This window comes from Doryrhamphus excisus, chromosome 10 (genome assembly GCF_030265055.1).
Source record: "Doryrhamphus excisus isolate RoL2022-K1 chromosome 10, RoL_Dexc_1.0, whole genome shotgun sequence".
NCBI classification, from domain to species: domain Eukaryota; kingdom Metazoa; phylum Chordata; class Actinopteri; order Syngnathiformes; family Syngnathidae; genus Doryrhamphus; species Doryrhamphus excisus.
Genome location: NC_080475.1, coordinates 15,875,062 through 16,879,919, shown reverse-complemented (window position 1 = coordinate 16,879,919; position 1,004,858 = coordinate 15,875,062). Strand labels below are relative to the sequence as shown.

The following is a 1,004,858-nucleotide window of genomic DNA, read 5'->3' as shown; positions in this document are numbered from 1 at the left end:
CATCTCTGTGTGGAGTTTGCATGTTCTCTTCGTGCATGCGTGGTTTTTCTCCGGGTACTCCGGTTTCCTCCCCCATTCCAAAAACATGCTAGGTTAATTGGCGACTCCAAATTGTCCATAGGTATGAATGTGAGTGTGAATGGTTGTTTGTCTATATCTGCCCTGTGATTGGCTGGCAACCAGTCGAGGATGTACCCCGCCTCTCGCCCGTAGACAGCTGGGATAACTCCAGCACCCCCACGACTCTCGTGAGGATAAGCTGCAGAAAATGAATGAATGAATTAAAAAATATTCCAAATCTAAAAAAAATCAGGTGTCCCAGATGGATTGTGTTCTCTAACCTCTGCCTTTCTACTATTTCTCAACGCTTTACGTTGACATTAACAAGTCACTGATAGTGTTTCACTTGGTGGACATCAGTGTAACAAGTGTGGGTTCAGTCCCCACTGAGTGAGAATGTGTGAATGTGAGTGTGAATGGTGGTCTGTCTCTACTTGTCTACTGTGATTGACTGGCGACCAGTCCAGGGTGCAGTCTACCTAGGATAGGCTCCACCTTACCCATGACCCTGAAGAGGACAATCCGTATTAAAAATGCATGTATAGTTGCACTGTATGGTCATTATTGCACTGCCTAGATAACACATCTCATTACGACCAAATACTTTAGTATAGTGTTCAGTGTCTCACTTATCATGCAAAATAATTGGAAGAACCCGCGCTCTACCGACTTCATGTCCCACGGGTCCTCCTCTCCTGTTTTTATCATTTTTCTGATACCCAAACAAACCATGAGACTTACCTGCTAAAATTTAATTTGTCTCACTAGAATGCAAATGGAATAGGACGACTCTGCATACATAGAATGCTTTTAGAGGGCTAATATTTCCCTGTGAGACTGCTTTGAATGCAAGCCTGGATATTTTAAAACACCAGCCAGCCATTCAGACCGTGTGTGTGTGTGTGTGTGTGTGTGTGTGTGTGTGTGTGTGAGCAGAACAGGTGGAGGTGGGAACACTCAGCCATGTCAGAAACTAATGAGACATGCATTGGTAATATAATTACAAAGTCAGCCTGGCAATGTCAGAGAACAGCTTCAGTGCAGACATGGCGCAGGACAAAGTGGATGTCAGGATGTTCGCTTGGGCGACGACAGCTTATGGTCACACGAGCCACCACCGATAAGTAACTTAGAGCGACATAAAAACATCATGAAAGGTGGCATCTTCCGTGGAAATAGTGTGGGCTCTTTTAGGCCAATGTTTCCTATGTGTGATATGATGAGATTACTGTTGCAGTATTAGATAAGAAACATCTAAGTGATGTCTGAGGTGATTCGTCACCTTTATTCCTTGGCCCACAGTCGCCAAAGCAACAACTTGGTACAGATAAAAAAAATCCATACAAAAATGTTCATCTTCTCAATGTCTGGGTGAAAAATGGCATCCTAAACTTGATGACAAATGACTTCTATTTCTTTGTGTTTACTGGCCAGTGATTGCTTTATTTAATGTTATTTTTTGTGTATCAAATGTTTCCTTATAACAATTCAGCAAACGCCAAAGCACAATGCATTAACAGTTATCCAAATCCTGGACTGGTCACCAGCCAATTACAGGGCACATACGGACAAGTGGCCAATTAACCAAACATGTTTTTGGAATGTGGGAGGAAACCGGAATACCCGGAGAAAACCTACACCCACATGAGGAGAGCATGCAAATTCAGAGATGCCAAGCGGAGAATCCCAGTACACAGTGTATCTTCAGGGAGTATTAATTTTACCCCCCGCCCTCCTAACACCACTACCACCGTCTCCCTCCACCATTATTCTGCTCCACTGAGTAGAAAGCAACTCGCACCCCTTTTGTTCTCTACTCAAGCAGAATGTCTGCGAGTGACAAACCTCATTATAACGTTCTTCAATGTACGCTCCACCTTTAGCTGCATGTTGTAGCCTGCGGGGGCGGGAGGGCTCTTCTCCAGAGTGACCCATGTTTGCAGGCTTTTCAGTTTTACCGTCTACTCCAATGGATCACACATTCAAGGCAGGCTTTGCCCTCCATTCATTGAAATTGTTACACATAAACCGGAAGCCTTCGGGGGAAGACATCATGATGCTGTTTCATGAGTGAATATATGCAGACTTCTAGTTCTTTATGTAGCACTCGTACGGACATTTCCCCTTGTGTGAATAATAAAGACATATCTTATCTGTTGTTTATGGATGAGGTTTCCTCAATATGTTCCTCAGAGTTGAACCTGACAGCTGAAATCGCTGAGCTAACTTCAACCGTGACATTGAACAATCTTTGCTTTCAGGTCATTTGACGGTTGTTTTGAGACTACCATGGTGCTACTCTTCAGAGAAGATGCAGCTTCCAATTAGCTACCTTAAATACCCTTTCTCATGATTGCCTTCACCTGTGTATGCAGGTCAAGGGTCAATGAGCTTACCAAACTAATGTTGTGTTCCAATAATTAGTGCTAAAGGTATTCTAATCAATAAAACAACAAGGGTGCCACAACAGTTAGGCAAATCCTACTTTAGTTAACATAATGATTGCAGTGTCACGTTTCGGCATGTTGAAGACCCAAATGCAGGTAAAAATGGCTTTTATGAAAATGCTATGCAGCAGAACAACTCACTTACACACCTGAACTAAATAGACGGCTGCAAATTAGAAGCAGGTGTGGAAGATACAAAAGCAGGAAAACGGAAACAATGCAAAACAGGAAGTGGATACCAAAATAAGAGCATAAGCCAGGAACTAAGGCACAAAAGGAGTGAACTGTCAACTCCCGCATTGTGACATACACACTTTCTGTAAATCCTATAAAGTTCATTTGACTTCTCATCTATCACTGTGTTGGTCTGCTGTATGATATATTTACCTGGAATGGATGATCCCAACAACCAGACATTTAAAAAGGAACATCTTGTTAAACTAATTTGTAATAATTCATGTACAATGTAGGTTATCCGTGACCAAAGTCGATGCTCACCTGTCATCCCTCTGTCAAACTGTGTTTGTTATAGCCAGGACACACTGCAAATAAAAGAGGTCCATAATCAACCTGACTGTGTGCAATGTATTAATGCGACAGCATACACACACACACACAGTACACACACACACGAAGAATCCTCCCGCCTCCGTCAGGCAGCCTGTCTCTCCTGTCTGAATCCCAAACAAGCACACACACCCAACACAGAGCCACGCAACATTGTCGCCGCTGGGCTCTGTCGGCTAGGACTTGTGCTCCCGGTGGTTCCCGGAGCCCGGAGGGTTGAGTGAGGAAAGCGGGGAGACGATTGGCCATTCGTAGGGGTGTCGAGGATAAAGATAAGCAACATCATCCTTGCGAGAGAAGAGTTGTTTCTTCCCATCTCGCATCCACTCGGAGGCTGAGAGGCGATGAGCTGCATAACATGGATTTCCGAAGAGGGATAAGTGTCGGCAAACACCACGGTGGACGTACGAGGGTAAAACACTTTTACTACGTTGCTTAGCCGTCTGGATTAAACAGAATTTGTTTGTGACTCTTGACCACATTTAAAGGCAAAGATGAACATTGTGCTGCATTCCAAAGTTTAGTTATTGCCATGCTGGCATATAAGGCAACACTTGCAATGTTTTACAGCACATTCAAAGAACATCTTCAGTTTGTTTATTGTCTCTGCACGCATGGACCATCAGAAACAATAACTACAATCACCGTTTTTAATATGATTTTAGTGGTTTATTGCACTAGTTTGTTGTATCTCCCAACTGCTATCTTATTCAATGCATCTTTTGTGTGAGTTGTCACAAATTTCCCCAAACCTGGAAAAACTCATTTGTTGTCATCAGATGTATACATATTCCATGTGTTGTATACAGTGTAATGGTATACATATAATCCATCATATATAGTGATATGATATACAGCCTAGGTTCCTAAAGTGGGGTGCGTGGGGGTCGTGATGGTACGTGAATAAAAAAGAAAAACAATTATCGAGAGCACATGACGAAGGCAAAGGGGCAAGGAGGAGATAGATAATAATACTAACCTTTATGATGTGTGGACCACGGTTGTAGGACCCTCCAACCCTAACCCCAACCCTTACCCTAACCCTACTCTTACTCTCTAACCCCAATCCCTGCATTAAATCTTAAAACACAACCTTGTCACCAGTTCATTGTGAAAAGGCCAAACGTATTTTCGCTCACTTCCATAAATGTGGATGGACATCAGGGAAATATATTATAGGAACCGGGAAGTAATTGGCCATTTTTCTTTTATATTGTGAGAAAACGATATCTAATTTGATGCTATGTGCGGCATGAACTCAGTGAAAGGATCTGCTTTTCTTGCTGAGACATTGAAGTTGCAGGCTGTCTCCTGCAGCTTTTCATCTCACAGCTTTCTGTGGTTGCTCCCTCTAGTTCCATTTCCCCCCTGCAACATTTCAAACTGAACTTTGAACTGTCAAATGTCAGCAGATATTGCGTGAGAATGCTGAAAAGCTGAAGCGAAACTGAAACGCTGGAAAAAGGTACAAAAATCCATATTTAGAATGAACACAGGAAGGACGCTGAAGCTTGACTGAAATGCTGTGGAAATACGCTAACACATAAGAGTACATTAGTAGTTTGACCTCAGTTCAGCTGCTCTATACAACTTATTTCATCTGGACAGAATTGGGGTATGTTGTAAATGAGATTTTACAACATACCCGATAGATAGCAGCCTAGCTAGTGCCTCATAACCAAGCCAGTCACGAATCAACACTGCATTAGCCGCCAGCACTAGGTTGGGCACCATAGAGAATATTAGTAGAAGAAATATGGACTGACTTACTGCCCACCTTGGCATGCTTTTCCATGGTAGAATGTCTTGTGAGTTTTTGACTTTCTATTTCTATCTACAGGGAAGTATAGAAACATCTGTCCCACAAAGTTTGCAGACACATCTGACGAGGTGAATGGTGTCTTTTATAAATATGAACAAACTTACTCAGTCTCCTGGAGTTCATTAATAGTGTATTTACAAAGACATTGTTACAAGCTTATAAGTGGCTTAATATTTTTCATGATAAATAGAGGGCATCCTAATCGAATGACTTCGCTCTTTACATGAATTTCCTGGACATGCAGACACAAACAGGGAGAACCTTTCAACACATGCTATTGTGCTCATCATGGGGGAGATTGGGACACTCGTGCAGAGAGTTCTGTCTGGAGGAATGAGGAAGATGGCATGTGATGTGTCACAGCCGCAGCTTGTGTGCTTACATCAAAACACTATTAGTCTCTTTGTTTTTCTCTGCTCTTTGAGGCTGAGTCTTGACAACCGGCTAAGTTGGCACTTCCTCAATTGAGTCCCACGGTGAGCCGTTTGTGAACAGCAGCAATGTAAAAGCTTTGGTTCAAACAAGTTTTGAGCATATTTGCTCAACGGCGTCGTCATTAGGTATTGCAGCCGAATGTAATGATATCCAGTATTATCACATACTACAGTTCCAGTTAATTGGCCCTGTACCCTAGAAACCACCCATGAATGATACGGGAAAATGATACTGTGTCAAAGCCCAGGGCAGTGATACTGATAAAATATAGAGTTTAACCATGTCCAGTATCAGCCCCCGTAGCTGTCCACTCAGAGCGCGCTGCTCTGGTATCGTGCCCGTGAAACAACCAATCAGAGAACAGCACACGAGTGCTTAGTGCCTAGTGCTTCTCCGGTCAACAAAAAACTCAAACTTGATTAATGGAACTTTAATTGTCAGACATTGATAAGATAAGACTGTTGATAAAATATTATTGTTGAAATATTTTTGCAATTATTGTGTTTACACTGTTTAGATATAATACATGTAATAAACTGAAAATTTTCTGGAAACAAAATGGTCTTTTGATTAAATAGTACGTGATAATAAGCTCATGATTAAATAGTATGTGATAATAAGATCATCACATGGTTTGTCTGGTATCAGGCCAGGTATCATGCCCCCAAGTGTCAGTATCAGCCCGAGACCGAACTGACAAGAGTTATAAGAAAACCTGTGCCTTTGCAACAATCTCAGAACATCTCAGTGGAGATGCATATCAACTGGGACATCATTCTGAGGTATGAAAACCAAATCATCTCAGTCATCTCACTAAGTCAATGCATGGAAACATACTGATTATTGTGTCAGACTGGCTTCTTGGATCACGTCTCCAAAAGCATTTAATGACGTGTTCGTATAAATGGTGACACCTGAAGGAGTGTTTGTTTCTTCACCGAGCACCTGCAGATTGGAGTTCACCATTTCGTGTTAGTGAAGCTAATGTTGCGGCCAGTACACATCCTTTCCTAAAGAGCATTATTGTTAATGGCTGTCTTGATATGATATGAAGTCATAGTAAATACAGAAAGACAAATGGACCTCTAGTACGTTTTTTTGGTGGACAGATTCACTATTTAGTGTAAGAGAACCTGACAACTCTAAGATATAATAATCTGACATGATGCCGTTATCTCGACCAGTTTGTCACGGGCGACTGCTGTAGCTCTGATTCATGTGTGGAAGGGGAAATTTCACGTTTACTACCAGCTGGTAGCAGGAGCAGAAAATGAATTTTAAATAACCTTCAGGCACTCAAAGCTGTGAGATGGAGGAAAACACTGATCAAGCAGGGGTCCGTAGATCAAGTGGCTCAGGTGATAAAAGATGCAGCATCTTATGCCATTTTTACTAGTCTGGTCTCATTCCTGCACCGAGTGGGTGTCTGGTCTCATTCATGATTCAGTGCTTAAGGGGGTGTGCTAGACAGCGTGCGTCTGTTGCTGCCGTATTTCAGCGTGGATTTTATCTTCATCTGGACCAGGAGAGCCTTTTCCATTAATACACTTTTGAAAAATTGATGGCAGCAGAGTGATTGGTTGTAGTGGAGAGGGTCGAAGCAGCTGCCATCACTGTCTGACTGAACTACAGATTGCCAGTTTGTTAGCTTCAGCAGCTGCTGGCAAATGACAGAAGGAAAAGAGATGGCTTTTGGCTTTGTATACTTTGTATACTATATAGTTTTTACATCCACATGGAATAACCGCTTACGGAGTCAAATCATAGGGTTTTCCATCCCAGTCTCCCGTCAGTTAGCGGTGGGACAAAATATCAATATTGCAATATCTCGTCATTAGCTCTCATGATATATGCCATTTACGAAGTAAATGACTAATGTGAACATTAGTGATGTGCCATTGAAACAATATGGTATAGAAACAATATACATTTGGCCTACAAGAGATATGTTCATTCTCTTGCTGTATTGTGATAACGCACGTTGATGATGCAATCTGCAAAATTGAGAGCAACAAGGTCCAATGCATGGTCAGTGTGGCAAGTCAATATGGCTGAAAGCGAACAGAAGGATCTGGGGGGAAAATCTGTTACAACACCCATCATTTGGTCTTGATTTGTATTTAAGCCGTCCTACCATGAGTGAAAAACTATACCCTGCAAAGTGTGTGGGGCAGCAATTCCAGCAAACAACAATGACCAATCTGACCAATCGGTGAAATAAATGCCCAGGAAAGAAGTTCCCATAATGCTGACAACGACCAAAATACTGTCTATATAATCAAAGTATTACATGTTATCATGAATTTGCCTGTGATACTACATTATCATGGCATGTATATTTCAAGGGTTATAGGCGGAATAGGTGAAGATTTAGAATTTTGCAAAATCACAAATAAATTATACATGTACAAAGTATGAAGGTGCAGTGCAAGGTTTTGTTGAATTCCATGACTCTCTCTTATTACAATATGTGGAATAATTCAGCAATCCTTGTGCAATTATTCCTCCTCAAAGGAGAAGCTCTCCAGAAATACCCAGAAGCATAAAAAGTGATTTGAAACGTCTGTGTTTTATTATTAAAAGCTAACATTTGATCCTGACATTGGCACCATAATAACCGCAGGATACTAAGATGACACTCTAAAGCCCATCTCCATAATGAGATTTAGGTGGTAAAAGTGTTGCTTTTAATGGTTTGGTAGACTCAGAAGGGAGTGTACTGTATGCAAATGTAGTAAATGTGTTCACATTTCCTCCCTTCTGCTTATCTAAGATAACTTTCAAAGTTTAATATTTCACTTGTCTGTGTTTTTTACCGCTTGCTTCATGATGATTTCCAGAAAAACATGATTATTTCTGTGCACTGATTGTGTGCAGTCAAAGAAAACTGTGCCAAGATCAATGTTGTGGAAAGAGTCAGTTTAGCTAATTTCCTCAATTTATTTAATCTTTTCTCACTTTGCCACCGGCCTGTCACATGCAAATATTTCATCTGTTGCTTTATGAGAGATGATCATAACTGTCAACATGTTTGGTCAACGTTTCCTAATAGTCGATCAAGGAAATAAAGTCAAACTCCATACTAAGTCTAAATGAACTTCTTCTTCTACTTCAACAGAGGACAAGTATAAGTGTTGGAAAGGACAACTACTGCAGAATTCCCCACATTTAGGACCGGATGTGATCCCACATTGACCCGAGACCATTCAAATGGAGATGCTGTGGAAAGTCACATTGCTGCTATCGTTGCTGGACTGTCTGACAGGTACTGCTAGTCATTTTCTTCCCTTCATATTATTAGCATATGGACTATGAACTGTTATTTATAGATTGTGGTGACGGCTTCTTTGGACCGTAGAAGAGATGGCAATTGAAAGAAAAAAAATCGGTGTTGTGGCACCCAGAGGCATTCAAGCAATCCTTCCGATTTAAGACCCATGACATTGTCTTTTCAGTGGCATCTTCAGGCAGCCTATCAACATTCTTTCAGTCATTAACTGGAAAGAATAACAAGATTCCCATCTCTGAAAGTACACCGTCTCTCTTGCAGTTGAGCTTTCTGTCGTTCAATTTAAAGGGCATTTTCATTGTTACCCAAATTGAGATTGCATGGGCCGTGGTACAGAAATCCTTCCATTGATCCTGATTTTAACGAGACACCTAATTTGCCTCCCTCTTGCAAAATGTTCAGGGTCAAATGTGAGCGAGCTAAATTAGGACTTTGTAGTTGTGAGCATGGCGTATTACAGAGCGACTAATCTTTCATGTTGTATTGCTCCAGATTACCATTACCTCCCTAGCAGCTGGGATGTCAAATAATTAGCATCTGTGTGTCGTTCATATCACAGCATGCATTTGTGCTGCATGTCCACACCGACACACCAATTTAGCAATTAGAAACACTTATCTTGAAATCCGATACACATCAGATGATGTGTCCATGTCATAAAAAGGGATATTGATAGTGGACATATAATATATAATATAATCTCTTACATTACACTTGCTGTTGTGTCTTCTACAGTGTTTCATAGACAAACGTAATTTGCTTCTATCTACATGTTTGAACAACAGTGGCTTTTCTCGGCCCACTTGGGCATTTCTGCTGACATGTACTGTATATTTTGTTCCTCTACGTAGGAAACAAAGTTTTGCTGAGGCCTGTGTTCACCAAACAACCCGGCAGTGTTGTGTTTCCCCTTCAGCATGGGAAGCACCGAAGAGAGGTTGTGTTTAGCTGTGAGGCCCAGGGACATCCACTCCCCTCCTACAGGTAAAGCCTCCAGGCATCACTTACAGTAGCAGATCATTTTGAAAGGGTTTTGGCCTGAAGGGTATGTAACATATTTAAGACCTGCTGCAGTCAAAAAGGAACAGAGAAACGTCTTATAATAAGATATTGAATACTGTTGCCAACCAAAACAGCAGCACCTACAGAGGCATGGAACAGTCTCTCAGATCATTCCAAGTGTGAGGATACTGGCTGTAGTTACTGACATATTATATATTATGAGTTAGATATTGCCTTCCACTCTAGGAACTATGACAGAACTATGTGTGTTTGGACTGAGGGAATTATTTGTGTCATTTCAATATATAGTATCCTTTGTTATGGCTCACTGAATCTTTGTCCTGTATGCTTTACATTCCCAGGTGGAGGCTAAATGACTCTTTCATCGCAATGACTCCGGGGTCACGTTATTCCCTCATTGGAGGGAACTTACACATTGCCCATCTGAGTAAAGCAGACAACGGTGGCATCTTTCAGTGTCTGGCATCAAACTCATTTGGCACCATCGTCAGCAGAGAGGCCAGTCTTCACATTGCCTGTACGTTCAGAAGGACTCTATTCTTCTTCAACTACTCGCAACTGCCTAAACAAGCTCATATCTGACAGAACGGCTGTGGTTTTTCTTTTGTGGAATCTCATTAATTGCAGAGAGTCACATTGGAGCCCAAAGAAGCTAATTCACACACATCCAATTTCATGGATCCGAAAGCACTCAAAATAGCCCGAGCAGTGCAATGGTGAAGCACATGGAGGTGCGGAGCTGTGATAGGCTTGATAAGAAGATCCAAGGGTGCAGAACAGCTTGGCTTGTCAGGCATTGTTGGCTTTTAGTGTGTCTCATTTACACCCCGGCATACGCCACATGAATATCGATCAGAAGAGTTGTGCTCTTTTAGAGTTGGGCACATCGAATATTTTCTAATGTGACAGCCTGTTCTTTGAAAACAGTTCGTCACCGATCGTCAACAGTCACAAACTGATCCCTAATTTATCCTGATTTAGGATACATTTTCCCTTCTGGAAATAATGAAAATAACATTCATCTGTTCCAAGGTCCAACTGTCACCATTGTGAAATGAAATCGGTGCATTCACTTGGCTTAACAGCACTAGCTATGTCAGTTTCTATGTGTCGGCTACAGATGGGTATTCGCCCGCCCGACCTGCAGTATCTCCTTGAGCTAGAGGCAAGAACATGCAAATTGTTCCAAGATTGCGGTGTCATTGTGCTTTCAGTCAGTAGGTTGTCAACATGTAATTGGCCTCCATACAAGTGATGTTTCAGTCATTGTTTAATCGCAACTGGCCTGTGTGCAGTCAGTGGATGAAACACAGAAAGTGATAACAATGTGCAATTGCAATTAAACTTACTCATGTGTGACTTATACCAGAGGAATTGCTTTCTGCAGCAGTCAGTAATATTTAAGGACTTTAGAGTGCCATGTCTGTTGTTATGGAAACATGCTACATCAAATCACAGCCTTAAACTGTAGGCAATAGAATCAGATATACATTTATGGAGAAACTAGTTCCTTGCCAACTATTTCCTGAGTGACTACTCCACTCATTAGTTCCTCAGTAACTGCTGTATTTTTGTGTACCTTATTGTAAAGTGATACCTAATTTCAATCAAGGCAGGTCTTGTTTGCCTTGTGTGTTTATAGCATTTATGAGAAATGAAATGATTATTTCCCTTTGTTGGTTGTTCTTCCTACAAATAGACCTAGAGAATTTCAAGGCTCAAAGAAGAAATCCAGTGAGGGTTCGTGAAGGTCAAGGAGTGGTCTTACTCTGTGGTACACCCCTTCACTCTGGAGGTAAGATAGACATTCGTGGTTCAAATAAAACTATGTTTGCTATAAAACTACTTTGATACACCCAGATTTCCTCCACATCTGATAAAACCGTGGGAGACTCGTAATTTCCTTGTGAGTGTGTCGCTCACAGGTGTACCTAGCCACAGCCGCTCGTGCCCCCGCGTGTGTAGGGTGCGATTGTTTGTGCATTGGCGATGGGTTTCACCAAATGCACCAAACAGACCTTTGTCCTGATTGAGTCCCTTGGCATTATTTGAACATAATGCACTTCCGTATGCTTTATTTACTCTGCATCTATCCTCCCGAAAGGAGTTAATTATAGGGGACTTTGCTTGATTGTGAAACTGAAGTTAATTAATAATCTGAACATCACATATCAGTCATCTTACAGTACCACAGCTGCCGACACTTGGTGTTTGCGATCCAGGCTGGGGGACAGATGACTGCGGATGTTATTTTGGCAGATTGTTGATCGACCACCTCGTCGTCATTCTGTCAATGTCTGGGCAAAAGCTGCAGTTTTTTATAGCCAAACAAAAACATCACAATTCGGGAGATTTGTAGCATCATTTGAGATGTCTGTAAGCAAGGGCAGGTCTGGAACAGTTCGATCTGAAGTATCCTTCTGTGGCAGTATGTCTGAGTATCAATCAGGAAAGTGTCACAATAGTGTAAAAGTGTCCTGTAACAAATTACTCATGCCATTTGTTACGAGTACAAACTAATTTTTGTTTAGCCTCTAACCGCTCTTATTTTACCTTGACACTGACTTGTGTCCCAGATGTTTGTTTTCTAAATCACACTCTGTTCCACTGTACCTGGCCCATATCTGCCACATTGGACATTTCATCAAGATTGACCTGCTCTTCGCTTTTAATTACATTGTCATGTTAGTGCCGTTTATGTTCAGCACAAGGGTCATGACAATTAGGCAAATTGTTAAAGGGGACCTATTATGCTTTTTCCACTTATCTGACCTATAAATAAAGGAAAAATGTTGTATTCTCATGTTAAACGATGCCAAGGTTTCAGGTAATGAGGTTTGCGATGAAGCTCTACCTCGGGCAGGCCAGGTTGCCACACGTTACCACTCTGTCCAGCCAGCTCCTAAACACTTTTCAATTAGCTCTCCAAACACATTATTTATTATTATTCATTTATATACCCACATGTGAGAAAGTAGGGTTTGTTTGTAGTTAGGAAGGACGTTGGGCGTGTGACCAATCACAGCGGAGTGAGTCTGCCTGGAGGCGGGCTGTGGGTGGAGTAAATTTAAACAGACCATTTTGGCGGGAAGCACAAATCCAAGGAAATACAAAGAATAGGTGCAGATTCTGGAAGGTCTAGAAAGTTTTATAATAACCCTTTTAGAAAGGGTTATTGTGTGTAGCTGCACTATAGGAGTCCATGATTCAATACAATGGGTCCAAAAATCAACATAATAGGTCCCCTTTAAAGAGGTCAAGAATATATATATATATATATATATATATATATATATATATATATATATATATATATATATATATATATATATATATATATATATATATATATATATATCTCATTGACGCTTGACATACACAAGTGAAACCAATTATGAGAAAGGGTATTTAAGTTGCATCTTCTCTGAAGAGTAGCACCATGGTAGCCTCAAAACAACTGTCAAATGACTTGAAAGCAAAGATTGTTCAACATCATGGTCTAGGGGAAGGATACAAAAGCTAGCTCAAAGAGTTCAGCTGTCAGGTTCCACTCTGAGGAACACAGTGAGGAAATGGAAGACCACAGGCACAGTTCTAGTTAAGGCCCGGAGTGGCAGGCCAAGAAAAATCTCAGATAAGCAGAGGCCAAGGATTGTGAGAACTGCCTTTAAGTCACATGGTTGAAAACCAGCAATTAAAAAGCCTTGACACTGTTAACTCCTAAGATAATCTAACATAGCATAACCCAGGGTGTATATTTGAAACACTGAAAATACTGACTACACACTCAAAGATCCATAAAAGTGGGAAACAAGTTGGGGTAAATCCTGAAAGGACAAAATTCATGATCAACAAAACATGGCCTTACAAAGAGAGCTGCCTCATCTCCCTCCTGAGAGGATTTAAGTATCCCTTATGTGATTCAGGGAGCCATTATTTCACTTTAACAATGCCTCAAAGCCTTACTGACAGTTACAGAAGGTAGTAAATCTGTGAGGCATGAGTATTGCATTTAAAAAGGTGTCCAAACTTGTACGTATAAAATGTTGAAATAGTCGTCTCAAATGTTGTCCTGTATTTAGGTTACATGTGTTTTATGTTATCCACTGCTTTGTGAAGGTCTGAATAAGTGTGGTCAGATAGACATGGCCTCTTTTTGCTAATGGAAACAGGCCTTTTTATATATCTACTCAAGACTGCAATGACTCATTCTCTTTTTTGGTCTAACAAAAAAGATTGTTGTTGTTTGGCTGCCAACAAACAACACAAATGGCTTGCAGGGATATTTCCCATGCATGTGCGTGACCTAAGCCGTTTCATGGAGTGAACTTGCGCGTTATGAATAGACATTGGTAGCCACGGTTAATGGTTGTTCCTGTCAAGGGAGCAAACTTGCCAGCACACACTTTGAACCAAGCTGTCCTTGTACTTTTGCATGATATAATACACACTTGATTTGTTATGTCCTTGGCCTGTCATGTTCTATTTTTCTTATTTTCCTCGAATGCTATGACAGGGGAATTGATGCCGTCTGCTCATTATGCACAGGCTAAAGAGAACTTGAATGAAATCTGCCAGTCACTATCATCCAGTTTTTATATTATTCCATTACAGTCCTTTCACAGGATGATCTTATGTCAAATCATCAAATAAAACCTCAGAGTCTTTAACTTTCTGTTTCCTGTTTATCATCATAAATCTTTAACTCATCCAGAAGTTCTCAGTTATCTTCTATGATGTTCTCCAGGGCACAGACATGTTATACTAAACAGCAGGCACGATTGTGCATCAGTCACTGACAGTGTTTTGTTTTGTTATTTTTCTTCTGCTTGCTCCGTGGTTTGGCTGTGATATAAAGTCAGTTGGAAAACTGCTGTATTATTAGAGTTTCTTTTTTTTTTAGAAGGCTTCATGGTCCCAATGATGTGCATTGTTAGCTAGCTCATAGTAACTTGTTTTCTCATAATATAATGTACAGAAAAGGGTCATATATATGTGTTCATGCTTCACATAAGGATTTTGAATGATTCCAAAGAATTGCAGTTCCCCTTTAAGAGGAGTTTCCAAGAGTTAGTTATTGCCTTACAAAACAAACATGAGAAGTTTAAAATCCACTCTGCGCAGAACTGGAGCCTGTCTACGAGTATCGGTCAAAAGTTGTGCAGCAGTATTTTGTAGCATTTGTGAGAACTAATGAACACGTGCATCGCCATTTCAAGATCTGGCTGACTAACAAAGGGCTTCACTTTAGCCAGAAGGGGGACCTGGAAAAAAATAGCTGGAACAACAAATTGTTTGGGTGGCTGTCACCCAGATTACTAATGATGGATTAGGGGGGCAAGAGAGTCCAGGTTGGGAACAGCACCAGTGACCAAATTTTCCTTCAGCACATTAGGAGGTATCACGTCCAAACAACAGTAAGAATGAATCTTGCTAACGATGTCTGTAAATTGTGCCAGAGAGATTTGACAGCAGCTACGTTATCAACGAGGAACTTGGGAAAATCGTAACCGGTATAACTTGAGACCTGCGACAGTCACTGTTATCACGATCATAGTGAATCCAACATAGTGATTAAGTCTGCAAGAGTAATTGCAGAGCCATAGTTATTCATTTCAGTTTTTAATCAGCGAAGGCTGGCACACTCTGTTCGATCCGCTAATTGCTTTATCTCCAAAGGCATGTCTTTAAACCGAAATGGCTGCAGATTAATCACATTCTGCCTGTTAAGCAGGTCTCAAGTACATTTACAAAGAGAGCACATATTTGAATGATGCACCTCACGGCTGCTGTGTTTACAGAGCTTACCTTCACGTGGATCTTCAACGAGTACCCATCATTAGTTGTCCAGGACGCACGCCGATTTGTGTCCCAGAAGACAGGCAACCTCTACATTGCTAAAGTGGAATCCTCCGACGTGGGCAACTACACTTGTGTTGTCACCAACACAGTCACCAAAAGCAGTGTTCAAGGGCCTCCCACACCCCTTGTGCTTCGAGCAGATGGTAAGAATAACACCACGGGCAGAATATTCACATTTGGTACAAGTGTCTATCTATGATAGTGTCTATCTTCTATTGACACTATCTTTTATACTCTTGACATCACAAAAGAACAGTTTTGCAACGCCCTCTTAAACCGAGCATTTTGAGCCATCCAGAACTTCTTTCGGGGCTCACTTCCAAATCTGCAAATCTCCTTATCTGAAATTCTGGCATGGTTTAACACCAGAATCCAACATTCTAACTACATTTATAGGTCAGGAAAGTGGAAAAAGCATAATTGGGCCCCTTTAATATGAGTCAGTTTACAGAAACAGTATGTGGTATGAAGGATGCACTATGAAAAACTACTACTGATAAACAATTCCTATTCCCTATGTTAAACTAGTTACTAAGTAGAAGTTCTTATTAAATACTCTATTTTAACGTGATCTAAATAAACTGCTTGATTGATGTGATTATTTCAGGTCATCCTTCTGCCGTTCAGAAAGAAAGGCTCCATAGCGCCTTTCAGACTTGTGTGACACCAGCTCTCAATTTGTCTTTGCAACCCCAGGTGTGATGGGTGAATATGAGCCAAAGATTGAGGTGCAGTTCCCCGAAGTCGTCCCCGTGGCCAAGAGCTCAACTGTAAAGCTGGAATGTTTTGCACTTGGAAAGTACGTCTACCTGCGTCTTATTATTTTACCCTCATGACTCACAGCTACTTGCACCAGTATACTGTAAACGCTCTCGTAAAGTGTACAGTGTGGGTCGATTGCATGCGTCACCTACATCACAAACGTCACGTTGTCAGTCAGCTGACATTAAGCTCCCCTGCTGATTCACTGTTGCAAAGTAAGTGGTGAACAGACCGTGTGTCTCAAGCGACATACGGACATATTGCATCACAGCGCATGAGGTTCATCTTGCTATAAAAAAAAGAAATAAAAGGAAAATGGTTCCATTGGAATTATAATGGTTGGACTATCATATTGTGCCTTTTCCACTCCTCTAGCCCAGTGCCAACCATCAGCTGGAGAAGAGTTGATGGAGCCGCTTCTGGAAGAAAGGTGTATATCAATAAAGCCAACGGAGTATTAGAGATCCCTTACTTTCAACAGGAGGATGCAGGGATGTATGAATGTTTGGCTGAAAACAACAGAGGAAAAAACTCTGTCAAAGGAAAGCTGTCGTTCTATGGTGAGTAGGACTTCTAACTCGTCCTAAATTATTATAGGCGTTGTATAAAATAATATATCCACTGATTTTAGAGGTTGTTAGAAAAATGAAAAATTCACTGCAACTGTTTGAAAATGGTACAGTGTTTGGACAAGTCCAGACAAAGTAGAATTTGTCCTCATGAATCGTGTAGCTTTTAGTAGATCCAATAAAAGTTGATGTGTGGCAGTAAATTAACTTATTCCCAATAGCTAATTTCTGACAAGCTCTTCATTGTACCAGCAGCTAGCATTGGGGGCAGAGCTTACAGATTTATATCCCCGTTCAGGGAGAGGTGATTTGGTCCTCACCAACACTGTCACGTTCAGGCTTGTCGGCATTACATTGCCACCCCTGCATCCACAGAGTGGGACCCAAATGCAGGTAAAAATATATCATTTTAATAATAATCTCACTCAGCCGCAAGCAGCAGTAGGAAAATGGCAACAGTAAAACAAACAACAATGATCCAACAAAGGAAGGGGCACACACCTGAACTAAATAGACCCAACTGAAACTAGAAACATGTGTGCGTGATGAGGTAAAATAAAGCAGGCGGACACAACCCAGGCCAAACAGGAATCACAGGAAGCACTACCAAAATAAAAGCATAAAACAGGAACTAATGCATGAAAATGGAAACAAACTTAACTGTCACACAGATTAACTCAACACTGCAGTTATGGCTCATAGTCTGTGGGGAAACTTGGTGGGGATGTGCTTAAATTGCTTAACCATATCTACGTAGATTTCTATCTCATGTGAGGGAGGATATGTTTCATAAGGAAGGAAGAAGGAAGCTTAGTTCAGCTGGTGGCATCCTTCTGTGTTGGAGCGTTGTGAGTTGTATGTTTGGGTGGAATGCTGCCGCACTTTGCTAGCAATCTTGAAAAATCTTTTAAAATATACTTTTCACCTGCATTTAGTCTGGCTCTTTACATATCGGTGTCGCCGCCACAACTCCGCAATGCACAGACGAGACAAAGACATCTCTAATTTTACCTGTTGATATATACATTTTTTTTCTATATTTTTGTGAAGTTAATTTCAACGATGGATTAATTCCAGAGCCGCTCAGTGGTCAAGTGGTTAGCATGTAGGCCACACAGTCAGGATTGTGATTGGGAAGACCTGGGTTTGATTCTCCATTTGGGCACCTCTGTGTGCCGTTTGCATGTTCTCCATGTGCATTTCTTATCTTCATCAGGGCCCGGGGGGTCCAGGTCTTCCCAATCTACTGACTATGTGACCAACATGCTATAAGTGTTCATTTACTGTTTTGTGTCAGCTGCACCTCATTTGACTGAGAAGCCTCCGGATGCTCAGAAGACTATTGATGATACTCTGGTGTGGGAGTGCAAAGCCAGCGCTAAACCCAAATCCTCCTACCGTTGGCTGAAGAATGGTGAGCCTCTGGACCCAATGGAGGTAAGGGGCCTTTTGGGGAGAGAAACACTGTACTGTAATTATGTGGCAAAAATATTGACAATAATTCTAAGCAGGCTGCATGGCGGTCGAGTGGTTAGCGCACAGATCTCACAGCTAGGAGATCAGGTTAAATTCCACCCTCGGCCATCTCTGTGTGGAGTTTGCATGTTCTCCCCGTGCATGCGTGGGTTTTCTCCGGGTACTCCGGTTTCCTCCCACATTCCAAAAACATGCTAGGTTAATTGGCCACTCCAAATTGTCCATAGGTATGAATGTGAGTGTGGATGGTTGTTTGTCTGTATGTGCCCTGTGATTGGCTGGACACCCGTTCAGGGTGTACCCCGCCTCTCGGCCGAAGACAGCTGAGATAGGCTCCAGCACCCCCGCGACCCTCGTGAGGATAAGCGGTAGAAAATGAATGAATGAATAATTCTAAGCAAGATAGCTTCGTATAACTTTTGTTGTGTGCCAATTGCTTACAAAATTCAGTCCCCATGGTTTTCAGAGCTACATTGCTGGGTACTTAGAACACAATTAAGAAAAAGTGCCACACGGATGCCAAAATATTTGTATCTCTGCATGAAGGCGGAATAACAACTTCAAACTCCTTCAGTGTGTAAGGACCAGTCTGTATTAAATGTGATTGTATTGTACTACACGTGGTTGGTATTGTTGAAGGAGACAAATAACTCCATGTTGATATGAAATAATTATTCTGAGTTGTTTGTACTTGGCAAGAAAACATCTACTTTGATATGGACGACTTTCTCTGGACTAAATTTGGCATCAGGTGAGAGGGCAAGTGTCTGCAATTATGATTTATTTTGGTCATCTACCAAAGACACTGTGAAGAATTAAGTGCTCTATTACTCATATTACTATGTGTATTAAGCCATGAACTTGCACAACACTGTTCAAAGGGCCTTCTTCACGACATTCCTAACCAAGCTCTCGTGATTGATTTGTAAATAGCACAGTACGAATTCCGCACGGCCGCCTGGCCAGGTAACACTTTCCCTGTACATGGGACTGTATTAATGAGCTGGGGAGTTACCATTTTCCAAAGGCCACCATCGACAGGAAAAGCAGTAAATCAATTTCCAAAACCAAAGGTCAGCGATGTAGCAGGACAAGAGAAGTTGGGGCCGCGGTGAGAACTTGTTATTCCTCATTAGAATGGATCTGTCCTCATCTTGCTCTTTTTTCTTTTATCTCACCCTCTCTTGGGTTTTCTTTGAGCCCCTTTCAAGACTCAGCCCTATTTTCCTCCATCTTTCTACACCTTCCTGTCACATTCTGGGAGAATAAAATGGCTCCAAGGAGGGCTGTCTCTCAAAATGTCACCTGGGTGAAACAAGACCCAACCCGCTCTCAACTCTCATGTCAGTGCAAGTGTCGACTTTCAGTCATCAAGAGTCTCAGCACACATGCGGTCTTCTCACTACAATTTGGGTACAACGGTGTCTCCCTGAAATAGTGCCGCTATCAGAGTAGAGTCAGAGTAGAATCTTAACTAATGCTGCATAGGAAGCGGACAAATCCCAGTTTTGTCTCCAGATATTGGGATATAACCACCACTGAGTCTCAAGGATTTGTCACAGCACTGGGTATAGAACACCATAGCTCCAGTTAAATGTATCATATAGCAGACCAACGCAGTGATGGATGAGAAGTCAAATGCATTATCAGGGGTGCCCAAACTTTTTCATACCAATGTGTCTCTTCAGTCTCTGTCAACTCATTGAGCTTTTGGAATATGTCACCAAAAAATGACCACATATCTGTTGGACAGTCTCCAAAATAGTACCAGGATGAAGGTTATTTGTATATAGCGTTGACTTTTTCTGCATACTTTCATGTGTTGGTAATTTCTATATTGTGTTTCTATATGTGTATGTTTAAAACAGGACAGAATTCATGTGAATAATGGAGCATTGACCATCAATAGCTTAAATCTGGCTGACATCGGGATGTACCAGTGTGTGGCAGAGAACAAGCATGGCAGAGTCTTCACCAACACTGAGCTTCGAGTCATAGGTAAGAAGATGTTGTCAATTGCATAAATTACGCAGTTAGCATGTTTTGAGACTGAAAATGGTGGCCATTGGGCAGGTCTAGCGCACAACAGTTCCACAGCAACAACACTTGCGATATAAGAACTCATTGGGATGGCTGTGTCTTTCAGCATAAGACGTGTGTTCCAGTCCCCAGTTAAAAAAGGCTGGCAGCAAACGAGCATCTGGAATTTGAGATTGAATGATGCTGAGACGAGCGGTTTGTCCGCCAGATAAAAACAGCCTTTCATGTTAGCGCTACAATAATAATATATACAATAATACAAGTATGTTAATTAAATTGAACACTGTTGCCGTTTTTTACTGTTTTTTTTTTAGATAAAAATTTGTATTTTCCATTACGTCCATTGTTAGCTAGCTTATGTTAACTTGTTTTCTCACACAATGCACACAAACAGGAAAGAAATACACGTTCATGTTTCACATAAGAATTGTGAACGATGGGCAAAATTCTCCAAAAAGTAGAGTTCCCCTTTAAACCTAGATTGTGATTCAACGCATTTAGCTGATCTAATTAAAAAATATAATTTAATTTTACAGCTTTCTGAAGAGCATGAGCGCATACAAAGCAGCACCTCAGTAATTGAGGCCTTGAGGAGCAGCAACACAACCGCCCTCTCATTTTGCATTCTTTCATTTTTGCTTCACAGCCCTCATTTTTCATGCATAATGTCCTTTTTAGAGGAAATGCATGGCATTGGAAACCCACTTTCTTTCAAATTAAATATCCTCTTAAAATGATTGTGACTGTGTGAGCATGTATAGATGTGTGTCTTGTGTGCAAGGAAGTATGTATGTATGTATGTTTGTATGTATGTATGTATGTATGTATGCCGTTGGTGTGTTTACAGTGCTTGGTGTATCCGGCCTTCTTGGGTCCATCAGAGGAGTACTGGAGAGCACTCTCAATGGTTTTATGTCAAACATCAAAACCCATGTTGGCAGTGACAGTGTGCCTTGGAGGGCTGCAATTAGGAGGAGGGGCCTTCCCAATCTAAATCAGTATAGTGTTATTTCTTATGTTCTGTTAGCCTTTATTAACCACAGTTTCTCCTTGACAAACACTATGTTCGAACATGAGGGTGCTTATAAGAGCACCAGGATACCCGAGGCCGGAGGTGTGAGGTGCAAGAAAATGGATGGGTGGATGGCAAAGAAAGAATGGGAGCCAGCTTCCATGATGAATGATGATGAATGACATGTATGTTTTTGGATACGCTTTCACTCAAATGTACTTCATAGCTCTCGCCCTGTCATGTTTGCTGACAGTAGTTCAAACCACGTCTCTCATTCTTCTTCGTTTGTGTATTGCACAATACTTTAACGTCTCCATTTTTTTTTCTTTTCTTAGCTATTGCTCCAGATTTCTCCCAGAATTTGTTGAAGACCCAGACTCTTGCCCGACTGAGTGGTGATGTTCTGATCGAATGCAAGCCCAGAATGTCTCCCTGGGGTGTGATTTCGTGGAGGAAAGGAAAGGAAGCCTTAAGAGAGAGCTACAGGTACTCGCTAGCGTTCACTCCTATAACTTGCAACAGCGCATTTCATCAACACATAATTTGACTTTTGCCTGCTTGGTATTCATGGTGACAAAGCACTGACCTCCAGCAGACGCAGTACACTTTGATTTGCATAACCTTTTCTGCATGCCACCATTTTCCCGATTGCATTCCCTTTAACTCAATTGTTCTAAGGCCTGCTGGTTGTGCTAGGAGCAGGTTCCTCCACTGTTTACATGAGGTAATTGGCCGTTCCTAGACTGCTGATCCATCAGCTCATTAGCAGCATGTTAGGTCTGCAGGGTTATTTGAACGCAAGGTGGCTGATGGTGCAGGCAAACACTGAGACACAGGCGAAATAGGAGCAATCCCCAAAAGGCCCGATCAATGGCAAGCTGCTGAATAACATACCTTCCTCTGCGGTAGTGGATGTGGCATCCAGGGAACCAGGTGGATGCCTTGTTTTATTAGAAATCAGGTTGTGCAGATCAATGCAATACCTCGGTGAGCAGGGAAAGACAAGAAAGATAAAGTGTTAATCAGACATTGCTCCCAAGGAGGGGATCATTATTGGATGTCCATTCAGTGAATGAACAGGATTTGTTTCCAGGAGGGTAGTGGGAATGCTAATCCAGGTGGTGATGATAGCTTTACAGATGCCATCCACCACTTTTTTGTAAACAACATGAATTAATCATGGTTAATCACCATGAGCTACTATGTCTGAAATAAGCACTTATACTCTATTTGATTCTTAATAAAAAAATATTAATATTAATATAATTAATAATTATTTGTACATATTTGCGGGGGTATGCTAGACTATGTAAATCGAGCTAAAAGATACCATTAAAAATCTATTTGTATAAAACAGTTTCCTTAATAGTAGCAGAACATTTGAATCCCACTTTAAACCATCTTATTATGAGAAATGAGGCGTTGTGTTCAAAGACTTCACATAATTTAAGGTAAATTACATTTTGTCAGTGTATTTTCCAGCATACTTAATGTAGCAAATTGTACATCCGCATTAAGAGTTAACAATATTCACTTCATGTTTGTTTTTATTTGCCTGTTTATTTTTTACACACACACACACACATTATAAAGCCGAAATATGGTACCTTGACCTGTAAAATTTGAAATTGCCATTACTCTTTTGGGACATTGTCATAGGCAGGTGTGTTCTGGAAAAACCTCTCATTTATCAAACTGCGTATATAAAATATTGTGGCATATGCGGGAAAATGCCAGCAGGAGGCAAAGAACACCTGCTTCAACCTGTGCCGATTCCCATTTCTCATTTCATATGGGATTAATTGCTAGGATGGCTCAGCAGCTTTTATGTACTCAGATATCCACACCACAGGGTGAGCGCGATTTTCCTCATATCCCCCCCCCCCCCGCTAGAATGTGTGAAAAGGTGCTCTAATACCAATGGCAACCCAGGACACAGTCGTTAAAGCTGTAAGATGTTTTATTTGAGGCAGACCAATAGCATCAGCATCTTGTGCTGTGAAATGATGGACACGGCATGCAGATCCATCCATCCTTAGGGTCGCCGGTATGCTTGAGCCTATCCCAGTTGTCTGGACTGGTATCTCCTGACTATGTGGCCTACATGAATATTATCCAGTAGAACTGCTCTCAAGTGTTGCATACCAAATGTAGACTTTGCACTATAGCAGCATGTCTTCCAAACCTATCCACTGCGTCCTCGCTTGTTAGAATTTAGTTTCTTCTGCACAGAAATGGAGCTGCTACCAATGCTGTTACAACAGTGGCATAGCAGTAATCCATCCCACTGGCTGAACTAAAATACCTATAATTCCTTCTAATCTTCCAGGGATAATGTTTTCAAGGATGTGGAGCAGAGAGGTACAAACCAGCTAAGAATACTGCAGTATCTGTTGAGTAAGAAATGGCAAACAACGGGTGTTTCCTTTGCTGTACAGTAACAAGATAGCCCCTGCATTTATCTAGAGAGCTCTGAGGTTAATGTTAAAATGTTCTTGTCTTTCTGTGTTTATTTCAACCTGCAGTCTCAAACATTCATAAAAGCAATGCAGTGATTCATTTTGAGCATGTTGGCCACATGATGGGAAGACCTGGGTTCGAATCTTCTCTTGGCCATCTCTGTGTGGAGTTTGCATGTTCTCCCTGTGCATCCGTGGGTTTTAATGGGTCTTAATTTGTCCTCATTCTTAAGAGTAGAGTGGGCCTTTGAAGCCATGCACAATGGAACTGCTTTAATTTATGATTATGACGTAGTAAATTGGGTGAGCGAGCACATTTTTTTTATTTGGGCAAATATATGAAACATTACAGTGTATTTCTTACATCAATCAAAATATAACTTTCCATTATTTACATTTGTATTCAGCTATCTGATCAGAAGCCTAAAAGGAGTAGGCTGAAGCAAAAGCTGAAAATGCCTACCTCTTTTTGCAAGATATAATCATATTCATGCCACTGTCTTGTTTTCCCCTGTTATTATTATCATTGTAATATTATTGTTATTATCATTATTAGCATTATTGTTATAATCTTTATCATTATTACCATCGTTATAATCATCATTAATATTACCATTTTCATCATTATAGTTGTAACAATTTGGCCTCAGTTTGTGTATTGACTGACCGCTGAAGCAATCATTTACATATTAACCATTAAAATACAATGACATAGTATGAGTAGATTCCCTTGTAAAGTGCCAGTACATTATTCTTATCAAGTCACTGCAGAGTAATCAAAGTGTAACACTTAATGCTGAGGTCCTCCTTATGTCACATAGCAGCACAGGGAGCCAATTAACATTCGCTGAGATAAACCGCAGGCTGAACTTGAAATGCTTTAGGACAGTGGACTTGCTCATTCCAAGCAATTTGAATGCATGTGAATTGACAGCCATGCTGCCATGCTAGATTTCACTGTAATGTTCTTAAAGCAACACTGGTGAAGCAGCACTGCCAATGGGCCTAATGCTGTATAAACTCTATATACTCCTTATCACCCACAGAGTTACTGTGTTGGATAATGGAAGCCTTCGTATTTCCAATGTTTCAAAAACGGATGCTGGTCTCTACACGTGTGTTGCCAGAAACCAGTTTGGTGTAGCGAGCAGCACCGGCAGCCTTTTGGTGAAAGGTAAGATTTCTCTTACATTCATCTCTTTTCACTTTGTGCGTAAGAGATGCATGACACTCAGCCGATCCTCAGTTCTAAATCCCTTTAGAGATTGGACTGATATACAGTCCAATTAGTTGATGCTCAAAGGCTGCAAGAAACCAAACATAAGGCTCATTGCATTCTTATACCTTGGTGTTGATTTAGCTTGTTTACTAAATTCTAGCCAATTGCATGATCCCTTGCTTCCAGAGTGTACGTAAATCATTCTTGTGATTCCATCAGGAGTTTATGTCAACACTGCATTGATCTCAAATGAGAAAGAGAAATTAAACCGAAAACATAGTATTTAGGCACTACTTGATGAAAATGAGCACACTGAGGTGTAACCACACAATTTACAGCAATTTCTATGCAGATTCTGATGGCATTATTAAAATCCAGATTGTACAAAATGTCTGTTGTGTGTTGCGAAAACAGAACTGCGCCGAATGAGGATTATGGTGTGCAGAGCAATACTGTATGTTGCGAATGAGGGAGCCAATTTGTGATTTCCCCCGCAGTCATAACAAGGAAATGAGTGTGGCAGCTCTGCTATCAGGGGCAGAAAGTTGCTCTCATTTTGCATCGAGGTCTGAAACTTTCCCTGGACTCACCTAGAATGCACCACCGCAACCAGCCAGCTCTCCTTAGCTGCTGTGAGATAAATAACCTGCCTTGTTTTGACAGAGCTGAATATAGATCTTTACTCCCCCGACATGCTGCACTGACTCCATTGTCTATTTGATGCTTGCAACATGGTAATGGTTTTATTTCATTTGAACATGCATCAGATTACAATTGAGTGCATCCCATAATCAGTTCACAGTTCCACATGTCCAAAAGGAGTAGGAGGAAGCAAAGCAATCAGTAACTGTTACATTAGTTCACTTCCTGCCTTTCTAATATAATTTAAGAATTTTTTTAATTAATTTTAATTTTTTTTTCATTTTTGTGTTTTTTGTATTTTTTTATTTTTTGTCAACATGCATGGAGAATTCATCACAGACTGGACTCTGGATTTATCTCCTTTGTGGTGTTAAAATGGGCAACCACATGAGACAGACTAAAGACTATGTTGGAGCAGAAAATGCAGATAGACTGGACCCAGGTGTTTTTTTCCCATCACCACTGCAGCTGTACAGTGATGTATAGGAACCTGCTTTAATTTTTCAACTCACCGAAGAGATGCGATATTTGCTCACTGGCAGGCCAAATGTAATTTATTCTGAGTTGGCTGAATATCTGGGACAAGATTGAAGAAAATATATTTGCAGTTCTGGTCATAAAGGTTTCTGGTTATAAAAATGGAGCATTATGTAAAAAAGTAAGTGAGTTGAGAGAAGAAGATTTATATTTGTCCACAAAGTACAGCCATGCAAAAAACATATCAATCATGACTAAAGGAAAATGGCTTATTTAGCATTTTTCTGACCCACGACTTCCTGCTTCCAGAGTCGACTGCGATCACCAGCCCGGCTGGTCATCTGGACGTGACTGTGGGGGAAAGTATTGTGCTGCCATGCCAAGTGTATCATGACCCCACGCTGGACCTCAAGTTCACCTGGTTCTTCAACGAGCAGCTCATCCACTTTGGGAGCACCGGGGATTATTTTGAAAGAGTTGGGGGGGTAAGTGTTTGTTTTTGTCTGTAAAAGTCGCACACAAAAAGCACTTCACATTCATGTTTATGATTGATGTCTTCTGCATCATCTTCTTTGACAGCGCTCTGCCGGCGACATAATGATCAGAAATATTCAGCTGAGGCATACTGGAAAATATACATGTGCTGTTCAGACCAAGGTGGACAGCGTGTCCATTGCCACCGATGTGATGGTTCGAGGTAAGATGAAGTTGACATAAATATATCATCGGCGCAACCATTTTTTAATTAATTTGATCTATAGATAAGATTTATTGTTCTTTTTTCAGGATGGAATGATTATACAGCAAACATCTTCAATGATTCATAAAATCTTTGGACTTACTTTGAATTTTCTTTTATCCACACAGTGTAAAAATGATGTAGACATAATCAAATAAATACATATTCACCATAATGAGTGGAGCTGAAGGTTCTAGAATATCTTTTAACGCTATTAAGTTCCTGTCTGTGATTATGATTTGCTGCTGCTTTCTCTTTGTCAGCTGAGAGGGATTTGTTTGACAGCACTGGGAAGTCTAAGAAGGACAATTTTCACGTTTTACCCACTGGCAAGGTCTTCTGGAGCCATTTCTAAACAACTGCAGAACCCAAGATAATCAAAACAATCGTATGTAATTAAGTTAAATTCAAATTATTTGGCCGTGCCACCACGCTGTCATGGTCTGGAGAAAGGCTCCAACTGTCACCCTGAAATAGTCATAATAAATACTTGTACTCATGATGAGTATACGTCATCGTTTAACCACATCTGTACATTTGAACCAAAAATAGTGTTTACATACTTTCATCTATATATTGCACTGTGTGGGTACTAGCTTGCAAACTCTCGGGTTGTGCTTGAAGCCCATTCTAAAAACCGTGAATATAGATATGATTACACAATACTACATCTATAAACAACAGGCTAATTATCCCTTAGGTTCTCCGGGCCCCCCTCAGGAATGTCAGGTGACAGAGATGACAGAGACCACTGCATTTTTGACATGGGGACCCGGGATGGAAAACCACAGCCCCATTCTCAGCTATACCATCCAGGCCAGGTCGCCCTTCTCTCTCGGGTGGCAGGCAGTTACCACCGGTAGGTCGGGTTCCTCTGGCGCGGGTCTCCTTTTGAAAAGTCACATATGGAATACCTAAAAACCTCACTGACTCAGAGGCGGATCATTCAGGGTTGTGATGGGTTTTAATTGTAATGTGGTGTCATGTCTCTTAGTTCCCGAGCTGCTCGGAGGGAAGCAACTGTCAGCCACTGTTACAGACTTAAGTCCCTGGGTGGAGTACGAGTTCAGGGTACTGGCAGCCAACAGCATCGGAACAGGAGAGCCCAGCGAAGCCTCAAGAAAGTCCCGCACCAAGGACATGCGTATGTACCGGAACACAGCCATAACATCCTCTCACCGCCAACATCTGCTGCTTTGATAGTTTAGCACATTAGATATGTAAAAGTCATCAAGCACAGCATTGGACCCACATGGCATAATTCAGTGCATTTACTGCTATACTGATTTGGGGGAGCATTACTTGTCTAGAGCAGTGGTCCCCAAACGTTTTTGTAGCACCCCCCGCTTTTGGAGATACAACTATTTTTCAAAACGTAATAATGAAACGTGCTCATGGTAGCCCAGTGTCCCCCCCATGTCATAGCGCCAGCCCCCCTCTTTCCATGACAGTTCCAAGGGTGACGCCAGCTAGAGTGAGCGGTGGTGGTGGAGGACGCTCAGAACTGGTCATCACTTGGGAGGTAAACACATTCAGTCATATTGTTATTGTGAGTGAGTGAACTGCACTGTTTCTTTACGTTGCAATCGTGTGTTTTTAGGTGTTAATAAGTCACCTCATCTCTCCTTAGCCTGTTCCTGAGGAGCTGCAGAGTGGCCCCGGTTTTGGCTATGTGGTGGCCTTCCGCCCACTCGGCACACAGGGCTGGATGCAGGCTGCTGTCACATCCCCCGATGCCTCCAGATATGTCTTTAAGAATGAGAGCATCCCCCCTTATTCCCCTTACCAGATCAAAGTTGGGGTGTACAACAACAATGGCGAGGGCCATTTTAGTCCTGTGGCTACCATCTTCTCAGCTGAGGAAGGTATGTGCAAGAAGTTCAGCAACACACATACACAATATAGCCTCAGAGTAGTGCAGCAGACTTTCATGTGTGGGACAATAGTGATACATCAGTCAGGCTTCCACAGCTGACTTGTGGGGTCGCGCTCCAGCCGCGAGCCTCTTGTGACCGTTTGTTGATGAGTAAATGCATGAAACATTGAAACATAAACACACTGAAGAGCTTTCCATGGAAACGAGGCTGCAGAACGCACCCATTGCATCGTATGCCGGCAGGATGAAGCTCAAACAAGCCCATGTCATTTACAGTGACGTATTAACCACTAAAAATGTTCTTTTTATCTCTGTCTGGACTGTCCTCTGTGTATGTTTCAGAGCCCAACAGAGCACCAGCGAGGCTGAGAGCAAAAAGTGTATCAGCGTCTGAGGTGGAGGTCACCTGGAAGCCACTGGCCTGGAGCAACAACCGCAGGCGCATTCTGGGCTATGAGGTCAAACCAACACATGCCCACTTACAATCGTACAAACAGTAGGACTCGGAAAACTATTGGAAAACTATCGGAGGATCATCTCTTTATTCAGAAATTGGCATCTCATGTGAAGTTTTTTAAATCACAAAATTTCCTTATTTGTGATTTATTTTGCGTCTATTGTAAATGTGCAAATAACTCACGTGGGTTGGAGATGTGGTGCCTACAGTATACAGGTGGTCATCTGGTTAAGTCTTGACATAAGTCAAATGGGGCGGCACGGTGGTTGAGTGGTTATTGTACAGACCTCACAGCTAGGACCAGGGTTCAATTCCACCCTCTGCCAGCTCTGTGTGGAGTTTGCATGTTGCATGTTTTCTCCGGGTACTCCGGTTTCCTCCCACATTCCAAAAACATGCTAGGTTAATTGGCCACTCCAAATTGTCCATAGGTATGAATGTGAGTGGGAATGGTTGTTAGTCTATATGTGCCCTGTGATTGGCTGCCCACCAGTCCAGGGTGTACCCCGCCTCTCGCCCCAAGACAGCTGGGATATGCTCCAGCACCCCCCGCAACCCTCGTGAGAAAAAAGCAGTAGAAAATGAATGAATGAATGCTATAACTGATCTGAACCGACACATGTCTGATCTGTACACATGAATGCAGTAATAAAAACATCAAATACAAGAATGAAATCAAGCCGTCATAAAAAGAGTCATAAAAACAACTGCTGACTTTGTCCCAGGTGGTTGTCTTGTAGCAATTCATTCATTTATGAGGGTGCGTACGTAACTCTGTGGACCACCTGTAGTGACATTTGTGGGGTTTTTAAATAGTTGCAGCACTGGAGCGTGAAGGAGAAACAGGAAGCAGCCAGCGTGATTCGGACGGTGGGGAATAAGACATCGGTACTCATCAAGGATCTAGACAGCAGCAGCACCTATTGGATGTCACTGCGGGCCTATAACAGTGCCGGAGTGGGACCGCCGAGCAGCATCGTCAATGTCACCACCAAAAAACCTCGTAAGAACTTATATTACGCAGCATCTAAAGCGCTCATTGATGTGTGTTTTGTACCATTCGCTCCTTTTTTTAAGGTTAAACGTTGCTATTGATGACATGGCCATCTATTCTCTGCATTTTATATTATTTTACTATCGGAGTAAAAATCATGTAGCATGTGCTACTTGCTATTCCACTTTGTTAGTTTTTGGTTTCTAATTTAACGGTCTGTCTACTCCATCATGCAAATGCTGCTCAAAGAAGATCTTGCTGTCAGTGTTGGTCCGTACTAATCATCATCCTTTTTTCCAATTTTCATGAAGTGACTACATTACTACTCAGCATTTTATTTTAGGTCTTGTGCTAAAACAGCCGTTTTTTTTGCAGTTTATATTTTAGAAAATATTTGCTTAGGCAGATATACTGCCATGAGGACATATCCAACAGTGAGTAATGTTTAGGAACAGCGGGACACGGTAGCACTGATGTTTACAATTCCTCATCACAGTGGTGTTGCTATGTGATAGACCACTCCTCCTCTCCTCTCTCAAACAAAGACACTCTTCCTGTTAATGAGAAATATCCTTCATGCTGACTTGCTTCTTGACTTTAATGTTTATTGATTGGCTGGCCTGTTGTTTTTATACTCTCATTAACGCCTCTGCCTCCCGCCTCTCACCCCTACTCTCACACAACAGCACCCAGTCTGGCCCCTGCTAAAATTACGTGGAACACTTCCAACTCCAAAGTCATCCTGCAGTGGGACCAGGTTCACGCTCTGGAGAATGAGTCTGAAGTTACAGGTTATAAGGTAACTGAATCTCAGTGCAAGTGACAGACAGCTGAACTTTATCTTCTGGCTCGCAATCCAGCCTGAAAGACACATGATGTGACGCCGTAGTCTCCAGAAGCTTATTCTGTTTCCTGAACTGACCTCGCCCTCTTTTCCACCGTGTTCTTCTGCAGGTGATGTACAGCCAGGACAAACACAGCCATCCCAGTGTTGTGGAGACCAACAGCACCTCCTTAGAGTTGTCTCTGCCTGTCCACCAGGATTACATCATCCAGATCAAACCTTTCAGTGAAGGTGGGGAGGGCATCGGCAGCCAACAGATTACAATCCCCAGGATAGCAGGTTGGTTCCTACCTGAGACCGGAACCACTTCCTGCTTTACATGGAATCCTTTCATCTGAGAAATCTGATTACACGCGTGTGCTTTTCAGGCTCCATCACCATGGGGGCAGCCCCGGTGTCTTCCTCTCTGCCCCTGGCCAACCTTGTTGCTCTCATGCTGACGGCCAGGACGGCGCTATGACAAACGTATGCAAGAACCCTACGCTGCAGACTCGCATCAAGAGAAGAATCAGCCAGTCAAAGACAAGAGGCAGGAAGTCTCATCTTCCCTTTTACCAGCTTCCTTTCCCTGACTGTCTTCTGTCCTTTTTATAGCTGCAAAGAGGATTTATTTATTTTTTTGGGTTATGTTATTTGCCGGCTCTAATATATTGGAGTTGGTACTTGTGGACTTTCCCTGGATGGAAACAAGAGGCACTTTTATTGGAAATACTGAGGCAACTGAACTTCTATTTAAGTGAGCATATTTCTCCAACTGAGACCGTTTTGGAATATTTTATGAAACCAACATCGCTTTTTGACTAAAATTTGGGACCTCTGTGACTTTACCTGGATCTTCCTTATGCTTTTATCTTCCCAGGCCATGAAACAGACCGGAATCAAAGTTTGAGGTCCATTAACACAAAAAGGCCAAAAGTGCTGATAGTGAGTCCATGAAAGTGAATAACACTGATGATTCATTGGGATCTATATTCCTGGCGCACCCTGCGCTGAGGTCATTTCGTCTAGTAATCTGGTAGACTGGGCTGCACCGAGATAGGCGTGGTGGTGCGCCAGGGGGAGGTCTATCCCGGCGCACCCGGGATCGAGGCGTGGGTGCGCAGCACTGCGCCGAACTGCATCCGGTCTATGAAAACAGAACCCATTGTCTTACCTTCCTCCACCCCCCCCTCCTCACCAAGTGCATAATGACGGCACGCTGAGAGGTGTGACCCACATTGTTGTTTCTAAGAAATCCTCAGGTCCCAAATGAGCCTTAAGTCTTTCAATTTGGTTCCAAGTTTTCATTTTTCCGTCTGTGTTGTATGTTCCAGACAGCATATTCTGGGATAATATGGGCTCGAACAACACTCCTTTCCCTCGTTTTTCATAATGACCTTTGTAATGGAGTGCAAATTAAAAGTGACCAAGCATGGGTTTAATCACTGCAATGGAAATGGCCAGCAGGACACTCTGGTGGTCAACAAGCTTTTAATAAACATCATGCCATTTGTCCTCCTCAGTTTCATTTATTCAACTTTTCTTGACTAAACCCCCGTCTTGAACAATTTCTCAATATTAGTGTATTTTGGAAGTTCTTGGCCACATTTGTAGCATTAACAGCAAAAAAGTTGGCATCTAGATTGTTTTTTGCTATTGCAGTTTGTTTTTATGTTAACTTGTCCCAGGCAATTTTTGACTATTTTCTCCAGGCAGTAAACACTTCTTCTTGCCCGAGTGACTACTCACACCAGCTGTAGCAAGACAAACACATGTCACCTGCTGTTTTTATTTCTATTGGATTCATTTCAAAGGAATGCAAGGACAATGTACAGCAATGACACAGCACAAAGCGACAGAAAGAAGCAATCCAGGAAAGAGACTTAGGACCTTGTTTAAGGATCAAGTTGTAAGGTTCAACTGGACCCAAAGTCAGGTCTAATAGTTCCCAGCTCCTGGTGGCGTGTCAGCCTTGGCCAGGAATGGCAAACAGGAAGATCGAACGATGATCTCACTTGAATCTGTCCCATGTTAAAAGTAAAACGAGTGACTGCTGTGTGGTGATGCAAATCTCTCTTCCTGTTCGGCTACTCACGCCCCCTAGTGTCCATCAATCAATTTGAGTCAATAAATCAAAAGTTTTCACAGGGAGCACCGAATAGGTGCACGTTCTGGAACTTCTAGAAAGCGCTCTGCACTGGTTATTGTGTGTAGCTGCTCTAGAAGAGTCCACAAATTAATACAAAGGGCAGAAAATGAGCATAATGGGTCCCTTTTAACTCGCTTACAGCTTACACCAGGGGTGGGCAAACTACGGCAGGGGGGCCACATCCGGACGGCCAAGTGTTTGGATACGGCCCGCCCGTTCTTTCCAAAGTATTTCATTTAAACTTAACATCCAACCTGGCATCATGGCTTGAGCCAACCTTTTGATGGTGTAAGTGGCTGTTTTATCAATTAGGTTATTTGATGTGGTGCTTGCAAAGTGCTCCTGAAAAAAAGGGACACAACACACACACTTTTACAGATACAATACTTCCAGGTGGATGGATATTTTACATGTAAAATATATGGTCTGGCAACACATAAATTTTGTTACAACAATGCGGCCGGCGAGTCAAAACATTTGCCCACCCCTGGCTCGCACCAAACCTACAGTATCGACAAGGTGTGCATGGCTTTGTCCCGCCTTCTATGCTCCACATAAAAAGCTACACTACACATGTAAATATTTAATACCTCCCATTTCTCCATCAACTTGGCATTTTTCGACAGTTCATCATGACACATTTTCAAGTTTTGGACACTCGGGCACTTCAGTACTTAACATCTCTAGTTGATACAAACTAAAATCAGTCAACTGCAGTGTTAACATTAAAAGAATAGCACACGTGACTGGTGGTACATTGTACATCACGGTTAAGCCGCTATGACAATGAAATAAAAAGTAAATGTGTGTTTTTTTAGGCAGACATCTTGTAAAGACATATAGGCCGGGTTCAGTCATAGTGCTGGGAAGTGCATGTTACCTCTACAATCAACAGATTTGGGGATTAACTACATTACATACACTGGCTAAGTCATATTTCCTACTTTTATCTTGGTGAGGCCTCTTCATTTGCTGTGAGGAAGCTTAATCTGCTCTCATAGACTTTGGATCTGGATTGCAATTATGATTGACGTGCGCTTTGTTGTTTCTTGCTTTGCTTTTTAATTATTCCAATCCATGAATTGTCATTCCCATTGCGTTGAATTCCATCTTTACACATTAATGCAAGGGACTGTCATGCAAACATGATTGACATTACAAATCGTACTGTTACAGTAGCCCAGTGAGCCTATTCTACTTACTACACAAATATGCGGTTGGATTCTTTACGCTGGCAAAGGAGGAAAGGGCCCATTTCAAACACATTTATGTACATGCTGCACTATTTTGTGACCATTTGGCACAGGAAGTGTATTAGCAGCTCAGAAAAAGGCAGAAAGGGTTCAAATGTACAATCCATCACCTTGCGAATTCACACACATACATTTACTGCAAACCCAAAACACGACACACTAAGATGGGACTTATCCTGACAGACTAATCTACTACAGCTCGGACTTGTGTGCCCTGAACACACCGCCAGAGGGCGGTGTTGTTCTTTTCTGTTGACGTCTATTCTCAGATGCGGTGCAACGTGAGAGGGACAGGTTCATCCACTTCAGTAGTAATAAAGGTTATTTTATGAATAACTTATTAGGAAGCATCCACAGGAGGAGGCCATGACCATCTCCTCTTTTTTTTTTGTTTTTGCAACATGACACTACCACTGGCACTTTTGGATTAAAAACCGCACCTCTTCCTTTTTCAATATGACACTAAAGGGAAGTGTTTGGGGGAAAGTTGTCCATTATTCTTTGTTCGCAGCATCCCCTTCTTAAGCGTTCGCATCATACGAATGGTTTCAATCAGGGAAAGAAACAAAATATGAGACATTAGGTTTAAGAGAGAGCTCTGTTTCCATTGTGGTGAGTACCAGTTGGGATGAAGAATCACGTCTTGGCCGCTCCCGTCTCAGGAAATCACGACTACAGGTGACAAAGAAGGAACAATAAAGCAACAATATGTAACAATTTGACATGAACAATTCTTTAAAAATCCACTTAGAGCTGCTTTTCATTCAGGTTTTCAGTGATGATGTGAAAGACTACAAATAAATGCATTGTGAAATACAAAACGTGAGCATTTTGGTTCTAATAAAACTAGCTTATTGGCTTTGTTAGGCTTGAAATTAGCTATGAAAATCAATGTTACCAAAATGAGTAGCACTTAACCATTTTGGTAAAAGTAGCTCTCACAATCATGGATTATCGGCAGAATAAAACCCTGATTATATTAAATTCATCTCCACAGCTGCAAAAAGACAAATTCTCCTTACTGCTACTTTAACCTTCCTCTTGTGTTAGGGTCGGCACCGACCCGTTTTACATTTTAATGCATAAAAAGAATCACATAACATTTGTTTATTGCATCAAGGCTTTTTGACTTTGTCAGGAAACTCTATTTCAACCAAATAAAACCCAAAAAATAATTTTTACTACATTTTGAAATGGTCTGGTTAAAATTATGACCACGTTATTGTTAGGGTTGGTTTCGACCCGGTTATAATAATATGACTATAAAGCTATATTTTGAGCCACAACTGAAATCGTAAGTGTACAATAACAATGAAATGAAAACAATCACTTTTTGTACCTTTTCTTGACATTAATATATATAGGTCAAAATTCACCCGAACACCATAGATGTTTCTTTAGTGATTAACACTAAAATGAGAAAATAAATAAAACTAATTGATTTAAGAGATATGTTCTATAGCCCTCAGTAATAGCCAGGTAACAAAAGAACCTTCAATTTATTAATATGATTCTTTTGAGGTTCATTTTACCATTTTCGGAAATTGAAATCGAGGGGTATAGTGACAAAAAAAGGCCTACATGCCCACACCAAAAGTATTAAAACCAATATTTTGATGGATGTGGAAGCCTAAGAAGGTAACCAAGACATGAGAAGCAAATTTGATGGTAACTTATTGTGTATTTTATAGCTGATTTAATACATGGGTCAAAACCGACCCATTAACATAAGAGATGATACCAGAAAGCTAACACAAGAGGAAGGTTAAATCATCTTGTCATTGTTACATTGAGGTCAGGCAGTACCCCCGATGTGTGTCGCTCCTCAGCGGTTGATTCTGTTTCCCTGACAACGACTGCCTTGGTCACCTGCATGTCTGGATGCTGCTGCCTGGCTTCTTGGATTGCGATGGCCAGAGCCTGCCAGCACACGGTCACAAGAGCTTTAGCAGTCATGTTGTTTACATGGAAGTGTGCAGTTCACCTGTTCCTGATCCACGTCATCATCTCCTGTGATGATGATCCTCTTCTCGATTCTGGTCTCTGAGTAGCCACCTTTCACCGTCTGCAGCACACAACGGTCTTAACCAGTCAACAATAGAATACAACACGCTGGAACAAAGCAGCTTTTGTCCCGTTAACTCATCTTAGTTTGGTACTTTCTATTCTCTACCTTGGTGACCTGCGTGGTTGCAGAGGTAACATTTTCAGTGACAAAGATGGGCGACCCCGACTCCTCTCTTCCAAGACTGCCCATATGCACCTTTCAGGGAATAATAATGATACATTTTATTTGTATAGCGCTTTTCAGAGTACTCAAAGACGCTTTACAGTAGAGAAAAATAAATAAAAACAGAGTTGCGTAAAAACTAAGTAAACGATGCATTAACATACAATATCCATACATTCATTCAGAGCTAAAACAAGGCTAAAATTGGGGCGGGGCACAGCAGTCAGGTATAAAAAGTTAGACATTAAAAACGTATTTAAACAGGTGGCTTTTGAGTTGTTTTTTGAAGGTAGGATAGTCAGGGCAAGCACGGAGTGAATGGGGCAAAGAGTTCCAGAGGGTGGGGGCAGCGATGGAGAAGGCTCTGTCTCCCCAGGTTCGGAGCTTGGTCTTACAGGGGTGTGCCAGGAGGTTGGAGTCTGAGGAGCAAAGGGGATGCGGGGGATTGTGTAGATCAGGGGTCAGCAACCCACGGCTCCAGAGCCGCATGTGGCTCTTCAGCCTCTTTGTTGTGGCTCCCTTTGCATTCATTCATTCATTTTCTACCGCTTTTCCTCACAAGGGTCGCGGGGGTGCTGGAGCCTATCCCAGCTGTCTTTGGGCGAGAGGCGGGGTACACCCTGGACTGGTGGCCAGCCAATCACAGGGCACATATAGACAAACAACCATTCACACTCACATTCATACCTATGGACAATTTGGAGTGGCCAATTAACCTAGCATGTTTTTGGAATGTGGGAGGAAACCGGAGTACCCGGAGAAAACCCACGCATGCACAGGGAGAACATGCAAACTCCACACAGAGATGGCCGAGGGTGGGATTGAACTCGGGTCTCCTCGCTGTGAGGTCTGCGCACTAAACACTCGCCCGCCGTGCAGCCGCTTTGCAATGCTTGAAGATTTTTAAACACCCGAGTGGGGAAAATGCATGTCTTTGTAATCCAACTTTGTGTGAGACCATGAATGCATCCTGGCCGAGTTCTGACTGGTGATTGGATGAACAGACAGGATGCTATTCAGTTCTCTCTCACACAGGTAAACATGAAGGAAAATAAGTAATACTTTCCCAGAGCTATTTGACAATTCTAAAAAATAAATTTGAGATAATTTAAAAAAACTGCTGCATGGGAACCTGTTTGCGGCAGAGTAAACAAATCAAGTAAGTTCACACGTACATTTATGTAAGTTTATCTCCAATACTAGCAAGAGTACTCCAACTCGTCTTTTCTTATCTGAACTACTTTGATTCCCCCAAATTCCCTCCAATGTTGTTTTAAACATACTATGTTTTGCGGCTCCAGGCTATTTTTCTTTAGTGGGCAAGGGGGTAAAATGGCTCTTTTCATAGTAAAGGTTGCCGACCCCTGGTGTAGATGAAGGAGGTCTGTGAGGTATGGAGGGGTCAGATTGTGGAGAACTTTGTAGGTGATGAGAAAGACTTTGAAATTGATATGTTGGGGGACAGGAAGCCAGTGGAGGTTTTTAACCGGGGTAATGTGTTGACGGGAGCGGGTGGAGGTGAGGAGGCGAGCAGCTGAGTTCTGAATATATTGTAGTTTGTTGAGGGTTTTGGATGTTGTACGGTAAAGAATACTGTTGCAGTAGTCGATTCTGGATGTGATGAATGCGTGGATCAGGGATTCAATGGCAAGGAATGAAAGTGATGGACAGAGTCGGGCTATGTTCTTAAGATGAAAAAAATAATAATCAAAAAATAATAATAATAATATATATATATATATATATATATATATATATATTGTGCATCATATAAGGCTTATATGGGCGGCACGGTGGTCTAGTGGTTAGTGCGCAGACCTCACAGCTAGGAGACCAGGGTTTAATTCCACCCTCGGCCATCTCTGTGTGGAGTTTGCATGTTCTCCCCGTGCATGCGTGGGTTTTCTCCGGGTACTCCGGTTTCCTCCCACATTCCAAAAACATGCTAGGTTAATTGGCCACTCCAAATTGTCCATAGGTATGAATGTGAGTGTGAATGGTTGTTTGTCTATATGTGCCCTGTGATTGGCTGGACACCCGTTCAGGGTGTACCCTGCCTCTCGCCCGAAGACAGCTGGGATAGGCTCCAGCACCCCCGCGACCCTCGTGAGGAAAAAGCGGTAGAAAATGAATGAATGAATGAATGAATAAGGCTTATATGATTTTGTTTTTGTATGAATTATCAGACAATCATCACAATTGTAATATAGCAATGCCTCTCTGTACATCACTATCTTTGTCCAGGCAGAATATATGGCTATACACTTATGAATGAATGAATTTGGATGAAGTATGAAAGTTTAAACCCGAGAGAGCGAGGTTACAATTGGAGAGGTCATGCAGTTCATACTCACAGGGGAGACACTCTGTCTCGTAGAGTAAGACATGTCGCTCAGGCTTGTGATACACTGATCCTTCAATAAAAAAAAAAAAAACATAATTGTGAATCTGCTTGATAAATAAAAACTATGTTTTACTGCATTTTAAATTCACTCATAATTCCAACAGTCATTTTTATTGAAAACATTTATCTCAAATCAGAGGAGGAATTCAAGGTCAATCTAGCGGGGGGGCGCAAGCCGTGTGTCAAAAACTGACATTTTAATGGTCTCCTCAATTACTCCCAGATTTCCTCCGTTTACTGGATGTCCTGGAACTTAATGGTAATGGTTTTATTTCATTTGAACATGCATCAGATTCCAATTGAGTGCATCCCATAATCAGTTCACAGTTCCACATGTCCAAAAGGAGTAGGAAGAAGCAAAGCTAAAGGAGGCCTATTGTGCTTTTCCAGTTTTCTCACCTAGAAATGTTGTTAAAATATTGCGTTCTCATGTTAAACAATGTCAAACTTTCACATAATGAGATCTGTGAGCCTTGAAAGAATGCACCGTTTCAGGGAGTTTTTTCTAATACTGTCTCTTTGTGACATCATAGTGTGCCGACAATGAGGCCCCGCCTACAGCTTGTGTCAGCCTCGGTTTTTGCCAGAATTTTTTGGTTTCTGTCATTGGACTGGACTGACCTGATCAATGAACTCCACTATAGTCGTCGTGACCTCTGACCCATTGGGCTGTGTCTCCATCAGGACGTCAGTCTTCTTGACTGGAGCTGAAGCCATGACATCAGTGGCTTTCCGGTTCACAGGTGTGGCACTATTGGCTCGACTGTGCGTTGTGTCCCTGTCCACCGAAGATGACACCGGCACCGACCTCTTTGGCTTTTTAGGCACTATGGGCTTGAACAGGAAAGGACGAGGAGTTTTTAGAATAGAGACAAACTGACATGGAGTAGTGTGAAAAATGGTAATGGTAATGGTTTTATTTCATTTGAACATGCATCAGATTCCAATTGAGTGCATCCCATAATCAGTTCACAGTTCCACATGTCCAAAAGGAGTAGGAAGAAGCAAAGCTTATTAAATCCTACTCCATCTGGTACTTTTACAATCAGTAACTGTTACATTTGTTCACTTCCTGCTTTCCATAATACAGTTTAACTGTTTTTTTTTTTAATAATGTGCTTTGTACCGAAGTAGGAGGTGATATGACCATCCAATACATAATGGGTACCATAGTAAGTGTCAATATAGTGATATATATAGCACATCATGACTGGTTCAAGACTCTTCATCCTTGTATTTAGCAAACATCAACTGCTTGTATTGTTTCTTGAATTGGCTCATCGTTGTGCATTGTTTGAGGTCCTTACTCAATCCATTCCATAGTTTGATTCCACATACTGAAATGCTATGGCTCTTTAACGTAGTCCTAGCATAGAAGTGTTTCAAATTTCGAAAAGTGCTTGACATTTTCCTGATTTATTTTCAAAAAGTTGTTTGCTTGTTAGCATGCACTTAAATAGTCCAGATCATGGAACAAACCATCTCTTTTTCATAAATGGGAATCTGGAACATTCCACGTAATCAATACTTTAAAGACAATGTTCCTGATATTTTTAGGCAGTCCAAAAATGGCATCTAAGTTGCTTCATGCTCAACACTTGTACCTGCACGTCAGGCCTTTTAGCCTCCGTCCGCACGTCTTCAGCCTGGATGTGCTTGGCTGGAGGACTGCTGCTCGCTCCTTTGGACGAAGGAGCCACCAAAGGAGGTGGTGGCAGTTCCGAGGGTCCTTGCTGCAGAAGGAAGTCAATTCCAAAGCGAAGACCCCCATCAGGCGACAGGTCTCGCTCGCCAAGCTCCGACATCCCCCGGGAGAACTCCTCCATGCCCGTGTACAGGTCTGTGAGCACGGTGAAGTCAACCTCGGCCTCCAGGCTGGACGTGGAGCTGACTGTGATGCTGGAACTTTTGCGCTCAATGCCCAGGTGGCTTTCCTTTAGATACGGGATGTCGTGATCCTGATCGTCCTCCGAAGCCGAACCTGGCCGTCTCTCCCAAGGCTCCCGCTAAATAGATAGGGAGCATGCTAAAATGTAATGTACCGTCACGTTAGGGGTATCATGACGCTGTCTCGCAGGAAGAGGGCAACCAGCAGTCTATTAGACTGTGACCTGTGGCGTCGCTACTGTGAGTGATATAATATATAATACAAGGAATATGGAAGTGGCAATGTGCCAGCCAGGATTTCACCTGCACATGAAGTACTTTCCGCACACTATCATCCTATTTGCACTTGGTGTTCCAAATATCACTGGCTTCCGATGTGTGACGGTTTCTGTCATGTGAGTTCAATAGCTGCTGCTGTGTTGGTGCCCAAGAGGCTATTTCGGACCTACTTCCTGCTTCTGTCCTAAGCAAGAACTGTACTAACATTTTTAGAGTAATAAACGCATACATGTGTCAAGCCGCACCTCTGTAATGACGGGAGTCAGAAGCATATTACTTTGTTTTTGTATTATTTTTTGTATGCATTAATATATTCTAATCCATAATGGATTCATTACAAACTAAATCAATTCTCAATACAAAAACATGTTGTACTAAATTTTTCCCCCCTAAAATATATGTTTAGTCTCACAACATTACATATTATTTGTTGTTGTTTGTTTTGTTTTCTGGACTGCATGGCGGTCGAGTGGTTAGCGCGCTGACCTCACAGCTAGGAGACTAGGGTTCAATTCCACACTTCCACCCATCTCTGTGTGGAGTTTGCATGTTCTCCCCGTGCATGCGTGGGTTTTCTCCGGGTACTCCGGTTTCCTCCCACATTCCAAAAACATGCTAGGTTAATTGGCCACTCCAAATTGTCCATAGGTATGAATGTGAGTGTGAATGGTTGTTTTTTGTGCCTTGTGATTGGCTGGCCACCAGTCCAGGGTGTACCCCACCTCTTGCCCAAAGACAGCTGGGATAGGCTCCAGCACCCCCGCGAGGATAAGCGGTAGAAAATGAATGAATGAATGTTTTGTTTTCTATAACGGTGTGGCCCAAGAGGGATTGCTTTCATAATATGTTTGTTATTGTTGTAGTTTCTAGTGGTATATGCTTTATTTACAAGAGCACAGGGACATAATATTAGAAAAAAGCATGGCGTGTAGTTACTCACCGAGGAATCACTGAGCGGTTCCTCGTGAATGGCCGGTGTCAGAGGGGTCTCCTACAAAACAATAAACAAACAAACAAGTCGATATTCAGTACAGACATTCAACTATACTGAATGGCATTCTAACATTCAGTCGCAAGGCACAGTACCTAATTAGACTTAAATAATGGGATTTCATCAGAGACGTTGGAAATGTTCTCTGCTCAGTGTTTGTTTAATGCATGATCATTCATCCACTGAAGTTTCAGGCTGGAAAACAAACACACGGAGAATTCCTGGCTAAGGCTACAGTCAGAAGCATGCTACATTTCACTGAGAAATGAACTGTAATGTCATGCACTGAACTGCTCCACTTTTAAAATAGCGCCTTTCAGGGGAAAGGTATTCATTTGGAAAATGGGATGTATGAATGCCTGAACCCAGAAAGGTTTGGCAACTCTGCAGCCTGTGACCTCGTCTAATTGATGATTTGATGTTTTCTAGTGTCACTACAGAGGTGCCAAGGTTGGACATTCAGCTTCACGGCCTATTTACTGGTGTATTTGCATGAAGGGATGTTGGGGAAAAGGCCTTGTGCTCCTTGAAACAGCAGCCACCTTCTCACGTGAGGATGTAGGAGCGATAAGACGGGCCTGAGTGAAAAGGCTCGTGGTGCTCTGAAACGGCCAAGCAGATGTCAAGCTTTGCAGAGCGCAGCAAACGGAAAGCAAAAAGCTTGCTGGACTGCGGGGAAGAATTAGGTCGACCAATGGCTTTTGCTTTCTCAGCCACATGAGTTCTGAAGTATGAGAGTGTGATTTCTGGTTGACTTTAAGATGGCAAAAATAAGATTTGCATGACATTGCGGTCAAGCTCATGCAATGTTTTACTTTCCCATGATGGACGGGGGCGGAGGAATTTTACCGCTTGCTTCCTCTTGGTGGTGTCTTGGTTGGTTCTGAAGTGGATGTGGCTGCAGTCCGTGTTGCTATGCCGGTCTCTGGACCACTGCTTTTTCAGAGGAAGCGTCCGGGGGGGAACTGTAGGGAATGTGGACCCAGAGGGGAGACCCTCTTTAAAGTCGAAATTATTTTCTTGCTTGCCACCTCCTGCCGTTGGACTTGTCACATTCCTGAGTTGAATAAAGTCTTGCTGATGTGGGGGTCCAGCACCACTCTGGTATTTTTTAGACGTCGACTCTTCAGGGACTTCACCTGTGGAAGACTGCAGTCTATCGTTCTCTTCTACTCTCCCTGTTGTCTCACTGCATTCGTCTTTTGATCGTATCATTGCTGCATCCCCAAAGATGCTCCACTCGGACTGGTTTTGAGGGTTCACACCACCTTTGTTGTCTTTATTTGTGTATTTTTTGGATCTCTGTGGCTTTAGTGGAATAACTTTGGCAACTTCAGAGTTTACAGTTTTGCTGCATTCTTTCGTCAAATCCTCAGGCCTCTGGTCTTCAGTTTTCTCTACTTCACATTTTCCCTTTGAGACTGGATCCAGAGCCAAGTTCTTTGCTCGCACTTGATGCATGCTTTTCTCATATTGACACAGCGTCACATCGCTGCTCTTTGTCCCATTCCTTTGTTTTTTCTTCGGGGAGCTATAGCCATTTTCATGAATGGAGCTCCTTGCTAATGCGTGAGTAACCAGAGGAGCATCCACCGGGCTGGTATCAGTCAGTCCCATTGCTCTTAAATCATCTTTAGGAGATATTCCAACTGGGGGTGTCATCGTGTCCCATGTTGTCCCATTTTCCTCAGTCCAATGGGTAACCGCCAAAGTGTCGCTAGCCACATTCGAGTCATAATCCAGTGCTCGTCCATTAGCATGCTGCTTGTCAATCAATTTGGCATCACCGGTCGCCTAAGTTGACATAGAGTAAACAGTTGTGTTAGCCTAGCGTGACATCCTATCATTATCTTACGAAACACTGAAGATATTTTTTCAGGACAATTAAGGGGGAAATCATGAAATGCCTCTGTCATATGTCAAGATGTGTTTTTGTCACTTTGGTTTGCTCTGTCCCACTAAGTAACATTTGGAATGGCTGGTAAGACATTACAGGACACCTGGCCAACCCAAACTGGTCAGAAAAAGAAATGGAAAATTACATAACAGACAAAAATCATTACTGACAACATAAATCTTATTCTTACTGGTTTCCGCTCTGGGGTTCCTCCAGGAGGAGTTGATGAGCAGACCCGTTTCTCCCTCTGAGTGACCTTGCTGTTGGGTTGTCTCAAAGCCCTCTTCAGCTCGTTAATGCTGGCTTGGTGCTTCTGCAGAACATCTTCAGGTTTGTCCAAAAACTGCTGCTTGGACAGGTCAGGAGAGAATTCAAAATGGTCAACAAGTACAAATCAGCTTTCCAGACATGGCATCCATAATAAACATAGGGAACTGTGTCCTCATGAGCAAAGACGCTGGATAGAGAAAAAGTCTTCCACTTCTGTAGTATGCCATGCGTGGGTTTTGTGGATTCCAGAAAAGATGCATGGAAGATTATACTATAGACCAGGGGTCTCAAACATGCGGCCCGCGCTAGTTTAGGCCCCCGCCTTGATATGAAAGTTTAATGTTAGTGCGGCCCGCGCAAGTTTGATATGGATACTGTATGGTATCATGTACCCAGAAAAAATTATTAAGTTTGATTAATGTTCATGTTAAAGGTTAAATAACTGTTAATAGTTATCCTCCCTATCCGTGTGGAAGTGGTAAGTTTTTGGCTTTTTGAGTTTACAGGAAATAACTTGGAGGCTACCGTTGAGGTCGCTAGCTCTCTAGTTTGCGAGTTAGCATGTGTCTCAAGACCCTGCAGTTGCGCAATATGTTGTAAATAAAAAAATTAAAAAAAAAAAAAAAAAGAGTATGAAGAGTCTGAAAAAAATAATTTGTCTACCCACCAACTATATGTGGTTTCTTAAGTTTTTATTATTTGCCGTTTTATTATTATTATTATATTTATTTATTTATTACTGATTGATTGATTTTCTTTATTCTTGATTTGTTTATTTTTCATCTTATTTTGTGTAGAAAAATAAAAACTAAGATATTTGAGAACAGTGGAATGTTTTATCAGAGCTTTTCTTATAGAAAATCGGAACCAAAGCAAAGTTTATTCATTTTTCTGTTTTTAATAAATGCATTTCTTTTTTGGGGGGGGGGGGGGGGGGGGCTGATGCGGCCCAGTCTCACTCAGACCCTAGCTCCAGTGGCCCCCCAAGTAAATTGAGTTTGAGACCCCTGCTATAGACACTATAACGATTGATTGCACTAATAGACAGTCCAAAAGACCAATGTGTCATTTTTCACAAAAGCAAAGTGTATGTGTGAAAAATACATTGGCGCTTTATAACACTGATAGTAAATAAACAGGATTTTGGCCAAGACTTAAAGTGTAGTCACACATAATGTATGGATTCTTAAACATTTAGTAGGGAATAGTAAGGGAATTGCCACCAAGTACGATTGACAGGTCACTCCATTATTTTTAAGTCCAAATTCTTTTTTTTTAATAAAAAGAACATTAAAAAGCATGAAAAGGACATACTTCCACACTCCGACAGTCATGCTTTTGAATTGACAGAAAGCACAAGACAGCTTTGACAGGTGATATTGTTCTGGAATGAGCTGCTGCCAATCCAGGTCAATGTCAGTGATGTGTGAAGGTGCCACACCAAGTATCAATGAACACTTTCCACGTTCTTGCAGCAATACAAGGGACGTGACGTCAGAGTAGATGAAACAGGCAAGTACCTCCTGTTTGGGTCGAGCTGTGGCCAGATCCTTGTCCGACTGGGGAGCATGCCAAGTGAGATGAGGTGATAGGCAAAGCAGATGAAGGTCAAATTTTAGTTCATTAGTTTGGAGCGTTTGCATGCAGAGATGTAAAAGTTAAAAAAAAGACAGACAGGCAGGCAGACGCCATCTCAAATAGTCCTTTCAATATTGGCCAATTGAATATTATTAATTACATTACTCATTTCTAGCAGAGTGGTCTGTTTTTCGTAAAGACGAGATGATTACCGTATTTTCTGGACTATAAGTTGTGCCGGAAATTATGCCAAAAATAGGTATCAGGTAGAATCAGGTAGAAAAAAAACATACATAAGTCGCACTGGAGTATAAGTCGCATTTTTTGCGGGTAATTTACTTTACAAAGTACTTGACCAAAAAAGACATTATGCCATCTTGGAAGGCAAGTTCTAACAATAATAAAAGAATAGAGAACAGGGTGAATATGTGTAAGATATGCTAACACAATGCTTATTCAGCTACACAAAAAATAAACATGAACAGAAAAGGTGTCCAGTGTTTATTGATGTAACATAAACAGTTTTTTCATTTATAAGTCACTCTGGAGTATAAGTTGCAGGAACAGCCAACCTATGAAAAAAAGTGTGACTTATCGTCCGGAAAATACGGTAACTATCACAAATGTATGTCAGAAATGTTTAATGTCTGTAGACTTGTCATTAAAATGTCTGTTGATGCTCAAATATTAGGCTCCTTATCAGGGTTGTAAACAATAAACCGATACAACCAGATATCCGCTTTGATGAGAAAGAAATATGGCAGCCTGTTCGATGTATGTAAGGCCCTGTCCACATGAATACTGATATTTTCAGCGTATTGGTGTGGATGGCAACAACGGAGGTTTGGGCTTGTTGCTGACTGATGACGTAACAATTATGTGCCACTATTTCCACTTTACATATAAAAATTAAATGTGTGCAAGGGCAAACATAACAGTGCTTCTTTCAAGCAAAAATAATAAATTAAATAAATTGTTATATACGAATTTGAATAAATAATAAATAAATAATTACTATATAATAATTATTATATTATTATTCTACTTCCACGCAAAAATGGAGCAATTCCCCACCCAGTGTATATTTTAAGAGGAGTCATTATTATGGAGCGTTACGAGTTCAAAAAGATTGTCATTTCGTCTCATTGGTGGTACAAGAGCGACAACAACCACAACCACACACACGCACAAAAGGTGAGCAAAATACCTCTGCTTTTGAGTCTACAGGTGAGGCTGCCTCCTCAGCCTGCCAGCCAAGCCACAGGGGGAAAAAAAAGGTCAGAGAAGATCAAAGAGGGTGGTTAGCAAGAAAAGGGTGACGACATCAGAGCAGTTAGAGGAAGAAAAACACTTAAAGGAATAAAAGGGGATTAAAGATCAAGTCTGAAGCGGAGCAGATTAATAATAAGGAAGATGAGTACCAGTCACATGCAAAGGAAGGTGAATGTTAGTCAAACTTCATACGTTCATGTAGTATTGCTAGTTGCCCTGTGTGATTTTTGTAATACAAATTTTTAGTGATATTACAGCACTATTCAAGGTTGCACACAACTGTCAGAACACTAAATACAGTAATGCTTAGTCATGTCAGATAAGGTTAAGAGAAGAAATAACAGCTAAGTAAATAGTAAATAGTAAAACCTTTGTTTTTTTCACAGACAGAATTTCAGAAAACACATTAGTAATATAAGATTTATTTACCAATCATGTTTAGATTTCATGTGATAAGCAAAGAATTGTACATGCAGTGCAGCGGTAAAGATATTGGGCAAAAAATTATGAGCTAAGGAAACTTCATTTTATATCCCGGCTGTGGATTTGAATCCAGAAAATTGTTTTCCAGGCCATGTTGCTCTTATTTTATGTACACGTTCCTGGTGTGAGATACAGTATGGCCACTTGCCCCCAGTGACTGTGTTTGTGTATCCTGCTTTCTGTGCCACTAAATAAATGAGGTACTGTGGTTGCACACGTACCGCTTGTGTTTGTTTATCCGAGTGGTTTAGTTTTTTTCTTTGAGGTGTAAAAAGTTGCAAATGGGATCTGTTTATTCGTAAGGATCTCCAGCGGTACACAAATTAGTCGATTAGTCGACTGTGGACGAAATCTAAGCAGTCAGATTTGATTATGAAAGTCCTTAATCAAAGACGGCCCTACTGAGCCCATGATCCATTCCCTCCAGAGTCCCACTTTTACGCTGACATCTACTTCTGTTGATACAGCTGCCCTTCGTCAGAAACGCGGCTGCCAATCCATCCCAACGACCACCACTTAACACTCATTATCCCCACTTGTACACCAGTGTGGACGGCACTGGAGGCAAGCTGGGTGAAGGAAGTGCCCAAGGGCACATCAGCAGTGACACAGATGGAGAAAGCTGGATGTGAATACCTTGAACTCCAAAGTCTTGGCAGATGTTGAGATGCCGTCACCACAAATGTGCCGAGGGCCTTGGTGCAGGTCCAAGTCCTGGTCAGTGTCATGATCCTGGTCTTGGTCCTGGTCTGGATAGTCATAATGGTCTAGGTCCAAGCTTCCTTCTTGATCAAGATCTTCTCTGGACATGAACTGTGTGCGCTCACTCAAGCTTCGCTGAGACAACTGATCCATACTGGTACCTAAAGCTGAAGCTGGGAAAAATGTGGTTTCATGCTAACATGTTCAGGAACATACGTATATCAAACATTGATTTGGGTTGGTAGATATTTGGTGTGAAGGAATACAAAAACATGCCAAACATCATATCTTTGCAGATCAGTCGCAACTCTAAATTAATACTTATTTAATTTTAATAGTCTTGTTTTTGGAGACAGTAAAGGAAACCTCCGTTAACGGGTTATAAACCTGTTCATTTTGACAGCCTTAACTTTTGATTAAACACGACTGCAACATTTGGATGCTTTTAGTTCATAACATCATCTCAGGAAAAATAACAGTAAGTTGATCTTACCCCCATCAATACTTCGGGACAGCAGGTATCTCTTGCTAACCGAGCGATCAAACTGAGGTGCAGGCCTGTCAATCAGAGCACTGGCCTGTCTGGTTTGGGCTTGAGTTCTTCCACTGTAGCGGAACTTGGAGCCAATCACCAGGAAGCCCTTTGGAGGTGGCTCTGGAGAAACCAACCTATCAGAGTGTTTTGTCATAGATTTGTTTGGAAACGCATAGATTCATTAGTTGATGTCATCAAATCACCAAAACATGGCAGCTGATTTCTATTAACTTTCCGAGGTAGCTGAGTTTGAGAAGGGAAGGACAGGTAGGCTGTGTAAGGTGTAACTACAGGAAAAGGTGTTCTACTAAGTCCTACCTGAAGAAGGTGTGGTGCTCGATGCAAACCTTCCACAGACGCTTCGAGGCCCGATGGTTGGGCAACTTGAAGCCAATGGTGCTCTCAAACTGTTCATACTAAGCAGTGAGGGGAAGGAGTGATGGAGGAAAGAGGTGAAGAAAGAAAGATGAAGGGAGCCAGTGCAGGGAAAGACGAAGGGGATAGTGTGGCGGGGAGCTGTGATTACTCAAGAGAAACGGAAGTGTCAATTTGTGTCACATACGAACGAGGCCTGAATCGCATTTGAAAAAAATGTACTGGTGACACCGACATGATTCAATCAGATGTAGGTCACGTTTGAGCAACAAAATCTGAATTGACCTGCAGTGTGAATGTAGTCGAAATCACGCATCATGCAAAAGTACTTGCTTATGTTGCTTATGTACCTCTCCAGGGCGGATCTTGATGTAGAAGTTGCTCCGCTTATAAGAGATCTTGAGGATCTTCGGCCAGGCGAAACGGTTGATTCTTAGGCGGTCTCGATAAATCAGCAGACCATTGGCGCTCACGCCAAGCATTATGTCAATCCCCTCGGAATCCTATTCAGCAAAGACAGAGCGAATAAGAGCATGCAGACGCTATGGAGAACTGTGACATCTCTGTATGCACCTTTGCATGATGTAGGTCCACCCCATACATTGACAGCTTCTTGGCATTTTCCAGAAAGTTCACTTCTGCTTCTGCTGGACTCATTCCCCTACAGGAACATGTGAATCATTCTTCAATCTGCTACATGTGGCTTTCAGTTGAATTAATTCAGCCACTTTGTGCTGACCTATAATTACGATGCAGCTCCATCACCCTCTCCTCCAGCTCTCGGGTCTGGTTAGGGGCAAAGCGGAAGTCGGCGATGTAATCTGGCCCATGATCCTCTGGCTCATAGTCTCCCAGTTCAGCCTGAACGGTGTAGGAGCCCAAAAGGGCATGGGTAACAAAAGAACAGGGCAGTCGGCCGGATAGGATGTCATCCCTCAACTGCAGGCACAGGTAGTACCTAAGAATAGCACATATGGCAGTCTCAGTCTTTTGGTTTCAGCCTCTTTATGTCAAGACTAATATTTCTATGAGGGGTTAGTATTCTGGCCACGCAGTCAGGAAAGTGTGAAGACCTTGTTTCGATTCTCCGTTTGGGCATCTCTGTCTGGCGTTTGCATGAAAAAGCACCCCAGATCATGGAGTCTTACTTTGCAGAAATTTCCGCGGTCGTGTCAGGAACCAATTAACCCCGATAAACGAGGGATCAAGTCACACAAGCATATTCAGTGCCCGCTTACTAGTTCAAGAATGTTCACTGCCCCCTGCCTCCTTAAATCCTCTTCCTAAAGTGACAGAAAAACATTACACAACCTTTTCTATCATCATGTGGGGAAAAATTCCACAAAAATATTGTATGACAGACATATTGGATAGCTGATATTGATAAATTATTTGGACGTACATTTTTGTAATCCATAGTCATTGGCCATAACTAATTTGATTCACCACAATGTATGTGGCTAAGATACAGCTGCCTGTGATTACACGTTAGCTCGTACGTGGCTTCGTGTGCACATGAAGCTTCGATGGATAAACCCTTCGTCTAACCAATGAGCCAATGAGTCTGATTCCTCATGAGGTTTCATCTTACCATCACTAGGAAAAAGCTCATAGGAATGCAAGAAAACATAGTCCAGCAGACAAAGTGTTGTCAACGGCATGAAAATGCAAAAATAAAATGGCGAGAGGAACAGCTCCATGGGGTACATCTGGCAACAGTGACTGGAGTGGACTGAAATGCCTTGCCACCAGAGGAAGGAACCTCAGCCACAAATCAGACTTCAGACGTTCCACTCCATCACATAGCCAAGTCCAAGCTGCCATTCCGACTCACAAAAACATACAGTGTCGAACAAAACATAGAGGCAAGCTAATAAACATGACAATAGTGACAATAATAACCAAGCCATGTGGAAAACTGAACAGGCACAAAATAATGGCACAATCACATGGACTGCTAAGAGCTTCAGAAAGAACAAAATGAGAAGCCAAGTGTTGTCCAAAGTCACACGGCTCAACATGACTCAGCATAACTTGCAGCACAATGACCAAAGCCCAGGCAGGTACGCTGCAGCGGTCAGGGGCGAGGGTGAGTAGCTGCCTAACGGCTGGAATATTAGAAACTCTTCTTTTTACAGACCAGAGTTAGCTAGATTTTCATACCCGACATTTTGGACTGCCCACTCGCAGTCTTCCTCAGAGTGGTTGAATATTGTTTGAAGAACCGCAATGAACCAAGAGATGGTCAAACCAACCTGGTGATGTCTTCAATTAGCACAGATGGATCAGGAGGGTAGAACTTAACAGAGAATCCCAAAATCCAGGACCCAACTGTGGACAGATAAGAAAAAATGTTATTTTTTATACATATTTTCTACCATATTTCCACCAAGCAGCACTATTTATTTTGATTCAGCATAAAGTATTTTGTTGACTGTGTTGGACTGTTGATTGCTTCCATGTTCCTTGTATCAACTAAGGTAAAACCACAACCAGACCTTGTTGATCTAGGCCCTGTCCACAATACGTGGGTATGATATGCATTTTGTATTAAATAGACAGCGCTTATGCAGTTATAAATATAAATAATAAATATAGGTAATATGCTCTTGACCATAGGTGAGGGTAGAACAAAGATCCACCGGTAAATTGAGAGCTTTGCCTTCCGGCTCAGCTTTCTTTTCACCACGACGGTCTGGTACAGCGACCGCATTACTGCCGAGGCTGCGCCGTTCCGTCTGTCGACCTCACGCCCCCACCTTCCCTCACTCGTGAACAAGACCCCGAGATACTTAAACTCCTCCACCTGGGGCAGGACCTCATTCCCAACCCAGAGGGAGCACTCCACCCTTTTTCGACTGAGAACCATAGCCTCTGATTTGGAGGTACTGAGTCTCATCCCAGAAGCTTCACACTCAGATGCAAACCGTCCCAGTAAACGCTGAAGGTCACAGCCCGAAGAGGCCATAAGCACCACATCATCTGCAAATAGCAGAGATAAGATTCTAAGGCCCCTGAACCGGACTCCCTCAACACCTTGGCTGCGCCTAGAAATTCTGTCCATGAAAATTGTGAACAGAATCGGTGACAAAGGGCAGCCTTGGCGGAGGCCAACGTTTACCGGAAACAGGCTCGAACCAGGCTCCTGCCCCGTTTGTACAAGGACCGGATAGCACATCGTAGTGCGCCACCAATCCCGTACTCCCGTAGCACCCCCCAAAGAAAGGCATGTTTAGCCCTCTGTTTGCCGCCACTCAAACAAATTGACCAGTTCACCTCTCATACTTGAAAGTATACTGTTAGACAGGAAGTCCATATTGATAATTAATTGTTAATAAGTGTCGGTCTCGTGAGATTTTAGCTAAATCCTTGAATTGACCTATCCGGCCTTCAAGTATGCTTTTAGGTTCATTAATGAATCAGATACACAATACACACATGTGGCAATACATGTGGATACCTTATTGTTGTTCAACACTTACCCCGAATTTGCTTCTTAATCTCCTTGGAAGGATCCAGCCAATTCTGATAAAAAGAAAAGGAGACAATTTGACCATAGCAAAAACATATATATATATATATAAATATACAGTATAAGTATGTGAATGTGCCAACAAGACCTTGGTGCTGTCGGGGTCCTGGAAAGTCAGGCCAAAATAGTCCCTCTCCAGCAGGTTCAGATGGCCACACACCATATCCAGCAGAGTTTGGCCCTTGGCAAATTTCTACCACAAGCACACACACATATGCAGGAGATATAAATACATGTAAGGAAGCAAGTGCATAGCTTTGAAGTAAAATTGGAAAAAAATAATGGAAAAAGACATAATGCAATGTAAAAAAGCAAAAAATGTTGATCATAATAAATAAGCACAAAAAGATTTTTTTAGCCTTTCAGAAAAATGGATAAATATCAAACCACGGCTTTGCAACAAACCAAACCTTTTACTTAATGCAGGGCTATGGGGTGAAAACATGACCCCTCTTGGTTACACACACAAACACACACATCTCCTTGGAAAACCTGGCTCCTATGGCGACAAAACAACCAAGCAGCTGTAACTATGGAAACAGAAGTAATACATCCCTTGTGGGTGTGCCCTCGCCCACTCCATCCTTCTCTCTTTATACGTAGTACAGAAATAATAAGTCCAAAATAAAAAGCCCTAAGCAGCCATGTTAGAAGTACTTACTACTTCCTGAGCAAATTTGTCAAAATGTAGCGGGTGGAATGGGGGGGGGGGGGGGTGGTTGACTGTTTCCAAAATAAGAAGAAGCTGAGAAGCACATTGACTTTGTCATCAGCCAGCATTGCACACCAGACAGTAACCACATTACGTTCCTGCAAGCTAGTTCTGGGCGATGACTTTGTTCTTGTTTGTGTAATCCACGAAAAAGCATCCATGCGGGCACAACAAGACAATGGGAGTGGGAGTTGGTTAATGACAGGCATAGCATACAGCATTTTATTTGTCGTTTGAACTCAAATTAGATGGCAGGGAACACAAAGGGAAAGAAGCTGAAAGGATGTGTTAGCATGGAGGAAACAGCCTGATATAATTAACACTGCTTCAGTTGAACAAACATGAGCATCTTATCTTTTTATCAAAGCTGTGAAGAAGAATGATTGGGATGTATTGCTCCAGGGCTCCGCTCTTGATGGCAAAATAAACATGCATCTAATATCCATGCAGAACTTAGCGAGATTGTGAATAATGCGTTCCAAAAGGTCAGAAGAAAACAAAGCAGGACAACCCAACCTTTTCTCATGAGAAAGCAAATCCAATTAATCCTTTCCAGACATCCAACAATATTCAAAAATACTCCATAATAATTACTTTTACATGCAGAAAAATTGACAAAATACAAAATATAAATGAAATGGACACATTGCAAATATTACAATACAAATATCTAACTGTTTTTCCTTTTTACAATGTCTCAAACTATTTTTATTGATGATCTCAGCATGACAGTGTGAATCAAATGTCAACATAAAAGCCCAAACCCTCCACTCCTGTTTCTTTTCAACACATAATTACAGCCTACTGATGAACATCCATCCTTGGCCACCAGAACTGAATAAGCATACCTCCACTGCGGCCTCGTAGTCAGAGCCATCAAGCAGAGTGACTTTGACAGGGATGGTCTTCGGCCTCTTGTTGCTCTTCTGGGGGGATTTGGAAGCCTTGCTGGGGGTTTTCTCTGAGCTTTCGTCCGCATCCCTGTGGTCCTCTGGAACCTGGAGAGAGAAAAGTCTCAAATGTCTTTCTTTGACCGACCACTCTCACAGATGCATTTGCTGGTCTTCTGTGATTGATTTGTTGTCCAATAGGCTGATCTGCTGACATAAGATGGAAAAAATGCTCCATTGTGGGGCATTGGGTGATTTAGTCAGTACCCCAATGATTGAGAGGCCGGGGTCAAATTAAGGGCTGTGGATTAACCAGTGCACCCACCTGATTGGTTCTCCTGGAGTCACTCTCCATTGCACTATTGAATGCCCTTGCCTGAGCAGGCTCTGTCATAGAAATGGATCGCAGCCCTGGAAGCACACAAACACAGTCAGTCAGCATCAAATCCAAACCTGCTGGGAAATTAGCCAGTGTGGAAGAAATATTTACTCGTCCTGAACGTCCATGATGGCTCTGAAGTCCCGCTTGATTTGAGAATAAAACCATCACCCATCTGTAGCAATTCTCACTTTAACAGATTCTTGGTGATATACTATTTTAGTCTGTTGCTGCGTGCACGTAACCAATGTTGAAACAGAGAAAGACTCAAAGGAGCACTCTGCATGAACAATTCCGGCACCAAGATCCTCTAGTTGCAATCATACAAAGCAGATGGCAAAAAGTATAGCAGACACCCCCAGACAGGGCAAAGGAGACAGGAAGAGGCTAGTTATCTGAAGATGAGGAGGGAGGATAGAAATAAATGACTGGATAAAAGCAAAAGGGCTTATGAGGAGAGTGACAGCAAGGTGAGGAGATAAAAGCAATAATAAAAATTCTGCTGATGGATGAGGCTTGTCATTTGAAGGTGACCACTCCGCTACGGTCAAACTCATCCAGCATTCTTCTCCAAGTAAAGCACCAGAAATTCAGATTAAGGAAGTAGCAGCAAAGAGAAATTAATTATCTGAGATAAAACCCAGAGTCAGTCAGGGGCTTTGCTCTAAAGACAGCACTGGGTCAGAGTTTGAACTTATTTTTGTCAAATGTCAGCTGAATGTGCTGGAGATAACAGCGGGAATATTTTTATGAGCTACAGGGTGTGAAATCTTGACATTTGTAGGAAAGTTAGATTCTTGTAGAACCGAAGCATTGTGATTATACGCATAAACTGTTGATGACAAACATGCCACTGATTGGCCAAAACTGGAGGGGAATAATATTACTCAGTTGTTATTATTATTATTATTATCTCATTTTTGTGGACCTTAAGGTGCATGAAAACTCACCAAAGTTGAAATGCTGGGTGGGTAAAACCCCGCTATGGCACATATTTACTACTACTACTTCTACTACTACTACATACTGGCTCCCACAGTGTCAGGCAAAACAATTCTGTCCGGCCCACTTAAGTCCCAGGTACCAAATGCATCACCTACCAATGGTGGGAAGCAAATTGACTGCATTCGCATGGCGCCACAATAACCAGACTGAAATACTCTCCAATGTTGCCTCGGTTGCACACTGATAAATAAACATCTCTGTGATAATGTTCTCTTCCGTCTGTGGTTTAAATGTGAAGGCAGTTGTTTGGATGTAGGCCTTGAACTGTCTGGAAGACCACATATTACACTGACAGACCAAATATTTTGTGTCACAAAAATTTCTGGAGAGTTTTGCTAATGGTTCTGAGCCAGGAGAAGTAGGGGGTTTAGCCAGGAAGGGCATCCGGCATGTAAACGGAACCACACCAATTGTGCCAATTGAAAATAAGTGACTGTGGTGACGCCTGATGGGAGATTCTGAAGAACAAGAAGACTTGGAAAGTTGTCAGATGAACTTTCTGTTCTGATTTGTTCTTCTGTTGGCCTTCAACTAGTTGAGACAATCAGCAGCCCATCCGCTGGTTGCATAGACTGTACTTCGGTTTGCCTGTTTTTTTGCTATTGCAATTAAATTACAATTCCACACAGTCCTAAATGATTTGACTAACCGGTTATTATGCCCTTCTCCTGCACACTGCAAGTAGTTAAAGCCATTTTAAGTTTAAAACACCACACACACACTTTTACATGTTCCAGTCTTCTAGGAATACTTTCTACAAGATTCTGCAATGTCATTCATTTGTAGAGATGTCATGCCTTTGTCTGATGTTAGGAGTTCAGACAAAGGATCCCCGGTTATTGTTGTCACTGATTATTCTATCAGGCCTCAGTGTCGGCCTGTCTGTGCAGCTGACCTTTGCCTTACTCTCCATCTCAGTCATATCTCCCGCAGGGGCCAAAAGCTGCTGTGAGTCCAACTGCCAGACTTTAAAGGAGGCCCATTATGCTTTTTTCACTTTTATGACCTATAAATGTAGTTAGAATGTAGTATTCTGGTGTTAAACCATGCCAAAGTTTCACATAATGAGGTGTGTGCATTTGGAAGTGAGCCCTGAAAGAAGTTTGGGATGGCTGAAAACGCTCAGTTTGAAAAGGCGTGGTAAAACGGTTCCTTTGTGATGTCACAGCCCACCGGTGTTAACTTGCTAGCAATGCCTTGAAAGGGAACGCCACATTTGTTTAAAAATTCCGAAAGACGGCATCATCAGACACAAGTGGTTGGGAGTTCCTGATTCCCTTAGCGGCACAAACCGGAAGTATTTCTATGCACTCAGTGTGACCAACCACAGCAGAGTGGACGTGCCTGGAGGCGGGCCATGAATAGACGGTTTTCACAGGAACCACAAAATCCAGCTGAATAGGTGCAGATTCTGAAAGCACTTTTTCTGTGCTGATTATTGTGTGTAGCTGCTCTATCGGAGTCCACAACTCAAAGGGCCAAGAAATGAGCATAATAGGTCCCCTTTAAACCACACGCTAAAGTGAAAACACATGTCAAAGTCTGACTTGACCAAAAAAAAAGAACTGACCATTTTTCTACCACCACAAGGCAGCATTTTTGCTCAGCTTAGTACATCCTGCTTGTGCCTTCATTTGTCCTCATTGAGTCCGTTGAGAGGACACGACGTGATGGTTCCACTTTGCATCAACAAGTGGGCAGGAAAAATGTCTAGAAAAAAGATGTCAGCTGTGGGCAGAGGACACCCAGCTTGCAAATTCCTCTCACCGCTTGAGTGCAGGCTACGGTACGTGTGCTCACAGCGAAACGTGTTTGTCTTCCTTCAGGGATGAAAACAGGAATCTCTGTTTCATAAGCGGACATTTTACACAAAAATAATCACCCAGAATTGCCTGTCTGTATCGACCTATATTCTGGCATTGTTCTCATTATTATCTACGTATTGTCAAAAGAATAAGCTATAAAGTGATTGTTCTATTTTAAATTTCAGACCACAGTGCAGTCTCCTAATCAAGTAAAGAGGTAGGCATGACCCGTGAGCTTTTGGCAGATCCTGTCAAGGCTGTAAGAACAGCATCATCCTCTCACACAGCCCCCATACGGCGTGACTTCCACCTCGTCGGCTCATTTGCAAACACAATATGCTTCTGTGGAGAAACAACTGGCTTCTAGCACTCTGATTTGTTATGAGAATATGCGTGCAATACAAATACTGTATAAGTAGGGTTCTATGACTTTTGCATTAAAGGAATTGTGGACCGAATTGTCCAACAAATACAGAATTAACCAATGACAAATGTACACATCAATAAATGCAATACAAAAGAAGAAGAAGAAGAAAACTCCAACAACGGCAGTAAGGAGGACGATAGCAGCAAGGTAGTACATTCATAAGTGTAGACTCACTTTGGCTGCTAAAGTCGGAGTACAGCAAGAGGCAAAGCTGGATAAGGATTTTGCAGTATGTACAAAGTGTCTCACAAAAACGCGGCACATGGCCAGCACAACAAACATGAACGCGAGTCTTGAGAAAACAACACTAGCACTCCAAATAACAGCTGAGGAGAAACGTTGCTTTTAAAACGCTACAAACCACGACAGCAGTATGTGCAGTTCACAATCTCTGAAGTTAAACGCTATCCTGACATTGTCGTCGATCAGTGGGTGTGTGCGCCTTGTTATAATGTCGACACAAGTACCGTATTTTCCGGACTTTAAGTCGCACTTTTTTTTCATAGGTTGGCTGTTCCTGTGACTTATAAATGAAAAATACATATACAATTTCACAGACAGCCACAATAGGGCACTCTAGACTTTCGCACAGTTATCTCCTACTCCTTAACAATTCAATAATTAAACAGTAACTTTAGCTTACAAAGACAAATGAGAACGAGAGAACATAAATGTCCCCCAAAAGAAAATCATATTCTACAGACTACAAACTGCAAGTAGTGAAATTTGCAGCTGAAAACTGGAATCATGTAGCAGAGAGAAAATTTGGAGTAAGTGAGAAACGTCGTAAAGTGGAGGCTATTCTTACTGCCATGAAAAAAACAAAACAGTTAGTATCCTTAAAACTGTTTGTTACATAAACACTGGACACATTTTCTGCTCATGTTTATTTTTGGTGTAGTTGAATAACCATTGTGTTAGCATATCTTACACATATTCAGCCTGTTCTCTATTATTATTGTTAGAACTTGACTTCCTGGCGTAATGTCTGTTTTGGTCAAATACTTTGGAAAACAAATTACCCACAAAAAAGGTGACTTATGTATGTTTTTTTCTACCTAATTATGCACTTTTGACCTTATGCGACTTATAGTCCAGAGCGACTTATAGTCAGGAAATTATGGTAATAACCAACGACAACATTATTAGTATTAGCAAGTTGTTTTATGAAAAGCTATATGTTGTACTATCAAAAGAAAAATAACTTATTTGCCACCTTTTTCAGAACAGGAGATAACTATATCTTTTTCTTCTTCTTAATTTATTTCAGACATGCATACTATGTTTCATTAATATTTCTCACATATACACTTACAACACAATACATTTACAATATCTATTTATACACTTCCATATATATACACACATACACACACACACATATATATATATGCAGCATACATACACATATTCATACATATACATAGTACACAACACCTCATTACTACACATCTGAAAAGGAGCAGGAAGAAGCAACACTTATTAAATCCTACCCCTTCTCCACGCCAATTCAATAAGTGATTTTTTCCACACATATAATCACAGAATCTTACATAAGACAAAACAACAAAAGAAGAGTGGGAACATCTGACATAGGAAGGAAGGGCTGTATCTCTAAATATTCTAACTTATGACATACTGAAAGAACCATCGATAAATGAAATGCTTGGAAGGTAGAACAACAGGAAGATATTGGAGAGGAAGACTTGAAGGAAGCCTGTCTAAAAGCAGACAGACTATTAACACGAGGTTTGGACTACTACAATATCAATGGCTGATGAGGACATACGTATATAGTATTACTGCAGCTCTGCTTAAATGTATGTCAGCAAACATTCCAGACACATGTTCTAAATGTTTCAATGAGAAAGAGAAAGGCACCTTTTTCACTGCATGTGGAAATGTAAGAAAATGGGAGTGTTTTGGAAGGATGTCCTGAAATGTTTACCAGGAGTGAGCAACGTATATGTACTTCTGTACAACAGAACAACCAGGCAACACAACAGGCACAAAACTTTAGTTCAGGTGACAGCACATGTGAGGACAAGAGTCAATCACAAGTCAAACCGAGGCTACGCTGGCTTTTGAACCCATTAACTGTCATTGCCACCAGCCGTGCCCAATTACACCGGGGTAAAGCTGCTGCAACGTCCCCTCAGCAGGAAGTGCAGCACACCAAAATAAGAGCATGACAGTAGCACATCCTACACTGGGGCTGTGGAAGGAATTATGTAACGGTATAGGACTTGAACGATTAACATATTGCATATTGCTTCTTCCTACTCCTTTTGGACATGTGGAACTGTGAACTGATTATGTGATGCACTCAATTGGAATCTGATGCATGTTCAAATGAAATAAAACCATGACCATTACCATTACCATATATCCTCAAAAAAACAGAGAGAGAGTTTTGTACACCCTGGGAACCACATATGACTTGCTTGGAAGACGGGGGCACATGGCCAATCCAATGTGATTGTGTTCTCTTCATGTATTTATTTATTTGTTATTCTTTCATTTATTTGTATTATATTCATATTATATTCATTCATTCATTTTCTACCGCTTTTTCCTCACAAAAAGGAGCCTATCCCAGCTGTTTTTGGGCAAGAGGCGGGGTACACCCGGCTGGTCACCAGTCAATCACAGGGCAAAGCAAACAACCATTCACACTCACATTCATACCCATGGGCAATTTGGAGTCGCCAATTAACCTAGCATGTTTTTGAAACCGGAGTACCCGGAGAAAACCCACGCTTGCACAGGAAGAACATGCAAACTCCACACAGAGATGGCCGAGGGTGGAATTGAACCCAGGTCTCCTAGCTGTGAGGTCTAACCACTAGACCGCCATGCCGCCTGTATTATATTGTAATTAATTTAATTTAATGTCATTCTCATTTGGTGCGGGGGTTTGTGTTATAACAAAAATGTAAAACTTGAATACAAATATTTGGAATGTTATGTAATGTCATGTTATCATGCACTTCCTCCCATCTCTCAGCAGTCAGAGCTTGCCTTCCAATGGCTTACACAGCCAGGCCATCAATCCTAACTGGGCAGAGGGTGGCTCTGGAAAAACAGCACAAGACATTGTGGGAGGTTGGGCCAAAAGGGCGTGGCGAGATGTCCTTGTTCAAGGAAGAAATCTCTCACACACACGCACACACACTCAAGCATGCTCCAGATCCTTGGCACTGTGCTTGGTTGAAGGCAGATTGCACAGCACAGCTTCAGTCTGCTGCAAGTCAAGTCCCTGAGCAACGGAGCTAAATGATTCAACGACTGAAGCAGTGGGGCTGCAACATCATCCTCTCCCTGGGAGATTGTAACCAGGAGGAAGCTACGCTATGTGGCTCAAGTAGTGGCACTAATTACGTAGAAGTATAGTACAAGACAATTTACAATGTACACAAAAGCTGTTGAGAAGCTGAAGCTAGCTAGAACGCGCTCGTCAGCTCCTGGTAAACATCGTCTCAAAATCCTCAACAAACTGGACTGCCCATGCTTGTGGTTAAGGAAGACGTCGTCACAATGCAATTCCCATCGCTTTCTTCGCAAGCGTTCCATTTTCACACTTTCACACGGCCAGTCAGGAAAAGGTTTTATGCGAATTTGGGAATGTATAGCATGTCCATTCATTTAAGTCCTAGGCTTTTTATGTTCTCATTTTCTTGTATGTTTTTGCTCCAAATAGAAAGATGATGTCAGTATTTGAAGTAATATTGAATATGAGTTAATCAATGGTTATCGTTGATTTATCGTTGATTATCGCATCAGCCATGATGTCTTAAGGTGCACCAGAACATGAACATGAATGCCATGTACAGTTTGGCTCTTAATACTTCTGGGATGGGGCTGCACAGCTGTAGAGTGACCTCACAGCTAGGAGACCAGGGTTCAATTCCACCCTCGGCCCTCGGTACTCCGGTTTCCTCTCACATTCCAAAAACATGCTAGGTTAATTGGCGACTCCAAATTGTCCACATGAGTGTGATTAGTTGTTTGTCTATATGTGCCCTGTGATTGGCTGGCCACCAGTCCAGGGTGTACCCAGCCTCTCGTCCAAAGACAGCTGGGATAGGCTCCAGCACCCCCCACAACCCTCGTGAGGAAAAGTGGTAGAAAATGAATGAACTTCTGGGAAGATATCGCAGACAATGTGGTAGTTACATGTGCCCCATTTTTGAAAAGTGTGTCTTGTGGTGAACATCATTTTGGCTGTGGCCACTACACTTGGCTCTGCATCAATACACTGTTATAAATCAATCAATGACTCTGAATCTGGAATGAGACTCAGGGGTTGAGTGTAAGAAGGGGTTTATGAGGATGCTGAAGGTCTGCTTGGTAGCCCCTTCAGACTGACGGGAGGGTTTATTGATGGAGTCAATGATTGCAACGACACTTCACAAACACAAGATTAGCTTTAACTTTGATAGGCCAAAGGCACAGATCCCTTAAAAAGAAATGTGTTACAAGTGCTAGCAGCTGCTAGCAAGCCAAGCTAACAGGCTAACTGCTCATTTTAAAAGTGGTTGCCCAGCAACAATGCCAAACACAAAGAAACAGGATGTTGGATGATGATACCCCCTATGAAAAAGCAGGAAAAATATTCTGGAGTGCAAAAATGTCGTATTATTACAAGCATTGAAGAAGGAGATGAAAGAGAAACAAGAGAAAATTGCAGTCCAATCAAAGCAAGAATTTAAGTGGCTGCTATCATACACTGAATTTGCACATTCGCAGAACAAGACCTTCTGCAGAATTGTCAAGGGGACCCATGATGAAGTCGTGATCCTTAAGAAGAAAATAGAGCACTGAGCAAGGATATCATGCTATTTAAAGAAGATATCAAAGATTACAAGACGATACTGCCTTGTGCGCCGCTCTTACAAAGGGCCTGTTATGCTCATTTCCGGCGCCTTGTATTGAGTTGTGGACTCCTTTGAGCTGCTATATACAGAAGGCCTCTGAGATCTTCCAGAATCTGCACCTATTCTTTGGATTTCCAAAACGGTCGGTTTTAATTGATTCCATCCATGGCCCGCCTCATGGCACATCCACTACCATGTGATTGGTCACAATCCCAAGGACTTCCGGACTCTCCATCCATCTATTTACTATCTCACTAGGGTCGCGGGTATGCTGGAGCCTATCCCAGTTGAGTTCGGGCCAGAGGTGGGGTACACCCTGGACTGGGAATGGCCTACTCCTAAACACTGGCAGGACACTATGAAAGGTGATTCCACTGAGGTAGTTAAGGCCTACAAATACTTGGGTGTGTACCTTGACAGCAAACTGCAGTGGTCTGTAAACACGGATTCACTCTATAAGAAGGGACAGAGTAAGCTTTTCTTTTGAGAAAACGAGGTTCTTCTCATGTGTGCACAGAAATGCTGTTTATCTTCAACCGTGACATGTTCTATAGTGTCTTGACGTTAGCATCTGTCTGCTGGGGTGGCAACAGAACAGCTCTTAACTGAACGTCCACTAAAAAGCGCACCAGTCAGCATGATCCAGGAACAAATGATGACAAAATGAGACTGGAGGAGGCATAAGTGGACAGATGCACAGCTGAATTGTCAATGTTATTTACTCAATTCCTGGCTTGGAGAGTGGAACATACTGCCTTTAGCATGGCTGCAGTCCCCCAAGACATCGACAATGTGCAGACGGACGTGTTGCTCAATGATGCCATTCTCCAATGTTGTCAAATAGGAGGCACACACTTTGACGGCTTAACTTAGACACTCAGATGTTTGCACTTTATTTTTAGTAAGCTCTCTTCATCTTCATATGCATATCTTTTTTGATGTTGTATGTGTTTCCACACCCAGCAGGACTCCAGAGAACAAAGAGTAATTCATATAATCCCTTTTCGATGCCACAGACTTCTCCCTTCACTATTATTTTGTTATTTTTTATGATGTCAGTTACGTCAGTGCAAGGCTCTTCTACTTCCGGCTTGTCCCGGCCACAGCAGATCTTGTGTTTCCATCTTGCCCTGTCCTTTGCATTTTCTGTGTCAGTCCTACACCTACATGTCCTCGCTAACATCTAGAAACCTCCTCTTTGTTCTTATCCTCCCTGGCAGCTCCATACCGATATGATCACTGATGTAATCGTAATTACAGTCCATCACATGGCCAAACCATCTCAGTCTGGTATCTCTGACCTCCTGTCTGTTGGTCAGACCATACATCATGTCCTGGAAGTCATTGTCTTCTTCTGACTTTTACTGATGTTCTTTGGTCACAAAGACAGTCTTCACCCATTTCACCCTGCCTATGCGTGCTTATTCAGCTCTTTTAAACCGTCTCTGTTGCTCTCATCATACTTAAAGTTCATTAGTTCGCTGGATATCTTTGCTGCTTTAGCAAGCGCCTAATAAAAATTCAGAATCCTTTAGATAGATCCTATTAGATAGATCCTTTATAAAATTAAACAGCTGTAACAGTCTGACTATCAAATACTTTCCAAACCATACTTTCCAGACCTGGAAATGTATAAATTGTAATTCCATACTTGGTAATGGTAATGGTTTTATTTCATTTGAACATGCATCAGATCCCAATTGAGTGCATCCCATAATCAGTTCACAGTTCCACATGTCCAAAAGGAGTAGGAAAAAGCAAATATTATTAAATCCTACCCTTCCATCTGGTACTTTTACAATCAGTAACTGATGCATTTGTTCACTTCCTGCTTTCCTAATATAGTTTTGAGTTTTTTTTTATTTTTATTTTTTATAATTTTATTTTTGTCACGTACTGACATGCGAGGTGATATATTTGTGTGGGAACTCTGCCGTGTGTAATAAAAAATTTAAAAAAAGTTTCTTGGGATCATTTGAGTTGATGCGCTATGAATGAAATTGGGTTTAACTAAATTCAAGTTCATAGACTAGCAACTTTTGAGCAACCCTTAGCACACATCCACTTTATCTTTAACATCTTCTCCACTATTGAAATCCTATTTAAACATGCATGAACGGATTATGACGGAAGCCACCTTGTTAGGCAGTAATTCAGCCCCCAAGCAGCCATTGCAATAAACGTGTTGCACAAACACGCCACTCCTATCAGGCTTCCTTCCACACAATGCAAAGCATGGAGGACCTCCCGGTGGCTGGGAGGCGACCACGCCTGCCCCCTCTGCCCCACCCGTGACAATTCACACGGTCTTGAATTAGATGACTACATTGTCATCTTCAGCATCGATGCCTGCAGTACTATTGAGGGATAAATAGGATAATGATGATGATAATGACGGTGGTGGTGCTGATGGAGGCTGCGATACGAAAGGCGCACCTGCTGGCCGCTTCCTCACACTGGGCCTAATAAGCATGAAAGGAAGGACGCCGAGATTCTATCCCCTCCGATACGATGCTCAGCATAGTGGTGACATTAAATGCGCCGACGCCCTATGTCCTTCGCAAAGGAAGATAAAGCACAGCCTCACCCCGCCGGGGATGAGGATGCTGCTCGCCCTAAATGTCATTTCCAGCAGCCGGCCAACGCAGCGTGCACCTGTTCAGCTAACGCAAAAACAAATGCAATCAACATGCAAGCCATTACCTGTGGCGGAGCCAGGTTCGGATGTTAGGAATCTCAGTTCCGGATCCGGATCATGGAGGTAGCGGCGAACCTGCAGAACCGCCAACCGGCCAGCGCCTTCCTCTGCCTCCAGAGATGGAGCCCTTCAGGCGGCGATAGCAAGCAGCCACAAGCCGGCGAACGAGGGAGGTTTGGGGAGAAGGAGGGGGGAGGAGGAGGAGGAGGAAGAGGAAGAAGAAGAGAGGGGAACTCCTGACGTCGGCCATGATGTGGGTGCGATCCACTCAGCATTTGACACGCAGTACTACGTTTTACCTACACCTTTTACATCAATATACCATCTAGAAACTATGGAATACATTATTTTAAAAAAATACATTAAAACTGATAAAAAATGTTTTTAAATTACATTTATTTTTGGCTAAATATATATAAGTATATTGTGTTATTCAAACAAGTTATTTCACTAAAGCAGCCACTCCACACACATAGTATTCTGCAATAGATTGTATTCCGTAATCATTTCCCTATACATATATCATTTCCCTGCTGGCCGCCAGGCAAGGCAGGCAACTACTCAGGGCCACAGCCCATGGGGTAGCAGATTTGGAACTTCCACTGCAGTGGAGCAATGTACAATGCTGATGAATGTCAGTTGGAGGGGCCTCAACTGACTAACAGCTCAAACAGGATTGATAAATCTATAAGATCTAATGCATATGGCACGGTATCAAGTGGTTAGCATGTTGGCCACAGTCAGGAGATGGGAGGACCTGGGTTCAATTCTCCACTTGGCATCTCTGTGTGGAGTTTGCATGTTCTCCCCGTGCATGGGTTCCTCCCGCATTGTTTTTTTGCTTTTTGTTTTTGAAGAAAGTGATGACAATGTTGTGGTTTTGCTATAGTTTTTCTTTGGAGCATAAAATGGAGCAGCATACGGTACGGTGATGTGATCCCCAGGTTGCTGCAGTGGGGTTGACTTTTTGAATTTAAGTTAATCCTCTGACACTTGCTGAGTTGACGTCTCATAAAATTGGAGATGTCATGCACAACAGCGGTTCAAATTCCCACGTTCTTGTGGCTTCAGACTGGACATTTTTCTCCAAAATATTGTTTACATTCCAAAACTTAACCATTTGACCTCATGTTCTTGCGTTGTTCTGTTTTTGCAATCATTTTGATGCCAGTTTTTCACTATTTTTGAATGTTTGCCTTTTTGGTTATAGAATGAAGCTGCTGAATGAAGAAACAGAGAGTCATGCTACGAGAGTATTGTGTGGGGTTCTGAGGTGTGATTTAGGTGATGGGCTGTAGGGAGCAGTGATGTTTTGCATGTTGAGTGTGGAGACACTGAAGTGGAGACAGCTTGGGAATGATGACGAGCGGCAGTAGCGTTGCCAGGTCCGGTTATAGGAGACGTGCAGGTGTGAAGCCCTCAGTAAAATATGTCACGTTGACAATGTTGACTTGCCGGAGGACAACAAGAGAAATAAATTGCATTCTTTGGGGAATGATCACTACATGCACTGATAGACAGAACATCCCCGCTGGCATGTCATAAAAAGCGAAGACAAGCCTACTCAGATAGATGCAAATGTATCATCCCACAGCTGCAACACAAACAAACACCGCATTACTTTGGTTGTTTTTCTCTACTATTGCACAACTCTTGTTTTGTTTTACAGAGCATTTTGAGGTTTTAAGATGGATAACATAATTTTCATAATTATTACATAGTAATGTCTTGCATAACACATTGAGTATATAGGATACAGGATAGGTCAGGGGTCAGGAACCAATGGTTCGTGACCTTATATGGCTTTTTTATGTTTGCGTGTGGTTCTCACATGTTTAAAACTAAATATTTTTTTGATAGTTTAGCTATGACAGTTTTTTCAATGCCATCTTTTCTACTTTAGCTTTAATCAACTTTAGCCTTATTTAAGGGATGTTTATCTCTTTTATCCTTCAGCTAAATATCATACCAAAACAAGTGTCAATAAAAAAAGCCTGGACATAAATTCTTGATGACGAGTAAAGTGCTGCCCTCTGGTGTATAACATTTGTACAGACTGTTTTAAACAGAATTTCAGTCATTTTGTCCACTAAAATGTCAAATAGCAGAACTACATCACAACAAAGTTGTAAGTGCATATCTTAGATGTCAGTTTCATTTTGGTCATGCCAATAAATGGGCTTCTAACTGTTGCATTACGACATCCTAAAACATACTTCTACGTAATTGGGAATATTTCCTTGCAATGTGTTTTTTTTTGTGGAGACGTGATGAGACACATGCTGGGATCCTGCCACGAAACAAAACAGCCTATATTAAGTACATAAATCTGCCAGTCTGGGCGTACTTTTTGACAACTTTGGCTTGGGTTTGATAACGTCTGCCAAATAGCAGGAGGATGTTTATCTGACTGTTTCCACTTATTTATCGTTAAACCTGGAATTTTTTAATGATGGGGAAATTTTGGTGGAGCTATACATGGATGACATCGTAGAAAAGATGAAATTGTAACATTTCCATTGTAGATTGATGATGATGTTATTATAGAAATAAAAGAAATCTAGAGGGAGGGACGAGCGGTGAATTTTTGATGTCAAAACAGGACAACAACATATAGAGACAAAGATCCAACAAAAGAGAAGAAAATGTTTTGGGTTTTTTTTCCGTGTTGCATTTACTCTTGTACTCTATGTATTTCTTACATATTTGGTGTTTAGATTCCCTGGTTTCAAGTGTAGGATAGTACCAAGACGCACACCTGTAGCACTAATCACCTGGGCTTCTAAGTACAGCTGCTACGTTTGTTCCTGTCTGCAACACGACTCAACTCGCCTCAAGCTTACAGGTTTTCATGCTTAGACTTCCCTGTCACCTTTTTCTATGGCATTGTACTTTTCTTTAGCCCGTCCTACTTGATGCCGTTCGACTCTTGCTTTTATTTTCCTCTCCTATTTTTGGTCCTCGGATTTCCTCTTGTTAAAAGCTCCTTGTGTTTAGCTACATTTGTTTCGTGAGTTTTTAGTAAAGAGGCTCTAAGTCGGGGGTGGGCGACTATTTGACTCACAAGAGACATTGGCTCAAAAAAAAGCTTGTGAACCTTCAAGACATGGTGATTTTGATTACGACTAAATTATTTGGTTTAGGAATTGTCTGTCCAAAGAAAGGAATTCCAGAAGGCTTCTAATTTTGCCCAAGTGCCCTCTGGCAAAGTTGAAATAGGCAGAAGCTTCCATCTCCAACCCTCCCATGAAGGTCATGGCTCCTCAATGTTCATCAGCTTGTAGACGCATGCACATTTGATGCTACCAGAGAGGTCTGATGTGTGGGTTGGCTTTACACGATTTATTTTTTCCATGCTTCTGGGGGATCGTTTTGATCGGCATCCACTTCCATGCAGAGTCGGCGTCATGTTAAAGGGATTGTCTAACTTGAGGTTCATATGAACGAGGAGGGTATAGGTACAGGGGTGTCAAACTATGCTATGGAGGGCCGAGACACTGCCGGTCACCAAAAGCAGGTGATTTTAATGATCAACACCACCTTCAATTTGAGGGAAGGAGCTGCCAATTAAATCACCTGCTGGAGAAACTGGGTGGAGAAAAAACCTGAAGTGCTTCAGCGCTCCATTGGCATGTGTGGTCTAGGAGGGTGCCAAGGTTGCGCATGACGGGATGGAAGCAGGGTGGTGTTTGCTGGAGGATGCCAAGGTTGTGTATGACAGGGGATGGAAGCAGGGTGGCCTTGCTGGATTTTGTGATGTTTTTGGGACCAGTGTTTAATATATCAGTTTTTTCACTATTGGCTTTGAGGAGGCCATGACGATGGATGATGTTACCAAGTGTTGCCAAATGTAGAGGTTGAAAAGGAGATTGGAGTCTGGAGACTGGACTTATGACTGGAGTCAGGACAGAGCAGAGTCAGTGATGAGGCTGGTCTTGAGGCGGGACAGGAGGATAGAATGACTGACAGTGTCAAACTCAGACTCAGAAACCTCACGCCCTCTTATTGATATGTGGGGATCATGCCTCTCTGTCATCCATTCTTCCAAATTTCATCCAGTACGTCCAACGGACACCAGGGGACGGCAAAACAGCGGACTTATTTTATGCCAACACTAAGGAGGCATACATTCCTTCACCCCTCTCCCCACTGGGAAGAGCTGATCACAACCTAATACTTATCCTGCCTGTATACAAGCCCCTTGTGAACAGGCAACACACCGTGAAGAAGTGGTCTGAGGAGGCTCAAGAAGCTCTGAGGGACTGCTTCAACACAACTGTGTGTGAAACCTTCATCAACTCTTACGAGGAGGACATCAACACTCAGGGGACCTATTATGCTCATTTTTCAGCCCTTTGTATTGAGTTGTGGACTCCTATAGAGTACAATAACACAATAACCAGCACACAATGGTTTCTAGTCCTTCCAGAATCTGCACCTATTCATTTCTTTGGAATTCGTGGTCCCCGCGAAAATGGTCTGTTTTAATGTATTACAGCCATGGCCTGCCTCCAGGCACGCCCACTCTGCTGTGGTTGGTCACACTAGCGAGTACTTAAAAGAAGTTTCGGTTTGTGCCGCTAGGTAACGGTATATAAGTTTATAATAAACGGTGATTTATCTTTTTAAAATGTTGGCTTTTAACATCCACCCATATGTGTTGGATCCCGAATCCGATCCGGAAGTAGAGACTGGACAGTTTGAAGTTTCTCAAGAAAAGAGGTTACTTCAAGACGTCTCTCAATGGTAAGTAGCTTTAGCATTTTAGCGTTGGGTTTTCTACAGCATCGGTAACCGAATGTATTGCCAGATTGTAAACAATCTGTTCCCGTTCCTGAGGCATTGCTAGCAAGTAAACAGCGTAGCAAATTGCAAATTGCCCAGCTTTTCAATTCAGATATTTCATTAATTTTTATGATGGAGAGAGGACGCAATGTTCAAACCGCAATTTATTAAGGGAAGACTATGTGGAAGAAAAGGTCAAGTGAAGCCGACTATGAAGAGCAAACTCTTAAGCCGTATTTGGGGCTGTGAACTGGGCTGGTTGGGATGTCTGCAAAAATATATCCCAGGATTTACTGTGGGAATGTGAGTGAATGATATTATAGGTACTAATATGTGCTCGCTACTCAGGCCTTAGACTGGCGCTCCGGGGAAGAGCTTTGTTAGACTTACATGACATTCCAGGGAAGATGGAATGGATGATTATAGTTCAGCTTCAAAGAATGTAAGAATGCGAGCAGCCTCACACCCACTCGAAGGAGGAAAACGTGCATGGATGGCTGGACTTGAACATTTCGACAGGACATAACACTGAATTTCACCATGAAAGAATCCGATATGACGTTGATGATCAGCTGTGCCAGCACTTTTTTTTCTGTAGCCTTCATACACAACAACAGAATTATGTTGATATCATGTCAAGAAGGGAAAACCACAGCTGGTGACGTCGGTGGTCACTGATACATTCGCACAAGATTTTGCTCTCCTTGAAGCTCCTGAAATGAGATTCAGAACCTCGAAATCCGAGGCCATGATTCTCAGTCAGATGAGGGTAGATAGCAACCTCTGGGTTGGGAAGGAGGGCCTGCCCCAGGCGGAGGAGTTCAAGTATCTCAGGGCTCATGATGCTTGGCAGGTTTTCTTTTGACAATGAAGACTTCCTGCGCTAACACTGTCAAGGAGCCCTTGAGCAAGGCACACCTCGGGGGCGCCGTCCCCTCATATCATCCATCCTTGTATGTTTGCATGTTTGTGGTGGAGTTCTGTGTGGTGTGTAACACAACAAATGTACAGCAGTGTACATTTCATTTTCCCTTTATTATTGTAAAAGCATTACTTTTTAAAATGTTATTCCAGTATACATGTTTTGGGGCCACTTTCAAAGCCATGTTGAGGGATGCACACACATCCAACAGCTACTTTCTTTTTTTTTTATAACTTTCTGTGCATACTGAATACTTTTCCAAATGTTATGGACCCTTGGCAAGAAATCTGGCAAAATTATCATAAATATACATCAAGACTGTAACCCCAGAATAAGGTTGCCAACCCACTACAACAGTTGTGCTAGTGCTCCTTTTCACTCTCTGTCTTTCTCGCTCGCCTTCTCCGAATTATATGGAGCACAAAAAAGGTAAAAAAAAAAACAAAAAAAAGACAACATCCAGTTACTATTGTCAGCACTGTAGTATTTGAAGATAAATAAATCAATAGTTTGCTCTGTCTTTGTCAATTATCTACTTTTAAAAGTGGACAAGGGAGCCATAGTAGTAAGGCACAGTGGAGGAAGGGTTGAAGTACTCGTCCGGAAAGGAATTCTAGACCTACAGACTAAAGGGAATATAGCCACCCCGCTTTCCCTGTATGTTAATTTTTTTCCTTGGTGGATAAGCTTGATACCTAGAATTCCAAGTTCTGGAACCACAGTCCGTTTAGCCCTTGGGCAACACATTTTCCTCCAGCCTCAAAGTGGGAGTCCATCTTGACAGAAACATGTAAGTAATGCCCTCCAGTAATTCAACAAGCATTGCACATACAAGCCCTTGCTGGTGTCTTTCCAGGAGTTTTAGAAACATTATCATAAACCAGTTTTGTTACACTGTGGCCACATCCTCATCTGCAATCCCCAAGGTCATCCAATTGTAATGGAAATGTGCATTTATAATTGTTATCAATTGGGAAAATCCAATAAATACTTACCATAATGTAGGCATTACACATTCTTTTCAGTATTTAACCTATGCATAACCATTGTTCTAGTCATCTCTCTCAAAGTTCTGGTTAGCTGTACACTGCCCCCTTTCTTGCTGGCCCAATTCAAATAAAGCTGAAATATATTATAACATAACATAAGTTTCCTCTTGCAAACAGAGCATTTTCAAATCCATATTATTTGTATATTTTACATTATTTCTGTGGAAAAGGTCATCAGAGAACACAGCGATATATAAGATTTCCTTATTATTTATTTCTCATCATTTTGCCTTGCTCCGGTACTTTCCTTCCTTGGCACATTTGTTTTCCGCCATCTTTGTAGAAATGTCATCCATCCTTAGTATATTGATACAGCACAGAGTCTCAGAGTAGTCCACAATATGGTAGCAGATATGAGCCGAGCATAAGGTCACAGGATATTTTCAAGGTGAAAGCAATGCTTAGGCGGCTCAGAGGAGGGAACAAAAGAAGGATAGCCTCCAGGGATCTGTATCGAATTTGCTGAGAGTTGTTACAATCACTCGGCCTGATGGAACTTGCTCCAAGAGTTATGATTCTCAGGAATGTCGTCAGTGTTAAACTCCAAAGTTCTTTCCTTGACTGAGTGTACCTGTGTAAGCAAGTGTGCCAAACAGAGAATGATGGGGCTGAAGACAAGGAAAGGATGTGCTCCCTGAAGAAAACAGCAGGAGAATCGGAAGTGTCCAACTGTCAGCCGGGCCCTGGGACTCTGTGAAGACTCCTGTTTGGTCCAAGGCGAGGGGAGCTTGGATGGGAAGACAGAAAATCAAATCAGCACCCAAAGTTCACTTCAATGCTCAATCACTGCAAAAATCACTTTTAACATTGAAAAATTCATTCACAAATGACGGTATTTTCAGCCACACTCAACCCTTAAAGTATACATTATATGCACCTTTTTATGTCCTGCTTCAAGAAGGAGTCGAACACGACTGGTAATGCTTCCACATCATATTTCTATAGCTTCTTTAAGTATCGTTCTTGACCACAGCTGGTATTTATGTTGCAATAAATCACGCGTGTCGATGCACGTGAGCACTAAAGCAACATTCCTCCTTGAGTACATCAAAGGTGAGCTCTGTTGGCAGACCTTTCATCCATATTTAGTTTAGACACACTTGAATATTTTGGACTTTCAATGGATGAGTGCAAAGTTTACATTCCATCTTGGGATTTGGGGGGAATTTTTTTCAGTTTGGACTGTGAGATTGTGGTTTCATTGTAACCTAAGTGTGAGTAAACCATACTTGATATTGCGTAAGGTTACTAAATACAACCCATGGTTGCATTCAATTGTCTTTTACAAATGACTCCATGACTAGCCAGTAGATGACTTAATAGCGAGCTGAGAAAGTGAAAAGAAAATGAGACTGACCTTGGCTGACAAAATTGATGGCACTCTGGGTCTGCATCAAGGGAAGCACAAACGCAACGCTGAGTGTTTGTCTGCTCATGCTCACTTGGCTGTCCAGTAACGGCACGTCGGAGTCGTTGAGCTCCTTGGTAGCTTGACATTCCATAGGGAACCGTGCGTCTGGAGGTTTGCACAAACAAAAAGTCACTTTGGTGAATGTGCCAAAACAAATACACAAATATTCTAAGACATGATAAATGAACCACATATGATAGCGACTGTATTAGCTGTGCATCAGGTATGCGTCAGTGCGTGTATGCTAAAATATGCCTGATGGAATTCAGATATAGGAAAACAAAAGCAGGACCCAAATCTATGTGTATATGAAAGCTGAATTAAATTCAACCCAAGGTTAACCATACTTAAGTTAACCATAACTTAATTTCCCCAACATGGAGGCAATTTATGCAAAATCTATTTAGTGTTTCTAACGTCCATTTAGATAAAACACATGTTCTGCTACATAAATGTTTCCCCCACCTGCAGTGAATTCACAACACATGACTCCATGTCAGACCACATCATGTGGGGCTCATGAATGTAAAATACAGGAAGCACACTGAGATGGAAGGCCCATTTTAGCATTTATTAGCATTCACCACATGATATATGGCCGTCCACCCCCATTTGTTTTTCCACTGAAATATATTCAATCCATCCTACCCTAGCTGACTTCAGGCGAGGACTGGTGGCCAGCCAATGGCAGGGCACATAACAACCAACTGTCCCCACTCACATTCATACCTATGGACCATTTGTCGCTAATCAACCTAACATGCATTTTTGGAATGGGGGAGGAAAGCGGAGTACCCGGAGAAAACCCATGAAAAGATGTTTGCCTCATTCCTGATTTCTTTTTGTTTTTTGACGTATTTGTCACATTTAAATGTTTCGGATCATCAAACAAATTTAAATATTAGTCAATGACAACACAACTGAACACAAAATAAATCATTTTAAGTGAAACTTTTTATTATTAAAGGAGAAAAATCCAAGCCAAATGGCCCTGTGTTAAAACGTGATTGCCCTAACCAGCATCCACCTTGGCGTGCTTCCGTCCAATAAAAGTGAATTGAGTTTTTAACACTCTCTCTCAATCACACACATGCTTTAACTATCAGAGTCGTTTGACTGTCGATATTGTCAGCAGCCTTTTTTCAAGTAATTCACAGACATGTTGGCAGGTACTACGAGGTAGCAGAGCTACACTTGGTTCTTTCCTGTCTGCCGTGCATCTGTGTGGAGGACAGCATCCGCTTCAGATTAGCTCTGCCACTCACGCGTGCAGTGACTCGCACAATGAAATGGTGAAATAACAGTGTAAGGAGAGACACAACCGCATCTGAAGTTGAACTTTTGGAAGATGTGTGCGCCCCATTACATCTGGCGTGAAAGTAACGCCGCATTTCAGAAAAAGAACATCATACCAACAGTAAAATATGGTGGTGGTAGTGTGGTGGTCTGGGGCTGTTTTCTGCTGTCTACCAAAGGATCCCGAAGGAGAATGTCTGGCTCTCTGTTTGTGACCTGAAGATGAAACAAACTTGGGCTGTGGACAATGATCCAAAACACACCAGCAAGTCCACCTCTGAATGGCTGAAGAGAAACAAACTGAAGTCTTTAGAGTGGCCTCGTCTACATTTTGACCTGAATCCTATTGCGATGCCATGGCATGACCTTCAAAAGTCGGTTCATGCTCCAAAACCCTCCAGAATTTCTCCACAGTGATGCAAGAGACTCACTGTAATAATAGATAATGAGCTTGATTGCAGTTGATGGCCCAATGAGTGATTAGGTTTCACACAGGGCCATGTAGGTTTGGATCCTCCCATAATTTCGTGTTCAGTTGTGTTGTAAATATTGACATTTGTTTGCTGAGCTGAAAGATTTAAGTGTGACAAACGTGCAAAAACACTTTTTCACATTCCACATAGAGAAAAACTGAAGGATGCCATTTTGGTTGGTTGCTTGACTATTAAGCACAATAAAACATTTACAGTGTGGGTCCGGATAATGCCAAACAGTTTTATTATTTAAAGGAAAAAACAGCCTACATCGCAATATTTTGATGAGGGACATTCTATTTCAATGTCATGGACCAACTAAAATCATCTGTGTGCCCCCAGTGCCCCCCAGGCCAGACTTTGGACAACCCTATATAAGATATACAGTCTTAGGTATTGGTTATTTCACTTTGCCCGCCGTATGTCACCCCCAGAATAAATCCAAATTGCATTTTGTAGCGTATTTTGACCCAAATACTACTTCATTCTCATGAGATCAGGCTGTCCAAATAGCACAAAGCCCATGAGCTTGTGGAAGAGGTGTTTCTCACGTTACAAGGTAAAGTGTTGAACATAGCGCCATTCCGCCCACCCCCGCCACCCATACCGCTTTCACCCCTCTGTCTCTCTCTTTTTCTTTCTCTCCCAGTGTTTACAAATCCTGTGTGGAATTTTAACTGGCTAGACAAAAACACACAATGGCAAAACAAAATAAAACCACTAATGCTAGATGGAAATGTTTCGGAGGAAAAAGGCCTCCACATCTGCACGGCTGTTTTTTGGAACCAAAGGTGGTTTATTGTTCTTCTCTGGCAGGTATACTACAATTCATCGGTTAGAGAGGAGTCAAGAGGTAAAGAATCCGGAACTGCTGCCTTGCCTGTAGGCACTACACAGCATACTGAGGGAGATAGTCATCCTTACCAGTCATAATTTATAATCAATACAATGTGAGGAAAGGTTGACAGTGGCTGTCAAAATTTCCACGGAGCTCTTAACCTCGACCACTTCAGGCTGAACAGGCTGAGCAGGTATTTGGTCAAAAGCCTATTACTCTCAGTCCAATCAGGTTGATGCTTTCTTGTAACAACAGGATCAGATTTACAAGACTGGCATACTGAGAGGACATCTGCACATCAGCAGTTGATATAAGACAGTGATCGAAACTAATTTGAATGGTCTCATCGTATTTTCAACGATTTTATAGTATCAGAGTTCCCACATCGGTGAATTCGACATGTGTCGCCTTGATGCTGGCATTTAGACAATATAATATGTATTATTAATAGGGATGTACAATATCTCCACCTCGCAAGCACGTCTCCTTAAAAAAACACTCATGCGAGGTCCATTCACAGACACTCCAGAAAGCATAACATCTTTGCTATGGCGGTCAAGATGGGGATAGTCTAGATGTTTTCTGGAAAAATCGAGATGAGCCTTCATGTTCTTTTGTTCAGGAGTGGTATCCTCCATGTCTCTTGTTGTCATGGTGATGTAATCTTTAAATATTCATCCAAATCCTCTGTATCTTTGGCAGCAAGCACTATGGCCTCTTCTGGTTCTCCATTTAGCTTGATTTGAATTTGCAGTTGGCGCTCCAAGTGCCTTGAGTCTTTCGCTGCTATCTCAAGTTTCATGTTTTCTTGGCGATGTCAGCATTGCGTTTTGTCAGATGCTCATTCATATGGACATTTGCACATTTCAGCTTCTTTCCCGGTTTCAGCAGTGCAAGTTTTGTACTTAATGATGATGACAGCTGTGGTGTTGATTTTACCATACAGTGGAATGCGTGCACCGATGGTGTCAATATCTAGCTCCACTTCCTGTCCACCGGCAATTGTGTACTTCAGCAGTTAGAAGGTTAGCTTGGCTTGCTAGTGGCTGTTGGCACTTGTAACTTCAATGAGTCCATTGAGACAATGAGACCTCTCGCCGGCCCGATTTCAAGTTGAGGGTGTCAACAGGCTATTGTGATCTCGTGATCCCAAATTGTGGTCAGGAAAGGGACAAAATAGTTAAAACCTCCAGCAGCGACAGAAGAGGGGCACTTTTTCCCAACACAGATCTCGGCCATAACAGATCTGTTTTCCACTCGCTTGAATACTATCTGGCGTGAGGGACAAACTTGTCTATAGAGGGAGAACAGGAAGTGACGTTGGCGGTTTTGAGTTTTTGCTTGGCATGGGTTACGGGTGGTAACAATAGCCCAAGTTACGAATTATTGTGCCTGTTTTGAGATAATCAATACCTGCAATAAAAGCCTGCTGTTCTGGTGATCTAGACTGGTGCTTGTCTCAGCAAACACTACAGTAACATACTGACCCCTGATGCCAGTGTGGAATTCTACATATCATCATGATGTTCCTTAATAGTATAACTTGTTAAGCATGTCTGAAGCAAATAAACCAAACAAATGTTATTAAAATAACTGCCACCTTTTAGAATTAATAATAAAACACAAATAAAACACCCAAAAATAACCCACAAAGTCAGGAATGTTGCAACAATGCAGCGTATGGTTTTGACGTGATGGTGCATGTAAAGCGGTAAAGCTTGGGTCAGTGCAGCACGGCGTGTTTAATGGCCTAAAATGCGGGCGGTTAACCGCATTATATTGAAAATCATGTGGTTCTTCGTCCTGTGGTAAAGTGTTGAGAGGGAAATATGTTTGAAACCTGCAGTACAATACATTTTAAAGCAATAAGGGGACTCTTGGGAAGTGACCCAAGGTAATAAAAATAAAGAAAAACAGAATCTGCGGCCAGCGGTTTGAAAGCTTTACTTAAAGAGGAATAAATAATTTCTGATCACAGGGCTGCATTTCCAAAGGCACACTCTGTCTTCACATGAATATGGAATTTTATGTCAATATCCAGCAAAAGCAGTTCAAATATGTCAATTTGTCCTGACTTGCTAGACGGTAAGAAGTTGTGCTGTTTAGCAGAATACCCTACAGCAGTCTTGGCAAATGAAAACAGAGCACAAAAAACCTTCTTAATTCTGTCTTGCTGAAAAAGGTTACAGAACGTGGATGAGAAGCAGGAACAAGCATGGTGATAAGGTGGTCTTACTGGTCAAGGGGTAAATAATAACAGTGGTTCCTTGGGTCCAGCATTAGCCGACAGGCAGATTGATGCTTGTAATCAGTTGGAATCAGCCTCTGCCAAAAGGGATGTTGTGTTTCAAATACACTTCCTTAGATTTTGGTGTATATCTATCTGTATAATCTTTGTCTCGTGGTTCTCAGTGTAACTCCATGTAACTTGTGGGGTATCCCTGCATGGGTCCCAGACATAGCCAAGAGTACCATGTATGTTCTATTTGGTATGTCCTTTTCCAAATTCCATAAACACCCTGTCCACTTGGCAGGATGTCCCCATATGATTTCATGGTAAGTCACTGCCCTCGTGTGACTAAATAGTGATGTATCATACTGACTCTATTTTTTCATAGAATAAAAGATTCAATAATCCATCCATACTGATTGACAGACTGCTTCCGCTATCCAACAATCCCGTTCAACCTAGTATGATAGCAGCCTGATTAAACAACAACAATTTAACCAATTTGCATCCCAGAAGTACCTTATAGCATGCTTGTCAGTCAAGGTGCAACTCCCTGACATCCTTTATCTGTGCTCGGAAGGGGGTTGGCGGGGGGGGGGGGGGGGGGGGTGCATGATGTTCAACTGTAGCGATGACTATACACATGATTTCCTTATTTCCGAAGGGGCCAACTGGCCAACATTTATCTGTCCATTTCTTTAACAACTTCTTTTACACTAGAAATGAATAATTGCTTGTCCTTAGACTGTATCCCTTTGAAGAACCCAAACAACATGGCGTGTTTTTACACCATCGGTTAGGTCAACTCTGCAATTTTAGGAATAAGAAAAAGTCGGTTCTTAAGTACACCTCCATGTCTCTGAAACAAGGGAAACTAAAGTTGTCAGAGTGATTGATCGAGCATTGTCAAAAGGAAAATGAAGAATTGGCTGACTACCCATCAGCCTCAGTTCGCTTTAAGCTTTGTGCTCTTTTACTCTCTTTGGGTTTTTTTTTCCTCCTGGCAAGCTCCACACCACCGACCCATAAAATTGTAATATCTGGAAAGCTTGGGAATTTGTCTGTTCGTACCTGCTGCTTATTGAGATGTTTGGAACAGTTCTACCAACATTGTAGATTGTCCCAAGTCTTATTAGCCATGTTGCATCTTATCCATGTGTTACACCCTGAAACCTCTCGAGAGGAGGGTTCATTCCTAGCAGCTATGAGAAAATAAGGACAATAAAGAAAGAAAGTGGTGTAAAGGTGAGTGCGTTTCCAGCAGTAACTGCCCCTGCCTCTGGTTTCTGGACTTTCTGGTCTGGCACCTGATGGTTGCAGCATCACTGACTGGCCTGTTTAGCTCAAATGTTTGCCTGGCAGGCACAGCAGCGAGTTGTGGGGCACAAAGTCAGTTGCGCAAATCAAATTTTTGGCGCGTTAAATTGCGCTTCCAAATCCCCACTGACAAAGCAGAGAGCATTTTTGGGCCAGTGTTGTAAAAGTGTATGAGTAAGTTCACAAATATCTCACATCTGATTGCAGGAAGCAGTTGGTGTTTTGCTCGAGGGCATGCGAGGAAGCTGAGTGACTCCAGCAACCCGTCTCAATACTCGTATTTCAGTCTACTGCTAATTTTGATCCTTCCAGCCCCTGCAAGTTGTAAGACACTGAGCTATACATCTGGTTTTATGGTTCAATTCCGCTTGTGTAGAACACACCGCCTGTGTTCTACCCTTGCTAATGCTCTTTTAAGCCTTTATTAAAAAGACGCCTCAAACACCACTGGTTCACCAAAGCATACAAGACAATATTATACTCCCTATACATATACAGTATATAACTGAAATATTTTTCAGTATCCTTAGGTCCTGTGAAAAGTGCCAAGTTCGAAGTATTCTTTTTTTGAGTCACTTGGACTCAAAGTCTGGCCAGGGTATGAGTCAATGCATCTACTTTGTACTTAGTCAGTATAAGAATAAGCATACGTCAGTATGTCTGTCAGTTGTTAAGGCTGTCAGCAGAAAGCAAGTGTACCAAGTATCAGTAGCAGCTACATATAGGCCAGGTATTACATAAAGTTGTTCACATGTCAGTACAAGCAAATACTTTTCAGGGCAGAGGGCTACCGTATTTCAAAAAGCATCAAGTAAGAGATATAAAGAAGGCATGTCTTACTCAGGCGTATTGATCCAGATGATGTCCAAATGGCAGTAATAAATGCACTCTTTGTCCTTGTAGGAATAGCAGGTGCAGCGTTTAGATCTAGACTTTGGTTCCGACGCTTCAGACTTCCTTAGAGCCGCTGTGGCCTCCGTGCTGTGGCCTGAGACAGCTCCGGGACTGACCCAAGCCTCACATCTCAACACACCTTTCATTGCACAGGAAACATTTTATTAGGGCTAGAAAATTGGGAGGAGAGAAAAATGAAATTGTTTGAAAAGTTTGTAGCGGTGCTCGTGTGACTAACCTTGTAAGAGAATCAATGCAAGGATTTTGTAAAACATGATTCTCGCCTGCATGGGAAATATCCTTGTTGTGTTAAATATTCCCAAATGGAGAGCCTGTGGAGAATGCGGTGATAGTAATCCAACACGTAAAGATAGTAAAAATCCACAGATGTCCATGTGCAGGCATAAAGAAAGAGTTATTCCACTACTCCATTCATATTTGTGCCCTCATGCCAAGGTCCCTCATGTAATGCTGGAGATAACACTAAAAGTCCCTCTGCGGGTGCTCCTCGTGCTGCAGGCTCTCAGCAAAGCACTATGTGGAGTAAAGAGCGACGCTCTAGCCCGCCCTCTAAAACCTCAAATTACAGATAGATGGGTTTTGGGGAGGCTTGGGTACACCCCCACGCCCCCCCCCCCCCTTCTCGTCCCACCCCCTCCGTCAAATATGTGTGAGACAGACTGCTCTATTTGAGCTGCCGCTGTTGATGTATTAATGGCATGGCAAAGATAGTTACTTTTTTTTTGGGGGGGGGGGGGTACTGTCTATAATGACAGCATACTGTGGCTTGAGCCCTGTAATATTCTATGATGCTACAAATTAGGTGTGTAATGAGGGGACTCGTGAGGTTCAATAGGTGCACCGGTTACAATATAGAAAACCGGCTGAAGCAATAGTATGTAACCTTTAAGTGTTGTGCTGTACTACGTTATATAAGAACAGGCGTCCTGGAAAAGATCCAGCCTGCCTGCAGGCAAAGGTGAAGTGTTGCCTGAGAGTGTTTTCAGTTCCTTGATGATGAGCAGGTACAGTTTATACATATGTGGTTTTTAATAGTATTTTGGCAACATTTATTTTGTATCATTTCATTGATGTTAGTACAGTACAATTAGACATTGAAGCAGTGATAAGTGTACTCGCCCAAATCTTTGATGACATCCAAAACTGATTTTGCGGTGTACATTCCGTTATTCTTATTATTGTTATTATTATTAGTAGTACTGAGCAGCATGAAAGAGATGCACAACCCAAACCACCCAAGCCTATTGCATAAGAACCCCAGCCTGGGGCTGTCTACATGCTCATTTGAGGTGTTTGTGCGTGTTGAGTTTGTGGATGCCCTCTGCTGTTCATGATTTGTATTGTTGGACATGTGTCAAAAGACGGGGGATGAAGTCTACAGGCAAGGATTGTACAGGTCGTTGGTCATATGGTTAGGAGAAAGTTCAGGAGTGGTGCAAGATGCTAGCACACGAAAAATGATGAAAAGACGAATTCAATACATTTATGGTCAGAAGGCACACACAGTCTTTGTATTTTCATTTTTTGTTTGAATGTTTAGTCTGAGGGCGGCACGGCGGTCTAGTGGTTAGCGCGCAGACCTCACAGCTAGGAGACCAGGGTTCAATTCCACCCTCGGCCATCTCTGTGTGGAGTTTGCATGTTCTCCCCGTGCATGCGTGGGTTTTCTCCGGGTACTCCGGTTTCCTCCCACATTCCAAAAACATGCTAGGTTAATTGGCGTCTCCAAATTGTCCATAGGTATGAATGTGAGTGTGAATGGTTGTTTGTCTATATGTGCCCTGTGATTGACTGGCGACCAGTCCAGGGCGTACCCCGCCTCTCGCCCGGAGACAGTTGGGATAGGCTCCAGCACCCCCGCGACCCTCGTGAGGAAAAAGCGATAGAAAATGAATGAATGAATGTTTAGACTGACTGCCATTTCGTTAGTATATTGTATTATATTGCTATATTGCTATTGCTTGAAGGGCTTATTCATGTGTAACTACTTCCTTACCAAGTGTTGGTCATCATATCGAGACAAAACTCCTAACTATTTATACTGTATAGAACAAGGCCTGTGCCATTTTACTAAAAATAATGGCGCACCCCGAAATAAAGTTATCCAAATAACCCAGTTCTTGGCAACCCCCGAAGACCACATGGCTCCTGCTACCAAGAATGCCATACCTTTCAGTGTCTCAAGTCCCTCGGGAGTTAATGGCAGCCTGGTGGTTTTCGTGGTGGGGCATTCCTTTCCCCAAACTCATTGTGCCTCAGATAGCAACAGCAAGTTCCTTCACAAACAAAGAATCTCTGCTGTGCTTCTGGATCCTGGAGAAGGCCTCCCTACGAACTCGGATGTCGCCTCCCAAGTGAACCCGATAAGGAACCAAACCAAAATAACCAAGATTTGATTGTAGTACTTTGTACGTATGCATACAAAGTCAGTCTTGTGTCGTGGTATATACTATATACTATATGTTTAGTTGTTTTGTGGCTATGCTATGTATTCATTCATTCTACTATTCATTCTACCGCTTATCCTCACGAGGGTTGCGGGGGTGCTGGAGCCTATCCCAGCTGTCTTCGGGCGAGAGGCGGGGTACACCCTGGACTGGTGGCCAGCCAATCACAGGGCACATATAGACAAACAACCATTCACACTCACATTCATACCTATGGACAATTTGGAGTCGCCAATTAACCTAGCATGTTTTTGGAATGGGGGAGGAAGCCAAAGTCAGAGAGTAGGATTGAACTCGGGTCTCCGAGCTGTGAGGTCTGCGCGCTAACCACTCGCCCGCCGTGGCTATGCTATGTATACATACTGTATATTGTATTGTACTGTATAAATATTTTACTTCCCCTCTTTTTGAAGAGGCTTGACACCCCTGGTCGAGGGAGCATAATTTTAACATACAGCTACGCCTTATGACATTATCACAATTTCACTTCAATCATTTTGGCAAACACAATTCTGGGTAGCGGTTTACAAAAAGGTACACAAAATGACAGTATTTATCCCTGTCTCCTCCTTGTTGGTCTTTTTGCTCCAGATCCCTTGTTCCTGGCTGGAGGCGGAGCTGCTGGGCGCACCTGAGGTTGATTACCTTTGCCAGGTACTTAAGCTGACTGCAGACAGCTGGGGAAACCACATTGTTTTCTTCGTTACGCTATGCCGCACATGTTGCTGCCTCTGGTCCTCGTTTCTCTGTGTTGTATGTGCATTCAGCAGTACTTGCCTCCAGCAGTCCGGCAAAAAGGGCACTTCCTCTTTAAGTAACCTCGACAAGTAGCAGCGTTCTACCATGGTAAAATGCCCAACATAATAATCACACAACAAACTGAAGAGTATAAAAACAATGCCTATCGCTGATGTGAGAGGCACCATATGACATTTCCTCTCCGGGGGGGCACATTGGGTCTGCGCTGGCTGTGAGAAACATGTCTGATGAGTTTCATAAAATATTTTATGGGAAAATATTTAGATTTTGCAAAGTCTGGGCATTTAGGCACTTATCCCTGAAAATCTTTGCAGGTAGGGAGCCCAGAAACAATAAACGGGTGGTATTAACATTGCAGGAGCTGCTGGTTTAAGCCTGTTGAAATGAATATGATCAAGGCAGAGTTACAGAGGTTACTCTGGATGCTAGTGTAGCCTCTCTCGGTGTCACGAAAGACAAGACGAATGAGATTAACATTTTTAAGGAAAGTCCAATAACAAAATATAACATTATTTTTAAGGAAAGTCCAATGACAAAATATATGACTGGACAAAATTATTAATTTAACTAAGTCACAAAATGATACAGGTTCATTTTGAATTGTTTATTGTCCCCCAAATGTTTAATAAACAATATTATTGTCAGTGCTTGTTTGGCGAATCATGAGGTTTTGAAAAGTGGACTGACTGTTTAACCCACGGCATTCACATGAAATTTGTGTTCCTGCCTTGGGGATGCGAATGGGAACTTCTGGTGGAAAACCAAAACCGATTTTGGACTATTTTGTGCTAGGTAAGTCACGTTACTTAGACCTCATCATATCCCTATATCAGCTTACAACAATCTGTTTTGCATTCAGATACTAATGGATACTGTTCATCTTGTGGGAACTGTCAGAAATACCAAAGTCCTTGGCATGTATACATTTTGTACGGTTGAGCAATACCTATTGCTGAGCGGTTCTGCCAATTTTCTTGACTACTGTGACCACTTTGGGAAAGTAGCCAAACCCTAAATGGAATTAGCTTTCAGAGCTAAACCTTGGCCTGTTGTGTTTATTTATGTCAGAGTGGAAAGTGAACTTGATTAATCAGGTCCTGGTGGGTGGCTGGGGCAAAAAAGCACCAGTTTTCATTTATTTAGCTTTTCACAGGAATCTGACCAAGTTGTAAACGCTCTTGACAAGGAGGTGTTTAAAACAATAAATGGAGCTGTTCTGTACATGGATATGGAGACATTATGCTGCCATATCATTGAGAAAGCGAAGCATCCCGACCCACAGAGGTTACATGAGTCAAACACAATGCTTGTAGCAACTAATTGCAGGAAGAATGAAAGGAATAGTCCGCTTTCTGTCACCAAGACATCAACAGGTTGGATGGAGTCCATAGATCAATCAATCAACTGTGTTATTGCAACTTTTATGCTCTTTATTTTGGTCAAATATTAAATTTTTTGCATTCGGCAACAGAACCTCCTGTCCTGTCAGGAAAATGCGCCTCCCGTTTGCCAGAAGCGGGATAAAGACCACTCTGTTTTCTTTCATAATGCTCCTGTCACACTAAATCACTGTGTGCAGTCTCTTCCCCGAGGCACGTCTTGTCATCTTAGAGCTCACTTGAAAAATAATTGTTTTTTAAACGGGGGTTGCCGTGACCTTAACCGATTTGGTGTACATTTTTTATCAGAGAATCAAGTAAGGCTGAAAGTTGCTACCCGTGTATTGTTGTACAGACAGAGATTTATCATTACATTTATTACATCCATTACATTCCAGATGTTTTCCCAAAATATGACATTTGTCCTTTAGGAATTGCAACATTTGTTTGGACTTTGGAGTTGACCGAATTCTGAGTGTCCTTCCTGGAGATGTTTTGCCTTTAATCGCTGCTTGTGTGTGATTCTGCCGCCTTCGAGCAGTGAAAAATGTAAAATATGCTTGACATCACGCCACTGAAAACGTGAGGTGTTCTGTATGTAAATGTCATGATACAGCATGTTCAAAGACTGCTACCCACACATTTTGACATGAATGTCTTCGTTTTTATCTTTAGTGTAATTATCCTGTAATTATTATCCTGTAATTATTGCTAGAAACTTCTGCAAGAAGAAAGTTCATCAAAGTATTCACATTCTATTCGGTGAGGCTTTGGTGCACCAAATGGTGATTTTATTGCAATTCAGCAGTGCTGTAAAAACATCAAGTTCGTCCTATGACGTGATTAATTTCTTTGTTTTATTGTATATCATTACTTTTTTACTGCCAAATAATACAGCTCAGTTTTTCGATTCAAATCTGAGCATTTTGAATCTAATGAAGTAAGAATATAGAAAAACATGAAATGAGAAAGAAAGTCAATGTCCAAAACTTACAACTACATTGGGCAAATAATGATTTATTCCCGCAGAATGTATAACACTGCTTTCATATTTCAACCACGTGATAAATGTAGAGCAAATCACAAGGACATTATATAACACTCTGTCTTGAAATCTTGCAAACAAGTATGTCATCCTTTGGCAGTTTCAGACATGAACCCTGCATGTTTGACAACCAACCACAATGTTATCTTCTTCTTCTTCAATACGGGGCCCCTCTTCAGCTCTGAGGCCACTGAGAGATATTCTACATGCTGTCATTTTTAGCTATTTTGTCTTTTTATGTAAAGACTAAACATACTGTACATGCCAGGCAAAATAGAGTCATTGTTCACAAGGCTCACTGTTACCATTTTCCACTGTGGAGAACTTTGGTGTTGGTACTGGATTCAGGACCAACCTGTTGATAAAGCTCTTGTCATTTATGTTGTCCTGGGGAGTCGTGTCGTTACGTCACATGGGCTACGACTCTCTGTAGACCTTTTACTCGCTGAGGCTCATTATTTGTTCAAAAACCTGCATGCTGCAGTCATCCCGCCTCTTGAGGCATTACAGCAGGGGTCCCCAAACTTTTTACAGTCACGTACCCCTTCAGACATTTGCCCTGAAGCCATGCACCCCCTACTCCTGCACACTTAACAAACATGGAGGAGTTACATGATGCACCTGAATGGTACCTTTTTATGAAAAGCTTGATCAGCACTGACAGCAGTTTGCTAGCTTTGATCCTGCTTGTTGACTGGAATAATTCCACGGTGTCCCAACATACAAAATGCAAAAATACATACAACCATCAATAAAGCCTCATTTTCGAATCTCCACTCGCAGTTCCAAGTGCAAGCATTAATTGGAACATGCTCTGCACTAAGGAATGAGGTGATGACCTACTGTGTGGCAGGATCACGACACGTATCCTCATGTGTAGGCAGATATATGGACTTTATTGCCGTAGCACATTCCATTGTACTGTATTTTGAGTTATACACTGACAGGCAAGAGGAAAAGGAAGAAAATATGGCCTCGGTGTGACCTTTGCAGCAATAACAGCTTCCACTCTTCTTCCCAGAAGAGTGGAAGCTGTTGGAATGTGTCTGTGGGGACTTTTGCGAGGCCAGAGGTCCCTGAGAGGGCACGGCTTGCTGTTGCTCTCTCTTGCGGCTAAACAGACAAAATATTACAATATTGGCAGTGATGTGAATTTGACTGTGCCTCAGTTGCTATACAGGTCCGTGCATCATAGCCGTGCATTATCATACTGCAACATGAGGTGACAGCCGTGGATGAATGACACAATGATGGCCATCAAGATCAGGAAACTGTGCAGTCAAAGGTGACCTATTACGCTCATTTTAGGCCCCTTGTACTGACTTGTAGACTCTGATAGAACACCCAAGTACCACAACAACCAGCACAGAAGGCTTTCCAAATCTTCCAGAATCTTGACATATTCCAGCTGTAATTATTTGGATTTCCTGCTTCCCGCAAACTCTTTCTGTTTTAATTTATTCCACCTGCAAGCACAACCACTCTTCGGTGGTTGGTCACACTTCCGAATAGCTGCCAAAATCTTTCAAAGCCTTGTCAAAACCCACCTTTTTAAAACTGCTTTTCAAGTTGGATTCTTTTAATGAAATGTCTAATAAAATTTTCTGAATGTCTTTCCCAAACTGGTGTGTAATTTGCATTTAAATGTATACAAAGTGTCTTGAGTTTCTAGAAAAGTGCTATACAAATAAAAATTATTATTATTATTATTATAATTATTATACATTATATATTACACTATTTGCTGAAGGAATAAGCACTCTGAGGCATCAACTGGAAGAAAACCCTTTTAATATAAAAGAAGACTGTCCAATAACCTCAACACTGCCACCCAGTGGTCACAATGCGATACAGCATTATCAGTAAAATGTGACATTGTGGAATGGATGAATGGTTGGATGATGGAACCAGCTGCTCGTGTCTCCACCCCACGCCACCCCACGCCAAACTCTCGAAAGGACGCGGGCAAAGAACACAGGAATAAAATAGAATACTTTTTACTGTCATTGCACAATGTACAAGGAGATTCAAAAGGCTGTGCCTGTTTGAGTGAAAATGCCATATAAATCATAATAAAACGAACATAGAACACACTCAAAACAAAGTATTACACAGAAGTAGTCTGTATTGACAGATTGCACAGATGATAAGAACAGACATGTTCTTATGTGTCCCATGACATATAAGATAAGCAGTCAGCAGAAAACGCCTTAATTTAAAGCATCCATCTGCCGCTTATCCTCGCTAGAGTGGCGGGTGTGCTGGAGCCTGGAGGCTTAACGTTACTACCAAGTATATGTATATACTTGTTTCCTTGCAATTCCCGAGTTAATAAAGAACAAAATAAATGTTGTCGTGAAAACCTATGTGTCCTGTTTCTCAAAACTTTATTGAAATCAAAACATGAAAGCGCTAAAATTGCGTAATACTTTCAAATGCGCGTGGCTACGAGTGGGCCGTCATACAAATATGATGCTTTCAAGTGCTGGTCGTGACCTGTATCGTTTTTAAGGTTTACACTGCACGGCGGCATTCAGACACGACATTATTCTGTTTCTTTGAAACGGCGTCTTTAAAGGGTCGTCTCCCGAAGAAACACCGACTTTTCCCACAATATGACGTAAGTTGTCACGTGACTTAGATGTTTGTGGGCATGTCTTTGATTGGCTAGCTAGGATGACTCACAGCTGGCAACTCCACAAATTGTCTTAGGTAATTCATGAAGACCATGTCAAATTATACATTTGAGCCTTTAAACTGTGTCAAGCTATCTAATAAGCCATGTTACTAGGTTGCGAGGTAAAATTAAGAAAAATAATTGTTGGTAAGTTCCTCCCACATTCTGAAAACATGCTAGGTTAATTGGCCACTCCAAATTGTCCATAGGTATGAATGTGAGTGTGAATGGTTGTTTGTCTATATGTGCCCTGTGATTGGCTGGCTACTAGTCCAGGGTGTACCCCGCCTCTCGCCTGAAGACAGCTGGGATAGGCTCCAGCACCCCCCACGACCCTCGTGAGGATAAGCGGTAGAAAATGAATGAATGAATGAATTGCTAGCAAGTTCTTAATTGTTGTTAAGTGTTAGAAGTGTCGACCAGCCCAAAGGCCTATGTTTGGAACATGCTGACAACAACTAATTTGTGTTTTTAAATTGGCTGCAAAAACAGATTCTGTGAAACGTTTTTTCCCCCCAGGGAGGGAAGATGTGTTGTGCGCTACAAATGCAGCCAACCCGGCCCCATACAGGATGTTTTGAGACAAAGACCAGGTTGGATTGAAGTCAAAGAGTGAGTGGCCTTTAAATGGTCGTTCTAACACCACAACACATCAGCTTCTGTGCCAAGGTTGTGGGATCATTGTGTCTTACAGTGATGGTGAATGGGACTTCCATTGGTGCGGTGTGGGCTGGCTCAGGGAGAATTTATTTATGGAGGAACACGTAAGAGTTAACCACTTTCGCAACCATTATGAGGTGAGGTGTCAAGCTTAATTTTATCCCTTCAATTTGCAGTTAAAATCATAGATTTATGGTTTTGTGTGTTTTTGTGATTCAGCTGACTCGTAAAGACTTCATGTTGAAAAACCTAAAACGATACAAAAAAAATCTAGAAAGGGAGGCCAGCTTTATGGAAGGTTCAAAATGTGATTTCTTCCCATGCACCTTCGCACTGCCGAATGAGTATCATCTCTTCGTGGAGGAGTTCAAAAGAAACCCTGGCAGCACCTGGATCATGAAGCCGGTTAGCGGATCACAGATTGAATTCACTCCGACCGCATCAGGAAAAACTGATCCCTCGTATGTTTTTACAGGCTGCAAAATCTCAAGGCGCAGGCATCTTCCTTTTTAAAAAACTGAAAGACATCATGGATTGGAGGAAGGTTATGTGTGTTCATTTTAAATAAGAACATATGCACAGGATACCATATGATTGAGAACTTTGTGCTTCAGCATGATGGCACCCGCTCAGAGGAGCAGAAAGATGCTGCCCAAGTGGAAAGCTATGTGGCGCAGCGCTATATTGAGAACCCGTACCTGCTTGGTGGTAATTCATTGACTCAGAAATACACGTTTAATAGAAAAAGTAAAGCAATATTGCATTGCTAATTGAGATTCTGTCTCCGTAGGCAGGAAGTTTGATCTAAGGGTCTATGTGATGGTAACATCGGTATGTAAATACATTTATGAAGTCAGTATTCTATTTAAAGGGGACCTATTATGCTTTTCCCACTTTTCTGAGCTATAATTGTTGTTATAATGTTGTATTCTTGTGTTAAACAGATAAGATAATGAGGTTTGCTCATTTGGAAGTGAGCCCTGAAAGAAGTTTGGTCTGGCTCTGAACGCTCAGTTTCAGAGTTTTTTTTCCAACACAGGCTCCCTGTGATGTCAGTGTGCTATACTTCCTTATATGGGCAGCCTGGGTACGCCTGTTCTGCTCCCAGGTCAGCTGCAGTAGCCGTGTGTTTATTTTGTGTAAGTAAGCAGTTCTCTGTGTAGCATTATAGAGTGTGCATACAGGGAACATCTTACCAGCATGCATACATGCATGCAAATTTCAAGCTCATTGATTTCTTTTTCACCTCAATTGGTGGGTCTACCTGAATGTTTTTAACCACACAGGTAGTCCCACGCTAAATGTGTAATGACCACATTTCCACTACAGATGTTGTGCCAAGATTGTCTGCACTTAAGTAAACGTGGCACCCTCACGTCCGGCTTCTGAGCTGCATGGCACCAGCTCTTACAATGTGTGTCCGACAATGAGTGCTGCTCCTTAGACAGGTGAGGTGGAGGCCACGCCCTCACGTCCGGCTTCTCCTGAGCTCCACCTCACCTGGTGCTACTATCCAAGTAGCTCTCTAAGGGGTTCATCCATTTATTATGAACTCCTACACTGACAAAATTAGAAAATGGGGTGCAGCAGTTGTCCTGATCTACTCCGGAGTGCTTGGGAGTGTGACCAATCATAGCAGAGTTGGGAAGATCTACAAAGCTTTCTGTGCGGGTTATCGTGTGGAGCTGTTCTATAGGAGTCCACATCTCAATACAAAGGGCTGAAAATTAGCATAATAGGTCCTGTATAAGTTGAACACTTTATAGCATCTAATATCTAATATTGTGGCTCAGTATTTTCCCTTGAAGGCATGGCTTTATCGTGAGGGCTTTGCACGCCTCTCGAACACACGTTTCTCCCTGAATTGTATTGATGACAAGTGTATCCTTTTTGAAACTTTGTATTGGGATCCATGTTTAAATTAATTGTGTGCTGCTCATGTTTTAATTTTAACATACTGCTCGTTCACAGAGCATTCATGAAGTTCCTAAATCATCCTTAATTGCCCCATTACAGTTGTGCATCTCACGAATGTTGCTGTTCAAAAAACAGCTCCTGACTATGATCCTGAAAAGGTGAGCATTTTGTGTTCATGTAGAAAAAAACGTGTTTTTTCCACCTAAAAGCTTGTGTCCGCATTTACATAGGGATGTAAATGGAAGATCCAGAAACTCCGTAGGTATCTGACTGCAAAGCACGGAAGGCAGGCAGTAGAAAATCTGTTCAGAGAGATGGATAACATCTTCATCAGCAGTCTACAGAGTGTGCAGAAGATCATTATAAATGACAAACACTGCTTTGAACTTTATGGCTATGACATTATGCTGGACGAGAACCTCAAACCGTGAGTTTGACGACAAAGCACGTCTGTGTTTGCGTGTCGGCACTGCATCGGCATCTGTACTCAGTGATGCTCACTGAGGCATGTATGTACACACGTACAAATATACATGCACAGACAGGTACATGCGTATGCACAGGAAGACATGCTCACACAGAGACAAGCAAACATGGCCTGTTTTTATTACACTGCTGCTTGTTCTAAAACAAAGTAGTAAAACTGATAGTGTCAGAAGTGAGCAAAGTATGATGAACAATGGATTTGGCAAACTGACATATTGTCAATGATCCTGCTGTAAACGGCCATGTCTCTTTTTTATATTCACATCTTATACATTTTCTACCTGTCAACCCGTACTGAACTGATGACTATTTTCCATAGATTATGATCTGATCTCTGTAGTGATGCCACCCAATATGTCCATATTTCCATGCAGGTGGTTGATTGAGGTCAATGCCTCACCATCACTTGCACCCAGTAGTCAAGAGGATTACAATATGAAGTACAGCTTGCTGGAAGATACTGTAAATATAGTGGATATGGAAGGAAGGTAAATGATGCTAGAGCTAGATTATAGGTAAGGTACAGATGATTATTCTTATATAAGAGATAACTGTAGATAATGATAAATATGTTGTACAAAGCTAATGACCAGTTTGAAAGTGATGACATTCCAACAGTCTTTTTCTCCAGACATTAACAGTGCTGTACCACCACAGGTTGACTGGGAAGGAGAAGAGGGTGGGCGGATATGATCTCATGTGGAATGATGGGCCTGTTTATAGAGAGGATGTTGACCCAGAAATATTCGGCTGTTCGTGTTTAAAAGCCAACACGTACTTGGGTAAGGGCGCTCATTTGCTTCAGAAGTGTTTCTACCATGTGGTAACCATGGCACAAAAATATGCCATCATTCCTTAACAGCGAAAGTATGTTTTTTTTTTGTTTTTGCAGGGTGTGCAAATGATAGGGGAAGCCAGCTCAGTTGGCTTCTGAAGCCATTTACATACCAGAAGAGGATGTAATATGATCATTGGATTAATAGCATAATCGTCTGTATGTTTGCTTTATGTGATGAATAAAATGAATCACATTAGGCTGATTGACCTTGCATCTTTTCTTGCTTCTTTGTGTTCTACGCTCAAGCAGTGTCGCGATGAGTACTGGTATTGGTGTAGGCATGAAGGATGTGGACATTTTGTTACATTTGAAAATACTACAATATGATTTTGTCGGATTGATTAACTACAATATGATTTTGTCAGATTGATTAAGGTTCACACTTTTTGGTGACATGAAACACAAGAAGATGACTACTGTGTATGCTGTATTTTTAAATGCATCCTATTTTTTTCTAAAATAGTTTCCGGATAAAGCGGAAGTTCCCAGGAACTACCGGAAGTAGCGTGTGACAACTGTGCCGTTGTTACCTTGACAACCGCATCTGCAATGTGAATTTTCCTTTACGCTTCATACGTTTTATAATTAAATCCCATCACATCAATGTCACTGTCGAAGAATAAGGTAAACTTTAATCTGATATTTGATGTCATGCAGAGCTATGATTATGAACGACGTCATGAGCGAACGTCGCTAGTTATCAAAGTTGGGAGTCACTGGAATGTAAACGTAGTTGTTTTATTGAACAGTTATTGAAATTAGCCACTGTTGTGTCTTAAAATGTATTGTTCCAATGTATTTTCAATAACTGACTGTCAACTATTGTCGTAAACATGACACAGCAGTTAGCTCATCATACTAGCTACATTTAATATGATATTTAGTTTAAGTCGCCAGGTTGCATTTTACATTTTTAATAACGTTACTATATTACCAGTCAACTATTATTACGTGCATTATTGATTTTCATAACTTCTTGCTGAAACCTTAAGTTGTAAAACAATAAGTATTGTTCTATTTAGTCAAAATTGTTCTGTTCTGGTGAGGGTGGCAGCGCAGTTAACAAAACAGGATAGATGACTTCAATTATGTTCATTTAATGTCACATCTACCCTGTGTTTTTATTAAGTTTCAAATTAAGTTTATATATTGTTATTATCTTTATCATTGGTTATGGTTTTTGCGAGTGATACATCTTTTCCTTCCACATTTGCAGACATCTGTGTGCAAAACTTTGAATGATCGTAGAAAGCCCACAGACAAATGGTGGGTAATGTTTGAATTTTTTCTTTATAGAGTTATTTTTAGGATGGACACATGGCATCTGACCATAGTGGTGTGTTTCCAGGGAGGGGAGATGTGTTGTGCATTACAAATGTGGCCTCCCTGGTACCATACAAGATGTCTTGAAACAAAGGCCAGGCTGGGTGGAAGTCAAAGAGTAAGCATGGCGTTTTGTGGAAGCATCAGTGTGGTTTGTTAATGTGTCTGTTGTTTTTCTCACAGTGATGGGGAATGGGACTTCCACTGGTGTGAAGTGGGCTGGCTCAGGGAGAATTTTGATAATTCATACATAGAGGAACATGTAAGGATCAACCACTTTCGCAATCATTACGAGGTGAGGGAACACATGTCTTACTTGTCTAATGCACAGCTTTAAAGTGCTCATGTCAACAGGTATCTTATTTGACTGGTAGTGACTGACTCTGACATATCCACAAGATATAAGACATTGAGCACCGATCGCTGTTTAGCTGTCAATGAAATTTGGCATTGTATTTTTTATGTTTCAGCTGACCCGCAAAGACTTTCTGTTGAAAAACCTGAAAAGATACAAAAGGACTTTGGAAAGGGATGCCAGCTGCACGGAGGGCTCCAAATGTAATTTTTTCCCCTGCAGCTTTGCACTGCCTAATGAGTATCATCTCTTTGTGGAGGAGTTCAAAAGAAACCCTGGCAGCACCTGGATCATGAAGCCGGTTAGTTGATCACAGATGGACTCCAATGTAATATTATAAAGATTCTTTATTCGAAGTTAAAGACTCAGAATAAAGCAAGGGTCTACTTGGATTTGAGCTTCTAATACTGTTGCACCCCTAGGATTCAGTACACTGGTGATACTGCAAAATGTGTTTTTGCTGACAAGCAAAACAAAGCCAGAATTTAGTGAGAAAAAACCTTGTTATCGCCACACACACAAAAAGCACAGAAACGGAACTGAAACAGTGATCAAAAAGACAATGTCCTGGTCGTACCATGAGTGACCTGTACTGTTGCACCCCTATTGTACACGGTGCCTTGGGGTGAAGAGGTGACTTTGCAGGATTCTAATTTAATTAATGTTTTACATTTTCATGCTCTAAGGAACACAGAATCCCAGAAGGGAGACCCAATATTGTTTTCAGCTGTACTCGGCATAAATGGCCAAACCACTTCACAAGGAACTGCATTTCTTGTAAATTTTTACAGGCTGCAAAATCTCAAGGTGCGGGCATTTTCCTTTTTAAAAAACTGAAAGACATCATGGATTGGAGGAAGGTGCTCATTTTAAAGTTCATTTTAAATTTAAATAAGAAGAGACAAACATGATGTCATCTCATTGAGAACTTTGTGCTTCAGCATGATGGCACCCGCTCAGAGGAGCAGAGAGATGCAGGTCAAGTGGAAAGCTATGTGGCACAGCGTTATATTGAGAACCCCTACCTGCTGGGTGGTAACTTACTGACTCAGAAATACATAAAGGTGTGTTTTTTTGAAGAAGTAAACCAGTACTTACTAATTCAGGTTTGTCTCCACAGGCAGAAAATTCGATTTGAGGGTCTATGTGATGGTAACATCAGTATGTAAAGACATTTGTCAAGTCAATATTCTATTTTAATTGTACATTGTATGGCATCTAATATGTAATATTGTGGCTCAGTATTTTCCCTTGAAGGCATGGCTTTATCGTGAGGGCTTTGCACGCCTCTCAAGTGCACGTTTCTCCCTGAATTGTATTGATGACAAATGTATCCTTTTTGTGGAGTTATTCAGCTTGAAATTAAATGTTGATACAGTATGTTTATGTTAATTATGTGGCTTTTAGGTTTTAATTGAATATACTGGTCATCTCCTGTTCATGTTGATCATGCATGAATCCAAAGTTCCTAGTGTCCTTCCTTAGTGTCTTCCTGCAGATGTACATCTCACTAATGTGGCTGTTCAGAAAACCGCTCCAGACTATGATCCTGAAAAGGTGAGTCATTTTACTGTAACCAAATATCAGCAAAATCTTCATACCAGCTTTTTACCCCCACTTTGTGTGCTTGACTCTACATAGGGATGTAAATGGAAGATCGAGAAGCTCCGTATGTACCTAACTGCAAAGCACGGGAGGCAGATGGTCGAAACTCTGTTCAAACAGATGGATAACATCTTCATCGGCAGTCTACAGAGTGTGCAGAATATCATTATAAATGACAAACGCTGCTTTGAACTTTATGGCTATGACATTATGCTGGATGAGAACCTCAAACCGTGAGTTTAAATACAAAGCAAACATTTACAAGGCTTGGTTTACGATGAACAGTAATGATCTGCACATTGACATTCATATATCTAACATCCTTTTACTCAGATGCCTTTTTCCATGCCGCTTGACTTTCCATTATAATTTACTGCTGCTTGATAATACTAATGATTTGTCCAGTGGCATCACCTGTCATCTTATTCCAGGTGGTTGATTGAAATCAATGCCTTTCCGTCACTTTCACCCAGTAGTCAAGAGGATTACGACATGAAGTACAGATTACTGGAAGATACTGTTAATATTGTGGATATAGAAAGAAGGTAAATGGCTTTTTATGAAGCAGTAGAAGCATTTCTAGCATTCATTACATTAATGTGATATGGTCTGCTTTGGCCATACCATGTAAAGACCAGGTCACAACCGGATGTATGATTTTTATTGACATGACATTGAATTTCTGGAGCCGGCCTAGGAGCCCGTATGACCAGTTGTGACTGAGGCTTTATACAGTTATGAATGGGAGATTGACAAGACTGCACACATCAACAGTGTTGCACCTCCTTAGGTTGACTGGGAAGGAGAAGAGGGTGGGTGGATATGACCTCATGTGGAACGATGGGCCTGTCTATAGAGAGGATGCTGACCCAGAAGTATTTGGTTGTTCACGTTTAAGAGCAAACACACATTTAGGTAAGGTATTCAGGCTTACTGTTTCACAATGTATCAATCCATCATACAGCCTGTTATACTTTTGTATGTTTTTTTTTTGCAGGATGTATGAATGACAGGGAAAAACACATTTTTAAACAATTTCCAGCCCAGGCGGATTGATGTGCTACAAAAGAACTCAAAATGGCAGATTGGGCATTAAAGTCCCTGTCGTGTGCAAGTAGGTTACATGCTGGGTCATATTTTGAATACTTTTGACTCTGTAAAGCTAGTCTCCAACAGTGGTTCTCAGCTGGTTTGGCTGTGGTACCGACCGTCAAAGCCTCAGTAACACATCTCCAGCAGATATCTTCAGTTACTGGATGTGTCGGACGGACAGCATGTAACCTTCCCCCGTGTCCTTGCCATCCCGGTCAACTTTAACAGTCACCCATAAACACGACATAGCATAGCAAGCGAATGGCACAGACAAAAGCAGTACATTTTTCTTCCCATGCAAATACCTGCGACCCATTTTTGTGTCACGACCCACAAGTTGAGAATTAATGGTCGACTCAAGATACTTTACTCTGGCAATTGAATAACTGAATATCTTAATATAATCTTAATATTTGTAATAAAATATCTTATAAGCACTGCACCAAGTTTGTTCATTTGTTCACATAAGCAGCCAATGGAACACTTTTTCTATGACGAACAACTATTAACTTTCACCTTTTAAAGAAAAATAACCACCATCTTTGTTTACATCACATGGCTTGGATAGTTAATAAGGTGCAATCTCTATGCATATCACCTTGAAGTTTGATTCAAGCAAATGTGGTAAAACACATGGATGCACTATTGTAAAACATGTTAAGTCTTAAAGTGTACAGTGCAATGTTCCAGCAGTGTGTACATATTACCATATCCCCTTTTGAATCACAACGATACAGCAAAGTAGACATTCTGTTGTCTTTTACTTAATATTTTGATGTGTATGACAATGTAAACATAATGACAATGATGAATACAGGTCCACCAAAATACATAAGTATATAACTACGATGTATCAAATTTGGAAAAATATGCATTTATATTGATAGCAAACATTACACTGTCTTTAATTACATCAAGAGCTCAGCTCTATGCAAAATACATTTCATTTTTCATAGACAACAATCCACACTGTCAATACACTAAAAGCCCTTTTGAACAAAATTGAAAACTATTGCACATCTGAAACAATCCCATTCCTGCAGCATGCTACCATTTAGTCATCAATCTGCTTCTCAGACAAAGATGCAGTGAACTCAAAAGAACACATCTTAAAAATGAGGAACTAAAGATCGAAGTGAGGCACCGTAAATAATACAAATAAAAAAGAGAACAATAAAACACTGAAAACAGACATTAAAAGACCTCTACTAGTGAGTGATGTCTATTATAGTACATAGTGGTGGAAACAGTTGCTGATAACCGTCACCAAGATGAGAGCTGGCCAATCGATGCCAGTTTTATTGAATTTTTCAACATTGGTAGCATACGAAATAACTAAGCTGTGCAGCTTTGATCATTTGCATAAAGCTGAGTACTGTATTCAGATTCGGGAGTACACAGTGTTACTCAGTTGCAACACTGATGTTAACTTACTGTTTCATGTACTGTGCTATGAAGTCCTGGTGGTTATATTGTTACATAGCTGCTCAAACTCTTGAAGGTGATTTGGACTGCAGCAAAACATTATAACATGTTAGTATTACACAGAAAGCAAGCTAAGGTTCAAGCTAGACTGCCAAGTGATCACAGAGGAAAGCATTATAGGCCTGGAAGCGTTACTTTGCAGTAGAGTGGGCATTTTTTGTTTTGCCACGAAGTGGAGCCTTGGAGAGAGACTGTGTATCTTTAGCAGCTCTTTTCATGGTGGTCTTAGATGTCTGACCTCCTGCTTCCGTCCTCTGCCAGTCCTTCTCTAATTTCTTTGTGGCGAGGGCCTCTTTCTTACTTGACCCTGGAACCGTTTTCTCTGCTCCGACCACTTTGATGGTACTGGGATCCTTCTTCACATCGGTCCCAGCGTTAGCTCTGACTTGGCTCTTCCTTGTCTGACCTCTACCATTTGACTTCATTCCAGATTCCTGGGGTTGCTTTCGGGCATTGCCTGCTGCCTCCATGTGCCTGAGATGGTTCCTTCCTGCTGAGGGACTGACTGGGATCTGGGCTCCACCTCCACCTCCACCTTGTGCTCCTTGGCTCCTACCTTCTTTGGCAGCTTCTTGCGTCTCGCTGCAACTCCTCTTGATGGGCGCTCCCCGTCGGGTTCTTCGCTCGAGCAGTGGGCTGAGACGTGAGTGGCTCTGGTAGGCATAGGCTGAACAACTCCCATTGCACAGTGGATAGCGAATGTGACAGTGTGGGCAAACTGGCAGGTGGGAGAGCTGGTGTTGGGTGGCAAAAGAAACAGGAGATGGCGGATTGATGAGACATGGGAAGGCTCGCTGGCTGTGTCGCGCCCCTTTTGGGGAATTAAGCCGTGATGATGGAGCTGTGTGAGGTCTGGGTAAGGGCCCTGTAGTGACCTGTGGTCTCACGTGTCTCCCAGCTGGACGGCTGCTTTCTGTTTGCACTGTTTGAATCTGGAGCCACTCGAGCTGCAGTAGTCTCTCCAGGAACCTCTCCAAAGGCCCGACTGGCTTGGGCCTGGGAGCACCACGACCCTCCGTATTGAGAAACACTGCAAGCTGTCTAAGGCTCCAGGTGTTGAAGGGTGGAGGCAGAAAGTCTGGATAAGAGTTGGTAGGCATCTCACTCTTCTTGTCTTCATCACTACCATTCTCATGCGGTCCTGGGATGTCTGGTGGAAAGTCGTTGGAGTTAATGACCTCAGCTCTGAGATTTAAATGAGGCGGCGTGCAGGGAGTACAAGGTGATGGCAGCACGGGCAGCCTCTCCGAGTCCGACAGGTCACTGGCACTATCACTGTCATCAACCTTGTAAGGGTCGTGAAGGGCCTCTTGGACGGGGGTGGGGGAATGAGTTAGCGGGTGCTCTGGCATGTGTCGTAGTCCTGATATAGGGGACAGGGGCAGAGAGAGGGCTTGCCGATTTTTACCCATCCCCCTGTGATGATTCTGCTGAAGTTGGGTGCTGCAGTGGGACGTCCTCCTCTCCTCGTGTCTGTGCACGTTCACATGTCTGACATCTCGCTCTTCTGCCAGGCTGTGAGAAACACACAAAAACGGGAAATGCTTATGAGGATTACTGTACACTACACAGAGCCTTCTCAACACATACCTGGAGAGTTTGCTTGTATTCCGAGAGCTGCAAGTTTTCAACTCAGAAGTCCTTGGCTGAGAACAAAAATAAAATACATCTTTTAGTACTTGCCTATTCATAATACAAGCAAATTGCACAAACACAACACAAAAGAGAATTGTAATGCATACAGTAATCCCTTCATCACAGTTAATTGGTTCCAGACCCGAATGTCAGTAGCGTAGCTGTGGGGTGGCTGGTGGTGGCCGTGGCCCCCCCGGTCACATTCCCTCCACCCCAACGGCCATCTAGAGATTTCAGGTATCAACTTATTGCCGGTTCTTTGTGAGTAATGGGTCTCACCTTGGCCACTCCAATGACAAATTTCTGTACAGTAGATATAATTAGAGAAAATAATCTAAGACAACTAAGACTCTTGCATGTTGAAATGTCTTCCAGACATGTGGACAAGAAGAATAAGTGATGGCAGGGGTTCATCACTATTGTTTTGACTATAGGCCATATTCAACCACAACACAGCGACGTATTGACATATTGTTGAAAAACCGTGATAGAACGAAGCCGCGAAATTTGCTCCGAGATGTTGAGGGACAACTGTACTGCATATTAGACACCCATTTACCCTCTGCACTGCTCCAGCGTGGTCTATATCCTGACCCGGTCCTGGCAGGCCGCTCTTCATTTGGCTGGCTTTCTTCATCTGCTTACCTTTCTTTGAACTGTGTAAACAAGACATGGCTCTCTCAATATGACATTAAGTTCAATCGAAAGGCACCGAAATCAGGCCTACCTGGTGTTTGCTCCGCTATTTTCAGTGTTTTTCAACCGGATCTTCTCTTTGGAAACGACGCGTTTCAGTGTCGTGGATGTTGCGCGCTCCTGGATGATGGGTCCCATGTTGCAGTTTGGTAACTGTCATTTGAGACTGCTAAATTAAATAGCACTCTAGCTGAAATTGGCGATCAGATGCTCTACTGTGACAATAAGGATGTAAACATGCATTTTGTGCTGCAGCGCATCCTGCGTCAGTGTCGACAGCTGCCTGCACACAACGCGTTGTTAGCGTCTTTCCCATTTAGTGCTTATCTGAAGCAAAGCATCGGCTTTGGTTCCATTGAAGCGGTCGCACAGCAGACGTATATGACTTTAGTACGTCTTCACCGTCGCCACGATCATTAAATGAAATAACACTATCATACGGGTAATTCGCTTTGTATGGCTCGCAGGTTTGTTTACCTGCCGCTGACTGGTTCGCCGCTAACATTGACGTACACTGCATAGGTGCATTGTGGGACTTGGAGTTTTAGCATTCAGACTATGCTTTCGAATCAAGCAATAAAGCCGTCTTAGGTATCTTACTTCGTCCATTGTAAACAATAGGTAGGTCTAACATGGATGCGGGGTGATACATCTCCGAAAAACAGACTTTATTTGGATTACACCTGCATAACATGAAAAACATAACGTGAATCACTCCATCTCCCAGCTGCCCTGTGTGTACAGCTTCCTACTAGCTACTGCATGATAGCTGATCGACCGTGCAGGGAAACTTCCCACTTTTTGAGCGTTATGGAAGTGCTCACCAAACTGTGTTGCAGACTAGCATACGGACATGGAGGAACAAGCCGAGACTGCGGCGTGAAATGTAGATTTATTACCACACTTGGCGTCTTCGTATGGTAAGAAAAAAAATGTCCATGTGAAGTTTGAAGTTTAGCAATACATGCAGCTTTGCACGTACTCAATACACGCCCACTTTATTTCCTGCATTTATCACCACAATGTTGTTGCCCACCATGTCATATAGGCAGTAGCCACAACAATAACTACAACACAAACGATAGCTACAGCAAAACGACTAAATAAAAACACTACGACACACACTAGACGGTTACAAAGGTAACATATTGTCAGTTGTAAAGATGTAGTAAAATAATGTAGGCACTAAGTGATTTCTACATTATTTGTAGGTGAGCAGGGCACCTGTACCTTGACAGCATGGACAGCGGCTGGTTTATTGGACGAGAGAAGATTTTGTTCACAAGCGCTGAACAAGAGACAACAATGTCAAGCTCACGCAGAGTATTTTCAAACCCCTGCCTGACCATCGACCTGACCAACATGCTACGGGGAGTTAAAAGTGATTCAGAGAAGACACCGATTCCCATCCGGCCTCCAGGTCCCCGGTTGTCTTCACCAAAACCCCCTGCGGTCCACGCGGCCTCTTGTGAGCCCATGCCAAAATCCATCATCCGACAACGGTCGCAGTCTCTTCCACCTGTCAAAGAGAAGAGGAGGCAATACCGACATATAGGGGTACGGTTTAGTGACTCCCTGGGCCTAGACTTGGAGAATATCAAACTTTTTGATTCAGGAGAGGAACCCTCTGTGCCACACCATGTCAGCTTTAGATTGCTTATGGCTGCAGAAATGGCAGATGGAAAGCACTTGGAGATATCCCTGCCTTTTTTAAAGCCACTTTTTGACCAACAGCCGGGCGATGATCCTGCGTTCTTGCATCGGCTCTTTAAGCGCAAAGTGTGCCTCGAGAGAGTCCTGTGTTTAGAACTCAGTGTGATTGGAATCGCCCAGGTGCTTAATCTGGATTTTGAGAAAGCTGTAACGGTCCGCTATTCATTTACAGAGTGGAAGAGCTGTGCAGAAACTAAGGCCTCGTGGGTGTCGACCAGCTCCAAGATCCGTGAAGGAGGAGGTCAACTCAGTTGTGATGTGTTTCATTTCCACCTGCCTGTTCCTCCATTCCTGCAGCCTGGAGCAGTGTTAGAGTTTGCCATCCAGTATAAGGTTTGTGGAGCTGAATACTGGGACAACAACGATGGAGATAACTATAAGTTAATATGTCATAACTACAAGCATTCGGTGCCCAAGGAATGCGAGGACAGTATGGTTCACTTTTTTTAGGATGCTGGCACAAAAAAAACATTAAGCACACTTATTGAAAATGTGTGACTTGTTTGTCATTTTTGTAAAATTGCAATGCAATCAAATTTCCTATTATAACCCTAGCAGAATAAACTCTTAAGAAGTTCACCCAAAGAGAAATGAATACACACTAACTTAATTTGTAACTACAGCTTTCGGTTTTAATTTTTAAATGTTTTCATCGTTCACTTAAAAAGGAAGCACCTTCATGTCTGAATGGAAATAAAGCTCAGTATAAAGTGTAAATGAAAGCACCTATGAGCAATATTATTTATGGTTTAACACTTGTTGTCATGTTTGAAGATAGCTGCGGTAGAAAATAAATGAATAAATGTAAATATTTTTTTCTGTATAGAAAAACATGTGCCACACAATTTTGTAAGCCAAATGCGGAAGAATGATTATAAATATCTATTTTTTTTAATTTGCTAATAACCACAAACAATGTGCATTTTTGTGTAATAAAAGGTGATTCTAATTCTATTTTTCGGCAATGGTGGAATAAGTATGGGTGACAGAGTTAAACTTAAGTGACGTCATGAGCAATTACCGTAATAACCATAAAACCCATAAATACACAATTTTAAAAGACGTGGTTTGAGCTTGAATTGAATGGGCTGTCATTTATAGTGCGTAAGTAGGCGCATAATTTTAGTTGTGTAGAAGAGAAAATACATCGCTTTTGAAACGTAAGTAAATGTCAGAAAGCGGATTCTTCCTCATTGAAGGTATTTTTTTGTCAACGTGTATGTTTTCGTGTATGTGCTGATTGAACCTCAGGAATTGGCGCCCCTTCCGGAGTAGTGTGAAAATTAGCAAAACTTTGCACATCTTTGTATATGACTTCTACTGTATTTCAGTTTTTAGCTCACCACCGCAGTCAAGTTTTTTTAAATCTCTAATTTGCCCTAATTTAAGTAACGTTTTAGAAAGGTTATTTACACGGGATTTTCTTGAAACATTTAACAATTAGCCACTGCTTGTGATGCGACACATGCTAGGAGACTACATAAACGTCGAGGCTAACGTACTCCTCATGAGCATAATATCATAAATCGGCTTAGTTTTATTTGGAATAACTGATGTCGAACTTCTGTGTCAGTTACATATGGTTGAAGGGTGTGTGTGTGTGTGTAGCAACAAAGTTTTTTATTCACTTAATTTTAAAACAGTAACAATTCACAAAGTTTCCCCCTCAGATGCTTCTAAGCCGCAAAGCTTGAAGAATAATGACTTCAGAGGTATACAACGTTCGTCATTAATAGAAGTCCAATGCATAGCATGAAGTGTATGGGGTATACTCACACTGAATGCTAAATGACAGCAATGATTATATTTATAGTTGGAAAAAGCCCTGGATGATGCATTCAATAGCAGAGACGTTTCAGCTCTGAACAGATTCCTGCGAAGGACTACCAATGAAGCTACGACCATAAAATGTCCCCAACAATTTCTTAACAAACTGGATACACTTATCACAGAGGTGAGATACGATGCTGTATGCTTCTGAAATTACACAGTTAATGTCTAACTGTGTGTGCATTTGATGAAACCACCACATGTAAGTAAGTAAGAGATGTATTAATGCAGAGCTTGGATCAAAAAGACTCCAACACAGCCTGTGGTGGTCTTGCAATCCTACACAAGTGTGGGGGGAACCTTAGATTACCCGATGGAGGTCAAGGACTGTCAGGAATAATAGCTCAAGGCCTGATGAAAAAGATAAGCATATTAACCACACACACTTTTTGTACACTCTTTATGAAATAAAACAATTAAATCATATTGTTTTGCACATGGTTCAGTGGTTTGAGAAATGCAAGAAACTGTGGATTCAATGCAAGCCACAGTGGGACGAGTCTTTGTCCAGACTTTCTGAAGACTTCTTTGATGCTGTAATGGTGAGCTAGTGTTTGGCTTTAATTTATTGTACCTTCCTACTGTATTATGCTTATTGTTATGTGTCTCTGGTTGGGTAACAGGTGGTCCATGAAGCGTCCCAACAAGGTACGTTTCTTCTTGCTTTTCTGAGAGTTTATGCCATCTCTAGTGTGAACATATTGTCTACTCTAGACTCCTGATCATGAATGTAAAATAAAATGTCATGACTCATTATGCATTTACAGCGGCTTATGGAATGACCGAGTCCTTCCTGTATCCTATTGGCCACCTGGTAGTCGATGCCAGAATTTACATCATCATCAAGAAGGAGGTTTGATGCACCACTTTTGATGAACATTACTCAATTATGCTTTTTGTCTGTATTCACAAATGTAACTATTCATATTTTTCTAGGCAATCCGTAAATTTAACATGTTTCTGGAAAAAATCCCGGTGGGATTGAAGAAAGAAAAGAAGATTCTGAGCTCACAGGAGGCCTCAGATATTATGTAATCACATTTGTTCTATTTACTTGTTTATCCATTTAATTGGGACCTATTATGATTTTCCACTTTTCTGACCTATATACAGTATGTTGTTTCAATATTGTGTTTGTGTGTTAAACGATGCCAAAACATCAGATAGTGAGGTTTGCGCATTTGGAAGTGAGTTCTGAAAGACGTTTTGGATAGCTCTGCACGCTCGTTTTTTTTCTAACACCGAGTTGTCCAGACGTCAATGCAAGCCGAACTTCCTTATATGGGCTGCAAACGGCCTGCACTCACCTACGTAGCCAGAAGTCCTCTGGAGCGCTTGGGAGTGGGACCAATCACAGCAGAGTGGACGTACTCTAAACATTTATGTGTGTTTTATTGTAGTAGCAGCTCTACAGGAGTCCACAACTAAATAATTCTAAGCGGCGAAAATTAGCATAATAGTAGTTGTGATTTTCAGGTACACTGTTACAAAAATAAGTTCTGTTAAATAACAGATATAGCCCAATTCCCCGGCCTTACCTTGTTCAGTAGATATTACCGCCATGGACTTCTTTTTATGGGGCTATGTTAAAAATCTCATGTATAGAACAATGATGGATACTTTTTTAATCTCTGAGAGAAATTCAATTTGGTTCTGTAGTATTTTGATGATATTTTCAACTTACTACTAGTGTTGATATTTATATAATAAATACTTTATTGACACACTCATTATTCACATTATTCACACATTATTCTTACTGCATTTACTCTGCTTCATCATATTCCTACAGGACCAAGTTGGCCGGTCAGATATCACATTGCGGGGGTAAATCCTTAATATAACACAATCTTCCTTTATTCATGAATGCACAAAGACAAAATGTAGAACATTAATATTTTATTCATACCTGCACAAAAATGTAGAACAAAGTCTGTTTTTGTCAGATTATGATTTTCAGATCGCTCTGATTGAGGCATTGTTCCGAATGACCACTCCCGACCAGAGAATGGAACTCACGGATCACTGGTTCAGCATGGCTCATGTGGCTGGTGCTTTTGTCCAGATCCAAGTTTCCGAGTTTGAGGCGGTAAAAAATGTCATCTCCATAATGTGCCTTTACAGTTTTTGCACTGCCCTGACCTACACTTTTCTGATTTCAGGATTGTCGCAGGTTTCTGAACTTTGTGAATGGAATACAAGGAGACAGGAGAAGGTACACTAAATAGATTTATTTTAATTAGAACCAGGCTTTCCAAGGTTAACTCTGAAAATCTTAGAAGAGTAAAGTTTGACGTTACAATAATGATGGAGTGTTTATTTCACTGACATATAAATGTCCTCTTGACTACAGAGTTCATTCCTTCCCGTGTTTGAAGGTTTATTTGGACAAGTTTGAGGTCAGTAGCTGTGGCTGTTAAGTACAGTATGTCTGAGTGTCTCAGTAGTCAAGCTGGAATGCAGTTCGAGAATTTACTACCGTTAGTGCTGAACATTTGTGCTCATGGTGTGATGCTCAGCTGTTGATGCCTGCGGATGATAAGATGAACGAATTCTGGATTGACTTCAACCTTGGCAGCCAATGCATCTCTTTTTACTTCTCCAATGCTGACGATAAGTCTCAGGTATGTCAAGACTGGCTGTACGTGTACTTTACACAGCCAAAACCAACTGTGCATCTGAGTGTTATACCTCATGACCTTTTCCACGTAGATAGGCCTGTGGGATACAATTTGCATCAGTGACAAGGAAGTCCAAAGTTACACTGTTACAGGTAGTTGCATACACTATGCATGTGGGTTTTCTCCGGGCACTCTGGTTTTCCTCCCACTTTCCGTAAACATGATGCATGTTAATTGACTTGGATGAGAGTGTGAACGGTTGTTATCTGTACCCCGCCGATTTTCTGCATAAATGTGTACATTTCCTCCAGAGAGGGGAAAGAGACAAGTTCTAAAGTTGCAGCTGACAGAAGTGGTTGTGGCCGGTGTGATCGAAGGATCAAGTCTTGTTGTCCACTTCAGCTCTGCCTTGGACATCATGCAAACTGTTGGTTACGTCTATGGAAGCAAAAAGAACAAAGTAAAGCACATGTTTTTTATTAACATTTATAAGCACAAGTGTATTTAGTTGTGTTTTAAACTTATTAGTAATAAACACATAAAATACAGAAGTAGTATGGAGAAGTTCCTGGCAACCATGTATGACTAACATTTGTAATTGAGCCTGTTTGGGTATTTGCATTAAAAAGTCTTATCTCCTACAGACCATGGCAGTAAAGACATCTGTTGCAGAGACCACAGTAAATGTTATCATGGAGGGCAACTCCCAGGTATGGCGTACAGTCGATATGAACAGTATGCTTAGAACGAATGTTAACCACTTAAATCGTGCCGTGAATGTGTTTTGTCTCTCTCGAGCAGGCCGTTGTTCCAGAGAGTCAGCTGTCCCCTGGTGACAGCGACAAAAACAACGCCTCCTGCCTTTTGCGTGTGCGGCCTCCATCAGCGCAGGCGAAAGACTTTTGTTGTACCTCATCTAGTACTCCATATAAATTGTCTACTTCCTGGTTTTCTGCCCCCACAAAGATGAGGATTTCAGAGTCAACCATCTTCATCAACAGCAGTTCCAAAGGGAGTGTACATGGTGGAAGTGTCCTTTCAGGTGGAATACCTTCAAGTACAGGTATGTGACACTAGACCGGTACTTGTTGGGCGGGCTCTCCAGAGACGTGTGGTGAACTGTCAGGTGGGCCGTGAAAGACAGGGAGTACTATCAATCTTAGTGCAGACCTGCCAACATGTACAAATTTATTGTACTCGACATGCAGTTTGACTCTTCAATACACCTGGTTCACAGCTCTCCATTTTGTTTCATTTTCCTGGTTTCAGTTTTGAATTCAGTTTGTGCAGGACACATAAAAAATAGATATTATCAGCTTCTCAATAGCATTTTAAATTTGGTGTTGTGAAAAACTTTCTGTCCACTCTGGTGGGGGGGGGGGCATGACAGAAGAAAACTGAGAACCACTGCACTAGACCATAACAATGAGTATCTTTATAATCAGTAGTCAAACACTGACTACATGTTTGCTTAAACAAATGACATTCTCAGTTATTGCCTCTTTGTGCATGGGGACAGGGAAACCATCTCTGGAGATGTTACCTGCTTCTGATAGAAAGAGAGAAAATAACCTAGCAGAAGAAAAGCCTTCTGATGAAACCTTCAGCCGCAGCAATTCACGTAACAGCACAGAATCAGGTGGCACAAGAAAACGGGTATGTCTATGGAATGTTCCCCCTCTTCCAAGAAAAGTGCAGTTCCCCTTTAAGATTGTGTGTGTGTGTGTGTATACACATAGTATATGCATAATGTACGTGTAGATTATTATTTTAAGTGCTATGTGCATAATTGTGCTATTCCCTGTGATGTTATGATGCCAGCTGATAATATTCATGCCAGCTTGTAAATTAAATCATGAATCGCCTTGCATTATTAACTTTTTCTGTCTGTCTTGCAGAACATACCAGTGATAGCAACAGGAATGATGCAAGCAGGACAGGGCACAGAACAGTCTCAGGGTAATTTACTGCCAGGCAGTTCAATCTGAAAGTAAACGTAGGGCTGGGGATCTTGGGGTACCTCACAATCCATTGCGATTTGCAATACGTGGCTCATGTTAATTTCAATATCCGGCGGATACAACAATTTCATAGGTTATATTTTGCATCAAATTTTAAGTACGAATAGCTGTCGTGCAAAAACAATAACATTGTTTTCTGCAACATAACTGAAGACCGGATCACACCCCTTTGTTGAAACAACACTGTCTTACTCACATCTCTTTTTTACAGAAGATTGTTTTGTGCCGGACACCCAGCCTCTAACTGAAAGAAATGAGTAAGGACCAACATATATTCAATTTGGAATATATATTTAGTGTATAGTGTTTATCAGATAATGATTCTTTGGTCAACTTGCAGGTCTCACTGGAGGAAAATGTCAGTTTCAGATATTCTCAAGATGCCTACACAAAAAATGTGTCATCTGCCAAATCCCGGTAAGCAATTTGTGCACAATTGGTGTAATTTTTAAAAGCAAGTAAGTGCACCTAAACAAAAACACCTTCTTCTTGATGATTAAAATATGTTCAAACATACACTTTCATCTGTGTAGAGCTATGTTCCGATTTGCCAAAGAACCAGAGGTGCCCCTCATCTGCTCCAAAGATTCCAGACCCAGCTAGTATAAAGCAGTTTCATACCCACGCCGCCCAGCAGCCAAAAGAGGTCATCAGTCGGAAAAACCCTGAAAACCCTGATTTTGGGCCAAAGGAAGCTACCATAGCCATGGCATTAAGGTCTGATGGAAAGGGCTCCACAGGAAAACACAATGGGGACTCATCTGCTTCCAAACTGCGCAAAGACGTTCTTGTTGAAGGAAAAGACCCGGACAATGAAAAGCGCAGAGGCAAGCTATTATTGGTAACAGATGTCCTGCCAGTCAAAGCTCCAATCAAGGCATCCATATACAACCAGGAGAGAACACCAAACAAGGTTATGCATTGTTGCTTTCTGTAATCCAAGCTCATATTTCTTCACTCCTACATTGTCAAATGTTACATGCAACGTCTGGTGGACACAACAATGTTGGATGATGAAATTATGTTATGACGTTACCCAGTTGTAAATTAGTGTAATCAAACCTCGACATGACTTATTGCAGGTTCAACCTCTAATCATCACCATGATGGAAATCCAAATTACATTATCCAAATTACTGTTACACCAATCGCAAATTGGTGTAACAGCATTCTGATATTATATCTCATGTTTGATTTCATTTAGAGAAATGCAAAGGTTGCAGAGAACATGGTGGAACTCATCTCAAGGCATTATACCAGGAACAACCAAACCAAAGAAAAAGTTGGAACTGTTCCTCACCGCTGGATTCCATTCAATGTTAACAGGTACACAGTGCACACACTTGTGTTGTCCTATGACAGTTGCTTTTAGTGGGTTGTCTTTGTTCAACTGTGTAAATAGGCAACTCTTTAATATGAGCTGCGTTCCATCTGGTAAAGTAAGTAACAGCTACTTTTATTGATTTATCATGGTGAGTCACTACCTTGAGGTTATTGATAATTGTACCTGCTGCAGAAAAATGTTGAAGGACGAGATGGAACCAAGTCCCACAGTAGAGATGAATCAAATTCTACTAATCAGAGGTGATTACGTTCATCTTGAGAAGTTGACATTTTATACCAAATGTTTTTCATACTTTTTTCTGTTGTACAGGAAAGATGTGTTTTCATTTAGTACCGATGAACCATTCGGTGCAGGGGTAAATAATACCTTTCTGTCTTATAATACCTGAATGCTTGATAAATTATTATCTTCTAACTGCTGTGTGTATTGTCATGTTATCCCTGTTTAGGGAAGAGACAAAATACTCATTGACAAATCTACAATATCAAACAAGTATGTCTGTTGGCCAAATCCAGGCCATCACTTTGTCTGAATTATGTGTAATTATTATGAGCATGTTGAAGTATGCGATCAGAAAATCTGCCTCATAGCCTGGTGGTTTTGGTTCGGATCGCAGCTAGTACGTCTCTGTGTGGAGTGGTTTTCTATATGTGCCCTGCAATTGACACATGTGCTTTCATAGACTCCAGCTCACATGTGACCCTAAATGGTATCCATGGTAGAAAATGAATGAATTAATGAATATATTGTAATTATTGTTTACTTTTTGCCAGAAGCCTTCATGACTCCTCAGTGCACCTTAAAACAACTGGGAAAAGACAATCCGCAGCAAAAGTATGTTTTATGATATTACATTTGTTTGTTTTTTTTCATTCTGTATATTTGATGTCCTCACAATTTACATTTTATTCGAACACCAAAGACAATGTAGTAATTGGTGTATAATGCAGTAAATACTTACTACCTATCTTGTCCTGTGCCATATATTGCAGCTGAAGAAGAAGCAGCTGTTCAGTGATGCAGACATAGACTATGGCACCACCGATGTCAGCTGGCTGAGAGAGTCGAGCAAGAAGCCAAAAATAATTACTTATGGCCGAAAGAAACCAATCACAACCAAAGCATTCCAGCCATGTAGGCTGTGTGTCGTCCTCCTAATCTTATGTCTCAGGTAGTGACATGTTGATGTGACATGTTTTTATCTTTCTGTCATGGTAGATGAATCCCCGATTTTACCCCCATCCTCCCCAAAACCTGCTAAAAGAAATCCAAGACTCAACAAGGTTGGTCACTATTTTTTTTCAAGGTGCATTACAACAGCCATCCACAAGGTGTCATTGTTTCCTAGAACGTACCTAATTTGAGGAAGATGGAACAACCAAACATTGTGAAGAAACCCGTGGCAGCACCTGGCAGACCATGCAGTGCTAGAAAGCGACCTCAGCGAGCTGCAGCCTCTGCTAAGAACTACAAGGAGCCAGACACGGATGAGAGCCAGTCAGAATTTGACAAACCTTTAACAACCGCGGTAATCTCTCCATTAGTCTGCCTACGGTACAGAAAATATGGAACACATGCAAGTGCATTTTTACAGTATACATATATATATTACAGTATATTTGTTGTCAGCCTATGATAGTGATTTGACAAAGTTTAACTACTGAGGTATATTTCTGATGGTGTTTTCTTAATCTATATGCTATTGTAATAACAGCATGACTGAAAATTGTTGATCGTTTCTATGGTACTGCTTTAGTGTGTGTATACACTACAGATATCCGGATTGAATGATTATCTAATATTCAGTCTGTCTTAAGCATCACATATTTGTGCACATATACGTACATAAACTTCCATTAAGATATGAATTTTCTTCACCAACAGATACACAAAGTTATTGTTCGTGACAACAAGTCCAATGCTGCAAAAATTCATGTCCAAGAACAGACGACCATGTCAAAGTGTCCTCCTGCCCACCGGACCGCTCCTCCCTCTATCGAGAAGATGCGGTGTAAGATGCTACATTATATTAATGACCTTGGTCAATTAGTCATTCATTCATATTCTACCGCTTATCCTCACGAGGGTCACGGGGGTGCTGGAGCCTATCCCAGCTGTTTTCGGGCGAGAGGCAGGGTACACCCTGGACTGGTCGCCAGCCAATCACAGGGCACATATAGACAAACAACCATTCACACTCACATTCATACCAGACAATTTGGAGTTGCCAATTAATGTAGCTTGTTTTTGGAATGTGGGAGGAAGCCGCAGTCCCCGGAGAAAACCCACGCATGCACGGGGAGAACACGCAAACGCCACACAGAGCTGGTGGTATTGAACTCGGGTCTCCCAGTTGTGTGGCCTGCGCGCTAACCACTCGCCGCCGTGCAGCCCACCTTGGTCAATTAGATAAAAGTAATTTCTTCATCACTTCTTAAAATACTTCATGGCAAATCAAGATGATTTCATAGTTGTATTAGTTAACTATGTTTAGCTAGCAAAAAAGCACAACTTTTGCTTTGATATACGCTAAATGTAAAATGTATGCAAACCGGAATTGTTTATCTTAATATAAAAACATGCTAATCAAGGTTCCACTGTACAAAATTGTGTCAAGTGAGTATGGTATGTACAGTATGTATTCATGTTGACGAAGTGTTGCTTTTCAAGCTCCATTTTTTTCCCTCTCTAAATGTAAAATAAGTCATTTATTGAGCATTCAAGCCAGCCGTTTGAACTGTGCTTATTTTTAACGCTTCCAGTACATGCAAGGTCCAACCAGTCCCTGGATTTGCCCTGCTCTCCTCTTCTCAGCCTGCGAGGGTCCCCACTCTGTTCCTCCCCACACCTTCCTTGCCAGAAAGCCTCACCAATCTCCAGGCTACCTAAACATCACTCCAGATTCAGTGACAAAATAGACTCTTTCTCCTTAAGTGGAACATCCCCCGAGGCAATAGAGGTAATACACTTTTTGCAATCGGTACACTCATTCTATTGCGTGCTATTACTATGATATGTGGAGCAGAGTAGCTAAGCCAAGTTCTCCAGGCCTGAGTTTGACACATGATCTAGATGGAACTGTTTCATTAGTCGATTATTTCTTAAGTTTCTATAGTTCCTGTACTCCTTTTTCACATCACATTGCTTTCTTTTGTCCGTTTGTTTGCAGACAAACATAAGCGGTACAGGAGATGGATGGATGCATGGATGTCCGATCCAACAGCGATTGTCCTCATCTCCTCAGTCCCCTCTGTCAATGTCTCCCTGTCTCCAGTTGACATCCACAAAGCTGCCAGCCATCTCCCGTACTCCCCATGTATCATTCCCTGAAGTCAACACCAGTCATCACCTCCACTGTAGCTTCAGTCAGACATCTAATGTATCTCAGTTTTCCCTGAGTCTGTCATCTTTATGCTCCAGTAGAATTAAGCAAAGCCCAATTACTCCACAGGCTGTTTGTCAGAAAACAGAGGTTGGTTGTACTGTACAGTATGTGTCTATTGTCTCATAGATTGGTGTTGTTGTTTAATTATTGTGACCATCAAACATGAAATAATGCATAATTTCCCTTCTAACAGAAAGCACCCCATTCAGACAAAGATTCGACACATTGCCACATCTCAGGTAAGAGTTGGTGTGCCTTTTAGCTTTGCATTTAAATGCTTTCACATTTAAGCAGTTGAAATTAAGACATGCAATATACAGACCTGGAATATTATCAAATATGTTTTACAAAGAACCCTTATTTTAAGAATTGTAACCAGTAGACTTTGTGATAGGACCCAATCGAAAGCGCACCCTCCCTTTGTCCAGTAGCTCTGAGGAGGAGGAAGAAGAGAGAGAGGAAAAAAAAGCAAGAAGGAAGCACCCTTCTAGATTAAAACCTCGCAAGTTGCTCAACTCTTGTAAGAAAAAAGATGATGCATGCACACATCGGTATTCTTTTCCCCTAAATTACATTAAAGTGAACACTTGGGGCTCTAACTTCGTGGACGAGGCGCAGGCGTGCCGCACCTGCCCTTCGACGCGCCAATATGGTGTGGCCAGCGTACAGCGCCAAGCTGAAAATGTGGACACCTTCCCTGGTGCGCCCCCATGCCATCTTTGTGCAGTCCAGTCTACTGTACTGGCTGTGTACAGTACAGCACTGGACCAAATTACCATCTTGCGCTGCACCACGAAATTAGCCCACAGTGTTTTTCGGATTTCATTTTGTAATGATACTTAAAAATACTTTAAAAATGCAGCTTGTGGCATGATGTTAAAGTTGAATTTCCTGAATCGCTCCTGTGGTTTGTGTGTCCTCTAAAGTCGCTGAGGTGTTGGCTGAAGGTGAGATGAGCCAGGCGTTGTCCACCTCCTTCACAGTGTCATCAAGTCATTGGGATGCTGATGGGGAAGATCAAGACATGGAGGTTTTGGAGCTACCTGATGTCTTACTCAACCCCAGTAAACTATGTCAGCAATTCAGCTCCGAACTAAGGAACAAGTTCAAGGTTGGACACATACAGTACATACAGTGGAACCTCAGTTACCGTACGTCCCGGTTAGCATGTTTTTTGTTTGAAAGTTTGCGCCATCGTTTTTCCTCAGTTTACGTACATTTTTCTGTGAGTGTACAATGTGGCATGAGTATTGTTGCAGTATTAATACACTGCGTGAGTCCAACTGTGTTTTTAATTCATTTTTATTACAAAATATCATTAGCTTGCTAACCAAATGGCAACTGGAACCGGAAGTTAGCTATTTCGGCCGTCTGTGATGTTTTAGTGATTAACTCTCAAACATGTTCACACAAAACACAATTTTGTAGTTTTTAAATTATACTTTTACATAAAATAATTATGAATACATGTACATGATGAATGAAAGGGTTAAATTAACATTTAAGGTTACTTTTACCTTCATTGAGGACGTGACTGTTCCCAAAGACCCGCCCCTTCAGCACCACCTTCTTTTTTTGGCATATGTCATGTTTCTCAACTTCTCTCAAAAATGCTGCCACATGCAACTTTCTTTGGCTCCATTTTGGGTTACTGAGGTGACAAGCATGATTTTAATTGAATAAATAACTTATGGCAAAACAGGAAGGTGGTGGTAAAGAGGAAGATATTGAGCTTGCTGCCACATCGTGTTTTTGGGAACAGTCATGTCAAGAATCACACTTTTCATGAAGAGAAAAGTACCCTTATATGTTAATTTATCCCTTTCATTAAAATGTATACTTGTTCTATTCATGTCAAACGATGAATGAATGAATGAGATGGCCCTTTATTAATCTGAAGGGGGTAGAAGGGGGACAACAAGAGGAGAGGGAAAACATAAAATAAAAATAATTGTTTAACTATAACAACGTGTTTTGTGTTAACACTTTTCACCTTGTGGAATGGATTTATAAATTTTACATTATTGCTATTACTGCTATATTCTATTACTTGCCCATAATAACAGTCCCTGATAACACTACGTATGTGTTTGTAAAAGCATTTGTTAATTGTTTATGAACTTGTCTATGAAATGCTTTTTCATTTAGAATCGCTTTAAAATTATGGATGGTTACAACAAGCAGGGGATTAAGGCTGTAGAGCAACATGTCTCCTCTTTCAGCATGCAACTTGGCAAACACAGGTCAGTAAGTATTTACTTAATGTTGCAAATGACACATTTTTGGATCATATGACTCCTCCTGTAATGCTCACACAATGAATTAAATATAGCTCAAACCCTGTACTTGTTTTCCTCCAAATTGTTTCTCTTTTAAATTTATATTGTGTGTTTTCTGTGCACTCTGCAGGACTCAGCAGCTTGAAGCAGTCAAGGCAGTCCTCCTGGATGAGCTCTACAAACTGGAGCAGGGGAACGCTGTGCTGAATAGCATGGAGAAAGACCTAAGTGTAGATCACACTGTTCCTTTGTTCCCCTTTCGCTCCCTCTCACACATGCAGTACACACTCAAACCAAATAGTCTTGTGTCAGATGAGATTCCCACTACGTATATGTTTTCTTGTGACTTCACCAATGTGTGACGAATGTTTTGCCACTTTTACAGATGTACTGGAAAAAGCAGTGCATATCTTTCCAATCTTATCGAGAGGAGGAAACCAAGAGGTAAAAAAACCAAACTTATATTCATATAACAGATTTAGCAGCAAAGTCGCTAAGTTGGAAACACTGATTACAACGTCTGCTTTGATTGTTCCATCCAGTCAGGAGGTCTTGAAGAGAACCCTCCAGAATGACGTGTGTCCAAGCTTGGAGTATGAGGAGCGATTGTTCACATCCCAGGTCTGAACTTATTTTACAGACACCCATCTACAGTCCTTCATTGGCTTTGTTTTAGATTCAGACTGATTGACCGACTCACTGTAGCCAATTGCCAACAAGCTTCCACTGAAGATTAGATCACTTATTGTTTTTAGAACCTCTCACTTTTGCGTGTTTTGTAATCACTGCATTATATGACCAGCATTTTGTTGTCATCTTATGAGTAACACTTAACAATAAGGTAGATACAATTTCAGTAGCTAATGAGGAACAAACCTACCTAACCCTAACTATGATTAATTAGTTCCTCAGCAACTCCTCCAGTCAGTAGTTCTTCATTAGTTCATCTGTAACTATTTTTGTGTACCTTATTGTAAAGTGAGACCAACTTATATCCTGTGTCATATCTTGTGTGTGTGTGTGTGCCCGCTCATGTGGTCTACATATACCCTTGACATTGGGCCACTCTGCTGCTGTTTCAAGATGGCTCTGATTAGGAAAGACTTAAAAACAATTCAAGAGAGACTTCTCAAAAAGATGGTAAGTGGGCCTGACACTCGTGATCCTGTTTAACATCGACTGGTGGAGCTTTCTATTTTTGCATTTGTCATACATGAGATCTTAACTGAAAAAAGTTCCCTACTTGGTGGAGTAAAACTTCATTCATTCAATTGCTGAAAAGAATGCATGAGAAAATTTTAGAAGTTGTCCTGTGGGACACGTTGTGGTCAACTGTACATTTGCTGTTCCAGAGAATCTGTGATTGTGGATGGAAGGTTTTCACTGTGGTTGTGTGCATTTTGCAGCAAGAGGAGGAGTTTCAGAGTGTGAAGAGAAGTCTGCGCAGGCTGCTCTTCCCTGATGGAGCACATGACTGACTGTTCTTCCAGAGATGTCGATGCATTAAGGTTCTGTAGGTCACCACATAGTGCGATGTTATGTTTATGATGTATGATGTTCTTTTCGGTATGTTTATATGGTATTAGTTAAATGTAAACTGTCCTCATTCTGACAGAAGTTGTAAAATTCTGCATTTTCAATTAACAATTTTAATTAAATAATGAGACGCATGTTTAAAAAGACGCATGAGCCTTTCTTTAAAAAAAAGACTTATTATTTTGAAGAGAAATAGTGCTTACAAAGGGAGTTCTCTTTTCAATGACAACATAGACATACTGTATGTATAATGAATATCAAATCAATCTCCGGTCCAAGTGACACATTATTTATGAAAAGGTGGTCACATGCACAGCGTCATGTCACTACACTTCTTGTCATGTCCATGAAACAGTACAAAAGAAAACAACACTGACCCATTGACAAGATTGTTTTTTTTTCTTTCCTCGTCGCCTCTCATCCTGAGAATCAGAGGCTGCATCAAAGTGCTCCTCCTCCTCCAGCCTGCTACTATCAGTAAAGGCCAGGAGGTACTGTAGGTCTCCAGGACAGGACGGCATGAGTATCATCTCCTGTCCAAGCTGGAAGAAAATTACAGTCTCGCTGAAGACGGGAAACACTCCTGGCTTGTCGACACAGCGGATTCAGAACATCTCTTCACAGAAGAAAGTCTAGGTTGTCATGGCCGGTGGAACCTGAAGAGACAAACATGAATTAAGTCATCACAGCTTGCTCAGATTTTAGCTATCAATACTCTATTTTTAGCCACATGAGTGCATGTGCGGCAGGATCGTGTGCACTGGGTCAGTGTTACAGCACGAGCCCCGAGTTCCAAACAAGCTTAGCCAAGCACGATTTACCATTTTATAATTCCCTCCCCCTGACCCCTACTGACTCCGAGGCACTTCCATCTATCTTTAGCTCTCCTGTTCTCCTTGGATGAGCAAGGAGAGCTAATTTTAGTCCATTGCCCCACCGAATAGAGCACTCAATGGGATTTCAATAGATGCTACCCTCACACGCCTCGGAAGACGAACCTCGTTAGGTGTTTGCTGGATGCATGCACTTCCATCTCAGTGCTTTTGAACTCGTTCAACTCTTTCCGGATTGCAGCCTGCCAGGAAGAGCAAAGATAGCGTTTTCAATGCGACAGGCTTCATGGATGAACGGTTGAATAAGGAAGTGTCATCAGGTTATAATAGTGCTACCTTGTCTGCTGCCGAGAGCCTAGTCCAGGGCTTGTCTGCTCTCCTGTCGTAGTCCTGAGCCTTGGCCACTTCCACATAATCACTGAAGCGGATCAGAATCTTTCTGTCCCGAAGTTCATCGACTGTGGGCCGCTGGTTGAGCTGCAAAGTTATACAAGTTAAGTCACCCAGACATCCTGATCTTCATAACAGCACCAACATTTTGAACAGTTTTATACCTTTCTGTTTAGCCTCTGTTTGATCTCCCTCCTCTCCTCCTGTTCTATCTGGTCATTTCTCTCTACAGGGGAAAATACATGAAGAACAATGTCATGTTTTCATTACCACAAAAACTACTTCACTGATTTCAAGTTTTCAAATTCAAATTTGTGACAAAGTGTGGCATTCCTTCATTTTAAGGTGAATGATGCCTGGTTTTTAACTCACTCACTCACTGCCGAAGATGTCCTTAGACGTCTTTTCAAAAAGTAACCTTGCCTGCCAATTTTGCTTGTTTTTGCGGGAGCTACAGATCAAAGTCTCATAGACTCCAGTACTGATCCAATCCGGCTAGATGGAGTTAGTGTGAGCCTACAACAGGGATTTCAATCTTGCGGAATGTTTCCAGCGGCTGCAAAAGAGCCGCAAGGATTGACCCCGGGCTCACAACTGTAAATGATGACTATTGATGATTATTATTGACCAAATGGTTATTTTGTGTTTTCACTGAAACCACCCTATATATATGTTCTATTGCCAATTTATAAAGACCCCAAAAGGATTGAATTTTTTTTCTGATGAAAAAAAGAGAGTCAAAAATTTCTTTACATAGTTTCAACGTTTATGTTTACTCAATATTCTTGGAGCTGAAATGGCTGCCAGTGAATGAGTTAATGGCAAGGCATGCTGCAGATTTATTTATTTAGTGATTAAGCTAGTTGTTTAATGTAGTCATTAAATGGTGTACTTTGGCTCCTGTATATCTCCATGTTCATGAATTGAACATTATGGGCAGCTAACGGAGCATGCTCACAGAGTGTTTACAGTGAAGAGTCATTGGTGCTGTGGCGCTGGCTATTGAATAATGTAACACTTTTATCATTAATGCATATCCTGTGTTGTTTTTGTAACCGTTCTTCCGTTTTAAATATTATTTGCAAATTGAAAATACAGCGCGACAGCAGTCTGGAAATGTAAATTTAAAGTGTGAAACTTACGTTTCAAAATGTTCCGACTCTCCAGCTCCTCCACATTGGGTCTCTGGCTCAGCCTCCTGCGAAGAAACACCAACACCACGTTTTGAACCATTGTCCACCCTCCTTGTGTCACAGCCCTGTACTCTTTGCACTTTTGGTACTTGTCCGGCACAATCGTCTATGTCTCCATCTCGCATCAGAACCGCGGCTGTGATACTTGGGCAGAGGCGCACCGAACATCTGGAAGACTAAGCAGATGCTGTTGGCTTCTTTTGTTGGATTATGTGTGGATATCAAGGTGGCCCATGTCATGCCGCTGCGTGCTGCAGTCCTCTACTAGCTGCTGCACTATGCATGCTCTTTTCTAGTGGGTCGTGATGGGTTGCTGGCGCGCCTCTGCCTTAGTCTCCGTGGTTACTGCATGCGTAATGAGCTGTGGGCGGGGCTTGCTACTAGCGGCATCCCCAGAGCAGCCTGCTGTGGTGTACTGGGCCAGCACCACTCAACCAACCATTGCATTTTCATGACCACTTTATCTCAGTTTGTCAGGTGCCCCCAACATCACAACCTTCAAAAAGGTCTCCAAAATGCATTGGTCCCCTGAACACCCTATGTGCGTGTGAACTATGAATACATGATATTAATAACAAATGCCATCCCAACCACAGAGCATGATCCGGGGGTACAAAGAACAAACAGCAGAATGCCACCCTCGCAGTGGGACCTCCTTCATCCCCCGTCTCCCAGTGAACACTTTGTACTTGTGATTTGGACGATAAAAAGGTGAGCACTCTCACACATTCCTTACATCCACTAAATGCACTGCATTATCTAGCTGTTTTTAAAATGCAAATACCTTCATCTGCTTGTGTTTGACTATTTAAAAAGGGTGTCACACTCGTTTTCATTAAGACTGCTCTCAGAGGGCCACTATTAACTGTCAATACATAGTATATGAATATAACCTCTTTTTTCTACGTCCTTCTACACAGCTATTGCAACACCTCTGTTAAGGCTCTGATACTACTTCCAGAAAAGTCCCAGTTTGATGCATGTTCACCGTTTTTGATACAAAACAGTGACACAAAAACGTGTGGCAATAATGGAGACCAATGCATCTTTTGTGGGATTTTTAGGTAAAAGAGTCTTTGAGACCAAAGAGTTGTACATCCAATAGTATTCATTGTGTGTTGTCCTTTACTCTGTGTGGTCACATTGTCAAATTGACATATAATTAGAGGTGTCCAATATTGGCTTTTTTGCCGAAAACCGATTTTGTCAAACTCACAATTCCAAGATTCGGATTATTTTCTGTCCTGCCCAGGAATGGAGAGCTAGCTTACAAGCGTATTCAGGAGTCAAATTGCATGCTGAGGACTAAAATGGTCAATATTTGACTATTAAAATGAATTGCTGTACTGTTGTAAATGGCAAACAATTATATGTTTAAAGCTCACGTAGTTACTGTTAGTGGCGTTTTGTCTGTTGTTATCTACATATTACATTGCTGTGTGATGTTTTAACACTTTTTTTGAGACACAGTGAGTAAAGATTGTAGGTGGAAGATTAACTCGCCCATGATTTCAATGTTTCAATGCGATTTCAATACAGACAAGCTGTTATGTTCTTCATGAGCTCTGACGTTGTTAAGTAGGGCTTCTGAGCAACACTGTGTTCTCAAAAAGGGAAAAACCACGATACCGATATCAACTTTTTTTGGCTGAAATCGGGCTGATAATTATTGGTGGCCGATAGTATTGGACATCTCTACATAAAAGGCATTGCAACTATATATGTGATTTTGCTTAGCCAATCAGCAAAGATACCTAGATGATGTAATGTCAGCAGACACAACGGGAGACAACACCAACTTTAAAGTGCCATTGCTCCCTCAGCTCCCACCTTTATTACATTTTAAATACATAAAGCATCAACAACAACAGACAACAGGACCATCCTCTGTGTTACAGTTGCCAGGCAACTATACTCCGTGTATCAGGGACAATAGTCATCTCACAGAGATGCTTATTTCTGCCTAGCGACACACTGGTGGGGTTTTCTGTGTGCTATGCTGCTGGCGTGGTGCTATTTTTAGAAACGGCATCCTTTTTGCCATTGTGTGTAGGCTTATTAAAATCAGGGGGCGCTGTTAATATTAAAGACAAAGCCTTACTTTCTTTCTGAGATGTCTGGTGAGTCTGATGCCCTTCGTTGTGTTAGTTTGTAATAAATGAGAACATGCCTCCTTCAAATACAAAAACATACACATATGAAGCATCTGGCCACATTTTGACTACATGATCAATCTGACGTCCAATACACGAGCAAAGATCCAAAGATCATGCCTTTACAAAGATAATTTGACTTTTAGTTTGTTAGTTGGTGTACCACTACACTGAATGCTAGTATGAGCAGCGGGCTCCTTTGTGTCTTCTCTATGCTCTCTATTCCTCTATTCCAAATACAGTAGCCTCTTATTATTTCTGTGAATATAACTCCCCGACACATTTGATGGGGGCAACACTATGACATGCATTATTGAAAAATGTAAGTGCGGCTGCAGCAAAATCACAATACGGGGAGTCTCTAAAAATAGAAAGGTCATCTGTCAGCCGGCGCAGTATATAGACAGAGCATCATCACTCGCCATAAGGCCTCATGGCATTTTCTGCTGGATGTGCAGTAAACGCAGCAGCGGGCCTTAATGTTAAGGCACAGATAAGAATAAGCAGGCGGAAAGATGGGGGTGTGCTGAAAGATCCACAGACTTATGTGAGGGATTGTTTCGTCATTTGCAGTGAATACTCAGGAGAAATGAGCATTTTAACGAGCGTTTGAGCGAATGACCTTTCCCTGTCCTTCAAAATGGCTTTGTGTGTGTCAACACCAGAGGATGAAAACACACCATGTACTGTATCGCTTGTTATGGGGCAAGGAACTACAGTATAATCCATTCCATTTTCCTCCGCTTATCTGGGTCCGGGTCGTGGGGGCAGCAGTCTCAGTAGGGAAGCTCAGACATTCCTGTCCCCGCCCACCTCCTCCAGCTCCACCAGGAGGACACCAAGGCATTCCTAGGCTAGCTGTGAGACATGATCACTCCAGCGTGGCCTGCCCCGGGGCCTTCCCGGGATCGGCGTTATGAAGCAAGTATCGGCCAATATCAATACCGTGCTTTTTCACTGATATCGGCCGATCCCCATCAGAGCACCCCTAAAATGTATGTATGACAGCGCCTCTGCTAGTTGCAACCAAGTAGTATAATATTCTTTCAGACATTATTAATCAACCATCATGAATGGACCCAGCCAGCAAAGTGCTGCTGTCTGGAAGAAGATCTTTATGTAACCAAAGCAGCATCTCTCGCTGCAGTGCTACAAGTCAGACATGCTTGCCTTTCAACCCTACTGTCTGCAAGCTGCAGCCTTGACATAAGCCTGTCAAAGAAATGTTCCTCTCACTAAAATAAAGCATCTTCTCTTCACAGATCTAAGAATAAACAGTAGTACTGTCAGTCGCCTCCGAGTCAAGACGGTGATGTTCTTTCCAGGAAGTGTGACAGATGGTGAGTTATTACACCTCTGGTTACGTAACACAACCAGCCTGACCCTGGTTTGATACACCAGTGCTAAAGAACCTGGGTCTTGTGACAAATTCACATATGAGACAACTGCTGTCGACAATTTGGACAGTGTGTTCCTCAGTGGTGTTAAAAAAAAAAAGTTGTTCTATTATTGTCAACATCTTGGCATGGAGGCACTTACTAACTTGAGTCAGCGCATTTGGTACCAAGAGGTTCCCTAGCGGCTCTCTCTGTCTGTACCTGACGCAGAACAGACCGATAACTTATTATTCAACCATTTTTTTATTTCCAACAAGAAACATATATTTATTTCCAAACCTGAATGCTGACCTGATTTGTACTCGGTAAAGAACAAAATGTTCCTCATTCAGAGTGAGCAGTAGCAACTGCACAGCTCACTTTTTTCTTTGTAATATGCATTTAATATTTCATACAGAGCACTGGTTCAAGTGTGAAGTTATTTGTAATTTATGATAAAACTTTTTATAAAGCTTTTTTTCATGTGTTTGATTTGATTTGACTGCTATACTACGTATATGCCATTTTTTAATTGGCTTAGCTGCAAACAGGGCCGGACAACTGTGTGACATGACCAGTAAAACCTATCTGAACGAGTCTGCTGATCTACGATGCTAGGGAGTGAATCTGCAATGCAAAACATATTGCACAATAAAGACACAGTACTGTAGTTTCCCCAGTATGTAACCTACCTCATTGGTTAGTATTGTTATATATATTATATTATATATATATATATATATATATATATATATATATATATATATATATATATATATATATATATATATATATACACACAGTATATATAAAAGGGTTGTCACGCGATTAAAATATTTGATTGTGATTAATCACATTTTGTCCATGGTTAACACAGAATTAATTACAGATCAAAATAAGTTTTTATCTGTAGTATGTAGGGGAAATCTCTTTGTGGTAAATGATTTGGTAATTCGACAACGATAATTACGTCAAATTTTACACAAATGAATATCAATTTTGGAACTATGGGCCATTGTTTAAAACAATACAGTCAGCAAGCATATGTTTTGTATTGCTATTTATCATGGGTGTGATGTTCAGGATGGGTGTGTCCTTGCTTTTCATGTGCAGTAAGTGTTGATATCACCCCTACACCCTTTTATTTCCCAACCCAATCATTTCAAGTAATGCACCACAGCAACAAGCAGGAAAGTTGTTTGTTGCTTACTTGGCGAGCTTCATCTCAATCTGCTGGCGGATTTCCTGGCGCTCCTGGTCGCTTCTTGCAGGGAAGATGTTACGGTCTTCCAATTCCTGCTTTGTGGGTCTGTTTCGAAGCTTGACGGCCAGTAACTCCTTCCTTAACCTGCGAGGAAGTGTACCTACAAAAAAAAAAAGCACTTTATTCTTTTTGACTACTTAGCATTATTATGAGTTTAAAACACAAGCTCTCTTGCTGCCACAGAAATTTAATAAAATTTCATACAAATTGTTGTGCTCTTTAGTAGTATTTTTAATATTTTTTCTGGCTTTTTAGAGCATCTCCATACCCAAGTCTAGTCCATAGTCATTCATTATTAATTAACATCATGAAGTGATTGACCTTTCCATAAAGTCCTCACTGTATGCATGCTGCATATCTTCATTTACAGTGACTTGGAAAGTTCAAATAAAATAATCACATGATAAGTTAGTTTATTTGATTTGTGTTTTTCATTTAGCATTTCAGATGGAAATAGGGGGATGACGCACCAGAGATCACAGACTCGTTCCATCCGTCCAAGTCGGTAGGGACACCCGATGTGTTGGAGAAGCACTGGTCCAGCCGTACGTTCTCCTTGTTCTCCTCCGCCTCCTTCTTGGGCCAGTCAGACCCGCCAACGCCTACGCAAAAGCCCGCCATAGAGGGCGTGTGTTGGTTGTCTGAGCTGCATGAACGTGACAGGCGGCCATCGGAGCACCACAGCCGCGGGGGTGAGCCCTGTTCGCACCCTTCGTGTACACTGCAGGAAAGACAAACAGGTAGAAAGGTCATGGCACTGCTACCGAACCAAGGGAGACAGCACCTTTACTTTTCATGGATTCCAGTTGAACGTTTACAACCTCCTGTAATGTTGCCACACTACCCATGCCATTGCCTGTGTTAAGTCTCTGATCCAGTTCGGATCAGAAATGTTCATGCCCACCTCTCCTGTCTGTTCTTGGTGGCGAACGCTCTCTGCAGTTCCTCCATAATGCAGCTCGGGGGCATAGGTGTGTGCATCATAATGCCGAGATGCGGCGACCCTGAAGAGTTGGCCAGGGGCCCTCGTAGGGGCAGCGTGATGGGTGCCAGGCTCTCTGGGCCCCTGGGTAGAGGCTCCTTGTGGTGGTAGTGGTTGGAATGGTGAACAGGGAGAGACACAGGGCCTGAATCTGAAAGAAAAACACAGGTCAGTTATTACCACATTGACCTAAACATACGTTGCCTCTCACCCAAATAGAGGTGGGCTGTGACCCTAAAGGGGACAAGCGGTACAGAAAATGGATGGATGGATATTTCAACTCACCATCTCCTGTTGACAGCAATGGCAAAGGTTTTGGAGGTACTTGTGGTGGGGATGTTCCTGGAGGAATCTCCTCTTCTGGTCTTTCTTCCATCTGCTCCCCAGTGATGTGAAGCCCCTCTGGTAACTCCTCAGAAGGGTGCCCCTCCTGGTCTCCATCCTCATCTTGTAGTGACACGTTTACAGTTTCCTCCAGCCGCTCACAGTCCTGAAGTGGGGCAACTACCAGATGTGGATAGACAAGATAACATTAGAATGGAATAATAAGAATAGATTTCATATGTATGCACGTGGTAAAAAGTGGTAAAATACATATATGACCTGTTTGGTAGATGAACCAACTTTTTGCTGTATGAATGTTTGCCATTCTAACATCTTGCCCACTTAGACTCATTTAAATGTAAAAAAAAAAAAAAAAAGTGAGATTTCTTGTTGACTCCAGTACAGTTGGAAATGAGACCCTCCCAATTCTTTTAATCCTAATTCTTCTTCACCTATTTATTGTAGGATATGTCATTAAGAAGTTATCTACCAACCTTCAGACTGTCTTTATGCATTCCTTCAGCTCAGTTCCTGCAATATAATACACTCTTGTATTGATCTGTTATCAAGCCTAGCTTACACCATTGCAAATCTACTTTCCCCCATATCTGACAGATGTCTTCTAACAGCTCTATAATACTACATGGATTAGCAGGTCTAAACAGGAATGTCACTGTACCTGGAGTGGGATGGTCCTCTTCTGGGCCAAGGTACTCCACACTGCTGACGGTGAGGTCTGAGTTCAGAGAGCCCCCAAAGCCGCCAAGCAGGACTGTTCCATCTGAACAGCAGCCCTGGCTGGGGGAGTGGTGGTCGTGGTACAGAAGGCCGCTGGATAATGCTACATCTGTTGATGGAAGAGAACTGCATGTATTCTGCAATTGTTAAAATAAAAATAGAACAATATTACTAATAATGATTTATTCTCTTCTGCTTCTCTTTTTTCAAGTTATCTCATGGAACTTTACACATGAAGGTCACAAATGAAGAACCAACTGAGAACCAACTGATGGTAACAGTTGGTAATTAACATACATCCCGTATTAGCGACTGTAATATATTCATTAATACCTGTGGAGCTCTGCTTGAGCTTTTCATTTTTCTTTTTCCTCCACTTCCACGGCTTAAAAAGGCGGCCCAGTGTAGCCAGCTTGCTGTTTCGCCTGATGGGGGGAGTGTGGACGCCAGTCACCATGCAGCCGGCCCGTAGCACTCTCTGCTGGTCCAGTACATCCACTACAGGGCAGATGGGAGTTCAGAGGTGAGGAAAGAGTGGCTAAGTGTGACAGAAATTTTTTTTTTTGTTCTATAACACTGAGGTTTTAAGAATGGGGGGGACTGAAACTAATAAGTAGTAACTGTAGCAATAGTAATAGTGTAACAGCTTAAGAGCAGTAGTTAATATTATTAATGCATAATATGATGACAATAAATACTGAAATAATTAATATTAATTTAAATTAATTATGTTATGAAAATGTTATGAAATAGATGTGGAGTAATAGCTGTCCTCCGGAGGCTAACATCTTTGTTCAAATATTCAACTAGAGGGAGGAGGATTTGCGATGGGGGTGGGGTGGTGAGTGAGGGTGTGAGTGGGGGGGTGTGGAGTACAGTGGTGAAGGATGGGCCGGCGTGGCGAGTACAGCGGCTTCCTTTATCAAGTAGGAAGATGTGGGGTGATTGTTGGTGATCCACAACAGGTTAAAGGGCGAACCCTTAGTGTCACTCGGCATGCAGTGTGGCGTCGCAAGCTGAATCCAGGTCAAGCTTGAAGGAAAATGCACCCCCCCCCCCCCCCCCAAAAAAAAAATGGAGGAGGAGCAGGAGGGTGGAGAGGCAATGTGTCTATGTGTGGACGGGGGAAAGGAGGTGTTGTTGCCATGGCAACCACATCCAGATGCTGCCGCAGCAGTACGAGCCGGCAGGATTGTGCGAGTCAGCTTAGCGGTAGGGGAGCCCCCACCTCACACACGTGCATGTAAAAGCACATGCGTATTTTCAAGCAGCAGCCATGCACCCTGTGCATTGTGGGAAAAGGGAGGTGGGTGGTGTGAGAAGCCACATGCGATATGCGATGTCCCTTTTTAATTTAGCAAGCAGGTGGGAAGGAGGAAGGGATGGATGGGGGGTTCTGCTAAGAAGTGGGGTTCCAGTGAGAAGAAGCAAAAAAGAGGAAGGGGAGAGGGAGGAGGCTGTTGCTATACGGAAGAGGTTGCCGGAGTATGTGGGCTCATCCAATCACGGCACAGCTCTCCATAATGCACATCAAGTCCACCTTTCATAGATGCAGGAGGGGGGTGCTTGTTCACATTAAATGACAGGAGAACATAAGAATTGGGTGAAAAGACATGCAAGCATGTGACATTTTTTTCATTTGCCCATAGCTAATAGAGTATATGGCACACATGACTGGGCTGCACGTGGCCATGATATACTGTAATTAATAGGCGTCACAACATTGTTTCTTATCAACACTGTGTATTGATAATCTGATTACAGTACTGATCATTTGCCAAAGATGAACTCTAAATAGGAGATATAGGTCATGAGGCTTTGGCAATAAAACAAAGAAAGAGGATGCTGAGTGTGCCACCAGCCACCACACCCACCTCGAATTTCCTTGTTTACGAATGGGGCTCTATAAATAAACTTGCCTTGCCTAATTCTGTTGCAGCAAATAAGTAGTCAGTAAAGCCAAGGCTCATGACCAAAAACCTCCCACTATACTTGAGTACTTCCCTGTAAACCTTTACTTTTGAAGTGACTTGAATCAGACAAGCATCTATTGACTCCTGACCATTATCTCTGTAGTCCGCTCTGTGCTCCTTCCACCTGCACATGTCCTTGAGTGGACCACCTCCTTCCTTGCCCATTCCAAAATTCCTTCGCTTTGCCCCCATGGCTTTACAACTGTGGCGCCATCTGCCCATGGCCTTGCTGCCTCAGGGGCCCAGTCACACAAAATGACTAGCAAGAAGACAGTGAAGAGCAGACGGGCCCCAGCAACGTGAAATGAAAACAGTCAGTTAGCACAAGGAAAGACTGTGATACGTCTTGGTTGCAGAGCAGCAGTGATTCATGAAAAGAAAAGCTGAGATAATAACGATCTTTGCAAAATGACACAACTGAAGCTCTGAACGGCAATAGAATGAGAATGTTTTATGCTGCTTTGAAGATTTACTTTTTTACCTCCATGATTGAACGTGGAAGCAAACGTGCAAAGTTACATGATGAAACTATTTTTGTAATCATTTATTTATTTATTTACACCAGAGGGTGATCATTGAAAAGGAATCCCATTGTATTGGAGTAATAATAACAAATAGAAAAATGATCATACACTTTATAATACAAATAGAAATAAGATGGGTGTCATGGATTTGGAGACAGAATTATAAAAAAGGGGGTGACATGGACTGTGACCCTTTTGCTAATTAAGCTAATTATTTATTACAGTTGTCCTTCATGTTCGAGGAAATCCTCCCACATTTTGTGCTTACAGATTCAGTCATGCAACATTTAACTCTGACAGTTAGCGACCTCATCTAATGAGTTTTGGCTTCCAACCCGAGCTTTGGACAGGCTGCTCCAGATCCTTCTCAGTGCATAGTGTAGTTCAAGTGTATAACTCCACTGCACTGTGTGGACGGCTGGCATCAAGATTGAGAAATGATGTCACTGAGGCCAGCAGCCAATAGGAAATGCCCGAGGCCCTTGTTAGTTACCATATGTTAGATATGAGAATGAGGACTCTAATGAATGAGAGCCACTCTGAAGCACCAAGAAGAGGAACAGTATCTCGTATATTCAATGCCTCTTCCTTTCTTCTGTTTTCAAAACTTGGAAGTTTTGAGTGCCCACATTAACCTCTCATTACCTTGAAAGGTAAAGCTTGTGTATTACATATACAATGTATATTGCCATTTGTTCTGGAGATGTTTTGTCAGTACCTAAAAGAAAAGTGGCTTAATTAACTACAGCGAATTGCATCTCCTCAGGTTCAAATGTAATATTTCTGTGAGGAGTTCTATGTTTTCATTATGCTTCTGGGTTTCCGATAGAGTCCACATTCAAAAACATACATGTTGGGTTCATTAGGCTCTACAGGCATGAGAGTGCGTCTGTGTCAGTCCTGACAGTGACTGACAGGTGACCGGTTTCAACCTGCCTCCCATCCTGGATAGACTCTTGCCTTTGACCCTGAATAATTTCATTCCCAACGACTTGTAAAACCGTCACAATTTGCAATAGTCTGTGCACAAGTATTCTCAATGAATGCCCGTGCACTATAAAAAAGAAGACACGTGGAGCTTTTCCACCCACAGAGAGACACATCCGTACTTCTCTCTCACACACACACGCACGCACACAGCAGCAAAATGAGGCTATCTTTGACCAAATGCGTGAAAGCGTCAGTATTCCGCCATCAGATGCTCCTATAGTGAGTTGAAAGTGTTCCTGCTAAAAGTATTTGTCCTCTCACCCACACAAGTCAATTCCTTCAGAATGATGGATTTAAAGCCTGTGAGGCAGACAGGCAGACTTCCAAGTCATAGTAAAGTTGTGGGCTTTAACTGTGAATAAATGAAGCCATGATTGAAGGTTTTGGTTACTCCTTCAAACCACCGGCTTCTCATTCAGTGTTAGTTAAAAGCACATTTGAAATTCCCCCTTGCATATATTGGGAGCTTTGCCTTTTGGCTCAGCTCCCTCTTCACCATGACGGACTGATGCAGAGTCCACATCACTGTAGCCTGTGCACCAATCTGCCTGTCAATCTTGGAATCCATCCATCCGTCCCTCACTTGTAAACAAGACCCCAAGCTGTTTATGACCCACACAGACCCCACATGGAGCAGAATCTCATCCCAATCCTGAGATGGCAGCCCACTCTGTTTCAGGCAACAACCGTGAACTTAGAGGTGTTCTCATCCTGGCTACTTCACACTGTGAACCGATCCAAATCCAAAATCACGGCCCAACAACGACACCAGGACCACATCATCCACAAAAAGCAAAAATCCTGCAGCCACCAAACTAGATCCCCTCTGACTTACTGGTAGCTCTGGCACCCGTAAACATGGAATGAACCTCAGCTAAACACCTTAAAGTTACAGTGGTGGAGCAGATTGAGCTGTGTGAGAAGTTTCAAGTCAGAAAAATAGTAGCACAGGCAGCACAGGTAGATGCTTTGACAAAAGGTCACCCTTTTGTGTGCATCAGTTCAGGAGTAGAAGAGCCAGCTTCCTCAAGCAAATTCATGTAGTCACCTGAAAAAAGGGAAACCACAAGGTGTGTTCTAATTTTTTCCCAGGTTGTACTTCACAACAGGTCAGAGCCAGGATTCATTTATGTTTAAATGAATGCCTGCAACATTGTCATAAATCAAATAAATAATTGAGTACATGTGGCGCCGGATCCCTTCAGCAAATGCATGTTGATTTTAAAACACATCGCGGGCAGGCCAAGCTGCAGTCAATCACTAAGATGCTTTTCACTTTTTAATCCTCTCAAGTGTACATGCAGAAAGACAAGCAGGGACATGCCGAACCTATTAAATACTTTGATGTAAACTCAACAGTTGGGAAAGGATGATGAAGCGGTGGTTTCTCATGGGCAACGCTTGCTGTCACATTTTTTACACATTTTGTCGATTCCACGTGTTGATGTAGTCTTTATCATCCATCTATTTTCTATGCCGTTTGTCCTCATTAGGGTTCCAAGCCTCTACCAGAACCATATATTCTGCGGGCAGTTGAGCTAAGTGTCTACAATCTAAACTGTCACGGACATAACACGCGAGACAGAACATGCATGGTGTGTATTCTTAATTAACTGATGTAATAAGCGTGATGGTGGAATAAGCATGATGTGATACATGAGGACATGCATCATATAAATATATTGCCTACTACAGACAATCATCAGCAATCATGTTAAATGAACCTGTAAGCACAGACAGGTACTGTCCTTGGTGCTGAAACACAACCAAAACTGCTAATTGTCCATTACATTATTTCCTACGCTTTTGGTTTTGGTAGAATTTGGTTTCACACTGACCCCCTGGAAAGGATTCATCCCTGTATAAAAGGGTGTGGTGGTTCCAAAACCTTTTTAGTGCCGCTGCAGACAACTACAATTCAACTTTATGACAAAGAAATAATTTGGGCATGTAAAGTCAAACTCTGTAACACTGCAAATATTCTATTTTTATTATTATTATTAGGCATAGAACAAGACCATGTTTATGTCTGGGTATTTGATTTGCCCAAGATGTGCATAGTATATTGTAGCAGGGCTTGCCACACACCAGTATCATTTCTCTCTCCAACAATACGATGAAACACTTTCGTATCCTTCTCATCAATGTATTCCTCCTGGTACTATCTGATTCAGCTTTGTATTTAATTTGGAATCTCCTGAGAGGCATTGCAGACACACTCAATAATACTGTGTGGTCTAAGTGCCCATCAAGACTTTCACTCATCTTTGTTGTCATTTTTCTCTATCTATCCTATCTAGTCTTGTAGTTTATTTAGTATAGTTCAACAGCATGGCAAACCACAACCACAAAGATAAACATGCAGTTCATCATATACTATATGTACATAATATAATATATATAGAGAGAGAGTGAAATTAATGTTCGTCCTATAGGCCTATAACAGCAGAGTGGGTGTGGCTATGGGGCAGTTATGATTGAACCCTATGAAATCTGCCTAGCAACACGTGGCCGAGCGTTTGAATTTGAATTTGTGTGCAGTTTTATACATAATTACATTTACTTTATAGCACTACATGTGGAAGATAAATGGGAGTTTTATGAGCACCCCAGTCAGTGTGACTGCAGTACTGTACTTTTTCTGTTTTATTCAGCTACTTCAGCAATTCAAGCCAAAACAATTCAATAAAAACCAAACACATATTATTAGTTGGATCATATGTGTTGTTTTGCATAGCTGTTTTCCAAATTAGAATCACAGATAATGCTATCTATAAGGCCATCCATCATGCTGACATGGCTTGTTTGCAATTGGACGACTTTGGCCGTCTTTCAAAGAGCGGCCACTACCTCGTCATGTCTTTCTCCCCTTGGACTGTTTCCCATCATTCTCTGTTTTTCCAATCAGTCCCATTGTCTTATTCTCTCCATCCTGCTGGCCTCTTCTTTCCCTCAGAAATAACATAACATTTTCTACACAATCCCTCTTAGGTGTTCACCACTCATGACATGCTACTTCCTGAACTCAATTGCACCTCAATTGCCAAACACTAGTTATGTAGAGCTTTAATGCTGTTTTATTTCTTTGTCTGGGTCTTCCTTTAGATGCTTGTGCCTACTTTTTTGCCTCGGACTGCATGAGTCACTATATTGTTCTGGATCATTGCATGCTCGTTCCCACACGCAATCAAGCATGCAGACAAATGTACAGGTGTGCAGACACAAACAACACATGGATGTGCCTCGAGTATCCACGGGGGAGGTGGGAGGGGGGCAGACATGATGCACATGAGGCTTTTGTTGTTGTAATCTTTCTGTTCTGTTTTCATGAGGAGTTGAAAGACCAAAATCTGAGCCCAAGAAGTGATCCAGATGCAGCATGGCCCCTGTTGGTACAGTGGAGGACTGTTTTTACAATAATATTTTTTATGTTTGAAAATAAATCTTTCGGTGTATCAGCTTTGAATTGTATTTGCTGTTTTTTGCTGGCATCTACAGTCTTACAGTGGTTTACTCAGCATGGCTTTCTGCAGGTGTAGCCATTGCATGCTAATACACTGCTAATGCTAATACTCTGTAGTAAGTTACTCAATCGTGTCATAAAAATGCAGCCAGAAAATACAAAAACAAAAGAAAGATTTACGATTGAGTTGAAAGCAAAAGCAGTACTCGCAGAGCAGAAACTGCAACAATTTCAATATACTTGTCATCGAGTATTACTATCAATACTATTATGAAATGCAGACGTCTGCCATGATACAGCTCAATTTCACCCAGCTGATGTTGTGACATCTTCTTTAGAAAGCCAAATAGTTGACACTGACACCCCAGCCACTTGATGAAAAGAATGACCTAATTAGTCAGTTGTAATACAAACTATTTAAGTGTCTTTTCAATGCGGCTACAGCAGCCGCTCAATGAATCTTGAAATGCATTCAGGTGGTTTGGTCCGAGTCCATGTCACTCTCACAAAGTGCCTCCTTCAAAGCATGCATTATTCTTTTTCCTTGAGACGTTCACAACTACAGTCATGAAATATTTAAAAAAAAGTTTCGGATCAACCACTTGAATTGACTAAGTGTTTCCTCTCGGTCTCTGTGGGGATGTCTGTGTGTATCACTGTGGGAGAAATGAATAGCTCTCCGGTGGCTACTACACCATGCCAACAGGTGGCTGTGACTGAATCACGCGCCCTCATAGCTGACCGTGACTAATGAGTGACTGTGGTGTGAAGAACTGCTCTGTGACAGGAAATAGGAAGTAAGAGCTTCATTAGGCTGAGCAAGGCTGAGATGCAGGTGCCTCTTCTGCACCACAGTATACAATATTCAGACTTTGTACTTGTTGTGATTCTAAGTAGTACTAATATTATTGGCAGTAAATCTGTGTCTAGTGTCAATGCTCTACATTTCTTATAGCATTGCACCCACCAATCACTACTTAGCAATGCCTGCTTCATGCACAAAGTTTTGGCATTGAAATGAACTACTGTACTTCAGAGATTTCTCTTCCCCCAAATCATTCTAGAGGACACAGGTATCACCGCAGGGGGGTTAGGCATAGATGGACACACCCGCCAGGAGATTTGTCCTCAAAGCTTCAAGGTGTACTCTCTACACCATTAGCTCGGTCAACACTCTGTCATGATAGAGTGGAACGCTGCGGGAAAGTGACATTTGATCATGGAGATCATTTAAAGGGTCACGTCAAGACGACAGGAGGTTTTATACTGCATCCCTACACCGGTGCATCCAAACCACAAATGCAGAATAGACTGGATTTGCACTGCTAATTATTTGCCACTTGCCAAGATATTAGTTCAGTTCAGAAATGTTAAAATAAGCCAATGACTCTCAAACTAATTTTTTTTTAGTTTTCCCAACAGACATACACTGTAGATACAGTAGATGCTGTACAATAACATCTCCATCTCTGATGAGGGCAGCTTCGTTCAAGGGAACCCTGTCCCTTATTCTCCGTGATGGTCAGCTGTAAGCAGCCCATTGACTGATGAATACAGCCTTTGCAGCTGCAAGGACCATAGCTGTGTTGGGTGAGGTTAAAGACAGCCAAAGTAATCCTTTGGCAAAGACCGGTGGCCCAGATGCAAGCATGGTGATGAGCCTCATGGAGAGGAGGGAGGGGCCAGGGTGCCCAGTGTGTGCCAGAACAGATGCTGTCATTGACACCAACTGTACTTACTGTGTATCATTTGTATAGCGTACTCACGTCTCCCAATGTAGACTTGCATTGCGTCAGTGTTGACATTAAACATGATCCCTGATGGCTTTGGCCCTTATTTTAATGGCTGATCTGCCCAGGCCTCTGTGTTGTTTACTCAGGTTGCGTCAAGCACTCGGTGTGACATGAACACATCCACCAACGTGCGAATTACACCTTCCAAAAGGATGCCGGGATGCGGGGAATATGCTTGAGCGCTGCAACGGAGTAGCGGACAGGTGTGAATTTCAGGGGTGTGCAAAGCAGGAATCTTATTAGGGAAGAGTTGAAAGGTGAATGTCATGCTTTCTCCCCCTGAGTCATTCAAGGGAGCATCATCCTTCATCATGTGCGTACAAATGCGCGTGGGAAGAAGCACTGACTCTTTAGAAGCCCACACAATGGAACCACAAATAGCCTCACTTATATAAAAACAAAACTTGCACTGAATCAGTAAAATGAGCAGAAAGAGAATAACCTGTCACTTGCCGCTCTCCAGCTTGCGTACGCCAACTACACAATTAAGGAAGGGCTCCATGTTGAAAGCACACCTACCCTGTCAGTGATATAGCTTTGGTGAATCAGGAGCATTCAAGTACCCGTGGGTGACATCGTGGCATCCATCCTAACAATGAGGGGCTCAGAGGTAAGGATGGTGTCACAGGCTTGTCAACGAAACAATATGTGCACATGTAAGAAAACCAACACTGAGGGAATATGGAGTCCATATGACACCTGGATAGACGGGGGAGGGGTGTTCACGGTGATGATGATGAATATGTGCAATGAAGGAGCAACATGCATGCAAACGTGTGCATTGTGACAGGCTGCCTGATGCTACAGGCGTCTTTGGCAACCATCCGCTTCATGGTTCAATCAGCAGGGAGCAAGGCCGACGATGTGTTATATTCATTTCTCTATTTTGGTTGAGCCAACATCCAATGCGGGGGGGTCGGGGGGTGCGCATCATCGGTGATAGGATGCATTTTACGATACCTCGGCAAAAATACTGATCGTTTAAAAAACGCAAATTTTGATCCAACCGTGTGGTTATCTTACCTGCACCGTGAGCCAAATCGATCCCCGGTTCGGTGAGTATATTCGGGTCACTTTGAGATCTGCCTCGCTGCAGACAGCCGTCTAGTCCATCCGATGCGGCCATGGGTGGAAAGCGCAGGAATCCTGGATCTAATATTAAGAAGCCAAAACCGGAGGCGGGCAAGGTCAGGAAGAGCAAAGCAGTGAGCGACTGCAGATTTAATTCGCTCTGGCAACAGCCGCTTAGAGCGTCTACAGTACTAGGGATCCATGGCTGGCCAAAAAATGTGTAAGTGTATGTGCATGTATTTGCGTGCGCGCGCATGTGCGGCTTCGGTGGAGGGGTGATGATGATGATGATGATGATGATGTGCCCCCGATGATGCCCGTCCCTGTCCATCGACACGCACAAGCAGATTCCCAACGTTACATTAAATTACATAAATGAGACAGCAAGGCCAGATATTAAAAAGCAGTGCACAGCATCAGGTTGCCCTGTGTAGAACCACCAATGTATTGTACGACATTGGCGGAAGAAAATGCATTATATTGAACCTATTGTTCCAAAGGGTTATAATTCAAAGTGCAAAAAAGTGTTCATTAAAAAATATATAAAAATATAAATGAATAAATATAAATGTCTGTTTAAAACAAAGCCGGTACATTGCTGTCACGTGACTAAGTATACGCGCAAACCCATTGGCTGTTTTGACTTGTGACGTAAACACGGAAGTCAATTTCCAGTGTTTCTCCAATGGAGAAAAAAATGGCTGCCAACCGTTGCGGCGGCGCTGTCTTCTCGTTTATTCTTATTATCTTGTCGACGTTTGTTGTCGGACATAGTCAAGACTTAACTTCGAACAACGGACAGTATGTCAGTGCGACCAAAACTCGACAAAAAGCTCAAGAAACTGCTGAGGAAAGGGCATGGGAAGCGACCGATGTTGGGGAATATCCACCTGACAAGCCGGAGCCCTCTGCCCCTGTCAGTGAGGTCCCTACAGCCGCCCCCCGACGGAAGGATGATTTTCAAGAGGAGCTGGTGATCAGACCTCTGCACTCGGGGGATATTTACGCCACCTTCCAGTTCCGTACACTGTGGGAAGCCGATTTCATGGAAGGAAACAAAGGCAACTGTTACCTACAAAGTTTAAGCTTTTTTTGTGCTCATTTACAACATAACTGAATGCACTGTTGATTGTAGATATATTACACTGAAACGCAATGATATCTCATAATCGTTATTTGTAGTCGTATATATGAAGCACTGGTCGATTACAGACAAGCATGGGTCAAAGCTATGGCTGTAGCTGTGTATCATTGCAAATACTAATAACTAACTAAATTATTTATAATGGAGTTCCCCATTGTTTGCTAAAATGTCTTGACACCCCTAATGTGTTTGTTCACAGTGTCCCACTACCGGCTATTCCCCAAGTCTCTGGGCCAGGTTATCTCCAAATTCTCAGTGCGTGAGCTCCACATCTCTTTTACCCAAGGTTACTGGAGGACCATGCAGTGGGGGCAGCCTTATCTGCCGTCTCCGCCTGGAGCTGAGCTCTGGGTCTGGTTCCAGGACTGGGTGACAGAGTGCGTGCCGTGACGTTGCCTTGTTGAGCACTCTACCTTTAAATTTACTCTACTCTTTTCTTAGCAAATGTTTTCTTTTCTGAATTGTTTTAGTGTGGATGGCACGTGGACTGAGCTGACAAATGTCTTGTCAGGGATCTTCTGTGCCTCGTTGAACTTCATTGATTCCACCAACAGCGTTCAGCCTAGTGCCTCCTTCAAACCACTCGGGATAGGCAATGGTACAGTGGTAGAAACACGCCACATCAGGGTTTACTTAACTTTACTTTACCCAAATGCACCATGGCATAGTATTTGTTGAGTTGACTGGTAATTTAACCTTCTGTGTTTCTGTTAAAGGGACTGATCACCGTTTCCTCCGCTATGCCACCCTTCCACGTGAGATTGTTTGCACTGAAAATTTGACACCCTGGAAGAAACTGCTGCCCTGTGGCTCCAATGTGAGCCTTCAGTAATATGTTTTATCCGACCACACATCCATCATCCTGGGTTGTAATTCCAGCAAAGTCATCTGTTTCCCAATGACACTTTTCCTTCACAGGCCGGCCTTGCTGTCCTGTTGAAGTCTGAGAAACTCTTCCACAGCAGTTTTCATTCTCAGGCAGTGCACATCCGACCCGTGTGTCAGGACACGCACTGTACAGCCACATCGTGGGAGTTGAGACAGACGCTGAATGTTGTCTTTGACATTCACACCTCTGGACAGGGCAAACGAGGCAGGCGTCTTCATTAGTTTGGAGTGTTTAAGGTTTTTGAAGCAGCTGAAGGAAACTTATATCCTCTCACCCACAGAGTGGTCTCTCTTTAAGATGTTCTCCCGCACCCTCACCGACGCTTGTCCGCTGGCTTCCTCCAGTAAAATCTACGTAGATGTGTCAGACAGTGCTGAGGTTTGGTTGCCGCATTGAATTACATCATGTACTAAAATCCCACTGGGGCATGTTTTTAAGTCATTTGTCCTTTTGCAGGGGGATAAGTTTGAGCTGAGCCCGCCTACTCCGCTGCTCAGCCAGAAGGTGGTATTGGGGGATAGACGCACTTTTGCAGTCTATGACCTGACCCAACAAAGCACCTTTGGCACAGCACGCTCCCTCAACCTGCTGATTCGCTGGTCCAATGAGGGTACGTTACAGTAGTAGCTGGATACATGAAGAAAGACGATGGTCCTGTTTATTCTATTTTGCTACTACTATTCAGCTAATTTGACTATTCCCCAACACCAGGTCAAATGCTCCGCCCCTTGCTTCATGCTGACCGCTATGTGGCAGGTTTTGGGCTACAGACGGGAGAGATCCACACGCTGATGTACAACAACCACCCCTACAGGTCATTCCCTGTGTTGCTGATGGAGTCAGTGCCCTGGTACCTTCGTCTTTACGTGCACACCCTCACCGTTACCAGCAAGGGCAAGGCTAATAGTCCCAGTGAGTAAAAAGCAAAATGAGTGCATGTTCTCACTCAGTGCTGAGAAGTATAATGCTTTGAGGTCTTAAATAGGTTAATAAGTGTGTGCAATATGCCAGGAAGTAACCAACTAGGATGTCGTAAATTAATCTTATCAGGCTTTAATATAGGAGGATAAAACTGCAACAAAAGAGGTTGGTTCTTAGACGAAGGTCAGTTCACAATTTATTTCAGGCTCGACTCATTTTTACAGTTGTGATTCTAGTCATTGGTTGCTTCAGTTAGCAATACATTGCTAGTAATGGAAGATTGAAGTGGTATAACTTTAGAAATGTTGCTTTACCTGACCCCTCTTCTTCCAGGTTATATCCATTACGAGCCGTCCAAGGATCGCATAAGGCCACACCTGCTGGAGATGCTGGTCCAACTCCCTCCTAACTCTGTCACTGAAGTCACAGTGCAGTTTGAGAGAGCTCTGCTCAAGTGGACTGAGTACACCCCGGATCCCAACCATGGCTTCTATGTCGGGTTTGTGTTGTTTTGTTTTTGCTTTGCAACGTCGTCCCAAGTAAAATTGCTCTCAAATCTTACAAATATTGTCTTTTTTAGGTCATCGGTTGTCAGTTCTCTTGTACCAAGCATTGCTACCATGGATCCAAATACCACTCAAGAGCACCCTCTTTTCAGTAGTTTGTAAGTAATTAGTAGTTTTTATAACCCTTTGCGGTAAAAGCGCTCTCCTCAGTTTCAAGTATTACGTGTTGCTGTCTCTCTTCAGCTTCCCCAGCAAAGAAGAGTCCAGCTTCTTTGTGCGCATCTACACAGAACCTCTGTTGGTCAACTTGCCTACTCCAGACTTCAGCATGCCTTACAACGTCATCTGCCTGACCTGCACAGTAGTGGCCGTGGGCTATGGATCTTTCTACAATCTTCTCACACGTACTTTCCAGATAGAAGAGCCCAGCCCAGGACTGGCGAAACGGATCGCCAATGTCATCCGTAAAATGAGGGGCGTGCCTCCACTCTGAGGTGTGACAGGACCATGAGCCCACTCTACTGTTCCTTTAGTCGAATCCACTGGATGCATTCAGGGAAGAACTGAGTCAAAGGTTTTTATTTGGATTAAGTTTCCAGGTTTCATGTGTTGGTGATAAAGGGCAGACATAAATGTAGCTTTAAAGGTGACCTATTATGCTTTTTCCACTTTTCTGACCTGTGAATGTAGTTAGAATGTTGTATTCTGGTGTTCATTCATGCCAAAGTTTTAAATAATGAGGTTTGGGGATTTGGAAGTGAGCCCTGAAAGAAGTTTGGGATGGTGCAAAACACTTGGTTTCAAGTGGTAAAACTGTTCCTTTGTGATGTCACAGAGGGGCTGACTTCCTGATATGGTTCATAGTCAGGAAGCACTTTGGGTGTGTGACCAATCACTGTGGAGTGGGCATGCCCCGGAGGGAGGTCCTGGGTGGAATAAAGTAAAACAGACCATTTTGGCAGGAAGCACAAATCCAAGCAAATACAGATGGAATATGTGCAGATTATACAAAATCTAAAAAGTTTTGTGTGCAGGTTATTGTGTGTAGCTCCTCTATAGGAGACCACAACTCCATACAAAGGGTCGAAAAATGAGCATAATAGGTCACCGTTAAATTTGGATGGAAGACTGGATCTCTGCAGGTGTTTGAAGCTTGAAGAAGCGTGTGAGGAAACTAATGCCCCCTTCAGAGTGTCTCTGAAATCTTACTGACCAAAGAGAGGACACTTGAGAGTTTAGTTTTGCTTTGTCACCTGAGAGCTACTTCACTCTTTCACGGGCAGTAAAATAGTTTTTGATGCAGTCAAGAACATTCTCCATGATCAAACGTTTTGTTTGCACTGTTGCTGAATGCATAATGCAAGCATTAATTATGACAGACGGAAGGGATCCTTTGTTTGACAGGACAGGGTTTCGAGGCAAGGTACTGGTTGACCGTTAGAGGGCGATAGACTGACGGCAGCATTTTCCTCATTTAAAAGCATGATAGACCATAAAGTCATCTTATGGTCGTAATATACAAGTACAAGTGACATACTTACCAGACACTTCATTAAGTACACCCACCACCTGATTTCTGAAATGAAGATCTACATGGAAATGTCAATCAAATCTAAGCATTATGTTTGCAGAAGCAGCAATGCTGATCCAACTGGCTGGTGAATGTGTGTTAAGGTCAATAAAAATAAAATGTGACTTACAAATGTGCTGTAATTTTTAATCCTAGTCAAAAATGTTGGGCATCTGTCATTTATCCTTTAGCAAAAAGTATACTTCAGTATAAGTATAGCGCGTATACTACAGACCATTGACTTTTATTGTACTAGAAAGTGTAACTTAATACTTTTTCAAACTAGCATTTTAAGTTTATGAAAGTATAATGTAAGTACTTTTTAAGCTTTAAAGTATAGAACAAGGGACTTCAACACACAACCTTTAGTCTGTGGGCTCTAATTTGGTGGCGCAGCCCAAGCAGTGGTAATTTGGGCCAGCGCACCCCTTGGTAGACTTTTGGTCGACTGGACTGCTCCGAGATGAGCGTTTTAGAGATGAGAGTTTTTTCACCAACATCAACACTGTGATGTCATAGTAAGCTGGGATTTCCTTATATGGGCGTGCCCAGGTACAAGGTGTTGGCCAGTCCCCCCCCCCCCTCCAACTAAGGGCTAACTAAGCAGAAGAGTTGCAGCAAGAGAGAACTTGGCAATGTTTCCGATGTTTGTCAGAAGAGCTAACTGTAACAACAATTTGTCTGTGTCCTAACTGTATTTTTTATTATTTATTTTTATTTCATTCTGATTAACTGATGAAAATTTGTCTAACTCTCAAATGCATCTGTGTTCCAACTGGATTACTTCCCATTCCGTGCCCTCACGTATGCACTGTACAAACAAACTACTGAGGCAGACTAACACTGAGGCCTCTGTAACCAAAGCCAAGCTCGTCTCACGTCTGCACGTTCAGTCACCGTGCGGAACAAACAAAAAAGAAAAACTGCATTCCACACCAGTGAGGATGGTGTAACCTCAGCTGCAAACTGTTTGTTGAAAGCCAGAAAATGAGCATATATCATAATGTCTAATTATATGCTGCTATAAATAACAGATGCACCAATGTGTTAAGCATTTCATCTGCTACAACAGGAAAAGTGACAAACATCTGTAGTTTGTAACCTCTTTATTTAAAAGTACTTCCACCTGAAATGACATACATTGCAAAGGAAATGATGTGACCTAAATGTGATTTAAATGAGTACTTGTAAACAGTTAGAGCACCTATAAAGGTCTTTTAAATAGCCTTATTTTGAATGTGGCCACTGGCCGCCCATTCAGCAGGGCTTGCTGCAGGCATGCCCACAAGTTGTCCTGCAGCACTTCTGCTCTCCTGGACACTGCCCGTCATGGTAGCAGTACTCTGCACACATCTGTGTTCCTTGGGGCAGAGCGCAGCGGCCTGGCTTCACTGTCACACCAGACACAGAAACACAGTCAGGGTTGCAAAGTGCATGAATACGGTCACAGATACACACAGAAGACCAACCTTTGTATGGTGCAGTGCACTCATGCCCGCACCCGTTATGGCAACACTTGTCCTTATTGGGACAGTCGCTGTCATCAGAGCAAAATTCAGCACACAACCCAGAACCCCAGTGTCTGCGAGGACACACTCCTGGCTTGGCTGAAAGTAGACATGACAGAGGCGTGTTTTAGAGTGAGACAAGGAAGTGATTAGTGTCCCATAGAGAAACACATGGGTTCTTCAGTTCCATGAGAAAAATACTGAGGCTCGTACTGAAAGCAGGGGGGACACAAACAGCTCCACAGTCAAAAACACAACATTTGTGGTCTGCAGGACAGTCTTCATCACATGTACACCCCTTGTGTGATGGAACCACTTGAAGGAGCCGGGGGCAGTGGCCTGGTTTTGGAAAAATCCCTAAGTAGAAAAATAGATTTCTTTTAATTGTGTCACTTTGCAGAACAGTTAGAGTTGTCATAACCGAGGATGCATGGTTAAAGACAAAGAAACACCTTACCTGTCAAATTGTGTTCAGCTTCCTGAGTCAAAACGGTGTTGACCTGCACAAGTGCAACAATAAATGCACACACTGTAGACTTCTCCATACTTGCACACAAGAATGTGCTCTTGTTGGGACAAACACAACCTGCAGGCTGAGGCAGCCCAGAACCACTGTGCTGGGTCCTTGTGCCTGTTGGTTCAATGTGTCACATGCAAGTGGCTGGCTGGCTATCAGAAACTATTGTCTGTTATTACTTGAATGGAATACCAACAGAAAACAACACGTTGGTGGAATACATTAAAATCCAAGGAATTACCACTGGAATAGTTGCCAAGTCTGGAAGATCTAGAAAGCTTTCTGTGTGGGTTATCATGTGTAGGGGTCCACAACTCAATACAAAGGGCCGAAGTAATGTTTGAATGAAGATATTAAGAACTTCCATCCATCTATACTGGTTGTCCAGCATAGACCAGCATACACCAGTATGGAACAACAGTCTACCAGCACCAAACCAGCATACACCATTATGGTACAACAGTCTACCAGCACCAAACCAGCATAGACCAGTATGGTACAACAGTCTACCAGCACCAAACCAGCATAGACCAGTATGGTACAACAGCCCACCAGCACCAAACCAGCATAAACCAGTATGGTACAACAGCCCACCAGCACCAAACCAGCATAGACCAGTATGGTACAACAGCCCACCAGCACCAAACCAGCATAGACCAGCACAGACCACCAAACACCAACATAATTCCCTTGTTGGTCTATGTTTTGTTTCATTTCCTTCACTTGCCGCTTCCTAATGTACCGTATTATTTTTTGAGGTGCAGTACCACTTATTACCACTAGATGTCCGTCTCCACTTCAATAGCAAACGTGACCTGGACAGTGTTGATACATTTGCCACTCCTTTCCATTTCCAATGACGTAGCTAAATACAGCAAATATGATCACATCCCAATATAACAGTTTAGTTTTATTTCATTGGATTTATTCATGATGCCAATATTTTTACATAATACCACATTTTCTTGCAGGGACTATGTAAATGTGTTCGGCCAGGCTTTTGTGACATATCTGGTTTTCACAAGGCTGTGTATTTTCAAATGTAAAGCCTTGAGCACGTAAAGAATAGCTAACTAATAAACGAAGGGTTTTGAGGTCTATAGATATCATTTTCTCGTGTGTGCACATCATACAGAATGCATCTTTTGGTGCTCCCCCTCCTCACCCTTTTCCATTTCCCCAATGCTTTCCTCTTGTCCTTGGGAATTCAATTATGGAAAAGTGTAGCTGGAAACCATTCCTCTATGTATTCATGTATGGGGCTTGGCCCCCGGCTGTTATTGTATGTCCTTGGAATGATGTTGATGCTATCCGTTTCAGTGCTGGCTGCCAATGTTGCACTTGGGAATGAGGTGGAGAAAGGAACTTTCAGTGGGATTATTCAGTGGGATTATGCAGTGGCTGAAAATATGACATTTTTAAATGAAGAAATCAAGTTCTGAAAGAAGGTGGAAGCTGGAGATAGAAAATGGATCATAGAAATATGATGAGTTCGGTTTCTGCAGTACAGAGTTACTTCTCATTTGTTCCCTTGAACACATTCAAACCTCCGAAGTTAACTTGGCCAAAAGTGGTGCAATTTCAAACCATCATCATATGTACCAAGAGTTTAGATGAGGATGGACGTACGTATAGACTTCAGATGACGTCCAATGACCTCAATATGATAAATGACCATAATTGTATGAGTCATGCTCCTGTTATTGGCAAGCTGACCCCAGACATCTCTGAAGTTCACCCTTTGACCTCGCAGCCCTCCCCCATGGGGCTCCAATAGTCAATCCTGTGATACATTGACCCCCCTGTATGATAAACCCACTTGCCAAATCATCTCCACTCATACTTCTTACTTCTGATTCTTTCCTCCACATTACCCTCAGGATGGAAAGTGTCTGTAATGACCTATCATGTCTGAAACGCCAATGTTAGCAGACAGGGAGATGTTACGCCATATAATCACGAGTAAAGACCGTGTTGTCATATTTGTATGTTTTCATTCTCATGTTCTTCATTTTTCCACTTGTCACAGGGAAGCATGTTTTCCATATTGATGAATGCGCCTGAGTGATGCCCATCCACGTGTCTGCTCATCTTGCTAATAATAATAATAATAACAAAATGATGCTAATCATGGGACCATGTTTGCAAATCAAGATAATACTAATGCTTCTCATGATAAAGTATACTCAGACCCCCACCCCCATCCAGTTGTCTCCTGGGGAGGCCGAGGCTAGCCTTGCCGCCCCGTGGGAGAGCCCTAATGTATTCAGCCAGCCAGGCCTTGGGAGGGGAATGAAAACAAATGCGGTGTAATAAAAAGGAGAAGATGAAGTGATTCTGTGATTATGCTCTCCATCAGAATTATAAATCACAAATAGAAGTGGAGCAAGGCATACTTTATATTCTCCCACCTTTATTGGATGTATAGTACACACATACAGTACTTCTGGATACATGCAGACATACTAGATATTAGCACTGGTTGCTCCAATACATTGCATATTATTATAATAATAATTATTATTATATTATACTATTTACCTTATTGGTTTGGATTCACATAGTTGTCTTTTATCTCGTTTGCGTTCTTGTTTTTCTAGTTAAACAATGTTTACAAGCCTTTTGACAGCCTCTTGCTAAAGGCAGGACGTGCCGCTTTAATTACTGATACAATACAATACAATACAATAGAAGCATACATTGTAATGCCGCTGTCCACCTGTAGGAGCCGCTGTGCCATCGAAGTAAAGCCTGTTTGAGCTCCCAAAGCTCCCAACTGTATGCTTGAAGGCAGTACAATGGTGACAACACTCATTATACAGGAAATAAAAGATATATTTACATGTATGTTGCTAGTTATCCTGGACCACAAATAATTGAAGTCCCTAAGACAGGAGAGTTGGGATTGATTTGGAAAAAGAGCGCTCAGGTTTCAGGGTCAATAAGAGCCGATGAGATGTTTTTCTGTATTAGAGGTGATTCTTTCAAACCTCCAAGACGGACTGCAGTCTTTCTCTGCTTATTACCAAGATGTAAAGAATAATAACCAAGCACGCAATAAATAATTGATGTCTAATAAGTTGAAGGAGATCATAGCAGAGCTCATTTTGGGGTATCTTCTGGCCACAGCGAGAGGAAGCCTACTGAGTTGTTTATTTCCTCCTTTTCTTTCTTTTCATGTCCTTCTCATTTTACGAGCCATGAGTCAACACAGCACACGTAAATGATATTTCGACACACAGAAGCATGAATAATGCATTTGAATTTACTTTTATGCCAGAGTTAGACCCCTCTCAGCAGCCGTTTCCTCCATCTACCTTCCCTCCTCACAGTCCCTTCCCCCTTTCATTTTTACCCCTCTTTCTCCTCCCCCTCTCTTCACTATTCATCCTCATCAGAGCTCAACCTCATTTCTCTTTTCCATGCCCCTCCCTCCCTTCCTCCCTCCTCTTCCTCTCTCTCCTCCTCCATCATGGCACAGAGGAAACAGCATACAGGATAAGACTCAAGCTTTCCAATATTTCTTATCAAGGTCCTGCTCAGGTGGCTGCTCACTGACACATTTCATAATCATGACTTCGGGAATTGGTGTGCATCACCGATGGACTTGGTTTACAATAGATGAGAGGAGCCAGATATACTATATGGGGAAAATAAAAGCAGAAATATGAGGAAAATACAGCCTCACCTTAACAATGTCTTAAGAGGTGGTGTTGCTGGTAGCTTTAGAAGTTAAATACGAATACTAATACTCTCTATGACAATAACAGTGGAGGCTGGCAAATGAGGCACTGATGGAGACGTTCGGCATCGGAATGAATCATCCATCCATACAAACAAAGTTCTCAGCATCCAGCAAGGAAATACGGAGAACCTCTGAGGACATTTGATGAGTACAAATTTGTCATTGAGAATCAAAATGACAAAAATGTAACAGTTGTTAACAATTATAGCCATTAACAGTCATGCAAGTGCAAAAAGAAGCACATTATGGACTGAGTAAGGCCACAACGAACGTGTCATTCTTTGTTTTTCTTAAATTGTGGACTTATTGAACTGAGCAGCCAGGACACAATAGGTCCCATTTCCAGTTTTGTGATTGTATTTTTGTGGTGTGCTGCTGCAAGACACGCAACACTCGAGCATGAACATTAGCCATCTTTGTTGTGATTCATGTAGCAAAGTCACGTTGCATATTCCCCAACTCAACCTGACTGCTCAATGAATATAATCATATCAGCTGATGTCAGCCTGAATGGGCCAAAAACGATATTTCACTGACTCTGAAAAGTCCTTCAGAGAAATAAACCAGAAATTGCAAAGACATTAGTGCATGACCACAAAACCAGCAAATATTTTATTCAGGATTATGAACCTTTTGGATCGACCTACACCAGAGCACTGCAGTTGTTCAATCAAAAAATGATCTTTAGTAATATAGTTAATAATTGTGTTGCTTTGTTAAGCACTTTTTTGTCTGACCAAGGTTTCCTACGTCAAAGATCTTGATGTCGTAATGACTACCAAGAGCCATGGTGGGAATGTTGTCTGTGTGGACTGTATATTTTTCTGACTGATTTAGTGGGGTGATGGGTGTTTGTATGGGGCCAAGGCAGAACCAATACATTTTGGAATAGCTCCAAAATGTGGGGCAGAATTTAGTTTCCATCAAAAACTGTGCAGGGGCAATTTAACGCTATGGCTCTCTTAGCATATAATTGTGTTATTTATCAAAATATGACTCAGATCTCACTAAATCACCATGTCAATCTTAAAAGACATTTAATAACAATTCATTAATGGTAATGGTAATGGTTTTATTTCATTTGAACATGCATCAGATTACAATCGAGTGCATCACATAATCAGTTCACAGTTCCACATGTCCAAAAGGAGTAGGAAGAAGCAAAGCTTATTAAATCCTACCCCTCCATCTGGTACTTTTACAATCAGTAACTGTTCACTTCCTGCTTTCCATAATACAGTTTAGGTTTTTTTTTTTAATTTTTAATTTTTGTCACGTACCGAAGTAGGAGGTGATATGACCATCCAATGACATAATGTGTACCATAGTAAGTGTCAATATAGTGATATATATAGCACATCATGACTGGTTCAAGACTCTTCATCCTTGTATTTAGCAAACATCAACTGCTTGTATTGTTTCTTGAATTGGCTCATCGTTGTGCATTGTTTGAGGTCCTTACTCAATACATTCCAGTTTGATTCCACATACTGAAAAGTTGTGGAGAATTAAGAAAAGACAAGAGAAATAACCGAGGAAATTATTCATCTTTTTTCCATGCCGCTTATCCTAATTAGGGTGCGGGTATGCTGGAGCCTATCACAGCTATCTTTGGGCGACAGGCGGGGTCCACCCGGGCCTGGTGGCCAGCCAATCACAGGACACATATAGACAAACAACCATTCATACTCACATTCATACCTATGGACATTTTGGGAACGTTTTGTGTACATTTCTACTTACAAAGTCTGCTCTCCTTGGGATGGCTGTGTCTTCCCGCACAAGACGTGTGCTCCAGTCCTCAAGTAAAAAATGCTGACGGCAAAAGAGCATCTTCTTGAGGCTTTGTAGCAAAACTGATAGCGATTTTTGTGAGGTACTTCCCATAACATCCATTGCTAGCTAGCTCACATTAACTCGTGCACAAAAAGGGAAAAAACATGTGTCAATTCTTCACATAAGGATTGTGAATGATGGGCAAAATTCCCATTCCCCTTTAACAACACATCCCAACACACATCTGAAATTTACGTGATAGTCACACTTCATATTTTTAGCAAGTTACAAATGTTAGGTGTAATTTTATTAAAAGTAGAAAGTGATTCAAGTGTTTTTGGGACTGCAGACTGTTACTTTATTGACTTATTATAAACCACTTTCCAACAGTGTGCTGTGAAATCCTGCTGAGAGATGACAATCAGGAAAGGAGGTCTGCATAATCATCATCCACAGAGTAGTTGTTCATTCATAATTCACCAAGCCACTCCCAACCCCTTTCCCATTACATCTAATGAAAGCCACTGACCTGAAAATACTGTGCCAATGAGCTTGTTTAGTGTGACGCAAACTTTTGCGCTGGATCCCCAACCGAAAGCTTCAAACGAGTCGATATTGATGCCACTGTTGTTCATCATCAAGTACGAGTTGTCAAGATTCAAACTGAAAGATGCCTTAAGCTTTTTGATGCCAATTTCAACGTGCTGCTTTTCTATTACCGTGCATGGTCAGAACACTACATTTCTGTCCATTCCAAATTTGAAAATGTGTTTTTCATCTTCATGACCCAGAAACACAATTTTCCCTTGTGGTATTTGAAAAGCGCACAATATGCTGTTACATGTATTTTAATATGTTGTGTGTGGGCGTGTGTGCATGTGTGTGCACATTAATAGCCTGTGTCCCTCTGGTCATATTTTCCTGAGCTCAAACCCTCAGACTTTTGCTCCACTGGGCTGCTCTACCAGCTACGTACTGTACATCCCACCCAGGGGCGTCACTAGGTTCTGAGGACAGATGCACAGGATATGAATGAATGTAGTAGACATTCAAAAAAATAAAAAAAATTCAAAAATCCAAAAAACGAATAATGAACAAGAACCGGGCTATAACTTTCCCAAATCAATACTCAATTGTTTTAGGCCATCATTAAATGTACACAAGTACACACAATCTACACTGCAAAACCGCTGCTCAAGCTCCAGTAGACAGTCATCAATTATAGAATAATCATTATTATATTATTATTACTATCATCATTATTCTTCTTCTGATTATTACTACTACTACTACTAGTAGTAGTAGTAGTAGTAGGCTTGTATTAGCCTGCTTATTGGCTTGCTTATTAGCCTGCTTTTGCCCTATTATATGAAATTTGTTAAAGATTTTTTGGGGGAAAAAATCAATAAAAAATATCAAATTATTTAGGGGGCCTAAGAACATTTTAGGGGGGCTGAAGTCCCACTGCCACTGATCCCACCGTAACACGGTGCATCATTTCCTACCCCACAATGCATTGCACCGAAAAGAAAACAGTTTAACAGTGTGAGTTATTTGATAAACTTTTGAAAAGATTGATTTCGGAAAGTAGTCGGCTTACATAATTTGACATAACCTGTTCGCCAGTCAAAGAAAGTTCAGCACTCTCCTTTTTTCTCTCTCTTGTAAAACATGACTGGCTTTCACATGAAATATATAGGCTGTTTAATCTCAGCTAAATGCATTAGTCACTGTGTTGGCCCGAGGCAGCCACTGTGTTCACAGCACATCATTGCCTCTGATATCTAAAGCTAGCATATCCCTTTAAGCTAGTTTCACTCTGAGTACGCCTTGTTGCAGTTAAGTGCATATTTAACAGACTGTCTAGTTGATCCTACATAGTTATTCATATTGGGCTTTTGCAGATAAGCTGAGTTTCACAGCATAGTTAAAGGATGTCACTGCCATCCTTTATTGATTCATTTTGGAAATCCAATCAAAAGAGGGAGCTCCAACTTTGCCAACACAGTAACATCTTATCACACCCAAATGAGTCATGAGGGATTATGAGTCCTCAATAGAGGAACACACCTACAGAAAACTTTGTACAGTGAACACTGCCTGTGTGTCAAATAAAAACTGGGACAGACGTGTTTTTTTTTTTCACCAGCGATCAACAGATATGAATCCGTCTTAGAGCGACATGAAAGGGTGACGGCATGTGCAGCTGGAAGAAAAAGCTTTTGACTCCCCGACAGTTATTCACCAGTCATCATACACTACAATGTTGGGCCAAAGTACCTTCTCTGAATTCATTAACTACAGCAGATTCTCAACTGGTGGGCTGAGACTTGGGATGTTCCATACGGCCAACTCTCAATTTCCAATACCGATATGTGTATGTGACATATCTCATGTGGTGGAATGAACACGTGTGAAGCTAATGGATAGAACAACAGCGATTAGATTGTTGTTTTCCTTACAGTCAACTTATTATTGTTTTTCAGTACCACCATACAGCGGTACCTCTACTTACAAACGCCTCTACATACGGAATTTTCAGGTCCCGACCAGTGTCAACAGGAAAATATTGCCTCTTGTTATGAAGGAAATTTCAGGATATGAAAGGCAAAGATACAGTACAATTACAGAGTTTATCGATGTATGTATGTATGCATTGGTTATCGCCTAGCATCTTCCTGGCATCCCATCGGCTAGGAGTGAGCATCCCAGCATCCTCTTTGTTTTGGTGTTCGGACAGTTTTGCGTGTGTGTATTAACCTTTATTCACTATCATAGGAGAAATATGATCTCAGGGAAGAACTAAATTTGAAACTCTTATATCCTAGGACTATATTAATCGTGGAATCAAACTATGGAATGGATTGAGTAAGGACCTCAAACAATGCACAACGATGAGCCAATTCAAGAAACAATACAAGCAGTTGATGTTTGCTAAATACAAGGATGAAGAGTCTTGAACCAGTCATGATGTGCTATACATATCACTATATTGACACTTACTATGGTACACATTATGTCATTGGATGCTCATATCACCTCCTACTTTGGTACATGACAAAAATAAAATACAAAAATAAATAAAAAAAACTTAAGCTATATTAGGAAAGCAGGAAGTGAACAAATGTAACAGTTACTGATTGTAAAAGTACCAGATGGAGGGGTAGGATTTAATAAGCTTTGCTTCTTCCTACTCCTTTTGGACATGTGGAACTGTGAACTGATTATGTGATGCACTCAATTGGAATCTGATGCATGTTCAAATGAACTAAACCAATCCCATTACCATACATTTATGAAAAATTAATGTCCAAATTTTGGGGCACTTGGAACAGATTTGGGCATTTACATGGAAAACGCGTCTCTACTTCCAGAACCAATTAATTCCGTAAGTAGAGGTACCACTGTATTGTACTGAGTAGCCAGTACAAAGATGCTGTACCACTAGTGTACCACTTTGCCAATTTGCTTAAAAGACCAAGTTGGCTTATTTTTCAACTTATTGCCAATTTAACTATATTGTACTGAGCAGCTAGGACAACCATCTTCTCGCTACGTTACTGACCAATAATTTAAGTTGTGTGGTAAGACACGGATTTATTCTGCAGCTAACGACACATAAAGGTGACTCGTGAGTGGAGAAGCACCAAGTCATCCTCCGTGTTGCATTCCGCTGCTATGAAAGCCGAGTGAAGCAAAGCTACACCTCACCTCCCAATAAAACTGATCTGCTCTGGCATGTATTGTTTTGGAAAAGAAATCTTTCCACTTCATGCACTCATGACATCATTTGTTTCCCCTCTTAACTCAATTATTGTCACTTAGTTCATCTGTAGGCCAACAATGACCTGCAGCCACAGTGAATGTACACATGCCCCCCCCCCGACAGAGTATAGTTACGCCTTCTGCCTGTAGCTTTGACAAAGTTAAACACAAGAGAGCTTATTATCCACCTTACTGAGTGTTTTTCTTTCACACATTTCCATTTCCCCACCTTGAATGGAAGCTTTAAGGTAATTCTGTCATTCTTTTTAAGGCACAGAAAAAAACGGTAATCCGTGAAATTGTCTTCTGGATTCTGGGTTGCTTGCTGCAACAGTCACAACAGTTCTTCATGATGAATACTTTCATACAAAATGCCCGACATATTTTGTCATTGCTTGTTTATTCAGGATCCTTTGATCACACAGCCGACACCATCCATTTACTACTAAAGTACTACAGTACAGTGGTAATTGGTACGGTATTACTACAGTATTGACTGGATTGACATTGGTTCCCGTGGCAAAAGTTGTTTCAGTTTGGGTTTTACATGGACCCTTTGAAGCAAACCAGGTTTCACTGTACCCTAAGAGTAGTAGATGATCCCTGGTTGCCGTGGTAACAACAGACTGAGAAGACTTTGTACTGTTGCAGTGACCGTAGATTTGAGTTTTTATGTTGAAGATCTTATGCTAACCTGCATGGTGATGTTGGTGACAGGCTGAAGTAGGTTAGAAAAGAAAAACATGGTGAATAATTTAGGATTAAACATGATAGGGCAAATGTTATTGAAAAGAGTCTCTTGTCGTGTCAATTAGCTGATGAAGTATCATCTGTTCCCACTGCTCCCCACCAGAAACCTGATCTGTTTTGAAACAGACTCAACACTCAACAAGGGCGCTAGAGAGCAAGAGAAAAGAGGGACATTTTCAATCGCGTGTTAGCAGATTTGACTGACAGTTGGCGGCCATTTTATCAGGCTCTTACTTTAATTGCTTGCATTCTATAAAGTTCAATCAATTATGCCCGAATTTAATCAGTGGGGATTCAGTGACTTTGGACAAGAAAAAGGCAGCCATTGCAATAGGTTTAATTAAAGCAGAAGTAGCTTCATAAAAAAGGCACTGTTTATTTGCTGCCATACTTATACTGTAGTAATACTGTAGTAAAAGGTCTTGAATAAAATAGACGTGTGTGAAGTGATTGGTTTTGATGAAAAGATGGCTTGAAGAAGCAGATCCAAGCGGGATGCGACTGGCCAATCACAGAGCGTGAAGCATGAATACATAATGAGTATTTTCTTGAAACACGGATATGGATAATGACCAAATGCACCCGTTCCATACTCGTCAATATCCGTAATGGATACTGGTTTATAACCAGTATACGCCTCATCCCTGTTGCCATCCTTATCAGTTGATGATGATGATGATGATGATGATGAAAAGCAAAGCACTTGAACTTGATTGCTTTCCTACAACACAGCAAAAAAATCCTTTGTTTTAAAGAGAATGGCTGGATTGAAAAAATAATAGCATAGAATGAAAAGTGATGATTGCATTGAATGAGTTGACACTCAAATATAAAACCATCATCTCGCAATAGTGTCTAGTGCTTGTTTGTAAATTGTAAATGTTATTTTCTCCACGTATCACGATGTACGTATGTGTGAGTCTGTCATTCATGCTTTCCGGAAGGGGGTCACTCTCTTTCTGCTGTAGTGTGCAACATTGGAGTGTTTTGTGGATTTTGAAAATAACTGGGGCATTGTTCCTGAAAAGACGTCTTCCTATTGAATTTTTAAAACGTGAAGTAGCAGCGCTCTAAATGCCACAAGCAAATTCCCTTCCCTGCCATTGTAAATATGAAAAGTTCAAACCAAAACGATCTGTTTGGGGGCTTTTTCTGCTCTCTGTGGTCATGTTAATTATAATTGAAAGTGACGTTTTTTTGGCTCAATAAGGTTTGAGGCCTTTCTCATCCTGTCTGGGCCAGAACATGAACCAGAACCAAGACTGCTGAAGACGAGACTTTATGAAACCCTCTTGTGTGGTCTGACATTGTTTCTGCAGTATGTGGTACCCATCGTCATCCTATATGCATGCTTAGCGTAGGCGTTCACCTAACAGATGGACATCCTGATCTAAATTATAATCAGGTTATTCAATGAGAAGAGAGAAGGCCATGCCATTGGCATATTCTGCTGTGAAACCCCCCCACCCCCACCTTCGCATCTTTTACTTCACTTTACTTCATCCTCAACAAACCGTGTTGCCTGTTCTTGTCATTTAGGAAGATGTAGTCACCCATGCAATTCCAACTGCATATGGAAGATATTTTTATTACACTTATTTACACAGTTAGACGGCAAATGCTTTTGTTGAGAAAGTTTGTAAAACAGTAAATACTTTCCCACACAAAGGTTCTACCTCATTTCATTCCTTTTATGTATCAAAGTCCACCGCAACTTGGCTTGTTAGTGTTTAGCTAACCTTCTGCATATGCCTAAATGTTGTCTTTAAGATTCATGCAAGACTATTTAACATTTGAATTGGAATGGCAATAAAAATAAAAATAACCGGGCTGCACGGCGATCGAGTTGAATTCCACCCTCGGCCATCTCTGTGTGGAGTTTGCATGTCCTCCCCGTGCATGCGTGGGTTTTCTCCGGGTACTCCGGTTTCCTCACACATTCCAAAAACATGCTAGGTTAATTGGCGACTCCAAATTGTCCATAGGTATGAATGTGAGTGTGAATGGTTGTTTGTCTATATGTGCCCTGTGATTGGCTGGCCACCAGTCCAGGGTGTACCCCGCCTCTCGCCCGAAGACAGCTGGGATAGGCTCCAGCACCTCTGCGACCCTCACGTGGATAAGCGGTAGAAAATAAATGAATGAATGAATAAAAATAACCTTTGAAATCAAATAAAGGAACCAAACAAACAACATAAAAAAGATTTTTAAAATCTTAATGAAAAAAAATGGACTCACAGTCTCTTTTAGCAAAAACTGCATGTAAATAAAAATCCCAATCATAAACAAAAAATATTCTAGGAAAATAACCAGTCTAAAGAACTGGTGATGTGGGTCATAATGGCAATGACAGAGACACTAGTATACGCATGATGAGCCATTTAAAGATCACATTCCTATATGCGTATTAATGTGAGTTATGGTGGTGTCCTCGCTACAAAACATAAAGGAGGAAGTCACACTTCATGTCGTCAAACGTAATCCGAATGTATTCCCTCTAACACAAAACCCTATTGTTTGGTAGATTTCTTTAAAAATGAATATAATGAAGAACTTAAAACATGCTGCTGCATTTATGACCCCCCCACTCTTTTGTATCTCAGTGGCAATATTTTCTCAATGCTCTCTTCCATCTGTGGGAATGTGATACCTTTCTATAGCTGAGGGGTGGGGTGGGGGTGGGGCGGGGGGAAGTGGTATTCTCTAATCCCAGAATCCCTCACATCGAATCATGCAAATATGGTGCACTTTGAAGCCAATCCAGCTCCTACCATATGCAGAGTGAAAACAACAATCTATTATGCATGCATTGCACCAAGCTTATGCTAATGCTATTTCACTGCTATTCCCTATAAAGTCAAATTTGCAGATGCACAACATATCTAAAGTTTCTTTTAAAGTCACACTTGTTCTGTGGTGTGTTTCTGAGAGAATAAGAGGCAACGTGTTTACAGGCAACTGCTGAGGTGTGTTTTAGGCTCACTGTACAAGTGATGCTTGAGAAGTGTGTGTGTGTGTGTGTGTGTTTGTGTGTATTTTTCTCGCTGAGGATGTTCTCAGTTTTGAAGTTGTGCTCTTTAGACACAGCACCACGATTGAAAATGTTCTGCAATGCACACTTTGAGATCCTGGACCTTTTAAGACTCATCATGGCAACAAAGTGGAGGCAATGCTTCTTCATTGGCCGCGTGGATTTTACAAGCCAACAAGCTGTCAACACTCTTTGTTTCTCCTTGTTAAAGGCGGATTAACAACACAATGTTGATGATATTTCCATTTGTTCAATGCATAATTAGGACCTTTGTCATGCCAGGAATGATTTTCCTTCTTGGCTCATCCTAATTTGGGGGAGGAATTGACAAAGTGTAATTGGCAGGGACACCCTGTGACTGGTGTCTCCCGACGGGATGCTTGCTTTCTTACAGCAAACACTTCTAATGAAGATAGCAGCAAGTCATTTCATTATGCCGCAATATAAATCCATATGCACAACTCCATCTGTCCGTCCGTCCATCTATCTGATGAAATTGTTTTTCATCTTTTTTTTTTCCTCATGTGAGCAGATTTAAAAGCAGTTCTCTGCTGAAAGCAGCATCAGCAGGTTTGAGGCAGTCTAGGTCAGTGTGGGTGGTGTGGAAGAAGCAATGGAATACCAGTAACACACACACACGCAGGCCTGTGTACCCAGCTTTGCGGTGTACCTAGCGTGTCAGAACGGTTAAGAAATGTGTCAACGGTTTATTGTCGATTCTGAAACTCCTATCGCACTTTGCAGTGTTCAGTCAGACGTTTATCAATTGATTAGGACAATCGAGCTTTAACTCCACATATTTTTCATTCAGTTTTCACGCTGTATGTTCAAAAATGCCATTTTCCCAGAAATGGAAGCAGATGTCAATAATAGCCTGATGCTGGGGTGTGAAAATGAGGTGGCTGTGTTTCCCATGTGAAACTGGTTACAAGATAACCAATAATAATAAGGACTTTATTGACGGGAGGGGGCGGTGGAAGGGGGCAATAGGCAATATTTTCACAATTAGGTCAGATTTTTTTCAGCTCTAATATACAACATAATGTATGTATGTTTTTGCAAAAAAAAATCTCTACACAGAAAATGTGTAATTCTCCAAGAATAAATTCATATTCATAATGCCGCATATAGAGAACATAAAAAGCATTTGTTTCTAAAATGCTGAAAGCACATACAGTCAGCCATTTTCTTCTATTTATTATTATTAAGCCTCCTGTTTTGGTTGCTAGCTACTCCTCCATTACTTCACCCATTAAAAGGAATCTAACATCAAAATTATCAAAATATTTATTTACTTCCTGTTAATGTTAATGTTGATGTTGATGTTATGTAAAAACACACAGGACATCGACCATGCAAAGACAAAATGCAACACGTCACACCAACCAAGCTTAATACAGAATGTGTGTAAATTTTAATGCATTTCTTACACTGAAAATCAATTTGCCTGCACAGCTTGTAATAGCCCCATCATTGCCATATTATTATAGATGAAATACAGTATTCCCTGCTGTCGGCCTACAGTGCAGACGCATATACAGTATACTACACACAGTATATGACAGAATACATGCATACAGAAGACAGAGTTGGACTCTTCCTCCTTCTAAGGTGTGCACTGATTCACATCAGTGAACACCTAAGGACTCACAGGGATTTGAGGAATAAAACTGTTAACCCACTGGGGGGGCGTGTCACATGACCTGGTGGCTTTATCACTCCAACTGGCCTGGTGGAGCCCGGCTCGCTGCCAGGCTGACTCCAAGTTATTCTATGCCAGTGGAGCATTGATTTTCCACACTGTTAGCTCACATTATACCCCCTTTCCTCAGAGGAAAATTGCCAGGATGGAAAAAAAGGACTCCCTGTGATCGATTGGTTGACTGCGCTACTGAATTCAGGTTACAAGCTGAGGGAGATGAGAAGGCGGGAGGAAGAATGGGATGAGGATAGTGCGCAGCGTGTGTGTGTGTGGAGGGGAGGGGCTGCGGGGTAAATATGGACTCCAGCAAGTAAGGCTGATAGGCACAATTGTAAAGCAATAGGTCGATACAGTGGTGTACGAACAATTGCTTTGCACGTTCTTATCACTGAATTGTAGCCAGGTTCTTCTAATGGGAACACAACTAAATAAAACTAAATAAAACATTTAGACATGCCTGAAGTCGCTGCTCCTTAAATACATACGGTATTGTACCTCCAACCATCACAACCAGGAGCCTTGTGTATCAACAAAGCAGACATACAATAATCTGTGAGCGCCATGTTTATGTTTGAAGTATGAACGCCAACTTTGGATGATGGTGGATTGAGTTTCAAATGACCGTGGTTGTTATACTGATGAGATAGCAGCCATGTAATTAACAGTAACACAAGGTTGCTTTTTCAGCTTATGACCCAAATTAGAAATGTGGTTGCCCCCTGGGATACACATTTAACTATACTCCGTATGACCACCAAATTAACATACATAACAGTAAATGAATCATAATGGTACGGTATTACAGTACTGTAAGTGGGCTGGTGCATTGTTGTTGTTGTTGTTTTTAACAGGGTGTCCCAGTCTTGACCGGGACATGCAGACATTTATGAAACAGGTATTATATCCGTATACTTTCAAATAAACCTTCAAATTTATGTATTGATTGTTTTTTGGAATGGAACCATAACACCAGAGATTGGAGTTTTGATACCTTTTGATTTTAGGCGAATCATTACATCATTACGTTGAGACATCATTATTCCAAAAGCCTGCATCGTCTTCAGTGGTAGCACTGGTACTCCCTTCAATCTTCAGCTTGTCCATCACGGGACTTGTTTAAAAAGAAACTGCCACAAGTGTTGAGTGTGATTCCCCTTCTGATCTGTTATTTGTACTTTTTACTTCACTGTTGTACTGTACTTCTGGTTTGTTGCCTATATAAGCGGCCTGCCCCCCACCCACTTTTAGACATGAAAACATTGCTGCTCTGTTGCTCATATCTCTGTTCCATGAATGTATAAGTACGTATACAACTATTGTATACAAGTTGACATCACCAAAAGAGCCATCAGTGTTTGCTTTGTTGTTTATTCATGCAGGCCAGTTCTTTCTCTGTACCGCCAGAGTTGGTGATGAGCATTGTCACTTTAATTACATCCAAGTAAATATTTCATATTGGCCAAATCAGATGTAGTGGCTGCAACATTCCTGTAAATGGAATTTTATCTGTAGCTCAGGACCATTAGTGGCAGTGAGTTGAGGCAGCCTAGAGGACGGTAATTAACTCCACTCAGGCGTGACTAAACATTTTGGACATTTCTCCCAGTCTGGAATGAACTGTCAGTGTGCAGAGAGAGTAACCATCTTGTCACGTAGTGTTTGTGTGAAGAAAAAAAGGGAAAAGTTTGATGCTCTGTATTGAGTCCTGAATTTGTTATCAGGTGACAGAAATGAAATGGTGAAAGCATCTTTGCAATATATATACACATATATGTATATTTTAAATCAGGGGTGTCAAACTCATGCCATGGAGGGCCGAGACACTCCAGGTTTTCTTTCTAGCCGGTCACTAAAGCAGGTGATTTGAATGATGAACCCTCCTTTGGTTTGAGGGAAGGAGCTCTCACCTGCTGGAGAAACTGCAGTGCTTCAGCCCTTTGTTGACACATGTGTTTTAAATCATCCTTGACAATGTCAATAATAGTCTTTAGTCTTTCAAACTGGCCACTCCAAATTGTCCATATGTGAGTGTGAATGGTTGTTTGTCTGTATGTGCACTAAATATTCCATGTATAAAACCAATATATGAAACCAAGTGTGATAAATGAGGGATGTGTGTGTTTGAACAGAGAAAGACCCCATAAGAGAGTCTCTTTCTGATTGATTTCATTTCATTTCACTATGACACTGAGATGTGTAAGTGTTAAATTGCCCCAAAATGATGGCCGCTATGTGAATACGGTGAAAACTAGGCCACATTTTACTCTGCTTTGAATCAGCGTTGTCGTTTGATTGAAATAGTCTCTTATGTCCCGCTTGTGTATATCTAAGCATGTTCTTTTCGGAGGGACCAAGGCCAGTTCAAGAGTATGTTACGTATATTACGATATTATTTTTATGATTTCCATGATGTGTTTCTCCTCTATTACCTACAGAAATAATGAGTTTGCTGAGATACAAGGTGACTTTGAACTATCCCCTGGGTGGATGGTCTGCTGGCATCTCCAAGAAGAACAAAACAAGCTTATGCCTTAATAGCCAATACAAGCATTCTATCAACTTTGCCTTGCTTGAGTAAATTGGATATCCCTGCTTTGTGTTTTGCTCTTGAAATTGCATCAAATTGACAGAAAGATGCAATTAAAATTGCATGGAGAGATATTGATTTGATAAAAGTGTGCAGGTACTTTCAAATGGAGTCACTCCGTCTTGCTTGAGTGTGGATGCAAAGTTTTTGCATTTGACAAAGTTGCTTTGATTTTGAACAAATTCTTTACCTCGAGTGTTGTTGCTGATTAACCCCTCTGACCTCTTTGGACTCCAAAGACAGGAGGGGGAGACAGGGTGGGGGGTGTGACTGTGATTTGTGCGTCATAGCGTACACAAGGAACAGTGCTTCATGCTTCCATGTTGACTCGCTGAATTTGGCTAAAAACAGGGCTAAAAATGCAAACTTTAAATGGGGCATGTGTACCATGCGACTCGACATGGAGTGAGCAAATGAGAGTGAGACACTGAACGAGAGAGAGGGAGACGGAGTGAAATACCCCCATAAAAAAGCCATCTCTGCTTTCAGTTCAAATAGGTCCCATCATCTCCATGACAACAGTGGAAATGGTAACATGGAAATATATTAATGTAAAACCATGGCAACGTTCTCCAATTGAATTAAGCAGCACCTGTGCGCATTACAGAAGAAGATAAAAGACAAAAGGAGGCAGCTTCTGCTTGCCAAGCAGCTGTGGCTTTCAGACCTTCAAAAAAGACATCTATTTCCTCAGCGTGTTTGTTTTGCCATGTTTATCTGCAGCAAATTACCATACAACAGTCAGTGATTTTAGGTTGTCCTTTTGGTTTATCTGCTCTTATTTGCGCAAATAGATGTGCAATTATGACGCTGTTTTTTTCAATAGACAATCCTAAACTCCGGTTTATGATTTTGTTCTATTATGACATCACGCCATGATGCAATGAGCTGACATTGGGATTGGTAAAGCCTACGGTGCATACAGACATGCTGAAAACAGGAAACATTATCTACATCATCACTCCATGAATTCTGATGCATTTGATTTCCTCCTCCCCCCACTGCTACCACTCCCCCCAGAGTCTATGTTCACCAGTAATGGCCATGTTGCGTTCACTTCACTTAAAATGAAAGTCTACCTCTGTGTCTTTGTTTGTGCATATAGTACCCGTAAATGAGGTAGAAAGACTGGTCACGTACGTCTTATTTACGTCAGTAAGTGGAATTAAAAGTATATTGTTGTTGCCAAAGAGTATTGGGTACTTTGATGTGTCCGACACAGAGACTTGGACATCTCATCCTGTTTACCCCCCACGTGTTTTTTACATGTTGGCAGTGGTGGGCGCTGCATTTTGTACTGGTACCTTAACTGGTACTTAAATGACTTAACCAACCAGGTTGCATTTACACAAACTATTGATGATATATACAAAATATGATATTACAAGCTGAGGGAGGTGTCTTGTATTGAGGTTAAATGCTATTATGACTAAAACATGAAACCAGTTAACCCTTTATTTTCCAATTACATTACATTGTAAAGCCAGCTATAGTAGCTTCAGGGTTGGCCAACCTCTCCTTATGAAGTCTAGCTTTTCTAGAAAAGTCCGCCTTGAAAATTAATTAACACCAAATGAATTTCTCCTCCTCCCCCTCCATCTGCCATTGTGGCCATTATTGTGGCTCTGGTTGTGTGCAAATTGCAACAGACTATTCAGCTTGGCAAACCCGGCTTTGTTTGGCTCTGATCAACCAATCAGAGGGCAGAAAAATGCTGATGTAATTGTGGGAATTAATAATTTGACTGATTAAAGAAGCCCCGTTATTAAGCTCATTTTTCGGCCCTTTGTTGTGGACTCCTATAGAGCAGATACACTCAATAACCCACACAGAAAGCTTTCTAAATCTACTATTCCAGTTGGATTTTCAAAATGGTTTGTTTTAATTTATTCCAAGCACGGCCTGCCTCCAGCCATGCCCACTCCGCTGTGATTGGTCACACTCCCAAACGTTCCCGAAGACTTGCGGACTACTGCCGAACCCCACTCATGGAACAGATACTACAAATGAAGTTGTGCTTCTGATTGTGGTTAGGCCTATAGAGAAGTTTGTTGGCCGTGATGACACGCCACTGCATGTTGGCATTATTGGCAATGTACAAGGAAGCCACAGCCATATCGTATAGACTGTAGGTTATAATGTCACCTGTTGCCTTCACATGCTCATGACAACCTGCATACTCATTTTGTGATTTCTTTGGAAACCCCCCAGAATAGTTTTAAATTCTAACTTATGTACAACCCACCCTGGGACTGATTACGGTGATGAAATATTCTCCTCGCATCTCATATGTTCAGCTATATCTCCTTGTTTGTTTTTTGTTTTGTGATGACTTCCTTCAATATGTATTGTATTATCTCTAATACATTTATATATATGGGCTATGGGTTTTTTTCAGGCTAAAGGAGCTGGATGGGAGCCAATGCAGGCATCGTCATTCAGCCCGGATTAAGATCAAGTATGCCTCATTTAATCAGCACAGAGAAGCAAGAGCATTGTTCCACCGAGATGCATGCAAGACATTACACAGGACTCTGGCTCCGAGTGAAAATGGAGGCTTTTCTTGAAAGAAAACTATATCACTATCATAAACACAGAACTGAATGATAGAAGAGTGAAATTATTCGAGTTTTTCTTCTTGTTTCTTCTGTTCGATAAGAGATCATTAAGAGAAATCCTTGCTATTCATGCAAAAGCTACAATCCATCGATTATCCATCCATCCATGCTGCTTATCCTCATGAGGGTGGTGGTTATGCTGGAGCCTATCCCAGCTTGCAAGGGGCGGCCTCCTTGGCCTCAGGAGGGGTTTATTTTCAGTATGAAAGTCCTGGGTGGCGCACATGCTGCAGCTTTAATGACATTTGGTGTGAAAAAATGACAGCTCTCTCTTTATTTGTGCTGGACTCGATGAATGTTGGCAGAAACACAATCTTAACTGTTTGTCCTCCAGGAAAACAGATTGTTGACACAGTCGCCGCACTCCACTGGTTCCCATGCCCTCCCGAAAACAAGCAGGGTCACAGTGACCTGCAACAGGGGTCGAAGGTCAGCAAGGGGAGCCGCAAGACATCCTCAGGTGTTTATAAGATGTTTTCTTTTGCCAACATCTTCAAGTATATACATTTGTTTTACTTACCAACTCACCAATGTCTACATTATATGTTATTGGAGCCACGAGGTCCGCTGACATTTAATAAAATTACTCTGAGTAAATGAAAAATCCTTGACATTTATCTTGCCCTGAGTTAAATTGAGTTTTAAATGGCCTGCAGGATCTCTCGGTTTTCACATTATTTTCACCAGGCACAGCAGAGAAGGTAGCATGACTTCTTCTTGTTGTGCTTTACATATACCACCGTTTTTGTGGGTGTAATCACTTTCTTCAACAACAAAGAATCAAACTTAAGTCAAACTTACTGTTAAAGTATAAGCTTCATGCTAATATCCAGTTGGTCATGTATGCAGTACAGAACAAAGGTTATGTTTTTAGATATGTTTCAGCTGTTATCCATTATGCATTCATGCATATTTATGCATACTATGAGCGAAATATAGTGCAACACTAAATATCTAGAATTTGTGATTAGAATATTCATACAATCGTTTTTCTTTTTTTTTATTTCTTTCGATCAAATGATCTCAGCCCTCAGCAGTCCTATTAGTCCAATTCAGCTGTCATTTCCGCATGGCCAACCCAAACCCAAATTATCTTATCTACTTTTCATCCTCCAAATGTTTTCATCTCCATCACATTTTAGTCAAGATTAAAGTAGGGCTGCGCCTTTGTGCTGTGCTAATTGCCACAGAGCTGGAGTAATTAAAGGACAATAAAGCCTTAGTAGTGATTTGTTTCTCTTGTTTGCTCGCTAGCCCATCAATTGTGCTTCAGTAATACTGATCATTAGCATGCGCCAGGGCAGTGAAGGATGCTGGGAAAGGAGCCCTGCACACACAGCACTCCACATTCCATTCCCATGAAGCCATGGCACTGAGCCATGTGTTTAACCCTCGGAGTGCTGGGATGTGGCAGAATGGGACGTGCCCGCTATCGAACACCAACTCTGCTAAATAAAAAGGCTGCTGCGTAACATTAGAGGCCTGCTGATATAATGGCAGGCTGGAGGGTGGGAATGCAAGCGCTACGGCAGTGGGCACACGCTGCTGGCAAAGTTTGTGTTAAAACAAACAAACAAAAACAAACTGTTTCACTGTAACACATTATTTTGTTAACACAAGATTGGCTTATTGTCCCACAAACAATATTATTGTCAATATTTTGTAGACCAAATGAACCACTGTGATGATCATAAACTATATTTTAAGTGTTGCTTTGTGCCGCCTGTCTAGTTACTGTATGCCTTTTTGCTCTATTCTTCCACTTTTGCTATTTTATTTCTGCAATGAGCCACGTTCCACAGATGGCCCCTGGACCACACTTTGGACACCCATGCGTGTTTTGCCAAGAAAGCGTGTGTAGTGTGTCCAAGCTCTGCCTCCTTGGCTCTGTCGCTGGTCAGGGATTGGGTTCCTTTATGAAGTGGGTCTGATGGTTTGTCTTTGTCTTAGTCTTTTAAACTGCAGTAGGCACCTTGTTGTGCACCAGGGGGCCACAACAATGACACGGGAAGGAAATGGATCCCGAAAGACAACGTAAGTGGATTTTGGCCATAAACGTGCTTCCGCTCTTCACTGTTAAGTTGCCCTAGTCTAAACACAGCTGATACATGGGAGCAGATCCTCCCAAGTCCAGCAGTGCCGTTGCTGGGGGCTGCTCGGACAACTCCATCATTCGGGACTGACACCCATGGCTTCAGTGGAAGGACGCTCATTCTTTGGGAATGATGCGCCTACAAATTAAAAACATGAAAAGAATGGTTGGTTAACTAGCATTAGGTTAGTTACCCACTTCCTGTTGCCAGATGTATGTCTTGTATGTTTAACAGTTCTAAACATATGAATAATTAAAATCTAGCTAAAACATACTACACACTATAATGTACTTCATCTGTTGCATGTATTTCTGGTGTAGCTTGACATGATGTGCATGCTTGAATTACTCTTGAAATTAGAACATAAATAATGGAAGAATGGGGCTGCACGGCGGACGAGTGGTTAGCGCGCAGACCTCACAGCTAGGAGACCCGAGTTCAATCCCACCCTTAGCCATCTCTGTGTGGAGTTTGCATGTTCTCCCCATGCATATGTGGGTTTTCTCTGAGTACTCCGGTTTCCTCCCCCATCATTCCAAAAACATGCTAGGTTAATTGGCGACTCCAAATTGTCCATAGGTATGAATGTGAGTGTGAATGGTTGTTTGTCTATATATGCCCTGTGATTGGCTGGCCACCAGTCCAGGGTGTACCCCGCCTCTTGCCCGAAGACAGCTGGGATAGGCTCCAGTACCCCTCGCACCCTTGTGAGGATAAGCGGTAGAAAATGAACGAATGATAGAAGAATATATAGACACACAATTACACAATATTTTATGGGCACGTAGTGTAGCAGGTTATTTCTGTTGAATGACAAATTGGTTCCTAATCTGATCAGTCAAAGTTGACCAGCATCCTGGAAGAAATACTTCTACCCTAGAAGTAACATTATTCCAAGCATGTGTCCTAAAAACAGGCCAAATTACAGCCAGAAAGGTCAATATAGAGCAGCATTGTCGTACAGGGATCGGTGTGAGGATTGTGATCTGCAAAGTGTATAGCGCAACAGCATCAGGAACACAAAATGTGCTTTGTTCTGTACTTTGCCTTGACATGATTGGAAGACAATGGTCCCGTGGATAGGCCATTTTAACATCAAATGTGCATGCACATCACAGGGCAACGGTGCGCTATCCATCACATTCAGGGAGCTGTCACAGGCAGCTCTCCCATCTCTGGCTGCTCTATGCACATATTTGCAACTGTATGGCGATACAAGATTAAAGCTACTTGAGTGGAATTCCACTGGCTGCTAAGATCTCTCATTATTTAAGAGTGTCACCTGGTACATTGTTGTTTTTCTGTACATTTACACATTTATGTATTTATATGTATATATGTATGTATATACAGCATATATGTATATGTATTTGTATATGTACATGTATATGTATATGTGTATGTATATGTATATACTAAGTCTATATGTATATATGTATTATATATAATTAGAACCAGACAGCAAAATTATTTACTGGGCCCCTGTCAGAATATTCCTAACTTTCCCCCCCTTTACAGCACCCTGACTATAGTATGCAGCAGCACACACTACACACTACACACACACACACACACACACACTATACACTATATTTGCAGCTAATCAGGAGTGCGCAGTTGCAGAGAGGAACACACGGTTGCCAAGGCAGCCAAGCAATTTCCCCTCCCCTTTTTTCTTTCTCTTTTCCTATTTCCCATGTACTATCGGCAGAGGTCGCATGGCAGAGAGGGAAGTCCGACCACTTCTGTGTACTGGAACCAGTGCGAGAATGTGTGCACGTCCATAACAAAGCCTGTGTGAGCGCACACACACATACACACAGAGAGAGAGAGAGAGAGAGAGAGAGAGAGAGAGAGAGAGAGAGAGAAAGGAGCCTGTGACATTTGATGGTGGAGAGCGCAAAGAAGTGTTATTAAGTTGGAACGTTTGACTTGATTTGTTGTGGAATACCGGGATACGGCTTTGGCAGCACATGTGCATCCATGACAATTGTGTTTGCAGCGAGGGACGATTCGAGGACCACTGAGAATCAGCACCGCACTTAAAAGTGCACCGAAAACAACTTCTTTTCCTCCCTTCTGTTTGTTTCTCTTTCTCCATCTGCTTTGTTGCTTTTGACGACACAACAATCCACGCTGGAAGTGATTTGATGCGTTCAGGCTCGCTCAACCTGAGATGGACGTGAGATTTTACCCTGCACCCCCGGCCAATGTGGGTTCATGCTCCCTACCTGCTGATCCAAGCTGCTTGAGCCCGCTGGACTATTACCACTCCAACAAGGTAAATGACACTTGGACAAACAACACGGACGCGCCGTCAATTCCTGACACATTTTTCAAAGGTTGCTTTACGCGCGGCCACTTGTGCTAAACGCGCTTGGAAAAACGGAAAAGTCTGCAAGGAAGGTCTGGAGTGCAAAAATGTTAACTTTTTTTTATTATTCCATTATGCATTTGAAAGTTGATGGTAACTTCCCCTTCTAAATGTTGCCTATAATATTATATTATGATCCGTCATTTAGTGTCCCACCCACCCTGGTGTGAAACAGCACAGGCTGTATGGAATCCATAAGGGATTGTGACAAGGAGTTGCCCAATCAAATGGATGTGTACTCGTCAAGTACGCTGAGTGACTTTGGAACAAAATAGTGTTGTGCCAGTCACCTCTCTTATTTTGACACCAAGGATTTTGCCAATTTTGCAAAAGTGTGCAGGTGACATTTAAAACTGCATCTTTAGAGAACATACTAACTCCTTATTTCTAAAATCACAAATACTTCAACTTGCTGATTATAGTTCATCTTCAAACAGCTAAAATAATGCATAAGGCTAAAAATAACCAATTACCTAAAAATGTCAATCAATACTTCTCTACAAGAGAGGAGAAATATGATCTCAGGGAAGAACTACATTTGAAACACTTCTATGCTAGGACTACGTTAAAAAGCCATAGCATTTCAGTATGTGGAATCAAACTATGGAATGGATTGAGTAAGGACCTCAAACAATGCACAACGATGAGCCAATTCAAGAAACAATACAAGCAGTTGATGTTTGCTAAATACAAGGATGAAGAGTCTTGAACCAGTCATGATGTGCTATATATATCACTATATTGACACTTACTATGGTACCCATTATGTCATTGGATGGTCATATCACCTCGTACTTCGGTACGTGACAAAAATAAAATACAAAAAAAAACTTAAACTATATTAGGAAAGCAGGAAGTGAACAAATGTAATAGTTACTGATTGTAAAAGTACCAGATGGAGGGGTAGGATTTAATAAGCTTTGCTTCTTCCTACTCCTTTTGGACATGTGGAACTGTGAACTGATTATGTGATGCACTCAATTGGAATCTGATGTATGTTCAAATGAAATAAAACCATTTCCATTTAAATACAAGAAATAACAAGCCATGGTGTCAAGTCAGAACATGGGTGGAGCAATTATAATACACAGAAAGTTCACAATAACAAGACGTACGTATGTGAACCTAACATTTGGCACACCTGCACCATCTAATGAGATCTGATACAAGATACTATTCAAATGTTGCATTTACAAACATAGCAATTCTCAGTCTCCTTAGTGGGAGTATTGGCCCCTATCGAGGGTATGATTATACTCTAGGTGCACCTATTTTGCCCGCTTATTTTGCTTAAGAAGGGAAGCAAAGTGTTAGAGACAGCTATGATTGACCGCTTTCAGCATCTTTCATATCGTGCAGGTTTACCTAAGTAAGCGTCCCAGCAAATACAAGTCAACCATTTCATATAAAAAGATAGCTGTCACTCACCCCAGATGCAATACCACACATCACTTGGGTGGTGCGTCTGATAACCGGTACACCCTCCGAAGACGTAGCGGACTTATAGAGGAGAATGATACATGACACCATAGGAACTGTATGACTTTCACTGTGTGGGCAATGGAAAGTGTAACTGAAGGGAATATTCCAGTAATCAAGAAAGCAGAGAGAAAGGTGGTGGTGAAGATCAGGCATATAATCAGTCACAGATGAGAGATGAGAGTGTTTGGAACGATCACAATGCTCACTCCAACTCACTCGACTGTCAGCTGCTTCTTTTTGTGGGTCAAATGAATTAGGATCATCCTGCATGTTGGATAATCCCAAGAATATGTTGAGTGCATCAATCCTGGAAACAAACCTTCTGGAACGGAGCGACACAACTGAGGCCTGCACCATATATCGAAAAAATATTGATATTTATAGATATTGGCATGTGTGATATCCATATGGAAAAGATGCGTGATAAATTCAAATTCATTAATGCATAAATAACACATTTCTTCAAATCTGGAGCTACCTTTTAAGGTAACGAGTGAGCCATTCTCTCGGTCTTAGCGGAGGACCTGAAGGTTGAACAAGCATGGCAGGTAACAAAGACACGGATGGAGACCAAAGCAGAGAGCATAAAACTTTCATATTTTGGCAGTGCCATGCTATAGCAGTGTAAGAACTTTTAAAAGTAAGAACTTTAGGTTATGATCAAGGAAACCATGGAAGTTGCTAGTTATCATCTCTTAAATAAAACTCTTACAAGCTATTTTTATCATCATCATATCTGTTCAAGCCAAAGCACCTTTTGTTGTAGCGGGTATTAAAATGGATCGATAACCCGAAGAAACAAGGCTATTCTAATATTTTTTTCCATGATTGTGTACAATTTTGTGAATAAGAAGTTTATATTATCGGTACAAACCAGTAGGGGAAAGATCTTGCTTCAAAATGCTTGCCAACTTTAGGCAAGACTTTAAAGGTCAACATAAATGTAAATATGTTGCAACCCTAAACCTTTATGTTATTTTTTTTTACAGATTATAGATTTTTGAAAATATGGTTCAAGTAGGTTATATTTTTATGAGAATAATAAAATATCATAATCGCTAAACTAGACACTCATATCGAACCTAATTTCGTGCCGCCCTAACACGACATTGTTGAAGCACCAGAATAAGGTCACCAATGTGGCTGTCATAGTAACACTTAATAATAATAATAATAATAAGACTATTCAACTAGTCTGTCCTTTGGCTTCTTTGTCCTAACAGTGCAGTTGACCCTTGCCCACTATGGATGGCTATCTTATAAGATCCTCTTAGAATATTCGTGTGACTTTACTGGGCTTTTACAGATGGTTTAATATTGATATTGAGTTCAGTTGTGTGAGCACACCAAGCTTCAGCCTCGCATCTCTCACAATAACGAACACGCCTAATTGGATTCCAGCTTTACAGTGTGTTTATTTGCAAAGCTGCTCTGTGCTATGGATGCGACCGCAGGCCCACTTTTGAGTAATTAGAAAGTTTAACATGTGTGCCACCACCGCCGTTGCCATGCTTTCAAATGCCGTCCCACTGCTCATTTTGGCGCAGCAGCTGCTTTCATTCATAATCATCAGCGTGCATGTTGTTACTGTAGCTTGCCGGTGCTTTTTACAATTTTTTCCCCCGTCCTCATTCAATGGAGACATTTAGAGAAATAAAGCGTGCTAATTAATTCTTCTGAATTCAAAATTTGGATCAGCATGTGCACTTTTAGAGAGGGCCACCTCCTTCATATGCTCAATTGTTGCCAGTAAGGATCATGCGTTACTCAGGGAAGTGACCCAAAACATCTAGAAATAGGTTTGCATACTGCTGATATAAATATATGGTTTCATTCGCCATACATGCCTTACTCCTCTACAAAACTTCATGTAAATCAATATGCAAATCATGAAAACACAACCCAGCATTGGTAGTAATAATGACAACATTGTGTTCTTGATGCATTACAATTGAGTGCAGGGCATAAAAGCATAAAATGAACAGTGGAGGCTACTTCAAGTGCAGAAAGAGATGATTCAGAAGGCTCCATAAATAACTCTGAAGATTTCTACTTCAATACTTTTCAGCGCTCACTTCATTTTCACTATGCATTCATGTCTTTTATCTCTGTGGCGCTCTCTTGCACCGCCAGGGAGAATTTATACAGAATAATACCGCCACAGCAGCTTTGAGCTCTGATAATATGAAACTGTGTCATTTGTTAATGCTGTCTGCTGCCTCGCTGCATTGCCTACATGTATTAGTCATGTGGTGCGCCCAAAAAAGGCCAGATGCATGTAACTGTGCAGGGGCTATTTGTTTGTCAGGCTACCTCTGGTTTGCTTGGGGAGAAGCAAACACCTTGTCTGCTCCTTTATTTCAATACCTTAATCAAACAGCGGTGACTGCTGCCGCCGCTCGAGCACGGCGCTGCATTCCGTACCAGAGAGAAGGCCCAGTGTTTATACACTCAAGCCCCACCCAGCTCATATATCCTCAACAACTGATATCTGCCTTGATAGGACATGACTGAAGAGCTGAAGCTTTGTTGCCTGGTGGTCCCTCTGCTTCTGATAAGCCGGGGAATGATGTGCTCCATTTGAATGCCTTATCTCACTCCTGTTATTTATTACACCACTGCCTTGTCTGTACAGTGCAATGGTTTGATTGCTTTCACTTTACATGTTCCATCTATGCTCACCATGCTCATGATGCTCAAGTTAATAGACACGGACGGTGCTAGTCACCATTAGACATGTTGTAAGCAATGCTGTAATGGTCCAATATCACTAGAAGTCCTAACTGGAGTTTTGTTTGTCAATCTGGAGGTTAGTTGGCAGACTACTTCCTGGTTCGTGGAGGTGGTACCATGGTGATATTGATGCACCTTTTCCCAGAGCCTCTTCCTCTGCAAATGCTTTTAAACGTATTTAATGTATAACCCTGCTAATCCTGCAAATGTAATTTTACCAAGTACTTTTTCAAAGTACTGTATTGCTCATTTTAGGCAACCACAGCTACGACTACAACGGCACTTAATGCTAATCACAAAGCCACCGCTCTCAAGGTCAAACAACATAATTTAGTTTCGCACTGAACTGTAAACATTTACAGACAACCATTTTCCGCATATGCCTCAATTATGTCGTTAAGATTAATGTATTATTAACCGAGAAACTCAAGGGTTCTCAATGGAGGCTAGACCTCCACCGAGGCCAAGCAGATGAAGATGTTGAATTTACATGACTTTTTTTTAGCCATCAGTCCCGTTCCTATTTTGATATGAGTGTTCCAAAGTTCTGAGTTACATAGAGACTGACACTCAAACTTTTAAGTTTCACGAAGAGGTGTCCTCGTCGCGTTCTGCAAATATACTTTACCTTATCCACCAATAACCAAGTGCGCTCACGATTATCACAACTCAGACTATCAATGTTACAACACAAAAGGTTAGTAGAATAACCACCATGTTTCCTTGACTCCATTAAAGAAACAATCTTTGCGTGTTACATGCTACTTTTGTCAAAATGTGCATTTGTTTGGATTAGTTCTTGTCTTGGAGGTAACCTTGGAATAGGTAACACACGAACCAGTTGCATCACAACATTGCAGCAGTCCGTTGCGTGTTCACTGTTGTCGCTTTTAGCTAATGACAAACTCTGTGTGGCATGTGACAGTCAGGCTCACAGAGAGAATCAAAGGATGAGCGAGAGTCAAATGGGTTGAAGTAACCAGTGGACGGGTGTCTCCGTGTGTGGATGTGTCATGCTAACTCAGGGCCATTCAAGCATTTTGCTGACTCCGGAATCAGAATCACAATTGCTTTCATAGTCCTGTGCAGAGGAAGGCCGTGCATACCACTGTGGAAAGGCACAGCGAGTGGGGAGAGGGGGGTAAGCACGAACGGACACTACATCATAGGGCTGGGCGATATGGACCAAAATCTCATATCCCGATATACGTATTTAGGTTGAATATTGATAGGATTTGAAAAAAAACAACAACAATTTTGACGTTTGAGTGCTTCCGTATGATTCACCAGCAGCTCACCGTTTCTTTAGTTTTTCTGCGCATGCACATAAACAGTCATGGAAAAATGATATTATGCACTCATACAATTTGCGATGGTGGGGCTTTTCACAGCTTACCATCTCCAGCGTTGATGGGCTGAGCAGGATGTGATGTGACTCAATCACGTAACGCCGAGCCAGGCGATGGATCACACTACAAACTCACTTTTTGCAAAAAAATTGTTTGCCAGTGTACTGATTGGAAAAATACATCAGTAGAAACCCGAATCGTTTATGTGTATCAAGGAGATTGCAACATGTTTCTGATTTTCATTCATTTTCATGATACTGTGAGCTGTTTATAATCTGTTGACTTTTTTCATGTAGCAAAATAAAGTTAGCAAAATAAATTTACCAAAATATTAGAAACAGCTTTGTGTGAGGCAGCGCAGGTATTTACTATTACAAACTACAACCGCAATTGAACCAGGTGATTAGTGAATACCAATACATCCCCCTTCACGTGTTGCCATAATGAACCCAGTCGCCTCTTTCTCTGTCTGTAGCATGTTTGTGCTAGGCAGCCAGCGCCGTCCCACGGGGCAGTGCTACGGCATTCTTATTCCCAACTAAAGAAGAAAATAGTGGCAGCACCTGCTAAAGAACGCTCCCCTGGGTGTTTAGTTAAATGTTGATTATGCTCGTTAATAGCAGCAAGCTCTGTCATAACAACATGTGACAGCGTGTTAAAGCTGATGTGTAAATAATAAAGTGTCTCTGTTGGAAAGATGTTTTTTTATTTTGGAAGATTTATTTTTAATGGAAATGAAATTACCACAGCACATAACTGTAGACTTTTCAAACACTTGTAATCACAAGTTATACATATTTAAATAATAATATGAATGTATGATACAGTATTGAATATAAGATGATTGTTTTGGATGTATAAATCTCTAGATCATGAATTTATGATGACACAACTTTTTCGATGGAAAAATGTAATCCCCCCCAGGCTAGGCACCGCCCCAGCTTCAAAAAATTCTCAGGGAAACCCAGAGTAGAAAGAATATATCCTAGGTAGGACGACTGTAAGTGTTGGACCGTGTTTGCATGTACATATGCATAGATGAAGCAGGAATCTGGACAAACATTCCCGCTTGTCTCAGCTTCCTGAGGTATGTCCTGTGCAAACATGGTCCAAACCCTGCTATAAGCTCCTTGCCAAGGTTGCAAGACCCTCCTGTGTCAGCACCATGTTTGCACTGCAGTTTGACGGAACTCACATGCAAGTCTCTTCAGCAGACATGTATGTGATGATTGTGGGAGGGTACGCTAAAATAATCCATCAAAATACTTTCAGGTGACTTTCTAAGTCCACTTATTGCTCCTCTGTCAAGAGCACTTCTTTATTATGTCTGACTGACATATTTAGCTGGCAGATACAGTATGATTGCTTGGACAAGGTTGGAATTGTTGTAGAAGCCGCGGGAGCCCACAAAACTACCGAGGGAATCCAGCTGTGGCTCCTTTCTGGAGAGATAATGATGAGCTCCATGATTGTTTACAAGGGTCTGCAAGAAGTATTTGAGAAAGTCTGCTACATGGAAGCTGTAATACCATGGTGTCAGCTCTCACACTGTTATTATATGTGCTTTAAAGCATGGAAGTTGGCTGCAACACAATTATGGTAAGAGAAAGGAACTTGACTGAGGTTGTTCAAAAGAACTTGCGAGGCCAGAGGGGAAAGTGAGAAAGGAGGCCAGTTTTTCTGCTGCTGTCTAACTATAAAGTCTGCACATGACCATGAGACATGCCTATGACCTATGACCTATGACATGAGTAATGACCACAAACAGACAATGAAAAGTAGCATTCTGGAAATGATGATCAGGTTCATACAGTTATGTTATGTCTGTCACCATAACACATTTTCAATAATTATTTTTTAAATAAATATAGAAAAAGTGCAACATAATCTTTAGCTATGCTCAAATCCTAAACTAACAAGATACAGCTCCAATCCAGTCTATATCCATATCAAGGATAGGGTCTGTTTTAATATGGTGCTTAAAATAAATATCATTATATCCTAGTGTGTTTGTGTTGCTGTAGTCTGTTGTACATGTCTCTGTGTTTGTGTGCATATGTATGTGTATGGAACCGCTTCCCAAAATAGCACCAATGTTGAATGTGCTGTAGTAGATGTGAAAAAAGGAGCAAAAGGCCTCCGTCTGGGTGCAAAGAATGAGCTTCCTGCTTACTTTCCCTCTCTCCTGCCAGCTCTCCTTGCCCTTTCTCAGCTGTGTGGGACAACTGAGCCTTACAGTATGCAACCAAGTTACCATGGAAACAGTGAACATGTATTTTAATTCGATTTGATTAATTCGATTCCCAATGAATTGCGCCTAGCAACAAGTGGCAATGCAAATGTATTGCATGAAAAAGTATAAAAGATCCATATTGCATTTTCGAGTTGGGAGTTTGTTGTCTGTGACTTAAAAGACGTAAAACGCCACTGATGACAGAAAATTGCTGTTCATTTTTGTTTTTGATTTGGTATCCATGCTGCAACACTTTTCATTGGATACAAGGAATAATTACTGGAGCTTTTACATAAGCCAAAGAACACACTGGCAGAAACAGCGCCATTTTTCTCAGTGTTGTACTAAGAATACCAGTGTTCTTTAACGAGTGTAACACATTTGTATGCAAAGGTGCAGTCAGTAACAAATGTTTGTGTCACAGCCGTGAAAAGCAAGTGAAACTGAGAGACGATCATGTTTTATTAAGCCTGATAATGCCGCCTAATCTGTGGCTTGGGTTACACAGTGCCTTTGTGGGTAATTAGAGATCATGTCATTTGCCCGGCCTGCTGAAAAGTGCACTCCACCCTAATCCCCCTCCTCTATTTGCCTTTCTCCCTGCACCTCCCTACTTTTTCCTCTACTTCATTCTGTCACTCATGCAAACTCCTCCTCATGCTTCCCTGTGAGCAGGCTTCCTGTCAGCCGAAACACACGCATACTGTAAACATCACAATTCAGGTAGCTCCCCATCGGATAGTATACCCTAAGATGTGCTTAAGTTGATTGCATCACTGTGGTTTGGAGATGAATGACTTGAGACCCCTTGGCAAGCGCCCCGGGTTTACTATGACATAAACACTGGTAGTTGATACAAGGCACCAGCCGTGGTCTTTATAGTCTTGAGTCCTCAGCGTACTCTTTTGATTCATTGATATTAGCCTTCCAAATAACCCCCCCCCCCCATTGCCCCAGCAGTGAACCTGACACCGGGAGTGGAGATTCATTTGAATATTGCAAATTGCGTTTAGAATACTGCAGGTGGTTTTTAGCATTTGGACTTCTAATGCAAAACGAAAGCAAGAAAATAACAGTGTAGTTGTTAAATGCATGAAATGAGGTGGCGGTTTACATGAAATGTACCTTTTCCTTGTCTCTTTTGATTGGTTCTTATGTAAGTAACTCTTATGTAAGTAACTGCAGGTGTAGGTCTAATCCACACATCTTTGTGGACCAGTCCATGAGGTGCTAGAGCTGTCTGAGAAAGTTAACAGAAAAATATAATCCCTAGTGGCCCAATTACAGCGGCAAATTTCCAACCCTGCAGGACCCCTCCCTATACGCACAAACACACTGACACACACTCACACGGACCATAGCTTCAAGGCATTGAATTTGCTCTCCTACAATGACAACATCACTATATAATAGGACATGGTGTCACGTGACACCAGCATCATGGAACATGAAATCGCTCTGTCCGTCCATCTCTTGTCTTGAAGGGCAAACTGGTGAGTGGTTACATAAAGTAGTCTTGGTTCAATTACTGGGGAAAAATACGCTGTGTGTGTTTTTTGATATGACGGGAGCATCGCTAGAATGGACACGTTGCTTTGCCTTCACTGCCAATCACGCCGGCTTACCTACCCGTGTGCTTTATACAGTATCATTCATAAAAATATCAGTGAATCTGTTCTTTGAATTCAAAGATCAACAGGAAATGATTCGAAAATGAAAGAAAGAAATGTCTCTCTCTGCAAAGACAGTCAAAGACAAGACCAATAGAATGACAACGGAAGTCATCAGCAGGCAAATGGATGGCAAACTGTGGGGCGCACAGTGGACGAGTATGTTGGCCACACAGTAGGAGATCTGGGTTCCAATCTCCGTTGTGTTTGCATGTTCTCCCGTTTTTTCCGGGTATTCCGGTTTCCTCCCCCATTCCAGAAACATGAACGTTAGCTTCATTGACGACTCCAACAAAATTCCTGTTCTTATTCTGTACATTATATGTGACCTTAAACTGGTTTGGCATCCTTTGGATTAGATTATCAGCACAGATTAGTTTGTCAAACACTAACAACGATTATAACATGATTATAACATGGCTGCCAAATACAGGTTGTTGTGATCTGGTTTTTGTTGTTAGCCCTTCACAGTATGAGCGTTTGGGGTTTTAACTCTGCAGAACCAGCTAGTTGACTTGGTCTGTTGTGTTTGCATGTTCATTTGTTTGCATAGTCTGTGTACTCCAGCTTCCCCTGACCATCAAAAACCTTGCATGGCTGTGTTCGGAGAGAAATGTTGATGTGAATTGGACAGGGGACAGGGATAAAAATGGAGATATGTAAAGTGCATATTAGGGAACTTAAAGGCGATGTCTGTCATAGTTAGGTATTACAATGGGGAGCAAGGGTTCCAACTCTATATCCTGCCCACTTCCTGCTCAGTCTTGACTGCTAATTGTCGATAGCGTCTCAGACACTATGTGTACAGTATGTGTGTTATAGGTCAAGGAGGGATAGCACAATAGCACCTTCAAAAAACATATTGCAAACATCATACACGTTGTCCCTAAGAATTTGACACATTACAGCAAATGAAATGAAGCCTCACTATTTACATATATATATATATATTTTTTTAATGTAGTAATTAGTTTTATTATTTGTGTTAGATTCTACAATATGTAGGTTAAGACAGTATTTCGAAGCATTATTCTTTGACCTTTGACCTGTGTTGAGGCCGCCCCCTTTCCTCTCTCCCCATATGCTCACGTGTGGCACACTCTTCCAGATGATGCTGTAATTAAGTCATTTCGGAGCCTTGAGAAGCCGTCTGCAACGCGCTGAGCTGAGACCAATCTGCCACTAATTGTCTCTAGTTTTAATTTCTAATGGAATTAGGGCCGGAGGGAACACGGCTTAATGAGATACACTTACTGTGAATGCGTGCGCTCTTTTATCTGTTTACTGTAACTGATTTGGCCCCAGTGGATAAGGAAACAAGAGTCAGTTGCAAGATGTTCCATATTGATGTGTTTCAGTTTATCCCGCAAAGCACTCAGAGGATGCCGGCACGTCTCCAAACTGTAAATGTACTGCTATGAATGATGAATGCGCCATCAAATGCCTCATCAGTGACTGGAGAGGGACAGTAGAGTCAAATGAAGAGTAAACAGAGGAACACCTTCTCCTCCACACTTCAAGACAACGGGCATCCGACCCAAAGGCTGTTGGCCTTGGCGTCCAAGCTAGTGCTCAGAAAATGTGCTTGGCTGGAACTGGAAAGCTAGTTTACATAGCCTTGATAGTGTTTGTCTTCATTTAGTGTCCATTTCACCATCCAAATAAATCACTTTAGACTTGTTAATAGACAAGTAAACCTCGAAAAAGAAGAGATGCACAAGCTGTGTTTTGAAACTGTGTGGAAGTGTTAAGTGTGAGAATTTGTTTAGATATTCAAGCCTAAACATGTCAAAGAACCTTGGTTAGTGTACGCCCTGGTTACTGAATGTTTTGGTTTACTATGTCGAAAGTTTAAGCAACCGTGTTGCCTTGGTTCAAACACATTTGTGGTTAGTGAACAATATGGCACATGTGTTGTTTTGTGGACCGATACTCATACCCGGATATATTTAGGTAGAATATCAATATACTGTAACCTTGTAGCTGTTCAGTTTCGCTATGCAGCCTCTCGTCTTCCGTATCTCCGCGGGGATCTCGGGTTGCTGAGTGTAGAGAAGGGGTGCTCAAAGCTAACAGCTGCTCCCGAGTGTAAACAACGGAACAAGAGGCAAGCTACAAGCGTAACAAGATTAACATCCATATATCGCTCAAACAATCCAGCAAGCATAAAAAGATTACTATATGCATGTGTTTTGCATTATGTCAGTTTTTTGCAACACTTATTTTTTGTAACACAAGAGCCAAATACTTTAGACTTGGCAAGGTAGTGTTTTGTTGTTAGTGTTTTGTAACAGCAACATGATGATTTAACTTATTTCATAAAATAAATGAGTTAGCACTATTTTTACATCATTTGATCCATAAGTTCACAAGTGTAAAAAAGAGACATTATTTTAAAAAAGCGTTACCTTGTTCAGGCACCGTAATAATGAGGGAAAGTGCTTTTGGAACAATCCCCCATTTTTACTCATTTGTCTGGTCGTGTTTTTTTGGCCCAAATTTTTATAAATTTTAGACTGGATTCCCTTCTATTCCTTCCACACACACACACACACACAGTCCGCTAGAGTGATTTATAAGCACAAAGAGCATAAAAAACAAAAATCAGCCCCTAAGACAAATGAGTGTATGAATCTTTGAAACACTTTGGTGACTTCACGGAAATGTTTCTACCTTATCACTTTGGAGTGCGGTTTGCTTTCGCGACTGGCTGAAGGCCCTTCCTCTTATTGTTTCAATATGTCAGAGCATTGTTTGAATGAGGTCACCCATTACCGATCTGGCCCGAGGCCAGCTTGACTTCAGCTGATTTAATTGAATCTCCAACATGAGTCAAACTCAAACAAGCAGAGACTGCCTTGCCATGACAGTCTCATTACTCCACATTAAGAACTCATTTCACAATGTATTGTGACTCCGGCCATGACAAATGGTGAAAGGAGATCAAATCAAATAAGTGAGTACTTTTTGGAAGACTTCTATTGGAATTCATACTCAAGTACCACTATACTGTATGTGCATTATGGAAAAGTCCATAGAAATGCCTTGTGGGGTAAAGTGTTCCCGTGTTTGCCATCAACAGTAATGGCGTTACTGGCGTCCCATTTTCTCTCGAACATAGAATTTTTGTCATAGTGTGAATTCAACCTGCCTTGTCACTCAAGCAGGAGAGGAAAAAAATGTGAATGGAAGCTTTGAGTGCACATTTTTGCTGTGAGCACACCAAATAATGACTCCTTTATCACGCCTACCACACAACAAACAAAGAGGCCTTTCTTGTGATATACCACGATGTAATATCAGGCCCTATAATGGCATACATTATGCATGTAGCATTCATAGCATCTCTGCCGTGCGCTAACAACATTTCGGTATTGCATCAGCTCCAAACTCAACTAAATTTCTCAATTTAGCATGCATTCTTTGAGAGACACTGGCAGCGTGGTCAGAGCCTACGGGAGAAACAAACAAAAAGGTATGGCAGGCTTGGTGTGCCAGCCCCCCCCTCCCCTCTACAATAGGGAAGGAAATGTTGAGGCTGCAAGGGCTGCGGAGTGGAGATATGGCAATGTTTGCTTTGGGCTAGGTATCGGGCACAAAAACAAACATGGCCGCCCCTTAATGAGCCTGTTTGCCTGCCAAAGGTAAAGACAGCTGTTGTCTGCCGTCACAATGGAACAGGCCTCAGTGCCACAGAGCACTATTGTGTCCCCATAGTAACACAACCCTTGTGTGTACTTACCACAGAACTTATGAAGTCCTCAATATGGAAAAATAGTGAGTCATATGTAAATTGTTTACTGGAGAGTCACAGATCTCTTTTAACTGTCTCATGTCTAAAACATTGCTTCAAATGTCACGTTTGGAACCGTCAGTCCGATTTCAGCAACAAAGGATTAAGTCTGGTTTGATTTTGCTTCACTTTGTGTTACAGGAACAAAAAAATACTCCAATTTAAAGCAGTAGAACTCTGGTATTGTTGTTGTGTTATTCTGGAATGATTGACATTTTGTTACTCTACTATCCATGTATTTATTTATTAGCCTATTAACTTAGTATTACTGTACAGTTACAGCGCCAATCATGGTGGTAATAGTTTGACCCTGGAACAGATCATTTCTATTCCCCTCATGTCACACCAGCATTGTTTTTTCTACTTACGTTTGTGCAATCACGTGTTTCTAGCCAGACTTCAGAGTTGTTATGACTCATTACCACCACATTTTTTATAATTATTTATAGATAGACTAATCACTCCTCTGTATTTCTGTATTAAAACATCGCCATCTGCAGGATCAGGTGTACATTGCAGCATCCTATTAGATTTGTTTACTGTCCAAAGCGTGTTAAGAAGTTGGCACTCTGTGCTTGACAAGACAAAACACTCATTATTGGACTCTTTGGAAAAACCTTACCTAATTAGCTTTTTACCATCTGCTTTATTAATAGAATCTTATAATTTTATCATCTGTCTCATGTAAGTGTCTCCTCATGGGACACTAATGCAAATGGATTTAGGCCAATTGGTGTCCACAATAAGGCAGTTAGTATATTTGTCACTGTATTCGTCTCAACCGGCACACACAGCGAGCTGCACTCCGCACTAATTCCAGACCAAAGTAGGACTGAGATTGAGATGCATTTTGTTGGAAGAGATTCCCCGGAAGAAAGAGCAAACATGAAATGTCCGTCTGCCAACAGCATCAGCGTGGTCTCTGTTGAAACAAGCTCCACCATCATAATATGAGGTTCCCAAACTTTGCAGCTCGTTGGTTCATCATTGTGATCCCAGAAATGTTTTTTTCCTTCAGCATAGAAAATGAATGGATATATGGATTTTTGTGCTGTTTACGTACATGTTGGATGAGATACGGAATTGCTTTGCACTTGTATTCTTCATTCTGAGAAGGTAAATTTCTTACACGTTTGAGGTGAACAGTGCACCAGTCGATGATTATTATTTAATAGCTTGCGCTGGTTGTTGATTCAGAATAAAAAGCCAATTATCATAATAGGATATGGGACATAATGACAGAATTAAATGAGTGTGACAGACACACAATAGGCCTGCTCTGTCATCGCCTTAGCCTCAGCTTGCTGATTAGAATTAATCTGGTTTGATTAAAAATGCAAATGCCTCACAGAGTCACTAACAGAGTTGACATGTTTTTAGAACGTTTAACTGATTTAATTACATAGAAAAGTGAATAACAGAGATGTGCGACTAAAGCTTTGTTTATTATTACTTTGTTTATTATTTATTTTCATCACCCTCCACAGAAGGTAATTAGATTAGCGCTTAGCCTCACTGTTTCTTTCGCTTTTTTTCAGAAATGGTGTTTTGTTCCACACAACCAAGACAAACTGGCACATTGTTACCGCGCCAAGTATTTTGTCAAGGTCTTGGTACTACCTGTGCTATTGTGTGGACTGAGAGCACTGCAAAAAGACATAATATAATAATAAACAACTTGATAATGGCTTTTATACGTTGCATTGCAATCCAGGAAGGGAAGGGGCTTTCACCCACACACACAAAACATGAATTCCACTTGGCACCATTGCTTGCATTCTATCCTACAATGTACTGTTTGAGTGAGAGCACCTAGTTTCTTCTGCCTATGCTTATACTTTTTGCAACACACTGCAGCTTTATCAGTGGACGTTAGAAGTGCAGAATGATAAATGTCTTGTCTCAAGATATATTTTTTGCTTTGTTTTCTGAATTGCCTTTGGTGGGTATCCTGTTGAGAGTGCAGACATGCTGTAGTTTGTGTTAGTTTGAACATGTGTTCTGGATGAGCGTATGCTTGCGTTGCAGTAATTGCCACCCACCTTGACTTACATCAGCAGCAGGCAAATGCAGCAGCATATGCTACATGCAGTATAGAAACGTCAAAGCCATGCTACCAATGAATTCTGAACATTGTCAAGTATTTTTCTTTAAATATCGTTTGTTTTGCAAAAAAGCAAACACCCTTTTGGTGTTGACGAGGCAGGATCAATCCTAACTCGGTGTCCGAACATCAGCTGAATGTGTTGAAATGGGAAGTATACGATCGATCTGTGTGCATTAGCGCTCTAGAGTAACATACTGTAAGCAATGAGTGGCAGAACAAAAGAGGCACTGTGCTGCATGACGGAGGCGAGCTGGAGTTTAAAGAGGACAGCCAAATCCAAGCAGTCTTGTGGCATGTCATTGTTTATCGCTTGAAATCGCAATGTATATTTGTCTTTTGGGGAAAGAATTTTATCCACTTTTAAACATCTGGAAATCATTTTAGCCAGTTAGGACTACAAAAGCCCAATGCAATGCTGTGCTTGCGGTAGAGGGCTCATATTGGTGGGCCCATATTTCATATATGAACACTACTAATTCTATTTACTGAAGGAATCTTGTTGCAAAAATGGTCTTGAGGGGATCATACTTTGGTGACATGGTTCTAAAGTGCTGGAAGCGCAACCGATTATTGATCAGCAAATGCTCTGATTTGCTTGAGGGTGATGTAGTGACACGGTAACGCTGCACTCAAATATTCAATATTTGTTATACTTACTTTAGTGGCTATCGTTAAAGATGTCAAATTCAGAGCGAAAAGTAGCAGTGTGTTTACATTTTAGTAATGTCTGTATCATAAAGGGGCCACACGGTGGACACATGGTTAGCATGTTGGCCACACAGTCAGGAGACCGGGAAAACCTGGGTTCATTGCTCTGCTTGGGCATCTGATCTGATCTGGCCCCGGGCGTCGTAGTGATGCTGGCGTTTCAGATGATTGATAAGGTATGTGTCGAAACGGAAAAGTCGTCTTCTGAAACATGTAGACGGCATGTTTGTTTACAAGTGAGCTTACCGGAAATGGACCGCTTGATTTGCTCACACTAAGTCATCGTCTAAATGTGTCAAATAATACAATTATTTGTTGGCCAAGCATGATTTATTTAGGTAGATCGTTTCCCATGACTGCTTTATGTTAATTTCAGAGACTTTATAGGTACGTATACTCATTTTATTTTATACATCTGTAGCTAAAGTCATAATCATAATAACAGTCTTCCTCAAACTAACAGATTGAAAGAAGAAAAAGCTCCACTGCTTTTAAAGATAATGTTTTAACCACATGTGAGAGCTAAAGTTAGACCTGTTTCATAACTGTTTCACTGTACCGCTGCTATAATGGCAGGAAATGCGGCGGTGACAAGGAAAACCCTGACGTGCCACACGGAGGGGCAGAATTAGGCCACTCTGCACGAGAGGCAGCCAGTGAGGGGAAGTCGACACGGACAGAAAGGAACATTGTGATGTAGGGACTTTTTGTCTGTAGGCCCCACTCATTTGAATTTCACTAGGTTTCTAACTGTAGATAAAACATTTTTTACCCTAAGGTTTCTGTTCACCTCCCACACTTTCACGGTTCAAAAAAGCACCCAACTTAACTCGAACCTCTGAACTGCTTGCAGTCTAGTTGCATTCAATGAATACAAAATGCAAATAATGCAGGTTTGCATATTTCAAAAGGACTGTATGAGTATTAAGGATACCACTAACAGTCTGTGAAGCATGGCACACAGATTCGGGACCTATCTGGCTTTCACTGCACATGACTCAGCAGTATCCAGCATGGCATCTTTGTTTTTCGGTCGGGCTGGGCTTCGTTTGAATTTGAGCAATTCCGGTTCCTTTTCAGTGTGTGGAATCAAACTATGGAATGGATTGAGTAAGGAACTCAAACAATGCACAACGATGAGCCAATTCAAGAAACAATACAAGCAGTTGATGTTTGCTAAATACAAGGATGAAGAGTCTTGAACCAGTCATGATGTGCTATATATATCACTATATTGACACTTACTATGGTACCCATTATGTCATTGGATGGTCATATCACCTCCTACTTCGGTACGAGGTACATTATTAAAAAAAAACAAAAACCTTAAACTGGAAAGCAGGAAGTGAACAAATGTAACAGTTACTGATTGTAAAGGTACCAGATGGAGGGGTAGGATTTAATAAGCTTTGCTTCTTCCTACTCCTTTTGGACATGTGGAACTGTGAACTGATTATGGGATGCACTCAATTGGAATCTGATGCATGTTCAAATGAAATAAAACCATTACCATTAACATTGTTTCTCGATTCCGATTCTTTTCAGTGGTCGGGTCATAAAAAGTTTGCATAGTTTAAATGATGGCCAAAGTTCTTGGATGAAATGTCTGAAAGCTGAAATGCGTATTTTATAGAAGAAAAACTGTCCGAATGTTCTGCTCTTAACAAGAACACTACTGCATATCTGAACGGTCAATCTTGAAAAACTCATCATACCCTCGAGGAACCAATTACGACGTGTCCTCAGGCCTGCCCCTGGTCTACATATCCACTCATTCATGGAGGCGGCTCATTATATGAGGGCTAATTACCTGTAATTAGCGTATCATGTCACTTAAATGAAGCCGCTGGAGTTGGAGGGGCCATCCTTAATTCAGACTGATGTTGGAGATTAGTGGTGGACGGAGATTCAACACAGTGGGTCAGATTATTAAAATAGCACCTTCTGCTAGTGCTGCAGGTTGTGTTTGTGTGCATTCAGGGCTTTTTCATTCCTGGCAAGCTTGACACCTTGCTCTTGAGGGCGAGTACATGTTACTGTATCAGAGCTGGCTAATAGGCGCAATGGTGACGAAGCTGTGTGAGTCTGTGTGTGTGTTGGGGGGGTGTGTGTGTTCCCTGGCGGCATGCTGAGTGTTTAATCTGGCCCGGTGGTGTGCCGTTGGCCCGGCTAATCACAGTGTGTCTGCAGGAGTGTGCCGAGCCAGGGGAGCACGCCGTCGCTAACAGCGCCTGACAGACTCATTAAAGAGGCCTGGCACTGAGCTTGCAACAAGCACACACACATACACACACTTTCGCGCACACACAGGAAAAGGTTGTGATATTTGGAGAAATCCCCACACTTGTTTTTGACACTGTTGCATTCCCACACTGTGTGGTGGCCTCTCGTTCACATACACACACTTGGTGTGTGAGAACAAGGCAGGCGGTGACCCCTCACAGTCACAGCCCAAACACAGACAAGAGCCGGGAGCATCTGGGAAAAGCCAAGTGGCGTGTTGGGGGTGTGGAGGCTGGGAAAAAATGGCAGCGCGGGGGAGAGAGCAATCCCACAGGTCTTTTGTTTTTAAATGATCTGATTTGACAAGCTCGACACCTTTTGTGGTCCAGTTCTGATGCAGACTCATAACTAAAGTTAACTAATTTGACAGGATTGTCCGGTGTGACATTTAGTAAAGTTTGACAAAGTACTTTGACTTAAGACTTTCCTCCAGCGAGGTTAATTGCCACTCAGCTGCAAGAGAGTCGAGTGGAAAGAAGATGTTGGGTTGAATAGCAGCTGAATACAAAGCAGGTCACAGTCAAGTGTGGACTCCAAGATGTTTTAGTACGCTGTGCTGCCATACACACTGTCACCTTCTCAAACACACACACACACATGCAACGGTACAGTGACAGAAATCATTTTCTTATTGCGTCAGCAATATTACATAAAACACTACAAGGAAAGGCTTTGGAAAACAGCACATAAACATTGAGTGGTAGAGCGGTTGTTTTCCAACCTGAATGTTAGAAGGTTAGATCCTCTGTCCTTTCATGATCATGATGTTGAAGTACCCTTGGGCAAGATATTTAACACCCAGTTGCTCCCAGTAGGTAAATGTACCATGGAAAAGCCATGAGTTGGCTTTAGGGCAACTTATTCTATTTATGGACAGTGGAAATAGCACTTATAGTAGCATTTATAGTTTAGCAATAAAACATTTGCACCACAATTTTCCTCGGTTTGCCTACATTCCACGATTAGCGCACCATGTGGCGCACGTCTTGTTGTGTTAATCAGAAAATGAACAAATGTGAAAGAAACACTCAAATTTGACCTTTGACCTTGATCTTTGATCAGTTCTGCAGTTAGTTATCCAAAGTACTCGATCAAGCCCAACTCTAACTTAGTCAAATCAGCATTATGAGCTGACAACAAACATGGTAGCAAACATTTTTAAAATCACAAATACTTAAACTTGCTCATATAGTTAATCTTCAAACAGCTAAAATAATGCATAAGGCTAAAAACAAGCAATTACCTCAAAATGTCATCCAATACTTCTCTACAAGAGAGGAGAAATATGATCTCAGGGAAGAACTAAATTTGAAACACTTCTATGCTAGGACTACGTTAAAAAGCCATAGCATTTCAGTATGTGCAGGGCTCGACAATAACGTTGTACCGATGGCCCGGGGCAAGTTAAAACAAAATTCGGGCAAGTAAATCCAATCATTAATATTCCCGTCGGGCAAGTGCACTTTAGCATGCCGTACTGCCAAGAGTTTTTTTTTAAAGCGGTTCTTGTTGGGTGTTGGTAAAACACGGACTGCGTAATTCCGGTGGTAATTTGCAAACCAATCCTTGCAAATCTTGAAATGGACCAATCAGAATCGTTTTTTTAGACCGCGGTCCGTAATCCACAATCCGCGTTTTACCCACACCCATTCTTGTTCGCGATCAACCAATCAGCGATCGTTTTACTAGGAAGACATCTATCATGGCGTCCCTGCCAACATGGTCTAATTCTTCAACAACTTCTGAAGGAAAACAGCAAAAAGTGATGAAACAGTGCCTCCTAAACAAGTATTTTATTAGCGGCAGCAAATCAAATGATGGCAAAGGTGAGTGAGTCACGTTGCTGTGACAATTTGAAGTGGTCACAATGAAACACCACCCATTAGATCCAATACCAAGTGCTGATTTTGCACAAGCTACAAAATCTAGCGCTTCCATTTCTCGGTGGATTTTTCTCACCTTTGCTTCACAAATTATTGTTTGACCATTGAGCATTTTTTTCTGGATTAAAAACACTTTACTAGTACACAAATGTGTCAAATGTTTCATTGTGGTGCACAACTTATAAATATCACTGCTTACTACGACTACCATGTGTAAGGTAGCATGGCTTGCCATGTTAACATACATCTCCACAAATTTTCAGACATTCCTCCAAATACAATGCATCAGTACTATTATCTGATGAATTATCAGCATATATTGATATATGATATCATTATGGCAGTCTTTTCATTTTACATGGGGCAAGTTCGGGCAAGTAGTTCTCACCTTAAGGATTCCCCATGGGCAAGTCATTTTTGTTTTTAACGTAGAGCCCTGATGTGGAATCAAACTATGGAATGGATTGAGTAAGGACCTCAAACAATGCACAACGATGAGCCAATTCAAGAAACAATACAAGCAGTTGATGTTTGCTAAATACAAGGATGAAGAGTCTTGAACCAGTCATGATGTGCTATATATATCACTATATTGACACTTACTATGGTACCCATTATGTCATTGGATGGTCATATCACCTCCTACTTCGGTACGAGGTACATTATAAAAAAAAAAAAAAAACCTTAAACTGGAAAGCAGGAAGTGAACAAATGTAACAGTTACTGATTGTAAAAGTACCAGATGGAGGGGTAGGATTTAATAAGCTTTGCTTCTTCCTACTCCTTTTGGACATGTGGAACTGTGAACTGATTATGGGATGCACTCAATTGGAATCTGATGCATGTTCAAAAGAAATAAAACCATTGCCATTACCATAACATACCTGATGTGAGTGTGTATGTTACGTCAGTGTCGCTTAGCTTTCGGGAGGTAAGGTCCTGCACGAAACCTCATTTTTTAACATGCACCAAAACTGAAGTTTTGCTTTAAAAAAAACATGTTTCACAAAAATGCGAAACATTTTAATTTTCATCTTCCTCTATCTCTCCCTTTACTTACAGTACCTTTGCTGCTCTCACCCTGTGAGTACAATAGCTGCTTTGCTCTTTGCTCTCACCCTTCCTCACCCCCAGCCTCACTCCTCTTCAACAAGGGGCTGTGACATTGAGGGAATGTGATGTGATGTATTGTAGTGAATAATGTATTCAGCCAGGATTGTACAGAGCGCATAGAGCAGATGGCAGCAGGTTGGTCTCAACGTGTGTGTGTGTGGTTAATGATGACAGTGTGTATATGTGTGATGTGCGTATGTGTGTGTGTGTGTGTGTGTGTGCACTGACCCAGACTGGGGAGGGGAAGGATGAGTAGAAGGGAGGTACAGGGGGTGGGGTGGGGAGGGCGCTCCATGTGTGTATGTGTGTGCGTGCATGAGTGTGTGCGTGGTTCGCCTTTGTGAGATAAAACATGCAAATGGTGGATTATTTTAATGCACTTTTTTCTAGAAGCACAGGCCTTAATCCCTAAAGCAGTTGAAATGAAAATAGTATGTTTTTTCTTCAATGTCTCCCTCATTCCATTTCTGCTTAAAAAAAAAGAAGATGCCCTGTTGTAATTTACAAGCTGTCTAGGAATGAAATGTTTGCACTGATTTCACTCTGGTGTATTTAAAGCCCAAAACTGAAATAGAAAATGCAAAGTTAGTCAGACTTTACAGCAATACTGAACCTGCACCATACAGTATATACTTACTATACAAGCACAATTCATGCATACGTTAGACATACTGTAGTTATTGTTCTATCCTTAACCCATGTCATACCTTTTACTTTTAGTTAATATTACAAGTATGTATATTATTAATTAACTATTAATATTAACTGTGTGCAGCGTTGGTACAATCAAATGTTACCTTAATATGTCATGTGCAACAATATTATGTAATATTGGGCTCGATTCCCCACCCTGTCGTGATCATGTCCGAGTATCCTTGAGCAAGAGCATCCAGAGAACCCCCAGTCGGTCCTGATGCTGCGTCATCAGTCTGTAAATATGCTAACAGTGTCAAAGCGCTTTGAGCGCCTTGGAGATGGAAAATACATTTTATATCCCATGTCCCAAGATTTGTATGCCTTTATTCTTTATTCTTATTGCTGCGCTGTGTGTCTTCATCTGTCTATCAACTAAAATTCCGACCTTCAAAATAAAGGATTGACATTTCACAAGTATTTGTTTCTTTCAAAAGCAATCACCATAGCTATAATCAGCCTTGAATGAAGCATAATTAGCACACTAAAGCACACACGTCGTCGCCTATGGAGGCAACAGATGGCAGGATGACTGCCATTCGCTGAGGTGATGGTTTGTATAGTGAAGGTTATGAAGCAATTCCCTGCACTTGGCAGCATTTGTTTGACATCCAAACGCAACGTTGTGGTGTGCTGTTTTGCTGTGACTTGTACAACATGGTGACATTCAAACACTTGGTGTTGAGCATCCTTTCAGTGCCGTCTTGCCACAAGACAGAAAAATGGAGACAGAAAAAAGTCAAGAATCTTCTTCCTGCCTTTTGAATGAAACGATTTCTCAATCAAGCACACGAGGTGTTGGCTTGTTTCCTTGAAATATCCTGGCTGAAGCGTGTAGACGCTTGTCTCCTTGGCGTTAGGGCCAGCGAGCATAATTGAGTAAATGTGTTTAAGTATTTGAGCTAGCAGATTGGGCCTCTCTGGGATGGTTGCTATTGCACTTAGGATGAAATTTGCCCGAGGCTATTCATTAGTGGTAAATAATTGAGAGGCTGGGATGGTGCGAAGGTGAAATGCCTGTTATTATTTCATGTAGTTTGTGTTCTTCTGGCTCTTCAGTTTAAGCATATTAAAAATGTACAAGGCTTCCCACAAATTACTCACTACAAAGATTCTCACTGGGCGCTAATGATTAACCATCCCTTTTGGTGCTTTGCAACACACGGTGACTTCATCAATTCTCAGGCTCATTCTTTTATCGTGTTACTTTGCTCTTTTGCTTTTTCCATGTAGTAAACTCAAACAGTAGTTTGTAGATGATTGTGCCCAGCCTCATTCACACAGTCCTTTGTGTAGGAGGATGTAATGCAGCTGTCGACCTGGCAAACAACAGACCAATATGGCTCTATATGAACAGCTAGGCTTTATGTTGTACATAGATTTTACCCAAGCAGTCCGTGGAGATCTCGCTAGCAAACAAATACATCTGCCATACCAGCACTGAGTGCACTTTTACACTTTAGACACAATCTATCATTCTATTAATGTCTCATTTTTTTAACTTGAAGATTTTAAGTATGGGATGACATGATAGAACAAATTAGTCAGTTTCTTACCTTTAGGCTTTAGGCCAGGGGTCTCAAACTCAATTTACCTGGGGGCCACCGGAGCTAGGTTCGGGGTGAAGCCGGGCCGCATCAGGTTTTCAAAAAAAAACCCAAAACGCATTTATTAAAACCTGGGAAAAAAATCAATAAAAAAACTATCTTCAATGCTTTTGCTTCTGCTATACCCTACACTTTTTCAGTACTTTGGTTCCGGTTTTCCACACCAAAATATCTGATAAAACATTCCACTGTTCTCAAATATCTTAATTTTTATTTTTCTATACACAAAATAAGATTAAAAAATAAACAAATTAATAAAGAATAATTAATGCACAAACCACATACAGTTGGTAGAGAAATTATTTTTTTCAGATTCAAATGTACAGTATTAACAGTTATTTAACCTTTAACATGAACATTAATGAAACTTAATAATTTTACCCAATTAGCAAGTTAGCATCATACTCAGATCCTCAGAACATGTTCGATGAGATGCTTTATCTTGACGTGTATTTTCCGTTTTATTCCAGATCATTTCCTGCATTTATTTGTACCCAGCATCATAAGCCTTTAGCTTCATTGCTAATCCAAGCAAAACAGGGCGGGGTAACAGGGTAGGGTAACAGTATGGGCGGGGAAAAATCATGTTAATTGTGTCTGGTGTGCACACAAATTTAAGCTGTCATTTCAACATTAAACTTTGGTATCAAGGTGGGGGCCTCAAACTAGCGTTTCCCGGGCTGCATTTGGCCCACGGGCCGCAGGTTTGAGACCCCTGCTTTAGGCACTACGTTATCTAAAACCAGCCTACACAAGATAACGGCTAGATTTAGATAACGTATGGCCACTTTTAGTTACTTTTAGTTGATTGTAAGATAGGCCTGTAATGTCTAATTATACACTTGGTTGTCCAACTATTAGCGCCTTTGTTTTACCTAGGGGTGTAAGGATTTGTTTAGATTTGTTTATGCTAAAACATACGGTTGAAGAGTCGAATGCAGGAGCAAACTTTATTTTCTTGTTCAACATGAACTTTGCACGGTGATCGAGTGGTTAGCACGCAGACCTCACAGCTGGGAGACCAAGGTTCAATTCCACCCTCGGCCATCTCTGTGGAGTTTGCATGTTCTCCCCTTGCATTCTCTCTCTCACCCGCATTCCAAAAACATGCTAGGTTAATTGGTGACTCCAAATTGTCCATAGGTATGAATGTGAGTGTGAATGGTTGTTTGTCTATATGTGCCCTGTGATTGGCTGGCGACCAGTCCAGGGTGTACCCCGCCTCTCGCCCGAAGACAGCTGGGATAGGCTCCAGCACCCCCCGCAACCTTTGTGAGGAAGAAGCGGTAGAAAATGAATGAATGAACATGAACTCACACTCGTACCTGCAGCGGAAGAACAGCCCCCAAAACTAACCTATGAGTTCCATCTTCAAAAAAACATTCAGTTGATGACTCAATCTGTTTGCTGACTTTCCTAATCGTTCATATGCAAGTGTGACTTTATGGAAAGCCACTCAATGCTGCATGATAGACTTTTTAGTCCCCACATTGGCTCAGTGCCACTGTCTTGTTGGGTTTGTGTGTCTGCTTGTCAGTGTGTGGAAGAGCATAGGGTGAAGGGAGGGGGGCGTGTATTTTGGACGGATGGGATGTCAGCTCATTAACCTCCATTCTTTCCCCCCAGTGTAGAATCACTGTGTAAGTCTCATGTCATTACTCCTCCCTCTGCACGTGTGCGCTTGGCATGAGGGGCGTAAAGGAGGTGGAGATTTGAGGAGGGGCTTTGGAGTGTCTTGACATGTTCCTTTACAAATGCCCGGGTTGTACCTTGCAAACTAAATCCCCACGTTTCCTTCCCCACCTCTGTCTCCTCTCTTTCCTCTCTCTGCTGTCTCTGTACCTTCTCTCTCGTCTCTCTCAAACCACAGGCTCGGTACAGTGTGGCTGAGCGAGGGGTAAGGCTCCACTCTGCCCCCCCTCCAGGCACCAGTCCAGCTAGGAAAAGACTGCCCACTGCTGTGGTGAGACACTGTAGCCAAGCCCTACTTCATCCTCTATTCTGTACACTTGTTTGGAAACCTTTGACCTCTCAACACTGACTCGCCGACACGTCGTAAAACACACATCCAACAACGCAAACACAATCAGTCTTTTTGGCATCATCCGTGGTTTACGCTGTAGTTCTGGAGCTAACTAACATAGTTACGCCACAAGTCTCCTGCTTTTCTTATACATCATGGCTGTAAAACAACCCACCATGGAGCCTAAGGAAGTTGCACATTCCAGCATGAGCAACACCATAGAATTCATGAAATACAGTGGTATGAAAAAGTAATCATTTTAGTTAGATAATCGTACTTTTCTAGTATGTAGACCTTGCTTGGCGCTTCACAATGCGGCACAGAATTGTTTTGCAGAAGAAGAAAGGAATAATATCTAACAAAACAATCTTTCTTCAGGAAGTTAAATAACATATTGCAATAGATATTATTCTCTGTGTTCAAATGCACAAATCTTCTTTGGTGCCATCTGCTATGCCTGATAGACAGAGCAAAGTTCCTTGTTATGTCAACTGCAAAACTGACAAGGGAGACACTTATGGAGGTAGATGAGTGTTGCCTGTGCTTGTAAGCATTTATTTTTGTCACCGCCACACCTGTCAAATTTAAACCTTTTTTTTTCATCTCCCATAGCCCTTTCTTGCTTCTTTCCTATTTTGTGCAGCGGCAGAGAGCAGTAGATTGCAATAAGATAACCAATTATATGATGGAGGAAAGCAGACTTTTTTTCTCCTCTGCTGCAGTTATCTGATGCTGTGGTTAGCTGAGGCAAAGGGCTTGGGGTAATGTGACATTCACTTTGCCCTTTATCTCCTCCTCATCGCTGTTTACCCCGGTTTAAAAGTGGCTTGTGCTCTGCATCCTCTCCTGAGAAACCTCACTGACATACTGTATTGCATGGGCTCACATGTACACACACACACACACACACACATTCTTACCTCAAACAGCATAACTGTCAGGTAGACTTGTGGGATAACTTCATTCCGAGTAGTGCAGGTTGTTAAATATAGCACAACAGTTGAAATTTGCGGGTTTTTGATCATAACATTGCTTTTCTGTGGGAAACCCCGCCCATTTGTTCTTCTTATGTCCATAAATACAAATACAATACAAGCGGTTGATGTTTGCTAAATACAAGGATGAAGAGTCTTGAACCAGTCATGATGTGCTATATATATCACTATATTGACACTTACTATGGTACCCATTATGTCATATCACCTTGTACTTCGGTATGTGACACAAAATAAATAAAAATACAAAAAAATACAAAATTAAAAAAAAGTTAAACAATAAAAAATAACATATTTTATGAATACAAAAAATACAAAAATGTAAAATAAATAAAAATAAAAATTAATAAAATTAATTTAAAAAATGTAAAATTTAAAAATTAAAATAAAATAAAAAAAAACTTATTGTAAAAACTGTATTATGGAAAGCAGGAAGTGAACAAATGTAACAGTTACTGATTGTAAAAGTACCAGATGGAGGAGTAGGATTTAATTAGCTTTGCTTCTTCCTACTCCTTTTGGACATGTGCAACTGGGAACTGATTATGGGATGCATTCAATTTTAAACTGATGCATATTCAAATTAAATAAAACCATTACCATCACCAAAAATATTTTTTTGCAGAAAAATAAATCTCATTGACCCTAAGTTGGTAATAATATAGAAATATTGATAATAACGCATCAAATGTCAACAGAGCACATGACAGCATCGTAATCAAACATACTGTATTGACCTTGAGTTGCACAGGAAGTGGTCAAAAGCAAACTTAACTGGCTTTTATTAAGTACTCTTTTATTTGCTAATAGTAGTTTTGCAAACACTCAGGATTAAAGAACAGAGAGTCGTCAAACCGAACCGCTATCTCACTCACAGTGTGATCAATACAAACACAAGGCATGTTGGGAAGCATCCTGGCTTTCTTGGACCGGAGTTGGTTAAATGTGGTTGCAATGAGTTAGCGTTTTGACCATGCAGGTTAAATAAATACATTTTAAAATATTTTGATAAACAATCACAGACTCAACAGGTAGGAAAACATGTCGTGTCGTTTGACGCTCTGAATTCCACTCAAATACGACAAGTTCACATCACTAGACTAGACTTAAGTTGTGATGTGTTCTCCATAGCTCAGTGAACTTAAGTTCAGAATGGAAAAAAACCCTTTCTTTTCAATCTTGCCTTCCATCTCTCACCATCTGTGCAGCTGAAGGTTTGATGTGTTTGTGGCTGCAACAGAAAACCAATGAATGAGAGCTGCGACCATCTTTATTTTTACATCAGGGGTGGCGGAAGTGGTTGAAACCTGCATGTCTTTTGTGGGTGTTTCCCCCCTCAAGCTTCTTATGGAAAGGGGTGCAGTTTTTGGTGCGTCACATCTCACCTTAGTCCTGCTTACCAAATATTTTTGGTAAGCAAGGGTTTAGTAAATAAAAAAAAAAGTTCCAGCGGATTCCCACAGATGTGTATTTTAATATCTAATTAGGTTAGGAATGCTGACTACTGAGAAAAGAAGCTGCTGAAATTCAGCCAATAGAAAAGATGTCAATTATGGTGTGTGACCAAGGTCGTGCTGGAGTGTGTTTTGGGTGTGTGTAGTGTGTTCTCACACCCAGGAAGAGGCCCTGTTTCGCTTGTCTAACAACAGAGCATGTGTCGCTATGACCACAGGCTGCTCTCTTTAAGGCCTTTGTGTGTGCGTGTGTTTGTGCCATGTTCATTGTTTGCTAGGGGTGTGGTAGCAGAATTGTTACCGTTGTCTTCCTTGTCTTGTTTTCTCCCACACATGCTACCGTCTTTCTGTCTTTATGCATCTTCCACTCTTTTATTTTGTACCTGTGTGTGTGTGTGTGTGTGTGTGTGTTGGCAATATCAAAATTCAGGGGCACATTGTCTCAGATGGAGGTTTGTTTGGTCTCTCCTGCAGCTTAATTGAACACAGAAGGAAGGAGCGAGTGAAAGATGTAGAAAGAGAAATCAAGAGAAGAGGGTAAAGATGAGGAAGGAGGGTGCTCAAACAAGCATGCATATTGCATGAAGACCCCCACCCACCCCCCTGCACACCAGCACCACCACACCCTTTTCTTCACAGAATGGCTGTGTACTGTTCTGGGCTTATTAATTCCGCTCGGTGAGAGAATTATTTTTAGAGATTTGGTGTGCTGGAAAAGGCTTTTAAAGTCACAAGTATTACACTTTCTGCTCGAGATTCTCTTGTATACATTGAAAAGTTCTAAAAGTTGAGTGTGTGTGTACGTGTGTGTATTTGCGAGAGAGACAATACTTTTTTATAGATACTGGAGTGATACATTTTGACGGAGAATGAGTACAGTATAACTGGAGCAGCAATAGTCTCAGCATTTGTACCTATGAATAGTAACACTGTAGTACACAGTACACGGTGTATAATAATAATAATAATAATAATACATTTAATTTGTATAGCGCTTTTCAAAATACTCAAAGACACTTTACAGAAGAATGGAGTTGAATAAAAGCAAGTAAACAGAGTCAAAGATACATTAAAATACAACATTCATTCGTTAATACATTTATGGCATGCTGGGGGAGTACAGTGGTGAACTGTTAATTGTAATTATTTACTTAAATCCTGCATTTCCCCTGCTGTTCCAAAAACCAAAAACGGGTATTAGTGACAAGCACCTTCCAGCTCATGCAGCACCTCACCCCTTCAGGATGAAACCAGTACTGCAAATGCCTCCCGTATGACATTTCTGGGTGATTGTTCCATTGGCAAGGATAACTCTGCCGTGTATTTGATTCGGAAATGTGAAAAAAACAGCATTTGGTTACGTGGAGTAGTTGCAGGGGCCATCCCTGATGACTGAAGGCTCGTAGGAGTGGTAACAATGTGATTGGTCAATTGCCGTGGAGCTCAGTAAGCGAATGTGAGAGCGGGGCGTTTACTCAGTGCAGACAATCTTGGCACAACATCGGTTGTAGAAATTGAGTCATTACATGTTTTGGGGAGAAGAAGGGCAGATGTATCTTAACTTGCCCATATAAGGAAGTCTGGGTCCCTGTGATGTCACAGGCAGCTCGGTTTCAGGCAACTCTCTGAAACCGAGCGTTCAGAACCATCCAAAACGTCTTTCAGGGCTCACTTCCAAATGTGCAAAACTCATGATCTGAAACTTTGGTTTGGTTTAACACCAGAATACTACATTCTAACTACAGTTATAGAATGGTTTAACACCAGAATACTACATTCCAACTACAGTTATAGAATGGTTTAACACCAGAATACTACATTCCAACTACAGTTATAGAATGGTTTGACACCAGAATACTACATTCTAACTACAGTTATAGAATGGTTTGACACCAGAGTACTGCATTTTAACTACAGTTATAGAATGGTTTAACACCAGAATATTACATTCTAACTACAGTTATAGAATGGTTTAACACCAGAATATTACATTCTAACTACAGTTATAGAATGGTTTAACACCAGAATACTACATTCTAACTACAGTTATAGAATGGTTTAACACCAGAATACTACATTCTAACTACAGTTATAGAATAGTTTAACACCAGAGTACTACATTCTAAGTACAGTTATAGAATGGTTTAATACCAGAATACTACATTCTAACTACAGTTGTAGATCAGAATGGTTTAATACCAGAATACTACATTCTAACTACAGTTATAGAACGGTTTGACACCAGAATACTACATTAAAACTACAGTTATAGAATGGTTTAACACCAGAATACTACATTCTAACTACAGTTATATAATGGTTTAACACCAGAATACTACATTCTTACTACAGTTATAGAACGGTTTGACACCAGAATACTACATTCTAACTACAGTTATAGAATGGTTTAACACCAGAATACTACATTCTAACTACAGTTATAGAATGGTTTAACACCAGAATGCTACATTCTAACTATATTTATAGAACGGTTTAACACCAGAATACTACATTCTAACTACAGTGATAGAACGGTTTGACACCAGAATACTACATACTAACTACAGTTATGGAATGGTTTAACACCAGAATACTACATTCTAACTACAGTTATAGAATGATTTAACACCAGAATACTACATTCTAACTACAGTTATAGAATGGTTTTACACCAGAATACTACATTCTAACTACAGTTATAGAATGGTTTAACACCAGAATACTACATTCTAACTACAGTTATAGAATGGTTTAACACCAGAATACTACATTCTAACTACAGTTATAGAATGGTTTAACACCAGAATACTACATTCTAACTACAGTTTAGGTCCGAATGGTTTAACACCAGAGTACTACATTGTACTACTGAAGATGTCCTAAAATATGTTTTTCTTGCTTCAGCATCCATATAATGTTGCATGAGACTCCCATGAAAGCCCCTTTGCAGCCATTATTTTTGTGCATAGTAAGTTGAGTGTTATCTATATTACAGGGTTAATGTTATATGATAAAAGGTGTTTTATTTACCGAGAGGCAGGACTTTAATGTGGCAGCTGGTGAGAGTGCATTTTAAACTACTTTGTTAAATAATTTAAAAATCTACTGCATACGTCAATTTTTTTGTACTGTGCACGTTTTGTTAAAAGTTTAATGAGCTTGCAAAATAATAGTAACATGACAGTGGACTTCATAGATGTCGGTGGAAATTAACTAGCAAAATAAAATGAAAGGCATGAAAGAAGATGCCTTTCTCTGTGCATGTTTGCCCAACCACCACCACCACCCCGCCAAACAGATGTTGCCTACAAGGTTTTATGGGGAGCTTATGAATTGTCCATCAATCACACACGGCCTTGTAAGGATGCTGTCATATAAATGCCCCGTGTCTGACCCGTGTGAGATGACACGCTCCCAGCACAGTGTAAACATTACGTTTTCCCTGGATATGCTAGTTAGCGTTACTTCCACCTTGTGGCTTCATTAGCTTTGAAACAGTCAGCTTTGTCGATGATGGTGAGCCATGACCTACTTGTGTATCTGTGCTACTTTCTTTCTATTTACTTACTTGCGCTCCTCGTTTTCCTCTCACACAGAATCCCTATTATTCATTGACTTTACCTTCATCCTTTAAGGCCGCCTACTTTGCTCTTCCCTGTTTGCCTTTCATGTATGCATTCTTTAGTTCTTCATTCATTGCTCCTCCGTAGCCATCTCTCTCTCTGTCTTTCTCCCGCTGCAATCTTCCCAGCACCACGTGTGTCACTGAGGGGAACATCGCAAGCAGTGGTCCCCGCTGAACAATTACCATGCAAAGCAATCCAAATAGAGATGTTTGCCGAAAACAACATGTGTGTAATTACTGCTTAATGAGGCCCTTGTCTCAGGCAGAATGCCCAATTAGACTGTCGGGGAACGAGCGATGCCAAGGCCCTCTGAAGAAAGAGAGGGGAGAGATATGGAGGGAGGCTGGAACTGCAGCAATAGGTGGAAAGGATGAGAATGAGAGAGAGAGGAGAGAGGGAAAGAAGTGAGAATGGAGAGACATGAGAGATTGGTGGATGAGAAGATGATTTCTGCTGTAACTGTGGAGTAATGGCAGAGCTGATAGCATTGAGTCGAGGAGAAATTGCCATTTTAAGTGGGAGAAAGAGGACCACGGCAAAGGAGAGCTGCATAGGGGAGAGAGGAAGGGAAAACAGCTTTACATTTCAATGTAAGGGCAGCCATGTTGAAGCACAAAATGGCTGACCTTTCTAGGTTGTCTTTGGCCTTTTTGATGGCATTTCTAATGTTTGCAATTGTCTACGTTTTCTTTTTGGAACTCGACATTTCACAGCATGACTGAAATGCTTCTGTTTTGCTGAGGCGCTTACACGATTTGCTGTTAAAATTCCGTTCTCAAGACAATCAACAAAGATATAAACATCCCTTGAGAAGCCAGATGGGCTGTTTCTGCAAAAGAAACAAAACCGCACTGGGATCAGGCAGAAGAAAGTGACTGGAAGGTGACTGGATCCTTTGTCATTTCCACTAGGCTACAATTACCTCAACAAGGAAAACCACATACTGTCGGCTTGACAAGCACCCAACGTCTCTTGCTGAACAATAAAAACACCTTTTCCATCAAAATAAACCACCAGTGATGTCCTTTGCTTCTTTTTAATGAAGACATGTTACCCACACTATTCTTTGTTTACCATTATTTACAACCTTGAAGTTTTCTTTTGGTTTCTTTTTTTTAATTTAAAGCTTTCAAAAATATCTGCCAACTCTCTGGGCCACTCTTTATTTTAAATAAATATATAAAAAATCAAATATAACCTTTTTATAACAAACGATACAACACATGATAACCCGCACAGAAAGCTATTTCGATTTTGCAGAATCTGCACCTATTGCAGCTGGATTTGTGCTTCCTGGCAAAAACAGTCTGTTTTTATTTATTCCCCCCACAGCCCGCCCCCAGGCATGCCTACTTGGCTGTGATTGGTCACACGCCCACAGTGCTTCCTAACTATGAACCATATAAGTAAGTCCACCTGTGACATCACAAAGGAGCAGCTTTACCACGCCTTCTGAAACCGAGCGTTTTCAGGGCTCACTTCCAAAAGCGCAAACCTCATTATCTGAAACTTTGGCATGGTTTAACACCACAATACCACATCGTAACTACATTTATAGCTCAGAAAAGTGGAAAAAGCATAATAGGTCCCCTTTAATAGCTCCCATAGTACACATCAATTAAATGAAATGACATTAAATATCAGGTTGGGTGTAATTGTTGTTTGTATGCAGGATCTCATTACATTGTGTACATGTGATCTAGTGACAATTGTTTCCATCTTGATGGAGATCTGCATCTGTTTTAAGCAGGTATATATTTCATTCTATTTCTTGTCCTCTCATATTCAGCTTTTGTTTATGCTGTGTTCAAGGCTGCTTTTTTTCCCTGCACAAAGTCGACCACCCTGAACAATAAAAAGGGCTCCCGGTAGCTTCACATCTGAGGAGTCTGGTGTGGAACACTGTCAAGTTTGATCATGTTGTCTCTGCTGTCTGGCTTCTGTGCAGTGATATTACAAAGGGTGACCTCAGTCGACAAACAAAACGGGGGGCTTCATTTGACACGTTGAGTTTCTTTGTGTGCGCACGAGTGTTATTATCCCGCCCAGTCAATGTTTTGTTCCATTTGCTGCAAACATGCTATGAAAAAGTGTGATGCCTTTGGAGACCAAGGACGTTTCACAATACATCTCGTCCTAACAGGGTAGCAGCTTCTCCGTCACCTTGACACTGCACCTGTTCACTTACTGAGGAATCTCATTCTCTTGAGCTAAAAACAGAATGTGAGTTGCTTTTTTTCCTTCTTTGTCACAGCTGATCTTTGCAGGAAATTCCTCTGGGATTAATCCTTCCAACAGACTTGACATCAGAGCTTGCGTGTTGCATATAGCGCTCAAGTGGTTGCCCAGGATTGTTTCCACACTCTCTTGCGGGAGAGTGGGGGTGGAGGGTGTTTGAGGGGGTCAGGGGTCACCGCTTGCACTCTAACCCTCCCGGTCAGACAGTGTTTTGGCACCTGCAGCAAGCCATCTTTCAGTGCCTCGTTCACTACCCGTGTGAAGACGCAGCGTGTCGCCGCTGTGTGCTGATTCATTCACACTTCTCACACACCTCGGAGCCCAGAGGGAACAGCCTATCTCGCCACTGAGCTCGTGTATCCTAATTACTGGCCCCGCTGACGAACAGTAATTACCGACACTGCCATGCCACCACGAGGTTTAACCAAAGTGACAAAGTCATTAGTCGTGTGCTTCAGGCCACCCACAAGAGATTCTGCAATGCACAGACCCCAATCCTTTGATTCATGTATTCGATTTCCCAACCGCCTTTTGGACGCCTTATTAATGTCTCGTCTTTGTTTCTTCCCCAGTTTGATGGTGACAACATGTACATGAATGACAATAACCAAGAGTTTCGGTCACCAAGCCAGGTAAGTGTATACATCATGACTATACATTCAAACACACTAGTTCTATTATGGTCATAAGGTAGCATTAGATGCTGGTGAAAGGATGAAGCATATGAAAAATATGAACTGCTGTCAAAATAGCATTCATGTAACTCACACAGACGCCATGCTCCGTCTCCGTCCTTCTTCCTGCACTGAGGCTCTGTGAGTGTTAGGCTCTAAGTGTTTTTCATTTTAATCAGGTACTCCCTATGACAATAGACGTACCCCTACGGGTACGCTTACCACACTTTGGGGATACTAGTTGTTTTAAAGGGAACCCATTATGCCTTCTGCACTGTTCTGACCTATAAATGTGTTAGAAGCTTCTATTCTCGTTTTAAAACCGTGCCAAAGCTTATTATAAAGACGTTTACGTATTCGGAAGTGAGCCCTGAAAGAAGTCAGGGATGGCTCTGAACGCTCGCTTTCAGAGAGTTTGCTTTTTATGATGTCACAGTGTGCCGACAGTGACCACAAGAGATCGATTGAAATAAACCGCTGGAATAGCAAATCACCTCAAATGAATGCCTGAACAGGAAGAAAGTGTTTCATGCCAGAAATATTTTCCCAGGCCTTTGTCACCTTCTGGCTTATTTGTAGGGAGGTGACCTTTTAACATGATCCCAGCTGTAACATAAACCCTAAATCTTTACTCCAGATAGACACTAGAAGAAGTCAAGAATCGGCCAAGACCTTTCCCTAAAATATGCCTAAATACTCTGGGTCTAAAACCTAAATTGGTTTTTGCAAAGATGGTTACTTTATATACTCTTTGGGTATATACTCTATGTATAGATATATACTCTAAAACCATACGCACAGTGAATGTATCTCCATAAGGTTGCCCTAACCTTTGGTGTTGGGATTGAGTGACTGTAATGTGAGGTCGAGTGGGAGCCTGAACAGCTTATTGTCTACTTAGAGCTCACGTTGGCGACTGGGGTCCATTATTGTTAGCCACATTTCCTGGCCTGCCCCAATTGTGTCACTCGGCATGCATACACGTGTTAGGCGCTAATTGGGATAAATGTCCGGCTTTGTACTCGCTCCGCTGCAGCAGCCATGTGTCAATCACAACTGCCTCTGCAGGTCTGCACTGTTGTGTCAACAAATACCTTCTTAGTGGATCAAGCAATTTGGGCTTTTCAAAACATCTCAGCTGCAGTTGGTGCTCTGTCAGTGATGTCAAAGAGAAGCTTACTCACCATTCCTGAGACTCGCCGCCTCAAACAGAGAGTTCAGTCTCTGGCTTGATCCATCCATTTTATGTGCTGCTTATCCTCACTCGTGTGGGGGGATGCTGGAGCCTATCCCAGCTGTCTCTGGGCGAGAGACGGGGTGCACCCTGGACCGGTTGCACATATAGACACACAACCATTCCCACCCACATTCATACCTATGGACAATTTGGACGGGCAATGAAGCTAACATGTTTTTGGAATGGGGAGGAGGGGTTTACCCCTCTCTTCTCGTCTGTGCCCCTCGTCTCCCTCTGGGGTCACCTGTCTCTTTCTCTCGTGACCTGTGCCTCCTTGGTCATCTTCTCTTTGGTCGCCTGGTTGATTAAAAATGAGTGAATTGTGACGTGACGTCAAAGCAAAAATGAAGGAAATTCATTCAGGTATTTCCCAAAGCGAAGTCGCTCTGCACGTCTCCTCTTCTCTGCTGCAGCAGGACTGGTACGTCATGTCACCTGACGAAGCGTCTGTCATCACCATGGTTACCGCTCCGACCACAGCAGAAACGTAGCTTGTGCGTAGGCTATGGTGATATTTGATAAGATATTTGATGTTACGATCTGTAACGCCATATGAATTGATAAATCCACGGTTTAACTAACTAAATCTGCTAAACACAGTACAACACAATAGTCATGATTTGTGGTGTACAAAGTTAAATATAGCATGAATGTCATACAAAAGGAATTATCATGTTTTAATGGATGCTTAATTTCATGCATTTGTTGTGTTTAATATGTCTGGCTTCTGAAGTGAAATGAGACAAATCAGTGTCTGAGATACGGAATAATTTTCTGCATCAATTTGAAATGGAGATTAAAGGAACATGAATGTAATGATTTTATGCGCAGGTATGTGCATGTCTTTTTCCTTTGGACGTTTTTATGTTTTACTGTTTTTTCCCTCAGATGCAACCTTCATAAGAATCATATACGAATATGTATTTGAAAGAAGTAGCCTTCAGCACAAATTACAATACTGGATCCATGCCCATATAAGGAATCATACCCTGATGCATGTCTGTGAAAAAGGTGCACGGATCCAGAATAGAGCCTCCTTTGTTTGCATGTCTGAGGTCTTCTATGGCACACCATTGAGGTAGCCGTTTGACTCCGACAGGAGATTGCATTACACATAACATCTCTGCACTTTTAAAAGGAGAAAACCGCTAATCAGAAACAGCTTTAAAGCAGCCGTTTACTGTCTGCTTGGACACAATCACTTCATTCAAACAAGATGTTTGCAAGGCTCTGATCATTTGACAGATTTTACGTGATATTGATTGTTTCGTAATAGTGTAGACGTCTGGACAGCTTAGTTTGTTTGTGTTCATATCTTCTCAAAACCATCAGAGGACTAAAATTGTTGAATAATTCATTCTTTTCTGTTATCAAGATTGGCTGTCAACATTTCTCACGCTCATTAAAATGTACACTTGGTCCGATATTTTAACGGATTGCTTGGTAAAACCAGGCAATGGTAATTTCTGCAGGATATTAACAAGGACATTGCGTTGCTTTTTTGTTGTGGAACACTGCACAGAAATAATGATTTAAAACTCTCAGAGCTGCCAGGATAATAAATAAAGGCAACCTATTATGCTTTGTCCACTTTTCTGTCCTATAAATGTAGTTAGAATGTTGTATTCTCTTGTTAAATGATGACAGAATTTCAGTCAACATTATGACACTTAAATACTCATGTATACTCACTTGCAGCTTATTTTCTACATATGTACATACGTATGTACATACATCAAAGCACTTGGGTACTACGTACATTGTTGTCAGATCATCACACTTTTATATACTGTCAGTTTGTTTTGTACTCCCTATATTGTGAGCATGCATATTCATGATTCATGCAAATCTGCTCATTATGCAAATGAAGGGCATGTCTTAAAGAGTCCACTTCTTGAGTACCGGTTGAGACATTAGACACTTCTACATTTATTCTGGCATTCATTCATTCATTTTCTACCGCTTTTTCCTCACGAGGTTTGCGGAAGGTGCTGGAGCCTACCCCAGCTGTCCTCGGGCGAGAGGCGGGGTACACCCTGGACTGGTCGCCAGCCAATCACAGGGCACATATAGACAAACAACCATTCACACTCACATTCATACCTATGGACAATTTGGAGTCGCCAATTAACCTAGCATGTTTTTGGAATGTGGGAGGAAACCGGGGAGAACATGCAAACTCCACACAGAGATGGCCGAGGGTGGAATCGAATCCTGGTCTCCTAGCTTTGAGGTCTGCGCGCTACCCACGCGCCCGCAGTGCCGCCCTTTATTCTGGCATGCTGATTTTAATTTCACTTTTATTTTAAAATTTCCCCACTGAGGGACGAATAAAGGCATATCTTATCTTATTTTCAGATATGGTAGACAATTTCGTCCACAGGGAAAGATGCTTTAGATGCTTTAGATGCTTTAGATGCTTTCTATGTTGAACACAAGCTGTAGTGAGAGGCAGTTGGAAAGTCAGATGTCACATCATTGCTACTGAAGAGACAAGTTCTTGTTTGTGGCTCCACGACGGCTAGCTGGTCAGCGCTATCAATGAGAAAAAAACAGCTGATACATACTAGAAAATGCATAAAACATTTGCACAAAAGCAAGATTGGCACGATATTTTGTCAACCAGCCATGAATGAAGTCCAGATATTGTTTGGCCTATGTAAACAGCTGATGTTGAACCCCCACCAATCCCCACCATCGGCACCCTTTCCTCATCTCTTTCACTCTCTGAGTCACCTCATCAACCCTGGAACCACACACCCCATGTAGGCGAAGTCATGGTTACTTAATAGTGAGTCACAATGCACCATTCTAGCCCCGCTGCCACTCTTCTCACCTCTTCCCTTATCAGTCAATGTGCTCGTCTTTTTATCCACTCGCCGTGGTTTCTCCCCTGCAACATTTAAGACAATGGATGCGAAACGCCAACGCACTTTTCTATCCCTATTTGAGGTCATATGGAGCTGTTGGCAAGGTCGGGAGAATAAAGGCTCACAGTGTATTCAGATTTTAAGACTCAAATGTTGTGAATTCAGGCTGTTTTTAGAAGCCATGACTGGAAAAGAGGGCTGGAGGAACTTCATCGATACACACCCTTGGTAGGGACTGTAGACTTGTAACCAGAGAGCTTATGTAGGTCAGGCCGTGCCAGCCAATAAGTCCAATTACTGTCAGCCTGAGAAATAGAACAGGCAGCAGCCACTGCTCTGCGTTGATGAGCATGAAATGTATGCAGGAATTGATAAAGAGATGGCACATCATGAAAATCACAAAGTGTCACGAACAGACGTATGGGTTTGTTGAGTGTGAATGGCAGGTACAAGATGTCGAAGATTCGATGGTATTCCAGGCACTGAAGAACATCAAAACCGACCCCAGCGTCCCGCTCTTTTCAGCATCCTCCTTAAAATGCTACTTCTGCAGAATAGCAGCTCCTGCAAAAAGCAGCAACTTATCAGTACCAAGAGAGCACTCAATGATTCATACACTCTTTTAAGAGAACTTGAATGCTTGGCTCTATTTTGGTCCCTGCATCTCGCTCTAAATGCAGCAGGATGGAGCGCAGGGATTTAGGAGGACTAAGTAGTTTGATATTTCTATCGGTTTTCTGTGTGTATTTGCCCTTACTCTCCTGGTGATCTTCCTCATCACATGGAGACCAAGGTCATGGCTGATTGAAATATAATAGAAGTGTAGACATCTGGCCTAATACTGTGGGAAGTTAAATCTATTTTAATGGCCCCTGCCGCAGTGGATTGTCTCTGATGCACTCTTGCGCTCCACTGACAGTAAATCACAATGTTCTCTTATTACCCTGACTGGAATGAGGGCATAGAGAAAGAACAATGAGGGATCCACATCATTTGTTTTCACCCCTCCCTTACTTTTTCCCCTCCCCTCCACGCCTCCCTTCTCCTGTCTCCATTCCGACTCATAAAGCAAGAGTGACATCATGAAAATAAAAATAAAGGGGGGATTATAGTCCGGCCATTGTGTCTTATGTGATTACTGAGAATCCCATGTCCCCTCGGGGGGGATGAATCACTGTGATAAAACACATTTCTTGATATTTTCCCTCAAATGAGAAGAATAGGAAATGTGTTTAAGACCCAAGCATCGCTCTACCTTGTTGAACAAAAAGACCACTAAAAGGTTTTTTAATTGCTTTCTGTTCCCGTGGCTTCGTTTTTAAACTTTACCTTGAATTTTAACAGTGGGTGAAAAAAAACATTGAAACGTTTGGAACACGGCCCTTTTCTAGACCTTTTTAAAGTACATCCTTCGTTCAGCTCAGGTCCACCCACATCTGCAATGGAAAGGCGGCTCCTTCTTAAATGAGATCCATTTTGATGTGACATTTGAGAGAATTACCCAAGCACGGTGAAGCAGCGAAGAGGTTAGCTCACCGCCTCACCGCTGGCTAGAACCATCCATAGCCTACCTGTCCTTTAGTGACAGACATGACCTGCGACCCCGCCAAACTCCCGTAACACCCTCCCCCGACTCACACACTTCACTTATCCCAGTTCTGTCCCGCTGTCAGTCAACCGGTGCTATTTTCTTCTTCTTTTGTATCACAGTGTACGCTCCTACGTCACTCAAATGGACTCCCTTGTCCTTTCAAAGACAGGTCAGACAGGCTTTTTGGACCATCTTCAGCCTTGTAGCCGATGATTAGCTTGATTTCTGTCATTTTCTTTGCTCTGCAAGGTTGAGTTTTGAAGGTGAATTGTGAAATTCCCCATAAGATGTTTTAAAGATTTACTGTTGCCATGTGTCTATCTGGCATGCACACACTGGACGTGACCATCTTTATGTATGCATGGCCAGCTGTTGTTTATCGCAAAAACCATGCTGCCCTGTCATTTTATTCACAGAGGACCATATGGTTGAATGACTTTCCATAGGACGTTGTACACTCATTCAAAGTTGTTTCGCTTTATGACGCAGATTTTGGTTCACTTATTTTAAGCACTGCAACAGCGAATAGCAAGCAGCAGCATAGCCAACCATTTTCTATGTATGCTAGAGCCTATCCCAGCCGTCCTTTACACCCCGGACTGGTCGCCAGCCAATCATAGGGCAGTGGACCGATGTCGTCCTGCATTATTACTTTCAAATAATGCACAACAATTGTCCCTATTGTGGTCTTTTCTTTTCTCGTTGGCTCGTAAAAGAGCCAAGATGCTCTACATGATACCATTGTTTGAGAAAATGACAGATTTGCTGAAATTTCACCTCCGGAGAAGAAGTGTGAAGGTTATGGCGAGAAGGCTGAATCAACATTTGGTGTTTCATTCTGACCCCTCTTTCATCCACTCTCCTCAGTGTCCTGAAAGACAGTATATTTATGAATTATTTATCTTCAATTTGAAAATATTATACATGAAATGTCCTTGTCTGTCGTCAAGTGCATCATAATAAGACGTAAGGACAAAAAAACATTCATGAAAGCGACGTCAGGCACGACTATGGGATAGCCTCTGACAGCATTTAAACAAGAGAAATTGTCTCTGTCAACTGTGAAATAAGGAATCTGACTTCGGGAATTCATTTATCACACCCGGGTCTGGAACCAATTTAGAGCGATAAACGAGGGATTTCTTTACCAGTAGTTTTGTACTCTAAATCCATTCAAAGTAACTTGAATTAGCAGTAAAACCAGTCAAACACAGAATAAACTCTTTTTTTCTTGCCATGCATCATGTACCCTTGGAAAGCCCAAACTGTGAGATTTGTCTCTACTTGTATAGCGGCTTTAAATCAGTGCCTGGTAACCATGATTGTAAATGAGAGCAGCCATTACAAAAACCTTTTACTGTGGCAAAAACAACTGTTTTTTGTGATCATTTTCAGCAATCATCAAGCAAAGGCACATTCGCCGCCGATAGTAAAATGCTTTATTGTTATTACCTTCGCTCTAATAATAGCATGCATTAGGAGAGCTCCAGCCTAACGCAAGGCACCAGCTCTATTAGGAAGATATCATAGCTACTTTGCCACATTTTTTGCTTTGCTTAAAATATTTGTTTGTCAGATGAATTGCTGCACTGGCGAGCAAGATGACAGGCTACACGAGGAAGATATTGAATTGATTTCTGAAATGTTGCAGAACGAAGTAGTTGATATGTACTATGAGATATAAATATTAAAAATTCTATTAAAAAGCTCTTGAATGGCTGACACTGGAATATTATTTGTGATGATTAATTTTCTTCAGTCATTATAAAGCGAGTTGGCATCAGATTGCCTCTGACAAAATTGCTTTTCAGTCCCTGGTGAATAACGTCAGCTTGCTTTTGGGAGCAGAAAAGCACATTTCTCGGCGTAGTATGAGTCCTGTAAAAAAAAAAAATGAAAAAAACACCACAGGTTGTGCATATATTTTTTTGTTTTGTCTGTGGTGGGGGCCATTTACATCCATTTTCCATAACGAGGAGAATGACATTCATTTGAATGTTTAGTCTATGACTACACACACTCATCAAGAATAATGAAGAAGATTCTTTAGAGCAGCTGTTGATACAGTCTGTATAATCCTAATGAAATAATTAACAATTACATGAAATTAGCGCTGAATTAAATTGTAGCAATTAGCATGTCTTTAAAAAAAAACACAAATTGCTGCAGGTGCATTGAAAGCCAATAATTCAGCATTTGAATAAAACTTTATTTGTTCCATTGAAAACTTTGATTGGCAAGCTTTTCAAATGAAACCGAATGTTGAAACATTTATTTTATTCTAGTTATCACTCTTTTTTTTACTCCTTTTCAAATGCAGGTGCAACGTTGTTTACGTTTTCATTTTATTCCTGCGGATTTCCTGTGTGGGCTCCAGTTTACACCCACACGCCGAAAGAAATGCAAATGCATGTTGGTAGGTCGGTAACATGAATTTGCCCATAGGTATGAGTACAGCTTTCTATGTGTGACAGCAACCGTTTTTTTTCCCCCACTTGGTAAATCTCAAGCTTGTCAAAAATGGCCAAATATGTCAAGTTGGATGTTAAATTATTTCTTTTTCTGCATTTGCAGAGCTATTCCAGTCAGGGCAGAGGCAGCAGTGGTGGCGGCGGTGGAGGAGGTGGAGCAGGGGATGAAGACTACGAGATTCCGCCTATTACACCCCCCAACCATGCCGACCCCTCTCTACTGCACCTCATGGAGCATGAGTCAGGGTACCCTTTCCACTCCTTGCCTCACAACGGCCTGCTCAACACCTACTCCTACCCTGAGCTTCCCGCCCTTATGATGTCCAACATGCTGGGTCAGGACACCCACCTCCTCTCGGGGCCTATGCACTCAGTGAGTACACCCTCTCTCCTCTTTCTCTGCTCCCCACCGCCCTTTGTAATCACTCGCCGTAGCGGTGCAATATTCCTCCCTTTGCTGTTCTAAATTCTCTGCAATCATTTTTTCATGATGGCAAAGCGTTCATCCATTAGACTGATAATTAGCACGGTTAGAGGCCATGGAAGCCGAGACAGTGAAGTCAAAGCAGAGACTCCAGCCTTGTATATACAACATTTATAAACAGAGCTGCAGCAGCACGCACATCTTTTCAGCACAGCTCCTTTAATATCTCCGCTGCTGCACAACTCAAAGATTTCATTACCTCAAAGTGGGCCATGAAAGAGAGCAGGAAATTCTGCGGTTCATATTTTCATTTGTCAGGATTGGCAAAGCAAGAAGAGAAAGCAGAAAAAATGGGAAAGCTTTTCAATGGAAATCTTGACAAGGAGGCTGACTGTCCCTTCAGCTACTTTTTCGTTTCTAAGAGACCCTCAGCCCCCTCTGTCAAAGCAAAGGGACCTTTTCTTGTGTCAAACATGTTTCAGACCCAACATGTAAACACCCCCGCTGAACAAAGTCAGATGCTTTAATCACCGAATTGAACCAAATGAATTATAGATGCCCTGTGTGGTGAATTATTCAGCGTCATATACTTTCATCTGACATAAATATTACTTTTTTTCCTCTCAACCCCCCACCATGAATATTTATGCTTTAATGTGAGCATCCATGGTATTTATCCTCTGTTAATAAGGTCTTATGTGGTTTTGTTACTCAAACGGCATCATTTGACATTTCCATTTTTATTGTGGGTGGTGGCTAAAGGCGTCCGTCAGTGGCATCGTTGCGATGAGGTCACTGGAATACATGAAATCCAAAGGAATACAGCTGAATAGGTGCAGATTCTGGAAGAACTAGAAAGCTTTGTGTGCTGGTTATTGTGTGTAGCTGCTCTACAGGAGTCCACAACTCAATACAAAGGGTTGACAATAATAATAGGTCCCCTTTAAGTGATGCTGTTGACTGCAACATTTGGTTTGAACTCTACCTGGTGTGTCCGCTTGGTTAAAGTAGAAAATTGTAGCAAAGCAACCCTGTGTTGTACAATACTATTCTGTAGGGGGTATCTGCTTTCTAAGCAGCTTTTGTTTCACCTTTGCAATTATTTACTTTCAAATAGCCCCTCAGGGTAATGTTCCATTTTCTTATTTCACACCCCCTTTTGTCATAAATGGAGCTTTATTGCAGTAAATCACTGCACAAACACAGACGTACACGCATGCTGAAAGGTCCAGAGATTTATGTAACACATTCATGTTCCCCACTTTTACATTTTAGTACTACTCTTGCAGAGCCAAGCTAATAATAGCCACTATTAATATTTCTTGTTGCCTAGCAACCACCACAAGTAATAGCTTACTGTGGAAAAATAGATGACCGATAAAGAAAGAGTAAAGGGGTGGTAGGTAGGTGTGTGTGTGTGTGTGTATGGGGGAAGGGGGGGTTCAATTCATTTATTATCTCCTGGGACAAGAGGAACTTATTTTTCAGGCTGTGGAATAGGAAGGTAGGGTGTATATTGAGAAAGATTTCAAGAAATTGAACATGACGTTGTTTTCATTTGTTTCCATTAGCTGTGTTTCATGTGATGTTTCCCCCACAAAGTCAATTAACCTTAATTTCATGCTGATAAGGATATAATAAGTGAGATTGAATTTCTGTCTGCCGAATGCTTCAAGAATAATGAGGGTGGATAGAAATAGGCTCTCAGTCTCGGTGTTACCGGTCAGATAGAGGAGACAACCCAAATACTAATACTAATCATTTGTAGGCTTGTTCACCATCAGTAAAAATCAAATAGAAAGTTGTACCTTAAGGACACTCTCTGCAATAAAAGCTATCCTTCAGTGCACAAATAAACCTCCTACAAGTACAAGCTCAGCTGGAGCAGCAGATACGCTTCTTCTCCAGGGATGTTGTTGCTGGTTTTTGTACTACATGTAGCCTTAGGCTAAAGCTCTGTAAACTTCTCCTTGCTTTGGGATTCTCTTTCTCAGCGCACATCGATCCTACAGCACACAGAGTTAAATCATTTCAGGATTGAGAGCAGTGGATTGACCACCATCATGCTGCTTAGGCACAAAATGTTCGCTTTAAACGCAGCCGCACCGGAGTCCAATTGGCCCTGACTGCCGGTCTCTGACTGATCCACCTGATTGTGACTCCACACGGGGCCCACGTATTAACTGGTAAATCACAAGATGTGTTGCAAATTGAGTCTCAGGCACAAGTCGTTTGAATCGGATGCACAGAGGAACATTTTTTATATACAGATGAAGACAACTGGCATTCCTGTTTCAGTCTTCTTCACATTTTGAATTGGCCTGAATTGGTAATCCTTCTCTTGATTGGATTTGTATTGAACAATCAATCAATCAATCAAACTTTATTTGTAGAGCACTTTTCATACATAGAATGTAGCACAAAGTAATTTACATGTTAGAAAAGAAAGACAACAACGAGACACATATACACACACACTCGCACATACACAGACACACACACATAAGAAGTTTGTTTGCCCGAGTACAGAGGCCCAACTAAGGGGCCCACCACACAACAGGTAGGCAGGGGACCCACAGCGCTGCAGTGGGGCACCGCCACAGAGCTCCCAGCCACCCCAGTCGGTAAGCCCCATGAGAGGAGACACCCCAGCCCCCAACCGAGAACAGCCCCCAGCGCAGAGAGCCCCCACTGAGGAAACACTGGATATATGGGATAAAAAATATAAAAACATAAAATAAGAATATAGAAAGTATATATAGAAATAATGACATAAAAAGCAAAATATATAAGAACATTAATAAAATCTAAAATAAGCATGTGTAAAAATATAAAGACATTTGGTTAGGATCCAAAACAAAAGGTATAGGGTATAAAATAACCATTAGATAAAAGTCAAGTTCAAAGGTTAAAAAAGAGTATACTAAGAGGGTTAGGGTTAAAAGCCAAATTAAATAGGTGGGTCTTGAGCCTATTTTTAAAAAATCTCAACGTTCTTTACGGCCCTCAGGTCCTCCGGCAGGCTGTTCCACAACAACTACAGCATGTCTCAGATAATTACAGTTTAACAAGCCGAAGCTTTGTCAAATCCCAACAAGGAGTGATTTATAAAGGAAAATCTTTAAAATGATCAGGGGTGCTCAAACTTTTTCAGGCTAACGTTATCTTTGATGTGTGAACATCTGCAATTATAGTTGAGATCTGTGGGCAGGAAAAGTTCCATTCCAATACACTGATGAGACAATGGTCACCACAGGAAGTATGCTGTCCATAAAAAAAACAACTAGGAACTTGAACGTGTCTATGTTGTCTTATTAATGTCTATATTTGTGTTTTCTTACTATATTTTATGTGCTGTGTGCACAGTGTGAGTGACTTAGGAGTCAATTTAGGTGTAAGAGCTGACTTGCACCAAAACTCAACTTGCATCACAGTCGAGAAACGGACCAGCAGTGTTAATGTGACAAAACTGGCCAGACTGGTGGTTATTATTATAACTTTGCTGAAACAACTCGGACTTCACCACAATATTGGCCACTTTTAGGAAGAAAAAAGATCAGTGTGGTAATAGAGCTATTTAGAACTGCTGTTACTTGATTTTAACTCTTCCTTTCCATTCCGTGTGAATGAAGGCCAAAAGAAACAAGTTAGTTGAGTGTAAACTGCCAAATGTAACAAGCTGCTGTGTGAATACTCAGCGCTGCCGGCCGGAGAATCCCTGTCTCATCTTTTGCTGTCAGGATGTCTGCCAGCTCCGGGAAGAGGTGGGACTCGGGGGTCTCGTGTTCAGCAAGCCCCCCGTTCACTCAGGTCTGTGTGAGGCTGCTGTGGGGGGGTGTAATACCAGCAAGCGCTACCTCTTTGATAAGATAAAGCAGGAGGTGTATTTGCCAGCGGACAGTAATGAGGGGTCGTGGAGGGGTGGCCCCAAAATAGCGCCTTAAGGGGAACAGGAGCGTTTAAATATTGAAACACCTCGCTGGCCCCTGCCTCATTACTGCTATAATGAGGCTGGTTAAGGGAGGCCAAAGCCCCCGCTGCCAAAAACAGCTGTCAGTTTAACAAGTTTATGCCACACACTCGAATCACAGGAGTGGAGCTCATTTTGATGTTGGATTCATCGTATTGTCAACATATGTGAGCTGTTAATCACTGTTATGTTTTATTATATATCTTATTGAAATCACTGTTTATGAGGAAAGGACTGATGAAATCTTGATATTGTCATATGTTGCTTTATCGCTCACAGTACAGTGACGCTACACCAACAACCGCCTCGGTTTAATGTCCAAACATATGCAGCCTTTTTTGTGTGGTGGACTTACAAAGTGTAGAATGGAAATTGCTGCTCAGTACAAGATGAGCTTTCCGAATATCAAAATATTTACCATACAGGTGCTATGGTAATCATAATATGTCCAGAAGGTTAGGAGAAGATCTTCTTACCGCCTCTCCATAGTGGATCTGTCTGTGGTCCTGAAAGAGTCAGCGGTTTTACTTTATTTTAGTTTTACTTCATTTACCGGTTTTTAATGATCTTTATGGACATTTCATTTCTTATTTTTAAATTCAAAATTTGGAAGTCAACCAACAGAATTCAAAGGTACCACTGTATGAGAATATCAACCCTAACTCTAACGTGCTAATCACATCCAAATGGACTAAAACATAATTGAAGTGTAGCATCGTGCGTGTGCTTGCGTGTGCTTGTGCTTGTATGTCAAATGTTGTCAGAGTCACTGATGGCAACAAAGTTATGTGAGCTTGATTCCATTTGACTTCATTTACTGTAATCTGACAGGAAATTTATTTTGCATCACTTGGCATTTAGGACAGGGCTGACAATAACGACAATAGGAAAAAAAATACCAATTTTAAAGCAGTGACATAAAATCAATACGGACTGCTCTGTTTATTTTTGCAGCACAGAGATTGTTAGATCGGGGCCCAATGGAGCAATTAAGAAGGTCAGAGTCAGAGGATCAACACTGGACAGAAATCATTGTTGTGAAACATCGTAGAGGACTCCACAATGTGACTGACATCCACAGTTAATGATGCACACCAAGCAGACAGCTGAGTAGAAAAAGTGTCCACACTACAACGTCTTACAAACTGTACAGCGGGATGAAATCCTCTCCTCTGCGATAAGCCAGAGGAGATATCGGAGATGCACACTAAATTAGTTTGGATGTCATCTAACAATAGTGGAAAAAACTGATTTGAGATCAAGTCCATCAAAAGAAATAGTAATAAAAATGTAGCAGAAAATTGCAGTTTGCACTTGACTTCACATATTCAGTGCTCTTGGATTACTTGTGTTTATTGAAACAGCTGTCTTTATTTCCAAAGCTTTGAGACATATCTCATATGACCTGCATGCTCTGCTGCCTTTCACTGGGGGAGATGTGACATCTTGGTGACATTCCCAGATAAATCACTTTTTGGAGCAGTAGAAATGTTTTCTGTTATGGCTTTCCATTTCATTAAAAAAGAGAACAGAGAAAAGACAGATGCCCTTCAGTGTGTTACACTCCAGCTCGGGGGCAAACAATGTGTCTCGCAGTTGTCAGGAGAAATGACAGCAAGATAATTGGCAGGGCACTCCCTGTTCATTTAAAGTGAAACAAATAGATTTCCAAAAGAGAATGCTGTTTTAAGAAGTAAAGCTTTGTTTTGTTGCGCTTTATTATGCTGGTTTTGGAGTAATGAAGTGGAGTATTAACGGATTGAGCATTAAAAAACAAATGCACATTCATTGGCAGCCATGAATATTCATGGGCTAACGCAAACAACCTTAGGCGACGGTTACGACTAATGAATATTTAAAACAGCTTGGTCACAGCAATTTCAACACTGCATTACAGCTGACTCTCTGGGAGCATAAAGTATATGGGGGAACAATTTGGCCAAATAAAACAAGACCTGAGTGGTTATCTAAACGCATCTGGAAAGAAATACGCCATGTTTGCTTTGCACTTTTGTTACAGGCCGCTGAAGGCGGACAGGAGACGATACCAGGCATACTATATGGGCACCTTTGGTCATTTTCCTTTATAAATCACTGCTTGTTGGGATCAGCCATTTTGGTTAAATATATCATATACCAGACCGACTGATAGATAAGAAGGGAAATTAAGTTGATAGGATTTACAGAAAGTGTGCAATCATTATTTAAACAAAAGTAGGCAGGTGCATACATTTGGGCACCCTTGTTGTTTTATTGATTAGAATACCTTTAACACTAATTATTGGAACTCAAAATCTGTTTGGTAAGCTCATTGACCTTTGACCTGCATAGACAAGTCAAGCCAATCATGAGAAAGGGTATTTAAGGTGGCCAACTGCAAGTTGCATCTTCTCTGAAGAGTAGCACCATGGACGGGGGAGCATGGGTGCGCCGCGCTTCGCAAGACTGCACTGTGCAGTGGCCACACCCCATTGGTGCGCCTGGTCTATAAAAATGGAGGCCAACGTGTTTAAATGAACCACTCTGCTTTCGAGAGTGAGTGGAAGTGGGAGAATTCCTCACTGCCCATTTTAAAACGGCGCCTCCGCAGCTTCCTTTGAGGGATCCGAGCGATGACTCGTCCTCCTCGTCAGCAACGCTACGCTAATTAGGCCCGCCACAAAGTCAGCCTGTGGGGATAATGTCCCATTATTAGAGTCATTTGTTTCAATTAACCGCTCTGTGATTCTACAATAGCACAGCGTAGCCCAGCGCAGAGGAGCCATTACTCTTGCCCAAGGAACCTCTGAGGTTTGGGATGGGAGACAACGACAGGTTCCTGCTTCCTGCTGGTGGAGCTGCTGCCAGGTTCCAAGAACACAATCAATGTTTGAGAACAAAATTACATCTTTACTTTAGAAATAATAAGGTATTTGGTTTTCTGGCTCTTTATTCCAGAAACGATGACTTGGAATGTGCCATTACACTTACGTCCAACCATTTGTACACTAAGGCTGGCTTTTCTTTCTACAATATAAATGTAGGGCACATTTCTGCTACTATATACTATATACTTAGCTCAGCCATTTAGTGTGCAACCAGTTCTCATGTGGTATGAGCTCTCTAAAATAATGGAGGAAGCTGTACAATTTGATAAAAAAAAAATAATTAGCCATGTTGCTCTATAGCAACCAGTAAGAGCCCCTAATAAGGCATGGCTGCCCGTGGAAAGAAACAACAATTTAAAAAGGAACATAAAAGCAAGCCGTGTCTGCCAGAGAGTGGTAAAATAATGATAGGGAAACAACAAGATCTCCAAAATATCAACAGACACACTGCAATAAGAAACGAAAGGTTTTTAGAGCTTACTTTTACAGGAACATATACATTTTGCTGCAATCAATCCAAGTCTTAATGGTAGGTCCGCAGGAGCTAATTTAAGCTTTACCAGCCCCTGACTTTATTCTGCTCTCAACAGGAAGATTTCAAACACTTTGTAGGTCAGGGAGCAGTCACGGAACAGAAATAAACAGCCCAAAAGTACAAGGGCATTTAAAGCAGCAATACCTTGCAGAAAAACTGCTGGAAAACAATTTTAACAGTACACTGGCTCGACCATCTTGCTTTTGTGGTCTGTAATACTAGTAGAGCAGCCCAGACATCTCTTATGTAGTCAGTACTAAAGAGGAGCTGTTGAATGGACACGTAAGGATGAGGATTTACTGACGGCTGAGTTCTTGTGGTTGTGAATGTCTGGCGGTCCAGCGAATTTATTCTAAAGTATTTTATGATGGAATATTTTTACATATTGCATTTGTGCACTCACTGTTGGATCACAGCTGGATGCGGGAAGAGGCTCTTTAATCGCAAACGCCATAAAGCGTGAGCGTGAGAGAGATTATCTGTGTATATCATTGCGCAATGTGTCGAGGAATAATATCAAAGATTTTTTTTTTATGCGGCTTTGATGCGGTACTGGCTTGCATGCAGGAGACAGGTCTTTCTTTCCTAATGGTTTACATATTGTTTATCAGCTCTTTAAGCATCTGCAATGATTGAAAACGTTACCTAATGCAACATGCAAACACTTTTTGATCTTTTCAGCACGAGATAATGGAAAGTTCGATCGCTACCAAGAGGTTGCTGCCCTGTGATGCCTCTGTTGCCAGGCTCTCTTATTGGCTTTCTCCCCCCCACTGAGCAGATGTTTACAAAGAGACATCACCAGCTCACATTAAAGGGTTCAAGTTGTCCCCTTGGGCTGTTGCTATGGAAATAACCCTGCTATGGCCGCTCATTCATGTTTGATTAATTGTTGTTGGGTTTTTTTCTGAGCTTTTACCTCTACAAAGACCACATCATGAGGACATTTTAGTTTGAAAACAAGAAAACAGGGTAAGGTTGTTCCAATTTATCTTTCTGATATTGACCCACAAACACAGCATCTACCAAATCCACACTGAGGATGCAAAGAGAAAATCCTAATTTTCATGCAATTGCTAATGAAGTCTTACCTCTGAGGAAGATTATTATTAAGTTATCTCCTGTCTCATACCTACCTTGATGGAGGATCACCTTTTTTTTCCTTTTCCCCTCTTCTAAATTGCACAGTGCGGTACTGAACTACAGCAACCCACTGGGGCCAATTAGGAAGCCAGCAGAGCCAGGAAGTGCACAGCAGATGCTTTTTGCCGCTATTTATTAAAATCCATTCTGCATGGGCCTCTCCAACATCTTGTTAAGCTACCATTAAGCTAATTAGCTTCTCACGTGCCACTGTTTTGACCACATTACCAAATACAAGCATCTCAACTTTGCAATTGAGGCTGATTAATTTGGCCCGGTGCTGAGAGGAACCCTCAGAGCCGTCAGTCTTTTTCCAACGTCTCTTAAATCATGCAGACTTGACTTCTGCTTTCATTCCGGCTTGAAACGTGAATTAAAGTATCTGCAAAGGTATTATTAGTTGATAGCTCCATATTGCAGCACATTCCACATCATATATTATATGGAGACTGGATACATAATGTGTACCAGATCAGGTCCATATGATTCCTACTGTTGTCCTTCAATGTCGTTGTTTTTTTAAAACCACAACCTTCCGGTTGATGATTGTTTGGGCTAGACTGTATTTTTATTTGATGACTGCTGCTCTCTGAATGATTGCCTGCCTGTGTCAGAGATCTGTGAGGTGGCTTTGACATGCGGTCCTACTCATTGCTTACAGATGGCCGCTCTGACAAAGAGCTGTAATAGCTTCCAGATGAAAAGTGCATGGTATATTTTCAAGACATATCTACAAAACACCAAAGGCCACCTATGCACATAGAGGGGTTATAGAATTTATAAGATGTGAAGCAATACAAGGAGACATTTAGGCTGACGGTCACATGATGTATGATGTTTGAACAGGCCAAATAGCACTTTGTATTCCATTTATGGTCAGAATCAAACAGCTTTGTTTACACTCTTTTTGATATTACTGCATATTGCTTGCAGATGTCCATAAAAACAAATATCTTATATATTAATATCTACATAACCACTAAACACATGCACTAGACAAGCTAAGTTCACATATGATTTTTACCCTGAAATGTTTTTTTTACTCAGTCCGAAATGCATAAACCATAAAAACATTATTTGACTGCATTTATATAATGCATTGCTTCACTGCTGCTGCTGCATCCCAAAAATTAGGTATGGCATTTTTTAACTGCATTATTTTCCCTGCAGCTGCTGATGCTGTAACCATAACTGTTTTGCCATTGAAACCCATTAAAGCTTAGAGTGTGTCGCTGCTCCATCCCATCTCCTACAGGAGGTGCTCTCTTTTGCTCGAAAACTGCATTTGCAAGATGTCCCCACAACTATTAGTTTTGGCTCATTGGCTCCATAACTATAGCCAAGCCACTGGCTTTTCAGTTGGTATCCATATCCAAATATGGATACAGATCATTTAGATGGGTGAACAGATACGAATATTAATATAAAATCAGTGCAACAGATCATCAGACTAATCCTGGCACTCTGAAAAACCTGCCCATGAGGTTTTGTGACATGTCTGCACTGTACGCCTGTCAGCCAATTGACCACTGCGCAGGGTGCGCTTCGCCTGCGCCAAGAATAGACCAAGTCAGAGCTAACGGTTTTTCAGCATACCTTTGGTGCACGGTTTTGTCACAAAATTGTCACTGTGACAAGTTGAAAATGTGGACACCTCCTATCTTGGCGCAGTCTGGACCAAATTACGCTCCACTACATTGCGTTGTGCCATGAAATTAGAGCCCATAGTGTTAGTGTTAGAACTCCCTGTAAACGGGATAGTATGAGATGTTCTGGTGATTGTGTAATTGAAATAGTATAACTTATGAATCATCATTCCTTGTCGTCGCTGACAGTCGTTATGATCCTGGTCTTTGCAGCCAAGCTTTGCAGGCAATTTAAATGTCATGAACGCCTCTTTTTTTCTTTCCACTATGGGGAATTTTTGTGGCTACTCTCTTGTGCTTGGATTTCAGTAACTGCGTCTTTGCACTGTACTTTGTAGTAAACATGGAATTCTTTATGGCAGCCATAATTTTGTTTGGAGTATGGGCTCTTTAGTTCAAAAATGTGTCAAAGTTGTTTTTGTAGGAGTAAAATAACATTTAGGCAGTTGAGTAATGAAGAAATCATGTCTAAGTGTGGAGGTGAAGTTTAGTTGAATTACACATTACAATATTGGCTTATTTTTGCTGGAATTAAAGCAGTGTATGCATCTTCATTTAATTTAGTAGAACCTGCGTAAAATCTTTGTTAACCACTTGTGTTTAGCGTCTGTGTCAGGCGCTGTGCTCGCCTTCAATGACCATCACATTAGGAGAGATGTGATGTGTTCCATTTTCCATCGCCACTCTGCTGCTCACTGTATGCAATGATGGTGATGATGATGATGATGATGGTGCATGCTGACCATTCACACTGTGATTGGTTACTGCTGCATTTACCTGCGTTTATTGTCTAGTTTTCCCTTCTTTTAAACTGTCAGCCTGCATGTCTGAGCTCGTCCTATTTCATCTCCTTCTCCCTTCTTCTTCCCTGCACATCTCCTTCTCTCTGCTGTTTTCATAGTGATGCAGTTATCAGGCTGTCAATTCTAATCTTGTCTTGCCAATGCTGTGCTCTCCATTCAGAATTACAGCGACCCCCATCCTCCTCCATATCATCCACCTCCCCCTTTTCTGTCTCTCGCTCTTTCCTTCAGACAACAACAGAAACGCTGATGGGATGAGCAAGCTTAGGCTGACACCATAGAGCAGTCTTTTGATGGTAGACTAGAAAGCTGAGTGCAAAATATATTTAGACTCCACTGGCATTTATGGAGCATGCTGTTTACTAAGTACAAATATGTTTATTTCAATCTGATCTGTCAACCTGCAGCTTGTCCTCTACAGAAAATCTGTCAGAATGTCTGGGGCCAATTTTGGAGATATAAAATGTAAATGATAGCCTGTTCTGGCGCTGAATGACATTTACTTAGATTGGATGTGTCTGAATTGTCTCTCAAGGTGTGGTTGAAATAGAAACGGCAATGAGCGAAAGCGGACCTGCACATGGTCCCTCATCAGCACTGACATTGTCATCAGAGTTACAGTTGTAAAATTAATTATTAGACAGTGTGGCTTCCACCCCCTTCACAGAAGATTTACATCCCTGCTACTAAATCTGTGACTGGAGACTCAACGTGACATCACTTCAATAGTGACTCCTACTGGCCACTTGTAGGAGAGGAGCGTGTCAATAAATTAGAATACATGATTCTACATATGATAGCTTCTGTTCTAAATATATTATATTATTATATTATAATATATATTATATTATTATATATAAATATAAATTAAATATTACTATGTGGTATGTAGGGTATTTGTTCAGTGTGAAAGTAATGCGTGTCAAAGCAAACCTGTCATCAATAGAGTGCTTTGTCCTTTATTTTAGCTGTGACTCCAGTGTGTTTGGGAAGAAGCGCCTGTACTTTGAGTGTATCATTTGTTCTTTGATTTTCAATGAAATTCCATCAGCAAGAAGATAGAGAAGAAGAAGAGAATTAAGAAAGGAAATGAAAGCATGTTGTCCATTGTTTTGTCACGTCGTTAATTGCATGATGTTGCATGCTGTTGTCGCCATGGTCTCCAGAGTACAAATACATACAAAGCAACAATACAGTTTTCCTGGAAATGGTGTAGCAGTAATTTTAGTCTTTTCACTTCAAAGGCTTGGACAGGACAGATGTCATATCTAATGCCTGTCTTCTGCCTCATTGCCTGAAAGAGAGGGCTGATTATGATTTAATGAAACGAGGAATACTTTCATACAGCAAATGAAAATGAAATAGACAAGTGATGCCTTCACAATGCGAATATCTAATCATGACATTTTCAGCACATTTTGAAGTTGTGTTTCTTTCTCTCGCTCACTCTGTCTCTCTCTTTTGCCGCCAAATGTGCTCCTGGACCTTGAATTTGGATTAGTTAATTTCATGCTGTGTAGAATGGAGCTTGTTTGGATGTGAATGCACTGCTGAAACAATGAGACCTTCAAAGCCACTCATTTCCTGTTTTCACTTTGACAGTTGAGAGAGAAAACATAGCTGCTGCTGCTGCTTATTCTGTACCTGCTGCCAGGTAGCATTAAGCTGGCCATGCACTGTGTGTGTGTGTATGTATGTATGTATGTATGTAAGTATGTATGTATGAAAGCATGTATGTATATAAGTATGTATGTTTGGAAGTATATGTATGAAAAGATATGTATGTATGAATGTATGTATGTAAGTATGAAAGTATGTTTGGAATTATATGTATGAAAGTATGTATGTTTGGAAGTGTATGTATGTATGTATGAAATCATCGGGGAGAAGGCTCTGCAGCATCCGCTGTAGGACGACCAGGTTCAGAGACATCAGACTGCTCAATGCCAAATAAGCCCCTCTACCTTACTTACATTATTATTATTTATTTAAATTATTTAAATTATTTGGGCAATTTACTGTTCACGCTGCACTTTACATTATGTTGTTCACATTTGGTGTCTATTCTATCTATTTATTCTCCACATTACTATTATTATTATTATTTATTATTACTTATCTTCTTTTGTGTCTGTTATTATATGGGAGCCAGGCAACGACATTTCGTTGGCAATTTCACTACTGTGTTTTTGTGCAATGACAATAAAGGGAGTCTATCTATCTATGTGTGTATGTATGAAAGAATGTATGTATGGATGCAATAATGTATGTAAGTATGAATGTATGAATGTATGTATGTATGTATATATGTACGTATGTTTGGAAGTGTATGTTTGAAAGTGTATGTTTGGAAGTATGTATGTATGAAACTATGTATGTATGAAAGTATGTATAAAACTATGTTTGAAACTATGAAAGTATGTATGTATGTATGTATGAATGTATGAAAGTATATATGTATGAAAGTATGTAAGTATGAAAGTATATATGTATGTATGAAATTATGTATGAAAGCATGTATGTATGTAGGAAAGTATGTATGTAAGTATGAAAGCATGTATGTACGTATGTATGAAAATAAGTATGGAAGTATGTGTGTGCATGTATGTATTTTCTTTCTACACCTTTGTTACGCCCCGTTTCTGCCCAAGACACCATTGGGACGTAACAGTCTGTATGTATGTATGAAAGTATGCAGGGCTGAAAGTATTCCGGCACCGTGCCAGATCTCCGGTGTTTCATTATGACCAATATGAAGAAAAAAAAAGAATCTGGCAGACTCAAACCGCTACTGTCCAATCCTACGATTATGCTGCGTTCAAGACAACTGTGCATGTGCATGTTTTGTGTGCTGTGCTCCAAGAAGCTAGTGTATGCTATCGGGGTGGAGCCGAACCCAAATACGGTATTTGGAACGGCACGAATAATGACTTTTTTGCAAATATAATTAATTCAAACAAATATTTAAAAAATGTTTGTATTCAGGTACAATTAAAACAGATGCCCGGATCAGCCAATGAGTGACTGGTGTTCAGCAGGCAGGGGTGGAGACAGAGCAGTATGCCTGCCCCTCACAAGTCACTGCGGCGGAGGAGGATGCTGAACTGAGTTGCATCCATTTGCTTTGTAAACATACTAACTGGGTTTCATGTGCTGTTTGCTTTTTCATTGCAGAACACAATTTATCTTTTACAATTGCTCATCAATTCATGGATCTGTGCAAAAGAGTTTCCATGCATAAAACATATTTTTTATTATATATATATATTTTTTTTTCATTTTATTTTTTTTTATTTAATTTTGCAGGGAGAAAAAAGTTCAGACTCAGGATATTTTTTTTACTTTAAGCCCTAAGATTGTATAAAAGTATGTATGTATGTATATATAAAGCCATGCACTGTGAGAATTAAACCTGATTCAAGCCTAATTAACCAGGGAGCTGGTTGTGTTGTGTGTTGTGTAAAAGGTGGTATGAGGAGTGACTGGAAGCTCCATACTGATAGGACACCAATCTGAGTCATTTCACCCAAACCAGAAGGGTTGAAATGAGAATGCTTCTTGTTGAGTGAGTAGCATCATTTGGCATCATGCTTATGTTGATTATCATAATAGGCAGTGTGCCATTTCAGTAAAGGAAATGAGATGCTTCTTTTTCCACCTTTCCAGCTATTAAGAAATCAAGTGAACTGATGTTCTACTGGTACTAATGGTAGTGTCATTTCTTCATAGCCATCCTCCCTTTCCCCCTCACTCTCCTGGGTTTGATGTGTTATGTCTGCAGCCGAGATGGCAATTTTCATACAGAATCACAACCAAGATCAGGTGACCTGGATTTGACCCTCGGCTCTCAGTATAAAGAAATAATAAAACTCATGCAAAATGAAAGTGCATGTATTGGATGTTGTACATCTTGGGATGTGAGCCGTTTCCGTTCTCTGAAAGTGGAGAGAGATTGCTATTTCTTATTGTTGGCAAAGCAGTTGGTTAGAGCCATTAAAAAAGATGTCATTTAAGATTTCATCTTGTTGTGTCTTCTCATTCAATAGATAAGGTATTTCTATCTGTGATTAAATGCAATTAATTCTGAGTTAACTGCAGCCACTATGTGATTAATCACGATAAAACGTTTTAATCGATCGTTAGCCCTAATATATGTATATGTATTCATGAAGTGGAGATGCTGCCGCTTGGAACTTCTTTCTATCTTTGGCCAGTTTTGCTCTCCAGCACCCCAGAGGCTAAGCAGTCTCACTGATGTCCTGTTAGTTGTAGCTCACCTCTGTTCGTAAATCGATCGTTTTTTCTACTCAGACAAACCATGGCTGCACTTCACACAATTTGTCTGCCTTCACACTCTGCTGTTTTTTGGAGGCTTCTGTTACAGCTTGATATCCCAGCTAGTCGATGCATCCTGTCTATTAATACATGACATATGTAGCCTCCTTTTCTTCCTCCATGGCTTAAACTCATGTCTGGTGTCTACTGTCCCCCCTGCAGATAAGCAATGACAAGCGGACCTCAGTAGAAATGATGAAGCCCAAACCAAAACCACAAAAGAAGAAGAAGAAGAAGGACCCCAACGAGCCGCAGAAACCTGTGTCAGCTTATGCTCTCTTCTTCCGAGACACCCAGGCAGCCATTAAGGGTCAGAACCCCAATGCCACCTTTGGAGACGTCTCCAAGATTGTGGCCTCAATGTGGGACAGCTTAGGAGAGGAACAGAAGCAAGTAAGTTGTTTGTTGAGAGCACTTGTGAAGTAGGACGGAGGGGCACATATAGACAAACAGTTCATGTGGAGCAGCTATACCATACAACCTTGTGGGTATTTTACAAAACATTCTCAGAAATCATCTAATCTTTTGTATCTTGCCCAACCCTACCATGCTATGATGTTTGCCATTATACAGGAACAATAGTTCAGTAAGCATTATCCCAAGATACACCAGAAGATGGTGCATATGAGTCTTTTGCTTGCATTGATTATCTATTGTGTAATTATCAGAACATTGTTGTGAGATAGCACTCACCTTAATGAGCAACTTTTCCCTCTTTCTAAAGATAATCCACCCATTTACCCCCCCCCCCCCCCCCCCCCGCTCCCCTGACTCTCGTTAAAATCATTTTCTATCTAAATTTAATTCTACCAACTGAAAGCAGAAGGAGAAGGGCAAGGGGAATTGCTTCAGAGCGACAAGCGCGGTAAAACAGTCAAAGTTAATGAAGCAAACGACTGTACAGGCTGGTTTTGTTTGGGGGGGGGTCACTCATGGTCTCAATTTTAAAACCAGTTGGAAAATTGCAATAGTTTACATTTTGCACTGTTGGAGGCTGTAAGTAGAAGTTCAAAACAAGAAAAGAAAAAAATGGGAGTGAGTAAGCAATTTATTCCAACAACCATTAAAATAAAATAAGCTGTTCATCGGCTTATCAAAAGTTTAAAGGGGACCTATTATTATGATTTTATGTTGTAGTCTGGTTTCAGATAATGAGCTGTGTACTTTTGGAAGTGAGCCCTGAAATAAGTTTGGGATGGCTCAAAACGCTCGGTTTCAAAAGGCGTGGTAAAACCGCCTCTTTGTGATGTCACAAAGGGGTGGATGTCCTTCTATGGGCCATAGTTAGGAAGCACTTTGGGAGTGGAGTGGCCATGCCAAAAAAGACTCTGTCTTGATACTACAATAGCAAATGACCTGTTGTCACGGCAATAGCAAGGAAGGCGGTTTTGAATGCAAAACCTAAGCAGAGAGGACCCCCCCCCCCCCCAACCCCCTCCTGCCCCCCACATACTGTACTGCACCAGCAAGCTCATCTGCTGCCACACGTCTAATGTCAGTGTTCTGATAGGAGCCAAAGAAAATAGTTCCAGTTCATTTCTCAGGGAGGATTGGAAATGATGTGTTCCTACAATAGAGGGAGTCACATTGAGATGAGGGAGTATTAGTAATGGTGCAATGAGGAAATAAAAGTGTTCTGTGCCACTGGCACTGATGGAAAGAGAGACATTAAGGGTGTGTGTGTGTATGTGTATGAGCCACCTCTCATTTTCACCTGTGGCCACATGTTTTGCTTTTTCTACCTTTCTAGGGTTACAAGAGGAAAACTGAGGCTGCAAAGAAGGAGTACCTGAAAGCCTTGGCGGCATACAGAGCCAGTCTGGTTTCCAAGGTAAAGCTCATGACACACAAACCCCGGCTAACGCTGATGATGGATTGGATGGAAAAGTCATGCTAATGAGATGGGAGGGGCCTCCGTGGTGGAGATGGGGGGGTTGGTGGGCATTCAATGTCGGAAAGAAGCAGCCATATTTGAAACAATACCTGATTTCCATAGGGTGTAGATATAACGGGGGGTGGTATAGATGCTGTGCAGAGGCAGTGGGGGAGGGGTCAACCAATCATTGTGCAAGCATACGGTCATAACAACGATGATGGATGGAGCATATAACACACATTACTCTCTTCTATGTGCCGACAAGAGAACGGCGACGGGTTCCTGGAAGGAAATCCAGAATGAAACCTTGAATGTGATCTTTTATTTGATGTTTTGCTTTGTCCTCATCCTTTCCTGTAAATTCACAGCAAATATTTGCGCCCCAACAATGACTTACAGAAAGCTGGCAGCAGTGGAATAAAGAAAGGAGGAGGAGGGCTGAGGATTGCATTGTTTAGTGCCGTCTTGTATTAACAACACACAACATAGTGGCTGGAAGATTCCTTTTGTCATTCCATTTGTTCTGCAAGCAAACAGCCTCATTTCTCTGGCCGGCTTCCTGTGTGTGTGTGTGTGTGTGTCCCTCTCCTATCTATCTATCTGTCAAGGTGTCTATTGATCATTACCGCAGCATCGTATCTATTCATACAAATGGGCTCCATTACCTTCTAATCAACACTGATGCTTGGAGATGAGTGGTGTGACAGCTCATCATAGAGGCACACATCGAAGGGCAATCCTGGCCGGAAGCGGGGCGCCCTGCTCATGTAGAAGTCGTGGGAGAAAGGTGAAGTTCACCTAAGTTTGGGTGTTCAAACTTCATCTGCTCGTTCGTTCATCAGGCCGTGGACTTTAGAGTAAAATAAATCAATTGAAAAAGTATGTTTCATTACATAGCGAGCATCATTCTGGAGCAGGTTTACCAAACGGATGCATTCGATGGTGTCAGCATCCACTGAGGTTAACCAGCGTGATGACTTCCATGACTTCCATGATATTCTTTCACTTCAATTGATGTGATTGCACTGAATAAATGTTGTGTTTTATCCCCAGACATATAATGATCTGGAGCCAAAAAGTGCCCAGCAGACAAGCCAGCCCTCTCACCTGCTGCCCCCAAAGCAGCCCCTGTACAGCCCCCAGCCCTCCTCCCCCTACCTGGGCCCGTCAGGCTCCTTCCCCCTGTCGGATCTCCAGAGCTACGGTGGACCTGCGCGCCACAGCCTGGCCTCCACCCTCAGCCAATCGCAGATGCTGCCACCTAGCATGAGTGCCTCACCCCCTGCCCCTTTCCAGATCAGCCCACCCCTTCACCCCCATGCCCAGCTCTCCCTGCACCAGAGCTCCCTGCTCAACCAGCCAATCCGCATGCAGCAGTCACAGCCAATCATCTCGCACCAAATGGGGCTCCCGGCACCTTTGCATTCCCCTCCTCTCGGACAACAGGTGGGTCTCAAACGTCTGCTTATGTCCCCTTCGTTAGTCAGTGACATCCATGATTTGGCTAATAACATTCGGACTTCCTCTTCTCCGTCAGGGGTTTTCCCACATTCAGGCGGATTACCAGAACAGTGTCGGGGGCTCACAGTCTCCAGGCGCCCCAAACCCAGTTCATGGTCAGAACCCTGACTGGGATAGTGAATACTGCAACAGAGATTGTGGACCCAACCATTGCAGGTATGCTCAATGCAACACGTTCCCGTTTCCTTGTTGGGAAATGTCAGCAGTTTTATTTCAAGAATGGCTCTCAGCCACGTCGCCGTCACGCGGCCACGCTATTAAAACTCCAATAATTATGCAGTGATTTCAACGCACCTCCTTGAAAGTGACACAGCAGCAGCACTGCTAGCCCTGACATCCAATTAACTTTTAGCACACACTGCCTTATCAAATCAAGCTATTCAAGCAGGGACAAGACAGGCTCTTGTTTTTCTTGCACACCTGAAATACAGTTTGCTGTAAAACTTACCAGTTTAGAGTCCGATCAACAAGTAGACGGCATAAAAAACTACTCGTCTGTGGTAATATTTGTTTTTAAAAGGTGCATTTCTGCTCTTTAACAATGGTGTATGTAGTATGCACATATGATGTATAGTAAAATGAACATGTGTTTGGTTCAGCAGTGGCATGGGAGCTCGGGACAAGCCTCTCTACCTCACTTGAAGTTGACAGACCTCCACACGCGTGCGACTCCAGGGAGATTTCCAACATAACATCGTCCATATATCTGCTTCAACACCATTTGGGTTTAGTTTCTTTTTTCTCCTTCTTCTTCTTCTGCCGGATTTTGAAAATCCCAAAGACTGCTCCAGCATCTTCACCTATTTGCCAAGCACTTAGATCGGCCACAAGCCTGAGGCACTTTTCTTTTCTCTCTCTCTTATCAGTCAACTTTTGCTTTTTTTGCGGGGGCAGTGAGCTATGAGCTCATGCCAGCCGACTGACTTCATTTTGTTTTGGAATTTCTAAAGATGCTTTCTTTCCACTTGCTCCTCATCGGGGAGGTGACGTGCTCTAAGCATCCTCCAAGAGAAAGGCTCTCAAATTGTTGGCACTTCAGCAGGGGTGCACGTATTTCAGGACTTTATTTGTAAAAGCATCGTTGCCCCTAATGAAGGACTCGCTCATTTCCTGTATTTCCTCACAGAGAGATTGTAAATATCACCAAAAACAGCAGCAGACGACAACAACAGCTCTTATGTGTGTATTTAGCTGCAGGCCCTCGCTTTCTTTGCTTTTAACGATGGTTTCATTTGATCATGAAGCCGAGGGAGGATTTATGAAGGGAATACGCACACTAAAACTTGTGTTCAAGCGGTCTGGTTTCCCTCCAAACTTGAGAGGAAAAATAACAATCCCATTTCCTTGACGATGGGGAGCCGTCGTCACATGACCTCAGGACGTTGCAGAACTGCAGAGGTCAAAGTTTTCCACCTTTTTGACCTTCCTCCACCACCTATAACCCCGCCCCCTTCCTTTGTCCCCCCCAACACCACTTGTACAGGTGAATTAAAAAAAAAACTAAATGTGAAATGTTAACTAAAGAAAAAAAACAGTGGGTTTTGAAGTTTTGACTAGTTTTATTAGGTGTTTTAGAATTGTGTTGAACTCATCTTTTATGAAGAATTTTAAAAAGTCTATTTTGGTTTTCACTGTAGCAGGAATTAAGATGGAAGGACATCTGGGTAAATAATTCACTTTGTGTATCAAGCCTGCCAAATCCACTTCTTGTCATCAACTACTTTTGTTTGACATAATGGACATTATTCTTTATTGGCTTGAACGGTTTCACATCATTGATAAAGAAGTGCTGGCTTTTTCCATCAGGGTGCATTATTATTATTATTATTAATTATTATTATTATTGCTGTTGGTACATTACCACTGGACCAGCATTAGCTTCATTCCGTGTCACAAATATTCCTTTGTTTTCTTTTTGTCTGTAATAAAATGTTGAAAGTACTTGGGCTATTGTGTTGTATCATCCCGCCCGAGTCAGGAATGGGATGTTTTTGTGTTGGCACTGAGAGAATGACCAAGAGGCCGTGCATCAAAGATGGCTTTATCGAAGTGAAGAGCCACAACATGTCTAGTTTGGCACACAACTTAAGTATGCATTTTGGCCCCCTGTGCGGTTGAGTTTGACACCCCTGATTTAAACCATTTGTTTTGATCAATGGCTCCTTAGGTAAGAGATGGTGTACTCTCCTCTTCCTCCTCCTCCTCCTCTGATGGTGATTATGTAGTGCCCCCTACAGTTTTGCTTCAGAAAATAACCCAATGGTTCAAAATCCAGAAGAAAAAAACATTGACAGTTTGATTCACATGGGAAAAATAAAATAGCAACAATATTCATAATTGGAAACATCAGTTGCATTTACTGGTAGATTGATTAAAATAAATGTAAATGTGTAGGATATAATTTTATACCTGCCATTGTGTAACCTGTGAACCGACTAAACAGACTGTCATGCACCTTTGTCGCCACTTGCTGGCGATGTAGCGCATAGCAACAAAAACCCACTGTCCTAATTTTCTTTCTTGCTATAGACTTTACTAGAGACTCTGCCGACATCTTCTGGCCAAATGGTGAATAGCAACAAAGCAAAGCTGAGTTTTTCCGTTTCCCTTATTATTTTATAAATAACGACAGTAATAATATGTCAAGAAACACCTGATTTAAGACAAATCTATGTCTGTCTAATATGTATGTATGCGTATGTACTCTATCATCGTTTTTCTACCTAGATGACAAGTAAAGATCCAAGTCCAAGTCCTTACAAGTCATAAACACTGCCGCTCCCCTGATGAGGATCATCAGTATAGACAATGGATGGGTACATAGATTTATTACAATCACCCTCAAAATGAAAGTGGCAAACATGGATTGTGTTTAAATTTTAGCAGTATATTTGAGCTGGGTATCCAATGGCAGTGAAGTCAACTATCAATTGAAACGTCAACAATGCTAATGCATGACTCACTGTCTCTCTGGCTGTCCAATGTCCTTTTGCTAATATTGTCTATCAGTCGCCATCAGACCTTTTCATTTCCTCCTCTGGCTGATATGACAGGAGACACATATGAGCTAAGATAAGAAAAACAAGAAAGGAAAGACGTCAGCTGTACCCACCGCGAGGAAATGCAGCCTTTTTTATGTTTATAAAACAACAACATCTTGAACAAAAATAGCTTTATTGTTACATGTACCTTCCATGGTCACTGATATACACCAGTTTAACACGAACTAACATATGATTCAATAGAGTTGGTCTTCACGGCATTGCATTGTACAATTACCATTAAAGGCATCATGGATTCACTGACACAAAACACAGGAGCTGGGCATTCTTAAGCAGAAATCAAAAATTTAATGATGTCTGTCATTCATGTGACGTTCATATTCACATTTATCAGTCTTCCTGTGTGTTGTGTTTCTTGTGCTCAAAAGTGTGACTTTAACGTCCAATTTGGTTTGGTATGCAATCAAAAATATACCTGTATTTTAATCATCAAACCTGAATGACTAATCTGATGTTTTGGGCCATAAAACAGATATATTTGGACAGGAAATACATTATTGTGCATTATGCTATATCCTGCCCCTCTGAAAAGATGTTAGCTTTGTGCTAATTGCAGAGCATTATTGTTCAAATGATATAACCTCAGCTGTGACACTCTTTCCGATCTGGAATATCAGCATAGATAATAGGTACATGCAATAGAAAATACAAATACTACAATGGTTGCTATGCTATTTACAGACACTAGACTAACATTGATGCGTGTCTTTGTGAAGCCTTTCATACAAACACTATGTGTCTCATTATGGGCATAATAATCAATGAATTGATTATCCCGTCTTGAAGCAATTGAGTCCAAATGGAGTGTACTTCTTGGCTGCAGCCAGCAGGAGCGCTGTTGATTCAGCTTCAACTATAAAAAGTTTCTCCTGTCCCGTAAATATACGTATTTTTAAAATACCAATTGATCAATGGTGAACCTTTTGGTCGACCGTGGTTTGACCTTTTCACATTTGTCAGTAAACAGCAGCATCATGTCAAAAAACAACATTTCATTTCACTGTACAGTTTGTGCTTCAACTGAACGCCACACACCACAATATGACAGCTGAAGGGACAAAAGAAGAACAAATAAGGAAAAGGTTATTGTTAATGAACACGTATGTTGTGTTAGTAGCATGGAAGGATCGACTAAACACACTCCTTCCTTTTATAATCAGCAGTTTTGTTATTCTAATGGCTCTAATATTAGTGTAAAATGTGTTTTTTGGTTGATGTAAAAAACAAAAGGACATCATATTCATTCATCATGTGTGTAAATCTGAACGAGGACTCAGGATTAACCTGAACGTAAACCAATTAAGTTATCTCCATGAAAAATGTCAAGTTTCTGACTATTTTCTGACTTCTTTTGTGTGCAGAATCCGATTACATTTTTGTTAGAGAAGCAACGACACAAAAACAATCTACATTTTGCATTGTATGGAGCTTTTTGCAACCATACAATGGTATGAAAAAGTTTGGGCACCCCTTTTCCTTTATAAATGACTGGTTGTTTGGATCAGCCATTTCAGTGAAATATATCATAGACCATCACAGTGATGGATGTGAGGTGAAGTTACTGAAACTAAAGTAGGCATGTGCATACATTTGGGTTACGCTTGTTGTTTTATTGATTTGAATACCTTGAACACTAATTACTGGAACACTAAATTTGTTTGGTGAGCTCATTGACCCTTGACCTTCATACATGAGTGAAGCCAATCATGAGAGGTTATTTAAGGAGTCAACATAGTAGTCTCAAAACGACCTGCGAGCAAAGATTGTTCAACATCATGGTCTAGGGGAAGGATACAAAAGCTAGCTCAGAGATTTCAGCTGTCAGGTTCCACTCCGAGGAACACAGTGAGGAAATGGAGCCCAAACCTTTTCATACCACTGTACAATAAATCCAACTAAGCACAGTATAGCATTAGAATCTAGAGCATGAAGCAACAAGCACTTTTTAGATAAAAACTGTCCAAAATGCGACAGTGCTTAAGTGTAAATGTTAGCTTACGCTCTACATAAGTGCATACAGCCATGTGTGCACTTGACTCCTTATCCCTCTCCTTTAAAAAAAACTGACAAACAACACAAAAATTGCAAATGTTTGTGTAAACAAAATGATCTGGCTGTCAATGACTTTAGTCCGGCTTTATTCAGACCCCTCGCGTTGTTGCTTCTCCTCTGGGACGGCCAGAAAGATCTTCTGGCAGAACATCGTGAAGATTTCTGAGGAGAGAGAGCTCATTACTGTTAGCCAGGGTCACCGCCAGGAATTCTGGGCCCCATGAAAAAAATCCCATCGGGGTCAGCTCTGGGATGCATTAAATGACTCTTCTAGTCCAGTACTACCAGTACAATATTTACTGCTAGTGATGTGTGCACGCAACAGTCTGCATATAGTATGCATGAGAATATAAACATAAATTCTTCTTTACGCTCATATTTCAGAGACTTTACCAATGAAATGCCATCTCATCATCTATCCTTCTGCTTGGTGATTTCAGCTTTCATGTCGACAACATTAACGCTAAACCCACTGTGGAATTCCTGGACCTTCTTAGTTGCTTCTCCATCATCCAGCAAGTCTATTTCACCACCCACACCAGAGGTCATATGCTGGATCTGGTCTGATCCACCGGCATCACAATACACAACCTCACCAGCCATGACCTACACATATCAGAGCACCTGGCCATCACATCTGACCTACTATATACTCCACTTATGTCCCCAAAACAACCCCCCCCCCCATATACACAGGGCCCCCTGTTATCAGCCCTGCCAGGTGTTATCAAACACAAGATCCGCTTAAAGAAAAACACACTTTGCAGCCATCACGGCACACATGTCATCTCCACATGGGCGATATCCAGCTGATGTTTTGAGCACAAATCTCATAACAAAGTGTCATCAATGCCTCGCAGCTCACGCCTGAACAAATACTAAGAAAATACCAGAAATGTCTTCACTCACCAAGCATCTTTTGGACCACATGTGGTTTCTTCCACTTGTAGCCCAGCAGGTAGGCAGGGATGCCCGTGAGAATGATACTACAGCCAATCAGGCACTCGAAGGGAGCCGCCCAAAAGGACACAATGATCATGAAGACGCACCCCAGAACAAAAACCACTGGGATGAACAAATACACCTGCAAAAGAGTAACACAATGCATGAAGACGCTGCAAACAATGTGAACTTCAGAATATTTCTGGGTTATTTGTCTGTTTTTTGGCAATATTCTGACAAGAGTGACGCTGATTCAATCATAAATATTGTGATTAATAATAATTCAATCATTTTTATTGAAGGGGTATTTTATGTCTTTTTGTTTTGTTTAATTTATTTTTATATGAAGTGATTGACATACCAATGACAGTGTTAAATATAATGTTGATTGCTTATGGCATGGCCTATTTGTATTATTATGCCATATATTGAAGATAATGTTGAGAATAACGTAGTTCACCAGCAATAATTTATTATACAATTATCCTCCAGCAACATTTGCCATCGTGACAGGCCTAGTGAGGCTCAATCATACCAGAGGCCAATAAGAAAATGGCAAACATGAGCACCTCTGATGAAACAAACAACCTGCAGTCATTTAACATGACCTCAATTTTAATGTGGACAAATAAACTCTGCATTACTCAGTTCTAGTGGTGTTTTCACTGGAATATGTAGAGAATATTTCATACAGAGTATGGTTACAATTATTGTGTATATATTTCAGGTCTGACTTCCTGTTCCTGACGACTCTCCCTGTCCTTTTTCTGTGTGTGGTACAGCAGCACCCTTTACTTTGTCTGCATTTGGTCTGTCACCAAATGCCCGTGTAAATAAGTGAAATAATTATGTGGCTCTACATTACTATTGAATCTGTTTCAACTGATAATTGACAATATTCAGAAAGTGCCTTCCCTGATCATACATTTTGCTGTGAACTTAAACACTTCACTCGCAAGGACCGAGGGAAAAATAAACAACTGACTCATTCATTTCATAAAGCAAACAGACTGAGAGGCAATTTGTCTCAAAGCAAATGATGAAAGATGGCAAATGATGACAAAAAAGCCACGGTGCCAACATCAATCCCTTCTGTACATAATTCCAACCAAAAGCACTCATAAAAATAGCACAATTCATATGAAATCAAAGGTGTTCAACGCAAAGAAAACGTCTAAAGTTAGAATGCGCAGACCACTCAGCGCTCTCATACGGAGCTCTCAGACACAATTAGTGTACCTTTATTGGCCTTTTGAGTTTGGGTTGTTTGAAACGAAGCCACAGCATCCCAGCAATGGCCATGCCAACACAAAGCCAAGTGAAGAAGCTGAACAGGTTGATGACGGAGAAGATGTCCTGAGAGATGGCGTAGAACATGGACAACACACACTGAGGGGGAGGAAACAGGAAAAAGATAAAGTAGACATTTTAGTAGGACATTTTGACTTGCCCTACGGTTAAAGATGTTCCTTAAATTTAATGGGAAATGTGCGTTATTTACATTATTTACATTGAATAATTATTACATAATTATTCAAGAGATATTTAAGGGAGGATCCTTGAAGATAATTTCTCTTTTCTTGAACCAATGCTAACAAATTTGGACGAAATATGAACTACATGTACTGTATCTTTAAAGAACAGATGTTCATCCTGACTTCATCCTTTCGGACCTGCAAGTCCCACATCATTGGGAATAGTGTTACTTGAATAAAAACAAAGACGCGGTGTTGCAATCCTAGCTGCTGGTAAATGTCTTCTTACTGTGAAAATGAGGGATGGCACTGGTGTGAAAAGGTCAGTGTGGACCAGTCCCAGAGCAGCAGGAAGCTGACCCTCGCGAGCTCCAGCGTAGAACAAACTGGAACAAGAGGTGCAGATGTATTTATTTGCTTTTTTGTCATGATCCATTTGGCCTATATCACGCTGGCCGACAATAACAAGCTGAAATTCTACATTCTTCATTACATGAAACTTCCTGTCACCTTTGCGGCTTCAAATTTCAAATTTCCCATAATAATAATAATAATAATAATAATAAAAATGACTTAGAAACCTAGTGTTAACAATAATGATAATTCCTTATACAACTAGTGCAACTTTTTCTTTACCGTGCTGAGGTGAAAAGGGACCCATTGACGGCTCCAAAGCAAGACAACCCCACAAATACCGGAATCAACCAGGACATCACACCAAGATGGTATTCCCCAAAACTCTGCAAAGAGTCACAGATGGCATTATTCCATAAGTATTAAAAGGCATCGGACATTATATGTAAAGCATACTCACTACAGCGACAGCCTCAGACTCGACCATGTCTTCAGGGGAGATGGTTGTAAAGTAGGCCAGGTTGGTCAAAACGTAAACAACCGTCACAATGGGCAAGGAGATGATGATTGACAGCGGCAGGTTCCTGGGACAATGTTCATTTTAACATAGTGTGATTAATGTGTGCTCAAATCTGATTAAAGAACACAATAAACTGGATTGGAAGTAAGTTTAGGAGTCAGTATTAGAGGGAGTGAATCCTGGTTTTGCAATGCATGCATCACAATATACAGTAGAACCTCATAAGTCGAACAAAATGAATTATGTGATGCCACATGGTTCTCATATCCAAACAACTGTTGGCTACATATACCTAACATGGTTGGTTGTGGATACACCATATGACACAATAAGTGAGTTTCGTATTCTCATCATGTTATCATCACATTTTCATTTTTTCCCCATCATTACTACACTTCTGTGGTGGCATCACAAAAAACACAAGATAGATACTTTAGATGGTCACAGATGTTCCATGACATTTGCCAATTCATGTCTCAGATGACCCAACGTTTGAACATTTTGGTTGTTTTGGGGTGTGACCTTGGAGGTTACACTATAGACTGCAAAAATAAAACACAGTTTCCCTTTCCCTTTAAATTGAGCATTACATTTCTTGTTGTTTCTGCTAGATTTGGCATGGTGTATGTGCATGCAATGGACAGATGACAAACATGCTTAGTCGTCCATGAGGAGCCATGCTTTTGGCAAATACTAACAGGAGAACCTCTCCTGAAAAAAAGTTCTCTCCATCACATTTAAGTCACCTCTCTGGATTGATCATCTCCTCTGTGACGTAATTCAGGTAATTCCTGAAAAAAAATCAAAAGAAGACAAAGATGTTCCATGAAGTTTTAAGTACTGGCAAAGACATCTAATCTAAAGCGACCGTTAATATGTTATTGGTGGCCTCTAGACTGATGCACTACTACTGGTGTATTTGGACCTGGTGTCTAAAACCCTAAATGACCTGCTTCTTGAACTACCTAAAGTGTCTCCTCGTAGTGTGAGTCCAGATACCCTACGGAGGAAACTCATTTCAGCCGCCCGTATCCGCGATCACGTTCTTTCGGTCACGACTCGAAGCTCATCACCCTGATGGACCCGTAAACTCTCTTCGCCACAATGCTTCAGTACAGCGACCGCATTACTGCAGACGCTGTCCCTCAGGGTGACCACTAGATGGCAATGTTGGGGTGTATTGTAGCGAGTTTTTTTGTCTGTGACAAGTATTTCATTCTTCTAGACCAGGGGTGTCAAACATACCGGCCCCCAAGGAGGTTCGATCAGGCCCGCAGGATAATTTGAAAGTGGAAAAAATGCATAAAAGACATGGAATTAATATTTTTAATTCGCTGCAATTCATGGATTATCCGCTAAGGGGCGCACTCTTTCCATCAGAGTATAAGACAAGCCGCATCACTGAGACAGACTGAAAACAGCAGACGGTATCAATGCGGCATCTGCTGCTTGTTACGACGTTGTTAATACCTTGGTCTCTACCTCTCCGCTACACCCTCATTAGCCAAAATGTCGTTATCCAAACGGAGAAAAGTAGATAAGGAGTGTAGAATTTTCAAAGAAAAATGGACCACGTCCTATTTATTTACAGAGATGCACGGAAAACCTTTGTGCTTGGTGTGTTTGCAACAAGTTTCGGTATTGAAGGAATATAATATTCGACGCCACTACGAGACTCATCACAGCGAAAAATATGACGGCTTGCAAGGACAACTGAGAAGAGATAAGATTAACGAATTCCTGGCGGGTCTGAGGAAACAGCAGTCAACTTTCATCAAGAGCCGAGAAGTCAGTGAAGCAGCGGTAAAAGCCAGCTACCTAATTGCTAGCGAAATAGCATTAGCATCGAAGCCTCTGTAGGTCTGGACAGATTTTATCAGTATCTACGACCAGGGTACCCCAAATTAACAGCCCTGGCTGCTAAAATTTTGGGCATGTTTGGGACAACCTACCTTTGTGAACAAATTTTCTCAGTGATGAATATCAATAAAACAAAAATGCGTTCAAGGCTCACAAACAAGCACTTAAATGACATTCTCAAAGTGACAGCTAGTCAGGACATGACACCTGGTGTTGATGCACTTGTACAGGCCAAAAGATGCCAAGTTTCAGGAACAAATACAAGTCCAGACTAGACTAACACCTTTAAAATGCTGCCTTAGATACTGTTTGCATTGAAAGAATACAGCTCTGTGAAGATGAATCCTTACTGTGGTGATTTAAAAAATGTGCACTTTAATGTTAGTCAGCAGCTTCAAAACAAAAGTTGTGTGATGGAATTCTACTGTTCATACAACTCCATAAATTTTCAGTATATATTGTATGTGTATGTATGTTTCATGTATGAAGTTTACAGATTTACAGGACAGGCGAACACTTTCTTCATTACACATTTAAAATCACTCTCCTTAGTTTGTAAGGTGTACGCAGGGATTACATTTAGATTTCATATGCGTATGTGTAAGTGGTTTAAAAATCCCTTTCTTTAAAAGTCTCATTAGTCAAAGTGCATTACTATATTTTTCAGTACCAATTAAAGTTTTGTGCCTTTGTACATCAGTGGGATCAGTTGCAATGCATATTTGTGAATGATAAAAGTAAATTGCACATTTGTCTAAGGAAATATGAGGTGTTTCATGAAATGTTTTGTAAAAGGATAGTTCATTAAATTTCAATATTTTCCTAATGTTCTTGTGCTTCTTTACACCAAAACAAAGGAAAGACATGATATTTTGGTTATTTATAGCAGAGTATGGTATAATTTTAATGGTCCGGCCCACTTGACATCTCCCTAGGCCGTATGTGGCCCACGATGCGAAATGAGTTTGACACCACTGTTCTAGACTAAAGAAGCGTTTTTGTGGTTGATGAATGCCTCAGATTGCTTATTCTACCAGTAAATATTGCAATATAAAAGCAAAGGTCTGAATAGTCACGCAAGGACTGTTTCAACATATACTGTAAGTCTACTAACATTGGTAGAATTAATATTTCACATTGTGTAGTGTATTCCCATAGTCTGAAAATCTATTTCTCTTACAGACTATTTCATCAAGGCATGCTAGCGTATCAGTGTGATCTTAAAAAAGTCACTCCTGTCATAGTGCTGGCAGAAATACTCTTGCCCTGAGGTACACCGGGTTGGTGGGTAGTGATAAGCTCTTCCAATGAGTTACAACTGTGCTTACATATGTAAACAATCGTTTCACACAACTACAAATAAACATTTTGCTAAATAAATACAAAGAAGTGTCAATTAGCAACAAGCGTTGTTATCCTTGCAAAGTTGCAATTTGGACACACTTGTTCGGGTTTACCTAACATCGTATCCATTCAGTGCAGATATGGAAAACATTTGAAAGAACTGTTTATATTTCTGATCAGTAATTAGGTCGCAAATGACTTACCAGCCTCCGAAAGCAAATAAACCACTGTACAGGGCCAAAACAATATTGTCAACACCCAGTTTGCTGCCTTCAAATGCATTTTCTGGTTTCAGGTAAGGTACATCACCTGCACACACACACACACACACACACACAATACATTATCATTGTGTGTTTGCTTCATATTTATTGGATTGTCAAACTTGGGTGTGGTCGTTTTGGATTTTATGATCCAAATTTATGATGATTTGTGATTTGCTCACCATTCTTGCGTGTGTGTCGCGCATGCATGTTAATAGTTCCCTCCTTTACCTGTCTCCTTCAGATGGTAATGAGGGAAACCACACCACACGTGCGTTATTCTTACACTCTGTCCTCTTCGCTTCAGCTCTCTGAAAAGGCCAGTGTGCGACAGCAGCCGGCATGCTTTGCTGCCTCGTTGCCATAGCAACACAGTGTGTGCACAATGCTTGTGGGTGTGGCCTTGCAAATGAGGGTGAGGAGTACATGTAGCGTGGCGCAGACGGCTGTCATGCTGTCTGTGTGTGCCTCATGTTGTGCAGTATAATACTGCATGGCTGGGGCTTCAGTGGACAGGTATTCATTTTTGAATAACAATTATGGCAAAAGTAATATGTGGGTAAGAGTGTGGAATATGGTAGGTTTCATTCGTAATATCAGGGCTCTACATTAAAAACCAAAATGACTTGCCCATAGGGAATCCTTAAGGTGAGAACTACTTGCCCGAACTTGCCCCATGTAAAATGAAAAGACTGCCATAATGATATCATGCAATTTTTTGTGGCATCACATGAGAATCTCAAATAAATAAAATAATGAAATAAATAATACTTTACACATGGTAGTCGTAGTAAGCAGTGATATTTATAAGTTGTGCACCACAATGAAACATTATTGAATAGACACATTTGTGTACTAGTAAAGTGTTTTTAATCCAGAAAAAAAGCTCAATGGTCAAACAATAATTTGTGAAGCAAAGGTGAGAAAAATCCACAGAGAAATGGAAGCGCTAGATTTTGTAGCTTGTGCAAAATCAGCACTTGGTATTGGATCTAATGGGTGGTGTTTCATTGTGACCACTTCAAATTGTCACAGCAATGTGATTCACTCACCTGTGCCATCATTTGATTTGCTGCCGCTAATAAAATACTTGTTTAGGAGGCACTGCTTCATCACTTTTTGCTGTTTCCTTCAGAATTAGACGATGTTGGCAGCGCCGCCATGACGGATGTTTTCGTAGTCAAACGATCGCTGATTGGTTGATCGCGAACAACGGGTGTGGGTAAAACGCGGACTGTGGATTACGGACCGCGGTCTAAATAGACGATTCTGATTGATTTGATTCTCTTGATTCAAGATTTGAAAGGATTGCTTTGCAAATTACCACCGGAATTACTCAGTCCGTGTTTTACCAACACCCAACAAGAACCGCTTTAAAAAAAACTCTTGGCAGTATGGCATTCCAAAGTGCACTTGCCCGACGGGAATATCACTGATTGGATTTACTTGCCCGAATTTTGTTTTAACTTGCCCCGGGCCATCGGTACATCGTTATTGTCGAGCCCTGAATATTTGTCTCTACAATGGATTATGGATTAATGGATTAATATAATGGATTATGTTCCAAGACTCAATCATTGTTTTATCAATGTTAAGAAAGCATTGTATTCCCCATTTTAAATTTAATAAGTACATATTTCAGATTTTGCAATGGTTCATAAGACAACATGGTGTTACTAAATCAGAACATCAGAGACCCTTTAGTAGGTTCTGCTTTAGAGGCTCCATGTACATTAACAGAAGACTAATGACTAGTTCTAGGACTGACCTGTAAAGATCTGCAGGAAGCCAAAGAGGATAATGATGACCAGAGCAAGCAACTTGGAGGCTGTAAACAAGTCTTGGACCTTGGTAGCAGCTTTTACACTGATACAGTTGACAAAGGTCAGGGAGGCTGGAAAGATCAAACACAATGAGCGACTTACAGGTGAATGGTAGCCATGGAGTTTCTACAAGGTACTTACTGAGACACAGACAGGCGATGAGCTTGGCAGCACTGTCGGGCACAGAGCAGTTCGGGTAGAGAGGTTTCAGTAGGTACGTGGCGAACACCAGTGACACAACATACTGCGATGACGGTCGGATGATAAGCATCTCCACCCACAGCTTGAGGAAGGCCGCCAGCTCGCCGTATATCTCCAGGATGTATGTGTAATCCCCCCCAGACTTAGTGATGGTGGTGCCTAGCTCGGCATAGCACAGCGCCCCCATGGTGGAGATCACCCCGCAGACAGACCACACGATCAAGGAGAGGCCAGCTGAGCCCGTCTCTTTCACCACACCTGTCGGAGTAACGAAGATGCCTGAGCCGATGATGGTGCCGATGATCATGCCCACGCCGTTGACAAGGGTGATGCTGCGTTTGAGTTTGATCGTCTGCCCCCCTTGGATCCCTGGGGGTTCTATCAGGCATGATGAGGCGGCGACCATGGGGGTGGTTGATGATGGGACGACCTGGCCATCTTGGTCCATGCCTCCTTCAGCTGATGTGATCCAAGAAGATTAGTTAGCAGCTGTAGCCACTTACCAAATGACTTCAGGTTTAATGTATTTTATATTTAATACAGGTTGAATTCAATTGCATTATGACTACGTATATTGGCATCTCTTATTTTTGTGCTTTGTGTTCTGTAAATAAGGGCCTCAGATTTGATTCCCCCAAATCTCCCTGTAAAGAAGCCCACTGCTCCAATGTGTCACAAGTGTTGAATACCTGCTGTGGTTCGTGTACATGACAATAAGGCAAAGACAACTGCAGCTGTTCCAATCTAACTGAATGGACAACAAATGAACTACAGTGGAACTTTTCAGTCCGTCTCTGAATCTAAGATTTTACAACAGCAATTATTTTCTTCATACAACTCAACAGCTTGAAGTACAATTACTTTATTAAAATGCTCGCATCAACTCTTCTAAGGCGCTCAAGCAGGTCAAAGCATATTTCAGAGGAATACAAATGAAGTGCATATTTACACTACGAGTGAAGCTCATGCACCTGTTACTTCAAAATACACTCATGCCACGCTGAGGCATCTCCTTTGCATAAGGAAACATTGCATCAGACCACATGGTGGAATACTGCCGCCCTGCGCCATGTGCTAGTACCAGTGTAGTGTGGTGTAGTGTACCTACCCCCCATCTTTTCCTTAGCAACGCTCTCCCGACTGCTCCGTAATTTCAGCTCCGGCTCAGCCATCTTTTTCTCTTAATCTGGTTATCCTTGTCTTTACTGCCCCCGTTCTTTCCTTCCTGCCTTTATGGCCCCTTCCTCCTCTTGTGACTGGATTCCCTCCGACACACACATGCACACACTGCTCTCCCTCTGTGATTCGCTCTCTCTCTCACTCATAAGCGCGCACACACACACACACACACACACTCTCTCTCTCTCTCGCTCTACTCGTCAGTCCAGCTAACTAGGCTCCATCTGACCCTGATCCTGTCTACCTCTCCCCTCCCTCGCCCCGGGCATTACAGCGTAGTCAAAAGGAGAAGCGCCACCTTTGTGATGCTGCGGGAGCCTACACCCACTCTTGCTGCTGAACGATGAGATGACACAGAGCAGAGAGGGAGGGCGGGACCAGGGTTTCTCGCAGACAGTGTTTATAAGATGCCACCATGTGACCCTCTAATCTTTTTGTGAGCGTCTGGCTAATCCAGTCACTCAGTCTGCACTTCAACGGGAGGATGCTGCTGGGCGAGAGTGCCCTCTTGTGGCGTCAAAATGGAGAGGGATGTTTTTCCACCCTCTTAGGCAGGAGGGAAAATGGATACCCACGAGGCCTGCTTTGAGTACAGTACTAGAACATCTTTGCTGTTTTACTGAAAGATACATATAGTATGTATAACTATGTTGCAAGGTAATATATAACAGTCATATGTCACAGTGCCAGAAATAGTTCCAACTTCATATAAGACTGACATTGTATATGTACAATATTGTAAATTATTGTAAAATATTAGCATCATTATTCAATATATACATGACGCTGAAAAGTTAACTCTGACTAGATCTTTATTAGATAGCTCTAAAAGTGTAATCATCATGCATGATGATCATCATGTACATCTGCATGCTATTTGTTGTCGCTGATATTGCAATGCATTACGGAATACATGTATAGTTACAAAATGGCTGCATGCATTGACCTTATTATCCCTGCATGGGGCAAACAAGCGTTGACATGGGTCAAGTTTCTTTTCAACAAATCTAAAATGATGTAGGGTGTGAAGGCTTTTTGCAGTTGCCCAAGAGTAGATAGGACAAATGTTCTGAGGGGCAAAATCAATAGTAGTTTTGTAGCATTTAAACTTATATTAAAGCAGTATTGTGCGGTATCGTTGACACCGGTATATCTGCAGGTAAGCAGATCATCAGCATAATGTAGTTCAGGTTCTTCATCAGTGGCCCATTTTACCTACAAGATTTTAAATATTAAATTCACATGATTTGATGAATACTCACTGAGTATGAATGCATATATTTTATTAATGTATCTGAACCCTTAAATTAAGGTATTTACATTTTCAAACAACTGAACTGCTTCTGCATCCTCAGGGGTTACCACTAAACTGTCTTATCTCCTGTTGTGTATATACTGTTTACAGACCTGATCAAGATCTTCAAGGATAGTTCTGATTTTTTTGACATGAAGATGTATGACCCCCATAAGCGGTGAAGATGCTGGGGACAGTTAAGTAGAGTTTGGCTTCTCAAAACAAAATGCGTTCAAAAGCATAATACATTTGCATCACAAAAATAGTACTACAGTAAACCTCGGATATATCGGATTCAATTGTTCCCACTGGTTTTGTCCAATATAAGCGAAATCCCTTATATGCGTATACCGGAAAATGTCCGTTTTACGCATATATCGGATTTATATCCGGTATATGCGTAAATCGGATTTTATCCATTATAAAAAGGCACTTCCTTGACTATGTTTCCAATGTACCTGGACTGGGCAATGAAAAGAGACGTAAGGTAATGAGAATTTAACTTTATTGGACTCTGAGCATAACAAATTGTTAATTAAGCTAGGCCCTGTTACGCCCGTCAGGCCTACGTTATTTCCAATAGTGAGGTTAAGATCTCATTCACTGCTGTGCTAGTATTATTGACGTCACTCACTTTTATATTTGTCCTAAATCTGGAGCCAGGAGAAAGATAATATCCAGTGACATCAACAAGATTAGCATAACGATGCGGCCATCCGATATATGCGAGGGAAATTTAATGGAAATGCATTGGAACGGGACTGGAGATTTTGTCCGAAATAGGCGAAATCCGTTATAAAAAAAATCCGATACATGCAATGAATTTTTATTGGAAATGCATTACAGAAAAATCGGTTCTTTTTTATCTGTCCGTTGTGAGCGAATTTCCGATATATCCGAGTCCGATATTTCCGAGGTTTACTGCATATTTTTTTCTCTATTTTCTCTGCCGTCGTATCACAAATACCGTATAATATATACATACGCCATACAAGCCGTGATGCATCACTTCAGTGTGAGCAGCAGTGTGCGTGACTTTCCCGGCATGCTTTGCAGCTCCGTTCCACAGCAGTGCTTTGTCTTAAAAATAAATAAAAATGAAGATGGTATGTGTATCGTATGCATAAAAGAGCGACATAGCCATCGTTGTCTCGTAGATTATATACCAATTATAAAGACGATGTTAGTTTTTGCACCGCAACTAAAACCCGTGGCTCAGTGGACTCGAAATATATGTGCATGGAACTCCCTCGTCTCCTCCGTGGAAGGAAGCTCATTGTGGAGGTCACAAACTGAGTGCTCGTCACTCCACCAATCACCTCGGGGAAGGTCTGAGACAAGAGCCAATCGTTGCCCTTGCAGGGTGTCACCTGATACTGGTGAGCGAGCCAACAGAAAGCATTGGTTTCAGTGTGGTCGTAGCAGGCGAAGCTAACTGACGCTAATACGCAGCGCTGCTAGCGGATGTGACGCACTCAAACTTGGAACGACTCGCGGCTGGCAATTGAGTTCGATGGATGAGCTGGTGTACGACTCCAGAACCCAATTCAGACTACTCTCCTTCCACATTTTTAAATCTGCATGGCAGTCGGAAATTCAAGTATATTCATGTATATATTTTGATTAGAAAAAATGCAGAATTGAGTACGTGATTACTTGAGGGTGACAAAAATGTTTGCTATGGTGAAAGCATGTAGTGTTAAAATTTAAATGATAGGAACATTTTCAGACTAAGTGTACAGTATACAGTATCTGGACACAATAAAAATATTCCACTCACCACAAATATGTTTTTCTGACGGAGGAAGAGATGAGAGACATTTACACACAATGTTGTATGTGATATGCACAAGCTAACATGCTTGTTCGCAAATTTTCTATGAGCTCAGTATCTGTTAAATATCACTTTTTAACGCATTTGTATCCCTATGAATACTGCCCACTTGTGGTGGCATTACAGAAAAGGCAGTCAACATAAACTTCAGGTGGTTGATATTATTTTTGCTACTTACATTATTTTTGCTTCTTCAGCTTCAGTTCATACGCTCATTTCTATATACTTTCCTACCTCTTACATTTTATAGTAATGTTCAAAATCTGCCTTTACTATCTCTGAAATTAAGACACAAGTACCATTTACACCATACTAGCCGTGACACATCACCTCAGTCTGAGCAGCAGCCTGCGCGATTTCCCAGCATGCTTTGCAACTCCATTCCACAGCACTGCTTTGTCTTGAAAATGTCCACAAATTGAATGTATGTGTGTATTGTATGTATAAAACAGCGACATTGCCATCAGTGTCCCGTAGATTACATTAAATTTATAAAGAGGATGTTGGTTTTGCACCGCAACCAAAAACAGTGGTTTGGTGAACTGGAAATATACGTGCATGGGACACTGCATTTCTTTCCGTGGAAGGAAGCTCATTGTGGAGGTCACAAACTGAGTGCTCGTCACTCAACCAATCACCTCGGGGAAGGTCTGAGACAAGAGCCAATCGTTGCCCTTGCAGGGTGTCACCTGATACTGGTGAGCGAGCCAACAGAAAGCATTGGTTTCAGTGTGGTCGTAGCAGGCGAAGCTAACTGACGCTAATACGCAGCGCTGCTAGCGGATGTGACGCACTCAAACTTGGAACGACTCGCGGCTGGCAATTGAGTTCGATGGATGAGCTGGTGTACGACTCCAGAACCCAATTCAGACTACTCTCCTTCCACTTTTTTAAATCTGCATGGCAGTCGGAAATTCAAGTATATTCATGTATATATTTTGATGAGAAAAAATGCAGAATTGAGTACTTGAGGGCGACAAAAATATTTGCTATGGTGAAAGCATGTAGTGTTAAAATTTAAATGATAGGAACATTTTCAGACTAAGTGTACAGTATACAGTATCTGGACACACAATAAAAATATTCCACTCACCACAAATATGTTTTTCTGACGGAGAAAGAGATGAGAGACATTTACACACAGTGTTGTATGTGATATGCACAAGCTAACATGCTTGTTCGCAAATTTTCTATGAGCTCAGTATCTGTTAAATATCACTTTTTAACGCATTTGTATCCCTATGAATACTGCCCACTTGTGGTGGCATTACAGAAAAGGCAGTCAACATAAACTTCAGGTGGTTGATATTATTTTTGCTACTTACATTATTTTTGCTTCTTCAGCTTCAGTTCATACGCTCATTTCTATATACTTTCCTACCTCTTACATTTTATAGTAATAATACGCAGCGCTGCTAGCGAATGTGACGCACTCAAACTTGGAACGACTCGCGGCTGGCAATTAAGTTCGATGGATGAGCTGGTGTACGACTCCAGAACCCAATTCAAACTACTCTCCTTCCACTTTTTTAAATCAGACAGCATGACAGTTGGAAATTCAAGTATATTCATGTATGTATTTTGATGAGAAAAATGCAGAATTGAATTACTTGAGGGCGACAAAAAATATTTGCTATGGTGAAAACATGTAGTGTTAATATTTAAATTATAGGAACATTTTCAGACTAAGTGTACAGTATACAGTATCTGGACACACAATAAAAAATATTCCACTCACCACAAATATGTTTTTTTCTGACAGAGGAAGAGATGCACAAGCTAACATGCTTGTTCGCAAATTTTCTATGTGCTCAGTATCTGTTAAATATCACTTTCCAACGCATTTGTATCCCTATGAATACTGCCCACTTGTGGTGGCATTACAGAAAAGGCAGTCAACATAAACTTCAGGTGGTTTATATTATTTTTGCTACTTACATTATTTTTGCTTCTTCAGCTTCAGTTCATACGCTCATACTTTCCTACCTCTTACATTTTTTAGTAATGTTCAAAATCTGCCTTTACTATCTCTGAAATTAAGACACAAATACCATTTACACCATACTAGCCGTGACACATCACCTCAGTCAGAGCAGCAGCCTGCGCGATTTCCCAGCATGCTTTGCAACTCCATTCCACAGCACTGCTTTGTCTTGAAAATGTCCACAAATTGAATGTATGTGTGTATTGTATGTATAAAACAGCGACATTGCCACCAGTGTCTCGTAGATTACATTAAATTTATAAAGAGGATGCTAGTTTTGCACCGCAACCAAAAACAGTGGTTTGGTGAACTGGAAATATATGTGCATGGTGTCTAGCGTTTCCTTCCGTGGAAGAAAGCTCATTGTGGAGGTCACAAACTGAGTGCTCGTCACTCCACCAATCACCTCGGGGAAGGTCTGAGACAAGAGCCAATCGTTGCCCTTGCAGGGTGTCACCTGATACTGGTGAGCGAGCCAACAGAAAGCATTGGTTTCAGTGTGGTCGTAGCAGGCGAAGCTAACTGACGCTAATACGCAGCGCTGCTAGCGGATGTGACGCACTCAAACTTGGAACGACTCGCGGCTGGCAATTGAGTTCGATGAATGAGCTGGTGTACGACTCCAGAACCCAATTCAGACTACTCTCCTTCCACTTTTTTTTAATCAGCATGACAGTTGGAAATTCAAATAGTTTTTGATGAGAAAAAAATGCAGTGATTACTTGAGGGTGACAAAAGAATATTTGCTATGGTGAAAACATGAATAATTATAGGAACATTTTCAATACAAGTCTACAGTATATGTGGACATATATATACAAATATTACACTCACCACAAGCAGGTTTTTTTGACTGAGGAAAAAATAAATTTCATAAACGTTGTGTTTTCCTTTCGTTTTTTTCACGCTATACAATGATGACGCATACCGTATTCAAATTTAATTTAGTAAAATTAACATTAAACATAACGCCATTACATTAACTTAATGGCCCGAGACAAAATACTCGGGCCACTATTTCTATGCTGACCTGCTAAATGACATTTACACAGTGCTGTATGCCATATGCACAAGCGAGCGTGCTTGTTCGCAAGTCTTCCATGTGCTTAGTGTCTGTTAAAATACACGCTTGCGTGTGTTTGTACATATTTGTTTAGTACTTTAAGGCGCCAAAAGGACAAGCATTCAGAGATTAAGCCCCGTTCTGTCTCTGCGTTTGTGCACACTTGCATTACTGTTAGTGGTGACGAAGCCACCCCGGTGATACCAAGCTCTGTTCATACGAACGTCTCCGCCATTAGTTAGTCAACCAAGGTAACGACCGTACTACACGGTGCAATTTCTGCGGTGTGTCCGGGGACTTTCCCCTGAGTAGAAATGGGGGAAACTAGGTTCCCTGTATGTAACTCAGAGTGCAAGCCTTCTGAATGCCCGGATGGAAACTTGGCAACTGCTTGTATTTATAGGAGGTGGCTCAATCAACCTTTTTCATCAGGGTGTCTCAATGTCAGTGTATTTGTGTTGATAATGACACCAATGAAAAGCGTAATATTAAATTCACACGAATTCATAAAAAAAAACATTTAGCTAATAAACGTTGAATAAACGTGGTAAAATACGTGGTTGAAAGCCGAAATGCATTGTGGGAAAGTTTCGCAAAGCTTTCGCTCGTCAGCAAGCGCCTCAACAAATCAAATACGTCACCAGTTCAAGTTAAAAAACGGAGGGAAAATGACAACCCATCAATGAAACACTAATAAAACAGCACCGTAGTAAAAGGGTGTAATCGTTTAGTAAACCTGGAACAAAACTATTGTGACGTGCGGAGACTAAATATCGACAAATCCGACACCACATCTTTAGGCGAGAAAAACTGAATATCAATTAAGTCATTTGCGGTAATGTATATCAATAACAGAAAAAAACAGAGGAGAGTAATGAAATAATTATTGGGACTTTGTCTACATGTTATGCAGTTTAAAGTAAATTAATACATTATGGTCTTACCTTCTTCATTTTATGAAGTGGTAATTTGAAATGCAATACCTGAGGTCTGAGAAACGAGCCAATCCTCGATCGTACAGTGTGTCACCTGATGGGGATCAGCAAGATGGGGGTCGGTCGCTAGATGGCGCTAATTCTCAGTGTCACCAGTAGGTATGACTCATTCTGATCGTTCCCACCATGCCTTGCGAACATGCCTCTTAAAGTGACAGCATACATTACATCTCCCCTCCTTTAAGTAGAACCTCCAATCTGCACAACTAGTATTTACGTTTCCACACACATTATTGTCCACCATGAAAACAATATAACCTATTTAAAAAAAACGCCGTTAAAAAGCAAAAGACGAAAGTCTCCACTGAATGAAGCAAGCAGTGGAACATTTTGTGCATATCATTACCTTTATTGCATTCCAGAAACAAAACATCCACAGAACTATTTCACATTCTTGACAAAATAAGAGAGAGGGAAAAAAGAGCGAACGGTCTGTGTGTTACTTTTTTTTATCTATGATTTATAGATCACATTGATCACATAGAACACATTGCACATTCAAGAAGTAGCAACCAACATGGAATTGTCTTAATCTACTTTCATCGATCACTGTACATAGTAGACTTGTATTCTCTAGTGTCATTACAAAAAAAACACTTTCTGCTTCCAAAATGTGAATGTCTACTTGAACGTCTCCTGGTTATAATACTGGGATTTGAGTTGTGTTATTTGGTTATTAAGTGGTTATTGTCGGCTCATGATACTACATTTAAATTGAAAATACATTTACAATTTACGTGAAATCTGCCTTTCGAATGATTCACGTCCATGTTTTTTCTAAAGTGCAAGAGTGACACAGAAGATCTTTTTTTTGTCTAAATCAGATGACATTTTCATCCACCAGCAGAAAGAGGCTAGCTAGCAACAGCACACAACATCACCAAGGGGACAAAAGGAAATTAAGGGGACTCATTATTATTATTTAGTTGTCTGTACTAAAAAAAGTGATTGAGTGGAATGTCAAGTTGAATGTTTTTTTTCTGAATTATGTACGATGAGAATCTTGCACATCTTAAATCATGCATCTTTTTTGTCAACGTTTTGTGCTTCCAATAAATCAAGAGTACAAAGGGTGCCCCATCAATATTATCATATACGCTGATCGCTCAATGAAGTATTGCATGACTTTCCATTCAATCTTGCTTTCATCGCTTTAAATTAATTGTCTTTGTTATTCCATGAAGCACAGTTTTGCAACAAACATTGTGGCCAACATGCCTTGAAGAAAACGAAAACTATATATATATAAAGTCATCCCCTTTTTTCTTATTTGTGCTGATCCAAAGTAGCTTTACTTTGTCAGTTGTTGTTCATAATCCACCAGGAAGCTGAAAGATAATTGAAAATATTTAAAAAGGTTATTGGGGTTGCGTGTTTCTATGGGAACACACCAAACTGCAGCAACCAGCAATCATCTGCCCTTTTGTCATTTTAAAGCTATAGCAATAAAGGTAACAACTGATGGAATATCTCTTTTTTTTGTTTTTCACCTGGGAGGAGCATCGTGGAGACAATCTCTGGCTCCTCCAGTGAGTCGATGATGCAGCGCTGGAACGTCTTATTGATGGTTGACTGCTGGAAGCTGTGTAAGAAAGACGACACATTAGTTAGAGACGGCTTTCTCTTCACTTCACATCAGAGGTGACATTTCAAAATGATCTTTAAAGTGATCTGACCTCATCCAGGAAAGACGATCCTGCCAAAATTCATACATGATGAAGCACCATCTGTCTGGTAGGTTCTGGACTGAAATGCTAAAGGGAAGAGAAGGGGACAGCGAGAGAAAGACAGGCCAGTGAAGGTTACCTTCAGCAAGACTGAAGTGATTTAAAGTCAGACATAGACTGACTGCAGGTTGTTGAGTTGCCCACTGGCGGCCTCCGTATAGATCTTCAGAGCTTGTTGGAAGTTCTCTGTGTCTCGCTCCTTCACTGACATTTGTCTTTGGACCAGAAGAATGTTCTAGACGGTCAGCAAGAAAAACAAACATGTTCAATATCTGAGCCAACGGTCACAGATATGAACATCTACTGAGGATCCCCCACTGCGTGGTGCGACAGGGACCCAAAATAAGAGGCTGAAAAATGGGCTGGATCAAATTTTGGAGGTACAAAATCAAACTGAAAAAAATGTATATAATGTGTATGAAGACTTGATGAGGTGTACCAATTACCACTACAGCGGGTTCCACTCTAATGTACACTTGCAGGTAATTAATCAGGTCTACGCAACACACAGAACACAGTATCAATAAAATGACAACATGCTATTTTACTCACCGATTTATACGTCCCTGCCAGCGTGTCTTCTTTAAGCGGCTCCAGATGCGGACTCTAAAAGTGAAGGCAGGCATATTTTAGTAAAGAACAACCTGAGGCATGACCCGTCAACGCATCCAAGCTTTGGCCTTACAAAGACAATATGGCCACATTCATATTAAAACGTAAGAGCTTCAGTTAGAACAAACTTCAGTCTACATGAAAAAGATAAGAAAATGTTCTTATGGGACCACGCAAGCTAATTTCCTTGCGGTACAGATACCGTCTCTATCCTGGGAGAAGGTCTCAACGATGAGTTCAAAGCTAGAATGTACTTCTCTAGTGATTTTGGCAACTGGTGATTAACAGCATTAAAAAAAGAACACTGCGGCACTGCCTTTCTCTTTTGATATCATGCTTTTGGTGGTATTACAGGTTCTAATTAGTGGTTCCATCAGCTTCGGCCCCGCGGGTGCCTCATGTGGTGTGGAGGGCGACCTGGTGCTCCACCTTGCACCACCTTGGTGATGCCTTGTTTAGTCTCAAATTAACCTAACATGCATGTTTTTGGAATGTGGGAGAAAACCTGGAGTACATTGGAGCACATTGGAGCACATTGGAGCACATTGGAGCACATTGGAGTACAGTGGAGTACATTGGAGCACATTGGAGCACATAGGAGTACATGGGAGTACATGGGAGAAAGCCCCCACACGCACAGGGACAGCATGCAGACTCCACACAGATACCTAAACAGAGATTTGAACCCTGGGTCTCCTGACTGTGACGTTAACATGCTAACTGCTGGTGCACTGTGCATACGGTGCATTAACATACCAAAAATATTCCATACCAACCTCACAGTCCAGTTTGTCTAAAAGTTGCTCCAATTGGTCAACCTGGGAGCCCCAATGGTAGTCTGATTCCACACTGACCCCTGAAACAACATCAGCAGGATGAAAGAGGGGTTAGTGTTCTCCTAGTGGTTAGAGATAAAGGGATACTGTAGTTGTAAGCATGTGAATTAAGACTAAAACAGTAGTATTTACTTTAAATTGAAAAAAAAAATCAATAATTATATTTTATGAGATGTTTAGGGGCCCCTGTAAATCTCGGGACCCCAGCCTGTGTTTGCACTCCACAAATTTGCCTTGTGGATGGAACACACCTGTGGTCAGCATGCCAGAGAAAGGGTCAGTCGGGGAGAGACACATGTTTTTCTGGATGCGTCGTCCCGGACGTTTGGTCACCCTCTGGATGGGCAGGTCCTCGGGCTTCTTTGCTGTTGTCCTGCCAGGGCAGCCTTGGTCATGCACGGCCTCCATTGCACAGTCGAGTGATGACTGCAGGGATTGCAGCTGGGTGGAGGTCTCCCTCAGTAAGAAGCGGGTCACAAACTGACCCAGTACTGAGGAGCCCTGATACTCCTGCATGGGTGGATGAAAAACCAAGAAATGACAGACAGTAAAACAGTAAAATCACTTATATTCTTAGATGAATAACTCTAACAGTGTAGTTCCATTTTTGTTGTCATCGTTATATTTGTCCAAACAACCGTGTCTAAACAACCGTGTATGTATACATATATACACTGTATATACGTATGTATGTACTGTCTATGTATGCTTCAATGGGCATATGCACATGATACAATGGTTCATGGTTAATGGCTAAACAAGACAATAAAGATGATGGACAGGTGTCCAGTCTGCTCTGCCAATATCAACATTTTAAAGCATACTATTGTCCAGAAAAGATGTCAAATTTATAATGGATTTAGTCAATATTTTTGTCCATGTACAACATTGTAACATGAGCAAAGCAATCACTCACTCACCTTTTTAGTTTTATCCATGGCCTTTAAAATAGCCACATTCAGCTTTTCCAGAGCAGACAAGACGCTGACATACTCCCCCACATGTGGGCTGAAGTACTCTGAAATTGAAGGATTTGGCACAAAAACAGAATTAAATGAGGTTATTGAATGACAGTAAAAAAATATTAAATCTGCTGACTTTCATAAAGGTACCTGAGAGTTTGTCGATGTCCATGTTGCTGGGAGGAATAAAACAACAAGATTCTTCAAGGTTCTTTCAAATGTTTCAAAGCGCACTGGCATCATAAATCAGTTTTAAACATGTTCTCTTTTTGTGTGTACACTTCTTGTGACTTTATTATGTACATTGGCAAAAGCTAGTGTGGAGCTATACAAAAGCTGCCATCAGAAACATCACACCTGTAGCAGGGGTGTCTTTAAATAATTGACAATTCGACTATTTGATTGGGAGGATCAACCTCACCGTCGAATTGTATGAAAAGCTCATTTGATCAAGATTGCACCATTCTGACGATTCACAATTCTGAAAACAACTGAAAGCAAGAGGATCTCACTCTGTGTGTTGCCTGTCGATTGAATAATAAAGCTCCTGCATCTGCTCATCTGCAAGGACGCCGTCGCTGAAGTATGACTGGAACTCCTCCAAAGAGAGCTTCCCATCATCTGGAAGACCACAAGGACATCTCAATCGTATCATTAACTGTGCAGCACATTCATGAAAACATTGTTGAAATAAATGGCTTAAAGTCAATGAACACAAAGAGAATATGAAAATATGTATGAGGAAGCTAAGCAGCATCCAAAGGGCAAGGGTGAAATCTTGGAAAGAAGAAACAAAGCACACTAAAATGATCTTGGTGTCATCTTGCCTGTTTTGCTCTTTGAGCACACCCCACTCAGGATGCTGAGGAGAACTCAGTATGATGTGTCTGAGCACAAAGTAATCCGTGACTTGGTAAGAGCAGTTTACATTAGCTGGCAGCAAGCAATCAGAACACGATGCCTTTTTGTTGCAAAATAAAATCCATTTGACTGTACCCCCTGACTTTCTAAGCTAAGGTATCTGCTAAGGTAACTGTTGTCCGAGCTTTGGCAAAAGCCGGCATCATTGCTTAACAGCCACCTTGTGGCTGACATCACACAGGGGCAGTTTGAAACAGAGCGTTTTGAGCCATCCCAAACTTTTTTCAGGTTTCACTTCCAAATGCGCAAACCTTGTTATCTGAAACTTTGGCGTGGTTTAACAGGAGAATACAACATTCTAATTACATTTACAGGTCAGAAAAGTGAAAAAAAAGCATAATAGGTCCCACTTGCCTTAAATTGTTGATCACTGAGCTGTATTGTATGCTACATCTTCAGTGCATAGAATAGGCCATATACTGCAACATTCTGAGTATCTTCTCGGTACTTCATGCCACAAGATGTAGGAGTAGTCTTGATCTGACTCATTCTCTTGCCTTTCTCCACGGTGAGACTCACACTAAATTCAACTGTACTGTGCAACTCAGATGGCACATTATGTAAGTACTTTTCAAAGGACAGAACGTGGTGGCAGACCACACAAGCTGGACTGTAATCTGTCCAGCATGTGCTTTGAAGGCACCACACAGCAAACAGCCAATCCATTAACTTGGTCAAACATGTCTAATTACGTTACCTTTATTGTTTCATAGCAAAAACCAGAGGCAATTCAGTCAACGTTGTCATCCTGTTGGGGGACCTAATACCAGTATTTGTGTATTTTCATGCAATTGATACACAGCACTGTGGCTATTTAAAGAAATGTTTTTCAGGCAGATAATACATCAGTGCCTCATGGCAGACACTTCTCTCTATCTCATGTTACATTTATACAGTACTGTGTGTAGTAGCAGTGCTGAGCTTGTATCTCACCAGGAACACATTTCCTGAGGCAAGTTTACAGCAGCAATAATTCACCAAGCTTTACGAAGCACGCACCATTCAGGAGAATATGCTGGTAATAGATAGCAGAGTAGCCACCTCCTCTAGCTCATCCCAGAAGCTTCACGCTCAGTTGCAAACCGCCCCAGTAAACACTGAAGGTCACAGCCAAAAGAGGCCATCAGGACCACATCGTCTGCAAATACCAGAGATGAGGTCCTAAGGCCCCCAAACTGGACTCCCTTGACGCCATTGATGTGGCTAGAAATCGGTGAAAAGGGCAGCCTGGACAAAGGCCAATATTCACCACGAACCAAGCTCTTGCTCAGGCTGTACAGGAACCAAATAGCACGTAGTAGCGCACCACCAATCTTGTACTCCAGGAGCTACACCACAATGCTCCCATTAATTACACGGTTTGATTTTACCGTGCAGGGACTTGCTTCACACTGGGACATTTTGCTGAATGAGAGGGAGAAGCACCTTTTCACAGACTGAGTGCTGCACAAGCTGTGATGTGAACACGGCTGGCATAACAAGCCACCGACTTATCTTGTTCCCGTTCCGGGAACAGAACAAAGAGGGAGGAGAGATGAAGACCAAACAAGCTTGAGGCTTGAATATATTGCTACATATGAAAGGCATGCAAACATCTCTGTCCTGGCTGCTGAACTTGACCTGACTACGGTATATTTTGTTGGAAATGCTGCTGCTGATGTGTTCAGATGACTCTGGGGGGATGCTATTGTGGCTCTGTCTGTTGTCATAGCAGAAAGATGTAGCACGTCATGATGCGCATGCGCTAATGAATCTTTACATAATTAATAGGGAGTCGTAGGATGCCCAATTCAAGAGACATGACAAGGCACGAGATGGGGTCCAGAAAATGCTACGTAAATGTCGTATTCTTAATTTAGCTTTGTGAAAGTAAAAAAAGTCAAAGACAGCTCATCCATGATGATTCACAAAGTGCCTCAATTCTCCTATCTGAACGTCTCCACACACCTAGAACCTGTACAGTTCCCAGCAAACAACGCTAATGGGCCTCTTATGTAACACATCCTCCTGAGGAACGTTCACAGACTCTGCACAAAACACTTGGCCATTTAGCATTTTGAATGTCATTACACAGAGATGCATGCATGAGTAGATGATTAAAATGGAAAACATTTCCCTTTTTGTCAGTGCTGTTGTTTCCCTTCCAATGCTGTTTCCCGAGAGGAGCTTTTTTCAAAGAGGAACTTTATCCTCAAGTTAAATGTAAATGCTAAATGTAAAACGTTAGACGTATTATATGCAAATGAAGGGCATGTTATTGCTAATTTGATAATTTGGGAGTTGAGATGCTTTTCTAAAAAAAACAAAAAAGTGTTGTGATGTCATTGTAAGTGCATACCATTACCTTAAGGCACAAAAAGGGCCAAATCGCTCATGCTGCATTCACATTTAATGAATTGTCAAATGCAATCACAGTAATAAGACGTTTTCTGTTGCTCACCATTTTTGTCCGCACGTCGGAATATCTGCAACAGGAAGAGAAGATCATGTTTAAGATTCAGGCGTATGCACACATTGGAAAACAGTGAAGCATTAGTCATAGCTGCATGATCATAGCGGTGCAATCAGCATAGCTTTGGAGGAAAAACTACACTGCCAGCCAACATTGTTCACCAAGGTAGTTGGACAGCTTAGTATAAAGCCTAACTAATACCACCAATTTCATTTTGGAATGAATAAAGTTTAACTTGATCTCCAAAAGGACTACAAATCTATTTAACATCAACAATAAACAGAAATGTAATTAACCTGCGACGGCAAGCATCAAGTATACCCAACATAATCAATAGCGTAGAAAGGAGTAAATATAAAGCTAACAGCTGTTGCCGAGTGTAAACAATGGAGCAAGCAGCAAGCTAAAACGTAACAAGATGAACATCCATAGCTGCACACTTGCTTAAGGGGGCGGTATGACACAAAACAATAAGGAAGTAATAAATAAAGCACTATTAAACAATAAAAACGCTGCAGGAGACACGGAGCTGCCCTCACTATGGCGCCATCTTGAAACATGAGACCTCCACATCAAATCCAGTCCATATGGATATGAATGAAATGCTCGTTTTTGTAAATATCAGGATTTAAAAAATATTGATATATCTCCCAGCCCTATATGATACATGACTAAGGTGGTGTGGTGCTTTTAAAAACGTTAATCGATGAAGGCATTTGAAGAGGCTGGTGATGGCGTGATACCTGGAAGCTGCGCCATCATTGTCACTGCTCCCTAAATGTCTAAAGTGCTGATGTAAGCACTGTATCAAAAGATGCCTTCGAGGGAGCCCAGAGCCAGAGTTGCACTAGAACATTACGGAGACAAAGAGAATAAACATCAACTCAATGACAGAGGTGTCGTCCTCCTCCAGAGCTGATTAGCTGCTTCTACTACCCTACATGCTGCTCAGAAGCAGGAACCCCAAGCTCTCCCCTGGAGACAGTGAATGCATCATTCTGAGTCAACCATGTACAACGATGGTGCTGCACTGGAGTGTGCAGTACACTTCTCTGAGATGTGTGTTAAGTGGCATGGTTACACACACAAACAGACACAAATGTAATGAGAACGTAGCTTGAGAAAACACAAATCAAAGGAAGACAGCAGATTAAGCGGTTATGAGTGGGTAAATATTTTTCTTTAAGGGGTTTAAAGGGGAACTGCACTCTTTTTGGAATTTTGCCCATCATTCACAATCCTTATGTGAAAGTGTCAGCGTCACAGACAGAAGCATGGATAGCTAGCTCGAAATTTCACTATGAAGACTCAACCAGATGCTTGTTTGCTGTAGACTGGAGAACACGCCTTGTGCTGGAAGACACAGCCATCCCAAGGAGAGCAGACATCACAAGTGTTGTCTATGTATCTATGTATGCTGCTGTTGTTGACGGAAGTAGTGGAAGGTAAATGCGGCATGTGAAATCAATGCGTGAGGAAAGAAGATTCTGTAACGTTCTAAATCATCAAAATACGGCAAGATACTGATTTTTAAGATTTTTTTTGTCGGGCTTCGTAGCCAAAATATGTGTCTCCCAATGATGTGCATTGAGAAAATGATTAATGATTCTGAATGACGGGCAAAATTGCCCCAAAAGTGCAGGTCCCCTTTAAGAACAATGTGCAGCACTGACCACTGTTATTGGGATCTGCACTAAATTGTACAGCTCCAGCATATGGCTGACATTTTTTATATTAGGAGTTCTATTAGGAAAATCAAACAAATCCGCCTTTTCTCCAGAACCTACCGCATGCTTAAAGTAAACACTGTATTAGTAATGTGCCACAATCTGCTAATTAAATATAGGATTAACCAAGATAATTGAGTTTGTTGACGATACCTTTTATTTATTTTAAGGTTTAAAAATGGGATGATGCCAGTATAGCCGGTCATGTTGTGTTTTTTCTCGGGCATCACCTCCATATATCAGCAGCACGGCAGCCATACAAGCTCCATTGATGATTTCAACTACAGTACAAGAATGCCGTAAAAAGGCATTTGCATGTGCATTTTTCATGTTAAATACGGGAGATTGAGCTTTTCTGTATGGATGCATTTACAACAGTGTGCAAGCAAGGATGAATATTTGAACAAATGATGCTTTATACTGGCTCCGAATATGAGTCGGGGTCAGCAATAAGCCACATGGTCAAATTACCTTGAAACGTTTTAATAATTGCATGATAACGTTCAAGTGAGATGTAATGTGTCAATTGCTCTTAGCACATTCCAAAACACTCAACCTTTCTTATATAACAGGCTAACTGCTGTGCATCATTGCATTTGAATGGCGACTGATTGGTTTTGCACCATTCATGAGGAGCAGCATTACTCCTATGACGACCCTTGACTACCTTGATCTACCAGGGATGTAGTAAGTATAAAGCCAAAAGCCAACACTGTGTACTTACATCGTGAAAAAGGGGCGCCGTGTGGTTATGGCTGTTGTCACACTCCTCCTGCTGCTGCTTGATGAGATGCTGCCGCTTGGCTGACTGCAGACACATGGTGATGATCTCCGTACAAGCCAGCATCCTGCCGCTGAAGCTCGCTCTGGTGCACCTTGCCTGGGATGGATGGATGGATGGATGGGTGGATGCTGAGCAGCTGCGTGTGGATGGGATGGATGGAGGTAGGCTGCAAATCGGAGCTCTGCACAGTGCTCATTAATGCTTCCTCCGGGGGTGGGGTGGGGGCGGGGTCAAACCAGACCTGCAGGAAAGCGCCCTCTGCTGGTCACTGACGGAATTGATCACTGATTGGCACACGCCATCTGTTAAATGGAGACTGATGATTGTTAAATGTGGATCGCATCATGAAATCTATCTTCGGAGGACATACTACATACTACATACTACATACTACATACTACATACTACATACTACAGATGATTGATGAGCAGTGTCAAAGTAATTATAAATATAAAGAAAATAAGCAAATGTGGGTTCTGGTAAGGTGCTGTGAAAAAGTGTTTGCCCCCTTCCTCCTTCCATGTATGTCACACTTGAATGTTTCAGATAATCAAATGTAAATATTAGTTGATGAAAATGACCAGGAGGTGCCAGGACTGTATGTAAGCAGTGATATATTCATTAATTCATTTTCTACCGCTTATCCTCAGGAGGGTCGCGGGGGTGCTGGAGCCTATCCCAGCTGTCTTCGGGCGAGAGGCGGGGTACACCCTGGACTGGTCGGCAGCCAATCACAGGGCGTGATACATAATTTTATTGACTATTTGTGTGTCATTGAGACACTCACAATGTCTTACAAAAACTGCAATATTTTAAATGTTTTCCTCACTGCTGTCAAATTGCAGTTAGTATATCATATACTACATTGTGAAGTACAGGATGTCAGCATCTACAGAAAACAGTCCTCCATGTGTGCCCGCCTCCATGTTGTGACATGTTGGAGGGGTGGGGGGAGCTGATTGCATAATACTCTCTTGTGGACTCCTTTAGTCTAATTGCTGTTTTGAAGTTCGTCCTCAGTGCAGGTCAACAGGTGAGTCTTTACATGCCATAATGTTTTCTGTGGAGCATGATGGGAGCTTTGGGTTGGCGATGGAATTTGTAAAGGGAAAAATATTCAATAATAACAGTAGGCGTACATTTTCATATTGCAAGCTTAAGTTAAAAGAACGACTGGATTTTTAGCGACTGATCCAGTTTGCTGAAAGTGATGACGTTACAATGAAATTTGACGCACTTTTGCTGGAAAGGTACTTATTTGACAGGCCAATGTACAGATAACTTCTGTCCACAAGAAAAGGCCACCGAGCCGAAGTATTGCCTTATCTTTTCACCACAGGCTAAAACACATGTAAGAAAATAAGGCAGCTGTTTGTAGACCAATCCTGGTGCTTCCAATTATTATTATTATTATTATTATTATTATTATTATTATTATTATTATTATTATTATTATTATTATTATTATTATTAATTGGCACAGTATAAATGGACTTCATGTATGTCATTTATTGTCAGACAGATCTTACTCTCACAATGTTTTATTATTGTATTTGAGTAATAATAATATATAATAGAGTATTTTTAAACTATGTTCTGACTTGCAAATGAGACTTATTGCAGTGTTAAATTAAGGTCTTATAGTGGATTAGTTACAAGTAGTATTTGCTGATGACGTCTGTCACTCAGCACTGCAAACGTCTGCAGGGAGAAGATAAACCCCACCCTGATGGTCACACCTTCTGCTCTTCAAGTGAAAGAAGAAGAACATACGTAGAATGTTGACAACTGCATGACTGCAACCTTGATCCCACTGATCTGGGAAGAAAATGTGCTCATGTAGAAAGATACGTAGATGCACAGTCAAACTACACCACCGAAATAAGAATACTGTTGTCATCCATTAACCCGGAGCAGGAACAAGATGGCTGCCTTCCTCCACCACTGCCCTTTCTTCAAGTCTGCCACTAAGCCAGCTTTGAGGAGATCAGGACCCTCCTTGCTGTCTCTGGCCAATCAATGTCCCATCATTGCACGTCAGATCAGCGTCAGCGGGTCAGCTTCCTTCGAGGCCAAGTTGAGCACCCTCTCCGCTGTTGCTGACTGCCGCCAGCCTCTCATGCTGCACCAAAGGAGGATGTTTGCTCAAACAGCTCCTCAAGTAGCCGAGTCGGCGCCAAAGGCTTGCCCATTCGTCACCTCTCACATCGGCTTGGTTCGAGCCAGGCCTGAAGTGCAGGAGGATGTCCAAGAGGGTAAGAAGCAGCATTTTAATTCTTGTGTACAACTGTGATATAACGACAAAAGTCCTTTTTACAGGCCTGGTGTTCAAAGATCTACAGGAGTCCCTTCTCTCCAAATCACCTCAAACCATCAGTCACCTCCTCAAAGACAACATGGGTGTGTTTTCCGACATAACAGCCACATGTGCATGAACACCTAAATAATGTTCATGGAATAATGAAACTTATCTTGCTTATGTAGCTGGCCCCAGCTATGACTATGACCACTTCTTCTCCCAGAAGATTGCCGAGAAGAAAGAGGACCACACATATAGAGTCTTTAAGACTGTAAACCGCAGTGCGACATCATTTCCCTTCGCAGAGGATTACTCTGTGTCAGACCGTGACGGATCCCAAGTGTCTGTTTGGTGCAGCAATGACTACTTGGGCATGAGTCGGCACCCCCGGGTCATTAGCGCCATCAGGTAACATGGTGACAATCACCCCGTGTAAGGGAAGCACATTTGGAGCTTTGTCAACATTTTTGGTCACCATCACTCCTGTTAAATGCTCCAGTCAGACATGTCATCTTTTTGATCCTCAGTGAGACCTTGAGCAGGCACGGTGCAGGAGCAGGTGGCACCAGGAATATCTCAGGTACGAGTAACTTCCACGTGTTTCTGGAAAAGGAGTTGGCCCAGCTCCATCAGAAGGATGGCGCTCTGGTCTTCTCTTCCTGTTTCGTGGCAAACGACTCTACTCTCTTCACATTGGCCAGGATGTTGCCAGGTACTACAGTATATCTGTTCTAGTTCATAGTCAAAGGTGTTGGAACAAGGACTGGCCTTTTCCAAACAGTTTCCACAAAGTCGGGCGCATGCAGGTCTCCTAAATGTAAATAAATAACCTAAATAAGAAGAAGAATTACAAGCTCAGGATTCACCGTGTGCTTACTGTCACACCCACAGGCTGTGAGATCTACTCCGATGCCGGGAACCACGCCTCAATGATTCAGGGCATCAGGAACAGCGGAGCAAAGCGTGTCATCTTTCGGCACAATGACAGCCAACACCTCAAGGAGCTACTGCAACGCTCTGACCCCAAGACGCCCAAAATAGTGGCATTCGAGACGGTGCATTCAATGGACGGTAAGGACAGTTACAATTGAAAATGTAGACAGGCTTTTATGCAAACTTTTGCACTTTTGCTTTTGCATCATCAACGAGAGACAATTGGGTCTTGTTTATGCCAGGCTTTTTTCACATAACAGACACACTGTACATGAATAAGTGGAGCTAGCTATGGGTTTGTGGCACTTGTCTGCGGTTGGACTTTTCCTGAACACTGTATTGTGTAAAAGTTACACAATATATAAGAACCGCATCAAACATTTCCCATTACAAATATAATACATATTTTTATTGATTGATTGGTCCTACAATGAACATTGTTTATATACGCTCTTTGTACCTTTAGATTTGCAGTTGTACCAAATTCTGTAGCTAATGATTGTATCCTGTTTGATTGGATAAATTAATGAAAACATGGTTTCTCTGTGTATTACTAATATAACTACTTTCTAGGAAGCATGGTGTCATTCAATGAAACACAATCTATTTTTTTTTTCTATTATTGTGACAGAATTTGTCGATTGTTGTTATTTTCCACAACGTACTTCCTCTACTTCAACATCTTATACAGTGAAATGTATCAACAATTGTGCTTTTAAAAGATAATAACACAACGTTTCATGTTCACTATTGTGGTTGTTGTAGTTTGGAGTTGATATTGCACAGTTCCATTGATTTTTATTCCCTCACCTTGTGTTTTCAGGTGCTATCTGTCCTTTAGAGGAGCTGTGTGATGTTGCTCACCAATACGGCGCTCTGACTTTTGTTGACGAGGTCCACGCCGTCGGCCTGTATGGAGCCCACGGAGCTGGAGTGGGGGAGAGGGACAATGTTATGCACAAGATTGACATTGTGTCTGGGACCCTCGGTGAGACATCCTGTGAAGCTCTCAACAATCCCCTGGTTTCTCTTCTTGGCTCAAGTTAGACTTGTAGTCACTTTAATGTCATGATGCCAACATCGCTATGACAACCGCGCATGAGTGCAGGCGGAGGCACGCTGATCACTGCCATCAGAGGTTTATCAGCAGGGCGCCGCCTCAACGTGCACGGTGGCCTGTGATGATAAATAACATATGAGGTCATTTCTACTTTTATGGCAACTTCAAGCTGTTAGCTAAACACACACATTTGAACAATCACCCGGTTTCCTCCCACATTCCAAAAACATAGCAACTCTAAATTGTGCACAGCTATGAATGTGAATGTGAATGTGAATGGTTGTTGACTGGCAACCAGTCCAGGGTCTCGCCCAAGGCTTGAGGCCGAGCTAAGGGAGGGTCAGTGTGCCACACATTGAAAAATGCTGCTGTATACAATTTAGAAATAAAGACAAAGTTAGCTTTGGCCAAGTGGTAATAAAAAAAACAAATTTCCTGACCTCACCAACACGTTTCTTCTGTGGCAGGCAAGGCCTACGGCTGTGTGGGAGGCTACATCGCCAGCAGCGCCGCCCTGGTAGACACGGTGCGCTCCTTCGCAGCCGGCTTCATCTTCACCACTGCCCTGCCCCCGATGGTCCTGGCTGGAGCTCTGGAGTCCGTGCGTGTCCTGAAGGGCACCGAGGGACAGTCACTGCGCAGAGCACACCAGAGGAATGTCAAACACATGCGGCAGCTGCTCATGGACAGGGGCCTGCCGGTGGTCCACTGTCCCAGCCACATCATCCCCATACGGGTATGGGAATATGACAGCCACCCCTCCAATACCAGTGCCAGATGTCTTTGTGAATGTAGCTTACCTTTCCGAGGTGCTGGTTGAATTCCATATTACTTCAACTGCTTCAAGAAAATCAATCAATCTTTATAATTACGCTGAGCACCTTTCACAGACAAAAAGTGTTTCACTAAACATCATTAAATGAATAACTCTGATTTTTGATCCGTTATAGATCATCACTGCTGCTTTTGTTGTATTCTCCAGGTGGGCAATGCTGAGCTGAACACCAAGGTGTGCGACACTCTGCTGGAGAGACACAACATTTACGTGCAGGCCATTAACTACCCTACAGTGCCCCGTGGCGAGGAGCTGCTGCGCCTGGCTCCATCCCCTCATCACCACCCTGCCATGATGGAGTATTTTGTGGGTGAGTGGCTGTTTCACATAAATGTCTTATCAAGATAAGTGGGGAGCCAGTGAGTGATTTGTCACGGCGGTGTGTGTGCGCACTAGCGCTTTCAGGAAGAATTAACATTGAGCATCAAATTCGCAGAGAAACTATTGGACGTGTGGCAGGAGGTGGGACTCAAGCTGAACAACCCTGCGGCTGCTTCCTGCACCTTCTGTGACCGCCCTCTGCACTTTGACCTCATGAGTGAATGGGAGAAGTCCTACTTTGGCAACATGGAGCCCCAATACATAACTGTGTCTGCATAGAGGACAACTACTCTTATCAATAACACAGATGAATATACATGTTCAGTCCAGGCCAACAGTTTCTCATTCAGTGCGTTTTCTTCATCTTCATGTCTTTTTTTTGATAGTGCTGCAAACTCTTGGTGTTCTCTCAATGAGCCTCAATGAGAGGTGTGCCTTGTCAAGGTTACTTAATGGGGGTGGGACCCTTGTGTTGCGTGGGTCCAAACTTTTGGCGTGTTCTGTATATTTAATTATCCCTAGTGTGTACTCAAGACAATTAACTCCTGCTTTCTATATACTAAGAATATACATTTAGATGTTTTCTCATATTAATATGAAGAACAGTATAATTCCTACATGTTTCCTGTATGAATGGTGTATTTGCCACTGTGGATATGACTATGGAAAATTGTGCCTTCTCTAGCTTTAAAACATAACTCCTGCACATTGGGCACTTTCTTATCTATTGTAGTTTGCATTCAAATAAGTTGCGTGACTTTATGTTTGGCTTGCACAATGAGAAAGAAATATGAAGACTTCTAATGTATACAAATGTCATTGGTTTATAAATGGGTCAGTAAAACAGAAAATACATTTAGAGCTGCAACAGAGAGACTCTAATTAACTATTTTAGATTTTAGTACTTTAGACTGTTGGATAAACATTGCACAAAACATGGAATGATATTTATGAAATAAAATACATCCTAACCCTAACCTGAAAAAGATTGTGTTTTGTCAAACGGTTCGCACAGGTACTGTGCTGTTCATGTTGATGCAATATAGTCTCATTCCAGCGTGACAGTGTGTGATTCCTAAAAAAAAGAACCCTTTTTGAAGTGCAAAGCAGTCAAAAGTTTTACAACACATCCTTATTTTCTCAAACAAAAATTCATGCCCAAACCTTTATGTACTGTTTATTTAAGATCATTGTTTGAATGCCTGAACTAAGGCTTTTGAGTTAAGCGTAATTGTACTAAAGATATTCTACTGTATAAGCTAGCTGATTGGATCACCATTTGGTTTGAGGACTCACTAGTTGACATTACATGGGCTAGCCACTTCTCGCTTGACCTTGGCTCTCATTCTGCGGAGTTCTGCATTGTCACCATCCACAACAAGGCCACACTCAATTAAAGTCCAAGCTTTGCTGAGCTGCTGCTCTCCATAGTGCTGCAGTGCCCCCCGCAAAAAGCACTCTGCCAGCCGTAGCCGACCCACACCTTCTTCCACACATTGAATGGTCCGCTCCCTGTGGAGCTCCATAGCCCGGCTAAAATCTTCCAGAGCTGGTTCTTCTCTGGAACAAAGCACCAGGCTGTGACCGCGTCGACAAAGACTTTCTGCCAAGACTTGGGGGTTTTCAGAGCAGCTGGTGTCGGACCCACCATATTTCTGAATGACTTGGTCGAGGTCGGCAATGGCACGCTCGTGGAAGCCCAGTTGAGCGAGGCAGGAAGCCCGCTCGCGAATGTACTGATGTCTCTGTTTGTCTGCAGCTTGTACTGCCACAGTCAAAAGAGGGAGGGCCTGATCCCAGCTTCCATCTGAAGACATGATGTTGGCATCCTGTGCCGCTGCCTGCCATTGAACAAGTGTTATATTTGGATAATGGGTGTTGTACTTGGATAATGAACACACAGTACTGTGCAAGGCTTAGGGCATCATTTTGGCGTTAGTAATGACCAAATACCAATAAATACAATGTATCATATCGCCCTATTTCAATACCTGTTTAAATACAAATATTTTTAAGACAAAATGTAAATGTAAATGTTTTCAATAACTGGTGTATATAAAATATGTATTTAATAGCTTTACTACAGTTTTTAACCTTGTTGATCACAATGATATTAAAGTTGGCATCCTATCTTCTCCTCTCCTGTGCTAATTTGTCCAACATTTGAGCCTCACTTCACAACAGGTGAATTTTATTTTTACATTTTCACAGAAAAGCACATAGTATGCAGTGACACTTCTAGTCTCTGTATCTCTGCTGCAACCTGCGTGACACTCTGTGACACGCTACGCTGAGTGGCCCTACCCTCTGAGATACACGACATGCAGCATCTTTAAACACAGACATTCCTGATTTTTAGCCGATTTTCCTTGGCTTGGAAAAGTGCTGATTAAAGAGGAATATAAATGGCTAACATGGGATTTACCTGTGCTAGGCGTTTCCTCTGATTAAGTGGGATGAGCGCCAACAAAAGGTCCAAACATGACATCCCTTTCTCAGCAAATATGCTGAGCCTGCGTGCTGCGCTGCAAGACTTGCGCTGCCAGGCCTCCACCACACCTACCCTGGCCTGGGCCGCTGCATCTCTCGGCTCCTGGCCAAACCACTGGCTCAGGTGGGCACCAGCCGCCTCCACTTCACCTGGCCAAGGACAGTAGCAATAAGCAAACAGGGCAAACTATGTCCTCAGCAGATTATTTCAAGTGAAGTCACGCTGTGTACCCGCGCAGCAAAGCTTGGCTAAGTCATACCTTTGGCTAAAAGAATGTCAACATGGAGGAGATGCCATCTGGGAGCTCTGCAGTCTGCCCTTATCAGAGCAGCACAGATTATGGAAACATCTCTGAGTCGTTCCCCATGGCAGGGGACAGCATTGGTGACAAGGACATCTGACAGGCTGCTTCTGCAGAACTGATGCAGCCAATCACAGACCAGTATACGTGCTCCGTCCTTGAGTGACAGGAGGACTTCAGTGACCTCATCAGTGTTTATCTGCAGAGCGGCCACGATGTCATGAGTGCATTCCTATAGTACCAGAGAAAAGGTTGAAGCTTATTATATTATTTTAAATGTTAGGCAAAGCAACTCTGTAAAATACATTTTGTGGACAGTATTGGGACACATACAGGAATTGACAGTTGAAGAAAATTAGAATTTCTTCAGGTAAAACCCAATTTATTCTGTGTATTTGTACGTCCATTCAACAAGGATAAAATGGGCCCCTGAAACACGTTGCAGCATGACATATATGGACTTTGGATATATGGATATGGATATATGGACTTGCTTTGTATGCACTGGATCAGAGCAGTGGTGTGTCCAGTTGTTCGTATAGTAGTGTATGTTGGAGTTGTACCTTTTGCTGGTTGAGCAGGAGGTAAGTGAACCCTCTTCCACATAGTGCTTGAACATGTTTGGGCTGTTCCTTGATAATGGCACTGAAATCAAAGATGGCTGTCTTTCTTTGGCCAAGAAGAGCATAACACCTTCCTCGTTCCAGCAGGGATTCTGCCGCCTCACCCCCTTCGAAGGTTACAATATTGTTTCAAGTCATATGGTTCCTCCACACCAATGACAACAAAACATTTGTACCAGATATTATGATAGCGATGGAGAGGTAGGCCACTGCCTCCCTGATGGTGCTCTCGTCTCTCGTACCCTCCAGGATGCGTTTGGCAGTGGAGTGGCAGTGTGCATGTAGCAGCACTCGGTCCTTCTTCTTCGCTACTGACAATAAGGGGCGTAAACAACTGGTGTCGCCGCACTGAACAAGCTTTTTTAATAGCTGCAAAACAAAAACAGAAGAGTTGTACTGTTTCCGAACAAATTATAGAAAAGATTAGACTGTATTATATATTATGACGTAGGTATATTATGTATAACTCAACTGAGTTTTACAGTAGCCTGGGTTTCTTTGCTGCAAAAGCAAATCAAAGTATGTTCATTATGCATCACTGTCATTATGAAACTGGCCTAAACTTCAGTGACCCATACTTGTAGATGCAGAATTTAATAGTTGAATTAATTGCTGTTACAATACAAAATTAAAGCTGGAAGCAACGGGCCCTCACACCCCCACGCAACTCGGAGTTGCCAATCCCAATAGTAAACTCAATACCTGATTGGTGTCATACAGAAAGCCTCTATGCAGCTGTAAGAGGGCAAGGCGGGCCAAGATGGGCGCACGGGGACTGATGGGTCCAATGCAAAGCAGTAGCAGGCGGTAGGCTTCCTCTACTCGGCCAAGCTGGTATAAAGCATCTGCGGCCAGGATTTGAGGACCACCATTGTCGGGCTGGAGGTCCATGAGCAGCATAGCCAGGGAGTGGACGCCTACAGGAGTCCTGCATGAAGAAACGTATCATTAAACTGATGATGCAGATTTTCAACTTTGATGTATATGAGAGCCATCATACCCTTCTCTGTGGCTGTCTTGCTTTGATGTAACCTGCAGCTGACCCCCCTGTTGCGGCTGCTGGGAGTTTCCACATGAAGGTGGATGATGCTCTCCAGCCCCCTCCAGCATGAATCGGCCTTGCTCCAGTAAAACAGTGAAAAGCAGCCCCCGGAGGTTCCATGGAACAAGACAGCGAACAGTTAGTGCCGTCTCCTGAGGGTGCAATCGGGTCGCTGTCACGTAGTCGAGTGCTGTGAGGTAGTGGAAGCCGGCCATCATCCGCAGCAGACCCCTGCCACAGAGCGCCCGCACACAGCTTGGTGGATGGGGGGCGCTGTGCTCAATCACAGCCTGAAAGTCCTCCAGAGCCCCCTTGTGGTCATCTGTGAGGAGTCGCGTATATCCACAAAGAACTTGTACTGTGTTCTGATAGCTGTGCTGGTCTTTAGTGGCGGCCAGCTGGCTACATATAGAGAGAGCTTCTTTGTGCTCCCCCTTTAGTAGGAGACAATCGGCCAGTCGCACCCGCAGCTCTCTTCCTCCTCCATGAGGCTCCAAATGACAAAGAGTTCGTAACTGAGCAAGCACAGGGTCGAGAAGTTCCACTCCCTGTGTTGACCTCAGGTCTGCTCGGGTAATGACCATCTCCCGAAAACCACATAGACCCTTTTCAGCCTCCTGACGAAGATAGCTGCGAGCAGACCCTCCAGTACCAAAATCAGTGAAGAGCTTTTGGAAGTACATGTGAGCACATGCAGGGTGTACACCAAAGGCTTCACCCAAATCCACACAGGCCTTGTCAATGTGGACGCCTCCTGACAGGAAGGCGGCTGCTCGGCTGGTTAAGAGCCTGGCTCGCCTCTTGGCTGAGTCTTGAACCATCTTCCCAGAGTCATTCTGTAAGATAGCAGAGTACACGTCCGCGCTGTTACCAAATTGGCCTGTGAAAAACAAATGTGCAGCCTGGAGCTCCTGCACTTCACTATCACCTGGTGACAGCTCCAATAGGAAGTCAATCAGCAGAGAAGCAGCCTCCACATTCAAATGTCCGCACTCCTTTGAGCACACTTCACTCTCGCTGTCCAATATCATGGAGGGATGCCAGTGATGCATTTGCTCTGTAGAGGCCTTGACTATTTTGGCTATATGAGACGCTTGTCTGCTCTTCACCAGTTTGACAGTTTCACATTTGTTGCTCTTGTAAGAGTTGAGGTAAAGCTTCAGACCCTGAGCATGGTATCCTTCTGACACCAAGCAGGCCAAGGCACGAGTTATTTCCAGTGCCACACAACAAACTCCCTCTGGATTCGGCTTTTGTTTCCCCTCGAGCAGGGCAGTGCAGCGGGCAAAAATCTCCCCACAGTCATGCCCACCGCTCTGAAGGAGAGACTCCATTTTATAAATGGTGGCTGACAGGTTATTGGGGCAGAGCGTGGACAGAAAGACAGCTACCAAACCTTTACTGAGACTCTCTGTAGGCTGACCTTCCTGGTTATTATCGAGCCAACCTTCTAGAGTGGATACGACCCCCTGGAGGCTGGATGTCTCCATTTGCCGCATGTGTGACAGTGTGGTTGCAGCGTGAGTACTGAAGGCAGACATGTAGATGGAGGTAGCTCGCATCAGATCGCCATTCTCTAGGAACCTGTCCCCGTCTTCACACAGAAGCGAAACCTTGGTGCCAGTTCGTACCAGAGCAGTCATCATCACTGGTTGCAGACCAGCAGAGATGTCACCTGACAGTGTAAAACAATAGGATGGCCTTATTCATAACATACAAGGAAAATATGTCACTGACAACAAATGGATACCGATGCTTCTGAATACTAGACTGTATGCAAAACATTTTGATGGCTAATGAATTTTTGCTAGATGTGGAAAAGCGTCTAACATGCTTGCAATATTCCGAACAGCATACAATACATAGGCCTGCTGGCATGCTGAAAAATACATGTTGGTGCCATTTTCAACTCTCAAAGGATCTCTAAAGGATCGGGTATGCAAGTCTAATTGACGTACCTTTGAGGTTGTGGGGATTCTCGCTCTCCCAACCTTCGCCTCTAGTTTTAGTGTCCAGAACTTTCCCAAAGACCAGAATGAAACCATGTATCCTCAAAGAATGTAAAGACGGTCAGTGTGTGCTAATTTGGTGCTGGCCTCCCATTTTTGGTAATTCAATAGTGCTCTGCTTGTCGTTGCCAGGGCAAACCTAAGTGACTGCTCAGCAACGAGGCGAGTTTTTAACCCTGTAAATGGAAAATAGTACAAATAAAAAATTACGAATAAGAATATATATGATATTTACCCCACCATACACACTTTTCTTGACTCGTGACTCCGTGGCACTAGTAGTCGTTGGTCGAGTTGCCATAGTAACCCTGGAAGACAACTCGGCCTTACTAACTGCGGTAAAGTTGGAAAGATATTCAGATTCGAACTTCCGAGCTCAATAGCTCCCAAACGAATAGTTGTTGTAAAGCAAATCATGCCTCTTTCCAACCGTGGCAACAAAGACAAACAGCTACAGTCCAGCTTTTATCAAAACGAGCCGTCTTGTGTCCAGTCTGACTAAAATTGATCGCTATGAGACAGTCCAGGGACCGTCTACAAATGTTTTCTTCTTCGGTACTATTGCATTAATTCTATGTTGTCAACTCCTCAGGAAAACAAGTACCTATTGGCTGTACAAGAAGTAGCTGGAGGACGTAATTTGTTATTTTGCTATTTTGGCTTTTTATTATTGTGCTTTATAATTATTTTTGGAGAATAATTAATATATTATAATAATCATGAATAAATCCAATGCTCAGTTTCAAAAGGCATGGCAAAACTGCCCCTTTGTGATGTCACAGAGGGGCGAACTTCCTTGGTTCATAGTTCGGAAGCACCTTGGGCGTATGACCAATCACAGCGGAGTGGGCATGCCCGGAAGGGGATGGAATAAATTAAAACAGACTGTTTTGCCAGGAAGCACAAATCAAAGGAAATACAGCTGGAATAGGTGCAGATTCTGCTGCGTCTAAACAGTTTTCTGTGCTGGTTATTGTGTGTAGCTGCTCTATAGGAGACATACAGAGTACACAGAGTGTATACGAAGTGTAATGCTCTTTTTTAACAGCAGTGTGCAGATCCAACACTAAGTACAACTTACAAACTGTCTGTCAGTCCTTTCCACACTCATATAACACTTCCTCATTCTTCACCAATCACACTCAGGCAAGGTCATGCAACATCGACACAAACACAATTAGGCCGTTACATTATGCATGGATGTCTAACAGCTGTTATCTGACCTGTCTTGCACAGCCAGCCTGGGCATACTGTAAAAATATCTGATACATATACTAAAAATTAGAACTACTTTAGAGGAGTCTATTATCGACACGTTTGCATTCAAAGGGACCTATTATGCTCTTTTTCGGCCCTTTGTATTGTGTTGTGGACTTCTATAGAGCAGCTACACACAATAACCCGCACACAAAGCTTTCTAGTTCTTCCAGAATCTGCACCTATTAGAGACTCAGAAAAGTGGAAAAAGCATACGTAATAGGTCCCCTTTAATTGTGAGTAAGCATGTTGATCTTTCCAAGGAAATGTCATTCATTCATTTTCTCCCGCTTATCCTCACGAGGGTCGCGGGGGCTGCTGGAGCCTATGCCAGCTGTCTTCAGGCGAGAGGCGGGCTACACCCTGGACTGGTGGCCAGCCAGTTTTTGGAATGTGGGAGGAAGCCGAAGTCCCCGGAGAAAACCCACGCATGCACGGGGAGAACATGCAAACTCCACACAGAGATGGCTGAGGGTGGAATTGAACTCCGGTCTCCTAGCTGTGAGGCCTGCTCGCTAACTCGTTCACCAAAATGTAATTTTCAAGGAATTAATACTTCAATTACTTATTCAATTTATTTAATTACTTATTTCTTTAAGTCAGTCAACAAGACAAGCATCCATTTTCTATGCCGCTTATCCTCACTGGGGTCGCGGGTATGCTGGAGCCTATCCCAGCTGTCTTTGGACGAGAGGCAGGGTACACCCTGGACAGGTCACAAGACAGCAATATTAAGAAAATAATAGAAATACATGATTTCACTCTGACTATGTGGAGTCCAAAGACTTAAATTAACAGTAGAGGCAGAATTTGCTCCAGTATTGTGCAGGTGTACCTAATATTCTGACCTACCAGCTTGAATGTCCACCAACTGGGCACTTTCTGAATGATGAATTTGTGACTTTAATGCAATAAACAACAATGGAAGACACCAGCTTGTTTTAACGCATTTACGCAGCATTTTCTGAATGGATTATGAAATAATGAATGTAAATGTAACAGTAACACACTGTATTCCAGTACCATCAAAGTAGGTCAGAGAGCAGCAAAATCCAACCTAAAACGATACCCTCTGTTTTTGTGTACGTTGCAGCTCCATCCAGGCAGCAGCAGCACTGGAAGCAGCGGCACCCAGAAGTGAACAAAGCGACCCGGAAGCGCTGCTCGGACTGGAAGCAAGCAGAAAGAACATCCAGTCTTTTTTATATGAAAGCTGTGCTGGCAAGACAATACCTGCAGTCAGGACCAAAGGTATTTATTTGTGCATGTGTTTTTTGCCCTCAAGTTCGACTTGACATCCGCATCGTGCAGGAAAACTAAATGCAAACCGCCGTCCTTTCGATTCGTCCAAAAGTTGCAGAATGTGAAAAAAAACCCCGCAGCCCTGAAAGTGGGATTTGGTTAAGATGGCACGTCGTCCTTTCATTGCATACTCGAAGCGGTTTTTAGTAAGCTTCTTCAAAGATCGGTGCTCGTCAAGCCTGCATCTTTCCCTCTTGTTTCCGCGCTGCTTTTTTTTCTCGACAGGGCATGCTTGGTGTAGGAAGTGTCAGTTTTTTTAAGGGGTGGGGAGGCCGGGCTATTCAAAGCTGCAAGTGTCCGTAAACAATCCATCATGCTAACATGGACGCGATAAACACATCATAGTGAGCGACACACATCCTCGCCAAGCCAGCCATCAACGCAGTTTTTGGAGGGGTGGAAGAAGAAGACTGCAGAATATGGCGTCCCGCCTTATAAAAATAAGGCTGCCATTTTTGTTTCGCTTTTGTCTGGGAATGTTTTAAGATGACCGTCTGGGAATGTAAGCGCCGCGCCGGGAGCTTGTGTCCGCCCAAAAGCTGCTCGAGTACGGCGGCCAGAGGTGCACGAACACGGGGCACATGGAGGCGAAGTTTGAGTTAAAAAAAAAAAGGGTCGACTTACTCTTTGTTGTTAGTAAACAGACACAGAGCAGAAATGACATATAATTTAGATGAAAAAGAAAGCGACATCTTGCAAACCCTATCGCTGTATTTTTGTGTATTGTATGACAGCTCTCAAATTGTTACTATGATGTTGTTACTATGATAGTCTTTTTAATACATTGGAATAATCTATGTGGATATACACCACAACATCCTTAGCACACAAGATCCAATCCAATAGACTAGAGCAACTGTCATTAATAATGCTGACTTTTTATTGACACCCACTGAGTTTTTATTATCGTACTGTGGTTGTAATCTGGAAAGGTGTTTTTTAAATATTGACCTACATTGGATTGGTTTGGTGGAATCCCTACATTACCCTCGGCCTGCACCCTAAAATTGCAGGATTGAATTAGCACATAGAACTGTAGTTCAGTAAGTCATCAGCGTATTTTCCAGCTCATTACGCTTACATTTGTTATTTCAGGATGGCGGAGCCTCGATTTAACAACCCTTATTTCTGGCCGCCACCTCCATCCATGCCTGGTCAGGTTAGTCCACTTTTGAACATGAAATAACTGCAACATTTCCATGTGTGAATGGCCGCGCACGCTCCTCAATGTGCATGGATGACATTCACACACAATGCCTGTTTTCTGTTGAGCATGACCCGTTAACCCTTTCAGCTGGATAACCTGGTGCTTATTAACAAGATCAAGGAGCAGCTGATGGCCGAGAAGATCCGACCACTGCATCTGCCGCCTACCTCCACCCCTTCCCAGCAACCCTTGCTGGTGTCCGCCTCTTCCCCAGACGGTGGCGCCCAGCAGGTGCCAGGCCACCACCCGCAGCAGCAGAGCTCCGCACAATCAGACATTGCTTTGCACGGCCGGCCGGCCTCCAGTTCAGGATCAGGTATCAAATATTTTGGTCATCTTCTGGCATGCAATCATTAGTAATTATTGTTTGGTTTTATTGCAGCAGCTTATGCAAATAAAACCTCCAAAAATACATTAATAAAAAACAGTTTGAGACCTGTAACGTTTGCACTGATGCAACTTCTAGATGGAAACATGGACGACAAGGCAGCTGTGAAGGCCAAAGGATTATGGGAAGACTGGCACATGAGACAACTGAGTGAGGAACACATCCGCATCAACCATCGCTCAGGTACTGCAGACTACTGCAGTTTCTTAGAAGCAACCGGGATGTGCACAGTAGCCGGACACGTCATTGGATTATGTGACAGAATTGTCCTGCTTCCCACCCCCACAGGTGTGGCTCTTTCGTCCCGACCTGACAGCCACAGCACGTCGGAGGCTCTAACTCCCACGACTCCAACCTCCAGCAGCCAGAACCGCTTGGGCGGTGCCCCTTCGGTCAACATCATTTCTGGGCTGGCTAATGGTCCTGGCATGGATCATATGAAGGTTGGAGGTCTAGCAGGACTGTTGGGTCCCCCGCCCAAGGCGCCCCGAGGACGTAAAAAAATTAAAGCCGAGTCAGGTCCTCTGCTGGTGGTCCCCTATCCAATTCTAGCAGACCAGGGCTGCGCCACTGTGGCACCCAAAGAGGGCAAAACATACAGGTGGGACGCAACTTCATATTTACCTATGAGGCAGGTTTAGCACAGGAATCTCTGTCAGTGCTGAGCTACAATAATTCACTACATTAATGCTGTCATCATATCTTAATCATATAATCAATATTTATAGTGGTGAATTGTTTTCATTGGAAAACACATTTTACTATTGAGGATTAGTATTCATCACAGCGTCTCATGCTCAAAGTGTTCATCAAACTCAGGTTGTCTTCTTTTTCCACCGTCAAGATGCAAAGTGTGCCCACTAACCTTCCTGACCAAGTCAGAGATGCAGATCCACTCCAAGTCCCACACGGAGGCCAAACCACACAAATGTCCCCACTGCTCCAAGACATTTGCCAATGCCTCCTACTTGTCGCAGCACCTGCGCATCCACCTGGGCATCAAGCCGTATCACTGCTCCTACTGCGAGAACTCCTTCCGCCAGCTCTCACATCTGCAGCAGCACACCAGGTCAGGCGGGGATCTTTTTAACGGGAAATATTACTTGAAAAGCATGGTAGTGGTCATTTTCTTACTTGCTCCGCCCCTGTGACAGAATCCACACCGGCGACAGACCTTATAAATGTGCTCATCCTGGATGCGAAAAGGCTTTTACGCAGCTGTCCAACCTCCAGGTCAGTACATAGTTTTATTTCTGCCACTCTAGCCTCCATATATCAATATACCACAGTAGGAGGAAACAGGTCAAAGGTCCAAATGACACTGGTTGTTAATATATTAAATGTGTGTTTCCAGTCTCACCAGAGGCAGCACAATAAAGACAAACCGTACAAATGTCCCAACTGCTACCGTGCCTACTCCGACTCAGCATCGTTGCAGATCCACTTGTCGGCCCATGCCATCAAAAACGCCAAGGCCTATTGCTGTAGCATGTGCGGCCGGGCGTACACCTCAGTGAGTAAAACAACACACAACCTGTGTAGCCGGGATTCTCTCATAGGTAGGCAGGGCCTGGAATACAACAATATTCAGTAATTCATCATAAAGGTAGCGGCTGAAAAATCCACCTAGGCTGGTAGTAAAGACAGCATCACTCTTATTGGCTACCATACATCACCTGCATTAGTGGCTTATTATAACAATAGACCAGCCGTAGTGTGTTAGTGAACGAAAATCCTAATGACCCGAATATAGAATGAAACCTACCTAGAGAAAAGATGAGTCGTCATTTTGAGACATGATGACATATTTTTAAGATCATGGCAATCATATATTTATTCATATATTCGTGTACAGTGCTATTTGTGCAAATGTTCATTCGTGGTTTCGCATAGTTGTTTTTAGTGGCTACTTTTTTTTCTCCCTACCATCCAATCAAATGCTAGTATATCTGTTGTGTTTTTTTTCTCTACACTGTGTGAGCTGTCCTTTTACAGTGGGGATCACATTGTGGGTTGTCTTTCTTTTATAGGAGACCTACCTTATGAAGCACATGTCCAAACACACAGTGGTGGAGCACCTAGTGAACCACCAGTCCCCCCAGAGGACCGAGTCCCCCAGTATCCCCATACGGATCTCTCTTATCTGAGCCAGCTGGCGCTCAGGAGCATTCCGATTCAAAGTCATTTTGAGGTGGGAGCCTGTCAGGCAGGCCCTGCACCTACCGCCATCTACATAAGGATTAAGTTAGCATTACGACAGCTGATGTGACAGCGCTAGGGTCAAGAGTGGGACACCTCGTTCCGTCTTGATGCAGACGTCCAGTTGAAAAGGAGCTCAGTGTTATTTTGTGAATGTAACAATACAGCTAGATGTTGTCCGGAGGATGGAGTGGGAAAGAATGTTTGCGTCAGATTTAATAAGCACTTTTGTAAGCATCGTGTAAAAAGCCAGATGCATTGGCCATCCAAAATGTTTTTTTCCCTTCCTCCTCCATGAAATGGGTTTTCAGACATGCCTGATGATAATAAAATAGACCAATTTGTAAAAAGGTATATTCTGGAGATATCCAAAGATAATCTCAAAGCACCTTTCAAAGGCCTTTTCATGTTGGCTCAAATTGTTGAAATTTTATCTGAGGGGAAAATGCCAAGAGCGCATTTATTTGTGGCAGCTAAGAGCACGGACTGTGTAGAAAACAAACAGTCTTTTCTGTTACCTTTTATTTTGTTTTACTCACATATTTGTGCAAGGACACATTTACAGGGTCATCGAAATTTTAAGAAAGGCAATCATAAGATGACTGAAGCATTTAATGATTGTATTGGTTTGTTGATGGGAGGCGGGAGGAAGTGTAATGTTAAGGGAAGAAAAGTTCTCATCCTCGCAAATCCAAATCTTTCACCTGCCCTCTGACGGTACCTGGAGATCATAGCGAGTGATCAAAGTAATACTGTGTTTTAAATGACCTTTCCTCTCCACATCCTACAAACTAGTGCCATATGTTAAAAGCCAACCTTGTAATATCTGTCCACTTCTGCTAATCGGTTTATTTTAGTGTTAGCTGCTGAGGTTTTATTCAATCTACCCTAAACCAGTACTCAGCCGTACTTAAAAAACACATTTTATTTCACTTGAGTAGCAAATATTAACTAACCATTGGACCAAAATGTGAAGAAACTGTACAGCACTCTCTCGGTAATGATTTTTTTCATAAGCTTTATTATTTGGAATTAACTGCAGTATAAACATCATCCATTATGCTTACGTATGACGCCTTCCTCTTTCATGTTTTTTCCATTTGTATTATTTTTACTGTACACAGTATTCTTTGTTGTGTTTTAACCTCTGGATGGTACTAATACTTCTTCAGGGCACTTGTGTAAAGGGTGCTATGGCGAGGTGTAGCGTCCGAAAAGGAAGAGCAAACAATATATAAAACAGTAAACCGCAAGAGTCAAAGCACAGGCTTGGACACTATGGACACTTAATGCCAACGACAAACAAGAAAGTTCTGATTAACTTTATGTCTGGACATCATGGGGGCATGTCCATGTTGCTGGACTGCAGAGATATTCAACTGATACCAGACCAGCCTGTGGATTCAGTTCAAAACGTGGGAGAGACGAACATTTTTGCAGCAGTTTCATAAAAACACCAGAGTTTCATAATACGGAGGATCTTTGACTTTTTCTTTGCTTTTTTTTGCAGGAGGTCTTTTAAAACCGCAGTGAACCTGTGTAAACATATTGCTTGTGTTTTAATTTATGACTACATCAGCCATTTGGTGAAGTAAACTTTTCATGTGTGGCAGATCCTAACATTGACATTATATACCAAGAACGATAACAGTGAAGGGAGAAGTCCAGCCCCCGGTCTTGAGCTTTCGGAAAATGTGGAACGATTTAGTTGAATAGCCCTGCTGTACTATTTAACAACTTACTCATTTGTAGTATATATTTGTAAAGGTTTAATAAATACACTATGTGGACAAAAGTATTTTGACAAACACTTTGTGCTGGCATTACTGTAAGTATACAAACCTTATTGACCTCAAGACGTGTGGGACAATGCCTATGCTCCCAACCTTGTGGGAACACTTTAGCACTAACATGATGGTGCCCTAGTGTACAAAGCAAAGTGGAGAGCCTTCCAAGAAGCATGACAAACGTTGGTGGCCAAGTACTTTTGTCCAAATGGTGGATATTTTTTTGGGAGAGGAAAAAAACATTTATGACCTTTTAGATATTAATCATGTTTTATATTGGTTATTTACATGTAAGCCTTAACTGTTCTATCATGACATTTCCATTTCTCTGTATTGCTTTCTGCAGTATTCACTTATTTTTTTTCCTCCATTTTCCCTCCCGCATGGAGCTGTAATCTGTATAACTACTTCACCTGAGTTCTCTATGGAAAAAAAATATTGTGTAGATTTATTAAACCTTTTCCTGTCTTGCATTGTGGGTTCATATACGGTTTCTAGACAACTAAATATGCACAACCGAGACTGAGAAGTTAACCCACGGGTTAGCAATGTTTGAAAGGAAAAAAAAATTAAAAAACCTTTGTATCGTTACCTTGTTTAATAAAGAGACTGTTATAAATTCAGCACAGTCTGCTTGCTTGCCTGAAAATGACAGACTCCGTTGGCATGCAGAAGCAAGGAAATTGTGTTCATGATGTGTTGTTTATTTAGGAAAATAGGTGTTTGAAAACATTTACACATGTACAAGTGGCAAGGTTTCTTTGGAATTTCATGTCAACTACAAAATCAAATTTTACCCAGCAGCAATAATGCACCCAAGCACACCCATCCATCCGTCTATCCATCCATTTTCTTCTGTACCTGAATCCAACAGCTGGGTAATTTTGCCATCAAGCATGCCGGGTCACATTTGAGTCACTTGGATTTTCAGAGTTGCGGTGAGATGGGATGTTGATTTGCCTAGTATATCTAGTATACCAATACGTATACGTATGTATTAATCAATCAAGCAGAGCGCTTACCAAAAGCACAATATTTTTACATATTTTGGAACTCACTAGGGTCATTATTAGGCACAATGTTGATTTGAGAAAATTGAAGGCTTTTTAGTGCACCTTATAGTACGGAAAATACGGTACACACACACATATATATATATATATATAAACATACATTACATACGTACATGTGATTGTATAAAACAAAAAGGTCTTTCTTAGTGTACAAGAACCTTTCCAGAGTGTCTCTTAACGAAATAGCCTTCATTTTCTCGTTGACTGTTTAAAAGTACAAACAATACATGGTGAATACCGGAGTGGCATTTATACTATGTCGTCGTTACTACACAGGTTCCACTTTATCGCTACATGACGACAAACCTCTAAAAATGTAATACAGTTGGCGATTTTTCATGCAACATGTTTAAAAACACAAACACAACATCCCCCTGCTCCACTGTCATACCTGCCAACCAACCCCCCAGGCCACCATTCCTCACCGGGAAACTACCGTACTTTACTGCCGCCCTCTTGTTTAAATGTTTTTTGTAGTTTCATGAGATTATAGACAATATCCCTGAATTTTAATACAAATGTTGACAGACTGCACATCATCCCAAATGTAAACATACTGAAATGACTTATAAAGTGCTCAGTTTTAAATATCGTCAGTTAGATTTCCTTAAAGGGGACCTATTATGCTGATTTTTCGTCTCCCAGCATTTGTACCTATTCCAGCTCTATTTCCTTGGATTTTCAAAACAGGCTGAATTTATTCCCCCCATGGCCGCTTCAGGGCACACCCTCTAGGCTGTAACTCAAATAGTGGTAATGTGAATCTTTACAATACATATAGATTTTTACCTTTTGTATCCACTTTCTTTCCTTGCTGGGTGGCCCTTATGCATCATCATTGCTATTTGGACTCCCCAGGGTGGAGTCAGTAGGAAACAGTGGGGAGACCAGGTTCAGGTAGCCTTGTTCTGATGGCTGCGGTGTGGAGACAGATGCTCCCGTGCTGTCCGACACGTGCTTAGTTCGGCAGATTGCATCCAAACATTCCCGTGGGTCAAAGGAAGCAGACGTTAGGCTAGTGAACACACAGATGTGAAAAACAGGATTGACAACAGCACAACAATTACAACTATGAGTCCCTTAATAAAAAAAAAAAAACAGAGAGCTTCTTAAACAGTCATACCTTAATGTAGATCTTTGCAGGATCCTCTCACAGTGCATTCTCTTTGAATCCTGCTAAGTTTAGATCAACAACGGATGTTAAAGTCACTTTTTAAAAGAGGAGAGGCAGTTGTCAACGCCATCTTATATTTGACCACTATTAGTCATTCAGGAGCATACATGAACAGTCTGTGTCTATACGAATGTGTTGGTAGGCGTTTTACCTCACTGCTAATGAAGGACTGGGCATTCCTCAGGGCACGCTCCAAGGAACTGACCTGATTAGACAGCTTTAGGGTTTCATCCTGTAGTCGCCTGTTTTCTACTTCTAAGACGCTGACCCTTAGAGACAAACACACATTTATCAACAACTAGAAGCCAATACAACACTTATTAAAATGTTAATTCTTGGAGAAGATAACTAATCTTACAGCTTTGTCTCATTACGTGCATGTTCTTTCAAAAGGTACCTGTGTTGAACAGTAGACGCGGCCCTCATGCCGTTATTGCCCATTTCCTCCGCCTCACTTATCTTCAGCAACAGCATCCTCCTCTCCTCCAGAAGCTTTTCATTTTCCTCCATCATATTGTGGATGCTCTCCTTTGCCTGCAGGATTAGGGCATTCAATTTGTGGTGCAAGCATCCATGTTGGCATTTGGCAAGCGCCATGTCTGACCTTGTGCGAGAGGCTGGCAGCCAGAGTCAATTCATTCTCTAGTTTCTGTATGGTGTTGTCCCTCTGTGCAGTGGCTGTGAGTAAGAGCTGCCTGGCCTGATGTAGTTTGCTCTTGTTTCTACGCTGTTTTTCATTGTGCTTCCTGGTTGGAGTTGCAGAGAAGCTATTAACATGTTGCACTAGTGTAAATACTCACTGATCTTTTTTGGCAGAGGAAATATGCTTAAAATGGTATAACACTGTAAGGTGTGGTTGGTGTGTCTCACATGATATTTGTGTTCAGTTGTAGGAAAACCTGCTTCAGCTCTCCCTGCATTCTGTCACACTCCAGCTGAGAGCCCACCAGATCGTCCTTCAGTCTACGGCAAGATGCTTGACTATCTTTTGCCTGGAGGACACATTTTGCATGAAGATGGCAATAAAAAGGATCTAGAAAAGAGGAACAAAGTCTCCCACCCCTCCAACACACACTCACTGCACTAAGGAGCTCCACTAGAGACGGGATGATGCATCCAAAGTGTGTGAAGGAGAGATATTGGAGGTCTTTGTCAGACTCTACAATAAAAACTGCTCCAAACATTCTGTACAATAACCATGCAAAACACCCGTGACCTGATCAACATGTAGATAACTGTTTATAATGTATATCATTTCTGATTTGATTTGAATTTGTTTACTTTTTGCTGCTATAAAACTGGAATTTCTGTTATCTTAAATGTATAATTAATCCATATCATTGGTATCGGCTGATTTCAATACTGGATGATCAGAATCGGCAGCATAAAACCCTGATGGGAGCATCCCCAGTAACGACATGATACATACCTCCTCTCGAGCCTTGTTAAGCTCTGATTCTAGCTGCTGTGCTCGGTGGCTGAATTCAGCATTGGTCCTGGTGAGTGTTGCCTCCTTCAACCTCAGGGAACGTACTTGGTGCTGGAGCTCCTCCTCGCGCTGCTCTAAGAGCTTCCTGGATGCGTGATAATGGTGAGAACTGTTGAACTTGTTGAAACTGGGCAGTGGGTGGTTAATTACAACACTTTGGGTTACCTGTTGATGTGGTCCTCCTGCTGTTTGGCTCTGAGGGATGACAAGGTGTCAGATAGATCCCTGCTGTCCCGCTCCAGGCGGCAGGTCTCGCTGGCCCGGGCTTCTTCCATGCGCAACTGGTGCTGGGTGGTCTTGAGTTGTTGCTGTAGTTCTACCACCTGTTCTCACAGTCACACCCAAACGAGAAACAACACAACGCTCATTCTACCAGATACAATGTTTTGCAATTTATTCAACATTAAATCCAATATAAGCATATTTTTGATGTCCTCCACTATGACCTTCTTGTCAGCCGCAATGACCCTTGCTCTCTCAACCTGCAGCTCTTCTTGCAAACCGGTGGTGACATCGCGGCTGGCGGAGTTGCGTGCCCGTTCCAACTCCAGTTCTCTGATTCTTTGCTGCTGGCGTTCTAACTCGGCGGTCTGAGTGTGAAGACTCTTTTCCATCTGGACTAGTTTGGTCTGGACCTGGTTCAGCTCTGCTGAAAGCTAAAAGGAGGCATGTGAGACCACAATGTAATAATTGTTTTACTCTAATGTTTAAAAACTGCCTTTGTACTAAATAAAAAAGAACCTTGAGTTTTTCATTGTCTAGCAGGGTGTTGTGTCTCTTCAGGTCCATGTTCTTCTCCTTCTCATACCGTAGCTCTCTCTCTGCTGAGGTGAACAGACTCTGTACCCTCTGCAGGTCCTGCTTCATCTGTTTAGCCTCCTCTGCCTTCTGATTTAGCACTATGTCCAGGGACTAAGAAGAGGATCAGGACACATGGGTGTTTCGGATGAAGTGCTGAAAATGAATGTGTTTTTATCTGTGTCATCAGCTATTGTCTTATGGTTCTATTGTGAAATATGAATCCTAAAACATCCGTTACTGGCAGATGCAGAATATCAGGTATGTACCTTGATGTGTGCCTGGGTTTCATTGACCTGTGCCTGCAAAGCCAGATGGTGCTGAGAGGTCAGTTGCTGCACCTCCACCTGTTTGGTCTGCATGTGATTCTCTTGCTTTAAACAAAACATAACACAGAGTAAGTTTACTGGGCGTCTCATGAGAACACCTGCACAATGTAGTAGATCCAAAACATCCAGATGACTTTAGTCTCCACATCAAATTATCAAGATGCTTGGGTATACGGCTTTACTTTAACTTTAGTTACCTGATCCAAGCACGTCTCTTTGGTCTTCTCTGTAGGACCAAAACTTGACTCAAAGTTTACACATTTCAGGTTTCTTCTAAGTGCCTCATTAGTCAAAGAGAGCTGTTCCCGCTGTTGGAGTTGCTCCTTAAGGTGTTGAAGCTCAACCTCCAGCTTCTCTTTTTCCCCTTCAACAGCCAGCTTCTTCTGAATGCTGTCACTCAGCTTGGCCTGCAGCTCAGCCGTCTGCTTCCGCTCAGACGCCGTCTCGTCCCTGGGGAAGCAAACACATTTAAGTCAAACAAAAAAAGTTGTTCCCACCATCCTGCGGGTGTTGAATTATTTCTTCCCCTTGTCATTTTTCAAGCGACACCTCAACATTTGCCTACCTGAGTTTGTTGTGCTCTGTTTGAAGGCTGCTGAGTTCTTTGGTTAGTAGGCCAGTCTTCTCTTGAAGCTGGTCCACCTGTACTCTGTATTCCTGCAGGTCGTAGATTTGCTTGCTGCTCTTATGGCACTCCATCTCACTCTGGAGTCGGCGGTGGGCGCGCTCCATCTGCGCTAACTGAAACACATTTTAAAAGAGGCTGTCTGTCTTGGTGAGGTGCTTCAATGGGGGCACTAGCGTTCCAACATGCTACTGTACACGCCACCATCTTCCTGCTCAGACGTGACTACTGATTGTTGATAGCTTCCCTTAGACTATCTGTATGTGTGCGCACACAACAGGCTATGTGCTAACTTGCAATTATGAAGAATATAGATATTTTTGAGCCAATCTGTTCTCTGAAACCTCTATTGGTATTCCCATTTATCCACCAGTGTGGGCTGCACTGGAAGCAAGGTGGGTAAAGTGTCATCTTGCCCAAGGACACAACCGCAATGACTGGGAGGGAGGAAACCTGCTCTGGGTCTCACCTGCTCTAAATCCAAGCCGCTGCCGCCCACTTTGTAGTTATGTGGACACTTTTAAACATTCTTTAACATTATACATTTATTATTACTTCTATTTTTAGCAATTTCCCAGTTTGAATAAGTTTATAAAATAGAACTCAACACTGTGCCTTCTGAAAAAGAAACAGTGGAAAGGTTAGGTGGCCACCATAAGAATGTTCTAGGAGGTCTCTAGCGTACGCAGACGTGAAGCTTGCAAACCTTCTCCTCCAGGACTGCCTTTTCTCCCTTGACTTGGTTGAGTCCCTTGATGAGTGTTTTCCCTTGTTGGCATTCAGTCTGGAGACTGTTGACCTCAAGTCTCAGCTTCTTCAGCTCTCGCTCACCAATCTGCAAAGCCTTGGGTGGAATGAGAGTGAATACAATTTCATTAAGCTCACAAACAGTTCACCGTTGCAGTTTTTTACATGCTTCCAATGCAATAGGAAATGTACTTTATAATACCTCCTTGTCTTTTTTCAGGGCAGCTTGTGCAGCACTCAGGTCCAACTCCAGTTGTTTTCTCCAGTCCTTCTCCTCAGTCAGACGAGCTTCTAGCAGAGCGAGTCTCTCTGGTGCGCTCTCTCGTAGGTGCTTGATACAGTGACAGAGGAACATGATGCATTTCATTTAATGATATACCTTTCTACTCTGAACTATATGATAATCCAGTGTAATATTTTTGCATCAGAATTGGGAACATTTTCATTTAAAATAGAATAGACACTACTGTTCTGGCACTACTTGCCACATACATTAACAGAATGATCCAAAAAAATTAACTAATTTGGTTGCAGACACTTTTCATGATATTACAAAATTCACATATTTTTTTACAATTTTCTTAATTTTTCATTGGGTAATGGAACATGGATAGAAAACAGCAAAAGGGGCAGCATACAATAAATAAAAATGTTGTATTTATTTGAAGCCAAACACTGGCATCAAGCCAGCCCAAACCAACACGTGCAAAATGTAAATTCTTCCTAAATTTTAGATCAGGAGCATATGAACCATCACTCAAACATTATATTACAGGGAGACAGATCATTACACGCCGATGTAGTTCCTCCAGCTCTCCCTCATGACGATGCTTTTCTTCCTTGCTGGCATTCTGGGCCTCCCCTAGCAGAGCTTCCAGCTCCTCGTTCCTCTCCTCTAGCTCCTCCTGCTCCTTGCGAACCCGCTGGAGTTGGCGCTCCAGCTCTCTCACATGAACAAGCCTGTCTTCAATCACCGCATGACAGCTGGCATACGATGATGACAGGATGAGTCAATATTACACAGTGGATGGAGAGGTCATTCTTGAAGACAGTCTACCGTTTGTGAGATGGATCAGTTTCTTCAGGTGAAAAGTCAGCCGGGTTGCTCTGTGGTTCACTGTGCTTTTGCCTTCTGTCATGATTTGGTGCCTGGTCATCCTCACTAGTTTCCAACTGGACAAACAATACCAAGCTGATGTATAGTTCAAGTATAAATAGACGTATAATGTACAACAACACCAACCGCCTCAAGCAGTTTTTTCTTCTCTGACTCCAAAGAACAGACTCTCTCCCTCAGACTTCTGTTGTCAGCATCCAATCTGTCACTTTGCTCTTTGGCTCTCTGCAGCTTCATCATATCTGGAAAAAAAGACAAAAAATAAAATTGCATTAAATGAGTAAATGACGTTCAGCTTAGTTGGCAGCTTGTGCTGCAGTATGAAAATATTTAGCACCACCACAAGGGAATAAAATGTGAAAGCAAAACATCTCGTGTGTTACTAAAGCTTACTTACCACTAAAATTATTCAAATACATTAAGTGAAATTATTAACATATTCTAATCAATGTGAACCAAAATGATGAAATATAACACTGTGTGAGTGTATTTAACTTAAGGTATTACACTTGTACTTGAGGCTCACACGACGCTGACTCTCTCACCGCATTGTTTCAGTTTGTCCACTTCTTTCCTCAGAATCTCTAGTTCTTGAAGTGTTTCCTGAAGCTCAGACCCTGACATTATAAAAACACATTGAATCAAATTGTTCAAGTAACAAACGGTCCATCATCCACTGGGGAACGCAAACTAAGTATTTGCAACATACTACAGGCATCTAGGCTGTTGATTTTGGCCACATCCAGCTCACTGTTGAGCCTGCGGATTTCCTGGTGAGCCATCTCCAACCTGCTCGACGCCTCTTCCAAGTCATGCTCCAGCCGCTGGCGCTCGTTACGCGCATGGGAAAGTTCCTCACTGTGAGCCTGTTGTTGAAGGATACCTGTGTTAATGGCTCGGGAATTGACTAGAGAAGTCAAAACGGGGGCATGCATATCAAAGAGGGAGTTTTATCATTTGCAGGTCTGCAAAGCGTTTAGGGTAATGGAATAACATCCAGTGTAAGTTGCACCAGAAACAACTGCAACAACGGTTCTCATGCTGTACCTGTGACATGCCCCCGCAGCCCATCAGCTCCCATCAGTTATGAAATACTTCACAATGACGAGTTAGTGAGAAAACGATCATTGTGGCCATGCAGGTATCAGGAAAAACAAGCAGTGCCACAGATGCCATTTTCAATCACATGTACAGTATGTTAGTCGTGTTAGCTTCGTCGCGGGAGTAAACCTACAGGGGTAATATTGGTTTTGCTCTGACCAGACCTGCGCAAGCCAAATAGCTTCTTCCACGGAGTCTGGGATGAACCCTGCTGAGAGCAAAGACCATGTGTGTGCAGAATCCCACCAAACACGTAATAAGTATTCATTTGCAAATCTCCAGATAGGTGGGTGGATAAGTGCTGGTTACATCTACCAGCAGAGAACAGGAAACACTCAGCGAAGTTCATGTTGTAAAATTTGGAATTCATGTTTTGTTGTAAAATGGTGCTGTTATTATGAACCATTGCCAAAGACACTCCGACTATCGTAGTAGCCACTAAAAAATGGCAACTAACTCTGGTGCCAGTCAGTTCTTCACCTGAGGCGGGACATCCCTCATGTTGCCAGATAAGCTTTGGGTCTCAAGACTCCTTTCCGCAGCTTCTAGTCTTTCAAGCAGTGTTGACCTCTCCACCAGTAAGTAAGCCACCTGCTCGCTGGGGCTGCTCAGGCCCATCTCCCCGAGGTCTTCCTGGGCTAACATCTCTGCCAGCTCTTTGCTCTGAATTTCTGGAGGAAATTTTCATTAGACTATCATAGAACATTATTATTAGTTTCACTGCTATTTATATGCGAGTGTTGTAGATCAATGTTGTACTGGGCTCACCTTGTTGCTGTCTGATTTGGTGCAGCTCTTGTCGCAGTTGTTCATTGTCTCTTTCATAGCCAGCCGTCACACTCTCACGCTGTTGCAGCAGCCCACGGATATGCGTAACATAGCTATCCACCTGACATAACAAAGACTTCAGGGCACATTGCAAAAACTAGCAAAAGCACATAGAGAAAGCAGGTCTCTTACCAAGGCCTAAATACTTCACAGCTGCAAAATCCTGTATGTGCATTCCAATTCAAATTTGTTTGTTGTGTTTTTGTACAAAAAAAATGATGTATGAAAAACTGAAGATGGGAAGCTAAACACACTGATATGGTAATTATGTTTTTTGAGTAAACATGTTAAAATTGGAAGTCGTAATAACTTTCTGTCATTCATGCAGAACTTTCAGTGTACCATTACAGCTACCTCCTTCATCTCATTGGCCTGCTGCGAACGTATAGTACGCAGCTCCTGAGTGGACTGCTGCAGTTCCGCCTCTGTGTCGAGGAGTCGCCGCCAAAGGTTCCGCTGGGGTTCATCTGAACTGACCACCGGTGGCAAACCATCCCCCTGGAGCTGCACAGAAATCTGGTCATGCTCTGACCGCACCTGAAGAAGAGGAGGAGGGTGAAGTGGATGCCTGGAACTGACTGACGCTGACTGTATCATCAGCATGCAAGCAGGATTACACACAAAATACGGCACGCAGAGGGTTGGATTAATGGATAGGCATATCTACCGCCATCATATACAGGCCCTGACCACCATATCAAGTTCAAACCCAGTTAGAAGAATTAATAAAAAAAGGTTCTCAAATATACATATGAATCTCTTCTGCAAATACGTAGCTCTTTTGGGGGAAACAAGTGCAACTAAACTTCAATAAACTACAAAAAGATGAGAGGCATTAATTTTTAATGATTGTCATTGTTATCTGCTGATTTGACATACGTTGTGTCACACTTGCAATAAAACAATACATTTGATTGGTCTAGTGGGAAAGCCGATGCCTTCAGGGAGCACATAGACAGTGGTTACAACCCTAGAATTGCATGCCAACACTAAACACCTGTTGCTGAACTCTACATTGTGTTTTACAGGCTGTGTAACTTGAGTGGGCCCCTCAAGCTCTGTATCTGGTCACTCAGGGGCTTTTTGTACATATATACTACACACGGTTCTTTGCAGGAAAGATCATATTTACAGCACTACAATATTGACAGCAGACAAAAGACTAATAACTAAATTGTTTAAGGACATAGAGAGTCTCTACAATGAAGAGTCATTCTACCAGTCATATTAATGATGATGTATGGACAATTAAGGAAGATGCTTACCCCTTCGTGGTCCATGGTCACACATTAACATGGATGTAGCTGCATCTGGCAGCCTGGAAGGAATGAAGCTTTACTTCTGCAGGGGAAGTCAGAATTACGCTTCAGGTCCATTGATGTTGTTGAGGATGTAAACATAATGTGGGTAGTCAGTTAAAGTCTCAGCATAGAAAGATTATGGTTAGATGGTGTGGCAAGCATTTTTACAACAGCAATGCCTTTTTGTCATCTTGACAGCACTTCTTGTAAGGTACAGTATTGGGAAAACACATCCTAATCTTACATATGCACCCAAAGTGAGGTTAAAAATCTTTCCAGCAGGTCTTCAAAATGTCTGACGAGGAGGAGCAATATGTTGTTTTTTTATAGAACAGACCGCATGCATTCCTTTCGCCCACGCAAGCTCAGACAATATGTGGTTAAGCTCAAAATGCATGTTAAAATAAACACATTTAAACGCTCGGTATATTCTAGTAACATCCAGCCTTTACCAGGGAGCTAGCAAAGCGGCAAAGTTAGCCCCAAAGTTGTAATACGAAGCTAAAGGCTAACACTAGTCCAGGTTAAACCTGAAGACGAAACCTGATGTCCGTTTAGTGACTCCGTGATAATCAATAGCAACGCAATACACTTAGCTCTGGTGTTGCTAAGTTGTTGTTCAAGTTTCACTCACCCTTCAGCGACAAATGCTACAAGTTGAGCTAACAGTTGACAACAGGCGTGGTGTGTAGACTGGCTTCCACCAGCACCTTGGCAACGGAGCGTACCAACAGTACGACCATGTGGTGGGGGGTGGGTGTGGAATCAGTCTGGTGTGGAAAGTTGCATATTTATGACGAATTATGGTTTATTAGTCTTTTCCTTTCAAGGCGTTTCCCGGTCAAGACGATTCCCAGTCAAGCATTCGCCCACAAATATGGCAAGACGTTTCCCTTGTCAGCATCAAGTTGCTTACCCGTCAAACTCCCTGCTGCCAACTTTTCAGTAAGAAAAGTAGCTATTGGCTGTTCAAGAAATCGCCGGAAGCCAATAGTATGCGTCATCGTTTAATTTGCATATCACAAACATAACCCCGCAGAAGAGAAAAAAAAGTGAGAAAAACACCTTCATAACCTTTAAAATTCTTCATTACTGGTTTCTTAATTAAAAATGGACCATAATTTCATCATAACAATCTCGACATCTCAAAGTTCTCCTATCACACGTCGGAAATTTAAAATTTAATGTGAACAGCGAATAACGGATGATGCTGTGTTGATTCTGTTGTGACTCAGTGTGGTTCGTGAGTAGCACCCTCTTCTGGTGAATATATGTAATAGCAACGGATAACATAGCAATTCGGTAGGCTTATCCATCGCTTACATTTACCCGTCTCAGTAGGAACAACAATAGTCCCCCTCACTGTACCCGGCTGCCCTCTCCTGCTGCGGTGAGCTCGCACGGAAGTGGCACTTTGGCAGAAAGATGGATGGGACCAGGCCCTGGGCGGGCCCAGCTTTTTGGGGCCTGCATGGGGGGGCTGGTGTTCTACAGTAATGGTGATGCCAGCAATAATATTACCAGCAGTCCCTCAAATGTAATGTACCCAGTCAGTATCACCCTTCACAGCAGATGTAGTTGCAGTTGCAGGTGGGTCTCTTGGGCACAGATCGCAAATCAGGAATCCATTTGGAAAACTACAAAATCATTATAGTTTCAATTAATGTATTAAAAATCCCTCATTCATCCATTTTCAATACAAACAACCATTCACATGCACTACGGACAATTTGAACTGAGGTCTTCCCACTGTGTGGCCTACATGTTAACCACTCGCTCACCTTGCGGCCCTATTTTGACCATGTATATGTTTATTTTTAAATGTGACTTTCTGAGTGCATTGGCTCCATTCCACTCAGTCTTTTGGAATTTAAGGAGAAATGTGGACTGCTGTGGATCAGTGACCAGTTAATCATAGGGTGAGTGTATCATGACACTGTCGGTGGCATTCCGTTTTAAGTTTTAAGTCATGCCGTTTTTCAGCATGTTGTGTAATGTTCCATTGGCTATACATCCAGTGACTTTACTACAAGCGACCTCCTTCCTATATGTTCTTAGTGTCATCAGTGTTCTCACGTGCCATGCAGCAACGTTAATTTTTCCACACAGTCTTTGAATTAGCACAGAGTTGGCATCGTTGGTATCAGCACATGTACTGTCTTAAGACTGCACGTTTGTCATTTTACTAGCATTGCTAATGGGTGCGCCCAATTGGAGTCTTTTTTTTCGGGCAGAGAAAAAGGGAGCTCTGTTTTGCTCAGAGGAAATGGGCGTTTTCTTTGGAAAGTTTGGATGGAGTGAGTGGTAAAAGAAAAGGGGTGTGGCAAGCCCAGTAAGGAGACGGGACCACATACAGGACACAAGATCACAGTAGTTAGTGTAGTGAGGCTGCTTCTTGGGTCTGATTTGAGAGCAAGAACAATAATCAAGGTAAGATTCTTTTTAGACTTTTTCTGTAGGATTTGTGCGTGTTTTGATTGTAGAACAAAAATAACACTTAGCATCGGATGCTATTGTATGATTTTTCTTTTCAAGTCATTGCTTTGTTTGTGTTCATTTTGACCAAATTGTTATCTCCCATGCCTGCTTGTTTGATGGATGAAATTAGTGTAATGACATAATTTCACCCACCACCCATGCAGATGGAGCTCTCCACAAGATAATGATCCACAATAATCAAAATAATTGCATTCAGTCTGACTTGATTATTTTGCTATTCTTATATGAAATTCAAATATAAGGAAACTTACAGATTGTTTACTCTAATAAAAGCTCATTCTATTGGCGGGATGGCGAAGCCAACTGGGTAAATATTTTGGCTTCTTGTAGATTCTTCAGTGTAACAGCTTGTCTTTTGAGGGCAACACACACTCGGGTCAGCAATGAGTGACTGCACTGTTTTTCAGCATCACCCTTCACAGCGACTTCACTATATTCACCTACTCAGACTTTCCAAAACAGGAAAATGCCCCCCCCCCCCCCCCCAACACTGATATTTATTGTACAACCAAAGGGTGTGCCAACTTGGTCACACGCTATTCTCGTGCTTAATGCATTTCTCGGGATGTCCTCATTTGAACTGTTATCTACTACAGCAGAAAAAATGGCATATCTCCTCATGTTTGTTACCCTGCTGCATCTGGTCACCCTGGCCATGCTGTTCATCTCGACCATGGAGAAGGTAGGCCACAATGTCGATCACCGCTGTTGATAAAACAAGTCAATCATGTTAACTTTCTTTCCAAGTCCTGGTGGGTGTGGGACGGGGTGGAGAACTCAGACCTATGGTACAACTGTCGGTATGACAACTTCTCAGGAACGTGGTTGTGCGCTTCCTCCAAAGAAAGTGGTAACAGCTTTGTATCTTCCCCTTCCTCATCAAAATGTGGTTTACTTACAATAAACACATAATGACCCACTTGTCTATTTCTCAGAGTGGCTTCATGCAGTTCAGGTGTTGATGGTCCTCTCTGTGGTCTTCTCCTCTGTGTCCTTCCTGGTCTTCCTGGGTCAACTGTTCACCATGTCCAAAGGCGGACTCTTCTACTTCACTGGGCTGTGTCAAGTTTTTGCAGGTACAGTATAAACAATCTTAAAGGGGACCTATTATGTATTGACTGTAGACTCCTATAGAGCAGCTGCACACAATAACCAGCACACAAAGCTTTCTAGTTTTTCCAGAATCTGCACCTATTCAGCTGTATTTCTTTGGATTTTGTGGTTCTGATGAAAACAGTCTGTTTTAATGTATTCCACCCACAGTGATTTATCTTTTTAAATGTCAGCTTTTAACATACGGCCATATGTGTTTAATGTGTTGGAGTCACTTTCTTCTGTCTCTTAGGTGTCAATCAGATCAATAAGTACAAGATTGATTGAGCTCCTGAATTGACATCTACCAGTCTGGAAAATGTTAAGATGTGTTTTAACATGCAGTGTGTGTCTTCATTCAGGCCTGACCGCCTTGTCCGCAGCCCTCATCTACACATTGCACAACAAGGAAATCCTCCAGGACACCAGAGAAGTGACTTCAGGACACTTCGGTTACTGCTTCATCCTCGCCTGGGTGTGTGTGCCTCTCCTGCTGTGCAGTGGAGTCATTTATGTCCACTTGCGCAAAAAAGAGTGACAATACACAGCTACACAACGGAAAATATCAATAGCAAGTAGAAAGACATCCACACAAGTTTTTCAGTCACAAAGTTGTATTGTGTATATTTCATGCTATGGCCAATATAAGTTTATTTTGCCAAAGTAAAAACCCAATGAAAGTGTTAGATGAATGTCTGTCTTGTTAACTGAGGGTTAGACCCTCACTGTGAATTGATCATATACCATGTTCTGCCTTTGCTAAAACTGTACCAATGTGAAATACTATACATTTTGTAGTGAGAACCCTTTAGAGAGATGCATGCATATATATATATATTTTTGTATCTGGAGAATTTGTATTGCAGTAGTAAATGTCACAAAGAAATACTGTGTTTGTGTCATGTGTTCAGAAAAGGCTTCTTCCGCATGACATTCCCATGTAGCAACCCCTTGTGCAAAGTGCACTGAATAGTTGCAGGATGCACCGTTTGCACCAAGATCATGTTGTAGGTCTTTGGAGCTGGTCTGTGGGTTGACTTTGACTTGGGTTTTTCTTGGCCTGCCACTCCGGGCCATAACTAGAACTGTGCCTGTGGTCTTCCATTTCCTCACTATGTTCCTCAGAGTGGAACCTGACAGCTGAAATCTCTGAGCTAGCTTTTGTATCCTTTCCCTATGCCATGATGTTGAACAATCTTGCTTTTCAGGTCATTTGACGGTTGTTTTGAGGCTACCATGGTGCTACTCTTCAGAGAAGATGCAGCTTGCAATTGGCCACCTTAAATACGCTTTCTCATGATTTACTTCACTTGTGTATGCAGGTCAAGGGTCAATGAGCTTGCCAAACAAATTTTGTGTTTCAATAATTAGTGTCATAGATATTAAAATCAATAAAACAACAAGGGTGCCCAAATTTGTGCGCCTGACTACTTTTGTTTAAATAATTATTGCACACTTTCTGTAAATCCTATCAACTTCATTTGACTTATCATACATCACTGTGTTGGTCTGCTATATGATATATTTACCTGGAATGGCTGATCCCAACAACCAGTCATTTTAAAAAAACTTTCACTTTCTAAAACAAACAAACACAGGATCAGTCCTGTGTAAAAAGGACATTGGTCACCCTGAAGTATCCAGTAGTAAGTGTACAAGAAGACAGAGATGCAGAAAAAGAAATGCTCCCATAAAAAGAGTACATTATACACACAATAAATACACTCCAGAAATCAGGTAGACAGCCACACAAAAGTGTAGTGTTGACCGTTACCATGACGACCTGAAACCACGTCACGTGCACACAAGTGATACAAAGACTGCTGACGTCACGTGCCGAAAGAAGACAAAAGTTATATTACAAATCAACTTCTTACCAAAAAGGGAATATCTTTTAACTTTCTCTATTACTATTACCGTTTTTTTCTACAGTTGAGCCATCCTGACAGGTCAGGTTCCCAGCTTCAGTTTTTTTTTCTCCAGTTCTAACTTGCTCAGCCGGCGAAAATCCAGACTAAAAATGGAGCCCAAACAGGAAGACCTCCCAGCCTCCGATATTATTCCCCTCGCCTTGCCCAAAGGAACAGAAAAGTTGTGTGAACTTTGTCAAAAACGAGCTTACTTGCAGTGCGCCAGGTGTCGAGTGACCTTTTACTGGTAAGATTGGGTTATTAAGTATTCCTCTTCTAAGGATAAATACTGCAGCGTAATTTATACTGGTCGCCTGCGGTGGCTGGACAGTCCAGGGTGTAACCCGCCTCTCACTTGAAGACACTGGAATAGGCTCCAGCATACACACGACCCGTTATATTGTGCTTTTCTATATAGAACATGGATGAGCATACAGTATGTACAGTATGTATTGTATAGCAATAGTCATACTAACGTTTGGACGCTAGGTGTCGGTATTGTCCACATGTAGACCATCGGGTTATGCACCTGAGGGAGAGCAGCTGGAAATGAAATTTCCTCACTGACGCTCTGGAAGTAAACATACTTTGAATCATTTTGGGACGCATTTGGAGTGAATAGATAATGCAGAAAAATGATCCAACTGGTATATGTGAGCATGGCCTGACTGTTAACATCATGCAAGTGGAGTGATTGAGATATCCATCTACCCATTTTCTCAGGTTGTATGCTGGAGCCTATCCCAGTTGATTTCGGGCGAGAGGCGGGGTACACCCAGCACTGGTCACCAGCCAATCATTGGACAATTGGACAATTTAGTCGCCAATGAAGCTAACATGCATGTTTTTGGAATGTGGGAGGAAAACCGGAGTACCCGGTGAAAACCCACATGCAAACCTCACACAGAAATGGCCAAGTGGGGAAGCAAACCCACCCAGGTCTTCCCGATCTCCTGACTGTGTGGCCTATACATGCTAACCATAATAGTAATTATTTGTCTTTATAGTGTCCGTCAACACAATAAAACATATTTTAAAGGCAGCTGTTTTTGATACAGCTCTCTAATACTAGAGAGTAGAAATAGCAGTCGACTTACTTTTTGGATTTGACGTGGTGAAAACATTTAGCCTACTAGCTTTGTCTGTCTCTGGCTCAGAGGCCGCAGCCCATGTGCTCCTCGGTGGAAAAAACAAGTGAGGATGCCAAGACACTTTCAGCAGTCTGCACTGCAGTTTGTAAAGTCCTGTGTATTTACAAACGTAGAACGATATGTAGAAACCTACAGCAGCACTTGTAAAGGCAACATTCTAAACTTCCTGGTGACTCTCATGTCAGGAAACAAACATTGCTTAAGCAATTTAAAGTCAGTTGATGAAAGCACGGAAAATGGATCTATCTAATCTTTGATGAATGAGTCTTCACAAGGCATTTTTTTTAAGATTTGAGTATCTTTTTACCACTAAAACCTGCATGTCTTCTCTCCTGTTTGTCTTGCACCTTTTAGTGACAAAGAGCACCAGCAATCTGACTGGAAAGGGATCCATGAGAGGATTTGCCAGTTGCTCATTCCAATTCGCTCCGCCTCACTCTTTAGTATGCAACGGGCCGGCCGCATAGAAAATCTACTTAAAACGGTGAGCACATGCAGTATACAGTGCGGGCACCCCTGCTGTAATATGTTGGGGTGTCTGATGCTGAGTTGTATCTCTTGTGCAGAAAGAGCTGATTGAAATCTGCAGGTTGGTAGCAGAGAGCAAGCTCTCTGAGGGGAAGTATCAGGAGGCAGTGCCTGCTGCCCAGGCGTGTCTCCGCTGTTCAGTAGACGTATATGGGCCCAACACGGTCCAGCTGGTTCCCGCCTATCTCCTACTGGCTGATGCTAACATGGGTGAGGAAGAAATTTCACATCCATGACTCTACCATGCATCCATTTACTTACAGTATATACAGTATAAATGTTTATGTCCAGGCATGGGTAACCTGGCACTGGTGGTGGAGCTTCTGTCCCAGGCGGAGTGGGCGGTACTGAAGAGTCCAGAATGTGGACATGCAGTCCACCATCGACTTCACAGGAGCATGGGCTGCCTCCACACTGCTACTGAAAATTTCAATACAGCTCTTTTTCACTTTGCAAATGACGTATGTATGCATGTGTTGTCATTTTTAAATTCGTATTGTCATTATTTTGTACACAGTACAAAAGACACAAGACTTTCACACACTTTCATCTCAAAAAAATACATTCTGAATAGCTAATATGTAAAGGTGTCAGAACTCGGTAGATGAAAACGTGACAAGAATTCCAGTTCGTGGACACCAGTCCTTGGACAAAAATAAATTCATCACCCAAATGTAAATGAACTTAATAGTTCTGACAGCTTTAGCATATTTCCATGTGCATGTGGGTCTCCCCACAGGCAGCAAGAGAGTTCACTCTGGGCATTGGTTTAATGAATGAAGTGAGCCCTTTTGTCATTCATTCATTCATTCATTTTCTACCGCTTGTCCTCACAAGGGTCGCGGGGGTTGCTGGATTCTATCCCAGCTGTCTTCGGGTGAGAGGCGTGGTACACCCTGGACTGGTCGCCAGCCAATCACAGGGCACATTTAGACAAACAACCATTCACACTCACATTCATACCTATGGACAATTTGGAGTCGCCAATTAACCTAGCATGTTTTTGGAATGTGGGAAGAAACCGGAGTACTCGGAGAAAACCCATGCATGCACGGGGAGAACATGCAAACTCCACACAGAGATGGCCGAGGGTGGAATTGAACTTGGGTTTCCTAGCTGTGAGGCCTGCATGCTAACCACTCCTACGCCGTGCAGCCTTTGTCAGTCATATAGTCTCTTAAAGATGACTAGGTGTCTGTTTTGTTCTCAGGTATATTTTGCCAGTGAGGAATATGGAATGGAGAGCACTGTGACATGTGGAGGTTACTTCCTCATGGCTGATGTATTTGCTAAGCAGGGGAAGCAATCTGTAGTTCATTCTCTATACAAAGAGGTAACCTATAAAATTACAACAATGTTTTCTCTTTTTTCATGTCCATTATGATTCATCTGTATATTTACAATCTCCTTAGGTGGCAGAGACTTGGCATACTCATCTAGGCAAACTCCTCGGGGAACACATCCAAAATCTACAAAAGAACCCTGGCATGTTGGAGCCAGCCTTTGGTATGTTTTGTTACATTATCACATGTTCATTTGTTGTAATATGTTGTATATGGTGGGGGGGTGGCCCCTGGGCCATAATTTATTCACCCCGGCTGTATGATGTTGTGAGTATTACATTTATTATGGCTAATTTTGTTGTGCAAAGCCCTCCAATTGTGACCCATACACACATCTATTTCCCCCAATCAGCATATGACATCACCATAACAATTGTCTTGGTGAAGAAAGAGCATACATCAACAGCTTAATTGACGTATCACTGAAAAACAAGGTCACCAGTGGCTAAATTTATCCGAGCTGCCTTACTGTGCAACCTGGAAGCTAAATCTCAGATTTACAACCACGTGCTTAGAGAGAGCACTGCTGACGCATCCTTGACTGTGCAACGTCCGCACTACTAGCCTCCATCACAGCTGCTGCCCTACATATGACGCAAAGCCTGTTAGCTTCCGTGCAATTTGCCCATGCATGCTTTACCCTTCAGCAAGGATTCCCAAAAGTGTTCAGCTCAAGTAATCAAAACATGTCATGTACCGCCAAATCATTGACACATTCACAAAAACTAAAATCACAAGAGATGATTGTGTCATGTGCTGTATAATATTTATAAAAGACAAAGGTCAGCAAGTGGAAGTGGACAAGATGCTGAGAACCATTTTGGAGTTTGAGCAGGACGACTCCCGAAAGGAACCCGCGCAGATAGCTCTGGTGGCTCACGCCTTGGCCATGCTCTCCTTCCTCGGAGGGGACTCTTCCAAGGTGAGTCACCTGCTAAGGTTACTGGGCATTAACAGACGATGACACAGTGACACAGTTCCCGATTTACCCCCTTTTGCATACTTCCTCTGGTTGGCGTCTCAGTGTGGGATTAGCCGTGATTGTTAAAGCTTTAAAGATGAAGCAAGGATTTAGCGGGACTTGCTAATGCAACTGTCTTAGCATTACGGCATCCACACTTGGTTCTCTTTGAAAATAAGGAGGCCTTTTCTACATATTTACAACTCATTGGAAGCTAGTTATGAGATATAACAATGTTTCCATTAGTTTGGTGTTGTTTGCAGTAGTTTTCAAATGCAATGCATTGCACTGAGTGCTATTAATAAATTAGTCATGAATAAAAACATGTATTTATTGTTTCAGAAGAAAGGGCAAAATGTAACTTTAATTTGAACAAAAACAAACTGCATCTAAAATATAGGTCATTCTCCCGAAACGGGTACCAACAGTGTAACATAGTAAGCGAAAGTTCAAAGGGGACCTGTTCTGCTTTTTCCACTTTTCTGAGCTATAAATGTAGTTAGAATGTTGTATTCTCATGTTAAAAGATGCCAAAGGTTCAGATAATGAGGTTTGCACGTTTGGAAGTGAGTCCTGAAAGAAGTTTGAGATAGCTCAAAGCGCTTGGTTTCAAAAGGCGTGGTAAAACTGCCCCTTTGCCGCCTAATGGGGGCTTCAGGCTTCGGGCAGCGTTTACTGGGGCGGTTTGCATCCGAGTGGGACGCTTCTGGCATGAGACCCAGCACCTCCAAATCTGAGGCCATGGTTCTCAGTCGGAAAGGGGTGGAGTGCTCCGTCCGGTTTGGCAATGAGGTCCTACTCCAGTATCTCGGGGTCTTGTTCACGAGTGAGGGAAGGGATTGCTGCCATGTTGTTGTAATGAAACAGCGACAACCTCTTGTGCAAGAGGTCGGTTTCAGGCTGCTGGGCAGCAACCTCCTACCAGTCCCGAGTGAGCAGGTGTGCAGTCGTTCCAGTTCAATGTGGAGGCAGGGCAGATCTAGGCTTTTGGACTCCTTCGCTTAGGTAGCAATCAACCTTTCTGTACAAAATCCTGAGCTGTATAAACACAAGGCCATAATCAATTAATTGTTAATCGCTGCAGGCAATAGACATACATACAAATACATACAGACATATTAATACGGAGTGCACACAAGATTCCTAATATAGTAATTGCATGATGCATCTAGAATATAACAATATATTTCAATCTATGACAATGTTGTACTATATTGTCCACCCAGTAATTCTACAATATGAATGCTATACAATCGTTACAATGGACTGAATTACACAAATTGTAACAATTTCACTGTCCAATGACATCAACCAATGTGGATGTTTATTTTGTAGGCACTAACCGGTCCATACAATTGAATGAGACCGGATGGCTAAGCTAAGTGAAGCTAGCATTAGCAATACTGACCAGTTATATTCGGTGTATGTACATGCATGTAATACTCCTATTTGGCGCCTACAATGCTTCGAATGCATTGGTTTATGGCAGTCATGTGACCAGGGGGTGAGACACAGATTGGGTACACGGACTCACATGACGAAATCACATGATGAAATCACATGACGAAATCACATGACGCTGTCTAACACGTATATCAGTTATTTTATGTAATCATTTTTATTTATATTAAGGGAATTATATATGCATTTATATTTATATGAAGGGATTATTTCTATTATAATTACATATAGGGAAATTATATTACTAATTTCCACCTGGATTACATTCTCTACTGAGACTGCTGCCCCCACTTCCGGACACGAATGAGAGGAAGAATATTGAATGCAATGGAATGGAAATCAAATAGTCACGTGCCTCACAATAAGGTAGTTGAACCATATGATTTTTCCCAAATGTGCAATCATTCTCCACGGATAAAATGTATTTCACAGAGTGACTCTTAACTCCAGGTGTCTACTGCAGGTATGATTGCTTGTCATTGCTTACCATGACACACAACAAATACTGTTGAGACTGATTTGTCACGCAGGGTATTATTGGTGATGTGGAGGTCTAGGCGCTAACATTTTGCTTTACTTCTGGGAGATGGAATATTTGAAAATAAACCCAAGTGTTTGTGTTGCTCGCTGGCTGACTTTCCAAAAGAAAGATCTGCCATCCACTGTCTTCCTTTCATGTATGAAGAAAAGCATATGGCGAGGTGAGCAAGAGCTAGAGCTATAATGAGCATGTTTCTCGTTTTATGTCATAATGTACGATGGTAATTTTGGTTTTGAGCAGGATATTCCGACGCCATTTGTCTATATTTTGACTTCATTTGTGGCTTGCGGTGCTATGGAGCAGTCATAAAAAAGCATATTCCTGCAAGTTTGAATGTGACTGTGTTTAGAAATGGTTTTTTATAGGACAGTGATCATCCCATGGCCATGATACAGTATATACACGGCACATTGTCAGTTTTTACAAAGCTGAAAGTCAGCCAAGTCTGCCTTCGTGGTTTGTTTCCTGTATCAACAAATGTCGGACAAAAACACATTTTTTATCTTTGTCCTATTCAGTAAGAAATAGGGTAATAGCAGAGCAGGTCAGCTTGTCCGAAGGGCAAGTTAAACAGGCCAGTTGATATTACATAAATCAGCTTTTCTCTCCACACAGCGTGACAGCTGCAACTGCTTGTCTTTGTTTCCGTTGTGTGTGTGTGTGTGCACCAGACACTGGGATTTGGACGCACAGCACTGCAAGCAAGCCAGCTGATACCAAACCATGACCTGACAGAGCCCATCCGGGCGCTGCTACAGCTGGTGAGCACAGATCCACAGCTCACTTCTGGAGAGGGAGAGGAACCACACCATCTTCCCACAAATTAAACGAACATTCACTTTGCGGGGGTCGCAGTCAGTTTGCGCGCTATACAGTATTTTGCCATGTTAAAATGTGACAAGATTTCTCATTCAGGAAAAATAATGTGAACTAGGTCAAGATGATAATAAATAATTTAATCACACAATAAATAGAAAATGAAGTTGATCATTTACATTACATTGCATTGCACAAGCGTCTAGTTTCCTTGTCTCAATGCACTCAACGTTCACTCTGTGCATTGGTTTCAGCACCTTGGTGCATTTGTTCCATAGAACAATGGCATGAACGGAGTGAGCCCTTTTTTCAGTCATACAGCTTTAATGTAGTTTTTGAGGTATATATATATATATAAATATATATAAAATATATATATATACACATATATACAAGGTATGTGTATATGTATATCTATATAATGTACCTTTATAATCCATTATGCTTTTATTTGAAAAGCACCACTCTTAAACAGAGGGAGGACACATTGTAGTGGGTTTTGAATAATCACTTGTCTTTATTTTCATCTAAAAAAAAAGAAAAAATATAAGTGGGAACTATTGGGAACATTTCTTAACACATTTTGGGAGTTTTTGTTTTTTTTTAACACTTTCAGAATCATGAACAGTATAGAACAGTGAGGGCATTTGCTTAACAACATTGTACCAGTGTAATACTTTTCCCAACCTCTTTGGATGATCATAACTTAGTACCGTATTTTCCGCACTATACGGCGCACCGTGTTATAAGGCGCACCTTCAATTAATGATATATTTTAAAACTTTTTCCATACATAAGGCGCACCGCATTATAAGGCGCTACAGTAGAGGCTGTAGTTACGTTATGCAACCATTAGATGGTGCCGCGCTAAAGGGAATGTCAACAAAATAGGTCAGTCAAACTTTATTAATAGATAACAAACAAGCTTTCCACAACTCCATTCACTCCCAAAATGAATAAACAGCTGTTTTATTATTTTCTCTGAGGTAAAGCCATCTCGCTTTATTGCCACGAAACTTTGTTTAGTCTTCTTTACTTGGCACAGCTCATTCTCACGCTTCCTCCACTTCCGCACCATCGATTCATTAATGTTAAACTCTCTTGCTGCTGCTCTATTTCCGTGTTCTATTGCGTGACTGATCGCCTTGAGTTTAAACCCAACTGAGTTTAAGCGTGTCTTTTAATAGGAGCCATTTCAGGGTCTTTATACAAACGCACAAATGAAAGTGAATCGTTGTTTAATATTTCCCAGTATGCACAGCGCACTTCTTCTTCTACGGGAAAAATGGAGTCGGTGGCTGCTTACCGTAAAGTGCGAGACCTGTCGCGGCTCAATATTGATCCATATATAAGGCGCACCGGATTATAAGGCGCATAGTCAGCTTTTTAAAAAAAAATCAGATTTTAGGTGCGCCTTATAGTGCGGAAAATACGGTATTTACTTCAAACATTACTTCATTGTTCCTCGGCCTAATCGAAGACTATTGATCCTTAAGACAAAACCATGTCATCACCACTGATACTCGCACTCAATGATACAGCATGTTTTTTGGCATTCAGATTGACTTTTTAGGAGGCAGCAAAACATGGAAATGCATTGATTTCCTCATATTCCCATATTCATTTGCATGTTTGCACCCAATACACATAAGGACGAAAGCTTCTAGTTTTCCTTTGTGTCGAAATACACAGTAAATCTCAAAATTGCTTTGCCACTTTTTGAGTTAAAGTCAATATGGTTAATAGGCAGGAAATAACACAGGAAAGGGCCTCATTTTGACAACAATCCATAAATGATTGGATAATTTTGTGAAAAAACAAATGTCTTGCACCATTGTAACATGGTGATCATTGTAACGGATCACGGAGAGCTGTGGTTTTCAAAGTGTGATGCAGGAAAAATGGAAGGAACAGACGACTTCAGGGGGAGTCACTTAAAAAATAAAATCACACCTGCCAAGTTAGCTTCAGTTATGTTAAAGGCAAAATGAGTGGCTGTACTGCACTTTGGGGGAATTTTGCCCATCTTTCATGATCCTTATGGCCGCACGGTGGATGAGTGGAAAACGCATGTTTTCTGCATGCATGCGTTATACTCCGGTTTCCTCCCCCATTCCAAAAACATGCTAGGTTAATTGGCGACTCCAAATTGTCCATATAGGTATGAATGTGAGTGTGACTGGTTGTTGTTGTCTATATGTGCCCTGTGATTGGCTGGCTACCAGTCCAGGGTGTACCCCGCCTCTTGACCGAAGTCTATATGGCAAGATACTGCAACTATTACATATTATCATTAGTGTACGTGTTAATGCATGATCACAGCTTGTATATTAAAAGATGCAACGTTGTTAGAGGTTTTTTATATAGTCAAAATAGGTGTGTCCCACTGATGTGCATTGTTAGCTAGCTCATATTGACTCATTTTCTTGTGTGAATGATATGAAATATGTGAATGATATGAAATATGTGAAGGATTGTGAATGATGGGCAAAATAAAAATGTGCAGTTCCCCTTTAAGGGAGTGAGTAAGAAAAGAGTTTGGGGTGAGCGGAAAATACGATAATGCGATACAATACGCTCCCAAAACCAACTTTTTTCAGGGCTTAGGGGAGGCCCTAACTGTAGTATATTCTCTACGGGGAGGCTCACAGTGCCACATTTTAAAAATGTAGAGCATTCTAAGTAAATCCATACCAGTTTTGCGTATTCAACATGACTGCATTGAGTCATATTATTAATGTTTCTGTTTCACACATCATGTGTAATTTCCAGTGAAAAGACCACTATTCATGAATTGGTTTCATTTTTAAAAACACATTATTAGTGAACACAAACCACTTTTTGTCTTCAAAATACCATAAATTAAGAAGAAAACACTGAACAATAATAAAACAAGCAAGGGAAAAAGTGCATGATAACCATGGTATAACACCACATTTGATACTGTAACCTCTTTCTCATTGCTGCTTGTGTTTTGTCTTGCTTGTTTGCGTGTCAATATGCTGTGTTTTTTGATATCGCCAGTCGATATGTTTGGTATTTGAAGGTTAGAGGGCGAGGCTTAGATCCAGGCTGCTTCCCTGAGTTGTTGACAAAAAAAACAACAAAAAAGAACAGAACAAATGTCACCACCAAGGGCGACTTAGCGGAATGATGTCGGAATTTGATCAACACTGGGAGGGAACGATCACAAGGATAGCAGCAGTAAATCCCTGAATCCTACGGTGAGAAACAACATTGTAGTTTAAAATGACTGAAAAAAATATATCTAATTCTCTCTGATGCATGTTTATTTAAGAAAAAAAAGGAATCATGACAGAGAAATCACGTCAGGCCCAAAAACCACAGTTTCTCGATGCCAGTTCTGTACAATTTATGGCAGAAGTTGTTTTTCCACCGCAAAGTACAACCAAAACTAATTCAAGACTGAAAATATTTACAAAACAGCTAAAAACAAATGAAACAATACATATGGGGGAAGGGGAGGAACACCAGCTGTGTGAGGTGGTGTAACATCCTGGCTGATAAGTGATATATCTTTCTACAGCAGCGACAAGTCACTTCTTTTGAGGTATACTTTGCAAGTCTAGACACAGTGGCTCGTGTCCTTAAAATATAATCTGAGCATGGACAAAAAAAAATGCATGTTTATCATAAAGTGCTGGAGATGGAGTGAAGCTTGAACTTGGCAGACTGCTGCTGCTGGTACGGCTCTTCAAGGACACAACAGTGGGGTTGATAATAATAACGAAAAAAAATACTAATGGCAATCCACTGTGTTGATTATGGTGTTCCGTTGTTACACACTGGCTTTTGTGAATGAATTTTGGCCCATAAAAACGAGTTACAGCACATGGGTGAATATGCGCGGCATGCTACAAGTATGCATCTCGTGTGCCGCGGATGATCACGTCTATATTTGTTCTAATTCATAGGTAAACTTTGTAAAAATGTAACGCAACCCAAATAAGGATTGGCATTCACGGTGTGTACACAAATACTATACGACACCAGTTTGGAGTCATTGTGTGGTAGAATTGGCTATACATTCATGTTAGCAGCTAAACTTTGCCAAATCGCTATTGTTAGCTAGCCTATGGATGTGTACAGTATGTGTTATGTGGGGTGTGGCTTGCAGCGGTGGAGAAAGAAGTGGGCGGAATAGACAGTATTCGAGGGTTAGTCTCCCCCATGCAGTACCTAACCAAGACCGCACCTTGTAACAGTTGGACTGTTATTGATTTATTTCATAATGTCAGTTGGACATTATTAAAGATAAAGATTGTATCCTTGAGCATGTTAAAATCTTGGCTCCCATAAAAGCGACAGTGACAGTGAGCTTTATTTATTTTGATACAGGAAAGGGCTAAAAACTGGTTTTATTTATTCTCCTGCCTTTTCTACTTCCTCTACCCACTAAACCACAGGGATAAAGGTAAGGGATTGTTCTGCTTTTTAAAATCACTTTCATTTTTGTAATTAAATTTCACATTGTTCTCATTTGTTACATCAAAACTTGACTACATCACAGTGTAGGAACGGAACTCGTTCGTAATCCCAGGACCCCCTTTCTGTTGCTCATGGTGTGTCTCAGCCTTTACATAAGAGTTTGATGAGGTTATGATAAATTATGAATTTCTACCTCAAGTTGTTGTGCTCTGTTATCTCCCATGCTGCATTGCAAGTACAATGGGACATCCAAAGTTGAATGCCTGAAAAGTGGTACAAAAAAGGAATTATGTGGTAAAATTATGTTTTAAGATTCAAATCTTGGGATTAAAACTTGGAAAACAAGCTTTTTAAAAAAAACGATTTCTGTGTGTAGCTACCACATTAAAGGCCGAAATGGTCATGACAACACAACTGAACACAAAATGCAGTTTTTAAATGAAACCTTTTATTATTAAAAGCATTTGGAAGTGAGCTCTAAAAGAAATTTGGGATGGCTCAAAATGCTCGGGTTCAAAAGGCGTGGTAAAACTGTCCCATTGTGATGTCACAGAGCGGACCTCCTTATATGGGCGTGTCTAAGTCAGATAAGCTTTCTGCCCTCCCCAAGCTCTGCTCCTCTGTTTACTTGCTAGCAAATCCACATTTGTTTACAATTCGTAAAGACGGCAAGTGGTTGGAGTTCCTGATTCCCTATCAGCAAAAGAAATGCATTTTAACGACAAACTTGCTGAAGTCTGATGCCTTTCTAATGTTACTTGGTCATGTGGAATGAGCAAGCAGTAAGTAACAATTAATTGCTGTCCTAACTGTGTTTATTTTGTGTAAGTCATAGAGCTGTGTGTGCTTGCATACGGGGAGCAGGCTTGCTAATAGCCGTTTCCCACATGCTGTAGAAAACCTCTAAAAATAGCTAAAATGCTAAAGCTGCTTCTTACCATTGAGATACGTCTTAAAGTAACCTCTTTTCTTGAGAAGCTTCGGACTGTCCAGTCTCTACTTGCGTATCGGATTCGGGACCCAACACATATGGCTGTATGGTTGGGCCACTCTTAGCAGCAACGACTGCAATCAAGCATTTGCGATAACTTGCAATGAGTCTCTTACAGCGCTGTGGAGGAATGAACTTGCCTGAAATGCCTTTAGGCAGGTTTAGACTTTTTTCTCCCATAACAATAAGTTTCATTTACAAACTGCATTTTTTTCCCCACACGCACAACACCTTCATGTTCCCTTTATATTACGTCAGGCATCTTAAAAGGGTTTGTAGTTTACTTTACTGCTGTGTTTTCAACAGGGAATAAAAAACAAGAACTTGGAAGTCAACTACTGTCACAGAATAACTTTGGAGGTTCCAGTGTCACTGAATGATAAGCTCTGACAGACTAACCTTTTTAAAGACCAAAAACCAACTAACTCCCCCAAGTGTTATTTTATGAGTATACTCCTAAATCCACCAAAGAACTGTGGACTTCAAGTGACAAAGTACGAAGGGGGGTTAGGAAGTCGAGTCAGGGGAGCAGCCTCAGATCTTTTCAAGGGAGTTAGTATCAGGAAGAATTGTGGTTTCATGTTTGCTGTGGCTGTGTCTCTGGTTTTGTTTTTGTATTTATCATTGTATGAATGGTCATATGTATGTAGCTATGCATACAGGCGTGTGTGTTTGCTGGTGCATGCAGGCGGCTTGCCCCTCACTCAGTCAATAGCTTGATCTCGTTGGCGAGAAGTGTGTTGAAGTTGTAGGCTGGGTCGGGGAGAACCGGAGCTGATGCTTGGCAGGGGGGTGACTGGGAAGGCTCCGCCAGCTCAGGGTCGCTCTCACTGGAGGTGGAGCCCACGCTCATGTTGCAGACAGCCTCGGGCAGGGAGCCGCTGCTCGGGGGCAGAGGGCACACCTCAGGCTCACTGCTGGTTTCGCTGGTGCTCGACACAACTGACAACAGGGACATCTTGCGGGTGAGGCGGTTGGGGAGCATAGACAGGGCGTAGTCGGCCACGATGCCCGCCACGTCCATACCACAGGCCTGGTCGAAGGCAATGAAGCCCACGTTGGCATTGGCCTCGCAGACTACAAAGGAACCTTCGTTAAGCTGCAGAAGGTCAATGCCGCACACGTCCATGCCCAGGATATTTGACACCTCTGTGGCCAGCTGCTTGCCTTGCTCGTTCAGTGGGCACATCATTCCCACACCACCTTGGATTGGATCACAGCACATACACATCCAGTCAGTATGAGCTGCGTTCAAAAGCAAAAGGTGATACCTGCACTCCTACTCTGGTACCTTCTATGATCTGTCCGACATAGAGTACATACACATGGTGGTGATGTTACTGAATCTCAGTTTGAGATCATCGCCCCTTTGTCTAATGATTAAAAAACTGTATGACATGGAGCATATCTGTATCTACAGCAGTTAGCTTGTTTCTAAACTTCTGTGATGGGCAATAACATTCAATGTTTCTGAAAACATTTCTATTGTTTCCTATCGAAAAAATGGACCAGCATCCCACACCAGACGTGAAAAAAAAATAAGTTTCCGCTTTTTTAAAATGGATTTAATGTCGCACCGGATTCTCCTAGAGTCAGCATGGTGTGTTATATAAATACTAATAATCTGATGACGAATGCCCCAAATATGTCAGAGTGCATTACAGCACCAACCGGACTCCAAACTCCTCATGCTCTGACAGCAGAAATCAGTCTCTTCAGCGAGGAGGGAGTAAATGAACATCTGAATGGCCAGCCTTGTTGATGTGGATCTGTTCTTTCAAATAAACATGTCATGGAGCAGATGGTTCATTATGCTCGATGCAAGAATTGGATGATAGTGTGACTGGAAAGGACTAGCCTGTGCCTTTTATACAGAACCAAGAAAGCAACCATTGCTTTCAAAACAATGGTTTTGGGCTCTGGCATTGCCGGCTGGACAAATCGTATTTGTTGAAGCACACATTGGATCATTGAAACCTTTGGAAGACTTGCCTACCTAGGGAGCAGTTGCTCTGCATACGTCCATCGGTGGAACAGCGTAGCATGGAGCCGATGACCCGGCCACCCACCAGGACCACCCGGACATCACGGCCATGTGACTCCTTGACATACTCCTGAAACAAGTAGGGGGTCTCGTGGCGGATCAAGTGGCACAGGTCTGTCAGGTGGTGTTTGTCCCGTGCCAAGAACACGGCTTTGCCTGGGGGGGGCGACAAGGTAACATAACATTTAGCAGACCTATTGGTAATTAGACATTTGAGAAAACTTAATTTTCACATCTTCCTCCGCTTGGCTGATGAGTAACTAAATCTGCTGACCAAGGCTTTTGTCAGGTCCCCTTCCTATTATGGTTAGGATGTTATTCTGGGGGGCCAAACAATTGCCTCTCACAGAGACAAGAAAATATCTGTTTTAATTAGCACCACTTGGCTCCGTCTCCGTCTTGTCAGGCCCTCTGACCCTCTGTCCTCCATCAGGGCCAAAGCATGTGAGTGGTGTGTGCACATGGTGTCCAAGGGATGGCCCAAATAAGATGACAAGAAAGTACAGTGGAATGTTGGCCAGCATACCACTGGATCACGTGCTTAAAATACAACATTTATGCCATAATGTTGTCTAGGTTTGTGTACGTTTTCCGGTTAGCGTACAAAATGGCAGGCGTTTTTGGAGGAAAGCGGAGTACCCGGAGTTTGCTGTCTGCTGGTCACTTCAAGTTGACCTGTATACTTATTTATAGGCATTTCAATTATCATGAATGTTAAGGCGACTCAGAAAGGGTCGGACTACCGCCTGTTTCCCCCAAAGCCGGGTCAAGCCAATGCCCATTGTTGTTCCCTCACACAATAGCAGAGCCAGTCAAGTGAATAAGAAAGGGCAAATGTGTCAGCAGACATTCTGACCGCTGTGGACCAAGGTAAAAACTACTTGGCAAGTCTTGAGCTTTCCCCACCCATAACCTTTGAGCAAATTAAAGACAAATGTGTTAACTATGACCAATAATGGTTAACAGCAGCAATAAAGAGGTGCTCTGTAATAATAATGCTCTGTCTTCACCTCCTCTTGAACACACTTGCTGGCTACTAAAGTGACTGAAGCGGGTAAATCTGGTCGTAATGTTACCTCTGTGGCCACGTGCATTCTTCACTACCACTGGGTAGCCAAGCGGCTCTGCCTCGTCAATCATTTTTCGGAAGTTGTCATGCCCTCCTGAGAAACACACAAACATAAGACAACACAGGAACGCAAATTGTTAAAAGGAGCATTTACACTTTGATAGCGCAGTTCGCAAATTGCTACTGACTGAGCGAGCAGAGTGGAGGGGGAGGAAATGAAACCTGACTGTCACTATGGCAACAGAAGTGACTCAAAACAGCATTGTGGTCCTCTGCTTGTTGGAAAGGAGCAGTTGCTGAAGCGCTTGTACACATTGATGTTTTCAGCAGAACCAGAATGATGAATATGTTGTTCAATACTGCCTGTTTTCACATCACTGATCCACTGTGTCACATGGCTTTTTCCAGACACATGGATTCACCAGAGAGGAGGAAAATGAACGGGCACCCAATGTTCAATCATGAGCTGCAGAAGACAGGGTTGGGACGGGGAAAGCATCTTTGATTTGGAAAAATCCTGAGGGATCACGGGGGTGGGGGAAGCAGTGAGGCACTTATGTAAGAGTTGTAACCACTGTGCATGGATTGCCTCGACTACTGGGAGGAGAGGTGAATGGAATGTAGGCCAAACAACCTGCCCTCCCCCCCTCCCCTCTCTGACTGACTCTGACTATGCTCTTCGATGCAGCCGGGATTACAAGAGAAATGTGGGCCATATGCTGTCAGCGCTTGTTTGCCTAATAATTTAATCACACAACATGATGGTGATATCAATATATAGGATGAATAAGCATTTCCAAAGACTTCATCTCGGAATTTCTTTGTTTCGCATTTCCTAAACTCTTACAAGGACACACACACACACACACACACACAGATCTTGTCAACTCTGATTAATCCACTTGCTGATTTCCTTTCCAAAAGCTGGTTCTTCTTTGCTGTATCGCGGTTCCAGCTAGACCTGTGCCAAAGTGTATTTAGCGCTGATTCGTCTGGTGATTTGCTACTTTGTGTGGTTAGCTTGGTTTCTGAGTCTTCCCCTGCTTTCTCTCGCTTAGCTATTCATCCTCTAGTCATCCACAGATAATGATGCTTGGAAGAAATGAAGTTTATTTGGCGACCATGGAGGCAAGAATTAGTATCTTAGAGCATATCTTAGACCATTGAGGTGAGGTCCATCACTAGCCACGTATACATGGACCCAAATATTCCAATTCCATTTGGGTTATTTGCTCAAACGGAAAGAATGTAACCTTTGTATACACCTCATTCCGAAAGAAAAGTGCCAATTCGAATTAATATATAATGGGATTCACAGGGGTGGAATATTCCTTTCCCCAATCCGATTGAGGTATCTTGTACCTCAATCTTGTTTATAAAAAATATATATATATATATCTATATAAAACATGTGCCGAGCTTAATTATAAAATATTAGCAAGATTGAACTTCTTTTCCTGTTCCCGGGTGCGTTCTTTCAGCAAATGCTCAGATATGACGTAACACGCAGCTCGAGACATTCTTCGATTTTAAAAATGGAGGCGAGCAATCGGCACTGGACTGCTGCGGAAATTTTGTTTTTGATTCAAACTAAATTTCAAGACTGGATGAAGGAAAAACTGGCAATACGGAGTTATTCCAACAAACAAAAGAAAAACTCGAGGAAGTCGGTATTACGTGATGTTGGTGTTTACGCTTTACTGCGTATGCCCCATTGACTATTCTGTTTGATTATAGCGGCACATGTAGACGAGAGATTGGAATATTCCTTTCCATGTATACCATTGTTTTCGGAAAGGTCATTTGGAAAGATTCCATTCAGAAAGAGACTCCTCATGTAAACGTGGCTATTGATGAGGCAAAAGAGTGCCGGCTCAGCATCCCCTGCGCGGGTTAGGCCACCATGATGGTGAGCAGAATCCAGTAACAATGCATTGAATTGAAAAATATATCCAGCCAGATTTTAACTACCAATGTTATATTAATCTTTGTTTTTAGTTGTTGTTAATTATTGCGTGTTGGCTCATTTGCATACTAACAGTGATTGGATGTTTGAGATTGGATGAGCTGAGGGAGGGGCGTGCATGCACACAGCCACAGAGATGAGCGATGTGTGGAGCTGTCTTGTGCTTTTTCTGGAGGAAAAATTTTGATTTGGGGGTGGGGGGGTGGGGGGGGGGGGGCAAGCCTTTTATTTAGGGGGCGTTGCGTGAAGGCTTACCATAGGAGAAGGTGTCAGGCAAAGGTACGCCATGGCCAGCAAGCTCCTGAAAGGTCCAGAACTTGTTGACACAGTTGAGTATAGCTTGAGGACGGTTGATGAGTCGACATCCCATCTTCTCCAGGTGGCGCAACACGGTAATGTCACTGTCTGACTGCACCCATGGCGTGGGCACCCGGACCACCACCACTTGTGGATATGATGTCACTGTTTCTTGGTCCACTTGCAGGCCTGGTGGGTGACACGGGGGTAAAAAGAATAAAATGGACATATTAGGTAAACTCAACTTATTTGTCGAGTCTATGGTAGAAAACCTACTCATTTAAATCTCCAAAGAAGCCCCTTTAAGAGTGGCTGAAGATGTATTGTGAATCAGCTGCTGCTAGAAAATGTGACCTTCTGGCAAAAGGCCTCTGTGAACATTCTCCAGTCATCCCTTTAGCTCAACTCTGGCTGGCAGTTGACAGAGTTGAGCACGAGGAAGAGGCACTTAGTTACAAGGCAAGCGGTGTTCAGCCGTTTTGAGACGGCCATGGCTGATGATATGATTATCTATATACTGCTCTTCACGACTGACTATCCTGCTGTGCTGCCTCACCTTCTGGTAATGAAATGTATCCTGACAGCTCGTTTGTTTTGATTGGTTTGCTTGTGTGTTACCTCCAGAAACAACACTTTGATGACATCCTACAAGATTGTGGGGCCTCAGTACAGTTGAGTGAATAAGTTCACAGATTAAAATCGATGCCTGGCCTAACAAGAGGGCTGGTTCACTGGCATAGCAACACACGGGTTGCAGACTCTATTGTGTTAAACATCACACGTCTGACTGTGAAAAAAACGTAGGCACGCATGGCGGCAACTGTTTAGGTCAGTGTCAACAAACAGAGCCCACATAAAGAGCCTTTTCAGTGACAGTTTAGTCGAATTGGGGACTCTATCCAGATCTATATGGGTGAAAAGTGCCTTAAGTAGTGTCTTTGGTCAACAAAATAGTTACCCTAAATTCCAGTGTAGGGCAGCAACAATTATTTGGATAATTTGATTACTCGATTACAAAAAACAAAAACAAAATTCTGTCCCCCCAAAGAAAATAAAATCTCTGTACACAGGCAAAACGCTTCATGGTTGCACCAATCCTATTCAACATATTCGCACACTACTCCTATTGTACTGGCACACAGAGCAATGCTAGTGTTGCTCCAGTGGGAAGTGTCCGAGAGTCCATATCTGGGTTTCTGACAGAGTCTTTGTGTTTTTGCTGTGCTTGTCTCCATTTACAAAGCAACCGGGTAGAGTCCCAGACACAAGTCATTTCGTTTGCATGGCACTATATGCCAAGGGGCCACTGGAAAATGCAGTCATGGTATGTGTTGGGCAATGTGTTTTGGGTGGCCTCAACCTGTTTTAGAGACAGGGGGAACATTTTTATTGTTATGTTGATAAGGTCCACAGGACTGCACGGGAACATTGTTCTGTTTGCAACATAACAAGCATTCTATACATTCCATGTCAACGTCACAAAGCAATGAAATCCCAACAAACATTCATTGGTGGGTCCTATTGCCCACACGGGGTACAAGTACAAGTACTCTCCTGATCAAAAACTACATTTATTGGTCAGAAAAGTAGAAAAAGGATAATATGTCCTCTTTAAGCACTGGCAGTGTTACCAAAGTACAGATTTGGCACCGCTATTGGTATGTAAATGATACTATTAATGGCTTCTCCTAAGTGTGTGGGATGTTTTATTGATGTTATGATATCATTATAGTCAGAATGCCAGCAGTGTTTGTTTGGTAAATAGCATCTGACCACTAAACGAATTAGCTATTATGGCTAACATGCACATGGTGATTTAAGACTGCAGTTTATTTGACACATTAAATGCAAGTATATTTCCTGCCATTGCTTGTATTAATTTTAAGTTTACATGGATAGAAGATGGAGACATTGATTTCATTTAACTACTGAAATGCACCATGTCTACACATCAAAGTCCAGAATTAAAGTTGATGCGTCAATCGGATGACTTTGTGTTCTCTGACTGGAAACCCCAGAGTGGTCAATAATTCCATACACCTGTTTCAGACATCAACACTACCTGTTAGCGCTCCTCACAAGCACATTATTATTATTATTATAAGACTCGCCTGGAGGGAGGGGGAATGTGGCATTGGCAATTATGCAAATTCCATGATGATCTTCTATCCCCCAGCACCTTGCCAGTTAGAATACAGCCCTGTGGGGACAACCAAAGGAGCTACCTTTGATGTAAAGGACAAAGAACATACTAGCTGCAAATTATGTGATTTCTAAAGTATGACTTTTTAAAACCTATCATGCAACGCACCACAACCAATCAAATTCAAAGAGGTTGATGTTCCATAACTACATGTGCACTCTTTTCACCAAAAAGGGGCACTAATGCTGGCAAAAGGGATCGTCTTGAAATCTTATACAACAGTTAAGTTGTGTGTTGGTGTTAATATTTCTTCCAGGTTGTCATAAGGGTGATGCATTAATCATCACTTCCTTGTGGGACCTCTCCTATAACGCTCCTCTAAAAAAAAAATCATGGGATGTGAAATGCCTCTCGCCTTGTTGAATGCTGGGTTTGCTATGTGCAAGATCATTAGTCGCTGAACAGCTGAGCTTGTGAACCCACACTAATTAATGTCCATGAACCTCTGCTCAAGTGGAGTACGACAAAAGGCAACCATCAGTGATCATGTCTGTGGATTAGCCATTGACATCTACTGTACCTGATAATCCCTATGACCTATCTGGATTACTGGAATTTTGCTGTAACTACATACAAGTCTACGTACACTATAGTTGTGAGGGTGATAAATAATATGAATACTGTATACAAAAGAATATCACAAAAGTTTGCGTGTAATGCAGACTGTGAACTTGAAGACCCCAGTGATGAAGTAAAAACACTTCCAGATTGAGTAATCCATCCACAGGCTGTTAATCTGTGCTGTCAGGCCTCAGGAGACATTTCCTGTACGCGGCTGGACGTCTTGGTCCAGTTGTGTGCACACATGTCTAGACGGTGCTCTACCTGGCTGGGGATGGCATTAGTCTAATCAAGCAACCCATTTAAGACAATTAGCTTTGCAAAATAGGTTATTCCATTGGCACGGATTTGTCTACACATGTGTTCTATTTCTACTAAGTGCTAAAAGTCATAAAATAACAACAAATACAATTTTTGCTGACTGAATGACCTGAATGCTTGTGTTAATTAGTTTGAGTTGTTCCATTACATATGTATATCTGTGTCAAATCACATCACAGCAGGCTATAGTTTGCTTATGTATGTTAGAAATGATGAAATTGCGCATACGCATTGAATTCAACTGGTGTGCAGTTAATTGAGTACTGTTGCTTTATTGGACACACCAAGACTGTGAGGGTTGTGCTGTCACGTCTTCTGCAAAGTGTCAAGTCGTGCTGATGCCAGCCGGCAACCATTAATGTGCTAATTGAGACACACACATCGCTCATCCGGTGACACTAGTCCACTTTACGCCGCCCTGATGAATTCTATGTGTGTCTGTTGGTGAGGCACCTACTGTCACCATCACATGATGGAGCACAAGTCAGCCTTCTGAAATGTGATGTTCAAACCATAACCATAATCTTACTAAATCCATTTAGATACATTGCCTCCTGATATGTGAACAGGTTGTTCTTCAGATAGATGCACTGATGGGAAACAATCTTATTTCCACCCATTTTCCTTGACTTCCCACAGAATATTCAATACAACCACATGGTGTATAACCACATTAGGTGTATACTTGAGCCTGATAATATATATTTCCCATAATTAACCATAATATCAGGAGAGAGGTATGCATGTCCTGGGTGAGGGGGTGCTTGGAAAGTAGGTTAGGCGGTCACACATTTGCCTCCTTGCTAACAGGCACACCGAGCTAGCCCCCGCAGCACCCCAGACAATAACTGGTAGCTTGTAGCATGAAGAATGAACCGCCCGGAGACACAGCTTTGAACCAACCAGCGTGCATCTATCCGTCCACATTCGGTACCGCTTGTCCTCACTCGGGTCGCGGGTATGTTGGAGTCTATCCCAGCTGTCTTAGCTCGAGAGGCGGGGTACACCCTTGACTGGTGGCCGGCCAACCGACCACCGTACATCCGCGTCGTTATATAGCATGAAGCCGTTACATATTAAGTGGATTGTAGTTACCCAATTGTCCCTCGCTGATGGTGAGCACGATTTGATCCATGAGAAGAGAGCGGAATTCTACATCCTCCTCGGCGCAGCGCTCCTTCAATGCCCGGAGGATCTGAACTTGGGGGTACTCCTGGCTGATACGCCGGTCGGTCACGAACCAAAGACGGGAGCACATTTTCGGAAGGCTTGTGGTTCCCAATGAACAAAAAAACAAGTCCGAAAGAGTTGTAGCTGATCCGCGCGTGAGGGGCTCCGGGGGTTGGCGGCAGTGGAAAATAGCACCGGGATGCTCACACAATGGAGACCTGGCGCGACTACTGAAGAGGACCGCCACTAAATCGCAGCACCAGCTCGGAGGAATATTCTTGTTTCAGCTTTGTTCGCCGTCATTTGTGGCCATTTAGTCCCAGTAAACCACAATACTGCCGCTTTCAACCGAAATACAGCCTCCCGGCACTTATTACGTTCGAAGGCAAGCAAACAAAACTGGTTGCGTGGCGTGGGGTCTTCACGCCGTTCAGCCGAACAATAAAGAATCCCTGAGAATGCAACGATGGAGTCGCACAACCGTGGGGGCTGCTTTCCACGCCGTGCTGGTGCTGAAAAGTGCACGCGGGTTTATGGTTCAGAGATGTATACAACTCCGCGTGCACAAACCGGGGACGGCCCCAAAATAAAAATGTTGATTCTAAGCTATCAGCCAATCACAGCGTGGAGACTGTGTCACTGCCCTAACGCTGCCCTGGAAGCGTCTTGGGGGCGATGAAGGCGGACCAATGGGAGAGCTAGACGTCACAAAAGGGCCGAGTCTAGCGGAGGGCGCGCGGCTTTACGGCGTGAATCAGTGCGTGAAGCCTCTGGCGCGCGCTCCTCCTCCAAAACCGGTTCAGACCAGACTGTGGGCAAGCGATGCTTTGGCGACTACTGCCGCTGGAGACAGGAAATCAAAACATGAGCATCAGCGTTATGCGCATTCTCAGTCTTTCACATGTACGCTAGACAAATGACATAGTATGTCACGATTAAGCTTTAGTTAGGTTTACTACTGTAACTACGGGAAGCCATAAAGGTCAAACGCGGCCAAAGACAGGTCATGGCGGTCAACAATCACTTTGGAGGAGGAAGCGTGGAGAGCCAAGCTAAACACATTTCTTCCTTCCACGAACAATTCCTGCTCCTGTTGCATCATCCAATCTGATGCAATCAATCATCATCAATAGTAAATATTAAGCTTGTTAATACTGCATGTAAATAGCAATAAACGTACAATCCCAAGACATTTTAGAAATAATTTTATTAAAGATTACATGATGTTAGATGGTGGTTAGTGAGCAGAACCCCTAAAAAGGCAAACGCTAGTCATTAATCATCCAACGTTGCATTTCAAAGACCATCCTTTGTGTTCAAACCGTTATAAAATTCCAGTTTGGACTACAGCGATCTCTAGCGGTCAATGTGCAAATAACTCGACTATAACGGACTATGTTAAATTATGGAGTCAGGATTCAAGCCGCCTGTTCAAATGCACCTTTTACATGCTTTTGAAATCTTAACACCTTTATTACAAGAACACAATCACATCTTATTAGCAACTAGCAAATTACATTTTGTAAATACACAATCACAGTAGCTGATACCTGTTTTGAGTCCAAACACATGTTGACTGAGAACATTGACAACCACTATCAAGATCATAAGTCTTCACATACAGTATTATTGTGACAAAGGTTTATTGTAACTTTACAGTGCTTTACAGTGCATAATAGACATAATTATCCATTGCATTTGTAGCTCCAGTCCAGAAGAGGGGGGTGTTGAATTGTGTTTGTCCATACAAGTCAAAGTCATAAGTCAAATAGATGATTGTCTGATGCCTGCAGGTCAAAATAAGATGTCTAAACTGGCCATTGATGTATGAATGATGGTCATTTGTGGGGTGTTTTTAAGAAATATGAATTTTTTTATCTGTCCTAAACATTGACATGCACTAGGCAGCAATGATCTTTATTTACTTATTTATTTATTTATTTATACCTTTATTTACCCAGGCAAGCAATTTAAGAACAAATTCTTATTTACAAATGCAGCGTGAACAAAGAGCGAAATATACGGTTCATGTCTCCGCTGTCGGTGCTCTCTGCAGGGAACACATTTCCACTAATCCTTAATCCATTTTGTTTCACGTCAAGGCCTCAAAGTATTTGATTTGAAATGATCTGGTTCCGGAGGACAAAAACAGCTGAGGTCAAAGGTCAAATATGCAGTCATTGCGGCCTCAATTTCAAGTCATTCATTCATTCATTCATTTTCTACTGCTGTGTGTGGGTGCTGGAACCTATCCCAGCTGTATTCGGGCGTGATACACCCTGGACTGGTGGCCAGCCAATCACAGGGCACATATAGACAAACCATTCACACTCACATTCATACCTATGGACAAGTTGGAGTCGCCAATTAACCTAGCATGTTTTTGGAATGTGGGAGGAAACCAGAGTACCCGGGGAGAAAACCCAAGCATGCACAGGGAGAACATGCAAACTCCACACAGAGATGGCTGAGAGTCGGATTGAACTCCGGTCTCCCAGCTGTGAGGTTTGTGCTAACCACTCCGCCATGCTGCCCATAACCTACTCATCTATGTTGTAAATGTCCACTTGATATGACTATTACAGATGTAAACACACACTTCATGTTTGCAATAAAAAAGGAAGTCCAGCTCATGGTGATGTCACAGTGATTCTCTGAAACATTTAAGTGTGTTTTTCACACCACTGTATGTACACAGTATACACACAATTATAGATCCAGATAATATTTTCCCTTCCATTTGAGTAGTCATGCACAGATGTGTTCTTGGGTGTATTCGATTTTCATTTTATATTATACGTATCTAGTTGTAAATATTGTTATTATGTTATCCTTAATTAAATGGTCACAAATGTGTGAATCATCTCAGGTATATTGAGGACTAGTTACTTTCATCATTTTGGTGCATGAATCCATGTAGTCCGTGCCTCGGCTGGCGTCGCAAGTAGTTCCGACGAATGAGCGGCGGAGCGAAGTCAGGAGAGTTGGTGGATCCTTCTGGTCTGAGTGCAGACGAGTCAGACGCGGACGGCGGGGCGAGTCCTCTGTCATGACATTCGGATGACCACAGCACACCGGCGGCCAGCAACACGTCTGCCGAACAGAAAGCATGCAGACCCGGTGACAGCCATCAGACGCCAACTGAAGCTTTTGTCGTCGAGTCACGCTGGGAAGTGCAAGGACAGGCACACGTCTAGAGCTCTTGAACCGGCGTGCAAAAATCCAAACCCTGCTGGTGTTCATGTGGCAAGGTGAGTTTTCCGCTCTGACATGCCAGGTGACGAGAAATGATTGTTTCCGAGTGAAGTGCAGTATGCTAATATCCTGGGATTTTAACCAGATGCTATGTCACAATATGCATGCGTGACAGTCGGTCAGTATGGCGTTCTTGTAACAAAATGCGTGCCTGATAAAGTAAACTTCTATGATATTACAATAGTCGTGGTGCATTCTTGGTGTGTGGCAGAAAAGAGCATTGGAAGAATTGGGCATGTGGAGAGTTGAAGCGAACACCAGACAGTTCCAAGTGTCCTGTGCATGCATGTGAACACAGACAAGGTATGGGGATGCAAGGAGTCATCTTGCAAGTTTGCTTGGCATCACATTTGCAACACCTCCACCAAAAAGGTGTCTGAACCCGTTTTGAGTAATTCTAAAATACCATGTTCAAGTGATGATATTCATATTGATTTCACCTTATGAATCAGTGTCGTCAAGAACACGCCCACTGGGCCGTCCACAAAGGTGATTTTGTGCACACCGGCTCTGTGGACACATGTAGTCACCGTGATGGGTGGGCTTTGGACAAACTGTAGACCAATAGTATTGCTACAATTGCTTGATTAGCTAGGATGGCTACTTACAATAGCACAAGTCATAAGTGGTACTTGAGAAAACGGCAGTGGTGTATATGTGTACACCTGTAGTAATTCCCAATTTTGGTAGCAATGTGCAGAGGATACTCATGCAACTGAGATACCACTCACAGTGTGCTTTGTGAATCCTACTCTAATGAAATTGAATGATGATTAATGAATAGGCCACTAACAGCCAGCGAGTACTATAGTGTAGGATTAATTACTGGGTACTCGTGCAATAAGGTGTCTTAACTCGAGGGTCTTCCACAATAACATGGCCAAATACTTTAGGTGCTACTTTGATTTGAGGACTATTAGACTGGGGTAATATTGGGTAATAATGCCTACCCGGTACTTGTGTCATAGTATGGTACTAAGGATTATCCTTTAGTGGTGCATTCAGGTCTCATTCATACTTGTTATTGTGATATACATGTTAATGGTGCAGTTATGTTTGGTCACTTCATATTGTTGACATAATTATCCTGCAAAAAGGGTGCTATAGACAATGACAAACACTGTAAAAGAGTCATTACCGTTAATCATGTTGCACAGTGTGCATCACAGTTTCATTTCTGGAAAAAAAACATGTACAAGGTGGTGTGTGTGTGTGTGTGTAGAAATGTTTTAAGAGAGCCCCACGCTCCTGATTTGGATGCGTCTCTAATTCTTATCAAGATGAGAGCTGTCTGAACAGATCTCTCTCATCATTATTTGCTCTGAGATTTACTTGCGCTCGTAAATGGTGTTGATTGAGGGTAATTTGGCTTTTTAATTGCTGAACAGCTGCCACGCTCGCTACTGATTGCCATTGTAGACTTTCTCAGTAGACCACTCTAAGACCCCTAAATGCCTCATTAAAACATTATGCAGAATCGCGTGAAACGTGAAGAGAAGGAACCCTCATAATGTTAGACTGATTTGTGTTTTATCATCGCAAAGGTCGTTGTAATTATCGTCAATGTCAGCAAAGGCAATACTCAGAGAGACCGAAATGACTCTTGGAAAGTTGAATTGGGAGCTATTTGTGGATACACTACATGTGTCTCGCTTTCTTTGATAGAAGATGAGCTCTGTCTGTCACGCCTGCCAAGATATGATCTTGTCACCTTAGTAGGGTTGGCCGATTTGGACCTTAGCCTGTATCACGATATTTTTGGGATGTATCACGATACGATGATACAAAACGATATAAGTCACATTTACTTATGGGTAAGGAAGTGGCTAACTGTTCTAGTGGGATGTCAGACTGTGCACACAATGCTACTAAGTCTTCAACAACCTGTAATGCCTGTGCTTGCAATGAGGGAAGATGTAGTCACCCATGCAATTCCAACTTCATGGAAGATATTTTTATGACACTCTTGTTGCTTTATGTAGACACAGGGCAAATGGCGTCCCATCCTTACATTAAAGCCGTAAAACACCAAAAAACCTGGTGAAAATATACCCGAGTCGCACACACACAAGCTAACCCGACGAGCTTCCATTCGCGCATTGGAAGTGGAGATTGAACCATTCCCCCTGCAACCCGTGTTAAAGATTCCTACCTTAGAATTATATATTGTAGTACAGATACCTTCATACTTTGCTACAAACTTCCTTTAATTCGATAGTGTTTCTCACCTTCTTTATCAAAGTTCTGCCACTTGCAACTTTCTTTGGTGTCATGATGGGTTATTTGCAGCTGCAATAAAAAAAAAGCACATAGAACTCTAAGAAGGATGAAGGGTGCTTGTGTTCTATGAACAAATAAACCACACACACACACACACACACACAATAAAGACTACTATTCTTCCGAGTGTGTGCATCACATATTAGAAATATGTCAACTGGATAGCATACTTAGTAAGAATATCCTTTTCGCATACACCTACACACTCACTTGAGCTGCCTGATACTGTTTTCTATGCTGTCCTTGTAAACAACATTTCCTTTTAACTAGCAAAAGTGCTTAGCATCATCTATCAAGTATGATGAGGCTCCAATTGCTCTCACTATTCTGCCAATAATGGTTCGTTCACGTGAATATTGCTGGGTTATCAGGTCATTTTAATCACAAAGCACAATGCGGCACAATAGCTAGAGAAGGATGGTGTGGGGTAGTGAGGATGGAATGCAAGCAGTGTACAGGTTGTCAATCAGAGCTCTGCTGTAAGCGACAAGGGGGGGGGGGGGTGGAGTCAACTGGAGGCTATGCTAACTTTGTGTTGTATCAATATACAGAACAGCTACTATGTGTAGTACCAGTCACATTCCAACATGTAAGACTGTGATAATGAACTCATGTACTTGTTGACTAGTCTCTTCACATAGGAGTATGTATTCAAAAATGATTTTTATTTTTAAAACCGTAATACATATCCTGTTCATGTGTTGGAGAGTGTCTTATGATGCAGAATAGACAAAGAGACTGACTCCCTATTAACCTGCATGCAGAATATCATATAGCATAGACCAGGGGTGGGCAAATATTTGGACTCGAGGGCCGCATTGAGTTAACAAAATTGTCTGGGGGGCCAGAACATATATTTAACACACACACACTATTTTATGCTTATCATTTTCCTTGAATTATTTGTCTAATTTTATCTGTAAAAGTGTTATCCTATATCAGTTGTATGTTCTCATGTCCCTTTTTTAGGAGCACTTTAAACATCACACCACATCAAACTATGTCATTTAATTTGACAGTTTTGTTGTTTATTTTTTACTAAATCAGACATCCGACTTGCAAGTCATGTTGCCAGTTTGTATGTTAAAAGTTGAAGTTACTTAGAAAGCAACTGGCGGGCCGGATTCAAACGCTTGGTGGGCCGCATGTGGCCCCCGGGCCGTAGTTTGCCCACCCCTGGCATTTTTCTTGCAGAATATCAGCCAAACCTTCGAGCCCCAACGTGCACTGTCCGTGGTTGAAATGGATGAACACAAACGCTTCCCGCCACTTCTTCTTTGCTTCTTCTTGTTTTTCCGATCAACGGGCTGGTCGATCACCAGAAATAAGTGTCGAAATTTTGCACCCAATTCTTGTCTTTAAAAAAAAAAAAATACAAGACGTACATTGTATAATCAGTCTTCCCTAGAATAAAGAACTGTTCAAATTTGGGAATAGAGTTGTCCAATGATAAGAAAACGACTTATACCGAAATAAATGATATAAACGGAAGCAAGCCGAGTTGCTCTCCGCGGCGGACTTTGCTACATAAGATGAATGAAATGGTGTCATCGTTAAAACTTGGCACAAACTCCAAACGGCTTTAAAAACCTGCTGAAAACGATGGACTGGCAATGTCTAGCGAAGTTGGCAGCTAACTTATCACAATTATTTAGCCACAAATATACAAGGAAGTTGGACAGCTGCTAAGCCTGATACAGTTGACACTTTGGTATTCCTGGCACAAAATTAGCACATGCTTATGTCTTCTAAAAATGTTTACCTAAAAATACTCCTCTTTAGTCCATATCGCCCAGTCCTAATGCCAACATAACTGTTGTAAGTGTTCATTTACCGTAATTTTCTTTAAAGTCTCGGAAAGCACACACCATTTTAATTCCAAAGCAGCTAAAGCTTCTGTCTTGTCAAAATCCTCTTTCAATCTCTTTGGAAAGCATTGCAATGTTTTTTTTTTTCCCAGAGAAGTGTGTCAAAGACGAGATCGACGATGATCGCCTTTAAAAGGCTGGTTCAGACTGAACTCGGCAGCCAAAACAAGGCAGCGCGGTGCAACGCTTTCATCACGAGCCTGATGTAAAGCCTCTCTAGTATCTTACACAAGTTGAATCGTTCCACCCCGCTGTTGCTTATGTTTTTAATAAATAGCGATTGTTAGACATTTTGCATGTAAAACAACGTAATTATAAACCACTACGAAAAAGCTGTTGCGAATGACAAAAATGTAAATGACTCTCCATTCTAAATCTCAACAAAAGCTACGCCTCCGAGCCAGGGGCCTCGAGGTTTTGGATGCTTGCTTCCATTATTAATGGTATTCGCAAGCCAAACTTTTTAGGTTGTTGCAGATGAGCGCTTTAATCTATTTTTGCTGTAAATTAATGAATTTTTAAAGAGGACTAGTCCTTGTTGAATAGGGCTGGGTGTGGGAATGTAGTCGGAGCTGTGGTGACGCAGTGCTATAGCCCCCTTCACTGTGCTGCACCATTTCACAAACAGCATCCCCATCTCACTCCTGGGACCTTCTGTTGGGGGAGTTTACAGAAATGCTGCATTCCTATGTTTTATTTATGGCAAAATATGCCTTTTTAACTTTTCAGTTTTTGTCAAAAACTCAAATTGTGCTAGATCCCTCCTCCAGTCTTCTGTAGTAATCTTCTGGATTGCTACCCCTTCTTCACCTCAGCAGATGTTTTCAGGTGCTCTACTCTTTGTGAGCTTTTAGTGAGTTAAATGATTTATTCCAGGGTTTATTCCAGGGCTTCAGAGGTTTAGTTTCTTCTCCTTCTTTCAATCTTGTTTTTGTTCAGATGTGGGAAAAATAGGTAAGATTGTTTGTTACTTCTTCCAAAAGTGAAAGCTTACGGTGAGATGTGTTCCTTTCACCAATGTTGCTGGTTGGTTAGTATGTTGGTTAGTTTGTGTAATTCATGAATAAATGGTACATTTGCATAGCAAGAAGCCACACATCTGAATAAAAAATTTGGATAGAAGAATTTATTTTCTCGCACTGCTGTTTGCTCTCAGGAGACCAGACCCAGAATGCAAATGGTACAGTCTCCTTAATTCAATCACTACCACACTATCCTGTACTCTACGTCAACTTTAACTTGGTGGGACTGCATGTAGCTAGAAAGAATTCATGGGAATTGCATTTTGATGAAGAGTTGTAGGAAGGTGAGGATACATAACGTTTTTTGCACTAATTTAATGGTAATGGTTTTATTTCATTTGAACATGCATCAGATTCCAATTGAGTGCATCCCATAATCAGTTCACAGTTCTACATGTCCAAAAGGAGTAGGAAGAAGCAAAGCTTAAAGCTATTAAATCCTATCCCTCCATCTGGTACTTTTACAGTTACTTATCAGTAACTTACATTTGTTCACTTCCTGCTTTCCATAATACAGTTTGAGGTTTTTTTTTTTGTTTGGTTTGTTTTAATAATGCACCTCGTACCAAAGTACAAGGTGAAATGACCATCCAATGACATAATGGGTACCATAGTAAGTGTCAATATAGTGATATATATAGCACATCATGACTGGTTCAAGACTCTTCATCCTTGTATTTAGCAAACATCAACTGCTTGTATTGTTTCTTGAATTGGCTCATCGTTGTGCATTGTTTGAGGTCCTTACTCAATCCATTCCATAGTTTGATTCCACATACTGAAATGCTATGGCTTTTTAACGTAGTCCTAGCATATAAGTGTTTAAAATTTAGTTCTTCCCTGAGATCATATTTCTCCTCTCTTGTAGAGAAGTATTGGATGACATTTTTAGGTAGTTTGTTGTTTTTAGCCTTGTGCATTATTTTAGCTGTTTGAAAATTAACTACGTATATCAGCATTTTGACTTCGATGTCTGTTGGCCCCCACCACAACGGTACATTCCATCATCTTGGCAGTGCCAGCGTAACTTTATCTAAGCCATCCGATTTTGTGAGGTCTGATTTTTTTTCTTGCAGGCATTTTTGTGATGCAAATGTGTAATGTTTTTGAACACACATTGTTTTGAGAAGCCAAACTCTTTACTTAGCTGCCTCCAGCAACGAGCTTCAAAATCGTAACCATCCCTTGAAGTACTATGACTGAAACATCCCATCAGTGGCCTTCTTTTAGAATTTGCTGACAGGAGCGGATGATAATTACTCAACCCTCAGCATCATTTAGCGATGAGTGAGCCGCCACCGTAAGGGCATGTGATTTGCCTTGATACAAGTTAAAGAACCTTTTCAGGCTTTTGTGTTTTGGCACTGAGGCAGAAAGTAATTAAGATGTTCAATACTGCTTTTTGGACCTTTTTCCTCTGCTTCTTTTGACACATTAGCTCAGACCCCCCTCTTCCTTCCCAGAAACTCTTTTTTGCTCCACACTCTCTTTGTGGCTATTTTGTCATTTCTTCATTTTCCTCTGAAAATATTTTGATGCCTCTTTCCTTTTGCTCACCCCCATCCACTCCTCTCACCCCGACCCCCTCTCTTCGCTCCATTCAAAGTTGTCTCTATTAAAATGCAGAAGTGTAAAGCCTCTCAGTCTAAAAGCCTGCTAGCAGCGGGGGACTGTTAGCTGTTAGTGATGCATGCGGCTGAGTGAGTGCATCACAACTACAAAGTCTAATGGGTGAATACATTCAATCACTCACAGACTTCTCCACTCTTTTTTTGAAAGAGACAATGTTTAGAGTGAGGAAAGCTTCTGCTTCAGCGTGGAGGCCAATTTATTTACGGTACAAAGTGTAAAAATATTTTTTGTTTTGCTTAGAAAAGCCCAAATCCTTCTGCACACCCCCTGATCGTTTATGCTTGTAATTATTCACAAGAATGACCAACTAATGACTCACACCTGACAAACGGCTAAAGCTAACTACAATACATAAGACTGATGTCAACCATTTGCCCCTTAACAGCTACCATACTTGAACCCGGCAACCTAGCTTTGAAGCTAACTTTAACAATGAGAATACCCCTTACTTTCTCTATTTCTGCTAAAATAAGTAATTGTTTAAGATAAGTAAGTAGGCAGCGCCAATGATGCCAGTCATATAGTGTAACGGGATGCCAAAGGACTTGATGTTTTGGTTTGTCTGCTTCCAAAGAAAATAACCCTTAGATCTTCACATACAGTAAAAAAAAATAAAAATACAATGAAAGAGTGTAGTTCTGCAGTCTAAGCAAAGGTACACTGTATGCTGATGTCTGTGCACTGATCACTTTACTCCCCAGAGCCCAGAAGGCCGATGTGAAATACTACAGGTATTGGAGAAAAGGGCACTGCCATTAAGTCAGTCTAGTCAGTGTGGGACCAGTTGACTAGGTAATTGGTTACGTTTCCTTCACCCAGCAGGGCTCCTCTCCCAAGAAGTCTAGTCATGCCCCTTTTCTCCCCCACCCCCCTTTATTACCCATCATCCCTGCCTTTCTGTGTGCAGCCGCGCTGTGCTGCCATGCAACCGGTCCATGCACCCAGCAAACTTCCCAATAACAACTGTGGCAGCACAGCGGGTTGTAGCTTGAATTGCAGCTTGAGCCTCCTTTTAATGAGGAGAAAATGAGTATACTTGTTGTTCTATGCGGCCACCACACCCCCACATCTCCACCCACACGCCATTACCGCTGCTAGCAATGCTACCTTTCCTTCAGCGATAAAAAGGTTCAGCAATTAGGATGACTTCCTGGGATGATACTATCTCAAGCTGGACCTTGAGGACAAGCTGGGGGGTGTTGTGCAGGTGGCCTCATTGGGTATTTCTGATGCTTCCGCTTTCCTTCCCATCATCCCACTGCCTGGCTGATTTTTGATCTCACTGATGAATTAGCTGCCAAATATATTTTTTTCTTTCTTTTTTAGCTCGTAATTAAAAAGATTTTTGCTGGAGCAAAGTATTTCTCGTATTCTTCCTCCTGGTATACTGGCTCTCCAGGGGGATTGATTGAAAGAGAGACAGAGGGATGGTGTATTTTCCCTCGGCGAGCTTATCAAGTTCTCCAACCTTGATCATATACAGTGAGTATGAATGGAAAACGTGTGGGCCAATGGGCTCTTTGTTGTGTGGAAGGACATGCCAAGGTTACTGCGTGGGATGCTGGTGAAGGTTGAGGCACACTTTTTGGTATCCTGAGGAGATATCTATTTAGTCACATTAATGGGAACATTGTATACGCTAACCCGCTTTCATTTGGTAGGCAAGTTGTGTTTTTACAAAATGGATTTAATGTCATACTTTACTTTTTGTTAGTGATAGTTTCTCTTTTCCTATACAAAAAGGCGCTAAATCCAATTTTCACTAAGTTGCATGTTTTTCATGAGTTTAATAGACCTCTGTCATGTGTATCCAAATCACATATTTTGGTCTTGAAATCATTTTAAAAAATATGAAAAAAAGTGATATGAAATGTATGCTTTCAACCAAAAGGCGCTATTTCCATTTCAGATTTCAACCAAAAGGAGCTAAATCCCTTTCTTTATTCTGATTGGCCCAAGTTTCCCATCTATTGATAATCTGACCAATCAGAGAGAAGAATACAATTGGCACTACACATACAGAAAGCCAGTATCAGTGCGCATCCTGTTTTGTTTGTGTACATTAAGTACACGTATGATAGTTACAGTATGTTATGCAATTCAGGATATGTATATGTATATATGTGTATATGTATATATGTGTATATGTATGTATGTATGTATGTATATATATACATACATATATGTATACATATATATGTATGTATGTATGTATATATGTATGTATATATATTTGTATATATATGTGTATATATGTATGTTTATGTATGTATGTATGTATGTATGTATATGTATGTATGTATGTATGTATATATGTATATATGTATGTATGTATATGTTTGTATATGTACTATATATGTATATATATGTATGTATATGTATATATGTATCAGTCAGTGCACCCCTAATATGTATGGATTTGATGATCTCTGAAATCTGTGCCTGCATGTATATGTATGTATGTATATGTATGTATATATATATATGTATATATGTATCAGTCAGTGCACCCCTAATATGTATGGATTTGATGATCTCTGAAATTTGTGCCTGCATTGTGCATGCTTCGTTTAAATGGGAGCAACGTCCACTTGGAGACCTGTTGTTGCTGTTGAAAATGATCATCTGGGATAGACTACAGCCTCCCTTTGATCATGAACAGGGCAAGCGGATGGGTCCTCCAAAAGTACCAATCCTCCAAACTGTTTTGCTGATTGAGAATGGGCCCTGGATGCAACAACATGTCAGTAATGAGTAACATTTATACTATTGTCAGGCAGGTGGTGAAAATTCTACAGATATGTCACTTTTTTTACATACGAGACTTTCTAAAAATAGCCTCATGATGTGTTCCTACCTCAGGGGGATCCCTTGGCTCGGTTTATTGGTGGATTATGGTAGTGATATTGGGTGTAGATTTAACACGAGAATTAGGCACATAAAGTGAATGTACAATATGGTGAAGTTCCAAAGGAGGTGAAGGACACAAGCTCTACCGCTCCTCCAGAGGGTTGGAATTCCTCCCGAGTGCTTTCTGTCCCCCTCCCTCTTCATTTGGCAGGCACTTGTGAAAACAATTCCCCAGCTTTTAGTCATTGTGCAGATCCAATTGCCATTTCCACTTTGGAGGGAACGAGAGTGAGAGGCAATCCAGATCGACAGAACACACACAGAGACAGAGACGAGAGTTTAAATCAGGTTGGACAGATGCCGAGGCCAGTTGAGCGCTGGCACAATATTAATATCGCATGAAGCCTGGCTGGCTGACTGGGGGAGCGAGCTCACCATCTTGTGTGGTTCGTCTGCTCGTTTGATGCGGCAGCAGCCTTTGCAAGAGGCTTGCTAAACTTCTGTGAACATGTACAAGGGAAGGAATCTACGTTTCACTTGGGTGACAAGTGAAAGTCTGAGTGAGACGCTCAACAACCCCCAGTATGTCTTAACTGCTGTTTTACCAGGATTAGAATGTAACCATCTCCATCACCCACCAAGGAGGTTGTGTTTTGTTTCTGAACTAGCAATTCATTGGTTTACATGACAATTTATCAAAGTATGGAGGACATTTTCCTCAGGAAAATAGGAATACTTTTGTTTGTTTACATTTGCATGCCATGAAGGTGTACAATTTTCTGATGAAAATTACAATAGTTTCTAAGTAAGATTCTCTTATAACGAAACATCTTTTATATTCGGTCATGCAGATGTGATCCAAGGTTCCTGCAGCCTTTCACTGAGCCCATAAGGAGAGCGTCCATAAAGCTTCGTCTCTTAAGCCCCTCACCTTTTCCTTCAACCTCTCAACTCCCCGAAACACCATGACCTCTGAGCTGGAAAGTAGTTTGACCTCAATGGACTGGCTTCCACAACTGGGCATGAGGGCGACCATCCAGAAGACTGACCGAGACATGGGAGGACTTCACCATGGCCACTATCATGGACAACACCACCACCATCACCACCACCACCATCACAGTCACCATCATCACGGATATCATGGGCCTGGAAAGAAAAGCACCCACCTGGACCCAGGAACGTTGGATCAGGAGGAAAGTAGTCAAAACAGAGACGGCAAGCCCCCGTACAGCTACGCAAGCCTCATCACCTTTGCCATCAATGGTTCTCCTCGCAAACGTATGACACTCAGTGAGATCTACCAGTGGATCTGTGACAACTTCCCCTACTACAGAGAAGCAGGCAGCGGCTGGAAGGTAAGCGCCGATGAAACATCATTTACCTTTGTTCGTTTTGTTATGATTGACCATAATTGTATGGGATTTCTCAAGTTCAGAAGTGGTTGTCAATTAGCTAACCATAGCAATGAGCTATAATATAGAAGGTGGTTAGCTAATTAGGTTGCTAATTAACATCAATTCTGCAAGGTTCTTGACACGGGAGAAAGAAACAAGCCTCACCATGAAAACTTTGGAGGTCATTAAGGCTGACAATAAGTTAAGAAGTCGGAATCTGTGCTGTCACAGAGTCGTAGACATGGTGGAGCAGGTCCTGCAGTTTTGGAGCAATTAGCTCTTGAGAAGGTGAACAAAAGGAAGAGGATGACACCAATTATTTCATGCTTAAATTTCCTATCACGCATGCTGGTGCATTTTATTTTTTTTAAAAGTTGAAGCTAATCAGGTCTTTGCTGTATACCCTGCAAAATGTCTAGACACTGTAGTTGGATTGAACTAGTATTGTAGAGCTGAACAATGGAATAAATTGGGAGTTTGACTGACAAACCCTTTTGACAGGTTGAAATATGATCAAACGCGACATTTTAGTGCACTAGGATTGACAGATCTACTGTGTTTTGTTCAGCCATTTGTAAATGTAGGCAAAGGATACAGGTGATGCTCTTGGATGTGCCTTGCAAATTCCTTATTATTGCTAGCCAAGTATCAACTAATGCAGTGATTCCCAAAGTGTGGGCCGCGGCCCCCTGGTGGTCTGTGGTGGTACTGCAGGTGGGCCATGAGAGGTCATTAAAAATATGATTCATTTTTGCAAATATTATTTTTATTGTAAAATATTTACTGCACGATTAAAAACAAATATTTATAGGCCCAAATAATAACCTATTGAGTGTTATTGACCTGTTACAATATTTTAGGAACCTTATATAGTTTATGATTGGAACGTAGCTCTCTGGTCATCATGCCAGTCTTGGATGCAGTTATGTATGAGAATAAGAAGTATGAGAATTAATTAGGTTAAAGGTTTGGCCTTCCTTTATCCCCCTGCTTTCATTTAAATCCTGAATCTTTCTAATAATAATAATAATCATAATAACAATAATAACTTAAGTGCTCCGAGAATGCAGCATTTCGTCTATGTACTGTTTATAGAACAAAGGTGGGCCGCGGGCATTTTTTAGATTTTCAAGTGGGCCCTGAGTTGGTTAAGTTTTGGAACCCCTGAACTAATGTATACATTTAATTCCTTTTCCTTCTCTGCCTGTTAGTACACTTATTTTTACACTTTGACTAATTGTTCCCAGTCTATAATGTTCAATATGCTCTTCCCTGAGTGTCGATACAAAAGTGGTGACAAAAAAGGGTGGAATGGGCAGCCCTTCTTACCTTCATAGCAGGACTCACTCAATTAGTGTTCTATTCAGCAGGAGAGGATCGGGTTTATTGAGACCTTCCAGGCTGTCTGTCAGCACAGCTTATGACTTCCCCTTTTTCCAATTGTATTTGGGTGCCAGAATGTTTTTTCGATCCCGTAATTACACCTCTACTGATTTGCGTGTGCAGCTGCATTCTAGTAGCATCATTAAAGCCGCACACTCGTGGCGGATTTATTTTCACACGCTTTGGCATTCGTCCGTGAGATTGGTGCTGGGGCTTTAAAGCAAGAAGAGGGGAGGGGGCTTTTCATCGAGGTCATTACCATATAAATAATGCACACTGTGTTTTTATGTCAGCAAGGCACTAATAGAATGTGCTGCTTAGAGTAGATTTAGAGATTTGTAGAGTCCACTGTATTAATATGGTCCTTTCTTTGGTTTCAATGGAATTATGCATATTGCACATGCACGATATACATCCACTTTGTTAGGGTTTCTATTCTGTTCATGGTATTCATTTCATAGTCGTCATTTGAGCAGAATTTGGGTTACAACATGTCAGAATTCTTCAATTGCTTTGTTACGCTAAAATAATGAGACAAATTTTCCGTTATGTAATTATTGTGGAAATGTTTATCTGCCGTAACTACCTTCGCCATGGTTGGACTGTCCCAAATTTTTGATGGTGGGTAGGGGCATCAGACAGGACATGACCACATGGCCACCTTGGCACCAGTGTTGCCCCCTCCTGGTTGAAAATTATTATTATTAACTTTTAATTATTAACTATTATTCTTATTCTTATTATTATTCATTCATTTTCTACTCCTGTTCCTCACAAGGGTCACAGGGGGTGCTGGGGCCTATCCCAGCTGTTCGGGCGAGAGGCTGGACTGCCAGTCATAGGGTATAGACACACAACCATTCACACTCACATTCATACCTATTTCAGACAATTTGGAGTCGCCAATTAACATTATTGTTGTTATTATTATTATTATTATTCCCTGAGACATGATCCGATCATCCTGAAATTTTTTATGGTGGGTTAGGTCACCCTCCAATCTGTGACTGGGTCTATACATTGACTCCATAGCGCCACAAACTGGTAAAAATGTATAACTGCTCTAACCAAATTCTACGTGGTCCAATCGTGCCAAAACTTTTATGGTGGGTTTGGTGACCCCCCCAGTCTGGGACTGTGTGTATACATTGACTCAGATGGTGCCCCCTGCTGGATAAGTATTATGCATGTTCAACAGTTGGACTTATTTCATACCAGCTATGACCATCACTGGGTAGGTTACGTAAGCATGGTTCATTCCAGTTCAGGTGATTGCTGTCAGCTGTACACGGTGAGACGCCAGCACAGACACGCGCACACATGAAATTGTCTGATTGGCATGTTGGCCAGACATCTGTAGCTCACACATGTACACATGTAGAAAGGCATGCACACTTTTTTTATTTGCTGTTATCCCCGCCAAAACACACACACACAAATTTCGTATGTCCAAGGGTACGTGATGTTCACCCTCTCTGTCATCGTCTTCCATGCACTTACATACATACTCATGATTGTGCGACTCCCACCCAGGTAAGCAGAGTATACGTGTGCAGTCTGCAGATTACACACGGAGAGCTCAGCAGGAGAGGAGACGATTGGGGGTGGGGGTGGGGGGGAGAGACAGTGAGCAGAGAAGACTTTTACTACCCAACACACGCGCTCCGTCTGCTCTGTATGATAATGTGAGAGTGCAGGAAAGGCAGGGTTGAAACCAGGATAACAGCCTCACCACATACATACACATTTAAAAAAAAAGGCTTGTCTGCACACATGTACTCTAAAATGCATTTAATAGTCATTGTTGTTTGATGTTGGGGGGCGGGAGGGGGGTATAGGTCCCCCTGTTGCGGTTAACAAATTAATAAGAAATGACTTTTACAGAAAAAACTTTTACACTTGTTCCGTTTGGTTTATTGTAATCAATCTCTAATTTGGTTGTTTTGGTCTAGTGCAGGGGTCAGCAACCCGCGGCTCCAGAGCCGCATGTGGCTCTCCAGCCTCTTTGTTGCGGCTCCCTTTGCAATGCTTGAATATTTTTTAGCACCCGTGTGGTGAAAATGCACGTCTTTGTTATGAGTTTACAAAAATCCAACTTTGTGTGAGACCATGAATGCATCCTGACTGAGTTCTGACTGGTGACTGAATGAGCAGACAGGATGCTATCCAGTTCTCTCTGACAGGTTAACATGAAGGGAAATGAGTAATACTTTGAGTTATTTGAGTTATTAATTATTATTAATGAGTTATTTGACGATTCTAAAAAATAAATTAGAGCTCATTTAAAAACAAAAGTTTATCTCCAGTACTAGCGAGAGTACTCCAACTCGTCTTTTTTTTCCCTCCAATGTTGTTTTAAACATACAACGTTTTGTGGCTCCAGGCTATTTTTCTTTAGTGGGCAAGTGGGTGAAATGGCTCTTTTCATAGTAAAGGTTGCCGACCCCTGGTCTAGTGGGAACATACGTATCTGTAGTTATTGAACTTTTTAACATTTTGCCCATCATTCCCAATCCTGATGTGAAACATGAACACAGTTCTTTCCCTTTTCTGTGCATTCCTGAGAGAAAGAACAATTTAGTGTTTGTTTGGACATTTCAAATAGTCATTGCTCTGTATTAACTAATATTAAGTATAATATTATAATACTATATATTGTATATACTATATATATAGTATAATATAATACTATAATATTAAGTATATTTGATAATAATATTATCAACTATTAAGGTTGAACTGCAAGTTATCCAGTGGCGTTGTTCCCCGTCAGTATCAACCAGAACCCATAATAAAACCCAGCACATACCAAAGTGCTATACACCTACATTCCAAGTCTATGTCATGCAGGTACTGTCTGCCGGCCAGATGTTGAGTGTGTGGATGTACCCTTCATGTAGGCTAGTGTTAATGGACCACCATTGTTTTGTTGATAAAGTGCATTTTAAGTAACCATGGCAACCTTGATTGCAAAACAGTTGCCATGAATTGTTTTTTTTGGCAATTTTCGACACTGTGCACCAATAATATATGACAATGTTCAGCCATAAATCAGTGCTTATGGGTTGGTGACTAGTTTGAAGTGGCTGTGCTCGGGATCAGAACACTCAGGAGCTGAACAGGACCTTGGAGAAAAAAAAGTGTTTGTCTGCATTTTACATTTTGTATTCATAAGTATGTGAATTTCCATTTCAAAGCATGAATCATGGGCATAGGTTTTCTATCTGGAGATATGCAGTAATATGTGTGGGCTCAGCCGAGTTTGAGTTAAAGGTGAAGCGTGAAAGAATCCTATCATCGGTTTCTTCTGCACGTGATGACATTTCTTAATGAAGCAATACGAAGCTCCTTTGCTCCCCCACTCCACTAAATATAAAACTGTGGATGCCCTTTGATGGGCAAACAGAGATTATCACCCAAGAGTCACAAACACACTCACACACGCAGACATAGACGTCTGCACATAGCGTGCACACATACGTGCAGCTCGTAATTATATTTGGATATGAAACACTGTTAGAGCTTATAATTACTCACTAATCATTATGAGCAGTCTCAGAATTAAATTCTTAATTAAAACAGAAGAATTTCCACTTGCTATCTCCTCAAGGATTTGGCACCCGTCCAGCTCGGCACCCCCCTCCTAAAGAGACCAGGCCTGTAACTCGCTCCATATGAGTGATAATAATCGGCCGTAGCCGGGTCTTTGCCAGCACTTTGGAATGCTACAATTATACTGCAGCGTATTAGCCGGTCGCCCCTGCCTGACCTTTGGCTGGTCCGTATTTTCAACAGTGGTGTTTTAACTTTTAGCGAGCACTCACCAAACGTTGTTAATGTTATAAGTGGTGACCTGCATTGGCAGCATGTTTGAGTCCTCTGAGGATATGCGCTGTATCAGATTGTTTCTCTCTGTGCTTGTCTATCACGCCACACAATCTTGATCCACACGTTTTTAATGCAAGTAATACTCCAATGTATTTTGCAAACTTTGGCGTTATCAGGTAATAACTTTCTGCTGCCAAATTTGAGGCCTGGAGGCATGATTGTGACTGGCATTGTCAGTTTATGAGCCCCTATTAGGTTTTTAGAGCTTTTTAGAGCTTTTAAAAAGTGTGCTGGATTTTGTCTATTTGTTGCCAAAACCTGTGGAATTTTGGAAAGTTTGGAAACTGTCATTTCTGTCTTTCTGTCTTCCACTGTCATTTCAAATTGTCATTTCAGGGAGTAGCTATTACTATCATTAAGTCTGTTGTAGTCTCTTTAAGTTCCTTAAAGGAGGTACATCTTTGACTATCACTGCACCATACGGTTGCACTGCCTTAGCATTTCTCTGTACTTGCAACAAGCAAGAGGCACTAAACTAATTCAGTGTAACTGAAATGGAAGAGGGGTAACATTAAATAAGCTCTGCTTCTTCCTACTCCTTCTTGGACGTGCAGATCTGTGACTTATATTTGTGAAGTATTTAAGTATAAATTGTGTGCATGTTCAAAATGAATTAAACCAAACCACAAACTCACCTCTGAATCCTCATACTTTTGACTCCATGTGAATGAAAGCCCAAGCTGTCAGGCATCTTTCTTTGACATCCAGGATGCAATCACAAGCCCTGTTCCAGCATCTGATTCTTCCTCCTCCTCTTTCCCTTTCTGTCACATCTTCCCTCGGAAAGCCTCTGACAGAAGTTGTCACTTCTCCAGAATGTTTGGCTTGACACCACGATCAGCAGAAAGTGTGCCACCGTGACCTCTTGCTGCCCTGCGACCTAGATTGATCTGGCTCTTATTCTGGAAAGGCTGCATTGAAATAAAGGCTGAAAGTGGGCTAAGCTGATGTGACACAAGCAGGAGGCTTGCTAGCCTGTGAACTCCTTTCCAATGTTTGGTAGTGCTAGACAGTGGCAGTAATAAATGAATTAATCACACAATAAATGGAAATTAACTTGATAATTTTGTCGGTATCCATATATATTGCCATTTGCATGCATGTCAGTTTTCCTCATGTCTTGCCTCCAAACAGGCAGGAAGAGTTCATGGCTTGTTCCATAGAACAATGGCATGAACAGAATGAACCCTTTCTTTTATCAGAAGGCTAGGCTAGTAGCACACACATAGAGAAGAGTGGAACGTAGTAGAAAGTAAATGACTAGATTGCAATATATTATCATATCATTTTCATAGTTCATTGTATTTTGCTTAGTAAAGTAGAGTAAAGTAAAGTTAAAATCTTGTCTGGTTTTCCGAGACCCAATCTCACTCTTGCCCAATGAAATGAGTGTCTCGTGACACCTCTACCAACAACCCATGAATCAGTCACCGTGCTCACACCCCCCGCTCACGGCAGCTTCTATATTTCCTCTAGCGTAGCACTCCTTCCTTCTATTCTTCCTGTCTTACCTTGAAACTTTATCAGTCAACCCTCTTCTCTGCAACCTGCTCCCCTTGCAGTATTGCCCTTCATTGAGAGCTTTCTTCACATCTCACCGACACCCTAATACAGTTATCCTGAAGGGCATGGCAGGTAGTCTTGGTGAATACAGCTTAGCGGGCTATCTGTGTGCCACACTCTACAGGACCCGGTGGCTTCCTGCAGACACACCCAGAAAAATTTGGTATTTCAACTCAGACATAAAGGAAGCCAATCTGAAATAATCCATTTCTTAGTCATCATAAAACCTCTTGTTGCGTGTTTGTTCAAACAGACAATCCCAGTATGTCAGTTTAGGGGAAACAGCATTTTGGATGACCCCCTTTTGTATTGACCTTATGTAACCTACATGCTTGCAGCATTGAAACACAGTGCCGACTTCCTTTGCCCTTGGCCAAAATATCCCTCTGATTTCTTTCACCAGCATTCCTCAAATGGACACACACATGCACACACTTGAACCTTATCGGCAGTACTTACCTTTAGTTGCTACACACTCATAATCTCAGATGCACACATTCTCACAAACACACAGCATCACACACGGCATCCACCCCAAAGCGTGTCCCCAAAACATTACTTTTTTGTCACATATCACATTATATCACATTGCATTTAGTCAAAAAGTCACCCATGCTTGTCAAAGCTGCCTTATGTAAGCAACCTCTTCGAGTCCAGGAGCTGCACCCCTCAGCAATCTGTATTAAGCAGCACAGGCACCCACTCATTTCGGAAGCACCAAGCAGTCATCATGAATAGTCAGAGGGAATGCTACAGTGGAACATCACGTTGTGAAGAAAATATAGACCTCTGATTTGATCACATTTTTAATCCTATTTTCAGTTAAAGAATACCTTGGTTAGCGCCTGCCCTGGTTAGTGTTTTTTGCTGACTGTAGAAAATTCACAATTCATCCATAGCTGGACGCAGCCCCACGCAGCGAAAGTTCCTCCTGCACTAAAAGTGCTACTTCGTGTCTGCGTGCTTTCGAATTCGTACCGAGGTGGTATACACACCATGTACAGACTCCCAAAATTTGGCCACATTTTTGCAAGTAAACAGCACACACTTGCAAGTACAGCGGGTTGGGGCCGTGGCTTAATGCTGCCGAGGTCTCCTTTTTGGTCTTCTTATTTTTGTATTTTGAACCTCTAATTAGAACCTACCTTAAAATCTAACCTTGCAAATTTTTACATTTTGCAGTTTTTCAACCGGTCTTAAATTTTTTATCAGGAGTATACATGGCCAGACAGATTTTTCGGATTTCTCTACTCTATTACGATGTTACCACTGTGGTTTCTACATTCCCCGAACCCCCAACACATATTTTTCTCCTCGATGTGCACCGTAGGACGCAAGTAGACCAGTCTGTACTTATACATGAGCTCAAAAAAAGCCCATGTGAAGCTCTGTGAATTGGGAAGATGGAGTGGAGAAATTCAGCCCATTCCTTCTCCCCTTCCTCCTCCTGCTCCTCCTCCTCCCCAGTGGTATTAATTAGCAACAGCAGATGAGTGGAGAAAAGGAGCCTGAAGGGAGAGCAGGTTCATGTCAGGTTGGCTTGCAGTGATATGAAAACATCTTTCTCTGTCTGTCTTACACACAAATCAGAAGGTGCATCGCAGAAGTGGATTTGTGCATTCACACACACAGTCACATATTGTATGGTCATATTGTGTCAACCTTGCCCCCCCCCCCCATCCGATTTATTCAGTCATGCGTAACTATGACCCACCGACCCTCCTTTCTTCAACAGGATTGCTCTACCTTCAGGTGTCCCAGTCTTGACTTGATGGCGGCACTGACACATCTGGTTTGGTGTTTATATGCCTATGCTATATGCACCCACTCGGGGCTGGACCTGGCCCTGGCCCTGAGCACAGGGGTGCCGCCTGCACTACAACTGCACTACAGTTGTGGAATGAGCTTATTGTATTAATTGGAAGCATTTCCTTCATATCGGGTTTTAAAAACATTCCTCTTCTCCCTTGCAGAATTCAATACGACACAACCTGTCCTTGAACAAGTGTTTTCTGAAAGTGCCTCGGTCCAAAGACGACCCAGGGAAGGTAAGTCCTTGGCCAACAATGCAACTTGCATGATGAACATGATTAGGATGACTTATCACATGTTTTTATTATTATTTTTTTAATCAATTAATGTTTAGATGCCCTCATGCCACATTTGTTCAATCGGGCGGGGGGTGGGGGCTGCTGTGCTGCCGGGATTTTCCATTGAAAAATGAATTAGAGCGAAGATGTTTCAATAATTCACAGTGAATCCTTGAGCTGGAGTAGTCGGCAAAGACATACAAAGCGAGCAGCTCATCCTGGTTTAGCCGGACTCGGACCTGACCGGCACCTTAATTCGCACCTTGGATCGAACAGGTCGATACGAGAATGTAACGTGGATTCTTTGAAGCCATGGAGGGGGGCGAGAAGCTAAATCATGCATGTGCTTACGTTAATTGGCTGTGTACTGTTCAGTGATGTGGGACTGAGAGACGAGGGGAGGAGATGAGGCAAAGATGAGGGAGCTAAGAAAGAGAGGGGGGAAGATGCTGGGGAGAAAGCTGTGTGTGTCTGCATGTGTGTGTACGCGTGGCCCGAATCCTCCTCCTGAATTTTTCTCTTCTGCTTTGGACCTCCTTGGAAATGGAAAGAAAGAAAATGAAAGGGAGAGAGACCAGGAGGAAATCAAGCAACTCAAAGCAATTGATTTGCTCCTCTCTCCTTGTTTATTTGGGAGCTGGTGTTTGTGAGTGGAGGAAGGAAGCAGCAGCAACCATGTAAAAGTGGAGGAACTCAATTGGATGCAGACGTGGAAAAACAGTAGATGAGAACATCTTCACTGTCTGCACGGAGAATTGGCCTCATAACATGGACAGGTCTTCCACTTTCATACTCAAGGAGTGGGGGCAAATACACTCCGGATCTATGTGTGAATGCGGTCTAACTGTCCCAGGTAATGTTACTGTAGTTATACGTGTAAACCACATGACAAAACTGTAGTTCATGCACACTGACAGTCAATAGAAACGTGTTGAGACCATGTTTTTCAACATTTTTATTTTGCTGGATTTTCCAAACGTTTCAAGAGTAATTTAAAAATAAAAACTTAACAAGAGAAAATGGCGCCTGATAAACACAAAGTCACAACAGTCAATACTGAATCTGCTGATTCGGGTGTTGTTCCTGCCGGGTGTTTCCTATGCTATACAGCTAGATGTAGCCACCCTGGTCGGGAGTTGTCCCTCTCTCTCTCCCTGAACGCGGTCGATCGTGGCGTTCATGCATGTTTGTGATTGTGGCTTGGGAACAATACATACGCCTGGCTATATCAAACTGGCCTCCACCATACCCTGTTACTCATGTGATCGACGTGGCATGAAGCCGTTCACTGGACTAACAATGCTGGCCTTGTCTGGGCCTTTATATAGCCTCCAAAACCAATCCTTAAATTATACAGACACCCACTGACTATTACACAATGTGTTTGGTCCACGTTTGGCATTTTCTTTAATAAGCAATTAGGGAATATTTGAAAAAATGTACATTTGTAAGCCCAAATCTAAGTAAAATGAACTACAGTAGTAAGTTAAGTACAAAACTACAGTTTAGTAAGTGTAGAAATAAGTCTTGAATGGGGACTTACACCTTTCTACTAACGTAGCAGCGCTAATATCAGGCGGTAGGGCATTCCACATTGTTGGAGCCCGAATAGAAAAGTCTCTAGATCCTGCATACTTCTAACTGGCTCTTGGGATTGTCGAAAGACAAGCGTAGGTTTCTGGATGAAGAATAGGGTACAGCAAGGTTATCCAAATAGGACGGTGCTAACCCCTGTAATATTTTGAACGCAAGTAACAGAACCTTAAAGTCACATCTCAAATGCGCTATGGTCGATGATGTCATCAGCATTCGACTGTAGTTCTTTGCTAACTAACACAGTTACACCACAAGTCTCTGCTTTTTTTTGGGTCAAATAACCCACCATGGAGCTGGTGTAAAAATGATGCCAAATAGCTGCTTCCGACAAATGTGTTCATTTTCAGGGTTCCTATTGGGCCATAGACACCAACCCTAAGGACGACACGGCACCCAGCAGGCCAAAGAAGAGGCCGCGGTCTGGGGAAAGAGTAAGTTGTGCTTCCACTGCTCTGTTTGTCTTTGTCTTTGCTCTGGGATAGATATGCGATAGGATACAAAGCACGCATCAAAAATGGCTAGAACCAAGAGGCTATGGTTTTTGAAAGATGGCTGGGATTGGATGAGTAATGTATGACCCCATCTCTCTGTGTGGCTTGAATAGATGAGCTTCTTGTAAGCCAGTTGATTTCTGGTTTTCCACACTGATGAGGGTGTTGGAGATACCTTATGTCTTATGCTACGCTCATCCAGGATGAGGACATCTTTAATGCACAAAATGTATCAAGGTTTCCCCCACAGCCTTCAGTTTTTTCTGTATGCTATGTTTAATTCTTATTTCCTTTATTTTAGAATTGCTTTGTTTGTTTTTAGTTATATTTATTGACAAATTGCCTTCTAGCAATTTTCTTTTTTCTATTACATTTAAAATTCATGTAATCTGTATACACAACAGCCGAGCAGATTTCTGTTTTGCATTTTGTTCCCTTCCTGTACAGAAAATGAACCAAACTATCACCACACCGAAATGACTATTTTACACATTCCCCAGCATCTTGCAGTCGCTACATGTTATTTTCTTTCAGATCAAGCGGAGCTGACCTAGATGTAAGTGTGTGCTAATTGCAGGCTGCTAGACTTGCCATGTTGAAGATGTCATACACAAAAAAACAGCAGGTACAAGCGTCTGAGCAGAGCAAGCGGGGAATGAAAAATGGGTTTTGGAGAAAGTGATTGACAGCAAGCGTGCCTATAAATATATGTAACCCCGCATCAACCCAGCAGACTGCGGCTGGTTGAGTCGTGAACCTTGTGAATTTCAACACAAAGAGAGCACACTGAGCTCTTCATTGCAGCTGTCACCTTTCTCAGAGTCTCTGTATCGAGAGTATGTACTCTGAATATTGTAGCTTTTAAAGCCGATTACCATACTGCTCAGCACCCTGGAAGAACGATTGATTGGTGAAAGGTAACTCACTTCTAACATTGAAATTCCTTCACTGATCCAGATTGATAACTGTTTCATTATTCACCTTCATACAAAGAGGTGCCTTAAGTGTGAAGAGATCCATTCATTCAACCCTTGACAATTATGAAAAATTTTCACTGTTGAATCTTAAAAAGGTTGGAAGTTGAGCTTGAAAATGAAAAAAAGAATAAATGGGAGTAAACTGAAATAGTGTGTTAATCAGCTGATCACAAGTTAAACACCATCGGCTCTAATTTCGTAGTGCCCCTGTCCTGTGCCACGCCTGCGCTGCGCCAACGGGGTGTGGCCAGCGCACTTTGCAGCACAGCCGCACCTCAGCCCCTTTCTTTCCTTTGTGCCGTACACAGAGCTAATGTGGGCATATTACAGGGATTTCAATCTTAGGTCAATCTTTTGGAGACCTCACTGGAGCTGCAACGGAGCTGGATCGGATTCAGTGTGAGCGCCATACTGTATGCTTCGACACAATATATTACAAGCAAATGTTTCCATTGTCAGACCCTTTAAATCTTACACAATATATATATATATATATAATTCTTATTCCATTCATGAATTTATTGGTAAAAATGCTGGAGTGATTGGGTATCATAAACAAATTTGACATTCCTGGTCTAATGATTTAAGGAACATTAAATAAAACGGTGATAGTCAGATGTTAACAGAAACGTAAGTCACAGGGGTCGGTTAAGGTAATGAAACCTCAGCCTGTTGTAGGATCAGGAAAGTATAAAGAGCTCATCTAGAACTGAGAACTGACACCAACTGGCCGACTGTTACATCACACGGCAGCCTAACTGGCACTGCTTTTCTGTGCAGTTTGTGCTATAAATGCCTGAGCTCACTTGTTTTTTCATGTACACTCCAACACACACACACACACACACACACACAAACTGTGTGTGTCATTTCATTAAAAAAAAAAAACCTTCAGACTCTTTAATCATAGCACGGCAAAACTGGTCTCCTCTCTTCTTCTGCTGCATCCTGATCATTATCTCTCAGCCTGTGTGTGTCTGTGTGTGTCTCTGCCGGCATACCTGCTTACCGCCAGGCTGGAGTCCTCGTGTCTCAAGGGGGAGGGGGGGGGGTTCAGGCTGCAGGCGATCTCGTAGTGACAAAGTGCACAATCACACCTTTTGGCGGTAAACGACAGAGGGGGCATGAGAAATGACTGGAAGAGGGCGGAAGGAGAGAATTTGTAGAGGGATGAGGCAACAAGACGAGATGGAGACTTCAAGGTGGGGAGTGGGAAAAAGTCACTCTGCAAGGGAAAATAGATAACAAGGAGATGAAGGAGCGCAGGGAGAGTATTCTAGGCTTGTGTTCCAGTTAATTACCACACAAGGCCTGAGGCGAGCGTTAGATATATTTTCTTCACTTTTTATAATTACAAACATTAATTAATTCCAAGGCTTGTCATCTCGTCTTACATGGATGGGCCCTTCGACCCCTTTTCTTACGCCTCACTTCCAGTGCTGGCAGACACACTGGGGGCTGTCATACGGGCTGAGGGGAGGCAGGAAGGTTTGAAATGCAAAGCGTTATCAGAATTTAAAAAAAGGTCGGCTAAATATGTTGGGCTGTTTCTTCGGGGTGTTGTCACCTCCTGGCTTGGCTTGAAGTCATCACCGGCAGGGCTAAGCAACAACTGCATGGATGTATTGTCTCAGTGTGTGTAGACAGGCAGTGTAACGGCACGTCTCGGCTTAATCACTCCCTTTATTTGCTCATAGGCTTCTCTCTCTCGGCCTGTCTGCCACCACTCAATTATCTCTCTTCCCTTCTTCCACTTCCCTCCGCATCCTGCCGCTGTCTGCTTTGTAACTGCCTCCACCGGGGAGACAGCATCCCATTTCTTTAGGAGTTTATCATAAATTAAAGATTGCATTGTTACCAACCAATCCTCTTACTGTAAGCAGTTTGGGAAGGCAGCAAAGAAAGCAGCCTTGAAACCTAAAAGGAAGAAAAAAATATAATCCACCTCCTTTTTTTCCCGGTGTCAAATTAGCTCCACATTGATCCCTGGCTAGTTCCTTGTAGCTTCATATTCCGTTAGCCCTTCTGCAGCTCTCTGAGGACACCAGGCAATGAACTCCTGCTGAATACATTGTCTAATGCTTGAATAATGCATGAGGATGCCTTGATGCATCTTAGCGAGTGTGATGTGTCCACTTTCTGGGCTGCTTAAGTGTCCGGCAATTTAAATGAAGTGTGCCTCCAATAGTTGACACAGTCGGGCCCGCCGGCGCTCTGGTGATTCAGGAGGCTCCGGACATAATCATGAAGTTGCAGCATTCGGACATTTCTCATAAGCAATGTCATGTTTCATTTCCTCCCTCGTTTTTATTCTCACGCTCCTCTGCTTATTGCTTCACACTCTTATTCTGCTTATTTCTAATTAGCAAATATCATGAATGAATTCAAAGGCAACAACACTTGAACCAGTGACCGAAGTCATTTAAAGAACAATGCTGCATACGAGGGATACCTGGATTAAATATAGCCGTTAAAGGCCGAACACAATCATAATGGTTTGGTTTATCATGAATATGCAAACAGGTCACTTAGCAGTAGCACCAAAAAGGAGTAGGATTTTTTATTGTATCTTTTTTATTGGCCATTATGGGAATACAAGAAGAGAAATTCATGGTTTGACCCCCTTTTCCCCCCTGACTTCAACCCAATTCAGAACCTATGATGTATCGTCTAGCAGCAGATCTAGTAGGGTGGGCGGCAGATCACAACCTAACAGCAGCTGTGGGATTCTGAGCTATTCTGACATCTTGCAAAGAAATTCAAGCAGAAATGTTCCAAAATCTCACAAGTTGAAGGTAAGAGCTGTGAAGGTTATATCAAAGGGCTCTTATGTTAACATGTAACTTGGCCTGACCGTGGCCTGGCGACTCAGGGAAATCAAACATTTTCAGTCATGTTGTTGTTATGATAGTCTATTCCAAGGGTCAGCGATGTTTTTTCTTGTGAGAGCTACTTTACACAATGAAAATGCCCAAGATTATTTTAATAACATTTCCATGGCTTATTTCAACCCAACCCAATATCCTTGTTTTACCAGAAAATTAACACAACGTATCCTCACATTTTGCCCCAGGCACCACATTGGTACCCGTGGGCTATACTACATTCAATGATAAATTGCTATCATTGGCTGACAACAAGCAGTCAGAAGTCGTTAAGTAACCATGTCAGTCAGTATAAGCAGGCTTTTTTTTTACACCAACATGGAAGTTTACCTTTTATTGTTTCAGCTTTCAGATCAATGCCAGAGTAGAGTGTGACGTTTCATTGTGTCCCGCCATGTTGTTTGCCTTGAATTCCTTGTTACTGTGTGAAAGTGCACATGAATAAATGCCAGCTGTAGTAACTCTGTAGGATCTGTGTGTGATTTCGGGGATTAAACTTGTTGGATGTTGTGAGTTATGAAGGACTTGGATGGATGGATGGATAATATTTTTTTCCTCTGTCTCGTTGCAGGCATCAACTCCTTACAGCCTGGAGTCCGAGTCTCTGCGAATGGAATGCATCATGTCAGGTGCAGCGTCTCCCACTCTGGCCATCAATGCCGTAACAAACAAGGTAGGACAGTGAGCGTACAAACTCCAAAAGCATCAACTGCGTCCCTAAAAATTACTTATCAGTCATGCTTCAAAACACCAAGCCTGTTTGATCAATGGAAAGATTGTCACCTAAGCTAAACCTGACTTGTATTTATTGAAACATCCAATTACCAATATCTTGGTTCTAATACTGCAGTGCTCAGATATGCACTGATAAAATAGTCTGACTATTTTTGCATACTTTTCTGGTAAAATGAAATCCTGGAGGCATTGCCCTTTTGATCAATGTAAACTTCATTAAACTTGCCAAAAGAGTGAGTTCTTTAATAAAATAGTTATCATCCTACATCTCCAACCTTTTTATTCTCCACATGTATGAAGGCCGTTTTCACTTTGCCAAACAGATCGGCCTTCAAATCAAATTGAGGCTGCATTTGTTAAATAGTAGATTGACTTAAGGTCACAGAAAAATCAAACCCTTAAAAGCATAAATCTCTTTCTAGGCTTAATAAATATGGACTGCAACGTAACCATTCCAAGCATTCCAAGCAACAAGCATTGTTTTATGGATTTTTATTGTTACACTCGACCTCATGCAATGAAATGTCAGAGAAGCCGACCTGGTTGTGACCATTTGTGTGAGGGTCAAGCTGAGCCCGCCGAGGTGCGCGCACACACACACACACACACACACACACACACACACACACACACACACACACACACACACACAGGCACGGTGTGTGGTAAATTACATCTGACCCTTATCAAAGATCAAATTTACACCAACGACAGCGGCATCAGCTCTCCAAACACATCCAGTGTTTGTGCCTGCTGTGAATGTCTTGACATATTTTCTTTCTTTGTTTTTTTGCTGTACCTTCCATAAGTGTCTGGAGAGGAGTCGATGATTTGTAGAGGTCATTAAAGGGGACCTGTTATGCTTTTTCCACCCTTTCTGGCCCATAAATGTAGTTAGAATGTTGTATTCTGGTGGTAAAAGATGCCAAAGTTTCAGATAATGAGGTTTGCATATTTGGAAGTGAGCCCTGAAAGACGTTTGGGATGGCTCAAAACGCTCGGTTTCAAAAGGCGTGGTAAAACTGCCCCTTTGTGATGTCACAGAGGAGCGGACTTCCTTATATGGCCGTGGCTGTAAGCCAGATAAGCTCTTCTCTGTTTACTTGCTCGCAATGGCTCGTTCGGAAAGCCACATTTGTTTCCAATTCCTAAAGACGCCACCATCAGGCACAAGTGGTTGGGGTTCCTGATTCCCTATCAGCAAAGGAAATGGATTTTAATCTGTCCACTGCATTTCACACTGGACTGTTTAGTGAACAGAGTCACATAGTGACACAACATCAAAACATTTTGACTTGCAGTGCTTACACAGTCCCAAATGGACAATGCATTTTGGAAAGAAATGTAGTTTTGACACGAGTGAAGTGTTTTGGGAGACATGAACTTTTGCAGGTCAACGGTGGTGTTGTGCTGATCCATCCAAATATATGTTGGCAGAAAAAAAATACAGAAAGTCTGAGCTCTTTCAGAAAATCAGACAAAGCAATTGAGAAGGGTCTTTGCTTTATGGTGGCACTGACTACTTATATTGGGAAGGAATTAGCTTTGAAGCATGAATGAACGCTTCTCTCTTTTCGATATTTGGATGAGTGGGATGCTGCAACAGACTCTTGATGTACTTGGGTGTCTCGGAGGATTCTTTCTCAGTGATTCACTACAATCCAGAGGCATTGCTCTTAAATGCATTCTGATACTTTCGACAGAGCTGACAGTCATTAGTTCATTTACCAGCAATGTGTAACATACTGTATGTGTGTGTAGGTAGCACTGTACAACCCAGAAGCAGAGGACTGTGAGAGTCCCGGGAGTCTGGGTGGAAGCCTGAGCAACAGTCTCTCCGAGCAGAGCATGGCGTCTGTCAACCTCAACAACATCAACTCCACCGTAAGCCACAATTTGCACTGTTTCCAATAAATGTAACGAATGATCTCATCACATCCTTGATTCATTTGGTCCAGCATGAAGCTGTTGACTCTTTGTCCAGTCCGAGCCTGGCCAAGGGCTCGTTATAAACGAGTATCGGTTGGCTCACATGGCCATACATAAAAAGTGTTTGTGGGTTTCTGAAGCAGAATAATTGGTTTACTGTAAATGACTTCCTATGACAAAGATGTCATTTGGTTTGAAATAGATTTTCCACATTTCGGTTTTCCACATTTTGGAAGGGATTAATGATGAAAACTAAAGCTCCACTTGTTATTGAATTGTTAACATGTTTTTAAATACAAAGAAATAACCTTCAAAATAATTTTTTTATTATCTTCAGATAAAAACTAAGGCAAAATATTTCTTTATTATTATTTTTTTGCTTGTTATCCAAAAACTAACAATGGTACTTCATCTTTCCGTTCTCCACAGGTTAATAGTCACCCCGAGCCGTCGTCCCAGTCCCTGAGTCTGCAGCCGCCACCCCAGCCCGCGCCTCCTCCCCCACAACCCCAGTACGGTCCACCCGTCCCAGAGTCACGGGACAAGCACCTCTGCTTCTCGGACTTTGAGGACCTGAGCGCGTCCTTCCGCATCCTGTATAAGTGCGTCTTTGAGCAGTCTTTCTCGCAGCAGGGTGGGTGTCGGTTCTTCTTTTGTTGGCAGATTACACTTATCTGTTCATGTTGGCCCGTCCAACGTCTACGTTTACACTCGTTCATCGAAGAAGAGCATGAAAAAATGTCCTGCATGTCAAGTTTCCAGCACATAATTAACTGTCAAGCTTAAGCTCCTGAAATTGATGTGCAACTTTAATATTGCTTTCACAGCACCGCATTAACCTCCCAGCTCACACGCTAGCCCTGCCTCTATTGTATTTTAATAAACAAACAATCTGCTGTTCCGCATATCTGCATTTTACGGGCCGCTCAGTCAAACGAGCAAAGGCAATTAAGAACGAAGAATTCATCGGAAGGCAAGAAAGAAGACAAACACATCTGCAGCTTTGATAGCAGCTAATTAGATTGCTTCTAAAGTTTGTAAAGCATCTCGCTAATTGCTTCCTGAAGCTTTCAGGTCACCCGGCCTCCTCCCACTTGGGCCTCCTAACCATCCCAGCATCCTCTGATAACATCCCCATTATCTCTCCCACCTCCTCCAGCGGCATGCATCCCCTTGTTCAGAGGAGATTGATGCGCTCTGCTGAGCTCCACAGCTGCTTCCTGGATTCTCCCTATGACAAGGTCTCCTTCAATTTGTGGTCAGGGTGGTGATGATGATGTTGGAATACCACTGTAGATGAAGCGGCGGCCCCAACCCGCCACACTTGCAAGTGCATGCTGTCTACTTGCAAAATTGGGGGATCCGTACGTGGTGGGGAAGACAGCCACAGTTCAGGTTTGGGAGACACAACCTAGACAGGACGTAGCACCTCTAATGTAGAAGGAACTGACCCCTCCATACCTCCCTCGCCCCCGTACTGTTTGGTTTGGTCACATGGTGGACATTTGATGAAGTCTGAGCAGCATAGGGGTGCCAGCATAGGGGTGCCAGCATGGGGGTGCGAGTATCCCACATGTAGAGGGCACCCATCTGCCACACATCCCGAATGAAGATGAGCGCGGAACACAAATTCTCCAAGTTGCCGTATCAGAATCCGGAATCTGGAGCCTATCCCAGCTGACTTCGGGCACCCTGGACCGGTGGCAGACAAACCACTATACATGAATCTATCCCATTGGGTATACAATAACAGCACCAATAAAATCAACTGTTAAAATCAAATAGTCTTTCAAAGATGGCGATAAATGGAATAGTTGCCAGAGAGCAGAGGCTATGAAAGACCGAATATAAAAAAGTGTTTATAGGCAGGTAGAGCGAAACGACTTCCTGTTGGCAGTTGTGAAGCCTCCCAGTCGACGACGCTCTCAGACTTATGGGGGTCCTTATGAACTTTACGGTGACAAAAACAGCTGCCCTCCTCTCGTTTCACTTCAGTGGTCTTTGACGAGGTCTTAACAGTGCAGTGGAGACGGCTCCCATCACCGATGAGAAGAAAGGAGCAGTCAAGAGGCCAAAAGACTCAAGTTTACAAAGACGTTTTGATTGATTTGTGCTAATAATTAGTGCTGCCAAGAGATTTAAAGAATGGAGAGATTAATTAATTATGAACTCTGTTTAATTGATATCATTAGTCTTTCTATTCTCATTTAAATATTGCTGAAAAAAGCCCTTAGTTTGAGGTATTTACATTACATTATTACATGACATTACGTTATATTCTTTACATTATTGTGGCTGATCCAAAATAGTGATATTGTTTTTGGGAATCCATCTGTCAAACAAACTACGCACCAATTCTTCTTATGTTTTCATATCTATTGTTCTCATTGTTTTCACCCTTGTTCAACATCCTCACCCTTCTTGTTCCTTTCAGCTTTGATGGGGATGCCAGGCGACTCCAACCAGCAGGCAAGGACCGCCTGTTCCTACCAGCACTCACCTGCTACGGGAAACGATGTCGGCCACCATCACCAACACAATCCCCACCATCCACACCACCCCCAGCAGCACCTCTCCAGCCATGGCCCACAGCACCCATCCCTCTCCCACCAGAGTCATGGTGGACAGAGTTGCCCGAACACAGGTAAGTCGGTCAAGAATTAGATTCTTGAAGGATGTCTGACATAGAATGTTCATTTTTGCTTCTCTGAAGGACACAGTTTTCAAGCAATGTTCTTGTACTTTTATACTGTGCAAAACGCTACACTTAAAGGGAACATATTATGCTCATTTTTCGTCCCTTTGTATTGAGATGTGGACTCCTATAGAACAGCTACATGTGATCACTGCACAGAAATTCTCAGTCTTTCAGAATCTGCACCTACTCCAGCTCCAGCTGTATTTCCTTGGATTTCCAAAACCGTCTTTTAATTTATTCCGCTCACAGCCCGCCTCCAGGCACGCCCACTCAGCTGTGATTGGTCACACTCCCAAGCGCTCCGGACTGCTTCCGGACTACTGCTGAACCCCACGTTCTAATTTTGTGGGAATAGGAGTTCATAATAAATGAATGAACCCTTTGCAGGGCTACTTGAGAATGGCTTAGGAGCTACTGGTAGCTCAAGAGCTCCTGGTTGGAGACATCTGACCCCTGTGGCAATCTTGCCACAACATCAGTAGTGTAAATTTGGTCATTAAGTGTTTTTTGCCGAGGAGAAGCTGGACGTGATGGTGCTGCCTCCACCTCGCTTGCACGAGGAGGAGCACTGCTTGTCGGACACACTTTGTCAGAAGCACAGCAGGTGTCGTGGAGCTCAGGAGAACCAGGTCTGGAGCACCTGCCTCCACCTTGCCTGCCTGAGGAGGAGCACTCTTTGTCGGACACACTTTGTGTTTTGAATGTTTTGTTTTTAAACGATCCATAGATATGCAACATTAGCTAGTTTCTTCGCCTCCTCTTCTTCATACAGCATCTTTTTACCAATTCTCGTAAAAGCAGCACAGCCTGCCAGTGCACACTCGAGATTATGTTTCATATTTAATGGATATTGATGCCCCACAATGCCAAGCAGTAATTCTACCTTCATTTGGATGCCTCGGTTTGGTCTGTCTGCACACACTCCCTTTGCTTTTCCTCTGCACTCGTCGATCTGTCAGAGAGCTTCATACAAGGAGGAGGCATTCACCAACACGTCTGTTCTATTCATATTCTCCCTGACTTTTCTTCTGTGTTGACATTAAATGACTCAGTTTATGATTCCCTCCTCCAAGCTGAGGATGAATATAAGCAATCTGCCTGTCTTTGATCCGATGTCTGAGAATCTATTGTTTTGTGGAAGCAGTGGGAAAGATCCTAACCTCTTTATTGTGCACAAAGGCAGCCTGTAGCTTTGCGAGGGTGTGCCACCTTGTGGTTTAGTCCTCCACTGTACGCAGGCTCATGTTTGTATACATAGAGTAGTCCAAACCTTTTGAATCCATTTGCATTGTGTGTGTTTCTTCCAGGCATGTCTTCAGATTGGTACCCAAATCTGGATTGGCTGAAGGAGAGCTGTCGCATTGCTACCAGCTACAATTGGGCTAATGTAGACCTCTCCCCCTTTCAAGGTAACATAGTCACACTAATATATATATATATTAGAGAGGATTTCATGTGGCAGAAATGGGACACTGACGCACACACAAAGTACACGCTCAAATTGTAAAGCAGATTTATTTATTGGCAACAAGGTGGCAAACTTTTCAAATGGGATGTCAGCATCCCAAAGACAAGTAATGTAGTATTATGATCACTAGGAGACAGTAATGTTACATTGATGAGACATTACATTACATTACATGACATTATCTTCACACTGTATGGAATCTGACATAACAGTGTAAAGATTTTCTCCTCCCATTCCATGTGGAAGTGGTAGCTTCTTCATTCTTTCTTTTTATCCACTCATTTTGAAACCCTTTCTCTCACTCCACTCAGCTGTACTCTTAATGACATGCCTCAGAGATCCTCACATACAACAGATGCTGAAAATGAATTAAAGGGGACCTATTATGCTCATTTTTCGGCCCTTTGTATTGAGTTGTGGACTCCTATAGAGCAGCTACACACGATAATCAGCATAGAACAGGTTCTAGTGCTTCCAGAAACTGCACCTATTCAGCTGTATTTCTTTGGATTTCGTGGTTCCTGCGAAAACGGTCTGTTTTAATGTATTCCACCCATGGCCCGCCTCCAGGCACGCCCACTCTGTGGTTGGTGACACTGCCGAGTACTTAGAAACACTTCCGGTTTGTGCCGCCAACTTTATAGGAGTTGAGTTGACAATAAACGGCAATTTATCTTTTTAAAATGTCCGCTTTTAACATACAGCCATATGTGTTGGATCCCGAATCTGATCCGGAAGTGGACAGTCCAAGGTTTCTGAAGAAAAGAGGTTACTTCAAGACATCTCTCAATGGTAAGTAGCTTTAGCATTTTAAGGTTTAGGTTTTCTACAAATCGGTAACGACTGTGTTTTGCGGGACTACCAGTGTGTAAATAAAAACTCTGGGAGAGCCACCAATTGTGGTGGGAAAAGGTTAGCAACCCTGCTCCCTGTATGCACACTCTATAATGCTACACAGACAAGCGCTTTTGCTCCATGACTTCCACTAAATAAAGACAGTTATAAAACTGATAAACTGGTACTTACGGCTTATTCTTCTGACTCCACACGACCAAGTAACGTTGGAAAGGTGTAGTGCTTCAGCAAGTTTATGTGCTAGTCCAGCTGCATAGTGGCCCGTGTTCACTAAACAGTCCAGTGGGAAATGCCCTTGACAGATTAAAATGCATTTCTTTTGCTGGTAGGGAATCAGGAACCCCAACCCTTTGTGCCTAGTGGCGTCTTTAGGAATTGGAAACAAATGTGGTGTTCCCTTTCGAGGCATTGCTAGCAAGTAAATAGCGGAGCAGCGCTTGGGGGAGGGCCGAGAGTTTGCATATAAGGAAGTCCGCCCCTCTGTGACGTTACAAAGGAACGGTTTTACCACGCCTTTTGAAACAGAGCGTTTTGAGCCATCCCAAACTTTTTTCAGGGCTCACTTCCGAATCCACAAACCTCATTATCTGAAACTTTGGCATCGTTTAACACCAGAATACAACATTGTAACTACATTTATATGTCAGAAAAGTGGAAAAAGCATCATAGGTCCCCTTTAATGTAAATACTTGAGCATTTCCAGCTACACAGAGTTGATTGGCCTTAAGTTGTGCCCCATTGGTCAATGCAAGAATGGCATATACACCCTGTGGGTTTTAAAACTTGCATAAAAATGTTAAGAAGCAATCCATTTAAATGAATAGTTTGTTGTAAGCTAAGTCTGGCTATATTCTGGGGCGGGGGGCAGCAACTGATCAGGCGCATATCACCACACAGCAGGGCTAACTCTTCACATGGACACTGACCTGTGTACCTGCGCCACAAAGGCAAGCAGCACTCTTGTGAGGACAAAAACCTACAGATTCTGGACAAAGGCAGATGGTTTGAAAGGGGGGGTAGCCATCTAAGTTGAGGTTGAAAAAACATCTCTGGTCGAGCTTTCCCATCTCATCTTTGAGCATGAACTGTTGAAGCCTCGGTTGAGCAGCAAAACGACTTCTGAGACAACATGAACAGTCCGGCTGCAGTTGATTCAATGCTCCGAGAATACAATGACCTGGGTAAATGTAAATGTTCACAGACAATATGATTACTTCATTTTGATTTAACGATGATTTCATTTTGTGTTTTCATATAGTCTTGCCCTTGAGACACAATACTATAACATTGTAATGATGCGGGCCTAATAAAAGTTATTAGCTTGCATCTGAGAGGTCGCAATATCCTTTGTTTCTACTGCTCTCTCTTTCTCTCTCTCACACACACACACACACACACACACCATATCCCTCTCTCCCAATTGTGCAATGTGAATAATCTAATTAGACTCCATCTCAGTAACCCCCTCTTATCCCGGTCAGTGCACAAAGCCGGCAACATCCAGGCACAATGGATGATGACAGCTGGTCCCATAACACACACGGCCTTCATCACCTTCTCTCTCTCACCTCCTGTTGCACTTGACCTGTCCCACACCACCATAATGTCATCCACCAATCCACCAGATAGGCTTCAGAGAACAGGAACCTCTCCTGCTGCCTCCACTGGGGACCAAACACAAGCTGTGAACAAATATAGCCCTGCAGCGAGGGTTACTCGTATCAATCAAGCAACATGTGAGTTGTGTTGGAGAATGTTGAATGTTACGTATGTAGATACGCTGGACGCCACTTTCTTCCATATGTTTTTTTTTTTTAAATAGTATTCATTCATTGACAGTATGGGGAACTCTAGATTTATAAGGGAAAATCTTTACCAGGGATGCCCAAACACCACTATCAAGGAAAATCTTCCAAATCACGACTATGTCTTTTGTGAGCAACTATTACTATTGTTGTTGTCGCTGTCCATCTCTTTCAGGCCTGAAGGAGAGCATGCGTCAGGCGGAGCTCAACAACTGGTCCCTGGATGCTGGCCAGATAGCTGACCTATGTTCCTCCATTAACCATTTTTTTACGGTCACGGGGGTCATCCCTCCATCGCCACCTCAGGTCGCACACCCAGCAACACCTGGGGCACCACAGCATCCTGTTCAGCCACTCGGCGCCATGCACTCCAAGGCTAGCCAGCACAACCAGCACGGCCAACACCTCCACACGGGTCAGAAACCATGTTGTGAATTAAAAATGGTTGTAGATGGTCATAATGTGGAACACAAGACAGATATTGAAGTATCCACATTGGTATTAAAGTGTCTGTAGTGCATCAGCTTATTGAATTGAGGTTGGGGCTGGTGAAGAACTAAATCCTTTGCAGTTTTTTCTTTTATTTTAATATAGGTTACTCATTAAAGGGGCTGCACGGTAGTCGAGTGGTTAGCGCAGACCTCACAGCTCGGAGACCTGCGTTCAATCCCACCCTTGGCCATCTGTGTGTGGAGTTTGCATGTTCTCCTCGTGCATGCATGGTTTTTCTCCGGGTACTCCGGTTTCCTCCCACATTCCAAAAACATGCTAGGTTAATTGGCCACTCCAAATTGTCCATAGGTATGAATGTGAGTGTGAATGGTTGTGTGTCTATGTGTGCCCCATGATAGGCTGGCGACCAGTCCAGGGTGTACCCTGCCTCTCGCCCGAAGACAGCTGGGATAGGCTCCAGCACCCCCGCGACCCTCATGAAGATAAGCGGTAGAAAAGGAATGAATGAATAAATAGGCCTTAAAGGGGCGCTGCACCTTTTTGGAATTTTGCCTATCATTCACAATCCTTATGTAAAAAATTAACAAATTTCCTTCCCCTTTCTCTGCATTATAACCCCAGAAAACAAGTTAATATGAGTTAGCTAACAATGCATCACTGGGACACACACATTTCCACTATGAGGCACTTAAAAAAAACAAAACTACAATGTTTACAACAGTAAACGTGTTTAAACGTGCATAGTACCGGTGAGTGAAACAGTTGGTTATTGGCCTTTTGGGTGCTATCCCACAGGGAACATCTACATGGACTCCAGACAGAACGTTCCTTCCTTGATGGGACCACCCGGATACTCCCATATGCCTCCTATCAACAACACAGCTCCCACTATGACGGCGGACTCCTCCATCACACTCTTATCAGGTGTGTGTGAATTACAGTGGTCTCCTCTGTAGTGAACTTTGGGTACCTAACAGGAAGATTTGGTTCTAGCTCCTACACTAATGTCTAACTTGAATTTGACATTTTTTGACTCTGCTTCACCTCTGGTGAAATCCTGGTGAATACATCATTACATTCTTAAAGGGGAACTACACTTTTGGGGAATTTAGCCCATCATTTACAATCCTCATGTGATGCATGAACACATTTCTTTCCCTTCTGTGTATTATAACGCCGGAAGGCTAGTTAATATGAGCTAGCTAACGGTGCACGCCATTGGGACACACCTATTTCTTTTACGAAGTCCTCTATACATGCTGTGATCATGCATGAACAAGTTGATGATAACATGTAATACTTGCAGTATTTTGCCTTATTTTGATGATTTAACAAGACAGGGAGGATTCTTTCGGAATGCCCCTTGGCTCTGTCGTTACAGCCCTCTCGATGGCCTCCACATCTTCAAAACGGGTCCCCTTGATGACCCCCTTAAACTTGGAGATCCTAATCCATCTTTTGCCCATAGCTCATACAGCACACCCAGTCCCGTTACTGCACACCTCGTCTGTATATTAAACCATAAACGCATATTTGCTCTTCCACTTGTCTAGGCCATCACAGTCAGCTGAGCCAGCAGCACATGTTGCCGCCAGGACACTTCCAGGTGAGACGCATGCTGGCTGCAGACGACATCCAGGATGATTTTGACTGGGACTCCATAGTATAAGCAGAGCCAGGAGGTAACAGACAACCTGTGTTCATGACACTAGCAGTCAGGTCCTTACACCGATGGCAAATGGACACAGAAGACAATCCAGAAGGGGAAACAAAGTCATTTTTGTGGACGAGTGTAAAGACAATCAATTGTTGCAAGTGGACCAAGTTGTAAACAACATAACCACACCTGACACTGTGCCAAACGGCCTACAAGTTGCTAAGACTGTCCAAACATCTGTGAAATGTTAGCATTTTATATATGAAAAGCCCTGTGAATTTAACAAAAGGATATTAACTTACCTCTCTTTCAAGATCAACTATTCGTTTTTCTTCTTTGTGAATTGTCTGTACTGCTTCTGTTAGCTGGTTTAATCTCCATGAAATGGAGGGTGAGAACAACGCATGAGGTGAGCTCCATCTTCTGGTCAAATGAAGTATCGCAACACATCCTCGCAGAACAATTCTATGCACCACTGTTCTTGTTTGACCTTTGTTACAACACCGTTTTATCATTTTGGATGTAAGAGTTCATTCTGTCATTTTCTCAGGGTGTTTCACTGATTGGTCCTTACGTGTCGTCAGGTGACTGCAACATGAAAAAATAAGTCATCTAAATAAAATCTAAAGTAGAATAAGCTCACTCAACACTGGATACACTCAAACTGCATTCAATTAATTTAGTTAACATCCTACATATGAATTGTAAGGTCAGACATTACGCATTTGAGGTGAAGATGAGCAGTTTTTGCACATGAAAAAGTGATATTGAGGGAAATCAAATCAGGTAATGAAGGAAAAATTCAATTCCAGTATGTTTTACTTTGTTTACAGTATTTCTATTGCAAAAAACAAACAAATCACCTGTTTGTATCAATTGGAAGTGGGCAGAAGTTGAAGAATGACTTTAATATTATCATCATGACCAGCATTATACAAAGTGTATGTTTGTGTTGTTGTTGTTCTACCGATGTAAATAATATATTTCTCATCCGTTTCCCTTTAAGAAGAAAAAACTACAGTGGTGCAAAAGAAAAAAAAAGTATTTTTCTTATTTTTCCTTCAAGAGACACTTTGTGTAAATACCTTCATTATATTGTAAATATGTGCTTTTTGTGTGTCAAAGGTCATGTGTGTATGGTTCAACAGTTACAGATCTGTTTCAGTGTTGATTAAAATGTTATTGACCATTTTTACTGCCCAAACCTTGCTTCTACTATGTTGCTTTACTACAGTAAAAACCCAAAACCCAGTCCAACCCTAAAACCCCCAATTGTCATTCACTAGTTCCTTTTTCCACTCTTGTGCCCTCTAGAGGTCGTACGTGGGTCTAACCGTCCCCCTTTAATGCCTAATCTCCACTACATGAAACACTAGTTGCCTTCAAGTCCTGCCTGTAAAAGTACGAACCCCAAACGCTCCCTAACTTGTCGTCCAACAGGGGTCAGCCTCGTGCCAAGAAACGCTTTTGTTATACCACCGCCAGACGTAACCTCTGTAGACCACCCTGTGCTTTCTGCCAGTGTTCTAACTGAGTCTATGGCTCCTATCCCTGAGGAACACCTCACCAAACAAGCAGGGAAGTCAAGTCCTTCAGCAGAGCATTATTCGTTCTTTTTTTTTTTTTTTTTACAATTTGTATATATATATTTTATATATTATGTGCAGAAAAACTAAGTAATTACACACAGATAAATATGTTCTTATAAATAAGTTTAGTATATTAAAATGCTGATGTTATCTCTTAATGGGTAGGAACCACCTCTTAATAATGTCACCCTCCCAACACAAACCTGCCCCCCCTGACTCCACAAAACCCACCCAGCCAAGAGCCAGTGCCCACACCCCTCCTCCACTTTCAGCTCAGTCTTTCTCGCTGCTGCTGAACCAGCCTCTCGCCCTGCTTCACTTCCATAAAGTCACCACAGATACTTCTCCAAAATATCTGCCGGCTTTCAGCATCTGGAGCACAGCTGTTTCATTTTCTTTTTTGACTTTTTTGTGGCTCGGTCCTTTACTCTCTGTTGTCTTCTGTGTGACTTTAGTGTTGTCGTTCTTTGACCCCCCCCAAGTGAGCTCGGGAGTCCCTTCATTCATCGCAAACCAGGACAAGCCCACCACCATGAATGTTCAGCTGCTGCTCCTGTTGGCCTTCTGCGCCTTCACACATGCAAGTGAGTAAACTTTTTACCCCCCCAGTAATAATCAGGCAGTCGCCATATTGCTGTGACCCTGCATGTGTCCACCCTGCTGCCGCTTTGTCTGCTTGAAGCCCAGATATTGTAAGACCGTAGAAAGTGGGGATGGATCCGTGTGTCTCATAGACTGGTGGCCTTGCTATGTGATTTCAATTCATAAGAAAGCTTCAAGGGTACCTCATGAACAGTTCACAACAGGCGGAAGAAGCGGTCCCACCCCCTCTCCATGTCTTCTCAGTTACTAATAGTTTCTTCACTCCCTGTCTTTAAATGTTAACACTTTCCAGCAGGGAGAATAGAGTCTAAAAATGATATTGATTTAAAAAAAAAGTGTGTGTTTTATAGATAGAAAACCAAGCAAAGGTTGGAACTATTTGTTCAGGTTTGAACATCAGGCAGAAGTGGTTGGAGTTGCAGATTTGTTGGACACGGGTGAAGCTTGGCTATCCACCAAACTGTTAGTCATGTTGAAGAGTCAGAAGCACAATCTGTACGTAACCATTTATTTGATCAGTGTCCGAACTGTGTTTAAGTGAGCAGATGTTTGTGTAGCATTATAGAGTGTGCATACAGGGATTGCAAATAAAATTACAAGTAAATTGCAAGCTTGTGGTCTGGAGTTGCTAATATCCTTTTCCACCATAATCGTTGGATCTACCCGTGTTGTATATTTGGTGCTGTGAAATAATGTGTATTACAGACCATCTTCACCTGGTGGTAGCAGGTTGTCCAGACAGTGGAAGGTTGGTGGTTCAAACCCCACTCCCTCTACACTGTTGTAGTTCACTCTAATATGTCCCTTGTGGGACTAATAAAGGCATATCTGATCTGATAAGCGGCAGAGAAAATGATTGGATGGATTATTTTTCTTTTAATTGAGTCCTTCATAGTACTTGATAGACTTGACATCTAAACACGTTTCATGTGTGTTTTATTGGCTGTATTTGTGTTTGGTAAATGATGTGCATGCAGCATTTAATACCTCGGGGGGGGGGGGTTGCCACAAAGACAACAGGTCATCCATTCTCTCAGGTCTAAACGTAATGCCTGCTCCTGTTATACTGCATCCTGTAAAAACCCGCCATCGCCACCCCCCTCCCTACCCCAGTCTCCCACTTAATGAGTTTTGTCTGCCTCTGTGGGGCTAATAACATCGCCGTCACATCTGGCTGCTGAAAGGGAGAGGTTAGTGCCCTCTTTGGTCACGGGCCTACTTTTAGAAATGACTCAAATGTGGCGCTCATACTCCAAATATCGGGCGGGCAAAAGACTGGCAAAATCTTTTCACCTTGCACACAGAAAGGTGTGTTTGGGGAACATAAGTTGCTGTTTCAGCCCCGAATAGACAGAATACATGTGAAAGCGTGATACATGTATACATACATCCTGTCTGCAGTCCTGTACATGTGCTGTCGGGTGAGACAGGGAGAAAGTACACAATAAAAGAACAGCTGACTCTGGAACACAGTACTCAACAGAATATTACAACTCTCCTAAGAGGCTTGTTTTAAAGCTCTTTGCAAGACATGTTCCATAACTTTATACCTATATGGCTAACAGTTCTATTATCTACAAAGCAAGGTCCATAAAAAGCATTGGTTTGGTGTGGAAGAATACACTCAATCAGTGACCTCTGACCTGACAAATAGGGCTGAATATTTTAGTAATCAAGTATTGTCAAGTAATCAGAAAAAAACATAATTTTTGTTTGGTTCAAAAGCAATAATATAGTCACAAGAAAAAAAATGTAATTTGTTAAATAATCAACAAAGCAATTGGGACACATCACAATGTTAGCGCCATTTTCCTTATCTTTAGTTGCCTTGTACCTTTCTCCAGCCTTTTTAATCCTCCCGCTCACTTATAATAAACAAAAGGTGAAAAACATCAAACTGTAATTTTCTGGTATTTGGCCTGTACATAAAGTACATAAACTCCAGACAACCGTGTTATAAAATATTTTACAAAGAAAAATGAAACCTATGTTTTCCTCCCTTTTTACTTCCTGTGTGTGTCATGTCTTTGTAGGCTGCTTTGGACATGTTTTCAGATGTGTTAGTCACATGATTAAAGGTCCGCAGTGTCTGCTGTACCAGTTGGCGGTGGGTGATAGAGTCCAGATGGGATGTCTCCTATCTGTCTAGAACAGGATGGGTGCACCTTCAATGTGTTGCCTTTATGATAACGCCAAGGCTGACCTCCAAGCCACAGTACGGTCTGCACGCGTGATACCACCTGGTACTATCTGGTACTATCTGGTACTATCACAGCTGACTTAAAAGGGGAGGTTGTGTAATGTGATTATCTATATCTTATCTCTCTATCAATCTATGTCTAGTTTGCAAAAACATTCCTGAGAAAGGACCCCCCCCCCACACGCACACACACCAAAACTGAGTTACTAGCACTATGATTCTTGTTCAGATTACATTCTTTGTCATAAACACACCTCAAGTCATGAGAGCTGGTGGGGGTCTTAAACCGGGGCCTGTCAATCACAGGTCTACATTCACCACCCACCCATAGCTGTTCCATGTGCTTGTTTGGTGACAGTATTTTAAGGCGGCCTCCTGCTGAGAGAGCATCTGGTCACATGATGTCATACGTGCGGTGTCATTTGTCGGAACATACAGTTGCTGCTGAGTCACTGTTGTGTCATACATTTGCGACCCATGGAACAATTCAGGGGGAGTGACGCAGTGGAAAAGATGGATGAAACGTCGATCACAAGAGGGGATGTATGCATCGTTGATCTCGCCGCCTGCATGCATGCACTGTGGAGAGGAAGCACTTCTCCCAGCTAATTGTGGGAACCGAGCACATAATGAAACGATTGTTAGTGGCGGTGGAATGTGTGATTACACGGAGCGTAAGGCCGTTTTATCATTGCTTACAGACGTTTCAAACAAACAGTCTGCGGCTCTGTTTGAACTCCACCGTTTTTCCTGTTCAATTCTTTATCACACAGGAACAAATGTTTTGGAGTATTTAGCCGCCTGTTGCTAATGCTAGTAGCAGCAGCAATTCATTCTTTGCTATTTGAAGCATTTCAACAACCAGTGGAGAGAATTGTCGAGAGTGTGTGCAGTAAGAGAGCGCAGCGTGTTTTTTTCCGCTCTACATTGAGAATGTCAGGCCAGCATTTTGTTCAGTGGAAAGTTAAGTCCAGTCCCTAATTTTGGTGTCGCTGAAATGTAACCTCCCTCTTTTGGATGCAGCGTTGTCCACGTCAAGCTTTCAGTTGTGGTCACGAGGATGTTGAACATGGCGGGACGGAGCTCGGGTTATTGAGGGGAAATGATTAGGTTGAGCTTCATAGTGCAGACTTTGATGAAAGGCACAAGGATAAATACATGTCTCCATGCAGCTGCTAAATTCATAATGGGAGTCTCCTTTTCTTTAACCGGGCAAAGTTAGGCTTCACGTGGAATGATAATGGACAGTGGATGTTGTTAATCCCATTCATTTCTGCAAATGAGTTTGCTTGAGTTGTTGAGCTGGACACTTGTTGCTAGGCAGACGTCACAGGGCTCAAACATAACTGGTCCATGACATAACTGGTCCAGTCACATCCACGAGGCTGCTTGATTGACAAACAGGAATAACAAAAAAGGGTACAAGGGAACGTACTGTAAATGCAACAATCAACACTAACCCAGTAAAAGAGGTGATTTCAGTTCATGTAAGTCTTTCTTCATTTCTTACATATATGCTGTTAAGATTAAGATTAAGATATGCCTTTATTGGTCCCTCTGTAATATTACAACTTTATTCTCATGAAATAATGTGGCCTTATTACGTCTACATAACTAAAAGATTATGATGCAGATTTATTTATCCACATTACTTTTGCAACTGAATTGCCGGACTGTGCCCAACACACATTCCTTAGACCAGGGGTCTGAAACTCAATTTACCTGGGGGCCACTGGAGCGAGGGTCTGGGTGAGACTGGGCCGCATCAGGTTTTCAAAAAAAACAACAAAAAACGGAAAAATGAATAAACTTTGCTTTGGTTCCGATTTTCTACAAGAAAAGCTCTGATAAAACATTCCACTGTTCTCAAATATCTTATTTTTCTACACCAAATAAGATGATAAATAAATAAACAAATCAAGAATAAAGAAAATCAATCAATCAGTAATAAGTAAATATAACAATAATAATAAAACAGCAAATAATAAAAACTTAAGAAACCATATATAGTTGGTGGGTAGACAAATTATTTTTTTCAGATTAAAATTAACAGTTATTTAACCTTTAACATGAACATTAATCAAACGTAATAATTTTTTCTGGGTACATGATACCATACAGCATCCATATCAAACTTGCGCGGGCCGCACTAACATTAAACTTTCATATCAAGGCGGGGGCCTCAAACTAGTGTCCTGCGGGCCACATTTGGCCCACGGGCCGCGTGTTTGAGCCCCCTGCTTTCGCCAATTCCTTCGAAAATGCCGTGTCACTCTTTATTTTAACACATTTGCATGAGATTTCTCAAAAGCGTGAAGTCATCCAGTTGTGGATTGTCTTTCTTTGCCCCACCCTTGAACAATTCCACATGTTTAACAAGGCTTCCCGTACGCTCCTCACTCATCAACTGGTGCGGTGGCAGCTTCCTCCACAGGAAATTAGGCAGAGAATGTGGGCTGTAAGGGCGCACGCGGCCAGAAAGACGGAATGGAGGGATTGCTTAAAGATAAATGCTTGCTGACGGAGGGTGTGGTGGTAGCTTTTGTGCAGTGGAGTCATGTGACATCACATGACTATCTCAGCATCCTCCTCTTTATTCTATTTTCCATGTTTACATTATTGCCACTCATCCAGTGGGCAGGAGAAGTTCTTGACTGAGTTGCTTGACTTTGGTGTTTGTGTGAACACAGGCCAACACATGAGGCAGTCAGCCATGATGGCGGCTCGAGTCCAACAATGAATACATTCACGTGCAAGTGTTAAGTTGTCCATGAGTACAGGAAGAAGAGAAGAGTGGTATGTACGGTCTGCGAGTGACACGGCTCGGGTTACCTAAAGATTTGCGAGGCCCACAGTGGGTTGCTTGACTTGTGACCGGAGTCATTAGTAGTAATGTGTTGTGTTGGTGTTGTGTGTGAACAGGTCATACACAACATCGGGAAGGAGTGGTCATGTCAGACACCTTTTATATGTCCTAATGCCTGAGCCTCCTGTCATTGGAGGACCTTGAGGGCCATGTTGGGCAAATACAGATAAATCATATATACTGGAATCAGATGCTTTTAGTATGTAAATGACACATGAAAAAATGAATGATGCGGCATTCCCCACATAAAGGTTAATTAAATAAGAGGGATGTCTGTATGTCTCTCCCAATATAAATGTAATGGTAATGGTAATGGTTTTTCATCTGAACATGATTTCATCAGATTCCAATTGAGTGTATCACATAATCAGTTCACAGTTCCACATGTCCAAAAGGAGTAGGAAGAAGCAAAGCTTATTAAATCCTACCCCTCCCTCTGGTATTTTTACAATCAGTAACTGTTACATTTGTTCACTTCCTGCTTTCCATAATACAGTTTAAGGTTTTTTTTTTTAATAATGCACCTCGTACCGAAGTAAAGGTGATATGACCATCCAATGACATAATGGGTACCATAGTAAGTGTCAATATAGTGATATATATAGCACATCATGACTGGTTCAAGACTCTTCATCCTTGTATTTAGCAAACATCAACTGCTTGTATTGTTTCTTGAATTGGCTCATTGTTGTGCATTGTTTGAGGTCCTTACTCAATCCATTCCATAGTTTGATTCCCCATACTGAAATGCTATGGCTTTTTAACGTAGTCCTAGCATATAAGTGTTTCAAATGTAGTTCTTCCCTGAGATCATATTTCTCCTCTCTTGTAGAGAAGTATTGGATGACATTTTTTGGTAATTGGTTGTTTTTAGCCTTATGTATTATTTTAGCTTTAAATGTGACATGTTTAAATGTTTCCCAACTAGGCCCCACGGCCCTCCCTACAGAACATGACATATTGGCAACCGAATCCGGAGCAGATGTCACCTTGGAGGCCACAGAAGCCAGCAAAGATCTTGACGTTGTCACTGGTCCTCCTCCAACTGAGCCCGCCATGGCCGAAGAAGTTCAAACAGACGTTGTAACCGAGGCACCCACTCCTCAGGTTATGACCAATACCAAGGAGGAGCCTGCGATTGAGACAGAAACCCCCGCTCCCATTTCAACTGAAGCCCCAGAGCCACTTAGCACCGAGCCCACTGCTGTGGAAACCGCTTTGCCAACGAAGCCTGCAGAGGCCGAGGTCATCCCTCAGTGGACGGAAGCCGTCGAGGCCAACACGAGCGATGAGGTGGTTGTAGAAGACGGTGCAGAGGGTGAGCAAAAGATTGATGGAGACAAACAAATGTGAATCGTTTGATGTGTTCATACTTTGTTTTCCTGTTCTGTAGAAGGACTGAGCTCTGGTCAGGTGGTCGGCATTGTGATTGGTGCCCTGTTGGCCGTGATTATTGTCATCGCCGTGGTGATTGCTGCTGTGAGGAGAATGGGAAAATACTCGTGAGTACTTTGCTTCAAATTAAAATAATGTTGTGATGACTCACAAAGTGTATGTTTATATGACCACAGACTAGTTTTGACTGTTTTTCAACACTGTCATGCTAACATGTTCTTCGAATGTGGGAGGAACCCACGCATGGGGAGAACATGCTAAGTCAGATGCCCGGGCTGAGATTCGACCCAGGTCTTCACAATCTCCTGACTATGTGGCCGAGATGCTATCCACTCGTCCACCGTGCAGCCCCTATAATAAACATTTATTATTATATTGGCAACATGGTAACAAACAAAATGGCCCCACACCATACGGCATCCTCCGCACTCAGTAGTGAAGTGCACCCGGTTGCTCGGCTCAGTTTGCACTTTAAGCCTAGAGGAGAGGTGTCTCAGCTTTCTGCTATGTATTTCACCAGGTGCAAATTCAACACTTCTAATGTTGAACAAATCTATAAGAATCACACAGGAAATGCATTTAAAACTCGGTCCAGTGGGCAAATATTCATATGTATTTCTGTAGCTAACTTTTCCAAACTTTGACACACTGTTTTCCAGTGTTTCTGTGGCACAACTACATTTGTCCAAGTCACTAGTGTGCGAGTGGGTGACAGGAAGAAAAGCTCTGACTTCCTTGTCGTTTTCTACAACCTGTTGTTTTGCATGTTTTTGCACTTCTAGACCCTGAATGTCAGCCAACCCAACGTTGACCGGACACATACGCATCTGAACGGGAATTGTGCACACTGCTCAGCAAAACATTGTAATTAGCTCATCGTCAAAACAACATTTTCCAACATATAATTAATTACATATTACATCATGTCCAAACGACTTTATTGGCACCTGTGTCAACAGAACGCTACCTGTGATGTCATTTCATGCACGCATTTGAAAACAGCATTCAAAAAAAGATCTAGTATGAACCCGACTCAGACAAGAGACGTTATAAATCCTAATGATGTGATAGGACGGAATTAGATCATAATTTCTGCTCAAATATTTTAACTTTCCTTTTAACATCATAATATCATAATAAGGAGCCCCGAGTCTTCATCCATGACTGACTCTTCCTCTCTTTATCCCGCAGGCCTTGAAGGACAACAAGAAGCCCGGCCAAGCAGGAGCAGTTGTCAAAGTTCTGGGAATTCTGAACTACTGAACTGTGACGTCATTTCCAATCATTAAAAAAAATCATCATGACACCAGCACTTAATGATTAGAAACAGGACTGGACTGTGGGCAAACAAGAAGGCACGGGAGGCTAGTATGTGTTTGTTTGTACTGTATGCGTGAATGTACACTATGTATGTATGTAGGTATGTATGTAGGTATGTATGTAAGACAAGAGGAGGACTCCTTATCCAGCTCATTTACTTCCATGAACCCCCCTGGAGGGATTATTGTTAAAGATTCTGGATTAGACATATTTTCAGGGCTTTAGTGACAGTTAGATTTTCATATACTGTAAAATGGTAGCACTATTTGAGACTCAAACGGCAAAAACAGGAAAGAAAAAAAGCTAACAATGATGTTTGTGTCATCTGGTTGTCAGGTGGCGGCTTGCTTGCAATGCATTTGCATTCTTGGGGGAAAGGAATTCATTATGCCTCGGCTGTCTGGAAGAGAAAATAGTTTCCTATGACATCATAGCTAGGTCAAAAAGATGTACAATAATTAGCATTATGGGGTGAAAGGAACAAATGAATTGCCTCTAATGTATTACATTGTCAGCATGTGTTTGTAACATAGTATTGTGTTTGTTTGTGTTTTCATTTGTCAGTTAGCAGCTACCTTCTTCCTCATTCAAGAAGATCATTTACCTTTGGAAAAAAAACTGCAACAAAATAATGATGCTCTATTTGACTAAAAGAGAAAGCATGATACACCCTGTGCAGAAGTGGCCCTGACATCAAAATGCAGCGCTCCCGAGTGTGTTGCAAACATAAAAGAAAAGGCGCCCTTGTGACACTGCCTACTTTTAACACTGACATCTAAAAACCTAATACATATCTGTGAAATTTAGCAGAAGGGTTTGTGCCACTGCCACTGGTGTTCTCTTGGTAGATTGGAGCTGAATGTTAGCAGAGCGCATTATCAATGTGAACTGAAATTGACGTATTCTTTAAACGGTACTTTAACATTACTCTCATATAAATTCCGCTTTGTTCATTACCAGAATGGCCGTTGCACTTAGTTCAAGTGCACAGGCCCTAATAATGCCCTGTGTTGTTATTCCGTAAGAGTGCATAAAAGGGTGTACAAATAATTAAGTCTCAGCTTGGCTTTGCTTCTTTTGCCAGCTTGCGTAATGTGCACTGAATGAGTGATGTAATGATTGTTCATGAATAGGCTTTAAGACACTGCAAAGGTTTGCAACGATGTTTTTGTTTTTCCTCTCTCCTCGCTTTGCCGAATTACCACCGGATCAAGTTCATTTGTGCCATTTTGAAGCCTTTTATTTAATTGCAGTGTTTTTTTCATTTATACTGTTTAAATAAAGAGATAAAATGTAAACACTCAATTACCTGCAATAAGTTTCTTTTGGTCTGTGAGCCTTTTACTACTCAAGTCTTTTTTGCTTAGATTAGACAGTCCAAAATACTCTCAGGATCTCATGTCACCTCCAAGTACTCAAGTGATCAACAGCTTCTAGTTGGGCAGTACCAGGCTATCTGCTCTCATTGGTCCAATTTTGAAAAAAGAAAACAAATATGGCAGCCTAAGCAGCCGTTGAGTCCGTTAAGACCGCTGACAGTTAGGGGTGTTTTTCTTTTCTTTTTTTTTTTTTTTTTTTAATGCCATGTTGTGGAGTTTTTCATATGCAACCGTTAGGCCAGTGCAAGCCTCCAACGGTATAAGTTGCACAGTGATGCTGCTGTGTCTGGCTCCGGCTCCCCTGTGTGGTTTTAGGCAGTGGCCCAACCCTTCCAGATTCGGCCCCGCGTCATGACTGCCTTTAGCTCACCCTCTCTCCTCACACCACCGGGAACAATGGAGGCTTTTCACACGGGAAGCACTCACTCTCGCCTCTTTCTCGTTCTGTGCATCACGACAGGGTGGAGTCACTTCCTGGGTGGGCCCAACGTTTACACAAATCCTTACAGACCTAAGCCTATTTCATGTAAAAACAAATAACAGTCCTATCATGAAGTTGATGAGTATGTTAGTCACATTTATCCCATTTATTTTGCCTCCCAGTTAATTACAAACATGCACATAAAAATAGGTGCAGAAGCTTGCCAGATCTTTGTGTGGACCATCGTGTTTGTGTCTGGTGTGTTTTTGTACACTGCTTGTGTACAATGTGTGTGTGTGTTATTTTAGAGAAGGAAGAAACATTTCTGCTCCACTTCGAATGATGTCATTAGTTTATCTTAAATTGAGTAGAAGAATGTGTTTTTTTCCTCATGGGTTTGAGGGAGTCACATGGGAGTAAGCGATGTGTCTTTGCAGTTTTAGTACACACACACGGGGTATACGCATTATCTGTACACTGACTACTATCAGGTATGTCCAAGTATTGTTTGTCCCTTGAGAAGAGATACAGTTATACATAGTGCAATAACAGAGTCAGAAGAGAACATGGTTCTGTATGTCTTTTACTGAAGCACATAGGGCCATTGAGTGTGTGTGTGGGGGGGTCATGATGAAAATATCATCCTGCTGGCTCATAAGCTTTGAGTGCCGGAGACAGCTGGGTCACAGGCTTGGAGGAGGTGGACGAGGGTCACAATTTTGTGTGGCAGGGACAGCGGTGGGCCGGTGTGAGTGGTTGGTGTCAGCCGATGGAGGATACAAGGAGCGTGTAAGAGGAGGAGGAGGAGGATGGATGGTGCATGTTTGGTATGCAGGGGAGTGCGGGTACAGTGTCTGCGCATATGGCGTGTTACTTTATAGGGGTCAGGGTGCATCCCTAAATATGTGAGCAGAAGAGAGAGAAGGCAGTTATTTTGTAGGGTGTGTCTGTTTGTTTTTTGTTGGATGAGTGCAGGGGTTCTCAATTATTTTCTGTCATGCCCCCCCCCCCCCCCCCCCCCCCCCCAAGGTACAGACAAGAGCCAAACTGCATATTGAGTACTATAGATTTGTACATCTTGGTAGGTCTGCGTTAAAATGAAAGTTAATTTCAGCTAGTTATTTCGAACATGAAGCCCTCCAACAACGTTGCATCATTTGATATACATGCTGTCATCATGCATTAACACGTTGCAGTATCTTGCCGTAGTTTTATTAAAAACAAAACACTACTGAAACTTCTTTTGTTCTATTTCATCACTGTTCAACAAACTTTTGGACAGATACTGCTTAACATGATTGTTTAACTTTTCCTTTAATTTGGTATGAAATGAAAAAGACTTAACCCGCAGCCATCCTGAATGGACAAAAAAGTGAAACTCAAATTAATTATTATTAATTATTAAATTGAATTTAAATTACATCAGTTCAAAAGGGAATGATGCCAATATCAGAGTAGAATAAAAGATATGTAGAAATATAGAATTCTGTTCAATATTTCAAGTTAATTAACATAAGTGTGCAGGCGTAGGGCGTACATGGCTTGTCTGAAGGGGTATGTGACTGTAAAGACTTACAGCGCCACAAGCCATGCAACAAATGACTGTGTTATTGCGCCATCGACTGGTAAAAAAGTATACTACAATAAGAGCTACAATTATTCAAAGTTTATAATAATTCAATAAACTTGTAAATACGTATGTATTAATCTAAGCTATATACAACAATTCAATATTGTATCTGCCGAAAACAACTTGTCTTGCTAGGTTTATTTGCCTGTACACCAACAAACTTGTGTCTCATTGGTTCAGATTTGCCACATTTGTTCCTCTGCCAATCAGAAGACGCATTGCTCGCTGGTCCATTAAAGAGCACACAGCTGTTTACAACATGCACCAGAGGGATATAAGATTGTTGTACGACAATGACGTTGGAAACTAAAGTACGTAGTATTGACGTACAGCAACGAACTGTTTTGTAAGTACTTACAAAACTGGAACCGGAAGTATTTACTGTCGTGTCTTAGTTATAGTAGCTGGTAGTAGCCGGGGTGTGTGGGTTAAGATTGGTGTTAGCTAAGCACAGATAAAACGTTCATAGCCCTACGCAGGTGCAAAATCGTTAGCTGATCGTCATAACCGTGTTGAATATTCATTGTAGTTGTTTGTAAAGACCTTGTATGTGAATTATTGTCCTACAATTTTAAAGGAGTTATAATAAACGATCTGTATGCTACCGAGCTGTAAATGCGACGTGTCTGGTGAGCAGCTAGCAATGGTGCAATGACAGGCAGCGTCATCAAGACAGGTGAGGCAGATGAACTTAAATTTACACCACAGCAAATCCGTTTAAGAATTATCCGACTAATGCATCATGTTCAATACAACCGGGCGCAAAATGTTTAAAATAAATCTTGAAGTGTTGATGTGCTTTGAAAATGTACCTCAATAGAGGCCTTTGTCTCTGGAATTGGGTATATTTCTTACTTTTAGCACGTAAATAAAAGTAGTTAGGCGTTGGGTAACCTTTGCCTTGCTGCTGCTTGAACCGGAAAGCAATGTTTAGTTTTTTTTTTAATAATTTAAGTACCTTATATTTTAAGATAAAGTCCTGTTTGGCCTGACATTTTTATTATCCTACACATAAATTACACATCCTCATACAAAGTTTTGTATGATTATTTTGATCACAGTCATGCTTTTTAAAAATCATTACAATGACTGTGGCATGATATCATTACAATTACACAAAAATATTTGTGTCCGGCACCGTTTTATGTGTTTGGAATGTACTGTTAAGCGTTGATAAACGGCATGTTTTCCAAGTATTAAAACATGGCTCATGATGACAAAAACAGCATAATAATGATGATGATGTCGGTTACTAAATAAGTTGAAGTTGTCTTTGTAATGATGTATAAAGAGGCTCATGGGATATTTTTAAATGTTTGATCTCTTCCAACAGAAATCAAAGTATGTTTCCATCTTCATGTAAGGCATGCCTTTCTCTCTGCATTGACTGTTAAAATGGTAAGTTGAACAAACCATTTACTTTTAGTTTTGGGACATCTTTGCCAAACTTTCAAGACCCACAGAATATTGAGGAACATAAACATTGAAACTATGTAAATTAACTTTAGACTCTTGTCATTCATCAGAAAAAAAGTTTGTGTCTAGCCTTTTTGGGTCTTCATAAATGGGCAGCAGAACATAGGGTGGGTTAAGCGAAAAGACCTGATTTTGGCCAAAAAACTGAGAAAAAGTTCCTTGTTTGGTGTTATGACGCTGGCCAAACACCAAACATAGGCACCGGAATTTTAAAAGATTTGGAATTTCAGAGCCGGTTCCCACGATGCTTGATGCCCAACCCAACTATGATTCCATATCATGTTTATGCAAATATCAACTGATATCGGTCGGACGACAGTATGAGACGTGCATGTCAAGATTCCTCTCAGAAAAAAATTTAGTGCCTCCCTACTTTTGGAAAAAAAAGCTTTCCTAGAGCATATTTTGGGGTGTTTTCTGCACACTCCAGACTCTTGTTTACTCTCTGACTGGAAGATTAAATAACTGCTTTCATTTTGCCTTTGATGCAACTGAAGTTAGCTCAGCGTGTTTGAAAAAGATTCTTTTATTTTTCAAGTTGCTGAGCCTCCTCTGAAGTCTTCTGTTGGCTCCCAGGGGAGGCGTACCTCACACTTTGAAAAAGCCAGGACTCGGAGGTGACTGACATGAAAAGGTATCATCAAAAGTAGAAAATGTTAATCGTATATATCAGTGTTGTCCAAACTTTTTCACCGTGTGCCACATATGGACAAGTCAAAGGATTCCGGGACCATTTTGATACTTGTTTTATTTTATAAAAAGATTAGAACACTATAAATTAGAAAATTAAGCGTTAAGGGTTAACTCTTTAGTTTTTGTACTCTACTTTGAACGGCTTAACAGTTTTTTTTAGATTGACAACTGTTTTTATGTATTATTAGGTGTGACGCCTGTTACAGACCTACCAAAAGAGAACTGGATACACACTTCGCATAAGATGGAACAAAATCCTGAATTTGGAGATAGTGACCACATACAGAAAGATGACGACGACGTTGGTATTTCTACTGGCTTGCCTCATTACACAGATGATGATGACCACGATACTCATGATCGTAGCAGAGGTTGGGAGTCTTTACCCTGTCAGAAGCACAAGCAGTGTTTTCCCAGCCAACGAGTCTTGGAAGGACATGCGCCTATCTGCAATTTGGTGAAGAATGTGGCACACAAGAAGAACAAAACCTCCTGCAGTTCAGATTTAGATGAACAACAGCACAAGAATGGGCCGCCTTCAGGTTCAGTAAGCTTAGCCTCCCCGCTTGAAAGCAGTAATACGTCTGTGTTGTTTGCCGAATGTAACACGTTTCCACCGGATGCAGAAGAAAACAATGAACTTGAAGAGGAAAGTCTGCAACAGGTATTCATTGCAACATCAAAGCATGGAGCTGAAATTGATGTGGAGAATAAAGGGGAATGCACTGGACAGTACATGCTAGATGTTTCCGGCAGTATCTCAGAGAACCTCAGCTTTTACTTTGATGGGAAAATAGTGTCAACGAGTACAATCAGTGGCTGTGAAACAGCTGATGCTCATTCTGCATGTACGAGTTTGGTTGGACTAGATACCCTCGTTCTCGATCCCTCCCAATTTAACCTAGGCTTAAATATTGATTCATTTATGGGCAGTCAAGCATTACAGGGTCTAGCGCCAGCCAAGAGAAGAACTGCAACACCACATCTGTTACCCCAAATTCAAACAGAGCTGGAGTCCGAGGAGGTTGTGTCGTCATCCACATCACTTGTGACGTCGTTAATAGAGAATTTACTTCCTCAAAATGCAGAATCCACAGTTGCTTGCTCGAAAAGATCCGCTGTGTTTCTTTCCCCAAAGTTGAAGCAACTACTCGAGATGCAGGACAACTTCAATCCCGCACTTGCCCAACTTCTAGATGGCCAAACACCTTGTCCTGTCTCTCCTGGTGTAGCAGGAAAGTTTAAAAGGAGGACTGTAACGCCACAAAATTCACCTCAGCACGATGTAACATCTGATGAGGAAACAGCAATGCCAGATGGAGATGGCAGTGATGCTGTTACTTTATGGCAGATGGACACCCAGTGCAGCTCTGTGAATGAACAGACCAATACATCACAAATTGTTGAGGAACCACAAGTGATTCCCGTTTTGACAGAGAGCTGGCCTCCTGTGTCTGTCAACAACTGTAGTCAGCAACCACTGGATCTCTCCAATACAATGAAGAGAAATGAACGTGAGGCTTCAGCTAATACTGCATTAGATTTAAGTTTGCAGAAAAGGAGCCTTGATGAACCTGAACTGATGTCAAATTTACTTACTTCAGAGAGAAATCCAAACTCGTGGATGGAGGAGGATAATGCTGTGAGTGAAGAGCAGAACTTAAGCCTTGAAAACCCTGAAACGCCTCTAGTGACAGACTTCACCCTTGTCGCTGGCCCAAGCATGATGGACCCTGTTGCAGAGGGACTCGTTTATGGACTTGGTCTCCCCCCTTGTTCTCTGAATTCTGAACCCACCACTCTTGCACCTCTTGGTTTCCCACCAGCGTCCCCATGCACAATAGCATTTGGACCCCCAACTTCACATGCCATACTACCGACTGCTTCTTCTTTAATCACGGTTTTGGCACCACCACTACCTATTCCTAGCCCCTCAAGCCAGACAATCCAAGTACTGGCTCCAAATATATCACCTGAGCCCCTGGTACTCTGCACAGAAAATTCAGTTAACGCTACAAAGTGTGACTTGACTTCTGCGCTCGCAGCTACAAACGCTACAAACCTTCCTGGACTTTCACAACCACTTGACAACTCTCTTAATCTACCTGGTCACATGTTTCTCACCGATCATATTGCCTTCAATTCTCCTATAAATGAAGGCAGCCCAGTGCCAGAGATAGCTTTCACGCCCACTGTAACATTAAACGATCCCCTCAGCAACTCGTACAATATCACAAGTAACGCTGTGCTGATAGAGTGCACAATATCCCTTGAAACCCCAATGAATGTCCCTTCAACTGTTAGCATGCAGGAAAACACAGAAACACCAGGATCCACACACATGCTTGTTAATCACATAGAACAGCAACATATTTCATTGCCCAACACTGCAACTGCAGACCCCACCATTATAATGTCCTCTATTGAAGAATCGCTATCTGTGTCCTCTACCACTTCGGTGGTACCAGATTTTCCTGCAGAACCTGACTCAAATCCTGACACAGAACAAGTCCTTGAACCAAAGCCTCCAAATGCAAAAGAAGAGGAACGTGCTGACATCACTGATTCGGCAGTGGAAACCTTGGCTGACATCTCAAACAATGATGAGAAGATGGTAGACCTGCCATGCAAATCACTAACTGAGCAGCAGACTTTCACCAAGAACTTCATCTGCAATGTGTGCAACCAGTTGTTCCACTCGATGAAAGAACTTAGTCATCATGTCGGTGACCATGCTGACGAATGGCCTTATAAATGTGAGTTCTGCGTTCTGCTCTTTGACAAGCCCTCAGCTCTGCTAGACCATCGATCAAGCCTGCATGGCGTTGACAAGACTTACGTTTGCAGTGCATGCACTAAAGATTTTGTTTACCTTTGCAATCTGAAACAGCATCAGGAGGAATTGCATCCAGCTCAACAATGTTCGTTCACCGAAGAAGAAAAGGGAAAAATAAGACCTCAGAATTACAACTATACAAAAGTCATCACAGAGCCTCCAGTGTCTCATGAGTCCGAGGAACCCAACAAACGGTTCAAAAAGGAAGAGAATGATGATCTGGCTACTGAAGAATTATTTACAACAAATAAAATCATGGCCCTAGAAGGTGGCAAGCTCAAAGGGCCTGACGTTCGTTTTGGCATTAATCAGCATTATCCCAGCTTCAAGCCTCCGCCCTTTCCATACCATAATAGGTCACCTGCTGGCTCACTGGCCTCAGCCACAAACTTCACCACCCACAACATCCCACAAAGCTTCAGTACAGCTATTCGTTGCACAAAGTGTGGTAAAAGCTTTGATAATATGCCTGAGCTGCACAAACACATCCTGGCCTGTGCAAACGCCAGTGATAAGAGGCGGTACACACCCAAAAAGAATCCCATCCCTCTCCGCCACTTTGCAAAAAGCCAAAATGGAGTACTATCCACAACTAATTCAGCAAATGAACTTAACGCTTCAAATGGAGCCAGCCAGTCCAACAGGTCCCCCGCAGAAGTCAAAGTGAAGTTGAAATTATTGAACAAGAAGAAGAGAAAATTCGTGGAAAGGGTCATGCCTCAGAGGAACAAGTCCACGTCCTCATCCTCTTCACCCGTGCATGAAGATGTCTTTGTTTGCCCTCACTGCAGCAGGGAGTTCACAATGCGCCGCAGCCGAACCAAGCACATGGCCGTCTGCCCCCGAAAACCCAAAGAAGTGAGAGCAAGAAAAGAGGGAGGGGTATCCCTAACTAAGGAAAACGATGGCCGACTTCATCGAGTAGCCCCCCATGTTGAGCAACAGCAAGAAGGGTCATCTCACCGTAGGACGAGACTCCAGACATCAGGGCCACCTCAAAGGCCTGTCATCCCCCCGGCACCGACAAGCTTCTCCAGCAAGAGGATGAAAACCGACACACCCGCACCAAACAATGAGATGTCCACTTTGAACGAACTTCCCTTGGTTCGCTCTTTTAATCCTCCTCTGCGGCAGTACACGCGAGTGCATCATGGCGTCAAAGGGATTCCTGTTAAAATAACTTTAGTGAAACAACAACCCAACCTGCAGAGGGACAGTTCACCTTCTACTCAGAGCCAAGAGGAGGCAACTTCTGGTGGCACCTCTGACCAAAGTGCTACAGCTTGAAGACCTTTCAACAGGGCTGCCAGGTAATCTTCATTCCTTTTGATGTAGATTTAGGAATTGTTAATGGCTAAATAACAGTGGGTCCGTTGGTACTGTGCTTGGTCTTATCCTTCCGTCCTGTCCCTCGGTGTGCAGCACTATCTGCCACGCTCATTGCTGGTCCAGCAACTTTACATTAAATGATAGGTCGCTTCTGTAAATACTGTTTGTGCAAGTTTATGGTTTTTAATATGTCCTTGTGCGTGAGCAAGCAGTTTTCATTAGCTATGAAATGTCAGTAATATCTCTACCAGTAATGATGTCATGCTCCATCTTCTTTCTACGCATGCAGCAAAGCCTAAGAAGAATCATCACTAGCAGATCCTGTAGGGATGTGACATTCTGTATGAAACACTGAGATGAATAAACCTTTTGTCAACAACTTCTGTGTCTTTTTAGGTCGATGCACACCCTTGCCGACTGCTCACCCCGCTATGGCTCAAAGGACTTTATACTTGACAAGAAATTACTGAAAATGATGACTGAAAAGAAAAAACATGACACAGTTGAACTTCTTCTGCAAGTGGATGTGAGTATCTTGAAACTCTTGTTTGGAATTGGGCACAATCCTCCAATTCGTCAACTTTCCATCAACCGACTGTATTTTGCACTTTGAAGTTAATCTGACTGCTGCGTGTTGAAGAAACGGGAGGCACTGAATCTGAAAGGCTTCAGTCATTTCTCGCTTGGGTTACTCAGTGACGTCAGCATGGATTTGCACTACTTTTCCCTTATCGCTCATGTGCTGCCTTTTTGGGTTTAAATTCTATACTGCATGCTGTGCGCGCTCATACTACTGTGTTAATATGTGTAGAGGATATTGTGGCACATTGCTCTGACGGAGTAGAGACATTTATGTGTCATTAAAAATGTATGACATTAATTGTAGCATCAAAATCAAGGCTAAGCAAAGTGTTTTATTGGATGATTTAATTTAGGGGGTTACCCAAATTTGTTAATTTGTTTTTTAGAGGTGATAATTGAAAATAAATTTGTGCAGTTGTGGAGCTGTCACAGAAATGTGCAAAATGTGGGGAAAAAAACAGCTCCTGTCGTTATATGGTGTTTGTGTTTGTAAATGTAAGTATTTATCAACTGTAGAATTACAAGCACTTCATCTAAGCTGTCTGTAATACTTTGTTGTTAATTATGGACATTCATTTGTAATGTGAATCCCAGAATGGAAATGTAAGCTTAATTTAGGGGTAATGCTGGATATCCCTGAAACCTGAAAATGACTGTTGACAGTTGTAACTGAAATGCATTGTCTCTATATATTCATTAGCTCCTAGTTTATACAGGGTAATTATATCTGTAAAATTGATTTAACTTGAATTTTTGCCTCTTTGCTGTAACTCTCCTTCAGAAAGGAGTATTTTGGATGTGCAGGGTGTTTTGGGGAAACTGTTATTTAACTGAACATTTGTGTAGCATTTCAATCTGAAAATCATGTTTATTTATTCATAATTGAAAGCCATGGAATGATTCTGAAGAAATCCTCTGTTTGATTTGCACTGTTTTTTTTTCCAAGAGCGTGGTCAAAATAAATGCAGAATGTTAGTGTTATTTATGTGTATGGGTTAATTTACGAGACAAAGGAACACAATTTAGCAACAAAGTGTTGCTAAATGTCTCGTTAGGGGTTCACTTCACATACAGTGCATCCGGAAAGTATTCACACCGCTTCACTTTTTCTACATTTTGTCATGTTACAGCCTCATTCCAAACTGTATTAAATTAATCTCTTACCTCAAAATTCTACACAAAATACTCCATTATGACAATGTGAAAAAAGTTTTTTTTTGACATGTTTTGAATTTATTAAAAATAGAAAACAAAAAATCACATTTACATAAGTATTCACAGCCTTTGCTTAATACTTTGTTGATCCACCTTTGGCAGCAATTACAGCCTCAAGTCTTTTTGAATATGATCCCACAAGTTTAGCACACCTATCTTTAGGCAGTTTTGCCCATTCTTCTTTGCAATAAGTCTCAAGCTCCATCAGGTTGGATGGGAGACGTCTGTGCACAGCCATTTTCAGATCTCTCCAGAGATGTTCGATCGGATTCAAGTCTGGACTCTGGCTGGGCCACTCCAGGACATTCACGGAGTGGTTCTGAAGCCAATCTTTTGAGATCTTGGCTGTGTGCTTCGGGTCGTTGACCTCAGGCTGGGGCGAAGGTTCATTTTTCAGCAGGACAAGAGCGCTCTGGAGCAGGTTTTCATCCAGGATATCTCTATATATTGCTGCATTCATTTTTCCTTCTATCCTGACTAGTCTGCCAGTTCCTGCTGCTGAAAAACATCCCCACAGCAAGATGCTGCCACCACCATGCTTCACTGTAGGGATGGTATTGGCCTGGTGATGAGCAGTGCCTGGTTTCCTCCAAACATGGCGCCTGGCATTCACACCAAAGAGTTCAATCTTTGTCTCATCAGAACAGAGAATTTTGTTTCTCATGGTCTGAGAGTCATTCAGGTGCTTTTTGGCAAATTCCAGACGGGCTGCCATGTTCCTTTTACTAAGGAGTGGCTTTCGTCTGGCCACTCTACCATACAGGCCTGATTGGTGGATTGCTGCAGAGATGGTTGTCCTTCTGGAAGGCTCTCCTCTCTCCACAGAGGAATGCTGGAGCTCTGACAGAGTGACCATCGGTGCCTTGGTCATCTCCCTGACTAAGGCCCTTCTTCCCCGATCGCTCAGTTTAGAAGGCCGGCCAGCTCTAGGAAGAGTCCTGGTGGTTCCAAACGTCTTCCATTTACGAATAATGGAGGCCACTGTGCTCATTGGGACCTTCAAAGCAGCAGAAATTTTTCTGTATCCTTCCCCAGATTTGTGCCTCAAGACAATCCTGTCTCACAGGTCTACATAGTTCTTTTGACTTCATGCTTGGTGTTTGTGCTCTGACATGCACAGTCAACTGTGGGACCTTATATAGACAGGTGTGTGCCTTTCCAAATCATGTCCAATCAACTGAATTTACTGTAGGTGGACTCCAATTAAGCTGTAGAAAGATCTCAAGGATGATCAGTGGAAAAAAGATGCACCTGAGCTCAATTTTGACCTTCATGGCAAAGGCTGTGAATACTTATGTAAATTTGATTTCTTAGTTTTCTATTTTTAATAAATTCAAAAAAAGTCAAAAAAAACATTTTCACATTGTCATAATGGAGTATTTTGTGTAGAATTTTGAGGTAAGAGATTAAATTAATACAATTTGGAATGAGGCTGTAACATGACAAAATGTGGAAAAAGTGAAGCGCTGTGAATACTTTCCGGATGCACTGTATGTCATAACCATTGCCATGATAGAATCAAACATTTAAGATTTAGCAACACCACTGCAAGCTCTCATGCCGTCCTGCAATATGTTCTTTGGAAAAATGATTCCAAAAGTCAAGTCAAATTTTAAACATTAAACATTGAACTGTCCTGCTTGCAGAAGCTACTAATTGTCAAGAACTAAAGACTGTTTACATTACCTTTCAACATTACCACTACACATTCCTTAGTTGCGCAAAGTAAGTTTGAAATATATATAAATTATATATGTAATATATATATATATATTTAAACATCATCTGAAACACTGAGCATCAGACCCAACCAAAAGCTAGCTTTGCCATCAGGACCTTGGCAGCACTTCTGGTGGCTGCAAGATTAGCCTATCCCAAGGCTCAGATACCTGCTGACACAAGTACCGTACCATGGAAGTGTTTGGCAGCGGAAGACGTAGGAGACGATCCTTGACCTTGATGCCCGAAGCATGACCACTCCATCTTTGTCGGAATTCCGTAGAAATCAGAGACATTTAAAGGCAACGAGAGGTTTTCATTTGATTGGTTAAGTTGCGCTAAACTCTCGCGCCTTTTCTCCCTCTTTGCCACTTGCGTCGGTGGGAGGGACAGAGGCATGGGTGCGATGGGGTGCGCTGGACTGCCCTGCTCACGAAAATTGCAAAGTTCGCTGGCCACACACCCTTGGTGCAGAGCAGGCGTGCCGCAGGGCAGGTGCGCTGTGTCTGGTCTATGCAATCAGAGCCTTATTTCCTCATCAGCCTGTTGATTGATTCATCACTGCTTAACTCCTAGCAGTAGGCTTTTGTATCATTCAGTCATGAAGAATGAGACTGATACTGAATGTCCCCGTGCCTCTCACAGCCCATTTGAGAAGTACTGTACTGGCATATAGTGAGAGAAACTGCAAGCATCAGTACTATGTGACTTTAGAACCGGTAACAGTCATGTCTACGCTCTATTATCCGGGGAGTCTGTCTACCCTGCTGCAATCATCTTCTCCCAACTATCTCGCTCTCTCTCTCGCTCACGCTCCCTCACTTTTCCTTCATGCTGTTTTTGCCTTGCTACACTGTCGCACAAATGAGCAAGACCACAGCTACACCCAGCAGCACAGATATCCATCCTGTCAGCTGGGCTGCAGCAACCATCAGACGTAGAGAGACACCAAGGCTGATCAGCAGTCAGCGAGCTGGGAAAGCAAAGCTGTGAGGAAAAGAAACAAAAAACGGGACACCACTGGGAACGCAAGGCAGAGACTCAGAGAAATTCGCAGTCAGAGAGCAAGGGAGGGAGTTGAGCTGCCAATACTTCCAATCTTCACACTGTGAAACTGACCCGCAGTTGCACTTTTTTTTCCACTGAGGACCAAGAAGGACCCTTTTTATTTTTGCATCCAGCAATGGAGGAGATGCTCACCTGCAGCCGGAACCCTTTCTCCCAAGTGTTTGGACGCCAGGGTCAGCTCATGCAAGCCAGTGAGTGTTTACAAAAGTTAATTAACCTTGATTATTTACAAATAATGCATCCTTTGCATGCACTGTTCTCTTCTATTGTGATTGTGTTGAGTAAACCAATATGTAGGATGATACCCGCTTTAATGCTCGTCAGAAAAAAGATATGGATTGATTGCTGTATGATTTTAGTATTACCTATATGTGCTTTTAAATGATCTTTCAGTGGATATTATAATGTACATTATTGCACATTATTTATATCTGTTACATGTGAATATGTTGAACATGAATATTAGTGCATATGAATATTATGCATATGTTCATGGTAGTAGACGGAGATGTTCCAGATTAATGTGCTCAAATTGATCATACCGGTCCAATAATGTGATATGTTGTCTCCCCCCATGACATTTAATATTCATGTCTGATGCAGCAGAAATAATCTCCCACTAAAACCTTTTATTGCCTTTATTATGTTGCGGTTTTCCAGCAGTGTTATTCAAGCGAAGGGCACGTATACATTCCAGTGGAAGCTAAAACCACCTGACTTCAAAATATACATATTTTTGAGTGTGAATCATAAAGCTTCACCCTGCTTCAAGCATCTTCAAGCATGACAGAACGGTGTCACATCCTGAGAGAGAGATTTTGCTTACACTTTTTTTAAGCTGACAATTTCATTTATTTTTCTTGTCATCTATAAATAATGGTTTTCTTATGGTTATCCAAAGTTAATAGTCTTTCATATTTTCACATCGGGTGTCATTTTCATGGAGGGCAGGAAAAGGTGAAGTGCATGATTGACTCTTATTATTCCCCAGGTATTTGCAAGCCACATGACAGGATGTGGCGGGGTCCATCTGGCCCCTGTGCATTAGGCGTGGGGCAAAAATTAATTGATGAATCGATGATTAATTAATCCAATTATTCGACAACTGTTTTGATACTCTATTAATTTTTCAACAAGCCTATGATTTCAATGTACGTCCCATTTTGTTGTTGGTGTGTCTTTGAATGTATTGTACTAAGCAGCCAGGACAGATGAATGTTGTCTAATGGTTTCCTAAACTTGATTTACAGCAAGCATTGCAACATGTTCTCATGAGAATTAAGGAAGTCGGGAAGTGGGGGGGGGGCAGGATGCTGGTCCACCTGGATTAAAATCTCTTTCCATCTCGTCTTAAGTGACTCCCCACTTGAATACACACAATCAACATGACAGATATACTGAAAACGCAATTTAGCCACTAAATACAATATTTCATCATTTTATTTTGTAGTTAGTGTCTATTATTGTTTGCTGGGATAGGCTCCAGCATACCCGCGACCCTAATGAGGATAAGTGGCATAGAAAATGAATGGACGGATTATTATTTTTGTTTAATTGATTTAATGCAGGCTGCACGGCGGTCGAGTGGTTAACGCGTTAGACCTCACAGCTAGGAGACCAGGGTTCAATCCCACCCTTGGCCATCTGTGGAGTTTGCATGTTCTCCCCGTGCATGCGTGGGTTTTCTCCGGGTACTCCGGTTTCCTCCCACATTCCAAAAACATAGCTAGGTTAATTGGCCACTCCAAATTGTCCATAGGTATGAATGTGGGTGTGAATGGTTGTTTGTCTATATGTGCCCTGTGATTGGCCAGGGTGTACCCCGCCTCTCGTCTGAAGACAGCTGGGATAGGCTCCAGCACCCTCCGCCACCCTCGTGAGGATAAGCGGTAGAAAATGAAAATGATTTAATGCAGCCCCAAATATATTCTTTTTTTTTTTTACTAATTACAGAGCATTATTTACTGCTACCAAATTCCTATTGTTGAAACTTTGTGCTCCCCTAGTGCTTGTTTACCCACTGAGCGCATTAAACCAAAATTCCATGCTATATGAATGAGAGCACGACATTATCATTGCATGTGTTGTTATGAAATGGAGTTCACCCTGGTCTAAGTCTAAGTTATCTATGCTCTTTGAAGCTTGTGCTGCTTGCCTGTGATTTGGGAGAAGGAAGCGAGAGGAGGTATGGAGCGAGAATAAGAGATGGGTACTATTTTTATAGCCGCACCAACAACCTTCCATAGTATGACACAGCTAGTGGAAGACTAATCCACAGTAGTGTTGGCTTGCAACATCTGAACAGTAATTATACTTGGATTTTTGTTATCTTTGGCTGTCACCCATCATTGGATCACAAGTCCCTTCTGCAGAGTCCCGCCTGAGGGAGAAATCCAGAGTGTTGCACGTAGCCACGTTGCTTGAATATTAACAACCTTTCGCTGGAACCCAAGCAGAAAAATGTTTCTCTGGCGCTTTTTTTTTTTTCAAGACTTGCAAGCACGTGGAACTGCCAGGTGCATAATCCTGCAACAATTCTCCCGCTCCCCGCTGACGCTGTGATCTGTTTTGTGCTCACTGTTGTGGTGTCAAAACTCCCCCCGGCACTTTTCACTCTGCCCCCATTTATCAGGAGAGTGTGACAGCTCGGCTTTCGTTTTTTTTTTTTTTTTAATAGTTAAAGTACTGAGGGAAGTTATTCTCTGACATTCCAAGATTTGTTTATTTGAGGTATGTCATGCAAAGACATAACAGAAATTTCGACACTGGCGTGTTTGCCTTTTAGAGAAAAAAAATGTAATTGATTGCCTGTTGTTGCTTTTCAAAATTATTATTACCTCGCGTGAAGACCTCAAATTGTATTGATTTACATGACTAATTATCCATAACCACAAAGCATTCACAACATTCACACAAAAGGCTGCTTCAATTTTCTTTTCTTTCACATGATCCATCTTAATACTTCCAATAATATTAGGAGTTGGTAAAACACTGGGGAGGTGGTGGACGTGTTCTGAAGCTTTAAAGTGAGACCATCAGCTGTATTTTAGTCTTTTCTTTGAAGGGATGAATTCCTTCTGGTCTTCCACATGCACGGATTCCTCCCACCATTCCTTAGCAGGCGAGCTCTCCTGCGGTGAGAGATGAGCTTCATGCTTCCCTTGTTGCTAATCACATGTTGCTAATCAACGTTTGGCCTGTGTAGTCAAGTCCTGGCACACAGCAAGGTAACTTACTTGTTTAGCTGTACAACATGGTCGTGTTTGTTTGCATCTCCGTCTCCCTAAGAGAAACTGGAACTGGAAATGGAACTACAGACATGAAAACAGTATCTTAACTTGATGTACATCCAATTGGATGTGCATTTACAAACAAACATGAATATTTGTTTTGCCCCCTCATCCTTGTGGTATCCCATAGAGAATACACTATGGGATACCGTATACACCACATACCGCTTGATATATATTTCATCCCAATACTGTATGATGATGGTGTTTATGTCCTTGCCCAGTCTTCTACAAAGAGAATAAATAACATTGCATCCCCTGTACTTCTCAACAAACTGCTAGTGGTGCTGTTTTTGCTACGGCTCTGTGGCAGTGGTTTGAATTATTGTGGCATAAGTCAGCTAATATTATCGTGACAGCATTGAAGTTTCACATAGCCTCGGAAGTCCACTTTTATATCGCTGGATCACTGTTTTTTAAATGTGCGTTTCCAAGGAAAAGAAAGCAGTGTATGTTTTTCATAAGAACATCATCATATTCCACTCACTGGTGGGCAAATTCCAGCAGGACAAGCAATCCTAAGCATGCAGCATATGTCTAGACCTGTTATTGATAGGTTGATTACAGATGAACACGGGTCATTCTTCTGCATCACAGAGCAACTCTTCTTCACGTAGGTCAGAAACCATGGTGATGCTGTTCGCCCACTCTTTGGCCCACAGCGGGATGCTGGACTTACTCCTGCAATAACCTTATTATATTTTTCATTCATTTTCTACCGCTTTTCCTCCCAAGGGTCACGGGGGGGCTGGAGCCTATCCCAGCTGAGCCTATCCCCTGGACTCGTGGCCAGCCAATCGCAGGGCACATATAGACAAACAACCATTCACACTCACATTAATACATATGGACAATTTGGAGTCGGCAATTAAGTTTTTGGAATGTGGGATGAAACCGGAGTACCCGGAGAAAACCCGCGCATGCACGAGGAGAACATGCAAACTCCACACAGAGATGCCCGTGGGTGGAATCGTACCCTGGTCTCCTAGCTGTGAGGTCTGCGTGCTAACCACTCAACCACCCCTTATTATATTTTTCTATTTTCTAAATCAATTTCTACTAAGGATGAGCCAGATACTCGTTATAGCGGTGCCGCATTCACATACACGGTGCAACCCAGTGGTGTCCCAATTAAAAGCGGCTCATGTTACGTTCGTCACACTGCCTCCACTATTAGGTTTTCTTCAGCTCCCGTCTATAGTACACAGACCGTATGCAGTACACAGACAGTGGTAACAGTAACCGATTGCATCAAACACACTGCCTGTCAAAAACCATATTGTGGATTTTGGTACCCTTCTCTCCAGCATTTTGCAATAGACCCCCCCCAGTACCCGATCCCACATTATTTCGATTATTTTGATTATTTTGATTTCTGGGTGGGTTTAACGGTAACCGGCAAAGGACCAATGAAGAAACTAGCAAGATCAAATTCAGCAGAACATGACCAGATTAGACATACATGTACTTATGCTATATTTGGGGGACAAATTATTTTGCATCTGGCTCCTTTGCAAAGCATCTGTAATCCTCACTAATCACGCCTTGATTGTAATTGTTCAACGTGTTTGCCATTTTGTGCCATTTTGTTCTGTCTTGATGGCTGTGTTTATCTTTGGCAGCAGGTGGACGATGCGTCAACGGCAGCGATGTTATGAGCCGTCTACCAAGCACGTCAATAGTCGTCTCTAATCCTTCGCTTTCCTGCGTCTAAATCCTTACTGGAGGCGTCTGTAGGCTCCCATCTAGACAATCCATCTGACTAAGCTGCGAGACCATTGATGACTGATAAAAGCTTAGAGTTGAATCCTAAAAAAACTCTACTTTTTTTACTCTGGTATTGCACATTTAAGCTAAATAAAAGGCTCTTGCTTTGAGAGAACTGAAGTTTCCTACTTGGCTTGCAAAAGTAGCTGCAATTAAGCTGGGGAACCATCGTCAAACATGCAAACCAGCCAGAAGACAGTTGGTCTCAGCCCCCACCACAATACCACGTTCTGACACATAATTCCCCTAAGTAGATAAAGAAATAACCATCCAGCCTTGTCGGCCCAAAGCTGGGTGTTGTACGACGTCTCATTGGAGGACCTGTGGCTGTGCTTTGCCTTTCTTCTCTCACATCATCTTTAAATAGTGTGAATGTTTTCCACGTTGCAGCTTATCTGACACAATAACATCTTCATCCCGCTATTTTCCTAGACGGGGTGTGCACTGCCTTTATATGCTTGCAGACGCTTGAAATCACACCTTTCACTGTCGTTTTATCAGGCGGTTGCTGGCTGAGGTGTTTGGATGGCTGCTAACTGAGCTGACCCCAAAACTCATCTCATCATTCCAGCCGTCAGTGTGACATTTAAGTACACACTAGTGTTCCACTTTAGCACGTATACTGTAAATGTTCTAGTGTTAAGGCTGAAAATTATGCTAAAAAAATGTCAACTTTGATTTGAACCATAGAAACGTTTACACATACGGTATGTACGCAAGTCAAATGTTACTATCTCAACTATCTCATCATGGGGATTATGGAGGAAGTGGCTTGTCCTAATGGACGTTTGCTGGCATATCATGATGTCTTCTTGTCATCTTGAACCATTTTGAAGTGGTCCATTCATTCATTTTTTATTTTCTACTGCTTTTTCCTCACAAGGGTCGCGGAGGGTTGCTGGAGCCTATCCTAGCTGTGTTTGGGCGAGGGGCGGGGTACACCCTGGACTGGTGGCCAGCCAATCACAGGGCACATATAGACAAACAACCATTCACACTCACATTCATACCTATGGACAATTTGGAGTCGCCAATTAACCTAGCATGTTTTTGGAATGTGGGAGGAACCCGGAGTACCCGGAGAAAACCCACACATGCAAACTCCTCACACATGATGGCCGAGGGTGGAATTGAACCCTGGTCTCCTAGCTGTGAGGTCTGCGCGCTAACCACTCGTCCGCCGATCTAATCTAGTTGTTCTATAGAGGCTTCCTTCTTAATAGTAATAATAATACATTTTATTTGTATAGCGCTCTTCAGAGTACTCAAAGACGCTTTACAGTAGAGAAAAAGAAATAAAAATGGAGTTGAGTAAAAACAGGAAAAGATGCATTAACATACAACATCCATACATTCATTCAGAGCTAAAACAAGGCTAAAATTGGGGCGGGGCACAGCAGTCAGGTATAAAAAGTTAGACATTAAAAACGGATTTAAACAGGTTTTTTGTTGTTTTTTTGGTGGGAAGGTCAGGGCAAGCACGGAGTGAATGGGGCAAAGAGTTCCAGAGGGTGGGGGCAGCGATGGAGAAGGCTCTGTCTCCCCAGGTTCGGAGCTTGGTTAGAATCTGAGGAGCGAAGGGGATGCGGGGGATTGTGTGGATGAAGGAGGTCTGTGAGGTAAGGAGGGGTCAGATCGTGGAGAACTTTGTAGGTGATGAGAAGGACTTTGAAATTGATATGTTGGGGGACGGGAAGCCAGTGGAGGTTTTTAAGGACAGGGGTAAAGTGTTGACGGGAGCGGGTGGAGGTGAGGAGGCGAGCAGCTGAGTTCTGAATATATTGTAGTTTGTTGAGGGTTTTGGATGTTGTACCGTAAAGAATACTGTTGCAGTAGTCGATTCTGGATGTGATGAATGCGTGGATCAGGGATTCAAAGGCAGAGAATGAAATTGATGGACGGATTCGGTCTATGTTCTTAAGATGAACATGAAAACCAAACAACCACTGAGAACTGCTGTTGTAGAACAGCTTGTAAGCCTTCTCGGCGTCATCAGTGTTGACAGTGAAAGAAATTGTTTTTGTCAAGTGTCTGGCACTTATGCACTGATTGCCCATCAACTGCCCATCCCTGAACCAGGATGGACTTTTCCACCGAGGGTTGTATACAGAAATAATTACAGATGTGGGGGCACGATGCTATATTTTGTACATTACAGATGCACAGCGCCCCTACCACCCACCACTGGTCGACGCTCAAACCCCAACCGACACGTTGGTGCAATGCGTTGCTGGCTTGCTCGTACATGAAATATTATTTAGGCCAGCTCATTGTCATTCATTAGCTGCTTCTTTCTCGCTAATGAACTCGGCATTACTGTAGCCAAGCACTGTTCATCACGGGGGTCAGAAAGAGTGCATAATCCCGTGGGAGGGGAATGACTTCACAGTAACAGTCACATCATTGCAAGTCCAAATCCAATCCAGTCCACATAGTTTATATGTACTTCCTGTCTGTGCAGAGCGTTACATTACAACTAGTTTAGCCCACTTCTATAAATCACAGCTTTTGCTACGCTAACAGGTATCACAGTTTTCTATGACGAACTGATTGTAGACGATGCAATGTAGGAATTCTAATTCTGAATTGTTTGACCTGTGACTTAAGAATATATATGTTATGTTCTGTTACTACCTCAATCATATTTATTTATTTATTTAACAACACAATACACTCATATGTGACTTTACTCACCAGTATACACCAGTCATTATTTGCACTATGACCCATTTATCATTCCACTAAAATTAATATATCTGCAATATGTCTGCTCCTGCATATGCTCCTGTGTATATTTGGATATCCTGTATATATCTTGTTAAATTGTCTTTGTTTTACTCTACTTTTATATACTTTTTTTTTTTAAACTTGACGACTGCACTGAAAGGAGAAGCTCTCCAATCTCGTTGTACATCTTGTATAATGACAAAGGCCATTCCATTCCATATATTTTGTATCATATTTTGGATTGCGATCTTAATCAGGATTTGCAGTCATCCCAATGCGGTGTGATTAGTATTAGAAATGCAAAGATGTGTGAATAATATGTTTTAAAATGAATGTTTTACGAGGTGAAATACACTTAGCTCACGATGCAAATGAAGCAAACAAACAGACAAACTGCTTCATGAAAACCTCCCTAAAGGATGCAGCTTGAGGCTAAAAAGCATTAAACATTCCTTTAAACTCTGGAGCCTGGAGCCTGTTTATGGGCCTCCGATGTTTATAAGGTCAGCATATGATAAGATGAACTGGTGCACAAACAACATTAATCCCATTTTGTCACAGCTGTGCCTTTGTCGGCGAGACATCAGATACTGGAGTTATTATTCTATTTCTCGCACCCAAATGGGCCACACGCTCAAGCCGCTGTGTAATCCCTCCAACAATTGCGGATGTTGTTTCAAGTGCAGCACCAAAAAAAAAAAAAAAAAACAAGAATGAGGGCAGAGAGAAGATGAGTGCTCAGCTCAGCAGAGAACAGATGAGGGAAATCAAGGGGGAGTCGTCTGCTGCTGGAGGGGCATTATGATGATATGATGAGATGGATTTTGATTCTCCCGTCATGGGCCAACAAATTTAAACAGGCACACAAAATATTTTAAAGCCAATCACCTCCAGGACGCCTCTTGTGGCGCTAATGGATATGATTAGTGGAGCCTAATGAGCTCTGCAGAGAGGAGAATTCTGCACCCCGCTTTGCAGCTTCAGAACCCCAAGGTTGACATCAGTCACCATTTTTCTTCCTTTTTCACTTCATTATATAAATCCTGAAGGTGTTTGTAGCCTGTGACCCAAGTGTGCATATCCACTATGTGTGTGTGTTCACAGCCACTGGTCTCTTTCTTCAGTCATGTTGATAAATGCTTGTCTTTTTTTTCATGAATACTGTTTCATGAATACTGAACGGAGATGCTTAAAGCTCCCCAATGACTCCATCTTTGCACACATTAGGTGGCGAGCGCTTAAAATATGCACAACATTCCCTTGTAAGCTGAATAAAAACTGCAAATTATTTTGATATTTGCCTGATTTAAGAAGTTAAAGACTGGGTGTGTCTTTCTTTAAATGGAGGGTAGGTGTTGCCAAGAGGGGGCAGTGTTGCACAGCACTGTGACTAGCTTTTTTTTTTTTTTTGCTTTTCTTTGAGCAGTGGCGTCATTAGGCCTAAAATGGTCTTAAGCCCCCCTAAGTAATTTACTATTTTTAAAATTGATTACATTTTTTTTTTACAAAAAAATCTGACAAATTTTATATAATAGGGCAAAAGCAGGCTAATAAGCAAGCCAATAAGCAGGCTAATACTAGCCTACTACTACTACTACTAGTCGTAGTAGTAATAATCAGAAGAAGAAGAATGATGATAGTAATAATAATAATATAATAATGGGCTGCACGGCGGTCGTGTGGTTAGCGCGCAGACCTCACAGCTAGGAGACCTGGGTTCAATTCCACCCTCGGCCATCTCTGTGTGGAGTTTGCATGTTCTTCCCGTGGCACGCGTAATTCCCACATTCCAAAAACATGCTAGGTTAATTGTCCATAGGTATGAATGTGAGTGTGAATGGTTGTTTGTCTATATGTGCCCTGTGATTGGCTGGCCACCAGTCCAGGGTGTACCCTGCCTGTGGCCCGAAGACAGCTGGGATAGGCTCCAGCACCCCCGCAACCCTCGTGAGGATAAGCGGTTGAAAATTAATGAATGAATATAATAATGATTATTCTATAATTGATGACTGTCCACTGGACAGAATTGTTGCAGAGCTTGAGCAGTGGTTTTGCAGTGTAGATTGTGTGTACTTGTATCAATTTAATGGTGGCCTAAAACAATTGAGTATCTCTCCTAAATCTGTTATATATAAGTTATATCCCGGTTCTGGTTCCTTATTTGTTTTTTGGATTGTTTTTAATGTGTACTACATTCATTCATATCCTGTGCATCTCCAGGGTGCTAATATTAAAGAAAAATTTGTTATTAAAAACGTTGTAATATGAAAAACAAAGATTACAGTTCAATCACATCTTTATTATTTTCTTTTCTAAATGCATTGTAGTGTTGTATAAAGACAATAATATAAAAACTATCATTGTCCTAATGTGTCACTTCCTCTCTCCCGAACTACCGTGAACGAGCCGGTTTGTACAATGACTTTTAAAAGCAGTTTTACAGTTGAAAAAGATGCATGTCGGTTGCTTTCCCACTAGATGGCGGTATGCAAAAGCAACTTGAAATGTCACGTGGTAACCAAACCCCCCAGCCTTGTGAGGATCAGTGGCATAGAAGGTAGATGGATATCTTCCCATGTAATTGTGTTGCCTTTCACCTGTCAATCATCCTTTAAGTAGGAAGTCTCCCCAATAAGTATTTCGTACTATCCACAGTTACCATTAGTACTATCCACAGTTACCATTAGTACTATCCACAGTTACCATTAGTACTATCCACAGTTACCATTAGTGCTATCCACAGTTACCATTAGTACCATCCACAGTTACCATTAGTACCATCCACAGTTACCAAAGTCTCCACACATTGAAACATATGATGCCTGCTCACCCGAGTAGACTCGATCTTCCTCTCCAGCCCCCTCATTTCCGTCTTATCTCTGCCACCAAGGCTTGTTTGCTTGCAAATGTCAAGCACGGTGAAAGGAATTGTGGTTATGTAACATATACATCTATGCTCTTTTGCCTTTGTTTGTGTTTTATTCCTTCAGCCTGGGATTTTGTGTGGGGGGCAAAATGATTGCAGAGCCCCCGTTCGCCCCCTCCAATTTTCTGCCGATGTATTTTATATTCTATATTCCAGTAATTTTATATTTCTTTATTCAGCAACACAAGAGATGGTTGGTTCAAGTTCACACGAGATGGCCTCTGGACAACAAAGTGATACATTTGGAGGTTTAATCGAGTTGAAAAGCTGAAAAAACGCCTAATGAGGCATAAGCTTGTTGAAAATAATTATGGAAATGACTTTTTCTCCTGCCACCATTTGGCTGACCTGGGAAATATTTGCGCTGACCTCCCGAAGACCAAAGAGGGATTCATATGAAGAGGCTGAGGAAGTGTGTGTTTAATGTTTGATACATGACTGTATACCCGGTTAGTTTTCACTGTGGGAAGCATGCGGGGAAGGAAATCTGAAAGGAGGCGTTTGCCAGGGACACACGAGGGCAAGAACATGGGAACAAAAACAGGATGGAACATTCTGGATGAAAAAAACGGTGTTGACAACAAAGAGTTGGTGACAGTAGTCTTCCACTTTGACACCGTACTACAGTTTGGGTCCTGGAATGGTCCAAAATATGGAGTCAATAATGTTGTAGCAAAGGCGTTTAATTAATTTGTTGGACCTTGGACCCATTTTGCTATGAGATAAAATATTGAACTTTTTGTTTTCATTGTTTTGCAGCAGTATGCCATATTGTTTAGACGTCCTCACAAGGGTCAAGGGGGTCTTCCGGTGCCTATCCCAGATGACTCTGGACTGGTCGCCGGAGTACTACTAGGAATAAGCGATTTCACTGCTATCTGTATCCTATCTGTACTCGGAAGAGTCTGTAATTTTCTGGAAATCAGTGGAACTTAAATGGGTTCATTATTTTAAGTCTGAAATGAACATGGATTGATGAGAACTTCCTGTATGTGTTTTTTTTCTTAACCAGCTATACTGTGTGTACTGTGTATGTGTACTGTGTATGTGTGTAAGCGATCTGTCAGACATTTTTTTTAGTTTCAGTTCTTCAGTTTATTCTTAGTTACTTTTTCTACAAAGAGCCGTTCACAGGCCCATAAAAAAATATGGTCCACAAATGGTCCTCTTGGTTTACAAGACACTGGATTGAGGTGTGCTTCAGCAACAAGCCTCTCAGGAAGATTAACAGTTTGTATGAGGAAATAAACACTTCATCTCGTTCTAATTCATGTTTCTGTCTCCTTCAAGCTGTGCAGTCTCTAAACAGCCTGAATGATCAGATCGCTAGCTTCATGGTGACTGGACCCAAGTCCCTGGAGCAGGAGGATCATGCATATCCTCCCCCGGAGAAGGAGACGCTGCAAAAGTCCATGACCCTGATGAGACACCTTCTTGTGGATGCTCAGGTATGCTAGCTTGTGCGATCGTCAAATACTGAAAGTATTGACGATCCCCCTCAACCAGGGGTGGGCCACCATAATCGGCCTGAGGGCCAGATGATATATTCGATACACGCACATGTCTTTATAATTCTGACAGTCCACCCGGTTCCTTCTCTTCTTCTATTAGTCCTGTCATCGAATAATGATAGGTCCTCAAAAATACGTTTTCTGAGGATCATCCAGTGGGACAATTGGGAGAGGGGGGGCGGATATTGCTAATGTGGCTGCCTCTATTAATATGTCAAATCAGGACAGAGGGTGCATGACATCATTGACACCCTTCCCTCGTATATTTTGTCTCATTGTTTTCTCCCGTTGATAATTTAGTGTAATTTGTGTGTGGGAAGAGGATGAAGAGGTTGAAATGAGAGGCTGGGAACTAATCTGGTGAGGGTGGAGGAGGACACATACTGAAGAGGCATAGTCGAGTGTGGTTGAGCTTTCAATTCAAAATGATTCAAATGAGCTTGATTAAAAAGTCATTCGTTATTAGTTGGAGCCGAATCAGTAGTACTAATCAGAAAATCAGTAATACTACCAAGCTACTACCTTACCTAGTAGTTACCAGAAAGATTCCATCAAAAGGCAATGAGAACAGGGGTGGGCAAACTACGGCCTGGGGGCCACATCCTGCCTGCCAAGTGTTTAAATATGGCCCGCCCGTTCTTTCCAAAGTATTTCATTGAAACGTAACATACAACCTGGCATCATGGCATCTTTTTTTTTTATTCTATAAATTTGGTTATTTGATCTGGGGCGGCACGGTGGTGTAGTGGTTAGCGCGCAGACCTCACAGCTAGGAGACCAGCGTTCAATTCCACCCTCGGCCATCTCTGTGTGGAGTTTGCATGTTCTCCCCGTGCATGCATGGGTTTTCTCCGGGTACTCCGGCTGGTGGCCAGCCAATCACAGGGCACATATAGACAAACAACCATTCACACTCACATTCATACCTATGGACAATTTGGAGTCGCCAATTAACCTAGCATGTTTTTGGAATGGGGGAGGAAACCGGAGTACCCGGAGAAAACCCACGCATCCACAGGGAGAACATGCAGCTTCCTTTATTTAAAAAAAAAAAAAAAAAGCCACCATACGCTCCCCAGGAAAAAAACGTCAGTATTGTCAGGAGGACATAATTGTCTGTGTGGTTGGAGCAAAGCAACACAAATGTTTGATGTGGGGATACGCCGTGTGGCCATTTCTCTTCAAATAATACCTGCTGGTAGGCTACCTGCACCCATGGCTTGTTTCCTGCAGCCGTCTGTTTACATTGTCTGTTCTGTCACAGTAGAACGCCGGCAGCCTGTCAGCTACCGCCAATCAAAACCAAGATGACCAAAAGAAACCCTTTGCTCCAGAAATAGTATATACAAAATCTAAATCATGTTGACAGTTATTTTGAGGGATCATAATGATAATCATTAGGACTATATTATGCATGTGCATAATCAGGACACACACATCATGGAAGTGTCTTATTAATATTTCAACGCATCTGATTCACTTTTTCACATATTGGCCAAATATGCTGGACCGGTGCCAGGGTCATGGAAAAGCGCATCCTGTTGGTGGTCTCAAAGGGATGGAGCTGCATGGATGCTGCAGACGTGATGGAGTATGTGATGGGTGTTGCCGGGTCAATCTGTCCCCCTATGAATGGGACCTCAGCTGGCCTGGCCTTTCAGAGCGTTCTTTGTGTCCATGCATTATGCATCGGCTTGGTCTCATCTGTCTTCTCCGCTACCCTCGGACTCCTGCAGACCACTGGAGGAAACCTTGCCACACTATGCAATGAGTGCGATTTGGGGGGAGCCAATAACTTTTCCCACTATGACGTGGATGACAGACTCGGTGAATTCAAACCACACACTTTCCTTGTATGCTTTGGTTGCCTTATAACAAAAGCAATGATATGGATATCAGTTTACATGCAAATAAACCTATCATAACTAGAATATTAGCAATAACTAGGTTGTGCACGGCCATACAAACACCAATAACCCTTTTGAAAAACCTGAATATGCTCATATTCCGGTCCTTTTCTAACCTGAATATTAAACCAAGCCAAATATGGCCTCCTCCTTATATTTGCATAAGAAGCTATTGCTAACTGAGGATACTTGCAAAACACATTTACGCTAGTCTGACAGCCACTATCACACAAAGCATATTAGGCCTCATGAATTGTTTTTCTTTATTTTCTTTCATGGAAAATGTCATTAAGTTTTTTTTGTTTTGCCTCATTTTATGACATAGTTGTCATACTTCCGTGAGGAGAAACATTCTCATGGAAGCCCTCACAGATCAGTTTGCCTTCAATGATGAAACATGGCATCAACATTGTAAATGTGAATTTAAATATTAATATCATATTCAAGACACTCACGGTGTCCTCTGTCAAATATGGCAAAGCTATCTGAACGCGATGGATTTCTGGGAAGATAAGACTAAACACAAACAGGAAGTAAGTCCCTTGGTCTCTCTGGTCTCTCTCTCTCTGGATGTCAAACTTTAATAAATAAAAGCTTATCTTGTGGAGAAGCCTCCAGTGATTATGATTGCATTCATTGATAGAAGATGTTTGGAAGATGGAGAGACTGGGACAGAAAGGTGGTATGATGTGTGCCTCGGTTTTAAAGTCGCGGTTCGGTTCTTAAAAGTACAATAAGGCAACAAAACGCAAGACAAAAACCTGTGTAGCACAAAATAAAATAAAAGAGCTAATAAAACCAGGCTACGGCTACGGTGGACAAGTGGTTAGTGCGCAGACCTCACAGCTAGGAGACCAGGGTTCAATTCCACCCTCGCCATCTCTGTGTGGACTTTGCATGTTCTCCCCGTGTTTCCTCCCACATTCCAAAAACATGCTAGGTTAATTGGCAACTCCAAATTGTCCATAGGTATGAATGTGAGTGTGAATGGTTGTTTGTCTATATGTGCCCTGTGATTGGCTGGCCACCAGTCCAGGGTGTACCCCGCCTCTCGCCCAAAGACAGCTGGGATAGGCTCCAGCACCCCCGCGACCCTTGTGAGGAAAAGCGGTAGAAAATGAATGAATGAAGAATAATAATAAAACCAATAAAATCCAGTGCAACAATGCAGGCAGCAACTGTTTTAGCCGTCTGTGATTATTTAGAGTGCTTGAGTGATCCACGGTTGCCATGGAAATGACAGACGTTCTGAAACTCCAGTTAAGTAACATACTGTTAATGGGGCCCTGTCTGTACTCGCACATCTTTATGGGGAAAATGTTTGATACAGCTCTTCATCATCATCATTATCATCATGTTCTGTCTTCAGGTATCTTTGACTCCCCCTGAACATGAATATTAAATGAAACGCCACACTCATCCAGGTGAGGATATGCCTTTTAAATAACGCCTGTGTTTCGCTGGAATATGTCAAACGTCTCGCATCACAAACGGTGCACACGGAAATAAGCTGTTTGCAAATCTTTTTATTATTTGCACATATGCTGGCTTCTAGAGAAGTTTGTAATCCCGTAAGCCTGCCAGCATGTGTGACGCTGTTAGTGGAACATGATTTGGATTGCAGAGGACAAGTGAGTTTGATTGGGTGTCGCTTTTGGGGGAACGCATTTGAATTAAGAAAATATTGCCAAGCGTCTACCTGTTTGGCACAGGATGATACGGTGTGGCAGAAGCAGCTGGAGTTGTCTCTTCATCTGTGCTTTTACATCCAGACCCCAGCCTGGAGCACAGTGAGCATGGATGGAAAATCCCCAGGGATATTTGCACTGTTGTAGTGCTGCTACTGGGCTTTTTTTGGGGGGGGGGGGTGGGGGGGTGGGTCTTGTCCCTTAGTGGTCCGCGTTTTCCACAGATCGGGGATGGGATTGTGAGTCTCGGACCCCTGGGTCCCCTGCCCGGGCGAGTCCGGGCAAGTCCTCACAATGTGGCTCCCCCCCGTACGATAACCAAGACAGCATTCACAAACCAACACATATTTATGGCAATCATTTTCATGTGAACTTGTGAATATGTTTATTTTTGCTTGCAGTATGCTAATATCAGTCTCGGCATGAAGAAATCATAGGAGACAAAAGGACCCTGAAAAATCCTTTAACAGAATCTGTCAGCTGTTTCGCTGCAGGGTGACCCCCCCTTTGAAGGTGACAGCATTCATTATCAAAAAAAAGAGAGCACGAGCAGCCTCGTATGGCTTTTAAAGGTTTCTCAGCAGCTTACTTTGACGGCCATTCATATTCAAGACACTACAGATGAACTGAGTCCCGCATACAAGAGAATGAACTGAACAGGAATATGATTGACATTTTTCAATTAATACTGCAAGATGAATTTGATATTTGTTGTGCATTAATTAAGTGGAGGAAATGGAAATAGGAGTAAGAATTAGCATAATTTATGGAAGGTTCTGCCGAGGTCCATTGCAGGGCGTCCATCGGGGAGTGAAAATTCATAGTCATTTTTTATTAATGTCAAATGTCATTACTTTGGATAGAGAAGTCTGAAAACTTCACCATTGGCCTCATCGCCTGCTAAATTAGAACAAGTTCACTCTTTCTTGCTGACATTTAATTTCAGGCCAGTGAAAAGCCCCATAATAGACTGTGCTTCTTTGCATTGATTTGTGATACAGTATCTTGCAAACGTGAGTACAAGTCATATTTATTATATATTGTCAAGGCACAATACTAATTAAACCTGAATGTACTTCAGAATACAGCATATATAACAGTCTAGAGTTATTGTCCTCCAATGCGTCAACACATTAGACAAGGTAACACAAGACTAGGCAGATATATATAGCACTATTCATTTTTACAACTATTCAAAGTGCTTCATGCAGACATAAAAACATGAAGGAAAAGACAACATAAAAAAGAATGAAAAAAATGAAAGAGATCATTAAAGAGTCTTGTAAATGTCTGTGCAAATTTAAGCTCCTTAATAAAACAGAATTTAAATGCTGCAAAGAACAGGTGGGTCTTTAACCTGGATTTAAATAGACAGAGTGTTTCAGCTGAACTGAAGCTTTCTGGGAGTTTGTTCCAGATGTTTGGAGCGTAAAAGCTTTTTTTTTTTTTTTTTTTTTTTAAAGATTTCTTCCCAATATTGAAAACAGATATTATACAGTGCGAGCCCACCTTAGCAAGGCCCACCATAGTAAAGAAAGCGTGACATATAAACAGATGAATAGATTCCAGGAGAGCTGCATCAAGCACCCACCAGAGCCCGTAAACAGACTTTCTCTCAATCCTTGTCACTGAGATGACAGCTGCTGAATACTGAGTAGAGGAGACAAGAGCTGTCCTCAACCTGAAACACACACTTCCTGTCCGCAAAGGCAGATGTAGAAACACACCCCATGCACTAGCTGGCATACACCTACACAAGGAATTTATTTAGCAGAACGCTAACATCATCAGATGTGCAAATCCACGCAAATAGTCCGTCTGTGAGGACTTGACACCAACAGCCAAGGAACGACATTGTTGAGGAATCATTTCAATGGCGGCTGTGAACGGCGGCGTTTTGAGGCTTTGTTCACATAGGGACTTTTTGTTTCCTTTACTTATTTGAAAATATCCACTATAATAAGATTATATCTGCGTTTTCTCACCTATTGCATGCCATTAATGGCTGTCGATACAGAATACACACAAAACATTCCATCTAAGTCGTTTCCGTTTGGATCAAAATTCTGCCATTTTTTTTCCCTCCCTGACAACACGGATGTAAGGTGAGGGGGATGTAAGCCAAGGCTGAGCTAAATGGGACAAGAGATTAAAGAAATTGGAAAAGTTGTCATGTAACGTTCCAAAACAACCCCCCGTATCGGCTGACCACCCTTGCCTGAGCAAATGGAAACCTGATCTGTGTGTCAACAAGCCAGATTGTAGAGGACCTATTTGATGCATGTGCATCACGTTTGTATGCCTGCACCATACCTAATATATATAGAAAATATACAAAATAAGACACAGTGCACAAACAATCAATAGGAACAATAACAGGAAAACAAACTTTTACGTCATATGATTAGACGAACATATTAGGGCATCGATCGTTCAGTTGGGATATAATTATCGTCTTGTTAGCATTAGTTATTTGTATTTTTTATGTGCAATTTGAAAAACAGGACTCCTGTTTTTAAGATACTCACACAAATGTCCAAATATCCACACCACACCCAAATTGCATAACTTCTAGATTGTTGGCAAAGTGACACACTTGAGTCAAAACATATACACATATTTGAATAACAATTTTTGTACGGTGGGAAAATGTGAAAATGTTTTTCAAATCACCGTGTGTAATATTTTGCAAAAAGTGTGAAGCTAATTCTGTTCTTAATGTTGTGTCTTTCTGGGCGGGTGTTTTATTTCTTGAATATAAAGACCTTTTAAGTGTGTGGAAAATGTCATCGTAATGAGTAAACAACTGTATAAAACTGCAATAACAGACTTGGATAGAAGAACATCTTCAGTTTTTGATGTTGCCAGGCAACAAATACCTCGCTGTGCATACGCAATCACAATGCTTTTAACACATAGGTTGTGTTTTTAGAATTATGTCATCTGTCCTCTTGTATACAGACCACTGAGTAAACGCTCCACTGTCACCATTCATATGCTAATTCCGAACCCCACCACACTCACTAATTACTAGTCCTCTGCCACAAGGCACTGATTCACTTCACTGACATTCGGAGACATTCAAGACCCCAGACTGGGGCAACGGTGTATTGATGTTATGTACACATAAGACATGGATTGGAGCTTAAATCACAAATGGACCACTTGAGGTTTAATTAGTGTTTTGCAAAAATATTATTTACATGAAACTAACCCCCCAAAACATTTCTCACTGCATATCCATGATGTTGCTGGTGCTTTGACCCCCCCGACCCCCATGTTCATTTACTATAGTGTAAAGTACAGGGCACGTGTGTGCTTGCACTGCTTGCTGTTGTGGGAGGTCAGATAAATTTAGTCTGAGACAAGCACACACAAACACACAAACACACACACACACACACACTTTGAGAGTGCCTGAAGGTCTGGTATCAGTTTCTAGGATTACACAGCAATTGCCTCCTTGCTGCTACAGTGCAGTGCTTAGCACATGCAGGAAAATGTACATAACCTTGGGAAACGGCAACATGGCAGCGTTCCTGCTGAGCGAGAGGATACAGTGGAGCAGGCCGATGTTGATATAAAAAGATGAGAAAGTCAGTATTTATTATTTATTTAAAGCAGTATTTATTTTATCATTGTAGAATAAACACAGGTTGTTGGTGGAATGAGGAGGTGCAGGAGTGCATAGAGTGAAAAAGGTTAGCTAAGAAGAAGTGGGACATTGAGAGGACTGATGAGTGGGCGTGCCTGGAGGCGGGCCGTGGGGAGAATACATTAAAACAGACCGTTTTCACGGGAATCATGAAATCGAAAGAAATACAGCTGAATAGGTGCAGATTCTGGAAGAACCCGAAAGCTTAGAGTGCTGGTTATTGTGTGTAGCTGCTTTATAGCCGTACAATGAGCAGAAGAGGTCCCTTCATAATAATTGTTTCATATTATTTAATGATATTTACCTTTATTCAAATACATTTTAAATGTGTAATTATTAAATAACTTATTTATTTATATCATGGCCTTTTTATTTGATTAATCCCAATGCCGTAAATATTAGTTTTTTAGAAACTCACAATTAATTTCACAATTAATTGCCACAATCCCCTTGCTGTGTTACTGTGATGAAAGTTTGTTGTTTGTGCAACTCTAATTATTTTCCCCCTGCTATTGCTTATTTGTCAAGTTAATGAGTTTCTTTTACTTTGAGCACCGATGGAGGGACACACAACACACACAGAGACGATAACTTAACACTTTCGCTTCATATGTTTTCCCACCATTTGTCATGTTTCACGTCAGAACCTTACAGAAATATCTTTTCCAAAACAGCTGTGTTGAGGGCTAGTGACTTCCCTGAACTCACAAGAGCAGCCTGCTCCCCCTCTGACTAGATGTGCAAATGGTACGGTCCATTTAAAAAGGTGCCTGTCATCTCTCAATGCTCTGTGTCCTTTCAACAGTCAGCTGCAGTGAGCACATTTCACACAGGCGTAGTGCAGGCGTCACGCACGCGCACGCACGTGCCTACAGAACTCTCAGACACATGCACACGCAGCACGCTGACACTCACGCCACACTAGCACTCTCTCCCCCCAGCTGATTCCCATTTCCCCCGAGCCGGATGACTTCTGTGCAAGCAAAAGGACAAACTGCTTGAAGGATTTAACTTGGCTTTTTTTCCTGGATTTATTCACGGACATCATCCTTCCTCTTGAAATGCACAAGTTGGCAGCATGACATTCCCACATTCCCCTCTCTGCAGGCAAAAATCCTGAAAATGATGGATGACAACAAGCAGCTGGCTCAGCGTATAGACGGGGCCATCCAGTCGGCCAGCCAGGAGGTGACCAACCTGCGTTCCGAGCTGAGTGCCACCAGCCGCAGACTGACCGAACTGGGTGCCGCTGACCCCTCCGGCAGCATGCTCGAGACCCTGCAGCACAACCACAACGGTAAGACAAGCCGGCGTGGAGAGTGCATGCTAGTGGAGTTCAACATAAGAGATGTGGTGTTTCTGCCTTGTGTCCATTTTCAACCCCCACCACTCCTTCCCCATGTTGAATAATTAACCTTGTGAACCTTTAAGAGGGGGGGTGATGCTGCACTTTGGTCATAGTAGAGTGGCTAAAGTTACACAACCTCTTTTTGTCTCCTGGCATTGGTGCCTGCCAGTCCATTCATTTCACCCTAAACTGGCCAATGGGGCTCTTAAAGGAGAAGGGGGGTGGTTTTAGGGTTGCTGTGGGTTACTGTTACTGAGAGCTCTTGAATAGCTGCCCAGTGTGTAGAATGCTGTGCAGCTGGTGCTCCAGTGTGCCCTTTCCTACCTTCGTATGCCGACTTGGACGTAGATAGTTGACAGATGTGAGTATTTACACATGGTTGGTGACATAAGCATGCATGGGTTACCAACTCCTGGCACACACTACTTTCACACACTCGCTGTTGCCATAGCAGTCGTGCTCAGAGATCAGGCAACCCTCATAAATATCTGCATTACTTCCTACTCTCACGAGGACAATGACCTCTGCTAGCTCTGGCTGCCGTTGACCTCTGGGACAACACTTACGTAATTATTGGTCATCACTTTGTGTTTTTATGTTATTTCGCTGTCCCCTTTAATTGTCACACCTCTGCTGTTACCATAGCAGTGTTTGTGTGTGAGTGACGACAAGCGTTCCTCTCAGAGCGCTGATGTCATCGTCCCTCGTAACTGCTGAGATGAAATGAAATGACGCCCGCAAGGTACATGTTCAGCGGTGTAATCATGTGACGAACTCATTAGACTCTCTTCAACGCCTTTGGAGCAATCACAGGCTTTTTTGGACTTGTCATGATGATGAAAATAGTGTACTCGCTGTTGGCGATATGATATTGTGATATCATCCTGATACCTCATGATGGGATTTTGCTTGAAGTGCGGTCTTTGCCACTTTCCTTCATTTTGTAGAAAATGTCATGCCTCACTGGTAATCACACCTTCTGCAGCCTTTTGACCAACCAGGGCTTGTCAAAGCAGGGCTAGAGTTTTGAATAATACGCCTGCCTCCGAAGTGTTATCTCAGTGGCATTCTAACATCTGCTCTCGTGAGATACTACATTAGTATTTGCTCAGCTCGTGTGAGCATGCTGAGTATATTTTCACCACGTTGTATTCCACGGCTTTAATAGAAGGAAGGTTTTACAGTGCCCGGTGACCATGTTGACGTTTGAGTGAAAAATGTTTGAGTGAAAAACGTAGCTTGTCTTAGCCGTAAACACACAATCTCCACACACTCGGGACACACTTCTGTAACCGTCCTTCAAAATAAGAGCGCTGTTTGCCCCATGTCTGTGTAAATGTCTTAAAAATATCTTGCATATGCAGTTGGAATTGCATGGGTGACTACATCTTCCTTCATCACAATTCCTTATTGCAAATGATCTTCTGGGCCACCAAGTGTTCCATGTGTTTTTGTAGGTCCCACGCTGAACATCGCTAACACATGTCCCTTTGAGACACTTTATTATTGTTGCTTCTGCTTTTATTTGGCATCCATGCCCTTTCCACTATATTTTATTTTTCCTTCATGCCTACCTCTTGCTATCTGTTCCTGGTCTCCTCTCCCTCGCTGCACCCTGAGGTGTATGCTAGAAACGGCTGTGGCCTGGCGGATTAGGTAATTTATCATCAGTGGCTATGTTGGGAGGTGCACACTCAGGGTTACTGGTTCATTGCACACGTGCGGCACAGCGAGGAGTCCTGAGGGAAGCGGCGTTGGTGGTGCTACCTGCCTGGCACTGCAGCAACAGAAGCACAAGTAACCTTGCTAGTCGGCAAGCCTACTCTAATTATATTTCAGCCTACAGGGTGACTCTTGTTCTACAAAGTGCACAAAGTATAATAACATGCATTTCCTGTATTCTTAGCAGTGAGGGTACACTTCGAGCTCTTGTTGTTACAATAATTACACAATGAATATGCACTTGGAAATACAAACTGTAAGTAAAGTAGTCAAGCACCTTTTACAACAAATGTCTTTCAGAGCCCATATTTGCCAAGTGGTACTTGCGTTTGAAAGCTTCAGACACGTAATTTCCGTAATCTCTGACTGTTTGGAGTTAGAAATCCTCCTGGAGTAAAAGGAATAGCGTCCATGTTCACCTTGCTTGTATTGGTGCTTTGTCATTGCAGTGCATCGCTCACTGCTGAAACATGAAGCATTTAGCCATGTTATTACTTTGTAAGGGAAGGAATATCATCCCCAGCACACCTGACTTTTCCCAGTAAGGCCGTGGTCCTGTCAAAATCCAAGCAGGTTTATTGATGTGTAGAATTTCCTGAAATTTGATTGCAGGTTTTTGCTTGAACGGCATTTCCCACTGACATTTTATAACATACTATTATTTTTACATTTTGTTGAAGGGGCATAGATTTACAGCTGCTGTCACTCAGAGAAGCATTTGGCGTGGAATAACCACAGCACAAAGAGAAAGGACGGGGGGGCAATGCGGTCCTGAATGACAGAAGTGAATTAGCTCAAGCTGTGAAAAAAGTCTCATGAGGATTTTTTATTTTTTTTTAATGGCGTGTGACACGACAACAAATGATAGCCCTCCTCAGGTTTCGTGTTTATGGTCATTTATTTGTCAGGTATTGTCCATATGGCTTCTCATCACAGCGGTCCTCCCATTAGACTCGCCAATTTCGTTTGGCGTCTTGTATTTCACACATCGCCTGGTGCAATAACTTTGCTAATGAATCTTACTTTAGGGTTAGGAAATTGCCGCCCAGCGGTGGTTGTATTTCAAATGGAACAAGCCATGTTGGCATAATTGATAAGGCTGAAACAGCTGAACATGTGAATGAAAGTGGTAATTAGCAGCTTGGAATATGCATCAATGATGAATGATGTTAGTGTGTAACCATGCGATTTTGAGTCACTCATTTAGGCATCCTGTACATGAAGGAATCATCAGAGAGACATTAGATGACTTTGTAATCAGATGAACAAGCTATATGAGTTAACGTTTTCCACATTTTGGGTGTGTTTTTACAGAACTGTAGTAGAGAAGAAGCGTTACCTGTAAGGTATCCACTTCTAGGACGTCAAACCCAATTCTCACTCCCACACTAATATACTCACATACTGTATTATTATACAGCTTAGCATACCTTCACTGAAAAGCCTCTATTGTTAACATATTATTGTTCTGCATGTCATTAAAATGATATAAAACTCATTTTGTACAACTCTGATCTCCTGTTGGTCTCCATGGCCTACTTACTTGGATGTTTGCCTTTTGGGCCCAACTCAACAAACGACAGATATTGCAGAAGAGAAAAAATGTTGTATCTTATCATCACCAGCAATCAAAAAAGAAATCGAATCTGGAACAGCAGAAGTTACACAAGAAGTTGATGCATCAAGATCACGTTCAGGGACTACGGAATAGATGCCTTGGATGTTCAAAGTCAAGTGTTCTTCCTGCTCTGTAGCCCCAGAGATCTGGCTCCTCACGGCCCGAGATAGGAGATAAGGAAAGAAGGCGCTCGTCAAGCAAAGAGCCCCCCCAGTGAATGTGATGTGATGGAAGACGTAGGAGAAATAAGAGACTGGTTGAGAGAGGGTCTGCTGCAGGGCTTCCTAAGATATTGTCAGCAATTATTCACAGTGAGGTGCAGCCGTACGATTGACTGTGGCAGCAGCAACGACGAAATGACATTTTCCCTTGTTCATTTCTCATTTCTGGGGGTTGTAGATTGAATGGATGTGAGACTTTGTCTATTTCTGTCCTCTGTCCCATTTCTGGGAGGCCCATACAGTACATGTGTTTGATGTGACTGATCTTGATATTCTTTTGGGAGTCTGGCATCAAGCTGTTAAAAAATAAACGCAGCTGTACTGACGATAGCAAAGCAAAAGCTAATGATGTAGCTTTTTGTAGATGATGTGGGTTTATCCTACATTACATTACCATAATTACTCCTGTTAATGCTTTATTCAAATAACTGCCCAATCCGACAGTCACCGGGTTTTGTGGTCTACAAAAACAAATCACCAGTGGGATCTCTAATTAGTACCGGGTCTGAAATCATAATGATAAAAAGCTGTGGCTGTAGGCAACCTACTTCTGCAGTTTTTATTAAAGTTCATATTTTTTTTACATGAAGTAGTATGACACCCCCATAAGCAGTGAAATCCATCAACAATGACTTATCCAATCCAATCCAATCCAATCCACTTTATTTATATAGCACATTTTATAAACAGAGTTTCCAAAGTGCTGCACAGACGAGTAAAAATAAAAAATAATAATCCAAAACTAAAAGAGCATTTAAGAAATAAAATAATAAAATAGATATTAAAATATTAAAAACAAGAAACAAAGCAATAAAAGTATAAAAAATAGAACCAATTACAATAAAAACAAAGAACTAAAAGACACAGGACCATACGACTCACTCTGAGTTAAAAGCCAGAGAATAAAAGTGGGTTTTAAGACGAGACTTAAAGCTTTCGATATTGGGGGCCTTTTTTACTTGGGAGGGCAGAGAGTTCCATAGTTTGGGGCCGACCACAGAAAAGGCTCGGTCCCCCCTGGTCTTAAGTCTCGTCTTGGGCACCACAAGTTGGAGCTGGCCCTCGGACCTCAGTGACCGAGCTGGAGAGTAAACTTGGATGAGGTCCGAGATGTATTTGGGGGCCAGCCCATTCAACGCCTTAAAAACAAACTCCCCACTTTGTTTCCTGAATCGAGTTCTGGTGGGATTTTGGTACTGAGGAAAGTACTCAGGGCTCGACAATAACGATGTACCGATGGCCCGGGGCGAGTTAAAACTAAATTGGGGCAAGTAAATCCAATCAGTGATATACCCGTCGGGCAAGTGCACTTTGGCATGCCATACTGCCAAGAGTTTTTTTTAAAAGTGGTTCTTGTTGGGTGTTGGTAAAACACGGACTGCGTAATTCCGGTGGTAATTTGCAAACCAATCCTTGCACATCTTGAAATGGACCAATCAGAATCGTTTATTTAGACCGCGGTCCGCGGTCCGCAGTCTGCGTTTTACCCACACCCGTTCTTGTTCGCGATCAACCAATCAGCGATCGTTTGACTACGAAAACATCTATCATGGCGTCCCTGCCAACATGGTCTAATTCTTCAACAACTTCTGAAGGAAAAGACCAAAAAGTGATGAAACAGTGCCTCCTAAACAAGCAGTTTATTAGCGGCAGCAAATCAAATGATGGCACAGGTGAGTGAATCACATTGCACAATGTTTATTCAATCATGAATGTACTTATTTATCAAGGCAAAGTGCCTAGAAGTCTCTTGACAATCCAGATTTCCATGCAACGTCATGATCTATGTAGGAAAACAACCACAAGAAATGATAGTTAACCTTTATTTGAGATTCTCATGTGATGCCACAAAAATTAGATGATATCATTATGGCAGTCATTTCATTTTACATGGGGCAAGTATTTCTCACCTTAAGGATTCCCCATGGGCAAGTCATTTTTGTTTTTAATGTAGAGCACTGGTACTTAAGGCTAGTAGCTGGGGACAATGCTGGTATAGTGAACCTATACATGTCTGATTACGAAGCTTTGTCCGGTTGGAACAACAAGTACTTTGGCTTCCTCTGACCCGACATTTAAAATGATGTTGATTTTCCAGTTGGAGCTCCAAGTGCCTTAAATTCTTTGCTTTCTTAAGTTGCGTGCCCTCTTTGCGATGTCAGCATTGCACTTTGTCAGATGCTCATTGATGCAGAGGTTTGTTTCTTCCAGCGTACTCTTCTGTCTCAGCAACGCTCCCTTGTTTTGTCTCTTGTTGAACTATATGATGACGACGACGGCGGATGTTGTCCTGTTATTCCTGCCCGACATTGGGATGCATGTATTCATGTTGTTGACATCCACAGTTGGTCCCCTGTTGCTCTGTTGGAACAACATATTGTCCTTGGTTATCAGCTGCTAAGAATGCCGTGTTATGTGAAGCTCGATCATAATTACATTGTTCATGTGGGTCGACTGCTCCAAATGTATTTATTTTTCCTTTATTTTAACATAATAATTGCATTTAATAATTGCATTTTTAGATGCATTTTCATTCTTGTTTCATGAGGGATGTGAAAGACGTGTTTCATGCTGTTAAGCTCCATTCAGCTCCTTCCTTGTGTCCTTCAACAATTATGTTGTGTACCTGGGTTCATGTGACTTTTAAATATTACTTTTTGGGGAATGTAAATACATACTTTACAACTGCTACTTTTGAAAGCGTCAAGCAATAAAAATGTACATTTAAAGCACATTGAAACCTCCTGTTTTATTTGCAATGTGGAAGACAGGCCTTATCGGAGTGGTAACAAAAGGACAGGTACCGCTCAATGCTGTGTCAGTCTCCAAATAGTCATGACACCTCATCTCTCTTGAGGAAAGCAGCTTTGTCTAGTACCGCTCCTCCAAACAAGGAGAGTTCAGCCCAAGTTCAACAGGAAGTTGTGAGAGAGAGAGAGGAGGTGAGGTTTCCCCTTTCGTGTCAGTCGCTCTCAAACTTTTGGGACTGATGGAGAGGGGGAAAGGTGCTTGGGTTTGACAGATGAAAGGTTACAGACATGGAAGAGGACAGATCCTGTTGGACCAGAAAGGGGCCGATAAATGTCATGTTTCGGAAGAGAGTCTTAATAATAAAGTACAATGTTTCCCATACATTGGTGTAGTCATGGCGGCCCGTCAGATAAACAAACTATCGCCTTTGTGCCTTCACTGGTGTAGCCTCGCTACTGGCACAGAGAGGCTTTATCGCTTAGAAGATGCTCACTCTCTTCTGTGTTCTTTTCATGTGGAGCGAATGCCGTCGTTGCTTATCGAGGGCTTATAATTGCAACCTGTTTTTTTTTTTTTTATGGATATATCCATGTATTGATGAATGGAAATATCTATTATCGTAACTGGCCTACCTGTGGGTCTCTTCTCCTGCTGACAGCTCTGACAAAGTTAAATGTCAAGGTGATTTAAGCTTCCAACTTGCATGGAACAAATAACATCGACTGTATCGCCTGCTCTAAATGTCAGTGATTTTGATTCACAGCGGTCTTCCACATGAGCAGTGTGAAAAGTCTGATGAACTACAAATACTGCTTTTCTGCTTTTGGCTTGTTTGCTGGAATAGAGTTCTGAAAAAAATCAGTTTAGAATTGTGGTTGTCTTTGGTTGTTTATGAACAGACAGTCTTACCTATTTAATTCTATTATTAAATTCATTATGGGCCTGCCAGCGAAAGCACGCCCATGTCTGCTTTATGCCCCGCCCACTCCTGTTGGTTGCAGCCAAACACTGCACTCCATTTTGTCTCAATTGCTTCATGAATTCAGGGTGGAGGGTTTGCACCCCCGAGCCCAAACGCTGATAGTACACGTTAGAGCACCTGACTAGAAGCCCAAGAATCAGGACTGCCCCCCTCCGGTTGAGATCAGACCAGCCTCATGATTCCGTAGTCAAATCATGTTCCCATGCCACTGCCTCATAAGTCTGTCCTGGTCCTTTGAGGATTTGAACAGATCTGCCAAATTGGGAGTCTGATGGCAGTCAGTGGCTGTGGGATCTCAGTGACGGAGTCCATGTGAGATAAGCGTGCATGGCAGCATGCGCGCTGAAGGACTCAGAGCGGTTTCTGCTCATTAGGATTCCATGCCGGCTGCCGAGCGACGTCGATGAGAAGGGCTGATGAGAGGACAAGCAACAGGGAGCCATAAATAGATCAAAACTAAAAGTGGACACGAGGAGGGAAGGCATGTTGTCTCTGTTAAGCTTTGACATGCTAAATAAAACGGTTCAGCAGAGAGACACCCAGAAGAATGACAACAACACTCGCTGGCCAATAATAAGAACTATCAGGCAAGACTGACAAGAGTGTGAAAATGTAGTGGGAAGATTGAAAATCAGCCTGAAGCCTTTCTCTCACTTATCTTTTTACTCCCTCTTCCCACTCTTCTGACTGTGATTAGTCGAGGGATAAGAAGCCCATGATTTCTCCATTTTCTGCTCCATTAGTTAGACTGACTCTGCACAGTCACCTTGTGTCAGTGTCCGAGTGCTTGTTTACACTATGCACCTCTCTCATTTTTCTTTTCTAAGGACCCTCTTTCCACTGCTGTTCCCACTTTTGTGTATAAACGCTGCGTTAGTACTTTGACGTTTGTGCAGAAGCTCATTTGACATTTAAGAGACCTCACCATCCTTTCCAGTTAACCTTTCTCTCCTTTCTCGTCCTCCTGCAATCTTCTTTCTATTATTCACCTTCTTGCTATTTCATTCGGGCAATACCTCGGAGCTCTCCCACTTGTGTATGTCTGTGCATCCATGAGCAGAATGGAAGCAAATAGAATGAGGCAGCGAGGTGGAACCTCCTGCCTCATCTGGTAATGAGTCTGGAAAGTTCCCAGTTCGAAGCGTACCGTCTCTATGGGGATTGAGGTAAAGTCGTTGGCGCTGGCTTTGAACGCCACTGCAGGAGCAAACAATGCCAAGGACAACGCTTTTAGGGGTCTGTTCTACCATCTGCAACCACAGAGACACCTCACATTCTTCACAGATGTGTTCATTGGACACTTTTGGACCACACTTGCCACACTTATGCCTTTTAATTTATCGCCTCATTTAAGATTTGTCCTGATTCCACAATAGATTCTTAAACGTTCTGCGTTTTCACTCATGAAAGATAGCCGTCCTTCAGCACGGACATGATGCCACCTCAGATGCTCTCCTAGCAAGATGAGCCCACCCAGTGTATACGTTCGCTGCATGTACATTAGCATTAGCACGCTCTCATACACACCTATCGGCAATTTACTGTCATCATGTCTTTGTTGGTAATTTCAACCTCCCTTCCTCACACATCCACCCCCAGCTTCTTCACTTATTGTTGTTTTTTGTTATTATTGTTACGAGTCTTGACAAGGGAACAAAGCAACTATGTAGTTCATTTATTCCTTTGAGCTATGCTCTGACTGTTGTAAGTCAGTGATTGTATGCTAATTGCATACCGAGTTGTCTGCCCACACACCACAAGACGAGGTGGTTCTGGAACGATTTTTTTATCAAGATCATTTTGTGGTATATCAAAAAGACACATGTTGCTACATGAGAGACAAAATATTAGAAACAGCTCACAGTATGGTACGGTGCAACCACAATATACTAATCATTTGACAGCACTAGATTATTGTACATACAACTTTACACTTTTTAATCAGATAATCAGTTTTCAGATTACAGTGGTATGAAAACGTTTCAAGATTTTCCGTTTATAAATAACTAGTTTGGATCAGCATTCATTCATTCATATTCTACCGCTTTTCCTCACAAGTGTCGCGGGGGTGCTGGAGCCTATCCCAGCTGTTTGGATCAACAATTTGACTTAAATATATCGTATAGCAGATAAACACAGTGATGTATGAGAAGTGAAACATTCATTTAGGGCAGCCCGGGGGCCACATCCGGCCTGCCAAGGGTTTAAATATGGCCCGCCTGTTCTTTTCAAAGTATTTAATTGAAACATACAACCTGGCACCATGGCTTGAGCCAACCTTTTGATGGTTTGGGTAGCTTTTTTTTAATCAATTTGGTTATTTGGTTATTTGGTGTGGTCTGCTGTTCATAAAGTGCTCCTGAAAAAAGATACAATAATTCCAGGTAGACTGTTAGAATTCATTCATTCATTCATTTTCTACCACTTATCCTCACAAGGGTTGCGGGGGTGCTGGGGCCTATCCCAGCTGTCTTCGGGCGAGAAGCGGGGTACACCCTGGACTGGTGGCCAGCCAATCACAGGGCACATATAGACAAACAAGCATTCACACTCACATTCATACCTATGGACAATTTGGAGTCACCAATTAACCTAGCATGTTTTTGGAATGTGGGAGGAGACCGGAGTACCCAGAAAAAACCCACACATGCACGAGGAGAACATGCAAACTCCACACAGAGATGGCTGAGGGTGGAATTGAACCCTGGTCTCCTACCTGTGAAGTCTGCGCGCAAACCACACGACCGCCGTGCAGCCACTGTTAGAATTATATGTGTAAAATATATAGTTGTTATATATTTTGTTAAATCAATGCGCGAGTCAAAAGGTTTGCTCACCCCTGGTCTAGGGGAAGGATACAAAAGCTAGCTTGGAGATTTCAGCTGTCAGGTTCCTCTGTGAGGAACATAGTGAGGAAATGGAAGACCACAGGCGCAGTTCTAGTTAAGGCCCGGAGTGGCAGGCCAAGAAAGATCTCAGATAAGGAGCGGCCAAGGATGGTGAGAAGAGTCAAAGTCAACCCACAAACCAGCTCCAAAGACCTCCAACATGATCTTGGTGCGGATGGATGGATGCATCGTTGTTGTGATCATTGTGATTGTTCAGGCTTGTAGCCGTGCATGTATTCACATTCTATTGTGATTGAGTATAAATTTGATGACTCCATATGTGACTATCCCAAACGGAAGGTCATGTTTTGCCCTAATTGGGACAGAGGGCAAACTCAATACAGCTGGTATTTGCACTACACGATGAAGAGGATTTTCTGAGTTTACTGCTCTCTGCAGCCAAGGGAGGAGAGGAGACAGGAAATTGGAAAAGGGAAATTGCTAGGCAAAAGGCTGAGAGTGGGCCGAGAAACAAAAGTGACCAATATTCAGTGAGAAGATTGAAGGCGACGAAAGGAAAGAAGAGACATAGCAGAGAGAGAGAGACAGTACGAAAACATTGGCAGAGCATGCAAAGCGACGTGTGCTCATTTATCTTTCTGTCCGACGATTTTCTTTCTCCTTCAACCGACTGACATGACAAAATTAGATCAAAACCTGTGAGTCCCAGTATACCAGACCAGATTTGGCGCTGATAAAACAGTCTTCGATATTACTGTTGAAAACATCATTAAAATAGGAATTTGCATAATCGCTCAACTTTAAAGTAACTGATCTTTCAGCTCTGGCAGGCACAAAAGCACTTATTGATGTATTGGTTGGTTAGTTAGTTCCCTATTGCTTAATGTTTCTCTATACATCATGATGTTGGTGTTACTGGTTTTACTGGACTAGAAGAACTGATGACAAGTATATAGTTGTTGTTGCTTAGCTGTCTTTGTTTGACATACTGCGAGATGGACATTTATCCGTCACCCAACACGGTTGGATGGAAGACATTGGTCTGACACCCAACACGGTTGGATGGAGGACATTGGTCCGTCACCCAACACGGTTGGATGGAGGACATTGGTCCGTCACCCAACACGGTTGGATAGAGGACATTGGTCCATCACCCAACACGGTTGGATGGAGGACATTGGTCCGGCACCCGACACGGTTGGATGGAGGACATTGGTCCGACACCCGACACGGTTGGATGGAGGACATTGGTCCTACACCCGACACGGTTGGATGGAGGACATTGGTCCTACACCCGACACGGTTGGATGGAGGACATTGGTCCTACACTGGTCCGGCACCCAACACGGTTGGATAGAGGACATTGGTCCGACAACCGACACGGTTGGATGGAGGACACTGGTCCGACAACTGACACGGTTGGATGGAGGACACTGGTCCGACAACTGACACGGTTGGATGGAGGACATTGGTCCTACACTGGTCCGGCACCCAACACGGTTGGATAGAGGACATTGGTCCGACAACCGACACGGTTGGATGGAGGACACTGGTCCGACAACTGACACGGTTGGATGGAGGACATTGGTCTGGCACCCGACACTGTTGGATGGATGGAGGACATTGGTCCGGCACCCGACACGGTCGTGTTGGATGGAGGACATTGGTCCGGCACCCGACACGGTCGTGTTGGATGGAGGACATTGGTCCGGCACCCGACACGGTCGTGTTGGATGGAGAACATTGGTCCGGCACCCAACACGGTTGGACCAATGTTGTCTCAGCATGCATAGGCAGTTAGCCAAATTTGTCTAATGGATTCAGCTCTGTATTTTACAAAGCAAAAATGTATTCAAATGAAGGTGAAAAGTGCATCCGCTGGGGCTGAAATTGTTTCCACTTGAGTGAGACTTTGCAGTTAACCGCCGATGAATAAATGAATATATTTGTTCACTTGACTCTGCATGGGATCCTAGTTTGGGAGAGAGCCACAGACAGATCTACTCAAGGTTATTTTACGCTGTTTCCTTGAAGGTGTCATGTCTTTGGTGGTCACTCTGGTGTCTTAAAATGCAGAATGTAGAGATTTGCTCCACTTGAATCCAGAAGGATTCAAAAATCATTTTAGAGATGCTTATACCGTTTGTTCATGCTGCATTTCCAGTATCTGCCTGTCTATTTAAAAAAAAAAAAAAGCTGACCAATTTACAGCCATCCTGACATTCCATCATTCACCTGCCATTACATTATATTGATGAAACAATGGCCACCGCAGGAAGTACACTGTCCAGAAGAAAAACAACCACCAGGAATTCTACCAACTTTTCTGTTGTTTTATTTACGACTAATATTTCTTATTTGCTGTTGTGTCTACTATATTGGGGAGCATGAGTGGAAAATATAAATATATAAATAATCCTGCTACGCAAAACTCACTTATCACACTTGGTCCAGGAACCATTTTACTGCGATAAACAACGGATTACAGTATTGTTTTCCTACATTCTGTTCTGAAGCTTTAATTGACCACTTTAAAGCACAATAGATAGCTTCTACGAGATAGGGTGTACTCCCGCTGATTAGGGTGTGTCTTCACATATTTATCAGCCGGGCCAATGGGAGGAAGAGATGCACGAACACACATTGAGATTAACATGGAAAGCCGTGCCAGTCTTCTGGGATAAATGCAGTCAGAGAGCAGAGCGGCTGACAAAACGGCTCTAACTAGAGACAGAGAGCAGAGTGAATGAGCGAGGTGCAGCAAGGACGATGGAATATTCATCCCGGCATAGCGTCAGTGACAGGTTGCCACAGTGGGTATGCATCAGCCCTGAACTAAGGGGAACAGGGACCAACAGAGGTAATGGATCACAGACACATGAAGTATGGATTCACTGAGAAAAGGCAGTGTGAGGAGTCAAGGTAGTCTGGAGTAGTCATTTTTCACACAAGGAAAACAGGTTTTTATGGACCAAATGCTAGTGAATGACAATTTTATGAGTATTTCTTTAGAAATATGTACAATAGGTGAGCACAAAGTGACTTCAAAGCAGCAGCAATCACAGACTTGATACACTGGCCAAATCTAAGATAGAAAAAACTACTCAAAAGTAGTGAAATTATCTGTCCATGCAGCAAGTAAATTTTACTTGGCAAGAAATCTTATTTTAAGAATTTTATATTTAGAAAATAAGCAGGACTGAAATCCTATTTTTAAGATTTTTATACATTAAAAATAAGGTGGAAATACTTATAAAATTAAAAAAACAAAAAAATATATGTATTTTTTTACTGTGTTACAAATTAAAAAATTGTTAAACCAGTGAAATGATCTGTCAATGCAGCTAGGTCATTTTACTTGATAAAAAAATCCTAAAATAAGATTTCTATATCTACAAATAAATAGGACCTCTGAAAATACTTCAAACCAATAAAAGCAAAATATTCAAAAAATAAGCAAAAATTAAATGACATATTAGTGCGAAAGAATGTGCATTTTCCTCACTTGGCTATTGTAGTATTGTGGAAGGAGGCTTAACACTCGCTTGTTTGGTAGCCGCAGGTTGCAAACCCCTGAGTTTGTGGCAAGAAAACGCAAATGCACAAGACTTAGTTAGGTACTATTTTCTTTGCGATTGATGAAAGCACAGATGGTACAGTGTTTTATGTCAGAGGGCTTAAAGTGAACAACCACGTCCGTCACTGGAAGATGTACATACGTGCAACCAGCACGAGAGTAAGCAGGACTGAGAAGATTACTTTCTTGTACAGTACATGTACACAATGACCTCTTCCCTCTGTCTGTCACAAGAGACTGTATAAAAACGGTACTGGGACACATTCATAATCCTTGTGTGAAACATGAACACACATTTAGTTCCCTTTTCTGTGCATTATAACACAAGAAAGTTAATAAAAGTTAATATTACTGACCTGACAACGGACGTCATTGGGACACGCCTATTTCGACTATGAAGCCCTTTAAAAAAGAAACCTAACAACGATGCATCGTTTGATATACTGTGCATGCTGTGCACACTCGGCACATTGTTACACATACTTATGCTAGTTCTGTCAACAACAACAGCAGCAACAACAATTACAATGTCCGCTCTTCTTGGGGTGGCTGTGTCTTCCAGCACGATACGTTTGCTCCAGTATTCAGGTAAAAAATGTTGACGGCAAACCAGCATCTTGTTGAGTCTTCAAAAGTCTGAGTCTGTAAAAGACCCTGAGACGAGCGGTTAGCAAGGTTAGTTATAAATATGTTGTTTCATGCTAGCTGCTACAATAACAATGTCGCTGTAGCTTGGTTAATATATAATAATACAAGTCAGTTATGTAAATAGAACACTTTTAGAACTAGAAATAGAACACTGGAGGTTTTTTTTTTTGGTTTTATGTGAGGGCTATAACTGGAGAATCTGTATTTCCCATGACGTCCGTTGTTAGCTAGCTTATATGAAGTCGTTTTCTTGCGCTACAATGCTCAGAAAAGGGAAATATATGTTCATGTTTCATATAAGGGTTGTGAATGATGGGCAAAATTCCCCAAAAAGTGCAGTGCCCCTTTAAGGAATGGATGCTTGCAGAATGTGTAATATCCCACCATCTTTGTTGGATGATGAAAAGGTCTGGTGGAGCTTTTTTATAATTGTTGTGGAGATACAAGAGTCTCTGTAGAGACTTATATTTAGAAAACGAGAGATTTTAGTTTTTAATGCTTAAGTGATCTAAGGCAGGTGCTAACAGGAGAGTGCAAACTAGAAATAGAGCACAAATATACCAACTTCTAGGCAAACAAAGAACACAGTGTAACTGCTTGGGCGTCTGGACACTTTCCTTCTAATTGGAGTGATGATTAATGCAGATGGTCTGAAAGCCAGCTGAGTCGTCCTTTGGGAGCCTACCGTCCCGTTGAGATGAGGGTCAAATCAATGCCCAGGTTTGGACAGCAGCTGGCTTTTCCCTGCAAATGTTATCTCCTCCGCTGCAGGAGATGCCAGCTGCCTTTTTTTTAGCGAAATAAATCATAGCTCATTTTGAAGGAGGCAAACATTGGAGGAAGGTCAATTGCACCAAATAAAATCTGCGAAAGAATGAGTGCGAAAGGTGAAACGTGATGGAGCGAGGAAATACTGTAACTACGGACTGTAATCCTAAAATTGAAAATATGACTCATTATCTTCCTGAAGAGGAAGTACTTCATGTCAATCAAATAAATATTAAGTGAAAAACTGAAAAAAAATACAGCCTTTTGAGAAATTCTGGTGCATTTGCATTGTCCATGTCAACTAAGCCAATAAAATATATCAAATCTATCCCCTTTTCAACCTATGTGTATGAATGATATCCTACTTGCAGTGCATATTGTATATTTGTCAAGCTTGGATGTCATGTCAGTTCAGCGCTTAATACAAAATGTAATCATTGAGTTTATCGCGGGCCATGTGAGGACATGTGAGTTTTTGGGTTAATCCTTTTGTTGTTATGCTGTTGTCTTGCCAGAAGGAAACCATTTAAAGACATGCTGTATCTTCAACTGTGTCTCTGCACAGCCAACCGCTGCACTCGGTTTCTGTGGGGCTTGTTAATGCTGACCTAGATGTCCCCTCCTTTGGTCCCAGCCACAAGGATACCCGATGATGATGATGATTCATAGTCAGCGTTTCTAAGATGAATGATATTCTAAAACGTTTCGAAGTACTTCTGCTTCCTTCTGCTTATTTTGTATGCATTTGCTGTTGACGATGTTGTAAGAAGAGTAGCCGATGGCGGTGATGAGTGAGCAGACAGAAGCCTCTAACAAGTAGGTGTATGCTACAGGCACGTTTGGGATGCCATAGATCAACAAGTACAACACCAACTTCCACATTCAGCCACTTTACACGGAGCCTCTCGGGGGGGGAGTGTGCCAATAGTCGACTGGTCACAGTCAATACTTTGATCAACTCCAGCACCAGACAAGGTGCATTGCAGTCTATGAGAGCAATGGTGGTCTTACCAGACAAACACACTATTTGTTCCACTTCTGCAAGCAGAGTGTTGTCCACTCCTTCTTAGTTACCTGCACTGCCGGCTGAGAGTCTACTGGGGCGGTGAGAGGTTAAGTGCCCAGTTGAACGCAAGCTCTAGCCATATTTCTCAAACCTGATCCGTCGCCATTGACCCACTCCCATGCTAAGATATCACCATGGGGCTGCAGCACAGTTTCACCGTGTTTCACAGCACTGGACTGAAATTGTTGTTTTTTGGTTAATCCGCATTATTTATTTATTCATTTTACAAAGCCAAGGACCTTTATTGTTTGCTGCGTATGTAGCGGGCATCCTTAAATTGGGGTCTCAAGACAGGAGGGTGTCGTGAATTCATCCATTCTGGATGCTTTATTTCCAATCTGGCAGCCTGCGGTCCAGCAGATGCCGACACAATTACAGGCGCGTGGTGGATGTGGAGAAAAGCAAGGCAGCTTCTACTGTATCTACAGAATGCAGGCCGACTTGAGGAACACCGGCAGCTCGGTGAAGGTTCTATTCACTCCTTAATCACCTCCACTAGTCATTAGGGCCTTCTTTTGTTCCACTCGTTGCATTTTCCTGCAGATAGAATTAGCCTGGCATAGAAGAGAGAAGGGCTTGGAAGACCATTAAAGGTGACAGAGAAAGGAAAGGAAATGAGGGAGAGGAGTCAAGGGGAGAGTGACGGACATTTTTCAGACCATTCCATCTCATTCATTCCCTTTCATTGGGATTTTTCAGAATGTTATCAAGTCCAGCTCACTGTAACTGTGATTGCTTTGTTTTACTTAAATTAAATTTTTAGCTTTGAATCCTGCAAGTGTGGAGGGACAATTTTGTGGGAGGATTCAGTACAGGGCAAACGGACTAGTGTGTTATGTGCAATACTGTTCACAAACCCATGCACGGAAACAGGCAAGATAAGGGGTCGACATTTTCAAGGAAAATTGAAAGATCTGACTACACACTATATTTAAACTGTATGTACAGTGACATATCTCAGTAGTAATGTTTTTTCTGTGACTGGTTTGTTCCAAACATTCATTGTGTCGAATCCTCAAATGCAATAATAATGCCTTTAATAATAATACTTCAAATTGGACAAAGGCCTTACGAAGCCCATTATAGCGAAAGCGGTGGCTAATCTTGGGATAAGGCACCACTACCGCTTGACCCTGAGCTTTTGCACCCAGACACATCTGCCTGCAATTACAGCTGATAGTTGGACCAGTAATGGCTTCCTGAGAGCTAGCTTGTGGGTACTAATGGTGGTGTGACGAGGATGAGGAGAAAACCAAAGAGGAGCAGATGTTGTTGTGAAGAGCTGCAGTTTGGTAGAAGAGCAAAGTATGTGTTGTCATTTTTATATACGTATGTAAGCTGTGGCGTCATTAGGCCTATTTTAGGGGGGCTTATGTGCTATTCATATAATAAGGGCAAAAGTAGGCTAATAAGCAGGCCAATAAGCAGGCCAATGCTAGCCTACTAGTAGTAGTAGTAGTAGTAGTAGTAGTAGTAGTAATAATCAGAAGAAGAATAATGATGATAGTAATAATAATAGGCTAATTAATAATATAATAATGATTATTATATAATTGATGACTGTCCACTGGACAGAATGGTTGCAGAGCTTGAGCAGCGGTTTTGCAGTGTAGATTGTGTGTACTTGTGTACATTTAATGGTGGCCTAAAACAATTGAGTATCTCTACTAAATCTGTCCAAAAGTGGGAAAGTTATATCCCGGTTCTTATTCCTTATTGGTTTCTTGGATTTTTTAAATTTTTTTTCATGTCTACTACATTCATTCATATCCTGTGCATCTCCAGGGGGCTAAGCCCCCCCTGTCCTCAGAACCTAGTGACACCCCTGTATGTAAGTATTAGGTAGAAAGACAAACATAATTCCATCAATGAAGCTCTCAGTACCCAGTCATGGAACCAGTTGCATTTAAAAAAATGGACACATACTTTTGTTCCTCAAAGCATGCAACTCGTCAGTGTGCACAGCCAGTGTCACTGCTGCTAACCCACAGTCCCACTCGTCACACTAGCTGATGACTTTCCAAGTGATTTGTACATAATGTTTCCATGAGACAATTTCCAGGAGATTCCGTTTTTACTGGCAAATTCCATGATTCCAATTCCGTTAACGTGGCAGCCATAAGGCCCTCCTCGCTTGCGTCTTGCGTTTATTTGGTTCTCCCATTTCTGGTTACCCTGGGTAATTGATATTTTGTGATCACTTTCTTGTGGAGACATTGCCCCATTCAAGACAGCAGCTCTACCTAGTGTTTCGTAATGGTAATGTTTTAATTTCATTTGAACATGCATCAGATTACAATTGTATGCATCACATAATCAGTTCACAGTTCCACATGTCCAAAAGGAGTAGGAAGAAGCAAAGCTTATTAAATCCTACCCCTCCATCTGGTACTTTTACAATCACTAACTGTTACATTTGTTCACTTCCTGCTTTCCATAATACAGTTTAAGGTTTTTTTTAAATGGTTAAGGTTAAAATTTAATGCACCTCGTACCGAAGTACAAGGTGATATGACCATCCAATGACATAATGGGTACCATAGTAAGTGTCAATATAGTGATATATATAGCACATCATGACTGGTTCAAGACTCTTCATCCTTGTATTTAGCAAACATCAACTGCTTGTATTGTTTCTTGAATTGGCTCATCATTGTGCATTGTTTGAGGTCCTTACTCAATCCATTCCATAGTTTGATTCCACATACTGAAATGCTCTGGCTTTTTAACGTAGCCCTGCATATAAAGTAAAAAGTACCAAACCGTTAAGTACATATCGTATGCCAGCCATAGTCTATTACGTATATTTGTAGACTCTAACATGGGCCTTATATGGCCCACGGGCCATAGTTTGGACACCCCTGACTTTTACTTTTGCGAACACTTAAGGGAGCTCCCCTGGGGCAATGCATTTATTATATTGTCACTGTGTATCACTGGTGCTAACAAAAAAACTGTATTAGAAGCCAGTGAACCTCACAGGAGACATATCAAACTCTGTCATAAAAATGCTAATATTGTGTTTGGTGTTTAGACAGTTTTCTACAATGATGCATTCAGGGCCTCCGGTAAAGGCTGACTAAGCTATTAGGGGGCACGGTGCGTGTTACCTACAGTATATACCCTGAGAGATGACAGATACATGATGCATGTGCCAAAATGTCCCAATACAATCTCATACACCATAGTCACAAACCTTTGTGTTCGCAGCAAAAAGGGTATTGATGTTCGAATGTTCTTTTGTTGCATGGATACAAAGATGGCAGGAAAACACAAGTGAAGCTACCATATTGCATGTTAAATTAACAATATTGGTTTGTGTCCCCCAGATGCATCTCCCCACACGAGGCTGAAGGTGTCGTCCACTGAACTGGGCTTCACTAGTGAAATCAGCAGTCTAATGGATTTCAACTCTCCTGATGCCTCTCTGGACAAAGGTAAGACCACCCTGCACTTTCTGGTCCAGGTACTTGACTTAAAGAGGACTACTATTTGTTGTTCTTGTAGAAAACCAAGACTTTTGCTGTACAGCAAAACTGCTGCACAGATAATATTGCCAAAGTGCGAGATCTTTGGAAATCCAATAACAATCATTCCCTTTCATGTCCGCCATCATCACGCCGGTTAATTAGTGTGGGAAACACCCTGAAAGCTTTCTGTTATGCTTATTTTGCTCACCAGCTGCAAAGCAAGTGGGTAAGATACATACTTATGCGGGCAAATGAGTCTTAAGTGAGTAAAGCGTTACGTTCATTATGTATGGATATGCAAAAATCACGATTGGTATCACTAGCCACGTATACATGGACCCAAATATTCCAATTGCATTTGGTTTATTTGCTCAAGCGGAAAGAATGTAACCTTTGTATACACCACATTCTGAAAGAAAAGTGCTGAATGAATATATAATCGGATTCACGGCGGTGGAATATTCCTTTCCCCAATCCGATTGAGGTATCTTGTACCCGCTCAATTGTAAAGTTGTCAGACTGTGTTCTTCTTCGTGGTGTTTTTCTTCTTCTGTTGTTTATTGGCGGTTGGTAAGCAGCTTTCGTGTGCATTACCGCCATCTGTGGAACAGAATCTAAACCCTTCTATACTTTATTCACAAGTCCAGTTTTATTAAAAAAGAAAATATATATCTATATAAAACATGTTCCAAGTTTAATTATAAAATATTTGAATTTGATATTTTCCTGTTTATTTCCTGTAAATTTATACCTGTTGCGTTCTTTCAGCGCATGCTCAGATATGACGTAACACGCAGCTCCAGATGTTCTTCAGTTTTAAAGGCGAGCAATCTGCACTGGACTGCTGCGAAAGTTTGTTTTTGATCCAAACTAATTTCAAGACTGGACGAAGGAAAAACTGGCAATACGGAGTTATTCCCACAAGTGAAAGAAAAACTCAGGGAAGTCGGTATCACGTGATGTTGATATTTCCGTTTTACTGCGTATGCCCCATTGACTATTCTGGTTGATTATAGCGGCACATGTAGACAAGAGATTGGAATATTCCTTTCCATGTATACCATTGTTTTTGGAAAAGTCATTCGGAAAGATTCCATTCGGAAAGAGAAAAACTCCTCATGTAAACGTGGCTATTGACAAATATTTTGCAATATAGTGCAAGTGCATCCGACTCATCGCTAGGAAAAGTCACATTAGGAGTCCAAAGACGAGAAGATACGTCTTTATCTGTTGGCTTATTGTGAAAAGAAACTATTTAATTAATTTGAGGACAATCAGTATTCACTGCAGGTGTACATAAGCTTAAATGATGCACACTTAATTATTGGCACGACACAGGCCGGGTTGTGCACACATTAAAATTCATAGCTTCGATATGCGCTCACAGTCGGCCAAGTTCAGCCTGTATCAACTGCTGAATTCATTGTGTCACCGTCAAAAGAAGCAAAGAGATCCTACAACCCCTGCGGTGTCCAAGTCTTGCATTGTCGTTGTTATCTTGTCAACATATTCAACTCGTGTTGACAATAAGACCAAGAAGCCAGTTTTGTTGACACATTCCTCTGGCAGTGATCACACCCCCTGGGTGACTTTGCTTCCCCCAGTGAGTATTTGCGGGTTGAAAATGAGGTCAAATATGGAGTATTTAGGATAAGGTGTGTCACTGGCAAAGAGACACGGAGGAGGCACGTTGAGGAAGATGACATTAATTCAGTTCACGAGTTCAAATTCCCCCTCAAGTCATACCTAAGCTCCACACCAAATGTCACCGAAATCCGCTCACAACATTTTGACTGAGGCTGTTAGCAAACATAGTACATAGTGTGCATAGAAGCGAAGGTGAAAACACAACCTCCCCTGGTGGCAGAGGTAATAAACGAGAAAATGGGATGTCAATGGGCAAGTGTCTCTTTTTAAACACGTCCCCCGGGAAGCCCGTTCTTGTAGTGGACTTTAAATTGCTCCCATCAACAACGTCCAGGCTGCTCCGTTACCATTTAAATGCCTTAGTAATGGCTACTTAGTAATAGTATACTCGTATGCTCCATTTTTATACTATATGTATCATAGTAAAACTGTAAAAACTGTATATTTTTTTATGTCGTCACTGTGGAGTCTAGAGTTTAGATCAGGGGTCTCAAACTCAATTTACTTGGGGGCCACTGGAGCTAGGGTCTGGGTGAGACTGGGCCACATCAGGTTTTCCAAAAAAAAACAAAAAAATGCATTTATTAAAAACAGCAAAATGAATAAACTTTGCTTTGATTTTCTACAAGAAAATCTCTGATAAAACATTCCACTGTTCTCAAATATCTTAATTTTTTTTTCTACACAAAATAAGATGAAAAATAAATAAACAAATCAAGAATAAAGAAAATCAATCAATCAGTAATAAATACATAAATAGAATAATAATAAAATGGCAAATCATAAAAACTTAAGAAACCACATATAGTTGGTGGGTTGACAAATTATTTTTTTCAGATTAAAATTAACAAAGCATTATTAGAGCCCTGTAGACATGACAAAACACGACTATAGTCACATTTATACTCTTTTTATACTCTTTTTATACTCGCAACTGCAGGGTCTTGAGACACATGCTAACTTGCAAACTAGAGAGCTAGCGACCTAAACGGTAGCCTTCAAGTTATTTCCTTTAAACTTAAATAGCCAAAAACTTACCACTTCCACACGGATAGGGAGGATAACTATTAACAATGATTTAACCTTTAACATGAACATTAATCAAACAAAAAAATCAAACTAATTTTTTCTGGGTACATGATACCATACAGCATCCATATCAAACTTGCGCGGGCCGCACTAACATTAAACTTTCATATCAAGGCGTGGGCCTCAAACCAGTGTCCTGCGGGCCACATTTGGCCCGCGGGCCGCGTGTTTGAGACCCCTGGTTTAGATGTATTTATGATCCAAATTCTGTCTCCTCCCTACTTTGTCTGTCTCCTCTTTTGACCTTGAAGATGATGACGAGGATTAATATGAATTTGCTTTGGATAGCGGCCGTAAGAATACATGTTTGACAATAAAAGTCATGCTTTAAAGACAAACTCCCTCTCCCAGGGCCAGAGTGCCTCAATTTTTATTAATGTTATCCTCTCAGTGGCTTTTTAAAGATGAGAAGACAAAGGGCTGTGCAGACTTACTCGCTGTAAGTCACAGGGTGTCCCTTTTTAATTAAAATAGGCCACTGACAAGTGGAGCTCAAAGGTCATGAAGTTAATTTAACTGTTTTTTTTTTTCTTGGTGCAAAATTGTAGTAACACTCCATTATATACTTATATATAAGTAAGCTGAATCACCGACTTCACACAGCTCATTAAAAATTAAAGAATACAATCTCAAGGAGCACTTACACACATACACAGTACATACTAGCATATATAGCTGAATAATAAACAATACATACAGCAACTTCTGATCAATGAATGTCAATTTCAGGCTTAAAATCATATCCAGATTTAAGCCCCGCCCATTTCAGTTTAACCATGCCTACTTCCGGCCCATGCCACACCATGCTCATTTTCGAGAGATTTTGATGGGTGAACAGATTCAGATAGTGGTGCGCTCGATCATCCATGCAGGCGTGTTGCCTGCAGCCTGCCTCGTCAGCAGCACACATTCACTCACCTGTCTGCACGTCTACACCTTGGCTGGCTTGGCTCCACCCTTCTTAGTGTACGTATATCCGCACGGTTTTGTGTTTGGTTTTGTGTGGGAAAAATAATAAGCGCCCTTCTCCCTCCACCGGTCCACTGTTTGCGTGGAGGAGGGGGCGTGGCCAAGTTTACCTTTGGGAGTCGCGTTGAACAGGTACACTCTAAAACAGGAACAATACAGCAGCAGGACCTGAGTCCATGGGAATACTGCTACTATTTGTTTGTGGCTGTTAAAGAAAGAAGCGGCCATTTGTGGACTATAAAGGGCCTTGGCAGACAGGCTAAGTCTGGTGAGTGGAAATTACAAGTGCAGTGGCCACATTATGTGATTTTCAGTCGTCTTATCGGGGTTTTGCAGTGAAAATAGAAAAGTATTTCATTGTCATTTTGGATTAAAGTGCATAAAGAAGTGAGGACACACTTGCTTTTTGGCATGTTGAGCAACTCACAGCGCTTTATCTAATGAGTCTCATATCCAGTCACCGTTTGAATGCTGGGCCGTTGGGAGACTTTAACCTGCTCTTACATCAGTGGAGGTCGTCTGGTCTGAGCTGGCGGTTGGTTGGAGCGCCAACCTTTGACCCACAATTTCAAATGACTGAGCAGCACAGACAAGATTCCTCTTTCTTCTGCTGGTGGTTCAAGGTGTTTTGTGGATGGCAACAATGTTTTGAGTTGTGTAAAGCAAAGTTTGTCCTCAAACATGTTTTCATGTCCCTGAAGCCACTGTACAGTGTTTTCACTAGAAACACGGTTGCTGATTACAGGTGGTCTTTGTTTCATAGATTTCTTGACCTATTATTTTGGCACATCTGCTTCCAATACAGTACAGGGGTTATAACTGATCATCCTCAGTGCAGCGCAGTAATCCTGCTTGTTAGGCAGTATATGGAATGGAATGGCCTTTATTGTCATTATACAAGATGTACAACAAAATTATTTACAGTAAGTAGGAATGGACCAAAACTGGACACAGCTGTATGTTTTTGTTTTTTTTGGTTTATCAATGAAACCTGAGATGCGGTTGTGACAGATTGGTGCTGACTCTGCAAAACAAACACCCGGAGGCTGCGAATGCCTGTCTTTGACAAACCACTCCAAGTGAGGTAACATGTTTGCAATTGGGCCTGGTTGCTCAGCTTTCCTCCTCAGATTTGTCTGATAGCATCTACTGTATGTTTGCCGCTTAGGTTTGGCTTTGCAGAAGTGGTCAACATCAGAATCAGAGTTGCCTTTATTGTCATTGTATTGCATACAACGAAATTTGAGTCCCATGGTGCATTTTGTAGAAGGTAAAAATAAGAATAAGGAAAAGGATAAAAATAAAACAAGGAATAACTACGTATATAAATATAAAAGTGGCAGGTGCTGTTCAAAATAAGTGTAAATATATGTGCATCAAAAACAATAGTCTATACAGTAACAAAATGTAGAATTGCAGTCAAAAACAATAACCTATACAGTAACAAGATGTAGAATTGCAGTAACCAAATGTGGATTTTCTGTAAACAAAATGTAGTATTGCACTTGGTATGCATGTTTGAAGCATTATTGTACATAACAGTGAGGTGTATGTTTTAGTAGTGCAAAAATAAGTATGTTCATTTATGATTGTTCATTCCAGTGATGGCTTTGGGGACAAAAGACGTCCCTGAGTCTGTTTGTCCAACATTCAAGATGGTCATCATTTCACTTAACAATAGCTGTAGATTGCCTTGTCTTTGTTTTGTGGCAGCGCTGCAGGTGAATGCAGCAGAAAGCTTAACTTAATTAGAAACCAACATAAGATCATCACTGGTCAAGTAACTCACAGGATTCTTTTATAAAGATTTATGAAGATAAAGAGAGGATGGGATCATTTTGTGTTTATTTTTCTTTCTGAAGGTTATTTCTGGGAGTTGAAACACTGCACACACCACAAAGGTTCAAAAGATGCTCCTTTGCACATTCTAGTTGAGAATTATGAGCACGAAGATGTGAAAGCAGCCCAGTGCCGCTGACGACGTCTGCGATAAAGTTGCCCTGAATTTGTCTTGACAAATTGACAAGCTAACCTGAGGAACTTCACTCCATTTACTGTCTGTATCAGATAAATGATGCTATTTGCAGCAACACCTGATAGCCAGTCAACCTCATTAAACCATACTCGTAGTGTGACTCAAGCTCAGGCCTGCTGTAATGCCACGTGAACCACTACACTACCAATACCTCTCCAACTCTTTCACAAACCAAAGGATGCTGGTCATGCATCCGAAGACACACAGCATAAAGGTGATACATGTAGAAAACACTAAAAACTATTTGTTCTTGCTTTTCTTGAACAAATGATCTGCCATCTGCAGCAGTTTGACTTGCAGGCATTAAAGATGATATCGTCTGCAGCCACGAGGCAACACAAGAGGAGATTGTTGTGGAATGTGAAGATTACAGCCTATCTTTCTCTCTGATCACTTGTCTGCTCACACTGGAGTGGAGTGTCACTTTAACCCCACTCTCACTCTCATTCGCTGCAAGGACCTGAAGCATGAAATAGTCTTTTGCCAGCATGTGGATGTCAGATGGAGTGGGGGGGAAGTGAAGGGAGTGAGACACGGATTCATCAACGTCATTCAAAGTTTGATGTCAAGAAGCATCATATTCTTTTAAATGCACCTTGAGTACACATAGAATGGCTGCAAGGTGTTCAGTACTTAAAAAAAAACTTTGTTCCTTTAATGTGTCAGACATAAAAACATTTTTTTAATATACTGCACTCCTGAATGAAATGAAATGACCTTTTGCACACTATTCTGATTTATTGGGATGCACCTCTATAATGCATTTGTTGCAATAAAATATCCTCATTATAAATTAAATATAGTGTTGAACATGGCATGTAGATAGGCAGATATAAGTTGTGGATACCATTATCGGGTAAATGATCCCTTCACTGTATGGATATCATATCATGGATATATTACTGCATCAGTAAGATCAAATGAGTTTAAGAGAGGCTACCAACTGTAGAGACTCCATTTGTCCTCATCTATAAATATCTATTCATTTAGAATACTTTACCTTTTCATCAACGTCTACAGTAATACAAAATATTAGTTTGATTTCCGTGATTGAATGCCCCGAGGCAAGTTGTTAGATTTTTTTTAAATATACTATATTTTCCCACCTTTTCTCATTTCCATCAGTCATGACCCTGACGTTCCCTGAGGCAACACAGGGAGATTGTTCTATTCATGAGAATTGACTAGCTAATCCCGAGCCAAGCACCTGCAGACCCCCACTGAAGGCTGCCTTCATCACTCTCTGCTGTGGCATCACTATTGTCAGGAGCCGCTGATGAATTTACTATCAGCGGTCCGAAAAGACCTGTGTGTGTTTACGTGCGAGAGAGACACACAAACCTTCCAGTGTTTATTAATAGTCACAGTGATGCAGCTCTACCATGATTTATTCTTATAGGAAAGCCATCGTTTTGCAGTTTTTGTTAAACTGTCATAAATAAAACAAGTCCACTTTATGGATTTTATTGAGGTCATAATAGGTGTATGTATAATATGTATGTATGGTAGACTACTGCAGCAGTGCATTTCCATAGTACTGCATATGATATTAATAGATGCTTGTAGCGTTCTACCCTTCTCAAAAAGAGGTAGTCTATTAATGTATAAAAGAATAAATATAAATATGTTAAATGTTTATATGACTTTATTGTTTCTTGTGAAGGACAGACTTGGTATCAGTAAGTTGTATACTCGTAACTAGTGCAACACAGCAGATGGGAAATACAAAAACATCGTAGCATTTTTTTTCCAGTGATACATCATCATTTAATAGGCTCCTCTGAGGAAAGTTAGAAATTGGCACTCGATAGAAGTCGTCATGTCTGATAGGTGTTGATGGACTCCACTGCTGCCCTGAGAATATTGAGAATATATGTACACGCTGGTACATCATGGGGGCAACACGCAAGGATTTTCTTTCATGCTTTGGATGGAAAGGAAAGTCCCCCGGGAAATATTTTTTTTTGATAGTCTTGATGGATAAGTAGACTTCTGTTATACTGTATTAATCATATAGTCACCTTGATGTGACTATATGTATGTATTGGGAGGCGTTCCTGGATGGGGTGATTATGTTGCTATGTCACTGTAGTCAGCATCATAACAATGTGTAAAATAATGTTAATAATGTTCGACATACAGTAGTACATAATGAGTCTAAACTACATTGTTGTGTTGTGGCACACTGAAGATAAAAAAAGTCACATTTTTGTTTGTAAAAAAACGCTTCTCATGTTTGGCAGCAGAATGGATGACAAATACGTCAGGTGCTGATATTTTGGAACTACTGTAAGGTTTCTGGTTTCCGCCTCACCAGGACAGTCGCACAAAGGCTGCTGGATTATTGAAGGGGACAGTCCAATGTATTTAGCCTAAACCATACAAGCAGGAAATGACACTGATCAACTTCACAAGTCGCTGATAGTAAGAGCTGTGCTGATGCTTGGGTGCCATTATGCAAATGCACAGGTTCGAGCATTCATTTGCAGGAACAGCTGAGGATGGAGCTTCAATTTACTGTTTCACTGAGCCGTGATAACGATGGACCAAGTCTGGTTTGGACAGTCAAACAGGATAGAAGTGGAAATGGATGACTTTGAGTGCATATATTTGTTTACTGGTTCCTACAATTTACATTTGATGTAATATTATTTTTACCTTTAACTTTGTTAAAGGTAATATGCTCAATATTCATTATAGTAATTCCATATTAATATTTTATCTCCAATGGCAGGCATTTGATGTAATATTATTGTTACCTTTAACTTTGTTAAAGGTAATATGCTAAATATTCAATTATAGTAATTAAACACACCTCATAAATCTCAATTGAGGCTCTGTATAGAAATGTAAAAATATTAGACATCTGTTTCCACAATGTATAAATGCACCATGCAGTTAAAATGTGCTCCTCTTGTGAGCCCCAAAGAAGTCGGCAGCTTCAGCGAGGTGGATGGTTCGCCGCCTTGTGTACACCTGGAGGGGAAGCACTCCCACTCGAGAGAGAGTGTCATTTGTAATGTGCAGCCTCAGTGTATGCGTCTTTGCCAAGCTAGAGGCCCCGTGGACATTGAAAAATAGGTGGCTGTCTTAACTCTTTCCAACCCGCTGCCTCTCTCTCCACTCTCATCACACTAATGACAATATCCACTATATCCAGTAAAGTATAGTATTTAGACAGTGGAGCGAGCAGAGATGTTGTATGTTGTCCAAGGTCTATCCTGGGGGTCCTCATGGCTGGGCATGCCCAGAAAACCTCAAAAACAGAAAAAATTCTGGAGTGACATTTACTTAAAGAGGGTGCTCAACTTCTTAGCAGAGTACACCCTGGACGGGTCGCCAGCCAATCACAGGGCACATATAGACAAACAACCATTCACACTCACATTCATACCGATGGACAATTTAGAGTCACCAATTAACCTAGCATGTTTTTGGAATGTGGGAGGAAACCGGAGTACCCGGAGGAAACCAATGTGGAGAACATGCAAACTCCACGGCAAGATGCCCAAGCGGAGATTCGAACCAATATCCTGTCTGTGTATGAAACTGTGTAATGTTTAATACAGTATATTGAAATTGTAATGGAATAGTGCCACGCTTGTGCACACTTCTTCCAGTTGTGTGTGGGTCAGTCCACTCAACTAGCCAAAATGTGCCGTGCTTTCACTGTGGTGTGCCTAATTAGTGTGTTTGGCCTAGTGTGCTTCACCCACAAAAGTAGCATTTTGATGTGTTGCAAGACTCGTTTACTAATTGTTTGTTTGTTCATGTTGTGTTTATCCCTTATCACAACACGTAGAAGTTGAATATTAAACAGATATAGCTGGCAGAATATTTTGCAGATATTCTTTCAACAAAAATCAAGCAGGCGCCACACTTTGACATTTCAGTGTGTTATCAGTGTTCTTGTTATCTTCTCATTAACTGGCACTGCAGTTATCTAAATTAAAAAATGAAACAGTGTCCTCACATGCAAATGCTAAATTGGGTTATACTGGATGCACTGAGCAACCACAGCATTATTACCACTGGCACAATATAATGAGGTCTAATGCAAGAGATGTATCAAAACATCCACCTTCACCGATGTAATAATGGCCATGGCAATCTTTTGAGAGAAAGTATTACATTCTTTATTGTTAAGGCTGGACCTTATTTACTTACTTACAGAGAGTCTAAAGATTAGACACACACACACACACTCATCCAATCTGTCCTGTGTTGTAGTTCTGCTTCGTGAGGAGGTGGCCCAGCTCCAGGAGGAGGTGCACCTGCTGCGCCAGATGAAGGACATGTTGAGTAAGGACCTGGAAGAAAGCCAAGGAGGATGCTCCGCCGACATACTCTCTGCCACCGAGCTCCGCGTGCAGCTGGCCCAGAAGGAGCAAGAGCTGGACCGAGCCAAGGAAGCTTTGCAAGGTCAGAACTTGAGCATGCCCATGGAGCTGTGTGTGCTATTTAAAACACTTCAAGGTCACCAGGATGTACTGAACCCATTGTCACAGCATCGCCTTGGCCTGAATGCTGTGTATACTTGATGGCCACATCATTAGTTACACCTGCAAGGTTCAATGCACAGTAGAAAAGTATGAACAAATGTGTGATTGCAGTATTTTTTCACTTATTGTAATTAGTTATTATTACAGCCATTGTGAGTTCCCCTTTAAAGCATCCTTCTTTTCAATTTGATGAGAGACATTCTAGATCGCTAGTACCGTATTGCTCTACCTTCCTGTGACGTCTGTCCTCAGTGGTGCCTACAGGTCCAACATTCCAAGTAATGAGGAAAGTTTTTGCTTTTTCAATGTGTAATGAGAGGCCATCAAAAACAGCTCTCACGCTTTCACATGCAAATGGTGACAAAGTATAATTTAGTTTTAATGGGAACTTACAGCTGCTTAAGCAATGCCAAGTCTCAAATACCATTGCCGAGTCGTGTTGATGCATGTTACATTATTCATTAAATATGTCAGAATGACCTGATTTAGTGAGGTTATAGTAATACTGTCATTTTAGTCCTCTGAGGGATACATTGGCTAGTTGCAAAACTGCACTTTTCAGGGGGATTTTGCCCATCATCCACAATGTTAATGTGAGACATGAACACATACTGTACCTTTGCCTGTTATGTTTGTATTATTGTGAAAGTTATAAACACTTATGAATGTTGGAAGATCCAATACTTATCTCGAAGATTTGTAGATTTGAAGATTTGTAATGGTAATGGTTTTATTTCATTTGAACATGCATCAGATTCCAATTGAGTGCATCCCATAATCAGTTCACAGTTCCACATGTCCAAAAGGAGTAGGAAGAAGCAAAGCTTATTCAATCCTACCCCTCCATCTGGTACTTTTACAATCAGTAACCGTTACATTTGTTCACTTTCTGCTTTCCTAATATAGTTTAAGTTTTTTTATTTTTATTTATTAATTTTTTTTTATTTTATTTTGTCACATACTGAAGTACGAGGTGATATGACCATACAGTGACATAATGGGTACCATAGTAACTGTCAATGTAGTGGTATGTATAGCACATCATTTGAGCAATTAGAGGAATACAAATGGAATTCTTCAAAAGTATGTCCAAGTTTGATTAGTATAGTATTTTACTATCGATACGTACATATTTACAGTATATGTGACTGTCTGGTTATTTGGAAAACAAACCAAAACAAGATGATACATATCATCCATATGAATTACACATGCATTGCGGTTATAGATGCGCCTTCAATGGGCCCTATTAACGGGTTACAGCGGACATTTTGTCTTGTGTCAAAAGATGGCGGATGGCGGCAGCCCAACAGTCCCAGGTGCAGGATGTTTTGGCCGCCGCAGGGTTTTCAGCTCATCTGAACAGCTTCTTTGATTTCACTCAGGCAGGTGCAATGAGCTTTTCTCTGTCTGCCTATCCGCCTCGGAGGGTGCTTCTGACGAATCCTACCAGAATGGGTTTATGATGTGAGTGTTGAACTCTAAAACTGGTCTATGGAATCATTGACCACTCTGGGATTCTGGTCCGACAACACAAGGTCATCAGATGGACTCATCAGCATTGAAGGCTACACTGCAAAGGATTTGACACTTGCCAAGATTTAAAATATTTGTCGACATGTTCGGTCATTTTGAAGGCCTGGTTATGGTATAACCTTCAACACGTTTGTCATGCTAATAAAATGTGTCTGTACTACGACTGTTCACTACTGTAATACTAATGATCTCTCTCTTACTCTCTCTGCTTCAACCAGCCATGAAGTCAGATCGTAAGCGTCTTAAGGTGGAAAAGGCAGACCTGGTGAACCAGATGCAACAGCTTTATTCCACACTGGAAAGCCGCGAGGAGCAGCTCCGCGATTTCATACGCAACTATGACCAGCACAGAAAAGTATGACACAAACTGGACCAAAACATTAAATTTCTTTGTATTCGTCTGCTACCTTTTCCAAAATATAGCACTTGTGGACTCCTATAGAGCAGCTACACACAATAACCAGCACAGAAAGCTTTCTAGATCTTCCAGAATCTGCATCCATTCCAGCTGTATTTCTTTTTGTGACGTACCTGTATGCATCAATTTCAGGCTCTGGTCTGTCTCCACCAGGAAAGCGAGGATGCAGTGAAGGCTCTCGCGAAAGAGAAAGACATGCTGGAGAGAGAGAAGTGGGACCTGCGGCGGCAAACCAAAGAAGCCACCGAACACACAGGGATTCTTCGCACTCAGCTTGACCTCAAAGACAACCGCATCAAAGAGCTGGAGGCTGAATTGGCCATGGTGAGATGGGAGGTTTCTGTGCCACATACGATTGGACAATATACCATATTTATGGTTGTCATTGGTTTATAACTTCCTGCTTTATAGATGATGACAAAAGACATTTCCATTCTGATTCTTCTGTGAAATTAACTATTGATTCCCTAGTGACTCAAATGGAAAAAAGTGAAGGGATTCTGTAATCTAACCCAAATTGTAATGCTTCTTTAGCCCTGCAGAGAGGCAGAGGCCGTTCCCTTCACTTCAGCAAACAGAACAGTGTGGCCAACCTTGCAACTTTGTCACTAAATCTGGTGACATTCCAAACGATCTTGCCACATATTTTGTCCAAATCTATTGACTTTTTCTGGAGTCCTTTGGAGAGTTTTCTGGTATTTGGGCGGCACATACTGATTCCACATAAAGATGTGCATTTAGTGTTGTTCACTCATATCATTGTCTTCAGTTCAATATTTCTCCTCTCTTGTTGAGAAGGATTGTGTAATGCTTTTGTGTAGCTGATCATTGTTTGCTTGGTGCAAATATGCATCAAGCAAACAAACAGCTAAAATGATCATTTCAGCCGTTTGAAGATTTACCACATTTACTTGTGGCACCAGGAGTCAGTTCTTGGCTCAACACGGCATTATTTCCGTCTGATTTTTGTTGGATTTTTGTAGTTTTATTGGGAACCGCAAGAAAAGATTTTAGAAACTCTTTACTATTTTGGGTAAACTGCATGGAATCAAGCACATACAAATTTTCCATATTTTAATATGCAGTGTGGGTCTCCCTAATGTCTCCACCCACTCTTCAGATGAGTAACTGTGTCAATCAAAGAATGGAGTACCGGGTGTTTGATCGCCTCGGGGACAGGGACTTCTCTCCTAGGGTCATGGCGGTAAGATGAAGCCCACCTCGCTTTGCCTTTTAACTTCTCTTAACCCCTTCCGGATCCTTGGAAAGCTTCCCTTAATTGTGTTGTCTTCTAAAGCCCCTCCTTGGCTGCACGTGTTTGCCTAATCCTGGGCTTACCCTAATTGTACCCAGTGATCCCAAAGGTTCCCAGTGTGATTCATGGGAAGGTGCTCTAGAAAGAGAGCATCGATATTCAAACTGCTAACAAGGGTTGTGATTCTATTTTTCTGTGCATGTCACACCTTGTGATTGGTAATCGTTTGACCGTTTGTGATGAAGTGGTGATTGCCAGCCAGCTGCTTGACTGTGTTGGTGATGATTTGCACCCTTCCGCTTTGCATCAAATCATTCATGCAAAAAAACAACCCTTGAACACCCATACTGGTCTCCAGCTAATCACAGGACATGTACAGACAAACAACCATTCCCACTCACATCTATGAACAAGTTACAGTCTGCAATTAACCTAGTGCACGTGTTTTTGGAATGTCGGATGAAGCCAGTGTGTAGTAAACAGAGATTCGAACCATGTATTTCCCGACTGTCAGGTCAACATGCTAACCCCTAGGGGCTCATTACAGAACTCTAAAAAAGCTTTTTAGTGCACAGCCACATAAATGAGAACACCCAATTGCAGGTCTTCCTAAAACTGAGTATTTGAGCAGTAGTGTTCTTTATACAGACCAAAGAAAACAGCATTAATCTCCTTTTATCTGGCTTGTTTATGACATTTTTTTATCAAAATGTATTTTCTAATGACTGTTATCTAAATAATTTGTGACTCATAGCAAAGGTTAACAACCCGAATCCATTTAAATACATTAAACAGTGTAGCTTGAATATTTGTACTAGGTATATTAAAATAATAAAGTTATTTACAGTTGTCTTTTTTTTACTAGAACTCTGGTTGATCGAGAGATCGGAGAAAAAAAAAGTAAAAAAAAATATGAATCTCTTCGGTTTTATTGCAGTGCTTGAGAGTAGACTTCTAAAACCTCAAATTAAAGTTACCCCAGATAGTTAAAGATGTTTTAGCTTCACACTTGCAGTCTTCCTCAGACGTGTCACCTGACCACTGTGACGTTCTACTTATCAGCTGTTCCAATCTGCTCAATCTCACAGTGTGAGAGACTTGACAGATCTACCAGATCAGCCACTCTGAGAAGTGGCCACCCGGTGACACTTCTGCAGGTGAGGTGACAGTCAAAACCCGTCAAGGTAAAAGCCATCTAATATGCCTCAAAGTTGGTCGGAAAATAATAAAGTAGACATATTTCGAACAATGTAGATTGACGACATTGCTCCTGAAAAATGTAAATCAACCAGTTGGAGAGCCAGAAGGAACAGTAAATCAGACATATACACATTAAGGAAATAGCCATATTGACCTGAATATAAGACAACACTCAATGTGCTTTTTCCATGACCTGTTTTTGGGAGAGATTGAAGCCAAAACCCAATTAAAAAACAAAATTAATCTTTTATAAATCATATTTTCAACATCAGTGATCTGCATATAAGACAACTGATCTTACATTACCGTCAAATACCGTCTTACATTTAGGTGAAGAGCCAAATTCTTTTTGCACAAAGAGCCCATCCATGTATGTATATTTGCTCATCTCTTGGATTCATGCAGTAACTCCACATGGACATGTACTTTGGCTAATGTGTCTCTTTTGTACCTCTCTCAAGGCCAAACAGTCGTTGGCCACCCTGACCAAGGATGTGCCCAAACGTCACTCGCTGGCAATGCCCACCGAGACAGTTGTCAACGGCAACAACCAGGAGTGGGTGATGCAGGCAGACCTCCCCCTCACTGCTGCCATCAGACAGAGCCAACAGACCCTCTACGTTCACACAGGACATGCCACCGACAGACAAGGTGCGAAGGCGCTGGCATCAGCCCCCCCAAATCACATCATGCGCTGTAAGAGTACTGTTAACCATCCTTCCATGTGCTTTGTTAAGCCGACCGACTTTGTCGCGTGACATGTACGAAGCCGGTGACACAAGTTGCACGTTACTTTCTTGGGTTAACTTTAACCTTTCCTTAATACTTCCACACTTTGATTTTTTTTGTTTTTTTTGTTTTGTTGTGTGCTTTCTTGATGATGTAGTCTAGCATTTTGTCAGATCGTTTAAGTAGACGTTTGTTCCTTTCAGCTTGCTTCTCTTTCCCTATAATGCCACCTTGTTGTTTTGTTGGCGAACTTAATGATGATGCTGCCGTACGTTAAAATGCATGTACACACTATGTGTACGTGTTGCTCTGTTGAAGCAACATCATAGCGTTCTCTTCCATTATCATGATGAGTCCAGTCAAAACCACATTGTTCATGTGCTCAGACCGTTCCAAATAATCAATTCTGCACATCATTTGGAATCGAATGGGCTGCACGGCATTTGAGTGGTTAGTGCACAGACCTCACAGGTAGGAGACAAGGGTTCAATTCCACCCTCGGCCATCTCTGTGTGGAGTTTGCATGTTCTCCCCGTGCATGCGTGGGTTTTCTCCGGGTACTCCGGTTTCCTCCCACATTCCAAAAACATGCTAGGTTGATTGGCAATTGTTCATAGGTATGAATGTGAGTGTGAATGGTTGTTTGTCTATATGTGCCCTGTGATTGGCTGGCGACAAGGTCCAGGGTGTACCCCGCCTCTTGTCCGAAGACAGCTGGGATAGGCTCCAGCACCCCTGCGACCCTTGTGAGGAAAAAGCAGTAGAAAATGAATGAATGAATTTGGGATAGAATGCAATCCTTTTTAGCAATTTGCGTCTTTAAAGAATCAGCTGTCTTCCAGCCCAATCACTTTTTTTCTATTTTTTTTTCTTCACTTCTTTATTGTGCTTCGTTAAGTACTTGATGTCCTCCAACCTGCTTCCAATGTCATTCAGCCTGTGTCCCATGCCGTTCAACGCCCAGCTCTCTTCACCATCCTCTTCCTTTGCATTTGCTGCAGCAGACGCCCTTTCTCTGCTCATTTTTTTGGAACAATTGGCTTGTCTCATGTAAGTTAGTTGCTCCCGCCAGATGGTAATCAAGCCAGTGGTGTCAGCAAACAGATTTGGGATTTTGGTTGAGATCTGTGGTTGGGGAAAGTGCCAAAATAGTCGGAAGCTTTTGAATCAGTACAGACGTCTTTTCAGGATGTCATGCTACATTTACAAACATGCACATCTGAAATTGACATTTCACAATTACTCTATGACTTTATATGATTTACCATTATGCTGTACCACACTGAACTAAGATTTCATCCTACTTGCTTAAATCACATAATAAACAGAAAATAATAAAAGAAAAATAGTTGCTCAATGTGTGCATATTGGTCTCACAGGTCCATGCACGGTCACTGTTGCCTGGCAACTGCAAATGATTTTAGGTAATTTCCGGCGTTTCATTTGGTATTATATCTCTATATGTCTGTAAAGGATGTCAGTTCTGATTCATCTATTCATTGGGGGGGAAGCATTTTCCGAATTGATTCTATTCCGTGTGGAATCCCACCTGTAAAAATGAAGCTCTTTTCCGCTCCGTCTAGTGGCTGCTGTGCGGTTGAGCCCATGCCACTTGCGTCAGCCCTCCATCATGTCCGACGTCTCGGCAGTGGAGGGAGACAGGTCGTCTACACCTAGTGACGTCAACTCTCCACGTCATCGGACTCACTCGCTGTGCAACGTAAGACACCGCCCCCTTCCCTCTTTGCTCGGGCTGAAATGTCCGCTATTATTGCCATTGTGTACCGGTTGTCTCCATTTGGCCTTCTCATTCTAAGGCTGTTTCATGTTTGCTTTTAAAAACATGAAAATAGTTGAGTGGGTTCATGCCACTTTATTCAAAATCGAGGTTGGAGGTTCAATTACTTAATTTAGATTTCCAAACTATCCCTTTATCTCAATTTTCTCTGTCCTTCAGTCTCTAGAAGATCTGGAGGTGGCAAAGTGTAAGAAGAAGAAGGAAAAGATGGGCCTTGGCTCTTTGTCACGCGTCTTCTCTCGGGGGAAGCAGCGCAAGTCCCTGGACCCTGGTTTGTTTGATGGTACTGCAACACCTGATTATTACATAGAGGAGGACGCAGACTGGTAAAACGCCTCTGTGGAAGTGATCAGACAGCGTTGCTGAGCATGTATGAAGGTGTATGCGCGCGTGTGTGTGTATGTGTGTGTGTCAAGCTGCCAGACAGGGTGGAGAATCCAAACAAGCAAATTGCACCTGTACGTATGTACAATACTGTAAATAGAATATGACAACATGGCGAACAACAGTTTTGTTCTTGGACCTTTTCGATGTTCCGCATTTTGACTTTCACTCAACTGGAAACTTGAAGGATTGCTGTACATGAAAATAACTGCACAGTGTGTGTTGAAATGTCTCCTCGTCCTGAATGCCTTTTCTTATTTTTGATATGTATCCCCCCCCTTAACCCACTGATGACTGACCTGCTTGGTTCATTCCCTTCCTCCCACACTGTCACTGTGAGAAACGTTTTCCTGTGGGCTGACTTGCAGAGACCCCTCAAATCCATCCCAAAAACATAGCCAGGAAAATTGATGTTAGCATCTCTTTTACTGGGATAAAACCCCCCATACAGAGCCGTTTGTTCCCTAGCAACATGAGGCCCAACAGGAATTGTGGGTAATGTGATTTCTATCTGTTTGGATAGAAAAGCCTTTTGTACGTGACATATCGTGTCATGCATGCATATACATACATCATAGCGCCTCTCCCAGAATGCATGCAATTCATTTGTCATTTGTTAAGAAAAGAGAGGTCAGTTACTCACATCGGACATTTTAGGACTGGTAACCGATAACTAATTCAGGGCTCTTTAAATCAACTATTGAAAAAATGTTCTAATTGAAGTTATAGATGAATACATATTTTTTTATATACATTACAGTATATATTTGTTTAAATGAGCTTTTACATTCAAAACAAAAACAAAAATCAGTAATGCCACATTAAAATACTGTATTTCCTCATTTGGTGGCGATGAGCATTAAATTACTCAATTAAGGCCTTTATTTTTGCAAAAGAATATCAAATAACATACATATTTAATATACAGTATATATTTTTTCCATTTCTTGTCTATTATTTACCGTACAGCAACAGCGCACCCTTCCATCTCCATTGTAAATGCCAGCTTTACAGATGCCACGTTTGAGTTGGGTGACTTGTGATGATGACATCTACTGCCGCACATATTCAAGTTTATTACATCCATCTCATTTATAACTGATAAAAATGAGGCGTCGACAAGGCTCAATGATGAATCGAGGCACGGCGTTTATTCAAGCGGAGGCCATTCTTCGAGGGAATACAGTATATGTGACATCAATATTAAATCTGAAAGAATGAATGAAGCTTTTTAAACAAAGACGCATGCAAACCTCTTACTCATGACCCTGTGATCTCGCCCAAAGAAAAAGCAATTAACATTGTGCCAAAGTTAGCATTTCTTCAAAGAGACATTATTTGGTTGGATTGAGCCGGTGCCTGCACGACCCCGCCCCCAGGAAATCTTTTTTCCCCTGATGTTAATCTACCGCCATGTATTTGTCACTTCTCCTTGCAATGCTACTGACAACACACGGTGGGTGTGTGTGGGAACATTTACCATTTACTGGAGTTGGCCCCAGAAAACATCAGAACACAACAACCCTAAAGTAATTCTATATTTATTTGTATGCGTAAGCATCCAAACTGTTTATTTCACCAAGCTTTTATTGTTTTCTTCTATTGCCAACTTTTATAATTAGCCTCTCCTGACAGTTGTTGTTTGAACCAATCTCTTTTGTGTCATTTTTCTTTTTCCTCAGATATTTTAACTTTTTGTAAATGGGTCGAACATAACAGAATTTAAAATAATAATAATATTATTATTATTGAAGAAATTTATTTAAAAATAGCGGTGTCCTGAGATGTGTGCAAGGCATGGTTAAAAAATAAAAAGAAACAGAAACACCTCAGAACTAAAGTAAGACTATTTTAAAATAAAAAGAAATCATGTTGACTTTTCATGTGGCTCTCCTCTCTTTCCCCGTCTTAATATGTGTGAGTGTGTGTGTTCATTTGTGGCTCTAATCCTGATTCATGCTGGGGGTGGGCTGCCATTTTAACACATGTGCTCGTGTCCCTCAGCCTTGTGAGTCCATCTGTGAGAGGAGGTTTCGTCTTTCCTCTCTTTCCCCACATAAACGCACTTATTCCGGCTTGCATTCCAATCAAGAGATGAGGAGAGAGGGAAAGGAAACCTATGGAAACATCAAGATGTGAAGTCGGTAACAGTGTGCTTTGACCCCTGACTTCTTAATCACCCTCCTCTTGTTGTCTGACCTCCAACGGACTACCAACCCAGTGACCAAAAGACAATTAAAGCGGGTGTTACAGCAAGGTACACTGGCTCCAACTCTGGGTTAGTTTGTGTTTGAAGGTGACGTCTAACTCTCTTAAAACAAATGGCAGCGCTTCTTCCAGTTCAATCGTCTTCTCCTTAAAAACATTACAGTGGAAAACCCTCTAACTGTAGCTTTGCATCCAGAATGGTACTATACACTGTTAGTGGATGTGATGGACCGCTCACACTTGTCAAAGTAATCAGACTAAGGTGTCCAAGCATGCTGGAAGTCTCGAGTCAGTGTGCCCGAAGTCACTAATAGACGGCAAAAGTCACTTTTATGTGTGCAGGTAAGGACTATTCTATCGGGTTCTTGCTTTGATCCAAGTCTTCCAGCACTCAAAATGAACAAAATCAATGAGAGTAAGACTTTTATTAGTTGTTAGCTGCATTATAGTAGCTTGGGTGGATGTACGTATGTACTTCAAATTGATGTGACTTTTCATTTGAAGCAGATGAATCATGATGATGCCCAATATTCATTAATGTGTTTAAATCTTGGCTGCTTGAAGGCTTCACACTGCCATCTGCAGGGGAAGCTATTGAAATATCACGCAATAAAAAAAAAAAAAATTGGATTGATGATTGTTGTTTTCACTGCCGCTGACTCCAGTCACTCTCCCACCTCTTCCCTTACTCACACTGCCAACAACATCACCCACATGTCCTCCTCTTCCTCGTCCCTTACCTCCCCCTTATTCACCCAGACTCAGACAGCATCTCCAGCCCCACACACCTCAGCCTCAGCTTGCCGGACGGTCCCGAGGAGCAGCTGGATCGCCTGCAGCAGGTTGAGCTGGCCAGGAGCACCCCCATGTCCCACTGGAGGGCAGCCACCGTGCAAGCCTGGCTGGAGGTTGTCATGGCCATGCCCATGTACATACGCACCTGCTCGGAGAATGTCAAGAGTGGGAAGGTAAGATGGTAATAGTCATGGTTTTATTTATTCTGAACAAGCATACAGATTAAAAGCACTCACAGTAAACTACCAAATGAATAAACACTACGCTCTTTACCTTAATTTTTAACACTGATTAGGGTTGCGTTGACATTTTGTAGGTTTTATTGGGGCTAACAGATGAAGACCTGGAGCTTGGCTTAGGTGTCACCAGTTTGATGCATCGTCGTAAACTGCGTCTGGCCATTGAAGATTACAGAGGAGCTGAGGATGGTAGAGGGTGAGCAAAGGATAGCAACTTTACACGGTGTTGGTATTGGCAGTGGGCAAGTGTCATCTGTTGGTCCGTCTTGGTATCTCATTGTCAATCTCCATTGGTCACACAGCCATTTCATTTAGAACCATTGTAATATAAGGAGTGTTGGGCCCCCATTCAGTTGTACTATTCGCCCGGTCCAATATCCTTGTTTTAGTTCAGTTAGACCTGACAGCAGGATTTGATACAGTGGATCATTCGATCCTCTTGTGTCTCCTTAATCAGTGTGCTGGTATTTGCGGTACAGCACTGAAGTGGTTTGAATAATACCTGACAAACAGAAGTTTTTCTTAATGATTGATGACCTGTCCTCCTCTGCTGCTCCTTTGTTCTGTGGTGTGCCCCAAGGCTCCCGACTGGGCCATTTATTGTTTTCGCTTTACATGCTGCCTCCGGTAGGAGACCCGAGTTCAATCCCACCCTCGGCCATCTCTGTGTTTGCATGTTCTCCCCGTGCATGCATGGGTTTTCTCCGGGTACTCCGGGTTCCTCCCACATTCCAAAAACATGCTAGGTTAATTGGCGACTCCAAATTGTCCATAGGTATGAATGTGAGTGTGAATGGTTGTTTGTCTATATGTGCCCTGTGATTGGCTGGCGACCAGTCCAGGGTGTTCCCCGCCTCTCCCCCAAAGACGGCTGGGATAGGCTCCAGCACCCCCGAGGAAAAGCGGTAGAAAATGAATGAATGAATGCTGCCTGCGTGCTCTATGAACCATCCTAATTTATTTTGCTAAAATAACCAAAAGTATTGAGGAAGTCTGGTGTGGTTCAAGAAATGAGCCCAAACAAGGATCTTTTAATTTTGGTAGTAGTGACTTCACTGTAAAACACCATTGAACTGTTTTGACAGAGATAAAGACAGCTGGGATAGGCTCCAGCATGCCTGCAATGAAATGGATGGATGGATGAGCTTTTGCAATTGAGCTATGGTGTTGTGCTGAACTATAAGACTGTAAATGAGCTTGGAGTTTTGAAAATGTAATTTCCGTTTCAAGAAATGAGCTAAACCAGTAGAAAAAAAATTATTATAATGTGATTTTTTTTGCCTGATCTTTTGGCGCCTTCTAGAGGCCTAGAGGGGGCGTAGCATTTTTCTGTACTGCCTAATGGGCCAGTCAGCTCTCAATTCCTTTGCCTTGTTGTTTACATAAGCATAACACCTATATTATTTCATATATTATCATCACCAATTAACCACTATATTTAACTTTTACATATTCAACAATCAGAGATCAGGAAAAAGCCGAAAGAAACAAACAAATGTCAATACCATAATGTGTCTATCCGTTCACATACACAGTAAGCATCTATTTGTCCATTCACTTAAAATATGCACACAACTGTCATTCCATTCACAAAAGCGTGGTGGGGAAACTAGTCCCCTCGCTGACACGCATCACACATCCACTGTGCAGGTTGTCCAAGGCTGCAGACATGGACCATCACTGGGTGGCCAAGGCCTGGCTCAGCGACATGGGCTTGCCTCAGTATTCTCAAGCATTTCACACCCACTTGGTGGACGGACGCATGCTCAGCTCTCTGACCCGCCATGACCTTGAACGCCACCTGAACATCTCCAAAATGTTCCACCAGGTCAGCTTGCTGCTGGGCATTGAGCTGCTGCACTTGCTCAATTTCGACAAGGACGTAAGTGAGAAAGCACACAGCGACACATGCAGGGTGTGTTGTGTGGAAAGTAAAAATAGAACCATTCACCTGAGTGAAGTGCATTCACCTGAGTGAAGAATTTCAAAGTTCTTGTTGAAATTCTTGCCAGGCACTGCAAGCCCGCCGAATACAGTGTGATCACCAGAATGTGGATCCTTTGGTTTGGACTTCTCATCGCGTTGTCAAATGGATTAAAGAAATCGACCTCAAGGTGAGGTAAAAGTGTGTATACCAGGGGTCTCAAACACACGGCCCGTGGGCCAAATGTGGCCCACAGGACACTAGTTTGAGGCCCCTGCCTTGATATGAAAGTTTAGTGTTAGTGCGGCCCGTGCAACTTTGATATGGATGCTGTATGGTATCATGTACCCAGAAAAAATTATTACGTTTGATTAATGTTCATGTTAAATAACTGTTAATAGTTATCCTCCCTATCCGTGTGGAAGTGGTACGTTTTTGGCTATTTAAGTTTAAAGGAAATAACTTGAAGGCTACCGTTTAGGTCGCTAGCTCTCTAGTTTGCGAGTTAGCATGTGTCTCAAGACCCTGCAGTTGCGCAATATGTTGTAAATAAAAAGAGTATAAATGTGACTATAGTCGTGTTTTGTCATGTCTACAGGGCTCTAATAATGCTTTGTTAATTTTAATCTGAAAAAAATAATTTGTCTACCCACCAACTATATGTGGTTTCTTAAGTTTTTATTATTTGCCGTTTTATTATTATTATTATATTTATTTATTACTGATTGATTGATTTTCTTTATTCTTGATTTGTTTATTTATTTTTCGTCTTATTTCGTGTAGAAAAATGAAAAGTAAGATCTTTGAGAACAGTGGAATGTTTTATCAGAGCTTTTCTTGTAGAAAATTGGAACCAAAGCGAAGTTTTTTAAATTTTTTTGTTTTTAATAATAATAATTTTTTTTTTTTTGGAAAACCTGATGCGGCCCAGTCTCACCCAGACCCGAGCTCCAGTGGCCCCCAAGTAAATTGAGTTTGAGACCCCTGGTGTATACTATCATTTTCCATATTATTAAGTATCCCTCCTTTCCATTCATCCATATGTCGATGCAGGAGTTTGCAGAAGGCCTGGTTAACAGTGGTGTTCATGGAGCCGTCATGGTACTGGATCCCACTTTTACCAGTGACACCTTGGCAACAACAATGGGGATTCCCAGCAGCAAACACATGGTTCGCAGGCACCTTGAAGAAGAGGTGACAAATCTAATTGGCTCGGCCAGGTAAAAACATGCATCCAATAGCTGGAAAGATAGATAGACAGACCATCCAATGATGTCTCGCTGTCTCCCTGCAGGGCAGATGCAAATCAGGACTTTGAGCGTTTAGTTTTGGGAACGCCACCGACTCCTCTACGCCAAAACTCCCCGAGCAGGTCGCCTGGGTCTTCCAGTCGACACACTGATGATGAGGGTTCACTGAGGAGGAGGGCTGTCAAGGTGGGAAGACACTTACTATAATATAGCCAAAACTGACTTTTCGAGCGCCCTATAGGTTTTGTAGCCAAATGACTTTTTTGCCTCCGTTCTTGCACACCAATATTGTTTTATTTTTCATGCATTTGAGTTATTGTCTGACCTTTGGAATTAATTAATAATGAGAACCATGTTCCCACTGTATGAGGTTTGCATTTGGATATGCAGTAGCAATGTTTGTTTATGTTCTAGCCTCCAACAGGGTTCAGCCCCAAAGCACGCAACGGACGGGACTTGAGTTGCCACAGCAGCTATGGCTCCCTACCTTGTGATGCCAGAGAGCAAACCCCACCAAGAACACAAGGGAGCCCTTTCAGGTCTTACGCCAACATTGAGGTCACCAATGTCTGATGCCATGATGAGTCCTACATGATGTCACTTAAAAATAAACACAAAAAACAAGCCTTTTGAGGACGGATTGCACTTGTCTGCTCGAGTGTTTCAGTTTATCAGACTCATATTGTGAGTTTTTAAGGGGTTTTCCCCCCAAATGACAGAAAAAAAATGAAGAATTTAATCTTATTAATTATTTTTGTATTTGTTGTGTGCCAGGACTAATGGGATTTGAATGATTTGTATCAAACAGGGTACATGTCGATGACAACGGGACAAAACAAGTCTTAGATACAAGATACTCCTGTCAAAAGTTCTTTTCTTTACAGCTCTGCTGTTTGTGATGCCTTTTCAATGTAAAAACAATTTATAAAAACATGTTTTATTTGTTCAAGTATATTGTACCTTTCATTGTCAATTTTACTCACACTTGTGTTTTACATGGAAAATATTTCAACAATTATGTGAACTAAAAATGTATCCAACACTGGAGTGTATATGTGCTGGGAATGAGACGCATGAAAAGTGAAAAATTAAAAATGAGATGTTGATATACACAAGTGTCCTAGTATTCCATCTGCTCGGAAATGGAGGAGAGACACAGGTGGTAAATATGACAGTAAACAAGAAACATGAACATCTCAGTGGGACATTATAATAAATGCGACAGCAACAGGATATAAAAGGCATGCCTGACATGTACATGTTTGTATTCTTCTGTCTTTTTCTCTGATCTAAAGCGTGAAAAGTAAAGGTGTAATGATGACCATAGAACCGGAAACATATACTAAATAAATTACAAAATGGAGAAGTTGTAACTCCATCAAGGATATAACTGAATACACATCACAAAGGCTGCAGTTTTACTACACAAACTCATAACACTTTCTACACTAGCATGTTGAAATGTTAGCGAGGTCGAAAGTAAGGTTCCTGTCAACATTTGATGATACACTATACATTATGCCTCGTAAACACCAGGCCCTCTCTGCAGTTGAGTAAACAGACGCCCCCTATATGAGGAAGTAGTCTGTTGTCCAGTCACTAAAGGGTTAACCTTGAAGTGGAAGTAACCTCCTAGCTGTCTGGTTGTCTCCCTCTTTGCGGATCCGTCTATTTCAGAGCGAAGCTGCTTTTTCACGTTGCGTCATTTTGCCATTAAAAATGTCCTGTGGATGACTTTTTACATCGTCGTCTTCATTTGACGACAAACGGCAGTTTTGGTGGCGGCGCCGAGGACAATTTAATGGTGAGTAAAAGTGTGCAAAAGAACCGTTTAGGCGGCCTCTTCTTTCCAAAAGTTAGACGACGACCCTAAATAGTAAACTTTACTACCTCCCGGGGTAGTGTCGTGTCGCGGTATAACGTATCATTCAAATGTATTTACGTTGTGTTCTTTTGTTGATTGGAGTCTTTACGTCTGAAACATGAAACTTTTCTCATTAACAAACGGACATGACTGTAAAGTGTAACAATGGTACGGTAATAGTCATGAGGTAACGCTTCACGTTGGATTTTTTGTGCTGTTTTGGTGAATTATATGTATCAGTACCCATGTAGCATTGTAGCAATGCTTTTACATGGCGAGTAGGTGTGCCCACTTAGCATGATGGGGGAACTTTTCTCAGCTGTCCGTAATCGTTGTGGCTCATACCATACATTTTCTAGGAGTAATCTCACTGTCTAGTCGTCCCTCCTAGCAGGTCAAGGCATGTGGTGTATTTTGTGAAAAAGGGGAACAAAACCATACCCGTGAGTAATGTTGCATTGCAGTCAACTTTTTAGTTGACAAACTGACAAGAAAAAGTGTAATTTATGTGCAAATTAATGTAATCACGTAGCATTTGAGACTGGTGGGAATTTGTAAATATCATTTGGGGTTACTGGGTTCACGTAAACAAACAAAAAACATGTTACATTAAGCTAGTATTTGTGGATAGCGCCATTTGACTGACAACAAACCTAATACAGTTAACTTTTGGCAGCCTTCATCGTTGGGAGCTGGGGCTTGCCCCAGCCAACCCAGTAGGGCTCGTATTGACAAACAGCCATTCACAACTAAAGACAACTTAGAGTCAATAGTTAGCCTAGCATACATGTTTTTGGGGATGTTTGTGGACCTTTAGAATCTATCATGGGGGGTGGACTTCCTAATATGGGCGTGTCTGTAAGCAAAAAAGCTCTGTGCCCTCTCCCAATGGCTTGCTAGCAAAACAACATTTCCAATTCCTACAGACGCCACCATCAGGTAGAAGTGGTTGGAAATCCTGATTCCCTACCAGCAAAATAAATGGATTTTAATCTGTCAACAGCATATCCTACTGGTTTTGTAAACATGGACCAGTATGCGGCTGGACTAGCTGACAAACTGCTGCTGAAGCCTGACTGCTTTCCAACGTTACTCGTTCGTGTGGACTGAGCAATCAGTAAGTAACAATGTATCAGTGTCCTAACTGTTTATTTTGTGGAAATCATGGCACAAAAGCGCTTGCATACAGTGAGAGGGGTTGCTAAAAGCCGTTTCCCTCCACAATTAGTAGCAACATTCGGTTACCAATGCTGTAGAAAACCTAACGCTCAAATGCTAAAGCTACTTACCATTAAGAGACGTTTTTAAGTAACCTCTTTTTTTGAGAAACATCAGACTCTCCAGTCTCTACTTCTGGATTGAATTCAGTATCCCAACACATATGGCTTTGTTTGTTAAAAGCCGACATTTTAAAAAGCTAAATCACAGTTTATCAACTCCTATACTATTAGCTGTATTTTCCAAAGAAATACAGCTGAATAGGTGCAGATTCTGGAAGAACTATAAAGCTTTTTGTGCTGGTTATACACACAATAACCAGCACACAAAGCTTTACAGGAGTCCACAACTCAATACAAAGGGTCGAAAAATTAGCATGATAGGTCCCCTTAAAGCCATATAATGAAATACACTCGTCTCAAATTGTCAAGCTTGTTTATTTATTGATAAGAAAGTGGCTAACTTTTCTAATGTCATGACAGTCTCTGCATACAATGCTACTAAGTCTTCAACAACCTGTAATGCCTGTGCTTGTGATTAAGGAAGATGTAGTCACCCATGTAATTCGTGTCGAATTATACTATGTGTAATATGTGTCGTGCACACACAACCACTCAAGCTAACCCCTGCTAGCTTCCATTCACGCTCTGGAAGAGGAGATTGAGCCGACATTTGCTGTTATTTCAACCAATATACTCAGGAGGGTATTGTCTCATTATCTCATTTGACTTTCTGTCGTCTTTTACCCATTTGCACTGCCTTTCTATGTTTTTGTCTGTAGTTTATAACACCTTTGCATTCGGATTGACTGAGTTGGAGTGACTGTCAAGATGCGTTCCAGTGCAGATGGACAATCCAGCCCCCGCAGCAGAGGAAGCACTAATGACAATAATAACAATAGCAGCAGTAATGAGAACAATGGAAACTCTGGTTCCCAGTATGCACTCTGTGCTCTGGGTGTTGGACTGGTGGCCCTGGGCATCGTGATGATCGTGTGGAGCGTGGTTCCTGCAGAAACCACTGGGAGCAGCGGCAGCAGTCCAGGTGGAGGAGAAGATGATTCTACTGGATCAAGAAAAAGTAAAGCTTCCTCTGTGGCCTTTGTCCTGGTGGGCTCGGGGGTGGTCATGCTGCTGCTCTCCTTGTGTTTGGGGATGAGGAACAAGCAGCGGGAGCGGCAGATGCTCCAGGAGTCACAGAACCACAGAGGAATGACAGCCAGGGAGAATGGGCATGCGGAAATGTACGTTGACCCATGTTTTTTTCTGGTTAAACATAAAGACATCAAAACACATTTCTGTTTGGCCGTGACTAAAACTGCAGGGATGCTTGAGGATAATTTGGTCTAACCCAGAATTGGTCTAACCCCTGCTTGACAGCTAAAATATCCACCACATCAGGCTGCTTGGGAAGATTGATTTGAGGCATTAGAATAGGGGACAAGGCTTTTACATTATTTTGAATGTGTTGGATTATATACTTTTGAAAAACCTATTACAGGTTATGTTTTGATCACCATTTCTTGTTTCATATCAAGATAATGTTGCAGAGTAGGAGTTAATTCTCACTTTTGAATGTTACCAGTCGGCTTGCATTGAGCCCACTAGAGCCAATAGATGGAACTTTGTTTCTTTCCCCTATCTTGCTGGCTTTTCCCACTTGCTTTGAAATGTGCAACACTGCCACCTACATGGCTAGAATGGAACAGTCCCATTCAGAACATGATTTTTTTTTTTACATCAGTGAGTGTCATTAGAGTTTGTCTTCATTTGGCCTTTAAGCATCAATTAGATCTCAGTCAGTAAATATGACAGATTGGCATATCTTGATGAAAACTTACAGAACTGATAAAAACAACTGCAAAACCTAACAATGTATACAATCATTGCATTTAGGTAGTTAGATTATTAAGAGTGTTGTGTTGAACATGTTGGCTATGTGCATTCAAAACTAAAACTAAATTCACCTGTAAAATGTATACTGTAGTACATTTAGGGTTCATTGTGACATGCATGTACAGTGAAGAAAATAAGTATTTGAACACCCTGCTATTTTGCTATTTCTCCCACTTAGAAATCATGGAGGGGTCTGAAATTTTCATCGTAGGTGCATGTCCACTGTGAGAGAGATAAACTAAAAAGAAAAATCCAGAAATCACAATGCATGATTTTTTAACAATTTATTTGTGTGATACAGCTGCAAATAAGTATTTGAACACCTGAGAAAATGAATGTTAATATTTGGTACAGTAGCCTTTGTTTGCTATTACAGAGGTCAAACGTTTCCTGTAGTTTTTCACCAGGTTTGCACACACTGCAGGAGGGATCTTGGCCCACTCCTCCACACAGATCTTCTCTAGATCAGTCAGGTTTCTGGGCTGTCGCTGAGAAACACGGAGTTTGAGCTCCCTCCAAAGATTTTCGATTGGGTTCAGGTCTGGAGACTGGCTGGGCCATGCTAGAACCTTGATATGCTTCTTACGGAGCCACTCCTTGGTTTTCCTGGCTGTGTGCTTCGGGTCGTTGTCGTGTTGGAAGACCCAGCCACGACCCATCTTCAATGCTCTGACAGAGGGAAGGAGGTTGTTCCCCAAAATCTCACAATACACGGCCCCAGTCATCCTCTCTTTAATGCAGTGCACTCGTCCTGTCCCATGTGCAGAAAAACACCCCCAAAGCATGATGCTACCACCCCCATGCTTCACAGTAGGGATGGTGTTCTTCGGATTGTACTCTTCATTCTTCTTCCTCCAAACACGCTTATTGGAATTATGACCAAAAAGTTCTATTTTGGTCTCATCTGACCATAAAACTTTCTCCCATGACTCCTCTGTATCATCCAAATGGTCATATGCAAACTTAAGACGGGCCTTGACATGTGCTGGTTTAAGCAGGGGAACCTTTCGTGCCATGCATGATTTCACATCATGACGTCTTAGTGTATTACCTACAGTAACCTTGGAAACGGTGGTCCCAGCTCTTTTCAGGTCATTGACCAAGTCCTGTCGTGTAGTTCTGGGCTGATTCCTCACCTTTCTTAGAATCATTGAGACCCCACGAGGTGATATCTTGCATGGGGCTCCACTCCGATTGAGATTGACCGTCATGTTTAGCTTCTTCCATTTTCTAATGATAGCTCCAACAGTGGACCTTTTTTCACCAAGCTGCTTGGTAATTGCTCCGTAGCCCTTTCCAGCCTTGTGGAGGTGTACAATTTTGTCTCTGGTGTCTTTGGACAGCTCTTTGGTCTTCGCCATGTTACAAGTTAAAGTCTTACTGATTGTATGGGGTGGACAGGTGTCTTTATGCAGCTAACGACCTCAAACAGGTGCATCTGATTCAGGATGATACATGGAGTGCAGGTGGACTTCTAATGGGCAGACTAACAGGTCTTTCAGGGTCAGAATTCTAGATGATACACAGGTGTTCAAATACTTATTAGCAGCTGTATCACACAAATAAATTGTTAAAAAATCATGCATTGTGATTTCTGGATTTTTCTTTTTAGTTTATCTCTCTCACAGTGGACATGCACCTACGATGAAAATTTCAGACCCCTCCATGATTTCTAAGTGGGAGAAATAGCAAAATAGCAGGGTGTTCAAATACTTATTTTCTTCACTGTATATGAAATATTCCCGACTTCTTGTGAGTAGTATATAATTATTATTTTTGTCATTGATCTCTGTATATTTCCATTTGTTGTATGCAGTCCGGAGGAAGATGCCCAACGCTATGCTGTACCTACCTATGAGGAGGCAGTAGGCAGTGGCCAATACCCCGTCCGTCAAAGCAACCTTCAGCCCAGCTCCTCCCAGCTCCCTTCCTATGATGACTTGGTACAAGTTGATGGGGTGCAGTATGAATTTGAGGGCTCAGACGTCACTGCATCACAGCCAGGCCCCACGTCTGTCCCTACGACTGCTGTTGCTTCTGCATCGAACCGTAAACATGGCAAAAGTGGTCGCAAGCTCCTCCCCATCAAGATCCGGAGGATAAAATCAGAGAAGATGCCTAATTCTCAGCCTGTCGCTGGGATCAGTATAGAACCACTCACCCCACCACCACAGTATGAGGACAAGGTACCTCCCCTTTAAGGTTTATATTGATTTGATTATGTCTGTATAGATTCTAGAAGCTACCATCATGATATGATCGGCTCATGGTGAGCACAATCCTCCTAGAAACTTCTCAGTATCACATTAATGCTCTGTAATTTCAAGGACCTAAAATTATTATAATCAATTTAAGAATATCTGGTGGCATACAGTGCCTTTCTAATTTGTTAATGTTAATCCCAGAGTAAGTCTGTATTGCATTCGTCACACGTTGCAGTATTTTTCATACAAGATGCGAGTACGTGCTTGTGGTAATGGATCCCTTTGTTAGTTATTGACCAGTTTCCATGAACCTTTGGTTACATAAAGTGATGAAATCAGTCGGTTTTGGTTATAAAATTATGCGATGTGTAAGGGTTCTTCTTAGAATGCTGCGAACGTGCAGTAAGTGAAAGGCCTACCCTTTACTGCGTCATACTGCGTCAGTAGCCACCGTTAAAAAAATAGTTGTCATTGAGTTTTCTACCCACACGGTTGAAGCGTTTTAAAGTTCTGTGAATCGTCTGTGCCCCACTTTAATTTTGAAGACTACCCCTACCTCACTATTTCAGGTGAAGACACTTGTGGTTTGTCCAAGTCAACTTCTATGGTATTCTTAAAAAAGCATCCCCAAGAGAAGGAGGTAAACAAGGGAACAATGGGAGTAAGCTTGTGGATTGCCAAAGGCCTCATCATGGGAATATTAGTTGAACTTGGAAAGGAGCAATGCAAGACTCGACTGTCACTTCTGCCTTTTAGTCTTATTCAAAATGACCAACAGAAAGACTCTTTGAGTGTGCAGCTGCACTGTTCTAACAGCAAGGCTTGCTCATCAACCACAGCTTGACTTGCAGCTCTATTTTCAAGAGCCACACAGCACAATACCCCATTCAGTGGCAAATGTTGCTGTTAGCAGGCAGTTTTGTATTTAGTGTACAGTAGTTAATGGAACAAAGCTGTAAATTATATACTGCCATTATTTGTATGAATCAACAGACAACATATTTTACACACATGCAGATTTCTTATTGCAACAAAGTCCTAGTATTAACATTTTTGTTGTTGTTTATGGTAATTGAGTACCTCACAGGTTTATATCTTCCATGAATGATTTTAGTACTCTGTTGCTGACGATTGCAGACGGAGTTCTATTTTATTGGGTGTTGAACAAATGTATTCATTCTGACTTCCTGAGAAGACAGAAATAGACACCAGAATATCAATAGGCTATCGAGGACTGATTTTAAAAGAATTTGAATGCTGTCAAGACTGTGCTAAAATGAAATGTGATGTTCTGACTTGAATTTACAATGGATTTTATTACATTGTAGTTAGAATGTTTATTTTAGCAGGGCGGTTTATACATTTTTTTTCCCAAATGTTAAATAAAAACTGTTACATGACCAGTGGTGGTGTTAATGTATGTAAAGTTGGGAAAATAATGATAGAACTACTTTTTGAGTTATTTTAACCAAAACAGGGCTCTTTATCCAAACGAGTCGGTGTTGGGGTTGCACATGTTCAAGTGGTGTTTGCTACTTACTCCATCCCCTGATTTTAGTTTAAAAAATCTACACAATGGTGGACACCTGTGGAAGTTCTTTCAAGCTCAACTGCAGGGCCGTGCAATCACATGATGTAAGTCAAGCATATTGTTTGGTTGTACTTTTTTCAGTGGACAAATAATGGTATTTATTGCTTAGTTACTTTGTGAATAATACTTTGGGTTGACAATACAAATCTGGTTTCTTTTGCATTGATTTAAGACCAGGAGCTAGCAACTAATGCATTAGCGCTTGATTTTGATTGAAATGCATTGGTTTAAGGACACCAATTGCTGTTGACCATTGTGCATGTTTGTAGCTTTAGCTCCAGAACACATGCTTCAAACTCCAGAGGCATTGCACACATTTCCAACCATCTTGTTTGTCACCAAGGCCTTTTCTTTTAAAAACTAGCTAATGTTAAAGGGACCTATTATGGTCATTTTCGGCCCTTTGAGTTCTGGACCCCTATAGAGCAGCTGCACATGATAACCGCACAGAAAACCTTATAGATCTCCAGAATCGCCACCTGTTCCAGTTGTATTTCCTTGGATTTTGAAAACTGTTTTAATTTATTCCGCCCACGGCCCGCCTCCAAGAACGCCCACTCCACTGTGATTGGTCAGCACAGGTCTCGTGCCTCAAGATAGCATTGATGCTATCCATTGCTATAACATATCTCTTAACATTAAAATTGCATTTAAGTCATCGCAATCACAAACTAAAAAAAGTAGACTTTGTCTCTGCTAAGAGACTCCACTCCAATAAAAAGCACACACATACGCTTTTGTAGTGGATTGTTATACTAATGTTGTGGAGTCATAGCTGATCTTACAAATGCGGTGTTTCTGATGATGACTTCAAGGTTTGCTCTCTGTAGTTACGTCAAATCTATACTCATCTAAAATGTTTGTCTATCATGTCCCTCAACATTTCAAAGAAAAAAAAATACATAGTTTTATGTGTATAACCCAGACAGTATTTTCTTTCGCCACAAGATGGAGCCAGATAACTGTATTTGGCTTTGTTGTGTAACGTCACCATTTCTCCCGGGATTAAATAAAACATGTATTTCATTCATTGTCTTTGCAAAACACCACGCCGGTGCATGTAATTACAGAAGAAATACTTTTTACTGACCGACAATGATTTAAATTACTTGGGGTATCACTTGTTTTTCATTGACAGACCTTCAAACGTCAAAAGGAATACAAGAAAAAAAAAAAACACTTCTGTCTTGTGATACACTAATCGTTTGTTGTATTTTTCAATTAATATTTTGACCACTTTTTAGATAAAAACAAGATAAGTTGGTTGGGTGGGACCTGTATAGCAGCAAAGCAGTGGGGTGGTGGTTGGTGGGAGGGGCTGTGCCATATTAATTTTTCAATTCCTGTAGGTGTAATTGAGTCCTGTACATAAACCAGACACTCACCCCAGTTGACAACCAGTTATATATCACTGGTTGTTTGGATCAGCCATTTCAGTTAAATATAATTCACGACCAAGGTTCCACTGTATTTCCATTCATATCATGTCTTACGGGAACATTATTTTGAAATTAAAAGAAATCGGAGGTTGAGCAACATCACAGAATAGATTGTTTTGACCTTGGGGGCCCCACTCAGCTGGTGTGTGGAGGGGGGGGGGGCTATTTGTGTTGTTGCAGATTCCATTATTTGAGGTTCCTCCTAATTGCATTGGATATGCGTGCTTCAACTTGAGATGCTCTCCAGAGTTCTTAGATCTAGAAGTCACTTGTCTAAATACAGACTTGTTTAATTATCGGAGGGGGCAGATGTATGCTGATGACCACATAACCCCCCAGCTCTGCCACCACTTTCTCTAAGCCCAAATAAAGCTGCATCTGAGACTTGTCAGGTAATCAACTTTTTCCAGATAGGAGCTGCTTTTGGGCCGCCTTCATACCCAAAGCCCTAAAGCGCCCTCTCCATGACCTTTTCGGTGACCTCACAGAGCTTTTCCATTTAGTGTAAACACAAGAAGATCCCCCTGGTCTTTGGCCCTGCTTCCTGGATCCACACCAATGCCTCCCATCCCTAACCAATCCCTGACCACCTCAGCCTCCATCTCTATACGATACCAATTGCCAATCCCAATCTAATTTATGGAATATTTTGGGGGTAACTGTATACGACAGCAGGGGAGATAACATCTCCAGGCTTCTGTGAAGCACAGGAACTCTGCAGTATGTACTTAATAACATAAACTGCTGAAAAAGGGCCTGGTCCCATGCTTTGGCAGAGGAGCAGGCCAGTGAGATGGATAGTAGAGAAGGGGGGAACCAATGTTCTTGGGCGGGGGGGTTAATTGAGACCATGTGAGGTTCCCCCCCACTGGACTGGATTAGAGAAGAAACGGAACTCTCTCAGCCCTAGATCGCTTTCAATTAGATGCGCCTACAGCAAAGGTACTGGGGAGACAGGAGGGTGAGCGGCTCGCATCGGCCGTATTGTCCAGTGTAGACATCTTGAACACGTCATTTAAAAGTTGACTGTGAGGCTTGTACATCCCTCTCGCCATCATCAAAAGTCATACCCGGGGGTATTTTTTTAAATACTTCTTTATGCATTTGTTACAGTCATGTACCCCTTCTGACCTTTTAGCTGATGCCATGTAACCCCTACTTCTGCACACTTAAAAAACATAATGAAACAAAGATTAATATAACATTGGTTTTTAAAGTGTGCCTGTTCCTTTTTACTCAGGGAGGATGAGGAGGAGATACAGAGAATATACCATCAAAGGTTCTCCTATTGGAAGTCAACCAGACGGCAGCTGAAGTTCAACGTAGCGCCCCACGGACAAGGTACTCTTTGTTGTACACCATGAAGGTGTGAACATTAAAAGTGCTGGTCGTGCTCCCTCCTTTGCATGCTAAATGTTACAATTTAGATCACGTAAAGCCAAACTTTTTTGCCATTTCTTCTGGTAGGCAAAGTGAGCAACAAAAATAGGAATCAAAATAAATAATCAAATGAACGATTCCATTCCCAACCCTATTCATAAATGATCTTCCTTTACTATTTTAAGTGTTCAAAATACATTTGCTTTTAAGTATAAATTCAGTCTGTATTGACATCCGTCTCCTTGACCCCTCCACACTGAATTCAAAAAGTTCAGTCAGTATCACAGAAACATCAGAAAACTCAGCCGCACCGGGATCCTTTTGTCTTGTTCTGTGAATATTCAACGCCAATAAACAAAATGAAAGTCATGTATTGGAAATTAAATGAGTGGCTTTAGAAAAACAATATTATCACATCACCCAAACATAAGGCCTGTGATATATTATTTATTAACATAGTGTATGGTTTCCAACAACTTAACATTTCTCTTTCTGCGGTAAAAGGCCGACCAGAGAGCCCAAAGTGTATACGGGGTTAAAGGCCAGAGTTATTGTCAGTCCCAATGAGGTAATTATGTGTTTGTGTTTAGATCGTGCTGACTCCCCGGTCTGCTTCTCCTCTGCACTCCATCTTTCTGCCCAATTCACCCAGTAACAACCCCCAACCCCCGCCCCCGCCTCCTCTCACGCCGCTCTGTGCTGAAGTCGTCTCCCTCTGGGAAGAGGTGCATGAGATGTTGGCTCAGCCATACATCTCTGTCAAAATCTCTATGAATAAATTAACCTTTTAAAGATTAGTCCACCCTAATACCTCAGGGTTTTTTAAACAGAAGAGCCGAGCTCCTCCACTTTCCACCCATTGCACACCAAGCCTCACCAAGTTGGAGTTAGAAAAAGAGCTAAAACTTTGAAATGTCTTGTTTCCTCAACTCACTTTTGGATATTTTTTTTATTTAGTTGTCTGTTTCTTTCAAGCCTGATATCCATTTGAATTCATTGATTTTTCCTTTTAACATCAATTACTTCGTAGTGTCCTTAAATCACCCGCTCATCTTAGCTTCTAGATTGTCACCAAAATGATCATCGTTATATTGGATATTTTTCTAATTGAGTCCTTTTTGTAGGCTCAAAAGTACGTATTTCCATTATTGTAAATTGATTGGTCGATTGGTTTCATTCTATCAAAATATAATAATGTCATAATCAAATAATCCATATACGGTTACATTTCTGGTTGCATAGGTCAACTTGCTTCTTTGGATTGTAACATTTGTATTTCTATTCTGTGTTACATGTTATTAAAATGAATCATTCATTTGTATTATTTTTAGCAATACATTGATCAATGGATTTCACCTCAATCAAAGAACAAAATGTGCAGCTCACTCACGATATATTAGTTATTATTTTTTGCAGCCCAAACACTGACCAAACCTGAAGTATTGTACAATGGAACCTCGCTTTTCAAAAGCCTCCATTTTCATTAGATTTGTTTTGCTAAATTTTGCTTGGAATTTCATGCACTATTTTGGTACAACTTTGTGTGTAAGAAACTACAGAGGTACCCCCTAATACTGCGTTTTCATTATCTTATCTTATTATGATTATCTTATTTATTATCTTCCTTAAGAGCAGCGTGCAAGGCAGCGTTAATATCCTGTACCACCTTGATACTCTACTTTTCTCTCTAAGGTTTTTGACTCAATCATGAGGCTCACAGAAGATCCTCTTGAAGCTCTTATTTTTGATTGTACATTTCCAAGCTGTGCTGCTAGACTTCTTGCAGCTTGCTGTGTTTGTGCTCCACTTCCCTGCAGTTGCTCTTTCTTTTTGTCCTTCAAAGCGCCACAAACTCCCTGCCATTCAAAGGCTTGTATGGCTTTATTGGGTATGGCCTTGTTTCCGGGAGTTCATCTGGACCTGAAAATTCTGCGGCTGAATCATTGGCATTGTTGCTAGGCAACAGCGTTTGAGCTTCTGTGGTTAGCCAGTTCGCTTAACTTGCTTGTGGCTGTCGACATTCAGAACTTCTCATCGGTCAGAGTTCAAGCCGGAGTGTCAGCAAGGCTTTTTAGTTGTGATTATGAAGTGTGGTCAGGAATGTCCTGAAATAGTATAAAACTCCAGCAAAGCTGACCTTTTTCTATGATTGTCTTATTGTTCTATTTCTTATTAGGTAAGAGAAAAACACATTTTCTCACGATTTGAAGAAATTTCGGACAGCGTTGATTGCAAGGATCTTCCATGCTGTCTTTTTTTAGATTTGCTTTGGATGTGCGATGAGGATGATCATGTTCTGTGCCACCACCGGGGACTCGTGCATGGCGGGTTTTGCACTCAGCTGCAACGTCTTTGTTGTATTTTAGCAAAAAATATTGCTGCACGGCGGCCTAGTGGTTAGCGCGCAGACCTCACAGCTAGGAGGAGAACGCAGTTCAATCCCACCCTCGGCCATCTCTGTGTGGAGTTTGCATGTTCTCCCCGTGCATGCGTGGGTTTTCTCCGGGTACTCCGGTTTCCTCCCACATTCCAAAAACATGCTAGGTTAATTGGCGACTCCAAATTATCCATAGGTATGAATGTGAGTGTGAATGGTTGTTTGTCTATATGTGCCCTGTGATTGGCTGGCGACCAGTCAAGGGTGTATCTCGCCCGAAGACAGCTGGGATAGGCTCCAGCACCCCCGCGACCCTCGTGAGGATAAGCGGTAGAAAATGAATGAACGAATATTGCTGCACAGCTGATTCCCACTCTTTACTGATTACGTTAGCACACACTGTTACTTATGAACACGTGGGCTCTATCCGGGCGCTGGGAGGCTACTTGTTATGCTAGTGTTGATATCTGATATCATTTCTGATATGATTTCTTTGCTTATATTGTACAGATATAAATATGAGATTGGTACACTCCAAACTACTGCTAGTTGCTTTGGTGTGAGCTGGAGTTTGCCTCACAACAGATGTAAGTACGTAAGTCATTAATTTTCACGTTGATTGAGTTGAGTTGAGTTGAGTTGCTATGCAAACGCAGTTGTGCATATAACTTTTGCGAAAATCAGGGCCCTTTGGTACACAGCTTTCATGCATGTTTGTCATCGTTTAACAACTGTGGAAAATAATGCGCTGCTAAAAAGCCCTTTTTTTCTGAGCTGAACAAAACAGTGGTCTCTTGTTGGCAATTGGGCCAAGCCTATCCACCTTGGTTGTCCAAACAAATCAGGATAATTATGAAGAACAGGTTTTAGGCTGAAATTCCTTGGAAAATAAACCATTCATGACTGAAGGAATATGACATGTATTGGCTTTGTCACTGGTTTTAGGTTTCACTCTCGGGGCCGTCAGAGGCGTCTCTTGGACTTCCTGAACTCTAACTCGTGGCAATTTGTGTACTACAAACCTGGAGGTCTTCTCCTCCGTGATGTCGTCCCTATGGGGGAGGGGGGTCAGTTAGCAAGGGGTGAAGGACACAAATTTCCCCGTTCTGCTAGTCCTTGCTGTCTTTTAGTCTACCATGTTCAACCTCATCACTCAATCTTCGTTTAGCCCCAACAGTCTTTGTCAAGCACTACTAGACTAATTTATTTCTGTAAAGACAAGCTTGGCAAAGGAGAACTTCCAGTAAAAGGCCATTGCCTTAGCCACTGACCCACACCGCAGACTTGGTGATTAATTTAATTTCTTTTAGAAGAGAGGAGGGAGCAGTCATTTCTCTACGACCACAAAAAATTGTCTGCCATCTTTGGAATTTTATGTCCACACTCGGTCCCTTGAATGTGTTTTTTCCCCCCTTGACCTGAGGTAGGCATCTTGCGATTAGAGGAAGAGGACTATGCTGACTTGGTGCAAGCCTTTAAGAACTGACTGCCGGAGAAAGGCCGAGGTGGCAGAGTGGCACCCAAGTATCTTACCTTTGGGATTTATCGGAGGTCATGACTCCATGGCTCCAGGTCATGACTGACATCTATTTTGCTGCCCTCAGCTCTGCGTTCTTGTTTACATTTCTGGCAACTTACAAACAAAAGTGGCGTAAGAAAAGGCCAGATTGTGTTTGGCTGTTTACAGCCATGTTTGAAATTTATAGGGGTCACCAATCTCGATCATATAATCTCCCAGCCCCACCACATGGACATGTCATTGGGTACATGGACATGACATCAGATACATTATTTAGTCTTGATTGGCTGTGATGGATTTTTGTATAATATGTTTGTTGTTGCTTCCTGCATCATATTGATGGGCAAAACATTTGATACAGCTCTGACACTGTGCAGGTGTACCTAATTAGTTTGTATCTATTAGTTTTCTTCTTTATTTTGAACATGAAAAATATCCAGAGCACAACAAACCAACCAAAATCAATACAAATAAAAATACCTATGTATGTATAAACGTACACATGTTTAAAAGGGAGTGGGAAAAAGTCAAGACTTATCTAGTCCCACCCCCCTAACCACCCAGATTCCAACCTCATCCCAACAAAACATATATTATTCCTTGTCGACGACACAGAATAAAAACCCCACATCCAACCACCATCACCCATCTTGAGGCACCCAACCACGTGCCAAGAGCAACCAGTTCATTATTAGTCATCCTATCGTACATCGTCCAGTACAAAAGAAAGAAAGAAACCACTCCAACTAAACAGTCACCACACCAGTCATCACAAGCTAACATGGATATAAAAACATCAATGTTATGGTATTCGGCCATTTCTGTGTGGAGTTTGCATGTTCTCCCTGTGCATGCGTGGGTTTTCTCCGGGTACTCCGGTTTCCTCCCACATTCCAAAAACATGCTAGGTTAATTGGCCACTCCAAATTGTCCATAGGTATGAATGTGAGTGTGAATGGTTGTTTGTCTATATGTGCCCTGTGATTGGCTGGCGACCAGTCCAGGGTGTACCCCGCCTCTCGCCCGATGACTGCTGGGATAGGCTCCAGCACCCAGCGACCCTCGTGAGGAAAAAGCGGTAGAAAATGAATGAATGTTATGGTATTGTTTCAGTGAGATTGAAAAATAAAAGTATGTGAGAGAAAAAAGAATATTATATTAAAATATAAATATTCTTATATATTATTCTTATAATATATAAATATTCTTTAAAATACCTCAAAGTAAATAATCACACTTGAGTCTACTTCCCAATTGTCACTGCTATCCTAACGACAGTGTTTTTCACTTCCACTTCCTTTATTATTTTATTTTTTTATTTATTAATTTATTTACTTTATTTTTCACCCCTTCTTCTTTCCCCTCCCTATCATCGAACACATGTTCACCAAGTAACCAGGATTGAATGTACTACATATTTACCAGTGCCGATATTATTAATTGCATACACTGGACTACCACTCTGCCTTTGTCCGGCATTAATCCTGTGTGACCACGCAGAAGAATTGAAATTGTCATGAGTAATGTGAACAGGGCGGCTACCCAAAGAGAACCCGAGTGTTTCTCCGACTGAAGAAATTGACCTGTCCTGCGCCCAAGAAGGACAGAGGCACCCCTCAAGCACTACAGAAGACCATCAAACGTGTTCAAATGTTTCCTCTGCCTTCTTCTGAGTCTGGACCAGTTCCCCCGAATCTCACACTGTTTGGGATCTCAAGAGTCTGTCACCTTTTCTGTCATGCTCAACTGCCTGCAACCCATTGGCCGGCAGCAGATTTATTTCTCCCTGTCAGGACCAATAGTGTGGCAATGTGGCTCAGCCCACTGTTTAGTTACAGTGACAAACATGCTGATTAGAGAGGCCCCGATGATGGATGTCTACTTGCTGTGGAGCGACCAGAGTTTTTAGTAGGTCATAATAGGCCTGACACAGTGCAGCCCCGCTCCCTTTCTTTTGGTCCTCTCCGGCTGGATGGGCCCCTCCCCCACAGGTCATACTCAAAAGGTCAGGAGTTAACGGGCCAGCTTTTGCATCCTGCCGCCAAATCAAAATGACCCTGTTTGGATTCATATTTGTAGACACTCCATCATCATCATGGCCACGGTGACATATCTATTCCCTTCTTTCCCGTGGCCTTTCCCCCTGTGGCCACCGGCTCTTGCGTAAGTCAAGCAGGAGGGAACGCAACCCTGTTAACTTATTTAAACCACTGAGCCTTTTCGCTCACTTTTGTGCCTCTGAGGCGTTCATGTGCACAAACACACAAACACACACTCTTACCTCCAGTGCAGGCTGCTTTATACACTTGTATTGGATTCCTTTTCTTGCGATTGGATGGAGCACGCAGCCTGCAGAGTGTGTCGGGAGGGCTCAGCGTTTGGAGTCATGCTTGGGAGAACATTCTATCTGCAAATATACTGAGTGGAGGTCTACATCACACTGACCCGCAGTCTTTGCCTCTAACCCCCCAGGGAGTGTTATGAAACAAAGAGCTGAAGCCAAGCGACTTGCATCCTCGGCGAGATCCTCTTTATGTAGAAACAGTTTCACAAAATAGTAGTGCTGCACAAAGTAGTAAAGACAATAAATAAGTACAAATACAAAATGAATGCAGTAAAACCAATGAATCTGTGAAATGACACCTTCAGGTGACTAACATTTGGTGCATCTGATGATTTTTTTCATAAACTTAGCGGCGGTAATCATATTATTCTTGGCAGACAATTGGGGGGGGCACGGTGGACTAGTGGTTAGCGCGCAGACCTCACAGTTAGGAGACCAGGGTTCAATTCCACCCTCAGCCATCTCTGTGTGGAGTTTGCATGTTCTCCCCGTGCATGTGTGGGTTTCCTCCGGGTACTCCGATTTCCTCCCACATTCCAAAAACATGCTAGGTTAATTGGTGACTCCAAATTGTCCATAGGTATGAATGTGAGTGTGAATGGTTGTTTGCCTATATGTGCCCTGTGATTGGCGGGGTATACCCCGCCTCTCGCCCGAAGACAGCTGAGATAGGCTCCAGCGCCCCCGCGGCCCTTGTGAGGAAAAAGCGGTAGAAAATGAAATGAACAATTTGGGGGAAATGATAATTTGAAGAAAACAAGCTAAAAGATGCTGTTCCTTTTAAGATTAAGATTAAGATATGCCTTTATTCGTCCCTCAGTGGGGAAATTTGTATGTATGTAATTTGAGTACAGAGTCAGTTAAGCAGTACAAAATACACAATATAGAAAAATAAACAATATAAACAACCCAAGTATTAACAAAATCAACTGTTTTTATAACTGAGTTATATACAATACAGTATGTAGATAATATGAAACGAGATGAGATATATGACCAGTGGTCTAAGGTGGTAGTGTCATGTGATGGTTGGGCACACCAAGTAGTAGTTTGCATGATAATTAATTAAGCAGCCAAACAGCAGCAGCAATGGTACGTAAACCAGCTACTCTTTGTGCTTAGACAAGTTGGAAGAGCAAATGGAAGAGCTGAACACAACATCAGAGGAAACTAAGCTAAAACGCTTCACAATTAAAAGCTGAAGCCAGCCCAAAACTTTTCCAGTGTGCCGAACCGCACTCCTTTCTTTTACCTGAACGTTTCATGCTGTGGGTGCTAACTATTTGGTCCTGAATTACTGCGCCCTCTGTTGTTTGCTACCAGTTGTGAAATCCAATCATGACACGGCAACACGACTTCTTCAATATAAGAAATTGCATGGATCAAATTCCACATGAATGCCAAAATTCTTAATGATAGCAAATTGCCAAATAGATTTAGTCATCCATCTCCATTGTGTGCATTAAATATGAAATGTTAGGATAAGCACAGCAAATGCTAAGTCTTGAGCTGCCACTTTATAGGTAACATGATCCAGCAAGTTAGTGTGGAACAGCGTTTCTGCATAACTTTGGATGCGAGGAGCCAGATGTTGAACATGCTTGGTGATTTTAAATATGTGGCCAGTTAAATCCATAGAGATGGTTAGCATTGCGTAGTTCAGGTCCTTGGGGCCACCATTTTCCCGGAACATCAGGATGTTGTAGCCAGAGGCGCTGCCTGTGTGTAAGCATGTGTGTTGCACGGTGCCGAGGAAGTGCAGAGTCAGACAGCCCCTCATTTGTATTCTTTTTCTCAGCAAATACCTGGCTGCATTAATGACTTCTAACTCAAACATTCATAAAGTGTTAATGGATTTTTAGCAGTGAGGTTAAGAAGCGTGACCTTGGAGGTCTGAAGGTTACCATCTCCTCTCCTTCTCCTTCTTCCTGGCCTCTTCCTCTTCCCTTTCGTCTCTCTGTTTGGAGGCTCCACTGACATCACAGCAGCTCTGCTTCAAATTGGATGCAGAGAGTGAGAAGTTCAGCAGTAGCCAACGGCGATTACAATTTTTCCATTTATTTGGGGAGCAGGGGGTGGGGAGGGTGTTGTGCAGACAAAAAAGGAGGCAGAATACATTACAAGTTGAGTAATAAAAATATTTCTATCAATGAACTGTATATGCATACACTGATCAATGTCATGGGTAAGAGAAGCTATAGCTTGGTAAGATTGGAGAGACCCCCCGCAAGCCCATGTTCACTGTGAAATCTGTACAGACGAGACGGAAACGGAACCAATCACCAGGAAGGTTAATTCTAAGGAAATCCTTAACTGTGATTTTTTACAGTTAAAGATGGATTTGATGGCTCATCATATATTTATGCTGCTTCATCTGAGCATAAAGCAGTTACCCAACAGTAACTGGGCCCCCCTCCCAAAGTCATATATTACATATTTTGGAATGGACCAAAATTGCTCTGTACTGCATGTATAACCAATGTTAATGTTAACCGTTTCTTGTGAAGGCAACGCTAATATTTAGCGATACTCTTATTTTGACTTTCTAATACTTTACACGGCTACACATGGATGAACTTTATCGCTCAAGGTGTTGAACTTTGTTTCACTTGAGAATTACATGCTGTGTGAGGGTGTTATTAGCATAATTTGCCTTGACCACATGTGGCTCATATTGACTTATCAAAGAGGATGCCATAACCACAATAATTACCAGAAAGGATGCAATTACTGATATTATTCCCTTTAATAATGACCCGCACACATGACATCGCACACCAATTATAACTTAAAAAAAGTGTGATGGGGATACGGGGGCTCCAACACTGCCTGCCCCGCTAGTGTTAATTCTTAACCTTTCTGACACCACTTCCTTAGCCGCATCTTAAAGGTTAATATCTTTAATAAAAGTTAATATGTGGAAAAGCTAACAAGTCTCCTGGTCTGTCCCTCCAGAACATATTAGAGCTCTCCATGGACCCGACCTCGCTATCATTTTTGGGGGTGACGTGTGCGGAGCAGCAAATTGCTTTCTGATGCTGACTGTGGAGGTGGACTAGTGGGCTTTTTGTCTGAACGGCACACCTACCTTATCATTTGGCCTCTTGTCTTACGGTTTTATATCTTTGATATGTTACATGACATCATAGTAAGGACAGAATAATTTTATTGTTTTGGTTACATCATCATTCATTAATTCATTTTCTACCGCTTATTCCTCACGAGGGTCGTGGGGGTGCTGGAGCCTATCCCAGCTGTCTTCGGGCGGGGTACACCCTGGACTGGTGGCCAACCAATCACATATAGACAAACAACCATTCACACTCACATTCATACCTATGGACAATTTGGAGTGGCCAATTAACCTAGCATGTTTTTGGAATGTGGGAGGAAACCGGAGTACCCGGAAAAAACCCACGCATGCACGGGGAGAACATGCAAACTCCACACAGAGATAGACGAGGGTGGCATTGAACTTGAGTCTCCTAGCTTTGAGGTCTGCGCGCTAACCACTAGTCCACCGTGCAGCCGTTACATCATCTTGTGACACAGTAAACCTACTTGATTATGTCTCCATCCATCCTTTTTCTATGCCGCTTAACCGCACTAGAGTAGCGGGTATGCTGGAGCCTATCCCAGCTGACTTCAGGCGAGAGGCGGGGTACACCCTGGACTGGTGGCCAGCCAATGGCAGGGCACATATTCATATTCAATAATTCCTAAACATTTGTGTTCTTTCGGAGCTCCTTTCAATTACTTTCAAGATGCCCAGAGGAGGATGATTCCGTGTTTTCATGCATGCCGTTGTGTGCATCGCTTGTGTTAATACACACACACAGAGTGCGTATAGAGCAGCCTATTAAAATGTCTGCGTGTTTGTGCCTGTTTGTGCAGACAGATGTGCATAGAAGCGTAAAGACGGTATAGCTCGCGAGCAGCCACAGTCAAGTCCTCAGGCCATGTTTGCACTAGGTGACAATAACCTTTTTCATTCTGCTTCCGCTTTCACCAATGTTTTGATTTCTACTTAAAGTTTTATGTCAGTGCCCTCCCTCAAGGGTGCCATTACCTTGTATGCTAATAGAGCCATGCATATTCCATTACCGCTGTCAGGGCAAGATAAGGGACGCGTTCGGCGAAGGAGCACTTAGGGGCCAATGAACCCAGCGAGGGGTCCTGCTGCTCCCGCATTATCAGTCATCTTCACATGTGAATGGAGCTGCCTTATGGGCCTTCTTGTCTCCATCTCTTCTCTATCCCGCTCTCTCTCTCTCTCTCTCTCTGTGCTGTAATGACTAAGGACTCTTCCGTTATAATCAGTCACTGGGAAAGCGGCCGATCTCTATCTTGCACACACCCAGACCGAGGCTACCACATACATGCGCACACACATGCATGAAACCACCTAAGCAACCACAAAGAATGTAAGAGCAGGGCAATAACACTAACACTGTCACACAGTGACAAACATATCTCATTTGGGGTCACTTTGGATGGGGCTAAGTAGCTCTTTATTTTCAGACTGACTGAAGTCTTCTCTGCCGCATAATGATAATGAAGCCATATGGTATGTGGAATGGGATTACTAACAAATGTTCCATACCCTCGTCTTTTCCCCCCCGGTTTGCTCTCCCGCCTCACCGTCCCCCCATCACCCTGCCTCCATCCCTCGGTGTCACTGTCCCCCAGTAAAGCAGCAGTTTCAAATTGGAACCGCATGTTTCTCCTGACTGTGCACCTCATTTATACGATTCAATTAAAAGCCAGCCATGCTCCGTGAGTATTTGTGATGATGATTGGGGGAGTGGCCGCAATTCAGCTGCGCACAATCATGTTCCTGTCAGGTGATTTGCTGGTTCCTGGTGGTGACACCTTCTTCCTGTCACCTGCTATGATGTGTCAAAAGCCACACCTAGAACTCTAAAGCTAATGGAGACAGGATCATGGGGTCCGAGGTCTTTCAAGCTGACTTTTCACAAGTTATGAAAGTCTTTGCAACATGTGTTATAAAGTAGCTAAACATGCTCGCAGGTTTATCCCAGACACAATGAAATGTGTGAAATCACACTCCCAGCTGAAGGCCGCTTGCAAATTGTACTCCATAAATGGGAGAAATCTCAATGTGTTCCGCCATAAAACTGATGAACTTTTATTGAAAACGTGGAAACGATTAGTTGAAGGGGGGCGTCCCTTAGTGTAATTCCCAAATGAAACAAGCAGACCCCACATTTATGATGCCTGTAGCACAAAGAAGGGAGCTCTTAATGAGGCAATTAAGGTGAAAGGGTCGAGAGGCTTTGATCTGCAGCACTGTGATTTTTACAAAAACATGGCACACTGATAGATACTCATAACTCAGGGGCTTTAATTGTGCTTAATTTGTTTGGAATAGCCATGTGCTTTCAATTGGACTGTGGATTTGGGCCTGTGTGCTTAAAGAGGTTGTCGGGGGAAATTAAGAAGCAGTTTGGTTTCTCTCTTGTGTTACTGTTCTTTATCACAACCAGAAACAAAGACTCCTCAGGTGGACACATGAAGAGGTATTTAGGCAACAAAGCAGAAGCCGGGGCTGGATGGATTGTTGAACAGAAGCAGATGATGGCTACCTACTTCACCTCTGTCTCCTTTAGCTCAGAAGAAGCATAGAAGTAGCATCTACTGTCTTTTGCTGAGGTCTGACATACATATATACATGTACATACATATACACGAGTGGCATGAAGAATTCTACAATTACAAAGTTAAAGGGGAACTGCACATTTTGGGGAATTTTGCCCATCATTCACAATCCTTAACATGAACACATTTCTTTCCCTTTTGTTGGAAAAGAAACATAACACAATAAAACTAGTTAATATGTGCTAGCTAACAATGCACGTCATTGTGACACACCTATCACTTTGCTGATTTGCAGGTCATGATGTGCTATATATATCACTATATCGACAGTTATTATGGTACCCATTATGTCATTGGATGGTCATATCACCTTGTACTTCGGTACGGGACAAAAAAAAATGATATTAGGAAAGCAGGAAGTGAACAAATGTAACAGTTACTGATTGTAAAAGTACCAGATGGAGAGGTAGAATTTAATAAGCTTTGCTTCTTCCTACTCCTTTTGGACATGTGGAACTGTGAACTGATTATGTGATGCACTCAATTGGAATCTGATGCATTCAAAGCCTAAAATTAAAAGCCTTTAGGTATTGTGGTTGTAGTTTCGAGGGGTGTAGTCACATGAAAGAACACACAACTAAAAGTTTGAAAGCATGTTTATTTCCCTTTTAAACCTTACCCCATTTGTAAGGTTGAATAGCCGCTGGATGGGACTCCACTCCTCTATCTTAGGCATCGGAAGTGAAGGTTTGGCATAGTTTACATGCGCGCAACACATCCAGTTGTGTGTATAAAAGATGTTTCTCCCGACTGAACTGATTGCTCCTCAGTATGCTCATGTACTGTATGTGTGACAGCCTGATAGCGACTGTAACAAATGAGACGGCAGGCAGATGGGCTCCCTCACCGTCTCCCGAGATCTTCCAATTCACACCCCATTACACCCGCCTCTTCCCATAAGCCCCGTTGTCCGTCATTCACTCAGCTCTCAGAGTTGCCGCCCTTCTCCCCCTCTCCTGCCTGCCCACTCTCCGCTGCTTTCACTCACGCTTTGCCTCTTCGCTTCATGCCCGTCTGCTGTGCTTGGTTGCATGTCAAGTGTCGGCTGCAGTCTCAGCTGACTGATCCACTGTGGCGTGTGCGTGGGTGTAAAATCAGCAAAGTGATGTCCCGCAATCCCTGCCTGTCTCTACTCTTCCATCCTTTGATCCTCTTGGCTGTCTGCTTCAGTGCACTGTTGATGATGACAGGCCAGCAGGCCCTCATGGGGTCTCTGAGGAGCTTTTAAGGTGAAATCTTCCCAGCAAAGATATGCGGCGGCCATTTACAGCCACCAGGGACAGAACCTTGACTGCTTCTGCTCTTACCTGCTGTCTTATCAGATATCTAACTGTCTTGTGGACATTGATGACTTATCGCTGCAAAGAAAAGCCATCATGAATTCACAACTGGCCTTATGTTTGACTAACGTTATCGTTAAAAACATTGGTATGGATGAGAAGTGAAAATGAAGTTTATCGGATTTACAATAATTATTTAAACAAAAGTAAGCGGGTGCATAAATTTGGGCACCCCAATAAAAAATTACATCAATATTTAGTAGATCCCCCTTTTTCAGAAATAAATGCTTCCCATAGCTTCCAATGAGGACCAGGGATTCTGGTTGAAGGTATTTTGGACCATTCCTCTTTCCAAAACACCTCCAGTTGGGTCAGGTTGGATGGTTTCCAAGCCTGGACAGCCCGCTTGACATCACACCACAGGTTGTCAATACAATTCAGGTCTGGGGACTTGAGATGGCCATTCTAGAACGTTGTACTTGTTCCACTGCATGAATGCCTTAGTAGAATTTGTCTTGTTGGAAGTTCCCAGCCCCGAGACAAATTCAACATCGTCACTGATTTTTGAAGACGGTTGGTAAGAATCTGCTGATTCTGACTGGAATTCATTCGGCCTTCGACTTTACGGATTTCCAGTAGCTGCACTGGTCACACAGCCCCACAACATAATGGAGCCACCACCAAATGTTACTGTGGGTAGCAAGTGCAAACTGCACTGAATAATTGAAGGATGCACAGTGACACCATCGCCACCGAGATCATGTTGGAGGTCTTTGGAGCTGGTCTGTGGGTTGACTTTGACTCTTCTCACTATCCTTGGCATCTGAGATCTTCTTGGCATTAACTAGAACAGTGCCTGTGGTCTTCCATCTCCTCACTGTGTTCCTCAGAGTGGAGTCTTAGGTTCAATTTGTTGGGATTTAGCAATTAATTTCAGGTCTCTTCAACCTTTTTGACAAACTCCTCACAGATTACTAAAGATTGCTTGCTTAGCAAAATGACATGAACCGTTTCCTGCCTCTCACTCAGACGGCTTTGTTGCAGAGGTAAATCCAGCGTCAGAGGTTAAAAAGAGCTTTAATTAGCTTGAATAATAGCCATGCTTATATGGATTTAATCCCTTCGGCCAGCACGACTTTGTTAATGGTTTCTTTGTCACTCAATGGCAGTGAATAAAAGCACACACTGCTTTTCACTCCCAGCCATCTTGCCTTTTGTACCGTTCCTCCATTTCTCGCCTGCCACTTGTACACCATCCATCCTTCGCCTGCAGCTCAGTGCAGATCTTTCTGTTTTTTTTTAGCTTTGCCTTCCCTATTGTGCCTTTTTGAATTGAGCACCTAAAATATGATTGATCTGTCCCTTGTCTTCCCCACTGAAGTTCACTTTTTCCTACCTAGCATGCGATGTTGCTAGCCGTCCTTTTTAGTGGCTTCTGTTTGAATAGTATTCTATCATATATTCCGTGTTATTCAGCTGACATTTAGTAAGAACTGACCGCTTCCCTGGTTTTTGGACTTAGTCGACGTACATAGTTTGGTCCGCTGACAGTAAAGGTGAGAGCTGCAGCCCCGTTAAAAAGCACTTCACCTCCACAGACTCTTAAGGTGTAAATCAATAAGAGATGGAGCAAGGCAATACATTTTCATTGTCCAGCTTCTGTCTGGGTTGTCAGTGCGTGACCTGCTTCAGAGCGAGATGGAGAATAGCTCACCTACATCTAACCAAGAGTGATATTGAGTCAAATTGTCCTTCTTATTCATTTGTTTTCCCAGTCTTTGCTTTTGGACTGTGTAGTTTTCTTTTTCTCTGAATGCCAAGAGGCAAACAAATGCAGATTTAACATTAAAAGAGAATAAATAACCTGAATGTCTTGCCAAAGGTAATACTTGCCAGCAATCCCAGCAAGCTCTCTATAAATCTTTTAAATTATCAATCAATAAATAGTTAATACAATAATAGGAATCTTTATAAATATTTAACTAAGAGCATCAAGATAGAGTGGATGTGGGGGCTTGGTTAAGCTCCATGCACATAAAGTAACATTGGCTATATGTACTCTCTTGCAGTTAACAGTGGAAACACACAATCTCATTTTAAGAGAGCTTTATTCTGAACCCAGCATGGAAGCAGAATGTACAGTAGAGCAGATTATTTATAAATGACATTTTCTGCATAGGGCCGCACAGTGGCTAGTGGTTAGCATGTAGCCCACATAGTCAGGAGATCGGGAAGACCGGGGTTCGATTCCTTGCTTGGCCACTCTGTGTGGAGTTTGCACGTTCTCTCCGTGCATGTTTCGGTTTTCTCCGCGTACTGTGGTTTCCTCCCACATTCCAAAAACATGCTAAGCTAATTGGTGACTCCTGTTGGACACCCCGTACAAGACTGAAATTTGGTTTTGAGAGTGTTATGCATGTAAAGTAGACTGGCAAGCACAAAGCCCAAAAAGGCAGCCATTGAAAGTCAACATTGGCCTGTTGCTAAAATTGCCGAAACCACGACTCATGGCTTGAATAGGAGATAAAGAACAGGTTATTATGAAATGAACACCTTCCTGAGATGACAAAATACAAAGTGCAAACAGCCTATGATATACACAAACAACCCCCCCTCTCTCCGTTTATCCTCCCGTCCTTCTGTCTCCCTGACAGCCATCCACCGAGAGTTAATTTACCAGAACATTCCGGCTGCACATTCAGATCACCCCGACAATATCCCCATAATTCTCTCTGCCTCTACTTTCCCGCTCATCCAGCTACAGTATATGGAAATGACACAGCAGACCTGACATTTCAATTTACACTTAACGGATGGTGGCTATCATTGCAGCAGCCGCGTGCCAGCTCTTTTCCTGTTCACGTCCTTTTTCCCCACAAAGGGAGGGATGCTGCTGGAGCGCACACAGCTTTCATTCCTCCTCTTCTTTGCATCACTGCTGGGTGTCTGGGGACAGATGCTGCCACTTGTTTATGTGGCCTTGTCAATGCCTACGGTGTTGTCAAGCAAATAACTGCTCCATTGACCCCACCCCAACCTCTTCCACTCCATCTTAACTCATCGGTGCAGTTATTGATCTATATCTTTGGTCCTGGTTCCTCTCTGCTTGTTATCCCATCAGTGCAGCATTTCTTATACTCACACTTACTTTTCCAAATTGTGTTTTTCTCCTTCCCCTCACCACTTAAACATTACCCAGCTCTGTTTTACATTAATTCAGCTAGTAATTAGATCAATCATTAGCTGATAGTGATCATTCTTTTTTCCGTGATGGCCCATAGGGATGAGTGAGTAGATCTGCATCCGCATCTGTATCCGTATCTGTGATTGATCAGAAGTTGCTATATGTATTATTTTTTACATATATGTTTATATATTTGTTTATATATTTAAGCAATACTAGTTTATCACTAGGTTTAGTATTATGGTTAATATTGAGTTTCCTTTTTGAGTTAGAATCCGGTTTAGTATTCAGTTTCAACCCTTTGTTTAGTTAGGTAGTTATTGATCTAGTGACAAGTTAACTCCTTAGTTGAGATTAAATGAGTTAAGCTCCATTCAGGCTACTCTTTGAGTTTCCCATTTGTTTACGTCCATTCAAAACACACTGACAATACAAAATTTGCCCCTTTTCACAGCATTTGTTGAAATAACACAAATATTGACAAAAATGGAGGAAACTCAAACGAGTTCAGCAAAAGATTGAATAACCGAATGTTCTGAATTACACCCCAAAGTCCATCCTGGGTCCACTACAGTCCCAGCAAGAATGGATAAATCCTATTGTTGTAGCACCAACCACCCGTCAGCAGAGGGCGTGTTGCTCCTGAACTGGTCCCGGCGCTCTCACAGCTCACAGGGTCCTGGTGGCTCTCCATCTCAAGCAGATGGTCTCCCATGTCGACCCAGCGTGATAGGCCCCCAACCTCATCTAGTTGGCCTATCATAAGCAACATGAAATATGCATAAATAAACTGAACAAATCACTCAAGATGAGGAGTTTAAGTATCTCAGGGTCTTGTTCACGAGTGAGGGAAGGTGGGAGCATGAGGTTGATGGGTGCAGCATCTGCAGTAATGCGGATGGACCGGACCGTCGTGGTGAAAAGAGAGCTGAGCCAGAAGGCAAAGCTTTCAATTTACCAGTCTGTCTATGTTCCCACCCTCACCTTTGGTCATGAGCTTTGGGTTGTGGCCGAAAGAAAGGGATCACGGATACAAGCACCTGAAATGAGATTCCTCTGTAGGGTAGCTGGACTCACCCCAAGCTCAGTCATCCAGGAGGGGCTCAGAGTAGAGCTGCTCCTCCTGGACATACTAGTCCAGTTCATTGATGTAGAGAGGTGGGGTCCTAAGGGGTCCTAAGCCGCGGGTCTTGGGATGATCATCAACCACCTCAAATCTTCCAAACAACGGCAACCTCTACTTCGATCATTATTAGCTGGCCTGTTACACTAGGGATGTCCAAAGTGTGGCCCGCTGGCCATTTGTGGACTGCATTTTTAGGGCCTGTGAACGTCACATTGTAGAAAAAGTAACTTAAAAAAAAGAAAGCTGCAGCTTTTCTTTTTTCTGTAGGAGATACTGTGTGCATGCAAAGTTATTAAACCGCTATAGCATTAAACGGTTTTAAGTTGTCGTCATCGTCTTAGTCTTAATTTATCCATGTCAATGTCTGGAAATGGTCTGAAAAGATTTTCAAATATGTATACTTGAAAAATGTGTTGATTCCCGACTGTAAAGTTAGCCGTATACCATATACTGTAAGACAGAAAGTCAAAAAGTAGAATTTGTTGGCATCATATCACAAAGCAGAATCTGCAGTCACACTTTGACGCAAAGCAATTACCGTAGATTGAAGGCCTCTAGTTGTCAGCCTAGTTGCTTCTCCTTTGCAATTCTCTGCTTGCCCCTGAAACGTGGAATTAATGGCAAGCCAGCGTGAGCCTCCCACCCACAGTATGAGCTTCACTGTTCCTGACAAGCAGGTCCAAACCCCCTTATATTTCAGTATTCTGTAGATGACAATGTATAATCAAAGAGTCAGCTTCCCTGTGTCCAAAAGTCAAGGCACTGCAGTGACACAGAAATGGGCACGCAGGGGCACACTGGCCTCTCTCTGCAATTTGCTCTAATCAGCTTCTGATTCGGATTCAGCTTATGGGGCACTATATGTGAGAAAAGCATTTAGCTGCTTGACAATCAGTTGACTATCAGCATGAAGGGACATCCAGGGCTTATGGAGAATACCCCCTGACGAATAGGAAACTTTTCATAGTGAGGCAATGTATTATATTTTTCTTTAAAAATACACATTTAAATTCATGTTGATGGCACATTGGTTTGAAAAAGTGGCTTCATTATTATTATTATTTTTGTACAGTTTGTGCATCCTAATCTTTGTAAATGTTTGGTTATTAACCGGTTATTATCAGTCGTTGAGCAGAAACCCATAGTCAGCACCATTGTGGGGCCAGAAACTGCAGTCAAAGCATTGTAGCAGTAATGGGGGAATGGAGAAAGAGATATGGAGAAAAAAAAAAGATTTTTCAGCAGATTTTTCAGACTGACGTTCCCTTCTCCGCTTCCTTTGTCAGCTCTGTTAAAATATTATAGGCCTATCCAGACCGGGCTGCCATTTCAGTCTTTCAGCAGAAGGCGAAGAAGAAACGCATCCTCAATACAGCCGTTGTTAATGTTTAAAGAGAAAATAATGGAAATACAATGTCAGGATCACACAAGAGCGATCAAAAGAGTGTTTTATTATCGGGAAGTATGATTAAATAATATATTAGCTGTGCTTGTTTTACATCATTGTGAATATTGAAACACTACGAAATGGGCTGAATGCTGACAAGGCCGTGAGCTTCGACTGGCATGAGGAAACAAACCAGGCAACAAGATGTTTTAATGGTTGCCATTGCATGTTTGATAATGGATGCAAGACATGCGCATGGTCTTTCAGACAAAAACACTGTGACAGTTCTGCTTGCTTGTGTTTTTTTAAGTGATGCATATTTAAAGCCAATCGGTGTGTTAATTTAATTTTACATGACAAATTCATGTGTTCCCTACTGGCACAGATAAAGTCAATGAAGAGATTTGTTATTTTTTTTTTTTTAGCAATTTAATGTCACCTTTCAATGAGATTTTAGTCCTATTTTGCAACATTGTTTTGTGTCCATTCCCAACCAAGCAGAACCAAATGTTACCAAGATATTCACCGGCACTGTCGGTGATGTGTGCACAGGAAGGTCAAAGCAACCGTGGTTGCCCTCAGGACAACACTAAAGTCACTCAAGCCTGCTTTAGTGTCCGGACAGCGTCATATACTCTCACACGGCTTAAGTGTGACCCGTGGCAGTGAAGCCAGCAAGTCTCTGATCAGTCACATGGTGTCCTTGTCTGGTTTCGTGTGGGCCATCACAGTATTTGAAAACACTACATCTCCAAAAACTTGTAAAAAAAAACAAAAAAAACCTGTATGATTGTAGTGGTAATGGTTTTATTTCATTTGAACATGCATCAGATTACAATTGAGTGCATCCCATAATCAGTTCACAGTTCCACATGTCCAAAAGGAGTAGGAAGAAGCAAAGCTTATTAAATCCTACCACTCCATCTGGTACTTTTACAATCAGTAACTGTTACATTTGTTCACCTCCTGCTTTCCTAATATGGTTCAAGTGTTTTTTAATATTTATTTATTTTATTTATTTTATTTTGGTTTTTTTATTTACATTTTAAATTTTTTAATTTTTTTTGTCCCATAGCGAAGTACGAGATGATATGACCATACAATGTCATAATGGGTACCATAGTAAGTGTCAATATAGTGTATTTAGCAAACATCAACTGCTTGTATTGTTTCTTGAATTGGCTCATCGTTGTGCATTGTTTGAGGTCCTTACTCAATCCATTCCATAGTTTGATTCCACATACTGAAATGCTATGGCTTTTTAACGTAGTCCTAGCATATAAGTGTTTCAAATTTAGTTCTTCCCTGAGATCATATTTCTCCTCTCTTGTAATGATGTAATGTGAGTGTATATATTAATCAGCTTGTATGTCATATATGACACAAACATTTAAAATTCAAGACTGTGTGAAATTATAGCCCCTGGCACTAGGGGGGGCAAGTCTACCAAAGGTAATCATTCCTTGTCAGAGTAGTTTTTGGTGAGGAGCAAGGGGATGAATTCACTAAAGGAGATTAAGTTTTCAATTAAAAAGTAACTGTGATCTTTTTAAATAGAATATCAAAGTGCTCTTGCATTACGCGTATCCTGGTATAGCAAAGTCCGAGTCAAAGAAACCAGCCGCCTTTTAAAACTCAAGGCAGACCTCTGCAGGATGGTAAATGCTGACCGTTGGTATTTAACTCTCACCAGGCAGGGCTAAAAATAATCAGCACCATCCAAGAACATGGAAAGAAAGGGAGGTGCAAGGAAACCTGGGCAACTTCAAAACAGTATCATTAGTTTTTATAGTTTGCTGAGAAAAATGTAATAAAGCTGTAATAAACCAGAACCATGCCAGAAATTAGATAAAAGTTGAGGGAGGCCATGCTATTTATTTGTCAGCTTTGCAATGCCAGGTGTCCAGCTTGAGTTCCCACACCTTTCCATGGGCCAGTTTAGACCTCCTTTTGTGCCACTTGGCATTTGAAATGGAATGGAATTGCCTTTATTGTCATTATACAAGATGTACAACTAGAATGGAGAGCTTCTCCTTTCAGTGCAATAGTTAAGTTAAAAAAAGTATACGTAAAGAGTAAAAGTAAAAAAAAAGACAGTTTAACAAGATATATACAAATATACACATAATATTGCACAGGAGCAGATATGCATTGCACAGACACCGGAATATATATTAATTTTAGAGCAAATGATGAATGGGTTTTAGTGCAAATAATGAATTGTGTATACAGATGAGTAAAAGTCACATATGAGTGTAATGTATTGAGTGTATTGAATTGTTAAATAAATAAATATGTTTTGATGGAGTAACAGAGGCAGTGATGGAAATATTGCACATTTGCATTACGCTAAAGACCGGGATCATTGTATGTCTGAGTTCAGGGTGGTAATGGCTCTTGGTAGCCGGGATACTTTGGTGCCTTTTTAGTGGGTTTACTCTGCCCAAAAAAACTCAGACTCTGAGTTACACACAATCACAAGAAACCCATTTTAACATAATAACAATAATCAATAAAACCTACCAGTCCAGGGTGTACCCCGAAGTCAGCCGGGATAGGCTCCAGCATACCCCTGTGACCCTAATGAGGATAAACGGTATAGAAAATAGATGGATGGATGTATTGAGTTGTGGACTCCGATAGAGCAGCTGAACACAATAACCTGCATAGAAAGCTTTCTAGGTCTTCCAGAATCTGCACCTATTCGGTCTGTGTTAATTTATTCCACCCACGGCACACCTCCATGCACAACCACTCCGCTGTGATTGGTCACACTCCCAAGCGTTTCCGAAGACTTCCAGACTACTGCCGAACCTCACTTGCTACTTCGAATATACATATTTTGTTCATTTTCAGTTGGCAGTACACGGACAGCGGTAACATAACATCGTCGTGTTCTGAGCAATTGGTATGGATGCATAACGATTGCCATTGTCTAACAAAACACATTTCAAACTTCTTTTTGAGCTCCGTTTGAGTACGCTGCTGCCTGACACAAAGCTTTTCTCCTACTTTTTGAACAGTTTTTTTGTTTGAACATCCAAAGGATTTCTGCGTTCTTCTCTTGTCTCTTGAACCACTCCTTTGTCCTTCAACTTGGTTGTACATTTATTAGCAGAGCCACTGATCAAGTTCAGTGGAGCGTTTAAAGAATGTGTCCTGCGCCTGGAACAACAGGCGATGTTAGCGTCACTTCAAAGCAGGGACTGACCTACCCTCAGGTGAGGATAGCTTCAGGGAAGGTGTTCAGTGGGCTGGGTTTGCATCATCATCTTTGACTGATCAAGGGGAGATTGAGTGGTTGACTAGCTTCTCTTCTACATTGCAGCTGGTGTTATATATAAAGTTATATAAATATGTTAATTCGAATGGAAGAATCCACAACAGAATTCTGTCTGGGAAAAATGCACACTGACAAATGACGTACAGCACAACCCCCCCTCCCCGCACTTGAGTTTGTGTTAATGGCAGACCCTCACAGGTGGAGGTCTCTTCTTACACAAACACCAACCTGTGATTGCCTCCAATTAGGACCAGTAAAAGTAATAAATGATGACTGATCGGGTCACACTATAAATTCTGTCTTGCCACTTGATGGATAGCTACGTCTCGATGTGGTCTGAGCCAGAGTATAGTCGGTTTAACGACTACTTCGCCCCCCCACCCACGTCTGTCTGAGAAACAAATGGAAGTCACAGTTTGCTTCTTTTGTTTCCAAATCATTTTTTCATGTCTACCAGCTGTCAACTGTTTTTGAATTTCTCCCAAATGTGGAGGTCGATAACATTTTTAGCTCAAAAGTCATTTAATATTAATCATTGATCATACATTTATGGACTTTCATTGTTTCAGCCTCCAACAGAATTGAAGGAATCAATACCTTCATTTATTAGTATATTATTATGTTTTATATCACACAATAGAGGCCACATTTATTAAGATATTTAGTAACTGGTTACATGCATCTCTTTGCCCCCCTTGGCCATTTAGCTCCATTAGAAAATAACAATCCAGTTGTTTGACCTGGCCCCAACACATCCAGCAGGGATTGCAATGAAGCCCCTTGCTGGCGGTATTTCAAATATCTGAACACGTTGTACACGCCAGGATGGATGTAACATTTCCAAAAGTCTTAAATTTTACTTTAATGTCCAAAATTAAAATATTAGAAATAAAGTACTTATTAAGAGATAATCTTACACTAAAATGCTGAGCTTGAAAATAGGAGTCAAATTCAGTTGAGTTGTTAATGAATTGTACTTTTGTCAACAGAAACAAAATAAAAAAAAGATCGGACTCCTGCAATAAAATCCTTGTGATATTAAGTTTGTTTCTGCCGGGCAGCGATGTAAACCTGTGCTGTCTGTCGTGATTCATTACGCCGCATTAAATTCCTTTAGATCAATTAAACTTCCCAGCTCACTTTACAAACCACCAGCCGCAATGTTGGCTCCCTTTCACCCCCTCCAGTTGGGAATCGGGGGGGTTGGGTACACATACAAGGTTGGCGGCATACGGTCCATACGGTGCTGAACGGTACAAGGTGCCATTGCTTTTTCTGTCCGGGTATGGTTAATACAGTAGTACCTCCAGTTGAACACCCTTAACGTTTGGCTCATGGTTGCTATGACCTGTCAAGATTCCTTAGTTTTTATTTATATAAATGCAGTAATCTGGGGGGGGGGGCAGTTGGACTCAGGACTCACAGTTTGTAAACAGCGAGCCGTAAAATTTGTAGCCCTGTTGTCTTGCTCAAGATGCTATTACATTTGAAAAAGTGTTGTGACATACGGCTACTTTACTCCTCCATCTTGGTCATGTGATCTCTCTATCTCCCCATCTAATTGCTCTCCATGTGTTTGCACGTGTACACATTACTGTGCTATTTTTGTGTATGCTAAAAGTTCATTCTCACTCTCTTAGTGTTCCCATTCACAGGCCATTAATACTTTAACAAGCTGTAAGCCACATTTGAAGATTAACTATTCTTCGGTATGTACTGCCATTGGAAATACTGGAGGGCTATTGTTGGTAAGCTGAATAGGACAAGGTGTGCAGCCTGACCATTCCCCACTTTTAGCACTCCCAACAACACCCACAGACACTTAGTGTTGGGTTCGTGCTTATGCCGGCCTAAGTAAATTCACTTTATGACACTGCTGTGTGCATCTGTGATTTCACAGGCATAATGTAAAATTTATTGTTGCAGTATTGAATGTCACGCGGGCTGTGGGGAGAGTGGGGGGTAACCGAAGCCCCCAGAGAACAAAGCTGCCGTTTTGGCCCCCGTCCCTCCTTGCGCATGCCTCCCCGTCCTGTTGCTCTTTACAGCTGTGGAAGTGTGATCCGGGTGCGGTGCTTAGTCGTACAGCTATTAAGCAAGCACCATGGTGCTTCTAATGGGCCGAATTCATAATGACCAAAACACCTGGATGTGTTGCCGTGCAGGGAGGGATGGATTTACTTTGGGTGGGTGTGGAACAGAGGCCAGTCTTGTTCCCATCTCACACATGAACACGGACTCCTGTGTATAATAATCACCTTAGTGACCATATCTTCCCGCCAGCTTTGGGTGCATCTTACTGGAATGGACTGGTCATGTTCACAAGAAAGCACACTCACTTAAAGTTCAAACCCGGATTAGGCACGCTCGTCCCTTGGTGTCATGTTCAATGGCAGAAAGCCCCCACTCCCCTCGAAATTGATCCCTGCAGCATTAATTCAGATCTATGTAGATTAGAAACCTATAAACTGGAGCCAATTGTGCCAATAAGCTGCATTCTCATATTATATCGATATATAAAATGGTATTGTTTTACATCTTCTGGTCTCCAATTTTAGTGCCGGTAGCTATGTGTATGAAAAGGTTACATTTCTCATGATGAAGTTGCATTACTGCACACTATGTACACTTTTACATCGCTCATTTTTGGTACCCGGGATCTTGTCCTTTCAGTTGTAGTTCGGTTGTATCTTGAAAATGTTTAGAGTTAAAAGCATACTGGAAATGAGAAATGTTATTAGATTGCATGGAAGCAGTCAAAGTATTTATTTTGTTTATCGTGTTATCTAACGCCCAAGCATTGTGTCATGTGTTCGTTCACAACGTGGGTGTGAAATATGTGGCACATTACAGGGACTGTTGTCGACCCAAGCATACGCTACTTGTGTAACACAACTCGCCACTAGAACACTTCAATGCTAAGCAGCGCTTACAAATTTCACAACAACAAGAGAAGATAGGTCTTCCTGCACCACAACCACTAAAGACTCTTTCCAATGAAATCCAAATGTTGTAGACATCATGTATTTGGTTGTGCTGATGTAACTCTACGCTACAGCCACATAATGCTGACAATCAGTGCTAAGTTGTGGTTGAGCCAGATGTCTAAACACACTACAGTGTTGACAGGCTGGGGGCCCAATGTTTACGGTTGCCTGGAAGGATGCTGCTTTTCAGTCATGAAGAAAACATGATTGGAAATAAATTAAAACCCCCACAGTCCACTCTCAGGGTGGATTAAGATGGCAAATCAAATATGGAACATAAAGTATATCTATGGCTTGGTATGAAAATGAAGTATGAATATAACGCAAACATAATCGTAGTAATCAAAACAATAACTATTGATTTTTTCCCCCAAAACATAGTATGCTTTGTATGATGAGGTCGGTAATCTTCAATGGAATATGAAGTCAAAATCGACCAACTTTCCTCTCACCTGAAGACAGCCTGGATAGGCTCCAGCATATGACCATAGTGAGGACCAACAGTACAGAAAATGAATGGATGATAATTTTAACCTCCCTGATTACCTTTAATTGGCTCCAAACATGGACTTCAATGTTTGGTTTTACTTCATCCGACTGCCCGGGTACAAGCTATACAAGCTGAGTGTGAACAGTGCAGTGGGCGTGCCTGGAGGCGGGCCGTGGGTGAAATAAATTAAAACAGACCGTTTTGGAAAATCCAAGGAAATCCAGCCGGAATAGGTACAAATTCTAGAAGATCTAGAAAGCTTTCTGTGTGGGCTATTGTGTGTAGCTGCTCTATAGAAGTCCACAACTCAACACAAAGGCCCGAAAATGAGCATAAAAGGTCCCCTTTAAAGTTTTGTCTGGACAACTATGCTATCTTATAGCTTTTTTCTGAAAGGAAAGTCAACTTGTGTGGCCACCCCAGAATATTTGCATGAACTCTGTAAAAGCCATCCTGGGTGTGAGGAAGAGTGTAAGACGGAGCGAAACAGACAGCAGGGCTGCGTGGAAGCACACCAGCCGAGAGCGACATCTGATTTACTGTCACCAAAAATCAGCTGCAGATGTCTGCTCACAGATTCTGCCTCTGCTGCCAATTATGGACACTCACACAAAGATCTGTTCAACCCCAGTGTGCCTCTTCATGTACACACACTCACACACACCTGTAAGAAAACATATGATCAAATCTTGACCTTGTGTTTGGAGACTGGAAGTAGATTTTGGGATCTTTTTAGTTGCTGTCTTTAAGCAAATGCCAGTGACGGCTCATGAAGATGTCCATTAAAAACATAGCATTGTAAAGTCAGCTGCAAAGCAACCCTCCAGCGTTTTCCTCCCGCACATTAGTCCACTGTGGTCTTCATTATGGGCTATTGCCAGTCGTTACTGTAATTACCAAAGCATCCTCTGGATTTAGCCTAATCTGTCTAGATTTTGAGGGGGATTTCATTGTTTAGAGGAAGGAAGATTTGAACTTGATAATGGCTGACATAAATCATGATGGCTGAAATGCAATTTCATCCAGCATTGTGCTGTGTGTGCTCATAATCTCCACAGTCAAGTAAAATAGGCTTTAATCGATGTTCCTAGTTCCTCCTTAAACAGACATAAAGCTCTTGTGGAAGTATGACAAGAATAACAAAGATATGGACTGCTTGAGTTCCCTTACCTCTATATACTCTACCAATCCAATCAGGGTTGACCTAGAAGCTTCTAGACCAGGGGTGGGCAAACTTTTTGATGGGCGGCCGCATTGATTTAACAAAATTGACGGGGGGGGGCACACTCGATATTTTACACGTAACAGTCCAGCTGGAATTATTGTATCTGTAAAAGTGTTATGCAATCTGCTATATGTGCACTTTGAGATCATTTATTTGATGTAAAGTGCGTTATAAATTTATAATAATTAGAATACATTTATTATTTAATATTGTTATTGTTATTATTATTATGTGCTTGTGTCCCTTTTTTCACTTTGTAAACAACAGACCGCATCAAATAACGAAATTGATAAAACCGCCAAACCATGAAAATGTCGGCTTAAGCCATGATGCCAGCTTGTATGTTGACTTTAAATGAAATACTTTGGAAAGAACGGGCGGGCCGTATTCAAACACTTGGCGGGTCGGATGTGGCCCCCGGGCCGTAGTTTGCCCACCCCTGTTCTAGACCTTGTGACGAGCCTCTTATTCATGTGTTGTTGACCACAAGGGCGTCATTTTACTTCCTTCTTTAACCAAACACCAAAAAGGTATTCCCTATCAAGCTGATTTCCCCAAATATTTAAATAGGGGTCTTCATTCATTCATTCATTTTCTACCGCTTGTCCTCACGAGGGTCTCGGGGGTTGTCTTTGGACGAGAGGTGGGGTACACCCTGGACTGGTCACCAGCCAATCACAGGGCACATATAGACAAACAACCATTCACACTCACATTAATACCTATGGTCAATTTGGAGTGGCCAATTAACCTAGCATGTTTTTGGAATGTGGGAGGAAACCGGAGTACCCGGAGAAAACCCACGCATGCACGGGGAGAACATGCAAACTCCACACAGAGATGGCCAAGGGTGGGATTGAACTCGGGTCTCCGAGCTGTGAGGTGTGCGCGCTAACCACTCGGCCGCTATGCAGCAAATAGGGGTCTTGATGTGTGCTTATTTTAAACAAGATAAGATGATCCTGCCATCCCATGACAGGACTACAGCCAAGAGTCACTTGTGCCAAAACCCTGCAGCTCCTCTTTAGTGGGCATTTTCGTCTTTCACAATAACTTTTCATGATTGCTCTGATGGGATCGTAATGGTTTAACATGTGATTAAGTAATTTTTTAAAAACTTAATTTTTTTTTTTAAAACTTTCATGCCAACACCTGTACATGGTCATCTGCTAGTGGCAATGTGTGCTATCATAGCTACACCAAAATGACACCAAATTACGTGCGGCCCTGCTAAATGTTATGGATGGTCTTGTATTTTGCTTTTGAGGTTGAACGTATTTAGTGAATAGTATGGTTATAGTGATGACTACAATGTCGATGAAAATACATTTACTTGTTATTTCTTTCAACACTGATGCCTTTTGTAAACTCCGGTTTCATCTGAGCTTTTAAAACATGATTAGTGAGCAATTCATCAACTAAAGTTGATTGGCCCAGCATGTTATGTCCAATGTAACAAATGTGGCAAAGTGATGACACAACATGGTCCACCTAATCAGAGGTCAATGTGTTTGCTTATACTAAGTTAATGATGGGTGGGCAGCAAAAGTTACCTAATTAGTATGTTTATGAGAGCACTTTCATTTTGATAGACAACATAGTGCCACTATTGTGCATGGCTAATGGCTAGCTAACCTAATGTAAACATGCTTGCACTAACAGAACAGCTTGGGAAAATAATAATGTAGGATTAAGAGAATTGTGGGGGTTGAAAATCATTTTGCTCTTGATTTAAATGTTTAATGACTGTTCTGAAAGTATATACTCAAAACCAAAACTGGAATAACTCTAATATAATGACACAATGATTCATTTCAAATGTGTGTTACCTTTAATAATAATATAATAATAACGTAATACTAATTTGCCCAGTCTCTAATTTCAATATGCAATATGAAGTATAAATTACATTAATTACAATTACATTAATATTAAAAATACAGTGTAGTATAAGAATAAATTAATAATTAATAAGAATAAACTTTCTATAATTTTTTTCAAAATATAGTACAATTTGCAATTTAATCATAAATTGCAGGGAAAACAGTGAAAGCAGAGGCTTTCTAAATGGTGCTATTTTAGCTGCAACTGCTTGCTGTGGATAATTATTTATTTAAAAATATGTACAAATATTTTACATATGCACAGGCCTTATCCACTTTCAGCTACACATTCACAAATTGCTGAATGTTGAATTGTGCTGAATGTTCACAATCGGTGAATGTTCTGCATGCCACCCTAATTAGTTCACCATTAGTGAGTGCAATCAAATGAATGCTCTTTTCAAGAACAGGAAGTCGTAAACCTCAGTATTTACTTTGTGCTCCCCTGTCTGCACCATTAAAACAGCTAATAGCCAATAATGCTTTCCCACTATTTGATATTACAAGTGAATTTATATACTTTGAGGCTGTTGTTTGAAGACATTTCATTGGTGTCGTTTTTCAACTATTCAACTATAACAAAAATATTGTTATCTGGCGGACGGACACGACGTGCCACTAATCGCTGGTCTGATTCACTCACAGACGGAAGAGTGGAAACCGAGCTCTCAATTTCGCCACAAAGACTCAACAAGATGCTGCTTTGCCATCAGCATTTTTTACCTGAACACTGGAGAACACGTCATGTGCTGGAAGACACAGCCATCCCAAGGACAGCGGACATCATACGTGTTGATGGGCAAAATTTCAAAAAAGGTGCCGTTCCCCTTTAAGCATTTACAACACTTGCATGCAGGAAGTAAACATTAGTGATCAAGTGATTAACTCAACTCTAGGTTGAGATTTTCACTCTGCTAAAGATATCATGTATCATTTTCGTGACACAAGGCTTCCTGCTAGCATCACTGTTACACTCGACACCTACACTGAAACCGCACACAGTATCCCCTGCTAATGGCTGCTGGGCGACCCACCCTTTGGCTGTTTTTATGACTGGTACTCTTTATGAGACCACAGTGGCCCTCGGTGCCACCAGAGGTCAGACGGGCTGACAGGCAGCGGCCAGAATAAATGGCTCATTTCCGAGCTGTGGCGTGATGGGGAGGATACAGTGGCTGGAGCCTTTCCTCCAGGCCGTGAGTGACAGGAAGCACCGACAGGACAAATCTATAGCCAGTCAAATCACCGTCTGCTATGTCTGCTTTATGTTCTGCGCACCATGTGGGTCATCATCAAATCAAAGATGCTCCTAATGCGTTTTTTTCATTTGGAACCGTAAGAGGCAACTCGTATTCAGTCAACCTTTGAGGATTTGGTTGATTTAATTTTATATGGAGTGAACCAGCTTCTGCTGAGCTCTGAGTCCAAATGGCAACCATCCCAGCTGGAGGTGACTTGAATGGGATTTGTACGAGCCAGTGTTGGATATCCTCGCTGTCGCCTTTTATATCTTCCTACGGACAAACAGGCAAAATGGGGGAGGAGTGCAAACCAGCCGAATTCTGTTTTTGCCTCTGCATTTTATGAGAAAGTGGAGTGAACGTCATTGGGAGGTCCACTTGCAGATCTGTCCCCCGTGGCTACAACGTATCTCTGGTTTTCATCATGATGAGACCAGCATGACCATAGGAAAGGATTATTCACGCATGCCATCAAATGTTTGCAAATAGGCTTCTGTGTGTAAGCATTAAGCACATGCAAATATTCATACACACACACAGTGGGCTCCGCTGCATGTTAATCAATGTCAAATCAAACACACGATTCCTTCTGTCACACGGCAGTGAAGGTCTGGGAGTAATCAAATAGTCGCGCTACATTGCCCGCCTGAACTCTGCTTTCCTGTGCGTCTGCACCCAGGTACCAATGATTTCTCCCCAGTGCGCTAATAAAACCCCACTAATGATGCCTCTCGCTCACCCCGCTCCAACCCCTTGCCCACAGTCTGGCTCTGGCAACCAGCCTCTAGGTGCGCAAACCAAGGGGCACTTTCCTTTTCTCTTACAAGGTAAGGTTTCTTTACAAGGTACGCGGCCGTTCCTTGCTGTGATGTCATTCGCAGCACTCACTTAAATCCTACCAATCCCTCTAAGAGCTGCCAGCTGCTCGCTCTACCTCATTCTTTACCTCCATTCATTCCTTGTTTTCATGTGTTTGTTTGTTTACCTTGCAGGTCTATAAACTTAAATTATGAGCACCACACATATGCTCCAAATATGTCGGTGGATATTTTTATAAAGGGCTTTCCCCAAAATATACTACTTGTACAATTAGTGACACATTAACTGCCTCTCATCTGGCACACCAAGTGTTCGCAGACAAGCCCAATGGAGGGATTCTGTGCCAACTTCTCCAGTTTCCTGTGTCCAACTGCGAAATAGTCAGGCACACACTTTATAAATCTCCCATTTTTATGCCTTGTCAAGGAAAAAGTTTAATTTTTTGCACTGCACAAACTGAAATCTAAGTTGGGGGGGGGGGGGGGGGGGTAAAAAATACTAAGGATTACTCCAACGTGGAAATGGAAAAGAGCTTAAACATCACCAGTGTGCCACAAGAAGATCTGCCATTTGACACATTTTAATCTATAAATCACAAACAACTGGAATTGGAGGAAGATATAGATCCGGAATCAGAAATGACCGTCGTTATTACACAGAGCGGATTCTCCCGATTTACGATAGCCATAGGTGCCGTAGGAAACCAGTCCAGGACAGGAGCCTCGTACAATTCCCACACACGTTTGCCCCCAGTGAGTAAAACTGAAGAAGGCCTTACATGAAGCACACCTAACACGAGCTGCACACCACCCTCACAATCTAAAAGCTTCCAATTTTTGACTATGGAAAGGAAAAGGCAACAAAGTTGGACCAGCTGCCCAAAGTAAACTGCGTTTTCAGTAAATTAATATTTTGTAATGTAGTCACTGTTTAAAGTTCAGCTGTCAGTGTCGACTAAAAAAAAAAAACAAGTTGATAGTGCCATACTTATTTAAAGGAGAGCCATAAATGCCACAGGTGATCAGATTTTATCATCGAGTTAAAGGAATTTATCAGCATATACCGATCAAGGAATGCACAGCAGTCGAGTGGTTAGCACGCAGACCTCACAGCTAGGAGACCAGGGTTCAATTCCACTGTGTGGAATCTCTGTGTGGAGTTTGTATGTTCTCCCTGTGCATGCGTGGGTTTTATCTGGGTACTCCGGTTTCCTCCCGCATTCCATAAACATGCTAGGTTAATTGGCGACTGAATGTGAGTGTGAGTGTATCTATATGTGCCCTGTGATTGGCTGGCGACCAGTTCAGGGTGTACCCCGCCTCTCGCCCGAAGACAGCTGGGATAGGCTCCAGCACCCTCCACGACCCTTGTGAGGATAAGCGGTAGGAAATGAATGAATGAATACCAATCAAGTTCTTTTTCACAGAAATGATGGTTCTTGACTTTGTGAGATTGACAGCTGCTCGTCTGAGTGGGTGTTCAGGTGACCAGTCACTAACTCTCCCTCACTTTTATGTTTGAAGTCATAAACCAAAAAAGAAAAAACTCAAAAACAGGGTAGCTTACGATACCATAGCTGGGGTTAAGTGCTAGGATTTCACTCTTTGGGGGATTTGGGGGTCCCTGAGGTTTTAGACATCATCCCCAAACTGAGCCACCTAAATACCTTCCTTTTCTGTCACTCACACATACATATAAAATGCACGTCTTCCACATCTACCATCTCCATCCCCTCCTTCCCCACGGGTCCTAGTCATCTGCTATAATCACAACGATGATGTACAGGCCCCATTAAAAGAGGGGGGCTGCTGACATGCAGGACAATAGCTCCTCACAGCGTGTCCAGGAAGCCTGCCCATCCAGGTGCACTCTCCCTTACAGCCCAGCCACTCTCCCCCCCCTCCCCTGCCTGCCGTTCTCACCCTCTCTTCCCTCCCCAGCCCTCCGAACACAGTGTGAGCCCATTTAAAGTTATGTTGGGGGGAGGAGATAGGCAAAGGAGAGGATCAAATGTGGGGACTTGGTGGTGGGGTAAATGTGGATTTGCAAAATTGAGATTTGAGAGAGGAGTGAATGGGGAGGGGGAGAGGTCAGGTGTGTTGAAAAGGGTGGACATTTGAGCAGTGGGCAATGCGGAGGCAGGGAGCGTGAAACAATGGTGATAATAAAAGTCTCCCCTTTCACCCCTTATGTGACTCCCTTTCTCTCTTGTTTGCTCACCGTCTCTCCCAACCTGACCTACCGCAGCACATCACGGCACACGGGGCACGTTGGCGGGGGGGCATGTTAGGTAATGGGACAGGAGTGATGGTGTACATCAGCAGTCAATTTAGACCAGTGTAGAGTTTTTACCTGTTGGTACTCAACTTGCTGAGTGTTTATATTTACATGGAAGCACACCTGACTTGTTCATTTCCTTTGTTATGACTTGCAGCCGTATTGTACTGAGCCCCCCCCCCCCCCCGTTAATTTATTCACTCACTTCATTCACCCATATGGGGTAATAACTATAAAAGCAATCTTCACTCGCTAAATGTACTGCAAAAAAGGTCAGTAAGGATAATTCATAATGCCGCCTACAGAGAACATACTAACTCCTTGTTTCTAAAATCACAAATACTTCAACTTGCTGATATAGTTCATCTTCAAACAGCTAAAATAATGCATAAGGCTAAAAATAACCAATTCCCTAAAAGAGAGGAGAAATATGATCTCAGGGAAGAAGTACATTTGAAACACTTATATGCTAGGACTACGTTAAAAAGCCATAGCATTTCAGTATGTGGAATCAAACTATGGAATGGATTGACTAAGGACCTCAAACAATGCACAATGATGAGCCAATTCAGCAGTTGATGTTTGCTAAATACAAGGATGAAGAGTCTTGAACCAGTAAGGTTAGGGTAGGGTTAGGATTAGGGTTAGTTAGGGTTAGGGTAGGGTTAGGGTTAGTTAGGCTTAGGGTTAGGGTTAGTTAGGGTTAGGGTTAGGGTTAGTTAGGGTCAGGGTTACGGCTAGGGTTAGGGTGGGTTAGGGTTGGAGTAGCGTTAGGGTAGGGTTAGTTAGGGGTTAGGGGTTAGGGCTCGGGTTGGGGTTAGGGTTAGGGTTAGGGTTAGGGGTAGGGGTAGGGGTAGGGTGCGGGTTAGGGTAGGGTTAGTTAGGGTTAGGGTTAGGGTAGGGTTAGGGTGGGGTTAGGGTTAGGGTTAGGGTTAGGGTTAGGGTTAGGGTTAGGGTTAGGGTTAGGGTTAGGGTTAGGGTTAAGGTTAGTTAGGGTTAGGGCAGGGTTAGGGCAGGGTTAGGGTTAGGGTTGGATGTCATTGGATGGTCATATCACCTCATACTTTGGTACGTGACAAAAATGTAAAAAAAAAAACTTAAACTATATTAGGAAAGCAGGAAGTGAACAAATGTAACTGATTGTAAAAGTACCAGATGGAGGGGTAGGATTTAATAAGCTTTGCTTCTTCCTACTCCTTTTGGACATGTGGAACTGTGAACTGATTATGGGATGCACTCAATTGGAATCTGATGCATGTTCAAATGAAATAAAACCATTACTATTACTTTTATTTAATGCTTATTGTCATATTTCCCTTCGTCATCACTGGTGCTTTTCTGTGGTGACAAAAACTGGACTCAGATCTGGACTCTTCTATGCAAAAATGATCTCATGCTGCCCAACTACGAGTTGACACTTAGCGCCCTTATGACCACGCCAGAATGAATCAATTGATGGAAAACACTCTGCTAGTTGAGTTGATTTATGTACTTCATTGAGGCCATTTTGTTTTTTAATTTCAGTGAATTCCTAGCCCAGATCTCAGTACCACCACTACTATGTTGGGTGCATCACTTTATTTGCTTTCTTATGGCCCTGTGCCCATCCTTCTTTAACAGAGTCAAGCATGACTTATCAGACCACATGTTTTGTTTCCATTGTTCCCAAGTCCAGGCTTCATGCTTCCAAGGAAACGAAAGCCTTTTGCCCATCGGCTTCTAAATAGTTCCCATTAAGCCGCATACAACTCTGTCCCAAAACGTGAAGTTATTTTTGAATGTGTGTGTGGAAATGCCTGAATGTTCTTTTTATTATTAAACATAGATGTTGATGTTTTCCTATTTGGTTTCACCAAATGATTTTCTTACCGCATTTCTTCCTGGAAGCCGACCGTCCGCCACTAACCTTCCAGGTTTTGTATGTTCTTAACCCCATTTTAGTAATCTTCCATTTTTTTTTTCTTTTATTCCTCTTGATGTGGCTATTAATTCCCCTGGTAAAAGCAAGTAACATGTTTTCCATTACTACAGAAGATGTCTTCCAACATGTCTAAGACCTGAGATGCCACTCGGCGCATCAGTAACTTTCTGCCAGTTGAATCAAATGAATCACAACAATCATTTCCTGACATATTTGCTACATTCAATCCAGATGGTTGTGGCCAGGCTATGCGTTTAGCAATTCAAGACATTCAGTAATACTGAGAAGTCTTTCAAACTAAAGTAGGCCTGTATACTGTAAATCCCTCTTTCCTTCAGTGAACAGAGGAGGCATGCGGTTCCTCCCTTTTCCACTGCTGTCACCAACACTAAGGGTTACCATCAGATGCCCGAGCGCCTTCAGGCTCCACTGCACACATCCACACTTGCCGTCACCGAGTTCATGTGCTCCTCTTCTGCTGTTACAACTTAGAAATAGGATGTGGGCTGTCATGGTTTTATATATATATTAGAGATGTCTGATATTATCGGGGACTGATAATTATCGGCCTAAAAATCTGATATAGGATTTTCCGATTATGAGAACCGATGTAGAGCATGTTGCATTAACATTGCGTTAACACTTTAACAAGGAGAGCAAAGTCATAGAGGTCATAAAGAACTCACTAGCTTCATTGAAATCGTGGGCAGGTAAATATTCCACCAACCATCCTTGCTAACAGTGTCTTAGATAACAACAGTCAAGATACAAAATAACCAACATATGTGAGCTTTAAACAAATAATTTATTCGCCATTTACAACAATAGTACAGAGCAGGAATATTAACTAAAAAATAAATCAAAGCATTGGTTACATCGAGCACAGGGAACACGCATGAAAATACATATCCACAACTATGTGCATACTGTGACATGTGGACATGTACATGCTTCAACGGAGTGACATGGAGTCGAGCCGACAGGCCGTCCAAGCCTTTTTGGCCGACATTACCCGTGGCCACTTTGTAGAGAGTATTTGTCACCACCAATCAGAAGAGCCAGTGGAGTTTGTTATTGGAGCTCCAATTTTTGGAGAGGGGGTGCTGGTAAACTCAGCGGTAGGTCAAGCTGACAAAGTCCTGGCTTGTGTGTGTGTGTGTGTGTGTGTGTGTGTGTGCATCATAGAGCAAGTGTGTGGCACGCTATTCATATCGGACCTCTCTGCCTCATTCTCTTGAAGCAGAACAGATCCTCTGGATAAGCTCACCCAGCAACACAGAATCAACCCCCCCAGGCAGCCCCCCCGCCCCCTCCAGATATAGACATACACATTTGTCACTGTTACAAACCTTTGCTGCTTCTGACGCACCATCTTTCCTGTTGTGACTTAAATTAAAGTCAACTCGTTAAAAGGAAAAAGGTTCAGTAGGCTTTCTGAGGTTTTAGTTTCAAATGAATATCTTGAGCTTGCAACTTAACGTATAAGGTAAATATTTAACTTGACTGCACTTGCTTTTGTTTACTATATTATCTTTTTAATTTATTTCAAAGTTATTGTTTCAAACTTTACACGTGAAAAATAAATCTGCATAATTACCACATAACCCGAGGCTTCCAGGTGCCCTGAAGGCCAAATTTGCATTTGTTGAAGTGCTGGCAGCTGATGGCTATAAGTATCACAGCAGTTGTAAAGGTTAAAACATAACCTTCTTTTCAGCATTTGTGTAATGCAACTGTCAGGGAGTAAAAAGTCAATAAAATGGAGTAGCAAGTTGTCCAGGTCTACAACATGGCAAATGTCATTGGGTTACATAGAGTGTGAGAATATCAAGGGAAGTCAGTTTCAATTATTAGTCTTAAAATAAAACCATAACACATTTCTATATTTATACTATATATCTGTACCGTCTAGCCCATTTGGTGTGCAGATGGACCATACTGTAGAACAAGCTAAAGGTTTTGAACTGGAACCACACCGCCAAACCTTTCTGACCTTGGTGTGATGAAATTGCTCGTTTCTTTCTAACTAATTTAAACGAGTATTGCTTAAAATCAACTTGTGGCTATACACATCACACGTTGACACTTGGCTTTATTTGTTGTTGTTTTTAAGGAGTGGTAACAATTTAAAGTCAGTATGGTCTTCTCCTGCTTTCAATCATGCAGGAGTTCTGCACAGTGGTAATGGAATGGTAAAGCGTTCTTGCGGTCTTTCAGGTTAGCTTTTTTTCATATGTGCCTTTCCTTCTGCCTCTCATACAAAGCTAACTCAAAGTTTTTGCATTGTGAATTAATAAGTATTTTTCTTAGACAAATAGTATAACACAGAATATTCAGTACCCTGCAACTTGCTGGCTGCTCATTGTGTAGAAGCCAAGTTTTGTAAATGAAGCAATGTAAAGTCGGAGAAACAAGGGAGACGAGTACTAGCCCAGTGTGCAACATGTGTTTGTGTGTCTGACACAGGAGGGCAGGCTTTCAACACTTCCCTCCGCCTGTGCAGCAGACCTCCCTACTGGTTAATTGCACTGCTGCTGGGAGACAGTCTCTATTCAACAGCCAAGTGTATAAATTACTCATTGGTTTCTTTAGAGCAATTCTGCTAAGCTCTAGTTGATACACTCCTGATCCAAATTTGAAGACCAGTTGGACAAATGCAAGAATTGACTTTTTGCACTTAAATCTAAAGGACTTTCTAAGTAGAGCTTCAAAAAGTAAGAAGAAGAAATGGACTGAGACAAAGCAATTTTTGGCGTAAGAAATTTATGGCAAAAAAATTTAAAGAAAAAAATGTTCATCAGCTTTTCAAAGTTTTAAGACCATGGGGCTCTAATAACTTGGTCCAACGCACCACTGTGTGCAGCCAATTTGGTAGACTGGACTGCGCCGAGATGGGCGTGGTGGCGCACCAGGGGAGGTGTTCACACTTTCAGCTTGGCGCAGTGACAATTTTGTGACAAAACGTTGTGCCAAAAGTACACCACAAGCTCGCCAGCTCCGACCCGATCTATTCCTGGCGCAGGTGAAGCGCAGTAGTAAAATGGCTGACAGGTGCACAATGCAGACACGTCACCAAAACCTCACTGGCAGATTTTTCCACATTTCAGTGGACTTTGTGGAAGTGACCCAATAAACAACTAATAATTAACAACAACTACAAACAACAATTAATATAAAGTTGGTTGTAGGATACTGTAGGATATACGTTTTTTACTGTTTTTTTTTTTACCACAAATATAGTATCTTCAAAGGTTCTCCTATTTGACGAAGAGCAGGAATACTGGTGGAAAACAAGCAAGATGCCTGGATTAGCCTGCTGTTGTGTTTAATGGAACTGTCAGGAACAGATGACCCGTCCCACGAGGTGGCGTATGTGGTGCATGACGCGAATTGTGGCTTCTGATGCGCGGTCCAGTCCTGCACATTTAAAAACAATGACAGGCATAGTACATTTGCTAAACCCTCTTATGACTTCTCTCCTCCCTCTTTGCCACTTGCACCGGTGGGAAGGCATGGGTGTGCGGCACTGCACCAGGCTGCGCTGCACCAGTGGGCTACGCTGCACCAGTGGGCTACGCTGCACCAGTGGACTACGCTGCACCAGTGGGCTGCGCTGCACCAGGCTGCGCTGCACCAGGCTGCGCTGCACCAGGCTGCGCTGCACCAGGCTGCGCTGCACCAGGCTGCGCTGCCGACGAAATTTGAAAAATGCACTGGCCACACTGTGGTGAAGCGGCATGGGCGTGACACAGGGCAGGTGCATCGCGCCTGCGCCTGGTCTACGAAATTCTACCTTCTACCTTACCTTCTTCCACCTTTTTTTCACGCCATATTGTTGCACTTAGGTGTAGTTAGATATTTGTACATTCATGCCAAACCCCTGGTATTACTGCTATTTTTTGATTCTGTTGGCCAGTGCCCCCCTCCACCACATCCATCAGCTTCCCTGGCTGGAGCTCCTATTAATCATCCTGTCAGTACTGCAACACACCAGACAGACATGCCACCAAAGCTATATACTGTGCAACACAACAAATAAATAATCTAGCCGGCTCACTGGCAGGCAAAGAAAATGAAAGCGTGAGGCAAGGGGAGTTTTCAGGGTTTGTACGTTTTTTACTTGCATTGTGTTTGGCCATGTTGGTTAATTTTTCCTTGGTGGAGATAGGCTTTTTCTCACCGATGGAAGTGACTTGCTTCTGTTGGGGGAAAGGGACTAAAACATGACACATCACTCAGTAGCCCTTGGATGTAAGGGTGCTGTGTATCAAGTTAAACTGTAGTTATTGGTTGTGATTGGCAGAAATCCCTTTTTGGATTGAGGCTCTGCATACCTTGGCTGGATGAGGACAAAAATGAGTTTAATGACAGTAATGTTGCTGCAGCACATCTTCTTATACCATCTTCTGTATGCTCGACATTGGAAACATCTCAGAAATAGTTCCATTAAGTATGACAATATTCGTCTGCCACAACTTCTTACCATGCCCGTTGCTGAGCAGCATTGTTGCATGTGTGAGTTGTGTTGTGCACGGGGCCCCATAGCTGCACTGACGTCACCCCCCCACATGCGTTATAATGATCACATCTGTTGAAGGTGAGATTTAAAGGTTTTAAACAATTCAACCACATCCATTCAACAGAAACAAAGCATGGCAGATCAAAAGCAGTGGTTCCTTTTTTGTTGTTGGTTTCACTATCACAAATTTTGATCGGTGTATTGATGTTGATGTGATAAACAACGTCAAAACAATCCCATTTGTTTGTCTTTTTATAGATGATGCACAGGAAAGGATGAACTTTGCTGCACACCCCAGGGGAACCGTCTCCCAGTAGCAGTGCAACATGGCCTCCAAAGGTGAACAGCCAAATCCCATGTTCGGGTCTGTTCTGGAGGTGAGAACACAAATATCATGTTGGACTTTCAAGGGGGGGATTGTTTCAAAGATGACAACCAGGGGCTGGTGCACTTGAAAGGGCCGCTGAGGGCCGCCAACCCCCTGCAGTCTTAACCTGTTGCCATGCCAGGCGGGTGTGAAATGGATGCTTGTGGGCTTGGCCCGTTCTGTTGGATCTGTCCACAGTTGTTAATGATAACACGCACTGACTCCCACTTGATGCTGAGTCTTGTGTCGCCAGCCAAGTGTGTGTGAGTAAGTGTATGTCTGTGTAACTTATTGGTGCTGAAACGCCTCCATTAGTGTTGTGCATTATACTGGACTTGGTTTGCATAATGGCACTCACTTAACAACCTAGTGGGGATTATAATTGTGTTCTAGATGACTCCTCATATTTAACAATTGTTGTCTGTGTCATTTTACAGCTGCTTGTTACTTTCCACCAGTTATTTTAACTCAGCTGCTTTAATTAGACGACAGACACATTGTCCTATATTTATGATGAATTACCCAAAGGTTGTCTGTTGTACTTTATTACTGCCAATAATAATAACAATAATAACAATAATAACAATAATAACAATAATAACAATAATAACAATAATAACAATAATAACAATAATAACAATAATAACAATAATAACAATAATAAATCCCTTTTCCCTTTTTGAGTTTTTTTTTCCAAACTTTTTCCAGTGACTAGTACATTTAATGGAACATTGTGCTGATTAAATTACATAATAGAACGGTGGTTTTTCACTATGTCAAAATTAATACAATAAGTATATACTTTTTCTTTAATGATATTACATCACATGTCTAAACCGCATTTCTATGTAGATCTTTTCTTTGTGATTATTCCTATTAATACTAATGGATTTTGCAATATTTTTATTGTACTCAAACAATGTGTGGTGTTTTCATATTTTTTATTTTTATATTATTTTAATAAATGCTCCATAAAAGGCCTTGGGGCTTGTTGGCCTTTGCCATCTATGAATGCATTTTATCCAAATAATTATGTGGCAACGAACTAACGATGTCCCGCGCGTGCGTGTTTGTGTGCGCGCTCTTTGGCTGACTTGTAAAATATGACAGGCCATTTTCCAAACTCAAAGATTAACATTGTGATTCCCAGTGTCCCGGCAGACAGCGTGATTGATTACCTCATATTAAGGTCATTTCTACATCAGGGTAATTTTCACCCGAGCCCCCGGGCCATATTTTAATGTGCAGTTGTTTGGCGCTGCTGTCACTTGCTCGCTCGTCTGCCCTGCTGGGAAATAGATGGCGACATTAACGAGCGATTAATTAAACACAACAACAACGTTAATGATGATGGCACTGGCTGCTTTGCTGTTAAAAAATGACAGTATATTATCCCTCTCAGATTCCTTCTTGTTTTATAGTCAACAACTTTAATGTTCGCCATTTTTGTATTTATTTTGATTCATTCTATATGAGGCACGCTCTAAAATACTCTATTAATGTAAATACTGTAAATCTAACATCTATATGCAGTTAGTGGAATACAATGAATGTCACTTGTACGAATCAATTGTGTAATCATTATATTATTTTCATTTAGTCCTTTCTGATCATACGGTAATATTTTTCTTTTTTGCTGATTGGCTGAGGGAGAATCACATGGTGTCTTCTCGTGAAGTTTGTAAGTTCCCCTCAACCAAATTAATAAATCAGTCACCAGAACAAGACTATTAATATGGTCGGGCGTCATATTTTGTTAATTTCGATTTTGTAAATTTTTGTAACAATTATAGATTTGATATTTGGAGTTTTAGTAATATAATTGATGAATTATGTAAAATGTGCTGATTATGTAGTGTGCACCATAAAATATACAACAGTCTACCTATGATTTTCATATTTTGGGATAAAAAAAAACAAAAATATATATATGGTGTGTGCAAAAATCTGACCAATCGTGTTCAGTCATACAAATTGTTGAATAATTTGCATTGACAAAGAATAGGCAGCCTGAAAAAGCACCGTAGAAATAAACCTGCTGGATTAGGGTCAAATTTGCCTTTTCCTGTCGACGTCCAAGGTCCTGAAGCCAATTAAAGACTAATAATTACCACGGCAACTTCACTTTGGCCATATTTACACCCCACAGCCCAAGTGGACTCCGGGCTCCGGTGCGGGCCTGCATGTGGACTTCGCGGTGTCTCACATGTCCAATGTGGGCCGATGTTATCTCCACTAAAGGTCTAATCCAGAAACCCGGAGCCTTTTCACTGCGGATCAAGCTTGGGTTTCATTGTGTGTGTGTGTGTGTGTGTGTGTGTGCGTGCGTGGTGCCTGTGTGGTTCAGTCACCGCAGTCTTGACCGCACCAATCCACAGTAAAAATACTTTACCCCCCCCCCCCCCCCTTTTTCCAACACGCACACAAAACAGTGGACGAAATCGCTGCTGCTATTGGTTTGCTATGTCGCACCATTTAAATTATTATTTCTAATATTACTACCATCACCCCCTAGCTTTGCAGCTCATTGGTTGGCCCATGCATGCAGTATGTGCTGCTTTCGCTATTTCATGTTTACACATTTTTACTTTGGTTTTGGCTGCACTTAGTGTGACCTTCACGTATAGAAAAGGTGTGGAGGATCACACGCAGCATGTTTAGTTTGTTGAAGCTGACAGACAGAGCCATGCAACTCCAAATAGAGTGTGTTTATGTGCACTGGCCTGCCATAATATTAGGCACATCGACTAATGCAAATAACAGTATGCATAAGGTGGGGTAGTGTTATTGTTTGCTGTGTCTTTCTTCTAATGACTGGAATTGACGGCAAGGTGGGCTGACCATGAGTTGCCTCTTCTGGGTAAAGCCAGCACTCTAGCAGCCCAAAGAGGGAGAAGTGGGCAAATAAACACTCCACGGACACTTTTCCTAGCAAGGATAATTGTTTATGATGCAAATACATGTGACAAAGTAGTTCATTGTTAGCCTTTATTCAGTATTTGTCTTTGAGGCTGATCTAATCGATATATTAACTAATCCATCACTGATGGCATGTCGCCCCTTCTACTCACACACCAAAGGCGTTCAAACCTTTGCACGGCACATTATTATTTATTGTCAAATGTACAGCTCAATCTTGAATTCATACAAAATATGTGAACGTGTTCTCGAATAAAGAAAAATATCACATATATAAAAAAAACTATAAAACATATAAAAAATATAATATCATATATACCAAAACACCAGAAACAAACAATTGAATAAAAAGCAATTTTATATGTTCCTAGTCATGTAATGTAATTTTTCAAAGACATTGCTGTGCATGAATGCACGTCACATTTTACAAAACAGAAAAAAATAGTGTCACATTCCCGAGGCTTGCTCCAATAATTTATGCTAATTGATCCTGATTATTATTGATTAATGATCACACTCTTTATTTCACTTTCACTCTCGGGAAAACACCCCGTGGCAATTTCAGTCCGGCATGCTTGAAACGTCTTGGATGAGCTTGTGGCTTTTTCTTGACATTTTAATCATTGACCCGATAGGCCAACACTTCGTTGTTGTGGTTGTCATTGTTGGTGAGAAATAAAATAATAATAATAATAATAATAATAATAATAATAATAATAATAATAATAATAATAATAATAATAATAATAATAATAATACAAGGAAGAAGAAGGAGAAAAAACCCGGTGTGTCTGGATTAGTGAGTGAGCAGTTCCAGGATGTGTGCGCCTTTCAGCCCAACTGCGGTCGCTCCATCATCACCGATCTTTAATAGGCTCCAACACAGAGCCGCCTTTATTTAGCCAAAACCCAGACGGAAACCATTCCCATATGACATGTAGGCTACAGGCCTAGGCACCATGTGGAGCCCAGCCCACCGCACACAATTTAAAATGCAGTGCTTGACAAGACTTTATTCAGCTTTGTGTAATACATAATGCATAATGTGACTTTGCGATCAAATAATTAATAATACTACTATTACTAGTAATAATAATAATCATCATCATCATTGGATTATCGTCTCATGCATGAAAATTAGGGGAAATGATTCTGCAGATTTCAATGTAAAACAGCTTACTTTAGCAGCCATTATGTTTTCTTCATGCCTGCAGCAAAAACAAACAAACGGGTGCAAAGTCCTGCTTGGTTTAAGTCACGGAGGCCTGCATGGGCTCAAATACTTTCTTTCATTTAGCACTTTCATAATTCATAAAAGAGCAGCTTCTGCAAATGCAACACGTAAACGTTGTATAAAAAAATATGGGAATAAGAGAAATCTTCTGGGTTTTTTTTTGAAGAAGCATACTGCATGCATTAAAGGCTTTTGCTTGTCCCGGAGGCAACACTGCACTGTACACCCCCCCCACCCCCCCCCCCCCCCACCCCACACACACACACACACACACACTCAGCAGTAATACCCCATAAAGCTCATCCATGTAGTTAAAAAGAACTCCTTGACACATGAAGAATAATTAACATCCAATTACAAACTTTTTTTTCCCTCATTGTCAATCAATCTGCAAAAATAATGGAGAAATTGTGCGTTAATAAAATGGTTAAAGACACACAAGAATGTCAGCAAATGGTTACAATATTAATAAGAATGCTGCTAAGAATAAAAATAACAAGAGTGAGTCCTTACCTCGCTGCAGAGTACAGTCAGTCGGCTGCAGGGAAGCACGTTGCCGCCTTGAGTTAAATGGAAGTGGGCGCTGGCAGGAGCGGAGCTGGGTGGGCTGGGAGCTGGGAGCTGGGGCTGAAGGGGTAAGGAAGGAAGGGGGGAGGAGGGAGAGAAGGTGAGACTGTGAAGAGAGAGCAGCATGAGGAGGAGGAGGTAGTGGAGAGGAGGAGGAGGGGAAGAGATAAGTGATCTAAAGGGGAGACGATAGGACAAGAAAAAAAGTGATGATGATGAATACATTGGAAAGTTTTTTGGCCCGGGCGAGGGTGTCAGATTGAATGGCCTGTGCGCATGTGCGAAGGTGTCCAAACTGACAATGCTGGTGAGATGAAGATAGTGTTGTTGCTGCTTCTGGGCTCACGGAGGACGACGAGAGGAATCTACAAGGCGACAAGATGAGATCCAAGGCGAGGGCGAGAAAACTGGCTAAAAGTAGGTCCTGCGTTTCCCTCTTTTCTCCCTTTCCTGCCCGGCTTCCTAAAAGTCGCGCTTCTTGTGTACGCCGAGACGTCCAAAAGTGTCCTTGTCATTTGTCATATGGCAGAGAGGGGGTGGGGGCGGGGGGGGAAACTTTTTGTTTCACAGATAAGTTTTTGGACGCTACATTGCTGCTTGTTTGCGGTGTTTTCTTCCGTGCGTAAAGTTTCATGTGGGATGAGAAGCGACGCCGGTGCTTCTTCGGCGTCTCGAAGTACAAACACGCAAATCTCACCCTTGAAATCGTCCACCTTTGGCTCCATATCTTTGTTTGGAATTGCGGGATTGTTCATGCAACTTGCCGAGTTGCATCCTAACTTTTTTCCCCCTTTTGAATAAAGTGTTGTGAAATCACATTCCCAGCTCGCGTAATAGTGGGCGCTGTGGCACTGTCCCACGCACACACGGCATGCACACAGCAGTGCACGCTTTCCTTCAGCAGACCTACTTCATCTGAGAGACGCAAACATGCACTTTAGTGCGCTGTGTGCGTCACATTTAGACATTGGCGCATTCGTTTTTGTGCTCTTGTTGGGAATGTATTTCATATTGTTATTGATTTCTATTAATTACAATGATCGTATATTTTTCGCCGTGAATGCACCCTTCAGGTTCATTTGATTTAATCGTTAAGAAGGTAATGACCAAATGATGATGATTGGCCTAATTATGACTTTGTATGGTTGTTGTATTTGTACTGCATTAATTCTACTCATAGTTCACAGTTTAGTAGAAATACCCAGTCCTATAATTATAACATTTATTTTGAAATTGTTATTTTAGATTTTCTGTGTTATTATTTTGATGCTTGGTATTATAAACCAATTTAATTATTAGCCTTGTTAATTTCCTAGAAATGAACTGCAAGGCCTCTTAAATAACGTTGAGCAGTCCTGTAACAATGTCAAACTCAATTTCACTTACTGCTAAAATTGTATAAAATTAGAGTACAATTAACAACCCATATTACAGGTACTTAAAAAAATCAATTTCAAGTTTAATTTCTGTCTGAAATGTAGTATTAGAATTAAATAGTCATCATTTTATTGAACAGTATTATTCTTTTACCAGGAGAGCGTTTTTTAAGTTCTAAGACGAAACGAAAGGAAGGAAGGCAAAAAAAAAAGGGCAAAGGGGGCTAATTGCTCTGCTTAGTATATAATTGCTTAAAGGTGTTGAGCATCCTGCTTCTTGCCAGCGGTTGCTCTTGGTCCTGATCTCCAAATAGCCCAAGTTGATAGTCTGTTGATCCTGGTGCTAATGAACACAGATACTCCTGCACCGATTCCACATCAGTTGCATGCGTGGTGCAGACCTCACATTGAGTGGCAGCAGGCATGGACAAAATGAAAATCATTTCAAACTTTTGAATGGGACATGTGAAATAGTCAGCTGCACATGCACTTTCACACTGTGCACTGTGTGTGTGTGTGCGCGCGCGCGCGCGTGTTTTCGTCGATGTTTCTACATTTTAACTCCCATTTTGTTTTTTTCCCCACATTGAACCGGCAGCCCCCCACGCACACGTTCAACTAAAGGCCGCGGTGCCCGGAAACGGAAAATGTCCACATGTTGCATATTTGTGTAGGTGTGTGTGTGTGTGTGTTGCATTTCGATGGAAGCTGATCCGTAGAGTGCTGCTGTTACAGTCAGGAAGATGAACTATAATATTGTTTCATAAATCATCTAGAACTGCAATTGCATTTTTAAATCCTATTACAGTATTTGTATTTGTATTGAAAGTCTGTGTTTTGTGCTTTTCTAGTCTCAGTTACTATAATTTCGACACACACACACTACACACACACACACCACACCGACACGCACACACGCACACACACACACACACACACACACACACACACACACACACACACACACACACACACACACACACACACACAAAGTGTATTTTACTTGAGTTTTTTTATTATGATATTTGACTTGGTCCATATCTCTGCATTGGAGTTTGGCTCAATTAAGACCAGTTGACTGTGTGTGTAGTTTATGTTTGTCAGTGTGTAACATGCACACACTTGAACTAATTAAGATGTAACAGTTTTTCTCCACATGAGGACCCAGAAGGTGTTCAATGATTCTGGCCACAATTTAACCAAGCTATTGATTATCAATGGCTTGTGTTTGTTTGTGTCTGCACTCCCAAATTGATAATACTGTATATGTATATGTATATGTATAGAATACATGTTGTGTTTTTTGTGTGTGTGCTGAATGTGCACAAGTAGTCTCGTCACGCTGCTTATGTTATGGCATTTTTTTGGCGTGCTATTGCCAGATTGATTGAAGTGTAGCTTAAATGTGAAGTTATAAGGTTGCTGATAGACGAATCTGCAGTCATGAACTTGCCTCTGACGCATTTGATGATTGTTTTGACAGAAGTAACAAGGCCCAACCCATAACACTTTAAATCCAGTGGTGTAACCTCTGGCTGAGCTCGCCCCCCCCTCACCCACCCCCCATTATGCAGGTCCCCATCCCTCGCTGAACACACACATTGTGTTGAATGTGTCTTTAGTGTTCCAACACAGTTTGATTTAGGTTTGAAATGGTTTTATTTAATCCGAGTGTGGTCGTCTTCATTATAGTGTTGGAGTTCACTGGTTATAAAGTCAAAAGCAATATCATGCTTGTGTGCTCTCTAGAAACCTTCACTTATATACAGTAGTTGTTACAGTAATAATGTTTTATGTAAAGAAGGACAGTGTCTCTGTGATATTAGCTTAGTTTCAATTATTCCCTGACATTTTGGGCGTTTTAAGCATTTCATTAAAAAAAAAACAAGTATGCGGTTTTGGGGAATGTCAGTTTCTCATCCCGTCACATCTGTACATGTGACGTTGTGTGGACTTCCCCAAAGAGCTCCTTCACTGAACGCACAATTATTCTATTCTGATCTGGTGGATGATATTAAATCTTACAATGATTTTGCCACTTTGTAACTTGTCAAAAGGAACTTTTTTTTCCTTCTTTAAATTGAGAAAAGTTACCTTTGCACTTCCAGTAAATCCAAAGTGGTGTCTGGTTCTGTAGCATATGGTCTTCATTTGATTCACATAAAATGATATGAATTGCTTTATGTACTGTAAGTATAACTTCAGATTGAAAGAGCAGACTTTTAAAGTAAATGTGCAGGTCACATTTCCACTCGCTTGTCTCGAAGCCCGAAGGTCTCTTTCAATTTTGTGTAAATTAGAGAAATGTGAATACATGATGACTCACCTACTGTCAATTCTGGCTATCTGCATTTATTAGAATATTAAATTTTTAGTCACTTTTACAACTCTCTTACTCACACACTCATTGTTTTTCATACTTCATACTTCCACAGTGATTCAGTCACTCTTCTCTAATGGTGCTGCTTTGCCCAGGATAGCTCTCTAAACTGGACACACATGTGCCATTAGATGTTTAAAAAAACCCAACAAGATTTCAGACATTACCGTCATGTCGGAACAAGAAGCAGAGCAACAGAATATCAAGGTCCACGTCTCACACTCCACTCATAGGACACGACATTAGGCACAGCTGCAAAATCTAGTGACATCCAGTGAAACGGTATTAGAACTACACTGTATTGTAATATGTTTACTGTCATGCCAATCAATAGGGTAATCCATAAAACTATTAGATGCCTCTCTGTGTCAATCAATCTCATTTTTATTCAGCCGTTGTATTTCTATCTGTGTTTGAATGTCAGGGTTCAATAAAAGTTTTAGTTTTAGTGGTAAAAGTGACTCTTGCGCTCCCTTCCAAAGCTTTCTGTTTCATTTAGTGACGACAAGATTAGAGGCAATGATAGGATTTAACCTCAGTCAATCACAAACGAGAAAGGTTTCCTGCAAATGTCAACCAAACAGCATGAGTTGTGGCTGCCTATGTGTGTGCGTGTGTGTGTCTCTAAGGGGACGTATTATGCTTTTTCCACTTTTCTGACCTATAAATGTAGTTCAAATGTAATATTCTTGGGTTAAACGATGCCAAAGTTTCAGATAATGAGGTTTGCGCATTTGGAAGTGAGCCCTACAAGAAGTTTGGGATGGCTCAAAACTTGTTGTGTGCGGACTAGGGCTGGCTCCCAGATGCAGAGGAAGGAGGCAGGTGTGCAGGTGAAGTGGTCTTCAATGCAACAAAAAGCGATGGCGCTAAGAACAAAGAAAACATAAGAGGAACCATGCACAGAGCAACACTCACACCCAGGAGAAGGCAGGGAAGAACAGAGGACAGGAAGGGCCTGGCGGTGGAACATGACAGTACCCCCCCGCTCATCTTGTAGTTGGAAGCGACCGAGCAATGATGGTTGGCCAGTTGTTGATTCCGCTTGGCCGTGTGTAAAAGGGCGCCCCGGGTGTTGCGCCAGGCTAGGCAGGCACATCTCAGATGGGCCGACACCGAGGGCACGGCTGCCTTGGATTCCGGTGAAGGGAAGGCCGGGGGCTGGTACCCGTAGGCAACATGCAATGGGGAGATGTGTTGTGGGAGCACTCCATCCACGGGAGGTTTAAAGCATCATTTCAAACCATACAACCTTGGTTTGTGTTCATAACTGTACTTTGTACAGTTGTTGGAGGACCTACCATTGACTTCTGACCCTTGTTGAGTGTGGCACATCGATGGGTGGGCGCCTCATCCACACACTCTTCCTTCAGTGTGGTGCTGGCTAAGTTGCATATTTAGTTGACATACAAATACCATGAAGCATTAAGCTCTTGCACATGGCTCCAAATCCCGCTGATACGCTGACCTCACATTATCCAGTTGGCAAATAGGCTATCCCTCTTTCCCGCCTTGCTCCATGACCTCATCTGCTGTGTTTGTGAAAACATCATTTGGCAGTTTTAGATGTACTCGTAATGTTTTCTTTTGTAGCAACCCCCATCCTCCTTTCCTTGTACCCTTCAGCCAGCAAAAGGGGCAGGGTTTTTGTTTAAAAACACTGGTCTGCAAGCAAAATGCTTCCGGAACAAAAGTAGGGAATTTTTTCTTGGTTTCGGTCATTAATAAAGAAAAAGTAAATCAGAACTGAAGGCTGGCTATAGTTTCCAAGATACGGTCAAAATAGGAAATGTATGCAGAATAATGGCGAAACGGTAGTTTATCAGAACATGCAGTGTGTCCATAAGCTGGTTGTATCTGAACGCCTGTACGCCTTCCAATACATTCATTTTATTTTATGTCTGCAGTTATTACATAAAATGTTTTGGTTTGATGCATGCATGTAGACAAATTCCATGAACATGAGCAGAAATTGACTTTTCATGTCACTTTCTTTTTATGGCACTGAAGATGCACTTTTTGCAACTTAAATGTTTTAAAAATGTAAATCTTTTTAAGCGGAAATGTCTAAATCTATTATGTAAACAGATGCGATTTGGGTGTTAAACAATATCAATAAATATCTTGAATACATTAGCTAACCAGCGCAGTTATCAATTGATTATCAGTTCATCTCATCAAAATAAATTTGATTTGCTCTCCGTCTCTTTCTCTCTCTCTTTTTCCTTCTGTGTGCGTGTCTGGCGTGAGTTTTGCACCACCCACTGTTAAGACGTGCATGCTGTTTGCCAGACGAGGGGCAAATGTGTGGAGTCCTAATGAGCTTGTTGGAGCAGCCCTCATGATTCCCTCCACGTCCTGGTATCCTGGGGATTGCTCAGCATTGTGACTAGTCTTATCTGGGTCTAATCCCGATTTGTTTGGCATTAGCCAGGTCACTTTCTCCCTCTTTTGCCTATTTTTTCCTTTTATTTCTTCGTTTGTCCTGACTTGGCTCTTTTTATTTGATCCTCAACCTCTTGTCCCCGGTGCCACCTTCTTTCCTTCTCCAAAATGTTTGTGTAGGTTGACAACTTGGATACTTTATCGCTTTTGTTGAACTCACTCAAGTAAGTTCCACAAAACTTTGTGGAGAGTGTTGTTAAATAAATCATGAAATACAGTGGAATTGTACGGATTTGTTCCAGAAGGTCCGACTCTAACCGAAACGGACACTGGCCAAATGAATTTTTCCCATAAGCAATAATGCAAAACTAATGAAGCCTTTCCAGACAGGCGAAAATGCTAACACAAAACATATTTTAATAGTTTTACTATTACAGTTTTATATGCAGAAAACAGTGTTAAACAAGAGATAAATGAACATTTAACGTCACTTTTACTTACTTTACTTTTTTTCTATGACGTATTTCTTGAATTAAGTGCTGTCTTTATCAAATGCTGAAACTTTTTAATGATTTCAAAACAAAAGTAGTTGGACACAGTTGGAGTCTTGCACCTAGGTCTGTCATGATAACAAATTTTACGATATATATCCGACAAATTAGTGTTGATAATCAATACTATTGACAACATTTTAAATCAAATTTTTGTCATGAATTAACATCCAGTATTATACTCCACAGTTCCCACTTTGGTGCGACAGTCAGTTTTCTTATCTCGCCTTCAGTTTAATTTTTTTAATCCAATTTGACTCCTGATTGTGGTCAACACTCACAGCCGAGAAGTAAATACAAGTCATTCTCATTCTCCTCCATTACTGTTGTTTGTTGCGAATGAGGCTTTCAGTGCAGCTTGGTTTTCACAGTTTACCACAATACTGTAGTATTTTTGACTTTTGGATCATGTCTATGTATTTCTACCCTATTAATGTTTGGGATAATCACTACAACAATATAAATTTGATTATAAATGAATTTTCCTGTATGGATAGTATATAACGGCATACGTGTGGACATGTCCCCAGTTGTAGTCTGACATTGTTGATGATGCTCGTGTTGTCCGGATATGATAAGCAGATAAACCGCCCTCCCCTGAGTTATTTGTCCGTCTGCCCCTTAAATAGCCCACAGTGTGTGAAGGCAGCGTGGCTCTCAAACTCCCTCAGCGTTCTTCTGTTTTCATTGGGCCGCCAGTTCAAAGCCTTGGCTCCATCTTCACTTCTATCTCCCCTGCTCCTCTTTCTCTCCCTCCCTCCCTCCTCCTCTTCACTAAGGTTCTCACTGGGTTTCATCATTACTGCAAAGATGTGCTCGCTGTGTCTCATTAAAGCGGATTAGAGACATCTCCACGTCTCACGGGGGCAGAGTGAGACGTTTCTGTCCGGTCACCCCCCCCTTCTTTTCTCTCTCAGATCAGGTTCTTTGATTTGGCCAGATAAAGACCTCTTTCATGTTGGTGGGGATGGTTAGCGATTACACTGTCAAGCCCATCGTTTTGGTGAGTTTGACAAATTTGCCGCTCCGGGTAGGGAGGGTTTGAGGATTGTACTGGCTGGGCGGCGGACAAGAAGATTCACAGTAATTGAGCTGTCATTATCCAATGACCCTGTCAGGCGCATGAGCGGAGGCCTCAGCGGCCCCTATATTTGTTTAATACTTGGGATAACTTTCTTTGCCACAATCATGGACAGAGTGAGGAGGGGAAGTGGGGTGTTAGCCCCTCCAGATGAATGCCTTTATGCGTATTTGGCCACTTCTCTCGAGCGCCGCTGACCACGAAAATTGGCTCTGCTACATTACTGATGTAAGTTTCTTTTCTTAGCTCCTCCACGCTGCAACATAATTAGGCCCATATAACTGGCTGCTGTTTATTTATAAAAGAAAGCTGCTGGCATGTTGATTACGGAACCTCCCCGGAGAAAAGTTCCTCAACTAGTGTTTTTCACTTTCATTAAGTAGAATGTGGTGTGCGGAATAAATTGACATTATTAAGTTTTAATACCCATTTGAACAAAATGTACTGTTGGCTAAGCTTATACTAATTACTACTAGTTCTACTTGCTACTATGGGCTTTAAGGTGTTCAATCTGCATCCACAGTGAGTTTATGGCTCCTGGTGTTCATCTAAGCTTACGTGTATTTCAAACTGACACACGGTCAGAAGCCAAAATAAGCCACAACAATTATTTTACAAGACTATAAACAAATCTTATTGGTGTGCCTAAAGGTTTGCACACTTATTGCAGCTAACTGTGACGATAGCAGCCAAGCTAGTGCTAAACTACCATGAGGGGTGTCCTGGCTGGTCCATATAAACAATATGACTTTATGTTAGCTATGAAGTTGACCTAGCATGATTCTGCTCAATATAGCACTGCATTGAAAGAGCAGTTTAGAACATTCATTGGGAGATCCTCCCATCGGTTTAAAAGCTATATTCATACATGTGATCTCTGATATGTAAGCTAACAGCCAAAACAAGACATTTCTTTTTACTTTTTACTTAAAACGGGGTGATGTAAACGGACCCTAAAAGATGTTGCACAACAATCTGAGTGATGGTGATGGAGGAAAGCCTCGGTTAGGATCGTGTGACGAATGAATGAAATAAGAGCCCCCAGCCCTCATTAACCAAGAGTCAGATTGTTTTTGAAGTGATGAGTTGGTCAGAATGTGTGTGTGTGTGATGTGTGGGATCATGGGTGTGTGTGTACTTGTTTGTAGATGTTGTCGGGGGCTTGGCTGAAACATTTCAAGACGGTCCATTAGCCGTCTTCCCCTTTACCAACACTACCATTCCCTTGTGCTGACCCCCTCCTACTCACCCTCTCAGCCCCTCTGTCTCAGAGCCCCCCCCGCAACCCCCCAGCCTCATCCTGCCAAGTCTACGGTTCCAAAGTAACGGCGAAGCAGCCTGCGTGTGAAAATATTAAATTGCAAAAACATCCCTGGGTGAGAGGGTGTGTGAATGGAGCTTTCAGCACTGAGTCCGGCCCAGGCCCTGCGCTACTGACTGACGGACAACAAATGGCATTTTGTGTCCAGAGAGTGGGGACAGAGAGGGGGAGAGAAAAGAAAGGAAGAGGAGAAAAAGAGGGAGCGAGGGGGCATCTTGAGGTTCTTCAAGCCTCTTCAGTGAGAGGCCCTAAACGTAGTTCTGAAATGCCTTATCACATGACCCGTCTGACATTTGGCCTTCACTCAGCAGAGACTGTCAGGCTGCTCTCCAACTTGGGCACAAAGCCTTGCAGCCTCAAAGGCCACCATTCAGCAGACGTGCAGACGCCCCCCAAAGGTAAATAGGTAAAAGTAATGTCAGTGACCTCCACTTTCCCTCACTCGACGTGGGGGCAGATCTCTTAAGATGCTCTGATAATGTCAAAATGGAGGGTGCCCAGATACAGCTTTCTTCACGAAAAAGTAACTTTTTAATACTGTTACAGCTTGAAAAGGCAGCATGTTTGTTCTGCCCGAGGAATCAAGTCTAGTAACTCTGTGTGTGGTGCGGGTGGACATGAGTGGATTTCTGATGCCTCAGAGGACTGACTGGGTCACAGCATGACCGTAACCTCCCGTCTTGCTCCGCAACCCACACACTGGCACTCTCTCACTCCTGATCAGTCCAAGGATTCTTTCTTCCCCTGTGTTTTTCCATGTCCTCTGGAACACTGGAGGTTCTCTTTCTCTCTCCGGTCTCCTTTGAAAAGATGCGGCGTCTTTGTCCGGCCTGATAAAGGATGCCATAGTTCCCCTTTTCCCCTTCTTTGTGGCCCAAGGCTGGCGGCTCCCGTAGAAGTGCAAATGGTATCCTCTCGGAGGGGCTGTCCCCGCTGGCCCCGGAGGGCCCTCTTTCCCTCTCCTTCAGGCTTGGCTAATTACCAGCCTGCTCACCCCCACCTTGTGGCCCCCACCAGCTCCCTGGTCCCTGGAACCATGGACAGCACATTCCCACAACCAGCACCTGGCTTCTTTTCTCCTGGCCTGCTTTGATGGCTGACACCCCAGCCTGGCCCTCCCTCCTCTTCCTCATCCTCCTCTTCTCTCACTACCTCGTCTCATTCTTCTCTCCATTCCTTCTCCCTCCTCTCTCACTCCCTCCCTGTCTTCTAGTCTCATTAATGGAGGTTTTAAATTGCTTTCTGACCCCGACAAACGGCTCTTGTTGAAAACAGAGATGATGGAGAGGGAAAAGAACGGATGTGAGCATGATGCTGAAGAGCGTGTACACTACACTACATTCACTATATAGTGGTGCACCTTTTTTTTAAAATTGCAGTTATACAATCAGTGCTTGGACAAAACTATTTAAGTTTTCTCAATCTTATCAAGACCGGTGCACAACGCAAAGGTCCATAGAGCCATGTTTAGATACGTTTGATGGAGGAAAACACTCATCTCTCGTTTCCTTGTCACTTCTCTCAGGTAAAAATACTTTGATCTCTGACCTTACAAATGGTCTTTCCACAGACAAAATCCAGCATCTTGCAGGAATGTGGGAGGGGAGGCAACATTCATCTTCTATTTTTACTTCCTCTACTTACAGTGTCCAGGTGTCTCAATACTTTTGCCTTTATGCATCGCCATACGTCTTATCTACGAATCTAAGACATTTTCAAATGCCTCATTAGAGCATCTGTGTTTTGTTTTGAGTAAATAATATGTAGCCTGTTTCATCTTAAAACACGTCTTTATTCCTTCTACAGGTACTTTCATTCGCCCAATTTTAGCAATTGCGTCCAAAATGGGGCATTTGATTGTGACGGCTTGTACAATCCGACCGCTGCATTAAATGCAGATTGACTGTTTGTTGCTGGAGTGTTAATCCACTCGCACGCCGAAACACAAATATCTAATTAATTGCATATTTGTTCTCTCCCGCCTGCAGGCCTAATCAATAGGCTGTCCCAGAGGATTTGGCCAATGCAGAGCTGGCCTTTGTGCTGTCTGATGGTCCCAGCGAGGGTGACTGGGACAGCTTTCTGAGGAAAACAAATAGCTCTATTACAGACTTGCATCTGCGTGAGCCAATGCCTCTCCTCTGGGACTTTTGAGCATCAGTTATTAATCGTACCCTCTCGCCACATGGAAGGAGGATTGTTTTTTCAACATAGGTTGACGCAACAGAGCCCACGAAGTGAGTGTCATGGGATTGGGTAAAACTTGACAGAAAAGCAGTGATATGGGAGAATACAGCAGGTTATAATGTAACTTGTGGGATAGAATCTGAATATTATGAGTAACTTACTGTTCTTTAGCAGTTTATTCCCGCTGTAAGGACTTTGGAGACCTGAAGGCCGCAAGTTTGAATCCGACTACTGCTAAAAAAATCCACTAATATTGATTTTTTTTGACGGCGCAAAAGCCACTCACTATTGTCCCGATCAATCTCCCATGGCTGCATATGTGTAAACGTGTTCTGCGACATAAATATGCTGCATTTTGCAAAGTGAATTTACTCTTGGTGATTAAAAATAGTGTGACAAAATAGTCAGTGAGTTATGTGCCAATAAATGGGTCCTTCTAATGCATTGAGAGTAAAACAATAAATATTCAGTGCTTGCTTGGCCTATGCTGACTGCAGCACAATAAAAGGCTGCACACACACGCACACCCAAACCTGTTACACGTAGTCTGCCAAAGTGTAACCTATGTTAGGATTTATTTTAGTTCGTCTGGATGCAAATGAGCTATGTTTCTGGGTTTGTATATAAATAATTACCTGGGTAAAACGGTGGAATCATTCCATTGTTAGTATCTCTCTGCTTTGTCCCAGCCACAGATCTTCACCTCCAGGACATCTGATGATGTCATGAACTGGACTGCTTGCTTCCTCACCATTTCGACCATGATGAGCATAAACTAAATGACATGAAGGCAGTCGGACAAGAAGCTATTATAGTAGTTTTTTCTCCCCTTTATAATCTGTACCTCTGTAATGTACAAAAAAAGGATCGCATCCATGTGGCTCTGGTCTGTTACATCACTAAAGTTTTGTATTGTGTATAGAAATTATTTTCCTCATTAATATTTTCCCAATACAATAAATATTGTATTGTAATATTGTATTGTATTGCATATATAATAATAATAATAACTATTATATATTATTATTATTATTATTATTATTATTATTATTATTATTATTATTATTATTATTATTATTATTATTATTATTATATTTTGAGCTGTCTTTTCTGTTAACCCTCTATTTTCATGAAAACATTGCAGAGGTTAATCATGGCTACTTTTGGCATGTAATGTATCTACTGGACATTGTCTCAGGGCAGGACCCCCAGAAGAGAAGGCCACATTTTTTTGTTTTCAGAAAACAGCAGGGAACTTTGATTCATGGTTTTTCTGCAGCACAAAGCGAGGGACCCGACTCAGCACATCTGAGAGTACTTTGGTGAAATAACAGCAAATGTTTGTCTTGTATTGTATGGCACGCTGCTGGAGGAGCGCTAAAGCCCCTTCTTCCAGCGCCTAAAGCACCTCTTAATAAAATAGTCAAGAATAACTCCTCTACCTTAATCTTCCCCTCAGATTACTGCACTAGGGGCGGGAAATTAGCAGCAGGCCCACACGCTTCCCGCGTTGCTTGTCTTCTCCCATTGACACAATTTGAGCTGTATTTGCACTCGGTGCTTCTTTTTCATCTGTATCACCGTATCCTTCCTTTGCACCTTAATCGAGAAAACTTGCTTTATCCTTCTATCCTTTATAACTCTATCTGTGTGTGAGGCTGCACTGACTTAGCAGGGACGGAATAGATGGGTAATGTTTTATTAGGTTAGTATTAGAGGCGAGATGTGGTTCAATGCTGGTTGAATTCTCTAAGGTCTGGGCTCCCAAAGTAGGCGTTTCAATCACTGAAATTTACGTAATGCACTCAAATCTGAAGGAGTATGCCACTGAAAAGAACCACTGCCCTAAGGCACATGTGACCAATGTCAGATTATTATTATTCACCTGATTTTATGTGGCCTAAGAAAACCTGGACTTTACCTGTTTGCTGCTAAATGTGCCGCTGTCTGATTCTTGCAACCAGAACTCTCACTTAACACTTCCTGTCCGCTTGACCCACCTTCCCATTTGGGTCTACCAAGCGACACATACACATGCACTCATGTGTGCACACACACGCACACCCACACATGAACTGACTTTCACGCACACATTTGGCTCATGCACATAGTTTTTCAACAATGCAAATTGACTCGGAATCCTGACCCAAAGTTGGGAAACCCTGGAGTGTCGGCTCGGAAAGTCGTCTTGGTTAAACCTGATGGGAATACATGATGAAATAGGATGATGAAATTACATAAACAGAATTGTTTTTACAGGTTGCTCATGAATCAATGAGTGCAAGCAGGCTGGGGAAAATAGACATTTTATTTTTTATTTTTTGCTGCAGGTGCTCGCTTAGCGCGTATTTGCTCTTTGGATGACTCTTTTACTCTAAAGAGGGCAATTTGTGTTCCTCACCCGTCTCTCTCTCTCCAGAGGCCAGAGCTGAAGTGGCCCACTTATTTTAGCAGGGTCTTGTGGTCATGACTTGTGGTGACATATTAATTGGGCAGTTCCTCTAAAGAAAAGAAAAGGCCAATGTCACCATTGGTCCAAGTGTGTTTGGAGAGCCTGCAAAATTGGTTTTGTTTGGCTGGAAAGCTCTGTTGGTGTTTATTTACACATGGTGCTGTGTCAAATAGCAGCTGGCTCACAGTTTCTGTCCATATGTGTGTATTTCCTATCTTGGACCACATGTTTGGTGCGTAGACATGTTTTCTCACATACATAAACATGCTTGCTTGTCTGTTGGTCGACACAGACAGACAAACAGATGAGACATGGTGAGTTCAACTTTCTCCTTCTTGTTGGGTTTCCACACGGTTTCCACCGTGTTCATTCACAAGTAATTACAAAACTGACATAATATCCTGGTGTCACAGAAGTAAATGACTTGCCGTTTTATTTAGGCACATACACTCAGTTTATTTGAGTTTATTTGTCCAAAAGTACGACAGTAAGTATTCTCCCTTTGGTAGAGGTAGCAATATTAGATTAATGTTGTGCTTTTTGGTTGTACAGTTGGCTACTTACCACGTCATGTTTAGCGTTAAGTAGCTGCACTAAAGAAGAATAGCTAAAGATTGTCAAAGGTATACCCAAGAAATATACAAACAAGTTTTAATGCATTGCATCTGAACACCATATTCATAAGGGGCTGCAATGACGTCAGCCTCCTTCTGAGCTCTGGGCACCTCTCGCTCCCTCTGGTGGACAGAGGCGACATTGTCACACCATACTTATTAGGTATTCCTGTTGAATATGACGTTGCTGTGTGATAAGTTTTGTGTTCTTTGTCTGATGACATCGTGAGTCAGACTGTTACATTGAGTAATGACCTCCTGCAATTTCCAATGTGCCACAATATGGCATCTTATTAAATGGCAGCTTATTTATGTCCAAATTATCTATGTACAAAGGGTCATTTCCTCCAAATTTAGCGGCCTATACAGCAAAATGTTGGTATTTCTTGAGAGTCAGAAATTGTCTGTTTAACACAAACAGAACTTGCCTCTGCTAGAATGCTATGGTTTTAAATGAAAAGATTTTTAGATCATTTTATTGCAGGGCACAGTAATAATTGTCTCTCTTGCTTACAGGAAGTTTAATGCAGGTTAGCTCATTGCACACACCTCCTAATGCATAACTGTGAATTTGTAGTCCAGTGCCCAAAACTGGCAGCCAGCGAGTGACGGCATTTAAATGCTTCTCCGTCCATGAGAGCAGTTACCAAGACAGCAAGTGATTTAGCTGGCATCCTTTCAGAGAGAAACAATAAAATAACAACATTACGCCTCAGATAATTGGCCCCTTGGAAAGCTGGAGAATGACACATTTCTTCTGTTTTTCTTCTCGGGGAAAATAAAGAATGGGAAAGAATGGATCTGCATTTGCACCTTTTTCATTTTGTGGTGTTACTGGGTTCATGGGAGACCTTAGATGGAGAAAATAGTCTCCAGCATACCCACGACCCTACTGAGGATAAGCTGCATAGAAAACGGATAGATGGATAATACTTATCGCTGCCCCATATATCGGATTACATTTCATTTATTTTGAATGTGAGACATAATTAAGGGAGCAGGAGGAGAACAATTTTGCCATTGCCGCAATTTGTATCGGCTCTATGCAAGAAAGCCAATATAGCATCTCTACTTGTATTGGATGGCTAACATTGTGCACATTTATACATTGAGTGTTCATTATAACAAAAGACTGATGACTGATCAGACAGATCATTCCTTCACTTTCTTGGCTCAATGGAAGTATCAATAATAGCATTCATCTGTCCCCCCAACAGCCTTGATTCAATTATTTTTCACTCTTCCTCTGAATCCTCCACCGCGGATCCGTTTCCAATTGAAGGCAGGTTGTGCTTTGTGTTTCTCATTGTCATGACAGTGTTGCTCAACAAATGGAGGCTCCCTTCACTGTGGCTTTATCAGATCTGGAGCAAAAGGGGGTGGAAGGGAAGTAGGGTGGGGTTAAACAGGTAAAAGTGGGGTCAAAAGTAGTTTACCCTCAACTCCTGATTGTCTGCATTTCCCCCTTTTATAGGAACATTAGATCTGCCTGCTCCTCATAACGTGTGCTTTGTATCCAATATGAAACCTTTGAAGTTTGGAGGGTCCCTCACCCCCTTAAACACACACACACACACACACCCCATAGACCTCTCTTATCTGCCCCCCCTCCACTTACTTCCAGACATTGCTCATTACCTGAGGCTGCATTGGAAGAAAGAGTGGTGGTTAATCAAATTGGCTCTGCAGGTTTTGTGGCCATGGAAGGGTCATTGGTTGAGTTTTAAGCTGCAGAAAAACATCCCAAACTAAAAAAAAGACAAAGAAAGAAAGAAATTGGGATACACCACCGTAAGTTCATGCATGTTCTGAATGGTTTTCAAGCATGGAAATGTTGATAGGAGGATTGTATACAACATACGTCACAATCGCGTGAGTGCCCTCGCTGGCTTCGTATTCACCTCTCACCCAAATGAGATCCATCCTCCTTTTTCCATCCTTCTTTTTGTCCCATGCCTCGTCCCTCAGCTGCCTGCTGCCAGCCACTTTTGTTTTTACATGGTCAACTTCTCAGAGAACACGCTCATATTTGTGGCTTTCTGGGTTGGCAGCAGTGTGTGCTGTGCTTGTCAAGTTTTTTTTTTTACACTCTGACTTTACCCGAGCGCGCAAATTGAACTGTTTCGTCATGGTGTCCCATTTTGCTAAAAAGTTAAAAATGTACTGTCTGCCTGGCCTGCTGTTTCTTCAGTGCTGGTGTCACTCTTAATCTCTCAAGAAAGTCCTCCAAATACATCATCATTGAAAGCCTCTCTGATAGGTTCCTGAGGAGTAGCACATCATTTTGGCTGGAGGCAGTTTATTTATGGAATCTACAAAGTAAATGCAAACATTTTGGTCATTTTGACCGCAAAAGTCCATGAGTGCACCCCTCACAAATAGGCTGGGCTCATCTACAGCATAGATAGAAATATGACAGTGGAAACGAGACATCTAAAAAAAATACCAAAACAAGATGGTTATCTGAAGTGAGGTCAGAAATGAAACATGTCTTAGCAAATTAGAACCATGTTGTTTTGTTGTATTGTTGAACTACTTGGGTCTGCTCCTTAAAAAGAAGCGCTTGCCCATGGAAAAAGGAAATGGGCAGGGAGTGTGTATTGAGTACAGAAGGTTACACATGCAGAGGCACAAAAGAGGAAAGATCTCAGATGCCATTTGCAGCTGGACCAAAACAGGCACAAAGTCCAAGATAAGAAAAGCAAAAATAACAGACAGAGACCAAGAAGGGGAGACTTGACAGTGAAAATTGTTTTCTCTGGAACAAATAATGTCACCCGGGCTGACTCATGAGCCTATTGAGGAATGATGATGATGACGAGAAGAAGAAATCTTGGACTCATTTCTTCGTCCAAGCTTAGTTTGGGGCATCATTTACCAAATTACCAGAAAGGGGCCTCTGCATGTGTGTGCTTGTGTGTGTGTGTGTGTGTGTGTGTGTGCACTGTAATAACCACATTCTCTCAGCATCTTCGGCCACCAGGGCCTGTTTTCATAGCTGGGAACAGGGATGGGCCCACACTCGTTAAGAATACTATTTCGAAAGATGGGAAAGAAAAAAAATGACTGGATTGAGGGGAGAAAGATGACCAAAAGGGGTTGTGTAGAAAGACAAAAAGGCCGCAGGCGTGCTGCACAAAAGATGAGCCAAAAATTCTTCCATTCTCTGGGAAAATGGCCTCCTGAGATTGAGATCCAATCAGATTGAATTTGATATTCTGCCTGAATGAGAGACAGAGAGGGCATTTTGCACAGCATCTTTAGGGAAAGACTGGACATTTTATTTTCTTCTCTTTTGTTTTTATGCTCTGTGCACACCGACTTTCTTTCTGTGTGTTTGGTCTTAATCTAACAACACTTCCACATCTCTTTATCAGTCCTCCTTTGGTTTGTACCTTGAGTCTTTCTCATTATCCACATCACTATCCATCACACAGACTCCAATATTCATCTGGGGTTTGTCATGTCAAACATGGCCAACGTCTTTCTCTTCTGTAATTATGGCAGAATGTACTTTTTCATATTGTACCGCTGGCTTAGGATTGTCCCGTCGTGTGGTTTGGATATGGAAACATGCTCAGCTCAAAACTTCCAGCCTAGCAGGAACATAATTACATTGAACATAATTTGGTACTCAGGAGATCAGGAAAATCTGGGTTCCAATCTCCGCTTGAGCATCTCTGTGTGGAGTTTGCACGTTCTCCCCATGCGTCCGTGCATGGGTACTCTGGTTTCCTCCCACATTCTACAAACATGCAGGTTAGGTTAATTGTCAACTCTAAACTGTCCATAGATATGAATGTGAGTGTAAACTAGAAATTTCCCACTTGTGATGGGCATGCCACCTGTGCTGTGATTTTACCGTGCTTATTTCAGCTGAATGCACCTCGCAATCTTAAACTTGTTCATAACTACACAATGCATTTCACAAGACTATGGGCACGATTGTGCATCAGTCACAGACGGTGTTGTGACTGCTTGCTTCAGCTGGTTGGCAAGTGATATAATGTCAGTTGGAAGCACTTTTAAATAAAGTGTATTATTCGTAGTAGTATTTTATTAATATCATATGTGCTCACTGAACTGAAATGCACGTTCAGTCTTCTGACGTTGAAATTTAAATTTTTACTTTTTTTTGTGTGTTTTTTTGTGTTCCTTTCATTGGCCATGTATCTGTTACCTGGAATCCGGAATTATTGTCAATCCCAGACGTATCCTAAGAAAAACTCTTGCCTGCGGTGCTCAACTTAAAGTAATGACTGTTTTTAGGTTTCTCCAACCGAGACAACTCACTCTTGGCCTCTGGCACAAGCAATAAACTTGGCACTCACCACTCCCAGCCCTCCTTTGACTCCTTCCTCCTAATGTCTTCTCATTGCCTTGCAAAGCCATTACCCTATTGTTGTCATTTTAGCTCTTTCCTTAAAGCGTGTGCATCTTCTATGGAGCCAAAAAACAGATGAGCCGCCTTCAAAAGAAACCTAATAATATAAAGATAATGGCTGATGTCCAATCGGCCTGTAGTACTAATCAAGAACTATCGTGGGAAAAGTGCACCAGGACAGAGGCAGTGGTAGTGGTAGAGTTGGTGCATAGTAGGAGGAAAACCAGGCACATTGTCCCGTGGAGATTAAAGTCCTCCAAAAGGCGGCATTGTCCATCCAAGGGGCTAAATCTTCCTCCTCCCGTCACTCAGGGTCTGAATTCAATTCTCCTAGACCCTTCTTAAAAGAGAGGCTTATCTTCTACTCAATAGCTTGTTGCGCTACAAGCCAAGCAGGAATGCACCGAGTTGTATCCCTGACACCCGCTCACTGAGTTAAAAAGGAATTAGGGAAGAAAAATCGAGAGTTGGAGAAAGTGAGCGTCTGAATTGCGCTCTTTTTTTTCTGCCAGATGATGTGCTCTGGGAGGCAGATGGAAGTGCTGATAGAGGGTGACAGAAGGACAGGGGATGGGAGAGTGGGGTTGATTGATTGCTGCTGGGGGATTGAGGCCAGCAGAGAAGAATATTAGCCCGCTCAGTCTGCTTTCTCCTGGGCTGCAGGTGCACGGTTGCCCAGTTGGAGAACAGAAAGAGAAGCGACAGCAGAAGGAACGACTTGGCAGCCCCTGGCATGGTGTCTAGATGCCACCACATAAATCCAACCCCTAGCTTCTTTTGTCCGCTTACCGTCGCTCCCTTTTGCTCAAGCAGCATCTCTCCAGCTCCAGTCCAGGGGGGCATCACCAGTTGCTAAGACTGGTTGCTTTACAACATGTACCCTGCACACTGATCCAATTGAAACACCCCATGTCCCACAAAAAAGGAAAAGACACCGGTTAGCAAATAAAAAGGCCCTACTGTGTTTATCCTAACCCTTTCCTCCCTCTACCGACACTGAAATGACCTCAGAAAGAGTGAAATAAATGGATATATCAGTGTAACATGATGCTGAATGTCCTTTCACTTTACTTGCAATACAATAAGTAAACAGACGCCGTAGCTCCCCCATCCCTCTATTCTTTTCCCACTTCTTAGGAAAAACAGGATTTTTCCGCTTTGACACCGATTTCCTCATTTGGTGTTTATGCCCAGGCTTTCCCCGCTTTCACAATGTGCCCTCCTTTACTTCACCCCCATTTAGTGTGACTTGGCTCCACTTAATGACAGAGCTTACACCTGCTTACAGGATTAAATTAATTAGTGTGAAACAGGGCTTCGGCGGAGGGGAGGCTTGCAGTGATGGCAAAGGGAGAAGAACAACAGGGGTCAGCAGAAGAATGGACGGCTTTATGGCTGGACTTGGGTTGAGTGCTGGCAGGGAAACTAGTTGTGGGAGGAGGAAGTGGTGTTTTTCAGGAGTGGAAACGAGGTTGGGCAAGGTGACGGGGGATTTGGATGGTTGCTTGGTGCGTTATGGGGACAAATGTTCAATGTTGGATGCACGGCGGTCGAGTGGTTAGCGTGCAGACCTCACAGCTTGGAGACCCGGGTTCGATCACACCCTCGGCCATCTCTGTGTGGAGTTTGCATGTTCTCCCTGTGCATGTATGGGTTTTCTCCGGGTACTCCGGTTTCCTCCCACATTCCAAAAACATGCTAGGTTAATTGGCGACTCCAAATTGTCCATAGGTATGAATGTGGGTGTGAATGGTTGTTTGTCTATATGTGCCCTGTGATTGGCTGGCGACCAGTCCAGGGTGTACCCCACCTCTCGCCCGAAGACAGCTGGGCTAGGCTCCAGCACCTTCGCGACCCTGGTGAGGATAAGCGGTAGAAAATGAATGAATGAATGTTCAATGTGGGGTCAAAGGTGATTTGGGGACACATCGACACAGCTGAAACCTCTGATTTCTCGATCTGTGGATTCCTCTTCCCACTTTTTTATTTTCATTAATTTATTTGCTTGACCTGCAATAATCTGGCAACCAGTCCAGGGTGTACCCCATCTCTCAACGGAAGTCAACAGTCCAAATTATTCAACCCGAAACCAACTCCTTATGATGTATTTGCAAGTGTATAAAAGCACACTTGCAATGATCCAGTTAACACTGAGGGTTGAGTCCTTTTGAGTGCTGATTTGTATGTTTGCCATGGAGCGGTTTCTTTCTTTCCAAATTTTGATTCACTAACTCACATCTGTTTAACCACTCCTCACTCCAAAATATTACACAGTCTGCATTTTGTGACGTGATTATGAGAAATGATTGACATATTCCAAAAATATATTTGTAGAGGGTGTTGCTCAGTCTTTGGTCTGCCCTCTGTCATCTGTCTCTCTTCTCACGGCCTCAGTCTTGTCTCCGTCCCCGTCCAGCCGCTAGATGTGTGGTTAGAGTGCTGTATTCCTCATGATAAGCAGTAACAGATGGGCCTCTGCTCGCTCTGTTTTCTTGGTGCACTTGACCTGTTTCACTTCAGACGTTTGGATACTCATGCATACCTATTGTGTGTTGCTCAAAAGGTGGAATGAGAACTTAGTGTACGCATAAATTTAACCATAACTACTGTATGTCTAACCATAATTAAACTACATCTTACTATACATCCTACACACCACAATTAAATGGTTGTGTTTGGATAGAGCATTGTGGCGTATCTTTTTTTTTTAAACTGTGCATATTACAATGTCGCCAATCAATAGCGTACACACACACACACACCTTCACACACACACCTTCACACACAGGGATTTAGTTGGTGACAGATGTGTTGTGGTACGGCACATTGCGTGGCAATGGTCACCTCAATCCCTTCCATATGACAGTGATTAGGCAGGACGCGCATAATGCTCATAGATCTCTGCCCTGACATCTAACACACACAAGTAAAGGCACAACAAAACACTAATACACACACACTTACACACGCTTCCGACCCCCACACTCCCTGGCTTAGCACATTCCGTGCCTGCATTAGCAACAAATTGCTTTGCACACAAGAAAACTGTCATTGTGATGTTGCAGCACCGTTTGGTGAATAAGTGCTGGATGGTTTTGACAAATACTGTAGTCGCGTTATACTTTATTAGTGTTGATCGTGTGGGCGGTGTGGGGGTGTTTCTCTATGTGCCTGTGAGAGTTCACAGCTGTGACAGCCTGTGGCCTTGCTAGTGAGTCCCTAATGCTGATAAGACATTGACAAGACAGTGCTCATGGTGAATTGTCATAATAGCTAATTTCATGGGTGAAAAGAACTGCCTGTCCACTTGTTAAAATCAAACGCATTCTAATTTAAACATGTGTTGTAAAGATTGGCAATCAGGAATCATGAACTTCCCATTAGTTAAAAACAGGAAATTGAACACAACACCTAAATGGGAATGCACAAAGTTGTATCTTATAGTTGGATTGAACACCCAAAAATGATATGCAGATCATTCCCTTATGTTTTGGAATCAATTGCTAACTGCGCCAACTGGTCTGAATTTCATTGGATTGCATTATAATTCAAAAAAGAGGAAAAATGTCAGCAGGCAGTAGAGCTGCTGAAGGTCTCATAGTGAAAATATTTCATTTTCCTATTTGTCAACTGGCAAAGACTACATTTGGAATACAGGAAGTGGATAAATGTATTGCTTTTGGTTATTGAAACAGTTGGGGGTTATGATTAAGCAAGCGTTGCTTCTTCTACACCTTTTGGACATTGTATTATGTGATGTATCCAATATAACTTGTATGCATGTTCACATTAAATTAATTAGTAATTACCATTACTATTACAATTTAGAACCTGTCTGTCTTCCCTCTTATTGCATTCCACCATTGATGTTACACAAAGGCAGTTCAATGATGTACTTGTGGCTTATAAAAATGTACTTTATCTTCAAGTCTGTGAGCTAAGTTAACCAAACTTAATTACCCTCGTTGAGGCTGCAGCTAACCTTGCATCTTTCCCCCTCCTGAGTTGAGATGGAGAACCAGGAAGAACAGAGAACGGCTGTCATGTGTCTGTTGTTTTTGTTTGCAAAAACCTGGTACCTCCTTTCTGCAAAGCAATGCACAACTCCATAATTAATCAGCTTGTAATCTTCCGTGCCCCTCTAAATGTGGTCTGGTAATTATATCTTTTGGCCTTTTAGAATCCCTGCCTGTCCTCCCTCTTATTATATTCCACCTACCTTTGATGTTGGACAAAGGCAGTTCAATGATGAATCATCATGCTTTAAAAAATGTACTTTAGCTTCACGCCTCTGCCCGTTTTGCTTTTGTAGCTCACACTCAATCAAACACATGCTTCCAGACACTACAAGTAAAAGTGTCTGCCTCCAGACTTGCCATTTGCCCCGGCACCAATGCAGGGGGCAAAATAGACAAAAGCCTCTGAGGGTCCAATGGCATCAAAGCGATTATTGCCCCCAGCGCCTCCCCCCATTTGTGCCTCTCACCCATCCGCTCTCCCCTTATCAGGCTAATTGAAGACAAGCTTTCAGAATGGATGCACAATAGGCCCAACACTATAGTGGCATTGCAGACTCGACGGGTGGACTGGAGAAAGGGAGATGGCGAGTATTCTATAAGTCAACCCCCCCCCCCCCCACGCACAATCGTCTAAATCCCTTATTCTGCCGTTCTTTTATCCCGTGGCATCTCATTCAGCTCCCTACTTGACATAGCTCGACCTCTGAACCCAGAGTTTATGAACTGGAGTGACAGCTATTTATTTGCTGCAGAAGTAACGTGCGGCAGTGACATTATACACAGATTTGGAGCAATGTTAGCACTAGCATTATTTCAAGAAAGCTAACGATTGCCTGGCTGAGTTGTCAGAAAACATCTAGAACCGTAAAGACAAGGAACAACGTTGTTTGTGTGTGTTTGGGTAAAATAGTTTGGGCTTTGAAGTTGTTGCGTTCTATGTCGCTCACTATGGAGGACATGCAGCGCCAAGCAAACACATCCCTGCTTAAACAAACAGGGGAGGACAGCAGAACAAGACTAATGATGTGATTCACTCATCCTGAGTCCACATATACACACACACACACACACACACACGGCATGCACACACTGTATATCCTTTTCAGCGAAGACGAAAGGAATTTGCTTTGGGTTTTTTTGTATGTGAGAATGGAAGCTGGAAGCACACCTGACCCTGTGTTCTTCCAATCTTTACATTTTTAAAAAGGCTGCATTTGCTACTTATTTTATGCAATTTTCACCAAAAGAACCCATTCAGTGACCATGTATTGTCCGTACATCTGCCCATACATGTAATATGCATTTTAAAATATCATAACTGTTTTTGCAAGGAATCCTTTGTGTTGATATGCAGACCACAATCTTTCACCATTAGTGGAGTCTCTGCCGTATTGCCTTCGCCAAGGAGACTATATTTTAAATGCCGCTTACTTGTTTGCTTGCAAGTTTTTGCAAAAGCTCCATCAATAATTTCCTCACAATATTACAGAGGTGTGCAGCATAGTCTACGAAAAAACATTCAATATTGGTGCAGATCCGAAAGCGGTCATATCAAATGTTTTCTGTAACTTGTCAGTGATTTCAGGCATATATGCTGTACTCTATCTCCTGTGTACACGTACAGTATGTATTGTATGGCGGTGTACAGTGTGGTGCAGATCCACGTTAGGATTGTTGATGCCTGGCATAGCTTTGTCGTCTTCTGAGTGCCATTCTAGTCACTGCAGTGATGTGATGCCATGTGGTCAGTAGTAACCTGTGTGTGTGTGTGAGTGTGTGAGTGCTGTGACTGCATTGTTCAGTCCTTGACAGAAGTGAATTAATCAGACCCCTCTGGCCCATTTGTCTCTATTTGGAGGGAAGGGAAGGCTAATTGGAAAAGAAGCAGGTGTTAATAGAGAAGGGAGTGAGCCAAAGTAAGATGTGTGTGTGCCTCTGACGCACGCATGTGTGCGTGTGTGTGTGTGTGTAGGAGCACACGCGTGAAATAGAAGTCTCTGAGCTAAGTTAACCAAACTTAATTAGGCTCGTGGAGGCTGCAGCCAACCTTGCATTTTTCTCCCTCCTGAGTTGAAATGGAGAACCAGGAAGAATAGAGAACTGCTGTCATGTGTCATCATGTGGCTATTGTTTTTCTTTCATACACGCCTGAAAACAAAGCAAAAAATATGCTAATTGAAGCATGTACAAGCACACAGAGGTCTGCAGTAAACTTGCACAAGCACAATGCAAGGGTTGGAAACTGCTAGTGTGTGCGTGCGTGCGTGCGTGCATGTGTGTGTTGTGGCAGGCATGTGTCTTGTCTTGCTGTTGGCTAGCAATAAAGTTTGAACCTGTTTGGGAGCAAAAGCCCCGCCAGCTTGTAAGCTCCCTGCATATTTAGCATCTAAATGATGTCAGCAAGTTTTAATGACTGACAGCTTTTGTCAATTACACAGGAGGGTGGTGAGTAAACTGTAACCGATGCTGTACGTGTGTGTGTGTGTGTGTGTGTGTGTGTGTGTTTGAGGTGGTATTTACTCAGTTGAAAGTTGTCTCCTGTGTGGTCTCACCAGAGTTACCCAGCGTTACACACTCGCCTCCCGATAAAATGATGTTGAATGTTCATTTCCCCATTCCGTATGTCATGTTTGTGGCACTGCTTTTTCAAAATAAAATGTTAAAGTGTCACGACCAGACCTCTCTGCATAGATTGTGCCAACATCAGTAACAGTAACAGTTGAAAAAAGGGGTTGTCCTCCCAGTATAATCGCCTCTCGTCCCCATTTTGTGCATGTAAAACTATAATTATTGTCTTTAAAATGTGTTTGAGTGCCTGGAAAGCATTAATTGGATTTACATTATCTTCTTCAGAAAAACTTGCCTTGGTTTTAGTCATTTTCCTTTTAAGTGGGACCTTCTGGAACTGATTAATGACACTAACCAAGGCATGGCTGCATATTAACCCATTTTCAGTGGTAAACACTGAAAATGTTCAAAAAGTTTGTGTGTGTTAATGTGGTGAAAATATGGATCTATGTGAACATTCTGCCCTTGTGAACCTGGGATGCCCCCTGACAAACATTCATACACACACAGTCAGAGGTGGGATTGCTGCAGGCGAGGATGCAGGTCGGCAGCGATTAGAGGGACTGTGTGTGTAATGGTTGCCATGTGCGGGCCCGTCTCATCCACCATTACACACACATACACACACACATACACACCAACGGCGGCCATCTCCTGAATCCCTCCAAGTTACCGTACACTTTTAAAAACATTAGCCTCTAATGCTTTAATGCCCTCCCGTCAATGTGGGGTTTGACTGGAGCTAAAATGGCAGACACAGAGGAATGCTGCCTCGTGTTTGCTCAGGACGAGGAAGGTCTCCGGCTAACATCTGATTTATTCAAAGAAAGAGAGCAATAGATTAATTGGAAAATAAATTAGGATATTTTCAGTCGATTTGTTTAGTGCCCTTCACTTAGGGCGTACTCAGACTTTACCATCCCCGACCATACCAAAGCACGGCTGACATCTAAAGACCAGATTATTGGACTAAGTGGGAAGGTTTTGTGCCATGCATGAGTTACTACCACCTTGCATTTTCCAAAAATGCCCAAACAGGTTAAAACAATCCACAATGTCAAGACGATTGCAGCAAAGCAGTGTCGTAAAGTAATGATAAGCACGGTTGAAGATATACTGTCGTATACTGTCGAGTGTACTCTTCTTTTCTCCTTTTTAGCCAACATACGTCCAAAAGTGATTCAAAACGTTACACCTGCATCTGGTCCTCCTCACTGCATCTCGACTGTCGCAAATTCAGAACTACTGGAGCCCATCGGGTGCTGAACTATCGTGTTAATGCAAGGGATCCATTGTGTCAACATGTGAGCGACTAAGGTCCACAGGAGAGAACAGTCTAGACTATTTACTGACAAAGGGAGCAGCATAAAAGGGCTATTATTCAATGTAAACTTAACCTAGGAGTGAACCTTGTCAAACAAACGAACATTTTTTAAATCAAACAAGACTAATACAGTAATGATACAGTGCTGAACTATCGCCTCCACAAGATCGTCATGAAAAAAGGCATTGCCCCCCCCCAAAGAGTTTACAGGGCAGGAAACCGACGTAAAAAACTGCACCAATGTTGGCCACGTTGAATATTGGCATTGATGTCTTAAAGCGTTCCAGGTGTCGCCGAGTCCAGCTGGCACACTCGGCCTGTCAGAAAGCAGCATGCCTGGTAGAACCGGAGGCTAACGTGCACTTGGACACGCCACCAGGAGTACCGAGTGGGCAAAGACCAGCAGCAGGGCATGTTGTCATTGTCACAAACTCAGAGAATTAATTGCTTCTTGTTGCATGATTGGTGATTGGGGGGAGATGAGTGTTAATGAGACTGTCGCTAACTTGAGTTGGAAATTAGTAAAAGCCATTGGAGGTTAATAGAGATAAAGCGTGTACTCCGCCCTTTTAGAGTACACTCCTACTTTTATTAGCTGGACGCAGGTTTGTATTTTAATTGTAACAAATAGTATTTGGATGATAGGCCAGTTAAACCTCCACCTCAGGTAATGTAGATGTTGAATGTTGTTGATCGTGAAGATAATATTTCATTACTTATTTCATTACTTCTCTTAAATACAGAACGTTGAGATTTTTAAAAATAGGCTCAAGACCCACTTATTTAATTTGGCTTTTAACCCTAACCCTCTTAGTATACTCTTTTTTTAACCTTTGAACTTGACTTTAATCTGGTATTGGTTAATGGTTATTTTATACCCTTTACCTTTTGTTTTGGATCCTAACCAAATGTCTTTAGATTTTTACACATGCGTATTTTTGTTTTTATTAATGTTCTTATATATTTTACTTTTTATCATTATTATTTGATTATTATTTTTTAATTATTATTATTTGTCATTATTTCTATATATTTTTCTATATTATTATTTTATATGTTTTTATATTTTTTATCCCATATATCTAGTGTTTCCTCAGTGGGGGCTCTCTGTGCTGGGGGCTGTTCTCGGTTGGAGGCTGGGGTGTCTCCTCTCGTGGGGCTTACCGACTGGGGTGGCTGGGAGCTCTGTGGCGGTGCCCCACTGCAGCGCTGTGGGTCCCCTGCCTACCTGTTGTGTGGTGGGCCCCTGAGTGTTGCGGCATCATGGCAGCGCTTCCTGAACTGGTTCCTCTGTACTCAGGCAAAAAAAAAGGTTTATTTTATTTTATTTATTTATTATTATTATTTTTTTAATAATGCACCTCGTACCGAAGTAGGAGGTGATATGACCATCCAATGACATAATGGGTACCATAGTAAGTGTCAATATAGTGATATATATAGCACATCATGACATGTAAAGTACTTTGTGCTACATTCTATGTATGAAAAGTGCTCTGCAAATAAAGTTTGATTGATTGATTGATTACTTACTGAGAAATTAGACACCGTTTCATCATCCTTATGTTGGATCTGTGCTAAATTTATGGAGAAATTAAGGACAAGGATGAACATTTTATGGGGTCTTCGTCAGCCTTTGCATTATCTACCCACAAAACTAATTTTTATTGAACACAGTTATTGCATACCTGCATAGACATCCACCTGCTACATATTCATCATTTTTATTTTTTAACTGAGAAATTAAGGGGAAAGCTTTCACATTGTTGACCACAGTTGAAAAAGTAGGCTGTTTGATAATGACAAATTAGCAACAACATTGCATTCGATTCCCGCATTACGAACAAAAACAATAAAAAACATTTCAGCAACTTCTGTTTTGCATAATCCTCTTCATTAAAACAAAGGGCATCTTAACATAATTTGCAGAGGTAATTAAGCCTCTATAAATTAGAGCAGAGACATAGTAGTCCATGTGTGGTCCAGTGGAGGCTGTCAGGTGTAAATTGTCTTTCAATAGATTAATACAATTAACTTCTCACCTCACCTCTGATCCTTCTTCAGTTTTCCACGTTCTATCAGCGTCTTTAAACATTGACCATAAGGATCAATGTTAAAGGATCAATGTAGAAAGAGCCCTCTACCTCTCTACTTCACTCTCCCTCACACTTGACACATCCCTTGGGTCGAGCAGATTGGAAATGCTGCCTCCATTTCCCGTGGAGTGGAATGCTGAAGGGACTTGTATAGAGGTTCTTAATGAACAAGGCCGCTGTTGGTCTCAACACCAATTAACATTGCTTTTAATTATGCCTGTAATCAGAGCTGCCCCCTCTTCTGCTACCCTGAATCGGTAAAAGTGTCCTGCTGAGATGTTGAGACACACAAACATGTGCGAGCACACATGGCACACAAAACATCAGCTTAATGAGAAGACAGAAGAAAGCATTGATTTGCTTTCTTGACCTTTAGACCTGTGAGACCAGCGAAGGAACATATTTGGGTCCAAAATAGCCCAAACACTTTTTTTGGAATCCTTAGGAGTCCAAACTACAAGCCGCCGCTGTCCAAAAACATGAAGCAAGAGGAAGGGAATGTCTGCTGCGGTCGTATGCCAACTTCCCAAGCTGAGGGAAATTTGGCATTTTGTAAATGAGAAAAGAACAAAGAACAAAGAACATTTACCGTAAGACAATAGTTTCCTTTTGTTAAGATTGAATTTGCATAGAAGTTCAATGTTACTTAATACAAGTAAAGATGAGTTGTTATTTATTTTCCTACATTTATAGTCAAATAATTACGACGATATGTTATACTGCAGTTTGTCTGCAGCTGTTTCAGAAGCAGCTGCCATGTACGACGCCTGAGTCTACTACAACAGCAATAGATGGAAAAAGCTTTGAAATTGTAATTGCTGCTCCAGGAATCAGGTGTACCTTGTGGCTCAGACTTGGAAGAGGTCTGACATGAGCAAAACTCAAATTATCTCAGTTTTGGCAAAAACATTAGACACAAAGCTGCACAAAGCATATGAGTTTGATTTTGCATTATTATTACACAAGTATTATAACACCTGATCATGCGGCATGTTTATGTGCTGCTATACTACAATTATGGAGTATTTTTTTATGGGTTTATGTCATTTAAGGTCTCTCATCAAACTGTTGGAGAAGTTGGTGAGATCTCCTGTTCACACCAGAATTTTGCAATCTTTTAGAAGTACATTGTTGCTCAGGATGCAGGAAATACTCCAGTAAGAAACATGATGAGGATTTTTGCCCTCACATAGGAAGACTGAGGGCAAAGACAGAAAGCTGGAGTGTTTGCTTTGCAAAAGGCACAGAGGAAAGTTCACCAAGTGATCAGCCTTGTGAACGCCGGCATGGCAAAATATCAGGAAACAGTCGTCTGTCTTTCGGGTCTAAAGGCCTCCTTTTTTCTGAGCCCCTTTGTCACTTTCTAACTCCCTTCCACTTCCTGTATCCCTGGATGCCTTCTTTGAATTTGTAGTTGCAATGCAGTGCCCAGTGTTTTGTCTTACTTTAGAGGCTTTTCTCAACTGACTTCTTCTTCCTTTGGGATGAAATTCATCGTTTTTGCCGTGAGCTATTATCGGTAGTTGTCTCTGGTCATGACTAGGGTGTTTGAATGATACTTTGTTAATCTTCATATTGTAATACATACAGTACCATCAAATTTAGTTTGTGATACATTATGTGATATTATATGATATTTACAAATGTGTAACATTGATTGCGATATTAACTTGGTTATATCAGCGACACAAAAAGCCAACCCAATTGAAATGGCCTGGTTATGCATCGGAGCCTCGCAGGGGTGGGGGTCAGGCATGCTGGGGGAGGGATGAGAGGCGGGAGGTGTTGCGGGCAAGGGTGCAAATCTGCACATAAATTGCAAAGAGATTAGGGGGAACTTTTGCAAGATATTAGCTGTTAAAAAATGACAAAAATGTCCCTAAGCCTCTTGTACAAGTGTTGGACCTGGTCAGACAAGGCTGGCTTTTGTTTCACAGACAAGAGGAAAGGAGCATGGACTGATTAGTAGTGCTGGTGTGTGTTTTCCTCAGAGAGCTCTGTATTAGGGTTATGTCGGCTATGACTGCGGGGGTCTCCTGTGTCGGTGTCCTGGTGGCTGCGGGCTGCTGGTGTGATTAAGTGTCATTCAAAACAAAGTAGAACGTTTTCAGCTTTATAAGTGTCATGTGTTGAATGCAATGAAAGCTAAGAACTTCTTCTGCCGTATGGGTCGGTTCGAGAGAGGTGGACAGGGCTGACAACATCTTAAAGCTGGAGAACAGATGATCAACAATGTCAGATTTTCACAGCAAAACAATCTTCCTTGACCGAATTCTTATTCAAACAAGCGCTGATTATGATGATTTGTTTATTGTGCTAGACAGCAAAGTGTTCTCATGCAAATGTCAGTGAGCGATGTCAAATAGCGCCGAGAGCTATTACACCCACAGTAAGCATTTTAACGTGAAGACAAGGACATACCATCATCTTTTTTTAATCCACTAGAGTACTTTTTTTTTAGTTGTACCTTAAAGTGCTCATGACTCCAAGAGCAATTTTTCAAAGAAAATATTCACTTCATAAAATGTTTTGTGATGAGTTATTTTGGACTGCCGCCATCTTGGCTGTGACATCACGCCGAGAACTCCAGCATTCACACTCAGCAAAACCCCAGTTCACACACATCTTGACAACAATAATAGAACTGACCAAGAACTGACAGAGGCGTTTATACAAATCAGGTGTACCTATTTATGTAATACACAATGCAGAATGAGTACATGTATTCACTGCAGTTGTACTGTCCAAGTGGAGCACTAGTGACCAAGCTAGAGTTGGACAATGTAGAACACAATAAGATGCTTCTGTCCTGCTTGCGTCTAAACACACCGTTTGTCCTCTCATGTCTGCCTCCATGTGACAGACAGAAAGTGAGAGTCCAGGCCATGTGAGTGTGTCATATGGAACAGATTTAGTCCGTCTTAATGACAGACACACACACACAAACACACACACACAAACTCCCTCTCGCCACTTTGTACCCGGCCTCTGACATTTACTCCTCAAGCCCCAACCACCCACATCATTCCATGTATCGTCATACCATATCAGAAGCTACACGGACCTCAACAATATATTACTTTTAGTCACCAATTATGAATAAGTAAATGGAATATTGGGGCCTGTATATGACTTTCTAAATGCAGTTTTTACCATTAATATGATAATATATAAAGATATTAATATACACCCATATAGTCACCTTTACTTGATTCAGGTTACCCTCTTAATGAGTCACCTGTATTAACATTGTCATCATGCTCAGTTAGCCAGGCTTTATTTTAAGATGTGCAGCGAAGCCTGCTTTTTTACAAAGTAACCTGAGAAGATCAGAGTTTCATGCCTTGTTTGGTGCCAACTGTTGAGTTTTCAGGGTTTGGTCAGAAAGTATTCATTTTACTGCACATTTTAAAGCTCCCAGCACCCTCCACCCTCCAAATGTATGGACACTACTTTTGGGACTTGACCTCAACGTTGACCTTCACCCAGGCCCATCAAACTCCTCTCACTTCTCCTATCTGTGTTTCACCGACACCGGCATTCTTTCACGTTAGCGCGTCGTAGCGCCACAGATAGGCCTACCAGACACCCCGTGTGCTTCATGGGTATCTCTAGCACACACACACACACACACACACACAGATACACACACATCCAGTTAATTGGTAACTAGACTTTATGGGTGGCCCGGATTTCACAGTTGGACCGCACCGTAGTGAGAAGTCAGCTTTTGGTGAGTTCTGATCGTGACGTGTGCAGCTTGTTTGAAGTTGGGCGCTTTGTGAGATTAGATGAGGACCCGTGTGGTTTTATCACGTGTGTGTTTGTGTTGTGTTTTTCGTCAAATTGCTCTTGGAGACGATATTGTGTTTTAAATTCGGGGTCACAAGAAACGCTTGTCCATCTCGTGAAAACATTTCAACAGACACGGAAGTCGCAGTTTTACTTTGTTGTTTGGATCAAGCTTGGATCTTTTCTTTTTTTCTTGTTCGTCTTTCCGTTTCGTCGTTTATTGCACAATAATTCAACATGTTTGTTAGCGGGGGAGTTATTTTGTCCCTTTTGACTCGCCAATCAATATCAATAAAGCGGTCTAGTTATCTATTTTACCCCCCTCCAACAACCTGGAGATCAATACTCATCCGTCATGGCTTCACTCACTGAATGTTATCGCTTGTTCTCGGATTAGCTTGCCATCGCATCTTATCCCGGCATTTTCTGCTGTCCGTAGACGTGTAGGTTCGACGGAGAAGTCTATTTTGGCACAAAAATGGTGAAAAAGAGAGCGCCTGGTTAAACAGCATGTTTTCTTATAAATAAAATCTGCAGACGCTTCATGTATGTCTGCATGGAAACACACCTCTTGTTCCTTTTCCTTCTCCAACCCCCACAATGATCTACCACAATGACCCCCACATGGTTAGCATGTTGGCCACACAGTCAGGAGATCTGCAAGACGTGGGTTTGCTTGGGAGTTTGCATGTTCACTTTCTTCTTAATAAATTGGTGTTAAATCAAACTTGATTCTTTTCAACACTTGAACACATTTTCAATATTTTGGTCTCCCAAGTAATAATTCATTGAGAAGTATACAGATGTACACATGAAAATGAAGTAAATCCAAATGCTGGTGTTTCCTTGTCATGCTGGTGTGCAGACTCATCCATATCCCCCACGCTGCCACAGCTCCCAAGCCGGGTCATCCTTCATGCCTTTCTCATCCTTTAAGTGCTGACCGCTCTCCTTCATCTGTCTGTCAGGCCGGGACTTGACCCCTCACCTCTCCAGGCCCGCCCATCTTGTTACCCTAACCCTCTGCTGATTGTGTCGCTTGCTCAGCTTTGGACACAAAGAAAATGTTTTGAATACCTGCTTTTATAGCAAAAGACAGCTTTCTGGCCTTGTGATATGTGTATTGAGTGGACATTTGATTAGGTACACCTGCACAATCTAGAGCTGTAGTACAAAACCCACCTTTACAAGGATAATATCCATTTGCAGTTATTCATGTAGCAATATGTTTATTATTGCGGTTCTCAAGTTATAGAACACACATTGGGTGTTCTAATGTTCCGTATAAGCTGCACGGTGACCAAGTGATTAGCACGTTGGCCACACAGTCAGGAGATCAGGAAGATCTGTAGAGAGATCTGTATGTACATAAAGAGAGAGGGAGCAAGATATTTTTATTTTTTTATTTAACCTCGTATCTGTGTCATGCTTTACTTGTCCTTGTACCTTACTTCGATTCCTACTTAAAGCCCAGACTGATGAGCCCAATTTGGACTGCTGGTACAGCAGGCCCAGTTTGATTAATGGCCCTGAAGGGAGAGGTAGCATCAGCTCCGTGTCCTTTTTTCGTCACACACACACCTAACAGCTTTTAATTGATGACACCGGCCTTACAATTTGCAAACCAAATGTGGACGACACAGAGCAAACAACTTTTTTTTTCTTTTTCTTTATTTTTTCTTCCCTACTTTCTGCCTGTCTCACTTTCTTTTCTTTCCACCACCCTCACACACGCACACACACACCTTTTCATTAGGCGACTGTCATCATGACATGAAGGCCAGGGCAGCCTTGCGACATGCTCACAAAGGAGTATAAATATTTGATTAGTCTTAATGGAAATCATCGTCGCTCTCTAATTGTGTCCACATGGTGGGCGATCAGCCTTGAGCTTCCCTCCATCTCCCCTTCTCGTCTTTTGTCCCACCTCAGCCTTTCTCCTGATCCTAGTTTGTTTGGGCTTTTATGATGGTATCTTCTTCTACCAACTTGTTTTTCCTTTCCTTACTTCCTTTCTGACTTTGTTTGTATTTGTTGGATGGGTTTCTTTTATTTGGAAATGACACAAGAAAGTGAAAAGAAATTGTCCAAATGTATGTTACTGATATTAATGAAATTTTTTGCACTGTTTTTTGCACAATTCTTGAATAATCTAAAGCAAAAGTTTGCATGCCTCTCCACCATAGCACCTTGAGAAAAAATGTGCACAAATATCACCATGCAATGCCGTTAGGAAAGCTGCATAAACCCCTCCACAATGCAACCCCACCCCGAGCTTGGACACACACCTCCATCACTTGGCATCACCTCGCTGACCTGGTGAAACATGCATGGGTGTCCAAGGTGTGGTGCAGCCTTGGTGAGTTTGTTTATTGTTGTATTATGTGTTTTATTTTTATCGCACATTGCAAGCACAATATAAGAACAATGAGATAGGGTCTCCATGTTCCATATGCGCTTCCCCATTCCTCATCCTGTTTTGTATTTGCTTGTTGTTATTTACAGAGTGTCTCCCTCCTGGAGAGTTCCATGACATTGTTTGGTGTCGCTTCTCTTTTCCCTTCTCTCTCACCCCTCCATTGGACGTTCCCATTTAGTCAAAGACAAAACAAGTTAATTAGATCGGAAGTGCAGGCCTATCAATGAGGAATCAGTATTCAGATCAAGACCTTGTCTGGACACAAACAGCAGGAAGCCAAACAAGAGCCTGAATAGGAGAACGGGAAGAGGAGGGAGAAAAAGACCGTGGCAGAGCCTACTAGGTAGGAATCCTCATGGAGTCAGTGTACATGCAGAAAGGTGGTGTAAAGTACTTTCCTGTGGGTTGTTTTTGTTGCAACTTTCTGTTTTTAAAAGCTTGACTGGTACTACATTCTTTTATTCCTTTATGAATTTTTTTTGTTTGGATTTGAGCAGAAACCTTAGTACACCAAGCAGTCAATGATTACAATCATTCCCATGACCACATACAACATATACTGAAGGTTTTTCCTGCTTTTAGGCAGGCAATTTAATTGGTCAAGACAACATTGCGGCTCAACTGTCATGGTTACAGCACCAACAGTAACTGGAGACAAAGTGCAGTCACTTGCTCCATCATCTTGTGTCATTATCCTCAAAAACACACACATACACAATATGAGTCCAATGGCAAAGGCTGCTGGGAACTGTAAACAAACAGGCCACAAATACTCTATACACTTTGTATACACTACAGTATACATAACAGTATACACTAAAGACACGACTTTGTCATCACTTGTTCCATCTTTGCTACTTAAAAGCATATTTAGAGGCGTGCAGCGCAGTCAAGGTAAGGTGAGGAGGCAAGGAGCAGGGGAGGAGGAGTACATGGCGGGCAGGGTATAAAGGTCCCATTATCTCGTGCAGAGGGCCACCTGAGCTAAAGACAGCCATTTGTTCCCAAATCGACCTGTCGACCCCCACCTAATTACCAGCCAATTATTTCCAAATGGGTCACGTTCACCACACAGCCTGAGCACTTACAGAGGAGAGAAACGAAATTGCCATTTTTTTTTCTCCTGTCCATCTAAGTTGCACTTCCAGCACCACCCTTTCTTTCACTTGGACTGTTAATGTACTTCAAATACTTCATGCAAACTACAGTATACCTTATTTGCACACACGTTCCCGTAGATTAAGTGGTTCTTTGGTTAATGAAGAGAATTAATTGTAATAGGAAATACAGCAATGCTGTACTCTATGTACTGTACGTGAAAGCGAGTATACAAGGGGGCAGTGTTGGCATTGAGGCCAACAGCACAGCAGGTGATGAAAGTGTATAGTGTGTGTGTGTGTGTGTGTGTCATGTTCCAGCTCCCATAGCCGCTCCATCCCTCTCTCTGTCTGGCACCACTCTGTCTCAGCAGTCCGATGTGTATCGATGGGTCCGGTCGGAGCCGCCCAAAGGAGAAGAAGGCCGTGCCCCGTTCCCAGAATTCTTTGTGGCAGGCCTCCATTGTTCGCCACCACTTGTATACAGTATTGTCAGGCTTATTGTGAGGCTTTGCTCTCTCTGGCCGACCGAACGGCCAGAGAGAGCAAGAATGGCAGCGGAGGCAGAGTGGACAAGGAGGAGGGAGAAGTCAGCATTGTGTCCCTCGCTCACTATTGTCCTGCTTTCCCATCTGTTTCCCTTTCTTCCTTCCTGTTTCTGTGGGATAGCGGTAAGAGCTCGGCTGCAGCTCCTAATAGGGGAAGTCATGGTCGAAAAATAAGATGCATCCACCTGAGATATCATCTGGCTGAGTGGCGTAATAGTTTTGAACTCTGACACCTTGTTGCTGCCTGCGAGCTTTCATCAGGAACTAAGCAGGAACGTACCATTTAGCTATATTTCCTTTAATGTAATTGCTAAAACTATATTATGTATTGCAGTGCTGCTCGTTATCAGATTTTCTTGTGGCTTTTGTAAAAACAACTTGACACATTTCTGTTGTTTTAAATAGTAATATACGTATTTTCAGAAAATTCTATATAGTGACATATCACCAGTGCCGTCAGGTGATAATGTATTGGAGCTATTGAAGTGTAGTTTGTAGCTAACAGCCGCTAACTTTATCCACAGGGGTCATTTAATCCTATTTTATCACATAAAATATACATATTCTCCATTTTTGTGTTATCGTCTTGTATTAGTCACTCTCTGTGTGTGTGTGTGTGTGTGTGTGTGTGTGTGAGTGAGTGTGTGTGTGTGAGACTGAGCTATGGTTGCTTGCCAGACTCCTGGCTGAGTTTGAAGCTAAGTGGATTAATAAATCTCCCATGTCAATTGCATTCATAGTGACAGCCTGATGACACGGTACTGTATGATGGCCGCGACCCACCTGACTGGCTTGGCTCGGGCCTCCCTGCAGGTGGTCCCCCTCTGGGAGAGGAAGGGGGAACATTTAGGGGGCTAAATGCTTATCCGTACAGTTTTAGATTAGACTTTTTGGTTTTGATTGGTTTGATAGTATTTCTCATAGAAACATATTTGATAAGTAGCTATAGTACATAAAATACATCAAATTAGTTTTATGAGCTAAAATATGTATACGATTCATTCATTCATTCTTCGGGCGAGAGGCGGGGTACACCCTGGACTGGTGGCCAGCCAATCACAGGGCACATATAGACAAACAACCATTCACACTCACATTCATACCTATGGACAATTTGGAGTAGCCAATTAACCTAGCATGTTTTTGGAATGTGGGAGGAGAAAACCCGGAGAAAACCCACACATGCACGGAGAGAACATGCAAACTCCACACAAAGATGGCCGAGGGTGGAATTGAACTCGGGTCTCCTTCGCTGTGAGGCCTGCGTGCTAACGTGCAGCCCATATGTATAAGGTAATACAGATAATTGCTTGTAATTTACCCATAAATCAGGAATGTTCCGATCAGGATTTTATGCTGCCGATACCAAGAGATCGGCAGAGCGGATCGGCATTTTAGAGCAAGTATCAGCCGATTTCGACACTGTCCTTTTCCCACTGATATCATCTGTGGCCGATGGATCGGAGTTGACTAGTTGACTTAATTATGTTGTCCTGAGTTTGTTTCTCCATTGTACTCCTATTCCAATGCATGACTCTCCGACCAACAAACTCTCACTCTCACTTCATCCGACTCAAACCCCTTCCTCCTCCTCCTCCTCTTCTTCCTCCTCCCTTCTCTCAGTTTACGTGCTGGCCTTGCGAGGCGATGCTAACACTTTTGTCAGGGTGATTAATAGCATGCTGGATGGCCGTTAATTCACTGGCTAATGACTGGAGGGAGAGCAGACGAGGAGAAGAGAAGAGCAGAGCGGAGCGAGACTGGGGAGTAATAGACTGATGTATGAGTGGAGGGCGCTTCCAGTGGCAGAGGTGGATCATCAACCCCCCCCCAACACCCCCTCTCCCAAGGACACAAGACAAGCACGTTTAGCGCGCCACAACCCAATAAAGGCAGTAGATTTTGGTCTTTACATTAGCGTCCTTTATTTTGCTGCAGACTGAAAACATTTGTGTTGCGTTTGATGTCAACATATCAGTAGGAGACCAGAGAGCAACATTTCAACCAAACCGAAAGCGGAAGTGACACTTTCAAAGTGATTCGGCTGAATTGGAAATATTGTATGTGGATTAAACACGGACCTTTGCAGACCTACGATAAACATACCAGTTTTGGTAACGTCATCTCTCCTCACCAACCTTCATTAGCCCCAATTAATAAGAATGGATGAGTTTATTCTGTGTGCTGTCTTCTTGGTGCTTTTCCCTCAGGCTCCTCAGTGGCTTGCTAAATGGAACTGCAGCAGACGCGGTTAGAACAATACATACACACACACACGCTGACTTAAGTGGAGAGAGCAATGAGATATGTGTGATTGGTTGGCAGTGTGCAGTCTGAGGTGTTCTCCATTGTTAGAAGTATATTGTGTCTACTGGAGGACATCTAGTATATATTCTATTGTATTAATAATAATAATAATAATAACAATAATATACAATTTTTTATATTGTCGTCCTTGTAAATACACTTCCCACCTTTGACGTAACATGTTAAGCTGTCATCAAATGAAATGATGTTGTATAAATTCATTGATTTACACAGTCCTCATTCTTTCTTTCCCCTGACAGTACACGAGTTCATAAATCAGACTTTTTTCCACTTTAGAAAGCTGCAATGCACTCTGTTAAAGAGGACTGGAACCATGTGTTTGATTTATGAAAGCTTTTGCATGTTGGATAACATCCATCCGTGCTGGTGGTCATACAAGACTCACTTGTTCCCTTTCTTCTCTTTGGGAGGTTGTATACCACTGCAAACCACGGCAGTTATAAACATAATGTTAATATCGCTCTGACAGTCTCAATCAAAATTGAACATTATCTATTTTTTTTTACATTTTGCATGAATATCTTATAGTGCAGGTCCTGAATGAAGTGCATGCTCCCCCTCCTTTGTTTCTGTTTACCCTCTTTTCACTCTCCTCCTCCTACCTTCTCCTCATCTCCCCTCGGGCAATGTTTGCAACTCAATTTAGCAAATGTAACTCAGTATTGATTATTATTAATATTTATCATGCTTGTGAACATGTTTTCCTCCTGTGCTATTAATCTCCCCTGTTAATAAAAGTCTGCGCCAAGCCTCGGCCCTCGGGCCCCTGGGGACCGCAGGGCCACGGTCCACAGCAGGAAACTATGTGCTGTCTTCTATTTGCCTGGAGGCTTGATCAGACCCAAATGCGCACACACACACACACACACACACACACACATACTACTAGCCTTGAGGCCTTTTCAGTACAAATAACACGTCAATACATCAGCTGTGTTGTTTCAGTGCATTACACAAACGTGCAAGCTGGCAGGTGAACGCATACAAAGCTCCAATCTGCTCTTCCTTGACCAAATGAATTCAAGCTTTTTGTTTGAGAATATCATAGATATCACTTTTTGTTTCGTATATATTGAAATAGTAATGAACTGTATTTGTAACATCAATAGAAAAACAGTAGATGGACTATAATCCTATGAGAATAAAGACAAACAGTAGACAATTTATATATATAAAAAAAGAGCCAGTAATTAATAGAAGTAGCGGCGGCTGAAGACTTTTGCACAGTAGAGTACATTTATATGAAACAGGCATCTGTAGATCCTGCGTCTCCTCACTCATCTCGGCCATTTGCGTCCTCCATCTCTTTATGAGCTCACTTACTGTGAGGAAGCCTGCATTTGGGGCTCTGAATGCTGCTTGGAAATGTTCCCTGGTGCTTTTACAAGGGGAAACTGTGTGCTGTTTTCATTCGGAATGGCTTGCTGCTATTGTAGCCGGCTGTGCCCCATTGCACTCTCACTACTTCCATGTAAACACACAAAAAACACACACCTTACCTGTAACCAGCGCCATACTTTCTGCTTTTTTTTTGTTCCATTTGTGCGTAATTTGAAATAAATGACACCCCTCTCACTCACAAAAACACGCATAAACTTAATTTGTTTGAGTATTGCAGCTGTATTTCTGTCCAGGATCATTTATAGAGGTCAAGTCATGTAGTTTTTTGCCATTTTTGTCCCTTGTCCTGGGGATGGTACCTCCTCAGCTGGCCATGGCTCTTCTTCCTGTTGAAGCTTTTCCATTGGGTACTACTCCGAGTGTGTGACCTGAACCACTGCTGGTCGCTCATTAGTTGCGTAGATTTTATTATTATTTTGTTGCTGTTCCTTATCTCTGGATGCTGCAGACTTATACTCCACAGTCTCCACTTTGCTGCATTGGCCCTATTTATTGCTGCCGTCAGTCCCCCTTTGAGTAAAATGTATGTCCTTAATGACATAAAATCAAATGAATTCAGGAGACTCTTCCATTGTTTTAATGTGGCTTTCTCCTACGGTTTGCAAAAATTAACCAAATTTGCGTTTGCCACATATTGTACCCGGCTATGCTATACTTTTCCCCCATTTTTCATATCCGCCATCATCTACATTTTCCCCTTATATGATTGAGCCTTTTCCCATATTTGGAGGCAGTGAAAGGATTGTGCATAGTTTCGACTTTTCCCTGGATACTGTCTTTTCACCAGTGGCAGGCTTTTCCTTGTGAATTGAACCAGATCAGTTTACGGCCGGACAAAGATACAGTCTGTGTGTGTGTGTTGGACGTGTGCGCTGTTTTATTGTTATCTTAGCCACAACCATGCATTAGAAGCCATGTAGCTGGCTCTGGCTGCTAAACTGCTGTTTTAGGCCTGTGCTCCACAGAGTACTTTGTGCTTGTATTTGTGCCTGCAATTAGAATTGTTGGATTACAATTTAACAGAGATCCATTGTTATTTTTTTAATCGCTTCCAATGAGTGCATTCGGTCTCGTTTAGAGATTTCTGAACCGATTTCCAGCGAACAGTGAAATGTGCTGCTCAGCCTGGGTTCATGGTGTAGCTTATTGTGCAGGCCACATGTGTTTGCGGACTTCCATTCAGACAGCAGAAAATAACTTGAGATTGTTATCTCTGTGCGTTTAAGTCTGGAAAGCTCTGATTAAACACAACCCCACAACAATTTGCCCGTTGTTGAAACCTGTGATCAAACCACTGATTTTCAGCCCCGTGTCAAGTTAATTTGCCATGGCAACGCTACAACATTAGCAGAATTCTCCATACCTTTGCAAATACAGTGGAAAATCGTAAGATCCAAAGCTAAATACAATCTCTTTTGTGATGGTCGTTGTTCAGAATTTTAAAGCATATTTTGCATGGGAAATAATGTGTAATGAATGGATTGTTTAGCAGCCATTATATGATACACAACACAATGGGGTCTCTCATTTGAGAGTCAAGTCAGAGCTCCAGATGTGTTTGTGCGGTGGTCTGATCTGTGCTTGTACCTGCCCTAAAATCTTTGTTGATGTATGCATCGCTACAAAGCAAAGGGCTTATGGCTTTATGCCGTGTATTTAGAATTTATCAACAACATGGGATGCCTACATGTGGCCTGTGCGCAGCTCTGTGGCGAAGCGGCGTCGTTTTCCACTGGAATAACAGCCACTGAACAAGCAACCCATTGTGACCACAGCCAACACGGGGACCCCCAAGGTGTGAATTAATGATTGACCCCTGATGTAATCAGGCTAAATACCTGCCTGTGAAAGGGAAGGAGATGGCGAGAGGAGCAGAGAGAGAAAGAACAACATCGGGACCCGGGAGTCCAAGGCACTATCTGGCGAGACTGTTTTCTTAGAGGGCCTCTGGGAGGCAAAGCTGACATCTCTTTTTGGATGGTCTGAGACTCAGAGCTAACATTCACATGTTTAAAAGCAGCTCAGTCTGCAGTTTTTAGACTCTGGGTCTCCTCCTCTTTCTCCGCTCTTTTTTTGTAATGCTGATTTTGACTGTCTGGAGTTGCTGGTATAAGTCCCACTGAGTATACATGTAGATGTAATAGTGAGAAGATACATATAATATATATGATAAACGGAGTAATGTCACAATCTGCATTTTTGCCTGTGAGGCAGTTTTTGTTTCACTTGTTAAGCCTTAGTTCCTGGTTTCGTGCTCTTATTTTGTTATATTTCCTGTGTTGATCTGTTCAGTTTTCTGCTACTTTTACTTTCCCTCTTCTGCGCACCTGGTAGTAATTGTTGATTGTTGTATTTAGATCAGCCGGGTGCTTCTTCCTTTGTTGGTGCATTGAGCTTTTGACATGCATGTGTGCTCTATGGCTTTTAGTTGCCTGAATCCCTTTTGCTACTGTATTGGCATCATTAAAAATGTTTTGACCTGCACTTGGTCCTCATCTCTGCATCCTGGGGTCGCATTGCAACGTGGCTGTGCCCGGTCGTGACCGGTAAAGGTGATCAGTTGTATTCCATCGTCCCTCATCACTTTGTGGCACAATTTCGTGACTTCCCTCTATCGTGTTTTTTTTTTTTTTTTCAAAAATATATAAATGAATATAGGCATATAAAAATTTAAAAATATATGAATATGAATATAAAAATGCTAAAGCACATTTTACTTTTAAATTAAGGATCTTTGAGGACAGAAACACAGGCTACTGTTGCGACAGTAAAGCTAAAACTCCACAACATATTCACTATTTAGTCTTATTATGTCAACTGTATTAAGTAATACGAGTATAAAGGTGACTAGTTCATGCACGGAGGACTCTAATCGTGGTCAAAACATATTTAGAAGGTGGGAAAGCGGTTTTCAATGCTGTAAAATATTCAATTTACACTCATCATGGTTGGCTCTGGAACTAATTATTGCGATTATTGTATTGACGAATGTGCAAATTCGATGTAAGACTAGTATTCAACTTCAATTTGCTTTATAAAGCTGAGAAAAATTCAAAGCTGTGCAGGGTAATATTTTTTCTTTTCATGCATTAAGAACATTGTACATTCTGCAAAGTAATTTTTATGTGCACAGGGGCTGTTCAAGCCAAATAGAGTTTATTTAATTTTCAAATGCTTTTGCTGCTTGTCAAAATTGCTCTAAGTGGGTCGACTGCCAGAAAAAGGCGGGATAGCGAAGGATGGAAAAGAAAGTGTTTAACAGCCCCAAAAGACTTTTGATTGTACAGTTGGAGCCGTGCACCAGCACCCAGCCTCCTATGAAACAGTGATCATTTAAAAATGTCTTATTTTCCAGTCTAGAAAAATGGCAGAATGACGCAAAATCGGTCATAAAAAACTTTATGTGATTGGTTTCCTGGAGATGCATGGAGCGGCTGCACGGCTTTCTTTTCCAAGCGTTGAGCAGCGTCCCTCCCGTGCTTTCCTAGTTTCATGTTTCTCATTAAAAACTTACATGTCAGTTAATTTAACAACGTTCACAGGCCACATCTGTCGGTGGATAGGAGGCCAAATGTTTTCAAAGAACAAAAAGGGATGATGTGTCCTGCAAATGAGCTCCTATATTTGCAGTGAAGTGTTTGATTGGCTCATTCAGTGCATCTACAACAAACTACAACCTCTACATTGCACCTTTTTATCTGTTCTCAGATGACAGTGAGCCAGTGGACAGCATGTACGACACAGAGGCCGACCTCCCGGGCTTGGCGGCTGGTGGCATTTGCACTGACAGTCCAGAAGATGACGCAGAAGACGGCATCCTCAACATGTCCCCTCTGCCCTCACCGACTCCCTCCCACCCGAATAACCACCACCACCTGCTGCACCCCCACATCTACAGCAGCAGCCACCATCACCTCCACAACAACAACAGCAGTAGCAATGACCAGGACTTCACCACACCCAAGGAAGGCTCGCCTTATGAAGCACCCGTCTACATTCCAGACGACATTCCGATTCCCAGTGATCTGGAACTGCGGGAGTCTTCTGTTCCGGGTGCGGGCTTGGGCGTTTGGGCCAAGGCCCGAATCGGCGCTGGCAAGAGGTTTGGTCTGCACACCACGGGCAAAGGCAGCTCCTTCGGATGGGAGGTAGGAACAAGCTTAGCTTCTTTAGCTTCTATTCTTTAGCTTCTTCATCTTTCGAATAACTGTTCCTCACCTTTGACCTCATCTGTGTTATGGTCCTCATACAGTAAGTGCATCTGATATTGAATGAAGGATGTTGCCTCGCCACACAAAAGAGGGCAGTGTATTCCACTGAAGAGGCAGAGTGATGAATGAGACGCTCTGTATTCACACATTCACATTTCCAGCAATCACTGTTCATTCACAGGCTTCTATCTCATCATCAGAGCCCAGCCAGCTCTATTTGCATCCCTGTCTCGTGATTGGACCTCATCTTTGCAACTGTGCGCACACACACATGCTAAACACACTCGTCTCCATATTTAGCTGCACAGCATTGTCAGATGGAAAAATCTCACTGATTAGCAGAGGTATCAGCTTTTCTAGGCGTCGGCCTGTGTAGGCGCGCTCATTTGGTCACGCCACCTGATATGGAAATGGAAGAAGCGTGACCGAACGTGATGGCGGCATATTGTGCTATTAATTTTCATTTTGACATGACATTAGTAGATATTGAAGTTGCCTCAGTAAGCTTGTTAAAAAAAAAAAAGTCGGATAGACTCTGTCCGCCCTTTTCTCCCTCGTATGGCCAATCAGACATTACATTTTTTGACCCTGTTTCTCATTTTGCTGATTTTATGTAGGATTCCTGACATGATCGTTACACTGTAGCTAAGTATTGGCACTGCTGAAGAAAGCACAGACCTCCACCCATGCGTATCAATCTACAGTATTTGTCTGTCTCTGTCTGTGGGGCCTGCAAGGAAACTTGGGTTAGCATCCTTATCCAGCCCAGAAGGTCAGATGAATCCCAGAACAAACTATAATGGAACACCGGATGCAAATCCAGTTCATCTGTTCCAGACACTGGCAAATATTAACATAAAACACTTTCTTTATTCATTCATTCATTTTCTACCGCTTTTTCCTCACGAGGGTCGCGGGGGGTGCTGGAGCCTATCCCAGCTGTCATCGGGCGAGAGGCGGGGTACACCCTGGACTGGTCGCCAGCCAATCACAGGGCACATATAGACAAACAACCATTCACACTCACATTCATACCTATGGACAATTTGGAGTCGCCAATTAGCCTAGCATTAGCATTAGCCAATTAGCACATTAGCCTATGTGGGAGGAAACCGGAGTTCCCGCGCATGCATGGGGAGAACATGCAAACTCCACACAGAGATGGCCGAGGGTGGAATTGAACCCTGGTCTCCTAGCTGTGAGGTCTGCGCGCTAACCACTCGACCGCCGTGCCGCCCACACTTTCTTTAAGGATGAATAATTTCGCATTGATACTAGCTAACTAACACAACCTCGCTAATGGCTAGTCTCAGCGTTTTTCACAGACGGAAGAGTGGATACGTAGATCTCGATTTTGCAACAAGATTCTCGTTTGGCGTCAGCATTCGACGTCTTGTGCTGGAAGACACAGCCATCCCAAGGAGAGCAGAGATGGTGTTGTTGTGTGAGTCAATTTACTTGCATGTAACATGTAATAAGTAATAACATGTAATAAGTAATGTCACAAAAAAGCCAAAGAAAAGTAAAAACGTTTATTCCATTATCAGGACCAGGACTGTGTTGGTGATTGAAGCACAGCAGTGCATACACGCTGAGCGGCCGTGTGCTTGGCTGCAAACTTTCCTTGCTTAATATTCATATTATGCTTTGCCATTCAAGGTGCAAAGGGCACCACTGCAAAAATGACGCTAACTATTTATTATTTTTTTCCCTGACCACTTTACTGTTGAATATTCATTGGTCAAGGTTTAGCCAACTGAAAGAGCAACTATTTCTAACATAATACACCCACATGAGAAATCACCTCGCATGTGACGTTATTATAAGATATTTCACATTATGTTTGGTGTTATTAATTGATAATCATTTTCAAAGTAATCACTTTTAGATGAGGGTGCTTCCCCGAGGTCCCTTCTGTTTCCATTCAAGGTAAAACATGTGGTGTTCTCTCCCCAACCGCATATGAGGGATTGATCTGTCTCGCCTCCTCGGTGTTCGTTGGATGGCTGTGGTTCAAGCTCTATTATTGCTTCACATATCCTGTCTGCTTTGGGGCTGGATGCCTTCAGGGGCTATCCTCCTCCCAGACTCTTATCACAGATAGTCATAACAGTCAGCCTGTTGATAATCATCGACAGACTCCCAGAGGAGACCCGTGAAACCCCTTTCACCATCCACTCATCTACTGCCTTTGCTCTTAGACAAATAGACAACCTATGTGAAATAAGACAAGACAATTCTCACTTTGGAAATATGGGCAAGAAAAATAATGCATAACCATCATCAGGGCTGATCATATACAATCCAAATTATTGTATCACCTATTGATACAATTATTGGTCAATTATTGTATCACCTATTGGTAATGTTGATGCCAATACAGACAGCAGTCATGCATTGAATGATTCAGTATACTACTTACCTAAAACACTTCATCTGCCCAAATGACTCCAAATTGTCCATAGGGATGAATGTGATTGGTTGTTTGTGTATATGTGCCCTGGCCACCAGTCTAGGGTGAACTGTGCCTCACAAAGTCCGCTGGAATAGGCTCCAGCATACACCTGTGACTCTAATGAAAATAATTTGCGCTGATTTGTCATAATTTAACAGACTTAATTAGATTTTTTCATTGCGATATTACGTTCATATTTAGGATCATTTTCATTGTGCCTCACAAAGTCCGCTGGAATAGGCTCCAGCATACACCTGTGACTCTAATGAAAATATTTTGCGCTTATTTGTCATAATTTAACAGACTTAATTAGCTTTTTTCATTGCGATATTATGTTCCTATTTAGGATAATTTTCACCGACTTGAACAAGACATGCATCAAGTCATTTGAAATGTTATGAAAATGACTACTTGAATATCAGCTCATCACCTTGACCTTCTGAATTTATTAGTACAAATATAATCATCAAATGCATGGCAAATTATGTAATGATATTGCAGCCATAACTGCAATGTGGCCCTCAATGAAAATGAGATTGATAGGTTGTCTCGATGGGAGAGGAGCGGTGGAAAGAATCGTTGGTACAGAGGACGCTTGCTGAGAGGACGCTCGCTATTGTCTGTCCTCGTGCATCAGGGGTCTAAAAGAGGTGTTAATTCAGACTCATTTCAGCGAGACGGACAGCTCAATCTAAGAGCTACTTTGCTGCAGGCCATGTAGCCATTCTCTTCTGTCTCACGCTCCCTCTTTGGGCCGGCACCGAGTCATCCATTTAAAAACCATTATGCTTCCCCTTTAGCACAACATGATAGAACACCCGGGCCCCAAGTGTACAGTATGTGTGTGTGACTGTGTATGTATGGGTTGCTAAACCCTCAGGATAGAAAGACCTGAGCGGGCAGAGTGAGACAAAGCCCTCCAAAAGGTCCAGTGTGCAGATCTTCTGTGAGAGCGACTGCTGCTATTATCTGGCTACTAGATGGCTTGACTTCCCCTATTGATGCAGACATGTCATGATACAATGGCTGCAGCTATTCACTCAATAATCCAAGTCTCCTTGGCAGGAAAAGGCAACACACAGGGTATGTTTGGCAAAAATGTAAAAAAAGTGATAATGTCCTTATTTCTAACCTTGAGTAGAGCAATGGAGGTACCATAGCCCACCATACCCCACCATACCCACCATACTCATACCCTGGCAGTCAAACAGGCTAGGAATACTATGGACTAAATGTAAATGTAGTGTAAAAATAAGTCTGGAGTTGGGACATTTCTACTGAGGAAGCAGGAGGGCATTCCACAGTGTTGGAGCCCCAATAGAAAAGGCCCCATACCCCAAATACAGCTTTCTGGTTCTCGGGATTGTCCGACAGACCGGCGTGTTTTGAGCAAAGGTATCTTTAATAAACCAGTAATCACTTTATTCACTCGAAAATGTTAACAAACATGCTAAATACAAAAAAAGTTAAAATATCAATAATTGTTGAGACTTGGCGAAGGGGTAAATAATAAATACTACAATGGCCCAAACATTCGATACAGCTCCTGTATTGGCTCTCATTAGTTAAAGTAGATGTTTCTAATGAAGTGACCAGTCACATTCAGTCTAGTATTCACACACAAAATGTCCCTCATAGCATCCATGGCCTCCTCCCAGGCATATTTGTCTTTGCAGACCTCAGAATGACTTTGTTGCCGGGCAAACTTCTTTCTCCCGGTCCGGCATTCTTCTTCTGTTGACCTTTTGTGGGGTGATTTTCCATATCAGTGCCGTTCGTCCTGTGATGTGTGGAAAGAGGGAGAAAAAAAGATCCGAGCTCTTCTGTTTACCCTACTATTGACATAGCGATAGGCCAAGATGTCTGGCGGGCCTTCTCATGTAGCCAAGTCGCTACGTGACATATGTCCATCAGGCAATGGCATCAATGCGTTTGCCTCACCCAGCCTCTGATCATAAATCTTTTCTCCTGGCAGCTCACTTCTCTCACCTCCTCCTCACCTCTTGCTCTTTGTTTTTGTTTGCCGCCTCACCGCTGAGCCTAGCTAATGTTCATGTGTGTGAACGTTAGGCGAAGAAGTCCTGGCACACCCTGACACTTATCTGTCCTGACCCACCTCTCGCCTCTGCCACTGTTTGCTTGGCTTTTGTGTTTAGCCCGAGGAGGCTTGATGACCAAGTTCTTACGCTTCAAGATATCCCTGCAGGGCGGTTTGCAACGTGTCTGATTTGTTTGTTCTGTGCAGGAACGTGTTCTTTATCTTGATTATTTGGCACTTGGTGACTTGAGACCAAGCTGAGCAAGCACTCCTGGGACTGGCTGTGGAGGTACACAGCAGGGGACAAATTGGGACATTCAGTAGTGATAATGGAAGAAAATATGGCGTGAATCTGTAGCAATATTTGTCTCTTCATCCAGCCTGACATTCTCTGCTCTAGCTTATCTCATGAGTCTATTTCTTCTGCTCCAAGCTCATCCAAGCATGTCTTTTGAACTGTTTTTTGCACTGCCGGAGTGCAGTAGAGCCTGGAAGTGTAAAGGGCCTTCCCCAAATGTTTCCCACAAATCCAAATGTCCACAATTCAGGGATGACTAAAGCTGTACACATACTGTTGAATTTTACGTTTTCATCATCTGGCTCCCACAGTCCAACCAACTCTAGCTGCTACTTGACAGCTTACGCCTGCTGTTGCCCATCGGTCCCCTAGGAGTCAGTAGTGGGTGTTTCAAACTGTCAAAATCAACCAAGAAGAAGATGTTCTGCAAACTGTGGACGAGGAAGCTTTTGACCAAGTTATAATGCAGAGCCCAGGCATCAGCAAATGACCACCAGGGGGCCCCCAGGAGCAATTAACTTAAAAAAGGAAAGTAATTAATTGTTTTTTCTGTGTTTGAGGGCCCTAAAATCTAATTTTGCTTTTGAGCAGAATGATTCGATCGATTCATTAGTCAATGTGTCTCCGTGTAGTATGTTCACACTGAGTGGCTAGGATGTTTTGTTCATCAAATCTTTCCATGCTCAGTCCTAACGTTAGCTGTAGTTGACTTAACCCTCTTACTGTGCTCACCATTTTGAACCCAGAGTGAAGCTCTTCACATAAATGGGGTCATTATCATGTCTTTTAGTAATCAAATCAGAGCCGTATTCTGATGAACATGGCTTTTAGATGAGAGCACTTCTTCTTTAACGTCACTTAAAAGGAAAAAAACAGGCCACTGTGTTCTTTCCTATTTTGGTTAGAGGTAGCAGTGGATATTTGTATATTATAAGGTTATAAATTAAGGTATTGTTATGCTTCCTAAAGAAAACATTATATGTGAACCATAAGGACATAAAGATCTAATAAATATACATTTGGGGTGTGACAAAATGTAAAAACGTGTCAACTTAAATACCATCTATCTGCATATTCTTCAAGGCGGGTTGCACGCGTATAATGCCAAAATGAATTAAGAGAGGATATCTAAGATATCAAACAGTGCAGGGTTCCAATGACTATTATTCACCTTATCCACCAACAAACCCCAAATTTACACAAAAACACCAGAGGGAGAATAAGCCCAAAAGTCGCCTCAGCCTGTGTGCTGTAATATCTTCCACTCGCATTCATTTTATGTAGGTTTTAAACATGCCATTAGCCAATTTAATCCAATTTTCTCAGCTTTCGGAGCACTCTAGTGGAGCAGATTCCATCTAATATTAAACATATGGTCACTGTTGCCCCTTGAATCACCGCGGCAGCATTAGTCTTTTTTTTTTACTCTCTCGTGTGCCACAGTGAGAATGTTTGTCAATTATTCTCAATGAACATGGTAGTTGATAATGAGGAAGCGGGGGCAGCAAATTAATTGTCAGGTTTGATTAAAAGCCTGATGCCTTATCATTTGTTCATTACCAGCATCTGTTAATTAGTTTATAAATGAATCTGCGGGGCTTCCAAGGAAATACGCAGCGCAAAGTCATCCATCTTTGACGAGAGTAGAACTTGACAAATATTGTCCCTGGGATTTGGGCTTTTATTACCTGGTTATTGATTTCAGAAACCAACCACTCCAGCCAACCATCTAGTTTGCATGAGTAGCCCCCCTCCCGCACACAGTTGGCTTCTCGCATGTCTTCCAAAATGCTGTCCTTTATTGCACCAGGTTCCTCTTTGCACTTTTACTTTGACATCCATTTAAAACGGGCACATCTTGCCCATCGCTCCCTTGTGGCAAAGCCCAGGTAACTGTTGTCCCACGCCTCCACCCCCGCGCTCTCAATCTTAAGTAGCTAGATGGACCACCATCGTTCATCACCGCCTTGATGAATAGTCCCATCAGTTGTAGGGCCTCGGGGCAGGAGCAGACAATGACACCAGTCTTTAGCAGACGATGAGATGACCACATTTATCAAACGCTGTTTATGTTGGTGATTACATTTATTTATTCAACTGATTCCTTTCCTCCCTCATAAATGGTTTATTTTACTTTATTTATTTTACATTAGGATCGAGAGGTCGCTCACCCGCGACTACAACCAATTGATCCAATACAAAAGGGATTTTAACCTTGTCAAAATCGAACAATCCAAAATAAAAGCATGTTCTAGCTAATGCTATATTTGCCTGCGACCAGGCTGTAGCTCTCCAAAGCAATGGAACTCTTTCTTCCCATTCCCGATTACTTCTCCGCAGTTCATTTTGCGGCTTAACATTTCTGTGCCTTGAAACGAGGTGGTGAACTAGTAATCGGGGTCCCATGGCTGTTGTGATTAGCATCCTCCTTAATCGGATACACAAGAGAGCCCAATGCAGTACTGTGTTTACAATTCTCTCCTTATAGATTTTTTATCAATATGTTACATCAACTTGAACATCTGACTTTAATATATATATTATGAAGTTTTTAGTTCAGGTACTGTAGCAGGAAGTATTGAGTGCACACATGACGACATGAAAAAAGGAAGTAGCTTCCTGTTATTTACAAGGTTTCTGTATTTGAAACGGTCTAAACATGTTTACACACACACGGTATTGGAACATTTCACAAATGCAAGAATGTTGAGATTAACAGTTCTATTACAAAAGCTGTTGTTTGTTTCATTGTGACACGATGCCATTTTTAGCGTATTTTCAGCACCACAGTGGAAGTGCGCTCATATCTTTTGTGCAGAAAGGCCCGCTCTGTTCACCTCTGTCTATTAATCATTTTAGACATTCAGCCACACTGCACATAATCCTAAATCTGTCAGATTTCCTCCACTAAATCCAGCCCTCACTGGAAGTTTGCTGTAATAGCTTAATTTGGTTTGTGTCAGGATTCCAATTTAACAGATTAAACAAATGGATGATGTTGCCTTTGCACGATTGTGCATTGTTATCACCGCGTCACTTGATCACTGGCCTTTGGAAGGAATCTGGTTGGTCCCATTCGAATTGAAACAGTCTTGGGTTTCATGTGAAAGCCATGTTGATCATGTTTACAATAGTCCTTCATGGAGCACAGACCTTCTTCAAGGAGAAAGACTCCGAATTTAGTCCAGTACCTTCCGAGATACTTACCTTCCACATGTGCATATGGGATGAACTAGGGGTGGATGGTAATTATTGGGCCGTGAATGTGTACATTTGCCACATCATTAATGACACCAGTTATACTGATGTGCTGATGGGGTTTTTATTTCATCACGTCTGGACTACTGTAATGGACTTTACTCTGGAATTAGCCAAAAGTCTCTCTCCCACTTACAATTAGTCCAGAACTCTGCGGCACGACTTTTAACAGGAACCAAAAAGGGGGAACGCATCACTCCAATTCTGGCCTCCCTGCAGTGGTTGCCTGTTTGCTTTAGGATTGATTTTAAGATTTTATTGTTTGTTTTTAAGGTGTTGAATGGGCTGGCCCCCAAATACATCTCGGACCTCATTCAAATTTACTCTCCAGCGTGGTCACTGAGGTCTGAGGGCCAGCTCCAACTTGTGGTGCCTAAGACAAGACTTAAAACCAGAGGAGACCAAGCCTTTTCTGTGGTTGGCCTCAAGCTATGGAACTCCTACCTCCCCAGGTAAAAAAGGCCCCCAACATGGAAAGCTTTAAGTCTCGTCTTAAAAGCCACTTTTATTCTCTGACTTTTAACTCAAAGTGAGTCGTATGGTCCTGTGTCTTTTAGTTCTTTCTTTTTATTCTAATTGGTTTTATTTTTTATACTTTTATTGCTTTGCTTCTTGTTTTTAATATTTGAATATCTATTTCACTATTTTATTTCTTATTTGATCTTTTAGTTTTGGATTAAATTCAATTTGTACCTTTATTTATTGTATTTTATTTTTACTTTTTATTTTACTAGTCTGTGCAGCACTTTGGAAACTATAACTATATACTATAAAATGTCCTATATAAATAAAGTGGATTGGATTGGGTTTTATGCTGCCGATTCCCTACCGATCATCTGGGATGAGAATCGGCTGATACCGATCATATTTATTTATGAGTGCCAAGCCACCCCATAAAATAGGTAGGTCCTCGGGATGAGCAAGTCCACCACTATCAGGATCTTTATCACCCACTGTTCACCCATTGGGCTGGACTGGTTTTAGCTCTTGTATAGTGAAACCTAACCTGCAGGTTCCAGTACGCAAGTTACCGCAGTGATGCTAAAAGGTGAACCAGCTTCGTAGCGCAGCATATCCAGACCTAATCCTCAAAGTCATCTAGGATAAGGAGAAATCCTGATTTGTAGTAAAAGCCATAGGAAGACCCCCAGGCTTTCCAAGGCCAACTGCGAGATATTATCCTTCTAGTGTGTCCTTGGTCTACCCCGAGGCCTCCCCTGGGCTGAGCATGCCCAGAACATCACCAGGGACGTGTCTATTAGGAGGCATCCTGATTTGATCACCGAGCAATCTCGAAGTGGCTCGAAGGAGCAGCGGCTCTACTCTGAGCTCTTCCCAAAAGACTGAATTCATGGTAAATTAAAAAGAGCTACACCACAACGCAATAAAAAGCCCCAAACTTTAGTAATTAAATGAAAGACAAGCCATTCAATCCACCACACATCATATGATCTGTGTCACTCTCCAGAGAGGGTGGGATGTGGCGTTGGTTAAGCTGGTATGCAGTGTGCCACCCAGTACCAATGAGGTGCAGGATAAATACTTCCCTGAGACTCTTAGTTCTAAACCATGTGACCACATAATAAGAAAAGCTTTTCCCAAACAACAAAAGAAAAACATGTCCTTGTTGATTGTGGCTCGTGACAATAATTTTGTTATTTTGCTAATTCTAGTGTTACGATATAACTTTATCAACAAATGACTGACATATGTCCAAGTTGGAAAACAGAGACATCCATTCTTCCATAGGAAAACACAAGCACACTATCTCAGCTTGAACTTGTACTTGAGATGAGCTTTGCCAAACTACTCAAGCAGAACTTGCACCTCCTACATCTTCTGCTCTTTTTTGGACAAAACATGAGTCACCTTCAATCTTTTTGTTTCCTATTTGCTTCTATTCAATCCCTGATCACTGTTCAAACATGCTCATACAAATTGAGAAGCACAGCAAATCAACATCTACTGAGGGATTATCACACGTTTTTATTGGATCGCTTTACCCCAACACATTCTGTTCTGGATCAGCCTGTTCTCATGGGAATTTCTTATAGGATGTAGTTTAAAAAACATAACTAATCTAGAGTTTTTACAGATTTTGGCAGTCCTTTTTATGTTTGGTTCTTCCCCAGGATCCAAATTTCTGAATAAACATGATTGAATGCTAATGAATGCAAGAGAGGGTCATGGATTCTGTGTGCTGATACAAGTTATCGCTTTCAGACAAACCTGGGGCCGTATTTACTGAGATTGACTGGCGTCCGGTCTAGGGTGTCAACACACCCCCGTGACCCTAGGTAGGATAAGCAGCATAGAAGATTCCTATGTTGAAGTGCATCATTTGCCAGGAAATCGCCGTTGGACAACCTGAATTTATGATACTGTTTACTCTACGTTTCAAATACTGTAGTTTTGTATCTCCAACCCCCTCCCACTCCTTTCCTGGCCTCCAGGGGCCTGGTGCTTCTAATTCGGTCTTATCAGCCAAGTAATTTCGCCACCACAGCTAGGGTTTCTGTTGCACGGCAAGCGGCCCCATTGTCCTGCCCTGCTGTCGCTGAGATAAACCCTCAGATTGAACAAAGTCCGCGTTGACCTTTACAAACTCCCGAATCTTTCCTCGTACACACCTCCAACGTAGAATCTCTATCACTCGAGCTCTTTTCTCAAGACGACAGAGAGGCTCAGGGCCACATCAGATGGGAGGGGGTAGGCGAATGAGTGTGTGTGTGCATCTATGAAAGCATGACAGTGTTTGTGGGGTCAGGCAGGACTGAGTAAGCGTGAGATGGACAGGGAAGGAGGATTAAGATGGCTGACTGAGCCTGTCTATATTTCCAATGGCACTTGGCTCTAAGTGGGAGGCCAAGGAGGGAAAAAAAATGCAGAGCAAGCAACGCATTCAAGTGAGTAGCGCTCTGTCTTCTTAGTACCAGGGAACGCTTTTGTGAGAGGAATTAATATGAATTATTTGAAGTTTTTTGAACAAAGAGACAGTTTGTGTCTCCACTGAGGCGCCCTGACCAATCAAACCCCACGTTTTGCTTCTATCTGATAGCCGTCAATGCTTAAAAGGAGTGACTTGAGGTTGTTGCATGGACACACACAGTTAAGTGACCCACAGAGGACAGTTTGGGGGATGGGGGCAAGGGAAGTTTGGGGCACAATGCACCAGGAGTACCCTCTGCAATGGGAGCGACTGTCATCCTTTAGAAGCCACTCGACAAGCACTCCATGCAGCAAATCCTCTCTGCGCTTTATCCCGGCCTTCTGTCAGCCAGGCAGGGGACCTCATCAAAAGGCCTTGTAGTTGGGGATTGGGGCAGAGCTGGAGGAGTGTGGCAGGATGCTGGAGGAGAGGCCAGAGCAGTAGGACGGGGGTCCAAGTTTAAATGTGGGCCTCCAAGTTAAGGGAGAGGAATTGTAGACGATCTGGACCACGTTGTCCCTTCATCAGGGTGGCCTTGTGTACATCCCACCCTCCACATCCCTTCATACGTCCCTCCTTCACATCCCCCATCAGCCCACCGCCACCTGCCTGCAAGCCACCACCAGTGTTCCCAGGGAGATGAGCGCTACGGAGAAGAAGGCCCACAAGGGATTAACTTTTCACATGGCTGGGAGTCCTCATCTCAAAAGACCTGACAACCCCAGACGGCTTGATTAAAAAAGAAAAGACGAGAAGAGGAAAAGAGGGAGGGCACGGGAGGAGGAGAAAGGGGGGGAATTCTTCACATGATGGCCCTGAGAGAGGGATTTTGGATATTGGGTGTCTCTTACCCCCCCTTCATCCAAAGCCTCCAGGTCTTGGTTGAGAATGAGCAAATTGTTCCTCTTGGTTTCGCTCAACATGTCGGCTTTTGATCCATGTGGTAATATTTCTATAAATATCCTGACACCAAATAAAATGATCTGTTTGTGATCATTCATTCTGACCAAAATGTATATTACTGTGCATATCGGCATTACCTTACCGGCCAAGTCATGGGGAGAGAATTGCCCAACCGTTGCGGGCTTAAAGCTCTAATGTTCAAGTGGCAAGGCGCCCTATTTCCCTTCACTCTATCCTCCGATTAATTGAGCCTCTCAGGTTTGTCGGTGAGAAAGACAAGACTGAAATCAAAACAAACTCCCCCCTTCAGAAGTGAAGATGGGGTTTGCCTTTCCACTGAGGCTAGTAGATCAGCAACTCAACCTGGCAGGACAGTGGGCCACTTAATACCTCCCATCTTGTTCGCGTAACAGAGTGGCCTGACAGCCGGGTCAGGGAAGGTAGCAGAGTGTCATCTTACGATCACCTCTCGCTCTCTGGCTTCCTCCACATGGCTCACTTACTCTTTTCTCATCCCTGGTTCTGGACTACCCTCACACAACTCTTCCTGTTCCCTTCGGCTCTCAGATACGTCTTTGACAAGGTGGATATCTTTTCTAACCACTTTGTGTTTCTTTCATTGGGGAGGCACTGTGTATGTGCCAAGGACATCATACATTCATTTTGGTTAGGGGTCGCCGTTGTCTCTATAGTGTAAAGTCAGTCTCTGTAACTTGTGCTGTCAACACCAGAAGTGCAAAGGATATGACTCCACATGCATGAGGTGATTAACACAGTCAAATAGCCCTAATATCAGCCCAGATTTCCCATTAATCATGGTGCTTACCAGCCATATGGCCACAGAGTCCAAGGAGGCACCAAACTATTTGCGGTGTACTTGAACTTGCCCTTGCACTCCAGTGTGCTCCAGTGTGCTGTAAGCCTTTTATTTATGTTTACCTGATATAGATAAATCGACAACTTCATCAATAGATCATATGTTTCTTTTCAGACCTCAAGCCATTGAGTTGTATCTTTTATTGTCTTATATTTGACATTACATTATTTTCAATATAAATGGCCTCATCTTGTATGCATCAATTGTACAAATATGCTAATGCGACCATGTTAATGTTAAGACTTGTAACAATTGGTGTTCAGCCTGATTTGGTCAACCGACGTCACCCTATCTAATAAAGCATATCTTCTGCTGAAGCCTAAATGTCAATGAAACTGAAACTGAAACAATAGGGGGAGCTCAGGAGCAAAAATATCTCTTAGTGGTCATTACTACTTCAGCTCGTGTATTCCAAAGTTGGGTGGGAACATGAGCGATCCATTTTGGTCAAATACAAAACTGGAGGAGCACAACTTCAAAAGGCCAGGGTGGAGAAGATGCGATTAAAATTTAAAAGTAGTTTGACACGAACAGCGGGCTGCACCATGTGTTAATGTGAAAACAAGTATGCTAGGTATGAGACTTCCAATGGTGTCCACTCAGTGCTTGGTCCCCTGCTATTTCTGAAGCGACAAAAGTGACACAAGTGATATGATACTGTGTCTCACTTGTGACCCTCACACCAAATTACTATGCAATCAATATTTCTTTGTCTGTGCACCCTTTCCTCGGTGGCGCAGCTATCATTAAAAGGCTAATTTTAGCTATCACAGGTAGGCCCACTCACAGCTTTGTTGGTGGGGGGGTGGTTCTTTCCACTGTAATGCATGATCTCGCCAGAGCTAAAGTGACCCCGTATTAGTGCCAGAAGACTCAGCGGTGAGTCCTTAACCTGGGAGCGGCAAGGCCATGATTATATTCACCTCCGTTTTGGGCAGAGGACGCACCAAGGTCACCAAAAGGTAGATGTTTTTTTTTAGCCACATTCATTGTCATTTTCTGTTCAAATACCTTCAGTTACTTATCAAAGGCTGTTGGGTTGTGACACATAGAGACATTTAGAGACAAGTTTGTTTTCCTAAGACACTGTTGGTATTGGAAAAGCGTGTGATTACGCATGCAATTTGTGTTTACATTGTGTTTACATTCACAAATCGCATTTTTGTAGGGCTACAAAAAGATCCGAAATCATCATACATTTCAGAGTGAACGTAGCCCAAGTTTACTCATCCCTGTCTTACACACAAGACCCTCACACTGTCCCACTGTATCCTGATCCACGATGACACTCAATGGAGCAGTAGGAAAGGTGAGCTCACGCACACGCACACGCACACGCACACGCACACTGACGAATACAAAGGTAGCATGGCACAAAGCTTGTGTGGTCCCAGCAGTTAATTCCTCAGTGAGTTTTTTTTTACTGTATTATCAATGAGGCAAGGTCAAGCGTAATGACTCAGAACTAATCCTTAACATTCCTCTCTTTGTGTCTTTCTCTCTTCTATCTTGTTTGTAATGGTTTACCTTTACCAGTGAAGGTTGTGTTCTCCCCCATCTTTCTCTCTGTTTCCTCCTGCTTTCTTCACCGCTCCTTTTGCATTATTCAAATCATAATCCCCATGTGGGCATCTTGCTCTTGACCTAGCTAAGAAAGCTCCTGATTGCTTTAATGGCAGTCCTTGGACCTGCAAGGTAGGCAGGCGTCTTTAAAGGAACTCGGAGACGAGTTTGTGTGCTTGCAGTAAGTACAAGCAAAGGGTGGTTGATTAGAATTGAACTTAAGCAACACTACAAATATGCAGATGGGAGGTGTGTGTTTGCATAATTGGAACGGAGGGGAGAGCAGCAAGGTTAAGTAGGACGAATGGTCAACAGAGTGGGGTGAAAAATGTTAAAAAGTACACACACAGTCGCCATAAATATGTATCTTGCGAGTGATTCGGTCACTTTTCAGGTTGCAGGGTTGGACCAATCATTACTGATTCTCCACTTGCCGAATGAATGGTGTGTTGCACAGGTTGACTGAAAATGAGCGTTAATGGTTTGTCGGCTACCTTATAGCGACAATAATTCAAACGCCAATTGGCACACTTACAGCCACTGCTGCCTTTCATTGTGTGATGAGCATTACAGCTTAATGGTTTGCCTTTTTGGAGTATTTCTGTAACAATAAGACCATTTTAACTCATTTAGAATGAAATTGTTTTAGATTAACAACATTTGCTAAATGTAATCACCCTAATAGTGAAATGCAGCTACTCCCGAACATCACATTTGAATGTAACTCATATCAAGACACAAGGGGGTGCATTGCATGCATTTATTTAAAAAAGTTTGATGCTGGAAGGCATACAATTGTCTGGATATTGGTTTAGTGACTCCTCTGCTCACCTGTGCCTGACTACCATAAAGTGCATATGGATGTAGCAGTAATGCCGTCTACAAAGGTGCAGATAAAAAAATAATAAATCGCTAGCTGACATGCTAGCCCTCAGATCGTCCTAGTGTTCCCCAAAGTAAGGATCCTCGAAAAAGGGGTGAGGCCCAGCAAATACAAAAGATTGAGTGTGAATTTAGACCCACTATTCAGACGTATTGAAAAGAGTTCTGAGCCTCCTATTCTTTACCAGCAAATTGGGAGGAAATCTGGCTATTGTGCTTTGAGTTTTGAGGAGGCTGCCAGTGGGAAAGGGGCTGCCCACTGGGCTTACCTATAGATGAGAGTCGAGACAAAAACTCCGTGGACATCCAGGAGAGGCTTTGAAATCCCTCTTGGCTGGAGACAGAGGCTGGCGGGAGCAGGTCCTCGAGAAGGAAAAAGGTCAAGAGCGTAGACCCTGCAAAATGCAAGGAACCAACAAGACACTGATTGAGGGAGATTGACTTAAGCGTGCAAGCGGTCATAGATTATTTGAAGAGAACAAATCTCAAAGCCTTATTCTTCAGTTGTGATACGATTTTCCAAAGTTTTTCCCATTGAAAATGGATGGGCCATTATTCAAACTGGCACAGCAGACCTCTTGCCGTGTGCTGTAGGTCGTTTTCGGTAAACAACAAAACAAAACAAACCCAAAAAAGTTTGACAAAACTATTTTGCACACAGAACTGTCCTCCTTTACGATGTTACACCAGCTAAGTAATAATGATCACAATGTGTTTGAGGATTACCATGACACAATGCAAGTGCTAAAATTAGTTCTACTTCCCACCAACCTAGTTCGAAAACTGTAAATTCCGTCCTTTTGCTCTCCACTCCCAATATCCCAATATAATAAGTTTTGATGTGGTCTCATCCACTCATCTCCTATTCATAGCAAGTATTCACAGCCAACCAATGCGTGTCATACAGGACATAGTGACAAACTATTTTAAACACATTTAGTGCACTGCTGAGTCCTGCCGCTTGAGATGGTCACGAAGCAGCTGAGCTTCTCAAGTGTGTGTGTGAAAATGTGCCAACAAAGCATCTCCTCATGGTGATGGTGATGGTGATGATGGCGGCGATGGCAGCCTTTTAAGGGCACTTTGATGGATGAGGATTGATGTGGCCTGTGTTTAATAGTGGCTGCTTATGCAGACAATCCTTTAGGCCGAATCATTAGAGCAGCACCAGACAAACACTTTGGATGTCCGGGAGAACACCACAGCAAGCATCTTCCTGATCATCAGCCTGAGGCTCTTCCGGAAAGAGTCGAGCACCCCCCAACTTGTCTAGCATAGCCAACCAGTGCCACCCCTCTCTCTTATTTTCTCCTCTCTCTGTCTCATTAATCAATGTCAAGCTGTCTAACAACAAGGCCAGCATTCTTTCCTCGCATATGTCATTGTGCCTTGACTACCCCTGCCCTCCCCCTCACTCCCCTTCACCAACCCAGTGGCCATCACCGTCTTTTCTCATGGCCATGGAGCAAAATGCAAGCCCACGCCGCCAACATTAGAGCTCATTTGGAGGCAAGGAGTTGTGGAGAGGGGGCGTTTCTCTCGCTTGCATCTTTGCTTCATCCTTTTTACTATCCTCTCCAGCTGGGGAAGAAAGGGATGCCTTTGCCGTTTGTATAATTCACGGGAGTGAGAAGAAAACGGGCCTGTTTGGTAGCACAAAAAAAAAGTTTGGATGGCGGGGGTTGAGGCATATGTATGCCAGTCTTTGTGCCCCTGGAGCCATCCCCCATGTTCCCCACACTCCGGCATTGTCTCATGTCATCATTAACCTTTGGCCGTCCTCCCATCAGAACAGAAATCATTTCCTCATGCCCTACCATATCAAGAAAATTTTGCTGATGTTGACACAACAGTGCCCAAAGTCTTTAACGTGAACGTAGTCTACGTGGCCATCAAAGTCTTAAAACTGATTATTGTGATGCAATGCTGACATTATCCATCAGGACAATATCGGAAACATGTTGACACAAGACATCCAGCATTTCCCACCATCCCACTGGCACTTCTCGGTTTCCCATTACTTATTTACGTCTGTTTCTTTTTCGCATGCTCACTCTCCTGGTTTGCATATCGTTTTGCAACTGGGAAGGAAAACCGCTTATCGGCTCATTGGTAATGTCCCCTTTAAACACTTAATTGTCCAAGTTTACATTGGATAATAACAGCCTTTCTCGCATGAGCTCTGTTTGTTTACAAAACAGCAGATTGACTCCATGTCAGCAAGGATGTTTGCAGGGGAAGCTTGTGTTAGTCCCTCTTCCTGGAGCATCTGTACACATTTGTCGGACTAATGAACGGAACAAAAGTTTTTCCGGAGGCCCTTTTTAAAAGAAGTTGGTGAATGAGAGCAGTCATGTCAGGCTGAAGTGGACTTCAGTGAGCGGTCAGTGGCCGTGATGATGGCAGCAGACAGTGAAAGTAGACAGCAGACTCAACCCTCCCAACCTCTAGTCTGCTTTCATCTGCCTTTTTTCCTGTAGCTCCTCAGCCCTTCTTTGTAGATGATAGATGACCCTTCCTTTTGCTCATGTCAAAAGCTCTCACACCCCCAAGACCTCCAAGAGCCACCCACTGGTAGTCTGCACATGGATGTGCACACTGCGTTTACACACTTTCATAGCCATCTTGTCAGTCTTCCTCGTCAACACGTAGACAATCAATCTTTTTCATCTGTGCCAGTGGTGAGCATGGATTCCAGCCTTTCAGCGTTACATGCACCCGTAGTACACCCACTGATCACTCCATCACTTCCAACCAGAACTTCACCTCCAGGCAGCAGGTTTTTATAAGGACATGGAAACCGATGAATGGATGGATAGATGAATTGGAAGAAGGGCAAGGGAGTAAGCAAGGAATGGATATCGGGGAGTAAATTACTTTGCCAATCAATCTTCCCCCTGGGTATGCTTGATGAAAACTGTCCAAACGTCCACCCCTCCAGAACTACTCTAAGTAAGTCTCCTACAGTGCGCCAGGGCAGACCTGCATAAACAAGTTGCAAGATTAAAGTGAAGTGAGTGAAAGATGGGAAATACTGGGGAGAAGCTCTCTCGTGAAATGCACGGCATAGGAAACAAGTTTAAGATTGCAACGTGCATATTGTTGTAAATAATGCCGGGGGACAGGCTCCTGCTCAGTGATGCAGATGACCCCCAACAGAGTTATTTTTCTGCAGAGAATCCCACCATGACGGTCAGAGACCAAGAGGCACCCCATGCCCATAGAAGGAATTAAGATGTGTCTTATACATGACTGCCCCCCCGCTTGTTCCCCATGTCGCTTACTTTCTCCCACTCTCCCTAATTCTGGGATGGTGGCCAAGTGCCACCAAGGACACTAAGGCTAATAAATCATACCGTGTTTCAACATCTGCCTTGTCTCGTAGGACTGCCTTCCACCGCCACCCCACCCCTTGTGAAGATGGGTCCTTGGCTTTATTCCACTTTCAGCATCGCTTCATACTCACCCATTGACACCTCCACTGTGACTGACAAAACGTCTATTGTCCCGTACCCAAGTGAAGAAGAGACCCTCTTTTTCCCTCCCCGACAAAAGCCATCTGAAGCCAAGATGGGGCCTGCCAGCCGAGATGCCTGGGACCCGGCAGGGGTGCCCCGCTCTCCCTTTTGATTTTTCTACCGCCTTCTGCTTCGTCTATCTCCTTCTCTCACTTCTTATATTTAATACTCCCCTCCTGTGAGGGTCACTCACTCAGCTCACCCCCTACCCTTTTCATGGTGGTGAACTCTCAGTCCGACATAAAGACATCAAGTGACAGCAGTAAGAGAAAACAGCCAGATTTGGCAGAAAGAGATATTCGACATGGCTGTCAGTGGCCAATCTGCATAGCTTTTGTTCCCTGGGGTGTAGTTGAAATAGATAAATAAACAGTCGTAGGTTGAAAAGCCGGGATCAAAAGCTCATCACATGTATTCATATAGAGCAGAATAAAAGAATAAAAAGAAGCATAAACGTGCTGTCGCCAATTAAGAAGAATGACACAAAACTTGCTTCACACTGTTCGGATTAGTTTTCACAGCCGAGGCTAAAAGCTATTCAGTCCCTTTGGCGACCGACTCTAAAGATGATACGAGGTCTTTAGCATTGTTGAGGGCTTCAGTGTGGCAGAGAAGATCTGGGAAGTTGTCTCAGGCATCATCAGTTAGGAAGCACCCTCTCCACGGTTACTCAGACCTCTTTTGCCGTGAATGCGCCACACATTTTCCCAGCACCTCCAACTCGCCCCCAACAACGGGGAGCGCCGCCCATAATTGTGCACCAGCCAAACCCTTTTTGCATTCACAGTCTGTCTACTCTTGATGAAAATATCCACACTTTGATCGAGATATGTGCTAGGAATTATAAACTACTGACAGTCTAGCTCTGGTGTTCGAAAAGCACATCAGTATTTTTCAACACACCAAAGCATTCTGCTTTTTAAAAAATCATCGGCCAAGATCATTGACAGAAAAGCAGTCAAGTGCTTTTGAGGGTTTGAAATACCCAATTATAATGAGAAACTTCACTCAAATGAGCAAGAACATTCACCAACAACGTCCAATGATAAATGGGTCAATTAGTATCCTTGGAATTATTCGCTCTCATATTTTAGGCTGAATTATGTAGATCAAGGCACTCTAATTAATGGAATAGGCAGGTGTTTCTATTATGATTAAGATTTTTGATTAACACTGTTTACTACATTACTCCGATTTTGCCTCTTTATTAAATATTTATTTAGTTTTTTTTATTCTGCCGCAGTACAGTGACAATCAAACTAACACAGAGTATGAATATGAGTGAATACAAATGTGGAAAAAACAAAATCTATAATCTAATTTTCCACTCCCAGCAAGACAGCGCTCCTTTGTGGCTCTTCTCTTGCTGTGCAAAACATTTAGATTTCCAATTAGCCCCCACACACAATGGCTAATTTAGCACAGGGAGCAGGCGCCTGACGTCTCAATCTGCTGTGTGTCAGCGCTGAAAAGAGCTTCTTTCATGTAGGCACACACAGTCACGCAAGGTCATTAAAAAAAGTCTATTAAGGTAGAGGGTGCGAACAGATCATATCCAGGGTGGAGAGCACAAGAAAAAGTCCCGACTTTAAAAAGAAAACATCATGAAAGACAAATAAGGAAGACCACTTGAAAAAATATATGACGGAAGGTTTTATTGAGCAGCAGGACAGGCAGCAGCTCAGCAGTGGCCCCGCATTGACTCTGCAGTCTGGAAGCGGACAACCAGCCAACTCATCCACACAACACCCACATTGTCCGCGGTGCCAACAAGCCAGAGCACTCTTCCACTCCTGGGGGGGGGGGGAGCGGTTGGTTGCCTGAGACGAACACATTATAGATACATGTTAGCCTTGGCTCGACCCTCCTTTAGACTCTCAGCGGAAGGGACACATAGGAAAGACTGAGAAAGATGAGAAATTAAACACACGTGCAGACGGGATGAGCTTTTCCCAACAAGGCTAAAACAGACGGAAAGATTTGGATGAAGAAACGACTGCCATGTTGTTTCTAAGTAGAGGGCGACAAATAACAGCAGACTACCCTTGGGGGGTGTGAGTGGGAATGGTTGTTTGCCTATATGTGCCCTGTGATTGGCTGGCCACCAGTCCAGGGTGTACCCCGCCTCTTGCCCGAAGACAGCTGGGATAGGCTCCAGCACCGCAGCGACCCTCGTGAGGATAAGTGGTAGAAAATAAATGAATACTCTTGGGGGAAACACATCATAATTGTTTAATCATCGATTCACCAGGGACAAAGCTGCTTGGAAAATTTCCAGCTTTGAGCAGTTAGTGCAGCCCTTCGTGCAGTTGAGCGTTCGAATCCTGACCAATGCCCCAACAACCAGCCATTGGAGCTTTGCGGGGAGCATTGAGTCCGGAAGGGCATCTGCCATAAAAACTAAGCCAAACAAATCGTAGCAGTGTCTCGCAGCGGTAAACCCTGATGGCAGAAGTCAAAAGACAACAACTACATACGCTTCCAGCTTTGTGAGAACTCTTCCCTGAGAGGCAATGGGCAGCGATTCTGTAGAATCCTTGAGAAAATGCACAAAGGCATGGGGAGAACATGCAAACTCCACACAGAAAGGCACCAGAATGGCATTTCAGACCGGTCCAAACTGGAGTCAAGCCAACTTCTTACTGTGAAGCAGCTGTGCTAACAACTCTGCCATATGTTACAGAAATGACACAAGTTTGGTACAGAAGAGGTCGAAAACCTGGACCTCAAATCTATCAAAAGCCAACAGCAGTGACATATGCTGCTGGATAACTGGATGAGAATTCCCATCGACTCGGTAGAAACAAGTGGTCATCTGTCAGAACAATTTGACTAGATGCTTCATCTTTCTCTTTGACCCACAAGCCCCCCACTTGTCCTGAAGGGAAACCTCAAGGCTGCTGCACTATCATAAAGCTGTGTCATTTTCACTCGCAAGTGACTAAGTTCACCCTTTAGACCCTGATATGGAGGGAGAGACTGCAAGATTCCTGTCTGGCCCCCAAAACCCAAACAACGATAGAGGTGCTGTCCTCTTTTTGCGGCTGTTAAACACACATAGTTGACGATATAACAATGTTGTTTCAGCCTCTCTATCTTCACCGTCGCTAACCAGAAGCAGGCTGATGGACACCACTCCCTCTGTTCATGTGTCTGCAGCCAGCCGCTCAATCACACAAGGCCCATCAGCGGCAACAGCCTTTATCTAGCCTAGCGCAGCCCTGTGATAACACTGTTAACAACAGTGGGGTGTTTGGGAGCCAATGGAGCTGCCACTGTCAGGGTCAACTGCATCGTTTGACGCCGTGGCTAAGTACAGGTATCTCCCACCAGCCTGTCTTCTCTCTCTCCAACCTCCATATGCCCACTGACATTTCCTTAAGATGATGTTTTTCTGGTTAAGTCCATGTCTGGGATATTGATAAACGTCGAAGTCACCACAGCAAAGTAAACACCAGGTAGTTTTACCATTACTCGTATACATTTGTAGCTTCTGGTGAGCAACGTGAACGGGACCTTCTCTCTACGTCTTAACACTGGTGTTATTTTAGAAATCGCACCGTTAAAGATTATTGCACACCCGGAGGAGTGTGTCATCGGTCCTTAACGACAGGGCTGAGACGCTGAATAAAGCCAGCATTGTGTTCCGTCCCTCCGCTCAAGGACAGACAGGTTTTCTCTTCGTGGGCTCACCACTCTCACTCCAATAACTTTTTCCCTAAGTTACATAATACGACTGTAGTGAGAGGAGAAAAAAGAATAATTTCCTTTTAGACTGCTGATGTCTTGATATTTGTTTCTTGAGACTGACAGAGGTGTGTGAATAAAGATTAGCGTATTGTCTCGCTTCACTTTTAAAAATAACTGCAATAAAGGTCAAGAGTGTTCACAAAAAAATTGCCATTGTGATTGCTCCAGTCAGATGAGTCATGGAAAGTCCCCACTTGAAATTGTGATCATGCAACTCCCCCCAATAAAGTCATCTGTCATCATCATGCAGCGGGCAGACAGACAGACATCTATAAACCGGGTCCAGAGACCGCAACCGGAGCATCCTATTGCTACAGCACCTTTGTTATTCACCGGACCGGGATGGTGATGATATTAAAAATAAATTCGCTGACACCTTTGAGGATAACAATGATAAGCTTTTAACATCCGATCCAGCTGGCGATAAAGATTTGATGTGTGCACACAGGACATATGGGCAAACGTATCCCTTACTTAAGGCTTTTCCTGATAATGAAAGGCTTTGTTTGATAAGCCAGGGAACATCAATCTTGGTGACAGAGATAGTCTCTCCTTAGCACTAATAGGGTTGTAAAGGGCATTCACCTTATATGGCCCTGCTAATAAAGTCATTTGTGATGAGCCCGAAGGTTAACTGAATGGATGTTCATATTCACCTGTCTTTGACGATGAATATGTATCTGTACTGACTTATGTCAAATTGGCTTTTGGTTCATAATATGACGTATAGTATCTGTCTGTCATTGGGTACAACAACAACCACTATCAGGCACAGTTTGTCCCAAACTGGCATCATATCTTCAGCATTGCCAGATGTACCTTGCCACAAAGTCTGTGAGACCATCCTCCAAAGGATCAAAGTGAGCGAGTAATGAATTTTGATAGCAAAAGCATCAGACAATGGCCTTTGTACTGTGGGACCGCTACATTATCTCAATCCGCTTATATCTTCTTCCAAGAATCCTCAAGGCCACGCAGTAACAACTGATGACAGATCTTCAAAAGATTTAACTGTCCTTGCTCACTATCAAGCTACGGTTGAGAGGATGTCACGCAAGACGTTTTCTCCTCCCAGCATCCGCAGAAAACAAAGTACAGATCTGTGAAGCTTTAGAAAGGTACTGTGCATCATCCTAATCCATTTCATTAGCTAAATAAATCATAAATCATAAAAAGCTTGACGTTTATGATGAAGCCGATGGGTTGATCATATGGACTTGGAGGGAGGTCCCGTGGTGACAAGCTATCTCTTTAAGGAGTGCATGGGCAGACAGACAGAAGGGGGAGAGGCTCATTGACATTGTAAAAAAAAAAAATCATACAGCAATCACCAAGAATAGAATATGTCTGGTTGTGTACATTTATTAATATTTCGTCTGGACCAGAGTACCAATTGACAAGTGTGTGAATGCAAAGCCATTTTTCACTGCAATGGTTCTGATTGTACTATTTATTTTGTGAGTTGTTGAAAGATTATCACAGATATTATAAAGTATATCTCATGGCTTTATTATTTGCATTTCATTTCTCACTTATTTCCTTTAATTGTGTGCCTGGGCTGGTCACTGGCTAGCACAGTGAAACCATTTACAGCCAGCATCTTTAAACAGCATCGTTTGGCTTTCTGTATAAATCTACAATCTACAAAAAGAAAAAAACTCAGAGTGCACTACACTCCATTTGCAATAGATGAATCCTTTTTTGTGTTTATCGGCATATCATTCTCAAAATAATAGCCATTCTAATTGCAGCAATTAACCATATTACCCACATATTATGTGGGTAATATAGGGGCATTAGTCGCTGGTAATGGCCCATAAATGAAACACCTTTACTATATTGAGACCTTTAAGTGGATGCCAATTTTAGTGGAAGGAAGGACAGTGTCATGTCTGTCAAATGCAATATTTACTGTCTCGGTCATGTGAGTAACTTGTTTGTCACACTTAATGAAACATATGAAGCAGAGTGTGTGTCCAAGTGTATTGCTGCAATAAACTAAACAAGTTGAAATCACAGACTAGCAGTCTTAACAAAGGCTGTCTTATGAACACACGGCGCTGTTTACTTTTTTTCCCAAGCACACACTATACCATTCACCTCTGTCCTACTGATGACCTAACATCTAAGCCGTACGTCTTCCTTGTAAACACACACGCCTCACTTATACAAAAAAGCAATTGAGAGAGTGAAGAAAGACCAATGAACGAAGTGGATAGTTATGAGTATACAGAAGGAAGCCGTGGGAGGGGTACTTACTTTTCATGTCTAACTTTTTTTGTTTTTGACAGACTGTGCTTGTGCAAACTGCTGACGCTAACAAAAAAAACAAAAAGCAAATCTACACTTGTTTATCTGTCCACTATCAAGCATCATCATCACGCCTTGACCTCTGTGTAAACCCTTTCAACAAAGAAGAACGTCCATTTACATATGCACTTAGCCTTCCTGTTATTGGACACTTTCGCTTCTATTTGTGGGCCTGTTCAGTTCCAAGCTCCGTGTGTTTCTGTATGTATGGGATCCCACGAAATGCTGGTAAGACGTAAAGGCTTCAGGCGCCCGTGTTTACATAAAAACACGTAAGATGTGAATCGGTAGTTTCTAGACGAGTGAATGTTTCTAAAACGTTGAAAATCTCTGATGTCTCTGAACCTGGTGCAAATTTGGCTGTGATACATAATAGCAAGCATGCATATCATTTGCAAAATGAATCGTGATATGAGGCAGCATGGATGAAAAAAAAACGGTCTTGCACTAGGTTGCATCTAAATGTAAGCAGTCACATGTCCAGGCTTCACAGCAGCTGCAGGATGTGAAATGAAGTGGCACGACCTTTGATTGAATCTATATGCCCCCAAGTCAAGACCCCAGGTCTTACTCCCATAACCCCTGCTTGCTATGAGGGAATAGGTGTCATAGGAAGAACAGGAGATCATTACATTGAAGGCAACATTATTTTCCTTCTTCCTGCTACATATCGATGAACTGCAACCTTTATCAAAATGAAGACGAAGACTGCAATATATCATTATCTGAAAGGCATGTCATGGCCATTCCTAATCCTTTTAGGCCAAAAGGTAGGGTTATTTATTGCTCTTTAACCCCTTGGCTGTCACTATATTTCCCAGCAGAAGATCTATTGGCACACACTTATTCACTTATGATTATTACTGATCATCTGCCTAAATGACTTATCAATAAAGTGGAGGCCGAGCAGATAATTTATCTGTACAGCTCTGTCGATATCAAGTTCAGAGGCAAATGCCTTAAAAGGATGAAGGCCATCGGACATCAGGTGATGGATGGTCCTACATGGACGCTATGAATATAGTGTATGACCCCTTCATACGTTGGTTGTTCAACCTTACCTAGCAACATCGTTATCTTTAAGAGAGGCAGCTTCATATGTTCATGTCAGCGCAATGTCTGTGACTCATACAAGACTTTGAAATGAAAAGAAAAAGAACTCATCCGCAGAACCCCATCAATATTTTGCCATGGGATTTCTTTATAAACGAGACAAAGGCCGAGGTCATGCGGGGTCATGTAGTTAGTTCTGTAAATACCAGCCGTTTGTGTTAGACAAGTGTCCGTGACTTTCCAGAGTCGCACAATGGTTCGGAGTGTTTGCCTTCCAAATCTAACCTTTGTGCACAAAGCTCTATCTCACCACTGTTCCGTCACTAGCCGCACCCTGCACAGACCCATCTGGATGGAGGGTTGGGCGACTCGTAGCGTTAGCCTGATGCGATAAGCGTGACGCTCATCAGATCTCTGTTGTTTCTTCTAAAAAGCAACCACTCCAGTTGCCGTTGTTAATGTGCTGTGTATAATTGTCTCACATTTAGCGCTGTGGCAAAAATGGACACAGCGATAGCGACTCAAACAGCGATTATTTGGAATCACGTTCTATGTCAACCAGAACAGACAAACACGGCGAGCTAGAAAAAGAATGTTTCCTATCAGCACTCTCCTGTGTTTGCCTTGGCCAGCACACCTCTAGTCCTCCACTTATTCAAGTCATCATAAATATTTTCTGATCTGATCTGATGGACGCCCAGCTTCCTGCTATTTAGCTGTGAGCGTTTTTGCCCCGTTTCCTTCTGCCCTGCCTCACCACTTAAGCTCTGTGGGCAACCTCATTGTTGAGGCATGTTATTAAGAGGTCATAGCTCTTGTCTTGTTTTGAGTGAGCTGTCAAGGCCCCTATCGCTGGGAAGTCCCAAAATAGTCCAATTTATACTCTTTGAAAAGACCAATGCCAGCAAAAAGGCCTGAGACGGGCCGCTGCAGCTAAAAAGCAGACTGCATTGTCTTATATCTTTATTCAAACGCACAAGAACAGATTGTTGCAGGAAGGTGTAAATGTTTTGTTATCTGAAGACCTGTGCGAAAATAGCACTGGAGACTTCATACTCCAACTTTTTTTCACTTTTGGGGGCGGTTTGTGCCATTGTTGAATTTAAAATCTCACAGATGTGAGAGCTGGAATGACAATGTTAGCATTGACACAATAGTGATTGTTGTTGATTTTGCATCAGAGCTGCTGGGACCAGCTGATGCCGGGCCTTCATATAAAATTGTAGTTGGTCCGGTGAGGTATATTGTGGTATATTATTAGTATGATGCTGGTGATGCTTCAACTCTCTGACTGTTCAACTGTCACAGCGTATATAAAAGTTTATTTATATGAAAGTCTAAAGACAATTGAGGAATTTTTGCTTATGTATATTGTCAACATTTGTTTAATTCCTTGTCTAGTTGCACACTCCAGTTTTAATGGTGCAGACCTAGCCTAGTCCTGCTGTGGAAATGCAATCCTTGTCATCCGTTACTAGTCCGAAGCCCACAGAGGCAAACCAAACCAAACCAAACTGTACTGTAGCTCTTTGTGGAAATGTGGCTTTAGACCTGTCACTCAGCTCTGATTTGAAAAGTCAATGAGAGACTGAACTGCAACTTCTCTTCTCTCCAAGAGATCAATAATCCATCCAGGGAAATGCCTTCAAAATAATATCCTGTCAGTGAGCCAAGAACCAGCAAAAGTTCCCAATAAAAGTGAGCAAAACTTTCAATTTGTGGCTTTCTGGCTGAGGTTCTGTCCGACTGGGCCCTGGTTTAAAAAAAACCTGAGGTTTGTTTGCTGATGGTTCTTTTTTGGAAACTTGCGGCTTTTGTGACATTCGTAGGCATGTATTGGGCCGTCCTGCTGTATTGCTTCTTATTATTCAGACTTGAAGAGAATTGTTCTTGGCAACACAGAGCTAACATTTTCCTACGGCACAAACCTCCGCTCATCCTCCGAGGACGATGATGAGCAAGCCCATGTCAAGGTTCTCCTCATGTTGCCTTCTGGTGTATGACTTGTATAAATAGATTACACTGTAGGGTTGATTTTCAAGGAGGGGGGTTGCAAACCACCACACTATAATGGGGCTCATACAAAAAAAAGTCCCCCTCGGGGCCTGTCTGCTGGCTTTTCACATTAATTTAGTTGTGGAAATGACGGGAGCTGGACTTACCTCCATCAAGTGTTTTAGACTGTGACACGTCTTGTAAAAACAAAGGATCTCAGTCACTTTGCACTTCTCTCTCCATGCTGTGTTTTCCTTGTGTGTGCGTGGTCATCACGACATGTCAATACGAATGGTACTAAAGTGGCGTTGAAAGACTCCTGACTCTGTCCAATAACAAAAGCCGTGCAATGAAACTTTAATAATAATCTTTCTTTCTCCTGCGTGGTGTGAAAGCACCCAGCGTGGACGTGGCGAGATAGATAAACACATTAATGAGCGGAATGGTTCTGCAGGTGTCTGCACTTTCATCACGCCTTAACTGGATTTGTTTTTGGTTGAGGTCATACAGGCCAGAGACAGAGTTCCACACTCACACGCTCTAATTACCCTGCTTGCAGTGTTTTCTCTTCTGCCTAAGACATATTGACATGTCAGCGTTCAGAAGGCTAGATACAGAACAAATGGACGTTTTACTTGTCTATGTAGTGGAAAACATGTGCTTCTGAAAATAAGCTAGTCTCTATTTGGACTTGCCTCACCAAGACGGAGTAAAAGTCAGTTTGAGATGACATGTGCAATAAATCATAGCTGCACAAGTCAGTGACCAATCACATTTTCCCTCCTTAATTAATATCCTATTTATTTGCTTGGTGGGGTTCTGTTGGTGTTTTGGTCTGTCTGTCTATTTGTATGATAAATGTGTCAGTGTTCATGCATACATTAATCCTATGTGTGCACACTGTGTGTACATGTTCAAACGACATCTCTGCCTACCTTTTTCCCGTAAGAATGAGGTCACATTTTCTGTAGTTGGTTTGTTTAATAGCAAGATTCAACAAAACCAAAATTCTATAATAATGCTTTTTTCTTTGCTTTGCTAAATAATAATGCAAATATATTTATTGACAAAAGGCGTGTGCAGGAGGTGGAAGCATAAAAAAGTGTTCAATTTGGTGCCAATCCAAATTAATAGTGTTCAAAACATTGTTACTCTGCTATTGTCAACCCTAGTAATGTTGCAAATACAGTATACACTTTAAAGTAACAATATGTTGAATTAATTGTACAAAATTTAACACAGGTAAATTATATATATAAATTATCTATATTGTTATTGTTATTGTATTGTCTTGTCTTATTGGCTGTTTGGATGATGGAGAGTCCACTTGAAACCGTTGGTGTCTACTTGTCGACGCTGGCAGTTTTGCTCCTCCTCCACAATTTAAAAACACACGTATATTTATGCTTTGGCGTGCAATTGAACAGACAGTCATTCTATAGTTGTTGAATGCCTGGTGGTATTGTAGGTGTTTGTTTTGTAAACTACAGCTGACACATTACATTACGAGAAAGACCAACCTTCCTCCATTGAGGCATCGTCTTTTTTAAACATCAACTGCCATCAAAGATCTTCAGAGAAATACAGAGTCACACTCCCGTGTCACTGCTAATGCAAAATAGCTTCTCATTGAGTGTCGTCATCACGTCATCATTCCTCCATCATTTCCTCTGGCAGACACTGGGGGCATTCTACCACCTATCTGCCCCCCAGTAAATATTGCTTGAAGGCTTAATTATACCCTTGCACTTAGACACAGTCTCAGCTAAATTTCCTGCAACGCTGAAGTGGAGAATTAACGTCAAATCTGTGGGGTATTCATTCAACAGAAGGGGCGTGTGCAGCATTATGTTGCTTGTGTGTGTGTGCCTTTGTGGGGGTGTGTGTGTTTTTTGGTGACCTCTCAGTCCATTATTATGTCCCTCTGGTCACATTTGTTGACCAGAGGCTATGTGTGATGTACTGTGACCAAACACCCTGTGCTCATGTCATCAAACAGCCACAGTCACAACCCCAGGATAAGATGCTGTACAAATGTTTTGTCTTCATAATCGGACATGTATCGTTGCCTTATGTTGGATTTACATTATGTTTTGAATTGACAAAAGTATGTTTTCTTTCTCCGTAGATGATGAATGACCATGACAACGCATCCCCAGACAACTGTGTAAAAAAGGTAGGTCTGGTTGCAAAGAAGACCTTTTCTGTTTTCTCTTCCATCTTTTGAGCAATGGTGAAATAGTTAATTTCCACCATGATACTTTGTTTTCTCTATGGTTTCATACTATACAGGTATTCTAGATATAGATTTAGATGACTGTAGATCTGCGAGGTGTCGTAAAGTCATACACACCGCCCTTGAAGCAAAGCTCTGTACTGAAGTCCATAGAAACACTGACACCTGCACACAAGAGTGATACATCCCATTAACCAGCCACTGACCACTTTATGAGGTGATAAATTTATTGAAGAGACTTGGCAGCTTGCCTTAACAGCCAATGTCACCAGGTCAGGACAGGCGAGGCCAGCACCATGGATTCTTGTCCATCTAATGGTCCATGAAAGAACAATGGGCCCGGACCAAGTGGACACTCTGTGGCTTCCTGAAGCCACAGAGGCATGGTGGCAGCTGACCCCTGTCAGCGACAGGGGTGGTTACAGAATTGATAACAATGCTTGGAAATGAGAAAGCAATAAATTATGTAAGCTTTATTAAAGAGGTTTGAGACATGCAGCCTTAAGATTGTGATTTACAGTGCAGTGCAGAAGTCATGTTGGAATGATATTTTTCACAGCAGTCATCATTTCAGTCACATATTGCATTAGTGGAATCATCCACCCCACTGAATTGTATTGGCACAACACATTTGTAGCCTGCTATCAAACATACTGTACTTTATGGACAAACACCAATAGGTTTACCTTTTTTTCTTTTGTTGTTGAGCTCGGCATTAAAGGGAACCGTTGTATCCTACAACGTGTATGTATGTTGTACCCTTATCAAAGTTTCACATAATAAGGGATGCATATTTTGAAGCGAACCCTGAAAGAAGTTTGGGATGGCTCTGAACACTTGCTTTTAGAGAGTTTTTTTCTAACACCAGCCCCCCTGTGCTGCTGAACTGTTTCACTGCTCTAATTTCACCGCATTAGTGCAGAGCTAGCAGAGCTAGCAGAGGTAGCAGAGCTAGCAGAGGTAGCAGAGCTAGCACTAATGCAGGAAATATTTGTGTCATACAAATTACAATTCCAAGCTCACTGATGTCTGGAGTTGTTAATAGCCTTTTTCACCACAATCTGTGTGTCTAGCCATGTTTTTAAGCACAGCTTTTTGAACTACCTATGTTGTGATAGTCTGCGCTCAGTAAACGCCAACCTACGTTGCCCCTGTTTGAGTTTGTACACGTTAAATCAGGGATCACCAGCTAGTAGCTCTACCAGTAGCTCCTAACCACTTTTCAAGTACCCCTCCAAAACGTTCATACATTTATTATCAACTCCTGTACCAACATAATTAGACAGTGGGGTTCGGCAGTAATCCGGAAGTCTCAGGAAACACTCTGGAGTTTGGCCAATCACAGCGGAGTGGGCATGCCTGCAGGCGGGCGAATAAATTCAATAATGGAATAAATTAAAACAGGCCATTCTGGAAATCCAAGGAAATACAGCTATGAATAGGTGCAAATTCTGCAAGATCTAGAAAGCTGTCTGTATGGGTTATTGTGTGTAGCTGCTTTATAGTCCACAATTTAATACAAAGGGCGGAAAAATGAGCATAATTGGTCCCCTTTAAAACATTGTTAAAACAAAAATTGAATGGTTTAAAAGTAGCATTTTTGCCCGGGCTATACAGTATACAATATCACATGATCAGAACTGTGTTTAATAAACTGCATTAATTTCAGTGTTAGGCCGAAAGTCAAAACAAACAGGAAAACTACTCGTTTCATGTAAACTTGCTATATTTAGTGATCTTGTTTTAAGAGTTGACCACAGGTGGTTTAAACTCTTTCCCTTTCCTACTTTAACTTAATGTGGAGCAACACATTTTGTAAATTACCCAGCCACCTTCCACACACACACAGACACACACACAGTCCTGTGGTTCCCCCCCCCGCTCCCCTCACTCACTCACACACACACACACACACACATATGTCATATTAAATGCAGCAATATTGTACAATTCCTGGCAGAATGTAAAATACAAAACATTCTTTCCACACAGCTCATTATGTGTGTGAGTGTGAGTTGCAGTGGGCCCTCACCGGGCGGTGGGCAGCCAGGCCACATGCCTGTTATGAATATGAATGACATTATGCATGAGCCATTTCTTATAACGTGACTCATTCATTTGCAACACACACACACGTCGGCTAGTAAACATAGACTTCCGCCTTCGACGTCACTTTGACGTGTATTTAAATATGTAGCTTTATTTTGGAGCGTGTGATTACAAAATTGTGATTGCCATCCTGTATATTATTTGCAGATGGAGCTAAAATGTATGTACCTATGTTTTGCATTCTGTTTATTAGGTTTCATTTTTCGTCCCTTTCAATTGAGTTGTGCCCACACAAAGCTTTCTAGTTCTTCCAGTATTTGCACCTATTCAGATGTATTTTTTTCATAGCTCCTGCGAAAACGGTCTGTTTATTGTATTTCACCCACAGCCCACCTCCAGGTACGGCGACTACACCGTGGTTGGTCACACTCGCGAGTACTTAAAAGGAGTTCTGGTATGTGTTGCTAGCTGCAAACGGTATAGGAGATGTTAATAAACGGCGATTTATTGTCTTAAAATGTCAGCTTATAACAAACCATAGCCATATGTGTTGGATCCCGAATCGGATCCGGAAGTAGAGACTGGACATTCTGAAGTTTTTCAAAAAAAAGAGGTTACTTCAATCCGTCTCTCAATGGTAAGTAGCTTTAGCATTTTAGTGTTTTTTACAGCATTGGTAACGGAATGTGGCCACTAGGTGTTGTGGGAAACAGCTATTAGCAACCCCTCTCATGCAAGTGTTTTTGCTCCACTACTTGCACAAAATAAACACATTTAGGACACTGATAAATTGTTAATTACTGGTTGCTCAGTCCACACGACCAAGTAACGTTGGAAAGGCATCGGCTAGTCTAGCTGCATACTGGCCCATGTTCACAAAACAGTCCAGTGGGAAATGCCGTTGACCGATTAAAATGCATTTATTTCGCTGGTAAGGAATCAGGAACTTGCCACCCTTGTGAGGATGAGCAGCATAGAAAAAGGATGGCTGGATAGATTGAAGGCACTTTCAGAGTCAAGGTTAAGACAATGGATGAAAGTTAAGCTAATATGCTAGATAATATAGATAACAGGGGTGGTTTAACGTCTTGTTGTATCCTGAACTTTCTCAAAGGCAGATCGAGCTATATCGCAAGTGAGAATACGTGCATCCTCACGCCTGCACACAGACAAAAAATAAATAGATCCGCTATCTGAATCCCCTCTCTACTTATTGCATTCATTCCTTGGCCTCTCTGGTTGGCCCCGTTAGACAGAATGGTGTTGTTCAAGCTCTAGATGGCTATCAGAGGCCATTGGAAAAAGTATCAGGGATTGTTTGGTTTGGTCAGGCCCAGCACACAAAACTTGACTATCCGCCTGTTTAGCCGTCTAGGCCCTGCTTACATATATCCTCCTCGCACATACACCCAGGTCTGTGGAAGTTAATAGAGTGTCAGAGCAGGGCTGTTTCTTTTTCAGAGTCCCTGGATTTAAAGGTGATATAAAGATGGGGGGCCAGCGAAGACAGTCTATGCTTTGTGTTTTTTGTGTGTGCCTGTGTGTTAATCCTCATCTTCAGAAGAGCGCTGCTGTCCACCCTGACGTGTGTAAACACTTGCGTAGATCAGATGGCAGATAATGACTTCCAGATAGACACCCTCCATTCATGCAGAAAAAAAAAAAATCAATGAACACTGATTGCTTTTTTCCCCAGACGATCATCTCCCCGCTGAAGGCTACTATCTTTTTCTCACTGTCTTTCTTGCTTTCTCTCCTTTAGTGCCGTTTATTCAGCCATCAGATTGAATCAATTCATGCTTTTCACGGGAGGTTAACTGCTAAAGCGGGATATCTCATTCAGAAGATCTTTGTTAGTCTGTCACACTTTATCTGCATGCTTGTCTTCACAATGTGTGGATGCTCTGAAGATAATAATTAATGGCTTGTCTGACATATATGCTCTCTCAGTCAATTATTAGTAGCCATTAACGGCCATATTCACATCCAGAATCTGTATTACACATGTTCTTGATGTGTAAGGGTCCTAAATGGGAGGATGACGGGTTGAAATGTATTCTCCATTTGTCCTGCTCAATGTTGAAAGACAATGCAGGCGAAAGGGGATCAGCTGTGAGCGTGCATGTGCATACAATAGGATTTTTCCTCTTTTCCCATATTATCAAGCTGGAGAATGGACTTTGGTTGGTTAATGGTTAATTGGTTGGTTAATGAGCCTAAATGTATGAGTGCTATTATGTGAACACAAGTTGGCTCACGGGTCACAGAAATGATCCATGACTTCGGGCCATATAGTTTACCTCCCCTCTTCCCCCTTGCTTAAATAGGCTCATGATTGATTGATAATTATTATCATTTCTTTGAAATGATAATGTGGATGTTATAATCACTGTCATGCCGCTGCACCAAAGGATCGTAATTTTTTCATAATGCTGAAAGTCACAAATGTCCCGAGGTAACAGGGGCGTGTGTGTGTGTGTGTGTGTGTGTGTGTGTGTGTGTGTGCATGGACGTATGTGTCTATGTCGAGTATCAGTGCCCCAGGCTCGGTGGGCAGCAATTTGAATTGGTCACTATAAAAATGACGATCCAGGGACGATTAGTTCATTTTGAACAATTCAGTAACTTTGAAATAAATACCCAGATGCTGGACCGTGCAGGTGACGTTTCCTAGATTCTCATTGTTTTTTGTAAAGCAATCAGGTATAAATTAATTATGGATATAAACAAACAAGTAAACAGGAATTAATTGCAAATGTATTCACATTTTATTTGAATAAAGTGCAACCAACACTTCAGGTTGAACATGAGGTTAGTCAGGTGTCCTTTCAGGTGTAAACCAACACACTCATCAATGTTTAGTGTCAACCAAATGATGGGTGTGTGTACACGTGTGTGTGTGTGGAGAGGGGGGGGGTCTAGGAATAATATTTGTGGTTTTCACTTTGCCCCAAGATGACTTAATGATGATATGGGTCTCTTTCTTCTGCTGGGCAGGGTTACCTTTTAATGTCGACTGAGTGACATGTTTTTATATGGCTGCCTAACCTGCCCCCCCTCCAAAACACACATACACCCATCATCACGATGCCTTCAACTCTTCTCCCCAATAACACACAATATGTCATAGCACTCTCTAATACACGGGATCCTCATCACCGCACCCACAGACAGGCAAATATTCCGAGATTGGACTCAGATGCTCCGAATCCTGCATGTTGAGGAATCTTTGCTTCTTGGTGCAGGATAATCTTTCAAAGCATAGCTTTTGCTTCCTGACACCGTCTCCATCATACAATAATTAGGTTTAGCTCATTTTGACTGGAGGAATGCTCACTTGTATATGATAGATGTCATTTTCTGTGTATATATGTATAGTAAAAATAATATATAGTAATTAAAGTGCTCTTGATGCTAATCCAGATCAAGCCAAATGTGTTAAAATAATCTCCCTTTGTGTTTCCATACTTTCAACACACGCCCAACAGGAGCATCTATCAAGTTGTTCAATAATCCCATTTGACTATTTCTTTAATGGGTATGTAGGCACCCTAGAGGGCTGGCGTTCGATATTCTCGATATTCTCACAATCTGGACAATGTCAGAGTTGTTGGAATGGGACAACGTCAAGATGGAATCATAATGAAATGGTCTTTCTCGGCGTCTGGCTTGTTTGTGGGAACCTTTTCCAGCTGCTGGTGACTGTCGAGTACTGTCATTATGCCTCAACGGCCATTGTGTGTTTTTATGATGGTGTGTGTGTTTGCGTATTTACTGAAAGGTGCTTGTAGCTTCCAATGCAGGAGACGATTGTTCATGTCATCTCCTTGCATCTCTCATTCAGTTTTAGGGCATTGTCGTATTCCTCCTCTTGCGGTCTTTGTCGTTCCATAATCTCCCTCCCAGTGTCCATTCCCACCACATTCTGGGGTCACCCAACAAAAAGAGGGGGGTGATAGTCTTGTCAGTCATATCAGTTTCCTCACACAATACCCTTGCTAACAGTTATGTTGCTATGCATAGAAGCCCATGTTGGTGGACCTTTAAGAGTGCACGCTTCAGTAGCACCAGGAAAGCTAGAAAATGTGAAATGTCTTATTTTATTTAGATTTACCACCCTATCACCATATGGAGATATTATCGCTATCATGAGCCATGTATCACACGTCGTATCGTATCACCAAGCACCCTGAGAGTCCCAGCCCGGGTGAGGATAATAAAATCTACATATTCAAATAACACACACCAGCATACACTGTGTCTTGTCTGTCAAGGCAGCAGTGAGTCCATTAAAGCAGACGGAGTGAATGTAGAAGGCAGGCCTCGGTCAAGCCTTACTGGTATAACTTGATGACCCATGATGCGTTGCCACGGAGACCTGGAGGCCCGGTGAAGGCGTCAAACAAAGTTGTGTGGTCCTGCTTGTCAAAAATATTTTCATGTCAAACAAGGGAGATAAAAGGTTCATCTGAGTGTGAGAACGTCTGAGTGCATTTCAAAGGCCGCTACACAAGGGGGGAGTGTTTTGTGTGTTTTCTTTGTAACACATCTTTGACTTTTATGGAGAGGAAACTTTAATCAGGGGGAATAAACCCCAAGTTTGTATTTTAGGCAACAAATGTCTTTTGCTTGTTGTGAGGTTCATAAGACAAAAAGTGCATATGCAGAGATGACCACATGTTGATCCAGCATCTAAAGATAGACACAGGAAAAAGAAGTCCAAGCAGTGAGTGAAGAGACCTGCAGAGGACAAGAGACAGCCGGAGTCTTGAAGTTGTGGAGGGGGGATTGATGAGGAGGAATGCCAGAATGCCCAGGAGAGGCAAGAACTGGCAGCCCAGTTACAGACACAGCCTGTCTGGAGGGGGGAAGCAAGACGGCTGGTGTGGCCCCCACCAACACGAGGTCATGTGAAAAGAGCTCACCCTTTTTCCACCTACCCACCTATCCATCCATGCATCCATCTATCAGGTCTCCATCCAAACTGCTCGATCAAGGTTTTATCTGTAAGACCAATTGAGGAACATTTGCATCCAAATAATCAACATTTCAAGAGGAACGGAGGGATGGAAGTGAAGGACGGGATGGTGGGAGACACAATGTGTCTGGTTTTTAACAGGCCTTTGGGGAGCTTTTAGCCACACGGTGTTAAATGAAGCATACCGTATGTTGAGGCTGCTCTTGTTAGCGATGCTAGGCCTCACGTTGACACGCGGGCACAGAAATTGAAATGGATGCTGTAAGGTACTATTACTATTATTTTAGTAATAGTCAAAATAGCTGTATCCCAATGACAGCATTGTAAGCTAGCTGAAATTAACTCGTTTTCTTGTGCTATAATGCACCGAAATACGTATTCATGTTTCACATAAGATTGTGAATGACGGGCAAAATTCCAAAAAAGGTGCAGTTCCCCTTTAAGGAGGAATGAAGGATGAGTCCTAACCATTTTTTTGTGTTAAATGCAGCAGAAACGACACACTATGGCGGATTTATGTCCATTAAAGCTATTATTTATAGCAAGTGTTCACCATATTGAAAAGAAATGTTGTGAAAATAAGCGTTCTCTCTCTCTCCTCTCCATCCTTCCACTCTCTACTGAACACTATAGTCTTTGACTAAAGTCTTAATCTTCATTACAGAGCATTAGTCCACTGTGGAGGCCCTGTCTCGTCTCCCCGCAGCGCAGCCTGGCACTATCCTGCAAAGGGACGTCCCGCCAAGGCATTGCACATCTTGCCAGCCAAACCTCCTCTCCCCTCTCCAATTCACCTCCCACCACCTTCACCTTGCTCACCCCTTTGCTCAAATGAACTGTTAAATAAACGTCTGGCTTTAATCCACATGAAGGGACGTGTAAAGGGGGTGTAGGTGGCCAGGCTGCTTGTGAGAAACAATAGAGGCGGCGCTGGACGCCTGCATTTTAAAGCAACCATCAATCTTGCTCACCATGAGACGTCACTTTTTTGTTTTTATGGCATAGATGTGATCATTAATGACTAGATCTGCGGGAAATGAGAGCAATGGTAATCTGAAGCATCTGGCCAGCACTCGCACGAGGGAGTGTGAGAATGGCAGCGTGATTATCATATACAGACCTTTTTTTATTGATTTCCCTTTCAGGGCCTTCATTGAAATACTTGGTCGTATATCATCTGTAATTATTAATTCTGGTAGAGGAAAATCCAGTTTTTCACCGTACCAAATTAGGTCCCTCCATGATAAGCGCTAAAGCGCCCCATGACTTGTTGTGTCAATTGTTGATGTCAGTAAACAAACACTGCACACACCGCGCTAACAAGTACAGTTGACTAGAATCCAATTAGGTAATTAACAAGGATGGCTAATTGAGTAAAAAAGCATCAGGGCCATCACCCCTAATTAAGTGATTAGAGGACGAGCCCTCAGCCAGCACGTTGCTAATTAACACACACGTTGGAGACAACGGGGAGAACATGGAAAATGATCTGTAAGAGAAACAATGATTAGGCCGAGTGGCTAATTCCAGGAGAGGAGCGGGAACCACACACACAAAACCAACTGCGTATCCTAGCACGAATTCACGATGGATAATCCTTTTAGTCACTTAATTACACTGAAAGAGATGGCTACACACAGCCATGTAGATTGACCCGTATTCTATTCATTCAAGACGTCACAGGCCCGACGCTCTGAAGAACGAGAGCGCACTCACCTAATAGACTTTCACAAGGAAAATCCAATAGGCAAATGCAATGATCCAGTCAAATCTTTGTATATATTTACATATTTTGTTTGTGCTTCTTCACTCTGCTACATTAACGCCAAAAGCCATTTGGTTTTCCATACGCCATGGGGATAGACTATGTACACGAATCAAAGCATACTCTAATCTCAGCTGTGACATTTGAGATAGGGAAGCTCATATTATCACAATGAATGTTTCCCCGGGGAGTATTATGCACAACATTAACCAGGAAGTCTAAGTGATTATTTTTCCCCCCCAATTCTCTTTTGGGAATACACTCATGTGTATATGATGTGATTTATTGCAATATAAATCATATCTAGTCAAATATTTATTTGGATATTAATGACTTTGTTCAATGAGAAGAGATTTTGTCATTATAACTGCCAGAAGGTCAGGCTGCAATTTACACTGGGGGGGGGGATTAGAATGGTACCCAGCAGAGCATACATTGCAAATACCTGAATTGTATCATACAGTACATTGAATGCATTGTTGTATCGTACATTGCATCTTTAAATGCCTACTCTTTCAATAACATAAAATAAAATAATCCTGAAGCATATTATGGATATGTATTGTAAAACATATATATATACATTAAGGGCGTAATAATACCTGTGGTCGTGTTTTGGTATGCATGTGTATGTGGAGAGGGTGTGCCCGGACAAAGCCAAGGAAATACAGCTGGAATAGGTGCAGATTCTGTATGATCTAGAAAGCTTTCTGTGCGGGTTATTGTGTGTAGCTGCTCTCCAGGAGTCCACAAGTCAATACAAAGGGCCGAAAAATTAACATAATGAATTTGCAACACTGCTCTGCCTTGCCCGTGTGATCTGGGTGACCTGACCAAGGTTTTCCTGCGTGCACGAAAAAAATAATTTGCATCTCAATTTTCTTCTTTGCATGTCATCTGCGGGTTTGAAAATCCATGCAGGCCACGTGCGTGTGCCTTGTGATTTTCCCCATTTTTGCAAATAGCCAGCACGTACTTTGAGATGTAAAGTTGAAGTGCACTTACAAACTGAAAGGTGAGTTTATGATCTTGGTCAGAGTGACTCATATTGAATGCATTCATATTGATAAACTGTAGCGTGGATTGTTTCATGAAGTATCAGTGTAATCAGTGTAAGTATCAGTAATCAGTGAGAGGCGGGGGTACATCCTGATCAGGACTGGAGACAAACAACCATTCACACTCACATTCACGCCTATGAACAATTTTGCGTCTCCAGTTGGCTAACTGCATGTTTTTGGAATGTGGCAGGAAGCTGGAGTACCCGGAGAAAACTGATACACTTCATGGAGAACATGCAGACTCCACTAAAAAGAGATGCTCAAATAGAGATTTGAACACTCAATTTCCTGAGTGGGCAGCCGACATGCTAACCACTGGGCACCGTTCAGCTATTTAAAAAAATATATATGTAACATAATAGATACATTTTTGCTCCATGCTAAAAAACTAAAAAAACAATAAGATAATAATTAGCACAAAAATTTGAAATAACTGACATTTTTTTATAAGACCTTTTCTTTTTTCTTTTCCCTGCAATACACGAGGTTGGATATATATTATTTTTCTTCAGTGCACTGGATTTTCATAGCAGAGCACAAAATAAGATTAGCTTGTCTTAAAGTCCCCCAAAAATTAATTAAGTACCACTCCAGGGGATTAGAATGTAATTATTTTTTTGAGGGGGGGTCAGAAAGAAATGTTCCGTGTTAGGTGAGGATAACCGTGTTGTGTTATCTGCTTACAACAATGCGGCCCTTTCTTCCACCCCCGTTCATGCACCATTGTGGGTCTGATTTAAGATCCCCAGCTAATGGGCATACCTGCCTGACAAACATGACATCTTAGCAGGTGACTGCTGTCAAGTATGTCTGAAATAACAGGTAAATGAATTGCCAATAAAATGGACTTAGGGGTAACATGTAGGGGGCCTATTATTGCCACTCCTAATCACTAAAGAGATGCCATTCACTTGCCTTAAGAAGGCAGCATTTTTCACCACTTGCCGGCCACCGTCTCCCTCAGCGCCACAACACACTTATAATGGAAGGCTCCCTGCGTGAGCTCTGAGCTGTTCTTTCACTCTCCTTCTCCCCCACCGCCCCTTTTCTCTCCCGTAAGATTATCAGTTTTGATTACCGCCGGCAACAGGCTCTAGCAGCAGTCGGAAGCGGCCCTGAAAGGCCCTCAGCAGGTCGCAGGAAGCTTTTGAAATTATGGGGCATGGCTCAGAGGGGAAAGTGCTCCACGAACCGCTTTGGTGCCATTTAATCAACTCCTGACTTTTGATCGTCAAATAATTACAGTCGCACCTGCCCACGGGTAGAAAGGGTGCAAGTGATTTAATGAGAGCAAAGATATCAGAGAGGAGACAAGAAAATGACAGAGGGAAAGATGGCGGCCATGTATTGTGATGCGTACATGCGTCTTGCTGACTGGGGTGGAATAAATCAGGAGAGCTGCAAGCACAGAGGAAGCACAATTAGCCGTTTTCACAACGTAAGACTGACAAGGGAAGGATTGACTTGGATGAATGCTTTTGTGTTTGCGTAAATATTGCAAAGCAAAACATCAGGTACAGGTATTGTCACTTTGTAATGGTAATGGTTTTATTTCATTTGAACATGCATCAGATTACAATTGAGTGCATCCCATAATCAGTTCACAGTTCCACATGTCCAAAAGGAGTAGGAAGAAGCAAAGCTTATTAAATCCTACCCCTCCATCTGGTACTTTTACAATCAGTAACTGTTCACTTCCTGCTTTCCATAATACAGTGTAGGGTTTTTTTTTATTTTTGTTGTTGTTTTTTTTTTTAATAATGCACCTCGGACCAAAGTACAAGGTGATATGACCATCCAATGACATAATGGGTACCATAGTAAGTGTCAATATAGTGATATATATAGCACATCATGACTGGTTCAAGACTCTTCATCCTTGTATTTAGCAAACATCAACTGCTTGTATTGTTTCTTGAATTGGCTCATCGTTGTGCATTGTTTGATTTCCTTACTCAATCCATTCCATAGTTTGATTCCACATACTGAAATGCTATGGCTTTTTAACGTAGTCCTAGCATATAAGTGTTTCAAATGTAGTTCTTCCCTGAGATCATATTTCTCCTCTCTTGTAGAGAAGTATTGGATGAAGTTTTTAGGGAATTGGTTATTTTAAGCCTTATGCATTATTTTAGCTGTTTGAAGATGAACTATATCAGCAAGTTGAAGTATTTGTGATTTTAGAAATAAGGAGTTAGTATGTAGGTACATATACATATAGGCGGCATTATGAATTATCCTTACTGACCTTTTCTGCAGTACATTTAGCGAGTGAAGATTGCTTTTATAGTTATCAGCCCATATTTCCACACAATAAGTAAGATATGGTAGAACCAGAGAGCAATAAAGAGTGTGGAGTGATTTCTGATTGAGAACAAATTTTGCTTTGTTCAATACTGAAATATTTCTGGCCACCTTATGTTGTATATTTGTAATATGAGGTTTCCAGCTCATATTTTCATCTATTGTGATCCCCAGAAATTTGTTTTCGTTCACCCTTTCAATGTCCACACCATCTATTTGCACTTGCTGGTGCGTGTCCTTGCTGCTGTTACCAAACAGCATGATTTTAGTTTTACTGGGGTTCAAGGACAATTTATTATCATCAAACAATCTTTTTAGTGTGACCATTACTTCTCTGACCTTTCTAATGATTTCGTCTGTACTCCTCCAGAACAAAAACTTGTAATACTTTGTTTTTTACTCTTTCATCACTCTATTATACGGTACATTGTGATAGAAAGTCATATTTTATATGAACACTATGTTGCATTTCTTTGATATTTGTATGTTTCTGCAAGTTCTCTTTCTTCACTTAGATATACATACTGTGATGCATCCGAGCTGATTTTACTCAGATATATTGATTATCTTTGTTGGCAACATATTGCATCACGTGTAGTGTATGCATGCTCACCTTAACGGCAGTGCACAAAACCAATATGTTGTTTAATTAATGTTCTTACACATAATTAAATGCCAAAGTTTGCTAGTTTGCATCGCAAGTTGTGCTTGATCTCGCGCCCCCTGCCTTAACACACAGGAGTGCGGGATCAAAGCGTATTAAAGATGACCTATACATGTCAGTGCGTTGATCTAAGACCAGGTGGTACCTCCTCATGCTGTTCCCACCCCCCACCAGCGACATCTTAGTCCCAGTGCTCTATTGTTCAGGCACAAGAGGCTATGTAAAGATTCGTCAGCGATTACAAAGCTGCAATGCCGCGGCTCAATTACTCAAACGTCGTGTACCACTTTAAGATATACGTGTTTGTGCTTGTGTGTGTGTGTGTGTGTGTGTGTGTGTGTGTGTGTGTGTGTGTGTGTGTGTGTAGCCCCTGTGAGATATTAACAGGGTTGTGGCTGTGTCAGCACCGCCACACTATGTTTTTAGTCTTTCATGTTCCTTTATTTGACCCCTGCCCTTCAAACACACTGCAGCTTCACTTTATACGCCACTCGGCACCTTCACACACATCCGCAAACACACCCACACACCTCTTGGCATAGACCAGAGCAATCAATTTCTTTCTGTGACCCTCTCCCTCTTTGTGCTATCACACACCATATTTGCCCCACCCAATCACTTTGATTAATCATGCACCAGACTGCAGGTTTGCAATCAGATGACCAGAGCATTGTCGTGTCCCCCCCGCCCCCCACCCCTCCACCTGCAACACACACACAAACATACACTCGAGTGCTTGTGGCTGAGTATTTCCCCATAGACATCCTCAGTGTGACAGCACCATAAACTGGCCATTTATCAAAGTGTCCCCCGCGTACACACACACACACACACACAGATTAGACGGCTACTACCTGAGCATTGTCTCACTGATAGAAAAAAAGTGTATCCATAATGTATTTTTTCCTAAAAATCAAGCATGTAAATAATATTGATCATCCTCGTCCGACCAGTCCAGGGTGTACCCCGCCTCTCGCCTCTCTCAGCTGGGATAGGCTCCAGCATAACCCTGCGACCCTAGAGAGGATAAGCGGCATAGAAAATGGATGGACTTTGTCAAGTCATCTTTGTCAGTCAATCGCTCTTTTGTTGTGTGGGTGTGTTTTTAAATAACATAAATCATAGATCAGCTTTTAAATTATGTAACACCTGGCCATCAGACTGCTGCATGCCACATAAGCCCCTCTACCTGCCCACACGCACAAACCAAAACTTTAAATTATTATTATTTATTCTAAATTATTTAAATTATTTGTACAAATTACTGTTTACGCTGTATATTGTTGTTCATATTTGATGTCATTTATTTATTCTCCACATTATTATTTATTATTATACGGGAGCCAGGCAACGACATTTCGTTGGCAATTTCACTGCTGTGTTATTGTGCAATGACAATAAAGAAAGTCTATCTATCGATCTATGGATCTATAGATCTATCTGATCTATCTGATCTATCTGATCTATCTGATCTATCTGATCTATCTGATCTATCTGATCTATCTACCATAATCAGAATTGTGTAATATTCCTTGTAAATATGTCTGTTCGTATTATGGTTGATCTACTTTATATGTAGACTTTATTTACTTGAGTGAGGCCAGAGCAACTTCCTAGTGTGTCAAATTAAGATTCTGATTCCGATTAAGGTTTGGGATTGCGTTATCACTGCCGGTTGTGAACTTAGTTGACTCCTGCAAGAAAATAATGGTGGTCTCTTTGCACAGAGTTGACTCTATATGTGCTGTGATCGCATTTCAAAACAAATATTCTTCATTTGAATCGGCATTGAAACATGCAAATACTTGTGCTCATATTTAATTTAGCTGAGTAGAGTTCACAAGTCTGACATAATGCATGGGCATCTCGTGTCGGGTGGCTGTCAAACTCAGGTGAAGATTTAAAAGCCCTCTTCCTCTTCCCATTATTAAGCTGCTCTTTGTGTGTGTCTCACACATTTGGTGCGTCTTTCTCCTTTTTCTCACCATCAATCTTTCAGGCTAAAGGTAACAAACACATCTCTGCTTTCCTGGCTTTCAAACAATTGTGACAAGTTCTTATTTGTCAGGCAATGATTTAGTGGCACACTTGAGTATTTTGGCTGCTCGGCCGTTGTGTTCTATAGGCGATAACAATGAATGAGCATCAGACACATGGTAACAGCTTCTGTCCTGGGCAGCCAGCGGCTCATTGAAGCCGTTTTCCAGAGGGCAGCCTGTGTCAGTCATCAGGATATGGGGGTTACCCTGGCTGACCTACGTATTGAGCTTGGTCGTACAACACTTTTTCCACAAGTTAAAAGCATCGACTCGCTGGGAAGGGAGCCAATGTGGCTTTTACATAATATTTCTCACAGGCAACTGAAGCAAATATCAAATGCAAATACCAATGTTAAGGATTTTATAGCAACTCAATCAGTTGGTTTTAAATGGATCCTGTCATCCCAGGAAGGATGAGCATTAAAAAAACGAATAAAAAAATATTTTTATTCAAATTTTCCTTCAATTTAAAAATGTGGGGATGTCAAAAGACAGTGGCGTATAATAACACAGCCTCCTCAAACTTGTGACTAATCAGGGAGAAGTCTTCTCAACCAATGAGCGATCAGCACACAAGTCACACATGAAACATGGAATTGGTATGCCTGTAATCATGGTTTAGAAATAGTAGTACCTGATTTTGATTGCAAGAGTGGTGAGTCAAGTGGGTACCATGCAGTTAAAAAGTGGCATTCATTATTTTCTGGTTAAAAATGGTCTTGCACCACGCATGGCTGTAGTTGCATTACATAGTTGGAACCCCAATAGAATGTGTGCTTCCTGTTTTGTGTAGGTTTGCAACCCATATATAGGTTGAATATCTTCAGGCCCAACCTGAATATCTTCAGGTCCAACTCTGGTGGTTGCTGCCAACAATGTTATGACCCAATTGCACCATAAGGACAGCAAAAAAGCAAACAAAATCATTTTTTTTACAGTAAAATCTTTCCCTAAATATAAAGTCTACAAAAAGGGCTTAACAACTGCGGAGGGAGACTGCTGATTGTTTTTCCCAAAGAATTAGCTTGACCTGACCTTCTTGAGCTGAGCCATCTTTTGAATGGCTGATACTTTATTTGTTTTGTCCCGACAACAACAGAACTCTCCGGAGCGCCGTAAGCGCCTGTGCATGCCGACATTGTCACAAACAACTACACTCACTTTTCCTCCCCTTGTCTCTGCAGCTCAGACAAAGAAAAAAAAAAGCAACCATGTTTCTATACAATCACAGGAGGCAACAGCGAGGGATGTGTGAGGCCGTGATAAGACACGGCGATGGGGACAGATATGGGAAGGTGGTTAGGCACTCAAACATACACACATAGATCTCAGCACTTTGGAACTATCGGACCACAAAGCCAAGACAGGAAACTCCATGCTGAGGGTATTAGTCCTGACACAGATGACTCCATTGCGATATTTTGGCGTCATTGTTTAAATATGATCAATGGCAAAACATTACAAGATAGAAACTCTGCTCTTAAACAATTTTATGTGTGTGTGCAAGTGTGTATGCTTGCTCCCCCTATTGCTCGGCACACTTTTCACCCTGCATAGAGCAGACATGGCTAAAAATACACACGCAAACCAGCCAAAAACGGTCATAATTACACGTGACAAATTTTAGAATATGTACGTGAATCATTTATTTTAAAAGGTACACTAATGTCCTATTTCATACAGAACCAAAGGTGTTCTCAGCCTTGTTCTGCAGCACGCACACACACACACACACACACTTCACACCCATCAATCCCACAATGACCCCGTTTCAAATTCATTAACAAGGCTCCAAAACTTGCAGACACAGCAATCACCTCAAGCAAAATAAATTCCAGCGCCAGAGGAAAGAGCAAGCCTGCATGTGTGTGTGTGTGTGTGTGTGTGTGTGTGTGTGTGTGTGTGTGTGTGTGTGTGTGTGTGTGCGCATATGTGTGTGTGTGCATGTAGATTATAGCAGTGCCGTGTCGTCAATTGCAGAGCAGAGAGAGGAATCTGTTTGGACAACTGCTGAATGTTTTGGTTCTCCCACAGCGCCTTGGAAAGCTGTGCAGCCACTGTATCTTTTACAAATTAGTCCGTGTCGTCTACCAAGCACTTTCTCTTATCCCTGGTCTAAGCCCTGTCTGCCCGCTGCAGGACTCTCCTGGGTGGGTGGGGTTTAAAAATGGAGAACCACCATATCATAAGACTATGCAGGGATATGTAGGTAAACATATTTTATTACATTAACCTTGCCTACATGCTAACTTCTTACCAGATATGACACCAAATGGGTATATCTATCGTTACTCTGGCCGGGGGTTGTGGACCTCAGAGAAAAAAATGGTGAAAAAGAGAAGGAAAAAACAAAAGATGAAGCTAAAAGTAAAAACAAAAGTCACAAAAATACCAACCAACGCTGTGCTTCTTAAATATTCAAACAACTTCCTTTGGTATGTCCTCCCCCCCTCGTGCTCAGTAGTCCTTCCAGTGTTATTTCTTCCATTCCCATTCCTAATTTCCAGTGGCATTTCCAGTCTCTACTAGGATGGTAGGAATTGGTAAGGACTTAATTGCTCCACAACAGACTGGTAAAGCTTCTGCTTGTATGACATCAAACTTCCTTAACAGCGTTTTTGCTGCTGACCCATACGCCACGTTCCCATAATCCAACACAGATCTTGTAAGTGCAACAAAAACTCTTTGTTGCAAGCGACTGCTGCCTCCCCATTCATTACTTTTTCTTTCTATCCTGCTGATTTGACCTGACCACGTCAGCCTTTAACCAAATACAGACATTTAAATCCAGTTACTCGTTCCAGTTCTTCCCCATACAGTTTTTTAGCTTGACTTCTAATGCTTTTATGTGACAAGGAATGATCAATAACATGGTTTAAGACAGTCAAATGGCTGATTAGGTGTAGGTGTGCAACCCAGTGAGTCCTCTGCAGGACTGCAAACTCACAGAAGACTGGTCGCCAATCAATCACTGTGCATTTTAACACATGTTGTCATCTTATGGTCATTTTCACCATATCTTTTTAGATACCCAAACTTAAATTGTACTTTTTATACAACATCCATTTACAGACTTCAATGACTACGGTATTTTGTGCAACCAAAAACTGAAAAAGAAGTGAACAATTACACCCATAATACAGGCAGAGACACGTTGTGAGAGGTTTTCCATCTACAGTGGGCTTTAAATGTCCATCTGTATCTGGTTAGCGGTGCTGCTACAGTAGGCCGAGGTGGGAGAAGGTCAGCTAGTCATGTGACGATCGGATGACTTTTACGGCGTAAATGTAAAAGAAACGATACAAGATGTCAACGAGAATGGAGGAAAACAACGAACCATGACTACTGTGAACAGAATTTGCCCAATGCTGAAAATGGAGCTCCACGGAAGGCAATACATAAATACTTAAATGTTCATTTTTACCAGGGTGATTGGCAAAGCTCTAATGTTGTGAGCAATGTGTCTTACTTTTCTCTTTTCCTGTTTTTATGAATGTCTCCTCTCCCTGAGATGTAGCATGTCATGAAGAATTAGGTGGTCCAGCCTTGAGGAGGAAATCCTTTGGGCTGAGTTGAGACAGAGCTCAACAGTTTGGTCATTGTTCCCCGTCTCAGACACCAACACTCTTTGCCAGAAAGAAAAATTAAGGCAGACACTGTTTGTGCATGCCACATTGGGATGAATATGTGAAGATACAGGAACAGACAATACCTCTGTCTTCATCAATCAAACATTTTAGTGATTATTTCTTATTTATCCTTCCCATTATCAGTCTGACATTTATTTCAAATGAAAAAGTCACCTAGTTTGCAGGGAAAGACAACAGCAGGAGTTTGTCTTTACTCTTTAAATATCAACTGCAGCTTTTTTACTTTCACATCTGAGTGTGAAAGCTGAGTATTCTCTCATGCTTTGCAGATGGAGCACTGCCAAACATGACAGTTGTTTTTGCACATTAATGATATGATGTCATCTTTGGATGGGAATGCTTTCACATTCATCCTTGAGTGAGAACGGCAATCAGACCTCCGGCAAGGCCAAACTATCTGAATTCATATAACTTCCTTCAGGCTCTTGCCCGTGCTGTCTAACGTTTCCGTCTGCCTCCATGAAAATTTTCATCAGACGACTTCAAAATGTTTTGTGCATGGACAGTAGAAAGAACAGCATGAGTAACGTTTAAATACGGACTGCTTAATTATGAATAATGACGTCATTCAGTCCAGCTTACAGAACGTCTGCTTAAGGATCAGTAATACAAAAAATGGCGGAAAAATTTCTGAATTATGTCCAACATCTAGTTTGTGGCTGGCACGCAGACCTCACAGCTAGGAGACCTGATTTCAATCCCACCCTCAGCCATCTCTGTGTGGAGTTTGCATGTTCTCCCCATGCATGTGTGGGTTTTCTCCGTTTTTTTTCCTCCCACATTCCAAAAACATGCTAGGTTAATCGGCCACTCCAAATTGTCCATAGGTATGAATGTGGGTGTGAATGGTTGTTTGTCTATATGCGCCCTGTGATTGGCTGGCAACCAGTCCAGGGTGTACCCCGCCTCTCGCCCGAAGACAGCTGGGATAGGCTCCAGCACCCCCGCGACCCTCGTGAGGATAAGCGGTAGAAAATAAATGAATGAATGAATGAACATTCATTTTTATCCCATTGTTGTCGATTGTCATGTGGCAGGTTCCATGGCGGGAGGAAGACGACTTGGTTGCCCAACAGCCATAAAAGTCTAAAAAGCGTTAATATTCCACCCGAGTAACGATAAAACCTCAGCGTAACAAATGTCAACTGCCAATCGCTATCCAATGCTGGCCGTCTAGATCCACGGCCATCTAGATATGGCTATAAACCACCTGAAAAATGTATCCAAGTTTTGTGTAAATCGGTTCAGTAGTGTTTGTATAATCCTGCTTACTAACCACGACGGCCACAACAAAAGGCAGTAATACTACCAAAATGAAGTATACTGCTGTATTAAATTGGGTTCTGCTTCAGTGATTGTAGTTCGCCTGAGCTTTCCCGTAATGGTAAGCAGCAGTTACAAGAAAGAACATAAAGTAGAGGGGAAATCTGGCCGGTCTATATTCATCTCCTTTATATTTGAAGGAGTCCTGATGAGCGGTTGTCAGCCACACTTTGCCAACAACGTCCAGGCCATGTGCTGCATACCGCTTGTTATCAAGGGCACAGGGTGAGGATACATGTGGTTCCTGCTGGTGCCTTTTCAAATCTGCCTTGGACTGTTATGAAGCACATTAACAACTCAAACCAAAATAGAATATTGCCTAAATAAATAAAGTATTTTATGTTATATTTCCCCTTCTTCTGCAGTCGCGATTAATCAAACCAAAAGTAAAACTGCAAGGGACAGTGGCTCAAACATTACAAGTGCTAAAGCACACTAAATGCCACACAAATGTGCACAACCGAGGGGTAATGTAGTCTCACAGTGGTGCTCGTAATTGAATCAAGCCAGAATCGAACACAACACCCCCCCCCCCCTTCCTATCCTTCGTCCGCCTGCCCGCTCTCACCTCTGCCTTAAAAAGGTCAGCTTTGTGGTTAATGGGAAACAGATGTGAAGTGAGGGCTGGATGGTAAAGGTGCGGAGTCAGAGCCCCCGCATCAAACCCCCGGCCACGAATATGTCTTCATTGGCCAGAATATGGGTGTTCACTTACATCTGCTCCAGCATGTCAAATCACACTCATCTGTGTGTGTGTAGAGAGCAACAAGGTGAACAGTAATGTGTGTGTGTGTGTGTGTGTGTGTGTGTGCGCATATGTGCGGACCCCTGGGAGATGACTGACACGCATCCCTATCACCAGGCCTTGACAGCTCCACACGTCTGGCTCCAATATCACCCCACTGTTTCTTCGGAAACACCATCCCATACAACCATCCACCTCGTAATGACACTCGTTAGCCTGTGTGTGTGTGTGTGTGTCAGCGGTTAGATTTACTTACAACACAAAGCTTTGACTCCATGACACCAAAAGTGATAATCAAAGATGTTACTGATGCTGTTTGCATTCATTATTAAACTAGACTCTGTGGAGCACAAACCCCCACCAAGGCTGCTATATACGTACACTTCCTGATGTTCCACCATTAGTATATGTGGAATCCTGCTCACAAAAAAACACCCTTGTTGAAAATAAACATGGAGAAGCAATCTGAAATGTAATGTTCGCTCTAATCTCTTGATGAACATGTCAAACGCTGTCATGAATACAACCAAACATATTATAAAGCCTTCTCATATTGATTTATTGCATGGAAGATTCCCACAAACTCCATCCAGTTACAAGCTGCGTCCCCAACAGCAGCAAAGGCAGCACTTTGTCCTAATTATGCTTTTTTTTTTTTTCAACCAGACATTTTCTATTTCAGTTCATTATACTGCACACATGTAATTATGGTCTCCAGCACTATATGTTAGCCTTAAATCTGGCTTGTCACTTGAAAACGTTGAGATCGCTTTCCAAGGCCGCTGTAATTCTGTCCAGCTGTTGTCTGAGACATATGGAGGCAGGATGCCATTTGATGCCAACTTCAATACATACACACCAATACCATAATGATCTCCTGAATGGGATTAGCATGAAGAGCTATTACTTTTACAGTCGTTCAGACAAAACCGTGATAAGTGAATTTCTGCGAAGTAGGACTAAATATTAATAAAAGGAAAAGTTTCATAGTTAGAGCTTAGAAAAACGTCATGTAACTCATCTTTCAATATTTATTAATAGTACATAGTCAACCACAAAACAGTGGTCATGTATTTGAAAATACCGACATAGATGAGCATCATTTCACCATGAAATATCTTTGACTGGCCTCCCTTTTGCTCTCCAGCCAGACTTTGTCACTTTCCAACTCGTCTCTTATTAACTCTGGTAGACACAACATGAATTTAGGAGGATTTTGCGCCCTGTACCTCATCAGCTTCTTCATCCTACCCTACCTCTGAGGAGTTGGCAGTCAGCACACATGAAAGGAGTAGTGAGAAACACACAAGTCACCTGTCAATCTTGTCATTTCTGTGGAAAAGTGGTGTCTACTTTCACTGCAATGCTGTAAAGTTAGATCCCAAAGGACAAGACTTGTTACCCTAAAGTACTCTATGTGTGAAGTAGATCAAAGTACCATAAAAGCATATGATAAATAAACCAGATGCAAAAAAATAACTTCATAGGACAGTTTGGAGAAGCAGCCAAAGACAACATGCTGAGCCAAAAGTGAGAGTGAGGCAGCATCAAGGAAGGATGGAGCCAAGGATTATGCACAGGCAGTGCAAGAAGAGACGTCCCCCGAGAGAGGAGGGCAGGGTGAGTTAGCAAGCGAGCAGCCTATTGACAGACACACTGAACCAGAGATGAGTGAGGAAATCCCTTCTGTGCGTACACTCCATAAAATCACCCAGCTGCACTCTGCATGTGTGTATGTGTGTGAATTGCGGGGTGTATTCAGGTTTGATTCTGCATTCTACCCTTAGGACTTTCTTTCTTACACTGAGTCATCCAAAACAAGGTCAACACACAATACTGCAATAATACGTTTGACGTCTTTTGACCACTTACTCTGCAGATGGCTTCTGACTTGTCTGTTTGTGTATTATTGCCGCTCGTCACCGTCTCAGATTGCCTCAACATTTGACTTCAGCCACCCACATACAAACACATGCTCAAGGCTTCATTCTGACTGTCCAAGCAGCAAAGTCGATGCCTGACCTTGTTTTGCAAAATGGCATACTTGGACTTCAGTATATTGTTTATTTTGAGAGTCGTTTGGCTTTTGTAACCTAAGATAATAGCTAGATAGATACGTCTGTGGTAGGGAACCTGTACCTTACACCTGTATTTTGGTGGAGTTCAATAATAAGGGTACATGTCATGTACCCTTGTAAAAACACTACACTTTATAGGAGTATAGCTATAACATCAAAATTAAAGCAATACAAAATATTTGTAATTTTTTTAATGGGTTTTTCCATGCAGTTGACAAACAAAGCAGGAGTATAGCTATAACATCAAAATTAAAGCAATACAAAATATTTGTAATTTTTTTTTTTTTACTGGGTTTTTACATGAGGTTGACAAACAAAACAGGAGTATAGCTATAATATCAAAGTTAAAGCAATACAAAATATTACAAAAAAAATTTAAACTGGGTTTTTACATGAGGTTGACAAACAAAGCAGGAGTATAGCTATAACATCAAAATTAAAGCAATAAAAAATATTTGTAATTTTTTTTTACTTGGTTTTTACATGAGGTTGACAAACAAAGCAGGAGTATAGCTATAATATCAAAATTAAAGCAATACAAAATATTTTTATTTTTTTTTACTGGGTTTTTACATGAGGTTGACAAACAAAGCAGGAGTATAGCTATAACATCAAAAGTGATAAAAATTATTTTTAAATGTTTTTGGGGTTTTTTTTAACTGGGTTTTTAGGTCACGTTTAAAAACCTCTACAGTCTGAGGCCATTAGGTGGTCATGGAGGGCATTCCACAGGCTTGGAGCCGCAGAGGTGCTGAGCTTAGTTCTGGGGACCTTGAAGGGTGTTTTTGGTGGTAGATCGGAGGGTGGCGGGGGCGAGGAGTTCCTTAAGGTATTGGGGAGCATGTCCGTGAATGCACTGATGATTGACGAGGGACACCTCGTACTCAGTCCTAAATGGGATGGGAAGCTATTGAAGAGATTTAAGAACGGGTTAATATGATCGTATTTGCGGATCCTCATTCGGATCCTGGCCGGTCTTTGAGAGACCTACATCTTCCTGCCAAGCTTCCATAGTTAAAAATGACTAAGTCTGACATGTCTGACATTTATGAGACAGAGAAAGAATGAAATAAAGCGTTAGAATGCTTGGTTGTGACCCACCACGACCCTGCCAGCACTTCCTGACCTCCCCTGAAGATCCATACCGCTTAATTCTCCCTAATTACATTCCTGACTGACACAAAGTTGGCCCTCGACCACCCCTGACAGACCAGGTAGCACAAAACCCACTCTAGCTGGGACATGGGAGGATCCATCCAGCGTTGGAGTGAGAAGGATGACATATTAATAAATGCGTGTGGCGTAACTGAGCATGTGCCCTGACTTTCACTTGCAGTGTGAGCTCATGCGGATATGACAACGAGTGATGGATGATGTTTAGTGGAAGTGGGGAAATGGAAGGGAAACCTGTTGCACATTCACTAGAAGCAAGAGCACGTGGAAAGCTTTGGTGGACATTATTGGAAGTAAAACCCAGTGGGCTAAGACTCTTGTAGAATTGGAATCAATTCTACTGTCAATCAGTGGTCAATGGCATCATGTGACTGACCAGAATCATGCTGAAACAGTTCATTTAAACTGGTTGTGTTCATTTTATAGCCCTCTTGCTATTGCCCTCTTGTTTGTCTTAACGTCACAGGCTAAGTAATGTGAGTGAAGTCCTGATGCATTTATCTTTACACTGTAATTAAGGGATTTTGGGTGTTGTTGCCGGAGAGGTCTGCTCTTGATGGGAAATGTTTTTGCAAATCAATGCATTTTCTTGGCACCTCACCGGTCTTTGAAAGCATCATTAACTTGATTCATTATCATTAACTTGATTTGTTGCGTTTGCTGCTGATTCATTAAGACCATGTTCACAAAATAGTCCTGTCCAGTCCACTCTGGTATGTTCACATTGGCCAGCACCATTCCAATTACTTTATGGTAATGGTAATGGTTTTATTTCATTTGAACATGCATCAGATTACAATTGAATGCATCGCATAATCAGTTCACAGTTCCACATGTCCAAAAGGAGTAGGAAGAAGCAAAGCTGATTAAATCCCACCCCTCCATCTGGTACTTTTACAATCAGTAACTGTTACATTTGTTAACTTCCTGCTTTCCATAATACAGTTTTTTTTTTTGTTGTTTTTTTAAATAATGCACCTTTTACCAAAATACGAGGTGATATGACCATACAATGACATAATGGGTATCATAGTAACTGTCAATCTATGTTTATCTACTGTTTATCTAGATTTTATGAAACTGGAATAGCAAAAAACATAAAATGTGATGGTTTGAAATGTTCCATAAATGTGTTTTCAAGTATGGATTATATACTTACTACTACCGTAATCATTTGATTATATTACAAAGTTCCATAGTCACCCCTGAATAGAACATCAGTGCGTCCCAGTGGTTTACCTTGTACAACACAGCATCATATACTGTAGCCCTGCTTTTCATATTCCATAAACATAATGGTTTAATGTGACAGTGTGCAGATAAATATCACAAACCTAGCCCGAGGGAGAGAACATGGACGATGGATTTGGGGGTGGGTGTGGAAGGGTTAGTGGATGAGCCATTTTTTAATATCACATAATACAGCTCTTGTGTTCCCTTAGAGTACAAGAGGTCCTTCTCTTGCCCCCCCTCCGCTAAATCCCTCAGCTATCTTTCAAACTGTGATAGTTACAGAAATTAGCAGCGCAGAAATCCATAAGCATCAATCATCAGTGGCTTATTAGTGTCTTTGTGGGGTTACGGGGGGAGATCAGAGGACCTGGAACACCACCTTCTAACATAGACATGCACAAGCACACAATATTGTCATATGCATCACACATATGCAAATATCTCAGTTTTTGCATTGCATTTTAGCTTCAAGGGTGCACTAATCATTTCTTAATTCAACAGGGAAGCTTCTGATGCTGATCCCATTTGTATTTGAAACCAAGGCCGGCAATGTGTCCATTCAGTAGACCATCCCAATATTCTCTCTCCATCATGTCTTTGTTTGTTGGGGATGGTGGTGATTGTGTTTGTGGTGGGGGCGATAATAAATAGCGGCAGACATGGACATCGATTTCGGTAATAACACAGAGAGCAGAACGGAGGCAGTGGCAGACGTCAGCCTGAGGTCCATCCATCTATGAAACAGGACATGCCAGTAATAGGAAAACACCACACACCGTTATGGCCAGAGGCAACGCACACAGGCAACTTATCACCACACTGAACTTTGATGCTTCGCCGCGTGCAGGAGGAGGGAGGGGGCGAGTGGGATATATATAATTCCATTATTTCTTCACAGATGATGAGACACGTTGTATTTGTGTGTGTGGTATATGATGATATGTGTGACCTTTGTGAACTATATGATATCTTTTACTACTCTACAATTCCCGTTGACTTGGGGAATACCTTTTGTTTGCTGTTGTGTTTTTGAATTATTATATTTTTACCCCCATGAAAGTTGTGGGAATAAAGTCATAAGAGTAGTATATATATTATTTAGTATATATTTTTTTCTGACATTATATTCAGTGCAGTTTTCAAATGAATTGATTAATCACCATTTGCAACAAGGTCTGAAATATGCCCATTTGACTTGACAACTAATACATACAACATTATCGGTTCGTCAGTGTATAAAACTGCAATATTCTCACAGTAAGACAGTGGCATTCTCCGTAGAAACCATCACATTTGTACCTACAATCATATTTGCATTTATTCACTGCAAGCAGCCCTGACTCCACCCAACGGGATAAAGAGACTGAATCACTGACTGGGTTCACTCCATTCATTCTGCTATAAAACCAACATGCACAAGTGTTGAGAGAGAGAGAGAGACGGAGTGAACCCTCTTGTTATCCAGCATGTTTGGTCAAGAGATCGGAGGAAAACAAACAAGGCCGGCACAATTGTCAAGTTTGTTTTTATTTACCGTGCAATTAATTGATTTATTGATTGTCGTAACAGGCCCATTGATCAGTACAATCTATAGCTTAACAATGTGCCGAAACCGAGAGAACAGGTAATCTTGTGCCGCTCTACCATCTTTGGGCAGGACCTCTTCTCGGCTCTGTTTGGTCCACAGCAGGTGCCAGCAGTGATTTGTCAATAACTGTAAGGAGGAAGCCAGTGGTTGAACCCGGAATTCCAGCCGCACGTCTGCCGTGGTTCCACTTGGCTCCCGCCTTAACATTCACCACAGAAATGCCAGGCTCTCTCAAAGTCTTTCTCACACAGCTGTTGGACATCATGGTCCAATACCGATGTTGTATTTTTAGTAGGGTTAAAAAAAAAAAAAGGGGGTTTGCCTTGTGGCGTGAATTAAAGGTTTATTTTTGGCTTGTATATTCAATCCTGGGGAGCAGGTACTCCAGGCGTTTTGTGGGTTTTACTGCCATGGCTGCAGGTTACTTACTATTTTTTGTTGCCTTTTCCATATACATAGTTTCTGGGGGCTGTTTCACCCCTGTGGGAATTTTTTGGAATTTTTGCTCTGACAACGTCTGTGGTTTGTGAGTTACTCCTATTTCAATTGGTTTGCTTGTTACGATGGGTCCTAACAAAGTTTTAAGATGATCCCGACATTTTGCTTCACTCACACAGTGATTGCCTGATTTGTATAATTCATAAATGTGACTATTTTTTAGGTAATTCTTCACTAAAGTTGCTTTACAATGTGAAACAATGTCATAGAGATTTCGGTGTACTTCATGAAAAGTATTAACTTATATTGGAGGTTACATGAATTGTGATGAGTGCAGTTCGACTCCAGTGTGGTCACTTTAAATGAAGGTATGAATGGCTTTAAAAATATTGAAATAGAACTTACAGGTTACTTACTATTTTTTGTTGCCTTTTCCATATACATAGTTTGTGGGGGCTGTTGTTATTCATAACAAATCCTTTTAACATCAGAACAAATTTGGAGGTTGGCCAGCATCCTGGAACAGATTGGACGTAAGCCTGGCATCTTCTGCTCTTTGTCACTATAATGTTCCCAAATGAGAAGGCGGAGTGAGACCTCCCTCTTTTGACCGCTGTCATTTCCAGACGGTGTCTCACGTGCCTCTCTCTGCAACAACCTCAAACACTTCATTTTACACAAATTCCAGTCAGCCTTGAAACATTTGGGTAGAGTTATATGTTCCCAAGTTGCGAGATTGATGTCAAAGTGAGCCCCGTTGTGTTCAAGCAGGCTATGTTTATTGAATTAGCCTTTGCCGTATTTTTCCAAGCAAAGAGGGTAGCGTAACATAACAATAGAGAGAGGTTTATATTCTAACAAAGTACCCTGGACGCTCATCTTTTCCCAAGGATTCCCTGGAATTTCTCCACCATTTCCCATTTTTACAAACGTCATCCTAAACCTCCTCAAACACCTGCCATTTATTTTCCTCCCGTGTTGTTTTCTCAGCTCGTCCGCACGTTCCCTTTTCCTCAGCACCTCAGCACCTCCGCACCCGGCTGATTATTTTCTCCGATATCTCCCATGACACCTTGATGGTCCTTTTTGGAGAATCTTGTCAGTGCTTGTATGTTTATCCGAGGGATGCCGGCTTTCAATAAACCCAGCCTCGCGTTCGCACCTCCTCGCACACAAACAGACATGCCGGCCCTAGTAATTAATCCAAACACACAATCTCTCACGTGTGTTAGGCAGAAGTAGCCTGTAGGAAAATAATCACTCACAGAGAATGCGCGTTTTAAGCAAAGTGTGAGTTTGCTACTGTGTATTCATACTGTGGGTGGGAAAAACATGCGAGCCCAGGACAAACACACTATTCTGCAGAGGTCTGAGGATGTAAGCGGATAGCGGTCTCTGTGTATTGCCTTACCTCACATGTTAGCTCACCAAACATGTATGAGGGGTATTCTGGAAGCAGCAGAAGGAAAGGTCAAAGGTCAGTCAAAGATGGACAAAAAGAACACCAGTTATGGTAAACAATGCTCAATGTTCCGTTTTTCATGGCATCCTTGGGGAGCGAGGGGTCATCCAGGTGACTTTAGGGTTAAGAGGGTATCTTGAGGAGGGAGATCAGGCTTCCCGCACACACACACACACACACACACACAATGCATAAACGGAGAACAAGGAAGCATAGCAGTGGCAGAGAGTGACACAGAGACAGAAAGGTGAGCCAGTGGACCACACAGATAAAAAAGAGTGAGTACTGTTCTGTTTTGAAGGAGGAAACTCCACCTCAGGGATTAAGGCTTGTGTTTCTCCAATTTAGAGCCACTGATGCCTCAGACAGTCCAAGTCTGTTGCTCTGCTCCTGCCCTAGCGCTGTTGATAATTATTACTATAAACTATGGGTGCTCCTCTCGTTAACAATGAGGACAATTTCTTTGACACAGTGTAAATCAATTTACAGACACTTTCAGAGGAGTAGATCCTTGAACATGTTCAAGGATGCAAATGTCCGACTCTCTGTGAGGCTGTTGACATGAGTCCCTACAGTGTGTGTGTGTGTGTGTATTGCTGAGGGGTACGGCTGCATGCCAAGAAGACAGTTGAGTTTGCTAATGTCATTTTGACGTGGTTGCAGCCGACAGTAGTTTGTTTTTTTGTTTTTTTTTTTGGGGGGGGGGGGATTACAAGAAAGAGATTGCTGATAGATAGATAACACAGCAGTGAAATTGCCAACAAAATGTCATTGCCTGGCTCCCGTATAATAATAAATAAATAAATAAATAATAATGTCGTGAATAAATAGATGACATCAAATATGAACAACAATGTACAACGTAAACAGTAAATTGCACAAATAATTTAAATAATTTTGAATAAATAATAACAATTTAAAGTTTGCGTGTGCGTGTGGGCAGGTAGAGGGGCTTATTTGGCATTCAGCAGTCTGATGGCCAAGGGGAAGTAGCTGTCCAAGTCCACAGGTTTTGGTAAAAGACCACAAAATTCACATTGTAAATGAAAGAGCACTAATGTAAAGGTCTGATGAAAGCCAGTGTGTTTATGTGTGTGTGCATGTGCGATGTGAAGGTGGGCTTGAGAGTATGTGGTGGTATCATGACTGCAACTGCATAAATGAGGAAATGAATTAAGTGCACGAGGGGGCAGGGATTTGGGACGGTAAGAAGGGAGTCTGTAGGAGAGACTACTTATTTTAACACATGTGCAAGTAAAACAGAACATATGAATTGGCTGCCATTCTCATTTAAATTTTTCTCATTAACTTTTTGGAACAGGCGGCACAGCGGACTAGTGGTTAGCGCTCAGACCTCACAGCTATGAGACCAGGGTTCAATTCCACCCTCAGCCATCTCTGTGTGGAGTTTGCATGTTCTCCCTGTGCATGTGTGGGTTTTCTCCGGGTACTCCGGTTTCCTCCCACATTCCAAAAACATGCTAGGTTAATTGGCGACTCCAAATTGTCCATAGGTATGAATGTGAGTGTGAATGGTTGTTTGTCTATATGTGCCCTGTGATTGGCTGGCGACCAGTCCAGGGTGTACCCCGCCTCTCGCCCAAAGACAGCTGGGATAGGCTCCAGCACCCCCGCGACCCTCATGAGGATAAGCGGTGGAAAATGAATGAATGAATGAATGAACTTTACATTAAAGCATTGGCATCAATCCATCCATTCTCGATGCCCCTTATCCTCACTAGGGTCACGGGTACGCTGGAGTCTATCCCACCTTCCACGTACACACGAACACAGTCTAGTCAGAGGGGTCCTCTTGTTCTTTTAACAAGGGGCCCCTCTTACAGTATATGCAGCCTGGTCTGTCTGGTGCATTTAAGGGGCCAAGTAAATCTGTCATTTTAGCCTCTGAACATTCAGTCAATCTCTCGCTCCCTCCCTCCTTCTCACACACACAGTCTTGCAGCTGGAAGGAATTAGGTTGTTTCGCTCTCTTTCACTTGCTACACCAAGGATGATAACCTCCACAGGCCAACATCCATGATTGGAGGGCCATTTATTTCAGCCATTAACAACGTATCTTGTGGCCCTGGGCTAATAGCTGGGGAGACTGAGAACTGTTAGCGTTTAGATGAAAGGCCAGACTTGTCTCTGTTCCAAAGCTTTAGCTACTGTATCCCTCAGATGGATGTTCCCTGTGTACAGTACGTGTCCATTCAAAAGGAAGTGGCCTAATGTAAACACATCTTTGCATTTTTTTCTTCATTGCAACTTTTGGCCACCATGATGGTGATACTACTAATATGTGTCGTCAGTTTGTGGGCTGCTATACGTACTTGACTACCGGTGCCCCTCTACAAACATGTCAGTGTAATCAGGAGTGGCGTCTGGGCTGCCAGATAGAACTGCAGATCTCAGTAACAAACTGTTTGGTTATTTGAGTAGCGATCAAGCGGTCAGCCTTACCTATCCGTCTTTATTGGGTACATAGACCATCTGTGCTCACGTGAATTGAACATGAAAGAAATGAAAATAGTGACTGAACAATGATTATATGACAGTGTATTAATGATGACATCTGGTGTTAGAAATGATGGAAATGATGGACATTGACCAGCACACAGCAGAAACGTCTCAGGTTTCCATCCTTTGTATGTGAAGGTCTTATGCCTAAACACTGTGAAGGACACTTAATGCATTTACTGTCTTCTATTTTATTTAAAATCCTGCATGGTTGAGCCTGTGCTGAAATAAGAAGAATATGCAGCTTTGTCCTTCAGCCAAAAAGTTACATCTGCTTCTCCGAATCCATCTCCCTAATTAAATAACAACAATGAACATGACATCAGACCCGAGCCTTGGCTGTCCTAAAGGGGCATAGAGAGAAGTTTTGCGGGCAACAGTCATGTCTAGGTTGTCTGTCCCTCTCGTTTTGATGTGATGTCATTCCTCTGCTGTAACATAATAGCAGGCCTACACCGCATTACATGCTGAAAGATTATTCCTATAAATAACCTCAGCAGGGGCAGCGGCACCCCTGAGATAGGCCATGTCTGTCTGTCTTTATGGCCATCTCAGCATTGTGCAATGTATGACCTTAAATGGACATATTGTAAGACATTTAGGCACTATTCCAAATTAAAAAAAAAAAACATTTGAGACATAACAACATTTAAAAGAGACTAGAAACAATACAATAAATTAGGTAAAACAATTAAAAGTAAACACCGAGTGATGATAACATAATAATAATTGCAGAATCTTCCAGTATTTGAAGCACAAGTCTTGTGCTGGAAGACACAGCCATCCAAATGAGAGAGGAGATGGTAAGTGTTGCCGTCGCTGTTGTTAGCATATGTATGTGTATCAATGCACCAAGAAAAAAAGTTTTGGCATGTATATCAAACAAAGCGTTTTTTTAAGAGTCATTGTATCCCAATAACAGCATTGTAAGCTAGCTGAAATTAACTCGTTTTCTTGTGCTATAATGCACAGAAAAGGGAAAGAAATATGTGTTCATGTTTCACATAAGGATTGGGAATAATTGGCAAAATTTCAAAAAAATATCAGAAGAATGTTCAGGCTGCATTTTAAATAAGAATTTGTTCTTAAATTGCTTGCCTGGGTAAATAAGGGTAAATAATAATAATAATAATAACAATAATAATGTTGACTAGGGTGACTTGTGTCCTTCCAAATATTCAGAGATGATGCTGGCTTGTCGTCAAGGCTCACTTATTTCTGTTAAAATGACATACTTACGTACATTGCTAAATAAACAAAATCCACTGTGTATCATCTTTATAGCTCCACAAAATGTTATGAAGTTTGAAAGTTTGAGTAATTTTTTTGCTGAATCAACATTGTGCAACAAAATACAGTGCCAACACACACACACACACACAGAGATACACGCACCCTTGGCTTCTCCCAAGGGACCTCTGTTGTCCTTTCTCTCCTGCTGGCTGCTGCCATGACTGTGACGGTCACGGGGTCTCCCAGATAAAAGTGCAGGGTTTTGTAAAGGGAAGCTTGACTTTCAGAGCACAGGAAGGAGGAATGAATAAGCACAGCGGAAAAGAGTATCGCGAGGGGGTGAAGTCGAATGAAACTCCAAACCACCTGTTCATCTGATAAGGCTGCACACATTGAAGTGAGCGTAACAGAGAAGGTTAGCAGGGAGAGTCCCTGGCGATGTGCAGGGAGTGAAAGTTATTAGGAATTCTAAACATAAAATTGGCCCCGCCCTAAGAGAGGTGAGAATTTGGGTGTGAAAGAAATGTGAAAAAAAGCCAAAAACATTTCCACCTCCTGACTGAAATGTGCTGTCATTTGTGGCCATTGACGTATCGAGCGCTCATGACAAATGAAGTGTGCGAGACCTTAGGTAGCTCTGCATGCAGCCATTGATTTTCACTGTCCACACAATACTGCTGATTGATAGGGTGGCGGCACAGTCATTAGATATATTCTCAACCTGCAAAACACATGCTTAGAGGGCTATGGAATGTTTGTGGACAAAAAAACGACAAATGGAGGGAGGCTTTGTTCTGAATGTGCTCTGAATAAGACACAATTAACAATCAATTGCACAATAATTTCTTCCCTATGTGAACATAGTCATCTTTAATGCAGCTTCTTACTATGAAACAATGTGCAATATGCATACACATCATCTTTACTGCATTTTTTACTGAACCAAAACATACTTAATAGTACGTATTCTTATCATCTACATCAAGTATTCTTCTTTGTTCATGTGTGGTGAGTAGACCTAAACATGGGATGTGAACAATTGACATTTCAATAATGACAGCCAGCGAAGGGTCGATCTTGGCTGCTCCTTTTCGGAATGATAAGTGAGAGACTTTCCTCCAGCAGAGTGGCGGTTTGTTTACGAAGATGATGTGCGCCGGGAATGAGCAGAATTAGTGGAAAGTGTTGAAAAGCTGCACGGCAAAGCTGAAATGTTTGCTTTGTGAATGAGATGAGATTCCTGAGTCCCGTCATGAAGCCAACCAAACCTCTCCTTGAGGCCTCTCAATGTGTCTTTGTGAGTGCAGACACACACACACACACACACACACCGTAGATGAGCTCTCATTTCATACAGTTTGTGAACATCACTTACTTTGGCACTTAGAACCATCAGCTATTGGACACTTCATTATATGCTGTCCAAAATACATAGAAACGCACACACAGCCATCATTCATTGATTTATCTCTGTCGAATGTTGTTTCTGGAGCCATGTCGTTAAATGGAATTGAGCATCTTTCAGCCCTGAAATAGAAATACTCAGAGATGTTTTACTTTTAGTGAGGATGCAGTTTTTGGATTGCCGTTTGGATCTTCCAAATGTGAAAGCATGCATCTGTAAGACCTTAAGACTGACCTAACAGTGGCATGAAGACCAATATGAGTGTTTCCATCCATCCATTTTCTATGCCGCATATCCTCCAGAAAGTGAAACACCCCATATTTAATTTTTAATCTATGTTTCATAGTGAATGCTCTTTCATAGACGGCCCCAAAAAGTTGCAGTTAATGTTCAGCTTCAGCTAATGCAAAGACATCTCAAGTCGTGATCCAAATTCTTTGTTCTCAGGTCAGTGAACCCATGCTCGCACGCCAACATTACCTTCGACATGAAACATCAATAATCTCATTTATTTGTGCACCCAGCCGACCGTAGTTACCTATACACAAACTCCCACGACGCTCTGCTCGCCATCATATTCTTATCTGTGTCTTCAGGAAATGTGAGGCATTCAATAAAAACAATTTTTTGCACCATTGATCCCCACGGCTGCCATTTGTCCTCGCTGCTTTTCTCTTCCTAGCCCGTTTCAATGGCAAAATGTCTTTATTGTTAAATGATAGAGTAAATGTTAGGAGAGGCCTGCCTTCTCCAAAGGGCAGCAGGGCAAAGAGCGTGACGATGCATGCTGGGATGAAATGAACTGCCAGAGGAGAAACACACCATAGACACTGGTGGAGAGGCCTTGCACACAAAGCCCACTGACATATCCAGTACATTATACGGCGTACATTCATTAGACTGGGTGTGTGTTCCGAGCACAGCTACACACGCTCAGTGGGTGCCACTCTCACATTGCTCCACTCCCTTGCCACAGATCAATATAGCTAAAGTCACCCACCTCGACAGGACTCTGCCTCTGTAATCATTCCCCACACTCCCTCCATCAGCCGACTTGTTGTTTATCCTATTATAGCCTTAATTGCCATGCTCATGGTAACCTTTCTTGGGATGCTAGCCCTTTGCGCTATGCTCATGGGTAATAGCACAGGAGGGCCAACGCAAACCAAACTAGTTTGTGCCCACATAGACCGCTCCGCTTAGCTCAATAACCATATCAATCATTTTTCTCTGTCATTTCCGATGTTGTTTTCCTTCTTTGAAGAACCGTCCGGCATTGGCACATAGTCAGCCACGTGGTTTCATTGTGGCTGCAGCTAATGAGTTTCAATGCTGCGGCTTTTTAATTAGCCGTGGTGCTAAGTATCCCCTCATGGAGCCTTTGCCGTCATCGCACCTTGTCATCCATCACCGCGTTTCTTTTGTTTGCCTCTCATTTGCATGTATGCACCAAGCTCATATTAGCGAGTGGCTCCCTAATTACCATGTGTGGGCAACTAAATGGATGGTGACATGGCGGGGTGGAGGTGCAGTCAACATGTTTACCTCCTAAATACCCCCCAGGACCACTGAGCTCCAGCACACGGGGAGGTCATTGTGAATACGGCGCTTTGCGCTAAAAAGATTCATTGTGCTGTTTGCAGTAATTAGTACAACTAACAAGCTCACGAGTCCACATTGAGACAGATGGTGCAAATACACAAGCTGATACCATGAATGCATTTTACTATGCGGTTGTTAATGTGTCCTAAATCACTAGAATACAACTGAGACGAAGAAAACAGCTCCTAAAATATCCTACTACTTGAGCTTTATGCTACCATATAGTATGCCTGCAGTGTTACAGATGAGCTGCTGCGGTACGAGTCCCCCACGAGTGATATTGACACGACTCAAACATGTGACTTGATTTATTTCCTGACTCCAGCTGACCGACCATGTTTTTATTTACTTAATGTTCAATTAAAGTAGGTTAAAAAAAACACTGGAAATTAGGTTTTTCACTACAACATGTGTAAATATTAGGGATGCTCCGGTCAGTGTGTTTATGCTGCCAATATCGATCATCCATGAGTGAAGTCGGCCGATACCAATACCGATCACATAGATTCATTGTAAATTGTGAGCGGTAATTATAGGTTATCACATGATTTGTCTGGTATCAGACCTTCGGTCTCGGGCTGATACTGACACTTGGGGGCATGATACTGGGCCTGATACCAGACAAACCATGTGATGATCTTATTATTACATACTATTTAATCATGAGCTTATTATCACGTACTATTTAATCAAAAGACCATTTTGTTTCCAGAAAATTTTCAGTTTATTACATGTATTATATCTAAACAGTGTAAACTGTGTGTTCACACTCGTGCGCTGTTCTCTGATTGGTTGTTTCACGGGCACGATACCAGAGCAGCGCGCTCTGAGTGGACAGCTACGGGGGCTGATACTGGACATGGTTAAACTCTATATTTTATCAGTATCACTGCCCTGGGCTTTGACACAGTATCATTTCGGCCTTTTCCCGTATCATTCATGGGCGGTTTCTAGGGTACAGGGCCAATTAATACTGTAGTATGTGATAATAAGCAGTATAAAAAATGTATAGATATTTAAATGTACTGTTAGTTATTTTAGGGCTCACCAAGGTTTTTTCTTGTGAGAACTACTTTTACAAAATAGAGATGGCCAAGAGCTACTCCCCTCCTCTTTGTCCTTGGCCAAATATATCGTCCAAATATGTTGATACGCACACAGCAAATGTTCCCTCTGTCGTTTTTCACCTATGCCTCCTCCTCGCCACAATGAACCGCTCGCCAAATGAAGTGCAAGTAAAGTGTCAAGTGTCAAGTGAAATGGCACGGGTTCAATGCTTATCCTCATTGTATGCCACAGCTTCACCATGTGAGGTTTAGTGTTTGTTCCTGATGCTGATTGGCCAATTATTTCTGATTACGTTCCTTGAGGGTAGCATTCTCCATCAGTTGTTAGTGAGCAGTCAAATTATGCCTTCAATTTTAATGTGACCATTGGGAGCCAAGAAGTACTTCAAAGTTTTTTTTTCTGTTTTGCGTGCTCCCTTTGGTCTTTGCAAAGCCAAGAAGTAACTTATAATGACAGCATTAATAATCAATTGATAGTGTGAAAGTCATTGTTACTTACTGCTGTGACGTTAATGCTCCTTTGGACGCTATCAGCAGTTTGAAGTCTAATGACGGGGTCTGCTTGGGACTTTTTCTGTATTTTATTATCACCCCTACTGAGTCTGTAAAATGGGGTAAAAATGTCATCAAGAGGCACAGGTCATTGATTGGATTATTCTAGTATGATGGCATAGGGTTTTTTTCTATTTATATTCCATTATTGACGTCACAGTTAGGAGGTTGTTCTTAACAGAAGAAGGCCATGACTTATTTTCATTCTAGTGAAAGTGAAACAAACAAATGTGACTCACCGCAAATGTTTTTATTCATGCCGCAATTCAGTTAGAGTCTCCTGTAGCCACTGGATGCGTGGTCTACACAATCAAGTAACCGCTGGGGTCTGTTATTAGCACTCGGTCAAAAAACATTGGCATTAACTACGGCGACGACTGGCGACCTTCTGTAATTTTTATTCAACCTGCAAGATGGCTTTAACTGCACATCGTGTCATCAGCATTTAAAATGTTGATCATTATTGGGAACTCACGTCTGTAACACCTGTTGTTTACAATAAAATCATAAGTAATATTTATTCTGGCCGAGCTACTGCGGTCACAACATTGGTTCTGTTGCTGCGGTGTAGCGCAATATGCTTAATATGAACATGTGGTCAATGAACAACTGCTTTTTCCTTTCCACTTTCTCATGCACTCCAAATTATTATAAAAGTTTAAAATGAAATTGTCATTCATAACAACGTCCAATGATTCTCTGCTTCCAGTTAAATCCAATTCTCTGCGTAGTTTAGGGAAATAAACACCCCGGCTCTAATTACAGTATTTATGGTACTTCAAAATTATTGTTATCATTGACTTTGTTTTGATATAACTCCTGTAAATAATGTAAGGAAAGAAAAAGGCCTTTTATTTAGTTGTCTGTAAAATGGCTCTGGGTGCAGTTTACCACAGCAGCCACGTTCATTCATGCTCGTGTGTGAGTGAGATGAGCCATGAAGAATAGGATGTTGTCTGACATGCTTGACACCGTAATAGGGCAATATGTTGTGTCACCCCCCAGTAATCCTCCTCCACCCCCATCATTTTGTGTGCATGTGTGTGCACCAGCCCCAATATGTGTGTGATTGATGACACTACTAATGGTGTGTGTAAACACTGGCAGCCCAGTTATCTCTTATCTGACACAGAGGAGAAGGCTTGTGTCAACAGCTGCTCCTCCTCTCCATTTATCTCTCTCTTCTCGGCTTCCCCCATTCATTTTTTCCAGCTCACAAAGCAGACTTTAACATTTGTTTTAAACGACAGATTAATTATTAATTACTCGTTGAGCTCTCTCTCTTTTACCCTGATCTATGTTTTAAAAAAAATCTACATATATATCGGGACACCACAGAACGCACATGGAGTATTCATCTCTTTTTGGAAAATGTGGTTTAATATGTTAGCGTGTGTCCATCATCCAAGAAGGGCATTTGTGAGGTCAAAGGTTGGACTTGAGAGAGGGCCTTTTAGTTCCGGATTTTTATATTGGGAAGGATTTTAATGGCTGTTTACACAAGATGGATTAAGAAAAAAGTGTCACGACACAAAAACACAAAACTGCCCCCCCCCCCCCCCCCCGGCCCTGATTTAACCACTCCTCTGCTCATTACAGCTGCACTTTCAAGCAGTTACAATTAAAACTCAAATCAATTAAGTCAATTAAGACCCATAACTCCCATATAGGCTGCCATCCATAAGGGTGGATTGATAGCCAACCTGCAGGCCCCGGGCCCACTGACACACTGTTAATAGTGCATGGCTCTAACACAAACCACATGGATACGGGGGGGCTTCTATAACATACACACACATTCTGATACCCCAGGACTTCTCTACCATTTCCCTCCCCCTCTCGTAGGGCAGAGAGGACGAGCGTTCTTAATTAAAGGTTGGATGTGTGGGCCTCTGCATGGAGGTCATCAAGCAGGATCCATTACCTGCATGTTGGGGCCCTCCAGAGTCTTGAGTTAGGGTGACAATTAACATGAAGGGATGTGTTGAATCGGCCTGTCAAGAGCGAAGCAAAAAGTAAGTACGGGACATAAACGAAGGAAGTCGTTTCAGATGGCGAGATGTGATGGCTGAAAGTGTCACAGAGTCGGGGCTTGGACCAAGAAGGTGTGAGCTGTGGTCTCAATAGCTCTATTGTGTTTTCACTTGAACACGGGCCAGAAGCCAGAGTAATAACAGAGCGGAGAAAGGGAGCGTGGAGAAGTGTGGAAATAAAACAATGGTTTACACAATAATGAAATGGGTCTTTTCCTTCTCACCGACACTATTCGGCCTTCTGTCCTGGCTAGTCTCAGTCCCAGGTTGAGCTGAGGTATACACTAGTATGACACAGAAGTAGTGTGTGTGTTTGAACACACCGTCACACATGCAAAACTGACAGAAACAACAAGAACAGAACACACACATGGGTGGAAGATGAGAATTTCCAGATATTTATGTAATACCTTGGAGGTGGGTTGTACCCCTCCTAGCATCATGCATCCTTCATTGGCTGCAGCGAATCCAATTTACTTTATATCACCAGTAAACAAACAGAAGGAATGAAACAAACAAAAAAACACAATCAGTGACTGATGCACGATCGTGCCTGCTGTCTTGTTAAAGATTGCAAGGTGTGCACTGCAAAGTATTAAGAGAGGTGTAATATTTTAGTAATATTTTAGCCATTGCTGTGCATCCTTAAAGTTTATTTCTTTGTCTTTCTTTTTTTTTTTGCAATAAAGCAAAGACATTCTTGAGTTGGCTAAGCTCAATTCACGTTTGATGCTGAGCAGCAACTGACATGTTTTTTTTACATTCATAATGGAAAAGACGTATCCAAGATTAGTCATGTAAGGCTTTTTTTTGTCTCTCCGTTCTGCTGTCCATTGTAGTGCAAAAGAAAATGAGAACATGTTATCGAAGGAAGTATCCCTTTATTCGGGTGTTAATAAATAATTGATAGTGTTACATGCTTTCAAATGTGTGGCCAACACCACTTCCCTATTTGTGTTTGCCCAGTTCCAGGAATTGTCCATATTTTGCATTTCACTTCCGATGTCAGTTGATAGAGTGGAGGTCAAGTTGTGTTGGTGTTGAATGCAGGCTTCCTCACCTCATTATTATTATATATTATTCTTGGTCTTGATGGACCAAGAGATTTACTTGCGCTCAGGAAGTTAATCGTTTGTTTTCCCACTGTTTGAATCAGAAAGTTGGTTTCATTGTTTAACCTTATGTGCTGTATTAAAGAAGAGATCTCTTCATTTGGTTTGTTTTCTAATATCTAATTGAGTGATGTCTACTTTGCTTCAAAAAAATTATTTGATGTAAAAGACACAAATAAACAGTCTTTGTGTGTGTGAGTCGTTTTACATACTAAAATCAGGCAGGATATAATGCTATTATATTATTTCTGCACATCTTCAGCCCAATATCCCAATGGAATAACTTAAATGAAGACTTTAGTAGTGGTTAATACACCATCATAGTACATCAGCATTCCTCAGATACCATGCAAACATGGCCCCTCACAGCTACGAGCATTATTGGGATGACAGTCAAGAAATCCGATTGGGTGTTTGTGGCAATGACATAACATCATTTAATTTTAAAGCTCATTACAATGTTGTTAGGCAAATCCAAACAAGCCTACAAAACATACGGGAAAACCCCCATAACCACAAAACCAATATAGATGTAACCACAGTTATATAATAGTGCGTTTACATTTTGTGTGTAAACAAAGTCAGCTGCATCATCAAACATGCCCATAAATAACAACGGTATGCTCACTGTGCGTTCTCTTCAGCCAATAAACAGGGAACCCAGTTTCCTCCCACTATACTGTATATTTAAAAATCACTCACTCACTTTGTTTTCTCGGGTCTGTTTGCAGTTATCATAAGTAATGCATATGGTTTATTGGACGTACGAAGTGTGCAGTATGTTAAAAAAAAAAAAGGCTAAGGTGGGGCACTCCACGGGACACAGTGTAACTCTGATGCACTGTTCATATATCTCCCGTTTAGCCAGCACCTGCTCGACTGTAATGAGCTAATATATCTCCTCGCTAATTGCCATAAATACATGTAATAAAAGCTCGGCCTGTAAAAGCCTGCACAACAGTGAAACTGATCTTTGCACACGCGTTTACTTTGAACGTATCACATTTAGGAGGGAATACACACTAAAAAAAACACACACACAGGCACACTCCTACACACATTTATCCAAGCTTTTAATAAGAGGCTGTAAATAACACGAGACTGTTTCATTAATGAGGCCCCAGCCTGGTAACTCACTGCCTGTCCCCTTTCACAGCGTGCACACTTCCTGTTTGAAGTTGCCTGAACATGGCAACCCATCGGACGGCAAGACATGGGCACAATAGCGTGAGGATAGTTTAGAAAGTTTACTGTGGAGGTTTACTGTCTCATCTGCTGTTGCTATCAAAATGTCAAAAGAATAAATTTGCAGCTGTTACTAATTAGAAAGTTGTTATACTGTGTCTAATCTACAGTAGTTGTACATAATGGTCATCGTACTCGCGGTTCTCAGTATGAGGCAGTGCAATTCCACACTGTTTCGTCCATTTTCACTTGGGTCACGGGCGTATGCTGGAGCCTATCCCAGCTGACAAACAAGGATTTTATTGGAAAAGTTAGTATTTTTATTTTCCATATTGAAGATATACCGGTCGGTGTGTATCCTTACTGTGAGTGTGTGACATTGTGCACACATTTATAAGGCAAACACACACCACACATGACAGTTGTGTGACTCTGCAGATGCAACTGATTTAAAGGAAGCAAGTTGGGTCATTAGAGTGCCGGGCCACATTCTGACACTCTCACACACAAACACACACTGGAGCCCAGATGGCTTTTACAAGGCCCTGGGCCCTTCCCAAGCTGGCTGCCTGCTTTTTAATTATGTCACCCTAGCGACCCGGCCCCGTTAAAAATGGGTTACATTTAACATTGCACACATTTTACATGTACTGTACATAGTACACTAACTCATACTGTATGTGTAAGAACACATTACGCTACATTACACCTTCTTAGTAGCTTGATAGATATCTGGAGTTGTGTGTGTGTGTGTGTGTGTGTGTGTGGATTTACTGCCTGTTTCCTCTTTAGCTGTCACTAGTCTGCCAGACGTTGGTTACACAGGTATACTATTACCAGCACTACTAATTGGCCACATGCACATACACACTCGCTCAATATAAACACTCTATTCTACCACTCACTGTCTTCTATCACTTTTAGAAAACAATGGCAGTCTGCATTATTACATCTCCAAACTGTTTTTACTGAGGGTGGCGTAGGATGGAGGATGCCACTTGGATACATTTTGTATTTGTAAATGAAAGTCGCTAAAAACAAGGTAGGCTATATCTGAACAAAACATGACATGCTAGCTTTGTGTTATAGGTGACAAACATGTCTTAATATGACGGTGGCGTGTGTCATGTCTTGTACCACACAACACACGTGCAGATCAGCCAACGTGGGCATCTGTACTCTCTCCGTCTCTTTATGAGTCGCCTCCTGTTTGTGTGTGTGTGTGTGTGTGTGTGTGTGTGTGTGCGTGCATGATGGGGCCCCCCCAACTGGAAACAGACACTCTTCTAGAAAGGATATACACTCTCACACACACGTCTTTATTCCTTGTTAGAGGTCCTGCACCTTAATTTGCAACACCTCCAACAACCAGCCCTGCAGTCCAATCCACAGCCGCTCACTCCGCCACTGTCACTGTGGACTCTGTGGACACTGTGGTCTATAGCACATGTGCATGTAATTCGTACTTCTTTTATATTGTCAACAACAACTCCATGGGCTAATACCTGCAGCTACAGAGGCGTTCCATGTCAAAGTCTGACATGGAACCCAGGTGTGGTCGCCCCCTAGCTGCTTCAAGTGGAAGTGTGAGCAGTTTTTAAAATCTCATAAAGGATCATCCAGGAAATCTCTTTTTAAGGCTAAATTGTTCACTTGCCCATTCAGAGGGAATAGTATAGGCGTTAGTGTGGCGAGCCCCTTATGTCACACTCAACACTTCCAGGTGTCTATTGGTGATAGTCTACCACAGGTGTCTTTAAATCAGGCCTTTTCACGTTAGAATAACTATCTACGGTGTAACAATCCAAATTTGGCATTGTGGGCTGTGCCGGTATACCCAATGTGTGAGTATAAAAAGATAAATTTGCACCTGTATTGTTTAAAATGTATGACTAGAATATTGTTTGTGTGTATTTCTCTGCAGCACATGTTTTAAAGTACACATTGTGAACACACCCTAAACACTGTAGCAAAGTGGCGCACCTCTAAGTGCTTCTATCTCCGGCTCATATCAAAATCACAATCACCGCCAAGCAGCGTTTCCATTTTCTGCCCTCAGTCAAAGTGAAAATAATATGCACCTTGTCACCAGCACCTGGCCTTACAAGCAACTTTCCTCCTCTAATTCAGCCCTGCACGCCTCACACGTCCGTCACACACACGCTATGGCTGACGAAGGAGAGGCCATGTCGAGACATCCATTAAAGGTTTGAAGCTGTCAAGGTTCCCCTTTGTGTGCCGGAGCAGCGGTAGAAGTGCTCTTATCAGAGCTTCCTGTGGAGGTGCCTCTGCATCCTGTCCACTCCGAGACGCTGCTCTTCTTTCATGGGCACACCTGTTTTGGTGCTCGTGTTTATGCAGCCTTGTGAGGTACTTTCTAATGCTCTTTGATCAAATATGACTACAATAAATGGCAAACAGACGAGGGGTAGGGTTAAATAAGCTTTGCTTCACCCTACTCTGTTTGGACATGAGGATAGGATTAAATAAGCTTTGCTTCATTTGACTCCTTTTGGACATTTGGACCTGTGAATTGAATGACCATTACCATATAATATATTTAGTTTTACAGACAATGTAATACATTTAAAAAATTGAATGACAAAAAGCTGCTAGAGATAATAACCAGTGGCGTTGTTAGGCTGAAGCCCCCCTAAATAAGTTGATAGTTTATATTTTTTATTTTTATTTTTTTTTTACAAAAAAAATATCTGACAAATTTTATATAATAGGGCAAAAGCAGGCTAATACTAGCCCACTACTGCTACTAGTAGTAGTAGTAATAATCAGAAGAAGAAGAATTATGATAGTAATAATAATAGGCTAATTAATAATATATAATAATAATTATTATTATATAATTGATCACTGTCCACTGGACAGAATGGTTGCATTGTGTGTACTTGTGTAAATGTAATGGTGGCCTAAAACAAAATTGAGTATTTCTACTAAATATGTCCAAAAGTGGGAAATTTATATCCCGGTTCTTGTTTGTTATTTGTATTTTGGATTTCCTAATGTCAACTACATTCATTCATATTCATTATATTCATATTCATTCATTCACCCCTGATGATAACTAATGATTTCAAACCCTAATCCAACCCTCTGGGGTGAAATATTGCATTCATGTGTAAAATAATAATAATAATTTAGTGTTCATGTTTGGGTGGAATTATCTACTACATTGTCGCTTTGAAACCATCTCGTACATATAGCGCCATTCCCTCGTATATGTAACGTGGGGGGAAGGCGGTAACAAAAAAGTGAAATAAGTAAATAAACAAACAGTCAGCCGTGGGATTGTTCTGGCCTCTCCCTCTCTGTTGCACCTCATTTGAAGCCTTATAAATCAGGCTTCCACTCGGAGACAGGGTGTTAGTTGGCCTCCACAACAACATACGCACACATGTACACTTAGAAAAGCACAGGCCTGCTGCTCATTAAGCCCGCCGTCAGACCCTCAGGTGTACGGTGAAATGGAGTGAGAAGGGCGGTACCCATGAAGTGTGTTGGAATTGCAACATGCATAATACGTAAGCATGCCTCCATTGCCACGCCCTTTCACCTTGAAAAAACTCTTGTGTTCATTGAACATGTGCATTAGCTGTGTCACACTCCCACGACAAACTGTTCAGTCAGTGTTGGCGTGGAGGTGGGAGGGGCGTAATATAACGTAAAATAAAAGCTCTGGACTCAAGCATTGACGTTATAAAGTGGAAGCAGAAGAAGTGGTAGCTGTGGATGTGGACTAGTAACATCGGTCAAGTTTTCAAGACATTCCAATCACCAGAAAGATTTCAACTAAAGTGAATGTGTTTTTGTCACCTGAGGTCAGTAAACTTTGTAGGGTTATTTCCAGCCCTGGTATTAACCTTGTTGAAAAACATTTAAGGAGGTGGACTCCCCTCTCACCTCCAAAGCATGTTTGTATCTGGACAAGCACGCATGCATTGCACCACTTCTTTCACACCCACGACCAGACACTTGACATATTTATTTACCCTGCAAACTCACCACCTGCACCAGAATCTCTTTCACCCGCACATCAAGAACATGAGCAGCCACACTTTACGAGCTGGAAAAACAACATGCCTTTTTGGAAAAAAGGCTGCCAGAGTTCATGAACTATACATGCGCATCTAAAAACGTCTAGCGGTTTGTTGGTTCTTCTCCATCACACCTTGAGTTCCTTCCAGTAGGCCGTGATTAGGAGTGTCACGCTCGTTGGAGGGCCGGGAACGCCTTTCGGCCAGGCTGATTGGGAGTTGTAATTAACCCTGTTGCTCTGTCTCCAGAGGCCTAACACTAGTGTGCTATTACATGCGGCATGGGGGTGAAATTAGAGCTTTAGGCTGATAGCTTGGTGGAGTGGATGAGCTTGAAAAGTCAAAACGTAAATGTGCAGATCCAATGCAAAATGCTTTTTGCATGCTGGTATTTTTATTTTGGATTCAGTAATGCCTCCCAACTGCAGTATATATGCAGTACTTTCACTATATGCGTTACATTAACGCCCAGTTTGGACTTTTAGGAAAAACAAACAAAAAACAGACTATGTACATATTTTTATACTGTTATTCTGTATATTTTGTATTTTTCATTCTTTTTTAATAGATGTGTCTGCACCTATTATACCAAAACAAATTCCTAGTATGTGTTTGATCATACCTGGCAAAAAACCTTTTCTGATTCTGATTCTGATTCTGATTCTGATTCTGATTCTGATTCAGTAAATGCACACATACCCAACAACATATTCTTTGTATTTCGGGTACATTTCCTTACTATGTACCCAATCATATTGCTTTTTATATAATAGGTACTGTACACCTATTTTTTTTTCTTCTTGCAATTGAGCTACAGCGACCAAGAAATGTCCCTTGTGGATCAATAAGTCTAAATCTAGAGCACAGTGGTCAGCCATTGTTGTTTAGTTGCTACATGCTACCCCGTGTACAATGCTGCTTTAACAAGAAAACCATAGCAGTATCACTTTTAAGAACATATGCCGTAAGCTCTAAAATACTATTGTCTTTCCTATAAAGTGTTGTAATGGTGCCTATTATCTTTTCCATCACTCAAACATTTACTAATGCCCATAAATGGAATCAAAACAGTCCATTTTAAGCCAGGTATCATGGTAAACTCCTCCTTCTCATTTGTTATTCCACAACAAGCCCTCGTCTTCCCCCTTCATCCTGTCATTCTCTGTGAATACGGGTAACGTGAATTGCTCGTCTCAGGGCGACTGCATTGGTTACAAAAGCTGCAATATGCCTTTTGACATGTCAAAGAATCCACAGTTAGTCCACTCCCTCCTCCTTTCTCCTTCGTGGTACCTCCCGTCCATCAGGCTTGACATGGTTGGCTGGCCCCAACACCCACGGATGCACCTTTAGGATGATTTACATCACATAGAATTGAACCCAATCCAACACATTTACAGATGAAGCAAACATGTAATGCTTTAGTAATGGAGCGAACTTTATTGTGCATCATTAACGTCTGCTCTTCTAATGCTGGGCCCGTTGCTCTCCAACAGGTGGTGGACGACATGGGCAACATTAAGTTTGCTCTGGACACAGGCCCGGACGCCCCCAGCAACAGCTGGCTCAAGTATGTCCGCTCCGCCCCCTCGTTTGAGGAGCAGAACCTCGCCGCCTGCCACCTCACTGGAGACCAGGTAAGCATCCCACTTTGATTCACGCTCCACATCGGAGACACATTGTTGTGTGAATGCTGCCTGTCTGTCCTGTTTGCCATCCTTTAAGAGTGCTGAGCAGGCTCCTCTCGGTATTAGACTGGTGTGTGTGTGTTTTACCATTGTGGCTGCATAATATGTTGGCTGGTAATGATTAAGGAATGGCTCTATTGTGTGGCGGTGGCTGGGCCAATTGCCAGGGCTATTAGGAAATGACCTATGTAACAAGCCTGAGAGAAGAGGCCAACTGGTACTCCTTGATCATAAAACCATTATCCCAAGAAGTGGGAGAATATATGTATCTGTCGTTTATACTTGGGATGAAGTTTGGAAAATATATGGACCAAAGTCTACTGGATTAATTTCATCTCAAGATAGAATCTTGGAAAAAATATATTATAATAAAATAATATTAACGTTGAATGAAAAACAATTCAAAACACTTAAAGGAGACCCAGGGGACTTCCTTAAATGGTTCATAGTGAGGAAGCACCAATCACAGCAGAGTGGGCATGTTCGGAGGCGGGCCGTGGGTGGAATAAATTAAAATAGACCGTGTTGGCAGGAAGCACAAATCCAAGGAAATACGGCTGGAATAGCTGCAGATTCTGCAAAATCTACAAAGTTTTCTCTGCAGGTTATTGTGTGTAGCTGCTCTATAGGAGACCACAACTCAATACAAAGGGGGAAGAAATGTCAAATGTGAAAATGGAATTCTGTGTAAACAATCACAAAGTTAAAACAGAATACATATTTTACGGCTAGAGTGGAGTATTAAAAATTAGATTTTAGGTCGGGCAGACAAGCAGTTAAACAATAATAGATTGATCCTTTGTTAACAGACCCTGAATCGAACTCTGGTCTGTTTCCCCACTGGATGTGGTTTGTTTTGTCAGGTGTAAAGACAGTAATTGAACTCGGGTCGGACCAAACTAACCACACGAGACTTCCTAGAAGAGGTGGTCTTGGACCAGTTCCAAACAAATGTGTTTCAGTCGTAGTGAGAAAGCAATCCGACCTCGGTCTGTTCCAATTGGCACAACAGACATAATAGTAGCACAAGTCAAGGTAGGCAAGGGATGGAACCAATGGCTTACAAGAGTTGAACATGTATTCAGTTGCTTGTATCTTGAAGAGTGGAAGCTCTTGAGGGAAGACCAACTTCACTTTTAGCAAAGATCCGGTGCTACAGTATTTCTACAGTTAATGGTTGATTTATAACCTTTGCGTCTTTCAACTTGCGGCTCCAACATCTTCCATGCACACAGCTGTTTCCAGTGCTGGTTTTAGTATGGTCCGGGCTACAGTACCACAAAACAGTAACAGTTTACTGATTTGTTTGTTTGTCCAATGCATTAAAAAAAACAAAGAAAAAAATCCTACTCACAAACGTTAAAGGGGACCTATTATTCTAATTTTCAGCCTATTGCGTTATGGACCGCTATAGAGCAGCTACACATGATAACCTGCATAGAAACCTTATTAGATCTTTCAGAATCTGCACCTATTCCAGCTGTATTTCCTTAGATTTCTAAAACAGTCTGTTTTAATTTATTCCACTCACGGTCCACCCACAGGCACACTCATTCTGGTCTGATTGACCACACTCCCAAGCCCTCCGGACGACTTCCGGACAACTACCACTTCTTAATTATGTTGCTATAGGAGTTGATAATAATTGAATAAACTTTTTTGAGAGCTACTTGCTAAGTGGTTAGGAGTTCTGGTAGCTCATGAGTTACTGTTTGGAGACCCCTGACTTACCATGTATGAACTCAAATAGTGGTAATGTACGTCCGTGTTTATTGAGCACAGACAACACACTGCAAGTAGACTAGTTATGTTGTTATGTTGTTTAGGCTATAGTTATGTGTAGGGATATCCGATATTGACGTTTTTGCTGGTAACCGATATGCCCATATTGTCCTATTGTCAATTTCGATATCAGCTGAATGAACACATCTGTGTTGTGAAGCTAATGGATAGAGCATCAGCATTTAGCATGTCAAGGTGGCCGTAAACAACATGTGACATTTGTTTCAAAAGTCAACACAGTAGCCAGTTATATTTTTTGATGATCCAAAAGTCCAGTGAAGAAAATCAAGTTTCATAATTTTCATGTAGACCTAGCACTCTTAGTGCAGCAGCAGTGGCGAAGCCAGAAATGTGGTGGCCAAGGTGAGACCATTACTCACATAGTCATGAAAAAAATGATTAGACCGGCCTTGTTCACTTTAAAGCCTGGTACAACCAAAGGTACATTTTCACAAATACAATACTGACCACAAAAATAGCTTACAAGAGTTTAATCCATGGTTTTCTTGATAATAACCAAAATCATTTATGTTCTTACATCAATAGCTATGGCATTACACTGCAAGAAACATTGCTTTTAGGCATTCCACGTTGTTGAGTTCATTGTATTCTTCAGCTAACACACTTGTAGTGGTACCTGCCATTACAATTAACAAGAAATTGAAGAAACAAGGCTGGTCTAATAATGTATGGTTTCTACATCACACTACAGAATTAACATATTTGGCACGATCAGATTTGGATGACATTTCATCTACACGTAGATATTAAAGTGAATTTCTATCCATATCTTGTCCTGAAGCTCCCATCCAGAAATTTGAAAGGTTTATACTGGAAGCCGTCTTATGAAGAAGAAAAGTCATCTACCTAAAAAACATGTATAATTTTGAAAATCCAGCCCATATGATATGATTAAGCAGCATTTCACGGACGTCCCCACGGACTCTCCTAATGGAACACACACACCATGCTCACGTGGATGGCTCTTCATGTTACGTTAAGGTACCAGTCCAGAACATAGGGTACATTGGTATTTCCACTGTCCTCTACGCTGAAGAGGTCACTGTCACTGCGACCATGACTGTTTGACTGGTCCAACGGAGGTATAACTAGTGCGTCACATAGAGAGTAGAATGTTCATCCAAATGCAAAAGAGGAGTGCAACTTGCCCCTCAAGATGAAATGTCACAGGACATTGCAATGTGACATGACAGTGATATAGTACAACACGAGCCAAATGCTTCCATATGACCGGCCTGTGTATGTTTTCACATTCTTGTCACTCCGCTCTTATTTGTTTCATAATCCCCGCCTGCATAGCCGGGTCCTCCTCGCACCTCGCTTGCCAGGGCCGCCTGTTCCTCGCTGCCCTTTTGTCTCCTTTCTTCGTCGTCTCCGTCTTGACTTGCCACCTGTCACTCTGTCACACTGGAGGGGACCGGCCGGGCCAGCGTGGCCATTTAAGCTTCAGACATTTGCAAAAAGAAAAAGGCAGCAAGTAAGAAGGACGACACGGGGGCCTCCGAGATTGACAAGCACCAATTGGCTGGTGACACCAACCTGCCTAATCCTTTTTAAGATTTTCAAATCAGTGCCCCCTGCCACTGTCGCACAATGTCATATAAAAAAAATGCTGCACCATTGAAAATTGCGCAGAACTACTAGACCCAGTAAAGGTCATGTGCTTTGTTGCTTTTTGATGTGCTTTGCAGTTTGTACCTTGCAAATGGCTTTGCCTTTGTTTTCCCAGCCCCAGTTATGAGCCCATCATTTATTTACACACCACAACATGCAGCCACTCACTGCTAAAATGTGGTTTTTAACAGCATGTTCAGTCATTTCCCTTTTCTGCTCTTTTTCATGCACAATGAAAATATGTGCACACTGCAGATTTAAGCAGGGGCCTTTAAAAAGAAAAAGCAAGTGTTCCTTTTTTGGCTCACTCGTGAATGCAACATAGTGAATAATTCATATTCCTGGGCATGGATTAATTTATTTACATGCTCACGCATGATTTCACACTTAGCATGTTTTAAATGCACCTTAAAGATGGTCCACCAAGGGCTCTGGTGAAAAATGTGTGTGTGTGTGTGTGTGTTCGTTCGTCAATGATGGGGAGGTTGGTTAAACTGTGAACCTCGTCCCCCCCTTTACACTTTCTATTCACGCCTTCATCTTTCTGCTGGGGAGTGCGACTCATCGGCCCTTTCTACCCCTGGATGGATCCATCAATAGGCAGTCACTGTGTGTGCGTGAGCCTGAAGTGGGGGACCTGACGCTGGCATTGATCGATGCGACGTCTTTCCTCTGAACACTGGACAGGGGAAGAGGTCAAGACAGGTTGCAGGCCCCACTGTATAGAATCCACTCATGTACCGAGTGGAAGGGGGGGGTGTATGTTGTACCATTCCTTTTTAAACGCCCAAATTTGTAATTGGTGAGCAGTGAATATACAGGATTATATTATTTCTCCATAGTATATTATATATAATAATATTATATAATAATAAGCATATTATATAATAATATTATTTTATATTAATACATTATTTTATTTAATCTTATATTATTTTTCCTTTGTAAATAAAAATGTTTTTTATACAATAAAATCTACAATCCATTTGACTATTTACAAATGTTGACTCTTGAAGTTTTAATTAATTCTCATTTTATTTGGTTTATTTCAACTTTTTTTACCTTCAATAACATTTTCTCTCTTTCAGTATGAATTATACAGTATATATGTATATATACAGTATATATATGCACATTTTAACAAAATCTAACACGTGTATCTGATTTAAAAGCAAAAAAATAATCAAAACGTTAAAACAAATAAAAGCACTAATGTTTTCTCCATTCTGTTTTTCCTCCTTAATTGTGATTACACGCGTGTACAATTCGCCTTGATTCGTTGGCGTGTGACAGCAACTTTGTGACAGCGGCGTGTGCAGGTCACCCAGGTTGGCTTTTATCCATGATGGACATCAATATTAGATGCATGTTGGCTGTTGGGCACTCGGACGTGCGGGGAGGGGTCCTCGGTGCTTTGGCTGGAGATAAGACGAGGAGGAGTGGCCGGCGGGGGGACCAGAGAAAGAGAGAGAGGGTAGGGAGAGAGAGCACTGGGGCCATTAGGAGGAATCCCTAATAGAGAGAGAGAGGAGAGAGAGAGAGAGAGAGAGAGCGGAGACTCATCTTCATCATCATCATCTTGAAGGACTCGGGGACTAGATCAGAGAAAAGTCTAAAGAAGTAGCAGCAGCAGAATCATCACACGACCGCCTTTGCTTTGCATCGACCAGACGAAGGAGGAAAAGTCATCATCGGACCCGAGCACAGCGCCGGGACGCTCTAGGACGCTCCGAGACGTCCCGTCCCCGGCTCCGTCAACTCCGGTAGCCCGCGGTATACGTGGACGTGGAGGTGGTGGTGGAGTAGCGAGTATGGGTTGTGTGGCCAACTCCACCGGGACCGACGTGCTCGTACAGCTGGAGGCTCTCCGCACCGCCGCGCAACTTTCGCAACTCTTTCGTCTCACGGAGAAAAGAAAGGTCAGATCTCAGTCAGGAATGGAGCTACGGTTAATAGCAACAATAATAATAATAATAATAAATAACAATAATAATAATGCTACAAATATGCAAGTGGCATGACAACTTTATCTTACAACTCTTTGGAGTTAGTCCCTCCGGTGTGTGTGCGCCGGGGTGGCTGGCTGGGGACGACCTCCAATTGGCATAGAGCTCCCCCTTGTGTCCACATATGGCATTGCAATCTGTCGGCGACCTAACGGCTGCTGATCTTGGAATAGGGATTCGTTAATTGAGGCTATAAGCTGTATGGATCGCTACATTTCTGATGAAAATGATGATTAGGATTAAATATTTTTGCATTACATGTGCATGCGTTGACTGTATTTGTTTAGACTATTATTTTATGGTAAATGTATGGTCAAATATGCAAGTTTTGTTCCTCTTCTTTCGATATTTTCATGACCGCATTTAAAGTGCCATAAAAATAATGTTGATTAATGTTGATAAAAAAAATTCTTTTTAAATTTCATACTACTGTCGTTTGTTGCGGCGGTAAATCTTTGTCATAAATGCACATCGGTTTTAATTGAATACATAATACATTTTCTTCTTTTGACATCTGAATTCGTTTTCTTTATTTGTGACGTGTGTTAATAAATGTGTAAGATGCGTTTGCGTGTGGTCTCATTTATGGAAATCGTTTTAATTGCAGCAACAACAAAGACAAAATGTCCATCACAGTCATGTCTTATTCTCATACATTTTGAAGTCCTGATGAAATCATTTAAATCTAATATTCTAACAATAATAAAAATAAATAGAGAAAATTGATATTAAAGAATCTTCTTCTTTCCTCCACAGATTTATTATAAAAGTGTCCGGGACATTGAGGCAGGGGAGGAGCTTTTAGTTTATATGAAGGACGGCATTTTCCCGGAGGGATCCATGGCACCCAATTTACAAGGTAAGACTAATGCGACTCATTAGTCCATTTTTTAAACAAACTCTATGCTGCAAACATGTTCCTTTTCGCCGCACATGGAAAACACACTTCCTACACTTTCCTTTTACTTTGGAAAACTACTTTATTCCAATCATAAATGATTCTAAATCATTTTTTATTTATATTTTAATACCATTAAAATGTGGTATTTCAGCTTGTTAAAGTGAGTTAATTATTAATTAAAGGAATTAATTAATTGTCAGCCTATGAAATCAAGCCCAGAAATCGAGTTTATCATTGGAAATTATATTTAATCCTTCGAGATTTACACCTGTTGTTATTCGGATATCTCGACTGGTTGAAATGTTTCCATTCAAAAAGATGACGATTAAAAATGGCCCTGTTGTTGTTTTATGTAGTTCTTGCCATGCATTAATACACGTGTTTAATAATAACAACGTAATAAGATAATAGGACATTGCAGTTTTATTACATGCTTAATAAGTATGCAAATATGTGATGCCGTAGGGGTGTGTGTGCGTGTGTGCGTGTGTGTCTGTGTGTGTGTGTGTGTGTGTGTGTGTGTGTGTGTGTGTGTGTGTGTGTGTGTGTGTGTGTGTGTGTGTGTGTGTGTGTGCGTTGGTGTGTCTAAATCATTTGTTCAATCCCTCTGAGCATGTATGCGACACAGTGTTTAAATGATAAGATATTAAAGAAAAAATCAAAGATAGTGTATGATGATAATCAGGGGCGTCACTAGGTTATGAATGAATGTAGTAGACATTCAAAAAAAAATCCCAAAATCCAAAAAACAAATAAGGAACAATAACCAGGATATAACTTTCCCACTTTTGGACAGATTTAGTAGAGATACTCAATTGTTTTAGGCCACCATTATATTGACACAAGTACACACAATCTACACTGCAAAACAGTCATCAATTATATAATAATCATTATTATATTATTAATTTGCCTATTATTACTATTATCATTATTCTTCTTCTGATTATTACTACTACTAGTAGTAGTAGTAGTAGACTAGTATTAGCCTGCTTATTGGCTTGCTTATTAGCTTGCTTTTGCCCTATTATATAAAATTTGTCAGAGATTTTTTTTTTGTAAAAAATCAAAAATCAATTTAAAAAATGTAAAAAATCAATTAAAAATATAAAATTATTCAGGAGGTCTTAAGAACATTTTAGGGGGGCTGAAGACCCCCCTAAAATAGGCCTAATGATGCCACTGATGATGATTTTAAAAAGGAGGGTTGGCTACCTAATTAATGAAGAGCATTATTTCCTCTGTGTGTTTATCTTTGTGGCATTGGATGTCGAGCCCTTGAGGAGTCCCCTGAGACAACCCCCCCCCCCTCCAGATTAGCTGTTAAACTGCACATAATTGTACTTCCAATCATCTCCCAGAGAGTCATTAGGCTCCTCTTTAAAGCCACCACCAGCTTGAGGAGGAAAAAACGCGCATCCGATGCACAGGAGTGCATGAATGTGTGACCTTTTTCAAGCATTTGTAAACTTAAAGGCATTGTTGTGCAAGTTAGTCCTACTTTCCTGGTAAACGCGTTTGTGGGGGGGGGGGCAAGGGGAAAACAAATAGAGACTGTGCATGAAGCGTGTGTATGCTGGAGCCAAAGTGGTATTTAGTTTAGCATATGAGCCCAGTGTAATGGCCCATTGACCAGCAGGGTCATTAATCCTCCTCCTCATCCTTGTTGCTAAGTTAATGCTCTTTTAATGTGCCCGAGAAGGTCTAGCTGGATAAATGGTCAAATGGGTGAAGCATGCATTGTAAGCCAGTGCAGATAAACTCATTGCAATGATGGATGGCTGTGAACGTTTTAGGGTGGCAGGTGGGTGCTGTCGGCGCTACCTCGGCCCTGCGTGCGTGCTTACCTCTAGTTTCTTGAGGCTCATTCTTTTTTGGAAAATGCCCACATGCACACTCCTCGCGGCCGTGCACAAAGAGACTCCACTGGGCTTCCTCCCACCCCTTGAGCTGTTGAACTTGGACACGCACTCAGGAACTTGCTATTGTACTCGAAAGGCTGGCTCCAGCTTTTATGCGTTTGACCTCGTTGGTGAGAAGTATTGTAAAGGTTATCAACATGGAAGGGAAAAGACTGCATGGCCCCTATTGTTTCCCGCCTCTACTCATGCAGCCACACTTGAACTAAAGAAGCAATTAACTGTGTTAATGAAGGCTATGTTTCACTGCTAATTGATTTCCATTTTATGCAAACGTCAATGCAGGGTTGTTGTTTTTACCACTTAAATACTGGAGGAGTTCATTTTGATGTAAGTAACACAGAGAGAGGCAATAGATCTGTATTGCTGTGAGAACGATGGACTGTAAATTCAATGCTACATGGAAATCATCCAAAATTATTCATACACCGGACAAAATTTTAGTTAAAGTCTTTTTTTTTTTTGGTTAAGTGTGTGTGAGCTAAGATATTACATTAAGCCATCGTCATTAAAAATGCTTTTCTATCTTTGAAAGTAATGTATAGAATTATGGATGTGTAGAAAAACACATGAGTAAATGTAAGATTAAGAGATTAAGATATGCCTTTATTCATCCCTCAGTGGGGAAATTTGTATTGCACAGCAGCAAGAGTACAGAGTCAGTTAAGCAGTACAAAATACACAATATAGAAAAATAAACAATATAAACAACCCAAATATTAACCAAATCAACAGTTTTTCCCAGAGTTATATACAATACAGTATGTAGATAATATGAAACGAGATGAGATATATGACCAGTCTATACACTGAGATCTTGTTAGAGAGTTAATATGAGGCATTATGGAAATACTTCACATGTAATGATATTGTTTAATAACTATAGCTACTGCATTGACCACAAATCTCCAATGGTGTGTTTTTGTGTCGTTTTGTGCATTTAGATGAGCAGATGTACCGTTGTGAAGACTGTGACGAACTGTTCTCATCAACACTCGAGTTGCGTCGGCACCAGAAGTATTCATGCACCAATGTCGGCTCCATCTTTCACACCCTGAGAGAAGACTTCAAACAGGAGCGGGAGGAGAGTGATGAGCCCGTCCACGAGTGTAAAGACTGTGAGAAGATCTTCCCAAACGAATACAGGTAAATTCTACTCCTACTTTCTCCTTAAGTGTCTGCAAATGTGACATTGGGTTAATTTTGTTGTATTGTGCACATGAAGTCTGGGCCAACATATGATAGTCCACACAGAGGAGAGGGAGTACAAATGTGACCAGTGTCCCAAAGCCTTCAACTGGAAGTCCAACCTCATCCGTCACCAGATGTCACATGACAGCGGCAAGCGCTTTGAGTGTGAAAATTGTGATAAGGTACAGCATACCCGGCACGTAAGTGGTGCACTGGACACACAGGCTTTTTACCATATCAGTTATATTCCTAAAGAGATCCATGCCATGTGTAGATGAATATCACCGTCATCTGGAACTTTATTGGTGCTATGAAAGTAAAATATTCATATGTCTCTACATTATTTTGCGTTTCAGGTGTTCACAGATCCAAGCAACCTACAGCGTCACATCCGCTCCCAACACGTGGGGGCGAGAGCTCACACTTGTCCTGAATGTGGCAAGACCTTCGCCACATCATCGGGCCTCAAACAACATAAGCACATCCACAGCAGCGTCAAACCTTTTATCTGTAAGTCTGAGTCCTGCATGTTTTTAATGTCTTCTGTGCGCACTTGTAATGGTAATAGTAATGGTTTTATTTCATTTGAACATACATCCGATTACAATTGAATGCATCACAATCAGTTCACAGTTCCACATGTCCAAAAGGAGTAGGAAGAAGAAAAGCTTATTAAATCCTACCCCTCCATCTGGTACTTTTACAGTCAGTAACTGTTACATTTGTTCACTTCCTGCTTTCCTAATATAGTTTAAGTATTTTTTTTTTTTTTGTCATATACCGAAGTACGAGGTGATATGACCATCCAATGACATAATGGGTACCATAGTAAGTGTCAATATAGTGATATATATAGCACATCATGACTGGTTCAAGACTCTTCATCCTTGTATTTAGCAAACATCAACTGCTTGTATTGTTTCTTGAATTGGCTCATCGTTGTGCATTGTTTGAGTTCCTTACTCAATCCATTCCATAGTTTGATTCCACATACTGAAATGCTATGGCTTTTTAACGAAGTCCTAGCATATAAGTGTTGTAGTTTGTAGTTTTTAATCAAACACATCAGTTCAGGGTTCATACTTAGACTCATCAATGATCTAGCTATCTGCCCAATACAACCAATACAACCAATACATTGTGCAAATGACTAAAATGGATGTATGCTGTACCTTTAACTTGTACTCCAATTTCCATTCCCATGCATTGTATGTGTTGTGTATACTTTGGTTTACACAGTTAGAGACAGTGTTAAAAAGGGTTTAACCAGGCCCTGATGGGCTGCCTCTTCTTGTACCCCCAGGTGAGGTTTGCCACAAATCCTACACCCAGTTCTCCAATCTCTGCCGCCACAAGCGCATGCACGCTGACTGCCGTACTCAGATAAAGTGTAAGGACTGTGGCCAGTTGTTCAGTACTACCTCCTCCCTAAACAAGCATCGCCGCTTCTGCGAAGGCAAAAATCATTACGGCTCTCCAACGGGGATGTTCAATCCCGGCATGAGTTCCAGTCCCATCATTGCCAAGGCCAAGTCCCACCATCCCCACCTTCCTGGTCTGAACCAATCAGGTTTAGGTTTCACTGACTACTTTCCTTCCAGACCTCACCCTCATGCTGGCTTGCCCTTCCCGCCAGGACCTCATGGTTTCCCATCCCTCCCTCATGGTTTCCCAGGCATTTTCCCCCCATCACTGTATCCACGACCGCCATTATTGCCAGCCAGTCCTATGATGAAGACGCCCCTCGGCAGCAGCAGCCAAGAGGTCAAGCTGCCCCAAAGCCCGATAGATGGGCCTCCACTGTCATTGGTTAGCTCCACAAACAGTAATGGAGGCAACAGTATGAGTGTGGCTGAGGACAAAGACAGTGACACTAAACTGGATTTTTCCTCTGGTGGAGAAGCAAAGCCTAAATCCAAGATGGCAGACATTTCAGATGGCAGTGACCTTGAGGATGTTAACACCACGAGTGGGACAGATTTGGACACGACAACTGGTACGGCCTCTGGCGACGGTTCCGACCTGGAGAGCGATGGAGATAGTGAACGCGAGCGAAGCGGCAAAAGAAGGAAGTCTTCTGTTGCCCTATCGAGTCAAGATAGCCACCAGTTAGACGACACAAGCGGCACAGTGTTACCAGTCGTGTCCAGTTCAGGGAATCTCTCCATGGATCTCCCCTTTTTGTCCTCTGCATCAACGCAGCACTCTTTCTTCCCGCCGCCTGATGAGCAAGCCCTCCCGCCCACCACCACGAACGCCAACGCGGCCACTGATTCCATCAAAGCCATTGCTTCTATCGCTGAAAAATATTTTGGTCCAGGTTTGATAGGCCTCCATCAAGAGAAGAAGATGGGTCCCATGCCCTACCACTCTATGTTTCCCTTCCACTTCCTACCCAATTTCCACAACTCCATCTACCCATTTAGCACCGATCGAGGTGCCCTCAACTCTGGCCTGTTCTTTAAGGGTGAGCCTAAATCGCCGCGTGAGCAGCTGCAAAAGATGGTTTCCGGTGCTCTTGGAGCTGCTCCGGTTCCTACAGGTGAATCACCGTGTGATCTCAGCACAAAGCCCAAGGAGAGTAAGTTATCTCCTCCAACTCCTACTAACCCTTCAAATCCAAGCCATCGCACTGGGAGCAGCAGCGGTCCTTCGGTAATATCTAGCAGTGAAGAACAACCACTGGACCTCAGTATTAACAGCAGAAGCCGAGGGGATCATAACGGCGTGGCAGCTGAACCACACAATCAGAAGAACCAAGTCTACGGAGTTGGAAAAGGGGTGCCAATCAAGGATGAAGCTCCTGGTTTTCCACATCCCCATTCCCAGTCGCTGCATCAATCCCCCATCGCACCTCACCAGCAACCGCAAGCACAGCCACACCAACCACCGCCTCTCCACTACGCCAAACCCTCTGCCTTCTTCATGGACCCCATCTACAGGTATTTCTGCTCCGATTAGACCACCGCTACTATCACACAAAAGTTCTACCAGTAGAGAGCAGCGTTATTGGTTCAACTAGTTCTGACCTTGGTACGTAACCCTCTGCCTTGTTGTTGGTCCAGCAGGGTGGAGAAGAGGAAGCTACTTGACCCTGTAGGAGCTCTGAAGGAGAAGTTCCTCAGGCCCTCGCCTCAGCTTTTCCATCCACAGGTAGAGTACATCTAGAGTACATCATCCTTTCTTCTGCCTCCCATGCTGCTCAAACCTGAATCGATAGGATTCCACGCTGGTGATGTTATTTTCTCCAGGGCTGTATGACTTCTTCCTTTGTTTATTGAATGGCGCCAGTGTTCTTTGTCACTTCTACCTTTTTCTGGAAGACACGGCCTGCTCTTGCGGTCCCTTTGATAATCATTCACATTGTTGTACTGTCCCCAGGCCCTTGCTGCCTGTACAAATCCTGATTGCGAATAATGATAGGATTAATACTCATTTTAAAAAACAGAATACTACGCATTTGAATGGTAGCAAAATGCCTCGCTCGGCTAATCTTAGTCGTGGTATTGTTTGCGTAGTGGGGGCCCATAGGCCTGCTAATAACTCAACCCCCTCTAAATGTTTCTTTTTTTTCTGTGTCGGGCTGGCTGGCTAGATAATAGCACCACGTCCATCAAGAACATCCTGTGTTTGTGTCCAGGAGAATGAGGGGCTCTTGTTGGGGAAACGGTTTAATCTGGCCTGGAAATCTGTGTTCTCTACCAACCGTGACTTCGCAATGCACACATTTTGCAAACACGCGCACACATGCTGCAAATATGCCATGCAGTAATTATAATGAAATTGTCACTGCTTTATGTTAGCAAGCAACAGTCACGACTATTCCGGCATCAGTCACCTAGAAGTGAATCAGCTGATTTTCACTCCTTTTTTGTCAAATCACTTGTGAGAAAAAGCCTACCATGCTCACCCGTAGTAATCAGCTGATCTCACTCACCAGCCAACTTCTTGACTTCTATTATCAGTTAGAACGCCAATATAGTGATAACCCAATTCATCCTAATGACCTTATAGGATGTTTTCTCTGGACCCAAAGCATCTTCGTCTCCTTATTGTGTCTACGCACGTCTCAGCCAAACAACGATTCAAACACAATGCCACCTCTAATTCTGTTTTATGACGAAACCACCTCCCTCGACCCCCCCCTTACCCCCCCACCCCTCCACTTGTTCTCAGACTGCGACTAAACACATCGAGACAGAGTGTCTGTCTCTGTGTCTCTTGGCAAAAATAGGAAGGATGTAAGCTGTTTTTGGCAAATAAACTCCTGCCTGCAAAACTACCCACCCCTTCTCTCCACCCCCCCCCCCCCCCCCCCCCCCACCTCCCTCCATTGTTCACATGCTTCTTAATAGGGAAGCAGATATCAGTTGAGGGTATCTCACACTTTAGTGTGCAGCACCATATGGAACACTTGAATGTCTCATTTAGGCAATTTGCTGGCTGGTAAGAAGGGAGGATGAGGATGGAGAACAGGAGGAGCCAAAGGTGGATTTGTGTTGGTGTACTGTACATACAACAGAGCTTGATGCTGGTATAGTTAAGGTGCCCCCCCCCCCCCCCAATATATGGCTTAATTCATTTAGAGATAACGGTATGCAGTATAGATCTCTAAATATATCTCCTCCCCATATCCCTGCAGATGTCTGCCATGGAGAACATGACAGAAAAACTGGAGAGCTTCGGTGCTCTAAAACTGGACGTGCCGCCCACCTCACTGCAACATTCGGCTCACCCGCTCTTCAACTTCCGCTCGCCCCCACCTTCACTCTCGGACGCCATCCTCCGTAAGGGCAAGGAGCGTTACGCCTGCAGGTCTGTGCTGCCACACCACATTATCACTTTTTTTGTTTGTGTTGCAGTAATGGTGTTATAAATATTTTTGTCTGTGTTTGTCTTTCCCCTTTTTGCTTTTTTGTATCCATTCTCTCATGAAGGTACTGTGGGAAAATCTTCCCCCGCTCGGCAAACCTCACCAGACATTTGCGAACGCACACAGGCGAACAACCCTACAGGTATTTGTAGTCATTTTTATTTATTTTGATCAAGCATTGCGGTCTGTCTGCTGTATGGCTTGGATTTAGGGCAGTAATAAATAAATGCATCATTTGTCTTTGGGTGAAAGGCGGGGTACCCCCTGGACTGGTCACCAGCCAATCACAGGACACATATAGACAAACCATTCACACTCACATTCATACCTATGGACTAATTCATTCATTCATTCATTTTCTACTGCTTTTCCTCACGAGGGTGGCAGGGGGTGCTGGAGCCTATCCCAGCTGTCTTTGGGCGAGAGGCGGGGTACACCCTGGACTGGTGGCCAGCCAATCACAGGGCACATATAGACAAACAACCATTCACACTCACATTCATACCTATGGGCAATTTGGAGTTGCCAATTAACCTAGCATGTTTTTGGAATGTGGGAGGAAACCGGAGTACCTGGAGAAAACCCACGCATGCACAGGGAAATGCAAACTCCACACAGAGAGATGGCCGAGGGTGGAATTGAACCCGGGTCTCCTTGCTGTGAGGTCTGCCCACTAACCACTAGACCACCGTGCAGCCCCTATGGACTAATTAGGATCTCAAATTAGCCTAACATTCAAGTTTCTGGGACGTGGGATGAAATGGGAATGAACCCACACAATCACAGTGAGAATATTCCGACTCTACACACAGAGAGGTCATGTGCTCTGTGATTGAGCACACCATTCCAGGGTGTACACCCCCTCCAGATACAAGCTCACCCTTGAGCCCATTCAGGATGGTTGTAGAATATGAATGACGGTGCCGACATGTAAGAAAAGCAGAGATATTGTGAGCATTGGTGTGTGTGTGTCCTGGCAGGTGTAAGTACTGTGACCGCTCATTCAGCATCTCGTCCAACCTGCAACGCCACGTTCGCAACATCCACAACAAGGAGAAGCCCTTCAAGTGTCACCTGTGCAACCGCTGCTTCGGTCAGCAAACGAACCTGGACCGCCATCTCAAGAAGCACGAGCATGAGAACATTCCTGGTATGACTCTCTCCTCGTCGCTCCAAATAGAGACTCCATTGGAGTTCTTTAACTAAGCCTTGTTAATAGACTGACTAACGAATAGGTACACATTACCCATTTGGAAAATATTAAATCTTGCCCTTAATAAATGTTTAGTGAAGTGCGGTAAACAAACATAAACATAAAAGTGGGAAAGCCACTTAATTCAAGAGTTTGCACTTACTTTTCCTCCTACGTTGCCAAGAAAAGCCTTTTTATGCCTTTTAAGGAAGTCATACGTTGGCCCCTAACATGGTGTTTTCATGTGAATTGAACGCATTCATTGAGGAGATCTATTTGTCTAACATTTAAAAATGTTACTCATTTTATTCTCCTCATTAAAATCCTGTTAATTGCTGTGACATCAGCACTTTTTTTTTTGGAAAAGAAGAAAATATGTTATTATTACACTTCATGTAACATACAGAACTATACAGAAATTCTGCGTAGCTCCATGTCTGAGCAGTAAAGTAAAATAACCCGTTGATATTTTGCTGTTGGAACAGCAAGATGAGAGTATTGCTTATAACAGCCCTCATGATATTAGACATTTTCCTGACTTTATTATTTCGCATGTTTCTAGTAAATGTTAAACTAAACGTCCACTGTTTTCCTGCGTGTGTGTTAATGTGTACGGATGTGTATGTCTGCACACTTTCCCCATCAGTGAGCCAACAGTCTGGGATGATTTCCAACTTAGGAACCACCATCTCCTCGCCAAACTCCGAGCCAGACAATCATGCACTTTTAGATGAGAAAGAGGACTCGTACTTCTCCGAAATACGTAACTTCATCTCCAACAGTGAGATGAACCAGGCCTCCAGCTCCACGGATAAAAGGTAAAAAAACAGTGCACTTTTGTATACTGACATATACTAATGACTCAAGTAAAACTGCAAATACATGTTTCGGAGGTATAATGTACATTCCTTTGTTTTACCTAAAAGCCTTTTATCAAAAATGTCCCAGTTAAAAGAGTCGTGGTGCACCATAGTACTATCATAGTATACGTATATATATATAGTACCTTCGATATACTGTAGGTATGCTGCTCTTCACTGACCTTGCAAACAAACATCCACACCGTTTTTGTAAGAAGTCAGAGTCGTCTTTCCCAAGGGATGCTGAGGCAACACGGCTAAGTTAGGGTATGAATGAGTATTTGCATCCCTGCGTTGCAAATAAAACCGAGCCAGTCCTTAGGTTGACTTCTGTGATTTGAGAACTCGCTAGTCCCTCGCCTGGGACTGAGATACAATGTCTGCACCCAATTGGGAAGAGATCGGCTGATGATGGAGGCCCACCCCCTCCCATCCATCCGCTTTACCCCTACCGTCTGCCTGCCTGCTAACCCAAACAGCGTACTGACGTGTTTAGACTAGATGACAAAGCCCAGGGCCCCCCCACTACACGTCAGAGCATGGACTTTTTCCCAGCTAAGCAGCCTGGCAATTTGATTATAGTGATATTTAATCTAAATTGAAAGCGGAGTCCCCTTACCCATGTTTACCCACCCGCAGTGTATGACCTATTCCTATCCCCATGTATGGCCCCCCCAGAGGTTATCCTGTCTTACTTGATAAATGTCCACCATGTGGCCCAAAAAAGGAGAAGGGGTAACTTTGCTGTCCCACCGGAAATTATATCATGAGCCATGTCATGTGGTCTGGGGGTGATGGTGGGGGCGGGGGGGGGGGGGGGGGGGGGGGGGTTGGCTGGAGACTGTACAGATGCTAGCTCATAATACTTTTATTCACACCATTGACCATCACTAGTGAGCATCTCCTGCTGTTTATTTTTTTTGAGGAAATATTCAATTAATCATGGGGGGGGGGGGGTGAAAAGTGCCTCCAGGCAGACTGTCAACACCCATGTTGTTTGTGTGGTCTCAAGAGTAGTGGTGCTTGCACCGTCAAAATAATATCTATGCTTTCTTTCTCTTTATTCATCATTAAACATATGAAGGCATTGCTAACACTGACAGATACTGGATGCAGGATGTCCTAAATAAATACTTTGGTGCCACGTTACTGTGATGGTACTTTCACTTTATACACTGTAGGATGATAGTGAAGTTATAAATTCATCACAATAGTTCTTAATGTTATTCAGTTTTCATTGCAAGTCTTTCAAGAAAGCTTGTCAATGAGAGAAAGTGTTTGCATAATACCTTGAACAGAATTCATAACACGCAATCATGAAGTAGTATCATAGTCAGAAAGTCGGAATTCCCTAAAAAAAAAATAATTGGTGGTGGAGTGTGGACCTGCCAGACATTGGTCATTTGGTCCAGTGCACCACTGTGCGCAGCCAATTCCGTAATTTGGACTGCACCGAGATGTGCATGGCGGCGCACCAGCGAAGGTGCGCTGAAGGTGCGCTGAAGGTGCGCTGAAGGTGCGCTGAAAGCTCGCCAGCTCCAAACTAAATAAAGGCTTGTCTTTATTTAACAGAATGTCAATGACCTACTGCTTTTTCACTGATATCAGCCAATCGGTGGCCAGACGATCGGCGCACTCCTAAATAAAAGTGTTGTTGACTGATAAACCCCATCTGCATAACAATATGAAACATATTTAAAGAAATATGTGAAAAGTATATGAAAGTAGTAGTAGTAAAATTCTAGCACCCGGCAACATATCTAACCTGTGTGACCTTTGCCCCCCCTTGAAGATCTGACCTGGCCAATGCAGAGGAGCACCACACTGGTGGCCACAGTTTGTCCAACTCCAAGCTGGCCCTTCAGGGTCTGGAGGAGGAGGAAGAGGAAGTGGAAGGTGACGACGAAGAGGAAGAGGAAGGCAGCCTGACGGAAAAGTCTCAAGACGAGGCACCTGAATCCCCCTCCCCCATTACAACACGTGTGTATGAAGAAGAGGAGGATGAGGAAGAGGCTGCTCCACTATCGATGAGCTATGAGCACTCTCGCAGGTACAGCTGTTTTCTATGATAGACATCAATCAGTACATACTAATACTAATACTAATCAATAATACACACTGATAGGGTCCAAAATACTTTGTACTGTGTTGCCATGGTGATATTGGATAGACTTTAAAAGTAAATAGAAAGTGTAAAGAGAATGTCTTTGTATCCTCCTACTGAACCATTAACTCCTTCTACCCTTGGATGTAGTTATTGTATTTTAATATTTAATCATCCTTTTCTCTTCCCTTCATACATCTAACCATTCCTGTCTCAATGGCATTCCCATTCCATTCCAATGGTCTGTCCATTTACCGACCCTGCCGTCCATCCACTGTGCCATCTGCCAACCATCACCTCTTCCAGGTGTTTAGAGGAGGAGGGCCCCCTCCTGGACCTTGATGGTCTTTCCGGCTTTCCCAAAGGCCTGGACGGCTTGCGTAAAACAGCCACTGACGAGCAACATTTTGACGTTAAAGACATATTTAACACTTCGCTAGAGTCGGACACCTTGAAAGAGAGCTTTTACAGACAGGCTAAGACGCAGGTATGTGAGAATATGGCGGAACATCTAGAATCCCTTTGTCACATCATCTTCACAGGATCCAAATGCTGCAAAGATGAAAGCTTTTAAATGTCCAGGCAATATTTTAAGTAACATTTTAACACTTTTAAGTGTAAAAGAGGTTACTTATTTATATAATTACTATATAATAAAAGCTAAAACCAATTCAACTTGTTCCCAGTTTTGAGTTTGGAAGTGGAAGAGATGTTGAGGGACTGCTTGGGAGACAGGTCTCCTCCTCTTAAAGGAGAAGTGCACTTTTTTTGGAATTTTGCCCATCATTCACAATCCTTATGTGAAACACAACACATATGAACGAGTTAATATGTTAGCTCATTTGCCTGCTTTTAAGACCTATTTACTTCTTGACTTTATTTTAGAAATATTTTTAACATTCTGAACTGTGTAGAAAGTGTAGAAATTTGAAAAACATGAAAACATATTTTGTTGTTATTATTATTATTATAACATGCTCGCGACCCCAGTGAGGATAAGCAGTATAGAAAATGGATGGATATTATTGTCAACTTTAGCCATATTGTACTGACCACTTTCCTACTTTGCTTTGCAACTTCCTGTTCTATGTTTAACATCACACTTTTCCTCTTTGCCATCAATAGTATCCTCCCATGGTAATATCACACACAAAAGGATTTTTTTTGGATTTTGTGTAACTTGAGAGGCCTATTTTCATTAAAATGGTGCAACATTAGAGAAGCCACTGTAAGTTGTTAACCTTGTGGCCTCCTCAAACTTGATTTCTCCCGATTAACAGATCAGAGAAGTACAGGCATCGTTCGCGTTGTGCTTTGCTCTTCTATCAATCCACATAACTGTATGACTTGAGCCCAGTTAAATGATTTGATGACATTGTACTGGCTGATATTAATCATAAAGAGCTGAAAGCATGGCATTATAGTCACAATGTCAAACCGAGTAACTCAAATGCCACGTATGTCTCTGCCAGGCTTATGCAATGATGCTGTCTCTCTCGGACAACAACCCTTTGCACGCGCCCTCCCAGAACTCTCTGGACGCTTGGCTGGGCATCGGAGGCGGACCGTCTGAGACGAGCAGCTTCCACCCGCTGAACCACATCTAAAAAAGAACGAGAGGAGATTGGCGTCGGCCTAGGAACCATAGGTTGGATAGAGTTGGACACAAGTAGAGACAACTTGAAGAACGGAGATTTCAGTGTCGCACATATTCAAAGTGTGCATGTGTGTGTGTGTGTGAGAGAGAGAGAGAGAGAGAGAGAGAACTGTATGTGTTTGTTTGTGTGAGAGAGACGGGAGAGAGGGAGAGACTCAGAAAGAAAGCACTGCTAAATCTCCTGTTGATGTGAAGGACATTACACCATGAATGCTTCTCAGATCCTCCCCGAGTCCAAAAAGCCAAACGAGTCTCACTTGGGAAGCATAGAGAGTCACGTGACACTCTCCAGACACTGAAATGACACCTCACTCAAGGTCCTGTGTTTGTGCGTGTATGAGAAGCCGAAGAAGAAGAAGAAAACGCACTGCAGCATTATGACTGCATGTCCACAAGGGGGTACTGTTTCACACCAAGTGACACTAAGGAGGACCACCTTTGACTCCTCCTCCTCCCAGCACTTGTGACTGCAGAACCAGCGACAGAACCTCACAAAATATTACGAGAGGAAATGAATAAACACAGACTGATTTTAGTGATTGTTTCCCATTTTCATTATCTGAAATCTCACACAAAAAGAATGAGGATTCCCTGCTTCTTCCTCTCATGTCATTTTTAAAAACAAAAATCATTTCCTTTGCATAGATACCACAGTATCGTTTCATTGTAGGCACCACCATGCTTAATTATTAATATAATTATTTTAGAGAAGGACCAAAATTGTATGATAATGTCGTATGATGTTCTAGATGTTCATATAGCGAGGGTGATGTGCCAAATAACCCATAGAAAATGTGTTTTTTTTTTTGTTCTCTGACAATCATTTCATTTCCATTTTGCTCCAATATATTTGATTTCACAAGTGTCCGTGTATGTATTTATTTAATTCTTTTGGGGGCGAGCTTGTTCAGTCATTTTATGTGCGAGCGAAAAAAAAGACCTCTTCCTTTTTGAAGGAAGAAACATCAGACAGAGCGAGATGGAGATTCAGAATCTCCGCGCTTGTTGTGCCATCATGGAAAGAATTCATGAAATGTGTTGTTTTTATTTATAGTGGAAGAAGGTTGTAGTTTGAAATCCTCTTTGGCACTGCAGTGGTTAGTTTATTCTGTCCCATTTCACATGTATAAGTATTATTGTGGGGGGTGAGCCCTGAAGCCACCGTTGATGTCAAAATGTGACATGACACTACCACAGTCTTAGCGTCTTGGCATAACTAACTGTAAACAAGCTCTTCAGACCCACTCGTCCACTGCTTCAACAGGCATTCGGCCTCAACGAGTGGTCCCTCGTACATCCAAATTGTAAGCAGGATTACCATGGATGCTCCCATGACGTCAAACTCATTCCACATAGTCTACAAAGTAGCTGGAGGGGTAAGAGTACTGTAGATCAGTGTAGCTGGACTTAAAGGAAGGAGGCGGTCATCCTTCTTCCTGCAGACTGAGATGTTTCCCAACAAAGGCCTGATGCTGTATTTTGAAGCTAGCACTTAAATGAAACCACATGGGTCCAAGCCATACATTGATTAGGCTTAGGTCTCGTTTCAAGACAGAAGGAACACTGTATAATTTTCTTTGGCTACACGAAGGACTGCTGCATCATCTCATTTTTCTAAAGACAGAAATCTCTTTTTTTCATATACTTTATGATATGTAAAGACGTGGGTTGCCTGGATGTTGTGATTCCCGTCATGGACTACTGTACTAAGGATGCGCTGTGTAAAGGCATTGAAGCATTCCATTGTTCCCACTTCAGAAAGTATTCTGGCAGATGGTCTTGGAGATATGTTGTCAATATGGTTGCTGTTTCCCCCTCGGCCCTTACTGTTACAGGAGGAAGAAAATGTAGACATTGTTTCTTATTAACTGTATAGTCTTTTAAAGATGGGAAACAATGGTGCATTTGTCCCGAAGGAAGAAAACACACACAAAAAAAAAAAATCATGGAAAAATATGGGTTTTAATGGATGGTGCTTGTTTGTTTGGCTCTAAGTTGTATATTGCCTCCGTTATGTTTATTGAAAACAGACAAAAAAAGATAATGTGCATGACGTCTTTAGCAGTCATAATTACGTATGTCCATTTGTGAATTGTGTATCAAATGAAAAATGAGGAGGGGAAAAAAAAAGACAAAAAAGAAGAAATCCGTAGATGCACTTATTGTAAATGTGGTTAGGTTTAGTAGGTTTCAAGTTCTGGACTGCCTTACACATGTTTGTTTGGGCAGGAGAAGCGAGAAAAAAGACTTGTGGGAGAAGACGTAATGAAAAACAAATAAAGGATTGTAGAATAATATTGAACAATTCTGAAAATTGCAGTTCTTTTGATGCTTGTGATTATTGAAAATGTACTTTAGAGAAATTTCAGTGAAAAGATATGACTCTGATGTTAATTCTGTAGAATAGCAATGTATACCAAATGTAATCTTTCCAATGCTATGAAGAATTTATACATGAAATTGATATGCAATAAAACCTGTGTGCTTTTTAACTGGAACGCCCACCACTCTATTATTATTATAATAAGCATTAGCATTAGCATTATAATAATAATAATAATTATTGGTATATTAGTATTATTAGTATTATTATTATCTCTTCCGCGGCTATAGTAGAAGAGGAAATACAATACAGAGTCACTTCAATAATTATTTTAAGACAACAAAAAAGTTTTGTGTTCCTTGAATGGTCATCGTATACAGTCAATAACATTTGTACAACATAAAAACATACACAATGTGTTAGATTTAGTATGCTTGTATGTTTACGTTGATTTACAAAACAACAAGGCAATACATTTTATTCTTACATTATTGTTTGCGCATGTACAGTACAGTATTTTATGCGCATGCGTGGTTGAACAACTGACGGTGTCTCTTTAAGACGCCGCTCAAAGGAGGAAGTGAAGCAAAGCACTTCCATTATCAAAACATTGGTGAGCAATGGGCGAATGTGCTTCCCGGAAATAATATTTTCTTGTGTCGTCCTTTTGAGGAGCTCCTCTTAACAGAACACACACACAACATGCTTCAGCTGAACGACACAGTGGAGCCCGAGAGTCCGGGAGCCGCAGTTCTGCCCCCAGCCGAGTCCGAGGATGGGGTGGAGGTCGCCTTCACGCCGCTGGGGGCCGGGCGGAGTCTGGGGGAAGGAGCTTCTGCAGCCTGCTGTGGGCCGTTGCAGACACTGACGCCTTTTCACGTACACAACCCCACCATGCAAGCCAAAGTCAAGGACTACTTCGTGTTCAGGGTAACATATTGTGCAACAACATGGTCTGTTTATCTACTCTAGCAATGCACTAGTATTCGTTAAGAAGGGTGGGAAACAAACAATGCGGGTGTTGGTGTTGATGATGCTGACGTGGTCCATGTTGATCCCAGCCAGGTACCATCGAGCAGGCGGTCAGCGACATCCGGACTGTGGCCCTCCCTTCTGAGGATGGAGAGGTGCTCAGTGTCTGGCTTCTGGCTCAGTAAGTCTGCTTCATATTATAAACACTGTACGCCACATGTGGGCTTTTACCATTTCCTACATTTTCTTAGAAATGTGACATGTTAAATATCAGGTTTTCATGTATTTCACTTTTTTTTTTACATTCCTAGCTGTCATACAAGTGTAAAAATAAGCTAAATGCTTTTTAAAGAGCGCTTATTTTGCTCATTTTCAGCCTGTTGTATCGAAAGCTTTCTAGATCTTCGAGAATCTGCACCAATTCCGTATGTGTGTGGAAGTATTTACGCGGCGATATACTCAATTGAGGCACAAAATCAAACCGCCTCCTCCAGGTTGGACTGGTGACACCGGCGACGGTTGTGTGTGAGGGACCTCAGACCATGAATGGAAGCTAGCGTGGTTAGCTTAGTTTAGCATGATAGTGTGGTTGCTTGCGCGGCTGTCAGAGCCATCCCAAATTTCTTTCAGGGCTCACTTCCAAATGCGTAAACGTCAGTATCTGAAACTTTGGCATAGTTGAACACAAGAATACTACATTCTAACTATTTATAGGACAGAAAAGGATAATAGGTCCCCTTTAATACAAGCTAAAATTACTTTTATTCATTAAGACTTCAGACATTTTCCTTTTTTAATATTGTTTTGATAAATGGCAACAGCATGCCTCTAAAGCACTGCTGAATCGCCCTTGAGCAAAGCATTGTGTGCAGTCCCGTGAGTGCATGCTCACAGAGTGCTCTTTGCCTATGTGGGTGTGTTGTTGTTGTTGTTGTAAGCAGCTTAACCTGCCAATCATGCTTGCAGAATAGACCACTGGAATAACGAGAAGGAAAGACTGGTCCTAATTACAGACCGGTAAGTCTGATACTTTAGATGTTATTATGTTGCTGAGCTGTGATCACTCTGAAATTCACAGTTTTCATTTCCAGGTCCTTGCTGGTGTGCAAGTATGACTTCATTAACCTGCTGTGTCAGCAGGTCATCAGAATCTCGCTCAACGCCGTCGATACCATCTCGGTGGGAGAGTTTGAGTTCCCGCCCAAATCCCTGAACAAGTAAGCAGCCTACCTTTTAATAAGAGGGGCCGGCTCCTGAAAGGGGTACCTAAAGCGAGACACAGTGAAGTATCACTTTAATGTATATCACTATACAGTTGCCCCTTGCTACATCACGGTCCGATATAAAAAAATAATTAAATGTTTTGTGGTTGTTTATGGCCTATTATTAATCACAAACTGTAATCACTGTAATCAAATTGTACATAATTTGTCCAAATCAAGCATTTTCAAGTCTAAAAATGTCAAAAATAACTAAAATACCAATACAGTACAAGCCATTGAAATACCATCTTGTGAATGTAGTATTCTACATTGGTCACTAGGTGTGTAACTGTTCGGGGAGACCACCACGGAAGCACTAGGCTTGAACAACCAGCTTTTATGGCAGATTTAAATTCCCTCACAACGGGCACAATAATAACAACAATAACAGTGGTTTGACATCACATGGTTTGCATGCAAAAGCTGTATTTTCATTGTTCTAGTGCAGTAATTTCCTAAGTGTGGGCCTTGGCCCCCTGGTGGGCTGTGGTGGCATTGCTGGTGGGCCATGAGAAGTCATTAAACATGATTCATTTTTGCAAATATTATTTTTTAAATAATTGTTATTGTAAAATATTTATTGCATGATTAAAAACAAATATTTATAGGCCGAAGTAATAACCTATTGAGTGTTATTGACCTGTCCCAATATTTTAGGAACCTTATATAGTTTATGATTGGAACGTAGCTCTCTGGTCATCATGGCAGTCTTGGATGCAGTTATGAAAAGTATGAGAATTAGATTAAAAGTTTGGGCTTCCTTTATCCCCCTGCTTTCATTTCAATCCTGAATCTTTATAATAATAATAAGTTAAGTGCTGTGAGAACACAGCATTTCGTCTATGTACTGTTTATAGGACAAATTTGAGATTTTTTTTCGAGATTTTCAAGTGAGCCCTTAGTTGGTAAAGTTTTGGAACCCCTGTTCTAGTGTGTGCTGCTCTCAATTTGGTATATTCTTACAGACGAGAGGGCGTTGGTGTTCGAGTCCAGTGGGATAAGCGTCCTCGGGCCTCTTTCATAAACCGGTGGAACCCGTGGTCCACAGATATGCCCTACGCCACATTCACAGAGCACACCATGGCCCGTGCTGATGAGAAGGTGGCCTCCCTCTGCCAGGTACTCATATTTTATACAACTCGCATAAAACTCTCACTCTCTCTCGACCTGAACGCGGTCTGTCGTCAACAGAGCCTGTCGTTGTTGTGGCGTTCATGCAGCTTTCTGATTGTGGGTTAGGAACAGCGCATACGCCTGGCTATATCACTGTAGCTCAAACCGACCTCCACCATACCCAGTGTCCTGAGATGTTCATGTGATGGACATGGCATGATGCCATTGGCTGGACTAACAATGCTAGCCTTCTTTGGGCCTTTATAAAGGCCTCCAATACCAATTTCAAGTTTCAAGCATTTTGGTCTTTTCACTACTGAAAGACAAACAGTAACAAGTGATACAGTTGTTCATTCATGGCCGGAAAGCATAAAAACAGATGCACAAGTCTAGTCCAGTCTAGTCTAGTCACAATCCGGCTGGAATGAGCCGATTGTCTTCATTACCAAATTAATCTTTTAACTGAAAGCCTTGTTTGCCTAACTCAGATGACTCTTTGAAGCACATTACTTCCAAAGCGCCTTTTTTTGTTGGCAACAACAGTACAAGTTTTAAATTCTGTTTGTATTTGGTCACTAATCTCCTTGATTTGCCTCACAGAAATGTTAGTCCACCCCCCATGTTCCCACTGCTTATCCATTTATTCATCATTTGTCATTCTTTGGTTCAGCTGGACAACTTTCGGATCCAGCTGGTGCAGGCCGTAAAGAGAGCCCACAAGGAGCATCCCATACCCGGTCGGGCCAATGGAGTCCTGATCCTGGAGAGACCCCTGCTCATCGAGACCTACCTGGGCATCATGTCCTTCATCAACAATGAGGCTAAGTTGGGCTACTCCATGACCCGTGGAAAGATCGGTTTCTAGGGACATGTTCAAATTGGTCACCAGTCTTGGCTTTTTTGTGTTGTGTGTGCAAAGACAGACTCCACAAGCTGTTTTAGCAAACAAGTTGTTAAGCAGCTGAAGACTTGCATGGACTTTTTTTTTTAAGTCCCTTTCCTTCATGAGCTGCCATAGTTGCATGGACCCCTCGAGTGTCTGGTCATGTGGCTTAAGTTGAAACGAGTTGTCTTTAGGTCTACTTCTTTGACCCTTAACTTTAAATAAATTTTTCCTTGCAATGATGACGACATTCATGGCCAAGGATTTTTATGATCATGGAGTCAGAGTTTTATGTCAATTTACATGGACTTAGAGGAATAAGCGTTGCTAATAGGAGAATTTCAGATTAATGTAATATTCCTTACAATGGAAACAATAAATGACCTTATTTGACCTCTTCTCTTAATGGTTTCTGTGTTTACACAGGCCAACAATATCTCCATAGGGATCTCCATCGGGTTGCATGTGCTTTCCTATAGGTGTATCCCAAATAACACCTATTTCGACTATGAATCCCTCTTGTAACTTTTCCCCTTCCTGCGGGGCAGTTTTTGGTCCCAGGTCGGGATCTCACGGCCTAGCTCATGGTTTGCATATATCAACTGTTTACCAACCACACTAACGATGGACTGCAGTTCAAAATATGATAATATGCTAAGTAAATCAAAGTTATCAAACTTTATTTGAAATAGTATACAAAATTCCATGGCAAAATTCCAAATGCTTCGAATTAAAAGGCAAGCGAAAGATCAGTCTTAGCAGTCCCAGAAGTCAAACGTGTAGCATGATTTACTTTAAATAATTTGTATGGGTGGACGCTGAGTGCTGGATCTTCTTTTTCTCAATGAGTCTTCCCACCAGTCTGCAGTTCATGTGTCAATATGTTGAAATCATGTGTCTGCTGACATCACTTGTCCTCGGGTCCTGTGTCCATGTAGCACAAACACAGCTGCTCCTTCCCAAGCAGGATGAGAGAATCTCCATCACAGTGCCATGTCAGGGACTGGACTTGGAAACCACCTAGGGACAGAAAGATCAATACTCGGTGTCATCTAAGCATACAATAGTGTTCAAAATAATAGCTTTCCAATGTGACAAACCAGATTAAGTCATGTTTCTGTATATTTTTTTATTGCTCCATTGCAAATACGTTACTAGTAGGTGCAGTAGATTCTCACAACGCCAACAAGACCCAGGATTCGTGATATACTCTTCAGTCAGTGCAATGGGCAATTAGTTGAAAGGGGTGTGTTAAAAAAAAAAGTGTGGCATTCAATTAGTGAGGTAATCAATTTTGTGAAGGACAGGTGTGTAGACCTGTTAAACATGCATTTCTGTTAGAAAGCCTAAGGATAATGGGCCATTGAAGATATTGTTAAGAAGAACAGCGTACTTTCATTAAAAAGTTTATCGAAAGGGGCGACCTAGAAAGAAGTGCAAGAAATTCTAGGCTGCTAAATGATAGCTAACACCTGAAAATGGAGAGCAAAACCAGAGACAAGTGGCAGAAAATGGAAGAGAAGAATAACCAGAATGGAAAAGGCTTTGCCAATGATCCACTCCGGGATGATCAAAGCCAGTCTGGAGTTACCTGTAAGTACTGTGACAGAAGACGTATTACAGTGATCATGGATCAGTTTGCATAAGTCAGAGTACCTGAAGAGGTCATGTGGTCTTCTGCTGAAGAGGACATGCCCTTGAAATGGGTGTTTCAACAAGACAATGACCCAAAACACACTAGTAAAGAGTGGCCAGAACCTTAGCCAGTTGAGAACTTGTAGTGTGACATCAAAAATGTTGGTTTTCTGAGAATCTACTGCACCAACTGGTAACTTCTATGCCATGTAGCAATAAAAAAACAACTAAAAAGATGGATTAATCTGGTTCATCACATTGGCCTGCATCCAGTAGAACCATTTGCATGCATCCACTTGCCCTATATATTTTACTTTAGCTTCTGCATCTTTGCATGATTGCGATGATGTATTAACAAGTGGTATAACCTTTTATCTTGGCAGAGAGACTCCTCCATTTTTGTCTCTATTGCGTTATAGACTTATAGACTGTATAATAGCATATCACCTTCATCAGGGACGTTAACCGAAACGCAGCCTGCTGGAGTCCACAGATAAACTTTGGAGTTGCCAGTGCATAAGGCCAGCTGTGAGCGTTTTGGGTGCCACTGGAAGCAACGCACAGCTGATGTCTGCTCCAGCACAGCCTCAAGGCTCAACTTCTGCATGTCCCACAGCCAGACAACACTGGACATGTTATCTGATGAGATAGAAACAAGTGCTTTAGAACTTTCGCTTTCAACAAAGTATTGCCACAAATGTTTTCGTACACTGTCTGTTATCTTACTGCTTTTGTCCTCTATCGATACATGGGCACTATAGCAAACTATTTTTGGCCAGAAATGCTTAGTGTTGGTAAGCAAAGGCCCGTGGTCAACACGAGGTGAACATGATGCCTAACCATTTTTGGTGGCTAAGTAACGGCTGTCTGAACTGAAGGCCAGCGAAGAGACGCCGATCTTGGGGTTGGCTCTGTCTGCGTCCGGTCTGACCACAGGTATTTGAATTGGTGGCGGATGGATCTCATCTGGACGGGGCAACAAGAAAGCCTGTAATTAGTGTGTTTTACTCAACCCCAGAAGTTCTTGTAAGTAAATGAGTTTGATTCTATATCATGACAAATATAACATACATTTGCTCTCAGTGTTGAAACGATTTGAGTCCATTGTTATGCTGTGTCGAGACAGATCTTCACTGCCAACAGCTGATGACCTTTTCTTCACTTCCTTATACACAACCTAGAAAGACAACAAGCTCGCTAGTAAATGCCTTATTTTACAAATCAACAATGTACTCACAACTTTGCTGTTGTTGATGGTCGCGGGGTGTTCAAAAAGTGAAATCTTCTTCCATGTGATGTGGTTAAGGATGCGGACCTGCAAGGGTGTTAACTGATAATGAGTATGCTATACAAATATACAACAACAAGGATTATGTGCAACCTTGTTAGATGTAATTTTATAAATGACTGTCTATACTTTTTCATCATAGCTTCCAATGGCCAGGAACTGACTGCTGGGGCTCCAGGCCACAGACTTGACACCCAGTGACCACTCGTAGGCGCTGTAGGTTGACAACAAGCGGCCATCCAGAGAATACAGCAACACCTTGTACTGCACGGAGGAAACACATGAAGCGTTATTGGGATTGGACGTTTGGGTTTGTAAGTCATGAGGACTTACCTCCAGACAGCTGTCCCACACAGCCAGAACACAGCCATTTGGAGACCACTCCAGCCCTGCAAGGTCTTGTGTCTCCGTCTCAAAATGCTGTAAGTAAATGAAGCTCATTCACAACAACAGCTGTGTGAAATGTACTGCCAATAATTCTCACATTTTATGCATCTCATAGTAGAATATTGTAAATCCTCTACTGAAATCATGATGGTCGTGGCTTTCCATTGAGAGTTTAGATCAGGGGTGCTCACACTTGTTCAGCATGCGAGCTACTTTTAAAATGACCGAGTCAAAATGATCTACCCACTACAAAAATGCAAAACATCTATTTATTTTCAAATGTATTGAGGATTATTTGTACGTACAATGTATGTTGATGTACCTTACATAACCAAATGAGCCAATATTGCAAAACACACATAATTAACAATTAACATTTTTTGTAATTACCTCCACATTACTCCACATTTCCCTTCTTTGGTACTGCGATGGTAGAATGGCATATGAGGCAAACGCACTTCGAAAAAGACATTGTGAAAAAAAGTCCACCTCCCATTCTGTATGGAAGTGATATGTTTTTGCCTTTTTACTTGGTCCAGCTCCTTTACTCATTTTAGTGACCATAAACTTTAGCAAGGGCTTAAAATCTAACGCAATTCGCCGACTAGCTTAGCACTTTGCATCGCTGTTTACGCATGAGCGGTGACCTAAAGGTCAAAATTCAGGTGTCATCTGACTGGTTGTCCTGTATGTCAATCAAGTAACGGGGATGGATGATAGGCTGACATCATAAGTTCTGCTGCACTTAGAGACGTTGTTTGATTTGATTGGTCGCCCGAAGGGCAACATTCAGTTGTCATCTGAATGGCTGCCCTGTATATCAATCAAGTGACGGCATTGATGCGAGGATGATATTTTTTTAATGTCACGCCGCGATCGACCAGCGATCGACCAGTACCACCTCCGCGATCGACCGGTAGATCGCGATCGACTTAATGAGCACCCTTGGTTTAGATAACCTGTATTCCCGTAGCAGACATTTATTTGAAATAAGGCATCCATTTGAGTTGAGATGTATATTAGTTGAAGTGGAAGTCGCACTGGCAATGAAGGGGCTATCCAGCCAGCGACATTTTCAGGTCAAAGTTTTCAGCAAAGTATTTTATGGTTTCAGCCTCTCATCCACACAAGAACATTCGGGTGCCCAAAAACAGTATTTTTGGATAACGGCTTCCGGAGTTGGAAAGCCTGAAAACGCCAGCTCATTGTATCAATATGAATTTGACAATATGACAATTTAAAAATAATGCAGTCACTGCAACTAGAAGAATGGTCCCAAGAACGGTCCCGTGTGGACAGGATCTACGATAGAATGGAGTCCACAAATTAAGAATAAAGCTACCATGTCCAGCTAATATGTCTTCCTTCAATGGTTATGAAAATGAAAGTGTAGTCTTTTGCTTACCCTTAGTAAGTGCCAGTCATCACACACAAATATACAGACATAGTCTTTGCAGTCACGCCGTTCTGCCAAGGCCATGTAGCAGCCATCTCTGCTGAAATCAATGCCTATAGGGTGAAAATCAATTTTTAAAAGAATTCTGTGAAGATGTATTATTCTAAAGTTAAAACAATGTTATTAGGTGAAAACAAGTTGGCTTGAGCCACATTGACAAACACAAAAAAAATTAAAATACAAAAAGTAGGTCTGTCAAAGTTAACACGATAATGTAATGTTTAGTGTAATAATTAATTTCTATGTATTGTGTTTTTAAAGAGAAATGAAATTACATTTGTAATTTTGATGAAATGTTGACTATTGCCCTGTTTTCTAGGTATTTTCATTTCATGAAGGAAAGATGCATTGAGGCAAATCATAAAAAATCGTTCCTAAATAGGCTTTTTTACTGAAACATTTACATCGAATCGTTTCTCCTCCTTATTTCTATCTGATTCATTCAGAATTAACTATGAACAAAATGCGATTAATCATGATAAAATATTGAAGGTGTTTGTCGTGTTGTCAAAATACTTTCTGAAAATGTAATTTAACTTTCTGTATATTTTATCAGGCTGCATGACATCTAGATTGGAATTTAACTATTATGAACATATTTATGGAAGCCAAGTGGATGTTCGGGTATGCAAAAGCACAGTCATGCATAAACAAGGGGGGTGGGGAGGCACAAGTCAAACTATTTTTACCCAAGCTGCTGACAAGACTGTTATGAAGAACATGCGCCATTTATTGAGAGGGGCACAGTTGTTTGGAGGTATAGTTTAGATGCATAGTTGGAGACTGTCCATGAGGGAAAAGATGACGTGTGATTGATTCATGGACATTCTTGCTGCTGACCCTGTCCTCGGGTGCTTGCGGTAATACATAGAAACTCAAACCAAAAGCAATTCATTATAGCAAAATGATTGTCATACTCACTCTTGTGACAAGCTTTGGGATACTTGATGTAGGACACAGCTTTGGTGCACAGAGACCACACAGTGATTCTCAGCTGTCAAGGCAACATAGGAAGGGGATGAGTTACAACTGTAGATTATAAAAAATTAGTAACCAAATAATTTAGTGTTGTAACTGTAAACAACTGCATTTAGGCCTGTCTCAATAACTGATAGATCAGTTCGTCGAACGATAAAAGAAAAAAATATATATATTTCTCCTTTTTACCGCATCGGCTGGATGACAAGATGGTTCACTCTGCTCATTGATGAAGTTTGTTTCATGTTGGATGTTGTTAATGTTATGTTGGCAGTTAGATATTCGGTAACGGAGCAACAGCGGTAGTTCCCCTTCACTGTGCCTGAATCGCTCTCTCACAGTGCAGAGAATGTATGGATATTGATACTAAATATCACCGTGTCCATACTAATTTTTTCAGCTTTGTGACTGCAGACACTCAATTGCTCTCTCTATTTGATAGAGTATGTTGTTGTGCCTCTGTCTGCAAGGCGTGTAATGTCATACAGATATGATATCACAATATGTATTAAAGTGATATTTAGAATATGCAAATTGGTTGGAAAATATCTTTAAATTCTCGATATTCTTTCAATGGCACACTTGTGGTACCTCCTTCAGGAGACATTTAGACAACTCTGAATGTCCTTGAATCCACCACAAATATGTCCCAATCAATTTCTCTGTTCCTGAATGGAGTTATTGTTGAGAGTTAACCCAACGGGTCAAAAGGCTGTGGAAGAGCAAAATATCTTCAAAGCCTTCATACTGGTAATATCTTCATATTACTAGTATCCTCTGCAAGAAATCAACAGAATTATGGATCATTCCCATGTCACTGTTGAATACATAAAATGATTACAAGATTACTAAAAGAGCAGGGTTAATAGTAACAATACGAAGCAACATGTCAGCAGCCAGTCATACAGCCAGTGTATTCGCTGCCATATACTGTCGTCTGATCTGTCAGCAGGGGATTAGGCTGCAGGCATTCCTCATCTCAAACTATTATAGCCCATTTCTCTTGTTTCAACCTCCGGATCCTAAGAAGGTGCCTCCTGTAGCCCACACGTGGGCCATTGTCATGCTCATACTGTAGATGGGTGATATTGTAAGGTTTTATAACACATTGGGTCAAGTCCTCTCCATAGTCAGTTTCAAATTACCAAAATACATAGAATAAATTTAAACAGACAGTTTGGGAAATCAAAGGAAATACATCTCGAGTAGGTGCAGATTCTGGAAGATATAGAAAGCTTTACTGTGCAGATTATCATGTGTAACTGCTCTGTAGGAGTCCACAACTCAATACAAAGGGCCGAAAAATTTGACTAGTTTCCCTTTAGATGCTATTTTACCCGAACTTGTCTTAGTTTTAGTGGGCTGGATTAGCAGGGCTTGAGTATCACTAGCCAAGTATGTCAATGACAGTTAGTAGTCCACAAATGTATCAAATAAGAAAAATGCAATGTTTACAAGAATAATATAGAAATGAAACACAGCCAGGCAGGCACAAACACAGAAATATACATACACAGCCAGCTAAGCAGATTTACTGTCACATAGTCAGACAGACAAACACATACTGAGGCACGATTCTCACCGCTGGCAGCTGTCCCTAAACAAGTTATTATAGCAGGCTGTTTATGAGTGGCGCTGAAACTCAAGCCCAACACGAACACCCGTCTGGCACAGACTTAATGAAATCTTGCTTTAGGGTGAAGGTAAGTTCAGCGGACTCCTTGTCAAGGTAGTAACAAGTGCCCACTTTGGCTCTGGTAAATTCATCTCCAACTTCAGTGCCAAAATGATGCTCTGTAAAGTCAGTAATCTGTCTGTTATTACATATTGGCCAGTGATACGGCAGGCAGAGGAGGCTTAAGTGCACTTTTCTACGTGGGGAAAAATGGATTGTGATGTAATGGAATAGCAAACTTGCAATAACCGCAAATAAGATATTGGTATATGAAGTAACCACTTCAATAAACTCACGTAAACCGAGAACTAAAATACACAATGAATTACTGTTCCTATTGAACTTTCCTAAGAAAGACAGATAGAAATGCTTTCAAGGTCATACAGTACAGGATATAAATTACTGATGGAAGCACAGTGGTGAATGGTCAGCCTCTCAGCCAGAAGGTTCCACCTTGTTCTCCTAAGAAAGGTAGATAGAAATGCTTTCAAGGTCACACGGTACAGTATATAAATTACTGATGGATGCATAGTGGTGAATGGTCAGCCTCTCAGCCAGAAGGTTCCACCTTGTTCCTATTATTGTACAGTTGGATGATACATATTACAGACGGTCACAAACAGACATGACACAGACACATGCACCCCCTGCACTCAGGTCCTCGACCAGACACAGTCGCGTGTTGGTCAGTGACACCGGTCAAGATTCCAAGAGTCAGGTTCAACATGACAGAAGAGCCCCAGCATGGTGCCTCCATCCACGCGGGCCCAGGGGGCCTGATATATGCTTTCATCACTCACACATGTCACTACTATGGTGTGGATATGAAACAGAAGTCAGGAGGCACCGCTTGGAATGAAAATCATTTTTGCCACCTTCACTGTTGGTTAGCAGACTTTCTAACAGGCAGTAGCTTGGACAAACAATATAGGAAGTCTATACATGGCGGTGCATCCTACAATGTCTCAGGAACTATAATGGACTTTGGCGCATGTGCATATTTGGTCATGTGTTGGAATCACGGTATGACACAATTTGTGGAAACATGCAGAGTTTTAAAGAAAATTAAGCTGAATGCCATTAAGATACATTTCCTATAATCCATTGCGATGATACTTCTTCATTTCAACCAACATATTAATATTTGGAAACATGCTAATGGCCAGACATAGTCAATTTTCTTGACCATTAACACTAGCAAGTTTCAGACTAGGTAGTACACATAATGGTGCCCAAAATATCCCTCCAACACAAAGAACAGTCTTGCAGTTGTTGAGTAAAACTAAACACGGGTAGACAAAAATTGGTAACTAATGAAATATTCATAATTTACCATTTAGATCACACCTACATGATGCAGAAATGTTCCAGCGGCAATGAGAGCCATATAGGACAGGATGCTAACAGGAGTGGAGCTATAAAATCAGGTGGTTGAATACATGCAGTAGGTGGGGGTAGTGTAGGGGTGTTAGGGCTCTGGTGTCTGTCTATTTTAAGCCCCCCCCCCCCTCCTTCCTTGTAGGCCAGCAACAGTTGAATTCAGACAACCGTATGCCTAAACACACTTGCGTGCCCACATGCACGCGCCAACCTCACACTTACATGGAACTCAGTGGTGTTCAGAATATGACGTCCGTCGGGACTCCAGCGCGAAGCCAACAATCCAATTGAGCCTTCGTCAATCTTGCAGTGCCAGTCGGGCTGTTCCAGCGACCATACCTGGGGAGAAAGACGAGAGGAAGAGGGTCGGGAAGGATAAGCATTGCTCATCACGAATGACACTCCCTCAACAAATCCTGCATCTTCCTTAACCTATACTCGAAGTGTAAGACCGACTTGCAAAACGGAGACCATGAAGGACTGGCGATGGATTCCCTTTCAGAGGTAAGAATCTGTCTGAGATTACAGTATATGGTTACTTTGGAAAAGTTGCTAACTTATGGCCTGCTTGCATCAGGTTTGTCACTGAAACACTGGTTTGACTGATATACAATTGGATCAGATCAATTTCATGCTAAAATACATGCCTAACTATACAAGTTTTATTAATGCACCTTGATTCACAAGTCCACACTACTCCTGAGCAGCCACAAGAAAATTGCAAATGTATAGAAAAATTTAAATGTATAGAAAAGCAGAAATATCTGGTATTTCTGCTGCACGTTTCAGTTCACCAGCATCTCCTCAAAGCCTACCTGTACTATTCCCCTCTTGTACATCGCACACAGGATGAACTGAGAGTCAGACGACCATTCTATGTGAGATATCTGGTCTAGACAGGTGTAGAGCTGCAGAATCTGCAGCGTATTCGCATCCCGTACCACCAGCCTGTACTGCACACAGGTAGCCTGCAGGGCCGCAACATTGACAAGTTAGATAATGTCATTTACATCTGAACTTAAGTAGATAATGTAACAACTTACTAAAAATTTCCCATCCGGTGAAACTTTGCAAAGTTGGTTGGATTGCTTGAAGACCTCTGAGAAATTCATACTGAAGCACAGAACCCTAGACAAAATAATTCCGTTTACTGAAACGTTTAGCAGTTGTTTCCTCTCACAACTTTTATTGTAGTTGCGAAATTCCCAAATAAAACACTAGATGGTGCTATGTGTCCAATAAATACAGGTGTTTTTAACACTGGACACAAACTACTAACAACGCCACATTGAAACCGCATTGATTTGCGGTTTCCATTTTCAATGTTGTTGTTTTCATTGAAAATGGCTGTAACCGGTGGCATTAGTTGTGTTGAAAAAATAAAACTAGCTGCAAGTAGCATAACTGATTCACTACTAAAAAGTCATCCAAGTACATTAAAACGACTTGCAATCCTATTATCGTAGTGGCCGTATTTTAGCAGGTTAACGGCAAACAAGCACACTTAAGCTAACAGCTAAACGTCAATACACCTCTCCATTCAACGCTAGCTTAACCTGCTACTAGCATCACAGAAAGTAGCTCACCGTCGTTACGTTCAAATCCTGGAGCGGGACATAGTCAATGAAAGAAGAGGCGTACAAGTCTACAACATAGTTTTCACAAGCCTGGCTTGCTGTGTCGCCATTTGCACAGTTATAATCATACAAAAACTGGCTTATGTGTGTTTAAGTTGTTGACGCTGACGACAGAGCATTGCAGACCAATCAAAATCCTTGATCAGAATAGAGCTGGTATCCGTTGCATTCTGGGTAATGAGTTTTTTCACCCCGTCACGTATTTTCTGCTTAAACTTGACTAGGTGTGCTTGATTGGTCTACCAAATTAAAAATCGTTTTCAGTTAAGTAAATTACACGGTTACGTTGGAAGGTTGTTCACAAATGTACACAAACATCGATGTATTTAATTTTCTTTTGTTTAATTTACTTTGCTCAAAATATCAATCACAATTTTCGATAATGCTGATTTTTTTCCATTAAAATTGTTTCCATTAAAAAGATTCATTTTGTTAGCTGGAAAAGGTTTCCCGCTTTTGTGCGCCTGAAACGCGCTATATCAACCGCCTCCCTTTTCCCCGCAGCGCAAAAAAGCCTCACCTCTGCTGAGATCCCTGTGCAAAGCTCACACTTTGTAGAGCAGAATGCCCATCAGCTTTCCTCCTCCTATCACTTTCTTCATTGTGTTTCTGCGAAAAATCTATCGTTTGCAGCACTCTTATCAAAGTTAAAATTAGGTCGACTTTTTTGTTTTTTTTTTACTTCTTTGTTTTGCATTTTATGGACGGTCAGTCGCTTGGTATGCTCAATAATAAACAGTTAGGCTCTGGACAAGACGCAGTTCATTTTGGATTGGGTTAATAACACTCTTCAGGTAGGTCCATTTATTTTTATTTGGCTTTCATATCAGCAGACTGCAAAAGTCAGGTCAGAATTAAAATTGTCACAGCAGGCCTATCATTTGTCGAATTTATTGTTTTAAAAAAAATAACATTTCGTTGACAATTAAGCTTGACTTGGAACTTAACTCTTAAAAACATATTAATGATGACGAATATAACCACATATCCTATTATTAATTATTGACTAACAACATGCGATTTTATATATTATTATATTAATATTTATAAATGTGTACATTCTTGGATACATATTGACATCTTCAATGATAGAATATCGAAAATATGCTTATGATATATCCTATAAAATCTAGTGATACTTTGAGTGCCATTGAAGTAAATGACTGATGTTTATTGTACTTAGTTTTCCTGAAATCGTTAATTGATATATTTCACATGGGGCTAAAGAAGATTGAATTAAAAACAGTTGTAGAATTAATTTCTTTACACTTGGGACTGTGTATTTTCTTCCACGAACAGGCTCAAACTGTTTCTGTGTTAGGTGTAGTGTGTGTTGTCATGGTGTCCGTATCCATTGAGATAATTTGTCAGAGAAGCTCAGGCTATCCATTAAAGGTGCGCACTTTATACATTTCAATAATCCACATTCAGGATGAAGAGAACAAGAAGTTATTTTTGCTGCCAAAAAATGCATTTAGAGCAAAATAGGGCATATTGATTTTTATAATGCATATATTTTTACAGCATAGGTATTATTAGTTGATTTGATGTCCTAACAGGTTTTTATGATCATGAAGCAGTTTAAAGACAAAGGATGGAGACAGTCATGTTCAATGTTGAGCATCATCTCACTGATGAGGAGGCAGGTCTGGGCATGCTCAGGCCCCCTGACACCTTCAAACCACGTTGGTTCCATCATACGTCTGCTTAAAATGAGGAGAGAGAGATGATGTACCATGCACTACCCTTGTGTCTCTTAACATGGATTCATATAGGAAATGCTATATGTACAGGATACAGTATCTGGTATCATGAAAATGTGTGCACTCCACAGAGTGATCTGCCCTTCACCAGAATACCCAAACTCCAAAATGGCCCAGACTTCTGTAAATGAAGATGGAGGCACCTTTGACCACCTGTGGAGCTCCCTGTGAGTGTTAACAACACATGCACGGTTAAAAGAATTGCAAAGTTCACATAATCGGCACAAATGTATACCTATATCTGACAATGTAATTAAAATCTTAGCATTCTAATGGCATCACTTTTAAATAAATCCCATATCAAATTAAATCCCATCCCTCTGATCAGTTTCCATCTATTTGTTTACAGGGAGCCAGACAGCACATACTACGAGCTCCCTCCTGGCAACCAAGAAGGTGAGCGTTCGGTACCTTCTACCAACACATCAGGGAACCAGGGCAGCATTGCAGAGATTTCCATGGATGTCTACCACATGAGGGACATGAGCGACAATGTGTTGGTAGGTATAAAACACCTAATGGCACTAATCGTGTTTCATTGTGAGCACACACCATATTATCCTATATCCTTTTCCCTCCAGTGTTGAGCAGACTCCCTCCAAGATTGTTTCCCTCTCTTCTGCAGCATTTTCCCTCTCCTGTGTCCCCACTGAGATTCCCTTAGGAACGTAGAGGAGGTGTTGTGTGTGTAATGGGGAAGGCTAATTAAAGACAGGACCCCTTTGCGGAATCACTGTCAAGCCATCTGTAGGCCAATGCGTGATTATACCATTGTCCGTATAGACACTAGTGTTGGCTGTCTGATGTAAACATGGATGAGTCGAACCATTGAAGGTGTATTGATTTGTCAATGTCAAAGCAAAACAAACATGATAGATTGATGTTAGTTCCCCACATTGCTTTCCAAATCTAAGTTCACACACATGTATTGGTTGGATGTAATCTTCTAGGAGACAAGTCTGGGCCTGTCTGGCCTGTTAATAAATACTCATGAGCCATGACAGATTTTTTTAAAAAGGGGTGGAGCTAAGATTTGTTGTTAGATGCAAGAGGAGTGGAGAAGCAAGGAGAAAGGAGAAACAGGAGGCTGTCCTGCATCCTCCATCGTTATGGCCCTCGATGCAAATGGTCTGCTTCTCATGGAAAGTTCGCTGAGAGTGAAAGTTACACTTGAGTCATTGGTGGTCTGCTAGTTCTATGGGAGACTCTGGATCTCTATGATGCTGTGTGTGGTAAGTGGAGAAACATTCTAACCTACAGCACAGGGGTCTTGTGATGGAGGTTAATTTGGGAGAACGTTTGTTAGTGTTGTTGAGAGTCGCTGTCCTATAAATACATGAGTGAAGAAAGGATCCTGCATGCATTTATCATGTATAAATATGCTAATTGTGAATTAGGTCTATTTTGTACATAATATTAATGATCACCTGCTGAAAATGATTGCTCTTAGAAAAAACACTTTACTCACTATCCCCAGCAGGGGGCATTATTTTTTTCTTTAAGAGAGAAACCTTCCTCCTCTTTCCTCACCTCCTTTGAGCTCAGATTACATTCTTATTTGATCTAATGCAGTTTCCATAAAAAGCCTTGTCACTCATTTTTATGTTTATGTTTGTTTAAATCGCCAGTAGTACCAAGTATGACATGATCAACTGGGTTCATCTTTTCATCTGACTTACATCCAACTATTATACTTCACTAATCTTGACAAGGGAGTGTTGCTCTGGATGGTTTATTTCTGAATGTTTGGGGACCTTTAAAGGGGACTTGTTATGCTTTTTCCACTTTTCTTACCTATAGTGTAGTTGGAATGTATTGCATACACAGTATGTATATATTGTGTTAAATGATGCCAAAGTTTCAGATAATACAGTTTGTGCATTTGGAAAGCCCCGAAAGAAGTTTGGGTTGGCTCAAAACTCTCTGTTTCAAAAGGCATGGTAAAACTGCCCCTTTGTGATGTCACAGAGGGCCGACTTCCTTGTATACAGTATAAACTCTGTGCCCTTACCCTTACCCTGCCCTCCCCCAAAAGGAACGCCACATTTGTTTCCAATTCCTAAAGATGACACCATCAGGCACAAGTGGTTGGAGTTTCTGATTCCCTACCAGCACAAACTGGAAGTGTTTCTATGCACTCAGCAGTGTGACCAATCACAGCAGAGTGGCCATGGGTGGAATACGTTACGTACAGCCCATGTTTGTGAGAACCACGATATCCAAAGAAATACAGCTGAATAGGTGCAGATTCTGGAAGAACTTGAAAGCTTTCCGTGCTGGTTATTGTGTGTAGCTGCTCTGTAGGAGTCCCCAACAAAGGTCCGAAAAATGAGCATAATAAATCTCAGCATTGAGTGGTAGCTAGCAGGACAATTGCTCATAGCGGACATGCTGTTGAAGCCTCAACACATACAGAAGTGATCTCAGACACACTGGCCAACACATTTACTCATACGTTGACATCAGAGGTTGTGGCTCTGTTTCAACTTGTTGTGTATTGAGTGCGGTTACCAAGAGCAAGCAGACCTGTGAGTACATGTGGTTTGAGCCCTTGGCCACACATACAGTAAGTACATATGGCGTACTTCACTGCACTGGACCAGAGAGGTGTATTTGAATACTAAGAAAAATGACAATATGTTCATGATTGGGATTGTAGTGAGCTACTATATGTGACAGCTATACATAGTATAGCTATAACAATGAATGAGTCAAATGATAATATGAGGGGTGTGGTTCCCGGTGCATTTGTGTTTTTTCTCCCGTATCCATTTTCCTCCCACATTCCAAAACCATTTTTGATACTGCGTTTGTGCTGGCCATTAGTGTAACTACTTTTGAGGCCACTGGGTGTATGTTCCACAGCTTGTCCTTGAGTCTGAGCTAACGTATAGATCCATGCCTTCCACGTGTGCATGCACACTCCCATTCTACAGAGTTTGCATTAAGTCTGGAACATTGACCTCATCTGATAAACCATGGCTTGGGAACAAAATGGACTTTACATATTCTCCTGTGTCCCTGTTTCCATGTTTGTGTTTGTTTATGCACATATATAAAAATATACGAAACATCATGAGAACCTATTTTGACATATCGCTTATCAAATTGTGAAGTCGAACAGGAACATTTGTTCATTAATTGTCATATTAGCCGAATACTGAATGATGGTCACAGGTTCTGCTCATTGTGCACACAATATTTTTCAAATGCATTCAGTCAAGTTAAACCAACTGAACACCACATGAGCAAAACTCCCTCAAGGGAAGAAACCTCAAGCAGGGGCGGCCATCTGTCTCAATCAGTTGGGTTGGCATAAAAGGCACAGTGCAGGGACAGGGCAGCTTTTAATATGACTACTACTTTACTATTGTACTGTAGCAACCACCAAACTGTCATATTTGATATTTTACTGATTATTTGAAATTATTATCAGAAATAATAAACAAAAACTACACATTTTTATTTTTTTTATATAATTATGAGGATTTTCTGCACGTAGCAGACAGATCATTTGTTGTATGTTTTCCCCCAGAATTGTGTGATGAAGGTTAATTTGAGACAAAGTCTGGAAGAGTCCTCCTTTATTGCTGTAATGTTGTTAAACTTGAGCATAAGTGTGTATGGATCTGACCTTTGAACATCATAATGTCAAAATTCCTTCTTACTCTCTTTCATACGCAGACACACACATGCACACGAACACACACAGGCCCAGACAGTGTTTACTAAGTGCAAGCCTTCACAAAGTGTTTTGCAGCATGTGTGTACATGTGCCCCAGCATTGCAGTCTATGTCCAGGCATGCCATAATTAGAATGCAGTGCCATTTTTTGGGTTCCCATCCCTCTTTCCCACTCTCTTCCCTCTTGTCTCTCTCACTCTACACACGCCAGCCCTCACCTTTGTCCTGCCTCTATATATGTCTATACGTGTGTGAGAGACAGAGGGTCAGTGGAGTGTTGTGTCCACTGATGCACACCTCACTTGAACTCTGCCTATAGTGCTATGGTCCTGCACTGCGGTTGCTTTGCTCTACACATTAAACTAGAGTTTAAACTCGTAGAGGATGTACTACGTGAAAAAGAAGGTAAATATTCTGGGTTTCAATGTTTTCTGTATGATTTTACAGCAGTTTGCATGTGTGCATGTGTTTTTACTGTAACTGTTTCTGTTCCGCTCATGTCCGTGTTCTTGTAATGTTGACACAATAGGTGGAAATATCTGTCAGTATTTTCATATATTAGATGCTGATTGTTTGTTTTTCTTTCTTTCCTTTTTGACTGAAAGTAATTGATTTTGATGAACTCAATGGGTATGGCTAAGTAAATGAAAACATTTGTATGATATGTGCTCGGCTAAAAAAGGGGCCTGATGGTGTTAACGTTGACAAGTGTGTCATCACTCACAGACCTTAGAGCAACAAACCTTCTTTCTTCTCAAACCCAACACGTTAGTGAATGGCGGCCAATTGCACAGTGCAGATGACCCTGTAATCAGGTGGACCCGAGGTGGCTGCTGTGTAGATCATGTAATAAATAATATTTTTTCCTTGCTTTATGGTTATAGTATTTGTCATTTTTAAAAAAGTATACACTCACACCTGGACAGTGTAACCTGACCTCCGAAGCTGCTGTGTCTTCAGCATCTCTACCTGCTTTCATCTCTCTCCTCCCTCTTCACCTCCCTCATTCTCTCCTCTGCTCTTCCCTCAACCAGTCCCAGTACAACTTGCTCAGCAGCAGCATGGAGAGCCTGGGGAGCAGGGCCAGGCCCGCCAGCCCCTACAGCTCCGAGAACGCCTCTTCAGCCGTGCCCACCCCTTCACCATACTCTCAGCCCAACTCCACCTTCGAGGGCCTCTCTCCTGCTCCGGCCATCCCCTCCAACACGGACTACCCCGGACCGCACACCTTCCAGGTGTCCTTCCAGCAGTCTAGCACCGCCAAGTCAGCCACATGGACGGTGAGTACACTGAATAAGCCTTGGTATGCACTTATCATTTTTTTCTCTCTCCATAATGAGCCACCATGCACCCTCATACAAATGAACACTTGTCAGGACACCCCTTGCATGCATTCAAGGTAGCGCATGTGCAGGCTTGTCCTGTGCAAAAGAAAGTAACGGCTCATTCAACGATTCATCTCGTCTGCTTTATTGTAAGTCAAATCTAATGAAGTTAATGCAACTTTGCCTCACGTTTCACATCTTTTTATTGCAGTCGATTATTTGTATTTCATTACCTGATGTACTAATTTATCATATTATTGAACTACATTAATACAGTAATGCATTTGGTTTGGTATTTGGTATTTGACTTTTAAAAAATATTGTGGATCAAATGCTGACTTTGTGGTAGTATTATTCTATGATAACTAAAACAAATGACCACTGCCAGTCGTAGTAGTTGTTATCCATCAAACTAAGGAAGAATAATGCAGTTTTAAAAGAATTTAAAAAATACCCATGCTAGCTTTACATCGTTGTTTGAGAATGGGAAGTGGGGCCTCATGGTGTAATGGTGTAAACAGATGTATACCCTAGCCCCCAAAAACACAAACACACCCACACACACCCACACACACGACCTGTGCACTCCTGTGAAAAGGTGACACCTCGGACTATCATACATTTGACCTCCTAAGAAAGAGAAACTACACTTCCATCACTCATCCTGTGTGGGTGAATGTATGTGTGCCTGTTTGAGGGACTCGTCTGTGTTTGCTGGAGGTAACCATGCATGGTGGGCTTTTTTCACATAGCTCTCAGTGATGTAAGAGGATCCTTCAGTGGCATGACCTTTGACCTTTTGGCTTTTTATTTTGTTTTTCCTCTGGCTTTAACGCACTTAAACCTGTCAACTCTGGTGTCTTAAGTGTCACCTCTACCCTTTGTGTTTGGAAGAATCACAATTTAAAGAATAATGAGGAGTAAAAATGCTGGGAAACGTATATATTTTCATTTTCCAGTGTGAAATCCATCTGTCTGAGGTTTTTAGGCCATTGAAGCTTGTGTTATGAGTGTGAGAGTAAGACTTGTCTAACACAGGTGAAGATAATGATGATAAGGCATCAGAAGAAGTATTGTGAAGATCATTCATATGCCTCTGTGCCAAGGCTGAACAGGAGAGACTGCAGACGACTTACAGTCTTAATGAAATTGCCTTAAATGTTTTGTTGTGATAAGATTGATGCATTAGCACCTCAACATACAGTTCGTATGACATGTGGTCTTATATTGTATATGCACACAGAATTGAACGTTAATATATGCAAAGCACACAATACATGTAATTGTTTTCACATGAAGAGCATATTGATAAGACATGACATGATGCGACATCTGTGTATTAAATTAGTCATCAAAGTTAGCCCTCGCATAAAAGGAGTAGTTATAAGGTAACTAGTGTTTTCAAATTCAAATTCTGTGAAGGAGGGCATTATTATTTTCTAATACACACAAAATGTATGCCAGTCTCTGTGCTCCACACTTTCATGTATGCTAAGCTGGTTGGAGCTTTTATTTCCTGTGCATCACCCATCAAATCGGGCCTTCTCAAGTTGTCACCTCAATGAGTGATGCAAGGCTTGGTCTGCACCCATTAGAGGAAGCAGCTTTCCAAGAACAGAAAAAAACATTCTGATCATTTCCGAATGCTCATCCGGCAGCGTATTATTATTAAGGAGTCAAGACTTCTTGACCCCCGTAGAGCTGATTTTTTTGTCTCACAAGCAGTCGAAGTGTCACTACACCTGAAAATGAGATCGAACACCTCTAGAAGATTTCTTCCATAAGCATTGATTTTTCTTTTTAGTTTGTGTCTTTGTGTACTGTACAGACTATGTGTGTGGATGTGTTTGGGTTGGTTGTGTGGGGCTGTGGTGTGTAGAGGGTGCAAGTCCTTGCATGCATTCCAAGTTGGCCTGTCAGAAGCTGCTCATCCAAGCTATTAGCTTCTGTCCAATAGGATGCAGGTCCCAACATGCCCCGTGAAATGCATCTCTCGTTTCTTTTTCAATGAACATCCTCAGCAGCCTGAACGTCTGTCTGTCTGTCTTGTCCTATTCCATCCTTTCTTCCTTCCATTCATCCAGCCATCAATCTATTGGGCAGTGGTCTTCCTAAATTTATAATAACATTGTATAACATATGATTTAATTGCTTATTCTTTATCTCAGGGTAGTATAATACAACATATAGTACTGAAGAAATATATACTGTGGTTGAAAATATCCCTATAAGGACCACCACATTATTGCCTTCTTCAATACCAGCATGACTGTATTACATAAACAAATTGGGAATTATGTCAATTCTCACTAGGCAAGCTGTTTCTTGCATCCATGGATGGCGATTAAGCAATTATCACTCCGTTTCCAGGAACCTGTCAAGACCTGCTTTCAGTGGACCACAATGTAGTGACTTAAAGATGGTCTGCATCCAACAAAGAGGATGTGCTAACATTTTACAGAACACTAAATCTCATTTGGATTTTTTAATACTACTACTTTTACTGTTGATTTTATGGATTTATTTACATTCGATACCAAGTAAATGTATTTGTACTTTGTAAAGCAGCTAAAACACTCCAAAAATAGGAGCTAACACAGAACAATTAGTCTTTATTAGTTTTAGTCAGTACCCCTTGGGGATATACTACATTTCCTTTTCACCCTACTTTATCCTTTATCCTTGTCTTTGGCCTCCTGAGCTGAACTCAAGTTGATCCATCAGCATCTCTTGTCTCAACAGGAAGTGTTACTTTATTCATGGTGATCTTCTCTTTGAGCAGTGATGCAACCCAATTCATGTGTTGTTGCTGCACATGTACATCAGTCATTGTGGTGGACAAGTCGAGACACTTCTGATGGCATCCGAGTGCTGCAGTCAAATATATATTGGAACTTTTTCATGCAGGAGCGCAATGCCATGACCGGAACCCAAGATGCAGAGGCAGCGGTGTAGTAAACAGGGTAAAGGAAAAAACAAAAGCACAACCAACTTGGCCATGCTTCTGCGCCCTCCAGGTTGGATTATTGTAACTCTGTTAATAGGTTGCCCTAAGAAATCTGGAAAGACCTTTAACCACGAATACGTATAATGACGAAATGTACGTTCCATAACCGTATATGGCAAAATGCATTATGTTTATGACAAGTGTCCCTAGTATAAATGTAATGCAACCCACGTTCAAATAAAATAAAACCATTACCATTAGCATACCTCATCATATATAAGTTGAATATTGAAGTTGAATATTTATTGGCAATGGCGTCATCTTGCTTTATAGTAATTTCATTCTTTTTCATTTTTCTCCCCTTGTGCATATTATTTTTCCTCCAGTACTCTCCTTTGCTGAAAAAGCTCTACTGTCAGATTGCCAAAACGTGCCCCATCCAGATCAAGCTGTCCTCCTCCCCTCCCCATGGCAGCATCTTAAGAGCAATGCCTGTCTTCAAGAAGGCGGAGCATGTCACAGAAGTGGTGAAGCGTTGCCCCAACCACGAGCTAGGACGGGATTTTAATGACGGTAGTGCTACCTAACCCCTTTTAAAGATAAAATGATTAGCTGTTCTATAAAGATATAAATACATGGCCAACCAACCACATCCACAACTTTCATTTGACTGGTTCTTCATTTACAGGCCAAGTAGCCCCAGCCAGTCATCTCATCCGAGTGGAGGGGAATAATCTCTGTCAGTATGTGGATGATCCTGTAACAGGCCGTCAGAGCGTCTTTGTCCCCTACGAGACTCCGCAGGTAGGCGCTTCTTATTCACACACACATAATGACCCAAGCACAGCTTGATATTTGGGGGATTGGCCATTAGGGACATCATTAAATCAATGCATAACTCAACTTGAAGCCACAGAAATACTGTACTGTATGTGTTTGAAATAATTACTGAACCAAAAGCAACCTTGTTCCAAAAACAATGTGAACTACAACATTGCCCTCTGATGGTAGGCTGCCAACATTCCAACAAAAGGTTTGTTATTGAATGATGCAGGTGGGGACAGAGTTTACCACCATCTTGTACAACTTCATGTGCAATAGCAGCTGTGTGGGTGGAATGAACAGGAGACCCATCCTCATCATCATTACTTTGGAAACCAGAGAGTGAGTCATCATTGCAATAGACATCCTATCCAAAATCAACTGTACTATGTCAATATGCTATGATGGCAACACCGTACCAATTTGATTTGTTGGTATTAAATACAGTATGTGTCTACTATCATCAACTAAGCTTTTGTTATTTTAACCACTACTGATTTACGACACCTCTTCAGTGGACAAGTGCTGGGTCGGAGGTCATTTGAAGGCAGGATATGTGCGTGTCCTGGCCGAGATCGTAAAGCAGATGAGGACCATGTCAGGGAACAGCAAGCTCTGAATGAAAGTGTGGCAAAGAATGGCACTGTCAACAAGCGCAGTAAGTGGTTTATATATTGGTATATGATTGTTGTCATTTTAAGTGTCTGAGACTCTGGAATATGTTCTGTTATCTGTCATTCCCAGATTTCAAACAGAGCCCACCCAATATTCCTAGCCCAAATGTTAACATAAGGAAGCGGCGGCATGGAGATGAGGAGATTTACTATATTCCTGTAAGAGGCTTTTATTATTTAGATTGATTGATTGACCAATGCTGTTTTGGTAACTAAGCTGTAACAAATATACTTTATAACACTTTGTGTGCAGGTACGTGGTCGAGAAAATTTTGAACTGCTGATGAGGATTAAAGACAGTCTGGAGCTGGTGGAGCTGGTCCCACAGCCCCTTGTGGACACCTACAGGCAACAAACACAACAGCAGCTGCTACAAAGACCGTAAGTCACTATGATGCGCTAACAATAGTGTGTATGATCATGTGAATGACACGACTTGAAAAAAGACATGTGGTTTTTGACATACGTCTAATAATCCAATCTTCAACTTGTTTCTCGAGGAGCCACATAGCAACTCCCTCCTCTTATTCTCCATTGTCAAATATGAACAAGATCCACTCCCTTGGAGGACTCAGTAAATCACCGACAGTCAACCACCCGGCAGGGCAGCAGCACCAACAACACCCCACAGCCTCCACCCCCATGGCACATATGGGTGAGTATAAGTATGATTTTTGTGTACAGATTAAGATAATACTAAAATACTCATATTACAGTTTTTCTCCATTGATTTGGCTCATTTCTCGAAACAGAAATTACATTCTCAAAACTCTAAGATTATTTGGTCATAAAATGTATTATATATTTTATATAAGTCATATATAATTAAGTGGAAGTCATATGATTAACGCCACTGCTCCTCCCCCCTGTACTTCGCCACCTTGGACATAAGCAATACATAGACTCAACATAATCCACAAAATCAGGAAAGATTCAATGAGGCATCGTATAATGCAGTGGCAGTCAGGAGATCGGAAGAACCTGAGTTCGATTCTCTGCTTTGCCATCTCTGTGTGGAGTTTGCATGTTCTCCCCGTGCATGCGTGGGTTTTCTCCGAGGACTCCGGTTTCCTCCCACATTCCAAAAACATGCTAGGTTAATTGGCGACTCCAAATTGTCCATAGGTATGAATGTGAGTGTGAGTGTTTGTTTGTCTATACGTGCCCTGTGATTGGCTGGCGACCAGTCCAGGATGTACCACGCCTCTCGCCCGAAGTTAGCTGGGATAGGCGGCATAGAAAATGGATGGATGTATAGGTAATGCAGTGAAGGACATGGCAGAAACCCAAATATTGTAGAGCAGTGTGAGTGCAAGCCAGCAAGAACAATGGAGTGTGAGTGCAGCATTAACTTGTGTCACAATGCTTTTGTCCATATAGTATAAAATTATTCTTTATAGTTCCTAGGTTTATTGATAAACAACCTCCTTTCTTCTAGGCCACAACATGCTCAACATGCAGTCTAACGGTGACATTAACGGTGGCCACAGCAGTCAGACATTATTGTCTGCTTCATACTGCAGTCCACCCCCTCCATATAACCCTGACCCCAACCTTGTCAGGTACCTCACCCTCCAATGACACTTCTTAATTGCTCTGTATAAGACAGTCAGATTGAATACGAGTCATACTGATGTCATCAAAACACCTCCTTTGCTCTGCCACATCTGTGCAATCGTCAAATTGAAATTCGGACAATGGTTGAGTGCTGCCAGCGCATTGCAGCAGATCACAGCAACCACGGCTGGTGTCAATTATATAAACTACTGGTGAATTAGCAATGGGGATGCCATGCTTTGCATGGAAAAGATGGGTTGTGTGATTAAAGTATGTTACATCAGTAAAGCTGGGACAGTTTTACGGGTGGACAGTGGTCCTGCCGTGTATGTTAATATGCACCAAAAATGACCCCCTTTGGTGACAGCCGCCAAAATAGACATTTGCAAAGAAACTCCCATTCCGACATGAAATACGTAGCTGCAATCAGATGAATTACTGACTTGGTCTACTTGTGCAGCCAAGCTGCTGGAGTTTGTGATTTCCACTACGTTGCTGAAACGCATGCAATTAAAAAACATCACTGTGATCTTGTATACTATAAACCTACTCAAAATGCAGAACATTTTCTTTAAAAGAAATTGTCATTGTTTGTTTTATTGTATTAGACACTTGTGTTCCATTTTTTTCCAATTTTTCCACCATTGTATATTGCCAATACTTTTACATTTTATGTATTTATAATAAAGGATATTCACCAAAGCAAAAATGGCCTAATGAATCATTAATATATGAGCGCGTTTATGATGTCTGTCTAAATGATGACTTGAGACTTGTTGTGTCTCTCTTAGTGTTGAACAAAATAAGCAGTGCTGCTTTTGTCCCCACACAGCTTTCTAACCAGCCTGGGGTGCCAAAACTTCATTGAGTACTTCACCTCTCAAGGTCTTCAAACTATCTACCATCTACAGACGCTCTCTGTGGAGGTAATAATTCTGTGCTTCTTAGTGAGGTCCAGGTATTCCCTTTTGGGATTAATAAATTGCGTCTTGGTCTGATCATTTTTCTTGGTCAGTGCCACTTGTTGGTAGGCAAAATTAGGCCACAATCATTTGTGTTCTCACATCTACCAAAAATATAGCCGTACATCATGCCCATCATACATCATCACATATGAGGGAAATTACTCCATACTGCTGTATCTGATTGGGCACTTGCACCTAATGCACAGTCATAAGCCAAATGTCATTCTCAAATTGTTTCCCAGCAACATTCTTTTGCGTTTGTATGATTAAATATCACATTTTTTTCTCATTGACACCGTCTACCTGCTTTGTCTCCAGGAATTAGGTGCACTTAAGATACCAGAGCAGACCCGCTTAGCCATCTGGCGAGGTCTGCAGGACATGAAACAAAGCTCTTCTGTCCAGCTTCCGGCCTCCTCTCACCACCACGACTATCACAGCCAGCAGCTTCTACGCTCCAGCAACAACATGGCTGCCTCCGCCGTGGCCGCCATTGGGGCCGCTGGTGGAGAACTGCAACGTCAGCGAGTGATGGAGGCCGTGCACTTTCGCGTCCGCCACACTATTACCATCCCCAACAGGTCAGGTGTCGGCGGGACGGGGATGGCGGCAGCTACTGACGAGTGGGCTGATTTTGGATTTGACATGCCTGACTGCAAGGTGTCACGCAGCAAGCACTCAATAAAGGAGGAGTTCATGGAAAGAGATGTGCACTGAGGCCTAATAAAAATACCGAAATTGTTTTTGTCAAAGACTAGGTAATAGGTCCAATGGAATTTTAAATCCCTGATGATAGTGTTGTTGCCATCCTTTAGTCGGGAATCTTGTATAGGCTGAATGTGGGAGAATCCAATAAGGTAATTGCCTCTTCTTATCCAATCAAGGCAACGCTTCACTACCCTGTCTGGAAAATATTTGTGGAGATGGCACATCATCTTACTTTTGTGATTGGATACAGTTTGTCTCAGATGAATATTTTTCATTCCAAGTTCCTTTGGCCTTCGAAAATGTACATACCGTATCTTATATGTGGTAATTCTTGGAAATCAGCCCACAAGATAGCATAGATAAATATGTCTAATGGTTATGGTGATGTGTCCAAATATTTCATTGGCATTGTCCTTGGTTTGTATGTGTCAGGATCTTCATGCAGTAGCAGAAATTGCATCCTTATATTGTTCCATCTGTGAAATACTGTTAAATCTTGTGACCAAAACATTTCATACCGGTCGAGAACATGCAAGAGAACAGTATTACATCTGAATAGCAGTTAAGTAATCTGAGTTACAAGTAGTTCATTGTGACTAGCCATGAACTGGGAAAAGACGGTAGCATTTTCAGCCTTGCAGGGCAAGGTGGTCTTATTGATTCTTGATGATGAGAGGCTACTAAGTATCTTAATGGCACTTGTTTGTGAATATTAAATGTTTTGTTGGTTATCATGTCAGTTCCAATATTGTTCCAATGCAAAGGCAGAACTGTTATCTATTTGTATTGTTGTTGTAAAGTCATATATAACTCCCAACGCACCACGAGTTAAATATGCGTATGATCAGTATTACATACTATAATGTATATAATATGTGTTTTGATATTCTAGTGTAAACATTATCTATTGCCGTTTTAACTGCTTAGACATTTCTAACATTAAGATTCAGTGTTTTTCTTGTACACAATTGATTTGCATTTGTAAAGTTGTTATTGTTGTTTTCCGAATGCCATTAAAAAATGTTCCCAATACAAATCAGAGGAAATTATGACTTAATAATTCTATAAGAATTTAAGATACTGAAATTACATTGCTTCCACGACCAGTCCAGAGTACTTCTCTAGCCCGAAGACAGCCAGGATAGGCTCCTGCATACCCGCGACACTACTAGTGAGTGACGATAAACGGTGAGGAAAATGGATGGACGGACGTTCGTGTGCGTCTGGAATAGTAAATCGACGTGCGCTCGATTATAACATCGTTTTGGCATTCTACTTCTTTGGTCTGCCTACGATCGAGCCTTTGCGGAAGTACTGACGTGTTCGCTTCGAATCAGTGTGACTCGCTAGGTAGAGCCGGGTAGTGACACAGCGGCTGTATCAGGTAAGAAAATACTGATAATTTGATAATTACTCGACCATTTGTTTAGACAAAGGTGCGGGTTATATACAAGAAGCTATGGTGATTTTCTAGTCCAAAACTACGTGAATTACTTAGGTGGCTACGAAGTAATTGAGTGATTAACTTGCTAGCCAGCAATCTAGCGGCAAATAAGTTCCCATCGTAGTACCATTTTCCGGAAGTGAGTTGTCACATTTCGTCGGTGTTGCTGGATATTGTAGTTCAATAGTAACATTATGCGCATGTATTGAAACTGAAATAATGTGCCGAGAACTACAATCGCAATGACGTGTTATACAATGACCAACATATGCATTGGTCTTGGGAAATGTAGTTTTTTAAAGTTGACGACAACCTACTGTCTGCAAGGAAATCAATGCTTAAAAAAACTACATTACCCACACGACTGGCAATTTAGGCCGGAGGTCGACGTGCATTTCGATGGGTGGTTAGCAGGTCTCATTTTCAAGCTAAAGTAAGTAACCAGACATATTAACCATTTTTCACAATCAATGTGTATGTTTTTTGTGTGTTTCTCTCGCTTCGGCGGGTTCTAAATCATTTTGTACAGGGCTGGCATAGCATGTTAGCTGCACTCCATATGCTAACGTTTGCTAACGAGAGTAGCTCTTCTGTGTGTGCAGAGTTTATTAGCCAATGTTGCATGAGTCTGTGGTTTAATGGATCTTTGGTTTTGGTGCTAAGTTAACTTAAAAATATTGTAAATATGACAGCCAGTTTATCTTCTCGGTAAAAAAAAAAAATACTGGAATTCATGAAGTACTGTATCTCACCGTTGACGAGGCTTACTACAAAACGAAACTATTTTCAAATACTGTACAGCTAAAGAAAATCTAACTGTGGATTCTTATGTACATCAATTTACCTATTCTGTTCACTGCTTTAATCTTTCCAACAGTTCCATCTGCTCTTAGTAAATTACCTCATAACAGTTGAAAGACTGACTACAACCGTCTTATGATCTATATAATCCTTGGGTAACATTTTTTACCACTTTTTCCAAACTAAAAATATAAGATTAAGAACACCAACTAGGATATGTTACCAATAGTGGTTTAAATAATTAAATTAAACATGAACTGTATATATACAGTATAATGTTTTTGTCATAATTTGAAAAACTTCAGAAAGAAAAAAAGGTTTGTGTTCATGGCTTTCACTCACCAGCGTCTGGTATTCATACACGTCTGTGGTGTGTGCACATACACACACACTGTCTCAGAGAAGCGACTGGCAATTTGGAGCCATTGTGTGGTTATGATAGGCTCTGCATGAATGGTAGCTAATATTAGCAGCTAAACAATGCCAAATCACAACAAACATAACACGTACATGTGCGTGTGTGTTATGTGGGGTACGGCATGCAGTGGCAGAGCAGGAAGAGGCCAGGTTTATCATGCTGAGAGCACATTCATATGCTAGCTCCTCCCATTTAGCGGCGAACCAAGGTGAACAAAGCACAGGCCAGTATGAAAATTCTGATGGTTTGATAACCTTAGGCAAAAATATCAGGGTTTCCATGCAAAAGGGACACATAAAATAAGAGTTTTTGAATGAAAGAAATTAATAAAATTGAATATTTTGACACCTGTAACCGTCCCATGCCTAGGTTTAAGACACTAACAGACCAGCTCACACTTTGCACATGAATATTTTTTTGTTTGTCATCACCTTTTTTCATCTTTTCTTGTAGAATGTCAGAAGGGGACAGCGTTGGGGAGTCAATCCATGGAAAACCGTATATAGTTGCTACTTTTTTAACACGGATTGGACAGGTAACATGAGCGCCTATCATAAACCTAACTTTCAAAAGAATTAAACTATCTTAAGGTGCCATTTTTTCGCTCTATCCTTGATGCAAAGCTGCTGGCTCAAAGGTTATATTGTCATTCTCTGGTGTCTTCTGTTTTTTGTTTTTTGTCTTTGGAACAGATCTATCAGTCATGGCTTGACAAGTCGACACCGTACTCTGCAGTACGATGGGGTGGCACGCTTCTACTGACTGCTATATACATGATCAGAGTGTACATACTGCAGGTAATGTTTGATGGAGAAGGGTGGAGTACATTTATGTAAGAAGTATGAAGTAAAATGGGATGCTGTGTATATCCTCATATATCTTTATTTCACTTTAAAATGATGAATAAAAGTCCATCATAGTGGACATCTATGTTTATCTCACACAGATGCAACTTATACGACATTAAAGCGTTGTAGTACGCTCTCTAAAACGTGACTAGAATATTCTCCTTGAAGGGCCCTAACAGTATGACACTAAAGTGTAGTGTTAATATTGGTTTACAAAGTCACAGCTTACCATGGTGTAAAAAAGAAAAAAAATGCAGATTATTTTAGCATTTCAATCTTCCTACTGCAGACTGACTGGGTGACAGAGAATGGCAGAGCACTCTGTTTGCGTGTGATTGGGTGGCGCCAGGTATAGGGAGGAAGCAGACAGACACACAGGAAGGGAGTCCAAAAAATAAGTTATATATAGGCTACATTTTCACTGATATGAATCTGTGATATGTCGGCCCACAGATATATTGGTGGGGTTCTAGTCTATAGATTCTACTTCACTCATACAAATCCATCTGTCCTGCAGTTATGTTTGCCTGTATATGTTCATACCTATTAGCTGTTCATTTGTTCTTGCACTGCTTTTCAGGGCTGGTATATAGTAACATATGCCTTGGGGATATACCACCTAAACCTGTTCATCGCTTTTCTATCACCAAAGGTGGATCCTTCACTGCTTGACGAAGGCAAGTACACTCCCATGAATGAAATTATTTGTAGTTACAGCCACATTACAGGTCATTATGTTTGGAAGGCAAAGAGATCTGGTGTATATATAATAGGGTTTGAGCGAGATGTGCCTTGGCATATATCACAATATTTTTTGGGACATATCACAATATGATGATATAAAACAATATAAAATTGAAATTCAGCACAGTCTTGTATAAAAGGCTACAAACCTTAATGAAAAACACTTGTCTCAAATTGTAAGGCACATTTATTTGTTGTTAACAAAGTGGCTCACTTTTCTAATGGCTGTCAGCCTCTGCACGGGTTGCTACCAAACAAACTGTAGTGCCTGTGCTTGTGATTAAGGATGTAGATGAGATGTTGTCATCTATGCAATTTCAGCTGCATATGGAAGATATTTCTATGACACTCTTGTTTTGTTTACGCAAACATGGGGCAAACGGCGCTCTTACTTTGAAGGACAATCATCGGCGAAGACGAGCTGCATTCAAACATGAGCATTTGTTTAAAAATAGTGTTATTTGTGATGACTACACACTAGTGTCTTTGTTCTAAATGTTTGTCTGCTGCTCTTTTTCATTGATTAACCACTTCATCACTCTGTATTCTTTATAGACGAGGGCCCGGCCCTTCCTACGAAGCAGAATGAGGAGTTCCGTCCCTTTATCAGGCGGTTGCCTGAGTTCAAATTCTGGTGAGTTCACTTCATACTGAGCACATATATCAGTCCCACGTACAGATTGACAACTGTATTCTTTGTTTAAAGATGCAGTATTTTACATATGTCTGTGTTTACATTTGTATGCCACTGTTTATTTACCATGGTATGAAAACGTTTGGACACCCCTGATCATTTTCAAGAATTTCGAATCACTGGTTGTTGGGATCATCAATTTCAGTTAAATACATCATAAAGCAGACCAACACGGTGATAGATGAGAAGAGAAATTAAGTTTATCAGATTTACAGAAAGTGTACAACAATTACAAACAAAAGTAGGCAGGTGCATAAATTTGCCCACCCAAACAAAAAGGACATCAATATTTAGTAGATCCCTCTTTTGCAGAAATAAATGCTTCGTATAGCTTCCAATGAGGGTCTGGAGTCTGTTTTTTTGACCATTCCTCTTTACAAAACCTCCATGAATCAGTGTGTTTGTCTGCTGTATGATATATTTAACTGAAATTGCATTGCTGAGCCAAACAACCAGTGATTTATAAAGGAAAGTTTTGAAAATTACCAGGGTAGTCCAAACTTACCACTGTAAACCTGTCCCACATGACCATTTTTCTATGCAAACAGAATGTGACCATGTGTAGCAAAGCAGGAGCAGTGTTTTGCATCAGCCGACACACAGTGGATACAATCGTATCAACACCTGAAAACCTGGATTGTATGCTCAACAATTCCTCCCTTCTAGTTTTTTTCCATTGAAGGTTTATTTAATGTTCCATGCTTAGTCTGACGTGGCTGTCCTCACACTATACCTGTGCTTAACAATCTTGAGTGTTTTATGTGAATTCATAACAAACACTGTGTATGAGTTGGAATTGGGGGTTACAGTACATGGTGTTTTAATGACACATTTTTTTGACAGGCATTCGGCCACAAAAGGCATCGTCATTGCCATGATTTGCACATTTTTTGATGCCTTCAATGTGCCAGTGTTCTGGCCCATACTTGTAATGTACTTCATCATGCTCTTCTGCATCACCATGAAGAGGCAGATCAAGGTAAAGATGACACTTGGCACTCACATGTATTGTGTATAAACTGTTGCATTCAAAATTCAGGAAAGGGTTTTAAATCATGTTTAGAATGAAATATTACAAGGACTTGTAATTTAGTTAAATGCAACTAAAATCACTGTTAGCAATACTGTGTTGAAAAGACCAAACAGCGCAAAATATTGCAATTTTCAACTGGTCTTAAAATTTTAATGTAGTATATCCTGGTAGTGTATGGAATAGAATATACTGTATATTGCTTGGTGCATATGAAGCAGTTAATTACATTTACAAAACAGACACCATTTAAATACCCAATGAAGTGTTAAGTGACTTCTTGTTTCAAAAGGAGAGGTCAAGGCTAACAGATTGCTGTCTTTCATGCTCCATAAATTGGCATTCTTATGACTTATGTCTGTGCTCAAAATGACAGTAGTAGAGCACTGTTAAATATTGCACGACAAGTCGTTTCTGGGATAGACCATGACTCTAACGAGCATATGCCGTATACACAATGGATGGATGGTAGTTAAGGGTGTTTTAAATACTGATGTTGACATATTTTAAATTTTAAGTACGCCGCAAACAAAACCAATATTGACACTGTTGTTAGTGTAAAAAAAAAAGTAATTGAGCATTCTATGCACATCTCACCTGTCTGTATTTTTTTAACCTATTGGATATCTACTAATATGAGTTATTATTTATGAATTTAGTATTTCCTGTTTACTTACTGGTTTTTCTCCCCCCAATCTTCCCAGCATATGATCAAGTACAGATACCTACCATTCACACATGGGAAGAGGACATACAAAGGCAAGGAAGACACGGGGAAACCTTTTGCTAGTTAAAACCTCTCATTTTCCTTCCTCCTTGTTTGTAATTTGCCTGTCACAGTCCATGGCGAGTGATGGGGTTAGATTTTTCTTTTGTATGACATAGTAACTTGACAAGAAGTTTTTTTGATCCATGTCAGAAAGTGTTGTAGGAGCATACCAGCAGCACTGATCAGATTAGTCTGAAAATGTTGCCTTTCTCTACAAGCAATGTTGGGAGGTGGGGTTCTTTAGAGGGCTCTCAGACTAATTTTAGATTTGGCCAACATTCGTTGAGTAGTTAGAGACTCGGTGCTGCCTTTTGCCTTTTTAAAGCCCACTGGGTAAGTACTGTGTCACCAAAATCTACTGTACAACGGGGAAAAAAAAGATCTGCTACAGTTTTAATAATTTCACTACAAGTGAAATCGTTCATGTTTTTCGATTATTATACCCTCACCAACTTATTTGTAACGTGATATATGTCAGTAGTGTTAGATGTAAAACGGGAGCTATGAAGGCAACAGAAGACTCACTAGGTTGAATAAGTCCATCTCCTCCAATAAAAGTGTGCTGCTTCTCTGAAGTCTTATCAGCTGTCTGTCCAAGGTGCTAAATTTAGATTTATGGCATTTCGCTTGAAAATGCATTCATCATAGACATCAGACTTAAACATTTTTCAATTAACTGTCTGCAACTGGCTATTTCCAGTTTGAAATATTCACTCTATATTGTTTGATATTTATGTTTATGTCAAGACAAATCACTCAAATATGCTTTTAGCTGCTAAATTAGTTTTTCCACAAATTGAAACAAAAAGTAAACATGAAAGTTAAAATCATGGCAGTTGTAGCTGCTACTACTAATTATTTGTTAATAATATAAAGCAGTGCTTCTCAATTATTTTCTGTCATGCGCCTCCTAAGGGACAGACAGACCCACCCGATTTGAAATACTAGAGAAACTGATAATATGATAATACGGATATTTATTCATTTATCTGTACTGTACAGACTGAACTTAATAATGAAACCAGGACAATGTAACAAAATGGAGAGCATACAAGCATATCCAAGAGTAAAATTGCATGTTGAGTACTATACATTTGTACAAGTTGGTAGGTCACCTAAAGAAGAGATGCTGTCAATGCCGAATGCAGGTTGAATTGCAATGTTTTTATTGTGCGTAAAGCACTTAATATATGCTGTTCTAATTATGCGTGGCGCACTGCTGCTTCCATATTACTTACTTACTTACATATGGAATCACATATTCCATATGTATCGCCATTCATAGTAGCCATGCCATCGCTCACAGTCTCACATCTGGTTGCTGTGTTCTTGGGAGACAGCTGCTCTCTTAAACTAGAAATATCACATTTTGGTCTTGTCACACCCCCAGTGCCATTAACATTTCAGGAACAATAGGCTTTTATCTACTAACTATAAATGATTGAAACAAAAAGGTTTTCAGTACATGATATAGCTGATATACGTAGTTGAATCATAACTCCACTTGGACCTTAGCTGAGAGGTGAAACATCTGAGAAAATTCTGAGTTTAGTTGCCGATTCAGCTTAATGGTAAGAGCGCTTTTACAGCGTCAGTCGCAAGTAAAGAATACTCGCTTCCAACTACATTTCAATCAAACAATATAATAATACCATATGTTATCCATACTGGAACAAATAAATGTCCATATTCGTCACAATCAAATGTTAGCACCTCCATGCAGTACTTAACTATGGCAGACAGCACCTTTAATAGACAGCTCCCCACTGCATTCAAAAATCAATTCAAAATCCCCTCAGAATAAAAGCGCAAGATTATTTTGCTCACCGAAAATCAGTCTGCAACCCAAAAGTGGGACCCACCATTTGAGAATCACTGATTTTAGAGGACATTTTGCTTGAAATGGCAAGTCCATTGCTTTATCTGAGATTTCAACACTCCAATTGACAGCACCCTACTATTCAAATGCACCCAAGTGCTGATAATGTTCATATTGGAGTCCAAATTGCGTTAGTAGCTTGGGGCACATTAGAGATGCACTGTGGTCATTTTTAATCTTGTGTTGGCTGCATGAGTGTTTGTCTTTATTCCTGAGTTCCTTGCTAATTAAGGAACCCATGTGGTGGGGAGATATGGAATGTATTGTTAGCTCTCACTACACAGTAGTTTTCTCAGCACAGGGAAGTCTTTGGAGAAGCAAAATTTATTCTTGGACTATTCTTGTTTCAAAGCCTGGGTGCCATTTATTTGATGATTGTAGACTAGCTGTTGTGCTCATTTATAACGTGTACTTTGTGTACTTCATATAAAATGGCATGTGTCATTCCAAGCAAACTGTTGTTCTTTCTTTTGCAGAGGAGACATAAGAAAACTGAGATTGAGGGCTTTTATTATGTCAAATGGATGGAGTGGGTGACGATAACACTGTTTTTGGTATCCTTGATGATTTTTTAAATATATATTGTTTTCCAAAACCTTTGAAATTCTTGCCCTTACTAAAGTTTGATTAGCACTGTTGTAAGGGAACAAACATGTTCCTGTAACATATATTTTCAAAGGGTTGGCGAGAGGACTTGTACATATATATCTTTTAAATATGACATTTGAGATTATTATTTTATTATTTTTTTCTCCATCAGATACAAATTTGTTAGTGTTTGAAAAATAATTCATCTGGAATTGTTAAAAAAAAAAAAAAAGAAGCAGAACTGGTAAATCTTTTAGTTCTTGATTTGATGCATTCATTCTGTTTCTCATGACTTGCATGTCATTTTCTTGTGCAACCGTTCAGAACTTGATTTTAATGAAATGTAATTTTTATCCACTTCAAATGCTATTAAAAAGGATATGTCCCTTGAAACTTTACAATGATGTGTGTGTCTGTATCTGTATGTGCAATAATTAGATTTTGTTGTGCAACAAAATACATACATGAAATACTATATTTTCAGAAGTGAAAAATAAACTTACTGATTTTACCAATGACAAATGTTTCTTTGCATAGATATAAGCATTTTCCAACTTCCCTTTTTTAATGTTTAAAATGAAAGACGCCAAAAAAGAAAAGTTATTAATCGATAACTGATTACTTACTTTTAAATGGTTAAATGGTTATCGTCAGATATTTGCTTTAAAACGCAGATCAGCTCGGCTCAAGCTGTGGCATTGAGAACAACCACATATGCTGTGTGTGGGACTTCTTGTCTTTGTGAGAGTGAAAACATGCAGACACTATGTAGCACTTATAATGCGGGAGGAACTTTCGTTGTGTGCGGGTCTGCGTTGGATGTGCGTGCCCTCTGCAACCACTTCTGACTTCGTGGTGGGTGCATGTCGGCCTTGGCACTTCCATAGTTCGTGAATAGCTTGCGCGGACTGTGAGCGTTCGTGCGCACTGATTTCAGCGGTGTTGCCAAGCTGATGGACGAGTGCCGGCATTTTGTTTCCTCTTCGAGCACAGAAGAAGGAGTGAAATACAAAACCTAAGTTGTGGATACGAATATTTTGTTTGTTTACTCTTTGCATACAGATTTGTTAATCGCTCATCCTTGACAGATAGCTTCCACATTCTATTCATGCATCTCAAAGTGCATGGAAATATTCACTAGGGGCTTTGCCTTGAAGAAGCTGCTTATAAGGCAGAGACGAACTATCTTGATGTTCATAGACTTACCTTGGAAATGAAAAGAATGGGGTGCTTTCTTTTGTCTGTGTATCTGATAGGTCATGTTTTATGTCCGTTGGCTCAGTCCCGCTCTGCAGATTTCCACTTAAATGGGGATTATTTGTTAGGAGGACTTTTTGACATTCACACCAGTAGCTCAGTTAGCCACGACAGACCAGAAGCTATTGTCTGTTCCAGGTATGACTTTGATTGTTTTGGAAGCCAGTTTGTGTGTATTCTGTGTTAGAACTTCCAAACTCCAGATAGACTGCAGTGGATTATCATTCAAACCGTCTGTTATTGTGGTTGTAGTTTGCAGCGCCACACCACACTGGTGTGTTTGTGATTGTATTGTTTTAGGGCTGGTAGTGTAAAAATATCGTGATACAAATCCATGCATACTATGTCTAATCTAATCTTTCTCTGCAGTCAAACCTTCAGTGTGCTCAGTTATCGGAGGTTTCAGCTGATGAGATTCTCGGTCGAGGAAATCAATAACTCAACCAAACTCTTGCCCAATGTGTCTCTGGGCTACAAGATATTTGACCACTGCTCAGTTGCGAAAAACTTCCCGGGTATTCTTGACCTCATTTCAACTGATGGCTTGATCCGACCTTGGAGGGAAACGCACCAGCATGTGTCTGCACCCGCCGATGTTGTGGCCGTGGTCGGTCCATTTACAAGCACCGACATCCTTGCAGTGGCGCCGCTCTTCATGATGGACCTCATCCCACTGGTGAATATGACAACCACTCTATTTTTTTCTACCTACACTAATGTTTGAAAATTTAAGTTATTTGGCTTAATAACCAGGCAGATGATTCTCTTCCGAGGGTTTGTTTACCTTTGAAGTTATAAACTTACAGAGCAAGAGCGAGAGCTTTTCTTCGTCACCGTGCTTGCCTATGATCAATTTCAAAACCCGCACAAACATGCCTCAAAATAAATCACAATTCTCAACAGCAGTTACTTTCAAATAATAATAACCGTTACCTTGTTTCTTATAACATTTCACCACACATAATATGTCTATAGCCCTTTTAATGTAAACCACAACAAAATAATGTCCTGCCTGTTTTAAATGCTCATTTTTTCTACACACGATAACCAGCACACAAAGCTTTCTAGTTCTTCCAGAATCTGCACCTATTCAGCTGTTTTTCTTTGGAGTGCTGTGTCCTGTTTCTGCATATGTCCCGCCTTCCATGCTAACTATCCAATGATTAGCCAGCATTTCAGTCACTTGTGTCATTCATGCAACTGACATAGGGTGAAAGACAAACGACAAATTCAATCTATAGTGCGATTGTGAACTGTGTATTGAGTGGGAACTGAATCTCACAACAGCTGTATGACAATCAGCTAAACCATGTGAACCATTACAGGTACATCAATTGAACACTCTTTACGCTTTAAGTCATTAAACCTCAAACTAACGACTCGTAGCATCGTCACATAGTCTGAGACAGAACAGTCAAGCCAATATAGCGATGTGTAAATGACAACTCTTCTGTTATTACTTCCACAGGTCAGTTATGGAGCCGCCAGCTCGACTTTTTCAGAAAAAGCAAAGTATTCGTCTTTCCTGCGCACTGTGCATTCCAATAAAGACACGGTCAAAGTGATTGTATCCATTATGAAGCATTTCAATTGGCGCTGGGTGGCCTTCCTCAGCAGTGATGATGCTTATGGCAATGACGGCCAGGAACTCTTCATCAAGATGATCAAGGACACCCCCATATGTCTGGCGTATACCAACAAGATCAAACAAAGCTCAAATTACTCTGTAATGTTCCAGCAGATTGAAGCGCAGAGGATAACCACTATTGTTGTTTTTGCCCCCAAAATCCCCGCAGAACATCTCATTGAGTCGGCGATACTGGTAGGCGTCACCAACAAGGTTTGGATAGCGGTGGAAACCTGGTCCTTGAGTGAGAAGCTCCCAAAGAGAAAGGATATCCAAAAAATCGGAACAGTTCTGGGGGTGTCTCAGCCTGTGTTGGCAATACCTGGTTTCAGCGAATATATGCTGTCTTCCAAAAAGAAACATCACTCTGACGATGCAGACAGACGGCGGTTTTGCAATCAAGTTTGCAACTGCTCCGACCTGAATGCACAGGACATCATCTCTATGGACCCTTCTTTCTCTTTTGCCGTTTATTCAGCTGTGTATGCCATCGCTCACGCCTTGCACAACGTCTTGCAATGTCATAAGGACACATGTGACAGGAATAATACAGTATATCCACACAAGGTTTGCATCATTTATTATCTAATTGCAGGATATTCTTCTTTGGTTTTCTTGCCTCCTAAAAATGTTAACTCTCCAATACAGCCATAAAATGAAGTGTGTGTGGCCTCCATTAGGTTCTGGCAGAGCTGCAGAAGTCAAACTTCTCCCTTTTAAACCAGAGTATTCAGTTTGATGAGCATGGCGATCCCAAGTTTGGATCTATTTTTATCGTCTTCTGGAATCAGAGGGGTGACATCAAGGAGGTTGGATTTGGTGAATTACTCTCCTCAGGGAACTTTTTCATTGATGACAGCAAAATTCAGTGGCATGGAAATGGGATGGTAAGTTTTTTTTTTCTTGTCACATTTCAAACAAATTGTAAACAAATGTGGCTTCCCCTTTGGAGGCAACAGCCCTTGGAAGTGTACTTCATTTCAATTTATTTAACTGCTGCCTTTTTGTGTCTTGTTCAGGTTCCGACATCTCTGTGCTCTCAGGAGTGTCCTGTAGGATTTGCAAAGAAGCAAGATGGAATTCACAAGTGTTGCTTCACATGTGAGGAATGTCCCAATGGAACCTACATCAACATCACAGGTACAACACCATAAAGACCAGACACATGCAGGGTTGTTTAACCAGCAAATACAACATTTCAACACTCTATGTACCAGATTAATGGTTTCATGATTTCATTTGGTTTGGACATGCATGGGTTTGACTATAAACCACATATTACACATGGTGATTACGAGGTAATCGTAATGGTTTTATTTCATTTGAACATGCATCAGATTACAATTGAGTGCATCCCATAATCAGTTCACAGTTCCACATGTCCAAAAGGAGTAGGAAGAAGCAAAGCTTATTAAATCCTACCCCTCCATCTGGTACTTTTACAATCAGTAACTGTTACATTTGTTCACTTCCTGACTCTTCATCCTTGTATTTAGCAAACATCAACTGCTTGTATTGTTTCTTGAATTGGCTCATCGTTGTGCATTGTTTGAGTTCCTTACTCAATCCATTCCATAGTTTGATTCCACATACTGAAATGCTATGGCTTTTTAACGTAGTCCTAGCATAGAAGTGTTTCAAATGTACTTCTTCCCTGAGATCATATTTCTCCTCTCTTGTAGAGAAGTATTGGATGACATTTTTAGGGAATTGGTTATTTTTAGCCTTATGCATTATTTTAGCTGTTTGAAGATGAACTATATCAGCAAGTTTAAGTATTTGTTATTTTAGAAATAAGGAGTTAGTATGTTCTCTGTAGGCGGCATTATGAATTATCCTTACTGACCTGCTGCTCCTGCTGCCGATACCCATCCCCATAATCCATGAGTGAAATCGGCCGATACTGAGGGTGGAGTGGATATTGGAGTTGAGTTAAAATGAGTTAAGCACCTTGTCAGGTGTAAAAGCAGCTCAAAATTTTACCTTCAAAGTTTAGGAACATGCAAGTATGCTTACCAATAGAGGGTCCACTATGTTTTTTTTTGGGGGGGGGGGCGATTTATAAACAGATTCAAGAGCAATCCATGGATCCCCATGAATATTCCTTATTGTAACTATGTAACTAAAGTAACCAGTTGACTGTCTCGACTCGTCTTGTGTTCACCACAGATGATCCATACAAGTGTGTGGAGTGTAAGGAGACGGAGTGGTCCACAGCAGCCAGTACATCATGCACTCTGCGACAGGTGGAGTACGCCTCATTTCAAGACAGCGGTGCTATACTGATCTTAGCGGCCACCTTGATCTTGCTGGTTCTGGTGCTGGTCATGTGTGTCATTTTTGCCCGTTACTACAACACACCTGTTGTCAAGTCCGCTGGTGGTGTCATGTGCTTCCTGATTTTGGGCTGCCACTGTCTCTGCTGTCTGAGCATTGTCTTCTTCTTTGGCAAGCCCACTGGCCTATCATGTCTCTTAAGGATGTTGCCTTTTTCCTTGTTGTACTGTACGTGCATCGCATGTTTTGCTGTGCGTGCTTTCCAGATTGTTTGCATTTTTAAAATGGCAGCCAAGTTTCCCAAGCTCTACAGCTGGTGGATGACATATCACGGGCAATGGCTCGTCATTTCAGGGACATTTGTGATTCAGTCTCTCCTACATGCCATTGGTGGTCTTTATTCTCGTCCCAAACCATACAATGACACGCAGTGGTCTCCAGACAAAATCATACTGACCTGCGACTTCAATTTCTTGAGCACTTATGGTCCTGTGGCCGTGGTCGTATGTTTGTGCGCACTCTGCTTCATTTTCTCCTACATGGGGAAGGACCTTCCCAAAAATTACAATGAGGCCAAAGCCATAACCTTCTGCTTACTCCTGCTGACCCTCAACTGGATCATCTTTACCACAGCTTATATGCTTTATAGAGGCAAGTATATCCAAATCCTGAATGCTTTGGCGGTGCTCTCCAGCATCTACTCCTTCGTCTTATGGTATTTCCTCCCAAAATGTTACATCATTATATTTCAACCCCACAAAAACACACAGCAGTACTTCCAAGGCCTGATCCAGAACTATACTAAAACAATTAGCCAGTAAGCACCCTTGTTGACACACTTTCTCCATTTCGAACTAGCGTCACTAACCGAGGTTCATTTGCTAACCGAATCAATCAAAATCATCTGCGCTATTTTCTCTTTATTGGTATCACTGCGTTCCACCTCCCATCACATGTTTCACATTGTTTACTGCTGGCATAGTGAAAGTAAACATGTCCAACTGCAAAAGGGGGAACAAAGGGATCGATCAGGAGCGAACTCTTTCACTTTGTCGGGAGCTCAGGAGGACAAGGAAAGAGATTTAGCCGTCCGGAGCTCCGGTGACTGAATTCTATTGATTGATTTATTGTTAATCCAATTCTATTCTGTTTAATATACTTTGAATACATTTTGTAAATCTAATGTCAGTTTGTGAGTCTTTTTTTCCTTCTCATAACAAGAGAGTAAAGAACACAAAAAGGGGAAATTAAATTGGCTTAAAGTGGCCCTTTTGCAAAAGGGCCACTTTAAGCCTCGTTAGGGTGAGGACAAAATTACAGCTGTAGCCTCAGTAAAAATGTTAGTCCTGACTCGAAACTTATTTTTACACTTTAGCATTTAGTTAATATAATTCTTGTCCTGTTTGGCTGCCAACACACAACCCCCACCCCCCTTGTTGGAGCCGAGGGTCAGGTTGCTGCTGCTGTTTCAAACTTTCACTGACAGAATTGAACAAGTTCTGTGGTGGTCCACCTCTTGGGGGCGCTGCAACCGAGTTGGAGCAACCTCTTGGCTGATGATCATCCCAAGAGCCGTGGCTGACCTCTTTCTGTCGGGATGTATTGTACCCTCTCACACCTGGGATGTGGTCCGAAAGAATCCGGACGCTGGATGGCGCTGTCGCCCCGCCTTCGTTGAAAGGAAGCCAACGGAAACATCCACACAAATCAGCTGGCATGGCGTCATCATGTGACACCCCCCCCCCCCCCCCACCACCGATGAAACCTGCTAGCAAACAGTCGAAAGTGTCAGGTATGGAAAACAACTATCTTGGTCAGTTGAATTGTTTAAGAATATAAAAATGTTATACCAAAACAGCCTCATTGAACTACATAGCAAGCTAATTGCTAATTTAGCAGAGCTACAAAAGTCAGCATGACCCATTTAATGGCAGTGTTTTTAAAACAGTCCAATCATAGAAGTTTATATCACAGCCGGACATGTTGCTAAAAGGTATAGAGTTAAGATAACCTTTTGTTTGTTAGTTTCTCCTATTATATGTTGCTTTTATGGTACACTGTTTTGATATCCACACAAGTGGCAACGTAGTTTTGAATGGGGTTGGTATTGTCACGGTGCGGCCAAATGCAGGTAAAAATATATTTTCGCTATGCAGTAGACCGACGTACTAGTATGACCAATTCACACATGTCAAAAGTCAATGCACCAACAAAGGGAACACGCACCCGGCTGAACTAAATACAAATCAACAAATTACCAACAGGTGCGTGTAGGAGATAAAGTGACGGGAACACAGGAAATAGTACAAAATAAAAGCATGAGAGTAGGAACTAAGACTAACAAAAAACAAAAACTGTCGCACAAGAAACGGTGCAGATTGTGACATGTTATAACCCCATCGAGTCATGTTTATAATTCAATGGTTATTGAATTATCGATACTTATAGCACTTTAAGTCGTTAACTAGGTTCAATGGGATTCGTTTGGTATAACATTTATCAATACTCACACACACGCATATTTTGTTTGTGCGTGTGCGCGCGCGCGCGTGTGTGTGAGTTTCACCTGGTGTTTGTCTTCATGCAAAAGGAAAAGGCCCTTTTCCCCCCGGGAGGGGGTTTGTGATCATTCCTGGGGCCTAAATTGGCATTTTGTTGCGGCTATTGACCAGTGTGGATGGGGAGACGGGACGGGGGGGAGGATGTCCCGTGAAATTGGGAACGAATTGGTAAATGGTGCTACTTAGCGTGGCATATGGCTCCGTGGGGGAGTAGCTCACTGCTGACACCAACAAATTGGCGATTTCATAGCAATTTCATACATTCATCCACCACACACGTTGAGCACATGCTAATTGAGTCAACAGCAGGATTGGCGTGATTAAAACAGTCTAGTCAAAAATTATTAGTAGGATGAACTCGTGTGAATAATATATGTGCAACCTAGAACGTTTATGTTAATAATAATATAAACATGTCCGTCTATTTTTTACCTGACCATGCTGGTCTGTGTGCTTTATTTGTAAAGCCTGTGCAATGTAGGTGTATTTGATATTATTATACTTTTTCTCCAAGTTTCCCAATGTTACAATATTCTTAAAAAATATTAAAATAAAATGTAATAAAAAATTAAATAATAAAACAATTAAAATATTCGTAAAAAACACAACTTTTTTACTGCATAAGCCATTTTCTCAAAGCATTAATTCTACGAATATGACATTTCTCGTAAAATTACTGTCGCCTATTCTTGCAATCGCGCACACTACTTCTGGATATATAGTTAGTTATATTTTTGTAGTTAGTTTCACTTTTTAGTTAAAAGGTAAGACGTGCGAATGACATAATATAATAACATTTCAAGTGGGATTTACCATTAAAAACTGATTTGAAAAACAAATTTTATTTTTTTTTCTTGAAAAGAACATTTAAAAAGTGTGTTTTATTGTTGTCAGTGATTTTCTTCTACTATGCGCGGCTTTAACATTGTAACAATGAGTGCACATTGGCGAAATATTTCTTCTGAGTCCAAAAAAAGTAGCATAAGGAGCGAGGAAAATTGAAGGAACGCCCCTGTGTCTTTTCACTTGTATACTTTCAATTTTCCACTTTGCTAGAATAAAAGGGAAGCCCTGGGAAAAACTTGGCGGTGGCGACTAGCCCCCACATATGTGTGTGTATGTATGTATATATATATATATGTGTGTATGGCATCGTCTCTCTTGGTTAATCTTTAGTCTTTTCTCGGCGTTTAAGCCTGTGTGGTGTGTTTAATGTCCTCCAAAGAGCCGTTCGATTAAGTCCAAAAAGAAGCCATGTTCGCACAGCATGATTTCAATTGCACCCCACACATTGCGTTGATGTTTGTGTACTGCACTTTACCGTAGCACGGTGCGTTTATGGGTAATATTTGTGCGTTAGTCATCTGGCTGCTCGCTCCCGGTCTTGTTTTACCAAGACACTGCACCAAAGGGCTGCTGCTTTATTCTTATTCAAATCCCGCTCAAGTGGTTCCGAGTTATTGGCAGATGTTTTGCAATTCAAGGCGCATCAATACCCATGCGCTTTAGTGTTTAACAATGGCGCCCCTCCCTCCTTCTCCTCTTTTCTCTCTCCGTCCCCTTTTTGTCTTTCACTTGAGGGCCAGACAAAGGCTTCATCCTCCAGCGAGTTATAAAGTTACTTTGCAGTCAGTTCATTTGAGGCCTTGAGAGAACCTTAAGCGATGTTAATGTGCGCCTCTGCTCCTTTCATGCTCACACAGACCAACGGCGTCCATTGTGCTTCCAAAGCAAAGTAAGAAGTCTTTAAATAACCCGACTCGCAGTCCATAGAAATTCATGATGCTCATTTCTGTTTGATGTTTGATCAGAGCTGCTGTCGCGTGGCTTTGGCCGAATCCTCTTGCTACGTGTTACTTCTACACTACTATATATTTGTATCATTGTACTACTACGTGCACCTGTTCGAGCTTGCGCTATTTCGGTGCACTTGTTGCGCGCACAATGCGTGCCTTTTGGTCACACCAGTGCAGGCCTAATGCACCTGAATGGAAGGCGGCAAATCGATTTGCTCCGCTCTCGGTGTGCCAAATAGTGGGCCTGCCCACGTCTGCGTGTTGAAACAGACAAAGCAGACATGCATGGGGTACTTGTGTACGGGCATGCATTTGCATTACCCGCAAATATTAACATACGTCACGATCACAGACTATAATAAACACAGTGTTATATTGTTCTCACAGTGTAACTCAAAACCAGCCGTTATTATATGTGTCATGCCCAATAGTGATACACTGGCAGTGATAGGGTGAGGCAATGAGACATGCATCTGTAGTAACCCCTGAGTTTCTTATTATAGGCAATCGATGGAACCATTGGCTTGCAAATGCGCCTCTTTGCTCCTCAGAAGAACATCGTTTATTGCAGCAATGGCGTCATTGCCTCGCTAATTGTTGTTAACAAGTTCCCCAATAGTCCAATTATTACAGCATCTCTCCGGGATCCATGACAAAAGCCCCAAAGGGTTTAATGAATGACCCGCTGTTCAAAGAGGGAACGTTGCACCTTTTTATAAACATGCACTTAACTAGTGGTTTAATGGCGCATGCATTCTCTTTTCCAATTGGGACACAAGTCCCTCATTGCGCCATTCTCATGGATAGATGGCGACCAGGGGGCTTTGAAGTGCAAGGAAACACTCCCTTCCTTCACGGAGGCCTGTGTTATTTTAATAACACCATGCCAATATACTGTAGTCCTTTTACCGAACAACACTCGTTTGAATCACCGAGTAATAAGCGGGGAAATGTCTCCAACAAGACAGGCGCGTCCGTGTCTAAAGCAAGCGTGAAAACCCCGCTAATGTGACGTGGAAAGGGGACAAAAGGCACCACAGAGCCGCCTTTGGGGAGCAGCACTTCTTCCGGATTTCATAGCGATTATACGCGCATCGGTTTATTCCATTACATTTGTGTACTGCAATTATTCAGTGGATGTTACGCAATTAGTGTTCAGATTGCAAGACACGCGTGGGACATTATAATGATAATAATATAGAAATAGTGGTGTTTTGCATAGGAATCACCTTCATACGCCTTTTTTTTGCAAATTAGTAATAAGCGACTGCATACAAATGAAGATATTTTAAATAATGCCAAACGGAAATCGGATCGTTTCTTTATTGACCTCCGAGAGAAAGTCTATTTACTTAGAAGTTCCCTTTCAGTTCCAATTCACACCGAATAAGTAGTAAATTGTTTCAAAGTGAGAGTTATGCAATATAAATAAAGTTTCATTCTATTTCTATCAGTGAACGTCATTTCTAAGTGCAATTATGTGTGCATAAAAAGGCAAAAAGAGGCAACTTTTGCGAAAGAGAAGACGAAAGCACCAATTTTGAACTATGGCGTCCCCTTTAAGATGGTCGGATACTAATGCGCCGCTTCTTTACGCATGGCTTCCATCGCTTTAACACAAACAGTTTGGAGTTGGCAGAAAGTTTTCAATGACGACTCGCGTGATCTGTCCACGTTTAAATCAACCCACGGGCCCCTTAAATGGCTCCCCAAATTAATAATACACCTTAAAGGGCTTCACATTATGAGCCACCTGTTCCCTAAAGGATGGGAGTGACGCCCAAAAGCTCCCACTTGGACTTTTACGCGCGTAAAAGATGCGCACTGTGGGCAGCAGTGCAGTGACTGTTCCCAAGGTCAGTCTTTTCAAGAAGCAGTGTGGAGAATTGCGAGGCGGGGGACAGAGGACAAGGGGCGGCCCACAATTCTCCTCGGTGCCCCCCCGTTCCTCCCCCCACCCCCCAACACCAAGCAGCCCCCAACCGGCCTGGTGCGGAAACAAAAAGACAGGACGCGACGAGTTTATTTTACTTTCAAACTTAAAACATTGACGTTAAATATTGACTGTGCTTTGACAACATTGAAGGTCCCAGTTAACGAATACGATTTGACCTCATCGGTGGTCTGGAGCATGCGCCGTACCATAAAATCGGCATGTAAGTGACACGTCGATAATTATCACGGTGCTGCCTTCGACCTGCTGGCGTGAAACTCCTAAATAAAAGACTCAATGCGGGACTCAAGTAGGAGCAGAACCATAGCCAATTATGTTTTACTTCTGGCCTTTTCACAGTTCACAGCTTTGGCTTTTTCTTTACCCCACACGTTGTTCCTGTTTGCAAAGTGGGAGACATAATGTACATCTATGGAGTGGCTCATTTTATGTTTCACTTGACCGTCTATTCTACTCTATGTGAAATAACATACATATAAATAACATTAAGCTGTATGTTGCAGTGTTGTCCAATTATTTTGCTGACTTTATTCCGGCTACAAAGATAAACAAATAACATTAAATATATACAATGATTCTTTCTTATATGTTTACATTATTCGGACTGAGTCCCCTGTTTTGGCCGTCAAATGACAGTGTGACCATTTGAGTGATGCTGGGGGGTTTACACTGTTTGCATTGATATGGTAATTAGCTGCCTCCTATATATATACACAAGCGTGTGGTCAACTTTCCCATTCCTGCTGTGGAGAAAGAGGGAGAAAAAAAGTGAGAATGGTTGCCAGGACAGACTGCATGGACAAGTCGAACTCCATCACTCCAAATAAGGTATGTCTAAAATGGATGAAACAATCTCAAGGTAACGTTTAACTCTCACTTAGCTTGCCTTCCTTGATGGTTTTATGTTGAACATTGCAGGTACCCAAACCACTGATGGAGAAGAAACGAAGGGCTCGTATCAACAAGTGCTTGGAGCAGTTGAAATGTCTTCTGGAGAGCCACTACAGCAGCAGTGTAAGTACAGAAGGGCATACCACCCAACTCCCACATCACCTCCTTAATAAATAAAATAAGTAATATCTATTTTTGAGTAAAGCAATTTAAACCATTTTACATGCATATAAAGTTCTAATTCTAATGTATGTGTTTTGCCTGGACAGATTTGTAAGCGCAAATTGGAGAAAGCAGACATCCTGGAGCTCACCGTGAGATACTTTAAGCACCTCCAGAAGACGCAAACATGTAAGTCACATGTTATATGATATTGAATACAAATGGTTCTACTTATTATATCTTACTTATTGTGTGGAAATATGGGCTAATAACTATAAAAGCAATCTTCACTCGCTAAATGTACTGCAAAAAAGGTCAGTAAGGATAATGCATAATGCCGCCTACAGAGAACATACTAACTCCTTTTTTCTAAAATCACAAATACTTCAACTTGCTGATATAGTTCATCTTCAAACAGCTAAAATAATGCATAAGGCTAAAAATAACCAATTAGCTAAAAATGTCATCCAATACTTCTCTACAAGAGAGGAGAAATATGATCTCAGGGAAGAAGTACATTTGAAACACTTATATGCTAGGACTACGTTAAAAAGCCATAGCATTTCAGTATGTGGAATCAAACTATGGAATGGATTGAGTAAAGAAGTCAAACAATGCACAACGATGAGCCAATTCAAGAAACAATACAAGCAGTTGATGTTTGCTAAATACAAGGATGAAGAGTCTTGAACCAGTCATGATGTGCTATATATATCACTATATTGACACTTACTATGGTACCCATTATGTCATTGGATGGTCATATCACCTCCTACTTCAGTACGTGACAAAAATAAAATAAAATAAAAAAACCTTAAACTATATTAGGAAAGCAGGAAGTGAACAAATGTAACAGTTACTGATTGTAAAAGTACCAGATGGAGGGGTAGGATTTAATAAGCTTTGCTTCTTCCTACTCCTTTTGGACATGTGGAACTGTGAACTGATTATGTGATGCACTCAATTGTAATCTGATGCATGTTCAAATGAAATAAAACCATTACCATTACCCAATGCTGAATTGACTCTACTTCGATATCTAACCTTACTGATGCATTCTCCAGATCTTTCCACACGTGGGGAACTGTCAGACTACCAAAGAGGCTTCCACAGCTGCCTGGCAAACTTCAACCACTACCTGTTGATGGCTGGCAAAAATGTCACAGACAGAGACCGCCTCAAGTTGGCGCAATTGCGCGGCAAGCTGTGCTTCTCCAGCGCACCGCAGGAAATTTCCAGCACCACGGACAGCGGCCCCGGGCTGCAGGCCATGACGCAGGACTTGGCGAGAAGAGCCGAGGCGGCCAAGTCGGTCCCCGCTGTGAGCGTCCAAGGGGCGTCTCACTTTCTCCCAAGTGAACACGCTCGGCGGCTCTTGCCGAGGACCAACCGGGGTGGGCTTGTCGCAGCCACCTCTTCTAAGGACAACTGTGAAAAACCACCCACTCACAAGAAGTCCACAAGTCCCAGAGAGGTTGGCAGCACTCATGATAAAATGTGGCGACCCTGGTAGAGATGCATTGAAATACATGTTCATAGCAGGTATTCGATTGATTGCACGCTATAGATGTTATTGTTTATATTGTACTTCTATATGTTCCATTTTGTTAAGTTACTAAATGGTATCATCTTCTGCATGCAACCAACACCAACCTCCACAATCCAATATTTTGTCTTTTCAGACGGGTATTTAACAATATTGTATTATTGTCATATAATGCTAATACATACTGTACAGTATATACACTGTACATGTGTATATACATACCATTACATGTGGATAGCTATGTACATGTGTACATAGCTATCCATTTATATGCTAATGCTAATGCTATTTATAAGCATTTTCTATGCTGATTATCCTCACACTCGTGGGTATGCTGGAGCCTATCCCAGCTGAACTGGTGGCCAGCCAATCACAGGGCACATAAAAAGAAACACCCATTCACGCTCACATTCATACCTATGGACAATTTGGAGTCGCCAAGTAACCTCCTCCACCCGTTCCCTCGTCTTGTTTGAAATGTACACAAAATGAGATCGAGTAAAAAAGGCCTAAATAGTCGCCTGTTTGGCGTCTGCACGTACTCTGCACTTCTGTTAGTTGAATTCTGTTGTTGGAAAAGGCACAATTAAAACTTCAAAGTTCAAAAGGCTCCGGACTATTTTTCCCTGCACTGAAAGAGGAAGCTAAAGGGCTCTTGATGGGTTTGGGTACGGTTAAGCTTAGCTTCAGTTTCTTGATTAAGGTAAGGTTTAGGTAGGAAATGGCCGAGCTCTCATTCTTCTGATTGAATACAAAAAAAACACACTTGATGCATGAACTTGTGAATTTAATCAGCCACATCCTTTTCTATGTAAAACAAAGTCATCATCGAGGAACTTAAGCATCAGTCATATTTGAAACATATATCTTTGAATATGTTACAAAATCATATATTGATATTGTAAACACAATAAAATCGTAAAGTCGATGTAGGGAGAATGTGATGTGGTGCTGCTGGATTGAGAAAAAGGTGCACCGATATAACAAACAATCAGACTTGACTTTGTATCAATAACAAATGATCCTAAGGCAGGTGATGAACAATATTATTATTATTTCATTTAGTCATTAAACCCCAGATACTCATTTATGTTTGCAGAAAGTACATTCTAATGTATTTACAGGCGTTTCGTTATAGGATCACCAGGGAATGGCCAAAATCCCAAGTAATTGATCCAAATATTTAATTTTGACACGTGGCTCGCTCCCATCTGATCCAAACCCTCTGACTAGCTTGGCATTGACTTTCTCTTCAAGATTTTTGCTCCACATTTGCAATAAGAGTGACTTTTGTGATGATTACCATCCCAGCACATTTAAAATAATAAAACATATACAGTAGTTACTCAACGCTCAGGGTGATCAATGCAGATGGAATCAGATGAACGGTGTTCAAGTTATGTAATGTATAGATTTCACTTTTCCTGGGGGTTTTTGACTTTTGAGTTTTTGTATTGTCACATATTTGAAAATGCACAGGGAGCCAGTGTATAATGTGTTGCCATTGATTAGTTTTGTATTGAAATGTAACAGCTATTGGAGCCATGCTACATCTGGTCAGGCTGGAGGTATATTTCACTTTGTTGTGCTACATAAAATAATGAATTGGTGGTCCACTAAAAAAAAATCATATGCAGGAAACAAGCAATATCTTCTGGGGCAAACACAGATATTAGAATAACAGTGAGAGAAAAAAAATCAACCAAAAATAACACATAATATCGAGTACATGGCAAACTGGCTTTTTAAAAGAAGAAATTGTGGGGATGGGAGGGGGGCTCACATTTATATCAATACCTCAAACAACCACTGTACAGAGTTTGGGACCACCACTCCTGTAGTGGTGTACTTTGGAAAAACCAGTTCTAAGTTGTTTTGATGCCATAATCATCACAATGAAAAAAGCTTGGATGATACGTGGAACGTCTTATGAAGGAAAGAAGGGGTCTGCAAACAAACGTCGCTATACAATAATCCATCCCTTAATGTACTGGATATCAGCATTTCACAGGAAACAACACCAAACAGCTTAAAGAAGAGTGTGAATGTAAAGAGTTAACGTGTGAAGATGCCGGAATCAAACATGTCCTGGTGATAATTCTCGGATGTGCAAGATGAAGAACAACCTTTTGATGCCCAAAGCTCCTTTTGGCATTAGCAGATATGTTGACGTGTAGAAAAGGCATAATAACTCTCGAGTCGGTGATAAAAACCTCAGGTTTGTTCCACAATTCTAACGGAATTGTGTCTTTTAGGAGGCGGAGCCAACAGAATCGGAGTGAAAGGTGATGTATCCCGAAGAAGAAGCTGAAGGTATGCTTACAAAACTGTTTGTGCTTCCTTTACTCTCCACCAGGCTGAGCTGCTTCTGCTGGGCCCAGTCAGCTGCACTTGTCCTGGATCTACAAGCAGAGCGATGCGTCTGTGGCGTGCCCCCTGGTAAGCCCGCCTCACGCTTTGCATCTTGCAATAAATCACCTCCGCATCCTTCTCCTGAGCCACAAGCCCCCCTGGGGCCCCTGCTGTTAGGCCTGTTTCCTTTAGGGGAACCCTCAAGTGAGGCGCTGCGACTGCTGCGACTGCTTTTGTGTTCAGAGAGGCGCCGGAGCGCCTGAGGCTCGTGTTCAAAGTCGGTGAGTGCAAAGTGAGGAAGAATGACACCGTGATGCTCGTAGACGCTGGGGATGAGAGCGATGGTGGATGCTCGCCGAGGGCTCTTCCTGGGGCTTGGCATCGGCGTTTCGTCGATAAAGTTGATGACCTCGTCCCGGCTGAAACAGCGCAGGTCATCCTCATAGGTGCCGCAAACCACCCGTGGCAGGTGCTTGAGGGAGTGCGTGTCCTCAGAACGCCGCCGCTTGCGGTGAAGGTGACGCCGATGGTGGCTCTCCTCGGGGTAGGAGACCAGGCTGTTCCTGCGCCTCTCGTGGCGTGGCAAGGTGGAGCTGTAGTGGCCACTCGCTATCATGCCTTCGCTGGAGCCCCACCGCTGAAGGTAGGAGGGGATCCGGTCGCTGGTCCACATGTCGGTTTCGTCGTGGGAGTATCTTCTTGTAGGGGGCACCTGGATGCGACACACAGAGCATAAGACCTCACACATGAGTGGTTGTTAGTCCGACTACACAACAATTACAGGAATAATAAGGCATGGTGGCACCGCATGGTGGCCTATCATAAAATAAACACACATTTTGGTACTCAAAAAGCAATTTGAAGAAGAATATATCGAACAGAATACTGTAATATTCTGTCAAATACTAACCTCTTACACAATCAAACATAGTAATAATTTAGTTTCAGTCTATGGAACTTGAATTATTAGATTTTGTGTTTGTGTAAATGTTGCAAAAGGACTTTTTAATATGATTTTACATACTGTATTTTGTATACATGCAGAAGGCCGGAAGTCAATTTTCAACATTATGACCACTTGCTCAATATAATGAGATCCAATACCAATAATATCCAATATTGACGTAAGAGCACTACTGCGACTACTAATAAGTAACGTTTTATTCAAATTTAACCTAAATTTGGAAATTTAAAAACAATTTTAGAGTAAAAAAAAAACATAAAAAAATGTAATTATGTCATTTCAGGACCTAATGATAATAATCAAATATGATAAGTCAATGCCAATTATTACCTATGTAATAGCTTAGCTACAGCTATTATTGATCTCATTAGATTGTTTAAGGTGTACATAGTGAAGTGGCCCAACCGTGATAATATCTATGTTAGCATCTATATTTTTATGATATTGTACTACCATTCCATTTTACATACTGTATTTTGTATACATGCAGACAGCCAGAAGTGAATTTTCAACATTATGACCACTTGCTCAATATAATGAGATCCAATACCAATAATATCCAATATTGACGTAAGAGTCCACTACCACTACTGCGACTACTAATAAGTAACGTTTTATTCAAATTTAATCAAAATTTGGAAATTTAAGAAAAAAATTCTGCCATTTAGAGTAAAAAAGCAAACAAAAATAGAATTATGTCATGTCAGGACCTAATGATAATAATCAAATATGATAAGTCAATGACAATTATTACCTATGTAAAAGCTTAGCTACAGCTATTATTTGATCTCATTAGATTGTTTAGGTGTACATAGTGCGGTGGCCCAACCATGATAATATCTATCTTAGTATTTTACTATCTATATTTTTATGATATTGTACTCGCATTCCATTTTACATACTGTATTTTGTATACATGCAGACGGCCAGTGGTGAATTTTCAACATTATGACCACTTGCTCAATATAATGAGATCCAATACCAATAATATCCAATATTGACGTAAGAGTCCACTACCACTACTGCGACTACTAATAAGTAACATTTTATTCAAATTTAACCTAAAATTTTCTGCCATTTAGTGTAAAAAAACACATTTTAAAAACAAACAATTTCAGGGCCTAATAATAAAATATGATAAGTCAATGACAATTATGTAAAGGCTTAGCTACAGCTATTGTTACTGATCTCATTAATTGTTTATGTGTACATAGTGCGGTGGCCCAACCATGATATAATCTATCTTAGTATTTTACTATCTATATTTTTATGATATTGTACTCACATTCCATTCTGACCTGACAACTACTCAAGAAAGGAGGGGGCCTTTGTCACGGTGACGTCATATTCACAAGGCTGATGTTAGCCTGCCCCCTTGTGGTGGCTTGTGGTGGTAAAATTCACAGCGTGGTGAGACATCAGATGATGCAGGAGTAGTGTGAGGGGATGAACAGCAGAGAGCAGCAAAACCATGAGAGTGAAGTGAGATACAGGGCAGACATACAGTACACGGGTGGGAGTGGGTGTGGGGGGGGGGGCATGCAATAAAGCCAAAGAGACTTTATATTGACAATGAAAAGCCATATACATTGTCAATGGTGACAATTTAATAATGATGTCATGTTAGCCATGCAACCTCCATCCATCCATTTTTCTATGCCGCTTATCCTCATTAGGGTCACGGGGGTATGCTGAGTCCAGCCAATCACAGGGCACATATAGACACTCACATTCATACCTATGGACAATTAGGAGTCTCCAATGAAGCTAACATGCATGTTTTTCAGCACTTACAGAAGACCCACTCACACATGGAGGAGATTGAAACTCCACACAGAGATGTCCGAGCAGAGAATGGAACCCGTGCTAACCACCGTGCGGCCCCAGACATGCAACCTAAGAGTACTGGGAATGACTCAGACATCACATGACAGGGTGGATGGCGTATGGATGACGTCATGGCTGCTGTATAGAGCTCCGTGGTCAATGTAAGATTTGGTTGGCTGTTTTAGGCAAATTACTCATTGCCTGGACTGCAGGTTGGAACTGGATCAATCCCCTGTCAGGTTATTTTAAGACAAAGATTGAGGCAGTGTAAAAAGGTATTTATGGGGAAATGTACACATCTTCAATACAGTCTTCCAGGACAGGCTCAGCAATGGAAGTGCATAAGTAAATATTTCCATCAACTAATCTCATCACAGTAACTGGAAATAGTTTTAAAAGAAGCCAAAAGAAGGCGTTTCTATTGTTGAGTTGCCCTGGAAGTCTACAAACTGGGATTAGTGCAGTTTGAAAAGAACAACTGATTCTGACTGGGGTGAATCCAGTGAACACTTTTACTAGATGAGAAGATGATATAATCTTCCTCCAAATCCTGAAGAATCCCTGAAATGCAGAACGTAAGCCATTTCCTGAACTCTCATCCTTTGACAAAACAACACTATAGTCAGTTTCTTGAAGGTCCTGTTAGGTTCCGGAAATATTTGGACAGAGACAGAGCCTTTATGGCTCTGAAAATGGAGGTACGATGCATTCAGTGGTTGTAATTCCTAAATAGTAAATGCCATCTTTTGGAGAAACCTCTTAAACAAGTCAGCACATATAGCTTTGTTTAATGTTTAAATCCATTGTCGATCTTTCTCTCACTGTCAGGACCTAAACTATATTTCACCAATTATCATCAGCCGGAATTCAAAAAGCAATGAAATACAACAAATACATATTTGATAGCCCATGCACATTACAGCAATGAAGTGTCATTCAGACATAGGTCATGTGATCAATTGAAAAGAAATGAATCAATAAAAGAATATACCTGCAAATACTGCATTTTATCTTCCTGCTGTTCCCTCACTGGATACCCTTGCGGGACCCCCCTTTCTAAGGTTGAGAACTCATACTTGGCATTACGGTCTACTGCCACGATTTCAGGCGATGAGCTATAGTCATATGGTCTGTCATATATTAAGTCGACATGAATTCCTCCATCTTGGCTGTTTTCTGCAAAGTGCAGAAAAGCACGAGCGTCAGGGTTAGATAGCCACGTAGTCACAAGACAGACAGACAGACAGACGAATAGATAAGAGAGACAGGTTCAATTCTTGTCTGACTTGGCTTTGTTTGATTGTTTAATTGTTTTATCTTTGCCCTGCGAGTCGACCTTCAGATCAATTTTTTTTTAAACTTGCTTTTTCAATATGCAAATCAACAAAATCATGTAAGAAATGTGTTAAAAACTCCCCCTCTTATTCCCAATTAGAGCGTTCAAGCTGATTTTAGGATGTGTCGAGCTTGGCTGTAAAATGCTGCATTTGAGGGAAAACTGTGCCAAAAGGAATGAAAGATGACAGCAGCTTTTTTTGCACAGGCAGGGTGGTCATGCAAGTCAGCAGTTAAGTTGGAGAAAAAGCAAAGAAAAAACTGTTTTTATACATACAACTGTGATGAGTTATACATGGCAAGCCGTCTGGAAAAAGAAAGCAGAGAACTGGAGGTGTTAATTATCACACAAAATATTGGCTGCTTTGTGTTGTTGTTGTTGTTGTTGTTGTTGATGATGATGATGATGATGGATGATGATGATGATGTTGTTGAGTGGGCCCCAAGTGGACAACATGTACTTTACACGGGGGGGCATCAGGCTAAAATCCGGAATATTAATCATTAGTTTGCTTGTTTACCCAATCCAATTGTATTATTAATATGTCACCTCATGTATCTATCTGAGCATGAAATATATACAGTAGTATGAAAATGTTTGGGCACCCCTGGTAATTTAAGATTTTTGCAAGATCACTGGTTGTTCGGATCAGCAATTTCAGCACCATCAAACCCAACTCAAGTGGAGATGTTTTGGAGAGGAATGGTCAAAAATGTCGGGGTGCCCAAATGTATGCACCTGCTTACTTTTGTTAAAATAATTATTGCACACTTTCCGTAAATCCTATCAACTTCATTTCCCTTCTCATCTTTGACTGTGTTGGTCTGCTATATGATATTTTTAACTGGAATGGCTGATCCCAACAACCGGTCATTTAGAAAGATAAATCACAAAAATCATCAGGGGTGCCCAAATGTTTTCATACCACCGTATATCACTTAAAGGGGACCTATTATGCTCCTTTAAAAAAATATATACTTTGTATTGAGTTATGGTCTCCTATAAAGCAGAAAACTTTAGATTTTCCAGCATCTGCACCTATTCCAGCTAAATTTCCTTTGATTTATGCTTCTTGCCAAAACAGACTGTTTTAATGTGTTTTTTTTTTATTTTAATTAATTGTAATTTATTTTTTTATTTTTAATTTATTTTGGTCACACTCCCAAAGTGCTTCCTGACTAAAACCATATAAGGACGGTCAGTTTTACCACGCCTTTTGAAACCGAGCGTTCAGAGCCATCCCAAACTTCTTTCAAGGCTCACTTCCAAATGTACAAACCTCATTATCTGAAACTTTGGCATGATTTAACACCAGAATACAACATTCTAACTACATTTATGGGTCAGAAAAGTAGAAAAAACATAATACGTCCCCTTTAAATAAAAAAAAAAAACACACAGTATAGGCCTACGGTTTCAGGGTTGTATCCAGAAAAACAAAGCATGGCTTTGTGACTAGAGGGTAATATGACCATTACGATGACATAAAAGTGGTTTTACGCTTTGGTTGCCATCCTTGCAAATAAATGGGAACCATTTATTTTAACGTCCTCCTGTTGTAGGGGCAAGATGGCCCAGCTTAAACGCAATGGAGTGAATAAAGTGCTGTAAGATAAATATGGCCTTTGTACAGCAATCGCTCACTCTTGCTTTTTTTTGCACCCATAAAATGGAGAAGCAGCACTCTCTAGGAGCACATAGCAGTATATTCTGTCTACTGGACAGGTTACATGATTGGATTTGATCATTGATTTCATGTAAAAATAACTACAATTATTCTAATTAGAAAAACAGCTGCATCATCAGCTATTTGCAATAATTTGACTGGGTTGTCACACAGCGATGCAGCTTCTCTCAGTCTCTTCCAGGATGTTTAAAGGAGGTCTGACTATTCGTTAGAATTCAGTAAGACGTGTGTTGTTATTCGTGGCATGTTAGGTACTCACCTCCATTTCCCTTTCTACAACACTACCACCCTTAGTGTAACACCACCAAGAGGAAAGAAATAAAACTAATACAGCAGCACACTTTAGCTACAGTACAGTTTCTGTTTAAAAAGCAATGGTGATCTGTCTTTAGGAATAGGACACATATGCCACATTGATGTCATCAGGTCAGGGTGGAAGGAGGTAAAGAGGAGACTGGGCAAACAGAGAGAGAGGGACGGATGCCAGATTGTGGTGGGGCTTACCCTCATCCACCTCGTCATTGGACATGATGGCCACACACTTGTCCCACACCATGCGGATGTCGGCCCGATAGCGGTCACAAGCCCACAGGAACATGGGCAGCAGGATGGACTGGACAATGGAGCACCAGAGCACACACAGAACCATCCAGTTGTACGAGCGGTCAAACTTCAGACTGGCAAAGCTTACCACCTGTGCAGGACAGGATGAAAAAAACTACTTGAGGATCACATGAAAACTGTTATATGTAGCATGGAAAGAAATATGTGGCTTGGTTCATGGATTGGGAATGATGCGCAAAATTCCCCCAAAAAGTGCAGTTGCTTTTTAATACAGTATAGAATACAATGTTCGCTTGTGCAAACACAGTTTTGCTCATGGGAAAAATACATAAATATACATATATATATACACATCCATACATGTACACATATATACATATATACAATACAATATTCATGCATACATGCTTTCACACATGCATACATACATACATACTTTTCTGGTTAAAAAAACAATTGAAACCTCAAAAACACTCAACAGGAGCAACAGAAGCACCCAAAAACGGTAGAAAATGACAGTTTTTGAGGGAGATGATTTTTGACAAAACTCATAAGGGGTTAGTATGTCGTTTTTTTTTGGTTTTTTCAACTTGCTTCTAATACACTTTTCTGGTTAAAATAACAGAGGAAAACGTCACACACACTCAACAGGGGCGTGAGAAGAATCCGTAAACGTCAGAAAATGCCAGATTTTGAGGGGGGTGATTTTTGAGGAAAATCATAAGGGGTTAGCATGTGGGGTTTTATTTTCCAACTTGCTTCTGATGCACTTTCATGGTCAAAAAACAGGGGAAACGTCACACACACACTCAACAGGGGCCCCAGAAGCATCCAAAAATGGCATAAAATGTCAGAGTTTGAGGGCGGTGATTTTTGACAAAAAACGTAAGAGGTTAGTATGTCGGGTATTTTTTTTGTTTTTTTCAACCCTTTTCTAATGCACTTTTCTGGTAAAAAAAAACAAACAAACAAAAAAACAGGGGAAACCTCACACACACTCAACAGGGGCCCCAGAAGCATCCAAAAATGGCATAAAATGCCAGCGTTTGAGGGCGGTGATTTTTGACAAAAAACGGAAGGGGTTAGTATGTTGGTTTTTTTGTTTTTTCAACTTGCTTCTAATGCACTTTTGTGGTCCAAAAAACAAGGGCAACCTCACACACACTTTACATACACTTGTAAAGAACATAATATCATAGCTCGCTCCAGTTATTTCTACCACTCTCATTTTTCTCTGATAAAGTGATTGGAACACATTCCTCTTTGTCACAAAAAACATTCATGAAATTTGGTTCTTGTATGAATTTATCATAGGTTAACAGAAAAAGTGACCAAATCTGCTTGGTCAAAAATATAAATACAGCAACATGAATTAGCAGTTTTGATAACTTGGAAAGTTGTTTCAATGAAATAAGCTTCATAGCATGGCCTCTTAACTTCTTGTGAGTGATTATTATAGTGACTACAGACGATGACTTCTCTGAGATGCTTTGGATCTAGATTATGCTTGTTGATCTGAAACATTTAAGTGTGACAAAAAACGAAGTCAGGAAGGCGGCAAACAGACTGCTGTATGTTTCTTTTGCATTTTCGGGTATCTTGTAAAAATACAATTATGTTCATGTCGCCAATACAGTATATTCCTGGGTATTTCTACATGAATCACCACACAAATGTAAATGAGCATCCATCCATTCACATTCATTTGTGTGTTTCTGTTGCCCATGCATTTAAATAGCTCATTATAGCAGTGCATCAGAGGCCTTCAGTTGTTTCTGTCACTGAACAGTGACATAATAAAATTGTTCTTTCATCATTATGACTATCCCCCTCTGTCTGGAACATAAACATACAGTGAAGTACGGACATAAAAACATAACTATCCCAAAACCAATTTCTAACACATGCAGTAATAGTAAGTCAAAAAGCACTTGGTAGTGTCCTGAATCTTTCTGAATGCTAAATAGCAAATGTGGGGCCCACAGGCCTGTGAGTTCATCATCATCTTTGCATCATCTTTGCCCATATTCCACATAACCATTGCTTTAAAGCAGTAGTTATCACTAAGACGGAACACTGTTGTGCAATAAGGGGAATAGCGTCTCTGCCATTGCTGTGAACCGTTGGGGAGGGTGCATGTATGAACTTCGCAGCACATTAAAACGCTGGGTGTTTGCTATATATTCATTATTTCACAAATACATTTGGACCGCCATATTTAGGTTTACCTTGAAAAAGAAAGAAAAAGAAACAGAAGCGACAGAAGAAAGGTAATTTGTACTTCTAAACCCATTTATTTTGCTTTCAATGTTTCAAACTCACGTTCTGCAAATGCAATGGCCACAATTCAGCAAATACCCCACCACAAATAGATAGCAGGCCTGTGGGAAACTGTCTTGATTATCTCTAACCACATTCTATAACAAATTGATTGATTGCTGACTCCAAATTGAATATGAATGGTTGTTGTTCTATATGTACCCCGAGTGGCATAACGACATAGAAAACAGAAGGATGGATTATAATAGTACAAAGTAAGAAAGTCTGGATATTTGGTGAGCTAATTGTTATCACTCAGCTCCCAGGGTGCAGTCATTGGCATATGGCTGCGGTGCCCGCAACGAGAAGCATGACTTGAGGGAATAATTAAAGCTCGCTATAAAAGCCAAAGTCTGCAATGTGTGTCCTTAATGGGACACTCAATGGGACCATGTCCTTAAGGGAAATTCAACTATTATAACACACACGTTATTTTTGTCTTGTTTTAATGTTTGACATCATTCAACTTATTTTCTATGTGAACATTAGTATCTGTTTAAGTGTTGTTGCCGGAGGTGTACACCACTTGTTCAGGAACAAGTTTGGAGTGCAAATGACGTTAAACAGATGGCTGCACCCATAAGGTAATGTACAGCATGTCATGATGACACACAGACATCTTACAGTAGCCACGTTTACATGAGGAGTTTTTCTCTTTCTGAATGACCTTTCCGAAAGCAATGGTATACATGGAAAGGAATATTCCAATCTCCTGTCTACATGTGCCGCTATAATCAACCAGAATAGTCAATGAGGCATACGCAGTAAAACGTAAACACCAACATCACATGATACCAACTCCCTCAAGTTTTTCTTTCACTTGTTGGAATAACTCCGTATTGCCTGTTTTTCCTTCGTCCAGCCTTGAAATTTAGTTTGAATCAAAAACAAACTTTCCGCAGCAGTCCAGTGCCGATTGCTCGCCTCCATTTTTTTTTACTACGTGTTACGTCATATCTGAGCATTCGCTGAGAACAAGAACAGGAACAGATAAAGTTCAATTTTGCTAATATTTTATAATTAAGCTCGGCACATGTTTTATATAGATATATATTTTCTTTTTTATAAGACTGGACTTGTGAATGGCGTATAAAAGGGTTTAGATTCTGTTCCACAGATGGCGGTAATGCACACGAAAGCTGCTTGCCAACCGCCAATAAACAACAGAAGAAGAAAAAACATGAAGAAGAACGCAGTCTGACAACATTCCGTTTGAGTGGGTACAAGATACCTCAATCGGATTCGGATCGGATTCATTCGGATTGGCACTTTTCTTTCGGAATGAGGTGTATACAAAGGTTACATTCTTTCCGTTTGAGCGAAATTGGAATATTTGGGTCCATGTAAACGTGGTTACTCACAATACCGAGTTCTAATGCATGAGACTTAAATAGTGTATGTTCAAGAGCATTCTCTGTATGGAGTTTTGCAGGTTGTTGGTTTCTGTCTAACATCTAAGCAGCTTTAAGCTCTCCAGGAGCTCTCAATTTGGTCTGGAAACACAATGAATTGACTTGTAAAAAATGAATGAGGCCCTGAGGCTTGAATTTGCAAACCAAATGGCGACATGCTAGAAGAGCTTCTTTCACGCATGATGATCTTGAAGGATTCTTGATGTAAGCGACACTGTTGTTATTAAAGCCAACAGAGGGGAGATGACACTTGGACTAACCTGCACATGATTCTTTCAGTAGGCTCCCACACTCACTATGTAATATGACTTCATGGAAAAATACATGCATCATCTATAATCACTGCGCCTGGCCTACTTTCACATGTGGAGGAGGAAGATTTAGGTTGATGTAAATAATAAAGCAGCATAGCATGGTTGCACAGCACTCTAAGTATGTTGAATTATGTTTACTTCCTGAAGGCCTTACATTATTTCATATGGGATTTGAAGTGTGGTTTTATTGCAAACTGTCATCTTTGTTATGAACTATACACAATGTTTAACATGCAAACTCACCAGTATGGGGAAGCCAGTCAGGAAGTCATAGATGAAGACAATGCCACTGATCAGGTAAGTGATCTGCAATGACGTCTTAAGAGGTTCCGAGCCATCAATGGAGGATCTACGCTTGCCCTGCGCATCCTCCACCACAATGGTGGGGACGTTGAACTTGTTCTTATCTGCTTTGTGGCCTGCCTGAATGGAGAAGGTCTGGAAGAGAGCAATGCCGATGCAGATCACACCCATAGTCACGCTACCGCCAATCAAGAGCAGGAAGCAAACCCCAAACCCCAGGCCGATCTCCGTCACAATGAATCGACAGTCAGAGGTGTAGAAGCGGTCAATAGTGTTGTGCCAGCCCACAGCTGGAAGTGTGGACAAGATGAAGGAGACCATCCAGATTCCCATCACTGTGTGCACTGCCTGCTTCTTGGTGTTGCTCAGCCTGCAAACACAAATCTACGTTTTAGCATATTTACCCCAAACAGGGATGAAAATGGTTCCCCAACACAAAACTAAGGGAGGGTCAAGGGTACAGTTTACATTTACAGTTTTAACGTCTATAGGTAATTAAAGTAGTTGATATAATTCAATAATTCACAATTCCATTCAATATGGTGATAAACATAAATACATGCAATTCATCAGTAGTTGCGTACATAACCTAAGCAGCGTTAATACAAAGTCAAAAGTCAGTCAAAATAGCTACATAACGTTCATTAGGACACACAGTTCAAGTATTCCATCCAATTAGCATTTGTTAGCATCAAACATTGCCAATATACCAGAAATGTAAAAGGTCCAAGAAAGGTTTAAGCAGTGGGCACATTATCCAATTAACCACAAAACAATTGTTTCCTTAAAAAAAACAAACATATCCAGCAATTTAAGTATTTTTTTTATTGGCTGTTTAATTCTTATATTATTGTATTTTGTTCCACTTACCCCATTCCAAAAATGTATCATATTATTTCATTTACAGTTAATCCTTGTTTGCCTGCTTCGTTCCCACCAGATATACAGTGCAGCCAAATTGCATAAAGTGTATATATATAACCATAATCCTAACCCTATATAACCAGCAGTTACACTACGCACAATGTCAATTGAAAAAAATAAAACACTTTATGGTAATGCTTTAATTTGATTTGAACATGCATCAGGTTACAATGGAATAATTCACATAAATCAATTCAAGGATCCACATGTCCAAAAGGAGAAGGAGGAAGCAGAGCTTACTTTTACTTTGTTCACTTCCTGCCTTCCTGCTATGATCTTCTTTTTTAACACATACGACAGTGTAGGATAACCATATAGTGATTTTGTTTACAACCATAACAATAATGATCATAGATGTAACCATCAAAATGGTGATATATAATAACAAATAAACACAACACGACTCGTTCAAGCCTCTTCCGGCACACTGTGACATCACAGAGAGCCAGTGTTACAAAAACTCAGAAACGAGGCATTCAAAGCCATCCCGAACTTCTTTCAGGGATCATTTCCAAATGTGCAAACCTCATTGTCTGAACCTTTGGCATGGTTTACCACAAGAATATAACATTCTAAACTACATTTATAGGTCAGAAAAGTGGAAAAAGCATCATAGGTCCCCTTGAATAATCTTTACCTGATTGATTGTTTGTATCTGTTGACTGTATGTGTTTTATGTCGTATTGTTTGGTACATGAACTACACACGCTTTGATGCTTTGCACAAATGAAGTTCCTAACAGATCAATACAGTTCTTAAGTTAAGTTACCTTCTTTTCTGTAACACACTTTAAAATTACCTTGTGTATGAATCATGCTCTATAAAACAACTTCCCTTGCCTTGGTCGTTGTTAGGCCAGCAGAGAATGCTTTGCTGGTCCTGACTGCACATCACCGTGTAAAGCAAATAAATTGTCCCCAAAACAAGCTGAAAGCTGCTCTGTCCTGGAGTCCTCATTTAGAAAAACTGCAGCTGAATGGACAGAGTGGGCTTCACCGAAGGCAAAAAATGATGTTTCCCATCCTGCGGCCCATTTGTCATGTCGGTCTATCTCTGTGCGGAAGGATTGGGTGGTCCTCACATCTACAAGTAATTGTTATAGCCCAGTACTTTAGCAAATGTGTTTCTGTCCTCTGGCGTTGGCAAACGTATACACCTGAAACACAACAGCTAGTGACGGATGGTCCTATTTACCTTACCACTAGAGGAAACTCAGTGTCCTCGCTAAAACAACAACTCAACTGGTTTAAGATGGAACAAATATAGAACAAGTCTGAAGCCCTGAAGTTCACAAGATAAATTATTGTACAAGTGTGCCTCCCTGAATAGCTGGAACCTATGCTTCCTATATAGCTATTTCCTTTCCTTATAATAAAATCTTATTGTGATTATGACATAAATACTGAATATACAAATACTCCCTCACCCCCAAAATCAAGATATTGTTAACTGCATGTACTAATCCAATTGTAAGGGATTAGTCTAACATGAATGGACACAAAATGAAGGGCAGCAGTAGCCTCTGCAGCTTTGTGCAAATACAAGAAGGTCTTCTTGTCACGGTGAGCAATAAACAAGCCCTTTCCTCAATATGCCTCAGGTTCCTATAGCAGTGAGACCGCATCACGAAGCAGTTTGAATCTATTGCCTCAATGAATGAACGTGGCGAGTAGGGGAGTGGGGGGTTTGGGGACACCAGCGAGTGATGAGAACTGTAGCCAACTACAAGGTTGGAATTCATTATTTAGGCCTTCTGTGTGCATTAATGTCAGAGACAAAGCAGCCATGCTAGCTCACTCGGGCACATGGCAATTGAACACCATTTGTTAGAAATGAAAGACTTTTGGGGCTGGATTAAGCCCATCTGCAGGCCAGATCCAGCCTGCAGGCCATATGTTTGACACCCCTGGGCTGGACTACAAAGATGGTTTGATAAAAATAGATCATCCTTGAAAAAAACTGTTAATTGATTTATGTGATGTATTCCATTGTAACCTGATGTTCCAATAAAATTAAAGCATTACCAACAGCAGATGTCTTGAAAAGACCTGAATGGTGTTATTGCAACATCAAGCTGTCTCATAATGTGAATGTGGATTTATTATGCAGCGTCACTTTGCAATATCAATATATTGTAGCCAGGCGCAGCTGAAGGCCAGAACTGGCAGATGTTCCTCGGAGGTTGTCACAAACAAATGCACTGATTGACGAGAAGTGTCACCTGATACTAACATATAAACAGTGTAGTCGTCCCAGAAAATAAGCCATGAATGTAGCTTATTGAAGTAATAATGTGGAGCAACTGGTGGGGATTTGGCAAAGTCTTGCTAATATCATATCATATTATTTGCATGCAAATGCATGTTAGTGGATAAGCGGTATAGAAAGTGCATGGATGGAATGTACTATATGAGGTAGGTTGCCTGGTAGTCTCGCAAAGGCCCAAAGCGCAGCATCCAGTGTCCCAACAAACAAGAAATAAATACACAAAAGCAACTTACCTGTAGTTGACAGGCCAGCGTACCATCCACATGCGGTGATAAGAGAGTGACGTGACGGAGAAGCAGGTGACCAATGTGAGAGTGTAGAAGGTGGACACAAAGACCTTGCACAAGCCCTCGTTCCACTCGTAGTTGGAGTGCTGGCGACGCAGCGTTATGACACAGTACATGGTGATGGGGATGGCCATGTTGAGGATGTGCGTTCCCGCGAGTGTACAAATGAGGAACTCCAGCGGCTTCCATTTTTTCTGCTTGGCGCTGACGCTGAGGATGCTCCACATATTGGCCAGGATGGACACACCCGAGCAGACCAGCCAAGCCAGCGTGTTGGCATTGATGACATCATCCTTCATGGTGGTCGCCTCATCCACCATGTTGGAGAGAAGCGGGGCACAGTCTGGGGGGCCGCAGTGAACTGGAAGCGAGAGTGGGCACACGCGAGGAAAAGGAGGAGATGGTGATGGGCAGGAAGGGATGCCGGGCGTTGGACAGAGCAGGCATCCTACATGGGGGGGCGTGCACTCTCCATGCCAGTGGGACGTGAGGGGGTGGCAAATCCGGGCCGCTTGCCTGGGGATCAGAAAGAGAGGGAGGGATGATGTAATCACATTGAATTAGTGGGTCCAATTCAAAATAATCCTTCATCAGACATAATCCTTCATCCCAGTGAACTAATTATGTTAATCAGCACACTTTATTACAGTTAATACTGAAAGTCATTCATTTGTGGTGGCTGAGACCGAGCAGTGATCAGTCAGCAGGGCTATTTTTAAAGCGCCGCAGGCAACATCACAGCATTAAGCAACCAATTGTAAAAAAGATGAAACACTCATAATCAGGGCTACATGGCATCATATATTTTCCTTTCATCAGTAACTAACAGTTTAAACAGTAACTAGAGTAACAGTTATTCTTTGCTCCGCTGGCAGGCCCTTAATAACAAAGTGGAACATATACGATACTGTGCTGTGTTCCCTAGGCGTGTTGCTAAATGAGGTGCTGCTTAGTTTACAGTTGTGAAAAAATGAGGACAGTCCTTGACATTTGTGGTGCCCCCTCCAAAATTGCTTTGTTACCATCCATCCTTCTTCTATGTCGCTTATCCTTACGAGGGTCACAGGGGTCACGGGGGGATAGCAAAACTATGACTAAAATCTGGTCACAACAAGCTATAAAACATCATGCAATTTAAGAACGCACCCAAAGCACCAGAGGAGAAAGAATCCAACTACTGTGAGGTGAAAAAAGCTTGCCACACTGCCAGGGCATGTTGTCACATCCATTTCCTGCCGTTTGGCTTGTGCAAACACTGACGTTCTGTGGGCAAGACCCCTGGGAGGGGACACTGAAAATGACCTCATCATCACCATCACTCTGTCTCTTGGAACCAATGGTCCTTTGTAAGAACAATTAGACGGAGTACCAACCATTTACAGTGGATTTATACCTTTACTCTTTTATGTGCTTTTTAACCAAAAAAACACTCCTCCACTAATCAACACAATGCAAAATTTGTCGGACAAAATAATTTGTTGGCCCATAGCCGAAAAAAGAATTGGTATATATCATTCACACTCACTTTGTTGGCCACACAGAAGAGAAAAGAAATACAACTAGGCAAAACATGGAGATATAGGAAATAACATTAAAAGTTATAGGATTGGCCCGCATTTTGGACTTTGAGTCATCAAAAATAGTATTTTCCCGCTTTTTTGCAATGAAGAACCCTCCTATTGTCTGTGTAGGTTCTTAGTCCTGATCCCATCCCATTTTTAAGGTAGTCCTGTGAAGGCCATGGTGTGAAGGCACCACCACGGAGAATACTCCAGCACCGGCTGGCTGCAGGTGAGGAGGATAGAAAGGCAGTAATTGGTAACAGCTGCAGGGTCCCAGTAGCTCCGCCCATCTCAGGAGGTGTCAGAGTTTGAACAGGGAACACAGAAGCAGAGTGAGCAACACAAAACAAACGGAGAAACACAAGAACGGCAACACAGACTGAGCCGTGTCACAGAAGAGCGTGACATTTTGTTTCATGTTGTTTTCCTGTTACAGAAGAGCTATTAGTTGTATAGTGGTTCATATATAGCTGGTCATCTGAATAGATCCGGAAATGAATCAACAGATGGATGGATAGTGTTACATGCATCCGGGATGAAAGCAGATGAATTTTCCGGGAAAAATGCTTGTGGGCGGATATGTGCACCCAACACTGAGTGCCACTAATTAATGTTAGGTTCATCAAGCTCCGAACCTGGGGAGACAGAGCCTTCTCCATCGCTGCCCCCACCCTCTGGAACGCTTGCCCCGACCTTCCCACCAAAAAACAACTCAAAACCCACATGTTTAAATCCATTTTTAATGTCTAACTTTTTATACCTGACTGCTGTGCCCTGCCCCGCTTTTAGCCATGTTTTAGCTCTGAATGAATGTATGGATATTGTATTTTAATGCATTGTTTACTCTGTTTTTGCTCAACTCTATTTTTATTTCTTTTTTCTCTACTGTATTTGATATTTGGTATATACTAAGCGTATTTGAGTACTCTGAAAAGCGCTATACAAATAAAATGTATTATTATTATTATTATTTATCAACTGTTAAGCCTCATTTTGTGTACCAAGCGGTACACAATATTTAAAACTTGTAAAGGATACCAAAAGCAGTGATTCATAACTAGCGGTACCTAAAGAGTGTTATACATGGACATGTTCGTTGGTTGGTCTTTTCATTTGGGATTTGGAATGAGACAAAGATCTCTGCTACTGTCCTTTGTTTACTTTGCATACCTTCTCTTTGTTGAATCGATCACTGTACATACATAAGCTGTAACAATATCTCATGAAATATATATGTTCCTGTGTATACTCCGAGAAGCATCAGTAACAGATGGGAACAGCAGTGGAGCAAGAAGCAGTGTTTTAATTTAAACTCGTGACTGATGGGCTTCCTCGCTATTTGGACGAACAGCTTGATCACCCACAATCCCCTGGGCCTTCCAGTGAAATATGGCACCACTCCATTGACTTTTTCTCTCCTGCGCTCTCTATAACTTGAAGGTACACTGAAGGAACGATAACAGAGTCACTGAAAACAGATTTGGAGTCTTTGGAGCAAAGTCACTTGAAATAATTGGTGATTAAACATGATGAAATGTGCTGGAATAGCCCACTTGTCAACATGGCTTTTCTTGAAGTACTGTTCATTCTTTTAACTTTGTTGTCTACTGCTTTCAAATATGAGCTGCAAAAAGAGGAGGGGGGTACATGCTGGGCTGGTTGGCAGCCAATCACAGTATTCACACTCACATTCATACCTGTGACAATTTGGAGTCGCCGATTAATCGACCATGCATATTTTTGGAATGTGGGAGGAGTACGCAAACTCCAAAGAGAGAGAGAGAGATAGTGATTTGGTAGTTGTTCACATGTGTCACCTACACACACACACACAGAAGACCTCTCCACAGCATAAGGGATTATTAGGTCGGCCCTTGGAGGCCAAAACGCAATCAATCTACTGCTCATTATCTCGTTATCAGAGTCCAGCAGTGGTTCCTTCATGCATAACCAATCAGCTGCAGGACCTGCTTTATAATCTACTGTCCTGCACAAAGAATACCAGGCCTTAGAATAACCTCTTCAGGGCCCAGAAAGAGGATTTCTGCAAAATACTCATGATACAAACTGCCTTTCAAATTCTTATATTCTTATATATATATAGATATATTCCTTCTATTGCATACAAGCACAAAATTAGGCTTACACTGGAGTGTCCATGCTTTGATTACCGAAAACCAGGACACAATGACATACTGCCATGATGATACAACTGCCATATATCAATTTAACATTGTTTAAAAAGAAACAAGACGGCCATGACAGGATACGTTTTGAGAAAAAGTACATCTTACACTAGATTAAGCTGCATTAGGATTCCTGTTACCTGTACCTAAAGTACCTAAAAAAAAGAAAATTACCACTATTCACACAATCAAAATGCCACTGCTGCTTTTAGTTTGCACAATAAACCACAACTTTAATTAGACGATCCTCCTTTGGGAGCTGGGGACACTTGTTTGAACCCTCACACCCGGGAAAAGGGTTGTCATTCATCCAGCGTATTTCTCCATGACATCATGATGTTATTTAGAGTAAAGGACATCATGTCTTTCCACACTAAAGATAAAACACATGTTTGGAATATTACTATTGGTTTGCTGTGTTATTCCCATGCATGTTTTCACTTCCTGCTGTTTTATTGTTGCCATAACAGCCAAGCCAGCATTTAGCCTTAAGGGATGGTGGTAAGCAAAGAAATGCACCTACATGCTAAGTAATCCAGGTTCCATTTAATTAGTTATTTTGCTCCTTTCTCTGGAAACTTTTGGAGCCCAAGATCCCTGGTCTTGGCTGTGAACCTCGGCAAGATGTACCCCCTGACCCCACCGGGATATACAGTACATAGTATATACATGGATATACTGTACATATCAGTGATGCTCCAATTTTGTTAAAAGTGATTTCCATGAAAAATGTATCTAACATGCATGTTTTTGAAATTCGTGAGGATGAGAAAACTCCCCAAAGGAGATTCATACTGGAGACTTGCAATATTTTAAAATGTGTAAAAGAGCACATCATGTCCCCAAGCATGCTGCGGGGCCAAAAGACTATCAACATATGAATCAGATGTCCCATATTTAGGAGCAAAATAAGACTTGCTGAATGGACATCTTTTTGTTTGACGGGATAAAGATAAAATATGTCAATAGTCTTCAGTCCAATCAATAATAATAAATAAATAGTGCAAATTGATTCTTAACAATCTACATACAATAAAACGTAAAATGATGCTATTCTGAACCAAGTCCTTTATCCCAGTCGGCTTATTGTACAGGGTAGCATCAGTCATCTCCTAATGAATCTGCGATGATTAACACACAGGATGGTCTCACGGAGCAAACACAGTATCAAGACACTGCTGAACATATCATTAAATGAATGGAACACCTCTGATTAAATGATCCTTAGGAAATATCAGGAGTATCATACACAGAGGTACTTAAAAGAGCCATTACTATCAATAGTACAGCCACCAGCTTTCATTGTTTTTTTACCATTTTAACAGAACTGTGTCTGATTGGTTTCTAGTGTCTGTTAGATCATCTTGTCTTTTATATCGAGTTGGGCTACGGGACTACTTACCAAGGGACCACCATGAAGAGCCTGTTTGGATATTGTGTGAGCCATCCAACACTTAGTCTTTTTGTAAGATTACTTTTTATGCGCAATGACAAAACACAAATAATGATGAATTAGACAATAGTGTATGGGGTTTGAGATCCCTGGGGGACCGAGTCAACACTTTTCATGAGCGAGCAGCTTCTCACAGTGGAAGTCACTGAATTTTCCATCATGTAACTTGAAACTTTCTTCCTGTTTATGTAAAGCTGCCTCCACCTAAGTGAGAGGCTATCAATGCCAAGGCATGAGGAGTTTTGTCTCTTGCACACACATGCACTCAGAGGTTGGAAACCTTCCAAGCTTTACACGTCCCTGTTACACACGTGTTATTTAGGGAAGCATCCACTGGGATTATTGTCTTATTGTCCACGCCACAGGGTAAACTAAAAGAGCACTACTTGTGGGAAAGGGAATTGCAGAAAGTGAAGCTTGACTTTCACCCGTTATTGACCCGGACTGGTGTGAGCAGTTGAGGACACCACTTTTAGCAAGGCATCGTTACTTATGTGTCTGTCACACCCGACCCCTCACCAAAAAAGGACAATGACCCAATAAAGTATGTATTTGCAAATCGAGTGAGTGTGATTGGTGGAGAATGAGGAAGTATTGTACCAGTGTGGAGAGGGTCAACCAACGTATACGTATACATATATATACGGTATTGGAACCATGCACTGCTGTTGAGTATCAGACGGGATGCTACAATAATGACACTGTTTTTTTTAATGTTTGGAATAGTAATTAATTAGTTGCTGGAAAAGAATAATGGCATTAATATCGCCCCTACTAGCTCTGCTGCTGGATGCCCTCCTGCTGTGTGAAAGTTATGGCAATACCCTGCTTTGCTGGGATCTGTGTGAAAGGCACAGACTGAACATATTCTGACAGCTCTGGTGTGCCAATTTGTGGGATTTCTGTGTGAAAGAGGAAACAAAAGGCCAAAACAGGCCCTGATAAAGAAAACCTTATCGACTTGATGCAGCTAGCAAATGGCAATAACAGAAACAGCCTCCTCGGTACAAGTAAACATCATGGATTGTTCTCTACATGTTGTGGGTGAGTGACGATTGGAGGAGAGCACAGTGTGAACACAAGCTAGCACGGTTGCAAAATGACAGGCAAGTCGTGTGACACAGCTTCGAGGTTGGAATGGCCTGTGTCACGTGATATTTAGCCTGCATGGCCGCATCTGCTCTCTATATTCTGTGCACTAATGGCCGTTGCATTGACATAAATGTGTCTGAGGATGGTTAATGACACAATGGCAACAAACTTAAAACCCATTTTAAAGGGATAACAAATGACTCTATGGTCAAAATGACATTAAACACAAGCTGCACGTTTAAATGTGAATGTGCATTGATATATGGAGCATGAATCAATATACACTACATGATGACCTACACCCATCTACCCAAATTTAAATGACAGCCAAAGCTCTGATCAGTCATTATGGCCTAAAAATGATACATTCGAGGCACGTGGAATTTTAAGGATGTATACACATGGATATGTACCCAGACATAGCCAAAAAACACCAGTGGTGAAACGATCCCATGAATCTTTGTGGTGCTCCCGAAGGATTTTCCTCAAAACGCTTTTGTTTGCATACATGTAATACAAATATCGGTGAAGTTTCAAATCATTAGGAAATTAGTTCCGAGGTCCTGCCTCCGCATCTTCTACGATGTTTTGTTTGATGGCGTCCATGTTTTTCAATCAGTCAGTATTGTGCTGACCCAGCAAACAGTATAAGGTTACAGTGGGTGCCTTGTGAAGCGCTTTGAGCTGCGGGGGAAATTTCTAATCTATCCAACTTACAGAGGTTTAAATTTGCGGTTTAATGGCGGTGTTACCATGTGGCGGATTGGTCAGCACAGGCAATGCAGTAGGGCTGCATATTTTCACTGTTATGAGTAGAAGCGTTAGCATAAACAAATTCATAGTCACATGAACAAATTAGTACCCGCCATTGGGTGTAGTCTAATATTGACACATATTATTACTGGTTATGTGTGTGTATGTGCCAGTAAGAGCAAGAAAGTACTTGAAGATTCCCTATCAAGTGTGTGTAACATTACTGACATCAATATTGTTGGTATACCCCAACAACTACATAATAGAAACTACATAATAGTTGCCTCTCAGATTCCATCTTTTAACCATAAGAGATAATTTTGCTTGAAAAAAAATCTACAGGCTTCACAGTTGCAGTTGGACGAAAGGTCACTATTTGTTGTTTCAAATGTGAATGTACAGTATATAATCCACCCCACTGCTTCCTGCAATGGATGCGGTGCAGTAAATGTATCATTTCACTTCATAACTGGGTCAATTATTATCATGCAAAAACCAAATCAATACAAATGAAATCATTTATATAGGTCAGATTAGCTCAGTGAGGAATGCTGCGTTAACGTGTCAGGACACCACCTGTTTGTATGGGGAGCCTTACTGCTCTAATTCTACTTTAATAATTATATCACCTAAATGGATCGTTTCTTACCTTTGACTTTCAGAGCTTGCCTCCGCTCATTGTCCACGTCATGTGATAATTTCCTGAAGAAAAATAACAGTCTCTGCCGGCATCTGTCCAAAGTAAGCAAAGGGGAGTAATAATACAAAATGATGGAGGAGTCTCAAGACAGCGCGTCACATCGACCGGACTCCTCTTTGTCTGCCAATGAGTGGAGGAGGTTGGTGTAAGATTATCGACGAGTATCGCTCAAGTGATCAGAGCCTTCAGTGAGGCACGAAAATACATGCACGTACCAAAGTAAACCATGCATCCTTTCCTCTTCTGCTGCTGGCGCTTCGGACGGCTGGATGCGCGTTCAAGACTCCACTGAGGCGCGTTCGCGCAGCAAGAAGCTGGGTGATGGCTGTGGGAGTGGACCGCAATGTCACAAATTATTCATGGAGGAGGAGGGAAGGGAAGAGGGCGCTCATTTTGACTCACTTGTGGGAACTGTTTCGTCTCATTTCGTGCAAACACGTTAGAATAACGTCATACTGTATCTGTCTGTCTCGCGAGCTAGCGAGCTAGGTAGCTAGCTAGCTATCATTCTGTCCGCGTGTCATTTATTTATTAATGGCAGGCTTCATAAGAAGACTAGTTTTCCACTGTTTGTTTCTGTTTCCACATAAATTATGTACTTGGTACACAATTCATGACCGAAAATGGTGCTCTAATGTCACAAAATGACCACATTCCCACACGCAAGTGATTGACACCTTGTCGAAGTAGTGTGTACTAATGCAATACGATGGTACACGCCGCTAGCATTATTCCCGCGTAGGTGCTGTATGTATTGTCACCGCCATTAGCCGTGACATTGTGTTATAAACACAAAAAGATACATGGACTGTGTGGGAGAGGGAATTGGTGACTGGAAGACAAGACTGTTTATGATCACTCACAACGGAGAGTCACAAGGAGGGTTCAAGAGGCCACAGAGATGACTTGAGAATTCCCCTCTGATTTTCTCCCAAGTGGACTTGTCCAAGTGGACAAGTCAAGCACTTAATAATAATACCACATGCATTGTTGTACATACAGTATGTTGCAGTGCCTTCACATTACACTCATGACAAGTTGACAGGAATTACAATATGCAAAAGCAAGAAGGGGGAAAGGGACAAAAAGCATTAGTAATCTATTGAAAACAACATTCCATCCCATTCTGTGAATCGTAAAATTATTACAAACAGTATAATACACCACTGGTGTATATACAGCGTCATCCATACACTATGAATCAGACAGGAGCTCTTTGGAAATTAGGAGTTTTCATTGTCATTATGTGAGCCGTTATGTAAGACTCCTCCCTCGGACGCTGCCTTCAGAGCAGTGTTCCTCCCTAAGGGCTCACATTGTACCCAGTGAGAAAAGGAATCGGCCCCACACACCACGAGAGCTCCCTGGTGATTGCGATACAGATGATCTTCATCCATTTGTCGGCTGCACCTGCCACCCATTCACTCCCAAATACACCTGACAGCTGCACATCCTGGGAAGTATCGTCCTCCTGATTCTCAAGAAGGGATCTACTTGGTGGGAGGGTGAGGAACAATTTCCCCAGAGCTAATCTGATTCAGTCAATAAAGCTGCAGCAGTGTTCCCTCAAGGTTTCACTTCCAATGACATCTGTAATTAGACTGCTACAAAAATCAACACAATCTGCATACATATGCTGTGTTTGGCTAAGTAGGCCAACAAAACACAACAGAAGTTAGAAGTGTGAATAGAAGCACACATAAATAATACAGCTTTTCACAATATATGACTTGGACAAAGAAGCTAAAAGCTTTCATAGCAATGTGTTCTCCATAGCATCCTGGTACTCACACAATTATTGACCAATTATACCACTTGATGGACATTAAGCTGAGAGGTTTCAAACAACGGGATGTCTTTCTGTCTGATGAAACTGGATCTCATGATCATGGAGGAATGGTTCATAATGTCATGAAGCAACATTTTCCAAAAGGGTCATTACGGTGGTGGGGGAATGCTGGAGTCTATCCCAGATGACTTTCTGCGAGAGGTGGGGTACACCCTCGGCTGGTCGCCAGCCAATCACAGGGCACATATAGACAAACAACCATTCACACTCACATTCATACCTATGGATATTTAGAGTCGCTAATGAACCTAGCATGTTTTTGGAATATGGGAGGAAACCGGAGTACCCGGAGAAAACCCACGTACGCCCGGGGAGAACATGCAAACTCCACACAGAGATGTCCAAGGAGAGAATCGAACCCAGATCTTCCCCCGACTGTGTGGTCAACACTTGACCACCGTGTAGCCCCAAAAGGAACCAGTTTCCTTAATTATCTAGCACTTATCCTGTTCAGGGTGAAACTCTTCGTAAAGAGATATCAAAAGTTTGGACATCCATTAAATTATATGCCAAAGTGACACTACAACCTGAAACAACAATAATAAACATTCATACCACTACGATAAATCAAAATTAAACATTAATATCTTCATAAGGGGAAAAAATGACTGCTCTTGGACTGCATTTCATTCAGGTGTGCAGGTGTACCTAATGTGGCCACGCACAGCTGCTACTAGAGGTCAAGTTTGGGAAAAGAAGTCGTCCATCTCTCAAAGCCTCTTTCTGATGTTGAGTGACCTGGAAGTAAAAAGTAACAGAAGGCATTCCCGCCCACTGGCTTTACCGGACTGCTCTCCCCTCTCTCTCCTGTGACACACACACACACACACACACACAAAACAGCTTATAATACCCAACAATGTTTGACATTTTTTTTGTCCATTCATTCATTCATTTTGTACTGCTTATCCTCACGAGGGTCGCGGGGGTGCTGGAGCCTATCCCAGCTGTCTTCGGGCGAGATACACCCTGGACTGGTGGCCAGCCAATCACAGGGCACATATAGACAAACAACCATTCACACTCACATTCATATTCATCAATTTGGAGTTGCCAATTAACCTAGCATGTTTTTGGAATGTGGGAGGAAACCGGAGTACCCGGAGAAAACCCACGCATGCACTGGGAGAACATGCAAACTCCACACAGAAATGGCCGAGGTTGGGATTGAATCCTGGTCTCCTAGCTGTGAGGTCTGCGCGCTATCCACTCAACCGCCGTGCAGCCTGGGTTTTTTGTTGTTGCCTGGAAATGATGTACATGTCAAGAGCCCTGATGCCGATACTAGAGTGTTGAAGTGATCTGGTTCTTTCCTGACTACACTTCCGGAACACAAGATCAGAACAGCTTGCTGACACCGCCAACTTGAACTAAAAGAGGCGAAAGGTACAGATTCTTTGAAATAAATGACTTACAAGTGCTGACAGCTGCTGGCAAGCCAATTTAACTGCTAAAGTTCAAAGTGATTGCCTAGAAACAACAAATACAATTCACAATTCAACATCTTGGAAAAAGTTTCCCTCCTCCCAAAAAAGCGAACATTTCCTTCCAATTCTACTTCCCATAGATGCAATGACCAGGCGTCCCAATACATTCTTCGCTAGGACCATTGAGTGACTTGTGTGTCTCTGGTGTTGGAAAATAAATGTTTCCTCACCCCAACAAGGCCAAAAGGAGCACTTATAATTTGCAGAGGCAAGCATCAATAAAGTCTTGTCACCAGAGTTGTGCAGCCGTCTGAAATTATTGAGTACATTTCCACAGGTGACCTTGAAGTGCAGGCTCAGGTTTCTGGGAAAATAGAAAGCTGCAGGTCTGCTTGTCAAAGAAATGATTGACGATGAAGATCAATGCTGAAAAAACACAAAGCGGGTCACCAGATAATGAAAGCTGAGAGTTTCACTTCATCTTTAATCCATCCTCATGAGCCCCTTAATATTTTTCCTGCTGCACCATGAAGGCAATCTTTCATCCTGCAAGTGGCCTTGTCATTTTTCTCCACACTGATACATCATAGTTCTCATTCTCATGTGAAGACATGACATGTGTGTTGATTACATCTTTGGGTAGGAAAGAATTACCATAACTTCATCTAAAAAAAAAAAAACAACAACAATCAATTTAATTTAATCCCAATCTGCAGTAAAAAGTACATTTTTAATGAAATATTGATGCTGTACAATAGGGTTGGGCAAGCTACAGCCCAGCGGACAAAGCACATATAGCAGCTTGTATGAGACGTTTACAGATGAAACAAGACAAATCATTCATTCATTTTCTACCGCTTTTCCTCACGAGGGTCGCGGGGGTGCTGGAGCCTATCCCAGCTGTCTTCGGGCGAGAGGTGGGGTACACCCTGGACTGGTCGCCAGCCAATCACAGGGCACATATAGACAAACAACCATTCACACTCCCATTCATACCTATGGACAATTTGGAGTGGCCACTCATCCACCGTGCAGCCCAAAACAAATCATTCCAGGCTAATATTACAACTAGTCCACAGATGTCAACACTACCAGTTTTGCCAGGAGGCTCCACAAAGAACACCATTGGAGGCATGTCATCAACCCTCCAATAAAATAATAAATCATAAAAAGTCAGTTGTGCGTATGAAAAATGCTTATTTTTTTAATGCACTCTAAAGACAAACTACAGTGAAAGTCACTTAACCGTGCACAGTGCATCCATTTCAAAACTGCTTGATGTCACATATTGTTGGTAACCATGGTTACCACATAGTGTCTCCACATATTACAGCCAGCTGCAAGCAGCACAAAAGAAATGGCTGCTGTGTAAAGTATAATGATGAATGTTTTCGAGCACAGCATGTAATTGTCCTTGCAATGTAATTGGGTCCATACGTTTCTTCATTACGCCAACACTTTCAGTAAGTCATCAAGTCATGCGATATGGATTCTACTCTCTTTTTTCCCCACAAGATGCCTCAACCTTGCTAGGTTTATAAATAGATACAAGCCCCCACACCCCGCATTACGCCCCTCAGTGGAAGCTTGAGCCTAACTTTATTTCCATGGGGAGGGGAAATAAAAAGCTAGCGCACTGCTGAACAGGGAACCTGGGGGGCACAGGCAACCTTAAAGATCCAATGACAAATCATTTTGTGCCTGCATCGGGGAAAACGGTGAGTAGAAACAAAAGGCAGTTTTGTCTCTCTATTTAGTTTAGTTGGATCTGTTATTGTTAGTTTTGAATCAAACATTTCAAACAGACAACTTACTTGGTTAACTTCTTTTTGCACTTAATGTATGTAGACGATAGCTGTGTAAGGTTACTTGAAACATTACTTTACATGTATGAATGTAAGGCAATAATAACATTATATTAGAATGTATTGCCCAGTACCATCAGAAAAGTGCCTGTGAACTAGTGCTTCATAGGTGGAAATGACATTTAACTTGGGTGTTTCTGATAAGGATTCTGGCAGTCAACATGGAAGAATAACTGGGGCAACCAAACAAGACCGTCTGAGGCCCAAAAAAAAAAAAAAAAAAGTGAAAATAAAGAGCGAGACAGTGACAAAACACCAAAATACCGAGCCAACACACACTTGTCCTGCTGCTACATGACCAAGGGAAGAGAGCAGGAAGGCAGGAGTGTGATGGCAGAGAATGAACGCAAGAGAGGCCAGAGAGGTCTTCACACATCCCTCCCCCATCGGGGTGTGGGAGAGATGCGAGTTGAGTCAAAGCCCCCCAAGCCACCCCTGCAATCCCAGCCCTTCCCTCACATGGTGAAAAGATGAATAGCGTGTGTCCTCTCTGCCAAGGCATGCCCAAGACAATGACATCATCATCATCATCAAGTGAGCAAAGGACATGATGCGAGAACCCAGACTCATGCTTGGATATTTTATTCATTATTATTCATGTGGTTTTTTTTCCCATCTTGTACTCAATATATTACTGTTCTCTAATCTCATCATAAAATAGCAGTTACATTAAAATAATTCTCTTATGGAGCCGATACTGTATGAACTCTTTGGTCAAGTTGTAAGACTAAGCTACAATTACAGGAGAGGAAGAGAAAGGAGAGCAGGCTTGATTTCCTTCAGTGTGGCGTTGTGGCGGTCTCACTGCTTGCCTTCCTTCTCTGCAAGTCTCTTGGCTTTATTGTGGAGGTAACGAGTTTGCCCTTCATCATAACGCCTCTGCTCCTCCTCCCCGCTCACCTGGGCAAAAAAAATAAAGATTTTCAGATATTTTACCAATTTTAATGTATTTTTTGTACATTTCTCCATGATAACAAACTGCATTCATTTCATCTATCCATCCATTTTCTTCCATTTATCCGAGTCGCTGGGGCAGCGGACTCAGTAGGGAAGCCCAGACTTCAAGAAAGACTCAATGTTGTGTCTCATGCAGAGCTTTTCTTCTCAACGACTCCAAACCACTGCATCACAAAGATGGAACATCTATTTTATAGCGCTAACCATTGCTCGCCCACCGGGGGATACAAACCACGACCCCAAACCTGCCTGGTGACTGGGTGCGAGACATGCCCCCCCTCCCAGTGTCCACCACAATACATCCATCATCGGGACTCGCCTATATGCGTTTCATTGTTTTGTAGTTGCCATTGCACCAAACATCTAGAACTGCACTAAAAGGCAGAAGACAATAACTGGAGTATACGTGTCACAGCTGTAGTACCATCTGTGCAATCATTGTGATTACAAGAACGATAACGATGCAAGGAATCGCAGCATGTAGACGGTATCATGGCTGAGATGTTCGCCAATATGCCAACTCTGCTGTCATGCCGTCGCCATTAACCCATTACATATTCAGCTGAACGCCGTGCCATCTAAAAATAAACACTAAACCTAGCTTGGGCTACAGCGGGTTGCCGTGACAACCAGCCTTGTTGTTCCTGCATGGGGACAACCAGCTGAGACTCTGCCACTAAGGAGAGAACAGAAGGAAGGAAGGCATCAAAGAAAGGAAGGAAACAATGAGGCTAGGGAAGATACCAAGAGACAAAAGGAGAAGGAAAAAGAAGAAAAGGGACAGAGGCAGTTGAAGAATAACGAAGAAAGAAGAATGGGAAACTGAAAGAACAAAAGTAACAAAAAGGAAAAAGCAATACCGAGTAGGAAATTGGAAGAAGGGTTGAGGAAAGAACAAGAGTAGAAAGGGAAGGAAAGAGGAAATTAGCATCATAGTGGAAAATAATGATTTTATTTCATTTGAACATGCATCAGATTCCAATTGAATGCATCCCATAATCCAGAGGTAGGGAACCTATGGCTCGGGAGCCAGGTAGGGCTCTTTTGATGACTGTATCTGGCTCTCAAGCATTTCTTACCACAATAAAAAAATATTTTTGCTAACGTTTTAAAGTAAACCATCACAGAAATGACTGTTAAAAATAATATTCTAAATTATTAACAACTTTCTTATGCATTTTAATCCGTCCATCTATTTTCTACTGCAATACGGCCGACCATATCCATCTTTCTTGAAGATATTTTCCAGGTCAAACACCAAAACTCGATTATTACTGGGTAATGCGGTAGTCTACCTCGGTCATTGAGATGTCAACATGTAAATGTAGACTTTGGTCAAATAGCTAAAGCTGCAGAACCAAGCCTTCTGGCAAAGATGGCCAAAAGAATGAAATATACATAAATAATAAAGTACGGTGCAAAACTATGCAGCAGCAGAAGTTGCATTAATGGCAGCAAGTATTTGATTTATTGTTGGACACTGCGCTGCTCACGAAAGTGTGCTGGCCACACCCCATTGGCGTGGGGTAGTGTGCCTGGTCTACGTAATTAGAGCCCATTATATCTAAAACTGTTGGTCTTACATAAAAATGCACACATTTTATTGCATTCAATGTTTTAAAAAATGTATATGGCTCTCACAGATACACATTTTAAAATATCTGGTCTTCATGGCTCTCGTAGCCAAAAAGGTTCCCGACCCCTGCCATAATCAGTTCACAGTTCCACATGTCCAAAAGGAGTAGGAAGAAGCAAAGCTTATTAAATCCTACCCCTCCATCTGGTACTTTTACAATAAACAGTAACTGTTATATTTGTTCACTTCCTGCTTTCCTAATATAATTTAAGTTTTGTTTTTAATCACGTACCAAAGTACAAGGTGATATGACCATCCAATGACATAATGGGTACCATAGTAAGTGTCAATATAGTGATATACAGTGAAGAAAATAAGTATTTGAACACCCTGCTATTTTGCTATTTCTCCCACTTAGAAATCATGGAGGGGTCTGAAATTTTCATCGTAGGTGCATGTCCACTGTGAGAGAGATAAACTAAAAAGAAAAATCCAGAAATCACAATGCATGATTTTTTAACAATTTATTTGTGTGATACAGCTGCTAATAAGTATTTGAACACCTGAGAAAATGAATGTTAATATTTGGTACAGTAGCCTTTGTTTGCTATTACAGAGGTCAAACGTTTCCTGTAGTTTTTCACCAGGTTTGCACACACTGCAGGAGGGATCTTGGCCCACTCCTCCACACAGATCTTCTCTAGATCAGTCAGGTTTCTGGGCTGTCGCTGAGAAACACGGAGTTTGAGCTCCCTCCAAAGATTTTCGATTGGGTTCAGGTCTGGAGACTGGCTGGGCCATGCTAGAACCTTGATATGCTTCTTACGGAGCCACTCCTTGGTTTTCCTGGCTGTGTGCTTCGGGTCGTTGTCGTGTTGGAAGACCCAGCCACGACCCATCTTCAATGCTCTGACAGAGGGAAGGAGGTTGTTCCCCAAAATCTCACAATACACGGCCCCAGTCATCCTCTCTTTAATGCAGTGCACTCGTCCTGTCCCATGTGCAGAAAAACACCCCCAAAGCATGATGCTACCACCCCCATGCTTCACAGTAGGGATGGTGTTCTTCGGATTGTACTCTTCATTCTTCTTCCTCCAAACACGCTTATTGGAATTATGACCAAAAAGTTCTATTTTGGTCTCATCTGACCATAAAACTTTCTCCCATGACTCCTCTGTATCATCCAAATGGTCATATGCAAACTTAAGACGGGCCTTGACATGTGCTGGTTTAAGCAGGGGAACCTTTCGTGCCATGCATGATTTCACATCATGACGTCTTAGTGTATTACCTACAGTAACCTTGGAAACGGTGGTCCCAGCTCTTTTCAGGTCATTGACCAAGTCCTGTCGTGTAGTTCTGGGCTGATTCCTCACCTTTCTTAGAATCATTGAGACCCCACGAGGTGATATCTTGCATGGGGCTCCACTCCGATTGAGATTGACCGTCATGTTTAGCTTCTTCCATTTTCTAATGATAGCTCCAACAGTGGACCTTTTTTCACCAAGCTGCTTGGTAATTGCTCCGTAGCCCTTTCCAGCCTTGTGGAGGTGTACAATTTTGTCTCTGGTGTCTTTGGACAGCTCTTTGGTCTTCGCCATGTTACAAGTTAAAGTCTTACTGATTGTATGGGGTGGACAGGTGTCTTTATGCAGCTAACGACCTCAAACAGGTGCATCTGATTCAGGATGATACATGGAGTGCAGGTGGACTTCTAATGGGCAGACTAACAGGTCTTTCAGGGTCAGAATTCTAGATGATACACAGGTGTTCAAATACTTATTTGCAGCTGTATCACACAAATAAATTGTTAAAAAATCATGCATTGTGATTTCTGGATTTTTCTTTTTAGTTTATCTCTCTCACAGTGGACATGCACCTACGATGAAAATTTCAGACCCCTCCATGATTTCTAAGTGGGAGAAATAGCAAAATAGCAGGGTGTTCAAATACTTATTTTCTTCACTGTATATAGCACATCATGACTGGTTCAAGACTCTTCATCCTTGTATTTAGCAAACCTCAACTGCTTGTAAAATAATAAGAAATTGAGGAAGAATGTGGAGTGGGTGGGCAGAAAGGAAAGGAGGAGGAAGGAGATCAAAGGAAGGAATACAGAGAGGTGATGCAGACAAAAGAAAAGGAAGCATAGCGAAAGGAAAGGCACAGAAAAAGGAAGGAATACACAGAAAAGGAAGGCATCCAAGGGTATCAGGAATAAAAAAGGAAATGAAAGATCCGGTAAGGTAGCATGAAGAAAGGGAAAAGACAGATAGTACCATTGGAGGAATGGAGGGATGAGACAGGGGAAAGGAAGCTACAGAGGAGAGAAAGGAGGCGAGTAGGATGAGATAAAGAATGTAGGGGTGATGGAAGATGAAATGAATGCATCTTAGTTTCCAGCATCATTCATAGCCATCACAGTATAGACGGCACAAAAACAGCACAAGCTCATGCATGCAGCAGCGCACACCAAGGATTGCAGGTTAGCCTTTTTAGGTGCTTCCAGGCATCTTCACTCTTTTTTTTTCCCTCTCTTTCTGTTGGCCCATGCAGCACACAAATTATGGTGCATCCTTTATCCTCATGCTGTCCTCCTTCCACAATTTAGCATTAATGTTACAATGACATCCGCCACACCATTCTCACAGCTCCAAACGCCCGGTGAGCTAAAAAGGGAAAGTCTATAAATAGAAACACAGAGGGCTCACTGGAGAGGAAGCCTGAATAAGAGAATGGGGTGGCGGTGGAGGGGAAGTACCTGCAGTCAAAAATAGCTGAATTTTCTTTCACTACGGCTATTTATAGCACACAACTGGAGCTGGATCTGTCACAATGTAATGAAATATTCATCCATGAAGCCTCTGGCATTTCATCGTGTCGCTGGGGAGACTATTTTATCAGAAAACAAACACTGTATTACGTGTGGTGAGAATAATTTACATCCTCAATGTAAATGAGCACCACTAACCACTAATTATGCACATGTTACCATTTATAAGTGAACCAAAGAAGCAGCAGCTTGACATAAAATTTCAATATACGGACATGCAAATTACAAATTTATTTCCCTGGTAACTTACTACATTTATGAATGTGCAATTACTTTTTTGGGAAAGCAAGTAATAACTCTAAATAATTAAGTTACCCAACTACTCTATAAAGTTTCTCTTTGAAATAAACATCTTTTCTGTCAGTATTTATGCCCAACATTATCCCTCACAACACATAAATGCATCCTTTTTTTCCCCCTTTTGCTCATTTGGCGTGCACCACAACGGAGTCCCTGCTGTGCAGGTTCCATTTACAGACATGAGGATAAATTATTGAAATCATCAAGAAAATTCCTTTTCGTTGTTTTGCTTCTCTCTTCATCAAATCGAGGCACACAGATACGTTACAGCGAGCACTATCAAGGCTACAGTTCCGTGCCATTAAAACAAAAGCCTGGAGCAGCTCATTCGAGGTGGAAAAGTAGCTAATGAAAGCATGGAAGCAGGCATACAAAAGGAACAGGCTTGTGTCAAATGGAAATGGGGACACTGGCAGACACTTTGGTAAATGCCGACCAGCAGTGGAGGCTCTTGATTGAAATTTTTGTATAACCTGAACAAAAGCAGAGAAATGTGTTTGCAAACACGTAAAAGACTGAAGCTCTACGGTACCTTTAAGTGTGTTCAGGTCAATGGTCGTACCCATCAATTCGATTTTTCCCTACCCACACACACGATAATAAACAAACGTGTTAAAGGGGAACTTGGAACCCATCGTTCACAATCCTTATGTGAAACATGAACACATTTCTTTCCCTTTTCTGTGCATTATAAACAAGAAAACTCATTAATTTCAGTTAGCTTACAATGCTGTCATTATGTCAACTATGAATGATGGCACACATCATACGGATGCAGTTCATGAGCTACTGGAGACCCGACTTAGCATAGTAATGTAGGCACCGCTGGTACGGCGGAGCCCAGGAGAAACCAGATGTGCCTGCCCGAGGTGAAGCACCCACTGTCGGGCACATTTTGTCAGAGGCACCATTGATGCAGTGGAGCTCAGAAGCCGGACATGAGGGCGCCGCGTGGAAGCACAGCGTGTCCGACATTAATCTGCGCGCTCTGTCTTGGAACCAGACACCATCGTGCTGCATCTTGGCTCATTTGCATAGTAACAGTGATTGGATGTTTGGAGGGGAGGGAGGGGCCATCTGGGCTGTGAAGAAACATGCGGCACGGCCACGGAGATCAGCGATGGTGGAGCTGTCTTGTGCTTTTTCTGGCTGATTCTTTTCTGAAATTCTGATTTGGGGAGACAAGTTGTTGCCGCCCCCCCCCCCCCTCCCAGAGCCGTTTTGATGTTGGATTTGTTTGAATTGGTTGTAGTAGTTAACGGACAAAAAAATGACAGAATAAGAACTAGGAAGAAGAAAAGGAGGAATAAATAGATAAAAATATCTGACTACAATAACTTACGCTTTCAGCACACACAATAATAATTCAACATACCTGCATGTAATGTATATTTACAAATACATTCAAAAAATCTGTGCTTTCATGACTGAGTGTGAAAAGACGGTACTGACCTTAAGAGGGGGAACAGGCTGAGCTTTACCAAAGCGGTCCAGCGAGATGAAAGTGAAGAAAGCCGATACGGCACGATAGCTGACTTTCTCAGCATCAACCAGCGAGCAGGCATCTACCAGCACTTCTATCTCCATGGACTTGTTACTGACGAACGTGAGACGACCCGTGACAGTCACTATACAACCTTGATGAGGAAAAAGTAAATGGATGTCAATAAAAAGGGAATTTGTGTATTTAAAGTTTTGTTGATGCTTTAGTAACAGATATTCTTTGTGTTTCATTAAAAAGGAATTTTATTATGTAGAGGTTCGACGGAAAATAAAGTAAACATTAATGCTAAAAAGGAGGGGCCGAAATGTGTGAATGATGGGCAAAATTCAAAAGAAAATCTGGTTCCGATTTAAGCTCTTCACCATTATCCTGATGTGTATGACACAAAAAAATATGTAATCATCCGCTTTCTAAAGTCCAAACTGTTATTACTGCTGGTTGTCATGGAGATGGGAAGTGAAGGCGTTAACCCTGCAGTCTGAGTTCTATTTTAAAGCTCACATAATAAACTAGAGTACATGGAAAATGAGCACTGGGCAGCAAAACATTTGTTGTGTGTCACATCTAATGTACAATCTTCATCCTTTGATTAAGTTGATTGTTCCATCATCCGCACGTGTCTCATATACAAAGCAGCAATCATGAATGGGTGCATTTAGCTATCCCAGAGGTCACCTTTCTGGATCTTGCGATGGAAGTTGATGGCATCAACAGAAGCAGTGACTATATTGGTGTTGCAGTGACGTGCTGCCACAATGCCCGCTACTTCATCCATCAACTTCATGGTCACGCCTGTTTAACACACAAGCACACAGCTTCAGTATCATATTAGATGCCTACGAATATCATTTCACCCCACGAATTGTTGCTTTTACACCTTAGACACCAAAAGAAGCAAGTACATTGCACCGTTCATAGTCGAACCTATGGAGAATCTTCAATGAACCTTGCATGCATGTTTTTGGACTGCACCTGCTTTGGAGTTCTACCATCAGCTCTGATGTATTTTGGCTGAGTGACATCTATCAACATCCAGATGCCACATGTAACACAAAATCAATAAGTCTGCCTATGATGGCTTTTTTGACTCAGACCATTTATACTTTGTAGTTTTTTTTGCCTGATGTGTGGGAGTACAAACCAGCACATGCTGCTTGCTCAAAAACACAGCAGTCACAATAAAAGTGGGCCTGCTAGGTTGCTGTGCAATGAATTTTTGCTGAAAATCGATGAGACATCCGCTGCACTTTTGCTAATAACGCTCATGAAAGCTTTTGCGGGAGTTCAATCAGAAAGCTCTTGAAACTGCTGCCTCACTGCTTCACTTCTCCTGTCCCGTGCTGTCTGTAATATTTTCATTCCCCATTCTGAAGTCACTTCTTAATCTCCTCCAAGATCAGCAAATATGTGCCTGATGCCCTTTAAATACCACACCAACGCATGCATCCTGTACGTGAGCCCCACAAAGCAAACACTGTCTTCATGCAACCGGTCACCGTCCCTGCAAGGGTCACTCATCATTTTAAATAACAGATAAACAGTTTAGTTTATTATGTGGTTCAACTTGTGGCTCACCTGTCGTGCTTCTACCTCTAGATGAGAAAGTTGAGTGTACCAATCCCATCACGGTCGCTTTTGTATTTCCTAAATGTCCTAATTGTCACAGAAGAAAGACATACTGCATATTTGATCAAAATAAAAGTGTTTGCTGCTCAAGAAGGTGAATTATTAGTGACACGGTTTAGAACAGTGGGACAGCATGTCAGGCCAACCTGACTGTGGACCACTCCAATAGACATGTTGTGAACATAGCGTACCACTACACCAGAAATGGAAGTTAGATGGAAGATACTGATTTTTGGGAAGTAGGACCGCTTATTCTCACTCGGGTGGTGAGTATGCTGGAGCCTATCCCAGCTGTCTTCGGGCGAGAGGCAGGGTACACCCTGGACTGGTGGCCAGCCAATCATTCACACTCATTCATACCTATGGACAATTTGGAGTCGCCAATTAACCTAGCATGTTTTTGGAATGTGGGAGGAAACCGGAGTACCCGGTCGCCAGCCAATCACAGGGCAACTTTCTTATGCAATGTAATTATTCATTCATTCATTCTCTACCGCTTTTCCTCACGAGGGTCGCGGGGGTGCTGGAGCCTATCCCAGCCGTCTTCGGGCGAGAGGCGGGGTACACCCTGGACTGATAGCCAGCCAATCACAGGGCACATATAGACAAACAACCATTCACACTCATTCATACCTATGGACAATTTGGAGTCAAAACGTGATCAAAACGTACTGTATCTTGTATGCAGTACTGTATATTAAAGCATGTGATAAATCTTAGCTGCCAACTGCATGCATACTTCATAAAACTCCATACTGTGCTCCCTGGAAGACCATGCATATTTAACTTGGCGCAACAAGAAGTGGAGGTTCTCCCTGTCCTTGAGGACCAAATATTTGTTATGTAACCACAGTGGTCAGTAGAATTGTGAAAAGCATTAAACTAAGAAAAACCTCTATTGATGTGGACGACGTAAAAGGTTGATGGTACAAGTCAACATGAGACTGAAAATGAGGACGAGCGAGGCCAAGACAGCCCGAGGCCTGACGTTACACATTCACAGGGTGACATGGCACACTATGACTCCCTTTGCCGTAGGGCGAGAACAAACGAAGGGGGGATGGAAAGGGTTAGGACTGGCATGGCGACGCTGTGTGTGAAGAGGAAAGAGAGCTCAGGCCAAACCGGGGGAAAAAGGCCAATTAGTAACCAAGTCCCCAGTGCAGCCTAGTTTGCCAGAAGGCACAATACCTCTGTGATAATATTCCTAGCGACCATTCCCATAAATCTACATGTGCACTGTGGTAGATTGGCAGCAGAACCATGGAGGGAGTCGACAAGGCAACCTTTATAGCCCATAAACATGCTTTATTCATATGAACCAGCCCATTAAAAGAGGGTCCAACTGATGAGAAGGGGAGGGAGGAATGGAAAAATGGTGAGGCCAAGGACTTCATGACCTCTGAGTCTTGACACCACAAGTTAAATGGTCTCCTGGGCTTAATTATTAAAGATAATTGATGGAAACACATTTTTTCCTACTGAAGTGTAAAAAAAAAAATAAAAAAAAACACACCATTTGTTTATGAACTGCTATGTTATCTTTGATTTTATTCTTGATGTGCTTTATTTGGATCATTAAATTAAGCAAATTAATGCTTGATCACTTCTTATGTCCCCGTCCATGCACTCTTGCTCACTTTCTTATCCGCACCCCTGCAAAGACTTTGATCGTGGACAGCATCAAACTGTCGCTTAATGAGCTGTAACCATAGAAACGGTTTCTGTTATTCCTGTGCCTGGAGCACCCCACCCACATCCTTACAGCAACACCCATGAACAGTTGTGTTGTCCTTAATTGTTTTACGAAACACACATAAGGTTTAAGTCTGAAAAAAGAAATCAGGAATGGGCTCAGCCTTTTTCACGTCACTGTATATAAGAACTTTAGGGAGTTTTTGGAAGCAAAAAATCTATTTGTGATGCAAAATGAATAACCTAAATAGACACGAGATGAGTTTTTTGTACATTACAGCATTTGTTTCTAATTTTCAGCAAGCAAAATGCTCAGTATACTTATATTTAATAGACTACAGTGGTGTCCACCTGTGGAAATCAGCAGTAGTTTCCATGGAAACGGGTGATACGCTTCCCTAGAACATAGATGGTAAAGAAGCAGGGCCAACATGTGGCAAAGAAAAGGAAAAAGTGCAGGTTGGAGGAATGCTGTGTTTAAAGACATTGTGATGAGAAAAGTTTGGCTCAGGATATCCTTGTAAACTGACGGTGCATTTAATGAGCAGCTTAATAATAGCGCGATACCAGATTTGTGCTTCTCTTCACTTTTGTGGAGAATATTCCTTCCACCGAGCAGCGTGTGCATGTTTTATCAATACATATTACAACACATATAGTATACATAATGGGTATGTTTTTAACATGGTCAGATTCTTGAGGGTTCAGCTACTTTTGTATTACACTGTTCACACCATTAGGAACATCTAATCTAATCCAGTGATTTTCAACAGCTGTACCGCGGCACACAAGTGTGCTGTGAGAAATCGTCAGGTGTGCCGTGAGGAATTATTCAATATCACTTTTTTTATTAATATGTATTAATAATTTTCTGCAAATATTATGTCATTGTCGCGTGTCATTGGTGTAAAGACTGGCAGAGCAATGTAATATTCGTCCGTATGGCAACACGTAGCTGATTGCCTCGTTCCTCTAATAGACTTAGTGATGCACGTGAGAGGTAGTGGTGACATGTTGTAACATTGTTGGTTAAATTAGTATGCGGATCAAAAGGATCTGCTGTGGAGAGTCCGTAATCAGGAAAAAACTGAAGAAAGAAGCAAAGGGTTATTGGTGTGCCGCAAAATTTTTCCAACGTAAAAAACACGCCATGGCTCAAAAATGGTTGAAAAACACTGATCTAATCAATCAAATCAGATCCTATGTAAGAGTATGTTAAATGGGCTTTCACTTTTATAGCGCTTTTCCACCTCCAAGCCACTAAAACTGTAGAGCAGGGGTGCTCATTAAGTCGATCACGATCTACCGGTTGATCGCGAAGGTGGTACTGGTCGATCGCTGGTCGATCGCGGCGTGACATTAAAAAAATATCATCCTCGCATCAATGCTGTCACTTGATTGATATACAGGGCAGCCATTCAGATGACAACTGAATGTTGCCCTTCGGGTGACCAATCAAATCAAACAACGTCTCTAAGTGCAGCAGAACTTACGATGTCAGCCTATCATCCATCCCCGTTACTTGATTGACATACAGGACAACCAATCATATGACAACTGAATTTTGACCTTTAGGTCACCGCTCATGCGTAAACAACGATGCAAAGTGCTAAGCTAGTCGGCGAATTGCGAGATTTTAAGCCCTCGCTAAAGTTTATGGTCACTAAAATGAGTGAAGGAGCTGGACCAAGTAAAAAGGCAAAAACATATCACTTCCATACGGAATGGGAGGTGGACTTTTTTTCACAATGTACATGAACATTTGGAAGTGTGCTTGAGGCTGGCTATCAGCAGCTACTGTCCGGACTATGCATCCCTGGCTGATTCAATTCAGTGCAAGTCATCAAAGTAAACTCGGGTAATTACAAAAAATTTTAATAGTTAATTATGTGTGTTTTGCAATATTGGCTCATTTGGTTATGTAAGGTACATCAACATACATTGTACGTACAAATAATCCTCAATACATTTGAAATTAAATAGATGTTTTGCATTTTTGTAGTGGGTAGATCATTTTGACTCTGTCATTTTAAAAGTAGCTCGCATGCTGAAAAAGTGTGAGAACCCCTGCTGTAGAGGATTGAACCTGCAACCTTCAGGTTGGGGAACGACCACTCTACCACCTGAGCTATCCTGCCAAGAGCCCTTGAGCAGCAAACCCATCTGGCGTTTGTCTGCAATAAATGCCACAAGACAAGACCATACATGTACAGTTCATATTGTCATGTCATTATTATACCTCACAGCCTCCATACCAGAAATTAACATCATTACTTGGATGGATGCTCTCGTATGAAATGACAGGACTCCAGATTAAAATTTCAAGTGTGTGTTTGCCAGCAGGCGATTCGCATGTTCTCTTGAATGTCCCTGTGTTTGTGCATGTGCTTTGTGTCTCCTTAGGCTGCTGCTAAGTAGGTCACATTTCCACAGCGCGGCTGGGAAACGTATACAGAAAGTGATTAGTTCGTATTCTCAAGTAGAAGTCCATTTTCTCAAGCAAAAGATGGAGAGGAGAGAGGAGGAAAACGAGGTAAGGTTGCCTGACCTGACTCCCGCTTATGTAAACAAAAGTGTAGAGTGAGCAACGGGGAACATTGCCTAATGAGCAATAGCATGTACAGACTTTGTGTATTGGAATTGACCTGCATGCCTGTTCCACATTTCAGTCTTAATTGGACAGATGTCCGAGCAAGATCTCCAAATTAAAAAGCAGAGCGTGACACGTGCAACATTTATCTGTCCTGCCTTTGCTCGCTCCCCTCCCCCTGCCCCCCTCCTCCACTCCGCTTCCTGTTCATTTGACTCACATCACTCTTGTTAACTCACGTTGCTCTCATGGCCTTTTTGCATCTGTGGCAGGTTGAAAGCTACACACTGTGAGGATGAAAAGTTGGCAAACGCCTCTTAATTTTAACCATCTGAAGACACACTCGAACCGGGTCCGAACCCAGCGATGACCCGTTACGACCCGTGACCAATTCAATTCAAATGAATGGGAAACAGTGGCAGTTTGCTGGCTTAATTATTTCAGGTATTACGGTCGATGTGAGTGGGCATGCCCGGAGGCGGGCCGTGGGTGGAAAAAATTAAAACATACCATTTTGTCAGGAAGCACAAATCAAAGGAAATACAGCTGGAATAGGTGCTGATTCTGCTATATCTAAAAAGTTTTCTTTGCGGGTTATTGTGTGTAGCTGCTCTATAGAAGTCCACAACTCAATACAAAAGGGTCAAAAAATATATTAGATAATATTGCTTCTAGCATTGTGGAGTTTGACCTATGACTGACACAAAAGACGCAGCATTGACTGAGAATAGTAATTGTTTCCCCTCCGCTTCCAGAAAAGCTACTACTGACTGGGCAAGATGGCCACCTCTGCCATCAAAGTATTAAAAGTGACATCATCATCATAACACACTTTAAGTGTCATGCAGTCGACGGATGCTATATATCTGTGCAAATGTTATTTCATCATGCTTTATTGATTCCCAAGGCAAGCCATCAATAACCAGTCAGCAGCCGGTCTTAAATCCTCATCCGTGGTGTCCAAAGCCAAGCCTGACAAAGTGAGTTACTGCTGCCAAACACTCAAAGTTGTTGGCAGCATCTTCAAGCAGCTCAAGAAAATGGGACTATAGCTGAACAACGCACTGCAAATATAAGATAAAAAAAGACTAGATTTGGGGGGGAAAAATACTTAAAATTAGTGTAATATATTTTATTCTTAAAATGGGTATTTCCTGCTTATTTTTAGGTCTCCCGGCCAATTTTGTTAACTGAATGTGGCCTGCCCACCCCTGCTGTAAATGAATGAGTAAAGATAATGGCCTCACCCCCATGTACATAGTCGTGGAGGGTGCAGTCAGAAGGACCCACCAGATGGATCAGGCTGGATTGGCTGAATCCGACTGTGTGCTTTTCTGCAATCAAAATGAACGATAAATGCAAATTTTGTGCATGCATGCTAAAAACTGTCAAAACTTTATGAGGTCATGACATGCAGCCTCCTGACAAACAGTTGTACCTTCTGACACATCCTCTGTTTAAATGATCAGGATGACATTTAAATATATATATATATATATTTTTTAATGGTAAATTCTACATGTTTTTTGTTGGGCTCCCAATAAGTGAACGTTACCTGGTTTGGATGGAGGCGGCACAACCTCTTCAATCCTTTCTTTGGTTTTCAGTCTCTCCGTCTTCTGAGCCTCGTAGCGTTTTCGACCCTCCTCCTCTTGTTCTCCACTATCGTACTACAAATACATTTCAAACAGTTCATGAGGAACATCAGCATTGCACATACTACTGCTAAACATATATGACACATCAAGGAGGGTTGCTCACAGTGGCATTCATGGAAAAGGATAAAATGTGAATCTGACAGTATTTCTTGACCATATGGCCTCTCTTATTAATTCATGCCTCCCTACATGATCAAGAGAAGGCTGGTAAAATGCCAACATTTTTTTCCCATTAAGGTCAGAGTGGCACAGGTTTTCCACGTACCTTGATGGGTGGCACTTCCATGACCTTGTCGACATTCTGCAGAGAGCAGGGGACGTACCACAGCACCGCCCTGTTGACCAGCTTTTTGGCACCTGCAGTCACACAAGAAAAGGTTGAAGTCTTCCTGAGGAAAATGTCACTGGGAATCACTTTCTGCTCCCAATAGATAATGGAGAAAGCCTTTTGGAAACCGTTAGGAAGAACAGTTTTGTCGTCCCTGGAAAATGATCACCGATTAGAAGGGAGGAACAATTGTAAATACACAAAACACTTCTGTTTTTGCAATGCATGCGTGCGCTGGCCATAGAAGAACTGGGAGGATTTTAGCTTAGTGGAATTGTGTACAGATCTCGCAAGGGGGCCGTGCATTATCATGATAAAACATGAGGTGATAGTTTTGGATGACTGGCACAACAATGGGCATTAAGATCTCGTTGAGGTATCACTATGCTTTCATCAATACAGAGCAGCTGCCCATACAATAACCACTCCGGCTCATCATGCGAACCGTTGACCCAAACTCCATACACGCTGTCTGCCATCTGAAAACTTCAAATTGGACATACAGTATTAAATACTTTTTTCCGGGTACTCCGGTTTCCTCCCACATTCCAAAAACATGCTAGGTTAATTGGCGACTCCAAATTGTCCATAGGTATGAATGTGAGTGTGAATGGTTGTTTGTCTATATGTGCCCTGTGATTGGCGGGCGACCAGTCTAGGGTGTACCCTGCCTCTCGCCCGAAGACAGCTGGGATAGGCTCCAGCACCCCCGCGACCCTCGTGAGGAAAAGCGGTAGAAAATGAATGAATGAATGAGTATTAAATACTGACGGCAAGTCACCTATTCTTGTTCTGTTGGCATATTATAGATCAGATAAGCAACATAGGTCTACCATAATAAAAACATATGTTAGTGTTAATACATTGCTGGTAAAAAAAAAAAAAAAATGTATTTTCTACCTTCATTTCAAAGTGTGCCGAGTAAAATGACATGACCTAGGACCATGTTGGACCTCAAACTACTTTTGGACAGACAGATCCCCTCCCACTCACACCAATTCCCATTCCTACACAGTTCCATATATGACAATTATGGAGGCAGCCTGTTGGTTGAAGCGTTCCGCCGCTCTGCTTCTCAGCACCAAGTCAACAAGCAAAAGATCAGAAAACAAACCTTGTAGAAAATCACTTCTCATCGCAATCAGGCGGGGAGGTTGTCATGGTAATATCTGTTCTACAGTACTCTGCCAACACTTTCTCACTTAATTTGCAAACCCAGAGAAGTGGAGGCTATTTTGATGCATTCAGGCACACGCACATTGCTGCATCATTAATGATGCCTAACATTTAAATATTATGGACCATAAATTTACTTAAAGATGCATAATCTCAATGTATTACAAAAACAGAGTGGGTAGCACATACTTAAAGCAGCTCTCTCTTGGGGAGTGGCATTTGCATTTTACACTCAAGTTAAAACCACACTGACAGCTTGGCAGTGCTGCCATGGCAACCATGTTTCCCTGCTCCTTTCATTGGCTCCTGTATTGTCTGCAACCAGGAAGTTGCCCACAGGAGAAAGAGCGGCATATTTACATATCCTTGATTAGACAATACTGGACCTTTTAAGTGAAGTGTGTTTAGGATGGAGAGAGTAACTACTAGGAAGGAACCATCCCGGCTGCATCAAATCTTTCAAAGCTGCATTTAAAGTTTGACTTTTGGGTTATTTTGTGTATCGTATATTTTTGCAACTTTGTCGTTGCAGTGTGTGAGTTTGGTATTAAATAGGAAAATATGTTTTGTCTCTATATAGTGGCGGTTTTACAATAATGATCACAATTGCACTTAAGCTGCAGCAGAAGGACAAATGGCACTTGACAGTCTCAGCCCTATTTCAAACAATAAAGCCTTGCATGAGCAAATCTGCAGCAGTCAGTGAAAAGCTATGAAACCTGGATGGAAATGGCAGAAATAGCCCAGAGAGGCAATCCAATCAGCGTTACTCAAAAAGAAACACTTAAAATTAAGCGGCATAAAGCATTCAAATGTAAATAGAAAGTGGAGCCAAGCCAAGTCTACAGGTTTGTAGACTGCAAGACAAATAAATGGCAAATGATTAAAAATTGTAACGAGATTAAACAGTTTTTTAAATTAATTAATAATGATTAATCACCATTCGCAACCATTTCTGATATGTGCTGTATTTAATTAACAGAAAGATAAATGACAGGACAGCGTTATCTATATGAACTAGCATAAGAAGTTTGGGTAATGTAATGCAACTACTACATGTTAATTCATTATCATAGCATGACATCAAACCATGTAATTTTTTTTTTTTTTTTTTTTTTTTTAAAGAGGGCTTCATAGGTGTATCCTAATGACAGCATTCTAAGCTAGCTCAAATTAACCTGCTTTGTATTATAATGCACAGCAAAGGGAAATAAATATGTGTTCACGTTTCACACAAGGATTGGGAATGCAGGGCAAAATTCCCCCCAAAAAGTGCAGTTGCCCTTTAAGGTGCTCTTGTTTAGATGACATGAGTGACATGCATGATTACACTACATTGCATCCAACATTGGGAATGTACAGATGAATGACCCAGCATCACACCACTCGACTGTCATGCTTATTTTAAGCCTCACCCATAATGCATTGCTCTCAGCTGTGTCTATGCATGCGTATGTGTGTGCCTGTGTACGTGCGTGGGTGGGTGTGCGTGTGGTTGTCGACAGGGGTACAATTTGTGTATGCTGTGTTTATGAAAATGTGTGAATGAGTGTGCACGTAATGCAAGTGTTATTTACTTTTGGATGCGTGTTGCGCAACGTCTGATGAGGATAAAGAAGTGTGAATGTGTGCACGTTTTTTTTTGTATAGTTACCTTGTACTGTAAACATTTACTGTACATATTAAAAAGGCTGTGCGTATGTGTGTTGTATATAGTTTGTGCGCATGTGCATTGCGTACAGTGGGGACAATCATCACGGCTTGTGCCCACAGTCGGCAGGCTCCCCCTGGGGGGCCGTGACAGAGGCCTGCCTGATGAGATGCTGCCTGACTGTGGAACCTGAATGCCTACCACTAAAAACACACAACATACACATTAAGGCATGCGCCCTAAAGAGCCTCCACTAGTACGTATGTACGCATATACTGTATTCTTTATGAAGAAGCATGAAGATTCACACTGAAAATCTACATATTTAATAGAAATATTTGTTAAAGCAATGATGCAATATCGAGTCAGCAATGTGAAAAGACTTCTAGACTTCTTGAAAGAGGGCAAGTGTGTGTGCTCATGATGTGTGGGTGTAAGAAAGCGTAGGGATATGCACAACGTGTCAGGCTGCACATAGCCTCCGTATGCACTTAGGTCATCGCTACACCGAGCGTGTGTGTGTGTGTGTGTGTGTGTGTGTGCGCGCGAGACACATTCAGGTACACCCACTTGGCGTCCGTGTATGACTAGACCACAGTATGTGGGGCCTGATGCTAAGCCAACATGACAGAAGCAAATAATGTCTGCTCCCGTTATCTTCTCTTCCCCTTGGCCCCGCAGGAACCTTTTAAAAGGGCCAAACAGTGATACAAGCACAGGCATGCACATACAGTATGTATGCAAAACATATACAGATATACGACATGCACACCCCACCTGGATTTACTATACTATGTACATTTTGCACAAAAAGAAAATCTGAGCCTATATTCGTTTAATTTGGAGTTATGGACAAGATACACTGCAGTGCATCTCACGGCACCCCAGTCCCAAATTCTGTGAATAAAGTCAGCATAGATATTCACTAGTTTGTGTCTTCCTTAAAGTAACATTGGAACTAGGCACTCTCCATTATATGTCTGTCAGAGTGAGCGGTTTTACTTTATTTTAATTTTATTGGACCATCTAATGATCGTATTGGGTACATGGCGCTAGACTGGACCATGACTCTTATTGATCTTAGTGTAAGTTGTGAATGTACGCTGCTCTCCATCTTCCAACCCAGCAACCAACACGTACAAGCCTGTTGCTAGGGCAACAGCTGTCTGGGGAATACTTTTTTTTTGTTTCTCACACCTCTCATCCTTCTCTCAAGCCTTTTCCCACCATCAGTCATTCCATTCATGGCCGTGCTCATCAATGTACTGCTAGGTCTGTCTGTCTGTTGTTGGACTTTCTCACCCTCTTTTGATCAACTTGGATCAATAACAGTGAGACAGTCAGGTTCCTATTCAGGTTCCTAGTCTGTTAGAATTAAACACAGTACACAGAGTACTGTCAAATTAGACTCACAACATCCACTGAAGCTGTGAAAGTAGTAGGGCTTATTGTCCAGACTCTAGACCATGTACTAAGCAGGCTGCACCATAATGACAAACTCTGCCAGTGACAGAATATGGCCTCCCAAATGTACAGACATGTTGTTACTGTGTGTGTGCTGCCCCCTACAGTACAACTGTTCTACTACACTTGAATTTTCCAGTCCTGTTGAAAAACCCAGCTGTTACCACACAGACCAGAGCCCTCAATAATGAGACACACCCTCATGTAACCATCCACCGTTTGACAACCCTGCACCACATGAAGCTGCAGTGTTCCACTGAATAAAACAATTAAAAAAAAGCACCCCAGATCACGATGGACCCGCCTTCCACTGTGCGGTGTAGAAAACATCTCAGGTGGAACACTGTATGTGTGCCGTGGATTGCTATCAGTGCATGCCAGTAGACATGAATGTTTATCATTGTCTGTATTCTTGCTGGAAGACGTCAGCAGAAGGGGAATGAGGTAAAAGGTGAACATTGCTGTGTGGCAGCAAGTGAACAAATACCTATAAAACCTGTAATACTTCCTATAGTACCTACAGTATAATACATATAAAAAGAAATACACAGTCTTCCAAAGAAAAATTTGAATGTTTGGTAAATACCTGTGAGGATGTTCTCAGCGATGACCTTGACCTGCACCTCCAGCGAGTGCTGCGAGGTGAATGTGATCTCAGCGGTGGCGTGGGCGACCTCCCCGATGAACAAGGGGTACAAGAACTCCGTCTTTTCCACCCGGACCAAAGCAGCCATACAACGGTCCTGAAGGACACATAGATCAGTATCATACACCATCAACATTACAGTCCATTAAGACGAAGAGGAACCAAGACTACAGTTAACATCTGATGATGACATCTGGTACCATGATGTCGGGGACAGATAAATGTGTTGTCCTTAGTGCGTGCAAGTTTGACAACTAATGAACTGAGAGCCTGTAATTATGGGTGGAAAATAACCCGTCTTCGGGCCAGCCAATCACAGGGCACATATAGACAACCATTCACACTCAATTTGGAGTCGCCAATTAACCTAGCATGTTTTTTAGACAAATATTAATATTTACATGGTATTCATTCGTCTGTCATCATGATGACATCCACTCCGACCGCACATCACTGATAACAGATGGTTGTATCCTCTCACCTCATTCTGTGTATTGCAGTGTCGTGTGCTGACAATGCATCCTGCTTCCTCTATCATCTTCAGAATGTTGCCCCCGTGCACGTTGCCCGCAATGTTTGCATCATCGGGCCGCATAATCCTGCAAAAAAAAAACAAAAAAAAACAGACCGAGTTAAGTTACAGACCGAATTGCCATCAGAGGCAGTACATGTTGAGGAAGCTGAGTTCCTTCGGAGTGAACAAAAAAAAATTGCTGACCTTCTATTATGCTTTTATTGAGAACATTTTGACCTTTTCATTCATTTCATGGTTTTATTCACTTAATCAGTATTTCAAAAGTTTGTTCCATCATTGGCCATCATGTGAGAGCTCTTTCTCTACACTGCGATCAGCAAATAACCCGGACTGCTTACAGGATTCTACAGGACCTTTCCCACGCGCTACACCCAGTGTTTGAGTGGCTTCCATCGGGTCGGAGACTAAGATGCCCACGATGTAGAACACAAAGGAGGAGGGCTACCTTTGTCTCTACAGCAGTCCGGCTTCTGAACTTGGACCCCTCCCTATCCAGATTTCACACAACCTCCGTTTCGCTTGTTATACTTTTTTAAATTATTTAATTACTATTTATTCTCTTAGGCACATGTGTGTTCAGTAGTGTCTTGTCCTCGTCTGCTTTTTACATTTTTATTCCATATGCTGCTCTCTGTGTCCTTTAAATTGCCCCTCGGGGATGAATAAAGCGTTTTTGAACTTGAACAGACCAAATTATGCGATGAGGTTCTGTTTTTCAGTGGTTATCAGGGGCTACTGTCATATGAATGAACAGTAGGACGAATTTTTAGCACCACCTCGATTTGAAATATTAGAGCCACAGATAATATTTATCTGTACTATACAGACTGAAAATGCAACAAAATGAGAGCATACAAGTGTATTCAGGACTCAAAATTTCATGTCTAGTACATGTTGGTAGGTCTGCATTAAAATAAACACCCCTCGCGCTCCCCCGACAAAGTTAACCATGTGAGAAGATCGCAATGGCCAGGTCAGGGGCATTCATGCCACGCCTCACTTCTCCAATTGAGGAATTTCATCCACTACTATAAATGCCGTAATTAAGAGTTCCATGTGTTATTCAGATGATGCAGTACCTGCAGAGCTCATATCTGAAGCCTTCTCTGCCAGGTGACAGCTTGTCTTCTTCATAACGTGGAAATTTTCTTGGAGGCCTGAAGCAACGCATCTTCACAGCCTGACCGTCTCTCTCAGTCTCTCTCTCTAACGAAGCCTCCTGGATGTCTTCTACATCCACGTCTGAGATGTGAGGGCCCCGTGCTGTACCCATGGCGACTTTTAACGCAACACAACTGGTCGGTCTAGATCAGAACACTCCCACTGATGTGCTGATAAGACACCAGCTGACAAGTACAATACGTACGACTATCAAGGTGAGCAGCAGGTGACAAAATCGGACATCTCAGTTACGGCTGCCAGGGATCTGTTGTGTACATCTAATTCTTCTTGGTTTGTCTGTGGCATAGACCAACCAAGCATCATGGAAGCACACTCCTCAGCCTCCTTGGTAAGTCTATTCAGGGGTTCTGGAGAGGAGGAGCCGTCAGATAGGTAAATCTGTGTACCAGTTCTACACTCAGCAGGATTCTTTAGGGTGCGTGGGAGTTTTCCCAACTAGTCTATATGTGTTTCGTTGACTTGAAGTCAGGCAGAAGGCATAATAAATTTATTTCGAACCTAAAAAAAAAATAAACATTCAGACTACAACAAACCAACCAAAATCAATACAAATAAAAATACGTATGTATCTATACACGCACACATGGTCGAAATCTAGTCCCACTCCCCTAACCACCCAGGTTCCAACCTCATCCCAACAAAAACATATATTATTCCTTACCCACACAGAAAACCCCCATAGCCAACCACCCTCACCCAGCTCGAGGCACCCAACCATGTGCCAAGAGCAACCAGTTCATTATTGCTCATCCTACCGTACATATACACTCTAAAAAGTAATTCAGAGTATCTGTTGACACCACTTGATTTAATATATAAATGCAATGTAAAAAATTTAATTAATTGATTTAGATAAACTTTCTAAGTTGCTAACTTACATGAACTTAATTTAGCATGTCATATACACTCAAATTTTATTGTTGGTAAGCTCAAAACAAAATTCAAGTTGCCATGACTTTATAAAATTAGCTTGGTAACATAATTTTTCTCAACATTAACCTTTCCATTTTAAGTTCCATCTCGTACAAGACAAGACAGTGCAGGAGGCTGAAGCAACATTTCATGGTGAGTAAAGTATTTCTAACTGTTCTACTGAAGTGATGGGTTTAAATTAGTCACAGTAGACTTTCATTGAGAAAAGTAAAATTTAGCTAGTTTAACCATGTGACTGCTAGCTTCTATAGCACTGTTACCACGTGTTAGTTGTATTCTTCCCCTGAGCTACTTTAGCCGTGTAACTGCTACTACATACAGCAGCCACATTTTTTCTGAAAAAATTTATATATATATATATATATATATATATATAGTTACTGCTACTTAAAATGCTGTGTGCATTGTTATTGTAAGTAGACAACAAATTAAACTACTTTGAATAAAATGATTAAGTCATATTATTTTGAGTTATGAACTTAAAAACTTGTCCCATGACAACAATTATTCAGTAAGCATTACTTAAAATAAGCTTTGAGTGAAGAGGAAAAGCTAATTCGTGCAATGCAATATTGTTTGTTGGTTCAAAGCAATTTCAAATTAAGTTGTCATAACTAAGAAAGACTAATGGAAACCGTTGCGTTGACTTTTTTTTGTTGAGGCTAAACATTTATTTTTTGAGTGTAGTCTAGTACCAAAAGAAAGAAAGAAACCACCCCAACTAAACAGTCATTATATAAGCCATCATAAGCTAACATGGAGAGAAAAAACATGAATGTGATGGTATTGTTTCAGTGAGATTGAAAAATAAGTGTGTGAGAGAATAAAGAAACAAACATTCTTAAAAATACATCAAATTAAATAGTCAAACTTGAATCTTACTACGAGGGGTCGCGGGGGTGCTGGAGCCTATCCCAGCTGTTTTCGGGCGAGAGGCGGGGTACAACCTGGACTGGTGGCCAGCTAATCACAGGGCACATATAGACAAACAACCATTCACACTCAAATTCATACCTATGGACATGTATATTTTTATTCAAATCAGCATGATGTGATTATATTCAGGGTCACCCCGCCCCTCCCCTCCCAAGTGCAAATTACCGGACTGCATTAGGCTTTGCTCTCCAAATGTTTGTGTTCCACTTGTTCCACGCCCCAAGAGCTCCATCTGTTTGACATGTTCCACAAAAACATGTTCATTGGTGTTCATAAGCAAACATCCAACCTTCCTTCTAGCAGTTGAATCATTGACACACCCAGGGCCCGTCTTTGTTTAATTTGCTATAATTACAAGTCTAAACATGTTTTGACATTGTTTCCAGGAATACTTTTTTAATAATCAAATGTGAGGCGTCATTTCGACGACAGGTCAGTCCTCTTATGTTAACATGTCTAGTAGTGTTATGAACTTCCTTATTATCACAAAGCAGTGTGACACGACAACGGCAACACAACTATTATCTAGTTACACAACATTAAAACATGCTCCCAGTGACTTCCTGTTCAGGGCAAAGTAAACTTCAAAATAAAAATAAGCATCCAGTCAGTGCTAAACACAGCGAGGCTGCTTTTCAGTTTTATGCTGCAGCAATCTGGAACAATCTTCCAGAAGCTATAAGACAGGCGTCAACACATACACACTTTAAAATATGGATTTTACTTTTTACAACTTCCTGTTTTAGTACTGGATATGCTTGTGTGACCGGTATGAAGGTGTTAGCTCCATCTGTCCGTTAAAACGAATAACAACACCCACCACGCTACGGTCTGGCACATGAAGCCGACTCCATCAAAATACATTTATACTATTTTTATTCTAAATAAAAAAAGGCACCACGTTGATGGCATATACTTTATTTAAATGTACACGTCTTAGTGATGTCATCACGTACGACACAAGGAATTAAAACGAAAGCTCACCACGACACTTCCTGTATCTGTCTTAAAGCTAATCCAAAAAAATAGATAGATTGATGTAAATATGAATGTTTACAGACAAGTAAAGCAGATTAAACGCCTGCGTAAACCCTGACAGTGACGTAAATGTGGAGACTGACTCCGTCAGTTCGGCGTACATGTAATGAATAAAAATACCGGGAAAAACAAATAAAGCAATAAATAAATCATCCTACCGGCATAGCTGAAGGGACGATGCAATGTATGGAGCCTTCATCGCGGACATCATGTTGATGAAGATGTCCTATTTTCGGAGTGGACTCCTGATGGAGGAAAAGGGGACATACTGTCAGTGAAATGTCTCTCAACATCCGGGACACTTCGGAATTAATTCAGCGCAACTAAAAAGGATAACATTTGTCTTACAGGTGTAATGAAACGCGATACGTTGGTAGAACAGTGTTGAAAATGCGGTTAGCGTGTTTAATAAATAAAGGCAACGACAGCCATTTTGCTTTCATTGCCTTTTGAACGAGGCAACACTGAGCCCTTGAATGCAACCTTCACCTTGCTGGTAAAGCTACTGACCACAAGAGGGAAGCAGAGACCGCGTCGGTAGGATGGGTCCAGCACACAAACAGTTGATTTTATGGCGTTTATCATGCCTTTGTCACATGAATAACAAGGAAATACATGCACTGGACACGATTTTAGGTACATCATCACAATCAAATGATCAGTTTTTGACACTGAAAGAGGTATCAATTTAAAAATACAATAAACTGCAATTACTATAAAATATTGAAGTTAAAATTGTATTAGTTGTTTCCAACACTGTTTTTCCCCCGACTTGGTTGAGGCTCCTTTTGCACGAATCACTTGCTTAATTCGGTCTAGGCAATCAGCCTGCGGCACTGATGTTAGTTTGGTGCATGTTGGAACCAAGATGACAGACGTATTTGCTGAACAAACAGTCTTTATTGAAGCCTTAATAGCAAAAAAAAAAAAACAGATGCTACGAAAAACGTTCCACCAAAAATTAGGTCCAAGAAAGAGAAGGTTTCAAACATAAGGTGTAGCAAGATGCCCGTAAAAAGGCCAAAGACATACCATAACGCCAGCACAAAACATTGGCAGTGGGTCAGAAGAGACACGAAGACGCCAGAATTGAACGGAGACCCTACTTCCAACGGAGGGCCGTGAACACAACTCGGAAGTATGCATCCAATCAGCGGGGACGAGACGTCAACACACTGGCATATGCTGAAAACCCTGGCTAAAGTAGGCATAATAGCCATCTGCCACAGGTGTGTCTCCATGCCCCAGTTGACTCAACTTAAAAAATTGTGATCTCGCGGCCTTAAAATTTTGATTAAATCTAGCAAATTATTTCAGGTAATTTCAACACACAACGAAGTTTCTCCAACTTAAACTTATCGCTTTGTTTTGGGAACTTTCTTTATTAGGTCAAATAAACAAATATTTTTGTTATATCAACAATAGAACTCAAGTAATCTCAACTCACTTTTGATTTCATTCATTCATTTTCTACCACTTATCCTCACGAGCGTCCCAGGGGTGCTGGAGCCTATCCCAGCTGTCTTTGGGCGAGAGGCGGGGTACACCCTGGACTGGTCGCCAGCCAATCACAGGGCACATATAGACAAACAACCATTCACACTCACATTCATACCTATGGACAATTTGGAGTCGCCAATTAACCTAGCATGTTTTTGGAATGTGGGAGGAAACCGGAGTACCCGGAGAAAACCAAACTCCACACAGAGATGGCCGAGGGTGGGATTGAACTGGGGTCTCCTATAGCTGTGAGGTCTGCGTGCTAACCACACAAAATATGCTCCATAAATTCAGTTTTTCTAGGAATTGGGGAGGCACAGACAGTATGATGTTCTCTTAGGACAGGCACACTGCATGTGCCACAATTTGAAGACCACTCATCTAACCCTTTAAGTGTTTTCAACATATTTAGATAGGATCAGGGAATACTCAAAATAGTTTACAATTTAAAAGAAGGGACCAAGCACACAATATATACCGCATTGCAGTTTTATTTGTGTTTTTTTTATATAACAAAAATACAACATTTGCTGCAAATAGCAAAAAAATGAACACATCCCAAGAGAGATACTTGCAGTGACACACAATATGTCCACAAAGTCAATCTGCACGGATTCAGAAACACTGAAGTCCAAGAGTGCAAATTCATAAATGGCGACCCCCAGGGTCTTACAGGGCTGTTTCAATAGCCCTTAGTCATTCGGTCCTCAACGAAGGCCAAACATTTGACGTAATACATACATGCGGATTTGAAAAAATATACGACTGTCTAGATTTGTCAACTTAATACGGGACAACTGACGCGTACGCAAAATGGAAGTATACAATACTCATGCTGCTGCGATTTAACAGGTAAATCTTACATTTGTACAAGCTAACATGTCCAAATAACATGCTTTAAAAACACTTCACCGCTGACTTGTCTTGGAGCCACTAGTGAATAATCTACCAGGGTCTCCACACGGTGGCGCTGTCGTGCTGCGGTGCGTCCCGAGCCCCGCTGGAAGCGAGCGCCGCTGTCGGGCTCCTCTGCCAGCCCTCCAGTTTCCAGCCAAGGCGGGACTTGAGACTCAGGAGCTTCTGCTGGATGTGAGGAAACCCCGCGGAGGTCTGGGCGCAACAGCTGAGGCAAGACCGACTCGCTGTGGCTGACATGGACCGCTTGATGAAGTCCGACACCCGCTGGGAAGCTTCCTGGTCTAGAGAGGTTTTGGGAAGGAGGGCCGAGACTCGCTGGAGGCATGCTTTGTAGCCTTCTTTGTAGCTGTCTGTGTCATCTAAAAGATTGTGAAATGTGTCCGTTAGTGTTTGTTAAAATAGAATAAAACATATTTATGAACATCTTAACAAAGCAGTACTCACTTTTGTTGTGGCCAGGCGGGATGTCACTGAGGAACCTCACAGTCATTTCAAGGATGTCTGCCTTCTCCAGCTTGGAGTAACGGGATTTCTGTGAATAGTAAAAAAAAAAGAGCCAACGTCAAACTTCTGTTTTTACGCTTGAAATTTTCTCAATATTAACCAAAAACGGGGGAGGGGGGAACTTACATCTTTGCCAGTGAGAGGGAGAATCAGGTCTTTCAGGTGGTTCAGGCTGTTGTTAATACGAGCGCGCCGTCTTTTTTCCACCAAAGGTTTCATCGTCTGCAAAGAACAAACACAGTTTAGCATCTAGTTGGACATTAAACGCATCATCTAAGCACATTTGTATGAGAAGAAGTAACAAAAAACAGCCCGTAACTCACCTTCCTAAACTCAAAAGCTTCTTTCCTTTTGGCCACAGTGAGCCTCGTGGAAAAAGAGGCGCGCATAGCCTCACAAGTCAAGTTCGGGGACATTTTCTTCGTAGTGAGTACTGGGGATGTGTCCTGGATAGATGCAGGAGAAGATGTGACTCCAACGGCCGCAGGCTTCCGTTTATATACGCATCCACGGCGTCCGTACCCGTGCGTCACGGCTACGCCCCCAAGCCACCGCCAAACGATTTGACTGTCCACTTATTCCACGACGACAACAACTGAAAAAAAGCATCGCGTTGTTTGAAAAGGTAACCATCTGTCTTTTTTTTAAATCCAAGCGTGCGTGTCTGGGTTATGATAGGCAAAAAAAAAAAAACAAAGAAAGAAAGAAACATAATCCATACCCAGACGCTGTGCGTAATGCCCCAATACACACCCTGCAAACAATTATACATATTTATAACTCGCTGTAAAATGTTTAATATATAGAATTGCAATATGTTGCTTTATATGCGAAGGAGAGGAGGTGAATGCACTGTAGTAGTGGTGCGTAATGACGCACACAGAAGCCTATTTTGCGTATATCTTTGCGTATTTACGCAGTCTTCGTGTTGAAAATGAAGCAACAAGAAAAAAAGACAATATAAAATAAACATAATTAGATTATATATACATATATATATATAGATACACACACATATATGTATATATAAACACATTCTGGTGATGGGGTGTCACTCTATATAAGATGCTTGATCATACATATATATTTCTACAATGTTTTATTAATTAATAAGCACATATTATAGGTTATTATAGAATCATTATAATTTGTCTGCATGGAGAAAGATGAGTCCTGTTCCAATCCACGTCACAGCTTTAGTAAACCCAAGCCACGCTACTTTAAAATAACATCTGCTCTTACATTTTTTTTTTTTTTTGCATATGAGGTTTTATACGCTTTCTATAGCCGGAGGGGGTGGAGTCTCTGCCTTATACTTACGTATGTGTGTTTGCTGCATGCTGGGGGAGGTGGGGGTTGAAATAAAAGGGTGGACATGCATTTGCAGAAACAAAAAGACACAATCTTACAGAATAATGTCGAATAAATGATGGTTCATTGAAAGTGTATATTAGGGTACTTTACTAGTACTTTAGTACTACTTTCCAAGTGCGTCCTTATACTTGTAACCGAAGATGTAAGTCAAACCATCAGATGCCACAGCACTCAGGGGAACCACGCGCGCAGCACGCGCCACGGCGACCAGATGGCACCCAAGTCCACCCCCCACCCCCCAGCCCCTACCCCCATCCTTCCATCCTTCCATCCTTCCAACCCCGCCTGCAAACACCAGCATCCATTCGTTTATCATCAATAACACACACACACAGATTTCTTTTGACGCAGCTTTTTCTGAACAGGCATGACACATGAGCTCCAAGCGCTTTTGGCGTGGCTACCCCATCTGCTTGCTCCTGTAATGATGTGAATGAAGTTCAACCGAAAAGTATCAAAAAGTACCCCCCCTACCCCCTCCACCCCCAGTTTGGAGACTCCTGGTTGCAATTGTCTTCTACAGGGTCACCATTGGATATCTGAGCGTCCCAGCCGCCATTAAATCATTGATTGTCATTTATGCATATTGTATTCACACACACACACACACACACACACACACACAATTTACGGTTCATTCGGTTTGATAGATTTGTGTTATGGTTTGATCATTTTCAGTACCAAAAAAATGCTTCATTGAAATTCCGCTCATCTTAAAAGTGCAGTTCTACTTAGCACCATGTAAGACCAAAAAAGCACCATGTAATTAGAAATAGAGCAAGACCGATACAGGATTTTTGGGGCCAATGCTGATACTAAAAGAAAGTTTAAAACCAAAAGAATCCGATACATACACTATACCGCTCAAAAGTTTGGGATCCCTTGCAAATGTCTTTGTTTTCCAAAGAAAAACAAATTTTCACACATTTCAAAATGTTTTCCATTTCACAAACATTTGTATCCATTTCACATTCATTCATTCATTTTCTACCACTTATCCTCACAAAGGTCGCGGGGGTGCTGGAGCCTATCCCAGCTGTCTTCGGGCGAGAGGCGAGGTACACCCTGGACTGGTGGCCAGCCAATCACAGGGCACATATAGACAAACAACCATTCACACTCACATTCATACCTATGGACAATTTGGAGTGGCCAATTAACCTAGCATGTTTTTGGAATGTGGGAGGAAACCGGAGTACCCGGAGAAAACCCACGCATGCACGGGGAGAACATGCAAACTCCACACAGAGATGGCCGAGGGTGGAATTGAACCCTGGTCTCCTAGCTGTGAGGTCTGTGCGCTAAGCACTCGACCGCCGTGCCGCCCATTTCACAAACAATTAAAATTAATTTTCAAAGAAGGATGTACATTTTTGCATAGAGGCCTATTATCAACAACTGTCAGTCCTCTGCATCAATCTCCTGGTATGGCTGCTCATCCAAGTTCATCATTTTATAAGGCTAATAGATGATTAGAAAAGCCATCTAAAAATCTAAACTAAAACTAAAATCTCTTACCATGCTGTTAACTATTCCCTTCGGAGAGCAGCACAAACTGGGTCTAACAAGGACAGAAAAACGCTGCACAGCACACTGTACAAGACGACAAATATCTGAGAGTGTGTAGTTTAAGGTCGTCACCTGGCAGCTGCACTAAATAGTAGCCGTCAAACACCAGTGTCAGTATCAACAGTGAAGCGGTGACTTCAGGATGCTGGACTTCATGGCAGGACTGCCAAGAAAAAGCCATATCTCAGACTGGCACAAAAAATTGCCAAGTCATCCCAAACTTTTGAGCGGTAGTGTAGGCCAATGACCGCTATACTGTATAATGATGATATGAATGAGATAGTTGATACTTCTTATTGGAAGTATGACAACATATCGTACTGAGCCATCACTTGCTGCAAGATAGTGCCAGACACCACTGACACACATTTAAAAACCAAACCAAGTCCACACGTTTGATTTCAAAGCTGCCACATCTTTCACTTCACCTTCACCACTTGAGTTTGCGTTGGGTTTTTCATTTTTCTTTGTCTATGACTTTTGCCCAATTTACCAATAACTTTGGTCTTGCTGCAAGAGCCGTCTGTCGGGGCTTTGACGCTAACTTTACCAATCCAAATACTCAATTTTTTAGTCAATATTTGTTCCAGTTTGTGGTTACGGAGTTACCATGCTTCAATCGATGCGTCAGTAATGCGTTAACTCTGACAGCTCTAATTTTGACACCTTATCAATGTATCAAAATATTGTTATTATGGGCTGTATTACGGATTGGATCGGATCACATGGTACATCCAACCATACTTCCTATATTCCTTTTTATGTATTGTTGACTTATGTATGTTTTTTTCCAACAAATTATGCGTTTTTGGCCTTGTGCAGGGCTCCATACTTAGTATGGCTTGAAACAGGAATTCAGAACATTCAGACTTTGTCATCCCATATAAAAACTACATTTATTGATAATTTATTGATAATTGTTCCCACGGCAGTCTAGTGGTTTGCACGCAGACCTCACAGCTAGGAGACCAGGGTTCAATTCCACCCTTGGCCATCTCTGTGTGGAGTTTGCATGTTCTCCCCGTGCATGCGTGGGTTTTCTCCGGGTACTCCGGTTTCCTCCCACATTCCAAAAACATGCTAGGTTAATTGGCGACTCCAAATTGTCCATAGGTATGAATGTGAGTGTGAATGGTTGTTTGTCTATATGTGCCCTGTGATTGGCTGGCGACCAGTCCAGGGTGTACCCCGCCTTTTGCCCAAAGACAGCTGAGATAGGCTCCAGCAGCCCCCGCAACACTCGTGAGGAAAAAGCGGTAGAAAATGAATGAATGAATGAATGTATTGTTGCAAGGGGTAAAAACTGTTATTTAATAGAATTTTGTTAAAATACTCAAAATCAACTTTCCAATGACTAATTAACCAGAAGAGGACATCAAGACCTTCTCTCTAAAAAATATCAACCTTTGGTGATTCTTCTTCTACTGGACGTCTGTGAAGGTTTACCACCCCCATCATCATCATCATCATCATCATCAGGATGCAGCACAGACAAGCTCTTTCAGAGGCACACTTGCTGCACGCGCCCCTCGCAGTCCCGCTGGGATGGAGAGATTAATGGAAGGGGGGGCAGGGGAGGAATCAGAGGGGTCCCACCTCTCCTCCCATTGCTTGGCCGCCGTCGGTTAGAGTCCCCTTTTGTCTTTTCAAGTAAATTGGGCGTCTGTAACCCATCTGTGCAGGCCGGATAACACGGACCCTTTGTCTGTCAAGGGCCAAACACTTCACAGGAATTAAGAGTCAGATGCACAGTGCAGGTTTTGGGATGAAGATGAGGGAAGGGAGAGGCGGGATGAGTCCGGAGAACACGGGAGTCAAAATTTAATAAAAGAAATGCAAGCCAGACTTTGAGCTGTGTAATGGTTTTGTGTTACACATCAACAAAATTGTAGTATTGTAGTACCCCTTAGTACTTACACTTTACTGATTTACTGATTTAAAGGGGAACTGCACTTTTTGGGGAATTTTGCCCATCATTCACAATCTTTCGGTGAAACATGAATATTTAGTTCCCTTTTCTGTGCATTATAAAGCAAGAAAACGAGTTAATACGAGCTAGCTAAAATGCACGTCATTGGGACACAGCAACTTAGCCCTAACAAAAAAACAGATATTGTTATTGTAATGGTGATGGTACTGTGTTCATTTTGAAAAGTTAACGCAAGGTTATAAATCATGCCTAAATCATGGCTATGGTAATGGTAATGGTAATGGTTTTGTTTCATTTGAACATGCATCAGATTCCAATTGAGTGCATCCCATAATCAGTTCACAGTTCCACATGTTCAAAAGGAGTAGGAAGAAGCAAAGCTTATTAAATCCTACCCCTCCATCTGGTACTTTTACAATCAGTAACTGTTACATTTGTTCACTTCCTGCTTTCCATAATACAGTTTTTTTTTATTATTTTTTTTTTGTCACATACCAAAGTACAAGGTGATATGACCATCCAATGACATAATGTGTACCATAGTAAGTGTCAATATAGTGATATATATAGCACATCATGACTGGTTCAAGACTCTTCATCCTTGTATTTAGCAAACATCAACTGCTTGTATTGTTTCTTGAATTGGCTCATCGTTGTGCATTGTTTGACTTCCTTACTCAATCCATTCCATAGTTTGATTCCACATACTGAAATGCTATGGCTTTTTAACGTAGTCCTAGCATAGAAGTGTTTCAAATGTACTTCTTCCCTGAGATCATATTTCTCCTCTCTTGTAGAGAAGTATTGGATGACATTTTTAGGTAATTGGTTATTTTTTTAGCCTTATGCATTAGCTGTTTTAGCTGTTTGAAGATGAACTATATCAGCAAGTTTAAGTATTTGTGATTTTAGAAATAAGGAGTTAGTATGTTCTCTGTAGGCGGCATGATGAATTATCCTTACTGACCTTTTTTGCAGTACATTTTGCGAGTGAAGATTGCTTTTATAGTTATTAGCCCATATTTCCACACAATAAGTAAGATATGGTAGAACCAGAGAGCAATAAAGAGTGTGGAGTGATTTCAAATTGTTTCAGAATTTTATCCTATATGAATTGTAGTAGTTCATGATTACAATAAAAAAAAATGACGTGCTGGTACATATTGGCACTTGAAGGAGCATCTATTATCCCCATGGTCAGCAAAACTGACATTGGTACTAAACAGTACATCCCCGACCCCCTCTGGCTTCACCTCACTGGACACATCGAAGAACTAGCCTGCCAACTCTTGTCACAAATCATCACCTAACTTAACAGTACCGGTATTTACCTCTTTTTGGTCAGGATTTTGTCTTTTTTAATTAGGTTTAGGTGTCCATCAACAATATGATAAGATATGGTAGAACCAGAGAGCAATAAAGAGTGTGGAGTGATTTCTGATTGAGATTTCTGATTGGGCTATAAACCGAATAGTTGGTCAACTTTGCGATTCCACAAGCTACCAACAAAACAGAAGAACAGAAAATTAGTCAAGACGCTTGTTTGTTCTGAGCATTCTTTTTAAACCTGAGGATTAAATACCAAGTTCCGAACCTTCTCCATTGCTGCCCCAACCAGCTGGAACTCCTCCGTGCTTGCCCCGACCTTCCCACTTTCAAAAAACAACTCAAAACCCAAATCAATTTTTAATGTCTAACTTTTTATACCCGCCTCGCTTTTAGCCTTGTTTTTAGCTATGAATTGTATTTTAATGCATTTATTCAACTCTATTTTTTATTTCTTTTTTCTTCAGTGTAAAGCGCCTTTGAGTACTCTGAAAAGTGCTATACAAATAAATGTATTATTATTTTGAATTGACCAGCTCAACAGGGAGCATCTTGGGCTAAAAGATACTACTGATGCCATCCCAATGAGAGTAGCTGTATTGTGCGGTATAATACTGAAGCATGCGGGAAGGCGTATTCCCAAGCATACGCAGTGCTGCCACTCTAACTTCTTCCCACCAATTTGGCGGCAAGAGAGCAGAGAGGCGCCTCAAGCAGCAACAATGGAGCAGCTGCTCTCAGCATCAATGGGCTCGGGCTGACCTGTGGCTTTATCAGTTTGCCGCCATTTTCTCACCCCCGCTTACTTGCCACTTAAGATGATAATCATTAAAAATAAAAAAAAGAATGTAAACAACAGTTGTGAGTTTTTCTGTCATGTTTATTGACGTTTTTTTAATGACACAAGCTACATTTGCTGCCATCTTATTCAACGAACACATAGTGTTTACTGACTATTTTTTTTTTGCACAGACAAAAATACTTTTAAGTCCATCGTGCAAACCTCAAACTTGGTAACCCTTGGGGTTTACAAAAGTGTTGCCTACAACCCGTGTCTTTGAAACCCCAAAGTGGATTGCAATATTTGTAAGAAAGAAATCATTCACATATAGCTTTGGGATCTGTGCTGGATGACACATAAAAGGCTGGATTATATGAATTATACAGCAAGTCATCATAGATCAAAGTATAAAGTGTCCATGTTTTTCGTGTTGTCTACCAGGGCCTCCACATGGCAGCGCTGGCAGCAGGCAGGAGCTGATGAGCGGCCCGACTGGGAGCAACAGGCTGGGACTGAATAGAGTGGCTCTCTGGTCTCACGGAGCTGAAGCTGGACTTGAGGCTGAGGAGCCTTTGCTGTATATGCGGAAACGCTGTGGAGGTCTGAGCGCAGCATTTGAGACACGCCGGGGTGACCTGGGCGGACATGGAGCGCTGCACAAAGTCCCTGACACGCTGACACACATCCTGGTCCAGACTGGTCTGTGGGAGCAGAGCCGAGACCCGCTGGAGGCAAGCCTTGTAGCCTTCTCTGTAGCTTTCTGCAGGGTCTGAATAGAAAACAACTGAATTAGATACAACTGCGGGTGGATGCACACTTGGAGATTTGATGATGATGATGATAATGATGATGATGATGATGATGATGATGATAATCACCTTTAGCAGGAGAGGCTGGAAGGTCTCTGAGAAAGCGAACAGTCATTTCCAGAATGTCAGCTTTCTCCAGTTTGGAGTAGCGGGAGTTGTCTTTGCCTACAAGAGGCAGGATGAGACTCTTCAAATGGCTCAGACTGTCGTTAATTCGAGCGCGTCTTCTCTTCTCCAAAAGAGGTTTGAGAGTCTGGAACAAAATGAGGAAGCGTGTTATTCAGTTGCACTTCAAGAGATTTAGAATCTAAACATCCAGGAAGCTTTCATGGTCCTTACCTTTCTCAGCTCATGGGCCTGTTTCCTCTGGGCCACGGTGGACTTGACAGGGAGAGGCTGGCCGGCCTCAGAAGTGATGCTGGGACTCATTTTTTGGTCTTTTGTGTTCTTGTGCTTGTGAGGAAATTTGGAAGTGAAGTGTGCTGAGGAGCCGTGCAGCCCGGCTATTTATGTGGAGCAGGGGGGCGTCACAAGGGCGGGGACACAAGCCTTCGGCAGGAGGGGATGGGGCGAGAGGCGAGGTGGGGGCATGCATGTCCTTTGGGGAATGAATAAAGGAGATGCTCCTGTCTGGACCATCTGTTCATGTCGGGTCCTGCAGTCAAGCGCTGGTATGCAGGAGTCGAACATTGAGGTATAATGCGTTATGTTCTTTATGTTGAAGTGGGAATGTTTAAAAAAACATGTTGCTGCACTTCAAACCCGTCAAATGAGCCCATTCATTATAAAGCATATTTTGCACATGCATGACAATATATATATACCATATTTTCTGGACTATAAGTCGCTCCGGAGTATAAGTCGTACAAGGCCATTCATTCATTCATTTTCTACCGCTTTTCCTCACGAAGGTCGCGGGGTGCTGGAGCCTATCCCAGCTGTCTTCGGGTACACCCTGGACTGGTGGCCAGCCAATCACAGGGCACATATAGACAAACAACCATTCACACTCACATTCATACCTATGGACAATTTGGAGTCGCCAATTAACCTAGCATGTTTTTGGAATGTGGGAGGAAACCGGAGTACCCGGAGAAAACCCACGCATGCCCGGGGAGAACATGCAAACTCCACACAGAGATGGCTGAGGGCTGAGGGTGGGATCAAACCCGGGTCTCCTAGCTGTGAGGTCTACGCGCTAACCACTCGACCGCCGTGCAGCCCCACACAAGGCCAAAAATGCATAATTAGGTATAAAAAACATACATAAGTCACACTGGAGTATAAGTATATTATAATTTATTTATATATATTTATATATTAAATATACATATATATATAATATAATTATATATAATTATAATACAATATAATTATTATATATAACAGATATAAATAATTACATATACAATATTTATATATAATTTAATATAATTTTTTAAGTATATTTTTTAATTTTGTAATTTATTTTCCAAACTACTTGACCAAAACAGACATTACGTCCTCTTGGAAGGCAAGTTCTAACAATAATAAAAGAATAGAGAACAGGCTGAATAGGTGTAAGATATGCTAACACAATGGTTATTCAGATACACAAAAAATAAACATGAACAGAAAAGGTGTCCAGTGTTTATGTAACATAAACATTTTTTTTCATTTATAAGTCGCTCTGGAGTATAAGTTGCAGGAACAGCCAACCTATATGAAAAAAAGTGTGACTTATAGTCCGAAAAATACGGTAGTATGCACAAGTCTAATAAATTCAAAAGCAATATTAGTCTTTATTGTCCACACACACAAAGAGAATGATGCTTGTTTCCAATATGACAGCACTAATATATTTCTAATAAAAGAATAACCTCATCATCCATCTAACATCTGGAATCCCAGCAGCTTGTTGCCAGCAATATGGTTGTTTACCTGCAAGCAGGGATGCTATAGTGGGGGGTGGGGGAGGGGGGGTTGAATGAGACACTATAGTGTGAGGTCCGCATCAACTGACGCCATGTTGCCTCAACACACACACCCACACACTGCTGCATCACTTGGGTGGAGCCTGCATGGCCAAGTGGATGCTCCCGTTTACATGCAGTCTGTGAAGTGTCCATGCCGGCTGTAATGTAACTACAACTATATTGTTAACACGGAATATTAATTATTAGTGCAGATTTTCATTCTATCATCACTAAGTTTGGACTTATATGATCGCAGCGGTGTGTAGTGCGATTCACGCGTTCAGCACGCGCCAAAACCACGCAACAGATGGGGAGCCTATGCTCGAATCCCCCACGGCCAGCCACCATTCACCCAACACCCTCCCCTCACTCATCCTGCCCCACAGCACCCCCACACCCACCCATCCACCCACCATCTCTCCACTTCGGTCCCTCATCAGCATCTCTTGTTTCCGGATGTGAAATTCCAGGGTCTCGTTTAGATATAAAACAGACTTGGCTACATAAAACACAATTTTACGCACAAATTTACGCAATTTGTAAAAACAATTTTACGCACATTTATGACCGATTATCTCCCCCCACCCACAACAAATTACCTTTTTTTTACAAAAAGGTGTAGAAAATGCTACGTTCAACACAATAAAGATTTTAGGAATGTGACAAAATATATAGTTTAGAGCCCCGTATGTTTACATTTTAGGCTTGAATGCTATTTTGGAGACATTTGGTGGAACCAAAATATTGAAATGATCATAAATTAATATTCCAAAACGTCCGACACATACATTTCTATTTTAGTCATTTAGGAATGACGTTCAGGCTACATGGTAAGTATCGGTGAAATAACATCATTTAATCATAGTCTATTTATTTATTCAGGCTAGTAATGAATGCACTTTAATGCATATTACACCATCTAAAAAAAACCATTGCAATAACTAGTGTACGTGTTCCGTTAAAGTCCTGTTCTACACCTGGAAACAAATATAAAGCCCCTGCGGGCTGCCATGCAGCTCTTCTTTTTTTTCAAAGCCGTCTTGCACGCGTAGTGTCCCGTGGGGCCCCCAAATAACCGCCACCAAGTCCAGTTCAGGAACATTTTTTAAAAGGGAAGGAAGGAAGGAAAGAGTGGCTTCGGTTAGGAGGGTTTTTGTCCCACTTTCAGCGTGGGTACCCATCTGTGCAAGCTGAGAGGACAGTCATCTTTTGTTGAAGGACGTGCTGAGCAGTATTTAAACTTCACAAGGAAAACCTTGATAAAGGAAATAGTTAAATATTAAATAGGCTTATTTAAATTCTGAATGAATAACTAGTATAAGTATTATGCAGTCAAAAATGCAATTTAGTTGATTGTTGGTGTTAAGTAATTCACCTGCTGGTTTAGAGAATATGATGATGCTCATATGCTTTGCTGTATGAGTGGCATGAGACTGACACGAGCCGTGGACCTGCAGGCTCCAGATGGAGCCATGGCGATTTATTGAGGCGTGAAGCAAAAGAAAGCATGAACAGAGTCTGGGTTGCCTGGAAGGCACTTGATCTCCTTCACCGCTATACACTCAAGCTTCAAATTGTATGTCTCACATAATGAGTCTGGCATCCCAAGCCAAACTCTAAACAGCATCATGGATGCAGGGACATCTGCAGGGTGGTGTTGTGGGGAAACACACTCAGTAGTTGATAATGGTAATGGTCATGGTTTTATTTCATTTGAACATGCATCAGATTCCAATTGAGTGCATCCCATAATCAGTTCACAGTTCCACATGTCCAAAAGGAGTAGGAAGAAGCAAAGCTTATTAAATCCTACCGCTCTTTACAATCAGTAACTGTTACATTTGTTCACTTCCTGCTTTCCATAATACAGTTTAGGGTTTTTGTTTTTTTTAAATAATGCACCTCGTACCGAAGTACAAGGTGATATGACCATCCAATGACATAATGGGTACCATAGTAAGTGTCAATATAGTGATATATATAGCACATCATGACTGGTTCAAGACTCTTCATCCTTGTATTTAGCAAACATCAACTGCTTGTATTGTTTCTTGAATTGGCTCATCGTTGTGCATTGTTTGAGGTCCTTACTCAATCCATTCCATAGTTTGATTCCACATACTGAAATGCTATGGCTTTTTAACGTAGTCCTAGCATAGAAGTGTTTCAAATGTAGTTCTTCCCTGAGATCATATTTCTCCTCTCTTGTAGAGAAGTATTGGATGACATTTTTAGGAAATTGGTTATTTTTTTTTTAGCCTTATGCATTATTTTAGCTGTTTGAAGATGAACTATATCAGCAAGTTGAAGTATTTGTGATTTTAGAAATAAGGAGTTAGTATGTTCTCTGTAGGCGGCATGATGAATTATCCTTACTGACCTTTTTTGCAGTACATTTCGCGAGTGAAGATTACTTTTATAGTTATTAGCCCATATTTCCACACAATAAGTAAGATATGGTAGAACCAGAGAGCAATAAAGAGTGTGGAGTGATTTCAAATAGTTTCAGAATTTTATCCTATATGAATTGTAGTAGTTCATGATTACAATAAAAAAATGACATGCTGGTAATAATGGCACTTGAAGGAGCATCTATTATCACCATGGTCAGCAAAACTGACATTGGTACTAAACAGTACATCCATCCCTGACCCCCTCTGGCTTCACCTCACTGGACAGAAGAACTAGCCTGCCAACTCCTGTCACAAATCATCACCTAACTTAACAATACCGGTATTTACCTCTTTTTGGTCAGAATTTGTCTTTTTTAAATAGGTTTAGGTGTTGATCAACAATGAAAAATTGTTGTCTGTCCGCCGTTTAGTGCTCTTTTCATGTTAGTGCTCTAATTTAGTGGCGCAGCACAAGGTGGCGCAGGGTCCAGTGCACCACTGTGCGCAGCCGGTAGACTGGACTGCGCCGAGATGGGCATGGCGGTGCACCAGGGGAGGCGTCCACATTTTCAGCTTAGCGCAGTGACAATTTCATGACAAAACAGCGCACCAGGTGCGACCTGGTCGATACTTGGCGCAGGCGAAGCGCAGCCTGCAGAGTGGTAAATTGGCTGACAGGCACGCAACTGTAGACACGTCACCAAAGTAACAAAGTAAAGTTTCGTGCTCATTTCAGTGGAAAAAAACAATGACAGCAACTGTAATTTCATGTAACCTTTCTGAACCAGCTTTTACATTTTTGTATTCCTTGTCCCATCACATCTGAGACGTCACACATAATGGGAACTCAACGTGACAGCAGCTTTACGTATGACGCCAACTGGGACCGACTCTACACTGGGGCAAGGGGGTGACAACATCACCCTAAATAAATGGCTTGTACCCCCAAATCAACATTTTAGAAGTGAAAACTCAGCCCGAAAAAGAGCACAAGACAGCTCCACTCATCGCTCATCTCCGTGGCTGTGCTGGATGCACGCCAGATCAATATCGATATCGACCAATTTCACTCACAGCTGCACCAAAAAAGGAGGAATGACACAAAGTGTCTGCTGTGTTATGCATTGTTCCACTTGTGTACCGAACCGTGACACCAGTATCGAACGGCTCGATACAGATACACACCCTATAATGCATGTACTGTATATACTGTGCAATATACTGTATGTATATATGTATTTGTGTGTATGTATATATTTACATTCCTTGAGAGCAGAGATTATATTGGATTGTGTGAAAAAAGCATTCAGCAGTTTGTTCCCTTTTTTTTGCAACACTTCATGCACAGCAGAGAGGACCTATCAAATTGTACCTGAAAGCATCCCAAGCCATAAACAAAGCCATTTGCAGTGAACATCTGTTGCACAACTTTTTTGTCATGCATGCAATCAGGCATCAGCAGTGGCGTCATTAGGTCTATTTTAGGGGGGCTGAAGACCCCCTAAAATAGACCTAGATGGGCTGCACAATAATGTTCTTAAGCCCCCCTAAATAATTTGATATTTTTTTATAGATTTTTTAAATAGATTATTTATTATTTTTTTATTTATTTTTTTTACAAAAAAAAATCTCTGACAAATTTTATATAATGGGGCAAAACAGGCTAATAAACAAGCCAATAAGCAGGCTAATAGCCTGCTACTACTAGTGGTAGTAGTAGTAATAATCAGAAGAAGAAGAATGATGATAGCAATAATAATTAATAATGTAACAATGATTATTATATAATTGATGACTGTCCACTGGACAGAATGGTTGCAGAGCTTTTTAGTGTAGATTGTGTGTACTTGTGTACATTTAATGGTGGCCTAAAACAATTGAGTATCTCTACTAAATCTGTCCAAAAGTGGGAAAGTTATATCCCGGTTCTTGTTCCTTATTTGTTTTTTGGATTTTTTTAAAAATATCTACTACATTCATTCGTATCGTGTGCATCTCCAGGGGGCTAAGCCCCCCCTGTCCTCAGAACCTATAGTGACGCCCCTGGTCATCAGCATACCCCAAATGAGCATTATTTGGCATAGAAAATCAATGAACAAATGAATTATGATTTGAGTCCATTCTGCAAAAATAAAGGTTGAAAATGTGGGTTGAAACCACATTTTCAACCTATATTTTTGCAGAACGGACGAAGAAAACATCCGCAAAATGGGGCTGCTTTTGTTGGATTTTGGTGCTCTTGATTTGTGATTTCATTATCCTCACCGTTTATCTGTGCTGTTTAATTAAAACAACTTAAATACGACTCAAACGAACAATAGAATGTCTGAGGAGAATTAAAATTATACGAGCATGAAGCCAATTGGGCGAGCATGGATGATGCTGCAGACACAATGAGAAGCCTCACGGGTGGCGTGTGAGTGCTCGTATGCTCGTATTCGTCCCAAGCACAAACACGTCGCCGTATAGGCTGTGGAGTTTGGCATTAGTCGGATGGGCGGCTGGAGGGAGGGTCCAGACGGGATTTTGAATCTCCCCCAAAAAAGAAATGGCTCGCCAAGCCAAAAGCCAAGCTGAGTGACGCAAGTAAACATCTGGTGGTGGTGGTGGTGGTGGTGTGTGTGTGTGGGGGGGGGGGTTAAAAGTTAGCCCAACTTGGAGCGGCGTAGCACCTCTTGTATAGTGGAGTGTTATTTCACTTTAATATAGAAACATGCCTGCTTTTTGTGTCCAGTATTAAAAAAATCGAGCTCATTGAAGGCAGCATTTTTAGGAATTCTGGTCTCCGTTGTGTAGCACTATGAGCAGCACGCGCCAGCACGAGGCATGCAAAGAACACGTGACCCACGAGGGCCCATTAAAAGGCACTGGGACGCTAACAAGTGCATTGCTAGTCATAACACATATAAAGATATTCTACAATTAAGTCCAATGCAAAACATTACAAATGACAAAAAAGATGCTTTTATAAAGATAATAAACTGTAGCTCCATGATGATGTTCAATTTTAAATTATACCATATATATATATATTATACCATTTTACCAATTAGTACAGAAATAATGTCATAACTTTATCTTTAATAATAATAATAAATAATATCTTATTTGCATTGTTATATGGCGTTGCAGAGACTTCCAGCTGGGCTGTGGTGAAGTGGACACGAGGGGGCGTGGTCAGCAGGAGGTGGCACGCCCACAATGCGAAGGCGTAGCTGTGGATGAGCCATGCTGGAAAAGGGCGCTCAATACGACTGCAGAACTTCAGCATGTGATGACCAGCGTGGAATCGCTCTGCTGTTGCAGGTCACCTTGTGGTATGTTGATTGTTTTTCTAAATGTGCTATTATATTCATACCTGCTTATGCGATGCGGATGTTATATTTGATGTATTATCGGTGCATGAGGCTAAACCTTGTAATATGATATGCTCATGTAGGCCTACTATTCAATGTTACATTTAATATGAATGATATCTAGCTAGTAGATTGTTAATAATGGTAAAAAACATATAACTTGATGTTTTCATTTTGACACGTGCATGATTAAAATAACTATAAAGTGTTATGTCATAATTTTACTCAATATGCAAAGTGACATGTTAACACACATAAATTGTCCTCATTCTCATTTATGTGCGTGTGCGTGTGCGCGCTTGATTAATTACTGTGCTTGAAATGAGTGTGAGAAAGTCTGACCATGGAAATTCTCACTGCAGATCACGGATGACTGGAAAGCTGTGTGGGGGCGGAGGGGGGGGGGGGGGGCACGGTCACGCCTGCGTGGTGAGTTCGAGGCCACTTGAAGAAAAGTTGAATGATTTGACAAAGGGGGGGGGGGGGGTGATGTGTATCATTTTTAAATGAAAAGGTGGATGCTATAGGCAGTTTCAAAACTATACATTGCACTATTTTAAAAATGCATATCCATCATCAGATGGTGCATGTCCATAATAAGGTTAAATATCATTTGAAACAATTAAGATGTGTTAATTATGACTATATAAAATATAAGACTATAACATAAGAGCAGCATCCATTTCTACACAACAAAGGACTAATATATGGATTATATACACTTAATTAATCTTACATTTAAATAAGTAGTCCTACAGAAATTGGATATGTGGATGAATAAAGTCATTTTTCTCTTTGTGTTTTTGTCTTTTTTTACTTTTAAATAAAACAGTTTGGTCTGGTCTCCTTTTTTTTTACTTTACAATTTATTCCTGGTTGTCACAGATGATGGTGACAATATTTTGGATATAATATAATTTCATAAAATTCTCAGTATTATGGCATACAGGATGTCTTTGTGCGCCATCGTGCACGCGCTGTGCATGTGGACGCACCCCAAATCAATAATGGCACGCGTCATGCAGGTGCACGCCACATATTGGACATTTATAGACATTTCTGACGCAAAACCGTTACCATGGTGAACTGAGAAGTGCTCTTAAAATGAAATAATAGCACATAAATAACGTTTCTCGGTCTCAGATGTACATTATTCCACGCGTACGCAGCAGAAGAGGGGTGAACTTGAGCCGCGGGATGGCCTGGTGGTTTGAATGTTCCCGCTCATGCAGCAGATGTGAGCTGCACACAAAAGATGGATGCGGGGGGTGGGGGGAGGCACGCCTCGAATAATGAAGTCCAATTTGAATAACTGTCGCACGCCAGACGCGTGCAAGGCATATCCCAGCGTTCCCAGGCTCAGCTGGAAAAAAACGTTGGCTTCCCAATTCAATAGAGACTTTTTCTTCAAGCCTATTAAGTAGGAGGCCTGGGAAATTAAAGACATAGTTAAACCACATGCTTTGCTTTTTTTCCTGTACTTCCGTGACCCAGTAAAGGTAATGAGACATAGTAAAAACATATATAAAATAAATTTAATATTACCGAGTAATGAAAAATATGTATTGTATTAGACTTATACTATAAGTCACCAATTAAAAATAAATTTGGTTAACACTACACATATTTTTATTCTACAACTGATATCACCATACAGAAAGGTGGCATTCCATAATAAATATTTACTACTCTATAAGTCACCAAAACCTGCATTTAGCTGTTGGTGTAACACAAAACATTTTAATTTACGCAGCAGAAAAATGCAATGAACAAATTTTCCCAAAAATATGTACACAAGTATTCAGGATGGAAATATTAGCCTCAAATAAAAATGTATTTTTGCTAACTTGCTTTTGCATAAAAACTCAACTCACTTTTGTAAGTAAAATTAACTTCTAAAAGCAAGTTAACATCACCTGCAAAAGTATATCGGCTTTACTTTCAAAATTAATTTTGTACATACAAAGACTGTTCTTGTCTTATAGGGGATAAAATGATGCAAAAAGTTGCCTTGCATTTTATTAAGTAAATTGAGTAAATTCATCAGTGTAGGACAGAATGCATGCAAACACAAGTCCTTTTTACTGTGGCTGATATGTTCAAGTGGATCCCACCAGGGAGTCTTTATTGTCCATTTTCTTGTATACAATTAGTCACGGCTCCGTTGGGATTAATAAGCACACACAAATCCCAAAGCGGTGCAAGGTGTCCATGACAGTTGGGCCTGTGGGACAGATGGTCTGGAGAGGCACGCGTCAGACACGGGTCTGACTATTACCCCCCCCCCCCTCCCCCCCCCCCTCCCCATACAGAAAATAAAATGCACACCCTTGCACGCTAATGTGACAGCCGGGGAGAGCTGCAGGAAGGAAATGATGAGCCCTCCAATGCGAATGCAATCACAGTTAAATAACGCACTTCCAATTGAAGCTATTGGCTTGCTTTTAAATGCACACTGCACATTCTAAAAGGGTCAATCATTCAAAATCGTGTTTAGAGGAAATATAATGTCATAGTATTTGCCAATCAGTATGTATAGAATTGGAATAGACGTTTTCTGAGTATTGTATTAAGCGTTCCTGCCACCGTTTGGTGATGCAAAGAATTACACCAGTTTGATGAACTTGGAGCAATTGTCCATTCAAAAAGTCCCATTGTTAAACTAGCCTTATTTCATATAAAACAGTCATGCCCCCATAGTAGGGGGAAATACTCTCCATTAAAATAATGAATGGAATCAGTGACAATAATCAAACAAATTAAATTATTAGTCAAATTTTTAGAAAAAAAATTCTAACCTACAGTCATCGAAAAAAATTAAGAGCCCCCCCCCCCCCCCCCCCTCTTGTTTCTTCAGTTTCTTGATCAATTTTAATGCCTGGAACAATAAAAGTTCTATTTGTTTGGACAAATACAATAATGACAACAAAAATAGCTCATAAGAGTTGAATTCAAGAGCTGATATCCAGCAACTTCCATGGTTTTCTTGATAATAACCAAAATCACTTAAGTTCTTATGAATATAGCATTGTAACTCTTTTTACTCGCTATTTTTGTTTTCACCGTCATATTTGTCCTAACAAAGGTAGCTTTTGTGGCTGAATGACAACAATGCTGCAAAGATGAGTGGGCCCAAATGTCTCCACTCTACATACTGTAAGAGACTCATTGCAAGTTATGGCAAATGCTTGATTGCAGTTGTTGTTGCTCAGGGAGCTCAGTCAATTACTTTTTCACACAGTTGTCATTGACTAATATTGTAATTTGTTTGATGATCTGATCTGGGGGAAACACTTTTTTCACAACACTGTATATAGAGCGGGGCTGCACGGCGGTCGAGTGGTTAGCGCGCAGACCTCACAGCTAGGAGACCAGGGTTCAATTCCACCCTCGGCCATCTCTGTGTGGAGTTTGCATGTTCTCCCCGCGCATGCGTGGTTTTTCTCCGGGTACTCTGGTTTCCTCCCACATTCCAAAAACATGCTAGGTGAATTGCCGACTCCAAATTGTCCATAAGTATGAATGTGAGTGTGAATGGTTGTTTGTGCCCTGTGATTGGCTGGCCACCAGTCCAGGGTGTACCCTGCCTCTCGCTCGAAAACAGCTGGGATAGGCTACAGCACCCCCGCGACCCTCGTTAGGAAAAACAAATGAAAAGAAAATGAATGAATGTATAGATGTATATGTATATAGAGGAAAAACAAAATGTGATGTCATTTAAACAACAAACCACCAGGTGGCCCTCTCCTGTGTAAAATATACCTACTGGAACCTTGTTGACACAGCCTACCTTACATTAATTGGAGTGTTTTTTTTTTTTCAAACAAGCCTACAGTTTCTTCTAATGTGACATATTTATGGCAATATCGTGTTGCACAATAAATGCCGTGCCTTGACTCCCCGCACTTAAAGGGCAACCATACTCGCGCTGGCCCTTTAACTTGTGAGCCGATTTTCAGAAAAGCAACCACCTATAACAGGCTCAGCGATCCTCCCCCTGATGGATTATTTAACAGGCGCTCAGTCCCATGTCGCCATCTGCCAGAGGAGGAAAAATACTCTCTGAAGCACAAGATACGGGTTACTGGAAAACAAAGTGGCCGAAGGAATATATTACTCTAAACTGGGCAGTTTAGTTCTTCCTCCGTCCTACAGGAAGTTGGGCAGACAGGACACGGGTCGGTTTGTAATTGCAGTGACTTGTTGTCATGGATCCAGAGAGAAATGTAGTCCTAAATGCAATTAATTTCGCTCTCCAAATACTGAGTGGATATTCACGGTGAACGCGACGGATTCAAGTGCACCGGAGGTGGGAAGGAGGGGTGGGGCGGTTGTCCAGCCTGTTGCAGCCATGGTGGTCGAAGGAGAGAGGACGCTGCTGGCTGCAAGGCAGGGGGACCTGCAAACTCTTAAAGTGCAATTAGCTGCAAAGGTGCTCACCAGGGACGTGAAGGATGCGCTGGGGGCGTCCCCTGCCCACCACGCAGCCCGGGCGGGTAAACTGGCTTGTTTGCGGTTCCTAGTGGAGGAGGCCGGACTGCCGGGTCACTGTCTGGCCAACAATGGGGCAAGTCCGGCACACGATGCGGCAGCCACTGGCAACCTAGCGTGCTTACAGTGGCTGCTGACCCAGGGTGGATGTCGGCCAGAGGTGAGTAAATAAGAAGAAGCATTATCAGTTCATAGTTGCACAATCCTCACACTTTGCACAAAACTAAATCTAATAGTATCAACTTTTATATGTAGTTATGTGTTAAGATTATGTTATGGGGTTATGTCTAGTTGTGCGGTGGAGTGCATGCGTTCATGGTCAAAGCGGAATTGCTGGTGCGGTTTGTTTGGTCAAGTATGAATTGGAACCCTGGTGCATAAAACAAGTCAAGTGAAGCTTGCTACATGGACCCAAGAATGTTAAATTTATGCAGAAAATAGAAATGAAAAATAAAATGCATGGGCAAAGCTGGAATATGTTGCTGAAGCATGATGCCTTTCCAATGTTACTCAGTCATTTTGATTTTGATGAGTCAGAGGTGCAAGCTGTAAGTAACGGTTTATCAGTGTCATAACTGTGTAAGGAAGTGTTTGTTTATGTAGCATTATATAGTGTGCATACAGGGGGCATCTTACCTGCACCTAATGCAAATTACAAGCTCACCGATTTCTAATCAGTGGATCTACATACGTTTTTTTTAAAATGACCACATTTTTACTACCAATGTTGTACCAAGATTGTCTGCACTCAATAATTGTGGACCTACGTTACCACTCAAGTTTATGCACCGAAACTCAGGGATCTCCAACCAGTAGCTCTGAATCAGTTATCAAGTAGCTCTCAAAAGGGTTTATTCATTTTTATCAACTTCTATACCGACAAAATTATAAAAGTGGGGTTCGGCAGTAGTCTGGAAGTCCACGGGAGCGCTTAGGAGTGTGACCAATCAGACCTGAGAGTTTAGTGGTGGGCCGTGGGTGGAATCGATTAAAATAAACCATTTTGGAAAGCCAAGGAAATACAGCTGGAATAGGTGCAGATTCTGGAGGACCTAGAAAGCGTTTTGTGTGGGTTATTGTGTGTAGCTGCTCAACAGGAGTCTGCAATTCAATACAAAGGGCCAAAAATGAGCATAATAGGTTTTCTTGTATAAGGTACATCTTTAACACTCAAAATGCATTCGTAAAGGAAACATGTTTTTGGCTTCAATATGTTTACATTTTGCTATGCTTTGCTATGCTATACATTTTACTTATTGCTATCATTATTCCTGTAGTGTGATGGCAGTAAAAGTCCTAAAATTGACCACCATTTTTGTCTCCAGGACAAGGACAGTTCTGGCGCCACCGTTCTCCATCTTGCCTCACGTTTCAGTCATCACGAGATCACCGACTGGCTGCTCAAGAGTGGCGAGACGGATCCCGGGGCCCCCACAGACACAGGGGCCCTACCTGTTCACTATGCTGCTGCCAAGGGAGACTTGCCCTCGCTCCGACTGTTACTGGGGCACAGCCCAAAGTAAGAACAACAGGATGGGTTTATCTCAGCAGGAGGGGAGGATGCTAAGATCTGTCTTGTTGTCTCTGAAAACAGTAGCGGTCAGCGTGATGTCAACGTTTGATCAACTTTGTCACGTAGATGTTCGCTAGCCCACACTTGATAGGCTCTTATTGAAATATATGGCAGTACTGTAGTAAGCCAAACTGTTGCATTCCTTTTCTCAGAGTCGATTCTGCTGCTGTGCTTAGTAAACAAGTCAGGGCTCTTGCAAAAACACCGGAGTGAATAAGCTTTGAGGCTCATACTGTCTAATGTACTTTATTGTCTGGCGCTGAACTTTGCTTTGGAGATACCATTGTTGCAATCTAAATACTTAAATCCTTTTCAGGGGAATAAATACCTCTTAGAGATTTACTTCTTGAAAAAAAAAAGCTGCAACTTTCATGTGTGAGTTATGTAACTTATCTCAACCTACTTCCATGTACAACCCTCAGCAACTATTTTGCTATATGGTAATGGTTTTATTTCATTTGAACATGCATCAGATTCCAATTGAGTGCATCCCATAATCAGTTCACAGTTCCACATGTCCAAAAGGAGTAGGAAGAAGCAAAGCTTATTAAATCCTACCCCTCCATCTGGTACTTTTACAATCAGTAACTTTTACATTTGTTCACTTCCTGCTTTCCATAATACAGTTTAAGGTTTTTTTTAATTTAATTGTATATTTTTTTTAATAATGCACCTCGTACCGAAGTACAAGGTGATATGACCATCCAATGACATAATGGGTACCATAGTAAGTGTCAATATAGTGATATATATAGCACATTATGACTGGTTCAAGATACCTTCGGACTTTACTGCTGTAAAGTATAGTCTAGTCTTATACCTTGAGAAGATATATTGTATGTGCTGGTGCGGTGGAGCAGTTTAAATTAATTGTATTCTCTGTGTTGCGAGCAGTGAAACAAAAAAGGACAGAACAACAACTAAGAGAGTACGAAAAGGTCCTTTGGTTTGGAAGGCAGGGACTACTGGACCATACCGTGACTAGGTGAGGGTTTCAAGGGTGTAGCTGGCAGACTGGAGGTGGCACGGGTCCACCCAGCCTAAGTAGAGGGCTGCCTGACTAGATGCATGTGTCTGGACGAGCACCACAAGGCACAACATTGGTGATCACAAATGGTTTCTGAAATGTGAACAACTGTGGTAGGATACTTGGCCATCACACCTCAAATAAGAGTCAATTGCAGAAAACATTTGTGTCGGACTTGAGAAATGGTATGGCTCACAACCTCTGATTTGATGGTGCAGTCCAATATAGTGCATATGCATTGGATCCAATATATCAAGATGCACTGTGTGATTACCACTTGATGGTCGCTGTCCCTAATCAGTGCCTAGTCAGACCCGACCATGGTTTGCAAAGATAACACTCGCTCGCCTAAGTGGACTGACTGATTGCCATGAAGACACGGGGACCCCATTAGGGAAACAAAACTCATCACATTTCAGTCAGCTTGTATACAGGGCTGTTCCTACAAGCTTGTACAAAAGTATATGAAGGCAGACATGACTTAGTATTAGGAGATATTGGATATCCATGATGATCATCAAAATGTGATGAATTTAAAGTATTTGAAAAACTTTTTTTTTCTCAAATTGATTCCGCTTTTATATATCTGACCATTTCTAGAAACCGTTTCAATATTTTGTAAACGACACCCGAGGCAAGTGCATAGTTGTTGAAAATTTAATGAGCCCCATGGACACGGTAGGTCCCTGATAGCCGGGCCCCATTCACTGCCCTCCTCAACCCCTCCCACTCTTACTGTTTGCCACCATCTCCACAGCGACGCACAGTAGCGCCAACCAGCGATAAGATGAGGAAAACAAATACGTTTGAATGGCCAAGGCATCACTAGGCCTGCCAGCATTGTTTGTCGTGGAACTTTGCAGGAGGGAGATAAGCATTCTTGTCTCAGGATTTAATATCAGGCCAAATTTGTAGCTGTGACTTTTAAGAGGTAATTGGATGGTTTTTTTTGTTGTTGTTGTTCCAGTTGAGAAATCGCAAGGATAACATGATCCCAGTATTACATCATCAGTTTAGTACCTGTCACCATAATGACACAAAACAGCTGTAATGAACACGGTGAGCTGTCGGAGGGGACATTAGAGGTGGGGAGTACTTTGAATGTCCAGAGTTACTGTACTCAACATGCAGTTCGACTCTTGAATATACTTGTATCCTTCACAGCTCTTTATTTTGTTGGTTTTAGTTTTGATAAATAAATAGATATTATCTGGTAAACCACCTAGGCGGACATTTACAAATTTCCCCACTGAGGGACGAATAAAGACATATCTTATGATGAAAAATAACCTAGAACCTACAGTATTTATATATCAGTCACCATATACATTTGCAAAAGTCACTTTTGCTCTTAGGTATTTGACTGAATCCGAAACCACAAGATTCCAAATACAATGTGCGACAAAATAGATGGCTGAAGAGCTGTAGCGTTTGCTAGAGTTAGATTTTATTGATTGCTCTCTCGTTTTTACATCCCCGGCGTAGAACCCATGCAACCCCAAATTCAATTGCTGGCTTGTTCGCCTTTCAATCCTTGAGAATTAAAACCAGCAGGCTCACAACCTGGAAGTCTACTGATAGCCTCTGTGTACATTAGACAACACATGCAACACTGTAGTGATGGATATACTGCAATTTGTTAGCGGACTACAATTGGGGTAAACCCAAGACTCACATGAAGTCGGTCCATTTCCATACTGGCATATTAAATACTTACTTAACGTAGACAAGAAAAGCCATTAAGAAAGTAATAATCCTACAGTATATCAGTTAAATTGACCATTAGTATGACACCAATACTTTGAACTGACTGGAGTACAATTACTCATGATTACTTCAGAAAGCGATTTTCTGCTCAGTCACAGAAGGCAAACCTTTTTTCTCAGCAGTTTGAAATCCCCACCTGTTTAAAAGCACATCCTGATTGGTGAGAGTCTAGTTCATCTTAACAGATCCATTGTAACAGCAAAAAGTGACTGATGAAACTTACTTACTTATACTGCTGCTCTTATAGTAAATCACTCTTGATTTGACATTCATTCATTCATTTTCTACCGCTTTTCCTCACGAGGGTCGCGGGGGGTGCTGGAGCCTATCCCAGCTGTCTTTGGGCGAGAGGCGGGGTACACCCTGGATTGGTGGCCAGCCAATCACAGGGCACATATAGACAAACAACCATTCACACTCACATTCATACCTATGGACAAATTATGAAGTCGCCAATTAACCTAGCATGTTTTTGGAATGTGGGAGGAAGCCGGAGTACCCGGAGAAAACCCACGCATGCACGGGGAGAACATGCAAACTCCACACAGAGATGGCCGAGGGTGGAATGATTTGACATAATTACAAAAAATATATTTATTTTTTACAGTCCTAGCTTTGTTGTATAAGCCATTTCATGTCTCTTTTGTAACACTTGTGAATAATTAAACCGTCTGCTGAAGAGGCTGTTGTTAGTATGTGCAAAGACAAAACGTGTCAAGGCTTAATTACTTTGGAGGCAGGCAGGTTGTTCTTTTATCAATGGTTGTGAACTAATCTATTCTCAGAAGGCTAGGCCAGAATAGTACATGAATAACCATAAGCAGCCTTGCGTATTGCATTTAGACCAGCACACACACTAATCCACATGTTAATGTCAGTAGACCACTGGTCTATCTAGGGAAAGCTTGGCTGGGTCAGGTTCGCCTCTATGGGAGTCTAGTCCCGCCTTTCAATTTCTTCACTTCTGTGTCTGTGGCTAGTCATCACATACTCTGGCTGCGTTCACCAGTGGCAAGCCTTGGTTCAGCATAAAGCCAGCCTGGCAAGGCCATCGGAGTGATAATCCTATTAGGAGACTCATTGCTCATTTGTCAGTGGCCAGATAAAGCACAACGTTATAGGATTTAGTGGGGAAGTTCCCAGTCACTCCCTGACCTCCCCATGTGGGACAAGGAGATGTGGATACATTATGGGATTTTGTTTGGGATGACTTGGAAAAGAACTTCATGACTTCATGTTTGGAGATGGTCCATCCATCTTCGAACATCTTCCGTGGGGTTAGTAACACAAACTGTCAGCGACTTGGCCCAAAAATGTAAAATACCCTACTCTGTTTTTACAGACTGTCAAAACGTTTTGCATTATCATTTGAATCCCAAACTCTTCACTGATGACATGAGTGTTTTAACACAAAGTGACTCCTATGTAGCATTCTGAGCTGTGTTGATGACTGTCTGTAGAGCTAAATGCATGCATTGCATTCATTGGGGCACTGCAATGACGTCAGCCTCCCTCAGCATAATGGGAAAACTAATGGAAAATCTTTCTGTTACCAGCCTGTCACAAAATCCAGTTATCACAAATCTGATGTTGTGCAGGTCTGAAAGCCTCACAACCACTGAGACATACTGTAGGTCTCATAATTTACTAGTCACAATTATCAGAATAGCATTGAAGCTGCTCCCCAGTGTGGTTAGCTTGAAGTAGATTGACTGATTGATTGATTCATTCATTCATTCATTCATTCACTACCACTTTTTCCTCACGAGGGTGCTGGAGCCTATCCCAGCTGTCTTGGGGCGAGAGGCGGGGTACACCCTGGACTGGTCGCCAGCCAATCACAGGGCACATATATACCTCACTCACATTCATACCTATGGACAATTTGGAGTCGCCAATTAACCTAGCATGTTTTTGGAATGTGGGAGGAAACCAGAGTACCCGGAGAAAACCCACGCATGCAGAGGGAGAACATGCAAACTCCACACAGAGATGGCCGAGGGTGGAATTGAACCGTGGTCTCCTAGCTGTGAGGTCTGCGCATTAACCATTCAACCGCTGTGTCCTGATTGATTCAAATAAGTTAAAAAGCTTAAACAATTAGGCCTGGATTAACATTACCATTGTTCCTGTCCCATGGATAAAAAGAGGACTGGCTGCACGAATCTCTTATTTAATATATATTTTTTTTTTATCTCGTCTGTTCCCGTATAGTTTTGTCAACTCCCAAACTAAGAATGGTGCCACACCGCTCTACCTGGCTTGTCAGGAGGGCCATTTGGAGGTCATCCAGTACCTGGTCAAAGACTGTGGAGCTGACCCACTCATAAGGGCCAATGACGGGATGACACCCCTGCATGCTGCTTCCCAAATGGGCCACAACACTGTCATTGTCTGGCTGGTATGGAACAAGCTGCAAGTGGTCCAAATATTACATGAAAAAATGTCCATTTCAAGGTCAAGAGTTTCATGTATTTTCCGCAGATGAGTTTCACTGAGATCAGCCTGATGGACAAGGACAGCGATGGGGCCACAGCCATGCACTTCGCTGCGAGTCGCGGCCATGCAAAGGTACTCAGCTGGTTGCTGCTGCATGGGGGCGAGATTGTCACCGACAACTGGGGAGGGTCCCCTCTTCATGATGCTGCAGAGAACGGTGAACTGGAGGTGAACATTTCTTTCTTTTGCCGGAGAAAACCCACGCATGCACAGGGAGAACATGCAAACTCCACACAGAGACGCCAAGCGGAGAATCAAACCTTGGTCTTCCCAATCTCCTGACTGTGTGGCCTACACGCAAACCACCTTACCACCGTCATACATTTCTTCCTAAAAGCTTTCCATGTGTCCTAATGTATGGCTCATGTGCCTTCTTAGTGCTGTCAGATCCTGGTGGTCAATGGGGTGGATCTGGGAATCAGGGACCAGGATGGTTTCACAGGGGCTGACCTGGCTGAATACAACGGTCACTTCCAGTGTGCCAAGTATTTGCGCACTGTCGAGAACATGGTAAGAATTATAAACAGTTATTTCTCTCTCTGCTTTGCATTGTATGTAATTTAAATAATACAACTGTTCTAGTAACATAATTCATCTTTAAAACTTTAAAACTTCAACAACAGTTTTGTCACAATCCACAGCAAATTCCAACTGACAAGGCCTGATACTCTTCCTCTGTGTATTTTTACGCTAATTGGTCCGATGGGAATTTGGTGTGTACAAGTCGCACCGAGGGAACATACACAATGTGTTCTCCCTAATTCTAAACAAAGAACATTCAATCAGGACATGTCTCATTGTTGGTTTAAAAAAATGAGTCAAAGTTTGATATAATGTACCCACCATGACCAAAAAGTAACATGACTCGGCACAGTGTGGTAACAAAGTAGCTGTCGCTAAGCCAACATGTCCACATTTCCCCAGCTAATAACTACAGCGATTACCGCCTGACATGCTGTGACTTTGATATGTTAAACCCACTCATAACCCCAAGTTGACTAGAATAATAACTCTGGTGTGTTTGGGAAACATATTCACTGTGGTACACAAAAGCATAGCATTTAGCAATTGGAGCAATTTTATGCAGAATATGAAAAGTTGCAAAAACTCATCATCCAACCAACACTTCTGGTTGAATTTACAGGTTGAATTAAATTAACTCCATGATTAATTATATCTGATCTACATGACTTGAACTTTAATTTGATACCTCATTCACTTCTCTACCCCAAGTATTAAAGAACGTAATAGAGATTCTAACACCCCACCCCCAAAATTAAATGTGCTTTTTCCTGCCGTTCCAGAGAATAACACTTTCAATAATATCTTTCAACAGAGTGTGGAGCATCGTGTTTTGTCTCGGGACCCCTCACTAGACCTTGAGTACAAACAACCGGAGACCAAGCTGCCCGATTCTGGGCTCTCATCCCCAAACACCACCATGCCCCCTGCCGGCCAAGTGTCTCAATTCGACATTAGCTCCCCGCCCAGCTCCTTGTCCAACTATGACTCAGCCAACTCTAGCCAGTCCAGCACCGGGGAGAAGAGGAGCAGCTTAACCTTGTCCAGATGCCCACAGCTGAACACAGTGGCACACACAGGTATCCGTTCCTAAGTATAGCAATTATAGTCTTCTTATGTCTCTAACTGCTTTCAAGGGTTGCCTTAGGCCTGGAACTTTGAAATCGTGGGGTGCATGAGTGTATCAGTTTGTAGTGCTCAGCATGCTGTCTGACTTTTGACCTTTTGTCCCCCAGGGGGGAAAATAATTGAATTCTTATGTGAATTCATTCAAAAGTATGCATCCATCATTCAGTACTGATTCAGTACCAAATTTTAATCTGAAAATGAAGTCTGAGTGGTGGAGCATGTGCTTGTGTATTTTAGAGGGGCCCTATTATGCTAATTATTTCACCTTTTGTATTCCTATAGAGCAGCTACACACAATAACCCGCACAGAATTTTTTTTTTAGATATTCCAGAATCTGCACCGAACCCCACTTTTATAATTTTGTCGGTAAAGGAGTTGATAAAAATGAATAAATCCTTTTGAGAGCTACTTGATAAGTGATTCAGAGCTACTGGTTGGAGATCCCTGACTTACGGTGCGTAAATTCACAAACTTTTTTTTTTAGATTTTCCAGAATCTGCACTTATTCCAGCTGTATTTCCTTTGATTTGTGTGTTTTGTCAGTTTTAATTTATTCCACCCATGGCCTGTCTGCTACATGCTTTTGAGCCATCCCCAAACTTCTTTTAGGGCGTTTAACATGAGAATACAACATTAATAGGTCAGAAAAGTGGAAAAAAAGCATAATTGGTCCCCAACTTGCAGCAGTTTGCAGTAATAAAGCTTATTTGAAAGATGCAATATTTGTGCTGCTCTCTAGTGGCCAAATAGCAGATTGTAGATTCAGGTGAGTCATGAGAGGTGGTGTTATGCTTGTTTCATTGAATAGTGTTTTGCTTCCATCCATCCATCCATTTTCTATGTTGCTTATCCTCATTAGGGTCACGGGTATGCTGAAGCAAAGTTATTAAAATATTAAAAATATATAACACAATTGGTTGTTTCCTTTGTTTCAGGTGCCTCAGAGACAACCATTTCTGATATGCAGACATACATGGACATGCTAAACCCAGACATAGACCCTGACAGGCCCAAGAAAGATAAGTCAGATTCTGCTTCGATGCCACCGCCGCCACCCGCATATCCACCGCCACCTCCGCCGCATTCTCCCCCGCTCCCTCCTCCGCCCCCGAGCTACCCTGCACCTCAACCCCCCCAGGAGCCATCGTCAGCAGAGTTTTTGAAGGTGAAAAGCAACTTGCGTCACGTGGAGGGCAACAGCAAAAAGAAGGAGGTAAGGCCAGTGATATGCTGTACACGGATTATTATGGATTATTGACTTACTGGTGTTGGGTTCATTTTGTGCAGCGGAAGATTAACCTGAGTGCACCTTGACCATTCATATGCTCTAAGTGTACGGCGACTTTATAGATGTCGTATGTTACAATACTGCATGAAAAGTCAACTGTGGGTAGTTTTCTGGCTTTGTTGGCCAAAATGTGTATGACAGTGACAGTGTCTTTGAAAATGTCTGTCCACTGCCCAAGTCAGGACCCTGTGTGGTCCTGGGTCCATTCTTTGTGCACTGGGGCAATGGCAAGGGAATGGGCTTCACCAAAATGAGGCTCCAAAATTTTAAGCAGTATGTGCAAAACTCAAGTTGAGATGGCCATTAATAAATAAATTTACCCGTGGGAACATTCATTCATTTTCTACAGCTTTTTCTCACGAGGCTCGCGGGGGTGCTGAAGCCTATCCCAGCTGTCTTTCGGCGAGAGGCGGGGTACACCCTGGACTGGTCACCAGCCAATCACAGGGCACATATAGACAAACAACCACTCACACTCACATTCATACCTATGGGCAATTTGGAGTGGCCAATTAACCTAGCATGTTTTTTGGAATGTGGGAGGAAACCGGAGTACCCGGAGAAAACCCACGCATGCACGGGGAGAGCATGCAAACTTCACACAGAGACGGCCGAGGGTGGAATTGAACCCTGGTCTCCTAGCTATGAGGTCTGTGCGCTAACCACTAGACTGCCGTGGGAACAATTATCAATAAATTATCAATAAATGTAGTTTTTATATGGGATGACAAAGTCTGAATGTTCTGAATTCCTGTTTCAAGCCATACTAAGTAGAATAAAGCCGTTTGATTATTATGCCCATCCTATGTGCCTCTCAACAGTGAAAGACAAGCATGTAGATGACATAAGGTAGATACTCACATACTACACATGCTATCTTCAGAGCTGTTGACACATTTTTGATGTAAACGCTTGTGATACATTAATCACTATCTGCCTTCTCCACCAGTGCCTCATCATTTGGGCTATTGCCCTTGTGTAACAGTGGCCACAATGATGTTATTGTGTTAGTATGGCTCACCAGGCTAACGAAGATACTCATTACTGAGGCGAGCCTCGCAGCTGACACACTGCGCTCGCTGTGATGGGTTCGAACTTAATTCTGGTAATTAATCTGGCCACGGATCACTCAATTGTGTGCTTAAAGCCATGGCAAGAAGGCACAGCTTAAAATCAGCATTCATTGTAGCACTACTTTTACTGCATCCGTGAAATACATTGATTTGCTAGGGAAAATTCTAATTACAATCAAGGCAATTTATCAATTTCTGCATCAGTTTGGCTGCAATGCACAAGTCCTCAGCGGACAAGACAAAATCGAGACAGATCACTCCATGTAAATGATGTTGTTGTTAGCTCATGTCAGTTCAGAGGTAGCGAAAGTATCTTGTCTCCTATGGTGACCTGTGTGTGTGTGTATACACACCATACAGTCATGTGGGGGAGAGGATTTTAATTAGTGCCTCTCCTCCTTTCTTTACCCAGAAGACCAGCCGAGCCGAGTCCTCATTAACAATTTAACCTAAGGCTCTCCTTGGGACTGCATGTACACACAGACGCCTAAATTGAGCGTGGACTATAAAGATAGTTGCAAAAACTATTTCCCCTGGGCGCTATAGAAACAGAACACTGAACTCATCCAGGTGATCACCTGCTGTTGGAGAAAGGGACTCGCCTCATTTGCATTGACTCAACTGGTTTGTGTGAATCAGGCAGACAAATGACTCTTTTGCCTGTCAAGTGTTTAGACCTTTAGTCAACAATCGATGGGCTTAGAGCGACTGAATGGGGTTGTTTTCTCAAATGACAAGGTACTGAAGTGGACATTATTATCTAAGGCTGCGTCTGGGTCTTTGTGCTTTACATAACTGGGCAGGTGGGCACGCGGTTAGAGTGTAGGCCAATGGTGACATCATCCCTTACTGGAAGGCTGGCCCTTTAGGTTATTCATGAGGCCTCGGGAGTAAAGTGAGAGGGCAGCTAGAGTGACAGGTGTAGAGAAGAGGCGATGCTCTAGATCTGGTGACAGCTACTCGGTGTGCTCTGCTGGGCTTAGCGGCCGAGGTTCTGTGGAGACTGCAGGAAAGCTCCGGGAGACATTAAACGTCAAGGTAAGGTGTTAAGGAGCGTACTGGCAAGGGGTGATGCTGTGTCGCAACACTTTTTTTAAATTATAGTTTGTCATTATTAGCAGATTAAGCAACTTTTATATACAGTATGTTGGGTTGTTTTGTACTAAAATTGTACTAAAACTTAGTACAATACTACATACGATAATTACTTTAAGGGAAAACTATATAATGATAAGGAGGTCTGCAGGTGTGTATATGTGTCTTTGACTAAGATGTGTGTGTGTGTGTGTGTGTGTGTGTTGGGGGAGAGAGGGTGGTGCTACAGCTGAAACAGTTAGCTATTGTTGTGTCCCATCTCCCTTGGGGGTGCTAATCAAACCATACTGTATGTCTGTGTACACTGCTCATATTACCTCCCACCCACCTGATGATTGCCCAGTCAACAAAAGTTACTGGGCTCCATCGCAGGAGTTCTATCTGAATGTGACACCACAAAACAAGAGAGGTCAGGGGTTAGCCATCTTCCTTTCTTTTAACTCTGGGCCACCCTTATGATGCTAACAGTTTAGATGATCAACTGTCGTCTCATATTGGAGTAGTGGCTATGTCTTCCTAGAATACAATTTTTTAATGGTAATGGTAATGGTTTAATTTCATTTGAACATGCATCAGATTCCAATTGAGTGCGTCCCATAATCAGTTCACAGTTCCACATGTCCAAAAGGAGTAGGAAGAAGCAAAGCTTATTAAATCCTACCCCTCCATCTGGTACTTTTACAATCAGTAACTGTTACATTTGTTCACTTCCTGCTTTCCTAATATGGTTTATGGTTTTTTTAATATTGTTTATTTAATTTTTTTGTCCCGTATCAAAGTACGAGGTGATATGACCATACAATGACATAATGGGTATTGTATAATTGTATTGTATAATAATATAATGGGTCATTTTTGACTAAATGTATTTCTTTACAGCCCTGGTAGCATTCTGTCGGATGCGAAATCGGGTTTTCTTACGCTGCAATTCAATTTTAATGTCTCATATAATAGTTGTCATACTTTGATAAACACATGCACAGTTACTGTATTTGATGCTTATTTTAACAAATAAGCCAAATTCAAGAATGTCAGATAGGAAAGTGAAATGCTGGTGTCTCTCTTTTCCACAAATCTGCAAATGAACTCTCACAGTGCCCTGCGACTATTACCTATATGAATACCAAGGGCACACCACAGCTGAATACAAGCCTTGTTCAGTTATTAAAATAAAGCCGCTTCGTCCACTGAAGAGTGTTAATCTGGAAAGAAAAGCCACTAATCACGCTGTTGTCCCAAACTTTTCACAACATAGGTCTACATACTGTATAAAAAAACAAACCCTGTTTTTATTTAAGCATATCAGTAAAAAAAATCATTATACTGTTTACTCATTACATTTTATCTATATCAGGGGTGGGCAAACTTAAAGCATAAAATAGTGTGTGTGTGTGTTAAATATATGTTCTGACCCCCCGAGTAATTTTGTTAACTCAATGTGGCCCACAAGTCAAAATATTTGCCCACCTTTGATCTATATGGTTCAAACAACGCCAATCAAAGTACAAAAAGAATATAAGAATTTCATCACTTTTTTTCTTCCGAAGCAGCTCACCGTGGGTGAAAACCACGACAAATTGCGACGGGTGGACTCAAACAGAAAGTCGAGGAGCTTCAGTAAGCAGCCAAGTACTGGGGACTACTACAAGACCCTCGGGAGCGACACCACCGAGCTGCGTGAGAGCAAAGTCATGGCACCAAAGGAGGAGGTAAAGCAACATCACACAATGATGCTTCGTTTGTATCTCAGCCTCTTTTCTCAAAGGACTTTTAGCTCTATGACGTATGTCGGCGTGAGGATACCATATTTGTCTGTGCATTACACCACTCTGCATGTTACATAATCTTGTTTCCTTTTGAGCTTTTTCTTTGCCATTATGCAAACTTCCCCCTCATTTCCATCACCTTATGAGCCTCCACCTGTCTGTGTAAACTGACCAAGAAGCTACAATGGAACACACATGGACTACCTCATTGTCACCATGACCGTACATTGTATAAAAGGACAATACCAGCCTTAAATATGGATATGTTAGCTTAGCTTTTATTTGGGTCTGGATTTTTTTTCTTTTCTATCCCCTCCTGCTCCTGTCTGGCCACTCCAAATTTGCAAATAAAACCAAATAATTTTTCTGTAAAAAAAGCCTCTTGTTCGGCTCAGGCTCGGTTGGCGTTGATGAAACACCAAAGTAGCTTTTTAAAGTTTTTTTTTTTTTGGGGCATATTTCACAGTTGGTTGGTTTGTTGTGCTTGAGCAGATGAGGTAGCGATTGGTGATTCCGGTGGCACCCCTGGTAATACGTAACAAGGATGAGAGTTGGTAGTGAATGTAGTAGTGATCAGACATAGCATTGTATGGATACAGTGTTTCAAGACTCTTCAGGACATCCGCTGCTTGTATCGTTTCTACTCATCTTAGTGCATTGATCGTTCCTTGCTCAAGCCGTTCCCTTCCATTCCAATTTGATTCCACATATTTAAATACGGAACATTTTTAACATTGTCTTCCTGGACTGAGCAGTCTTTGGTTGCTACAGCCAGTCTTCACATACAACAAGTATTGTATTGTATCATATTGGAGCCAAACTTACAAAGTATATATAAGTATATATATATATATATATATATATATATATATATAAGAGCTTAAAAAAAGACACAGTAAGTGAAATGCAAGAGAAAGTCAACATTGGTCCTCGTATGCTTGAGTTCACTTGTTGCTACATACCTCAACAGGCAATGTCAAGCACGATCATCTGTGTCTCTAGAGATGTATTCTTATAATCTCATGGGACTCATGAGTGGGGGTGTTGGTCTGATATGGAGGATAATCCCCATTGAGCCAATTACAGCCTCAGAAGGGCCCCTCCTGATCTCCGAGGCTCCCTATGGCAGATGGGCCGGCTAATCAACGGCACGTGCTGCCAAGACTCATCTGGACACTGCCCCCCACCCCACCCCCCAAACTCCCTAGGGAGGCTTGAAGAACAGGGGGGGCCCCCAATGAGGAGCACGCGTCTGCAGAATAAATGGGGCGGGGCTGGTTCTCGGTCATGGCCCATTAACTTGGGTTGCGGCACGCTTTGAGAGCGTGTCAGACGCGTGTCATGTGAAAGGGTGTGGTGGGCGGGGGCTATCACTTACAGCAGCAGATGGCTTCCACCCCAAATGTTTAGCCTCGGTGTTTCCCCTGGAGAGTGGGCCATATTAGGTGTGTTATTGTGTCTGAATGAGTTGATTAAACACACAGAGGGAAGACACGCATCGAGCAGGGCTGCTTACATCTGTCACAGTCGGAAGGCTGCATGCTCTCTCACCCTGGCAGATGTTCCAGCTGGCATGCCGATGCACACAGGCAAGGCAAAATGTGGAGACCGCTTGATAAGGGATGGATAGATGGAGGGATGATCACTTCACATTCAATAAATTGGCACATTTTTTTGCTGCAGAATAATTTAGTTAGTGTTTATTAAAAATACAGATGTTTGACAGTCTTATTGCAACTAAGGGGCTCTTTACGTGGAACCATTTTTAGTAAAAAGGAAAACTGACGTGATGACGGTGTTTCAAGCAGGTTTTTTTTAAAGATGTTATAGCGCTTGTATTTATGATTGAAAATGCTTAATTTAGGCAACAAAAAAAATCTATTTTGCTATAATATTTATTTATATTTTATTTTATTATTTTTATTATTAGATATTATTTTATTTATTTATATTTTTGTCTAATAGGCTATTTTCAACCACAAGATTTATGAATTAATATACAGTGGTATGAAAAAGTTTGGGCACCCCTGCTAATTTTGACAACCAAATTGTTGCTAAAAGAAAACAAACAGTGATTAGTAAAAATAAAAATAAAAATAAAAATAAAAATACACAAATATAAAAATATAAACACACAAATATAAAAAAATAAATAAAAATAAAAATAAATAATAATAATAATAATAATAATAATAATAATAATAATAATAATAATAATAATAATAATAATAATAATAATAATAATAATAATAATTAATAATAATAAATCAAAAATTCTGCTTCTTCACCCCCTCTTTGCCCAGGGCTCCGTGCTACTGGAGGAGCCTGCCGATGGCACCAACACCACACCTGAAAATGGTACCTCAGAGGAAACAGTTCTGGCACCTCCTCCTCCACCGCCGCCACCACCGCCGCCGCCACCTCTCCCAAGCAACCCAACACCAACGCCCCCACCACCGCCTCCGTTGCCATCAGACACACAGACCAACCAGAATGACTCGGCCAACAACAAACAGCGCCGCGCATCTTCCTCATCAGGAAGTGAGTTTGCCTTAACCCTAAATGATCCATTGCTAACTACAAAAAAGAAAAGAAAGATTTTGTTGCTTTTCATCCCTTTTTTTCTGTGCTTGAAGGATTAGGTTTGTATTTTATTTTATGATGAAATTATATTTCTGATCACCCCGAATCTCTCAGGGTAGAGATATACTGTATTAAGTCTACCGTCATGAATAATTCATCTCAAATTCATGGATTGGTTTACTATTACACTGTGAACTGGTTTAGTGTTCATCCATTTCCTTAAGTGCACTGCTGTTAGATGCTGCTGACTGACAGTGTATGCCAGGAGCTGTCTGGAAGTAAAAGGAAGGGTAATAGGTCAAAACACATTTTTGACATCTATAATCAACTGTCATGTCAGGAAATGCATTGGGGAAAAAATATGGGCTCCAAAAAGTGCCAAGTACAGACCAAACTAAATGCTAAAATGCATAAGGCACAATCACTGCAACAGAAACACAATAAAAGTACTACTTGCCTCCACCTAATTATTAGCCAAAGAAAATGTCTTATTTTATGTGACCCTCTTTGTTATCATCTTTTTCTGTCTGCTTATGTTTGTCTGCTTATTTCTTTCTGCTATTTTCCTTTCTTTGCCTACCATGGTCTATCCTCATCGCTGCTTTGATAAGGCGGGAGTCTTTCTCAGCAGATGAAGAGTAAGTTGCAGTGTGAAACAAAAATCTGCATTGCCGTTATTTTTCTATTAACACCACCACCACCATGATGGCGGTAGTGGTGGCAGCCTAATTGCCAACCAACCACGACAACCAAGCCATCCAAACAACAATTAGGCCGTTAACCAAAAATGTCCTAACATAAACACCATTTTACAATCTGTGTCTTTTAAGCTTCGACCCCCATAAATTCAGTTGTCTTGTTATCGGAAGGCCATAAAAGTCTTTAAGCGTACAACGCTAGCGTATGCCACGCCAGTGATGAGATTGGCCCTAAAGAGATTACGCCACCGTCAACTAAAACGCCATCAATGATTCTGAAAGCTTTACACGCGACCAGTGATTGAACCATCAGAGATGAGGCCAACAAACCAGGTGGCACACCAAAGTTCAACAATACATGGCCCCCCCTTTCCTCTAATTTAGCAACAGAATGGAGAAGAGGAGAGGAAGTGGAGCTAATTAGAGAGAGGTGATTTATGATACTGCTGCTTTTTTATTGGTCTTTTCTTCTTCCGTTTTGTCTCTGTAATTGCAAGCCTGGTTGTAGTCACTGAGTTTCAGAATTGTTCTCTGAGAATTGAATAAAAATGGAAAAAAAGTTAGAAAATTCTAAGAAAAATTCTTGCATTGCCCTGTGCTCCACCCTAAAAATGTAATGAAAACGGGTTTTATAGTGTTTGCATAATGTTGTTCATCCAACAAATGGCAATAAAAATCACATCACAGAATCAGAGACACACAGGGTGAAACATTGGATGGAAATGAAGCCCGTTTGTACCAATGACCGATGAATGAATTGTGTATGGAGTTGGCCGTGACGAGGTGCGCTAACAAGCTGCCAGTATGTGCGTGTGAGTGTATGTGTGTGATAATTCCTTGCTGGCTTGCCAATGGCTTGCTGTCACTTTCACTTACTGGTGATTCCTTTAGATTTTCCACTGACTGCAATGGCGGGGCTTTATAACAAGAAGCTGCTTTCTCCTCCCCGAGAGAGAGTGCGATAGAGCGAGGCTGAGGGAGGGAGCGGGAGGAGAGGAGAGGTGGCAGGGCGGTAGCGAGACCTTTGTGGTGATCTCCACAGGGAACATTTTTACGGGAGGACTATTTTCTTTCACCCCCTCCAATAAGAGATGACTAAGGATATTCAACGTATTTGAAGTTATTTTTTCGTAAGGTGAGGTGTACGTTGAGTGTTTGAATGATTTTCAGCTTTAAAAGAAAGTAACTCCATTGTTTTATTTGTGGCGTATTTGTGTTTGGTTATTCATTCGTGTAATGGAATTTTTATTTATTATCATTATCGTTATCCTGTCGAACTTGGCATTAATTATTTGTTGTAATGGATTTACCATTGGAGGTTGCTACTGAGGTCTTTCTAAACTTGTTGCATTGTTTCGTGTAAGCAGATTAGGGCCTGCAGGAAGCTGAATACTTACATTTTAGAACAAATCAACCTGAAAGCTCAGCAGCTCTACATTAGCATCACGTGCAACTTAGCATAAATAGTATGTAGATTGAAACCTTGACCTCTTATGAAGCTTTATTGGTTCCACTTTCCTGAATGATCTTTTTATTTGCAGGTACAAAATCTTTCAACATGATGTCCCCCACTGGTGACAATTCCGAGCTACTGGCAGAAATCAAAGCGGGAAAGAGCCTCAAGCCCACACCTCACAGCAAAGGCTATACCACTGTCTTTTCCAACAGTGGACCAACAGGCAACAATGTACGTATGTAGCATTTACAGTTACTTAAAACAGGTCAGTCCAAGGCAGAAAAGTGTGGTTATCTCGACAAAATTTGGTTTGATGTCTTGAAATTCTGGACTTTTCGAGTTTCAATTGAGGGAAAACGTATATTTGACCATTCCGGATTTTCTTCAAAGATGGCTAGTGGTTGACATCTGGTATTTGTATTTCTATATTTTTCCAGGGAAGTACTATATCTCCACCGGAGACACGTGCTTGTAGCCCACCACCCAAAATGTCATCTCCTCCCATGTCCAATGCCTCGGCCATCTCTCCACCCACGACACCGAGTCCTGCCCCTAGTCCACCTGGTTCCGGAACGTCGAGGACCTTGTCAGACTCGGCCAGTTTCGAGCAACTTCCCATAAATTCAGTCATCAACGGAAGCTGTGTTGCGGCTACAGCGGGAGCACAAACGGGGCGAAAGTCGAGCCTCGCAGATGTTGAGGCACTGGTGCCCACTCAGGACGAGCAAGGAAAAGCTATCCCCGAATGGAAGCGGCAGGTGATGGTACGAAAGCTTCAAGTCAAGATGCAAGAGGAAGAAGAGCACAAACGCAAGGTAGGCACGGCCGTCTTGAGACATTTTAGCTATCCCAGTTGTGTGCTGTGAAGAACAGCAACTGAGAATATTGGATTTGGTTGTTTGGTTCAACAACGATCACAGAAGACAAATGGGATACAGATCTGGAAGTGGATGTTTGTGGTGTTCATGCATGCTTTTATTTTTGACCTTTTCCTATGTTTTCCTCCTTCTCGATGACCACGTATTCAAAGTTTAAATTACCGGGGGTGTCACGATACACACCATTTGATTCAAATCTAGATACACAGGTAGGAGGATTGGCTTCTGGCTCTAAATGAGAAACGTCGTCATGTTTTGATCTTAATTACCCCAGAAAAAATCCAACTCCTATTTAAACTCCATTGAATTATATTGTTTCTAGATTAAATAATCTATGTTGGTCAGTTCAGTCATTGCTGACAAAAAGCAATTTAGTAAATCTGGTTGATTACGAATCTTATACTCTTAAACAATTTGATGCTGACAACCACTGTAGTGGTAATCTTCCAAAACACCAATAACCATCATTTTGGTTTGTTTATTGCATGAAATGATCTGAAATATTTCTTGCTTCAATGCATCTGTGTTGAGTAGTTCTTACGGATATCGCTGCATGTTTTACTAACAGTCTTTGGAGTGATGTGAAAACTTGGCTCTGCTGGCCATCACACCACTAGCCACGTTTACATGAGTTTCTCTTTCCGAATGGAATCTTTCCGAATGACCTTTTCGAAAACAATGGTATACATGGAAAGGAATATTCCAATCTCTTGTCTACATGCGCCACTATAATCAACCAGAATAGTCAATGGGGCATACGCAGTAAAACGTAAACATCAACATCACGTGATACCGACTTCCCAGAGTTTTTCTTTCACTTGTTGGAATAACTCCGTATTGCCAGTTTTTCCTTCGTCCAGTCTTGAAATTTAGTTTGAATTAAAAACAAACTTTCCACAGCAGTCCAGTGCCGACTGCTGCCTCCATTTTTAAAACTGAAGAACGTCTCGAGCTACGTGTTACGTCATATCTGAGCATGCGCTGAAAGAACGCACCCGGGATAAATTTAAACAGGAAAAGATCAAATTCAATCTTGCTAATATTTTAAAAAACTAATAAACTAGCTAATAAACTCGGGACATGTTTTATATAGATATAGATAGATAGATATAGAAAAACACCACAAAGAAGTACGCACCCTGACAACTTTCCGTTTGAGCGGGTACAAGATACCTCAATCAGATTGGGGAAAGGAATTTTCCACCCCCGTGAATCCCATTATATATTCATTCGGATTGGCACTTTTCTTTCGGAATGATGTGTATACAAAGGTTACATTCTTTCCGTTTAAGCAAATAAACCGAATACAATTGGAATATTTGGGTCCATGTAAACGTGGCTAGTGACACACTTGGAAAAATGGCTTCTCAGTGTGGGCATGGTGTTTGATGAGGGTGTCTTGTGGTTTCAATGTGATACATGCAGATTCAGTGGTGTAATGCTAGTGTTTGACCTGGAGTGTGAATAGGCTTGGCATCACACAACAACAACAAAATACTAAAAAAGGGTCAACAGATACTGTAGTACATCACATGTTTACACTTGCACAATTCAACATGTCTGAAAAGGAGTAGGAAGAACATCTCATTTAATCTGACTGCTTCTCCATTATTCAGCCAATACTGATAGTTCACTTCCTATATTTAACATGTATGTTAAATGTAAAGATGATAATAATATTAATAGTAATTTAGCAGATAAATAAGACAATAGTAAATAAATGGAGTTCCATTTGTATGTGTATTTGCATAAAAGTGATGTGGTGAAGGATGCCTCAATACAACTGAAAATAAAGTTCAGCTCGCAACTAACCACAAATCAGGGTTTTTGAATATCACTGATCGGTGACGGTGTCTGTGCACTCCCGTTGCACCGGCCTTCAGTTCAAAGTATCCGCCAACCGATGAACGCATAATCAAAGATAAAAGGAGAATTATCATAAATACGTGAGGATCAATTTGACACAAATGTACTGGAAACATACAATCACACATTAATCCCACACTATAAACCTGCTGACACAAAATCATGTATTAGTCTGGCGTGAAGAATAGAAGGACTGAAAAGGGCCAACACTTGTTGTTCTTGCTTAGGAGTTTGACGGTGGAAAGGAGGCAGTGCCATTGCACCACTAAATCCATGTAACTCCAGTGTGTCCAGAAGGGAGTGCAATGAAGCATGTGTTGAAAAAAGAAACTTCATTCTGAAGGAACCCATCCCCTCCTTCCCATTTTCCTGTCTCTTGGTCTCCTTCGACCTCTGATTTAGTTTGCGGCGAGTGGGCACTACCAGCCTCAGGAATGGCACTACTCCCACATCCACAATGCTATTTTGGGCCCATTTGGGGAACTGATGACAGAGGGTGATCTCAACCGTATTGAGAAGCAAATCGAGAACCTGCAGGTGATGCACAAGGTGTCAGAAGTGGAGAAGGAGCTGGAAGAACTAGAGCAGGAGCTTCATCAGCTTTTACCAGTTTCTGCAGCTCTCACTCGAGGACATTTCTCAGTGAATCCAAAGCAGGTGCATGGTCAAGCTGAAGATCTTCCAGCCTGGTGCAGCAAGATTTCTACTTTGCTCAAGAGTATGGCCATTCTCCTTGCCACCCTGGGGGGTAGAGAGATTGACATTGTGAGTCTTATAAGTCCCGGACAATCTCTACAAGGGGCAAATGATGCAGAAGCTTGTCAGCAAGCTAGTTTTGGACGCTCTCACTCCTTCTCCACAAAGGAAGATGTCGAGAAGGAAATAAAGCAGTTTGGTGTTTCGGTAAAGAACCTTAAGACCAATTACGAACTGAACAGTCAGTTAAAGTCTGCAAATAAAGAGACTAGGGTGTATAAACGCCAGAGCTCGCTCCCACTTGTACGCAAGACCAGTGATCTTCCCAAGACAGTTGCATGTTCCTCAGCCAGTGACCTTCAGTCCCACACCGATGTTTTATCTTCAGTGGAAGAGTCACCCTTAAATCTGGTTGACAAGCCGGGTATCGTGGCCTCTCATGCTCCGCAAGCGTATGTTCCCACTGAGATCATGGCTCCAACCAACATTGAAGAATTTAATCAGGTTCTTTCAACAGACCCCATTTTAAATAATCACCAGCTGACAAGAAGTTTGGAGGTGCAGACAGATCTTAGCTATGTTCAAGAATGCATCGAAACAAGGAAAGAGAGGATTGTCTTCTTGTTCCTCGAACACTGGCGCAAGTACACTATTTCTGAATTCTGTCGAACTGGCAAAAGAGGAAATAATCTCGACGTGGGATGGGAGACCTTCACTCAGATGAACACCGACGACATCGGGGAGAGGAGGAGTGATGACGACAAGCTCTTCCTCTTCATGAAGTCCAAGCAAGTCGTGGGTAAACTGATCGGCCACTGGAGGACCATTATGAGCCAGGTGCCCAGTCGCCAGATTCGCAGACTGAGTCGAGCCCAGATGATCTATTGGCCAGAACATTTCTTGCCTCACATCAACGGTTCACCTGTGAGCTATGAAAGCCTGACCCTTGACCTTTTCATGCTTGGATACTTTCAGCTGCTGGAAATGAACATGTCTCGAAGTGAACGCAAATTTCGCCACCTCTTGTGCTATGAGATGTTCGATCGTCTCGGCAGGCATCAGTGGGAGGTCATCAAGCGGTTCCACAAGGAGGTCATGGAGGAAATTGAGAGAGGAACACGAGACTGGGTGGACGGTTTTGAGAACATCAAGATCAAGTATTTTGGGGACTCTGATGACGAGGGAGGTGTAATGACCGCTTCTCTGCAGTCCGTGCCTCCTGAGGTGGCCTTCGTTCCAAAAGAACAGCCACTACCACCTCCACCTTGTCATCCTCCGCCTCCTCCACCACCTGCACATCCTGCTCCACCACCTCCTCCTCCAACATTTGCCCCACCACCCTCACAATTAGACCCAACCTTATTATCACATCCTGCAGCCCTGGATGGTGCCTTGGACACTAATCCGTATCTGGAACAAAGTACCCCGCTGGACTCGTTGGACAATGTCGAGGGGGATTTTAAGGCCACTGAGCACATTGTGCTGATGGAACCGATGGTTCTTAAAGGGTCTTGTTCAGATCAGAATGAGATCCAGAGCATGCACAAACACACTGATGCAACAATACCAGACACATGCACACACAACATTACAGAAAAACGAGAAACAGTTCCAGTTAAAACCCTCACAGAAACGATGGTTGCTAAAACTCCACCTCGAGATAGTGAAGACTCAATTAAAGTGATCTATGAACTGAAGGAGTTTAGCAATGAGGAGATCATTAGATACATTGATCGAAGCTTTGCCTTCTGGAAGGAAAAAGAAGCTGAGCTTTTTGACATCTAAAGAGTTCTAATTATGAATCTGCATCACACATAAACCTGCTTACTTCCTCGTATGCTGAGAAAGCAAAGTAATCCAGGGCATTTGATTTCAGGCCATGTCACATGAGCGACTTAGCAGCAGCAAAGCAAAGAACATCCACTATAACTGCATAGAAGTGGATGAAAGGCAAGTCTATTGTGTCAAAGACCCAAAACTTGTCCGTACGTAACAACCTCCTATTAAAAGAAAAATCCATCCGCGCGTAACTGTATGAATGCAGTGGGAACCACAGTCAGAAGCATGCCAAACCTGTAGTAGTTCCTAAAATTCTATCCAATCAGAATCATCCTGTCACTTCCTCAAACATAAAACACAACTCGAGAATTAGTTGTAAACGTTATTTTAGAATACAAAGTCAACAAGAAACGCAAGAAAATGCTGACTGGGAATCATGCCAAAGCAAGTCGCCGTCGGAGATGCTACGAGGAGGACGTCTCGGATGAGGAATTATTATTCGAGCGAAAATGGCCGACCTCAAAGCGTTTCTTCCCCTGTACTCTTTAAGGTGAAGCAATATAAATTCACCTTTAACGAGAGGTAAAACTAATTTTGTATAACTAATTAGTTGGAGATTTGCTAGTTTTCAAATGTGGTCCCTTATTATTTGGTTTTGTGCTGTCATGAATAAAGTTGTTTACATCTTTTGTGAATACCTGATCACCTGTTTGCACTGTTTTGCATCGTATGTTGACTGTTACATAAAGATTGTTATTGCGCTTGACTGCTGCGAGGCGCTTCGCTTTCGAGTCCCACACTTTTGTCATTACGTCTTCCAGCGTTGAGATTACCTTCAAATAACCCTCTTAGCACCCCCCCGTTGCCATGCTATCTGTGGCTTAGAAGTCGTAAGGAGGTTACCTCAACTCTTCATCAACTTACTGCCCAAAATGGAAAGCAGTCGCCTTGCATAATAAAACAGTTTGGATTCATTCACAATAATAAGTTATATATATATATATATAGACAACTATACAAACTCACATTCATACCAATTCAGAGTCTCCAACATGGGAGGAAACCGGAGAAAACCCACAAGGAGAACATGCAAACTCCCCATGGAACGAGGATCAGAACCCAGATCTTCCCAATCTCCTGACCGTGTGTTACCAATTTGCGACTGCTGGTGATTTCAGCTCCTTTTCTTGTTGTTTTGACAAGCTAGTTGTGTTTTACAATGAAACAGACAAACAGTGGTAACAACAAAATGAAATGCAGCCCAAATACATATGACACACATAAAATCACATTAATGGTAACTTCAACTTCATTTCTGTGCTTGTATTCCCAGGGGAGTGATTAAAAATTCAGGACATAGATAATCTTACCTGGATTGGCGTTTGCCAAGGCAAGTGAAACACTTAAACAGGAGAAATGCATCGGGGTCATGTATCTTGTCAGGTCAAAGAGAAAATCCAAGATGGCTGCCCTGGTTCTTGCCTCTCCTCACATTACAGTCCCAAGTCATGTCCACGCCAATATGGATATTTCAAAAACACATATTTATTGATGCATTTTGGCCTCTCATCCACACGCAAATGTAGGTTTTTGTCTTTAAAAACATTACTTTTAGAAAACTTTTAAAGTTTTTAAACCTCATTTAACAACAGAACATGAAGTTATTGTTGGTTTCATTTCACGAAGCGTGCGTGTATTTTATAACACACGTTTGATTTAAAGAAAAATAAATGGGGGGGGGGGGCACATGACAGTCCAGCTGGCGTCCATATCCATATGTCCAGTACTTTCTGATGAAAGATGTTTTGGTAGGTACCGTGTGTATATAGCCCTAGAAAAACAATATTCAGTGTGCCTTGAAGAATCACTCAAAATCATCAAAAATGACTTGACTAGAGAAGGCGTTTTCCACTCCATCGAAATTGTGTGTCAATGCCTGAATTGTAGAACCGCATGACTAAAATGTTGTTAAATGGATTGTAGGAATAGTTTAGAAGGTGAGCTGAAGCAGAACTGAAATGCTTTAGAAATAGTTGAATGTTGAAACATAGAATGGTAATACCTAGCATGATAGAAGTAAGTGTTGATAATTGTGTTTACCCATGAAAAGAACAAAAAATGTTAGCATGCTAACACCTAGCAAGATAGTCCTTGCTAGGTGTTTATATATATATATAAGTGTTTATATGTTTACAAATGAAAAAATATAAAATGCTAGTATGCTAAAATTAGCATATTAACATGCTAACACCTAGCATGATTGTGCTAAGTGTTTATATATGTATTTACCAATGAAAATAGCCAAAAATGATAGTATGCTAACATTAGCATGTTAACAATGCTAAAATGCTAATGTTAGAAAATTTGAATCCGTTGAAAAATGTAGAAATTGTGATATTTGAAAAATGGCCCATTCATTTTCAATTGATATTTTTTTTAGTCATGTACAGTTACATTTTTTTGATTTTCTTCAGTGACGTTGGCCCAATTTTCAGCCACTTGCAAGAGGAGCGCCCCCTACATGTAAAATGGGGACTCAACTCAAGAGGGAAAACATTGGTGCTAGACTTTAAAAACATGTCTTTTATAAAGATGTGATGAGATCAATAATCCACCATAAATTTGAAAATCACAATAGTCCGCTATATCGATATTGAGAATACAACATTTATACATACAACAGACAGAATGCTTATATCATTTGGGACTATTTTTTTCCCCAAACAGTTTTGGTCGATCATATGGATACATACATACAAACAGCATGTGTAGTTGGATGTTTCAAGGGTTTACTCACACAATATTTGTCACTCTGCTGACCTTGACAGGCTGATGAAGAAGCAGCACGTCTGGCATCCATGCCCGCCTGGAGGAGAGACATGATGAAAAAAAAGATGGACGAAGAGAGGTGAGTAACTAAGCTGTGTTCTCTGTTCAGTCAGGGCAGACCGACCATGGAGCTAATCACCACCTTGCAACTGTTGACTTGGATGTTGCTGTTAAACACTTATAGTCTTGGTCAGGTAAAATAAAATTAGGTACGTTGTAGGGATGTAATACCAGTAATCCATGAGCGAAATCGGCCGATACCAGTACCACTCACATACGTACATGAACGGTGCACAACTTATATCACTCTCACAAAGACAGGAAGTCTGACACACGACAGACATGCTGCTTGTTGCGGATGCTGAATGAGGGCATCTGCATTTTAAAGCAAGTATCGGCCGATGTTGATACCGTCCTTTTTCACTGATATCGGCCGATACCAATCGGTGGCCGAGCAATTGGAGCACCCCTACTATGTTGTTGTATTTCACAGCAAGGTATTGTGGCTTTATTGTAAAATAGAAACAGCGTTGTATTATATGTAATCTTGTAAATTATTCGATATTTACTCCTTTTTCTCTTGTGCTTATGCCCTCCTGATGTGACAGGGAACAGAAGAGGTAAGAAAAAACACTTTTCTATACAGCATATACGTAGACATTTTTGTAGTAAAAAAAAAAAAGGATAATGATGTTTGCGATAACCATATCAGTCAACATGATGCAAGCTTCCTGACAGCATTTTTTTTATTTCTGAACACTTTCAGAAAAGCGGAGGAGAAGGCCAAACAGGCCAAAGAGATGGAGAAGAAGACAGAGCAGGAGCGACTAAGGACCCTGGGTTACGATGAGACCAAGCTGGCCCCCTGGCAGCGACAGATCATCCTGAAGAAAGGGGACATAGCCAAACAGTAATCTGGCCTTCCATATTCATCCTCCGCTGCTACAGCCCATTACATCATCCTCTTCCATCATACCTGGCCTTCACTGATTGCTTCTCTCCCCAATGTCCAGTCACACAGGACCTTGCTGGGGTGACTCTCCTCCACCCAGTTTCAAAGTGTCATGGAGATAAAGCATTAGTATAGCTTTGGCATGCACTGATTGCCCACACATAAGACCTCTTCTTTTAACTGCATGTGTCCTTAATTCCGATGACTTGTAGCACCAACTTTAATTCATGTTGTTTTACTTAGATATGCTCATGCAAACGGTGAGTGACAAACAAAAGGGGCTATTTGGGAGCATTCTTGCCACGGAAATGGGGTCAAGAGCTGTTATATTTATGTTTTGTACAGTAGCCACACTCGCCGTTATGCAAACCATGGTAAGTTAGCAGGTTTCTATACTAATCAACTATTCTATATTATTGCAAAATTTTGGTATAAAGGTCGTGAAGCGCATTGTTTGGAATTCATTTCCGATATGACCATAAATGTTGTGTGCATGTTGCATAATGCGTATCAAGCATATGGTGATACACTCTATGGCCTACAGTATACCTGACCCAGATGTTCAGTAAAAACTAGGGGTGTCACAAAATCTTGACAACATGACAAAATTTTCCATTCAGAAAAGAAACCGTGTCCTGTGCACTAGGCCAGGGGCGATAATAAACTAATCAATTAATCGGACAATAAATGAAAATTAACTGGATTATTCTGTCGGCCTCCATATACAGTCTTGCCATGTGTCTGTTTTCTTCGTCTCTTGCCTCCAAACAGGCGAGTTCACTCCATAGAATAACGGCATGAACGGAGTGAGCCCTTTTCTCGGTCATACAGTCTTGCTGGGAGGAGAAGGGGCCGGTATCATACACACAGTGCAGACGAGTGTAGCCTCATAAGGAACAATGCAAGGTAACATTGTTGGAAATTAAATTAGTAGATTGCAATATATAATTTTTTTTAATTCATTGCACTTTTCTTAAAAGTAATGTTAAAATCTCACCTTGTCTCATTCTTTACACACAGTCTTGTGTATCGTCTTGTCTCGTGACACCCCTAGTAAAAACACAAAGTCACTACAACGCTATACACTAGCTTTCTATTAGCACAGCATTTCTTTTTTCAAATGTAACACAAACTGTCACAAATGTTTGCTGATATTATGTCAGATGTCCAGTATGTTATGGAGCCTACAGTCATGCTATCCATGCTATCAGCAAAAAACACAACAACTCTTGTAGTCAGTGGAGTCCTTTGGAAATAACCATTTGCTTTTATCAGATGCCATATGATGTTGAAATTGAAAATGATATAAACGTCATTGCCATTTGATTTTTCTATACTGATAAACTTTGTACAGTACATGGGCACCCTATATGAACATGATCATTTCATTGTTTGCATACTGCATCTCAGCCTTGATTGAATAGAATCATGCATAATTATGTCTTCAGACTGTTAAAAAATGACAGGAAATAAACCGTAATGACCAAACTGATTAGAATGGGTATTTATTGTGAGCACACACGTCTAATATTAATACTAAATACTACTTAACAGGCATATTATACACTCATAATGCACTAATATATGAAAGAATGCAATACCAGAGGTTTACTTGTTACTGTAATGGTCTTGTACATTTACAAATTGCTATTCAATTTTGTAATGGCACCTTTACTTAAATATATTTTATATTATATACATATTTATAATACATTATATATTAACACCGTATAGATTTAATTGATCTCATTCATTTGTTTTCAACAATAAATCAAATCCACTCACAGTTTAACAAGCTAATAAGCTGAAACCTGAAAACGTTTAATGAATAAATAACATATAACATGACATGGAAAAATATATTATTAAACCTATCTTAACTTTTGCTAATAATTCATGGAACAAATCAAGCAAGAAAAAAATTTAAAAGCTTAAGTCAGACTTATTACTAAAAAAGACCAATATTTAGATTCTGCTTTTAACAAAAAAGGGAGTCAGAATAAAAATAAATAAAATAAATCAATAAAAGGTAGTGATAAAATAAATACATTCAAAATAATATTTTTAAATATTCATATTTAACAATCTGTTTTTTATATTCCACCGACTTTCTCATGAGTGTCAGATGTTTGGTCTCTCGGTGTTGCTGTAGTTTTCTTTAATGCTCTGCCTCGAGTCCTCCATTTACAAAAGCCGTACTTGATGAAGTCAGGATTGTACTTACGTAAAAATGTCCCACGACCCTCGCGGTCCACTGGTGCAAAACTCAAAGTTTTTGCGGCCCTGTAGGTGGCGCTTGAGGCCCACTTTGGGCCGCGGTCCTGTGGTTAAGAATCACTCGGCTACAGTGTATACTGTATATTTCTGAATATTTATTCTGTTGTAATACAAGTTATTGGCCACTAGATGGAACTAATTAGCTGTTTTGCTGTTTTCCAAGTTTGGGAGGAAATAAACAGTGCAAACGCAGTATAAAAGAGTAAACAAAGCAAAATAACCCTTACTCATTCGGAAAATAGCTAAGTCATATAAAATCTACAGCTTGAAACGATTTTTAATCATTTATGCGGGCACTTTTATACGTCCAACTCCGGCTATTTTCAAAAGAAAGGTGAGTAAAGTCCCTCGTGGGCTTCTTTCTATTCTTCTCTGTGATTTGCTGTCGCGCACCTGTCTTGTGACGTCACCAGGGAGCCACCAAAGTAGGAAGTTGCTGTTAAAGCAGAAATATGTGACACGAATGACGGAGCTCGCAGCCAACGGACAACCTTGAGGTCGCTTTTTACCTTTCAGAATTTGGACTTTCAAAAGCCCACCTCACTCGGGTAAGAGAGCTATGCCGCGTATTTCTTTTAAGCTCACTTGTTTCTGTTTTTACTTCTTATCACCTCGCCATTAACGACCATGGGAATGTTGAGGCAGGCTTTTCTTTTTTTTTTCTCCCACCCTAATCCGTCTCTCTCAAGGACTATGAAGTGGGGAAACAATTCATAAAACAATCTGTATTGAAGTGAAGAAAGCCACTTGTTAGTTTAGGTAACATTCTGATTAATTATTTTTTCATCAAATGAAACCCTGTGTTGTTTTAAAATAATGTGAAACCATGAGTTTGAAGTGTAATAAATAAAGTAACATATGTGGTCTGCTCCAGCTGTAACCTCCAAATGCTTGGACCTTTTCAGTAAGTAAGAGACCCATCTACCTTTTACTTGCTATACCACAAGGTATAGGTTGTGTGTGGAGTGACCACCTTTATGTTTGAGCTAGAAGAAGTGACTCTTATAGTAAATTCGTACATTTGCAGCCAGTGGAAGATCTCAGCGAGCTCCATTGTGAGTCGCTGGTCATATTTGAAGTCATCCCAGTTGCTCATGGGGGTGTAGCGAGCATCCTGAAACCTTTTTCTGTATCTTCTATGTTGACAGTCCTCCCATGTACTGAAGAGGAGGGCAGTGAATCGGCCGAGCTGACAGCGGCAGGACGCCATGTCTCACACCCAATCTGACGGCTGTGCAGGCAACCAGGCCCATCTGTTTCTTGAGGGCCAGTTTTCCACAGAACTTCACATATCCGAACCCGGTGATGAATGCTGCCAGCCGCAAAGCTTCACCACCCTCCATGCAGAAGCAGGCCCGACACAAGAGGAAGAAGTTCACAGCATGGTGGTTCCGCAGCGCTTGATCTTGAGTACCCAAAGTGCAGCAGCGCTGAAGCTTGGCACCGAACAGCTCATCCCCAAGAACCTCGCCGTGGCCAGCCGGTCCAAGAATCGGCACCACACCACTGTGGTGACCTTCCCTGTGGGACTGGAGAAGTCCAGCAGTGGATCCCGCACCCGTCACTCAACACAGGGTCCAGATGTAACCTGGGAGGACTATGACAGTGATGGAGACGGCTTTTCGCTGAGGAGGAACCGCAGGAACAAGTCCTACAGAGCAGCTGTGACCAGCCTGGACATTGAGGCCATGGCAAGGGAGAAAGTGGCTGCAAACACATTAAAACCTCTTAAAGAGGGAAGAGCATCCAGTCCGGGTCCAGCTCGTAGTCCTGGAAGGAAGGTAGAATTTTGTTTAGGAATATTTATGATGCTATATGTTTTCCTGCTAAATAGATTTATCCTGTATTGTTGCAAAAGTCTGAGGCCACAACTAGCTTTGTTGTTTTCAAAGGGCCCTATTGTGCTCATTTTGGTAATGGTAATAGTTTTATTTAATTTGAACATGCATCAGATTACAATTGAGTGCATCCCATAATCAGTTCACAGTTCCACATGTCCAAAAGGAGTAGGAAGAAGCAAAGCTTATTAAATCCTACCCCTCCATCTGGTACTTTTACAATCAGTAACTGTTACATTTGTTCACTTCCTGCTTTCCATAATACAGTTTAAGGTTTTGTTTTGTTTTTTTAATAGTGCACCTCGTACTGAAGTACAAGGTGATATGACCATCCAATGACATAATGGGTACCATAGTAAGTGTCAATATAGTGATATATATAGCACATCATGACTGGTTCAAGACTCTTCATCCTTGTATTTAGCAAACATCAACTGCTTGTATTGTTTCTTGAATTGGCTCATCGTTGTGCATTGTTTGACTTCCTTACTCAATCCATTCCATAGTTTGATTCCACATACTGAAATGCTATGGCTTTTTAACGTAGTCCTAGCATAGAAGTGTTTCAAATGTAGTTCTTCCCTGAGATCATATTTCTCCTCTCTTGTAGAGAAGTATTGGATGACATTTTTAGGGAATTGGTTATTTTTAGCCTTATGCATTATTTTAGCTGTTTGAAGATGAACTATATCAGCAAGTTGAAGTATTTGTGATTTTAGAAATAAGGAGTTAGGATGTTCTCTGTAGGCGGCATTATGAATTATCCTTACTGCCCTTTTTTGCAGTACATTTAGCGAGTGAAGATTTATTTTATAGTTATTAGCCCATATTTCCACACAATAAGTAAGATATGGTAGAACCAGAGAGCAATAAAGAGTGTGGAGTGATTTCTGATTGAGAGCAAATTTTGCTTTGTTCAATACTGTGCTTTGTATTGAGTTGTGGACTCCTATACAGTAGCTACACACGATGACCCACACAGAAAGCTTTCTAGACCTTCCAGATTCTGCCCCCAGGGAAAAAAGAGCATAATTTGAGAAATTTCTTCCTTAAAAATCTGCAAAATTTCAGGGCTGTGACTGCTTAATTGTGTTCGGTCATTATAATGCAGCTAAAAGAAGGCGGCTATTGGAGTCCAGGACTTTATCCTCTTGTTATGCTCCCTGTTAGTCATGGTTGGATGAAGCTGTGCCTCTGGAACCGTTTCAAATCTTCCATCCCAGGGAGACTTTTGAGGAAGTCCTCATATAGTTGTTTTTTTTTTACCAGACTGTAGCAAATAAATGTAAAAGGTGAATATGAATTATTCAATGACAAGCTGTCTTGTTGTCGTCCTTGCAGCGAACCCTGGGAAGAAAGAGGAACCGTAACCAGCGTGGCTCATTCAAAGATGGTATGAATGCGTCACTTGCCACTTCCCTATTAAAGTGTCAAATACTACAATTACTACAAATGTTGGGGAATAATGTTTTTAGATAGGTGAAAAGGTATGTTGTAGAATTTCCTGACAATGAAGAGGTGCTGAGCAAGCGGGAATTAAACTGTGGATGCCGTGGTCTGGTCTGGGCTCTGCATGCTGAATGTGGCATTGTTGAGTCATGATTATTCAATTGTAATGTCCTTCAGGCACTGCTCGTCCTCCGGTTTGAGTGTTGTGGCATACAGCTCTTGTCAATGTATGTTAACTGGAACCAGATCCTGCCTTTAAATCAGAATATTTATTCAGTACTACCAATATTTAATGTCATACACAGATCTAAAGTTATTCTACTCTATCTCTTTAGACATTAAATAGAAGGTAGAAGAGAGTTTCCCCAAAATGATACATTTGTGGATTTGCTCTTCAGCAACGCCGCGCCTCTACCAGGAGATTCGAGAGCGAGGTTTGCATTCCACCAACCAGGATGAACTTCTGGATGACTTTGTGGTGGTGGAACCTCCTGTTGAGGACCAGAGCATTGTGGTGAAAAGCTACCGGCCAGCGCAGCTCACCTGGAGCCAGCTGCCACAGGTAAGCCAAAGATGTGTGACTTTCAAAGTGTAATATAAAGGCTGGCAGTCAATTTGTGTTATTTTGCTATCCTCATAAAGGTGAAGGACACCGGAGTACTCGGCATGATCTCACCTCAAGAGAGAAAGCGACAAGAGGTAAGTAGCTCCTCTTCTTAAATTGTGGTTACAATATTGAAAGGCAAAATAGTCAAATACTGTGTATGAGTAAAATATAGCGGTAATAGTACTAGTAGAGGTATTGGTGGACATCATTACTGCAACCTTTTCTGCTCCCCTTCCCTACTCATTTGAGAGTTGCTGTCATTATTTGTGTAAATAAATGACAAAAGCATGCGTGCTGCTGCCAACTACTGTCATATGACTTTTTACACACGCTAACGAGAGATTGTTTTGGCTCTTTAGCTTGACGTGTGGTCACGCTAACATGTCAATTAGGCGAACTATTGACCTGGAAGGTAGAGACTATGCTACAGATTCAACTTAAAGACGACTTTCATATAAATAAATACATTCAGATGGGGTAGGCTCCTGCTTAACTGTGGGCAATGGCCATAATGAGGACAAGTGCAATAGAAAGTGGATGGAGCATGTCTTAATGTTTGGCTGCTATTGTATGGAGGAGGTACCATAAACAGTATAAGCCTACTACAGTATATAATCATATACCTCGTAAGTGAAGTTTTCATTTAAATTCAGAGTAATGTTGAAATTCAGGTAAACAACATAGCATATGACAGGCTCCCTTTTTGTTATGGTTATTTTGTGTCGTCTGTTAGTAGATGTTGTGTCAATAGCAAAGGTCCACCCTGTTTGCACTCCAGTCACTGAATAAAGCCACACCCTGACAGTGTAACCACTTGCAGGCCCTTTCGACTTCAGACGTACCTCAAGTTACCAGAGGGCTCTGATTACAGTATAGACGTATATCCATGGCAGCGTCTTTACATCTCTTTCGGATTGTGATTGGCCAATGATGCTTTTCCCTATTCTCTCCTGGGGCTTTGTGTTTCAATATTTCCTACATGATTTCCTTGCATTGTGTTGACAGCTTCTGTAAAAGCATGTTTGTTTTTTGACAGGCTATCTTTGAAATAATCACATCAGAGCATTCGTACCTGCACAGTCTGGGCATCCTGGTGCGACATTTTAAGGAGAATGACGCCCTTAGGAGAACCATGACAACCACAGAGCACCATCACCTCTTCTCCAACATCTCTGTTATCTACCAAGTCAGCAAACGGTAGGCCCAACAACATCCTACTACTAACATAACAACTAGTATCGTCATGTGCAGTGCATTCAATTCAGACCTACTTTTTCAGGCATTTTCCCCTTTAGCATGTGTTAAGTATCTTGTAGATAGGCTCCATCGACGTGTTAAAACACGCTCGGCAAACTGGTTCTGCTGCCTCCGTGCTCTGCGTGGTATTTTTGGACCTTAAAATGATAATGTGCTGTGGAGCAGTAGACTCTCATTGCAGGAGAGACACATTTCATTGCTTTCCTAGTTTGTTCTTACGACAGTAAGAGTGACAATGATTCCCACGAGAAGTACCACATGTGAATGTGTGACACTTGACACACGGCAATGTACAGTGGAAGTGGAAGCCGATTAAATCATCTGTTGTTGGCTGACAACAAACATGGCTAAAGTGGGTGTTGACTATTGGTCATGAGTTTGTTTTAATACCATCCAATCTTTTTCTGTGCCGCTTATCCTCACTAGGGTCATGGGTATGCTGGAGTCTATCCCAGCTGTCTTTGGGCGAGAGGCAGGGTACACTTGTATATTTTTACCTGGTTGCCAGCCAATCACAGGGCACATACAGTATAGACAAACCATTCCCATTCATACCTATAGACAATTTGGAGTTGCATGCATGTTAGGTTATGCAGCTGGAATAGGCTCCGGCATAACCACAACCCTAGTGAGGATAAGTATTAGCGGGTTCCACTGTATTTTTTTTATTGACATGGTCAGTGTTGCATTGAGCAGAATAATATCTCCCACAATAATATGCCATAGCACCCCACTCATCCATATGACAATACAAGTATTCCACTCAGTCGTCATAAAGTTCCCCTTCTCTCTTTAATTGCAGCTTTTTTGAGGACCTTGAGCGACGTCACTATGACAACCCCGTGATCCGGGACATCAGTGACATTGTTCAGAACCACGCCGCCCACCACTTTGAGCCGTATATCGTCTACTGTTCCAATGAGACCTTCCAGCAGAGGACCCTGCAGAAGCTCCTGTGAGTCGGCCACGTAAAGTGTGCGTTCTCATACAACCACATCGACCTAAACTGTCTTTCTTCATTCTCTCCTAGAACTAGCAATGGTGCGTTTAAGGACGCCCTGAAGCAAATTGAAGGGAGCGGCGAATGCGGAGGCCTGCCCATGATCTCTTTTCTCATTCTACCAATGCAGAGGGTCACCAGACTGCCGCTGCTTCTGGATGTGAGTTTGACATAACTTTAACATTTGACAAAATAAGTTTTGGTAGTATAAGAGCCACTTTGTCACAGAAAGAACTGCATGCAATGCTGGTTAATATACGTACTACAGTATGCCAGCCATCTGGATACTACGCAAATACGCCCCCTAGAGGCTGTGTGTAAGGCTGACAGTCTGAACTTTTGCACCTCCTGCAGTGCCGTCATTGCTTTTCAGTCCAATGTGCCCTCGTATATTTTCTTGCAGATGGTAACTCACTAAGCAACATTTACTTAGCTGTCTTCTTTCTTTTTTTTAATCCCCAGACTATTTGCCAGAAAACTCCTGACAAGACAGCAGAGTACTTTGCTGCGGTTTGGGCACTGCACGCCATCAGCAAGGTAGAAAGAGACTCTGCAGCCTCACGCGTCCCAATTGTCTGATTACTGCTCATCTCGACAGCTGGTCGGCAGCTGCAATGATGGAGCACGTCGGATGGAGAGGACAGAACAGATGTACACCATCCAAAAGCAGATGGAGTTTGGTAAAATCAAGGTACGAATCACACTTGTGCTGTTTGATCTCCTGTTCAATTTACATCAGGGGTCTCAAACTCAATTTACTTGGGGGCCACTGGAGCTCGGGTCTGGGTGAGACTGGGCCGCATCAGGTTTTCCGAAAAAAAAAAAAAAAAACACGCATTTATTAAAACCAAAAAAATGCTTTGGTTCCAATTTTCTACAAGAAAAGCTCTGATAAAACATTCCACTGTTCTCAAATATCTTACTTTTTATTTTTCTACACAAAATAAGATGAAAAATAAATAAACGAATCAAGAATAAAGAAAATCAATCAACCAGTAATAAATAAATAAATATAATAATAATAATAAAACGGCAAATAATAAAAACTTAAGAAACCACATAGTTGGTGGGTAGACAAATTATTTTTTTCAGATTAAAATTAACAAAGCATTATTAGAGCCCTGTAGACATGACAAAACAACTATAGTCACATTTATACTCTTTATTTACAACATATTGCGCAACTGCAGGGTCTTGAGACACATGCTAACTCACAAACTAGAGAGCTAGCGACCTAAACGGTAGCCTTCAAGTTATTTCCTTTAAACTTAAATAGCCCAAAACTTACCACTTCCACACGGATAGGGAGGATAACTATTAACAGTTATTTAACCTTTAACATGAACATGAATTTACATTGATGTCCTATGAATTCTGCCTGGCAACAAGTCTCTAAGTTATCACCAACTTAGCAAGTATGGAGACATAACCCTGATGTCCTCAACAGCCATTCCCGTTGGTGTCATCGTCACGCTGGCTGAAGAAACGTGGCGAGCTGGCTGTCTGTCCTGAAGAGCTGAGCATCTGGAGAGCGTTCAGCAACAGGAGCAACTACCTGTTTCTCTTCAATGACGTACTCATTGTCACCAAGAAGAAAAGGTACAGTCCTCTTTGGTTTACAAGCGGCCTTCAGGTGGATAGTGCACTGGAAGCGATTCCACAAAGTAAGCCCCCCCCCCCCAAGGGCGTTTTCACAATATGAAACTAGTTTGATACCCGCTGTATAAAAATGATCAGGAGGAAGATCATCAGGAAATTGATGGTCATTTCCTGAGCACTGAGAAGAAGGGGACAGAGTAGGGTGAAAAACATGGATGTGGTCCACACATACTTTACATTCTTCATCTTCATCTGGCAGTAGGAGGAGTCACCCACAGTGACTGTAAAAGTCAATATACTTGTTATACTCAGGTTAACTCTGTCCACATTTTGTTCCTCCAGTGAGGAGAGCTTTGTGGTGATGGACTACGCCACTCTGGAAAACGTGGAGGTGGAGATGTGCGAGCAAACAGATGGTCAGACATCACCGCCTTCCAAAAACACCTCCAGCCAGTATCTGTCCTTCAAGCTACTCATGAGCAAGAACAGCGAGGGCAGACCGGAGCGCACCACCCTGGTGGCGGAGTCCAGGTACTACACCACACTGCTGATTATGGTTGTATGACTTGTGTGTGGCTCCCCCTGCTGTCTGATACCAAACTAGTGTTTTTGTTTGTCTCCTTTACCAAGGGTGGACCGGGCCCGCTGGATAGTTGCCCTTACAGAACACAAGCAGACGGAGCTTTTCTCCCGTAAAGATGGTAGGTGTTGTTAAATCATCGTTATGGTCAGCTGTCCATCTTATCGCAAGACATTATAATACACATCTGCTCATTGATGCATTGTTGTGGAAAGATCCAGCTTGAGCACAGATGGTTTGCATTTATTTTCCAATTCGGATGAATCTGTGCTTATGTAACATCCTGTTTTAACCATACACACACTAGAGCTGCATCATTTGGTCATACCCTTTGAGTACCAGCACCACTTTGGAGAAAAATGTCATGCACTATCCTGAACAAGGAAGGCACAACAATTTGTAATTTGTTATTGCTGACTGCTTTGGTATGTTTTTTAAATTTCTAATACATAATATATACAGTGTAAATAATGAGTATCTGGCACCTTGGTTGCAGCCTGGAAGCCAAGCAATCAATGGTGTGTAGATTAATATTAAGTATTATGTTAAGACATGCAGTAAGGTGTAGCCCTCAAAAGCACTGCATGATGGGATTCTGTGCTATAGGTCTTCCTCAGTACGAGGCCACCAAAGCCTACATGCCCAAGGAGCCAGATGAGGTGGGACTGCAGCAGGCTGAGCTTGTGATCGTCCAGAGGGTGGAAGAAGGTGAGGCTCCATGTTCTGTTATGACAGCCATCGGTTCCACGCCATACTGTAAAACTCTATGCTCCTGCCAGGCTGGTGCTACGGGGAGAGGATGAGAGACGGCGAGAGAGGCTGGTTCCCTGCCAGCTGTGCCACGGAGATCACTAACCCCACCGCCATAGAGGACAACATGCAGCGGATGAAGCGTCTCCGTAAAGAGACCAATGTTTGAGAGGAGTTGGCCATTGTGATGGCACGTAAGAGACAGTATAGATCAGTCTGTAAATCTTCATCCACAAGACCCTTTTGGAAGGTCATAGGTTGTAAGGTGAACTTCTTCCACACTAAACTCATCCCAACATGCCTTCATGGACTTTGTACATTGGAACAGAAAGACTGTTGGCACAAAGTTGGAATCCAAGTTGAAAATACTGAAGTGTATTGCCTACACTTGAATCTCATAGCATGAAGATTTAATGTACATATGAGCTCTGTGGGACTAAGATGAATAGGTAATGCATGTACTGGGCTTCAAACAGTGCTGCTATATCGTCTTTGCTTCCTGATACTGTATAAGCAGCATGAATAGTAAATGTCTATTGTCAAGTATGTGTACCCTTGCCTTTTTGCAAATGTGTTGCATTCTAACAAGGTGTGTCGTACCTCATTTATTTGGAAATAAATAGTCACTAATGTCCCTGGTTTTTGAACTTTTATTTGAGCTTGCATTTTGTTAAAACATTTGAATACATAAAAAGTTATTTAAAAATGTCAAACAGACCAAATATCAAATTTTTTTTCTTGAAAAACCATTTGGTGTAAAAACTTAGGACAGATTTAGAAAAACGCATTGTTTCCCCAAAATGTTTTGGAACTGTCACGTAAAAAGAAGGAAAGGAACTAGTCTGCATAGATCCTGCAGGCAATCTGTGGTAATCTGGTCAAATGCATGGTGCAAGCTTGTGACGGTCGTCAAGTCAAATCTTTATTGCTCAGATCTTGTTGATGTTTCTTCTTGTTGACAAAAAACTGGGGAGGAAAAATCTTAATTCAGTCCACCGCCAAGTGTCATTTATCTGTGGTCATTAAAGGAAAACCGCTTTTCTTAGAATTTTGCCCATTATCCACAGTGCTTATGTTTAATAATACCGCTGTAGTTGAGTTAATGCAATTTACAGGACATGTAAACGGGACACTGTTGGTGTTGGAGTTTTTTGTTTGGACTTTAGCATCAAAATAGGTACCTCCTATGCCGTCCATTGTTAGCTAGCTCATACCACCTTGTTTTCTCACACTAGAATACACAGGGAAAAGTGTTCATGTTTTACATAAGAATTTTGAATGATGGGCAAAAATGTTATCTTTAAACCATACGTCAATGCTCATCGAGGACTCACCCGGACGATGGTAAAAGATGGTAGGTGCCGGTGGACAGGTTCTTTCCTACTCAGTCCCACCCTGCTGGGCCTCGGGAGCGGACGTTTTCTCTACAGGGGCATCGCCTCCTGCCTTGGCCTCCTTAGTGTCCGGGCCCTGTTTGCCACCAGTCGGTGGGCGTGGTCTGCGGCGGTAGTTGACGTTACGACGATAGCGTCGCTGGCGCGGCTGCTGGTTCTGACCCCCTTCACCGCCCTGATTTTCCTTGTCCTCCTCTCCGTCCCGCACTGGTCTGGGACGGGGTGGACCCCTGCAGTGGACCGTAAGACAACCAATGAGCACATATCAGCAAGTGAACATTGGGGATCAAGATGCAGTGTAGAAATACAAGAAAAGACACTTTGGATGCATGGCTGCAATTTGCAAGTCTGACCAAAGCAATGCATTTTGTCTTTTTTTTGTTGTTTATACAAGAAGCAATTTGGAGATAATGGACTTGGCATGGTTCTCTGGTACAAAGTATGCAACAGTGTAGAAATTAATAAACCATTACGACAAATACTAAACCACAGAATGGCCAGTTTTCTCAGTCAGCCCAGAATATTAGACCACCCTTGTTTCCTCAGTTTATTGATCCATTTTAGTACCTGGTACAACTAAAAGGTACATTAGTTAGGGCAAATATAATGATAGAAATAGCTGAAAAGAGTTTAATATCCAGCAACTTCCACAGTTTTCTTGATAAGCACCTAAGTTATTTGTGCTGCCAATAAATTAAACTCTACTTGTTCAAACAAAGGTACCTTGAGTTATACAAGGCATTGCAGTGAATACATGAAGAAACAAAGGTGTGTAAAAAAACTTAAAACAAGTGAGACATTCTTCTCACTTTGGGCTTATTACTTAAAAAAAATATGCCGAGGTAACACACAGTGGAGCAATGCCAACTGATATCATGTCATACGACTTCCACAAAGTGACGTTTATGTGATCGACCCACACAACCTCATCCTTCAATTGGTGTTAGTGCTATTAAGAGGAAAAAGAACCACCCATTTAATCTCCCATTTTTGCAACCTGACATCAATGAAGCCAACGTGCAAACCTTGGTCGGAAGCCTCTGTAGTAGTTCTGCCTCACTGGTTTGTTGCCCTGGTCCGGACCCCCCTGGTTCTCATCGCCCTCGCCTGCCTGGAAGCAAACCAGGGGAACGTTTAATTCAGGGACTTTGCAGGGGATACTTTAGCCCAAGTGTAAGGGCCAGCTCAAAGGTTTACAGTTGGAGCTGTGGGTGTGTAGCGTGCAGGTCAATGTGCTGGCATGACCCCCGATACACCAATATCGTCTATTTTTTATGTTTTTCTGAACTCACAACCACGTGTTACGTTGTGTGTGCCATCAATAAGTATTGACTGGGTATTGGATACTGAGTGCCTGCTTCAGGATGGTAGCCCTGTGACGGCGTACCTCAGTCATCTCTCCGCGTGGTGCGGTGGTGTACGGGGGCCGGCGGCCGTAGCGTCTACGTACAAAGTATGGCGGGTAGCGCCGTCTGCCAGGGTAAGCGGCCCTACGCTGCGGTTGCTGCACATCTCCCTCGGGGGCGCTCTCGCCGCCGTCTCGACTGCCTTTGTCTCGACCCCCGGTGCTCGGCTCCCCCTCTCCGTCACTCTGGTAGTTCTCCGGATAGTCGCCACCGCGGGGCGGGCCCCTCCTTCGGGGGTAGCGCCTGTAGCGGTTCCTGTCAGCGGCGTACTTACTTCCCTGGACCGCCACGCCCCCTGGACCGGTGACATTTGCCGCCTCTGCCCCCTGTTGTAAGTGGAATTACTCTATTAGGACACAAGTCACGGCCAGACTACAAATTAACGACAAATTTACCTTCTCTCCCTCAACTACGTCAAACTCCACAGTTTCTCCATCACCAACACTGCGAAGGTATTTTCTCGGGTTGTTCTTCTTGATGGCTGTCTGAAATGATGTAGAGAACATACAATATAAGATTTCGTGTGCGTGCACACCGTCCTACCACAACCCTTAAGTCCAGCTTATGACATTTGTGACTTTTGAATGTCAATATTCTCCGTTATGAGTCAACATGGGGTATTTAAACCAAAGAAAATATGATTTTGACAACACTGGTATCACCATTGTCCAAATGTGGACTTCCGTGCCGTACCAAACCTGCCCCCATTGACTTGACAAAAGCGTCTACAGCAGTGGAACGCTATCAAAATGTGTAATTCTGAAAAACATCTGAGTCCCACAATACAAACATCACAGAAGGTGTGTCAAGAAAAGCTCCAGGACTGGTGTCAGAACAGATACATTTTTTCTGTTATTGTTATTAATTTACAAACGGCAAGATTTCCCCTTGGAAGTAATCCCCCTGGAGTCTAACGCACTTTCCCAGCCTTCTCTGCCACGCCTTCATGCACTTCTGGAAGAATTCTTTCAGGATCTTCAGCGACGCTGTCCTCAAGGCCATCTTCATGTTGGCGTCCTCAAAGAGTCCCCTTGATGACCTCCTTGAGCTTGGGAAGGAGGGAAAAACACACAGAGCCAAGGTTGGGTGAGTAGGGAGGTTGCTCCAGCACGGGAATGTTCTTCTCGGCCAGGAACTGTCGCATTCTCAGGACATTGTGGGCAGGTGCGTTGTCATGATGAAGGTGCCACAACGCCGGCCTCTTCTAGCGCCCTGAGCCAAGCAAACACTGCAGGATCTCTTCGTAGACGTGTTGGTTGGTCCACCATGTGGTGAACACTTGGAGTGGACAATGCCCTCACATGCAAGACTGCCATCAACAGTCCTGGAGCTTTTCTGACACACCTCATACTCTATGTCATGCAAAAAAAAAATCAGTGCACCTCTAACTGTGCATATATAGAGAGCTTTTTCTATATTTTATTTTTTTTTACAACTATTGATGTCCTAAAGAGAATATAGTACATAGGACTTGGCCTTGCATTATCGCCCAGTGTCCCAATACTTCTGTCAAATGTTGCTATACCTTTGTTACTACTATGTACTTCCAAAAGTGAATGTTTTATTGTTTGACCGTATTCACCAGTAATATTTCTATGACATATATTGTAAAAAGTGTCATATGCATACCTGGTGTACAAAAACGTCCTCTTTCGTGTCGTTCCTAAACAAAAGATCACATAGAGTGAAATGTTGCATCTGTGGACAGATTACAGCCTAAAGTAGCAAAGTGTGAGAGATTAATTAAGCGGTGCACGGAAGACAGGCAAAGCACAGGAGAGCAGCGTTGTCCGATCGCCGTTGTAAGCAAATCAAATGTATAATAGGATTGTGCTGGCCCCTTCAAACACACTTAAAGGATTTTAAAAAGGCACAGATGGGAGGTGAGCGCATGGCAGGGGTCCTCTTACCTATTGATGAAACCATATCCATTCCTGACGTTGAACCATTTGACTGTACCCAAAACCTTTGTTGCTGCAATGAGAAACACCACAGGCTCAGTAGGCAGCTTAAACTTGAACAATAACACAATTAAAAATGTAACTAAAACTGTTTATGGCCAATTGCACACACGCGACCTTTACTAATAGGGAGCAGCAACAATATCAAATAGCTTCACCAGGGTCACCCAAAGCATGCGAGATATATTTAACTGCCAACTGGCACTCTTATTTTAGACCTTAGGGCTGCCCTGTGCCAGCTGCACTCACTGTGAGGCTATTTGCCTTGAAGCTTGTACATTAGGTTCTATTGAGCAACATCATCTTACAGACATAAAAATACAATGAGCCTTTAAATTCAATACAACTAGACAACGTGCACAAATTTTGAAAAGTGTCAAATTTATATTTGGAGGTTATGAGTGAGCTGACACCGGAATGCTTTGAGTTGATTATGAAAGGTGGCGATACCAAGCATTAAGTTCAGGGAATTTAAAAAATGTGGAATTACAGGAAAAGTGGCATTTTTTGGGAACGTTTAGATTGCCATGTTCTGAAAGAGCTGAATAAATGTGGAAGTACAAATAATTATGAAGTTATGAAATTACAGGAAAACTGAGCATTTGGCAAATGTGGAAAATTGTTCACCGGAATGTCAGGCATGACCTGAATGAGTCGAAACGTTTGACAAAATTACAACTTGGGATTATTATCTATTCATTTTAAATGAGAATTCCAGGTGAACCTGCAATTGGCTGGTGACCAGCCCAGTGGGTACCCTCCTCTCACCCAAAGTCAGCAGGGATAGTCTGCAGCATAACCCTGTGACCCTATTGAGGACAAGCATCATAGAGATTAAGGGATGGAATTCTACGTGAACCGACCATTATGGGAATATAGGAAATTGAAAGCCTGTGTAGAATCAATTGAGATCTTGTAAACGATGTCTTCTCGTTTGTCAACTAGAATTGTGTTAAGGGATACGTTTGATAGCCTAGCTGTCACAAATGTGCTTAAAATCATGGTTTGAATCGGATGAGAAAAGTGAGTAGACAAATATAGGATAACACAAGTACGTACACACCCAAGTGTGCGTGTACGTACAGTATATATGTTATAATAGAATACTCACTGCCCTACTTAATCCACAGGACACTTCACACGTGGTGATGACATGTTAGCAGGGCTAGGTCGTTGCTAGCTTAAGCTAACCAGCCTAGTACGTCTCAACCATGTGGTTGAAACGGGGCCACAACTGGCTCCAACGACTGAGAATTACAGAATAACTTGTCATAAACACACATGACAACAATGATTTGAACTTTTGGCGCATAATGTGGTTAAAGCGAACGAAAGAACAACTTATCGAGTCATAACAGTTGGGGATATTTCGGCCGACATTTTGGGTGCCCCCATTCAGCCATGTAAATATCTTAGCTAAGCTAATGTTAGCTTTCGCGCACAGTGGCTTGGGTTTAGTAGGCCGCGCTGTCAGCTCAGCGAGTGAAGTGAAATTCGGCTTAATTCTGGACTTTGTCCCGCTATACGCTGAATTAAAGCAATCAGTGGTGTATTGTGTTTTGTGTTGGCGAGTGTTTAATACATTTAATGGAGGAACACAACCGACACGGAACCACTGGCTTGCGCGTGAACAAAGGGGGACAAGCTCTTAGCATTAGCTCGTATGTATGCGGAGGCGAGAGTCGTGGTTGGTTGCAGTAATTTGCGGGGGTGAGATATGTTGTTACGAATTTAACCTACCTGTTTATACATTATTATTGTTAATGGTTCATAGTTTGTAGGGGGGAATGCATCAGTGGGATTTGGAACCACCAGCCGGGTATATGGCACTCCGGCATAGACGTTAGAAGGCCAGTTGAAATCCCGAGTAAACTGCTAAACACGTTCGACAATTAAAGCAAAATGCAAACCTTACTTAATATTAATGCAAGGGGTGATAATTTGATCTAAAATGGCTGGCATATTGGTGAAAACATCTAATGGTTTAATTTAAAACTTCCACTGTGCGTTGACACATAGCCCAAAAGATTAGCCAAATGTAAAGGAGAGCCACCATGTTTTATCTATACCTTCTGTGTTTAGTAAAACTTAAATGTTGTGGTTGACATGAACCGCTATCCGCCACGGCCAATTTAGCCAATTCGCTGCATTTTCAGCTAATCTTACCGATGACCTTCTTATCCCCCGCGGAAGCTGCGGCTGCCGGGCTGGATGGGCTCTCCTCCTCGTCGACGGCAGGTTGCTGCGGCTGGTGTTGTATCTCGGCCTCGCTGCTCATGGTCACTACTGGTTGGTAATGGCTTCTACCGGCGGCGGCTGTCTGTTGTTGTCTCTCCCGGTGCAAGATGGTAACCTGGGCCGGCGGTGATGGTGATGGGGGGCTACTGCCTTCGGGCTCTCTGCTTTCTTCTTCCCGCTCCCGTTGCCGATCGAACTGGGCAGACTGCGAAACTGTGCCGGGAAAAGTTCCTGGACCGAAGCACCACCCGGTCAACGATTTGATTGGCTGATGTCTGCAATAGAAATTATAGTATGCTCCTATTGGCTAAAAAAATGTCACTTTAAGTGAGAGAGACTTTTGTCAAAGCTGATAGGCAAGACGAGAGCTACCCGCTAAAACAGACCGCCCCTTAATGACGTCAAAGCCAGGCTGTGATACTTTGGGAACACAAATGACTCAAAATAATAGTATGTTAACATTAGCATGCGGACACATAGCATGTACCAGGAAGGCTACATTTCCAGAATGACTTGAGAATTTTGACTTTGGACCAGTGTAAATGTGGAAGTTCAAAGGTATTTTGCATTGCAAAAAATGGGAACGTCAAGAAAAGTATAATATACCAGTTTCCGTCATTCAGCACGGAAACACAACAATATGCTGGTCATACTGGTAAGCTGGTCCATCATACCAGAATGAAAACACTACTTATGCTGGTCGCTGGTCTCCAGACCAGAATACCACCACAAAAACACAACTTACAGTATCTTTTTAAATTTACTTCTCATAATAATATGACTTTATTCCCATAACATTATAACGTTTCTCTCTAACCTAATAAAAACAGACATTTTGTTTCTCAACAGACATTTTTTCTTTAATATGCTTCGAAAACTACATTATTTTTCATTTTCATAAAATTTGAAATTTTTCTCAGATTACTGCTTTATCACTTAACATATTGACTTTAGTCTTGTAAAATTACTGCAAATTTTTAATTTTAATATTTTTTATTATTATATTTTTAGAATGAATATGGCACACTTTGGATACCCGTCTTCCAGTTTCTGGTCCAAAGGGTGTATACAATGCTCTCTCACTTCCATAAGACGATACACGGAACAGGTTCAAAGCAGGAACGAACTACAGGGAATCCAAATGGACTTCCAGTTTAACACACAGCAGACAGACCCGGACTGGGCGTGAGACGAGCCCACCACAGCCCCCCCGTCCATTGTCATGTTAATGCTCCAGTGACACTGTTTATGAGCATTGGCTCATGTGTGAAGAGCTCCTTGTTCATGTTCTTCCCACACAAAGATGGGCTTTTGCATTGACCTCAGAGAGCCTCTCCTCCATCTCTCTCTCTCACTCACACACACACACACACAAATCCTTCCTCCAGCCTCCATAAGAACAGTCTCCATGTGAAAGGATTCTTTTGTGCCAGTGGATGGAGGTCCAAGGCAGAGAACAGTGAGAGCGCGGGTGGGGGAGGGGGTCAGAGCTTGGATTTGTATGGATGGCTGGGATAAGAAGAGGGAGACATAAGTTGAACAGAGGATGGCTCGCTCATTCTTTTCACTTTTAAGTATTTCCTTCCTTTTAACACCCAAAACCATTGGATTGGGATGATTAGAAGGTCACAGCTAAACCACCATTTCTCACTGATAAATCTTTCCATGCTATCGCTTTTTTGCACATTGTCAATGTGGGCTGGGGGTTGGGGTGGCTTTGGCTGCAGAATGGGGTTAATAAAACACCGGGAACACGGCGGCATAAACATTACAATATACACACCTTGGGCCACGAAGGATGAGACAGTGGAGTGAAATCAAAGATGCACGATTGATTCAATTTATGATGCATCATTTAGAATGACTAAAAAATAAAACATAAAATTCACTTTGTTTTTATACATAAATCAGTTGGGCAGTGCATTAAAATGTCCTCTAGGCTGCGCTATTTCATCATTTCATTATGAGCAACTTTTATGGTACTCCTTAGTCTCACTTTTGCCTTACCTAAAAAAAAATACACATAAAAAAAAATGGATAAATGTATGACAAACTCCGATTTCTCACAAACAGTCCAAAGCAAATGTTTATAAAAATGTAAAACAATTTATTTACTATTAATGATTCAAAGGTGTGTGTCATTTGGGATGTACTGTATGGAATTATAGAACATCAGTCACGGTATGGGACATCACTTCATGTGCTTCATAACAATTTGCATGCACAGCGGTTCACATCTCTCCACACTGTGCAATGAGGATAGGGAGCTTGGGCTTGTTGTTGGGTCCCGTGGGAACGTTCTGTTGAGAGTTTGGTATAAATGCTTCATATCAGGCTGGACGTCACACATGTTTAGATGTTGTACATGCTGTTTAACATTTAATGAATTACATTAAAAGGCACATTACCTCAATTTTTCTCATGATCAGCAGTCCATCGACAACTTTACCTAAAAATAAAAAAATATATAAAAAATAACTTGACAATTCACACATGAATAGAATGTTTAATTATAGATCAATTCTCACCAAAAACGACATGTTTTCCATCTAACCAGTCACATTTTGTGCAGGTTATAAAAAACTGGCACCCATTTGTCCCCGGACCACTGTTTGCCTATAAAAACATTTGATATGTACATGGACACAAATTAGAATTGTCAAGAAAAATATGCCTTTAAAAGGGGACCTATTATGCCAATATTTCGTCCCTTTGTATTGAGTTGTGGACTCCTATAGAGCAGCTACATGTGAAAACCCGCACAGAAATCTTTTTAGATCTTCCAGAATTTTCACCTATTCCAGGTGTATTCCCAAAATGGTCTGTTTTAATTCCCAAGCACTCCTGATGACTTCCCGAGTACTGCAGAACTCCAGTCAGTGAGCCGGTGTTAGAAAAAAAAAATGAGACATTCATTTTCGTTCAGAGACATTCCGAACATCTTTCAGAGCTCACTTCTAAATGAGCAAACCTCATTATCCGGAACTTTGGCATAGTTTAACACGATAATACAACATTATAACACCATTTATAGCTTAGAAAAGTGGAAAATCATAATAGGTCCCCTTTAAAGCCACACAAAAGTATTAAGCCAAAGCCTAATATCTCTGCATCCTGTATGTTTTCTCCTTATTCTTTTTGGATTTTGCTTTTTGGACACTTTACTCAAGGTAAACAAACCACATACCATGGACAGAAGACCAGGCGCAGAATGCTTCACCCGAAAGTTTTCATCTGCAAATGGACCCCTGTAGATGCTGCAGATACCAGTACCGTCACCCTGTAGAAAACAGTGCGTACAGTCAGAAATTAGGGCTGCTTCGATCGATCGGCCAGCGATCAGTATTGGGGCGATATCAGTGGGAAAAACAACGGTATCGATATTACCCTCCTCCAAATAAAGTATGAAAATAAATGTTACAAAAATGAGTAGGTCTTGGCCATTTTCATTTTGTAAAAGTAGCTATCACAAAAAAAAAAACGTTGGTGACCCCTAATAGAGGCAGTAATACATTTCAACATTTACACTGCATGTATGTGATCGGTGTTGGTATTTGCCGATTTCACTCATGGATTGTTGGGATCGGCATCGGCAGCATAAAACCCTGATCGGAACATCCTTAGTCAGAATCCTAAAAAAGTTCATTCAGTAAAGTTAACCAGAAGCTGATGAAATTAAGACCTGGTATGCCACTTTCAGTTACCTTTCAAGGCAACATAACAGATTTGTTTAGTTCCCATGGTGATAGGCCCGCGTATTACATAGTCTGGGGTAATCTGGTCCATAAATGTACAGTTGGTAGCAGAAGACTGAAGCCTGAAGATGAGCGCATGTTTACTCACATTTACAAAGTCTCCTCCTTGGATCATAAAGTCTTTTATCACCCTGCAAATGAATGAACAATATATCAGATAAAGTATAATTTATTGTAAGAAAGTACAATCTTTCTAGTTGGTTGACCCACTTTAAAAGTGTCAGTGCCAGTGTCAAATAAAAATACGACAATGTACTGAGCCAGTAATAAATACTGCAACATTGATTATACATACCTATGGAAGGTGCAGCCCTTGTAACCAATAGGAACACCATCCTTCCTGCACAACATTTTCATATACTTCAGAACATTTCTTTAACACTGACAGTGATTTACGTTCAATGCAAACTAGTTAAAACGAGTCCAAAGCTTCTCTGCTGGTTGTAATAAGTCAAGCACCTCATTGTGTAATTGCTGCTAGCTGGGATTAATCAATTAATTCCACACAATCATCAGTTCAATTAGTCTATTAACTGGTCTGGAATTACAACACAGTAATTGAGTGTCTTGTTATTGTAAACAAATGTGGAAGGAACGTGATGCGTTTGATGGAGTCTCCCTTACCGGAACTCCCCAGTGCAGAACTGCCTGAAAGAGATGATTAAACTGTAAGTAACTCTCAAACAGACTCATTCATTCACACATGAAAACTCATTCACATGCCGTCACGTCCATGCCGAGGTGAGCTGTAACCACACTTTTAGCAAATACCTGAAGAAAGTCATTTCACCACATATAAAGGACTAATAACTTCTTGTGTGGACTTATATTAAAACATGTTAGCAAATAAAGATCATGATGTGGACATTTTGTATGAAACCACAACATACCTGAAATTCTCTGCCGTTTTCGGGACAACATCAGCAAACAGTTCAACCTTCATCCGCCCCACATCCTAAAAAATGGTGGTAAAAAAATAAAAAATTCCATGGTTGATAAGACATTCCCGACAGTCTGACCATAAATTACGCACTTGACATGCAATTCCAGCAGAAAATGGTACACCTTGCAACAACAAAACACGCAAAAGCAGTGCTCTGCTTGTCTACACAGAAGCAGTTTTTTTAAAAATACCACCCCAGAACGCCATTTCTATGTATTTGGCGATTTTGACCTGCAAATGGACTGCCTCTTAAAGAAACAGCATGAAATTGAAGTGTAACCAACAAATAAACTAGCTATGACAACTTTTGTTTCATCTGTGACAACTCGACACGATAGGTGGATCTCCGTAAAGAAAAAGAAGGCGGGTCCAATGTGGCGTTTGCTTGCATTTTAAAAAGGGGACTCATGCTTAGAAGCGTCACACAACTCATAAGACAAGCAGTTTCTCAATGGAGGCCTGAGGAGCAACAAGGCGCTTGCATATCAACAGAAACACACACGACTGGAAAAGGTACATATTTGACAACAATGCTGGAATTTCTGACTTGCTGCCTTTGCAAATCAGGTGGTTATACTCGCTTTGCCAGTCATGAGTGAAACGTCTGGAAATTCAGGTTGTGTGTATCTGCTGGAGTGAGAAGTTTTTAACACGATGGTAGGTGGAACATGAACGAAATCCGAAAAAGCAATTTAAAAAAAATACTGTTCAATGTTAAAGGAGACCTATTTTTTTTCACTTTTTTTCCACTTTTCTGACCTATAAATGTTGTTAGAATGTTGTATTATCGTGTTAACCAATGCCACAGTTTCAGCCTTCTCCCCTGATCTGCTGTTTCTCGAAGATTTCACTGTGTTAGCACGGAGCTAACACCAATGGCTTCCAGGAAATATCTGTTCAGTTTTGAACTTGCCTAAAAAGGCAAACATCAGGCAGAAGTGGTTGGAGTTGCAGAGCAAAATATGGGATTGAACATGAGCAAAAAGTTTTGCGGACTATCCGCAAAACTGTTTTTAATAGCCTTTACTACCACAATTGGCAGTTCTGAGTTTTTTTTTTTTTTTTTAAACGGGTAACATGCATGTTTTGGACTGTTGGAGGTTCAGAGTACCAGGAGAGACTCCACAGAGAAAAGGACCAATCAAATGTACAGTGTACTGTATAGATCAGGGGTCTCAAACATGCGGCCCGCGGGACAAATGTGGCCCGCAGGACACTAGTTTGAGGCCCCCGCCTTGATATGAAAGTTTAATGTTAGTGCGGCCCGCGCAAGTTTGACATGGATGCTGTATGGTATCATGCACCCAGAAAAAAACATTACATTTGATTAATGTTCATGTTAAAGGTTAAATAACTGTTAATAGTTATCCTCCCTATCCGTGTGGAAGTGGTAAGTTTTTGGCTTTTTAAGTTTAAAGGAAATAACTTGGAGGCTACCGTTTAGGTCGCCAGCTCTCTAGTTTGCGAGTTAGCATGTGTCTCAATTAATTTGAAAAAAATAATTTGTCTACCCACCAACTATATGTGGTTTCTTAATTTTTAATTATTTGCCATTTTATTATTATTATATTTATTTATTACTGATTGATTGATTTTCTTTATTCTTGATCTTATTTTGTGTAGAAAAATAAAAATGAAGATATTTGAGAACAGTGGAATGTTTTATCAGAGCTTTTCTTGTAGAAAATCGGAACCAAAGCAAAGTTTATTCATTTTTCTGTTTTTAATAAATGTGTTTTTTGTTTTTTTTGGAAAACCTGATGTGGCCCAGCCTCGCCCAGACCCTAGCTCCAGTGGCCCCCAGGTAAATTGAGTTTGAAACCCCTGGTATAGATGATTCATGGATAAAAGTTCCACTGCATCCAAACTAATACTTCAATGTTTTTCCACAGCAATACTTCAACTGACGTCCCAGATGCATCTAGACACACTGCCTGGGGGGCTCCAAAAGGAGACGTCCACAATGCTGGCTGTGCTAGAGCAATGGGGGGACGACACTGGCTGCCATCGAGACAACATGGAGTTTTTCATATTACTTATGCTCTCCAAGTTTGGATTGGATGTCTGTGCGTTGGGCTTGTATAACCGTGCTCGACTGTTCACCTCCTTGCTGGGCATGTTCAGTCTGACCATCGTCCTCGCTGATCTGGTGATGGCGTTTTTTATGGTCACCGTGTGGTTACTTGCCACTGAAAGTATCTCGGCTTGCTTCCTCATGGCTTTTTCATCGGCCACGTATGGAACACTGCCTCTGCCTATGGTGTGCCTGTGTTTATTAGACTATTGTTTAGGAGACACCTGGAAAACCTCCTACAAGGCCCTCACGAACATGGCAGTCACACTTCTCATGTGGACATTTGCAGGCGTATACTCCTACAGTACTGTGAACGTGGAGCTCATAGAGCTGAGGTACGCCGCAGGTAAAAAGGTTCTCCTTTGTGAGGTTCAGGTCACCACAGTGATTACCTTCTTTCTTTTGGGTCTCTTTGGCTTGATGATTTGTTCAATGCTGCCCTTCTGCTCACGGATTCCACTGTGGATGTGTGAAGCCCGGAGGTTGCACAAAGCAAGGGAGAATCAAGAGAACCAGTGGAGCGACCTGCTCACATCAACCAACCGCTCAAAGTTGACAATGTCAGAGGAGACCAACTACCTTGGAAAGACTACCACACCACGACCTCCACTATGGTTCAGTCTAATGTTGGGCTTTGGTACATACTGGATGCCTTATCTTGTTATAAATGCAGCCTGCCTAGTTCTTGGTTTCTGGGTACCCGCCTACATCGCAGTGAACCTACTGTGGTTGGAGTGCACCGACAGTGTCATTGTAGCTGTGATGTTCTGGGCAAAGAGCTCAACACAAGGGCCTTATGCAAGAGTACCACCAAATGTGTGCTCATGGGAAGTGTACTGGCATTTGAGCAACGGCACGAACAACAATGACACAATGATATACAAACCCTCACATGTTTAATACAGTAGAACCTGCTTATGTTAAAGGCCGCCTATTATGCTTTTTTCCCACTTTCCCGACCTATAAATGCTTTTACAATGTTGTATCCTCATGTTAAACGATGCCAAAGCGTCAGATAATGAGATAACTGTGAGCCCCGAAAGAATTGTTTGGATGTTTTGGATGGTCCATAATTTTGTGTAATACTTGCTTTTTATAGTCAGTATAGTTACCCCAGACCCCCATTCACTGTGCAATATTAAGGGCTCTAAATGCAATATACTAAGTTCTATGTGAAGTATTTCCATAATGCCTCATATTAACTCTCTAACAAGATCTCAGTGTATAGACTGGTTATATATCTCATCTCGTTTCATATTACCTACATACTGTATTGTATATAACTCTGGAAGGTTTTTGTTAATACTTGGGTTGTTTATATTGTTTATTTTTCTATATTGTGTATTTTGTACTGCTTAACTGACTCTGTACTTGCTGCTGTGCAATACAAATTTCCCCATTGAGGGACGAATAAAGGCATATCTTAATCTTAATCTTAATTTTTTCATCAGAAAGGAGAGACTGTGAAGTTGTTCATTGCTCTGTGTGCATTCATTCATTCATTTTCTACCGCTTATCCTCACAAGGGTGGCGGGGGAGTGCTGGAGCCTATCCCAGCTGTCTTCGGGCGAGAGGTGGGGTACACCCTGGACTGGTCACCAGCCAATCACATGGCACATATAGACAAACAAGCTATGGACAATTTGGAGTCGCCAGTTAACCTTTTAAATGAATATGTAGACGTAAACCACAGCCATTGTGAGTGGACAAAAAAAATTATGCTCAAATTTAAGATGTTCAAAAAGGAAGGATGCTATTATCCGACTGGAATAAAAGATATGTAGGATGACGACTCATCTATTTATCAATGCTCATGTCAAACCTGATTAAGATGTCGCCAGGCCACTGTTTAGGAACCACTGTACGAAGCTGCACATACAGTCATACAGTTACCTTTTTGAGGCACCCGAAGAAGTCCATACTCATAACTCAACATAACACGACTTTTTAAAACATAATGTAATGATTCTTAGGGGTATTATGTGTTATATTTGCGCATGTCTTGCCATGGAGAGATATGTTCCGGGTTGGGAAGGAAAAGGGGTGACGGACAGGAAGTGAGGCAGAACCCGCATGTTAGGGAGTTGTTAGGAATCATTGTTCCTGGACCTTAATAAAAAAAAACGGCTGTTGTTCCGCCCGTCTGGTGTGGTGTTTGGCTGAGTGTTACAATAATATTGTATACAAGAAGTCCAAAGTTACCTTTCCACAACGGCATAAGGCCCCATTTCGACAACGTATAACACACAACCATGACTTAAATATTACTTTCTTACAGGCCGAGATCAACTCATTGAGTAATAGTGAAGTATAGCTAGCTTTCAGTCAGCAACACTGTGCCTCATGGTGTCTCCATCTTTGTTGTGAACCGACGTTAGCATTAGCAATAAGAGTCTTTCTCCTACTCACCTGTCCTCCGATTGTAATGTCGAAAAAAACAATTGGATTGTTGGGGTTTGTCGCGTTGACGGACATAGTTGCACTCTTCTCACGTTTTATGAGAAAATAAATACAACGTGAACAGCCACAAATTTGAACATTCGGATGGACGGAAGCTCAAGAGTGTCAAACTACGGAGAGAGAGCGCAAGAGCAATGCACATTATAGCGGTGGGTAGATGGATCCAAATATCGATAACACCGATACCAACGTTAGTATCAATATTGATCGATATCAATGTGAAAAGATCGACCCAGAATATAATCACATCATTCTGATTTAATAAAAAAATACATTATCTTACATTAACATGTTCTTTACTTTGCCAGTAAAACAGTAGCATTTCTAATCATCCGTTAATGTGACCCCCCTCACCCCACTGAATACTTGGTATTACCCTACTGTTTTCTGCAACAAATCCTGTCAGTAGTGAAAGTATTTTCTGATCAAATAACGCCCTAGCCTACACAGAAGCTGCATTTATCCAGGCATGTCTACGTTTTTACTCTCTATCGGATTTTCTGCTGCGTTTGGAACAGTAACCATGGTGATGACTGATGCTCTTCAGGTGACATTATGTACCAGTCCTGCTGCATCAGGGCAGCTGACATAGGGGACAATTCTTGTTGTGCCCTGTACATTGGAGGAATGGCCCCCCGATTGGTGTTGCTGTTGGACTTCTGTGCCCGTCGCGGATTGTTGATGGCAAACACCATGTTCAAGCATAAGGGGGTCCACATGCACACTTGGCACCAGGACACCTTGTTCGATGATTGACTTGCAGCCATATGTAACACGACACTCGGGTGAAGAGAGGTGGGGAGCGGTCAATCAATCGTACAGAATACATTCAGGTATTCTTACTCTTGTATAAACTTACAGTGCATCCGGAAAGTATTCACAGCGCTTCACTTTTTCTACATTTTGTCATGTTACAGCCTCATTCCAAACTGTATTAAATTAATCTCTTACCTCAAAATTCTACACAAAATACTCCATTATGACAATGTGAAAAAAGGTTTTTTTTGACATGTTTTGAATTTATTAAAAATAGAAAACAAAACAATCACATTTACATAAGTATTCCCAGCCTTTGCTTAATACTTTGTTGATCCACCTTTGGCAGCAATTACAGCCTCAAGTCTTTTTGAATATGATCCCACAAGTTTAGCACACCTATCTTTAGGCAGTTTTGCCCATTCTTCTTTGCAATAAGTCTCAAGCTCCATCAGGTTGGATGGGAGACGTCTGTGCACAGCCATTTTCAGATCTCTCCAGAGATGTTTGATCGGATTCAAGTCTGAACTCTGGCTGGGCCACTCCAGGACATTCACAGAGTGGTTCTGAAGCCAATCTTTTGAGATCTTGGCTGTGTGCTTCGGGTCGTTGACCTCAGGCTGGGGCGAAGGTTCATTTTTCAGCAGGACAAGAGCGCTCTGGAGCAGGTTTTCATCCAGGATATCTCTATATATTGCTGCATTCATTTTTCCTTCTATCCTGACTAGTCTGCCAGTTCCTGCTGCTGAAAAACATCCCCACAGCATGATGCTGCCACCACCATGCTTCACTGTAGGGATGGTATTGGCCTGGTGATGAGCAGTGCCTGGTTTCCTCCAAACATGGCGCCTGGCATTCACACCAAAGAGTTCAATCTTTGTCTCATCAGACCAGAGAATTTTGTTTCTCATGGTCTGAGAGTCATTCAGGTGCTTTTTGGCAAATTCCAGACGGGCTGCCATGTTCCTTTTACTAAGGAGTGGCTTTCGTCTGGCCACTCTACCATACAGGCCTGATTGGTGGATTGCTGCAGAGATGGTTGTCCTTCTGGAAGGCTCTCCTCTCTCCACAGAGGAACGCTGGAGCTCTGACAGAGTGACCATCGGTGCCTTGGTCACCTCCCTGACTAAGGCCCTTCTTCCCCGATCGCTCAGTTTAGAAGGCCGGCCAGCTCTAGGAAGAGTCCTGGTGGTTCCAAACGTCTTCCATTTATGAATAATGGAGGCCACTGTGCTCATTGGGACCTTCAAAGCAGCAGAATTTTTTCTGTGTCCTTCCCCAGATTTGTGCCTCAAGACAATCCTGTCTCGCAGGTCTACAGACAGTTCTTTTGACTTCATGCTTGGTGTTTGTGCTCTGACATGCACAGTCAACTGTGGGACCTTATATAGACAGGTGTGTGCCTTTCCAAATCATGTCCAATCAACTGAATTTACTGCAGGTGGACTCCAATTAAGCTGTAGAAAGATCTCAAGGATGATCAGTGGAAAAAAGATGCACCTGAGCTCAATTTTGAGCTTCATGGCAAAGGCTGTGAATACTTATGTAAATTTGATTTCTTAGTTTTCTATTTTTAATCAATTCAAAAAAAGTAGAAAAAAAAACTTTTTCACATTGTCATAATGGAGTATTTTGTGTAGAATTTTGAGGTAAGAGATTAAATTAATACAATTTGGAATGAGGCTGTAACATGACAAAATGAATACTTTCCGGATGCACTGTATTTGAGTCAGACTTGTAAAATCCAAGACACCAACAGTTACATGAAGGGTTTTATTTTAACAATAAAATAGACATTTACAAATCGACAAAATTCAAAAGGTGGCGCCACCCATTAAAGAAAAAAACAGCAACAAGTGGCTGCAAAAACAGTCAAAGTTGCACCAAATAACTGATGTAGAATGAGTGAACAACAAAAAGGATGTTGGTAAACAGAGGGGTTAGGTAAAGCTAAAGCAAAAGCAAGACAATGCACTTCTATGTGAAGTAATACGGCTTCTTGACATTGACACCATATTCTGAAAGAGCGGGACCCAGATCTTCCATTGTCAGAGTGTACTTCTTATCCTATAGATAAACGGGACAAAATACAATGACACCAAATTTGTGGGAAGAAAACAATGGAAGAAGTTAACTGAAAAAAGAGAATTAAGCAAAAAGCGTAGAAACAGACCTTTGTTTTGCTCCTTGAGCTTCCCGATGCAGTTCCTTTCATTTTGCAGTACTGCAGCGCATCGTTGGCAATGTCAGAGATGAACTTCTGAGAGGCAAGGGAGATCAGACGGATTCTAGAGAAAAATAAAAGTACTTTAAGACATGCTTGAGAATTGCACGCTTCCACTTTCGTCATCAATTTAGGTAAGTTACAGTTTCGATATGTCTAATCTATCTAAATCAAACTCTATGCAATCAAAGTAGAAGTAGAGAATTTCACTAATGTGTGACATTAGTGACATTATTATGTATAACATTATTATTATTACTACACTATTTTTGCACTTCTTGTCCTGGATTGTCTCCTATTGCTGCACACTGAAGCTTTAACACAGAACACAGTCTAACACAGAAGACTTACATTCTTGGATCAGAAGCTTCGAAGCCGGCCCGATTCAGGTAGTAGCCCGTCACTGCATCAGGAATCTGACAACAACAAAAAGGTCACTTGAGGAGTAAAATTACAATGGTGCTGTGCATCAAACAAGAGGAGGGACGTTTAACACGACAATAAAACATTCTAACTACATTTATACGTCAGAACAGTGGAAAAAGCATAATAGATCCCTTTTAATAGAAGCAGTCGTTTTGTCCCTAGTGTTATTTTTATGTATTTTGTATATATTTATAATGTGACATATGTTGCCCACTCAACATCCGGGAAGGGGGATTCCAACCTTTGTGGTCCCTTCTAAGGTTTATTTTTCGCCAAATGGGGTTTTATGTTTTTCCTTGTCCGGTTGGGGGTTCAGCCCTTTGATACTCTTGATTAAAACACGAAGAAGCCATTTTGTGTGCACTCTCCAAATGCAAAGTGCGTTGTGTGAAATAGGTGCCTTTTTTCAAGTGCATTGTCTTACCGTGGGAGTATACTCCTCTAGCTGCATGACAAAGTCAGCCAGTGGGGTTGTGGAGACGTTAGGCTTTATGTCTCCATTAGTGATGGCTCCAGGAACATAAACCCCATTGGAGACAGAGGAATCTGATGTTGACGTCACCATGGCGGCCGAGGTTGAAGCTGTAAGACAGTTAAGGCAAGTTATAATAATGAGCAGAAATAAACGTGTAAACTGCCCTACGTATTTAACAAATGCACCATAAGTCAGTCCTTGTTTTGTTTCACCGAGAGATGGTAGATGTGCCTTGTGTTGACACACATTGCATTATTACCGTTGCTGGTGACCGAAGGGGCGTTCGTTGTGGCGTTTTCATTTGTGATACAGTTACTTGCAGTTGAAGACGTCGTGACATTAGAAGAAACTCCAGTTGTAACGGACTGATTAACGCCGTCAACATTCATGACGAGGCTTGTTTTCGTCCCTCGCTGTTTGGAAGCACCTTGGCAGCGCTAGCTAACTAGCAAACGCGCGAAGCTTTGCTAGCTGGTCCTTGGCGAACAGTGAAAAGAAGCTCCAAAAAGCTTAATTCAAAGTCTTGACTTCCTAGAGGAACCTTTAACTGTTGAATAAATTCTAACTTACATCACTCATCTAGCTTATATGATTAAAAATCGCGCTGGCACTAGCTGGCTACTATTGCAGGTGTTTAGCTAACCAAGAGCTGCTCAACAAATGGCGTCATGTGACCTTCGCAGTGACGAAGTTAGCCGGAAATGTCCATATACTCTTCGGTATATAAACTCGTTGTGATAAAGTCTGTCGGTTATTTTTTCCACAATCCACTATATAAGATGAAATACAATTTAGGCGTGTAATTGTTTTTTTAGTAGTGCTATGCTCGCTTTTATCCTATCGTTTACAGTATGGTGTGCTGTATGCCGAATTCCAGCTAGCAATGGCTAACATTTCGGAGGAGCCTTGAATGCAGCACAGGGAAGGCGGCGTTTGTATGCGCTTTGAGTATTTAAAAGGCAGGAAGCAGACACAAAAGCTTAACACTTTTGACTTTGCATTGGAAAAGTAACTGTATATTTTCTTTTGAAAAACACAGCTTACAAGTTGCCAAGAGTGTGGAAAGTTGGTGTCAACATGAGTCCACCTGTCCGGATCATTGTAGTGGGTGCTGGCTGTCGAGGGAATGCTTACTCCCGCTATGCAATTGTCCACCCTGACCGTGTGCAGGTAAATGCACCTTTTTTATGATTTCCTTTTTACATACTTAATATTACATCAGCTGTATTCGGATTACGACGTGCTTACCTTGTCCTCTGTTTGTATGTCATCTCGGTGGCTGTTTTTCCTGTTATAACAGGTTCAGCTCCCCTACTCGTGCTTTCTGATATAATTAAAATACCACCAAAGAAGATGCAATAATTACATGCAGGTCTCACCAGCCGGTGCAATATACTATATTGGAACCTTTTCAAGTGAACTGGATCCTATCCCAGTTGACTTTGAGGGAATGTGGTGAATACAAATAAAGACACAGTAATAAATTAAAGACAATGATGTACACAATACATTCTGATTTGTTTGGATTTAAAAATAGGAATAGAAAATAATTTAAATAACTTACTACAGGGTCAAGCTTTCATCATCACAAAACATTTTTTTCACTGTAGAGGCTATTTTGTCAGAGTAAATTAGAGGCCATGGTTCAGTGGGACGAGGGTGGAGTGCCCCCTCAGGGTTGGGAATGAGGTCCCAGGTGGAAGAGTTTGGCTATCTCGGTGTCTTGTTCACGAGTGAAGGAAGGGGGGAGCGTGAGGTCAATAGGCAGATCGGCGCAGTGATGCGGTCGCTGTACCGGACCGTCGTGGTGAAAAGAGAGCTGAGCCGGAAGACCTGGTTAAGCAGAGGAGAATGGAATGGAATGAAGTAGAGTATGCTGCGGTCCAATAAAAATGAGCTATGGGCCAAAAATGACCCCTGGGCCCCACTTTGGACACTACTGGTATATAGTATTCATTCATTCATTCATTTTTTACCACTTATCCTCACAAGGGTCGTGGGGAGTGCTGAAGCCTATCCCAGCTGTCTTCGGGCGAGAGGCTGGATACATCCTGGACTGGTCACCAGCCAATCACAGGGCACATATTGACAAACAACCATTCACACTCACATTCATACCTATGCACAATTTGGAGTCGCCAATCAACCTAGCATGTTTTTGGAATGTGGGAGGAAACCGGAGTACCCAGAGAAAACCCACGCATGCACGGGGAGAACATGCAAACTCCACACAGAGATGGCCGAGGGTGGAATCAAAATTGGGTCTCTGAGCTGTGAAGTCTGCACGCTAACCACTCTCCCGCCCTTGGTATATAGTAGTTAGCGTTTGATGCTATAAAGACAAGGTAATAAGTTACAGCTAAAGAATGTGTTATAGGGACGTTGGCTGTCCTCTGTGTTCGGATTTCACATGGGATATAATAAAAATAAAGGGTCAAACTGTAACGAGACATTTATTAACTGTGTGTTTACATCACATTAACTGTCCTACAAGTGTAAAAAATTGCTTAACCATTGTTAATTTTAACACATAAAAAGCGTGGCAAAGGTGTAACAGGTGATTTTTAAACTTCCAAATAAGGCTATGAATAGGCTTGGTCGCAAATGAATGGAACTCAGTAGAAAAGTCTGCCATGATGGGGAGCAAGACTGTTGGGCGGGGTTAGCAAGACCAATGTACAATGTATCCACTAGCTCTGAGCTGAATGTAAAATAAAATTATGCGCAATGAGTACATTTTGAAATGAATGGTTGTCATCTATCCACCCATCCATTATCATCACCAAGGTCACAAGTATTATGGCTCTGTGATTGCAGGTTGTTGGAGTCGCTGATCCCATTAAGTTTGCCCGCACTAAGTTCCAGCAACTGTACAAAATAGCAGAGGAGAATCTGTGTGAAGGTGAGTTAAAAATGCCTTGAAGATCTTACAACAACGATGCTGTGTTTCACCTTGGATGCTCTCTCTCCCCACACAAATAGACTGGCGCACTTTGGTGCAAAAAGACAAGTTTGCAGATGCTGTTCTAATTTGCACTCCCGACCACCTTCATAAGGTAAATAAAAAATAATATATAGACTTAACCTTCTTATTCTGCATCACTCCAACACGTTCTCATGTCTCAGGAGCCTGCAGTGGCATTTGCAAAGAAAGGATACCATCTTCTACTGGAAAAACCAATGGCTGTGAGTGATTGCAGTTACAAATACTACTTAATATTTACAGTATATCACTAAGTGACTACATCCGTAATTTCATGTTATATCTTTTCAATCAACAATACTCTAGAAATGAGACTATTTGAGCACTATTTGTTATTTGGCATGTAGCCTTAATCCTCTTGGACATGGAATTCACCAAGAGTTGTGCAGCTCCTTCATGATGACATCACTGGTGGATGTTAGACCCCTTCAGCCCCCCCCCCCCCCCCCCCGACCCCCCCTCTCCTTCACTTTGATGCCCTCCAGACATACTGGGCCACTCCATCACTTTCTGTTTCCTCATCATGGTACTTGTCATCTTGGAGGAGTGTGTGCTCATTATCATGTTGAAAAACTCTAGTCCGGCTCAGTCCCAAGACATGTTCAAGTTTCCAGCAATAAACCACTGCTACCCAGTGCCGGCAGCAGTCATGCACTCTCACCACCATGCTTGACTATAGCTGTGACAAACTAGGGGTGACACTTTGCTCATGAGCGGAGAGAAGACGGCACAGTGTTGACTAGGAGGCATGTTTATAAGTACATGAATAAATAATACATACAGTATATACAGTAGTATATTAAAGAAAAACATCGCCATCTGGTCCAGCACGAACTAAATAACTGCTGATTACATTCATATTTCCAAAAGATCTAACATCCTATGTCTGTTTTTGTTGTTCTTGAACCCATTTGTATTGATGACCACTTCAGACAAAAGCTGAAGACTGCCTGGAGATTGTGAAGGTGTGCTCGGAGAACGGCGTGATGGTGTGTGTGGGTCATGTTCTCCGTTATCATCCCCCAATTCGCATGATAAAGGTAGTTTGACCTTTGCACTTGGCTGTCTCTTTTAAAAGCGTGGTAGTAGTTTATTGTTAAAGTGTGCCCAAATGAACGCCCCCCCCCCCCCCCCCCTCCCCCAGAGAAAATAATGCAGCTTGGACTCCTACTTGGACTCCTACTATGCTCTTTTCAATTATTTTCCTTTTACATAAGTTAGCTTAGCAGGTTTGAACAATGTTTTTCCTCCCCTGGGAGGCACACATTTTCCTGTATATGGGATATGTAGATTATTATTAAAAGTAGCGTCCTATTTACCATTCTTTTAACGCTTTTTACACTTTCCTTCTATTTTGTTTTTTATACTGCTAAGGAAAGGCTGTTTTTGTAGGAGCTGTTAGATGACGGAGTCATTGGCGATGTGATTCACATTCAGCACTTGGAGCAGGTACATCGATAATGTTGATGCTGTTGCGTTCATGATCTCCGTCATGAGTTACGGTAATCATGAGTTACAGTTGTCTTTTCTTTCAGGTTGGCTTTTATCACTTCGCTCACTCCTATGTCCGTGGAAACTGGAGGAATGAAGCAGAAAGCTCTTTCTCTCTTCTGGCCAAATCGTGTCATGACATAGACTTAATCAATCACTGGGCTGGAGCACGCAAGTAAGACATTCAAGGGATTTATTTTTTTGACATGAATGTATGACACCGCCATTAGCAGTGAAGTGCAAACAGCGACACACTCCCCACTTTGGTGTCCTGAGGAAAGTAGTTGCAGCTAGTTGCTTGGGACAGTTAACAAAGAGTTTGGCTTAATACATTTGCATCACTAAAATGCCTACTAGAAAAAAAATCTGAAAATCTAGCCTAGGCACTTGTTCATCACCCAAAAGAAATCTAGAAAATTGATGACCGCTTGTTTTCTGGTAGGTGTTTGAAAGTGACATCATTTGGCTCCGTCAGCCACTTCAGTAAAGAACACAAGGTATTTGTTTTATAACTTAGAAGTAACATTAAAAACATCTAAGTTGTCTGGGTGATATTTTATTGTAATGTCCCATCAGCCAGCAGGGGCTGCTGACCGCTGCCTGGACTGTTCGGTCGAGGACGCCTGCCCTTACTCTGCATGCAAAATCTACCTGGACAGAGTGAAGCAGGTCAGCTCATACTTTACATAGCACACGCTCGGTCGTGTTTGAGGAATTGTTTTTATGTGTTTTAGGGCCACACTGGCTGGCCTGTGTCCGTCGCATGTCCCAACTCCCACCCAGACATCGAAACTGTAACTGAGTCTCTAAAAACAGGGTGGTATGGTCGCTGTGTCTATGAGTGTGATAACGACGTCTGCAGCAACCAGGTTTGAAAACTCCTTTATTAGTGCACTTCTTCACGTTACTCATTTGTTGTGTGTGAAAGTACTTACATTTTTACTATTGGATTTTTATCATACTGTAATATTTGGAGTTTTTGTTTGGCCATAATAATGTATCATACTAAAATTTCCTTTTTATTACTCTTAGGGAGGTGTATGAGTAGACAGTACTAATCACGAATCCTAACCCTGTCAGTGTTCTTACTTTAGTAACAAAATCCCCGATACTCATCCAGGTTGTCAACATGGAGTTTGCAGGCGGTCTGACAGCAGCCTTTTCTATGATTGCTTTCACTGAGGAACTCTGCCTTCGAAAAACAACAATCTACGGCAGTCTGGTACAACATTACTCATTTTGTCACACGTACGGTATATTATTGACTGTATTTGTTTGTGCAAGGTAAGTCTTCTACCACGATGACAAAATTAGTTGACAAAGCGTCTTTCATGACAAAAACATTATTCAAATCAATAAGATTTAGGCACCTGCCTGCTCATGTTTACTTATTGCTCTTTCTGTAAATGTACTGTATGCATAACTGTACAATATATGACTGCATTATCAGTTAGTATCAATTAACATTAGCAGTGACTTGTCTTCCAGGGGGAGTTGTCATTTTCAGACGATGAGATTCGCGTCTTCAACTTTCTAACCCAGAAAAGCACCAAATACGTGGCAAAAGTGCATGCCCCTGAGGGGTTTGGCATGGCTGGACATGGTGTAGCAGATTACTACCTGATGGACTCCTTCATTTCTGCTGTGATTGTGAGTGCACATTGATTGCATGTGTGATTTGTCAGAATCAAGCATAGAAGATGGATGGATTCTAGTACAGTATTGGTATGGCTTGTTCTCAGGCAGTTGATTCGGATGTTATCTGTTTGCACGCAGAAAAATGACCCATCACTCATCATTTCTACTCCTGAGGAGTCACTGAAGAGCCACTTGCTGGTGTTTGAGGCAGAGCGTTCAAGACGGGAAGGCAGAGTCATCAACTTGGACCACTCTGGATGATCTCTTAAAGGGGACCTATTATGCTTCTACTCTTAATTCATTCATTCATGTTCTACCACTTATCCTCACGACGGTGGGGGGGGGGGGGGGGGGGGGGGCGCTGGAGCCTATCCCAGCTGTCTTAAGGCGAGAGGCGGGGTACACCCTGGACTGGTCGCCAGCCAATCACACGGCACATAGAGACAAACAACCATTCACACTCACATTCATACCTATGGACAATTTGGAGTCGCCAATTAACCTAGCATGTTTTTGGAATGTGGGAGGAAACCGGAGTACCTGGAGAAAGCCCACGCATGCACGGGGATTGAACTCAGGTCTCCTAGCTGTGAGCTAGAAGCCCCCATGCTTCTACTCGTCTGACCTATGAATGTAGTTACAATGTTGTATTCCCGTGTTAAACCATGGCAAAGTTTCAGATAATGAGGTTTGGGCATTTGAAAGCTCAAAACGCTGGCTTTGAAAAGGCGTGGTAAAACTGTTCCTTTGTGACGTCACAGAGGGGTGGACTTCCTTATATGGTTCATAGTTTGGGCGGGTGATCACAGCAGAGTGGGCATGGCCATGGGTGGAATAGGTGCAGATTCTGCAAAATGTTAGCGGGTGATTGTGTGAAGCTGCTCTATAGGAGACCACAACTCAATACAAAGGGTCAAAAATGAGCATAATAGGTCCCCTTTAAAAAGCAAGTTCTGTAAACCTGTAAACTTGCCACAGAATACTGCAGCAAGTTTTTAAAATGCTTCGTCTGACTATTAGTAGCGTCTGACCTTTTTAGCATTGTGCTTCGAAATGATTGTATTCACGACCATTATCTTTGTTTCATTTCATTGCTGCCCACTGAAATGAAGGCTAAAAGTAGAATCCTCACATGTATGTTTTACACTGACAGTTTCATTTGGAAGTCCACAAATTATTAGTCTTTCTCACAGCCCAAACTTGCGGCCTGCTGCAGGGATGGCTCGTCACTACAAGTCCAATCCAGGAGCCGATCATCCAGGGTCTCCTTGGTTATAAAAAATAAAAATAAAAACTTCAGGGACCCATATTTAAAGTGAACACGTGCACTTAAACCGAAAAAAATTCGGCTACACGGTGGTCCACGTGGAAACAGCCAGCCTCACTGTTCAAGCCTGAATGGCCAGTGCAAGCCCAATGCAGACCAACTCAGGGTTGGGGCATGGATAGCTCATGAGTCCTACGGTTCCTGTCTTCTTTCACTCTGATTCTTTGAGGACAACATAAGAATCAATTAGTGACGCGTGTCATCAGCTCTCTCGTAAAACCCGAGCAAGTACAGGTATGTATGCAAGTATGCCTGATGTGAGCCATCAATTAACTTTGCGGTCATTGGCTGCATACTCACCCACTTATGGGCTGTTAAAAGAACCTGTCCTCTCATTAGCTCCTCTGCTTCCTGAACGGCTGCCTTTGCGGGCCTTGTCCTCACTGCATATCACAATATACAAAATATTCAAACATGCTGTCTTTGTAATACTTAAACAAATAAATCATACTTAAATAAAATCAGCAGGTGCTGAATGAACGATTTTCTCTGCTGTTGATTATTCATTCATGATGAAAAAGATAATCAAGCCTTACTCTGGCGTTGAAGCTCTTGTGGACAAGTTGACTGCAGGGGCGTTGCCTTTCCCCCGCAGTTGATCCGCTATTGAATTAAAGCCGTCACTAGCGAGGTCCTGATTGTGAGAAAGCAGGACAATGACCATATCATTAGGGTCACTAGTAAGCTAGAGCCTATCACAGCTGACTTTGTTTGGGGGTGTGTGTGTGTTGGGGGACATGGAGAGAAATAAAAAGTAAATTCCTTATTCTGTTAATACAGAAATCATAGGGCCCTACATGTTCAGTGTTCATGTTCAATGTTCATTATTATCAATGGGAGTTTAAGTGGCTGTGTCGCATGACAGGTGCACATACACACTGTGTTAAGTTTTCCTGGAAGAGGAGGACGGACTGCAGATTTAGGAGGCCATTGACTTTGTCCTCCACCATCTTCAAGCAGGCTGTCATGTGCTCATCCAGCGCTCTGTCAGCGGAGCCCAGTGAGCTTATCTCAGACCTTTGACAGCAGATACGTAGTAATGATTGGATACCTGGAACAAAAACAAGTGGAGAAGTTACAAATGTGATGGATGATGCATATAAAATAACAAATAATGGTTCGATTCTCCGCTTGAACATCTGTGTGTGCAGTTTCTTACCACATTCCAAAAACATGCCAGGTTCATTGGCGACTCCAAATTGTCCATAGGTATGAATGTGAGTGTGAATGGTTGTTTGTCTATATGTGCTCTGTGATTGGCTGGCCACCAGTCCAGGGTGTACCCCGCCTCTTGCTCGAAGACTGCTGGGATAGGCTCCAGCATACCGCACGACATATATATTGGTGCACTCAGTTGACATGATAAGCTGATATAATTGCTGTGCCATACTGTACCTATTTTAAGAAGACGTTGGATTTTCTCCTTGAACTGAATTTGCTTTTGGTAACCAGAGAGCTGTTCCTCGATGGTCTCTTGCTTGGCGAAAATGGCCATCTGAAGAGTTTTGCGGTCCTCGTCCTGATCTTTCTGGTCCACCACAAAGAGCTCACTCTCCTTGTAAAGCTTGAGTTCAAAAACAAAGCAGTAACAGCGTTACATGACGTTAAACCTCTCCATTCAAATAGAACAGCACTGACTTGCGTGATCTGTTGTTTAATGGCCTCGGCTTGCCAGTGTTGATAGTTGACAAAGCCCATTAAAGAATAGTTCTCCTCTTCGACTGAATATTAAAAAAAAGAACATCACAGGATATAGTGGAACATTCTCAACATGTTTAGACTTTTCAATTTGACCTACGTTCTAAGTAGTTCCGCACTAGTGAGTCCAGGTCATTTTCGCCTGTTTCCGTGAGAATTCTTCTTATTGTGTCTTCGTGAAGGGTCAACTTCTCTAGCTGGTCCAGCAGATTCTCTGTTTACATAACATAAGTATAATTTTCATCAATTTCCTGCACAAACACAAGCCTAAACAGGCATGAAACATGACTGTCAGTGTAGGAGGTTGGAAGTGTCCCAAAAGTTGGACAATTTGAGGAACAAATGTGACATCAGTTTCTTCTGTTTTGGTTTTCCTGTGTTTTTACATTTCATGTTTGGTGGACATGTGCCAGCACTACTGATTGTGAAGCCACTGAGCAGAATGCATTGACAAGGCAACATATAGAAGCTGAAATCTGATTGGACAAAAAACAGCAATATACACATACATCTAGTGGAAGAACTGCCACCAGAATGAAGATAGTGCTTCTAATTTGCTGTTAAGTTGCGCTTGATTATTCTAAGCAAATAATGACAAAACAAATAATCACCATTGTCATGATCGGAGCCCTCGTCAGAAGCATTCTTCACATTCACCATAACCTCAAGGTTGCAGTGCGTGGAAATTTCGTGCTCCAAGTTGGTTGTTGTTTGCGTGTACTGGGCTTCAAACTGGGCCTTTTGCTCTTTCAGCTTCTTCTGCTTTACTTGGATTCCAACACTAGGTGTCGCCACAACACAGTCAACGGGTAGTACATTAGATTATAATTCAATAAAAAAAATAATATACATTGAAATAAAAGAGGCGTTCACCTGGCATTGTTGGCTTTAGTACACATAGCACTCAAGTCCGAAATTTCCTTGCGAATGGCTTGCAGTTCCTGGAGAAGAAATCATCATCATCAGACCTTTGCTCTCTAACATTCATTCATTCATTTTCTACCGCTTATCCTCACGTGGGTCGTGGGGGTGCTGGAGCCTATCCCAGCTGTCTTGGGGCGAGAGGTGAGGTACACCCTGGACTAGTAGCCAGCCAATCACAGGGCACATATAGACAAACAACCATTCACATTCACATTCATAACTATGGACAATTTGGAGTCGCCAATTAACCTAGCATGTTTTTGGAATGTGGAATATGGAATAGCGGGTGGGATTGAACTAGCTGTGAGGCCTGCGCGCTAACCACTCGTCCTTCGTGCAGCCTACTCTATAACAATGATTCCCAAAGTGTGGGCCGTGGTGGTATTGCAGGTGGGCCATTAGAGGTCATTCAAAATATGATTCATTTTTGCTAATATTATTTTTTAAATTATTTTTATTGTAAATAAATGTATTTATTGTACGTAAGTAATAACCTATTGAGTGTTATTGACCTGTCACAATATTTTAGGAACCTTATACAGTTTATGATTGGAACATAGCTCTCTGGTCATCATGCCAGTCTTGGATGCAGTTATGAAAAGTATGAGAATTAATTCTGTCTTGTGTGTACACCACAGATTAAAAGTTTGGGCTTCCTTTATCCCCCTGCTTTAATTTCCGTCCTGAATCTTTATAATAATAATAATGCAAACCAAGCAAGAGTAAAAAATGTCCACCCCATGTAATACTAGTTATTAGTTGTTTTTGTTGTCAGCAAATACTGGAATAGGGATTTGGTCAAGTTTGGCTGCTAATGTATTCCTCCCCTTCTCTATCCCACTTCCGTAGAAAAAGCAGAGTCTGAGGACACGAACACTGACAGTTACATGACCGTGGCTGAGGTATCTGGGGTCAACAAAATTTACTTTGAATTTTGTACTGACAACATATGCTAGCCATGGGTGTAAAATGTGTGAAAAATGAGCCGAAGACGAGCAGCACCTTGAATATATTATATAATAGATATAATATATTTTATTCACCTTTTTCAGCTGAAGTTGGACTTGCATGAACTCATTCTTCTCCATCTCCAGCATGTCTATCTCCTTCTTTAACTGGCCGTTCCTGATCATCAGCTCATTGAAGCATATGTGACCCTTGAAGCATTCACACACGTTCCAAGTTTCAGCTTTTTTCAATCTGATTTTTAACTGATGTCACGCCTACCTTGTAAAGCTTGTCTTCTTTAGACAATATATCTTTCATAGAGTTGTCGTCAGATTTGGTATTATGCGACGCATGCCCTCCCCTCTGTGCTACCAGCTTCCTCTCCCATTCTACAATCTGGAAAGAAATCCAATAATGGGGATGAGAGCCTTCACAAACACTAAGTTCAAAATTTGTGACAATTTGCGAGAATGGACCACACCTGCTTTTTGAACGATACCAATTTGTTTTTGTTGCTTAGCAGCTCATCGTCTATCCTCTCTTCATTGGACAAAAGGTTTTCCAGATCCTGAACAGCATTGGTTTCCTTCTTTTGGTTGCTGTTACTCTGTGCGATGGTGAGGAAATGGAGTAGTTCCTCTTGCTCATTCTGGAGCCTCTGAATCTCCCTGCTACTTAGACAAGAATAAAGACACCGCATTTACATACACTTATACATCATAAAAACTCATGTACTAGTTTCAAGAGAATTTTCCGAAATACTAACAGTTTTCTGCTGCCTCCAATAGTTAAAAATCTAAGGACGGATTGAAAAAAATAAAGGAACCCACTTGCCTGTCTTTCAGGAGGAAGCTTTGGATTTTGTCATCGTATGCCTGCTTGTCTTTTACAGCTTGGCGATATTGGAGTTTTAATTTGTGCAGGTCATTTTCAGCTGCATTTAAAGCGGGAAAAAAAGTTAGTATATCTAGCTGCTGGTAAATGAGTCAAACACAGTAGCAGCAGACTCCTAAGAACTACATAAAGCTGCACTAGACCTGTAAAGATAGTCCAGGGTCCCTGGTCTACAGGGGACCTTTGACAATATAACAATAGAAAAGGAAGAATTCCTGCCCCACGACCCTTCGTTTTGTGAAAAGAAGAAATCACTTCGGGCACTTACGATTTTCCTCCTGTGATCGACCTCTGGCAGACCGTTTCATGTTTCATGAGATCCAGAGCACGCCTCCTGCCTGAGAAACAACACAATAATTATGTATAATTATGTATTATTGACATTACTGGTTGTCTGTGGGTCCATTTGAAGCTTTTGTTTTGACTTCAATGTACGCTGGTGTACACCATATGTAGTATTAGTATGATTATGGAATGGACAGAGCAAGTTGAAGAAACAGTACAAGCATTTGGTGTGGTATGAAAAAGTGAATTTTGAAGATTTTCCTTCATAAATCACTGCTTGTTTGGGTGAGCAATTTCAGTTAAATATATCATATAACAGACAAACACACAGATGTATGAGAAGTGAAATAAAGTTTACAGGATTTACAAAATGTGTGCAATAATTTATAATAAATTTAATTTTAAAAAAAAGTGTAGGCCTTGACCTTTGACCTGCATACACAAGTGAAGCCAATCATGAGCAAGTATGGGTCTTCCAACTCATTTTCAGGCATGCTGAATTTTACAAGTGTAATCACGTGATGTACTTCACTGTCATTCTGTCAAGCATGATTGACGTAAACTAAACCATTACCACTGATATTTCTGCATAACAGCTAATAGCATATTAACAGCTTTAATAATAGCTTTTAATAATAAGCGTAGTTAGACCTGGTAGTGCTGCTTTGTCGCCGCCTGCTGGATAGAAGTTAGCAGACGTTGCTAGCTCACGTTAGCAGCACGTCCAACAGGCCGCTGAATGCACGTCCGCCTCGTCATTTTGTGACGTCAAGCTAACGTCGAGCTAACGGGCTTCGAAAATATACCTCTTCGAGTCATGAATAATGGTTTGGGTTGGCGAAGGCGGGCTACTCCCTGTCTATTGACACACGTTGTACTCGGACGGTGAGTGGAGCTTGATAATAAACATGTTCGTCACGCTGAAGCTCCGCAGCGGCGCTGTCGTGACGTCACACGCCGGCCGTGTACTTCCTTCCGCGTTTATTACACAGCAGCTGGCCCTGTGACACAAAGCACACGGATGCATGATGAAATCTTTAACTCGGAACCGAGGGACGAATCACATTATAATCAACAGCAGGGACACATTATGTAACAGTTTTAGCCTGGTTGGTGTCTAAAATTGGTAGAATTATTATTTTTTTCAATGTTTTACACGGTTTTTATTATTATTTGAATTAAGCAACAAATGTGCCTTCTAAAAAGTAAATATAGAAACATTAGGGTCATAAAATTATGCTAAAGGAAATGAAAATAACTTATTTAGGAGGGCCCACGACCCTAATGAGGATAAGCGGCATAGAAAACATCCTCAAGAATTATAATGAGAACAGGATCCTCTGGTTTATAGTAGCAATAAGGGTGTGTAGCACAGAGTAATGATGAAAACTTTGACCCGATGCCACTGTGGGATTACACTGCACTGTCATCCAGTCCTGTCTGTGTCAATACACGAATGCTTACGTAAAGGTCAAACCGGAGTTCTCTTATCCTTAATGGAGATACTCACTCCTCACAAAAACAAAACACGTGTACCAGATATGCTCCAGGAGCTTGCACTGTGAGTCAAAGGCTGTTTTTTAAATGAGTCAACCACCAGTCCGCCACAAACCCCCCCTCTTGTCGCCGCCCCCGCCACACTCCCTCAGCCGGGCACGCGCTGCGGCATCACTTCCTGTCTCTTTTAACCAGCAAGGCCGCATCTTCAAACAGCCCAGAACTTTATTTTCCTGGTCGTGTGACAACAAACAGCACCTTCGAATTCTATTGACTTGAATGTGATACCGAGGCTACCTATCTTTTAGGCGGTGGTAGGTTTTCCATTCACATGCCGCTGGGCAAGTGGTGACGTGTGTTGACTTTTCTGCTAAATTAATAGTGTAATAATAGGGCTGGCTAATGGTGAGTCAGCAGGAAATGATGGAGCGGGAATAAGTAAGGCGAAGGAAGGACCTGGAGGAGTGTGGGAGAAAGGAAGGAGAAATACGTGGAGAGAAGGGACGCTCATATCTCAGGATTGTGAACTATGCGCTTGGGAGTGACACACACGACATTCTACCATAGTTGGTGAAAAAGATGCAGTGAGATCACAGACGGTGCTGTCATTTTTCTGCACCAAAGAGACATGATACACTGGTCGTAAATAGGATGTTGACCCCAACATCCCGAGTGATGGAAGTGATGTGATTAAAGAAGACTTTGACCCAAGGACAAGTTGTGAAAACAAAGCACAAGCAAATATTGAGAAATATCACATGTACTATTTCAACATGTGGTAGCTCAGTTGAATGTTCAATTTCTCTTGGTGAAAGTTTGAGTTCCTTACTCAGTCGGTCCTTGTGAGGTGTTCTGGGCATGCCCAGCCGGGACAAGGCAGACCCAGGACACGCTGGAGGGATTGTGTCTCACAGCTGGCCTGGGAACACCTTGGTGTCCTCCTGGTGGAGCTGGAGGAGGTGAAGTCTGGGCTTCCCTACTGAGACTGCTGCCCCCGCGATCCGGACCCGGCCAAGCGGATAACGGATGGATGGATCATTTGACAGCCCCAATATATATACAGCATAACAAAATAATACAATTATTAATGGGAAGTCAAGATACATTTTGACTTCCCATTAAGATAGCGATCAAAGACAAACATCAATCTTCCAGTCCACCCCTGCGTCTTCCACCTCCTGGTGGCGTTTGATTGTTCGATGACTGAGCTGTATCCCCTCACCAGATGAGGTCAGAGGTCGTGTCGCGAGGCCCACTCAGACATCCGAGAAGGCTGATTCCTTCCTGCTGCCTCCAACTTGCCACGGCCGATCCAAATCTGTTCAATTAGAGGACAGAGGATAAAACAATGTTGTGTTTTTCAAATCACACTAAACATTATTGTTCCATGTCAGGTTTAAGGAAGTGGTGGGTGGGAGCAGAGCGACAGAAAAAAAAAAGTTGAACATAAGAGTTTCTCAAATGTTGGATGACGGCACACCTCTAAGTTTCACCATTTTAATGCCTCAGCAGTCACATTACTCATCCACATGCTTGACTTACACTTATACCTGGGGCGTCACTAGGTTCAGAGGACAGGGGGGCTTAGCCCCCTGGAGATGCACAGGATATGAATGAATGTAGTAGACATTCCAAAAAAAATAAAAAATATATAAAAAAAAACAAATAAGGAACAAGAACCGGGACACAACTTTCAGATTTAGTAAAGATATAATTGTTTTAGGCCACCATTAAATGTACACAAGTACACACAATCTACACTGCAAAACCGCTACTCAAGCTCTGCAACCATTCTGTCCAGTGGACATCAATTATATAATAATCATTATTATATTATTAATTATTATTACTATCATCATTATTCTTCTGATTATTACTACTACTACTAGTAGTAGTAGGCTAGTATTAGCCTGCTTATTGGCTTGCTTATGAGCCTGCTTTTGCCCTATTATATAAAATTGGTCAGATGTTTTTTTTGTAATAAATAAATAAATAAGCAAGCAAGCAGGCAAACAAACAAACAAACAAATAAATAAAAATTAAAAAATCAAATTATTTAGGAAGTCCCCCTAAAATAGGCCTAATGACACCACTGACTTATACTTAGAATGTGTTTTTTCAAGCATGCAATGTAAGTGCAGCCACATGAACATAGACCACTCTGGCCGTAATGGCTATTACATGTTTGTACACAGCTGGTTCCTCTATAAGTCAATTCCCTGTGATGCTGTGTCAGCAAATATACAGATGTATTTACCATATGTATGTTAACACAACATTTCTGGCAATTTAAATGGAAATGAGCATAATCTGTTCCAGGATCAAACTTGCCATTCGATATCACAAAAAACAAAATACAAGTACAGAAGTTCATCCTTTATGCTCGAGTGTTTGACTTTGAGTTACAACTATCTATAGAATATTTCTAAATATTATAAACAAGAGAAGCAGCACGTAAAGATATGCAAAAATATGCAAAGATATGCAAAGATACCACATTAAATGAGATGCCCTTAAAATGTTTTCTTTGTAGAATAAAATGAATGTGAATGCAGTTCTTGAAAGCAAGTCCTTGTTTTGTTCCAGCAGCTTCCTCCTTCATGCCTCATATCTCTAAAAGAAAGCACACCAATGAAGGCTTACAAATGTGGGAGTTGGGTTTCTGACTGAACTGACAGCTGTGAGGGACGGAGGGGCTCTCAGAGCAGGAAATGACTTGACCTAACCTCCCGGGACCCCCGGTGGGAGACTGGCCCACCCTGAGAACAACCCCCACAGCTCTGAGCATCCCAGGTCACCGCAGCAGGCGCCCACAGAACAAATGTGCGAGTCCGTGTCTCGGCATAACCCCAGATAGATCGGAAAGCCAAATGCCAGAGGCTCTGTTAGCATTCCAAAACAAACTTACTTTTATTTTTTTAGAATGTCATGATACAAGGCAAGGGGGCCTAGTCTCCCAAAACATGTCACTGTGATTTACTATATTTAATACAGATTCCTTGTTGGATTCAGATTTACCTTGTGTGTCTGTCTGACCCTGTCATTTTTTTTGTTTAAAAAATACAGTAATACTGTAGGAATATATTTCCAATAGGAAATCATGTTAATAGAAACAATCTGTTCCAGGGTAAAATAGCGGCCAAAAACCGCAACACTAGAACATTCATAGCTGCTATAAAGTGACTGAATGTTAGATACTAATTTAAAGTAGACTGTTCCTGTTCCCTATACCTAATATCCACTTTCCTCCCACAGTTCATTAGCGATCAGTTATTATTATTTACCTGCATTAGTAACAGAACGCCTGACTTTAACAATTAATCGTGGAATTAAGTGTACTGTTTCCAATGTGAGGGAAGAAGATGTAAAGTGTCATCAATTGGAATGTAGCTGGTGACGCTTCTAAAGTCAATATAGGTGAACTGCAAACAAGGAGTGTTTGTTGAATGGATGAAGAGGATCGATGCTGATGTGTCATGGCGGCTTGTCACCAGCCAGTCAGGTACAAAGTCTCTTAGCAAATTATTCATGTGTTTCTCTTTTGGCAGACTCTATTTTACGCTTTTTATGTATTAGAATACGTTTGATAATTGTACAATATTGCTGGTTTGTGTAATTGTGACGTCATAGTGGCGGTATTAAGAGGCGGGTTCATTCAGTTAAGTCCCCACTGAAGTGCACCACCTGCCACTGGTTACAGTGTATGTAAAGGGAAAATAAAGTGAGTTTTTCTAGCCGCACATATCCCTTTTCCATATTAAGGCCTGGACAAACCCATCTTAGCATGAAAGCTACAGACACACCAAAGGGCATTCCCAACAAGGCCGACTAAAAGCTCTTTTAAATTGGCCAATAAACTATTGTGGGACGGCTGAGACTTATTTCAAAATGCTTAAAGCAAAGGCTCCTCGACAGGTCATTACACTGTTATACACGGAGTCTTTACATGTAAATGGTGCCTTCCCCTTTAAGAAGTCGCTGGGCGGGCTCGGAGGGCAGGGAGAACATTTATAAGGAGACGTGCGTCACTCCGTAAAACCACATTTAACTGACTTGGTGATGTTATTTACACACATTATGATGCACATGGCTCTGCCCTGGTCCTAGAATGCTGAGTGGGAAGTTGGCTACTACTACAGGAAGTATCCATAGGCCAAGATGGACGCACTGTTGGTAAGACTGACGTTTCCCTCCACTTAAATGTGACGTTTCAAGAAGTATACACTTGTTTCGAAGTGAAACTCGTCGTTTCAATTAAAATACTTTACCCAACGCTAAGTTAAAATGACTCAAACTCTCCGTTTTCTTCTATGTGTGATCGACTGTGTACTGTAATTTGAGCGTTGAGTGTCCACTAGCCATCCTGTAGCATTCTGTTTGTCTGTCCATGAGTATATTAATCCTTATATCTATCCATCTATTGCCGTGTTTAGCTAACTTTTTACAAACAATTCATACATTTGGCCTGAATCCATGTACTTGGATATATTTGAATCAGACTTGAACTGAGTTATGATGAGAAATGAGGAGTTGCGTTCAAAGACACTACATCATCTAAGTTGAATTCGTATGATTTCAGTGAATTTTCTGTGATTTCCGGCCATACTTAAATTCATCAAAATTGTGATTCCTTCCACATGAAGCGTTACAAAGTGAGTGATGAGAATACACACCTAATGTTTTTCTTTGCATTTCCGTTCATTTAGACCACACCCACACACACACAATAAAGATATTGTTGTGATGTTTGGAGCTGATCACCTGCGGCTACAACTAGGAAGTCCTCTCTCTTCCTTCAAAACAAAAACAATCATGTGTCACGTGTGGAACGTAACTGCTAACACATGCCACAAAAATAACAGGTTTAAATGATCTCACAATAATAATTTAAAAAATATATAATAATAATTAACAGACCAGGGTTCAATTCCACCCTCGGCCATCTCTGTGTGGAGTTTGCATGTTCTCCCCGTGCATGCGTGGGTTTTCTCCGGGTACTCCGGTTTCCTCCCACATTCCAAAAACATGCTAGGTTAATTGGCGACTTCAAATTGTCCATAGGTATGAATGTGAGTGTGAATGGTTGTTTGTCTATATGTGCCCTGTGATTGGCTGGCGACCAGTCCAGGGTGTACCCCGCCTCTCGCCCGAAGACAGCTGGGATAGGCTCCAGCACCCCCGCGACCCTCGTGAGGAAAAAGCGGTAGAAAATAAATTAATGAATATAATAATAATATCATAACACATAGCAACTCTGAACCCCTGACGTCACTTCTTGTCCGCCATAGATTTTGATTATAACTCAGAACATGCCTTTTATTATGAAAGGTGGTGGTTATCAAATGTAACTGTTGAGTAGTGATGGGAATACAGCTGTAATAGAAACCCCCAAGACCAAAATATCCCAACATTAAGATCAGTAGAACTAGAACTTATTTATCCTTGTAACGATGCCAGGACACGCATCCTCCTCATTAGTACTTTGGCAGCGTGCGGCCGTCTCCGTGGTTCCTCCTCTTGATGAGCATTCTCAGGCCTTCTCCTTTGCCGCACTCCAAAGTGTCACAAAGACCCATTTTATAGTTGAGGGGCTCCATTCATGCTCATTGGCAGTACAATTCCTCCATCTCCGACGCTCACGGGGTGGATTTGACAACACAGTGGCTTTTTAGAAGGACGAAATGAATATTCTAGTAAATGTATGGCTTTGGATGTACCCTGCTAGCGGTACATCTTATCATTCAGCATCACCGGAATGCTACACAATCAACCATTGTTGCTGTGGGCGGATACTGCGTGCTTTCATGGTGTGGAGGAAGGAGGGCGGTGTCGCCTGTTCTCGGTCCCCCTGCATCTGATCGGGAGGCTGCGCAGTTGCCCGCTCATTAGGCACACGGCTCAGTTTTTGAGGCAGCCAATCAGACTACATGCTTGCATAAGTGTGTCACACTTTAGAGTGGCTAAAATATACCACATAGCTGAATATATTGCTTATATTTGTGTTTTTACGTCAAATAATACCTGACTAACACTGTAGTTTTGTCGCATCATTTTCCTTTATCTAATTTCCACACGGTAAATCGTGAACTTTGTGAATCATTACATCCTGAAGGTTTAGTCTCCACACACACACTCCCAATTTGAGGTTGAACAAAATGGGATCTGACGGCTACCAAGAACAACACACACTAACTTCAACAAGTTGTTACAAAGTATGAATGGAAAGAATCTGCAACTCAGCTCCTTTTCTTCCCAACAGCTTGCCACTGATTACTGGGAAGCCATAATGGCTTGAACGGCAAGACCTTCATGCTTTTGAAGAAATCAAGCACCGTGCGGACACTACGACGACATGAGCCATAACAACTATTGGGGACAACATGACCTGAGCAGGTACTTGAACACATCTCCAACAAAGCAGCGCAGGCGGTATATCACACAGCTGGAGCGCACCACGTCGTTGATATGTCACATGTAATGACTCACTCATGACAGGTTACCTGCAGAAATGATTGACACACATGTATGACCGTGTGTACATTTTTTCCAACCTATGCTGTTTTTGCAGTGTGCGCTTGCGTCTGCCCGGTGGCGACGTGGAACACAATCTGACGGAGCTTCAGCAGCAACAAATGGACAGAGAATGCAACTGTGAGTATCCTTATCCTTATGTTTACTTCTTGTTTGGCCTGCATCATATGTGTTATTAAGATGACCATAAAGGCTACTTATTTTCCTGAATACATATTTACATTGCTGGCTGATCGGCAAGCTGTGGTTTAGTGTTGCAAAGTCCTGTAGACAGGGTTGGGATGGACTAAGCTATCTAGCAGAGGAGGACCAGACCAGACCAGCGGATGGGAGCCTATCAGCCCTCCTCCCAGGTCACCAGCTGTTCCTGCAGTCTGGGCCATGTCGGATGTTTTCCGCAGAGAAAGTTATGGGAAGCTCTGTTAAGATAGTGTCCATTCTCCGTGTTAATCAGGGTTGTTGTGGCTGATGTTTGACGAAAAGGGTGACAGGTTAAGCCGTTGTTTTCTATGCCTTTGGGCTCTCTTTCCGACTGAGCCCTCCTCAAATCACACACACCCACCCCCCTGGGTGTTTTTGCCCCTCCTGACCAATCATTACACTCTTGATTGTGTTTTTTTCCATTGCAGTGCAGATTGTTTTCCAGGTTTTTTTTGTGAGACCTGCTTCCTGCTACAAAGGAAATAACACCGATAGGGAGACCTTGTACTGATAGGTCCTCATCATTTGGACCACATCACTTTTAATCATCTTTGCCCAAATACCACAGTGGATTTATGTGAATCAATTAACATTCATTTGGTTAACTGATTAATTTTAAATACCTGTATTTAAACCTGTACCTGTATACCTGTATTTTAACTATTTGATCGTAGGCAATCAATTATATCTTAGTTTGATATGTTTTTTCCCTTTCCTTTCCCAGCCAGCATCTTAACACCTCAGCGTCCTTGCTACTCCGACTTGTACAACCTCCCCTTGGACAAGACCCTGCCACCTCATGAAGGAGACCAGGTGGTTCCTTATTCTTCTACCCAGCGAAGGACCATGTTTTGGGACCAGCAGAGAGAATCCAAACCTCTACCGCCACTACCTGACACGGAGGAGCTCATGTCAGATGAGGCGGCCGACAGTGAGGTGGAGTTTTTTACCAGCGAGCGACGACCCCTTTTGCCCAAGAACTGCCCTAAGGCCGTGTCCAGAAGCAGAGGTCGGGTAAACCCTGCCTACCGTGGTGGTTCACTACAGCCTGAGAGTGGCGCCTTGGCATTCTCCTGGCCTGGAGGAGAGGACAGACAGGCTTTTAAAGGAGCCGATGCCTGGCCCCCGATTATATATAGTAAACCTCCGGACTGTTCACCCACCGTCCCCCCCGAGAAGCCTCAAATTCCTCCTCGCATCCCAATACTGCCAAAAACCTCAAAGACAACAGATCCCGAGGATAAGCCGCCCAAAATCCCTCCGAGGGTCCCGTTAGTACCGCCCTGCCCGCCCCGCTCTCCGAGTCCCAAAAGCCTACCCATCTACATCAACGGTGTGATGCCGGCCACGCAGAGTTTCGCCACTAACCCGCAATATGTGAGCAGGGCGCTGCTGAGCGACAGGACGCCACCCGCAGAGCAGCCCTCTTGCATTGTTCCCATTTTAAAGGATGGCAGGCAGGCCAGCACCACACACTACATTCTCCTTCCACCTCGCCAAAGGACTGACAGGCGGGGGCGACTCTTGACTGAACCTGCCAGGATGGGAAACCAATGGTAGAAGAGATGATTTTTTAAGGCAGTATTTGCTACAGGTCAACCTGGAAATCCTCTTAACATTCCAGTGTTCTCTTCTCACTCGTTAGTGTTAGGTAGCTACCTTTATGGGTCATGAGGAACTTCCTGTTTTCCTTCAGGGACAGTATTTCATGACTGGGTAATGCAGAGCTGATAGTAGAATATATGACCTAATATCCATGTAGAAATCAAGCTGGACTTGTGTCAGTCTCTGCATTCCATGTCCAAGTTTTCCAAGAAGATGCTGCTTAAAATCCTAATTGTTTTTTTTTATGTCATGACTGAATATTGAGCAGTGCTCACTACACAATGTAAAAAAAAAAATTGCAGCTCTGCTTATGTTCTGTTCTTTACTACATGATGGTGATGTGGTTTAACATCATATTATTTTATGGTAAGGAAAATAAACCTGTAAAATGACGTCACAATAGACCACATGACTAGAAGGCACATTTTGTGCCTCAAAGTTTAGACTGAAAGTGTAATCTTTGAATGTTAATTTCATTCAGATAATTTCATGTCCAGAAAACCTCAGTTTAAGTGTATAGTGTGTTTCTGTATGTATGAATGCTATGGACATGTTACATTTCCTCTGAGGCTCAGTGCTGTTTACAACCGCTGTTACACTGACAACATTGACATTCTCCACAAGGTTCCACTTCATCCACAGTGAACACTGGAATTTCAGGAGCTTGTGGTCTTTGCTTCAAAAATTATCTAGATGTATTTATAAATAACTTATTAATTTTGTGTGTGATTTGTGTGAAGTATTCTTTTTATTCCCTCCCCCACCCTGCATCCATATTTCATCATGAATCGAACATTTAACTGAAACTTCACCGATTTAAGCGAATTTTTGTCAAAATTAAGGTTAATGCAATGATTTCAAACCCACATACAAACAATAACATATTCCAACATTTCCAGGAGCTTGTATTACATGGGTAAATTGATTTCTGGTTTGCTTTCCCACTGTACCTCAAAGTTCAGGTAATCTAGAGCAGTGAACTCAACTGGTTTGGCTTTTAAAAGGGACTGTTTGCGGCAGTTATGCAACAAATAGACAAGCCAAGTTGCATTCACAAACATCAGGGTTTGTTTTGGGGTTTTTTCCCCCCCAAACGAACCGCAACCCACCAATTGAATGGTGAATCTTGAGCAAGGGTGGGCTGCATTGAGTTACCAAAAATGGTCGGGGGGGCAGCAGACTATAAATTTGATACACTATTTTATGCTCATAACAGTCCACCTAGAATTATTTGTCTTATGTGAAAATGTTGTACATCTACTCCATGTGCTTGTCTTCCTTTGTTCAGGAGCACTTTAACCATCAGACTACATCAAATGACAAAAATGATATTTTTTGACTGAGTATGACACCCAGAATGTACATGAATAAAAGATGGTAAAACATTGACTATTAGAGCTTGTGACCGTCTCTCCTTGTTTACTTCCCAGACAGTGCAGTGGGGAGGTTGACTTGTTTGTTTGGAGGTAGTTGTCTGGATCGCCGCATGCAGGAATCTACTTAAACCATCAAAAGGTTGTTACATATTGACTGTGACGACTACGTGCAGGTCATGTTGCCAGCTTGTAAAAAGTTTAAATACTTTGGAAGCAATTGGAGGGCTGCAAGTGGCCCCCAGGCCGTAGTTTGACAACCCCTGATCTGGAGTACATTAGGCTGATGGTACTTCCCTAGTGGATATGTTTGTTGGAAACATGGCAGGTAACTGAGTAAAGTTCCTGCAGTATAAAAAAGGCTGTTATTGACTGACATGCAGGAAATGAGTTGATGGTGAACAACATGAGTCAGTGTGCCACATAATCCACTCACACTTACCAAATGTTGCTGAGGGTCCACAGGACAAACTGCACCTCTGTGGTGTAACAGGAAACCCTGACACACCGCCGTATTTATTACTCTGTCAAAGTTTAATGAAAAAAAATAAGACGTGAATTCAAGCAGTTTCAATTTGTTAGTCACCTTTCATTCAAACATGGCACAAATACAATTACTCCTCTATGACCTCACTCCTTTGCCTGCAAATAAGTTAAAACCTTTATTCCATAAACTCCACCATGCACCCCTGCAGTTCCTTATGGGCCTACTAGATCTCTCTCAGTCTCTGAGGTCCAACATGCAGCATCCAGGCTGCCAACAGACAGGACGGATGCTGACTGACTGCTTTACCGCCATGCCCTATTAAGCAGTTTGACTTCCGCGAGGCGCTTGCTGATCATTGTGGCAAAGAAGAGTGCGAAGAGGACGCTGCTTATCAGCATGTAGTCATAGTCGTCTTTCAGCACGTCAAATTGTTTGGAGGGGTAGACGCGCGTCTGGTAGATGTCCAGACCATAAGCCACCACCTGTAGACGGACGGGAAGGTTTCATTTAAAAAGGTGCCTGGAAACAAATGGCTACAAATGAAGAAGCGATGATGATGATGATAAACTCACTAGACATGTGGACTCCAGTCCGGAGGGGGCAGTATAAATTCCTCGTACCCTTGAGACTGTTTGATTGTAGTTGATGAACCATTCAGTGCGGATGAGCAACTCCGGAGCATAAGGGATTAGGTTTTCCTCCCTGGACATTACAACACAATATAAAACGGGAGAAATCTCCTTCTGGGTTTGTACATGCATTCCAATCCACGAGTGGATTAAGACACAGGTTTGCAAAGCGTGGCAGAATGTTCCTCCCCTCAAAAAAGGTGGTTGGAACCTCCCAAACTCCCTGAAAATAACATTTTCTGGAGTATACTTCAGCTTATACTCGTTCTCTACTAACTGAAGGACTCACCTGCTCTGCTCAGAGATTATCTCAGGTCTCCGAGGGTCGAGGAACATTTTGGGCAGGGACAAAATCCCTCCCGAAGGCAAGCCAACTGTGTCACGGCAAAGAAATGTGGCAGAAACGTAGCATAAGCAAATGTCTCTATGATGTGCATGCTAGCAACCAATGCATTTAAAGCACAACCCATAGGGGGCGCTTCTAAATGAATAAGACTCACTAAGTAGATGGCGACTGGTGATGCCCTTCTCTGTCAGCGTGGCCTCCATGGTGGAGATGGCCGAAGGGAAAATGTAAGACTGTTGGAGCACCTGAGGGGAATGCGGCCGATCCAGAGAGCTGAACACGGTGCTGTTGTACAGCTCCATGCCCTCGTACAGTTCAATCACAGAGAACTCATTCCTGCGAGACTTGGTGCTCCAATACTCATACTGCAAATAGACAAAGTCAAAATCAATTAAATTAAAACACCATGTGGACATTAAAAAAAAAAAGGGACTTACTACAACCCAGTTTTCAGAGTGCACAACATGAACCGGTCCTCTGGTCTTCCTCTGAATGGCCTCGTGGATAATCCGACCAGTCACACCATCAATCAGTAAGATGCCAATAAAGCTTCGCTCCTGGTGCAAGTCTGTGCTCTCAGTCACAACAGCCAGTAGGTTGGGGTTCAGGTACTGTGTGATGTATGGGGAAACACCCGTTAAGCTTCCCTATTGCCCCAATATAACCCTTTTTAGACTTTAATACACATGCTCAGTACTTTAATCTAGGAGACGTCTGCTATGTTCTACTTAGACTCAAACCCAAAGCAATGCGTTTGGAATTAAATTGTGGGAATAAACTGTTCCGTGATATTCTAATTTTTGGAAAAGGGTCTGTACATTGCAGTAAAAAAAACTTGGGAAGGATTCATGGGGATCGAGTACCTTGTAGAGCACACTGCGATCTCCCATTACTCGGCCTTGGGAGTGCACATGCTCGTTTGACCTTTTCCCTTTGACCGAGACAATTTTCTGCACCTCTCTGGGGATGGCCACCTCCCAGATCAGCTCAGTGGACAAATCCTAAAAAAGGTGCCACAATGTTATCAGGGTACTCTAAGGAAGACGGTGGTTTGCCTTTGTAAACAATTCTTAGCACAGAGCTAATGCAGCTGTAACACTTGCCGTTCGCAGTCTGTAACCGCACAGTCTCCCTTGGCTAGCGTCTACGAGGTAAAAGAATATAGATGAGGCCACTTCCTGGAGCTGCTGCAGGACATTCTTTGTGGAGGGGAAGGCAGACACCTGTGGCAAAAGATCAGCTGTGAATTCACCGTCGGCAAACATTCATGAGAAAACAGCAGCAGTAACATTTGCAGAGTGTACGGGCCAGCCTATGCTGACCTTATACTGGTCATCGACCAGAAGCAAGACTTTGGCATAATCCTGGTCCATGAGGGGAAGCATGAGTGACTGAAGTATGGGTTGAGCCAGAGAAGGTGGGGTGACATGGCTCTTCTTCCCAAAGATGGGGTTAAATACATGGAGTGCGGTTAAGCCAGTGTCCTGGTGGGGAAAAACAAAGCACTACTGTCAGGAATTACACGGGTTTAACAATTTTAGTACATAATATTATGAATATACATATACAACACCTTGTCTTTGATGAGAAGTGTGCACTGAGGCGGGTGAGGGAAGTGTGCAGTAGTCCGTTGCACCATGAGTTTGAAGGCAGCATTGGATGGGATGTTGTCAAGATAGTGCCTCCATAAAATAGTACCAGTCTTGCTGTCAATGCCAAAGAGCTGAAGAGACAAATGAGGAAACATGAGACAAAATAATCGTTTACAGAACGCCCCTCTTAAACGGGACCTCATTTTTGACACATTTTGTATTGAGTTGTGGAGCCAACATCCTGTGGGTTTGACTTTGTAGATCATTGTGAATCTTTTGTGACTATTATGCAGTGTGATGGTTATCATAAATAACTGTGTATTACCATTGGCTTCAATTTTGTGGATTATTTTGAGTCTTTTTCTATTATGCAAGGTGGGAGTTATCCGTTACTGTTAGTAACTGACAGGCAGAGCGATCACATTGATTGGATTGCCTAGTGTTAGTGCGCCCTTACGAGACCAAAGCAAGGCCTTTTAAACTGTATACCTTGCCAGATGCGGTAACCATGACCATCATTTTCTGCAAGTTGAATTCGTCTCTGGACAGGGTCTCAATGGTCACTTCGTTTTTAACTTGGCTGTGAGGTTTGCGTGCATCGTAGAAGAGCTTCCACAGGTGTGAAATCCAGGCCTGCAGCAGGATGAGTTGAGAGGAGAGGCGCTTCAGCACCATGGACATCAGGCCGTCTGGACAGAGCACAGCGAGAACACAGACGGTGTTTAATGGCTGCCCCCTTAAGGCCCTCAGGTCACATGAGCATGCGCTAGGTTTCAACATATTGACAAAAGCGGGACAATTCTAGCCGTAGGAGAAACTGACTACACAACGGTCTACAAGAAAGGTTGTACGAATCAGAAGACATTTGTTACCTTGAATGGCTGAATCCAAGCGTAGCAATAAAAAGGAAAAAAGAAGAAGTGAAGCTAAAAAGCAACCAAGTGATTTAGGAACCATGTCGTGCCACATGCTGTGCTGTTTAATACTACTACTGTTTAATACTTAGAAATATTTCAAAGCAGGAACCGGCGTTGACATTTACCAGCCTTTTTGCCAAACTCCCCCTCCAGTTCCGCCTGCGTTCCCGTGAGGGGCAGATCCACCATTTCCATGGTTACCACGTCTGAAAGGGACTCCTCTCTGGTCCACATGACACGCGCTGAAAACAAACACACCCATGGTTGCTCATCAAAAGGGACGAAAAGCAGCGGTCAAATGTTGGATGTACTCCCGATGACTCAGGCTGTGGAAAATACAGTACACGCTGGCCACAAAATTAGGTACACCTACACAGCATGACCGCACCCGAAACTAGAAAATCCACCTTTACAGAGATATTAATGTTTGGTTTTGAATTGTCCCTGGAAAGTGATAAACAATAGACCTGTGGTTGTAGTTTACAATTAGAGCACCATTCAAAGGTGTTCATATTTTGAAAGCAACAACCATTAGTCATGTATACCTGGCTGCTGTATAAAGCTCAGTGCATGGTCCTCAGTCTGCACCATGACCCTGTACCCAACGGAGTCGTCTTTCTTCAGGAACGACTGCACATACAGCTGAAAAACAGAATAGAAATCAATAATGCCAACTTATTGGATTTGGAAAAGTCCCATCCAAATGAGTCAAAAAGTACAGATGACTAATACAAGACTAAGTCAGCGTTTCTGGGCTCGTCGCTTGCTAGGTTGGGACTCACCAGAACAACATAGTACTCACCTTCTCTGCTTTTCCACCATTAGGATCCATATTATAAATCAAGGTGGTGTCAAGAAGTCTGCGCCCGGTTTCGGCACTGAACAGGTTAAGACTGCAGGCCTAAAATGAGAGACAAAACTATCATTTTAAGTTTGCTGTTAAATGTCATGTAAATTGTTTTATTACGAAAAAATACAACTGATACATATTTCAATGTGACATGAACTCACTGTTTTGTTCTTGGGTGACATAACAGCAGCAACAGTCTTTTCTCCAGTGGTGGAAAATGCAGCCAACATAGCCTATAGTTCCAGACAAAGGAGTTTCTTGTGAGGGATATTTAATATTAGGTGTCTAAACTGTTACAAGATATTGTATTTTGTCAATTGAATATATACATGAACTGTTTCAAGTCAGCAGTTAATGAACATTTTTCAATAATATTATCAGTGAATGAAAAACAAATTGCCTTTTTGTGTTGTGGCTGTCTATACATTACATCTGAGAGCCGCTTTTCATCTATTTGATGGCACCACTAGGTCTTGAAAGTGAAAATAATAAAAAAAAAAATAACAGTTGTCCCTTACTCCATTGCCTTTTGAACATCACTCCCTCACACATTTTCCCAAAATTAATATATAAATGACTGCCGTTTTGTAAGAAAATATTATATATTCTTGGCCTAAACTGAGCATTTTCTCTCAATGTTCTAAATGAACTAAAATATGAATCGAGTTTTAAGACAATACAAGTTGATGAACTGTAGTCTACACTGGCCACTAGGTGTCACTAGTGACACACACCAGACTTGATCGCCGATTTATCACCTGATAAATATTTATCTCACAACAGCCACAACAACATAATGATAATAAATAAATCATCATCATAATACCAATAACATGGCCTACAGTTGTGGCCGTACTCCAGCTAAAACACACACACACAAGCCTTATGTCTTAAACTACTTATTTTCTCTGATTATATCTCCTATAAAAGTGACTATAGGGCTGTTAATTCATATCTAGATGGCTCCAATGATGGTAAAAATTACATGTAGAAAGTCATAAAAGAATTCTATGCTCTAACTATGAAAATATGGTGTTTATTATTATTATTGAATGGAACCAATTAAACGAGTTCATCTGTTTATCTGTATTGCAGGTTGGATACGTACAGGCTTGAAGTCCCTCAGTATCACTATCTGACCATTGTTGAGCTGGAGAAGCAGGTGATGATCAGGACTGAGCTGAAGAAAGAACTCCCAAAGTGGGCGCCGGGCCGGATTAGGCTGGGTGGACACCAATACTGGACGGAAGTCAGGTGAAACTTCAAGTCCGAGTGACTGAGGAGGGGAAACGAGAATTTAATTGTGCACCAGGACTATATAGTTTTTTTTAAATGTAGGTGAATACCTGCAGAGGGATTTGGGTCATTTGTGACTGTGCATGAACATCAACTGTGTAGAGAGATGCTGAGGCAGCATCCACACATGTTAATATTCCCTGCCCAACCACAGCACAGCTGGCCTGTATGTTGGACAGCCATGGAGCTTCAACTGAGATCTGAGTACAACACAAGGAAACAATCAATAAAGTCAAACAATATACTACATAGCTATTGCTTGGATACAGCTTATTTACATACAGCTTTTCTGCTGTATACCATATGACTACGGCTGGGCGATATGGACCAAAAACTCATATCCCGATATATTTAGGTTGAATATATATTATTTTTTACATTTATTTTTAAAGCTTAAAATATCGATATATCTCCACTGCATGAATGAGGATACCTGCTTGATTATCTCTCCATCATCCACACTATATGTGACAACAGCAATGTGGGAATTAGGCAGGACTCCCAGTACGTACACTTCCCCGTTTCCGCCAGAATACACAAACTGGTAATCGACAGTTTCACTGCAAAGACAAATAGAGACAGGTTTAACTTTCCATAATGCAAACCAGTCTGCCTTAGTGAGCCAAAATTTTCCTCCTTATATCGCTTAGTTTATGTAACTTTAGCTAGGTTAGTTTTAAATATTGCATTATTAGCAGTCATAAAAATATCAGTGGTTTAGGTGATTACCTGTCTGGAAGATTCTCAATCCATTTTTGATGACCATTAGAAAGATAATGGAGAGACAAGGCGGTTTTCTTCAGAACAGCCACCTGCTTCACTATGTCGTGCTGGCCGACTAAACATGCAGCCTGGAAACTGTAATGTTTGACAAAAACGCCATGTTTAGACCAAGGTAATGACAAAAATTTATTAATAAACAAGTGACCAGTCACCTGCCAGAGTCAAGCACAATCTCCCAGTTCAAACCACCAACATTTACATCCCAGCAGCGCAGAATGCGGCCATTCCCCACCACCAGCACCGCATCTAGGAGACCAAAACAATTCTAATGAATATAATACATAAGGAGCTCTGAGTGCTCAACTGGCTTAACAACCTCACCTTGTCCGTGATGCAGAAGAGCATCGATGTGTCCCTCTGGCCCGGTCTTATCTACATGTCGCCATACTGGAACCAGATAGTAAATGAAGCCATGATTAAATTTCAACCATTCATGACAGCTGTACAGTCCTTGTTAATATGTGGTGTGTACCGTGTATACATAATACTTACAAAGTTCTCCAGTCCTGGTATTCACTGCAGCAAAGACATTCCTCTCAGTTGCCAGAATGACCTTTTTGGATGACTGCATATGAGCATCAAAATGGGCAAAGTGGACCTTGCCAACATATTGCTGCCTCCTGTTGATAAAAATACGCTAGAATTTATGGAGGCGATGTAAAATAAGGCTGTAAATAATATATCTGACATTGTGTCCCTTTTCTTACAAACACACACAACCCAGATTACAGCTAACTGGAGCACCATGACAGGTGTTAGCATTAGCATATCCAGTATTAAGGCTTTTCATTCATTGCGTCTTTCACCGTTTGCAGGCTTCATCCTTCCTTACCAGTCAAATTTTCCGACCTGATCCTCAAACACAGCGTCGACAGCGAAGCATAAAACAGTCAATTTTAGGAACTGCAAAATCAGCTTTGCCATTGCCACAAAAGACCAGTTTTGGACTCTGAGGAAAAAGACGGAGGTTCGATGTCGTCACTTCCGTGTAATTTCGTGGGAGATGCTGCCTCCTATAGGCTGGGATATGCTACTGCTTCATGAGGTTGAAAAAACTACTTAAACGGCAGCATTTCCAAACTTAAAATTCGATACACATAAATGGTAACACATGAAACAAATAAAATTGAAAACAAATACGCATTTAATAAAAAAAATAGCAACTGCGAATAGCAGTTGTTAATTTTTACGTACTATGACATCAACTACAAATGATGACGTGTGGGCTCGTATGGTCTTTTGTAATCCTATATTTCAAAAACACTCACAGACAGTAACTTCCTTTACATTATATATATTCCTTTATATGTCTTCGCGCATTAATAACTGAAGTTATTTATTTGTAACTTGACCCCTTCCCCTTGTCATTATATGGGTTGCTATGCAATCATGTTGGCAAGAAAATAATAACAGAAAGATTTATTGGTGGGGCGGGCAAATATATATTTCAAACATTATCCCTTGTAACGCTTACAAGGACTCAAGGTGAGAAAAGGGTAAGAAATACTATTAGGGTTGTCTAATATATGAATTAGTTGTTTTTCTAGGCCGAGAGCGCCCCCTGTGAATTCACGCACTCACTTTCTTCTTGCCGTAACTAGCCTTTTCTATGAGATTTCAAGATGGCGTCTAGCGGAGGAAATGGGGAACACGAATGGACAGCGGCGGTGCGGCCGCTTTTATCAGCTTCGTACACCGCATTCGAAACGAAAGAGCTACCTCATCTTGTCGGATCCATTATTAACAGGTAACCGGCTGCGTGTCAGCGAATTGCGGGACTGTGTTTGCTCGATCCACCCCATGAGTGCGCTTGCTTGCTAACTTGCTAACGTAGCTTGGCTAGTGAAGTTGGATGGGGAACGTCACCCGCTTTAGCATTAGCTTTGCTATCATTAGCGTCTAAGCGGCTATTTGAGCTTACTTGCACTGGCAGCGAGTCAGCTGCTGGCGTTAGCTAACATGCTAATATAAGTACTCTAAATGCTATAAAGTATAACCTACCAGTATTTGCACAAAACAATCACATCACAACACCAAATTGTCGGAAACTATATTTGTCTGTTGTAGTTGGCACTTTCGTAACATTAACATGATATGAAAAATCTGCTTCATCATTAGCTAGCTAACCCAAACATTTGGAAGCAAGCTAGCAAATGGGCCCTTAAACGTAAGGAGCAAAAGTCCAAATATATGAAAATGTTCGTCGTAAAGGATTCTAACTGAATGTATTCTTTCTGTATCGTGTCTTGGTGTACCGAAGTGCCATTTAAGCATGTTATCGATTCTGTCAGCTATTATCTAGAATTGGTTTGATGGTAGGCGTGCACTCTGTACTCAGTATTTTCTAGCAGAATCATCTTTATTGTGATTCATTTGGTGCGTCTTAATTGAGTCAAAATTGATACATATGTCTGGCTAACTTGTTATGCGTCACGCAACAGCAACCGAAACATCATTTAACCAATTAACATTACATGTCGTGGAAAATAATGTTATTAACAGAGGATTTCAACACACACACTCGCAGACGCCACAATGGACACTATATGTCACAGGAGTCAAGTTGTCATTTGATAGCTTTGTTAGGTGGTCACCTCAAGTTTCATTTGGAAGTGTATGTCACTTTTAATGTATTCCACCCACGGCCGCCTACGGGCAGGCCTACTTCTGTGATTGGTCACGCGGCCAAAGTGCTTCCTAACTATGAACCATATAAGGAAGTCCGCCCCTATGTGACATCACAAAGGGGCAGTTTTACCACGCCTTATGAAACCTAGCGTTTTGAGCCATCCCAAACTTCTTTCAGGGCTCACTTCAAAATGTGAACACCTCGTTATCTGAAACTTTGGCATAGTTTAACACAGAAGACAACATTGTAGCTACATTTATAGATCAGAAAACAAGAACTAAGGCAAAACTTTCGACTGTATTGAGTTATTTGACCTGTCATTTGCAGTGAATCGGACATTCTTCATCATGACAAACAGTATGAGCCCTTCTACTCGTCATTCGTGGCGCTCTCTGCACATTACATCACCACAGTATGTGGACAAAGTAAGTAGGATTCATGTTCTATAATGCAATACTTGCAACTTGTACTTGGTGTGCATCATTCCATCAATTCTTGGGACAAAAAAGATTCTTACATTACTTACTTTTGCTCTCTTCCAGTACCAAGAAATCAGTTGCTCTCGGTTGCCGCGGCATGCAAAGTTTTGATTGAGTTTTCTTTGCTGCGGCTGGAGAACCCAGATGAAGCATGTGCCGTGTCACAGGTGACAATTGTAATTCATTCACGAACAAGACAAAATATTATCGTTTCCTAATCATTTGTAGTGTACTGTAGCTGTATTTTATTATTTTTTTAATTCAATCCTCCATTTAAAACAACTGACTCAATATTTTGTTTGTTTTTTTCAGAAGCACCTGATTCTTCTAATAAAAGGACTTTGCACTGGCAGTAGCAGACTAGACCGCACAGAAATCATTACTTTCACTGCAATGATGAAGTCTGCCAAGCTGCCTCAAACTATTAAGACCCTCTCTGATGGTAAGTATGTTGCAAAACAACTTGTATTTCAACTTGTACATCATCTTTTCAATCTTGTCCTCTGAATTTGGTCATACATTTGGCTGGGACTTTCGAAGAAGGTCATTATAATCCAATGGAACAACGTGGAACTCATGATATTGTGCTCTTATGAAATAGTGGAAGATCAGAAGGAGGTACCCAGTGCTGTGAACCCAGAGCTGCGACATAAAGAAGTACAGATGAACTTCTTTAATCAGCTGACTTCAGTTTTTAACCCTGACCTTACCACCATATTGGCCTCACCTTCACTACAGGTGCCGGTAACGCTTGCATATTTCTATCCCACATGATATTGTATTATCACTTATCGCCATGCATTTCTTGTGCTAATTCTGATGTCCTTGTCTTTATAGACTGAGAGCAATTGTGAGGAGCAGACCTCTGATCAAGCGGTTCAAGCCAAAATGAAGAATGCTTTTGTTTCTCAGAATGTGTCAAGCTTACAAGAACTGGGTGGGTTTTGATCTCAATGTTTAGGAAGCAACAAACGAATAATAAAACTTGGGCCGTACAATAATTATCGAGCTGATATGAGGGAATTGTGACATCATACCGATAAATTGGGTAACATTAACACTATTCTACGGTTCATCTGACCTCTGTGGCGTCACACCGGCTGCACGGAGCATCTGTCCGTATATAGTATACTTTGCTGGGCGACAGCAGATGGCTCCCACCTTTCTTTTATACTTTGGGTCTCGTCTCCTATTAGTCGTGACTTCATGATATTTGATGAGGAAAAATCTCCATGTATGCTTGGTCAATTCCAAATTTGTTCACGTCCATCTTACACCCCGGTGTGCACAAACTACAGTTTAATCTAAATTAAAAACAACTGTACCGTATTGGTCTAGAAAAGCAGAATTTTTTTGAAAACTATTTATTTCGCGCATCTCTAAATGAAACCTACAAATTATTAATTTGTGCAATACAATGTTTTCTTTTCAGGTGGGTCTGAGAAGTTGCTGCGAGTGTGTCTCAATCTGCCCTATTTCCTACGTTACATTAACCGTTTCCAAGATGCCGTGTCGGCAAACTCGTTCTTCATCATGCCCGCCACTGTTGCTGATGCCACGGCTGTCCGCAATGGGTAGGTTGCATTTGTGCGTAATTTTAACATTTACACTCTTAAGGGGGACCTATAATGCTTTTTCTACTTTTCTGACCTATAAATGTAGTTAGAATGTTTTATTCTCGCGTTAAACATGCCAAAGTTTCAGATAATGAGATTTGTGCATTTGGAAGTGAGCCCTGAAAGAAGTCTGGGATGGCTCAAAAGGTGTGGTAAGACTGCCCCTCCCGGATGTCACAGAGGCACAGACTTCCTTATGTGTGACCAATCATAGCCAAGTGGGCATGCTTGGAGGCAGGCCATGGATGGAATTTTATTAAAACCGTTTTGCCAAAAAGCACAAATCAAAGGAAATACAGCTGGTGCAGATTCTGTAAAAAGGTTTTCTGTGCAGGTTATTGTGTAGCTGCTCTATAGGAGACCATAGCTCAATACAAAGGATGGAAAAATCAACACAATATGTCCCCTTTAAGTTCTTTTCAGTTTCCTGATGTAAAGTGACTCCTATGTTCTAACTTCCCCCCCTACATAGATTTCATTCACTGGTGATCGACGTAACCATGGCTTTGGACACTCTCTCTCTTCCTGTCCTGGAGCCATTGACACCGGGCAGACTACTAGATATGACTGTCCTGGCTTTGAGCTGTCTCTATGCTGGTAGGTTGATCATTCACATGATGAATGGTGACAGCGCTGGCTTTCTGCATATAGTAGAAATGTCACAAAGCACTGCAGTATAACAAGATACAGGGCAAATATCACTTGTTTCTGCTCTCGTTCAGGGCAGTTTTATTAGCACACAGTGCATATTGATTCCTTCCTCTCAACAATGCATGTACGTGCAAAGATATGAAGGAAAACAAATGTGTGTGTTCAGGTGTCAGTGTGGCCACCTGCATGGCCATTCTACAGGTAGGAAGCGGCTTGCAGCTTCGCTCTGCCTCCACCGGAACGAAAGAGGAGGACTATGAAAATGATGCCGCAACAATAGTGCAGAAATGTGTGAGTTTTATTACTACAATATTCAAGTGTTTTCTTGTACTGAATGTCTGGAAAATAACTGTATATTTTGACTCAGATTCATGTGTTTTGAGTACAAAAATGTCTTATTTGCTATAGTTGGAGATCTATGAAATGATTGGGCAAGCCATCAGCAATTCTCGCAGAGCTGGAGGGGAGGTGAGAGCCCTGCTGTAATTTTGACAGTGCCACATTAATAAAGATTTCACGTTTTACTAATTAATTGATGTTGATGTTTTGTTTTCTGTAGCATTATCAGAACTTCCAGCTGCTTGGAGCATGGTGCCTTTTAAACAGTCTGTACCTGATTCTGAACCTGAGCCCCACAGCCTTGGCAGACAAGGGCAAAGAGAAGGATCCCTTGGCTGCTTTACGTGTTCGTGATATTACCGTACGCAGCAAGGATGGTGCGGGGTCGCCTAAATTGGGTCCTGGCAAAGGGTAAATAAGGACTAGATATGATTTAGTGTTTAGATCAGCGATTCTCAACTGGTGTGGAGCAGTGTTCAGTGGTTACATAACATTTAATAGTTAATACTTTTAATTTGTTGAAGAAATAATGTATTTTAGAGGTTTATGTAAAAAAACAAAAGGTTGAGTAGCAACTTGCCATTGAAGGGTGATGTTGGGTCCCTGAGCCAGTTGAGAACCACTGGTCTAGACAAAGATTACATGAAAATGAGGGAAAATAAGACTGATGAGATGTTTTTGTTGTGTTTTTTTTAAAGACACCAAGGTTTTGGAGTTTTGTCAGTAATCTTGGCCAACCACGCCATCAAGCTTTTAACATCGCTCTTCCAGGACTTACAAGTTGAGGCTTTGCATAGAGTAAGTCAAAAAAGTCACTTTCATCTCAATGCATGTTGCTTTTGTCATGAATATTTAATGTGAACTCCAACCCATTTTCATCATTCACCTATAGGGTTGGGCGAGTGATGGACCACCAGCTGAGCTCAACATCATGGCACAGAGTACTTCCATCCAGAGGGTCCAAAGACTTATTGACTCTGTACCACTGACCAGCCTGCTCTTCACCCTCCTCTCCACTGCCTATAGGAAGGTATTGTCACCGATGGCTGCAATTCCAATGCCTGCCAAAGAGACAGACAATGGGGATAAAAAAAAATGAAGTGTTGAGCTGGCTGTTTATCCCTGAAACATGACATGCATGTCTTTGGGCTTTCATTAGGCTTGTGTCCTTCAGCGTCAGAGAAAAGGCTCAGTCAGCAGTGATGCCAGTGCGTCCACTGATTCCAACACCTATTATGAGGATGACTTCAGCAGCACCGAGGAGGACAGCAGCCAAGGTAGGGAATTGGTTGTGACAAAACAGTAAGCCTCAGTACAACTGACACATCCTGCATATCATGTTTCAGGTTTGTAACACAACAGAAGATGATACCTTTGGCTATACAGTAAACCATACAGTATGGCTTGTGCACCTTTGGCAATAACTTTTTACGTTGTATAACAATAGTTATGGTAACATTTAAAGTAAAAGGTATCTGTATGCAGATCCTATAGAAAATGGACATGGGTGTTTAGGTTGCATTAAAAATGGGAAGCGCTATAAGGTTTTACAGACAGTACCTCAAAGGCTAGTCCACAACACAGATATTACCCAAGCACAAACAGCAACGCTAGTGTCAGTAGGGCAGTCACGCTCATAAAAGCAGTAGTGAATAGGACAAACACGTCATTAACAAAAATGTCATTAACATTTTTGTCCAGTCATCCTACAGTATATGATAGCTCAGTTGACAGTGTCTACTATCTCAGCAGAGAGAAGACAGGAGAAGACATGTGCAGCTTGTGTCTCAGGTCAGCAGTTTTCTGTCCTCAGGTTAAAGACTTGGTGTACACTTCACTGTCCTCACTCATTTTGTTATTGTATGTCTCACTATGTAGGCTATGAGCTACAGCCAAATTAGCTAAGAAAAGAGCCACAGAGGAAGGAACTTTGGCAAAATGTCCGTTCTATGCGAGGTGTCTTTTTCTGATTGGCTTAACTTAAGTAATATTTTTTGTCAAAGAGGTTCATCTGTGGTTCCATGTGCTTTAAAGGATAATACCAGTGGTGTTATTATGTGGGTCCTCTATACAGAGTTTCATTTCTTTACTACATATATCCTCACTCAGTGCTGAATGGGAAAAGTACAATACTAGTACTTTTCTACCTCTGACTGTTAGGAAACTACTGGTAATGCATTTAAGGTAAGTTATATTGCTTAAAGAAACTATTTTTGTGACACAATCCTGCTTAAATATATTGCTTATTTTCTTTTGTAAGCAAAAGAAAAACATGTAGTAATATTACCCAATTATGTCTTCACTCTCTGGTGATTATATATATTTTTTACATGCCTTGTATTATGGGTCATACATGTCTAAAATGTTGATTGCAAATATAGAACCCACTTCCAATCAGTGGTATTATTCTTGAATATGATCAATTCAAGGTGTGCTTGTACTGTGCGCTTAGGCATACTATGTTGCGTCTCGCTGTCACCTGACAATATATAGTTTTTCTATGTTGCATGCAAATATGAATATTTTAACTGAGTCTTAACAGGAGCTAGTGACTACGTATTAAAACATGTCAGTAATTTATCTGTGGACATATCATCTACTGTGCTGAGAAACACTGATTGGCAGAGCACATTTTCCACACTTTTGGACCAATCATAATCCAGTCAGGGGGACTAAATATTAGAAACAGGGGTCCATAGAATAGATACATGGGATACACCGAGTCAGTCGCCACTTCATGTGGTGTAGCGATTGTCTGACAGTTTTCTCGGTAAATTCTAACAGCCGAACATTGATTTGTGCGGATTTGTGCATGTTACTGATGCATGAAAATAGGATTGGCATTGTTTGCAACACTTTCTGCGTAGTAATGCTTGTTCTTTTAATTTTAGTGGAATTAGCTTTTTTTTAGAACACATTTTATCATACTGGAAGTGGGCATCAATAGTATTTGTGTCATTTTACACAGATTGTGTTACATTGTCTCAAGCGGGTACGCCATGTTCTCATGCATGTTTTCATATTAATACCTGTTAACTAATAGCGGCATAGCGACACCCAAGCATGTGGATTCATATGGTTATCTTGGCTTTTTGTAACATTGTCACTTTACAGCGCCATAGACACAGTGCTACTGCTACTTGCTGTATTATCAACATTGCATCAGTGTATCAGTCCCTGTGAACTTTGTGGATGTAACATTAAGGCCTATATTGTTCATAAATTAAGAAAGAAAATATTTCATCAAATTAATTAATGTTGAAGGCAAATACTTTCTGAATGCTAATATTGTAATATTTCTCTTTAAGTGATGTTCACTGACAGAAAGCCAGTGTACAGTATGTTGAATTGTGTTAAAATTTCTTGTCAGGTATTGTATTGTAGGTGTAAAAAAAAAAGGGGGGGGGGTTAATTGATGACTCCACCAGCACAGCCATAAGCACCATCTCACATCTCATCATAAAATGGTCATAGATGCATGTGTGTTCCGTTGCAGATGACGACAGTGAGCCCATCCTGGGACTTTGGTTTGAAGAGACTATTTCACCTACCAAAGACAAAGTAGCCCCTCCCCCACCTCCACCACCCCCACCCCTGGAGACCTCTCCCAGACTGAAGAGCCCCAGCAAGCAGAATCCAAGCGAAAATGGCAACATTTTGGCGGGTCGTAAAGATCCAGAGCTTGTAAGTCTATATTATTGCCATTTAGCATTTTAAAGTCACCCATCACGTATAAGTTTATCCTATTCATTGTCAATCGCTCCTGTAGTTCCTCAGTTTGGCCTCCAGTATATTGAACTTCATTACCACCTCCATGCTGAAGTCCAGGAACAACTTCATCCGCAACTACTTGAGTGTGTCTCTGACAGAGCAGCACATGGCAACGTTGGCCAGCATCATCAAAGATGTGGACAAAGATGTGAAAGGTATACCACATATACAATGGAAATACATACATTGTTGGTCTGGAATTCAAGATTGAATATATGTCTTTTAATCGTAGCGTCCTCGGATGAAGCATTTTCATTAGCGCTGTATCACTTCAACCACACCTTGGTGACATCAGACCTGCCATCCCCAGCCCTGCAGGTAAGAGGAATTAAATTCTGCAATTTCTGTACACATTATATTGCTGCTTTGCACTTGTGCTAACACGGCTACAGAGACACTACTGTGAGTGCAGCATGGTTGCACTGAAGATTGAACATTACATTAACTTTTTCTATATTTAAAGATAATATACTACTTTTTTCAGCAGCTACTGCTCTATAAAATTCTTTATATTTTAATAAAACTTTGCACACTTATTTGGCTCTGACTTTTGTCTTTCTGGAAAAAATTTGGGGATGCATATCATGTATCGATATTCAGCCTAAATAAATCAAGATATAAGTTTTGGTCCATATCACTCAGCCCTTGAATTTACACACAAATTCAACTTTATTACTCACATTACTCTAGATATATGAACTGATACCACTTACTCTTGTCTGTTTTAGAATACCCTTCTTCAACAACTAGGTGTTGCACCCTTCTCTGAAGGCCCGTGGCCTTTATACGTTCACCCTCAGTCGCTTTCAGTCCTCTCCAGACTTCTCCTCATATGGCAGCACAAAGCCAGCGTACAAGGAGAGCCAGATGTGCCAGAGTGTATGAAAGTCTGGGAAAGGTACTGTGACTGTACACAGACTAAACTATTTGCAGTCTTGTTTATTTTCACTTTTGTTTCTGCTGTAGGTTTTTGGGAACGTTGAAACAGCACACCATTCAGGGATCTGTTCAGGGAGAGGATGACCTTAATGTGGAGCACCTGCAACTCATGCTACTGCTCTTCCACAATTTGTCAGAGCGTGGCCAGTGGACCGTGCTCACCTTGGTCACCCAGGCCATCACTGAAGTGGCACAGAGCAGAGACAGCCAGCTGAAGGCTGTGCCCCTCAACCTGGCTCGCCTGCTCTTGGTTTTTGACTACCTGCTGCGCCACTACTCCAAGGCGCCACTCTACCTTTTTGAACAGGTACATCCTGAATAGCTGATTTATGTTTTTTTCCCTTCGTCTTCATCCCAGGACCATTTAACATGATCATTCCTTAACAGTACCTGCTTATTTAAATGTGTATGCCTGAAAAGGAAATAAGATATTTAGCTTCTCAATATTATTTGTAGGTGCAGTACAACCTCCTCACACCACCATCAACTGGCCCAAGTTCCCTGCAGGATGGTAGCAAACGCAGCAGTCTCCCGCTTTACTACGGGCTTAGGGAGGTGGAGGAAAACTGGGCCAAGCATTGCTCAGCCAGTGAGTGGAAATGTTTCACTCACAAGCTAAATTCTCCAAGAGGGATGGACCACTTCAAACTTGATGATGTTGGCACATAACAGATCAAGCAATATGTTTATGTCCCTTTCCTAGGTTCAAATGCTCAGCCCAAATTCTACTGCGTTTTGTCCCCTGAGGCATCCGAAGATGACATCAGCAGACTAGACAGCAAGGTCAGACATCATTCCTTTCTAATATGTATTTGTTTTAGGTGATGTAAATAAAAAAAATCACTGTGCATAATTTTCCCCCTTATTAGGTATTTCCAAAGCTGTTCAACGGAGTGGTGAAATACGATGAACTTTATGCTAGGCTAATCTCACTGCTGGCAGCTGGCTCTCAGTTTGATACAGCAAGAAGGCAGGAGAGCAAACCCATCACTCCTATGGTGAGACTGCAGACACACAGCAACACAATAGGTGGATCAAAACAGACAATACACTACCAACGTATAATGCGGAATATTAACCAACTACAATGTGAGCTTTAATGATCGAGCCTTTTTTACAAAAACTGTACAGCAAAACACTCTGAGAAACAGGAAGTACTCCCAGCGAGGCTACATGATATCGATAGTCTCTGTTAAAAAATACTTAAATGTTAAAATAAAAAAAAAACACTTGAATAAAACATGCACACACGATAAATCGATATATCCACTATCGTGACAGGCCTAGTACTAACATTTCAGTTTGTTTTTACGTTGACAGGCCTAGTACTAACATTTCAGTTTGTTTTTACGTTGTGCCTTGTTGCTTTATTTTTCCCATTTTTGCTGTATTTTGTTTGGTTTAATTTTTTTCCACAATGTGCCCGAGGCCAATCGATAACAAGGTCACACTTTGGTCACCTGAGCGTTAAATACACGTGTCAGTGGTATCCGATGTGGTATGAATAAACACAACCGTGTTGCAGGAGGCCTGTTCCCTTCAGTACTTCTTCCTAGTGTTGTGGAGGATCCTGGGGGCTTTACCACCTTCGAAAGCCTACATGGAGCAGCTCAAGTCTGGATGTGGGGATCCCAGTGAGAGTGACATCCTGCACACTCTACGATGGTCCTCACGTCTCCGAGTAGCCACTTATGTGAATTGGATCAAGGTTTGTTGAAGTATTATTTAGAGCACTGTTAAAGGGGGACATATTATCTTTTTCTATTTTTCTGACCCATAAATTTAGTCAGAATATTGTATTGAAATATTGAAATACAGCTGGAATAGGTGCAGATTCTGGAAAATCTAAAAAGTTTTCTGTGTGGGTTATTGTGTGTAGCTGCTGTATAGGAGACCACAACTCAATACAAAGGGTCAAAAAATGAGCATAATAGGCCCCTTTTAATTATTAAAGATTTATATCTGGCAGTGGAAATGATTCTTGTCCTTATATTGTCCTTTTTTGCCCATGTCATCTGTGGTAGGAACACCTGGTGAAGCAGGGAATGAAAGCAGACCAAGCAGCCACTTTGGTTGAAATGACTGTAGCTAAGTGCAGCAAAGTTAAATATGATGTGGAGCTGGCAGAGGAGTACATTGCCAGACAGGTAATAATCATCATGAATGAACAGTACGGTCTAAACCAGTTATTGATGGAGCCCTCCTTCTACTGTTGTAGATTTCTACCTTCTCCGGTGTAGACCCGAATGCCGTCGTTCCACTCGATCAGCTGCCCTCACTACAAGCGATCTACACACTAGATGCAGTCATCTCTAAAGTGCAGGTGTCCCTGGATGAGCACTTGTCAAAGGTTGCCATTGAAGCAGACGCTCACAAGTCGTCGGAGATCACAAAGAACTTGATGTCTGCCACGCTACAGCTTGCAGATGTCTACACAGCCTTTACAAGGTGACCTTTGTCTTTTGGGTTCACATTAAGAACCACATTTTTGGTACATTTTTTGGCACAAAGTTTGGTAAACTGGGCTAGCCCCGTATTAAAGGCTGAATTGTTTCAGGTCTTATCTACTAATGAACATCCCGGAGGAGGGAGAAAATAAGCTGACAGATGCCAAGCTCCAAGGTTATGCTGCTGTGCTGTCCATTGGCTCCACTCGCTGCAAGGCCAACCTGCTGGGTATGTATCTGTACCATTAATTAGTGTTTAACAGAATGTTTAACAGTAAATTAACACTTAAAAATGAACACTTACAGGGCAGAATATTATGCACAACTTGCCTCCAGCTGTTCAAGCAATATGTGAGACATGGAACAGCATCCATACCAATGAGTTCCCCAACATCGGTTCTTGGGTATGTGATCAGATCAGAAACAGTAGGCCATTGACTAGCATATCAGCAATCATATGGTATTTATTGTGGTTTGTTTTCCATCAAAGCGAAATGCATTTGCCAACGATACCATTCCATCGGAGAGTTACATCAGTGCCATCCAAGCCGCACACCTGGGAACTCTGAGCTGCCAGTCTTTGCCTCTGGCATCCTCTCTGAAACACATCCTGTTGTCCTTGGTTCGTCTCATTGGCGATCTTATTGTGTAAGTGCTTGAATATTCAGCAAGAAATGTGATGTGTAAATGTATTATTATATGTGATATATTAATGTCGTTAATGTTAATGAATGATTCCCTTTGTTTATTTTGACGTTCGTCTTTCAGCACAGAAGAGCTCAATCCTTCTCAAATTGTGCAAACACTGCTGCCCCTTCTACTGGAGAGCAGCACCGAGAGTGTGGCAGAAATCAGCACGACATCACTGGAGCGTATCCTTGGTCCATCCGAGTCAGATGGCTTCCTTGGCCGCATCTATGAACGTTTGGTCACCGGGTGTTATAACATCATTGCAAATCACTCAGACCCCAACAGGTAATTGATATCATATATTCAAAAATTCTGAATTACGTTTGTTTAGTATGTGTTAGTTTCAGCAATATTTTCTTGACTTGTCATGATTCCAGCGGTTTGGATGAGTCCGTCCTTGAGGAATGCCTTCAGTACCTTGAAAAACAGCTGGAGAGCATTCAGGTTCGCAAGGCCATGGAAGAGTTCTTTTCCTTCAGGTATCGTCTCAACTGATGACACAGGATTATTTGAATGCAGATGGAGATGCAGAATACAACTTCCTCACTATGTTCTCTTTGCAGTGGTGAGCTTGTCCAAATTATGATGGCAACAGCCAACAAAAACCTGTCAGCAAAATTCTGCAACAGGGTGCTGAAATTCTTCACAAAACTTTTCCAGCTAAGTAAGTCTGCTGTTGTCAGCTTGTAGATTTATAGTATATTTTTGCTTGGAAAGCACAAGGTTGAATAGTAAATCTTAAAGTACTTGGTCTGTGTACAAAGCTGTTAATCTATATTATTGTCACGTTGGAGTCAATGAACTTTCTTGGTAATGCTTTTCCCCCAGCGGAGAAGAGCCCAAACCCCAGTCTGCTCTGTCTTTGCGGCTCCTTGGCACAGCTTGCTTGTGTGGAACCCTCTCTTTTGCAATCCTGGCTGACGCGCATGACAGCCACCCTACCCAAGGACACAGAACAGCTGGAAATAGTGCAAGAAAATCGACAGCTTCTGCAGCTCCTCACCACCCATATAGTGCGGGACAACAGCCAGGTGGGGGAAGGAGTATGCACGGTCCTCCTCAGCACACTAATCCCCATGGCAACTGACATGCTGGCCAGCGGGGATGGAACAGGATTCCCTGAGCTAATGGTCATCATGGCCACTCTAGCTAGCGCAGGGCAAGGTGCAGGCCACCTGCAACTGCATAGGGCAGTTATTGACTGGCTCGCCAGATGGTAAGCTATCACTGATAATGACTGATGCTCGCATTATTTTTGTGAAATGGTGGGAAGTACATGAATTAAAGTGTTCCCAATTTGTTTCTGCTACAGCAAAAAGTATTTAACTCAAAAGAATGTTGTGGAAAAAGTGAGCACAAACATGTCCCAGGGAAAGGTATGTTTTTGTAGTTACCTGTTCATTATGTCAAGGATTATTATGCCAAATGTAAGTAATGATTTTGACGACTTGATTCCAGCATGCCAGCATGTTGGAATGCTCCTGTCACATCATCTCCTATCTGGCGGATGTGATGAATGCCCTGAGGCTAAGCAATGGTCAAGGTGGCTCAACATTGCTCATGGATGGAGAAGAGAAGGCCATGGAGGTGGACTCAGATTGGGTGGAAGAACTCGCTGTAGAAGATGATGATTCCCAGGCAGAGGATTCTGTGAGAGCCCATTTGTTTGTACCTACCCCTCTAAAAGGGGTCTTATTTAGTCAACACTCTGAAAAAATAAGTTAATCATGGGATTCACATTACAGTTTTAGGACATGTTTTCTTAAGATCTAGTAAGTAATGCAAGTGAGTTGAAAGAGCAGCAGAATTGTTTTTATGTAATATGCTACTTACGTTCATACAAAAAATGTTAAAGTGGACCTATTATGCTTTTTTTTTTACTTTTCTGACCCATAAATGTAGTTAGAATGTTGTGTTATCGTGTTAAACCATGCCAAAGTTTCAGATAATGAGGTTTGCGGATTTGGAAGTGAGCTCTGAAAGAAGTTTGGGATGGCTCTGAATGCTCAGTTCACTGTGATGTCACAGTAAGCCTTAGCTCAGAGCACAGAGCAACAACTTCCAGGTTTGTTCATGTTTAAGGGAAAGCTAACGTGCCTAAAGAGGCAAGCGTCAGGCAGAAGTGGTTGGAGTTTCACCAGGTGAAGAGAAAAATATGGAACTGTTTTGTGAGCATGGGCGAAGCTGGACTATCTGCCAAACTGTTGCTACAGTCTGCTGCCTTTCCAATGTTACTTGGTCATTTAAAGAGTCAGAAGCGCTAGCTGTTTATTTTTGTGTTAGTCAGCGATTGTCCATGTAGCATTATAGAGTGCATACAGGGAGCATCATGCCCGCGGCATGCAAAATACAAGCTCACTGATGACTGGAGTTTCTAGTAGCCTTTTTCTGCCACGGTCGGTGGGGTAGTCCCACAAATACATGTAATGACTACATTTTGCCACATTTCGACTACCTATGTTGTGTGAAGATTGTCTGTCTGCACGGACCTACATTACCACTCAGTTAATACACAGTAAGTCAGGGGTCTCCTAACCACTTTTCAAGTAGCTCTCCAAAGGGTTTATTACATTTTTTTATGATTTTTTACATTATCAACTCATTAGTTATCAAGTCTGGAAGTCCTCGGGAGTGGGACCAATCACAGTAGAGTGAGCGTGCCCGGAGGCATGCCATGGGTGGAATAAATTAAAACAGACTGTTTAGGAAATCCAGCTGGACAATCTAGAAAGTGCATGTTATCGTGTGTAACTGCTCTATAGGAGTCCACAGCTCAATACAAAGTGCTGAAAATGAGCATAATAGGTCCTCTTTAAGTTGATGCACATGTTTTTGCAAAATGTATAACACCATTTCATTCACTGACAGGATGAAGACTCTCTTTGCAACAAACTCTGCACCTTCACCATTACTCAAAAAGAGTTCATGAACCAGCACTGGTAAAGACATTTTATTAGATATTTATTATTTTATATTTACATTTGTTTAATTTTTTGTTATTTAAAAGACAATGACTAAAAAAGGGATGAGATGATAAACAATTTGACTACTTTTTATGGAACAGTAACAGCCATGCATTATTAATTTCTTCTAGTTTGCCTAAAACGTGGAAATAGCAGTGACATTGTCAGTACTAAACAGGTGCATTATGCATCATCTTGCCCATTTCATTCTATAGGTACCACTGTCACACATGTAAAATGGTGGATGGGGTAGGTGTGTGCACTGTGTGCGCCAAGGTCTGTCATAAAGACCATGAGATCTCCTATGCCAAATATGGCTCTTTCTTCTGTGACTGCGGTGCCAAAGAGGATGGCAGCTGCCAGGTGAGACCGAATACCTCAGGTCATCATGGGAAGAGAACAACAGCGGTAACTTTGGCTTGCAAGTCATTCCCCCATTAACTTCCATCCAGTCATTTCATTTGTTCAGGGCTATGTAGCTAGAACACACATTCCCAGTAAATGAAAACAATCATGTTACATTGCTTAGCTGATTTACTGAACAGGCCAGTTTTCATAGTGAAGCCTAATTGATTGTTTTGTTTGCATGCAATGAGCAAACCATCAACCACATGTTATGTTATTGTGGCCATATTGCTTTAATGATACTGGTTTTGCTTACCTTGTAATCAATATTGCTGATGTTTTACTTTAATGTGTCAGTATACTGTTCTTGCATGCAGTAACATACTTTTAGCACAGTAATTGTTGTGCTAATGCTTTCTGTCTTGTGTGACTTAAAGGCAGTGACACTTTCAATTCTTTTACTAAGCTATACCTGTTTAAAATTTCCTAATTGTAAACAGCCAATGCTCTGAAGCTAGAAACTGTTTGACTTCTCATATTCTATATCACATGCATGTCAGCGTCTGATTTTTTTGCTTTCTCCTGGTTTATATTGTGTTATGTTGTCAACAGGCCTTAGTGAAACGCAGCCCAAGCAGTGGCATGGGTTCCACTCTCAAGGAATCCTCTGCGTTCCAGAGCGAGCTGCGCATGCCCGAGAGTGCTGGCCGTCACCAGAATGCATCACCCTCTGATAAAGGCAAGGTCACCATCTGTGATGGCAAACCTGGCGATGAGGACAGACCCAAGAAAAGCACTGTGTGCAAGAGTATTGAAGGCTGCCAGGAGGAACTGCTCTCCCAAGTGGTGAGGAAAATATTGAGCTTACTCCTTCACACAGTTAGTACTTGCACATTTTTTTTCTCACCGTGTCACTGTTTTTCTGAACTTCTTAAACAGAATGCATCGTCTACTGCAGCCGTCATACTGGAGATGCTCATGTATCTAATGGAAGCCATTCAGACCAACTTCCAGCAGGCATCAGCAGTAGGAAGCAGCAGCCGGGCACAGCAAGCCCTCAATGAACTTCACACTCAAGACAAAAGTGTGGAGATGACAGATCAGTTAATGGTAGGGTCATCTTTATTGGTTGCATATCTTAACAGGGCTGTACGCTTAGCTTTTTCACTAGAAGCACAGGTGCTCCTAAAAAAAAAATAAAAAAAATTTGGGAGCAATTTCAAATTTCTTGGATAACATTTTTTTTTTATTATTAAAGGAGACCTATTATGCTTTTTCCACTTTTCTGACCTATAAATGTATTATTCTTTTGTTAAACAATGACAATGTTTTCCGATAATGAGGTTTGTGCATTTGGAAGTGAGCCCTGAAAGAAGTTTGGTAATTTCTAGGGGCATATGCGAGTGAATTAGTCCCTGATTAGAATTTAAGATGCAGGGCCTCTCTTGACTTCACTGTTACACTTTCTTGTCAGGTACCCACTCTTGGCTCTCAGGAAGGGGCTTTTGAGAACGTGAGGATGAACTACAGTGGCGATCAAGGACAAACAATACGCCAGCTCATTAGTGCTCATGTACTGAGGCGTGTTGCCATGTGTGTCTTGTCATCTCCTCATGGCCGCCGCCAACACCTTGCAGTCAGCCATGAAAAGGGAAAGGTAAGCATCACAAACTATGACACTGACATTTTGCTTCCCTACAACTTTTTGGGGTAAATATTTGTCATACGACTTTGTCAATCAACAAATTTTTTTCTTGCAAGAACAATTCACGACCCAGTTTGTCTCCCTTCCAGATAACGGTTCTGCAGCTGTCCACCCTCCTAAAGCAAGCCGATTCGAGCAAGAGGAAGTTGACTTTAACGCGTCTGGCTTCTGCTCCTGTCCCCTTCACTGTCCTCAGTCTCACGGGCAACCCTTGCAATGAAGATTACCTGGCTGTGTGCGGCCTCAAGGTACATTCTTCTTCTTACACATGATTGGTATTTTCTTTATATTTTAGTTAAAGGCTAAAGAACCAAACTTAACCCGATTTTTGTATTTATATGTTTTTGGGTTTCCCTTTTTTGCAGGATTGCCATGTGCTTACGTTCAGCAGCACAGGCTCCGTTTCAGACCATCTGGTGCTGCACCCCCAACTTGCTACAGGCAACTTCATCATCAAGGCCATTTGGTTGCCAGGCTCACAAACGGAGCTGGCAATCATCACTGCTGACTTTGTTAAGGTATGAGTTAGAACAAGTGCATTTACTGAACTGTTTTCTTCACTGTCATCTGTCTCTCTTGAACAGATTTACGACTTATCCGTGGATGCACTGAGTCCCATGTACTATTTCCTCCTGCCAAGTTCTAAGATCCGGGATGCTACATTCCTTTTCAATGAGGAAGGAAAGAACATCATTGTTATCATGTCTTCAGCTGGTTACATGTACACCCAAGTCATGGATGAATCCAGCAGTGCTCAACATGGTCCTTTCTACGTCACTAACGTGTTAGAAATAAACCATGAAGACCTGAAGGATAGCAATGGTCAGGTTGCTGGAGGTGGGGTCTCTGTCTATTACTCCCATGTGCTCCAGATGCTTTTCTTCAGCTACAGCCAAGGAAAGTCTTTTGCTGCCACAGTGAGTCGAAGTACCACTGATGTACAGCGACTATTCCCCATCAATATCAAGAGGTAAGGCTTTTTCTCCACATATCCCAATTATGTTTTTTTTAATAGCTGGGAGAATGGCATTGACATCCTTTTCCTGCCTCTTTCAGCTCCAATGGCAGCAGCAGTAAAATGTCACCAGCACTTTGCCAGTGGTCTGAGGTCATGAACCACCCAGGGCTGGTGTGCTGTGTGCAGCAGACAACGGGCATACCACTGGTTATTATGGTTAAGCCTGACACCTTTCTCATTCAGGAAATTAAAACTTTACCAGCCAAAGCTAAGGTAAAGTTGTTAAGTCGGCCAATAGGAAAATATAAAATAAAACAGCAACATTACTATATCATGTGCTATTTTGCATATTGTTATGAATCATTTCTCTTGTCTCTATTGCCATGTAATTGCTCCATACATTATTTCCTAATGCATGATGGTTTCCTCTCCATGCAGATTCAAGACATGGTAGCAATTCGACATACTGCCAGTAATGAGCAACAGCGCACGACCATGATCCTTCTGTGTGAGGACGGAAGCCTGCGAATATACATGGCCAATGTAGACAACACCTCCCACTGGCTCCAACCCTCACTGCAGCCTAGCTGTGGCATCAATATCATGAAGCCTGTCCGCAAGCGCAAAGCCGCTGCTACTGGTGAGTTTGATGCACGCTCATAATATAGGAGCAAACCACCATTATAAAAGGGCTGATACATTCTGGTTACCGACAACCATGCCTTGATGGATGAACTAAACTAAACTTAATTGAATTTAAATGTCACATATGTCTTTAGCAACCCGAACATCCAGTCAGGTGACATTCCCAGTTGACTTTTTCGAACACAACCAGCAGCTGACGGAGGTGGAGTTTGGTGGCAATGATTTGCTGCAGGTCTACAATGGACAGCAGATCAAACACAGACTCAACTCCACTGGGATGTATGTGGCGAACACCAAGGTAGGCTCTCTTATTGTTTATCATACCATATCCACATTAGTTTTCTTCTTTATTTACAATGTGCACACAAACAGGAAATACACAACATTACATCTCTTTACAATTGTGTGCTTTGCGTCTAGCCTGGGGGATTCACCGTGGAAGCGGTCAACAACAACAGCTCAATGGTGATGACAGGCATGCGGGTGCAAGTGGGCACTCAGGCCATTGAAAGGGCTCCCTCCTATGTGGAGGTCTTTGGCCGTACAATGCAGATAAATCTGACGAGGGCACGCTGGTTTGACTTCCCCTTCACCAGAGAGGAGGCGCTCCAGGCTGACAAGAAGCTGTCAATATTCAGTAAGTGCAAGATTCTACATGGTGTATTTTGTGCAAATGTAGCCATTGTTGAAACAGTGATCCCCATTTTTTAACCTTGTTGAACAAGGATACAATATGAGTGTTTTATTTTGCACTAAACCTTTCCTGTATTTCCAACTTCCTTTTTTCCATGCAAGTTGGAGCATCCGTTGACCCAGCTGGAGTCACCATGCTGGATTCGATCAAGGTTTATGGAAAAACAAAAGAGCAGTTTGGTTGGCCTGAGGATCCACCAGAGGACTTCTCCTCAGCCTCGGTTAACAACGTTTGCAGTCCCAACCTCAACCAGGGCAACGGCTCTTCTGATGCCGACATTGCTACCCCAACCACCACCAGTGGCACGGTGTTGGAGAGGTACGACTTTCCACTTTTTCTTCTGCAAGTCATGGTATTGATGGGACTATTGCCATATCAAGCCTCTAAATACACTTAATATAATAATACACATAACATGAATAACATAACATGAAGAAGCAGTTGCAGTACTCATCATGAAATGTTGTAAATTATAAAGGGGACGTCAACGAAAATGAGCATAATGGGTCCTCTTTAAGTCATGCCACGGCTTTGATCTAATAGTATTTCACTGCTATTCCTCTCTGCTAATATTTGTATATACAATATATACTCAATGCGTACATTATTCGTTTATTTTTCCTAACCTTTTTAGCTGCAGTTGTTTTAAATTAACGGTGGTCGGGTCGTATTTGGAGTCATTGGTGCATGGCTACAGCAAATTCATCTTTCTTGCATGTGTCTCATTTGTGTTTTAGCAGAGTCATTTAATTTAACTTGTTTCTTTCTGTGATCCTCACACTTTTTTGTTCTTTTGTCTTTTGCTCCCAAATATTCAATAAAAAGTTGTGAAACTGAGTCCTTATCGACCCTGGACCGGTTAGTAACTGCCCTTTCTCTGCTCTTTTTGTATGGTTTTGTGCATGTAAGCCTGTTTGTGTGTCCATGCCTGAGACATGCACCATCTTTTTGTTTTTCCTGACAACATTCTTGTATTCAATTTTGCAGTTAAGTTTGACTTGTGCACTTGCTCCTTGGTTACTTTAGGTTACATCAAAGATAGTCCTGGCTTTGACGCTCACTCTCTATATTGCAGGTTGGTGGTCAGTGCTCTTGAAGCTCTGGAAAGTTGCTTTGCTGTTGGTTCCTCCAATGAAAAGGTGATCCTCAATAAAAACATTACTGTACATTTGCTATGACTTTTATGAATGAATATTAATCTGTAATGTAATATAGGAGAAGAACAAGGCTGCTGCACTGGAACTGGCCACCCTGCTCCTGTCCATGCCAACTCCAGCAGGGGTGCAGCAGCAGACTAAGGGGCTTCTTGCCAGCTTGCACACCAGTCGCACCGCCTACCACAACCACAAGGTAAACCAAAAACGTACTGTATATGATAGAATTATGCCTGTAAGTAAAGAAGAAAGAAGTTTAGAGAAACTTTTTTTGTCCCCTCTCCAGGACCAGTCCCTGCTGAGCAATGCAGTGCAATGTCTGTACAGCTGCAGTCGTGAGGGTAAAGAACTTGACCCTGATGTCTTCCAGAGGCTTGTGATCACCGCTCGCTCTATTGCAATCATGAGGCCCAACAACTTGGTGCATTTTACAGAATCAAAGTTACTTCACCATGATTCCGGTAAGAGGTTTATATATAGATAACGCTCTAAATTGTTTTTTTTTTTTAATGCATCATGGATTTTTTTTTTTTGGTCTGATAAATGCAGACTTGACAGATGATGGCCACAAACAGGTGGAAGGTGAAAGCCACAATTTTATCACACAACTGATGAATAACTTTTGGAAGCTACATTCCCTGAAACCCAAGAATGCCTTTCTCGCTCCCGCTTGCCTGCCTGGTATGTGCAAGCACTCGTGTTTTATTGTGGTATATAAAAACAACATCCCCAATGCAGATGTTGGTATTTTTCTCAGGATTAACTCATGTGGAGGCAACTGTAAATGCCCTGGTGGACATTATACATGCATACTGCACTTGTGAGCTCGATTACATCAACGTGGCCTCCAAAATCTACATGCAAATGTTACTCTGCCCTGTAAGTAAATGTGTGTGTGTGTGTATATTATTCTATGCAGTCAATATTAGTTATTAGTATTTCTGATTTAATTATAGCAAAATTGATTATTTTTTATGATATTCATCCAGTTAAGTAATAATACAAATGGATTTTTTTTTTCAGGACACAGCAGTGAGCTTTGCTTGTAAGCAGGCATTGATCAGAGTTCTTCGGCCGAGAAACAAGCGGCGCCATGTAACCCTTCCGTCTCCCCCACGATCTAACACTCCAATCGGTACGTTTTCACAGGCCTCACACAATGACTGCACACACAGGAATAAAAGGTTTCAGTTCCTTTAGACTTAGTGGCTTTATTTGTTTATCAGGAGACAAGGATGATGACGATGACGATGACGCAGAAGACAAAATGCAGTCATCAGTGCTCAATGGAATCGAGGAGGTTAGACCGGATAGTCAGGAGCAGAATGAAGTGGACCATGGTGACTTTGAAATGGTGGTGAGCATAAATGGGCTAAAAAGTGACCGTCTTCATATAGCTCACAAATGAGTTATATCCATGGTTATTTGTGCTGTAGTCTGAGTCCATGGTCCTGGAGACGCCGGAGAATGTGAACAACGGAAATCCATCTCCCCTGGAAGCATTGCTGGCTGGAGCGGAGGGTTTTCCCCCCATGCTGGACATCCCACCTGATGCAGATGATGAAACTATGGTTGAACTAGCCATCGCTCTCAGCCTACAGCAGGATCAGCAAGGTCAGTTTAAAAATAATAATAACATGAATCAATGTTTCCCATAGGTCTGCTTTTTAATTGTTAAATCGTTAAACCATCATGTGCGTATGTTGTTCATGAGTATTTTGTGTGCAATATTGTCAGGGAGTAGCAGCAGTGCCCTTGGCCTTCAAAGCCTTGGCCTGTCGGGTCAAGCCCCAAGCTCCTCGTCACTGGATGCTGGAACTCTATCAGACACCACTGCATCAGGTAATTAGGCCACAAAGAAAATGTTGATTGGGGGCCTTTCACTTTTGACAAAGTCCCCTTTAAACACGTATTTCACTGCAATGGTGTAACTTAATGTGCCCTGGACATGTGACTGCATTGTATTTATTATTACAGCTATTGTTATGATTTCAGCCCCGGCATCTGATGATGAGGGCAGTACAGCTGCTACCGATGGCTCAACACTGCGGACCTCCCCAGCTGAGCACGGTGGCAGTGTGGGCTCAGAGAGTGGAGGTTCTGCTATTGACTCTGTTGCAGGGGAGCACAGTGGTGAGTGGGTGCAGGACAAACCACAGACACCCGATAACAAGATTAAATACTGTTTTATTCACCTATAAACTGTGCCGACTCTTCTTGTCACAGTGTCAGGACGCAGTAGTGCATATGGGGACACAACAGTAGAAGGCCATCCTGCAGGTCCAGGCAGTGTAAGCTCTAGCACTGGAGCCATCAGCACCACCACAGCCCACCAGGAAGGTGAAGGCTCAGAGGGAGAAGGAGAGACGGAAGGAGACATCCACACAAGCAACAGGTCAAAACTGAAGGCTCTGGTTTAAGCTGGTCAACTTGTTGGCAAAGGAGAAATGACATTTTTACTCGAATTTTGTATTTGTGATTAGACTTCACATGGTTCGTCTGATGCTACTAGAGCGTCTGCTACAGAACCTTTCCCAGCTCCACAGTGTCAGTGGAGTTCAAGCCATCCCTTACATGCAAGTGATCCTCATGCTGACTTCTGATCTTGACGGGGAGGACGAAAAGGATAAAGGTGCCTTGGATGACCTGCTTGCACAGCTTATTGCTGAGCTCGGCATGCACAAGAAGGTAACCACTTGGGCTGGGATTCTCAGGGTACCACATGATACGATTTCATGATACATAGCTCACGATAACTCGATATAATAATATCTCAATTTGATGATGAGTTGAAACCAAAAAGTCATAGTTTATATTTTGCAGCATAATTTAATTTTTATTAAGTACAAACAGCAATGGTACATTGGTGGTACAACCGGAGCAGGGGCTTGGTTTGTTTTTGCCAGCAGTAGGTTGAGCCTGTTGGCCTCCTCCAAGGCCACCCTTGGTCACCAATTCTGTAACAGCATTCATATGCTGTAATTAAAAATAAAGCGTATCTGAAACAGCGAATCCGATAAAGGTGAAACGCGAGCGAACACTATTTTGTCACACTTCTAGTAGCCATAGTCTCATTTGATATGTTCTTGTACTGTTTGCAGGATGTTGCAAGAAGGAACGATCGCTGCCCAATAAATGAGGTACACCTGGTCATCATGAGACTGCTCAGCGTCTTCATGTCTCGGACAAAATCTGGCTCCAAATCTTCTTCTGAGGTACAAAAACTTTGAAGGATGTATGACTTTTATGTTAATGTAGTACTTATTCATCATTGTTCTTGTAGCTCATACTTTGTGTGTACTCATTGTGCCTCTCTCTCTCTCTCTCTCTCTCTCTCTCTCAGTCATCCTCGCTGATTTCCAACGCAACTGCAACAGCCTTGCTCAGCCTGGGGGCCATTGAATACTGTCTCCATGTGCTTAAGTCCCTGTTGGAATTCTGGAAGAGCCAGCAGGGCGAAGAAGAACCTGTGACTACCAGCCAGCTCCTTCGCCCACACACAGCCTCCTCTCCCCCAGACATGAGCCCATTTTTCCTGCGACAATATGTCAAGGTATGCTATACGTATATCCTGGGTTCCCAAAGTGGGGTACGCCAATTGCAACAGGACAGTGGCTCCCAAAGTTTTCAGTCGCATAACCCTTCAGACATCTGACTGGAAGCCATGTACGCCCTACCTAATAGAAAATGTTGATGTGAACTAACTGCATTTCTCCTGCCATTAGGGACATGCTGCTGATGTGTTTGAAGCCTACTCGCAGCTACTTACTGAAATGGTGCTACGGCTACCATATCAGATCAAAAAGATTGCTGACACCAATCCACGGATTCCACCTCCAGTATTTGACCATTCCTGGTTCTACTATCTCTCTGAAGTAAGCCTTTGCAATGCTAGTATTGTTATGTGTAGTATTTTGGAAGAATACCTATAATACACCTATTCTCTTTTCTCTTTCAGTATCTGATGATCCAACAGACACCGTTTGTCAGGAGGCAGGTCAGAAAACTGTTGCTGTTTATCTGCGGCTCCAAGGAAAAGTATCGTCAGTTGCGGGATCTCCACACCCTGGACTCCCATGTGCGCAGCATCAAAAAACTTTTGGAGGAGCAAGGCATCTTTCTCCGAGCTGGCATTGTTACAGCTTCTTCTGGCTCAGCTCTGCAGTATGACACGCTCATCAACCTGGTGAGTTTGATTTTGTATAACATTAAAAAAAAATGAAAGTTGTTCATCTTCACTTTTTTTCTGTCAATGCAGATGGAACACCTGAAAGCTTGCGCTGAAATCGCCACGCAGAGGACAGTCAACTGGCAAAAGTTTTGCATGAAAGATGACTGTAAGTCTGAACACTTTTTGAGAAGCACTGCACCAAAGCAAAACACACACATACACACTAGCATACTCCACTAAACGAAGCTAACCCAGCTAGCTTTCACTGGCTATTGCTGTTTGCGAGCTCACGCTAGGTGACAAGAGTTTCAAAGTTTTTTTAGTGGTTTGTAATATTTCCCCTGCATCTTTTAAACGTATGTGTTTCGCTCATGTCCGCCATCTTGGAGACACTTCCACACTCAAGTTACGTTAACAAGTTACGTTACTTAACTTAACAATACACTCATAACTTGAGTCAGTATCCTCTCTCATATTTATTTTCTCTTTTCCAGCTGTCTTATACTTCCTGCTCCAGGTTAGCTTCCTTGTTGATGAGGGGGTTTCTCCAGTCCTTTTGCAATTGCTGTCATGCGCCCTGTGTGGCAGCAAGGTGCTGGCCAACTCTTCATCCTCAGTCTCTGGAGGTTCATCAAGCAGCGGCCAGGGAGGATCTTCTCAGTCCTCTCAGAGCAAGTCCTCCAGTAAAAAGAGCAAAAAAGAGGACAAGGAGAAAGACAGAGAGGGTGAGGCTATGCGCCTAAACTTGAGTTGTGCAAAGTTATAAATACAGGTAAATGACAGCACATGATTCCAGACATGTTATTTTCCCTCTGTACTGATAACAGGTGAAGGAGTTGGCAGCCAGGAGGATCAGTTGTGCATGGCTCTGGTCAGTCAGCTGAATAAGTTTGCTGACAAGGAGACACTTATCCAGTTTTTGCGCTGCTTCTTGCTGGAGTCCAACTCATCAGCTGTGCGCTGGCAAGCCCATTGCTTGGCATTACATATCTACAGGTACTGTGAGAACCACAGATAGATTAGCTACACTCAATAAATCATTATACATCTGCTTTTAACATAGCATAGAATATAGATGCTATATAGGCATTATTATGAGAAACCAAATTTCTCCTTGATTATTGATCTGAACTAATAACTTGCCGATATATGAATTTCTCTTCAGGAACTCAAGTAAATGTCAACAGGAACTGTTGCTAGAACTGACTTGGGCCATCTGGCCAGAGCTCCCAGCTTATGGCCGCAAAGCTGCACAGTTTGTTGATCTTCTTGGTTACTTCTCACTCAAAACCCCACAGACAGAGAAAAAGGTTTGTTTATCATCTTGTCGTGTAACACAGTACTTAATGGTTTTAGGAGTATATTGTCCTGTGTCTTATAACACAAGAACATTAGCAGTAGCTCAGTAGCTATTTCAACCCTTAAAACAGTGGAACATCGTAGTTTTGTTGATTCAAGCTGGTCACAGGTTTTTTTTCCCTCCAGCTAAAGGAGTATTCCCAGAAGGCTGTGGAAATCCTGCGAACACAAAACCATATCCTGACAAATCACCCAAACTCCAACATCTACAAGTATGTTTTAATCTGCTGATAAGGTTGCACAAAAAATAGAATGTTTATGTGAACCGAAATAGCTATTTTTCTACAGTCTAATTGTAAATGACTATTTAAAAAAAACAAAAACAAATTTGAGCTGCATCACGTAGCATTTTTACTCAAGGATTCGTGGCACTGTCGTTAGTGTGACAGCCAATCTTTCTTCTCGCGTTCCCTGTGCTGCAGCACGCCTCGCCCCTCTGACAATGGAGTCAGTTTGCAGGATAAACAATCACAATAATGGCTTGTCATTATTACATGTATGAGTGTACAGCGAGTATGCCATGTTTTCTCGCTTGATGGATTCTATTTCATCTTTCTACTGTATTAATTTCTCTTTAAGGAAGAAGTTAACTGTCTTTCCTAGACCTTCCACGAAGAACTGCAGTAAGACCATTGCAAGTTATTTTAAGGCAGAGCACACAATGAGGAGTATAATAATCTTTCATAAGGACAATCGCACAACCTCATTTCTATGCAAGAAAATTTTGTGTAACCGTGCAGCCTTATCAGCCATGTTTTATACTGAGACTGTGATAGAGTTGTAGAGTCCAATACTAATTTTTGCCTCCCTCCTACAGCACTCTGTCAGGTCTTGTCGAGTTTGATGGGTTTTATCTGGAAAGTGACCCCTGCTTGGTGTGCAATAATCCTGAAGTCCCCTTCTCGGTATGTGTATTGCATGGAACAAATCAGTAATCACAAACATCCTGATCCTGACCATAATTTTCTGTTTTCGCTCCAGAATATCAAGCTGTCATCTATCAAAGTGGACACCCGCTATACCACCACACAGCAGGTTGTCAAGCTCATTGGCAGCCATACCATTAGCAAAGTCACCGTGAAGATTGGTGACCTCAAACGTACCAAAATGGTCCGCACCATCAATCTCTACTACAACAACAGGACTGTTCAAGCCATTGTTGAGCTGAAGAACAAGTATATGCCAAATATCTATTGATTCATTCCCTAATGTTTTATGACGTCCGAATGTAACTCTTCATTGTACTTACCTGTTTGAAGGCCTGCTCGCTGGCATAAAGCCAAGAAAGTGCAACTGACCCCAGGTCAAACGGAGGTGAAAATTGACCTGCCCTTACCCATTGTTGCTTCCAATCTGATGATTGAGTTCTCAGATTTTTATGAGAACTACCAGGCGTCCACTGAGACGCTGCAGTGTCCACGCTGCAGCGCCTCGGTGCCCGCCAACCCGGGGGTGTGTGGCAACTGTGGTGAGAATGTCTATCAGTGCCACAAGTGCAGGTGAGCAGCAGGTTTCTTTATTGGATTATTAGAAAAAAGCACATTGCATTTAAAAAAGGGATTTATGTTCTATGCTCTAGATCTATCAACTATGATGAAAAGGACCCCTTCCTGTGCAATGCCTGCGGTTTCTGCAAATATGCCAGATTTGATTTCATGCTGTATGCTAAACCATGCTGTGCTGTGGATCCTATTGAGAATGAGGAGGACAGAAAAAAAGTAAGCAGCCACTTATTCATTCACATGTGTTTTTTGGTTTACTTCTAAAACCTGGGTGTTTATTTTTCCTGCAGGCTGTGACAAACATTAACACCCTATTGGAAAAAGCTGACCGGGTCTACCATCAGCTGATGGGTCATCGGCCCCAACTGGAAAGCCTTTTGTCTAAAGTCAATGAGGCAGCACCAGAGAAGCCACAGGTAAGTTACAGGGGATGATGCAAAATTCAAAGCATTTTTTTTGTAATGAGATTTTCTCTAAATTGTCACAGGATGACACTGGAGCGGCCGCAGGTCTTGGTACATCTTCTGCCAACGTGAACAGATACATTCAGCAATTGGCTCAAGAATACAGCGGAGACTGCAAAACATCATTTGATGAGCTCTCCAAGATAATACAGGTTAGAGACAGTACATGCAACCTTTTGTTTGGGGTCTTTATCCCTGCTTACATCTGAGACTTTATCTGCAGAAAGTGCTTGCATCTCGCAAAGAACTACTGGAGTATGATCTGCAGCAGCGAGAGGCTGCCACCAAGTCATCCAGAAGCAGCAGCAGCCACCAGCCGACCTTCACTGCCAGCCAGTACCGCGCCCTCTCCGTGCTGGGCTGTGGCCACACCTCCTCCACTAAGTGCTACGGATGTGCCTCAGCAGTCACAGGCCACTGCATCACACTGCTGCGGGCGCTGGCCACTAACCCAGCCCTCCGGCAGATTTTGGTCCTCCAAGGACTCATCCGGGAACTGTTTGAGTACAACTTGCGGCGAGGTACAGCAGCCATGCGAGAAGAAGTGCGCCAGCTGATCTGTCTTCTTACTAGGTACAGGTCTGATTCTTATATGGTAGCACATTGTAATACCTGCAGTGTTGCCTCAAATTCATTCCAACTACCTTGTCTATATTGTAACTGCTAAATATTCCTTGAATACCATTTTGCAGAGATCACGCAGAAGCCACTCAGCAGATGAATGACCTCATCATTGCCAAGGTTTCAGCAGCCCTCAAGGGTCACTGGGCCAATCCTGATCTGGTAAGTTTTCTTTCATGTCTTCCTGCAGCTCCATATTTTTTCACTGCGCTTCTGTTTTGAGTTTGACAAGATTGTGTTTGTATTTTTTGCAACAGGTCAGTAATCTGCAATATGAAATGTTGCTGCTGACTGACTCCATCTCAAAAGAGGGAGGATGCTGGGAGTTACGCCTGCGATGTGGTAAAACCCCCTGTCATGTTGCACTGAAGCATCTACACATTGCAAAAGTTTTAAGTGCTTCCTGTTTACATTATTATCAGCTGTCTTGTTCTTAAAGGTATCTTTATGCTTCCCTTGCAGCCCTCAGTCTGTTCCTCATGTCAGTTAACATCAAAACACCTGTTGTGGTGGAGAACATCACTTTAATGTGCCTGAGAATTCTGCAGAAGCTAATCAAGCCACCTGCCCCCACTAGCAAGAAGAACAAGGTGAATATTGAGTAATTCAGTTAGGATGTGCTGTTAAGGATAATTAGAGGTAATGGTAAAGGTTTAATTTTATTTTGAACATGCATGCAAGTTGCATTGGAATACACCACATGTTGCAATTCATTTTACAAGAAACATCTCACGGATGCACTTGGATGCAGCCTCAGCGATGTATCCTTTGATCATTAGGTTTTTCGGGTCTCCACAACATCATGCAGTACACACTTTTTGCTTCATGCATAATTCTGAAGGTTTACCTGATCAGTAAACTTTAATTGTTGTGATTTTAAGAATAAATGGTTGTTATGTTATCTATAAGCGACATTATAGATTATCCTGACCTTTTTGTAGCACGGCTAGTGAAGTGTATTATTTCCCAATAACTCCATACACCAAGGTAGATAGGGTAACAATGGAGTATGGAATGATTTTTGTTCCAGAACAAATTTAGCAAAGTATTTCTTGGCATTTTATCTTGTAGATATCAATATCAATATGCCTCACCAAGTATGTTATTGATTTCAGGATGCTGCGACTGAATCCCTGACCACTGTCAGGCCCTACAGTAATGAAATTCATGCTCAAGCCCAAATGTGGCTAAAGAAGGATCCCAAAGCTTCCTACGAGGCCTGGAAAAAATGCCTCCCTGCAAGATGTAAGTGTTGTCTGGTCAATTTGTAAACCCTTTCACATGACTGTTTTCTTTATCCCCGAGCTAATTGCTGATGCCTTTTTCTCTATTGAATTTTTCTCCTCAGGTCATGAGATGATGACGAAACCACCAGGGAAGGCTGAGTTGCGGAAGCAGTATCTGCTAGAGAAGTATGTGTGGAAGTGGAAGCAGTTCATGAGGTCCAGGAGAGGGGAAAGTCTTTTCCCTCGCCTCCTTAAGCTGAGCCACAACAATTGGCTGCGACAGGTAAATAATACATGCAAAAGAGGCTCTGTTGGTTTCAGAAAGGCACTTACAGTGAAGAAAATAAGTATTTGAACACCCTGCTATTTTGCTATTTCTCCCACTTAGAAATCATGGAGGGGTCTGAAATTTTCATCGTAGGTGCATGTCCACTGTGAGAGAGATAAACTAAAAAGAAAAATCCAGAAATCACAATGCATGATTTTTTTAACAATTTATTTGTGTGATACAGCTGCAAATAAGTATTTGAACACCTGAGAAAATGAATGTTAATATTTGGTACAGTAGCCTTTGTTTGCTATTACAGAGGTCAAACGTTTCCTGTAGTTTTTCACCAGGTTTGCACACACTGCAGGAGGGATCTTGGCCCACTCCTCCACACAGATCTTTTCTAGATCAGTCAGGTTTCTGGGCTGTCGCTGAGAAACACGGAGTTTGAGCTCCCTCCAAAGATTTTCGATTGGGTTCAGGTCTGGAGACTGGCTGGGCCATGCTAGAACCTTGATATGCTTCTTACGGAGCCACTCCTTGGTTTTCCTGGCTGTGTGCTTCGGGTCGTTGTCGTGTTGGAAGACCCAGCCACGACCCATCTTCAATGCTCTGACAGAGGGAAGGAGGTTGTTCCCCAAAATCTCACAATACACGGCCCCAGTCATCCTCTCTTTAATGCAGTGCACTCGTCCTGTCCCATGTGCAGAAAAACACCCCCAAAGCATGATGCTACCACCCCCATGCTTCACAGTAGGGATGGTGTTCTTCGGATTGTACTCTTCATTCTTCTTCCTCCAAACACGCTTATTGGAATTATGACCAAAAAGTTCTATTTTGGTCTCATCTGACCATAAAACTTTCTCCCATGACTCCTCTGTATCATCCAAATGGTCATATGCAAACTTAAGACGGGCCTTGACATGTGCTGGTTTAAGCAGGGGAACCTTTCGTGCCATGCATGATTTCACATCATGACGTCTTAGTGTATTACCTACAGTAACCTTGGAAACGGTGGTCCCAGCTCTTTTCAGGTCATTGACCAAGTCCTGTCGTGTAGTTCTGGGCTGATTCCTCACCTTTCTTAGAATCATTGAGACCCCACGAGGTGATATCTTGCATGGGGCTCCACTCCGATTGAGATTGACCGTCATGTTTAGCTTCTTCCATTTTCTAATGATAGCTCCAACAGTGGACCTTTTTTCACCAAGCTGCTTGGTAATTGCTCCGTAGCCCTTTCCAGCCTTGTGGAGGTGTACAATTTTGTCTCTGGTGTCTTTGGACAGCTCTTTGGTCTTCGCCATGTTACAAGTTAAAGTCTTACTGATTGTATGGGGTGGACAGGTGTCTTTATGCAGCTAACGACCTCAAACAGGTGCATCTGATTCAGGATGATACATGGAGTGCAGGTGGACTTCTAATGGGCAGACTAACAGGTCTTTCAGGGTCAGAATTCTAGATGATACACAGGTGTTCAAATACTTATTTGCAGCTGTATCACACAAATAAATTGTTAAAAAATCATGCATTGTGATTTCTGGATTTTTCTTTTTAGTTTATCTCTCTCACAGTGGACATGCACCTACGATGAAAATTTCAGACCCCTCCATGATTTCTAAGTGGGAGAAATAGCAAAATAGCAGGGTGTTCAAATACTTATTTTCTTCACTGTATAGATATTCCTTGACTTGATGTCATGTTTTTTGTTGTTGCAGGTCCTTTTCACACCTGCCACTCAGGCAGCCAGACAGGCAGCTTGCACGATTGTGGAGGCTCTCACCACAATCCCCAGTCGGAAACAGCAGGTCCTGGACCTGCTCACCAGGTAAAACTAATAACCTGACTGTCAACAGTCTTTGGAGAATAAAAGCGACATATAAACTGCTTTTATATTAGGATCAGTGAAACAGAAAATGATTATGTAATGCCAGTAAGAATAATATACAAGTATTTTTTCAGTTATCTGGACGAGTTGAGCTTGGCTGGGGAGTGTGCAGCGGAGTACCTGGGTCTCTACCAAAAGCTGATCAAACCAACACATTGGAAGGTTTACCTAGCTGCAAGGGGAGTCCTGCCCTACATTGGCAACCTCATCACCAAGGTAAAAATGAAGAAATGTATTGCACGTAATATTCTTTCCCTAATTTCTTTCCGCCATCTTGTCTGTTTATGCTTAAAAGTCCTAACATTTTGCTGCCTTAGGAGCTGTCCTAAGGCCTAAGACAGAAATAACATCAATAACTTATCTTAGCACGTAAAAATGTAGCCTACTGTGTGAATACAGGCCCTGATCTTTTACATACATTACCATATTTGATTTTTAACTACTTAATTTGATCTTTAATTACTTTAAAACTGATTACATAAATGTAATTTGTCTTTTTTTGTTGTTCAGGAAATAGCCAACTTGCTTGCCCTGGAAGAGGCAACGCTGAGCACAGATTTGCAGCAAGGCTATGCTCTCAAGAGCTTCACGGGTACATTCACATACTATTGTCACAGCATGTCGTTAGAATAGCAAGTGTTGGATTTTGATTCATCCCCATAAAACAAAAGACACCAAAGTACTGGTGTTCCTTCATTTGTTTTGTTCAACTAAATCAAGTATATTGTCCTGTATGTGTTTTGTTATGATAGGATTACTATCATCGTTTGTGGAGGTGGAGTCCATTAAGCGGCATTTTAAGAGCAGGCTGGTTGGCACAGTGCTGAATGGCTATCTATGTCTGAGGAAGCTGGTCGTACAGCGCACCAAACTCATCGATGAGACTCAGGACATGCTGCTGGAGATGCTTGAGGACATGACCACAGGTTTTCTTCTGAATCATGTTGTCTCGTATTGTCGTCATTTCCACAGTGGGCACAATGTCAATTGAGTTATTTTGCGTTGTCCAGGTACTGAGTCTGAAACCAAGGCATTCATGGCAGTATGCATCGAGACTGCAAAGCGATACAATCTGGATGACTACAGAACACCCGTATTCATCTTTGAGAGACTCTGCAGTATCATTTATCCTGTGAGCCACCTTCACCTTTGTTGTTCTCTAGTCGGAAAACCAGTGTGATTCTTCATCTCAAACTTTTCTTCATTGAAGGAGGAAAACGAGGTGACAGAGTTCTTCGTAACCTTGGAAAAGGATCCTCAGCAGGAGGATTTCCTCCAGGGTCGCATGCCCGGAAACCCTTACAGCAGCAACGAGCCTGGAATCGGTCCACTGATGAGGGACATTAAGAACAAGATCTGCCAAGACTGCGACCTAGTAGCACTCCTTGAAGACGATAGTGGCATGGAGGTAACATTTCAATATTGTCATGGATTTAAGCTTACTTATTGCAAGAAACATTGTTTCCTTTGTTTGCCTCAGCTACTGGTGAACAACAAAATCATTAGCTTGGATCTCTCTGTAGCGGAAGTCTACAAGAAGGTCTGGTGCCCAACAAATGAGGTGAGGTTCTAAGTCACAGTCAAGGTCAAATGGTTAATGAAATAATGACTGACCCTTAAAAGTAGATTTGTCAGGTAAAAGATGTTAAATGTTTTTCTCTTTTAAGGGTGAGCCAATGAGAATCATTTATCGAATGAGAGGTTTGCTTGGCGATGCAACAGAGGAGTTCATTGAGTCGCTGGACTCAACCACAGGTTAGATTATTTATCTGAGATCCAGGTTGCCAGTATTCTCTTACCGTGGAAAAAGTGGCTAACTTTCATTTCGTCCAGATGAGGAAGAGGATGATGAGGAGGTGTACAAGATGGCAGGATTTATGGCACAGTGTGGTGGACTGGAGTGTATGCTCAACCGACTGTCAGGAATCAAAGATTTTAAACAAGGACGACACCTGCTGACGGTAAGCATTGCATTTTTTCTATATTCATATATAAACGCTGATATTTTTGGCCCAGCCAAAGTGTTATTGTTGTTCACCCCCTCTACAGTACATTTTAAGGCTTTAATATAGGCAGGGAAGGACGAAACACAAACCTGACTCTCATGATCAGGGCAGGAAAAGAAAAAAGGAATGATCTGTGTGTGTTTTTATTTTTAGGTCTTACTGAAGTTGTTCAGTTATTGTGTAAAAGTGAAGATCAACAGACAGCAGCTTATCAAACCAGAGATGAACACACTCAATGTCATGCTTGGAACTCTAAACCTGGTAGGTTACTTGTTTTGTTGCGTTATGCTGGTGGTGGAACCAACCCTTTATCATCTACATACTGTTTTTTTCTCCTCAGGCTTTAGTGGCAGAACAGGAGAGTAAGGACAGTGGTGGGGCTTCTATAGCAGAGCAAGTGTTGAGCATCATGGAGATCATTCTGGATGAAGCTAATGCAGAGATATCAGAGGACAAGGTAGGTCGCAACCACAAACCAGAGCAGTTCCAGATCAGAGAAACAAGAATATGAGATACAGTCCCCGCCAATGAAGCTGAAACGATCTCTTTTCTTGTGTTCATCTTTTGGTGTCGAACCCAAATGTTTCCAGCAAAAATAACAAAATTGGCCTCACTGTTCCAATGCTTTTGGAGGGGACTGTAGCACAAAATGGTAGCCAGAAGAACGTTGTACCAAAATAAAGACTTTAAACAAGGATGACGCCTTTTCTTGTATTGTTCAAGAAACAATACAAGCAGTTGATGTTTGCTTTTGGACATGTGGAACTGTGAACTGATTGTGATGCATTCAATTGTAATCTGATGCATGTTCAAATGAAATAAAACCATTACCAAATAAAGAAATGAACATCCATCTGACAACATGCCCTCCTTGGTAGAGATAATAAAAATCTAGTCATTGTTTTTGCAGGGTAACCTGTTGCTGACTGGAGACAAGGATCAGCTGGTCATGTTGCTGGATCAGATCAACACTCCGTTTGTGCGCTCCAACCCCAGTGTGCTGCAGGGGTTGCTTCGCATTATCCCATACTTGTCTTTCGGCGAACTGGAGAAGATGAGGATCTTGGTGGAACGCTTCAAGCCGTGTTGCAGCTTTGACAAGTGGGCATTGGTGTTTGTGGTTGTCAAAAAGTCCACATTTGTCCATAGTGGGCTTTGAATAGTTGATTGTAACTTTCTGTTTTTTCTTTAGGTATGATGAGGAACATAGTGCTGATGACAAAGTGTTCCTGGACTGCTTCTGTAAAATTGCTGCTGGCATAAAAAATAACAGTAATGGCCATCAGCTGAAAGATCTTATTCTGCAAAAATCAATCACACAGAGTGCACTGGACTACATGAAGAAACATATCCCTAATGCCAAAAAGTATGCACGCCGTTGTCTTTTAATACCGCACAAAAATGGCTTTGACTGTTTAAACCACCCTTTGGTGTTGTTTTCACTCATCAGTCTGGATGCAGACGTCTGGAAGAAGTTCCTTTCTCGACCAGCGCTGCCTTTTATTCTCAGACTACTCCGTGGTTTGGCTACCCAGCACCCTCCCACGCAGGTAGTCCATATTTTAGTGTGAAATGCAGGCAGTAATGTTGAGGCGCTGAATAAAGATCAACTTGTTTGTGGTCCAGGTGCTGATAGGCACGGATTCAATTCCCAACCTGCACAAGCTGGAGCAGGTTTCCAGCGATGAAGGCATCGGCACGCTTGCAGAAAACCTTCTGGAAGCACTAAGGGAGCACAGCGATGTCAATTTGAAGATAGAGGCAGCTCGCAGGGAGACCCGAGCAGAGAAGAAGCGCATGGCCATGGCCATGAGGCAGAAGGCTCTGGGAACCCTTGGCATGACTGTATGCACTCTTCTTCACACTACATTGCATATTTAGTCTTGGTAACATGTCATCTACTGTGTGTGTTGACCTTTCAGACCAATGAGAAGGGTCAGGTGGTGACCAAGACTTCGCTCTTGAAGCAAATGGAGGAGTTGATAGAGGAACCAGGCTTGACATGTTGTATCTGTAGAGAAGGCTACAAATTCCAGGTACAACAAATCCACCTTGTTTTAAGTCAACTACCAGTAGGGGTGTGTATTGGCAAGAATCTGGCGATACGATACGTATCACGATACTAGGCTCATGATACGATATATCACGATACTGTTAACAAGGCAATATATTTTTTGGTTTTTCTTGTAGTTAAAGATTATTTCATGGAAAAACTGAATTACACCAGCAATATGCACATTTTTATTCGATTAGAACAGTATGTTATGCTGTATCACAAACTTTCCTCTGTTGTGTAGCATTTGGATAAATAAAGCTTTAACATCCGGCTTTAAATTTACAAAAAAAAACCCATAAAAAAACAAATTTATGTCTCAAGATACTCAAATGTTCACATTTTATTAGCTGTGGAAAAAATGCAGAGTATACAGTCCCTGACTTATCCACCATCAGAACAGTATTTTTTATGGAACAAAGTAACTAACATCAGTAAAAAGTCCTTTTAGGATGCTTGAAATAACCATTATTTAACAAAATAGTGATATCAATTTGAAAAACTAAATACCTGCAATATCACAGTACTACTTTTGTAGTATACAAAAGGACCTTCGCATTGCTTGCTAGCGGCAGGTCCTCATGGTGTCTCGCTAAGTGGACTCGCAGATTTGTCGTGTTTCCCGAATACTTTATTCGGGCATGACACAAAAAAAAAATGCATTTATTAAAAACAGAAAAATATACAAACTTTTTCAGTGCTTTGGTTCCGATTTTCTACAATAAAAGCTCTCATAAAACATTCCACTGTTCTCAAATATCTTAATTTTTATTTTTCTGCACAAAATAAGATGAAAAATAAACAAATCTAGAATAAAGAAAATCAATCAATCAGTAATAAATAAATATAATAATAATAATAATAATCCATCCATCCATTTTCCTCCGCTTATCCGGGTCCGGGTCGCGGGGGCAGCAGTCTTAGTAGGGAAGCCCGGTCCCCGGCCACCTCCTCCAGCTCCACCGGGAGGACACCAAGGCGTTCCCAGGCCAGCTGTGAGACATAGTCCCTCCAGCGTGTCCTAGGTCTGCTCCGGGGCCTTTTCCCAGCTGGGCATGCCCGGAACACCTCACCAGGGAGGCATCCGGGAGGCATCCAGACTAGATGCCCGAGCCACCTCAACTGACTCCTCTCGATGTATAATAATAATAATTATTATTATTATAAAACGGCAAATAATAAAAACTTAAGAAACCACATAGTTGGTGGGTAGACAAATTATTTTTTTCAGATTAAAATGAACAAAGCATTATTAGAGCCCTGTAGACATGACAAAACACGACTATAGTCACATTTATACTCTTTTTATTTACAACATATTGCGCAACTGCAGGGTCTTGAGACACATGTTAACTCGCAAACTAGAGAGCTAGCGACCTAAACGGTAGCCTTCAAGTTATTTCCTTTAAACTTAAATAGCCAAAAACTTACCACTTCCACACGGATATGGAGGATAAGTATTAACAGTTATTTAACCTTTAACATGATATATTTGATATATTTTTTCTCTTTTATGATCCCAGCCCACCAAGGTCCTGGGTATTTACACTTTCACAAAGCGAGTGTCCTTGGAGGAATTCGAGAACAAGCCTCGCAAACAGCAGGGCTACAGCACTGTGTCGCACTTTAACATTGTCCACTACGACTGCCATCTGGCAGCTGTCAGGTAGCAGCATCACCTTTTTTGGAGAACACACCACACTCTTGGCACTGCATGTACTATTTATTTTCATGTTTTTTCCTACCACTGCAGGCTGGCCCGTGGGCGAGAAGAATGGGAGAGTGCCGCTCTCCAGAACGCCAACACCAAGTGCAATGGCCTGCTTCCTGTTTGGGGGCCACACGTGCCCGAATCAGCATTTGCTACGTGCTTAGCAAGGTGCATTAGCAATCCACTGCTTTTCTCGGTTGGATGCCTCACCTGACAGTTTTACCTCCTGCCTTGAAGTAGACGCATGCCATCAACTCACATGAGTCTTTTTTTTCCCCCTCTGCCACCCAGACATAACACATATCTGCAGGAGTGCACCGGCCAGCGTGAGCCCACATACCAACTGAACATCCACGACACCAAACTGCTGTTTCTTCGCTTTGCTACCGAACAGTCATTCAGCGTGGACACGGGTGGAGGCGGCCGAGAGAGCAACATCCACCTCATCCCCTACATCATCCACACTGTACTCTATGTGCTTAACACGTATGTACCGTACACACCGTGCACTCCTTCCCCTCACTAAGCGTCATATCCAGTACGATTGACAAACTTCATCCACTGCAGAACAAGGGCTACTTCCCGGGAAGAGAAGAACCTGCAGAGTTTTCAGGAGCAGCCTTGCGAGAAATGGGTGGAGACCTCGTATGAGGTGGAAGGGCCCCACTACTACACCATCTTGGCCATGCACGTCATGCCGCCCGAACGCTGGAGGACCTCACGGATGTACTTTCTACGCAGACTCCTGGTCAACGCACATGCCCGCAAGGTGTCGGCGGGCAGCACCAACAAGTTCGGCCATGTTTTTAAGACCTACGACATTTGCCACTCGGCCTTAATGCATTTGATTATAATGCGTTTCATCTTTTCATCAGACTGACAGATAAGTCACCAAAGGAATATGCAGTCTATCGCTCGCCTCTTCTCTTCTGGGGCCTGGTGGATCTTGTCTATGACATGTTCAGGGTAAAGAAAAAAAGTCTTAAAAAATGTTTGTTGCTTACTGTCTCTCACCAAGCCTCACTTTTTTTATTTTGGCTTTTGTAGAAGGTGCCCACCAGCAACACAGAGGGGGGCTGGTCCTTCTCACTTGCAGAATACGTCCGTCACAATGACATGCCTATCTACGAGGCCTCGGAGCGTGTGCTCAGGGCTTTCCAGGATGAACTCATGCCTGCAGAGTCCTTGGCAGAGTTCTTCGACATTGTAGGTCAGTATGTGTGTATATACACACACACACACACACACACACACAGGCTTTAACATTACACTTCACATCATCACATTCCACATTAACACTTTTAACGAATGTTCCAGGTCTCCTCTCGGACGTCCCTGACCCGGACCTCTTCCTGCAGGATTTGTTGAACTCTGTGCCCTGATGGCAGTCTGGTACACCCGCACCTTTCCAAATCCAAATCTGTGTCACCCACTACTGTTCGGTATAGCCAACAAGTCCACACCATTGTCCTCTGTGTACACCCACACAGGGACACATACTTCATAATACTCACCTTCCTCCACCCCCCTCCCAAATGTCATGTTCCATCTAACCTAGAGTCTATGTGTAATCAAACTCGGCACTACTTCAACATCCATACATCCATCTAAGTAACGCACACACAAACCAACTCGTTTGGCCTTCAGTTTGTTGGTGTGACTAACATGCCCGCTACATGATGACTGCCATTTTATTTGACTTCCTTTTGTTTTAAATTGGCAGAGACACGCTCACACGTTTGATCTCATTTCTTCTCTTTCAAGATGGTCCTAACTGGAATTTGAGTGACACACACACACACACATTAAAAGCATGTTTCTTTTTCCCCATTTAGTGTGAATGATTATGGTTTCTTTTATCAACCTCCAGTAGCAAAAAAAAACAACATATAGGTCAAAGAGTCCCATCTGTTGCTGTGATAATAAAGCAGTTATATACTTAATCACCTTCAAATTGTCATTTTTTTATTTTGTCCAAAGGAAAAAACAATTTTATTCTCAAGAACTGATCGTGTGCGAGCGTGCGTGTGTGTGTGTATGTGTTAGCCCGACTCGCTTTATTGTTCATTCGCCCACCCGCTGCTACAGTCTTTCCAAAATGTTGCTGAATGTCTGCTTTTTGAATTTGACTCTATGATTAATAAAGCTGGTATGATTCCAAATAATGGGGATGCTTGGCCATGTGTTCCTTGAACAGCACGAGATCCTTTCAGTAAATACAATTACCATTAGTTTCTGTGTTTGGAAAACTATCCTGAAAAATGCATGGGCCATTTTGACTTGAGATTTGTAATATATTTTTAATTTAGTGGGATTGTTTTGTGTTTTTTTTACTTTTCCCCATATATTTTCTGGGTTTTTTCTTTTGCAATGTGGGCCACTTTGTAAACCCTCTTGTGTTTAAAAAAACAAAAAACAATTAATGACGCTCTATGTCCAGCAGGGTGTGTTCTCACACCAACCCGGCTGACATGTCTTGTCTTTTCCGACTGAAATCAGAGTTCTTGCACTAATTCAGTGCTCCTCAAATACTGGGGCAAACCCTGCACTAATTAGATTGTGCAGGTTCCTAATGCAGTGGCAGCGAGGGAAATACAATTAATCACAATTACAACATGAAGACATTAGACACATTTATTTTAATTCTGTTTATTTGAGGTAAAATGACAATTTGCTATTTTGCTGTTTTCTAGTAAAATAAGAATTTATTCAGTACTTTTCCTCCTTCCCAATATTGAGAAAATAGGTGAAATATTTATGATGTATGAATGCATACGGATAATAATGTAATTGTATTTAATATAAATTGCAAATGTAGCATTTCACTTCCAAAGACTTATTCAGCAAAAAGTCCTATATGCATCAGCATAAACAAAGTTCCTTTTGTACAAAGGATTACAGTTTTTTTGTTCACAGTACACCTTGACGATGTCATCTTCATTTTTTCAGACCACTGCCAAGGATTATTAAGGCTTAAGGTGTCAGAAATACTCTATAAACAATAAACAAACTTGCCGACTAATAATAGCCAACCATTATTGAATGCATCATTTTTGGAGTTAAACCCCCAAATAAAAAAAAAATACAAAAAACGTATTTAAAAAAAATTCCCAAAGAAAGTAATGCTCCATTTGTGAAGCATAATGGTTCCATTTGACGGGTGTGGAAAGTGTCATCACTGGCAGCACAGGGGGGTGACGTCATCAGCGGGCGAGGGGAACAGTCGCAGCACCTCTCGGGATGATTTGGTGTAGCCGTTATGGAAGATGAGGGCTTTCTTCACCGTGAAGAAAGACACTGTTTTGTCCCACATGTCCTGTCCCGAGCTGGACATCCCCGCGCTGAGTTGTCTGTGGAGGGCTGAGCGGACCCTCCCTGCGCCGTCTGTGCACTTCCTCTCCATCAGCATCACTTTGCACATGCTGAGGGGGAGACAGATTTGGCATTTTAGTATTCTGCATTATTATTAATATCACAGCATGACTCAAAAGATGCAATATTAGACTTACGTTGTGTGTTCCCGCATGCTGTCCATTTCATATAATCCAAGCTTGACTTGAGGAGGAGGCGTTCAAGAACTTGTCATAGCCACCAAAATCTGCACTCCTCTTATATCTGCTCATCTCTCCTATGGATTTAATGCGGCGCTGGTTCTCACAGCCTCCAGCCAATCACAAAGCACCGTTCCAACAATGCAACATGAGGATAAATGAGTTGAATCAGCACGCACAAAAGGCCTAAATCCAAACTAACAGGTGGGAGGGGCCCTCGGCCTCTTGTCACCTTGCAGATGTTGCTGGCTCCTTATGGAGACATGGACAAGGAGTCATAAGTGGTGGGAAGGTTGGAACATTTGTTACACTTGCCCTGCATCTTTTATGCATTATTATTATTGAGGCTGTGGTGAACTACTAGGTGATTCTTCTAAATACATGTTTGCTTTTTTTTCTATGTGATTTAGTGTGACTGTAGTGAAGATGGTTTCTCACACAGGCACACACCCACTTCAACCATCATCGTCTATTTCATCGTTCTGTTCTCACGGTGAAAATCTCCTCAACTGACAATAGCCTAGCATTAGTCCAGATGGTGTGCCTGGAAGCCTTATAGCCTGTTGACAGTCGTGTGTGTGTGTGTGTGTGTGTGTGTGTGTGCGCACTGCGAGACAGGAGGAGGAGGAGTACGGGTGTAGTTAGGGGGTGTTCAGTCAATCCTTGTTGAATAGGGCACACTTCCTTTGTGCAAGCCACAGTGTCATTAACGCTCAAGTGTGGGAAGCTCAGTAGCACAGCGTCTCCCACGTTCTGCTCAAGGCACCATGGGAAAAGAAGCGTGTGACTGAGACGCAGCCAGCTCCGAACAGATGTTTCCAAGTGTGTGTGGTGTGTGTGTGTGTACTTAGTGGACTTCTGTATTTAGTACACACCTTAAGCAGACACAAAATGTAAAGTAGTTATGCACTTGAATGTTGTAGCCCAGGGGTGATTAAGCAAACAATTGGCCTTATGTATTGATCAACTGATCAAGTGTTTCATAGAGACAGGAAAAGGCAAAAAACAATACAAAAATGATACATAACATATAATTATACATACAAAAGTGAAATTGTCATCCAATTTGAAAACAAGCCCACACATGCCATCACTGTCATTATAACAGGATGCAGAAGTGTGTCTGGTGGCTGTGGGAACTCTGGAGTGTGTCGGATGTGTGAACTTGTGCCGGGAGTGTGTGTGTGTGTGTGTGTGTGTGTGTGTGTGTGTGTGTGTGTGATTACGCCTGCTGTGAAGCGCACACACATGCTTCAAAGGAATCCACTAACACATTTACGTCCACAACAAATGGACACCAAAGCCCTGATGGAAAAGTGCCTGCTTACGTCTCTTAGGAACAAACATTTGGTCACGTTGCTCATAACTGACTTTGAATTTGGTCAAGAAATAATGACACATCTTGTCATTTTATATTTACGTTTGAACATAATATATGTAAAACCAGGATTTATCCAGATTGATTGCGTGTGTAAACACAAACAGGGTAAAAATCTAGTCTTAACATCCAATTGAGTTGTGGGATCCTGTAGAGCAGAAACACACAAAAACCACCACACAAAGCTTTTGAGTTCTTCCAGAATTTGCACCTATTCAGCTGTATTTCTTTGGATATTGTCCTTCCCGGGAAAATGGCCTATTTGCCGTTGTTTAACACAAGAATGCAACATTGTAGCTACAATAGTCCCCTTTAAAATAAATCCCTCCAGTTGAAATAGGTATGCGTATACACTGTAATGTCAAATCTGGTTTTTATCCGGATTGACACCAGGTTGAGTCTGCATGTAACTTACTGTACATTGTGCAATGTGAATGAAATCCGGATGCTTTGACATTACTACATTCAAAAAAATGAACATATAAAATATTTTTTTATGTTCAATTCACTTAAACTATTGATATAATAAATATATCATTTAGAATTTGACAATTGTGGGCAAAATTAAGGTTTTTACATGAAATTGACAGTACTGCATGAAAATAGTAAATATGATAAACGTGGTCATGCTAATCAATAAGGATCATGTTTTCATGATGTCACTGGGAGTGTGGATGGAGTACAAAGAGCTTACTGTATAAGAAGCTGATGGGCTTCCCTATCCGCCACGTGTGCCCACTGGCCCCCACTGGCCCCCACACTTCCTTACGTCATGTCGCAATGACACAAGAGCACGACGTGCCCCCCCTCTGGGGTCACCACTTTCCCATATCAACACAAGCAATGGGTCAGTCCCACCTTCCCCTCCTACCCGGCTTCTTTTCTCTCATGGTCCATCCCTCCACCTGCTCCCCAGAGACACACTCCATTGTCCCCCGGGGGCCGTAAACACTTCATTGAGCATGTGGCGGCCCTTCCCAGCCTCGTCATTGGCTGAGCTAGTGTGAGAACCTCCAGCGAGCCACAGACCCACACATTCATATGGAGATTGGCGGGTATAAATAGAGGGGCCGAAGCTCTGTGGAAGGCAGATCAGACTCTCTAGCTCTTCCAAGCATGGCTCCTACTGTTTATGGATCGGCTCACTTCTCCAAGGAACACCTGACTTCATCTCACAAGGTAAACACTGCTCCTCACTTGCAATCACTCGTCTACTAATTTGAGGTTATGTCAAAACTTTGAGGATTCAAGTGGACTAAACGCTCTTTTGTTTTCCTAGCTGAGAAAGCCAATGGTGGAGAAACTGCGGCGAGACCGCATCAACACCAGCATCGAGCAGCTCAAGTCCCTGCTGGGCCCGGAGTTCCTCCGACAGCAACCCGACTCCAAGCAGGAAAAGGCAGACATCCTGGAGATGGCGGTGTGCTACCTGAGAAGCTGGCAGCAGCAGAAATCCAGCATGTCTTCCTCCGCCACTGACGGCTACGCTCACTGCGTGCACCAGGCTGTCGACTTCCTCTCACGTTGCAAGACGCAGACCCCGGCCCAAAGGTGCTTGCTCGGACACTTCCAGGACCTGCAGGCGTCCAGTCGAGCTCCTGGCAGCGTGTCCCCACCGGGATCACCACTCCAAGGCAGCTCTGTTAAGGGAGCCAGCCCAACCGGTGTCACCCTGTGGAGACCCTGGTAGTCGCTGACTAGAACCACAACCACCAGACTCAATGAAGTCGACTTCTTTTGCGTCACCGTGTGGCCGAATGTAATCCTTTGGGATGTTCTATGATGTTCATGCGGTCATCATGTGACCTTTGTATGTTTGTTTTGCAAACCGTGTCCATTTATTGTCATCACACCCATATTGGGTTTCATTGCTAATGTGTCTGAGACACGCTTTAAAGTAACCACCTTCTTTGATACTGTGTATCATGTCAATCATCCAAACATGCATCCTATGGATTCTCCCATGCTGTCAATCATATATTGATTCCAACCATTATGTGTGGTATTTTTCAAGTTGCATTATTTTGCATACACCTGTGTTGATCTAATGGATGTTTTGTCATCTGTGCTTCTGCTTAATATCTTTTATAAAGACATTGTGTGCTTCCTGGAGAAGTTTGCTCTGAAAATAAATGAAAAACTTCACATGAAGTTTTTGCAAGCCAACCATACATGTCATGTCTTTTGATTGGTCCGTTCATACTCAGAAGTTAGCTAGTCCACCTGTCTAGGGTGGGATAGGCTCCAGCATAGAAAATGTACTGATAAAACGATAAAGGTTGACGATATTCCTGAAATCAGGAGGTGTCAAAGGTTTTTCCACCAGAGGCCGTATACTGAAAACTCAGAGCATGCCGGCGGCCATTTTTCATTTTGTTACAAAAAGGGCTAAAACTGATCCAGTAATCTAATATGACTTGAAGCTTTCTCTAGGGAAAACACCTCAATACCTCACCAAGTTTCCCATAACATCATCACCTGCGATCCGGTGACATCATACGCTTTCTATTCCAAAGATCCGCACTTTAAAAACATTACCATAAGGCAAAAGAAAATAATTTATTTGAATAAAAGAGCATGGAATCAATTTAATGCTACCTGGAGATGGTGCTTAAACTATCATAAATGACCCTTAAAATTCTGATATGTGAAATTAGGTTGTACACAACACAATGTTTATTTACGTAACCCTATATCACTAGTATAAGTAATCAATAAATGCATTTTATATTGTATTCTATGATATAATAAACTCATATTTGCCAAGTTTTCTAAGTAAGGGCAAATGGATGCCAACCCCCCTCCCTCCCTCCCTCTGTCCACATGTGATGGTCATGGGCGTGCTGTGCTGTCTCGTGCTTGAATTATGTGTCAAGTGCCCCTAAAAAAAAAGTCTTTCACAACTATTTGTGTGTGCGCACAACTCGCGGCATTCCTTTCCACTGACTTTCTCAGGGTCTGGTAGGCCGAGCCAGATGGCCCTGCAGGTCCAAGCCGCCCCTGCCCGCCGCCCCGTTCCCAACAAGAGATCAAACAGCGTCGCTAATGTGATGTGTAACTAGACACACGTCCATTGTTCCTGTCCAAGGCACCGCTGAATGGGCCAAGACTGTGGGAAACCACAGAGGATACACTCACAGAGATCATTGCTGACGGGAAGACGCTCTCTGCTGCCACCATCATAATGGAGCACCACTTTTTTTATGGCGGTCTTCTCTCACACACACACACACACACAGGCACACTTGTGGACAAAAAGAGGCCATCCCCCGTCCCCCATCCCTCACCCCTGCAGGCTTTGCACACATACATGCAAACAAAGAAACGAAGACGAGGTAAAGAAGATGCCTTCATGGCAGGAAAAATCACTCACACAATACAGATGCATTGGGAGGGACATAATATAGATAGATACATATAGATGTACTTTACAATATTAATTTTGGTGTTTTTAATGTGTATAAAGATCCATACTAACACTCTTGGTATGGATTGTCCCTCATTGATAACAGTTAATTGGTTCCAGATCTGACCGCCTGATGAGGACAGGGGATTTTATTTTATTTTATTTTATTTTATTTTATTTTATTTTATTTTATTTTATTTTATTTTATTTTATTTTATTTTATTTTATTTTATTTTATTTTATTTTATTTTATTTTATTTTATTTTATTTTATTTTATTTTATTTTATTTTATTTTATTTCTTGTCTTGTCTTCAGAACTCTATATCTGTGTGGTTGTTTATCAACATAAAGACATAGTGTGGCCAACTTTATGACGGTGATGCTATCACAGGGGTCTCTTATCTCACCAGCTTTCTCACACAGGCTGCGTGGAGTATAAAATGTTTTGTAGTGGAGGCGGGATGGTGCACGAGGTTTGTGTTGTGGCTGCCTGGCAACAACAAAAGATCAATTAACATTCCCGGCGGAGCATGGAGGAGCGTGGTTGAGGCTTTTGTAGTGCATTCAGACTGATGTTGGGAACTGGTGGGAAAGTGGGTGCACATCACTACTCACACACACACACACACACACACACACACATATACATCTGGCGGCCCGGGAGGAGCTCTGGCAGCTGGTGATAACGCCATTAAAAGATGACACTAATCTGACGCATCATTCACATGCTGCATGTATCACACAGTTGATAACTGAACTGTCTGGATGTCCAGTGAAGGGGACCTGGGTGGTCATGGCAACCTGTGGCTCACCCACTGCACACCACCACTCACATATGAAGGTAGAAAATACCCCCACTGGCCTCAGCATCAGGGAGAGCTGCACTGCTATAAATAATACAGTTAAATAATATAGCTGGGACTAAAAATCATGCGTGGGTGTACCTGATAATATGGCCACACACTCACGTCCCGGCTTGTAGTACCGCTACGTGACGTCACTAAAATTGGCTCCCAAGAAGAGCACGCAGGCGCCACTTTGTCGTATGCCTTCCCGCGAGCGCGTGCGTTTGTTTACATTACGGCATCACCACCACCGTGGCACGTGGTTTCATCCTGCCTGGCGCGACTGGGAGGCTCGTGCCAATTTTCGCACCTGGCAACAAGCCTTTGATCTGCTATTTTATGGTTTCCATTCACGTGCTTTTCCCACGTGCGTATCTAACAGCTAGCTAGATAGATACAGGCTCAATTCATTTATTCTTATTCTATTTTCCTATTATTCGTTTCTCTCTCTTTTTTAAAAAGTTATTTTATTTAATTTATAAGATACATCAGAATAAATTCCGCAGTTTAACTCTTTTTTTATGACAATGTTTATTAGCAAAACATCAGCAAGCATCGTGACTGCATATTGTATTGACATGTCAATAGTACATAAAACTACAGCCTCCATCAAATAAATGGCATAAAATATCCATTTAAAATGTCTGAAAATGCTGGTGTCTTATTTGAATTTGAATTCTGCATTTTACTCTTTTTTTATGACAATGTTTATTAGTAAAACATCAGCAAGCATCCCATAGAAGTGATTGCATATTGACATGTCAATAGTACATAAAACTGCAGCCTCCATCAAATAAATGGCATAAAACATTCCTGTAGAAATGTCTGAAAATGCTGGTGGACTCATTTGAATTATTTAGTGAAAGTCTGGCACAAAGTGAACACACAACAAATAATCCATCCAGGCTTACTGCCGACGTTTTCTCATATTAGCCACTATTTAGCTTTCCAAGATTAACGCTATTTTATACATCCACTGTTCCTGTTTGTGTGACACATACTTCTCGCTTTATATTGTTTTATTGCACTGAAGCATTTGGTCTTTTCATTGCCCCCCCTTAAGAAGTCACTTCCTCCTCTTTTTCCATTGGCCACCCACCCAAAAAACAATATTCTTATGTATAATGTGTGTGATGATGAGTATATATTTAGGCCTGCTTTATCACTTGTTGTTTATCTTGGGAAACAAGCCCAGCACAGATAGATGACCTGTGGGTTATTGATGGCTGCTCTATTGTTGTGCCGGGAGTCCCACTGGTCAGAGTGTGGGAACCCCAGCGCGGCCTGAGACACATGGCTTTGTTATGCTAATGTACGTCTATAAAAGTAGGAGCAGCCCCTTTGCAGACATCAGAGCCAGCAGAACTGTCCTGGAAGAAACTTCTCTTCTCTTTACCTGCTTGCCCAAACATGGCTCCTTGCTCTTCAAGCTACTCCTTCATGCAGTACACCAGGATCTCAGAGCAAGACACCATCAAAGTAAGTACGAGACTGGGTATATTTTTAAAAAGAATACATTATTTTATTGTAGTCCTAACCAACGTGTCTGTTCCTTCTGTAGTTGAGAAAGCCCATGGTGGAGAAACTGCGCCGAGATCGCATCAATAGTTGCATCGAGCAGCTCAAGGTCATCCTGGAGAAAGAGTTCCACCAACAGGAGCCCAACTCCAAGCTGGAGAAAGCAGACATCCTGGAGATGACCGTCAGCTTCCTGAGGCAGCAGCTCCACCAGCAGCAGCAGCATCAGTCCACCTCCGGCAGCAATGGCGGTGACTACAGCCAAGGCTTCTCTCACTGCTGGACGGATTCACTGCATTTCCTCTCCGCTCAGCAGCAGATGATCCAGAGAGGCTCCTCTCCTGTGTGCTCCCCCAGCAGAGGAACCAGGCTGCAGCAGAGCAGCACAGGTGCTGTGTGGAGGCCTTGGTAGAATTGGTAGAAGACTCATCAGACACAAACACACCTGAGGGGACCACCCTGACACCCCCCCCTCACTTTGTAGGAAATATGCATTTCCACCTTTGCTCGTTAATGTCTCATCATATTGATGGACGCAAATAGCAACAGTGCTCACTTATTTGTCACGTTTCTTTTTTGCAATGACTGTGATTCACCATTTGACCTTTTTTCTCCGTGTTAAAAAGTTGTTTTTGTGTGATGGTTGTTTTGTTCAATGCTTCTTACTCCAGTGGAGTTTATCTTCCTTGATGTAACAGTGTATCTCTGCCATATTGTGTTGTCCTGACAGCCCCGTGTTGAGAATATTTCTCTCTTTATTGTTGGATGCCAAATGACTTGTTTTTGTGTGTGTGTGTGTGTGTGAATGGGATGTTACCGGTGTTACTGGTTTTGCTATGACATTTACGCTCTTAAAACTCATTTTGTATGACAATTTACAATAAAACATTTAACAATCATTGAAAAAACAGTTGCATATTCCTGTTCAGAAATGTGACTAAAATAGCTCACATAGCATACCCAGTCCCGTGACTTTTCTGACACATGTTGTTTGTATTAACACTTATTGGTGCGCAATGTAACGTCATCCATTTGATATCAATATGTTAGAGTTGATTAGAATTAAACAAGTATGTACTGTAGACTCAATCTATGATTGCACTGTTCTTTACTCGACAGTGGCTGCCTGCAACATCCCTTCACCAACGACAACCGGCCTTAAGATTATTTTTATTGGTGCAACCAGTGGCGTCATTAGGCCTAAGACCCGCTAAATAATTTGATATTTTTAATTTAAATTTTTTTACAAAAGAATATCTGACAAATTAGGGCAAAAGCAGGCTAAGTAGTAGCAGTAGTAATCAGAAGAAGAAGAATGATGATAGTAATAATAATAGGCTAATTAATAATATAATAATGATTATTCTATAATTGATGACTGTCCACTGGACAGAATGGTTGCGGAGCTTGAGCAGCGGTTTTGCAGTGTAGATTGTGTGTACTTGTGTCAATTTAATGGTGGCCTAAAACAACTGAGTATCTCTACTAAATCTGTCCAAAAGTGGGAAAGTTATTTCCCAGTTCTTGATCCTTATTTGTTTTTTGGATATTTTTATTTTTTTAAATGCATTAATACATTCATTCATATCCTGTGCATCTCCAAGGATAACCCCCCCTGTTATCAGAACCTAGTGACGTTGCACCTTGCAACATCAGCCATGTTTTTAAATTAAACTTGAACTAGCGTTGGGTGTGTTGTTCCAAGTTGCTGTTTCGTGTGTGGACACTGGAGGGCGGTCGAGTTCCGCTTGCTGGTTGGAGTGGGCATTTGGAAGAAAAGAGAGTAGAAGAAGAGTTCTAAGTAAGTACTGCTGAGTGTTTCCATGGGGAGCTAAGTCTGTCATGTCATGCAAGCCAAATATTCACCGGTTTTCTTCTGAACTGAACTGAAAATATTATATGAATCACTGAAACTGATATTCAAAAACATAAAAGCACTGAAAACCTTTCATACATTGGAGAACGTTCTAAAAACAATTCATATGAAGAAGAAGCTTAAGTGACATGTTTTCTATTTTTATTTTGTTGTTCTTATTTTCAAGCAATATCCCTCGCACATTCCTTTCTTTGTTATTCTTTTTTTTTAATTTATGTTGATATTGTTCTGTAGAATTGCACTTTTATGTTCCTGTAATTCTGCTTATATTGTTATTGTTTTGTACAATTGAAGCTTGTAATAAAATATTAAATGGGGAGCCAAGTGTGCCGGCAGGACAGTAAGTGCTTTATATTGTTTGTGAAAATAAACGGCCAACTGAATACAGCCATCCTGACTACCGTTATTCAGTATTCCGCCGCCGCTACCATAGTAACGCAGAGTGACTGTGTTTTGAAATAGTAACACGTTAGATTACTCGTTACTGAAAATAAAGGTTATGCAAAGGTAACGCGTTACTTAAGTCACTGCTTACAGTGCACTATGGAGTACACCCATACACCCTTTGATTGACACAAGCTGGAACCAGTTAAATGTTAGCACAGAATTACACACTGATGACAGAATCCTCGGTGTCCTTTGCTCTGCCACAGTGTTTTCATAAAATACAGTTTCAGGTCCCTAGAATGCCCTCTCTGTGTGAATGAAAGGCTAAAACCTTCATATACTTTACTGTTTTGACCTGAACATATTTCTGTGTGGAAAGGCTAGAAACTACAGAATGTTTCAGTAACGCAAAGTGGCTTTTTAACTTATAATAATAGATAGAGGAGGCCAAAAACTGACCCCTTAACTGACAGTGGTTTCCCTCACCTCCCAGACCAGAAAAGTGTAGTCTACCGCTTATCCTCACGGGGGTCGTGGGGGGTGCTGGAGCCTATCCCAGCTGTCTTCGGGCGAGAGCCGGGGTACACCCTGGACTGGTGGCCAGCCAATCACAGGGCACATATAGACAAACAACCATTCACACTCACATTCATACCTATGGACAATTTGGAGTCGCCAATTAACCTAGCATGTTTTTGGAATGTGGGAGGAAACCGGAGTACCCGGAGAAAACCCACGCATGCACGGGGAGAACATGCAAACTCCACACAGAGATGGCCGAGGGTGGAATTGAACCCACGTCTCCTAGCTGTGAGGTCTGCGCACTAACCACTCTATAGCCGTGCAGCCCGTAGTGGAAACAATTTGGAAAAAAAATGATATTTTGAGACAGCTGAAAATAGATCTTTGAAAAGTGTCGGGAGCTGCACGGCGATCGAGTGGTTAGCGTGTAGACCTCACAGCTAGGAGACCCGTGTTCAATCCCATCCTCGGCCATCTCTGTGTGGAGTTTGCATGTTCTCCTCGTGCATTTGTGGGTTTTCTCTGGGTTTCCTCCCACATTCCAAAAACATGCTAGGTTAATTGGCGACTCCAAATTGTCCATAGGTATGAATGTGAGTGTGAATGGTTGTTTGTCTATATGTGCCCTGTGATTGGCTGGCCACACGCGACCCTCGTGAGTATAAGTGGTAGAAAATGAATGGATGAATGAAAAGTGTTGTTTTTTTTGCCATGTTTGGGTCCTAAAAGGACTAAATTTGGGAGAACGCTATTCGCCTCTTATCAGCCAATCCCAGACAGAATCTCTCGGGAATAATTCAGGATTAATGCATGTCGATGGCCTCCAGGGAAATACATCACCTTGATTTGAATGAAATATTCCATTACATCAAACATATCCTGAAATGCATTAAGAGCAGCGGCAAACAAATGCTGCCGGGTTAGTGATGTGTTCAATTGTATTGGCTTCCCACAGTAAAGGTGGCGCCTGTTGATGGGCGGCACACTTCTCCTGTTGAATGGAGTCCTGTCAGACTGTGGGAAAGCCCCGCTAGGGCTCTACTCACACATCTACTCATCAATGGAGGCTGACCCCCCAGCCACAAAAGACCTTTTTATCTCCACTCACAAACAGCAGCTAACAACAGTGTGTGTATACGTGTGTGTTTGTGTGTGTGTGTGTGAGAGAGAGAGAGAGAGAGAGAGAGAGAGAGAGCGAGAGAAGCCAATTTGTGCTTTTTAAATGGTTTATTAAATGGGATGTGGCATATAGCTATCACTTGTTGACTGCCATATAACATAATAACATTTATGCATTAATAACATAATGCATAAAATACATTGCCTGATGTACAGAGTGCACGAGAGATGTTTCCAATATTTTGCACCTCACATGTACTGTATCTAATGGTGTAACCCAATCATCCATCCGTTTTCTATGCCGCTTATCCTACAATTAAATGTTTCAGATCATCAAACATATTGACAACGCAAATTAACACAAAATGAAATGAAACATATTATTCATTCATTCATTTTCTACCGCTTTTTCCTCACGAGGGGTGCTGGAGCCTATCCCAGCTGTCTTCAGGCAAGAAGCGGGGTACACCCTGGACTGGTGGCCAGCCAATCACAGGGCACATATAGACAAACAACCATTCACACTCACATTCATACCTATGGACAATTTGGAGTCGGCAATTAACCTAGCATGTTTTTGGAATGTGGGAGGAAACCGGAGTACCCGGAGAAAACCCACGCATGGTCGGGGAGAACATGCAAACTCCACAAAGAGATGGCTGAGGGTGGGATTGAACCCTGGTCTCCTAGCTGTGAGGTCTGCGCGCTAACCACTCGACCGCCGTGCCTGTGAAACATATTATTATTTAGGAAAAATAATCTAGTTCTATCAGTGTTAAATGTTACAAAGCCATTTCTAACGCTTTGGGACTCCAGCCAACCACAGTGAGAGCATTTATCCACAAAGTTGAACTTTTTGGAAGGTGTGTCCCCTATCACATCTGTCGTTACAGAAAAAGAACATCAAACCAACAGTAAAATATGGTGGTGGTAGTGTGATGACCAATCACTTTTTTTGTCTTTTAACAATAAAAAAATAACGTTAACTTTTTGTAACCATTCCATTTGCATTGAACTGAAATAATGAAACAGAGTCATTGTTTACTCATGGTGTACATCTGGATGCAGTTCTGGAAATGAGCTGTGGTGTTCATTTGCGGCCTGAGCAGGATGATATATATTTTGGGTAGGAAGTATCCCCCCAGGAAGGCGGTCACACTGAAGAGTATGGCAAAAACATGCGCGGCCATGGAGAAGGGGCTTCTGCTGATGAGGTAGATGGTGAAGAAACTGATCCATGAAATGATGTAGACTGTGAGACTGAAGGTGATGCATTTGGCCTCGTTGTAGTTGGCCGGCAGGTCTTTCCCCATGTAGTTGAAGAAGAAGCAGACCACGCTGAGCAGGGACACGTAAGCCAGCTCCAGGCCTGAGCCGTACGACAGGGTGCTGCTACACTCCAGGACTATGCTGTCCGGGTAAAAATCCACATCGCGGGATGGCTCAGGAGGTTCCATCGCCACATGAGTTACGGAAATGAACAAAATGATGGCAGATATAATGAAAATAGTCCACTCGGGGCCTTGCTTTTTGGCCCACTTGTCATAAGCGGGTGGGAGCTTGGAGGCCAACTTAAAGATGCAGACCACCTGCAGGGACCGCACGGTGACGCAGGCCAGAAACACCGTGAAGCTGAACATGAACAGAGGCTGCTTGAGCATGCAGGCCGCATTGGAGGGGTGACCAAAATGGCACAGGGTGCTCAAAGAGGCGGCCATCAGAGCGGCGAGCATCAACAGGCAAGTGCGACCCCCGGCGGACTTGGCCACGGGGGTGTGGAGGTGGAGCAGGAGGACGGCGGCCGAGACAGAGGTCAGCAGGAGGCAGCAGGCCAGGAAGAAGAGGAGGGCCATGGAGAGGGGGGCATCCCAGGCCAGAAGAAGGACGGTACGGTTGTGACACAGCTCGCTGGCGGGGGGAGCCCACTGCTCCAAGGGACATGGCTGGCACTGGGTGGGCTCTGGGGAACATCGAATGCAGGGTAACTTTTAGTTAAATAGGTTTCTAATTAATCGATTCAAAATCACAACTGAAGGTAGCTTAGCATGTTTCTCAAGCTAATAGCATGTACATGTGAAATTATAGACAAAAATGCGTAATTGACACTAAAATTAGTCTTGATTTAATATATTGTAAAGCAAAACGCTTCCCGGATGATGTAGCTCAGGGGTCTGAAACACACGGCCCGCGGGCCAGATGTGGCCCGCAGGACACTAGTTTGAGGCCCCTGCCTTGATATGAAAGTTAAATGTTAGTGCGGCCCGCGCAAGTTTGATATGGATGCTGTATGGTATCATGTACCCAGAAAAAATTAGTATGTTTGATTAATGTTCATTCATTCATTCATTTTCTACTGCTTTTCCTCATGAGGGTCGCGTGCTGGAGCCTATCCCAGCTGTCTTCGGGCGTAGGGCGGGGTACACCCTGGACTGGTCGCCAGCCAATCACAGGGCACATATAGACAAACAACCATTCACACTCACATTCATACCTATGGACAATTTGGAGTGGCCAATTAACCTAGCATGTTTTTGGAATGTGGGAGGAAACCGGAGTACCCGGAGAAAACCCACGCATGCACGGGGAGACCATGCAAACTCCACACAGAGATGCCCGAGGGTAGAATTGAACCCTGGTTTCCTAGCTGTGAGGTCTGTGCGCTAACCCCTAGACCACCGTGCCGCCCTATTAATGTTCATGTTAAAGGTTAAATAACTGTTAATACTGTTAATTTTAATCTGAAAAAAATAATTTGTCTACCCACCAACTATACATATATGGTTTAGTTTTAGGTTTAGTTTAGTTTTATACGTTTTTATTATTTGCCGTTTTATTATTATTATTATATTTACTTATGACTGATTGATTGATTTTCTTTATTCTTGATTTGTTGATTTATTTATCATCTTATTTTGTGTAGAAAAATAAGATATTTGACAACAGTGGAATGTTTTATCAGAGCTTTTCTTGGAGAAAATCAGAACCAAAGCCAAGTTTATTCATTTTTCCGTTTTTTGTTGTTTTTTTGGAAAACCTGATGCGGCCCAGTCTGACCCAGACCCTAGCTCCAGTGGCCCCCAGGTAAATTGAGTTTGAGACCACTGGTTTAAACCCTATGGTTATTATTATGATGATTTATTAATAGAAACAAATGTAACAACGACTTAGGAATCGGACAAAGGTATATAATTTAGTCTCTAAAAACTACCATTTCAGACCCTTAAAAGGTGCCATACACTGTATATACACTGTATATCCATGTTTATTACGTTTGATTAATGTTCATGTTAAAGGTTAAATAACTGTTAATAGTTATCCTCCCTATCCGTGTGGAAGTGGTAAGTTTTTGGCTATTTAAGTTTAAAGGAAATAACTTGAAGGCTACCGTTTAGGTCGCTAGCTCTCTAGTTTGCGAGTTAGCATGTGTCTCAAGACCCTGCAGTTGCGCAATATGTTGTAAATAAAAAAAGTATAAATGTGACTATAGTCGTGTTTTGTCATGTCTACAGGGCTCTAATAATGCTTTGTTCATTTTAATCTGAAAAAAATCATTTGTCTACCCACCAACTATATGTGGTTTCTTAAGTTTTTATTATTTGCTGTTTTATTATTATTATTATATTTATTTATTACTGATTGATTTTCTTTATTCTTGATTTGTTTATTTATTTTCCATCTTATTTTGTGTAGAAAAATAAAAAGTAAGATATTTGAGAACAGTGGAATGTTTTATCAGAGCTTTTCTTGTAGAAAATTGGAACCAAAGTGAAGTTTTTTTAATTTTTTTGTTTTTGATAAATGCGTTTTTTTTTGGGGGAAAACCTAATGCGGCCCAGTCTCACCCAGACCCGAGCTCCAGTGGCCCCCAAGTAAATTGAGTTTGAGACCCCTGATGTAGCTGGTCTTGTGCGCCACCTGCTGGTCAATTGCATAACTACACCACTAAGCATTCTAAAGTAAGATCCAGTAGTACATGGCTTTGAGTTGTGTTAAGTGTAACAGTTGGTCAGTTCAACCATTTTCTCGATTCCAATTTGTGAAGACTTTTTCTAACCCTAAACCCGACAGTGATACAGTATACTATTATATGGATATTTACCACTTTTGTTTAAGAAGGTGGCAGCAGGACACGCCTGGCAGTCAAAGCAACACGTGTGCTGTCCTTTCAGCAACTTTCTGTGACCTTTTGTACAGGATGGAGAACAGATGGACAGTGGAACCTGGAAGTATGGAGCAAGAAGGTGAGTATTTCATTAGCTTACATGTTGTACAATCATGAAATAAGTAGGACATCCCCTTGTGGTGCCACCTTTGGAAGAGATTGTAGCATACATGTAATACAGCAGTGATTCCCAAAGTGTGGGACGTGGTGGTACTGGAGGTGGGCCATGAGACGTCATTAAAAATATGATTCATTTTTGCAATTTTTTTTTAATTACTTTTATTGTAAAATATTTTTTGCACAATAAAAAGAAATACAGGCCTAAATAATAACCTATTGAGTGTTATTGACCTGTCCCAATATTTTAGGAACCTTATACAGTTTATGATTGGAACATAGCTCTCTGGTCATCATGCCAGTCTTGAATGCAGTTATGAAAAGTATGAGAATTAATTTTGTCTTGTGTGTACACCACAGATTAAAAGTTTGGGTTTCCTTTATCCCCCTGCTTTAATTTCAACCCTGAATCTTTATAATAATAATAACAATAATACAATTAATAATAATTAATATATAATAATATTTAATTATATATTAAATATATTTAATATTTAATTAATATTTAAACTTTATATAATAATAATATGTTAATAATATATTAATAATAATATATTATTATAATATATTATAATATATATCATAATATATATTAATGATAATAATTAATAATTTGAAATTTTAAATCTTTAAGAAATAATAAGATTTATTATATAATAATAATAATGTATTTTATTATTAATATTATTATATATATTTATTATTAATAATAATATGATTATGTTAAGTGCCCAGAGAATGCAGCATTTTGTCTATGTACTGTTTATAGGACAGTGGTGGGCCGCAGACATTTTTTAGATTTTCAAGTGGGCCCTGAGTTGGTAAAGTTTGGGAACCCCTGTAATCCAGATATTATCAAAGTGTCATCATCATTAGAAAAATGGTCAATGATTTATGAACCATCCTGCTTGGTGGTGACCTTGCCTTTCAACCAATTTAAGTCAAATGTCCCCTAAATTTGACTAACCCCCCCATTGACAGTGAAGATAACCCTAAAAGTACACTGTGATATTTAGCAGTCTTACCAGTCTTGATGTCCCCATGCTGTCCCACTCAATGGCGCCTTCATCAAGTGTGAGGTGAAGGGGATCAGGACTGAAAGACCCCACCACCCTGAGGGACCACTCTGTGCCTCTCCAAATCCACGTAACGATGTCATATCCTGTAGGAGGGTCGCCATTCTCATCGAAGTACACACAGGTATTTTTCAGACAGAAGCGAACATCCCGAAGCAGCGGCAGGAGCTGAAACAAAAAAATGAGTCAAAAGGAGGTCATCAAAAAGAGAATATTTATTATCTATGTATCTATGTATCTATGTATCTATGTATCTATGTATCTATGTATCTATGTATCTATCTATGTATCTATGTATCTATGTATCTATCTATGTATCTATCTATCTATCTATCTATCTATCTATCTATCTATCTATCTATCTATCTATCTATCTATCTATCTATCTATCTATCTATCTATCTATCTATCTATCTATCTATCTATCTATCTATCTATCTATCTATCTATCTATCTATCTATCTATCTATCTATCTATCTATCTATCTATCTATCTATCTATCTATCTATCTATCTATCTATCTATCTATCTATCTATCTATCTATCTATCTATCTATCTATCTATCTATCTATCTATCTATCTATCTATCTATCTATCTATCTATCTATCTATCTATCTATCTATCTATCTATCTATCTATCTATCTATCTATCTATCTATCTATCTATCTATCTATCTATCTATCTATCTATCTATCTATCTATCTATCTATCTATCTATCTATCTATCTATCTATCTATCTATCTATCTATCTATCTATCTATCTATCTATCTATCTATCTATCTATCTATCTATCTATCTATCTATCTATCTATCTATCTATCCATCCATCCATCCATCCATCCATCCATCCATCCATCCATCCATCCATCCATCCATCCATCCATCCATCCATCCATCCATCCATCCATCCATCATCCATCCATCCACCATACATCCATGCAATCAGGACTCAGTCAGGATGCATTCATGGTCTCACACAAAGTTGGATTTTTTAAAACTCATTACAAAGACGTGCATTTTCCCCACTCGAGTGTTTAAAAAGATTCAAGCATTGCAAAGGGAGCCACAACAAAGAGCCACATGTGGCTCTGGAGCCGGGGGTTGCTGACCCCTGGCCTAGAGGAACCTTGCATCCAAAAGCATCCAAGCTTACCTGCCATGGCTGCACCTTCCTTACCAGGCAACGTCCAGAGTCACAGTGAAGAGCTTGATGGAGCGTATGGGCTACAGCATACACCGCCTTGTACACGTTGAAGGACGAGGTGATGTCATACTTCTCCAAAGTGAAGTTGTTCCCGGCCAGACTGTACACATCTGTACTCTGCAGACAAACATGGCCGCCGGAACCCGTCTGACTGTCACCGCGATGAAGTGAAGCCTCCACAACTTTTCTCTCAAACTCCTGAAAGCCACTAATGTCGGCGTTCTGGATGGAGACGCCGAGCACAGTGCCAATGGTGTGGATCCCAGCGATCCCAGATATGAGCGTGGCGACGGACCAGTCTTCCGTACCTATCCACACCTTTCCTGTCACGTTACGTTCCACAACGAAAGGGAAGAAGCCGCTCAGTTTGGACTTACTGGAGAACACCACAATGGTGTTGACCTTTGCCCTCAGTATGCCCTCCACCATATTCCTCATGATTTTAACAGTCTCTCCGCTGTAGGATGGGATGACTCCCTGGAAGGCCACGCAGATGTTGTGTTGCGGCGCCAGCTGGGACAGACTCTGCATGCCACCCAGGCCGTAGTCATTGTCGCTGCCCAGCAGGGCGATCCAAGTCCAGTTGAAATGAACCAGGAGCTGGATCATGGCCTCCACCTGGTTCTTGTCACTGGGAATGGTGCGGAAAAAGGAAGGGTAGAGGATCTTGTTGCTCAGTTTCTTGTTTGATGCTTCGTAGGAGATCTGTGTTGGAGATAATAGAGCAATATAAAATAATAAAAACATGGATATACAGTGTATGGCAACTTTTAAAGGTCTTTAAAGGACTTTGATAGTTTTTAGAGACTAAATTATATACCTTTGTCCGATTCCTAAGTCGTTGTGAACCCATTATTTATTCACTCCTTAGTCATATACCGGTGGTAGCTATATTTGTTTCTAATAATAAATCATCACAATAATAACCATAGGGTTTAAACCAGTGGTCTCAAACTCAATTTACCTGGGGGCCACTGGAGGTTTTCCAAAAAAACAACAAAAAACGGAAAAATTAATAAACTTTGCTTTGGTTCCGATTTTCTACAAGAAAAGCTCTGATAAAACATTCCACTGTTGTCAAATATCTTATTTTTCTACACAAAATAAGATGATAAATACATAAACAAATCAAGAATAAAGAAAATCAATCAATCAGTCATAAGTAAATATAACAATAATAATAATAAATAAATAATAAAAACTTAAGAAACCATATATAGTTGGTGGGTAGACATTTTTTTTTTCAGATTAAAATTAACAGTATTAACAGTTATTTAACCTTTAACATGAACATTAATCAAACATACTAATTTTTTCTGGGTACATGATATCATACAGCATTCATATCAAACTCGCGCGGGCCGCACTAACATTAAACTTTCATATCAAGGCGGGGGCCTCAAACTAGTGTCCTGCGGGCCACATTTGGCCCGCGGGCCGCATGTTTGAGACCCCCGGTTTAAGCTTTCCAAATAACCTTATTTATAATGCATACATTATTTTTAATATTATGACTTACTTGTGGTATGAGATAAGCACCGAGCAGAGCGGCTGGGGTGAAAGATTTGCTGCTGCTGTCTGGACCAATCACAGCGACAGTTTCTGTGTTCCTCGTCGTCATCCAGGATGCAGCGGATCCATGGTACTGTTGCTCCAGTAAGTCCAGTGTGGCCAGTACACTGGCTGGTGCTGAGCATATGTCATACATCTGGTAGCCCAGTGTGACTCCTGGCAGCAGAGAGTGCAGCGCTCCGCTCTTGTTGTTCACTTCTTCCACGGCAAATCTCATGGCTTGCATCATATGAAAGCCATGCTTGTTGTGTCGGCCTCTGGTGAAGTCAAAAGGAATTGAATTAAATTCATAAAATGAAAATTGTGAACATATTCTTAGATGCCAAATTGTGCTGTTTTGTGCAGTTAAAAGGAATGTGTGTGCGGCTTTTTTTTTTCATTTTAAAATGTTAGAATATTAAAAATTTGTGGAAATTAGAGCCCAGTGTTTTCCTTGTTGCAATTGTTTACATTTTTTAATTGAAAAACTTGAAAATTGTCAACATATTTTTAAATGCCAAATTGTGCTGTTTTGTGCAGTTAAAATGATTGTTTGTGCTGCTTTCATTTTTTTTCATTTTAAAATGTGGAAATATTAAAAATTTGTGGAAATTAGAGCCCTGTGTTTTTCTCGTTGCAATTGTTTACATTTTTTAATTGAAAAACTTGAAAAACAAGAATATTTTGAACATATTTTTAAATGCCAAATTGTGCTGTTTTGTGCAGTTAAAAAGAACGTTTGTGTTGCTTCAATTTTTTTCATTTTAAAATGTAGAAATATTAAAAAATTGTGGAAATTAGAGCCCGGTGTTTTTCTTGTTGCAATTGTTTACATTTTTTAATTGAAAAACTTCAAAAACAAGAAAATTGTGAACATATTTTTAAATGCCAAATTGTGCAGTTTTGTGCAGTTAAAATGAATGTTTGTGCTGCTTTCTTTTTTTTTTCATTTTAAAATGTAGAAATATTAAAAATTTGTGGAAATTAGAGCCCAGTGTTTTTCTTGTTGCAATTGCTTACATTTTTTAATTGAAAAACTTGAAAAACAAGAAAATTGTGAACATATTTTTAAATGCCAAATTGGAAGTACCAACATGTTGGCTGACATCCCATTCCAAAAGTTAGCCAGCCAATTTGTTACCAGTAAATAAATGTGCAAACCGGAGTACCCCAGTGCAGATTCAAACCCAGGTCTTCCCGGTCTCCTGACTGTGTGGCCTAGAGGCTAACCACTCGCTTTATAGACCATCTTTCATGAAATATGCATCTGAAAAGTGCATGTTCACATTCAAATAAACCTACTCTTTGCATGCACCCAAAGCAGGCAAACCCGTGCTTGGTCGGTTGGTATAGTGAAGAGGAAAGAGCCCAGCGATGGAGAAGTCCCCCTGCAGATGTAGCCCTTCTCCATGGGAGATGTAGTCCAGTTCTCCGTCAGCCACCTGCAGCACCAGGCAGCATAAGAACAGGTACGGAGTTGTCATGTCACACCAGACTGACGTGGAAGCTCCACTCCACTCGTGAAATGTTTGAGAAATTTGGTTTTTAAATGATGCAAGTGACGTAGATTCAAATGTCTCGTTTGTTTACGTAACTGGTGCTTGTTTTCCATGTAGAACAAATCACGTCTTGTAACACACGGAATGAGGCATTTATTTCCACTGACAAGCAGCTTTAATTGATTTATTGGTCTACTTGGAGTAAACTTTAATCTTAATCTTTTTGAAATTGTTAATCATTTTGAAATAATGACAATTGTTTTTGCATTGCGGTTGATATTTGAAGCGTGCTTTTCAAATATGACTCTTGTTTTGATAAACAATTTGACTTCCACTTGTCATCCAAGCCGCAATTGTTTTGTTTTAGCTGGAATATTGTCCATTGTGTTAGAACCGCAGCATCAAGCATGCAAATGGGAATGCAAAATGGACATAGACTGATAGATAGTGCCTGCACTTTTTTTAGTGAAGATTCTAGGTCTAAAAATCAGTTAAAATACATTGTTAGAGTTTTTCAATTAAAAAATGTAAACACAAATTTCCACAAATGTTTAATATGTCTAAATTTTAAAATGGAAAAAAATGAAAGCAGCACAAACATTCATTTTAACTGCACAAAACAGCACAAATGTAGCACAAAAAATGACACTAATTTGGTTCAATTTGGAGCATGTTAGAGGGCTGGCTGACCTTTGGTTGACCTATTCTTAATGAATGAACACTTAATACTTAATGAATGAATACTTAATGCTTGATTCTGTTGGCTTTGCACTATGATGGGCCACGAAGTTTGGTTTGAATGCAGACTTCTTCTCAATGGAGCACGATGACGTCATGCAGCCTACAAATGCGCACTTTTAGGACACAGACTCCGAAATTCAAACACAGCGGTTGTTGGTCCTCCTTGATGACGTCACTACAACGCGCCGCACATGGCGGGGTGAAAGGGCGAGCTGCCATTTTTTTCTGGAGAATTCTTCCTGATTAGTTAGGCAAGCGAAGACAAGTTCTGAGTCCTTCTACCACCACGTTAACTGTTTTATTAACACATCCAGCTTACCGAACAGGTATTCTACTCAGATGTTATCGAAAGTCGGACATTTAAACTCTGGCTAAAGCTCGGGCTAGTTTATAGTATGCGGATAGCTACTTAGGCTGCCGCTAGCTTACGTTAGCTGTGGCTGTAAACAAACACTTTAGCTACTGAACAAACAGTAACCCGCAAGCCAACTAAAAACGCTGCATTTTTATTTCTTCATATGATTTCCTAATTTTAGCGGCTGATCTAACGCTACCTTGCTTGGGGCGGCAGGAGCACGCGTTTTTTTAATCCTGCATGTACTTGAGTCAAGTGAAAAGTTCACTCTTGATGATAGTGAGAGTTTTCCCCAACTAGCTCGGAGCTCAGTCGGTTTTGAGACCCGGGTCGTGTTGAGTCTGCTCCCAAGGACACAGCATCGCACCGACATGTCGTCGTTCTCTGAGGCGGCGCTGGAGAAGAAGCTGTCGGAGCTGAGCAGCTCGCAGCAGAGCGTCCAGACTCTGTCTCTGTGGATCATCCACCACCGCAAACACTCGGGCCTCATCGTCAAAGTATGGCATAGAGAGCTGAAGAAAGGTAAGCTAAGCAAGTATCTAATCATCGTCAACAGCAACTTATTGTTGTCAAAATATTATTTTAGGCTTTCCGTTTTGTCCGATGATATAACTGAACTATACTTTTCCTCGTGTTTTTCTTTTTGCGAATGCTACGTTGAATGGGACAGAGTGATAAGCAACATGATGGTGTTGTCCATTTTCAAGTGTATAATCATCTTAAGCAAAATATTTGTCATCCTGCAGCTAAAACCAGCAGGAAGCTGACGTTCCTCTACCTGGCCAATGATGTCATCCAAAATAGCAAGAAGAAAGGACCTGAATTCACGAAAGACTTTGAAACTGTTCTTGTGGATGCCTGCTCTCATGTCGCCAGGTATTTACAGCATGATGGTCCTTGTTGGTGTTGGCATTTACAGTTGGGTTCATAGGTTCTTTTGCCTTAGGTTATGTCCAAATAATAAAGGTAGATGGATTGTTCACAAATCACAAACAAAAGTACATTAAACTAAAATAATTGACAGTTTTTCTTGTTGTTCTTTCTTTTTGCTCTTCTCACTCACTTCCACTATTCTTGCAGTGAAGTAGACGAGAGCTGTAAAAAGCACATGGAGAGACTCCTGAACATCTGGAAGGAGCGCAGCCTATACAGAAGCGACTTCATTCAGCAGTTGAAACTGGCCATAGAAGACTCCAACAGCCCCCGACCAACAGGTCTATAGATGATCCTTTTAACACTTACATTATTCATTCATTTTCTACCGCTTTTTCCTCACAAGGGTCGCAGGGGGTGCTGGAGCCTATCTTAGCTGTCTTTGGGCGAGAGGCGGGGTACACCCTGGACTGGTTGCCAGCCAATCACAGGGCACATATAGACAAACAACCATTCACACTCACATTCATACCTATGGACAATTTGGAGTCGCCAATTACCCTAGCATGTTTTTGGAATGTGGGAGGAAACCGGAGAAAACCCACGCATGCACAGGGAGAACATGCAAACTCCACACAGAGATGGCCGAGGGTGGAATTGAACCCTGGCCTCCTAGCTGTGAGGTCTGCACGCTAACCACTAGACCGCCGTGCCGCCACTTACTTTATCTTTTATTTTTATTTTTATTTTTATTTTTATTTTTATTTTTATTTTTATTTTTATTTTTATTTTTATTTTATATAAATCATTATAATCATTATCATTATTATAATAGCTTGGCTGGACAGAGACTTGCAGCCAGTGATTTATAAAGGAAAATCTTAAATTATCAAGGGTGCCCAAACATTTTCATACCAATGTATATAAAAAAAAAGAGAATAAAAATACTGCATGCACAAATGGAGGCAAATTATGTCAACAGACCAAATCCTCTATCGTTCATTCTGCTCATGTCACAAGTAAATATGCAGCAATGGCCTAAAATGCCACGGTAATGACTATTATTTCATCTGGTGTCTTCATGCTTGATTCAGTAGAGGAGAAGAAACCCGTGAAGCGAAGCTACCAGAAGATCCAACAGCAGCAGCAGCAGGAGGAAGATGATGACGATGACTACAGAAGCCACGGCTCTCCTCACATCACGGACACCTCTGCACCTCAACTGGTGAGATGGCCAGAGAATGCTTACACAAGAAGATTAAATTGTTGTGTTAGTCTTCCCGTATCCAGAAATCTAATGTGATTTGTTATGTTTACCCTCCTCACCTTTCTCTCTCCTGTGTTGTTCATCTTCATTGTGTTTTCCCTTACCTGTTCACTCTCTGTCTCTTAAACTGCATGGCACCTACTATCTGTGCTTCAATGCGCGGCCATGCACATAAAACACACGCACACTCAGACAGAGGAGCTGGTGAAAGCACTTCAGGACTTGGAGAATGCTGCATCAGGTGATGCGGCTGTTCGGCAGAAAATTGCCTCGTTGCCACAGGAAGTCCAAGACGTCTCATTGCTGGAGAAAATCACTGGTAAGTTCATCATCTTATTTCTTCAACCAATATAAAGTGAACAGAGATGAACACCATTTTACAATGTGCCATTGTGAGCATAACCAAAAGCAAATTCTTATAAAAACGTAAAGCACCGACAATAAAGGCACCCTGACTTCTCATATTGTCTCTTCCGTGCAGACAAGGAGGCTGCCGACAAGCTGTCCAAGACGGTAGATGAAGCGTGTCTCCTGTTGGCCGAGTACAATGGCCGACTGGCTGCAGAGCTAGAGGACCGCAGGCAGTTGGCCCGCATGCTGACCGACTACATCGGCAGCCAAAAGGAGGCGCTGGTCGAGAGAGAGAAGAAACTAGAGGCAAGGCTAACATAGGCACCTTACATTCTTGACTTTAAAACATCCATACTGAGTGAATGATTTCATTTTGCTTGTTGCATCATAATTAATAAAAATCTCAAATGTGTATGTCCTGTGCAGGAATACAAGCAGAAGCTAGCCAGAGTGACCCACGTGAGGAAGGAGCTCAAGTCCCACATCCAGAGTCTGCCTGACTTGTCCCTCCTGCCCAATGTGACTGGCGGTCTGGCACCGTTGCCCTCAGCCGGTGACCTCTTCTCCACCGACTGAATGGTTGAGCTCCAACTAGCTACCCCGCCACATCCTCACGCACACACGCACACACACGCCCTCAGCCTAAATATTGCAGGTTGTGTCCTGATGAGGTCACATGTGCCAGCAGCACCCCTGCAGGACAATAGAGGGGTGGGAGGGTGTGGGGTTCATGGTGGGGATAACAGCATTAGGTTTGGTGACATTGCAGCACTCTCCAAAGGAGAACAGAGACTATGTCAGCCTGGTTTTTCTTGCTTAGAGTCCACACTTTTGCTTTTTGTTTTTAGTGGCTGTTTTTTTAAAATGCTCATCATGAATGGTTAAGGAGGGGTCGTGGCTTTCAGTGTGCTGTTTACATTAGCTGGATTCACTATGCGCAATTTGGCTTCACTGTGATGAACATGTCCCATTCAGGAGTTGGGCGTCTTGGTTTTTTTTTTTTTTTTTTAAATAGTTCAGGTAGTAGCTAGCAAGACTTGGTGTATTAAAGCAAACAGACAATAGTATTTTTGTAAACCTTCAACACACTTAATTTTCCATATGCTTTCATTTGGAAATTGAAGCTTGATTAAAATTTTAAAAAGATAAATAATCATTACAGTGGAAACTCAGTTTTGGTTATGAATTTGTTCCAAAAGGTTAGATGAAAAATGTAACCTGCAGCAATGTTTTTCATCAGACATTATATAAACCCAAGTACTTCAGTCCAGATACTCAGAAATATCAACAAAAACACATTTTATATAGAATAACTATAGTTTCGGATGGAAGAGCCATACGGACACTGGACATTCTGGGTCGTTACAGATAAAGAGTGGACGGTTTGAGTTTTATACTTGCTTATCTCAACTTCAGCAGCAGTGCCGCCCGGAAGCCGTTCATCCTGCAACCTATGTTAAGTAGGAATATTTACAATAGACTCTACCATTGTACTTTGCTGCGACTTCTTTCTTCATTTCAACAGTGCTTCTTTTCAGCTTAATATAAAAAAAGGATGCAGAACCCCACGAAATATGCAATACTCAGTGGCCGTCATTTTGTGCACGTTTTACGAACAAATAAACCTCTGTCGTGTCTCATCTCCAAGAGAAACACAATCTTTTCTTCAGCGAAACTGAGACATGTTCGTGCTTTGTTTGGCCGTACAGTAACAAGTACGAAAACCGTGATGTATTTTTGGCAAGTATATTTTTTGCAGAAAAAACAGGGCATACGAAAACTGAGGTTCCGCTGTATTTGCAAAAGTTGCAAAGAATTTCATAGGCCATTAGTTAGGAACAGAAACTTTCATGTGAAGGCACCAACCTCCTTAGTTTTAGTGTGTGTTTAGTAATTAACCAATAATTGCATAAAATGGCTGTGTGAAATAAACTTGAATTGTGAGTCATAATTTATTTTCTGCACGGTGAATTGTTGCCAGGAGCAAAAACCCAATATAACAATAACGGCATAATAACTACCCTCGTTATAGTAACTATTGTCCAACTCACTAGGGTGATGCAAATGCCTTGTTTTGGTTCATTTTATAAGCGAGTATTTGTTTAACTATCATAATGTCCAGTTGTCTGCAAACAGAGATGTCAGATGTCAAAAGCTGATTTTATTTATTTTTGACATATTTAGGACATACAGTAGCGATGACGTCTACTGTCTGGAACCAGAAACACGCAGCGTTCACAATGTTTGCTAAACCAAAGGATGTTATTTGTTTTTTTTGTTAATGCAGTCACTCCATACAATCCATGCAAATGTCCAAACAGCCACTGGAAGCTAGGAAGGATTTCATCAATCGTCTGACCTGCGTGTGTGTCACAGTAGTTTATTAGTTTACACCTGTTCTTGCCCTCTTGCTGTGTGCATTATGCATTTATCTCTGCATAACCACAATTGTACAACCTAGGCTACCATTTTGGTAGTTTTATTTCTGTATTGAAAGCGATTCAATGGATGCCAATAAACTGGAACCATTTGAACAAATACTTGTTTTTATTAAAGGACACATAGAGTATAAGCATATACAACACTTTTTATGTTGCTGTTTTTGTAGTGCTGCCTTATCACATTTAAAATTCACCTTTCTAATGAGGTTAAACTGCAAAGGACAATTCTGTTCAATGTAATTTAGTCAACAGAAAGTGAACATTGAAACACAACATGACTGTACAAGAAAACACCCCTGTTTACGGAGTCTCTGAATGGACATGGGAAAATAATTTTCATGAGAAAAAGAAAATTGGTTGAATAATATTTCGTCATTTCAATGTCAAATTCCAAGTTGAAAGGTTTACCATCCTTTGACGTCATCAAGAAATTCCAAGTAAAGTCATCCATACCCCCAAACCGGTAGGTGGCGCTATAACGTAATAACGTCACACTTGTGCACTTTTTCAACTTCCGGTTTGCCAGAGGACCGCCGATCATATTTCAGGTTTGATATACACATCTTGCTCTTACACAAAAGTCACTATTATCGGGCGCTACTCTGTTAAATTGATTTAAAAAAAGATCCCTGAAAGTCGTCATATAATTGCGGTACTAGATACGCAACAATTATTCTCGTAACATAAAGCTATCGTACTGTAGTTTGGGGTAAATGTCGCTTGAGTTTAAGTAGCTAACGCTAGCCATGATGTGTTAGCCATAAACAGAAAACAGTAATTTGGTTGCTTGTTGTTTATACTTGCTTCTTGGCATTAGTATTCCTTCCAAACCGTTTTCGTGGTTACCGCTAGTTGAATTACCCGGGTTTCACACGATACTTTACTAAATACTGTATAGATACCCACGTTGGGAAATAGTGCTTCTAATTTCCGTGGCATTTTGACAGTGATGTTTTTTTGCCATTTTTGTGACGAGAGGTCATCATTTTTTGTGTGTTGTAGGTGGTGGAGAGTGGATGCTGATGGGGGACGAAAAAGAGACCTGGAAAGTTAAAACTCTTGATGAAATACTCCTGGAGAAAAAGCGCAGAAAAGAATTAGAAGAACGAACCGATACCAAGTGCCAAAAAAATGTAAATTATTTTTTATTTTCAGGAATATTCATCCATCAATTTTACATCCAAGGTTGAGCTGGACTCTATCCCAGCTAACTGTGTGTGACAGGTGGGGAACACCCTGGACTGGTCACCAGTCAATAACAAGGCACATATATAGAGAAACTCAAATCAACACCTATAACCTTCTGTTTGCATTGCTTGAATATTTTTTTGAAAATGTTGATTATAATAGTTCTTATTTTATCAGTTTTTCCAGATCAGTGTTCCACAGGCGGATGCTCGGGAAGCCAAGCGAGAGACCCCGGAGGAAGGAGAACTACGAGATCAAAAGATGGAAATAACAATTCGTAATTCCCCCTACACTAGGGAAGACTCAACAGAGGACAGGTACTTGCCCTAAACTGTTTCCACTGTTTATTCAATATGTTATATAGTATATAGTATATTTTCATGTGGTCATAGCTTCAAATCACTATAGTCTGTGCGTCATGTCCCTCAAAGTGACAGCACCCTTACTGGTAACTTTTTCAGAAGAATCACCAATACCTGCAAATGGCCCAATAAGGCCCCAGCCTGTTTCTGTTGTTGTAGTAATAGACAGGTAATTTCTTACAATGTTTTATTTTCACAGAGGAGAAGAAGATGATTCTCTCGCAATTAAGCCTCCACAGCAAATAGCAAGGAAAGAGAAATCTCACCACAGAAAAGAGGAGAAGAGAAAAGACAAAAGACGCCGTCGTAGTCACTCTGCTGAGGGAGGTATGGGACATCAGCAAAACAACATTTGTTGATGGCTACTATATACACACCTGCATCCACTTAAGGTGTATTTCTATGTATTTTTTTACAGCAGGGAAACATGCACGGGTCAAAGATAAAGAAACTAAAGAGAGGGAGCGGGATCGCCGGAAGCGTCAGTGGGAAGAGGACAAAGCCCGGCAAGACTGGGAGCGACAGAAACGAAGGGAGCAAGCCAGAGCTCATTCACGAAGAGAGAGGTGAACACCTTCTAGAAAAGCACCATGCTAAAGTTGTTTTTTGAGATCTGAAGTTTGTTTTGATGACACACAAGCTAGAAAATAGTGCCAGAGTGGGTCCAGTGCAAGATGAATTAAGGCCACTGGAATGATGCAGATATGAGTTGATGCAGACTGTTGTGTAGTTTTAATGTTCGTCAGATTTTGAGAAACTCTGTCTTAACTTTGATGCATGTTTGTTATACTTTGTAGTCATGACCTATCAAACAAAATAATACTCCAATGACAAAAATGGGCTTCTGGTTGTCCGGACAGACCCAGACTGGATTCTCCTGGGTTTTTTTTGGACCACAGGGACCGGCTTGAACAACAAGAGCGACAGCGTGAACGTGACAGGAAACTGCGTGAGCAGCAGAAAGAGCAACGGGAGCTGAAGGATCGAGAGAGACGAGCCGAGGAGCGACGCAAAGAACGGGAAGCCCGGCGAGATGGTCAGTAGTAGCTTCTCATTTCTTGAATAACCACACTGAAAGGCATATCTGTGGTTGTGGAAAAGTTGTTATCCTATTTCAGAAGGGTCAAATTGTTGGCAGGCGTCAAGCATGTAAAAACATCCAAGGAGATTAAGGTTAAGATCTGTCCAACATTATTAAAATACTAGGAAGACGTGGGGAAACTGTGTAGTGGTCCGAGTTGCCCGTCGTCGGTACACATTCTTGGTGAAAAATGAATGCAACTCTGGACAGAAGTAAATGTTGTGACATTGCAGATGTTTGTGGAAATGATGCCACAGCCAATGTGCACTGTAGTCAAAGCTAAAGGCACGCCAACAAAATATTAGTATTTATCATTTCAAATGCAATTGGAATTAATAATAATCTGTCTGGTCCACAGTGCCATCGCACCAACGAATGTTACCCGACGAGTATGGTGAGAAGTCGAAACAAAGTCACCGCAGCCGCAGCCCTGCTCGTGTTCCCCGAGAGAGACCAGAACAGGGGGAACTACGGAAAAATAGTGAGCCTATGACACAGTTGACATCTCCTTCTGTCATCAGCTTTTTTCTTATATACTGTCCTAGACATGCCTTGAATGGATGTTTTGTCCTGCAGCATTAAAGGAGGAGAAACCAGAGCTTGAAGACTTGCTCGCAGACCTTCAAGACATTAGTGATGGCGAAAGGAAACCCAGCTCTGCTGAGTCTTCCCCAGGTAAGTCATGACCATTGCAAGAACGCGACAAGAAATTACCATATGATCTCTTCATTATCTCCATATTATCTTCATCTCCATATCATCTAGCATCAGGATTTGCTTCTGAGGAGGAGGGGGAAGAGTCCAGCAGCCAAAGTGATGAGGGTGAGGAAGGAGAAGAAGGAGAGGAAGGGTCTGTCTCGGCGTCTGGTTCAGGGAGATCTGAACAGAGTGCAGGTAGCAAACATTTCAAATTCCCTGTTCTGCTGCTGAAGAGTGCAGCCAGGTTGTTCAGTTTTCACGCCGCCTCTTCTTTCCTTGCAGAGGATGTGAGTGAGGAGGATCAGTCAGAAGAGGAGTATGAAGAGGAGCAGAATGGAAATCATATACCCGCAGGTACCATTTAGGCTGCATTTGCATCAAAATAATGCAAACAAAACAAATCAGACCTGACAAATCGCGTTATATGCGTTATTTTCTCTGCCGTCGTATCTCTTGGCACTTCCACTGCCATTTGGTTCTGTTTGTATGCAAATGTGCTTGGAATTTACCAACTCATGCATAGCAATAGACGCCTGTAATCAATTTCAGAGTCATTCTTCCACCGCAGACACTTTTGCTCCCCACAGTTGGGAACACAGAGCATTTAACAGCCAAACCACTCGTTTGAGCTGTAATTCTTTATACATGGTTACGTAGTGGCATGATTCAGGTCCAGAATCTGGGCAAACCGCTGATCATCAACCTTCATCCGACAGTACCAGAGTCCCGCTTCGACCACGATACGGAGGAAAGTGGTGAGGAGATGGAAGAGGAGGAAGAGGAGGAGGAAGATGACGATGAAGAGGACGATGAAGACGCAGGGGATGGTGACCCTACGCCTCAGTCTCAGACGCATTCGCGTACACCCACTCCTGAAGGGAACTACATTCCCGACTCACCTCCTATTTCACCTGTGGAGCTGAAGAAGGAGCTGCCCAAATACCTGCCTGCTTTACAGGTGCATGTCAACGCATCACAGTTGTTTATACGTATTGGCCTTATGGTAACTAGGGGGTTCACAATACGCTTGGCTCACAAGACCAGACGACAGACGATATGATATTTTAACATTAAATGAAACATATAATGACAGATTTATTTTTTTTATTTAACTGAAAAAATGTGAGTACATTTTGAAATGCTATATAACTTTGTATGTATGACCTAAGCATGGTGTCTTTAACGGGTGAACTTTTTACTGTTGTCTTTTTTCAAAGGGCTGCCGCAGCGTGGAAGAATTCCAGTGTCTGAACCGAATAGAGGAAGGAACATATGGCGTGGTCTACAGGGCCAAGGACAAAAAGACTGGTAGGAAACAAAACATGTGATGTGGACCCGTGTGGTGTAGACCGGTGAAACAAAACATATGCTGTCATGTTTGCAGATGAAATTGTGGCCTTGAAAAGGCTAAAGATGGAGAAGGAGAAGGAGGGCTTCCCCATCACATCGTTGAGAGAAATCAACACTATATTGAAAGCTCAACACCCCAACATCGTCACAGTGAGGGTAGATAGACTTTGCATTCTTTTATGGTTTAGCTTTGTCTATGCACTATTATTTCTTTATGTGCTAAACATACAGTTTCTATTCTAGGAAATAGTTGTTGGTAGCAACATGGACAAGATCTACATTGTCATGAACTATGTTGAGCATGACCTCAAGAGTCTGATGGAAACCATGAAGCAGCCTTTCCTGCCAGGTATTGTAGCATACCTCAGTGATTATTCTGGGAGGCTTTTTCCACTGACCTATAAACGTTTTTCTCGTGCTAAACAATGCCAAAGTTTCAGATAATGAGGTTTGCGCATTTGGAAGTGAGCCCTGAAAAAAGTATCAGAAAGGTGTGGGAAAACTGCGTACTTGTGATGTCACATAGGAGCGGACTTCCTTATATGGAGGTGGCTCTAAGGCAGATAAACTCTCTGCCCTCCACCAAGCTCTGCTCCTCTGTTTACATTGCTAGCAATGGCTCGTAAGGGAACGCCACATTTGTTTCCAATTCCTAAAGACGCCACCATCAGGCACAAGTGGTTAGAGTTCCTGACGGCATTTCACACTGGACTGTTTTGTGAACATTTGTAGCATTATAGAGTGTGCATACAGGGAGCAGGGTTGCTAATAGCCGTTTTCCACCACAATTAGTGGTTCTACCCGAGTTAAAAAAACAAACAAACTAGTAGTCCCGCAAAATACATTACGTTACCAATGCTGTAGAAAACCTAAAGCTAGACTCTGGAAGAACTAGAAAGCTTTCTGGGCTGGTTATTGTGTGTAGCTGCTCTATAGTAGTCCAGGGCAAAAATGAGCATAATAGGTCCCCTTTAAGTCTGCTTTATTCAACCTTGCTCACCAGGTGAAGTCAAGACGCTGATGATTCAGCTGCTTCGAGGCGTGCGTCATCTCCATGATAACTGGATTCTGCACCGTGATCTGAAGACGTCCAACCTCCTGCTTAGTCACAAGGGCATCCTGAAGGTGACTTAGTATTGATCAACCATGAAGGATACTGTTAAATTGAACATGCCCAATATATGCACTCTTATTGGTATTTATAGATTGGTGATTTTGGTCTGGCCCGTGAGTATGGATCCCCCCTGAAGCCATACACTCCTGTAGTGGTGACCTTGTGGTACAGATCACCAGAGCTGCTGCTCGGAGCCAAGGTAAAAACACATCTTCATGTGTGCTCTGCAATAGCTCGAACTCCAAATATTAACATAAAAGGGTTATGTCATCATTGCTGATTGTTTTACCCCCAAAATATCTTTCCAAATATAAGCCAACATCTGCAAATCACTTTGCGTATGGAAGCCCAATTTTGACTTTTACACAAGATGATTTACATGTGGAAAATGTCCAGTGGCCGTCATAGCACATCCACTTTCACAGGCGAGACAGACCAAAGCAGAAACGTGCCAGGCAGACTGTCTGCGTTATGTTTTTATGGACTGCCACTGTGTCTTTTTTCTCCTTCCTGCAGGAGTACTCCACAGCTGTCGACATGTGGTCTGTGGGCTGCATATTTGGCGAGCTCCTCACCCAGAAACCTCTCTTTCCTGGAAAATCTGAAATTGACCAAATTAATAAAATATTCAAGGTAAATGCTGTGATTTATCACCACCATTAAGGTGTTTGGAGTCAGTAAATCGTGCGGATACTGTCTGTCAGAGTGGGTCAGCTCACAGTGCAGCTCCGTAGTGCACCACTGGGTGGGGCTGTTGGATTTAAGTCACCCAGGGGCTGAAACCAAGAAGCCCACCTGGTTAGTCTGAATTGGTTTGGACTCATTCAAGCCTCTCAGGGTATCCTCCAGTTGTTACCTGTGATGAATGAAGCTTGATGGATACTTGAGGCAAAGTGGAAATACATTGTATCTGTCTGTATTGGCTATGCACTAAAAGGACCCTATGTTGTTCGTCTTTAGGATCTGGGGTCACCCAGTGAGAAAATTTGGCCGGGCTACAACGAGCTGCCTGCTGTGAAGAAGATGTCTTTCACAGAGTATCCCTACAATAACCTGCGAAAGCGCTTTGGTGCTCTGCTGTCAGACCAGGGATTTGACTTAATGAACAAGTGAGTTCCTTTAAAACTCCTTCCTCATATTTAAAGTAGCACTTGGCCCTAAACCCTCACTCCCTTGCAGTCCGTCTGACGGTGAACGTCTGGTCAAACCGCCATCACAGTGAAGCTGTGATGAATACATCATATGAACATTGTGCCAATTACATAGTACGACATAAGCAATTTTCGTGTGGTAGTTGAAATGATATTGATGAATGATAATATGAAATGGCGTATGTGTAACCTTCGGTGGCAGTGTTTTAGTCATTACTGACTGAATACTCAAATCAGATGTGAGCGAAAGTCAAATATCAAACAGATACATCAGTTACAATCAGCAGGATTCGACAGTGGAAATATGCTCACTCACATCAGTGTGTTCTTACTCTGCTCTTTCCTTCCGTGGCTCCAGAGCGCTTTATTCACTCCATGATTTTCTGGCCAGCTCACTTAAAACATGACAACAGAGCGCACTGGTGATTCATCAACGTGCTTCGGCTCTGTCCTCATGTTCTGTTTCACAGATACTCACCATGGTAATGACCAATACTACAAAACCTAAATTTGACTGGGACACAAGAACAAGATAACACCCAAACTTTATATTTCTCGGGATTGTTGAGAAGCTGCAAGGATAAGAAATATTCCTAGATATTTACACCCTCCTACCGAGTCTTTGCATGCACATGTAAAAGACTAACCTGCACAGCCAAGTTAGCTGAAGAGGAATGCTAACAACAACCGTGCTGTCTGAGGGATCACAGTTCACTGGGAGTTTTTGGCACCTTTCCAGTTATGAGCAGACAGCCGGGGGAATCAAAACATGTGAGGCGGGTGCATGAAACGACTGCTAAATATTGAGAGGTATATTTTGTCAGACTGGTCTCTTTGAAGTATCGCACATGGGTGCCTAAAAACCTTTCATATCCAACTTTGACTTACAGTTGAGTTCAATCACAAGCTAACATTCAACTGTTAGACTGAAATATTACCACCTTTGTGTAAAGAACTCCTGGAGCATTTACACCAATATTTACTGTGCTTTGTGTGCATGGCGCCATGACAAGGCCCACAGTTTGAATCACTTTTTAAAGACCTTTTAAGCATGTTAAGTTATTGTCTATTCTGAATTTTCCCACTTATATATGAATAGTTCCAGTCAAGCAAAGCTTTAATTTCCGCAATTAATGCACACCCGATTGCATTTTGAGTTCTCTTATTTGTTAAAAAAATATTTGCGTTACTTTAGGCAATGTTCTGTTTTCCAACTTTTATTGAGCCGGTGCACATACACGACTCTCGAAATGTTGGGGAGATTTGGCTTTTAATTGAAATTTCATGATGAGGATGAAGCAAATGGAATTTGACGCTCTCCAGCCTTTTGAATGTACATGTCTCACGGTTTAGTGTATTCAATACTTTTTGCACGACTGCCTGCTGTTCCGTAACAAGGAGCTGGCAAAATTCACAAGGGTGTGTGTGAACCTTGAATTGGCCAATGAATGGCCTGGTTCAATTAGAATTAGTATTTAAAGTCTTTATCATTATTTACATATCCTGACATAACAAGACTAAGCCGATTAAGGCTTCAAAAAGGATGTTCTCGGTGGGACATGGCGCTGAGCGGAGAGTGTTGCATCGTGTCATCTGCAGGTTTTAATTACAGACTGCAAGGGGAAAAAATCATCTGTTGATAGTTTTATCGTTCAGCTCCTTGTTAGAAAACGCCATGTTCTGCCAAGAGTGTCCAACTAAGTTGGACATTCAAAAGTTTACACAAGGTCAAATTTAGTTCACTTGTAAAAGTGTATTTTAGCTTCATGCTGAAATTTTTACCCGAACACTGGAAATCCCAACCTTTTTGTGAGTACAGTGAACTTTACATTCAAAAAATTTCACTGCATGTCACCGTACAGACCTGTTGTATAAATGCCAACAGGTGGATACACAGGTTAATTGTGTACCTTCTGCCCTCTAGTGGAAAAGCATTGAATTGTTTTGCTTGTCACGACATCACTGCTATAGATGCTGTACATGAGCAAAGTATTTGTATTTCTCTGCGGTACACATGATGATCCAATACGCCACAACACAGTGGTTAGGGAATGACTAGTCAACATCAGTCCTTTGGCACAGAGGTGTTAATGCTAATTCTCATTTTTGAGCCAGTTGAAGCAACAATCAATTCCACACAATGACACTACTTAACAATGCAGTGATGCTGCCTGCATCTCCAAATCAACCATCCTGCCTTTTCCCCCAGATTCCTGACCTACTGTCCCGGTAAGAGGATTCTGTCCGATGAGGCACTCAAGCACGAGTACTTCCGTGAGACGCCGCTGCCCATTGAACCATCCATGTTCCCCACCTGGCCGGCCAAGAGCGAGCAACAGAGGGTAAAGAGAGGTACCAGTCCTCGACCGCCGGAGGGAGGCCTGGGCTACAGTCAACTGGTAAGGACATTAAGCCTTCCACTTTCTCCATGACATAAAGCCAGCAGGCTTTCCGAAGGCTCCCTGTGTTAAATAGATTAAAGGCCGACAAGCCTCTGCTTTGTGTCTGCCTTGTTCCCCCTCGTGTTTTCCATGATGCACACGCTGACGTTACTAATGTTTTAAGCAGTGGTATGACCCACAAGGAAGTTATATAGCAATATATTGTAATTGCGTGATTTGAGTAACAGTTTAAATATAATCTTGATGGTTCGCCGCTAATAATAAGAATGTAGAATGTCCTTGTTTTTGATTCTCACCACTGGGGCGGTTGTTTACGTCAATATATATTTTTGACAATTTGTGCCACATTTCACCACATTTTTAGTCGCGTGTCTGGTCACAGTGGAACCACTGAGATGTGACAATCGTTTCTGTGATGCTGGTCCATTTTGAATTGGATTTGGAAAAAAATCCACATAATGACGAAGGTCCAACTACACTGATGATTTTAGTATTCGTACTTTTCATGACCTTACAAATTGACGTTTTTTCGTAGTCTCTTATGGTCCATCGCTTGCAACAAGAGTTCACTACGCAAAACAACACACAAATCCAGTGGTAATACTTTGTGCACTCGTGAGGACATTAGTTGTGACTTTTTTGGTGGATTTTCATATTGAAGGACAATCGGTGTTTGACTTAAGAGGTGTCACTGTAGATAGAGATAAAGATATCTTTGTTGTCGATGTCCTATTTTTCATGCAGGATTTCTATGGAGTCTTCTTACAGTGTCAAAACATATTTAACATTTGACTGACACCTCACTAACACCAATAGCATTATATTTTCATTGTCTGCTGTAGGACAATAGCCAATTACATCCTGTGTGCAAAAATGTACCAGCCAACATACGTAGCTCAGGCCTGCAAGAAAAAAAACACACATTATAGGAGATTTATAATTCAGAAAACCAAAGAAGCACAAATAACGTACAAAAGCCTCATGTTAAGCTAACATGTTAAGCTAACATGGGGGTGCATCATAGTCGGGTCATGCTTAAATCTGTATTTTTTTTCCTCAGGGGGGTGATGATGACCTCAAGGACACAGGCTTTCATTTGACCACCAGTAATCAGGGAGCGTCTGCTGTCGGACCAGGATTCAGCCTCAAATTCTGAGTCTGAGTTCCAATGGAAGGCGCATGAAATGCCTGCTCCGCCTCTGGACTGAACTGTAAACAAGATCAATCTGTGATCAATTAGGATGATTAACAAGGACTGTCTAACAGCAAGACTGGTGGCACTGATGTGTTCCAATCCCAACTCTTACTACTACCCTTGCTACAATATCTAATGTGGCAAGAGTTAGCTTAGTGCTTTTGTTTTCTTTTATTTCCACTTTTTGTACTTCATGAGAAATGTTCCAGGTAAATAAATGGTGACACAGATGGCAGCCTGAGCTACCGGGGCATGACAACATTAGCTTTTCGCCCACTGTTATGACTGTTCACTGATAAGATAAGGGCATATTTTTTGCTGGAAATAAAGTTTGAAACCATTTGTTTTGTAATTCTGCACTTTGCCAGAGTAGCAAATTCTTTTTTAGCTGTCCAAAGGTGATGTCACTCTACGTTTCTCCATGCAGCTCTTGCTTCTCATTTGTAGTATTGAATTAATCAACTCTTTCATTTTCAGCCCATGAAAAACAAAGTGGTACGTTTAGGCTTAGTTCAAGATGTTATTGTGTGATTTGTCCCCATTAGCCTTCCCCTGCTGCTCCTTTCTTCAGAACGTTACCCCTGATGTGTTGAAGAAGAGCAGCTGGTGAAGCAGCTGATGGTCTCTGGCATTGTTGAGTCTTGTAAAGCAAGTGCAGCGTTTGAGGTCTTCCACATGTGCTGTCAGCTCCAAATACATCCAAAGGTCATAGACAATTTTTTTTCTTATGAACGTGCTTAATGTCATTTGAATTTTACCATAGTGATGACTTTGTTTCTTGTATTGAATATATATTTTTGTTAGAACTGCAGAACAGCAATTATTGTACATGTAGAGTATAACGGTTGGAGAATGATGGCGAGATACGCATTGCTAGCTCACAAAAGTGCGTCCTGTCATGGAATGTTTATTTATTTATTTGCGCAACAGCTGTCAACAATACAGTTGCATAGAAAGTACAAAAGATAGACAATATGTCCCCAAGGGAATGTGTTTAGAATCGCACGCGCACCCTCCAAGAGTAGTTGGTGAGAACTTTGTCTTTCTTCTTTACAATGCAGGTGTACGTGCCCTCGTTGATGGCGTTGGCCACGATAGTGATATGGTCGTCTTTCAAAGAGATGTAGTTGGGATGCGAGAACTCCAGCAGCTCGCCGTCCTTGTACCAGCTGAGAAGAAGATTGTGCTCCAAGTCAGTCAAACATCACATCAGGAGGTCATACAGGAGGTGAGATGTTACTCACAATACTTTTCCCTTCTTAGACGCTATTTTCTTGCCGCAACGAAAAGTCAGCTTTTTGCCCTCAATGACAAGCTTGTGTTTAGTCCTTGGAGGAGTCGGGGTGGGAGCCACGGTGGGGAAAGGGAATTCTAGGAGGGGGAAATGTGTTGGGATCAAAAGCAAGATCTTGCAAGAAGGAAAATGACTGTATGTTTGTTCTTGTTGTTTGCTATTGTTTACCAATCACAAGCTACGTTGCCAAAGACAGGTGTTTGTTTTCTTTATATTAATATGTGTGTATACTGTCTATACAAATATACCCATACACACATATGTTAATCTTTAAATACTTGCTGAGGTCTCAAGGAATGTGCGGTCTGCCTGACAATGCTTCGAATTCAGTCCTTAGATATTCTACTGCACTCTACTATACAAAGGCAGGATTCTTGTGCTGGATCTCATTAAATGGAGTAGGTGCACCTCAGGAAGTGGCCAGTAAACAGCAGTCTACTTTCTAATGTGACTGACAATGTCACTCGGCCTCACAATCAGCTTTACCATTATGCAACGTTATCACAATGGACACAATTTCTCCTTTGAAACTTGTGGCCAAGCCCAGCAGTCCACCTTGGGGATCGTCAAGTCAAAGAACGCTTGGAGAACAGTTGTTCTCGCTAATGAAGCAGAAATCTAAATTGACCTGGTGTGTCTCTAACCCTGAAGCCACAGTCTTAAATTCCAGCGGTTTGGAGGGGCTTTAGGAATTTTCCACAGCCAAACAACATCTCCCAATCAACAATGAGGAACAGATTAGAGCGAGCCAAGGAATTGTGTCCTCCCGCCTCTTTGCTCTGTCCCATGTTGCCAGCCCGAAGCAACAACAAATCTGCACGAGCCAGTTTGTCTTGTGCAGAAGTGGACCTCACATGTACGTGGAGTGTTGTCCGATGTCTTCATCAATTTTACAAATATCATGTGACAGTAAACACATCTGCTACATCAGGACACTGTCGTAATCCTTTGGACTTCTTGGCTGACATTGCTGCTTTGGCAACGGGATCACAGCAGCGCCTTCAACTGCTCATCCGAGACAAACCTTCCTCCTCTCCGCTTCTTGGACCACTGGTGTCTTACCGTAACAGAAATCACAGCTGGAAGGGCAGTGCTTCTGCATCAGCTTGCGCTTGCTGTCACAATAGCCTTTACGAGCCCATGCCGGACAGATGAAGAACCGGTCCAAACATCCTGGACGACACGGCAGAAACGATGTGGATCACTGAGCTGCTTTTGGTTTAAAGGAAATACGTACTAGTGTTCTTCACAAGTCACACGAACATGTCATGGAGTAGAAATATAGAAAATTAATGGAAATCGATTTCATCCTTTGCCATCATCTAACATTTATAAGCCGTACAGGCAATACAATGCTATATTTCCTCAGTATACAAACTTGAGCGACACCCTGTATATCAGGGGTCTCAAACACGCAGCCCGCGGGCCAAATGTGGCCCGCAGGACACTAGTTTGTGGCCCCCGCCTTGATATGAAAGTTTAATGTTAGTGCGGCCCGCGCAAGTTTGATATGGATGCTGTATGGTATCATGTACCCAGAAAAAATTATTACGTTTGATTAATGTTCATGTTAAAGGTTAAATAACTGTTAATAGTTATCCTCCCTATCCGTGTGGAAGTGGTAAGTTTTTGGCTATTTAAGTTTAAAGGAAATAACTTGAAGGCTACCGTTTAGGTCGCAAGCTCTCTAGTTTGCGAGTTAGCATGTGTCTCAAGACCCTGCAGTTGCGCAATATGTTGTAAATAAAATATAAATGTGACTATAGTCGTGTTTTGTCATGTCTACAGGGCTCTAATAATGCTTTGTTCATTTTAATCTGAAAAAAATAATTTGTCTACCCACCAACTATATGTGGTTTCTCAAGTTTTTATTTGCCGTTTTATTATTATTATTATATTTATTTATTACTGATTGATTGATTTTCTTTATTCTTGATTTGTTTGTTTATTTTTCATCTTATTTTGTGTAGAAAAATAAAAAGTAAGATATTTGAGAACAGTGGAATGTTTTATCACAGCTTTTCTTGTAGAAAATTGGAACCAAAGCGAAGTTTTTTTGTTTTTAATAAATGCGTTTTTTTTTTTGTTTTTTTTGAAAAACCTGATGCAGCCCAGTCTCACCCAGACCCGAGCTCAGTGGCCCCCAAGTAAATTGAGTTTGAGACCCCTGCTGTATATTATGTTTTCACCCCCTTCTGCGTTTGGTACCTGGTTGAATTCCACAAACCTGGGAATCTGAAAATACTATATACATTTTTTGCTGAAAAATGCCCCCCCAAAATGATTATTTCAGTTGTCAGGTCAGTCCAACTGTCTCATCTCAAACAAAACTAGCTTATTGTGGTCATCAGCCATGTTTTTTTTTAGGTGAGCTTTAAGTGGAATAATGCCTACTTCTCAGGAGTTCCGGTACCTAAGGTGGAAATGCTGAGTCACATGTTCAAAACCATACAAAGATAGGCTGTACTGAACAGTACAACCTGATGGGAATGTGTTTCCCAATTCCTGTTGTTGTCTTGACAAGACCACCCATGTCAATTAGACTTACTGAAGGTGGATTTCAAGGGAATGGATCGTACCATAGAGACGGTGCATACCCCACACATCGTCCTGTGTGATCAGCTTGCGCCCAGTCAGTGTTGCATTCAGGTGCATGATAGCTTTTGAATCCCTGGAGTGCATGAGTCCCAGCACGTGGCCTATCTCATGTGTTGCCACATGAACGAGGTCTGTGAGCCAAACCCCTGCAAAAAAAAAAAAACACACGTTGTTGATAGAATATTAATTTGCTGCGTAAATAAGCACGAGGACACGTGCCTTTCTTCCAGCTGAACCGCATGTTCCCCAGAATCCAGTATTCGTGGTCGTCAAAGTGGATCTCGCCCGTCGGTGGGAAGAAGGCGTGAGCCAATTCTCCCGTGATGCCGTCGAAACAGTGGTGCAAGTGGGATTGTAGACAGTCTGTGTGGTTGACGGGGTAGAAGCCTGCCCAACACACACAAACACACACAGCTCAACACCAAAGCGGGGAAACCTCCCTCCTTTCCCCGTACTCCGCTCCATTATATCAGCTCTGGTTACACCACAGCAGGGAGATGATGAAGTGTACACTGCAGTGATTTTTCTCCAAAACTTATGGAGCGTTGAGACAGATCAAAGTTGACTTAGAGGGCCTCAACACGGACTGACACGTATGGAAGTTGTTAAGCATTTGTGTTTTTCATTTAAAAATGATGTCTGTTGCTAAATATATGATGTGTGGTTTTTATGATTTAAGGAGTCTGGAGGCAGAGATGTCTCCGTGACGACCCCACAGAGAGAAGACGTGGTAGAGCAGCGTTGGAAGTCAGTGGAACCACAGTGAAATCACCCACCGATTTTAATGTCCGCCTCGTGGTCCGCTGGCACCTCACGGAAGCTGAAGGGCGAGACCTCACTCCACATTGCAAAGGCCTTGGCGATGCCTCGGCGTGTGTCAGTGGCATTGATCAGGTTGGTAGGGTAGGATAGCAACCTTAAAGCAGAATGGAATTTTGTTTGCTTACAAATGTATGCTGTTGTGATGACCTGCCAAAACTAACACATGTTCATTTTTTTTTGCTCCATGAATATTATGACAGAGATGTTTTTCATCACGTTTGTAGGATTAAGAAAGGAACAGTTTTTCGCAGTGGGGGAAAAAAATGGAAATTCTTAACTTGACTCTAAGAGAAACCTATATATATATATATATATATATATATATATATATATATATATATCCCTGTACCATGAAATTTTATTTGCCGTTACTTGATGTTTTTGTTAGGCGCATTTGGAGCGACCGGACCGGATATATATTTTTAAATTATTTTAATTGTAAAATATTTATTGCATGATTTAAAGAAATTTATAGGCCTAAGGCATTTTTTTAGATTTTCAAGTGTATATATATATATATATATATATATATATAACAAAAACATCAAGTAACGGCAAATAAAATTTCATGGTACAGGGAAGTTGTAGCCAACACCTTTCCTGACACAGAGCAAATCTGTTTAGCATGTAAGGGCATTTAGATCAACAATACTATCTGCCCCAATGGCTGGACGGGACAAAAAAAAATAATTAAAAAATATATTATTTAATATTAATAATATAATAAATAATTAATTCATTTTCAACTGCTTTTTCCTCACGAGGGTCGCGAGGGGTGCTGGAGCCGATCCCAGCTGTCTTTGGGCAAGAGGCGGGGCACACCCTGGACTGGTGGCCAGCCAATCACAGGGCACATATAGACAAACAACCATTCACACTCACATTCATACCTATGGACAATTTGGAGTCGCCAATTAACCTAGCATGTTTTTGGAATGTGGGAGGAAACTGGAGTACCCGGAGAAAAACCCACGCATGCACGGGGAGAACATGCAAACTCCACACAGAGATGTCCAAGGGTGGAATTGTACCCTGGTCTCCTTGCTGTGAGGTCTGCACGCTAACCACTCGACCGCCGTGCCGCCATAATAAATAATTATTCATAAATAAATAAATAAATCATATTTGGACATATCATGGCCCACCGCAGTACCACCACAGCACACCAGGGGTCCGCGGCCCACCGTTAGGGAATCACCGTTCTAGTCTATTCCATCGATACCACTATTCTCGAGGACCTTAAAAATCAAACAGCAATCAACGCAGTGATTTGCTGCTATGCATCTGGAAGGAATTCTGTTATCGCATCGATGTTGCCTGTGCTGCAGGTGGTGGCCACATTGAACACTTGTAGGACAGGAAATAAAACTTGATTGTGAGTAGAATACTTGTGACTTGGCTGGAGTTTTCTATAGCTTTTTATTGCACAATACTTTTTGAATAACCCTGTATTGTGTTGGACGGTAGCGATTCCACTGCATATGCTAGAAGTGCGTTTCTGTGCAGGTGTACAATTTTGGAGTTATAAATTAAACAAATGTAGCTGGTTATTGAAGAAGAGGATACTTGTATGTGAGCTTGAACTTGTCCCATTTGAGCTGCTCCGGGGTGAGGGTGTAGCGCTTGTTCCTGGAGAGGTGAAGCACTTGGGAGTGGGCCTCTTTGCGCATTCCGATGAGCAACACAGTGGTGTAAGCTTCTTCCTTGGACAAAGAGAAGCCTTTGATTAATCACCTCACACAGCCTCGACTCTCTCAAAGCGAATGTAGGTAGGGCTGCTCGGCCCCAAAGAAGGTTTGAGGAAGCTCTGGAGGAAATTGAGGCAGATAGATGACTGTTTTTCTGGCAGATTACAAGCGTCAGAAGGCTTTGACTTTAGCATGCAGGCATAAATTCCATGTGTCTTCTAACAGTAACAACAGTGCTGGGCTGCTGCTATTTCATTGCTTTGCAAGTGAGACACTTACTATGTTTTCATGCACTGAAATTCTACCGCACGGAAAAATGAAGAGGTCAGCAGTGAAAGTGCTTTCCAAACACAGAGAATGATCTGTGTCCCTATCTAATGTGTCTTTGGAGTACAAATTCTAGGTAATAACACCTGGATTTGTACAGATTTGACAGGCTTTTGCATAGTTGAATACTGTCATAAATAAAATGTGACCGAAGAAACGGGGTTTGATTTGTCTGGCCGGCAATATTTTATATTATCGGGCACTTTTATTGAGATTTTAGTGATTGATCCATTTTTCCATAATAGGTAGGTGACCCAGAAAGTGCATGCAGGCGGGAACACTTGTACTCCTTGCATTGATTTATAGGGAACATTAAAAGTGAAATACTTAGACTAGTGCCAATTAACCCTTCAGGACACACGTTAAAATACTTAAAAATGTCAAATGTCACACTAGGAGATATTTTTTCCTCAATTGTTCATTATTAATTGATGTACAATTGCTGTGTGTGTTTTGAGGCCAAATTTCTCACATTTCTCTTGACATTTTAATGACACTATTAATTGACTCATGCTTAGTTCTCTCCTCTGATTGCGCCTCTTCGTCATCCTGTCACTATTCTGCCGTACTGTAGAGTTTTTATATTCTTATTAAAACATGTCACGATATTTTGCTCCTTCCTTAATGGCGCCCTACAGCCGCAACTTCTTCCTTCTCTGCTGTTTGGGTGCGACCGCAGGTGCTTTTGACGATGCAGAATGTTTTGTCGACATTGTGGGTGTTGTCGGTGGTAAAACTTGGAAACATACAGCCCTTCAGAGGCACACTGCTAGCGATCGAACATTATAAATCATAAATTTAGCAAGTCCGACGCATTCTGGACTGCACAGAAAGGCACGGCGATATTGATTGACAATGGTTGTTAGTCTCTTATCCAATCAGGATGTAGAACACAATACACATTTATACAATGTAAAAAAATACGACAAAACTGCGACTCCATGAAAGGTGAACCTCGATGTAGTGGAGGAACACAAGAAATGAAAATGAACTGAAATGAAAAAGTATATTTCCATGTACATGCGTGTTTGTTTTCCTCGTCTCTTGCCTCCAAAGAGGCAGAAAGAGCAACAGGTAGCAAATCACAAGTCTTCATTCACTGTTGTGTTTTCCTCCCTCCTAGCTTCCTGTTTCTGCCTCATAGATGTCATGCTTCCTTCTCTTCCTTTGCCACCTAGAGAAGTCGCAGGGCTGTGCTTCAGCTTCTGATGTTAAAGATAACATGGCTGTGTTACATTAGACTGCACAAGCTATATTTATTTTGTCCAGTCATAAATAATAACTCATTCCTTGGCAAAGCCAGCGCAGGCATTTCTCCAACTTAAGTAAAATTGTACCATAAACACAGACACAGAAAGGCAAACATTTTAAACAAAACATCACTTCTAACTTGGATATTACTGCTTTTTTTTAATATTCAGACGGAAATGAAAAGTCTGATTAGGTACTAATCTAATTTGTCTGGCTGGCCCTCCTGCCATGTACAGACGATGTTTATCTCACTCAGGATGTTATGTAACCCTGAGCAGCAGCGGCACTCTTGATGGACACATCATGAGAGTGCGTAGCAAAGAAAATGAAATAAAGCCATCCCTCATGATTCCTTTTGCTCGGTGTCACACAGAGAAGCCCAGTTCCCTTCAATCATTTTGGAATTCTTTATCAAATAAAACAGTGGTGCACCACAACTATTTAAACAGTACAGTCCCGAATAGTGTATGTAACATAGATAATAAATAGTTGTCTACGAGAAAAGTCATTCATCATTCGTCATTTATTGAACAGCGTCAATAAGTCCTTCATCACACACTTTGTCTGTCTCTCGCTCTCTTTCGGTGTGCTCGCCATTGCCTCCAGTAAAACCATTGAAGAGAGTGTTTTTTCTCCACTGAGAGAATTGTGCAAAAGTTGCACAGTTCCTTTTATGACAGCCAAATCCATCGCCTTTAACTCTAAAGCGGCGTCATATTCATTTTTTTGTGTGTTCTCGATGACGGAAGATCTTGGCTGTATATTTAAATCCATGTTTTAGTATAAATTGTGGTCCACTCAACTGGAGTGACAGTATAGCAAACATAGTGTTTTTTTTTGGTTGTTTCCTGAAAAATTCAGCCTCCTAACAGTCAGAGAAAACTATAACGCGTTAGTGATGCTAGTTTTTCTTTGATTTCATAGAATTAGTGCACAGGTGACAGGTGCATCACTCCTGTCAACACACCTCTAAACACGCATGGAACTGGAACTGGAATTTTTTTTATACACAAGCCCTAAACCACATCCTGTTATAGAAAGTATCTTGGATTATTGTTATTATTAAGTTGAACATTGACGTTACCAAATATGGTGTCTTGCCCAGTAACCCTTTTTAATTAATCAAGTACAGTACTTCAATTTATTGCAAGCCTAACAATGAAAAAGGCATGTAAAAGTGTCTATCAATCTATCTGCAAAACCAAACAACAACTAAGTTAATTTACCTGATGTATTAATAATCATTAATAATAAAGTTGTGCCAGCATACCTCGGTCCTCCATGAAGGGAACGCTGTGCTTTGAGGCAGGAGGCTTATCAGTGCAGCCGCCAACAGAGGCTCCCACCTCCAGCAGCTTCGTCTCCTCTGCCGACCGGGAGCCTGACAGCACCCCGTGGTTGCGGCGTCGCACATCCAGGAAACGAAAATCAACAAACAGTCCATCTTGCAAACTCACACATGCTCATCAGAAAGTCTACTATTCTTCGGCCATTGCACTCCCGTGTGAGCTGCTGTGTGCTGGAGCCTGCGAGGTCCTGAGTGGAAGAAGAGGCAGCGGCAGCGGCTGCTGCTGCTCGGCTCCTTTCGCGCCACAGTCTTGGTTTCACATTACTGCACACAGGGCAGCAGGTCAGCGTCGAGACGCTCTAATTGGAACCAAACGTACTCTGTGTCCATCCTGGAGCCACCGTACTGTGTACGTGAGTTGAACGCCTGAAACACACACAGTCTCGAAGCTCGAACTTTCCTCGAAACACTTGGCTTCACATTTATTTTATGCAACTTTAATAGTAAACAGTAGATTGCATCGGCATCACATCATAATGGATAAAATATTTTTTTATGCAATGACTGTACTATACTGTCATCTTAGTATGTTATGAGAAAGATATATTAAAAAAAACAAACACCAATGATTGACAATGTAAAGCACATTCTCTACTTGCCCATCCATCCTCAGTAATGAGGGATGTCCGCTGCAACATCTGCACTTAACCATCTGCCGTTTGACGACCCTGCACCACATTAAGTTCCAGTGTTCCACTGAATAAAAAAGCACCACAGGAAGCAATATCTAAACCTCAGAGAACACACATCTACAAGTTTAAATATTATGTGTGGAGTACCCCAGGGGTCAACACTGTGACCAAAACTATTCAACTTGTACACCAATGACATCTGTAAAGTTACGAAAGACTTAAAGTTGGTATTTTTTGCGGATAATACCACTGCCTTTTGTTCCAGAAGAAGCACATAAATCATTAAAAAGGTCAGAGATGAAATGGTCATATAATCAGTTCACAGTTCCACATGTCCAAAAGGAGTAGGAAGAAGCAAAGCTTATTAAATCCTACCCCTCCATCTTTTACAATCAGTAACTGTTACATTTTTTCACTTCCTGTCTTCCTAATATAGTTTTTTTTTGTCACGTACCAAAATACGAGTTGATATGACCATCCAATGACATAATGGGTACCATAGTAAGTGTCAATATAGTGATATACAGTGAAGAAAATAAGTATTTGAACACCCTGCTATTTTGCTATTTCTCCCACTTAGAAATCATGGAGGGGTCTGAAATTTTCATCGTAGGTGCATGTCCACTGTGAGAGAGATAAACTAAAAAGAAAAATCCAGAAATCACAATGCATGATTTTTTAACAATTTATTTGTGTGATACAGCTGCAAATAAGTATTTGAACACCTGAGAAAATGAATGTTAATATTTGGTACAGTAGCCTTTGTTTGCTATTACAGAGGTCAAACGTTTCCTGTAGTTTTTCACCAGGTTTGCACACACTGCAGGAGGGATCTTGGCCCACTCCTCCACACAGATCTTCTCTAGATCAGTCAGGTTTCTGGGCTGTCGCTGAGAAACACGGAGTTTGAGCTCCCTCCAAAGATTTTCGATTGGGTTCAGGTCTGGAGACTGGCTGGGCCATGCTAGAACCTTGATATGCTTCTTACGGAGCCACTCCTTGGTTTTCCTGGCTGTGTGCTTCGGGTCGTTGTCGTGTTGGAAGACCCAGCCACGACCCATCTTCAATGCTCTGACAGAGGGAAGGAGGTTGTTCCCCAAAATCTCACAATACACGGCCCCAGTCATCCTCTCTTTAATGCAGTGCACTCGTCCTGTCCCATGTGCAGAAAAACACCCCCAAAGCATGATGCTACCACCCCCATGCTTCACAGTAGGGATGGTGTTCTTCGGATTGTACTCTTCATTCTTCTTCCTCCAAACACGCTTATTGGAATTATGACCAAAAAGTTCTATTTTGGTCTCATCTGACCATAAAACTTTCTCCCATGACTCCTCTGTATCATCCAAATGGTCATATGCAAACTTAAGACGGGCCTTGACATGTGCTGGTTTAAGCAGGGGAACCTTTCGTGCCATGCATGATTTCACATCATGACGTCTTAGTGTATTACCTACAGTAACCTTGGAAACGGTGGTCCCAGCTCTTTTCAGGTCATTGACCAAGTCCTGTCGTGTAGTTCTGGGCTGATTCCTCACCTTTCTTAGAATCATTGAGACCCCACGAGGTGATATCTTGCATGGGGCTCCACTCCGATTGAGATTGACCGTCATGTTTAGCTTCTTCCATTTTCTAATGATAGCTCCAACAGTGGACCTTTTTTCACCAAGCTGCTTGGTAATTGCTCCGTAGCCCTTTCCAGCCTTGTGGAGGTGTACAATTTTGTCTCTGGTGTCTTTGGACAGCTCTTTGGTCTTCGCCATGTTACAAGTTAAAGTCTTACTGATTGTATGGGGTGGACAGGTGTCTTTATGCAGCTAACGACCTCAAACAGGTGCATCTGATTCAGGATGATACATGGAGTGCAGGTGGACTTCTAATGGGCAGACTAACAGGTCTTTCAGGGTCAGAATTCTAGATGATACACAGGTGTTCAAATACTTATTTGCAGCTGTATCACACAAATAAATTGTTAAAAAATCATGCATTGTGATTTCTGGATTTTTCTTTTTAGTTTATCTCTCTCACAGTGGACATGCACCTACGATGAAAATTTCAGACCCCTCCATGATTTCTAAGTGGGAGAAATAGCAAAATAGCAGGGTGTTCAAATACTTATTTTCTTCACTGTATATAGCACATCATGACTGGTTCAAGACTCTTCATCCTTGTATTTAGCAAACATCAACTGCTTTTAAAATCGATACTTCATTAAATTGTGTACATTTACATTTTAAAACGTGTTTTGTGTTCAATAAATAATATCTTAAATTATGCTCCAAGTGTTAAATTATCAAATTATTTGTTTTTAAAACTAACCCCTTATAATTTTTGTCAAAAATCACCGCCCTCAAAAACCGCCATTTTAGTCGTTTTTGGATGCTTCTGGGGTCCCTGTTGAGTATGTGTGAGGTTTCCCCTGTTTTTTTTTTTACCAGAAAAGTGATAAGCACCCAGGGGCCGGAACCAAAAATGTGCCGTTTAATCCTAACGAGCCCTTTAATCGGGCGGACAGGTCAGGGAGGAAATGGTGCCGGTCAGGTGCAGTTGGGTGAATGTCCACCCAACCGAGTCCCCTCCAAGTTGACACGTAGGCTACCAACTTGCTTCTTCTCGTCCTTCTTTTTTCCGAGTGTGGCCAGCGATGTTTGGCGGTGACGAAATGGACGCTTTGTCTCTTCCGGCGAGGCCATAACACGTAAGAAGATGACATTTCATCCTCTTCGCCGTCTTGTACTTGTAGCTTATTAGCTTAGGTGGCTAGCCGGTTAGCTTTAATCCTTTAATCTCACTAGTTGTTATCTTAAAACTACACATTTCACTGCCAAGGCTTTCGGTGTATGTACTTCTATTGGCCATCGTCACTTCCTTATCTTCTAATGTTGTTCGCGATCGACGTAGTTTCTGCCATTGTTAGCATCCACCTACATATTGCCCCTGTCAGTTCCAATATTAATACATAGAGGGAAGTATTTACCGTTACACGTTTAAGATAAATTTGTACACTACTAACACACTGTTGCTTTGATTATCTAAATGTGTAGGTTGCGTCTTTGATAATTATGTTATGTTAAAATATTGTTTCTTCTTGTTCCTTTGAAGCCAGTATCCTGCATGGTTTGATTTCTTGATCTGAGTGTATCGTGACACCCCATTCACTCCAATTAATAAAATATTTTTATTATAACGCGATAACAAAACACGTAAACATGTCATTGCACATGTAGTTGAGTCATTACGAGTTGGAGGAATAATTGTCTCCTTTCTTCATTCTATGGCAATGACAAATGGAAAACATATTGGTTTTGATGGTCATCCCCAATGTATTCTGTTGAAACAGAACAGTGTGTACCAAAGCTGCAGTACTTGAATATGTTTGTCCCCCTCCAGGAAGACCTGCCTGTGACATCTGGCCTCATCGCCGCTTCTATAAATACCTCACTGAGGAAATGTCTAAAGAGCACAAATACAGTATGACAGAAACATTCGTACTAGCCGGCTCAAACTACCACAACGGGCAGCAATGGCACGCCCAGATGACCAACTCGGTGACAACCCACACCTCTGTGTCCAGAATGGCCCGCGTTGCCTCCGACGTGAAGCACACGTGCGCCGCCTATGTTCTGGCGCTCAGGCCATGGAGCTTCAGTGCCTCACTGACGCCAGTGGCCCTCGGCAGCGCATTAGCGTACAAGCTGGAGGGGTCGGTGGACTTGGTGATCCTCATGGTGTGCGCAGTGGCCGTGCTGGTGGTACATGGGGCGGGCAACCTGGTTAACACCTACTACGACTTCTCCAAAGGCATCGACCATAAGAAGAGTGATGATAGGACTCTGGTGGACGAGATCCTGGCACCACAGGATGTTGTCATGTTTGGAGCCTTGTTGTACTCTTTGGGCTGTTTGTGTGCCACCTTGCTCTACTTCCTGTCTGCGCTAAGACTGGAACACCTGGCACTTATCTACTTTGGGGGACTATCCAGCTCTTTTTTATACACTGGAGGTGAGTACCATGTTGACTTGAATGTAAAACTCAACTTTTTAGCCACGGAGTCATTGATGTTCTGAGGCTGTGGATGGTGTTTATAAAGGACTAATGCCATGAACAGCATCAGATTCATACTAATTCATAGCATCAGATTATCAATAGAATCTTGTAATACAACTAAATTAGGCAGTTAAATGCTGTAAGACATGTGAGTGTACTGTACATGTAGACAGTGTGGTGTATGTACTTAGTACTGTACTTGTATGCTACAGTGAAACATCTACAGAGTTGTTAAATTGCCCCATTTTGTATGCATTTGTCAGGCATTGGTTTGAAGTACGTGGCCCTGGGAGACGTGGTCATCCTCATCACCTTCGGGCCACTGGCCGTTATGTTCGCCCACGCCGTTCAGGTGGGTTACCTGTCGGTCCTGCCACTGGTCTACGCCGTCCCACTGGCCCTCAACACCGAGGCCATCCTTCACAGCAACAACACCCGAGACATGGACTCAGACAAGCAAGCGGGCATTGTGACACTGGCCATCCTCATCGGGCCAACGCTGTCCTACGTGCTGTACAACCTGCTGCTGTTTGTCCCTTACGTGCTCTTTTGCATCCTCGCCACGCGCTACACCATCAGCATGGCACTGCCCCTGCTCTCGCTGCCCATGGCCTTCCCCTTGGAGAAGCAGTTCCGCAGCCGGTGCTATGCTAAAATCCCCCAGAGGACGGCCAAGCTCAACCTCCTCATGGGGCTTTTCTACGTCTTTGGCATCATTTTGGCTCCTCGGGGAAGCCTGCCCTTACTGTGATGTACTTGCTTTTTAAAACTTTCTGTTCACCTCTGCACCAGCAGAGGCTGTAATTTATTGTCTAATTTATATGTGTTGTGTAGAAATATTGTAGGAGGTTTATCCCTTGCTCTGTGAACACTGATGGTTCACTTTCAGTATTACGGTAGCGCGGTTGTGTTGATGCCATATATTTCATGCCACGTCTTACGATACCCAAATACATCAATAATAAATTAACTCATGCCTTTATGGTACATACTGTTCATTTATGCATTGTGATAGTTTTCATTGGCCAGCCAAATAGTTTTTCTTTTGCATTGAAATAAAAGTCTTCATATTTAACTTAATATTTGATTAATTTGCAAGAAATAGCTTATGTCACTTCAAACGGTGTTTTTTTCCAACTGGCGTAACCTGTCTGTGCGCTTTAATGTGTTGACCAGCAGGGGGAGATATTGCGCAGCTGACATATTGCGCAGCTGACTGAAACGCTATGAAAACTGTCAGTTCAGTAAAGAGTCACATCCACAAAACAGTAGTAGAAGAAAGAATGTGCACAAGGTCGCTCTTCCACTTGTCTGGCCGGCTTGTCTAGACTTACGACGAAGTGGAATCACAAACTGGAATACGCCTGTGAATATTCTCAGTCATCCAGGTCATCTATTCTCAGGGTATTCAATTGATCACAACTGGATAGGCTGGATCTTGCACAAGGTTCTCAAACTAGAAACTGTCCCACCTAGTCTTTGAGAATGAAGGATGCAGCCTGCTCGAAATTCATTCAGAATGTATTTTTGCACCTCATCTCTTTGAGCTCACTAAGCGGAAATGTTACACCACAAGAGATCTGGAGCTCTTGCATGACTCCATCTCTTTCCTATAATAAACTTTGCTTCTTCCTACTCCTTTTCCGACATGCAGAACTGTGAATTGTGCTGTGTGATATGCTCCAGTGTAACTTGTGGGCATGTCAAGATGAATTAAACCATTACCATTATCAAGATCATACCAAGATCATTACAAGTTCTGACCCGATCTTGGCCTACCCAAATGTTTAACTCATGAAGGTCTTTTGTATGATGTGAGATTATCACATGACACATGTTTACAATCACACAATTTATTTTATTATACTTTTTGACACTATATTGGTTGCTTAAGAAACCACAAAATTTATAACTTGCAATTAAAGTCCTTGCCCTTATTATTGTTATTTTACAGTGTGTAAGCATAAAAGAGCAGAACATTAGGAACAATCTACTGTTTCTCTGATAATGAGAAAATTATTGACTACCAAACAAATATTTCTAGGCGTTTTTTTGTTTTATTGACTTAAATCAAAATAGCCAACATTTTAAAATTGGACCGTGAAATTTAACGTCGTTCTCAAATTTACTGTAGTCCTTGAAGGCATCATCAACCGTGACGTCACACATGGGCGTGTTGTCATGGCTGTACGCTGCAAACCCCCCAGTTTAGTACACATTCATTTGCTTTAAAAGCGCCCATGTCAGCGTTGGTTGGAGGTCAAGACATGGAATTATTGTTTACCACAGAGTAGACTCTCTTGACAAAGAGCAGGTGAGTAACTGCGCTGTGAAACAAATGTTTTTTAACGCCGACAAACGGTGGCCAAACATGGGTTAGCTTGCTAGCGTCAGCGTTTGACAAGCTAATAACACGCACCAGCCCACAGTCACCTCTTATATGTACACACACGAGTATATTTGTATGGTTTGGTATTTATTCACTAAGCAACACCTTCATCATATCAATTAAAGAGGGTCTAGTACCTTATCCAGCCTAGTGTTTGTAGTTCTGGACGGACGCATGTGTTCTTTTACTTGACAGACTGGTATGGTCGTTTTGGCTACCATACTATAATACTAATAACAAAACATGGCACTGCTATGATACTTTTGTCATCTGTTGTATGTGTTTGCATCTATATTGATTAAAAACCAAATCAGGAATGTCAAATGTCAAGTGGTTAACATGAAGGAGGAATTCTGCTCCAAAAATGTGACATTTATCATCCATTCCTGCCCCACCGTGTCATCACACTGTAAACACTAGACAATAGCACATAAATGTTATCATAAATATCCGATCCAATTATGCAGAAGGTTGGTGCGTACAGTTTTGCAATTTCTTCTTGCAATTGATAACCACCACCTTTCACAATAGAAAGCAATAGAAGTACTTAAGAATTGTCCACAAAGTCAAACTAATTAGATAGCCAAGGAGAAAGGAGGTGCCCTACTACTCCTAATAATAATAATGCTAGAAGAAACACTGGAAGGATAATAAATGGAACATGAGGAAACACAGCCTCCATTTTTACTGTATCTTGGACTAAGAAAGCTATTTCAAGATGGTGGAGTTCACCAAAGTCAAAGTTCACAGTAGTGGTTACCAAATTGTCCTAATATCACCACAGCATGTTCATCCACTAGTTTATTTTTTAGCAACACCATAAAAACAGTGATCAGCGTGTCCCCTAGATTTAAAGTACATGCGTTTGTAACAACAAATGTCACATAAACCGAGTCATAGTATATCTGTACTGCGATCACTCCATGCCAGTTATATCCTATAACCATCACATTTTATTCAAAAGATGTATAGCGATACCCTAGCTGCTGGCAAAACGCTTGTCAGACACGCTCCCGAGCTTAGCATGATTAAAGACGAGAATGAATGTAAATGTCATGAGCAGCGCTAGCTTGTCCCTGGGAAAGATTTTCAACACTTCAGCAAAACATATGTACATTATAGCAATCCAATTTATCATATATATGATGTATTGTGTAAAACTAAGACTGGAACAACATCAAATCAAAAGCAATAATACAGATATAATACAGACAAAAACCTGGAGTTTGTTTTTCAGACAGATTATGGACTGAATAAATACACACATTAGCACTCAATAACGTCATCAAGTCTCACCTTTATGCGTTCCCACATCGTATCAGCATTTGGGACCAAATATGTGATAAGAATAACAGGGAAAAATACAGTCACAATCTTTGCAGTGTGGGAGAAAGTTAGATGGTGCGTTCAAGGACTGCCGACCAAATTGGAACAAGTCGTATCTTAACCCGTTTATCTAGATGTGTATGAAATGGTCTACCACAAAGAGATTTAAAACCCTAATTATACACAGTGTAACATTTATTTCAGTAATGGCATTGTTTATACATTTGGTAGACTTGTATTTTAATCTCATCATCACTGACTTGTCAACTAATCCTAATAAAATTTAACTAATCACCCAGATTAAGTAGTTTAAAGCTATATTGTATATTGCAACTTTCTATAGTGGCCACTCTCCTGTTTATTTACAATTACCAGTGTTATAAAGCTGTAACGTTTCTATGACACATACCGTATTTTCCGGACTATAAGTCACACTTTTTTTCATAGGTTGGCTGTTCCCACGACTTATACTCCAGAGCGACTTATAAATGAAAAAACTGTTTTTGTGTTAGCATATCTTACACCTATTCAGCCTGTTCTCTATTCTTTTATTATTGTTAGAACTTGCCTTCCAAGGTGAGGTAATGTCTGTTTTGGTCAAGTAGTTTGTGAAATAAATTACCCGCAAAAAATGTGACTTATACTCCAGTGCAACTTATGTATGTTTTTTTCTTATGTTTTCCTTTTCTTATGTGTTTTTTAATGAATTATTTATGTATTATTTTTTTTTCCACCTTATTATGCATTTTGGCCTTGTGCGACTTATTCTCCGGAGTGACTTGTAGTCCAGAAAATACAGTACTTGTCTTTGGGAAACCTGAAAAATGACAAATGTTGACTTGGACCATCTATTAGTACAATGAATCACTGAAGAGTGTGCCAAGGACATCTTCACAATATGATATTTTTGGATTCTTCTTACCTTCATGGCGGCCAACCCATGTTGGACGTACTATAGAAGTGTAAGTGGAATAACCAGTTATTGTACATTGTGCATACACCTTACTATGTTTGTTCATGATAGACTATGTATTTAGTCCATCCCTTATGTGTGCTGTGTTCTGGATATTAAATCCATACACCCAGCCCCTCCAGTACATCACTCCCCCTGTGGGGCTGTTTGGTCTGTCTCTCATTGGCACACAATTTGTTTACAATCTCAGTACCAGGATGAGCCCAGCTGGACTGGAGAATCAGACCAACAGCCTCTTGGCCACAAGCCCAAACACAAGAGTTTAATCCGCTTTGCATTGTGCTCTCCTCAGGGGAGCTACACAACCTTTTCAGTTTGGATTGTTAGCCTGGGAGCAGCCCGATTCCTTTTGGCTTTATAATCAATAGTGCATTTATTATTTGCTGGACTAGCTGAACTGCAATAGCCACTAGCCTTATAAAGCTGTTGTGTTGAAAGCAACGACATATGCTACATGTGAGGTTAGCGCATTTGGAAGTTAGCCGGCAATTAAGTTTGGGATGGCTCTTTTAAGTGTTTTTATTTATTTTTTACTTTTTTATTGGTTTTTGTGCCACACTCATTTGTGAGTTTTTTATGTTCATCACAGCCATATATTGTACATCAGATACAATGCTAAAGTTACAATATGATTCCAGAATGCAAAGTCTCCTCCAAGCCCATCCCTTCTGCAATGCCATGCCCCTCCCCCCGTCTGCTCATGGTGAATAGTGTCCCTGCAGGCAGTGAAGTGCACCTTTTTCAATTGTGGAGCGTTGGCGTGTATGTGCACTGTGCATATCGATCCGTAAACAGCGTGTCAGTCCCTCATGTAATGGAATATATCATCCGACCGAGGTGTGTCAAGTCGACCTGAATACAAGTGCTCGTTGGACGGGCAGCCTCTGTCCCTGATCAGCCTCTTCCTTCACTCTCTCTATGGTTGTAATCCTTGCTGACCCAAGGCTGGGGCTAAGTACTGGCACGACCATCCTTCCTCTCTCATCCTCCACCTCCAGCTTGGATCCTCTTCAGCCACACTGCTTTTGAATCTTTATTGGATATTGGTCGACATGCACGTCTCTGGAAGACCAGCCTCCTCCTCCTTTTCATATATCCTTCCTACTCAGCTAGTTCATTCAGGGAGTGCATCAGACCATGGTTTCATCGCTCAGAGGCTTTTTTTTGTCTCGCTGGAAGCTGGTAGGGCCACTGCTATAGTCTGGATGTGTTGATGTAGTAGATGGCTACATCATTCCTCTATTTTGGCCTCCTCCTCTTTGCTACACACCAGTAATGTGAAAGGTAAACCATCTTAACAGGAAGTGGGTTATTTTTGTAGGACAGTATATATGTGATGTGTCGCTATTACCAATCTAATGGACATACAGCAGAACTTCCCGAAATGAAGGTCTCTGTACTTATGGCCATGTAAACTAAACACTGAACTGTCAACATGTGTGATGTCAGTGCACCTCATTAGACTTCCGTTCAGCAAGCATTAAACCAACCCTATCCAAGAACGTGCTTAAGGTACCTTACACAATCCACTACAGGTACATTGTTGTTATTATGGATCAGTGTTCAGAATAAAGCTCTGTGGGTTCAGTGGAATGTTTCCTGGTACACCGACCGCTTCTGCTAAATGCTTCTGTTACATAACACTCGAACGCTAAGCATGCGCTGGGATGACACTAAGCTCAGTGTAAACAAGCAAAGTGGCATAATGGCGGTGTCATGTTTATGTTGGAGCCACAGAGTGACTTGGTGGAAGGTGCTGTTGTTGCATAAGCAAATAATAGACATTTTTTCAGGCATAACAATAATAATAATAGCTACACAGAGAAACTACACTATGAGCGTACAAGTCCAAAAAATGGAAATGTCGAAATACATTCCTGCAGACATGAGCAGCCTTTCTAACTTGGAACCTGTTTCGAAATGGTAGGCCAAAGGATATACCATGATATACCTGGCCACGGAAGCAGGAATTGAGAAAATTCTGCATAATTGAGCACTCTATTGAAATGTTTGTCGTAATTGATTGGATAATCAGTTCATGACGTCGTTTGGGGCAAAGTAGAGTTTAGTGGGGAAGGTGCAGCATGTGACAGAATATTGACTCAAGAAGAACCGGCCAACGCTTCATCAAGCATGCTGATTAAGTGACATGATCATAGCTTTTACAATCCACAAGCGGCACGTTGACGAACCAGCACAGTTCTTTAATTTCATTACTTAACTAAGCCACTCAAGCTTTTCTAGATAAAGGGTGTCACCCTTGTGACATCTGTTTCAAACCAGCCAGAAAAAAGCTGCTGTGGTACAAAAAACAAGGGGCAAGGTTCATAGCAGACTAAATAGACCCCCCCATTTGTGAGATGACTGCTTACTGCACAGTACTCGGCAGTTAGATGGTCCCGACGGTTGTCCTACCTGGAATAAAGACTGGAAGCCAGCTGCCAGACATGTTCAAATGTGGGCTGAAAATCATGGCGAGTGAGTATGATAACCCATGATAATGTGCTCTCTCCAACCATGCTACGCTCCAGTTGCTCTCACCCTTTACCGAGTTGCGTTTTAAGTATTTTTCTGTAGCATGTTAGTCTTGAAAATATTATCTTATTATTATAAATTATCCTAATATTGTGTTGGTATGTTACAGCTCTTTTCTTCCATATTTGCTGCTGTTTTAAAGAATGTTCCTGTTTAATTTTTATAATGTACCGAGTAGGGATGAACAAGTACACCACTATCCGTAGACACTATCCAAGACATAAACCGGAAGTGGGTGTAAGTGTGTTTTTTTTTTTAATGGCCCGAACTTGAACCAGAAGTGGGTGTGGTTAACCGTAAATCGGTGTGGTGTAAATCTGTACATTATTTTAATTCTGAATTCTATGTGTGGTGTGTATGTGGCGGGCCCAAGCCATAGCCGTCCTGAGTGTACAAAAAAGTGAAGCTCAAATTAAGTCTATTCAAATGAAATGGATTGAAAGGGAATGCAAAATACATATTTTTCATCCGGAATTACTATGAATGGATGAATTACCTTCAATATTTACATTTACTTAACATAATAAGGTTTACTCCAAGACTTGAAGAGTCTTGAGTCTTGAACCAGTTATGATGTGCTATATATATATACCACTATATTGACAGTTACGATGGTAGCCATTATGTAATTGTATGGTTGTATCACCTCGTACTTCGGTACGTGACAAAAAAAACAAACAAAAAAAACCCAAACTTAAATTATATTAGGAAAGCAGGAAGTGAACAAATGTAACAGTTACTGATTGTAAAAGTACCAGATGGAGGGGTAGGATTTAATAAGCTTTGCTTCTTCCTACTCCTTTTGGAACTGTGAACTGATTATGAGATGCACTCAATTGGAATCTGATGCATGTTCAAATTAAATAAAACCATTACCATTACTCCGGGTACTCCGGTTTCCTCCCCCTTTCCAAAAACATGCTAGGTTAATTGGCGACTCCAAATTGTCCATAGGTATGAATGTGAGTGTGAATGGTTGTTTGTCTATATGTGCCCTGTGATTGGCTGGCCACCGGTCCAGGGTAATGTAATGTAATGTGAAAGGTAAACCAGCTTCAGCTGGGATAGGCTCCAGCACCCCTGTGACCCTTGTGATGATAAGCGGTAGAAAATGAATGAATGAAATGAATGAATAATAAGGTTAAAGTGGTTGTTTTGCAAGAAAATAGCAACTTATGTACAAATCTAACACCTTGAACTATTTACGATTTTCACATTTGGAACTGAACTGTGTGTGTGTGCAATTCATGCATTAAAACTTCCCTTCAATGCGTAACCTTGTGCACGCTACGCACCTCCATGCTTTTCAGCTATGGAGTGCTTTAGTGCATGTGAAAGATGCATGTCAAGGCCTTATAAAATGCGCATCTGCCTCCTAGCGGCTGTTTTTACAGCTCAGAAATGTACAAAACATGAGCTCTTATATTATGTAAGAGCATCATCACCTCATAATGCATCTCATGCAAAAAAAAAAAACCTTGGGGATTAGGTGTTCGGATTGAAAAAGCGTATCAGTACCAAGCTGAATATGGCCCATTTTAGGACATTTAAAGTGTCCCAATGGATCCTTCTGGGTTAGGTGGCAGAAAATGTGTGTGTTTGTGGACAAACACCTGTCTTGTTGTTACTCATGTGTACGGAGGATGTTGTACTGTGGATGACAGAAGTCGGTCCATATGTTGTTCTGGGCCGAGAGCTGTAATCCTCCACCTCTTTAACCCTCTGTCACACACATGCACACGCACACACAGGAAGCAACATTTCAGCAACATGGCCGCCCAAGCCTGCAGAAAAGTTACAGTAAATACTAAACATTTGACCGCTGACCTCAGGGATGCTTAAAATCAGCTTCATCGATATATGACATTTTGTTTTTATATGACAGGGCAGCTTAAATCTATTCTGTGGCTACTTAATAAACAGGAAACGATATGTGAAGCTAGGAGAGTACACATCTGGTTTCTGTTTCAAAATGACCTCACCGATCCGTCGCCATTGCGGACCAGACGTGAGCTTTGATGACAAAGCTAATCTGGCCCAGTGTGGATGCAACTTTTTTTTCAACCCACCCCCCAAAAAAAACTAATCCAAGAACATCCCCATGTGGACTGGGCCTAAACCATTTCATTACCGTAATGTGTTCCATCGTCAAACTGTTGCCGTGATAAAACCTTTACAGTAATCCCTTATTTATTATGGTTCGTTAGACCCAAGTGTGAAGGCTGATTTCTTTATTTATCAAATATAAATCAAATATTTTCATAATTGGAGCATAGAAAACCTATTTACAACCTTGTAAATATGGAGTTAAACACTATTTGAGCCCTGTGGACATGAAATAACACCCCTATAGTCACATTTACACTTGCATAACCCATTGTAGTGGACATAGAGAAAATTAAGCCATTTAAAACATAAATAAAATTTGTGCTCGAGTGGCCGTAAATGTTGTCCGGATGTCAACCGGTGCATGAGATCCCCCAAAGTTAAAGAAATCGGCGCAATCTATTGATGCATGCTTATTTTCGAGCATTCTAATGACAAAAAGGCACTGTTTCAAAAGAACAGGTTACCTGCTACAGTGCATTCTGAAAATGTATTTTGAAAAATCTGTTATTAATAGGGCACCTCCATACTATATTTAGCGAATAGGTTCACTGAGTCTATTTTAAACACAGTAAATTATTTTGGTTTCTGTCATCCTGTCACCTTGAAAGATGAATCTACCCTGCTGTTTGCAAAGTGGCTTTTGACTTGAAATCCATTCTCTCTCTCTCTCTCTCTCTCTCTCTCTCTCTCTCTCTCTCTCTCTCTCTCAGACACACACACACACACACACACGCAACTTTGAAATATTGATCCATGATGGCTTTTATGATTCAGTGTGTAGTCAAATTTGCCATTTGCTGGAGAATTGAAGGTGAACCTATTTGTGATCATGCAATTCAGGGCAAAAATAGCTTGTGTTGTATTATTATTATTATTATGTTTTTTATTCAATGAGATAAAAATGCAACTGAGTGGATGGTGGATCTGAACTTGTGTGGGAAGAGCCCTTGCTTGGATATTGTGTAGCTTATCTGCGTGTCAGTGCCAGTCCCAGCCTGTTTATCTTTTTATGTGCATGGCGGCTATTCTCCTTCTTCTGCACGTACACAGAGCTTCACAGTAGGTGGCCTTTGTAAAGTGTGGGTGGGTGTGTGCGTGGTGGGTAAAAAATCTGTAAGTCCCTTGTCCAACAAAACTTCTTAAATGCTAAATGCTAAAAAACTAGGTTATTCTTCATCCTTGTGAGTCTAATTGATTGGTAATATGCTTGTAATTTACACAGTGTGACAGTAGAATTAATGGAGATTTGATATTGTTGTAATGATCCATGTCTTTATCCATCCACAGCTTTTCTGTTTGCATACTGAAATGTTATATGACTCTTGCATATAATTACTGTGAATAAAATGACACTAAGCTGTCGTTTTGGACAGAAAATTTATAAGTAGCTCCCAACCCCTGGTGGGACATGTAGACTAAAACGGGAGGGAACGTCAACTGATGCATGTAGGATATTGAACGGAAATTAAAATAAAAAATGTGTACTGAATGGGTGCTGCCTAAACTCAGCATGCTTTTATCCACTGATCGGCTCTACCTCGGCAAAGGTCAGAATGTCAGCCACTGTCCTCTTTTGCTCTGCCAGACTGACAGGTAGCAATCAAGCTTAGGCCACAGCTAAAGCTAAAGCTTATTGGAAGAAGGAGTCAAGTAACGACGCTTATGAGAAATGAAAATGATTGATTTTTGCATCTCCCAGATGATGTATGACAAGGTATTTTTGATGTTTTTTTTAATCCAACCACTTCAGACTGTGATTAGCAAGATGTAGCAGTCATATCTGCCTCCTTTCTCTCAAAATGAACAATAACAAGCATGCAGTGAATCATCCACCATCAAAGACCGAACCATAATCATTTGAATGAATGAAGGTCCCTCCTGGATGGAGCCTGTCAGTCTTGTAGTCAGACAACACACGACACTTGTCTTACTGTCACAAGTACTGCTGTGGAAACACATTGAAAATAGGTGTAGTTCTTTAAGGCTTGACCTGTGCATTTCTTTCTTCTAGTCACCCCTGATCTGCTCCCGGAAAGCCCCCCGGTGCCTTCCCTGTCTGCACTATCATCAACACGGGCCAGCGCCGCAACAGGCAAGGCCCAGAGGCGCACCAGCAGAAGCGACAGCGCTGCTAGGCCTCGGCCTTTGAGCGCGGCCTCCAGGCTGAGCCCCAACAGAGGCAGCATGGAGGTGGGTATGCGTGTAGTGCGTGGTTTGGACTGGAAATGGGGAAACCAGGATGACGGCGAGGGCCATGTGGGGACTGTGGTGGAGATCGGGCGGCAGGGCAGCACCACAACGCCAGATAAGACGGTGGTGGTTCAGTGGGACAGTGGCACAAGGACCAACTACCGCACCGGATACCAGGGTGCCTACGACTTGCTGCTGTATGACAATGCGCAGATTGGTAAGCAATTCAAGCCGTTTTCATTTTGTAAAAGTAGCTCTCACAAGAAAAAACCTTGGTGACGCCTAATATAGCCACTAGTTCATTTAAATATTTGCTATTATTATTATTATGTATATGATTGGTATCAGTATCGGCCAATTTCACTCATGGATTATCAGGATCGGTATCGGCAGCATAAAGGCAGCACGCAGACCTCACAGCTAGGAGACCAGGGTTCAATTCCACCCTCGGCCATCTCGGTGTGGAGTTTGCATGTTCTCCCAGTGCATGCGTGGGTTTTCTCCGGGTACTCCGGTTTCCTCCCACATTCCAAAAACATGCTAGGTTAATTGGCCACTCCAAATTGTCCATAGGTATGAATGTGAGTGTGAATGGTTGTTTGTCTATATCTGCCCTGTGATTGGCTGGCGACCAGTCCAGGGTGTACCTTGCCTCTCCCCCGAAGACAGCTGGGATAGGCTCCAGCACCCCCTCGGCCCTTGTGAGGAAAACGGTAGAAAATGAATGAATGAATGAGTTGTATCCCAATGACAGCATTGTAAGCTAGCTAAAATTAACTTGTTTTCTTGTGTTAAGGATTGTGAATGATGGGAAAAAATTACCAAAAAGTGTGATTCATATTTTTTGCTGCATTTTTTTATTCTATTGTATTATATATGTATTTTTTATGTCTTCTTTCTAACGGTGGTAATGGTAACATATGCTAGTGGGTGGTGGTCTTACATTTCTTTCTGTGACATACACAAGCTTACAATGCATGTTTTAGTACGCATGGTCCAGGAAAAGGTCATCGCTCTCTGAATGCTCCATTTTAAATGTTGCTCTCCTGCCCTTCAATTAATGAACTCGTAGAGGAGGAGGAGGGAAAACCATTGCAGAGCTCATGGTCGTTTTTTGTGCTTGCGTTTCAGTTCTTTCACATCTCATGACATATTCAATAGTTATGCATTGTTCACACTGTTTCATTTTTCATCCTTAACTAATAGGGGTGCGCCATTCCAACATCATATGCGACAGCTGCAAGAAGCACGGCATCATGGGAATGCGATGGAAGTGCAAGGTGTGCTTTGACTATGACCTGTGCACACAGTGTTATATGAACAACAAACATGACCTGAGCCACGCATTCGAGCGCTACGAGACGGCACACTCTCAGCCGTGAGTATTACACACACCCACCAGGATTCTACACTCTCTGTTTGCTTGGCGTTATTGAGTTCTGACATCCGGGGGGTCAAAGGTTACATGCTCCCACCAATGAGCTTTTATTAACTTTGTGATACATACAGACGACTGTTTCTCTCCCATTATATAATTCTTATATTCATACGGTTGTGTGAAAAAGTGTTTGCTCCCTTCTGTCCCTTTGCACGCTTGTCACGCTCCAATCTGTCAGATCATCAAACAAATTAAAATATTAGTCAATGACACCACAATTGAACACAAAGTAGCGTTTTTACTGTAAAGGGGGAAAAAAAAATCCAGACATACATTGAGTGTGTTTAGCCATCCACGGCTTTTACGACTCACATCCAAATTCCCAATCCTCATTTTCTGATGCTTTGGCATTGTTTAATCTAAGTATACAACATTGTAGCAACATTAATAGGTCACAAAAGTCGAAAAAGCACAATACGTACTCTTTAAGCTTTGTCTCAATTTTGCCAGAAAACATCTTGATGATCCCCAAGACGTTTGAGAGAATGCTCTGTTGTCTGACTTTTTGGAAGGTGTGTCTCCCATTACATCTGGAGTAAAAGTAATGCTGCACTTCAGAAAAAAACATACCAACTGTAAAATATGGTGGTGGTAGTGTAATGGCCTGGAGCTGTTTTGCTCTGTTTGTGACTGCAAGCTGAAACTAACTTGGGTTCTGCAGCAGGACAATGAGTCCACCTCTGAATGGCTGAAGAAAAACAAAACGAAGACTCTGGGGTGGCCTCGTCTTTACCTGAATTTCACTGTACTTTATTTTGATAAGCCTTCGATCTGCCTTGCTGGCATTTGTGCATGTGACCAGATACACGACACGTCTTGTTTTGACTTTGTCAATCGATGACAGCTCGTCACATGTTAAGTCTATTTATCTATACCAGCGTGTGTAATCGCTCACGTTTCAATCTCAGTCCACTTCCTGGCATTTGTGTTTACATGCCTACCTTCCGGCATATGAGTAGCTCATTGGTAGGTAGGTAGCCCTATGTTTTCGCTCATTTACAGGACTACACTGAGGTTACACAATGCTTCATGCTAACAGTAGTCCTTCATTGGCATTTTCTACAGAGGAGACACCTTGTGTCCATTACAAAGGTAATGCTGTTATTTATTATTACACTTAATAAAAATAGAAATTGTCATAAAGCTTCAGCACAAACTGCGTCACCACAGTTGATGATGAAAAGAACGTGCTGATGTTTCGTGTTTTGCTTCACCAAACCACACAAGGCCTGCTCTATATAAACACTTATTGACCTGAATTTCAAGTGTCCTGTGTATCCAAATTTACTGGCATGATTTCTCTCTTCAGAATGCAGTCTTCTGCATCAGTTCACCGTAACGCTCCAAACAGCTGTGGGCACTGTCTGAATGTCAGCTGGATGGCCCGTGTTCATGATTTTAATGAGGTGATATGTATGACCCGGATTTTCTCATAGTTTAGTGAGAATGGTCCAATTCCAAATTCACACTGTTTGTTTTCTGTGCTTGACATCTGGTAAACAGCATGACTCATGACTTAAGACTATGAAGCTGCAGATTGACTTCATTGTTTATTTTATGACTCTCTATTTTTGTTGTGCTTCTAAAAATGTTTCAGTGATCAGCTAAAAGATTGTAACCGGTGTGCCATCGTCTCGTCTCAAGTCTTGGGTGTCTTGTGACACCCCTAGTCGTCAGTGTATAGCTCCAATTGAAGTATAGATTTACTATCCTCTAAAAATAAGTCACGGCACAGCCTTATATCTAGCACTGCCGTGAGCCTCTTGGACATGGAACCACCACTAAGCCCTTTTATCTATAAATCAAACAGATCATTAAAATAAACAGCTCAATCGGTTATTTATGTCATTAACCCGGCTTCTTTTAGCCAAACAGTGGACCTGGAATGTGTTCTTCTGCAAGGGCATCACATGAAAGTCACTTTATTTCTCATTAGATCGATGAAAGAAGTTTTGCATAGTGTGATTCTTTTTTTTTCCCCAAATCAGATTGTCTTGTATTCCCCCCGCAGCAACTCAGAATGGTACAATCATGGGACCCTTTGGTATTTATATGAATGGATCTCTTTGTGGTATCGCCATTCAATAATATGAGTACCCCAGACATGAAGAATAGTTTCACATAAAGGCACGTTTGTATGATACTTTTATTGGCAGTTTAAGCGTACTAGATCAATTTGTGGTTCCCAGAAAACCATGTAATATTTATTGGAGGCCCGAGGCATCATATAGTTTATCTGCAATTTGACAGAAACAAGACGTTTTTTTCTTTTCTTTTTGTTGTAATTAGCATACCTAATGGCTCACTGTGGCACAACATTGCAATGTGTGTGTGTGTGTGTGTGAGTGTGCGCTTATGCATGCTGGCAGTGTTCACGGCAACATATGTGTGTGCCATATGTTTATGAGATGGTCGCTGTGCAGTCAGCTAATCGTCTCTCCAACACACAAACAAGGCGCACGCAGTTTCCGGGAACTTATTAGGTCATCTTGCCGGTTAATCCTTCGCTTGCATATCAAGCTGCCTTCAAACTGCTGCCCCGCCCACAGTCATGATTACAACACATCCAGCTGCAGTCCTGTTTGTGTGTCAAGACAATATTAGCTGAAGGTTGTTCCTAAGATCTCAGTGACTTATTTATTTTGCTTAAATTCCTGTTACTTGAAAAACTGTAGCTAAGATGGACACTTATACTGCCCTCCATAAATGTGGGAAGATGTATTGTCCCACGTTCACCCAGGTCTTCCCAATCTCCTGACTGTGTTGTTTATTGTATATGTCAATTCTCTTTTTCACAGTATTATTGTTGAGTGTGTGTGCTCCTCTTTTGTTCTCGCTCCATCGAGTAAAGCTAACCCTTGGCTGCCTTGTTGACAAGGACATTTGTAGCTCTTCTGCTCTTATCCCGTCTGGTCACAGACGAGACATTTGCTCTTTCAGGATTAGAAATGTTGATCCCTGTAAAGAGCTGTTGTCTTTCTCAGAATGGCTGCTGCTAGATTATGTCCAAAATACTATGAAATAAACAAATGCCGTTCAGTCAAATCAGGCCAGTGGGAATGTATTGCGTTTTGATTTTTGAATATGTACTATGCTAAGAGGTGTTATTAGGCCTTTCTGTAGCCCAATAATGATATACTGTACAGTTGATTCTTTGAAAAGTAATGTTATGTACTATATTAATGAGATCTGCGGCTATCGAATATAATATTATATTTTTTGACTCAGCGCTTTCACACTGGGATGTCATTATTGCTGCACAGCGGCGACGTTGAATCCGCAGGGGACCGCTATTGTGGTATGTAAGCGCCGCGTCAAGACAGATACATGTCATAGTGTTCAACATTAGCCACATTTTGTTTTCCTTCTTGTTCATTGCCTTGTCGCTTTCTCTAGCCTCTTCAATCTTCCCGTGTTCTCAACCACCCACTTCCTTCTTCGTCCTGTGTGTGGGTGATGCATGCATGCTGGTGACGTAAGGGACACCTCAAAGTAGAAAAAAAATATATTATTTATTCATTAATTATTCAAATAACCATTGCAGCCCATTTATTAACGATCAACCGGACATGTGGCCACGTTCTTACGATGCTTTGCCACTGCAGAGTTCCGGCTCAGGTGAAGGTCAGGTGAATGAACCATCGTTATGCACAAGAGCCGTTCACGGGCTACAGCAACCCGTAGTGACCATCCTCGGGGGACACAGCCACCAGAGAATAGTACAGTCATCCATTGTTACTTCATTGCAGAATTTCCATGAAGTAGGAATAGATAGCGTGGACAGGCCGACCTGAACACATAGTAGATGAAACGATAAAGAAATAATCAAAACAGATCAAAACATTGACTTTGCCAATACAATTGAAACTGCATAATTTGAAGGTGTGGCAAGGGATGATTGTTCCTGCTTTTGACAAAGGAAATGTGGGAATGTAAAGTGTAACTCGGGTCACGGTAAGGGAGTCCCAACCGGAATAAACAAATACATGTGACTTATGATGCCTGACATAACCTTGCGCCCACTTAAGAGTGTAAGACGACGCCAACGCATCACTCCAAGCTGGCCTGCTCTCTTAAATCTCTGCTTTCAAGGATTAGCCTCCAAGCATCTGTTTTCAGGTGCACACAACTCTTTCCAACCTCAGTCGTACAAAGAGAGTTAGTGCTCGTTTACTCTGACAGAGGAGTGGACTGCCGTCTTCGGCAGTGGATTCCGATTCTACATCAAGACAAGAAATGAAATTATCATTTTTCTAGCACCGAGTGTTTGTGCAACGAGCAGCACAGACTCTCTACTTGGGACCACACTGGATTTCAAATAACTCTGGCTGAAATGTTATCTGGCTGAAATGAAAGTCAGCATCTGATCTTGTCAAGAAAATATGGGAATAGGCAGTTCCTTTGCACCAAGATCTGATCAAATCTTTACCATAAGGTATGTTTGCTTTAGAGGTTCTGCATGTGTTTGGAGTATAGGGTGTGGATATTGTCGCCCGTAACAACATGTTTTTTTTACTCTCCATCTATTTCTTTGGTCTGTTTGATGTCCTTTTTATTTATCTATCTACCAAGTACGACATAGTACAACAGCCCCACAATAAATATTTTCTATTAGATTACAGTTTTTTAGTTTTAAGGGACCTGAGAAGGGAGTGGACAGTTCATAATCTGTCAAATCTAATAGCTAAGGATGGCACTGCAAATGTAGTAGCTTAGTGCAATGTGCTCGTAAACAGGCCTTTATCATTTGTATTCCTATTTTACTGGATTGGCACTAAATGTTTAGGGAAATGGCTGCATGGCAATGGTTTTACCACCACTGTCAATTACTGTCAATCATATTATTATTAAAAGTTGTTTGCTTAGCTGTCTCTCCATGCTTTCATCACAGAGTAAGCTTGGCACCAAGGCAGAACCTTCCGCGCATCATCCTCAAAGGAATCTTCCAGGGGGTTAAGGTGGTTCGTGGACCTGACTGGGACTGGGGCAACCAAGACGGTGAGTGGTGTGTGTTTGTGTGTGATGGGTGGCAGTTTTCTCGGCTGCCCCCTCACTCCCACCAATGTTTTGCACTGGGGGTAACGCTGCCTCTTCAAAGCCTATCTTCATCCATAACCCATAATAACCTCGGCTCTCATGAACCTCATGGTAGTTGTCTGCATGTTTTCTAATTTTCTCATCTATGTCTTCTTTATTACGTCTTTGTGTCCATGCATGTCCACAGCTGTGTTTATTGTGGGACAAACCACAAAATATGCCCTTTCAGATACACAAAACAACCTTCTGTTGATGTTTGCTCATCAAAAATGATACCTATTGGGAACCGTATACATTCATGTTTCCTGCTGCTGTTATCGCTGAGAATAGCAACCCTCTTCTCATTTCTGGGCCAGAGTGAATGAGTCAAAATGTCCTTTTGGTGTCTTTGAGATCAACACCCTGGGGTTATGTTAAGTCACTCATCTGGTTAAAATGCTATATGTGCATACAGGATGCTGTGAGGATGCTCAGTAACCTCCAGCCCACCATGTGTAGCATTTCAGGTCACTGCTTTAATGTGGTGTGTTTGGGCACAGAGGCAGCCTGATGAAGAGGTTTTCCGAGAACCTAATATATGGAATTGGTACCATTCTGTGGCTAATCATGATCACCGTCTTGACAAATTGTCTTTTTGTCACTTTTCTCACCCACGTGTCTGGAATGTCATTTCCTCATGGCTTATACTCTCCGCCTTTTATTTTCACCAGCATGTTTACTTCCACTATCATGTATTCCAGTACTGACTTTTTCCTCCTTCCTTTCCAAATGCCTCATGTAACAGCATGACTTCTCCTCTTGAAAGAGGGTTGATCCTCTTTATTTGTTTACCAACACCCTGATTATCTCTTGCAAATGTGTGTGTGTAGGCGGGGAGGGTAAGGTTGGGAAGGTAGTGGATATTCGTGGCTGGGATACAGAGTCTGGTCGCAGTGTGGCTAGTGTGACCTGGACGAACGGCACCACCAATGTCTACCGAATGGGGCATAAAGGCAAAGTTGACCTCAAGTATGTGTCAGACGGCCAGGGAGGCTTCTACTACAAAGACCACTTGCCAAAGCTTGGTAAGACCATTCCTGTATGAAATATTAATTCCTATATGTTATCATTGGAGAATTAGAAATAACAGACTTGTGTTTTCCCTGGCCAACCATTTAGGAGAACATGCAGAGCTGCAGCGCCAGGAGAGTGCTGATGGCCACTCCTTCCAGCAGGGTGACAAGGTCAAATGTCTCTTGGAGGTGGACATTCTACGACAGATGCAGGATGGCCACGGGGGTTGGAATCCCAAAATGGCAGAGGTATTTTAGCATTGTAGTGTACAACTAATCCTGCGTTCTGTCTGATCACACCATGATGCCTTAATGCCATGCACCCAGGCCCAGGGCCTAACTGCCTATTTGTATTTGCAGTACATTTGCCGGATTGGGTCAGTTCATAGAATCACTGACCGGGGGGACGTCAGAGTCCAGTACAGCAATAACATCCGCTGGACTTTTCATCCTGGGGCCCTTACCAAGGTACTGAATTACAGTTTCAAACCTAGGAAGGGTTTTTGTGTTGAATCAAGGGGTTTCTCCAAAAATATATACATTTAATTTGATTGTTGTCTTTATTGTTTTAGGTGAACACGTTTGGAGTTGGCGAACTAGTGCGAGTGTTGGAGGACATAGATAGTGTCAAGCGGCTACAGGCCGGCCACGGCGAATGGACAGACAGCATGGCTCCTGTACGCGCTCCTGTTCATGCTACACCAGCATTCATTTTCACTCTAGTCAAATGACCTGGAATTACTTGATATTCCCTAAAAGACTGCGTGAGAACACCATCAACATGTGAGATCAATGAGAATGAAGCTGGACTCATCGGCATTACTTGATATGTTTCCACCAGGTGCTTGGCCAGGTTGGCAAGGTGCTGAAAGTCTATGCAGACGGTGACCTACGTGTGGCGTTCGGAGGCCAGACATGGACGTTCAACCCAGCATGCCTTTCTGCACAGCCTGTGGAGATGGACGCTAACCTCATGACGACCGAGAACCCCAACGAATCTGGAAGTAAGGCCTCTGCCAGGACCAAGGGGCTTAACGCGAGCATTCCAGCTTATCTTCTCCCTCTGCTTTGTTCATTCATCCTCTCACCTGTTCTGTCCTTACTGTGCATGTGCTCATTAATTCATTCGGGGCATTTCTTTCTGTCTCCTTTCAGTTTGTGTACTTTGGGTTTATTTATTGAAATGCTTGTCTCCATTGAATGAAATGATCTTGCAAGTTAACATGACACACGTGTTCTTTTTTTGTGCATTGTGCATGTTTTTGCCTCAATTGTGTCGTGTGTGTGTCAGCATGGTGGGGCATTTTGACTCATTCCCACACTTTGTCATTACAGATGCTAATAACCGCTCTTTCTTTGTGTGCTGCTGTTTAGGCCTCTGAGTGATACCATTTCCAAAGCATATTGTTAACGTGGCACTTTTAAACTAAATGAATCCCCCTCCCCCGCCCTCCTCTGTCACTGTGCAGGTACAGTCATTTCTGTGCTGGAGAAACTGCTGTCTCAGTCCACGGAGCAGGACAATCCCAGCCGGCTGGTCATTGAGGCAGCACACGGCAGTGCCAATAAAGTGCGGGAGTTGTTGCAGAAGTATCCTGACAAGGTGAGTGCAGCACTTTTCATTTTTTGCTGCAGTGCAAGAGATTTCAAGGAATGTTCTACACTTCAGTTAACTGTTGCTTTTCCATGTCGTAAATGTGATATGTAATGCAAGCATGGGTTATTTCCTTGGAGGGATGGCAGTGGTAATTATCAGCCCGATGTTGGCATTTGAAATCGGAACGATATTGGTGTTGGTTTTTCACTACAATGCAAGCAGATGTTGAGTGTCAGTCAGTATCAGGCGATTCTTGCCAACAAACTTCACCATTCCACCGTATGTCAAAGTCGCCGCCATGTTGGATGTGGCAAGGCTGCACTGTAAGTGGAATATCGGCAAAAAAAGCGATCTTGGACATCACTAGTGTTTTAGAAATGTGGAACACTGTGTCACATCTCACTCTGCCTACATCTTAAGGATAAAGGATATTTCAGGTCTCAATCCATGTGAAAACCATCTATGTCAAAGAGGAACTCCCCTTCGTACCACTCACACACACCTTAACCCATCGTCTGCAGCAGGTTACAATGCCTCAGACTCTCCACTCGTCAGATTGAAATGTAGAAGTATTTCACATGATACATGACAATTCAGTCTCACTATAAGATGTTCGTACTATATTACTATTATCAAATCTGGGCTATATGTGCAAAATCCTACTGCAGCATCCTGTGATGCTATAATTTGCGCTGAAGTATCAGTATCTTTGTGCTCGTCATTATGTGTTTTTTGCAGAAGCTCCACTCAAAGCAGACACCTAATCTTGTCCTGCTTTTAATAGTATAATTGTTTAGCCTAATAATTGATAAATGCATGCATTAATTTTGATTAATTTAATTGAAATTAATTTTCCAAACAAAGTTTTCAAAGTGTATGTAGTACAGTGAGCCACCCCTCAGAGAACATAATACAGTTGGGGCATCAAAAAACAGTTTTTCCTGCTCATCTCTCAATCTCAGTGTAGCTGCTTAAAATGTATTTTGCCTTTGACGTAGCTGAAGTTAGCATAGCAGTTTTTTACTTTTCTCAAGCTACAGGTGCCTCACACCACAAATACACAGTATGTATCAGCACTGGTGTGCTTCTTCAAATGAGTATGATGGGTTTACATTCTTCCTGCCAGCGATTATCACTCCACCTATTAGGATTACGTATCACGCACATGAGCAACGTGATTGCCATTCATACTCGGATTATTCCCAGCCGGCCTAAATTCAGTTCATTTGCGCTCATGTTCACTCGGCCTCTACTTGGAATGGATCTTCATCTGCGTTTATGTCCGTGGCAGGTGGATATCAAGAACCAGGGGAAGACTGCACTGCAGGTGGCTGCACATCAAGGTCACATGGAGGTGGTGAAGGCCCTGCTCCAGGCCAATGGCTCCATTGAAGTCAAGGACGAAGATGGAGACACGGCGTTGCACTACACAGCCTTTGGGTGAGGACACAGTTGTTGTTTATTGCCTGGAAAACAAACAGCACTCAATTCATGAGCTGAGATTGATCAAATAATCCACTCAGATGAGACAATATTAAATAAAGTGTAGTCGGCCATTTTCATCTATTTATTCCTCTTCTTCCTACTTCTTATTCCGCATCTTAACAATTCAAACAAATGTAACATCCAAATGTTGGGGTGGGGGGACAACTGCACAAGTAAATACACACATTTTATTTATTTTGTCATTCCCTACTGCTGCACAAATTGTGGCAAATTAGTAAAAGTTGGATAGCACAGCCGTTGGATCCAGACCCAGAGATGGTTGGTTCAATTCCTGATTTGAGCTAAAGCTACCAATTGACTCTTACTTTCATTCTATGTTAGAGCGTGTTTCCATAGCATTTCAGTCAAGCTTCAGCTTCCGAACGGCTCCTGTGTTCATTATAAATTTGGATTTTTGCATCTTTTCAGAGCATTTCAGTTTCACTACAGCTTCTCAGAATTCACACGCAATGTCTGCTGTTATTGCATATTCACGTTAAAAACAATTTTGTTTTGTCTGACAGGATACCTTATTTTTAATACAGTCTCTACTAGGTTCTCATTAGTAGTGTCATAAAGATTGTGTTGATTACTTTCCTGTATCTCTTCCATGATCCAGTAATCAGGCAGAGATTGCACTGTTGTTATTGAGCAAGGGAGCAAACGTTAATCTCTTGAACAACTCCATGTGCACGGCGCTCCACATCGCTGTCAACAAGGGCTTCACGGATGTCGTGCGGGTGCTCACCGAACATTCAGCCGATGTCAATCTCCAGGTAGGGGAGCTCTGTCGTGAATGTCACTAGCATGCTGGGTTTTTTTGGAAGAATTCTGGCAATTACGGACATTAATGCTGTTTGACAGTTACTCTTAAATCACTCATGACAGCAATTGAGTGTTTCTCGTGGGGCATTTTCATACTGTCTCACTGTCAAGCTGTGTCAGAATTGACTAAAGGCGTCTCCTTCTGCTTGAGCAGTGTTGCTACTCAACTAAAGACATGTAGATGGGGGGAGTGCAAGGGCCAAAGAATCAGAATCAGAGTAAGAATCTGGGTAAAGGTGTTTCTAGTGCTATGTTATCAGTACAGCTGTCCCAGTCCCAGAACATAATGGCACTGCCTGTTTGTCATACTCGATGAACCAGAAACTAGTCTAATCACTGACAAAGATATGGTCACACAAGCACAAATAGCATGTGCCACCAGACTTTTATTACAAATTCAAACATATTGGTACTGTCAGATGTCTGTGCTCTACTTGGTGACATGCATGGTTGCATTGCAAGGACAATACCCGCAACAATTTACCATTATCTAAACAAGTCCTTTCCCTCCATATCAGGATTCTTATGGAGACACACCGTTGCATGATGCCATTGCTAAAGATTTCCGCAATATCATTGAGATCTTGGTCATGGTGCCCAACATTGACTTCACTCAGCAGAACCACAGAGGATTCAACCTCTTGCACCATGCTGCGCTCAAAGGAAACAAACTGTGAGTAAAAATGTGGATATTATTATTAAACTACAATTTATAGTATTATAATACTGTGTGTATTTAGACCTGAATGACTTCTGTGACTTGATATTTTTCACAGTCCACCAAGCCTACTTAACCGTGATGAGGTTTGTGCTTCTGTGTGCTGCTTTTACGATCTCATTTGAACTTTCCTTCCAAATTATAGCAAAACCACAAAGTGGAAAATGGTCCCCGGTTCTTTTTAAAAGACCTGCCATGAAGACAAAAACAAGACCGAATTAGAAACCCCCGCATTCCCCATATACCGTATTCCCTTACTTAATGATGCCACTTCATTCAAGTTTTCCGGTTTGGACTTTGAAAGTGTGTCATATGTAAAATGATGGATAAAATCTGGTGAAACTATATGGAAGCATAGGCTCCTCTCCCACTGTCGTTAGATTGGCTTTTTCGGCTAATTCATCTGCTGCCATCCGTCTCGGTCTCCATTTGTTATAAGTAGCGAAAAATAGCTAATGAAGTGGTGCAAGTTATTTAACCACCTGTGGTTTTCTGTTTAAAACATCGCTTGGAATCTGATGCAGATATTTTGCAGGGCAAAAAGAGGTTACTGTGTAGTGTGTTCTCATTCAGCCACGGCTCGGACGCAACTTTAGCTCGCTTAATCCTGAAGGGAGCAATCCAGAATATCAGTACGAGTTAAGAAGAAGAAACGCAATCCAGTGTCATTGAAGGCAACAGAAAACTGTGACGCTGTTAGGGCATTGAGGGTCCTCCTGCTGCGCTCTGGAACAGGGGGCTTCCCCACAGAACAATGCAATGAAATAGTGAACAGCACATAGGCAAGGCAAACAAGCAAAATTTATGTAAACATGGCTACTCAAACTCAACACTGAAGCCCAATATTTTGCATTGTAGTAGCACAAAGGAGTCTTTTTATTTTCCATTGCTCTTGTAAGAAGAATTGTTTTGAGAACTGCAGTGTGTTTCTATTAATAGTTCAACTGCTGGTTTCTGTCCAGCTCATGTCATGTGCCTGGAACACGGGCTAATGTTAGCTTTTCATTTTAACAGCTTTATGATAAGTGTATGCTTCACTGTCTGAGGGAGCTTTAGAAATGGTCATATGTCAGTTTGGTCATTTAAAGCGAGTAACATCATCACTTTTGCTGAAGTCATTAGCACAGAGAAGGTGCAATATAGTATTTTTCACACATTTCAAAAGCAACCATTTGAGACACCTTTTCTCCAAAAAGTGGATAGAACATCTCACATATGATGTTCATTACAGGCTGTAGGGACACAATAATCATTAAAAACAACATTGTGCATGTAAGGGCGTGTCTTGGCATTATGTGACTCTTGTATGTCATGACAGGGCCACAGAGAAGATTCTAGGCCGAGCACGACAGCTGGTGGATGTTAAGAAGGAGGACGGCTTCTCTGCCCTGCATCTGGCCTCCCTTAATAATCACCATGACGTAGCCGAGATCCTCATTAAAGAGGTGAGCTCCATTCTTGTATACCTACAAAGTAAACATCATTAAAACATTGTATACTTTACCGTAAAGGTGAACTTTAATGAGGGTGGGCCTCATTTTCCTACAGGGCCGCTGCGACATCAACATCCGCAACAACCGCAACCAGACGGCGCTGCAGCTGGCTGTGACGCAGGGCCACACCAACTTGGTCCTGCTGCTGGTGGCCGAGGGTGCTGATGTAAACTTGGAGGACGAGGACGGCGACACCGCCATGCATGTGGCCCTGCTGCGACCACAGCTGGCCAACGTAATGCTGAGCCCCGCTGTGGGAAGCAGCAGTAGCAGCACAGAGGAGAGCAACGAGGGTTGTGCCTCCACATCACTTTACGGCAGGGTAAGTAGTGGGAGAGTGGAGGAAAGGGGCCATGTTGTGGACCTCTGTGGTAGGAGTAGTGGAATGAATTTTGCACTCAATCCAAGCCATGGAAAAACACAAGAATAGGTCTCCAATAATGGCTGCTGCTTGTTATTAGACGCTCATTTGGTCTATTGGTACTATATTCAAACATTATTTTTATCAGACCCCAGTCTGCCTCTGTCTAGCCTGCCCTTGTTTGTTGTCCATTGGCAGTATAGTGGTTCACATAGTAGATGTTCTTGCAGCTGGCACGGGATCTGCTGATCAATCCCTGATGTTGTCTGCCTACCCTGAACAGGATAAGCGGTATTGAAAAGGGGCGCACTCTTAATGACAGGCCTAAAGGAATGATAAATGAAGTCTGGTGGTATGACTCCAGATTTTTGGTGTCATTAAAAGGATGAAAACAAGACTCACATCGGGCTGACCGGTTGGTAAAGTACTGAATCCAGTGAAGTGGTGATAGTAAACAAAAGCCAGGCATGGAATGTTGAGGTGTGACATGAGCAATAAATGAGTTACCGAGATGAAAGCAGTCGGTTTGTCTAACTGCGTAAACACGGCAAGATAAGGGGAGTTTGTCGTTAACAAAGGTGCTAAAACCTTTCATATCCAACCTACAGTATATTACAAATAACGACTTCATAGCTTTAATAGTGGAACTACTCGTTTGATTGAGCTATTTTTGAGTAAAAACTGGAGCTTTGAATATTGTCTGTGCAGCATAAAAAAAATTACATTGTATCTCCTCAGGGGACGTCTTGATTCCAGAAATCACACTGGATGAATCCATGTGCTATTTTCTATCCTCAGAGGCACAGTGGTACTCTCTGTGGAGCTCAGTGTGATGTGACAATTTGACATTTTAAACAGAAGGGTGTTCTTCTCTGAGAATGTCATGTTGTTTACACAAGGGGTGTTACCGCTATTCATTGGAAGTGCTGTATTAAAAAAAAAATCTACCTTTAGAAGATGGATTGCAAACACCATAGCTCCACTCACCATCCTGAGCACCTGTCTTAAACCAGACATCCACTTTTTTTGTCAAAATATGACTTATTGGAGTGGTTCATCTGACTACTTCAACATGCAATAATGACACTAAAATGTGAGATTTAAAAAATTTACTTTCCCTCCTTTCCCACACTCTTGTCCCCTCATTGTTCCTTCACAGCTCAGTGCTTCAGGTCTTCTCGGGAATACCGAGCTGAGCGTCGGAGCGGCCATTTCTTGTTTCCTAGCGCAAGAAGGGGCTGACATCAGCTATGCCAACCACAAAGGCAAGAGCCCCCTGGACCTGGTGGCAGACAGCGCCATTTCGCAGCTCATCAAGAGCTTCTCGGAGAAGCACAGGTGCTTCTTCTGAAAACGACTCACAATCAGTGCTCTCACTTCTAAGTCATTGGTGTCATCATAGCTTGTTGTCATCTCCCAGATTGCAGCTCCTGCAGGCCATTACATGCGGCCAGGGCCCGAGCACAGCTAACCTGCGGCGCGTTCACACCACCCCCAATACCATGACCAATCTGGTTTTTCCTACTCCGCCGGGGCCCGGTGAATGCCTCATCTGTTCTGAGCTAGCGCTGCTCGTTCTCTTCTGCCCTTGCCAGCACAGTGTGGCATGTGAAGGTGAGTGGATGGTACTGTAGCCACACATACCGTATTTTCTGGACTATAAGTCGCTCCAGAGTACAAGTCACACAAGGCCAAAAATGCATCATTAGGTAGAAAAAAACATACATAAGTCGCACTGGAGTATAAATAGCATTTTTTGCGAGTAGTTTATTTTACAAACTACTTGACCCAAACAGACATTACGTCCTCTTGGAAGGCAAGTTCTAACAATAATAAAAGAATAGAGAACAGACTGAATAGGTGTAAGATATGCTAACACAATGGTTATTCAGCTACACAAAAAATAAACATGAACAGAAAAGGTGTCCAGTGTTTATGTAACATAAACAGTTTTTTCATCTATAAGTCGCTCTGGAGTATAAGTCGCAGGAACAGCCAACCTATAAAAAAAGTGCGACTTATAGTCCGGAAAATACGGTAATTCCTATGTGGAAAGGAATGAACATGCATAATCAATGCATCATTCCTCTCGGCAGTTAATGATAAGCCGCTGTTGCTTTAAAAACATGAATTAAACCAGGGGTCTCAAACTCAATTTACCTGGGGGCCACCGGAGCTAGGTTCTGGGTGAAGCCGGGCCGCATCAGGTTTTAAAAAAACCCAAAACAAAACGCATTTATTAAAAACTGGAAGAAAAATCTATAAAAAAAAACTATCTTCAATGCTTTTGCTTCTGCGATACCCTACACTTTTTCAGTACTTTGGCTCCGGTTTTCCACACCAAAATATCTGATAAAACATTCCACTGTTCTCAAATATCTTAATTTTTATTTTTGTATACACAAAATAAGATTAAAAAAAAAATAAACAAATTAAGAAGTAATAAATCAATCAGTAATAAATAAGTAAAATAATAATAAAACAGCAAATACGAAAAACGTAAGAAACCACATACATTTGGTAGAGAAATAATTTTTTTCAGATTCAAATGTACAGTATTAACAGTTATTTAACCTTTAACATGAACATTAATGAAACTTAATAATTTTACCCAATTAGCAAGTTAGCATCGTACTCAGTTCCGTCTGGGAGCAGCGTCGTAACTTTAACAACATGTTTGATGAGATGCTTTATCTTGACGTGTATTTTCCGTTTTATTCCAAATCATTTCCTGCATTTATTTGTACCCAGCGTCATAAGCCTTTAGCTTCATTGCTAATCCAAAGCAAAACAGGGCGGGGTAACAGGGTAGGGTAACAGTATGGGCGGGGCAAAATCATGTTAATTGTGTCCGGTATGCACACAGCTTTAAGCTGTCATTTCAACATTAAACTTTGGTATCAAGGTGGCGGCCTCAAACTAGCGTCTCGCAGGCTGCATTTGGCCCGTGGGCCGCAAGTTTGAGACCCCTGAATTACACATTAGTGTGCATGTGTACTTCATGTATCATTGACCTTCTTGTTGATTTTACAGAGTGTGCCCATCGAATGAAGAAATGCATTAAATGCCAAGTAACAATCACCAAGAAAATTCGACAAGGTATGACAAAACTTGTGCAGCCATCAAAATGTACAAATCCCGTCTCCTTAACGCTATGCCGGTGTCTCCGTCCTCCAGACCAGACCGAGGTGGACTGCAGCCCCGGCACGGAGAACTCTGAGCAGCACAACCTGCTGGAGCAGCTGCAGTCGCGCTACCGGCAGATGGAGGAGCGCATCACCTGCCCCATCTGCATCGACAACCACATCAAGCTGGTCTTCCAGTGCGGACACGCCTCCTGCATCGACTGCAGTGCCGCGCTCAAGACCTGCCCCATTTGCCGGCAGACCATCCGCGAACGGATCCAGTTGTTTGTCTGAGCATCCTGTAGGGGCAGGGTGGCATCCAAAGAGCAAGTCGGGATACATGGGGAGGGCTATGAAATGATGGAATGACCCACTGGTGATCCTGTTCATCACCCCTCAGCCTCCCATGAGCTTATTCTTTGAGTCTGTCCACCCCTTTCAACGAGACAATCTGTTGCTGCTTTTACATGGATGTCTGTTGCCCATCATCCTCTTTTCTGGCTGGCTGGGCCTCTTCTGTTTACACGGCTGCACAGAATGAGCCACCCACCGCCCACAGCCTGTCGTGTGAATTTTGTCTGTTCTCATTTGGATATTGTAATGATCAGTATTAATCTCTGCAGAGGGCGCTTTAAGTATATAGTCCCCGACCACTTGCTGCTCGTATGCGAGGGGGAAGTACACACTATACTGTATATGCATGAGAATATGCATATTGTAAAGCTGAGTGATTTGTCGTTTTTATTTCTTTGTGTTACAGGGTTTATTTATGCGTGAAAGGTGTATTACTGTCTTTTTTCAGTCGCTTAGAGGGAAGAAAAAAAGCATCTACTGAAATACAGCCTATTTTCCTCTTACTCAGGGTATCAAATCTCTTAAAAAGCACTTGTTTGTGATGATATCCATTAAAAAGGTTCCGAGTCGCCATCCCACACAGCCGCTGCGCATCTTGGGGAAGGGAGACCATTGGAAAACGTTGTTCTCATTGGTGAATTCATGAATGTTTCTGTGTTTGCAGATGAGCTTCTGCAACAAAGAGAGCCCAAAAATTGGGGGGGAAAAAAAAGCACCCGTCCACACTGTTTGTGTATTTACCGCTCATCCCCACAGGGAACACCTACTGTGTCTACTTAGCAACAAGTGTTTGTGTTTTGTTATTTATCCAACAAAAGTATTGTCATTTAGAAGGGCCTAAAGAGAAGTGGTTGGTGCGTTACGTTTGTCTACCTTCCTGCTGACCCTCTTTTGTTCTACTTTGGAGCTCTGGATTGTACTTCATCTTTCTTCTGTTTTCTTGAAGGGCTTCTGCATAAGAGTATAAAATTATCTTTATTTAATTTTTTGCTTTTAATATGTGTTTTGTTTGGCTTCATTGAATCCCATATTATTGGGAGATGCGGTTGTTTAAATGTGTACATTTTGAATGTCGGGCTAGGGCTGATGATGCTGTCTCACTTTTTTGGGGTTTTTTTTGAAGCGGAAGAAAAGTTGCGGGTGTTTACTTTCAACAAAGTACGTTTACGTCAGTGCCAAATTGCATGAGGAACGTGCATGGACGATGCACACATGGATTTATGTGGTAGAGCTGCAACATTGAGATTGGCTAAGTTGAAGATTAGGAGTTACGTAATTGCAAACTTTCACACGCTGGCAAACAGTGGCAGTCCTGTATTCTTTGGTTTAGGGGTTTTCAAAGTGTGGCACAGTCGGTCTTTCCTCTGACAATATCATTTGTTTGGGAGCCGACCGCATTTTCCAAGACTTCCTCAGTATGTCCTGAAGCTAGCAGGTTGGAAAGATATTTTCATCTTTATTTTTCTCAAGCTGTCTCGTGACTCCTGCCACTTTGAAAACCCCTGGTTTTAGAGCTTTCCAAGTACATTTATCTTATCAATCAAGATGAATTATTGAATTATTGTTGGGTTTTGCAGGTGAGGGCAGTAATGTGGAGATGTGAAAAGAAATGGTGGACATATTATTTGTGTCTGTGTGTGTTTTGTTTATGAATTCTCCCAGTGAAGGAGATGGGGATGTATAAAAGTACTATTCAAGCAGCAATGTTATATTCTGTGTTTGTACAGTTCTGCTGTTGGCCTTACTGTCTCTTCCTCTGTTGTATGTTTGCTCACTTTTATTCTGTACAAAAATATTTTGCAATAAACATGGAACACTTTTCTAAGGACATAGCATCAAGGCATGGATTTGTCAGTTTTGGTCTGTATTGTATGTGCAAATGCTTATGTTCATGGCCCGAAGATGATCCACTCAGGTACTGGAGTCACCATAAACGGCCTTCTGCTAAATGCAATAATACCCTAATATTAGATTTGTATTATTTATTCTTTCACCAAGCTGAACCTGTTTCAATGTTTGCTTGCAACTCGTTTAGACAGGCTGTTGTCGGTACAACATCACTGTGCCGCCTGACACCTCTTAGGCCTTAATTGGCTTAAGGCTCGACGGATTTGACATATGACTCAGCATTTTTAGCAGTGAAGTCTCCAGGGGGCCAGGGCGGTTGACCAATCACAAAGCTGCACTGTGTTGTCCTTCGTACAGTATACTGCATAATGCGTAGTGCAAAATGGAAAGTTTTTGGTTATGTGCATATAGACAGAATAATGAAAAACGAAGTATTGATCCATCATTAAAACATATATACAAAACACAAGCAGCATAAAAAAGTGGACATTTTTTTTCATTGTGGAGTTTACAGGTAGGTTTATCCATCCATTTTCTGTTTCTTATCCTTTTTAGGGTCGCGGGAGTATGCTGGAGCCTATCCCAGCTGACTTTGGAAAGGCGGGGTACACCCTGGACTGGCAGGTAAGTTTAGCTTAACGTTATTCACTCTGTCATTACCTCATTACTTAGTAAAGCCTGCCATCTAGCAATGAGGATAGATAGTGCAGCGTCGTTCTGCATTTTTAATATGATTTTATACATTTTAGATTTTAGAAATATATAAATATATTGTGCCGCTCAAGGGTTTTGAGGCAGAGACAGGCTTTATACTTGAGGGAAGAAAAACAAAGGCTCACTCTTAACAGCATCACGGCCTGTCCGAAATCACCGTGGGTGATCGCTCGGTGTCGGTCAGTCATGGTGTGACAAAGAGAAAAACATCACACAGCGACCCAACAGATGAATAAAAACAGGCAAGACAGTCTTACCGGTTGTGTAGAACACTAACTAACAACTATGTGACTTTAAACCAGCGACTGAAGAGCTATTTACATGGATGGTGCCGCAAAGCACGCTGGGAACCAGGAAGTGCTCCCAGCGACACCACAATATATATGGCTGTACTGCATTAGTGCTTTCCTCAACAGGTTTTTAAAAAACAATGTTTTACATTTCCTACAGGGGGCGCGATTGCCTTGTCAATCTCTGAGACTCTTCTACCATCAAAATGCAGCGATGTTTCGTATTACCATATTCGACACTTTTTGACAACTTTGTGATATCAATTTACTCAAATAAAATGTTTTCCTGACTACAATAGGTACCACACAAAAGCTTTACATATTGATTTTTGTTGTTGTATTTTTTTAAAGTACGGACTGTAAATGATAAGATGAGCAACAGCTGTGAATGTAATTAATATACGTATGTTTAATGTCATTCATAAATGCTTTGATTAGTAGTCTAAAGTGATGCAGCCACCAGTGATCTTAACAGAATTACAAGGGTAAGAGTCTTTTTTTTTTTAAATTATTTTAACAAAGCACACAGCCTCCAGAAAACAGTGCTAGCATTGGAATTGATTTCTATCAATCAATCTGCTTCTTGTTGACATGCTAAGCTTTAGCATTAGCTGATTCTTCCAGCCTTACTTTGCAAAATATCTTTGAAAAAGCATGTTCATCTCATGTTTTGCCCAGTAAAAGTAACATGACCTGCTGCTTTTAGTTTAATAGTTTACATTAATTTATCTTCCTCTTTCTTATCGCTCAGGACTACTACAAAGAGTCATTATTACGTCAAACAGACGTCAGGCTGAGCTATAGATGATGTCTAAATGTAGTTAACAGAAGCATGTTTTCCTGCTTGTTTTGTATGAACCTTTCCCAGAAATGAAGTTTAGTGTCGACTCTGGTGTTTAATACCCCCCCCAGCAAAAGAAGATGATGAAGCTTTGTGTACACTATCACTAAACATGTGTTTTTACAACAACAGGCGATGCTGTGGCAGCACGGTGGAGCATGTGGTTAGCACATCTGCCTCACAGCCAGGAATCCGGACTCTGTGCACGGAAGGTAGGTGGAGACTCAAGATCAGCGAGAATAATTGTGTCACACTTGTGGTTGTATAAAGTTATGGTGTCTAACAAATGTTTCTGGAACATTCTATTATTGGTGACATACTGACAATAGAAACCATCTAATCTAAAATCTAATGGTCTTGTTTTCCTCCCTGTTGTCTCCATCCTCCTAGGCAGCAGGTTGCTATGATGGGATTCCCACTGATGCAATATCAGCCAACCTTGACTCAACTCTCTGGGTGGGTACCACATCTAAGCATGCACTTCTTTCTTGTTGCCCGTCTGTGTGCTTTAGTGAACCAGGGTCTTATTTTGACTCCCTGAAGGCAAACCCCACCCTTACTTAACTCTCCAAAACCGCAAAATTACACCCAGCACACCATCCTGCTCTCATTGTAGTCAGCCTGCTGCTGTTGCTCGGGATTTGTTAAGAAGGTGATCATTAGGGTTCTTATAGGAGAATACAGCCCATATGGACAGGGACTGTGTGGAGCAGATGGGTCAACTATATGAGACATCCAGCTAATTAGAGCTTGATGACATCCTGATAACGAAGGGTTGTTATTAGCAAGAATCAAGTGAAGTCTTAGCAGTATTCATTTGGTTCTCAACATTTTGCCCTTAAATACTATACTGAACCTTGGAAAACGCATCATTTTCACACCTGGTATGGTATGTTATGGTATGGTTTATTTGTTTATCATTGTATTTACACAATTCAACATGTCCCAAAAGAAGGTACTTGTTTAATATTGCCCATTCATAGCTGCAAAGACAGCTTTAACAAAAATAGCTCACACAAGCTTGTCAATAATGGTAATGGTTTTATTTCATTTGAACATGCATCAGATTCCAATTGAGTGCATCACATAATCAGTTCACAGTTCCACATGTCCAAAAGGAGTAGGAAGAAGCAAAGCTTATTAAATCCTACCCCTCCATCTGGTACTTTTACAATCAGTAACGGATTCAGTATCTGATCAGTAACTGAGTGAATATTTGTTCACTTCCTGCTTTCCTAATATAGTTCATTCATTCATTTTATACCGCTTTTTCCTCACGAGGGTCGTGGGGGGTGCTGGAGCCTATCCCAGCTGTCTTGGGGCGAGAGGCGGGGTACACCCTGGACTGGTTGCCAGCCAATCACAGGGCAATAGTTTAAGTTTTTTTTATTATTTTTATTTTATTTTCTAATTATATTACTTCTGTATAATATTTCTCATTATCCTTATTTTTGTTTTTCTCTGGATGATGTCACAGGCATCCCTAATTCCTGTCAATTTCATGGCCCTATGTTAAAAAAAAAAAAATGGATCACTTTCCAAAAAAACAGGCCCTTTGGTCACTCTAAATTTCTAAATAAGCAAGTGGGAGTTAAACAATTATGCCAGACAAAAGTAACAAACATTAAGGATAAAAACCAAAACGGCAGCAATTAGTGGCCAAATATGGTTTTTATTTGCAACTCACACTAGAGTAGCACCATTTAGCAGCTAGCAGCTTCTGAAAGTAATGTGCAGTAGAAGGTGCCAACACAACTCCTATGTTGTATCACACTCTTGTCACATGATCCAAGAATATATGGGAAGCAATTAGTCATGATTAATCACAGCATCTTGTTTGATTTGAACCACAGAGCAGAGGACAATGCCAGTGACACCAGAGAGCCTGTTTGTCTCCTGCAGATGATATTTGCATAGTAAAATACAAGTGCGGTCTTTAGGACAAAGGAGTTTGGCCCTTCAACAGACATCCCCCGCCCCGCCTCTTTGGATGCTGCTTTAAAAAAAACAAAAAAAACACGTATTATCAAATATTATTGAGACTTCAGAATTACACTCAAATAGAGTTAATAATACAGGATTCAGAAAGACCTTTTGTGTTCGAAGCATGTACACAAAGCCCCCAACGAGGTACTTTCATTTGCCTCCCATGCAAATAGCAACTGAAGATGCCGTACTTGAAGTGTGTGTATGTCTGTCTGCGGTCAACGTGAATGGAGCGAGGCCTCGTGCAGTCGACAGCTGTCTCTTCTGGAGACAAAAAGCCTTCAAACCGGTGACCTCCTTTCATGCGTTCATTCGACACGTCGCTTCCTTTCCTCACTATCAGTCCATTCAGCTCCCGGCCTGAGGCTGCTGCAAGTAGTAGTTGTACTTGTTTTGTTTTTTTAAAATACTTTACAGCAGGGGTCTCAAACTCGCGGCCCGTGGGCCAAATGCGGCCTGCGAGACGCTAGTTTGAGGCCGCCACCTTGATACCAAAGTTTAATGTTGAAATGACAGCTTAAAGCTGTGTGCATACCGGACACAGTTAACATGATTTTGCCCCGCCCATACTGTTACCCTACCCTGTTACCCCGCCCTGTTTTGCTTTGGATTAGCAATGAAGCTAAAGGCTTATGACGCTGGGTACAAATAAATGCAGGAAATGATTTGGAATAAAACGGAAAATACACGTCAAGATAAAGCATCTCATCAAACATGTTGTTAAAGTTACGACGCTGCTCCCAGACGGAACTGAGTACGATGCTAACTTGCTAATTGGGTAAAATTATTAAGTTTCATTAATGTTCATGTTAAAGGTTAAATAACTGTTAATACTGTACATTTGAATCTGAAAAAAAATAATGTCTCTACCAACTGTATGTGGTTTCTTACGTTTTTCTTATTTGCTGTTTTATTATTATTTTACTTATTTATTACTGATTGATTGATTTATTGTCTTTATTCTGAATTTGTTTATTTTTTTTATCTTAATTTGTGTATAGATAAATAAAAATTAAGATATTTGAGAACAGTGGAATGTTTTATCAGATATTTTGGTGTGGAAAACCGGAACCAAAGTACTGAAAAAGTGTAGGGTATAGCAGAAGCAAAAGCATTGAAGATAGTTTTTTTTTAATTGATTTTTTTCCCAGTTTTTAATAAATGCGTTTTGGGTTTTTTTGAAAACCTGACGTATGTTAAGGTCCAAATCATCAAAATACTGCAACTATTACATGTTAATGCATGATCATAGCATGTACTTCAAACCATGCAACGTTGTTTTTACAGGGCTTCATAGTCCAAATCCTATGAACCAGTTTTCTCATGTTTATGAGGCACAGAAAAGGGAAAGAAATATGTGTTCATGTTTCACATAAGGATTATGAATGATGGGCAAAATTCCCAAAAATGTGCACTTCCCCTTTTAAACACATCCTCTCCTCACTATACCTCCTTCACACCTAATGACCTCTGTTGAGGAAATAAAGTCCATACAGTAGATGAAGGCTATAAATAGTAAAGTCATAGTAAAAATGGGGAGTGTTGGTTGTATGATAACCCAGCCGGTCTGTTCTCTCAGTGTCCGACTGCCTCCCATTCACTGAGGGTAATTAGAAAGATCCAAGACCTGTTCGTCTTTGTGTGAGTGTGTGTGTGCTGAGTGTGTGTTTAACATGTGTGTAAGGAGGCTGAGGCCCAACTGTACCAGGCAAAGGTTTCCACCAGTCTTCTTGCATAACTCTGTGAGTGATAACACTGGTGCATTCCTCTCAACACACATCACAGTTGCCAACATCTTTGCCTTGTTTTTTTTTTATACCCCTGTAGCTTACATTTCAATAGTGTCTCACTGCTCTCTGTATACGCTGCAGGGACTACGTTGATATTATGCACATTGAAAGACGGCTTAACCGGATGCTTTTCTGTGTTCTGAGGAGAGATGTGGTTCATTTCAACAAGAGGTAGGTCAGCTGGGTTTAAAGCTGAGTTGGTTGCATTTTTATGGAGCATCTATGGAAACAAGCATGATGGTTTAGGTTGTAGTAGCAATGCAAATCATCGTGTTACTCAGCCTATGTATTATACTTAAATCCATGACTTGGCTTACCAGGAAAAAAGAGATCATGCGAGTTCATTTGCTGAGCTTGAGCTGTTTTAACTGCAGCCTTCCTGCATGGCTAACTTCCAGGATGTTGATTCAGAGCCTCTTTAACGGCACTTCCTCAATGATCAAAGATTAGCCTCGGTAAACACACCACTATTTGCAATGCACTGCCCATAAACCATCATGGTCGGTCCCGGCTGGCGTGTACATTTGCACTCCCATGTTACCTGCTCCTTCAGCGCTTCCTTTTGCATCAGCCAAGTAACAGCTGGTCTCCATGGCTCCTGCTGTCCCATAGGCCCAGGTGTGGTTGTGTTGCATCTCAATGCATTCACTCTATTGGCTGGCCAGAGTGAACTTATGAGACAGCCGTCTGGAGACTGCAATGTTTACAAAAGTCGGACAAGTCCAGGAAGGTGTGCTTGGTTGTAAAGGTGGTTCAGAGAAGCTTGGAGAAGTTCCTTGTGTGTTAATGTGTAGCTTTCTCACAAGAGGCACCTTTGTAAAGCGGACAGTGTTTCGGGTTGTGGACTTTGATTTCTGCCTGATTCAAGCAAAAGAATAAAAACTGCTGATCATTGACTAGTATACTAACCCGTATGATTCTCTCTGGACCAGAGATTTTTTTTTTAAAGTGTGACACAGTGAGCCTACTCTCATTAAATATATTACAGTTGTAGCCTACATTACTTGCCTTGCCAAAGTAATTTTGGAGCATATTTTCCAATTCTGTGTCCACTCCAGCATTTGCTTACTTTCATAACCAATGTTATATAACCAACTTAGCTGACTGGAAGCAATACGTACAGTTAGGAGAATACACATCTGCAAGTTCATATATTACGTGCGGAGTTCCCCAGTGGTCAATACTGGGGCCAAAACTGTTCAACTTGTACATCAATGATATCTCCAAAATTACGAAAGACTGAAAGCTGGTATTATTTGCGGATGATTTTTCTTGAATAAAATCCTACAGAATCTTCCCTTAGAGACCCCGACAGGATGAAAGGTACAGAGAATGGCTGTATCAATCACTCCAATAAGGCTGAGTGTAATTTTAATTTAAGGTTATCATTTCCTTGAGAAACGGGTGGGAGCATGTTAAACATCTCCTTATCTCCATGCCCACCTTGCAGCATAGCTCAGACGTATATTTTCACCCTGATCATCATCATCATCATGGCTGCAGATGGGGGATTTATGTTGACTATAAATTTCACTTAATTGCAGTTTTCTTATATAGAACAACAGTGAATTATTGCCATGAGACAGTAAAGGGAAGTATTGCTTGTCTGGAGAAAGAAGTGATATACTGTACACAGTCTTACTGTAGTCTGTACAGTAAATCTAGAAAGATTGTGTGAGTGCCAGTGGCGTCATTAGACCTATTTAAAATTTTCATAAGCCCCCCTAAATTGATATTTTCTTAATTATTTTATTTTTTTAAAAATTATATTTATTTATATTTTTTTAATACATTTTTTATTTGTATAGATTTTTTTTTACAAAAAAATCTCTGACAAATTTTATATAATAGGCAAAAGCAGGCTAATACTAGCCTACTACTACTAGTAGTAGTAGTAATAATCACAGGAAGAAGAATGATGATGATAATAATAATAATAGGGTAATTAATAATATAATAATGATTATTCTATAATTGATGACTGTCCACTGGACAGAATGGTTGCAGAGCTTGAGCAGCGGTTTTGCCGTGTAGATTGTGTGTACTTGTGTCAATTTAATGGTGACCTAAAACAATTGAGTATCTCTACTAAATCTGTCCAAAAGTGGGAAAGTTGCATCCCAGTTCATGTCTATTTGTTTTTTGGATTTTTTTTTCTTTTATGTCTACTACATTCATATCCTGTGCATCTCCAGTGGGCTAAGTCCCCCCTGTTCTCAGAACCTAGTGACGCCCCTGGTGAGTGATTGTATCGGCTCTCCACTTTGACCATGTAATTGATGTACCACCTAGAATAGTGCTATTGGTGTTTTCAATGACGCGTTTAGTAAAAAGGGCTTTTTCTTGCAGAGCATTGCATTATTGAATGTTGGGAAAATTTGTAATATGCTCCAATTTTCTTTGAAAATAATATGACAAACTGTTTGTACTTGATAGCAAATCCGAGAGTTAAAGAGAGTGTTTAATCAGTGAGTCTTAATGTCACTTTCTGGTACTTCGAATTCAAAAAGCTCCATACTTTATCTTAGCTCTTAGCACTGCTGAACTGGCGATGCTTCACCTTGGTAACTGGTCCCAGTGGTACACTTCCTGGCTGTGTCTTCATCTGAAAAAAACGCACCCCCAATTCCAGAGAGCATTCAACCACAAACACATCCTGTATCATTAGTGGGACCTGCTGTTACCCTGCAGCCCTGCCTGTTTTACAGTATGGAATTTATGGTAACCTGTATTAATAGTAAATATTAAACTTGACTATAAATGACAGATGCATGATATGAATGTGAATCTTTTTGCAGATGCGTCGTTCACATTTTTTTAAAGTTTAAAACTAGGGATGTCCAATATTGGCTTTTTTGCCGATAAATGATATGCCGATATTGTCCAACTCTCAATTTCCGATTCCGATATCAACCAATACAGATAAAATTGTTGTAAAGCAGTGTTTGGTAATGATTTTATTTAATTTGAACATGCATCAGATTGCAATTGAGTGCATCCCATAATCAGTTCACAGTTCCACATGTCCAAAAGGAGTAGGAAGAAGCAAAGCTTATTAAATCCTACCCCTCCATCTGGTACTTTTACAATCAGTAACTGTTACATTTGTTCACTTCCTGCTTTCCATAATACAGTTTAAGGTTGTTTTTTTTTTTTTTTTTTAAATAATGTACCTCGTACCGAAGTACAAGGTGATATGACCATCCAATGACATAATGGGTACCATAGTAAGTGTCAATATAGTGATATATATAGCACATCATGACTGGTTCAAGACTCTTCATCCTTGTATTTAGCAAACATTAACTGCTTGTATTGTTTCTTGAATTGGCTCATCGTTGTGCATTGTTTGAGGTCCTTACTCAATCCATTCCATAGTTTGATTCCACATACTGAAATGCTATGGCTTTTTAACATAGTCCTAGCATATAAGTGTTTCAAATGTAGTTCTTCCCTGAGATCATATTTCTCCTCTCTTGTAGAGAAGTATTGGATGACATTTTTAGGTAATTGGTTATTTTTTATTTAGCCTTATGCATTATTTTAGCTGTTTGAAGATGAACTATATCAGCAAGTTGAAGTATTTGTGATTTTAGAAATAAGGAGTTAGTATGTTCTCTGTAGGCGGCATTATGAATTATCCTTACTGACCTTTTTTGCAGTACATTTAGTGAGTGAAGATTGCTTTTAGAGTTATTACCTCATAGTGTTTCTCAATTATTTTCTGTGCATACTGCAACGTATTGAGAGGGGTGTAATATTTTAGCACACTTATGTCAGCCATACATCCTTTTTAGCAAAAATGAGGATGTCACGCTTACATTAAAAACATGACAAAGGCTGTCATGGTGTACAAGAAAGGAACATTACATTATTAGTGACATGCTGACAAACAGAAACCATCAGGAACATGAATAAACCTCATGTTAGGAACTTAAGAACATCATTGCCATTGGTGGTTAAAACTACTTCCAATTTTATGATTGGATGAATCCACGATGACTAAGTCATTGTTATGCGTACCTTCTTGTGCTTCAGTAAACACATTACGCTGTGAGCTAATTACATGCACCCAAAGGGAAGCCTTTTGGAGGAGCCAGCCTGGCAGGCAGGTGTGTTTGGAGATGGTACACCATCACAGCGCTTAACAATGCCTTCAGACTGAACACATACACACAAACCTTTTTAAAAGCCTTACAACACTAAAAGTATTAGGTATAATGCATTATAATAACAATAACATGTATAAACAGGCAAAATTGTCATGCTGTTTATATTTTGGCACAATGAATGATGACCTTTGGACACCATTTACACATATTTCCCTAACAAACAGCAGCAGTCTCGCCTGTGAATGAGTGAAACTTGAGACGGGCCGGCAGCTCTTTCAAGAGTGTGGGTTGCTGACGGTTTGTCTGAGTGACTGTAATAAGTAATGCGTTGTCTTTGTTCCCGTTTTAATGCTGAATTCTGAATCCATGTTGAATTTAACCCTGTAAAACAATTAAAGTTGACCTATTATACCTTTTCTGTTGTTAGAATGTAGTATTCTTGTGTTAAAGGATAATGATTTCAGACAATGAGGTTCGGGGTGGCTCAAAACGCTCGGTTTCAAAAGACATAGTAAAACTGCCCCTTTGTGATGTCACAAAGGATCAGACTTCCTTACATGGGCATGGCTGCAAGCCAGATTAGCTCTCTGCCTCCCCCAAGCGCTACTCCTCGGTCTACTTGCAAGCAATTGCTTGTACGGGAAAGCCACATTTGTTTGCAATTCCTAAAGACGTGTGCTAACTGTGTTTATTTTGTGTAAGTCATGGAGCAAAAGCGCTTGTCTGTGTAGCATTATAGAGTGTGCATTCAGGGAGCAGATTTGCTAATAGCCATTTCCCACCAAAATCAGTGGCTCTACCACTAGTAGTCCCGCAATAAATGTGTAATGACCACATTACATGTTACTGATGCTGTAAACAATGCTAAAATGCTAATGCTACTTAGCATTTGAGAGATGTCTTGAGTA

The 1,004,858-nt window shown here is 41.8% G+C and overlaps 55 protein-coding genes and 1 long non-coding RNA gene across 156 annotated transcripts; 34 read left to right on the top strand and 22 right to left on the bottom strand.

Moving 5' to 3' along the window:
* The first annotated feature begins 3,171 nt into the window (after positions 1-3,171).
* On the top strand, positions 3,172-32,694 carry cntn3a.1 (contactin 3a, tandem duplicate 1). Of its 3 annotated transcripts, none has more exons than XR_009131823.1 (24): positions 3,172-3,486; positions 8,450-8,596; positions 9,472-9,604; positions 9,985-10,160; positions 11,343-11,438; positions 15,445-15,648; positions 16,202-16,304; positions 16,643-16,827; positions 18,134-18,273; positions 20,181-20,310; positions 21,700-21,850; positions 24,870-24,997; positions 26,471-26,646; positions 26,741-26,858; positions 27,601-27,759; positions 27,895-28,044; positions 28,352-28,422; positions 28,531-28,765; positions 29,119-29,234; positions 30,050-30,236; positions 30,914-31,026; positions 31,182-31,350; positions 31,440-31,807; positions 31,931-32,694. XR_009131823.1 is itself a non-coding variant. In XM_058084191.1 (23 exons), the coding sequence occupies exons 2-23, from the start codon at positions 8,542-8,544 to the stop codon at positions 31,529-31,531; spliced, it is 3,087 nt and encodes a 1,028-aa protein (XP_057940174.1). In that variant the 5' UTR covers positions 3,172-3,486; positions 8,450-8,541; the 3' UTR covers positions 31,532-32,691. The 3 variants fall into 3 exon arrangements, 1 of the variants encoding a protein (XP_057940174.1); XR_009131822.1 differs by having other exon boundaries at positions 31,440-31,600; positions 31,666-32,693; XM_058084191.1 differs by having other exon boundaries at positions 31,440-32,691.
* si:dkey-178k16.1 (band 4.1-like protein 1) lies at positions 32,592-65,893 on the bottom strand. Of its 7 annotated transcripts, XM_058084196.1 has the most exons (24): positions 54,980-55,142; positions 54,815-54,900; positions 54,448-54,597; positions 52,976-53,080; positions 52,838-52,880; positions 51,611-51,686; positions 50,095-50,313; positions 49,929-50,016; positions 49,706-49,858; positions 49,299-49,396; positions 48,939-49,114; positions 48,380-48,618; positions 47,196-47,234; positions 45,931-45,969; positions 44,331-44,486; positions 42,193-42,243; positions 40,691-41,092; positions 39,708-39,920; positions 39,037-39,096; positions 36,626-36,715; positions 36,437-36,517; positions 36,259-36,372; positions 35,073-35,124; positions 32,592-34,972 (listed from the first exon to the last, which is right to left on the bottom strand). In XM_058084196.1, the coding sequence occupies exons 1-23, from the start codon at positions 55,041-55,043 to the stop codon at positions 35,119-35,121; spliced, it is 2,748 nt and encodes a 915-aa protein (XP_057940179.1). In that variant the 5' UTR covers positions 55,044-55,142; the 3' UTR covers positions 32,592-34,972; positions 35,073-35,118. The 7 variants fall into 7 exon arrangements, with proteins under 7 accessions (XP_057940179.1, XP_057940178.1, XP_057940182.1 ...); XM_058084195.1 differs by having other exon boundaries at positions 32,593-35,124; positions 54,980-55,141; XM_058084199.1 differs by lacking the exons at positions 32,592-34,972; positions 35,073-35,124; positions 36,259-36,372; ... (5 more) ...; positions 42,193-42,243; positions 54,980-55,142 and adding exons at positions 42,599-44,037; positions 65,686-65,893.
* Positions 65,894-71,519: 5,626 nt separating this feature from the next.
* On the bottom strand, positions 71,520-84,114 carry edn3b (endothelin 3b). Of its 2 annotated transcripts, XM_058084765.1 has the most exons (5): positions 84,009-84,114; positions 81,134-81,227; positions 80,842-81,034; positions 73,794-73,952; positions 71,520-73,163 (listed from the first exon to the last, which is right to left on the bottom strand). In XM_058084765.1, the coding sequence occupies exons 2-5, from the start codon at positions 81,183-81,185 to the stop codon at positions 73,109-73,111; spliced, it is 459 nt and encodes a 152-aa protein (XP_057940748.1). In that variant the 5' UTR covers positions 81,186-81,227; positions 84,009-84,114; the 3' UTR covers positions 71,520-73,108. The 2 variants fall into 2 exon arrangements, with proteins under 2 accessions (XP_057940748.1, XP_057940747.1); XM_058084764.1 differs by lacking the exon at positions 84,009-84,114 and having other exon boundaries at positions 81,134-81,413.
* Positions 84,115-89,037: 4,923 nt separating this feature from the next.
* On the top strand, positions 89,038-93,322 carry LOC131137145 (probable tubulin polyglutamylase TTLL9). 2 transcript variants are annotated; one of them, XM_058084742.1, is made up of 13 exons: positions 89,038-89,166; positions 89,743-89,835; positions 89,918-90,020; positions 90,103-90,288; positions 90,359-90,427; positions 90,498-90,591; positions 90,674-90,714; positions 91,677-91,764; positions 91,900-91,958; positions 92,031-92,227; positions 92,661-92,774; positions 92,944-93,068; positions 93,179-93,322. In XM_058084742.1, the coding sequence occupies exons 1-13, from the start codon at positions 89,162-89,164 to the stop codon at positions 93,247-93,249; spliced, it is 1,245 nt and encodes a 414-aa protein (XP_057940725.1). In that variant the 5' UTR covers positions 89,038-89,161; the 3' UTR covers positions 93,250-93,322. The 2 variants fall into 2 exon arrangements, with proteins under 2 accessions (XP_057940725.1, XP_057940726.1); XM_058084743.1 differs by lacking the exon at positions 89,038-89,166 and adding an exon at positions 89,262-89,370.
* Positions 93,323-93,638: 316 nt separating this feature from the next.
* LOC131137278 (probable tubulin polyglutamylase TTLL9) lies at positions 93,639-98,158 on the top strand. Of its 7 annotated transcripts, XM_058085011.1 has the most exons (14): positions 93,639-93,748; positions 94,341-94,390; positions 94,473-94,565; positions 94,631-94,742; positions 94,918-95,103; positions 95,594-95,662; positions 95,744-95,837; positions 95,923-95,963; positions 96,045-96,132; positions 96,301-96,359; positions 96,444-96,640; positions 96,839-96,952; positions 97,198-97,322; positions 97,405-98,158. In XM_058085011.1, exons 1-14 carry the CDS (start codon positions 93,728-93,730, stop codon positions 97,461-97,463), a joined length of 1,308 nt encoding a protein of 435 aa, XP_057940994.1. In that variant the 5' UTR covers positions 93,639-93,727; the 3' UTR covers positions 97,464-98,158. The 7 variants fall into 7 exon arrangements, with proteins under 7 accessions (XP_057940994.1, XP_057940999.1, XP_057940996.1 ...); XM_058085016.1 differs by lacking the exon at positions 96,839-96,952; XM_058085013.1 differs by having other exon boundaries at positions 96,884-96,952; positions 97,198-98,158.
* fam217ba (family with sequence similarity 217 member Ba) lies at positions 97,043-101,828 on the bottom strand. Its single transcript, XM_058085009.1, has 4 exons — positions 101,347-101,828; positions 101,179-101,275; positions 100,575-100,630; positions 97,043-100,499 (listed from the first exon to the last, which is right to left on the bottom strand). Exons 1-4 carry the CDS (start codon positions 101,451-101,453, stop codon positions 99,116-99,118), a joined length of 1,644 nt encoding a protein of 547 aa, XP_057940992.1. The 5' UTR covers positions 101,454-101,828; the 3' UTR covers positions 97,043-99,115.
* A 97-nt stretch (positions 101,829-101,925) lies between these two features.
* ppp1r3da (protein phosphatase 1, regulatory subunit 3Da) lies at positions 101,926-103,873 on the top strand. The gene is made up of 2 exons (XM_058085017.1): positions 101,926-102,235; positions 102,527-103,873. The coding sequence occupies exon 2, from the start codon at positions 102,555-102,557 to the stop codon at positions 103,476-103,478; it is 924 nt and encodes a 307-aa protein (XP_057941000.1). The 5' UTR covers positions 101,926-102,235; positions 102,527-102,554; the 3' UTR covers positions 103,479-103,873.
* Positions 103,874-104,062: 189 nt separating this feature from the next.
* sycp2 (synaptonemal complex protein 2) lies at positions 104,063-118,163 on the top strand. Of its 4 annotated transcripts, none has more exons than XM_058085005.1 (43): positions 104,063-104,188; positions 104,699-104,740; positions 104,842-104,982; positions 105,090-105,223; positions 105,298-105,400; positions 105,482-105,506; positions 105,626-105,711; positions 105,795-105,889; positions 106,651-106,685; positions 106,805-106,947; positions 107,021-107,073; positions 107,212-107,257; positions 107,378-107,482; positions 107,571-107,631; positions 107,791-107,939; positions 108,124-108,189; positions 108,281-108,542; positions 108,999-109,135; positions 109,378-109,438; positions 109,712-109,757; positions 109,841-109,917; positions 110,034-110,413; positions 110,705-110,826; positions 110,903-110,939; positions 111,017-111,084; positions 111,155-111,200; positions 111,294-111,337; positions 111,619-111,679; positions 111,838-111,979; positions 112,064-112,128; positions 112,194-112,373; positions 112,730-112,856; positions 113,608-113,804; positions 114,015-114,317; positions 114,424-114,469; positions 114,625-114,750; positions 115,157-115,341; positions 116,379-116,473; positions 116,640-116,739; positions 116,895-116,953; positions 117,052-117,130; positions 117,593-117,649; positions 117,916-118,163. In XM_058085005.1, the coding sequence occupies exons 2-43, from the start codon at positions 104,729-104,731 to the stop codon at positions 117,985-117,987; spliced, it is 4,428 nt and encodes a 1,475-aa protein (XP_057940988.1). In that variant the 5' UTR covers positions 104,063-104,188; positions 104,699-104,728; the 3' UTR covers positions 117,988-118,163. The 4 variants fall into 4 exon arrangements, with proteins under 4 accessions (XP_057940988.1, XP_057940991.1, XP_057940990.1 ...); XM_058085006.1 differs by lacking the exon at positions 104,063-104,188 and adding an exon at positions 104,202-104,227; XM_058085008.1 differs by lacking the exon at positions 114,625-114,750.
* A 59-nt stretch (positions 118,164-118,222) lies between these two features.
* Positions 118,223-137,365, bottom strand: phactr3a (phosphatase and actin regulator 3a). The gene is made up of 12 exons (XM_058085710.1): positions 137,065-137,365; positions 127,632-127,796; positions 127,240-127,407; positions 126,522-126,740; positions 126,159-126,387; positions 125,725-125,975; positions 125,201-125,354; positions 120,411-120,466; positions 119,433-119,494; positions 119,215-119,355; positions 119,044-119,120; positions 118,223-118,701 (listed from the first exon to the last, which is right to left on the bottom strand). Exons 1-12 carry the CDS (start codon positions 137,165-137,167, stop codon positions 118,686-118,688), a joined length of 1,641 nt encoding a protein of 546 aa, XP_057941693.1. The 5' UTR covers positions 137,168-137,365; the 3' UTR covers positions 118,223-118,685.
* Positions 137,366-137,781: 416 nt separating this feature from the next.
* pigt (phosphatidylinositol glycan anchor biosynthesis, class T) lies at positions 137,782-142,275 on the top strand. Its single transcript, XM_058084350.1, has 11 exons — positions 137,782-138,173; positions 138,456-138,633; positions 138,727-138,854; positions 138,973-139,073; positions 139,175-139,349; positions 139,426-139,523; positions 139,602-139,755; positions 139,857-140,057; positions 140,400-140,565; positions 140,647-140,730; positions 140,816-142,275. Exons 1-11 carry the CDS (start codon positions 137,798-137,800, stop codon positions 141,063-141,065), a joined length of 1,911 nt encoding a protein of 636 aa, XP_057940333.1. The 5' UTR covers positions 137,782-137,797; the 3' UTR covers positions 141,066-142,275.
* A 967-nt stretch (positions 142,276-143,242) lies between these two features.
* On the bottom strand, positions 143,243-144,617 carry wfdc2 (WAP four-disulfide core domain 2). Its single transcript, XM_058084907.1, has 4 exons — positions 144,108-144,617; positions 143,864-144,007; positions 143,612-143,749; positions 143,243-143,533 (listed from the first exon to the last, which is right to left on the bottom strand). Exons 1-4 carry the CDS (start codon positions 144,193-144,195, stop codon positions 143,400-143,402), a joined length of 504 nt encoding a protein of 167 aa, XP_057940890.1. The 5' UTR covers positions 144,196-144,617; the 3' UTR covers positions 143,243-143,399.
* A 23,325-nt stretch (positions 144,618-167,942) lies between these two features.
* LOC131136506 (TOX high mobility group box family member 2-like) lies at positions 167,943-232,502 on the top strand. 2 transcript variants are annotated; one of them, XM_058083407.1, is made up of 9 exons: positions 167,943-168,515; positions 194,133-194,225; positions 203,171-203,230; positions 211,545-211,814; positions 227,327-227,557; positions 228,915-228,995; positions 230,094-230,486; positions 230,578-230,717; positions 231,161-232,502. In XM_058083407.1, the coding sequence occupies exons 1-9, from the start codon at positions 168,411-168,413 to the stop codon at positions 231,201-231,203; spliced, it is 1,416 nt and encodes a 471-aa protein (XP_057939390.1). In that variant the 5' UTR covers positions 167,943-168,410; the 3' UTR covers positions 231,204-232,502. The 2 variants fall into 2 exon arrangements, with proteins under 2 accessions (XP_057939390.1, XP_057939391.1); XM_058083408.1 differs by lacking the exon at positions 194,133-194,225.
* A 921-nt stretch (positions 232,503-233,423) lies between these two features.
* On the bottom strand, positions 233,424-252,892 carry LOC131136505 (large neutral amino acids transporter small subunit 1-like). 2 transcript variants are annotated; one of them, XM_058083405.1, is made up of 11 exons: positions 252,795-252,892; positions 244,398-244,916; positions 244,202-244,327; positions 242,374-242,479; positions 239,713-239,757; positions 238,907-239,030; positions 238,729-238,832; positions 238,382-238,478; positions 237,857-238,006; positions 236,585-236,759; positions 233,424-235,837 (listed from the first exon to the last, which is right to left on the bottom strand). In XM_058083405.1, exons 2-11 carry the CDS (start codon positions 244,903-244,905, stop codon positions 235,761-235,763), a joined length of 1,512 nt encoding a protein of 503 aa, XP_057939388.1. In that variant the 5' UTR covers positions 244,906-244,916; positions 252,795-252,892; the 3' UTR covers positions 233,424-235,760. The 2 variants fall into 2 exon arrangements, with proteins under 2 accessions (XP_057939388.1, XP_057939387.1); XM_058083404.1 differs by lacking the exon at positions 252,795-252,892 and adding an exon at positions 245,566-246,090 and having other exon boundaries at positions 233,625-235,837.
* A 252-nt stretch (positions 252,893-253,144) lies between these two features.
* LOC131136863 (N-terminal EF-hand calcium-binding protein 1-like) lies at positions 253,145-267,011 on the bottom strand. Its single transcript, XM_058084166.1, has 13 exons — positions 266,871-267,011; positions 262,768-263,129; positions 260,305-260,329; positions 257,456-257,564; positions 257,094-257,119; positions 256,902-256,999; positions 256,233-256,491; positions 255,922-256,001; positions 255,086-255,139; positions 254,656-254,768; positions 254,483-254,560; positions 254,297-254,388; positions 253,145-254,134 (listed from the first exon to the last, which is right to left on the bottom strand). Exons 2-13 carry the CDS (start codon positions 262,888-262,890, stop codon positions 254,106-254,108), a joined length of 1,086 nt encoding a protein of 361 aa, XP_057940149.1. The 5' UTR covers positions 262,891-263,129; positions 266,871-267,011; the 3' UTR covers positions 253,145-254,105.
* Positions 263,714-270,263, top strand: alas2 (aminolevulinate, delta-, synthase 2). Of its 2 annotated transcripts, none has more exons than XM_058084160.1 (10): positions 263,714-263,861; positions 264,746-265,083; positions 265,148-265,228; positions 265,313-265,535; positions 265,655-265,839; positions 266,019-266,198; positions 266,884-267,048; positions 267,588-267,856; positions 268,103-268,265; positions 268,392-270,262. In XM_058084160.1, exons 2-10 carry the CDS (start codon positions 264,753-264,755, stop codon positions 268,553-268,555), a joined length of 1,761 nt encoding a protein of 586 aa, XP_057940143.1. In that variant the 5' UTR covers positions 263,714-263,861; positions 264,746-264,752; the 3' UTR covers positions 268,556-270,262. The 2 variants fall into 2 exon arrangements, with proteins under 2 accessions (XP_057940143.1, XP_057940142.1); XM_058084159.1 differs by having other exon boundaries at positions 263,761-263,861; positions 264,536-265,083; positions 268,392-270,263.
* Positions 268,721-275,326, bottom strand: ttc34 (tetratricopeptide repeat domain 34). 3 transcript variants are annotated; one of them, XM_058084157.1, is made up of 9 exons: positions 274,983-275,326; positions 274,692-274,918; positions 272,692-274,408; positions 272,394-272,619; positions 271,868-272,060; positions 271,632-271,798; positions 271,027-271,300; positions 270,702-270,916; positions 268,721-270,117 (listed from the first exon to the last, which is right to left on the bottom strand). In XM_058084157.1, the coding sequence occupies exons 3-9, from the start codon at positions 274,377-274,379 to the stop codon at positions 269,572-269,574; spliced, it is 3,309 nt and encodes a 1,102-aa protein (XP_057940140.1). In that variant the 5' UTR covers positions 274,380-274,408; positions 274,692-274,918; positions 274,983-275,326; the 3' UTR covers positions 268,721-269,571. The 3 variants fall into 3 exon arrangements, with proteins under 3 accessions (XP_057940140.1, XP_057940139.1, XP_057940141.1); XM_058084156.1 differs by having other exon boundaries at positions 274,992-275,326; XM_058084158.1 differs by having other exon boundaries at positions 269,980-270,606; positions 274,992-275,326.
* A 1,793-nt stretch (positions 275,327-277,119) lies between these two features.
* znf362b (zinc finger protein 362b) lies at positions 277,120-283,504 on the top strand. 4 transcript variants are annotated; one of them, XM_058084164.1, is made up of 9 exons: positions 277,120-277,250; positions 278,397-278,460; positions 278,623-278,824; positions 278,975-279,079; positions 279,185-279,497; positions 279,741-279,965; positions 280,051-280,129; positions 280,251-280,409; positions 280,927-283,504. In XM_058084164.1, exons 2-9 carry the CDS (start codon positions 278,398-278,400, stop codon positions 281,041-281,043), a joined length of 1,263 nt encoding a protein of 420 aa, XP_057940147.1. In that variant the 5' UTR covers positions 277,120-277,250; position 278,397; the 3' UTR covers positions 281,044-283,504. The 4 variants fall into 4 exon arrangements, with proteins under 4 accessions (XP_057940147.1, XP_057940144.1, XP_057940148.1 ...); XM_058084161.1 differs by having other exon boundaries at positions 277,121-277,250; positions 278,596-278,824; XM_058084165.1 differs by lacking the exon at positions 277,120-277,250 and adding an exon at positions 277,380-277,863.
* Positions 283,505-283,565: 61 nt separating this feature from the next.
* On the bottom strand, positions 283,566-294,491 carry ccdc30 (coiled-coil domain containing 30). Of its 3 annotated transcripts, none has more exons than XM_058084154.1 (26): positions 294,099-294,491; positions 293,429-293,504; positions 292,518-292,700; positions 292,104-292,224; positions 291,816-292,006; positions 291,469-291,543; positions 290,944-291,100; positions 290,780-290,851; positions 290,361-290,476; positions 290,175-290,290; positions 289,909-290,101; positions 289,320-289,448; positions 289,077-289,214; positions 288,311-288,486; positions 287,943-288,195; positions 287,686-287,790; positions 287,360-287,530; positions 287,065-287,274; positions 286,784-286,941; positions 286,559-286,703; positions 286,000-286,121; positions 285,734-285,875; positions 285,527-285,663; positions 285,281-285,398; positions 285,079-285,128; positions 283,566-284,970 (listed from the first exon to the last, which is right to left on the bottom strand). In XM_058084154.1, the coding sequence occupies exons 2-26, from the start codon at positions 293,441-293,443 to the stop codon at positions 284,781-284,783; spliced, it is 3,483 nt and encodes a 1,160-aa protein (XP_057940137.1). In that variant the 5' UTR covers positions 293,444-293,504; positions 294,099-294,491; the 3' UTR covers positions 283,566-284,780. The 3 variants fall into 3 exon arrangements, with proteins under 3 accessions (XP_057940137.1, XP_057940135.1, XP_057940138.1); XM_058084152.1 differs by having other exon boundaries at positions 285,079-285,131; positions 294,099-294,490; XM_058084155.1 differs by lacking the exon at positions 291,469-291,543 and having other exon boundaries at positions 285,079-285,131; positions 294,099-294,488.
* Positions 294,492-294,862: 371 nt separating this feature from the next.
* On the top strand, positions 294,863-298,459 carry LOC131136864 (epithelial membrane protein 3-like). 4 transcript variants are annotated; one of them, XM_058084167.1, is made up of 5 exons: positions 294,863-294,963; positions 296,563-296,645; positions 296,711-296,813; positions 296,899-297,039; positions 297,418-298,459. In XM_058084167.1, the coding sequence occupies exons 1-5, from the start codon at positions 294,894-294,896 to the stop codon at positions 297,591-297,593; spliced, it is 573 nt and encodes a 190-aa protein (XP_057940150.1). In that variant the 5' UTR covers positions 294,863-294,893; the 3' UTR covers positions 297,594-298,459. The 4 variants fall into 4 exon arrangements, with proteins under 4 accessions (XP_057940150.1, XP_057940151.1, XP_057940153.1 ...); XM_058084168.1 differs by lacking the exon at positions 294,863-294,963 and adding an exon at positions 295,713-295,894 and having other exon boundaries at positions 296,560-296,645; XM_058084170.1 differs by lacking the exon at positions 294,863-294,963 and adding an exon at positions 295,870-295,894.
* A 417-nt stretch (positions 298,460-298,876) lies between these two features.
* Positions 298,877-306,236, top strand: zmynd12 (zinc finger, MYND-type containing 12). The gene is made up of 8 exons (XM_058084885.1): positions 298,877-299,212; positions 300,471-300,600; positions 300,683-300,854; positions 300,936-301,105; positions 301,855-301,977; positions 302,057-302,150; positions 302,764-302,909; positions 305,622-306,236. Exons 1-8 carry the CDS (start codon positions 299,076-299,078, stop codon positions 305,775-305,777), a joined length of 1,128 nt encoding a protein of 375 aa, XP_057940868.1. The 5' UTR covers positions 298,877-299,075; the 3' UTR covers positions 305,778-306,236.
* Positions 305,914-321,461, bottom strand: rimkla (ribosomal modification protein rimK-like family member A). Its single transcript, XM_058084883.1, has 5 exons — positions 320,763-321,461; positions 316,541-316,771; positions 314,327-314,413; positions 313,203-313,406; positions 305,914-312,409 (listed from the first exon to the last, which is right to left on the bottom strand). The coding sequence occupies exons 1-5, from the start codon at positions 320,923-320,925 to the stop codon at positions 311,907-311,909; spliced, it is 1,188 nt and encodes a 395-aa protein (XP_057940866.1). The 5' UTR covers positions 320,926-321,461; the 3' UTR covers positions 305,914-311,906.
* A 2,320-nt stretch (positions 321,462-323,781) lies between these two features.
* LOC131136967 (forkhead box protein J3-like) lies at positions 323,782-369,948 on the top strand. 2 transcript variants are annotated; one of them, XM_058084352.1, is made up of 13 exons: positions 323,782-324,088; positions 334,596-335,102; positions 343,949-344,023; positions 346,009-346,092; positions 350,586-350,687; positions 352,511-352,633; positions 353,108-353,312; positions 355,113-355,322; positions 356,684-356,785; positions 359,680-359,919; positions 360,753-360,881; positions 361,511-363,787; positions 369,801-369,948. In XM_058084352.1, exons 2-12 carry the CDS (start codon positions 334,710-334,712, stop codon positions 361,624-361,626), a joined length of 1,779 nt encoding a protein of 592 aa, XP_057940335.1. In that variant the 5' UTR covers positions 323,782-324,088; positions 334,596-334,709; the 3' UTR covers positions 361,627-363,787; positions 369,801-369,948. The 2 variants fall into 2 exon arrangements, with proteins under 2 accessions (XP_057940335.1, XP_057940336.1); XM_058084353.1 differs by lacking the exon at positions 323,782-324,088 and adding an exon at positions 333,619-333,637.
* A 5,286-nt stretch (positions 369,949-375,234) lies between these two features.
* prdm2a (PR domain containing 2, with ZNF domain a) lies at positions 375,235-382,979 on the top strand. Of its 4 annotated transcripts, none has more exons than XR_009131897.1 (6): positions 375,235-375,363; positions 376,351-376,415; positions 377,032-377,127; positions 377,375-381,332; positions 381,748-381,877; positions 381,967-382,979. XR_009131897.1 is itself a non-coding variant. In XM_058085326.1 (6 exons), the coding sequence occupies exon 5, from the start codon at positions 377,431-377,433 to the stop codon at positions 381,307-381,309; it is 3,879 nt and encodes a 1,292-aa protein (XP_057941309.1). In that variant the 5' UTR covers positions 375,316-375,363; positions 375,595-375,693; positions 376,351-376,415; positions 377,032-377,127; positions 377,375-377,430; the 3' UTR covers positions 381,310-381,332; positions 381,748-382,978. The 4 variants fall into 4 exon arrangements, 3 of the variants coding, with proteins under 3 accessions (XP_057941308.1, XP_057941310.1, XP_057941309.1); XM_058085326.1 differs by adding an exon at positions 375,595-375,693 and having other exon boundaries at positions 375,316-375,363; positions 381,748-382,978; XM_058085325.1 differs by having other exon boundaries at positions 381,748-382,978.
* A 1,996-nt stretch (positions 382,980-384,975) lies between these two features.
* Positions 384,976-451,498, top strand: kazna (kazrin, periplakin interacting protein a). Of its 5 annotated transcripts, XM_058083300.1 has the most exons (19): positions 384,976-386,126; positions 397,936-398,093; positions 406,514-406,703; positions 426,286-426,393; positions 436,397-436,588; positions 438,423-438,559; positions 438,776-438,946; positions 439,743-439,826; positions 440,966-441,034; positions 441,539-441,728; positions 443,390-443,526; positions 443,764-443,887; positions 446,956-447,164; positions 447,308-447,426; positions 448,881-449,112; positions 449,243-449,344; positions 450,208-450,374; positions 450,449-450,590; positions 450,819-451,498. In XM_058083300.1, the coding sequence occupies exons 1-19, from the start codon at positions 386,051-386,053 to the stop codon at positions 450,975-450,977; spliced, it is 2,766 nt and encodes a 921-aa protein (XP_057939283.1). In that variant the 5' UTR covers positions 384,976-386,050; the 3' UTR covers positions 450,978-451,498. The 5 variants fall into 5 exon arrangements, with proteins under 5 accessions (XP_057939283.1, XP_057939285.1, XP_057939284.1 ...); XM_058083302.1 differs by lacking the exon at positions 439,743-439,826 and having other exon boundaries at positions 384,977-386,126; XM_058083301.1 differs by lacking the exon at positions 440,966-441,034 and having other exon boundaries at positions 384,978-386,126.
* Positions 451,499-451,913: 415 nt separating this feature from the next.
* On the top strand, positions 451,914-459,169 carry tmem51a (transmembrane protein 51a). The gene is made up of 4 exons (XM_058083305.1): positions 451,914-452,208; positions 453,272-453,385; positions 454,268-454,729; positions 457,198-459,169. Exons 3-4 carry the CDS (start codon positions 454,317-454,319, stop codon positions 457,580-457,582), a joined length of 798 nt encoding a protein of 265 aa, XP_057939288.1. The 5' UTR covers positions 451,914-452,208; positions 453,272-453,385; positions 454,268-454,316; the 3' UTR covers positions 457,583-459,169.
* On the top strand, positions 457,430-650,586 carry prdm16 (PR domain containing 16). 14 transcript variants are annotated; one of them, XM_058083289.1, is made up of 17 exons: positions 457,430-457,567; positions 461,856-461,956; positions 550,655-551,094; positions 581,115-581,162; positions 628,027-628,167; positions 634,398-634,500; positions 637,406-637,607; positions 637,687-637,834; positions 638,009-638,162; positions 638,956-640,594; positions 640,718-640,805; positions 642,295-642,467; positions 642,590-642,667; positions 643,506-643,675; positions 644,364-644,535; positions 646,370-646,627; positions 648,154-650,586. In XM_058083289.1, exons 1-17 carry the CDS (start codon positions 457,557-457,559, stop codon positions 648,164-648,166), a joined length of 3,939 nt encoding a protein of 1,312 aa, XP_057939272.1. In that variant the 5' UTR covers positions 457,430-457,556; the 3' UTR covers positions 648,167-650,586. The 14 variants fall into 14 exon arrangements, with proteins under 14 accessions (XP_057939272.1, XP_057939268.1, XP_057939269.1 ...); XM_058083285.1 differs by having other exon boundaries at positions 638,923-640,594; XM_058083286.1 differs by having other exon boundaries at positions 637,687-637,852.
* A 647-nt stretch (positions 650,587-651,233) lies between these two features.
* Positions 651,234-659,838, top strand: tprg1l (tumor protein p63 regulated 1-like). Its single transcript, XM_058084040.1, has 7 exons — positions 651,234-651,591; positions 651,723-651,814; positions 652,600-652,650; positions 652,725-652,850; positions 653,861-654,014; positions 654,679-656,484; positions 657,957-659,838. The coding sequence occupies exons 1-6, from the start codon at positions 651,364-651,366 to the stop codon at positions 654,871-654,873; spliced, it is 846 nt and encodes a 281-aa protein (XP_057940023.1). The 5' UTR covers positions 651,234-651,363; the 3' UTR covers positions 654,874-656,484; positions 657,957-659,838.
* Positions 655,570-665,536, bottom strand: wrap73 (WD repeat containing, antisense to TP73). The gene is made up of 13 exons (XM_058084039.1): positions 665,277-665,536; positions 664,734-664,818; positions 664,506-664,658; positions 663,913-664,029; positions 660,579-660,651; positions 659,607-659,710; positions 658,148-658,234; positions 657,944-658,078; positions 657,764-657,841; positions 657,598-657,703; positions 657,367-657,492; positions 656,974-657,165; positions 655,570-655,911 (listed from the first exon to the last, which is right to left on the bottom strand). Exons 2-13 carry the CDS (start codon positions 664,800-664,802, stop codon positions 655,799-655,801), a joined length of 1,353 nt encoding a protein of 450 aa, XP_057940022.1. The 5' UTR covers positions 664,803-664,818; positions 665,277-665,536; the 3' UTR covers positions 655,570-655,798.
* Positions 664,049-680,772, top strand: tp73 (tumor protein p73). Of its 4 annotated transcripts, none has more exons than XM_058084035.1 (14): positions 664,049-664,194; positions 667,162-667,257; positions 667,440-667,590; positions 671,809-672,054; positions 675,433-675,619; positions 675,735-675,850; positions 676,101-676,210; positions 676,384-676,526; positions 676,613-676,701; positions 676,796-676,923; positions 677,043-677,197; positions 677,981-678,104; positions 678,932-679,025; positions 679,383-680,772. In XM_058084035.1, the coding sequence occupies exons 1-14, from the start codon at positions 664,163-664,165 to the stop codon at positions 679,779-679,781; spliced, it is 2,070 nt and encodes a 689-aa protein (XP_057940018.1). In that variant the 5' UTR covers positions 664,049-664,162; the 3' UTR covers positions 679,782-680,772. The 4 variants fall into 4 exon arrangements, with proteins under 4 accessions (XP_057940018.1, XP_057940021.1, XP_057940019.1 ...); XM_058084036.1 differs by lacking the exon at positions 664,049-664,194 and adding an exon at positions 665,910-666,121; XM_058084038.1 differs by lacking the exons at positions 677,981-678,104; positions 679,383-680,772 and having other exon boundaries at positions 678,932-679,031.
* Positions 680,773-681,033: 261 nt separating this feature from the next.
* Positions 681,034-689,390, top strand: rer1 (retention in endoplasmic reticulum sorting receptor 1). Of its 3 annotated transcripts, XM_058084043.1 has the most exons (8): positions 681,381-681,649; positions 682,889-682,970; positions 683,128-683,232; positions 683,864-683,960; positions 684,583-684,661; positions 685,565-685,700; positions 686,456-686,510; positions 688,876-689,390. In XM_058084043.1, the coding sequence occupies exons 1-8, from the start codon at positions 681,459-681,461 to the stop codon at positions 688,884-688,886; spliced, it is 756 nt and encodes a 251-aa protein (XP_057940026.1). In that variant the 5' UTR covers positions 681,381-681,458; the 3' UTR covers positions 688,887-689,390. The 3 variants fall into 3 exon arrangements, with proteins under 3 accessions (XP_057940027.1, XP_057940026.1, XP_057940024.1); XM_058084044.1 differs by lacking the exons at positions 681,381-681,649; positions 688,876-689,390 and adding an exon at positions 681,034-681,156 and having other exon boundaries at positions 686,456-687,095; XM_058084041.1 differs by lacking the exon at positions 688,876-689,390 and having other exon boundaries at positions 681,384-681,649; positions 686,456-687,095.
* A 279-nt stretch (positions 689,391-689,669) lies between these two features.
* LOC131137035 (taste receptor type 1 member 1-like) lies at positions 689,670-695,382 on the top strand. The gene is made up of 6 exons (XM_058084523.1): positions 689,670-690,382; positions 690,614-690,920; positions 691,713-692,438; positions 692,552-692,758; positions 692,891-693,011; positions 694,041-695,382. The coding sequence occupies exons 1-6, from the start codon at positions 690,201-690,203 to the stop codon at positions 694,967-694,969; spliced, it is 2,472 nt and encodes an 823-aa protein (XP_057940506.1). The 5' UTR covers positions 689,670-690,200; the 3' UTR covers positions 694,970-695,382.
* Positions 695,383-695,903: 521 nt separating this feature from the next.
* On the top strand, positions 695,904-703,732 carry her3 (hairy-related 3). Of its 2 annotated transcripts, none has more exons than XM_058084660.1 (5): positions 695,904-695,940; positions 701,178-701,287; positions 701,378-701,473; positions 701,620-701,701; positions 702,577-703,732. In XM_058084660.1, the coding sequence occupies exons 1-5, from the start codon at positions 695,907-695,909 to the stop codon at positions 703,023-703,025; spliced, it is 771 nt and encodes a 256-aa protein (XP_057940643.1). In that variant the 5' UTR covers positions 695,904-695,906; the 3' UTR covers positions 703,026-703,732. The 2 variants fall into 2 exon arrangements, with proteins under 2 accessions (XP_057940643.1, XP_057940644.1); XM_058084661.1 differs by lacking the exon at positions 695,904-695,940 and adding an exon at positions 696,004-698,444.
* An 80-nt stretch (positions 703,733-703,812) lies between these two features.
* Positions 703,813-727,999, bottom strand: LOC131137103 (probable G-protein coupled receptor 153). 8 transcript variants are annotated; one of them, XM_058084658.1, is made up of 8 exons: positions 727,764-727,999; positions 727,577-727,686; positions 727,311-727,393; positions 719,562-720,131; positions 716,077-716,506; positions 711,729-711,918; positions 709,193-709,377; positions 703,814-706,122 (listed from the first exon to the last, which is right to left on the bottom strand). In XM_058084658.1, the coding sequence occupies exons 4-8, from the start codon at positions 719,933-719,935 to the stop codon at positions 705,310-705,312; spliced, it is 1,992 nt and encodes a 663-aa protein (XP_057940641.1). In that variant the 5' UTR covers positions 719,936-720,131; positions 727,311-727,393; positions 727,577-727,686; positions 727,764-727,999; the 3' UTR covers positions 703,814-705,309. The 8 variants fall into 8 exon arrangements, with proteins under 8 accessions (XP_057940637.1, XP_057940641.1, XP_057940642.1 ...); XM_058084654.1 differs by lacking the exons at positions 727,311-727,393; positions 727,577-727,686; positions 727,764-727,999 and adding an exon at positions 720,762-721,118 and having other exon boundaries at positions 703,813-706,122; positions 716,077-716,271; positions 716,344-716,506; XM_058084659.1 differs by having other exon boundaries at positions 727,577-727,999.
* Positions 728,000-731,814: 3,815 nt separating this feature from the next.
* On the bottom strand, positions 731,815-757,633 carry acot7 (acyl-CoA thioesterase 7). Of its 5 annotated transcripts, XM_058084594.1 has the most exons (11): positions 757,479-757,633; positions 757,289-757,375; positions 752,988-753,105; positions 752,447-752,603; positions 747,507-747,598; positions 747,139-747,253; positions 746,831-746,917; positions 741,248-741,325; positions 740,348-740,464; positions 739,621-739,805; positions 731,815-733,402 (listed from the first exon to the last, which is right to left on the bottom strand). In XM_058084594.1, exons 2-11 carry the CDS (start codon positions 757,339-757,341, stop codon positions 733,304-733,306), a joined length of 1,101 nt encoding a protein of 366 aa, XP_057940577.1. In that variant the 5' UTR covers positions 757,342-757,375; positions 757,479-757,633; the 3' UTR covers positions 731,815-733,303. The 5 variants fall into 5 exon arrangements, with proteins under 5 accessions (XP_057940577.1, XP_057940579.1, XP_057940575.1 ...); XM_058084596.1 differs by lacking the exon at positions 741,248-741,325 and having other exon boundaries at positions 757,479-757,632; XM_058084592.1 differs by lacking the exons at positions 757,289-757,375; positions 757,479-757,633 and adding an exon at positions 754,121-754,500.
* A 1,831-nt stretch (positions 757,634-759,464) lies between these two features.
* LOC131137072 (transcription factor HES-2-like) lies at positions 759,465-760,485 on the bottom strand. Its single transcript, XM_058084597.1, has 4 exons — positions 760,376-760,485; positions 760,179-760,274; positions 759,993-760,080; positions 759,465-759,907 (listed from the first exon to the last, which is right to left on the bottom strand). Exons 1-4 carry the CDS (start codon positions 760,466-760,468, stop codon positions 759,576-759,578), a joined length of 609 nt encoding a protein of 202 aa, XP_057940580.1. The 5' UTR covers positions 760,469-760,485; the 3' UTR covers positions 759,465-759,575.
* A 6,981-nt stretch (positions 760,486-767,466) lies between these two features.
* On the bottom strand, positions 767,467-768,270 carry hes2.1 (hes family bHLH transcription factor 2, tandem duplicate 1). The gene is made up of 3 exons (XM_058085153.1): positions 768,181-768,270; positions 767,911-768,094; positions 767,467-767,801 (listed from the first exon to the last, which is right to left on the bottom strand). The coding sequence occupies exons 1-3, from the start codon at positions 768,268-768,270 to the stop codon at positions 767,467-767,469; spliced, it is 609 nt and encodes a 202-aa protein (XP_057941136.1).
* An 11,250-nt stretch (positions 768,271-779,520) lies between these two features.
* Positions 779,521-808,999, top strand: espn (espin). 4 transcript variants are annotated; one of them, XM_058085040.1, is made up of 15 exons: positions 779,521-780,196; positions 781,362-781,555; positions 786,618-786,804; positions 786,888-787,070; positions 787,281-787,412; positions 788,239-788,503; positions 789,489-789,766; positions 793,560-793,718; positions 796,079-796,316; positions 796,970-796,996; positions 798,598-798,743; positions 798,950-799,327; positions 806,560-806,639; positions 807,160-807,180; positions 807,327-808,999. In XM_058085040.1, exons 1-15 carry the CDS (start codon positions 779,897-779,899, stop codon positions 807,472-807,474), a joined length of 2,736 nt encoding a protein of 911 aa, XP_057941023.1. In that variant the 5' UTR covers positions 779,521-779,896; the 3' UTR covers positions 807,475-808,999. The 4 variants fall into 4 exon arrangements, with proteins under 4 accessions (XP_057941023.1, XP_057941022.1, XP_057941025.1 ...); XM_058085039.1 differs by having other exon boundaries at positions 793,557-793,718; XM_058085042.1 differs by lacking the exon at positions 796,970-796,996.
* Positions 809,000-810,191: 1,192 nt separating this feature from the next.
* arhgef16 (Rho guanine nucleotide exchange factor (GEF) 16) lies at positions 810,192-819,503 on the top strand. Its single transcript, XM_058084689.1, has 15 exons — positions 810,192-810,337; positions 810,938-811,570; positions 812,969-813,020; positions 813,475-813,638; positions 813,719-813,775; positions 814,720-814,880; positions 815,743-815,895; positions 815,971-816,100; positions 816,403-816,477; positions 816,539-816,631; positions 817,388-817,539; positions 817,882-818,070; positions 818,170-818,240; positions 818,726-818,827; positions 818,899-819,503. Exons 2-15 carry the CDS (start codon positions 810,998-811,000, stop codon positions 819,036-819,038), a joined length of 2,112 nt encoding a protein of 703 aa, XP_057940672.1. The 5' UTR covers positions 810,192-810,337; positions 810,938-810,997; the 3' UTR covers positions 819,039-819,503.
* Positions 819,500-826,098, bottom strand: ybx1 (Y box binding protein 1). Of its 2 annotated transcripts, none has more exons than XM_058084692.1 (8): positions 825,797-826,098; positions 823,580-823,643; positions 823,299-823,332; positions 822,065-822,154; positions 821,651-821,995; positions 821,289-821,374; positions 820,204-820,493; positions 819,500-819,835 (listed from the first exon to the last, which is right to left on the bottom strand). In XM_058084692.1, exons 1-7 carry the CDS (start codon positions 825,906-825,908, stop codon positions 820,250-820,252), a joined length of 975 nt encoding a protein of 324 aa, XP_057940675.1. In that variant the 5' UTR covers positions 825,909-826,098; the 3' UTR covers positions 819,500-819,835; positions 820,204-820,249. The 2 variants fall into 2 exon arrangements, with proteins under 2 accessions (XP_057940675.1, XP_057940676.1); XM_058084693.1 differs by having other exon boundaries at positions 821,714-821,995; positions 825,797-826,093.
* A 1,690-nt stretch (positions 826,099-827,788) lies between these two features.
* On the bottom strand, positions 827,789-835,212 carry ppih (peptidylprolyl isomerase H (cyclophilin H)). Its single transcript, XM_058084694.1, has 9 exons — positions 835,050-835,212; positions 830,514-830,578; positions 830,248-830,271; positions 829,919-829,963; positions 829,712-829,754; positions 829,056-829,148; positions 828,397-828,484; positions 828,277-828,317; positions 827,789-828,168 (listed from the first exon to the last, which is right to left on the bottom strand). Exons 1-9 carry the CDS (start codon positions 835,113-835,115, stop codon positions 828,100-828,102), a joined length of 534 nt encoding a protein of 177 aa, XP_057940677.1. The 5' UTR covers positions 835,116-835,212; the 3' UTR covers positions 827,789-828,099.
* Positions 832,303-834,054, top strand: si:dkeyp-100a1.6 (probable G-protein coupled receptor 160). The gene is made up of 2 exons (XM_058084691.1): positions 832,303-832,370; positions 832,459-834,054. The coding sequence occupies exon 2, from the start codon at positions 832,482-832,484 to the stop codon at positions 833,538-833,540; it is 1,059 nt and encodes a 352-aa protein (XP_057940674.1). The 5' UTR covers positions 832,303-832,370; positions 832,459-832,481; the 3' UTR covers positions 833,541-834,054.
* A 2,403-nt stretch (positions 835,213-837,615) lies between the features above and the next one.
* On the bottom strand, positions 837,616-839,852 carry taf10 (TAF10 RNA polymerase II, TATA box binding protein (TBP)-associated factor). Its single transcript, XM_058085267.1, has 5 exons — positions 839,241-839,852; positions 838,931-839,088; positions 838,432-838,496; positions 838,030-838,144; positions 837,616-837,923 (listed from the first exon to the last, which is right to left on the bottom strand). Exons 1-5 carry the CDS (start codon positions 839,368-839,370, stop codon positions 837,834-837,836), a joined length of 558 nt encoding a protein of 185 aa, XP_057941250.1. The 5' UTR covers positions 839,371-839,852; the 3' UTR covers positions 837,616-837,833.
* zgc:154075 (uncharacterized protein LOC556929 homolog) lies at positions 839,255-845,427 on the top strand. 2 transcript variants are annotated; one of them, XM_058085266.1, is made up of 14 exons: positions 839,255-839,940; positions 840,021-840,151; positions 841,799-841,883; positions 841,964-842,037; positions 842,108-842,167; positions 842,897-842,953; positions 843,357-843,413; positions 843,500-843,630; positions 843,898-843,952; positions 844,032-844,124; positions 844,190-844,324; positions 844,576-844,677; positions 844,944-845,105; positions 845,232-845,427. In XM_058085266.1, the coding sequence occupies exons 1-14, from the start codon at positions 839,892-839,894 to the stop codon at positions 845,352-845,354; spliced, it is 1,314 nt and encodes a 437-aa protein (XP_057941249.1). In that variant the 5' UTR covers positions 839,255-839,891; the 3' UTR covers positions 845,355-845,427. The 2 variants fall into 2 exon arrangements, with proteins under 2 accessions (XP_057941249.1, XP_057941248.1); XM_058085265.1 differs by having other exon boundaries at positions 842,897-843,004.
* Positions 840,454-852,735, bottom strand: LOC131137378 (outer dynein arm-docking complex subunit 1-like). Of its 4 annotated transcripts, none has more exons than XM_058085264.1 (16): positions 852,634-852,714; positions 851,821-852,170; positions 851,153-851,222; positions 850,825-850,924; positions 850,472-850,661; positions 850,270-850,386; positions 850,086-850,199; positions 848,992-849,059; positions 848,730-848,899; positions 848,219-848,332; positions 848,059-848,141; positions 847,816-847,984; positions 847,296-847,471; positions 846,957-847,054; positions 846,721-846,803; positions 840,454-840,814 (listed from the first exon to the last, which is right to left on the bottom strand). In XM_058085264.1, the coding sequence occupies exons 3-15, from the start codon at positions 851,190-851,192 to the stop codon at positions 846,725-846,727; spliced, it is 1,518 nt and encodes a 505-aa protein (XP_057941247.1). In that variant the 5' UTR covers positions 851,193-851,222; positions 851,821-852,170; positions 852,634-852,714; the 3' UTR covers positions 840,454-840,814; positions 846,721-846,724. The 4 variants fall into 4 exon arrangements, 3 of the variants coding, with proteins under 3 accessions (XP_057941247.1, XP_057941246.1, XP_057941245.1); XM_058085263.1 differs by lacking the exon at positions 840,454-840,814 and adding an exon at positions 845,439-846,582 and having other exon boundaries at positions 852,680-852,735; XM_058085262.1 differs by lacking the exon at positions 840,454-840,814 and adding an exon at positions 845,439-846,582.
* A 3,934-nt stretch (positions 852,736-856,669) lies between these two features.
* LOC131137581 (ERBB receptor feedback inhibitor 1) lies at positions 856,670-861,785 on the top strand. The gene is made up of 4 exons (XM_058085700.1): positions 856,670-856,839; positions 858,926-859,059; positions 859,235-859,317; positions 860,123-861,785. The coding sequence occupies exons 2-4, from the start codon at positions 859,019-859,021 to the stop codon at positions 860,956-860,958; spliced, it is 960 nt and encodes a 319-aa protein (XP_057941683.1). The 5' UTR covers positions 856,670-856,839; positions 858,926-859,018; the 3' UTR covers positions 860,959-861,785.
* A 1,159-nt stretch (positions 861,786-862,944) lies between these two features.
* On the bottom strand, positions 862,945-870,276 carry emc1 (ER membrane protein complex subunit 1). Its single transcript, XM_058084286.1, has 22 exons — positions 870,109-870,276; positions 869,769-869,896; positions 869,598-869,663; positions 869,429-869,522; positions 869,223-869,351; positions 868,927-869,053; positions 868,544-868,693; positions 868,306-868,473; positions 867,359-867,430; positions 867,150-867,248; positions 866,893-866,989; positions 866,473-866,589; positions 865,920-866,119; positions 865,412-865,561; positions 865,161-865,322; positions 864,942-865,061; positions 864,702-864,839; positions 864,276-864,449; positions 863,993-864,203; positions 863,782-863,866; positions 863,436-863,565; positions 862,945-863,345 (listed from the first exon to the last, which is right to left on the bottom strand). Exons 1-22 carry the CDS (start codon positions 870,198-870,200, stop codon positions 863,166-863,168), a joined length of 2,889 nt encoding a protein of 962 aa, XP_057940269.1. The 5' UTR covers positions 870,201-870,276; the 3' UTR covers positions 862,945-863,165.
* A 601-nt stretch (positions 870,277-870,877) lies between these two features.
* Positions 870,878-910,510, top strand: ubr4 (ubiquitin protein ligase E3 component n-recognin 4). 12 transcript variants are annotated; one of them, XM_058084297.1, is made up of 105 exons: positions 870,878-871,023; positions 872,233-872,330; positions 872,448-872,551; positions 872,697-872,826; positions 872,986-873,122; positions 873,222-873,321; positions 873,817-873,958; positions 874,473-874,597; positions 874,818-874,942; positions 875,060-875,119; positions 875,211-875,401; positions 875,689-875,788; positions 875,883-876,020; positions 876,150-876,267; positions 876,740-876,781; positions 878,487-878,674; positions 878,760-878,916; positions 878,994-879,079; positions 879,490-879,659; positions 879,728-880,007; positions 880,157-880,289; positions 880,404-880,483; positions 880,570-880,698; positions 881,226-881,408; positions 881,725-881,847; positions 881,919-882,148; positions 882,258-882,376; positions 882,454-882,551; positions 882,638-882,795; positions 882,916-883,122; positions 883,215-883,316; positions 883,401-883,501; positions 883,666-884,053; positions 884,150-884,213; positions 884,296-884,487; positions 885,706-885,776; positions 886,016-886,208; positions 886,758-886,991; positions 887,085-887,255; positions 887,620-887,802; positions 887,940-888,098; positions 888,216-888,368; positions 888,435-888,820; positions 888,907-889,081; positions 889,247-889,448; positions 889,588-889,751; positions 889,874-890,090; positions 890,249-890,465; positions 890,973-891,005; positions 891,223-891,286; positions 891,363-891,497; positions 891,588-891,762; positions 891,851-891,982; positions 892,059-892,180; positions 892,325-892,436; positions 892,528-892,658; positions 892,738-892,915; positions 893,039-893,143; positions 893,297-893,434; positions 893,528-893,696; positions 893,785-893,989; positions 894,403-894,516; positions 894,645-894,854; positions 895,027-895,176; positions 895,260-895,487; positions 895,560-895,638; positions 895,967-896,197; positions 896,300-896,468; positions 896,638-896,782; positions 896,958-897,043; positions 897,649-897,736; positions 897,813-898,006; positions 898,091-898,330; positions 898,411-898,549; positions 898,624-898,749; positions 898,821-898,949; positions 899,021-899,370; positions 899,490-899,580; positions 899,676-899,760; positions 899,881-900,008; positions 900,534-900,663; positions 900,767-900,927; positions 902,628-902,737; positions 902,872-903,013; positions 903,308-903,389; positions 903,550-903,723; positions 903,808-903,929; positions 904,008-904,205; positions 904,278-904,358; positions 904,465-904,552; positions 904,631-904,758; positions 904,957-905,064; positions 905,144-905,260; positions 905,714-905,904; positions 905,996-906,169; positions 906,254-906,353; positions 906,430-906,648; positions 906,726-906,839; positions 908,380-908,522; positions 908,610-908,735; positions 908,859-909,053; positions 909,135-909,359; positions 909,443-909,533; positions 909,615-909,777; positions 909,885-910,510. In XM_058084297.1, exons 1-105 carry the CDS (start codon positions 870,899-870,901, stop codon positions 909,947-909,949), a joined length of 15,576 nt encoding a protein of 5,191 aa, XP_057940280.1. In that variant the 5' UTR covers positions 870,878-870,898; the 3' UTR covers positions 909,950-910,510. The 12 variants fall into 12 exon arrangements, with proteins under 12 accessions (XP_057940280.1, XP_057940277.1, XP_057940284.1 ...); XM_058084294.1 differs by having other exon boundaries at positions 872,986-873,128; positions 876,743-876,781; XM_058084301.1 differs by having other exon boundaries at positions 872,986-873,128; positions 886,016-886,163.
* A 4,094-nt stretch (positions 910,511-914,604) lies between these two features.
* On the top strand, positions 914,605-915,649 carry LOC131137172 (transcription factor HES-5-like). Its single transcript, XM_058084797.1, has 2 exons — positions 914,605-914,675; positions 914,776-915,649. The coding sequence occupies exons 1-2, from the start codon at positions 914,613-914,615 to the stop codon at positions 915,184-915,186; spliced, it is 474 nt and encodes a 157-aa protein (XP_057940780.1). The 5' UTR covers positions 914,605-914,612; the 3' UTR covers positions 915,187-915,649.
* A 3,464-nt stretch (positions 915,650-919,113) lies between these two features.
* Positions 919,114-920,115, top strand: her12 (hairy-related 12). The gene is made up of 2 exons (XM_058084904.1): positions 919,114-919,227; positions 919,310-920,115. The coding sequence occupies exons 1-2, from the start codon at positions 919,159-919,161 to the stop codon at positions 919,676-919,678; spliced, it is 438 nt and encodes a 145-aa protein (XP_057940887.1). The 5' UTR covers positions 919,114-919,158; the 3' UTR covers positions 919,679-920,115.
* Positions 920,116-923,406: 3,291 nt separating this feature from the next.
* Positions 923,407-932,770, bottom strand: LOC131136848 (taste receptor type 1 member 1). The gene is made up of 6 exons (XM_058084135.1): positions 932,589-932,770; positions 931,255-931,564; positions 929,685-930,440; positions 928,475-928,693; positions 927,270-927,390; positions 923,407-925,130 (listed from the first exon to the last, which is right to left on the bottom strand). The coding sequence occupies exons 1-6, from the start codon at positions 932,768-932,770 to the stop codon at positions 924,205-924,207; spliced, it is 2,514 nt and encodes an 837-aa protein (XP_057940118.1). The 3' UTR covers positions 923,407-924,204.
* Positions 932,771-933,674: 904 nt separating this feature from the next.
* rprd1b (regulation of nuclear pre-mRNA domain containing 1B) lies at positions 933,675-937,379 on the top strand. 3 transcript variants are annotated; one of them, XM_058084348.1, is made up of 8 exons: positions 933,677-933,852; positions 934,182-934,403; positions 934,628-934,757; positions 934,962-935,095; positions 935,849-935,979; positions 936,214-936,340; positions 936,503-936,678; positions 936,799-937,379. In XM_058084348.1, exons 2-8 carry the CDS (start codon positions 934,253-934,255, stop codon positions 936,946-936,948), a joined length of 999 nt encoding a protein of 332 aa, XP_057940331.1. In that variant the 5' UTR covers positions 933,677-933,852; positions 934,182-934,252; the 3' UTR covers positions 936,949-937,379. The 3 variants fall into 3 exon arrangements, with proteins under 3 accessions (XP_057940332.1, XP_057940331.1, XP_057940330.1); XM_058084349.1 differs by having other exon boundaries at positions 933,675-934,403; positions 935,852-935,979; XM_058084347.1 differs by having other exon boundaries at positions 933,677-934,403.
* A 1,870-nt stretch (positions 937,380-939,249) lies between these two features.
* Positions 939,250-949,720, top strand: cdk11b (cyclin dependent kinase 11B). 4 transcript variants are annotated; one of them, XM_058084822.1, is made up of 20 exons: positions 939,250-939,361; positions 939,816-939,946; positions 940,179-940,318; positions 940,563-940,690; positions 940,782-940,929; positions 941,263-941,399; positions 941,803-941,925; positions 942,021-942,119; positions 942,210-942,338; positions 942,426-942,497; positions 942,860-943,101; positions 943,361-943,451; positions 943,528-943,649; positions 943,737-943,842; positions 944,497-944,618; positions 944,699-944,806; positions 945,124-945,240; positions 945,568-945,716; positions 947,968-948,157; positions 949,221-949,720. In XM_058084822.1, the coding sequence occupies exons 2-20, from the start codon at positions 939,830-939,832 to the stop codon at positions 949,314-949,316; spliced, it is 2,436 nt and encodes an 811-aa protein (XP_057940805.1). In that variant the 5' UTR covers positions 939,250-939,361; positions 939,816-939,829; the 3' UTR covers positions 949,317-949,720. The 4 variants fall into 4 exon arrangements, with proteins under 4 accessions (XP_057940805.1, XP_057940804.1, XP_057940802.1 ...); XM_058084821.1 differs by having other exon boundaries at positions 941,224-941,399; XM_058084819.1 differs by having other exon boundaries at positions 941,224-941,399; positions 942,210-942,497.
* Positions 949,721-950,224: 504 nt separating this feature from the next.
* On the bottom strand, positions 950,225-958,987 carry mmp23ba (matrix metallopeptidase 23ba). Of its 2 annotated transcripts, none has more exons than XM_058084824.1 (8): positions 958,606-958,987; positions 955,636-955,772; positions 954,024-954,163; positions 953,467-953,634; positions 953,247-953,393; positions 951,712-951,822; positions 950,600-950,726; positions 950,225-950,524 (listed from the first exon to the last, which is right to left on the bottom strand). In XM_058084824.1, the coding sequence occupies exons 1-8, from the start codon at positions 958,777-958,779 to the stop codon at positions 950,350-950,352; spliced, it is 1,179 nt and encodes a 392-aa protein (XP_057940807.1). In that variant the 5' UTR covers positions 958,780-958,987; the 3' UTR covers positions 950,225-950,349. The 2 variants fall into 2 exon arrangements, with proteins under 2 accessions (XP_057940807.1, XP_057940806.1); XM_058084823.1 differs by having other exon boundaries at positions 950,228-950,524; positions 953,229-953,393.
* Positions 958,988-961,798: 2,811 nt separating this feature from the next.
* Positions 961,799-964,437, top strand: ubiad1 (UbiA prenyltransferase domain containing 1). The gene is made up of 3 exons (XM_058084599.1): positions 961,799-962,013; positions 962,706-963,317; positions 963,626-964,437. Exons 2-3 carry the CDS (start codon positions 962,765-962,767, stop codon positions 964,111-964,113), a joined length of 1,041 nt encoding a protein of 346 aa, XP_057940582.1. The 5' UTR covers positions 961,799-962,013; positions 962,706-962,764; the 3' UTR covers positions 964,114-964,437.
* Positions 964,438-965,511: 1,074 nt separating this feature from the next.
* mib2 (MIB E3 ubiquitin protein ligase 2) lies at positions 965,512-994,204 on the top strand. Of its 6 annotated transcripts, none has more exons than XM_058084539.1 (19): positions 965,512-965,676; positions 974,706-975,101; positions 976,091-976,262; positions 981,214-981,320; positions 982,229-982,423; positions 982,518-982,660; positions 982,772-982,879; positions 982,984-983,088; positions 983,253-983,415; positions 983,881-984,014; positions 985,300-985,448; positions 986,113-986,269; positions 986,837-986,991; positions 988,355-988,481; positions 988,585-988,851; positions 990,050-990,228; positions 990,311-990,504; positions 991,924-991,989; positions 992,068-994,204. In XM_058084539.1, the coding sequence occupies exons 2-19, from the start codon at positions 974,879-974,881 to the stop codon at positions 992,307-992,309; spliced, it is 2,886 nt and encodes a 961-aa protein (XP_057940522.1). In that variant the 5' UTR covers positions 965,512-965,676; positions 974,706-974,878; the 3' UTR covers positions 992,310-994,204. The 6 variants fall into 6 exon arrangements, with proteins under 6 accessions (XP_057940522.1, XP_057940523.1, XP_057940520.1 ...); XM_058084540.1 differs by lacking the exon at positions 965,512-965,676 and adding an exon at positions 968,812-969,334; XM_058084538.1 differs by lacking the exon at positions 965,512-965,676 and adding an exon at positions 969,827-970,528.
* Positions 994,205-995,443: 1,239 nt separating this feature from the next.
* On the top strand, positions 995,444-1,000,787 carry LOC131137364 (uncharacterized). The gene is made up of 5 exons (XR_009131888.1): positions 995,444-995,706; positions 996,195-996,274; positions 996,453-996,518; positions 999,920-1,000,009; positions 1,000,451-1,000,787. It is a non-coding gene; the product is annotated as an uncharacterized LOC131137364 (long non-coding RNA).
* The last annotated feature ends 4,071 nt before the right edge of the window (positions 1,000,788-1,004,858 follow it).

Excerpts from the sequence above, each read along its gene's own strand:
- her12 (XM_058084904.1), top strand. The coding sequence starts at position 919,159 with ATGGCTCCTTGCTCTTCAAGCTACTCCTTCATGCAGTACACCAGGATC. Across the intron at positions 919,228-919,309 it reads CAGAGCAAGACACCATCAAA|TTGAGAAAGCCCATGGTGGA; the intron begins GTAAGTACGAGA and ends TTCCTTCTGTAG.
- pigt (XM_058084350.1), top strand. The coding sequence starts at position 137,798 with ATGGAGAAAAAAATGGCTGCCAACCGTTGCGGCGGCGCTGTCTTCTCG. Across the intron at positions 139,524-139,601 it reads ATGTGTCAGACAGTGCTGAG|GGGGATAAGTTTGAGCTGAG; the intron begins GTTTGGTTGCCG and ends GTCCTTTTGCAG. Across the intron at positions 139,756-139,856 it reads GATTCGCTGGTCCAATGAGG|GTCAAATGCTCCGCCCCTTG; the intron begins GTACGTTACAGT and ends CCCCAACACCAG.
- ttc34 (XM_058084157.1), bottom strand. The coding sequence starts at position 274,379 with ATGATGACTGCTCTGGTACGAACTGGCACCAAGGTTTCGCTTCTGTGT. Across the intron at positions 271,301-271,631 it reads TCCTGCTCAACCAGCAAAAG|GAATGCACTCATGACATCGT; the intron begins GTACAACTCCAA and ends CTGGTACTATAG. Across the intron at positions 270,917-271,026 it reads TGACATTCTTTTAGCCAAAG|GTGAAGTGGAGGCGGCTGGT; the intron begins GTATGACTTAGC and ends GTCCTTGGCCAG.
- espn (XM_058085039.1), top strand. The coding sequence starts at position 779,897 with ATGGTGGTCGAAGGAGAGAGGACGCTGCTGGCTGCAAGGCAGGGGGAC. Across the intron at positions 787,071-787,280 it reads CAGAGAACGGTGAACTGGAG|TGCTGTCAGATCCTGGTGGT; the intron begins GTGAACATTTCT and ends GTGCCTTCTTAG. Across the intron at positions 806,640-807,159 it reads AAAAAGATGGACGAAGAGAG|ATGTGACAGGGAACAGAAGA; the intron begins GTGAGTAACTAA and ends TATGCCCTCCTG.
- rimkla (XM_058084883.1), bottom strand. The coding sequence starts at position 320,925 with ATGTGCTCCCGTCTTTGGTTCGTGACCGACCGGCGTATCAGCCAGGAG. Across the intron at positions 316,772-320,762 it reads CATCAGCGAGGGACAATTGG|GCCTGCAAGTGGACCAAGAA; the intron begins GTAACTACAATC and ends GTCACCCACCAG. Across the intron at positions 313,407-314,326 it reads GAATGCACGTGGCCACAGAG|GCAAAGCCGTGTTCTTGGCA; the intron begins GTAACATTACGA and ends CGCCCCCCCCAG.
- LOC131136967 (XM_058084352.1), top strand. The coding sequence starts at position 334,710 with ATGACCTCTGAGCTGGAAAGTAGTTTGACCTCAATGGACTGGCTTCCA. Across the intron at positions 359,920-360,752 it reads CGGCCAACACCTCCACACGG|GGAACATCTACATGGACTCC; the intron begins GTCAGAAACCAT and ends GCTATCCCACAG. Across the intron at positions 360,882-361,510 it reads CTCCATCACACTCTTATCAG|GCCATCACAGTCAGCTGAGC; the intron begins GTGTGTGTGAAT and ends CCACTTGTCTAG.
- LOC131136505 (XM_058083404.1), bottom strand. The coding sequence starts at position 245,629 with ATGGCTGAGCCGGAGCTGAAATTACGGAGCAGTCGGGAGAGCGTTGCT. Across the intron at positions 242,480-244,201 it reads CTTCCTGCAGATCTTTACAG|GTGATGTACCTTACCTGAAA; the intron begins GTCAGTCCTAGA and ends GTGTGTGTGCAG. Across the intron at positions 236,760-237,856 it reads AACTCAAAAGGCCAATAAAG|GTGTATTTGTTCATCCCAGT; the intron begins GTACACTAATTG and ends ACTCTTTTGCAG.
- tprg1l (XM_058084040.1), top strand. The coding sequence starts at position 651,364 with ATGCTTCAGCTGAACGACACAGTGGAGCCCGAGAGTCCGGGAGCCGCA. Across the intron at positions 651,592-651,722 it reads AGGACTACTTCGTGTTCAGG|CCAGGTACCATCGAGCAGGC; the intron begins GTAACATATTGT and ends TGTTGATCCCAG. Across the intron at positions 651,815-652,599 it reads AGTGTCTGGCTTCTGGCTCA|AATAGACCACTGGAATAACG; the intron begins GTAAGTCTGCTT and ends TCATGCTTGCAG.
- LOC131137103 (XM_058084652.1), bottom strand. The coding sequence starts at position 720,991 with ATGGTTGGTACTCCGTCTAATTGTTCTTACAAAGGACCATTGGTTCCA. Across the intron at positions 711,919-716,076 it reads TGACTGGCTTCCCCATACTG|GTGGTAAGCTTTGCCAGTCT; the intron begins GTGAGTTTGCAT and ends TGTCCTGCACAG. Across the intron at positions 709,378-711,728 it reads CAATGACGAGGTGGATGAGG|AAAACAGCCAAGATGGAGGA; the intron begins GTAAGCCCCACC and ends TGCACTTTGCAG.
- phactr3a (XM_058085710.1), bottom strand. The coding sequence starts at position 137,167 with ATGGCCGCATCGGATGGACTAGACGGCTGTCTGCAGCGAGGCAGATCT. Across the intron at positions 125,976-126,158 it reads ACCAAGAACAGACAGGAGAG|TGTACACGAAGGGTGCGAAC; the intron begins GTGGGCATGAAC and ends TCTTTCCTGCAG. Across the intron at positions 119,121-119,214 it reads GGCTCTCGGCAGCAGACAAG|GCTGCAATCCGGAAAGAGTT; the intron begins GTAGCACTATTA and ends TCTTCCTGGCAG.
- emc1 (XM_058084286.1), bottom strand. The coding sequence starts at position 870,200 with ATGGCAAAGCTGATTTTGCAGTTCCTAAAATTGACTGTTTTATGCTTC. Across the intron at positions 866,990-867,149 it reads ATGGTGGAAAAGCAGAGAAG|CTGTATGTGCAGTCGTTCCT; the intron begins GTGAGTACTATG and ends TCTGTTTTTCAG. Across the intron at positions 863,346-863,435 it reads GACTGGAGTCCACATGTCTA|GTGGTGGCTTATGGTCTGGA; the intron begins GTGAGTTTATCA and ends GTCCGTCTACAG.
- mib2 (XM_058084537.1), top strand. The coding sequence starts at position 970,444 with ATGGTCCCGACGGTTGTCCTACCTGGAATAAAGACTGGAAGCCAGCTG. Across the intron at positions 976,263-981,213 it reads GAGACGGCACACTCTCAGCC|AGTAAGCTTGGCACCAAGGC; the intron begins GTGAGTATTACA and ends CTTTCATCACAG. Across the intron at positions 982,880-982,983 it reads ATCCTGGGGCCCTTACCAAG|GTGAACACGTTTGGAGTTGG; the intron begins GTACTGAATTAC and ends TTATTGTTTTAG.
- znf362b (XM_058084161.1), top strand. The coding sequence starts at position 278,398 with ATGGCGGAGCCTCGATTTAACAACCCTTATTTCTGGCCGCCACCTCCA. Across the intron at positions 278,461-278,595 it reads CTCCATCCATGCCTGGTCAG|CTGGATAACCTGGTGCTTAT; the intron begins GTTAGTCCACTT and ends TAACCCTTTCAG. Across the intron at positions 280,410-280,926 it reads GCGGCCGGGCGTACACCTCA|GAGACCTACCTTATGAAGCA; the intron begins GTGAGTAAAACA and ends TTTCTTTTATAG.
- prdm2a (XM_058085325.1), top strand. The coding sequence starts at position 377,431 with ATGGAACAAAATCCTGAATTTGGAGATAGTGACCACATACAGAAAGAT.
- prdm16 (XM_058083284.1), top strand. Across the intron at positions 628,168-634,397 it reads GCCACCTCACTGGAGACCAG|ATTTATTATAAAAGTGTCCG; the intron begins GTAAGCATCCCA and ends TTTCCTCCACAG. Across the intron at positions 642,468-642,589 it reads AAGGAGCGTTACGCCTGCAG|GTACTGTGGGAAAATCTTCC; the intron begins GTCTGTGCTGCC and ends TCTCTCATGAAG.
- tmem51a (XM_058083305.1), top strand. The coding sequence starts at position 454,317 with ATGCGTTCCAGTGCAGATGGACAATCCAGCCCCCGCAGCAGAGGAAGC. Across the intron at positions 454,730-457,197 it reads GAGAATGGGCATGCGGAAAT|TCCGGAGGAAGATGCCCAAC; the intron begins GTACGTTGACCC and ends TGTTGTATGCAG.
- LOC131136863 (XM_058084166.1), bottom strand. The coding sequence starts at position 262,890 with ATGCTGGCTTGTACGGAGATCATCACCATGTGTCTGCAGTCAGCCAAG. Across the intron at positions 257,000-257,093 it reads GGACATCGACAAACTCTCAG|AGTACTTCAGCCCACATGTG; the intron begins GTACCTTTATGA and ends CTTCAATTTCAG. Across the intron at positions 254,135-254,296 it reads CTCCACGATGCTCCTCCCAG|CTTCCTGGTGGATTATGAAC; the intron begins GTGAAAAACAAA and ends ATTATCTTTCAG.
- acot7 (XM_058084592.1), bottom strand. The coding sequence starts at position 754,314 with ATGGGTACAGCACGGGGCCCTCACATCTCAGACGTGGATGTAGAAGAC. Across the intron at positions 747,599-752,446 it reads CGCTGAGAACATCCTCACAG|GTGCCAAAAAGCTGGTCAAC; the intron begins GTATTTACCAAA and ends GTGTGACTGCAG. Across the intron at positions 746,918-747,138 it reads GCCGCCTCCATCCAAACCAG|AAAAGCACACAGTCGGATTC; the intron begins GTAACGTTCACT and ends TTTTGATTGCAG.
- ppih (XM_058084694.1), bottom strand. The coding sequence starts at position 835,115 with ATGTCCGTCAACGCGACAAACCCCAACAATCCAATTGTTTTTTTCGAC. Across the intron at positions 830,272-830,513 it reads AAAACGGCAGAGAATTTCAG|GCAGTTCTGCACTGGGGAGT; the intron begins GTATGTTGTGGT and ends CATCTCTTTCAG. Across the intron at positions 829,964-830,247 it reads TTCTGCACTGGGGAGTTCCG|GAAGGATGGTGTTCCTATTG; the intron begins GTAAGGGAGACT and ends AATGTTGTGCAG.
- fam217ba (XM_058085009.1), bottom strand. The coding sequence starts at position 101,453 with ATGGGACCCATCATCCAGGAGCGCGCAACATCCACGACACTGAAACGC. Across the intron at positions 101,276-101,346 it reads AATAGCGGAGCAAACACCAG|TTCAAAGAAAGGTAAGCAGA; the intron begins GTAGGCCTGATT and ends TTGTTTACACAG. Across the intron at positions 100,631-101,178 it reads ACGCTGGAGCAGTGCAGAGG|CCAAGGACTTCTGAGTTGAA; the intron begins GTAAATGGGTGT and ends TTTTGTTCTCAG.
- cntn3a.1 (XM_058084191.1), top strand. The coding sequence starts at position 8,542 with ATGGAGATGCTGTGGAAAGTCACATTGCTGCTATCGTTGCTGGACTGT. Across the intron at positions 29,235-30,049 it reads GGCGCATTCTGGGCTATGAG|TTGCAGCACTGGAGCGTGAA; the intron begins GTCAAACCAACA and ends GTTTTTAAATAG. Across the intron at positions 31,351-31,439 it reads TACAATCCCCAGGATAGCAG|GCTCCATCACCATGGGGGCA; the intron begins GTTGGTTCCTAC and ends TGTGCTTTTCAG.
- her3 (XM_058084660.1), top strand. The coding sequence starts at position 695,907 with ATGAAACCTGCTAGCAAACAGTCGAAAGTGTCAG. Across the intron at positions 695,941-701,177 it reads CAAACAGTCGAAAGTGTCAG|CGTGTGGTCAACTTTCCCAT; the intron begins GTATGGAAAACA and ends TATATACACAAG. Across the intron at positions 701,474-701,619 it reads AGAGCCACTACAGCAGCAGT|ATTTGTAAGCGCAAATTGGA; the intron begins GTAAGTACAGAA and ends TTGCCTGGACAG.
- LOC131136864 (XM_058084167.1), top strand. The coding sequence starts at position 294,894 with ATGGGACCAGGCCCTGGGCGGGCCCAGCTTTTTGGGGCCTGCATGGGG. Across the intron at positions 296,646-296,710 it reads TCATCTCGACCATGGAGAAG|TCCTGGTGGGTGTGGGACGG; the intron begins GTAGGCCACAAT and ends TTTCTTTCCAAG. Across the intron at positions 296,814-296,898 it reads CGCTTCCTCCAAAGAAAGTG|AGTGGCTTCATGCAGTTCAG; the intron begins GTAACAGCTTTG and ends TCTATTTCTCAG.
- LOC131137278 (XM_058085010.1), top strand. The coding sequence starts at position 93,728 with ATGTCACTGTCGAAGAATAAG. Across the intron at positions 94,743-94,917 it reads ACTTTCGCAATCATTACGAG|CTGACCCGCAAAGACTTTCT; the intron begins GTGAGGGAACAC and ends TTTATGTTTCAG. Across the intron at positions 95,663-95,743 it reads ACATCATGGATTGGAGGAAG|CATGATGGCACCCGCTCAGA; the intron begins GTGCTCATTTTA and ends TTTGTGCTTCAG.
- ppp1r3da (XM_058085017.1), top strand. The coding sequence starts at position 102,555 with ATGGACAGCGGCTGGTTTATTGGACGAGAGAAGATTTTGTTCACAAGC.
- sycp2 (XM_058085005.1), top strand. Across the intron at positions 104,983-105,089 it reads TGGATACACTTATCACAGAG|AGCTTGGATCAAAAAGACTC; the intron begins GTGAGATACGAT and ends GTATTAATGCAG. Across the intron at positions 106,686-106,804 it reads TCAGATATCACATTGCGGGG|ATTATGATTTTCAGATCGCT; the intron begins GTAAATCCTTAA and ends TGTTTTTGTCAG.
- ybx1 (XM_058084692.1), bottom strand. The coding sequence starts at position 825,908 with ATGAGCAGCGAGGCCGAGATACAACACCAGCCGCAGCAACCTGCCGTC. Across the intron at positions 823,644-825,796 it reads GGGGGATAAGAAGGTCATCG|CAACAAAGGTTTTGGGTACA; the intron begins GTAAGATTAGCT and ends TTCTCATTGCAG. Across the intron at positions 821,375-821,650 it reads CACGCGGAGAGATGACTGAG|GCAGGCGAGGGCGATGAGAA; the intron begins GTACGCCGTCAC and ends GTTTGCTTCCAG.
- cdk11b (XM_058084819.1), top strand. The coding sequence starts at position 939,830 with ATGCTGATGGGGGACGAAAAAGAGACCTGGAAAGTTAAAACTCTTGAT. Across the intron at positions 943,102-943,360 it reads AATACCTGCCTGCTTTACAG|GGCTGCCGCAGCGTGGAAGA; the intron begins GTGCATGTCAAC and ends CTTTTTTCAAAG. Across the intron at positions 944,619-944,698 it reads GTCACAAGGGCATCCTGAAG|ATTGGTGATTTTGGTCTGGC; the intron begins GTGACTTAGTAT and ends TGGTATTTATAG.
- LOC131137378 (XM_058085263.1), bottom strand. The coding sequence starts at position 851,192 with ATGAAACGGTCTGCCAGAGGTCGATCACAGGAGGAAAATC. Across the intron at positions 850,925-851,152 it reads TCGATCACAGGAGGAAAATC|CTGAAAATGACCTGCACAAA; the intron begins GTAAGTGCCCGA and ends CTTTAAATGCAG. Across the intron at positions 848,142-848,218 it reads AGTGCGGAACTACTTAGAAC|TCGAAGAGGAGAACTATTCT; the intron begins GTAGGTCAAATT and ends TTTAATATTCAG.
- hes2.1 (XM_058085153.1), bottom strand. The coding sequence starts at position 768,270 with ATGAGTCCCAGCATCACTTCTGAGGCCGGCCAGCCTCTCCCTGTCAAG. Across the intron at positions 768,095-768,180 it reads AGGCCCATGAGCTGAGAAAG|ACTCTCAAACCTCTTTTGGA; the intron begins GTAAGGACCATG and ends ATTTTGTTCCAG. Across the intron at positions 767,802-767,910 it reads TCCAGCCTCTCCTGCTAAAG|ACCCTGCAGAAAGCTACAGA; the intron begins GTGATTATCATC and ends TTTTCTATTCAG.
- ubiad1 (XM_058084599.1), top strand. The coding sequence starts at position 962,765 with ATGTCTAAAGAGCACAAATACAGTATGACAGAAACATTCGTACTAGCC. Across the intron at positions 963,318-963,625 it reads CTCTTTTTTATACACTGGAG|GCATTGGTTTGAAGTACGTG; the intron begins GTGAGTACCATG and ends TGCATTTGTCAG.
- edn3b (XM_058084764.1), bottom strand. The coding sequence starts at position 81,290 with ATGGACATCTGTGGATTTTTACTATCTTTACGTGTTGGATTACTATCA. Across the intron at positions 73,953-80,841 it reads ATCTGGATCAATACGCCTGA|ACGCACGGTTCCCTATGGAA; the intron begins GTAAGACATGCC and ends GCAAACCTCCAG. Across the intron at positions 73,164-73,793 it reads CATCAATTTTGTCAGCCAAG|CTCCCCTCGCCTTGGACCAA; the intron begins GTCAGTCTCATT and ends TTCCCATCCAAG.
- si:dkey-178k16.1 (XM_058084193.1), bottom strand. The coding sequence starts at position 55,043 with ATGGGTGATGGTTTTATTCTCAAATCAAGCGGGACTTCAGAGCCATCA. Across the intron at positions 49,397-49,705 it reads TCAAGATCCGCCCTGGAGAG|TATGAACAGTTTGAGAGCAC; the intron begins GTACATAAGCAA and ends CTCACTGCTTAG. Across the intron at positions 49,115-49,298 it reads GAGCACCACACCTTCTTCAG|GTTGGTTTCTCCAGAGCCAC; the intron begins GTAGGACTTAGT and ends ACACTCTGATAG.
- tp73 (XM_058084035.1), top strand. The coding sequence starts at position 664,163 with ATGAAGGACTGGCGATGGATTCCCTTTCAGAG. Across the intron at positions 676,211-676,383 it reads ATTACTTTGGAAACCAGAGA|TGGACAAGTGCTGGGTCGGA; the intron begins GTGAGTCATCAT and ends ACACCTCTTCAG. Across the intron at positions 677,198-677,980 it reads CACCCCCATGGCACATATGG|GCCACAACATGCTCAACATG; the intron begins GTGAGTATAAGT and ends CCTTTCTTCTAG.
- arhgef16 (XM_058084689.1), top strand. The coding sequence starts at position 810,998 with ATGTCTCACACCCAATCTGACGGCTGTGCAGGCAACCAGGCCCATCTG. Across the intron at positions 813,021-813,474 it reads GCGTGGCTCATTCAAAGATG|CAACGCCGCGCCTCTACCAG; the intron begins GTATGAATGCGT and ends TTTGCTCTTCAG. Across the intron at positions 813,639-813,718 it reads CCTGGAGCCAGCTGCCACAG|GTGAAGGACACCGGAGTACT; the intron begins GTAAGCCAAAGA and ends ATCCTCATAAAG.
- rer1 (XM_058084041.1), top strand. The coding sequence starts at position 681,459 with ATGACGTGTTATACAATGACCAACATATGCATTGGTCTTGGGAAATGT. Across the intron at positions 682,971-683,127 it reads TTTTAACACGGATTGGACAG|ATCTATCAGTCATGGCTTGA; the intron begins GTAACATGAGCG and ends TCTTTGGAACAG. Across the intron at positions 683,233-683,863 it reads TCAGAGTGTACATACTGCAG|GGCTGGTATATAGTAACATA; the intron begins GTAATGTTTGAT and ends ACTGCTTTTCAG.
- mmp23ba (XM_058084823.1), bottom strand. The coding sequence starts at position 958,779 with ATGGACTGTTTGTTGATTTTCGTTTCCTGGATGTGCGACGCCGCAACC. Across the intron at positions 953,394-953,466 it reads GCGGTTCAGCTGGAAGAAAG|GGGTTTGGCTCACAGACCTC; the intron begins GCACGTGTCCTC and ends TTTTTTTTGCAG. Across the intron at positions 950,727-951,711 it reads CAGCTGTGATTTCTGTTACG|AATTCCCTTTCCCCACCGTG; the intron begins GTAAGACACCAG and ends TCCCCCTCCTAG.
- si:dkeyp-100a1.6 (XM_058084691.1), top strand. The coding sequence starts at position 832,482 with ATGCATCTAGACACACTGCCTGGGGGGCTCCAAAAGGAGACGTCCACA.
- zgc:154075 (XM_058085265.1), top strand. The coding sequence starts at position 839,892 with ATGCAGCACAGGGAAGGCGGCGTTTGTATGCGCTTTGAGTATTTAAAA. Across the intron at positions 843,414-843,499 it reads ACATTCAGCACTTGGAGCAG|GTTGGCTTTTATCACTTCGC; the intron begins GTACATCGATAA and ends CTTTTCTTTCAG. Across the intron at positions 844,325-844,575 it reads ACGACGTCTGCAGCAACCAG|GTTGTCAACATGGAGTTTGC; the intron begins GTTTGAAAACTC and ends ATACTCATCCAG.
- ubr4 (XM_058084293.1), top strand. The coding sequence starts at position 870,899 with ATGGCGTCTAGCGGAGGAAATGGGGAACACGAATGGACAGCGGCGGTG. Across the intron at positions 882,149-882,257 it reads GTCTACACAGCCTTTACAAG|GTCTTATCTACTAATGAACA; the intron begins GTGACCTTTGTC and ends GAATTGTTTCAG. Across the intron at positions 893,435-893,527 it reads TGTTGCAGGGGAGCACAGTG|TGTCAGGACGCAGTAGTGCA; the intron begins GTGAGTGGGTGC and ends TTCTTGTCACAG.
- LOC131137581 (XM_058085700.1), top strand. The coding sequence starts at position 859,019 with ATGAGCCATAACAACTATTGGGGACAACATGACCTGAGCAG. Across the intron at positions 859,060-859,234 it reads GGACAACATGACCTGAGCAG|TGTGCGCTTGCGTCTGCCCG; the intron begins GTACTTGAACAC and ends CTGTTTTTGCAG. Across the intron at positions 859,318-860,122 it reads AATGGACAGAGAATGCAACT|CCAGCATCTTAACACCTCAG; the intron begins GTGAGTATCCTT and ends TTCCTTTCCCAG.
- LOC131137035 (XM_058084523.1), top strand. The coding sequence starts at position 690,201 with ATGAAAAGAATGGGGTGCTTTCTTTTGTCTGTGTATCTGATAGGTCAT. Across the intron at positions 692,759-692,890 it reads AGTGGCATGGAAATGGGATG|GTTCCGACATCTCTGTGCTC; the intron begins GTAAGTTTTTTT and ends TGTCTTGTTCAG. Across the intron at positions 693,012-694,040 it reads AACCTACATCAACATCACAG|ATGATCCATACAAGTGTGTG; the intron begins GTACAACACCAT and ends TGTTCACCACAG.
- LOC131136848 (XM_058084135.1), bottom strand. The coding sequence starts at position 932,770 with ATGACAACTCCGTACCTGTTCTTATGCTGCCTGGTGCTGCAGGTGGCT. Across the intron at positions 928,694-929,684 it reads GGAAGGTGCAGCCATGGCAG|CTCCTGCCGCTGCTTCGGGA; the intron begins GTAAGCTTGGAT and ends TTTTTGTTTCAG. Across the intron at positions 925,131-927,269 it reads CACCTTCTTAAACAAAAGTG|AGCCCACCCAGTGCCAGCCA; the intron begins GTAAATATCCAT and ends GATGTTCCCCAG.
- LOC131136506 (XM_058083407.1), top strand. The coding sequence starts at position 168,411 with ATGGACGTGAGATTTTACCCTGCACCCCCGGCCAATGTGGGTTCATGC. Across the intron at positions 168,516-194,132 it reads ACTATTACCACTCCAACAAG|GCTCGGTACAGTGTGGCTGA; the intron begins GTAAATGACACT and ends CTCAAACCACAG. Across the intron at positions 230,718-231,160 it reads TGTGGACCCAACCATTGCAG|CAGTGGCATGGGAGCTCGGG; the intron begins GTATGCTCAATG and ends TGTTTGGTTCAG.
- alas2 (XM_058084159.1), top strand. The coding sequence starts at position 264,753 with ATGGCTGCCTTCCTCCACCACTGCCCTTTCTTCAAGTCTGCCACTAAG. Across the intron at positions 265,536-265,654 it reads CGGGTCATTAGCGCCATCAG|TGAGACCTTGAGCAGGCACG; the intron begins GTAACATGGTGA and ends TTTGATCCTCAG. Across the intron at positions 265,840-266,018 it reads ATTGGCCAGGATGTTGCCAG|GCTGTGAGATCTACTCCGAT; the intron begins GTACTACAGTAT and ends TCACACCCACAG.
- taf10 (XM_058085267.1), bottom strand. The coding sequence starts at position 839,370 with ATGAATGTTGACGGCGTTAATCAGTCCGTTACAACTGGAGTTTCTTCT. Across the intron at positions 838,497-838,930 it reads TAGAGGAGTATACTCCCACG|ATTCCTGATGCAGTGACGGG; the intron begins GTAAGACAATGC and ends TGTTGTTGTCAG. Across the intron at positions 837,924-838,029 it reads GCTCAAGGAGCAAAACAAAG|GATAAGAAGTACACTCTGAC; the intron begins GTCTGTTTCTAC and ends GTTTATCTATAG.
- LOC131137072 (XM_058084597.1), bottom strand. The coding sequence starts at position 760,468 with ATGTCCCCGAACTTGACTTGTGAGGCTATGCGCGCCTCTTTTTCCACG. Across the intron at positions 760,081-760,178 it reads TCCCTCTCACTGGCAAAGAT|AAATCCCGTTACTCCAAGCT; the intron begins GTAAGTTCCCCC and ends TACTATTCACAG. Across the intron at positions 759,908-759,992 it reads CCCGCCTGGCCACAACAAAA|ATGACACAGACAGCTACAAA; the intron begins GTGAGTACTGCT and ends ACAATCTTTTAG.
- ccdc30 (XM_058084152.1), bottom strand. Across the intron at positions 290,291-290,360 it reads AGAAAAAACTGCTTGAGGCG|TTGGAAACTAGTGAGGATGA; the intron begins GTTGGTGTTGTT and ends TTGTTTGTCCAG. Across the intron at positions 285,876-285,999 it reads CAACTGAACACAAATATCAT|GAAGCACAATGAAAAACAGC; the intron begins GTGAGACACACC and ends AACTCCAACCAG.
- LOC131137145 (XM_058084742.1), top strand. Across the intron at positions 89,836-89,917 it reads GGTTGGATTGAAGTCAAAGA|TGATGGTGAATGGGACTTCC; the intron begins GTGAGTGGCCTT and ends TGTGTCTTACAG. Across the intron at positions 90,592-90,673 it reads GAACCCGTACCTGCTTGGTG|GCAGGAAGTTTGATCTAAGG; the intron begins GTAATTCATTGA and ends CTGTCTCCGTAG.
- kazna (XM_058083300.1), top strand. The coding sequence starts at position 386,051 with ATGGAGGAGATGCTCACCTGCAGCCGGAACCCTTTCTCCCAAGTGTTT. Across the intron at positions 439,827-440,965 it reads TCTCTCCTAGGGTCATGGCG|TGTGAGAGACTTGACAGATC; the intron begins GTAAGATGAAGC and ends TCAATCTCACAG. Across the intron at positions 441,729-443,389 it reads ACATGCCACCGACAGACAAG|TGGCTGCTGTGCGGTTGAGC; the intron begins GTGCGAAGGCGC and ends CGCTCCGTCTAG.
- rprd1b (XM_058084348.1), top strand. The coding sequence starts at position 934,253 with ATGTCGTCGTTCTCTGAGGCGGCGCTGGAGAAGAAGCTGTCGGAGCTG. Across the intron at positions 934,404-934,627 it reads GCATAGAGAGCTGAAGAAAG|CTAAAACCAGCAGGAAGCTG; the intron begins GTAAGCTAAGCA and ends GTCATCCTGCAG. Across the intron at positions 934,758-934,961 it reads GCCTGCTCTCATGTCGCCAG|TGAAGTAGACGAGAGCTGTA; the intron begins GTATTTACAGCA and ends CTATTCTTGCAG.
- wrap73 (XM_058084039.1), bottom strand. The coding sequence starts at position 664,802 with ATGAATTTCTCAGAGGTCTTCAAGCAATCCAACCAACTTTGCAAAGTT. Across the intron at positions 664,659-664,733 it reads CACCGGATGGGAAATTTTTA|GCTACCTGTGTGCAGTACAG; the intron begins GTAAGTTGTTAC and ends GCGGCCCTGCAG. Across the intron at positions 657,842-657,943 it reads TTGGAAGCTATGATGAAAAA|GTCCGCATCCTTAACCACAT; the intron begins GTATAGACAGTC and ends ACACCCTTGCAG.
- LOC131137172 (XM_058084797.1), top strand. The coding sequence starts at position 914,613 with ATGGCTCCTACTGTTTATGGATCGGCTCACTTCTCCAAGGAACACCTG. Across the intron at positions 914,676-914,775 it reads ACCTGACTTCATCTCACAAG|CTGAGAAAGCCAATGGTGGA; the intron begins GTAAACACTGCT and ends TTGTTTTCCTAG.
- zmynd12 (XM_058084885.1), top strand. The coding sequence starts at position 299,076 with ATGGAGCCCAAACAGGAAGACCTCCCAGCCTCCGATATTATTCCCCTC. Across the intron at positions 300,601-300,682 it reads TAGAAAATCTACTTAAAACG|AAAGAGCTGATTGAAATCTG; the intron begins GTGAGCACATGC and ends TCTCTTGTGCAG. Across the intron at positions 301,106-301,854 it reads TTTTTCACTTTGCAAATGAC|GTATATTTTGCCAGTGAGGA; the intron begins GTATGTATGCAT and ends TTTTGTTCTCAG.
- wfdc2 (XM_058084907.1), bottom strand. The coding sequence starts at position 144,195 with ATGGAGAAGTCTACAGTGTGTGCATTTATTGTTGCACTTGTGCAGGTC. Across the intron at positions 144,008-144,107 it reads AGCTGAACACAATTTGACAG|GGATTTTTCCAAAACCAGGC; the intron begins GTAAGGTGTTTC and ends TTTTCTACTTAG. Across the intron at positions 143,534-143,611 it reads GTGCACTGCACCATACAAAG|TGAAGCCAGGCCGCTGCGCT; the intron begins GTTGGTCTTCTG and ends CTGGTGTGACAG.